This window comes from Triplophysa dalaica, chromosome 5, assembly GCF_015846415.1.
Source record: "Triplophysa dalaica isolate WHDGS20190420 chromosome 5, ASM1584641v1, whole genome shotgun sequence".
Lineage (NCBI taxonomy): Eukaryota > Metazoa > Chordata > Actinopteri > Cypriniformes > Nemacheilidae > Triplophysa > Triplophysa dalaica.
In genome coordinates, this window is record NC_079546.1 from 10,502,025 (window position 1) to 11,536,039 (window position 1,034,015).

The 1,034,015-nt window shown below is 37.7% G+C and overlaps 18 protein-coding genes, 4 long non-coding RNA genes and 1 pseudogene across 58 annotated transcripts; 15 read left to right on the plus strand and 8 right to left on the minus strand.

Moving 5' to 3' along the window:
* The first annotated feature begins 599 nt into the window (after positions 1-599).
* guca1a (guanylate cyclase activator 1A) lies at positions 600-4,489 on the plus strand. The gene is made up of 4 exons (XM_056749405.1): positions 600-823; positions 3,183-3,332; positions 3,433-3,526; positions 3,641-4,489. The coding sequence occupies exons 1-4, from the start codon at positions 626-628 to the stop codon at positions 3,766-3,768; spliced, it is 570 nt and encodes a 189-aa protein (XP_056605383.1). The 5' UTR covers positions 600-625; the 3' UTR covers positions 3,769-4,489.
* Positions 4,356-39,890, minus strand: orc5 (origin recognition complex, subunit 5). 4 transcript variants are annotated; one of them, XM_056749399.1, is made up of 15 exons: positions 13,557-13,583; positions 13,124-13,228; positions 11,274-11,366; positions 10,736-10,921; positions 10,331-10,405; positions 9,951-10,062; positions 7,746-7,876; positions 7,583-7,631; positions 7,372-7,462; positions 7,207-7,259; positions 6,402-6,514; positions 6,246-6,293; positions 6,034-6,144; positions 5,498-5,610; positions 4,356-5,403 (listed from the first exon to the last, which is right to left on the minus strand). In XM_056749399.1, the coding sequence occupies exons 1-15, from the start codon at positions 13,566-13,568 to the stop codon at positions 5,358-5,360; spliced, it is 1,338 nt and encodes a 445-aa protein (XP_056605377.1). In that variant the 5' UTR covers positions 13,569-13,583; the 3' UTR covers positions 4,356-5,357. The 4 variants fall into 4 exon arrangements, with proteins under 4 accessions (XP_056605377.1, XP_056605381.1, XP_056605379.1 ...); XM_056749403.1 differs by lacking the exon at positions 13,557-13,583 and adding an exon at positions 39,264-39,890 and having other exon boundaries at positions 4,358-5,403; XM_056749401.1 differs by lacking the exon at positions 13,557-13,583 and adding an exon at positions 13,344-13,532 and having other exon boundaries at positions 4,358-5,403.
* lhfpl3 (LHFPL tetraspan subfamily member 3) lies at positions 13,838-41,210 on the plus strand. The gene is made up of 4 exons (XM_056749404.1): positions 13,838-15,392; positions 37,536-37,766; positions 39,303-39,340; positions 39,929-41,210. Exons 1-3 carry the CDS (start codon positions 14,966-14,968, stop codon positions 39,317-39,319), a joined length of 675 nt encoding a protein of 224 aa, XP_056605382.1. The 5' UTR covers positions 13,838-14,965; the 3' UTR covers positions 39,320-39,340; positions 39,929-41,210.
* A 1,284-nt stretch (positions 41,211-42,494) lies between these two features.
* kmt2e (lysine (K)-specific methyltransferase 2E) lies at positions 42,495-75,101 on the minus strand. 5 transcript variants are annotated; one of them, XM_056749408.1, is made up of 24 exons: positions 72,196-75,101; positions 62,607-62,791; positions 57,423-57,534; positions 56,994-57,253; positions 55,724-55,863; positions 55,111-55,289; positions 54,876-54,914; positions 54,576-54,776; positions 54,350-54,480; positions 54,016-54,243; positions 53,567-53,819; positions 52,211-52,309; positions 49,118-49,195; positions 48,549-48,728; positions 47,848-48,174; positions 47,436-47,759; positions 47,188-47,341; positions 46,878-47,104; positions 46,706-46,762; positions 46,164-46,631; positions 45,425-45,651; positions 45,014-45,096; positions 44,775-44,854; positions 42,495-44,691 (listed from the first exon to the last, which is right to left on the minus strand). In XM_056749408.1, exons 2-24 carry the CDS (start codon positions 62,675-62,677, stop codon positions 43,666-43,668), a joined length of 4,944 nt encoding a protein of 1,647 aa, XP_056605386.1. In that variant the 5' UTR covers positions 62,678-62,791; positions 72,196-75,101; the 3' UTR covers positions 42,495-43,665. The 5 variants fall into 5 exon arrangements, with proteins under 5 accessions (XP_056605386.1, XP_056605385.1, XP_056605388.1 ...); XM_056749407.1 differs by lacking the exon at positions 72,196-75,101 and adding an exon at positions 71,851-72,174; XM_056749410.1 differs by lacking the exons at positions 52,211-52,309; positions 72,196-75,101 and adding an exon at positions 71,851-72,174.
* Positions 75,102-75,537: 436 nt separating this feature from the next.
* Positions 75,538-77,125, plus strand: ndufb2 (NADH:ubiquinone oxidoreductase subunit B2). Its single transcript, XM_056749378.1, has 4 exons — positions 75,538-75,740; positions 76,253-76,397; positions 76,765-76,856; positions 76,995-77,125. The coding sequence occupies exons 1-3, from the start codon at positions 75,655-75,657 to the stop codon at positions 76,834-76,836; spliced, it is 303 nt and encodes a 100-aa protein (XP_056605356.1). The 5' UTR covers positions 75,538-75,654; the 3' UTR covers positions 76,837-76,856; positions 76,995-77,125.
* Positions 77,126-77,165: 40 nt separating this feature from the next.
* kdm7aa (lysine (K)-specific demethylase 7Aa) lies at positions 77,166-102,937 on the minus strand. 2 transcript variants are annotated; one of them, XM_056749377.1, is made up of 18 exons: positions 102,619-102,937; positions 89,538-89,623; positions 89,331-89,448; positions 88,419-88,579; positions 86,769-86,910; positions 86,120-86,306; positions 85,246-85,408; positions 84,321-84,408; positions 83,004-83,110; positions 82,812-82,903; positions 82,502-82,588; positions 82,138-82,365; positions 81,776-81,900; positions 80,819-80,997; positions 80,544-80,638; positions 80,323-80,444; positions 79,811-80,136; positions 77,166-79,493 (listed from the first exon to the last, which is right to left on the minus strand). In XM_056749377.1, coding segments are annotated over exons 2-18 (2,310 nt in total). In that variant the 5' UTR covers positions 89,539-89,623; positions 102,619-102,937; the 3' UTR covers positions 77,166-79,404. The 2 variants fall into 2 exon arrangements, with proteins under 2 accessions (XP_056605355.1, XP_056605354.1); XM_056749376.1 differs by lacking the exon at positions 102,619-102,937 and adding an exon at positions 96,890-97,001.
* A 13,530-nt stretch (positions 102,938-116,467) lies between these two features.
* On the plus strand, positions 116,468-176,670 carry sema3c (sema domain, immunoglobulin domain (Ig), short basic domain, secreted, (semaphorin) 3C). Of its 2 annotated transcripts, none has more exons than XM_056749380.1 (18): positions 116,468-116,509; positions 132,431-132,594; positions 149,176-149,336; positions 150,133-150,195; positions 153,005-153,124; positions 162,387-162,477; positions 164,433-164,552; positions 165,437-165,579; positions 165,660-165,774; positions 166,773-166,842; positions 167,589-167,733; positions 168,460-168,682; positions 170,418-170,506; positions 171,812-171,853; positions 172,037-172,194; positions 172,696-172,763; positions 173,453-173,583; positions 173,707-176,670. In XM_056749380.1, exons 2-18 carry the CDS (start codon positions 132,462-132,464, stop codon positions 174,106-174,108), a joined length of 2,274 nt encoding a protein of 757 aa, XP_056605358.1. In that variant the 5' UTR covers positions 116,468-116,509; positions 132,431-132,461; the 3' UTR covers positions 174,109-176,670. The 2 variants fall into 2 exon arrangements, with proteins under 2 accessions (XP_056605358.1, XP_056605357.1); XM_056749379.1 differs by lacking the exon at positions 116,468-116,509 and adding an exon at positions 125,037-125,174.
* A 1,717-nt stretch (positions 176,671-178,387) lies between these two features.
* cd36 (CD36 molecule (thrombospondin receptor)) lies at positions 178,388-193,796 on the minus strand. The gene is made up of 12 exons (XM_056748481.1): positions 193,494-193,796; positions 192,263-192,423; positions 191,305-191,449; positions 190,720-190,866; positions 190,517-190,608; positions 189,940-189,989; positions 188,226-188,295; positions 187,313-187,497; positions 185,702-185,820; positions 179,150-179,223; positions 179,016-179,070; positions 178,388-178,693 (listed from the first exon to the last, which is right to left on the minus strand). Exons 1-12 carry the CDS (start codon positions 193,614-193,616, stop codon positions 178,511-178,513), a joined length of 1,404 nt encoding a protein of 467 aa, XP_056604459.1. The 5' UTR covers positions 193,617-193,796; the 3' UTR covers positions 178,388-178,510.
* LOC130420931 (uncharacterized) lies at positions 181,628-183,618 on the plus strand. Its single transcript, XR_008906737.1, has 3 exons — positions 181,628-181,927; positions 182,502-182,595; positions 182,930-183,618. It is a non-coding gene; the product is annotated as an uncharacterized LOC130420931 (long non-coding RNA).
* A 2,222-nt stretch (positions 193,797-196,018) lies between the features above and the next one.
* On the plus strand, positions 196,019-217,201 carry gnai1 (guanine nucleotide binding protein (G protein), alpha inhibiting activity polypeptide 1). Its single transcript, XM_056747608.1, has 9 exons — positions 196,019-196,437; positions 208,274-208,316; positions 208,422-208,563; positions 209,466-209,623; positions 212,131-212,259; positions 214,321-214,450; positions 215,076-215,229; positions 215,737-215,944; positions 216,209-217,201. Exons 1-8 carry the CDS (start codon positions 196,320-196,322, stop codon positions 215,925-215,927), a joined length of 1,065 nt encoding a protein of 354 aa, XP_056603586.1. The 5' UTR covers positions 196,019-196,319; the 3' UTR covers positions 215,928-215,944; positions 216,209-217,201.
* A 21,160-nt stretch (positions 217,202-238,361) lies between these two features.
* Positions 238,362-240,838, plus strand: LOC130420372 (uncharacterized). Of its 2 annotated transcripts, XR_008906646.1 has the most exons (4): positions 238,362-238,803; positions 239,857-239,926; positions 240,102-240,197; positions 240,402-240,838. It is a non-coding gene; the product is annotated as an uncharacterized LOC130420372 (long non-coding RNA). The 2 variants fall into 2 exon arrangements; XR_008906645.1 differs by having other exon boundaries at positions 238,376-239,926.
* Positions 240,839-245,461: 4,623 nt separating this feature from the next.
* Positions 245,462-419,225, plus strand: magi2a (membrane associated guanylate kinase, WW and PDZ domain containing 2a). 9 transcript variants are annotated; one of them, XM_056747613.1, is made up of 24 exons: positions 245,462-245,945; positions 289,615-289,731; positions 343,049-343,168; positions 345,799-346,014; positions 349,434-349,638; positions 352,128-352,207; positions 358,547-358,604; positions 360,686-360,807; positions 362,871-363,005; positions 364,905-365,087; positions 369,232-369,849; positions 394,354-394,385; positions 397,562-397,730; positions 400,249-400,290; positions 400,630-400,721; positions 401,296-401,488; positions 402,790-403,053; positions 403,723-403,908; positions 405,308-405,602; positions 407,096-407,312; positions 407,579-407,722; positions 410,870-411,008; positions 411,770-411,858; positions 414,362-414,564. In XM_056747613.1, exons 1-24 carry the CDS (start codon positions 245,663-245,665, stop codon positions 414,419-414,421), a joined length of 4,059 nt encoding a protein of 1,352 aa, XP_056603591.1. In that variant the 5' UTR covers positions 245,462-245,662; the 3' UTR covers positions 414,422-414,564. The 9 variants fall into 9 exon arrangements, with proteins under 9 accessions (XP_056603591.1, XP_056603592.1, XP_056603594.1 ...); XM_056747614.1 differs by having other exon boundaries at positions 414,365-414,564; XM_056747616.1 differs by having other exon boundaries at positions 411,748-411,858; positions 414,365-414,492.
* A 1,751-nt stretch (positions 419,226-420,976) lies between these two features.
* LOC130421008 (uncharacterized) lies at positions 420,977-423,864 on the minus strand. The gene is made up of 3 exons (XM_056748636.1): positions 423,573-423,864; positions 423,210-423,388; positions 420,977-422,224 (listed from the first exon to the last, which is right to left on the minus strand). The coding sequence occupies exons 1-3, from the start codon at positions 423,721-423,723 to the stop codon at positions 421,715-421,717; spliced, it is 840 nt and encodes a 279-aa protein (XP_056604614.1). The 5' UTR covers positions 423,724-423,864; the 3' UTR covers positions 420,977-421,714.
* A 1,250-nt stretch (positions 423,865-425,114) lies between these two features.
* On the plus strand, positions 425,115-432,290 carry nup107 (nucleoporin 107). Its single transcript, XM_056748601.1, has 26 exons — positions 425,115-425,218; positions 426,104-426,189; positions 426,553-426,645; positions 426,726-426,835; positions 426,936-427,062; positions 427,147-427,250; positions 427,393-427,520; positions 427,625-427,673; positions 427,790-427,861; positions 427,937-428,025; positions 428,115-428,307; positions 428,548-428,638; positions 428,744-428,823; positions 428,918-428,977; positions 429,060-429,205; positions 429,300-429,348; positions 429,436-429,505; positions 429,583-429,698; positions 429,839-430,028; positions 430,243-430,355; positions 430,456-430,558; positions 431,105-431,265; positions 431,371-431,496; positions 431,588-431,701; positions 431,806-431,973; positions 432,128-432,290. The coding sequence occupies exons 1-26, from the start codon at positions 425,211-425,213 to the stop codon at positions 432,233-432,235; spliced, it is 2,754 nt and encodes a 917-aa protein (XP_056604579.1). The 5' UTR covers positions 425,115-425,210; the 3' UTR covers positions 432,236-432,290.
* Positions 432,291-432,791: 501 nt separating this feature from the next.
* LOC130420990 (uncharacterized) lies at positions 432,792-434,798 on the minus strand. Of its 2 annotated transcripts, XR_008906742.1 has the most exons (4): positions 434,696-434,798; positions 433,711-434,168; positions 433,498-433,627; positions 432,792-433,414 (listed from the first exon to the last, which is right to left on the minus strand). It is a non-coding gene; the product is annotated as an uncharacterized LOC130420990 (long non-coding RNA). The 2 variants fall into 2 exon arrangements; XR_008906741.1 differs by lacking the exon at positions 434,696-434,798 and having other exon boundaries at positions 433,711-434,689.
* A 14-nt stretch (positions 434,799-434,812) lies between these two features.
* On the plus strand, positions 434,813-439,955 carry slc35e3 (solute carrier family 35 member E3). Its single transcript, XM_056748602.1, is given in 7 exon segments — positions 434,813-434,897; positions 436,056-436,752; positions 437,121-437,172; positions 437,175-437,230; positions 437,546-437,704; positions 438,269-438,351; positions 439,128-439,955. Coding segments are annotated over 6 exon segments (939 nt in total). The 5' UTR covers positions 434,813-434,897; positions 436,056-436,350; the 3' UTR covers positions 439,315-439,955.
* A 1,362-nt stretch (positions 439,956-441,317) lies between these two features.
* Positions 441,318-446,962, plus strand: mdm2 (MDM2 proto-oncogene). Of its 3 annotated transcripts, none has more exons than XM_056748776.1 (11): positions 441,318-441,384; positions 442,766-442,841; positions 442,931-443,005; positions 443,620-443,753; positions 444,294-444,343; positions 444,449-444,540; positions 444,660-444,729; positions 445,631-445,788; positions 445,904-446,053; positions 446,138-446,206; positions 446,350-446,962. In XM_056748776.1, exons 1-11 carry the CDS (start codon positions 441,353-441,355, stop codon positions 446,845-446,847), a joined length of 1,404 nt encoding a protein of 467 aa, XP_056604754.1. In that variant the 5' UTR covers positions 441,318-441,352; the 3' UTR covers positions 446,848-446,962. The 3 variants fall into 3 exon arrangements, with proteins under 3 accessions (XP_056604754.1, XP_056604755.1, XP_056604756.1); XM_056748777.1 differs by having other exon boundaries at positions 441,319-441,384; positions 444,449-444,507; XM_056748778.1 differs by lacking the exon at positions 441,318-441,384 and adding an exon at positions 441,391-442,674.
* Positions 446,963-452,420: 5,458 nt separating this feature from the next.
* LOC130421265 (thyrotropin-releasing hormone-degrading ectoenzyme-like) lies at positions 452,421-549,716 on the plus strand. The gene is given in 25 exon segments (XM_056749062.1): positions 452,421-452,554; positions 465,670-465,808; positions 479,830-480,081; positions 480,905-480,988; positions 481,332-481,381; positions 482,813-483,516; positions 485,511-485,784; positions 490,478-490,604; positions 514,886-515,040; positions 517,508-517,621; positions 521,277-521,414; positions 522,209-522,274; positions 531,382-531,447; positions 533,476-533,663; positions 536,720-536,730; positions 536,733-536,807; positions 540,153-540,286; positions 540,407-540,462; positions 542,058-542,205; positions 542,332-542,429; positions 542,590-542,697; positions 544,664-544,831; positions 547,022-547,162; positions 547,347-547,428; positions 548,077-549,716. Coding segments are annotated over 20 exon segments (2,979 nt in total). The 5' UTR covers positions 452,421-452,554; positions 465,670-465,808; positions 479,830-480,081; positions 480,905-480,988; positions 481,332-481,381; positions 482,813-482,830; the 3' UTR covers positions 548,221-549,716.
* Positions 549,717-550,412: 696 nt separating this feature from the next.
* Positions 550,413-683,841, plus strand: LOC130421035 (uncharacterized). 5 transcript variants are annotated; one of them, XR_008906750.1, is made up of 14 exons: positions 550,413-550,550; positions 551,634-551,688; positions 552,081-552,141; positions 552,379-552,403; positions 552,496-552,669; positions 552,805-552,874; positions 556,144-556,311; positions 588,173-588,277; positions 610,613-610,811; positions 611,108-611,171; positions 612,464-612,631; positions 677,120-677,213; positions 681,687-681,878; positions 682,240-683,841. It is a non-coding gene; the product is annotated as an uncharacterized LOC130421035 (long non-coding RNA). The 5 variants fall into 5 exon arrangements; XR_008906747.1 differs by lacking the exon at positions 550,413-550,550 and having other exon boundaries at positions 550,987-551,688; XR_008906749.1 differs by lacking the exons at positions 550,413-550,550; positions 610,613-610,811 and having other exon boundaries at positions 550,987-551,688.
* LOC130421034 (uncharacterized) lies at positions 645,236-653,195 on the plus strand. 4 transcript variants are annotated; one of them, XM_056748685.1, is made up of 6 exons: positions 645,236-645,687; positions 645,762-645,832; positions 645,930-645,989; positions 646,089-646,136; positions 646,275-646,424; positions 646,521-653,195. In XM_056748685.1, exon 6 carries the CDS (start codon positions 647,633-647,635, stop codon positions 651,635-651,637), a length of 4,005 nt encoding a protein of 1,334 aa, XP_056604663.1. In that variant the 5' UTR covers positions 645,236-645,687; positions 645,762-645,832; positions 645,930-645,989; positions 646,089-646,136; positions 646,275-646,424; positions 646,521-647,632; the 3' UTR covers positions 651,638-653,195. The 4 variants fall into 4 exon arrangements, with proteins under 4 accessions (XP_056604663.1, XP_056604665.1, XP_056604662.1 ...); XM_056748687.1 differs by having other exon boundaries at positions 645,791-645,832; XM_056748684.1 differs by having other exon boundaries at positions 645,236-645,832.
* Positions 683,842-685,195: 1,354 nt separating the features above from the next.
* LOC130421250 (thyrotropin-releasing hormone-degrading ectoenzyme-like) lies at positions 685,196-766,154 on the plus strand (annotated as a pseudogene).
* A 24,236-nt stretch (positions 766,155-790,390) lies between these two features.
* Positions 790,391-1,032,015, minus strand: LOC130420645 (thyrotropin-releasing hormone-degrading ectoenzyme-like). Of its 3 annotated transcripts, XM_056748095.1 has the most exons (22): positions 888,029-888,145; positions 869,404-869,501; positions 861,897-863,203; positions 860,908-861,608; positions 854,950-855,223; positions 847,832-847,958; positions 830,523-830,677; positions 825,839-825,952; positions 821,512-821,649; positions 820,338-820,403; positions 816,799-816,864; positions 813,522-813,709; positions 808,702-808,790; positions 808,298-808,431; positions 807,694-807,749; positions 800,625-800,772; positions 799,948-800,045; positions 799,613-799,720; positions 796,625-796,792; positions 793,304-793,444; positions 792,960-793,041; positions 790,391-792,406 (listed from the first exon to the last, which is right to left on the minus strand). In XM_056748095.1, the coding sequence occupies exons 4-22, from the start codon at positions 861,591-861,593 to the stop codon at positions 792,263-792,265; spliced, it is 2,982 nt and encodes a 993-aa protein (XP_056604073.1). In that variant the 5' UTR covers positions 861,594-861,608; positions 861,897-863,203; positions 869,404-869,501; positions 888,029-888,145; the 3' UTR covers positions 790,391-792,262. The 3 variants fall into 3 exon arrangements, with proteins under 3 accessions (XP_056604073.1, XP_056604074.1, XP_056604075.1); XM_056748096.1 differs by lacking the exons at positions 869,404-869,501; positions 888,029-888,145 and having other exon boundaries at positions 861,897-869,356; XM_056748097.1 differs by lacking the exons at positions 860,908-861,608; positions 861,897-863,203; positions 869,404-869,501; positions 888,029-888,145 and adding an exon at positions 1,031,950-1,032,015.
* Positions 920,742-967,468, minus strand: LOC130420646 (uncharacterized). Of its 7 annotated transcripts, none has more exons than XM_056748103.1 (24): positions 967,056-967,468; positions 966,493-966,553; positions 966,369-966,393; positions 966,105-966,286; positions 965,900-965,969; positions 965,607-965,820; positions 965,461-965,528; positions 965,307-965,368; positions 965,109-965,187; positions 964,942-965,029; positions 964,560-964,788; positions 964,357-964,426; positions 964,183-964,273; positions 963,804-963,978; positions 963,188-963,254; positions 963,009-963,109; positions 961,045-961,216; positions 960,841-960,910; positions 960,685-960,761; positions 960,442-960,573; positions 960,243-960,314; positions 955,254-955,437; positions 948,729-948,976; positions 920,742-920,844 (listed from the first exon to the last, which is right to left on the minus strand). In XM_056748103.1, exons 1-16 carry the CDS (start codon positions 967,189-967,191, stop codon positions 963,014-963,016), a joined length of 1,713 nt encoding a protein of 570 aa, XP_056604081.1. In that variant the 5' UTR covers positions 967,192-967,468; the 3' UTR covers positions 920,742-920,844; positions 948,729-948,976; positions 955,254-955,437; positions 960,243-960,314; positions 960,442-960,573; positions 960,685-960,761; positions 960,841-960,910; positions 961,045-961,216; positions 963,009-963,013. The 7 variants fall into 7 exon arrangements, with proteins under 7 accessions (XP_056604081.1, XP_056604083.1, XP_056604080.1 ...); XM_056748105.1 differs by having other exon boundaries at positions 964,560-964,710; positions 966,369-966,423; XM_056748102.1 differs by having other exon boundaries at positions 963,804-963,975; positions 966,369-966,423.
* Positions 1,032,016-1,034,015: the final 2,000 nt, after the last annotated feature.

A 1,034,015-nucleotide genomic window follows, 5' to 3' on the forward strand; every position in this document is an offset into this window, starting at 1 on the left:
TATTGTATTGTATCAGTTGAAACTATTGGCACCATAGCACCATATTACAATAGCTGATACACTTTCTAATAAACATTTGCAAAACACAAAATGTGCATGTCTTCACTATGCAACACATTACCTAGTTGAAAACACACACTTATAAATGTATAGCTTATATAAACTAGGTTGCTTTGGATGGAAACATCTCCCAAATTCATAAAAGTATGTGAATACGGGACTAAATTAAGAAATGTCAATATCAAGAATAAATTTAGAAACATGTCATTCTTGTCTTTTTTAAGAGAGTTTGCAAGTCATCACAGGAGGGTTTGTCAGCATGTCCCCAATCTCACGTGCAACTATGGACATCCCAGCCACTTTAAGCTGAGCTTTCAGCTGGATTAGTCTCAGTTAATATCAATAAGGTGGAGTTTATGGGCCGTGTCTGATCCTGGACCGGTACAAAAGCCTCCGAGGGGTGCTCACCTCTTCCCGAGGTCTAAGTGTTGTGTGCCTGTGAGAAGCTAAACGTTTGCTTGCACAGCACACCAGTCGGGCTTCTAGATCCAGAGCACCAGATCTCTTGATTTAGACTAAATATCCAGCTCTCCAAAACAATCAGTCCAGATTCTTGAGTTTAGCGATGGGGAATTCTAACGGCAGCACCGTGGACGACCTGCAGGCCGTTGAAATGCATCTTTGGTATAAGAAGTTCATGACTGAGTGTCCGTCTGGTCAGCTCACGCTGCATGAGTTTAAGCAGTTCTTTGGAATCAGAGGTCTGGATCCGGAGGCTAATGCGTATATTGAGCAGATGTTTCGCACCTTTGACATGAACAAGGTGAGTGATGAATGTCTAAAAATAAGCTTGGATGTACTACAGAGTCCTCGAACCAACTTTCAACAGTCTGTTTAGGTGCATTTTTGATGTAAAACATTGATTTTTACTGCATTTGATTGCATTCTGTTGCATCATATCAGACTGATAAAGCTGATACCCATCATTGAGACTTAAAAGACTAAGAACTTTCAGTTTGAGAGAGAAAAAAGTTTGGTTTGGTCCAAATTTATACCGTATACTTCCAGCATTTAGCAGTTTATTTGGTGCATTATTGGCTTCTCGATTGATAACGCATTTGTAATTTCACTTTTTCAATATTATTAGTGAAACAAAGTGTTTATTTAGGGTTTTAGTGCACAGTTTTGCATATCTGTTTACTGTCAGATCAGGTGGATGCACGCTCTCATGTTGTGCCGTCTGGATCTATATTTATAGTGCTATTTATGTCACATCCTGTCAGCTTTGATTTACAATGACTCATATTAATACAACAATAAGGAGCTTATTAATGACACTAATATGTAAAGACTGTTTATGTGAGATCATCTTGTGGAAATAGATCTGATATTTTGTACGTGCCGCAACTTTTTCGCATGAAAAAGCAGTTTGATTTCATACATGTGAGCCTGCTAGTGAAAATCCAGTCATTTGTTTATTTTTACTGTTTTCTACATAAAACATTCTACATAATGTAAAAAAAAATCTGCTAAAATCTATTCTTGATGTCTGTAATATTGACTGAGAAGGCCATGTCAAAAACTGAAAACAAACTTCAATGCTGGTTGTCTACATTTTGAATCATTAGCCTGGTTTCGCAGATTGGGGCATATATACTTGTAACAAAGAAAGACATCCATAGACTCCCAAATCAACAATAGTCCTTGACCTTGTCTCTGAGCCTGATCGGACAGGTGGGTCGAGTGACACAGGTGACATTTTCAGGAGGTGTATTGACCTGAGGATTATATCTGTGACTAGCAGCTGTGTGTGTGTCTCTCTTTTGGATGTAATCCTCCAGAGGGCACCCTCATCATCCTAATCTTGATCCCCCATAAATCAACTAAACATGTGCAGAGGATCATAGGATAGTCTTCCTATGGTGGAACTGACAACATGAACAACAAATAGATAATTTAGGATATATATTATGAAAGGGATTTAATTCAGATTAGTTCTGGAATGCGGATTGTTTAATACAGTTTTAATGGTCATTATTTAAATGACAATTAAAACACCCTATTTTTAAGATTTGTTACAAAATATTCACATTTTTGAGGACAGGTTTATTTCTAACCGTATGAAATATAAGGATGACTTGAGACATTTCATCAAGGCATATTTCCCCCAAAAAACAAAGACTTTTACAAAATATCTACTTTTGTGTTCCATCGAAGAAAGTCTTTTAACAGATTTTAATAAATGATGACAGAATAATTTTTTTTGGGTGAACTACGCCTTAAATCTCAGTCTGTAGATTATATTATTTAACCTGTCTAGACCTCTAAAGAATATCGAGAACTGTACATCAACTATTTTGGATGTTTCCAATTAAAAAATGTTACCGAGGTCATTTTATGGGATTCCTAGTTTCCATGGTAACTGAGTTTTCTGGTGGATCCTTTTTGGAATTATGGTTAGTGTAGTTTTCCACAGCAAATTAGGCCATTGGTATAATCGTTTACCACTTTTGGCTCTGCAGGAGGTTTGTCTTATTCGTTAACATCAAATGAATTTCTCTATGGACCAAAGAATTTCATTTTAACCTCTAAAACAGTGGTTCTCAATCAGGGGGGCGCAGAGGTACCGCAGATGGGGCGCGACCATTCTCGAAACCCCCACCTTTGTAACTTGATCGCGAATGCATGGAGGAACGCGATTTCAAATTTTCATATATTTCTGAACTTGGACGGCTGTCTAATGCCGTTATTAAACAGTCATACAGATTTATCATTTTCTGTATAATAAACTGCTAACAAACTCACGCTCGAGTCAAAACCAATGAAACACTCACCGTTCTCATGATCTGGCAGATTAATACTTTTGGTATAATGCCCTACACACTACAGTTTTGTAAATGGTTTTAGTGTAAAAAGCTAATGGTTAAGAATGGTATCTGGTGTGGTGCCAGTTCTTTAAATCGGTTTACAGAAAAGGTTGAGAACCACTACTCTAGAATATTAAGATATGGCCCTAAATACCATGAGAACCACACAGCTATGGAATAACCACATTTACATATATCTACTGCGTATGACCATAGTCAGTGACATCTCACAGTAGAAAGATGGCAATTTAAACACCTTTTAAAGGGAAGCTTATGTCCATATTTCTTTGTAATTGAATGTTTGCTTGTTTGCAGGACGGTTATATTGACTTCATAGAGTATGTAGCGGCTCTCAGTCTAGTAATGAGAGGCAAAATGGAGCACAAACTAAGGTGGTATTTCAGACTTTATGATGTGGATGGCAACGGCTGCATTGATAGACATGAGCTGCTAAATATCATAAAGGTAAGAAAGAAACAATTTTCAAAACTGAATGACAATGGCAGGGAACACAGATGATATTATAACCACCACAAACATCTCATTCCTTTTTTTTGTGCTAAAGGCCATCCGTGCCATCAATGGAAATGAGGCTCAAGAATTGAGCGCTGAGGAGTTTACAAATCGAGTGTTCGATAGAATTGACGTCAATGGAGACGGTGAGTTAAATCTTGTTTTTTACTGACAATTAAGCCAATAAGAACATAAACAAGCTAAAGCCAGACCTTCTCTTCAATAATGACTAATTGTTGAACATTATCTCATGTCAACAGGGGAGCTGTCACTGGAGGAGTTTGTAGCAGGTGCTCGCAGTGATGAAGACTTTATGGAAGTGATGATGAAGAGTTTAGACCTTTCACACATAGTGGCTATGATCCATAACAGGAGACACAGCGTTTAAGACGTCGTCTTTATTTGCATGTCACTTCGTGTTCTCTTTTAGGCCCTTTTAGGCTTTTGAGTCTCTTGACCTGATAAAAAAAGTCAAGCGCTTGGTTGTCATGCTATACCATCTCACTTGTGGGTTATCTGAAGACATATTCTAAAAAAATCTTAAATACAAAGGTTTTTCAATACAAGGACAGAGCTACTGCAGTGAAGAGATTAAAATTGTGTGGGACATTCCACATCTAAACGTACTGTTTCCCAAAAGCTCTCCTAACAGAGAGGCATCGTGGAAGAAGAGTCCGTATGATGTGGACAAGTCCACTGAGTGTTTTTATTACTATTCCTTGTACGAATTGTAAAATATTTTGACCATTTTAAAGGACATTTGATTTGAATATTTTACACAGACAGTAAAATGTTTGGAAACCCTTTACAAAGAAACAAAACATTTTTTACATTATTTAGTTTGTTTATTGGATATGCACATCTGTTAGTGTTAAAGTTTTCTCATGATTAACCTAATCATACATACAAACCAAACAAATAGATACAAAAATATTGTGAAAAGTTATTTATTTCAGTGATGACAATTAGTCTAAATTGTTAACAATAGTTTTAAATAAAATGTCAAACTTCAGGATAAAAAAATATTGTCGACCACCCTAATACAAAGTGAGTAATGTTAACTTCAACGACTTTAATATTAACATACACTGTATATTCAACATTTCCACCTTGAATTCTCTTTCTTGTATGAGTGCAAAAGTGGTTTGTTGTGCTATTGCAAAGCTTTAAACAGTCTCTTTGATGACATAGACACATTATAAAGGTGCCTTCTGATGTACTGCAAAACTGCTTGTTAATAAACTGGTGTAGTATTTGTGCAATAAAAATGTCACCAAAATCACTGTCCTCCAAGACGCTATCTTTTTTTTCCAGTGACATCATTCTATGTGAATTCCTGAGTCACAATATGGAGTCTTTTAACTTTGGTCTGCTAGTTTCCCTGACAACAGCAATCTATTATCATTGAGACCTTGTGAGTCAGACGCTTCTCTAACCAGCTGGCTCTCAAAAGCTGAATTAACCGACTGTAACACCAAATAATTATAGATTTATAAAAAAACTACATATCAATCACTTACATTCCAGCGAACAAACAATTAATTTTTCTTAATGTGTTTAATTTCTGTTTAGGCATTGTTTCTCTGCCACTGCGAGGGTAATTGTTATTCAACGTAGCTTTGCTAAGAATAACAAGGTCATTTTACAAAGCCCCTTGTTGTTTAACAAAAGATCCAAAGAAGACACAACATATTTTCAATGTAGATTGAACACTGATCATAACATCTGCATTTGCATTGAAGCATTTGAAGAAGCATGTGATGCAGCCGTGGCATTATGGTTCGAAAGTGATGTCATGCCTTTCATAAAGCCATCATCTTTAAAACTGACACAATCAACACACCAGAAGCAGTAAACACAGTTTCAGTCATTTGCTACAATCGTATTCTCCTTATAAAAGGTTAGAAAGTGTAGAGCTCATTTCTTCTGCTGTCATTCGAATAATCCTAAATGCTTTGTCCAATCAGATAAGCAGCCTCATAGGAAGTCATAAAGATATTTCACCACATCAAAGTTAACAGTTCTAGAATGAAGAAATCACAAATCATCATCCAATTTTGCCATGATCAAGTTGTTAAACGAATCAAACAGTCGGAAAATCACACACTCGCACATACCTGGAAATGGCGAGAATGAAGTCCATCGAAACTGCACATTTGAATTTGGGTGCGTCCAGCTGGTCATCATGTCCAATCTGTGTGAGAAGCTGAAGAGACACTAAAGACATGATCTGTAACACAGCAAACAAACATATAATCATTTAAAATAAAACCAAGTAAAAAAAAAATGATTTGTTGTACTGCATACAAACACTCACTTCATTTATCACAGCAGAATAACATTTCCATAATTTCCATAATTTCTAATTGATTTTCTGCGTTTCTATTACTGTCAAAAATAAAAGCATTTGTCATTCTAATTAATGTAGGAAAATAGTTCCAAAGCTTTAACCTAATAAATCATTTATGAAGCAAATAAAAAAGATGAAACACTGCCACCCACTGTCCAAAATGATCACAAGCCTTGTTTAGCCTCCCATGATGCATATAGATCACATAGTACACTACCTAGGCTTATTAACATTAATGGCACAGCTTGATTTTAAACTAAGCCTAATTATTCGCCAAACTTCATTATTGATCAAATAAATGACCTGCGAGAAGATACTGGCAGTAGGTGCAACTCTGCTATCAACAACGCTGTAGAATATGGCCAACAGTCTGTCAAGTGGAAAAGGCTTCGGTCCCAACAGATGGTTACTAGTCTGCAGGAAAGAGACAATAACGGTGAATTCAGAAGAGACTGAATTAATAAACCAGCAGGAGGACAAACCATAAACAGTGAAGGACAGAAGCAACCACAAACCTTCTCGTGTTTCTTCAAGAAGTTTGTCTTCTTTATTTTCCCATGACTCTGTGAGAAAAAGAAATAAACATTCTTCATATTTATGATTCATCATCCATTTTTAATAAACTGAAAAGTCCTGTATGGATCAGAAAGAGAGATCAGGACGCTACAAACCTTAAGAAAGAAACGTCGGTCTGTGCGTGCGGGGTTAAAAGACGCCAGGTATGCAGCGATTAGCAGAAACTTGGAATAATATGGCAGCTCAATGTGAGCATGGGCTGATAAACCTACAAAAGGAGGAAGACATCTCATTGGCTGATACAAACGAAACAAATTGCCATTGTCAAAAAGAAGAACATAAAAATAAAACAAACCTATTCGCAACAGAAGAAAAAAACTTTAGCTTCTGTAGCTTCGTGGGAATTCCACTGTGGTTTCTGAAGTGTTAAAGATGTTTAGTGCCCCGAGTCTACTTGTCTAGAAATCTTTTTATATAGCTTCCTTGTCTACAAGCCTCAATGTCCGTAAGTGTGTCTCCTAATGCTTGGATATAGATTTGGCCCTACCCTAAACGCAAGTGTGTGTGGATTTGCTTTTACCTGCTTTACCAACCAGAAAAGTAAAAGCAAACATCTTTTCAGCAAGAGTAATGCAACAATAGAGTTTAATACTCAGGATTAGAGGTTTGTTTAAATCCCTAACTCCAAATATAACCAATAATAACAGTGATGATACCCTTTGCACAACCCACAAACTAATAATGGATGAAAACAGAGGCATGACTCAGGAGGGCAACCCATTAGCTAATGTGCGGTGAGACTGCAGATATAAGTCTTGGCACTCTGTCCTTGAAAAGATTTGGAACCGGTTTATTCATCGTATCCTGGCAATGCTACTTAACTCCAGCAGATGGCCTGTGAGTGTGTGACCATCCCGTCTGAGCAGACCAATTTTTGTGTGTGTGTGTGTGTGTGTGTACCTCTAGGTGTTGTGGTCTCCTTCTCATCCATCTGCTGTTCCTTCCATTGCATGCTGATTACAGTAAACACACACAAAATGATTGAGATGACATTCTGCCCAGGAGACAGCGCATGCACAGGTGCAGCTGTGAACACTTTATAAGAATCACACATCACAAACAGACCTGGACACCTCTCTGAGGTAAACTGTCTGCATGGCTCTTTGCAGATGGGGCTCGATATTTCTCCATAGCTTGTGAACATCGCTCTCTTTTGCTGAAAGAAAGAAAGAACAATGTAATATAGGAAATTCATATTTAAAGTTTTACATAATTTATTTGCAAATTGTAAATATAATTTGTAAATCGAGCACTGTTGCGAGTAGAAATATTTTACCTTCTCCTTTCTCCAGCGGCTCACAGAACTTGGGAAAATTCAAGGCAGCCTGTTTCAAACAATTGCAAACAAGCATTTAGCACAACTACAAGCCTTTCCATGGTTCATGAGTGATACAAGACAATAACGGACTTAGACACTTTTGGGGCATGCATGATCTCACCAGGTGTCCGAGTTCCCTTAGATCCCTGCACACTGAGAAAAAGACCCCTAATAAGATGTTGATGTAGGAGGCGTAGAGCTCAGGTGTGTAAGAGGGGTGATGATCACGAGACAGAATCTGCACAAGATCCGCTGAGGAACCAAATAAGTGAGTTTTACACATTGAGGGCAAACGGTACTCATATTTTTCATAACTAAATAGATTCATAGTAAGTATATAATAGGGATGTATCAATATTATCAATTTCATGGTATCGCAATAACAAAATTGTCTCAATATTATCGTGGTCACATGACTGTATGAAATGATAGGTCTTCCAGGCCTTTACCATACGAATATAATAGATATTATGTCAAGGTCCAGCCAGTGCAGTTTTTTTTATTTTATAAGAGATTTAAATAATTTGACCTATTTTATACTACACCTCATACCTCAAAGCAACAGTTATGATTAGAGGATGAAGAAAAGAGGACAGGATCTGAAATGGTAAAAATTTTACATGTCTTCAATTGTCTTTTTAAATACCACAATAAACTTTGTATCGCAAGAATAACACGGAGGTATTATTGTACCATGAGTTTGATATCATTACATCCCTAGTATAAAATAATAATTTAATGGCCAATATAGAGATGAATAAAAAACATTAAATAGGTTATGATCAGAAAAAACATGGTCATTTGGCAAAATGTGAACAACACCAGTCCAGAAACACTTCCTGTTACAGTTTTTTAACACAACACAAATGTTCAAATCAAAATCAACCAACAGATGATTTTCAACTGAACTGACATTCCCTAACATCCAAAATTAAAATCTTTAAACTTAATTATATATTGTCGCTGTCCTTCCAAAATCTGGGATGTCCAAATTCACAATTTTTCAAGAATAAAAAAACCCTGTCATTTTTAATTTATAATTACTGTGTTGTCAAAGTTGACAAGCACTTTTTGGTTAGACATTTGCAAAACCCAGTGTTTAAAATTGAAATATGGATGTATGAGGTCTCAGAAGACAGCTATGTGAAATACAAAAAAAGACACTGAAAATGCCTATGGACCAGTGTTGTTTTCATTATCAAAATGGCCTATACATCCCTTATTGTGACATTTATATATATATATATATATATATATATATATATTAGTGGTGGGCATAGATTATTTATTTTTTATCTACATTAATCTAGATTAATATTGAAATGAATCTAGATTAATCTAGATTAAAATGGCTTATTTGAATTCTGCAGAAGGCATTCAGAATATGTGTGCTACCCAAATAATGACTAAAAGTAAGTCTTTGAGAACGGGTGTCTCAAGCCAGGTGGCACATTAGACCAGGGGCTCATCTCCCGTTTCCAAAATGCATCACAAACTGCTTGAGAAAGCTGTTCTACTATGATAATTGGTGATGAAAATAAATTCTGTTCAATAAGATGTACTTGTGTTTACTTCCGCATTAGCTAAGGGATGATTTGCGTTTAGGTGGTACTTGAGACTGGAAGAGCTCCTACAGTACATTTACATTTAGTCATTTAGCAGACGCTTTTATCCAAAGCGACTTACAAAGAGTGAGGGAGCAACAAGCGATATGTCATACAGGAGCCATAATACATTAGGTGCCAATACAAATTTACTGGTTTCAACTTAAACTAGACCACTACCTGTTGAGAGAAAGTTTTTTCTTAAACCGATTCCGGATTGCGCAAGGTGCAAACAACCGCAGTCTTGTCGATGTTTCCATTGGGAAGCTTCTTAAAAATACACAGTAACGTTATGTTGTGTTCATACCAAACGCGAATGGCACCTCAAGCGCGAGTGATTTACACGTTAAGTCAATGCAAAGACGCGATAGACCTACTTGCGGCGCGAATGAAGCCCTGGTCATGGGATGATGAGGCGGCGCGAATGACGCGAATTGCGCGAATCACGCGAGTTGAAAAATCTCGTTCTCGCCCGGTACAGTGCAATTCAGCTAGAGATACATCCGCGCTAAAATAACAAGGTGAAAGTCATCATAGCTTGCGTAGTATAGACCCAGCTCCCAACCCAACTTTGAGAATAGATTAACGGCGACATTTTTTTTATCTCGCGATAAGAGTCTCACGTTAACGCAGCACGTTAACGCCGTTAACGGCCCACCACTAATATATATATATATATATATATATATATATATATATATATATTGTTTACCCTTGGGTACCTTTATTGTAGTCTGGAAAATGAAAAAGCAGAGGTTCAAAGCAGCCAGTGGTTGGGCGAAACTTCTCCCAGACGACTTGGCTGAGCAGGATAACAGTCACATTATCACTGACCTGTCACACAAAGAAAAAATGAGTAATGAAGTCTAAGAAATCAAGGAAGTTATATATATATAAACCGTACTGCCAGACAACTGTTTAAAGGTGAAATCTCCATATAAAAGAGGATAAAGAGAGCCCTAATACATAAAAGGACAATCAAAAAACAGAACTCATACCTTCTGTCAGATATGGGCCTATTTAAAGGGCAGAGCTTTTATGCAAAATGATGTAACCCTATTCTTAGTGATGCCATAAAACATTAGTAAAATTGAGTTTGTACCAGTTCCTGTAAGCGCAGGAGAGCAGGAAGCAGGCTGAAATCCATATCTCTTGTGCGTTCAGCTCTATCCAGAATCTATAAAACAGTACCAAACTTGATGTTACATACACAAATGCTACATATTAAAACACATTGTAGTGGAGTAGGTGGGGCGAGACGGTGGTTCGAGACCGGTGAGTTATTGTTAATGTGCGCCAGTTTTATCTTCGGACAAGTCATTTTTGTACTCGGACAATTGAATGCAAAATTTACTTTTCTAAAGAACAACCAAATGACAATGCTTAATGTCGAGCCCCGCAATAAGGTAATATTTAGTAATATCAAGTAAATCCCAAACACGCTGAAAAAAAATTAAACATGTTTACATATGATAGAGCAACAACAGTGCACAATAATGAAACTTACTATATAGCGTGTCTGGGTAGCAGGTGTCTTTGAGCTCATTTGTTTGTAAAGCCTGACAAAGTCTGACAAAGACGGACAGCGGGGCAGTGTCGCTGCAGCATCTGGACTGAAAAAGGCCAAGAGCACCCGGTGAAACAGGAGCGCAGGAGACACACACTCCACACAGTCCACGAAAGTGTGAGGAAGCTGCACGAAAACAAAAACACCACAACACTAGTGTCAGACATGTTTGTCTAAATCAGGTTTTTATTTATAAAGCACGGGTTCATGCCTACAACCTTGAGATTATAAACCCAGATGTCTGATTTATGGGCAGCAATACAAACATAAACTGCCATAGGCTAATTTTGACGAATCTGAGGGTTTTGAGAGTATATGCAAGAATGCTAGAGATGTGAGATTGTGATATATTATGAAGTGATATATTATGAGGTGATATATTACGAGGTTTCAAATCATTAACACTAACCCCCACCACTTTTAATGTTCTTCTACTATACACTAATAATACAAAAATGATTTATTCTCGCAATCTAACCTCCAGGTCCTTCATGATAGAGAGCACCACATGACTCTTCCCTGTTGCTCTATGGCCATAAATGAAGATTGATGGATAGCTGTACTGATCTGGCTGTTGGCAGACAAAAAAAAAGATATTGATTAGATACAAACACGATATTATAAAAAAAGACACAAATTGGATATAAATACAGTGGGACCAAATGAAAAATTAATACTTAATAAGTAAATAAGGAATGTACGATGGCGTTTTAGTGGCACGTTAAAAAAAAAAAAAGTTACGAGAATAAAGTTGAAATGTTACGAGAATAAAGACGAAATGTTACGAGATTAAAGTTGAAATGCTACGAGAATAAAGTCGAAATGTTACGAGAATAAAGTTGAAATGTTACGAGAATAAGGTTGAAATGTTACGAGAATAAAGTCGAAATGTTACGAGAATAAACTCATAATATTTTGAGAAAAATAACAGAATTGCTAGAAACAATGGATGTGGAGGATTTGGTTAAATCCTACTTTAGATTATGATTTAGCAATAAGGAAATTCTTTGTCTTTTGGCGCATCATGACAGAGTTATAATTAGTAAAAGGACACTGCAGCGATCATGTAGGAAACTGAAACTATTCAGAAGAAAAAATCTGACATGAACTAAGAACTAACTCACTGGTTCAGATGACGTACTTAAACATAACTTAAACTCTTAAACTACAACTTTCACGTAAACAAAATACGTATTACGGCGAGTTTATTCTCATAACGTTTCGACTTTATTCTCGTAACGTTTCGACTTTATTCTCGTAACGTTTCGACTTTATTCTCGTAACGTTTCGACTTTATTCTCGTAACGTTTCGACTTTATTCTCGTAACGTTTCGACTTTATTCTCGTAACGTTTCGACTTTATTCTCGTAACGTTTCGACTTTATTCTCGTAACGTTTCGACTTTATTCTCGTAACGTTTCGACTTTATTCTCGTAACGTTTCGACTTTATTCTCGTAACGTTTCGACTTTATTCTCGTAACGTTTCGACTTTATTCTCGTAACGTTTCGACTTTATTCTCGTAACGTTTCGACTTTATTCTCGTAACGTTTCGACTTCATTCTCGTAACGTTTCGACTTTATTCTCGTAACGTTTCGACTTTATTCTCGTAACGTTTCGACTTTATTCTCGTAACGTTTCGACTTTATTCTCGTAACGTTTCGACTTTATTCTCGTAACGTTTCGACTTTATTCTCGTAACGTTTCGACTTTATTCTCGTAACGTTACGACTTTATTCTCGTAACGTTTCGACTTTATTCTCGTAACGTTTCGACTTTATTCTCGAAATCTTGGATTTTTTTTTATTTTTAACGTGGCACTAAAACGCCGTCGTAGGAATGTAACACTATAGGGTGGTTTCCAGACAGGGGTTAGTTCAAACCACGAAACAGCCAATTTGGATATTCAAGCCGTTTTGAAAAAGATACTTCACCCAAAAAAATACTGTGTGCATATTGATACAAAACAATCTCATTGGTGTATTTCAAGATATGTTAGTAAAAGTTGTTTTCCATCAAGACACCTCTAACATTTAAATTAGCCTGGGACTAGGTTTAAACCCTGTCTGGGAAACCGCCCCTTTATCATAATGCATGAATGTCATTGCAGTATATTAAACCAAATTGCCACCTGCAAACAAAATTTTCTGGATCATCATTTCTGTCGTATTTCTCATTTAGCAACTGATGCTAGTTGCTTTTAATGGATGTATAAAGTCAACTAACAACTAGTCAATGTTCTGTTCTACATTATTAACCCTTCCTATCAAACTTCTTTTCTACAAAGTTGCCTTTATTAAAAGCACAAATATCGGTTTTAGAGCTCACCTCTCCCATGAGTGACAGTAGCGTGGTCACCTGTGTCTCTCTGCATGGCAGTCTATCAGCCAGAGAGCGCAGTTTCTCTTCAGGATAACCAGCACACTGCATTTTCTAAACATATAAGCCGTGTTAGCATAGCATGAATAAAACAGTTAAATGTGTTAAGAGAGGCAGTTCGTAATCCCCTCGAATAGATGAACTGTCATGGTCTCTGTGGTCAACATACTGTTATGTCAATGCGTGGTGATGGAATTCACTTTGACTGGCAAACCAATGTCTAAACATTACATCTAGCGTGTGGAAACCAATAAAACGAGAATTAAAATGTGTTTCTTGTTGTTTTTTTTGCAGGGTAAAGACGCTAAAAACACAGTTAACGTTGTCGCTGTGAAACCCATCTTTCCACAGGAGTACTAACTACGTTTGCCAGCTAACGTACTTCGCAAAACATTGTGTTTTCCAATAAAACCCGCTTTAATCTGCTACATAGCCGTACGGTTAACGACAAACTTCACACGGTTTATTTTTAACCGTCGACGTAGATAATATTAAACTGCTTTACTCACATCTGACTGTGCTTTCCCGCGCCGCGCAGAAACGCAAGAACGTCACGCGTTACGTCACTTCCCGGCAGGGTTCTGTGATTTGTAGTTTTTTATTTCCTAAAGGCGAATGCGCTTTGAATTAAGCCTAGACCAACTGTAATCTTTATCAATTCCAACGTGAATGTTTACATGCACGATAATAAATCCTTGTACATTTTTGAAATACGAATATATTGTGTAATCGGGCCACCGTATGTATTTACCGCTATGCGGACAGCAGTGACAGACGCATACAGAATATACGGGTGTGGCAGAATTCTGCGCTGTGTGCTTTAGCGCTCTCCATCCCCGCGATCTACACGCAAGGCATGAATCTCATCTCAGCATTTATTCATCCACACGACAGATGTAACGCGTCTTATTGCTTTGAGATGCGCGTGCGGGATTAAATCGGATGGAGTACCGGTGCGCATTTCAGACAGTAAACGAGAGGAGAGAGATTTTTGCGTTTTGCATCTGTCGGTGGATGTGAATCCGGGAGGAATGGACACGCAAAACACGATTCAGTCCAAGTGTCGTCATCTCAATGTCAGGGATTTCTTTTGATCGCAGATCTATCGCCTAAAATCGGTTATATCTCATGATAACCTCGAGGAAACAGCCATCCTGACTGTACAAGGTAGATTTGTGTGTATTTATTTCTAATATAATATAATTGTATTTCATCTCATAAGGTTTGGTTAATCACAAACCTTCTTGATACTAACCCGCTAACCCTTCGATTATTTCTATAATCGGGTGATCATTCAGTATTCATACTGACAATTCCTTTGGGAAAAGCATTTCTGATGCATTGGAGTGGGTCTTGGACATATGAGCTGTGTCTTCGTAGTTGAGTAAATTATTTTGCTGTCACCAAGTGTGATTATTCACCTTAATAAGATTGGTGGGCTGAATGATGCGAATGCATAGTGACTGAATCAGAGGAGAGCTGGAAGAGAGCATCATTGAAGTCACGGACATATTCCCTCATCAACGCTGAACGAATCACTGTGACATCTGGCACTAAAATTGCTTAGTCTGTCGAGACATCTGTGAGCTGTTCGTCTGTGGTTACGTTTACGTGCCACCCCAGGCAACATCTACACAGGACTCGAGTCCCAACTGAAACCAAATTGTCCAGACGGAATCCATACGGGACCTGAATTCAGAATCCAATCCAGATAGGATCTGGATCCAGACAGGAGAGAGTCCAGGTTGAATAAGGGACCTGAGTCCAATCCATAAAGTTCAGAATCCATCTATGATTCCTGGGGCACCCGCAACAATGCTCCCAGCCACGGAGGCAGCCAAGATCTACCAGACCAACTACGTGAGGAATTCTCGCGCTATCGGGGTCTTGTGGGCTATCTTCACCATCCTCTTCGCCATCGTCAATGTGGTATGTTTCGTTCAGCCCTACTGGATCGGGGACGGCGTGGACACGCCGCAGGCCGGTTATTTCGGCCTGTTTCACAGATGCACAGGGAACGAAATTAAACGCGACCTGGATTGCCGGGGGAGCTTAACCGAGTTCGCCGGCATCCCGTCAGGAGCCTTCAAAGCGGCACTGTTTTTCATCGGGATGTCCATGGTGCTGGTGCTGTCCTGCATTGTCTGCTTCGCCCTCTTCTTCTTCTGCAGCACAGCCACTGTGTATAAGATCTGTGGGTGGATGCAGCTGGCAGCAGGTGAGTGAGTGACTTCGCATCCGTTGGAAGTTTTTCCAATGATTTTACCAGGGCTGGAAATGAGAAATGATTGCTATGGTGGCATGGTACTTTGTTACACCATGGTGGTCAATGGTGCCTTGAGATTTACATGGTAGTGCAGGGTACTTTTTACCATTTACATGGTGCGTTTTGTATTTTATTTCTGAAAACAACTAATTGAAATACTAACCTAAAAATATATGATTGGGTCATATATTATTATAATGCCAGAGAAATTAGATTGTTTAAAGAGATAGTTTGCCCCAAAATGAGAATTCTGTCATTATTTACTCACCCTCTTGTCATATCAAACCTGTACGACCATCCTTCCTTCGAAAAACCAAAAAGAAGATCATTTTTATAAAATTGGCAACCGAACAGCACCGGCACCCATTCACTTCTATGGTACGGACACAAATGCAAGTAAATGAGTGCCAGTTACCAACATTATTCAAAATATCTTCATTTGTGTTCTGCGGAAGATACAGGTCATACAGGTTTAAAAAGACAAAAGGGTGAATAAATGATGACAAAATTTTCTCACTTTTTAGTGAATGATCACTTTAACAGATTCATCAATTCTATGGTCATTTTATGGTCATTTACGGGCACAGATCTGAAATGCACTTGGATTTATTTTGTGATGTGACAATGTCACAAATTAGTAATAGTTTTTTTACCAATGTTATCAAAGGTACAAATGAACTCAATAAGCTAGGAACATGGTGCGGGGTCCCCTGAGGCCTTTAATTGTATCATATCTTCTCATTTGGAAACAATGCTTAAGCGTCTTATGAGTATGCATCTATAATTGGAAAACAAACGCAGATAGTCAGTATATTATTTACCCAGGTCACCAATACTGAGCATGTTACTATATAATCAAGAAATAGTAAAAAAGTAATTTTCTAGACTAGAGCAATGTTGTGTAAAGGTACAAAATGAACACAAAATGTGCGATCTGCCCAAATCACGTCAAGGACATCTGAAGCATCGAATTTAAAGGTTAGCATTGGTAGAGTCAGCAGTTAGATGATATATTGCTCTGCCGGTTAATTTTTCCTGCACTCTACATAATTTTCTCCATTTTCCTCGCGTTTCTGTTCAGTCATATTCCTGACAGCCTTTTATTGTATTTCAAAGTTAAAAAGCTGCAGGGTTCCATTTAGTCTGATGTATTTTCAGAAGTGACTGACCAACCTCTCTGAATATGTGTGCGTGTGCCTCCCAGGCTGCGCTCTGTCGAACAATTTTCGGTGTTGGATGGTAGTGAACCACCGGAGGAAATATTCTAAACATATCCAGCAAAATCTCTTCAAATGTCAGGTGCCCTGTAAATATTGAGAGTTTTTCCACTGAAAGGAGTAAGACAGGGCTTGTCTTTTTTTGTGCCTGCTCATGAGGGAGGTAAGATGACATGTGAAACAAACTCACAATTGTGGACAAATTACTGTCGCTGGTGGCCTGCAGCTGTCAGAGCGAAGTGTCCTGTAGATGATCTGTATGCTAAATTATCTGTCACGGGCTTGGATGGTTTATCTATTTCTCTCCATATTTTGGATGAGATGCTGTATAACTGATCGTTTATGGTCTTTGGATCTGCGTTAATAGTAGCTTATTTAAAATCAGTACTCGTTTTCTATTTTAAAGGAGGGAAATGTAGAGTCGATACAGATGTGACAAAAGAGGCACGTTTTTATGAGTAGACAAGCATTGTAGGATTTCAGTGAATTACAATGCGCAAACCAGAAGCTATCATTCCCAACAAATGGAGAAGGGATGTCTCTTCTTCATAGACTATAAAATAGTTATTTTATAATAAAAAAATCATGTGTCCATTTATGAGGAATATGCACCGTTATGGATGTGGGTATTTCAACCACCAAATATTAACATCTGACCTATCATACAGTAACAACCTTTGGAAAAACTAGATTTTTTCTATAAAAATACTATATAATTGATTTTATTGGTGAATGAATAGTTTATTTAATATAATATTATAGATTATAATTATAAAATGAATGACCATTATGTTTATTTTATTTAATGGTATTATTGAGAACGAATTCAATACATTTATTAAGTATTAAAGTGTGAATTAGTTTTAATAATAAACCATGTTGTGGCTGTGCCTTCTCTTGCTCTTTTTCCCGGTAAGAAGAAAGATGCTGTTTTGTTCCTTAATGGTTGACATGGAATCATACATGTTTTTAGAAAATTTTGCATATAAGTGTATATAGTTTTATTATATTTAATATGGTAGAGCAGGTAGAGCCTTACATGCAGGTAGAGCCTTAAATCATATTTTTCCCAGGACTGTCTAAAAAAACACTATAATATGGAAGCTAGAATTAGTGGTTAGCAATAAAAAGCCCATTTGGTTTGCTAGTGGCTCATCGATCCAGCTAAAGTCTCCACAGAACAGCATGCAGTGTGGGTAATGAGAAACTAATGCCTTCACTGTTTGCTTCTCACCGCCCTGGAGGAACACAGTCAGTGCTGGTGTGGGTTACGTCAGACTGTAATTTGTCCAATTCAGACGGCGCTGTATTGATAATTACAAACAATAAAGTCACTGTAAATGCCTGAAATTTACTAAACGTTCGAGGGAAAGTTAATTTAATAGACCAGAAGGTAATGTAAAAATGATTGCTCTGTGAAAAAATGTGCATGGAAAACAAATGTTACAAACATTAAATGAAGAACACTAAAAAATATAAGTTTATTATGGTTAGGGATTTAAACAATTTGGTTCGAAACTTGCACACCGTTTATGCTACAGAGGTGTGATGTAGATTTGTATACACAATTTTAATAAATTGTGTTATGTCATTTTTACACGTTATGTGTCATTTTGTGTACAATATGAGTTCATGAATGTGAACATTGGCCTCAATGTGAACATCTTGGTCTGGTTTCTAGGACTGTTTAAATTGAATGGCTTGTTGGAGGTAATGTATTAAAGGTAGTGAAGATGGATACGTCAATCCTAAGAGATTTAGATGTTATGTAACATATCAAGACATACAGTACATTTAGTGCAACTGTAAGGGTTATGACATTTACAGGAGTACTGATAGAATTCAGAGTTTTACTGGAGCTTGTGAATGAAGAACAGATAATGGCTTTACTTCATGCTCAATGACTGACTCATTCAATTCATACACTGCCTCCAATACTCCCACTCCTCTATTTGCTTATACATCCAGTTATCTGCTGGATTCTAATATAACAGATACTTTGCATTTCCTCTGCATTCACTTGCAGAAAAATACTATGAAATATTGGGATCGGTGTTCTTAAAGTACCCTTTTAGATGCCATGCTATACACTCACCTAAAGGATTATTAGGAACACCATACTAATACTGTGTTTGACCCCCTTTCGCCTTCAGAACTGCCTTAATTCTACGTGTCATTGATATAACAAGGTGCTGAAAGCATTCTTTAGAAATGTTGGCCCATATTGATAGGATAGCATCTTGCAGTTGATGGAGATTTGTGGGATGCACGAAGGTCCCGTTCCACCACATCCCAAAAATGCTCTATTGGGTTGAGATCTGGTGACTGTGGGGGCCATTTTAGTACAATGAACTCATTGTCATGTTGAAGAAACCAATTTGAAATGATTCGAGCTTTGTGACATGGTGCATTATCCTGCTGGAAGTAGCCATCAGAGGATGGGTACATGGTGGTCATAAAGGGATGGACATGGTCAGAAACAATGCTCAGGTAGGCCGTGGCATTTAAACGATGCCCAATTGGCACTAAGGGGCCTAAAGTGTGCCAAGAAAACTTTTGTATGCAAATTTTTTGTATGCATTTGGCAGACGTTTTTATCCAAAGCGACTTACATTGCATTATCCTATACATTTATACATAGGTATGTGAAAAACCCTGGGATCGAACCCATAACCTTGCATTGTTAACGCAATGCTCTTAAGCTACAGGAAAGCTACATTCAGTATCAAGCCATATTACAATTTACATATGACGATTTTTTACCATCAATATACCATGGTTTCGCATTTTTGAGAATTATTCCAGTGAACAGGTGTGCAACAAGCACAAGTACTAGATGAAACAAATATTACATTTTATTTTCTAGCATTGTGTCAACATACAAGCCACAAAACAAACAGCGAGTGTTTATTTCACAGTTTCATGAAAAATATTTCCCTTTTTTAGATTATCTGTGAATCATACTGTATCATTTTTAGAGCTGACACATCTCACACTTATACAGTAGTGGGAGTGAGAAAGTGGAAGGAATTTTACTTCATGATATCAGATGACATTAAGACACTGGAATTAAACAAACTGTCAAGTATTTCAAGCTTTGTGTCACACCCACTCACTGAAAATCACATTAAACAAGTTTAAGAAACATTAGGGGCAATGCACAAAATATACAATGTTTTCCAATGCTCACTGTATGTTTCAGGTGAGTCATTTTCCACCGACAGGAAGCCATAAATATATTTCAATATTATAGTCGAGAGGCAGCTTATTGCACCAGTTTTTTTTCAGTGTATTATTACGCAATCATTTGTAAAGTAATACACATGGCTGACATGCAGCTGACAGATATAGTTGGGGAACTGCTGGAATTCAAAATGTCTCTAGAGTTTAGTGTGAGCAGATGATTTAATAACTGGGAACAGATAACATCTGTTTGATCTAAAATCAGAAAGTGATCAAGAGATCCTGTACAACCAAATGGTGTTCTGTTACTTTTATTTCATGACTTCGCTATGATGTCATCTAGATTCTATGTTTCGCCTATGTTAACTCCATAACTTAACGTCTCACTGCATTTCATAATTTTATCACTTAAAGAGCCACGAAACACTAAACAATATTTACTTAGATGTAAACAAAGATGGTTGTGTTGCTCATCATAGAAAACAACATTAGCAACTGTAAGTTAATACAGTAGAGAAAACTAGTTAAAGGCTCAGTGAAATAAAACATTTAAATGGCAATTTTTTCATGAAAATATTGCAGCGTTTATTGTAAATAGTTTATCAATGTGGGTCATTCTCTGTTTAAAATTTGTGTGCCCTCATAATCTTCAGTTGAAATCTGAAAATGCACTTCCTTCCTACCATGACTATCCTTCTCTTAAATGACATATGTTAGACGGCTTGGGCGGAGTATCCGATAACTCCTCCCAGTTCCATGTCAAAATGCAACAGCTGTTTTAATACATCAAATCACAGGAGTTACATGATTGCATTCATCAAACCAGTGTAAAAGTCAAATGTATTTTATAGCAATTTGCATTGCATCAAAGCAGCTGTACAAAAGAAAAGCCAACAAAAGGTAAAATAAGGTGTAAATGGTCTTTCAAATATTAATAGATTGACACTTGGTTCCAGGTGAACAATTTTCAACATATAAATTTGCTTCTATGTGCTCGATTCGTCGTCTTTCACATAAAATCTTGTAGTGTTTTAATATGTGCAATCTTGTAATGCCATTTAATCAACAACAAAACTGCAGAGATTAGTGCATGAATGGCATCGTCTTTATCCAACCAGCCAATCACGGATAAGACTGGAAGTAATCACAGTCATTTGATGTTTGTTTCAGAATTTCATCTCAAAGACCCATATCTCTGAAACTGTCCCCTAAGGTTCAGTATGAATGTTTGATGTCATCAGACACTCTCCATGGTTCCTGTAGGCTCTAAAGGGAGCAGATGTTTTTGCGATTTAGACGGTGGGGTGCTCACCTGGAAATCTGATTAGAAGATACAGAGAAATCAACGATAGTGATGAGACCTTATGGGGTCCAGATACAAGCCGGATCGTGCAGGATCGCTTCGGCCCTGACAATGTTTAACCACTGCATGCTTGCATGGGAACAATATTGATAAATAAAGAAAAGCGTTGCTGGTTTATTCAGTACAGACAGCAAACTGTGAAAGTTAAACGAGCTCCAGGAACAGTGTGTTGCCTTTGTTCGCTGTGTGTGTGTGTGAACGAGTACCTGTGAAGGGACTATGACGCACGATCAGAATCAGATTATTTGCAATTGCCTAAGAAAGAACATAGTGGAATTGGATTTAGGGGAACAGGAACCACACCATTGACGCTTGCTGGAGAAATCTTACCATCTTAAGTGTAGACCTAATACTTAGGACTAATAGCTTGTTTAAATCCTTTACCCCATTTACCTTAGCAAACACACCCAACCTAGGTAAAATAAAGTGCACTAAAATACACTTTATTCAATTGCACTTACTACAATCCATAAGTGTACTTAAAGAGTACATAACTAGGGATTTTCAAGGTCCTACTTTGGTTTATGGAGTGTCCAACAACAATTTTATGTACATAGAAAGTGTAAAAACACTATTATTTCGTAATAATAGGCAGTTTTTCTTACCTTACCACTTGGCTGACTCACAAATGATTCATTGCGTGATTCATTTGTCTAATCACCTCCTTTCCGCTAGCATAGTCTGATGTGATTGGTCAGTTGGTCTAGTCTGCTGTGATCGGTCTACCGCAAATGAGGCTCACGAGCTACAGTGTTTGGGGAGAAGAGGGAAGTTTCAGCGGGCAGTCCTAGCAAAACGTAGGCGGGGTCTATATGTAGTGACATAATTCAGCGGTGGTTCGCGAATCCGACTAGGGACGACTCATTTGCGTGATTCAGAGTCGATTCCCTTTCCATGCCCATAACTTTGTTATTCATTCACCTTCGGATTTACAACTTGGCAGACTGCTTACTTACAAACACGGCAACATTACACACAGCATGAAATGTAATTTTCACGATCTCATGTTATGTACTCTTTAAAGTGCACACATTAAGTTTGTGCTTAGTATACTAAAAATATATAGTACTTATTATCATGGGATCTTAAGTTTATCTTAAGGAGTACTCAAGTCTCTTTTTGTATATTAAGTAAGTACAACATTAGTGCCTAAAAATAGATCATTTTAAATATGCTTAAGTCACCTGGGGAATACACAGTATATATACTAGGGCTGCACAAGACATCGCAGTTTTTGAAGTATTGCAAATGTGCATATTGTAATGAATTGCAATAACCAAATGTTTTAATAATGCAAAAAGTATATATTTTCAAAGAGGCTGACTCGTGAATGTTATTGTCCTTGTGTGCATAAGTGCATGCATGGGCTCCAATGTGTTGAAGATGATCAACCTATATATTCCTATAGCTAAAACTGATTTTAAAAATCTAAGTGTTAATACATTGCATATCATATATTGCATAATTTTATGCAATTTCATCTTTTCATCAGCATAGTGTGCTGCACATGGACTATAGTCCAGACTCACGCAAAGGACAGTATGGTTAAACAAAAGCATTATCTTTCTATGTTAGCCGTGATGGTTTGAAATTCTAAACTGCAGCATGAATCAGTTCTTGGTGAGTCACGAATCAGAAATCCTGCGTTGGAGATTAGCACTTGGTTAAAAATACCATGCTCCATTAACACACAAGCTTTAATCTTCTCTGAGCTGATCTCCACAGCTTGCTGATGAGCACATCAGGCCTGCTAATATAAAGCCAAAGTCACTTTCAAAACGTACGGGCGAACGTAATTATGATGTTTGGAGAATGTAGCGGGCACGCTGGTTAGAGTTTGTCTTCTCTAAATTGTGGTTGATGGCTCGGCCGTAGTCTTTAGGAGCTCTTTACGGATTGATTAGCTGGTGGAGTTAATGTCATTAGCACGACGGCGGGAAAACTGGTCGCTTTGCTTTCCCTGTTTGTGATTAGTGATTGATCTCGGCTACGATCGTGTCATGCCCGTGAAGACCACTTTCCTTAATTTAAATGGATGCAAACAACCCAGAAGTTTATGAAGAATCCATAAACAATGTCTAAACTGCTTCTAGGAAAAGTTGGCTTTGTATTCTTGATGATTATTGTGTATTGTGATCACAGATGAACAGTTTTTAGTATTAATGTTAATAAATAGATAATAGAAATTTTACTTAAGTGTCCTACAGCATTTATAAGACAGATTCTATGTGATCTTATAGGACATTCACACACTACAGGATATTAACTTCTTGCCTATTTATATTTCTGAGATTTTCCACTTTTCTGGAATGAAAAGCCCTTGAATGTAGCCAGCTGGCAGCTCGTGGCTTTTACTGATGCTCTGGTGTGCACACTGTGTCAAGAGACAAGCAAGTAGGGCAGAGATGAGCAACAGCCAATGAAATTGCAAGATACCTCATAATTCATTTAAAATGCGTTTTTTATAGCAATGTGTGTATTTGAAATAAATCCGGGATCGTATTCTTTTGAACATTTTATTGTCTAGATGTTGTTCTTTATATCTCAGTAGGTTTGTAAGTCTCGGATGTTTGCCCTGAAAATCTTTAAAATGGACAACGAAAATAAAACCATTGTTAAGTTCTGTTGAGAAGTTTTATTGTATATTTTCTCTTTTTTTAATGGACTTTTCCTAATGAAAAAACAATCATACATCAAGCCTTAACAAGCAGTAGCCAAAGTTTAATTGCTGGCACAAGATTACAAATATTTGCTTATTTATATAATATTATTTGCTTACGGTTATCTTTACTTGCTTATATACCTTTCTGTGGTTTTGTCTTCAGATATGAGGTTTGATGGAGTTTGTTTAATTACGTGTGAAGTGTGTTTAATTAGGACTGGGAAAGAGGGCGACTTTATTGTCTCTGAAGAATAAAGGTTATAGAAGTTTGACAGCAAGAGATTGCCTGTTCTTATGTGCGCTTATCAACACGCATGCACACACACACACACTTCAAAACTGCAGCAGAGCTTATATCTGAGACAGACATTTCTGACTGCAGGTGTTTTTCTTGAAGAGTTTGTTTTCTTGTATATTCCCACCAGGACTACAAAAAGCGCATAGCAAAATCTAAAGAAGCCAGTATATGTCTTGGTGCTTTAAAGAAGCCAAAATACTAATTTACCATTGTATGTCTCTATAATGCAAAACTATATCATTTTGAAGAAAGGTGAACATTCATGTACTTATGTAGTTTACTTAAGAGTACTTAAGAGTACTGTCACACTCCTACTGAAGTGATATTGCATTTATATATATATTAAATAAATGAAGAGATATTTTTATTTTTTCAAAAATCATTATGTAATCATGTTTTTATTGTGTTTTACTGTGTTAGTCAGCTGTATTTTTGAGTTCTTGTTGCTTAAATCAAAACAAACCAACTGCAGTTTGATTGATATTGATTGGAATGCACAATAAAAAACATGATTTTCAGAGTTATTCCTCAGACCATTAAAGGTGAGTGTGTAATTTTGCTCCTCTTCGATCTAAACGGGGCTAGCCATTCGCTGATGATTTCCCCAAAGAGTATAAATACTGTGACTCTGGGTGCTATCAAAATATTGCTCTGTTTGTTTGAGCAGTCAAATATATTAAGGTCTGGCTCAACCTATTGTGCTGTGCAACGTGTTTAGTCGCAGCTCTCGCATTGAACCAAACAAATTTAAGTATTCAAATGCTGGTGCCCTGTAAAGTACATACTTAACGTGCAGTCTGTTTTTATTATGGTGGTAATAAATCTCACTACTCAAGGGGAGTTACTGTCAAACATTTGTGCCATTATATCTTATAGTGTTTCCACCATCGAAGCAAACCGTCTGGAATGGTTACAGTTAAGTTTCCATGTGAGCCTAGTTCGACACGGGACATTTTTTTGGGGGCACTTTTGGCTGGTCAGTGTTGGATGTAACTACTTACTAAGTAAATTAGTTACTGTAATTTAATTACTTTTCCCTTGTAAAAGGAAAGTTATTAAATTACAGATAAAATAAGAGTAATCCCTTACAGTAACTTATGATATTATTAAACTAAATACTTTCTGTGTAATATATGTGTGTGTGTGCAGTAGTCGAATTGACATCGAACTTTAAAATCCCTGCTTTAATGTATAATTCTCTTATACATTTGCCAGTTATTTATACCGCTTTATGTAGTTTTATATTATTTATTTGAATTAATTAAATAAGCTGTTTCATGTCTGACCTTGAAACACTTAACTAATCCAGCTTAATGTAGGATATAGAAAGTAATTAGTAATGAGTAACTAAATACTTTTTGGAGAGAGTAACCTGTACAGTAATCTAATTACACTATTGAATATGTAATTAGTAACTTGTTATTAATTACATACTCAGAGTAACTTGCCCAACACTGGTAAGTGTGCGCAGGCACGTCCTGTTCCTTTACAACGCAACACACCGCCAATCATTTTTTCAATTCTCAATGTAGTGCAAAATTTGGGTTATTTTAAAATCACATGGAAAAGATCGTCATTGTATGTCTGTGGCAAAAGTGTAAATGTTCCTCATTTTTGGTTTACAAACCCATACGTTTTTCCTTTCTTTACTTGCGACACACATCCTCACCTAAATCAATGATTTGGCAGCGTTCTTTTGTGCTGCGCATACTCTAGTGTGTAGACGCCCCGAGCGGTTCAGGAGCAGCTTCTAACAGAACAATTTTCTTCTTCTTAAACGTGTTTCTCTTCAAACTCGCACAATGCCCTTCAATTCAATGTCCCTGTCAGTCAATAGGTAATAACGGATTGCTTGTGTGAGCCAGAGCAGAGGCCATTAGTATCGGTGCTCTGTCAGAATAACTTACGAGGTTGATGATCTGCACGGCTCCGAAAGCTTTCAGCTCCTGGAGGCCGGAGAGCCTCTGCGGATCAGATGAGAAGGATAAGCTGACCTCTACGGTTAGCGCATCGAATCAAGGAGGCGGGGCTAGAAGATACACAGGATTTAAAAATGACCTCCATGGTTGTTTTAAAGAGCAAAGGTGATCTCTACAAACCAAATAAATGGGGTATTGAAAATAGAGCTTATATATTTAGTAGAGTAGATGCCGTTGCAAATCTTGTATAAAGCAGGCTGTCAGGGACTAAAGTATGATGCATTTTTAGATTTTCTGTCCAATAGAGAATTTGGGAAAGGCCATTAATTTAAGTTTTTGTTAAATATTCAAATATACAATTTAGTTGATAGCATTGAAAAACTGTTTTAGAAGACTCTATTACATCATTCACATTGTTATAAGGGAGGGGCCAGTCATTGCTCAGCTCATTGCCCTTATTTCTATTTCCATGGTAACAATAACTAGTCTGATTAGTTGAGCTTGTATAAGAGTTGTAGGTAGTATAACGCTTAACACTGTGTCTACATCCGACGATACATGTGACATTTAAAAAATAACCATTTCTAGTATAGAATCTATTGTAGCTATTTGTTTATCGCTGTTGCCCAGAGGAAAAAATGTTTGCTCATTGGTTGTTTTTTCTTAGCTCAATTAAGAGTAGACATTCTTATTTATTTCTCATTGAGCACAATTGTTGACTTTTTTATAATGATGATGTTGATGATATTGTTTTTACATTCATTGGACATGACCGTAGGATAATAGAAAGGAAGGAAAGAGGAAAAAGCTGGGATTCGAACTCATGCTGCCTGAGGTGCTGCTGTTCATCAATGTTGATGTGCTATATTTCTGACAGGGATTTATCTTAGTTCAGGATACTAATGGTGATTATTCTCTTACATGTCTCATTTATGTATCAGTTTTGTCTTCTGGTGCCAGCTGCATATAATTAATTGAATAGTAACTTAAGAACAAGTAGTAGTTTCCCTAGTCATATAAGTATAGTTTAAATGTTTTAACATATTTACTGACATGTCTTCCTGCAAAATTATAATTAAACTTTATTTGGAGTAATATTTATACACAATGCACAATTATTCATATTTAGCCTGTGTTTAAATAAAAATCTGTTCTAATGTCAACTTCAAATAAGGATTCTATAATTTTTTTATTTATAAAATCTATTTTACAATTCAAGATATTTAAAGTGTACCTGAAGCAAAACAGTTTTTAACTAATACTGTCAAAATAGAAACTGTCATTTAAATAGCATTATACATCAAGGCTGACTCATTAAAATGAATCTTCAAAGCCCAGCATTGGATATGCATATTCAAAACGAGGAATTCAATCTGATTGAGTCAAACTGAATAATAACTGTCAAAGCTGCAAGAATGAACAAATACAGAAGCTGCAAATTGATTTGGAGTTGTTCCCTGTGTCCCCTAGTTGGCTGATGCTCTTTTTGAGAAGCAGATACTAAAGCTTGAAATTCCCAAATAACTCAACAAACATTAATGAAAAGTAATGTAAAAAATATAATGATATAATATAGTACTAACAAACTAAATATATGAAAATAGTAAAGAATAATATAAAGAAGATTAATAAGGCTAATGATAAGAAATTAAATACAAAACAATTGTACTCGCAGTGCGAGATGTTAATGAGATCTCTTATGATACTTTGAGGAGATAATTGTGAGAATGTTAGTCTCTAGCTAAGGAGAAAAGTCTGAGCACATTGTGAGATGTTACGGAGATCTCTTATGAAACTTTGAGGAGATAAATGTGAGAATGTTAAGAGTCTCCAGATAAGGGGAATAATCCGAGCACAGTGGTAGATGTTACGGAGATCTCTTATGAAACTTAAGAGGAGATAAATGTGAGAATTTTAGAGTCTCTAGTTAATAACAAAATTTGAGCACAGTGTGAGGTGTTACGGAGATCTCTTATGAAACTTTAAAGGAGATAAATGTGAGAATGTTAAGAGTCTCTAGATAAGGAGAACAATCTGAGCACAGTGTGAGGTGTTATTGAGATCTCTTATGATACTTTAGATGAGATAAATCTGAGAATGTAAGAGGGTTTATTGAAGGTGAATAATCTGAATAAGGGTGGTATGTTATTGAGATCTCTTATGAAACTTTAGAGGAGAAAAAATCTGAGAATGTTAAACGTCTTTATTGAAGGAGAATATTCTGAGCACACTGTGAGATGTAATGAAGCATGTTGTCTGAGAATAAAAAATGTCAATAAGACAGGGAACAGAATATTTATATAAGGTGAATTGAATGGGCATCACCAGTCAGAATAAAGCTAATTCTATGTGTGCGTTTGGATTATAAATTCCCTCTGTGTACAGGAGCCTGAGGAAATAAGTGTTTCATTGGAGAAATAAACAGCACATTGTGTTCTGAGCCTCCTGATATCAGTTCATTCTTGACTCATTCGTCAAAGACATTCACATTTGCATCTGCTGTATTTAGCTTAACTTAGTGCTTTTAAATTAAAAAAAATGAATTCTTGACAAAATATTAATACCTGTGTCGCCTACGGGCTAAACCTTATCTTAACTGAAGCTTGGAATGTATAATTTAAAGCTTTGTGGATTGTTGAAGATAATATGCATAAATAGGCATGCGGAACTCTTTAACCACGTTCTACATTTCCATGATTTACTTTTAGAAAGTTTAGAAAATGTCAATAATTTTGATAATAATGTCATTTACATATAACAAAGAAATGTTTTATGTATCATGTAACTGGTATCAAATGTAACATTTATTTAAATAAAGTACAGATTTTGCAGTTTCACCAAAATCTACAATGCTAGGAGATTTCAGACTGCACCGGAATATTGAAAACAATTACAACCGACCACAACCATAATTATAAATTGTTGCTAATGAATTATAATAATGCAAAATGGGATTTAGATTATATTTTCGTGGCTTGAAAAAAGCCCATAACAAACATTAGATAGCTTGTGTTAATAGTAATAACAATTTACAATACTATGCATCTCATTCATTTAGAGGCTTTTTTATTTATTTGTTTATTACGTCTACCAAGTTTTGCTGCAACATTAAGTCTGTGACAGTAATAAACCTCACAGAGGATCATCTAAAAACCGAAGAGGAGACTCCAGGTTTGAAATGATGTTAAAAAGACTTGGACTTTAGATTCAGCTGCAGCTGACTGTTATAAAGAAGAATATTGCAAAACAGCTTGCATAACAAATCAACATGATATCTGATGCACAGATGTAGTCCTTCACGCTAGATGAAAGAGCTATTGTTGAAAGAGTGTGAAAGAACTGAACAGAATACATTTATTAGAAGCCATTAACTACCATACACCAACCTACTGTGAACTTCCAAAACCCTTATCTATATGTAAAAATGATTATATTAATTGATTGAAGATTTCTGTTTGACCCAAAGGAAGCACTTGACACAAAGCAAGGACGACTCAGGCTATACCCTGCAAGTGTAGTAATGCATGATGTATTTCCGTCATTTTGCCAATTCCCGTCAAGCTGCTGTTTATTTTATTTAACAAAATAAGCGTCGGGTCTCATAAACATGCACAATAGCTTATAAGAGAGTACCCTTTGGGTGTGGGGCCTTGGGAATATGCTCAACAGACTGGTGATAATACATCTATATCGAATAAAACTGAGCCAGCAAATTGTGACACCAGATGGCGAGGCAGAACTCCATAAGGTCACTGGAGGTAGAACAAAGTTGCAAAAGTAGACCGTGTTTCTCAGCCTAGCAAGGCAGCACGCCAGAGAGAAGAATTTAAGGATTAAGACAGCTTCAGGGAGTTGTCATTTTAGGAACAGACATTAACATCTGAAGCAAAAACAAAAAGACAGAAGGAAATGGAAAGACAGCAGAAAAGATAAGCCAAGATAAAGATTTACATTTGTGCATTTGGCAGACGCTTTCATCTAAAGCCACTTACATTGCATTATACTGTACATTTGTATCGAGTATGTGCAATCGTTCGGATCGAACCCATGACCTTTGTGTTGCTAGCGCCATCCTCTAAACACTGAGCCACAGGAAAGCTTAGAGATAATTGTATATAATAGTATTAAAATGTATGTTATTTGACAATTACCGTGATTAATAACCATAATTATTTATATTGTGTTTTACTTTGACTGACCCTCAAACACAGTAGATGATGGTCTTGCAACTGTTCAGCATTTTGCCTTATAAGTCACAATGATTGCAAAGTTTAATGTGCTGCTCTACACATAAATTTGATAAATGAAAAAAATATTGTTGTAAAAAATATGATTAGATAATGCTATAACTCAAAACTATCTTTAATGTGTGTGAGAATAGCATAAGATATCACAATTATATTGTTAACAATGAATGCTTTAAGTAGAATATAATATAATACTAAACAATACACCTTTATTGTCACTGCGTAGCTGTTGAGCAAAACATCTGGTCTTTTTTAATATAAATATACACATACACTGTTTTTAGCAGTTTAAGACATACTTGTATCCAAAGTAACATCAATTTATTATAAAAGAGCAAGTGATACTCCTTGATATCATTTTTTTATGTTGTTTACCAAATCTGATAATTGTGCAGTTCTATGTATGACAGAAGTTGTGCATTTGTAGTCCTTGGCAAAATTCTATCCGACAAGCTGTCTCTGAGACATAGCCACAGTCTGACAGCTGACCCGCATGAACACACAAGGCTCGGTTCGCACGCAGCCTGTGATATATCTGAAAAACCGCTCACTGGCAGTCGTCATGGTAACCGCACATTTTCAGCCCTCCCCTTCGCTACGAAGCGTCCACAAGTATATACCGTTGTGATTAGAAATTAGTGTCTGCCTGATACATACAGTACACGTGCCAAGGGTTGGGGGCATGTGCACGTGAATGTTTACGCTCGGCGAGGTCTTCCCTTTGAACTGACTGCAACGGTCCACCCAGCAGGTGGTCTTTAATGCCAGTAAGACTTTATGAAGCTGTAACACAAATCACAGCCATCACAAAGTGTTCTTATAAAAGGAAGTTGCACTATGGTTTGTATTTTCGATGTGTTTCTGTTCCTGTGATTAAAGAAACACAGATATTAAATACACTATAATACATAACACCCACACATAATGTGGGGGTAGTTTATTATAGTAGTTAAAGGAATACTTTACCCAGAAACGAAAATTCTCCCATAATTGATTTACCCTCAATCCTTCACAGACAAACATGACTTCTTTCCTTCAGATGAGTACAAATGAACACACAGTAGATTAAAGGGACAGTTCGCTCAAAAATAAAAATTCTGTCATCATTTATTCACCCTCATGTCATTCAAAACCTGTATATGTTCCACAAAAGAAGATATTTTGAGAAATGTCTCTGTGGTTTTGTGTCCATACAATGGAAGTCAATGAGTGACCGGTCCAAACTAGCAATTTCTACCTGAGAATACCACAGAAGCTGCATAGCAACGCATTGAAATCCATTCAGAACACCCTAGCAACGGGAAAGGATGCTTTGGCAACCAGCCACATCTCCATAGCATCGTGATGCCGACTTTTGCACTCTTACTCTTAAACACATCTGCTTGTACAGATGAATAGAGCGCATCCTGCACGCACACCGACTGCAGCACGGCACACGGAGGATAAAATGTTCCTAGGCTTTGCGCCACATCTGAGGAATATTAAAACAATCCCATCAGCCAACTTCAAACGCTCGACACACACCGAAAAAAGAAAAGAGCACATCTGTAGAATATTCAAAGATGTTCTCTCCCCTCGACTACCATCACACAGTCAGAGAAACCAGAGAGAAGAGAACCTCTCTGAATTTAGATGAGCTCTGCTAATACAACAGAATGGAGACGGGGGAGCTCTCTGAATTTGGCAGGACATGCTTAACATCGCATGAACACTTCAATGGATGCTTGGCAGGACTAAATAAACTCCGGTCCAGAGGGGGCCAATTCAAAACTCAAGGAGGAAATAGCTCACAGTGTGCACATCCAAACAGGCTGGTCGCTATCCAAAAGCATCTACAATGGCATTTCGGATGGCAAAATAAATACATCAGATCGATAAAATGAGTAGTTTGTTTATCTTTTGGTGTATTATAGGCTTGACGCGTATCATTCTGAGCTCATATTTTCGCTCACTCTTTCATCTTGTTAAATATGTATTTTGGCACGCTCATTTAGTTTCCCTCCATGCTTGGCAGGTGTGCTTGCTCCCGCCAGTAATTAATTGGAACACCTGTTCTCAATCACCTTTTCTGTTCCGCCACCCCCAAAGAATTATGGGATATACACTTGGGCAATGAGGGTATATGTGAACATGTTAAAAAAAGACAATTATAAATCATTTCAAGATGTTGAATACATGACGCCATATTTTTGGATTTTGCTTATTATACACAAAACCTTAAGGGATAGGTCCAACAAAGAAATGAATCTGCTCACTTTCATCCCAAAGGTAGTTACTCGAGTGCTATGTGATCCCCAGAACGGGACCTGCTTTCTACAATCCGTGGTATACACTATAGACGGCAATCTGCAGTAAGCAAAACGGCAGTATTCCTTAAAGAACAGGGCCAAAGAAACACCGAGTTTTTCGTATCAATGCTGCTATGTTGACAGGTCCAAGTTTTTCCGGGTGGGAGGGGTTAAAGGATGCTGCAGTTAAATAACATGCCCATCATTTATCAAACACCTCACAAGACTAACAATCCAGAGAGCGTCCCCATGACAACGCATCTCAGTCCACAGAACTGGCACACATTCAATTCACAGCTGGTGAGTGCATGACAACTTCCTTAAACCAAATATCTATAGATTTTCTTTTTTAATGGACTCTTAATAGAAAGGCTGTAGTGTTTCTCGATTATTTTAAATAGTTTATCAAAACATGTTTTGCTGTACTGTATGAATCTTCAGTCGTGTTATGTGAATAATAGTTAATAATGTATCCCTTAATGCAATGCGTTTGAATGTTGCATTTTGAAACAAATGACGCAAACATGCATCATACATTACTGTCAAATACCACTTTAAACATTATGCATGTATGTCATTCCATCTTGCTACAGTATTTTGTCTCATTTTACAGGCCAAAAGCTTTCTCACTTTAGGATTTATGCTATTAGCTAACAAGCAATTATCTAAAGTCATACAAGTATGTTTGTTATATTTAACATACGGCTCTGTCACAGAAGACACAGCATGTTAAGTCCAGGCTTTAATTCACACAGTCACAGACAGATGTTTGTCTTAGGCCAACCAAAATTTATCCTGCGTCAGTCATGCATGAAAGCACAGCGTGCATTTACACACAAGGTCACGTTGTGGTGAACAAATATGCTAATAGACGGCGGTTGCAGAGTTATTTTTATATTATGGGAGGGACATACAGTGAAGTTGAGGCACGTGTTAAGGCTTACAATAATGACGTTTTTATATATTTCTAAATTTAAGCGTCATTCACACCACAACTATAAAAAATCAAAACAATGTTATTCGTGTGGTTGGTAATTTAATTATCATCTTTTTTTATAGAAACTAATTGCAACCTTTGATTAAAAAAGATATGCAGTCCAAACATATGCAGTGGATGTTGAATCTACATTTCATAAAGTGATCTTTTCATGTAGTATGCAGTGGAAACAATGTCTTTGATGTTCATTCATTTAGACACCTTTCCTCTCTCCATTATGGCCTCCAGAGAGTCTAGGTCAGACCCAATGACTGCAGAATGGGACTGCATGTTGCTGAAGTACACAAGAGATAATGCCTGTAATAGTCCATGGTGTTTATGTGTGGGATGCAGAACTAAGGTGATCGCTGTGTATTTAGACTGTGTTGATTATACATTTTCAGGATGCCTATTTGAGCTTTCATAAAGCCCCCTGCTGCTCAAACCAGCCATCCCACAAAGACACGGGCCTGTAAATTCAATCTTCAATCATTTTTATGACTTACCCCGTCGCCCGAGGGAGCGTCTACAAATCTCTCAATGTTGGTAAAAGAGAGCGAATTGATCTTGCTGCACTTTCGCTGATGCGTTTTCATTCAGTTACTGGATGTAAAAATAAATTGCAATTAATTAATGAATTCATAGTTCTTGGGTGTGTAAGTAACTGTGAAATGTGTTCATGTATAGTGTGCAGACATTTTGCCACCCAGCATTGTTTCTGAGCTAGTTTCAGTGTATGTGCTTAGATGTTACAAACAGTGATTTCCCCTCTAATTCTTATCTTTCAAGGGAGCATCCTTACTGAAATGGAACATTTGTAATTTGTTTTGAAATAATATTTAATTAAATTAAAGTTAAAATTCCTCTAAACCTTTCCAACACCGTAAACAGATTATTTAACTTGAATTGGTATATCATTGTGATTTTAAAAGGTAGCGTTTAAAGTCCCTGTGAACCTGAAGATGCTATCGTGTTTTACATCCGTGTTTTGGTGCAAGAAATGTTATATGTCCCTATGATGCTTTAAAATTCAGTCTACATAGGAAGCACAAATAGTTTCTGAACATAGCCTACGACAGACGTTCTGCATCACCATGTTCACAATAAAGCAGTGCTGCCTCTCTCTCTATATATATATCTTCTGTTCCTTCCATTTCATTCTTTTCTACCGTTCATCTCCCTTTTTACTTTGGGAAAAACAACAAGCCATCCTTCTCAGGACGAAACACAAACCCAGAGGCGCTGCTCTATTCCTGCTCCAACAATACATTATGCAACAAACAACAGCAGCTTAGCAAAAGACAGACAGGAGGTCTTTCAACCTTGCATTATCTTCCCCTCTGTCCATCCATCTTGTCTCCTTTCCTTATCGTCCTAGTGCTTTTTCTTCTCCAATTGGCTGGCATGTAAAGACATTATCAGGCAAATGCCAAGTCAAGCGATGTTAAGGGAAGACGAGCGTGAGAATGCACTTTTATTCCATCATTCTTGCATACAAATGAAAGGATGGGTCCTTAAAGGGACAGTTCACTCAAAAATGTACATTCTCAATCAACATTTATCATTAAAAACCATTTCCTTAACCTTATTTCATTCCAGACCTATATAACTTTTTTCTTCTGCAAAACAGAAACGATATTTTGAAGAATGTTGGTAACCAAACAACATTGACATAATCCATCCATAAAAGGGACCATTTCTCAAAATATCTTTGTCATAAAGGCATGAGATGACACATGAGGAAAATAAACATTTTTGGGTGAACTATCCCTATAAAGGAATAATGCAATTCCTTCTATTGTGTACTCCTTTAAAATGACTTCAGGAGGAGTAAATGATGACAGAATCTTCACCTATCCCTTCACACCCAAGAGCAACCTGAATATTTCAGCACCCGCGTGTTACTGACAGCTCCTAATCCGTGATGCAAAGCTTCATCAATAAGTCGTTGCCTGAGATAATAGGATAGCATGAAAAATAGATTTACAAAAGGAACAGGGAAGACGAACGGGGTATCACAAAGCGTATCCTTCCATATCTACCGCATGGAAACATACTTTCTCACACAGATTTCTTCGGTAAGGGGTTTATTTATAGCGTCTATCTACAAACACATCTCAGATGTGACAGCATTAGCATTCCGAGCACTTTCACTGACCCAGATGCAGCACACGAATGTGCGCTGCCAGCAAAATCAAAGCCTCCGCGATGCAACCGCAGTGTTATCTATTAGGGAAGAAGCGGCAGAGCTGTGAACAGTACAGAAGTATAAGCCCTACACAATCTGTTCTGGCACATCTGTTACTTAAAAATGTGAGAGGAAGTGTTAAAATGAGCGAAATTGTTTCATAAGTTGGTTGAGGTGAGGACAGCTCATTATCAGAGCTTAACTTTGTGTGTGTGTGTGTGTGTGTGTGTGTGTAGTACTGCAGGTCCTGAGAGTGTATGTGAAATGAGGGAAAATGCTGATAGTTTTCTATAGTTGATAAGCATTTCCCACAGTGTGTGTGTGTGTGTTTGCGTCTATGATTAATACGGTCAGTTTTATTGTAGGGTAGCACGCTCAGCATCTTCCCTACAGTAATGTCCCATAGTGACGTTTCTTCTGCACCAAACAGAATTGCAAAAGTAACTCGATTTTTAGATTTGCTGAAATGTGACCGAGGTTGGCAAAACGTGCTGACGTTTGCCTCTGTACACTTCCCCAATATTCCATTCCTAGATCTCTTTGCTGTAGTCCCTTGAAATGGCTGGGAAACCCCCCCCCACATCAAAAGATTTATGAAACATTAGTAGACCCACTTTCTGTCACGCCCTTCTGTCTTCTTTGGTTAACAGTGAATTGTAATACAGTAAAAACTGTCAAATAAAACATAATTTGAATAAAATGTGATTAAACAAAAATCACAAAAGACCCGTCACATGTATAGCATACACACACTTTCTTTTGTTTAAAAATGCTGGAAAATGAACAATTTTGTTTTTAAAAGTTTAGTTTAAAATTTAGAGTTTAGTGCTTTTTCATATAATTTATTATTCTCATGCGATCACAAAGAATGTTGGCAAATAGTAGTTTGGTCTCGCAAGCCTGTCATCAATAAATGGGCTACGATAGCATTAACTGTCAGATTTTGCAGACACTGTTCATAAAATGATTATTATAGAAACCAAAACAACAAATAATCAGATAGTCGACATTAACACTTATGTATAAATATTTATTTTTTCCATCATTATTTTTTTATTGACATGTGCCCAACACAGAAACATTGCATCAATGACAAATTCCACCAAGCTTATGTTGTTCATGGGTACTTGCACTCTTAAAATATGAACAAATTGTTTGTGTTATGCTATTTACCACACTATGTGTTACTGCATCAAATTTTACGCTGATTTTGCGTTGAAATAAAGGAAAGGGAATACATCAAGTTGTGTTAAAAAGAAACGCAAAATGCTTAGTCCCACAAATAACACAGACATGTGTCCAGTCGAGAAAAACGCATTTTGTGTGTTTTCTTTAACATAACCCAAAATGTGATTTAACACAACCATTTATAATGTAGAAAGTCTTTCCAACATCATTCCATGATGTGAAGGAGGCAGCATAGTCTTTTGTCTTGTAAAGGATGTGAACCCCTAGTGACATCATTAACGACTGCTCTTAATTGATTGCGTATTCTGAACACTATCAACGCATCAACACTGGCATGTCCAATATATTTGAATATAAAGTTAATTTTAATATTAAGTGTGGGATCGTCCAGAATTACTTCTTATTCACAGCATGAAGTGCCATGACTGCACTTTTGCACATGCTATTCCAAAGTCTTCCCTCGGTTACTGCAGTTTATCTTACAGAATGACGATGTGCTGTTAATTAAACTTCTATATTGCTTTTTGCTGAGATCTCACTTGGTCTGCACTCTCTGTCTTTCACAGGAACATGTCTGGTGCTAGGCTGTATGATATATCCTGACGGCTGGGATGCTGATGAGGTAAAGAGCCTGTGCGGAGAGGATACAGATAAATACACCATTGGAGCTTGCTCAGTGCGCTGGGCGTACATCCTAGCCATTATGGGAATCTTGGACGCGTTCATTCTGTCCTTCCTGGCCTTCGTGTTGGGAAACAGGCAGGATGGATTTATGTCCGAGGAGCTGCTCGGAGACAGTAAGATTAAAATCATTTTGTTGGTGGTTGTTCCATGTCTTTTTTACCTTGGAAGGATTGTGTTTGGACTTGTTGTTATTGAATATAAATATTACCAATATAATAATAATAATCAATATAAATAATTGAATGTAAAGTGGTTAAAATAACAATTTAATACTGCTGGGAAGCTTACAGATCCAATGAAATGGTTTGATGAACAGATTTTATTTTTATTTAGGCATATTTCTCATTGAAACATAGTTGGAAATATATCAAATAGAATGACTATATTAGCAGAGCATTAATTAGCAAGCATAATTATTATATTTTGTTTTCATTAATATTTAAAATGAGCTCTAATTTTTATATTTTTCAGTCATTAATTTTTTTTCTGATTTTGTTATTTGTCATTAAATCTTTTTTATTTGTGTATTGTAAATGTTGCTTACTTGTTATATTGGTTTATTTTAAAAATAATCTTATTTCAGTGTCTACTTTTTATTTAGTTTGAGATTTTTAAATAATAATTAGGCCAACATGTTATTTGATTTCAACTAACCAAAATGTTTTAATAGTTTTAGTAAAATATAATAACATTTGAATTCCAAATATGGCATCTCTAGATAGTTTGGCAGCATTTCACATCCACACAAATTATTTGATTTATAACTCGCAAAATGCTCATTTACATAAATGAAAATGAACAATTACAAACTGCATTCTCCATTTCTCCCCAAAAACGTTCTTATTCATCGGTTGTCAGCGTGCAGCTGTTGTGCCATTCGGTTCAATTCATTTATTACGGAATGGACCCAGCCAGCCAGAGATGGCCAGATGAAGTGAGGACAGATCAGCTGGGAAAAAAAACTAAAACAGACCAATGGTCATTAACGACAAAATGAGATGACAGGCCAGAGAAAATGAATTGGAGCAAAAGGGAGAGAGAGAATATTCTGGGGTTAATTGAATCTTGGGGCTGGAGGCCCAGCCATGAATTACTAATGATGTTTACACAGCTTGCTGTCAGCCCGTCCATATTCATCACATGCACAACATTGTACTGTGCTTTTCTGAACAGCACACCTAGAACTAACGACTAGTCACATTCATGGACTATTCTTAAAGAAGGGCTTTGCTTAACTAAGTGTAACGAAGGAGAATTTCCTCTTCTTACCCCTTTTTTGTTATATAACGACTATGCAGGGTCAATTATATACGTTTTGTGTAGAACAGATGAGTAGCACATTGCAGATGGTGATTAAGGATGTTTCCATGATGATGAATGAGCAATTCTCCTTAACCATTCTGCAGAAACAGAATTTGAAATGGAGTATTTTGTAACACCATATGATGGTGTTAGTGCCATCTAGCGGCCGGCTATAGTTATGCCCAACAGAATCGCAAACAAAATGACTATTTAATACGCTTTTGCTAACTGTGACAGCTGTCAGGGGTGGATGATGTAATTTCTAGAAATTACTGAACGGGTTTAAGCAGAGAATTTGCAATTCCTACCGTACGTTTAACGGACTCCTCTGCTTTTTCCCCTCACAGAAACCGGAAATGCATAGATGGCAAATGCACACAGATGAGTGAGTATGCAGCAATATCCTTGATTTTCAAAAGAAGCGTGGATTGGAATTGACTCTAAAAATAACTCAATTTCACCACTTAGGCCAAAAAATAAGACATATTTTAAGTTGATTGTTATCATAAATATGCGCGTCCGCATTCATGCGTGGCTGCGCAGTCCGATTAGTAAATACCGCGAGAGTACATCGAGAGCATCGCTCGTTCTCGGGGAATTTTGATGTCATATGCTGATCGTTCTGCGCAGCGCCGCGTACATTTAAGCACATCTAATTTTCTTTTGTCAATAAAGGTTAAATGTGATGTATGAGTCAGTTTTGCAACAAGTTAACGGCAGATTTAACTGGAGAAAATGTAAAAGTATAATATAAAATGTTTAAAGCAGTAAAGCAGACCATTACAAAGGATGGAGCTCAAGTTTAATTGACTCTTATTAATGATAATCAGTTACGTAAGTGCTAATATTGTTTGCCTCTTTATAAATTGCAATTTTCCACATTTGTCACAATTATATATCAAATAAATAAAAAAATGTCATTAAATCCATACTGTGAATTCACAGTAAAAATCTTTCTATTGTTCGTTTTCAGGTGTTTTTGCCTCGTTGAAGGAATATCATTAAGTGAAGTCACAATCCAGCTTTACCCATCATCCCGAGGGCAAGAAGCCTGACTGCTACAGTTTGGAAAAGTTTGAGCAAATGATGGAGCGATTGGAGTCCGGAACACTCACTGCTTTTCTGTACATATACCTACTTTTCACTTTACTCCTTGGAAATGCTTTTCAACAAATCCCTAGTTTGGTTTACCGTGTTCTGTGCCACTTATACAGTATGATAGGGCAGCTAATGCACCACTTAGAAACACAATTTTGACTAGGAAAAAATGCACCTGTCTTTATTTTACCTTTTGTCACCATCTTTTGGCTTAACTTACAATAATATAAATATTTTGGGATTCATGACTTACTGTAAACAATTTCATTTGACTGGGTTTTCCAATTAAAGCCAAGTATACTTATGTAGAGGACAACGTTAACAGGTTTGATTTGGGGGATGTAGATTTGGGCACATATCAGCCATGCAGAGACATTACCGGCCTGTTAGTATTTCTCTATTGGCTACCCTTGACAAGTCAAATCCAGAACATATCTGCCACAAGAAAAGACATTATAACGCAGAGAGCCCATTTAAATGCAAGCGATCGGTCTATTGAGTTAACATGGTCATCCATTCTACCCCGACACTCTCCGATATTCTTTTAACAGGGTTATGTAAAAAGGTGAGACCACTGTTAATATATAAAAAAAATATATGTCAAAATTAGGGGCGGACCTCTCTGCCGTTAGTAATCGTGCACAAGCCAAGTATTTACAAAAAATAGGGGAGCGTTTTAAGTATTATGTATCGAGTGTACACGTTGAATTTCTGTATGTCTCTACTTCGATATTTCCTCCGTTGCAGTGTTGGTGCTGTATAGTTATGTGTGCCATATTTATGATGTTCTCAGCTGGTACCGTTTTGTACTCTTGGTATAGTCGTTCTGTCCCACTAGGATAATGAACAGCATAGATTCGCCAATCTAAAAGAAAACATCTCCATCTTTGGGGTCAAGTGGAAACAGTAAAAAAAATACCCAAAGGAAATGACCTCACTGTGTACCTGGTGCTGCCACTCCCACAATTCAGGGCCACTGAAGAGTTTGGACGATGCTGAAAGTTCTGAAGGGGAAGAAAGGTTTTGCTTTATTTATTGGGTATGTCTTGTCAGCTGATGTTGTATAGGAAATGATGTAAATACACCATTATTATGTATTCGTTAAAAAGGCAATTCTCAAATTCATGAATAAAGATTTGACCTTGACCAACAGAAATCAAAAACATTTCTAACAGTTTATTTTTGAGCATTATTGTAAACAAGGATTACCTGTTTTTTTCAACCTCTGCTGTTTTTTACTGTCAATCTTCAACATGACCAGACCACAAACAAAAGTATGAACAAAATGTTACTGACAGACAGTAATGGCCATATGTTTTATGTGGCATAACACATTTTCAACGATCTCTTCATTGTGATTGGTTAGGTCTACATTTCAATGATTCAGTTTATCTGTTTTCAATTTTGATTGTTTGAAGATCCTTCTAGAGTCATTCTGATTGGTCATACAATCTCTTATTTATTCAAACGGATCATTAGCAGGATCAGGTATAATCTGCTTTCATTTTTGCAGCACTGAAATGTTTAGGAAGAAATTCGCAGAACAGGTTTGAAAATTCCTTCATAATTTACTCGCCCAGATGTATGATTTTCTTCAAACACAAACATTTATTTTATACGTTCGTCACTTTATGTCCATGTATACGTCCCACCTTAAAGGACTAGTTTACCCCCCAAAATATTTCTGTCATTATTTTCTCACCCTCACGTTGTTCCAATCCTTTGCAAATTTCTCTATGTGTAACAGCAAAGACATTTTAAAGAATGTGTGAATCTGAACAGTTCTGGGGCACCATTGACTAACAGTTTTTTTCCAACTACATTAGTCAATAGTGCCCCAGAAAATGTATGCAGGCTTGGAACTATGAAAAGGGTGAAAAAGACACATTTTTTAGGTGATCCATCTCTTTAAAACACCCGACAATGCAACCGACAATACTGAGGCACCATTGACTACCATAGTTGTTATTCTAGCACTTTTGTCTACCATTTGAATTTTTCCAAGTGGTAGTCTTCCAAGTTTCTTTCTTTGTCTTCAATCAAACAAAGAAATGTACACAGGTTTGGACTGACTAGAGGGTGAGTAATTCATGAAAGAATTTTCATTTTTGGGTGGACTATCCCTACCATATGAAAGCCACAAAATTCTACAAGTCCTATTCATACAAAAGCATCAATTATGTAACAATGACATCATATAATAACACCAAAAATGTTTAATCAATGACTTTGGATACTGACTGGAGTTATAGGATTAATTTCATGGTACTTGAACAGAAGCCTTAAGATGGTCTTGGTAACAGCAGGCTGGTCCTCAAGGCTTCAATGCAGCATCTCTTCACCTTCACAGTTAATGAAAACTCCATCAACAACAAATAAACATCAAACGCATTCACGTCAACACCTACTTCCCTCCCCAGTAAACACACAAGACGCTTCGGTTGGTATAAAACTGTCATTACAGTGATTTATTATAATGAACCATGAAAATAGCCAACCAGTGCTGTGTCTGTGAACCTCTGTCCTTCACACACACATACACTCACACACAAACAGTAAAAAAAAAATAAACAAACCAGAGAGGAAGAAATAAAAATAGTGCTACGGTCACAGAAACATTCAGCTTTTTTGCCAATAGCGCTTGTATTTACAACCATATTCCAAAATGGGGATGGGAGCGATTATACAAGCATAGAAAAGAAAAGAAGCCAATATGTACAACTGTTTCTGGAGAAAGCTGGAGTAACCACCTATACATTAAATTACACTTTCTACAAATAACCATTGATATTCAAAAATAAACCGCTTACCCCCTACAGGAAGGACCTTTCTCTCTTTCTTTAAAGCTGCCTCAGAGAACAGCACACATCTGTCTGCGTCGTATTTACCTTCCGCCTCTGGCGTGGTTGGACTACACGTGCGCAGACGCAGACTGCACAAGCACACACTCTCCCCTCTGCTCAAAGACAGACATTCATGCACACAGACTTGCTCACTTGGCAAGTGCAGTCTCCTGGGGCAGTGAAGCGGCCTATAAGAAAGGTCTTCTCTGAATTTCTGCAGCGGTGCACAGGTATTTTCGTTACATGGAGGAATAAAAAAAATAATAATTCTGTATTTTTTCTCTATACAAAACCTTTTTGCTATATAATGAGCCACTAGATAAAACAAATAACTGATGAGTGAATAAACAGTGACAGAAAAAGAAGGGAAACGTGAGGATAAGATTGGAATGTCCCATTGCACTGCACTGCACTGGGAGGATAGACGGGGAACCGACAAGAAGAGATAGGAAAGCAGATTAAAATGAATAAAACATTAAAAATAAATCGAGACATCTGGAAAAGACAGGAAGGCAGTACAAAGATATCGAAAGGAGGGCATTGTGGGTAAGTGATGAGCACCAGGGTTCATTAACCATCATCTTTTACACAGTCTAGTTGAACAGTTTCTTATTTATTTCTTTTTAAAATGTCCCCCTTTCCCCACCGTTTTCCGTTAGCCTTTGTGAAAAGGTACATAGAAAATATTTACAGTGGCTATGTTACACAGTGTGGCTCCGCCCCCATCTCTGGAAGAGTTCATTTGGAGGCAGTGTCTAAGAAGGTGTGGTCAGTGCCATCCTGTGCCCAAGTAGCCAGTACTGTGAAATGGGGCGGATGAAGGGGCAGGTCCTCGATTGCCGCCGGCGATCTGCGAGACATTCGGATTGGCTGCAGTCTGTGTGGGTGGGGTTTGTGGCGGAGGAGGGGGAGGGGGCAATACAGTTTGCTGATAAGTCGAAGGGGTTAACGAGGGGTTGGTTGGTGCTGATTGGTGAAGCAGAGTGGTTTGATAGCCACCGATGTTCTGGAACGGGTGCGGCGCATTGCTGGAGGGCGCCGGAGGAGGAGGAGGGAGGGTCGCTGGGTGTGGTCCTTGGTTGATAGTCAGCAGTGTGCCGCTAGTAGGCTGGGGTTGCTGAGAACTCTGTGCCTGAGGCAGCGGAGGAGGTGGTGGTGGTGGCGCAGAGCTTAGCAGCAGTTGATGCTGCTGCATTGGTGGAGGTTGCAGGTTGACATGCAGCAAGGTGGGGCCGGGCTGCGGGTGGGGAGGGAGAGGAGGTGGTGGCGGGGGAGGCGCGGCATTGCTCTGGTAATGCAACGCATGATGGGTCTGCAGTAGAGACTGAGAGCCGGGAGGAAATGGCGAGGCCACGGTGGGCTTGAACGCAGGGAAAGGCGTTGCGGCTGCGGTCACCTGACTAGGGAAGTAGGGCGCAGAGGTAGGAGGTGCCGGGGGAGGAGGGGGCGGTGGAGGTGGGGCATTTTGAGGGTTATACTGAGGGAAAGGGGCCGGCCCAGACGTGGCCATGGGCAGAGGCTGGTTCTGGAAGGCTCGCTGGCCGCGGTAAGGTGAACCTTGGGGTTGAGCTTTGGGAGAGTGCAGGAGCGAAGGTCCAGCGTAGTGACTCTGGGAGGCACCGGAGGGTCCGCAGTGAAGCTTGTTGGGCGTCAGAGTGGCCGGTTTGGAGCTCGAAGTCTTGGTGCTGGACTGCTGGACGGACAGCGCTTGGGGTTGGGAAGGACCGCGAGGTTGGGTTTCACTGTCCTCATCCTTAGATGGGCGAGACACAGTCTGGGGTGCTGGAGAACAGGGCTGTAAATGACAAATTAAAGATGTTATGAACTCACTAGTGCTGATATTGAATGATACTAGGCCTGAATACTTTAAATACATACTGCATGTGTTGAAGGGCTTTTGCAACTCTTGGGTGAAAGAGATTCCTTCATCTGAGCATCCCCTTCTGCCTCGCCACAGTCTAAAAAAACAAGTAAAACAGGCAACACCATTTCAAAAAGCTTGCTAGGACAGATTTCTGTCAGTTAGTTTTATATCAATTCTCCACTTTTATGATTTTATAAATCACTCAGTGATTCAAAGTCACAATATCAAACATGCACAACCATTTCAGGTGTACCTGATTCCTTGCGGTGGTCGCTCATCAGCAGTGCCCTATGGTAGCCTCGCTCCCTCGCCTGCTCTACGGATGTGGATGATGTCCTGATAATAAAAGTTGCCATTATTCTATATTCTTATAAGACTTTATATTGTGACACCCCTATTCAGTATAGTGAAGACATAGTTTATAAAACTCTCAATTCATCACGCTTAACAGGACTTGATCGTTCATGCTAACGACTAAACTGTCTTCGTAGCCCAATATGTCTCCACAAAAATGTATAATAGCCCCCTGCATAAGTGACTTGAGTCATAAGATGGTCTGTTTTTTCCTTCAATCCTAGGATTTCAAAGAGAATGTCCAGAACAAATCTTTTTTGCATCAATGACAATGCATCCTATTTTAACTGAATACGCTTAAGAGACATACCACTGGCCCTCTCCATCTCTCTCCTGAGTTGCGGCGTCGGGCTCTTCACACGGCTGAGGGGTCTTCGGGGTCGGAGTTGCTGCAAAAGCAGGTGGCTCGGGGGCCATTTCCACGGCAACAGGAAATATGTCCACTGGAGGCGCTGTGGAAACAGGGGAGCTGCACTCTCCCTTTGAGCCGCTTCGCCGTGCATCACGCTGACGCTTCCTGTACTCCAGGAGAGAGACCTAAGTGGATAAACAAAAGAGATTGGTTTATAAACAAACTCAAATAATTGGCAGGAATGTTATCATTAATAACCCTAAAATAACTAACATTTAAGCATCTGTTAACTGAAATAACATAAAACATAGGCCTAATTTTTTTTTAACAAATTAAACTAAATGAAATTCAGAAATGTTGCCATGGTAATAGACTGAAATAATAAGAACTGAAATTATTACCTGGAAATAAATAAAAAAACAAAGAATTTGCGAGTCATAATCTTTTCTCAGATCAACTAGATTTTCAGTTATTTAAAGTAACCACCCACTATTTCTATTCAGCTAGTTTGACACAGCAGTATTTATCAAATCATGACTGTAGTGTGAAACGTCAGTTTATGAATACCTAGGGTAATCTTCTAACCCCTGGTAAATTATAAACCCATGATTCTGTTCTGAACCATTTCAAGTGTGAGAAGCCCTTAAGAGTCATTTAGGACACGTGTTCATTTGTAACATTGCAAAATAAATCAGACCTTTTTCTTCTGTGACGGGTTTTTTGCTGCTCCTCCATCCGCACCGCTATCTCCGCTCAACGAGCGGGCGAAGGGAACGCCGCTCCCCTCCTCGCTGCAGGAGAAGAAAGGCGCCGTCTCGCTGAAGGGGCTGGCGGAGGTAGAATCTGGCCTGTACGCCCCCAACTCCAAAGTGTGAGAGGGTGTGAGGTCTCTCAAGTTAGAGTTCATTGAGGAAAAAGACAGACCTCCTCGGTCAGGACTCTTCATCCAGGGGGGTAAAGAAGACACAGGTGTCTCAGATGTCGAAGCAGCTTCTGAGACTCCCCCCTCTACCTCCATACTGTCATCCACGGTAGCATCCTGGGGCTCAAGGAGCGAGGGCGGAGGACTCTGGGATCCGGCGGGTTTTACAGGCTCCTGCGGTGCTGTATCAGGGACCGACGTCCTCACGCTGGGAGATGCCAACAGCGACGGTGGCCGCTCCATCTGAACAAAAGAGAAACGTTAGATGTAGCAGTGATGCAAGAAGTAGAATCATAGATGCAGAGAAAGGAACTCACATCTTGTGTGCTGGGCCTCCTGCTACCATCTGGAGAACTGTCCATAGATGACTCGCTCTGTGGATTGACAATTCAATTAGGATCAACACAACAAAATAGCATTTTTCATTATTATGTCATTTAAAAGTTTAGAAGCGACTGATTCTTTGTAGTCCAGAATGAGTCATCTTACCTCCTGTTGTGGAGGGTGGCTAGGAATCTGCAAGGGTGTCAATGGTTCAGAACTTGGTTCCTCGGGACGTGGCCGAGGAGGCGTGGCTAGCAGCAGGGGGGTGCCCGGTGCATCTGTCGACTCTGTTCGCGTCGGGGTGGCGCATGGAGATCCGTATGGAGTGGAGGTCTCCGACATAGACGGATCAAGCGAACATAAGCGCCGTTTCTTCAACGGGGTAGGCAACTCTACAAGCACAAAATGAGAAATATTTGTAAAAAATTGGAAGCTTTGGGGAATCTTAAATCATTCGAATGTGTTGCATACACACCTGGTAGTGAGCAACTTCCGTTGAGGGGTAGAGGGCTGTAGGACTCTCCATTGATAGAAGGACTGAGAGGGCTCTCAGTGGGCATCAGTAGAGACAGGCATCCTCCTCCTGGGCTGGTAGAGCCCTCCTCTTCTAAAGCTTGCTTCAGCCAGCGCTTCACAAAACACAAAGGAGCATGTTAGCCTTATTGCCCTAACTGTATTTCCTCAAAAGTACCTCTCCAACGAATATATTTCCAAGAGTATTACCTTCTTGCAGGAGCCGGTGGTGGTCGGCGTTTCGGGCATTTCTCGCGAACGCCTCCTGCTGGTGGGCACGCCGGGATTGCTAGTGCTACGGCTGGCCAAAAACGGAGACGAGAAGCGGACGTAGTGTTTGGGTGTGCTGTAGACGTGCGAGCTGCAGGCCATGCCTGGTAGAGAGTTCAATTGCGTAGCCAAGACCTCTGGGTCACTGCTGATCCTCAGAGGCCTCTCAGGCGGCAGTTCCGGTGTCCGTGAAGGTCCTCGCTCCGGTGTCCTCGAAGCTCCCCGCTCCGGTTTGTCGACACCCATCCACTCGCTCACTAAGTGCTGTGTGGAAAAAACACAATTTGCAATTGTAAATCTGTGTCTATAAAGAACAGTAATGTTCATTGAAAATGCTGGTGAAGAATTGAACCTTTTTAGTTTTGGGGTACTTCTGTCCACCACGGCATGCTGGGGCGGGCGAGCTGCTCTGGGGCGGGCTGGTGTCAGGAGCATGCGTCTGTGGCACATCAGACTCGGGCGCCGAGGGGATCTCTCCGTCATGAGTCTCTGCCAATAACGGCTCCAATCCGTCGCCGGGTGGACTAGGCGGTAAGTCGGAGCAGGTGCTGACGGTGCGCGCACGCCGTCTCTGTTGTCCGATGTGAGTGCGATTCCGTGTGAAGCTTTTCCTCTGCTTGTTACGATTCACTTTTGCCGGTTTGTGACAGGGCTCCTCCTTCACATCCTCGAGCATGGGCTGAAGGTTAGAGGAATACATAAGGATTGATTTTAACAAGAGAAGCATACAAACTTTTTGTATAGTACATTAAAAGAGTTTCACAACTGTTCAATTCTGTTTCGTTTGTTAATAATTATGCTAATGACCAAATAATTTATTTCTAAAAAATCTCTTTTATTCTCAAAATTAGGGGTATAACAATATATTTTGGCATTTCATATCACGATATAAAAAAAGAATGTGTAGTATAGACCTATAATGATTTTTACTATATCTGTTGGTTTGTTCCTTTTGGTTGGGGTGCCAAAACCTAAGTCAACATATGTAATAATTCTATTTATTTTTATTTTGTGGTTTTAATAAAGTCTTTCTTAGGGTTTAAGCACACGTACATGTATTAAAACAGGAGTCTCGGCCTCTGGTGTGGGGGGCGGCTCTTCTTTTATATCGCTGCGTCCGCAGATCTCTCCCTTAGTGCCGATTCTCTCCAATGCCTGCTCTCTCCGCTTCTCTCTCTTCTCCATCCGAGCAAAGGCTTGAAGAATCGCCTCCATTTTCCTCTCTTCACGTGTCTACATGAATGATAGAAAGATAAAGATACGCTGAGTCTATTTTTCAGCTGACAGTTAGGAACCCAGCTAGCCATTTAGCGCATCAGCAGGCCATAGCCGGCAGCAAAAGGGAAATGAGAAATGGGACACTTTTATTTTAGTCAAGGGGAAAAATAAGACACCCCCTAGGTGTGAGAGATGACATGTACATTGTGCAAGTCTCTCTCATGACCTACCAAAGTAAATATTTAAGGTCTACAGAGGTAGGCCATGTTTAGGGGCTGGGCCGGCATGCATGGATGTCAGCCTCAGCATAAGGTTGATAAATACATGACAGTGGTTAGTCTGGGGGTCTCCTATACATTTACAGGCAGGTTGAGTCATTTAAGGAAATAAAAGGGCAGGTTTACCTCCTTGTGTTTGTTTCTCAGAGCTCTGCAGCAGGATGCCCCTGCAACGAGACACTGAGACTCCTCTGCCGGGCTGCCCTGAATGGTGCCGAAAAAGACAGCCATCAGGGTTTAGATATGCAAAGGACTTCAGCTTGCTCACATCGCCATACACACACTCCTACGTGTCAGTCTAATTCATGTATAGGGCTGTATGGCTAGGGTTTAGAGCTTTAGTGTAATGATACGGTGAGATTGACTTCCCCGATAGGATGCCCGTTCACAGTAAGGTTCCATTTTACGGGGTTTTCACACACAAACACAATAAAAATAGAACCTAAAGTGGTTCCTTACATGTGCAAGCCTCAAACCAGGAACCATTAATATTAGCCGAAGCCAGTAGAAAAGAACATCTTAGTCTGGCTAGACCAGAGCTGTTGAGAGAGTTGCGACAACGGAAGTTCAACATTTACATGCGTCACGTGATTCATGGAGCCTTCAGATAGTTCCAGGAAGATATTTTTCCTCTTTAAATGCTTTATTTCTTTCATTTTTTTATTCATTAATGACTTATGTCTTTAAATGGGTTAAAAGTTCTGTTTTGCTGCAGCTCCATGCGTTACTAGCAATTTTCGGGAACTATTGAGAGCCTCCATGAACCGCCATTGCTGTGAAAAAAGTGTTCCATTGGAGTCAACGGAGTTGACGCAACTCCCTTTCTCAATCGCTCTGGACTAGAATAATAAAAAAGATTTTTGTTAGTAAAGTAGGGAACATTGGAAGTGCATTTTTGTTGTCACATGCATAGAACCACACCATTTCGTTTTCTATGTCTGTCCAAAAATATTACTTCAGGAACATATAGGAAATCAGAATGGCCAAGCTGGCCCAAAATGAGAGGAAAGATTGGGACTTTTCGCAAATTCTGCACCAGTTTGATCCCTCGCCACAATCTTTATACAACTAACATGACATTGTTTATAGCTGTTAGCTTTTGCTCTGCATATTTGTGTAATGGTGAGGTACGTCAGGATTGGTTGCAAGTTTAATTTTCCTTAACATTTCAGACGCTGCTGCCAACTGTAAAGTTCTGGGAGTGCAATGGGGTTTGGGCAGTATTGCTGTTAAAGACATGCCTGATCTTTACAAAATTGTTTCCCTCCCCTTATAAGCAGTTATGGAAACCACACAACAGCATCTCCCACAGGATTGGCCGTACCATTGGTTGTACATAAAAAATCTAGGCCAGTTTTGTGCTGGGTCTCATGTACATTACTAAAACGTGTACTTTAATGGATGCCATATCTATAGGGGAATGCTAAAAAGGCTGAATTAAGATCAGTTCAGACGGACCTGATTTATATGGGACAGCAAGTCTGTGTTGATATACGTTGAAACTCAAACGGGATATTTTTCTCCTTATTTGGAACAAAGAGCCACCAACTGTTTCAAAACCTAGTAGTATTATAAGGGATCTTATATGATGACTGTTCAAGAAGTAGGCAGCACAAATATGTTGTCTTCCGAGTAACTGTAGATTCAAGAAAGTTTTAAGACGGCATCTCACGTATACATGAGGAACAAAATATCACAGATCAGCGCAGTAAAAAAAACCTAGACAAGCAAGTTTAACGACAAAGTGAGAGAAATGGCGAAGCAGTAACCTTCCTATATGCCGGACGACCTACATATAGGGGTCCATAGAAACAGATGCTAATCCGCTGCTAAGAATTATTTATATCTATGGGTACCTATGTTTACATGGGTTGAAACCAAATGATGCCAAACTGACATTTCCTGGGAAATTGTATCTATCGATTTAACTAATAAATCTTTAAGTAAATCATAAGCTTGCCCATTGGAAATCAGGTAAGGAGGTTTGGATTTTATTGTTTTTTTTATATATTTTTTTAAATAATCTATAAATGATTATTTAAATATTACTAATAAGTTAACAATATATAAAAACTATAGATATGAATAAATATGAATATAAATTCAATTTAAAATAAAATAAATGTTATATTATATATAAAATAATAAATACAACTGAAAATCGTCTAACTTTTACAAACTCTAAGGTAACACACTTTCAGTCGTTCACTTCATTTTTCTTTAAAACACATGAACGCAATGGTCTCAAGGCTAATTCACACTGCCCGGAAAATCACTAACATTCTCAAGTTTGCAGGATTCAGAATACTGGGAAAAATTACAGTTAAATTAACATTGCACGAAAAAAGATGGCAACAGAAAAGAAGGAGAATGAAAAGCAACATTTTTTGTTAAACACTGTTAAAATATACAGTGTATGTAACTAATCTGCCAAAAACATTTCTTTACAACATTTACTGCAAAATAAATCCTGACAGCTCTACCAACACATTTGGGCCTTTGTTTCTATGGAGCAAGGTTGCTTCAATGTCATTGCAACAATTTATGATGAAATGATATTATTAGAGGTTGTTCGAGTTCGAAATATCACAGAATGCTCAAACATTTTGCAACCAGATTGAACATGTAATTTTAAACAAACGGCTTCGGTTGCAACACTTATTTGACCAAACACAACAAACGTGTATTCTAGTTTTTTTTTAGGGCAGTGTGAACTAACTTATAAGAACCTCCACATCTTACATGGACAGGAAGACAGCTCATTAGGTTTAAAAAAGCTACAGTGTACAACTGATATCTTTAGCTTTTTGCTACCTGGTTTGAGCAACTTTGTAACAACAACAAAAAGAAAGGCAAGTTGCAGATTAAACACAAAGTCCCATTTTAAGGCCCACCGGGAGGACCAAAGAAGCTTTATAAGTATGAAACAAAAAGAACAAAGCCACAGGGACGAGCGCCCTCGCGCTATCCTTCAGGAGGTTAAACTAGAGAGCGACAGGAGAAGAGAAGCAGTGGCGGCAGCAGCGATATTAGCAGGAGGTTGAGAAGGGGGTGGAGGGGGGACAAAGGAACGGTGGAGCATTCTGGGAACTGCCCAAATCACCACACACACCGGGAGGCAGAACGAGGAGGGGAAAAAGACAGGAAGGGTGGGGGCAGTAGCGCTTCCATGGCGACCGTGATTGCCATAGCGGTCGTTTTTACCCTGGACGCACTTACCATCTTCCTCCTCCTCTCTGCAATCTGCTCCTCTGACTCCATCTCTACTTCATTGCTAACGGAGGTTTTCTCTTCTAGATCCTCTATTAACTCAGGATCCTGCAAGAGGGGGAAAGTGGGCTTTATCATCGCCTGGCTACAGAGCAGGAGTGAGGAGCGTTAGAGAGAAAGTGTGGGAAGGCTCGGATTGGGCATTAAATGGGAGAGACCAGATCATACTTAATCTGAGCATAACGCCACAAATAAATTCACAGAGCAGGAATTCTCTGTTGTGTTCTGAATGATGTCACCCACTTTTCTTGGGATGTCCTGATATGCATCTTATAAGGAGCAGGACGGCAAGGCCCATCAGTACTACAGTACACACGGAGCACTGCGTTTCCCCACGGACCATTATAACTAACGCACAGCCCGCTAAACTCTGGCCATGTTATGTAAACACAAAAGATGCTGCAGAATAAAATAAATAAAATATACCGAGGGCAGAGGTTTTAATTTCTGCTCTGACAACCGCGAGACTGCGACAAACACCGTGTCACTCACGTCTGTTAGAATGGCGAGAGAACATTGTGCTTGGTACGTTCCTTATCTTTGAAGAGAACTTTTAAGACTTCAGCCGGCAAAGTTTGTCATGTCTGACTGGCGCGTGTCCCATAATGTTTACAGTATGTATTATGTCCTAAGGCTGAAAGCGGTCTTTGTATCAAGTAGATTATATATTTGTATTATATTGGATTTTGAAAGTAATAAAGCACTGGAATGCACTAAACGGGTTTAGTTATCACAGATATGACTGTAGGCAATTTCTGCAATAAATTGTTTATTTTTCTAAAATGTAAACAAAGGAGCTGTTCATTTTAAGAGACCGGTCTTATTTTCTCTTGGATATTTATTTAGTATTGCTATTTAGTAAAGAAAAAGTACTTTTTATTCGAAACACTCGATTACTAAAATAATCAATAGCTACATCCCTAGTTGTTATCAGGACAGGGCAGAAGATGTGGATGATACGCAGATGAGTAAATAGATTATTAGAATGACTGAAAATATCTAATAAAGAATCATGCACAGATTAATATGACACAGATACAGTTCGGAGGAGATTCTTGCTCATGCAGGGTTCCCACACCTTTGAATTTGTATTACTTTGTGCAGTTTCTACAAACTGGATTGTGATTAAAAAAACATTTTACGGAGACTGCAATAACAAAGGACCATTTTAGTAAACTAAATCATAGGAAAGCATGTTCTTCATTGACTCACAACTATTATGTATTACATGTATTATTACATTTCGACCATGGGAACACCATAGAGGTATTTAAGCAGAAGTGATTTCTTTCTAGTGTACCGTACCTGATTGTTGGAGATGGAGAGGCGCAGAGGAGAGAGTTTTCTCTGTGTGCCGTCATTTAGCATTTTTCCTTTGGAGTCGTCGCAGTCCATCGTGAGGTTCTGGTTCTGCCCGCTCTCGTCCCGAACCGGTTCTTTGTCCTTGCGACCGCGGCGTCGCATGCTAGAGCCCAGGTTTTCCGTAGGCTCAAGGTTTTGCTTGAGTACGGGACATTCCAGATTGCCTTTCACACAAGCACAGTCCACCTTGTATTTACTGCCCAGCGACACATGGAGAGAAGAAAATAGAAGGCATTAATTCTGAAGTCGTTGGGAAGTTTTCACACTGATTTTTATTAATAAAAGCATTATCATATTAGTCTAAATAACAGAGATATTAAAAGAGCAGGAGCTGCACTGCTAGATTTACACATGAATGGGAGTGACAAGTGACTTCCTGTGAATACACTCACCAGCTGCCATAGTCATAGTCAAAGCCGATTGTGATCTCGCTGCCCTTGCTGATGGACCTCAGAGAATAAATGTATAAATGCAGCATGCCGTCCTCGATCACGTGTCGCACCTCAGCATTAGGGGTACAAGAACGTCGGATGAATCGGGCCTCGTTGCCAAAGCTCCGAGCATCCACGCACATTTCCAAACCGTCAAACTTTGAGTAGAACAATACGAACGGGTACGGCCTTTGTGAAAAAGAATACACATCTCTTACAAACAAGAAACATTTGAGAACGCGAGAGATCAACATTCTACACTGGCATCAGAGACACAAATCGGCCTTCAAAGTACCTTTTAAAGAAGTAACCATTGGCCTCAAACTGCTGTCGCAGCATGACCTTCCCTCTGTACTCGATTATGAGCGAGTCAGCAGCCAAGTCCCTCACGGCCTTCAGAATGCATTTGTTTTTCTGTATGTGACTCTATGAGGGAAGGAGACAGTAAGCGCATCATACAAAACAGCAGAAAACACACCGAAACCAGGAAAGTGGGATTCAAACAGAAAACGGTCTGATACCTCTACAGGTGGTTTGAAGGCTGCGGTGTGTGTGTTATAGGCCAGCGTCTTGCCGTCTCGAGCCTCTTTGACTCTAAGCAGTATCCGCACTTCTTCACTGTACTGATTACTGCTGGCCTCCTCATAGCGCTCCATCCATGACTTCATCTTATTCTCCCAAAGAGAGGGAGGATCTGACGGGTCGCACTCGGGAGCTGAGCCCTGGGGACGCACATGCATGAGACGGTCAGTTTAGACATGCGTGACAGACGAGTTCGGATAGTCTAATGGCATTTAGAGAGTCTAGAGAATTGTACTCACCTTCACTCTAGACGATTTTCTAGAGCCTTCTCGGAATGACTGAAAAGCAAAGATCAGACAGAATAATGTTACAGAGCCCATTTCTCTTTTCACATAAGTTTCCTAATTCAATAGCAACTATTAAGCTAACATGAAATTTATCACAATAAAACTAGAAACATGTAAATGTAAAGTAGAAAACGTCGAATAGGATTTCATGTATATTTGTAACAAAATAAAGTGGTCATTTCAAAACCTTCTTTGCTCTGGTTGGAGCCGGCGACTCCTTTTCTCCGCTCTTCTTTCGTTTTTTCTCGGCCTGTTTGTGGCCGAGACGCGCTGTGGTGAGCGTGATGCTGGTCGGGGTGTGCTGAAAAGCCGTGTACAGCTCTAGTGGAACCTCATCGCCACTTTCTGTAGCACTTGTGTCCCCATCTGCAACATAAACACAGTGGATGAGCGTATACTCCTCATCTGCCTCCTGAACCATCGGACATTCAACCTTAAACCATAAAGATAGGAATCTAACATCCCCTGAGATCCGTTTGACTCTTAAATATACCTGCAGTTGTAATGTCAAATCATCTCCAGCAGATGGCAGAATAGCTAGAGAGCTCAGATATTTTTGCTTCAGAAATAATTCACAGCTCTACATGAGAACATCTTACAAAACTCCCCTAAATTGATCAGGACAGGTATACTTTCATTCAACACCTTGTGCGAGCATTAAACGCAACCGTTTAACCAGATTCTTAACATGTTTCTCTAGTGTTGTATTGTGGGAATCTGCAGAAGTAGCATTGCTTCAGCTGTGGGATGGGTTGAACTTGTCTATAGGCGTGTTTGTGTGTGTACATACAAAAACTCACCAGACATGTTTTCTCGCTTCCTGGTTTGCAGAAGGATGGCGTGCTCTCTATTCAGCGCGCGGGGCTGACAGCGTTCACACAGGTACGTCTCGGGAATGTGTTGCCGGTCGATCCCCATGCAGTCAATATGCTGCCAAACACTTCCACAAAAAAGCCAAAGAATTTAACGTAAGGAGAAACTACTGAAAGAAATCAAATTTACATCTGGTGTAACACAACCATAAACAAAAGAACTGACAGGTTGTAACTATTCAAACATTTCATGAGCCGTCTAAAAGTGTATCAACATTAGGTTCTCTTCAAGATTGCACATCTTACAATGCTCTTAAAGCTTGACAGCACAAATCTTTAAAAAACAAATCCAATCTTATTCAGATTTAAAGAGTAGAAAACAGGTAATGTCAAAATGTTACAGATCTCGACCTTTTCACAAAAAGCTAGAAACATAACAATATAAAGTTAATTTTGTATTGATGTCAATCTTAAAGGGATAGTTCACCCAAAAATGAAAATTCTTTCATCATTTATTCACTCTCATGTCTTTCAAACCGGTATGACATTTTTCGCCAAAAAAAGAGGATTTTCTAAAGAATGTTTGTGACCAAACAACATTGGAGCCCACTGACCTCCACTGTATGGACACAAAACCACTGAGACATTTCCACAATGGAGTCATACAGGTTTTGAACGACATCAGAGTGAATAAATGATGACAGAATTTGTATTTTTAGGTCCACTATTCCTCTAACCTGAACATTTACGACCGTAACCTACAAAAATAATTAACAACATTAAATACAAATGAGCTTTAAATAACCATAATATATTAATTTGTTAAAAGTATGTCAAGCCCTGTGTCTGGTCTGTCCAGTATTGTTACAAATTTTCAAGTGCGTTTATGACATTCAAGGTTTGAGTTTAGCTTTTTCTTTTCGAAATGATTCAAAAATGACCTCACAAGACATAAAACCCATACTAAAGCCTTAACTACATGAGGCCTTAAATAAAATGAAGAAATATATCTAATAAATACAATTATTAAATATGTTTATAGGTTTTACTAGACATCACCCACACTTTTTTTTAATGGATTATTAAAAAAATAACAGTATGTGCTAACAAACCTAATGAGCTATCCACCTAGGCGCCTGTTTTTCCTACGTACCCTCACAAAACTTTAAATCCCGTCTATAAATCTAGTTTTTTGACTAGGCTTGAACCTTTTGGCTAGTTTAAAATCACTGCCAAGTGACATCATCACATTTGGTACCTGCACTTATCGCAGCAGATCATGTAGCCATCGTCGTGAGTGAAGCCGCAGATGCAGCGTGTGATGTCAGCACCGTAGCTGCTGTCTTCCGAGGTGCTGAGCGTTGTGCCACGCGACGCCTCGTCCTGTCCGCCCGGCACAAACAGGCCCTCGCTCGCCCGGCCCCCGGACACGAACAAACCTTCTCCCGGCCGTATCAGAACCGAGGGAGTTGGGGAAGCTGGCGGGGTGGGTGGGGGTCGCGCCCCATAGTTATGGTCCTTTGGAGAACATCGAAGGAAGAGTAACCATTAGAAAGCGAGTTGATCAGATTACACAAAAAGTGAATGTGCAGGTCAACACTGAAAGGGTGTGTGAGTAGGAAGGTGTGTTTGCGGCAATTATCGTGACGAAATTACGACATGCGTGTTTGCTGGGGGCGATACTCACGGCGTAAGGCAGACCGATGTAGCCGTGGGAGTGGTGGGACCCACTGCTGTAAATCTGGTGAGGGTAGCTGGACTTCTCCACTACCACGGAGCTTGCCTCCACAGATTCTGGTCTACTCCACGCACATACAAACACACACACAAAAAAGAGATGCAAGAATAAGGAACAAGTCTGACAAGCGATGTTTTTCTTTTAGACCAAAAACTGGTTTGGCAGCAGTGAAACAAAAGAGAAAGGAAGAGCGGGGATTAATGAAACCTGCTGGAGAGAATTTCAGCCACCAACATGAATTATAACTTATTAACGCTTTGTTTGTTTGTGGACACATTTATGACACAGTGCAGGACAGACATTTACATAATCTCTGTAGTGACCTGATATCTGTTGAAGAGTTTGTGCGAGTGTCATGCCCTCATCTGACTGGCTGAAAGTGAATTAGCATGATCACACCTCTGTAAACTCAGATTCAGATCTGTTACAAACCTTAAGCTTATCTCCATCACACTAATATCTACCTACACTTCACTTGACAATATAAACTATAGATCAATAGTTTAACCAGAGACAAGAGTATTTGTGTGTGGGGGACGCCAGGATAGGCCTTCAAACGCACAGATTTTTAAACATAATTTATATAAAACCAAATTTCCTCTCTTAATAAAATCTCTATAACTGCTTCAAGGTCATGTAGCCACTTTTATGCCGGTATACAAACACCAACACAACCAAACACCAACACCTTTAAACAAACAACAGTTTCGAAGCCACATTTTCTAACTGCATAAGCACGTGGCGTTTCCTAAAGACTTCAACTGTGGGTGTGTAAAAACACAAACATTTCAAAGCTTCTGTAGTTCTTAAAAAAACAGAAAGAACTCTCAAAACTCACCACGAATCAAGATATCTGCAGTGTAAACGGCACAAGAAAAGCACCACAAGCACCAAACAGACCAGCGCGCACAACACGCCTGCAGATATCGGTCCTTCTTCCTGTTTTTCTCTCACTTCTTCGTCTTGTTTATGCCTCATGCCACAGGGAGAGTAACTACCTGCTTGCTCGATCCTGACGATCACCTCGTGCTGTCTATCCATACCTCACATTCATACTTCCTGATTCAGTTGGCGCTTTGCAGTCCAACTGTCAAAGTGAAAATGTGCTGAGGGGCGGACCCTTGACAGGGAAAGAAAGAGCCAGTGTGTGTGTGTGTGTGTGTGTGTGTGTGTGTGTGTGTGTGTGTTTGTGCACAGACAAGTCAAACAAGAACAAGAGCTCTAGCTCAGAAAATGGCCCTCCCAGGCAGGCGATAAATGATTAGCAGGTTTTATTGATGCCTTTATGTTACGGTGTGGTTTTCGCCGATAAGATTATCAAACAGGGACAGGTGACAGGCCGGGGGATTTCCTGCGCTTCGGTGAAAAACTCTCTAGTCTCCTTTACTAAAGAACCGCTGGCCGCCTCGGCGGAGAGGCAGAGGTGGGGGCAAAGGAAAGTAGGTGCAATCACAGAAATAAAGAATAACACCGCAAAAGCATGCAAATCAGCTTGAAATAAACGCTCAACCAAAATCTAATCAAATAAAAGATGATGAAGAGCATGTGTGCTTTAAACGTCACATGATTTGTGAAAGTTGATTAAAACTTTCGAGATTTTTGGAGCTTTGGTGTGCCAGCCTTGTGCATATATATATATACATAAAAGAAAAGAACAATAAACACAGCTATGCTAAATAATCACCGTGTCTACACCGGACACGCAGCATTCAGTGTGGTCAAAATGTTCAATTATAATGGGTTCTAATCAGGGCTAGATATTGATTCTGATGTTCCGATTCGATTCCGATCCACAAGCTCTCGATTCCATTTGAGTCAATAATTATAGATTTAATACAAATCCTATAGATGTTTCTAAAAAAACATCAGCAACTATCACATTACAATGGTGCACTAAAAAAGGAAATGAAGCCACAAACCTGTATATTCTACTTTAAACACACTTGGGTATATTGAAACAGAACAGGTTATTTTACATTTAAGATACAGTATAACACCAAAATTAGATGTAAAGAGGGGCCGCAATCATATGAACGGCTGCTTTTTATGTGAAGGTTATGTTTAATTCGACGACACACCTTCATCCACCATGATAATTAAAAGTAGAGTAGACCATTTGGAAAATGCTATCGTTTGCCTGCTAGCAGTGCAATCATACGGTCCCTCCCTCTTGCGAATCACCATCCAAAGCCACACCTCTTCCAAAACACAAGCTGTTGGATCGGTCCAGTTAAGTCATGTCACGTTCAGTGAGAAAACATTACAGTACAAAGTGAATTACATTACTACAATACCGAACATCTCCAGGTACCTGCTCTCTGTCCGCCATTGTCCCGCTGCCTGAACATGGCACATGAGCGCGCTGATGACATATGATGTCTGCGTGAACAGGGTGCGCAGTTGAATGCAAAATACGCTGACTAAAATGTACACATGACGTATTATTGCTCTGCCCTCGGACCGAGGGCAGTAATTGGTCCAACGTTTTTGACCCTACGCCTTTCACAGAAGATATACAATTATAATAATATCAATGTTTCGCTTTACTTATTGATTGCTATCAGGATGTTAAGAGACTTCATACCAGCATGACAAAAACGTTTCTGGACACGATTGCCTACTCAACCTTTAAGCAACTAATGAACGATATGATCCCTGATGTAACATCCACCCGTTGTAAAAAGAAAAGTGACATCTAGTGGATAGTAGTAGCAATAACATCCACGTTAATAAAATGTTCAGTGCTTGCGGAAATATGAAGGAAAAAAAAGAGACCGCATTTTAAAAACTATGAATTGATTTTTCAATATTTTTCTTTTTGCCACAGCCCAAGTTCTTATGTGTTCTGTTGTCTCTTGTCCGGTAGAGCTGCTCGATTATGACAAAAAAAATCATAATCACAATTATTTTTATTTCAATTTAACATGATTACTTGCTTATGAAATAATATATAATAATAATATATATATTATTATAATAAATACTAATATAAACCTGTCTTTTATTTTGAATTAAAATAATAAGAAATAAAATAAATGGAATAATGGAATGCCGGACAATAGTCGGTTTAGGTAATCGATTAAAGCCTAAATTGATGATTACAATTTATTAGGATTAATAGCACAGTCCTAATGTAAAGTAACAGCTAGCAGCATTGCAGTTACACATTTTAAACTGTAATGGATTGTGATTGACTACCAATGTTTCAACAACGAAAAAACATGTGGTGCCTCTATCTCTTCGTAGTAATAGTTTTGGTGAGTAATCTATAATTGTCTTAAATTTGACACAAAATTTTTAAACTATAGTTATTGTCCGAGTATAAACTGCCTTTTAGAATACTCAAATTCTCCAAGACGCTTTTAGATTAGTACATTGTATGATGCAAAGTACAACAATTTAAACGGCCTGGCTGATATTTGTGCCCACATGTGTCAGAAATTTGTCTAAAAGCTGATGTTAGAATCAATAGAACAAACAAAAGAGACAAAGAAACATTGCTACGGGGTGCCAAACATCATAAAACAGAAAGCAAAGAATAAAAAGAGTGAACCTAGAGTGGCGTTGTAATTTAAGCTTTAATTAGATGAAATGGGTATGCAAGTAACAATCATAGCCCACAGCTCCAGAGACGGCGTAATATGGAATAGACACAATTCACGCACCTGTTGAAAGAGAGCGAAACGACAGCTCGGGCACAGCGACAGAGACAGCTAACTTTTGAGGGCTCACATTTCCCTTTCATTACGTAACCAAGCGAACGCACGTGTCATGTGCGTCTCATGGTAACGTAAAAAGCCCTTCCCCAAGCACGTCAGACCTTGTCTATCAAAGGCTAGACGCGGTTTAGAGGGATTATAGCAGGCATTTCGGGTCCAATGGCATTTAAACTGACTGTGTGTTGACAACAGTGATGCACAATGCCTGGTAACCATGGCAACCTCTGCAGCAGACCCAGGGTGGGCTGACCCTGACTGAGAAGTAATGTCAAGAACAAGCGAAAAGGCACGCAGACGTGCGACACTCAGACCAGATAAGGCGTTCGGTAAGGCATCGTGCAGAGACGGACCAAATAAAACATTTTGGCATTTATTTTTGATGTTTCGAGTATCGGGTTGAAATCTTAAATGTGGAATAAAATCTGCTCGTGGCGACAGGCCTTTTATATTCCTAAAACACTAAAACCCCAGACGGACGTGAAGCTACACAGCAACACAGCCTCTTAAGCAGGTTAAAGCTCCAGGGCCCAGCTGTCACTCAGCCGGTCGCCATGACGACAGGCGCAGCGCAGTGCAGTGGAGAGCGCCATGGCAACACAAACTGACGAGGCAATGGAGCCGAGGGCAACGGGACGAGGCGCCGCGTTTAAAGAGGAAGGCGCTGTTTTCTTTCAAGCGCATGCTGCAGAGGGGAGGGGTCTGCTGTATGGATCAACTTTGATCATGTGATGTAAAATCTTTTGGGGTATTTGTCTTTGCACACTAAAACTAACAGGATGAAGGAAATATTTGAAGACATTAAATACAAAACGAGTGCAAGACTTTTTAACAGCTAAACAACAGATTAAGGGACCAAAATAAAGAATGATGTCATCATTTATTCACCCTCAATCTGTATATGACTCTTTCATCTGTGGAACACCAAAAATATATTTTGATTTCGTGTCAGTATAACATTAGTCAATGAGGCCAAACAAATCTCTTTAATATATATTTTGTTTTGCAGATGTAAATTATACATGTTTGGAATGACATAAGTTCGAGTAAAGTTGTGGGCGAACTGCACCACTGTAAGTAAAAGAGCAGTGTAAACCTTCTTCAACGTATCTCCTTTTGTGTTTCAATAAATGAAGTGTTACACTTTGCAAATATATAAGGGTGAGACGACAGATCTTTCATTTTAGTAAAACTGTTTTTCTACATGGATGCAACAACAGCTGAACACATCTTCTCTAATGAGAAAAATGGTGATAAACGTCTAAGAAGACGGAAGCGGTTGAGATGACAGGTGGTGGAAAATATGACTAGGAAATTGTTTCTCTCTGCTGATGCAACAATAAAAGTGCCAAAATGAAACGAAAAGGTAGTGATGATGAATCAATGTGAAAGGACAAACAGGAAGCGATCGACTCACTCTGAGCCTGCAGCCATGTCCAGGTACGAGGTGTTGGCCGTGTCCACCCCTACTGGGATGACTATGCTCATGACGTTCTGTGCTGGGAGTCTCTTGTCCTACTGAGTCCAGAGCACAGCAATCCAAAACACTGAGGCATGTCAGCCACAGCACTCATTGCACACATCTAAGTGCATCCACGAGGCCTGTGAGGAGAGAAGAAAACACGGTTATTGTTTGATAATTTACTCTCACACCATCGAGATAAACAGTTGAATGAGTAGCAATATAACGTGAGCTAGGGCACTTTGGGCATATTGCGAAACTGGGGTCATTAAAGCCAGTATTGTAAACAGGAAATCACTCGTTTCAAAGACCGGCAATGATTCACATGAGAAATATGAAGCCATGTTAAGCCATGAGGAATAATATTATTCTTGCAAAAACCAAGGGCTCCGGTTAACAGGAATACCAAATGAAACTATTTGTTTCTTTTTAACAGATAAACAACTAGGCTTAAAGCTAAGGGTTTGTGTTGCAATCATGTTTTGGCCTGGTATTGTGTGTTCAAACATGCCCTTGATGATACAGGGAGGGGAAGTGAAGATTGTGTGGCATTGCACAGTGCAAACACAACTCGACCTTTCTAGAAGCATCTCACAAGCCACAGTAACTCTACATAGCCACAAGGGGTAGCAGTTGCATGCTCGGTCACGGCCACCATGAACGTGCAGCAGAGAGAAAATACAACATGGAGGCGGCCTTTCAACATTTTCCACTCTTATCCATAAGCGTCTATTTAAAGTGCACACCCCGAGCGGGCACAGGCACAGAGACGTGCTCACGCATAAAAGCGAGTACAGCTGGTGTGAAAAATGAATGTGTGTAAAGGAACGGGAAACAAAACGGATGAAAAGATTAATGATTAAGCGTTGGAAATGTCAGGCAGAGCGAGATGCAAAGAAGCTTGGTTGACGGAGGCGGGACTTGACATTGACAGACAGCAAACGACAGCCAACCAGGGGCTGGGTTTGGAAGTAATGTTTTAATCCTGGCCAGAGAGGCTAAATATGTCACACTGACACACTTCATCTGGAACAACAAACAGGTTGGCGACAAAAGGAATTAAAATGAGTGTGTATTTTGGTGATAAGTGGGATTAGAGGAGAGGCCAGATGCTGGGTCTAAAAAAGAGATTGGGATCTGGGGCTGAGATGGTTCGGCCTGGAAAGAATGATGAAAATGTTTTAAAGTGTTTTATTTATGGATTTAGCAGATATATTATTGAAATACATGTACTGTGCATCCAATATATACATTTTTAATCAGTGTAAGCACTAGGAAATAAACCAATGACCTTGACAGAAGCACCACTTTCTACCAGTTGATCTACAGCAAGTAGTATTTTTGTCACCACAAATTTCTGGAATGGCTAAATTTATACCAAAAACGTTTGTTTTTCTAACCTACCATTTTGCTAAAGAAAAGGTTGATCATTTGAATTTACATTTACATGGGATAGTAACAAAATCATGTCACCCTCTTAACATTTAAAATCTCCATTCGACTCTACAAAAGAAGTTATTTTGAGAAATGTATCAGTGGTTTTGTAGAATTCGAAGGGGTCCAATGGTGAACATTCGTCAAAAGAAAGTGTTCTGCAGAAGAAAGTCAAACAGGTTTGAAATGACATGTAGGTTGGAAAGATAAAAGATGCTTCATTTTTGGATGAACTATCCCTTAAAATCGCCTATTTTGTCAAAATCTAAATCAGTTTTTGTTCACTTTGGGACATGCTGAATGTTAATATTTCACTTTATCTACAACCTGGACTGTGATCCAGATCTCGGCAGATTAATGTAACATGAATTTACATGCCAGCGCACAACACACCCCTTGACCAGCTGTGACATGCCCCTTCAGTCACACACCTATTAAGGCTGGCACATCGTCTTAATGTTTTGAAATATACTTTAGAGACTGTCAACTGCACATGCGGCCTGTCTGTGTCCAGACTTTGTGTAAGACGTGTCCATATGCCCTACGTAGAGCATATGGGCAAGAGAGAGGCTAATAAATCAGGCCAGAAACTCGCCGACAGCTGTCAGTTTCAGAGCTAATAGGAATCTATTTGTTTTTATCATACTGTAGTAAACACTAGTCTCAAAATGCTGTCTAGGTAGGCAGCCTTATACATTTTGGAACAAAGCTAAAGTTATCATGCCCTCTTGATAATAAATGCAGGAAGAGGGCGAAAGAGAGACAGCATTGTTTTATGCAATAAACTAATTTCCCTCTGAAAGCATACTGTCGTCCCCTTCCAGCTTTCTCACACAAAGTCTGTTCTTCTTGGCCACAGTATGGCAATCCTGCCATCATTGTTTAGGAATGCACGCAAGCGCTCTCTCTCTCTTTCTCTTCATACGCACACGGATTACCACCCTTTCCCTTGCGTATGTCCTCTGAGCGAATGACCAGACGAACTCTTTTTTCCCTCCGAAAACGCACGGGCTCATGCATTCAGCAGACGCCCCCTCCCCTAGAAAAGTACAGAAGAGGTGTGGAAAAATCCAGTACAGTAGAGCATTCCTGCCTAAATCTGAGTGTTCAGACCGCCTCTGACACGCCCATTTCCTTTCAAAGAGCCGCCTGCCACTTAAAAGCAACACAGGCAGCGAGGAAAAAAAGAAAAGAAAACGCTTTCATGCCCTACCCGGATTTCTTTCCCTCCCCTCTGTACTTCCTAAATAAACCCTTGACACTCTGGGGCAAGAGGGAGGGGTGGAGGAGAGCCAAGGGGGAGTCGAGGGGGGAGACTGCGGAATACAGACCCAATTAAATGTCCGTGTGAAAAGAAGGACCATTTAAAGACCCTGAGCCGCTTTAGAACACAATGAATAACAAAAAACAGAAGATCTAATAAAAACATCGGAAAGCATCAAACATCCTCCTTTTTCTCCCTCTAACGTCCTGTCCTCACAAGTTTCCACCGGCTCCCAAATTATCCACCTATTTCTCTTGGGAATGGAGGTGAGGTACACACTTTGGCACAGAAACGGCCAACAGAATCCAACTAGCCCCCTCCACTCTCTGCTTCTTTCTGTATGGACACAATGTTGTAAGGGAAGCTCCGCCTTCTGGGTGCTCTACAGCAGGCAGGGAAACCCACAGACTCATGTAGGAGTGTCAGTGCGTGTTTTTATCCCCATCACTCGCTCTCTTTGCCTCATCCAATGTCTCGCAGAGTCATTTTCCTAGTCTGCGTTGCTTTTCTGCGGGGAGAGATTGAAATGCAGGACTGCTCGAGATCTGTGCTCCGAACCCCCAGGATATTACTTCACACCATTCGCGCAGGCTGAGTCATCGCAGCCTACGCTCCACTGAGGCTTTACGCGGCCACGTGCCTTCAAACGTACCAATGCACGCCGAGAGCATTTCCTGACCGTCATTGATAAAGATACATGAGGGACTAGATTGTATCCCCTTGTCCGTGTCTACCCTTTGTATGACTAACACGGCATCAGTGAACAATTATGGTCAACGGGCAGCGCTAGGTGTTTGAAGAGAGCAAGAAAATGACTTGTTTGAAACTGCTATTTTTATTGCTCGTATTGAGGATTTGAACAAACATGAACGATACTTAGAATTGTGCTGCCTGCAAGAGACTTTGGGGCCTTGTTGCTTGTTTTGATGCTTATTTATTTGCCTGTCATGAATGCCACATACCAAGACACTTAAAAAAAACACAGAACTACCAAGCATAAAAGCAACACCCTGGCAACCATTTACAACAGCCTATCACTGTTGCATCAAATTTTCCTGCAGTGACTCCTGACATCTTGCAATATAGTTTATATAATTATGGCAACCTATAACACAAGGAAAGGAAGCAGGGGTACGGGCTGAAGACATGACACATTATCGAAAGTTTTAACTTCTAATATCTCCAGCTTTTTTGTTAAAGAGGTTTTTCACAGCCTCTCAAACTAATGTTAAGAGTTTAATGGTTCCTGCAAGTCCTGCCAAGCGGTTGGCCACAGCACTCCTCAAGCAAAGTCAAACAGGGGGCACTTGACATTCTTAAATAAGATAAGAACGACTGACGACAAACAAAATGACTGATCATTGATGCCTTCATCTACGAACGTTTCAAGTTTAGTACTTCTTGGAGTATTACTGCCCATCAATATGTGAATCAAGATGTGTGTGCATGGCAGAGCAAGGCCAAATCAGTCAGTCACAATAGTGCCAAGAGGCCAATAAACACCCCCGACCACTCAGAGTCTCCGACTTTATCACATCACACCTTCGTGATCGATTTCACGCCTGGCTCGCTCCATTACGCCGCAAAAACACACATTCACAGATGAGTAGGATACAATGCTGCACCCTTGCCTGGCTGGTCTATGGGACACCTGTCGTGTAGGCAGGACCCGTTGAGAGAGAGAGCTCGGTTACAGCCAGACGCTCAAAAACAAGTTACCTGAGCTCGCCACTCCTCCCTGCACATCCTTCACGTGACCTTAAGGTATTAAAAGGCCTCCCGGTGGAACTACCTTGAAAACTGTCCCCCTTCCCACTTAAACACACCTCAGTCACAGCTCAAAAGTAGTAGTATAATGGGTCCTAAAAATAAAATGTGCCTTACAGTTAAGAGTTTATTAAAGGCACGTTCAGAAACATGGAGAAATGCAAATTATATATGATCATGATCTGGATGAGTACATTTGTGTTTATGGCATGCGTGCGCCCTGTGATCATAGATGCACCACCTGAGACTTATTCTTTGCCACCTGCTGCTTCCTCTTTCTATCCTGTATCTCTCCCGGGACTTGTGTGGGTGGGGGTACTTCACTTCTCCATCCCTATGTCAACACTGAGAGCAAACAGACACTGCCCAGGGCCACACACAGAACAACTAAGAGTCTCCCATGTGCAGTGAGGCACAAACAGCATTGCTCACGATACGAGTGTAACATGACAACCTGACATAGAATGACAAGCTGGTGAACGCAGCTGATGCGGTTTACGTACACACTCTGTGTCTGGGATACCTGAAATTGTATTTGTGCTGTCTTGGACCGAAATTTAAGTGCTGGTAACAGAAGTGTACAGTGTTATGCATAGCTGAATGAAGTCCTAGCTTACATTATTTGTCATATGCAAAAAGGAAAGACTATCCTTGTCTCCACAGGGAGAGATTAAAAAAAACTCTATAAGGAAAGATAGTGTTAAACCTATTCAAGTGTTCCATCAGCGTGTATCCATCCAATCAGACAGCAATTGGTTGTAACAACTTAAAACAAGCCAACTCTTTAAATCAGAATATCTAACCATGATATATTCTTTTAGCACATTAGTGCTCTTTCCAGATTACTGGTGTTTAGTGTTATGGTCTGAGGTGTGTGCTGCGTAGATGTGCGTAGGATGATCTATCCCTTTAATACAGCTGCACAGCCTCATTGTGATGTCAAACAACTATATGGCAGCGATTGGACCTCCAGCTACAGGAAACGCCTGTCAGTAAGCCACAGCCTGCTCTGTATATGGTCTGCTCCTCTCATTATCGGGATGCAAGCTGGGCCACAAACTGTTACAACGAGGAAGAGCTTTTTCTGCAGTTTCCATTCAAACCGAAATTACATTCGGTTAGCGAGCAGCACTGATCCAATGAATATTGACAAAAAAAACTGTTCAAGCCTTTGTTACCATCTAGCAGCTTAGCCAAACTGTCAGGTTTCACAGCAACATGGTTTCATAAGGGAAAAGGAGGCCGAAGCATGTGGTTGGCAAATGTCTCAGACCATTATTTCAGCCACTGCTGCCAAAGCACTACAAACAGCCTGTCTCATAATTCGAGGCACCCCGTCTCATAGCAAAGCTAAGGATGCAATTATATAATTTGCAACCAAATTAAATGCACAACTTTGAAATAAAAATAACCGCGCTGCCAAAAAAGTTATGAAAACAATTATTTGATTTACAAATAAAGTAAGATGGAATTTTCCATACGCAACATAAATGTAATATACTGCCTGAGTTGAGGCCTCACTTCGCCTCTGGAACTCGAAACTATTTATTTCCTAAGTAACATGGGTGGACCTCGGTGAACTTTCCACAATCATGCATCAATCACGCTGGCAAAGCTAATGGATGCAACGCGTGCTGGAAGGGGGGTCTTTGTCAATGTCAAAAGGGGGAAAAAATCGAGTCACAGCTGTTATCTCGCAGCTTGACCCTATAAACCTAACACACAACAATGTATGCACTACACAAAGAATAATGTCTGTGTATCTTCAAACCAGACACATTTAGCCAGATAAAATGTTTATGAATACTAGAACAAAAATAAGGCGTGATGGCTTGACCCTCAGATGATCCGTGCCGAATAACAGAAGCCCTCGATGATGTGCTATCAGTTCTTGCAAGAAAAGTCCCTCGCTCGCTTCCCGTCAACGGATCAAGATTACCTTTTTGCAGCATCATCGTCTATTCATTACGCACTAGACCCCATGTTTACCCCATCCAACCACCCTGATGAATAACCACATTCTTCTGGACCTGTACACTCCCCGCTGTCCAGAAGGGAGGGAGCTGTAATCATGAGAGAAATATGACACAACCGTGTGGGTTGTGCTCTTTTCCATGCTGCAGTAAACTCAACTGCATCCTCAAATAAAATCAGGAATCTTACTGTTAACCCCAACCGCTTGCTGTCGAGTAGTTTACAAATGCAGAGACTGTGTGTGACTTTGAGAAACACCTCATTTCCTCTTATTTATTTAGGAGAGGTAAACAAGACGACGGCTGTGCACTCATAGATTTCTCATACAGCACAAAGCCAGACTTCATAGTCATTCATTTTCCACTGAGGTAAACGGCTCACAAAAGAACGCAACTATCCAAAGGGATCAGGGAGAGGACGGCTTTGTTCAACTTGACACAAGATAAAGTTAAACTAGAGAGGAAGCAGATTAGTTGTTTCTATGAGTGAGTGTAACTATACCAACAGCAAAACAATTGGCGGGTAATCAATATTTCATTGTTCTTTATAGAATACCCTTCATGGTTTTTTTTATGACCTCTTATTTTTTTATATGACCTCTTACCAACAAGTCCCAGTTTTACCACTCTTGCAGCACTTTCATCTTGTTCCAGAGACTCAGGTTATATTTTAACCCATATAAATGTTAAATATAGCAACTGGGTAGGGGTGTGCTTTATGTAACAAATCACAGCGACAGAACAAATATCACAGTTATTTAATAAATCGCGTTTTATGAATGAGCAGAGACTTTTGTGAAGTGCATCAGATGGCGATTCACGTTCGTGCGTTCAATGTTTCGCAACACTGCTGCAAACGCAACACACGCACATAGTTCAGAGCGTTTGTTCTCTGAAAAGCAATGGACGCAGACTATAATCGTATTTGAGGCAACACGGCACTGTATTTTGTGGCGTGTTGTGCACTTGCCTGTGGGTGAGTGTGTTGGCGCTGCAGTGTGTGCGAGTCGATCTAGGGGTGTGGAGGCTTTCATGACCACAACATCAACTCATCCGCCATTTTCACAAAGCTTCAGAGAGGAAATGCAGCGCTCGGAGACACCCTGAAATTTGACGGAAAACGGCCAAGATAACAAGAAATCGACATGTTCGCACATACTTAAGTATTCACTAACGAAATGCGATTTCTATCCTGGGGGAAGCTGTTCTCGACGTTTCTGCGTAGACAATCTGATCGACGACAACTAGCCAGCCTCAAGCAACATGAAAATACAACAAGATTATCTGACAGTAAAGTGCGTTTTAACGGTTGTGTTTGGTATTTGAACCCCCAAATAATCCGCCAGCGAGCGTATCAAGTCGAACTAATCGCGTTACGTCGAGTTATCCCACGACATTCAGACGAAGCGCTACTCAGTGAAGCTAACTGCTTAACGTTAGCCTGCTATGCTAATGCGCATCGATGTGAAAGGCTCAAGCGTTTAATTTTCGCACTAACGCACCCCACCAAACGTATACGTCAACTTTCTAACTTCACTTGTCAATTCTGTATATTTATTGACGTCAAAACAATTCGAGTTAACTTGTTTTCTCTAAATGAGAGAACTGCGTAGCTCGCTGGTAAAGCAGTGAGGTTCTGGTCCAATTTGAAGAGCAGCTAAAGCAGCTCTATCTAACATGAACCGAACCCCTCCCCCACGCCTGCAGCATTCATTATCTACACACAACCACATAAAACACACGGTTTAGTGATCAGACAGCCACTAAATAAGCTCCACATTAATGCCCTCTGTTAAATTATCACTTTTAGTACCCGTCACAGTCATTATTAACCTAGTCCATAAACAGCAGATCAAAATAACATTTTAAAGGGTCCTAAATAATTATTAACACCAGTCAAGATTCTTTCCAGTCTAAATTTGCGTGCTGAATATTGGGAAAGAGTGGACATAGCGAATAGTTAGCTGGAGTTAGGATGTGTAAACAAAAGCCCTGTTGTTAGTGTTGGTCAGACGCTCTGTCAGAGAGCACAACGGGCGATTTTAAACATTTTACAGCTCTCGTTTCCCAAAATGCACATAAAAGCCACGTGTAAATAGTCGTTAACGTATAAATCGTAAAGAGTGTAGATGTGAGATAGTTGTAACATGTCGTGGGAAGTGACCACTACATCTCCTAAATTAAAATACAACAAGCTCAGTAGGTTTTGTTGCACATACAAGCAGCCACATCCCAGGCTCTAAAGAGATGGTTAAAGTCTTGATATGTTTCTTTCTTAGTTGGCTAACTTGCTAGCATTTCCTCAGCGACTGCTGCTAAAGCTAGCAGCTTTACAACGCAAGAGAAACGACAACGAGTTTCCGCTACGTCCACAACTGTAGTCTGCAGCCTTGTTAAGTGTTAAAACATTAAAACAGCGTTATAACTAAAGATCGCTGCTTTTGTTTAGCATTAAATGGTGGGTGTGAGCTAGCTAGCCACGTTAGCTGCTAAATTAAGTCATAACACACACGCACACCGCTGCAACAAACCAGATGGGATTCGTACCTCGAAAGGTCGGCTAACTAATACACAACAACCTCGTATGTACATCTAATTTTCAAATGAACTAATAAAGGCTAATTAAAGCCACAGTTTAAGCATCTATACAAGGATAGGACTCTCGTAATCGAGTCAGTTAGCCGAGCAGATGAACCGCTGGCATTAAACAAGCCTCTCTGATCAACAAACGAATAGCTTTAGGATTTCGACAGGTACTTACCGTTGATGTCCACTGTTATAACGGTGAATAAAAACCCGGGGGACTCGGGTGAGACCCCGCCGCCTGATCTACCACACAACCAAAACAATACTTCGCTCTCCACTGCGGATGTGTAACAAAGCTTTTCAAATCGCTACGAGCTGCACTACGGGGTGCTTTTATTTCGCCTCGCTCGCCCCGTTGTCTTTTAATCCAAACACATAGTTTTAATGTGTTTAAAGGCGATAAATTTGTTCCTATCTTTGCCGACAGTTGGTAACTAGATCCCTTCAATCCTGTCTCTTTTCCCTGTGCAAAAATGGCGGCCCTGGCAGAAGTGCCGTGACTCCGCCTCCCCCCACTCACCCCCGCCCGGGTCTCTGTCACTGCGCGCTCCGCCTCTACATTCCGCGGGGTTTCCCGGTGCAGAACCTCAGGGGCTCGGGCATGAGAGAGGGTTCATCCACGGCAAACGGGAGCGCGCATTCCTCTCATCATACAGTCCAAACATAGGAGTCCGCATCCCGCTTTGGAGAAGCCAGGCTTGGCCTAGTGAAATGAATACCAAAAGAGGGAGAAACAATGGACACAATAATGCTTTGGGAATTACTTGAGAAACCCAAGATTTGACGGGGATTTTAAAACGTGTTTACATTTTCCTAATAAAATGTGAGTGGTGCTTTGTAATGCGAAATTAACTGTTGTACAGTTGCTACAGTGTTTTGAGTTGATACTACCACGTGGAATCTCTGACATTTGAGACCCGAAATAAGTACTCATTTTAGGTGGTCTTGTCATTTGCCAAGCAGAAAAGTCCGAAAGACCACTCGCTTAAAATAATACATACTCCCTGCGTTCCATTCAGAAGTGATCGTCCCTATGCACTCCTCCTTTAGAAGAGTAGCTCTTAATGTGTAAACTCTAAAGGGAAAAACACAACTGTATCTCTCAATGTGTCCGTTTAAATCGGCCTCTGTAAAAACTACGTCATTTCTCTTTATTTGGAGCCATGTTTTGTGTGGTATCCCCTTCCCGAAGGGCCCTTCGGAGGGCGATATATCCCGTTGGTACGCACCGACAGTCAACGCTATATAGTAGCACTCTGGTCAAGTTCTATAGAAAAACGGATTCCTTTATCTTTAACGTAACCCAAAGCAACACTTTTACTTTTTAACCCACTTCCTATGAATTAAAACGAAATGTGATATACTTTAAAATAACTAATAAATTACTTTCTGCACGTCTTCTATTCATAGGCAGCTGGACTGGCATTATCAGCCTTAGGTGTTTCCTTTTAGGTAAACAAATAGTTTAAAATATGTTTTTTTAAGAGGGTTGCAAAAGGATGATACAGACTAACTTTACACGAGAGTTTGCCTACGACAGTTGAATATGAACACTTGTAAAGCCTAAAACACTGAATGGCTGCAAATCTGTTATGTAACCATAAATGTTAAGCAGTTTTTTTTCCTAAATTCCTTTCAAGGTGGGCGACATAACCAGAAGTATAAATATAAACTTCTGGATAGACTCATAAAAGTGTAATAATTCCATTTGATTGAAAACAGATTCACTTTGTATGCTTGGTTCTGCGCACAAGACGTCTATGTATTTTTGCCCCGCTGAACAATTTAGTCTTTCAAATATATAGTGATACATTTTAAAAAGGCAGTCGAAGTACATGTCATATGTTGTAATAAACAAATGTAACACTGTTGTTGCACGGGTTTCGTTGCTCTTCGATCAGACGCCTTCAACCAAACTCCTCAACCTAGATACAAACACGCACCCTCCCCCATACTGAATTGGATCCAAACTGCATCCTCCTGCGCACGCGCAGTCTGTAATATAAAACTAACGCCTAGCAGCCGAAGACCTATGCAACGCAGAGTGTGGAGAAACACAGCAAGACAAAGCAGAAAACTGCGACGTGATGCGTCTATGACAGAACCTATACAGTCATAAGGAAAACGAATCTCGAATTAACTAGTTCAGTCGAGCTGTTTTTCATACTGGATTGGTTACGCCATTCAAATCATCATCGAGTTTTAATTTTCGGGACGTTGGTGTTGTAAACGGATATTCAGACGAACTACATCTGAGCTATTTCGGAGCTAGGGTATTATTTTCATGTCGCTGTGTCTTGTCTTTCCGTAAAGCGACCAAAATGGCGATTTTTCACCGCTCTCTCCCCTCCCTGGCCTTCATGAATGAATGACATTGCCCTTGACCAATAATACTTTCATTGTCCAGTTTTCTCTGCTTTGATTGGCTGCCGATGACATCATTTGAATTCCACATGTGGGCGGGCCCTGAGCTGCGAGGGGAGAGCGGCGCACCCGGAGATCCGACAAATGAGGACGACAGTAGGGCGCAATTAACTTTAAATCTCCGTAACCGCTCGTCATACTTAAAATCGGTGGATCTTTAATAGACTTTTTTTTTAGAAGAAGAACTATGTGTTACGGAGACTGCTGTTCAAATCATACGTTTCGTTCGCATCGCGAAAAGCGCTAGAAGATGGCGTCGACGCACCTCGCTCGCAACACCGCACAAAGCGCACACTGGGCGGGGTCAGGTTCATGCCAGAAAAAAAATCATAGCCGAAAAATGGACTGAGCTCCTTAAAAGTACGTCATCATCCGTGGGTTTTAAAATACATGCTGACGAATGAAACTTTAAATAGGATTTTGTCGCTTAAGACATCGGAATACAGGAAACATCTAACGAATGCATGGCGTATTAAAAAACACCTTATCTTAACCTTTGGTAGTCTTTATCGGTTTAAAAGATCTAAATCAGGTTTTATTAACGCATCCGCTGGCATTATGATGATGTACATTTAATATAAAGGATGCATAAAGTGTATGACGTCACTAGCTGCACATTTGGACCGCAACAAACGCCGAGGGAGGGCATTTCCTGTTTTGGGGATGTGTGCTGGAAAACATGTCGTCTGAGGTTTCGCATCAACACTGTTCTAAATTAGTGTTTTTTTTTATTATTTTGTAAAACATATGCGACGTTGCGTTGTACTTCGATACTAAACTAATGCTTTGCAGGAAACGCAGCTTGCCTGCTTCATTGATTGGGTTGACAAAGCCGCCATGTTGTCGATCCTGCTCTGCTCTAGGGATGACGATTAGTAAATGGCGTAACGTTAGTGGAGCATATTCTAGTTTAGTGTGCAGTACGTGGATATAACAGATTGATCCCACGTTGTAGTTTAAACATGCATCAAATAAATGACTTGTTTTGTATCTTACATGAACTATTACCATGCAAGCGCAGGCTCAATGTGCCAAAACTCTGGACTTCCCTCAAATTTGTGACACAAATTCAATGGTGATATAATTGATGTTCTGTATATTGTTGTAACTATAAAACCTGTGTTTGTTTACACTGGTTTTACCAAATAAAGAACTATTACTTACTTTTTGTGTGATGTATTGAGTCGTCTGTAACATATGTTTCAACACAAATCAGTAACTTTTATTTCTTGTTCTGTACTTATATTTTTGTATTATTTATAAATGTGATACATACGTAGATATACTTTCTGTATCTTTTCCTAAATAAATGTTTTTAACGAATTCACTAGATTTGAGCTTTAGGTTTATAATTGAATGTCTCGACGGGTCTTTGGTACCCTCTAGCGAATAAACACTGTACAGCAGTGTAACGTCTTTGCTTATGTGGCCAATCACAGCGCTCGTTGTTGGCAGGTCTTAGAAACAGGCGATGTAAAGGTGACATTTGGCTTTCTGGTCACCACGATCCTTACAAAGTTATTAAAACCCAGAGAGTTTTGTCACACATACAAGCATGTCTTCTATTAGGAGGACGGCGGGTGTCCTCCGAGCCGGCCTGCAGCTTTTCAGACGTGGACCTCAGCAGATGACCGTCAGAAAGTGAGTGTTTATTATCGAGGGGCTAGCAAGCTAGGCTAGCTTTGACTTTTGTATTTTTAGTTTATACCCCAAAATACGATGGTTGTACAAACTCGACTTAATACGAGGTTGAGAGGGATAACTTTAGTTAACGAAATGGCATGCCCAAGTTCGCATTACAATGAAATAAAAAAGCAAGTGATGTGATTGTATTAGTTGTTTTTACAATGGTAAGGTTAAGTATTTATTAATATGGCTATACACACTATGCTAGCCTATTAACGTTACTTAAAATAAATAAATAAAATGGTATTGCAGCCGATTTAATAACGATCGTATCATGTTTACCAATGTAGGTAACTGTATTGTCTAATAATCAAGCAATTTTATAATTGCATAAATAGCATAATATATAACGTCTTAATGTAGTCTGTTGAACATTTGTATATAGGCTAATAAAGTACAGAAGATTTTACATTATAAAACATTAAAATTGTTATTGCCACTATTTGTAAATTGTCTTGTGTGTTCAGGGCAGGAGGAGGTCCTCATATTGAAGCTCAATACAGACAACCTCCTCAGATCACCAAGAACCAGAAGTTTCAGGCAGAGCTGCTCAGTGGTGCCATGTGGTTCTGGATCCTGTGGCACAGCTGGCATGACCCAGATGCCGTCCTGGTAAGTTCAAAATGTTTCTGGGAATAAAATGAGATCAAATGTGATCGTTATTAGAAAATCTTTTGAAAGAATAGAAATTTTAGTAGATTGTGGCAACCTAATTGACTAAATGTATTTGTGGTTCATTTCAACCTGTAAATGTAAGATTAAGTTATCACTTTGCATTCTGGGATACCTTATTCCAGACATTGTGTTCCAGACGTTGTGTTCTGTTTTACATTATGGTTAAAAGTTGGTCATCCAGGTGTTTAATGACATTTTGCATACTGTACACACCGTGAACACTGCAGAAGTAGTAGTATGTAAATATGCCATTTAGAACTTTTTTCTATTGGATATTTCTGTTAAATTGTCGTGTCTCTCATAGGGTCATTTCCCCTGGCCAGACACATCTGCATGGACAGATGAGGAGCTGGGAATCCCTCCTGATGACGAATAATAGACTTACTGCAGACCAATGTACATCTCAATTTAATAACAGTTCTTGATGTGATTTATAAACTGGCAGAATGACACGCTTCAGTGCATATTACTTACCAAAGGATGTATGCTCACTCTGAAACCAATGACCGATATCTCTCTTTCTTGCTTTTGCAGATGTGCACCAGATATGCGCTCGCGAACCTGCACACTTTCTGTAAAGGAAACTGATTGTTCCTGTTATGTGTACGGACTTATTGTCAAGTCTAATTGTAACAGTTGCATATAAAATAAAATTATTGAACTCATTTGCAATTGAATACGTAAACAGCCACACCAGTAAATGACTTGACTTTTATCAATAGAACAGTGTTTTTATTACCACCTAACATCTGGTAAAGGAAAATGGAAAACAGTGTGATCTACAAAACATTTCCCCCTCATCATATATTTACATTGCATTGAAAAAAATCAACATCCAAAACTTTCAAAGAGCACTCTGGGAAAATGTTAAAGAGGAACAGAACACAGAATTTGAAACACAGTGACATGAACTCACGAGTCTATACCACAGCGGAAAATGTAAATAAATGCAAGAAATTCATAAATACTGTACAATTAATGCATCAATGCAGGGGAACATCTTTGAAGAACCAAGACATGCTGTTTGCCTTTAGAAATACACCCTTCAGAAACCTTTTTAAAGGAGGTATTGGGAACAGTGAAATATTTTCTTAAAAAACACATGCACATGACCAAAACTCACAAAGCCTGAGTTTTATCGATTACACCCAATTCAAGTCCTGCAGATCCAAAATAGTGCATTTTCATGAACCAACACACCTCATCCAAAACAGTGGTGCTATTCTATTCAAACTCTCTTACAATGACATTTGATACTGTACAGCAGGACCAAATTCCCTCGGTCCTGGATTTACACCAACAAAAAAATACAAGAAATGGGAATATATATATACTTTGTTGGCAGATTTGTGGAAACAAGTACAAAACATCGCGCGATTGTATGACAGTGCTGGTGATGGATTCAAAGATGTCAGTTGTTCCCTGAGAAAACAATTCCTCTCCTCAAAATTCCCACATAAGCACCACAAGTTATTTTGATCCGTTTCGATAGGTTACAAAGAGAACATATTTCAAATCTACCTTTGCTAACATTTTTAAACTAAATCTGACAAAAAAAAACCTCATTCAAATTTGTATTAACTAGAAAATCTGGCGAACTTAAAACCTCATTCCTCTTGAATTAATCATTCTAAAGCATACTCATATTTACAGAAATGCAATGAAAAAACAAGAACCTCAGAAAGCAATATAAATCCTTATATCTTTGAAATTAATAAATAGTTATCCAGTAAAAAACAATTAAACAAAGAAGAGAACATAAATTATTCGGGACTAGCTATAGATCATTGTCAATCACATGGCAAACATCTTCAGCCCTTGCAAACTACGTCACACAGTATTTCAGAGGCTGCACTGTAAAGTGCAGTCACATGTGTGACATCAATTTGAGACACTATATAAATGGAACATTACCCCCTAAAAGAAATATTGCGGGTTCAATACAAGTTGAGATCGACGTGACATGGTCCTAAATCGTAAAAACAATAGCGAATAACATCAAAAGCTAATTATCATTTGCACATAGCATATATTTATATAATTATATATTTACAGTCAAACTTTTTTGGTTTGTTTTGACAAATTTAAGAAAAAGTTAAAATCATTTTTTGTAAAAGCATGCCACAAAAAAAGAGCGTTACTTGTATCCAACCAGCAATATCCCTTAACAAACACCAGAGTGTGACGGAAAATATGTTGAGTCAAAGAAAACAAGATTACATAAGAATTATATTTTTCTCCTAATGTTTCACTGTTGAAAAAACAGCAAATGCTGGTTAAGGTTTGAAGCATGGTAGCTTAGCTGGCTATCTTAAACCAGCAAATGACCAGCTTTAACCAGCTACCTTGCTTCAAAACCTTCCTAACCCTCATATGCAGTTTTTGTCAACACGTACACGAATGTTGCATCCTAAAAACACGTCCCATTATATCAACGCATCACTCACCGCCATACAATTATTGCTTAGTGGGGGGTATACAAATGTTCAGCACCATTTCAACTCCTCCACCTTTAAACCTAATACGTCAGCCTGAGACAATCAAAGTAGAAAGAAGAGAACAACAAGTCCCAGCATCAGACTGTAAAGGTCTAGGCAGACGTCCTTGTTCACTCGCGCTACAGATGCGATTGGAGGTAGGGTGGGGGGAAAAGAGGGGCTTTAGCCTGTGTCGCACAAACTAACTCCAACAAGCACATTTGACTTCAACTCTATGCTGCTTCCTCTTTTAACTTTTGGCTGTTAATGTTTTCGTTTCCTGATGAAATCTCAGTTTTCCCTGCGTTGATGAATAATGTGTGTTAAATGTGATTGATGAACAAAGGGAGTTTGAGCTAATAAACATACCCTGTGACCTAAACATGCACAGTGTGTGTAAATGTGTGATGAAAATCTCAGCGTATAATGAAAAGCAGCTATGTTGTTTTATTACATATGGCCTCGCGCTAGAGGAACAAGCCTTCATGGCAGCTCATCTTTAATAGCTTCCCCAGACGCTGTTTATCCGTCGCGTGTCCTTTCTTAGGACGTTTTCCTGTAAAACAGACACAAATAAAGTCATCAGAAAGTTTTGATAGAATAAATCCTTACAGCACATTATTCCATTTACAGTAAACGTAAATGTCATTATTTTACAATTTCGTGAAATTGTGAATGTGTTCATTTGAAAAACAGATTTTTCAAAAATCATGTTTTAATCAAATCTATCCAGTCAAACTGCAGATGGGTTGTTTTAATTATAATAACTTTTTTTTTACTATGTTTTAATTTAAAATCAGCTAAATAAACACACAAACAAGGAAAAATAAACTATACGCATTTCTCAACCCACTTTCAGTTCCACATACTCACCTTTAGTGGCCTGATTGCTGATGGGGTTGGGGTTAGGGGCGTGTCTCTTAGAGGGGTGAAGGGGAGGGGAAATCGAGCTCTCCCTGTACGAGTACACATTTCCCAGACTCCCGTCCTCCCCCTCTGGGCTCCTGGGTGCCGAACAGGGCTCGCTGCTGTCCCACGCATCGCTGCTACTGTTGCTGTTACTGCTACTGCTACCCTGACTGGACCACCACGGCTGCTGCAGGACGGCGCCCTCTTCTGACGCTTGTCGACACAGCATTCCTGCCATCGACAGCATGCCCTGAATGGCGTTATCTGTGTTTGGTGAGGTAGGACGTTCTCTGTGGACAAAAAAGATTTTCCGTTCTCAGAACACAAAACCAAGAAAAGCCCAGCAAAATGTTTACAAAGACATTGAATTTCCTTATAAAGAACCTTAAAGAACGTGGATTTGGTGGTGGGTTTTAGGTCAAGTTGACCTTTTAACTGGTTATAATTGAGGTGTGTAAAATGAAGGGTAGCCGTACCGTTTTAGAGACTGCTTATGGTGGCCGTGCTTCGGGGAGCTCAGATGGTCCGCAAAGCTCACTGGTTCTCTCTGGTGTCCTCCATCCTCATCCTCAGAACTCTCGGACTCTGATGAGTGTTTCTGTTTTTAGAAAGATATGACATGGTTAAAAACCTGAGAGGAAATACATTTCTAGACATTGACCTGAAGGTTTCATTTTGAACTTATTGGATCTTCTACCTCAGCAGAATGTTCTGCGTCTGACTCAGAGTCAGAGCCTGAAGATGCTATGTGTTGTGACGATTCTCTCCTGTGTTCCGTCTTCACCGTTCCACCTGACAATACAAAATGTCCGTCAAACACACATCGAGCCTCATTCTAAGGAACTCGACAACAAAATGTTACATTTACATTAGCCTTTACTATAAAAGCCATATGTTGTCATACACAGCTTTTTTTGTATAAGAGTCCTTGATAAGTTGGTTTGTGACTCCCAGAGGTCTTTGTTGACTTACCATGGCTGATTGATTCCTTGATATAGTAACATACTCTAAAATCCTCCTCCGTTTGTTCTTTTTTCACAATTTGTAGTGGCTTCAAAGACGTTCCTTCCAACTTCACCTCACGTTGATGGCATTGTGACATTTCCACACCATTGACCTTGGTTTCCCCATCACTGATAGAAAGCCTCTCTCTGTCAGAAGATCGGAAGAATATTTTCATATTTTAAGAATTCGCAGATTGACTCTCACGCATGCCTGAACGGTTTAAAACAATACCAGTAATCAGTGTTGGGTGTAACTAGTTAGTTACTGTATTTTAATTACTTTTCCCTTGAAAAAGTAAATTAAGGGATTACTCATATTTTTTCTGTAATTTAATTACAGTTACTTTAGATGTACTTACACTAAATACTTTGTGAAATAGATGCGTGTGCAATAGTGTAATTGACATCAAAATTCAAAGTCTTACTTTAAAATCTGTGCTCACATTTGCAATACTTTGGTCAATTAATAATATTATTTATTTGAATGAATTAAATAAGCCGTTTCACGTCTATCCTTGAATCACTTAACTAATCAAGGTTGGTGTAGGATATAGAAAGTAATTAGTAATGAGTAACTAAATACTTTTTGGAGAGAGTAATTTGGACAGTAATCTAATTACACTATTGAACATGTAATGAGTAACTAGTAATTAATTACTTTTTCAGAGTAACTTACCCAACACTGCCAGTAATATAAGCTAACAAATAAGTATACGTTTTAATTTGATGGAGACTTGAAATGTTACATTTAAAAGTTAATTTTTAATATGTCATAATAAAATAAAAATGTAAAATGTGTATTAAAAGAAAGAAATAACATTTAAAATCATAATCAAAACATAACCAAAATAATCAAAATGCTATGATTGGTTTAAAAAATGCATCTATATTTACAAAACCTGGCTTTTTGACCGAAAAGGCTTACCGCATAATTTTGCCATTACATAGCACCAGACGCAGGGCGTTATCATAACTACCCTCAACAGCCTCAGCGGACGCTGCGGAAACTTTCTTGAATTTGCCGTTCACTTTGGCAGTAAAAGCGGGATCCTGTTCCAAAACACAAAATGTTGTTTTACAGGAAGTGTATAATAATGCATGCTGCAAAATCAGGGAACATATCAAATGTCCGGGTCAGGTCAAAAATGGGAAAAACTCCCTGCAACCCTTCCTTTGGCGTTGTATAACACCGGTGTGACAATGAAATAATAAAAGCAAAGGTGGAGATGTAAAAGGACATTAGGACTTAGTGCTGCGGTGCATGATGGGATACAAAACGTCTCTGACCTCCTCCAGCTGTCCGACCTCCAGTCTCTTCAGCACCTCCATCGTGTGAAGCTCCAGGATGTCCAGATTAGAGGGAAGTTTGTGATGATGATGATGATGATGGTGTCGATGATGATGATCTCGTAGCCGACGTGCTGCCCGTCGTGCCTGACAGCCCCTCTCCAGCAACGAGCGTGTTAAAGGGCACTCGGCACTTCCCTGAGCCTTTCCAAATTTATTCGGATCATCCTGAATAGGAACAAAGTGGGTCAGTTTCATACCAGACTTTGTGATCAGTTAATAATTGTTTGGACTTGCACAGTGAACCAAGTGCCTCTCACTTTCCCACTTGGCACCTGTAAATCTTTCTAATAAAATGCCATACCTCCAGGTACCGGATCTCCTTGGTCAGAGTTTTAATAAGATGGGTTGGCCTGATATTGTCTGGAACCTCGCTGTTAGGTTGAGTCAACTGGCGAGAACAAAAACATAAATATGAGAAGACTAAACATGACGGTTAAAGTGGATCCAGACGTCCCATTGAGAGTTTTTTTTTACTAAACTGTTATTTACAAAACCACCAAACACTGTCCACACATTTTTGTAGTAGATTAACTGGTGCTGCCAAGGTTAGGGGTTTGAGATTCAGGAAACACATACTGATCTGCTAAATGCATCTGAGAAGCATCCCTCACCTCTCTTCTCAGCCACGTCCTCAGTGATGAGATTAAAGCTTTCACCCCGTCCACCAGAAAACCCTGAGGTTGACATTTATCCTCCCGCAACTCTGAAAACACAGACAGACATAAAAATGTTAAATCTACATCTTCTCAATATCACTAGGAACCAATAAAAAGTCAATTCACTCAATGCTGCGTTTGACTCACCTTTAAGGTTCTCCAGAAGGTTTTTGGCCACATACCAGCAGATGGCCTCAAAGTACGGGAACTTAAAGAGGTCTGGAGTCTTCAGTCTGCGTTCCATCTCGTAACACCTAAATGAGGATGAAGAGATAGTCAGTTCTTATAAGGATGGTCACAGCCTTTTAAGCAGTGAGGTACATAAAAAGGGGTTGAGGTATATAAGTATTTCTGTAATAAAATAAATTGTTTAAAAAAGGTTTTCAGTAAAATTACAAATAAACAAATGTATTAAAATTTAACAGATTTTTTACATTGTTTGTCAAGTTTAAATACATACATAAATCTATTTATTTACTTTATATACTTCCCCTCACTTTTAAACTAAATTAACCTGAATTACCTGAATAACCTGAATTTATATTGAATTAAATGAATAGTCAGCCTCTAGAATGATATTAACCATAGCCATAATATGCTGGTTTTATGTCGTAGCTGCTACTATATTGCATATTTTAACACAGCAAAATACTGTATTGGCCAATCAGCATCCAGGAATAGAAATGTTCATTTTTAAGTTATGTGTTTCAAATATTTACTATTATGGCTATTTTATAAATAATATATTATAAGAATGTAGTATGTTATATAACAAATAACTACTACATGATTTGAATACTTTTAAAAGTTAGGTTGATGGCGATATAAGAAAGAAAACATGTATATGAAACATATATCTTTTTTTTATAATTCTAGTAATATAATTAAAAACCATATATCATAATATAATACTAATATTATAATGAAAAAATTAATAAATATACTATAAATTATTAGTTGTGGATGGGTATATTATATATTTTAATATACCTAATATACATGCGTATCACATTTTATTCTATATCATGCAATAGCGCTGACACCAAAAAATTGAAAAGAGAGGTTTTACCCGAGCTGCATGCCTATGTTTAAGTTATGTGTGTCAAATATTTACTATTATGGCTATTTTATAAATACTATATTATAAGAATGTAGTATACTATATAACAAATAACTACTACATGATTTGAATACTTTTAAAAGTTAGGTTGATGGCGATATCAGAAAGAAAACATGTATATGAAACATATATCTTTTTTTTATAATTCTAGTAATATAATTAAAAACCATATATCATAATATAATACTAATATTATAATGAAAAAATTAATAAATATACTATAAATTATTAGTTGTGGATGGGTATATTTTATATATGAATATACCTAATATACACGCGTATCACATTTTATTCTATGACATGCAATAGCGCAGACACCAAAGAATTGAAAAGAGAGGTATTACCTGAGCTGCATGCCTATGTTTAAGTTATGCAAGAAGTTCCCCCCAAACGCCATAGAGTCCTGAGAGGTGAGCACTGCATGGATCCAACCTGTAGAGGGCATCAGAGAGCTATGTTAACAAACCAAAACAAAACCATCCAAATACAGATCAACAACTAAATATAAAGTATAACCTCAAACCCACAAACCCCCAAAAAGACTGCCATCGACAAAAATATCTGTTGTCTGGCTGTATGAGTATTGGCCGTTGCGTGCAGACAGAATGTTACACATGCGGGGGATTTTTGTGCTTCGTCAGATGTGACGTTTCCTTCGTGTGACAAGGGCCGTGCACGCTTTCTCACTTACTCACACCACAAAACACACGGCTGTGATAATAAGCCCCTAGAGTCACTATACGTCTACCACCTCCATGCTGCATCACCGCTATTTCAGTTGCTGAAACTACCGCAGATGGTTTTGAATGATGGCAATACTTGTAATTCCTGACTCTTTTCACTCAAACAGATACACGTGAGTTGCGTCTTAGCCCTCAGGAATGTTTTTGTTCTGTTTAGTACGTTGCTCGGCAAAGATTGTTGCCCAACACACCCAACTGTAACAAGGGTCACAGATGCAAAACACTGATCTAAAATTTTCCTGGCAGGAGCCAAGGAAAACAGCCTGATATTATTTTATAGTCGTGGCGTGCTGTACCACGCAAGTGTTTTTCTACCAAAGTTAACGTTGCATTTTGTGCCCGCTAGTCATTTATGGGTGCACAAAGCAAGCTTTTGTGTTACACTTAGACAATATTATTCATTGGAACTAGCTTATAATTACCTATAATAAACCTAAACGTTTATAATACTGTAAATATTTAGGCCATAATGTTGGGATGGGCAGTGAGATGAAAATGACAAGTTTGAGTGACACTGTGATCTCACCTGTGGGAAGGAAGATGGTAGATCCCTGCTTCACCACACATTTGTAACACTTGTCGACTTTATCCCCGAAGAATACTTCGCTCTGATTGGGTGATGAGCTCCATGACTCATATAGTGCAAGGTTAGCCTTTGTCGGCTTGATCAAGTAGAAAATCTTCTCTCCCTGCGAAACAACAATAATGTGTAAACCAGAGAAATAGGATTATTCATTAACATAATTTGAATTGTGCATCATTGCAAAGCACATTTAAATATACTGTACATTAATGAAACTTAATTTAAAGAGATTTGAAATCTTTCATCATTTACCCACCCTCTTGTCATTTTAACGCTGTATGACTTTCATTCTTCTGCAGAACACAAAAAAGATAATTTGAAGAATGTCGGTAACCAAAAATCTTTGGTCCCGATTGACTTCCATTGTTTGGACACAAAACCAGTGCAAGTCAATGGGGACCAATGGTTTATTTTACCAACATTTTTCAAACTATCTTCTTTTGTGTTCTGCAAAAGAAAGGTATGAAATAACAAGACGGTGAGTAAATGATGACAGAATTTGAATTTTGGGTAAACTATTGCTTTATATTGACTAAGATTATAATCATTTCTACATAGAAAGATGATTTAACTGAAGTCAATTCTATTAATAGAAAACAATACAAACTGTCCTTTAAAATCTTGCAATAGCTTTAGTTCATGAACCTCTTCAATTACTTTTTAACAAAATGTGTTAATGTATTACAAGATAACAGATGTCGCAGATGGTAGTCACATGACTAGACCTCCAATCACAGACTAAAACACTGAGGTGATATGGTACAACAGTACACATCACAGAGCAGATTTAAGTTATATCACCGGCCTCAGTTCTTACCCAGAGAACATGGTACCACACTGAGGTTCCTCCAAAATCAATGTGGAAGTCTGTGTAGCTATTCTTCACTCCCATGAGACAGTACTTCTGCACAAATGGTTTGGGGAAGAACGAGTCTTCGGGCCAGTAGTTCTCCACCCAGGACATCTTCTGCGCTATTTCCGGAACCTCCACCAAATCAGACATCCTGAAAGAAACCAGAATATAAAAATCAAACCAGAGCTTCTGCATGCAAATTATTGTTGGGTTCAGTTAAACATAGTGAAAGCTTTGCAAATAACATATTGTATTTCTATAAACGGCAGCAAAAAGTATTTGAAAAGGACTGAATTTTGTTTCATACAATTGAACAACCAAGTGCATTGGGGAATAAATGATGTTAACTTTTTCTCAGAATAAAGAATAAACATTTATTTTAGTTTTAAACAACTGATCCCTACATCATTTTGTTTCTATTGAAATTCATAAAGATGTCATAACAGGTTTACTTCATTAGATTTACACATTTATATTTTAAGAAGCCACTGAATATTATTAACTAACTAAAATAGTGCTAATTTACATAATGCTAGTATTTATTAGTTTGTGCATTGCTGATCTATACAGTTTGACAGTTAATGCAAAACTGGTGGTTTCCACACAAACGTACTTTGAATCGGAGAACTCCAAGCTGATCAGGTTCAACACTTTCGGCCGTTCGGGCATGTGGAAATATCTTATAAACTCTCCCAGCTTCATCTTGCTATCTGCTTGTTTCGCAACGTCGATCACATCGATAACTTTACTGGCACCTGGAAAACGGAAAGGCAGATTATTTATAAATAATAAGTGAAATATACATTGCATTAATATTCAGATCATCTCGAATGTTTTCTCTTGATCAGTTTATGAACATATATTTTGAAACTTTGAGAGATGCAGCTGCATAGTCGCAAATCACAAGTGACGGCTGAGGACCGGAAACAGGCCTGGCTGGACAACTGGCCTCTCACAAACACACACACACACAGCTGGCCAGCGTGTGGTGACAGGGAACAGCTGGCGGAAAACAATCCTACAACTCATAATTGTGAAAGGTTAAACTTTCTAAAGCTCAGAATACGCAGATTTGGGAACTTTGCATAAGGGCTGAAGTATGTACCACTTTTGATCCCATGCTGATGTCTTTCATCATTCAAGTCTTGTTTACTTTTTTAAGCTAAGAAAGTTTTTTTTAAAGATATTTAAAACAACATTTAAAGCAATAGTTTCCTCTTGATATAGTATTTTGTATGATTCTTTTCATATAATGAAAGTGAATGGGGACTAGGGCAAAAACGGCAATAAAAGCAGCATAACGGTGCCATAAAAAGCGTTTCATGCCATTCATTGCTTTTGAATATTTTGAATAACATGCATTAAAATTGTACGGCCTTGAATAGTACTTTTATAGTGTTTTTTGTCATTTCTAAAGGAAATCAGCTCCAGTCTCCATCCACTTTCTTTATATAAAAATGAAGCATTTTGGAAATTCCGCTTAAATCTCCACAGAAGACAGACACTGGGGTTTGAACAATGTCTACATTCCCTTCACCCAAACTATTAAAGTGTGTTTCTTTTAGGTGTGTGTAAGTTTTCTAGATACACGAGAGACAGAGGTTAGTGCCCTTTTGTCTGTGCCAGACTGGCTGAGCAACATGATCTGTAAAGTGGCCCGTTCCCCCTCTTTCTCTCCCTCACACACACACACAAGCACACACACTTCTCCCCCTTGACACCTGTTACTATTAAAATACATCCAGCTCAAAGATCAGCGGCGTGCAAAAGGGGGAACCCTGTAACATAAGCATTTAGATAAAACAAACCTATTGGGAACCTGAGCTCGGGCTGGCTGTGCTGTACAAAAGCTTTGTAATTGGAGATGAAATGTTCCGGGTCTAATGTAGAGGAGAGATAACCTCCACAGCTGTAAATGAATTTGGTCTAAACCCATTCAATACGGGCATGGATGGATAACCACGTCGCGTCGCCAAAGGCACAGGGTAACCTAAGGCTTTACAGTCCAACGAGAAAGTGTTTAAAATGCTATTGTGGCAAGGAAGTACATCCAGAATAAGGGATGAATCCTTATTTAAACATATTAAGAATAATATAAGAAGCATTGAATTAACTGTCCGTGTTTCATGTAGGTCTGCATATGAATGCAAATGTGTTATTGATCTAAAAGAGGCTGACTTGCTCCAGTGGCCCACTTGTCGAAGGGTCTCCCAGGACTGTTATGTGATAGACAGTAAATGCAGCGCACACACAGAGCTCTTACCCACGTAACGTTCCACATCTCTGACAGAGAAAGACGGAGGGGGCAGTTTAAGGCCCAGTCCATCCAGTTCAGGCACCACCATGGGGTAATGGAAGCCCTCTTTCTCCAGGTACAGTTGGGTTACCTGACTCCCTTGCATATACACCAGAATCTCACTGCCGCTGTTGAACAACAAACAAACACAAAAGAAACAAAAAAAATCAACTCCATAATTGGCCCATGCACATGAGAAATGCATTCTGTAATTAGTTTTGATGTGATATTGCCCACAAAACAAGTGACAGAAATGTTATTCAATACACTTAATATTTACAATGCGTTTGTGATAACTTTGTTGCCATTGTAGAATTAAAAAAATATATTTTTAAAATGCAACTTTTAGTCATTATATCAGATCAATTAAACATTTTATGGCTGTTAATAGTTTCATTGTGATTAATCGCATTCAGAATAAAAGTTTGCATTTACACAATATATTTTTGTTTACTGTACGTATTAATTTTGTATTTATAAACACATACACATTCATGTACGGATACATTTATGAGAAATATAAAAATCAATAGATGTTTATATATAATTTAAATTGTATATAAATAATACATGAAATCATTTCCTAAATATGTACATGTGCATGTGTTTATAAATACAAAATTATATTTACAGTACACACATATATTATGCAAACACAAACTTTTATTCTTGAGGCGATTAATCGTGATTAATTGCGATTAGTCATTTAACGGCCATAATATGGTTTTTTATGTTATATGTTATGTTTTATAATATGATTTATAAATCTACATTTTATACAGTAATTTGTCTTAAATGGTGGAGTAGTATTGAGACGCATCTAACTTATTTCCCAGTCTCTCAGTTTCATATGCGGTTAAATGAAGTAGGTGCTCATACCTGGCGAAGTTCCTCTCTTGGAGTTCCCGTACGAACACAGCCGTTCCCGCTTGCACGGGTCGTGTGCCGTCATTTGGCTCAGTGTAGTCATGTCTGTGCCAGTTAATACGCTTTTTCACTGAGAAAGACAAACAGAAACAGAAGTCAATACAGCAATACCAATGCACAGAACAAAAGCATTTGACAAGCACATGTGCCCATTCTTACTCAGAGACGGTCCGTGGATGGGCTCACAGTTGGGACAGTGGTAAACATCAATATCGGCAGCATAGTGCTCCACTATCTGAACACAACTGAAACGCAAAAACAAGAAAGATAATGTTAAAGGGACACGTCTCATGTCATTTCAACCATGTATGCCTTCCTGTCATCTGCAGAACACAAAAGATGCGAACGTTGTAACCAACATTGACCCCATGTATCGAAAACTACGAAGACATTCCTCAAAATTGTTAAGTACCGCACTTTATTACATAGCGTTAGGTGTCCTTAGTAAGTGTCCAATATGTCTAATGACATCAGCAAATGCAGTGGACGTAGATGACTTCTACATTACACAAAGCACACCAAAGGTATCATGGAATTTTCTAAAATACACCAAAAGATGACAGGACAAAACTTTGTGGGTCGCCCAAGTTTTACTTCGTACTCCACAGTCAACGGTTCAGTGGGTGTGTACTAGCGATCCACTCAACAGAGCGTTGCGTCACGGTTTTGATATTTCCTCAGTTGTCCACGTCACACAAACCACAAGTCAAGCCGCTTTGCCAAGCGGTAAAACCACAACCGTAACGCCCATCCACCCATGTGAACACATCCCTGAGGTTGATTTCCGATCAGATTGAGTTTTGACAGTCCAGCGTCAAGAGATTTACTGACCCATCAACTGCGCCCACACAAGAGAACACTGAAAATGTCTCTGCTGTCTGTTTATTGGCAAATGATGGAGATATTGTACCGTACAAGAGACACTTTATTGTGTATATGTCATCCCAAAATTCACAAAGGCGCCTTATTTAAAAGGATACTTCCCCCAAAAATGACAATTCTTTCATCATTTACTCACCTTCGAGTTGTTCCGAATCTTTATACATTTCTTCGTAACGATGAACAGAGAGAAAGATATTTGGAAGAATTTTCATTTTTGGCTGAAGTATCTCTTAAACCACTTTTTACTGATTCTGCCGTAAATGCTTTCACAGTCAGGATAAAAGGACCACATCTAGACTGGATACTGTGATTTGGGGTTGTTAAAATCAGCAGGGGACTCTTGGAGTAAGGTGATTCTCCTCAAAGACTAGACAGCCTTTGAACATAGACAGGATTCGGTGAGCTGCTATTTTAGCTTTGATCTCCTCATTATTGCAGGAAACGAAAGGGAAAGACAAAGCAGAAGCGGGAAGCAAGAAAGATGCTGTTGTTCCAGAAGTGGCCTAGCTGGGGGCAATTCTTGTAAAAATGCATGGCTAACCGAGCCTTGGATGAATTTCCTTGATTAACAAAATAGTCCCCATACGCTAATACAGCGCACTATTTGAGATGACATCCATTTTTATTGGTGTTTCTGAATCCATAGTGGACATTATTGAGTGCACTCATTCAATCATATGAAGCATTATAATAACGAGTGTACAACCGATGTACACTCACGGCTAACTTCCGTGATGTACCGAGTGTTCGAATTTACTCACTTGTTTTCACCCGCTCCTTAAAGCGGACTATATTAGTGAACTAATGTAGAAATAGTGAAAGAGGGTATAGTGTGCGATTTCGGACACAACCTCAATGTCAGTTCATGTATACACGCGTCTTAACCAGAAGAAAATCAGTGGAATCGGTGTCAGACCCAATTTTGGCTTCATTTATTTGGCTTTGGAGAACTGATATGTTTTCCATAGCACTTTGGAATAATATAATATAAAATGTGGAAGAATGAACAAACCCAACCATTGGGTTGCAAATGTCCTATGCTTGGTTGTTTTAACTCATTGTTGGGTCAAATATAATAATTTTCTGGGTAACTTTAACCCAATGGCTGCGTTTAGCACTTTTCGACCCAAGGCTGGGTGGAAAATAACCAAACTTTTTGGGGGGATTGTCGATGGACCACTGTGTAATACATCTCTTATGGAAAGAAATATCAGAATTTTCGATTCAACAAATTACACCATTTATTGAAAGACGGTCTTTTAACCCCGCAAAACAATTGGAACAAAATCCCCAGCTCCGAAGGGAAGACTTGTACCATTGCCATGACTCCGGCTCAGTCACCTGGGTATCACAGCAAGACATGTGATGACATATGAGCAGATGGGGGAGGAAGGGTTGAAGTATGAATGAATCTACACCCACGCTACTCCTCCGCTTCCCTCCTCCGAGAACAAAACAATAAAGGGAAGAAGAGATGGATCAGATCCCACTCCTCTGGAAGATGAACGAACTAAAGTTCTCAGCAGTTTGCAACAGAGGTACCTTCAAGCATCACAATAAGTCTTGCTTCCTGTAAAAAAGCATGGCTTACTCTATACTACTAACAGCAAAAATTACATGTGAAACAAAAAATTACATCTTATGTTCAAATTTATCTTATGTTTTGTTGAAATTTATGCTAGGGGCTCTATAGACTAGTTAGTATACTGATGATAATGATATCAGAGAAAAAAAACCTTATTTCTTATCAAAATCAATACACCATTTATTATTGAAGCTGTAAAACTTTTTGACACAAGCAAAAATGGACAAAATTAACTAGGGGAACACAATATAAAAGTAAATGGTGGTTTTAATTTAAACCAATCTCATATTAATCTTGCGTACCTAGAGTAGTATTGCATACTGTGTATCTTCGAAGAGTCTTTAGTTTGATCACATTTATAAAAGATAGCTACATCTGTACGATTATTTCCGAAAACAGGCGAGCCCTAAACGTGTGCAGGAGGGTGGCGAGACTTCCGCACAAGGACTCAATACATTATCACATTATCCATGCATAGCTGTTGGTTCACAATGAATGTGTCTTTTACATTATGCATGTACGCGGCAATTGCCAACAAAACACAGACATAGGCCTCAGTTTCAATTACCGCATGTGGTTCACGTCCGGCATCTCTTAGTACTGGTACCGCTCCATCTATCAGTTTCAAACTATCTCCAAATCCACCGTTTATATAACATTCATCACCAAAATGCAGTGAACAAACAGAATAGCCGAACTTCATGAACGCAGTGCACTCTCTCTCTCTCTCTCTCTCTCTCTCTCTCGCCCCAGGTGGTTGACGTGTGCACATACACCTTCTTCTCCCTGGTTGACGCGTGGGCGACCTCATTCTTCTCGCTCACGCAAGTTGACGAGTGCTTTTCCGGGAGACTTGTCCAATTAGGGAGTAAGAAATTTTGTTGCGTAGAGGAATTTCAGTTTTGAAATAAAAGTGTATCACTGTGGCACCTCCCCTTTAAGATTTGAAGGCTTGTTGTGAGGCCAATTTTCAATTTCATATAGCCTAATATACCAAACACGATTGTATTACTACAGACTGAATCAGACTGACAGATTGTAAAGGCTTTATCTATCCATAGGCGTTTCATAACACAATGTAAATCAGGTCAGTGTGCCACCCGCCTGCAGTTGAGTCAGCCATTCTGTCATGACTAGCAGATTAACTACCCACCATAGAATGACAAACAATGAGATTAAGAAAGAAAAAATTATGAAACAAACATTTCTGACACAATTCCAGCAGCCATCATATGCTCTTTCTGTAACCCTCTCTATTAGTTTACTTTAAGTGTTGTATGCTCTAATTTAAAGATGCGATCTGCAACTCTTGCCTCTATATCAAAGCTCCACCTGATCCTCAAAAACAATTTTTATAATGTCAAACTGTGTAAATTCAGCTCAACCAAATGGAATTGCAAAAACAACCACCGTTTTTATCAAACACTCACCGTATCAGCCATTGTCACCCAAACTGGAAGTCCCACCCCAAACTCACACCATTGGTCTAGCAGATGTCGACACGTTAGACAACTTGAACAAACAGAACCATGTTATGACAGCACCGATATGTTAAAACTAGCCTACGAATTCCTTACTTACATTGTCCCTGCACATTAAACCACCAGAGGTATGTTTAACCAATAAAATAAGAACACAATTCATGTCTGACATGTTCATAAACTCATGTTCATGTGTCTGTTGCAACTGCAGACAGTCAAGTTCAGCAAATCCATTGATGGGAATGATTTGTAAAGACATAGAACAAGGGAAAGATGATCTTGCTGAGCTGTTGGATAACCAAAGGATTCCCAATTATGAGTAATCCAGAATCAGATAGGTCTGAATTTGTGTTAGGGTCAGGGTATATGTGCACACACATCTGCTGAACCCATACGACCCTTGAGCTTTTGTTGTTGGGCTACCTCCCTGGTAGCTCAAAGACTTTACATACCAAACCTTTACCCCAGATCTTGCTAAAGTATGTAACTTCAATACTTGCTCCTATCCCAGTTTAATAAGGATTTAACTTCACCCAAAAATGAAAATTCTGTCATCATTTACTCACCATCGAGTTGTTCCAAATCCGTATAAATGTCTTGGTTTTGATGAACACAGAGAAAGATATTTGGAAGAATGCTTGTAACCAAACAAATCTTGCCCCCCATTGACTCCCATAGTAGGACAAAATAGAAAAATTACTATATTGTGTTCTGTTGAACACAAAAGAAGACATTTTGATGAATGTAGGACAGCAAACAGTTCTAGGGCACTTTTGATTACCGTTGTATTTTTTCCTACTGTGGGAGTCAACGGGGGGGAAATCTGTCTGGATATAAGCATCCTTTCAAATTTCTTTCTCTGTGTTCATCAGAACAAAATGAATTTATACAGATTTGGAACAACTTGAACTCTCAAAGGTGAGTAAATGGAGACATAATTTTCATTTCTGGGTTAAGTATCCCTTTAAAGGGATAGTTCAGCCCAAAACTCAAAATTGCTGTTTATTTACTCAACCTCAGGACATACAAGATATAGGTGACATTTTTTCTTGAGTAGAGCCATAAAGAAGACTGTTTGGTAAATCCGCAGCCCTCTCTGCTTCATATAATGGGAGTCTATGGGGTCCAGCGTTCTAAGAGTTCCTAAAGCACATAATTCCAAAATCGGCTGATGGCGACATGTTGACGTTTGGTGAATATTAGCCATACTGTACAGCCTCAACAATCCCTTTCTGCAGGTGGCGCTGATAGTACAAGACGCGCTTGTATACCATCCGCCACCAGATACTACAAGAAGAAGATTGCGATTGTGTGCAGAGGCTGCACATTATGGCTAATATTATAAAAAAATTACGTTCAGTTTTATGTAAATATTAAACGATTCGCTTCACGAAATGTCAACATTTCGCCAGGAGCCGCTTTTTGGAATCATGCGTTTAGGAACTCTTAGAACTTCAGACCCCATAGACTCCCATTATATGAAGCAGAGAGGGCTGAGGATTTACCAAACAATCTTCTTTATGGTTCTACTCAAGAAAAAATGTCACCTACAGCTCCGGTATATGATTTTCTTCTGTAGAACACTAAAGAAGATATTTTGAGAAATGTCTCGGTGATTATATAGTTTAGAATATCTTTTTTGGGGGTTCTTTGGAAGGAATAAAGTAATATTTACATTTACATTTGCGCATTTGGCAGATCCTTTTATCCAAGCAACTTACATTCTTTATCCTATACATTTATACATAGGTATATGCAATCCCCTAGGTTCGAACCCACAACCTTGTGTTGTTAACGCAGTGCTCTTACCACTGAGCTACAGGAAAGCTAATATAGGTTTGGAATGTGAACTTGGTGAACTTTTTGGTGAACTATCCTTTAACAGATCAAACTTGTTTAACGGACAATCGCAGACACGTGTTACCTCATTCAGGTTGGCACCTACATATTGCTAAAACTTCCGTCGTACCAAATGCTACAGGACAAGTTTTGCATCTCTCATACCAGATGAGGCTTAAAGAATATCACCAGGCTGATCTAGATGAAAAGTAAGACTAGAGTGAAGTGAGACTATAAACGTGTCGTAATGGTTTTGACTATCACTCTCAATGGATTTGGGGAATCTGGAAGTTATGTAAGACACAACCGTTTGACTGTAAACCATGGGTTACGTTGCAAGATGGGAAGGGAAGTTCACAACTTGTACATTCACAAAGAAGAATCTGTTCACAAATGTTGGTGTGCCAAGAAAGACAAGCTTATGCTTAGTAGTGTATCTAGTTATGACAAAATTGTTGTTTCTACGCACCATAAAATGCTTACACTACCTGACTCTGTACGATATGAAAAAATGCACACAAGAAAACAAGACAAACATGACATGAGCAGACATGATTATCATACTTTTCATTGTGGTAACTGGCAACAATTATGCAGTCTAAATGCATGCACTTACTAAGGCATTCCACCACTTAAATTATAGTGATTAAATATTAAATTGGCCACTGTATTAGCAAAGATAACTTCAGGTATTTGGCACAAATAGGTAAACAAGAACAAACATATTTGCTATAAGCCTACATATTTGGTATAAGATCCCACGCAAACTGTAAAATTAACTACAACCACAATTCATTTTTCAGTATGGAGCTGTTAACCAATTAATCGCGATTAAATCACAACCAGAATAAAAGTTTGGATTTACATAATATATGTCTGCATATCGTATATGCCGTCTTAATACTCCATATTCATTTCATATTTATAAACACATACGCATACATGTATATATTCAAGAAAAATTTAACAAATCAATAAAACTTAATATACAACTTAAACTATAGGCTATATAAACATATAAACATACAAATATTTCCTGCACATATAAATGCATCTGTATGTGTTTAAAAATACAAAATAAATATACACAGTACACAAAGACATATATTATGTAGACATAAACTTTTAATCGGGATGCGATTAATTGCAATTAATCGTTTAACAGTTCGAATACTATCGTTGCGCTATGACACAACAGTAAGAATAGCAGTCTTGGCACAGTTTTACCTCCTTTTCACAAGTTACTAGGGTGAATATTTATTAAATAAGTTTAGTTGTCTGACAGAAACAACGACCTTAAAACTTCCAGCAAAGATACATAAAAGACATAATATATCATTTTTCGCACAAGAAAATATTAAGATCTCAACAGTACGTAGAGTTCAGTTTCATAACACACTCAGATGAGCCATGTGTCTTTTGGCAGCTCACTTCAAAAAGAAAACAAGAATATCTGATCGTGATTGAGGATATCTGAGGGCAGACATTTCACAAAACTGCTCAGTTAAAGTTTATTCCGTATATTGTTTAAATACATCGATAAATATCGCTAACAACGCACACTAGGCGAACGTGATCGCGCATCGTCATATTTAAATACCCTGAACGCGCGTCACCCGGACTTTCACATGACACTCTAGATTTACACCCAAAATACCGGCATGGCAGGGCACCCCGTCCATACAGACCCTTCAGATTTGCTGATGAGTTTATAATTTCCTTACCTGCCGTGAAACCAGTCCTTACAAATGTCGCATTCGATCATAAACAAATTAAAATCATAGGGCTGCCGGCAGACACAGTAGAGCTGGGCAGCCGCCATCTTCCTAATGTCCCTAAACAACGCTGAGCACGGTATGGGCGGGGATAGCGGTGACGAAGTCTCCCGAATGACGAAATGAGGCGGGGTTACCACAACCGGAAACTTCCGAAGGAACATTCTTTTAATATCGAAATGGGTCTTCCACTACATACATGACCAAACACACGAACACTGTGTGGGGGCGTCTCAATAAATTCAATTCACACAATGTGGTGACTTCAAGTTTGTCATTTTAGGACCTTCCGACTTGATTTTAATAATGAAAAGTCAATGACTTACTATGGAAATGTAATTGATTTCATTGCTTGAGGGTAGACAGTAAAAGTAACCCAAGTGTGTAATGTACGTGTAAATCGGGTTTATCACCACTACACTAAAACCGCAATCACAACCTTTCATTTATAATATTTTTATATTTATTATTTTATAATAACAAATCATTATATTCATATTAAATTGTAAAACATTTTGTCAAACGCAAAACCAGACTAAGTAAATACGCAATTCAAAAACTGAACAAAAGGTATAAAGGGTGGCTTTTGTATTCATTCGGAATCAGCGTGATGCACGTGCTCTACGTGATCAGCTGCTAGCTTTATGACATGGTGGGGGTGGGCGAACCATCTGCGCACGTCATCATAGAGCTACGCCAGAAAAGTTGGCATGACTGATACATTTCAGTTATTTTTAGTTTAACATTCTTTATTCGCATTATACATCAATTTAATTGTTTTATTGTTAAATTCGTTTTTATTTATTTTAATTTCCCAACTGAGCAAATAATTTCATGTGGACTATGCGCATACATAACATTTTGTGGTTTTTTGCGCCATCTACCGTTGAATTAAGTTAATAGATATTACATTTACGTTACATTTATGCATTTGGCAGACGCTTTTATACAAAGCGACTTACATTGCATTATCCTATACATTTTTTCTATTATATATATATATATATATATATATATATATATATATATATATATTATGTATAATCTATAAATATTAATAGCAGCAGATCATTTTTGTTATTATTATGTATTAATATAGATTCTTATGGTTAGTGAGGGTTAGTCTCTAGTTTTACGCTATGGTATATTTGCAAAGTTTTATTTGCAGGATCTGATGTGTGTGGCAAATATTATTAATATTACTAATATTTATAATATTATTTATAATTAATATTTTAAATAAAGGTTAAATAAAAAAATGTCAGTTGTTTTTTATATGTCAGCTGTTGTTGATGTCAATATATCTGATGGTAAATATGAATCAAAATAGTCATAATAGTCACAAAAAAGTAATAAATAAGCATCCATAAAACAATTCAGGCCTCAATTTTGTACTGGTTACATGAGTGCAAATTATAACTTGTGGCAACAGACTGTTCCTTAAATTGACAAAACTTGAACTGAGCCAATTTAAAATATAGATTATAAGTCCTGAGTATTTTTTACAGTGATTAGGCAAGGTTAAGCATGTCCTTTATTGCCCATTGTTTATGTATTTTCATTTTGTTACAAATATTTCCAGAAGAAAGATACATACATCTGATACATCTCAGTCGACAATTTGTTTACATTATACTAAATAGAAACAGACATGGCAAGAAACAAATTCCATCATTTAACGTCAAAGTTTCTTCCATACCGACTTATTTCAAGATGGTGTTTTTTCCTACTTTCCATAATGGCAAATTTCTGTTGGCACATATAGAAAATAATTGCACGTGGTGTGAATAACAGAATACGATTGATGTACAATAGACATTTTACATGAACTTTTATTAAAAAAAATACAGATGTTAGCCTAACATCTCTTTCTTGTCTTATTATATCCAAAATTCTGGTCTATTCGGTTTTATTTTATGGTTAATCTCACATTTTGAAAAGTGTCTATACAGGCTTTTGTTGACCTTCTTGGCACAACAGTTTTCCTTAGCATGTTCCTTGCAAACAGATAGCACAGATCTTACCGAAAGATCCCAAATTCTATTGCATTAACTTTGTTGAACATAGTCGTTGATTCACAGCTGAAAGTACTGCACCTGTGAGAAGTCGATTACAATTAGTCCTCATTCATAATTATTTATTTATTTACTAGACATTATTTATTATAATGATCTTGCTTGGTTTATAAACACCATGCACTGTTCTGTGTTTTACCTTACTGTGTTTTTCTGTTTTTCTTATTTACTCCTGTAAAGCTGCTTTGGAACAATGCACATTGTGAAAAGCGCTATGTAAGTAAATTGAAGATATTACAGATGACACCTCTTTGTTGCTGTTTGCACACATGAATAAAGAGACCAAATGTATAGAAGAAGAGGGAGAGGAAGAGGAGTTTGCATGTATGGTGGTGGAACTAAAGCAGGGGACATAAGCTTGAGTTAAACATTAAATTTCGACATTATCATCAGGATTGAATCGAGTAAATGTTAAACTTTCTTTTTTTAGCAGTATTTATATAGATAAAACTGCCATGAGACTGGGTTTGAATGAGTAAAAGATGTATTAACATTCAACAGACAATACACAAAGATGCAGGGGTAGATGAGCTGAAAAGAGTCTAAACAATAGGCACAAGACACAATAAGCGGAGAGAGTGATCGCTCTGTCCAGGACAACATCTATACTGTAAAACCTTGCTGTAGTTTTGCAGCAGGTTTGCCAGTAATTTACTGTAGATTTCATTTACAATTTAGTATCTAAACATAAATTTACATTTATTCATTTGGCAGACGCTTTTATCCAAAGCGAATATACCTAGTTATTATATTTTCTTTCATTAATCACAACTTAATATCTTGGGTTACTTTTCTTGTTATGTAAATGTTTTGTAATTTATGAAGTTTTAAATGTTTTTACTAGAAAACAGTTTTTTTTTTGTAGTGTTATTCCAGTTATGAGACCAGTCTCTTTTGCTCATTTGGAAGCTCAAAAGCCAAAGTGTTTTAAATCTGATTAAAGTAAAGTTTATTCAAATTAAAGACAGTACTAATAGAAAAATATTAAGTAGTTATCAAATCTACAGTAAATTACTGTCAAATCTGCTGCAAAATTACAGCAAATTTTAACAGTGTAAGTCCTTAACTGTCGGTCCATATTTTGAGCAAAGACAAAAAAATGCACTATGCAAACTTAAACAGCTGTAACTATTGAATGCTTTGGAGTAGAGACATATTTGGTCTCTTTTAAAAAAGACACTTGGAGGATTATTGTTGAAGTTAAAAAATAAAACTATAATTATGTGTCTAAAAGGTATTGGATTTTAAATGTATTGTTATGAAAATGAGCTGTAATATTAATTTTATGAAATATTAATATATTAAAAAAAATTGGCCAAAAAAATATAAAAAGTAAAAGCCATAGGTCTAAACAAGTAGTCTTTAAATTTTCAGCTTGGTATCTGCTGTAATCTGGTTTCTGTAAGTATTTTAGGTGAAATATGACAAATGGCCACTAGGAGACACCCTATCTATAGGATGATTCCCAAAGGTCTATAGGTTGCTTGAAATGACACCTGACACCACAGATCAAACACAAACACATACACACACACATTTTTTTTACTTTTTCCAAACTTTATAGGATGTAAAAAATATATATAATATTTAAAAATATTTTCACTTTTTGATGCAAATTTTAATTGAAACGTGAATGAAAACAAAAATATAAAAATACAGTTTTTATGTGCCCTTTTTTCATAAACAAATAAATGACTTTAATTTGTCAAACACCGCTTATATCTGTAATCTAGACTCTTAGACCTTTCAGACGGTATATAGTTTGTCACGATTTGATTAGAATTAACATGGACAATATTGAAGTAAACACAGGCGTCCCGTACTCGGGACGGCGACAGAAAGAGGGTTAAAGATCTGCATTGGAATGACAGTCACACGAAAGATACCAAAGATACTCTGAAACTGAAGACTAAATAAACTAAAATTGTAAACATGGAACCACTTCTAACAAACATCTTCTGTAACTGCGACACATGGAGGTGTACAGACTGGGGAACAGAGAAGGACAGAGAGCAGCATATAAATGGAGCACATGACGAACAGGTAATATCACTCAGACAAATGTAGACACAACACAGACTAAACAAGTGGGCGTGTCATTGGAAATTAGGTGGTGGGGCCGGAGAGCACATGGCCAACACAAACAAACACATAAGCGCCACCTTCTGTGGAAAAAATGCAGATGCCATTGCTAGCTGCATCCAAATCATGCATGTTTGGTTTCTTTTGTCACATACAGATAGTACCCTTGTCACAGGCCTGCGCGAATGAGGATTCAAGCCCAGAATGACTTACAAGATTTATTCAAATTCAACAGCCAAGACAAGGAATGAAGTGCAAAGTCCAAGGCGAGAACAAAACACAAAGACAATCTGAGAGAGTGACCGCAGATGATGCCCAAGATGATGTACTGTAGATTAAAGAGCTGCAAAGGAACGGCAGTGTAAAGCTTAAGAAAAACTGCCAGGACCAGACAGGATCGCACAACACAAGAGGATAAACTCTCTAGACAGTCAGGCACTGCACCCAATTCTTGATGAAGCTGAGCAAACAAGACTAGGCAGAACAAAAAATAAAGCAATGCTGTAACAGAAGAGCTATTAAAAAGAAAACTAGCACTAGTAAGAGAAAGTGTTGAAGGCAAACTAACTATTGTATGGTAGAACAAAGAAAAAGCTAAATACTGAAGTAAACTTAATAACTCTAGAAAAGAACCAATAGAAAGAAAACTCTGAAATGGAAAACGTATGCAAAACTAGAATTGCAGAAAAGTACTAACTTCTATCAAACATCTAACGGCAACACAATGAGGCACGACGCACCGGCAAACAAAAAGAGAAAAACAGCAGCAAATAAATGGAGTTGAGAACATGAGGAACACGTTAGATCACTCAAACAAATGAAGACACAAGTATTGCACAAAGGGGCGTGGTCATTGGAAACATGGAGGCGGGACCAGAAGAGGCCAACACACAAACAAACACAGAGCCATGTGGTCAAACACAACACAAACAAAGACAGAGCCTGTAGTTCGTATTGATAGCTGCGTTTTGTATAATGATCCATTAAAATGTGTGTTTGATGGAAACATTTGCTTTTCTTGTATGATTTTACTCTTCTGTGAGTGTTACATCATTTTGCAAACAAAATTACCCTCATGAAAATCAACCATGGTTTTACCACAGCTAAAAACTAAAAAACATGATCACTGTAGAAAAACCATGGTTACCACAAAATAACCATGGTTACGAAAACCACGTTTTTTTAAGAACCATAGCAAAACGATGATTACTGTAGTAAAACCATGGTGTTGGCATAAATAATCAATGCACACAAAAAATATGCTTTCTACAATTGTACCACAAAAAAATATTTTAGCAGTTTTCTGTGTGTGGGGTTGAGTGGACAAATGTATTTAGGCGATCAAGGAAACGTCAATAAATATTTATACACACGTAAACATAGTTGTTATTGATGTTTTTACCTGTCAAGTTCAAGGTGAAGGCAAATGCTTAAAATTCCCTACGCTAATGTACAATGTGATATCAGTCTCTGTCTCCCTCTAGCGGCATCTGTAATAACATCACATCCCTCACAACTAACCTGTCGCAATGCTACCTTGAGTCGAGCTTCTGCGATGATTTGATGCCAGTTTCGGTTCCTTTTTCATAATTCTTGTCGGATGGACATTCCTGCCGTATCACAAGCAACGTCTGAGGTCTGTTAATGCCTTGCTAATATGCTAATTTCACCATGACTAAATTTGCCATTATCAAGAAGGTTCTGAACGTAATTGTGATTATAATAATAACAAAACTCACTATTATACATGTACTTCAAAAGCTGAGCAGACAAAACAGTCTAACTAATGTTACGTTCACACTTTGAAACTTGATAACTAGCAACCACTCCCATTAGCATTTTATTACAGGAACTATCTATAGATGTGCTGACAGGCCGTATCCCATGATTCCATCGTGAACTGCTCAGATAAGAGTCCTTTATGCTCAGTAATTTGCATGATTTATACCTTTAATAAATGTGTATATTAGAGTTTTCTTTCACTTTAAAAAGATTGAATTTAATAAATGTGTTTGACCAGATGGCAAACATAATGCTTCATAGCCCAGCAGACAGGTGTTGCATTTACAATGCTTATATCTAATCAGGGTACTTCCTGTGGGAGTTTGATCACCTGTCTTTACTCCTTAATTATAGATTTAGATTGATTATAGATAATGTTTATTTATTTTTGCCGTACTGTTTAAAGTCACATTGAAATAAAAATAACAATGCGTATTGTTCATGAAATATTGCAGCGTTTATTGTAAATAATTATCAAGGTGGGTCATTCTCTTCATGTGCTCAAAAACTTATTTAAAATCTGAAAATGCACTTCCGTCCTCTGACTATCCATCTTAAAGGGGTCATATGACATGGATAAATGAATATTATCGTATGTTTTAGATGTACCGCAATGTGTTTACACGATTTAAGGTTAAAAACTCTATATTTTCCACAAACCGTGCATGCTTGTATCTCATCTTTGCCCGCCTCTCTGAAACGCGCAGATTTTTTACAAAGCTCATCGCTCTGAAAAGCGAGTAGCGCTATGATTGGCTAGTTAACCAGTATTGATTCATAGAATACTGCAAGCGTGTGGCGGAAATATAACAGCTCTTACCATATTTGGAACATCAGGTTCCAAAGCAATTGTACTGACAGGTACGCCCACCTTACTTGCGTATACATTTGGGCGGTCTTAGTAAACTCATACCATGAACTGACGTAGATTTGTGGGGGTGTGGTTACACAAGGTGTTTCAGGCAGGTCTTGGTGATAGAATGCTTTAAGATAGAATGCATCTTTTTCCCCGACACTTTCATTTTTGCAATTTTTTGTGTCTTATACATGCATGGGTAACTTATAACACACCAAAGACACAGAAAAACACGTATTCGCGCCATAGGACCCCTTTGAATGAGTTAGGATGTTGGATGGGTTGGGCAGAGCATCCATTAACTCCTCCCCTTTAACTATCAGTCTGTTGCCAGTTCCATTTCAAAATACAACGGCTGTTATACATCCAATCAAATCGCAGAGAAATAAGAAAGCCACTCCCACTATTTTTCTCTTTCAAATTCCATTTCGCTTGGAAAATGTCAAAATGGGGAAGTAAAAACGATCGCAACAGGACATGATGTTTTGGTTGGTAAAAACAGGTCACGCCTGCCCTGGTTAGACAGCAGGCGACATTGTCGCTGTGTGTCCCTTGTTTCTTGCTATGAGATTGTTAACGCGTTCCTAGCTTTGGTTGTCCTAGTAACAGTTTGAACAAACCCTCCATTAAATGGGCGAGAGATGGATGACGTGAGCACGACAGTTGTACTGCTAGTAGTCGTTTGTGAAAGTCGATCATTATTTGCATAAGGTTGAACAATTCTCAACTTTGTCGCTTGACTCTGGTTGCTGGACACGCCCACTTCTTGTCGCCAACGATCATAGTTGCTCTCGTCGCCGGAAGTCGCACGCTCTCTATTGAAATGAATGTACGGTGGCCGCTAGGTGTCACTGCGCTGCAACAGAAGAAAACACATGCAAGCACAAAAAAACACAAGCAAATTCAGAAAGCTTCTTCATTAGCTTGGCGACACATGCCGTGCAAATACTCTCAACACAAACAAACACAGAAACGCGCTGCAAGTACTCGCAACACAAACAAACTCAGAAACGCACTGCAAGCTACACAGACGACAACGGAAGTGTTTCCGGGGGACCGCAAAAAACTGATGCACCTGATTGGGACGCGCTTCATTTTGACTGTTCAAATTCGTTAGTGGTGTTGTCAGCCACAATGAAGGTAATTGCTTTATAAATTTTTTTTAATTTTCTTAACGTAGGTCCGTAGGATATTATTAGCCTGTCGATTTGATCAGTTTAACACAAACTATGAGACATAGTAGCTGCTCGACTTACTTAAACAAGTATCACTATAAAAAAGTTTAGTCGACATAGTCAATGTGGCTGGCAACTCAACTAACTAAATTTGAACAGTCAAAATGAAGCATCAGTTTTTGGTGTCCCCCGGAAACACTTTCGTTGTCGTCCGTGCAGCTTGCAGCGCGTTTCAGTGTTTGTTTGTGTTGCAAGAATTTGCAGCGCGTTTCTGTGTTTGTTTGTGTTTCGAGTATTTGCAGGGCATGTGACGCCAAACTAATGAAGATGCTTTCTGAATTTGTTTGTGTTTTTTTGTGTTTGCATGTGTTTTCTTCTGTATCAGTGCAGTAACACCTAGCGGCCACCGTATGAATGAGATTGCATAAATCACATTTTTTTAAACTTTAACAATATTATAAGCTATTTTGTAAAATACAATTAAATTATGACTTGAAATCTCAAGGGGTACTTCAAGTAAATAAGGTCAAAGGGGGTCAGCTGAGAAAAAGTGTGAAAACTCCTTATCTACAGCATATCACAAGCAGAACTGTTTTTAAAGATTTTTTTGTACTGAAATTTACCATTTTGCGGGATTTCTCGCAATTTCAGGATTGTAAATTTGACTGTATCTGTGTTTTGAGATTTTTTCTGTGTTTTCTGGATAGCCAATCTTCTGTTATTCCGTTCATTTAGGATTGCGTAATCACGTTTTCAAGTTACCCACCCCTAAAAGTCGTGTGAACACCAAACTGCGTTTGGTCTCCTTGTAAGCCTGTCAGACAGTCGGTACCTTTTTCCTGTGAGATAGACTAGACATGCAGATAGTCAGAAGTCTGGCTCTTGAGGACTAAAGTTCATCTGGTTAATAGTCAGGCCGGAGCACAGACTCTTCTTACAGATAGGGGGAGATCTTGGCAAAGTACCAAACCTGCAGCTCTTCCTGTCATATTTTCAGTGCTGACACTGTTGTTATCACTGCTAATTTTGTGGTGTGATGATTGGCTTTTTCCATCCTGAGCTTCGTGTTTATGTATCACTTATACAATGACAACAGGATCATGAAGCCAGAGAGTGCAGAAAAATGTCAAGAATGAAGTAATTGTAATGCATTCCAGATGAAGCTAACTGCTAAGAGTCTGGTGTCTGTGTGTGTGTGTCCTGAGCCTGGGGACTGTAAAGTGAGGTCTTGGGTGAGTCTTGGTTGACTCAATGAAATGGTTGTTGTTGTAAACCCTTGGCCTGCGGATTAAATGAGTTAAGAAGAAGACAAAAAGGTCTTCAGACCTACAATTATAGGTTTGATGTATATGTTATTTTAGGGAGCTGAATGCATTTGAACATATTTCATTGGGTTAACCGGAATTTTAACTGCCATTGTTGGCTGCTTTTATATGATGTGACATTTCACCCCAAAAAATGTTACGTGCAAATCGTCTGCCAAATAGAGGCTGATGACAAGCCATCACTGGTCATTTTATTTCCAAACAAAATGTTTATCCAATACATTTCCATACATTCCAATAAATTGAAAAGTTAAAAATAAAGAACTGTTATAAATACAAGTTTAATTTAGTCTTTAACACTTATTTTCTAACACTAGACACTCAAGAATTATACATCATTGCTTCAAATTATGTTTTCTTCCAATGAAAAAGGAAACCATCACAGGATTTTCATTTTTCATCCATTTAAGGAACAGTTCAACCAAAAATGAAAATTCTGTCATTTACTCATCCTCTTGTAATTTCAAACCTGTATGACTTTCTTCTGCAGAGCACAAAAGAAGACTTTCTAAAGTATAAAGGTACCAAACAACGGCGGTACACATTGACTTCAATTGGTTTTGTGTTTCCAAACAAAAGTGAATGGGTACCGCTATTGTTTGGTTAAAAGAAATTTCATTTTCGGATGAACTATCCCTTTTATCTTTCAACATTTATGTTAAGAGAAGAAGCTCTACTTAGTGAATCTGCATCGACAGTGAGATTACAGTGCAAGCTTGGAAAAAAACGTAGTTCCATTAATAAGTAAGTAATGCTAAAGAGTCATAAGGGTTGAGGTATGTGCTGTGGGTCAGTCATCAATGATTCATGCACCACAGGTGGCACGTGGCCATTCGGTTGTGAATGAATGCCCTCTCTATTGAATTGTTGGCTGATGTCCATTACAGTCTGTGCTTTGTTTACATTAAAATTAATCATTAAATTATTCACTGGCCAGTGGTCAATAGGCCCTGTTTGCCTGGCCACCATGGTGCAGATTAATTGCACGTGTTGTACCCATATAAACACCCAGTGGAAAAAGATCATTATCTGAGAAATCTCAAGTGAAAAATGCAAGTTTAAGCTAAATTGTTGATGTTCCAGAGGGGAAGAGTGTCTAAAGAATCAGATATAAAATAAATAAGAAACAGGAAGTATATTTAGGAAAGGACATGGCTCCTAACATCAGTCCCTAGGGTGCTAAACATGCTCCCTCAACTTGTTGCAATGCATCTTAGGTTCTTGAAGGATTCTTTCAGTTCTATACATTTCACTGCATAAAGATAAAAGCAAGTTATTATTTGTGTTTTTACATATTTTAACACACATACCCAAAGTGGTAGGTCACCACAGTTGTTCGCCATTATATAGTTAGTGCTTAACATGCTGTGAAAGGTTGGATTGGACCCCAGGGATCCCACCAGCTCTATATACTGCAGCGCAAGGCCAGGCTTACCCAGCATCCCACTGAACGTGTCACAGACAGATTTACTGTTTGATCAATGAGTATGCATTAAGTGATCTAATCTCTAATTGGCAAGTTGACAGTTCCTCTCTTTTCCACTTCCTCTTTCTTTTCGTCTGTGATGCAGAAATCACAGCTAGCATTCAACAAAATGATTAATAACATGTTTAAATCTACCCAAATGCCGCCTTTTCAAAGGTTTCATGTTCCGAAAGAATGGTTAAACAATGTTTTCTCACAAGTGCAACATCATTTACCAATAAACATTTTACATGTGAGGTCATCAGGCACTGACAGTTTTATAAATCATCATAGTGCCTATACAGAGAGTCAATATTTAATAACGTAGATTTACACTAAGATCTAAAGCAGACTCGCTGACACAAAATGCTGAGACTAGACTAATAATGATCTACTGTGCATTTTGCCTTTATAATACAAGTACAGTTGCATGTTGTATGTTGCCAACAGTCTGTGTAGATCTTAGGATGGAGAGAGAGAACAGTTATTTACAATCAGCAACGTGTCTATAAACTTCATCTGTGTTGTAAATTGACATATGATGGTTTGGGTTGTTTCAACCCTTTGTTGGGTCAAATATAAACCCAACAATTTTACCCAATGGTTGGGTTGGGTCCTTTTGACACTAGACTTGGTAGAAAATGTCCAAGAATTTTTCAAGTGAATCAAGCCTTCATTGATGATGCAATTTCCCCTTTACTTGAGCAGCTCAATAGTGGGTGACACTGTAGTGACATTTATAGAGCTGAGAAGCTTTTAAGTAATTGAATCAGGTGAATGTGTATGAGATAACAGCCAATTTAGCATGCCTTTAGCAAATTAGCTTGAGATTATTTTTGTATACAGACCATATGTTCAAGAGTTCAGTATAAGGTGAAGTGTGTCATTTTGAGAATGTTAAAGTACTTCCTTTTCTCATAGTTTTAAGTACGGGACAACTATAAGTAACCAATGTGTAGATTGATTGATGTGAAGAATAAACACTGTGGCTCTGTGGGTCTTTTACAATTTACAAAACAACATTTGCAGCAGGACAATAATGAGATTTAGGAAAAATTATATTTATTATATACAGTATAGATATAAATAGACGTATTTTAGAAACACGCACACACACACATATGTACAGAATGTATGTATATATGTATGCATTTATGTATATACATACTAATACATAGTAAGTACAGTACTACAACACAGGGAACTTAAAGGGGGTCACCCGCAAACAAATTTCAGTTTATACAGAAAATTAATTTCGAAAAGTTACACAGACTTACAATAAATACAATTAAGCTCAGGAAATTGGAAATTGAATGCATGAAGTGAAACAGAGAGGTCAAACCCAGTGGTGTAGTCGGGGCCCTACGCACGCATACGCCGTATGCTTACTTTTTCCACAGCGCTGTTTGCATATTACGACTTCTAAAAATCTATATTAGCGTATACCCACTTGTTCTCCTGCTTAATGTCTCCAAGCTGCTTTTGTGGTTGCTATCACATTAACCGTAACGCGTTCACAATTCAGTCATACAATTGGTGCATTTCTTAAGAAAATAAAAAAAAATATTGCGGCCCCGCCTCTGACAGCCACGCCCAGGCGCATCATCTTCAGTGTTGGCAACTCGCCTGCGAGGAGCTCATCCCGTCAATGACTGAAAGAGTCCCGCTGATGCCGTCCGCTAATATTGATAAAACTGCTCACTTTTAGTCAAAGCTGGTTTAAAGGGCGCTCACCGGCAGTTGTTCCTCTCATCCTGCATTGACACTGAATTCACGGGTTCTCTTGCGCTGCTTTATCTCTTTACGATATTGCACTGTCCATCGCAATCGCATCTTTGGTATCTGTAGCTTTCTTTAAATGACACATGATGAAATGAAACAAAGCGCTTACATAGCCCTACTGTTTAAAGTCAGAATCTTTATATTTTCTATGTATCCACGTTCCCATTAAAGTCATTGTGAACCTACTTGTTACGTTTATTCTACATTTAAAATAATGTAGTCTGTTTTTACCACAACCTTAACTTCATACATTAATATCTTCCTCTTAAATTATCAACAAGTATTGACACAGAGATCGCAGTGATGACAGAGTCTATTCTGTAAAATCTTGCACGTTTTTACGTATTCTTGTATATGTGATGCGTTACAAAGATATGATGCTTTGTAAAAAATATTGTATTTAGGGTGACAGTACTGGCATAGACCTGTTTCTTCCAACCTTATTTTTTCCAATTCTATAACTTCATATTCAAAGCATAAGCGAAGAATAATGCATTAATATTTAACTTAAATAGTCATATATTACTAGACAAAACAAATCTAACAAACACACTGACTCCTGTCTTTTGGCCATTTGTGTGTTCTTGGTTATCGTTGTATTTTATAGTACACCACTTTTTTGTTGAGACTACACGACTGGTCAAACCTATATGTTCAACAGCATATCCTTCTATGTCTATACGTACAGCTTGTGATAGCGGTGCTGTTGTAGTTCAAGTTTGTAATGGTCACATATGTTTGTAATTGCATGTGGCTGATTGGCCTGCCTGTTTGCAGTAATGAACCCGTTTCCCAGGATTCTCAAAGTTGCTCTGAACAGTGTTTGAACCTTTCATCAGCAAATGTAGTAATGGCCAAATGAGGTTTTCCAGTAAAGCACCAAAGCCTGATGTAAAATGGTGAATGAATTCATGATCTAGTCCATCTGCTGGCCACAGCTTTATCTATGCCAGATCCATACCTGGAACTTAAAGAAGTTAGATACGAGAATGTCAGGAGTAGGACTTCAAACGTTTTCTAACTGAAGTTTAATTGAAATTCAATGAGTTTTTATATCACAGTGTGCTGTCTGGATGTATGTTATGTGTGAGGACAAGCATCAAAATCCAGGTTCTAGTTTGATTGCACTTAAACTGTATCCGCTTGTTAAGTCTGACATCATGCAGTCCAAACACCAAATGCCAAAAGGAAACGACAAACAATGCTAATTTATAATCATGGTGCGCTCTTAAGCTAAGGAAAAAAACACAATCCTAACCTATATTTCCATAACAAAATGGCTAGACAGTGTTTAATTTATAGGAATTATAACGCATCTAACAAATGCATATTCATCTTTTATTATTAGTAAGGTGTGTTGTATAGGTTGCCATACTTCTCAAATCAGAATAATCTGTTTTTTCAATGAAAAACAAACTTGTATTTGTGTTAGAATGTTATTGCACATTTAATTGAAATGCTCATTTTGCTGTATTGTTTTCTTAATCTCGAAAGAGCGTCCAAAACCTCGTCCATTAAAGATTCAATCCATCATTTGAAGTCTAAATGTATCCTTGTTCAACTGCTCATAGTAAATTAAACATAATTGAATTGCACTGCGAGGATGACAGGCCCCTCTCAGATCTAAATTTACATGAGGATTGGTCATGCCTGTCTGCAATGACCTCTGGCCCCAGGAAGCATATAAAACAGCAGGATGTTTGGACAGGGTAGATTCATAACACCCCCTCAGATGTTTCGCCGATACTTTTTATTCCACTCAAGCTACAATTCAAAGCAGTCAGAGAAATTTGACTTTGTCCCACTTTTATTTATCCAAGATGCCTTTAAAATATGAATGCTTCTTAGGGGAATGCAGAGTAATGCACGCTGCTGTATTCTTACTTGCGAAATGAAAATAAAGTATATAAATGAGTTATATAAATGGTCTTTTTAAAAGGAGGATATTTATAGACGCAATTCAATTCAATTTGTTCTCATGAGACCTACCAACCATTATATTATATTATTAGTTAAATGTTAGATTACTTTCTCTGAAACTCACTTCCTGTGAGGAGTCGGATTTGCTTGCAGACTGATTATTGATGGTATAAAAACTGCATTTATTGCATTTGGCAACATGTCTAGAAGCAAAATTGCTCATTGTTTAAATGGCACCATAGAGCCCTGATTGTCCGATATGCTGTAAATTAGAACATTTGGCCATAAACACTGTTCTTGTAATTTCAGAATTATAATTATTCACAAATTTATTATTATTATAAATTTGTTGTGATTTCTAAGAGATACATGTGTAGCACAAGACTTACAAAAAATGAAATGTGGTGGAAGAAGAACATTTAGAAATTAAACTTATAGGTACTGTTCGTTACATTATGATTAATGAAGTTCTTATACAAAGATCTAGGTACTTTGTTATAGATATATTTTTGGGGACTTTTTTGCCTTTATTTTGACAGGACAGTATAGAGATTTCGACTGAGAATGTTGAGGGGCGCAGGATCTGCACAGGACCTCGAGCCAGGATTTGAACTCGGGTCGCCGGAGGCACAGTAAGTGCCACGTGTCAGAGCGCTGCCCACAAGGGTATTGGCTCCGACTTTATAATGTATAAAATTATTTAAAAACTACATAACTTTAATAGTTGGTGTTCCCATCATGAAATGGGGCATAATAATAGGTCGAATTTCTTACTGCCGAATTAATTGCGCTGATGTTTTTGTTGGGTGTAGTATTGCATTGTTTTGCAACATCAGGGGATGCTTTTTCTACTCAACGTGAACCATTCAATTATACTCCAAAAATATCTACTGTGTTACAAATATTATTTTCTGTGTATATATAGTTTATATTTAAATCTGATAAAAATGACTATAAAAATAAATATCTATAACGTAAAAAATATGTGTGGAACCACATAGGAAAGAGTATTTAGTAGTAATTTTACATATAAAAATTTTACGAAAACATTTTAGTATGAAAATTTTCTAATTGAAGGTTCAGTGAAATTTTTAAGCAATGATTACTGAAATGGACAGTTTAATACAGATAAATCCTAAAAATGTGTCAAACAAGGTTTCTAAAGTGTTATTTGAGTAGTTGAGTTAAGCAAGTAGAGTAGTTGTAATGCAAGTTAATACAATTAATATAAAATAAAATGTGCATATAAATGAATTAGGAACTGAATTAGAATTTTAGGAACCTTTGGGTGAAAGCATCTTCAGGGAACCGAACCACTGTGACATTAACAAGACGACATTCTAGCTTCTTTATTTAAAGTGTATGTTATTATTAAAATGTCTGTCTACACAAGAGCCTATTGGCACCATCTTATAATTTTTATAGAAAAATCATTAAAACTGACCGATAATCAATCTTTACAATGTTAGTTCATATGGTTGGTATTCAATATGCTTCCCAGGCTAACTTTGCACATTGGGTAAATAAGAATATGTTTAATCTGCCTTTCCTCTGTGTGTTTCCCAGTGAAATGAATACACAGCTGGACCGGGTGAACCTCAGGCCACCGCACAATGCAAGTCTTGACCTGGCCATCCCTCAGGAGCACCAGAAGCAGCACATATCCTGCCTCAGGTTCTCAGCTACAGGTGAGTGAGCTTGGTAGGTGTCAAGGGGACAAAAAGACAGGTTTTAGTAGATATCCGGGGGATAGTTTTGCCATAGGAGGTTTCATTGAGGTCAAAGGGGTTGCTGTACGAATGCAAAAGTGGTTCTGAAGTATATCAGTTATTCCACAAGGGACTGTTCTCTCTTCCCGAGAGCCGCATAAGATCCCTCAGACTGAAAATCTCACATCGTGCATCTGCATTTGAAGGCTGCAGAGGTAACTGATACGCTTTGTCCTTTGACCTCGACAGAACGCCCAACATTCTTTATGTGGGACTTGACTTCTGCAACATCTGTCATTAGGCAGGTAGTCACCAGTGCAAGGCTGGGTTGCTGCTCACGTCGGTGATGAATGAATGCTAATGAAAACTGACTTTACAGCCACGAGAGGGCATGACTCCCATTCAGCCTGCATACCTGAATTTAGCATGATTTCTAAGGTGTCCTACACCTGTGCTGAATTTAGGGTGAATAGAAGCTTGTGAAAGTGTGTAAACGGACACAATGGGTCTCATTCACTAATAATTGCGTAGATTTTTCGTATTTATACGCAAATTTGAACTTCTCGCGAAAACTTTCCGCCTAATTCCCAACACATGCGTACGCACATGAATTTGTACTTAACCTCGTCCTAATGTTTGTGACCGCGTGCACGAGTTCAGTCATTTTGCATAAAACACATCCGGTCCATCCCCATATAAGGGCTTTCCGCCAAACTTTTCCTTTACGACCTGTCGTCACTTAAGACAAAAGGCTTGTTCGACTTGATGCGGCGCCGAAAGATCCGACAGATGACATCGCAGTACCGTGAGATCGATTCGAAAACAAACTTTTTATAGGTTGTCGAATAGCTCTCGCGGTACTTTGATGTCATCCGCCTGCGGATCTTGCGGCGCCGCATCAAGTCGAACAAGCCTAATGTTACTCCAGGCAACCCCATGTGATGCTGTCTACAGACGAGCTGTCATAAGTAATTTCAACTGCACAGTCCTCAAAGTTAGTTCATACTCAATAAAACACCTTTTATACAGACAGACAGTTTCCAGAGTTCTCCTTAGCCGGCTGTAGAAGAGCAGTTATTCCGAGAAGCATCGCAGTCTAACGCAGCTTTTCTTACTCTTTCACTGGACATGATTAAATAATTAAAAAATATATACATCTTACTGGAATTATATATATATATATAATATTTAAAGTTAGAGAAGGAAAGAGACTGGTGATTTTTGGGTACGTGTGCTTTCAACTGTTCCTATCTTTTCTCTTATATTTAGTATAAATTTTAGTACGAAAGTTTTAGTGAATCATGATTTGTTCGTAAAAACGTTCGTACGCAGGTTTCACACACAAATTTGTGCGTACGCATGCTTAGTGAATGAGACCCAACATTTTCAGTTTTACTTTGGTACGTATCTACACAAAGGAACCATCACAGTACGTTTTTGCATCAGAGCCGTAGTCGGACATGCAGTATATTTGATATGGTTCTTAATATTATCATAATAATAAATTATCATTCTACTGAAAAATGTTTTGGAAGTCTTGGAAGCCAATTGTAATCAGTTTGTTGCTCTAACAATAGTATTCAGTGCAGCAATATAAGTATCCTTAGATCGTAACCTTATTTCCCCTGAGGTCGAGAATGTCCCCCTTGAGACTGCCACACCCAATGTGACAGACAGCTGACCTATGATCTTTTCAAGGACTCAGTTGGAGAATCATGACCATTCATAGGGATTAACGCTAAAGGGAGTGACCACGGAACACAAAAGGTATATTGACACGAGCTGACATGATATTAAATATTGAGCTACTTTAAAAAGGAGGATTTAATTAAGGTCAGTAGTATTTAGTCTATTAGCACAATCATTAAAAAAAGATAAATTAATATAAGCTACACACTTAAGACTTAAACATATAGAATATACAATATTATGATTTCACAAGTAATATAAACATTTATAATTCTACATATATACATAATATGTGTAGGCCTATATATTTTGACTGGCCTTTCCTGTTTCAATTTTCTGTAAAGTAATATATATATATATATATATATATGTGTGTTAATATATATATATTAATATATATGTATATATATATATATATATATATATATATATATATATATATATATATATATAATATGTGTTAATATATATATAAATATAATATATATATATATAATATACATTTGAATTTCGGGAAAAATGTTGTCACTAGTTCACAAAAATTATAATTTTACTTAAACACGAACGGAGAGCCAAATTACTTAAATCAATAAATAAATACTAAATACATCATAAAATTTTAATGATTCAATTCAAATAAGTAAATTGACAAATGTATAATGTTATGATTTGAAAATAATTTAACTAATAAATAACTTGCATAAACAATATTATATTTAGTCCCCCTCATTATTTTTTTTATTACATTTTTCCTTTTATGATTTTGAATTTATTTTAAATAATATATAAAAATAATATTACAATTTTACTATTACTTTATTTTGTATTTTTCATTGTGAATTAAGTTATTTATGCACTTATTTTTGTAATTATTTTGCTCTGTGTGTGTTATTTATGTATTAACATGTTTTGTGTCTGTGTATATATAACATAACATGAAATAAGATCATAAAAGACATGCGGAATTGGCCAAAAATCTATCTATGATGATCAAATAGTGAAAATAGTGCACACCTCAAAAACTAGACCGGCCCATGACCAACTGTTGCTTGTTCTGTCCCGGCGTTTAGGACTCACACTGAAATTGGTTTGATTGACTGACTAACTGAACGAGTGACAGACAGACAGACAGACAGACAGACGGATTAGAATGTTGTTTCAGGATGAACAAAGACGTGTTGACAAGCATATTCTGTTTGAAGAAACCAAACCTTGTTCAACTTAATAGAACAAGAGGAGTAATTTTGATTGATGGGTCCTTGCATGGAATGTTGAACCGTTGTGCTGTGTTCTTCACAGATCCAATTTGGTACACTTGTTCCAGAGGACCACCTTAAGGGAGGTCTAAGACTGTCATCAGAGGCTATAGAAGCAAAGCCGTGACCCCTTGACTGAAGGTCAAACAGGTTGGTGGGTAGATCTCAACAGCTGTCGTTTTGTTGTCATTGTGTCAAAAAAAATAAACTTTCACCACAACAACGCTGCTTGTCCGCAAACACTAAGTAGCAAAAACATTCTTTCTAGGGAATTGGTTGTTTGCTTGGTATGTTCATCTGTTTTCACTTGCGGTAAAGATTGCACCTGTCTGCCAGTCAAACAATGGCGTGTCATATTGGTGGACTTTACTCTTATTTTCTCGTTCTGTCTGATTTCCTTTCAGGTGAGGTTCTGGTCCAGCAGAGACTGAGAGCAGACAGCCCATGAAGGAGGTGATTGTTTACAGGCGTGGGAGAGACCGGGGTTTAGAGCTTGTTTCTGTTTTATATCACACTGATTAGAACAAGGAGTTGTGCTGTGTAGAGTTAAAGGCATAGTTCACCCAAAAATGAAAGTGTTTTGGCACCCTGATGTTGTTTCAAACCTAAATGGCTTTCTTTCTTCGGATGAACACAAAAGAAATGATTGTGAAGAATAATTTTAACCAAACAACATTGAACCCCCAATGACTTCCATTCCATTGTACATTTCTCAAAATATCTTCCTTTTCTTTCCAAAGAAGAAAGAGTCATATACAGTTTATGAATGACATACGAGTGACTAAAGGATGACAGAATATCAATATCCTGACAATATTTTACTCTTTACATGAAATGCATTTTTGATATAAACTGCATAATGATGCATATCAGCAGGAACAACAGATTCCTTTCTCAATAATTTGTTGACAGGAAGAGAGAGACGGCCTATTTTGTCAGTCACTTACTCCAATGGCTCTCCGTGTTCCTAATCTACATAACTCTTTTAGCAGATAATTACATCTATCTGTTAATGTCCCACAGATGTTTGTGTCTGTTCTGAATGAAGCTCCTTTAGTGTCGACGAGTGAGAGAGGAAGAGGGAAATAGCTGAAGACCATTAAAAATGAAGGGAGATCATTGTCCTCTAAATGCCAACATGTTGTCAAGGATGTAATGTTGGTCTTCAGCATTTGTCTTAATCTGTCATTCTTTCTCATTGGCTTGTTTCACATCAGTTCTACTGAATGTTAAAGGAATATTGGACCATAAATAATGACAGTAATGTCCTTGTGATATTCCAAACCCATAGTGATATTTTATATGTAGAACACATTGTTACACTGTAGAATTGTTACACAGTTCTTGCTCCAAACAACACAAAAATATTCAAAAAGATTGCAGTGAAGCTCCATTAAAGTTTCATAAATATATTTAATATTTTAGGTGTTCTAATGTTATACAATATATTTGTATGAGAAAAGAGATCAAAATTGTAATGGCTATGGGTGGACCAATTAGTAAATAACTTTTTCTTGCTAAATTTAATGCATCTGTTGGTCACACAGATTTTGTACAGCTTCAGAAAACTTACACAACACATTTGTTGGGCTTTCTATACATTTATACAAATACATTCATTTCATACCTATGAAAGATAATCCTGCACTCAAGTTTCATATATATATATATATATATATATATATATATTACATTCTAAAATTATTTTACAAGATAATTATTCTACCGTCTCATCTCTTATAGTATTTCTGCCTAGAAGCCCAAATCAATTCATGAATCAAAACAGACTGTAAAGTACAGGAAATGTGATCTGACCGGGGGATGTTTCCATGAGCGTTTTCTTTATTGGAGGAAAGATCCCAAATGCATTAAAGGATATTATCTTCAATGCAACCCTGAATTTATCTCAAATCCAGCCATCATTTAATCATAAAACATGTCTTCAGATGTCGTCTTAATGAATTATGTCAGTATAAAAATAATCTTTGTAGGTTGAAATTGATTTATCCATATTTATACCAAAGTTGGGCCAAACATTTGTTCGTACCAAGCAGCATGAAATTCTAAAATCTTATGTAATTATTAGACATATTGCAGAAATAGTGGGATTTGCCTCAATTTATGAAGAGAAAGCATTTAAGGAGACTTCAAAGCAGAACAGTCATGCTAATAATTGTAATGGGTCAGATTGGATGCAGTCCAGACATGCATTTAATGGGATTAAATGGGTTGTTTACATGCGAGATGCAATAGATTAGCCATTATTTGATATTTTTTACATTTTAAGATGTTGGCTTGTCTGTCAATACATAGAAACATTGATCTTCATTCAAGCCAGATGCATGTTTTAGTTTAAAATCGTTAATGGAGAACATCTCTTTTTTGGATTCACAATGGTCATATTTGTATGAAGTTGTATTATTTTTGGGAACTGGTCAAGCAGCATCAAAACTTGCTGTTTGGAGATGTTAAACCAAAAATATTTGTTTTGTCATCATTTAAACACCCTCTTGTCATTTCAACAGCGAACAACAGTGTTACCCGCTGACTTGCATTGGTTTTGTGTCCAAACAATACAAGTCAATGAGTACTGCCATTGTTTGGCTACCAACATTCTTCAAAATATCTTCTTTTGTGTTCTGCAGAAGAAAAAAGTATTTGAAATAACAAGAGTGTGAGTAAGTGATGACAGAATTGTCATTTCTAGTTGAACTATGCGTGATTGTCAACGTCTCAATATCTTTAATATCTAGGTGATTGTTTTCTGTTTTGAGGCATGTACAAGAAACAGCAACTTTCATACAACGGCAGGAATACATGGTTACTTGGTGTGTCAGGTTGAGATTATGGCGTTGGACCAAGACCATGCAGCTGCTATAACGCTGACTTTGTCCATTACCTCCTCTCTCCAGATACAGTATACACGCCTTCTGCTTTCCTCACATAACCTCTGCCTAACCCGTAAAACCATGTGTTGTCAAAATTCTTTAGATATGAAAAATACTGTCTGAAAAATCTCTCGCTCTTGATCGCCCAGTCATTTTCCATGTCAACAGATGAACAGCACAAGCCTTTTTTATTATCGCAAATTGATAACAGAGTCCAACGTCTAGTCTTATTCATCTCCAGACGTGTCTCACTTGAGTTCTTTTAAGACCTGTAGACACCACGGAGAACATGCACAGGTTTGTGTTTTCCCTGTTCTACTGTAAGGAGGTACTTGATTTAGCGTGACTTTAAGAGAACAGGAGCTCTCAGTGTGCTGTTTCTCTAGAGCCCAGCTCTGAATACCTCACTTGTCTCGGTGGTCGACCAAAGCCCAGTTTTGTTATTTCTTCGACAGTGATGCTGATTATGTGATCCACATTATTCACCTTCATTGTTTATCAAGGCTTTTCTTCCCATATGCTAAAGCTGTGTCTCCCGCCCTTTCAGAGAACAATGTATTTCTATTCGGAGTCATTGGCTAGCACGTGAGACTATTAATCAGTGTATCAGGATGACTTGGTCATCAAAGGAACTCATTAGAATCAAGGATATTTTCCTCAGAATAGCAACAAAGGAGGGCGTGCTGGGTCCATGGAGGCAGAGCTTGTGAATTTTTTTCAGTATTTTAGGTACAAAGACAGAAATACTTAATGTTTTTAGACAAAGATTTAAAAATATGCTCATTCAGTGAGATATTAAAGCTGAAACTATACCTTTTAAAATTTGGTTGTATGGGAAATCCTATTTTGAATGGGATTAAAGGGAAAGTTTAATGTCTTGTGTATATATAACATGTCTATTTTTTCTATGTGTAAAACTAAATAAGATTTATTTCTGTAATGCTCAGTGGTTTTCTGTCCATACAATAGAAGTCAATGAGGGTTAAATGGATAGTTCACCCAAAATTCATTTATTTCTAATCTGTATTAATGTATTTGTTATTCTCAACACAATGGAAGATATTTGGAAGAATATCATTAACCGAACAGATCTCATCCCCCATTGATTCCCAAAGTATTTATTTTCCCTACTGATGCAGTAAATGGGGGAGGAGATCTGTTTGGTGACTCGCATTCTTCCAAATATCTTCCATTGTGTTTAGCAGAAAAAAGAAATTTATACAGGTTTGGAACAATCTGAGGTTGCCTAAATTATAAAATAAATTTTATTTTAGTTGAACTATCCCATTAATGCAGTTTGGTTAACAACATTCTTCAAAATATCTTCTTTTGTGTTCCGCAAAAGAAAGAAAGTCTTACAGTTCTAGAATGACATGAAGGTGAGTAAGTGATGAAAGAATTTTTGGGTAAACTATGGCTTTAGAAAAATAGTTTTGAAAACTTTATTTTCGGTAGGCTATTGTTTTTTCAAAATTGCCTATTCTCTTCTGGCATTTACTATACAGTCACTACATGTGGTTAGTGATGTATTTTACGTGTGAAATGGGATGGTAATGTAGGTTTGTGAGTCTGCGCATAGACATGCGTGTGTGTGTTTGTGATAACCATTACTAATGCAGAGTTTAAGCCACCCCTGACCCCAGATTATACATGAGCCACTTAACTGCACTGTGACAAATACTAAACATCTGTAAGGGAACCCACACATACACACCCACACGTACATTAGTAGTGGAATCATGCCGACATGGACATTTTGGCAAACGTAATGCTTTGGTGTTTAGAGCCGGATTTTAAGGACCATTTATGATATATTATATTTCTTTCATCAAAACAATTACTTTAATATGCCAGGAACATTTTAGGCATTTGGACTGTCAAACTAATTGGTGTTTTGGCGGACTATGCGAACTAATTTCAGGCTTTAATGGTAGTTTCCATCATCACAGATATCGATGAGTAATGCTTTAGCAGAGCGAGCCATCACACCAACCTGACACCATCACAAGTCTTTATTATCAAGCATTTGAGCAAGTCATATGTTTGTGGATTCACTAAAAATCACTAAAAAACATGTTTTTTTAAGTATTAGTGTAATTTACTGTGTGTGTGTGTGTGTGTGTGTGTGTGTGTGTGTGTGTGTGAAGGTGTGTGTTTGTAATTCTATAGCCCAATGAAAGACCCTCTACTACTCTGACCGTTTCACTGTAAACAGTAAATCACTTCAAGTGCCAGAGAGGAGCTAATTTTTCCCCGCTGTATCCACACACACACATGCAAAGGCACTCACACACGATTGGTTTTGGCTGTAGTCTGATTGTTGTAGCACTGCAAAGCATGCAGACTGCTTATTTAAGATGAAGCTTTGAAGTGCGAGCAACTTGAGACCTTTTTGGAGCTTATTTAAGACTGTAATTTAAACACTGAAATATAGTAACCACTAATCACAACTCAGAACTACAGGAAACCCCTTCACACACAGTGACCACACATTTTCGAATGAAGACAGCTTATAGAATGCAGGAGTTAAAGCAACTCTTTGTAGTTTTTCAACCTTAAAATGATGTCTAGGAAATTATTTCAGTGGTAGAAGAAATCTTAACTGGAAGAATTCTACCCCGCTGCTACCCGAGCAGCCTTGTAGAGGCTGCAACCATTATTGGTAACCAATAATGTATTTTCATGTAGAAAAAAGTGTTTCTGAATAGATATGTAATTAATTATATGTATTAATATGTAGGGTTGGGTATGAATTTAATCAATTCGGATTCCGATTCTTATCGATTCCTAGTTTCAAATCCTTTTAGAATTAGTATTACCATGGTTACACTACAAGTATCATGGTTAAACTGTTGTAACTAAAATGAAACTATGGTAAATTTGTGGTTGTTGTGCTTTATTACAAACACCCTAGTATACATGTGGTTACTTTAGTAAAAATATGGTTAAATTTCATATAAGCTTTTATTGAAATATCAGTAGATCCCATCACGTGCACTTTCTGAAAAATGTACACACAGGAATTGATGAGAGCAATCGAAATTAAATTTTATATCAAGTATCCGATTCGCAACCGTTCAATTTCAATTCCATTGTAATTGATTTTCGATTCCCAGCCCTGTTCATATGTTAATAATTATTTTCTGTAAATGCCTGATATTGTATATCTGTACTACTTTGTCTAAATTTTTAAATATTAAAACACAAAAAAGTCAACAAAATGATACAAGTAAATAAAGGCACCCAAGCATTGTAATGTTGAGAATAAAATATAAAAGCTGGAGCAGGTAAATGAATAAAAACCTGGAGAATTCAAAATGATTTCTACAGCACTTTTCTAAGTTTTGCAGCATTGCAGAGCACCTTTACAAAAATACAGAACAAATGAAAAAATTCAGACAGTAGCAATATATATATATATATATATATATATATATTATGACAATAAAGTAATAAGGGGAAAAGAAATAAAGCCTAACAAGCTGTGAATGGGATTTTAGAATATTGATGTTTGTTGCCATTTGTTTGATCAGTGTGAATTAGCCTTAAGATGTACATTAGCAATACAAACTGCAAAAATAATACAAGTCAGGCAAGCATTAAGTCATCTTAAGTAGCATTTAACCCATCTTACAAATAGGCAGACATGTGAATCTAAATATCCAGCGTCAGCCAATAAATATCCATTATTTGCAGATATCCGATAAGGTCACAATATCTGTGCGGATTTAATTCTACAACTACCACATGGGATTCAGCACTCAAGATGTGAGCTCTCAAGAAGTAAGAAAAAGGGGAGATGATTTCATTTTTTAATTGACTTCAAGATTCTCTTTATGGTTCCAATATGGGGGAATTCCGCATGCTTACGGTTGAAAGATTACAAGAAGTGACCCCATTCTGGGGGACTTTTATAGGCCTACCCACTTTCTCTGTGACCTTTAATGAAGGCTTGATGTCTTCATTGAAAGGTTCAGAATCAATTTACTGTAGAGCTGCAGGGTGTTGGCATTATCCTGTGTTAGTATATTCAGAGTTACAGTAATAAGACACCTGTCTGCTTTTTTATTCCTTACAGTACATGTATTATAACTTTGATGTTGTCTTGTCTTGATAGCTTAACACATAAATACATAAATATAGCTTATCTGAGACTCAAAACTGAATATTGGACTTGGTCTCAGCTTCTGGTCTTAGACAAGACTTTTGTCTGTTTTGAGAATGCTTATTACCTCAACCACAAATCTGATGTGTGAATTGGCCATTTGATAAGATAATAAATTAAAGCTTCGATAAAATTCAGCATTTTCTCTTTTCCATCGTGAATTTGTCGTACTAACTGAATCTTGGCCTTTAGTGTCCTAGACGTGTTTTCGGTCTCATTTTGAGGTCTGGCATTAGTCTGGGTCTTGGATTGTCTGGTCTCCAGCTTTGAATCTTTAGAAAAATACCTCTTGGTTCTTTTTAATTTCAGTTTCATGGCTTATTTGCTTGAGTATCAGTCGAATTTATGTATTTGGGACAAAGGTTAAGCCCTAGCCCCCCATCTAGCTGTATAAAGATGTGCTAGGTGGGCACACCTCATTACAGGACTCAAGTCAAGTCTACTCAACCCATGTAGTTGGTTATCCCACGCTGACTTTAGAGATGTCTGCACTGGTTTCTTTTCCTTTTCTGACATAGTTTCGAACATTTGGCTAGCGTTCACATGCCAAATGCAGATTCAGCTTTCATCGTGTGCAGTTCATATCTTGGCAGTAGTACTGCAGTGGTGAGGGCAGTTCTGACTTTCCTTGCTGAAGTCTGCACAATGTGGTCTGGAAATTGGCTCCAGAGATTCCAGCTCCCTGCACTCATTTGGAAACTGGAATCCTGGACAGAAATACAATTTAATCAAGTCTGTGGATGTGCATAAAGAGACATTTCTGTGGTAATTAACGGAAGCTTTTAGTAATGGCAGGATGATAGTTTAATCCAGCGGTTGGCGGCTGGTGCATCGCAAACCAAAAAATCGCATCCTATTTTCTGTCCTGATGCGGACGATCGGGAGGAAAATTAATTTTGCAGAGTCATGTATTTTTACTATCCTATATTTTTTAGGTCGACCTAACGTTCATGTTGTTGCCCCTACAACCGTCTATTGCAGTTAATGGAAAATGTTGGAGACTCTTCATTGTCTGTCTTCAAATGGAGGAGACTCTTCCAATTAGGCAGATGCCAATATGGACAAAACTATGTAAAGTTAAATGAATATACGATCAAAACTGTGGGTTCCATTGCAACCAGGATAAACATGATTTTGTGTTTTTTATCATTGGCAGCCTAAAGCATGAAACAATCAAAATTCAATGGACATGTAGAAACAAAAATCGTCCGTTTTGCTTTGCAATCTGTGTCATGTAAATAATGTTGCCTGTCTTTTATTCACAGTTAGCAATTCATGGTATTAAAAGTAAGGTCAATACAATATGCAGAGTCAACTAAAATGCATACTGGTTGATTTTTCTCCAAAGTAGTAATCCACTGTGGCTCAGTGATGCTGTGTATATGTTGTTTTGTTTGTTTTAGAATATTAATAAGCACGACACAGCATCGTTTGTATCATCTTTATGCTCTTGGAGCAGGATTGTTTGTATAACCAATGGAAGACGGGGAAACCTGTTTGAAGTACACACAGTTCTTTTTATTGACTATAGTGCCATACTTTGCCTTTAAATGTTTGATACAAAGATAATTTTAGCCATTTAAGGGACGGTGTTGGTTCTTGATGTCCTGTGTAAAGGATGAGTCTTGGTTTGATGATATGATGTTTTAAAACTTGGAATCTTAACACTAGAATCCGTCTGCTGCTGTGTCTGCAAGTGAAGAGACACATCAAGTACTAGAAAATCTGTTCAGCTATTTGTTAAAGAGGGAGAGAGAGAGCGAGAGAGAGAGAGAGAGAGAGAGAGAGAGAGAGAGGAGGGGTAAGAAAAGAGGAGGGGTGCTTAAGAGAAGAGTGTAATAGGAAACCAATCCACCCATCTCTCTCTCTCTCTCTCTCACTCTCTCTCGCTTTACCTCTCTCAACCTCTCACTTCCCTGTCCCGCTGTCAGCTGGATGGAATAACACCTCTCTCTACTCTCACTGTGGAAGTTAAAACTGTATTTGAACATCTCTGGCTACGGTATCGATCCGCTCTCTCAGGACTGATCCTGCTCTGTGAAGACAGCATAGGACGGCTCATAAGGTGAGTCCTGCATGGGGCAGATGGGCTCCTGTGTGAGTGGAGAGGGGAAGATTTTGATGAGGGGGTTCTCCAGGCGAACAGGTGCAGACTCCCACCGGAGACCCAAGGAAATAATAAGACCTCATACATGCGTCAGGCGCTGAAAGAAGCGTCTATTTTAAAAAAACTGTTTTTGAAATGGAAACTATCATAGTTGTTATTTGGGATCTGTGTTGACAGAGATGTTTTGCTTGAAGGAGTTTGAGTTTATTAATATATAGAATGATTATCGAATGATTTTCAAAAGTTAAACTTTTCATTTTGTTTAATTTTTTGTTTGACTTGAACAAGGTTTGAGAGTCTTGGCTGCTTTAACTGGTTTTGGGCACTTTTCTAGCTGGAGGACTTTCCACTTTAATCGGGTTAATCTTCAATTTCATTTGTTCGTTTTTTTAATCCATTTCAATATTTGTGGCTGCATATTTATGCTTATTTTTGTAATTCATACAAAGTCATATTTACTTACCCAAATTTCAGCCTATTGTTCCTTTTTTAGGTGTTTTTGTTGAAAACCGCATTCCACAGATAGCAGTAAAATATTTAAAAAGGTAAACAAGGTCTTAAATTTTTTTTTTTTTAAATGATCAATGTTATATCTTTGTATTTACATAAGCAATGTTCTAGATAGTGGACATAGGTCTGTAAACAATAATCATGTTTTAAACATTACTCTCAATCTGATCACTCATCCAGGGCAGGTGATATGAATTATGTTGTGCGGACAGAGCAATAGTTATTGGTAAAGGCTTTGGGGAATATTTGCCTTGTGTCTTGGGGAGCAGGAGAGCCGTGAGTGTGAATGAGTCATGGGAGTTTGAGACAGTGATGTTATTATTTTATAACTCTAAAGCTCTAAAGATAGCGTTTGGGATTTGGTTCAAGGTAAAATGTCATATTTAAATGGGTTTTGTATTGTCGCAAAATGAGTATGAGCCTGCCGGGGAATGTTAATGTGCGTATGAGAGTTTGTGAATGACAGGGTGTGGTGAGGGAACTAATGGGATGGGCATTCCTCAGTAACCAAAAAAATAACCACACAAGGAAAATGAAAGTAGGTTTATTTTCTATCAGTAATAAAATCGTTTTCTGTGTGTGATAATGTACGGAACACTTAAATCACGTAATAGATCTCTACTAACAAACATTCAAGATTTCATTCACTGTAAAAAAAATCCCATAAAAAATGAAATTTCCTGGCAGATGGGACACCACAAAATACTGTAAAATACTGTTTTTCTTGTAAATTTGCAGTCTTTGTATGTAATTTGATTGTATTTTTTTTACCGTATTTGAACATTATTTGAATAGTCTGTAAAACAAAGTAAAATTCTGTAAAATTACATTTATTATACATTATACGTGAAAATTGTAAATTGTGCGGGAGTTGTGAAATATGCAATGTAGGTGCTTTTTTTGAAAAGTCAAAACACAGAAACGGGCAATATCATAGAGTCAGGCAATCGGTCTGTGGATGCGTCAGGAACATAGACTTTATGAAAATTGGACATAGTGTCCATGACGTCAACAGCCGGTTTGTGAAGGACAACTTTGAAGCTTAAAGTGGGCGGACCCCGTTGTCGCCATCTTGGCAGGACGTCACTGCGCGACACTCCTGGATAATCGAAAATGGGCAAAAAGGCAGGACGTGGTTGGAGCCGAGGTGGCTGACTAGTGAAACCAACTGTCACACAACAGGCCACGCCCTTAATTAAAGAGAATTTTAAGGCTTAATATAATCTAAACGGATGCGTTATATAAAACATCCCCTCATAGTTGTCACGAAGGGTAAAATTAGCTATATAGCTATATAAATTTTAACAGGCTGCAAACAAGTTTTTTTTCTGCTGTGAAGTTCAATGAGATTCTGCTCTGTTTCAAAAGCAAGTCTCTAGTGGCCAGTAAATGGATTCCAGTTTAAGTCGCTTATGTGTTTGTTTCACGAAAGAGACCGGAAGGTTGAGTCGCGGTCCAAAAATCATGTTTGCACCCTTGAAAGGCACCGCTGAAGGGGATTGAACAAAAAGTGTTGTGTCCAATAAAGAGAAAATGGCGATGTTTTTATTAGTTTGCCAAGTGTGATCCAAAGGGCTATGTGATGAAATTACCAATTGCCAATCTCCCTTCAAAAATCCCACTTCAGGAGCTCTGCCCTGCTAAGTGAGTAGGGCACCTAATGAATGATTTAATGAATAATTGTGCTGATCATGGTAATGTGTTAACATAATTATGTTTCCTAGATATATAATAGTAGTAAAGCATTTTTTCTTAAGATTTAAAAGTCGCAAAATATCAATTGGGTGTTTAATATATGCATGAGCTTCACTTTGGTCATAAATCATGTGATTAGCTGCTGATACAGTATGTAATTGAAAAACTTGTGCAGGTCAACCAGCAAATTTTGGCTGGTGTGACAAAGTTAGTTGAAGAAAATATTGTCTTATTTTCTTGTCAGAGTGTGCCAGAATGCATACATTTATCAAAAATAACAAAAACTTGCCCCCACACCCCACTTGGATTTCAATTGAACTGTTTCACCTTTTTCACCTCTTCCTAGTTTGCAGGTCTAGGTTAAAAAATCAAATAAACCTTAGTTTAGCAGTCTAAGAATATGTACAATATCTAAATACCCTCTGTATTAAACAGTTGTCCAGCACCATTTGTGATATGGACATGATGCTTCACCTAATGTAATTGGCTAAAAAGAGCTGTGCTGTTCTTTTTCTAACTCACTAACATTATCAGAATTGCAATCTTCACCTGACGGACAACAGAATGGTCAAAACATATATGTAGGAAACATATAAGAAAATCTATACATTGGATGCACTTTGGATAAAAACATCTACCAAAATAAACCAGTTCTAATATCACACAAATCTGATTATTTGTTTGAAAACATCTCGAAAATACTTTTTACTTCCTTCCATCTGTTTAATCCATCTCAGGTGAGCCAGTTTTTAGTTGAGCAGCAATAATTGCTTCTGACTGAACGTTCCATAAATAGGAAGATGGAAAATGTATTAAGCAGATAGCCATGACAAACACAAGACGATAAGCTTGACGGTGAGATGTGTATGTATTGCGGTCCAATGGTAGCGTTTCAGTAGTTCCAATGTTAATGTAATCCTGAATGGAGATGAAGGTAAACATCTTTAGCTTGCTCAAAGTAACATGTCCCCAAGGGCTTACTCTTACTTCCAGATTAGTAATGACTTGATGTAATGTAGAGACGGGGTTGAGGAGGGATGCCAGGAGGAATGTCTAAAGAGTGAAGTAAGCAGCGGTTTATATTTCCTTACTCAGTCAGGTTGAAATGAACACCGTAAAATAATTCAGTCTCTTCAAACTCCAACAGTGGATTTACACCAAATGCGAATTAAGCGTTTAGCGCGAGCAAATTACATACAAAGTCAATGCAAAAACGCGAATAGACGTGAACCTGCGGCAGGCGGTGTGAATGATGCGAATTGGGCAGAGCGAATGCTTGTCAATCTCATCTTCCGCTAAAGTTGAAAATATTTGTCAGATTGCGTCTCTCACACGAAAATAACCAACTTTTCCCACAAGTAATAAAGAGCGTAACCCTAAATGGACAAACTGCTCAACAGAGCTTGTTTCGTAAATACATTGTCTCGTTCGGCATAGAAGCGAAAAAGTGACAGTATCTTAGTTCTGTGTCCGCCTCCGTAGTGCTTCGAAAGGGAGGGGTGGAGTGAGCCGTTGGTTGCAATTGGCAACTTCACCACTAGATGCAGCTAAACATCATACACTGGACCTTTAAGAGTTTAGGTGTATTGCTCAATTGGTAGAGCATTTTGTTAGCAATGGCTGTAAGGAGAATTTTGCTTGTGTCAGTATGAAACACGATTAATAGACTTGTATGAGACAGATGGTGGTTTACGTCTCATAGAAGAGGCCAATCATCAGAGGACACACCGTGTCGGTCCAGTGATGATTCTGTTTTGACCGGTGATGATTTTAGCAGCTGTAGGAGCGGCAGACAGCCGTTATTGTCCAGAGAACTAGTCTTCAGCCAGCTATGAGCTTCTCTATCTCCTGTATTCTCTGCCAAAGACATTTCAGCCTTCTGTAGTTTATCATATGCTCAAACACACACACACACATACTGTATATACACAAACGCGCATATAGTGACTCAAATACAAAACAATGTGGGCACTCTGAACAGTTTCTTTTCAATCCTATAACAAAAAACATATCAAAAACATTTTTACTTAATTCGCTATGTCCAGAAAAATGAGCATGTGTACAAAACCAGTTAGGAATGCTCTGCCAGGGCATTAGCCTGCGAAACGTTGTATGTATTTCATTACTTTACCGGAAACACACATTCAATACTCTAGGGGGTGGTAGAGTTATCTCCAAAATTATAGCTAGCTATAATGTTACAACTGGCACAAAATAAGTGGAGATGAGTAAATGGTTACAAATTATTCTATGTAGACCTGAGCGAAAGGTTAATGTGGGTAATTTTGCAGAAGGTAATCCTTGTAAGAGGGTGGGAGGTGTGCCGCACAAATCCTAAAAAGTGAAGCCGAAGCAATTTGATCGCGCCCTATTGGCTGGAGACAGTATAGGACATAAATCCCGCCCTCTCCATGTAAACTAACAAAATGGGGAACATGGGTGGGACCTTGATACACACAGCGTTACCTTGTGTCACTATTGTGCACACTCTGGATGAAAATAATGTAATCTGCGCAATATGCCAATGGCCATATATTGGACTTTTCGCCCTGTATTGAACTCTATTAATGCTATGGGACCACTAGACCCCCAAAGTGCGGCTGAGCAACACAAACATAGGCATCAAACAAGGTTTAATGACTTCGCTATTATATCACGTACTGATTTGATTTTCAGTTAGCATGCTTTTATTGTGGTTAGACCGAGGATAAGTTAGCAAAAGGTTTTGACCTGATGTTCTTGAGAACTTTATAGGTTGTGCTTTCAACTTTTGGCCATACCGAAGACAATAGATTTCTGGAGTCTACAGTGGTATTGAGTTGATTCTTCAGTGCCAGTTATTGATAATTATTGTTTTCGAACCACTAACAGTAATTTGGCTCTTCCCTCAAAATTATGTTTCCAGAACTAGCACTAGCACAGTCTGTTAAGCAAAGAAGAGCTTTCCTCAGCAATATTTTCTTCAAACTTCTTCGACATGGTGGTAGTTGACATGGAAAAGAAAACTGACCATGAAGGCCCAATATAGAACGTTTCAGTGGACGCGCGCGCGCGCCTGATCCTCAATTAACTTTTGGTTTGTGTTTGGCTAGTGTCTAATAATAGAACAATTGAATTTACATTTAATTTAGTTTAGTTTATGTTAATTTTAATTCATATTATTATTTTATTGTATAGTAATTGTATACAAACGATTTGTTGAATTTTGTTTTATGTTAATTTTATTAAATTAACAAATTTGTTGAATGGGTCCTGTAGTTTGGTCGCATTAAAAGAAACTGAACGGTACATTGACATCTAGCGGCTGAGATTGGTATCGCAGTCTAAATTCTAAATATTGGATCGACAAGTTAAGCCGAGCAACGGTTCTTCTCGGATTCTTTTGCTTTTTATCAGAAATAATCTACAAGCACTCTATTGTTTATGAATGTGTACCGGAAGTTCAGTTGGGGTCACAAAAGTGCGCATGCGCAGTAACGTTTGTTTTTGCCGTTTAGATAAAATCGTCTATGTTTACGGTTAACTTCTTCCTCATTCTGCTTTTTTTCTGTGGTTTTAAACTGGAACTCTCAAATAGTTTGAAATAGCGGAGCATCTTCATAATGTTTGCGAACATTTGGACACTATTTGAGGAAGTCTTAGGCCACCTGTTACAGTGCATCATCATTTGGACCAATTGTGTTAGAAGGTGCTTAACACCCATTTCAAAGTCAATGCTAGTAAGCAAAGCAAACTTAAACTTGCCATAGTTTTTGAAACATTTGGTTTGAAGTGACGAAATTAACTATTCAGTTGGTTTGCAATGACGACAGTCATTGGTTCACTATGTACTTACAGTACATCAGGGACTTTAAGGCCTGCTGTAGTGCCCCCTTAAGGCTTGAAATCATGTTTGTTCAACGTTTTCATACGCTTTCATATAGAGCCACTTAAAGTGCATTTGAGGTCTTCATATCAGCATGTGTGTTCCCATAATGCCTTGCTCTACCGTCTCAGCCTCAAGAAAAACTTGTCTATGTGTGAACTGTATGTATCAATAGAAGTGATCAAGTTCACATACTCGAGTACTTTTCAGGACTACTTTGAACTCACAACGCGAGTTGTGTTTTGTGGTATCCGTGCATGTCTGCTGAATGTGAACAAGCCCTTTGAAGTGAAACTCATAACTTATGGAGTCAGACATCCATTGTAGAGGTCTTCTACGACATTCACATCAATCTTTCACATGATTCATGTATAAGACATGAGCAGAGAGAACTCGCTATTCACCAGCACTCCTGTCCTGCTGCTCTCCCTCCTACAAGACAAGTATTATTAATATATAATTATGAACTGCATGTATTGTTGTTTTCCGAGAGAGTTGCGGTCGGAGAAGCCTCTCTGTTATCCCTGGAGCACACAGCAAAAGTTCCACCACAGGAAATCAAAGTTCTCGGCATGTATTATTGAACTTGTGTTCTCCCATAATAGACTAGAAAGGAGAGAAACAGAAGGGCGGACGTTCATTCTTTTGTTAGAGGAAAACAAGGGTGTTTCTTTGAATGTGTTAAGAGTTGTCTACACTCGGACATTCCTATTTGATTTGTACAAGGATTTACTTTGTTAAGGTAAATGGATGACTCAGGCTGGACATGGGCCATCATTTATAGAGCCATGCTGATATTGTGCGGTAGCTGTAGATCAGTTTCATGCCAGTTTCCTTGCACTTATTAACCAAAACGCATACAGAAAGAATTAATTTAAAAGGGATACATTTGTGTCCATACAATGGAAGTCAATGGAAGTCCATTACCAGCGTTCTTCTAAATATATTTTGTGTTCTGCAGAAGAAAGAAATTCATACAGGTTTCGAATGGCATGAGGATAAATATAAATAATTTTGAGATTAAATATCCATTTAACATTTAAAGTGCATAAAAAGTGCAAACTTCGCATTATACTTTTATATACTTGAGCTTATTTAAAATAAAGTTTTTGTCTTCAACAGTTTTCTCACCATCTCTTCGCAGGTGGGCTGCTCTGACTTGACCCTCAGCAGTCATGGGCAGGTCAAGAGTGATGTGCGTTCGGTCGCTGGGGAAGGCCGTGCAGTTGTTCTCCACCCTCCTCCTGTTTGTTACCTGCATCTATGGTCTTTCTCCACCACAGCCGCGAGTCTTCTTGACATTTCAAGGTAAGAATGGTTTACATCATACTCCAATCAAGGCACTTCCCTTTTAGATTGGTCTTTCTTTAATTATAAGACTACTTCCTGATGTTCCTGATGAAGAAATAGCAGGAGGGAAATTGTTCTGTTATGACATCATGTCCTATTTAATGAGATCACTTCCCTTGCTTAAGAAATGCTCTTCATCAGGTCTGATGCTGTCTGTCAGATTGAGTTTTTAATTTTTTTATTAGATGCAGGTTTTATTTATCTGCATTTAAATATGGGACCAGTTACATCAGAAAACACAACATCAATTCGTTTCATTGATTTGTGAAGGTCTATTGTGTTAGTGTGTAATGATACTTGCTTTCTCAGCTTACTGAAATGAATTGAGTTTGATCTGATTTTACTACAGTATATTAAATTGAGGATGTTTTCTCATCAATTCGCACATATTTTGTTCATTAATTGGCAAAAAGGTTATACTTTTAATACATACCTTAATAATATTTTTAAATTAGGTATGAAGTAGAACTGCATAATGTTTATAACCGGTGGTGGAAAAACCAAGAATCAAATATATTTTTAAGTAATAGACTCTGAAAAGCCCAACATACGTATGTTTATATAACATTTTGACAAAGTTTGGAGGCTATTACGTGGATAAAACACTTCAGCCAAAACCCTCGCATTTGTATACATGTAATTATGGTCTAAAGCGGAGATACAAACATCTGTCACCAAATCTCAATTGTACCCAAAATCTCAAATTTATGTTGTATTTTCCAGAAGTGATGTTTCACTTCGGTAAATGTTGCCAAGCTTTGAAGGCTTTCAAAGCCATGTGTTAGGTTTCAAGTGCTGTAAACAGCTGTGTCATGGTTGTTTTTTTCCCTAATAATAAAACTAAAACTCAGATGAAAACACTGAATGTTTAGGAGGAAAAATGCTCTAAATAGTTCTGGAACTTTCCTATCGAGTCCTCAACTTAACTTCAATTACTAACACTGAAAGTGCACTTTAACATGTCCTTAAAAAGAAAACTAAACGTAATGTAAAAGTCCATATCTTAAATTACAAACTAAAACTAGCCAAAATGTAACTAGAACTAAATAACTAGTAAAAATGTAATCAAATTTAAAAGTAAACAGGCCACGTACTTGGCTGATTCATTTTATGCATAATATTCCTTTTTTTCTGCGAATAAATTCATCATAAATTTCTTTAAAATTTATAAAAATAAGAAGTATTTAATGTTTCTTTATTTTATTGTCAGCTGTACAGAATCTGTGAGGGGGGAATTCCCCCTCCTTTTCCCCCCCATTTTCTTAATTTGTTTTTGGTAAATAAAGTCACAGTACTATCTTAGACTTATTATGTACCTGAAACATAATCTTAGCCAACATTATCTTTGAAGTCAAAGTGCTAACTCAAGCATAATGTTTCCATGACTTTGATCATCTAACAGAAATGGCTGAGCTGGTTTCAGATCAGATGTCAAGAGTGATCTGTCTTCTGATATGCTGTAGCAAACATTAAATACAGTCGAGTAAGGAGATTTGTGATGTATAAGCCCCCATTGCATCTAGTGGGTCTTGGTGTAAGATACCAGTGGCTCTGAACGTGTCCCGTTGAATATGAAGGCCTGGTTCTTGTTGTGTTCTTCAGTGTTAGTCATTCTTTGTTAATATAACCATTACTGTATTTGCTTTCCAGTTTTCCTTCCTTCCAATTCATGTTTTCCCCCTAATTTGTCATTCTGTATTTTCGTCTGGTCTGTCCAGCATTATCCTTTGTGTACTCATCCATTTACTGTGTGCTGGAAAGAAACAGTTGGATGCTTTGGTAGTTATGCCATAACTGGTGTCAGTGTGGATTTTGCCATGTCGGAAAAACTCCAGACTCAGACTCAAGTACATTCTCGTGTTGCTCTGAAGAAAGCCACGTGTTATGTTTGACATTAATATGAACCTAAGCAGACACTGTCTGTGTGGAAAAGACAAATTGACCCTTTGCTTAGCCTTGGCTTAATAGCGCTACTGTCCATTCCTAGTATAGCAAATGGAGTAAACAAAAAGCTGTTGTTTTTTACACTTGTACCATTAGTAAATTATTTTATATGTGGATAGATTTAAACATAATTTTACATAACTTTTACATAAAATATACTATACAGTTAAACTAATGCCAGGCATGTTTTTTATCGTAGTGACTCAAGGTGCCCCATGATAATGCTTTATAAGAAAGGCAACAGGCAAAGGAATAGTTGACCCAAAAATGAACATTCTTTCAATATGTTTTCATCCTCATGTCATTCCAAACCTGTAAGACTTGCTTTCTTCTGCAGATCGTAAAAGAAGATTTTTTGAAGAATGTTGGTAACCAACATTGGCCCCCCTTGATTTTTTTATGGTGGACATTTCTCAAAATATCTTCTTTTGTGTTACACAGAACACACATACTGTCACATAGAGGTTTAAACGACATGAGGGGAATAAATGTGTTAACTTTTCGTTTAAGATGGATCAATGAAGTCTATGTCACCTACTCACCTATTTAAACATTTATTTGAGATCATGCTTTCAATATTTCCCATTTTATTAGCACATTTTAGCACAAAGAATATTGATTAGCACATTTTAGTTAAAACTGCACTATTCCCCTCCAAAAAAACCCACTGATTCCAATAGGGCGTTTTGTAAAGGTCTCTTGAAAGTAAAGTACTTTAACTTGACCAAAGTACAAAACAGAACATTGTTTTTAAGCAGAATTGTGGTTTTGGCCTCATTGTTTTCAATAGGACATGAAAATTGGACCAAAGCCAGCCCTGATCCTAAACCAGACATCTTCACTCATGGCTTTATGAGTAGAATCCCAGGTGTAGATTTGAATAACGTCTCTGACAATATCACCTCTGGAGAACTCATTCAGTCCAAACGTCCACATGAATTGAAAAGAGATTGGGAACGCTAGATGCTAGGATACATATCAAAGATCTCCTAACTTAGAAAAAAATCTGGAAGCATGTTTCACAGTACATGAACATTGTAACATATGATCCATCAACAGTGGCATTTGATGGGAATCCATGTTTGTTCTCTGCAAGAATTGTTCTCTTGTGGGACATTTGTTCTCTTGTGGGACATTCCCTCAAAGTCCCACAAGGGTCTTTTGGATCAATTTCTTCTTTATGAGACATATTGATGTGTAGGCAAACAATTTGAGTTTATAGCTAGGCTGTTTACTGAATATCAACTTGGATCCGCGGAGGAACGCTCCAGATGTTTTGGGGTGCTCCTATAAAATCTTGTAAAGACCGATCTGCAATGATCTTTATGGAGAGAGCTTGGAGCTTTGGGTGTTTCTCAGCTTCCATGGTTTGGCCGTAAAAAATGAGTAAAAGAGAGAGATTCCTGCTGGATGTGGAAAATCTGAAGAAGATGGAATATGGGAAATTCCTCCTGAGTTACAAAACCAAGTCATGATATACATAAATTGGAAGTGCTGTCGGAAGCTTAGCATCTGTGGAAGAAGCTCTGGTGACCCAGTTACTGTACTGATTTCTTTATTATTGCAGTCCCGGTCTAACCAAACCAACACCTTGTGAGAAAATAAACCTGGAAGATGAAGCCAGGGTCAGAGTGTTTGACTGGTCGCCAGACGGTCGGGCGAGAGATCTTTTGAAACTTGATTCTGTGGGCATCTCAGGTTCTCTGCAGTGATGTTGAGCTCGTGTCGAGAGTAGAGTTTCTGAAATTCCTGCTATCACTCTACGTTTTCATCGGATCATTCAATACATCGGTTTAGCGAATCGAAGTCTGGTTTTGTTTCTTTTTTCCAGTTGTGCACTGTTATTTTGTGTAGAGACAAGCAGATGTTTTCATGTTTGTTAATTAAATAATTTTGGTTAATTGTATAAAGTTGATGTCACACTTTGCTTTAAACATGTGAAAATAACTGCTAATATGCAACGGGGTATGATGTTATGTTTTCCAGATTTTAGTAAATAATAAATAATGTAAACTTTGAAGTTTATATTCTTTATACTGCAAATACTTTACAGTCTTTTTGCCATACAAATTCACTGGTCAACAAAAGCCAGATACTCTTTCTCTCAATATCAATGACTAATAAGGACAAATTATCATGTGGTGTGACCAATAATATCAATAATTTTGTTTAATTTTTTTACAAATGTAAAAATAAATTGTGGCTGACATATGAACATCTGATACAGTATGATTTTTTTCGTCATCTACCCGTTTATGTGTACACCACATTCTTAATGTTTAAATAACTGCAATAGATATTATTATTTATTAGTGTTTTAAAATTGGCATGACGAAAATCCTTATTCGTCATTATCCTATTTGCTCTCCCAGCTTCATATTCACATAAACAAAGTGAATACAATAGAAAGTCTAGTATGACCGCCCATCTGTGCACTTCAATTAGGATTCAATCGCTGCCAGCTGTGTGTTAACTTGGCTCACTTTTGGAGCATCGTGTCATGTTTATCAATCCTCATCTAAATTCACGCTGTCCAAAATGGATCTGGTTTAGACCACATGTGTGAACTCGAGCCAGGTAACACAGGACAACACCCTTTACAAATAAAACAATGTTGTCTTTGACGCGGATCAGGCATGATACCCCTGTTGATCTGACCGTGGATGGTTTATTTAGTTTTTTGGTTAGCCAACAGAAATGTAAGGTATTTTATCCCTTTAGAAATTATTGAAACACAAGATTGTTTTTACTATCTACTGTATCATGTGCTTTCAGTGCGTCATGTGAGGCCGGCACGAGTAGTCACGACCCTTTAGATTTTTGCTATCTTTCTGTTCACATCATCTGGCAGCAGCGTTATAAACTATTTTGTTATTATTTTGAAGTTGATATTTAACAGTGTATGGACTGAGATGAGTTACAGGGTTTTTTTACAGACCTTATCTTTTTTAAGGGGATAGGTCATGCAAAAATGTAATGCATTTACTTTTATTATGTCACCTTTATGTTAGTATCAAAATACTAAAACTTTCTTTCTAATTTGGATCACAAAGTAGAATATTGAAGCTGCAACAGTGAAATTGGATTTGAACCAGAAAAAGCTGTAGTCACCTTTTACTTTCATGTATATAAAAGGGCAGCTTGACCATTTGCTATAATGGGTGCATTTTCTTATGACTCAACAATATATTGGAATATACATAAAAATGTAAGGTTATATACAGTATTAGGGGTGTAACGGTATGTGTATTCGTACCGAACCGTCACGGGTAACATTCTAAATATAGTCATCATTCATATGCACTACGCCCTTCGAAGGGCAGAGCCCTTGGAGTTTACACTTTGGAGTGAACAGGGCATTTGCGTGCCATTATGTAGACGTTTGCATTGCACTTGGCAAAGGGAGCGACATAATTACCTCATTATCTTCAGATGGCATGTTCCCATGACAACCAAGCAGTGTCCGTAAGCAGATGTCGCTGTTTTAATGGCATAAAACATAATTGCAAATAAAAAAACATTTTATATTTTAAAAACTTTTTAAAATGTACTATATAATATATAAACAGGAATACATAAAAAACGTTTTTAAATATGAGATGTAGTGCCCACGGACCGTTGGCTAAATGTCTAATGCATGAGGCACACGGTGTTCTGGAAACACTTCATCACGTTCGAAGTCACGGTGGTTGAATTTCACAGGATTTCTGATAGACGTCCTGGTCGCGTTCTTAAATGGTCCGCCAGGAAACAACACAAAGCCGTCTTACCTAAGAAGTAGGCTGTCGTTTTTACAACTGTTGCTATAAGAATTCATCACGATCGACTAAACGCTTAATGCTTTAAAGTATGCGAGGTTCACGGCATAAACTTAAGATCATTTTGTTGCTGTTAACTTTTGACACGTTCGTGAATGTACACCGGTCTGTACCTGTGGTGACATTTCCACGCCTCTAAACATGATACGACACAAAACGAAACATGATTGGTTGCTTTTCCTCTCATATGGCCCGTTGACGGGTTTTGTTCTGTTTTGGTTTTGTCTTCTCTGTTCCTTTATAAGTTTATTAGCTCCCCACCTGTTTCTATTTCCTTTGATTACGTTTCCCCATGTTTTTCAGTTCATTGTCTGGTATTAACTCATGTTTCGTGTGATTATTGTCCTGTGTGTACTCTCGTGTGCTTTGTGGATTCATTAAATACTTAGTTGTCGTGGGCTTCTATACACCATCACGTGACAGGATGCCAGGTTGCGTGCATTCACAAGTTTTTCTTTCAACGAAAACGCATACCAAACACATTTTTTGTCTTCAGATTGGTCTTGTCGTAGTGCAATTACGCTTTATTAAAACTCACATTCCTCTCTGGCAGGCCACAAAACAGTATTTAAATCTATGGATACATGTCGCATGCTTGCACTAATGCCATAATTTAGCACCATTAAGCCTTTAAACATTTTCACAAATACATGCTCAGAAACTTTAAAAAGGCCTCATCTATAGAGGTCTGATTTATATCATAATTACAACAGAAAATCGAGCCTAACGTTTGTTCAGACTCAGCCACCGACAGAGTACATTCTCTAAATTTTCAAACAATAAGTATCACGTTGAGCATTCGGCCATGTTGACCTCAGCCAACTTCACATTCATCTGCTATAAGGTAACGTCTTGGGTATAAATCACTTCTTAACTGTGGCTGTAGACCAGCTGTTTGATTTTAAAGACATTCAGAAGAGGGGAGAAAATACATTTTTTACTTCAGTTGACCTTAATGTGTTTTTGATGTCTTGCTTTCATATTCGGAATATCTTAACCTCAGACTTTAAACAACAATAAAAGTAATAACAGATTTTCATATGACTAGTTGAGAAAAGTAATGTAAGGGGTGGTAGCTAAGGTGGTTTCTAGGGTCTTGCTAGGTGGTGGATAGGGTGTTCTGTATGTTGGCAAGGCAAAAGAGCCTCGCTTCTATATGATATTTTGATCTTTAAGTATGTTTAAACTCTTGTTTTATTGTAAATCTTGGGATTTGTTGGCCTGTGAAATATGTATCATTTCTTTCAAATTGCATTAGTACAAATCTGACTTCTCTTTAACAAGCAAGGTATTGTTTATGTCTGTAGCACAAATGTTGCACGGCGCATTTGACCTCACAGTTTAATAGGTTTAGGGATTATTCAAAATTAGAGTATGTCTCTTCGTTTCTCTGCACAAGCAATATTTGTCTTATAAAACCGCTGAGGTGAAGAGAGAATACTGCCAGTACTTTCCAAATATCTTAGGTCTGATGTTTAGAGGTCATGTTTGGGTCAGGTTGGGGTCTTTTTAGCTATGGAGCGTCGGTCCGTCTGATGTTGAGATCAAAAGACTTGATTATCTGGCTATATCTGGATGATAGTAATGAACACATGTACAATATTAGGCAGTGAAGAAAACACACACAAACACCGTGTTAAACACTCAGGGGAATTCCTGCTCAATACAAAACATAGCTTGTTGAAGCTATCAGGAGTCACAGATTAAGCCCAACAAACGTTTTTATCTGAACACTATGTGTAGAGGCCAACCAGAAGGGATTGGGTTAGGACTCGGACATTCTCCACCAAGAAGACTGGATTTCAATGCTTGATGTGGACAACATCTGTGATTTTCTGCATGTCATTTATCTCTAAATTGGGGAATTTTCCAAATACTTTCCCATATTGTTCTTGTTCTTTTGACCTTGGTAGACATTGTTGGTTGACTTTGTTAGCTGATGCTGTGATCAATTTATGCCGTCAATACAGAGAACAAACCCTCTTAATGGAGGATTTAACATGATTTACATAAAAACACTTATTGATTTATTCTGATGTGTTTACGACTTTGTCTATTTTCATCCTTAAAGATTTTATATTAGTCTTAGTTTTTTTTTCTCAAACGGTGCAGGACTCAGGCTTTAAAAATGGCATTTATAGCTCCAAAATGTCTTTAGTGCTTTTCTAGATAAGTGGCTAGAATTCCCAAAAGTGTAAAGTGAGGAAGGTTTACTAGTTTTTTTTTCAAATTAAATATTTGTGAAATGGATTAATCAAAGGAAGATCCATGTGTAGCCTTCATCCGTTAATAGAAATTTTACCCAAAAATGAAAATGATTTCATCATTTACTCACTCTCAGATTGTTCCAAACCTGTATACATTTCTTTGTTTTGCTGAACACAATGGAAGATATTTTGGAGAATTTCACTAACAAAACAGATTGTATCCCCCCATACTGCCAGAGAAGGGAAAATAAATACTATTGGAGTCAATTGGAGATGAGATCTGACCCTTTATTAAAATTATGAAATAAATACGAAAACAATAATTAAACTGGAATAGGTATTTGTTGTAAAACTGTGGCAATACAAACCATAATAAAAAACGATGTGTCTGTGTTTGTCTGTAGACTTCCATATTGCACCATGTTTACATATGCGTGAGGAGACGCGTGTTAAGGTGAAAGGTCATGGGGGCCCGGGGGGTTGGTGACAGGTGAAGATCAGGCAGAACGCTAATTGGGGCAGGGCATACATTAGTGTGATGGGTATGTTAACGTGTACTGTTTCACCTCCTGCGGGAAATACTGCAATGTGCACTGTAACTGAGTCCAATCTGAGACTGCTAATAAACCTTATTGGTGCCAAGAGTTCTACCCCATCTGACCTCTGTGCTAATATTATGCTGTTATCTGTTGTGGGATCCAACAAAATTGTAAATGATGTGACCTAAAATCTGAATTAATCGTATTTTAAAAAGCACTTTTTTTACAGGAAATAACTTTCCGAAATGCATGCTTAAAAGGATAATTTGCCCTAAAATAAATATTAATACCCTGTATGAGAATATGTAAAAGAGGATATTTGAAGAGATATTTTCACAGTTTTGTATCCATACAATGGAAGTCAATGTTGTTTACTGTACTTATAAAAAATCTTTTGAGTTCTGCAAAAGAAAAGAAGACTTACAGGTTTGGGATGACATGAGGATGAATAAATGAATTTAGCATTGAATTATCTCTTAACCAAATATGGGATGTAATAATATATTCAATTAGGTCATAATATAATGTAATATCAATACAATGATACTTACGAATCATTTTTGTATGTATTTTATTATTGTTATATTTTAATTCATCTCAAAAAAACATGAAAATCCAACTTGATGATTTTTAAGATAATTAATTTGACTTGCTAACATGCAAGCACTGTGAAGACTAGCCAATTTATTTTAAACGAGCATGCTAATTTAAACAAAAGCGTAGAAATATAAGGATCACTGCAATATTTTGTTATACCGTGTACAAAACGGCCATTGTATGTAGAAACAGTATGCCATTAAAATGCTCTTCTCTGATTGGCTGTCCCAGAGGACATGATTTGGGGTCAAAATGTAATGGCTGCTAATGCTAATTGATGCAGTCAGTTGCTAACAGTTGCTGTCAGTGTGCAATGCAATGTATGCAGGTCTTCTTCTTCTCTGTTAGTATTTATAAATGCTTGCTGAAGGAGTGTGTGTGTCCATTCTAGAGACCAGAGGAATGTGGGTAATGTCAAGGGGATAGACTGCCTGACGGCTCTGTCGCATGTTAGCCTGCAGCTTGGGTGGTCTTGATGTGTAGACCACATCCTAACCCGCTCCCTTCGTTCACATGATCACCATAAATCGATCAATTTTCCTATTTTCAGAACATAATATGTGTAAGATGCGTGCCTGTGCAAAACCCCATAAGGTTTTGTGGGTAGCCAGGGTCTATTGAGTCTATTTAAGATATTTTGTCATGTGCTTTTGTCGTTTTATTATTTGGTTGTTGGTTGTTATTTGAATATATATATAATATTTGAATAATTTAGTACCTCATCTTAAACTTATTTCAGTTTATTCCTGAGGCAACATTTCTCATTTTCGTTTAGCTAAAATTGTTTATATAGACCAACATTTTATTTGACTAGACTTTTTTTAATAAATAGCATAACTTGAGTAAGTTAAATAAATATGAGATGGATATCCTTGTTTCTAGATATATTGATCATTTGACTTCAAAAAACAGAAATGTTTTCAAAGTTTACATTTATTAAACTAAAATAACCTCAGTATATAAATTTAATTATGAATATTCTAGTTTCTAGAATGTAAAAATACCTGCAGTATATTCTGGCAGACAAAGACCTCAAAAATACATTTTTGTGAAGTAAAATAAAATGTTTCTCCATGTTATTTTACGCCAAACTTGTAAACCCGCAGTTTGTTTTTGTAATTTTAAAAGCACTTCAAAAATATGTGAAAATCCTGTAAAATTACAGTTTTTTACAGTGTAGATATGTTGACCATCTGAAACGTTTTTGTAGTTTCAGTAAACTGTAATAACTTCAGGATATTCATATAAAGAGGGAAATCATCCACCAGGTTAAAAATAACATAATTTATAAAAGCAATGGCACATCTCTCCTTAGCAAGAACCATTATTTTGCGGTATACTTCATGTCTACAGAGCAAACCGTTTCTTTCAACCCTTAACCCTTAGTATAAGCTATAACAACAGTGCCTTAGCAAGTACTTATCACCGGTAGCCTTTTACAGCATGATAGATAGTCTCACTGAACCAGGGCCAATGATATTGTGAGTTTTAATGAGAATGACGCATTAGGTTGCCTGGACAGTTGCTTTGACTCTAACAGTATGTGTGAAATCACTTACATGTCGCACTGCCTGAGTGTAACCAGTCAGAACTAAACCAAAGAACTGTGTTATTGACAAAACAAAGGTGGCTCCTGAAAGGCATTTAAAGTCATGCACTTCATCTTAATGGAGAACATGAATTCTGATAGTTTAAAGCTGCTGGTTAACTATTTATTCGAACCGGTTACCCAACTCCGCCCATTCGTCTCCCAGAGCAACATTGGCGCAATAGCGTTGTGGATGAATGGGACATGCCGGTTATATTTGCATATTGTTAATTTATTCAAACAAGCTTTTGGTGTTCAAGCAATGAGGGGGAAATTGAGAAAAGATGGGGCTGTAATTGGAATTTAGGCTAGTAAGGTAAACGTAATGGAGCATAGAAAACTTTGGCTCGCATTTTGAACTGGAATTTGTAACTCAGCGGGTCCACGCATTCAGCTTGTGTTGGGTGTGTTTTGAACCTGATGATCCTTTGACATTCTTTGTAACGCTTTGAATATGTTTAGATGAGCAGATTTGTGTTAAATTCCAACTGATCAAATTAAAATGTGCTAAGCATGCAAAGTGTTTTCGAATCTAATTGAGAATAAGGTTGGATTTAGATGTCGATATGGAAGCTTTTCTTATATTTGAGGATGTAATTTTCTGGAGAGTGATGTGGTGTGTGTGAAGTAAAGGATTTATGAGCCTAATACATACAAATGTCACCACAAGGTTGTAATTTTGAGTATAAAACTCTTCTATAACTCCTGAGTATCCAAGTTGGGGTTGTGTCAGTGAGAAAATATGGTAAAAAGCAAACATTAATGTAGTTGATGGAAAATTTGCGGGAATTATAAATGTTTACTTGCCCTTGGAAGCTGATTTCTGTGATTTCTTGTTTCATATTTAAAGTAAGTTTGAAACCTTTTTATGTTCATAAAAATGTATGTTCATTTCATTAGGATGTGGCATCTTTCTTCAGCACAATTGACTTGTGAGCACCTGATGTCGTGCTTATACTTACTTTTTAAATGATGTGTTTTTGGCCTTTACAGCCTTATTTGAAATTACAGAGTACAGTGAAAGACAGAAAACATGATGGGATGAAAATCCCAAAAGAAGAATTTACCAATCGTCCCATCTCCTCAGTGCATCATTGGTTTAGCTAATGTCGCAATATTGATCTAAATAACTTATTGTTGTCTCTGGAATAGGAAAAAGGTATTTAAAATTTCATTCAAATAAAGGAAAAATGATTGATTTTCATGATTGTGGCATACTATGAGTATGACGGCGTGTAAACATCAATCAATATTATTAAAACTAGACTGAGGGCTGCATATGGGCTGATTAAACATAATAGGCTCGCCAGTTGACATAATCGCTTTCTTTTACTTTTAAATGACACTACAAAACTGAGTTCTGGAATCAGATGTAACGATTCTAATCTGAGTCTGATTAGGACTCTGTATGTGTGGCTCATTTCAGGCTCTGGTTAAAGCATTGGCAGCTGTAACAGAGGACGGACGGGCAACCTACACCAGACATTAAATTGCTCTTGTTGCTCTTGTAAAAGAGAGCAGCTGATTTTAATCTGTTTTAATTACCTCAAGCGGCACAAACACGTTCCTTGTTAGGAGATGAAATAATACAGAGGTCAAATTAAACCTGACGATGTGGAATTTTTTCTGAAATTAGGCTATACAATTGCTCATACTTTATTTCGGGTTAAGGCGGGTTTGTTCAAAAACACCACAACCATTTTCTTTGGTTTCGATTTGTTTCGATTTTTGTGTTGCTTTGCTTTTTGTTTTGCTTTGCCTCGCTTCCCTTTTTGGTATTGTTTTGTTTTGTTCATCAATTTGTGTCATTGTAAAACAGTAGCATGGCTTTATTAAGCGAACCAATACAGAGTAAAACTAGTATAACACTAAGCTAGTAACCTAGTGAAAAATATTGAATATTTTTAAAGCAGTGTCAAAGTAATTCTCATTAAACTACATAAACCCTAGCAGAATATAATCTATTGTCCAATAGCCATGTGCCACAGTATGGATTTATCCAGTAGCTTGTACAGCATGATGTGTTAAAGCACTCATAGGGTCTTGCTTTTTGATCTCCTTTGGGCAGGTTGAGACCCATAACGCTCGTGTGCTGTTTAAAAATGCATGTTTAAGAAGTTTCCTCTGCAAAAGTGCCTTGTACTAGATCCGCTTGACTGCGCTGTACAAATGACAAGTAAAAGAGTTTGAGTGGAATAAAAAAACATCTAACAGGGGAGAGAGAGAGAAACACTATAGTAAAGTAATCAGCAAGTATGATTTAAGAAGTATGTCTGCTCAGACCTTATATTAAACTCTTGAGATGAACTGTGAAGTGTGCTTGTGCACATTGATAATGAAATTGACTTACTTTCTGGCTCACTGTAATCTTTTGGTTTCAATAGAACATATGCGCCATGCTGTCGATTACAGGTATATTTTTATCGTAGTGGTTATATTAATTTATCTTTAATGTATCCAGGGATGTAACAAAATATTAAAGACTAAATGGGACCAAACAGAGCCTAAGGGGTCGATCAGACACAAAACGTTTTTTGCTGTTAGACGCGTCTCTTTTGAATTATTTTCAGGTGGCAGGGGCATTTTGCCGCCTGCTGCATCTCACGTTTTTGGTGGAGTGCTCTGAGTTCTTAAGTTGAAAAAAACCTCCAATCGAATGAAAGGAGAGGTGGGCCTTACAATGTGGTAACACATAGTTGCTTGAAGCGTCCAGAGCCTGTTATGATGAATTAGAAACTTGTGTTGGCTGACACGGGTTACCCGAGCAAAGTCAGATGTAGAAAACTTTTAACTTGGATTGAGCCTGAAACATTTCTTCATCAGCCATAAAGAATATTTTTGGTGTCTTATTGCTAACTGAATTTCAACGGCATCAAAGCTTTTTTGCTTTCCACGTCATTTTATATTGTTGGAAATTTCAATACGATGAGAATCAAAGTTCTTCAGTTCCGCCCATTCTCTGTTACTCTTTGATTTGCACTACACAATCAACACAACCCTGCGTCTCATATCATGGTCAACTCAAGGATCAATACAGAATTAGTGACAAAGATCTCCGGGTTGATCTTGATCTAACTCTGTAAGAATGTGGTCAAGCCCATGACTAATACAGCCTGTGTGTTGGGGAGTATCGCAAACAAAACGTGTTGATTGTCATAAGATCTCTCGATGTGGTTTGGTCATGGGTTTAGAGTTACGTATCTGTCTTTTTATCGTGGAATATGGTTTTGATTTACATGACGTTGATTCATATTCCATCACGTGTATGGCTCTTGACTCCTGACTGTGAGTTGGATTGCTGGAAGCAGAGGAGTCCAGACGTTCTCTCAGAAGTTGTTACTGCGTGGCTGTTGTAAAAAGGTTTGCCTTTACTGGGCTGATGTATGCCAATTTTCCACGGTGTTTCATAATGGTATACTCCATCTGTTATCCCAATGGACTCGTGCGTTTTAGATGCTTAAGATTCCACATCAGTTTTTTGACAAATGATTGGTTCAAATGATGTTTTGTGCAAACAAAGTGTTTTAATTGTGAGATTTAAGGTCTCTCCATTGGTGTTCAAATGAAAGATTTCAGATATAGATATAGATATGACTGTAAATTCCCAAAATTCGTATTCCCTTGTGAAACCTCAAATATGAAACCACTTTAGAGCTCATTTCATGTGTTTATCAATGGGCTGAGAAGGTCATGTGATCATTTCCCACTGTGCTGTCTCATTATAAATCTTTTAAGAAAGACAGGGAACATAAAAGTCGGACTCAACAATACCATGAAAAAACAATTCATTCATTCAACCCAGTTTTATACATTTTAGTTATCATTTTCTTAGTGTTAATAATTTTTTTAGTTGCATCTCAGTACTCCTGAATCAACTGATTAGTTCTGACAACCTGAAACAGGTTGGTCAGATCAGCAAGAACTTTTATATTATTCATAAATATACATTTTTTAATATGCCATTCTGCTGTTTATGAAGACATAAAGAGAAATAACATCACAAGACAACAGTACTTTATATCGACAAGCAGTGCGATACAATTATTCAAGAATACAATGGGTGACGAGGATTTTTTTGGTCTTTATAGCTTTGTTATATGGGGGAGTAATTTAGTATGTTAGTATGAGTATTATGTATGTATATGGATGGGAGTTTTTATGACTTCAGCCTGAGGTTACAGAAGCTGCATGTTTCTAATTTACTCCCGTAACTTTACCAGTAGCGGTAGCTCTCTTTTTCTTTAGGGTTCTTTGATAAATACTTCTCACATCTGCTTCTTTTATATTTTTTCTGCCTCAATGTCTTTATTTTCTTGATTTACCGCAGGAAAATGTATTGCTTACGGTTGGTGTTTTAAAGCTCTCTGCGGACTCACGGGAGATCTTCAGTCTCACAAAATGGAAATTGAGAAAAGATAGACTTACATTGTTTGATTTAGCAAGAATTTAACATTTGAGAAATATTTGAGTTCACATTGAAATCTTTAACGTTCTCTGCACGAGTTATTTTGGCAGATCAGAGCCCGGTATGAGGTTGTTGAGATGAAATCTGAAGCACGAAACAAGTGACCTAAGATCTCATTAAATATCATAGAAAAAAGTACTTGAGATATTAAAGAGATCTCTTTTTTTTATTGTGGTCTTATGGGCATCTCTGTAATCTCCTGAACTCAATACATTAAACTCATGAACTTTCTCCAATAAGAGCTTTGTTAAGCAGTAACAGTCCCTCTCATATCAGTTTAAGATGCTATCTAAAGCTACTTTGAAGCATGTCTGATATAATCTGGCTCGACTCTTTTTATTAAAACCACATTAGAATGATGGGTTTGACGAGGCTCTCTCCTCTAATATAATCCAATAGTAGTCAGGATAGACATGCCGTCTACCATCTGTGTTCTTCTTAAAGCCTATTGCTGTATTCACATCAGAGGTGAACAATCGAGTTCCTCTCTTATTATTTGCGGGAAAAGTTCGTTATTTTCGCGTGAGTTATGGCAGCTGACAAATATTTTCAATGCACATCTATCGCGCTGTCCGATTCCCATCATTCGAGTCCTAAGTGTCTTTGCATTGACTTTGTACAGTATGTAATTTACTTGCGCAAATCGCTTAGTTTGCATTTGGTGTGAACCCCCCCCCATAACGTGCTTTTCCTCATTATTTGAATTTGTAGGAAACTTATAATACTTTTGAGGTAGCACCGTTTGTCTTATATGTAGATAATGTTTAAATATGCAATTAATGTAAAGTAAATAAAATGACTTGTGACTCCAATTTCCGAATGGATATGTATTGGATTCAGACTTTTGCACAGTCCTGCTTTGGGAATGGAGTTGTTATCATTCACTGGAGAAGGTGGGAATTGATTTGTGTTGATGGGAATCATTGTGAATGCAGGTGCTTCATCGAAGCTTCTCTTTATATGTTGCTGAAAGCAGAAAAGTGAGAGGAATGTGGTTGTGAATAAAATATCTGGAAATTGAAAAGTAAAACAAGAGGGGTTGGCTATAGAATGTGGCTCTGCTTGTCTATACATCCGTGAATGAGTAAGAAAACAATCAATATTCATGAGTCGGTTCTTTATTAGAAAGACTTTGATGCTTTTGACTTTCATCTCGTGGCGTCTATAAGTATGTGAAGAAAGGTCATGGTTCAACAGCTTCTTAGCAGTGAAGATAAACACCACAACCTCACAAACATGTTTGTTTGTGCGAAAGGCGGTGATCTGATAGCTCTACTGGATCAAAAGTGAATACATGAGTTGGTCAAATGCATAGGACCTTGAATAATTTAAAAGTCTGAAAGTGCATAAATATTAATACATTTGAAAATGTGTATTACAGAACTACAGAAAACCCAGTCCTCGGAGCACTACACTTTGTCCGAGAAGCCTATGGACTACAGGATTCTTTTCATGGATGAAGATCAAGACCGGATGTACGTGGGCTGTAAGGATCATCTACTCTCAATGGATATCAACAACATTACCCACGGCACGTTGAAGGTGAGAGAACGGTCACTACCTCTCGATATCAGTGTAATTCTCCATTGGTTTAATGGAAGCCAATGGTGACCAAAATCTGCTCCTGAGGAGAGATTTAAACACAACTGGAATGAATTATAGAAGTTTATCTGTTCAATTCCAACGAAGACTGGCAAAACATCAGAGATGAATGGTTGTCTGCTGGTCTTTGCGGCCTTTCTATTTCGCTCCACCTGAATTGACTAGAAAATTGACGAAAGCTTTAGAAGTAAATGGGATAAAATGTGATCTTTGTTTCCTTTGAGAGTAATTTCTGGATTGTACAGAATAATATTGTCTACAGAAAAATGCACATATTTTTGAAAGATGAAATATACAATTATTTTAAAATATTTATTTATTTATTTGACCTTTGTAAAATGTGACTTTTGTATACTTTTAGAGTAGTCTCTTCATTACAAAGCAGAATATTAAATGTGTAAAATGTATGTATTATAAGGAGGTGAAGTGTAGAATTCCTATTTAAAACATGTATTTATTTATTTATTTGTTGCTCGCTTTTCATCGCATTAAAGTGAATGGGGACTATCTTATTAGCTCCGAAATGTTTAAAAACCACTTTCGATTAAAATGGTAGTACAATTATAAAATAAGTATCTTTTAGTTGACTACGTTGAAATATAACACATTTTTATCATTACACATTAAAAGCATTATTTCTGTGTGTGGCTTTAATTTATTTTTATTAAATATCTAGACCCTTACATTTAATGCCTATAATTTTTTCTAATTTCCCATTCATTCTGTTTCCTCTCAGATCTTCTGGCCAGCGTCCACCAGTAAGGTTGAAGAATGTCAGATGGCTGGCAAAGACCCCACAGTAAGAACACTGACACTTCTAAACACCCGGAAATATATGTTTGGCCACCTCTATCATGTCTTTGATTCACAGTGAAGGCCGATGCATTCTCGAATAGACTCTTATTTGTTTGTTGCCTGGTGAAGTGATGCCATCTCATGCATTATTCTCCGCACAATCACAGCAATAAATTAAACCTGTCCCGAACCAATCGTAAGAGCCGACACATGAGCTGATTTTAAATCAGTGTTTATACTTTGGATTTTAACTTTGATCTGAAGCAGCTGCGCGTGTTGTTTCGAAAATTTTATTTTTTATTTTCACAATTTCGGATAGTCACGAGTGGATCAAAAACAGATGGTTGTGAACCCATCAGTCTTCAGTCATTGTCTGTAGCACAGCGGGAGGTCACACCTTGACTCTGTCTGTCATTAATTATGAGTGTTAGAACAGCGTGAAATGAAGGAATGGAGGACGTTCTCAGCTGGCCAAAGAAAAATAACTGCTAAGCTTTTCCTAACAACTACAACACAAGAGCCAGAGGCAAAGCTGTATTTGGTCAGACAAAATCTGGTGTGTTTAAAGGGAAAGTTCATCCAAAATGGAAAGTTCAGTGATTATTTTTTTTACCCTCACGTCATTCTTAAACTGAATTTTTTCTTGAAACACCAAATATGACTGAACTGCTCTTCACTAATCTATGAAAAGTGTAAAGTCTAACTCACTAAATTTGTCTTTTCTGGCTTTCATTTGTTTTTATTTCCATGTTATTAGAAATACATTGAAACTTTAACTATGACATAATTTTTTTTTGCATTGCATTATAAAAGTCAAGCTTATTTTGGACAGCATTTTTATTTTGTATTTTAAATTATTGTCATTACAGCATGATCAAACAAACGTTAACTTCCAAATTCCATTACTCTTGTTAGAGTTAAAGTACATTTAAAGTCATCGTTTTTTAATACAGAGTCACTATGTAAAAAATATGAATATTACAAAAATATTTTTTTTGTAGTGTTTTAAAGATTTCATCATTTGCTCACCCTCATGTAATTTCATATCTGTATAAATTACTTTGTTCTTACTAGATATTTGGAAGAATGTAAGCAATTATCAATTCTGTGACATCATTGACTGCCATAGTAGGAAAAAGGTACCCCAGAACTGTTTGTGTTCCTTAATTCTTCAAAATATCTCATTTTGTTTTCAACAGACCAAAAATATATATATTATAATATATATAATATTTTTTTTCTTACTATTGTTGTGAATGATGTCACAAAACTGAAAATTGTTAACATTCTTACAAATATCTTACTTTGTGTTTAACATTTTTGAATGAACTATCCCTTTAAATATAACCTATTTTAGGACATTTTTAAAAAAAGTAAGATGGATTAATACAACTAATATGAATAGTATTGAAGTAATTTTTTTCCATTCTTCTTTTTGTAATTTTGTTTTCTTGACAGGTTCCTTCAACATTTTATATGTTGATATAAACATATATAGGTTGATATACAGTGGTAAAATACTGTACAAGTATTTAACGCTTTTGTTATGTGCAAATTTTCACACCAATTTAATGTTTGGATTTGTATTGTTTTTCTAATACACAACAAATTATTCAAGTTGAAAGAGTCATTTGTTCATTTTACTCACACTTTACCTACCTAATATTTCAAATGAAATAGTAGAAAACATTTCACGTTTTGATTGGAATATGTTTTCTTTGTACATTTGATAACTGAGTTCTCTGAATTGAGAGTTTGACCCCAAACATAACAGGAGGGTTAACATTGGGTGAGATAGTGGTAACAAGTGCCACATGGTAGTGATGAATGCTGCTTTGAGTTTGCAGCTAGATTCTGACAAATTTGTGTTTAAACTCTTCCTGACTGTTTTCCTCATCCACTGTATGTGCCTGTGTTTAAATTACAGTTTGCACCACAGATTTCCCCAGACGTTTTATTTAGAGCTTTTGAATCATTGCCCTCTCTGTGTTAGGTTTCCCCTCCTCACTGGGGTATACCCCATCCCTCATTCCCAGTAGGATCAGCAGCGTTGCATGTGGACACGTGATCCAAACCACTCTGCATCATTTGGGAAAAACTAAGCTTTTCTTTACCAGAGCTATAAATATTATTAAGACATGTTAACAGTGCTCCCTCTTGTTAATTCTACATGATCTGTACCTGAACCACGAACTGAGAAGAACAAGGTGATGTACCATAAATCTAGCGGATACAAGCCAGAAAGGATTATGTTGATATTTGCCACAGGAAAATAAATATTAACGACAAAAATGTGAAAGAGAAAGCATGGAAGGGCGTGTGCTATTGGAAGTGTTATTATTTGTCTAAAGTTGCTCTTCAAGGACCCGTAGTTGAGCGTATGTGCATACTTGCTAACACAGAGCCCATGCAGCTGCTGTTTCGGGACAGTCCGCCAAATTTCGAACTGTTCCCCTGCCGTTTCATTTCTTTCTTTAATCGTCCATCTCTTCTCCTCTTTCGTGGAAGGATCATGTCTGGTTTGGCGTTACCTAATATGGGGATTCCTGGATTTCTATATAGGCCTTGAATTCCTTCTCTTATAAACTCTCACTTCTAATCAGTATCATCAGTTGAGTTTTCAAATTGAGATTTGAAATGTTGAACTATCCATCTATGAGTAAAATCTCCTTTTAACCAGACAAAATAATTACTGAATACAGTTTTGGATTGACATAATGGAAATAATACATTTCATTTTCAGGCGAGCTGTCCCTTTAAAAGATGTATTTTTCAGTAATCTATAAATAAATCTGCGATGTCTCTCTTTTCAGCACGGCTGTGGAAACTTCTTACGAGTAATCCAGCCCTATAACAGAACGCATCTGTTTATCTGCGGCAGTGGAGCCTTCAGTCCCGTGTGTGCATATGTGAACCGTGGCAGACGTCCTGAGGTCAGTTTACACTACCTAATTAAAAGCAGCAAGAGCGTTTAATTTAGTCCAGTTTCACTTTAATTTGTCTGTGTTTGCTTCAGACAACTAAAGTGGATTAAGCTGTATTCGGAAATCGGACTTTGTTTAAAAGTACAATGGTAAAAATGCTGCCCAATGTTCTGGTAAATATGTGCTTGTATAATTTGGATTTATTTAAAGATTATTTGAATCCTTCTAAAGTGATGTGTATTATTTTGGAGGATATTTTGAGGGAATTGCAATATGATATACATAACTATGTCTTCAGAGGTGTATAAAGACCTTACAAAATGAAACGTTATGTTTTTCTTACATTAGAATGAGCTATTTCTTTCTACTTACACCGCGGGTCCACTAAAATGTTGTTTCTACAGTAGCCCTAAATGGACAAACTGCTCTACAGAGCGCGTTTCGTAAAATATGTAATCTCCTTCGGCAAAGTAGCGAAAGCGCGACAACATCTTAGTTCTGTGCCATCCACCCGAGTGCTTTGAAAGGGGGGGTGGAGTAGGCCATTGATTGCAATTCCCAACCTCACCACTAGATGCCGCTTAAAATGACACAACAGTTCTTTTACAAGTCTATGAAAAATATACTAACAAGTGAATGAGTGTAAAAAAGAGAACAAAAGTGTAGATGGAGTGCGATCAGAAGATGCAACATGGCTGAAGAGAAGCAGAGAAGAGACATGAGGAAGGCAAGATTAGATGAAATGAGTAGAGACAAGAAAAGATATGAACAGGAGGTGAGAAGAGAAGAAAAAGAACAGAGACCAGAAGAAAAGAGTGGAGACTCTCTGCTCATTCTTGGAGTCTAGATTGTTCTTCATTTGTTTGAAAGCAGTTACTCTGTTCCAACTCTCCATCTCATTTCCTTGGCTGCAAACCAGCAGACATGTTATTAAAGAAAATTCTGGAATAGGAATGACCTCCAACCTTTAAAAGTGTCCAGTATCACTTTGTGAAACCCAATTAAATGTTTCAGGGCCATAAGACTAGTATTTAATATTTAAGGGACCCAAAAATGAAAATTCAGTCATTATTTACACACCCTTGAGTTGTTCAAAATCTGTATAAATGCCTTTGTTCTGATGAACACTGCCAAAATGCTCCAGACATAACCAGACAGATTTTGCCCCTATTTGCCCCGCCGGCGAACAAAACAAAAACATACATACAACCATAAAACATGTTTGGGCCCGGTCTTCTCTCTTCGACATTCCGGTCGCTCGTTCTCTTATATGCTCCCGATCTCCTACGTGATTCGAGACCGGTGCGCGCCCCGCCTACTCCACTACACTGTGGTTTCCCTTAATACTTGTCATGTAACGGGAGGAGACACTGACTGTTTGACCATTTGTGAGGGTGGGTAAATGTCTGTCAGGTGTGAACGTGTATCCGTGAGGCTGTTACAGGTGTGGCCAATGTTACTGATGAGTCAGTGGTGCAATGCGATTGGCAGACCTACGGAATATAAGGAGCAGCGTGAGGTCCTTACGAGGTGTTTTTTTTTGTTCTGGACCGTGAGAGACGCCGTTACGAGACGAGCGTGACTGCCTCTGTGCCGGTTTCTCAGGGTATTCAACTCAACTCAACGCACGCAGTGACGACGATATCCATTGACCCCTGGTGCCGAGAGGTCCACGAGAACAATCAACGCGCGCTATCCATTTCTATTGAGGGAAGTGGGAATTCTTAATGTTCATGAAAGGCTGACGCTGATGTGTGTTATTTGGGACTGATTGGCCTTCCTTTGCCTGACAGTTTGGTATTCCAGTTCCGGGTTGCCTCGCTGATCCTCGTGTCCTGGAGATCGCCGGAGCCGGGACTTGTGCAGTTGCTGCTGTCGTCACCTCGCCGTGGGCGCTTCCCCTTTGCGCTACGAGCGACAGTGGGCTGGGTCGTGAGTGACGAGACTTTTGGTTGTGTGTGACGAAACTCTGCTTTTGAACTTAATACAACTGTGACGTTTTGCTTACGTAACCTTCTCTCGGTCTAGCGAGGTATTGGCTGCTCGCCTAGGATATATTTTCCATTGTCTTTTTATTCGAGTCTTTTTAAGGCCAACAGACTAATCAAACTAATTTGTCCTATCATGATTTCTAATGTGTGAAATTGAGGTTGAAGTGGTTACACCAGTACATTCTTAAATTTGTGTTTGAAGTGTAGATCTCACGTGTGATGGGGTGCTGTTGTATATGACTATTGGTCTGATTGGTGTGTTGATCGTTTCTTGATCGCTGTTTAGCCGGGGGGCGCCATAGTATACCATTACTCCTAGTCCTTGAATTGAAGCATCTATATCTGGGTTACCTTCAAAATGTATACAATGATATTTAGTTTTTAAACTGTTGTATAAATAAAATTTGTATTTTTATAAGACGTTGGTGTAGCCTGTTACTTGTGTATTACAAGGGTGGAATTCCTGCGTGCGCCTGAGTTGGCACCTTACATTTTTGGCGTAGTCGACAGGGTCCTTGATATACACAAGTAATATGAGTCACGGCGAGCAGCCCCAAGTAAATGCATTAATGCCATGGTTTATGGGGGGGCCATGGGTCCCAAAATTTGGTGGAGGGGAGCCCTCGAAATTTCAAGAATGGAGAAACCAAATTGAGGCTTTTATTCGGGCTCAGGGGCTGAGTGAGGTACAGCGGGTTGATTTTGTGCTGAGTGCATTGGAGGGGAATGCTAGAAGAGAAGTCCTGCTGTTGGCTGAAAGAGAACGAAATACGGATGTAAAAATTCTAGATGCCCTAGCTTCATTGTACGGTGGTCAGCAGCCTGTTGCTCAACTACGTATTCAGTTCTTTAATTGTAAGCAACAACCAGGGGAAGGAGTAGGACCATTTACCCTTCGTCTGCGTGAACTGCATCACAGGTGGCGAGCCAGAGAACCCCTGACTGCTGGAACAGATGATGAATTGCTGCGAACTCAATGCGTTATGGGATTGAGACATGGACTGATAAAACAGGAATTGTCAAGACAGCTCCGCCGAACCCTAACATCTACTTTTGTTGATATCTGTAGAGAAGCGAAGGCGCTAGAACAAGAACTGGCCCCAGAGGAAGAAGTTCAGGTTTGTCCAACTCTTTTGACTCCTCCATTAAGGTCAGCAGCAACACCGACCGGAGTGAAGGACCAAGGGACAAATGCTTCTGACTGGCAACGAATGAAGGATTCATTACGAATGGAATTGCAACAGGAATTAAAAGAGCAGCTAACACTCTTGGGGAAATCCCTGGTAGAAGAACTGAAGGGGCATCTGGGCCAAGCTTCAGCAACGCGATCCCCAGCAACGGAGACACCATTCCAGCCACATTGGCGTCCCCACTCCGATCGTGACCCCCGTCGCCAACGTTTGGGGTCAGCTCCCCCCGATCCCCAGCGCTACCAGTGGGATGCTCAAGGCCGTGCCATCTGTCATGATTGTGGAGAAGGGGGACACATACAGCGATTTTGTCCAAGGAGACGTCCAGCTCAGCAGGGTTTTCAATATCCCCGGTCACAGCAGGGCCAGTGAACCGGGAGGGGCCCTCAATCGCGCCCCCACAAAGGCCCTCTATGGTGGGTAAGTGCCCAGAGGTTGAAGTGTTGGTCCAGGGGCGACGGATCCCATGTATAATAGATACTGGCTCTCAAGTTACACTTTTTAGCCAATCCTTGTTCCAGCGTCATTTTAGGGAAGAATGTATTCAAGATCCCAGTCAAATATCGTGGTTGGCCTTGAGAGCTGCGAATGGCCTTCAGATTCCTTACGTGGGTTATGCAGTACTGAATTTTGACATTGGGGGTGTGGAAGTGCGTGAGAAGGGGGTAGTTATCGTAAGAGACGATTGCATTAACACGGAATATGGACTTTTAGGTATGAATGTCGTAGCAGACTGTTGGGCGGGCATCTTACAGGGTAGACACCCTGGTATGGCAGCTTTTAAATCGGTATTCTCCCCTTCTGCAGAGAAAGCATGGGATGCAGCCTTCGCCGCCTGCCAAAGGGTAAACACCTCCATGCCTGAGGTAGAGCTCCAAGGTGTGGCTAAACTCCAGCGACAACCACCTGTAGTTTTACCCCCGGGAAGTGAGATGATCGTCTGGGCCCATGTCCCACAAGCTACTAACCAGTCTAATTGCGCTGTTTTAGTTGAAGATTTGGATCACCAAGGACAGGAGTGGTGTGTGGCCAGATCGTTGAGCTGGTTGCAAGGTGGGAAGGTCCCTCTCCGCGTCTGCAATCCTAATCCATTTTCCCTAGAGTTACCACAACGGCGCCCGCTGGCTTCAGTGACCCAGGTAGATCCAAAGGATGTAAAAGGACGTTCCAGACTAGTGTTACGAAACATCGAACCCCAGTTGGTGGAAATTGATGTTATGCAGGTGGAAGACACACAGACTGAGGATCACCCAGTCCTTGCCTTGTGTGGTGAGGGCCTGACCAAAAGCCAGCAAGCCCAATTGACAGCACTCTTGCGGAAGTGGTCTCACGTGTTTGCGTCCCATGACGACGACTTTGGGAAGACGGCAGTTGTTACACATCAAATCCCCACAGGCACAGCTCCACCGATTCGAGAAAGGTATCGACCGGTTCCTCCTAACCTTTACCCCGATTTGAGGACACTACTACAAGGCATGCTAGAGAGTGGCGTTGTAAAAGAGAGCTCAAGCCCATGGGCTGCCCCTGTTGTTCTAGCGAAGAAAAAGGATGGGTCGTGGAGATTCTGCGTTGATTATCGCAAGCTTAACGCAGTGACTCACAAAGACTCTTTCCCGTTGCCGCGGATAGAAGAATCCCTTACAAGCCTCACCAGGGCCCAGTGGTACTCGACTCTGGATCTGGCAAGTGGATACTGGCAGGTGGAAGTGTCACCTGCAGATCAAGAAAAGACTGCCTTTACCACCCCCTTTGGTCTATACCAGTTTGAATGCATGCCTTTTGGCCTCTGCAATGCTCCAGCCACGTTTCAGAGGTTAATGCAACGCTGTCTGGGTGCTCAGGTTTACGATTCTCTTCTCATTTACCTCGATGACGTTATTGTGTACTCTCCCAACTTCAACACCCACTTACATCATCTGGAGCAGGTTTTCGGTTGCCTCCAGGAGCATGGCCTAAAACTGCAACCTCGTAAATGCCATCTGTTCCAGAAAAAGGTGACCTACCTGGGACACGTGGTCAGTGGCCAGGGCGTAGCAACAGACCCAGAGAAAACTGCAGTCATTCGCAATTGGGCTATACCAGCAACAGTGAAACAGGTGCGTTCGTTCCTGGGGTTTGCAGGCTATTACCGGAGATTTATCCCTGCTTTCTCCAAGGTAGCTGCCCCCCTCAACCAGCTCCTGCAGGGAAATGCCCACCGCCCCTCCTCAGCCATCCAATGGACCCCTGAATGCCAGATCGCTTTTGAGTCACTTAAACAGGCTCTCCTAAGTGCTCCTATACTAGCCTATGCTGATTTTCAACTTCCATTTAAGCTATACACAGACGCAAGTTTGAATGGCCTTGGAGCTGTCCTTGCCCAAGTCCAGGAGGGCAGGGAGAGGGTTATAGCCTATGCCAGCCGTAGCCTTCATCCCTCAGAGCGCAATGACCAAAACTATAGCTCCTTTAAGTTAGAGCTGCTGGCTTTGAAATGGGCCATCACCGAGAAGTTTAAGGACTATTTGTGGGGGGCTCAGGTTACAGTGTTCACTGATAACAACCCTTTAGTCCATCTGGACACTGCAAAACTGGGGGCGACGGAACAGAGATGGGTAGCTCAGCTAGCCAATTATTCCTACGAAGTCCGTTACCGACCCGGAACCGCTAATAGGAATGCAGATGTGCTTTCTCGAATACCAGGGGAGACAGCTGAGATTGTAGTGCATGCAGCACGGAGCGCTACAACCCCACAGTCACCCGAGAGAGTGGGACGATGGGAGCGCCAGCAGAAGGATGACCCTGACCTGCAGCAGTTACACACATGGAAAACACAAGGTGAGCCCCCGCTAATAAATAATCCTTCTACTTTGTCTCTACAGCTCCGTTGCTTGCTGAGGGAGTGGGACCGGCTGGAATTTCACAATGGGGCCCTTGTCAGACTTGTCACTGAGCCGGACACTGGAGTCCCAGTGCGACAAATCATTGTGCCAGTGGTTCAAGCCCGACAAGTGTGGGAAGAATACCACAAAGCTGCAGGTCATGCAGGTGGCGACAAAATGATCTCGCTATTGCGGAGGAGATTCTTCTGGGTGGGGATGAGCACAAATGCCAGAACGTGGGCGGCCGAATGTCTTAATTGTGTAATAAGCAAACGAGGAGGAGCACCAAGTGCACCATTGTGCCCCATATCGCCCAGTTACCCCTTTGAAATCGTGGCAATAGATTATCTGTCCCTTGGAAGGCCTTTTGACACTTTCCCATATATCCTGGTGGTTACAGATTTGTTCTCCCGCTATGCGTTGGCCGTCCCCACTAGAGACCAGTCTGCTCCCACTACCGCAAAGGCTCTATGGACAGCACTTATTCTTCCATTTGGCTGCCCAGAGCGTATTCTTAGTGACCAAGGGGGAGCTTTTGAGTCAGATCTGACGAACCAGCTTTGCGCAGTGTATGGCTGCAAGAAAAGTCGCACTACGCCATACCATCCACAAGGAAATGGAGCATGTGAACGGTTTAACCGTACCCTCCTTTCCCTCCTGAGCACCATGGATGCGGACTTGCACGCTAAATGGCCTAGCCAGTTGCCAGCTCTGCTGCAAGCATATAATAACACTACTCACTCAAGCACCGGGATGACCCCTCATTATGTGCTTTTTGGCCGCCATGCCAGACTGCCAGTGGACGTACTCCATGAGGTCGCAACGCCACAATACCGGGATAATGTAGAAGGTTGGGTTGCGAATCACCATCGAACTCTCCTGCAAGCCTATGCCACCGTACGTAACAACGTTGAACGTCGTCAGCAGTGGAACCAAACTAGCTACAATAGGCGTGCTAGAACCTTGCCACTGTTACCGGGGGAAAGAGTACTCCTAAGGAACTTCCGCCGTAGAGCCAAAGGGAAACTAGCTCCTCAATGGCTCCCTACACCCTTTGTGGTGGTGGCCCAGCCACGCAAGGATCAACCCGTCTTTAGCATTCGGCCCGAGACAAAGGAGGGTCCCATCCGAACGATTCACCGCAATAACTTGCGGCCATGCCCTGGGGACCAACAAGCGACCTACCGCAAGGAAGAGGGTCGTTCTAGTGAGAATCGGTGCCCCAACCGAAGTAGCCTCGGACAACACTGGCCCTTTGTTTCTCTAGCTCGACTCCCTCTTGTCCCTCAACACCAGACTGACACTCCAAGTCCTCATTGTGAGCCAGTGGACTTAGCAACTAGTACTTCCCTTACTCGTGCACCAGCCACACAAGCCCATGAAGCCCCGGGGCCTGACCCAGAAATGTTGCCTCTGGCTGAGCCTGACCCAGTAATGTTACTCCCGGTAGTTATAGGCCACGACCCAGCCCTGGAGTGTGGTGCAGCTATTAACAACCAGGGTTCTCGTCGGTATCCCCTACGTGCTAATCGTGGCACAATACCTGCGCGCTACAAACCCTAAATGCCTGGCTACTCAATGGCATTGTCCGCTTGACTCTTAAGGACTATGTTCGGGACGACCATTATTAAAGGCGGGGGGAAATGTAACGGGAGGAGACACTGACTGTTTGACCATTTGTGAGGGTGGGTAAATGTCTGTCAGGTGTGAACGTGTATCCGTGAGGCTGTTACAGGTGTGGCCAATGTTACTGATGAGTCAGTGGTGCAATGCGATTGGCAGACCTACGGAATATAAGGAGCAGCGTGAGGTCCTTACAAGGTGTTTTTTTTTGTTCTGGACCGTGAGAGACGCCGTTACGAGACGAGCGTGACTGCCTCTGTGCCGGTTTCTCAGGGTATTCAACTCAACTCAACGCACGCAGTGACGACGATATCCATTGACCCCTGGTGCCGAGAGGTCCACGAGAACAATCAACGCGCGCTATCCATTTCTATTGAGGGAAGTGGGAATTCTTAATGTTCATGAAAGGCTGACGCTGATGTGTGTTATTTGGGACTGATTGGCCTTCCTTTGCCTGACAGTTTGGTATTCCAGTTCCGGGTTGCCTCGCTGATCCTCGTGTCCTGGAGATCGCCGGAGCCGGGACTTGTGCAGTTGCTGCTGTCGTCACCTCGCCGTGGGCGCTTCCCCTTTGCGCTACGAGCGACAGTGGGCTGGGTCGTGAGTGACGAGACTTTTGGTTGTGTGTGACGAAACTCTGCTTTTGAACTTAATACAACTGTGACGTTTTGCTTACGTAACCTTCTCTCGGTCTAGCGAGGTATTGGCTGCTCGCCTAGGATATATTTTCCATTGTCTTTTTATTCGAGTCTTTTTAAGGCCAACAGACTAATCAAACTAATTTGTCCTATCATGATTTCTAATGTGTGAAATTGAGGTTGAAGTGGTTACACCAGTACATTCTTAAATTTGTGTTTGAAGTGTAGATCTCACGTGTGATGGGGTGCTGTTGTATATGACTATTGGTCTGATTGGTGTGTTGATCGTTTCTTGATCGCTGTTTAGCCGGGGGGCGCCATAGTATACCATTACTCCTAGTCCTTGAATTGAAGCATCTATATCTGGGTTACCTTCAAAATGTATACAATGATATTTAGTTTTTAAACTGTTGTATAAATAAAATTTGTATTTTTATAAGACGTTGGTGTAGCCTGTTACTTGTGTATTACAAGGGTGGAATTCCTGCGTGCGCCTGAGTTGGCACCTTACAGTCACACCGAAGAGGAAGGACACACTAACATTGGCAGTAGCTACGGAAACCTGGAACCCTCAGGTCAAGTCTACTCAACCAATCAGAAGAAACGCTGCTCTCCAAAACCACTGCTAGGAAATTTCTTATACTCGGAAATCATGTAGACATCATTGGCTGAGACGTAGGCCAAGATAAAAAATGAGAATAGATTCTGAAGTAGGATAAAATGATATCAAGAAGAAATGTTGGGGTGGTTTATGTTTCGAAAAACATTATAAACACGTATAACCAGACTTGACAACCAGGATTTGGTGTGGTCAACATTTGTGTCCATAAACACTGATGTAATGATTCACTGTGAACTGGTTGAAAATCGATTAAATTAGTGACGGTTCATGCCGGTTGAGATGTTATTTGAATCGCAAAACATGTTGATAATACAATACTAGCCCATGTTTTCATCTTCATATGCAGGAGCAAGTATTTCACATCTCTTCACGAGCCGATTCAGGCAAAGGAAGGTGTTCATTCAACCCACAAGTCAACACTGTTTCAGTCATGCTCAGTAAGTGACATCTTTTACGTCTTTATCTCACATGCTTCCCTGTTCACACCACGGCACACATGCTTTCTTTGATCTCTTTATTAATGACCTCATAGTGTCACCAAACACCCACAAAGTGTTCATCTTCCTTTCAAATGTGACGGCGTTGGGTCATTCAGTATCACCCTCGTATTGCTTTGATCTGTAATTGGTTAGTAGGTATTGAGTTGCTGTTGACAGTGATTGCTTTATTACACACATCTACGCGCTCACACATCTATTAGCTATTAAAAAGCAGTAGAACATACTGTAAACACATTTGCACATATACACACAGGAATATTTATTCATGCCTCATTGACTTCCATTGTATGGATGCAAAACACATTTCTGAAAATATCTTCTTTGGTCTGCCACAGAAGAAAGAGTCACATACAGGTTTTAAATAATATAATTTTTTAGAGGGGGTGAACTATCCCTTTTAGCAGTTAGGGAAATTGTTCAGAACAGTCTAGACGACATCAAAGAAAGCCCTGGACGTGACAGACTACAGCCTTCGCTGTCGGCCGTCTGTCCACAAATTTCCATCACACTCATGGCCCCGAGCTGCACACGTCAGCCACGGGGCCCCTGCAACACAGAGTGATGAAGCGATGGAGCTGTGCAGTTATGAAAGGAAGAAGAGATTTGAGGAATGGAGACAGAGCGTTAGTAAAGAAAGAACACCGTGAGGATGTATGCAGCCGCTATACAGAGAAACAGTCGGGGCGCGGATATCCTGGAAAATCAAATTCATCTTCCCCTTAGAGAAACTATATTTGGAACTATAACTTTTAAACCTGTAAAGTCAGACCTATCGTATCTTTAGAAAAACAATTGGAAATACTTCTATTGAAGACAGTTGTAGGAGCCGTTAAGTAAGGGATAATCCACAGCTAGCCGTGCGTTATGTAACGGATAATGTACAGGCAGCCGGTTGTTATGGCAGAGCTGTTTACTTTCGGGTTTAAGGTAAGAAACGTCGTTCAGATGTCACGGATAGGCAATTTGGTTTAATCACTTATAAATAATGTCATATATGTTATTAAAAGACATATTTACATTTATTTATACATTCATTGTCAAAAAAACCTGTCAAAAATATTTGCTGCGTCCGGGTTACCGTGTGTTATTGGTTTTGAGAGGTTGTTATTTGAGAATAACGAACTTGCAAATGTCTGGCCAATGAATCAGAATCAAGCATTCCATCGAGTGTTGTAATAAAGAGTTTTAATGCACTACGTGGAGGCCAAGAACCACCCGACGCGAATCGGAGGGTAGTTGCCTCCACAAAGTGCATTAAAATTCTTTAACGCACACCTAGCTGTGGATTATCCAATTTATACCATGATGATAGGCCAAGTTAACAGCCATATTCTTACACCATGTCTACATCGGACGCGACCCGCAGCAAATTTCTTTTTATTATAATGGGTTATAATGCGTTTTATTGTCTTTTGTCGCGGTGCGTTGCATGGTTCCACGTCCGGTCTAGTCACAGTATCATGAACCTTTCATTAAATTTCAACATATCTACATACGTTTTTATGCCTATACATACAACATAATGTAGTTGATCAACTATATTACATGTCAATGAAAAAAAAATTTATATAAAAGATCACTGTATAACCTATTAAACTACTCTTAAAAAAAAGGTGCTTAAAATGGATCTTCCATGTCTTAAAATAACCTTTTGGTTCCATAAAGAACGTCTGAACAACCTTTCTGTTTCAATAAAGGTTCTTTGTGGTGAAAACAAGTTCTTCAGATTGTAAAAAAGTAAGAATGAGATGGTTCTTAAAAGAACCTTTGACTGAATTTTGTGGAACCAAAAATGGTTATTCTATGGAATTGCTGTGAAGAACATTTAAAGCATATATGCAAAGTGTATGCATATAAGGATGACAAAGTTTCTCTTTATGTCTGTGTCTCAGATCAGGAATTGTTCTCTGGAATGTACATTGACTTCATGGGGACTGATGCGGCCATCTTTAGAAGCCTGACCACCAGGAATGCAGTGAGGACGGACCAACATAACTCCAAGTGGCTGAGTGGTACAGATCATGTCTGCTATGTTTTACATCAAAATTATTATATCGTTTGATGTTTGACTACATCAAGTGTCACAAATGAGATCTCTTAAATGGCACGGTGTTCTTCCAGACAGCAGTGAGATTAAATAGAAATCACACTGAGACCTTTTTTCAACCTGTTACCTGTCAACTTTTCCCCACAAGAAAACGAAACCGTATTCTCAGTAAAAAGTGCCGCCTTCAAAGTGTCAGACGAGAACTCAACAACATTCTTTGCCAAGAATTCAACCTTTGCGTCAGACATTTTCTATATCCAGCACACTTGTGTATATTTATATAACTGAGCTGATGCTGTCACCATTCATTTTATAGCTTTATACACGTACACTCAACAATTGACTCATGTGTCTTTTTATTCTTTAGCAATCAGGAATTAGACAAAGACAAAATTGATACTTAAAAGAAGTCAAATTAAAACCTATGTTTTGGTGTTTGAGCTATAAAAGAGCAATCCTCAGGGAAAACTCTGCCAGGAAATTGTATGTAACATCAGTATACTTTAACCACCAATAACTTTTTATTTTAAGCATTAAAATAAATGTTCGCTTTCCATGTCATTTGAGTAAAATAATACACAAACCACAAGTGAAGGCTGTCTTTATCCACGTCAAACGAAATGGTTTGAGGTCAGATCTAGTTACAACGACAAACGAAAACATACTGTAAATGCATAATGTTTTAGGGGTCGTATTATCCTACCCTATCATACACAATGGGAAACCCATTTGCTCTAAATTTGTGAAATAAAATAGAAGCTATATCATATTTTACATAATCTGCAGTGAAACAAAACAAAGATGAGATCATGATTGTTTTAACATATATTTTTCTTCTGTTTTGACTAGAGCCGGTGTTTATTGATGCCCACTTGATTCCTGACGGCTTGGACCCGAACGACGCCAAGCTTTACTTCTTCCTGCGTGAGAGACTGACTGACAGTAGTGGAAACACTAAAAACATCCACACCATGGTGGCCCGGGTGTGTCCAGTAAGTGTCTGTGAATCCAAAACACCTCTATGGTTGTGATTTATATGAGAATACATTTAAAGTTACCATCATCTGTTTAGAATGATATGGGTGGACAACGCAGTCTGGTAAACAAGTGGACCACATTCTTGAAGGCTCGCATGGTGTGTTCAGTTCTGGAAGAGGATGGTACCGAGACCCATTTTGATGAGCTTGGTGAGACTAGGCACACACGTTAGTAGATAATGCAGTTAGTCTTAAAAGTCTTGGTTACAATCATCAATATTTGTACCTCTTTTAGCAATATATTGCATCTGAAAGCATGCAGTAAAAGAATAAGCATAAACATGAACTGAACCGACTTTTGACCAAGCGTTAATAGTTTGTCTGCAGGTAAACAGCGGGTCACATTAAAACAAATAATAAAATGATATTAACGTTTATTTAACCATTTTTTGCAAACTGCTAATTTGTGCATATTTAATTGGATGATGCCAAATAGTTTATGCACTAAACGTTTTTTATTATTACACTAAAAATTGAAAATGAAATATTTTATTAAATTTTTTGGCAATTGGTGAGTTGCATTTTAAACGTTCAATTAAAATTTCTCGCATTATTTTATTTTATAATTTTGACCATTGGTGAGTCGTATTTTAAACATTAATTAAAAATTTCTAACATTATTTTACTTTATCATTTTGGCCATTGGTGAGTTGCATTTTGAAAATTAAATAAAATGTTCGCACATTATGATAAAAAATTATTTTTTCATTTATTTTATAATTTTGGCCATTGATGAGTTGCATTTTAAACATCAAATTAAATTATTGCACATTGTTTTATTTTATTTTATTATTTCGTCCATTATTGAGATACATTATACACATTATCATTTTTTTTGCATGTTTTTATTTCATTTCATTTCACACAGTACTTACCTATAGTGCGACGTTCCATTATCAATGTTGGCCTTCGAAACTACTACAGTTCCACACATCCACAGCTCAAACATTACTTTTCTCACCTCATTAAAATCTTGTAACAATCATAAAACACTCAACACATGAGATCTTCACATGAGAGAAGATCTTCACATGAGAGGTCATGCCTGGGATAGATTTACACTCTTTCACCTGTTGTATTCTTGTTAGAACACATGTGTAATGACAAATGTTCCTTCACTGAGCGAGTGGGTGTTTCTTTCTTTCCAGAGAATGTGTTTCTTTTGGAGACGGACAACCCAAAAGGCCTGCTCGTCTTTGGAGTCTTCACCTCCACAAGGTAAAGCCAACAGCAATATTGGAACTAGCAGCAGGTTGGGGATGCCGGGATCTGAGAGAACATGTGACCACACCTGAGGGTGCTGGGTGATGAGAAAATTAGTTCAGGAGGTCATCCAGGAACATTCTGCTGTGATGATTTTCTTTTACCTAGAACAGTTTGAGACATGAGTGAGATCGCTGTATAAACTCAACAGGAGACACGTGATTACTTTTCAGAACATTAACGTTTTTATTTGCTCTCAGTTTAAACATTTGCTCTAAAAAAAATACAATTATGAGATATTACTTCAATGTATTGGTTGGGGTTTGGCTTCTTGTTGCAGCTTCTGATGGATGTTTGGTTGTTTTGGGGTGTGGCTAAATAAGGTTCGGCCAAGGTTTTCAGACTGTGGTTGAATTTGTCAAACACACTTCCTCTCAACCCCATGATCTTCCCCGAGCTGCTGAACCAAGTTGGACCTGTGTGGTTTTCTAATGGGTTTGGCCAAGCCAAACAGTGTTTGTTTCTTTGCCTGTGCTTCTCCTTTATTCCTCGCTATATTTTATCTAGTTTCCTTTTGTTTCTGTGTTTTTCCATTCAAGAAAGAAAGTCTTTGTCCAACTGTCTCCTCGAAATATGCACTTTACAGGCCAAACCATGCATGTAACCAAAATAAGAGAAACACCTTTTCCATGTGGCTTGAGTCTCATGGATAAGCCTTCCAAGAGAAATTAAGTTTGTGTTTTGTGTGTCATTCTATCCAGTTCTGTATTTCGAGGCTCGGCTGTTTGTGTGTACAACATGGCCGACATCCTGACAGTTTTCAATGGACCGTTTGCGCACAGAGAAGGGCCCAACTTCCAATGGGTGGCTTTCCAGGGCCGGATCCCTTACCCACGGCCGGGAACTGTGAGTCACACCTTAATGTCTTGCTTAAGGTTTGGTACAGTCACTCCGGCATTCTGTCTGGGGCACCATTATAAAACCTTAGACAGTATTAAAACAATATGTCATTGCAACTTTGCATTAGAGTTTCAACACTCCTTTACCTTTGTTCACTGTTCTCATATTGTAGTGTATTTATAATTAAAAAATATTAAAAAATATTTATAATTGACCAATTCGTCAGTTTTCTGAATTATTATTTATCTTAGCTTTATTGTAGGGGTGAAGGTCTCATGTGATGGTTGACATATTGAGGTCACATGACCAGCCACATAAAACTTATTTTATCTTAGTATCAGTCATGTTGAAAATAACTTTAATTTATTTGAATTTCATTGATTTGGATCATAATAAATTGCAGTGCTCCGCAAACTGTGGGGTGCTGCCCCCGGTGAGCCGTTGTGGTATTGCAGGGGAGTTGTAGTTTAAGATAAAAATGTTATAATTCTTAATACTAAAATATATTATAAGTTCTAAAAAAATCATTTTATTTTGCCTTAAAATTTAACCAAAATGCTCAACAACACTCACCAAATACTGTAACTGATGAATTTCATATGGTAGCCATAAACCAAGTGAATGCATAGCTGTGGTTTTGGTTTAGACTGATGTAAGATGAACAGGATTTATTGAATTAGGCCGTTTTTAACCTTTGACATCGTCTAATGTCTTCTATCCTCTTCCTCTCAGTGTCCCGGTGGCGCGTTCACGCCCCACGTTCAGAGTACTAAAGAGTTTCCAGATGATGTTGTGACATTCGTGAGGAATCATCCGGTCATGTTTAACCCCATTTACCCGGTCGGCAGGAAGCCCTTGGTGGTACGGACGCATGCCGATTACAAGTACACCTCCATAGCTGTGGACCAGGTCCCGGCTGCGGATGGACACTACCAGGTCCTCTTTCTGGGCACAGGTAAAGTCCCACACAACAACAAACTTAGTGGTTTATTTAAAGAGTCACTCATTCAAAGATGCAGACAGAGTTAAAATTATCCCACCATCCATTTCAAGAGCTACTTTAGGATATCTATGTTTAGTAAAGACTGGCACACTTAACTTTGACTGCTTGTTGTTGACCTTGTCTACAAATTAAAAAGCCTTTTCTATTTAAAACTGAGAGCAGCAGATGGAAAACACGGGCTTGTGGGATTAGCACAACATTCTGTTCTGTTGTTGAATTGTTGAACTAATCTGGTGAATGTCGTCATTTACTCATTCATTTCAAACCCATAACTTTTATAGATGTTTCCTAGGACTCGCACGCCTGGCCCGACCTGTGTTAGTTGCTAGTAAAATAACAATTGATATTATATTCAGTTTATATTCTTAAAAATGTATTTAAATGCTTTATTGTATATTAATTGTATTTAATTACATTAAAACTACCCAACAGTTTCTTTGCATATTTCGTGGGGAACAGACCAAATTGAAATCAATTGTAACTTTTATCTCTCAAATCTCATATCTGCTTCTCCTGATTGATAGATACATTTTACATTACAAAAAAATGATTTACAGTAAAATAATATAAGGATAATTACTAGTATTATATACCAGAAATATATACTGTATACTATAGTTTTTTATTGTAGTATTTAATACATATATTTAAAAAAAATGTATTATAGTTGTTCAGTTTTATTGTAGTATTGATAATATTATAAATTAGCTTTCAATATTTATAATGTTTTGTTTTCGTAAACTTTAGGTAAATCTTTAGATTTTTTAAAATATGTTCTGTATTCTTTTGTTTTTATTGGTGTACTTTGATATCACTATTTTAATTAAATGTATTATAATTGCAGTAATAGACTTAGTTTAGGTTTTATTTATTTTCAGGTAATATTTTTTGTGATTTTTGTTTTCGCTGTGTTTATTTATTTCGTTTTTCAAATAGTATTTTGTCGTACTTTTTTACTTCCAACTAACAGAAATGTTTAATAGTTTTAGTAAACAATAATAACTTTGCCATATACTGATTAAAATATAACTTTTTATGTAATAATGTAAAAAAAGACCAATCACACCAAGAGAGTGAATCCTTTCATCCTTTCTGTGGCTACATTAATTATTTCCCACTAGGGGGCAGTGTCTTTACCAAAATAGCTTTAGCAAATCAAACCCTTTCATCCAATCTAATTAACACCAAGCTATTTCACTATCTATTCAGCATGATTCAGCTAACCAGAGGATGTTAACAGACCGTCTGTGTCACTGAACTGAGATATAAGACGTTTGAATGAATAATGAGGGTGCGCAAGCTTGTTTATCCGAGATGATTCACGACAGCAGGCGGGATCTGCGGTTACTAGGGAACAAGAATATGGACATTTGGAGGTTTTTCTGGGGGAAATCAAAATCACAGCTGTTTGTATTTGCCTATCAAAATTCCTGATAACACGCCAAGAACACAGTGCGGAGCGCGCCTGGCTGCTCCTTGGCATCGTTCCTTTCAGCTATGTAGGGGATTTCAAATGGTATTCAAAACTAGAAAGTAGCCTTCACGTCGGTTTTAAAGGGATAGTTCACCCTAAAATGAAAATCGTGCTTTGTATTTTATAGATCTGTTTCATAGAATTGACACTCGTTTTGGTGTTCCAGTCTGTGTTCAGAGCCCTTCTCCTGATGTTCTGATATTCTTCTCACAGATAAAGGCACAGTGCAGAAGTTGGTGGTTCTGCCATCAAACGGGTCTCTGGATGAGGATCTGATCCTGGAGGAGCTGGAAGTGTTTAAGGTCGACCTTCTCGCCACACATCAAAGTCTCTAGAGTGCAGACAGTATGAGCAGAGCTGGCAGTGCCACAAAGAGTTTAGTAAATGTGGATGCTGTTTAAAAGAGGGTAGATTTTAATTGGAAACAGAGGCTGGGTGTGAGGTTTGGAAAAGGATGTAAGGTTTCTTATGGTATGCTTTAAATGTTGGCAATATTTGAAAAAGGTTTGGATTTCTTTGATAAATTTACGGGCCGTGAAAGGCCATGGGTCGCGCTGTGAGATGTTTCATTTGGCAGCTCGATACATGCTCGTGCAAAAGCTCACAAAAAAACAACAGTTCACGAATGCCCGAAAATGTGGTTTTGAGTGAAAATTAAGTGTTTATTATTGGGATGCCCATGATAATTAAAAGCATAATCTTTTAAAAACGTAATTTAAAACGCCCAAATCTTACGAATGTAGTATTCATATAAATGTTTTTTTTTTGCTTTTATTTGGTTAATTTAATTAATTTAAGGTCTGACAGAAAGTACAGTAGCAACAATATAAATACAGTACATATACTGTAAATAAATAACATTTTTACTGTACATATACATATACATTATTTCAGAGTAAGTAAAGAAAACACCAGGCAAGTGTAGTTAAACACAAAAAATAAACCAATAAAATAAAATAATTATTCACATGCATTTTTATACTATTTTGAGCTATATTGATGTAATTAAATAATATTTTTTACATTTATGGATTTATTTAAGAACACATTTGATAGCTCAAACTAACCTTGCCACGTCAAAATCTTGTTAGTACTTTTTTTATTAATAATAACATTTTGTCTGTATACTACATAACATCACAAGTCCTGTCAAATCGATCAAACGTGATTAGTCGATTCGTAAAATAAATGTTTGTGTTTATATAATATGTGCGTGTATTTATATGTATATACTGTATAAATGCATTCACAAATATTTACATAATGTATATTTAAATAAACGATTTGGATTAGGCATCAATATAAATATATATTTCTCATTTTTCTTAAATACACGCATCTATGTCGGTATATACATACACATATATTAAATAAGCACAAACATTTATTTTGGAATCGATTCATTGCGTTTTGAGACCAAAACTGTAAATCATAAAATGATTTTAATACAGAAATATAAATAAATGACAATAAAAGAGGTATTTTCCTGTCATTTTGTGAATGATATACACACACTTTGTTTTTCTCTTTTTTTAATAAATGAATTTAGTGTACCACATAAAACATGAGTTTCAAATGTTAACGTTACTCTTTTTTTTAATTGACAGAAGCAGTCTCCCATCACCAACCTAAGAATCTCTTCTAAAAAGGTAACTAAACTCAGCATCTTCTTTATACAGATGCGGTTTGTGACTATCCACATATAATAGCAAGCGAGGGCGGCAGCAGATTGTTGCGGTGGAAATGGTGTAGCTTTAATAATGTGTTATTATCATGTCACTAGTGCTCTGGGTTACTTAAACATCTTTTGTGATAACTTGTTTATGTTACAGCAACAGCTTTACGCTAGCTCTGAGCACGGGGTATCCCAGGTGTCTTTGCACCGCTGTAATGCGTACGGCTCTGCCTGTGCTGACTGCTGTTTAGCACGGGACCCATACTGCGCTTGGGACGGACTCAGCTGTTCCCGATTCTACCTCACTGGCAAAAGGTATACACACTACACACGTAGAGAAATGAACGTCAGCAACTATAATGTCCTTTTAATTCTTTATTTTTGTTTTGGGGTCGCAGACCACACATACAGTCTGTCGATCAAACAGATAAAGGACGCATAATGTATATTCATGGGTATTTATATTATACAGCCTTCAGTGAATTGTTTCAAAAGGAGACGTATTAAAAACTAATCCGATACCCTGGACAAACATTTTCTTTTGCTGTCGGACATGTGGAGTAAGGAAAATATTGTTTAAAGGCACTCCCTCTAAGAAGTCGAAATGACAGACATCTCCCTTCAATACTCTCGCGACAGGAACGACTGTTCTGTTAGTTTTAAGAAGTGAAGCTACAATTTGACAGGAACTATGTTTTCAAAATGTGCAAACATTCACACACGGATGTCGATTAAAAGTGAGAAATTGGGAAAGGAGGGAGAAAGAATGTATATATGAACATATGCCGGATTAATCCTGTGTAAATGTTATTTCAGGAGAAGCAGAAGGCAGGACATTATGCACGGAAATCCACTGACGCAGTGCAGAGGCTTTAATCTGAAAGGTAAAGCGCCACAACATGGCCGCATTAATAGTAACTCTAAAATTGGGTAAATATAGTATGTGCTGAAACAGAGGGAAAATTTGGTTTCTATTAAGCAGATTTGATACGGACACTTTGATTTAAAAGAAAAGAAACACATGGTGTTAGAGGTGCTTAAAGTCTGCATGAAATAGAAGTTGTGATTGTCTTTCACTATTGTGACGTGTGTCCGTGTAAAATGAACACACGCCCACCTTCTGCTCATTTGCGTCTAAACTTAAATGTAACATGCCACCCTGTATCTCAAAAGTGATTGGCTGGCTATCCTATGCAGTAAACCATTTTTCAAGTCCACCGCTGCCATGTTTTCTGCAGCTCAGATTGTCTTTTAAAGTAAAATGTCAGCTTTTCTTAAAAAAAACACCCTTCGTCCAGCACCTTTTTCACAGCCACCTAAAGACAAGCGAGTAGCGAGACCTGAGAGGAAGGTGATTGGTCGAGCAGGATCATGCTCGGAAAAAAACGAAACATCGGTCGAGATATTCAGTTGGAGCTTAGTTTTGTAAAAATTAAATTATATTTTGACCTCTGTTTTTCACTTTATGTGTCGACTGGTTAATTCCAAATTGGAGTTTGTGTGCTTTTCCTGTTATGGAGATGACAGTGTGTGAGATTGTGCCAGTTGGCCAACACCTGATGTTTTACTTCAGCCTACAGGAATGCAGCGGAGATGACCCAGTATGGAGTTAAAAACAACACCACGTTCCTGGAGTGTCAACCCAAATCTCCTCAGGCCTCAGTTAAATGGCTCATTCACAGAGATAATGATCGGAGGAAAGAGGTGGGTGGGGCTTACCCGTACAATACAGAGTTCAATGTTTCAGGGTTCGGATCCCACCCAAAACACAACACTAGGTACTATCCTTAAGTTCTGTTGTCATATTTTATGTTTCTGTGTGTGTAGGTGAGGCTGACCGATCGGGTGGTGTCCACCAACCACGGTCTGCTCATCCGCTCCGTACAGTCTTCAGATCGCGGTCTGTACTACTGTCTGGCCACTGAAAACGGTTTTAAACGCACGATGGTGAAGATCCGTCTGCAGGTGCTGAGCGAGGCTCTGGTCAGCGCTTTGAGCGACAAACGGCAGTCTCCCTGGGGCTGGGCGGCCGCATTGCATCCCAAAGCCCTGGTTAATGCCTTCAGCCCAGCTGAGACGTTAGCCATGCAACAGTACTGCAAAGAACGCAAACAGCTGCAGAGTATACAGAACCTACAGAGCCCCACGAGAGGTGATCTGGGAAAACTCAAACCGCTGCTGGATCATAGGAAGAGCAGGAACCGTCGAAACCATTTATTGGAGCAGTAGATAGGCGGAGGTTGGTAAAGACTCGGAGAAGAAGGGAAGTAAGCATCAAGGATAAAAAGGTACAAAGACATTTAAGAAAGAGGAGGATGGGAGGTAATCGATGGAGAAGATATGAACCTCAGTTTTTTTGGTTTACTCAAAGCACCTTGTCTTGTGCTTCCTGTACAAAGGTCTTACGTGCATGTGTCATTTTTCATGCTGCACTATACAAGAGCTCAAAATGTCATACAGTAGTGCTGTTATTTAGGTTGAACTTTTCCAGAGCGACCCAGAAAGTATTGCAAGTCCAAATTAAATTCAGGTGGAGATCCCATGAAAGGGCTTCATGAGCGTTTTTTTGTCCTGCGTTTACATTTTTTTTTGTAATAGGAAGTTAAAGTTTGTCACTGTGTAGTCAACGATCTTCCGGAAGAGCCATTGTTAAGACTCTTTATTGGATGAAACAAAAGTGTAAGCGTCGTCAGTAAATTTGCCAAGTTTTACAGAGAGAGAGAGTGTACATTTAAAGGAAAAGTTCACCTTTAAAATGACTTTTTCCTGCAAAACACAAAAGAAGATATTTAGAAAAATGTTGGAAACCAAAATATCTTCTTTTTTGTTCTGCAAAAGAAAAAAAACTCAAAAAGGTCTGAAATGCCAAGATGACGTGTCAATAATGACATGATTTCCATTTTGAAGGTAACACTCTTTTAAGTTTGTGTATCTGCTTAAAACCACAAACACTTTAAATGTGCATTACATATGTGCATCCACATTAAAAGATGAAAAGAACTCAATAGCATTGAACCTTTAATATCACAAAAGAAATTATAATGACTGAGAAACATTTTATATCAATCCACGCTTGAACTGATGTTTGCACACCACAGAATCTGTTACAGCACATTTACAGTAAACTTAATAAAAATCTCCCAACAAATTTTCAATAAGTTTAACTAAACTACAGGGCTACATGAAATATTATTTTCATTGCTCAAGCTTTTAATATTGATCATTGGGAATTCACCATTGAATAAAGGAAGAACTTTTTTGTTACAAATGGATTGTTATGGTCACTAACGGAACTATGAGAATATACTGTATCTTGGAAATGAAAACGACACACAGACCAAAGTACGTCAGCCCAGCTGGACCGCAGATGTTAATACAGGCCAGAATCTGAGGAGGTTGACAGGTGGCTCACTTAGCCCAGTCTACAGATCCTATTGTTGCTTTGGGAAACTTCATTCAACTACATAGGCTCTTTCTTAAAATGTGTATATTTAAAATGTGAATGTTTTATATTGCGAAGTTTGGGATGGTACACTGAACTAGAATGGATTGGATTGGTCTTGGCAACCTTCACTACAGAGCCACACACTATTAGAATAGTTCATCCTCCATTCAAATTCTCTCATCATTTCCTCGCCATGTTCCAACCCTACATGACATTTTCTTTTGTGGAAAACAGATGTTTGGAAGATATTTGGAAGAACGTCACCAAACACTGGTGTTGACTTCCATTGAATGGAAACAAAACCACGAAGACATTTTCTTTTGTGTTACACAGAAGAACGAGTCATTTACAGGTTTAAACAACACTAGGGTGAATAAATGATGACAAATTTTGTATTTTTGGGTGAACTGTCCCTTCGAGTTATATTAAACGTTACTGCTTTACATCTCCCCGAGACACTAAGGTTTCTAAAACTGCATAAATATGAATAAAGTAGGGCAGTTTTACACTTGGTGTTGGAGTTGCGAGGTTATTTAAATAAAATAGTGTAAAGCAGCGCTTACCCCATTTTAAGATTACGATTTTGAAACGTTTCCTTACCAAATGTTAAAAGCGGGATTTAAAATGAAATAATTCAGGTTAGTTTCAATGTGAGAAACCCTCATTGCTACATATCAGCCCAATGAAGCATGTGGTTATGCACATTGTTTTGTTGTTTTAAAGGCACGTGTTTTTGTGAATGTTGTGTTTATATGTTTTGGTTTGCTCAGTGTGACCGTCGCACATTTGCTGATGCTTTTGAGATTGTACATGTTTTGATGTTTGTGTAATTTATGTGTTTTTGTATTTCGAGCGCTTGTGTTTTTAAAACACGGGTCGGTTTGTAAATAGTTTCAAAGTTCTTTTTCAGCAAAAAAATCAGTTCACGCTTTTCTGTATGATTGTTATAATACATTTAATGCCTGAATTGAAATGTTATGCCAAAAAAACCTACAGATGGTTTTGACTGCTGCTGCAATTTGCAGAGATACAAGTTTGCATTTTTAGATTCCCTCTCTCCAAAATGCTGTAAAAGGTGGTTTTATTATTATACTATAACAAATATGAAGCTGTATTCCATGTGAATGTTAATGATACTTTGATCAAATGTCATTATTTGTGTATTCCTATTTATTAATGATATAAGCCTGAACAACTGCATTAAAACATTTTCAACCTGTGAGTCGGGACAACAATTCTTCACATCCAAATCATAGATTAATTAATCTTCAGTATTTTACTGATTTTATAAAAGATTATAGATTTACCACTAGATTTAATTTGTATTAAACAAATAAAAAAAGTGACAAAAATGAGAGAGACAAAGTTATTTGGACTATCAATATAGTACACAATTTTTTATTCATTCACCTTTTCTGAACCAATAGGTGATATAGTTATTCCAATAATACAACTTCTTGAATAAAATGAATTTGATTTATATAATGGAAACTATTTCTCCATTACATCAAAATTATTTCAAAGCAACTTTTGGGTTCGTTCATCATGGCCGACTAAACACCATTCACAATCCAAAACACTTTATATAATATCATTCTATGTAAGGCCTGTGTATACAAGTTTTGGATTATATATACAATATGTGAAGTGTTCTAAAAGTACCATTTGTGGTTTAACAATCCTAGATTATTGTATTTATTTATGATTTCTTCATATCAAATACATGTGTATTTTAATGTGTTACTGCGGTTACAATTTTCTCAACAGCATATGATTGTTAGGTTTATTATAATTTAAAAGGATAGTTCACCAAAAAAAGAAAAAATTGTCGTTATTTACTTACCCTTTTGTCTATCAAACCTGCATGAAGATATTTTGAAAAATGTATCTGTAACAAAGTTCAGGCTTGAGGAAGAAAGGAGGCGGAGTCGGCGTCGCTGGGAAAGCGTAAGAATCGTTTTTATTTACTACAATACTTCCGGGTTGTAGACCCGCTCACTCAATAACACAATCTCTTTGGTTGTGACGAATCTTTCCTTTGTCTCGGACACTTCTAGACACCTTGTCTCTCTCGGTCCGTCGATGTGCGCTTTCCCAGCCTGGTTTCTCTCTCTCCTCTCTTCTCCTTTGTCGTGCCTTAAATGCGTCTCCTCGCCAATTACTAGAATAAGAAGCAGGTGATTTCACTCTAGCGTTGATCTGCTTACTCACCGTCATACTCCCGACACGCCCCTCTGCCGCAGACCGCGCTAGACCACGCCCCCCTTTCCACAGTATCCAAAAACAGTTGGTTGCCATTTACTTCCATTGGGCAATGCAAAGTCAAAGGGGACCAACGGTTTTTGGTTACCAACATTTCTCAAAATATCTTTTTTGTGTTCTGCAGAAGAAAGAAATTCATACAGGTTTGAAATGACAAAAGGGTGAGTTTTCATTTCATTTTTGGCTGAACTATCAATTTAAAACACCTAATGCTACATTTTGTATATGGCTTTATAGAGAATTTGACAAACAAGGACTCTCAATTTCGCAGAATCCACTGCCAAGCTTTCAGTTCAAAGCTAAAACTTACAATGTTTCATTTGGTCTTAAGCAGAATAAACTGGTCAAACTAAAAGCGAAGAGTAGTAAAGAGAACTGACCTACAACACTTTGTTATTCATAAAGCAGGCGCGGACAGATCCCAGATCTGTTGAGATATTAAACAAACCCCTGCGCTCATATTTAAAAGGTTTTATAGAGAAATCTGGTCCTGTTTGTGTCTGTCTGTTCTTCAGCCTGCTGGTTGTTCAAACACGTTTTTGGAGATCTGTCATGTGTATAGCAACACCAGCTATGCAAAGATTGGGAAAATAATTCTCCAAAACATCCGTCAAATCAAAATATTAATAAGGCTTAATAATGTTTCACAGTTCTTTGTTTTACTGAAACCGTCCTGACATACATATTAATCCATATTTAAATGAACCACAGTAAGACCACAGAACCATTGTATTTTTGCCCTGATAATATCGAAAATTTAGACTAAATACAATATCAAGAAGAAACAGGAAATCATTTTGCTCCACAAAAGAGTATATAAATTACATAAATAAAAATGCTCAAATAATAGTTAACAATTTATTACCAAAAACGTGTGTAAGATTGTAATATAAAATCAAAGAAATGAAGCACCAAGCACTTCAGTTAACCCTGAATTGTATATTTCTTCCCCCTTTTCTTCATCACTACAATCGCTGCAATCGAACAGATTAAAAATACGGCCGTGCCTGCCGATATCAATCCGATCTGAATCCCTTCTAACAACTCGATCCGGGAGATCAGCTCTCGCTTAAACAGGTCTGCCGTTTCATCGTCCAGAGCCGCCGTCTAGAACACAAGAGAGCGAAACGTGGCTGACAGGAGACAGATGCCAAGTAATGTTGCACTGATGAAACTTTGTTCAGTGCTTTAATCTGTGAGATTAGCTGTTTATTGTCTATAGTGATTAATATGATGTGTGAACAGATGTAGAGATTTTCGATTGGTCCCACTAGGTCTAAAGTACCATTTGAAGATGACACACCTACAGTGGACTCACTAGAGTTATGGAGTGAATTCATAGTTTGACATCAGTTCTTTTTTTGATCCCATAGTTAAATGATTTCATTTATAGGCCTTTGCTTTCTTTTATTGTCCTAATATCACTAACCTCGTTCACCCACAAAATAGGGAAAATTGTGAAGTCCTTGATTTTGCTCAGAATCCTGAGATAAAAAAGGCTTTGTGTTAGGATGTTAAAGTTAAAGTTAAATGTTAAAGTTAAATCCGAATCTGTTTACGTACTCAATGCTGTTCGATGGGCCGTACATCATGTTGAGTTGAAGCCTTTTGGCAAATCTCAGAGTGAATCCTGTTATCTGAAAACGAAAAACAAATGCACATCTTATCTTTCATGCCAATAAATGTCCTTAAAAAAGAAGAAGTTGATAGTTCTACATAAAAAATTTGAAATCTCCGTCTTTAACAAAAAAACAGAATTATATAAAATCTAAACCAATATTTAAAAGAATTGTTCATGGGTAGTTGACAAATAAACCGCACATGTGTCCTATAGTGTGACATAGCAAAAATGTGTAAAAAAACTAACACTGAAGATACAGTAAATCTCCCTTATGCTATTTTATTTTATAAATATTAATAATATAAAATCATATATGATTAAAATATTAATTAAAAATGGCAGCACGTCTCATCTTTTGAATCTCATAGGTTCTAGTGATTACAAGCTAAGCATCAACCAATGAGATTCAAACATTTTGATTTGTAGCGCTGTGAAGTAGCGATCTTCTCACCGTTTGAATCTCGTTGGTTCTCGTGGACCACAATCATACGCGACAACCAATGAGATTCACAAGATGAGATTCGTTAATCCTGTGTGCGGCCATTTTGAATGAAAACAGTGATAGTCTTATTTACTATGGAAGTAAAAAATGCATTGAATTAACAGTTCTTGCATTTTAAGGTTCTGCAATTCAATATGGTTGTACATTTAAGCTGTGAATATTTCAAATAGAAAAATTTCACACTCGGTTTCACTGTCTAAAAATTAAAAAATCAAAATTCACAACCTTTAATATTCGACGGATAATTTTCAGTCCATATTATTTCGATTTAAAAATTCGCTTCCACAAATTCAGCGGTTCAAATTCGGCTTGAAATTCGAAGTTTCACATCCGGGAATCCCAGGAAAAGCAATAGAGCGCCGATTCTACAAATGCATGATCTCTTCCTGCTGCCTGACCGCTTCACCAGCAGGTGGTGTAAGTCGGTTCTGACGTAGATCAAAGCAAGAAAAACAGATACTCTTTAAATGTTTGCCACGGAGTCCTTTCATCTGCTCGATTAAGTGAATTTAGTTCTCATATATAGCTTCTTAAACATCATCAACATTTTCAGAAATTTAACTGACGCTTGCACTGCCAGTAGTTTGCACAGACACACTCAAGACCTATTATGCTCAGACTATGAATCTCCTCCTGTTCTGGCTAAAATTAATTAGGTTATGTTTTACTTCAACACACCATGTTCACATAAATATTGTGCATCATCAGCATTTACATGACATTTATTGTGTTTAATTGTCGGTCAAATACTGAGATCTCAACCAGCATCCCACTGATAACCGCTCCGATTTTAACAAGTCTGCAACTCTCTCAGTGCTTCTGTTTATATGACATAGAAGCAATCTCTACAGACGTTCTTTTAGTTTTCCTCACATGATCTTTTTTAATTTGCGATACTCAGAAAATGCTGGATGTTGTGGAATTGTGGAAACGTTCGTCGTTTTTATTTTGTTAATATAAAATAGAAAAACCGATCTTTTAGCCAAGCGAACTTCTTGAGCAGGCCAAATAAAATTGACCAGATACAAATAGACATCACGTTCTTTAGAGCCAGAATAGACCCGAAATGTATTGTCGAAGCCACCCAGCGGGCACCTCGATGTCAATTTGATGTCAAATTTCAGACAAGATTTGATCAAGATGGTGCACCACATCATTTCAAATTCAAATCATACATTAAATTCTTCAAGGTTTTTAATGAGGTGAAAATATGAGGTTTATCCCATACTGAAATTGGTTAATGTAAGTATAGCCCAATATGTTTGACATTGAAATGACGTCAAATCAACGTTGCATTATAGGCATTCATTTGATGTTGTATTGACATCATATTGACATCAATGTAAATCCAGTTGAAATAGCATTTTTCTTCTAACTGGCCCCTCAAAATGCATCTATTTGTCACATCTTTTGAAGCAGTTGTTGGATTTGTACATGAAAGTGGACTGCTGTAACTTCTGTGGTAAAAAACACTTTTTTTAAAAGTATGTAAATACTCATGCTGAAATAAAAGGAAACAGTGATTGTTAAATTTTACAAGAAAATATACTGATTTGCCAATAATACATTCAGATGTAATTACAATTTAAAATATCAAAAACAAAAGCAGCATTTTTGCTGTAACCCCACATAAAGTATTATGTATCCTTATTTTTGTTATTTATAGTGATATTATATTACTGTAAAATTAGAAAAACATTGCTGTAATTGAAAATACTCATAAAATTGTAATACCTTATAATGTATGTACCATTTTTACAGTATTACAACTTCATGTTCATTTTAGTCAAAAAACTCTTATAACTTTTTTATTATTTTTTATCAATTTTTATTTTTCCTTAATTTTTATTAATAATCATTAATTAATCATTAATTTTATTATGAAAAATGTTGGGCCTACAATGCCCATTTATTATCTGTCTTATGTATTTCTTAATACCACCTGTAGACGGCGCCATGGCCTATTTCACATTTCCGGGTTTCTCAGCAGCTGAAGTTAGTGAATGGACTACAACAATTAATTTATTTTTTGTGTGAAATTTGATGCAAATGTAGTATAACATATTATTTTATACATACACGTAAAAATATAAAATTTATAAAAATATTTGGAGGATTTACTACGTTGACCGTTGAAACGTACGTCATCACGTCTTGCGTAGAGGCCAGTGTTTGCTATGCGGTCGAAGCATTGGAGAAGGTTGTCGCTTTTTATCAGGTGAGTAATAAACATCTCATGGAATAAAAAATACGTTATATATTGGGTAACTTTGAAAACCTAGAAGATTGTGTTTTGATGAAATATATGACTTGGCGATATATTAGAATCTGGTGAATTGAAATATCCCGCCAGAAGTACCGTGAAGATTTCTGAGGTAATGTTAATGTGCGATCCATTAAGCGTGTAACGTTGAGTTAACGATTTAGAAATGTCAGTGAGTAATGTTAGTTTTGCAATTAATATTCGGATAAAATAAAAATGCCCTCATTTGAATCTCTTTACCGATGCTATGCGACAAAGCGAAACATACCCATAATTATAATTCATAATTTGATACACACTGATGAAGTGTTCTAAAATGTCCTGGTAGAAGGTCCACTGTGTCAAGCAGGACCGGTCCACTGTGTCAAGCAGGACCAGCCCACACTACTAAAGGTACCCAAAGCTGGTTCAATGACCATTTGTGTTACTGTGCTCAAAGGAAAACTTCTCAGCTGTTCTGGTCACTTAGTTGTATTGTTCAACAATCTTAACAATCATTGAATACTGATATGGTTGTCTTTTTTTTCAGAATTCTTACAAACAAATTGATGTCAACAATGAATATGGATGGCTCAGGGCTGAAGAAGGCCTTTGGAAAACACGGCTATGTCGTGTTATAATAGGTACTACATTACTTTTCTTGTATGATTAGAGGATGTAGTGTCTATCAACATATGCTACATTTTAAGTAAATTAAACATGTAATGCTTCAATTACAATCTTGTCTTAGTAAACTGACACATTTAAAACATTTAACAACTCTTAAATATTTGCAAGTAGTGCACATTTCTAAATTTAACAGATACTTATTTAAACCTGGGAACATCTTAGTGTTAATAAACATTTAAGAGCAGCAACTTGCATTAACTTCTATGTACAAGTGATGGTTGCTGAAAAATGTTAGGTATATTTTAATGTCTTAAAAGGTGTGCTAATTGTGGTTTCATCTTCATTTAGGTGCACTACAGCAGTCCAAACCTTCATTATCAGAGGCTGAAATAAAAAAATACAGCTAAAAAATCTCCGGTCTGCTCCCGATAGATGTGGGGGTATGGGACGACAAAAGGGGAAATCTGCGATTGATGTGTGTTCAGATTCTGAATAAGTAGGCCTTAAGCCAATTGTTTATCAAAATTATTTTTGTTCATTTGGGATATGATCTGGGAAAACCCATCACATGGTGAAATAAAAAATACTGGTTTTAGTATCATATGAAAGCTATTAAGCCCTTTCCAAAACTGTTTTTATTTAATTTACAAATTGTTTTTATGGAGTGGGTGGTCTAGTGGGTTAAACCACTGAACTGGTAAATCAAAAGGTTGCTGGTTCTATCCTAGTAGCCACCACCAGTGTGTTGCTCAAGGGGGATTGTCCCTGTAATAAGTGCACTGTAAATCGCTTTGGATAAAAGCATCTGCTAAATAACTACACGTAAATGTAAATGTTTTTAACAAATGGAAAGGGCTTGAGAGCTTTCATATGATATCAAAACCTGTAATATGTACAATTTTGTCATGTGATGGCTTTTTCCAGATCACTTAATATTTATATATTAATTTAAATGTTAATATTTAATTTAAATGTAATTCAAGGAGGATTTTATATTTATTAGTGGTTTAAGAACATTTTAAATTTCTGGAATTGTAGCTGATTGTATTTAATAAAACATGTCTTACATTAAGTACTGTTGTTTCATTATTTATTGGTCTAGAATAGGACATCAATTTGTTAAAAAATGTAAAAGAAATTGCTAATCAAATTAACGTCAAAATAACGTCAATTTGATGTCAAATTTTGACATCGATTTGATTTGCATTTTTGACCAATTCTTTGATGCCGATGTTTGACGTCAATTTGATGTCTATTTAACATCAAATGCCCACTGGGCAAGAAAGAGACCTCACGGCGTTATGGATCTAACAGCTGTAAGATGGTGTTTCCTAAAATGTGCGACAAACTGCTTGAGTTGCTGTCTGTTAATAAAATGCAAAAATGTCAATTACGGTATTAATCTAATTATGTATTGGAAATTTTGGTATATCAAATATTTGTTGTTTCCATAACAATTAAACTGATTCAATTTTTGTCTTTCAAGTCGATTCGGTAAAAGTAAATTCATTTTAAATTACTAGAGACGCAATGCCATATCGGACACGATCTTTGTCAACGTTTTAGACCCGAAGCCGCTGGGACCCATAAGGATCTAACAGACCTGTACACCTCATCGCAAAGTGTCTAAAATGTACGTGTACAGTTCAGATAAACGATCAAGTTTACCCTCTTTAAACTTATGATGACTGAATGAGATGCGTAGGTAGGTGTCTTTATTATTGCAGTATTTCAGTTTGTTTTTTATTCATTCGTTCATTTAGCCAATAGACTATACTTGGCTATATTTTTCGTTTTATATCAAAATAGAAAGTTTCATTTGAATCGTTAAGTTTATTGTGATCGTGTTATGAAACTAATGTAATGCTTTAAAATCTTATTGTATTGTTTTCTGGCACATTTAATCATATACCATCGCATGTGTCATTCAAATAGCTTCATGAAATTAACTTATTTTATTTTAAAAACTCAATCACAGTATGGTTTAGTAAAGCTCTGTTATATATCCATTTTTTCTGATCCCCGAAACTCAAACCATTATTTGATGACTTAAGATGGTGCTTATCAATAGCACGATTTTATGTTTGCATGTGGCAAGCTACAGAGATTTGCGTGCATTTGATACGCAGGTGTAATTTACCCATACCATCTTAACCAATATTGTTTTGCTTCTGTATGACATATCGCTTTATTGCTCCCTGACCTCTTTTTAAGTTAATTTGGATAAAAATGCTAAATGCTGCTAAATGACTTAATGTTAATATATCATATGCACGCAAAAAAGTAATGAATGGGTATAAATAGCAAGCCAAATACAAACGTAAACTCGTACTCTAGATAGACGATACAAGGAGATCGGGTAGAATATTAAATAATTAAATTAAAATGTATGACTAGTCCAATGATTCCAGGCCACCTAGACTTGTCCCCGTGCTCCATGTCCTTTCTAGGGCTAATAGTGGTGAGCTAAGCTGCCAGTACAAACGTCAATATTTTTTTTCTTGATGATGCATAAGAAGCTATCTATGAGAACAACTAAATTCACTTAATCGAGCAGATGAAAGGACTCCGTGGCAAACATTTAAAGAGTATCTGTTTTTCTTGCTTTGATCTACGTCAGAACCGACTTACACCACCTGCTGGTGAAGCGGTCAGGCAGAGATCATGCATTTGTATAATCGGCGCTCTATTGCTTTTCCTGGGATTCCCGGATGTGAAACTTCGAATTTCAAGCCGAATTTGAACCGCTGAATTTGTGGAAGCGAATTTTTAAATCGAAATAATATGGACTGAAAATTATCCGTCGAAAATTAAAGGTTGTATTTAATTGTAGTTGTATAAAACAAGTTAAATTTTTTAATTTTTAGACAGTGAAACCGAGTGTGAAATTTTTCAATTTGAAATATTCACAGCTTAAATGTACAACCATATTGAATTGCAGAACCTTAAAATGCAAGAACTGTTAATTCCATGCATTTTTTTTCAGTTAGTGCTATTCAGCACGTCTCTTTGCTTCAAACACATTAGTCACTATTTTACTTCCATAATTTACATCCAAACGTGACTAAATCAGCTCAAAATATAAATGTATCGTTTGCGATTCACAACTTGGTTCCTTACCGGTTCTACGTCCAGAAATATGGAGTGCTCATCAACGTTTGGGTTTAATCCTTCTATCCCCTGCAAGAGAACTTCACTTCCATACAAGAAGTGGGGTAGAGAAATGTATACAGGGATTCCTGTGGGATAGTTCATAACCGTTACTTTGATATATATCTAATCTAAACGTAAAAAACATTCATTTGAAAGACTAAATGCATATTGTATTGGATAAAAGAGCATCATTTCTGTTTACTTTTTAAAAATACTTTCTATTGTTCAGACAATTTCTTTTGCCCATGCTTACTGTATGTGGGTTTTGGAAAGGTATCCTACTGAACAAGTACCCACTGTTTGGCTGAGATTATGGATTACCGATAGGCTAATAATGTTGTAAATAACACTTGGTCTCTTGCTCAGGCCGATCGATTCTCTTCACAAGACTTTAATATATCGTCAGGAGCCGTGGGGATTCATTTTGTGTTGACTGTATCTGCTTCTGCGCCTTAGAGAACTGGTACCTGAGGACTTATTTTATGAACAACCAGGACCATGGCTGTAGTTAAATATCTGCTTTATTGTTATACTGAAGACACAATGCAATCTCTTGCTTGGGTGGTCTGAAGGTGAGTAAATACATTTTCAATATAAAGGTAAGTTTAAATATGGCGATGTTTTAAATCTCATTGCTTTTCGTGAGTCAACGCATATTACAGGTCACAGAACTCGTGAGAACCAGTGAGATTCAGCATGCCGCCATATTTAAATTTCCCTTCCCTGGATGTCTATTATTGCCTGGTCAGATTAATATATGGTGTAACAATTGCTGAATAACCTCAAAACACAATGGTTTACGCACACAAAAAGATATTTGTTTACTTTTAATGTGTATGGATGCACTTTTTGGAGCTTCAAAACCTTGGACTATTTTACTGCAAAATATTTACAAACTGCACCTTTAATTTTAAATTCTGATTTTTAAACTGACTGGAACTAATTGTGCATTAAACTGTTTTAAACAGGATGTGCAATGGTGTTTCGTTCATTCTGACTTCTTTACCATATTAAACTGTGCTGTCTCGTCATGCTTGACATGGTCAACTTTCAAAAAATTAGTTGGACGTATGTGTTTCTGTACTTGAGCCACTCTTCCAAGGGTCATATAGGTTTCGATAAAGCTTTTTTCGAACATGAAAAACATTACGTTACAACTTTTCTTAGTTCCTTATTGGGCAATTCTCCCAGAAAAGCAAGGTGAAAGCAATAGCCCGCCCACACGTCAACTGACGAGTGATAGGAAGACCCGCATACCATCAAGATTGGCTGCGCTGCGTCAAAATTGGCTGCGGTGTGGGCCTGCAGCTGCAGCTCATTACTCTTGCGATAGTGAGAGAAGTTGAGGCGAGTTTGTATGTTCACAGCATTTCAGTGATGGTTGTTACATAAACGGTGGATATAACGCTGGTTTTGGAGATTATTTGAAACTGATAGATGGAGCGGTCCCAGCGCTGAAAGATGCCGGATATGAACCGCACACGGTAAGTGATGGTGGCAATGGGAGCACATACGTAATATTAAAGTTGTTGAAAAGATAGAGTACATGAGGTAAAAGACGAATGATGGAATACAAACCTCGACAGGAAGTGAGGTCAAGCAGTCCCGCTAAAGTGCAGTCTTTGCTGACCACAGTCTCTGTGCAGAAGCAGTGGTTATCTGGGTTAACGGCTGGAGCTTCCAGAGCCTCAGAAGGCAGCATGAAGCGATACACATCAATTCCCTTTAGGTCCACAGTGCTGTCGTACACTGCAGATATCGACCTGGTGGACAATCACATCGTTTATTGCAAACAGTATTTTGTCCTCTAATTTTGAGCGTTTTAGAGTCCCGTGTTTTTAGGACCTAGGATTATTAATGCCTTGGGACTTTTACACTTATCACATGACTAACAGAAAAAAGAGGGAAAGCACAGATTCCCTTCGATCTACAGCGTTACAGCCAAAGTTGGTGTGCTATGATGAAAGAGAATCTAGAATGGTGTGAGTTTCTGACATATGACACTGAAGAAAAGTAGAAATATATAGCATCAGTGTTGGCTGACCTCTGCTGGACACATGAAACCACCTCTATAGCACCGTTACATGAATGTATGTGGAAAGAGCTGATAGCATCATATCTAATCGGAATATATTCTAAACAGATTTTTTCACTTCTTGTTTATGACTTGAGGTTGAGATGTGTTTAAAGACGTTATAAATTACAACAGTTTTACTGAGCCACTGCATATTTGTTGCTGCATCTCTTTTGCTTCACAGCCAGTTTGTTGATTTCAGAAACTTCATTGCTTGGTGGAAGAATTAGCTAATTCTATATTTCTCATACTGCATCAATGCGCAGGGATGTAATCACGACCTGGATGCAAAAACCTCCAGCAGCTTTTTTTGTAATACGAGAAAAGAAAAAATGCATGTATTATAGTTCGTCTTTTAAATTGCAGTTGTTCTTTTGTAACTTTGAAGCAGAACAGACAGGGAACAGACTGAAATACCTGCAGATGTCTGGGGAGAAGAAGTACAAAGGTTTTTTCTTGTCTATGGATGGAGCAAAGGAGGAACCATCTGTTGATATGAATACAAATGTGAATAATACAAATTCGAACCTGTTTGTAAAAGTAGAAAATCATTGGCTGTGCCCAAAGACCATATGTCTTGGGCCAACAAACTGAAGCACTTGCTTAGATTAGCTATACAAGATATGATCGAACATTGTGAACAGATTAAAATAACTCTTGTGTGGCGTTCAGGTCTGTGGGATCCGTATTAAAAAAACGTGATGCGAAAATAGTTGTTTTTTATCCATATCATAGATTTTCACAAAACAACCCTTTTTATAAATGTAATTTAAAGAGACAGTTCAACCAAAAATGAAAATTCTGTCATCATCATTTACACACCAACACATTTCAAACCTGCGTGACTTTCTTTCTTCTTTTTTAACATTTTCACCCAAATTTAATGGCTCACAGTACATTTTCTGTAAAGAATATATGGACAAACAATATGTCAATGAAAGAACAGAGTCTCAGCTTTTAAACAAAAGAAACCATATTCTTCTATCTTCATTTGTTCGTTTTTTTATCACTCCATAGATGTGGGTAGGTTTCTACAAAAATGCATCATTTTGTTTAAACAGCTGAGATATTTTACGTTATTTGTCAAAGATTCCCCCCAGATTAGACTCAGAACAATCATTAAAAACCGCTAAAACATATACACTCACCTAAAGGATTATTAGAAACACCTGTTCAATTTCTCATTAATGCAATTATGGTGGTGGTGTAATGGTGTGGGGGATGTTTTCTTTGCTCACTTTAGGTCCCTTAGTGCCAATTGGGCATCGTTTAAATGCCACGGCCTACCTGAGCATTGTTTCTGACCATGTCCATCCCTTTATGACCACCATGTACCCATCCTCTGATGGCTACTTCCAGCAGGATAATGCACCATGTCACAAAGCTCGAATCATTTCAAATTGGTTTCTTGAACATGACAATGAGTTCAGTGTACTAAAATGGCCCCCACAGTCACCAGATCTCAACCCAATAGATCATCTTTGGGATGTGGTGGAACGGGAGCTTCGTGCATCCCACAAATCTCCATTAACTGCAAGATGCTATCCTATCAATATGGTCCAACATTTCTAAAGAATGCTTTCAGCACCTTGTTGAATCAATGCCACGTAGAATTAAGGCAGTTCTGAAGGCGAAAGGGGGTCAAACACAGTATTAGTATGGTGTTCATAATAATCCTTTAGGTGAGTGTACGTTCTAGGTTCTGGGATTCTGTACTTTTTCCCAGTGGTGTGTAATAGCGCCACCTGCTGTACAACAGTACAAACACTTATTGCCGTAATAACTCGTCTTTGGCGGGAAGCGTTTTTTTTAAATGACGAGATAACTCGTCAATGGCGGTGAAAGAGTTAAGCAAAAAAACGTTTGAGAACCACTGCCCTATGATGACCAGCCAAGAACCACTTTTTGTGCTATAAAGCACCATTGTTTAGAGTGTATGCTGTCTATGTTCTTTGTAAATGGGATTCAGTAAACATCTGCAAAGTATCTTTATATCATTTTTTATGGCTTTAATGATTTGAAAACCGAATAACGCTATGGGTCCATTAGACCTGTGAACATTGTAACAAAAACATGAACCCCATACAAGTGTTAATTCAACAGCGATACGACAGATAAGAGATAAACTTGCCTGTTCCGTTGATCATGTTGCAATAAGTGTCGTTCCAGTAACTCACAGATCTGTTCAAAATAACACTGGTCAGTGATCTTTCGACATTTTTTTAATGACAACATTAAGGCTAATTCACATCTACGTGAATTGGCCCACTGTGAATTGGCTTATAGTTTGACTAATGTTGACTAAAACATAAGACAAATCCAATTGTTAATTGTTTGTTGAATTTCCAAATGATCAAATCTCGAGGTTTGAAATGTATTCACAGAACTAATATCCGGCAGAGCTATCCGGATAGCACCAAACATTTATTAACATATTGGTTTTAGCGTGGAAGACGGGACAGGAGCCCAGACATGTTTAAGTTTATGTTCTCATGGCCGGCAGTCGACCATGAGGTGGCCCGGTCCTCTCTCGACAGCAGTCCTGTCGATTCGTCCTTTTATGCTCCCGAACTCCTCCGTGGGAGATGCGGGACCGGTGCACGCAGAGCTGATATCCACTATCACTCACGCCCCCGGCCCTGCCCCACGGCGCCCGTCCCGCCTTCCTCGCTACGTTGGTATTCTTTATATTAATATGAAAAACTCACCGCTCATACTGCCATCGGTCAATCGTGGCTACCTTAGTAATATCATCTTTACCAGTGAAAACAGTGTAAGGTCCATCGATGGTGCCATTGTACTAGAAAAAACAACAATAATACGTGTTTCTAATACATATAACTTATTTAAAAGCAGCTGTCTTGTTTGTATATTTGTACACTTGACATTATAGATTTCCCTTCATGCTTACTGGATAAAAAACTCCCATAGTGGTTTTCAACATGGGGTCTCTGTAGCCCCATAGCAGTTCCTTAACGGTCCTTTTTTGGAAGAGTTTGGAATTGGAGCTGTTGATTAACCAATTTGCCCATTTATGATCGAGAAAACTGTAGACACCCTGTAAGACCAGAAAAACAAGCCAGTCAATCACATCACACTTGTTCAACCACAACCTGTCAGACGATTCAGCCAGCCGATGACTAATCTACACAAGCTTAGGATCACCAGCCATGCTGATTTGTATCCCATGTTACATTTACAACACTTGTACACGGCTGAACATTACCGCTTTTTATAAATACAAGTCATACCTGATGACCCAGATGTGTTGGTTAAGTATTAATATACAGATTTAATTGCTGTGCTGACCGTAACAGATAACAGCAGATTTCGACATTTTATCTTTTAATATGACAACAGAGTTGCTTCATAACCAATATAGCTTAGCAATAATATAATTACTTTGAAAGTTATTGGACTGGCATGACTCATCACAATAACAGCAGATTGAAAGCAGAGATGGATGCAAGGAGAGATGTATGTGTTGTATACATACTGCTACGGCTAGATTGAGCGACGTAATATTGTCATCCTCGGGCCCTGCAGACATGCTAGGCTCAAAAATGGCTCCTGCTGGTAGTATAAAGGACGCTGTGAAGTTATCGTAGAAGGTGATGTTTGCTTTGGGGATAAATCGGGACCTAGAAGAAAACAGAGAGAGAGTCTGTGTACCGAAACTGTATACCTTGTGCATTGAGAGTATTAAAGCGGTTTTAGATTTTATTATAAATTGATTTTGGATGTAGTTTAGTCTGGATACAAAGATGCACAGACAGAATTCTTACATTACACATCAGAGTTACAGTATCGTGAACAGGAAGTATTATTTAGTTTACACTGTGAAAGGAACCAATCGGAGAAGGTTACGTATTGGTATGGACATGGTTGATGTGATGTTGTTTGCGGCACCCTTAAGTGGTTCGGAGGCGGCAATAAATTTCTTTTAAAAGTGTTTACCACTTAATGTTCAAACACTTAAAAATTCTTTTTATGATATATCTGTAAACAACTGTTTGCTTTACAGTCCTTATGTGTAAGATTCACAACATAGATTCAGATTAGATAAACCTGGCTTGATCTATTCCTTATCAATTTACAGGGATGACAGGCATCTTTAGCAATAATGCCACGTGTTTTGTACTCTATAATAAAATGTACATATAATGTGTGTACATACAGTATGTATTCATAAGATACATATGTGTCTGTATATGTGTATGAATGTGATTTTCTTGACATTCTCTATTTCACAGTGCCTTTAACCTTTATTCTATAACAAGTGTTTCCATTGTTTCCTGTGCGGATGCTTTAAAACAATGCAAAAATTAAAAGCGCGATGAAAAATAAGAATTGGTCAAATGGAGAGATAAAGACAACAAGGTGTTGGGAGGTATAACTATAAAGGATTGATCTTTGTCTGTAAGGTCCTGCAATTTGTTCGAGGCAGATCTTACTTGTATGTATAAGGTCCTTTCTGCACCAGCACAGGTTTGGCCCCTTGATTCATGACATCATCAGGGTTTTGCACATCATATAGCCAGAACTGCCTGTATATTGCTGTGTCCACAGATGTCCAGGTGTCAAATGCTAAAGTCCCATTTTCCAACACTGCTTCCTTCAGAGACAAAAAACATATTAAACCATATACTTTAGTTTTTTTACGCTATTACATTTGATATCTGTTTACTCGTGTTGAACTCGCACATTTTGATATTCTTTCACAACGAAATAAGTGTGCAAGACTATCACGCTAATATGACTTTATTTAACATTTATACCAATAAATATTTATCAGAGTTGGTTGATCTGCAGTTTTGGCCAAAGTATTGAACCTTTTCACAATTATTATCCAGCGAAAAGATACAGCTCATTGAACACACATTGACATTGACCTTGACACCCTATGAGGTAGGAAACAACCAATACAGCAGATTACGGACACTTATTTAAAAAGTCACATAAAAACATGACAATATCTACAATGTATAAAAAAGAATAAATGTTCGATAACATAAATGAAGAAGTATATCATTTGATTTCATTACAATTTTATTTAAGGCTATTAAATGGATTTCAGCTGTTTTTCTGAACCATTTAAAAAATGTCCCTCCTTCAAACAACAAAAAGGGAAAAGATAAATCAGTTGACACTGTAGTGAACACATTTCATAAAACAACAGCAAATTAAACACGCATGACAACTTGCCCCAATGTCACTGACCATGCAAATGTGACAATCTCCACCACCCAGGATTTAAAAAAGCACCCACACCTTCATTATATATAGTTGCATGACTAAATATGCCTTACTGTACTGTTAGTTATTTATATGTAAGACAGAAATAATTTGAAATCACAAAGTGCACAAGCTATAACTTTATCAATTCAAAAGTGCAAGTGATGCTGGCCCAATACCACCGAACTGCTGCTTGCATGCGTTTAAAACCCAATGATGTCTGTCAATACCTAATGGGCAACGATGACCCACAAACCCTATTCTCCCATCTCACACATACATGATTAATAAAGTCTATAAGCACCCCACGTTGACAGTTCCTTAAACGATTCCGCCTGTTTTACAGCTAAACATTCAACTTCATCATACATCTGTCACCGCACCTGTCTGTCAACAGTCTGCAAACGCATGTGCTCTGAATATTGATTTGGGGGGGAAACAATGGCTTACCTTTTTCACGGTGTTGTCAATGATTAGGTTGCCCACAGGGATGAGAATGCCCCCCAGGACCGCGATCAGAGCGCCCACCACAGCTCCAGCGATGAGAGCGCATTTTTGGTCACAGCAGGTCATGATGGCGAGCAGCCGGGACCGACACTGACCGCACGCGCTTCAGGTACCAGCATTATAGGACTTACTTGAAATTATGTAAATGCCAGGGATCGAAGGTTGTAAAAGGAGTAGATAGAGAGCTGGATGCGTGTGAATCGCACACGGAGAACCTGGTTAAGACGGAGTTATCTCTGCGCGATAAAGCTGCGCTGGGCGGGGAGCGCGTGAGATACGGGCAGCGATAAGAAGCCAAGGCCAGTAATGTCACGAGCCATACGTGCTGGCAAATCGTTAAATGCATCTCTATTTCAATATCATTCAAATTTAAGAAATTTACTTGGTATCAAATGTAAGAAACTTGATGTTTGGAAAGTAATAGATCATCATACTAACCCTGTTTTTGGAGGATTGGTTAACATTTGTTAACTACAGTTTTACTACAAATAATAGTTCATGGTACAACCATTGTTCATGCTTGTGGTTTTAGGACAAATGCAACCAAAAAGCTATAGCTGCTAGCTTATACTTGCTTAAGTAATCTTTAACTTTTGATTGCACTTCATATCACAGACTTTTGTGTGTATTGTGTGCGTGCACAATCATTTTTAGTCACTTGAACAAGATTTTCTGTGTAAAGACAGATTTTAATGAATGTTGCATTCATAGAGTGGAATTTAATCTTACACTTAATCACTATAAAAAAATCATTAGCTTGTTCAAAATGAAACCCATAATTTATGGTTGGAGGTTTAATTTATTCACTTAAATCGCTTTGTTTGCGTCTTTACATTTAGTTATTTGTAACATTTTGTGCTTAATCTGACATTAGAAATGTCATGAAAAACAACGTTCTTGTTGTGATATCTGTTACAAAGATGCACACATATATCTAAACACTAACACATAAAAGAAAACGTATTAATTTACAACCCGACAACAACTTTTTAGAACAGTTCAACAAAAGTAACAACAATAAACGGGCAAATGGTCAATCAATGCAACTCGATGCATTATTCATGCTCCAGTGTATGCTGGGAAGTATTGGGTCTTACCAAAAAATAATTTTAGGCAAATTAAAACAGAAATTGATCTAATTCACCTGTTTGTTTGCAGAACAAAAAAACATCAAGCAAATTTATGACCATTCTGTTATTTTTTAACATTACGTGATCAAATGTTCATGCATACTGTCGACTATGAAAGCTTTTTCAGTTTACAACAACAGGACACTAGATGGCAGTGTTCAGTTAGTTACTGCGTGTATTTAGGTTAATACTGGAAAAAGCAATGGCTTGAATATTTTTATTGTGCCCATTTTGCCCAAAAGAATAATAAACTGATAATAAACTGATGTTTTAGATTCTCACTTATTTCTGTTGTACTTCTATGAAAATGCAAACAATCAGAGTCAGTTCCACTATAGCAAACAGTGTCACATGGTATGCATACAAGCTGCAGCCTAATGACCTCATGTTACATGAAAATGTGTTGTTAAAACGGTGCAACTATTCGAAATAGTTCTCAAATGTTCACTCAAAAACAAAGGTTATGTTTCCTGGTTTTCTGTTACACAAAAAAAGCATAACTCAAGCAAAAAAACTTATATTAAGATCTAAGGTCACTGCTTAATTGAATTGTTTATTTGTTATAACTCTTGCAGCATTGCTTGCATGTTTAAAAGCTGACCCTAGACCTTAAATTAAGTTCAATGATTTTAATAGCTCTCTGTCCAATCATATCCAGGATTTGCATCAGCAGTGAGAAGTGTTGACATGCTATTTGACCTTGCAACATATGGAAAGGTGAAGCATTGCCATCTGTTGTAGTCAAAAGTGTGAATAATTGCACGGTAAAAAGAGAAAACGTTCAAGTGTTACATTAACAAGCTGTTTTTACTTGATCAGACCGTTCAGACTGACTTCTAAATGTAACAAAAAGTCACGTTTATTTAGTCCCTTTAATTATATTTAATCTTAAGGTTGCTGACCAACGTTTTTACAGTGTAAGACACTGTAAGCTACCAATAATATCAGCTAAAAATGTGTAAAAATGAACGAATCATCCAGAATTACACCAACGAAAGATAAAAACTAATAGATCAATTAAGGTGGCCCAATATGCTTCAATATACACAAAAAAAATCGAAATAAAAAACAATCATAAGAAAAAGCAACATCAAAAACTCAATCAAGAATGAAAGTCAGTTTAAACCCATCACATGAACCTCATTTCCATATATTTTAATAGCCTGCTTGTTCGACAACGGGTTCAGACAGTTAGGAAGCAGCTCATTCAAATCACTACGTGTCGGAGATGAAAGATGACCATTATCGCCTCGCCCTGCATCATTCACGTCCCCTGCTTCTGCTGCTGAGGCAGAAAGCGCGTCCCCGCCTCCACCGAACGCGTGAACGCGCTCCCACGCATGCGAACAGGAAGCAGCGCGATCCCGCGAATACAGAGGCGCTGGGCGAGCGGATCATTACGCCGTTACGCTTCTTTTTAATCGTTCAAGTGTCCTCGTGCGAAATAACGAAAGCTAAAGGAATAATTCGATAAAGTAGGTCGAGAAGCGAACCACATCTTCTGCGTGTTCGTTTTTAAACACCCGTTTTTTGCGCTCGGCCGTTTTTTTAACAGAAGGGCGTGTGGTTTTCCGGAGAAGGAGCTGGTGCATGTTGAATATCGTTTTTTGTATTTGACTGATATCGGAACGTCGCAAGGATGGGCTGTACGTTAAGCACTGAGGATAAAGCGGCGGTGGAGAGGAGTAAAATGATCGACAGAAACCTGAGAGATGACGGAGAAAAAGCGGCAAGAGAGGTCAAACTACTGCTGCTCGGTAAGAAACAGTTAAACATGTATGGGAGGCCTGAAACGGTACTGGTTCATTGTTACAACATCACCGGGCAGTCACCGTTAAACACTGTTCGGCTGCCTTTAACAGTTACAGCGAAAACTTTAACAGAAAGTTTGACCGAACAGTTATATCGCGGTGTTTTAACGTCCACTTTTCAGTAATTATCATTGATAATTGATCAATATCGAGTTGACGGTATCTGTCGTGGTAGTAGCTATAATATTCATGCCGGGTGTTTTTGTGTCCATGTGTCGAGGTGGTCACGTTTCCCTCCGTCCAAACAGAGGGACATTTTGACTAACGTTACCCCATAAATCGCTACCCAGTAACAACAACGAAACTGTTTTACGGCGTCCTTGCGGTCTTAAACCGTTTCATTACGCACCATTGAACAAATCAACACAATATCTAACTGGCTGGAAATGCAAAAAAGTGCTTATAAAGAGAGAAATGGCTTTTTTTAAGGCCTGTTGTTGTAAATGAGCTGGTGTGGGGATGGTTTCAACAGTAGGAGGGGTTTGAGTACGGCGACCTGTTGCTTCATGCTGTTCTCGTTGTAAAATAACGCTGTGAAAACGAGAGTGCAATCCTCCTATTTCATTCAGTTGAGCAATTCTCTTTATACCTAATATATGAAGTTAGTTAAGTCAAGTTTCCTATTGTGAAAAAGCAGCTATGCACCGTGCATACGATAGAACTACTCAAGTGGCTTTCCAACAATATACTTCGATTTTTCTTTATAAAAATAATGTTCGTTTTTAAATAGTTATGTCTTTAATATAATAAGTCTTTATATAATCTGTACTATTCAAACCAAACACCGCATCCTAACCACTCGTGATGCGATTCATGCGATAAGCTATTTTTTTGTACATAGCGAACGAAAAAGGGGCGGGACGCGACGATCGATCACAAAACGCAGCCAATCAGAACAGTTTTTTTCTGTCCAAGCAACCGCTTGGAGCTGAGGTCGAGGAGAGATGCTGGAGGCGGCGGTTTTTGTACACTTGTGAGATGATTGACAGGACAAAATGAGGATCCTCTCAAACTTGCTGTAGAACCTCTTAAACATTTACTGTCATACTTATAATTCATGGTGTAAAACATCTATATAACAAAATAGCTACAGAAACCGGAAGTAGGGGAACACTCTGCTGCCGTAGCTATTCATTCATTCAGCTTGTTTTCTCACAGGCATTCATTGTATTTACCAAAAACAAAAGTAGCATATGTTGTCCTATTTATTCATGGTTTCCTGGGAGATGTATAAATAGGGAAAACAAACAATACAACATTTTTTTAGCGATTTATTTATTATCAAGGTCTGCTATATGTAAGACAAATCAGAATAAAGGGAACACTACATGTCTAACTTCTTCAGGTCTCCACAGCAGTTCTGTGTAGTGAACAAGCGTTTACCCTACACAGCGTGACGGTTTGAACACGTCACGCTGTGAAATAGGTCTATAGCTTTGTGATTTATATGGAGCTAGAATTATTATAAGATGGCATATAGTAGTATGATGTCAATAATACATTGCTTTCGTCAATATGTGAACACGCCCAATAGAATTTCTAAGTATGTGATTGGTGTGCTCATTTTGTGTGCAAGCCGTACAGTCTGCAGTCATGTTGACCTGAGTACCCACTGTTTCTGGGATGTTACCTAGATGGTATCGCTAATACTGCGACTCGTCTCCAGGCAACATGTAGACACACACGGTGTGTTCAAATTACCCATGACAGAGCCACCAATACTCTGCCTGGTCAAAGACATGCACAAACACACACACACACATTAAATATGAAGCAGTCCTCTGGTTTGCTAAAATAACCATCACATAGAGTGTTTGGTGACTGTGTTCGTGTGTGACTGAGAGCTCAGGCGTGAAACAGAACAGTATCAGGCTGCCCTTTGTTTCTCATGCTGGGCTGTGTTGACACTTGTAGTGGTTTTGCAACCCGAAAATTTGCATGCCGACACAACTCTTCAGTATTCTGGGTGTTTTACAGTAGGGATGCTCCAATCCACCTTTTTTGCCTCCGATACCGATTTCGATACCTGAGATTCAGTATTGGCCGATACTGAGTACCGATCCGATACTAAGGTTACATTTTTAAAGTGCACAATTACTTAATAAACTGTGTGCATTGCTGTCCAAGACATCAGGCGTGACTTAACATTCATTTCCTGACCCGTAAAACAAAATAACAAAAAAATGATTCACAAATTTAGTGAATTATTTATTAAACCAGCAAAATAAAACAAAATGTTCACTATCTTAAACTTGAAATTCAAAATTAAAGTGCAAATTAAGCAGCTGAATAAAACAACAGCTTCACTAGCTTGATAAACAGGTATAAATTAATGGAAACAAAATCTCTGAATAACTGTTATGTGCAAATATAATTTAAAAATCAATGCACAATAAACAATAAAGCAGCTGAAATTGAGGAAAAAAGCAATAGCTTCACTGCTTTAGATATTCAAACAGGAATCAGCTCTTTTTAATGCTTTAGTCATTAAAGCAAAGTCCACTAAACTAAGCTAAAGTTTAGTGGAAATCAAATTTAACATCCAACACCGAAAGATAAATAAAACACTAGCTTGCCTAGCTTGGTAAAACTGCACATGTAAAAATAAACGGAAAAAGATATAATAGTTTAGTCGGTGCAAATAGAAATTCAAAATCAAATTATCCCCAAAACTCAGCGCATTGACATCTTTATTTTTTTCCGTATACGTGTTTGCGGACTTTTTGGTACAGTTCAGGTCTTACCATGTCGTACCGCGGCTCCAGGTGGTTTATAAGGAGTCTGAAGCCATTGTTCGCAACGACGGACAGCGGTTGCAAATCCATAACAATGAAATTCAGTATGCTTTCAGTGATTTTAGCTGCTTTCACACTACTAGATGGAAATTTCTGAATTCTTTCCGCTGTCTCCTCCAAAGTTAGCTGCTTCGTACCGTCTCGTTTTAGTTTCTTCAGCTTATTGAACTCTGCGTGCTTAAATTAGTAGTATTATAATGAACAGCTTTATCACCACCCCTCCGAACATTTACTTCGCATGTATTGCAAACAGCGGTGTAACTTGTTGGCGTAGCTGTTCTAAAATAAATCTAAATGGCAGATATTTTTTGTCGCTCCATGCTGTTCGCTGCTCAATGTAAGCTATGTTCGCTTGTTCACGCGCACTACGTACAGAGCACGTTGCTAGCGTATGATGTCACACGCTTCGCAAAGCACAGCCACGAGAGTGTTTAAGCGCCGGTGTCTCCAGGAACTTTTACATCGCCTAGCAGAAATTTTATGTCAGCTAGATCGGGTATCAGTGCAATTTGTCACCGATACCCGATCTAGAATTTTATTCAGTATCGACGCCGATTTCCGATACAAATATCGGATCGGAGCATCCCTATTTTACAGTGAAAAAATCTCCTATGAAGGTACTCGGTTACAAAAATGGGCTAGATTGTTTTTGATGCTATGTATAAGAAAATACATACTAATATGATCGGATATGAGGTTTTCTTGGAAGTAATTGTGCTGATTTGCATGCTACTATTTAGGGCTGCACGATAGTTTATCGCGATACCACTAAATCCTATTGAAATCAAGCTGGCTGCGATATGCAAGGCATCGATTACTTTATTGATGCGTATTTATCGTGACAGCCCTACTATTAATACATCATATGTATACAATGTAAGAGTTATCAATAGGATTATTGAGAGATGAGAGTGCCCGATGGGTAATATTTTGCTTTAAATAAATGCATATTTGAAAATTCATTCTGAAATATTTCATTCTGAAATTTATGATATTTGGCCAATGTTATAATCTTAAAATAACCAAACATTGGAAAAATAACAGCCTGACCAATACATCACCTTATTATTTATTTAATAGAGATCAGGGATGTAAAAAAGATGTATACCTGGTGTTTCAGGGTTGATTTCCATTAGTTATTGTTATTCTAGCAGTATTTGGCAGGAAAATGTTAGTGACTGTGCACTATAGATGTCAGGGTGTGGTGTGTGGTTGGGAGATGTCTATCTAATTGGCATCGGATGATGTCTGCAGTGAAACATGGCAATAGAGGATGATATCGCCCTGCAGAGTTATAAAGTGTGACGCGTCTATATACAATGCGAGCATCTCAGACATGCTTGAGTCGTCTTTATTTACATTTATGCATTTGGTCCAAAGCGACTCGCATTGTATTGAACATTTGTTTCTGACTATGTGCAATCCCCTGGGATCGAACCCATGACCTTGGCTTTGCCAGCGCCATGCTCTAACCAAAGCTGGTCTTAACAGAGTACAGCGTCAGTGTTGTGTTTGGACCTACAGGGATGATGAAAACCGACTGAGTGAGCCCAATGGAGGAGCGCTAATGTGTGTAAACTTCTGACCATGTGTCTGTTGATCACTTACCAACACATAGAAGAGAAATATCACCCCTGACTTAAAGTGATAGTTTTCCTAAAAATGGAAAATTCTGTCATCATTTACTCACCCTTTTGCCATTTCAAACCTTTAAGACTTTCTTTCTTCTGAAAAACACAAAAGAAGATATTTTGAAGAAAGTTGGTAACCAAACACCACTGGACCTCTTTCACTTCTATTGTGTTGACAAATCCAATGCAAGTCAATGGTGTCCAGTTGACAAAATTTTTCAAAACATATATTTTTGTGTTCTGCAGAAGGAAGTCATGCATGTTTGAAATGACAAGAGGGTAACTACTGGCGGTTTCACATAAGCACGATTGGTGTGCACCCGGGTCCAGTTGGTTTGGCACCCACAAACTGTACAAGAGTCCGCTAAAAAAAAGAGCTCTGGGCTCATGTTAACCCAAGTATGCTTCGCTGCTGATGAAATCGTACCAAATAGCGGAAGTGAACCGCTATTTATGATGCATTATTTGGTAAAAATGTGTGCTTGTGTTTCACTCACTTTTCTGATCAGCATGACTGATGCGCTCCAAACAGAGAGTTGTGTATCTAATTTATTTTCACATTCAGCGTTCTTTAGAGCATTTTGCAGTACTTTCGTAAAACAGACGCGCTATTATGTACTGAAGCTTTGGAAACCAAACTAACGTTTGAAAAAAAGTGAAGCGAGCAATGTTATGCTGTTTTCCGCATTCATCTGTGTCGTCGTTACAAGTGACGGGGTAAACAGCTTCAGGCTAGATGACGCAAACGAACAGTGGTTCGGACACAAATCAAATATTATGAACGCAATCAAACTGGGGTTCAGACTAGGCAATCGAACTAAATGTGAAATCACCATAAATTATTACGGAATTTTAATTTTTGGGTGAACTATAATTTTAATGATATCTTGTTTTTTTTTAAACCTCTTACTGTGAAATATTTACATTCTGTTAAACTAATATGTAACGTTAGAATAAATTGGCTGGATGGTTATGAAATAGTCATGTGTGATGGATCTGTCTTTTGTTTCGATACGGTTTTAAGGGGTTTCCAGGACTACTCACATTCCATAAATGTCTTGAAAGTAAAAGGTCAAGGGGGCAATTAAAAAAAATTCACACCCAAAGCTTCACAAAACGGGGCAAGTGCACAGTTATAGAAGTTGTTTAACCAAATAAAATGTCTCGTTCTTTGCTCAACTAAGATCTAAAGATGTGATAAAAATCGTCCTTGTTGCATATTCAATATCAATAGTTAAATGCTACACTCATTCATATTTTAAGCATCATTAACTTCACTCTCTGCATCGCCATCTCTTTTTGTAACATAAAATTTCAGTTAACGTTACACACTTTTTAAGTCACATGACAACCCTTTTTTTTACTATGATTTTCAGGTTAAAATGCAGAAGAATTCCCTTAAACTGCTCCTTGTCATTGTGTCTTGTAAGACCGAGGTTCAATAGATGTTTTGGGAATACTAAACGAGGTTGTTAATCCTCATTAGACGGCTGTGTCCCTAAATTAGTGTGCATGTCATGATTTTATTGGGCTCTGAAGGAACAAACTGTTCATCTCGGGTCATCTAAGAGACTCTTTGTTTCTGAAATGCACTCGCGTGTGCGAGTGTGTGGCTCTGTCTTTCTCTCTTTCTCCTGGATGGATACGTTGATAAGTCCCTCTGGGCTCCAGGTCTCTGTGGTGAGACATAATTAAAATAATGTGTTCGCTCATCCTCTTCCCTTCTGGAGGAGTCGTGCCAATTACAGGTGTCTGCTCACCTCCGTTCCTGCCAGCTTAAATGTTTGCATGGAAGCGTTAATGAAAGCAATAGAGTGTACCTAGAGTATCAGTAGATTGATGCTTGGGGAATTCAAGGTGAAGTGTGTACATTTGTTCAAGTACTTTCCCTTACCCCAGTTTAATGTGCAGAGGCAACAAAGCTGTTTGTTGTAGGTTATTGAGGGGTGTAAACAGTCCTATGATTCTTTCGACTGCGTGTCTGCAACAGGTTGTTGTGTCAAATTCTGTCTCTGCGATGGTGTGAGTTTGGGGGCAGGGCTGACCAATTGTGTGTTTGTATGTGTGATCACTAATGCATCCCTCTGACTTTTGCTAATACTTTAAGTTAAAGGTCTGTAGTAGGCACTTCACTGTGAGTATATTAAAATTCCGTGCATAAATTGTTTTTGCACCATTTGTGCTACGATTTTAAATGATCAAATTGTGTGGGTTTAGGAGAGTTGGCTTGGTCTCCTTTAGACTTGCATTAAAAAAACGTTATGACCTGAGTCATAAAGGTACCTTAAAGTGATAGTTTGCCCAAAAATGAAAATTCATCATTTACTCACCCTCTTGTCATTTCTAATTTGTATGGCTTTCCTTCTTTTGCAGAATACAAAAAGATATTTTGAAGAATGTTGTTAACCGTCACCCATTCACTTGCATTGGTTTTGTGTCCATTCAATAGAAGTGAATAGGTGCCGGCACTGATCGGTTACCAACTTTCTTCAAAATATCTTCTTTTGTGTTTGCAGAAGAAATAAAATCATACAGGTTTGAAATGGGAAGAGGGTGAATAAATGATGACAGAATTTTCATTTTTGGTTAAACTATCACTTTAATAACTTTTTATCTGTTTTGACTTTGGTCTGTAAGTAACACTTAATAACCACATTTCAACCATTAAGAACATCCCAGCATGTTGGCAAGTTTCATAAGAAAAACTTAAAATCAATTTTATTGTGTGCAATATGATGCTTTTGGCCGGGATATTTCAGACTTCAAGAAGTTGTCCATGTAGAATCAAGATATTAATTTCTAGCTGATCTTGCCAACAAAAACACAACATGTAAATGAATCCCTTTGTGAGGTTTATTAGAAGGGCCTAAAAGTGTATTATGTAATGCCGAATGTGCGCGAGATGGCTGTGATCTAAAAAGACTGGGCAGCGTTGCATCAGAGTTGTCACATGATGTCAGTCTGTTGAGACACACTGAACTTGTGTTGCACGCTCAGGGATGTGATGTAACTGCATTATTGAATTTTCAATGTAAAAACTATTTCTTCGGTAATGTTAGCATTTATGCAGTTGGCAGACGCTTGTATTCAAAGCGAGATAGAGTACATTGTAGCTGTACGTTGTTATCAGTATGAGTGTTCTTTTGAAATTGTACCCGTATTTGCCGAAGCAAAGCTCTTCTAATTTAGCTGCATGAACACTACATTAACATTAAGTGGCTTATGCAATCACACAGAAGTTTTAAAGACTCCTGGAGTAATACTGAGTGTGAGCATTATGTAGACACTATTTCTCTTAATAATGAAACAAGGCAAACATAAACAGGTTCTGTTGGGCAGATAATAGATTTACGTAAGTGTAAGTGATTAAGGCATGCTAGCGAATTTTACGAGGAGCAAACATAAGTTAAAATTACCCAGGTAACACATGGCCAAATAATTGTATTAGCTAAAGATATTTGTTTAGGGATTCCAGGTGAGTCATTCCTACAAGTTCTGTTTTCATATTATGGGAAATTCTCACAAAAGTTGCTACATTTACTCACATTGTACATGTAGTTTATCAAATCAAACAAAAACGTTTTTCGTTTAGACTGTCATTACTTTACCAGAGGAAGTTGAGCTACGTGTGAAATGTTCTAGTGAGTTTCAGACTGTTGTCACATTATGAAGTGTTATTTTAATGCATAAATGACGTCACAACACGTATGCAACCAATGGGTACGTTTTTTTTCTGTGGCGCTCGCAAAAGACAACTTTGAGAAGCAGTAGTAAAAGGGCATGTCTATTGTTATAATATGATGATGGCACATTTTTTTCATTTCTGTGACTAAATGCCAAAGGCAGCATGTGGCTTAAAAGAAGAATCATAATGTATTTGTAAATAGGGTTGGGATCGAAAAATCGGAATCGTTTGGGAATCGGAATCGAAAGGAATAGGAATCGGATACTTGTTTTATTTTTTTATTCCTCTTATCAATTCCTCTGTGCCTATTTTCAGAAATGTACTCGTGTTAACTTCTGATAAAGCACAGGAACCACATTTGACCATAGATTCATTATAGTAACTACAGTTTAACCATAATGTAGTTAAGGAGCCATGAAACACTAAAAAACATTTATGTAAACAAAGTTGGTTGTGTTGCAGATCTTAGAAAATAATGTTAGCAACTGTAAGTTATTACAGTAGAGAAAACTAGTTAATTTCAAGCTTTTTTGCGCAATTTTTTCCTTCCGGGTTTACTTTAGTCACTGTTGCTATGGTCACAGGTGTTATGTTCAATGAGAAAAAACTGAACTGAATTGGGTATTTATTTATTCAACTTCTCTTATCAGTTTCACAAACACGACTTTCCAGAATCACATGTGTAAACACGGTTGTCAGCTCCAAACACTTTCTGTGTGACTGTCAATTGCTACATCCTTAACAAGGTTATATTTGCATCCAGATACCTTGAACAGCCTGATCGGAGTGGCGATTCAAGGGATGATTTTTGTCATACCAGTGTAAAGCAACACACACTTAGTCACTTAATGAGCCGGAAACTAAGAGCAGGTTACAAAGTTACAATAACAAAAAAAGGATTATCACGCGTAACTGGAAATGCATGCATATAAGTGATAAAATCAGTTTTCTTAAATCATCAGGTCTCCGAGGTCTTTCTGGCAGTGTATCGTCAGAAACCGAGCCGGTTGCTATGGCAATAGGAAGTACACATGCATGTGTCAAGCGGTAACAAAGCAATATGTGTGTAAATCTGCCGTCGATCAAACGTTCACAGCTTTTCCTTTCTTTATTATCTGGATTAGAAAGCTGGCTTGCACCTTGAACCTCTGGTGACCACATTCTGTGTTTATCCGTCACTTCGTTTCTCATCCAGGTTGCACATGACCCGCAGGGCTGTTAACTAGCGCTGGTCATATCTTTGTTTTTATAGAAAATAATCTCAACTCTTTCCAACTCAGTGGTTTGATTTGCTCGCACATCCTGGTTGGAATACGCCTGTAACAGGTGTAATGATGATTTAGCGCTTCGAAGCAGTTAGATGTGTGTTACATTTCTGTTTTGTTTTTCACGCTAGCTGCTGTTTTGATACTCCTCGCTGATAATAGGGAGTCAGACACACACAGCAGGGCTTTACCGGTTTCAGGGAAGGACAAAGGAAAACATACGTCAATTGTTCTAATGGACCTGTGTACTTTATTGTGGCAGGACAGTTGCTGACCTCAAAGTTCTGGAACACTGTTTCATTGAATAGTGTTAAAGGGTCATTTGACGTGGCTTAAACAAATATTATTGTTTGCTTTAGATGTAATACAATGTGTATACACGATTTATGGTTCAAAAACGCTGTATTTTCCACATACCGTGCATGTTTGTATGTCCTCTTTGCTCCGCCTCTCTGAAACGTGCTGATATTTTACTAAGCTCATCGCTCTGAAAAGCGAGGTGTGCTATGATTGGCCAGTTCACTAGTGCGTAGTGATTGGTCGAATACTGCATGGAAATGTAACGCCTCTTACCATATTCTGATCATTAGACTGTGTCGGTGACGTTACAATGCGATTTTACAACACCGCCCACCTTACTTCCGTTTAGATTTGGGCGGTCTTTGTCAAATCGTGTTATGAACTGTTACTGGAGTAGATTTGGGTCTGGGTGAGCATTCTCTTATAGATAAAATACATCTTTTGTTCCGACACTTACATTTTTGCATTTTTACGTGTCTAATACATGCATGCGCAACCTATAACACTCTAAAGACAAAGAAAAACGCGTATTTCCGGCAAATCACCCCTTTAAAATCCAAAGAACTAAATTGTTTAAGCTGTTGTTTTTGTGTCACTTGATTGGTCACCATCAACTTTTAACAACATCAAGCATTTGACCGACTTGTGAAGCATTTAGTAAAGCATTCTACTTGCATACCATATACATTAAGACATTATTGTTCTTTATAAGACTGTGTTTGTTAAAGAGAGAGTTTAAAACTCAAATATTTCATAATTGTTTCACTATTATGTCATTTGAAATGACATGATAGTGAAACAATTATGAAATATTTTAGTTCTCTATAAATAAAATACACCTTTTTGCAGAAGGCAGCACACAAAAGAAAATATTTTGAAGAACATAACCAAACCACATTGACCCCCATTCACTTCTATCGTATAGACACAAAACCACAGAGACATTCCTCAAAATATCTTACGTGTTTGTGTGAAACATTCATATACAGGTTTTAAAACAACATGAAAGCGAATAAACGATGTCAGAATTTTTTGTCCTTTGAGGGAACTATCCCTTTAAGGAGACATGAATTGTAATTGCAACAGTTTGTAGTCTCTTGCTATTTTATCGTAGTTATTTACAGCAGTATAGAACTGTTGTTCTGTTTATAGTAATATGACAAGCGCTTTGGTCTTTTCTGTCCATTGGGAGGCTCTAGACTGCGCACACACATGGACACGGCAGTGGATTTCTGAGTGCTAGGGAATGGTATCCCGGTAGATAAGCTTGGTGAATAGAATTCCATTAGTGAGAATGTTATTGACCCAATAAATGCAGCAGAGGCGGCCCAGAGGAAACATTTTCACAGCAGCGCCTTTCGTGATGCATGAAATTAGACTTTTAGTACATGCCTGAGCTGTATTATGCTACTTCTAATTTTCCTTTTAACGCTGCATTTCGTAAATATAAATGCGATTTATATAGGAGTTCATGCATAGGGGAAACCTTCATATTTTGAGTTATGTCTTGGCCATACGACGGAAGACAAAAGGGTCCAACATTATTAGGTTGCCAACGTTCTTCACAATATTTTCTACTGTATTCGAAGAAAAGAAAGTCATACAAGTTTGGAATGACACAAGGTTTTTTTTTTATTTCTGCATGTACTGTCCCTTTTACATTCCACTTTTTCTTTTTCTGTGAAGAAAGTCATACAGGTTAGAGACAAGTTAGCATGAATAAATGATGAATGATGAATTTTTATTGTTGTTGTGAACTATTTCCTTACGCACCGACTGGAAAGAGTGTACGGTTCACATGCATAATGAAATATTCATGTAACGAAAGTGTTCCTACGACTGTGTACTCCAGTATTTGGTATCTAACTTCTTGCTGTTACAAAACAAAAAGACTTCTGTTGTCTAAATCAGTCCACAGAGTATAAAAAATTGTCATATGCGCACATCCGCTTTGTAATTTCTCTTGTTTTATTTTTTGTCGCCTCTGCGGGTCTCATACATGTGAATATATTAAATCATTGATTTGTTGTTCTTGATTAAGTCTAGACACTTCAATTAATAGTGTTGTTGTTGTACAACTAATTCCTACATACCTTTTTTTGGCAGGTGCTGGGGAGTCTGGGAAAAGTACAATAGTCAAACAAATGAAGTGAGTTTATACCTTTATTGTTTTTGTTATAATTCCACTTCCACATCAGATATTATTTACCTGTCATTACTCTATCTCACTCTCTCTCTCTCTCTCTCTCTCTAGAATCATCCATGAGGCGGGGTACTCGGAGGAAGAGTGCAAACAGTACAAAGCTGTGGTCTACAGCAACACTATCCAGTCTATCATCGCCATCATAAGGGCCATGGGCCGACTTAAGATCGACTTTGGCGATGCGGCGCGAGCGGTGAGTCACGGGAACGGTGGCCTTGCGTACTTGATGCCACCCACAGTACACTTGAATGTAGCTTCAGAGTCGGTAACTGTCTCTGTTACAGACCACTTGTTGGAAATTGTAGTGCACAAAATAGAGTCTGTACGAATGGAAGTCAGTTGTAATGTGTGTTCGCACCGAACTAGTACTATTCATATTCATATTCATAATTACTATTTTAAATGCGCCGTTTTATTTCTTTCAACCTATGTTATTTGTTCATTATAACACGGCTTGTTGGAATGCTTGATTCTGATTGTCCAGTCGCGACATTTGCAGGTTCGTTATTCCCAGATAACAACCTCTCAAATCTATTAACACACCGTAAACCGGAAGCAGCAAATCATTTTGTCTTTTAATAACGTATATGACATTATTTACAAGTGATTAAACCAAATTGCCTGTTCGTGACATTTGAACGTAGTTTCTTACCTTAAAACCGAAAGTAAACGTCTTTTCCTCGCGGAGGTCCGCAGTCGGTAAAAGTGAGCTAGTGAAATATTTCAAATTCACATTTCATGTCCTGTTTTTTTCTCTTGTGCCAAGTAGCCGTGCAATAACCGGGATAATCTCCAAGCAGCCGGCTGTTATCGCGATACCTGATCACACTGTCGGGGCTTAGTTCTGCGATAACAACCGGCTCCCAGTACATTATCCCTTACAAAACAATCTTGAATCCAGATGATAGTGTGTATAAAGTACAAAAGGAGGTTAAAATAATGATCGTGCTAGTTGTGGTTTAACACTAATTACAGTAGTTACAAGCTGAAAGAGTGATTATGATGTCACCACGATCGAGATTTTTATTATAAATTAACGAAAGGGGTAATTGTTTATGTGATCGAATTTAAGAGTATTCTCTCTCTATCTGTCAGGATGATGCGAGACAGTTGTTTGTCTTGGCGGGCAGTGCCGAGGAGGGTTTTATGACGGCAGAGCTGGCTGGAGTGATAAAGCGTTTGTGGAAAGATGGAGGAGTACAAGCCTGCTTCAGCCGATCCAGAGAGTACCAGCTCAACGACTCAGCTGCATAGTCTGTATCTCTCTTTCTTACGCTCCCTGTTCGTCTCCTTAATGGTTGTTTTCTTTTCGTGGTTTCATTTGTCATCTGCTCCGCACAACGTATCATAACCAGAGATGATGCAAAAGAACGACGAGTAATCTTATAGGAAAAGGAAAGTCTGATCTTCGTAAGGTTTTAATGGCCTATTGTTGGTAGCAATGAGATCGAATAAAGAACAAATGGTGTTTTCCATTCAGTCTCTCAGACTACTCAAATAGCCAGATGAAGTTCTCTTTGTTCAGGAGCAAAAAGTATATATTTTTCTTTTAATCTTATTGCTGTCTAGAAAACGTAATTGGGATTAATATTAAGTTTATGAGGTACTGTTTGGCATCAACGGTCTCATTTCTGTCCGTCTATATTTCTTGTACAAAGTTGACACCTTAATGACACAAATTATTGAATTTACCGAGAAAGCAGAACCTCTGAGCAATAAAATCGTCTCTTATCCCTCCCCAAGTTAAATCCCATTGGTCTAAAATTCCTGTTCTACACAACCATATATCAAACATTAGATACGTTGGCGAAATGTGTATTTGTCACTCAGCATTTCGCTTTCAGCGAGAACAGAACAATCGAAGCTCGTAACTCGTAGCATAAAGCCTAGATAGGGCGAAGATAAATCACCTCATAACGTTTTGTCTTGGTTCTGTCTTTATTTATCTCATGTACCATCCTCCCCTCCTGTCTCTCTCAGACTGTTTGGTTATTCTTCACCATTCTGCTTCCCGATCCGTTCATTTCCCCTTTCTGTTTTCTCATCCTCCTTCATGTGTTTTTTTACCCACTGAACATATCAGCCAGTGCCAGCACAACAAGTTATCAAAACAGCTTTCCGGTACATGGAGATCTAATGTCTTAACATTTCCACACTTGGTTTGTTTGAACCTTGAGCAAGCTTGTCAATATTTGCCCCGCTGTAGCTGTCTGTTTACCGCGTTTCTGAAACATCGTCTTGCCCTTTGACTGTGAAAACATGCCCGTCGTAGACTGGCCACATGCATACAGTGTTTATTTAGGGCTAAGAAAAATACACGGATAAAACAAGAGCATGCTACTGTCAAAACATGTGAATATGTGCAGGCATGTGTTTGTGTAGCTCATTGTTCCACAAAACGGTTAAAGTTGTTTGTAATACATGGCAATTACACAGGGTACACAACAATTTGCATTTCCTCGAAGGAAACTGTAATTTATTGCTTCTCTGTGTTAACTGTGTGTGTTTGGGTGTCAGATGTTCTCCAGCTCTGAACCAGCTAACCTTGTTAGCTGTCTACGTAGGGAGCTGCCTTTAAGGAAGCATCATAACTGAGGCGTAATTTCATAAGAAACTTAATATAATCTCACTTCTTATACAACAAATCAAGCGCAGGAGAGATTTCATTCGCAGTCGATTTCAGTAGTTGGGCGTTAGCATGTTGCTAAGCTAATGATGTTTTAGTTGTGGTGTTTGGTGAATGTAATTTTTTTAAACATTTAGGTAATTGGTAAAAGAAACAATTAATTTTAGTTAAAATTTTATTATGAAAGTAATATGAAAACATTATTGTTAAATAAATATTTTTCTAATTTTATTAAAAGTAAACATCTCTTTCTCTTGTCAGCCTTTTTGGAAGCAGTTCTTTCACTTGGCTCAATAAAATTTTGGGGATAGATTGATTTACAAAGATGTGCGTGTATTTGATCATTTGTTGACCAAAACAAGGTCGTTTTAAAAACGCATAATGTTACCTTGTGCCTCTTAGGGCAGGTCTTGAGTAAGTTTTTTATGTCTTGGTAGGCAGGTCCGTAGGTTTTAAAGGAATAGTTCACAAAAATGTTTTATTCTGTTATCATTAACTCATCCTATGTAAAGATATTTTAAAGAATGGGGAACATTGAATACCATAGCAGATTTACATCCTACAATGGTAGGCAATAGTGCCCCAGAATTGTTTGGTTACTAACATTCTTCCAAATGTTTTTCTTTGTGTTTAGAGCAATAAGTATGGAACAACTTCTTGGTGGGTAAATGATGACAGAATTGTTATTTTTGGGTGAACTTTTTCTTTAAACCAGAGATTCTTTATAATTGTGTGTGTGGTATGTATTTTTATCTATGTGTATGCTATTTGGCCTTTGTTTAAACTGTTACTAGGCATCACCAAATGATAATCTGACATGTAGGCTGTGTCACAAGATGTCAGTCAGAGCCACGCACGTCATACAAGTAGGCAGATGACAGACGCTAACTCCGTATTCGTTTTTCAGGAAGTGGTGTTTCTGACTCTTGTGAACGTTGCAAAGGGGTTTTGGTATGTGTGCGTGTGTGTAAAACTATGGTAACTCTCCTGCATTCAGGGATTACTGAAGGTTTGAGGAATGAAACTTTTAATCCAATTCTCCACGCATTGTATACCCCCCACTCCCCTGTCTCATGAGAGCCAAATGAAACGGATTGAGCATATTCAAGTTTTTCTTTTCTTGTATTCCAACAGCTACCTGAATGATTTGGACCGAATATCGCAGGCCACCTATATACCCACTCAACAGGATGTGCTGCGAACCAGAGTCAAAACCACAGGCATCGTGGAGACGCATTTCACATTCAAAGACCTGCATTTCAAGTGAGCACTTTTATTTTGCCACATTAAAACTCATGAGTAGGGACTCACTGTCAAAAAACGTTAACAATAATATTTTGCATGAATTTCAAGATTTTTATAATTGTGAAGCACATTTTCACTTTCTATAATTCTTACTGCAATTATATACTTTTTATTATATACTTGCTGTATACTAAGTTTTTATATACTTATACTATATATGTATTAGTGGTGAGCATAGATTTTTTTTTTAATCTAGATTAAAATGGCTCATTTGAATTCTGCCGAAGGCATTCAGAATATTTGTGCTACCCAAATAATGACTAAAAGTAAGTCTTTGAGAACGGGCTTCTCAAGCCAGGTGGCGCATTAGACCAGGGGCTCATCTCCTGTTTCCAAAATGCATCACAAACTGCTTGAGAAAGCTGTTCTACTATGATAATTGGTGATGAAAATTAAATTATGTTCAATAAGATGAACTTGTGTTTACTTCCGCATTAGCTAAGGGATGATTTGCGTTTAGGTGGTACTTGAGACTGGAAGAGCTCCTACAGTACATTTACATTTAGTCATTTAGCAGACGCTTTTATCCAAAGCGACTTACAAAGAGTGAGGGAGCAACAAGCGATATGTCATACAGGAGCCATAATACATTAGATCTCAATACAAAGTTACTGGTTTCAACTAAAGCTAGACCACTACCTGTTGAGAGAAAGTGTTTTTTTTAAACCAATTCCACATTGCACAAGGTGCAAACAACCGCAGTCTTGTCGATGTTTCCATTGGGAAGCTTCTTAAAAATTAATATTCCCTGAAGCAAATCCGGCGGCTTCATAGCTGCATCCATGTTAGCACGTCACGTTTGATGCGGTAATTTCACAGTAACGTTATGTTGTGTTCAGACCAAACGCGAATGGCGTGTCAAGCGCGAGTGATTTGTATGTTAATGCAAAGAGCCAATAGACCTACTTGCTGCGCGAATGAAGCCCTGGTTATGAGATGATGAGGCGGCTTCTGCTCCGCGAATGACGCGAATCATGCGAGTTGAAAAATCTCGTTCTCGCCCCGTACAGTGCAGTTAAGCTGGTATACATCCGCGCTAAAATATCAAGGTGAAAGTCATCATAGCTTGCGTAGTATAGACCCAGCTCCCAACCCAACTTTGAGAATAGATTAACGGCGACATTTTTTTTATCGCGCGATAAGAGTCTCACTGCGTTAACGGCGTTAACGGCCCACCACTAATATGTATACTATATATACATATATTTGAAAAAAAAAAAGGTGTAATTATGTATAATGGTAGTACTTGTTTCATATGTCATAGTTCCTTTTAGACTATTACAATAATGAGTTTTTTTATTGTTTATGAGAATTTAGTTTTTTTCAGAAAATAATGTCGTTTTTGTAATTGTGAATAATAATTATAAAAAAAGGTTACCATGTGAAACATCTTATTGTTAAATATAATATTCAAAACAAATATTAATAAATTATTTTGGGTTCAAATATGACCTATACTAGTAGCTTTACTACTATTTAGTCTTTATTATGTCAAATCAATTTGCATTCTCACCATTAAAGCGTTATGACATGTTTTATATTAGCTGTATTGTGTGTGACATCTGAGATTTTGGGGAATAGCACATTGTGAGATTGTGTGACTAGTATCATGTGCAAGGGTGATCGAAAAGAGAAACAGATAGTAGCAAACAAAGAAGTCTGGGTCTTGAGCAGTCGGATTCAGACAGGAACAGGAAGTACATATCTACAGTTTCACTGCTCTGTAGGTCTTTCTTAATAGAACAATAGAAAACCGAGATATAAGCTCCGTTTTAGAATCTAGCAATCTGTCTACCGATACAGCATATTAGGGTGTCATAAGTAAACTCATGACGTTAGATGTTTTATATGATATTGTGCGTTAAACATGTTTATTACATTTATTTAAATCTTTTAACTGAAATGGTCTGTTTTATCCAGTAATTATGTGGGTTGTCTATTTCGATGCTTACTAGAGTATCACAGTGTTGGCTTGGAAACATCATACTCTGTTGTAAACCCTATCGTCCTTTCTTTCAGGATGTTTGATGTTGGGGGTCAAAGGTCAGAGCGAAAGAAATGGATCCACTGTTTCGAAGGCGTGACTGCCATTATCTTCTGCGTGGCACTGAGCGACTATGACCTGGTTCTGGCTGAAGATGAGGAGATGGTATTGGATCCTTTTTGTCGTTTAGACAGACGTATCATTACAGTGCTTGCAAGGCACCATTTAACATAAGGACTCCTTTGACTTAACACGCATGCTAGTGGCACAGAAATTACACACTTCACCTTTAATGTAGCTTTATTTATTGTAACCACAGATATTTCCATCTAGAGGTGCAAATACTGTTTTATATTTGACTATTTAATGGGGTCTTAAGAAAGTTCAGAGAACCCTTATTTGGTTCTTGTATATTAAACTATCTTTGAAAGGCTGTTGGATAACCGAAGCCTATAGAGAAACCCGATTCCAGCACTTATCATATAATCCATGTCAATGTGATATTGATCTCCTCTTAGTCCTACTTTATTAGGGTTTTGTAAACAGGTATTGATTGATTTAATGGTAAATGACGGGGCTGAAGCACATCTCCAGCCTTAGTCTGCATTTCATAAATGAAGCTTTTAAACTGAGATCGAAGGCAATTCACAAACCTCACTAAGGAGTTATTAAATAATTGCTGAGCAAATCTATATAAACATTGTAATTGGAAGGTGCAGTAGTTACGGTGTAGTGTAAAATATTATTTGAAGTCAAAGCCAAGTCTGAATCTCTTATTTCTTCTCCATAGAACCGTATGCATGAGAGCATGAAGCTGTTCGACAGCATCTGTAACAACAAATGGTTCACGGACACCTCTATCATCCTGTTCCTGAATAAGAAGGATCTGTTTGAGGAGAAGATCAAGAAGAGTCCGCTTACCATCTGCTACCCAGAATACGCAGGTCAGACCCCGTTACTGCTTCATGGTGTTGCATAAAATTGCAATACGTTTTGAAAATGAGCTTTGTAATGAAATGCATGGCATTTTTCTTGGGCAACAAACACATTTTGTACAGTGACCATTCAACCCTGTTACATTAAAAAATAGTCCTTATTTATAAAACTGCAACAAATTTGTAATCCAATACATCGCATGTGTCTTTTGCAACACATTTTGCACATTGACCATTCAACCCTGTTACATTCAAAAAGAGTCCTTATTTGCAAAACTGTGATATTTGTAATAAAATACATTTTTCTTATGAAACACATCTTGCATAATGACCATTCAACCTTGTTGTGTTAGAAAATAGTCTTAATTTGCACATTTTATTGCACCACACCACAATTCACACCTCTTTGAGCCTCTCACCGTTACATAGTTTCCTGTGCTTTCTTTCACACATATGATATCACTTCCTGTCTCTATATGGGTCCTTATATGGGAACTTTTTTTTGCCCCGTCACAGGGTCAAATACGTACGAGGAGGCAGCCGCCTACATTCAGTGTCAGTTCGAGGATCTGAACAAGCGGAAAGACACCAAGGAGATCTACACCCACTTCACCTGCGCCACTGACACCAAGAACGTTCAGTTCGTGTTCGACGCAGTAACTGACGTCATCATCAAAAACAATCTAAAGGACTGCGGACTGTTCTAGGAGCTGGCCTGTATCTGGTGAGACTCAGCTGTCTGTGTCATTTGTACCTTATTTGCAAGCAGGACATGCTGTGTGTATTTATTTGCAAGATAATCGATGTTCATATAGCGCATGAAGTCACCTTTTTGGCCGGGAGCTATAGTGGAATCAAGTATTATGGAATGAAAGCATGTTTAAAGGGGAAGTGCATGTTGTTTCTAGGATGTTTAAAGAAGGTGGTAACATTTTATGGCATTTATTGTTATAGTAAATCACAACAACTGTTTTGTTTTTCTTTCCAGGAATCGATGCCAGTTTTGATGTGCATTTTTTGGAGAAACAAGACTAAGTATGGAGAAAATTGGTCCTGGACCAGTGCTGTACATTACGCCACTTTTGTCAGCTTTATTTATGGTTTTTCGTCTTTGGAAATTTTAAAAAGTAGCATTCAAAAATGAATTGTGTCGAATATACGTACCGTCGTTGCTGTCACGGCCATGTTGTTTTATTTTCCCCCTGATGCAAGTTTGTTTGTTTTTAACGAGGGATTTCTTTTATTTTTTCGCATCGGAGACGTCTCCTCAACTTGTATTGTTACATAATTTTTGCGGTTGTTGCTACGGGAGAGAGGAAGATTGTGCTACTCAGTCCGGTTTGTTGATTCTCGTGCCTTCGCATGCGTTTCTGCAGTGTTTGTCCATTTGCTTGGGTTTGCCTGCTGAATATCTTTCCGACGTCAAAAAAATGTCAAGTTTCATGCTGGATGTTACTAATCTCCCAGAGAGCACAAATCCTCATAGGCATAGAACGTGAGCGTGTGTAAATGAGAGAATGCGTCTATCTGTCGTTTGCGTATGTGTTTATAGATAATAGGCCGGCGTAGAGAAAGCTAATGGTTAATACGGTGAGGGTTGGGCCAAACCACCAGGTCTCCATGGCAACTAGAGATGAAGACGAGTACTTTTCAGCTGTCAGACGCCGAGACATTCCGCATGCAGGACATGGAATCCGTCGCTAAAGCACCTGTCATCAAACGCTGGCCGCCATTTTAACGGCTTACCGCTCAGAAAATGACACGTTGTTGAGGAATGTCATTGACGAGATGTATGGACTGGGAAAGGTTTCGTAATTTTACAGAGAAACAATACGGAAATATCTGCAAACAGACGTTAAAGGCGATGCTGTTGATTGATTATAAGAAAAACTGCCACCTCTGTCTGTCTGTTCTCCATATTGGGGGAACATTTGTACACTCATTTCCCTTATTTTGCTAATAAAAAGCATTTACTTCCTGAGTTGTGTGTTTTGTGGCATTTCTCGCGTCATCCTATCAGTGGAATAGGAAAAGAACATTGTCTTCCAAAATGAAAACACCTTAAACAGCATAAAACACCTGATTTTATTCCCAAGATGTGACGCATTGCTGCTGAAAAGGGATAATAAATTATTATGTTTCCTTCTGGAATGAATTGGATGATAAAACATGGACATTCATATCAGAGTTTAAATAGCTGTTTAAGAAGCTGAAAAAGAGTTGAACACCATGGCACTTTTCCTTGGAAATGTTATGCACATATTAATGATGCATTATAAGACCAGTACCGTGTATTATGGAAGTCTATAGGGTTTGTTTTAATGCATGACATACTTCATTTTATTTAATATAACATCCGGTCTCATTCACTATTCATACCATATTCATATTTGTAAACCCATTTGAACGTCCCAGTTTTTTTTTTTGCCAAATTGATAACGCATACAAATCACTGCACATAAGTTTGTTCTTAACCTTGTTAAAAAAACACTTATGCATTCAATACAATTGGTAGCACTTTCCTCAAAGCATGTATGTATAATGCATTATAAAAGTACTTTTAGGGCATTATAAAGCATTGCAAAGCACCTTTTATTGCATTGTAATGGCTGTTACAGTTAATGCATTATAACACTTTGCAATTAATTATTACACTACACTTTTTAAATGAGTTATAATTCTTTACAACTACGTATAATGAATTACAACACGCATTATGAAGAATAATAATGGATTTTACCCTTTAATAACCCTTTATAATGCATTATACATACATGCTTCAAGGAAAGTATTACCAAATCATTTTTTTGTGCTCTTTTGAGTCAATGGGTAAATGATTTGTTACTAAAAGCCTTCAAAGATTTCACACACAAGGGAGTGAGACCCATTGTGAGTTCTTTACATTTATTTTATACATCACTTACTGTCTTATTAACTGACAGGAAACAAAAAAAAGAATAATATAAGCATCGGACATAGCCTGTTGTCATATTAGATAAGTGTATGCTATTAGTTAGAGTTGCTGGATCCATAACGGAACAATTGGAAACTTTTCAAATGACAAGCTTTGCTAGGAAATCATCAAGAAAACAGTTTATTTGTAATTTCCTGTACAGGGGGATTTGTTGTTATTCGGGTAGATATCCCTTAACATGATGAAATAAAAAACATGTGAATGGTATACTAAAAACTGCAACCCTATACTTGATATAATCAACTGCTAATTTAAATAAAATGCAGTGCATTGTGGGATATCCTACAATACATGGTTTGCTCTTTTGGCAAATATACAGTTGTAGGTCATTCATGTGTTCGCTTTCAGAAAATCCCCTTTTCCACATAGAGATAAACTGCAGTTGTTCTCTATTTTCATCATCCTAATCAGGAATAACATACAGAATGTTGAAAATCTGGTGCCTGTTGGAGAAGAAAAAGACTGGAGAAAGTTATGGAGTTAAGGAGATTATGTTGTATTTTTGGTTGAATGAAAAAAGATTAGCAAGCGGATGATGTAATAATGATGTAGCAGTTTCAGAGCGAAGCAGTCAAATGATCCAGCATGAGCCAGATGATCCAGCAGATGATTTGTGGTTTTGTAAGAGAATAATAAGCACATTATTGTTGTGCCTTTTTAGCCATTTTAACCCGTTCTTCCTCACGTACGTGTACGTGTGAGTGGGGACAGCAGTTGGCCTGCCACAGAGATAAGGTCGTCTTATCACTGTTGTTCCAGCACTGTACACAATGTCAGTCTCAGGCACCTAATTTAGCACAGACTGCATGCCACACTTGCTTTACCTTGTTTTACAAACACGATTTAATGACCCTGATGGGAAATATTGAAATATTGTTCTTTCCAGGAAACATTTCACCTGCTGCAGTATTGTAGTTGGAGACAGCCGTGTCACAGTATAAATGAAAATTGTCATTTACTTTCATTACATGCATGACAGGCAGGTGTGGACTTGTCATCTGACGTATAGGGACTTTTCATGGTAGGCCACGTCTAAAGGCAGCCCGGAATGTGAATGATTGGAATACAAAGCACAGAACGATCAGCAATCGTGGTCGGAGGAAACAGATGGAGGTCCACTCTTGTCCATGAAGTCCTGGACGTTTAACAAAATATGCATGTTTTTCATTTCGGTACTGTTAAAGTGGATGGTGGCCATGGAAGTGCAATTGTACCAAGTGAATATCTTTAACTTTTTCAGGTACAAACACTCCCCATTGCTAGGGGACACCAAAAACTTTAGGGGAAACACGTTTGCGAGAAATATTATTGAGGGCACATAGATGTTTGCAAGAGAGAACGCAAAATCTTAAAAATATATACTTTCTCCAGCATCTCATAAATTTCCCACCAGTATGTCCTTTCCGGTGCTCCGTATGTTTTGTTGTATGGCTTCAGAAAACTTCCCAGACTTCTCAACGCCCCCGTGCCTATCCGCTTTCATTCTATTAAGATAAAGCCAGAACACCTCATTTTTTTAAAGTATTAAATTGTATATCAATGAAAATACTAAATCATATTTTTTTTGTGGTTCACTGTTCATTTAAGGCCCACATGAACGCGACACAAGGAAAGCAGGTTTTCTCTCAAAGGCCTGAACGTGTAAACTGATTGATGGTAATTTCTTTAGCACATGACAATGTCTAATTGTTGGATCTACTGTGCACTCCGTGTTCTTTGTTGAGCCTGGGAGACGAGAAGCATTAGATTTTCCATTAGTGCCCTTCTCATGCAATTAGACATGATGTTAAAAGCTTTAATCTGATTAATAGATAGCACTTCCAACCAGCAAAGCAGTAACTCAATGCATTTGAGCACGTAAATTAAACATCTAGCAAGAAAGATTAGTGTTCCGGTTCATAAACCAAAAGCATTTGGTAATAAAAAAAAATCTAGTTTGATTCAATATCTTGGAAAAGCACATTTGTGTCAGCTGCGTTTGATGCACGTGTACCATATTTCTTCATTCATGGAACGTGCAGCCACTCTTTCATATTAACACATGTGTGATGTCATCAGCTGTGGACTCCATAGCAACAGAGATATTCCTTTGGTCTGGTGATGCCTTCAGCAAGCTGTTAATAATAGCTCCCGATGTTTTCACTGACATTGGACAACGCGTAAAGGCACAAACATATATGCCAAACAGCTGTTATATTCCTGATTTTTGATGCCATTGGGGCAGTATCAGGTAGACTATGAGTCACATTGAATAGACATGTTCAGAAAATGGCACCTAGAAATAGAACCCAGCAATGGGTTCCAACAATTAGCATTCATCTGCACCATGAAATGATGCTGTTATCCTTTTTCAAGAGCTGATACCAAACAAAGCATGAGTTAAAGTGGGTAACAAAATGATTTGGACGCCTACTCATTAATCTGTTTGCTTTTTTTCGCTCTTGAGTTACAATTTTTTTGCATTATGCATATGTTCATCCCACTTTTCCAGTTTTGCACTACAGTAGAAAAACATTACTCACATTGTTTTGTTTTAAACTCTGGGTACATGTTTTTTATATGTGATTAATGTAATCTTACGTCACACTCTTCTTAATTGACCTTGGCTTAATGTGTTAACATTTCTATATTACATTATAGATTCACATAAATTTGTTAAAATTTCTACATTATCAACAATATTATACAGATATGTAACAAAATTATATTCTATGATTTATATCTGCATTTAATTTTTTTAGCGTGAAGATAACAATGAGGTCAATGAGGAATGCAGCTGGCAAAAGGCACAATCAAACCAATGAGAATTGAGTTTGCGAATAAATTTTGAGTTTTAAATTGAGCCAAATAATCTAAAAAATATTTAATCGTTTCCTTACAGTCCTTACTTAACCTATTGTTCCGTTTTATTTATAAACTCAGTGGAGAGTAATTTAGATTACTTATTGATATAGGCCTACTGTATTTGGCTACTGTCAAAATAAAAAATATGATCACTTTTTAATACATTTTAATGCAAAGATATTTGTGTTATGCTATAGATTCGATGGCATAAGTGCGTTCATAACTTTTTTATTTGGGGTGTACTATCCCTTTAAATCGAGAACGTGCAAAACAAACGGCTATACTTAGCGAATTTACGATATATTTGGACATTTATTTGAGACATTTATGAAGGATGAAGCCTCTAAAACTGGTAAAAGTGCATCGATATTACACGAGGTAAGCACCAAAAGTATGACTTGTTGTCTTTTTGTGTTACATTTTACCACACTTTACTACGTTTAACGCCGCAAAACTGATATTCGGGGTAAGAACACAGTAAACGTAAAATTGTCTTTGTACAGGATGGAACCGGAGTTTAAACATAAAATTTGAGGTAAAACTATGATACGAATACGTTTAAAAGCCATACTTTACTTTTACTATAATAAAACATATTTTTTCTTCGAATTGTATGAAGCCTATAATGTTGTACGCGCTTTTTATTTACGTGTGTGCAGTGGAAATACTTCTTGCTTATAAAAAAATAGTTCAGTATAATGTAATAAAACACCATTAATGTACCATTATTATATATTAACATATATTATATGTTGTTGGGCTTTACAAATGAAAAGAAAGAAGGCCTTAAATAACATTGCACGTGACTACCCTCCTTTAGCATTGATAGACTTGTGTAGAACTGTTGCAGTGAACGAATTTCCTGTGAGTTTTAGACATCTAGCCTAGAGTCAAATGTGATGATGAACAATGCATATTTGTGTTTACATTTATTGTATCACATGCACTTATGGCTGTGTTTATTGAAGCAGATGTTTAAGTTGTTCTACGTTTGCTAACAGAGAGCAACTGTGTGTAGAATGCTGAATGTTCTTGCATGAATCATCTGAAACATGGCCTACTTGTCCCAGTCTGAGTTCACACTGTGACATGAATACACAATTTATATGCAGAGCAGACACCCACAAAACACTCCCAAGTCTTTAATAAAGAAACAGAAAAAAAAATGCTTTAGTACAAACAAAAAGGTTTCTTTTTGCAGTAATTATGGACAATATGATGGATCTTTAGCCATAGAAAAAACACAATGGTGCATTGATATATATACACAATACAATATACTATACTATACACAACACTTTACAGTAATCCAATTCACAGTTTTTTCTTATTTTGGAACACTGGAAGGCAAGTATCCCATGGTTTTGTTGTGTTGTGTTAAAAAATTGTAATTTAAAAATATCATGCAAAGTGGGTTTAAACTCATCGTATTGGTATTTTTGTCGGTCTCTATTCTGAGCTTTTGCGTTCCTCATCATACAGCCTGATATTATCTATTATATTCAACTTTTTGGAGTTAAATGAACAGTTCGCCCAAAACTGTGATTTTACTATTCAACTATGAATTTTAATCCATCCTTTTAGGTGTATAATCTGTTATTATAGACATTTTTAGGGGTGCAATCTATTAATTTTACGGCGGCACACTGGCTCCATGTTGAATCCCTTTAGTTCTTATCTGACTCAGTTTGGAAAACTTTGGAAGAGCCAGAATGTTTTTTATAAAATACTTGTGTCCTGCTTAAGAAAGTAATATACACCTTGGATGGTGAGTAAATTATTAATTAATAAATTAATAAATCAGAATTAATATTCAATTTAGGGTTCCTTGAAATGATACCTTGGATTTTTTTTTTAATTCTTTACTCACTTTAATTGCAACTTCCTCTTTTGAAAGCAGTCCTGTTACCGGATGATCTCCCCACATTACACAACCGGAACGTTCCATGAAATTGTGACACAGAGGAAGTCACATTATTCACGCACTAAGGCTTGGTGTGCAGAGACGTCGATAATCTCATTCTGTTTTCTCAATTTGCCACAAATTGTGGTAATAAACACTCTTTAACCATTCATGCAATATGCATTAGTACGAATACTATTTATGTACTTTTATGTTAGTGGTAAGTGGGGGTTGGTCTAATCTCATGGAAATGATGCGCAGAATAATAAAATTGACACTATTAACCCCGCGTGCATTGTTTTGACAATGCGATGGAGACTCTTCTCCCACAGTGATCGTCACATGCGCATGCTTGATGAATATTGAGCAGGTCAATGCTCAGTTAGCATAGTAACATCTGTCCTCTGGTCATTAAATGTGTTGTTTCCACCTCACCACATGGAGCAGGGCCATCGCTTGAGCGCTAATGGATGATGCTGCACTGCACTGTAGCCTCATCATATATATATTTAATCAGTTCATTGGTCATTTAGACATGTTGCTTTCAGAAAGTCCATATTTATATGGAAGAAAAGTGCTGAGGTCGAATTGATTCAACACGGAGAAACAGCTAATAGGGAGGACCTTTATATATAGCAATTCACCCTTTTTCCCGTTTTAATTTAATATTAAGAAAATTTAATTTAATAATTAAGAAATGTATAATATAATATAATAAAGGTAGCTGGTTTATTTTATTACAGTGTTTTAATATTATAATATAATTTATAACACTGTTAGGTGTTAGGTCTGTCATTGATCAATCAATCAACAAATTACGGTTAATTTTTACAAATAATAAATTTAGGCATAAAACATATTGCCCCTTGACATTGAGCTACTGTGTTTAAAGCATTGCGCAAAACACAGGTTTTACCACAGGTCAGGTCAATGCTATCAGCAATTTCACACCTCTCAATTTCGAAACAAAAGGACAAACTCTTTTCAGCCTCTCAGCCTGTTTTATAGAACAGAACATGTGTTCTGTATTACAGCCCCACCCGAAGGTCACAAGAAGTATTGTAGACAAAGCATGTTTAGGGTCCATGTGCACATTTTCTTGTATAGTGTTTCTGCATACCTAAAATATATTAGACATGTATTTTTGATATGTTAAATAGACATCTGTTTAGATACTCCTATTTAAATAAATACTAATAAATATTTTTTGTTGTTGCTTTAAACAGAACACAATAGAAGCTGATCACACAGTGTGATGTGTCGAATTTTGCTAGAACTGTTGGTGTAAGGGTACATTTTTTAAGAGAAGGTGCATGAAATCCTATTGCATGTGGGATCATAATTAACTCTAAATGGTTTCCTGCGTGGGAACATTAGGAAAGTCATTGATCCAGTGATGAAGTTAATATTTAAAGAGTACATAACTAGGGATTTTTCAGGTCCTACTTTGGTTGGATTGTCCAACAACAAGTTTATGTACATAGGTGTAAAAAATATTATTTCGGTAATAATTAGATAGTTATTCTTACCTTACTTCTTGACTGACTCTCAAATGAAATGTTCTACGATTCATCCGTCTAATCCCCTCCTTTACGCTAGCTTGTCTGATGTGATTGGTCAGTTGGTCTAGTCTGCTGTGATTGGTCTACCGCGAATGTGGCTCACGAGCTACAGTGTTTGGGGAGAAGAGTGAATTTTCAGCGGGCAGTCCAAGCAAAACATAGGTGGGGAGTATACCGAATCGGACTAGGGACGACTCGTTTGCGTGATTCAGAGTCGACTCCCTTTTTTCAAAGTCAATAACTTTGTTATTCATTGACCTTCGGATTTACAACTTGGCAAACTGCTTCCTTCAAACACGGCAACATTACACACAGCATCCACTTTTGTCATTGTGTTGAACATTTTCTTCAAATACAGCAAATGACAGACATCACAGCAAACATAATGGGGTGCTACATATTGAAATGCCCCCAGTTTGAGGGAAGAAGTGGGTTTCTTTTCAGTGTTCCTCTTTCAGTTGTTAGGTAGAGCCTGACCACTATTTCATGCACTTTCAATGTGCAGCAGACTACTTCAGGTTGACAGGAAGCTCTTTGACATTTCCTTTATTATGATCAAACATCTTTTCTATTCAGCTAGATACTGCACTACAGTGGTTATCAGACTTTTACGTTGTATGGCCCCCCCTGGTGTAGGGTGCATTGCTTTGCAGCCCCCCCCCCTTATAAAAACGTATAATCTTAAACTTTTGATTAACTTTTAATCAAACAAAAAAAATCATGTTATACAATATTGGAAGATCAATTCTCTTGGATGGGGATCTTATTTTTTTAATGTTTGATTACATAAAAATTATCGTAAATGTCAATATTTCATATAGTACCAGAAAATCTGTGCCCCCCCTGGATCCATTTTGGGGCCCCCAGTTTGAGAACCCCTCCTGTACTAGCATAAGACCTTTGTTAACTCAGAAGGAAGAGTGCTCAACAAATTCTTTGAAAAACGTCACATAGCATCAACACTGGCACATTTTTACGCTTATTTAAGCTTGTCAAATATCTGCTGATTTGGAAATCATGACCATCGGTTGCATTCATAATGGTGTGGATTAAGGATTTTTTGTGGGTTTTTTTTGTGGGGTTTTCACCAGACTGTGCTTTCTATCAGGCAGCTTGTCCTGTGTCACTGCCATTGATTCCAATTTATATCGGTTTTCTTGGCGTCTACAGACAACAGCCGGTAGGAGAACAGGTTGTGGATCACTTTCAGGAAGATGGTTTAATCTTGTGTGCAGCACATCTTTCACTAGCCAGTAGTTTTAATGAAGTGTTGCTCCAAGAACAGAGTTTTAATGATTGGTATCTGTCCAAGTGAGAAAAGTGACTTTCTGGTATGTACTTATCTGGATTGGACAAATATAAAGACATTGTTTAAGAACGTTAGCTTCGTGTGTTTTTTACTTTGTGAAAATCTGAGTTGAAAATAGAACTGTGGTACTGATATAGGGCTTGAAGATGCTTAGTTTATTTATTAGGATATCTTTTGCCTGTCTGATGTTATTGGCGTCTCTGTTAGCTTGATGTCCTTCCTCCTGCATTCTGATTGGTTTGACTTCTGACTTCTGACCACAAACAACTCCTATTTGCACTGCAGATCAATCATTCATGCATCCCATTACCACGCCTCCTGTAATATCTCTGTTTTGTAGCTGTTTATTGGAGGGAAAGTGATTGATTTGTTTTTTAGAGGTTCATGTTAGTTCTTCCTATAGGTCTATTCATTGTCTTTTCATACTCTGACCAAGAACAATTCTATAGTAAAAATGTTCAAATTTGAAATCATTTTTAACAGTGGTTACTTGACCTGAAATAACTGGTTATTATAGAGAAATATATAAATCATAAATAGCCAGGTACTCTTTGGTTTTCAGAAAATTGCTGGTTTCGTATATAATATTATTATTATTATTAGTTACTCTTTATGTTTGTCGCTGGGTTTGGCAAATATCTTATCCATAAAAAAGGATTAAAAAGTGCTTTTCTACTTTGAAAACACACAGTATTTAATCATTTAAAAAGTACAGTGTTTTATCCCTATTCTGAAAAACTGCTAATTTGGAAATCCAAGTTTTTGGAAGGACAGGGTCTTCTAGAATAAGCCACCAAAAGTAGAATTGGATGTCAAAATGTGAACAAGGTCAGAGGCAACACAACTGCTCCTTTCCGTTACCGGCATGAATGTATAGGCCAGTATTGACCGTATACGGGTCAACATTGTCACAGCCCTCGAATACATGCTGGGCACATAGTAAAATATGGTACAGTAAACTGATTAAAAAAACAGGATGAAGTTAAATGCATCTTATCATACGCACAGTGGGTTTACATGCACAACCCTGTAAATTATATCAAATTTAGCATTTTTTTTAAAACAAGAGATAGCATAAAAAGTGTGTGTTTAAAATGTGTAGAATATGTTTAACTATATTTTAAAGACAGAAAAGTTGTACAGATGATGTTGCTTGTGTGCGTAGTTTCTTACCTTTTTTTACTCCTTGAGCTCCTTACACAAGTTCACAACCAAGGCTAAGTACAGTAAACATTTGAAAATGACAATTTGTTTATATACGTATATGTTTTTTGGTGAGCTACTTCTTTTAATAATGGTTTTGAAAAGCCCTGGGCTGGTTCGTTTAGTTACATGTAATATAAAATGTACCAGATGAAAAATTGTAGGTCTAAGATTTGAGTGGATGAATATAAAAATCAATGGGCCCTTATGCTTCTGAGATGCACCAGATTAATTTGAAAAAAAAAACAGTAATACATTTATTTGAAATGTATATTTTCAATTAAATTAAATCAATATTGAATATAAATTAAAAATTTGAATAAAAAATGGAGTTAATTAGACTTACTAGCTTTGTGTCACCATGAGGTGGCAGTATAAACCTCCTAACCCACTTCTGAAGGTTATGCTACTGTGTGTAATTATTCCAATTCACATTGTCCTTTCAGTATTAAAATGCATTTTCTTTTTGCGACGAAAAATGGACCTATTACAAACATTCTGCTCTTTGTAACAACATTTAGAATTGATGTCTCTCTCCCTCCACTCCTCTTTCTCACTTGTCTGATGATTACAATAGTTTATGTGTAAAGATATATCAGTTACCTCTAGCTGCGCTGACTTGCATATGCCTGTAAAATACAGAACAAACATGCAAAAAATGTGCATGAAAAAGCAGACTCATATGTTGCCAGATCACCACACACACTGTGTACACACAGTGTGTGTGTGCGCAAGTGTGTGTGTGTGTGTTGAATAAGTCATTCACAATGAGCTATGGGTGCCTCAAGCAATCTTTCTCCAGCAGTCATCTCATCTGTATGAAATAGTTTCCCTCTTGAATCATCAAGATGGCTTAACTGACTTTTTAAATGAGGATGAGGTGCTTATGTTCGCTATATTGATTACAAATTCAGAGAAGTGCAGTTTGGAGCTCCCATGATAGCTTTCCATCTCTCTCTCACTCAGATATATGAACACTTCCTGCAGGCCTGAAAGTTGCCCTGCTCACCCCCTTACAGTCCACAGCAACATGCCTGAATAAGAACCTCATTTTGTTATTTTGTCTCTAACAAAACTGGTAGGGCATGGTGCTAGTAAGGTCATGGGTTCAAAGGGCATACCTTATGGTAAGGCACTACAAGAACACATTATTTACCCCACATACGCCAACAAAGTTTGATCATAAAGTGCTTTTGGGTAAAACCTGGGTATATCACTGAATAATCGCTTAGCATATATAATAAAAAAAATTGTTATGCTTGTGTATTGTATTGACAGTGTTAACGCAAATAAAAATGTATCAGTTTTGTATTATATCGTTGTCTTGTAAGCTTACCTTAAAAATGTTGACAGGGATGAATATCACTGAGAGTAACAATAATGTTTGTCGCAAATTTACAGCTAAAACAATGTAAATTAAAAATAGTAACCCAGAGAAAAGACAGAACAGTGTAAAACATGAAAAAAGATAACCAAGGATAATAGGATTTTAGCAATTAACAATTTCACGTATGTGAAACGTCTGCTTAAAGGCATAGTTCATCCAAAAATGAAAATTCTGTCATCATTTACTCACCGTCTTGTCATTTCAAACCTGCATGACTTTCTTTCTTCTGCAGAACACAAAAGAAGATATTTTGAAGTAAGCTAGTAACTGAATAGCGCCGGCACCCATTTACTTTTTATTGTAATTACAAAAAACAATGCAAGTCAATAGGTGCCAGTTAACAACATTCTTCCAGATATCTCCTTTTGTGGTCTGCAGAAGAAAGAAAGTCATACAGGTTTGAAATGACAGGGGGGTGAATAAATAATGACAGAATTTTTAATTTTGGGTGAACTATCATTTTAGGTGTTTGTTAAGGCACAGACATTAAAGGAGACATCATACGACCACTTTGACAAGTTGGTATGATTAGGGTCTTCATGAAATGTCGGGAACATATTTGCTTACAAACACTCAATGGCTGTGTAAACAGAACCCTTCTTGCCTCGTCAAAAACAGCTCTGCTCACAGCAACCTGCTTTAGTGCATGTCTCTTTAAATGATTATGAGTTAAAGCGCTCACCAACCCCCTTTCTGTATGGCTTGTCAACACAACACACGTGTACTGCCATGGAAATCGTTTAGCTAAATTATGTTTCCTGAATTCCTCTGCGGTTAGTTTCGTCTCAAATCATTAGTCCGGAGACAAACAAATCTGTCACAGCAAACAGCGCTCACGTTGTGCGTGTATGCTTGCCTAAAATCCACGGAATGCGCACCTGAGATCTCAACGGAATAACATGTATTTAAGCGATTGTCGTTGACAAGTTATAACGTTAACTGTTACACACACACCGTGAAAGCATAACTAGTAAACTGTGAATGAAACAAACAGCTTGCCCGCAGCTAAACATATTAACGCACATAATGTATTAACATTCATACAGTTAAACGCCAAGTGTCCATCTGCACAGTAAGTTTTACACTGGCTTTGAATGTTCTATTTAGCCCGTGACTGACGTAGCTCCTTCGCTATCATATGCTAACGTTATCCTCCTATATATACACGGTACTTTTACGTAAATTAGACTGTTGATAAATATTTATCACATCGGCAGTTTTGTCTCGTTCAGTCTGTCTCGATACCTCTTGAGGAACAACTTTGAAGCTAATCGTGCTTGTGCTGTCCCAGGTTGAAAAAGCACTCCGGTTTGAAGTGACTTGCGCAAACAAGCAGGTTTCTACTTATGGTTTCTGAGGGATTTCCACAAAAAATAAATCCACTGCTGTCTCTCCGAGGTTTGGACTCCACTACATTGCATGTTGTCCACGAACTTTAGCCATGGCGTCACGTACACCGCTGTCGCTTGTGAGAACAACAATGGCGGAGCGCGGTGGTTGGAACTGTGTAGTATAAGGTAACATTATAATAAAATTCGCTTTGGACATCCCAACCAGAGCGAAATCTGAATGGCTCGATTTCTCACATGCTTGCAGAGAAAGGCACACCAAAACAAACTTACTGGGTACCTATTTTCACGTTTTCTGGATTGCTAGATGCACTCGGGACCCGATTTTAACACTTTAACACAGAGAAAGTGGGGTTTTCATATGACGTCTCCTTTAAAAGTTCTTTCTCATAACTGCATCATAATGTAGGAAACAAGGCTGTATCCGGAAGGTCAGCAGTTTAACAGAGACATTATAACTTTATGATCCCACACGTCTGAAAGAAAACCGCTTGGCAGGGTGTTTAATTAAGAACAAACAACTTAATGAAGGTCAGAAACTCTCCCTAACTCCACCAAACACACATACCAACACACACATTCTCCTCCTGCTCTCAAGTCAATCTACACAAGGGATGTGACAAACGCTAGCTTCATTATTACTTTCCTGACATTTTATGAAAGACTATTAACCTCGTTCATGTCTGTTTCTCCTCCAACGCCCACGCCACAGACGACGCAACAATCATGTTGTTTTTTTAAAGGCTGAGACTTATACCTTTGTCTATGACGGAATAGTTGGATCAGTGACAAAGACAACATCCGTCGCAGATAATGCGAATTTTCGCATTAATTCAGTCGTCATTCACGTAGTGAGAAAGTGGGGAGAAGAATGATGACCGACCGAACAGTGGGCGGATGGATTCCAATCAAAGATCCCATCAGATGAGCTCTCTGTCGAAAGGACAGCCTTGGAGATGAATGCCTCCTTTGAAGCTATACATTACAACCCTCAAGAGACTTGAGGAATTGGCCTGTCCAACATTGAAAGACAGATTTTGAATTAAGCCACCTCTACCTGACAAATGGTTCCTTGACATGAAAAATGTCATTTGTTTTAGATTTAAGAGGATAATACGGAAAGGCAGGTTTGCGTGTGTTGTTCTTGAGTCAAATTACTATCAAACGTATGGCATTTCCTGAAGACCTTTGTCACTTCTCAGTGTCAACACCTCTACTACAAGATGGCCTTTCAATGAAACCATTATTTTATTAATAATACATCAGACATGAGAAAAAACCAACAAAGAATGCAAAACAAAAATGAAATGATCACATAAACCATTAGTTTTTCTTCCAATGCTTGCACACATTTGTGTACTCGGACACCACATTTTCAAAAAATAACACACATACTAAACCTGAAGCAAAATGCTTAAACACTAAACATGCAACATCGTTATTTATTAACTTGTTTGTGTTGTGTTTGAGCACATGGCTCTGTTTTTGTTTGTGTTGACCATGTGCTCCTCTGGTCCCGCCTCCTTGATTCTAGTGACCACGCCCCCATGTTTAGTACTTTAGTGATTTCACCTGTTCCTCGTGTTCTCACCTCCATTTGACTTCAGCGGTCACTCTCTCAGCTTGTCTTTGTGTCTTGTTTGCCTGTTACATTGTATGCACTGTATAGCATCGTAGGTACCCTTGTGATCGTATACATTGCGATTGATACAATAAACACTGAAAATCCTGATTGTATACAACACATGAAATACGGAAGCTTTCTTTTCTATGCTCCGAAAGAAAAGAGATCTTAACCAAAATCTTTAGGACGATAGGGTTACAGGAGCAGGGTTGAAGACACTTGCACTAGGCATTGTACAAACTTGCAGGCTGATATGTTGAGGCAGTTTCGAGTTGAATTCTGGAAGATAGATTTCCTGGACCGAGTTGCCATATAAGAACCATCTTTCTAATCTGGAGACCCTATTTCTCCATAAACAGAAAGGTACTTCTAATGTTCAAGGTTCTTTGTGGAACCATGTAGAGAGCATCTTGAAGCACATTGATTTTAAGAATGAACCATTGTTAATGCATGAAAGCGGTCTTGAAAGCTCCATTTAACTCATGAGATACCGTTGTGTTCCTTTTAGTTCCTGTTTTCTCAATTTAGTTATTTTCAAAATCATACAACAATTACATTTTTGCTTAGACACATTTGGCTATAGAGATATTTCCCATTGTTGACACAGGTTGCTGAGCGAAATGACAAAACTGGTTTGAAAAAAAAAGCATTATAAACATCCAAATATTCCCATCAAACATAATATATTTTAATCAATCTTTAAACAGTTCAGCATTTCTGGTTAACTGTATTTTGTATTTTGTATTTTTGTCTTTATTTTGTTGTCCGTGGTGTAAAGAAAGTGAAATCTGTCCAGTGATTTTGTCCACATCTCCTCCCATTACAGAGGTTAAAGCAGGCTTTGTGATGTGCTCCTTCAGATTCAAGCTCCATTATTCTCTGAGAAAAAACTAATTTAAAATCACAAGTTATTCCAGCTGTATGTAACTGTATTGTCTAAGGCATTCAAATAAATCCATACCTTAACTTGCCTCAATATGATACAGTTTCTCTTGGTATGGAACTCAGAGCAGACCTTATGTTCAGCCTCTCCAAAGGAAAAGCCAATTGTTGCGCAAATTTCTTGTGCCTGATTGTGTCCAGAGAGTTAATCCTGATGTGTGATCTTGTCTTGTCTTCAGTTTTCCAGCCTTGCATTGATGCTTTTTATCCTGGGCTGGATTTAACGGTCACTCTCAGCCTGTCATTGTTTCTTGTTTTTGCCTGTTGTTTGGACTTTGTTCACCTCATATCCGAGCTGCCTTTTTGTGTCTTGTCTGTTGAAAGTTAATAAAAAAAATGTTTGGCTGGTAGGTATGTTCAGCTGTTTTTTAGGGTGACGCAGGGGTTTTTATTATTGACACAATATTGAAAATTACTAGAGGTAATTTATGAGTCACGAAACTTTCCACTAAATCAGTTTTGGTTGGATTTAGTAAATGTAATGTATCACTCATACTAAAGGTGAATTACATTGCGTGCTTTTTCTCTTCTGAAATGGCAAATGATTATGTAATACAGATCCCTAATGTGATCCAATAAATAACCCAGTCACTTTGTTTCTTCAGTTTATATTCCGTCTTAAAGGACCGTTTTTGCTGTTTGATTATGTTTTTTGGTTGTTTAACAAGGGATGTTCATGTTTCTGATTTATACATCACATATTTCAAGTCTATCGTTCACACACATTAATAAGCCATTTGAAATGAACGCTGCAAATTTTAATTTCACTGGGACTTTAACAGGTAGGAAAACTGTAATTGTTCCATACATAACAATATCACGTCACATATAACATTTTTTTTACACTTTTGACCAGAATAACATTTACATTTATTCATTTGACAGACGCTTTTATCTTTTTGTTTAGAAAATAAATACTCCCTGCTTTTCTGTCAACCCTTAACTGCCACCAAAAATACTTAAAAGAAAGTAATAGTAGTAAACCCAAATAAATCTACTTTAATAAATGTATAAAACACTGTAGTATAAAAATAAAGAACCATCAAATAACCGAACAATGCTTAACACGTCTGCCCCAAATCATAATATAGCCTGTGATTCATTTTTAATTAAATATGGCAAAGAATACAAGTTTATATTCAAGTCATGGCAATAGATGAGACCTTCTAATATACAAATCCCCAATGTGGCCAAGTAAAGCCTAATACCAAGTCCAGTTACTTTGTATGATTCTCTCTATCTTCAGTTTTAAGAAAACTGATTGCAGCAAGGCTGCCTCTGATTTTCATGAATTTCGCATTTGTATTCTCACTCAGGGGATGATGTTTTCAAAAGAGAAAAGAGCAAAATTCTTGTTTGAAACAGCAGGGATGCCATGTCTCCTCTCACATTTCCTTCATCTAAAGCTTTTTACTGTCAAGCTGCATTACACAGCTTTGTTTGGCAAACAATCATGTCAACTGCAGGAACAATTGATTGGCTGTTTTAAAATGTACTCGATTGTCTAGTGAGACAGCATTTTATAGCATCATTATAGGCACACACACACCCTTCAGGGATGAACCAATCCCAGAATGCATTGCGAGTAGCTCAGTAAAACCTTTTTAAAGGGGTCAAATGACACCGGACCGATTGGCGTCAGAGCGATTATATTAATCAACAATAATAACAGAAGCGCTAGTTTTGCCTTTTTATATTGGACCCAAGTTGGATAATAAAACAAGCAGATTGACCAGGAGACATTTGCAAGCAGGACTTCAAAGGACGTTTCATAGAGTTTAAGAGGTAAGCGCTCATACGCACACTATCAGTCTATTAAACAGAACTGTAAACACAGCTGTAGGACTGTATTGAAAGTGAAGGTAGCTTGAGGCGTACCTCATTCAAATGTTTACGATCTCTGATAACCGAACACTACTCCAGCAGCTCCTCCTCTTCTCTAAGGAAGACCTCACCCCTTCTTTGGCGTATTCCTTTGGGGGGAGGTTATCAAAAGTATTTGGAATAGTCACACCAGGGAAGTAGATGGCTTTAGTCCGATTCCAGCTGTTCTCTGTAGTCCTTCAAAAGCTTTTAAAGACAATATCTTGTTTGGCATTGAACTTTGAGCTTTATCATTTTGCAGGTATTTATGCTCTAACACCAACATCACACACTAACGACAGGTTGAAAAATGCGATCGCAGGAAATGGGACCTTTAAACAGATTTGACATTCTGAGAAAACTATTCTGAATAAAGTAAAATTGTGTTAGCTCAGATTAGGCCATATGTGTTCTATAGGAAGGATGATAGGAGTGATTTATCACTGGGCCATACTTCTAATTATGGATATATTCTTAAATGAATGATTTCCATCCAGAAATAAATTAATCTTATTTTACTAGCAGCTCAAAGTAGGTTTTAAATATACTCACGTACATCTGTATTTTTTGCTAGGACTGATGTAATTATATTTCAGCAATGTCAGTCTATATGCAAGAATATGAAAACCCTCTCAGTCAAGTATGTACTGGAGTAATGAAATCTTTAGAGAGTTTCTATTCAACACTTTAAAAGTATATCTGTATAACACATACACTGATCTTTTTATTCAGCCCGACAAATTGGTACTAAGAAACAGGCGCTTGCAATAAATGAAAATGAAGTATAAGTAGTTCATTTTATATGCCCATTAATAAATCATGGAGAGAATAAGCTAATTCCTTGACATCTTATGTGGACAGCTCTTTACTAGCGTATCCCCATGATTACTTTTGAAGGGTCCTCCAAAAATACATAAATAGCCAATGGTCTGCAGATTGTATGACTGCAGATTGTAAAACAAAAATTTTAGTTATTAAACATGTTTTTGTAAAAGATGACTATGAATAAAACTAGAAAGCAGTTCATACCTCTTACCTTAAGAACCTTGAGACACTAAAATATTTCTGCCAAGTCTAGGGAAAGGCTCAAAATTGAAGATAGTAAAACATAAAAGCTTTTGTTTTATTTTAGGATTTTTTTAGTCACACCATAAATTCTAAAGTTGCCATTTTATTATTCCTTAGTTTAATTTTACAAATTTACAGTAATTCTAATATCTGGACAACAAAATATAAAATTAGTGAGTCTAAACAGCAGTGTAGAAGTAGTTTATAAAAACAATATTTTGCATAATGATTTATGTTTATATAAATATAAGACCTTGTATCTCCATATTTTGTGAGTTTTATTTTTATTTTTATTTTCATCATAAATCATTATTATCAGTCCCCCTTTATGTTTGTCAGAGGGTTTTCCAAAAATGTAAGAAAACGTAATAAAAAGTGCTTGTCAACTTTAAAAACACAGTATTAAATTATGAAGATTATGCAGTGTTTTTTACATTTCCTCAATAGTGAATTTTGACATCCAAGGTTTCTGGTTAATTACTATCCCAACCAACCAACTTTATCTTGTAACTTAAGTCATATTATGATTTATACTATTTTCATATAGTATTTTGGGCAGAAATAATGCTCTAAGCGAATATGTGTAAGATCGTTCCGCTTAACTTTCCTGATCGCAATTCCAGAGTTCATTTTGTCATAATGATCCTCTGACTGAATTATCCCTAATATAAGAACTCCTCATTCCCCTCATGTATCAGCAGGGGGCACCGTTGAGCTGATGCAGCTCCATCCTCTGTTCAGAACCCAGCAGAGCTCAAGTCAGGCCACAGAGACGAAAACTAAATTTAGTATCTGGGTCATGTGAAATAATTTCATTTCAGTGGCCAGAAAAAAATGTCAAATGTGTGGGCCTCACATGGTGAGCAAAGTAGTAGATTAAATCGGCCAAACTAAATGCTTTAACAAGTTATCAATAACCCTCTCAAACTGCTGAGAGGTTTTTAGAACACAGGATTGACTTGAAATGACAAAGAGGCTGGCTAATTCACATGTATTAGATGGTTAAATAGAGTTTCAGGTTGATAGGGGATGGCCAAACCATGCATTATAATTTTGGTGCAGTTATGCTGGGTATGCTTTTTACAATGTTGTTACTTTAAAAAAAACATTTGGACATTTAGAGGGACATGCATATTACGTCATTTTATTCTAAAAGTGATGGGTTATTTTCAACCCAGTGTTATATAGTGTATGATTGTAAACAGACAATACCATAAAGGTGAATTTAAACAGGTGACATGTTGATAATATTAACTCTCATTTGTTATCCTCAAAATAAGTTATAATAATATATATATATATATATATATATATATATATATATTAGTGGTGGGCATAGATTTTTTTTTTAAATCTAGATTAATCTAGATTTAAAACTAAAGCTAGACCACTACCTGTTGAGAGAAAGTGTTTTTTTTAAACCAATTCCGCATTGCACAAGGTGCAAACAACCTTAGTCTTGTCAATGTTTCCATTGGGAAGCATCTTAAAAATTAATATTCCCTGAAGCAAACCCGGCGGCTTCATAGTTGCATCCATGTTAGCACGTCACGTTTGATGCGGTAATTTCACAGTAACGTTATGTTGTGTTCAGACCAAACGCGAATGGCGTGTCAAGCGCGAGTGATTTATATGTTAATGCAAAGAGCCAATAGACCTACTTGCTGCGCGAATGAAGCCCTGGTTATGAGATGATGAGGCGGCTTCTGCTTCCGCGAATGACGCGAATGACGCGAATCACGCGAGTTGAAAAATCTCGTTCTCGCCCCGTACAGTGCAGTTAAGCTGGTATACATCCGCGCTAAAATATCAAGGTGAAAGTCATCATAGCTTGCGTAGTATAGACCCAGCTGCCAACCCAACTTTGAGAATAGATTAACGGCGACATTTTTTTTATCGCGCAATAAGAGTCTCACTAACGGCCCACCACTAATATATATATATATACATTTTAGTCCATACAACTGACTTTGATGGTGTTGCGTTCTTGAGCATCACTGAATGTATCTTTTGCAATGTTTGTGTAACTGCCATAAAGATTAATGGGAATACTAACAGTTACGATGTTAAGGTATTATAGACTTGCAGACAATGCTTTAAATCAACAAAGAAATTTTAAACTCATTTTTTCATTTGGTGATGAAAATAGTTTGCATTTGTTTACATCTGCAAACAAATGGCATAAACATATAAATTGCACATCTGCTATTACTTTATCATTTTAGACATGTTAGGATTATATGGATCTTTAAGACGAATTAGAGAAGTGCTGGTCTCGCCCAGAAACGGTTGCGTACCCCTCAAAGTCTTAGTAGTGGTCTTGACTACACCTCTTCCTCAAACACAGGGAGCACAGTTGTTTTTATATAATTCCCCCGATATGAGATAAACCCACTGATGCACAGTATGTGGAGAAGCCTCTTCAACAGCCTCTTCTGTAAATCCAGTTGCCTTTGAAAGAACTTACTCCTGAAAAAGGAGCATGTCAGCGCCTTAAACTGTACATCTGTACAGTATGTACGCTTTACAGCGCTTTAGTGCTGTGATGTTTGCAGGTTGCCTTACGTAAAGAATAGAGAGCAAGTCTGAAGTGGGAGGGTTACATAACCACTCGCTCGGTCCAGAGTGTGTGATATAAGAGCTTCATTTTGTGTAAAGGCGAAGAAGATTAAGAACTCAGACTGTTAAGTATCATGTTAACAACTATACAGAGCGATGGAGGACTATTGATGGGTACAGCAGTGTTTTATAAAAATGCTTCATGCTGTGCGACACCCATCTCCCATTATCCAGTCTTTCATACTGGAACTGACTTTTGCTTCCAAGAGTTGTTGCACTTGGAATTTCTTAAAAGAATATTCAAAAATGTTTTCATTATGTTGTTCACCATGAAATCCAAACTGACTATCCTTTTTATATTATGAATGATTTATGCATGTGGGTCGTTGTTGTTTTTTATTTACGTACACGGTGCACTCATAATCTTTAATCAAAATTTTAATCAAACTTTACCTGTTTTGTCTGTTCCTCAATAACCTTTCTTCACTGTAAAACCAAACAGTAAAACTTAGATAAATAAAATGGGTTGTAATTACTCAAAAAAATAAAAACGTTCATTCGCCTTTAATTTTCTGTGTAATTAAAACGAAAGTGAAGTTCTAAGTGTACAGCACTCAAATGCTTTAATTTGTTTTTGTCAGTGCACTCAAATAGTTTTACTATACTCCCGTCTGACGTCACCCACGTGCGTACGTGCTCCTCCCTCTAGTAGCAGTTGCAAGTTCGCGAAAACACGCCATGTTTTTGTTGCTTCCCTGACTCGCTTCTGATGACAATTTGATAAATCTAAGTTTGCAACACGTGAATAACTCGATCTTATTTTATAAAAATAGCATAGGAGGAGATCTTTTTCGATCGGGAATTTGCTGCGGTGTTGTCTGTGAGGACCTTTGATGAGAAAAGTGCCATGCAATTTTCTGAACCAGCTGGTGACAAGATTTTCTTCGTTGTGCTGCCATCCATTTTATTCCTCTTCTTTTTGGGCACGCTAATCTGGTAAGTTCCTGGTTTTATTTTCTGCAAAGTTTTAGTGTCTTAGCAGTTAATGTAATTTATGCATTTTCAAAGCGAGTAACAATGTCTCGAGACATTTTATCCTGCCTCACTAAAAGTAAAATGGATTGAATTGTATTTCGTGTTTAAAAATATATAAATCTATCAAAGTCTGTCTTTTTGCATCCGTTAATGCATCGGTTTTCACATTAAAACATTTTCGGGCAACACATTTTAATGACCTCAAAATGGCGGGCTGTGAATTGGCACGCATGAATAGACAACTAACGTTAGTGGTTTTCATAGAGGTTAGACAATAATTTGATGCACTGTGTTCCATGTGTTGGAAAAAAATTGTAAGGAAAGGTATTTATAAATTCTATTTAAATAGTTTGGCCAAGCCACACCAGTAGCTTGTGTTATTTAGCAGAGACATTTTTGTTCTTGCTTAAAATTTGACATTTCAAAAAGCAAATTTTAAGTTCCTGCTGCAAAGTTTTAGTGTCTTAGCAGTTAATGTATTTTATGCATTTGAGTAAGAATGTCTCGAGACATTTTATCCTGCCTCACTAAAGGTAAAATGGATTGAATTGTATTTCGTGTTTAAAAATATATCAAAGTCTGTCTTTTTGCATCAGCATCGGTTTTCACATTAAATCGTTTTCGGGCAACACATTTTAACGACCTCAAAATGGCGGGCTGTGAATTGGCACGCATGAATAGACAACTAGTGGTTTTCATAGAGGTTTGACAATAATTTGATGCACTTTGTTCCATGTGTTGTAAAAATTTTTTGTAAGGAAAGGTATTTATTGCCCAAGCCACACCAGTAGCTTGTGTTATTTAGCGGAGACATTTTTGTTCTTGCTTAAAATTTGACATTTCAAAAAGCAAATTGTGCAGTTTAAAAAAAATATTTAAAGGTTTGTTTGACTGAGCATAATGCCTAATAAGTTACATAACTGATTTAGCATTGTGTGTATTCACATATTTTTCCTAGTATTTTGGCAAATATTACAACCTAACTAAGTTCTCAATCTCTCTGAGCTTGTTCAGAAAGAAAGCTGCTCGCACAGGGAAAGTGTCTGAAGTACTGAGTCAGCTCTTCAGGATATATGACCTCCAGGTCAGTTGGTTACACTTCTTGATGCCTGATAAAGAAACTGCAGTGGGTTTTTAAATATTTTGGTTGTACTTACAGACATTTGAGAGGTAGATGCATAGTATTGTGTTGCTGTGCAGATTTTATTCCATGTTAAATCAAGATTCTCAAACTCCAGTCTCTAATTCTCTCTCTGAAGGAAAACGTGGACGTCCATGTACGACAAGCTGCCGTCCTCCGTGCTCTCCCCACCTATCTACAAGAGGACGACTCCAACTTTCTCAAGACGTGGGATGTAAGCGTTGCACTGTTTGATTACCAATAATCTCCCTTACCATTCAGATGTCATCCTGGTTCTAGTTCCATGTTTTTAATATATTAATTAGAATTGTAGTTACTGTATGGGATAGAATGGTTTGAAATAGATGTAAATATATGTCACTTATTAGCAATCATCCTTTGGAAGTTTAGAGTAACAGTTCTCTGTTCTTGTCTTCAGGTTGAGCAATCTGATGAACCAGACATTGATGCAGTACCACTTGGTCTCCTCTCCATTAGTGGCAATTCATCAGATGCCACGTTCTTCTGCCCAGAGAAGATTGCAGTTGTACTTGAGGGTACCATGGTTATTGATTTTTCCACATTGGCTGATGCATTTGCCATGCTTTTTGGGCTAACTTACGCCATGGACCTAAGTTACCCAAAAGAACTGGTGAACACATTTAACTTCACCCAGAAAGTCCTGATGGGTCTGGAGGATGGGAAGCTAAGGCCCAGAGCTGGGTGATATCCAGATATCCATATTGTCCACTTCTAAAAGTGATTGTTATCTCAGCCCATTTCTCAAGGGCCTTGCACTGTATAGAAGTATTTCCATTTGACAGACATGTTTTGATGTTGATGCTTTGTGATTACTTAATAAAAGAGTAACTCGCATTTAAATTGTCTGTTAACCGTTATTTTTCTTTCAGAATGTGTTATAGTTAGCAATTTAATTACTTGATAATGTAAATCTAAAAAGGTACAAAAATGAATAAAGTGAGTAATTTGTTACTGAGATATTAAAACTAAAATCATTTTATGAAGGTAAAATAAAAACTAAAATGTTTTTATGATGGTAAAATAAATTGTATTGTAACATAAACATTTAAGTTATCTTTAATAGGTAATGTGAACCCATAAACACCTTATAAAATTACTTAACTAATAGTGTTAAATTAACTTGTTTGACACACGCTGTTCCCTCACAGGTGATTAGATACTGTCGGCAACTTTGCCCACCATGTCACAGCCGTCATGTTTATGATGGTTGTGTATAAGTAACTTAGACTGTCTGATTCTCCATCGCAAGACTTCCAAAGTCCTTCAGATGATAGGAGAGGCTCTCTTTAGCTCAGATTTTGAAAGAAGTTAAAAGCTTATGCATTTCATATTTTGGTGGGAAAACTCCCACGAGTTTCTCAAAATATAGTCCCTTTAGGTCTGTCCTTTAAAGCACATTTTTCATTTTTATAAAAATTATTTTCCCCCTCATTTTGATTGGTTTGTATTTATGAACCGCAGAATTGCTACACCATTTATTTGGCAAACATTTAAATGCTCTTCCTGTCAATAAGCAACTGGATTAGACTAAAGCAAAGATTGTATGGTAAGGCAAGATAAACATTTTATTAAGACAGAAAAAAAATGACTGTGCTTATCTAGCAAACAATAATATGAAGAGTTTTCTTCCAAAACGAGATAACTCATGTTTTTATGATGTTATCATGTTTTTATTGTGTTAGTTAGCTGTATTTTTTAAGTTATTATGGCTTCATAAAAACAAACCATTTTAGTTGCAATTTGATTGATATTAATTGGAATGCACAATATAAAACATCATTTTGGACATTTTTCTATTTTTTTGGAACCAAACTCTTCAAATATAAATAAACACAATTCAACCTGTTTCTGAAGCTCTAAATAAATCCAAGTATAATTTTTTTAAATAAAAAGAGATCGGAATTTTAAATATTCAGAATTGAGTAGTAATCCATAATTTAATGTTCATAATTTGATGTGAATATGTGATGACAAAACGTTAAAGCACATAGACAGATGTACATCAAAATTAAATGTTGTTTGAAACAGGTGTCTTAAACAGTAAAGGCTTCTCTGTTGATAATCACATACCTGCAGAATAAATGCTAGAATTATAAAAGATGAACATTTATCATCTGCAATTTGGCTGCTTTGTTTGTTGACACTTGAATACCTGCGAACACAATAAATGAATGCCATTGACACTTTGTATCCTTGTCGAAAATAGAAGAAAGTTGGATGTTTGCAAGACCAATCAGAGATGTCTCTGGATGGAATCACAATCTGTACTTTGTCCTAAATACTTTAAAAGATTATAGGATTAATGCATCCCAGATCATAGTTTACTGAAGTAGGCAGGCCTTCTTTTTTGGGTGAACATGTTAATTTATAATGGTAATATCTCGCGTTTTTATGTTTGAGATTGCAAAGCTAGGAATAGTTTACCAATTAAACTCTGTCATCATTTAGTCACCCTGTATGACTGACTTTCTTTTGCAGAACACAATAGAAGATATTTTGAAGAATGTTGGTAACAGGAACCTGTTGGTCCCTATTGACTTGCATTGGTTTTGTGTCCATACAATAGAAGTGAATGGGGACCAACGGTTTGCCCTTACCAACATTCTTCAAAATATCTTAATTTGTGTTCTGCAGAGTAAAGTAAGTAATACAGGTTTGAAATTACAAGAGGGTAAGTAAAGGATGACATCTTTTTTTTTTTGGTGAACTGTCCCTTAAAGATACCTGAGCAGAACCTAATGTAATCAATTTTGTTATATTTTAATGCTTATATGCAAATTGAGACAATATGGAAAAACAAATATCATAAACACAAAACTGCATTTGAGAGTTTGGATTTATCCAAATGACTCGCTGCAACTATTAACAGCTTTTACCTGCGTTCTATATCTTCTGTTAAACCCATCCAACCCTGCCTCTTCATTTCTGAATTTGCTTAAAATTACGCCGTCATAATCATTAGATCATGTTGCCTAGCAATATGTAGCAGTCCCCACGGCGACATCACTGTCAGGACCAATGTGCTCCCATCTGGTGAAGTGTATTCTGGGGGGAATTGCTTCCTCTAGGTTTTGGAGCTCTGACTCGATTGTCCTGTTTAGAAAGGCCACCTGCTTCAGGATACATACAACCACAGGGTCTCATTTCTGTGAGAGCTACACTTCTCTGTTGGATGAAAGTATGCGAGTGTGGGTGTGAGAGTTAACCAGATTCGGAACCGGTTATCAACAGCCCTTTGCAGAGGATATGTAACAAAAAAAATTTGACCCGCAATGGAGAGAGTGGGATGAATATGCTCATATGAGGTAATTTCATGAGAAATCAAAAATATTGATCTTTTGAAGAGTTTGTTGTGTATATTTTGCACCTTTCAGAACTCACAGTTGTTTTTCTGGTAACAAAAGAGCATTAGTGTTAATAATAAATAACAACACATTAACATGTCAATAAATAGCATGAATAGTTTTTGTACTTTATCATAATTTATAAGGCACTGAGTCCCAAACACAAGCTCTGAGCATAATGTTCATTACGTTTTATGAGCACAGTGCTCCTCAATATCCCTTCTGTCATACTCAGGGAATTCCTAACTTGTTTAAAAACCTCCCGACAAACAAATCCTTTGCACATTCTCTGTCTTGTCAAAACATCATCCTCTTCTTTTCCCTCTCCCTCTTTTTGTTAGTTTCTCACCCACTCGCTCAGATACTCCCATCACTGGAATGCAGAAAGCAGTTGATCTGTCTCTGAGGGCAGAGGTCACAGCATTACCCCTTGTTATTAGAAAACCCTTCATTCACAGCAAATTGTGTTTTTAATAAAATAAAGGTATTAGACTGTATGTAGATATGAGTAAAAGAGACTTTGTGTTTTTGATGCAGGAGATTTTTTCTAGCATGAAGTTAAATGCTTTATTTCTAAAGCCACTCAAGGAAACTGTCTTTGAAGACAAAATGCAGATGTAAAAGCATGTGTTTTATTTGATGATGGATTATGCAGAAACAAACAATAACTTCAAAATCATGTGGGTTTGTTTTAAACTTGTTTGTTCATAAAATGATCCTGCGTTGTTCTGTAACTAATCTACTTGAAAAACCTGATCCTCTACACTCCACAGGATTAAAATAGCACCAGAACTGCACAATACAAGTTAAATTGCTTTTTAATTTTACAGGATGCGTGCATTTTTTTGTATTAAGTGGCATACCAAAATAATTGGAACATCATCCCGACAATATACCCCTTAAGAAAGAAAAAGCACAAGTTAACTCTCAGTTCGTTTTCCTAGGCAGCAATGAGGTCAAATATGAGGCATATATGGACTTTAAATGACGAATTGTCTTATGATGTATAAATAATTTATAATGTCACATTAGTTTCAGAGATCTTTTTAATCCTGGGATGACGAATGTAAAATAATAATTTTCATCAATGGCCTGTGAGAGCTCCAAGATTTCTCAACTATCCCACAATAGCACATGAGTACATTCAGTGTTCTTTAATCTCTTGAGAAATGTTATGGTTTCTGGATTATTTATGAAATAATTGTATTCTTTTATATTAGTTAAAAAGTTTTGTCAGTGTGGATTATTGTTGTATAGGGCCTATTTAGAGGGACAAATCTCAGATATTTGCAATGTTAACTTCTAATTGGTTGTCTTCTATTTAAATACTTTAATCTCTTCAAACATTGCTTTATATGCTGTCATATTCATATTTTAATAAACATTAAAACTTAGTGTTAGGCATTTGCATAGGCAATAAAATGCATGTTTTGGAGTTTCTTATGAAAGTTGCCCTGCTTTAACTGTTAAATGAGTTATAGTCATAAAGCATTACAGATGCAGGGGAAAACTGTTTGCCATACTCAAAGTAATTTTCATTTTGCATTTTCTCCAGAAGGAGGCACAGCAGTCGTTTAAAATGGTAAAAAAATGCTTGGGGCTGATGGCATGATGGAAGTTCCGTTACTTTCTCTCTTCTTTTCTCTTCTCCAGCGGGAAGCGACTCTTCTCTCCTCCTCTTCACATCACATCCGGCTCGGTTTACCACTACCAGTTTAGACTCTGTTACAGTGCAGCGTGAAGAAGTCCGGTTCATTTGAGAGTCGGTTCTTTCGAACAGCTCAATAATTTCCTTGACTCGTTAAAAGACGTGCTCTGGAATCCATGTTCGGTATTTTCCTTTCAGTGTTTAATGTTAAACGTTAAACTGTTAAAAAAAGGATTTTTCTGATTAGCTCATTTCCTATTTTTTCAGAAGTTCGCTGTAAGCAGTTTTAACCATATCGGTTAACGAAGGTTATTTAAATGACATATTTTTATGAAATATTTATTAGTTTTGTTTAAGTTACAAATATTTAAGTTGTATTTATACTTTAAAGATTTTTTAAACATAATAGTTTCTTATAAATTGAGTCCCAAAGATCTCCCTCATAGTCAAGTGAATCGCAAACGCTTCGCGAATCGGCTCGAACGAACCACTTGCGAGAAGAACCGGTTCAAAGGACATCACAGTGTGGCAGTTTTGAGAGGCTGCTGTGGATCTGCTGCTGATATGGAGACTCTTGCCAGGCACAGAAACTGATCGTACAACTACTTAATCGATATCGCGGATAGCTTTCATGCCTGCGCTCGTGTCACATTAACAACTCCAAACATGTCCAAAAGCGTTAAGAAGAAAAGTCACTGGACCAACCGAGTCCATGAAGTTGTGTTGTCCAGGGGTCCGAGCGGTAAACTCGGGTTCGAGCTGGAGGGGGGCGCAGAGAATGGACTGTTCCCCGTTATTGGGGAAGTGAAACTGGACAGGGTCAAACTCAACCAGGACGAGTTACTTCTGGAAGTAAATGATACGCCAGTAGCCGGACTGACCATCAGGGATGTGTGGGCTGTGATCAGACACTGCAAAGATCCCGTCCGCCTGAAGTGTGTCAAACAAGGTGAGTTTAAATCAGAGATGTTTTAAATAAGACAGTTTACAGTTTATTAATTTATTTACTGAGAGTTATTGGTGACATAAAGACCACCTCAGTGGAACAATTCAGGGCGCTTTCAGTGCCCTGCTGAAGCGTTTAATCGTTTGTTTATTTATATATGATAATAGTGTGGCTATATTACCAAGTTCTGATACTTTGTAAAATCAAACACTAATAGTCTATCACGTGTTACCCGCTTTTGGCGGAAAGTAGGGTATTTGTAAACGTTACACCTGTTTGTGGATGCGTTAATGAATGAGTATCGTTTGCGTAGGCTTTTATTATTATTGTGTATTATTTTGCTCCCCAGTATTGCATGAGATGTGAATAACAGTGTGTTTGTTAACATATCAGTACTGCTCGCGTACTGGTGGTGAAAGTTGGTAGTTTTTTGTTGCTACAGTAACAGAGTTGTTGTGTTTGTGGAAGGGGGCGTATCCACGCAGTAGCGCGAAGCTGCGTGACGTCACTGTTTGGACTTTTTACGTTGCTGTTGGGTTCACAACGTCATAATGCTATTCAGTTTTTCTGCTATAATACGGGTTTCTATTGTGTATAAATGAACTCAATGTATCTACTTGATCTTTTTTGTTGAGACTGAATGTTTATCTTTCCGTTATCCTTGAGTTTATGTTACCAGACTGTAATCTGGTCTTTGTGGGCGTGTGCCACTGTTAAATACATGATGACATCGCTGTTTTCCCAGTAGGATTGTATCTGGACGTCACAATCACACTGTCACGAATGATGCCAGTTGAGTGTTTTATAATATATTCCTTCTGTTTGGTGCATAATTGTAAGCATTTTAGCCCCTTTTCGATTACTGGGTAAGGATCTGTGCAAGACATTCTTTTTAGTCGACGCATAGACCAATTTACATGATAGGAGTACACTGCGAGCTTGACTAAAATCTGTGAAAAGACGCTTCGATGAAGACGCTTTCTTTACACAGAGCTTGAAGTTCAAAGAGAGGATATGCTTGACATTGTCATCTTATTTGGTTGCATATAACCTCTTTCCTTTTACTGTAGACGCAGCAAACAACTCAAATCAATAACCTATATGCAGCATTTTTTTATTACAGCAGTCAATTTCAAGTCACGCATTTTAATTCGCCAACCCTGCCCTGCTTTGACCTCAGCCGAGCGATGCTTGTTCAGCTTTACAGATGATCCACAATCATGTGTTGGCCTGTTATTATTTCGTTAGCAAAAACAAGCACATTTTTATATAAAACTATCAAGCATCTAAACGTTGTGTTCTCATATTTCCTACTAGTGCTCTTGTGATAGCGTTCTTTTATGGGTCGAAATTATGTATTTGTCCACAGTGCCCAACTTTGACATCAATACTTTATTTTACAGTATATGCATATGGGATTTTTATTGCCAGTGTACAGATAAGAATATATTTGTACCTATAATTTTACACAATAATACAGCTTATGTTACACAATATGTACTCAAAATACACAGACACACACACAATATCAAATAATGTCTCATTGCCAGTTGATAGGGTTACATTTTGAAGCATTTTGTGTACCAGTTTTCTTTCATAAGTGCTGTAACAGGGACCTACTTGATATTCATTGGACACACAGTTGTATGACAGACACCAAGCTGCGGTTGGTATGGTCAGATGCCTAGGTAACTACCCTAAGATGAGATGTCTGTAGCAATTGGTGTCTGTTCACAATCTGTGAAATATCAGGTTTCGAAACACACACATACACACACACACATTCACACACACATTCACACTAAGTCTCTTAGGATGACCTGGGGAAGTTTTCAGTTATCACAAACTTCCAAAACCGTTCAGTATCACTTTGAGTGTCCGACCTTTAAATGTAGTTTGGTTACAATGTAATAATATGGGTACATCACATTATTGTATTTAGGTTTCAAGCACGCCCTTGGGGGTAGGAATGATATGAGGTTGACATAAATTATCATCTCTCAGCCGGCAGTTATAATTGTACATTTTGATTTCAGATTAGAAGGTGTAATTACAATCATGCCACCGAATTGATTTGAAAAAAGAAAAAAACGCAATGGTCCGTCGTTTCCTTTTTTGCGCTGCTTGACCTTGTTCACTCTGTTTCATGTTCCACTCTCCACCCACTCGCTGACCTTCCACTTTCAATAGCTTTGGTTTACTAGAATGGGAGAATTTTGATAGGGAGTAACATAGGCCAGATGCTTGTGTAAAGCACACCGAAGGACCTGCATTACATGACACATGGGATGTGGCATATCATCACGACAAGTACACATTTGCTAGTACAGGGTGCCGTTTATTACAGTTTAACTCAGATTGCTCGGTTTGCAGCTTTAACCAGAAAGCTTTTTTTAATCTGGAAAAGTTTTGTGTTAGGGCCAGTATCAAAGCACCCGGAAAGCATGACATCATGTAGCAGTGGTTGTGGTGTCTATAAACCGGTGGATGAATTTAGCTCTGCTTTAGCCAACTAAATGAATGGACAGAAATAAATATATTAGGATCTTTAAGTGTAACGGTTATATACTGTATACATTTAGAACAACGCACATGCATTTTGAGCTTACACTACTGCTCAAATGTTTTAGATCACTTGACAAAAATGTCTCTCATGAATACTTTCATTTATAGGTGTATGTTCTAATGTTTGATATAATAATATAATTACCAACTTATTCATTTCTTTCATTAGATAACCAAATATTTTGGAATGGATTACTTGTCCAAATAATGAATAAAAAGCATCCGATAAGAGCCCAATAGATGTCTTCAATACTGTTTAAAAAGCTTCCCAGGGGAGACCTCAAGAAGGTGGATGATAGTCATTTATGTGGAATGCTTTTGGTCATAATTCCTATAGTTGCAGTTGTGTTATTCCATGGGTTTAATGGGTTAAATTTAGTACATTTAAACTGGTAGTGTATTTTAGACTGTACAAATATTAAAGTGTCAGTTCACCCAAAATGTATTGATCTCCACTGACTTCCATGTGGAGAAACACCCCAGCATCCGCAATGCTCTCCAAAATTTGTCTAAACACTTTAGCAACATTTTTACTCTTGAAAATAAAATTCTCTTAGAGATGAAGAACCACTTATTGATGTTTATTTGCTGCGGGTCCACTGCTGTGTTTGTTTATAAAGGAGCAGGACCTACTGCGGTGAATGATATATCTCTGGGAATTGAACATACTCTAGCCTCAGGAATGGAAGGAATGTTTTCCACCCCGTCTAGACGGCAGAAATGTATTGATGTATCTCATCTTTATTCTCAATTTCTTTATCTAGCTGTCACAATAATACTTGTCTTACCAAGACATAAACACACATTCATATACACATCCCTGCAGGTTCCAGTTGCATGTATGGCGTCCCGTCACTCATGTGTAGTAATGATGTTTACGCAGTCAGACAGAAATCCTGCAGAGGTCAGTACTGCTGGTCCTCTGGTGGTCTAGAACTGTCTTCCATCCTCAGCACTTTATGTATTGTCAGTCTGCATGCTGCGACACCCATGAGAAGGTTCGTAGTTTAGGATAATAGAGAGTCATTACTCAAACATCTGTTAAAGCTTGTCGGGTTAAACCAGGTGTTTCTGAAACTATTTCAGCAGTAAGGCCATGTGTTTCTTGTTTACACGTTTAATGACTTCTATTCCTTATTGAGGATCTTTGCAGATATAACAAATACATTTAGTGGTTGGGTTTGTTGAAAAACGTTAAATTTTAGTTACCTGAAAAACGCTTTTTGCGCTTGTGGAATTGAAGTGTAAATGTTATTTGTGTTTGTTATTTATGATTTCTCTTCATTCATTTTTTATTATGATTTTCATTAAAGTGTAAGTCTGTTAAGTTTGTAAATAAATCTAAAATAGTTGCATCTTGACCTTCACTTTAGGGCTCACGGTTAAAGGAATTATTCAGTTTTAAAGTAAAAGAATACTTGCGTCCCGACTATTGTTATTAGTATTGACAAACGTTATTGAAAGCAAGCAAGAGTTATTACATGATTTCATGTCATGTGACACAGTCATGATGTTATCCAGATAATTTATGATCCACTTTGATATACGTGAAATACAGTCTTACATAAATATTGCAGATCCATGCTTCTGTCTGTTTGGTTTGGTATTTCAGCATACTTAGTTTTATGTTTTATATGGTTGAATGTGAACGTAGCCTTACAGTTCAGTGAAGGAAACAATCAGCAATTTATTAATGCCAATTATTACTGTAATTTACCTTAAAGAACCCTTAAATCCATGCAGCTTAAAACGGCTCTTCTATAGAATTAAGTAGCAGATTTGTTTTTAAGGATGTTTGACACCTTAATGGGGTACTTCTCTTAAAACAACCTGATCAACCAGGATCAGCCCCAAACAATACATGGCTTAACTTAACACCCAGTACTGTAGGAGGGCATCATGTGGTTTCTTTGTGGCTTATTGGATTTGGCTTCAATCCGTTTGTGTGTTATCCTGGATTCTCTGGTTTATGTGTAATTGAATGGTAAGTGAATAAGGAGTAATGCAGTAAGAGTATGTTTGATAGGGTCAACAGATCCAAGTGATATTCAGCCAAAGGGTCAGTATTGACATATTTACCTCAATCATGTTCTGTTGTATCGTGCTGTGATCACATTTATTTTTGTCTGTTTTTAAGGTGGGATAGATAAATAAATGATATACATTTATTAAATGTAAAGGGATACTCCACTCAGAAATGACAATTCTGTCATCATTTACCTGTTGTTTCAAACCTGTATACTGTGCATTTCTTTATTCTTATGAACACAGAGAATGATATCTGGAAAATGTTAGCAACTGACATTTCATGGACATCCATAGTAGGATTTTTTTTTTTAACACAAAATAAGATATTTTGAAGAATATTAGGAAAGCAAACAGTTCTAGAGCACATTTGATTACATTTTTAAATTTTCCTTTTCCTTCTATGGTAGTCAATGAAGTGACTTTCATTCAAGTGATCCTGCCAGATTCATGATCATTCTTTTTTTGTTATTCCATATGAACCAGTATATACAATGCGCAGAGTTATTGTTTTTTTATTTATTTAAATATAATTACGGTATAGATTGTATTATTATGTATTTATTATATAAAATATTAACAAAAATAAAAATATATTTAAACTTACTAATTTTAAATATTAAACTGCAAAACAAAGGGAAAACTGGAGGTGGCAAATACAAACCAGCACAGATTCGGCTACATAAGGAGTTTAAAATATCATCTTTGTTTGGTGCCACAATCGACAGAATACAGTCTCCAATTTGATATTTTAACACATACCTGATGACAACAAAAACACTGACGACAGCTGTAGAACACAATAAAACGAGTGGACCTGTAGAAATGATGATCAAAACTTCTGCCGTTTTCACCGTACGATTAATATCACTTAAGTTAAATAAACTTCTGTCTTTTGTTGGTATGGATTATGGTTTTGGTATGTGTCTAAAAAAAGTATCATGTTTGCCCACCTAATCAGAACAACGGGGGAACGAGTTAAATTATTTTCCTGTATCAGCGCATGTATAAGCTAACTTTGTTAGCAATTACCCAATGACCGGTGACTAAACATAAAGGAAACTGTTTGCCGTTGCTGTTTCTACAGTTTCCATAAGTGCATTAGTAGAACTGCAGAGAGAAAACAATGATTAGGTTCATGTTATGTGTCAAGTGTGGTCAGTAGATGCATTTGGTACCGTTTGCCACTGTTAGTACAAATAAGCATATAAAGATATATACGCTCCCAGTTTCTCTTATACATGCTTGGTTTCTTTATCTGGTATGTGTGGATGTCAGACCTCGTAACTGGTATGAAAGGTATTCCTGACAGTTCATCCATCTATTGATCTATACTCTGCCTACAAAAATGTGTCACAATGTTTACTAACAAAAATGTGGGCCTATATAATTACTGTTTAATTTCAATACAACATTACAACTATCTCACTTCCGGCCTAGTGTGACATTTGAATGATTCAAATCTCAGAATTATTTTACTTTTACTCAATCTGGAACCTTTAATAGGTCCCTCGACAGGTTACAGATTATAAAAAATGTGTGAGGTCGAATCAATAAATTGCGATTAATCGGTTCGACAATAAATGTTTGTCTTTACTTCATGTGTCTGTGTGTGTATCTATATTTATATGTATATATAAATTAGGGGTGGGAATATTTTGGTTCCTCATAACCTACCTTTTGGGGTCACGATTCGATTAAACATCTTTTTTTATTTTTAATAATGATTCTTCCTCAAAATTTGATTCGATATACAGTATGTTTAGATTTTATTCCATTTTGCTGGAATGATGGCGTTCGATGTGAGTCTTTACGTTTAGTGTTCTCAAAATACTTCGCTTTCGAAAGCTTGAATATTTCATACGTCTTGTCAATCTCCTGCCATAGAGTTGATAAATCCGAAGTATTTCCAAAAACGTGCCCTCGCTAAAAATGGGACGGGGTGTATTTATTTTACCCCCGTCATCGCTGTTTCTGTGCTGAAGCTGTGCGGTCTCTCGACTGTCCGGGCGCCGCACCGCTCTCGCAATTTTCTTTTTCCGACTACATCAACAATTGTTTTAGAAAATGTATATTTTAATCTGTGAATCGCTTGGACTAAATCCTGATTCATATCTGAATCGATTTTTTTCACCCACCCCTAATATAAATACATAGACATAAAAGTATATATTTAAGAAAAATGAGTAATACACATTTATATTTATACATAATGTACATTATATGTATTTTATGTAAATATTTGTTATAGCTGATGTTACAGTATACATAAATACACGCCACACACATGTATTATATAAACAGAAACAATTATTTTGGAGTTAATTAATTGCGATTATTTGTTTGACGGCACTATTGAAAACACAATAAATTGCTCAGTTGCGTTTAACAGTTCTCATCACTCACAACACACTTCCATGAGAACAGCTTACTCTACAAGTCTGTCTACTCTACAGTTTCAGTTGTTAAGTAGTATTTTCTGCCTGTGTGTGTGTGTGTGTGTAAAGCTCCATTTCTTCCCCACAGCCGTGTCAATTTATCACTTCTCCATAGCTGTCTGCCTGTTCAGGTACCCTTGCTCTAGGACGTACGATTCATCAGTTTGAATTTATCAGATTAGCAAGTACAATTCGGTCCGTTTTATTGCACCTCAAATTCAGTCACTTGCTGACAAGACATTTCACAGTTTAGTTCAGGTACAGGTCAGCTAGATCTGTGGCAACTTTCAAGGTGTGTTACATCGTTTATCTTAAAGTAAGCAAGAGTAATCTGCTATTTAGTCTTGTCCACAAGAGTGCTTAGGGTCTCCATAACCACCGGGATACATCATTACAGTATCCTGGAGAAGTGTCTTGCTTGCACGTCTCTGTATGATGAATGTGAGGACTTCCCATCTCTTCAGATTTTAAAAATAGACGCAAAAACTAAAAAAAACCTACATGCTCCAATATGTTGAGAACTTGCTATCGTATATGACCCCTGCGTACCCATAGTGGAGAAAATTATGAAAGGAAATTTGACATCATATCCGTTGTCGCTGGATATCCGTCATAAGCAGCAACATAAAGAAGAAAGATGGATCATTTTGAGTGAGTCTTCTGAGGCTTGTTAGTTTGTTGTGGAAAGTGTGCGTTGTTTGTATTTGTGCTTGGTGATTCATATTTCCTCATGAGGCTGTCACTCAAGTATACTCGGTTCCCTGCCTTCATTTGTAATTCTGAGATTATGAGCTATCAAAACTAATTAGTTTCTAAAATGCTCAATGAAATGATGGCTCTTCTTCCCACAGGGTGTAGACACTTTAGTGTATGGACATGTTTTAATGAGGCAAATGCAAAGTTACCCAAAATGACCCCCCAAATAACACTTTTTACTTTGCCACTTTGAGACTCCAATTTAAAATCCGCCTAATCCATGAAATATTCTGGATATCATCATGATTGTGACATCACACGCATATTAGTATGCAGTATGACTGTCCATATTACATATCAATGACTTAAGATTCATTTATTTAGAATCCAGTGGTTCAAATTTTTACTTGCCCCTCAACTTTTCACTGGCTCTGAGGCACAGATTTAAGACAAACAAACATGGAAGGGGGTGATTTGACACAAACAATTATTTTTATTTAGTTAATTAATAATAAATAATAGTTTTAAATATACATTTAAATAAAGATGTAATTTGCATAAAAAGTCTAAAATATAGAAGCTTTTTGAATACTTGATTTTTTTCTTTGTTTATATTGTTTTAATAAAAAAGGCAGCTTTAAAGCAAAGGTTTCTAAGAACTGCGTTTAATACAGTATATTATGTTATGATGTTTGGCGGTTTATTTGAAAGTGACAACAAACATGTGAAAAAGAGTGAAAACCAAGTTGTGGAAAGTAAAAACGCTGCACAGTTGAATGTTCTCTGTATGTTCTTTCCTTACCAAAGAAAGAAGTTTGATGACTCACCACACAAAGAACGATAGCAGTCAATATCCATTTTTTTAGGGTGTGCGTGGTTAGGCTGAACTGTTTGTACCAACTTTATTTGGTTGAAACAATTACAGATGGCCATGGAAAGGGTAGAATGGCCTCCTTTCATGGGCTTGTGATCATGTCTCTCTCACACACAAACACACACACACACACACACACACACACGCACACACACACACACACACACACACAATGTCAAAATGTGACTACATGAAATAAGATTTGTCAGCCCCTCAAAGAGTGAGGACCACCCAAATTGTCCTCACAACTAAGAACATTTTCACAACATTTGTCCAAGTATAGTCAAACTTCAGCACACTTACAATTGAACGCTTTTCTGCAATGAACCAAACTAGTAATTTCTAAGTTTAATTACAATATTTACATAATCTGTAATGACTGTGTAATGGATTTTTCGTTATGGTGAATGAGGACAATAGGTACTGATTAATTTCTCCACTTGAAGTCTCCATGTTTGAGTGACAAAAACATTGTTACCCGTAGTTATGATTAATGTTATGATTAATAACCCCACAGATGTGACAAGCTTAATTGTTATTGTGATGGAATGAACATCATTTGGCCACTTGCTTTCTGATCAAGATTTGTAATTAAATCCTGCATAAAGGTGTATAAATAAAATATTTACTCATTATCATCCATTATTTCTTTCATAACCACATTCTGGTAAACTTTTGAATTTGACACATTGTGCCCGTAACTGGTAGAGGGTAGATTGCCATGGGTTTAATCCCAGAAAGCAAAAAACCTATAAAATGACATAGATGTTCATCCATGCCCATCATCCACTGTCATGTGAGATATTAGTGCTGAGCATCACAATTACTCTTTTGTTTTATTAAGGTTCAAAAAGATCCCAGATTCTGCTGCAGTCTCCCCCCGGTCATTTTTAAGTTTCTTATGTTCTTCCTGTAGTTTCACAGTGGAAATCAGTTTGCCATTTTGGCACCAATCAGTTTGTGATGGTCAGCAAGTCCTGCCAACGGGCAACATCTGAAACCATTAGTTCTGACATCACCAGGACAGTCATGTGAACCTGATTTTCATATGAGTTCTATGTTCTGCTCTGCTGTTTTGCCGATCTTAATGTGTCAGGATTCAACCTGCCTAGAAAAGCAAAAGACAATCATAAATTAATCTCCTTTATATCTCAAGTGTGTCTTCTAGGCAATTTAAAGAACAAATTGAGACTTTTAACTAAATCACCTGGTTCTCAATTGTTTCTTCTGAATTAAAGACCCCAGTAATTTCACACTTGTATCATGTAGAGATTTAAAAGACACAATTTGTCAAACTGTGCTTTGCAAAGGAAAGGCAATAATTCTGCAGCTCTGTAACTATGTGTTAACATTTGTCTCATGCGCTTTTCTCCAAAGTAACTTATCAAGAGTTACTTAAAGCTGCAATATATAACATTTTTGTGTGAAAAATAGGTATTGACCATATAGATAGAGTGTTGAAAACTGTCTCCTTGCCTTACCACGATTCACAATGCGAAGCTTATAATAATGATTTATAATTTGAGCTGTCTGGGTGAATTTTGCAGGAAATATCTGTTGTTTTTAACATACGAAAAGTACAAATAGTAAGCTAAACATTTATGTTTCAAATAGATGACGATAGAGAGGCAAAAGTTACAGATTGTAGCTTTAAATAAAACACAGCTGATGTCTATTAAACTAAGCATTTTTCTCTTAGTAAGTCTGTTGGTTTGTGTTGTTAAAAGATAGATTTTTTTGATGTTCGTGGTAGATGTGTATGTGTGTGTGAGTGAAGGGGTTGACTGAATGGTTTTCAGTAATTAGACATTAGAGAGTTATTAGAAAAAGGGAGTAAACTTTTGTTCTGCTGAGTCTTACAAAGTTTCTCTTTTAGAAACAGGACATCAAGTGCCGCATTGTGTCGACTCGCAAACAAAACGCCTACAGTATCTTCCCCTTGCCTTGCTAGCTTTCAAAACTCCTCTTTTCCACCTTAATCTCATTTTCTCACATTTTAGCCCTCCCTGCATGTGTATGTTTTTAATTAAGGGCTACTGTATTACCTGATATGAGTCCTGTTGTTGGCAGAGAACCGAGGAATCTTTGTTTATCATTGTTCACATGATTAACAAACTGTTGAAGCAAGCTCAAACGGAGGTCAGGGTTTGAATGGAGGACAGCGTCTGAACTTAAAACAAGTATCTTTTAATAAAGAAGCAATGATCTGAAATTAGACGCTATCCATAGCATATTGCGCATAAAAAAACTTATCAGTAAGTGCTTAAACATAATACTGTTTAAGATGTTTACATGACATGATAACATGTTTCGCTTACTAGTCATAACCACCTTATTGTTGTGTGCGCAAATAGACTCAGTGTGTCTTTGTGCATGCAAATGATGTACACAAAAAGTGTTCTCACCCTTTTGTCATTTCAAACCTGTACAACGTTTTTTTCTTCAGCAGTACAGAAAAGAAGATATTTTGAAGAATGTTGGTTTCACCCATCTATTGTACGGACACAAAACCGTTGGAAGCCAATGGGTACTATCGTAGTTTGGTTTCCAACATTCTTCAAAATATCTACTTTTGTGTTCAGCAGAAGAAAGAAAGTTGTACAGGTTGGAAATGACAAGCAGGTGAATAAATGATAAATAAATGATAAATGGACATGTTTTGAAATCTTTAAGGACTTTTTCTCCAAGGTTTCTGGTTTGGCTGTCCATGCTGTTTCCTTTCAGTAAGAGTTACTGGACCTCACATGTCTGTCCAATGTCACAGTTGCTGAGATTTCAGTGGAAATCATTTAACGTTGGGGACACACATTGTACGCGGCACCAACCTCTGAGGGTCACTATTGAACTTTAGTTCCTCTGTTATTCAAATAAAGTTGTTGCAGCTGCGGACAGAGGAGGCAGGTGACAGGCTTGCATCCGTTCCTGACCTTTCATACCAAGATAAATTTCTCTTTGTTGATTGGCTAACATACTCCACTGCCACTTTGTTCTTGTCAAATTAATTGGGACGCATGTGAGGAGGCGCCGGATGAATTGTGTATGAGCTACAGTGTTGGGTTAAAGATGAGTTACAATAGCTGGACTGGTACTTGCGCCCCGTAAAGAGCCCATATCTGCATATATTACCATGAGCAATGGTCCGCCATTGTTGGCACATGAAAGGAACGCACAGTTATTCTAATGTGGGGCTCAGTCCTCTTATTTTAGCTTGTCATTTCATTCCCGTGTTTACTGTCGGCATGCTGGTGTTTGTAAACCCAATCAGCCCAGTGTAAGGCAGCTCGAGTGTTATACTGTGTGTCTGTTTGCATGCATGAGTGGGGCCTGGTTAAGATGTGGATTTCTGACCATTATTGTAGAATTTAACCAATGTGTGCTCACAGGTGTGTACAGTACTGCTAAACAGGGTTAAATGTAACACAAACCTTTTACATGGTGACACATGGGGTCCTATTTTCACGATCTAAGTGCATGGTCTAAAGCGCAGGGCACAAGTGCACTCAGGGAGTGTCCGAATCCACTTTTACTAGGTCAGAGCGCCTGGGCGCATGGTCTAAACGGGTTGTCGCAATTCTCTTAATGAGTATTGGGTGTTTTTTGGGGCGTAACGTGCAGTAAACCAATCAGATTCTCATCTCACATTCCCTTTAAGAGGCAGTTGCGCTCACGCCACTGTGGTTTCGCTATTATCACGGCAGAATTTGCATGCGCAAAGAATAGACGCTTCTTCAGAGAGGAAACATTGCTCGTGGGTGAGGTTAAAGCGTGCAATCAGACCATCTACAGGACAAGCCGGGTTTATATCTTTATGTACACAATAATAACAATCTTTTTGTAATCCATTTATTTTTTATATTTGCCACGTTTGTGTGCTCCAGCCCTTCCCTCTGCCTAATAAGTCAATTTAAAGCGAATTGTCTACCTGCCCAAAGGCGCATTTTCTACTAACGCGCTCTTTAAATAACAAAAAATATTGCGGCGTTGACTTTAGACCAGGTTTGAGCCTATAGTCTAACGAAGTCAACAACACTTATCAGTTGACCACAGGATATTACAGTTAACACTAAATAATAAATACACAGCATGTACTCAAATTACAGAAGGAGCATTCACAAGCAGGACAAAGTAGGAAAGCCACAAGTAAGCAGGTTATTTTGGGACACACTACTGGGACTGTGTGCCATGTTAATATTCCAAACTTTCTTCTCAATATTGAGAGAATATTAATGCGGCCTTAAAAGGGTCTTGCTTGTTTTTTAATGTCTGAACTTTTTAATTTCGCTCCCTTTTCACTTTTTCGTTCTCTTTTAATCAGGTTTTGAAATTCATATTCGATGCTGTTGGAGAAGTTGAGCCATTGAATTATGTAGGTCAGAAGGTTTAATAGGATCTCAATTTATTGAGATGGAGCCCTTTGTTTAAATATGTGTGTGTGTGAATGCAGCTTTGTAGGCACACACACACACACGCACACACATACTTGCAAATTGGAGGCTTCTGTAATTTCCAGAAAAAGAAGAAGAAAAAAACAATATAATCTGTGCTGCGTTACTGGTCTTAACTGGTCTGTAAGCATCATATTGGAGATGAAGGAAAGGAAGTGGAAAACAAGTAGAGAGAGATAAAGGTTTGAAAATAAACAGAGAATATCTATAATGGTACACTATTGACTATAACATTCTGACATTTCTCTATTATATCAAAAGACTCCAAGAGTCCCATAAAACAGGAAAAGTTACAATGCAATAGAATGTTTCATATTGTATTATGATGTTCTGATATTAGTTTTTTGTTTTATGCTGCATTTCTGTTTTTATAATGAAGTGTTTTAATGCTCTTTAGGAGCCACGGGAGGTTCTGAATTAGATTCTGAATCATGGTGTAGTGCTGTCTAGTGTCTATGTTGGCACCTCTGTTCGTGGTAACTAATGTATGGCACAAAAGTATTGTTTCTCGTGTGACGGTTACAGAACTGAACATAGTATTGTAATATTAGGTTTATGCTAAAACATGCTAAAAGAGTTGTATTTTCTAGGCTAGTCCAGTTAATATGCATACCTATTCTAAAGTAAAACAAGCAATGGTTATATCAAAAGGTAATAGTGCCTTTTAATTTAAGTTTTGTATGGATTTTTTCCATTTTGTCTTTCTATTAGTGGACCATTTCCTTTTTATTACTGTGTTCTTGGTGGCAGATTATGGCAGACTATGTCATATTGCTGTGCTCTTACATGTATTATATTATCAACACGCCAAATTTGGTGTGAAGTGGTCTATTTTACTTATTATAACTAAAACTATAATATAGTGTCATTATCATTTTTATAAATAATCAATATTAATGAAAAAAAATTTTTTTGACTATTGCATAAGTTTTTCATTGAGGTTGTTGCAGTGCATTTCTGAAATGCACTTTCTGCATACTGTAGGATACTGTGTATGCAATGCTCCCTATGTAATACAAGGCAAAAATAATACACAAAGTTTATTCCTATCGTTTAAAGCAGTTTTCTACTCCATATTCTACCATATTCCATATTCTACCCTAACTGAATATGGTTTTCTTCTTGAAGAATAATGCAGTCGGAGTAATGAAACCGCGTATCATTTTACTTCCAAGCGGTAGAATGGGAGTGAATAGGTGACGACTTTTTGAAGCTCCAAAAAGTATATCCATCGATCAAAGAACTGCTTAACGCGGGTCCGTGTTTTTAACAAAGGTCTACTGAAGCAAATCGATGCATTGTTTTAGAGATATATCCATATTGACAGCGCTATTAATGTTGATGTCAAGGTTCCGTCATCTCTCGAATGCGCATGAACCAGAGGCTTGTTTTTCCGGCAAATGATGGTGACGAAAGCTCCTGCCAGAGTTCCCGCGATCCTATTTGAACAAAACTGAGGTGTTTGTCACCAGAACTTACAACACGTCTGTGTCATCTGCCAGAAAAACAAGCCTCTGGTTAACAGGCATTCGAGAATAATATGTGGTATTATAACTCCGACTGCCAATTTTAAATTAATGTTATTTTCAGTCCTTTTGCCTACACTGTAAAAAGCAACCCAGAATTTTTTACAGAATTTTACTGTTTTAGATTTCCGAATGTATTTTTGAAATACGGTCAAACAACATAAAATTAGAGAAAAAGAAAAACATGCAATTTTACCGCTTATTTCCGTTTTTAACAAGATTCTATCTTTTACAGCATTTTTAGACGAATTTTGCAAGAAAAACTGAGAAATAGATTTGTAATATATCTCTATATCCTGTGATTTTACAGGAATATTAGTATTATTTTGATGTAAATTTCATCAGACAGAAAATTTCCATTTATTTTACGCAATGTTTTTTACAGTGTCGTATTATATACAGTATTAGTGAAACCTCTCTAGTCAAGCTGTAAAGTGAAGATACATGCCCAGCCTGAACCAACACTGACTATATACCGGGTATCATTTATTCTCCAGTTGCTTTTCAGACCCCACGGCACCTGGCCTGCATGTGCAGTACTGTAATCTATATGACTGCTTCATGAAATGCTGTTCTTTTCAGCGTGCCGTAATGTGCTACCTGAGGAGTTCAACGTCAGCATCTTCAGACTCCAGACAGGCTATAATCATTGAGTCTTCAATGTGCGCCACTGTGAAGAGAGGTTCGGTGAGATTGGTTACTAATTTTAGCTCCACTATGGCACTGATGCTCTCGCTTTTAATGGTGTCAAATTGATTCCAGTATGTTTGCGGGTTATGAAAGCGTGCAGGTGTGGGATGTTTTGTATTGTTGAAGCCTCCACAAGGAAGCAAAGAGCATTGCAAAACATGGGCCACACAAAGAGGAAAGAAGGGAAAAGCAGATACAGAGAATAAAAGAGAGAGTGTTATTTAGAGGGATGTAGACACTCTTATTTGGTCTATTCATATTCTTGTACCTTGCATTTGTGGTCAGAAAGATGTCTAGCTCAAAGAAGTAAAGCCTTGCAACCCACAGATCTCCTGTTTCAAAGAGCTCCTTCCTTATCTCTTTTTCCACTAGACTAAATGAACCTCTCAGGTCTGCACCTGTGCTGAAAACTAGGGCAGGGTCTTTAAGAACAGCCTGCCGGACTGAAAGTGCGTGTATATGGGCATCCCTGCAGACCATCTCGGTTTCAAAGCCACCATGAGGTCAATTAAAGCTAGTTTTTTTTGTGTGTGTTTGGTTGTGTAGAGTCAGTTGTGCAAAAATGCAAGAGGTGCTCAGAATAGCACTCAGAAATGTAATTATGACATCATCATAGATGAAATTACTTTAAGCCTGCTGTGCTCTATGGGAATGATATTTCTGGCAGTTAATATAAAGAGAAAGATACTTAGAGGATATATTCAAATGATGTAAAATTCTATCATTATAAATAATATTGTTATTTTAAGTATAGTGCCTTAAGATTATAATTGTTAAATGTCACATGTGTTTATCGCTCTTAAAAGTTAATCTCAATATCCAATTTGTGTTATTTTTTACTCACCCACATGACGTTCAACATGTTTTAAGACATCCCGGCGTCTTCGGAACACAAATAAAGATATTTTAGGTGACATCCGAGGAATTTCCAGGCCTTCTCATAGACATCGTAGTGATAGTTGTTGTCAAGGTCCAGAACGAGTGATCAAGAGAGCACTTCGACACATGCGCATTTGTTTTTTGTGCTAAATGGCGTACGACACATGCAATGGGACAGGCAGGTTGTCAGTCAGGCTCACTAACCGAATGCGCATGCGTCGAAGTGCTCTCGTGAGCGCACCATAGACTGACAAGACTGATTAAAGTGTTATTTTGGTTTGTTTGTCGCTTCAAAAAAAATTCAATTGAGCCACTATGACCAATTTAAATATGTTTTAAGTACTTTTCTGTACCTTGACAACAACTATTGCCATGATGTTTATGAGGAGGCTTGGAAATCTCTCGGATGTCACCTAAAATATATTTATTAGTGTTTGAAGATGCCGGGAGGTCTTAAAACATGTTGAACATCATGTGGGTGAGTTAAAAATAGGACAGGAAAAGAAAGGAATCGTGTATATTTTAAATACTGTATTGATATATTTACTTACAAGTGGAATTATGAGATTCATTTTACATTATGCATTTGGCAGACGCTTTTATCCAAAGCGACTTAAATTGCATTATTTTATACATTTGTATCTGAGTATGCCATAAAGGCATTCAGTTGATAGACGCATGAAAAATGACATTAAAGAAACAAAATGTAAATGTTAGTATGATAAGTGGACAAATGACTCGTTTGAATTAATGAATGAATGAATGAATGAGAAACGATGTGCAGTGCTGTTAACTTATATCGTCTTAGGCTTATTTTAAGTGTAAGAGCGAATGCTTATACAAATAACCATGGACATCCCTCACATGCAGAAATCGGAGTTGTGGATTTTCTCACAAACTTGAATCATTCTGTAGTGTATCAGAAATTTCAGCTTAGAATAGCACCCAAGGATACACACACACGTTAATTGATATTCAAACTTTTAAGCAAGCAAACTGTAATAACAAAGAGCAGCTGTTTCTATTGTAAATATATCAAAACTGTTATAAACACTTTTAAAACTGACAGTTCCAAAATGACACACAAATACATCCACATTCTGAGATGTCAAAACCTCTCGCTAGTTTTTTATACTGGATTTATTAAAGAATACCGTTGAGACCCATGACCTTGTCTTTGTTCATTTTTATTAGATGACAACAATGATCTGCTAAAGTGAATGGCACCCCTCCGGTGCTAATGCTAATTCATGTCAATAGATTTCTGGATCAGCCGAGGCCAGCAGTGCCTTTATTTAAAGGACGTATCTTTCAGACTCGGTTCAGGGATTGAATATGTCCCTCATTGTGTGTCCCTCAACATAAAACTTCACAGCAGAATCAAAACAGTGAGGCAAATAAGAAAAGCTTTAGCATTTATTTAGCATTAAGTTTTTCTTCAAAATTTTGACATTTCTGAATATTTATTTTGTTTTGTATTTACTCATATTCTATATTCAAAATCATTCCTGTATTACAGATAATAATATTGAATATGGTATGCCTATACCAGGCCCTGCATTTTCTATAAGCAGACGACAACATGCTGTGTGTTAAACTGCATTCTCTGTCTCTTTACTGGGTTTAAACAATTAAACCCCCACACATAATAGATTTAATTTCTTGAGCTCATTTGGGGTTTGAAAACGAAGAAATGATTTTCTGCCTGCTGTTTTCTAAGGTAATGATATTTCTGCCAGTTAATACAATTTCAATTAATATATTATATTTTTTAAATAATAAAAAATATTAGTTTAAAGATACAAATGTTTGATATTATTCCATAATATTTTATAGTATTTTGTAAATATAATAAATATTTATAAATAAAATAATAAATATTACTGCATAATATAACTGTTAAATAATACATTACTGTATAATTATAACAATCCTATTATTGTTAATATAAAAGTTATATTTAATGTCAAATGTGTTTCTCAATCTAGGCTTTTCGATCGAAACACTGCATTAAAATAATTGTTAACTTTTAACTTAATTGCTATTAACAAACTAGGAATCACACAGATATTTCAAACCCAACAGTATGAAATTGTTGTATTAAGTCATTTATATCCTTAGCTGCTTTATTTATTGATTATTAAAGGTTTAAAATAGAGGTCAAATACATCCTTTTGCCAGAAATATTTAATTCCCATGTACGATTGATCTGTCATGGTATATACATGATACTTCAAAAGACAAAGTTTCTTAAAGAATGCCACGCTACACGTCCAAAGACACAGTATCATCATTTTTTTATGTCATCGCTGCCTTTTTGAAACCTAAGATATCCAAACTCACTCCATTTCAGTTAATAGAAAAAACGCACGCTTTATAAATAATAAAATACTATGTTTTCGAAGTTGACAAGCACTTTTTAAATACCTTTTCTTTGGTTAGATACTATATTTGCAAAACCCAGTGACAAACATCAAATATGGAAATATAAAGGTACAGAAGGACGGAAGCGATGTCCCAAAAACATGCCATATTGTTGCCATTATTAGTGTCTAAAGACTACGCTCATGTGTCTTTGGTTGCTATGGTAATGGTTGAGTTAAGCGGCATATTATCAGACACCTAATTGGACTCGGTCTAAAAGTCAATTTAAAGTTGAATGCAAGACCCAAGTAAATATGACCTAACACACACTTGCCAAGTCTGGTTGTCATGGTGCTGAGTAAAACTGGCATAAAGCTAAAGCCATAAATGATTCTGTGGATTTTGAAGCAGCACCAGGAGTCACACAACAATAATGTCAAACAGAGAGATTTATAATAGAGGCGCCCTGAAGAGATATGTAATGCTTAGACTGAAAATCTGTTTGATAATGTTTTCTTTTTCTGCATTTATATTTTTTTGTGTGCTGCATATTTTTTTGCTGACTCTGAAGTGATTTATCTTGTCTACATAGATTTTTGATGGAAGTTTTTGTTTCAAAAGTGACTTTATAGTCCACTTATAAGAGTTGAACCCCAAACTGATTCCATGTACAACGGTTGATTTTTTTTATTGAGAATCCTGTTTTGAATTGACTATATATATTTTTTCTCTTTGCATATAAAGGTAGTTCACAAAGCTCGCTACAGTGCATTCTGAGGTGGCATTATTTGTGAGACCTTTAAATACTTCTTAATTAGGTACTTAGTCTCCCTTTACTTAAGAAATTGTATAATTATTTTGATATTACCAAACACACCTCCACTCCTTAAACAATTATCTGTTCTCTCACACACATACACACACACACGTGCATGCACGCACACACACACACACACACACACACACACACACACACACATGTATGTTTTATTATCTCCGTGGGAACAGTCCATAGCCGTAATGAGTTGTATACTGTACAAACTGTACATTTTAACCACCAACCCAACCCCTGAACCTTAAGATCATAGAAAACGTTTTGCATTTTTAGATTAAAAAAAAATATTGTTCTGTACAATTAATACTTTTTTTGTGCCCGTTCGGACCTCAATTTTGGTCCCCACAGTGACTTGGGCCCCACAAGTCTACACACACACACACACAAGTGTGTCATATTTCTCCACGGGGACATTCCATAAGCATAACAAGTTGTATACTGTACAAACTGTATAATTTATCCCCTACCCCTAAACCTAAAGATCGTAGAAAACGTTTTGCATTTTAGATTTTCAAAAGTTATCGTTCGGTGCCATTTATAAGCTTTTGTGCCTATGAGGACCTCAATTTTGGTCCCCACAGTGACACTTGTCCCCATGAGTTGCTGTGCATTCATGTTTAGGTCCCCACTAACATATCAAAACTAAGTCCACACACACACTCACACACGCGCAATTTGATTCAGGGCCGTCTCAGCCATGCAGATAATTATTTTTCAGAAATATTAATAGCTTGTTCTTTTTACAAGCGTGGCAGGACTCATAAAATGGCAAGATTAGACAGAAAATCGCCAGACACTATGAAATATTGTCTGTTTTATAACAGAAATATTCATATCAACGTGCTTAAAACATCAAGATTATAATAATGTCTCGGCGTCTCTGAACAACATGTGTCATTTTGAAATAGTGCGTGTTTGGTTTGACTTTCTCAACTATGTGTGCTTATTTCTCAGATCTTATTGATTTCCCTAACATTTTTTTTCTTTACCTAAAATATATTCTCCAAATACAGTATACCTGTGAAGTTGCCATGATGCCTAAAAGAGTGTATATATATATATATATATATATATATATATATATATATTTATATAACTTGGTAAACTCCGCTAGCTCTGAATGTTATAATTTAGACCAGTCGCTTTATATGAGTCCTGTTATTTTCTGTGTGGGTGTGTTTCTGTGTATGAGGTTGTATTGTTTTCTCAGTGTGCCAACCTGTTCACCCTACATGGCACTAGAATCCACAAAAATAGTATCGTGCTAGTGGAACTACTGGGTTCGTTCAATAAAAGAACTCTCAAACCAGATCTCCTGCCAGATTCTGTATTTGCATATCCAGAAGTTCAACAATGGTCATGCTTTGATTAAAAGAAGCTGCAAGGCTAACAGAAGCTTAGATACATTTGCGTTTGAGAGTGTGTTAGGCTTTGTTCACACTTGACTTCTTTTCTTGAAGCTGCTAGCGTTCGTTTTACATTATAATCCTATAGAGTAAACCGTATTTTCAAAAAAGTCCTGAGCGCTTTTTTAAACGCCAGTGCTATTGAGCGTCTTTTCAAGTTGAAAAAGCTAAATGTTGTCCGAAAGTAGAAGTTGCGTATAAATTAAAGTTATATTCTTTCTTTCAATAACTTTTGATTGCATTTCTAGCGAGAAATTAGTATTGTAGTTATTAAAATTGTGATTGTTTATTGCAAAGACGCTCTCTGTTTATAATTGAATAGAATTCAGTAATTCTGCTTATGAAGCCTGTCCGGGTGTGTTTCTCTGGGCTGCCTTCGTGCAGAGACGCGCCCTTGCCAACTTTTTCTTTGTTCAAAAATATGTCAAATGTGAACATAGCCTTAGATGTTCTTTAGTTATCATAGATAGAATACAATGATCTGTTGATTTAGAGATTTATTCAAGATGTATATGTTTCATACACAGTTATATACATATACTGTACAACCTGTATAGAAAAGTTATTCTGGCAACCTCTGTAGACTATGCCAATGAAAGGCTTAAAAATCTTACAGTATATCCTTCTCAGTTTTCTGTTTATGCCTATATAGCTTTGATAAGCTCAATAGTTCATCTTCAATACTGGAAAAAAGTTAACTTAATACATTTCTTGACAACCTTCTTCTAAAAGCGACTGATTCTGGTATGTTTCAGCAGGGGGTTGTATGCTTATATGAGGTGCTGGAGATCATGATGACTAATGTAAAGAGGGATGAAAGTGAGTAAGGATGTGACAGTTTAAGTGAGTGGGAGATTTTGGCTGTCGAATGGCCAAATTCAGGAAGTTTTATTTTGGCCCAGACTGACATTTTTTCCCTCACTTGTTTGACAGCATAGCTCAGCCCATTTTACAGAATTGGGAGGTCTGTTGCCGAGAATTTATGTGAGACTTTGGGTTTCCAGTTGATCTTCATTTTTAAAGGGACAGTACACCTAAAAAGTACAATTACTCTATGCATCAGGTTTTCCTAAACATGTATTACATTCTTTTTTATAAAACAAAAGCATACCATAGAAACAGTCCATGATTAATGCATTATATTCCAAGTCCTGATCATGAGTTGCGAGTCAATATTTATTTATAGTGCACTTTATCTGAATAGTTCCGACCAGTGTGTCCAGTTTGGACAAATTTTTTAATTATTATGGGTTCTTATGTGTTCTTATGCGCCCAGTGTAGACACGGTGTCATAATAAACAACGTTGTGTTAATAATGACTCTTCTTTTTTGCATCTTTCTTTCTTCTACAATTAGCAAAAAAGCCCACGTAGAAGACATATGTCTCTAAATGTATTTTTTAATGCATTTAAATGTCTGTTCAGGTAAATGTTTATGCCAGGTATTCAAGCCCTTTCTGCCTGTTATTGTACTCATAATCCATCTGACAGGGCTTAGTGAGATATCTAACTTTACACTAGGGAATAAAATAACATTGTTTTCTTCAAACTCTAGGATATATAAATGATAATTAAAGATTATTGACGACTAAAAATGAGTCTGCAGGGTTTGCTTTTTATGATGTGTTGTTTTAATTTGAAAAGTATGTATGACTGTCAGATTGTATGCGAATAATTTCATTCCAATTATCTGTTTGTTTCAGTTAATTTAATAATGTCTAACGTTCAAGAAATCTTTTCTCACTTCATTTCGGAAGTATCAGGACCAGGATGATACTGTTACTCAGTTTTACTCTGCCTTTAATCACATTATTAATATTATTATTAACCCTTGACATTGTTCTTGTAAAACATGTTTTGTGATGACCCAGTTATGTTTTCAATGTTTTTGGGTAGACCATTACGGGTCAATCGGCAGAGAAAACACAGCTAATTATTGCCTTAGCCAGCAAATGTTATTTTATCACACCATTATTTTCCGTAATTAAACTGTAAGATTGACAAGGCTGATAAAGTTAAGCATGAATATGGAAAAACAGAGACAGTAAGAAACCTTACCTTTGAAAAATGTTACTTGAAAATAAAGAGCCTACGCCTCTGACTTGTTTTGTTCTAAAAGTTTATGGAAGACCTAAATTTGATACAAATGTTGACATACTGTCAGGGTCCTGTCCTCCCTGTCTTGAGTTTCGTGCCTTGGCGACAGGGCCGTGACAATACCATGTCTTATGTGTGTGTTTCGTCTTGTGTGGAGACACGTGGCGGTTTGTTTTGACATTTCACGCGAGTCCTCCTGTCTTTCATTTAACTCCGCCCCCTTGTTTCTACGCAAGCATCCCATTAGTGTTTCATCTCCCTCACCTGTCCATTCTTCTTCCCGCCAGTCTCCCTTAATGTTAATCCTTGTCACCTGTCCTTCACTGTCCCTGTATTATTATCCCTCATCAGTAATTCCCTTTATATAATCCGGTTCTTTCCCCAATCCTTGTTGGTTCATTTCACATGTTACATTCCAATGTGCTTCCCGATCGTGTAGTTGTGATTACGTGTTTCTATGGACTTACCTTTTCTCATATTGGATTTATTATTTTGGATTATTCGTCGAGTCTATTTTATCCTTCTTGTGAATAGTGTTTAGTTTGAAGTCTTGTATTATTTACTGTGCTTTTCTCCCATCAAGGGTGTTTGTTTTCTTATTTAATATTAAAGTCTCTTTTGTTTAACCCTTCACGTGTCTGCACTTGGGTTCCGTCCACCGTCCCTGACACATACAGTAAGACATAGCTACAAAATTAGCGTGGAAACCATTTCCCAGAAGAATTTGATTCGAGATATCAGTTCATATTGAATATTTAACATTTTGTAAAAGATTTTGTAAAATCAAGGGAATAATTGTTTTTTTAAGATTGACAAGCTCATTCAAATTAAACATGAATAAAATAATTGACTTTCAGAGTCCCTCTGTTTCAAAACATGACGTTAGGAAACAATATCTCTAATATTACTATCGCACCATTATTTTGAGGCAGGGAGATGGAGGCAAATGTCACAGCATAATAAGATTAAACAGAAAGTTGAGGGATATGGCAAAAATGGAAAATAAACAAAATAAACAATGAAAGCATGGGACATGTTGTGTCTAAATATTAGTTACTTACTGTCAACACCGCGTTAAAAATCAGTATTACACTTGCAGTTGAGCTGTTCTTCTGCATAGCCTTCATTTTTCCCGAATGACCCATGAAGTCTAATGGGAAACGTTTCATTCTAGCAGTTTAATCTTGGAGTCTGCTAGCTGAACATATTAAATTAGGCATGCAGAGACCTTCTACGTGCATATGAGTTTTTATGATGCCATTTGTATTAGTCAGAATCTAACCTTTATTTGAATAACTCAATGGATGATTTGCCTTTTTAAAGGAACTTCATAGGACAGCTGGTTTGTTCTGTGAAAGATGATTATGATACCTCATATTGAAATCATGAGCAGCACCTGGTTCTATTTAATCCATCACGACGTGCGGTTTATGAAAACTTTATACAGAATTTGTTGGGTGAAGGATGCCGTGTCGGTCTGCGTATGTGCGGTGTGGTCTAAACACTCCTGTCACGTCGCCGTGCTCCGAGTGGAATGACAAAAGGACAATTTGGAGATTTACATCTTTTTTCGGTGAAACTTTAAAATAAGGTTTTATTTGTTGACAGGAGTTAATGCATTAGCTAACATGAACTAACAATAAACATTTTTTAATAGCATTTATTCATCTTAGGTCATGTTAATTCAGCATTTATTTATGTAGTCTCAATGCTTTTCTGTCAGCTGTAACCATCTTACCTCTGCGCAGTGTGTGTGTTTTTCAAGTAGGAGGCAGTACTGAGTCACAATCGAGCAAAGAGTAGTGCAGCTTCATCTTCATAAAAAGACTCTGTTAGAGGAGAGGAAATGTAAAAAGGAGGGAAAGAGGCTGCGGGTAAGTGAACATGGGCAGAGTTTTAATTAGAGTGAGGGAAAGAGAGAGAACGATGAGAAGACGGTACAGAGATGGAGAGAGCGAGAGAGAGTGAAAGAGAGAGAGGGATATGGAAGTAGAGAGATGAAGAGCGTATGTGGTGATGCCAATAGATGCTGCTTCATGAATCTTTCATCTCAGTTATTGAACTATTCACAAAGAACTCATCTGTGCCTGTATCCAGATGGAATGGCTTTTATACTGAAGCTCTATTGCATACAAAAATAACTAGACATACAGCTTTTTGTGATGTAGAATAAAAATATTGTATAATATTTTACTTATAATGTATGTATCACTTACATTAAACTTTATTTTAAAGCAAGTTTAACAAATGCTCCCTGTGTGCCATTGGTTAGACAAATCTTTGTGTTTTACCAGAATTGACTTGTTGAATTTATACTTGGAGATAAAAAAGGAACATTGAAAAAAATAAATGCATCATTACTTAATATCACAACCATGTGTTATTTGCAATACGGCGCAAATCATATATAATCTGCATATTAAACAGAGATAACAGCAGAACTGTAACATCAAAAACTTTAAAGAACACAACAAATGGATGAAAAAATACTGACTTGTGTTGTTTAGAAAATAACAATAAGATCTGCAGTACGTCGGTTTAGGAAAGTAGCATGCGCTTCAAAATAGCCGGAACTATGCTATAAATATGCTAAAAAAACAAATATATTTTTTTTATATAAACAAACACCTGTACTCATATAATTCACATTCTTCTTTACAGTAAGAGATGTATTGATTTGATCACTTCATTCTTATGACAAAATAATTTTTCCTCCATATTCTAGTTTTTCCAGGCTTACTGAAGCTGTGCTTTCGAACTTGTCTTAAACAGCATTTATGATATAAATTAAATGTTCATTTATATTTAAAACATGTTAAAGCTGAAGTTTTTTTACACAACTAAATTAGTTGGAGTTTGTTGTTTCCCAGTTCAGTTAGCTCCATAGATCAATTAGAAGTGATCACTCTGGTTTAATGTCTTTCACCTCCACCATCTGCTCAGGTTCAAAGTTAATGAAAGTCTGGTCTCACCTAGCCAGACTTTTGACTATGGGAGACTTTTGACTATTGGAAGGCAAACGGGCCTAGTCTTGTGGCTACATGTTGTGATGGTGGCGGCACAAGTAAAGTTTTCGGGAAAGATTCACAAGAGATGAAGAGGATGAACTGTGATGATCTATGGGAATTCTTTTTTATGTGTTTGACATCTTTAGGTTTAGGTTTATTTCTTATATAGCACATTTCTACTGCCACAAGGAGAGACCAAAGTGTTGTACAATATATCTAATAACCATAAAACAAGAAATATAACAAAAAACAAGAACAAAATGAAAACACATAACACAGTTCCCCATACAACCTAAGACATAATAAAATGCAATATAAACATTAATAGTGTTAACATCCCTCTTAAACATACTCAATCTTTATCGAAGGTGGTCAGTGGCCGCATTACTAAAGATGTTGGAGGTCCGAATCTGTTAAACTATATTCTGTGATGCATCACACAACAATTTACAGCAATGTAAATTAAGTTAAATGAACATTTTTTTATTGTTAAAATGCTTAAGTTGGGTCATAATGTTTACAAAGGTAATTGGATGTTTAACATGCTCTTGCTCTGTCTAAGTGGATGCTTTTGGGTATATTATGTAAAAGCATCATACCAGGTATGTAAGAGTAGCTTGTGCTTCATCCACTTAGACAAAAGATTAAAAGATTAAAAGAATATAATCTCACGAGGAGAGGCAATCATTTTATTTTTATGCATGTAATAATATTTCCATGGCGTTTGTATCGTCAACCAGATATAGCTTTAAAGGTCCAGTGTATGAAATTTAGCGGCATCTAGTGGTGAGGTTTCAAACTGTAACCAACGGCTCACTCCACCCCTCTCTTTCGAAGGACAACGGCTGACATTAGATTAAGATGTTGTTACATTTTTTCTTCTTCGCTGAAGGAGATAACGTATTTACGAAACACGCTCTGTAGAGCAGTTTGTCCGTTTAGGGCAACAGTAGAAACAACATGGCGAATGCCATGCAAGGGGACCCGCGGTGTATGTAGATAGAAGTAGCTCATTCTAAGATAATAAAAACATAACGCTTCATTAAGTATGCTCTTTATACACCTCTGAAGACATAATTATGTTTATCATATTGCATTTCTGTCTATAGATTTTCCACTGATTCCAGTCTTGCCACAATTCCCTGGTTTTATTTTTGATTCATGTCTATTAATCAAACAAAGGCGTCATTTGAAGAGAGGCTAATGTGATGTGACTGATTCCTACTAATGAAGGGTAGATTTACTGCCCCTTTAATTCCACATGGGTCGTGACTCTATCAGCAGTGTGAGTGACAGAAACCTGTGCACATCTGATTCACACCAACCGAGCATTAGTTTGATGTTATTTTTTATGGTAAATCTGTTTGTCTTGAATGTGCATATGTGTTAAAACCTCTAACCTGAAGTTTTAAAGTATGTGTGTGCTATGAATGTGAATCATAAAATCATACTGAAATGTGACTCTAGGTAAAATTCACGCCTGTTGGGTAATCATGTAAGATAAGAAAATCTCATAGCCCATATCTAAAAATGTAAAATTATCTTTCAGTTCTGTGTCGAGCCACAAGTGGCACAAAAGATGACATGCTTTATTTATTTATACAACAATTTTTTTTGCATTATATGTTCATTTATGTGCATGGTCTGTGTTAGTGCGTTTCAGAAATATGGCAAAACGCCACAACTGTTTGTCAAGTAGCTTAACAATTTTATAACATTGCTTCTATCGTACCAAAACAAACATCATCGCGACATCTGTCATACAACGCACCTCTTATCCTATAATCTACCAGCATGTGTCTGTGTGTGAGTTTTGGAAAGTGTATGTCAGAAATAATCATGCTTTCTGAACGCTTTTAATAATTTCACTCAATCGAGTAACTTGCATTTGTCTGCGTTTGAGTGTGTTTACGTTGTTCAAATGTTCGCATTTGCATGAGCGCTCGTAAGGGCGCAAAGAGCGAATTGCGGTGTCATGCGGGTTTAACAGAGGTGTGAACATCAATAAGATGATGCTCAGCGGGCACAGGGTGCAGCATGTGAATTGATTTCATCTGCATATAGATGATAGGTGATTTGCACCCTCTTTCTGCTGGTGAGACCTCACCACACACACACTTTATTATGCCTTTCAGGTAGTGTGTATGTTTGTTCGATGAACTAGGGGAAACATGTCTAGATATCATCCAAATCAATCTGAAGCTCTTTGACTATATATTAATGTATGCGCTTGTGTGCCATAAATTTCATCTGTGGGTGGTACTTTTCATTTTATATCTATTGATTCCTCCATCTAGGATCCATAACGTATGATGTCTAAGCATCAGATTGGAACCAGCCATGATATGAGAGGCCGTTACACACTGTATGACACTTACATCAACTCTCAATGAAAGAAACAGCTGCTGTGTACATCAGTCCTCTTAATAGAAGTTTTCAATATTCCTTCTGCTTTCTTTTAAACTCTCACTGTACTTCTCCTGTTGATACATTGACAGGGTAACGGATTTAGTACCGTTTTTTTTTTTTTTAAGTTACAGTCACAAAAGAACGAAAAGCGGTTAAAGACTCGTGAAAAATTGCAGCGTTTATAGTAAATAGCTTATAGATTTGGGTCATTTTCTTTAAAAAATTCATGTGCCCTCATAATCTTCAGTTAAAATCTGAAAAGACCCTGAAATGACTTTCCAACTCAAATGACGTTAATGAGACGGTGTGGGTGGCGGTTCCGTTATATAAAAACGACGGCAACTTCCGGTTCACAGGGACTTTAAGAGTTCATAATTTTGCTACAACTACGGTTCAATTCCATTCCTATAGCCTTTTTTTCAGTTATGCTTAGTTATGCTAAGGTGAAAATGTGCAATTTTACAATATATATTAATACTAGTCTAGTAAAATAAGATAAGTGTCACTGTGCCACTGTGTTTTGCTTTGCCTGTGTAACTTGGAAACCACTTTTTTATTTCTGTTTGTGAGAAACTACATTTGCTGCATCCCAATTCGCCACTTATACTATGCCCTTAAAGTATGTACTGTTTTTGTTATTGAAATTTATATACATTTCAGTGTGTTGCAAAGCTGTATGCACGCTCTGGGACACACAAACAAGAAACTGAAGTGGGCATTGTTGCCTAGACGACACTGTGATGAACATGAAAATACAGCTCTTCCTTGCATTTATTGCAGTATTTATTAATTTATAATTTTGCATGTAATGTTAACTGTATACTTAAATGTATTAATTTAGAGAAACATCTTTTATTTAATTTTAATAATGTAGTGTAGCATCACTTAACTCCGCCCTCTCGCGGTGAATTGTGGGTAATATCAGCCGTTAAGTGTCCATGGATTCACACTTCGAACTTTCACTGGAAACAGTAGACCATCCGAGTACTTTGAGAGTACTCATTTCAGCATACTATGATTTTTTGCGACGTACTAATTCTATTTTCAAATATTATTTTTTTACCTTATAAATACTAGCAGATTGGGACACAGCAATTGTTTGGCAGAGCAATAATATATATTTTTTAATATCATTTCATTTATTTGCTGTGTTTAAATTTTTTGAAACCTTGCTATGGAATAACTAGCCATGTAAGCTTCGGTTTACAGGGAATTTAAAACAGCGTTGTACCTAACAACACTTTTTATTTATATTTATCTCGGGTGTTTCTCATACAGATCTGAGTTTAAATAGAGAGCAAATCAGTCTTCTGGATCTCCGATGTTTCCTCTGGGAAAAAGACTTCTCACATACTGTAGAGCCATGTAGATTAAACAAATCCCATATACGTAAATCTCTATAGACATATAGTATTTCAGATTTACCCTTCTACCTTTTGTGTTTCGAGACCTATTATTTAATAAATTAATAAGTTTATTGCCTCATAAAAAGGTTCCTCCCCTGATAATCCCGATGGCTGTGGTTTTAATATTCCGTCAGGGATACCTGCCTCAAACAGTCTCTGAATGTAGAAAGTTGGTTGGCATAATTACCTATAGACAAATGGATTCATGCTGACTCTGGCTGAATTTACAATTAGCCTTCTCTGACCCACCACCTCCAATCGATGCAAGTCACTTTATGTCTCAATTAATGAGATTTTTGCAACTGTGCAGCTTTAAAGAAAGCTAATGGCCATACAGTTCCTGTAGAGACGACACCTGTGCGTTTATCCCAAAAATGCAGAGTTCTAATGAGTACGAGGCTTCTGAAAACACAAAGCAGAATAGTTTGATTTCATTCCAAATGCAGCACATCGTTTAAAGTCTTGTAATGGAATTTTGAAAATTCAATACTGTGATTCACCTAAGAAGGTTTCCCATAGCCCTGGGATGAATTTCTTCATTCAGCAAGAAATCAGGCTATTCACATTCACATTTTTACGATGTGAGTGGAAAAAAACATGTGTTCATGATCTGTGTTAGGAACTGACCGCATTTTAAGCTCTGTAGACATGACAATCAGAAAAACATGTAAGATGGGATAAATTGTATTCATTGGGTATTGATTTAGAACAGTGGTTCTCAACCTTTTCATGGTCGCTCCCCCCTGTAAACCCATTTTAAGAACTGGCGCCCCCCCCATCCTGTACATTGAGGATAGATAAGATAATGTATAAAATATGTTAGATATATAAACTATATATAAAGAAGCAAATAATATATGACAGATTGATCACAAGAGATAAATGTACTCTTTGAATAAATCAAGCATGCCATACTACTCTATAGGTCCTCAAGAGTAATATATGATTGGCAGAAACTGCATGTGTTACCTCCGCTTTAAAATTAACCTTCAATAAATTATTGCATTAACAACAGCAGTAGCCTAGAAACATAAAACAATGCCTATGCAGCAGTTTGTGTACTGGTTAACATTACCTAACATTTACATTGTTGGGTAATGTTAACATTTCCCTTGTGGCCACGCTGTCGTCATCCTGAAAGGAACATATTTATTAGAGGTGAAGCAACTTATTACATTTTGATGAAAGACCATGAATACCCTTATTTGTCTTGGCAATAACATGCAATGATGCATCATGTGAAATAAGATCCGGAACTTGTATTTAGAAAGGAAATAGGGTCAATTATTTTTCCTTCTTGTGTGTGGCAGGGCAGAGATAATGTGGCTCATTTTACAGGCTATGTGGCACGTCCTGTGCTCGCTGTGTTTAATTTAAAGCACAAGACAAGACATGGGCCGTTTTGGCTTTGCTCTTATTGGGTCCATGCGCTTTACCCAAAATATACGCAAAGTAGGAAAGTATTGAGGTTTTTTTAGGGGGGGATAGGTTTAAAAATGTGGTACGCGCAGGCTACCTTAAAGATGTCTTGCATAGCCAGGATTGTTGATCTGGGGATAAATTCAGATCTACTTTGCAGCTTATTTTGATCAAGAACAGTTTACTTCCATGATGAATGTTCCATTAGCGTATAGTCTTAGCCTCAGACTTCTTTAACAAGTTACCTTACTTTGATATTTTCAGAAAGTGAAAAATCTAGGATCTCTTAGAACTCTTTCAATCAATGCATGGTTGTCAAACATTAGAGAATGCGTTTTACTTACTGCCTGTATAGATTTCTACCTAAATGGCTTTTAGTCGGGGTGCACAGTGACAGAACTCTTCTTTAAGTGAAAGACTAATTAAGAGACATTTTATTGATTCGCTCATCTGTTTTCCTTTCTTATACCATCTTTAGCTTTCCTCTCTCTCCACGAGTTACTCAGTTCAGTAGGTGCTCCTCATAAAAGAACATTTATGTGTACCAACAGATATACTTTTACTATGAATGGAGAACTAGAGTAAGAATTCTGTGCATTTGTCAGCAAAATCCTTGTTCTTGGGTGAATTATGCTTGTCTTTAAATATTTAAAATGACAATGCAAGTGTTTTGCTAAGGAATGTGTTTATTTAATGTAAAGGAGTAGTTCTTGCATTTGGCAGACACTTTTATCCATAGCGACTTACATTGCTTTATCCTATACGTTTTACATAGGTATTTGCAATCCCCTGGGATCGAACCCATAACCTTGCGTTTTGTAACCTTTCTTGTGTAATGGAGATGTCTCCTACTTAGCAAAGAGAACCTGTGCAGTTTTCATAGTAAAATATGTGGGATAGCATTGCTGAAATTTAACATCTTTGTAATGCAATAAGCAAAACTTGGATATGTACGCACCTATGGATATGTATTCTTAGGAAATTTGCATTCAGGAAACATGTTTTATAAGTTTGTGTGCTCCGTGAATATCAGACCATTGCTACAGTAGCATCATGCTGAACCAGTTGTTGAGCTATAAAAACCCTTTTTTGATAATTGTTTGAAACTAGTTTACACATTGCCTTCATACTACACACGGTTTAAAAGAGGATAACATTTAAAAAATAAAACAAATATGAAACTCAACATGTGCATTGCAATTAGAATAACAATTCTACAAAAGGTTCTTCACATAGAAGAACCATTGTTGGTTCCCCAAAGAACCATTCTCTCAAATGTTTTTATAACAGCAATTTCTTTCCCACCAATAACCATTTTTTTGTTCACATTTACAATTACGTTTTATCCAAAGCGCCTTACAAATGAGGCATAGCAATGGGAGCAATCCGTACAACAAAAGGGCAGCAGTGCATAAGCAGACCATAACTGGTCTCAGCTAGGATAACACAGTGCACGAAGCTATATGAACACACACATATAGATACAACACACGTATACACATTTCATTTTTTTTTAAGGAATAGAAAAGATAGAAGAGTAAAGAAAGGAAAAATAGTTGTGTCAGGTGTTGACGAAAGAGATGTGTCATTAGTAGGTTCTTATATACAGCCCAGTCTCTAGTACAAAGAACCTTTTGTCTGATGTCCATTGGATGTTAAAGGTTCATTATGTTACCATGAAGCCAAAAATGGTTGTTCTATGGCACCGTGAGGGACTTTTTTAAAGTGCATATCCCAGCCTTAAAGCTTTGCAACTTTGTAGGCTTAACAATGCAGACTTTTCTTTCTGGGAAGAAGATGTGGTTTAAACTCAGAAATAAGTTCCTGTTGATTATTTTCAGCACTGCATTATTGTAGCTTTATTAAAAAAAGTTTTTGATAAATTGTTAAACTTGCTGCTCAGTTTATCGAGTTTCGGTCTATCTGTTGCTGTATCCAAGCTGGGGAATCGAGCTAAAGGTGTATTTAATACCATGTTCTTTACTATGCAAATGACTGCATACCTTTATGAGTTAATTTTGACAGCAGCAAACTCTCTCTGTGTGAGTGTGGCCCTGAGTGAGATAGTTTTGTAATAAGTCTTTTATGGGATTCCTGCAACCTATTTTTTGCTGTAATATTTTTATGACGTATACTGTATACTTGTCATTGTAAGAGACTCATTGCAGCATTGCGGCAAGTTCATGTTGTTAAGTTGAATTTTTTAAATTGTTCTAAATGTTCAATTTTTTTATTTGATCGCAAAGTCATTTGATTTAAAAAAAACTATGAGTTTAAAATAAGCAAAACTCATTGGACAAGCCTTTGTTTATTAAAATCTTGTAGCTTTATGTATATGTACAATAAAGCTGCCATACAGTAACTTTTGACTCTCTATCGCCATCTCTGTTTGAAACATTAAATAGCAGGTTACTTTAAATTCCTCTCCTGTTGAAGTCAGAAGACATTAAATAAACATTTCCTGCAAATTTGTACCAGACAGGTCAACTCATGCATCATTATAAGCTTACCGTTGTGATTCTAAGAGCGGAAAGAAGACATCTTTTTGTTATGTGGATGCTCAAGAACTGATGTTGTTACAGATGTTGATATGCTTATGTAGACAGACTGGCTCGCTAGAATTTGAAACGGAGTTGTTCTGATTTTCAGTATGAAATTCAATGTACCCGTGTTTGTAAATAGATTTGTCTTCGTCTATGTATGTGTGTGGTGTCTGTGTTCCGCTGTTCTCCGTATGATTTAATAAGAGTCTGCTATTCGACACGTGTCATGTGGTGAGGCAGGTCTTTGATATCTATGTCTGCAGCTTCACCACCCTGTTCCACATACATAAACACCGTCTTTGATCCGCCAGCTCACAAACGCTCTTCAGAAACCTCTGTGTTTCCAAAACTCATGGGTTTCAGCATGGTGAAGGTGATGCGACTGAAAATGAAGCTCATACCTCTAAACTCATAAAGATGGAAGGAAGGCACGCTAGCCAGGTGTCGCATGCTTCAGGATGACTTTCATACAGTATAGATGGTCTGGCAGCTACAGATGGCGCACAGTAATGGACTCCACTCCACTACACTCTATTACAATCAAACATCTCGGAGAAAAGAGATGAGTCTCGTGAAAGCTGTTTTGGCAGGAATACAATAAAACATTGTGCTAATTTTGTGTAAATCATTTTGAAATGTATTGGATCGTATGCTAGGCTGAACTAAGCCTGGTGTGCTGAAGGGCAATTCCAGCGTTATGGATGTGACATTTCCAGTCAAAACTTGAAATATACTCTTAACTCTATTTATTTCTAATACATTGAACATTGAACATTATCTTCTTTATATCTTGCTAAACCCTGATGAGTCTAAACATCAGAAAATATGCATGTAGCAAAGTTCAATAAAAGGAAGGAAGGAGGCGGGAACCGGCAAACATTTTAACAAAGATTTAATATAAATTTTAACAGCCGGCGGCCCCTCATGGACGACTGCCGGCGAAATAACATAAACACAAATACAAATATAAATACAAACGTAAAACATGTTCGGGCCTGGTCCTCTCTCTTCGACGGTCGCTCGTTCCTTTAATATGCTTTTATATGGGGGGTATGCAGCGACGAGACGAGGCAACGGAGACGGGAGCCATCGGAGCGACCGGAAAGAGAGAGGGGAGAGAGAAAAAAAAAAATTATAGTCCGGTCCTCAACCAGCCGGAGAACTCTCCTTCGCCGTGCCTTGCGGTGGCCCTGGGGCTTCGGTGGACGGCTCGACCGTCCGCCCCCTGGAGGCCGGCGGTGGCTCCTCCTTTATCTGGGAGTCGGGGCAGGTTCCCCGTCCCCTGCTCCTCCCCCTTGGGCGGACGGACGCAGGCTCCGGCCGCTGGCAGGTGGTGGCCGCACCCGGCACTTTCGCCCCCTGCTCCTCCCCCACGGGGGACGGACGCAGGCTCCGGCCCCTGGCGGACGGCGGCAACTCCCCCGCTCCCGCTTGGACGAAAGCCACCCCACCTCGACCCAGGGGCGCGGCAGCAAAGGTCGCCGTTCCACCGAAGCTTTGACGGTGGCCGCACTGTGCACTTCCGTTTCCCCAGAGCCACCGCTTTGGGCAGCGAATGCCGGACGCCCTCCGTTCGCGCAGCCCGAACTCTCCGGCACCGCGAGCCCACTCGGCGGCAAGGACTCTCCGACAGCATGTTTCTCCTTCCTCCCCGGTTTTGGCACCAATGTAACAATTCTCCATAAAAGGGAAGGAAGGAGTCGGGAACCGGCAAACATTTAAACATTTAATAACAGAAATAAAAACACGGACGACCGCCGGCGAAACATAAATACAAACACAAGTTCGGGCCCGGTCCTCTCTCTTCGACGGTCCGGTCGCTCGTTCCCTTTATATGCTCCCTATCTCCTACGTGATTCGTGCCCGGTGTGCGCACAGCTGGCGCTCATTCACAATTACTCACCGGACTCGAACCACGGTCTCGCCCCACCTACTCTACTACAATGCACATGTTCCATTTAAGATTAGGGAAATATATGTATTATGCATGTGGGAAAAAAAGGACATCATTTTTGAGATAACATACTTTGTAGGATTTCTAAAAATGCGCAAACCAGAAGCAATTATACTCTAAGGGGTTTCTCTTTATAGAACATAAAATAGTTATTTTATTTAAATTTTCACGTGCCTATTTAAGAGGAATATGGAATATTCTGAAAGCAGCACTTACCGGACGATGGAAAACAGTGCTTTAAATATAAAAAAGGCTTTAATCTTTAAAGTGATAGTTCACCCAAAAATGAAAATTCGGTCATTATTTATTCTCCCTCTTGTTATTACAAACCTCTTTGACTTTCGTTCTTCTGCAGAACACAAAAGAAGATATTTTGAAGAAAGTTGGTAAGCGAACCGCACTGGACCACATTCACTTCTTTTCTATGGACACAAAACCAATGCAACTGAATGGGGGCCAGCAATTTATTTTTTAAATATCTTCTTTTGTGTTCTGCGGAGGAAAGTTTTACAGGTTTGAAATGACAAGAGGGAGAATAAATAATGACAGAATGTTCATTTTTGGGAGAACTATCACTCTAAGAGAGACTTCACATAGGTATTTAAACCACCAAATATTGACATTTGAGCTATCAGCACAGTATGGTGAAAACATAAAAAAAAATTCACAGCATGGCTGACCCTGAACTGAGCTGTTCTAAACTGAACTGAACTGTTTCAGACCTAGTTTTACTGAGCTGAATCAATAGAGGGAAGAGTTACAGTATATAGTATGCACAGTAAACGCCACATAAAATGCACAGTAATTCAAATCTGTGTGATAAAGAAGTAGCCTAAAGGGAAAGAATATAAAGAGTAAACGGAGAAAACTAAATGTCAGGCGGATTTTGAAGCTGGATTTATTTTTGAAAAGAAATACATTTTTCCAAATGTTTATGCAGAGTTTATGTATATGTCATATAAGCAGCTCTGAAGTAGTGAAGGGAATGTGTCCATAATAAGACCCAATTCAAACAACAAACGTGACTCATTTCTGCCCTGTAATCTTCAAACATATCGAGGGTTGTTACGCTGCACTGGAGATTTTTATTTCCCCACCATTTTTTTTTACTTTTCATTGTGTTATATCTGTAAAATGATCTGAGATACAGTGTATGTGTGTGCGATGGAGGTTGCAGCTCATTTTGCAATAGTGAAGATGATGGACATTTTCTATTAGTCGCTCTAACGCCACCCCTAGTCTGAGAGATGAGTGAGCGTGCTTTTGTGTTACACGCATGTAAGATAAACACTCCAGACTCTTGGAGATCACAGTATGTTAAGAACAGGATTGACACGTCTCGTATGAGTGTGGCGCTGTGCGTGTGAGTCGTCGGTGGGCTGTGCCACTTGCTAAATGAGTGTCTCGTATGGACATGGAGTTTAAGCTCAACCCCTCTCTGCTAATTAGAGGTTTATTATCCGAACAGCTGTCTTCTTGGTGCCCACTCCAAATATGGAAGCACATATACATGTACACACACTCACACGTGTACACGGTCATTACAGAGACATTAAACTGTAATAAAGTGCTTCATCTGCCTGCTGGGCTTAAAGGTGTATAGCACATAATGATTTTACGATTTAACGCAGCGTGAGCTGGAAACATGTTAACTCGCCAGATGTTGCTGACTTTTTTGTGAGGTTGCTTTGTAAGTGTGTGTGTTGACACAGATATACTATTTGCAGTGTACCTGTAGGTAATTCTTTCAGGGAGTTAAAGGGATTGTTTATTGCGAATACGGGTACAGCTGCACAGTTTTGACGAAGTTGCAGTTTTGTTGAGCGTTTGGAATTGTTTTTTTTATATGGTTTGGGTTTTTGAACTAGTTCACACACGCCTGTTAACTTCTGGTCTGTGTTTCGTTATAATATAACTATTTAATTGATATATATATGTTTTATTGTATATCAATTCTATTTTATTTACATTAAAACTACCAACCGCTGGGTTGTTAAAAAATTGTGTTGGGTTGTTATTACTTAACAATGGGTTGAAAATGAGGATGTATCAAAATGTTGGCCGCCGACAGAAAATGGCATTGGCTGAAAATATCTGCCGTTTACATTAACAGAATATACATAGTTTTCATTGCAATATTTGCGTAGCATATATAACTTTCTTTAGCAAGTGCTGCTGAATTTGTGTCTTGACTAGTTTTAGGCATATCATACGTTTTCTACAACTTGACTTTATTTGCTAATAGTTAAAAAAATACAAATTTGTTTCTGTAGCGTACAACTGAATAAATAATAATATATTTACTGTTTACAGATGTGTATATATATATATAGAAAAAATTGTTAAATAGTTTTCTCTATTTTTTTTTTTGCTTTTTGGGCATGTGCAACCTAAATTTTCAATATCAAATTTTGGAATTTTGATTTCAATGCATTACCAGTTAAACCAACCCAACATTTTTATTTGAAACAACCTTGCATGTGATAAATTTTAACCGCAGCGATTAGTCTCCGATGTCACACCCGCGGAAAATTAGCAATGTATGATGCTCTGGAAACACTTGTTTTGATGTTGTTGAACACAACGTCAACTAAACGCTTAGTTCTTAAAAGTATGCAAGGTTCACTGGACAAATTCCTAAACATTCTTTTAAACTTTTTGATATGTTCATGAATGCACACCTGTCTGTTACCTTTGGGAGATTTCCATGTCCCTAAATATGACGAGGCACAAAATGAAATGTGATTGGTCGATACTGTATGGCTTCTTGGGCGGTCCTTGGCCATTCAAAGTGGCAATAGTTTTTAGCCCTTCTGGCTACGTGGGACAACCCAACAATTGGTTTAGTCCATATTTTACCCAACCATGGGTTAAAAACAAGACAGTATTTTTTTAAGAGTGCTCATTTATCCGTTTTTTAAGAGTTTATTATCTATTTAAGACCAATTAAAATGACAAAAGTTAATGCTCATCTGTGGAATATCATTATTGGATTTAGATGATCATAACAGAAATCATTTACCTATAAAAGTCTTAAAGAAACAGTTGAACATTTAGTCTCTATGGTTATGTTTGAACCAAGCCTTTGCGATGGTGACATGCAACACATAGATAAATCATACATCAATGTAAATTGTTACTGTTAAGTCATATTTTGTTTTCTAAAGACGTACAGGTCTGAGACAGGGGGGAAAATAGTGGAGTGAAGCAAGGTTCTGGCTGTTTTGTATTTGAAATAAGGTTGGGTACACAGATGCCTGTAGTGTGTGGATGTGCACTTGCTCTTTTCTGATAAAAGAAAGTTAAAGATGTGCCTTCTAACATTGAAGACCTGGAGGTAGCAGCTGTGGGACTTTATAAGAACTTCTGTTCCTCCTCTCCGGGGGTTCTAATGGCACCTGTTCTTCATCATGTGCTTTGTACTCACTCAAGGACACATTGCCCTGTACACTTCACTTACTCATTTTGTGTGGGTTTGTTATAAAATGCATTTGTTATGAAACAACTTGGCAAGCTCAGTTGAGCTGCTGACTGTAAAATTCTTTCAAGTTTCTCCTTGACCTCTACACTAGTTTGCGTTCAGAATTCCGTCATTCTGCTGCCGTTTGAGCCATATTCTTTCAGTCATTCTAACAAGTTAGGGATTTGTCGAGGTCTTGTATTGGCTTCTTAAGGCGGCTGGATTTAAATTCAAGTGTCTAAAGATGCTTGTGCTGTCAATGGTCAACAACTGTGTTTAGCACTAGAGTAACTTTAATATTATTAGAGGGATAGTTCGCCCAAAAATGGAAATTCTTTCATCATTTACTCACCCTCATGTCATTTTAAACCTGTATTACTTTCTCTTGCAGAACACAAATAGAAGAATGTTTTGCATCTAAAGTTCCAGAAGTTTCGGTTATATTGGCTCAGGGCGCCCTAGAGATCAGCTTGTTAAAAGCAATAGGTGTCTGGGGTGTTGCCATGATGCCTGCCAAGTAACGGACTTTTGCGATTGTCTGGAACCTTTGGGCAACCTAAGTTTAAATCAAGGCTTGTGGTCCTTTGCCAACTTCTGTAAACCCCTTCAGTAGGATTTCCTGTCATAATCTCCACAACCTTGCCTAATAAAGCCATCTTGGCCAAAATAACTTGTAAGGGTCTACACGCGAATACGTGTTTTTCTGCCTTTGGTTTGTTATAAGTTGCCCATGCATGTATGAGACAAAATTGCAAGAAGTGTCGGAACAAAAGATGCATTCTATCTAAAAGCAAATGCTCAGCCGACCTGCCTGAAACGACTCGTGAAACCACACCCCTACAAATCTTCGTCAGTTCGTGGTATGACTTGACTAAGATCGCCCAAACGTATACGGAAGTAAGGTGGGCGTACCTGCGAGTACAGCTTTGGAATCTGATGTTCCAAATATGGTAAGAGGCGTTACATTTCCGTCACATGCTTAAAGTATATTACCAATCACTACGCACTCGTTAACTGGCAAATCATAACACACCTCGCTTTTCAGTATGAAAAGCTTATTCAGTATTCTATGCGTTTCAGAGAGGCAGGACAAAGAGGAGATACAAACATGCACAGTATGTGGAAAATACATCGTTTTTTAACCTTAAATCGTGTAAACACATTGCATTACATCTAAAACAAAAGATAATATTCGTTTTAGCAGTTTCATTTGACACCTTTAAAACTATCCTATTTTGTAAAAGAAAGTTTTTTTAATTATTACATTGCTGTAAGCAATTGTAAACTATTCAAAAATAGTGCAGAAGTTCCCATTTGTGGATTGATTGTAATATTTGTGTTATTACTTGAAGGAATAGTTTACCCCAAAATAAATCTTCATCATTTATTCACCCTCATATCATTCAAAACCTGGATTGTGGCTCTTTCATTTGTAGACACACAATGAAGATATTTGGAGAAATGTCTTTGTAGTTTTGAATTCACACAATTGAAGTCAATGGGGACTAATGATGTTAGGTGATGTTAAAATACTGCATAAGAAAGAACATTTAGAATGGCATGAAGGTGAATAAATTATGAAAGAATTTAACATTTTGTCTGAACTGTCCCTTTAATTGCTAAGGTGAGTATGTCACTATTCTATAGAAAATCTAAAACTGTCAGGGATTTTTAAGACGTTTGATTCCAGGAAAGTGTGTTTTAACACCTATCACAACTGACACAGCTCTAAACAAAATTTTTGGGCATATTTTTAAATAAATTCACTCTCTATAAAATTAATATAATATTCAAATAAATAATATTAAATAATTTTATCGTAATTAAAAATGGCCGAAAATTAATTGCTGATTGAACTGGAAGGCAACTTTGGCACATAACTCATCGTGAACTGTGTGTTTAAGCCACTTAAATACTGATGATACCTCAAATCAGTATTGAGTGTAGATTTCCATATATTTGCATCACCACAGTCATGCTGCACACAGGGGCATAGCAATCACTAGCCAACACAATAAATATACCCCAACAGAGCTTGTAGCAAAAGCATAGCAATGCCCTGGCAACCTCCCACATCAACCCATCATCATGACAGCGAGTTTTGCACAGGCAAGCACAACGCAGGAGTAGAAGGGCTCACATTTTTGAACAAAACTAGAAAGATCTAGTTCACCAATGCTGCGCGTCTCCGATCCACCCATAGGGGGCGACGAATCCCTTCCCCATCATTCTCCTCATACACAGGGGAGAGAGAGCTTTGTGATAGGTTCCCACTGTCGGAGCACGTTTCTTCTGCAGCGTCCCAGTATTCAAGCTCTCTTTCTGACTGTCTGTCTCTCTCTCTCCGGTCACTGCAGAGCGGCGGTCTCTGTTACGGCAGCGTGCAGAGAGACAGCCTGTAGCGCTAAACCCCATCTCACGCTGCTGGGAAACCTGCACACTGTGGCCGCAGACCTGTGAAGACACGGACTGCACACAAACACACACACACGCACGCATCACAAACACTTTCGTCTTCTGCAACATCTGGTTGAGGCGCGCAGGAGAGGTGCCACTGCGTTCTGTGAGTCAACTTACCAATCGTGTGTGTGCATGCGTACGTGTGTGTGCGTGTGAGATTTGTACGAGGCTGCAGTCGGGATTTATTCCTCTCCAAGGATGTGTGTGTGTGTGTGTGTGTATGAGGATATTCATTCATTTGTGTTTTCATTTTCTGTATTGTGTCAGTGATGTCTTTGATATATTTTAACATTGGTATAATGTTAACTAGAGCTTTGTTTAAATGTGTGTGTATGAATGAATAGCATGATTGTCATGTCGAGTTAAGCAGTTTCTCTGAAGCAGCTCATTCTGGGAGCATTTGGTTTGATCTGTGTAGAGGTCTTCGCCGGTTTGGATGCTTGACTTCTGATGCGTGCGTCCAAGTGTATATAAGAGAAGCGTGCATTAGATGTGTGTTGAAGCATGTTAAGGAGAGAGTTCACCCAGAAATTAAATTCTGTCATCATTTATTCGCTCTCATGTCGTTTAAAACATGTATGTGACTCTTTCTTCTGTAAAACACGAAAGAAGATATTTTGAGAAATGCCTCGGCGGTTTGTGTCCATACCATGGAAGTCAATAGGGGCCAATGTTGGTTAACAACACTCTTCAAAATATCTTCTTTATTGTTCTGCAGAAGAAAGTAATAAGGTTTGGAATGAAATGAGATTAAATGATTGACAATTTTCATTTTGTGGTGGAAACTATCACTTTAAGAAGAGGAAGTCTAAGAGTGTGTACACACAATGTTTTGAAACCTTTTAAAATATTTTTTCATCACCATCTTCACATTGATGACATGTGACTTCGCACATTATATCTTGCGTCTTATCTATAATAATGAAAGAAAAAAAACAAGTAGATATTTAAGAGAATATGTACGCTGCTCTTTTCCATACAATGAAAGTGAATGGGGACTGGGGTGTCAAACTCTAAAATGGACTCTAAAAGCATTAGTAGTATTAGTAGCATAAAGTAGTCTGTAAAACTTTGTTAGCTATATATGTCCACTCATGCCGTATGAGAACTTTGCATTCATCTTTATTAAAAAATGACACGGAATGCCGTTGGTTTTGCTTGTAATTTTAATATCGGACGAGCTGGCCCTTTAAAGGGACAATACGTCCCAAAATAAAAATTCTTTCATCACTTACTCAACCTTGAGTTGTTCCAAATCTGGATACATTTCTTTTTTCTGATGTCACCATTCACTACTATAGTAGGAAAAATAAAAAATGGTCGTCGAAAGTGCCCCAGCACTTTTTGCTTTCCTACATTTTTCAAAATATATAATTGAAGCAATTTTTACCTACTATGGTAGTAGTCAATGGTGGCCAAGAACTGTTTGGGTACAAGCATTCTTCCAAATATCTTTCTCTGTGTTCACCAGAACAGAATTTTCATTTTTGAGTGAAATGTCCCTCTAAGAGTCTGTTTTATGTGAACTTATCGAAACAGTTTGCTGAGGCATTCAGAGATATGTCTTCTTCCTCTCTCTTTTTCCCCCAACTACCTGCTTCTGAGACACATTTTCTGAGGAGAACTCCTTTGCCATTTCATCACAAGGTGTGATGATGATGATGTTGTCTGTGTGTCATTGGAAAGCCCCCCCGGGGATCCCTGCACAGTTCTGATTTCACGTTATTTCTGGTTGGTAGGAAACATATGTTGTGACCTTTTGTATTTCATGTGTGCGTATGAACCACCACTGTGCGGATCGATGCAAGTCAGACTTTAAAGCGAGAAAAAACCACACTTGGAAACCTGACAAAGCTATTTTACCTCCGAACAAAGTGAAAACTATCATGGAGACACATTTTTGCTGCTCTTCAGCTCAGCGCATTTCAGGTTTCGTGTCAAGTGACTGAATTGTGCTTTACTGCAGTGTTGTCAGGCCTTTCCTCAGAAAACAGAACGTCTACACGCACATTCACGTAATGGAGTCTATTATTCCCTCGAAAAAACTGCAAACAAAGGCGTTTCTCTGCCGCGTTTATAGCGGCTGTGCAGTTAACGCATGGAGTCTGTTATCGCTCGAGACTTTATCGCCGTGGAGGATCTTCTCAAGCTCTATGTGTGTGTTTGTGTTACAGGAGGTGTTGTGGATAAAGATCTCAGGCAGTATCTCAACCTCCGTTTCCAGAAAGGCTCTTTGGACCACGAGCTACAACAAATCATCCGGGACAACCTTTATCTTCGCACCATACCCTGTGAGTAATTCCCGACCCTCATTTCGTTAACCTTCAACACTGCCGCCCACTCAGGATTGACCCAGGAGTCCCGGACGATAGTTTTGGGTGATTTAGCTGTTTTGGTGAATAAGCCCTGGTTTATTTTGATTTACATTGGCAGATGCTGCTATGTTTTTAGTCGATTTTTTGGAATACCCTTTTGAACATGGGCAACAGGTTATGGTGTCTTGCTCCACGTTTGGTATTTGAATAAACAGTACATTTTAGTATTGATTTGTATGTTTTTAGGAAGAAAAATGTTAGTGGTGTTGAATATGCACTACCAGGATAGTTGTCTGGATGACTGCCAGGTCATTGATACCCTTTAGGCAAAATGAACCATGTAGTAAGTGTAGTAAGCACGGTTTTTGGTATATTGATACATTTGTGCTACCATATGGTAAAACGATGGTTACTGTACTGAGACATTGGTAAATAAGTGTTGACAACAGTCTTACTACGGTATATTGTAAATACCTTAGTTAATTAGAAGAATATAATAGACCCTGCCGAATAAAACCATAGAAACCAAATTAAAAATACCATTACAACTCAATAGCCTTTTCAATTAAAACCATTTAACCCATTTAATTTAATCCAAACTATTTTTTTGTGGTGTTTTGGGGATTATTTCAGAATCCATCACATACCAGTAGACATCATAACAGTTTCCATTAAAACCAATACAGACCCCTTTAAAGTGTTTACAACTTTAATGGTTTCTATTGTACTTTTTCAGCAGGTGAACAGTGAAACACAAATAGAAACTTTTATAGATTTAATAGTAATAATGGTAATTGTATTGGTTTTAAATGGAAATGATAATGGTGTCTACTGGTATGTGATGGATTCTATTGGTGGGATGTTGAATCCTACTGGTATAATGACCAAAACACACAACATTTTTTTTTTTTTTATGGTTTTAAGGGAATAGGCTATTGGTTTGCAATGGTATTACAATGAGAACCATTAGAATTTATGTGAGGGTTTATAAAGTTTTTTTTCAGCGGGGACTACAAAGTAATTTTTTAATGGTTTAAATAGAGCTAATGTGTTTTTTATGGAAACTATTAGAATATCTGTAATGGTTCCTATTGGGTTGTACAAATGCACATCTTCCATCTGTGTTAACTTCCATTTATTAAATTACAGTAAATTTTCATGTATATTTACATACATGTGTGAACACATTAATCAGAAATATATATTTATATATAAAACTACACAGTAATGGTTACTGTAGTGAAAGCATGGTTGTACGTTGTAAAGTCTTTGTAAGTTTTTATCTGTTCTTTGCATTTTTCTTCATCAAAAGAGTTTCTCAATATACTTTTTACTATATTTTGCTCTTAAATATGGTTTAAGCTGTCAAATGTGCCTTTAACTGAGATCAGTATCAAGTTTGGTACTAATGCAAAAGATATAAAGTCAAAGCATTATAGCCGTTCTCACACATTTCCATGCAAATCGATGGAACTAAATAGAACGGAAAGTCTGCTTTGACTTTCTTGTTGTGGTTCAGACACAGTGTCACACTTTGCCACTATTTGCAGTCATAATGAAGCTGAGTTCGTATGTGTAAATGTGTCCTTTGAGCCGGAGTCTAAAATGTCGGAGGATATTATATGCCGGCGTAAGCTCTGTCTTTGGTCTCTACAGTCGGCTGAAAGGATTTCAGTGAAGCTTTTACTCAAGCGAAGGCCTTGTGTTATGTGTGAGAGCGAGTGAGTGAGCAAGAGATTACTGTCCAGCTGAGAGACTGAGCTGTGATTCCATTAGACCGGAGAGCGACACGTGAGATCCGTACCCAAGAGAAAGTGAGTGAGACGGGGAATACAGATGAGACCGAGAGAGACTGACAGAGATTACGATGAAGAAACGAGAATGAGGTATGAGGACTCGAGATAAAACACCTCGGATGTCGGAACCGTTGAACGTTGGCAAGAGTAGGAAGAAACAAGGAAACTGATAGCTTTAAATAAAGAAGAGGCAGCAAGAGAGATTGAGGTAGAGAGAGGATGAGGGAGAGAGAGAGCTGGAGAGCAAGAGGAATTGGAAATTCAATGCATACAGATTTATTTTCGCAAGTTTATTTTGCAGAATGTTATTGCTTCAGAATTGAGAGGTAAAGGAGGGGTCCAAAATGTAGTGAGCTGCCTGTCTAGACAGCATTGTAGGTATAATTAATGCACTCCATATGCAAAATCTGTTGTAGCATCAACCATATGCCTTCAAACATCTTATTTTGGCCAACATTGCATCTATTCAAAATGCATTACGAATTTCAAGGATGTGCACGGCAGAGAGAGAAATGCGGTTTAAAGTGTTAGTTCCCCCAAAATGTTTTAGGACATATTGTGGAATATTAAACCAATATTAAAGTAATATTTCATACAAAAATAAACAGTCTGTCATCATTTACTCACCCTCTTGCAATTTCAAACCTTTCTTTCTTCTGCAGAACACAAAAGAAGATATTTTGAAGAAAGTTGGTAACCAAACAGAACTGGGGCCAGTTAACAACATTCAAATATCTCCTTTTGTGTTCTGCGGAAGAAATTAAGTCTTACGGGTTTCGTTTGAGGGTGAGCAAATGATGACAGAATTTTTAGTTTTGGGTGAAATATTACTTTAATTAATTAAAGGTGACATCATCTGAGTTTTTAAGTTCATGCCTACACTGTATATAGGATGCAGTGTGTCAGATGATTTAAAAAGAATAGATTGCATAACAAAATCAACATTTATGCACTATTTAGGAGGTTGACTGTACATGTTGGAATGCCACATAAAGTTCGGTTACATTTTTGGCTGGTTAATTGGGAGGAACTGTCTTATTTTTGTTGTCTTTAGCATCATAAGCATCAGTTAATTTTAAGGTTCAATTTCGGTGCCTGTATAGGAACAGCAAATATTTTACAGTGTTACTGCAAACTTTTAAGCTTTTGATTGTGAGAAACAAAAAGGAAAGCTGCAACTACAAGTAGTTCACAGTCTATAAAGTGGAAGTTGAGGATGTGTTCTCTTTCGTGTGATTGGATGCTTGCTGAGTAATGACAGTAATGCTTATAATCAAAGAGATGCCCTATGAATTATGCAGCCGATCTGTTACGGCTTTAGGGTGCCACGACAGGATACGCCTGCCACACACACACGCGGAAGACCAGGGTGACATTAGAAGTTGTTAGTGCTGACATTGAACCCCTCCAGAAAGTGGAGGGGAGACACTGTTTTATGGCATCATGAGCCTCTTCAGGAGTCATGTAAAACTACTTCATCTTTGTTGGTGCTTGCCAACATTATACCCCTTCACGTGGGTTGTACACGTTGAATGTCTCAGACATTCTGCAAAATGTAGTTTGTGTGCTATCAAAGAGACACATTAAAAGTCTAACAGGTTTGGAACGACACGAGGGTGAATAAGCAAGGGAGGATTTTTATTGTTGTGATCTACTGTATTATTGAACTCTTTTTATAGAGAGTGGTTTTGTCAGTATCTGTCCCCCCATGGTGCAGTCTGCAAATCCAAATAGTTTCTGTGAACATTTGAAGTCTTGTAACCAGACTGAAGCAGGTCTCATTTTCACTTTAGAACACATAGATGTGGATGAGGCTTTTTTCCAAACCACCTGCCATCCGTGAACAGCGTGACACATATTTGGAGCAAAAACTATACATGTGAAAAATTGAACAAGCTTGAATTGGCAGATAAAGGTACCCAGACTTCTCTAAAACTCCCTTGTTACCGAGCAAGACTAGAATGTGGAAAGTCTTGAAATAAAAGCAAGAAGACTTGATTTGAAGCACAAGAGCCTAGAATCTCATTTTGAGGACTCCTGAATTGAATCTTTGATGTCTAGAAGTGGTTTCATCATTGCAGTGATCAAAAATGGATATAAGATTCATCATCTACAGCCTAGTTTTCAACTCACATTTCTGGAGAAATTCAATATTACATTATGAAAGGAAAGATTAATAGTATTAAATAAATAATTGCTTATATGGTCTGGCAATATTTTGCATGAAAATAAAATACACCAATAAACCCTTTCGCATGTGGTCACTGATGTGATGAATGTAGGTTTTTAAAAGAGATATTTAATGGACATTTTCAACATATAATATTTTATAATAATGATTTGAAATGGCATTGATGCCAGAAAACTTGACCAACATCATAAGTGGAATAAGAGAGAAAAAATAACACTATGCAAAGATTTTCGTCTCTGTGTCTCTGTGTCTCTCCATCATTCATTCTGTCTGTTTTACTCTCTTTTCCAACGTCTCTCTCTCTTAGCTATGGTACTTAAGCACCCCGATGAAGGCTTTGACTAGGTTTCCATGGTAACTGTCGTCTCCCAATCCCCCCCCCGCAGTCTGCGTCAGACCAGTGACGCCTCAACAATCCCCCTACCCCCTCACACACCTCATTCCTTCATCCATCCCTCCATCCCTGAAATGAATGAATACACAGGAACTCAAGAAATGAGGGCTGCTGTTGTCGAGCACTATTATGAAACAGGCTTATAATTGGCCGGTTTACACGTGCATAGAGTGTTCTGATTGGACAAGGGGATGTGACTGGGTCAGATTCAGATGACGAAAGAGCTCCCAGCTTGAGATGAAGAAGTGTTTAACTGCAGAGGAGGTCAGGGAGGAAACAGGAAGTCTGCAATGGAATGAGACCAGAGACAAGTGGGGTGTGTGTGATTTGGTCTCCTGAGGGGGTCATTTTCTCATGTTTTACTGTTGTTCCTTTCATGCCACATGGCTTACACTCGAATAGAGATGCATTCGAGGAGAACATGCACACTCACACGCGCCAAAGAAATGCTTTATCATTGCTTTCTACAGATACATTTTTATATTTTTTATTTATTAATTTATTTTATATTACACAATATAAAAACTGTAAGTTCCTTTCAAGTCTAAAAAGAACATTGACCCAGTCTGTGAAAACCTTTCTGGTCTTTTTTTTGTGTTTTATTGTTTTCTGCATTTAATCATTCTACATAATGTAAAGAACATTTTGTGAAAATTCAACCTTGATATCTTGAATATCGACTGAGTAATGCCATGTGAAAGATTGAAATTATGGTGAATTTACTCAAATGAAACTTTGATTCTCATCTCAGCTTGGATTTCACAGACTGACCTCTTAAAAATAAAGGTGCTTGAAAGGTTGTTCAAAGCGATGCCATATAAGAATCATTCCTTTAAAGGTTCTTTAAAGAACCGTCTCTTTCTTACTTTTTTATCATCTGAAGAACCATTTTTCGCCACAAAGAACCATTTTTGAAAAGAAACGTACTTCAGATGTTAAAGGATGTCGTTCTTTATGCAACCAAAAGGTTCTTCTATGACATCAAAGAACATTTTGAAGCACCTTTTTTTTAAGAGTGTGGCTCACATTTAGTGAAAATACAAAATAGTTTATATAAATAATATAAGTTAGTGTGTCACACCATGAAAAAAAGTGTTAGTAACCAAATCAACCAAATTTGAATCATAAAAAACCTGCAAAGTAAATCAAATAAGTTATCAAAATCTTGAAAGAAATTGGTGAAAAACTGTTTAAAAACTGTTTTTTTAATGTGTTTCAGCAATACATTTCGAACATTTATAATGTGTTTAGAAGCAATTCTCAGAATTCTCTTTACACTGACTTTAGGAAATCCTTTACATAATAACTAATTTGAATACAATTTGAATAAAATTAAAATATTACACTCTAGCTAAAATATGATTGAGTATTGAACCCCTATTTCTACCATTGTAACTCAATGCTTAGTGTCTTGGAAGACGTCACACTCCATTAATGCTTCTTATGTACAGACTGACGCAGCCAGAGGAGAAAGAGTTATTTGTGGCTGGGGAAAAGAGTGCGAAAGATAGGGAATGGGAAGAGTGGCCACATATTATATAGCATTAAAAATAGATGATACATTTCAAAAGAACACCTGTATTTATATTCCTCTGTTGCAGCTATAGAGGTCAGAAATGCAATATAATAAACACAGTTATGTTTTCAGAGGTGATTAAAGACCTTACATAATGAAGCGTTATGTTTTTATTACCTTAGAATGAGCTATTTATATCTACATACACATCGGGTCCCCTTACATTTACCATGTTGTTTCTCTTTAGAGCATGTTGTGCACTACAGAGCGCGTTTCGTGAATACGTAATCTCCTTCGGCAAAGAAGCGAAAACGTGAGGACATCTTAGTGCTGTGTCGGCCACCGTAGTGTTTTGAAAGGGAGGGGTGGACTGAGCCATTGGTTGCAATTCGCAACCTCACCGCTAGATGCTGCTAGATTTCCTACACTGAACCTTAAAGTGTTACTTTGTAACAATACAAAGCAGCTTAAATTTGCCAATGTCGTTTTTATATGTATATGAACAACATGTTACCTGGACACAGAAATACAAGTTTATATTCGCAAATAAAAACGAAAAAACATAGCAGACGAGTATACTTGCATAACTCGTTCCGGGTTGAAAAAGATTTACACTTAAAATCCTAAATGCCATTGACAGCAAAGTCACTTAAAAGGTTATCAGTGTTATCCACTGTAGGCATTTTTTTTAAACCAACAGGTTTGCTTTAGATGCTTGATGGTGCAGCATCCACAGATCAATGAATGTCGTGGCAGGTGATGCTAGAAGGATGGCCATTCTCATTGTATAGAGCATTTTCTTGGACAAAAACTTGTACAGTACATTTCTCCAGAAAAGAAAGATTTGAAATGTGTCTACCTGCTGCTAGTCTTTTTGGCCTCAAAGCTAAAAGGAATATGTGTGCCTTTGCCATGATCATAGATCTTTTGAACTCTGTTTAATATGTTCATACAGGACTATATGTTGTGGATGAAGTTCAATCTGCTGAAAGTGACTGTGAGAGACTCGCTGGGTGTCTTAAGTCTGTGTGATACAGCTGCAGTCAGTTTCAAATGCAAACCACATTTGCTGAGCCAATTATAATCTCCTTATCTCTGGAGTGCAACACAGGCCATCCCAAAGTAAACACATACACGTTCAGCCTAACTTCACGACAGATCTCCCATGATCCTTTGGAACCTGAAATAGCCTTTTGGAAGGAAAAAGCCTGTTGCAGACTTTACAATTAGACTCTCATTCCACCTGATGCATTTGATTTGCTTGACATTTTATTGACCGGTTTAGTGCAGTCGAATGCTTGGATTTGGATTGCACAGAGCTGGATCGCTTTACTCCCATTGGTCGGTCCCGAAAGACTCTCATCATTTGCATAAAGTTGAACAGTTCTCTTTGTCATGTCACTAGACACGCCCACTGTCAGTTGTAACAAAGCTACTGCACAAATGAATGTGATCATGTCGCCCATCCACAAAAAGCAGCATACCTACTTTACGCAAAGTTCATATTTGCTTTCTATTGTGTTGGACAAACCTTTTATTTGTCATTTGTTCTTCTTATTTCCAATAAGTTATATTCCCCACACAAATATTAAGGCTGTCCGGTTGAGTGTTTTCATTGTGTGATAAGCATTTAATTCCCCCAAAGTGTAAACGTTAATTTGAGACAGATCTTTAGTGACACGAACATGTGGTATGTTTGACCCTCTGTAGCTCAGCATCGTATAAAACTCTGTGGATATTTGCGTTATCGGGTTATTACCGTATAATTATTGTTAAGCTCATGTTAAGAGGCTTAGAGTAAGGAAACAAATAAACACAACCTTTTCCTCCTGTGATGCGCTGGAGCCGGTGCCCTTTAAACCGGCTAGTCGTGAATCAACGATCGCTAACAAGATAATGTTCTCACCACGTTTTTCAAAACAAAGCTGGTTGGATACAGAACATGATGGAAACAGATGTATATTGTACACTGTTGATTATTCACTAAAGTAAATTAAAAGCACCAGATTTGGTACGATGTGACACATGGGATGGTTAAGGTCTTGTGATCTCGGACACCTGTCCCATTCTGCTGGAAAAGAGGATTCAGTGATGTATTCATTTTTGTTTTGTACTAGAATAACAACGTGAGAAATTCCATTGTTCTTTAAATCATTTTTCTGCTTTCAAAAGTCAACACAAATGGAGTCCAATGTGTCATAATTTGAAGTCAGTCCAATAGAATTTTGTGCCAAAATGCAGATGTAATGGGGTAGTTGCATACGGGGGGATGACGTACTTCCGCTAAAATCTCAGCCAGCTAAGCCACTTCCGCTCTCGCTGCGCTAAGGTCATTTTTCATCAAGTGATAACGATGTGTTAAGTAAGAATACGTGTATGTTTCAGCGAATCGACAACACTATGACTAAACATTGCTATACGCCTTTGTGATCATCCCTCGAGTAAGTCCAAAAGTTTACTTAGCTCTTTTATATATTTGTGAATGTATCTTGAAACGGATACCCTGAAGCGCTCTTCATTTTGGTGGTCGATGTAATGTTTGGATAATTAGACTCACATCACTGACCGTAATACCACGTGCGTTTCAAAGCGAGCCAGCCAAAAACGCCGTTGGCTGAGATTCTGGCGGTCAACGCTCTGTGTGCATATACCCCATTTAGCTTGCCGATACAAATGACACAGCTGACAGCATCTCGTCCCTCAATGTTTCCCATGCTTGAGTTTTAAAGATATATGTGGGTCCAGTTAAAAAACACATTTCTCAAACGAATTCACAGGTTTTAAAAATCGTCTTTGAGGAAGTGTATTGGGCAAGAATTGTTTTTCACCCTGTAATAAAACATCAAAACAACTCATGCAACATTGGCAGTCCGGTCATTATTTTCCGTGTAGGTTGTGGTTTTGGCCCTTGGGCAATTCCAGCGTTATGGATGTGACATTTTCAGTCAAAACTTGAAAAAGAAACTCTCAGACAGTGTATTTATAACAATATTCTGAACCATCTGTTCATATTTTCCTAAACCCCTGTTGATAGAGTCCAGACATCTAAAAAATATCAGTTTTCTGTTTAAGAAAAGGGAAATAAACATGCGTTAGGAACGTGACGAAAAAGGTTTTTAAGAGACAACATACTTTCTGTGAACTTAAATGCACAAGCCAGAAGCAATAATGGTGAAGAGATGGCTCTTTAAAGAACATAAAACAGAACATAAAATGCATAAAAAAAAGTAATAAATGCTTTAAAACCTTTAAGAGAGACCTTAAATGGGATTTAATTAACCAAATATCATCTGATCTATCAGTGTGGCGAAAAAACCTTTGCTACAAACTATTGTTTTATGGAAAGGTTCACATTTGCATGCAATTGCTTGATCGAGATATAATGTATGGGCCTTCTCTCTTTGAAATACTATTCTTTTCTCTTTACTTTAAAGTTGACACTGAAGAACAGTGTGTTTAAAAACATGTGCAAGTGATTTCCCTTTATAGTACATACTTTGTTAGCCAGTAAGGATGTAGAATAGGTCTTAGGTTAGCATTCAAAATGAAATTATTGTTTTTGAATTCTAAGATTGTGAAGAGGAATGCTTGAGTACCACAATAGTGTATTTATAGTCCAGTACAGTCAGGATGCATTTGTGATAAGGATCGTCTAGCGTGTAGCCCATGGTGGGTGGCACCTGGGTATTTTTGCAGTGGCTTTAATGCATCTAAGAGTGATCTCCAAAGCTGGCCTGAAGGGATTGTGGATGGTAGTGTGGAGATGGACAAGACACTCCACAGCATTAATATTCATGCGGCGAAGCGCCATGGCACACGGACGCATTTCAGCTAAGGAGAAATGGCGAGCTCTCAAACAAACACAAGCCCCATCCATTATTCAAACACATCGGACCTGTGCTTGTGCACTCACACAATCGGAGTATACACACACATACAGTGTGTTTGTCTCCCTGCAAATATTTGCGAAAATGTAGATAAAGCTTTATTTGGGATATAAAAGCGACATTGCACATCAGCAATAATGTATGACATGGATTTAACGGATTAAATGGGTCATTTGGTGCGAATAATTGTTTTTATTTGTCTTTGTTGTGTTATAAGTTGCCCATGAAAGTATTAGACACGTAAAATTGCAAAATTAAAGTGTCGGAACAAAAGATGCATTCTATCTAAAAGCGAATTCTCACCCAGACCTGCCTGAAACACCTCTTGTAACCACACCCCCACAAATATACGTCAGTTCGTGGTATGATTTGACTAAGACCTCCCAAATGTATACGCAAGTAGGGTGGGCGTACCTGTCCTGATGTTCCAAATATGGTAAGGGGGTAACATTTCCGTCACACGCTTGCAGTAATCGAACAATCCCTACACACTGGTTAACTGGCCAATCATAGCACACCTCGCTTTTCAGAGCGAAAAAAATCTGTAGGTTTCTGAGAGGCGGGGCAAAGGGGAGATACAAACAAGCACTCTATGTGGGAAACACAGTGTTTTTAACTTTAAATAGTGTATACACATTGCATTACATCTAAAACAAATGAAAATATTTGTTTTAGCAGTTTCATTTCACTACTTTAAAATGTCAGTAGTTGTTAATGATAAGACGTTTATTTGCTGGAGATTGTAGCTCATTTTACCCGAAGGATAAAAATATTGTTGTCTATTTAGATTTTTTTTTTTAAGTAATGTATATTAATACCATAGTTATGTCTAGTTCTCAAATCCGATTTGACAGGAGGCTGATACAGGACCAGAACAGTGTCAGGATGCGTTACTGTTTTTTATCGCTCCACCACAGCAACTGTTGAATCAATACCATGACAAAGTTATCGATTGCCTCAGTGGACCTCTTACGGTACACGCAGGTAATCGCACACCCTCAATCTTGCTCGCTCTCTTTGTCACTCTCTCACTCACATGTTGTGTCCTCTTGTTACTACAGTATCTTCTCAGAGCAGTCATTGTTAGTTCTGTTTTGATGTATTTGGAGATCCTGAAATATGTGATTTTTACCTAATTTTCGAATGACTTTTCTAAGTTAAGCTATGACTACATGTCCCAAAAGGTAATTTTCAGCCGAAGTAGATATGCAGGCGCAGCCTCCGAGCTGATGAGTCATTAGAGCAACAAACCTCAAATCAATGCATTACCCCACATTACTTTAACAAACCCATCGACATCACTGCCAGAACTTGAAACCAGAGGAACTCGAGAGAAATTAAAGAGGGGAGTCAGAACAATAAAAAGGAAACCTGAAACAGTCCTGGATTTGAAAACGCATCAGAAGGAATGATGGGTCGTGGACTCTTGAGTCTATCTTTAGTCTAATTAAAGCGTGAGTCAGAACTCAAGAGGCTGCCGGGGCTTTAGTGAGTGCGGCTACTATACAGCCTTAGCGGGTAATTACCACAACGCTGTGCCTACGAGAAAGAAATGGCAGGACGACAACGGAGGACGTCAGCAAGCCAGCTGAGCGGGTGAATTGTGGAAGGAAGGGCTTTGATTGCCTGTGAGAACCTCTGTTCCTCTGAGACAGGATGAGACAGACACTCATCGGATCTTTGGAAGTCTCTGAGGCCTTGATATGTACGTTTCTTTGATTAGAGAGGGGAAGAGAAGTATTAAGAATGATATCTGGGTTATGAGCAAAAGATTGAAATGATTCAGTTTATCATATCCTTGGATTTGTGGGGTGGTGTGAACTTTTTCAACACGTGGGTTCATAAACATCAAGTGTGGGTATGCGTATGACCACTGAACCTGGCTCTCCATTTAACCTCGGGAGCCAAGAAATATTACAGTACTGCTCATGAAGACCTCCTTTATCAATCTGATACTTTTTCATTTGTTTGCTTGTTGCTGTTGGGACAGTCCAAATAAAGTGAGGTTAAAATAAACAAATTTGAAATAGTCTTCACTATTGCTCATGCTTAGCGAAAGGTGCTTTTAACCTGCTTATAAGTATTAAAGGGGCTATATTGTCACTGTCATGATGGAATCATGAAGTCGGTAAATAATAGTTGGAATAGAGGGTATGCACTTTCCCACGTGAACACGCCAAAACACACCCCTTGAGTGGCAAAACACTCTGGAAAATGGCTGCTTACAATGTCAGGAAACGCAATTCCGCGCAGCATAGCAGTATCCAAGGACACCTGGTTCCTTTGTAAGTCGTAAGGATCACCATCCAGTCCAAATGCTTTAGACTTTTCAAATAATTGCGTGTTTTGGTTCCGGTTTCTTTGTTTCTCCTATTGAAAGCAGCCATTTTTCTGCGTGTTTTACCACTCAAGGGGGCGTGTTCCGGCGAGCCACGTGGTTTCCAAACAACGTTTTTGCATTCGCCCGTTCCATCAGCTTAGTAAACAAATTCATGCATATTGCGCTGCCCAAGGGGAAGCTTATACAGCGACATTATTTACAACACTGGTAACAGACAATTGCGCTTATCAACCAAATGGGGGAACCCGTAAGTAAAAGTTATAAAGTGTTGCTTTAAATTCATTTTTTTGGTACATACTATTTATATGGTATAATTAAGTAACCTCTGAAGACCTTTTCTCTATAATCTTTAGTATTGTTCCCCGTTCTTCCTAAACAGATCAATGTATCTTGAAGCCTTGGGTGAAGTCATAATTTACATAACTGATGATTTGAAAGTTGTAGTGAAGTGTTGCCTGACGCAGAATGGTGTCGCCAGTGTGTACAATGTGTTTGATTTGAAAAAAACGCTGTGTGTCTCAGCAACTTAGCAACAAGGTTTCTGAATTGTACAGATAGCTCCTTTAAACTCTGGCGTGTAACTTGTTCTCCAATGTTATTGCTTGAATAATATTGCAATTTGTGAGGCTTGTTGTGAAGAGGTGTGCTATTACTTTTCGCAATATAGTTTTCAGTAAAATATGATACAGAACTTGAATGTTGTATCTGATTGAATCTTGGTAAGAACCTTGTGCGAATGTTAATCTGATTCTCTAACCTGTTGCACCAGTAACGGTTGTCTTAGGAAAACCATCAGATATTCAGTGCCTGCATTCAAAGAAAAAAAGCACAATATAAACAATGTTTAAAGGGTTTTAGTTGGAAAGCCTGTCATCTTCTGAGAAAGAGTGACTCTGGGCCTATTACAAAATTGTATGTCACAATAATTGAATATCGCAGACAAACCATTATGGCTGAAGTCTTATAGCTACCCGAAGGGTGGGTTGATATTCATAAGCTCTGTGGAAACTCAGGATAAGAATGTGGCTAAGAGAAACCCGGTCTTTGAATGAATGATAGAGACACTTAAATGATAGCTCAGTGACTTTAAGACTTAGAGGACAGGCCTGTGATGAATATGAATGATGGTAAGGCACGAAAAAACCCTAAACAGCATAAGAACAGAATCTTTAATCCTCTTGCTCATGCCCACAGACTGTTCAAAGAACCTCTGATGCATATTGACCACAGAAATGGCAGGAGCTGTCTGCAATCGAAAGGTTGGCTTCTTCCAAGAGTCGAGTTTTAATTGGTCCTGCCGGGTAGAAAAATCATGTTTACAAGGTACCATGATGATACAATGAAGATTATGACTGAAGCAGGAGTTTGATATTGAACATCTGAACTGAGAAAGATATTTAGCTTCATGCCAGGCACTTTCCAAATACCTGGCTATAAGAAATCCTTCTTGGACAGGTTTATAATGACTGAATGTTTGCTTTCTTATAATGAGATCCATGTTAGGCTGTTATGGCATTCATACTGGTTGCTAAATCTTCAATTATGCATTTTTTACACAGGACTGCAGTCTCTCAAGTTCTCGCTCATACTTCTCTTTTTAGCATAAGATGGACGAGGCAGTCGTGTAACTCAAGCTGTGCTTATAGTTATAAATGTACTGTATGTAAGTAGAGCAGATAAGACATGTCTGATTTGGGTTTGTGGATCAATGGAAAGAATGAATAGGCTCGTGTTAAGTGCAAAGGGTTTGCTTGTGGGAGTAGTAGATGTGTCGGCGGATAGTGGCATAAGTAAATTAAAGTGTGTGATGGTTTGCTTAAGAGGCTTGTTGGCTGAGACTGGGCCACTTACAATGTTGAAAGAGTACCACTGAGGAACAACTGTGTGCGTGCGCGTGTTTTTCATGTTGTGGCCCATTAACGCCATTGAATGGGCATGAATGGGCAGCACAGTGTTGAATCAGTCAGAACACAGTGAGGAATGAACATTAATGCAGCCTAAATCTCACTATTCAAGCTCTCTTTGATGTTTTCGGTCTGTGACTAATCTGTAGACTAATTTCCCAACATACTGTTGTCTAGTATGTATACTTCTGATACATACTGTGGCTAGTTGCAGATTTCTGATTTCAGACCTACTGTGCGCTGACCAGTTGCAGGTGTTTAAACAGATTTTTCAATCGGGCTGTTTGAAATAGACCAGTGCCTTGCTCTATAACTATTCAATTGGATGGTTCTCTTTTTTTGGTCGACTCGTCCAGAGGGTTTGCACTCTTCTGACGACTGAGCAATGAAAATGATAATAAGGGTCTCTTAATGGATCCTGATCAGTCGGAATGTGTTTGTGTGTGAACGTTTCATTACACAATTCTGAAAATAGGATTTTTTCCCACACCTGTTTGGCTTGCTGCATTTTGGGTAATGATGAGTTACCCCATGATGCCATGAGTGAAATTGCTAAATGGTGCCTCATTTGGCACATTATTCTTAATTTTCAACAACATTTGAGTCTCATAGTATTCAGTTATTTTAATACTGGCCAGCACCAGTATTCCCTTGTTGCTTTATGTACCAAAGTGGCAGATATTTAGCGTTGCATTTCTTCCAATTTATTGTAATGGCAGGTGTCGCACCATGTTAATTTATATTATGTGTGGCCTTTCTCATTGAGAGCTAGTGTTTGCTGCGTAAATGCGCACCGCACGTTTGTCTGTTTACTTACATTACAGCAATTGCATGTTTGCATTACATTATTTGAAATACTCTGATGCTCAAAACTTCTTCAAGAAGCTTATTTTACTGGCACGATGAACAGTGAACCGAAAACTGCTTCGAGCTGACCAGTGATAAAATTTATTTGAACATATAGTACATAAATATATATAATGAACAACAACAAATGAATAATTTTAACAATATTTTCAAATTGAAATAATTAATTATTATTCATATTATGAATGACTTTACCTTCATAATGATCCTAATGCCAATGATAATTACTGTTTATGTTTCATTATTCTTCTGCTTTACAGTAGATGTTGCTCAGACAATAAGTCATTTACGATAGTCTCCCTCATGTCGGGTTTGGATTTTAAACAATCATAGTTCACCTTTAATGTGTCTTGAAGAACATTTACATGCCGTCTTTTAATGATCAGACAGCTACAGTGTGTGATCATTAAAAATGCATGGGACCGTGTGTAAGTATCCCCTGAGACAAGAGGAGCGAACATCACTTGATAAGGCGCTGCTAAATCAGAGTTTTGATGGACACAGGTCTCAAATGCTAATTGAAGACTTGTTATGATGATTTATGTAATTAGAGTCGGGTTGTTTCAAGACTAATACTTGAACATGATGTGTAAGTGTCTTCACTCAGTAGAAACATATGTTGTGGAGTGTGTAGATGGGTTTGAGCAATCATAGATAGCGATGTGCTAATTCGCTAATGTACATTTTAGAGTTCATTTAGATATAGTTTAATCGTGTTACTTGTAAAGATAATCATTTCCATCGGAGTTAAGTTTGTGTTTTTGAGTATGTTGGGGGGTCTTTAGATCAGTTTTAAACCGGCCGTTCAACGGTGTTTCATGCATTCTAACTTCTTAACAATGTTAAACGTGATGTCTTTTCATGCTTAACATGGTCAACTTGTCAAAAAACGAGTTGGGCGTATTACGTAGTATTTCTGTGCTCGATACACTCCCCCAGCTATCGTACAGGTTTCAAAAAGTTTTTTTCGAACATACAAAACTGTTTTGTAACAACTTTTCTTAGTCCCTTATTGGACAGTTCTCCAGGAAAAGCACGCGGCATGGCCACACAGCAGCAAGGAGAACCCCGCACAAGCGGTATGATTTCGGAAAGAATTGTAAAGCTGTATCTATCTTTTATAAATGTGATCAAACTAAATACTCTTCGAAGATACGAAGTATGCAATACTCCTCTATAGGTACTCAAGATAAATATGATATTGGCAGAAACCCTGTCTTTTATGCCCGCTTTAAGGATTACCCTTGGGATTAAGGCGGTAGTTTATGCTTAGATTATCGAAGGCAACATTACTTTCTTTAGACCCATACAACATTATAGGTTCTTTGTGTTCCTTTAAATACAACCCTTTCGCATTATTTTAACTTTCTCCTCATTGCAATATGAGTGTACACTTATGATAATCTGGAGTTCCTATATCTCAGCTGGCAGACCGTTGCATTAAAAGTGCAAATATCATGGGTTCAATCTCAGGGAACACACGTACTGATTAAAAATGCATCACTTAAATGCACTGTACGTCGCTTTGGATAAAATCATTTGCCAAATGAATTAAATTATGTTTTGCGGATTGGGATTTGGAAAAATTATGGGTTAGGGACCATGTAATCAAAACATTGCTGGTGAACGAACACAAATTATGAAAAGTAATGACATTCAAGCGTTATTTCATGACGAGACAAACAATATGACACTATTGTTATTTTTACCCCTGCTAGAGGACACTTAACTTTATACAGCTAAAGCTTTCCTGTAGCTCAGTGGTAAGATCATTGCGTTAACAAAGCAAGGTTGTGGGTTCGATCCCAGGGTTTGCACATACATATGTATAAATGTATAGGATAATGCAATGTAAGTCGCTTTGGATAAAAGCGTCAGCCAAATTTATAAAGGTAATCTAAATGTAAATATTACTAAAGGTTGTGAAGCTGCTTACACAGAATGACTTCTGCAGACGGTTTTTGGAAGAGAACAGCTTTGAGTAAAGTAACATATACTTCAATGTAATGATTAGTCTCTTCTATCTTTTATCTCTATTCAATATAAGCTTGTCCAACTGGAAATGTCACCAAATAAATCTGCCCCGGTTGTTTTACATAACCTACTGCAAAAATAATATTCTCTTTAGTGCTCCAGTTGACGCATTAGCTGTCACTTTTCGACCTCTTTAACTATTTTGACGTGGACTCTTGAACTAAACTCAGAAAGAACATTCATATTTAATGCGGTAAGCACTGTTTATGAGAGAAAATATAAAATGCTGAAGGATTATAGCAAACATGTTTACCAGAATCTAGAAGAAACCATATTGATAAGGGGGTTTAAAAGAACCACAGTGGACTTCACAGATGGACAAGTTCACCTAAAACTGGTGGTGTGCCCGTAGCAAGCTGTATTGTCCAATTAATGTTATTTACCTCCTAAATATGCAAATAAAATCATCAACCCAGGGCATTAAATGTACATTGTGAAATCGTGGAATATACAGAATTAATTATAAACAGTATGAAACAAGATAATCCAAGATTAATCCAGGTTTTAAAATGATCCTGGATTAATTTTCTAGTCGATTCTTAAGGGTATTTCCTCCTAAAAACGCTACAGGTGAGCAGCAAACATCTCTTTTTGATGACGCCACCATCACCATGTGAATTATTAACTTCCTATTTAACTTAATCGGTCTCATCCTTCCTCACTTTTCTCGGGTAACCCACTTTCTTTTTACTGCTGTAAGCATCTGACAAATGAGTTTATTCTGAGACAATAGCCTCAGCCTCCAATTAAAGCGTTAAAGCATGCTGAAGATTTACTGGGGCAAGAGAAGAGAGTAAGAAAAGAGAAGACGGATGGAGATCAATAACCGAACAACAAACAAGAGAGAATGATTGAGGTGATTCAGGCTTTGGCTTTGTACAGCGGTGTAGACTTTGTGCTTTGAGGAATATTTAAAGGCCTTTCTGAGCTCACTCAGAGATATTTCGCATTGTACTGTTGGGAACTCGAACAGGCCCCTAACACAATTTATTATTTAATGCTGTTTGTGTTGCAGACATAAATTATGTCTCAAATTTGAATATTGCAAAAATCTTACATATTGTGCCTTTAACTATACTGAATTGATCAACTTTAGTGAATACTGTGGGATACTTTAATGTTAACTACAGTAAGGATAAAAGTATGCTACACTATCACTGTGACTCATTTTGAAGGTTGCAAACTCCACACTTCATCAAGGTTTATTTTTATTTTTTTTTGCTTTTTTTTCAGGTAAGAATTTCAAGGTAAAGGCTGAAATGCACTACACGACTTTAAAATCTGAACAGATTTTTTAAAAACTAGACAGTGAAAAACTTGGAGTGAAAAACAGGGCATCACACACTACCCGATAAAATCTGCAGACGAGCGCAGATTTTCTGCATCGCGTCCAGACTGAAAATTTTTGCAAAATCTGAGCCAAAGTCTTATTAAAGGGCCTTAAAGGGATAGTTCACCCAAAAGTGAAAATTCTCTCAACATTTACTCACCATCATGTTGCTCCAAACCTGTATACTTTTCTTTGTTCTGCTAAACACAAATAAAGGTATTTTAAAAAAATGTCAGTAACCAAACCAATCTCATCCCTCATTGACTCCCATCCCTCATTGCTGGCATCTTCCAAATATCTTCCTTTGTGTTCCTCAGAACTAAGAAATGTAGAAAGGTTTGGAAAAACCTGAGGGTGAGTAGATGATGACAAGATTTAGATTTTTGGGTGAACTATCCCTTTAAGAATAAAACTAAAGTCTTACAAAGAATAAAAGTTAATTTTATAACACACACACACAAAAAAAGTTAATTTTTATATCTTGAAACAAGATAACTTTGATGATGTATGCGGCCAACAAATGCGACATCCGGATGACACACCCTTCATAATGAGACAACTTTGTTTTCAAATACCTTGGCAACCACTCCTTACTACACAGTGTCTACACCGGGCGCTACAAACCCATTAAGAACAAACCCTTGTAATGTTGCGTCGCATCCTGTGTGGACATAATATACAATTAAAATGGGCTCTAATGCATTCTATTGTATTTTATCGTGACACGCTGTGTCTGCTGTAGTTTAGGTGCTGAAGCTTTTTAAATGTATTCTTGCTAATTCGTAGACTGTTTGTGTTTGTGTGTGTGTGCACGTGTGTTTGTGGACTGTTAATTTGGTTTGCAGCAGTGCGCACCTCCCGTGAAAGTGGATTATATTGGAGGGAAATCAGAATTCACAGGAGTTCAAATCTCTTTGAGTGCGTAGCTATAAATAGCTGTTTGACTTCTTCACCAAAATTGGGTTAAAAGAAGTTAAAAATACAAGCATGCTTCAATAGTTCAAACGCGTTGGAACAGTGAAGCTGGACCCAATGGCAGTATATGTAAAGACAATCATGAAAAGATAAGACCAGTGTACTAGATCTAGACCAACAACAAGTCTAGACAAGTTTTTTTTACATTGCTACCTTTATAAATAATTCAAATCCCCACACTCACAGCTTTCACACGTCTTCATTGAAGGCGTATTTTAAAACCGTCTTGGGCTTCCTTGACATTTCTACATCTTTCGACAAAAGAAATGTGTGTGTACCTCCGTGTGTGGTTGCATTAGTGGCTATGTGCGATTGTGCACACATTAACCTCAACATGCTTAGTATTCCGTGCCGGTTGTTTCCTGACACTCACGGCTGCCGCAGTCTTTCTCCTAGCGGATTTCCGACCGGCAGAGGCATCACCATGGAGACGGACATGATGTCAGCCGGTGGCATTGCTGATTATTGGAGGATGAAGTTTCACACTCATGGTCTCTTTGGACTATGTGGTGATTTTGCAATAATCTATGTAGTACAGATATATTCTCAGTAAAGGACCCATGAGCAAACTTCAGACCAGCTGTTTGTTCATACTCGTGTTTAGAGAAATGAGCTGGGCAGGTTACCAGCTCTGATGGGGGACCAACCAAACACTCATCCCTCTTTATATATTTGGGTATGTGTTCATGCATAAAGTTTTTGCTATATTTGCGGAAAAGCTGACCCAAAAGTAAACATTCTGCCATTATTTGATCTTATGGTTACTTTGGTGCTCCACAGAAATGAAAAGGTTATTTAATTTACATGGTTGTTTAAAACCTGTATACATTTCTTTGTTCCTATGAACACAGGGTAAGATATTTGCAAGAATGTTAGCAATTTTCAGTTTTAAGACATTATCCACTTCCATAGTAAGAAAATAATATTTTATCATCTTTTTTTCTTCTGTTGAACACACTGCGATATTTTGAAGAGTTTAGGAAAACAAAGAGTTCTCTGACATCTCTGACTACCATTTAATTCTTCCTACTATTGTAGTGAATGACGTCCCGGAACTAAAAATTACTAACATTCTTTCAAACATCTTTCTTTGTGTTTGTCGGAAGAAAGTTTATACAGGTATGAAATTACATTGCCGTTAGTAAATGTTGACAAATTTCATTTTTGGATGAGCTATCCTTTTAAGAGAATTTTCCATTTACACCCTGAGCTCCTGTCATACCCCATATAAAGTCCAACCTCTAGTTCCACCTCTGTAAATCCGTCCCTCCTTTAGCTTTATCAAACCCATATTTGAGACATTTTTTGTGCTTCCTGGTGTAAAAATAGCCAGTAGGGCTCTGTGACATTTACGAACACAGACCATTTAAAACATGTCTCGGATCCCTGTTGCATAACCGCCTGGTGTTATTATTATATAACATACTGTAGATGAATTGCTTATGGAATTCATGACATTTGTTGCAATAGAAGATCAAGCAGAAATTGAATATGTGAAATCTGAGGAATCGAACGCGTTATTACATTGTTATCACCTTTAATTACAGCTTTACTACTGTGTAATAAAGGTGCATTTTGGTTGCTGTACCTCACTTTGATTTTCTGGAATGGTCTCTGGTTCTATGAATTGTAAAGGATCAGGTGAGTGATCCATGTCTGTGTTTTGTTTCTCAGCTCACGTAGCTGGGCACTTCTGAATGCAAGGACTGTTTACCCTGTCTGTCCTCTCTCGCCCTGTCTCTTAAGCTTTCTTTAGCAAATCGAGTGAGCTCTCGACTATACACTGCCCTCATCTCTGATTTTTGGTACTTGTCCTTATTTCCTTACACATTTTCTCTACTTTGTTAGCCTTCTAAACCTAACATATATGCATGTTTTTGATTATGCTTTCTTATATCTCATCTCTTTCTCTCTCTCTCTCTCTCTTTCTCTCTCACTCTCTCTCTCCCTCTCTCTCGCTCTCTCTTTCTCATATTGGATTCAGAGGATGGAAAGGTCAGTAGTTAGATTCAGCTTCCGACTTTGAACCACTTCTTCCGTTTCTGATTTGCACTGGATGATTTTAAGCAATTTATTTTGGTTTATGGAATCAGTATTCTCTGAGAGTTAAAAAAGATGATATTTTAAAGAGGTGATATCAGCAAACAGTATTTTTCCTAATAATTTGAAATAGAAATTCAGTGTACTGTGTTGATAAAAAGCACATCCACAACACAAAGTTCCCCGGCCAGTTTATGCAGCCCAATTATAAACTAAACTAACTTTGAGCTTGTTATGTGAGAAAGTTCTGCCTCAATGTGATTTGAATAATGTAAAATAAAATAAGGCAAACATAACAAATATACTAACATATAAAATCATTTATTACTGTCCAACATTGACATCACCAAATTTCAGAGGGAGGAACTGTCGCTGTTCTCTAACAATTTTAATGTGTGGTTTGAATGTGAGGGATTATGACATAATACAGGAAACACCTCCACTTTGCTTTGATTGGCTCCTTAGATTGTCCTTTTTTTAATGTGACATTCTCTTCTCCTGTTATGTGTTATGTGACCCAGCATTGGGTCAAAAAGAGACAAACTCGTCCATTAGGTTACATTTGACCCAACAATGGGTTAAAACAACCCAACATTTGAGGTTAAAACAACCCAGAAAAGGTTAATTTACAACCAGACGGATGGGTTTGTCCCTTTTTGACTTTTGAAAATAACACAGCATTTGTAGAGTGCAGTATTATCAGGCTGTTGTGAGCTTTTATGCTGTTTTTGTCGACTGATGTTTTAGAAAACAAGACCTAGAAAACAAATGGTAGCACATTACCCATTGAAATATATATTCACTAAATGAACATGTCTGTGCTGCACATTTATCTACATATCTTACTTTCAGAAAGGCTTAAAGGATTATTAAAGCATTACGTTGAATTGAGGCAGATTTCCATAGTGCTTGAAGGTATAGTTCACCCAAAAATAAAAGTTCTCTCCATTTATTGAACCTTATGTCATTTAAAAGAAGATATTTTGTGAAATGTCTTGGAGGTTTTGTGTTCATACAATGGTGGTCAATTGGGATCAATGTTGTTTGGTTATCTTCAAAATACTTTCTTTTGTGTTCTACCCAAGAAAGAAAGTCACACAGATTTGGAATGACACGAGGGTACGTAAATGATGCAAGAATTTCCCCTTTTTGGCGAATTATCTCTTTAAATAGTAGCACTGCCAAGTCCTTGGAGCAAAAATAAAAAGAACATTCTCTTTGTTTCTTGGCCCGAATCGTGATGCTTTTAAGAACATTCTGACCCTTATGACAGCTCATCAAAAAAACAAAACAATGCACTTACTTTCTCACTGTCGCTCTCTAGGTGTTATTTTTCCTTGTCTTCCACTATTTTCAGCTCTGCCATTTGGAATATAAAAACAGGAGGAAAGAGAAATAAAAGGTTTTTAGACATTGATTTGTTCTGCACATCTCTGGTTTGAAATTCTCCATCACTGTGCTGACAGAGTCGACCTGCATTTAAGAGGCTCTTTAGTAATAGATCAACTGAACCAGTAATGAGTTTTGATCATGTGTGATGTGTTTGGTCCATGTTAAGAGCTGTTTTCTTTGGATTTTCAGACAGTCAGGGGGTTGATTCGCAGAAAAATACACATCCCTGTTTGTTTTTCAAGGCCACTGCCTCTCAATTGGGATAGCATGGCACTAGCAACTCCCAGGTCATAAATTTGATTCCCATCACAGCACATAATCTAATAAAACATTTGTCTTGAATGCAAGTCTTCATCCATGAAGAAAATCCGTAGATGACAAAATATGAATTCTCTCAGGATTTACTTATTGTGGTGTTGTTTCAAACCCATATGCTGTAACTGTTTATGTGTAAAAATAAAGCTAGACATTGTATTGAATCACCAGAAATAAGATTCATAAAAATGTTAGTTTGTAGTGACCAAAATACAGTTTCATTAAAGCAATTTACACAATCCTTCTGAAGCATTATAAAAGTTTGTTTAAAAATAATAACATTTTTGTCATTATTTATGAAAAATATATATTTTTCATTGCAGGTGTCCTTTCTCTAACTATAGTGACAATGACATCACAGCTGGTGTGCAGTAGTGTCAATGCAATTTTTTTTACTGAACGTGACATAAAATGGGAGCCAGGGAAATATTGTCTTTCAATAAATATTAAAGGCTTATTCACAATAATCTAACAAACACAATCAAGCTTGTGTGTCGGATCAGTGTGAAACCCTTGTTTGAGTTGGTTTTTCACTGGCTCACATTATATAGTCTACATTTGTGGATTTGAGGATTGATGAATAAAGACATGAATGAAAATAATAGAGTGAACAAGAGCACTCAGTTACTTTTCTAGGAAATTAAACAAATGATAATATTTGTTAGTGTTCTGTTCAACCGTTCATGTGGAAGAAAGAGTGTAGGTATAGAAGCATGATATGAGGCTTTGCTTGTCTTATAATGTAAATATAAATCCTATCTCATCAATATCATCAGAAGGAATAAAATGCTTATTCTCAAATGTAAATGTAAATATACTTTGCTGCATACTTGTTAATGTCATGACTATTGAATAGGTTACTGTTTAAACCATTAATGGCGTACAACATGTTATATATTTATGCTTGTTTTTTATCACAGTGTATGTTTGTTGACATTTGTTGGTGCCAACTTAGAATGTCTGTGTCTGCTACACTGAAAAAATAACTTTTTGCACGAATATTTTTAAAGTAAAATGTGCTTCTGTAAATCGAGGACAACTTACTAACCAGAATAAAGTAAATTCTACTTATTAAATAGATTTATTTTTTGTTAAAAAATTAAGAAAATACTATTTAAAGAAAAACAAAATTACTCAATTTTACTCAAAAACTCAATCTTCACGGTTCACTTACTTTCATATTGAAATATACTATTTTTTAAAAACATAGATGGTCAAGTAAGAAGAAACTGGGGGTTTCTGTACTGGCTGAAAAACACTTAAAATGACAGTAAACCTGGGAAATTCTTCTCTTAATGCAGGCAGATGCAAAGCATGCTGGGAACTACAGAGTCTACTGCCAAGGTAGTTAAATAGTTAAAGTAGTAGTAAGTTTGTTAAAATAAATAAGTAAACTTAATTTTACCAATCTTATTGGGTTTAACATAATACAATTGAGTTGGATTCACTTAAGATTTTTATTGTTTTGATTAAGTAATTTTAATTGAATAAATGATTAAGAACTAAAATTAGAAGATTTAAAAAAATATGGAAACATAATTTTATTATGTATATTTTATAATTTATTTTCATAAAATCTACTAATGCACATAATATTTTTTTGTTGTATTTGTTGGCATAGGTAGAATGAGTGTCAATTAGCCTAAAAACTTTAGCCTTACAAAGAAACTACTTTTATTGTGCTTGTGGTCACTGAACTTTTGCTATTTCTAAAAGGCTGCACAATTTTCACCTTTGTTGTCAACTTCTGTGATGGTGTTTTTTTTTGAGGGTGGGCAATTTTTTAAAGGAACATGTGAATACCCCAACAAAGTAATAGTCCAAAATGCACAGATTGCATTAATGGAAAGGTAGACCATCTAAGAACAGTTGAAAGGTTTGTGTGGATGTGTGTGTGCAGGTGCAGCTCCAGTAGTATCTGGCTGTACGAGTGAGCGCAGCTCTCTGTAATGCTAATAAGAGCATCAGACAGGCTGATCAACCCCCTGTCTGCTCTCCACACAGGAGCTTCTCACACCACTGCACACACAGCTGAACGACCGAGACAGTGAAAAGGAACAAGAAACTTGAATTGTGGTGAGAAAGGCGAGATAAGAGCAGATGAGAGGAGAACTTTATGGTTGAGAGAGAGAGGGCACAAGGAACTAAATGAAATGTGAATCAGAAACATGTGCACTAAAGTGAGAGTACTTCTAGGAAAATTTGGAAAAAAAATGTAATGCCTTAGCACATCAACAGAATGATAATAGTCCATACAACTTGCACTATTTAAAAAACAGTGTAAAATTGTCTAAATTAAGAGTTTGTTTCCAAAATGAGATGAGACGTTTAAAAAAACAATTATTTTTATGTTATCATTTATTATTGAGCTTTATTGTGTTAGTAAGCTGTATTTTTTCAGTTATGATGGCTCAAAGCAAAACAAACTAGCTGGAGTTTGATTGATATTAATTGGAATGCACCATAAAAAACATGTTTTTTGTAAAAAAAAACAAAAAAAAAAAAAACGGAGGTATCTCATTTTGGAAATAAACTCTTCAAATTGTCTTTTCATTGTTCTTAATTTTTTCTACGCGGAAGATCTGCTGGTTATTCGGATAATTGCCTGTGGATGACATCCATGAAAATAGAACCTTAGTGATAGTTACACCACATATCTTTTATCCTTTTGTGTGTTATTGAAACTAACCGTCTGCCAGCTTTACATGGTCAGGAATTTAAATATTAAATACAACTTTGCACAGACAAGTTAAGTCAGCAACTTTATTTTGTTAACACTCATGCAATGTGTGCATTTTAACTGATGCAATGTCTGGTCCCACTTCTGGAAGACTTGCCTGTGTGATTTATTTCATCGTCTATGGTAAATGGCTAAATGCTTTTTATTGTCTGTGGCAATGGCAAAATGCCTGGAATACACTCCACTTTCAGACAATAAAGAAGCAAAGTAATAAGTCTGAAAGAGTGGCAAAGCCGAAGAAAAACCTGAGTAAATGATGACGTTGTTAGGTTGTGTTAAAAAGGCATGCTGATACTGACTGGACCCTGCAGGCTTCTGTAGTGCCCTTAGCCGATACTTGACTCTACACTCAAGATCTCTCTCAGTCAATGGCGCAAGCCACCCTGGAGTGCAACCACAGTCAGAGGGGCACTTATGTGCCGGCAAGTATTCTTCCCCATCAGAGGAAAGGAGATGTAAGGGGTAAAAATGGGCCAGAGGACGGAGCAAAAACAAGGAAAAGGGGGAGGAAACGTAAAAGAGTGAAGATTCTGCAGAGTTGAGGCAGTAGAGGAACTTTCTAGAAATAGGGTACAACTCTTGATTGAATATCTTTTTGAACATATCATATTTGAAAAGACATGGACAGGCTTCAGTTAATGTGAGTCATCCTCCAGATGTTGTTTTATTCTTTGTTTATTTAAAATGAAATTCACAGTTTTTGCAGCCCTGTTACCAAAATTTGCAACCAGCATTAATACAGTTGAAAACATCTGTTTGATTTTTATAATGTTTGAATAATGTTAGGTATTTTTTCCCTAATGTTGTTTTTTAATTTAACAAATATAATTGGACACCAATATGTACTCTATCTATAACAGTCCTTGCACCAGATTTCATGCCTAGTAATGTTTAACCAAGCATTTCAATGCCCGATTCCTGCCAGTGTTGAATGAATGTTATATAAAGGGAATGAAATTTAGAAAGAGGAAGAATTGATTTCCGGCAGTAAAGGAAATGCCGTGGTACAATAGAGCCCACCTTTCGGAGGCTCCATTTGGATTTCTGAATAGAGTCTCTTTCCATGAGGTGTGAAATGAGATGGAAAATTAGACGAACGGATGTGAGCGGAGTTTTTTTTTTCAAAAGCGTTCATGTGCTCACGGAGTCATATGTTCGTGTTTTCATGTGAGAGGGTTTAAGTGGAAGATGAATCAGCTCTTGCCCTCGTGTCAGGCGTGAAGATGATTAAGTGTGTGTGTGTCATTTGCACAGCCTTTACTGCATATTGTTTTCAGCACTGTTTGATTTCTAGGTTGTGATAACGTCGCTTAACACTGTGTTTCTCTTTGAAAGCTTCAGACAGAATTGGGAGGGATTCTCCATGATGGGAAATTGAAAAGAGGAACAATAATTTCTATGGAATTCCTGTTGGTTTCACTGGTCTTATAGGAACAGTTCATATAGTAAATAAGCAGCGATAGTAATTTTTGAGAATTGTGGTGGAATTTAAAATGATGTAGTGATGCCCTGAAATGCATCGAGGTTTGGATTCAACAGGGAAAAATGGTACGTGGCCAGATTTACAAAAAAATGTCTGGATCCTTGTGGAACCATAAGGAATAAAGGTCAGTGGTGATACTCTTCATCTCATGCTGCCAGTCTTTCATTTATGTGCCCTGTCAGTCAAGCGTACAAGCCAGCAGGACGAAGGCCATGAGCGATGGTGGTCTTAATATCTGCTGTAATTCTGAACCACACTGTCGTTTCAATCTGGCCAAAATTCACCCACTTAGACAGGTACTGGCTGCTTGAGTCACATATGAAGCGACCAACCACACTTTGCTCTTTGTGTGACCCTTATGCTAGTTGAAATCAATAAAACCACTATAATACCAAAGAAATGTGTGGACTTTGTTGTCACAAATAGCAATCGACAGATATATCGGCCAATAAACGGTATCAGGTGATAGTTTAAAAACACCTGATGAGCAGGCCTGATATATCCTGTCAATCAAAAGAGAACAGGGAAATCCAATGAATTTGTGCTCCGTATATTGAAAATGTTATGACACAGCACCAGTTTGATGTTCAATATAAATTATATGAATTAATAACATTCAGAAAGTTAAGAAATATTAATTAGACTTATATCGGCAGATATCACGCAGAATAATCGGCTATCATATCGGTGGAGAAATGTAGTATCGGTGCATATCTATTCACAAACTTCAATCCATCCAAAAGTAATGAATAATAATTATTTCATGGACATAACTCAAAATAAATTGCTAACAAAAACATCCTCAAATCACAAAGGTGTTTCTGTAATATTTTTTGCTTTGTAAAATGATATTTTCTAAACTAACTTTCTGAAGTGTCTAAAGAAAATTAGCGACCATTTAAGTTCTGTTTATAAGACTTTATGTCTTCTATAAACTTTACATATATAAAGTTTACTGTATGGTTTCATTTTTAAACTAAACGTAGTTTAGGCTAAAACGCAACATTTAGCATTTATTGATGTAATCCAGACAATGTACTAGCATTCTGCTAATTGATTTTAAAGGATCCAACTCAAACCTCAACTTAATGTCCTGTTGGATATTTTCTGTATTTGTAGTTACTGCTTACCTGATTCTTTCAGATTCAATTCATTACACAGACGGTAATCTTGTCAAAATGCAAATTCATGTGGCTACTCCTGAGGTAAATCATATTTCAGATCAATTTTAATCTAAAGTGAATTGGGTTTACATGCGAACGCATAAAGCACAACACTTTACTCATATGAAGAGATCACACTTGACTTGGTGCCTTGTCGAGATGTGTTTGACCGGGACGTGAGCCAGTTACTTAAATAATTTTGATGTAATATTCCTCCTGTTTTGTGTATGCATATAGACTTGTAACCTGACAGAACATGATAGGACTAAATTTGCCTTTTTCCCTCCAGCTGGCTATTCAAATGTAAACAACGTTATATTGGATTTTTAGGATTTAATCAAAAATGAAGACATCCTGTTTGAAAAAATACAACTGTGGAACTGTAACACTGATAAATTACAATAATTATAACTTTATTGAACTTTATAGCACTGTTCAACAACAACATATTCACTGAGTAATACCACGAAAAAAATCTCTAACACAGTAACTACTATTTTTGTTTTTCCCCTGGATTAATCATTTGTCCGTTCCTATTATTTTAATTTGTATATCGCTACGGATTAAAGCCTCTGCTAAATGAATACTGTAAATGTCAAAATTTTAAGTGTGCAAATCCAACATTTTGGCAAAAATACAAAGATGCTAAAATCCTTTCAAAGTGACTGATGACTTTGAATTGAGAGAATGCTGTAGCTTCAACATTTGCTTCGCTTCGCTAATCTCTTCATTCCTATAAAGAGTAGCTGTGTTTGCTGTGCCGTTTTGCTGTTTAATTCATGACCTGTCTGGTTCAAGTCATGTGAATCCGGAGGCAGCAGGGCAGCCGTGTAAACATAACAAATAACAATACACATAAAGCACATCATAAATGGATGAAGGGGCGCAATATATGCAGACAATAGGGAGAGAAATTTCAGATTGCTTTACTTGTCACATACACTACCGGTCAAAAGTTTAGGATCACTTACTCATTCTTTATTTACATTTTTATGCATTTTAGAATGTGATAAGAAATAAATGCAATAAAATAAAACCCCAGGCTTTTTAGATTGTATTGTTTGGAGTGCATTATGCAATGAGTATAGGCGGGTCAGTGTTTAGATGTATTGACGCTTGTCTTTATCTCTCGCAAAATAACCATAAGCGTCTTACTCATGTCTTTGACATATACTCTTCATTAAGATATTGGACTCTCCTTTGAAGGCTCCTGAAAATTGTGGATAAAAATATATAACTTGACTGCTTACATAGAGTTTCTAGATAAAAGCTTTGCGCTCTCTCTCTCTTTCTCTCATCTTCCTTTCTGGTTAACAGAAGCAAAGTTAAAGGTGGTTCACTCTCCAACATTTATTAGACGGCACTCTTTGATGTGTCTGTCTCTTTTTCTTCTCTTTTCAGTATATTTTCTTTCGTGATCTGGACAGGAGTAGTTAACCTTTACTTCTGCACAGTGGCTCCTGCTACATCTCATTAAATGAGCTTTGCTCCGTTAAATGCCGCAGTATTATACTGTCATTAGGGAGCGTGCTGGAAGCGGAATGTTTGTGTGCGTATGTGTGTGTTCATGGGCTGAATAGAGAGATCATGTGACTAGAAATTCGGCTGAATTTTGGTGTCCTACATCCTCAAGAGTACATATTTACAATGACCCAAACATGCAGAATCTATAACACGCTCTTATCTAAAATAAATAGATCTAGATCGTGACGTTTTATGAGAACAAGATAGTGCTTAGGGGTTGTGTGATTTTAGAACTCTGGTATGTTGCTAAGGTGTTTTGAGTCACTTTTAAAGCTTACTGCCATGCTTTTGCTAGGGTGTTCTAGGTGGTTTCTAGGGTGTTTCTACAGCAGATTGTTGTGAGCTTTCTGTGTGGTTGTTTCATGATTTATGGTAATTATGTGAGTGTCAAACTTATAACCTTGTCAGCAGTCGCATACTGTATAATCAGGCTTTAAAATTTTGGCCTAAGATCTACAATGTAGTTCTGCCTCATTCATCCATTCATAGTTCATTCTGGCCAAGAACTGTCCACTTTAAGGGAAAAGTGTCTGTTTGCCAGCAGAAAATTATACATCTTTCCCAAGAATCACTATAAGTAGTATAATAACCTTACAGAAACGTTATTGGTGTTATAATACTGTAGTTATTGGAGTTATTGGTTGTATAATATTGTATTAAATGTTACTCATGGTCATCTTGGAGAATACCGTGGTACTACCATGTAATGTCTAGTACCACTGGAACTGTAGTCCTTTGGTCCCTATTTTGAAAATAGAATACACGGTTTTTGTCATTTTCTTATGTACATAAAAATAAAAAAGCTTTTCTCTGTAGCTACTATACATATTCTCACAGAAGCTGTGCATTTGGATCTGTGAGTGAGTAAGCAGTGATTCTTTTGTGTTCCATATATCCTCACAAACTAAGCTCTGTGGGTATACTACTTGGCTTTTCTTTCCCAGAGGAAGATCGATTTCTCGCTGATAGGTAAAAGTAGACAAGAGAAGAGTTTAAATTGCTTTAAACTAAAGATCAAAATGGACAGAAATGCTTCATTGCAGCATTGACTCCTATTGCAGGAGGTAGAATTTGTATATAATAAACAGTTAATTGAATGTATTTCATTCAGGGTGGAAATGAAGTTTAAGGCTACGGTTGATCATTTATTTTGAAAATGCTTCATTGATTGATAAAATAACTCAGCTGGAACAAATGAGATGATTTCATCTCAGTTTTTCGTTCCCTGCTTTTAGTTCAGTTTTTAGTTTAGAACTGCTCCATTAAACTACAGAAACCCGGATAAACAGTTGTATTTAATTTTCATTCAGCAGCTCCGTATCCAGCTTCATACTCTCTAGAGATGTAGGTTAAAGCGAGCACATGTTCACGGTGACACTCAACACCATTAGTCCAGGCATTCTCACCTGCCATTTTTGCAGTTGTGCTGATGGGTGCGTGTCAGTGTGATTTGTCCCCAGAAAAAAGAGAGACGGAGCGATTCGAGTGGCAACGGGAAAAGTCTTTCAGTCACTGACACCCTCTGGGAAATGTGGAGTTGGTGTGTTGATGCATCTAAATGTGTCATCTGTCAAATTTTGCCCAATGCAACGTCTTCACTGAATCGGCTTGGGCTGTTTAGACTGGGGACGAGCACGCACTTGATTTGGTATGATCGCCTTTTTGAAGAGCCTTCAGTAGCATTTGGAGATCTTTCATTACCCAGTGTGATCATCTCTGTCACATCCATTTGGCAATGAAAAGCGGCTTTGGATTGAATTGGTTGCGAAGAAAATGAAGAATGTCATGTGAAGTTTCAAAACATGCTGGTATTTTAGGTGACAGTTTGTGCTGTCCAGGATATGATATTACCCAAGTCCCAGTGAAATAAAAAATGACAATCCCTTTTTTTCATGAAATATTGCGTTTATTGCTAAATGTTATTAATTATGTGAGTCATTTTCTTTTTAAAACTTCTGTTCCCCTTTAGTCTTTAGTTAAAATCTGAAAATGCACTTCCTTCCAATAATGACTTGAATGACGTATGTTAGATGGCTTGGGCGGAGTGTGCATTGATAGCTTTTCTAAAATGAATCAGGGAAATGTTCATGAAGTTATAGTGACTCTTAAAGAAGATAAAACCTATATGGAGTTTCTGAACACGTTCTGAAGTATGTGAAAAAATCATGCCACTAATACACTTAGAAACACTCAGAACAAATATAAATACTTATAAATATTTATACATGAATGTAAATCCTTTATGCAGTTGAATAATAACTAATATTTATTCATATCATAATTTGTATTAAATTAACAGTTTTAGCCCATTTAATTAATTCAGATGTTTAATAGTCCATTGTTTTTCACATCGCAGAAATCCACTGGATCACACCATTGATGGACTGCTATAATATACGTAAATATCGATACCAAGAAACGATAACAGCCCTAAAACAACAGAATTAGGGTAGATTCACATTTTGCGTCTCTTTTGCGTCCGCATGTTCGTTATTTTAAATGTAGACGCGCGGCAATCGATGTACATGTGGTGCGACGCTTCCGTTTTTCTGACGCTTTCACGTTTTCAGAATGTCGAACACAGGTCATGTGACAAGAACCAACCAGCCAATCTTGTTGTAGACGTATTGCAAGGTATTTGTAGCGCATATAATCCACATATCCTTTGTTTATACCTCTTCGTCATAACGGCTATTGTGGCCCATGTTTGTTTAGCAACGACAGACGCAAGGAGAGCGCAAACTCCAAGGCGCTTTGAAAAAACAAGAAAGTAGTGCGGCTCGCGTTTTCGCGCGGTTTAAGACGGGAAATGTGAATCGTCCCTTAGAATGTAAGACCCAATGCATTTTGACGTCCTCTGTGTTTCATGCTAATTGCCATTCTGCAAGCTTAATCTCTTCCTGTGGGAGAGTTTAATCAGGGCTGGGAGGGGGATGAGTCTGACAACTGTTGTGTTTGTAGTCGAAAGAGAGAGCTGTCAAAAAGCCCTTGACGTGTGATAGAATGACCCCTATGGAATTGTTATTATGTTATTTAGAAGACACTTTCTTATTCAGAAATGAAGTACATTTATTAACCGACAGTCCCTCTGGTACATCCTTGGATTAAACGCCCTGTTCAAGGGCATGATGGTGTTTGGAGATCCCACTAACCCTCATTATTAGTCAATTAGTGTTCATTTCTAACCATTAGACACTGTGTCTGTGTATCAAGCGTGTGTGTTACATACAGATGCCCAGTTCAACTTTTTCTACACATAGCTTCTACTGGCTTAGGCAATATCAACAAAATGACAAAGCAATTCCCCTAAATATGAAATATCAGAAATTGTTAACACTTAACAATGAGGTTGTGTTGTTAAACAAAATCAGCTGCTTTGTATATACTACAGCCTGCATATTATTTTAGTTTTGAATTAGTAAAAGTATGAATTCATACTGGTTGATTTGACTAGTTGATTATGTATATGGAAAATGTGATGTTGGTTGGCCACCATAAACAACCTACAGTTAAGCCAAGTCTATATCTGACACCAGCGGTAGTGCACATCAAAACTCAATTTCTCCAATTATCATCAACAAAACTGTTTACACTTAAAGAGACGATCATTGAAACAGCTGGATTACAGTTTTCTGCTTGCTTTTATAAAGCAATACATATACAGCAATTTGGTGCATTTTTTGTGTTTCAAATATCTTTTACTATACCTTAACATGCAGATAAATCTATAAGTAAGCAATTGATTCCTCTTCATGGTGTTTGAACAGCCTGACACAGCAACCTGAGACGTGAACTTGGGGGCGGGGCTTTTTATTGGCCCAACCAATTGCAAAGGAGGGGGTGTTTGGAAACAGTCACTGTTTATGCAGTAGTGCATAAATTGCACCTGCTATTCAATCTGTATAGAGTAACAGCTGCATGTTAAAAACGTCATACCACCCACAACACTCAGTACTCATCATTTCATCACTTCATTTTTCAGTTCTTCTTCTTCTCTGGTTTAAATCAAAACCATGAGACATCCAAAAATGCAGTCATTATAGTTCTCACCAATGTGGAAGCAAGCAAACCCAAACTTTACGCATCTCCCAAGCGCACACACACAAAAGCAAACGGCGTGCTATTTTTCACCCCTGTAAATCTGTTTTTCAGTGCAAGTGTATGGGTTGTGTGTGTGGATGCTGTTGTCATCAGGGAAACGGTAGCCCTTGTGGTTGGAGCTCTGTGTGTACACGATAAGGAGCCTCAATTACCCAGACAAAACAGCCATGCAGGCAAACACCCTCTATACCCTTCTCTACTTATCTCCAGTACACACACACACACAACTTTCCTTCACACACTCTGGAAGGCCAGCATGATTTGTTGTCATGTATATTGCATGACCTGGCCAGCAGACTGCCAAGCCTGCTTATGGTGTAATGGTTAACCCTTACGTGTATAAGATGACCTAACTATATAGCATAGGCACATTATATGATATCATTTAAATAATTAGGAAACGAAGAGTCTTGAAAAGATTTGGATTTGAGTTTGGATTGTGGAGGACAAGTCTGATCATGAAACATTAAATTCGCTTTTTATTCTTTTAGGACGTAAAAGCCGACCGTCATGTTTTCCCCTCAAGAGCATTTTGATGTATACCGATGAAAACAGTTATTTTGCTTGCTGTAATTTTCTATTGCATTAAAGGTCTGATGAACTGGACTTGGTTATTGTTTTATAGTGTTATGTCAGGTCTACTTATGACGTTGGCGTGGTTTTTACATCCAAAAACATAAAAATCAATAAGTAATAAAATAGCAATTTGGTGCAATTTTTGGTGCAAGCTATTTTCTACACTGGTTTTGAGGCTAGCTCTGCAAATGCACGGCTTAAATGGGCGTGCCACATTGAAGACATTTGGAAGTAAACGCCAACTGCTTTGATTGGATAGCAGTTAGCGTAGTTGGAGCCTTCAGTGAATTTGGTTTGAGACTAAATGTTCGGTTACACATTAGCACCATTAACAGTTTTCGCAACGGTATTATTATTATCTGGAGACCTTCTGTGATTTATAAATGACCTCCCCACTTCAGTATTTCTTTTGACGCATTCCTACATGATGAGTTTACTCAAATTTACTGACTTATTTCCCAGATGTGATGGCAAGCCTTTGTGTATAGGTTTATAGCCTATACTTGTATTGCGTTTAATGATATATGACCGTACCTATATATTCGCAAACAGTGCAATTAATACAAATGACTAGAGGTCCCCAGGTAACACTAATCTCGTACGAAAAGGGCTCAGGGCACATCAAGCGATCTCTAAAAAAGCAATAGTGACGCATAGTAAACCATTTTTTTACTCGCATAAGATTGATGCACCATTCCTATCACAGTTTTTTAATATTAAACTCTCCACAAATCCAGTGTAGATCTCTGCCTTGTTCACGAAGGAATCCTTGGAGAAATGAAACGAACAAACACTCCATGTTTTTCCCACATGAGCTGGAACGTCTTTAAAAATAAACTTAAATCCCGCATTCCTAATATCGGAATCCGAAGGAAGGTTATGCAGCGACTGTATTCTTACACAACCAGGGATGGCAGAATATTTAGGGGCATGTTTGTTTATTGCTTGCTCGCTCTATCTGGTTCCGCGCCACTTGTGGTACTTCAGTTCTGTCTTGCACGAACCAGTAATGGCGTTCGCTGGGCCTGGTGTCAATAACAGATGTAATCTCAGTAACAATAATAGACAAAACGTGTAAATATTGTGTAACTTTGTTGATCACAGAGCTTATTTTTGTTGCTCTTTTTCTAAGCAATGTGACGCTACACTCAAAAGAAAATGGTTGGGTCAAAAAGGATGAACCCAACAGTTGGGTTATCAATTACACTTTGTTGGGTTGTCTCAGCCCAAAATTCGTTGTCGTTTCAACGCATGGTTGAGTCAGATTTGTTCATTTCTGGGTTAATTTAAACCAACAGTTGTGTTTGTCCCTTTTTGACCCAATGCTGGGCATTGTGGCACTCTATCGTAGAATACAAAAGCACATTGATACATTAATACATTAATACTGAGCATACAGTACATAATGTATTAGTAAACATTATTACTAATAAGTTATGCAAGAAAATTAACTCAAGACTAATGTTAATCTAATACTTATAGTAAAAGCAGAGATTTTGCAAAAATACACCTTGATCCTGGGTAAAGCCACAATAGGAGTCCTGCACAGAAGCTACTTTGAGACAATATAGCGCGTGTGATATTTTATTGTAAAACTGCATTGCACTCAGGCACTGTCGGCTTACCACAAAAACTCAATATGAATGATGTACACAAGACGTCTCGAAAGGAGTTTTTTCATAAAAACTTATTTATGCCGGAGAGTCAAGGTCAGCCTCCATAGATCCATAAATACCAAGCGATGTATTCATTTCGTCTCAAAACCCCATGTGACGTGCATACAGGGGTGGCGGTTTTCAATGCGCAAAGATTCTTACAATAAATTTGAGATTTATGGCACATCTTTAATGAAAACATTAAACAGAGCACCTTCATATATTCTCTCACACCGGTTCCTGAAGCGTGAATATATCAATGAAGAATGAAGGAAAAGTTCCTGCTGCCTTTTGCTTCCTTCAGTACTCTTCTTTATTAGAGGCAGAATTGTGTATCCTCAGAGGTGATCATATTAGCGTAATTGAAGTGGACCTTAATGTCTGGCATGGGTTTAACTGTGCCGTGCTGGATAACCCAAAGCCATAAAAAGCATGATTAGGCACAGTAGATGCCAATGCAAGCAAGGGTTAGTGTGTGTGTGTGTGTGCGGTATATATATATATATATATATATATATATATATATATATATATAAAGAGGTAATAGATACATAAGCTGTGGTTGCCCAGTATCATTGTTTTATTTTCTCTTGAGATTCCAATGTTTTTGTTCTGTCCATCAGCGTGTGATATACAGTGGATGCTCATATATTATTTATGTGATTGACATTTTCCAATCCCCGGGAAAGAGTTAATAATTGCACAAATTCCCCTGAGTGTCTAGACAGCTTGTGTGTGCACCACACCATACAGGAGACATGCTATGGAAAGAATTTGTGTAGGCCTATAGATTTACAATGTTAATAGATTTTAATACAGGTCTACACATATTATAGTATGTACAGTATATAACTGCGATAAAAATGAAGACCACTCAACTTTTTTTCAGTTTCTCTGAATTGACTATTTAGGTATGTGTTTTAAGTATAAAGATTATTTTTGTTTCACTTTAAGAACTAGTGACAACATTTCTGCCATATTTCAAATGAAAATGTTGTTTGTTTATTTCCATCACTTTTGTTGAAAATGGACAAACTGGTCAAAATGACCTAAATGTTTGCAGTTCTAGAACATATCTATAGATATTTAAACGACACAATACCAATGTTTTGATCAAAGACAAAACCGGAGTGCTCAAATTTTTTGTGCTGATTTAGATGTTGAGGTACTTCTTTTTATAGATCATTTTGATAGGGAATTACTAAAGTGTCTTGCAAAGTATGCAGTCTTTATTTTAGTCTACACCATATATTTTTGAGATTAATCTGCTGTATGATTTTATAGGTCTACTGGGTTTAAAGAGTCAGCATTTTCAACAGAGAATTCGTTTGTGCGTATGCACAGAGCTCATCACAATACATTGTGAAAAAAGTTTTTCTATGGCAGCCTATTTTGTCTCGTAGTCTTCATACATGGTCTTCTCATGAAGCATTTAGATGGGTATGAGCCTTCTGATAAAATGACTGATATTTTTGATGCTCATCCAGATCATGAAATGGTTTCAGTTTGATGTATTTGTCATCAATTTAGAGATCTTTCTATTTAGAAGCCAATTACAATGTTAGTATTGCTAAAATACATCTAGAAAACACCATGTACAAACTAGCTTAAGAGCACTATGATACTATAATATACCGGTCTGATGTTAATTTTAAATTTATAAACACAAAAACATACACATACATATATTCATTTAGGAAATATTTATTTATATTTACCAACTATCGAAATTATATATAAATGTTTATTTGATATTTTTCTGAATGTATGTGTATGTATGTGTTTATAAATACAAAATAAACATGCACAGTACACAGACCTCTATTATGTAAACTCAAACTTTTATTCTGGATGCGACTAATCACGATTAATTGTGTGACAGCCCTAGTCCGATTACAAACCTACTGAAAATTATTATCAATTAGTTTTTTCAATCGAAAAACATATACAGTAATATGTATTCATACACAACGTATGTCCTGTTTTTACTTGTGTTTCTACTGTTCTGAAGCGCTCGAAAATATGAAAATAAATTTAAATTGAATTGTCTTATGTTTGGAACGGTCTGTTGGGAGATGAGATCAAATACGATGCCAAAAATTCTATATAAGTAGGGATCTCATTATGTTTTGATATAGAGCTTGTAATAATGGCTTTCCTTGCATTGCATGCTGGGATTGTCTGATTTCTGAAGGAGTCTTCTATGCTGCGTAACCAAAGTGAGGTGTACTAAAAAGCAGCATAGTTTTGCTGTCTTTTCTTTGGAATGGCCTTTGGGAGCTGGACCCTTATTGACCAAAATGCTGTTTAGCTAGGCAGCTTACTTGCTTTGGTAAAAGAGCTATTCTCTCCTGATGTGTCATATTGTTCCAGATAATTATATTAGGTTTTAATGCCTTTCTCCGCCGATATCATTCTCCATATGCTGGGCATCCAGGGTATAGCCAAGGGGTAGGTGACAGACTTTCATTCCCCACTGTGCAAAAATCATCGTAACTGGATATGCGGCACCAGCCAATGGCTTTTACGGTCCCCCCCTAAAAGATTTTGTTCTAAACCTGTAAATGGCCAGAGATGATTTGTCTGTGGGTGAAATTGGATTAGCTGAACTGTGAAGCTCCAGCCTCGTGCTTAAAACCGACTCGATCTCTTTGGCTCCCTGCCATTAAACAGAGTGTGAGAGAGAAAGAATGTGGAAAAATTGCATTGGTGGAAGTGGTCATGGTGGACACCTTTAGAAGTATCCAATTAATTTTTATGTGGAGTTTGCATTCTGCATTGAAGTGAGGTTGATACTATACTATAGAGTACTTTGTGTTTGTAAGTATAGCTGATATACTGTAGATAATACGAAATAGTATTTGGTAGTATTTTTGTGGTGTTTTCTAGTTTAAGGAAGTCATGACGCCATCTAGCTCATGCCTACGGATAAGCTACAGCCGACTTGTTGAACAGTTGATGCATTTCGATGCAGGTCATTTCATCATCTGACATGCTCTAATCTGATTGGCCGATTTGATGCCAGCTTCTAAGAGCAAATAAATGATGTTTAGATACTTGTTGCCCTGAAGCAAAGTTGTAAGGGTAGCAATTTATTACATTTACTTTTTTTGAGATTTGATAATAATACAATTATTACTGGTTTCAAATAAACCTGCTTCTTAATAGCGTTTAAAAAAAGAAAATAAAAATGGTTGTTTGAGTTAGGTATAGCTCTATGGATAACTCTAAGAGAGAATATGTATGTTGTGAACATTGTGTACCTTGTGTCCTACCTTGTAAGAAATACATATAAGACCATTAAAACAATTTTTTTAAGTAAAAATATATATTTTTTTATTGTTATTTTATCTTTTAAGTTAGCTGTTTTTACAGCATTTTTGCAGCTTATGTTTTTACCGTATTTCGAAAATTTGTGAAAGTCTGTAAAATCATACAATAAAATTATATACAATTTACGGTAAACTTTACGGTATAACCAGACACAATGAAATGCCACAACAGGCAATAAAAGATAACTTTCCATGTTATTGAGATTGTTTGTCCTAACCAGCCCCGACAATGATACACAACAAGTGACAGTGCATCTATTTTACACATTTCTGTCACATATTTGGCTGACCGCTCTGCCTTCACAATGGTCTCATTCAGTGGAAGTTCTGCACATCATGAATATTGCTCAATAAAAATGGGTAATGAGGTACTGATTTTAGAAGATTAAATTTAGAAGTGATACGAAAAGTTTCACAAAGAAAGCATAAGGTGCGGTGAGGCATTAAGTCATGATGAAACAAGAGACGCATCTCTTCTTGTTTAAGCTCTTGAGCTGCAGCACATGAGGGTGTGCGATTGGCTGTGTTTTGTTATTGATTGTTGCTTCACGCCCCATTTTCGCATATAGCGTGAATGGATACTTAGAAGACTTTGAGTGCCCCAGTATCACCTCACAAATATCCCCCAAAATAGCCCTTCTCTTGCTTTCAACTTATTTCTGTCTGCTACATGAAATGCCTGAACGTCGAAGACACGCTGCAGTAAAAGAGACGTAATCAACACGCTACACAAAAAAATCCAAACAAATATAAGCACGCGAAGGCAGACGCAAAGGAGCAGTGACTTGAATACAAAACTTGCTTTGAAGCTTTCAGAAGTCCCTGTGAACGAGTCTTCGGGAGCCCCTGAACATGTAGTTTACAGTTTCGACAGAATATGAAATACAATATTTGATCACGCTTTTGCATGCGGCAGTCGGGTAGCTCACGGCACAGTTTTCATGGCTTTTCACACAGGTTGACGCGTTTAACCTTACATTAGTATGTATATAAACACTGTCTCCATATCTTTTTCTGCCATTCCCAGTTAGCTGCCGTGTGGGTACGGTTTTCTGAGAGCACAATCTTCGCCCATAGCAAGATGCTGGGTGCCAGAAGGAGGCAAATACGTGAATTATTCATTTGGAAGTTTTTATTATTTATGTTTTTTTTATAAACTTGTATCACGCTGTGCATTTTTTGGTAGAATTTCAGGAATGCCACGGAGTTTGCGGTTTACTGTCTTTCGGGTTAGGCCAAAAGTTTCATATTTTGAGGCTAATACAGACTCAAGCAAGGAGATATCTGCAAAACAGTTAGATTTGTTTATTTATTGACCTACATACACGTAATTCAAGCCTGATCTGAGAACTGTAAAAGCTGCTCTCTGTGATGATTCTTGATATTAGTGAGATGAATTTCTGTCTTTATAGACAATATTTTTATCTTCATGGAGCCTCTGTGCTGCACACAAATAAAGCTCCTTTACGAGAAGCACGGCACACTCGACTCACAATTGATCCTGATTGAGGCGGCATGTTGGCATGTTGCTAGGGTAACAACACAATGCTCCAGTAAGCATAAAAGTACACTGGACAAAGACAAATAACGGGGAAAGTGTACTTAAAGTGAACAATTGTGACATGATTGTGATACGAGTGATGCTGCATTTAGCCAGAACAGAATTAGGATAATTTTGTTTTTTGTTTTATTCATATTTTGAATCATATGTTTATATTTTATATGGTAGGTGTAGTGTATGTTTTAGCAATTTAGCAATTTTTGTAATTGTATTATTATTATATTTTGTTATTTAAAACTTTTAAAAGTTGAATTTATTTTTATTTTAGTTTGAGTTTTTCTGTTTTGTGCCTTAACCTTTGTGCAAGTTTAAAAAAAATTGTATAGTTAAAGTTATTTTAAATTATATTTAGGCCAAGTGTTTCAATAGCTTTTATTTTGGTAAACTACAGTATATTTACCTTGAACCAAAACAAGCTATTATACATTACACGCTTAACTGCTTAAACATGCCTAAGGTGGTCAGATGATCTCCCATTTTGGTCAGGTTGGTCTGTTCTGATAGTTATAGAGGGGTTTTGGTCACTTGTTAACTGGTCAGACTGTAAAACATTAGGTTTTATTATATGAGGAGTGGAGTAACCATATTTTGGTAAGTTGATTACAATTTCTATTACCATAGTATTTACGAAAAAATTAAATAATCAATTATAACACAAAATCAACTATTTAAAAAACGTTTCCTTAATACAGCAGTTTAGTAGATGAGTGAATAGAAAGCGAAAAGGAAAAGAAAAGTGCGCAGGATAAGAAAAGCACCATGAGGAGGGACTTGAACTCGGGTCGCCTGAAGTGCAACCGTGGCACAGGTCAGAGCACTGTCCAAAAGGCCATCGGTTAATATAGTTTATATAGATTAATATAGTTTTAAGCATTAATTAATGTCTGTATATAAATGCCATTTCAGTTGTTTATGTTAGTTTACAGTGCATTTACTAATGTCAAAAGATACAACTATAGATTTTAAATATATAAGTAATGGTCACAATTAGCATTTAATCATACATAACCAATAGCGTAGCTAGAAAAGAGACTCTGGGTGTGCATCAGAAAAACTGTGTGCCTCATTTATTGTCAGATGAATGTGCTAAAAAACCCAGACTCTTGTTTATCACTAACGTTACAGAATAGACTGGGTGTAAAACTGATGTGTAAAACTAAACTCAGGCTCGCCGGAGATAAAAACGCATTTGCCGAATAAATTCTGACATGGCAAACATTAAACCCACGTATTTCACTGCGATCAAGCCAGCCATCGCTCGGAACACGACGGACAAACTAGCACTCATGCCATTTTGTTATGCGCTCATATAAAGACTTCAAGTGTAAAATCTTTTTTGCAAATTAAGTGTTTTTATTTCGCAAATCAGGCGAAATGATTATGATGGGAAACGACAAAATGCAACTCTGAAAACAAGCGCTTCAAAGAACAGCTTGTAATAGGCCATGTGATCAAAACATGCAGTACACTGTTCGTGTTCGGGGAAACTTCTTAATCATATGAGTCGAACATTTGAGCAGTTGCACAAATACTGTAAGATAAGGACCTCCCACTCCAAGTCTATAGCGCCTGCTCGGTACCTTTAATATTTCCATCATGCCAAACGCGTCTAATCCCAGCAGCAGGGGAACCAGCAACCTTCATTATTCCGTAGGAGTCACTATGAAAACGGTCTGCAGATATATTTTATCAAATATTATTTACAATTTCAATTACATTAAAAAAAAAAAAACTATACCCCAAGTGTAGAAAAACATTTATCAGGACTATAATTTTTTTTATTCTGCATCTGTTTCTAAGGTGTGCCAGCTCCCACTGTGGGTGGCACCAGGACACCCGTGGCTACGCCACTGTACGTAACTAAAATAAAAAAATGCTTAAGTGGCATTTTTCATTGTTTGTTTATGTGTCCTAATGCATTAACCAATGTTAATAAATACAACCTTAGCGTGAAGTGTAACCCTTATTTCGATAATAAATGTATTATATTAGACTCAAAAATGTATAAATAAATGAATGAATAATTAATCAAATATAAATTATAATCTATAATAATAAAAGGATTACTTAACGTCATCAGCTAAGAAAGCAGAATGTCTTTTAAATGCTGGCTAACTTAAAAAGCTTGTTTTGAAACAAATTGTCAGTGTTCATTTAACATTCTTGCTTACCTGCAGTGAACAAAATGAAAGGCTTTATTATAGCGTGTCTATAAATCTAATTGGCTCTCATTTGCATAACATCTCCCACCGTTTGTTGTCTCCATATGTTTAGGTATGTATAATTAAAGATGCGGAAGAGCTTTATCTCGGGTGGCTTTGATGTCTGGAGTCAGAGTGTGGCAGCGTTCAAGTAGCGGCCACTGTTATTAAGCAAAAGGAACCTCTTATTTTTTCTCTCACGCCGTTTCCCTTGTTAAACCCCCCGCTCAACTCTTCCTCTCATCTCTTCTCCACCCATCATCTCACAAGAGGATGCGAGTGTAGGGCTGGCGCCCTTTAGCTCTAATTGGAGTCTCTATTAACTGCAGGAGTGAAGAAACGACAGCGTATAAATTGAGAAGACAATGAAGTCTATGTTTATAATAACTAACAGACACTCGCTGCGCGCATGTTCCCTTAGATTTTAATCTGTTTCCTGCGCGCGTGGCTCCCACGTGTCGGAGAAAATACCCGAGCCTGTACATACTAATAATTCCCTCGGATGCACAGACATGCCTGTGCTCATAAAGCTCAGTGATGCAAATACAACAGAGAGTTCCATTATACCATCACCTATGAAGTGGAGGAAGTCAAGTGTTTGATCATTTAATCCTTTTGGGGAAGTTGATTCCTTAACACTTGACCCGTGGGGGTTTGGTTGTCTGATATGAAAGAAGAACACTTAAAGGAACCCAAAAATGAAAATTCTGTCTTGATTTATTCAACCTCAAGCTGTTCAGAACCAATTTCTTTGTTCTGATGAACACAGAGAAAGATATTTGGAAGAACCTAACAGTCCTTGGTCACCTTTAACTACCTTGGTAGGAGTTTTTCATTTCTTTGTTCAGATGAACACCAAGGAGAATATTTTGAAGAATGTAGGAAAGCAGTTCTACACTTTTGACTACCATTGTGATTTTTCCTACAATGATAGTCAATGGTGGCCAAAAATTGTTTCGGTTCAAAGTGTCTTTCCAAATATCTTCCTCTGTGTTCGTCGCAACAAAGAAATGTATACAGATTTTGAAAAGACCTTAAGGATGAGTAAATTATGACAGATTTTTTTATTTTTTGGTTGAACTATCCCTTTAAGGAGTGTTTCCCTTGAGACCTGTGCTTAAATAGACAGTTCATCCAAAAATGTAAATTCTGTGACCGTTTACTATCATGTCATTTTATACATGACTTGTAGGTTTGAATCTGTGTAAACATTGCACGTATATCATCTGTAGGAAGTCGCAGTGTCTTTCTTCTGATAAGTCTTTGCTGATTTTTAGCTTGATACTCAGACAGATTGAGTCACAAAGCTCTCGCGCTCAGCCATGCCACAGTAATATTTACATAGGATTAGGCTGACAGCAAAACATCTGATCTGGGATCAGGCCAGCAGACATTCAACACATTCTGATGCCCAAAGGCTGTGTGCACACACTGACATCATCCCTCCCTTTCTTGATTGCGTTTCAGTATTTCTTTTTCGCCTCTCTCTCTTTTCTGGCCCCCGTTCTGATCACCCAATTATCCATGTCAGCTGCTCATATGTGCGAACACTGCTTTTTTTCACAATTCCACAGATGAGCATGAAGGAACATCCAATGACACCCACTGCGCCTTCTCATCCACTCCTGGATGGCATGAGATTAAAGGAAGAGGGTCAGACAGATTTTGAGGTTACTTTGCTCTGCTGGCTGTCAACCTTCTCCAAATTGCATATTTTTCACAAGCTGTTCCCTCCTCTCTTTCGCTGAGCTGTGAGTGACTGCTCAGATGCTTGTATTCCTCTGAAGTCGACGGAAAGCAAAGCTTTTTTTGTCACCATCCAAAAAGATAAACAAGGAAGGGAGAAACATGAAGCGTGAGAGATCAAACATCCGATTGGAGAAAACACCCCACCCGTCACCAAATAGCTCTGAGAAAAACTTGTTGTGTGTGTCAGAAGAGCGAGAGGGTGTTTTAAAAGGACATAAAACATGATCAAGTGTCTGCTTTAGGGTATGTACAATATGTTTTAGTTGGTTTGAAATTCTTTGACTTGGGTATAAAGTTTTTGTGTCGTTTAATGTGTTTACTCCATGAAAATCATTTTAGGTTTGTTTGACAAAAACCTTTATGTTATTTAGTAAGTAATGTGGGTGCTTGCATTACAGTTTATAGATTCCCTCTAGGCTATCAGTCGTAGTTAAATGTGTTGGAAAAGCCACAAATCCATGTAAATTATAAATATCAATGCATCAGTGATGGCAGATTCTCAAATGTGGTTTTAAACGCAGCAAGTTGGCAAATAAAATCATATCGTATAATGGAGAGTATTTCCCCTCATCAATCACGTCTTACCTTTCTTCCAGGCATAATAAATACTACAGTGTCAATACACCTCTTGGAGGTATAGCTGATTATGGATTTCTAGAGAGGGTTGAGCTGTTGCAGATTCAACATGCTAGCAGGTCAATTTCCTGGTTTTGAAATCAATTCCACGTGTCTACTATCAATCACACTGGAACACAGTGCTCTCACGTCCTTCTGCCTTCTTACCTATTGAAAGAGCTCAAACACATTGGTCAATTTTTTTGAATTTTCAAGCTTTGCCAAAAACAAACCCCCCGGTGTGCCTCATGGCTCAATATTAGACCCTATCCAATTATTTTTGCTTTTCCTGAATGCTCTTCATGCCTATTTGTTTTTCATCTTCGTGAAGTTAAGTAAATATTTGATTTAGCCCAACAAGCACGTTGAAAGAAGATGAAAGAGGTGCATTGAAAGCAAGTTTTTCATTATGCATCTCAAAAGCCCCACATCCGGACACCCTGTTTCTGTTTCTAGTAATTCAGACCCATAATACCGAAGCATTAGGAGGCCTTGCTGTTTCCTAAATGACAAATGGTCAGATTAGAGAGGACACAATGGACCTCGCTGACATGGCCCCTTGCAATAATAACAGATGGATTAGGGACTGAACTGGGACAGGCGGAAATGCCAGTGGCTGCATTGTGAAAACATTGCCCAATACGAGCAGAATCTGATCTGTTTTACTATAGACTTTATGTCTCTCAAAGACCTACAGTTCTGCAATTCTGCGTTGTACTCTTACAATTTTGTTATCTGGTAATAAAACACTTGAATTCATTAAAACAGATCGCCGTAATTAAGGAGCATGTTTCTTGTTTAACGCATTTAAAATGTAATTTGGTTAATGCATAAAACAAGAAAAAAATGTCAAAGGGCAAAGAAAAACAAGCGTATATTGTCATAAATCCGAAAAGGATTTAAAAACATTGAGATATTTGATGTTAAAATACTGCTACGAACAATTCATATTTAAGCATTGTCTTTTGTATGGCCGAAACAAGATAATAGCGGTGGTTCTTAAACTGGAGGCCTCAAGATGGATCCATGGGGCCACAGTTTTTGTGGCATTATATGAAATTTTGTGCAATCAAACATCAGAAAAAAATAACAACCAGACAAATAATTAATGTTCCAGACTTGTATAATTGAATGTGGTTTCATTTAAGATTGTAACCCTACACAAAGGGGCCTTAAAATGAAAAACTACCGACTTAATATTGTTTTATTGTAAATATATTATTATGATGATAAGTACATTTATTATAAATGTAGCTTTTATTATTATATTAGTTTGCATGTTTGTTTTTTTGTAATTAAGTAATGTGCTTTTGTCTTTTTTTATGTTGCTAGATAAGTTTAATTTATTTGTATTTAGTTTAGTTTACTTGTTATTTACTTTTAGATAACAATTTAAATTCTTCAACTTTAGTTTATTGCTAAGGCAAAGTTTATAAAGAGCCACCCTATAACCATTCTTCTCTTTCTTCAGCGATCTTTGATATCCACAAACCCTGTGTTCTCCATAAACCTCAGGGTTTTCTCTCCTCCATGCATGCTATTCAATTTGCTGTTTCTCTTTCATTTCACCAGCCTTTTGCTCATCATGTCCATTTCAGCGGAGAACATACTCCCATCTGCTTTCCACTTCAGACCACCACAGTCCAATCAGCCAGCATTATTACAGCCCATATCTCATGATCTTGCCAGAATAATTCTTCTCATCTTGCAGTATACGGGTTGGCAGTTGCAGCTCGCAATTGCCAGTTCCTTTTGCAAGGCATTAATGATAGGCTGTAATTCCCCCCTGCTGAATCACAGTGCAATGTTGTCATATTGTCTCTTAAACAGTAGGCAGAAGAAGTAGGTCACCGTCTTTTCTCAGCTCACGCTGCATTCTCGACGGGGGAAATTCTTGTGGTGGTGCTTTCGTGCACGGGGAGGGCACAACTGGGACCCTTAGCAGCTGTGCGGGTGATCTTGCTTAATGCGTTTGGATGGCAAGCGTATGCGGCGTGACTGTTGGCTGGGATAGTCACATTGCAGTGGCTGGTCCTTAGATCTTGAGAGGGTATCTCCCAGCATGACCATTAAGAAATTCTTAGCAATCGAGCTCAAGAAAAACAGACAGGATCCATATTGCAGACATTAGGAAGTGTCCGGGAGCATTTTTTGGTTTTGTGATCCATCCTAACTTCTGTTTAGCTGGCAGCTAGAGCACCGAGATGATTCATAACACACAGCCACAGGACAGAAACCTTCAACACCAAGCTGCAGAATCCCCACGTTACATCAACTCAACCGCAAAACAAACACACTTGTGTGTAGAGGCTTCTCGCATGGCTCGGTGCCCACTAACATAGCAACAGTAATCCATATGGATCAGAAGAAAATAATCACATGTGGGAGACAAGAGAGGAAACTCCAGAATTGGTTCATCTCAAGCAAAGTGTTCCATCTTTTTTCTCAAATACAAAAGTGGTGCATGTTCTCATCTCGTGTGAATTTCCATACATTACTGTTCACTCACTTTTCAGTGTGGGGCCTCACACTGGTTTCAATTTAAATTCAAGATGTTATATTATGTTTTGACGCAATCTCCGGCTTTGGCACTGTACTGGTGAGTTTGAAGCTGGGTTGCTTTATTTGCCAAGGTCACCTACAGCCTTTTCTCCCTGACATTTCATTCCCTCTCTTTACCATTTCTATAAAATAATGTGGAAAAATGGAAAATAAAATGAAATTTATGGAAAAATCATGTTTATTCCATAATATGTTGCAGTATTCAAGATCTGCAAACATGACATCTTTTTTTGTTATTTTGATCAGTTTGTCCCGTTTACATTTTCTGCAAAGAAATGCAAATAAAAAACAGAGTTTTATTTGGAATTTTGTCACTAGTTGACAGAGTTAAACAAAAATAATTCTTATTTACCTAAACATGAAGGCTACCTAGAAATAGTTTTTAAAAAAATGCCACCGCTGGATATGGAAGAAATCGTGATTTTTTTTAATAATTATCTAAGCTCTAAAACAATGTAAGGTATCCTTAACCCAACAAAATTGCTAACAATTCAGTAAGTTATCGTCAAGTACCCCACTGTAAAAAAAATTGCAGCACCTTGGGCACCAAAAATAAATTCCTAATTTTTCACATAAAATGACAGTTTTCTTCTAAATTTGCAGTCTTTATCTGTAATTTGACAATTTTTGACTGTACTTCCTATTTGTAAAAAAAATGTCATTTTTTTAATACAAAAAATATCAGTAAAATTCTGTAAATAAGTATTTTTTCTTTATGAGGCATTTTATGAAACTCTTTGAGAATGTAATAACCACAGAGGATGTCCTGCCATGCCCATGTGTTGAAGATGCAAACCTTCTGCATGATGCACATACTGTTCTTGTTATGTGCCTTATGAGATTGGCTGGGAACCCAAGCCAGAATTTAGCCCACGTGCCAGGTTTTCAAAGAAACGGCAAGCCCAAATCCTTCACGCCTCTCTCTGTTTCTCTCCCTTGCTCAAACAATGTGCAAGGAAACAATATCCAGATAGTATTTGGTTTTTCTTTTTCTTCCACTCAGCAGGGAATACAGAGGTGCATTTTGTACACAGGAAGATTCTGCCACTTTCAAGTCATTGTGGATGATACCCAGGACAAATAACTTGTCCCCCGCCTCACTGAGAAGCAGTATTCCGTTCGCGTTACTGTAACAATTGTTTGTAGCTTGCTGCCACCAGGATTGCTCATGTGGAAACAATCACTTTTTCTTTTTCTCTAGAGGTTTGCAAACTTGGATGCACTTCCTGGAGACTAGAATTGAATGTAAATTGGTTCAAAGTTTGATTAAGTAAAATCCTCCTGAAACAAACTGTTTAAAAACCTTTCAATTGATGTATTATCCTATTATATATTATTAAGGTTGAGTATTACAACCATTCTAATGCAGTATTCCAAGTCAAAATCATTTCAATTTTGAGCTTGTTTACAATATTCCGATAATGTTTCCTGCACTATTTTTTATGATTTATTAACATATTTATGGACAGTAGCAGTGATCATGTGGAAAGAATAAAGAGAGAGATGCTGATGCTGGATAAAATATAGTTGCATCCAAACAAATTATGCCATGGAGAAAGATCTTAATTGATGTATTTTTAAACCTTTTTATTTGTTTCTCATAGACAGCAATGGTAGAGCGTAAATCAAGATTGTTGGAGAGTAATGTTTCAAACTGTAAATTTTTGCAATAAGAGCCAAAGTATTGTATAATCTCAGTACAATTTGTATTTAATCTTCTAAAATCAACTAAACTAAAGCACCCATTGCCAACAAAACACAAACATGGCTCAGTTTCATAGCACGTTTAACATTGTTAAGTAGTCAGAATGCATGAAACACTGTGGCATCTCACATTTAACGAAAAATCTGAGACAAAGTTGAATGAAATATTGAATGAAAACTCCATTAAGCTTTCCTTTGGTACGAAAGAGCAAACTTTAGCATAAAGTTTTCTTTCTTTCTGGGATGATAGAGATAAAACCCCCAAAAGGTTACACTATTGACAGTGGTCTTTCCGGCTGCCTGCTGCCTAGCAAGCTGTAAAATCACCATCCGTGATGCTATCGGCAATATTTTTCATTTAGAGGTACAAGTAGCATGTGGCATCCAACCCCGATGTGATGCATGTTGTTAGCAATTTGCGGCAATAATTATTCTCGACTTTGTGAAATGACCTAAAATTCAGTATTATGAGGTATCATCTCAGACTGCTGCTAAATGAATTACACACTAAATCGTAAGCAATTCAGCATCGACCCTGTGAGAAAGTAATGAAAAAAAACCCCAGTGGATAGCCCGGCTTGTTATAGCTGTCCAACATCAAAGGTCCGCTTTGAAGTCGATTGCGTGGAGTGTGAAAATGTCTTTGTGTGGGAATGGGAGTGTGTTAGCACAGTTGGTTATAATCTTTTACACTTGTATCAGATGATTTCTCCACAGGTGACAAAAGATAGGACTGTCCTCTATAAAAAATGACTCATTAATCTTGTTAAATTGTGAACTCTTACATATTTTTCTCTACGATGCATTACGAGCCCAATTCTTCCAGCGAGGGGGATTGTTATGTCTTCTGTTACCACACTTTGTTATCGTCTCGAAATGAATAAACTGATGTAGCATCTCATCAACAAAGCCATTCTGCCAAAGTCTTTCCTAAGGAGAAATCGTTGGCATGGAGATCGATCTATCTTCCAACAATTTGCTTTTCTCATTTAAAGTATGATTTATCAACAAATTGAGCTTTAAGACCATGTTGGCAAGCGATTTAATGGTCGTAGTGGATTCATTTCGCTTTCATTATGTTATTACACGCTTGGGTAGTCGGCGGTATTGTGAGATATTCAAGTTGTAGTGATGAGAAGGTCTTACGCAGTCCTCTGTCCGCCTCGCGTAGGTACGGGTCGCAGGAACGGAGACGTTTCATTAGCCTCTGTTTACTTTGGTCTGTCATTAACATGCCAGTCGTGAGGATGGATGGCCTATCACGGTGCAAACCCACCAGCTTCAGGGCTTGTTTTCGTTGTGTAGCTATTGATTGATAGATGATGAGGGATTATGCAGGTTTGCGACACTGGTGACAGCTTGATGGCGGTTCGTGTCTCTGTTTGGGATTTTCTGCATCGCTGCATGCCAACATCACGGTGGAGTTTGAATCTCTGCTCTCAGTTTAACTTGGATTGCTTCAAATTGGGAGTTGGTACAGTATTTAATTGATAACAATTTACTGGCAAAATCCAGAGCTTTTCAGAAGGGTTTGATAAGATGATTTTTTATGTTTTGTGTGCTATTTGTGCGTTTGGGTAGAGGTGGGCAAAGGTAGGCCTTTAAAAAGTCTTTAAAGGCGTTTATGTTATGTTTATGTCTCTCTCAGTCAGGCAGAGAGCTCTCTTAACTCATCGAGTTAAGAAACACCCCAGTGCTTTCTCAGCTAGAAGTCATTAGCACAAACTCTAGCGCTCCTCGCTGGCTAATTAATGTTCTGCTACATTCAGACACCGAAACACATTAACACCTCAGTTTGGCTTTTTAACCCCTTGCCACATAAGGTTTTTTATTATTATACATTTAAACAGTCAGCGGGGGCTGTTTTGAGGTAATCACTTGTCAAAGTGGGTCTGTTAAAGCATTCATCCTACTTAACAAAAACATCTGAAACACAAAGTTCTCATTAAAAGCTCTCATTCCAACAAAACAAAAGACTTGATAATATTTTCAGGACCAAGGACGACTTTTTGTGGTCTCCCTCTCTTCCTGCAGGGGCACAATGACTAATCATAGGACCCAAGAGAACATCTCTTTAATAGTCAAAACTTATTGATGATATTTTTTAAGCTGTCATTATATTTTCCTGCGTGAGGCAGTGTGACCTGAAAAACAAGTAATATTTTACCACCAATGATATATACCACAGTATAGTAATAGTATACTTGTATGGTTTTATATATGAAAACGTATTATTTATATGATATAATTATTATCAACACAGAAAAGAAATCCCATAAAAAACGGCGGCTGGCGCAATAAAATGAGAATTTTCCTGGTTTTATTGTACATTTGCAGTAATTTTCTGTAATTTGTCGGTTTTTGAGTGCACACTTGAAATGTTTCTTACTGTGTATTATCTAAAGGTGTATGCTTAAAAGTCTTAAATTAGATTTATATACAAATATAAACAAATGTGCAAATATAAACTTTTTTCAGTGTAAACTAATACAATTTTGTTTAATAGAAAATGACTTTGAAATGGATGATTTTGACTAAATAATGGAAAAAAAGCAGGCAGTAAGGGCTCAAAATAGATATTAACTCATTTAATATTGTTTAAACAGCATCTTGAGGAAATGGCAAGAGAACATGCTGGAACAATACCTGTTAAGAGAGAGTGTTTTTTACAAATAAATAGAAACGTGTTCCTAAAATTTTATGTACTTGCAGATCTTGAAAATTAGACAAAAAATCTGCTTTCTCAACACGTTTTTCAACGTTTTTACATAAACAGTATTTAATAACAGTTGAAAGAAATTCATACTTGATAGAATGATTAATAATAAGAGCCTCTACTTCTTCTCAGAAGTTATTGAGCTGTGTGTTCATCTTTCTCCATTTATCTTCGTCACGCCTGTAACATTGTGAGTCAGCCACAGCCACTTATTTACATACCACGGTATAGACATAATAGAGAAAAACTGTAACAAATTACCTTTTGTTCCGCCATAACCGTATAAACCATCATAACGCCCAACCTTTGTCCGGAGCTGTATGTTTCCTTTTCCATGTATGAGGTTGCGTCATTTTTTTTGTTTGTAACCTCAAACGACCCTTCAAATGAGCCCTATTCAGTCTCACCTTTTATTTGTTCTGTGTCTGACAGACTGTCAGACAGCATATGTGGCACTTTGTGTAAAAACGAAGTGGACCAGTTACTTGGGCACCTGTTCTGCTTGGCTCACGTAGAGCTTTGCTATAAAAAAACCTTTTGAGTTTTCTAGCTGCTGATTAAGCCCGTGGCTTAAACCCGTTGGGGGCTCGCTGACCTGAACTAACTTGTCGTCTCTTTCTCCTCTGCAGGTACGACAAGGCAGCCCAAAGAAGGAGAGGTTCCAGGAGTGGACTACAATTTTGTGACTGTGGAGCGGTTTGTAGAACTGGAGAAAAGTGGAGCTTTACTAGAAAGTGGAACTTATGAAGGTAAGACATAAAGAGATGAAAAGGTACAAGTCAAGTGTCTTAACCTGCACTTGATCTGATTGAGGTCTGTGAACTCTTTAGCAGAACAATTCATGGGAAAGTGTCTGCTTGGCGGTAAATCTAGTTAATTCACAATGTGGAATAAAAATACCCTTAAGGAGATGTGCGATAGGCCTTGTAAGCTTATCCTTACTTCTTTTTTAAGTTACAACAACTCCATCCATTGGAAAAATTTCCCCGGCTCGCTCGCTCTGTATCGCACTCCATTGACGTCTTTCACTCTTCTAGACATATACTTGATTACTTTGTTCTATCAGAGTCAGTAATGGAGGTTTTTGATTTTCCTTCAGTTTTTCAGTGTTTTTAAGTCTGTGACGGGCACATTAAAGAGCTCGGAGACCGTTTCACAACTCGGCTTTAATAATGTAACACCAGGTTTTTAAGTGGGATGTGCGGTGGATTTACAAAGGCCCTTGTCAAAAAATCCTAAAGGGTTCCTGCTGGAATTTCTATCATCATTTTGGAACCAATCCAGAAGAATCATAATGAGATTTTTCTGACACTTTTCCAACGAAACAAAACCTTTTGGAAAGCATTGCTTCCAACGGGACTTTTATGTTTACCAATATGATAACATTTCTCTGTAGGACATCAAAAAGAGTTGAAGAAGAAATTGTGGATTTTAAAAACTCCATTAGTTTCATGTCTAATACAAAGACATCATGTCAATACATCAAGTAGGGTTCTGGTACATAACACAATGCGCAAAGTGACAGTTTATCCACTAGAATTTTTTTTTATTCTTATCCCCAAGGAAAATATGGACTGATAAAAATGGATACATAATGACACTTACAATTAAAATCAATTTCATTTATATACTGAAGCACTTTTCACAATGTGCATTGTTCAGGAGAGAATCAGAAAACCTAGGTTTGTTAATACACGTGTCCTGTGGTGTCACATAGCAACATGTAGAAAAAAAACTGTTAATATTACGTTGTTGTGTATTATTTATATTTATAATATAAAATAGCATAAGAAAGATTTTTTTTATAGTTCGTGTTACCATAGTAAAAATTTGCATATTAGTCTGTCAACTACTGTTACTAATGTAAATAATAATGTTGGTCTGGATCTTGTACACATTCCTTTATTCTTTATTATACCATGGAAAAGTACTTGAAGTATTTAAAAGCAATGGATAAGAATAGGAATAGTGTAAAGTCTCTTGGTGTTATTCAATTATTTTTCACAGCTGTCTTTATTCCTTATAGACTCAATGTTTCACTGCACTCTATTTATGAGACTATTTTACAGTTTGTATTTAATTGAATGTTTTTTCAAGGGAAACTAACACACTTTATTCACCACATGCAATTATGCCCCCAGTGGACGCGATGCGATACGACAAACCAATTAAAGGGATAGTTCACCCAAAAATCAAAAATTCTGTCATCATTTACTCACCAAATCGAGTTAGTCCAAATCTGTATAAATATATCTGTTCTGATAAACACAGAAAACAGATATTTGGATGAATGCTCGTAACCAAGCAGTTTTTGGCCACCATTGACTACCATATTAGGAAAGATTACAATGGTTGTCAAAAGTGCCCCAAAACTGCTTCCCTACATTCTCCAAAATATCTTCTTTTGTGCTCATCAAAATACAGAAATGTACAGAGACTAGGCGTTTGTCGCATCCCATTGCTCCCCATCCAATGGGGATAGAATTTCTGTTTATAATGGGTTCTGTAGTCTTTTGTTGGGTTGCATCATGTCACTTGCCTGCGGTGTAAACAGGGTGTTAATATTTACCTCATAGTATACGTAGAATGTATATTATGTAAAGGACGTATGTAGTTTTGTTTTATTTTGTTCTAATGGTCGCAACCACAGCAATTGATTTTGTAGAGCAAACCAATCTGTAATAAATCAAATTCAACAAAGATTTTTTTCAATGTATCATTATATGAATTTATTAAGTTTTATTAATTGATACTTTTGGAAACATATAATATGACTTGTTTAGCCCAAACAGTGCCCAGCTTGGAGGTACTCTTTTGTAATTATTTTGAAGTCAATATTTATGAGTTACAGCGGTTGTGTGTTGCAACGTCATGTCAGCTAGTGACCCAAGAAGAATTGAGGCTGTTCTAAACCAGATGCCCTGCTCTCCTCCAGAGTCTGTTCATCCCGAGGGAGCCATGTCACTTTTACTGAATCTGTAAACAGGGAACAGCACTCACACAAACACGTATCATTTGAGCAAGTTATTGTGCAGGGTTGTACAGGTGATGGAGTGCAGGTGGAAAGAGAGCTAAAGTTAATCGTTTTGCAAGGACAAGGACTGTTGTGAAACAATGCGGAACATTGAATTCAATGAAGATGTTAAAAAAACACTACAAATAATATTATAGCTGATAATATTAGTGGAAATTGAGGATGTCACAAAACAAAAAATTTTGCTTTGATATCTCAGGTTGTCCTCACTTTGGGTACAAATTTGTCCCTGATTTATGGTGAAGTAGACCGATACACATTGTGACGTCCTGGTTGTGAAGCTTGCGTGAACTTTTAAGCACTAAATTCCGATCTGTCTGACTGATCAGGCTCATCTTTCTGCAGATAACTATTACGGCACACCCAAGCCCCCCGCAGAGCCCAGTCTGCATCTGTTGAATGTAGCTGAGCAGCTGTTGCCAGGCGCCACACCCAGAGCCGAGGGCAAACGCAGACGCAACAAGTCCGTCAGCAACATGGAAAAGGCTGGCATCGAGCCGCCCGAGGAGGAAGAGGAGGAGAGGCCCGTCGTCAATGGCAACGGTGTAGCCATCACCCCAGGTGAGGAGCTCTCTATCAATATAAGAGGAAGAAGAATCTTTGATGTCATTGTGTCATGTACGCGGCCTCAGGAGAAATAAATCGGGTTACTGCTGTGACCCCAGATCAGGGTTAGCAGCATAGAGATGAGTACCATCAGGCCGCTAGGTGCATCATGTATCATAGCAACTGTCTCCACTCCAAATTACCTTGTGTAACCAGTGTTGTCAGGGCAATAGCATAGCAACCACCGCAGCAACATGCTATCACACGTTTTTATTTTTCTCTCCATAAGAACAACTCCATCGGGTGGAAGTGTGTCGTATCTGAATGCCTTCTGTTGTTTTCTTTGTTCTTGAATACACCAATGCGATGTGATGATGTGGTGTGATAGAATGGGTATAAAAGCTTTCCATAGAAACATTTATTACTCTTTTTTATTTTCTTTCATAGTTAAAGCTGCAGTAATTTGTTTTCAGAAAAAATTCTGTATGTGTGATAAGTAAGGGATCATGTTCAGAGAGCCGGATGTTATTGCAAGAATAAACCGAGGCGGAGGATCTTGTATGACACTGAAGCGGTTTGCACATTATTCAGCTTACTACATGACTACTTACCTCATAAGCAAGTTATTGAACATTAAATAATGATTCTACATATTTTATAAGCTCTCTTTAAAACTAACTAAATCCTTTTACTTTCGGTTCTAAGGAACGAGGCGACATTCAGATGCCACCAACATTATATAAATGGTTTAATCAGTTGTGTGATATTAAGGCATTTATATTTAATTATTGTGTAATATAATATTGAACTGTGCCTGTCAAAATGATTTGTAGTATTCAAGTTACTATGTGATATTTTGAGTGGTTGTGAATATCAGAAGTTGGAATGTCACAATTGGCCAATTAGAATCAAGTAGTCCAGAGCACTGTGTGGTAAAAGTAGGAATAGGAAGAAACATCCAGAAACATTTTTTTGTTAAACAGTGAAGGGGTCTAAATATATGTTTTTTATTAATAATCACCTTCTATGGAGTGCGCAAAACCATAAAATGTTCGTCCAATCATTGCATTTGGTCCGAATGCCATTTAAACTTGTGTGCTTTGTGTGAAAATTCACAAAATAATCCACTCTGAAGCAGCTTTCATATTCAATTTATGTTTATGCGTATTCAAACACGGAGCATGAAGATGTCTAATCAAGTTTTATGTCAACGCTGACAACCAGAACTAAAGTTTGAATAAATATATTTGAGACCTACAGGAATTAATGACTTAAAAGCATCCGTCTGTATTGATCTCTGATTGAAATCTCTAAAAACTGACTCAATACGCTATATTTACTAACCCTTCATTTGCAGAATATTTTGGTAATTCTTAGCTTGATTTGAGAGTTCCTTCGGATCTATTCAGACGCTGAGGTTACTGGGATCTTTCTTTCTTTCATTTACATTTACATTTAGTCATTTGGCAGACGCTTTTATCCAAAGCGACTTAGAGTGCACTTATTACAGGACCAAACCCCCTGGAGCAACATGGAGTAAAGTGTCTTGCTCAAGGACACACTGGTGGTGGCTGCTGGGATCGAACCAGCAACCTTTTGATTTACCAGTTCAGTGGTTTAACCCACTAGACCACCATCTCCTAGAGCCACCATCTTCTTTCTGGAGCAAGTCTCCATTTGATAGCCAGCGGTCTCTTTAAACCTATCATTTGAATATCTTGCGTTGCTGATTTAGAGCGCTCTACAAAGGCAGAAAGTCCATGCGGGGCAGAAATAATGCTCAGCATCAGCAATGGATTCCAACAGAATTTGGCATTAGCATGTTGCTACGCTAACACACCAATGCTCTAAAATAAAACTAATGTTTTACATTCAAATATTTAGCAGACACGTTTATCTAAAATGGTGAATAATGCTTTCATTTATTCCGTTTTTATTTCATCTTTTTTAATCTCTTGCTCTCGCCCTTTGGATCTCAATCTTTCTCTCTGCTCTCCATCTTCCTTTGTGCCTCTCCTGCGGGACCTCCAACCTCCATAACTCAAACTAGGGCACGTTCATCTCTCTATTTTTCGACTTCTCTCTCTAGCTTTTTTCTTTTCTCACCGCAGACTCTGGTTTAATCATTCCACTTTTTCTCCCGCGTTCCGGCTAACTTCAGTTGTATTTGTTCTTCCATCACGTCTTCTGCATCTAACATCTCTGTTCTACAGTGACCCGCTTTTTAATTCTCTCAGAAACACCAAATCTCAGTTACATCTCCCTTTCTTATAAATATTTTCTCTCTTTCTGTCTCAGTCTATCTCACTCACTTCCAGCAGTTTTCTCTGTAGTTTGGGACTCGGGAGTTTAAGCTCCACCGCTATTAAAAGTTGGATGTGTCTAGTTGAATATTGTGTTGACAGGTTTCTTATTATTATTGGTCCCTAATGCAATTATGTTTTAATTATAATTGTAAATAATATTACATCATCAGTCTTCTTGTTTAGTTTTTGTTAATTATGTATCAAGTTCTACTGTTGTTGCTTTTTATTTATAAAGGTTTTGAAATCAGAACTAGATTAACAGTTCTGCTTATTTAAAGGTTATTATTTTAATTGAATAATTAATAGAGCTCCTTGCTGTTTAAAAAGTTTAATAATGTGAACCACTCCAAATAAAATACTTTCATTAAGGTTTTTAGACTTTCTGACTATGTTGGCTTATGACTTTTTTAGTCATTTAGTCATGTGTATCCAGACATTTGACATTAAATATTGACTGGGATAAATCCTGATCCCCGTTATAATTTATTCTGAAACAGAATCACCAATTTGGACATGAAGAGACCGGCCTGACTGAAACTTAAACTGACCGACCACAATATACCTTTTAACATGATGTTAAAACAGATAAATATCGAAATGTTTAAATCTGAGAAACTGAGTTTGTACGAGTTTCGTGTTTATTAACATTAATAGGGTTTTTATTACACTTTTACAAATCAAGTACTAAATGATATAAAAAAAGTCACGTTTGGTTGTGCACTATAAATCTCTCATATGCTGTTTTATATTATTATTATATATTTAAAAAATATTCATTGTTCGATTGTCTTTTGAACCACAGGACACATTTATGTGTGTATTTGTCAACTACCCAACTAATCGAAAATTTTCCAATTGGTACAGCTGCAAATTATCACTTATAATAACAATCTGTTTGTTAGATTATCAGAAATGAACTGAGGAAAACTGAAAATGTAACCAGTAAACATCACTAGAAACGTTTGAGTCGTGGCATAACATTTTTTGTACAGGTGTATAGTCCTATAAAGAACCTTAGACACCCATACAATCTTTTTCACCAAAAGCATTTTTCTTTATTTTTTTTAAGAACATTTGACTATATATTTGACCTGTGAGTTTATTCTGATTTTTTGTGCATTTTTGTAGAGTCAAGTGAACATGAAGACAAAAGTACAGAGGCGTCAGGAGAGATGCCCACCACATGCCCCTGCGAGACCCCCCCAGATGCTCCCAAAGAAGAGAGCGAACCCCCTAAATCACCCCCCAAACCGGATGAAAATGATGAGCTGGGTCCTTTGCCGGATAACTGGGAGATGGCTTACACTGAAAAGGGAGAGGTCTACTTCATTGAGTGAGTATATCTGTCAATAATCTACATCGTGTCAAGTGTCTTTGTGTTTGATAGTAAATGAGAGAGGAAGAAAATAATGACTTTGTCTGTCCTTAAAGTGTGTCCCACCACTCAATAGTTCCTTCCCAGTAGTTTCTTTCCTCTTTTCTTTATAATCTGTCAACAAGAAGTGGGAAAACTCTCAAATATAAAGTCTATGGCATATTCCCATTTTAGACAGATATCTAGATAAAAGTGTGTGCGTGTCAGTCAAACGTAACTGTACAGCGCTAATTTTTCCATTGGGACAAGCAGATATGTTGTATCGTTCATGACAGAAGCTGTATGTGAGTTATTCTCCAAGGACAGTTTTTAACTGCTTCATGTAACACCGCACATACACAGTATGCGCTGGCCCACACAGTGTGACTATTGAGTATTTAATGGAGTTGTCAAGCAGCCAATAGCGCCTTGTTTTTCTCAATCTCCCTCACAGACGGATCGCCTTCGATTCTCAAACTGCAGACACTTTTCCATATGTCTATCTCTTACCACACACACACTCATACAGTAACGGATTAATCACCAGAAAGCATTTCTATACATGCATTTAGTCACATTTAAACTCCCCGAGTGATTGAACATAAGCTACGGAAATGAACGATGCCAACAGCGCATCTCTTGATGTCCCATTTATTAAAATCACTTTCCTCTATGAGGAAAAACAGACACCTATAAAACACAAAGAGACACCAGTGAAGAACGGCCAAGGCACATGGGCAAGGGAAGTGTGGAGTGTCCAAGAGAACAAGAACATCAAAGGTGTACCATCTTTTTGCCCCTGGCTGCAATTTTTTCTGGGCAGTTGCTCGGCGGAGCGCCATCAGTCACAGAGACATCAAGTCTACCTTCCTCTCACTGATTTCAGAGCCATTTCTTCTGCTAGTCCTGTCAAAAATGTGGCTCGGAAGGGAATTCACTTCAAGTGAATATGTCAACTCTTCTAGCTTCTGTGCCCAAGCTTAATTATGTATGTCAATGTGTTTTGATTGGTTTCAGAACGAAATTCATAACACAATGCTTAAGAAATACAGTGGGTAAACATACTAAAAACATATTTTTTTGTCCCGGTAAAGGAAATTTATGACCTATTTTAATTAGAATGTCTCTGACAAAATAATCAACAATTATAAGTTTGTAGGCGTTTCGTGTTAATATTAGACATTTTTTAATTATCGGATCGATCCGATTTTTTCTGTTCTGCTGCCATATAACACTTTAGTATTATGTTCATAAAAGACCACTTGGATGTAAAGCCAGCATTTGACGTAAGGTGGATGATATAAAAATATTGTATGGTAATTATAAATAATACAATTACATTTTTTTATATTTTGTCATATCAAGCCACGTTATCTAGCCTCTTATTAGTTTTTCAATATTGGTATCAGGACCAGCCCTTAAAAAAAACAAATCATTTGACCAGTAGTATACATTTTTAACAAATATTTGATTTAGTGTCTAATAAAACCTAGTCAGCTCATTGGCTACATTTTACATTTACCCCCTTTCAGGCTTCAGTGGTATTGCAGGCAAAATGGGCTGCTGGCTGGTCTAGGCTAAATAAAAAACGTGAAAAGATTCAATTAAACTATAATTATTAGATTATAAAATTCAGTTTGGGAAGTGCTTGCATGGACATTTGAAAGTATCTCATTTACCCTCGAGGTCTGTGGTTTCTTTCGCCACAGTGACGCAAGAGTGCACGCTAAGTATGTTCACGGGGGCTTTGGGGCTTTAGCCAACTGTTTGCCTTCTGGCCAAAGAATAAATCGCACCTGCTTATACCAACATCTATTTGTGTGTGCTGTCTGTGTTTTTTCAGCACTTAGTTCACTTATTCAATTACGCAAGGTGATTCAACAAACGGAGTAAAAAGTTCTGGATGGGTGTGCTTTAATGGAGCTTAACTGGTCTTAACTGGTTAACAAGTAAAGTGATGGGTAGATTTAAATTGTTATTTCTGTTTGTCTAGAGAATAAAAAACAGAAAAAAGTGCTTAACTGCACCTTTCTGGATATGCAAACTGCTCAGAATGTGAAAAAAGGCTCAATTCTAGAGCATTCTATAAGCCTGGTTAAACTAGATTGTGTGTGTTTCACCAATAAGACGTCGGGTTCATGCTGAAACATCATATGCTAAAATGTTTCTCTTCTTTCATTCAGTTAGTCACCCATCTCCCTATCCTCTCCATCCTGCTCCTCTTCTCTTTTTTTGCTGTGCTAATGAGAAGCTTACAGCCAATTAAAAGTATCGATCTGCGTTTTGTTAAGCTAAACTTTTTTCTTATCCCCGTTTAGAGCTGAGATCTCTAGAGACCTCCCTTCTTTCTCGTTTGTCTCATCAGTGTCATGATGTACAGGAACAGTTTGCAACACACTCATCTTTTCTCTCTCTCCTTCTCTTCCTCTGTGTCTCTTTTCCTTTTCTACTCAATTCCTCTTCTCTAGCCACAATACAAAGACGACTTCGTGGTTGGACCCCCGGCTAGCCAAGAAAGCAAAGCTCCCTGAAGAATGCAAAGAGAACGGTAAATATTTTTGTCTCTTCTCTTTTTTGTTTGATTTTTCTCTCGCTGTAAGCTTATTTCATTTGTTCTGCTCATGACAGATGTTTGAGTCTACTGAAATAAAGTGGTTGTGCATGAACGGCTTTTGAGATTTTTCTTGAATAAGTTGTGTTAGTTACAAAGCAAAGCAAAAGTGCCGTGTTGCTTTTGTAAAGCAATGTGAGAAGGGACATTTCCAATGTGTATTTTTATATAATGTTTGGCTTCGTAAGTTTGTTTATAATGATCCAGCAGAGTGACGAATGAATTACATGTGCGGAAGAAGGGCATTTAGACAGCATGTCACTCCGCAAGACATTTAACTTCCTCATAGATTTGTATGTTAATGGCTGCAAAGCAACATAACATTAGGATTTGATTGTTGTGTTCTGAAGTCTTTTGTATTCGTTTCATTCATTTAACTCTGTTTGTCAATTATTAAGCTTTTCTTGGGGTATTTTTGGCAGAAATTCCAAAGGATCAAAGTATTTCATCCTCAGGGTTAAGGATTGTTTGAAATTTAGCAGTTCTGATTCCGATTCTAATGTAGTTTCGATTGAAAGGTTGTTAAATATGAAGGATAAACAATTAAATGTTAACTTGTATGGTCATTTAGCCTGCTTATTGACTGGTTTTCAATATATTGCAAATATATTGTTATTTATTTGCATAGATGGATAGAGAGAGAGAGAGAGAGAGAGAGAGATAGAAGTAGATAGAGAGGGATGGATGGAGGGAGGGAGGGTGAGAGAGAGAGAGAGAGAGATAGAGAGATAGAGAGATAGATAGAACGCTGATATATACATACACTGTCAAGATAAGTTGACCAATTTAAGCTTTCCTCAAAAATGAAATTTAAATTTTTAAAGTGAACTATTCCTTTAAATTAAAAAAACTGCTTTCAATTTTAAAGCTAAATCAAATTAGCTTTATGTAACAACAGAACTTAAATTATATTTAACTGACTTTAAAAAGCGAGTTGCAAAATTCAGTCAGTTTGATATAATCTAAGTTTAATTTACTCATAAGGCTGATTTGATTTAACTTGAAATTTAAGGCAGCTTCTGAATTTAAAGGAGCAGTTCACTTTAAGGTGTGTTTATTTCTTCTGTCGAAAACAAATTGAGGCTTTTGAGGAAAGCTTTCCGGGTTTCTTATCCATATTATGGACTTCAACGGGGAGCTGTTGGTTTAGGTCCACATTTCAGTTTCAATGAATAAGGGTGTACACTAGCAAACAATTAGTCATTTTCCACGAAATATAAAAAATGATATACTTTTAAACATACACGGCTTGCACTGCCTCAGTTATTGTTTGTCCTTCATAAATAAAGATGTGCGGTTGGTTGAATAGATCTGTGCTTTTACTTTTGTAAGCGTAAGGACGGGTGTACAGAAATGAGCCAACATATACCATGAACTTAGATTTAAGGAGGGGGCACTGGGATGATGAATCTTGGCTCTATAATATAAAAGAGATTGGATGTGGGCTCTTTTGACGTATGCCGCCAGCTTGTTTTGCGCAGACAAAACTCACATTTAGCTGAAAATATTTTTTTTATGTTTACTCTCAGCACCCTACCATTCGTTTATGAAAGTGTCTTGAGCTGAAAGATCCTCAAATGAATGTGTTGTTACATTAATCACGGCATCAAGGAAATATGCTGCTGTTATACCTGTTGTTTTTTTCACAGCATTAGAGTGAAATCTTAAATCCGACATCATGTTTGCGGTATAATCAACTCTGCCAGTCCACTGGGGTCTGCTTGTTAGCGCGCCTATGTTTGTATGTACGTGTGAGACGGCGAATTTCACATGTCAGCTGATTCCCGCAGTTCAAAGGCTTGTCAAGCAGCGTGGCGAAAACACTCATCATCACTTGGTATTAGTGAGTTTGTGTTTGTATGCGGGTGCGTTGCGTTGCGTAACTCGGCTGCCCTCTTTTGTTTCAGAAGTGAAGGAAAGCTCTGGACTGGAATCAAAGTAGGCTGCTGTTTTCTTTAATACCGTCACGCTTCTGTTCCTAGACAGTTTTTTTCCACACGTATATATTTACCGCGGCAGATAGTGAAGTTTCGATATTTCGAAGTCTCCTGTTAACCTGTCATCGTGCCGTCCCACTGCGTTTCTCTGATGGGGAGAATTCCCCGGGTTGGCAAGCGAACGAATAAACACAACTAACGTGTGTCTGGGTGTCTGTCACTTCTGTTTCAGTGCATTTCATCATTCCTAAAGCCGTCACTGTCAGCGAGCATTGAAAAAACAGGGAACAGGTGGAAATGTGATCACCAAAGCAGATGGATTGATGGATTGATGTTGCTTTATAGGTTGACGGGTGTGTCAATACAGGAATGCTTTTTTGTTTTTTCGGCGTTATTGTGCAAATGAGCTTAATTAATGAGCAAAATGTACATGCTCGGTGGTGCAAGTTGCATGACTCGTCACAGCAAATTTGCACTGTTGTGCACGTTTGGAAGCGCTGAAATTCTCATTCGCTGTGGCTGTAACAATCCATATTGGATTTGAAATGGAATATTCTAGTCCATTAATGTCCCCTGATAACAACGTTTCTTAGCAGATATTGCATTCAGTTTTGTGTTCTCATTTTCATATGAATAATTCTTTTAGTTGTTGTCAGAGGGGGTTTAGTTTGTATAAACGCTCATGCTTACGTGATTCCGTTCGTTTCAAGGAGCCAGTCTTTTGCTGTTTTTGAGGCTTTGGTTATATTTTGGGGGTGTTTAACAATGGATGTTCATGTTTCTAATTTCAAAAAACAAAACCCTTTATATTTCACATATTTTAGGTCTATTGTTCACCGCTGTCCCTCTTGTAACAAAACGACTGGTTTTCTTCTGGTATATATAAAGTCCCTCCTTCCGAAACTCTCAGATTGGTAAAGCTGACCAGGTCTGTCGTGATTGATGTGAAATACAACATAATATTATTGATGGGTGTTATTTTTGGAAACATACTCTGGCAGAAAAATGTTCTTGCGGTAAATCTTCCATCTGAGATTTTAGACATTGATAGACAGAGAAAACTGAATAAAAAAACCAAGAAAGTTCAGAAGATTTTCATCTTTATTTAACAAGAATTCGCCAGACATTAAACTTGGACTTTCATACAGAAGCAATGCCCACATTCTTTGTTCCCTTTGCATTGTTACTTCAGCAGCAGCTCGTGCAGAGAAGTGTGTCAGGTTTACATCGTCTGTAAACAGATTTCAAACTTTGCTACATCTGTCAGTGGTGGGTGAATTGGGAAGATTTGGCAGTCACAACAACGTCTTAGCCGGCATAAAAGATATATATTTCACATTATGTCTAAATTAGTTATTTAACTACCTGTACACGATGGAAAATTGAAAGGTGGCGTCATTTCAGGGTACCTAAATTAGCTTACCTAAACTATCCTTTTAATGTTTTAAAAGAACTAAAACATAAATGTTGAAAAGCTCAAGGCAAGGAAGGAAGGAGACGGGAACCGGAAGACATTTAAATAAAGTTTTAGTAAAAATAATAACAGCCGGCAGCCCCTCACGGCCGACCGCCAGCGAACAAAATAAACCATAACAAAAATACTAAAGTAAAATGTAAAAACAAATGTAAAAACAAAAGAACAACCCCTCACAGGCCAGGGGGTACCCCCGAGACTGTGCTTGCTCCACCCCTCCCACGGGGGGCTCCCAGTCTCGGAGTACCTTTCCCCTGGGGGCATGCAGCGACAAGACGAGACAACGGAGACAGGAGCCCTCGGAGCGACCAGAAAGAGAGAGGGGAGAGAGGAAGAAAAAAATTATAGTCCGGTTCCCCGACATGTTGCCGCTCGGTCCTCAACCAGCTGGGGTACTCTCCTTCGCGGTGCCTTGCGGTGGCCCTGGGCGCTCGGTGGACGGCTCGACCATCCTCCCCCTGGCGGCCGGCGGTGGCTCCTCCTTTAGTGGGAAGTCGGGGCGAGTTCCCCGTTCCCTGCTCCTCCCCCTTGGCCGGACGGACACAGGCTCCGGCCTCTGGCGGACTTCTGTGTGTGTTCATCAAAATGGTGCCTTAACAATCTCTGTACAGTATGTTGGACCCACAAAATGAAGATGAAATAGAGAAAAGCCGTTACAAAATTTGCTAATTTTAGAAAATTGGCTATTTTGGTTTTGAAGGCTGTGACCCTATTACCTAAGACCTGTGAACCAGTTTTTAAATGATTTCCCACCTGTAGAAGCACTATTTTAACCCTGCGGTTCCAAAAACAGTTCAAAGGCCAGCTGGTAAGCAACACTTGATTTATTTGACAGCTTTTTTTAATTCACAAGTAATAATTTTGGCCTTTGCCTGTAAGCATTGATTTACTAAACATATCAAGCTACGAATACGATTCTTTCTCTCCCTTCTTACCAGCGCCTCCCTTATTGTAGTAAAGGTCAACGCTTTTAACAAACAGAACTCGTCGCCTGTTTCTTACCACAAAGGACAGGCGGGTTTGAAATAGCAACATTATTTAAATACTGTGCAAACAGAATGTAAATATTGAAGAAAGTAATTAGCTTAAGCTCACAGTTGTCAAGGGAATTTGTGATGGGTTGTTCTATGTTTGGAGGCCTTGTGATTAGACTGAACTGTGTTAATGTTATTTACATTTTGCATTTCGGTCACATATCGTTTCACTCTGCGTTGTGTGTGCGCGGTTGTGTGTTTGTGTACTTTTAAGGAGTCCTCACATAAACCCAAACATCTCCACTATATGGCCATCTGGGTAATGGTGGTGGGGCATTGGGGGGTTTGTGTAATACCATGTTATGTCATTGCTCTCATTTGTAATTAATCTGTTTTTTTGTGGGTCGTAAGAGGTTGCTTGCGTAAAATGTAAAGTAATCAATCACAGTTTGTTTTGTGCAGTTCAGAGCTGGGACATTGTGAAAGTATAGACTCAACAATGACAGACCATTTGAAAAACTCAATTTAGTTGTTGTGTTTTGTATTCATTGTGACAACCCAGCAGTACCCCAACATTGTTTTTCACGCGGACTGGTCTGGGTGGCTTGTAAGAGACAAATGCACGTGTATGCAAAGCCAGAACAATATGTCCGCATGCTTTTAACTGGACTAAAGTACAAAGTCTTCAAAGACAGATGTTTATCGTCTTTTGATTTTCAGAATGCATTACTAAATGTTGATATTAGAATCATTTTTCTTTGTTTGTTCATGGTGATTAATGTAGTGAACTAATGTTAATATATGAAACCCAGTGTTACTGTTTTAATAGTGATGCTTTCCACATGTCAGCATAATGGTAATGCTTTTCCAGCCACAACGAAAGCGAACAATAACATTTGCAAGTTCATTCTAAAAATGTGGATCTAGTTGCTTGTCTCCACAAGATGTTTTAATAAGACAACTAACAGCTCATGGCACAGCAGTAGCGCTTTGATCTCTCCGTGTGTGCACCTGTGTGTGCTGGCTAGATTAGGTGTGAACATAACACAGTCTCTGTCATTTCTAATTTACAAAGTTGTGTGTGAATCACACAGAGTCAGTTTTTTCTCTTGCTTGATGCTGCTGAATATTAAGTTTTGCCTTCTTTAGCGAGAAGACTTAAAGACGGTACATATATGAAACATTTGTAACATGCACATACTTATATGTGCCATGTTCATTATCGATAGAACTTTTATTCAGTCGATTGATTCTCTATAATCTTGATTTGTAGTCTTTTTTTATGTTATTACAGTACATATGTTGGACAGCCGGCTAAATTATGCATCTTGGTTGCTCGACTACAGAGGCAAATATATACTTTGGTTGGGCAGATAAATATTTATAGTCCATTGCATTCATCATTTTTATCCGTCAAATTTTTCTATGATTAAATTGTCAGATCATTATTTAATAGATAATATAAATAAGAAGTGTTTACTTTAAGATTCTTTTAATTGTCTGGATATTATTACAGAGGCCCTAGAAAAATCCATAGGGGGGGCAATATCCCCTCTCTCCCTAGACCTTGACATGATCTTATCAACAGAATGTTTTGGGACAAAGTTTTATGTATTATATAATTATATTATGTAAATCTCATAAAAAAAACAGTTTCTTACTCTAAAATCCAAATAATTAACAAAAATGCCTTTTCTTTCTTAACTATTTGGATTTTGCATTGTGCCATCACAGTTTTTCCCCCTAATTCTCATTACTGTAATTCAAAGAAAGTTGCTTTCATTATCGTTAAATTAATAAACTAATCAAGTCAGAATAAATAAAGAACAAACTTTTATAAGAACATAGAGAACATGTTGTGATATGTTCTGTCACTTTGTTTGTTTTCCAGAGCTTCCGTATGGCTGGGAGAAAATCGATGACCCTATCTACGGAACCTACTACGTTGAGTAAGTTTGCTCTGCCAAGTTAAAAAACTTAATGTAATAGCATTTTGGATCCCTGTGTTTTCTCACAGCTCCGTATTAATTGGTTAGATTGCCGATGCGGCGTGCCCAGTCTGAAAAACAGCTGCTCTGTTGTTTCCTAATTCAGTTCACAGTGTGCGCGAGCGCGTGTGTGCCATCATTTTTCTTGCTTAATTCACAGTCTGGGGTGAGATTGGACTATTTATAGTAAGGCTTGCTTGGCTACTCTTCTTCCCAGGACACGAGAGAACAGTGAGCTCGGAGCCAATAATGCAGCTGTAGTAGCGTTTGGAGACACAAGTACACACTCTCTCCCAACTGCATCATAACTGCAGGACTTATTCAACCCATGCAATATTAAAACTGTATTAGGGAATGTTTTAAAGGAATAGTAGGCCTACTCATAAACATTCTGCCAAAATGTATTCCTCCTTATGTTGTTGTGCCTTCAAGTTTTTTCAATTTATAATTTCTTCTTACAGGGTTTAGATCTTTTGTGCAATATATTTTGATCTGATAACTAAGTCACAGGTTTCAGACATTAAAAGTAACATGAAACAAAATTGACCTTGCTTATAGTGTCAGCACAAAGCTGTAATCACACATCTGTACAGAATCCATTAAGCTTTTTTTCATAGGGATCCTAATAGGGCCTAATTGTCTTTGCACTTTCAAATGTGTTTGAGCGCCTCTGAAAACAGATTGAGGTAATCGTGACAGCAAGTGTTGTGCACGGTCCAAATCGCCATTTTCCTTCCGCATGAGAGAACGTTCTGACTGCTGCCTCGGATCGCTGTTTGATCACTCTTTGACCAAAGATAAGGTCTAAATGGACTGATGTCGGGCTTAATGACCAGAGTCTGTTCCATTATAAATGAGTCGTGAAATGGTGTAAAAACCAACACTGATGCTTTCATGTATTATGCATATCTTTATAGGCTCATATTAATTTTTCATTCGTTGGCCGATGAGAAACCATAACAAGTGATGCTGTGAATCGTGTGCATACAACAATGGCATATTGTCATACAATATACATGCAACAATGCGGAAAGATACAGTAGCTCTGTTCCAGCATTTAATGTATTACTCAACTAGAATGCATTTTATAACATGATGCAAAATGGTTTCAAATGAAGGCAGCAGCATTACACACTTGGTTATGATCAAATTCACAGACATTGATGAGGATAGGACAATCCCAGAATGCGCCGCAGTAAGCTCTTTGAGGTCATTCATATCTAATGGCGTCAAAAAAATGTAATAGATTCGAGAAAAAAGTTGATATTGATATGAAAGAATTTAGAGACTATTCCAAATTTTCATTCAATCAGCTTTTCTAGATGTATCGTGGCCAGCTCAGTGTCTGTTAAATTTCAACTAAATCAAACCAATAAGGAGCGACATAAAGTTTTCTGACAGCAATATGAAAGACTGACAGCATGACAAGACACATGAACACTATGAAATTTCCTAAACACATGCACAAATATTGTTGAATTGCTTAAAAGTGAATAAGAACTTGTTTTCTTTGCAGCGAGCTTTTTGAGGTTTGAAAAAACACAAAGCATCTTTTATTTTATTTTGACCTGTTTCTCCAGTTTTCATTATTTGCTAATAAATGCAAAGAGAAGCAATCTTTTTATTTGAAATTTGGGAGAGATATTGAACAAAATCGATAATTTACACATACCTGTAAATACAGAAAAACTGAAAATAATTTTGAAATGGTCTCTTCATTTTTCCACGGCTGTATTTTAATACCAAAATCTATTACTTTAAAATTGAACAAATTTACGTAATTGAAATCAATTATGAGTCACATCCCTCCATTACTTCGAGATCGCTATTTATGTTCAATAAGTAGCAACTGCCATGTAAACAATTTTACTTATAAAGCAACTTCAGTTATCTAACCGAAATTGCCGTGTTTTTACACTATTTGGTGTTCGGCTTTAGAACAAACTACAGTATATTTTCAAGGAACATGTGTCCGTTCTGGAGTTCAGACAATGTGCAATAATGGATGTATGAATCTCTTTTTTCTGGCATTCTGATTGCAGTCACATCAACCGAAGGACTCAGTTTGAGAATCCCGTTCTGGAGGCCAAGCGAAGATTGCAACAACAGCAGCAAATGCAGAGTCAAGGCTTGTCATCTCTACCCTTGCCCGCTGTCTACAGAGGTAAACTATTATTTATTCCCAAACAACCGATCGATTGAATTTGATGCCTGGTCCCATCAGCAATATTCACATTTTGATAAATCGTCACTACTTTTCCAACCCTGCTCATTGTTTCGATGACATCATCATAATTCCCATCCTTTTTTGCAATTGCTTAACCTTAAATCTGGTGGAATTACCGATTGAGGCTTGATGTGACTATTATATTTCTCCTGTGAGCTCAGTGTCTGTCTCCATAGTAACACATCTGAGTGCAGACGTCGGTAGCGCACCATCTGTGACTGAACTTATTGTTAAAAAAGCTACTTCCGTACAACCAGACATTCGGAAGTCTGGCTGTGTTTGAGCTTCATCTTGTTATCCAATGAGAATGTCTCATTGAAAGAACTTGTTGACATCCTGATTAAGGTTTTGCAGGATTTTTAACAATGGTTTCTGTTGAAGCAGATCCGTGTAGAAAAGTCCTGCTGTCAGACGCATGAAGGTAAGGGGGTCTAGATCATAGGCTGTTAACAAGAAGAACTTGGACTAATCTTGAGGAACACATGATTCTGATTGACTCACACGGTCATTACACGGAGCAGCCATGGCTTTAAAACTTGGTTGGCTTTGTGATGGGCTTCATTAAGATCATTTACAACAATGGCCTCAAGGAGATAAAGCTTTACCACACTGGAAATCTCGGGTAAAAATCTGTAAGATCTCGTGTCCACAAGAGTGAAGTGGCGGAGAAAAAATGAACGATAGTTCTGGTTGTTTACTGTCCAGACTGTCTTTTAAAGAAAAGTGCTGTGAACATTCCCTGACATGTTGTCAACCCTGTGAGGCTGCATATTGCATCGCAATTGTGTGTACCACCATGAAACTAGTAAAGGCCTGTAGCTATTTTTCTCTTGCATATATGCACTTAAGCCACATCATTTTTACTTCTAGTTTCTTTACAGGCAGTTTTGGAGTGATGCACAAACAGATGCTTAACAAAGAGTGTTTTTTTATCCGACGCCAGAAATAAACGCAACAAACTTTAATAAAATGAGAAGGCCTTTCCTTCTAGTTAATGTTTTCTACACCCAAGTCATCACACGGCCGTAGTCGACCATGTGTTCTGTAATGTGGTATTAGCCTGACAGGCAATATTCATCGCGTCATTGTTATATCTGCTCGAAGGCATGGTGTTAAAGGAGTAGTTCACTTTCAAAATACATTTTCGTGATCATTTACTCACCCCCATGTCATCCAAGATGTTTATGTATTTGTTTCTTTAGTCGAAAAGAAATGAAGGTTTTTGATGAAAACATTTTAGGATTTTCTCCATATAGTGGAATTCAATTGACTTTAAATGGTTGAAGGTCAAAATGACAGTTTCAGTGCAGCTTCAAAGGGCTTTAAACCATACCAGAAGATGAATAAGGGCTTAATTTCTTAAAAAAAAACACTGTATATGCTTTATAAATACAAGTGCTTGCCTTGCTCGGTTCTGCGATGCTCGTTCATGACTTGACGTAATACTTAATTACCTAAAGAAACAAATACATGCACATCTTGGATGACATGGGGGTGTGTAAATTATCATGAAAATGTATTTTGAAAGTGAACTACTCCTTTAAATGTGAAGGAACAAAGTAGCCCTTAATTCTATAAAATAAATGACATCACTACTAAATATTTATTTTAAAAAGTAAATAAGTTACAAAAAAGTTCATAGTAGGGTTTTTCATTGTTAAATAATTGATAGTTCAGCCAAAAATGACAATTCTTCAATTCTTTCATCATTTATTCATCCTCATGTCATTTCAAACCTGTATGACTTTCTCTGTTCTGCAGAACACAAAAGAAGATCTTTTGAAAAATGTTGATAACCAAACAACATTAGCCCCCGTTGACTTCCATTGAATGAACACAAATCCACAGGGACATTTCTCAAAATATCTTCTTTCAAATTCCACAGATGAAAGAGTCATATGCAGATTATAAAGCACATGAGGGTAAATAAATGAAGACCGATTTTTTTGTGACTTAACATGTTTTCAATCTGAGTTGAGGGTTTTTCTTCTTTATAACAGTGGAGGAGAGCCCCTCCTCTGCAACCTTACCCAGGGCCAGACTGGCATACGTGGGTCCCGCTCCCGAGCGCTCTCACAGTCTCACTGACCTGTCCGAGGCCCCCCTGTACCGGGCTGGTGTGTTTGGACTGCATGGTACGTCACCATACTAGAGCCCCCTCATGCAGGGGAGAAACAACAGCAATTCGCCGTCCTGTTTTGCCAGTTTTTCCTTTCAGGGACATTCTCTCTGAACTGGTTGAGTCATTTTTGTTGGCTTTTTTGTTGTTGTTTTTCATTTTTGCCTGCACTTTCAGGAAATACATTAGTACAACTACCCTGCTGAAAATACCGGCTGGTCACCAGCAGATGTTGCGTTATGGATGCAGGTTCCTAGCAAGAGATGCTGTTTATGCCTCAAGGTCACTTAAATAGTAGAGATAGGAAAGGATGGACTATTAGTCTTTTAACAACAAATATGTCTATTTCACTAGTTCAACTAGTTCATTTAATTTGTTGTTTTATATTTTGTTTTAATATACTGAACAAGGGATCTGTGGCTGACTTTTAAAAAACACAGGAGCTATATCCAATTTGCATAATGACAAATGCAATCTACCCAGAGCTGCACAAATGACCGTAGAGTTTAAGACATCATTTTTTTAAAAACCAAGAAAATCTATTAGCGCAAATGTTAATATATCGCGTTCATCAAATTCATTTTAATTCAGTTTAAAATCTAATAGGGAAACTCCTACAAATGCAATAAGGTAAGCCACAAAAACAAATGTGTTTATGCCTTTTGTTTTTAATAAATCCTGACCGTAGTTTTCAATGCCAAAAGATGCAAACGTATTTCCGCTAAAACCTCAGCCAGCTCTGTTACATCCGCCGCACGGAGCATCCCTAGGAAACAATGGCATTTTAAATCGGTCGCCTCAAGATGCATATAGGATTACAGTCAACGACGTGAGTAAAATTATCCAAACACTACATCAAACATCGACAACCAAAAAGGAGAAACGCTTCAGGTTATCCATTTCAAGCTACATTAGCAAATATGAAAAAGTTACTTTTTAAGTAAACTTTTGCACTTACTCGAGGCATGATCACAGAGGCACACAGCAATGCTCAGCTGCAGTGCGGTCGGTTCTCTGAACTTCGAAGGCTTTCTTACAAAACACATCTTATCGCTGACATATATATATGAAAATGTAAAATAATGTGGTATATGCTAACTGACTAGCCTTCTCTAAAGATGCCAAGACACGTGCTGGGTAAATTTCAATAAAGTTCATCCTCTTAGCTATCAAAACTATCTGCATTACCAGAAAGCCTATGCTAGTCGACCAGCATCCAAAACTACATTTCGCTGTTGAGCAGATGCAACCCGGCATAAAAAGTCATGTTCGTCTCATCATTTGGCCTGTACAGCAGGGTTTGGACCAGCTATTGTCCCTAACAAACGCATGGCAAAGAACTAGATTTGCTCCAGATGGTTTTAAACATCCCAATCTCTCTACAAACCAATGAGATCGGGTAACTGTGGCTGGCATCTTGTATGTCAATACTGGGTACTGAAGTTACTCTTTAGATTTGCAGAAGCATTTCTTCAGTACAGCAAGCCTTGTGAGATTACAGCAAAAAGGCTTTTCTGGATCGTTTTTCGAGGCTGCTTTTCTCCAGGCTGAGAGAATAGAAGAACCACTCTGCCTGTGCAGGTTCTTCTCCTGGCTTCTTTTTTTTGCTTGAGTCTTCTACAAATAAGGGTGTCCTGGGACAGTCCCCGCTAAAGCTAAACACGGTTGAGTATTTCATTTGAGCAAGTTTGACATGAGGTTTGAGCAAAAAAAAACAAGCCATCGTGTCCCGCTCTGCTGTTGTATGTTTGGCTGCAAGCAGAGCGCTTGGCCTCATACCCACAATTCCCCAGCGTGATGTGGTCTGCTGCTTTTTAATGGGTTCGGAGTGGCTTACCAAATACCCTTTTTTGGATTTCTTCCGTTGGCAATGCTCGATTGAGATTTTTTGAATTGTCGCTCTTCACCCCGGCAGAGAAGCCTCTGTTCACGCGGGACCCCACGCAGCTGAAGGGGAGCTTCCTGTCGACACCGCTGCAGAAAAGCAACATGGGATTCGGCTTCACTATCATTGGCGGTGACGAGCCGGACGAGTTCCTGCAGGTCAAAAGTGTCATTCCGGATGGACCCGCGGCACAGGATGGAAAAATGGCTACAGGTAAATACACACACACACACATGCGTGGAACTCTCAAGGGTGTTTATGTGCTCAAACAGACCTCACAGCTGGATAGTCTCTATTACTATGTGTTTGTTAAAATTAAGTTTAGTTCAAGTCAAGGCTTGGTTTGTATTTCTGTTCTTTGGTAAATAAACTACTCGCCCGCAATGGATCTGTATGTGACAGGCATTGAAATACACACACGGAATTGAAATATCTCACAAGCGTTCTGACAGAGGGAACAATAGTGCAGAGCTTTTTGTCCGTTCAGAGTGCCTATGTATCTCCCAAGATGGCACTTCATTTTATTAGCGTTGTTGGTAGTTTAGGAAATTATCTTCTCTGCTCCTGTCGTCTCCTCTCTGTTCCTCTTCTCCACCCCTCTGCTCCCACTGGACTTCTTGTCCTACTTGTGCAATTCCGCAGTCACAGACTCTCACACATGCAGTAAGGCAGCGCTGTAGTGGAGTTTCAGGTCTAAGTGAGTGTGAAAAACCCAATTCTACTAGATTAGAGACGCTGGGGCGAGGAAACCTTGCTCACATGGTCTGCAGAGCACAGCCGCACATATTGACTTACACATGGGGAATGTAGATCTTACTGGGTTTTTAGGTTTTATATTAGATTAAACCGTACACTTAACTGTACTATACTATGTTAAATGTTTCTTTGCTGTGCTACACAATCTATTTTATAACACATTTAAGCGAAGCTTTTATGAACAGTGTACACAATAAACTCTCTATTCAAAATATAGACACACAGTGGCGTACTATAGATCCTTGGAGAACCCACCCATGATCATGATCAGTGACATTATGTACAAATGTTAGTCCCAAAAGATGTTGTTTATTAATGTAGCAATTCTCTAAAATTGTTTAGCAATATAAAAATAAATACGAAGACCATTAGTAGCTGCACTAAGTAAGATTTATGACTGATTGATTATGAATCTTGAATCACCAATGACACGGCCAACAACCCATCAAATCAGAATGGAATTGGCTTGGAAGCCCATGAGACGTTCACATTGCAGATGCTGTCAACGTTTTCTATACACCGTTAATAGAACATTCATTTGACATAAGCGTAGCGTTTTCTTCTCTCTTCTTCCCTCCCAGCCAAGTGCTGCTTGTTAATTAAAGCTATCATGCAGGGTGCTTTCATCTGTGGCCTGACACGGTTCACTACCTGCTCCTTAGAAATCTTCTATCTGCCCCGTCCACCGCTATTATAGATGCATCTGCCGTGTGTATGTTTACTCTGCCCCTCACAGCTGCACCAGGGGCCTCTCATAAAGAACCTAACAAGCAGATAATGAGTTGAATCAGGTGCACCAGCGTGCCGCTCTGGGACAGGAAGCTCAACTCGTGTGCCTGCTGGAGGAGCTCTGCTTTTGAGGGTTAATGCTTTATTCGTATAGAATGTCTGTTGTTGTTGCTCTGCGGCAACATTTGTTGGATTGTGTATCGATCGTGTTTGTTTAGCATGCCAGGCACAGATCAGGTGCTCCTCTGGGTTTTCTTGTATGCACAGACATCAGACGTCTCAGACATTTGTTCCCAGACCACCTCTTAAATTGTCCTTTTCATTAGTTGCGCAAAGGTTGCAATGCAGTTGAAGTTGATAACCTTAAGTTGATAAAAACGGAAAGTCATTGCTGCTAGTTTTTTAAATGCAGTAAAATTAATAGTTTACATTGAAACAGGGCTGAATGATATTTAATCATAGTTATTCTGTTTTATTTTAATGCTTTTATTTATTTAGATGTTTGTTTACTGTTTGGCTTTATTTATTAACTTAAAGCATTCCTTCCTTTGAAACGTCTTTAAGTGATGATGCATTGCACATAAAATGTGAGATTCTTTATTCTTTCCAACATTGAACTTTATTTTATTCAGCGTACTATACATTCAATATTAATTCAGATCAGTATGTGTTCTTGAGAATCCGGCCTTTGATCTTTGTGCCGCGTACACAATGCTCTACCAATTGAGCTACAGGAACTAACAAACAATAATAAATTAAATGTACCGTACATTTAAATCCGGGGTGCTATGTTAACATCAAACATTTGAGGGAAAGAATCTTAAGAAAAGTTCATTCAATAATTGTAATAGTAACAATATACAGACACTCCATAAAGCAAATAAAGGTTTTGTCAGGCAAGTTTAAGTGGATTCTCCTGCAATGTTTTAAAAGGATGTAATGATCTGGTTTGCGCTGTGGTGCTTTGGTTCAGAATAATGCTGACATTCATTTTGGTGTGGTACAGCGAAATAACACAATATCATTTGCTGTCCAGAAGCAAAATTATTGATTGGTACACTGGAGGCTGTGGGCAAATGTCAAACGTATTTACGAGTTATAAATCAAAATTCCTGCTCTGCACACAACAGTCAGGAGAGAACAAGCCTGTCAATAATCATACGGTATTGCATGATATCTCTAGGAAATGGAATGCACTTGACCAGCATAAATACATTAGTGACAAAGACATAAGATTGTACTACATTGTTTACAGTAGTGGCCAAAAGTGATGTCCGGTGGGCATATCTGTACAATATTTGCTTTTAATAACCCATCATGTTCGATTAACCCATCAAAATATTGAGGTGTATGGTACAAAATGGACAAAACATGGTAATCGTTTTACATTTTTTTTTGCAAATGACACTGTATCAAGACATAGTTTTGTTCTAATATACAAAAGTAAATATTTAATAATATGTTTGAATAAAGGGAGATGTTGTTAATTGGCCACTAAATTATGCCAGACACCCATATCACATAAATTTTCTATAACATACACATATTATAATATAATTCATATAGTTATATTTGAGATATTCCATCATTGTGATGAGTTTTAATGTGTAATATCAGGGTTAAGTTGACCTTTGAGCCTATTCAACATTAAGGAATTTCAGGAGAAGTTAGTTTTAGGTGTTTCTATAAAGATTACATCTGATACAGAGAAATACATACATTTAAAACATGTTGTAAAAAATAATGATTTATTTTAAGGCTGCAATGTACCTTATATTTCATTCATGCAATGACAAGGAGAAAAGAACTACTCTCTACTAAAAGACATTAAATGTGTATTTTTTCTCATATTTCTATTTTTTAGAAAGGGTGGGTCTCTTGAGATTGTACCTGTCTAGGTGGGTCCTGTATTTAAAGTTTAGGAACCTCTGATTTAATTTGTATACTTTAAAATAACTGTTGTTTTAAATGAAAAGATCTGCCAAAATGTAAATGAACGGTAGTAGAGGCTGTGATTCAAGCTGTTAAATATAAAACATAAAAAGCTGTTAAACTATAACGTCTTATTCAAATACAGTGAGTGAATGATGTTTGGGAGAACCGATCTGGAAGTATAGATCACAATGAAAGCCTGGGGTTTTGTTGCCACATGGCGATACTTTAGTTGAATTGAGAAAAGAGTCTTTCAAATTGGAGCCCTGTTATTGTCACAGTCGCCGGAGAGACTGCATGAATAAAACATGGAATGATTAAAAAGGCAAAAAAAAATTCATCCTGATTGAAGAGAATGCTCTTACTGGGTAAAATAATATTTTATTTGATTAAATAGCTCTTTTTTAAAACCTAGCAAACTGCCTTGATGTCTATACTTTGTATAGTGTGCACTATACTGTAGGCAGGGCCCTTTCAAGCCAGAATTATGAATATCACAAACGATGATATAAAATTCAGTCTAGATAGGCAGCTTACTTAAAGTTCCAGTGTATGAAACTTAGCGACGTCTAGTGGTGAGGTTGCGAATTGCAGCCAACAGCTCACTCCGCCTCTCGCCCCTCCCTTTTGAAACTAGGTGTTGTTACGTTTAAGCATTTATGCGAAGGAGATATCGTATTTACGAAACGCGCTCTGTAGAGCAATTTGTCCGTTTAGAGCTACTGTAGAACCAAAATGATGAATTGACGGTGTATGTAGAAAGAAATAGCTCATTCTAAGGTACTAAAAACATAACGCTTCATTACGTAGGGTCTTTATACACCTCTGAAGACATACTTATTTAAATTATATTGCATTTTTGTCAAGAGACCCTCCAAAAAATGAAGCTTTTAAACAGCACTTATATATATATTCACTTGTGCTTATTACTTGTTTCTAGGTGATGTGATTGTCTACATCAATGACGTTTGTGTCCTGGGCACGACCCACGCTGATGTCGTAAAGCTTTTCCAGTCAGTCCCGATTGGTCAGAGCGTAACCCTCGTCCTGTGCAGGGGTTACCCTCTTCCTTACGACCCCGAGGACGCAACCAGCACCATGCTTCCCCCCATTGGTTTAATGGAGCGTCCTCTACTCGTCAATGGGGGGAATAGCTACGACAGCTACATGGAGTACATCTCCCGCACCGCACGCTTCATGGACCCCCTCCAAACCCCGTTAGGACCACCACATCCCGGAGACACCCACTTGGACGCCGGTCCACTAGAGGACAGCGTCTCTATGGCGTCGTCAGGAGCGGCCGGAGGAGAGCTGTTGACCGTTACCATGGTGAAGGGGGGAGAGGGTTTTGGTTTCACCATTGCAGATAGTAGCGGAGGACAGCGAGTGAAGCAGATTCTGGAGGCGCAGGGATGCCCGGGGCTGTTCGAGGGTGATCTGATTGTGGAGATTAACCAACAACCCGCGCTAATGCTTTCGCACACGCAGGTGGTGGAGCTGCTAAAGGAGTGTCCGGTCGGGGCAGAGGCCACGTTGGTCGTACAGAGGGGCAGCACAGGTAAGAGAGCTCATATTTGTGGTGGTGCGGGGGTTTATGGCTTGTTTCGAAGACAACAGAAACCCATGACAGTTGCTCTTGAAGCTCAGTGTTTCACATTTTTATTGGTATCAGTTATCATCCCTTTAGAATGACGATTTTGGAGCGTTTATCCACATGTCTAGAACTTCAATTCAAGAATTCAATTATCAATGGCATGGATATACACTTGGATCTTGCTTATAATCTTGGTGTCTGAAATGTGCTCGCACAATCTGCTTTTTTAAATGACCAGACATGAGAATAGAAGTCTCATATTTTTCATATTGTTTTGACAGCATTTGTTTAGTCTACAATGCACATTAGCCGGATCTGTTTTTTTAAGTGAACAAACAAGATACCGCGTTGACATTTCATTGCTGATGATGAATATTTCACGTGCAGCGTTTTCGAATTTCAAGCTCTCTCAGTCATGTATCTTCCCATCTTAGTTATTGACCATTTGTTGTGAAGCTCCGTCCATTTAAGATCGCGCACGTTATTAGAGAAGCCAGGCTTCCTGATAGGACACATAAATGTTAATTGAAAGCTCAATATGCAGCGAGCAATCAGATACTGTTTTCTAGCTTAAATGACGCTCACTTAGACTCCCAGTGATGGAAAGCTTCTGGACAGGACCCAAAAAGGATTTGTTTACTACTTTTGCAATGTACTTTGATCTTTTCTAGATTAAATAAATGGTAAGACTCCCAGTCAATCACGCTATCAAGTGACTGGCCACTGACCGGGTAGGCAAACTGATGCAGGGTTGCCACATTTGCGTAAGAAAACTAACTCAAAGGCTAATTTAAACTAGCCCGATCGTGACCCCCGCCCGAATACCTAAACTAAAATAAGCATCTCTTATACCTATAATACATATTTTACTGTCACTGTTAGGTGAAGATAGCTTTTAAGCAATCATTGTCCACATACAGTATATGAAGGTGTTTGATTGGCCGGTTGGTTCATTGTGTCCTATTAACTTTTATAATTAAATCTTTAAGATCTGTTGCTTGCTCAAACCGCTGAGTCACTCTGAGGAACAAGCTGTTTCTGCCATTTTGTTTTCTGCGACCTTCACTGTGCAGAAAAGCACTGTGGGTAAAAATAGACTCTGACACATAATTAGCAAATGCATCAACATGCATAAGCGCTACCTGTGTGCTTAATACATTTCAAAACAGGATTCAGTACAAGGACTCTTGCATAACATGACAACAGATGCACTCTAATAGTTAATTCTGAAACTTCAAGCCTTCATTTAAAATCATTTAATCGTTTTACTTTGCTAATATGTGCCCTTACTTTTATTGTACATGAGTCATCAGTGAACTTTATTCAAAGAATGAAAAATCTTTGTAACCTGTATTATAAAAGTAGCAACTAGCCTTTTATATTTTTCTTTCTCTACAGATGTCCCTTATGGAACAAAATATATGGGAATATACTGAAAAATATAATGTAATATGTTAAATAATGAATTGCTGCATATTGGAACCAAGTGCTTAAATTTTTCAATGTATGATAATTTCTTATTTATTTTTCAATATATTGTTATATTGTAATATTTTATTGTATCCTTCCATATGTTTTCAAATACATACACTACCGGTCAAAAGTTTAAGATCACATACTCATTCTTTATTGATAAATTTTTCCACATTTTTAAATAACAAAAAATATATACAATTCATGGAATAACACAATTGAAACAGTGGGAGTTATGTTGTGAATAAAAGCTGTTATATTTAAGCATCTTCAAAGTATTAACCCTTTGCCTAGAATTTGCAAAATCCTATACTTGCCATTTTATCATTCAGCTTCTTGAGGTCTCAACCTGTGAAGCTTTTGAAGAAATTTACATCTATGCTTATTGTATGCTTTTTATTCATTATTTGGTCCAGTATTTGTTAAGTCATTTATTTAAAAACACTATTTTGACATGAATATGTTGGCACAATTGTATTTTTGTCAACAAAAGTAATTTCAAAGACTAAACTTATTTTTAAGTCAATGAGAAAAAAATGTCAAGTGATCATTCACTTTTGACCAGTATTTTATGTAATTATTTTGACAGATAATATATAGGAAAAAATATTGGGTAAAATTAATATCTTGGAAAAGATTGCATAATGGTCGAATGTGTATTGTAACCAAACGTCATTGTAAACCTTGTTAAAAGTCTGTGTTTGTGCGAATGTGTGGTAGCATTTTAACACTCACAGTTTCTACCAATCTCATAATAATCTTGAGTACCTATGGAGTAGTATTGCGTACTTCGTATCTTCGAAGAGTATTAGGTTTAATCACATTTATAAAAAAATATTTTCCTTGCATAATGTTAGTTATCGGTTAAATGTACCTTAAAGCCGAATTGCCTTTAAGGTGTTGTTGTGGCTTTCTATGTTAATGTAATGCAGCTTTTGTCTGTTCTTGCCAATAGTACATTCGGGGATTTAATGCCGATAATACAGCTTTATGATTGGGATACATCAACATGCTCTCAAGGGTGAAGTTGACCTTCAGTTTTTACATCCTGGTTAAAACACAGCCTTGAAAAATAAGTGAGAGCTTTAAAACCAAAGTAAATATATTCACAATTCATTGCAAACTTGCATTCAGGTCCGGCTCTATTCTGATACGTAACACCAATTTTCATAACCCAATCAATACTTTATGGATAAAATTAAGTCTTGTCCTACATTGTTTTTTATCTTGTCGAATATTCAGAAATCCAAACATTACAATCAATCAAATGGCTTTCCAAAGCTGTTTCATGTTGAGTATGCATTACGAATGTTCTCCTGAAGCTCTATAAATAACGAATATGTTCCCACGTCACATTTTCCAGCGCACGCACTTCCCACACACACTAACACACTGGCCAGACGCTGTCTCACATACAAATTACGCTTTTCTGGTTCAGCGTCTAGCTTTCAAGGGGCAGGGAATCAATGCTGATTATTTTACAGTGCTGTTGCTTATCGCTGCTGATAACTTGCTTCTCACCTGAAACTGATTTTTAGATTTGCCTCCAATTAATCAAGCCATTGACTTTTCTAGCATTACCGCAGTTATTCAATAAAAAAGACGACGCTGCACATGTTTTCAGCACACGTACAGTCTATCCAAGGTGTGAGAGACTAGAAAGCACAGAACGGTCTGCGGTCATAGGCCAAGAATAATTATGAGTCATTCATCTCAGGAATTAAAAGGCGAGCCACACGCACCTGTCTGTACTGTAGAAAGGTCATTCATTTGGTGCGTTTTAGTATTCAATGCGAAAAGCTCTTCAATAGCTACAGTTGACTGACACCTGCTCGGACGACATTTGAAGCATTTTTTTTAAAGCGCTTCGAGCCAGTGTGATTAATGACCCGTTTTATTCAGAGTGTGTGATGTAACCCGCAGAGAAGCGAAGAAAGAAATGGGAGAGTATATAGAGTAAAAACTAGGACGTGAGGATGCAAATGATTTTGAAAGGTATTTAAAGTGCTTGTGATGTTCGTGTAGGTCGGAAGTTAATGAGAGAAAGATTTATTGCTTGTTAAGCCCGTGTGATCAGCAGGCATCATTAGAGCTTCTATATCATATATATATCGAGTGCAGATGCACTTAAATACAAACTCCTTACTGTCACGTACATACAGTACAAATATAGTTGGGTGACGCGTGTTAAAACACATTTTTTTGTACTGGAATAAAAAAGTTTGAAGAAAGAAATATGTACTTTGAATATATTCTTAAGTACAGGTTTAATTTCAGTAGTCTTTGTTAACTGTGTTTATTATGTATACTATAGGCAACTTCATTGGGAACAACAGAAACAAATGTTATGTGGCCCAAACTCGACTTCCTTCGCAAAGAATCAAAAACTGTTGTTGTTTTTATGTCATTTAATACAATTATTATACAAAAAGTATTTGTATAAATTAATAGTAATTAACTAAACACAGACTGGAAGTTACCTTCGGGTCACCGTCTATAGATGTGTCCTTAAAGATGTACTATCCAATATGTAGGCTACTATCTAGTTTATGAGCTTTAATAGGGTCATATCATCTCAAATGGAATTCTTAACGGCTTTATACTAACCATATATATATTTTATATCTTGTTTCCCAGACAAGGGCAAATGACGTCAAACGCATAATATATTTGTGATGGCAGTTTTTTCCTCCCTTAATTTTTATGAGTGAGAACTCTTTCTTGACAGGGATTACGAGTTTAGAGATTATGTTTGAATTTAAGTTAGTATGGTGGGGATCCAGAATTTAAAATATCCGTAGAGACGGATTTTTAGCATTATTGAATGAAACTTTCATGACTGACCTACCATGGGCTCAGAGTTACACTGAAATAGGGGTGGGCGATATGGACAAAAAATTATATCTCGATATTTTTGGTGATTTTAACGATAACGATAATTACACGATATCCATTAAAAATGTGATTTAAAAAGGCAATTTAAATAGATTTAAAAAAAGAGTTAATTCATCACTGATGATAATAATGGGCACAATGTAAAATGAAAACATTGCTTATTTATTTTCTTTAACATGTAAGTATTGAAGTAAAAACAATTCAAAGACATACAAAATACTAATTGAACTAGTGTAAGAACATCAAACTCTGAGTAAACATTCAGTTGTACACCTCTGCTGTAATGTAAATTGTGCAGCATACAAGCAAGATGAAATAATAATAATAATGAACAAATAGCATCTGTAAATAAAGTACTCTGATCTGTAACATATTGCACACAACCATGTGTCCTTAGGGCCTTATTGCCTTACCACCTATGGCCTTATTGAACAAATACCTAACTTCAAGTACTGCCCAGTACAAAGATTGCACAAAAATAAAAAGGAAAATCTGCCCAAAAGGTGCACTTCCAAATCAGATTATCTTAAATAATATAATATACATTTGTTAACCAATGACATCAAAGTAAACAAGGTCCACAATTTACAGACAAATAAAATATAGTCACTATTATTAAAGCACACACAGGCATGGACAGATTCTGAAACTTTATAGAACATTATAGGCAAACTGCTCACTGTTCACATGTAGATTTAGTTCAAATTATGAGCCAAGACAAATCCGTTATGATAATACAGAATGTACTCGGGTCTTGTCTTTTAAATGAAAGAGCTTGTTGTGCAGTATTCAGTCGCCGCTTCTGTTTCTACAGCAGTCGGCTTCGCGCATAAGCTACAAAACACAAGAGCGCGAGGCAACATGACGTCATCGTGGAGTGGGCGGTCCGGTAAACAGTTAAGAAACTCCCCTTCCGCGCTTGCGTTCACGTACGCCAGGCACGTTCTCGCGTGAATAATTACGATACAGCTCTCTAGTCACAGATTTCGATGGGTCACAGATTTCGGCACAGCGCCGGTGTTCAACTTGCGGGCGGCCATTCGCTTACCATGCCTGTGAGAGAGATGACGACGTGTATGCGCAGAACAGCAATCATGTGACGCCCTGCTGCAGCCTCTGAATGTGTGGCATTTTAATGCGTGTTTTTTCGGAGTAATTTAAATACTCGATAATGAGAATTTGCACATCGTTTACACAACAAACTCGATATTATCGCAGACGATATATATCGCCCACCTCTACACTGAAAAAACGAATGTTGATACTTTTACTTAATTTTAACAAGCTACGTCAACACAGTCATCTAACTTAATCCGTTCAAGTTGGACCTGTACATGAATGACTTATTTAAAAAGAATAAAATTGGACAGATCATTTCTAGGACCCAGCATGCTTTGTGCTAGCATTGTGTCTTAAGTGTTGGTTTAATGTGTTTTTCATGTTCATTAAGAGTTTGTTATATTTTTGGGGGGTTTGTTCAGAAGAGCGTTGCCTTTGCTTAGTTTGTTATTTGGTAATATTTTTAAACTTAAATTTCTGTTTAGCTCTGTTAAGTTAATATCTTGGAAAAGATTGCATAATGGTCGAATGTGTATTGTGACCAAACGTAATTGTAAACCTTGTTAAAAGTCTGTGTTTGTGCGAATGTGTGGTAGCATTTTAACACTCACAGTTTCTACCAATCTCATATTAATCTTGAGTACCTATGGAGTAGTATTGCATAATTCGTATCTTCGAAGAGTATTAGGTTTAATCACATTTATAAAAAAAATTGATGCAGCACACAATAGCCTTCCCTACATCATTGCATTATCCCTTCGTAAATATTGATTCACTTTAAGTTTGTGTTGTTTCTGCACAAACGCACCGATTGCCAACCAAAGATGACTTAGTTTGGCACACCGCATCATGCTGTTCATGACCAGCATCTTTAAGCGCTGGGACCTCTCCATCTATACGTTTCAAACGATCTGCAAATCCAGCCTTATATCTACCATTTATATAACATCCATCACTGAAATGCCGTAAACAAACAGACACACCTAAACTTCACTATCGCAAGAGTAACGAGCTGCACCTGCAAGCCCACAGCGCAGCCAATCTTGACGCAGCATAGCCAAACTTGATGGTAAGCAGGTCTCCCTCGTCGGTTGGCACGTGGGCGGGCTCTTTCTTTCGCTTTGCTGTGCTTTTCCAGGATAGGAATAGGATCCCTATAACAAAATTTACAAAAACTGTCTGAAATAAGTTGGAGCGCTAGGGAGTGTAACAAGCACGTAAATAATATGTCATACATCAAACTCGTTTTTTGACAAGTTGACGATGTTAAGCATGAGAAGCCTGAATGTTTAACATTGTAAACAAGTCAGAATGCATGACACATCGTTGCATGCATCTTTTAGGCTTTAGTAAGCATAGTTATGAAAAGATTTGCAGGCTAGCAAGTTAGCATCTTAGCAGTGCAGTTAGTAAACAGCCTTACCTCCTGACATTCCTATATATGACATTGTAGCATTAGAGTGTTCTCTGAGAGAAATAAAACTGCAGTGCATTTTGGGTGTAAATAAACCCAACTGTGAAATACTTTTTACTTAATCAAATGTAATGTTCATCGCAGAGTTAGTTTAATGAGTTGAAGGTTTCAAACAATTTTCTACACTGCCAAAGAGAAAAGAATTGGGTATGTTTTTGGAAGAAAAGTCACTTGCTAACAGATGCTAGTTTCACTCAGGTTGTTTGGATCTGTGAGGGGCTTGTGGGTCACCCTGATTAATTTCAAACCCTTTGAAGCAGAACGCAGGAAGGTTATCAGCATTTATTCTCTTAATGTTGATGCGGTGAGATTTATACCTCACCAAAGTGAGAGCGATGAAACTAGATTGTGTTAAATGGCCTTGTGTGTCTGCAAGGGTACTGACCCATAGCCGGGACGTATGTTTTGTGTAAGTGTGTGTGGGTAGATGCTTTTGTGCTAGGCTGCTTGAAAGTCATTACGGTCACTTGAATATGAATATGGCCTGCTGTCCCGTACATAAGCAATCTGTCCTGTTCTCAGCCTTGTTATATCCAAACTGGCTGCACCGTGAGCCTCGAGACGCTTGAAACTGCTCGTAGCGGGCTCACGCTATCGCGCTAGCACCCAACTTTAGCATCCGTCTGTTGAAAATTACCATGACTGACATATGGTGGTTGGAAAAGGATTTGCACAAACGAACAGTTTGTGTCACGCTAAGTCACAGGGTCAGTTTTATTCAGCGTCGCCGCCATCTGTATTTATCCACACCATTTACTTAAGCACAATCAATTGGAGAATTTCCATCACAGCTGTCTGTTTATAACCTTTAATGCGAGTTACCCAAACAGGATGCGCACCTATAGTGTCATCCTTGCAGGTCCTAAAACAACATTCCTTTAACAACCTGATGTTTAGGCTAGGTGTATAGCTGGGATTTAGGATTCGAGTAATATAGAATCATTTTGTTTAATTATAAATAGGTTTATATTAAGGGCTCGATTTATGGCTTTTGCTTAGGACTTGAAAAGCATTGTTGTCAACCAACCGAATTTTAGGCTAGGTTTAAGCTCTAAAAACAGCCAATCAGAGTTAAGGGTTAGAGCTAAAGAACCTAATTATAAAGTAGGCATGTCACACTATACGATATCGTCAATAACCGTGATATTAAAACCACGACAATCAATATTATGCCATTTCTGCCCATACAATAATATCTTTAATAAGTCAGCACCCGTTTTTAAGTTTTGCCTCGGGAGCCACAATACTTACAAACACTCTCCCTATTCCTTACACTCAAATTTCAAGTGTGATTTGTTGATTTGCCAAGAAAACATTTTTCATAATTCTACGATAACCGCGAGGTAAAAAAAATCTGATATCATCAAAGACCTATTATAAACACGACCTATCCTCAAAATCTTCTGACTGTATAGTTCCCAGTTCAATTCCCTAAGAACGACCCACAGGAGCTTTTACAAAATTAACACTTTTACCGACAACAGGTGATGCGTAATTTTGCATATTACAAAAAGGGGAAAATGTGGTTATGGGACCATATACATTTTTTGGTAGCGCCAGTGAAAAGTAATTTATTTTCATTGACTTTTTCTACGACAGCTAGAGGGCGCTTAACCTCAAAGCATTACTATGTCGTAATAAGCTGCTTACACAAACGACCTATGGGGCCGTATTTTAGAAGAGGACAGGCTCTATAAACATATAATGATGTTAATTATGCAATTTTTTCAATCCCAGATTTGTGTCCTACACTTGTTTTATCTAAACCTCGATGAGTAAATTACATCAGCGATGGTTCGCTCACACAGACAGATCTGTAATGCGTGGCGGGTTGGCCAGACATCCCATCGTAACTTTGGAGCAGTCCTCTGTACGAATCCAATCAGTGAAGCGTTCCAGGAGCGTTTAGACAGCCTATTATACGCCCTAATAAAAGTGTCAGTTCTCCAGTGCTGAAATGATGTGCCACTTCTTAATGTGCCGCAATTTGGCCTCACTGCCTCACCACTGGACACTGGCCATCTTTTCTAATTGCACAAGTGCAAATAAAAGTCTCCTTCCTGCACAGCTTGATGATCTTTTCTAATCTTTTCTTTGCGTCTTGCAGTGCAGATCACAGGTTGTTCAGACTTGGTGAAATTCTTGACATAGGAAAATTCAGCTAGTGGAAGAGGATTTGATGATTGGACAAAACTATTCATGGCTATGGCTTGTACAATCAGTTGTGTCATCTCAGAAGATAGTAACAAGCTAGATTTTTAGGCCAATCTCAACCAGGACACGTCCTGAAATGTGAAGCCAAAGAAATTCCGCAGCAGTATTGCTCATAAATCCCGCCCTCTCCATGTAAACGAATGGGAATCATGTCGAATTCAAAAATCCAATTGCACTTAAAATATATTTTTACTACTGATGGTTTCCGTCATGTTAGGTGGTTGGTGATGTTTTCACCTTTATGAAACGTTTGGTTTTAGTTAAAAGATGATGTAAAAAGGGGGAGTGGTTAGGCGAATTCTTCATTTACAATTGAGTCATCAAGGAATATAGGAGTTACCTTGATATCCTGGTTCCACCTGGTACTCCTGCACAGACTCTAGGTCTAAATGATGTCAGACATTTTGGCCGTCGTCCATCAACGGTTTATGATCTCAACTCAATATAAGCGTTAAGAAGACAATGAAGCCTTGAAAAATGTGCGGTTATAGATTTCTGAAATTCACATACTGTAGGGTGCTTTAGTTAAATTAATATAATATTTTTCTATTCTTCAGTTGTATCAGGCTATAGATTAGGCTTTAAACTTCGGAAACCTCAAAACTATTAAGCGTGACAGTAGACCGATTGTTTATGAATGTCCCATTCAATTTGTCCAGATGGTCAAATGCTTCTACTGCCAGATCTCTTTGTTTTTGCACCCCACACGTCTAGCACTTTTCACTTGTGAAAATACCCTTGGCTGCTGATTTAAGTGCAGTTTGGCATGTTCCCCTGGAATGGTTAATGTTTGGATTTGTCTTTGAAGAGCTCGTCCAGGATTTTATTCTCTGAGTCCATAGATTACCACACACAGTGCGCCATCTGCCGTTGGCCTGAGAGGCTTGCTAAGACAATATCTTACTGTTACCAAATAATTGTTGGCTGTCTCTCGAATTTTCACGATGAGATCCTTGGTAATATGGCAGACAGCTCTATAGTCAACATTGGTTATGATATCCGGATGTCGGGAATTACTTGGGAGCCACTGACCTCTAAAATTAAAGCAGCCAAATGAATTAAAGGCACTGAATGAAAGAGCCTCTCAATATCGATTGTTGTGCAGCCGACGTCCATCCTCATGGCAGATTTTGTGGATGAATTTTTCATTGCTGTCGTTTGAGACCCACTGGGAGAACCATTAAATTCCTGTCATTTTAGGCTTCATCATTGTTAGCAGATCGACTAGAATGTTGAATGTTAGTGAAAGGAATTATATTTACATCTATTGTTTTTGAAGGATATTTGTTTACCACTGACTGGCTTTTACTATTAAGTGTGGGTAAATGCATAAAAGTATAGGAGAAGTTTGTGGAGAGCCTATGTGGACAGGAAGGGGTCGAGTCTTACCTATAAAAGGCCAGACTTAAGTTTGTTGGGCACATACATCTGAAAGACGTCTATTTAATGTCTGCATTTACATGTGCAAGACGTATTTTTTTGTTTGTTTGCAATACGTTTCCAGAGAGATGTCATGTAGACATCGAGATGATGTCTGTAAGATAGTTTAAGAACTAGAATGTTTGGAAAACTGCCTTTTCTAAGATGTTTATCAGATGTTTTTACACAGCAGATGTTTTTCAGATCTTACAGACGTACCTGTGCTATCTGGACTATATCAGTACGCTGTGGATACTCACATGTAGATGTATACATTTGAATTTCCCCCACATTTTCCCCTTTTGTTTTTTCTTTGGGTTTTATTTGTTGTGCATCTATAAATACTTAAGTGTTGAACTGTCTTATTTGGCACTGTAAATATCTGCTTACAATGTGTATTTATGGTCAATGATATGATCTATCAGTTATCTTTTATTCTAGCAGCTCAATCCATCTTTTGTGTTTGTGTGTCTAGTAAGAGAAGCAGATGACTCTTAACTGCTTCAGGAAAACAAACGCCTCCCAGCATCTCACCAAAGAAGTAATTAGCTCCGGCTTTACTGATATTCTCATTAGCTGATGTATACCCATTAACTCATCAATGGGGGTGGGGGTGGGGCTGTTTGCTTACCAAAGCCATGCTTCACTATTTCAATATGAATTTATGGGAAACATCTATTGACATGGAATATGAATACGCACATGCTTTGTTTGACAGATTAGTTGTATATGATCCATGTATGAAGGTCATTTCAGTCAATTTAATGTTGGAACTTTACCCATGAGTCTGAGTGATTAAAGTCAATGCCTAAATACACACCAGTGCATCAAACAAGCTAGAAAATCTAAGCTTCTGTTCTGAATTATATGAGAAACCTTCCAAGTTGGGCGTTTGCCCAGGTGTCTTGTATTGTTGGCCCTTGTGTTTGTGAGAGAGAGAGAGAGAGAGTGTGTGTGTCTGTTTTGATTTAATTCAGCCATTCATTGAAATCACACACTTTTTCCTCTATTCATCTGAACTGGCTGAATGCAAGTCACCTACATATATAGGGCACACTAGGTTAAATAGAGGGACAGTTTTGTGAATTTGCTAAAGGTGAAGGCAGTTCCCTTGTCAAATGAATATGTATCTATGTCTAAGTATCATGAACTTTAAAGGGGGGTTTCCCGCACAGGGCTTAAACCTAGTCGCAGACTAACTTAAATGTTAAAGGTGCCTCGATCGAAAACAACTTGCACTGACATATCTTAAAATATATCTGTGTGGTATCCGTCTCAAGATGCAACCAGTAAATTTTTGTTAAATATCTAAAAATAACTTTATTATCCTAATTTAAGGCCTATTCCTGGCTTAAAGGGATACTTTACTATCAAATAAAAATGTCCCCATGTTTTACTCACCCTCAAGGCATCCTAACTGAATATGGTTCCCTTTCTGTCGGTCTCTCGACGTTGTGTCGAGAACGACAGATGGGGTTCGCCCTTGAGAACCAATCAACTCTGACTACTATAGAAAAGGCCAATGAAATTTGGCGAATGCAATTTGCATGCCGGGCTCCGCCCCCGGAAATCCGGTATAAAAGGAGGCCGGCGTGCAGCATTCACTTACCTTTTGTTCTTCAGAGCCATCGCTCATGAGTACAACTCAGGATTCAATCCTCTACAACTACACGCTGGTGCTACGACGTGTTACAGCGGATCGTCCCTTTCTGCAGCGACCTTCCCCTGGGCGTCTCGGCGGTTCCGGAGGTGTTAGAGATTTTTTCTAAAAGTCCTTTTCAGGACTGACTGAGCATTCTCCAGCGCGGCATGTCCCGCTGTTCTCTTGGGTGCGGCACCCTCATCGAGGAGGGGGATGAACACGATCGCTGCATTAGGTGTCTGGGCGTCCAGCACACTGAAGCAGCGTTCGTTGACACATCTGCCTGCACTGCGGGCAGATTGTCATTCAGAAGTTGCGGTCACGGGTGGCTGTCTTCCTACGGGAACCAGCCACCATTTCGTCTGCTACCCGGGCTGTGACATCTGTGGCTACGGCCCCGATGACCACCCACGTTAGCAGCGTTAGTGATACGGGGAACTCTGCGAACGTAAACCCGCCAGCCAAGTGCTCACGGGCCGATCGCACCCCGATTCGCTCTTCTGAACGTTCCCCAACCGGCGGTGGCATACCGTCCGGATCCTCACGCACACACTCGGAAACGATGTGTGACGTAGATGAGATGTCGCTCGCAGCATCGGAGGGAGACTGGCATCCGACTCTGCCGAATCCAAACTCCACCCCCAGCGGTCGAGTTCAGGAGGAAGCAGAAGTGATGTCATCCGTGCTAACCCGGGGATGCGTGGTTCCCGAGGTCGGTGCGCGGTGCAAACCGCGCCCACCCCGGGTGCCATGTTTTTCCCGGAGGTGCATGAGGAGCTGTGTAAAACTTGGAACGCTCCTCTCACGGACCGTTCCAGTGAAACCAGCTCCGGCTCCCTTACTTCCCTCGATGGTGAGGCAGCCAAGGACTGCGTCGAGATCCCCCGGGTGGAACGTCCGCCTGCGGTGCACCTGTGCCGCGGACGGCTACCACCTGGGGGGGGATCGACCACTCCTACCGTCCAAAGCACGTAAGACTTTGGCATCACTGGTGTCGAAGGCTTGCGATGTTGCGGGCCAGGCTGCCTCCTCTCTCTATGCCTTGGCCATCCTGCAGGTCCGCCAGGCCAGGGCGTTGAGAGGGCTCCACGAGGGTAAGGCCGACCCGGGTATAATGCAGGATCTCCGTGCCGCCGCTGACAGCGCTCTACGGGCGACTAAGGCGGCGGCACGGGCCCTGGGTCGGACGATGTCCACGGTAGTGGTCCAGGAGAGACACCCCCGGCTATACCTTGTGCAGAAGAGTGACAGCAAGGAAGTCCGCTTTCTTGATGCACTCATCTTGCAGGGTGGGTTGTTGGTAACACCGTCGAGGACTGCGCTCAGCAGTTTTTTGACGGCGAAGCAGACAGTGGCAATTAACCACATTTTTTTCACGCCGCGACTCGGCCGCCTACAGGCCTCCGAGATCTCACGTGACGTCTGCTTCCCTGCAACCCAGGACCCTTTCGACATCGGCTCCGGTTCCTGTGCCCCCACAGGCGGCACCCCGGAAGCAGAGGTCGAGGGGGAAACCTCCACCCCGTCAGCAACCTCCTCGCGAGAAGGGACACTGACGGGAAGACCCCAGGGAGAACAACATCGGGCCCGAACCTTCACAGCCACGGCTCTGATCGGTCGGTACGGGACGACTCCTGCCTCGTCACCAAAGCCGGGCCCTTGTTAGGGCTTGGCGCCCACTTACTCACTGAGTTTTCTGTTCTCCCCGGGTTTACTTGCAGCCGATCGCACACTCCACTGGACTGTGCTCGGCGAACCGACCTCACACCCTGGCGAGGCGTGAGGTCGTACACATATACGACAGCCGTCACCACTCTCAAACCGACAGTGCGTGCCGTTGTCCCGCCAGGCAGGTAAGCAGGCGGAGCAAAAACCTTCCCTCCGGGGACTCCCCGCGACATGGTTAGCTCCGCCAGCCGACGAACCACCCCCCGTGGGAATGATGAAGCAGACCGTCCCCTTGGTCACCCTGTCACAGTCCCTGGGAGCTCGAGAGCTGCCCACACTGTCTCGCTGGCTAATGAGGGCGGTCCGTCTTGGTTACTCGATCCAGTTCGCCAGAGACTCACCCAAGTTTCGGGGCATCATCTCTCCCTCTGTCAGAGGCAGGGACGCCTCCGTACTTCGGGTAGAGGTCACCACCCTTCTGGCAAAACAGGCATCGAGTTCGTCCCTCAAAACCAAGATGTTCAGTGGGTCACCACCCGCACTTCATCGTTCCCAAGAAAGACGGCGGGTTGCCCCCAAAGGCTGCGTACCCTGAACAGAGCACCTTTACAAGCTGCCATTCAGGGTGCTCACACAGAGGCGCGTCCTGACATCTATGAGGTGTCAGGATTGGTTCGTGGCAATCGACCTGAAGGACGCTTACTTTCATGTCTCGATCCTCCTCGACACCGGCCGTTCCCACGGTTCGCGTGCGAGAGGCGGGCATATCAGTACAGAGTCCTCCCTTTCGGTCTGTCCCTGACCGCCCTTTCTCCCTGAGAGGAGGAAGGCGAGCGGGTACTAAACTATCTCAGCGACTGGCCTATCTTGGCACACTCGCGAGATCTGTTATGTACACAAAGGGACCTGGTGCTCCGGCACCTAGGTCGATTGGGACTCCAGGTCAACCAAGAGAGGGGCAAGCTCTCCCCAGTGCAGAGCATCCTCTTTCTCGGTATGGAACTCAGCTCTGTCACCATGTCGGCACACCAGTCCGCAGTTGTGCCCAACCAGTGTTGAACTGTCTGAAATGAACATTTTAGGCAGACAGCGGTCCCCCTGAAACAATTCAGAGGCTCCTGGGACACATGGCGTCCTCGCGGGCTAATACCCCTCGAGTTGATGCACATGACACCGCTCCAACACTGGTTTCAGAGTCGAGTTCCGAGGAGAGCGTGGCACACCGGCAGCAGGCGCATGGTGATGCTGCCCTGCTGCCGACGCACCATAACCCCTAGTCTTTATGACTTTTTCGACGGACTCAGGTCCCTCTGAGCAGGTTATGAGGCAGGTCGTGGTGACGACTGAAGTCTCCCTGCAGGGGTGCGGTGTAGTGTGCAACGGGCACGCAGGTGGGGTGTTGGACGAACCCCCGCCTGCGCTGGCATATCAATTGCCAAGAGTTGTGGGCTATGCTACTTGCACTGAGCAGGCTACGGCCTCTCGTGCGAGACATGCACGTGCTGTTCCGAGGACAGCACTATAGCTGTAGCGAATACAGATCGTCAGGGTGGCGTTCGCACACAGCAGCTAAACACAACTTGCTCGACGCCTCCTCCGGTGGAGTCAACAGGTGACTCGTTCCCTGCAGGCCACACACCCCGGGCAAACTGAACTAGACAGCCGACGTGCTTTCTCGCCAGTTTATGCCTCGTGGAGAGTGGCGACTCCACCCCCGTGCAGTCCAGCTCATTTGGAGGCTGTTCGGGTAGGCCCAGGTAAAACCTGTTCACCTCCCGTAACACCACCATTTGCCCGCTTGATAGTCCCTGCCCTCGGCACGGATATCCTTGCGCACAGCTGGCCGCGGGATGGGCGGAAGCACACCTTCCCCCCCCCAGGAGCCTTCTTGTACAGACTCTGTGCAAGGTCAGGGAGCAGGAGCACCAAGTGTTATTGGTTACACCACACCGGTCTAACCGCACTTGGCCTCAGAGCCGATGCTCTGGACAGCGACTCCCCCTGAACCATTCCCCTGACAGAGGACCTGCTCTCTCAGGGGAAGGACACGTTCTGGCATCCCAGATCAGACCTCTGGAACACCCATGTCTGGTCTCTAGACGGGACGAGAAGATCCTAAGATGGCTACTCCCCCTATACGGCTGAGACCATCACCCAGGCTAGGGCCCCATCTACTAGGCGGTTACACGCCTCTAGACGGTGCCTCTTCTCGTCCTGGTGTCTTTCTCAACGAGAAAGACCCACTGAGGTGCTTGATCAGGATTGTGTTCCCCTCCTCACGAGACTGGAGACTAACATCTCCCTTCCACACTGAAAGTGTATGTAGTCGCTATTGCCACTCATCACGACTCAGTCGGTGGAAAGTTTCTAGGGCAACACGACCTGGTCACCAGGTTCCTAAGCAGCGAGAGGGCGGAATCCGCCTCATCTCCGCTCCATACCCTCTTGGGACCCTAAGTGGTCCTGGGGAGCCTCAGGGCCCCCCAAAGAGCCCCTCGGAGGTTCCGATCTTCCTCATAGAGTAAGACGGCCCTCCTGACGGCGCTCACTTCTTTCAAGAGGGTAGGGGACCACCGAGCATCCTCCGTGTCCCTGGATTGCCTTAAACTCGGCCCTGGAAACTCTCACGTTATCTTGAGACCCAGGCCCGGATGCGTGCCCAAGAAGTTCCCACTACTCCCTCCGGGGCCAAGTGGTGAACTTGCAGGCGCTCCCCATAGGGGAGGAAGACCCAACCCGATTAGTGTTGTGTCCAGTACGTACTGGACCGCACGCAGAGCTCTGAAGCTCTGACCAGCTCCGTGTCTGTTGGAGGACAGCAGAAGGGGAAGGCTGTCTCCAAACAGAGGCTGGCGCACTGGGTCGTGGACGCCGTTACGACGGCATTCCGATCTCAGAATCTCCCATGCCCATTGGCAGTGAGGGCTCACTCCACACGGAGTTTAGCCACCTCCTGGACACTGGCAGAAGCGCCTCTCTAGCAGACATCTGTAGAGCTGCGGGTTGGGCTATGCCCAAACACCTTCGCAAGGGTTAACAACCTTTGCGTAAACCCGGTGTCAGCCCACGTCCTGCGTGGCGACATGTAGGACTGGCATCCGGGGGGGCGTATGCCTGCGAAAGCACCTTTCCACCCTCTAACAGGTTGGGTCAGTGTGCTATTTACCTTTTCTTCTTACCCGAACACATCGCTAAGAAACTGGTACCTCACCAGCCTCCCTTCTTACCCAGACACTGGTTAAGAATAGGCATTCCATCCATCACCAAACAAGCACCCCCTGGGGGCTGGCTGGGCAGAGCAGCCTTCCCCCTTAGGCCGGGATACCATGTGAGCTATCACAGATAGCTCTAACCGGACCTAGTGCTACCGGACGTCTGTAACACCCCCTCCGTGGGCTGTTCCGTCTGATGTATCCTCATGAGAATGGTTCCCACTCCTGGTAACCCATGAGCTTCCCCAGGTGGGCCTCCACCTCGCGGTTAACTACTCAGTCCGCACGTTCCATGCGTTCTCCTCCAAGGACGAGACCATACCTATATCCACCATATTCCTCCCCACGGGTAGGAGGTGGCCTCTGTAGCGCTTCTCTGATTAAGAGTCGCGCTTACCCGGTGTAAACTGATCTGGATGGCCTCTCGCCTATAGAGAGCTAAGGCCCCGTCCGTGAAAGTTACCGGTCAGGGCTGTACCCATCTTTCTCCAAGAAAGCTCTGGAACCCCCCGACCACCACACTGGAAGGTTACAGTCTCACGAAAGCTTCGAGATGACACGCCCAGGCTTGTTACCGTCGCTTCGCTAGAGATTGTGACGCGATACAGCGTTGTGGCGTTTTCCATAGGCAACCCCATCTGTCGTTCTCGACACAACGTCGAGAGACCGACAGAAAGGGAACGTCTTGGTTACGTATGTAACCTCAGTTCCCTGATGGAGGGAACGAGACGTTGTGTCCCTTATGCCACGAACACGTATCGTATTCTGCTGCAGTTTGAGAGGTCTCAGGCTCTTCAGAACAAAGGTAAGTGAATGCTGCACGCCGGCCTCCTTTTATACCGGATTTCCGGGGGCGGAGCCCGGCATGCAAATTGCATTCGCCAAATTTCATTGGCCTTTTCTATAGTAGTCAGAGTTGATTGGTTCTCAAGGGCGAACCCCATCTGTCGTTCTCGACACAACGTCTCGTTCCCTCCATCAGGGAACTGAGGTTACATACGTAACCAAGACGTTTTCTTGTAGAATAATGCAGTCGGAGTTCTGATACCAAGTATCGTTTTACTTCCAATTGGTAGAATGGGAGTGAACGGTTTCGACTTTTTGAAGCTCCAAAAGGTCCATCCATTGATCAAAAAACTGCTCGACACGGCTCTGTTGTCTTAAAAAAGGTCTTCTGAAGCAAATCGATGCATTTGTGGGCCTGTCTAAGTTTTTTATTACCTTTGTTCTACTTAAAAAAATAGCCATATTGACAGTGCTATTACCGTTGATGTCCAGCTTCCGTCATCTCTTGAATGCACGTGAACCAGAGGCTTGTTTTTCCGGAAATGACAGTGACGAAAACTCCCACCAGAGTAGATGCGATCCTATTGGAACAAAACAAAACTTGTGTCTGCGCAGCCCAAAGTGTATAAAGAAGACATGTGTCTGCGCAGCTTGCGTTGTATAAAGAAGACGCGCCTTACTTGATAACTGTATAAAGAAGACACGCCTCACTCTTTTATAGAATGTAACATCAATATAAGAATACAATCTAGCCCCACATTATAACTGTCAAGCTCGCGCTTTTTAAAGAAGCTGTGTCTCTGCGCAGTGCCAGAAATGCCACACTATATAATGCAGCAGGGCCATAATCTGATGGTAGACATCGTCCGACCCTAATCAAAACCGTAATGTTTGATTGTTTGCAATGACTGTTCACATAAGTGACCAAGTATCCGAACCGGCCAGTAGTTTAAAATCAGTATTGTATCCACAACATATTCAAAAATGTATCCATAACATCTACATACAGTATACTGTATATTCAATATATGCAACATTTAGTATATTATTTACGCTATCAGCAGCAACTGCATTGGCGAGCCTGCTGGGTCTGTCTGTATATTATGAATAAATGAAGATTTATGCTCCCCATCTGATCTCTGATGTTTAATCTTGTTTAGATAATGAAATGTGCCTCGGTCATAAAGCGAGCACTAGACGGTTAGCAAATCGCTGATATGAGCTAAAGTGGACATCTGATGTCCCAAGTGCCCACAGCATATTTTAATCACCACGCATTATAGCCCACACAAAAGATGCTAGAAGGACGGAGAGATTTTTGCAAGGATTTAAAATGGCAACACAAAATCACTTTGCAGAAATGACGCAAAGACACCTGTTAAAAACATCACATTATCAGTGTTATTATAATAATTGTAATGAAGTGTAAATGAAGTGGCATGACTCACAGTAGTGGGCGGGGCACCGCATTAAGGCCAATGACAACCTGTCCGTCACACAGTGTATTTGAAAAGGCAAACCGCTGAAATGATTATAAGGTTGAAAATTGCAAAAATTCACTGTCAAGAGACTTTATAATGATACAATATTAACCATATGCACAGTGGCAATGTAAAAGGTACACAGCCATCGAAAGTTGAGGGTCTGAATACCTTACTTATTTTTTTAATACATTTAGATATTTTTCTACATGATTTTTTCTGACCTTGAGATGCTTTTTAAACCGCACTGAATGAGTCCTTTATTATTTTTTCTTCATTATTCAAAGTTATTTAAATAAAAAAATATTCAAAGGTGTAGTGTGTACATTTGAAAGAAACTAATATGTTTGTACAATTATATATTTGTCTTCATTACTTATTTCAGGCATTTAAAGAATGCACTTTCAGATTAAAAGGATTTCAATGTGAAGAGAAGTATTTCACTCAAGTGACTCAAAACTTTTATAAGTGATATATTGGTTAAACCTAAATGGTATTACAATTATTTAAATATAAAAATGTTAATAAGACAATTTAAGTCATACAGTATATTAAATACTGTGCATTTTACTACTATGCTGCAGATATTCTTAATAATCTTATTATCCAGTTTTTATACATTATACTGTATCTGTAAGACCTTTGCTTTATGGCTTCATCTATTTTCTGCATGAGAAAAACCGACAATAAAATTTTAACCAAGCATGACTGACAAAATATTCAATGTAATTGCATGAATTTATGACTTTATTCTTGACAATGTCAGGCCTGTATTTCCAGGATTTTCTATTGAAATGAGAAATGCTTCTATTATAAAATCTTTTTGTTCCAAATGTAAAAATGATACACCTGCTGCTTGGTTTTGCAATGCTTTGTCTATCTAAAACCTTCATCGCTGTAGAGACTCTTATCACTAAAACCTTGCTTCAGCTATGTGTAAACCTAATTTCAGAGGATTCCTTAAAGTCACGGTTATCTGCAGATGCTATCTCGTGTCTAATAACATTAAAATCTTTAGTTTGTCACCCCCTCCCAATTTAAAAGAGATTTGCAGCGGTTTCTCTCCCTGTCGTGTGAATTCCTACATTTAGGAAAAGCCAGCTGATCACCAGTTAGTGAAGAGTAGATTAACAGGAGAGATAGCTCTTACATCATTGCCAAAATTTATTATTTGTCTCACCTTGTGTTCCTATACAGATTTAAAGAACTTAAAACCTATATGGCTCTCTTATCTGTGGAACACAAAAGAAGATATTTTGAGAAATGCCTCTGTGGTTCCGTGTCCAAATAATGGAAACAATGGACCAATGTTGTTCGGTGACCAGCGTTCTTCAATACCTTCAAACATGATTCAATCCCATTGACTTCAATTACATGGACACAAAACCACTGCAACATATCTCAAAATATATTTTGTAGAAGAAAGAGTCACATGCAGGTTTTAAATAACATGAGGGTAAACAAATTTTCAGGTGAACTATCCCTTTAAATGTGTGCTAAATGACTATAACACACAGCCTGGAACAGCTCATTGCTTTAACAAACAAAAACTAAAGATTTGTTTTCCGGTGACCTTTTCTGTTTTCTTTTTGTTTATTTGTTGTGATTGATGGCACCATTGATCGCTGTGCTCCAATAGCTTATAGCTCCTGCATTTTGGCAAAGCACTACTTGAAGTAAATATTTTTTTTCTCAAGGATGTTTTGAGCGTCTTGCGATCATAAGATCATCTTCGCTCGTTGATGAGGCTCAATACGACCTGTGCCTCTCCATCCGAGCGCTCTCCAAATCTCTCCTCCAATTCAGCGCTTTCCTCATATTCAGATGAAGCACAATCAGGACACTTCCCTGCTAAAGCAGCTGTACTGCTTTAGCATTGCAGATTTCTTCCATTATAACCGTGGGCTTGCTCACTGGAGCAGCTCTGTTGGACTCTCCGCTTCTATTTGATGACTCATGCCCGACCGGCGTCAGCGCACTTCTTTTTTGCTTTTAATCCACACTGTTGCAATTTTGTGTTTGTGTTGTACGTGTGGCACAGAGGAAGCGTAGCAGTGTGTGTTTATGATGAAAATCATAATTGTAAATTGCTTTCCTTGATTTTTTTTAACACAAATATTCAGGTTGATTATTAGAATTTACATTTAAAACTATTTTCATGCAGGGCACCCATAATGCACATTCTTCACTAAAGTGATTCATTAATGTTTTATACAGAAGTTATTCAAGAACGTGAACTTATCTTTCACATTTTTTTAACAGGATGAAAATCAAAAACTCAGGTGAACTGCTATATATTCTTTGAATAAATGATACACTGAAGGCACTGGGATGTCTCCATCCCATCATAATCAAAAAGTAAATGCTGTATGTTTACATAGTTTCTTTATTTTAAAACTATTTGAACCTTGCAGTTCAGTGAAAGCGCATTATAAACTCCTATTTTAACCAATAAAGCAGTTAATACCGCAGAATATATCTCTTATTAATAAAATAATATTGTATAGACTGAATAAAAATACGCTGCTTGCATCAATGTTTGGGACTTCAAGTTCTAATAAAATTGAGTAGTACCAACAAACTATTCTGAGTTTAAGGTGTTTTTAAGTAACACTTAATTTCTGTTCATTATACAAATGATGAACAATCCTAAGTGTCGAAGGGTTAGAAGCAGGAACTGTTCTTGCCTCTAGTATTTTTAATTAAAACAGCATTCATGATAGTTAAGCCTGTTGTCAACCTAAACAAAAGTAGTACTCTTTTCACAATGGTAACCTCTTTAAACCACCAACCTAACGAGAACTCTATCAAATACTAAAATACCAAACATTCATCGGTCTCTTCCTACTCTCATTTCAATTCAATTTCATAAAATTCCATTTTTCTACATTGACTCTCAAAATGAAATTTCTGTTTATTTCTTCTCTAATCAACACAAGAAGATATTTTGAAGAACGTTGGTAACCGAACAACGGCGGTATCCATTGACTTGCATTGGTTTTGTGTCCATACAATAGAAGTAAATGGGAACCACCTTTGTTTGGATACCAACGTACTTCAAAATATCTTCTTTTGTGTTTGGAAGAAGTATGTCATAGCGGTTTGTAATGACAAGAGGGTGAGTGATTGATGACAAAATTTTCATTTTTGAGTCAACTGTCCCTTTAAGATTCTTGAGGGTCAGATCATCACAAACAGTTATTGTAATTGTAACGCATAAATACTCTTTTAAAGCTCCTCTCTTTTGGCGTTCCATTCACGGGTCAACATGATTGAAAATCGTGCCAGCCGTAATTATATTCTCCATTATTTATTTGACCGTTGTGAATTCCTGAAGGGTATCTGTGGCTAACAGATCTGTAGAAAGATCGACGGAGAAGTTGAATGAAAGACACCGAGCATCCCATGTGTGTGTGTTTCAAGGCCGATTTACAATGAGTTTAAAGAGAAAATAGTCATGAATGTACCATTTGATGTTGGCAAGCATTGTTTAGCTCTTAACGCCAGGAGAGGTGCTCTACACCGCCAGTACTCCCTGTTTGTTATGATTAGAGTTCAGAAGCCCTGTGAACTTGAGCCTCATCCCAGCCTACATTCCTCCTCCCCAGAGGAAAATACACATTTGATGTGATGCGGAGACATCGTTATTTGAATTTTAAGCATCTGTCTTGTCATTGGATTTCAACGTCCTTTTATGGATGGCCACCAAATCGAACATCCACGTCTTTAGGGTCAAACATTTCAGCTATTTTACACGTAAATTTTGTTCCTTTCTGAATATTTTGTTAAATAATTAAATAAGAACAACTCGTGTCATCATAGTGCAGCCGTTTAGAGAGGAAAATGTTAAATCGTAGAGAAAAAGTGTGATGCTAGACATTTGTAATACAATTAAGTAGCTGCCATTTGAATTGTGTTCTTAGTGGTAATTGCACATGATATTTTCTTGTCTTTAAGAACTATTCATATTGTTATTCCACGGTACTCGTGTACAAAGTGCTCTAAAAAATATTCACACAACAGAATGTTCTAAATCCTTAACATGCCACCCCAAAACAATTTCACCAAATGATGTAATTCGCCGGAAATATGTGCAATGGCTACTTCAATTCTTTACAATAAGGCCCCAAAAAACTGATTCGGTACGCCAGCTCAAGTGCCTTTTCGTTAAAGGGATAGTTCACCCTAAAATGTCCTCCAAAACATATTGAAGACTCTTTCTTCTATGGAACACAAAAGAAGCTATTTTGAGAAATATCTCAGTGGATTTGCGTCCATACAATGGAAGTCAATAGCGGTTTAATGTTCTTTGGTTACAAGCGTTCTAAAAAAAATTAGGGATGCACGATAAATTATCGGCCATATCGGTATCGGCCATTTTTAATGAATAAATAATACAATTTAGGCCGATATATTATAGCCGATAAATCATTTCCTCAGGTTAAACTTCTTCAGCTGCACGCTGCTCACAGTTAAAATACTGTGAGGTACTATCTTTCTGTTGTGATCATTTATTTATTGCTATTAGTTAAACATTTTTATATAGGTACAGTATTTAGATAAAGTATTTATAAATGTGTAAATTATAGGAACTAAAGTATATTGTTTGAATCAAACTGTTGTCTAAATGCTGTCGTTTTGAGACCTGTGAAAAATAAAGAAACATTTTCTGGGTTGATCTGGAAGATAACCTATAATTTGTTTATTAAATAAAAAATATACCAGAAAAGTTTGAAGGTTAAAGAACCGGTAGCTAGTGTAAAGTAGGCTTGTTACATGATTTTCAGGGGGAAAAAGAGAACTAATGGTTACCTTGTTTTCTGCAGTCAATGTTTTTGCCTTTTGGTTCAGTCTAGATACTATATATCGGCTATGTATCGGTTATCGGCTTCCAATGTTAAAGAATTATTGGTTATTGTTATCTGCCCACAATGTACATATCGGTGCATTCCTGAAGTCATACAGGTTTAGAATAACAGGAGGGTGAATAAATGATTGCAGAATTCTCATTTATAATAGAACAATGCTTTAAAGCAATCTGCCGAAGAGTAGGCTTTTAGAAAAGCCATAAAGGAACACACATTTTTATTTTTTTTCATACATAAGATCTAGTAGGCTAAATGCTTTGTTCTTTCATTATTCCAGGACACTTTTCACCTTGGAAGACCTCTAAACAGGTAAAACGTATCGTCGTTCGACTTTCTGATTAATAAACTAACGGCTAACTTATACTCACCTATTATAACATTAGTGATGGTTCCTACTATACACATTTTACAACATAGCTAGGTTAATATGTTTACATGTGTACGTCAACATCAATAACCATAAATGTAGATCTTTATTACAAAGTGTAATGCATACACTATTACATTGTTATAACATGTTAGCAGCTCCCACTAACTGAAGTGTGCTTTCTAATTGCTTTTCTTTCCTAATTTACAAATAAGAATGACTAATACTCTTAATAGATACACCAAGTATCTGCTTTTCCTAACCTTCTTGAGCAGCATACATGTTTAGAATTCTCATTCAGTTATATAAACCCTCACATCTTCTGTCAACCAGCTGAATTCACTTGACCGAGACCCCTCTGAATTGTTCCATAGCTCAGAACTCTTGTTTAAATATAGTCCGGGACCCAAAAAAACTGAAATACCTACTCATCCTCCTGTCCCATTTGTTTATTTTTGGTCTGAGAATAAGGCAGACAAGCTCTGTCCCGTCCCATTCCCCATATAATCCACGCCTGTTTGGACATAAATCCACAGAGTTTTCTAGGTAAAGCGCAGCACTGCCTCCAGCTGCCAGTTTCAGTACTGTCATTCCTCAACAGTTTTATTTCTCAGGGGATCAGAACTGGAACATAGTGAAAGTAGCCACACGGTGCAGTACAGTAGAGAGCTCCCGGCTCTTTCATAATGTGTGTCTCTCTCTTCTTCTTTGTTCCATATGAGGTTTAATTAGGAATCATTTGCTAGACGGATTTCTGAAATACTTTCATTAAAGGGATGCCTAGAAGATACTGTATGTAAGAGGACCATCATTTCCATAACCAAATAACGTATTAGATAAAATGACACGATGATATGGTCAGACCCTTGAATTGATATTTAAAATGTCAGTACATGATATAACTGCTCTACCCTGTGGTCACGACTGTGAAAATACCGAAATGCTTCTTAATTCTAAACATAATAATTAGTGGTGGGCCGTTAACGGCGTTAACGGCGTTAACGCAGTGAGACTATTATCGCGCGTTAAAAAAATTGTCGCCGTTAATCTATTCTCAAAGTTGGGTTGGGAGCTGGGTCTATACTACGCAAGCTATGATGACTTTCACCTTGATATTTTAGCGCGGATGTATACCAGCTTAACTGCATTGTACGGGGCGAGAACGAGATTTTTCAACTCGCGTGATTCGCGTCATTCGCGGAAGCGGAAGCAGAAGCCGCCTCATCATCTCATAACCAGGACTTCATTCGCGCGATTCGCGCAGCAAGTAGGTCTATTGGCTCTTTGCATTAACATATAAATCACTCGCGCTTGACACGCCATTCACGTTTGGTCTGAACACAACATAACGTTACTGTGAAATTACCGCATCAAACGTGACGTGCTAACATGGATGCACCTTTGAAGCCGCCGGGTTTGCTTCAGGGAATATTAATTTTTAAGAAGCTTCCCAATAGAAACATCGACAAGACTAAGGTTGTTTGCACCTTGTGCAATGCGGAATTGGTTTAAAAAAAACACTTTCTCTGAACAGGTAGTGGTCTAGCTTTAGTTGAAACCAGTAACTTTGTATTGAGATCTAATGTATTATGGCTCCTGTATGACATATCGCTTGTTGCTCCCTCACTCTTTGTAAGTCGCTTTGGATAAAAGCGTCTGCTAAATGACTAAATGTAAATGTACTGTAGGAGCTCTTCCAGTCTCAAGTACCACCTAAACGCAAAGAATCCCTTAGCTAATGCGGAAGTAAACACAAGTTCATTTTCCATCCATCCATTTTCTACCGCTTATCCGAACTACCTCGGGTCACGGGGAGCCTGCGCCTATCTCAGGAGTCACAAGTTCATCTTATTGAACATAATTTAATTTTCATCACCAATTATCATAGTAGAACAGCTTTCTCAAGCAGTTTGTGATGCATTTTGGAAACAGGAGATGAGCCCCTGGTCTAATGCGCCACCTGGCTTTAGACACCCGTTCTCAAAGACTTACTTTTAGTCATTATTTGGGTAGCACACATTCTGAATGCCTTCGGCAGAATTCAAATGAGCCATTTTAATCTAGATTAATCTAGATTAATCTTGGAATTAATCTAGATTAATCTAGATTAAAAAAATTAATCTATGCCCACCACTAATAATAATGTGGTAATGAGTGAATGCAAACACGCAGTAATACATCCTCTGGAATTATTACAAGTTTCGTTTAAATGATTGCAATGCAACATTGTTTGTCATGTTACTTTGTTTCTTAGCATTCCACCAAGGGATAGTTCAACCAAAAAAGAACATTCTTCAAAATATCTTCTTTTGTGTTCTGCAGAACAAAGAAAGTCATACAGGTTTATAATGACAAAAAGGTGAGTAAAGGATGACAGAATTTTCATTTTTGGGTGAACTATCCCTGTAAAGTCCAATAGCCTACCATAGCCCAAAACATACCAGCTCTTTGCTTAGGCAATAATATAATTCGTTTGTGTGTGCATGCATGTGTTTACTTGCTAATGACACATTTTCATCTGCCCAAAGATATTTGTCTTCATGCACTGACAGTCTTTGAGATTAACTTACACACTGACTGATTTTAATAAGATATGCTTCATCCTGGCACTTGTTCCTTGTCTTTTGTACTGTCCTTTAACTATGCCTTTATTGCTTATTTCGGTTTTAATGTTATAAGGCAAAGCGGACCCTCGTGAATCTATTATGCATGCTGGATGTTCTTTATGCATTCCGTACGTGTAACCTAATTTTTGGGTGAAGCGCAAAGGCTGGTTTTGTGAGGTGGTTTGGGAACGGTCTCGACCACAGCTGCATTCAAATGAGAAAACCAAAAGATTGCATTCAGCTGAAGAAATTCGCCGTCCTTGATGAGTTCAAGAATGCAGCCCTATTTCGCTGAGCTAGAAGTTACATGCTTTGTGTGCACACTTTATTTAAATCTCATTATTGCAGGGTTAATTTTTAAAAACTGAACTTCCTATCCCACAGCAAGCCAAATCCAGGCGGAAGTTGCCTAGAAGGACGTTGTTTGCTTATTCAGTTCAGCATATTAATAAGCCCAGCACTCGGAGACACACGTTGGTTGGGCTGTTTACTGAATGCTGGTGTATTTGCAGGTTTTGGAACATTGGGATACTCACAGCAGTCCTACGACCGGTCTATCTGTCCATGCTCTCCCCCACAGCCTTCCTTATCTCCACTGGCCCACAGGTCCAGAGTTTGACCTGGTCAGGCCGGATCCCTATGACCTGTATGAGAAGTCCAGGGCTATGTATGAGAATAGGCGTAAGTAACAGTGGCAACGCTTTTGCTGGCATCTACAGCTAGTGTGGATTTCCAGCTACGAAATGAGCTTTCTTGTGGTTTCAAAAATGTATATAGTGTACATATGCACCAGACACTGAAATCGTGTTGTTTTTTTGCTTTTCAATTCGTTTCTTAAAAGCTCATAAGATCTCGTTCATGTGATTTGTGTGACAAGTGACAGGCAACAAAACATCCATCTGTTGCTTGGTTTATTTCAGTTCCTCTTTATTAGTCTCCAATTGCACTCAATGTTGCTGTATGTTCAGATTGGCTGTGACTGTGCCGTCCTATCACATTCCGGCTGGTTGGGATGCCGACAGTGACTTATAAAACAACTATTTATATATTAACAGTGTGTTATCCTCTAGGTTCAGTTTTTTTGGTGGTCAAATGCTCTAATTGGATTTATATCACAATGAGATGCATAGAATGCTGCTTTACACCGTCTCAGAGAATTTCACAGGCCTAAAGTTGATTGACTTGGACGTCATATAACATTTCATTTTTAATCCAGGAACTTTGTTTACCAAATTTAGAGACGTTTACGCTGAACTTTTAAGGTCAAGTTAAAGTTTCTATGCAAGTACACTTTCAAGGAGAGGGATTTAAATTTGAAAGATTTTTTTCTTTAATTTTTACACATTTTCCACATAAAATGTAAAAAATACAGAATTTTCATGTATTTTTGATATACGGACAAAAAAAGTAAAATTACAGAAAAAGACCCAAATTTACAAGAAAACGGGGGGTGGACGGGTAATGTAATTTTACAGGGAAATAACGTGATTAACTGTTTATTTCTGGCGCTCCAGCTGCCAGAAATTTAAAAAAAACTTTTTCAAATACAGTCAAAAACTGTATGATTACAGAAATAGATAACAAATTTACAAGAAAAACATGAAACAGTTATATATATTCTTATATCCTGTAATATTACAAGTAAACTGAATATTTTACTGTATATCTCCGTTTTTTTTACATTGTGGTCATTAAATAAATAGTGGTACATTTGTTGCTAGTAGTGTGGTAAGCAACCGATCACATTATCTACACTTGGTGGTCACTGCATCGTGCCTTTTTGTGTGTGTGTATAAACCAACCTGCCTTGTCGCTGCAGATCCCTCTCAGTATGAAAGACCCTTAAGTGTATTATAAACTAAACCCCACTGGGCCCCAATTAAACACTTGTTTTTGTTTCACAAGCCAAACTATAATATCCAATGATACATCCATTTGTGCTCTTGTACATCAGCAGGGTGGTTGGCAAGCTCTCTTTCAGTATTGTTCCAACTTCTATAGCTTCTTTCTACCCCAAATTGTATATAGGATTCACAGCTGACAATGACAGGTTGGTACTAGTGTAGATAATAGTTGATATAGTGTGTCAGTGTCAGCTGGAGATGTCATAATCTTGATCCTGTATAGAATGAGTACAGCATTTTGGCATTATTCACTTTTAAGGGTTTTGATAAGGTCGAAGGTTTGAAGTATGGCTGCATGATATGTCAGCATTATCGAAAGCGTTTACTATAGCATTCAGATTTGTTTTTATTTGCAGCAACAGTAAAACATGGTTGTTCACTTTCAGAGGTTGTAGGGATGATTTATTTTCCGAGACAGAATGTGTAACGTGTAATTTTCAGTTTTGAAATATATATAATGTAATTTAAATTGAGTTGATAGACTTAAAGCATTACTGTATCACATAAAATTGATCACATTTCACATTTTTCTTTAATATCATGCAATATCATATCATGCGTTATCATGCTTACATATTGGAATCTATAGACACACACACCAGATTTGCCAGATATGGTGATAGATATATTAGGTTTGATGTGCAAACTACAGAATTATAGAGCCAAGACACTGTGATGGGATTCTCTGTTGTGTGTATTTTAATTTATCTCCGGTAAAAAATTAAAACTTCCACAAGAGCTCAGAACTTTGGAAGTAATCTTATTGCATGGGGAGAATGTTTTACATAGTCGTAACCAGCCTTGTTTTGTACAACTGCATTTTTTCAGTGTGTTCAAGCGTAACACTAAATGTTATAGCTGTTTGAAAATGAGGTTGATTTTGCAGTTTACGGAACAAAGATTGTACAGCCTGTTTAGTAGAAAAATAGATTTGGTATTCTTAACAATTCCTTTGGTTTTTGCAGAAGAAAGAAAAGGTAAAATTGGGGGAATTATTGGTATATTTATAACATGACAATAATATGACAATATTTGATATAAACAAACTAAATAACACTAAAGAAAGATTGCTCCCTAGAAAGCTTTTGTTTGTGTTTATTCAACATATTTTCAAATATTTCTTTAAAATATCTTTATTTTTACTGTCTGTTTTGTGGCCTTTTAGGACAAGGAGCTATGCTGTGTATGCCACTTAAATAAATTATGCATATTCTGTAGAAACCATTTTTCCAGGTGTGTGTATGTGTATAGAAGCTGTGATTTATTGGCTGTCCCCACATCTCTCTCTCTCTCAGAGCCAGGTCTTCCTCGACCGGTCCTCACAGCTGACCCCTCCGGTGAGTAAATATGCACCCAAAACAGATAGATTTCTGCATAAACAATGAGAAAAAGAATGTCTGAAATGCATTTTTTCTCCAGTTCTTGTGACTTCTATGAAAAGTGTTTGTGGAATATGTTCAGAATAGTTTCATAAGCAGTATCGGTAGTATTGCTAGTTTTTTTTATTTGTCATTTTAGCCATTTTGAGAAAATATCTAGATTTAAGAATGCAAAAAATGAAAAGGGTAAATTAATATTCATCAGTTTTACCTTAAGTAAGTAATAGAAAGGAAACAAGTAACAACGTTCTTGGTTGAATTATGAGATGCGTTAACATCAAAAATGTTTATTCACAGCAACTGAGTTCCATGAGGTGGAGGTGCACCTACGCAGACAGAAGTCCGGTTTCGGCTTCAGGATCCTGGGTGGAGAAGAACCAGGACAGCCTGTGAGTCCGGAGGCTCAGGAGAAGGCTTGTACTCTAGAACTAACGCACACTTTCATAAAGAGACCTCTCCACATGTAGCTAACATGGCACACAGTGGTGGTCCCTGAGAGATTTTTTTTTCATGAAAGCTGCCATGGAGAATTATTTTTGATTATTATTTTTAAATATTAATATTAAAATATCTTAATTAATGGCAAGTTATAGCTATTTCAAACATTAACCCAACAGTTAATATCGGACAACACGTTGGATCACACAGTGCCATCTACAGACTATGACCAATAATCATTTATAAATAGAGCCTTGATTTATTCAATATACTACGATTGTTGTTTTCATATTGAATTATTTCTTGAGTGCGCTCAGCCTCCCTCGTCTCCTTGACAGGCCGACGCTGTACATAAACTCACAATACATAACTAACATTATTAGTACCCTGATGGAAAAAGTTCACCATATCCGATCATAAGCATTTGCTGTGTTTGAGATTCTGGTGTTCTGGCTAGCCACAAAGAAATAAGTGGCCTTTTATAAAACGTTTATCAAGCTAGATGTTGCTGTCATACCTGTACAGATCCTCATTGGTGCAATCATAGAGAAAAGCCCGGCAGATAAAGATGGACGTCTTCGGCCTGGAGATGAACTCGTGTCTGTTGATGGAATCTATGTGGCGGGGAAACCTCACCGCTATGTCATCGACCTGATGCACGGGGCGGCCCGGAATGGCCAGGTCAAACTCACTGTGAGACGGAGACTTCAGCCCACAGGTGGGAAAGATCAGACACGAGGGTCAAATTTGTATGTTTGGGCCAAAAATTTAGCAAACTCACTATGAGCCTATATTCCAAGTGTCCTGCATAACATTCAAAAGCCTTTTCTGTGGAACTATGTTTGTTAAATCGTAAATTGGATTTTTATTTGGTTTAAACAAACCCTTTAATATCTAAAAGCAATAATAGAACAATCACAGTTCAGGTGTTGTTGTTTAAGGGTGTATGGTTTGTCCTGTGATGTGATGGAGAAAGTGTTTTTATTATGAGAGCTGTGTTCGGAGGTAATGAAGCAGATTCTATTGCTTATGATAGTGTCTCTCACTCGCTTTTACTTGTCCACACAATCTAATATTTCTTGGTGAGGGTTGGATCATGTGACCTCTCTTTGCCTTGCCTTTTAGCTTTGCCTCCCTCATCCTTCCTGCTGTCTGGTCATTCTTATCTTACTTGGGCAAGCATTTCTATCCTCAACATCTCAGTCGAGCTGAAGGGAAGATTTCTGGCTGCCGATTTTATTGGCAGAAGAGACTTTAATCAAAGAATGGCTTCATACCAACTTAAGCCAAACTTTTGATAGGATGCGTCTCTCTCTAGCTTTTATGAATTGCTCTTAAAGTAATAGTTCACCTTCAAAATTAGAATTCTTTCATCATTTACTCACCCTGTTGTCATTATAAACACCAAAGAAGATATTTAGAAAAATGTTGGTAACCAAAAGTCATGGTCCCCATTGACTTCTATCGTATGGACAAAAAACCAGTAGAAGTCAATGGGGACCAACGCTTTACTGTTATCAACATTTTTCTTAATATCTTGTTTTGTGTTCTGCAGAAGAAAGAAAGTCATACAGGTTTGAAATGACAATGGGGTGTTTAAATAATGACAGATTAAAAAAATTCTGTCCCTTTAAATCTGGAAATTGCAAATTATGTGCGTAATGTACTGTAACTGATGCAAAAAGTGAATAAAATAATTTTCAAATGGTAACCGCTCATTTAAATATTCATAGCTGCCATTGTCTTATAATGGAATCTGATGATGAAAGGAAAGGTTGATTTTGCTCTTTCCTGTCCAATAAAAGCAATTCGAGAGCTTTTAGCCTTAATGGAAGGCTGTGTGTTGAAACACATTTGCTAAATAAAACTTCTTTTATGCAGCCTCACTCATTTCTTTAATCTCACCACATCACAAGTGTTGCCGAATTTTGTCATAAATACTTGTGCTTTGGGAAGTTGCACCAGAACTACATATTGCATCTAATAAAAACGAATGAATTTTTGCTGTGTTGTATATAGGTGAACCCTTTCCAGAGAATGGCCGCAGTCCTGGTTCCACCCAACACAGTTCCCCCAGGAGTGACTTCAACTCCAGAATTATCTCGAACAACTCCACTCCCTGCCAGAACTCTGTCCATTCCACCACAGGCTCCTCCCCGCCAGACACAGTAGCCAATCAGAATTCGCAGCCCAGTGATGTCACCATCCATCGCAAGGAGACTGAAGGATTCGGATTCGTTATTATCAGTTCGCTAAACAGGCCTGATTCCACGCCTGCTTCTGGTAAATATACAACACCTTTAAAACAAACCATATTTAGTCTACAGGTTCATTTTACTTTTTATGGACAGAATCTTTTGCTTGCTATCGATTATATACAACAGACACAAATGTTATATATTTTTTTTAAATTTGATCAAAAACAACTTAAAAATATTTGATCATTTCATGTACTTCCAGGGTATTAAACCCATAGCATTGGTATTGCTACAATGGCAAAATACAAAAGAAATTGTGATAGACGTTTGAGGCAAGACATTGAACCAGAATTAACAAAAAAACGTACACCTGTTTACACAAATACAAACTTTACATTTCATGCTTTTAAACACCCTGTAAAATCCTATAGATTCCCATTTTAAATGCATCACCGTAGACTTGCTCATTTTCTCAACTTAGAGATGACTCAATAGACTAACCTTGTTTTGACCCCGCAATATTCCTTTAACATTTTGTCCCAAACAGAATAAATAGCTCACTCTGGCTGGTCTCTTCGGAGGGCCACAGCGTCATAAAAAATGCAGCATGTCTTTATAAACTTGTATTTTATTAATGGATAAGCCTCTATTTGAGGACTGAAGAGGCTGGTTACAGTGTTCTGTAGCACCCACGCTTGTACGTAAATGTGAGTCCAGTGTTCTACATAAAACTTGTACGCTTATGTGTCATCAGCTGTGCCTCATAAGATTGGACGGATCATTGAGGGAAGTCCGGCAGACCACAGTGGGAAGTTGAAGGTTGGAGACCGCATACTGGCCGTCAACAATCAGTCTATCGTCAACATGCCACACGCCGACATTGTCAAACTGATCAAGGATGCGGGTCTCAGCGTCACACTCAGGATCATTCCTCAGGAGGGTGAGTGTGTTCATCTGTTTGCGGTTAAACACAACTGCTGGCAGGTTGTTACTTGAAGCTCATCTTTGTTTATAATTAATAGTTATACCTACCTATGTTGTGTTCATGTCACCAAAGAGCAGGAAATCAACTTGCTAGCATCGGAATCTTTCTGTATTAACTTTCTCTGGGCTATGCCCCGTTTATCCATTTACCCTAGAATCGCACCCGGTCGCGTCACAGCATGTCGCTTGCTTAAAGGGTTAGTTCACCTAAAAATGGCTAGCCTAATTCTGGGGTTCAAGAACTGTTTGGTTATAAGCATTCTTCCAAACATATTTTTCTGTGTTTATCAGAACAAAGCTTGTTCTGGGGGGATTCTTATTTCTGGGGGGTTGAACCCCCAAAGCTTGAACCCATAACTTTTGCCTCTATAGTGCAACCTCTGTTTGAAACATAAAAGTGCAAGTTACATCTTTACGTAGGTTGAAGTTAAGCGACGTCAAATGGATATTTACTGCAAAATCTGCATTTTGTGACATCTAGTCCCCGATAACCCATGATTTATTCAATTGCTCTCTGGAATGACAGTAGGCTTGTTCAACTTCATGAGGTACTGTTCAGCTCTTACAAAAATAAAACGTTCTTTATCTGGCCAATTTTCGTAAGAGACCCATCGGCGTGTAATGAAATAGTACTACGAGAGAGAGCTGAGAACCAGCTGCTCCATATGCTTTTAAATGATTACTCTTGCCGAATGGTCTGAATGGCAACAAAGATATTAATATTAACAAGATGCGCCACTGCCGTAACGATGCATGGAAAGGAATGCAACGCTCAATATGGCCGCTCTAGCGAATGAAGTCCTGCCTTCCAGGAAAATAAGCCAAGGATCAATCAATAAAGACTGATGATTCTTTGGGGGGGCTCTAGTGAGGAGCTTGCCAGCCTGTGCACAGGCGCAGTAGATGAGGTGACCTTGAAGCTAAGCAAACCAAAGTTATGATACAATTCCTGTCATGTTTAATCATTAATTGGAAATATGCTGTTTAATTGTGATTTTTGCCAGCGATTTTAGAAATATCTGCCTTCCCCCATTCAAATAGATAAGACCTATGACGTAAATAGCTGGCCAGAGGCGTTTCAAACATAGCCGCCGAGTGGCACAACTTCCGTAAACGGACTTTGAAGGGAATGCATGATGTCGAACAAGCCTAATGTCCAACCACCAAATACCTGAAGCTGGCTTACAAGTTACAAGTAGCAAATCAGTGTGCTATTAAAAAACAAGTCGGGAGTTAAAACTGCATCTGTGGAACAAGGAATAGTTTTTAAAATAAATAAGCTTCTGCCTAGCATAAATAATATATGCCTTTTTGACCAAGTAGTCAAGGTTTTTCTCACCCTTTATTTGTTTCAGAGACGAACAGCACGCCCTCTGCAGGGAGTTCAGAGAAGCAGAGCCCCATGGCCCAGCCCAGTCCGGTGTGCCATCCCAGCACTGTGAACCAGACCAGTGCTGCTACTCAACCCAACTCCGCACCTCAAACCAACTCCGCACCTCATCCCAGCTCCACAACGCTGGCTAGCTCAGAAGCACAACCAAGCCCTGTCACTCAAACTAGCCCGGCCAATCAGCCCATCTCAGTGATCCAGCAGAACACGCCCACCCAGCCCTCAGCCGTGCCAGTACAGATCTACAGCCACGACAGTGGGTAAGACACCCAACTCACTCATTTGCTTTGTATTTGTTAAATGATGCTTAATTTATATTAGGCTTAGGGAACAAACAAACCTTGCATAAAGTGTTTATCTTTTAAGCATTTGGCAGCAGTCACACTTGACTTTTCTTTCGACTTCCATTCATCCGCATGCAAATGCGACAGACCGCAAATTTATGGGCCGAAGATATTTCGCATTTCGCTGCGTGGCAAAGTTCAAGTTTGGTGAACTCTGACCTGCGATTTTACTTCACGTGAGTGCGTGAGACCAATTGAAGATCAAAACGTTGCAGCGTGACTTCTCGGTATAGAAATGTAAAAGATGCAGGAATCGCTCCCGCCCATTTTTGCAGCACCGTCCGAACGAATTTGGCATTCTCGAAGTCTAGTCTGACCGCTGCAGAATTCTCCCCACACTTGTGTAACGGATTCAAATGATGCCTCAAATCACACGGCTTGTTGAGGAGAGGTGTGCTATTACTTTTCTAAGCAATTGGACATGCACTTGGCACATGGCGGGTAATAAAACAGGTAAAGAAATTCCCATAGACTTGCATTGATTTGGGACGAAAGCCATAGACCTTTCAAATGGGCCAGTTATCAAATCACATGGTCAGACAAATACTCCTAGATTTCTTTACAAAGTTGGGTAAGCCACAGTGTAAAAGAAACGTTGTTGCCTTGAATTTTTAGTTAATAAAATTGTCTAAAATATTTACGGTTTAAAACAACGTAATGCAATACAGTTAAAACCAAGATGAGCGACTCCAGCATGAACAAAATTACTGAGTGCCCCTTAAAAAAAACTTGTTAAAGTTACTAAACTTCACCGTTCTCCGAACCTCTCCGACTCACAGACGTGCTCCTTCGCTATTAAGTCGTTGCACAAAATCACTTATCTCTTACAGAACTGAATAATTTACCTGCCTGGCTCTTTAAAACAGTTTTTAATCTTTTATGTAGCCTGCGGGGGCCAATGATTTCACATCTTGCTTTCTCGTGCTCACTCAAGTTTCAATATACACCCTAGAGTTCCTCGGGCTTTGCCATTTTCAACAGAACATTATCCTGCATTAAAGTTTAAAATTCATTAGAGCATCGCTTCTGTCAGCGGCAGGATATTTTCGATAGGATCCGCCGGGAAACCGACATAAACAGGGTAAATATTTAGAGGGTTTACACATAAATGTATCTTTTTTTTCCAACATAGCAAAACGGATGTTTGGTTCAAAATGCTCGCCGTTTTAGTAGCTCCTGTTTTTTTGCAGGAGTTTGCAAAAGCTATGCTCGAAAATTATTGTGAAAAATGAATCTTTAAATTGTTTCTTCAGGTCTTTGTTCATAGTTAATAGACATTATTTGCCCACCCTCATGTTCACACTTCTCTAAATCATACACATAGGGGCTGTCAAGCTCCAATAAGGACTACTGATGCCATGCATTAGCTTTGTTTGAGGAAAAGTATGAAATGTATGCATGTTGTTCAGTTACAGGTCAGAGGTGAAAGCAAGACAGGACGTCAAACCCGACGTCCGGCAGCCGTATACAGATTACCGTCAACCCCCGGTGGACTACCGGCACCCTCCTGTAGCGGATTACAGACAGCCTCCTACACTTGATTACAGACACCCCCCATTACTGGACTACAGACAGCTGTCCACTGACCCACGCACCTTTCCTGTACCTGACTACAGGATACCACAGGTAATGCTTTTGATGATCTCAACTCTCAACATAATACTTAATTATATTTATATACGGGATAGCAATACAAACTGATGCAATACTTCTATACATTACCAGATAACAGTTTAATATATAGTATAATGCTGTCATAGTGAACTACAAAGGCCTTTTTTGTTGAAACAGTACATCCAGAAAGTACAGTTTATGCTATATATTTAACAGTATGTCTCCAAATAGTCTTTGAAGTATTTAAATCCTCTGTGTTTATGTATGCGTGTGTGTAGGATTTTGACTTCTTTACAGTAGAGTTGGAAAAAGGCTTGAAAGGTTTTGGTTTCAGTATCCGTGGAGGCCGTGAGTATAAGATGGATCTGTTCGTTCTGCGATTGGCCGAAGACGGGCCAGCCATACGCAATGGGAGGATGAGGGTGAGCTGATATCACTTCCTGTCCCGAAATGTATAGAAATTCAAATCACAAATATGTTGCTTTATTTATGAATTGATATACTGTACATTCTAGTAACAAATATTGGCCACGCTCCAATTGTAGTTTATAAACATCGTAAACTTTTCGTGAAAAAGTGCCAAGTGAAAATGTTGAACACCATGTCGCAGGAATTCGTAACTTTTTTTTGTGTGAATTTGTACAATCGTTTTTGCACGTTATGGTACAATTAGCTTTCGCACTAGTGACGTTAAGTTAAGGGATGGGGTAAGTGAAGGGTCTTCAGTGTTGTTTTTATCGAATAATCGTACGTTTTTGTACGATTCACACTCTACGAATTCATACGAATTAGACACCTCGTAAAATAGTAACGAATTTCTGTGACATCAGGTTGAAATGCACTTCAACAGCAAGCCGTTTCATTGCTCATCTATGAATTTACCCACTCACCTTCAAAATCTCAATTCCAAGAACCTTCTGACTACTTCTACATGTTTTACTACTTTTACATTTGCCCAGAAAATGCAGTATTCAACACTGCATGGAATACTGTATCCCACAATGCAATGCAATCCTTGAGCTTCCATTTCTTCTTTGTGATAACCTAGAGAAAAGCTAAATTAGTTTAGTCATGATTGTTAATATCTTTCTCATCTCATGATTTGATCTAACTGCTATAAGTTTTGGCGGAAAATTGATGAAAATGCATCTATGTCTCAAATCGTATCTATTATTCTGTCTATCATTCTATCTCATCGTTCTCATTTTTCTTCGCTATGCTATTGGGAAGCTGTCATAGCTAATATGAATAAAACAGCCCCTAGGCTAGGATAGTCTTTATTCCTCGAACCTTTCAACTTTTTTTGACAGTCCTGTGGCCACACGAACTCACACAACTTTACCTCTGACAGTAAAGTTTCAATGAAATCAAACTTTTCATGAAATCAAACTTTTGTATGAATACGATTGTGTCAAGGATATATATCTATAAATTTAGATTAAGATGATACAAGCATTCAAAACTGACAGTCTCTGACCTCCACCAATACGGATCAACAGTCTTTATGACATCATTCTGCACTTACGCTTTACTTCAAATTCCATTATTTTAAAAGGGGGGAGGAGCCACTCAGTATGTCCCGGTCTAACTTTCTATTTGAGTGAACATTACAGCAATGTCTTGAAGCTGTAGATTTCAAGGTACTTCAGTGTAGGTCTTCAAACATTTGCTTGTCTTCCTTAAAGATGGGAATGTACCTGTGACATGTTTACAGTAATGGAAAATGCCTTAAGATATAAACTTGGTTAACTTAGAACTGATGACACTGTTTTCTTAGGGAGTATTCTCCATCTTAGACGTCAGGGGAAGCATTCCCAGCTGACCACGAACAAACCAAATCAGAGACTCCTTGCCAAAATGAGGGAGAGATGATGGTCTCTCCGTACCGTACCCCGTACCGGGGGGCCTGTGTATCAAGAAGGGCAGTTAATGATGCCTTATTATCTAAATAGTCACATACCTTACACGGAGGGGCTTGCAGACATCAGTGTTGTGCTCCATTGAGGCCCATGAGTAATTCGTTCAGTTGCATTACTGCTAAAATGAATTGGTGCTAAAGCTCACTCATGACTGCTAATGCTGATTAATGCTCAGCTTAACAGCCAACAGCCCTTGACTTATGGACTTATATTGATCTTTCCAAAAAGTTATCCTTCAGAAATGAAATTCATACTCTTTTTATCCTTAAAGCGATAGATTGCTCCTAAATGAAAAAAAATTCATCATTTTTAAACCTTCTTGTCACTTCAAACCTGTATGATATTTTTTCTTCTGCTGAACGCAAAAGTAGATATTTTGAAGAATGTTGGGAACCAAACAACAGGGCTTGATATCGACTGGTTTTGTATCCGTACAATAGAAGTAAATGGGCACCACCGTTGTTCGGTTACCAACATTCTTTAAAATATCTTCTTTTGTATTCTGCAGAATAAAAATGTCATACAGGTTTGAAATGACAATAGGATGAGTAAATGATGACGGAATATTTTTTTGGGGGGGGAACTATCCCTTTAAAACGTTACTGGTTTTGATTTAAGAAATGTCTGACAGTAATTTTGATGTTTTCTTTTGAATTCGTGTGAGAAAAGTGTGAGTGAAATGGCTTATGAAATGACAAAAATGTAGGATGAGGCTTCAATTTGTTCAAAGGGGATTTATTAGATTGTTGGCCATTGGAGACTTGATAAGAAATGGTGTCATATGGAGAGGGAGGGAAGGTAATATTTCGTGTTAAAGATTTTGAGAGGACATAAAATGAAAATCGTCTTTACGGAGAAATACAGCCTTCCTGTAGCTCAGTGGTAAGAGCATTGCGGTAACAACGCAAGGTTGTTGGTTCGATCCCAGGGGATTTCAGATACCTATGTATAAATGTATAGGATAATGCAATGTAAGTCGCTTTGGATAAAAGCGTCTGCCAAATGCATAAATGTAAATGTTATGTAAATGTAAATGTAAATAATTTATAATAAACGCTATGAAATATGAAATGTCATTTAGATTTCATGGTGACTTTAATTAGGCAGAAACTAAAAGTGTTTCTTAACAAGGGGGGCCAAGGCCTGAACAATCTTCCAAGGGGGCATTAAGATAACTTAAATTGATTTACAATATGACAAAACAAGCTTCAAAAAGACGTAACTTGGTGTTTGGTTATTTTTCAAACCAATATACAAATTTTTAGTTACAATCCCTATCATAATTTCTTAGGAAGAAATTGAATGGGAATGGTTTGGGAAAAACGTATTCAACTTTCAACAGAATCTGTTGTTTTTGTTCTGTGTTTTATTTCACTGATATGTCACCATTATTTACACTGACAGTCATCTATAAAATATTATTGGTCCTTTTAAAACAAACATTCCATCATTGGATTTTCCGGTCCCTTAAATATTATTTGCTGCTTGGGTCCTGAAAAAACAAAAAACAGCCATTTACCCTAATTTATCTACACCACATAATACTTCACGTCAAGGTGACATAAAATGCGCACAATTTTCCATCAAAGGCCCTGATTGTTTCATCATTTTCTCAATACAGATATTAGCCTTGTTTTGTCTCTGTTGCAGGTCGGAGATCAGATCATTGAGATAAATGGTGAGAGCACGAGGGACATGACACATGCTCGGGCTATTGAGCTCATCAAATCGGGCGGCCGTAGAGTTCGCCTGCTACTCAAAAGAGGAACAGGGCAGATCCCTGAGTATGGTAGGTCAACACATGCTTGTATGATCATACTTTATAGATCAACAATGACAATCTGGAACAATGTCCGAAAATGTTTTTTCTTAAAAGCAAGGTAATATTTTGTTGATCTATAAAGTTTGAGATGAAGGTGAAAAAAACAATATCTTTACATATTCAGTGCAAAGAAATGTAAGACACACAATATGTGTACACACAATGCATACATTACAAAAGCAAACACACTATTCCTATCACACCAGTAATATTTGAAAGAGTGTAGATGAGTCGTTTTTATCAATAAAACAATAGAAATAGTAATTTGATCCTTTTGTTTTTCAAACGGCAGTGAGTCTCATCACCAGCATTTAGCCGTGACAAATAAAGCCTTTAAAAAACATTGTGTTATGATAAAATATCTGCTTTTGAAGGCTGAATTTTGCTGGTCATTTCAGAGCAAAATCACATTAAAACCTATATATCTATATACTAATCATTAATACCTAAAGAATACATAATAAATAACACTTCATAATACAATCAAATCCTTTCATTGTCTTGCTAACAAAGCACTCGTCTTTAACATGCCTATTGAAAAAATCTTGCTCTTGGTGTTAATATAACTAGTTTTCTTTCATCTTTGTTATGTCAGTTAATACTTCTCTCTCCTTTTCTCAATGTTCCTCAATGAACACTATCTAAACCCTGATCTTAATACTGTCTTAGCCTGTGGCTGCTGTTCTAACCCTAATGATTGGTCTAGGTTGTTACTTCGCCTCTTATAGGAATGGTACCTTCCAGCCTTTCCATGTGCATGAAAAGTGACAACCATGGCTCCCCCTATTTCTTCCTAATGGGCCATCCTAAAGACACGGTTTGTAATACCAGTGCATGCCTTCTAACACACCAATCGGCATTCTTCTGAGTGTTTCATAGTTCGGTTTTCATTTTGTGTGTTTTTCTGTGTTTCATTTGAATTAACTCTCTGACGTTGTTTTGATATTTTGGTTGGTAGATGGAAACACGTGTAACATGTCTTACTGCATAATAAGATTGAACAAGTTTGTATTTAGAAATATTGCATATTGCGATTATAATACAAACATAAAACAAACTTCATTATATACTTTGAGCACTATGGATTTTGTTATAGATTAGATACATACAATAGAAGAGATTAGCTTTACAGCAGTTCCTAAAGGGATAGTTCACCCCAAAATAAAAAACATTTATTCACCATTGTGTTATTCAAAACCTTTATTTGACTCTTTGTTTTGTGGAACACAAAAGCTTTTTTGAGAAATGTCTGGTTCTGTGCCCATATAATGGAAGTGAATGGGGGCCAATGTTGTTTGGCTACCAACATTCTTCAAAATATCTTCTTTTGTGTTCTGCAGAAGTAAGAAAGTCATATAGGTATGGAATGACTTGAGGGTGATTAAATGATTAAAGAATTGTCATTTTTCAGCGAACTTTCCCTTTAATATCATTTAATGTCTATGGTGGGCGGTTTAAATGTGTAATGACAACTAAACCATGTTAATGTTTCCATCACATGCAGCTTATAGACACACACTTCTAACATTCTTCTACACACTCTCCATTGTGATAAAAACTGAACATTTATGTGGTTTTCGCAGCTTTACGCACACATGCTTTTATATTCCGCTCACGCGCGGCCATGTCTTCTCACGCACGTTTGGTATCCCACCGAGATCTCCGTGGCGCCACTAAAGTCTAGCTGAAAAACAGTCATCATGAGACTGTTGTGACAGGCTGTACGTTTTTTAACCTGTCTTTAGTTTCCTAGTGAAAAATGCCTTATGAGTTCAAATTCATCTTTTCCCTCCATAGGCCGGTGATTTCTGCTACACCTGGGTCACATAAACAAGAGAAATCTACCCCTGTAGACTAATATAAAGCTAGCACGGAGAGACAAAGATGTATAATATGTTACTCTTGTTATTTTTCACTGTGCTTCAAGCCTAATAATAAGAGATGCTATTTTTGTGCTTCTTAATTATAACAATGAATTTATGGCGGATTTGGCGCATTAGCAAACGCTAAAACAGGGCATAAGTGTTGTGTAGGTGGAGCTGAGGACCCCTCAGTGTATCTCACTATATACGATGTGACAGGTGAGATTGGAAATGTGTAAAGAGAATATAAAGTTTGGTGACCTTCTTTTCGTTTGCATTCGGTGTGCGAAGCGAACATTCTAGTGTGTGTTAAGAGTCTGCAGTGTGGTAGTGTGGAGATGTCACTCGGATATAAAGATCACGTCGTGAAGTGATGCGTTTCTGTGTGTTTGTTTGGAACGAGTAGAAAGAGAAGCCAGTAAGAGCCTGTTTATTCCACATCTAACATGAAATATGTCTGTGAGCTGAACATCCTCCCCAGTTTCCTGTTGGTAGGTTGGCATGTAGTGGGTGTAATGTAGCTTTATACCCTTACTGAAAGAACAGGTACCATAATACAGTGGTGGTTACCATAGTATATTTTTTAACATACTAAACCGTAATGATAAAATATATTTACCATAGTTAGGCTTGAGGCTATACACATTTTTCACATTACGATCATTTCTAGGATTTGAGATATACTGTATTATCATTGTATCATGTTTTATTTAATGGTCAGATACACGGTACTGTTCAGAAGAAGGCACGTTTGTATTTTCATTTGACCAGCATTAAGGAAATGTAGTTTTTAGTATTTTGTTTTGTATAAGTGCACTGTAAGAACACTGAAAACAAAATGACTGTAGTCAATATACAGTCCAAATATATTTATGGTACTTTTTATTAGGGTGAGTTTGTTTTATTTTTGGCTAATGCTAACTTTGCTTATTACACAGCTCGTTGGAATGCTTGATTCTGATTAGAAAGTCGCGACATTTGCAGGTTCCTTATTACCAGATAACAACCTCTCAAAACTCATAGCACACTGTAACCTGGATGCAGAAAATAATTGTGACATTTTGTTTTGCAAATTAAAAATAAATATGTATTTTATGACATATGTGACATATGTGACAAGCGAGATAATGTACAAGCAGCGGGTTGTTATCGCAAAATAACATCCGGCTGGCTGTACATTATCCCTTACTTATTATTCTCTCCATTGTTTTTTTTTTATATGCAATAGTGTGTGCATTTGTGCCCTTGTTTTTGTTTTTATTTTGCTTTATTATGCTTTTGACCTATGAATATTTCCATATCTACTATGATCCTTTTGGTACTTTCATTTCAGCATGCTTCATTATATAATTAAGCGGGAGGGGGGGGGCTGCTTAGCCTTTGCTTCTTTCACATTTTTAACCGGTGTGTGTGCATTGTGCATCTGTTTTTCCAATGACTGTTACCATGTTTCCTCAGCAGATAATCCCACCGCCTGGGATGCTCGCACTACAACCTCCCCAAATCTGTCGGAAGTAGCACCACCCCTCGACAGCATATCCAATCCATCGGCTTCTTTTCATGTGATCCCACAAACTGACCCACCTCATACATCGTCTTTGGAAGCAGCAAGTCCTGACTGTTTCCAGGGTCCTAGAGGCCCAGAGAGTAGGGCTCTGGAACAGGTTAGGAAGGGGTCAGCTTTGGGAAGTGGAGTTGGGGGTGGAGATGGGACCAAGCAAAGGGAGGGTAGCAGGACCAACCGTCGCTCAAGTGGAGGGAAGGGTCAGCACCCCGATGAACTTGCGGGAGAGCCCTACGGACCCAAGCCCCACAAAAGCAGCCGGGCGAAATCCAAGGACCGCAGGAGGGAACGGAGCAATACGCCCTCTCGGAAACGAGACTCACCCAAAACGGACAATAACATAAATGGGGGAAATGGCTGCTTAGATGGTAATCAAAACCAGCAAGGGTCTCCGGTGCAACTCAAAGCCCTACCAAAGGAACCAGAGAAAAGTGGACAAGTGGAGAGTCGTCCCAACCATAACTCCAAGAACAGCAACAGCAGTGCATCCGTCAGGAAGGTCGCAGTATCCCCAGGGCTTTGGAAGATCCCGGGCTCAGACAAGCTACCCAGCACCCTGCGTTCGGCCACATCCACCATAAGCAGATAACATCCCACCCTGGTCTCAGGCCCAAGCTGGTTTAATCTTTTGGCCTTGACTTGATTTTGGCCTTCTTACGGACCAATTCACCTTGTTTTGGGCCTGGTTGGGCTTGTGCTCTGCTTGGTTGCTTTTCACATGCCTGCTGTACTCTCCAGAGCTATGTCTTAACCTTGTTCGACCAGGTCCCACCCTTTCTCACAACCCTCGCTAAAGACCTTTCCATGCATTTCTAGACAGAGCATTTTTTATTTATAAATTATTTTAAGCGATATGACACCCACCACCTTAAGAACTGGAAGCATTCACTCCACAAATGGAACCACGGAAGAATGAGTGATGCATGTAGCGTGCGGAAAAAAACCCAGACTGTTTTAAACTGTTGGGAAAAGCACTTAGACTCTGAGACTTACATGCATAAAGAACCACTTACCGACTCAAGGACACCACCGGTGGCCGTGGCGGTTTTTATACACTTTCAGTCAAAACGAGGAACATTGAAGGAGTCATGCAGTTTCGGAGTATTTGAAGAACGAAAATGATTGAAAAAGATTCTATATGAGCGGACACTCGACAGTCGAACTCTGCCTTAAATAAAGACTCTACTGACCTGCAGATCTCTGCAGCAAGTGAATATAGACATAGATATATTATATGACTACGTAAGTGTGAGACTTATTGTAAATACAGTCTTTATACGGCCATGTGAGCCCATCTTGGTGTTTTGACATCATCCACGCAGTGTAAAAATATAAACTAGAATTCATTCCCATTCCACTACTTAAGGCGTCTTCTCACTGAAAGCGAATTAAACGCAATACGTCAATTTTCTGTAATGGATGTTGCTGGTATCCAGGAGCTGAATCAAATGCGGGTCACTGCCGTTGTGCAACTCGACGCCAGTGGTCGCAGTTATTCTTGTCGCCTCAAATCGCCAATAGCTTTGTTGATGATATTCGCTGTCAGTGGGAATCTCTTATGATCAGTGATTGGATAGCTGCTCTGTCAGTCTCTGAAGGAGCCAATTGGCTTTCACCTTCTCGACTCAATTATCACTGACTCTATTCTCCCTTTACGCTAGTAAAGCAATCGGAAGGATGGGTGACGGTTTAGATGAATGGTTTCGATTGGGGCAGAGTGCCTTACACAGACAATGACGCTTTACACAAGCTCCAAGATTTAGGCAACAACGTGAAGACTTAAAGAGATAATAGGCTGCTGTAAGAAATGTGACAGTAAAGCCAGGCCTGTGAAAATATTTTCACGTCTTTGACTCTGAACAGCAGTTAAACTGAGAGGCTGGTATAGATGTATCAATAAAGGATTGAAATGCTATTTTCGTACATAGATAAAAGGTGCTTTTAGGAGACGTGCAGATATTTATTAATGATATCTTTTAGTGGAGGCAGGAGTTTAAGTGTCTGTTGAGCACTTTGTCTATAATAGGACAGACAGTAGCTGTGATATACATTCAAATGCAGATCCATGATATTCATTGGATAGTTTTGAAAGGGGACGAATTATAATATGAAGGTAAAGTATTGTATAAACCTAGTTTTCTGTTTTTGAATTCCATTTTACATGACTTGCATCAGGGCTTCAGTGCACATCAAGAGAAGCATTTTGCTTAATCTCCACGTTAAAAAAAAACAATGCAGATGTTTCCTTCACAGTAGGGCGATTTTGCATGAAAGGCAATATGTGGTTGCCAGGTTGCAAGAAAGTGGGTTATTTACTATAAAGAGGGAAAATGATTAATACGATCAAAAGAGGTAAGAAAACATCGGCAATGCATCATGTTTTTTTCTCTGAATGTTATGATATGCCTTTGACACTGTGTCGTACAACTGGGTGTATTTAGATACACATGGGTTCAGTCTTTCTTCCATTTTGTTTGAGTTTTCATCTCGGCATCATACTCAACGATATACCCTGGAACGATATTAAACGATACGCGGCTTAGAATTATTGGACTCAAGTGGACTCAACGTTGAAAAGTAAAGTTTAAACATCAGATTCTAGAGCCAAGGGGTGTTATAATAGTAACAATAGAGCTGGAGGTCTAGGTCAGGGCAGCAATGTTTGCAACACCTCGGAGCAGCTACTTTAGTCATAGCAAGACCACAGTCCTATCTACTTGAATGGGAAAGACACATATTTCTCAAATCGCTTGCACAAATCACAATTAAACAGCATGGTTTCAACAAACAAGTAAACCTGGCAAAAACTGTACCATAATTTTTGTTTCCTAAGTTTAAATCGTGCTAAAAAAACACTTGTTCGAGGTCGCTTAAGCCAATGTGCTTGCTTGCATACAGGTTGGCAAGCAACTCACCAAACTGTGTATAGCCAGAGAATCTTCAGTCTTTATCGATTGGCTCTTTTTACTGGTAGACGGGACTTCTTTTGCTAGAGTGGCTATATTGAGTGTTGCATTTCCACCACATTCACAGTAACGTCATTGCTGCATTTTGTTTACATATTTGTATACATCTTTGATGGTCTGAATGTAATGGAATTGTTATATAGACCTTAGTACACACAATATTATTTTTTGTTCTTTTTTCCCTCTGGTGATTAGAAAGCTTTTAACACGAATTTGCAAGCATTAGAACAAAACCTTCACAACAAAGGTGCTTCATTATGTATTCATACTTTGTAAAACCGTCTAAAGTTATATGTCACATTTTCACCTCTTTGATTATCTTGGTAACGTTTAATTGCTTTATTTTTATACATGTCAACTCCAACTAGTTTCTCATCATCTCAGGATTAGCGCGAGGAACCTTTAGACAAGACCTCCTTCCTTCTCCCCATTGTCATAAAATCACCTTCATTATATTCATTTCCTACAGAAATAAAGCGATGACTGGTTCCACTGATGCTCAACTATTGTAGATGACAAGGAGAGCCGACAATGATCTAGTCATTACAAGATAGCAAACATTTCCCAGATAAAGACACATTAATTGAAGCATTCCAAAAGTGATTGTGCCTTTGTGGCACATTGTAAGTGGTCTGTCCTTATAAATCACAGGCAGAGAATGGCATTGTCAAACCAAATGCAGTTACTTTCCACAGAGTCCCGCCTAAGATTGTCTGTGAATATGAATGAGATGAATAATGCTATACGCAGCTATGATGCCTTTCCATAGAGTAAGGAGCTGAATGATCTTGTTTGAAATATGACTTCTTAAAGCTGCAACGTGTTACTTTTTATTCTCTATCGCCATCTCTCATAAATTGGTATTTTATGTGCAGCATCAAAATGATATTTCCCGCACATGTTAATTGGTAAGGATTGTTCTACACTGATTGTATTTGCTCAACAACTGTTTTTGTAAATTTTTTGGGAAAAAAGTTACAGATTGTAGCTTTTAGAATAAGCAAGGAATTTTAAAGCCAGAAAAATACTCTACACAAATATTCTAACGTGAATGCTTGGACAATGAATTGCCAGCACACAGTCACATTATTATGTCATTAAATGAATTCCAGAATAATATTAAGTATATTTTAAGTATATGAGATCATGTGGCATTTCATTTGTCAGTTTTAATTTCAGAAAACCGCTATGCAGAAGTTTAGTAGACAGTCTAAATGGCATTATGTCACCAAAGTTTGGACTCGAAGGAAGACCATTAAGACTTTTTGGGACCAGTTTACACCCGTTTTGTTATAAATTAGCATTCTGATTTTTTTTGTTGCTGTTTTAGATATTTGCATTAACATTTTTTTTGCAGAGTATATTTCTGGCTTTTGTTGTCATGATGTGCGTCGATGAATTTGTTAAAGAGCGTGGTTGATGCTGTTTTTCTGTCTTTGGTCTAGTCTAAGTTTGCCAAATCCTGAAGAAACTTTAACGAATGATTTAACGTGATAAATAGTTTGATTTAAAATGAGACGTATGAGACTTATGGAGACGTGCCCAAGCAGGGCTCTGTATCACTGTGTAGAACTTAAAGAGAACAGTGCGGTTCACCCTGTACAGTTACAAATATAAATATGACACTATGTATTATGAACTAGTCACAAGAGAAAACAAAAAATCTGTGAGTGAGCTACTATTTTTATGAAATGCAACTCAATGAATATATACTTACTTTTGCAGAGCTCTTGTTTACTGTATGATATTTACTGAAATACTGTCAAATAAAACCTTGACATGGTGTAAAGTATTCAAGTTAAATGAAAGTGTTTTGTTTAATTGCAGGTCAACACTGATTTTCTTCTGCTTGACTTACTTTATGATAATGCAACCAGGGGCCCGATTCTCAAAACATTCTCAAGAAGAAAATTCTTCTTAACCACCATATTGTTTCCTAAATTTTGTATTCCCGAAAAAAAAACTTCTTAAGAAACTTATTTTTCTCAAGATTGATTTAAGGAAAAAATTAAGACGAATCCAAATTCTCAAAACAAAAGCTGTCGTAAGTAATTAAATGAATCATTTAAAATTAAGAAAGCCTCACGGTTGTATTAAATCTCAAAAGGTATGATTTTAATACGTGTAGCTGGTTGTTTCAAATTTGACGTGAATTGTGTTAAGCCACAATCATAATTTTGACGTTTACTTGCCAATAAATATACAGTATATATATATAAATATTTCAGAACTTTTTAAGAAATTTTTAAGAATTGCACTTACAAACATTCTTACGAACTTCTTACAATTTATCTTAAGAATTCAATCTTATATTTTGTCTCAAGAAAATGTTTGTGAATCCGGCCCTTTTTCCAGGATCTGTTATTGGAAAGGAAATGAAGAGTACGGTGGGTAGAGGTGATATGTTTATTAAGAAGAAATACCTGAAACAAACTCTGTGGAACTCCAGAAATCGATTTCTAAAAAGTGCTGGGTTATTTTTGACCCAGCATTGGGTCAAGAAGGGACGACGAACCCAACCTTGGGTTGTAAATTATTTTTTAACCCATGCAGGGTTGTTTCAACCCAAAATTCTGATTTGTTTCAACATTGTTGGGTCAAATATAAATCATTTGCTGGGTTAATTTAACCCAATGTAGATAGTTCACCCAAAAAATAACATTCTGTCATCATTTACTCACCCTCTTGACATTTCAAACCTGTGTGACTTTCTTCCGCAGAACACAAAATAAGATATCTTGAAGAAACCGAACTGAATGGACCCCATTACCTTCTATTGTATGGACACAAAACCAATGCAAGTAAATGGGGTGCAGTTAACAACACTCTTTCAAATATCTTCTGTTGTATTCTGCGGAAGAAAGAAAGTCATACAGGTTTGAAATGACAGGAAATAATTGGGCCAACTATCGCTTCAAGCTTGCAATGCAAATTACAGTAGTAGTGCTTAATTCAAGTTATTCATGCTAATTATGGTCTTATAATATACATTCTAGGCTCCTGGCCAAACTGGCAATAAATTGAACAAATCTGTTATTTTACAGGTATATATATTTTGTTTTGTAGAAAGTCGGTAACCAAACAATGGCCCATTAACTTCTATTGTATGGACACAAAACCAAGGCAAGTAAATTAGCGCCACCATTGTCCGGTTACCAACATTCTTCAAAATATCGTCTTTTGTGTTCTGCAGAAGAAAAACTTCATATGAAAAGAGGGGGAGTAAATGATGACATAATTGTATTTTGAGGTCAACTATGCCTTCTTCACCTAGTGGCTAGTTCAGCTTCTAATAATCAGTGGATCTTCATCCAAGTTCTACTGAACCTATTTCTCCATTGTTAGTATATCTCTGCCGTAAAAAGTTTTAGATCACACAGGGAAAAGCATATATTTTCAGTAGCTATGCATCTTATAACAATTAGAAAATGCTTAATGTAATGTTAAAAAGTATCCCTCTATAATCGATTACTTGCTTTTGTTACAATCATTTTCATTACATTCACATGACCCAGAAATTGTAAAACCCAGAAACGAAGAAGCTGTTTTTTATAAAAACTTTATTTAAAATCTTCCCTTAGCATGAAGACATTTCGTTTTTCCTATATCACTAGGGAGGAACTTATCAGACAAATCATCCATAGAAAAAAAAACACTTCCAGGATGTTATCTCCGTAGGGAGACCATGTGATCATTTCACTATCATCATTTCAAAGTGACAACATAAACGTTACTGCGCATGCGCGTGTTAGTGGACTGTCCATAACTACCGGTACACCTCCACAAACAAAAGAGTGCCTGTAGATTATTTCTGATAATAAGCAAGAAAACCGAGAAGAACATTTATGTGGCTAAACTAGTCTCTCCAATTTTGAATTTAGACTGCGATACCGAGCTCAACCGCAGTGTACCATACGGCTTCTTTAAATGCGACAAAACTAAAGGACCCATTTTACAAATTGTTTATTTAGATATACAACAAAATTCAACAATTTATTTATTATTACACAATAAAACAGTAATATAAATTTATGTCAGCATAAATAAAATTAAATAGATATATTTTTAGACACCAGTCACAGACCGGAAGTCAGCAGCAGTCGCAGTTGTGTAAAATGCTTAATACAAGTTATAAAGGGTCTGACAAGAAATTGAGTGCTTGGAAGTGTGGCAGCAAGTGGGCATTGGATTCCATGCATACTGGAACTTCCTGGATGAATGGGAAAGAATAGATAACCAGAAACTGGATCAATATTCTATAACCACAAGACTTTACAGTAGTTACAGATTTCCGTTAGTAGATGTTGGATGCAGTGGGTGAATTTCAGATGGCACAGTGTTTGTAAAATTCTCTCTGCAGGATGTCCTGGAAAACAGAACTTGATACTTAAAGATGCTGTTGTCCACGTCATGCATGAAATGTGGCAGTAAATGTGGGGGTAGCGTTCGCATTCTGTGCTCCATGCTTTTGCAGTAGGTCGAGATCTCGTCGTCGCGGTGTTCCTGAGAAGCGTAACTTTCCAGGGTTTTACCAATGGTGCGCAACAACTTTGTCGAGTTGACACTTACTGACTTATTCGCCACCTTCCTGCTGCGCTTCGCCCGGGGCCTCGTAGGGCTTGACTGGGTGAATGTGTATGTCGAAGGCTCCTCTTTAATCGCTGGGGATTCTTCTTCGCAGATGGTGTATTCTAATAGGGGAATGTTGGGCTTTGGCTCAGACTCAAAGAAGATGGGGTCCTCGTGGGTGCCAGTGGAGAGCGAAGAGGAATCATCAGCATCCAAAGGTTCCTGATAAGCAAAGACGCATTTAAAATGAAGAGGGAGTTCTAAGACTGATCAACAAGGAGATTTAAACAATCCTCTGATAACTGGGATACATTTTGGTTGGGGTGCGGGATATGCCTTATTAAAATATGGATCCATAGAGTAGACAAATTGTGATGATAATGACTTTCTTCAAATGTACGTTCTATGTATTCACCCCTGTTGTTCAAAACCTATTTGTGACCATGGATCACAAAACCAGTCTTAAGTGGCACGGGAACCTTTTTAGTTAAAGCCAAAAATACATTGTATGGGTGAAAATGATCATTTTTCTTTTATGCCAAAAATCAATAAGATATTAAGTAAAGATCATGTTCCATGAAGATAATTTGTAAATGTCCTACCTTAAATATATAAAAATGTTATTTTAGTGTTTGGATGGCCTGCTACAGTGCCTCTGATGTACAATTTTAAAGGCGATTTTCTCAATTTTTTGCCCCCTTAGATTCCAGAGTTATAAACATCTGTATCTCCGCCATATATTGTCCTATCCTTAACAACTCATCCATCAATAGAACGCTTAATTATTCAGCTAAAAACCTCAAAATTGACCCATAAGACTGCTTTTGTTGTCCAGGGTCACCTATGACTTCGGTCTTCAGTGGAACACAAAAGAAGATATTTTAAGAAATGTCTCTGTGGTTTTACGTCCATACAATGAAAGTCAAAGCGGGCCAGTGTTGTTTGGTTACCAAACATTTTTCGAAATATCTTCTTATCACGTCGTTTAAGTTTGAAACAACATTAGGGTGAGTAAATAAAATAAAAAAATAATGTCGTGTTTACCATCCCCTTACTGGCACATTAAAAAACAGAGTGAAACCAAGCAAATGCATGAAAAGCTCCATGTAAAAATGAGTCGATTGAATTTTTTATTAGTGAATAACATTAAGTTAAAAAAAGAAGAAACAATGTTTATTTTCACTCTACACGTTTCAAGGTTATATACCACGACATTTAGGATGGAGGTGGTGTCTTTTCTTTTTGTGTGGGGCTCCAGAAACTGAAGGCGGCTCAGGATCCATTGCTGTCTGCCAGTCTTCGGTGCTCCCACTCTTCCCAAGGGAAGTTTCTTGTATCGTGTGTACTGCGTTCGCAGAGATTCCCACCTCCTCCTGAGCTCTTTCTCTGCCAGACAAAGTCGCGTTTAGTAAGCATTGCGCATAGTAAGCTTATTAAATGTGTGTATTTGCGGCGCAGACTGCCCGGATAACAGCACAGCTACCTGAGCCACTGCCTGTCTCACGTTAGTAAACAGTGAATTTGACATTTATTGTGAACAAAGAAACTATTAAACAAACTCTTAACTTACCTGACACGACAAGCTTGTTCTCGATCTCGTGCCAGAGTTGTGCTCTTAGCGTTCGGTTGGCATACACGTTTTCTGTGATGTCGTACAGAGCTGGCCTCTCCTGTATCATGCTGATCATCTGCTCTTCTCTCGCTTCATTCCAGGTCACCATATCGGTATAAAACACTGGGATGTTCAAAGAAGAGCCTTATGTTTCTTTACTTCTTCTCTTGTTTATTCTAATCTAGTTGTATTGCGGTTGGAAAAGCAGCTTGGTTCGCTACCGAATGTCATCGTTTGTTTGTTATCGTCACATCCGCTTATTCCTCGAGATCTTGTTCGCTAAGCTAAACATCCAATCAGAATGCGCCGCAAACTATTTGTACTGTTGTCAGGTAAGTTAAAGGACTTGTAACTTTCTGTCAGGTTTGAGCTTTCTCTTCGGAAGAAGTTCAACCCGGGCAGATGCAATCGTCAATTTTACGAGATGCATGCAATTTAATTTTTTTAAATAAGGAAACCATCATATAGTTAATGTTATAATGAATTGATGATCTGCCGAATTAAAAAAAACAATATTGATCATGTTTTTTTATTATTGTGCATTCCAATTAATATCAATCAGAATCATATATATACATATGAAAAGCTCTTTTCCAAAACGCTATAAATCCATTTTAATAGTTTTCATGAAAATAACATTTTTACCTAGACACATACGTTTTGTTAATATTCAATTTATCCTGTTAAAATGGTCTATTGGCTCAGTCTGAACATGTTAAACAATGATTGTTAAATGAAACAACAATATTGTCGATCATAAATTGAAAGTTTCTTTTTTTCAAAACGCTACAAATCCATCTTTTTTTTAATGTTGGTTTATTTATTTTTAAGTACAAACAAACATATGACATCAGGGACTTATTCTATAAATGAATATAAATCAAATACATGCAAATGCATGAAATAAAAAACAGCCAAATAATAATAATAATAATAAATAGTAACAGACTAAATGGTAAAATAAAATAAACATTTTCAATTCATGTTTCGATATTTTCCAAATTTAAAAATAACACGCATACAAATACCACTAACGAGCGAATTCTGATTGGTCGAGAGGACATATCACAATTAGGCTAAAAACAGGTTCGACAATTATAGTGTTTTGGAAAGAAACGGCATCTTGCAGTACATTTTAAACAAGGAAATATAGCGATTTGGCATGAAATATTGATGGAGCAGTGAATAGGTTTAGTACACAGCATAATGGCACAACAAACTCATTTTATTTTTATTTGGCATTTAATGCGTTTTGGAAACGAGCTCTTCATATATATCGCACTAAATATTAGTGCGATATATATATTAAGATCAAAATAAAATACTTTCCAAATAACACAATCACCATATTGAATAAAAGATTGCATAAAACTACAAAGAAAGGAGTTTGAGGACACATTTCTATGTTTGTCGTTCGTCTTTTGGTCTGTAGGTGGCAGTAAATTGACTGTGATTGAGTATGTGTAATGTTTCTCCGAACCAGTGGGGGCAACCCTTTAATATACAATGATGCGCACCGCGCAGCCGAAGAACCAACAGAAGTGAAGGCGCAAAATCTCTCGTGCTAGCGTTGCTAGATTTAATTTAACATACATTATGGACTGGTAAATATCACATTTCTATTCAAATAAATTGTTTACGAATGTTATTGTAATACTTGTAGCTGTTGTGTTTTGTCCTGAATGTAAAATGAATTGTCGTTTTGGAGATCATCGTAAACATGCGGCTCCCTATTTCAGTTTGGCACACTTTAGGAATACAATAATAATGTGTGCAAAATCACGTTATATAGAAACCTAATTATTCTGTGGTCTTTATTGTAAGTACAATGTAACACATGACTATTGGTTTGTCGTCTGATTTGACGTTAACAGACTCGAATTGAGTTACCTCAAAATGATACTATACCCCAAAATTAAAAGTCTGTCATCATTTACTCGCCCTCAAATTGTTCCACACCTGTATATATTTCTTAGTTCCGCTTAACACAAAGGAAGATATTTGGAAGAATGTCAGTAACCAAACAGATCTCATCCCCCATTGACTTCCATTATAGTATTTATTTCCCCTACCGTGGCATGTAATTGGGGCTGAGATCTGTTTGGTTTCTGACATTCTTCCAAACATATTCCTTTGTGTTGTGCAGATCCAGGTAATGTATACTGGTCTAGACTTTGGAACAACCTGAGGGTGAGGAAATGTTGACAAAATTTTCATTTTTGGGTGAACTATCACTTTAAATTAACATCCAGTGATATGTTTTTAAAGAATACATTGTTTATTATGAGCATGTTATTACACATACTTAGTGGTTAGTAAGGTGTAATTTTCCAAGTCAGGATTAAGAATGCCCGATTTTTTTGTAAAATTGTAAGACTTGTTTGTGTGTTATCTGTTTTAGGTGCGACGTAGTTTCATTCAGTAAAGTATATGGGTTAATCTGTTACTTTTCATAACTGTATTTTATTATGTGCTTTTTGTCTGTGCAGGAATCAGACCTGGTGTAGTCCGGTGGTTCGGGACAGTGAAGTGACACGGGCAGCCCGAAGAAAAAGTTCACATAAAAAAGTAGCATGTATCCTTAGCAAGAACTTTATAATACAGAAAATACAAGAAATGGTAAAACTGTAGAATGCTACAGACATATGCCTAAAGCACAGAAACGGCAGAAGGGATGGAACCTACGAAAACTGGTCAACATTATTTACAGTTATTAAAATGTTGTAGAAGTCTTTGTTATTGTAATGAAAGTAATGTCACAGTGCTAAAGATGCTTCCTTTTTAAATATGTAAAATATACTTTCTTATTTATTAGTTTATGTTTAAGGTGTATAATGAGGTATTAAAGCAATAAATCCATACATTCATCCAATATTAATTTTATAATTGAATAATAAGAGAAGGGTCTTTTCGTGGTGTTTCTTAACTCCTTGCTCAGTCCCTCTGGCACAGGATGGCAGTCCTGGGACGAGCACAACCCCAGCCAGATCACTGCTCCGCCAGACACCTGGATCACTGCACAAACAAACATGTGAGTTCAGAGTATATGTTAAAATCTGCATTATAGAGTGTTGATATGCAGGTGTTTACTCTTGTCTTTGTGTTGCACAGTTACCCCCAGAAGTTCCCTGAGGAACCCAGATATGTCCACAATCCTTGGGACAGGAAGCAGAACACCTCGCTTTATGAACACACCCCGTACCAAAGGCAATCTGAGCATGGTGAGCGTTCAGGCTTCATAGAAAAAATAGAAGCCTTTAGCCATGTGATTTTTCATAAATTAAACCAATGCTATTACTGATGTCACTGTTCAAACATTAGAACTTGGATGACAGCGATTGGACAAACAGTCTTTTCCCTTCCCCTCTGTCTGGAATGGAAAACAGCTTCACTGATGATGTCTCCATGAGTGCTCTCATGCTGAAGGAAGATGATCCGGGAGAGGCTGGTGAATAAACATTTCATCACATCTCGCATGTTTTGATTTTCTTTACACGATTCTTCTAACATATATGTTTTTCTTTCCTGTCAGCCACTCTAAGTTTATTCCCAGATTTCCAGCAGTCGTATCTGCGTCATGCATCCACGGCTGTGTTTGATCTACTGGAGGAATACGAGGCTCTCTGTCAGGATAAGGTACACTCGGTCACGTCTTGCATATGCCTCATCTCTTCTTACCAGGCTACCTTCATTGAATATGAAACCACCCACTCGGAGAGAAATCATTTTTGTATCAGTTTGTCTCTAAGATCTTGCAAACTTTGACCCACTACTGTAGGTCGGTACGTTGCAGAAACTGGTTCTCCGGTCAGCATCCGGCCAGCAGAAATCCTCCAAGACGGTCAGTATCACCTGGTTACTGCAGCAAGAGATGGTGACATGGAGACTCATAACATCCCTTTACAGGTACAACACACACACATGCACATGCAAAAACAATAACCTGATTTATGGACTCTTCACAAAGAAGTTCAACTTCCTTCTTACAAGCTTTCGATATTTTTACACAGAGACAGAGTCCAAACGGTGCTAGAGGAAGATATCATGATGGACATAACTGTAAGAGCTTTCATCTGTGACAGAAGTATTATCTGTTGGTAGATGCCACTTGGTTTGATATTTGTTGATGTATGTCTTAAAGCACGACTTGTAAGAACCTTTTGTTTTCTGTGGAGGCCCCTAGTGAAAGTGAAAAGTCAGTAATGGAGCAGTTTTTCCAGAAGGACAGCATGGTGCGACAGAGCCAGGTACACCTTCATGCATTCACCTATATATATGTTTCTCTATAGAATGGCCACTTCACACCTGTTTTTGTCTTCTAGCTGGTGGTGGACTGGTTGGAGAGTATAGCTAAAGACGAGATGGGAGATTTCTCAGATAACATCGAGTACTACGCCAAATCGGTGTACTGGTAAGTGATGACGCAATGTCACTGGAGCTCTATCAAGTCTAATATAATGCAGGTGAGGCAGAGTTTTATGGAGGTGTGTTTGTGTGTAGGGAGAACACTCTCCACACGCTGAAGTTAAGGAGGAATCAGTCCAGCAGTGGCTTCAGCAGGCCTTTAGTCACAGAACTGGATCCTGACGCTCCCATCAGACAGAAGAGACCACTTGCAGACCTGGACAGAGAGGATGACATGCGCCTGCTGAAAAACCTCTTCAACCTCATACGAGCAGGCATGACCGATGAGGTGAGTGTGTGTGATGATGATGAGCTCAGAGCTCTATGTTTTGATAATCATTCTCAATCCAATCCGGATGAACTCTTTGACAAAGAAGCTTTTTTCTATTCTAGAATCAAATGTGCAGATGCTCTATTCTTTAGTGTGATATATTTTGTGTTTGTTTATTCATAGAAGAAAACATTTTGGGAGTCCTTAAAGTTTGAAAGATGTCACTGTATTTCTCTCTCATTGTGTGTGTGTTTGTAGGCTCAGAGGCTGTGTAAGCGTTGTGGTCAGGCCTGGCGTGCTGCAACTCTAGAAGGCTGGAAACTGTACCAAGACCCCAACATCAATCGAGGTCAACACATGCTCATCTGCCTACACCAGTTAGATTCATACTGTTATTCAAACAAAACTGGATTTATTGCTTTTAATATCACTTTACACATGTTTCTGTGTTCAGGAGGCGGAGAGTTGCAGCCGGTGGAGGGGAATCCTCATAGGAGTGTGTGGAAGGTGTGCTGTTGGAGATTGGCAGAAGAGGTGAGAACTTGAATTTGACTTATATATATATATATATATATATATATATATATATATAAAACAAAGGCATTCCCTAAATTCTGATTTGTTTTAGGAGCAGTTCAACAAATATGAACGAGCCATCTATGCAGCACTTAGTGGAAACCATAAACAGGTACAATCATCCAACCATTTTACATTTTTCTTTTTATTCATTTGCCATGTATATTGTTTGATATGTATGATGTGCCGTGCAGTTGTTACCTGTGTGTGAGACGTGGGAGGACACAGTGTGGGCGTATTTCCGGGTGATGGTGGACACTCTGGTGGAGCAGGAGATCTGTTCCTCTGGTTTGGGCAGTGAGGAACTAGAAGAGCTGCCCAGGGAATTCCTAGAGACCAAGTAAGACTCTTAATGTACATCATATGTTAGTTAATGATGTGTCTTTTTCCCACTAAATGATTGATTTGTTCTGCTATGTGACATTTTTGTTTAGTTGGACTATGGAGAAAGTCTTTGAAGAGCTTCAAGCAACAGAATCCAAAGTGAGGATGGGAAATTAATCTTGTATCTATAAGTATTATAGTATGTTGCATTTGTAATCTTTTTTTGCAAATGTTTTATTTTGACAGAGGGTTATAGAGGCAACCAAGGAGCACTACCATGTTATCCAAAAGTTTGTTATTCTTGGAGACCTTGATGGTGAGCTTCATTTTGATTGCACGCATTTTGATTTTTTATATAAAGAAGTTACATTTCTGATGAACTTGTGTTTAAAGGTCTTCTGTGTGAGTTCAGTGATTGGTTAGCAAGAACTCCAACTTTGCCAGCCCATCTTTTGCGCTTCATGTCACATTTGGTGTTGTTTTATCGCAGTTTGGGAATGCAACTCAAGGTAAATGTACAATGTTCGTTTTTTTGCTGTTAACAGATTGTTACACTAGTTTTGTCTTTGCCATTGCACGCACTTGAATGTTCGCTCAAGAAACGTTCAATGATAGTATTATTGATTGTTTTAAAATATTTTGTTCTTAGGAGGAGGTGTGTGTGGATGTTCTGAAGGCTTACATCTCACTGCTAGTGAAGGAGAAGCAGGTGGATCTCATTGCGTTTTACGTCAGTCAGCTGCCTGCTGACCTGGCAGTGTTACAATATGCTCAGTTCCTGGAGGAAGTCACTGAAACCGAGCAGCGCAAACACTGTCTAGACTTGGCAACACAAGCAGGTGTGACTGATATTTATTTGTGATAATGATACAACACATAAAACTAGCATGACAATGTGATGTCATTTATATAGTTTAGCGGTCCAGTCAGAATCAAGTTTTACAGAAATCTTTTTTTAGAAAGGATTGGTCATGTTTTTTTGATCAAACCCCAGTTTATGAAATAATCGTATATAGAGTGTATTTGATATATTTATGTTGTTTTGTTGTTCAGGTTTGGATGTGGCGTCAATCACTAAGACCGTGGTAGAGACCATCAGAGAGAGAGACACCGATGAGTTTGCCCATCATGACCTGACCCCTGCATTAGACACGGCTACTACAGCGGTATAAGACGCACACATACAGTCACGGCGCTGTTGAGCTTCATTTATATGAGCAAGTTAAAGTTTCATCAGTTTTATAACCTTTTCTTATATACACACAGGAGGATCAACAGAAGATTGATGTCATTGATTGGCTGGTGTTTGACCCCGCCCAGCGAGCTGAATGCCTGAAGCAGAGCAATGCCATCATGAGGAAGTTTTTAGGTGTGTGGGCTGTGTGTGTGCTTTGCAGCTAAATTGTGACCTGGACAACAAAACAAGTCTTATGGGTTAAATCTTTCAAAATTGAGATTTTCACATCATCTGGAATCTGAATAATTAAGCGTTCTATTGATGGATGAGTTGTTAAGGATAGGACAATATATGGCGGACATACAGACGTTTATAACTCTGGAATCTAAGGGTACAAAAAATCTAAACATTGAGAAAATCGCCTTTTAAAATTGTCCAGCAGAGGCGCTGTAGCAGACCATCCAGACACAAAAATAACATTTTTATATATTTAGAGCAGGAAATCTACAAAAAAATACAAATGACATAATATCTTCATGAAACATGATCTTTTCTTAATATCCTAATGATTTTTGGCATAAAAGAAAAATCTATAATTTTGACCCTTACAATGTATTTTTGACTTTTATTAAAAATGTTCCTGTGCTACTAAAGACTGGTTTTGTGATCCAGGGTCACAATGACTCAAAGCTAGTTTTGTAGCTTGTCTTGTTTATGTCTAATCCTCTTTTTTCATAGCATCTAAGAAGCATGAGGCTGCTAAGATGGTCTTCGCCAAAGTGCCGGAAGACTCCATGCGCGAGATCTACCACCAGTGGGAGGAGCAGGGCATGGACCCGGCCCATCTTGCCGAGGAAGAGAATGCTATTCGTGAACACCTTTGTATTCGTGCCTATCTGGTACGATGAGCAACATTTATTTGTCCCTCGCTGTAATATGAATCTAGTTCCTGTAACCATGATGGTTTTTCTGAACGTGGATCTGTGTTTTTTATTCGTTTGCAGGAAGCTCATGAAGCATTTAATGAATGGTTCAAGCATATGAATTGTCCTCCGGTGAAACCCACCGCACCAGCGCAGGCTAAGTTTACAGAGAAGGTGGCCCATGAGATGAAAGAGGCAGAGTACAATGTAAGACTCTCGTATCATGTCAGCTCATGTTTATCATGATTCAGTATCGTAAGTGGATTCATTGTATGGAACTATTTGTCACTTCCTCCAGATGGAATATGAGAACTGGCAGGGGCGTCTGGGAGCTCTGACAGAGGACGTGAAGGAAAGGATCTATAACGTGCTTCTGTTTGTAGATGGGGGCTGGATGGTAGACGTCAGAGAGGTGTGTTAATTCAGCATTCTCTTAAGAGTAAGGTTAAGGTTTGATAGGCGTCTCAGGACAGAGAGAGTTTTGGATTTATTGCATCTGTTTGTTTGTTATTGCAGGACGCAGACGAAGATTCTGAGCGCGGTCATCAGATGACTCTCCTGAGGCGTTTGTGTCTGCCTATGATGTCCTTCATTCTGTTAACCGTACTGCAGCGTACCGAACGCCACCAGGAGAGTCTCCGTCTCGCTGACATCATTGCGTCTGACCAACACAAACTATACGAGGTCTGACTTGAAAATTCTCTATTGGTTTAAAATTGTATCTCTTCACTAAGACAGGGAAAGCCTGTAAAAGTACCGTTTTTATATGAAAAAAGCTTTGTTGTGAAGGCTTATGGTCACTGATGTCCTGCATGCAAACTTACTTTTTGTCCTTCAGGTCTTCTCTAAAGAGGAGCTGCAGAAGTTTCTTCAGAAGATGAGGGAATCCTCACTGCTACTGCTGGATAAAGGGCTAGATCCACTTGGGTATGAGATACAGCCCTAGAGTAGTGTCTGTTTGTTTCTGTTAGTCTGTTGTCCACAATCCCATTTGGGGAAAACCTGTATTTTGTTATTGAATAAAGAATGTGTGTTCTTTAGAAACAATGTGTGGTTTGGTTAATGCTACCGGGCGGCTGTTTTAGATCTGTTTCTGTAAGTTAGTCTCTCATCCTCAACTATGGTGGGTTTTAAAGAGAACTTGTGTTTTTCAGAATATTCATATAAAAATGCTGGTAATATACTCTTTCATTTAAGAGACGGGTGGCCCTGCTTGTCACCTTGCAAGAGGGACATTCAAGGTACTCAAATCTGGGCCCGTATTTTAATTAAGATAATTTTATATAAAATACATAAACTTAAACTTGGATTTTATATAAAAGTTTCTGATATCTGTAGGATCAAGTAACTTGTATATAAATGTTATTAGCCCTATTAGTAATATGATTATTACAGTGATTTATTTTCTATCAGGCCTATAGTCTTGACAATATACAGTAACTGGTGTTTGTGCTTTCTGTCTTATGTTTCACATCTTGATAGGAAAGTTGTGAACACTGACATGTTTTATGCACTGTATAATATTTTTTAATTAATGGATGCACTTGGAGGGAGGTGGGTGGAAATTTGGTGAATCTTTTTAGGGAACTTTGCACATGCTGGTTCACAATATCCAGTGCAGAGGCGGAGGCTGTTTCCATAGGTCTGCAATCTTAAAATCCCTCCAGACGATGAAGCATTTGACCTGATCGTAGTGGACATCAAGGTGATGTGACACCGTCTCAAAAGCGCTCAGGACGATGAGGCATTTGACTAGATGTTGGTTGACATCCAGGCACTTGCATGTCTTCCTCCACTGCTGTTTTTTCAATCCATGGACTTGGTTCTCAGGCTCTTGCGAACTAAGGCACATCTTAAATTCGCCCAGGATGATGAACCATTTGACATGATCTTAGTGGACATCAAGGTGCTCCTGTAAATGATGTGACACCGTCTCAAAAGTGCTATGGACGATGAGGCATTTGACTAGATGTTGGTTGACATCTAGGCACTTGCATGTGTTCCTCCACTGCTGTTTTTTCAATCCATCGACTTGGTTCTCAGGCTCTTTCGAAGTAAGGCTCATCTTAAATTCGCCCAGGATGATGAACCATTTGACATGATCTTAGTGGACATCAAGGTGCTCCTGTAAATGATGTGACACAGTCTCTAAAGTGCTCTGGATGATGAGGCATTTGACTATATGTTGGTTGACATCAAGGTACTCACATGTGTTCCTCCACTGCTGTTTTTTCAATCCATGGACTAGGTTCTCAGGCTCTTGTGAACTAAGGCACATGTTATATTCGCCCAGGGTGATGAACTATTTGACATGATCTTAGTGGACATCAAGGTGCTCCTGTAAATGATGTGACACAGTCTCAAAAGTGCTCTGGACAATGAGGCATTTGACTAGATGTTGGTTGACATAAAGATACTCACATGTGTTCCTCTACTGCTGTTCTCAGGCTCTTTCGAAGTAAGGTACATCTTAAATTCGACCTAGACGATGAACCATTTGACCTGATCTTATTGGACATCAAGGTGCTCCTGTAAACGATGTTACGTGGTCTCAAAATCTCTCTGGACGAAGAAGCTTTTGAGTTGAGGGTGGACCTGAAGTTCCTCGGTCGTATTTGTCCACAGCTGTCTGTCCAAAGAATCAAAGCATTGGATTTGACGGTGGTGGACATCAAGGTTCTCATCGATGTTGCTCCACTGCTGTCCATCCAATCCATGGGCTCTTCAATATCACAGCCGAGGTTGGGCACAGGAGCTGGAAACGATGACTTTCTGCACGTTTGCTGCCGCTCGACCTTCTCCTCCAAGCTCGTCTTTTTGGTCTCAGGCTCATTATAAAGCTTTGAGCGCCGAACAGACACGCGTTGGGCTCTCTTCCTCTTCCATTTCAGATTGAGCAAGAGCAAGTAAAACAAAGCAACAAGAACCAGAGAAAAGCAAAACGCCAGCATCTCGAAGCTACTCTCACAACCGACTCTGACAACTTTCGCGCGTCTTTTCATTAAGTAATCCGGTACGATGTCATAATGGTGTTTAAAAAACAATCAGATCTGATCCTTGATTTTTATTGACTGAGCCGAGTTCTAAGCAGATATAAGATGTCACAGTGCATTTTACAACAGCCAATGGGGTTTGAGGCACTGCGCCAACGCCCTTAGCTGTTATAAAATGCACTGTAACCCACAGCTTATTGTGGCTTATTGCTTTATTTTGTGTTTTTAAATTCTTATCGATCACAATAGAGCGTGTCTTGGCATTTATTGTGTGAAGACAAATTTGAAGCTTTGCCTTTTTATTCTTCAGTTGTTCGGATGACAATAACGTTTATGTTGTTCGACAGAAACATGTTAAATGATCTTACTATTTAAAAAAAAAATGTATATTACCCTTAACAGTATTGTCTTACCTTGATTTTTAGTCAGTTGCATTAAGTCTTAGATCTCAAAAGTCTCTTTTCTCACAAAATACTCGAGACTCGAAACGCTGGCTAACTTTTCGTTATGATATTGGTTGTCATGGAAACCCGTCAACTGCTCTATGTTCAAAAGCGGCCTGACTTTATTTTTTGCTTTAGCTAATTATTTTTTATAAATGGACAATAAAAAGAGGTAATTTTTTTCACTTAAATGAAAAAGAACTGCTAGAGAGATTATGTCTGCTAAATGTGCTTAAATGTCGTTTAAGTGACCACTATCTATTTTAGGGTCAATACAGGTTCTTCTGATCAATAAATCTATACACATATAGTTAAAAAATATCTTTGAAGACGTGCAATATGCATTTATAAAATGGCACGAGATGACACTTTTTTTGTTGTACTACAAGGGACGTTTACATGATTTAATGCGCTCCGTGCTGGAGCAGCTGAAATATGTTATTTTGTGTTTCTTTTTCCTCGTAATTTGCACTTTATTTATTTATTATTTTATTTATGTTGTCAAATTGTTCCATTAATTAATACAAGACATGTTTGGCTTGTTACAGCATTTTCTCAGTACCTTATAGGTTAAAAATATTTATATCATGTGTTTACCTGTGATACACAAGTTATTACGTTTTTGAATGACGACGGCAGAATGTGAAATTATTGCTGTTTAGTTTCACTGGGAAATTGCATACAAAATTAATATGAGATGGGTTTTATTACTTATTAAAGTTTAATGCATGCTGTGTTCATCGACGTTTAAATAATTTGTTAAAATCCTTGTTGGTGCCATTCCCTGTTTTAGTCACTATTTTAAACTAACTTTAAATAAAGCAGCTGCCAAATACATTAAATTATGAATCTGATGGAAGTAGCCTACGTAAATTCGTTATTAATTAACATATATGTAACATACATAATGTTTTGCCAACACAAATTGGTCCTCAACTGAAATCACGCTCCTCTTCGTGGTTGGGAGCTAAACACAAACTCTCAGATTCTGTATTCATTTATTTATTTAGTCAATCTTGTATAAATACAAGCATTACCTATAATACCCTTTAATTTTTACAGAGAATTATAAGTTTTCGATAAAGCACAAAAAATCATGTAAATGTTTTTGTCAATACATCTAATTTATAGGCTATATAAACCTTCCTCCTGTTTTATTATTAAAAGTGTTGTCTTGTATTTGAAAAGTTAATAATTTACAACAGCAGATTACTCAGTTGTATTAAGTTGTTTTGCAAATAAACTCTTTATTCTGAACTTGCTCCCGGCATGAATAATAATCATCTCTGTCCTGTTGAATTCGGGCACCCTGCATGTATTTTTCTTCCAGCAGATGGCGAGCATGAGCAAATGACGTGGCGATGCGTGTCACCACTGCGGAGCGACTCCCAACGAGCGTCGCTTTTCATGACGTCACAGCCGTGCGGTCAGTTAGCGGCGGTAGAGTTTTGAGCGTTGAATGCAGCGATGAAAGCCCCTTCAAACCGCTTTCACACAGTTAACCCCAGAAAGCGGTCGAACATTCTATCGGTCTGTGTATGCTCTGTCAAATCAGACGCTTGAAACTCATTGACAACATTTACTTTTATTCACAACACGTACAGTGTTCCTGAATCGTGTCAGCTATGGCGAAGCGACTGTCTGATCTGTTTGGGAACACTCGGATCGTTGCAGGACTTCTGGTCAACCTACTGTCCTCAATATGTATAGTCTTCATCAACAAATGGATTTATGTGCACTATGGCTTTCCCAACATGACCCTGACTCTCATTCATTTCGTGGTGACATGGCTGGGGCTGTTCGTGTGTCAGAAGATGGATATGTTTTCTCCCAAGAGTCTCAGACCCTCCAAAATCATCCTGCTGGCTTTGAGTTTCTGTGGCTTTGTTGTATTTACGAATCTGTCTCTGCAGAACAACACTATAGGCACATATCAGCTGGCCAAAGTCATGACGACACCAGTGATTATAGTCATCCAGACGATGTACTACAAAAAGGAGTTCTCCACAAAGATAAAACTCACACTTGTAAGTGCAGATTTGTTTTATTTTGTATCAGGCCACAGTGCTTATTGAACAAAAGTTAATTGAAATGTACGAAATTAATGCATTTCTGTTTTGAATGTATGTTAACTAAAGATTATGTATGTGATATATGATGTGTTGATATATAATAATATTTGTTAATATTATTATTATTAATAAGTTTATTTTAAGTATCACGTCATTACTTGCTTTTTTAACATTCACGTGACATGTGCACATCATGAACTATGCTCACACTAAATTCATGTGCCGATAAAAGCAAGTCATGGTTAAATCAAGAATTGTATATGAGTCACTATGTCACAGTTGCTCTAGTTTTACACTTTTTCACGTGTGGTTGTTTTTCTAAGGTACCAATCACTCTAGGAGTGATACTGAACTCTTATTATGACGTGAAGTTTAATCTCTGGGGATGGTCTTTGCCACACTAGGGGTCTTTGTCACTTCACTGTATCAAGTGGTATGTAATCTGCTATTTACACAGTCAACACAGGGACCCTCAAACATAACCAAAAAAAACATTAAAATGCAACATTTTGCAGAACACTATAAAACACTTCAAGAATTAACAGTCAAAAATAACACAATTTAAATGTATATAGTTGTTATATATAAAGACATTTTCTAAATCAGTCCATTGACTCCCTGCAGTACATTTGAAAACTGGTCATAAATCGCATTATTATTAAATAAAATATTTCGGTTATTCTGCATTTGAGTGGATAATGTAGTTATTAAAAATATTTTTTATTCCCGTCGCTCTTGTTTTTTTTAGTGGGTTGGTACCAAACAGCACGAGCTGCAGGTGAACTCTATGCAGTTGCTTTATTATCAGGCACCCATGTCTTCTGCATTTCTTCTGGTTACTGTGCCATTCTTCGAACCACTGACTGGAGAGGGTGGTGTCTTCGGCCCCTGGTCATTCCAGGCCCTGGTAAGAGAGTCTCTCATTCTTTCAATGGCTTGAACTCTCCCTGAAACTCTTTCCTACTCTTACTCGAAAAACACACAAAGTCACAGTAAGGCACTTGTGTTTCAGCACAGCCTGTCTGGTAAAAAAGGTTTCCTTTTTGGTTAAATCTCAACAAGTACTAAAAAGCTTTATTGTAATGGAGTTTGCTAAGTGCCATTACCTGTACAATTCCCCATACTTGGGGTTAAAAATTGGAATAAACATCTAATTGTAAATATTTCAGTGAGATGGCTTGTTTAAGAGAGATGATTATCCCAAAAGATGGCTGGGGGAAATGTTCATAGGTTTTCATGTTTACTATAAATTAAATCTTATATATACACATTAAAGTGGGATCCAAAGCCATGTATTAGGAAGAGACTGTAAAAGTAACTTAGCCTAAATTTTTATCACAAAGTCTATGTTCTTTTTTGTTTTAATCTAGAAGATTATTATATATAAATATTTGTGTGTGTAAATATAACAATAATCAAATGATCATTTAAAGTTTATGTATATGATGATACATTTTTTCTCTGTGTTTAGGTAATGGTCTTTCTTTCTGGACTTATCGCCTTTCTGGTTAATTTGTCCATTTACTGGATCATCGGAAACACGTCACCGGTTACGTATCCTTTCTGCTGTTCCTTTAATACCTCAACTGTGGATATTTCCTTCTTTTCTATAATTGGCACACAACACACCCTTTAGACTAATATCTGTAATAACCTTAAGTCCAAAGTGACTTTGTTACAGCTATGTTTGTTAATACTTGTAAGGTTTAACATATTTATTTAAAGGACATTTTAAAACAGTTAACACATGTTTAGTTAATAATAAAAGAAGATGCTCATTTTAGTTTTAGGTCATAGTCATACTGGAAACATTCCAAGCCCTGAATAAACCCTTTGTGGTTTAGAAATAAGGATTTGTACCAATTTGACCAGCAGAGGGAGCACTTGCTTTACCTTGTGTGTAACTGGATCCAGCACATTTCTCAAGTCACGTTCACATGTTTACCAAAATATATTTGATCTAAAAGTATGTGTCAAATTTTATTACGTTTTATATAGATTTAGTTTTTAAGTATAAGAAAGAAATGGGGCCAATTATTTTTTACTATTATCATGAACATGTTAATATCAAAATATAATATTATCCTGAATATAGTTTATCCAATGAAGCCTACATTTTTAAAACTGACAGTTCGGTATTTGTAAATAAATATGAAATTAACTTTAATATTAGTTCAGAAAACTTTTGTAACCCCCAATGTCAAGAATGTCCTCATAAAGCATGTTAATGTTGTAAAACCCATACACTATATTGTTATATAACACATTTTGTAAGTGACTCATCTTTTTCAAAACAGCTTCTGATATTCCCTTAACCTTCATTTTTAAAGCTATAACATGTTTGGACACTTCAAGTTCTGCATCACGTTAGTGGGTGGGTATGTCCTCTTCCAGGACCCACTGTCTATAAACCAAGGTCTGGGCATCCTCTGCACCCTTACTGGCATCTTGGCATACACCCACTTCAAACTGGCAGAACAGGATGCTGGCAAAAGCAAGCTTATACAAAGGCCATAGGCCATCTGATGTGCCAGTCTGTGTTCAGTGCCTAATAGTGTATAGGAATATATAGTGACGGCTCCTAGGAAAGAAGGAGAAAGACTAATCAAACATGAAGTGAAAAGAGCCATAGAGGCTGAGAACCTTTAACAGCATTTCAATTAACCACAAAGGGTTTTCTGTATATTAAACAGTTTTAGTCTTTGTATTTCAAGTATTGCAACGTGCGATAAACCCCTTTGCAGGAAAAACGCTAAATGGGCAAGAACATTTCCTTTGTTATTTTATAAGCGTTATTCAATGATGTATTTTTTATATGCTGTGTACAACAATAAAAACATTTTGTAGCAAAGTGAGCTCTTCTGCCCAGATCACACAGAACCAAACACAGTGACATCAAATAGTTAAAATGTCATGCTGTTATAACTCAGTAGACACATGTGACTCTTATTTTGACCAGTTTAAACAAGAAAATATGTTATCTTACATTGTCTCTAGTCATACCATTTACAAAGGTCATTGCATCCTTGGCTGAAAAGCTCAAGGGTATTTACTATCTGAAAAAGTATTTCAGTCGTTTGTTACTCAAGACTGATCGTTTTTTTACATGTTTTTCTCATTCTCAATACGTAACTTAAACTCCAAAGTCCTCTTTTGTTTTGCTTTTCAAGTGAAAATTAAACGTAGCACACTGTGGCAAAATGTGCTTAATTTGAATGATCATGTGATAAACAAAATGCTTTTTGTTATTTCGCCAAGTAGTTCCAGTAAAGTAACAGTGTTTCATTAAATGAGGGAAGAAAATAATTAAATTCTTGAAAAGCTTTTCAGTGAAAAACTAACAAAAAATGAACTGTTAAGAGTACAAAAAAACGTTTGAAGCTCTCCATTAGTCCAGTGTTATTGTAACGGTTCAATGGTTTTATAATAAGTTAAGATGGCAAAGGAGAAAATTGAAACCAAAGACAAATGGAACAGACAGGAAGCCACAGACTATTATTTACAGATAAAGGCTTTTACGATAAGGTTGTACATTCTTTAAAGCTTAATCCTTAGGATTGATATATACCCAAAGATTCATTAATTAAATAACTGACTTTACTGTAATGACTTCAGTGGTCCGCGGAACGATTATGGACCTGCAAGCCCAAACATGTTGAGTTTAAAGGAACATGTTGTACCAAAATAAACTCTGTGAGTCATTGTCCCTGAGCGGATCATGCCACAGAGGCAAAAAGGGACATGTTTTGTAAAACAGTGAATAAGAAGGTGTGGGGTTTCACCCAGTAAACAAAATCTCCCTTAACTATAATTGTTGTGTAGATAGCTACAAATGAAAGAGTTGTGTACAAGGGCCGTGTCATAGTAACAGAATACTCATTTCACACATTATCTTATCTGTATTGATGTATTCACACACTATCATGTGTATCTTTGCACTGATCAACTCGCAGACAATCAGGTCATTGTCATGACTGAAATAATCTAATGAAACTTTCAGTTTCAACAAAATGAACGTTAATCAACACAAGATATATTGAGGTGTGCTCTTGATCAACAATGGCACTTAATATTAAAATTCGATTAGTTAACAACAATTGCTACATAAAATGTATTACAACTTCAGCAAGTTTGGATGTACACATTCTTTAGTGTTACTATTTTCAACAACCTATATTTACTATTTTAAAACAAAGTTTTAAGTCATTTTGAAGTAGCCTAGCCATCTTTTTTTCTAAATATTCTCTTAAACAACTTTATGAAGTCGTTGTTTTAGGCGGCACTTAAGAAATGTTCCTTGTACGTTAAACCGTATAAACATAATTCCAAATAAAGATAACACATATTATTTTGACCAAATTGACATAATACAATACTCAAAAAAATGTATTTCTTACTTTTATTGTCAAAATCAAGTAGCAGAAAATTGCGAAACGTATACGTAACCGCCACGCCACATCATTTCTCTATACATTGTATTGTTTACATTGCGCGCTCAAAGGCACGTGCAGGAACATTTCAAATAACACACTAGCGTAGCGCCAGTAGAGGGCGCATGCGATCCCGCCACCCAACGGTCACTACAAGGTAAGACGCTACTAACACTTTCAGTTTGAATATTTGCCACTTTTTAATATCTCAATCATATCTTTAAGCAGAATGCAATACAAAAACATCGACAATCTGTACAACACGACATTAAAACGTCGTTGGACGCATTAATTTAACGTTAAGTCGCCTGTAATTATCCCTATAATTTAGCTTTGCAGGCGGGCCTACTGAAGCCTCGGGTTTTCCTGAGCGGTCATAACCGGAGAAGTCACATGCGAGCGTGGCGTATGCAGGAAGAGGTTTACGTGTTATTGCCCACAATAGTCTTAGTTTACATCTATAAATAAACGTCTTAAAGCTGTGAATAAGCGATTGACTAAATGCATATTCGTATTAACGTCACGTTACCTGTTTTATTAATACAGTACGCATACAAAATACAATGTGCAGTTTAACTTACATTGTTTTGTTGACATGAGTCATCATACATTTTTGACGTTTTGAAACATTTATTACCCAATATTTTTACGTTTTCCGGGATCCAGACGATCAAGTTCAGGCAAACAATACCACCACACGCAACACAGTGATATTTAATGACACGTCGATCAACATTTGCATGTCGAGTTACCTCAGGGGGAAATGGCATTTGTTGATCCAGGCTTTACATCTAAGTTATATTGAATAAAAGTATTCCAATGGATAAGAGATGAGCTTTCAAGTACGTCCGTCTTGAGAAAAATACATTTTATTTGTGTGTGTACTGTTTGCCGAGCGGTTAAGCTTGTAAATGTCAAAATAAACATAGGTAAATAAACAATCGCAGTCCAGAGACTTTCACATGAAGGACATCCATCCGAAGTATTGTACTGATGACTTGAACTTTTGCTCTTTCATAGTTTTGATTTATGTGGTTTGGCCGATAATAATCCACGCGCGTCATCGCTTTGGTCCAAACACTCCGTTATTTCACCTGTTACTGGGCTGATAAGCCCCAAATCCATGTGCTTAGCTAGCAGCTGGGCGGGTGTAGTCAGACGGGGCAAGCCCGGGCATGCTTGCAAAAAGACGGAGAGCAGGAAACTCATCCACCACTAGGGCGTCCGAAGCCAGTCATGCTTTGACTTGTCATGCCCGTACCCGCCCAGGACAAGCCGATCGCGGCTGTGGATTCTAGCCCCGACATGTCTGACAGAGTCTATTTAAAACGTAGACCGGCGCTCAACCGTCTCCCACTCCTCACTCACCCCGAGCTCAAGCACGTTATGTACAGCTACAGAGTATTTATGAAAGACTAGAATAGCCAACCTACCTCTGTTTGCACAGGTAACGTTTATGTTGCTTTAAATGTTGCTCTCGTACTGAAATGCATAAAGTTTTATTGCTGTTTCTGAATTCTAACTGTTTGTTTTCACAGATATATTTTATGCAATATGGCAACAGAAAGTTGTTTAAGCAGTTCTCAGATCAACAAGGTTGACAATGATAAACTGGTAATTTAACTTTTCTTAGGTTTTTTATATATGTTCTCTCAAATGCAAACTGAACCGATATTGAGGTTTTGTCTTGTCAACTTCCTCAGGTGAGACCTAAAGTGCAATTGAAAAGCCTGTTAGAGGTCGCAGGTGCAGATAAGGACGTTTTCACCATGAAGGAGGTGAGGAGAAATCTACATTATCGATAGACATAACAAACTTGAAGTGTTTTGTGTGCCGGGATCTGCTTTTAGTTCACTTTGAAATGTATGGTAGCAGTGTCCTTCATTTCTCTTGAAATATTGTTAGATTTTTGTTTGTTTCGTGTAATTTCTTATGACAAATGACACGTCATAGGACAATGGCATTTGACTGGCTCTGGTTACATATTGTTTGTCTCCAGTTTCCTGTCTTGTTCTATGTTTGTGTCTTGTTACTTTTTTAAATGTACATTCGAGCAGCACTATTACACTACGACGTACTTTAGAGTTACCATTTGACCAAACCATAATTGCACCCTGGCAACCAACCACAGCATTGTCTTCATAGTTTGCGATAATGTGTTATTTTTTTCTTCATGATTAAAACATTACAAAATCTTTTTGGCGGAAGTGTGATTGAGTCACTTTGTCATTGTTGAATTTGTGGTTATGTCTGACTAACCGGAATGTATTACTCATCAATGTGCTATATTTGAATAGGACCCTGATGTTACACATCCTTGCAGCTGGAACTATTTTGTAGTTTAACCATTGGTTTCTCTAAACAGCTGTTTATTTCTTTTATGCATGTTTAGGTTATGTTTTATTTGGGAAAGTACATCATGAGCAAAGAGTTGTTTGACAAGCAGCAGCAGCACATAGTTCACTGTGGAGATGATGCTCTTGGTGCTGTCCTGGGAGTGAAAAGCTTCTCGGTCAAAGAGCCCCGGTGCGTATTCATGCAACGTCTAACATATTTTTTACATCATACAGCAGGAGCATAGGGGATTGTAGAAACAGCTGTACTACTAAAGCCCCCTGGGATTTCAGGGTGGGGTTGTAGAGCAACAGGTGGTTGCTTTTTCAGACTTTCAACAATCTTTCAGCTCTGAACAAATGTGCTGTCATCTGTTTTTATATGCATAGTCGCTTCAAAAGTGTTAGCATTCAGGTCAAGGTAAAAAATGTTTGTCATTGTGTAAACATCAAGTGTAAACAGAAAACAAAGGTGGTAGACCTTTTTCTCAGAAGCATGTTGTTTTATTGTTTACTGTTCTGGTTATTTTTGGAATTCCTTTTTTATGCTAATCCCAAAATATATATATTTTTTGTGAAACATTTTGCATTCAGTATGCTTGTGTGGCTTCATGTATACTTTTTGCTGTGTTTATTTATTATTTTATTTATTTTTCATTGGTTTTACTTGAAAAAAAATCTGGATGAAAATTAAACTTGCTTGGAATTAATTTGACCTTGCTTTACTTTTCAGTGCTCTCTTTGCAATGATCAGCAAAAACCTTGTGACGGTGAAGAACCCAGGTACTATAGTGCTTAAATCTCTATTGAACAATATTGAGTTAGACTTGTATGAATGTTCTTATATATGTCATTATTTAAACAGGGTTTTTCTCTGTTCTTTCACAGAGACTCAGTCTAGCTTCTCAGAACCAAGGAGTCAAAGTGAACCTGATCGAGGGCCTGGGGTAAATGCTCGTTTTCTCAAAACTCCCTTAAAGGTATAGAGTATTTACCCATTTCACAGAGTGACCAAGGTTGAATGGGTTTTAGCTAGCTCACTCTGTTTTTGACATTAAAGTGTGACTGAAACCTGACTATCTGTATCCTGATGTTCCAGGACACGGATCCAGAGTCTCGCTCATCTACCTCACAACAGCAGCGCAGGAGGAGGAGGAGCAGTGATCCAGGTGAGCACACATACACACGCACACCACCTGTGTCATCTTGAGTGTCTTTGAATGCTTACACTTGATCAACTGTGTTAGATGACCCTAGGGAATTGTGGTATTTTTCGTCTCCAAATAAAAGTTTTTGAAAAGAGTCTATTGTTCTGAAGTGTTTTTCTTGTATTGATCAATTTTTACTAGTCAGTTGTATTTAGTTTATTACCATGAACCATGATTTGCTACTTGCTGATAAGATAGCTGATTCAAGTTTATGTTGTCAACTAAATAATTTTCTCAATTTTATAAATTAGTGTTAAAGCTAACAGACAAACTAAAATCAACAAGTCTAATTAGATTTTCGTGTGTTGCATTAATATCCTTTTACATGCCAGTTAAAGTAATGAACTGCCCTACTTGTGTTCAGTGACGGTAACAAAACATGTGATCTCTATAACACCAGTGTGTATGTGTGGAAAGTTAATATACAGGCTTGAGTCAAACTGTATGTGGGTTAACATGTGGCACCATAATGACTGTCTGTCATTGTGCACTCAAACTCAAAAGAACGCTGAGATCTGGAGGCCGTGCAGAATGCGCTCAGATGACTGCAGCTTTTCAATGGCCCGTTTTAAAGCCTCAGAACACTTACAAAGGCAGTTTGTTGAGCAGCGCTAGGTGCCCCATTTAAATGGGGTTATTGCTCTGAGCATTACTCCTGCTTGGCCCATAAGTCTCCATAGTTGAGTGCACGTAATAAGGAAACATCAGAAAATGAACTCATTCACACTAATGTTTCATTTCTTACACAGTGAGAAGCAGATTGGAGAGCAGGGTGTTACTACGTTCTTTAATGTGTAATAGCGTTATCAGTAAAAACAACAAAGCATAGCGCTGAGCTCAATATGTTGTATGTTTTCAACAGAGGCTTCCTCCGTAGAAGATGAGCCCAGAGAACGCAGGAAGAGGCACAAGTCAGACAGCATCTCCCTGACGTTTGATGACAGCCTGTCATGGTGCGTGATCGGTGGTCTGCGCAGAGAGAGGGTAAACAGCGAGTCTTCAGATACACACAGCAACACTGTGAGTTACATCTGTAAACATGCAGTTCAAACTTCATTTGACAAGATTTCCTGTTTCTAGAGTTGTTAGTACTATCGACAGCAGTGTTTTGACTAATACTTTGTTTGTTCTACAGGATGTAGGTATCTCTCACAGTGATGACAGTGGTGGGAGCGAAGATTCTGACTCTGATTCTGATAACTTTAGCGTGGAGTTTGAAGTGGAGTCCATTGACTCTGATGACTATAGTGAGAAGGATGGGGATTCAGTACCAGGAGACGATGAGGTTTGAAATCAAACTCATCCTGCTTAATGGAAATCAAGCTTAATTCAAGACCACAAACTCACAAAAATCTCTTTTTATGTTTAGGTGTATGAAGTCACAATCTTCGCAGAGAATGAAGATTCATTTGATGAGGATACTGAGATAACTGCGGCAGTATGTAGCATAATACTTTTTTGTTACAGTGGTAGCTTATTTCATAACCCTCTCTGACCCATAGAATTTTATAGTCAGCTTTTGCAACTGTACCTTTAAGACCTATAAGAGGAATTATCTAATGTAATGATGTGTTTACACAGGACTACTGGAAGTGTGCTAAATGTGACAACCTCAACCCTCCTCTTCCTCGACACTGCAAAAGCTGCTGGAAGGTCCGACCTGGCTGGCTTCCCTCAAAACCCTCCAGCCCTCTCTCAGAAACAGACGAAGGAGTGGACATGCCCGATGGCAAGTTCTCGCATTCTTCAACCCCGGCCAAAGATGAAGCTCCTCCTGCCTGTGGCTCCATGACTGATCAACCCACTTCATCACAGCCATCTACCTCTTCAGGAGGCTGCAGTCAGGAAGAGACCCCTGAGCTGGAGCGTTTTAACAGCTTGGATGCATGCCTGCCCTCCACTTTCCTAGAACCCTGCGTCATCTGTCAGAGTCGCCCTAAGAATGGCTGCATAGTCCACGGAAGGACTGGACACCTCATGGCATGCTACACATGTGCCAAAAAACTAAAAAATCGCAACAAGCTGTGTCCGGTGTGCCGAGAGCCGATCCAGTCAGTTGTGTTGACGTTCGTGAGCTGAATCTCAGATATACCTCCCGCACATTAAAGTGTATTTTAAGTTCTATAAATATTCCTTGCGTCGTGAGGTAATTGTAATGTTTTTCTTATTAATTAAAGAGTTTAATTTATAATTATATGCAGTTTTTCCCATTCATTGATGAGACTATGTGCAGAGACGCGAACTGGCCTGGATTTGAGCAAGCCATACTAAATAAAACATCATTTGAGGGAAGTAAAATCGAACTGTTTCAGAATTCACTGCAGTTATCCACCAGTACAAACATGATTTTATCAGTGTATGAAAAAACAAACAGATAGAATTTCCTCATGGAGTTAGCACCATTATGTTCAGCTTACACATTATTTCCAACTTAAATAGCAGTCAGCATATAGGGAAATTTGACATAGCCTACACCATTTTTTTGTTGTTTGAAAATGAGCAGTGCTTCTACACAACGGAGCTGTCACGCGCACCCATGACATTTATAATGATGATCTTTCGGCGCTATAGAGGGTATGCATAGATGTCACTTTCCCACGTGAACGCGCTCCCTTGAGTGGCAAAACTAAGGCAAAATGGCTGTAAAACGGGACTTGAACACGCAATTATTTGCTGAAACTATATGCAGCCGGACTCAACGGTGATCCTTACGACTACCTTATGACTTACAAAGGAATCAGATGTTCTTAGACACTCAAATGTTGTGCGGAATTGCGTTCTATACCGGAAATATTTTTTTTATAAACTCTTTATAGAAAATTGCACTTAACATCAAAAGACGTTAAACAAATGACAATTTGTTATGGTTTGGAGAAATGTACTGAACGAGGGATAGGCTACACCACCCTTTTAAGAGCGGAAAATAGGATTTTTTAAATTAATTTTTATACTTTTTATTTAATTTTTTAATACCATTTGAAAATACATTATAAAAAATTGATGTCATGAGTGAGAAATATTTTTTATTTATAAAATATTTTACTATATATAGAAAAAAATAATATACAATAGTTATTATTAGTGATTCTCTTTTTTTGGCAAAACATGTCACGGTTAATATACATAGTTTGACACAACCGGAACCATAACAACCATACCGGAAATATTTTTTTAATGAACTCTTTATTGTCTATAAATTGCATTTAACATCAAAATACATTAAACAACTTTCAATAGTTTATTAAAAAAAATATTTCCGGTTAGAACGAGTTGTGTAAAACTGCTTTTTTTTTTAAAACTGCCGAAAATTGATTCGGCCGGAAGTAGACGCACTTTCGCGGATGCGCGGAAGAAATCGTGTTTCCGGGACGGATCGGGTAGCGACACGCTAGCTAACCACGTAGTTCTATGATATGCTAGTTGATACGTAAGCGAACTAAAACCGTAAGAACGAGTTTGTTTGATTTCACTAACTATAGCCTCATACACATACTAGCATAGCAAGCACTTAATGTAAAATACGTTAATGGTAATTTCTAGTGACAAGTATCGTAATGTAATTTTGTAAGAATTGCAATCAGGCGCTAAAAGAGTATCCAAATAGACGTTCTTTCAGCCAATAGAAAGTCTCGGGGTCCGGGGGAAAGTGACGACACGTGCATACCCGTCTATATGTGAGATCCTTCGTTATTTAGCGCCAAAACTAAAGTACTTCGTTTAACACCATCCACATCACCTAAACAGTTTAGTTTTTAAAAACAAAAGATTCAAATTTCGGTTCTTTATAAAGTTAATTTAGAAAATAGTTCTAAGCATTTTTTGTTTATGGTTTAGCCCGACGAGAACACATATTCTGATTGCTAGATGTGCTGGAGCACAAATTTGAATTAATATGAGAGCTTTGGAATGTTAAGATCCATCATTTTATTATGTGTCAGAAGCAGCTGTTGTCCAGGTGGAAGGGCAGGGTCACATGTGATTAGGCTTCTAAAAGATGATTATGATATTTGTTACGCATTATATAAAGGATGCACTGTTTAGTCTCAAAAAATTATGTGGGAAACACAGATATGACAAGCGAGGGCTTTCACCCTGGGTTAGGAATTTGATTAAAACAACTGCTTATAGATTTTGAGATATGGCGAATGCATAACAACTAATATGGTTGTTCGTATAAATATTTAAAGACATATAACTTTATACTGAATCTTAAAGCATTTTGAATGTATCATTGTAATTTATATTCATGCTGGTGTATAGGTTCCTGATTAATTAATTCCAGTAATTTTCTGCACTGAAATTCTCAGTAAGCTCCTGTGTTATATATCATGACACGTTGGTAAATTTGTTTTCCCTGTTGTATGAAATGCACCTTCTGCTGCAAAGATTCTCTCATTTTCTTTGAGGCCTAATAAATAATAATTTGGACACCGTTTCGTCATATAGGTAAGGCTCTACAGTGTGTGTGCTACTGACCAAATCTAAACTCAAATAACCTGTTGTATAGACTTTTCAGTGGCAACAACATAAACGTTATGTGGCTCAAACTTCCGGTGGACCACTGCAAAGAATCAATAACTGTTGGGTATATTTAATTTAATACAATTAATATACAATCAAATATTGAGATGTACATAAATCTAATTAGAAACTACAACTTCCACCTGCGCTTACACGTGCTAACTGTGACGTTTGCAAAACCTTTGGCTGATTTCTGTGCAAGTCAACAACTACGGAAAAAGTTTTGTGAAAGCATGGCGTCCTCAGTTACTCTTCTCCAGTACGAAAAATAACAAATACTACAACGATACGAGATAAAGCAGATATTTGACATCGCTCTAGACATCAGGCAGAAGTTCAAACCTGTTGTTGGGGACACAGTATTATTATTCACGCTTTTTAGAAAACAGGTGGTCTGGCAAAACAGTCATCAACCAGCTGATGCTTCAACATGCCCACGCAGAGGATGTAAAGAATGTGAAGATGCATCACCCTGTGTTGAATGTTGCACCATCTTGGGAGGATCGGTGCCAATGCGCTTAATGCAGTGTTTTGTTTTTCTGTTTGAGTAAAAAATAAAACCTAATGGTAGGGCGGTCTTGCTGTGTTTAAAACTGCAATAGCATTAAGCACATTCACTTTAGATTTCTTCATATATTAAACAAATCAAGTAACGGTACATATCAAAACAATAATAATAGTGGAGTATGAGCCTTCCAAGATGGCGTCCCCACTGCAACATGCAACAAAGGGCGTGACATCATTGTCAATGCACCATTTTTCACTGTAGTGGAAGCTGTATTTACTCTAAAAAGCAGGTTGCCTATACATGATAAATTAGTAGTATTTATTTAAAGCGGCATAAGAACCCCAAAGTAAAAGACAAATATCACACAGTTGACCGTAATAACAGGAAATCAAGTATTTGTAGAGAGTTTATCTGAGGTTTCAAATTTACACCTAAATTATGAACATCGCTGATATGATCGATGTTTCAGTTCAGTTTGCAGAGCATCGGATGGTAGCACAAGTTCGTGATCTCCACCTTGTTTAGAAAAAAAATATTTAAGGCAAATTGTGTATTTGTATTTTTTGTCTCATGTTTGTGACTGTCTGTGAATCTGTCAATTTTTACTAAATGTATTAATCAGAATGTAAACTCACACGATGTTCCTGAATTCTGTCATAATTGATAAAAACTCAGTTTATCATGCTGTCCCACATTTGTCCCTGTAACTGTATATTGTGGCACATTATTGTTGCTTAAGTTGTATGACAACAGTTTATAATATTCAGTAGTACACAGTGGTCACCTAGATAGAGGGCTTTGGTTACCAGGGACCAACTTTTCACTCGCTGTCAGGAAACATGTTCAGGCCTGTTGTTTCTCTAATAGCAACTTGGCACAAAGATAGTCTTTTCAGCACCCATAACACACAAAAGCTTTTTAGTATTTGATTTTGAAACAATTCACAGCTGTGAAATTGTACAACTCATACCAATAGCTAGTTTCATTTGAGCCTGGAACAGAGAATATTAAGTTTGAAAGCTTTTGAACAGACCCATCCAGTTCAGTTTATATTCAAGTAATAAAATTGTACAACAATGGTTTGTCAAATTATAATTGGCCTTATATTAAAATCCAAATTTGAACATTATCTGTGTATTGTTCAGAAGCCGTTTTGAACGAATTATTGTGTATTTCCTCTAATAATAGTTTACTTTTCTAGTAGCAGATGTTCATTCAGTCATCAGCATGTCTGACAGAAGTTTTACAGATGAAGCGCAATCAGTTCACAATAGCAGAAATTAAACTCTTTAAACACTAGAAATATGCAATTTCCTAGTGTTTAAGTAGACAAAACACTTTCAATATTGTTGATTAAAATGACTGAACAATTACATTCCAACCAATCCATAGAGTTAAACACCTGATGAAACCAATACTGTTATTTATACCGTCAACCTCTGTTGGTAAAGTGAATTACTCAAACTTTTCTTATAATAATAATAATAATAATGCTTACCAGAATTCATTGAAAATCACGCACGTTATGTTGACGGTTGGAGAACTATTAGCGCTGCCTTTTTACCCTCTATCAAATATCAAAGACTCTCAATCAGTGTTGGGTGTAATTAGTTACTAAGTAATTAGTTACTGTAATTTAATTACTTTTCCCTTGAAAAAGTAAAGTAAGGGATTACTCATATGTTTTCTGTAATTTATTTACAGTTACTTTTGATGTAATTAAACTAAATACTTTGTGAAATAGATGCGTGTGCAATAGTGTAATTGACATCAAAATTCAAAGTCTTACTTTAAAATCTGTGATTTAATGTATAATTATCACCTTTGTAAGACTTTGGTCAGTTAATAATATTATTTATTATTTAATTGTTATATTATTTCATGTCTATCCTTGAATCACTTAACTAATCAAGGTTGATGTAGGATATAGAAAGTAATTAGTAATGAGTAACTAAATACTTTTTGGACAGAGTCATTTGGACAGTAATCTAATTACACTATTGAATATGTAATGAGTAACTAGTAATTCATTACTTTTTCAGAGTAACTTACCCAACACTGCTCTCAATCAAACACATGTATTCAAACATTATTCCTCTCAAAAAAGGTTTAAATGGTGAAAATATAGGCTGCTACTAACAAATATGAATAAAAAACTTAAAATCAAACCTGAGAAGAGAGTCCACATGTTTTTTTTTTAAATAAACAGATAATACCATGCAGAAATAGATAAAAATTTAATAAAAAAAAAATTAGTGAAGAGCTGTGCATTATTTTATTCAATAAAATAGTATTTTAGATGTGTCATTAAATAGTCTTTGCAACCCTTATGGACCATTTCATGGGTTTCTGAGATTTCTGTGGGGACATAAACCTTCCTTTGCTAGAAACATTATCACATACCAGACTGGGTCGAGGGGGCAAAGATCCTAAAAATCTATTTTAAAAACTTAACTCAAATGAGGAAAAAGCATGTTTAAAACCATGTTTTGTTTACTAAAATGATAAGATGGATATCGACGTTATGAAGAAAAGTATCCAAATATGGCACACTTCCGCATGAACAATAACCAAGTTGAGGTGACCTTACAAGCCAATTAGCGTTAAGTATCACGTCAGCCTCTCATCCTCACGTTTAGTAGAGAAACTTTTCAACTAAACAAAAACTAGACGAATATCAAATATCAAAGTGAAAAGTCATTTAGGATTGAACGTCAGGACAAAACATCTAAAACGCTGAAGTTTCTCCACATGCAGGTGAGTCGATGTTTAATGAACGAAGCTCTCCAGCCAGTCATTTCCGAGTGTTTGTATTTCTCTGTATGCGTGATGTGGTCCGGTTCGTTTACAAACAGGTCGTTTGAAAAGTGGTGAAAACACATTAATCCGTGAAGTGTCTTTGTCTCTCTGAAATTCGGTTTAGTGTAGGAACCATTTAGTTTATTTACTAAAGCTGTGTGTTGTGCCTCGAGTTTCACCACAAGGTGGCAATGTGACACAGTATTAGGGTTGGACCCTATTGTCTTGTTATGGTGTTAACGTGAGTAGACTTTCTGTATGGAAGTATGTTGTATATTAGTAAAATAAACACGTAAGAAGCTTACCAAGTAATGCCGTTTGACCTTTTAACGTTAGATCACTTCGCAAGATGTAAACATTGGTCCAGAAACCTTTCCGGTTTCTGTTATTAATTAATTTATTGTCAGTGTAAGTCATACATATATACGATATTTGTTCAACATTTTAATGTATGTTAAGTATGTTAATTGTATTTTGTTTAAACGTTTGTGTAATGAAACGGGAAGTTCTTCTGGACCAGGGTCAAACCAGCATTGATTACGTCATCCAAATTGGTCTAATCCTTTTGCTTTTATTTGTGTAGACTTATTTGTGTGCACAGTTCAGCTGTGTCATGACAAATAATAAAAGGCGTATGCTTTTTGTTCGTAGATGTCTTCTGTCTCAGAGGCAAGTATGTAACTTATTAAAAACACAGAAACTCTTAGAGTTAAAGACCCAGTGAAAGCAATATTAAGGCTTTTTCCTTTTTTTAAAAATAGTGAGCCTTATGGACGTCAATAACATGATATGCTTTTTAAATCTGAAAAATTCACATTTTGTAGATATAATCGTTCAAAACTCAAAGTCTGGCCCGCGCTTAAACAAATCTAGAAATACCATGACATCACGCTACACTTGAGGCTTTCCTCAAAGTTCTTGTCCAATCAAATCCGCTTTAGATTTAGAGTCCCACCCCTGCACTAGCAGAGATTCAGAAGTGGCGTCTCAAATTAGCCACTAGTTTGCATGACTAGTGACTTTCCAACCAGTGTAAACATTAACATTAAAGTCTTCAATTTACTTTAGTGTCCTCTGGTTAGACACGATAGCACAGAACTGATTATATGCACAAATTTGCTGAGGAAACAAAACATATCTGACCCGTTTCAAGTCTATGCAGTATGTTGAATGTTAAGGCTCTATGAAAGAGATCGGACATTACAGCCTTAGTGAGTACAAGGAGGAGACAAAGTCAGTGTCACTCACCGACCTCAAAAACAAGCTTGAAATGACACATCATTGGGATTCCTGATCTGCCTATTCTTTTCAACAGACCTAAACCCCTGTCACTGTGGCTATCACGCTGTTAATGCAGCTTTGCCAGGCTGAGGCTGACTTTGCTGTAAACGAAACGCTATTGGTTATTTTGAGGTGAGGGGGCACTCGATATATCTCACGCTCGCTGCATTTTTCTGTTGATATTACGTCACACATCAAATAACTCGTCCCAGGGCGATTCAGTATGTCTTTAAGCTCTCTTTTCCTATTAACATATTGAGAGAAACTAAATCCATAATCCCTACAAATAAAAGTGTGCAACTGTGCAGGAAAATTCGCTCTTATGCTAAAGTTTCTGAAGTGTATGTATAACAGATAGCGATACAGATTACCTGTTTGAAGTTTGACATAAATCATTCATGAAACATAACCGTTGTTTTTGGAGTTTAGAAACAAAACGATAAACTGGTGTGCAACAGTAAGATAATGTAAATATTTAGTTTGAAATTAGATTCGATTGTTTAACAGTGTCTCTTGCATGCAGAACTGTATGAATTGTAAGTAGAGTTTAGGATATTAAACACTTAAAGCGTCATTTAAATTCACATTCATGTTTCCTGTGAAGCAGCAAAATGTCTGTTATAATAGTGCGCGTTGTCGTTTCATCCTGATTCTTTTCGCATGATCGACTCGCTGGTTTGCTTTTGTGTATTTTGACAGTTTTCATAATGACAAGAAAGTAGTCTTGACATTTTGGGATTATTTACGCATATCAGCAAACACGCTGACCGTTAATTTTCAAGAGCAAAGTTTTTCATAAACTTATTGATAATTTAAGGCAAGCAAATGGATTGTCCAAGCATCTGTGACTTCTGATAAGTGTCTAATGATTAAGAATTCAAATGGGCAAAGAAAATATGATAATTTGTCTATGCATGCTCAGGTTTAAAGACCAACCAGATGATCATGATGATTGTTACAGTTTTTCTCAATTGCTAACACACAATTCATGATACAAATCACAATTTTCTCACAACTATAAACACATTCTCAGAACTATACATCAACTTGTGCAAACCCCACACAAAAACGTCCTCATTTTGCAAAGATTTAACCATGTTCTCATTTGGGAAACACAAGCACATAATATAATGAACTGAACTTTCACGATGTTAACTCAAATAGCATATATTTATCCATCTGTAAACATTCAATACTGATGACACACCAATCAGAATCTCAATAGGAGCACAGGTGCATCCTTGAATCATCTCCTGGGCTTTATACTACTGTAAACATACAGTATAATTACAGTAAACACGTTATATGAGAGAAATGTCACTATTCTGTATCCAGTAAACTTTACCACGTATACACCCTAAATTTGGGATTGGATGACATGTTTATTTATATATTTATACAATTGTGTTCTGTATTTTGTTGCATACCCATTTTATAATGTTTTTTTTATCTTTTCTGTTAAATTATTCTACTGTTGAATTTTAATAAGAGGTTTCTTTAACAGTGTTTTGAATTGATTTCACCATTGTCTAAGACTTGTGTGTTTCTGAGGGCTTGTGAGTCATGTTTGGTGGAAAAGTTCCCTTTTTCTGCAAGTTTGAATGGTTTTGGGAAGATAGCTTCATTTTGACCTGAAAATAGGATGATGACAGAATTGGGTGAGAAGTTATGAATTTGTGAAAAAGAGGAGACGTTATTTCAAGAAACGTGTTTAAGCAATCGAGAACAACTGGATAACCGTAAACCATGTAGGCTTAGTAATATTAACGTGGCATAAAAGTTGCGGGAAAAAGAGCATTCAAATGTTTTATTTAATGAGCATTTCTTTATGTATTGTGGCCATTCCAGTCAAGTGTCTGTTGGATTTTGACAAAGTCTCGGGACTGAGTCATTCTACAGCAATGTGACAGACTTCCGGCATGACAAATGGAGCTTATATCACATAAAAAAAGACTTTTGAACTTTCAAAATACATCTAGCAATATTTTAATTGCTTAAAAGTGTATATGAACTTGTTTTCTTTGCAGTTTTTGAGGTCTTAAAAAATACAGAGCACATTTGCTGTTATTTTGACCTGTTTCTCCTTTTTTAATTTTCTGCAAATATATGTAAATACAAACAATATTTCTATTTGACATTTGAAAGAAATATTTTTAGAATGAAACAAAAATGATCATCCTCAATATTATCAGGTAAGTGCCGCAAACTACCAACTGAGAAGCACTGTTGTTATTCCGAATGTGATATATATTCAGAATTATCATGTACTGTTTTTAAATTCCCCCATGGCCATGACTTATTGAATAAGAGGGCAATAAATCATTTAACCAAGGCTGTGTTACGTACTTTATGCTTTGGTAAGTTTTCTCAAGTATAGCAATTGAATTATTGAAAGTGAATTATACAACTTTTAACAGCCTGTTAAATTAAATATAATATTGTTTAAGCATCCAGGTAAATCTCTTTGCTGTTGTTGCTTTCAGTCTGAAATGTCTCTTGTGAGGAAATGAAGGCCATTTATTTTTTAAGCAGCCATTACATTTCTTTGCTGTCCTTCTGAAATCTCAGATGTTTAAAATAGTTGTTTATTAGGAAAAGAAAAACCACTGTCATTTCTAAATGATTAAATACTGAGTTGTCATAGTTGACCAGCACTTTTTAATACTTTTTATTCGTTAAAAATTTGCAAAACACAGTGACAAATATTAAGGGTGTACATAATAATAATAATAATTTATTGCAACAACAAAAGATTTTGTGAGGATACGAGGTTTCAGAAGAACAGTAGCGATATTTGATATTAATGTATTTTTTTATGAACACTTATTAATGGTCACTAGTTAACTAGATGTTGTTTTATCCCAATTTTAAGTTAAAATTCTTTCTCTGCTTTAATAGTTCTCAATGCTCGGACATGTGCTTTTTAAATGTTTTTTTGGTTATCTGTTTTAGTTGTAGATTCTGTGCGTGTCTGGTTGGAGAGATAATGAAAGTTGACAGTAAAATGTGAATTTGCTGTGGTAGAACCAGAAAAAAATGCTCTCCGTAAGAACAAACAGAATTATTGTCGACTGGAATTCGTCTATTTGTTACTGGTTTTAAAATGTTTGGAGTTTTAAAGAATAGCCCGAGAGAAGAAGCAGTAAAACAGCCTTCAAACAGACGTTCTCTGTCTCTTATTTTCAGGGTTTTTTTCTGGCTTCAAGCCTTCTCATTAGATGAAGGGTTTGTCAAAGCAATATTGCCCTCGAGTGCAGGAGTGCAGGACACAGTAGAAACGCAGGCTGTCAAATCAAATTTGAGATATTGAACAGCCATTAAGATACCTCGGGCTGCTCTGTATGCTTCACTTTGAAGTGCACAAACAACACCCTGCAGTTACAATACTCAGAAATGTCCTGCCGTTCCCCGACACCGTGTCAACACCGGACGCAATGTGACGACAAAAGACAATAGAATGCATCAGAACCTATTATAAATTTAAATTCACATGGTGTTATAACACATCCTCAGAGGAGCAATGAAGTGAATAATAAAGCAGCTCTTAAAACTAAAGGATCTATGGCTATTTAAAAGCCATCAGAAAACCAATGCAAAAAGCAACGTTTTGTGCTGTTATCTGCTGCCCAAAACATTAAAGTTCTTAATCCCACTGGGATTCATCTCAATGTTCTGATAGCCTTCGCAGAACAGATATAAGGGCTGAACCTTCCCTGAAACTATTTTTTTTTTAAGAACAACTTTTAGCCAGAATATTGTTTGTTGTTTGCAGTTCCAACACTTCCGTTTAAATCTCCTGGGTCGGACAGCGTGTTTGTTTCTAGCCAATATGTCTCTGTGGAAGTTTTATAATGGTACTCAAACCCTTTTGTGGCTAGACCTTTGTTGGACACCTGGGAAATCCCGGACCACCTTGGTGATAGTGATACCTGTTGGTTAAATTGGATTGTCTGATTTCTCTCTGATGTCGGGATGCAGAAAGCACACCATAAGTGTAACAGAAGATACTGAATGTTCACGTCTGATAAATAGTATCCCTGAGACAGTTTAAGGACTGATGTCGGATTAGGAGAATGAGCAATTAAAAAAATATAATATCAGTGGTTTAAAAATGTTTAAGTACGAATCTGAAGTAACTTTTTTGTTAACGTAAACAAAATTCAGTTATTGAGCGAAGGACATAAAAACTCGCATCAGGTATTTTATAATAATAATCTAAATTTGAGTATAATGAATAAATATCTATAATTTATGTAGATTTTGTATATACACACAATATTTTGATTTTGTGGATGTCAATTGGCTTTACACGCATAAAGTACGAAAATCAAACTGCTATTTTATGGCCCAAACATGATTACAATATATAGAGATTGCATCAATTTTATTCCATTTTAAAGGTCCAGTCAGTAAAATCTAGCGGCAAGGTCCAACCACTCACTCCACCCCTCCCGTTCGAAAGACTACGACGGCTCCTCCTGTTCAAAACACTTTGACGGCTGACAGAACATTGCGAATATTATGCAAGGGGGCTCGCAGTGTTTGTAGATAGAAATAAGAAATAAGGGAAATAAAAACATAACGCTTCATTGTGTAAACTCTTTATACACCTCTGAAGACATAGTTATGTATGTTATATTGGATTTCATGTCAAAAGATCCTCCGAAAAAAATTACACGCTGGACCTTTAAGCTACTTTGTTATTATTATTACTCTACGTCAAATGTCTTTGGATTGCATTGTGTTTTTCAATGTAATATTATTGGCCATTTTTATTGTAGTCCCTGTTGCATATATTACAAAGATCCCAAATTATCAAAAATACATAAGATATTTAACTGGTAAATGATATGTTGTGTTTCTACATGTCTTTCTGGCTTTATTCTTTAGTCAGTGGAATATGCATACATACATTAGAAAATACATTAAAAGGGGGGTTGGAGTTCACTTTATGCAATATAACAAGTAAAGAGTCATTACATTACAATGAAAAGTCATTACTACAATACCATTTTCCCCTATTCTTATGCAATCTACTACATTATATATTATATGGGCCGCTTTTGTGCAAAGCACAGTTACTAGATGTTTTGGCTCTAAGGCGTCAATATAAGTGAATTTTGACTGTTATTCCACACCGAATCAATTTTCATATTTTATGTTTTTCTACAAATGATGGAACATTATCATCCCCACAAAACATAAGCACAATGATGCGAAGAGCGTTCATCTTCATAAATCTAAACAAAAAGTTAAAGGACATTAAACTCTCATTTGGCCGAAGGAATAAGATGGTTCGAGGCCGCGCAAATTCATCGTCCCTCTTTAAAGGTTACTCGGGGTCTATAATGTCACACATCTGTCACCATTAAACAGGCGTAAAGGTGTCACATTAGGCTTGTTTTCTGAAGTGGACACGGCAAATAAAAGAGCGTTTTTTTTTTTGTTTGTTCTTCAGGGAGAGAAGAGATTAAAAGCTACACAGAAGATAGTGTATCACTGAGACAGAATGCGGCCTGAAGTGATTATCATTCAACTGTATATCAAATGCATGAAACTTAAACATTACATTGAAAAATATTTGTTTTACACACCATAGATCTTTAAAGGGATAGTTCAGCCCCCCAAAAAAACTCTGTCAAACTTTACTCAACTTCAAGTCTCAATTTCTTTGTTCTGATGAAAACAGAGAAATATATTCGGAAGAATGCTTGTAACCAAACAGTTTTTGACCCAAATTGACTACCATATTATGAAAAATTACTTCATCATTTTGTACTGTTGATCACAAAATAAGAGATTTTGAAGATTGTAGTACAGTAAACCGTTCTAGGGCTCTTTGACTACCATTGTCATTTTTCCTACTATGTTAGTCAATGGGGTCCAAGAACTGTTGGGTTACAATCATTCGTCCAAATATCTTTCTCCGTGTTCAACCTAACAAAGAAATGTATACAGATTTGAAACAACTAGAGAGTGAACAATCCATGACAGAATTTTCATTTATGGGTGAACTATACCTTTAACTCATACAATGGGTTTATTTCAGAATCATAAGAGCTTGCACACACAAGGAATTTTCTTTTGTGTTGGAAGCTTCTAGTACAGACATTCAACACAATGACAATACAACATAATTAGATTTACTGTCTGAAAGATTCTAAAATTTGCATATATAAAATAAACGACTATTGTAAGGAAAATGGGGATAATAACATAAAAGAGACATTGTATAGGGTAGTATATAGTAGAATATACATATTGACAGATTGTATGTACACTTTTGCACATTTATGTGGAACACGCAGGCCTTAAAGTTGGTTTTTAAGATCCTCAAAAATCTTCAGCATGCAGAGGAAGGTACCTTAGTGAAGGTTGCTACCTTCCTATTGATACCTGTGTTGGTTTCTACATGACACTTAAAACTATGTGTCAGACAGTCTCTAAAGGGAGTTACAGAACTTGGTGTAACTGTTGTTGTCTCTCTCGACAGGAGATCCTGAAAATGTTGTGGCTGTTGAATGGCTATATTTTATCCATTTCAAATGAGAAGAGATTGCAATTGGTTGCTTTTGCGCTCCAGTGGTGTAATTTGGCCCAGAATGTTTCCCGTCCTTTTTTCTCATTTGCATAGTATAAAGTACAAAGTTAAGCATGTCTTTAGGGCTTTACCTATGCATTATTCACTCTACACACCACTTATCAGTGGTCTGACTGCTGTCCAAACACAACAGCGAGAGAATAATTTACACTGTTAGCTGTCATCAAATATTGGTATGTCTCTGCACGAAAATGGAGCAGACAGGTTGTAGTTTTGTGTACAAAAGAATGTCATTGGCACAGCCTTATCTGATGACATTGAGATTTGATTTGTAATTGCCCACAATAATAGGCGTAAATAGTAAATAGAAAGAACTGGGGTCATGCACTACTCTTTGTTATACATGAAGGTGAAAAGTGTCTCTCTATTGTTAAGTAGGGCGTCATGGGTTCGTTTCCCAAAGAAATACACATACTGATAAAATATAAATGTACACTTCATTAATGTAGTGGAGTAGAGACAGACTACAAGACGTGAATCAAAAATGACATTAATCACCATGAAGCTACGTGAAACTTGTGTTAACAGCTGTCTTTGTGTACCATGGAGAAGTGATGGTACCCGTAAATGATAATGATAGATTTTTAATTTCTTGCTAAAATATAATTTTTTTAGCACTCTATTTCACGAGTAAAGGCGTTTTAGTGGATTAATATGAAAGAGAAAGCAAACACATCTGATTAAATGAGATTTTGGTCCAATGAATCCATCTGGGTTTAATTGCTTTTCATACAGGTATATTTCAGTTGTTTTTCAAGTTTTTTTTCATTTCATTCAATTCCCTCCCATTAACGTCTGTGGAGCGCAGATTCATCCAATGATGCAACGAAATTATATTTGCATGTAGGGTGTGATCGTTAAATTAATCATAATCAGTTATATTTTGGGTACGTTTATGTAAATATGTAAAAGCATTTGAGCACGCAACCCTTAACCTAACAGTTTTTATATTATACATTAAAAACACACGCATAACAGGCAGGTACGGCTACAGTTTATGGAAAACCTCTTACATCGTGATCATTTCTAGTTTGATGGTGGGTGGCAAATTAGTTTATGGTGCGTTTACGCCATCCACTGGAATGGAGTGTGAAACACTGAAGTGTTTTTAAAGTGTTTTCTGTATTCCATTATACAGACATGTTAGTTTAGTTTAAAATAGCTTTATGTCTGTCATTCTAGCCATTTAACACAGTCTGTATTGTTAATGAATACATGCAAGCAGTTTTTAATTCCTCCACCAATAATACGTATTTATAAAATCGTTTCATTTGCATGCATTTGCTCTTCACTGACGTTAATGGGAGGACTGGTGTATTACAAGCACGCAACATTTAAATTTGCCGTATGTATAATTATACGCAGATCGATTAGAATGGGTTGACATATAAGATCAACAGCAACTTAACCATATAATTTTAATTGGAGGATTTGGCAAAAAATTTGATCCAAAGATTAATATTTTATTTGGATCTGTTGCATTGTGTTCATTGTGATCTTGCCGTAACAGGCACCATGATCTACCACTTCGGGTTACACTGTTTTGAATGTGACGTTTGACATGTCATTTATGTCTTGCTTCAATGGCTTTGATACTGAACTGAATAGGGAGCTGAAGAGATGGCGGGTTTTTGTAGTCCAACAAGGACGTTAGTGCTGGAGTGGTTCCCTTGACCGAACGCTTATGCATTTGTCCCATAGACTTTTGGAAGATTGCTAAAATAAGCTCTGTGATTAACATAGGTTTATGGTGTTTACACACGTTTTGTCTATCAAGATAATCTTTACAAATTAACACAACATTTGTTACTTTGGAAACCAAAATACAATCGGCGGAAGTAAAAAGCTAAAACAATGCTATAAACCGACTTCACTTAAGTTCGCTCAATATCAACATCACCACCAAGCCTCCGACAACTCTTTCAAACTTTATTAAGAGTGTGTTCCCTGATAAGTAATTACATTGTGAATGAATCCGCATTTACGTCTTAAGGGATCAGTGCCCATGTTGCATTATTTGTGAGCTTTATATGCTCGATGGTGCGAAAGGAAGTAGTCGCTTTAAGCAACTTGTTTACAACCACCGTTTTTAAGGCTTTAAAAAAATCACAAGCGGTTATAATTTGTTTGTTTTATGTCATGATACAAAAACCCGAAAATATTTAGAGGTTTTGTTTACCACAGACCCATTATAAAAAAAACAGACATTGGATCGATGGAACCGGAAGTCCTAAAATGCTAACTCGCGTCCGGGGTTTGCATACAAAAATATGTTATCTCTGAGCCCCCCTATAGCAGATGGCAGGTTCTTAAGCTCATATTTCATTCAGCACCAGCTAAACAGCCGCATATGATGATATATAATATATTGGAATGCTGGCTTTTTACAGATATTACAGACATTCTCAGTAGAGACAAAGACGTTTTGAATGAGAAAATGTATATTAGGAAAGGTAATATTGTGCATTTATATTTCATGCAGAATAAATGGTCTGCACAAATAAGCAAAAATCTTTCTCATAAGAATCTGAAAATGTATTTTTATTTCATATTTAAACAGGTTTTCACACCACTTTACGTATGCAGATGGCTGTCAGATGCAGGGAATATGTATTCTAATGAGAATGAAGAAGCGGCAGGCTCTAGTGTGAACTGAAGAATATTATTGCAGTGGAACAAACAAGCTTATAGCTTCATGCTGGCATAATAAAGATGCTCTGGAGGGGGATCAGCTATCCATGACATTTAACTCGGATGTTCTCAGCTGTGCATAGTTTTAAGTAAAGTGCAAAGTGCAAAATTTTAGGTAAATGCAAATGAACACCAAAATCTAATTTGATTCCAAAGAGACATTTGCTAATTGTGGCTACCTCAAACAAAGCGGTTCAAAAGGAGAAATGTGTCAATTTCCGTTTATTTTTATTGTTGTTTACATTTACATTTAGACATTTGGCAGATGCTTTTGTCCAAAGCGACTTACATTGCTTTATCCTATACGTTTTACATTGGTATTTGCAATCCCCTGGGATCGAACCTTAACGCAATGCTCTTACCACTGAGCTACAGGAAACCTCACTGTTGCACACTTTAAGAGAGTCGCTTCTCATTCCAGCAAACCATATTAGCCATAAGAATCAAAGTTAAACAAAATTTTTGTGTATTGCAACAACGATAAATCATGCCTAATTAGAGCTACTGTTAATCAAAATGCCCAGGTTATGAATATGAATATTCACCACAAAGCACATCATTTGAGTTATGCATAATCATTAAACATTTGTTACAAATCAAAACTGAACTAGTTGATTCGTTCCGCGATTCATCCGTCTAATACCCTCCTATCCGTTAGCCTAGTGTCATGTGATTGGTCAGAGGGTGTAGTCTGTTGTGATTGGTCAAACTTGTTCAGCATGTGCCGCAAATGGAACGCCTATCATCATTACGGGAGTCTGCTAAAAGAAGATGGACTTAGTTTCACAACGTAGAACACAGGTTCTAGACATGATGCACACACATCACAAACGAGCGACAGTGTTTGGGGGAGGAGAGTGAATTTTCGCGGCAGTCCCAGCAAAACGTGGGGAATATTTCTAGTGTCGAAGACACACGGCAAATAGAGACTAGGACTAGTTCACGTTCACGTGATTCAGAGTCTACTCCCTCTTTTTCAAGCCAATAACTTTATTTATTCACCTTCAGACTTACAACTTGGCAGACTGCTTACTTTCAAACACGGCAACAAAACAGACTTTAAAGTAGTGTCTCTAAAATGATTTCAATGGTAGAACAACTCTTAAACGGACTAATTCTAATGCCGCTGCTTCCTGAGCAGCCTTATAGTGGCTATAACCACATTCTGTGTTCGGGTTGCTACACACAGCCCTGCCCATCCCCTGGCTGCGGAAGAGTACCGCATGGTTTGCAAACAACGTTACTGCATTTCACCAGTTCCTTAGACAACAAATTCAAGCATGTTGCGCAATTACCTTATCAATTGCGCTTATCTACCAAATGGGGGAAGCTGTGAGCAAAAGTTCTAAAGTGTAGCTTTAAAGGTATAGTTCACCCTAAAATGAAAGTTCTGTCAAGTTGTTCCAAATCTGTATACATTTCTTTGTAGAATATATTTTGTAACTTTCCTACTGGTAGTCAATGGTGGCCAAGAACTGTTTGCTAGCAAGTATTCTTCCAAATATCTTTTTCTGTGTTCATCAGACATAGTCAATGGTGGCCAAGAACTGTTTGCTAGCAAGTATTCTTCCAAATATCTTTGTCTGTGTTCATCAGACTGAATGGGGATTAAGTAAACCATCAGAAACTACATTATGTTCCCAATATTTACTAAATACTCCACTGTATACTGTGTACTACCTACTATTTTTGTAGTGTGTAAGACAGGACATTATGAAGTGATAATTGTGTTGTCAACTACTTAATTTAGTTTTTTTTTCACATGTTTTTTTTTTTTAAATAAAATAAAATCATTTGAGCAGATTCGTTATGTGTTTTTTCATTATAGTATTTTTATTTATTTTTATAAATGTTCTAGTTGTTAGGAATTTTATTGTATCAACTTAAACAACAGTTGTAATTCGTTTATTTTCAGTTAAATAATATTAAGGCCTACATTTTATTTTATTTCAGTTAACAGAAATGTTAGTTTTAGTTTTATTGAAGTACAGTATAGTAACCTTGCACCCCACCAAACAAAGTTATCAAGAATGCATATCAAGTATGTTGCCAGAACAGAATATTAATTTCCCAACAATGGGATCTTGTAGCTGTTTTCTTCTTTAGTTAAGAGCAGTGCATTTCTTGTATATTGTTTTGTCTCTTGCTGTATTGTGTGTGTGAGATAAGCCAGTCTCCCCTTCTGGCACTGTACGCGCATCTGTCATGAAACATGAAAACCCTTCATGGTTGTTATTTTGTATTTCATGGCTTACTGTCATTTACGTGTTGCAACATTGAGCTTTGGAGGAGAAAAATCTTTGGGGAATAGTGAAATAAAACAACATTAATTTTCTGACTGTTCTTAAGATGGCCTTGCTTGAGGCATCAAAGCATAACACAGCGTGTTCAACATTTGGCAGATGGTTCCTACAGCACTGCAGGGCTATTGTGTCGTAGTTCTCAATTAACTGCTTGTTTATTTCATGTTTTATAATCCGGGTCTATTATACTTGAAAAGGAAACTGTGACGCTGAAGGGAAGAGAGGAAGACGAGGCGGATGCAGAGAGTTGAAGCCGAGAGTAACACATGCCCAGAAGCAGCATATGGAAATCAGAACAGCATACCTTAACATCAAGATGCCTAAAGTACTGTTGTGGTAAGTAACTTAATAATTATTAGTCATATTTCCAAGTAATTATATTATAGAAGTAATTAAGTAATGTGGGCCAATGAACGGATGCATTGTAATCACCTTAAAAACTGTAGAAATACTGTGTCAAATATAAAGCACCTACCTACCTTTCTTTTATGATTGTTTCTTCATGTTTATTTAATGGATTCAAGCTAAAATTACCAGCACATTATTACAAATTAATAATCATAAAATGTAAACATTTTCCTTTTATTTTTATTCATTATTTCTCTATTATTTAACAATTTCTCTATTGTCTTGATAACCTGCTGAATCTGCTTGTGTACATTGTGATTGTGTATTTTAATCAATCAAGAGGATTAGTACATTTGCTGAAAGTGTCCCACTTGGTGGCCATGTTTTTTTCAGTCATAGCAAGACCACATCTGCTTGATTGAGGGAAGATGGATATTTTTTTAATCGCTGACAAAAAGACCAATTAAATTGCATATTTCCAACCTTCAAGTAAACTTGACATAAGCTGTAGCATAACTTTCCATCTTTATTGATTGACAATTGGCTCTTTTTACTGGAAGGCAGTGCTTTCTTTGCTAGAGTGACCATATTGAGAGTTCAGAGTAATGTCAGTGGGACATAGTGTTTATAAATAATATCTTTGCTATGCTGGACACGAATCTTTGTTTATCTCTGTGTATTCAGGTGTTAAATGGCGAATTAGAGGCTGATGCTGCTGCCGGTCATTTTCCATCCCTGAATAATGGCCGAATTTTGCTTGACGTATGTGTGATATCCAGGGCCATATGATTTCCGCAATGTATTTGTAATCTGTTTGTTTTGCGTGTCTATGAGTGAAAGAGTGGCATGGTTGCGCTTGTGGAGCTTTCAGCCTCAGCCTTTCACAACGAGGAAGCTTCCGTCAAACACCTCTTTGCGGCAACCCCTCAACATAAAAAGTCCTTTATTTGAGAAACAAGTTATAACATTGTTTTTAATAATTTGGCAACAGAGTATATTTACTTACTTTAGTAAATTGAAGTAATGTTCTTGTAAAATAAAAAAACAGTACTTATAATTAAAAAAATATTACTTGCTTAGAAAATAGTACTTAAATTTATGTAGACCTAAAACCAGAAAGGAAAAAAGAAATACAGTCTACCAGCAGAATAACAATAGTGATGTAAAGTAAATATGTTGAATTACATCACGATGTGCTCCTATGCACATGTTAAGTGCCGTAAGTGGTATGCTAAGGAACACACACACGTTTTGTTATGTGGCATTTTCTGTTTGCTCAGAAGCACTTGTAAACTGCAGTTTTAAAGCTCAGCTGTAATAAAGAAATTTACAATGTTTAACATCTTTCCACATCATGCGTTTTTACATCAAATTATAGAGCTTAGTATCGATAACAGTATTGATAAGATATGGTATAGATAAGCGATATCGATAAAATCTTAATGATGCCCATCCCTAACTACCATAATAGGAACATTTTAAAATGGTAGGCAAAAAACGTCCAAAAAGCTTTGCTTAATTCCTAAAAATATATATTTTTCGTTCAACAGATCAAAATAAATACAACAATTTTCTGATTTGGTAGACAATAATCCCTTTTGATATTTTCACATATTTGACAAATCGCTGTATTTTGTTTACGGGGGTTTGGGTATGAAAAGATTTTTTTTGTTATTGACAAAGTTTGTCTAAATGATGTCTGTTAACATGGATAGGTACAGTATATGAATGACATCACTTTTTCCTCAAATTTTGTTTTGCCTATACGGAGATAAGATTGTTATCGATTTAAAGTTTCAAACTTCAAAACTTGTTTTCAAAATGTAGTGTTTTCAGGCCCCAATAGCCCTGTAATGTAAATGAATGGCCATTACACATACAACGTTTTTGGATGGTTTTTGGAAACTTGTTAACGCCCCCTTAGATCACCAAGGCATGAAGAAAGACTTTATTTGTATTTGCCTCATGTAACTTATATTCAATTTAGTGCTGTTGTCCATGAGGTCCTAAATAGACTTTCCAATTAGAAAACATTGAACGTTTCACTTCAAGGAATTCATGAATTATGGGCTCCATTAGTCATTGTGTTTTTTTAGAGAATGCTGATCACAATAGTCGAGAGGAATCAAGGACATGCTGATTTATTGTCCAGTTTCAAGGTTCTCTCCCCAAACCCTTCATCTCTGCCCACTTTCTTTATTTCCATCTCTCTGACCGTTGCTATTGGCAACAGTAACGTGGCATCATTAAAAGAGGGTTCATTATGGTCTTCCTGGTGAGTCAGCAATGAAACGTTTCATAGAACAGATATTACTGCTATTTTAAAGACATTTAGCAGAAATCGTCATTGATGTGCTCCTTATTTTGGTCAGATTTAGCAAAAAACACAAATCGAGACTTGTATAGGTTAGTCACTGGCCAGTTATTTCTCTTCAATTCAATAAATAGCTGAATGGCAATATACTGTAGTTTCATTTTATCTACATTAATGCAAACTCAGTAGATGTGAAAGATTTTTTACATCTAGGTATTTCAGTATTTTTATTTATGTGGTTTAGTCTTGGCCTGAACTGTTTCGCTGGGTCTTTGCCTCCTACGTCCTCTGCCTCCTCTTCATCACAGGATGTTTGATCTCATAAAAGCAATGCCTGTAGCAGAATTTATTTTTATGCCCTCATGCTTCTTCCCCAAAATAGTTATTTTTATTTTATTTCGCTGTTCTCAAAGCAGTCGTGCAAACAGTCTTAATGAACTGCAGAACATAAACCAGTGGAACCGTAAGCTCCTCTCAGCAGTTCTTAGCAGCTGTGGGTGTCAAATAAGATGCGGTTTGGACCACCTCCACACCCGAGCTCATTTAAATGTATTTATTATGTGCTGTTGATTTAAATTTACTCTCTGCTGGAGCTGAAGCTCAAGTTTATCTTGTTTTAACTCAAGCATCTGTTTTAAATCTGATTTCTCAGTTTCAAAACATTTGGAGCCTTTGGGTAAAATAAAGACGGTTATATGATTATAATTTAGTGCAAATAAGACTTCTATTTCTTACCAAGCTGTGAGGAATTACGACGTTCATAGACAATGGGTTTTGGACTTTTTTGGCTGGTGGATGCTAACTACACCATTCAGGTGGCAGAAAGTAGAAAGCATTTTGCTCCATGATGACTATTTTAAGGTAGAGAGCATGAGGAATGTACAGATGAACGTCCTTTAAAGGTTACGGTTCATTCATTTCTGCTTACAGTGCATTTATTACTGCACTGACCCAATTAGCGGAAACAAGAACAGCCTCACAATTCATTCAAAGAGTAATTAAACCCTACAGTGGCATCGCAGATACCGGTAACCATGATATTAATAGGATGGAGGGGATGTTGATACAAGTATCCATTTGTGGTCAGTGAATGTAGTGGCATATTAGTGCAGAGCGAATAAATATAGAGGAAATGTTGTGCGATTGTCATCGATTGCAGCATTTGTTCTGTGTGTGTAATTGAAGAAAAGATTGACTTACATTGATGATCCTAGCATGACTAACTTAACAGTCCCTGAAATTTTGCATGTGGAACAAATCGGGTTATCTGGTCGGCAAGGGGTGGAAAGTTAAGGACAAGGTGCTGTCAACTTTTTTTTTCAAATCTGATTAATCGCACATTTTTTCACGATTAATTGCACATAACATTATTGTTTAAATATACTTTTACATTCTAATAATTTCACAATTAATCTCAAAAGTAATGTTGAAACAACAGATTTCTTCAACAACATCATTTTTTGAATGAAAGCTAACATTCATATATCAGTACTGCAACTGTATTCTCCATAAACTTGATCATTTTTTATTTATTTTAACATTAATTATAGCCATTCAACATTGAAGTACAGTATAATTGAGAGCTGTCATGTCTAACAGTTTGGAAATATACAGAAATTGAATTTAGTTCTCAAACATTTTACGGTCTTTAATGCTTCATCAGAAAAACACATTGAATTCCTCTTTTTTAAGGTTTAAGAATGCGTCCCCTTTAAGAGCGGCCGCTCTACGCAGATCTGACGCCCTTTCCCATTTCACAACTTTTTCTAGGATTTCATTTTAATGTTAACGACACGACACATGGCTTGTTCTAATGAAAAACTGTGGCACCGTGTTGAATCCAGTGAAATTTTTTAAATGATAATGGATTCTAATGCGTTCTTTTGTGTCTGGTGTAGACACGTGTGTGCGTGATTATATAATGTAACGCTTGACAAAGGATGACAAAACAAACGGAGGCTGCGTTAATTGCCTTTGATATTTTAACGCGTTAATATGAAATAAATGTATCGCAGGAGTTAATGTCGACAGCCCTATTTTTTTCACATACACAAGAAGAGTTGTATGTGAACTTGAACTTGTTGAATGAACTTTCTGATGTGATAACAACACTTCTGATGTTAAATATGATAATACGTGGCTGTTGTTTCATAGTTCAACAAATAGGCAAAGCAACAGGTCTCATACCAGTTGCAAATTAAAATGAATTATTCAATAATTTTTATAGTTTTGCAGCTATATTGTATTGTATATTGTATACCAAATTGTGGCAAATCCTCCGGCCTCCTGCTGGAGGTCCTCATTATTTTGTTCCACCCACTCACTATTTGAATTATTTGCTCTGCTTAGTCTGGCAGCATCAAGCTGGCTCCATCATTTGCTACTGGGTGAAGGAACTTATACAGAGCTTAAAATAATGCTGACGTGCCGTCACAGAAGATTGAGCAGGAAACCTTGTTATAGCTAAAACATGTGATGCAAGTGCATTGAAAATTAGGGTTATCTGTTGATTTGTTCTTTACTATTTCCTATTTCCTATTTATTTTGATATAAAACATTTTAAAGTCGTCTGCCTCAATGTTTTAATTGAAATATATAAAACTATTATTTGGAAGTACACCGAATCATGCATTATTACAAATCAAGATTGTGAACACTGGTCCAGAAGCACTTCCATGAAAAAAAAAACTGTTTGACTAACTAACCTTTGAAACGGCTTTCACTGTCTGGATGTATATGTTCTGATTTCCATTATTTCAACAGAATCGTGAGACAATAATAGATTTTTAGCAGTACTAGCACAGAATGGTGCAATGTTAAGCAAGAAATGACATAGAAACAAGGATTTCCAAGTGTGTTCTATTTCAGATATTTTTATAAAACAAGCTGGTGTAACACAGGTGTGACAGTATCTCTGTATAGGAGACCAATCTTGTCAGAAATGGCGCCGGTGCGCAGACTTATTTCCGGTCGTGTAACATTATCGAGTTGTTTTGCTCAACAAATTAAAGAGGATCTGTCAAATCGTTGTATATTACTTTCTTTGTTATCAAAAAACTCACTCACATTTGCCGGCCAAAAACCCTCCTTTTGCCATTCAGTGTTATATGAGCCGAAATAACTCTGCCGACTTTAGCGTCCCAAAAGCTCACCAGCATCATCTTGTAGCTAATAATGTACCTAAAGTACGTATGTGTGAGTACAGTATGCATACAGACCAAACATACCACATACTCTGTTTGTATTGTCATGTTATTCTTGGTTCTTGTATCACTTATGATGTTTTTACACCAATCACAAACCATTGCATTCCACGCATTTTATTACTAGCGTGAAAAGTTTGTTATCTTAGCGTGAGTGGTGCAGGCAGGGTCTTCACCCGTCTGGCCCCGTCAAAGAGTAGGTGTCCGTGAGCTCTTGCTCAAGTTGGAATTTGTCATCTTTGATTTAACTTTGTATGTTATTTACTCACGCAAATCGCTTCATGTGCGTGTGGTGTGAACCCAGCATTACACACCAATGATGGCATATGTGTGCAGTGCATGATGGGTAATGTAGTCCTGGAGTTCAAGGTGGGGTTAATTATAGTCCATGGAGTGAAAACATGGGAAAGCTATTCAAGGCATACTAAACAGTTTTGAACATCTGACCATCCGTGTATTTATTTCCAACTATTTTTATATTTAAGTTTCGGACAAACTACTCATTTCCTAAACAGATTTTAACAATATTGACGTTTTTGGACTGCTTAGTTTTAGTAAATCACTAAAATTGCAACTTGGTGTTGTAAATATGGGCGAATACATTGACTTGGTGATTTTGCAGTCGCGTATTCATAACCATGTGTCTGTTTGGTTTAGTATTAATAGATATACAATAGATAGCTTCTCCTGACAGGCGAAATAAACCTAGTTTGCATATGTAAGGTATCATTTGTGAGATTGTAGACACATTTGAGCATCTGGTGGCGGATGTGTCAGACCTCAGTGGTGCATGTCAAGTGTGTCTGAGGGACATATGTACACTCATTACAGAACATCAGCAGTCCGGCAAACCTCTCGCAGTCTGTGTTTCCCGCTCTCATGTTTCTCTACAGGCCACGAGATTGAGTTTGTGTTAGTCACGGCTGGCCACAGTGATGCAGTAATGCTCACTTCAGACCTAAGACCGATATCCTCTTGTGTAGTTAAATTGGACACTTGATTGATTGAAGTACATTGAAAAATCTTTAACAAACAACATCTGCTGTCTTGCAGGATGTCTAATATTTGACATATTATGTGAAGATATATGCAGATGTGACTGTATGTTATAACTAGTGAGAGTCCCTGCTTATGTAAAAGCAGATGTCATTACTGTACTTTTAAGTCCATTTGAATTCCCTGTGTGCGTGTGCTATTTCCTATTTTACATCTTTGGAAAGGAAAGTGGCTCACGTATGATTTATGCATGCCTCAAATAGAAGGTAGAAACGGAACATTTAACATGTATCAAATCTTTTATCATTTATCTGCACTTGCTATTTTTTTATGATCATTTACAAACGTTTTTATATTTGTGCTGCAACTGTTGGTCTTGTGCGACAAAACTTTAAGTCTCTGTAGTACCAGTGCTATGTGCAAAAATGTTAACACAGCCCGGCACATATACTTTACAGATACATCTAAAAAAAGTAGAATATTGTGAAAAAGGTCAATATTTTTTGTTACTCATTTAAGAAAGTGAAACCCATATATTACATAGATTCATTACACATAGAGTGAAATATTTCAAGCCCTATTTCTTGAAATTTGAATGATTATGGCTCACAGATAATGAAACCCAACATTCAGTTTCTCAGAAAATTTAAATATTACATATGATCAATAAAAAAAGGACATTTTAAACAGAAATGTCATGCTTCTGAAAAGTATGTTCATTTCTATGCATTCAAAACTTGGTTGAGCCTGCTTTTGCATGAATTACTGCATCAATGTGCCGTGGCATGAAGGCAATCAGCCTGTGGGACTGCTCAGGTGTATTGGAAGCCCAGTTTACTTTGATAGCGGCCTTCAGGTCATCTGCATTGTTGTGTCTGGCATCTCTCATCTTCCTCTTGACAATAACCCATAGATTCTCTATGGGGATCACGTCAGGAGGGTCTGCTGGCCAACGAAGCACAGTACCACCATGGTCATTGAACCAGCTTATGGTACCTTTGGCAGTGTGGGTAGGTGCCAAGTCCTGCTGAAAAATGAAATCAGCATCTCCATAAAGCTTGTCCGCAGAAAGAAGCATGAAGTGCTCTAAAATTTCCTAGTAGATGGATGCTTTTACTGTGGACTTCAGAAAACATAGTGGACCAACACCAGCAGATGACATGGCAGCCCAAATCATCACTGACTGTGGAAACTTCATACTGGAGTTCAAGCAACGTGGATTCTGTGCCTCTCCACTCTTCCTCCAGATTCTGGCACCTTGATTTATATAATTTGTTAGAACAGAAAAGACCTGCAAATTCCCAGAATTGTACCTGAAATTGAAAGCTGTTGTTAAAATGACTCTGAAAGAAGCCATTAATCTTCTTTGTCGACCTTTTCTCTTATTAGACTTGCAGCATATAGACCGGTTCTTCTCGGTTTCTTTTGCTTGTTTAAAAAAAAATCTACAGGCACTCTATTATATGCGGATGTGTAGTGGAAGTTTAGGGAAGTCCATGAACGCACGCATGCGCAGTTACTTTTGTTTATGTTGTCATTTTGAAACCGTCTATGTAAGACTTTGTCACGTGTTGCAGATAAATGTTGTCAACATCCCTGTGATGTTCTTGTGCTTGAATGCTGTCCGTGGTGCTGAACAGCTTGTGTGAAATGTGATGCATCAATGTAATGTAGTTTCTTTATTTTTGTCTTTAATGCATTCATATATTAGACTTGTTTTTGCTCATGTCAACAGGCACAGATACATTTTCATGTATTGTATGGTTATTTTTGCATCCTAACATAGAATTGACTAGAGAAACATTGGAGAGGTGTGTCATCATCGTCTACAGTCAGTGGGAGAACTGAACCTCATGTGTTATTACAGTAAATTGTAATTACTGTAGGTGATGCAACCGTCTCATTACTCATAAGGTCACAAAAACAAAATGACTGTTTTGCTATTTTTCTCTGACTGTGATTTATTAACGTATGATTTATCAACTAAGCCGTTATTCAAAATAGAATTTTATTGTGATGTAATTATAATGGTCTTCTATTGTGAAATATTACTTCTTATTGTTGGATGAAAACACCGGCTCTTTACATATTAATAGAAAACATATTATGAAATAATGAAATTATGTTGCTTATTAGTGATTAAAATTTTTCTTTTAGTGCGTTTATTATTCTATCAATTCATGGTGGCAATGTCCCATTTATAAAAATAAACTATGTAGATATAGAAAGAACTTAACCTCTCATTATAGTCATGCAGTGACATTAACCACCATGGCGAAAAGGTTACTTCATGTCCCAATGGGATTTAGTGTTTTTAAACAGATGTGTATTTGTGACTTTCATTTCAGCTGCTTTCCAAATGCATAAAGTTGTAATTTGACATTGTGACTCAAGAATTTTTTAAGTTTTTAAAACTTTAAAAAGACAAATTAATTATATAAAATATTTATGCTCTCACATGTTCACAACATTGCACTTCCACCAAACACAGTGGAAACTGTTTTGGGGGTAGATGTCATGGCACTTTAACTTACAAACATGATCTCTGAAGGACAAATTAGAAAGGAAGTAGGGTTGCACCGATGTATCGGCCATCGATATTAATCAGCCGATATTATACCATCTGTATATCGGCAATAGCATGAAAAAGGCAGATTCTGCATGGAGCCAATGAGTTGCATGTCTGAATAATCCAACATTTTTCTCTGAGCAAAAGACTTTATTTAAATTTAGTAGCCTGTTAACTGTCTGTTAATTAGCTACTTTTCTGTTTTCTAACGAGACCAACCGTAAGTCTGTGTTACAAAGAATTCACGAGTTACCGCCATTTTAGTTCCAACATGCGTTTTCCTGTGTAGCCTCAAAAGGGCTCCGACAATTAACGGATATCAAAAATCACATTTGAAGAATGTCATTGTCTTTTTGTCTTTTTATTTTATTTTATTTTAACTTGAGCCTCTCTTAAAATGTTAAATGGATCCAGTTCATGTTCAGTAAAAATGCAGAAAAAAAATGCTAGTATTGTAAAGTACTATCCCATTGACCAATATCTGTATCCGAATCGTTGTTTGTTCAAACTAGGGCTGCACGATCATTAATCGCGATACCTCTTAATCCTATTGAAATCAATCTGGGTACGATACGCAATGTGTCTATGAAGCACAGCTCTGGGATCAGTAGGAAATGCTGCTTGATCTAAAAAAAGTGTGAGTTTGAGTCGCTTACAATATGCATTTGAAAAAGCAACACTCGTCATGATATACTTTATTATCATTAAAATATCTTATAAGGCTTGAGTAACAGTGATAAAAACATGTCCATTGTCGCTACCCAATCCGTCCCGGAAACACGATTTGTTCCGCGCATGCGGGAAAGTGCGTCTACTTCCGGCCGAAACAATTCACGGCAGTTTTTTAAAAAAATGTAGTTTGACACAACTCGTTCCATACCGGACTTTTTTAAAATAAACTCTTTATTGATAAATTGCACTCAACATCAAAAGACATTTAACAAATTACAATTTGTAATGGTTTGGAGAAATGTACTGAACGAAGGATAGGCTAGCCTACCCTTATAAGAGCGGAAAATATATATTTTTTTTAATTAATTTTGATACTTTTTCATTTTTTTAATACCAATGAAAATACAATATCAAAAAATTATATGCGTCAGGAGTGAGATATAATTTTATTTATAATCACATATATATATATATATATATATATATATATATATATATAGGAAAAATAATATACAATACGTTTTATTAGTTCTCTTTTTTGGGTTAAATATGTCACGGTTAATATGTGGCACAAATTGTTACCCCAATTGATTTTTTTTTTTTTTTAATCTAACATAATAGTTTTTACATTTGTTAAACACCTAGTTAGAATAGTGTGTTTTATTTTTAAAATATGTTGTACATATTTTAGCATACTTTTACAAATGTGTGTATTTTAAAACAAACAGAATTGACTGAATTCATTCAATTTATTTATTTTATACATTTGCTCCTTCTCTCCTTAAGTCAGTAATCCACTCACTACCTCCCTCCATCCCTTAGTCACACACTCACTCACTCATCTACTCATATACTTAAATTGCTGATTGATGAGAATTGACCTTTATGCCTTGTTTATCAATACAGTTTGCCAACAAAATGTTTCCTTGTTTTCTTGATACTGAAATACCAACAAAAAGTCATCCTTTGCCTTGGAGAATTGATCCCTCAGGACCTTTCTGAGGACATTTTGTTGATCGTTCCCGTGCATCCGCAAAAATACATGCTCTGTCACCTCTCCACGGAATAAGTCACTACAAATTGTAATGTCTTTTGATGTTAAGTGCAATTTTCAATAAAGAGTTTAAACTGCCGTAAATTGTTTCGGTCGGAAGTAGACACATTTTTGCACATGCGTGGAACAAATGTTTCCGGGACAGATCGGATAGCCACAGGCATTCCTAGATTCTAGAATTATGGTCTTCTTCTGTAGTACGTATTTGGAGATTCCGCAAGAAAGCGCCCTTTGGCTTTCAGATGCAGCAGCATTTTCCCGTACCTCACTCAAAAGCTGTGCCAAAAAGACGGTTTATCGCAACAGCCCTAGTTAAAACCGTTATCGGCCAAAAAAATCCTATCGGTGCTTCCCTAGAAGGAAGCCATTTGGCAGTGTCTAACTATACTTTCCATGACATTTGTAGAATAATGAGGCTCTGCAGACAGTGGAGCATTTGAAAGAATCACAATAGCGTAGGATCTGTGGCAGTGGCTTTGTGATGTGACTTAATGTGGCACATTAAGATGGCACTGTTTTTACTGTTTTCCATTAGTCGCCTATTGTGAGCCGTGAAGGCAGAATATGCTTGTGGAATTGTTGGTGAAATAAAGCATTACTTGTAGGCGTCTTACATATAAATTTAATGCAGGATTGACCTTGAACTAGCTATATTTCTTGGGTTGTTAAATCCAAGATATTAAGGTAGGCTATCTGACCATCGTTTGAGCAGGAACTGCCTGTTAAATTATATAACCTGTAATCAAAAAAGGAATAATAAATATTGTGTAAAAAAATGGAAATGTGAATCGCAAGGAATCTACCAATGCTGGATTTGTGTTGGTTTTAAATTTAGTGTGTGCTGACAGATTTTTCTGCTGTTGATTGTGACCTTTGATATGATTAATATTGACAATATTGAAAGAGGAAAGATTGGTTTCACTTCATTCATATGTAGCTCAATATCTCTATCTGTAATATCTGTATCTGTTTAATATTTAGTAAGCTTCCTGGTTTCTGCGATATAGATTTGAGCTCCTGACCTTCTGTATTAGATATCATTTTTTTAAAGAGTAAAGGAAATGATTTACAGATAGTAACTCCGAGAGAACATGAGGATATATTTACACATGAGGGTTATATTGCATTACTGTTGATGTTGTGTTTTTCTTTAGATTATAAAAATATGCATATATAAAACAAAGACTATTGTACGGAAAATGGATATCAAGTATAAGAGACAACGTACAGGGTAGTATACTGTTAAATTTACAGATGGTATGTACACTTGACAATGGATAATGTTGTCTGTGCACACCTATAAATAAATGACAGCTGCCTAACATTTTAACTTTTTGAATTTTTATGGCCATTTCTCAATTCTAAGAACGCCAAGAAATGACTTGACTTCTTGTGGAGACCGGTCTTGCGAGGCTCAACTTCAAGCAGGTTCGGTAGGCGTGCAAGGCTGCAATTGATGCATCCTTGATATCAAGAACACATTCAGGTACTTTCATGAGTTCTCTGTTCTTGAGTATTGGAACCGGACTTTGACGGTTATTGATGACGTAGAGCGAGAACACGTGGACACAAGACAACTGAAGAACGCATATTGAGAAAGGCCCTATCTTAATAAGTCCTGACCCCTGCCTCAGTGTTTGGTTAAGCCACACATCTGAGGTTACCTTCACTATACCAGTCTGAAAAATCACAGGGAACAAATAAAGGCTAATAATAGTAGTGTATCTCTCCATTACTAATAGCTTCTTATATAACTTCTTATATTTTAATGTACTGTCGGCAGCCCAAACAGCGGTTGAACACGTAAACCTGCTGTTACCTTGACAACCAGAGAAAAAAACCATGGTAATTAATTGGCGGAGAGAATGACAGGAAAATCCTCGGCTCATACAATTTACAGATGTACGGTTTGCAACATCTCTGTGAGTTTTGTCAACAAAAATTATTACATTTTGTGCAGAATTTTGCTCAGCAATTGATAGTGACTGGATTATCAAGCATGTCATATGACTTTGTTCAAATTGTTTTTTATTAGATATAAAGCGTCATTGTTTATTTAGAGAGCTTTCAACGCCTTTGTCAGTGGACCAAAGCATTTACAAACTTTAATAATTTGATATCATCTTTTCTAATGTATTATGCAAAGAAATGAAATTTTACAATCCAAGATATTATTGGAACTTTCAATGGGTGTAATTGTCTTTGCTCTTCTGTCAGATCTGTCTGTGTGAGTCTTCTGTGAGAGTTATTGAAGCAGTTGTTTTGTTTGTATTCTATAAAGCTGGTGAGTCACTGTTTGTTCCGTTTTAGTTGAGGAGTGTCATGTAAATGCCAAAGCTGTCTTGATCCTTCTGTCTGATGATGTGACATGTAAACGCTCGACACGTGTTATACTGTGTAAAAAAATATTGTACTTTCTTGATTTTACTTTGACTAAACTTTTATGTACAGTGAGGTCACAGTACAGTGACTCCGGTTTGTCAGCTTTACTCAAGTGTAAGAAGGTGTTTGTCAGTTCACTGCTTTTTTAGACCTTGTTTAAAGCTCTTCATTTTTTAAAAAGAGGCTGATCGACAAAAATATCCACTTAACCATTTGTTTTTCAGAGTTCCTTTGGTGATACTCGATTTTTTGGAGGCATATCCACTTAAGGGTTGGACTAAAGCATTATGGGTATCAGATAACTGTAGTTGGTGATTATACAAATTTTGATTCAGATGCAGTGTTTCTATCCTCGGGTTAATATCTCTTCGGTATTGCTTTCACAGTCAGTTCTTTTATTACTAAAAGCTTTTCATTTAATGCTGTTTAACCAAATTTATTCAAATTATGAGAGTAAGGGAGTTTTAAGGGGCTGTTATATAAGAACATTAGCATGTTTAGCTCTCTAGGAACACCCCTGAAGCATTTACTGATGAATTTGCGAAACAATGTCTAACTTATGAATGTATTTTTAATGCGTGATTCGAGTTAAAAACCGACACTAAGACACAGCAGAGACATTTCCAACTGTGTTTTTAAAACAAACATGGAGCCATAAATTCTCATTTTGTCTTGTATGAGATATATTGCTGTAGATTGATGTAGTATTCAGAGTATTAATACTCTAAGTACGTTACAGTATGGAAGATAATACTTATTATTATATATTATTAAATATACATATTTGAACCTAACGAAAGTTTAAAAATGTCGTTCCAGTCGGTCTGCAGTGAATCTTTGGATAGGGTACAGTCTGTGAAGGATCTTCATGTTTTGTTATTCACGGCCCGGGAAAAGAGGACACAATTTGAGATTTAAAGAAGTCTTCGACAGCCTCCATCTCATCACTCAGCTTGTGGGACACAGCACATGTTGTCTATGCGAGCCAAGCATGTGTGTGAGGTGGGATTTTCAGTGGCTCTGCACTGCAGGTGGGCATATTTACCTGAAACATAACAGCTGGATAAGCAGGTAGGTGTCCGTGTTTTAGAAGTCATTCAGAACAAAAACGTCTGCTTGCTTACTAAAATACCGTATGAATAACAGCAACACAGATTGCATGGATGGGGCAATGTTCTTCTACAGACCACTTCTGAAGGATCAGGATTTTTCAGACATTTCAGTTGAACTAAATTCGACACACTTATATTATCAAATGACAACAGTAAAGGATGTTTGATGTTTATTACAATATTTGATATTACTTAATCAGGTATTTGAAATCAGTCTATTAATGTTAAGCCAAGTGCTGCCCTTAAGCTCATGCCATTGGTTGATCAGGTAACCTGTCAGTTCCTACATCTGAACTGTAGGGGGAGATGTTTCTCTACTCTGCTTATATAATTACCCATAAACTCCTCTGTCAGTCTGCCTATCTTTTAGCTGTTGAAATTAGCCTTTGTGTGGTGGCAATCACAAATGCCCTCAAGGACTTTTTATTCTGTAAAACCTCTTTTAACTCCCTTAAGTCCAATTTTGTGTAATATATGTCATATTTGACAGTATTTTGTGTACAGTTGCTACTGGCCTATTTTTCTCTATAGTGGTCCAGAGATTAATGCCTCCATTTCTGTTTTATCCAAATATTTCGTAAGTATAGGACTTACCATTTCTGCCTCTATTTTATAAGAATATGTTTTAAATTTCAGGTGGTGTAACAGGAATAGGAAGGAATCTAAATGCATTTCTTGCCCGTTCTAGTTCAGAGAATTTCAAATGTGAATAAAATCGGTTCAGCTAGACGCACTTTCGCTTCATGTCAGATCTTCTTTACACATCACATTCTCTCTCACAGCTCCATCAAAGGTCTCCGCATACCCTCTCTGCTCTCCTCTCAACGTGCTGTTTAACCAGCCTTGCCATTGCCTGCAAATTAAAGGTATTATTTGGAGCCGTTGCATCGATCAAAGAGCCACTGCTGATCTTCCCTTATGAAGCGGACTCTGAGAAAATGTGTGTGTGTTAAAGAGATGTGAGATGTGCAAAGTTAAAGTGACAGGTGTTTGGCGCTGCAGTGATGTGTGTGTGGGTCACTGATTAAAGCTTTTATGGATGGAAGATGGATGAACAGTTGAAAGAAAATAATTAAATGAATACAAGCAAAACTTGGAACAGTCTGTCCGGTAAGTTTCAGGCTGTTTTTCAACCAATTAAAGGGACAGAAATAGTTTAGTGTTACAAAAATTGTACACCACTTGATTTAATGATCATGTTTGTTTCAGCACCATGGACAGCAGCCTTCAGTTTCGTGTTGGCGCACAAACGGAATTATGTAAGTAATGATTACACACAGAATACTGTAGGAGAGCAGTTGACAGACAGATTTGTCCTATGGTGTGATGGCAAGAAGAAACAAACAAAAACTATAACGAAAGATCTATGTTATGCTATTTTATATGATATACATAAATATTAACAATCTAAAACAATGTGATATTCACCGTTTGTTCTAAATTTGGCTGTCACACTATTAGATACATGTACGATTTATTCGGCAACTACTCATCAAGTACACAGATTAATTCTCTTAATTTTCTATTCCACTAATGGTATGGCTTTATGTAAACAATGTGTCTTGCGAAAAGATCCATCCAAATTACATTGACCTGCCTTTCTTTTTACCACAACAATAAAGGACCTTTAACAGATTATTGAATTAGATACCACCAATGTTTTGTTGTGTATTTGCATGATGCTTAAAAACAAATTTGACAGCTCTTAAATGCAGATCCAGTGACCATTGATACATTAATTTTCCCATTCACTGAGTTCAGCACTTAGATTCAGACACAGGACAAAGCATACAGATGGATTTATTTGGCTGAATTTCTGTCTGTCTGTCTGTCTGTCTGTCAGTGTGTGTGTGTTTGGGGGGGGGGGGGCTTGTTTAATATCCCAGTAGCGACCTTAACCTGAATGCACACCAACAAATGGGAACTCGTATCACCGTGGGGACCAAAATTGCTTATAAATCGTACAGAACCATATTTTTTACAAATCAAAAAATGCAAAACGTTTTATATTATCTTTAGGTTAAGGTGCAGGGTATAAAATAAACATTTTGTACAGTATAAAGAACTACGCATATGGACTGTATACCCACGGAGATAATAAACCAGATGTGTGTGTGTGTGTATGTGTGTGAGAGAGAGAGAGACGGAACGAGTGAGAGGGAAAGAGAGAGACGGAACGAGTAAGAGGGAGAGAGAGAGAGAGAGAGAGTGACAGAGCGAGTTTTAAGAGAGAGAGGGAACCCAGCACTGAGGAGAGGACGCATTAGAGAGTGAAGCGCCGATAAGGATGGAGGCAGATGAGGAAATAAAGAGAGAAAATGGAAATTCACAACAGTTATTTGAATGATTTTTCATGCAGCATTGCTTTTCCGAAACTTAATACACATCAGACTCGTGTCAGAAGAGAAATCGTGGATTTGAGGGGATGTGGAACTGTGTCTGTATGAGCTTCAGCATTGGACTCCACGCATGATTTCCGACTTCAGTTTTTTTTTCTGCATTTGCTGTTAATGCATTTTAACTGTCATTTATTGACATGTATTGGGCATTAATACGCATACTCACCCCCATCTCTCACCCTTATTGTTTTGTATTATTTTTGGATGTTTATCGCAATTTAAATACGCCGTGTATTCTCCAAACAAAATATTGTTACACGGCGCTTTTAACATTAATGTAAACCGTTTTAGCAGTGAACGTTCGTGCCGATGGGGTTTGAGGACATGAACATGAGGAACGGAAGGGCTTTGTCCGATCAGTGGGCTGACAGCGTGGTGGTCCGACCCCGGACTACCGAACAGCACATCACTTTGCACAAGAGACTTTTGCTGGGCTTCGCCATCTCCATCCTCACCCTCATCATCGTCACGGTCATCGCCATCACGCTCAGCGTCAGCTTCGAGAGATGCGCCACGGAGAGCAGCGGGACTCTGGCCGGTAACGGCTCCAGTAACAAGTCCAGGCAGTCCCGGGACAGAAGCATCAGTCAAAGAGAATCAGAGGATGGCCAACAGCCCTGGAGACACCTGCGCTTACCGGCCACCCTGCGCCCTCGCCACTACGACCTCAGACTGTCCGTGTACATGGATAATTTCACGTTCTCCGGTGAAGTGAACATTGAGTTTGAATGCGTGAACTCCACTAAGTTCATCGTGTTGCACACAGACAGACTGGAGGTGAATAAAGTGCAGGTGTATTCAGACAGTAAGAAAACAGGCGTCGTGAGGATCCACCGACGCTTTTACCACCAACCCAACCAGGTGTATGTGATCGCGCTCCACAGAGAGATGAAGCCCCTCAGAACATATAAGATCAACATCACGTTTGAAGCGCAGATTGAAAATGAACTCTTGGGATTTTTTCGCAGTTCATACATGCTGTATGGAGAAAGAAGGTAAAACAGTTCTGTGTAAACACTTCATAATGTATTGCTATATGGTTTTCCTTTTGGTTCTAGTGGCTATATATTTTTATATTGTTACCAAGATGGCTGTGGAAGGGCCAAACATATTAGAAAATTGTTTAATCTTATTGCCATTTGACGCTATGTATGTCAGGTGCCCGTATTACACCGTTAGTTCTCGTCCACGAATCTGATTGGAGGACAGGCGTTCATTGATATGCCACCGTTAAACTTTTTTAGTAACACCGTGTTTACATCGGTCACGACAGGCGCGACGCAACGTGACAACCTGGTTGTTCTTAATGTGTTTGTCGCAATACGCCGCATCCATTATGGACCAAATCTGAATAGGTATCTATTGCGTTTCTAATGCTGTGTTCACACCAAATGCGACTTAAGCGTTTGACGCGAGTAAATTACATACAAAGTCAATGCATTGACGCGAACTCGCGGCAGGCGCAAGTTGAACATTTTCAACTCCAGCTATGAATTCGTGCGAAGAGTTTTCGCGTCACTCACGCGAAAATAAAGAACATTTCCCGTGAGTAATAAACCGCGCGGAACGACATTGCTCGCGTTTGGTTTGACCATAATATAATTTATTTTGTCGTGTCGCGCCCAGTGTGGTTACAGTGTCACACTCCGCCACAATAACCATTTGAACGAATGTAACATCTTCCCTAGAAAGAAGTCACGGCAAGCGTATGTAATCATAGTCTGTCTTGTCTCTTTGTTATTTTAGTAACTTTTTTTAATACTATTTCCAATGCAATTACTAACGCATAAAAGTTCGCTCTCAAATCATGAAGTTGATGTGGGAACGCAACGGCAAAATGAAAAACCATTGTTGAATTTGCAGGTACTGCGGACAAGAGAAGAGATTAAATACACATTCTGACCAGCATTTTTAATTACTTGTCGGACCATCGATGGTAACGTTACAGCACTCTAGAAATAAATCTTCTGTTGTGCAAAGATCATGACCTCCACAGGTTATGAAGATGATCATGTTTAGTGGAGTCAGTGCAGCTTTAATAATATGAAGGGTTAATTTGCAAAAACATACATTTACATTTAGTCACTTAGCCGACGCTTTCATCCAAAGCAATTTACAAATGGGATAAAAACAGAGAACTCCGTTAAAATGTTTTTCAAGCATCATGTTTTTTTATTGAGCATTCCAATTAATATCAATCAAACTGTAGTTGGGTTGTTTTGATTAAGTAATAGTAATAAAAAAACATGATACAAACACAATAAAAGGCAACAAAAACATGATAAAATAGTAAAAACATGATTTTTGAACATTTTTTAAAAATTTGCTAATAGACGCTTTATATATTGTGACCATCCTTAACAGACCTGATGTGATTTGGAAAATATGTTTTAATTTTCTTTAGTTAAATGTGGACACCAGTGTTGTTTACAGTTCTTTTTAAACTAAGGTCAGATGAGAACAGAGAAAATTCAGACAAGGTCACCCCTTCTGCCCTTCCTAGTTGTCATGCTGTTGGAAAGGAGGACAACATCACTATTATTGATGCTGCATATAGTAATCCATACAGCATATAGCCAAACTCTCTCCTCCCCAAAACCTATTTTCCTGCTCTATAATTTTACCCAAATCATTCTGTTTTTTGTATTTACTTTAAACTCAATTATTCATAGTCTGTTGATGTACTTAAAATTCATTGTTTTCACGAGAGCAGCTACATGTAAGTTAGTATATACGTTTATGCTTGTTTATTGATGTTATGCTGCTGTGCTAAATGTTTACAGATGTGACAAAAACTAGAATCTCATTTCAGAGTTGACAAATTTTGCCCATATACAAATATAGTATTTATTTTATTTTTACATAATATATAAATATACAGTGATAAGTACAGAGATTCGAGTTTATCTTCATTCAGTTAACCATATAGAGATGACTTATTCATGGACAATTTAAATATTTTGTTTTATGTCTGATTTTCCTCTCGCAGGTATCTGGCTGTGACGCAGTTCTCTCCCACTCATGCCAGAAAGGCCTTCCCGTGTTTCGACGAGCCCATTTATAAAGCCACATTCAGAGTGAGTTTGAGACACGAGAGCTCGTATCAGTCGCTGTCCAACATGCCAGTGGAGGCGTCTACATCTGATGAGGACGGATGGGTGACCAACCATTTCTCCAGGACGCCCCGTATGTCCACATACTACCTGGCCTGGGCGGTGTGCAACTTCACCTACAGAGAAGCCGTGACAGATAATGGAGTTGTGGTGAGTTTCTTTAATTGCAGTTTGTTTAGATGATGGATGGATTGAAATCTTAGAAATGGTTTAAGTTTATATTCTTTGTATCACTTTCATCGAAAGTCCTGTCTGTCTTATTAGACGCTTTCAGATGGTTCCCTTAATGGGCTCCCACGCTGTGACCTTGACTGGCCTCCTTATATATTAGTGTAATGAATCTCTCTCCTTCAGCATGAGCTGCTCTCCTTTATGTTAGATAATCTCTGCCATGCTGACTGTAACGCCGCTTCTATCTGGAGCATTTATACCCACACCGCGGGTTGTAGCAGTTAGCCACGCTCTAGCTTCCCCCATCAATCTTCAAATCGGCAGTGTAGCCCTCTCACGGCATCTATTATAATGGGTTGGATGTGCGGAGCGAGAGGAAAGATTGCAGGAGGGGAATGTTGGAGAGGACAGTGAAATTATTACTCTGGGTTTATAGTGAAACACTCATCTATCGCATATAGATGCATACATATCACTTTAGCCCCTGCAGGCGATTGTTGGTTGAGAATTATTTAATCTATTCATGTAATAAAAACGAATATCCATGAAAGACGTATATGCAATAGGCAGCACCTATGTTTTCGGTAAGACAGAAGCGTCCAAAAACTGCTATAAACCAGATGAAATATATGACGTTGATATAGAACTATGGTGGTACTCATTCACTTACATTGGCTTTGTGTACATACACTATATGGTTACCAACATTCTTCAAATTATCTTCTTTTGTGTTCTTCGGAAAACCCTTTTAAAACTATGCTTTTAATGGAAAAGTTCATCTAAAATCAAAATTGTGTTATTTTTTTACCCACCCACTTGACGTTCAACATGTTTTAAGACCTTCCGGCATCTACAGAACACAAATAAAGATATTTTAGATGACATCTGAGAGATTTCCAGGCCTTCTCATAGACATCATAGTTATAGTTGTTGTCGAGGTCCAGAAAAGTACTAAAGACATCATTAAATTGGTCCATCCGCTCATAGTGGTTCAATAATTTTTTTGTAGCGAAGAGAATACTCTGTGCGAAAAACAAAACAATGACTTTTTTCAATATATTCTCCTCTTTCTTCTCAGTCTTGTCAACCCCGAAAGTGCAACTCTGTGTTCACAAGCAGTCGCACGCTGTGTATAAGCTGATCTTCGCAAAATGTCTGATGATTTCGATATTGAGTAAGACTTGCACTTTTTTTGCGCAACCGTACAAACCGAATGCGCATGCGTCGAAGTGGTCTCGCGAACACACACCATAGACTGACAAGGAGAATATATCAATTAAAGTCGTTATTTTTGTTTGTATTTTGCAAGTATTGTCATCACGTCAGAAAAAAATCTATTGAGCCACTATGAGCGGAAGGACCAATTTAATGATACCTTTAGTACTTTCTGGACCTTGACTATAACAACTATAATGATGATGTCTATCAGGAGGCCTGGAAATCTCTCGGGTGTCACTTAAAATGTCTTTATTTGTGTTCCGAAGACTCCGGGAGGTCTTAAAACATGTTAAACGTCATGTGGGTGAGTAAAAAATTACACAATTTTGATTTTGAGGTGAACTTTTCCTTTAAAGGAGCTATATGTAATAATTTTACTGTAGACATTTAGAAAATTTGCTAAGCTCATACAGTACATTGGTTTGTCCAAAAAACAATCCTATAGCCATTTATTCCACTCTGAAATGTGCTTTCTATGCCGGAATGTCTGTTTTGTTTTGGTCCGTGTGACCCCGCCCACTCATTGAAGCAAACAAACGATCTTGGTCAGAGCAGATTCCACCCTTTCCGGTACTATTGCATAGCGAACTTAGAAAGAATTACTATACTATTTTACAATTTACGAGGAGTAATATATAATTTGATTACAGTTATTTAAACGAGACGGCAATAACCTCTGAAACGAGCTGCCGTTTGAGTTATATTGGCAAACAACAAAACCACAGCAAACGTATAAATTATCGGCCAAATTTACAGTGTAAGAGTTTATGCTTTCCATTACACTCCTGTACGTGTCTGGCAACTCCTGTGAGCGTCGAGTCTGGGAAGGAGGAGTTATATATTTTGAAGATGGACTGCGATACGAAGCTCAACCGCCAGGTGTCAATGTTACATACAGCTCCTTTAACAAAACCATACAACAAACAAGCATAAACAAATGAAGCAGTCAGCACCAGTGTCAGATTATTACCTTATCTTATTAATAAAGCGCCTCGTGATTGTCAGTTTGAGCCGATTGAATAATCACAAGTTGTCTTATAGTATTGATTTAATCGAGGTTTGAATCATTTCCACAGCCCTCAGTGCAACGCATTCATCTATATTTCAGTCATGGATTCGATCGATACAGCGGCTTCATGTGAGGTAAACAACTCAAAGCGCATTTCTGCCAGGCCATGAAACAATGTCTTTCCTCGCTTGGTTTGCACTGTAACTCTGGCTGAGCGTACAGTACAAGGCTATTCATTCTTAGATTGATGCCCAGTCAGAAAACCCTGCCGTGCGGCAGCCTGAAGCTTAAAGAGCCATGCGGGAATAACCACATGTCACACTCCGGTTTAATTCTTTGTTCCTTGTATCCTTTATTCTTACTTTCAAGCCACTCATTTGTTTCCGTGTTGTTTTCCGAGTTTTCACTGTGGATTTATATTAAAGAACTCTCTCTTGGATTATTCAACTACTTCATCGTGCATCTCGTGTATACAGATCAGAACCGTGACACCACAAACAAAGCAACATGTTGAATATGAATGATCTTTCATTTTACTTGTATTATTTATTTGAAAACATTTTCAGCTGTTTTAGTTCAATAACATCGCTGAGTTGACTCTATTTGTAACGGGTTTGCAGGATTTTGTTATTGATGTGTCTTTTATTTTTAAAGTTGTGTATTTTGTAAAATCTCCTTTTTCTTGGTTGCCTGTTTCCACCTTGATTCTGTCATGATGTTTACGTCCCGTGTATTTATAACCTTCTTGTTTGAGTCCTTTTTTCGCGGTCCCGTGTGGTTTTGTCAGTTGTAAGTCAAGCTGTGTCTACATGCTGTTCTCGCTTGCTTTGCATTCTTTCGTGACAGATCGTGATAAAATGGTGCGTCTCGGCTCTCATCTAGATCACTTTGATGTAGGGTAGTGTACTGTGATCACGAATTTGAGCACGTGCATATGTCCTGATTCACTAACATTTGGGACAACTGGACTCAATCTTCTGCAGCATGATCATGATGTCATGCATTAAAATAATGCTGGTAGTAGTTATGAACAACACTGCTTTATCCGACTTTCCTGATGTTTATGGGATTTACTGTACAATTTGTTCAAATAATTTAAGTGACATCATTAAATCCGAGCTTTTATCTGTTTATAATGACTTAAACTCAGGCATCTGTGATGTCATAAGTGCACGTGAATCTAGCTCGCCACTTCTATCCCTCCTGTTTTATATTCCAATTGACCCCAAAATAGTATCCTGAAATGTATCTTGATTTTGAGTCTTGAAAATAATCAACGAGAAAATAGATTTATATTATATTAACATAAATGAAAATGTATGTTTATTCTAGGGCTGCACGATATTGAAAAAAACGTACATTGCGATATTTTTTTCTTCTGCGATATATATTGCGATGTGTAGAAATACAGAACTGCTTGGAACCCTTCGCATATGGTGTAACACTGGCAAACGCATCCGAAATAGTTTTTTGCTTTGGACGGCAATCACATCTGGCTTTGCACTCGTCATACAGAGCTCTGTGGTGCCGACTTAAATGATCAAACAAATTAGTTGTGTTTCCGCGTGTTGTGCACGGCACTCCCGACAAAGTACCTGTTTTTGGTCAACATCATCCTTTCTGTAGCCAAAATATTTCCAAATAATTGACGATGCGCTTCTTTTTGCGACCAAGTCGTCCATTTCGGTGCTTTTCTCCCGTTCCTCGCTCATTTCGTCATGCGCACGCATGCAAAGGCTAAGTGTCAAAAACGTGAAGCAACAACATGTGCTTTGTAAAAAAAAAAGCACCCATAAATCAGAATTCATTACTTTATATCAGGCAAATATAGAAAAAAAACTTTCCCTGCATCGCACCTCGTGCGATGTGACTATTGCGCATGCGTACATCGCGATATCGATGCTAAAACGATATATCGCGCAGCCTTAGTTTATTCTGTTATTTTCATACATTCTCTCTATGACGATAACAGGACACCCTTTAAAATAAACGGTGCTTAAAAGGTTTCTGATGTTAAAGGTTCTTTATGGAGCCATTTAGACAAAAACGCACCTTTATTTTTAAGAGTGCAACTTCTCTGATTGGTGAATCGCTGATTTAAGGAAGATTTAAAGTATTTTTTATGCAGGTTTTTACTGGTGGGGATTTGAGGATTTTTACCTCTGGAATCCTACCGTTATACTGTATAGGTGTCAGTTAAACTTTTAATCCCCTGTAACTGGATAAACTGTGGTGAAAAGTGTACTACAACGAAAATCAAAAGCCAGATAAGGTTTTTGGAAAAGAGATTCACCATAGATTACTCAAAGCACTTAATCTGACAAAAGTAAAATGGTTATCCTTGCGGGAATTCAGGTTAGGGACGAACCCAGAGAAAAACCACACAATAGTTCATGATCACCTAACAGCATTTCACTTCTCTCTCTCTTCCCCGTGTCGTCATAGATTCGACTGTACGCCAGACCCGACGCCATCCAGAGCGGATCGGGAGACTACGCTCTGCACATCACCAAGAGACTCCTGCAGTTCTACCAGGATTACTTCAAAGTCAAATATTCCCTCCCTAAACTAGGTAAGACAGGTGGTGAATTGTTCTTCAGGTCTGTGTGGCTTTAGTTTTGTTTTTGCAGTGGGAAAAAATGCTGTGCGGTTTTGTGCGACTATATGTGGTGTGCTTGTGTAAAGCAGTGTCAGTAGCAACTCAGTTCTTGTGTTTGTTGATCCTAAAAACATTTCAGGCCTGAGGTTGTGTTTTGTCTTGGGAGTAATGCATGGTGGGTGTAAGGTGGACAAGTTTACATCAAACTATGCTTGTGCGTCTCGCTCCATTGGTTTCCTGTCAGTTTGCTGTGTTCATTTGAATATGCCATCCATCTTTCCGGGCTGTCACTCTCCTCCCTGTCTGCTCGCTTTCCTTACAAGAAACAATCGCACTCAAATTCGGAAAGCAGCAAATATGCGCAATGTGAAAGCCACCTCAGATATTTGGGAATAAATATGGAAAAGGTACCAGTACTTTAACTTTACTTTACTGTAAGCAGCTGTGTGTTTTGCGGATCTCATCAGTAGACGTAATGACCGATGATGCTGTGAAGGTTACAGGATGATCAATAACTCTCTGACAGACTGCATTATATCATGTGATCAGTGCAGCATTGGCATGTTTTTAAATCCCTGAACAATCTCTTGTTCTTCAAATGAGTGTTTTTTTATCACGTATGTTGTATTGTTTGATGTCCTGAAGGATTTTTTCACTGTACAGGTCAAACTCTTTAATGAGGCCAGTGATTTTCACCAACTTCATTTCTCTTTGAGCGTGACTGTCAGCTGATAAACGTTGTTCGCTGCTGAACGTTGTAATCTTACATTGCGTTATAAAACAAAGGTTGTAGTTGTGTTTTTTTTAGTTTAACAGCAAACAATAATTGTGTATTAGCATTGTTTGTTGTTTGTCCGTGGCTTCTGATAGAGCACTTGGACCAGGAAGCGTTGGTGCGGGACGTCAGACTTAACTAGCTGATATTGCGTTTGCTTGATTTAGGGTAATATTGTTTTTGTGTGAAGTCCGACCTCATCTGAGAAACGATGTGGACGTAATGAACGTTGCTGTTATGTGAAGGCGTCATCTATGTGAGGAGTTTGGGAGCAGTTGCAGCCCCTCAGGTCTCTGAATAGGGACATTCTGTCATTCTGCTCATGCGAAAATGAACAAAAAGAGAAATTAAAAGTGTTCAGGTAACTACAGCATAGAAGGAACAGATCACATGTTGGCTCTAGTTCTTGAAACACTGCTTCCCAATTCGCCTACTTATACTATACACTAAAAGTATGTGCTGTTTTGGAAATGTATATACATTTTGGTGTGTAGCAAAACAATATGCACACACTGGGACATACTAACCGGAAGTGGCTGTTGTTGCCTAGACAACATTGTGGCCATTAACTGTCACTCACATAAAAAAGCTCCTCTTTCCATTTAAGTATTTATTCATTCATTGTTTCATATGTAATGTAAACACTATGCTTATATTTATTAATTTAGTGACTCATCAGTTATTTCATTTTATTAATGCAGTGGAACGTCACTTAACACCTGTATGACTTCCATTCTTTGTACACAAAACCACAAAGACATTCCTCAAAATATCAAAATAAGAGTCACATACAGGTTTTGGAACGCTAAATGTGTCTTAAATCATTGTGTATAGCTGTTGAATGCATTTCCTAACACTTGCAAACAGACAGATTTTAAAACATTTCTTCTTTAGCTTCTTTGACTCAAATTCAGTGTGCATGCCATCAGTCTTTAATGAAATAATGATTACTCTCAGTTTGAGAAACGATGGCACTTACCACAGCTCATTTATTAAAGTGACTCATTGCTCAAGATATGGAGGGTAAACAATCCAATTAGAGCAGACTTATTAAAACCTCATCTATTGGGACTGACCAATGACAGAGAAAGAGCCACAAGACATTCTCCTTTTTGTTTTCATCTCTCTCTCTTAAAGACACACAAAGACAGCAACTCAACAACAGAATACAAAATTCATGAAGTGATGTGAAACAGATTTAAACTCAATCAATACAATCCAGACAATGTTGTTGGATGTATTACATCAGTAAAGAACAGCTTTTGATGAAAAACTCTTGATCTCATTTAACATTTTAGAGAGAGCAAGAGTCTTTATTCTGTGATCTGATGCCTTAACATCAAATGGATTGTATATCAAATAAGATGCATCTTAGAATGAGACAATAAACTTGTTGCTTGAAGAAACAGTGATACATAAATACAAATATTCACATACTGAAAACATAATGGGACAACCAACATAACTTGGACAACCACTCTTAAGCAGCATTATTTCTGAAGAAAGCATTATTTCTTCAGCTTTCATATTATGTAGAAATCTCAATGTTACAATTTTTTTTTGATTGGTTTAATAACAGGTTGACTGGTTTAGTCGACCAGGGTCACATATGTCCAAATTTATTTAGGCTTGGTCAAAATGTTTTCTTTGTTAATAAACGTTTCACCAGACGCAAGTGCTCTGGCCCGAAGTTAACTTCTGGTCTGTGTTTTGTTATAATATTTATTTACATTTAATTAATTTTTCATATTTTGGTGTATAAGAGTTATATCAAATTAAATTAAACTACTCAACAGTTATCAGTTCTTTGTGGGGGTCTACCGGAATTTAAGTTAAGGCCACATAATGTTTATGTTGCTGCTGCAGAAACCGTCTATGGTCAATATCTAAAAGTGACTATAAAGAAGCGCAGCATGTGTTGAATAAGTGTGAAGCGTGAATGTTTGAAGTTTAGCACCTCCTTTGAGAGGACGGTGATGTATCTGAGCAGTATGGATTCACAGTAAGTGATCTACAATAAGTGCTTCTCAGAGGGAGATCAATGATAAATAAAAAAGGTTGAGCTGGTTCAGTTTCTTCATGCGGGGTAACAGTGATGGAAATCAAAACGATGGCAGATGTTAAAAGTTCTATCTTTATTTGTGCATAGCCAGAGTTTAAATATACAAGTGACCTTAATATTTATTTTATTATTATTTTATTTTATTATATTTAAAACTGTGCAATATGGGAATGATGGCATTTGTCAGCATTTATTTCGAAGGAGATCAAGTGAAATAGATGAGAATTAAGGGACATTATTGTTGGAGGTTCAGTTAAGCAGTCAAGAAGATCTGTGACATAGTGCCAATGCTGGAGAGATCGAACTGTATGTATGAATCTTGAGTGAATGAAGCAATATAGACTGAAACACAAACATCTGATGCTCAGGTTAAGCAGATACACTTTCCGGTTTTCGCCACATGTCATATACGTGAGGTGGATGTTACTATTTTTTAATGTCTCTATTTCTTTGATTATTTTTGCACAGTTGGCCTCAGCGCGGTCACCTTTCAATTTTCAATACAGTTTTCTGTTCATCCTTCATGCCATTATTTATTATACATACGCCTGTGGCAGTGTCATTTCAATATTACTTTTCCCATGTCTCGCTCTCTCTTTTTTCCCCCCTTATTTCCTCTCTCACTTTTTCTCTCTCTAAATATTTCACCTGCTTCTGTGACTTACTGCAATATCTGGATGCCTATCTCTGTCTGTGATAAGGGTTATAGAATTTATATAGCTAATCATGAAGGTCGGACGAGGGACGTTTTGAAAGCACATTCACCATCAGTGTGAGATTGACAATAATGAAGATGAAGGATGCTTTACTACAGATGAAAAATGAGGCACATTTTAAAAGAATCACTAATCCGCTGTCTGAGGAATGTTAACGGAGTGAATGCTCGAGTGTCTCAGGAGTGTTTTTGTTCAAACCTGAATTTGACCCTTGAGGTCTAGAAGGGTGTCTAAGGGTTAATGATGATATTGAATATTAGATTGCTTTCTACATAAGGGGCAGTTCTCCATATACAAATGTTTTTTAAAGAACATGTAATACCATATGCATTATGCAGCCTTTTTATTACTAACAGAAGTAACTAATGTAGTTATGATTACAATTTATGTAAAAAATATTCATTAAAAAGTATTATTAGTCAGTATTTCAGTTAAGGATTTTTCTGTTCAATTCTAGAAATCAAATTGAACTGTAAAGCGCTGTATTTATGCCAAACACTCTTGAATATATAGTATTTATAAATATTTATTTTTTACTTTATGAATATAGAAAAAACTGAAATAATAGGCTATGATGTAATTCTTACATTTTTACATAGTAAAAAACAATCTTATATTATTAATTAATATGAATTATTATTAATAGCATGTAAAACGTATGTGTAATGTGCATTAGCGAACATTCAACCATTAAAATTGCTGGTATGCCATGGTCCCCCCAAAAATAATTAGTGCCCTCCCAGTTTTCTTAAGACCAGGGGTCGACCGGTGCCTTGCACACCACCTTTTTTACTTATCACTGCTGAAAAATACTTAAAGTATTCCAGTAATTTTGCTCATACATATTTGTGTACTCTCTGCACTTTTATATAATAAAGAAAATAAACAGTGGGCGATTCAGCCATCAGTGTCTTTCTCCGCAAAAACAGTATCTCTCTGAAACGCGTGAACTGAAACTCAGCAAATACTTGACAGGAGAGATATTTGTTTAGAAATCCTGAGGTTTCTAATGATCCAATTTCATGATCAATTGATCAATTTCAATGATCAATTTACATTTACATTTACATTTTACGTTTAGTCATTTGGCAGAAGCTTTTATCCAAAGCGACTTACAGTGCACTTATTACAGGGACAATCCCCCTGGAGCAACGTGGAGTAAAGTGTCTTGCTCAAGGACACACTGGTGGGGGCTGCTGGGATCGAACCAGCAACCTTTTGATTTACCAGTTCAGTGGTTTAACCCACTAGACCACCATCACCAATTTCCCATTTGTGATAGTAACCGAGACATTAAAGATGGACGGTGGCCGCTAGGTGTCACTGCGCTGCAACAGAAGAAAACACAAAAAAACACAAGCAAATTCAGAAAGCATCTCCATTAGTTTGGCGACACATGCCCTGCAAATACTCGAAACATGAACAAACACAGAAACGCGCTGCAAATACTCGCAACACAAACAAACACAGAAACGCGCTGCAAGCTGCACGGACGACAACGGAAGTGTTTCCGGGGGACCCCAAAAACTGATGCACCTGATTGGGACGCGCTTCATTTTGACTGTTCAAATTCGTTAGTGGAGTTGTCAGCCACACTGACTATGTCGACTAGAATAAGTTTTTAATCATTTTTTTAAACCTTTAAACTTTTTTTTGTGACACTTGTTTAAGTTAGTCTGCTACTATGTCTCATCGTTTTTGTTAAACTGTTCAAATCGACTGGCTAATAATATCCTACAGACGTACGTTAAGAAAGTTAAAATAAAGTTATAAAGCAATTACCTTCAATGTGGCTGACAACTCCACTAACGAATTTGAACAGTCAAAGTGAAGCACGTCCCAATCAGGTGCATCAGTTTTTGCGGTCCCCCGGAAACACTTCCGTTGTCGTCTGTGCAGTTTGCAGCGCGTTTCTGTGTTTGTTTGTGTAGCAAGAATTTTCAGCGCGTTTCTGTGTTTGTTTGTGTTGCGAGTATATGCTGCGCGTTTCTGTGTTTGTTTGTGTTTCGAGTATTTGCAGGGTATGTGTCGTCAAACTAATGAAGATGCTTTCTGAATTTGCTTGTGTTTGCATGTGTTTGCATGTGTTTTCTTCTGTTGCAGCGCAGTGAGACCTAGCGGTCACCGTAAAGATGGGGTAACATGCTATTTTTGCATTCTGACTTCTTTTCACCGTTTACTGTGCTGGCTTCTCATGCGTAATATGGTCAACTCTTTAAAAAACAAGTTGGATGTATGACTTAGTATTTCTGTGCTTGATACACTCCCCCAGCATTCCAAACCTTGAAGGTTTTTTGTAAGTCTGGATTCCTGTTTCGTAACAGCAATCATATTCCTATTATTGGGCAAATTTCCCCGAAAAGCAATAGCCGAAAGAAATGGCTCGCCCACACGTCAACCGACGAGCGATAGAAAGACCCACTAATCAAGATTGTCTGCGCTGCGTCAGGATCGGTTGCGCTGTGTTCGGGTGGTCGGGACACAATCGACTTTGGCAAAAAGTGGTGAGTACATGTCCCTAGTTCCTGTACTACCCGTTTATTATGCCTATAATCATTAGGCTTTTTAACATTTTTGTCAATTTAATATTTCATAAATAGCCGAATGTGTTTCTGACAGGCAATTATATAGGTAGCTGTTAATATTAATTTGGAATAAATAAATTTAAATGAGCAGAAAATCGATCACAATAAGGTGTAGTGTAGCCCCCCAATGGGATTAAAATGCCCCCCAGTTATGCCATTCTGGCACCGAGCCTGGTTGTTCAGTAACAGGTGATGAAAATAACTAAATGTGTTAAAAGCTTTTAACACTCCACGTCAGTGATAAAAAACAGCCTCAAATATTTTTAGAAACCCATTTTCACTTTTTAATGCTTGCGATGAGTTATTCTGATCTGGCAGTGTGGCTGTGTTGAAGTAAAACACAGTGACCTTGAGGGGGTTTTAATCACAGTTGTGAGTTTGCATTTCTGCTTGGCCTGGTCACGGTGATGAAAGCTGGGGTGTTTCAGCCCATGGGTAGATGAAGATAAAAACAATTTTAACAATGTTTAGCAGATAAAAACTTTACTGAAAGTAAAATAAGATTATTAAAGAAATTTCACACATTTGGTGGGACTGAGTGAATCCATCCTTTTTTGAAAAGGTTGGTGTCTTAGGAGGAGTGGAAAGTTTCTTGGCTGCAGCCAAGATGCCGGTTTGTGGCGACTTGGATGTCAAAAGTCCTGATGATTGGAAAAATTATGAAACAAAATATGTAGTAATATAATTTTTTTTAATGCAATGTATTAATTTATACATTTTCACAAATATATGTAAAAGCGCAATTCATTATAATTCGTTTATTATTAGTATTATTCAATAAATGTTCTAATATATGTTGAATGATTTAATATATTCACAGTTAATATATAGGAATATATTATTTATTTGTTTTATATTCTGGTTATACCGGGAAGGTTACATTTACTTCATTTAGTGTGTAATCTCTCTATAGACTGAAATCAACAAAATAAACAAAGGTTACTGCGCATGCGTGCGTTCCTGGACTGCCCTTAACTTCTGGTACACATTCACAAACAATAGAGTTCCTGTATATTATTTCTGATAACAAGCAAAAGAAAGCGAACCTTTACTTGGCTAAACTTGCCTCTCCAATATTTTTAATTTAGACTGTGATACCAAACTCAACCGCTAGATGTCAGTGTACCACACGGTTCCTTTAAATGCGACAAAACTAAAGGAGCAATTCAACAAATTGTTTATTTAATAAAAATAACATATAACAAAATTCCTCAAATCTTTTATTTAACACAATTGTTACACAATAAAATAAATTAATATGAACATAAATTAAGTAAAATATAAATATTTCATTCATCAGTTTGATGAATGTAGTGAAAACTATTTGAGCAAATGAGTATTCAAAAAATGTATTTGTGGTAGTGTAATCTTTCACCACTATAGAAGTTTACCCATCTATGACGACTGCCGCTTCTGAAAAACCCGGAAATGTGAAAAAGATCCATTACAGCCTTTAACTGATTGTCAATGATATTGAGCATTATAAAAAAAATCTGTCATTGTAAGCAATTTTGGAAGCCAATTCTTGGAAGACTTTTTCTTTTAGATCAAACTGCATGTGTGGTGCTGTTAAATGTATAAGCAGTTTAATGGCTGTTTCAGTCACTTTAATATTTGATTTGTAGTATCACATCCGCCAATCACTTTTGTTATTAAATACATGAATTCAGTCTTATTCTTCGATTCATTTGTCTGTGAAAGTAACACTCTCACTGAGTTCAGTCAGAGCTCCACAGGAGCTCCATTCATCACCTGTAAGACACACAATGCCTCGTGCTGATTTAACTGTCAAGAGAAGATGTGTTCTTTAAAAATCATTAGTTTATTCATATTCAAACCATTCTCAAGCTCTATGTTACCTATTAAAAAAAGAGTGAAGTGTGAATTTTAATGCAGATTTATAAATGGTAAAATACAATTATATTTAGGTGTTTACGCACATTTTAAACGGTCTTAATTTAGGGATAAAATAAAACGTCTTGTTATTTTACGCTGAACTAGTTGTTAAGGGTCAAATGGAGGTTTGCACACAATGTGTGTATTTCCAGGTTGTTTTGATATTTTTTTGACATATTTGAACCTTTTTAATATTTTCGTACAGTGTAGTTATCCAAATGGGGGAAAAACATCCGGTTGGAATTTTATCCGTTTCTCCTTTGTGGGTTTGTTTGTGTGTGTTTGTAACTGTCAAACAGGCAAATGTTGTGTGCGTGTATTTTTGTGTAGCTATGAGCAGATTCAGTGATGTATTCCCACTTCAGTGTCAGTCAAAGTGTCATCTGATGCTCTGTTGATGTGTGCTAGCGTAACAGCATGCAAAATTCTGCAGATCCCCATCAGGAGAGAGGGCCAACCGTGCCAAACCCATAATGCATGATAGAGGGGAATGAGTGGGAATTTTGGCAGGACTAGGAAAGTGAAAGCTGGCAAGAGCTGGAATTTGGAATGGAGGGTTGGATTGGGCAAAAAATGTCTAAAAGGGATACCTCAAACTTTTTTGTTGTAAGGCCCACTTTGTGTAGAGTACTTCGTTTTGGGCCCCCCCCAATAATCGGAATAATTGCATAACCTTTATGATACATTTCTATATTTAAAAAAATGGCACAAAATCTGTGGAGACCCCCCTGGATCCATTTTGGCCCCCCCCACAGTTTGAGAACCACTGATCTAAAAGGCAAATGCAGGGCTGGAGGGTCCAATCACTGACAGCACTCTGTAAGCCTGTGACTGTGACCTGCAGCTACAGTGGCTGAATCTATAACACACTGCTATAAAAAGAACACTAGACACACTGAAGTCTGAGGAAAGTATAGCGATATTCCTTACTGCTAATCACACTCTCATCCTCATTTCATCATGAACATAAATTGAGTCAAGCTGATGTCATCGTGCCCTCATACCAACCAGTAATTTACATCTTATTTTGGAACATTGCCAAGCCCGGGTTTAATAAACTGGTACATTTCCAGGAAATGCTTGATGTGTGAAATAGGTCCAAGATTCAAGAAAATCTGTTTGTCACGAGAGCTCCTACGCAGCACATTAAACTCTTAAGGGTCTTTGAATAATTAGCTCTTTAGTGTGTATTTTATGATTGCCAAACAGCGTGTTGATTTCACACATGAATAAATGATCACTCGGAGCATAAGAATGAAAAATCTGTGGTTGGTAATGGATCAAAATACAGACAGAATCACCCTCAACATGAAGTCAATTATTATTTGAAATGAAGTCGATTATTACATCAATGACACTCCGAGAATGTGTAACCCTTTGAGATTGATTTATTCTTCTGAGAAATGGCATGCAAAATGAACGCAAAGATCTTGAGGGCCAAAGCGTCACCACAATTTTTCTATTCAGTGCATTGGATCATTATATTGCTCAGGAATAATGAGGCCGATTCTGGATTTATTACATGAATCATTTCATCTGTCATGAGTATTTAGAACAACAGTCCCTGTGGAAGTCAAAATTAACTCACTGTCTGATACACCGATATGATTTTATAAGGAGTTTGGGAGTCATTTTGCAACCACGTGCAAGAATCTTAGAAATCGTGGATGGATATATCAGCAATCAACACTTCTGCAGATCAAAGCAGAAACTGAAAAACAAATTCACCGTGCTGGTGTAACATTAGATTTTAATCTACAATACTGACGGCAAATGTTCTTACAAAATTATGACGGAATAATAAAGTCAAATTCATAAACGTGGTTGCTCAAGTGTGGCCTAATTACAATAATTTAGCTGGTCTCATTAATATTCATTAATTTCTGTCATTTCTGTCCCAAGTTTGGCTTCATTTTAGATCTAAAATTGGCCCCACTGTTATACATCCTCCTGCATCATTTCATATAAACATCATCATTAAAATATATAATGAGATTGTGTTGTCTCAGATTATCTTAAATATCACTTGACCTCTGAAGTTCTGTCTCGGCCAATGAGTTCACAGCTCTTGGTGTGGTGGTCAGTTCACCTTGAGGATCTTTTGTTTTAACTTCACTTAATTGTTTCATGTTTGGTTAGCTTGACTGTTGCCTTGGGCTTCATTTCTTTCTATTAGGAGGATTCTCTCTGAGATCTCTTAGAGAGTGTTTGTAGTACTTAATTCTAATTCTAATCTAACAAGGCTTGATATCTGTCTCACTCTCTTCTTCTCGGTCTGCTTATCTGTCCGTCTCTCTCATGCATTGACACTAGCTGATGTGAAAGTTGGAGTTTTGTTTTAATTTTGTTTGCACTTTTTGTGAACTTACTGTGACCTTATTAAAATCAAAATATCATCTGAAAACACCCACAAGCCTCTCATCTCAAGTGTCATCATCTGTGACACTTCCATATGTTTCTAGCTAATTTTTGCCTCTGTTCTTTCTCTGTCTGGTCCCTCTGTGGCTCAATCTCCACACTCTTGCAATCTTGTTCAGTGCTTTTTCTTTCTTTCTTTCTTTCTTTCTTTTTCCTTTTATGTCTTTATCTTCATCTTTCTTTTCAGAAAAGAAAAGACAAGTGCTCTTGTCTTTAAGAACGGTTTGACCAGGCCTTTGTAGACCATTTACGCTCTGTTGCTGAGCTTTAGGTCAAAGAAAACGTATTGTGTACTCCACTCCGGACTCCTCATACTGTCGTTTCTCCAGGTTCGGGGTCACTTGGGGTCACTGGGGTCACCTGACCTCAGCTCTTAACAGCGGAGATGTTCTTAGCAAGAAGAGATCTCGGTGTTTCTCACATGCTTGCAGACACAAACTCTCTAGTGTAACATGTTTAGACTATTGTTCTCTGAGACAAAGCTGTTGATAGCAAGAAACCCTTGTCCTGAGTGTGTGCGTGGGTTTGTGTACGGGTATGCGTGTTTGTGTGTGTGCGTCGTGTGTTTGTGTGCGCGATTGGGCTCTTTGAAGGGTTGTTTGTATTTCCCTGCTTCTCTTCAACACTAACAGAGCTCTCCAAATTTCTATTCAGTCCAGGGCGTTCTGGGATATGTGCACCGAAAACAAACTTCTGTCTCAACGACGGATCTCATCTTTCGCTGTCGTCACACCCTCCAGTATTTGTCTGGAAAGCTTCAGCAAATATTTGGGTCTTTCGAGATTTTCATGTCTATCATTAGGAGTTCTCACACCGAGTTGTCAGTATTAAACTGATAGGACACCACCATCTCACACTGCTTGTCAGATCAAACGGGGTCTTTACAAGGTGTTCTTTATTAGGCTTTCTTTATTAGCCGGTATGCCATTATACCTCACAATAAACACACATGGAGTGAGGAATCAGTCAATTCGTACAATCTTACCATATAGCAAGATCTCATGCCAACATCTCATGTTTTCATTTTCAAAGATCCAGATTTTAAACCAGCTTAAGATAGTTTATATTGTTTCCTCGCTATTTTGAGCTATTCATTAATGGTTATTTACAGCCCGTTTAGGATTGTTGATGAGATGGATGACTATAAGACAGAGAGACTGGTTTTAGCCTTGCAGAGCATATTGTGAAGCTGGTTAGACCAAGTTGCAGCAAAAATGTCGATCTCACAGGAATAAGTAACAGTTTTATAAGGTTGCTTATTTGTATTGACTCGTAAATTGTGAATCGTACAAAATCATATTAGAAAGAGCAAGCCTGAGCCCCTAAACTTAACCGTGACTGGCCATAAAGCAAATTGTACTAAAACGTGTACGAATTCATACAAATGACTTTCTTCTGCAGAACACCTAAGAAGATTTTTTGAAAAATGATGGTAATGGAACAGCACAGCCCGCCCATTCACTTTTATTGTAACCAATGCAAGTGAATTGAGGGCTGTTAACAACATTCTTCAAAATATCTTCTTTTGTGTTCTGCAGAAGAACTAATGTCATACACTCCTGAACTTCTTTAATGTTGACGATCTTTGAAATCCTTGTTGAATGTGAGCGCATTCTCCAATACTCTACCTCTGAAATATTTTGTATGAAAGGTACTTTATATTCAATTTCTTTCTTGATTTAGCTGGATTTTATTTTCTCGTTTTGCAGTATGTGTGTCAAGACATTCATTATATTAAAGTCAGTCCGATCAGATTTGGGAAATAACAGTAGCTCTCATAAGTCAGATAGCTAAAGTAGTTTCTTTACATATTTAATAATAAATAGTCCAGGTTTCGACCGGTGATGTTAATATTGCCATTTTTCTTTCACATTCAGTTGTTCTTACCGTTTTATCTCTTCTTTCAATTTCTTCTATAAATTTGTATTCCTCATGTACTATAGATCAAATTTTTATGTTTTTGCTAGGAATACGTGCCTTTGCGCAACACATTCTTGATGTGTTTTGAGCTCAAAGTTGAGTAATATTCCTCACAAAAACAGCTGAAATTTGAATAGTGATAGTGTGTCTTTGTCAAGGCATTGGTGTGTTTGCTGTAGAAAAGCTCTGTAGATTGATCCCCTGTCAATGTGATGTCAGCGTGGAGCTGTTTCAGTGTCAGTTACAAAAACAGATTTCTCTCAATGACAGAATGATACTTTACGAACAAGAAGATGAGTGAGACCAACAGTTTGAGAAGCACCAATAAGGTTGTTTTCTCACTTGATTTGAATTCATATGTTATTCCACAACAAAAGCTGTAGTGTGAAAATGGCGTTAGCACTCGTTTTGTTTTTGTTTAACCTTAAACTGTTTTAAAGCATAAAAAATTAGAATAATGTGTGTACTTAATAATGAGAAAACCAGGGTAAACTTCTCCTTTAAGTCAGCCTCATGCCAGCCTTGGTGTGGGTTTTTTGGTGTGACCTTCTTCTTGAAGAATAATGCAGTCTGAGTTAAAATACCACATATAATTTTTCTTCCAAGCGGTAGAATGGGAGTGAATGGGGCCAATTTTTTGAAGCTCCATAAACTGCTCGACGCGGCTAGGTGGTCTTAACAAATGTCTTCTAAAACGAATCGATGCGTTTGTTTAAGAGAAATATCCATGTTGACCAATCTATTAACGTTGATGTCTAGCTTCCGTTATCAATCGGAAGCCTCAAACCAGAGGCTTGTTTTCTGGCGAATGATGGTGACATAAACGCCTGCACAGAGGAGATGGCATCCTATTGGAACAACATGAAAAATGCCACTTTCATTACCGGAACTTACGACACGCCTGCGTCATTTGCCGGAAAAACAATCTTCAGGCAGCCAAGGGATAGCGAAAGTTAGACATTGCCGTTTATAGATTTATCAATACGGATATTTCTCTTCAACAAGCAAATAGTTTTGCTTCAGAAGACGATTGTTAAGACCACGAAGCTGTGTTGAGATCTTCTATGATCAATGGATGAACTTTTTGGAGCTTCAAAACATCTACGCCCATTCGCTCCCATTCTACCGCTACAATATAACTGGTAATATAACTCAGACTGCATTATTCTTCAAGAAGAAAGTCATATTAAGTTAGGATGCCTTGAGGGTGAGAAAGACATGGGGAAATTTAATTTCTCGCCTGAAATATCGCTTTAAATATGTCCTGGATCTTTTGTTTTTGTAATGCCATTGAGTGAGATTCGATATTTTGGAGTTCTTCCTGTTGCAGTACTTATTTTTGCAGTTCTCTTTGAAGTTTTGTCAAGTGCCTCCAGCTGGGCATTTTCAGAAATGCTTTGGTGGACAGCCTGGTGCAGAATTGCTGTGTGCACAGTGAGGAAACAGCAGGATCCCTTCAAATCCTACTGTATCCCAGTCAATTAGCTAAAATCCACCCAGATCAAAGATTCAACAGAACCTCCACTCGGAGAGAAACAACCAATGAGAGAAAAACAAGATTCAATTCAACCATCATCCCCTGCAAGCCAAATCTGAAATCTCTTCCACATACAGTATTCTGTGCAGATACATAATTCATGATGTTCCCAGCGAGAATCCATCAACAACAAACTCCAGTTTCCCGTTCTCACCTCCCATTTCTAGCTCCACCTGAGAGTCCTTTCAGACCAAAGCATCGTGAAATCTCCTCCAACTGATCTCAGAGCAGTGTGTGTGTGTGACTGTTGAAGATAAAAGCTGATCGATATGCATTTTATTGTTCTTCAATCCCTTCTTTGTACAAATGAGTCTGCTTGTGTTTCAGGCCACAGAGAATTAATCTCATTCAGATTCATGACAATCTGTACATTTATAATTAATGGTAGATTAGATTAAGGGTAAAATAACCAGTGAATAAACTCACATTAACATCCAGTGATGCATGAAGCAAGTCCACAAAGAGTGTTTAACTTTAATCTTTATCCTAATGACACTTGTACATGTCTGAGAAATCTCTGTCCTCCTTGATCATCAACAAATCAACCCACCTGGTATTGCCATCGATCATGTGAAGCATCAGCTATGTGAACGTTGTAAATAAAGCACAGACTGCCTTACCGAGCAAGAAGATACAAGAACCAGAAAAGAATTAGACATAAATGGAGGGTATTGATTGGTTGTTTTATCAAGAATTTGTGCTGTTGTTTCAAAGTCCAATATCAGCGGAGAGTGAAGATCAGATGTGTGTGTGGCTCAGAGCATCTATTTCTGAAGCCTTTGTGCTTGCTTTGTGTGTTTGAATGTGTGATGCAGTTTAAAGCAGTTTCAGACACGCTAAAACTTGTTTAAAGGAGAGAAAGGAGCACTAAAAGAAATATTCAAGTGTCTTTTGTTCACTGCCGCACGAATTCTTAATTGAAATGTTCTTGTCTACTTGCCTTCAAAGCTTAAACTCTCTGTTTGGCTGAACCGTTTATCTTCTAGACATCTGCTAGACTTTCTCTCACACAGACAAAATAGCAGAACAAAGATCTTTTGTTTAGGCTCTACAACCTTAAGCTCATTATTTGGAATTTGCCGAGTAACATTAATGAAAAGCTTAACAAACACAGCTTAACATTTGTTTATTTTGATATCATTTTAAATTAGCATGTGATGGTCATTTTGTGCTTGTGTCATTCTCAAGAAGCCACTGAAACGTCATGGCAGTAAAGATTTTGGTTATAAAACATAATTCAGTAACATGAAAAATATGATCATTATAAACATAATTGTGTTCTCTACCTTCAACAAAGCATAAATAGGAATGAACATGCACAATAGTTGTGTATTTTATTGCCTTTTCTGACTAAATTCTCATTCCCGTAATGCGTCCCGATTTATCGGAGTCAGTTATATGCTGTATTTAATCAGAGGGAAATTAAAATTAATTAAAAATATAATTGGATGTTCTAATAGATGATCTTAAATGAAAAAAAAATATTGACGGAATATTCATGTATTTTTAAAAATGAAGAAACAATGGAAAAAAAGAAGTTTCCATGACTAATAACCTCATTCTCTGAAACATTTTTAAAGGACTGTTTACACACCACACACACACACACACACACACACGCACACACACACACACACACAAAGATATTTACAATTAGTTTGATTTTATGTAAAGAAACACATCAACCAGTTGCTTTCAAATGGGTGTTTTTAAGAAAGCATGCTTGACATCTTGAAATTAAGATTTCGTGAGAATCGCACTATTGTTTCAGACACGCTAATAGTGACTCGCACAATAGTGCAAGTGCAGACTCGCACAATAGTGCGATTCTCACGAAATCTTAATTTCAAGATGTCAAGCATGCTTTCTTAAAAACACTCATATCCACAAATTTCCTTTTTATTCATTAACAATAAGGTATGAAATGTTTAGGAACATTAATTCCAAAAATGTTACTGACAGTTTAACAGATTTATTATTTTAAACAAGAAAAGAATTCAAATTACTGTACCCATTTAAAACCGTCAATCCCATAAATTGTAAAAAAAAACTGAAACCAAAGCCTAAACCTAAGCCTTTTATTGTGTATTGATGTGCTTTGGACACAAGATCATGTTCACTTACAGTTTGGGGCATTTTTCTAAAAATAACAATCTCCCCAAGAAGTGTCTTTGTGGGAAACTGAGTCTCATAATTCATAATTCATTTCATCTTCAAGTAAACTTCTCAAACCAGATTAAACTACTGAAATTTGTGTTCGGATTGAATCTGGATGCTTCGGAGTACACATTCAAAATATAGTTTTGCGAATCATGAATTTCCTCTGATTTCACCTTCTGCTCCTATTGCAATACTGCATGTTTCTCAGGAATGTCTCTTTGCATTATATAGTGTATTTTTATTGTGTATTGCTGACTGTATTGTGTAGCTTCTTAAAGATGAAACAAACAAACAAACAGAAACAAGAATCCGATTATTGACTCAACAGAAAACCACAGAAAAATGATAGATCACAGTAAGTGCAACTGGCGGAGGTCACGTTAAAACCTCCCAAGAGATTGTGGGGTTATAAAAGACAAACCGATCAGCACTAGCTGTTTTTTTGGAAGTCTGAATTTTATGTGGAACAATAAAATCCTTCAGCATTCATGGTCCTAACAGACTTCAAGTCCAAAGAAATAGAAAAACGTTTCTTGCTCTCTCATCCTCTTTGACATGGGAAAAAGTGACAGTTTAAGTTCAAGAAGAAAGAGTGGAAAAGCTTGAGAGGAGGATTTCTTTACACATGATGTCAATTCACACATGAATGATGAGAGAGAGAGAATGGGTAAGAGAGGAAAGTATTGAGCTGTCTGCTTCATCCTTGGAAGTGTTTCCCAGTGCCAAATGTATTGAGTTTGTTTCAATGTAAAAAAATAAGTGAAACCATGAGAAGTGAAAAGTGAAGATGTATCTATCTCAGAGACCCCGCAAATACAACAAGTGTGAAAATCTCCACAGTCAGATTTTTACTTTCTTGATAGGTTGATTAATAGGATATCTTTTTCGAAAAGAGAAAACCTCAGGGCGATAACATACTTCCTTTAAAATCTCAGTCAGCTAAGCCACATCCGCTGTGTTTTTTGCAAATGAAACCAAAAAAAATGTGCATTTATTATAAAACATTTCACATTAACATAACAATTTTTTGTTTGTCTGTGATGAACAGCAGTGTGTTTATTGTGGTGCATGTCGGGTTAGCCAATCATAACACTGCTTATTTAACACTGCTTATTTGTATATCAAAAAGCTAAAACAACAAAATCAACCTTCAATTCTCATTCTTCTCCCCTCTTATTTACAGACAAAGCACATTTGTGACAAACATCCCTGCAAATCACTTATATAGTAAATATAGTTTATTGTGTGATTATGCGTCCACACCAGTAGGCATCGGTATAAAAATCTCAAAGTATGTTGGCCAGCTTCAAGTACCCCAAATAGGGTATATGCACACGGGGGCGATGACGTACTTCCTTTACAATCTCAGTCAGCTAAGCCACGTCCGCTCTCATAGAGCTGAGATATGTTATGTCTTATTTGTGGATGTAACTTGAAACGGCCTGCCCGAAACGCTTCTCCATTTTTGTTGTCGATGACGCAGTGTTTGTATAATTTTATTCACGATGTTGACTGTAATCCTACAAACATCTTGGGACCAAGTAAATAATGCCATTGTTCCCTATGGACACCATTTGCGCTGGATGTAACAGAGCTGGCTGAGATTTTAGCACAAATGCGTCATCGTTCCGTATGCATATACCCCCGTCATTACTTGTGGCACCTTTTAAAATTTCAATTGTGAGGATTTGTTACAGATCTCCTCTCTTTTGTTCTCAAGTGTTTGTCAGTACTGAAGTATTGTGGGTTAGAGTCTCTATAGTGGTGGAACTGATCTGAGAACAGCACTTGAGTGAAGAAGCTCCAGCAGATATTAGATTTAATGGCTGTTGACATGCTCAAACTGTGTAGGTTACACGGCCAATAGCTCATTTGACATTCTGCAGGATATAAAAAAACGTTTCTGTAATTATTCTTGTATCTTGTTTCTTCTAATATTAACTGTGACATTTAGTCAAAGGTTCCACTGAGTGCTAATGATGTGTGTGTGTGTGTTGAAGTGTTTGACTGTGCACTTCAATAGTTTAAAGCAGAGGAAAACTTCCAAGGTGGCTTCACACTAGATCTTTATTTTGGAACGGGGCACGGTTTGCAAGGAAAATCGCTAATGTTAAAGCTGTCAAGCGAACCCGGGTGCGCATCTGGCTACCGAAGCCAAGACTACCTGAAAGAGGTGATCTCAGTTCAGTCGCTCTCGAAATATAGCCGGTTCGCATGAATATGAAAGCAACACGGGGTCCGGGTCACACCTGATGAGGAAGTAAAGTGACCTGCGTTACGCACTAGGATACGCATAAGTCGATAACAATGAATTTTCTTCAATAAAACATATGTAAGAGATCATGGAGAAAGCCGTCTGCATGCAATGCGCATACTGTAAACCCAAATGTAATTTACTCTGCTGCGCATAATAGCACCAAATTACACATTATGAAGAGTTTGTTTCCAAAAAAATTGGAGTAAAAATGTGACCATATGAAAACCACTATTTTCTGTTTCAAAGTTTCACATAGCATCTTTATGTTCTTGTAACATAACAAATTTGAATCCAGATTTTGATTTTAAAAGATTTATTATTAAAACCTGATCCATGACATTTAAAAAAAATGCTATAAATCCATTGAATCAATATAAAAGGTATTTTTTATATTGAACTTGTTGAAAATACACAACAAAGTGAGTTGATACACATATGAAAGCCTCTGAACTCAATACAATACTTATTTATACGGGCACTGGATTAAAAATACATTCAATCAGTCATCGCTCCTAAAAAGAATTCAATGGGTCATCTTTTTAATGCTGTGCCTCATCTTCTTTATCTCCTCACGTAGATGATTCGATTTCAATGGTTTACGTTTCTTCCCCACCGCAGAAACCAGCATAGGTTCATCAATGCCATCAAAATGATTCATTAATTTGTTTGTGTATTGAACACGAAGTACGAAGTAGATCATGGAAACTAGGATACAATACTTTTCTGTCATGCGCCGTGCACATTTTTGATGATGTAAGATGAGCACAAATGCAGCAGGGTTCGACCGAATCAAGTTGACTGTGAAACCAAACCAACGCTCGATCTGAAAACAGCCTTAGACATTTCTTTTTTCTGGACAATTATCCCTCAGCACTTTTGTAAATATCCCGTGCCTTCCTGGCACTTTCTTCTGGTAATTTCACAAACTTGAATAGTTCTCTTTTCTTTAACTTTAACTCGACTGTCACAGAAAAAAGTTAGAATAATAACCAGCCTTGACTTTCTTCCCTTCCAATTACTGATAAAGATGAATAGGAAATGAAGAGCGGAAAACTACTGGAGTGTTACTGGACAATGTCCTCAGCTCACTGATCTGTTTCATGATATTTTCACCCGGCCTGACGAGCTGATAAAACATGTTCGTGTCCCTCCGTTCTGCTGTGATTTGTAGTGAACACCTGAACTTGATCACTGTTATTGCCTTTCACCTCTAAAGACTTCTCTCCATTTCAGCAGCCTCCTGTAAGCTGTGATTTGTGGATGAACAGAATGGACAGTCAGAGCTCATAGAGCAGACATCATTAGAGAGCGGATACCAGCTGGAGATCTAATAGCAGTAATACTGCACTCACAATGACAGAAAATGTTATCAGGAATCAGAAAGGTTTGGATTGTCTGGGAATGATGCAGATGCTGTATTATAGATAATGAAATGGACTGGGTGTTACTATAGTAATTATACACAAAAGTCAAATCTATATCGTCGCTGTCGGGCTGAATCACTGCATCTCCAAAACCATATTTTTTTAGTTATTAAACATTTTATCGTTAAACTTGATATTGTACCTTATATTGCTATTATATACTGTTGTGTACCAGCATTAACAAAACATTTCCCCAAAACCATGTTAAATCTGAGATACAAGGTTTTTTGATTTGGGAGCAGGGAGATACGAGATTACGCTGTCATTGATAAGAATGGTACGGTCACAAACATCGCCGCTGCCAGCAGTGTTCATCAAAGTCTGCGGTCGCGTTGAGCCTTTTTACAAGTGACGACGAGACTTTAATAGCTAATGAAAGCTATGATCGTGGTCACATAAATCTTCCTAAACTCTATTTTAAATGCAATATCAAAATAAAACGATAAACTGGAAGCAAATAAATTTGGCGGTCGCGTTGAGACTCTTGACAAGAGAAAAGGGTTCAGTAGTTAAGCAAAGCTAACGACTGTCATAACATGCATCTGCCTAAACTCTATTTTAAAGGTTTAAGAACTATAAGTGATGCAATACAATAAACAATGTGCTGACTTGGAATACCTATCTAAAACTAAACACTTCAGAATGCCTAAAAATTTGTAAAAATAACACACCCACATGGGGACTGACCAATAGCATCGATTTGTGAAAAAATATGAAATTGACCAAACTTGGACATAGGAGGTTTCCGCCCGACTGCGACGATGTGTAACATTTTATACAAAAAAAGACATGTTTGAGCGGAGAGCATCTGTTCTAACCCTCTTGGAGGCTTTTCTTCTCAGGCATCACACAGTTCTGTGAGGGAAGTGTATTTCAGGTGTTAATGACGGTCATGATTTGAATCTTTATGTGGATTTTCACAGGATGACATGACAGGAGCAAGCTCAGAACTCAGTATGTCCTGCATCAGTTTGTCAGGTATGTTGCCCTCAGGGCTAGAGAACTAACCTTCTAAAATCAACCGTGTATAAACAGTCTGTGGGTGACGTGTGTTAAGGTTCAGCAACTCCGTGCCTTAGAAAACAACTGGAATGGTCATCATTGCTCGCCAGCTCTCCCAAAGTTGAGCGCGCTGACGTCGACCAGAGCGCTTGTTTCAATCTCCTGTCAACGTCTTCTCTGATCCACTCCTTCTCAGAGCCTGAGCGAGCTAGTCAGCCAAATACTCGATTCGTCTTCAGGGGTCAGTTCTGCTCTCTTCTGCCCCACAGCCTGTGTTAAGAGCTCACATGTGGGAGCAGACCGCAGGGCGTCTGGAGGTGCTATCGACCGAGAACGAGTCTGTGTGTGTGTGTGTGTTAGATGATGCAACATGAGTTTGTTCTGACTCAACATAAGTTTCTGAAGAACAGAAGGCTCTAAATCGGGGCTGTGACCCCATCTAGACTCGTCTGTGTTGCATGTGGGAGATAAAATTCAGTGTTTGACAGGAGTGCGAATGTGATGCCAAAACCTGTTTTAATTAGGGCAGAGACTCTGCATGCAGTGCACTGCTGAAACGCCAAAGAAAAATTATATTCATGCAAACTGGGCACGTAACAACCTTGTATCTCTTGTCTTTTTGTGTCTGGCTTAGTTAGAACACAAAATAAACCATTTTTCAACAAGCAGCTAAGATTCATTAAAAGCAGGAAGTTAATAATAGGTCTTTAACACGATATGAAAGATGTTAAATGCTGACAGAACCTCTAGGCAAGAACCCAGTTGAAATGTTGCTGTTGAGAGTCCAAGCACATTAGTAACACAAAGACAAATGCAGTATTTGCTTAGTAAGAACACGATGTAATGGCTTTAATCCATTCATGAATGTTTACTCAGTACTGTAATACAGTAGAGCCGTGTTGACTCTGAATATGAGCAGGTGAAACTAGAAGTGAAAGTTAATGTGTTGGAGTTATCAGCTTCGCTGTCAGTCGTCTCTAGAGACCATCATCAACACTGCTGGAGTCATATAACATCAGATTAACAAGATTAACACATTCACACTATTACAACACTGTATAATAAAACGCTAACACCTAATTAACTGTAAACAAAAACCAACATGTGTCTGTAGATTGAACAGCAGAAGGTTTAGGTTAAAGTCGGTGAACACCATTAGTGTTGCTCCTGCTAATGTGTTGGAAGTATGTTGTTGGCTGTTTTTTTTATTAAAGGGATACTTCACCCAAAAATGAAAACTCTTTCAACATTTAATCACACTTGGGTTGTTCCAAACCTTTATAAATGTATTTGTTTTGCTCAACACACAGGAGGATATCTGGAAGATTGTCAAATCGAACCCCCTTTGAATCCCATGGTATTTATATCCCCTACTATGGGAGTAAATGGAGGCTTAGATCTGACATTCTTTCAAATGTATTCCTGTGTGTTTAGCAAAACAAAGAAATATATTCAGGTTTGAAACAATCTAAGGGTGAGTAAATGATGACAGAATTTTTCATTTTCAGATGAATTATCCCTTTAATATCCACTCTATTTGTTTTAATTATGTCTGGCACATTAAAAGCATTTTAATGTTGAAGTCTTATTTGAAAGGATACACAGTTTGAAAATGTAAACAATTAGTTCCTCTCCAAGTTAGCTTACTAAATCAGAGCCAATCATTCCTATACACAGACTACGCAGGTTGGGTAGGGCCCCTGCACCACCAGGGGGCCCCCTTGAGAACCGAATCAAAAAAGGATTGTTACAAAGACACTATTTTTATAATTTGCGAATTCAACTTTAGAAGAATCATTTCGACATGTCCTTTTCAAAACTTTACTTACTGTTACATACATGGATATCATGCAGTGGGCAGCATGTAATGACATAAAGATTATGTGCTGATACGTCTTTACATGTGACCATCTGGAGCGAATAAAGAAGAAAATGGCAACAACATGAAGCAAAAGAACAAGAAGGAATGTGTTTTTGTACTATTTTGTCCTTTATAGTTTGCCAAATTATGCAATGAATCACCCTACTTACAAAACACTTCTCCAGAACAGATTTACAAATTCAGCATTTGTACACGGTATTACGTTTGCCCATAAAGCAATATGTAATTTTCAGTTTGTGCCATCACACTTAGAGAATTATTGATGTGCTTTTGTATGCTTAGCTTTCTTGAGTAAACTTTATTTCTCATGCTTATATTATTTAAGTAAATCATTAGTAAGGACACACATTTGCGTGTAATAGCTTTTGACAGCTAGATGGTTCCAGAGCCATTAAATGAAAGTTAAATTAAATTTTATAATTAATTGTTTAATGTTTTTTTGTCTTTTTTAGCGTTAATTGTTTTTTTTTTCGTTTTTTTCTTATAGTTTACAGTTATGTTTAGGCTATATCTACTTTTAATTATTTGTACAAGGGCCCCTCACAAGTTTGCTAAGGACCCCCAGACGTCTAGAATCGGAACTGAATTAAATTGATACGGAAATATAAATTTTTCCACATATTGAAGGTGGTATTTACCTTAAACACGGGGATTTACACCATTACAGATAATTCCTACGGTATGAACCGCATAACTATACAGTAGTACAAACTTAACAGCTGTTTATCCACTGTATCTCAGTGTTTGAACTCAAAGCATTGGTTGTGTTATTGCAGCATAAGCTTGTATAAAAGTCTTTACTTTAATTGACATTACCAATGGTCAATTAAACCTGCAATGTTTGGTTCGGATTTACATCTCTCAAGTTGTTTAATAGAGCATCTCTTTCATCTTTCATTTTACATTACTGTTTATTTTTGTAACTCAAAAAACAACCTCAAACGTTAATTGTGTGTGTTTTTGTACAATCTTAACGGAGACTCATTTACAATGGAAGTGATTGATGTCTGTTCAGTCTCAAAGGTGTTTGATACCAACAAGCCGTATCAGTTGCCATGGTAATTGCATCTTCCCTTCACAAACTGCAGCTGCATTCAGTTGATCTGAGAAAAACGTGTCAATAAGACACACACATCTTGTCTGTGATAATCATGTTACAGTTTTAAACAGTTCCTCTTGATTATGAGATCTTGGTTCAGATCAGCGCCAGAGGTTTACCTACTTCTGTATTCATTGCCAAATGAATCCTACCTGACACGGAGCTGATGGAGAGGAAGGCATTAAACATTTGCAGATTTGCTGATTCCTAAGGCTTTAAGCTATTGAAAATATGTTTATGGGTCATACAATGACTGGGTTGAGTGTTTATCACTTTGCTTTGGTTTATTTTCTCAGTGCTTAAAAAAAAGAGTAGAAGTGGGAAAGATTTTGGTGTATGAATTAAATGATAAAAACATTTTAATATGGCTTTACTTTAAAAATCCTTCGGCAGTTGGATTTTGTAGAATAAACCATCTGATACTTTGCGGTGTCAATGATAAACAATTTTTGGTGTGAATTTCTATCATTTTACTTGTTACTTGCTCATCATTGACCTCCGACCTTCTTCCCTCTGCACAGATCTGCTTGCAGTTCCCAAGCATCCGTATGCAGCCATGGAGAACTGGGGTCTGAGTGTGTTTGTGGAGCAGAAGATCTTGTTGGATCCTGACGTCTCTTCCTACTCCTATCAGATGGAGCTCACCATGGTGGTGGTGCACGAGATCTGCCATCAGGTAAAACACACACATTTACCTTTCTGTCTTGATGGTAACATTTGATATGTAACTCCACATTTTTTAAGGCCTTTTGCAAAACATCTTGCTGTTTTTAAATCAAGACCACCACGATAATATTCAGTTGTGTTAAGATGAAATCATATTTGGCTAATTTTAGCCAAACTAATGGTCAGTAGATATTGATCGTGGTTTTGACATTTGTTTATGTCTAGCATTAAATTCCTCATGTTCCAAATGAAACATCCCTTAAGTATAACTATAACTGTAGTTTGTTTTTAGCAAACTGTGGTGCTTGAATTTATTCTATATGATGTCAATTTCATGTCTCTTATTCTGTGTGCTCTCCTAACACGCAAGAGCATTGCGTTAACAACACAAGGTTGTGGGTTCGATCCTATGTAAAATGTATAGGATAAAGCAATGTAAGTCGCTTTGGATAAAAGCGTCTGCCAAATGCATAAATGTAAATGTAACACGTGACCATACTGGAATACTGTACATCTACAGTGCACATCTCTTTTCTCCATAGACACAAACTCAATGCAGCTAACAGACCTCAGACATTTCAACTCAATTATTTAGCCATTTTAGTACAAGACCTTCCAGTTTGGTTGTTTTTCGGTCTTGAGACATGTCAGCTCTCATCAGAGCAAATCTTATCTGATTTTAGGAGTTTAATGTCTTAAATGAGTAGTTCACTTTCGATATGAAAATTCTGTCATCATTTACTCGCCCTCTTGTCATTTCAAACCTGTATAACTTTCTTTCTTCCGCAGAACACAAAATAATATATTTTGAAGAATGTTGTTAACAGCCCCCCATTCACGTGCATTGGTTACAATATGGGGGCTGTGCTGTTCTGTTAACATCTTTCAAAATGCCTTCTTTTGTGTTCTGCAGAAGAAAGAAAGTCAGACAGGTTTGAAATGACTAGGAGGCATGTTATTGATGGCAGGATTTTCATTTTAAAGGTGAACTACTCCTTTTAAGGATGTTGTTTTTTGATTTGGATGCTTTTTTCAATGGAAATGTCCTGTATAGAAGTACATAGTGATCTCTTTCTCTAGGTTACTTTTTAATGAAGCAGGTGGGCTACCGCATCCTCCTGTTTTATGGCTATTCTTTCTGACGTTGTTCAAGATCAGAACTTTTGACATATTGGAAGAAAGCGCCAGTCATTCAACCAATGAGAAAGCACTTGATGTGTCATTATTAGATGTTTCCTCTGTGATAGTAACCGGTCGTCTTTGTCTGTGGCTTCTCTATCCTTCTATTCATCTGAATCACAGATTAATATTCCATTAGACTGTTGGAGAGCCTTTGAACTTCTCTAAAGATGTCATGTCCTTTCAGATGAAAGAACATTGTCTCATACAGAGCCTTGTGTGCTGGGGTAAAAAGATCCAGGGATACGGCTCTCAGTGGCACATATGCCTGCCTTATAGCCTGTCCTAAAATATAAAATTCTTATGAAATACTATTCGGAATTAAAAACATATTGGGCTCTATCATACACATGGCGCAATGCGGAGCCAGGCGCAACGCAAGTTTTTTTTGCTAGTTTCAGCCCAACGCAGTTTTCATTTTCGTGTCTAAATAGCAAATGCATCTGCGCCCATTTGTGTGCCCATGGCTGTGCTGGTCTGAAAACGAGGTGTGTTTTGGCGCATTGCTTTTTTGAGGCAACTGAAATAGACACTGAAAATTGGTCTAAAGTCAACGGCGCAATATTTTTTTGTTATTTAAAGAGGACGGTAGTAATTTGGCTCTATAGATAGGTGATTAGCATGTGTACATTCTGCTTATAACAGAGGGACGTGCAGCAGCACATAATATTACCAAATATTACAAATAAATGGATTATAATGTAAATCATTATTCCATTCCATTCCATTTTCTACCGCTTTATCCGAACTACCTCGGGTCACGGGGAGCCTGCGCCTATCTCAGGAGTCATCGGGCATCAAGGCAGGATACACCCTGGATGGAGTGCCAACCCATCGCAGGGCATGTAAATCATTATGTACATAAAAATTAAAATCTGGCTTGTCCTGTAGATAGTCAGCTTGAGCGCTTTAACATCGTGCACGAGCAGATGAGTCTCCTCTTTGCGAAGTGCCTAGTCTTTGCTCTTACGGATTCTGCCGTGTAAATAGCGAATCCAACTGGAATAGCGAGTGCAACTGGTTTTTATAGGGAATAAGAAATGAAACTCTGATTGGTTTACTGCATGGTTTGCAGCCCAAAACACACCCATGACTCATTAAGAGAATAGGGATAACCCTTTAGACCATGTGCTTGGCGCAGACCATTTTTCTCATCCTTATAGTAGCATAAGCGGATTCGGACACGCCTTAAGTAGACCATGCGCTTAGATAGTTAAAATAGGGCCCATTATGCTCAGAAAATCAGGTTTTGCCGCTAATCATAACTTCATTATTGTTTGATTTGTTCTCTTGTCTAGTGGTTTGGAGATCTGGTCACACCTGTTTGGTGGGAGGACGTTTGGCTTAAGGAGGGATTTGCTCATTTCTTTGAGTACATCGGGACAGATTTCCTTTTTCCCAAGTGGAACATGGTAAGATTTCTTATAACGTTGACATCGTGCAGTCCTCTCATACAGTTTCAGCTGTTAAATGCTGGTGTTACTGTGAAAAGACGGTTGTGTTTTTAAAACAAGAGATCTGGATGTGATGCTAGACGTCAAGTCTCGCTTTCTCTCCTTTCACCTGGTTCATTGAGCTCTTAATAATTTCTAACTGTCAGTTTCTAACTGTTTGAATGGGTTTAATGGAAGCAGGTGTATTTTCAACAAATTTCACTTAAAACCAACACAATATATCCTCTGATTACTGTGTTGATACCATTTATAATAACATTTTCTTTGATAATTGTTAGAGAGACAGTATTAATCAGTGTTATGTGTTTAATTTGACTAGGAAGAATGCATAATGTGCAATACACATTTCACATGTTTCTTATGCTTCAGTACATACCAATGTTAAATTATGTTAAGAGGTTGATGAACAAATGCACAAATCATTTATCAATAAATAATCAACGATTGCAAGTAAATTCACCATAAAGAAGTATTTTGTTTTAAAGAAACATTATAATAAAACACCAGTTTTGCAGACATGTATTTTATCAATATACCTGCAAATATGTTTGAACTTTAAAGTTCACCCTAAAATGAAAATTTTGTCATCATTTACAATCCTGTATACATTTCTTTGCTTTGCTGAACACAAGTACTATGGGAGTCAATGGGGGTTGAGATCTGTTTGGTGTCTGACATTCTTCCAAATCCATTGCTCTGTGTTCGGCAGAATTGCCTTTTTTGTGTGAACTTTCCCTTTAATGTCATCAGTCACCATATCTGAACATTTTCGTAATGGCGCTAGCAATTAGCACTATACTGTTCTGCTTAAATGGCCCGAAGTGAAGCGGTTTTGTAATAGGGAATGAAATATTAGGGTATATGGATTATCTGCGTAACAAAACGTAACGCAGTTCTCTGATGTTTGTTATGACTAATGGTGTTATTCATTGGGAATCGTGCTGATTTGAACTTGTTGAAACTTCTGCTCACATGAGTCACATGAGTAACTCTGTGAGTTGATGTGTGCAGATTATTTTCGCTTTTGGTCCTGACTCAGTCAGAACTGATGTATGCTAGACAGGAGTGTACACTATGGGTGTTGTGCCCTAGGATAATGATAAAAGGAGTTTGAATACTAAATCAAGTCATTTAGTGTTTAGTCTGTCATTAGCATTATATTACATTTTCTTACTTACCGTTATACTTCACTGATAAACATAATGCAAATTTTAATGGTTTCCATTACAATCACCATTAGGAACCAGAAGCTGTTTACTATTAAAAGCATTACAAAATTAATTTTTGTACTGTATTTTTGTGTATTTTGTGTTTCCATCAGGCAGATATCACTCCACCAATAGTCATTAAACCAATAGCACATTACCAATAAAGATGAGCCATTAAATCAATTAGAATTTAAGGTTTTTACTACCATCTTTACAGAGAAATTACAGTTTTCTATTTTTTGTCATGCTGTACCTTTACCATCTTATAATAGCTTGTTTGTTGCTGGTTCTACTGAGTCATTAGTCTATTTTTGTCCATTTTGGCCAACAAAACGATACTATAGTTATACACATTACAGAAAACTTAAGTATAGAAGTCGGCAATACAATTAGGATGCAGACAAGAACTGTGAATAAACTAAATAAAAAACAATTATTAACTGTTATTAAGATAATAGCTTACAACAATTAACATTCAATAAAAGTTAAATTAACGTTCAATAAAATTATCCAATGAAAATAACAATGCATACTTTTACTCTACACAATGAATATAGATGAATAAATGAAGAAATGTTTTTGTAATGATAAAATAACAATAACTAGGATGCTTTCGAAAACTTGTTTATTTTAAGTTTGTTAAAGGCAGAATAGGTGGTCCTGTCCAGAATTGTATTATTTGTCATGCTGGTTGGAAATATCTTTACATCCCGATTGCAATCAAGAAGTATAACTGTCAAATAATATTTTTACAATCACAAAAAAAAAACTGTTACATGATGGAGACAGCTCCAGGAGGCAAAGGGTCTGAGAGACGATACCATGGTTGCTTTCCTCCTTTTGGACAGATATGTACATGCTTCGAGAAGAATTTAATGAATTTAGTTTGTACTTCACTACTTGGATTTACGAAATACATTCATGTGTTTGGAGGAGGCGTGGCTTTGGACGGCAAATCGCATAGAAGGTGGGATTATAATTTTAGTGCTAGCACCTTTCCAAATCAACCACCCCACCTTGAATTAATGGAATCTAATTGTATACTGTTACCCCTTACCACAAAAGTGAAATAATTGTAGGCTTCAAAAGCAAGGATTTGGCAGACGTCTTTCAAAGATCATTCAAATGGGTATCTGCTCATATTGTAACTTCTGGAGCAGAGATTTCATCCTCCTTCTCACGTGCATGATGTAATACTTACATCTGGTTACCATGGAAATAATCAGAGGACCTGGTTACCCAATTGCTCCAAGGCTAGTTACTAGAGCGGGGCAATACTGCAGTCTCTTGAGTTTATGGTGATTGATCTGTGTAGTATTCTGGATCTTCAGGCTTTCGGTTGCATTTACAGGGATCTAAGAGGTTATGATGGTGGTAAGTAGGTCTTAATGAAATTACATTTGATGTAAACACCTTGTTGTGTGCACCAGACGGAGACTAGTTTACCTTACCAGCTGTTGTGTATCTACCTCTTTCTTATTGAAAATGTCTACCATCACCAAGACTGTCTCGTATTTTGTCCACACTGTCAATCTGTTTAAGGGCTTTGGTTTTTTCAATAACTGATCTGTACGCTTAGAAATTAGCTTTGAGAGATTTATATTTATATTATTTAAATTGACAACATTTTACAAATGCATCGATTATGATTTTTTTAATGACTCATTTCATTGTTTTTATTCATTTCATTATGTTGTTTGCTTGGGCCAAATTCCCTGGATTAAAATATGCTCTATTGAATTCATGTGTTAAATAGGATGTGAATCAAGCTCCCAAAGCTTAAATAAATGTGACTGATTCATAACGGCTTGTAGAATATAGGTGTGGTAAATAATTTTAAGAATCAACTTTTTATAGCATATGATTGTTTGCTTGCATTATCTTATATACTGTTTAAGCATATCAGCAAGTAATGAAAGAATAAAATCTTAATGTAGTTTATATTTAAACTGCCACTGCCACTTGTTCAGTCACAGAGATTTCTAAGACCATTATGAAGATGTTTTGAATATGAACCCGGAGTGTAATGCTTTCATTTATAATTCATACGTTTAATATTTCATTCTCATTTACAGTAACTGACAGACTGACACTTTTAAAAGAGTAACAGGAAAACCATATGACGGACGAAGCACATTTTGCAGTATTGTATGAGAGTTTGTGAAAGTTTGAAAGGTGTTATGACTTTCATAAATACTCTTATCTGGTACCATGGTATTCAGATTCTGTACTACTTTTCTTTCTAATTGCCTCATTCCGCTTAGTTTTGTTGCTGTAATGATATTTTCAAAACATTTTATTTAAGGTCCTAATCTGTAATGAAAAGGCCTTGTAAAAGAGACCAGTTTGCATTTGTTCTGTACAAAAAATCCAAATAAAACTTATTTTTTTTCTCTCATCCACAGGAGAAACAGAGATTTCTGACTGATGTTCTACATGAGGTGATGTTATTGGACGGATTGGCTCATTCTCATCCAATCTCTCAACAAGTGTTTAAAGCCACAGACATCGACAGAGTATTTGACTGGATTGCATATAAGAAGGTAAGAGCATTTTTCATAGATCTGAAGCGTATATAGTTTCCCATTTCAGATACACTGAAGGATTGTAAGATTTTATATCCTCAAGAGACGAGTGGCACTGTAAATATTTCATCTCAAACTACACATACGCTTTTTTAATAACCTTCTTCAGTAGAATGCACTATAAATAACTAAAGGACACAAATAAACCACCTCATCATTAATATCACAGAAAAACATTAGAACATTAGAACAAGAAGGACATGTTTTTGTACTCCATCAAGATCTAGACACAAATAAAATAGGTTTTTCATCTCCATCAGTCCTTCCTCAACCAATGGCCTTGTTAGCTGTCAATCAACCCATAGATTATTTGTAATTGATGTTTCCAGAGGGCCATCAACCCTCCTTTTTTTCCACACGTTATGTGGTGTTATGAACTTTCCGTCACACTGTTCTGATCCCGACACCCAACACTTCCCCTTTTCACATTACAAACTGTAATATCACACAAGTGTCTGAGACCTAACAGGAAAAGACGGATCACACAGATTGGGATGAATGGGGTGTGGAGTAAAGAGGAATTTATGGGAATTGGATGCTGTGAGACTTGTTAATATCATATAAAGAGACCGATCACAGATACAACATCTCAGAATATTTTATGGAGCTCTTTTTTATAGAAACTTCTGCAGGCAGGTCTACTGTTAATAAATAACTTCATTTATTGTCAGTTGAACTATATTTTCCTAAATGCAAATTGTGGATATAAATGATCATCTTTTATTGAATGTGTGTCTATTGCATGTGTGCAGGGCGCCGCTTTGATCCGTATGCTGGCTAATGTCATGGGACAGCAGGCGTTTCAGAGAGGACTCAATGTAAGCCAATAGTTGCTCTCTCGCTTTGGTATTTTTTATTTTTTATATAGAACTCAGCGGCCATGTTTGCAAATCCTCTGAGCAGTTTTTACATCATAGCAAATCCACAGTCCTATCTACTTGAATTGGGTAAGCCAGATATCTCACAATTAAACGGCATGTTTTCGATCAATGATTAAAGATGACATGAACTGGGTCATAACTTTGGTTTGCCCCTCGAGAGCCCCGCCCCAGACGATCGTCAGTCTTTACTGATTGACCATTGGCTCGTTCTACTGGAAGGCAAGCATTCCTTCGCTAGAGCGGCCATATTGAGCGTTGCATTCCTCACCATTCGTGGAGCATCTTGTTTAATTTATATCTTTGTTTATGGTCACATAAACATGTTTTCAATGCAAAAGTTTATTCATGTGTTTTTGCATGAATATGCATAGAACCTTATTCGAAGTTCATCACTGTAGACCCCTTATAATAATAAACCTTAACCTAAACAGTGGTTCCATATTGTATGTGAATGTTCTGTTTGATGTTTTTCTACTGATGTCATGTGGTGTCATGGCTCATTTTACTATGAAACTGAAATCACTCCGTCCTTAGAGGGTACTCTAAAGCCTTTGAAAGTCCATATGTTTTTAGAATTTTCCATATGTGCCATATATACTTCTGCCAGAGGTACACCGATCCTCTTTCATCTACCGTTGGTCTTTCTCTCTTCAGGTTCGCTTCACTCTTTCTGTCTCTCTCTCTTGTTCTCTGTGTAGCTTCTTTCCTCATCCGTGTCTCTGCATAATTAAAGCTAAAAGAGAGACAGCTCTGTGTTCAGAATGCTTAACCTGCAGTCACGCTGTAGTCGACACCCAGACTACCATTAACCATCTCTCTCTCTCTCTCTCTCTCTCTCTCTCTCTCTCTCTCTGTCTGTCTCTGTGTGTGAGTTTTGAGGGCATCAGTGAGGGCATTAATTGAAAAAATGCCGGCTGGGCTGGTGATGACAGACATATGGAGGCTTTTTATTACAAAATAGTGGGAGTCATATTTGAGGTCTGAATGCGTTTAGAAGCTCATATAGCTTGCCCAAGAGAACCTGCACTGATAGAACAGTTCTCTGATCTCGGTCCATTTCTTCTACACCCATTTTCAGATCTATCATGAAATGAGAGCAAAGGAAGTACTCATTTTGGCTGCATACACTGACATTTCTGACTTATGAATTGCTCTGTGGGTACCTGACAGCCGTGAGATCCAAGAGGTGTGGACCTATAATTTCTTATGAACACATCATCTTATACCCCTTCATTCAATTTCCTTACACAATGAAAGACGGGAAGAGTGTGTGCGAGATATATTTCTTCCGTATTCTTTTTCTTATCTGGCTTCTTCTGTATTTCTTCTTTTTTTATGGAAAGTCTGTCCCTTATAGATGGGGAGAATAGATCAACACTTCACCAAACAATCAACTTGAATGGAAATTATTGAATGGAAATGACTTTCATGTGCAGGAAAATTGTCCACATATTTCTCTTTGGATTGCTTTTGAGGGAACTCATTTAAGAAGACAAATAAAGAATTATTTATGAACTGCTGTGGCTGATGTGATGAAGATTTGTCCAGAAAAGTCGTTTTAGCTCCATGGCACTTGCATATTGAAATGATCAATCTTTTGGAGTACTTTTGTAAATACAATTTGGATGTCTTGCATTAGCTCAGCAACACATGCTAATGCTGACCTCTGTAAAAACAGCCGTGACTGTCAGAAAATGCAAGTAAAAATGCATTATTAACAGATATTAGTTTTTATGTGATTTAAATAAATACTACGTTTAGTAAAACACAAGTTGAAACAATAGAAACAACAGAAATTCTTATGGTCTCCATTGAATAGCATATTGGACCATTAGCTTTTTACCATTACAAAATGTGTTTTTATAGTATGTTTTGGACATCATTCCAATAGATTAAATTGTGTCTTTTGGTTACCATCTGCCATAGAACACATACCAGTGGACACCGTTATAGTTTTACATTAAATCCAAATACAAATCCCATTATAACCATTAAATACATTATATCTTCTATTGTGTTTTTTGGGCAGGGTTCAACTCTTTTTAGGACCATCCATGTGTACGTGTCAACCGTGCACACAGCCATTATGCACAGAACATGTCCTGTTTTTCCAATTTATGATGATAAAAGTAAAATATGGAAAGTTGCAATCCATGTCTGCTTTTTTAGTTTGATCTAAATAGTGCCACATTTCCGCACAGCACGCCCAGTCTTAAGAAGCACAGGAACATTTTTAGTAATAGCCAAAATTGTTTGGGTCAAAAAATTCCTCAATATTTAGGGGTTTTTTTCACCCTTAGGGGCCTTTTCCACGAGACCGTTTTCAAGTGAAAGCGTAAACAATTAATGCGATTTGGCTATCCATTCATATGGAAACGGCGTTTTAGGGGACTGATAACTTGTTTCAAAGTGCAAGTTTTTGAAAACCACGGCGTTCTCATTTCCGTTTAAACCACGAAGTACGCAAGAATGAGAAAACAACGTTGTGCGCATGCTTATTTGATGTGGGGGTGTGGTATGCGCGTGTACACCCAAACACCACGAAGAAGAAAAAAAAACAACAATGGCGGATTACATGGGTTTTTTATTGCTGCTCAATAGTTTACTACACATTAATTTTTTATCTACAGCAAAATCTTAACACTCATTCACGGCGATGAAGGGTTTTTAAACGGCACTTTTGGATCAGACCCAGTAGGGCGAGTAGATAGTGGGAAGTCCGCCTTCCAATAAAGCATCAATCAATCGTCAGGAACTCTGGTATTTTTTCTTTATAAATGATGTCGCCAACTACTGGCGTGGCATGTGTAATACAGCGTTTTAGTCATTTTTGCGGATCTGTGTAAACGCGGTGTGACGGGCAGAAAGCACAACAGACACAGTACTGTAATTTTACACGTCCCGGAGGGAGATTTATTGAAAGTGACAAACGTGAATTTGGTGAAGCTGGTGAACAAAAGGGAATTAGCTCCTATCTCCGTCCGTGGTGTGGTCCGTGGAAGTCCCGTGCGTGCAGAGTGATCCGTGAGTGGGCAATCGTGCAAGAGAGTCTGCTCGTCTTCAGCCGCTGGATTCTGTAGCAAAGAAACATGCACACGGTTAGTCATCAAGAGGTTCTCAGGATAACAAGTTCCCCTTTCTTCCTGTTCCTCTGCTGCTTATAAAGCGTGCCCTTGATGCACCTCAGCTGCTGACGACGTGCAACAGGTATGGCGTAATTGCTTGGTTTCCATGACGACGCTGATTGGCCCTTAGCCTGCTCGTCACACTCCCCCCCCCTAAGCGTCGACCTGGTACCCCTTCTCCTCCTATGAGGGTCCCAAGGGTTTTGGGGGGAGAATGTCCCTGACCTTACCACCAAACCTGACCACATCCTAGACAATCCATCTGCATTTCCGTGTGAGGCCCCCGCCCGGTGTTGGATTTCAAAATGGAAGTCCTGGAGCGCAAGGAACCATCTGGTCACTCGAGCATTCGTATCCTTGGCCTTGGACATCCACACCAACGGTGCATGATCAGTGACAAGCGTAAACTTTCGGCCTAGCAGGTGGTACCTCAGCTCCAGGACTGCCCACTTAATAGCGAGGGCCTCCTTTTCAACGGTAGCATACCGAGTCTCTGCGGGAGTAAGCTTCCTGCTTATATACACTACTGGATGCTCCTCACCATCCTTGGTCTGTGAGAGGACGGCTCCTATTCCAGTATCAGAGGCATCCGTCTGCAAGGTGAAGGGGGAGCCGAAGTCCGGTGCATGCAGAACTGGTGAGGACGATAGCGCTTGCTTCAGAGTCTGGAATGAACTTTCCGCCTCTTTGGTCCATTGTACTTTCTCCGGCTGCCCCTTTTTGGTAAGGTCGGTCAGGGAACTGGCTATAGTAGAGAAAGCAGGGATGAAGCATCGATAGTAGCCCGCCAACCCAAGGAAGGCACGTACCTGGGTCTTCGTCGTGGGCCTGGGTGCCTTCTGGACGGCCTCTACTTTCTTGGGTTGAGGTTGGATCATTCCGCGTCCAACTCGAAATCCAAGATACTGTGCCTCGGCTAGACCCAGGTGACACTTCCTTGGGTTTGCGGTCAGCCCCGCTCGTCTAAGCTCCAGCAAGACCTTCCGGAGCCTCAATAAGTGTTCCTCCCAACACCCCGAATGGATGACCAGGTCATCAATGTACGCAGCAGCGTATTCTTGATGGGGCCGCAGCAAAATATCCATCATTCTTTGGAACGTGGCAGGTGCCCCGTGTAGCCCAAACGGCAGCACTGTGTACTGCCAGTGACCTGACGGAGTGCTAAAGGCCGTCTTTTCCCTTGACTCTGGTGACAAGGGCACCTGCCAATAGCCCTTGGTAAGATCTAATGTGGATATAAAGCGCGCTTTACCCAAACGGTCCAGCAGTTCATCCACCCGGGGCATAGGATAGCTATCAAAACTGGAAACCTCATTGAGGCGCCGGAAGTCATTGCAGAACCGGAGTGACCCGTCGGGCTTTGGGACCATGACAATGGGGCTAGACCACGGGCTACACGACGGTTCAATCACCTTCAGTTCTTTCATCCTGGTCACTTCCTCCTCAATAGCCAGCCGACGAGCTTCCGGGATTCGATAGGGCCGCTGCCGGACGAGTACTCCTGGAGGTGTTCGTACCTCGTGTTGAATGACATGGGTCTGCCCGGGCCGTTCCTGAAACACATCTGAGAACTGACGGACCAGGGTATTCAGCTCGGTCTTTTGTGTGGGAGACAGCTGTTCTCCCATGTGTACCACCGGGGCCTCTGTCGCTGCGAAGGCGGCCATCTGGGGGGGCGGAGCAATCCATCTTTTAAGGAGGTTTATGTGGTACAGCTGTTCTTCTTTTCTTCGTCCCGGCTGACGGACCCGGTATGTGACCGGCCCCACCTTCTCCAGGATGGTGCATGGTCCTCTCCAGGATGCTAGGAACTTGGAAGTTGATGTAGGGGTCAGAATAAGCACTCGATCTCCGGGTTGGAATTCTCTGGGTTGGGCGGGCCGGTCATATAACCTTTTCTGGGCGCGCTGGGCCTCTACGAGGTGCTCCCTTACGAGGGGCATCACCCGGTCGATTCGATCCCTCATGTGTTGGACGTGCTCGATCACGCTTCTGTGTGGGGCTGGCTGTTGTTCCCAAGCATCTCTAGCTACGTCTAACAACCCTCGTGGCTGCCGACCGAACAACAGTTCAAACGGGGTGAAACCTGTTGATGCCTGGGGTACCTCTCTGACCCCAAACAGGACATACGGGAGCATTAGGTCCCAGTCGCGCCCATCCTCTGCCACCACTCGCCGCAGCATCCTCTTCAATGTTTGGTTAAACCTTTCCACCAGGCCATCCGTCTGGGGGTGGTACACTGACGTGCGGAGATGTTTTACCTTCAAGAGGTGACAGAGGTCAGCCATCAGCCGAGACATGAACGGTGTCCCCTGGTCCGTCAAAATTTCAGACGGGATTCCCACTCGGCTAAACAGCATGAACATTTCCTTCGCGATGGCCTTAGTTGTAGCTTTCCGGAGGGGTACAGCTTCTGGATACCGGGTGGCATAATCTACTATCACCAGGATATGTTCATGGCCACGGGCAGACCTCGGCAGTGGCCCCACCAAATCCAGACCAATCCGTGAGAAGGGTACCTCTATGATGGGTAATGGGATGAGAGGGCTGGGGGGGGGTCGGTGTGGGGACGTCTTTTGGCATGTCGGACAACTTTGGCAAAACCTCTTCACTTCTGTTTCCAGTCCAGGCCAATGGAAACGGTCGCGTATGCGCTGGGCAGTGTTGGTGGCGCCTAAGTGTCCTGCCATCGGATGCACATGTGCTAACTCCATGATGATGCCAGCCTTGCTCTTTGGTACCACCAGTAAGGTTTTCTCCTCCCCCCGTCTCTGGGCGACACAGTACAACAGACCCTTGTCAATTCTGAAATATGGGGTCGGATGAGGAGCCGGGATCCGTATTTCCTCATCTACCACTCGTACCTGGTTCCAGCAGTGTCGGAGTCGGTCATCTTCTCTTTGTTCTTTCCCAAATGATCCTCCTTCCGTTATACCTTTAAACAGATCAACAAATGGGTTAGAGGGCGGAGGTCCCGACTCACCTCCTGGGTTACTTCCGGATGCCAACAGTGCGGGTTTCGGTCTCGGTCTCGGTGCACGTCGACGTTGGGGATAACTAGGTTTCCTGGGGCCGGGTTGCACCGCCATAGCGAGGAGCTGGTCGAATCCTGGCCAATCTCTGCCTAGCAACACCTGGACCGGTAAGTCCTTGATGACTCCCACCTCTATCGGCCATGATCCAGGTTTGGCGGCGATCTCGACTAGGCAACTCCAGACGTCTCGGGTCTCCCCGTGGACACAGGTTATGGGTAGCCAAGAGGTCTTCTCTTTCTCTGGGGGTAGGACGTCGGCGCGGAGTAGAGTCACCGAGCTGCCAGAATCGAGGACGGCTTTCATCGATTTCCCATCGACCCGCACCATCCGTTCCGGAGCCCCGGAAGGAAACTTTTGGTGTGCACTACACCCTGCTAACCAGGCCCTTGGTGCTGGAAACGGCGCCTCTGTGGGCATGGGCTCATCCTGTGGAGTAGGGGCTGGGGGTCTGTTGCCGGGCTGTGAGGTACCCTCCTGCAGTCGCCATTCCTGAACCCCCCTCCGGGGTGTGCCTACCGCTCTCTCTCCTCCATCCCGGGCAAGCGTTGCATCCGCCAATTCCACGGCCTCGACCAGGTCTCTGAGGGAACTGGGATTCCGCATGCCTACGGATCGCCTGAAACGGCGTGGCAGGGCTCGCAGCAGCCGGTCTATGATGATTTTTTCAGCCACCTGTGCTGCCGTAGGTTCCTCCGCCATCAGCCAGAGGTTCGCCAATCGTGCTAACTGCGCTGCTTGGATCCGGACTGGACGGCGCTCATCATACGCCCATTGATGAAATTGTTGAGCGGCTGCTATTGGTGATAAACCCACCCGGGCAAGGATTTCAGCCTTCAGACTTTCGTAGTCGTCATTCTGTGGCGGCTGGAGAGCATAGTAGGCCTGCTGGGCTTCTCCCGTCAGGAAGGGCGCCAGGATCCGTGACCACTCACGCTTATCCCAGGCTTCCCGCGTTGCTATCACTTCAAAGGTATGTAGGAAAGCGTCCACGCTGTCCAGCTCCGTCAGCTTGGTCAAATGGCGGTGGGCGGTACCTCTGGCTTCCGGGAGCGGAATTTGGGACGAGGCGCTAGTCATGGCTTCGAGAATTTGTTCCACTCTCTCCTGTCGGTGACTCATCTGCTCGGATACCTGCATCTGTCGGGCAGATATTTCCGTGAGGCGCCGGATAAGCTCTTCCATCTCACTGGTTGCTGTCTCCCGTAGACAAAATGGAGAGAGAGAGAGAGATTTTCCTGAGGACAAATATCAGATGAAATTAACAGCTGTGCTGTGCTATGCCTGCATTCTCCACCAACTGTGACGGGCAGAAAGCACAACAGACACAGTACTGTAATTTTACACGTCCCGGAGGGAGATTTATTGAAAGTGACAAACGTGAATTTGGTGAAGCTGGTGAACAAAAGGGAATTAGCTCCTATCTCCGTCCGTGGTGTGGTCCGTGGAAGTCCCGTGCGTGCAGAGTGATCCGTGAGTGGGCAATCGTGCAAGAGAGTCTGCTCGTCTTCAGCCGTTGGATTCTGTAGCAAAGAAACATGCACACGGTTAGTCATCAAGAGGTTCTCAGGATAACAAGTTCCCCTTTCTTCCTGTTCCTCTGCTGCTTATAAAGCGTGCCCTTGATGCACCTCAGCTGCTGACGACGTGCAACAGGTATGGCGTAATTGCTTGGTTTCCATGACGACGCTGATTGGCCCTTAGCCTGCTCGTCACAGCGGATTGTTTTGATAACGTTGTCGTGTGTACGTCTAACTTTTCAATAATGCAAAAGAAAACCTTTTATTTCAAATAGTTGTATCTCAGCCAAATATCATCATTAACAAACCATACATCAACAGAAAAAGGATATTTTCTCAGTTTTCAGATTATGCATACATCTCAAATCTTTTTTTTACTTATATTTTATAAATCTCACTTTTTGCAAGTATATTGTTTATTCAAGTCTGTGGAAGAGTGTTTATTAAATATGTATGACATTGTGGTGATTTGTCAGGTTATAGACTCTAGTGACATCCCCTTCCCCTCCGCATGACCCTTGTAATTAATGTCTATTATTACTTCCGCTCCGGCGCCCCTGACACTATGTTCATATTACCATGCTGTCTTTAGTAAAGGATTGATTTGTTTTCACATTGGCAGTGAGCAGAACACATCAGTGTCAAAATAATGACAACAAACTTTGACAGCCGAATCACAGACTTGATTGAACCGCATGTTCACTTGGCATTCAGACTATAGCTGCACTGATGATCTTAATGTGCTTCTGTTCCAAACTTAGTCCTAAGACTCTCTGAATGCTCAGTAGGGTGTGTAGTGAATTTAAGCCTCATGCTTTCAGACCATAAATGGTGTAGTTTTGAGAATCAGTAGCTGTGCAGGATCACTGTGGTCTGTGTTATATTTGTTCAACAGGGTCTCTTGACACCAGCAACAGAGAGCGGATTACAGTGGAGGGGTTTATCTCTCACGGTCACTCGAGAGTTATCGAGGAATCTCATACTGCAGACGTTTCCTCCAGATATTGATCAGATGAATGATAAATGTGCACTCAAGGATCAGACTCTTTCTTCATGTCGGTCATCACCTGTATCACTGATACTGTAGGGCAGAATGGAGTCAGTGATAATGTAGAGTTTGTTTGAGAGGTGAAGTGTTTTATCAGTGAACTGAAGCCCATGGGTGATGTTACGTATGCTGCATATTTCACTGATTTCTCTTGTATTTCCATTTAGTTTAAACGCATGAAATACGAGGCAACATATCTTCATTACCCCCTGCTTTTGCTGAAATGTTAGCAATTCCAGAGTCAATTATATATTCCCATTTTTAATTGAATTCAAAACCTGATTTAAATAGGTAAACATGTGTCTGTGTCTGTTTGCAGGATTACTTGGTGACGTACATGTACAGAAATGCAGCGAGAGATGACTTGTGGAACAAATTCTCAGCGGTAAGATTTTACACATTTCAGATTGTGTTGATGTTAAATTATTCTCGTTAATTTCAGCCAGAATATCTCCTGCAGGCAGATTCCTCCACCGCATACAGAATAAATCAGAGGTCATTATATAACAGCTCTTATACACCATGAACTTATGCTGATCGACAACACCTACTCAAATCATCATGGAAAGTGTTTTTCTTTTTCTTAGAAAGCCAAGTGGAAATAGTTTAATTTATAAGATGGGTTATTTACTTTAGCTCTTAACGTGTAGCACTTGATACTGGTGAAGTTCAAATATCGATTCAGAAATTTGATCACCTTTAACATGGAAAGTCTGCTGAATCTAGATGTGTATACGTACATACTTCAAATATAAACTGGCTGCTGTCTGATTCTGGCAATTTTATTTACAACTATTATCCGTATTCTGTTAATAATAAATTTGGCATGACCATCTCAGAGCAGTGGTTCTCAACTGGTCTTGTCACGAGACCAACATTTTGTCATGGTCGTCACGTCGCGACCCACTATAGGAAATATCATGTCTTATGTAGTTTGTTTAAAAAATTGACTAATACTAAAATACTATCCACCAGTGGCGTAACTCTGTTTTGAAAATTGTTGGGGACAGAGATGACAAAACATTACTTTAATAATTTTTTTCTGTACTTACTCGTTGTCCATTGGCTACTCCACTTTTCGACTTGGCTGTTTGCGGTTTATTCCTATAACTAAAAATGACACGTGTTCATTGGTTTACACGTTTTTGTGCTTGTACACTGGAAGCACAAGCAAGTGCCATGAGCGCAGATGATGCACCCATTTCATACTGGAAAACAGAGTCGTGGCACTCTGTCTTCCGCAACTTACAAATGTGTTCCAAAAGCGACGCATCCTGCGTTTTCCAAGAATTTTAGATGTTAATGGCCCCTAACCAAACAAATCACTCCTTTATTTCTCCCCAAAAAGTGGTGGGGACATGTCCCACCTCTCCCACACGCAAATTACATGTATAGCCGCTACATTTGCTTGAGTAAAGCACTGAATAACGTCTGACAGGTTTGTTTTTTCTGAGGTGAAAGACTTTTTATTTCGTAACAAGTTAAGAAAAAAACGTTAGAATAATGACACTTTCAACATCTAACCTAAACACAGATATTGAATTGGGACAGCCAGCCCTCACTCGCTCAGGCATCTCCCAACACTTTCATGCACGTCTTTCAAAATAAAAGTCTTGGATTAGAAAAACACTTAGAATTACGTTTTTTGTTGTTGATGTTAGTGTGTCCACTCCACGACCCACTTAGAACTGTCTTGCGACACACCAGTTGAAAAACATACACTTGTGAATATTTCCTTTGATGCACTGCCTCACCCTTCAATCACATTCTCTCTATTACTCAGCTCACAAAGTGTCAGCGATCATAAGCATGGATGTCCGAGATATAGTCGAGAACATGCTTCACTGATCTGATCAGGTTGGTGACAGAGCACTTCGTTTCTGTCTCACACCAGCTGGAACTATGTTGACAATATATCCTTGATACATTAAAATGCTCTTTAATAAGGCGACTCCGAAAGCCTTTGAAAACAATTTACACACAAAAGTGCAAGTGGTCGACCGTGCTGAATGCATTTATAGTAGCATTTGAAAGAATAAAGAGGAACGGTGTGTAGAAAACTGTATATTTCCCTCAGGGACGAAACATTACGAGCAGTTCACATTAATGAACCGTGAGATTCAGTTTTATGCTTTAGCTTGCAGTGAAGAAATCAGACTTATAAATCTAATTCTGCTCCTTTACAAGCCTCATTCCCACACAGAGATATTAGATAAACTAGAAATTGCTGCTCGTGATGATGCTTCCACACGGCGGTTTAAGAGATCAGTAGTTTAATTACTTACTGTGAGTTTTTAATTAAACGTCCTGACTGAGTTTTTATTTACTTTGCTTTTATTGCTTGAAGACAAGGAGGACCCAGTTTAAATTTGTGTGTTATTAATTTGCCGGCGTCTGATGTTTTGCGTCACAGGCCATGCAGAGGGAGGGGAAGGACATCAACATCACAGAGGTCATGCACCGTTGGACCCTGCAGATGGGTTACCCTGTCGTCACCATCAGCAAGAACGACAGTCTTGACAACACTGTCACCATCTCCCAGGAGCACTTTGTGTATGACACAGATGCAAAGATCCAGAATCCCGAGCTGTTCAATAAAAGGTGTGAGCCTGACTTCTTGTTTCTAAGCATCTTCACATTGACCCACCTTGTGTTCAATATGAAACATAACAGTTGACTACTGTCTTAACGCCTCTTCTCTGAGGTGCAATTGTTTCGGAAAGATCTTCATCTTAAACCTTTCCTCCTACTCGAGCGTGTTTTCTGAGATCTGTGGTCTTCTGCAGAGGTGTTTAATGCAAAGCTGTGCGAAGGAACAATTGCAAAGCTATGATTCAAGTAGGGGTCGTTTCTTTCTTGTTTCATCCCACAGCGGGATATTTAGCTTAGAACCAGACGATATGGTAGAACGCAGGAGGATTTGGCACAATTGGAAATGTTAATGTAAAGGTGTGACACCTCCAGGCTTTGAGACAGCATTGCAAAAATGTGCAGAAAACCAAAAAAACTGCAGCAGCAACAAAAGGTAAAAGTGAAGGTCAGTTTGAATATATATCACACCGTCTGTTTCACGCACAATGCCATGTGATAGAAGGATATGCAAATTCTTCACAAACTCTTTCGTTACGCAGATGTTGAGCTAGTTTTTCTCTGCAGGGGTGATGGATCCATTAAAGCGACAGTTCACCCAAAAATGGAAATTCTGTCATCGCTTTCTCACCCTCTAGTCATTTCAAACCCTTTATGACTTTCTTTCTTCCACAGAACACTAAAGAAGATATTTTGAAGAATGTTGGTAACTGGCACCCTTTCACTTGCATTGGTTTTGTGTCCGTACAATAGAAGTGAATGGGTGCCAACGCTGTTCAGTTACCAACTTTCTTCAAAACATCTTCTTTTGTGTTCTGCAGAAGAAAGAAAGTCATGCAGGTTTGAAATGACAAGAAGGCAATTTTCATTTTTGGGTGAACTGTCCCTTTAATGCCTTCACTGTGTGACATCCTGCCCATCCTGCAGAGTATACACATCTTCTGTCGATTTGTTCATGGTCTCAGTGGCTTAAAAGAATCTCCTCATGATTGAGATAAACTCTTATGCAAGCCTACAGAGCACAAATGTTAAAGTGGTAGTGCCTTTAAGAGCGAAATTCTTCAAGCCCGTCACACAAGATGAGCCACACAGTCCCAAGTGGCCCATTATATGCAACTAAAACCAACAGTCCCGAAAGAGATTCAAAGATGTCATCACACCAGTACAGAGGAACAGACTGTGATCTCACAACCAGTGACTTCTAAAAGAAAGAGGAGACATCCGAGTGCACAATGAAGTGCTGTAGATAATAAAAGCTTCATACTTGTTTTCGCTGAGGCAAAAGTTCCTGAGGGATGTAAATAACAATGATGATAACAGACGCCATAAACGAACACAAACATTAGCCACCAAATTACCAAGCTGTGGAGGACTTTCATTTTTTTTAGATTCTTCTCTTGTTCATTCCCACTGATAAACACAGATTTATGTATTGTATCAGTGTGTGATTTTATCTCAACACATACACGCTTCTGTTATTATTAACATCCTCATTTACTACAGTATCGCTCCATCAATCATATGTTAATATGGTGTTTTCAGCAGGCTTCATAATGCTTAATATTTTCCCAAAAGTGTTCTTGGTTTTGTTAAACTTCCTCAAATTGCATTCCTGAACACCATGCTGTATGTTTTTAGCATATCTCTGAGCCTCTATGGCAGGGTTCCTCAACATTTTTGACTCCAAGGCCCCCTATTGTATTCAACAATATTCAAAGGCCCCCCTCCAACTCACAAAACCACAAATATTCTACCCAATATAATATTTTAGAGCTTAAAGGGATAGTCTATCCAAAAACGAATCTGTCATCATTTATGGGTTGTTTCAAACCTTTATACAATTCTTTGTTTCAATGAACACAGAGAAAGATATTTGGAAGAATGTTGCCAAGTTTCAGTTCTGTGACACTGTCCACTACCATAGTTGGAAAAAATATTGTACGTTTTATTTCTGTTGAACACATAATGAGATATTTTGAAGAATTTAGGAAAACAAAGTGTTCTTTGGCATCTTTGACTACCATTTAATTCTTCCTACTATGGTAGTCAACGATGTCTCGGAACTGAAAATTACTGATATTCTTCCAAATATCTTTTAGTAGATGTTGACATTAAATTTTTGGGTGAACTATCCCTTTAACATTAACTTAAAACACTTCATGACAATAATAATATGAATTTTGTTTCTTTTTAGTATTTTAATGCTCATTTTAAAATATTGGTCATCTCCCGGCCTCTTGGAAATCAGCTGGGACCCCCTGTTGAGAACCACTGCTCTAGGATGTTTCAGTAGTTGCTAGGCTTTTCTGGGCAGTTGCTTAATTATTATTTACTTGTCGGTTTCCAAAGAATCCATCCCTTAAGATTTTCACATTTCTCCCCAACGATCTGCATGAATAAAAAATGTCGTTCAAATGTGTTGGCAGAATAACATGTCGCATTTGAATACATAGGTAAGGGTTTCGGTCAAAGTCATGACACTGTGTTATAGTAAAAGTGATGCTTGTGTTAGCAGTTGGTTTGCTCAATTCATGCTTGCTGACAGCTGGCCACACCCTCCTGAGTGTCAATCATTTTAACAGGCTAAGAGGTTGACATCCAGTGTGACAGCTCTCAGAAACGGTCTTGCTAGATGTGTATTCATTCCTAGGGATGGTCTTACAAGCACACACACATAGACAAAATGAGAGCACAGACATGCGAATCAACATGAAGTGTCTGCACAAAACGTGACAGCTTGTGAGAACCAGGAAATGAAAGTGTGTACGTGTATGAGTGAGACAGAGTGTGATAGAGAAATGAATTCTGGGAAGGATGAATGTGTCTTACTTGAGTGTTGAGGTTCACAGTCATCAGATATTTCTGATGTATTCACGGTATCTGCTGGAGCTAAGCTAGAGATTATATTGTTTGTTATATCCTATTAAGTTGTCGGAGTTTTACATTTCATACGGTTTATTTCACAACAACTGCTACACACATGTATCTGTACTGTATAGGTGACTTTTAAACCTCTGAGAGCAAGCATGAGCATTTAATCTCTTATTTTTGTGATTGTGTCATTTCAGCTTTCAGTGGCAAATCCCCTGACGCTCACATCGGGAAACTCCAGTCACATATCAACAGAAAACACTATTTGGGTCTCTAATCGAACAGGTATGATACACAATGTGTTATGTTAGGGACAATGTACAGGCAGCCGGTTGTTATTGCAGAAATAAGCCCTGACAGGTGATCGGACACTGTATCACACTGAAGGGGCTTATTTCGCGTTAACAGCCCGCTGCCTGTACATCATCCCGGTAATTACACGCCTACTTTCCACATGAGGAAAAAACTGGACATGAAATGTGAATTTGAAATATTTGAGTAGCTCATTTTTACCGAATGCCGACCTTTCGCCAGGAAAAGCAGTTTCCTTTCGAGTTTTAAGGTAAGAAACGGCGTTCAAATGTAACGAACAGGCGATTTGGTTTAATCATTTGTAAATATAATGTCATATGTGTTATTGAAAGACATATTTATATTTCATTTGTCAAAAAAAACTGTCAAAATGATTTGCTGCATCCGTGTTACCGTGTGTAATTAGTGTTGAGAGGTTGTTATCTGGAAATAACGAACCTGGAAATGTCGCGACTGGCCAATCAGAATCAAGCATTCCAACGAGCCGTGTAAAAATAGCCCTTTTCACACATACACACATCTTTAATTGGACATTTTCCAGTATGAGAAATAGTAACATATGACAGCAGTTCATGACAGTCACAAATTTTGAATCTATTAATTCATGTTTCTCCCTTTTGTTGTGTCACTCAGGACGACTTTCAGTATACACACAGCGAGGTACATACAAGGTGACTCAGCCACCGCTAACCCACACCCTAATATCAGAGACGCAGAGGCAAATTTTGCTAAAACACACGTTTTTATATATTTATAAATACAGTATGAAAAGTGCTTTGTATTAAAATAAATTAGATTACAGTCGTGCTGTGTGACATGAAAAAAGATGTGCTGACCGACACAAAAAAGGGGAAATTTGTGTCTATGAATATAAAATCAATAGATTAAATCACGAGTTGATGGGTTGTTTGAACATTTTTATGCATCTTCTACGCCCTGTCAGTAGTGTAGTTTAAAGTTGTTTCGTATGATGTCACTCGTTGAAAAGCATCTGCTTGGATGTAAATGGTTGCCACAACCATAAAAAAAAACATCAACAAAAATAAGCGTACATTCAGATACAAGGTCATGACCGCTATGTGTTTATGCACAACGCTGAAGTGGGCGCAGCTGTTTAAGGAAACTTCAAAAAGACATGACAGAGTTTATCTGTATTTTGGTGCTGGCTTGAGAATGTGAAATTCGTTCGGACGGTGCTGCGAAAATGGGCTTAAGCGATACCTCCATCTTTTCCATTTCTGTACCGTGAGCAGTGGCGAAACTTTGTTTAATAATGTGGTGGGGACAAAGACGACACAAAGAATGCTTTAATAAATTGTTTCTGTAATAACTCGTTGGGAATATTCATGGGCGTCACAAGCGCAAAAAATGTAGGTGACCTCCTCTAGAAAATGACGGCTTATGCATTCGCATACGTATGAATTGAAGTCAATGGAACGAAAATTCAAGTCAAGTCTTGCCAGTAAAAAGATGAAACATGAAGCATATTCGCATTATAACCGGAAGGGTCATTCTGGGAAGGACTTCTGTATGAAAGCTGGTAGAGATATACTGTATGTACAGTGTTTTCAATTTCTTAAATTTGGAATGTACTCCCACCAGTACATTTATGTATTTTGTTTCTGGGTGGGTTAGAGCTAAAGAGAAGCAAGGACTCCCAATATGCACTTGCATTAAGAACAAAAACAAAGTAAACAGGAACCATCCGTAGGGGAATTAACACTCCGCTTGCTAGGATAAGGGATTCAGGAAGTCAGACCATTTGAGCGGAGTCGAGAGAGCCACGGGACTAACCAACCGACATGAACAAAATACTGTTCTGAGCTGGCACTATAGAGAAAGCATGGAGGTTAAATAGAGAAGAAAGTAAGGAAGGCAAGCGGGGCTTGAACTAATGGTCAGGTGACTGGAAAGGTGAAGTTAAGATACACAAAAGGGAGAAAAGGACAGCAAAAAAGGCTTGTGCTCAAACCAACACCAAAAAAACATGTAAACAGATTACAAATAATAAAACAGAAAACAACACGCACACATTGTACTTTTTGGTACGATTCCAATTTGTGTGAATTAGCCCCAAACAATACGAATTCCCATGAGTTCCCGCTGGGAACACAAAACAACACAACAAGGTTGACAGAAAAGAGCGCAGCAGGAAAACAGAACCATGCTTTCTCAGACACGCATAACACATGCACGAGTGTCAGAATCCCAACACCAGAAAGCAAACAACAACAGAAGTGTCACAATCCAAACACCATCCTCTGAAACAAATCACCAGATGCCACAGAAGTGTCACGATCCTTTCACTAAAAACTAAAAACAACCTCGACAACGTGACTAAATCACGACAGCTTCTCTATGAAACTTTCAATGCTTTTTTCTTTAATCCACACATTTTTCTAATAGTTTTAAAATCATATTTAAAATGCTGAAAAATAACCCTGATCAGGAAAAAGCGTTCTTTGGTGAATTGGAGTCAATAAGCGGGTTTCCATCAATGTGGTTTTATTCTCATTTTGAAGTCCCGCATTAGAAACGAGCGGCGGAAGTGCTAAATTTCGAATTTGCATTCTTAATTCACTAAAACGTTTTCACGCTCGCTTGAGGTGGTTTTTAATTCATGCAAATAATGGGAGATGCAAACGCATTTTGACGAATAATTCCTCCAAAGAGTCACGTAACTGCATTATGAGACGGCCTAACCTGACTAACCAGATTCCTGATCTTCTTACACAGCATCAGAAATGTTGTTATGGTCACTCTTAAACGCCTGAGCAAAGTCGTCAAGTATTTCTATAATTGCCTCTTGGAACGGTAACGACTGTGTTTACCAAACGGCCGGCATCCACAAAAGCAACGCTTTTATTGTGTTTCATAATCGTTTGCTTGCGCAAGTATTATTATTATGTATGAAAATTATTATCTTCAGTGGCTTCTCTTACTTTTTTACTGATATTTAATTGCAGTTTATGAGGTCGTGACGGTTGAATAGTTGGATGGAAACAGTGCTTATTCCCAAATGTTTAATGCGATATTCCAATTTCCAATTCGCAACTTTGGATGGAAACCCTGCTAGTGAGCAAACAGAGAATGTAGTGTAGAAGGTCCATTTATATAGTATGCATTATATCACAGATCTGACACATCTGGTCGCAGATGTTTGGATAAAGCATGGATCACGTTACACTTTATAGTCCTTGTGTCAGCTGAGAGCTCACAAGGTCGCACTGTTATATTACAGCATATGAACGTAGAGAAAACTAAAATATGCCATGCATCACAGAAATTTAAAATGCATCATTTATTTTTCATTTATAGAGATGCACAGAGTTGGGCACATGGATGGAGAGACGTGGTTACTGGGTAACATCAATCAAACAGGATACTTCAGAGTGAATTATGACCTGCACAACTGGAGACTTCTCATACAACAACTCATGACCAACCCAACGGTACATCACCCACAATTCCCCCTTTCCTCTTTTTCTCATCTGATTCATCTTTCTTATCATGTGTTTTTTCCTCCTTCTATTTATCCTAATCAGTCTTTTTATAAACGTGTTTTTCTGCAGATCATCTCCGTGGGCAACAGAGCAGGTCTGATAGATGATGTCTTTAACCTGGCAAGGTGGGTTCTGTCTGTCACATGGCTCCTCTGAACACAAACAAAGTATTAGAAATCTTATCACTGGACTGTCATGAGGGGATTACTGTATGAAAGATACAATAATAAGGAATTGTGACACAGATGAGTCGAGAACAGTCGTTCAGAGTTCGTCAGAGGCTTTAAAGACCCACAGGCTGCCAAGCTGCCATTAGGCCCTTTGAGAACAACGGCTCTCCCTATGGTCCTGTTTAATACCCAGATAATCTTAATGAAGTCATAATTGGCTTAATGAAACCAAGCATGCAGAAATATTCAATAACCGGAGGCTAAATGTGACGAAGACTGACTGATTTATCGTGTTTTTTAACTATTTAAATTTTAAATACTTCATTATTACTGATGAATGTTTGGAATAATTTAGTTTCCAAGAATAGGACGAACAACTGCTCGTCTGCGCCTCGGCTTTGCGTAGATTTTAAATTCGAAGCAAATGAGAAAACTGCAAGATTATACAAGTTATCCTGCTCTGCTAAGCGTTATTGACCACTCCTGTTCATCATAATGCTCATGTTGACTTGAGCAGAACAAAGTAATGTATATTGGTTTGGAACAATCTGTGGGTTAGTAAATTATGACATTTTTTTCATTTTGGGATAAACTATTCCTTTAAAAGTATATTCAAATACAGTCTTTATCTTGTACTACATATCAACCATGTCAGTAATGCTTAAACAATTTAAGTTAAAAAGTTACACAATTTTCTTTGTCACGCCTGTTATGGCTTTGGGTTTGTATACTGTAAATTGTCTAAAAATCATTGGTGTTTCAATCTGTGACTGACACAAATGACCTGGATATGTGACCCATGAAGCTGTTGTAATACTGTGCTACACAATCATTATCACACAATTATGTTTGATGGATTTTCTTATCTGTTACATAACAAGGTCATTCTACACTGTACCTCCCCCAGCATTTAGAAATGTCAAAAAGCTTTTCATAATTTGGTTGTTTTATGCGGGACAAGTTATGTGGTGAAGTTGAATCAGGGATTTGATCAAACTCTGATTAAATATGAACAATAGTAAGCACCACCAATAAAAAAACCTTTGATTTCATGACTCTAGGAAGGTCTCTCCGCTCATGTTTTCCTCCAGGTATAAAGGCCACCTGTCTTTTTCATCACTCATGGGAAGGTTAAAGATGTTTCTAAAATAGCTGATGGAAAAAAGCAAAGGTGGGAGAAGTGGAACCATAAAAAAATGATGTGTATTTCAAAGGCTGCTGTGCTTAATTGTGTTCACAGTCTTATTTAACCAGAGGACAAGATCATCCAAAAAATACTGCATCGAAGATTTCATGTCCTGCTGTTAACGGCATTCGAAAGGGTTTGATCTGTGCTGTTAGTGCTCATTGTGTCTGTGTTTTCAGAGGTTTTATGGATTTATACAAAGTGAGACAAGACTGCAGCTGTACAGGAGAAGCTGTTTTTGTTTCTTTCAGCATATTACGATTCCCCACGCAGTCATAATGTGGCAGTTATTCCATTCTAAAAGAATAACGACAAACAAAAAAGGTCTTTCCACTCAGTCTTTTTTCATCTCTTTTGTCTCTAGGGCGGGCTATCTGCCTCAAAACATCCCTCTTCAGATCATCTCATATTTGTCTCAGGAGAGCGAGTTTCTGCCCTGGCACGCTGCAAGTCGAGCTCTTTACCAGCTGGACAAACTACTGGACCGAACCGAAGATTACAGCCTCTTTAGTGTGAGTGTGATTTCTCCTCATCCAACTCGTACAGACACATTTTTTGGCTTGTTGGTACAATGACAGCATTACTAATCACCAAATTTGAGGGTCGAATATGAATATCTCGTTCTCTTCTCTCATCAGGATTATGTGCTGAAACAGGTGTCACCAAAGTACCACAAGATGGGCTGGCCGACCACTTTCTCCGACGGCTCCTTCACGCAGGCTGCTTATCAGAACCAGTGAGTTCAGCTTAACTTTCATCTTGAATTATTTATCATGGGTATTTACTTTTTATCAAGAACTTTAAGCCTGGCGTATTTCATCCTAAAGATGAGATGTTGTAAAAAATTCTTCAACCTTAATTTTTTCTAATTGCTGGAATCTTTCTTTTGTCCTCAGAGAGTTACAGAGAGAGGTGATCATGCTGGCGTGTAGCTTTGGAAACAAACACTGTCACCGTCAAGCCGTGTCTCTCATTTCAGACTGGATTTCCAGCAACAAGAACAGGTGAGGACATTTTAAGTGACACATACAGGTTGTCACAATAGCATCATCCCGTGCCATAACTTTTTCTTGTACCCACTTGTTTGAATGACATCATGGAGTTGCAGATGCATTTGTCATTTTGAAAAAACATGATAAAGCAGTGACACAAATTACTTTTCTGTTGAGAGATGTGTAAATATTGCTGATGTGGGGGTAGCTGTATTACACGTATTCATGCCAACGAAATTTGTTCATCTGTTTAGTTTTTCCACAATCATTTTCACGTCACTGTCAAACGCATCATATTACCGACAGAAAATGAAGACCGTAACCCTCAAAGTGACAACAGCCAATCACATTGTTCTCCGGTCTTGCATGAACGCAAGTGGACAGCGCTACACTAGGCTATTTAAGTAAGCCGATCTGATTGGGTGACAGCTGCGTTTGTGCTTGGAAAATTTTGAAATGTTCAACTCCTTCCGCGAGCAACAACAGTGACGCGACACTGACGGACCCACAATTCAGTTCGGCAATGCCTGAAGTCAACCATTTAAAATGAATGAGAATCGTTAACGCCTGTGTGAATGCACCGTAACAGAGAAAACATGATTGTTTTTATATTTTGCTACAACCGTACCCTAGGAGTTATTTCAATGTCACTATGCCAAACCTTTTCCATATTCCTCTGTTTACATATATACACACACAGACACACAATTTTGCGAAACACGTTTGCTTGCTTAAAATGATGCTCTATTTTCTTGCCAAAACATTTCTGTCTGGATTATCTTTTGAATTGTAGTGTGTTTTCATCTGACCTGGAAGCATAAGCTTTGATGTGTCAAATGTATTCTTCACTGTCATTTCTTCATAGGTGACCTATGGACCTGCTGGGATATTAAAAATGTCTATTCAATTTAATATTCAAGGATGATCGCGTCATAAAAGAGGGATATGTTTGACATTTATGTCTGTAATGTCACAGGAGTGACCTACATCATTTATAAGAAGCTCCAGATACCAAATTTTAAATGGACTGAGACAAAGACTAAACCAATATATTTATGCCAAGTTTATGCCAAGTGTGCTCATGTAATAACACCCTTTTATTTTAAATGTGTCACTTCAATCTTTATTATAAAAACGCCTAAACTTCTAAAGTAAGTTATCCGACTTCCATTGTGCCTTAGGTTATGTCACAAGCATTTGACAAATAAAGTTTGATTTTTAAATGTACTTGTTCATCCTGTCAGGTAACCAAGCAAGACATCAGTTTTATTGTTTGTGGCACAATCTACTATCTTTCACAATCGGTTATTCTATGTTTCAATTGGTGTGATGGAATATTATGTCTTTGTGGAAGATCAGCTCTATATCCAAACTCCCAGAGGTTTAAATGGATCATTCAGAATCAGCAGGTCTTTATTGCTTTGTTTGAGCAAATCATAAGTTCAGTCACTGCAACGCCACAGCTCCTCCAGGGGTTTAATGTTATATCTTCTTATTCTTGTATGAATATTACATGAATTGACTGTCTTCATATGGCTGAGAGCTTTTCTCTCTGTTTAAGGTCTGCTGTTGACTGTTATTGTTTTTTGTGATGTGTCACCAGATGATGTTATAGGTCCACAGAGAGTTCTCACTCATAATCCCTTAACTGTATATTGAACTGTGTTCAGCGGTGTGATGATCTGGGTCATATTTTCACCACTTAAATTCTGACCTCAAGGAAAGATGCTGTTTAAAAGCATGCGATCTCAGTGGTATAACAAATGTTTTATGCTGTAACAAAATGTACTTTATTTGGTTGATGCGCACGTCTAAACCCAAAGGGAAAACATATTTCTGACCGCAGAAGTCCATTTGAGCCGTGGCTTAAAAATCCTGTGTTTTGAATCGTACAGGACACGCAAGCTTGTATTTTCAGTGTTAAAATACATACATGTTGTGTTCATATTAATGTTACAGTTGTTGTTTTGTCCTGCAGGATTCCACCTAACGTGCGGGACATCGTGTACTGCACAGGCGTGTCTCTGATGGACGAAGACGTGTGGGAGTTCATCTGGATGAAGTTTCACTCCACCACCGCCGTCTCTGAGAAGAAGATTCTTCTGGAGGCCTTGACCTGCAGCGACAACATCTACCTGCTCAACAGGTGTGTTAACTGGTGTTCATCTCCTTGAAACGGATTAACCTCGTGAATCCATTCATCCAAGCAATTCCCTTTTTCCCCACATAAATCACTCCAAATAGTAGAGCTGCACTGATTCACACATTGATGGTACAGGAAAAACAATAACCAAAGTAGGAGATTTTCTGGCAGACCTCTATGGCGCTCTTAATCCTTTCCATGTTAAAAAGTAGAATGTGGGATTATGATGGATTGTATTTTATCCTGTACATAGCAAACAAGGAGATCCAAGAGCCCATACATATTCTGAGTCAATTTGTACGGTACGTTTCCAATTCATTAAAGGGATAGTTCACACAAAAAGAAAATTCTGTCATGAATTGCACACTGTCTAGTTGTTTTAAATCTGTATACATTTCTCTGTTTGGTTGAACACAGAGAAAGATATTTGGAGGAATGCTTTTAACCAAACTGTTCATGGAACCCATCAACTACCATAGCAGGAAAAATGACAATGGTAGTCAAAAGTGCCCCAGAACAGTTCGCCGCCCTAGATTCTTCAAAAAACTTCTTTGTGTTGAACAGAACAAAAAATTATAACATATTTTTTCCTACCATGGTAGTCAATGGGGTCCAGAACTGTTAGTGTACAAGCATTTTCCCAATTATTGTTCTCTGTGTTCATCAGAACAAATTTATACAGATTTGAAACAACTTAAAGGTGTGCAAGCACTTCCAGTTGTGATGTGTAGAATCTCTGGTGCAAGGAGATATGAACAATGAACTAAATAGAATAAAAGGGGTAATTGTTGGCCAACATATTAAAAATATACACACTGAGAGTGCAAATTTAAAATACACATTCAGACATTTCTCACCACTTAAGTTGTCTTACTTTACAACATCACCTGAAGTATATCAACAGTGTGCAATGTTGCGATGTGGTAATTCATAATTCAATTAAAAAAAATGAACGTAAATGTCCAAATGAAAATTCCATGAAGCTGGATGAAAACAGTCCAAACTTTGTAGGGCTTCCTAATGATAAGTCGCAACTAATCATAAAAAAATTCTACTTTACTAACAAGAATTAATAACTCGCTAAGTGAAAATCTGCAAACTATATAAATATATTGCAGTATGACTTATTTAACTTATTTAATGTAAAATACGGTATTTTGTCGTATTAGCCGTAGTATTTTGATAAACTGTAGTATGTACCTTAGTATTTTTATATTACCGTAGTACTTTAATATTTACTATGGAAAGACTGAGAAACATAAGAATTTTACAGTAGTAGCATATATACTGCAGTATACTTTTAAATGTGAAACCTTTTTTACTGAGTCACTGAATCGTTCTACTGATTCGTTCAAAATGGCTGATTCCTTTTACAACGAAGTGCATGAAACATTGATTCATCCGAATCATTCAAGACACAGATTCATTTCGAAATTATTTTTTGCATGACCTAATTGTTTAACAGAACGTTAATAACTTGGGGTACTGCAATACTTTATACGTTTAAAAAAAAATAGAGTGGCATCGGCAGTATTCTGATGCCTTAGATGTAGCACTGGTACACCGCTCAACAACACCAACCTTTGTCACAATGACTATAATCTCCATGATGTTTAAAACGAGGCGAAAAAAATAAATCAACCCAGAAAAGTTGGACAAAAGGAGAGACTCAGCGTGGCAATTACTCCACATGTTATTGGAAATTGAAAATCTTGCACACTGCGGCTTTATGTGAAATATGTCGCTTTTTTATCTGCTTGACATTTCGCACCAATTTGAAGTAAATGAATCTGTCTGCATTCGAATTGCTCTTCTTGGGTTAGTTACGTAATGAAAAATCCAACGCGGGGTATTAAAAACACATTTTGAACAACTGTTTTGCAGTGACTCATATACCGAGGGAACAGAAAAGAAAGATATGCTTTTATTTCTTTCTTTTTAGATTTCAGACCAGTTCTGAGCAGATTCTATTTAATTAAAGGTATAAAATATAAAAGTCAATGATAAAATGTCAGACAGCCATAGATGTGTTCCGACCCTTAGTCCTTAAAAAGAGCACTGAAAAGGAACTGGCCGTTTATTTAAGTTTTATTTTTGCATTAAAATGAAATTAAAATAGATTACAGACTTACGTAATACGTAATTTAGAGTGTATTTAGCATCTATACCTTCTATTTGTTTTGTTCTCTACAGGCTTCTGAATCTGTCTCTGTCCTCTGACATGGTGCCGGATCAGGACGTGATCGATGTCATCATACACGTGGCTCGCAATCCACTCGGAAGACATTTAGCATGGAGATATTTCAGAGAGAAGTGGGACATATTGAATTCCAGGTGAATATATCAGATAGAACAGCTTTGTCCATTCATCCCCTTAAGTTTTGATGTTAACATTGTAATAAGATTTTCATCAGATTTTTGTCTGTGGCTTGGTGAGGCAGGTGGCATATATATATATATATATATTTGCCCAACAGTGCAGTGCGATAACAGTGAACATGATCTTTCTGGTTTGCAGGTACGGGGAAGCTTTATTTATGAACTCAAAATTAATAAGCGGTGTGACAGAGTTTCTCAACACAGAGACCGAGTTGAATGAGGTGAGTCTGAGCTTATACACCCCGAGGCAACTTCAACCCGAAACATACCTGTCAATCAAATCAAACAACCAATAAACAATTGAAAACTCTTTATGGATAATTCATGTTTTTAAAAACGTTAAAAAAAGGAAAACCTTGGTTTGAGGACCATTTCTTTGGGTTATTTTCTCATTGTAAGCTCTATACTTCATCATAGGAAATGATAGGTATATTCACTTATTCAAATTAATTCAGCTTCAGTCCCAAAGGGCCTCACTTCAGCATAGCAGTTCAATCATCTCACTTCAGCATAGCAGTTTCTCCTACAGCTGACGTCAGCTTCTACAATTGATCATTCTTACAGAGATACAGTAGTACAAAACCCCTTAGTGTTTCCTTGAACACATCATTATCATACTGTCATTGACAATGAACTGCTGCCAGAACACTTCATCCACTTTATGTGAAACACAACTAAAAGATTTAGACAAAAATACATTTAAGCTGGTTTGTAGAGCAAAATAAAAAATAGATGCTTTAAACTCATGGTATTGTTAGTACAGGTTATTTACTTTAAGGCGCATGGCTTACTTCATTATCATGAAGCCTGTTGTTATCTACTAAATTACATGTCAATCATTCCCGTGTTGTTGTTTCTCTTTTTTTTAGCTGAAAGAGTTTATACTGACCTGTGGGGGAGCGGCGGCACCTGCGTTCGCTCGCGCCTTGGAGATCATTCAAGCTAACATTAAATGGCTCACGCTCTTCGAGCATCAGTTCTACCAATGGCTGCGCAAAGCTCCCGATGGATAACATAGCGTTAAGCATCGAACACTTCAGTAATGTGGAAGCTCTATCAGACATTTTCAGGCCAGTGACTTTGGAAGACTTGAACGTTATTAAGAATAAAACTTACATTTTGGGACCATCTGTGGAAGTGAGCTTTTATTTCAATGCTGTTTTTAAAGCAGACAGGCCCTGGCCGAGACCAAGATGAAAGGATTAAAATGCAAAAGGTCATCTGTCCAAAAGAGGATATGCGCTTGAAACGGGTGTGTTGATAAAAAAATCTTATTTTCACATTTGAGTTCTTTATGCTTTGCCATGTATATTAACAATTAGGTTGAATCACATTGCATTGTTGTCTTAAAGGGACATTGCCAGAACAAAAATTGTCGACCCCAAGTCAGTGTTTTCCTTTTCTTTTTTTAATTTTTTTAGTGTTAACTATGACACAACGCCCTGCTGCAAGAATGACCCTGGCAACTTTCTGACAAGATCTGCTCACAACAGGTCATGGTCACACTGAAGAAATCTGATTGTCCTGCTATCTGGTCCAAATGTTTTCCTCAGCAAAAGCAAAATCACAAATCAACTGCCAATTGGTATCCATGATAATATATAGATGTTTTTCTTATTAAATCAGACCATGCACATATTCATAAGTAATAGCACGTATACTTTTTCCAGGAAGTTACACATATTCATATTTATAAATTGCATACTAATTCAGCCCGTTACAAATATTTATGTTTGCATGGGACTGCCGTTATAGCTTCATGCTGATTTGATGACTAAATGGGACCTTTATATATAGTATACGTGTCATTTATCATCATAAATTCACATAAAATGAAGAGAGGAGTTGTGACAAAACATTCAGTAGGAGTGAGATCCATGAATTTTATCAAGTTGTTTTGGGTCGGCTAGTGTGACCTCGACCTATGTACAGTAACACAACCACCTCAATTGGCACCATCTCAAAGCCCTGCTGACCATAACACTCCTGTCGCTGTTTTGAGAAGAAAGAAAACTTTATTTTCCTGATAAGTGCTTTGCTTTGCTTGCACAGTTACACAGTTATTTTTCTTGATGCTTATATTTTGTACAATAAAAAAGAAGGGCTTACCTACCAAGATCAGACAGTTAAATAAAGATGACTGGAGGTAAAGTGTGAATCCAGAACAGGTACTTGTCATTTCTGCTGAACAGGCATTAGAGAAGCAAAAATAGTTGTCATTTCTACACCAATTTGTCTGATTAATGTTCAAAGCCAATTGAAGAATTCTTAAACGTGCCTATATATCTGTTTTCTATTGTCAATAGTAGATTGAGTGAAAGGCAGTCTGTAAGAAAATAACTCTTTAAGCCATACTTCAAAGCAGTAATTTTTATCGGTTTGCTTTGCACATTTCTTCTTGTAGATTTATGATTTCAGGTTACAAAAATGTGCGTGAAAAAAACAAATGAGCCAAAAATAACTGTGCAACCAGTGCCTTTTCTACCTTAATCAATCTCATACTAGAACGACTGGCAGTGCCTTAAATAAACTTGTAACGAGAATTCACAAGATTTGTTGTCTGATTTTTTAATTCTTATCAGAAAAAGACTTCACGTATAGTCCTGATGCATCTGAAAAAGATAAAACATGAAGAGTTGAACAACATAAAGCAAGAAAATAAGGAAAATGACCAGAAAAAATTATACAGTTAACCAAATAAAGTTGCCGCCCGTAGTCCACGCTCAGTCCAAAAATCATGCAAATCATATCTGCCAATATCGATATTATTAAATAAATCATTGTATCTTGTAGTTTAAAGTCAATGGCGTCATAACCGCGTTCCCCTTTGTTAACGCCTTTACTGACGTAGAAACCGTATGACAATGGTGGACAAATGCGGAAGTAGTGTCTTGTTTCGAGCAGTCACCTATTCATGGACCACAATTATTCGCAACAATTATAAAACCTAAAATGATTTCTTGTTCCCGTCTGATTGATGGCAATCAGCGGTGGAGTGAACGACAAAGGATCCCACCACTCCACGCTCCTTCATAGCGTCATCACGCAACGGCATTGTTGTTTTGATGGTGCGCCCTCTCGCGGCGGTTTTTACAAACTGCACCTTTAAGGTTCACAATAGCCTTAGTTTCAATTAACATTGCACTACTTCTATTTTGTGTGTACACAAACAAAGGGCAAATTTAAATTGCTTTATTGGACATGGATATATTTTTATTAATTCGCTTATTCACATGTTCATTTTCTAATTGTTTTAAATTTGTTTTAATGTTTAGATGGTTTATTGGACGCACACGCCTTCAATTAACTTCCGGTCTGTGTTTGGTTAACCATCTGGATTGTGGTTAGTAATATAACAATTGATTGTATTATTGATTTCTATGAATATTACTTTCTATTAATAATTTGTAGAATATTATTAAATTGTATTGTATTAAAACTACTCGACAGTCAATTAATTCCTCGCGGCGGTCTACCGGAAGCTAAGTTTGGGCAACATAACGATTGTTCATGTTGTTAAGCAGTGAATATAATTAACTTTAGTACATATAACTATAATATAATATATTTTATGGTTAGGTTTATTTCTGCAGTCGTATGATTTTAAATGATTACAAAGGAATAACTTTTTTCTTTTCACCATTTTTTACGGTCAATTTTTCACAAATGACCAATCATCATATTAATTGAAGGTAAATCTGTAGCAGGGACTGTTGCTCTTTTGTCGACTTTCAGCTTCTTTGATACTTGTAGTTGACTCTGGTTGTGAGCTGTTTGTGTAGTTATTTCGTAAAAAGAGGACTAAATCATATTCACCGATAATAGCAGCACCTTGTTTAATACAGGAGGGAGGCAGACGGCGCCATTTTGCGTCTGCAGTCATCTGACACTCATCCGGCTTTAGTTATTGCACGCATACGAACATAAATAACAACAAAAGAAAAATAACCTTGTACATAAATGCCATAATTAGCCCTAAGTACACACGGTCTTGAAATACATTAAACAAACTGATAACACAAAGAAAGCTTAATATCTCCGTGCATAATGCAACATCAATGTGTTAGCAACTTTATAATAATGTGAATAAATGTTTATGTTTATAAGCTTTACGATCATTTGTGAATTTTTTTAAGAGGTTTTATCTCCTTGGCCTTGTTTTTTTGTTATTTTTAATGCAACGCTGAAGAGTTGGATGATCGCGTCTGCAATAATTTGTGACGTAAACATCGACGACAGCGATGCAGTAGGAACACAAACGTTCAGTTGTCGTTGGGGCTCGTGAAAGTTTAAAGTGATTTGCCGAGTTTTGTGTAGTTTCGCTGTTTCCAAGTGTTCAGATATGAACTTCTTCGTAGCAAAGTCTTCATTGTTTGCCCAGCCAAACTCTGGTCGGCTAACACCAAAGTCTTCCTCCGTTTTAAAGAGAGGATTCGACTGTCTCCATCGACAACCCGAGCACGAGACAGCGATGAAAACCTGTAAGTTATTAACAGCTCAAAACATGAAGTAAGGCTCACATCCTTCACATTTCAGCTTTGTTTAAGTAAAGCATTGCTAATTTATTTTAAATGCACTGAATAAATGATCATTTAATGGTTTAATGGCTTAATGACATGAATACTTAATAAGTCATGCACACTAACGTCAGTGTTTCAACTAACGTCATGCATTCAAATAGACCACATTTTATGACACATATTATTATTATTGTTGTTATTTGTTGCTGTTGTTTTGGCTTTTGGATGATTTGAAAGTTGATTTAATGTTGACATTCCTTGGCTTTCTCACAACTGACACTTCTTGACAATATGCTGCTGTGCTCTTTTAATCATGTTGTACTGTTACTGTATGTTTATGATGTGTTTTTCAGTTAAAGGTCCAGATGGGATGCCCCGAAGAGCTGACAGCGAGTCTTCTGTGGCGATTTCTGGGTAAGTACAAACCAAGCTTCTTTACAGGGTAACAAAATGTATGTACAATCAACATAAAGAATCTGTTTAAAGTCTAATGAACTGTAACTGGATTTAGAGACAGATTATTTAGGTTTGGCCATGTTAATTCAAATAAAATAGAAATGGTGCCTTGTCCTTAAATGTTTGTAGAAATAGTTTTTAACAATATTGTCTATGTGTTTATAAACCTTCATCTCTTCCTGACACTCATCACAGGCGTCACACTTGTGATATCTCTAAGGTAAGATTTATAACAAATCCCTCAACATAGTTACTACATAAAAGTACATTTATCCTGCGCATGCATTATTTCACTGTTTGATGTATTTACAGAAAAGTCGTAGATGCTGATAAAGAGGAGGATATTACGTGTCCAGACAGCACGTTCTTTGAGGCGGGCTGCCAACAAACCTTAAGCCACTCGAATATCCCAGACCTGCTCTAAAATAGACGTGCCCAAGTTATTTCAGTACGGATTCATCCTGCGATGTGTCTGCTCTACCCTCTGTGAGTCCCTTAAATTTATGTTTTTTAGCTTAAACATTTCTAATGTTTGGTTAAACCATGTTAATGAAAAAAATGATGCCAACAGCAATTGTTTTGTGCTTGAATGATTTTACAAGATTTTAAATGTATTTATAGACTTTCAACTGCTCCTGGGCATGACCTCGATGATCCAATCCCCAAGCGTCGCTGTTTAGATACCTCACAGGTATTTTAAAACATAAGGAATGTACAGTAACTATAGCCTGTTGCTAGTAGTGTGGTAAATTAGCATTATACTGTAAGTCTGCTGTTGCGTATCAGTTGAAAACAAGTATTTCAAGATGTAGGTTTGTAAATGAATGGTAACCGTACATATTTAATTATATTCAGGGGTGTATTTAAACTTTTCATGCACATAGCACTGGTGCTACAGAGGTTTAAAGTTTTGTAGCACATGCCAAACAGTTGCAGCACAAGTATAAAACGTCTGTTGTCATCATTAAACATACGCAGTTCATCAAATTAATAGGCAGATAACTGAAAAATGACATGTATGTTGCATTCAGATGGATTAATTAGGTACATATAATTTTTATTTTATCAAAAAAAAAAATCTTTTCTTTTAGACAATATAATATTTGTCTACATAAATTACTGTAGTATATTATAGTATTTAGTACTAAAGTAAACTGTAGTCAAATCCTAGATACTATAGTGTTTTTGTAACTTACTATTCTATACTACAGTGTTTACTACAGTTTATCAATTTACTACAAGGGTACTTCACTTTTCTATAGCAAATATTCATTATACTACAGTATTTTTTCAGGTTACGAGGACTACTATTTTTTATTTTGAGTTTTGACGTGTGTTTGACGATAGCTTTACTCAAACAGTCGAATGCTCATAAAAAAAACTCTCAGAGCAACTCTGTAGATTAATTTCATGTGTTAATATCCTCATACAGTGCAGATGCAGACAAATAAACGAGTGTCACGCACGTGTAGATCATTCACTCCGAACAGCCAGATGATTTATTTAAATAACAGTATTTCACGTACGCTAGTTATATGAACTCAATGCAACCGAAAACTTGCCAAATCGACTAAAACTAAGTGAAATAGCAGTACACACACAAACACGCAGCTCTGTTTAATGCAGTATACATTCTTACAGTCAGGTCCATAAATATTGGGACATCCACACAATTCTAACATTTTTGGCTGTAACACCACCACAATGGATTTCAAATGAAACGAACAAGATGTGCTTTAACTTCAGACTGTCAGCTTTAATTTGAGGGTATTTACATCCAAATCAGGTGAATAGTGTAGGAATTACAACAGTTTGTATATGTGCCTCCCACTTGTCCATGCACCAAGTTATGGGACAGAATAATAATCATAAATCAAACTTTCACTTTTTAATACTTGGTTGCAAATCGTTTGCAGTCAATTACAGTCTGAAGTCTGGAATGCATAGACATAACCAGACGCTGGGTTTCATCAGTGGTGATGCTCTGCCAGGCCTCTACTGCAACCGTCTTCAGTTCCTTCTTGTTCTGTGGGCATTTTCCCTTCAGATTTGTCTTCAGCAAGTCAAATGGATGCTCAATCGGATTCAGGTCAGGTAATTGACTTGGCCATTGCATAACAGTCCACTTCTTTCCCTTCAAAAACTCTTTGGTTCCATCTGCACTGTGAAGCGCCGTCCAATGAGTTCTGAAGCATTTGGCTGAATATGAGCAGATAATATTGCCCGAAACACTTCAGAATTCATCCTGCTGCTTTTATCAGCAGTCACATCATCAATAAATACAGTAGAACTAGTTCCACTGGCAGCCATACATGCCCACGCCGTGACACTACCACCACCATTCTTAACTGATGAGGTGGTATGCTTATGATCATGAGCAGTTCCTTTCCTTCTCCACACTCTTCTCTTCCCATCACTCTGGTACAAGTTGATCTTGGTCTCATCTGTCCATAGGATGTTGTTCCAGAACTGTGAAGGCTTTTTTAGATATCGTTTGGCAAACTCTTATCTGGCCTTCCTGTTTTTGAGGCTCACCAATGGTTTACATCTTGTGGTGAACCCTCTGTATTCACTCTGGTAAAGTCTTCTCTTTATTGTTGACTTTGACCACATATACCTACCTCCTGGAGAGTGTTCTTGATCTGGCCCACTGTTGTGATGGGTGTTTTCTTCACCAGGGAAAGAATTCTTCGGTCATCCACCACAGTTGTTTTCCGTGGTCTTCCGGGTTTTTTGGTGTTGCTATGCTCACCGGTGCGTTCCTTCTTTTTAAGAATGTTCCAAACAGTTGTTTTGGCCACGCCCAATGTTTTTGCTATCTTTCTGATGGGTTTGTTTTTTCAGCCTAATGATGGCTTGATTCACTGATAGTGACAGCTCTTTGGATCTCATCTTGACAGTTAACAGCAACAGATTCCAAATGCAAATAGCACACTTGAAATGAACTCTGGACCTTTTAGCTGCTCATTGTAATTGGGATAGTGAGGGAATAACACACACCTGGCCATGTAACAGCTGAGTAGCCAAATGTCCCATTACTTTTGGTCCCTTAACAAGTGGGAGGCACATATGCAAACTGTTGTAATTCCTACACCGTTCACCTGATTTGGATGTAAATACCCTCACATTAAAGCTGACAGTCTGCAGTTAAAGCACATCTTGTTCGTTTCATTTGAAATCTATTGTGGTGGTGTATAGAGCCAAAAATGTTAGAATTGTGTCGATGTCAATATTTATGGACCTGACTGTATATATCTGGGATTACAGTATTTAGGATATTAGTTTCTTTGTTCTGTTAAACACAAAAGATAATATTTTGAAGAATTTAGGAAAGCAAACTGTTCCTACTATGGTAGTCAATTACGGCCAAAACTGTTTGGTAACAAGCACTCTTACAAATATCTTTCTCTAAGTTCATTACAACAAAGAAATGAATCCATATTTGGAACAATTTGAAGGTTTCCAGAGTAAATGATGACAGAATTTTATTTTTGAGTGATTCTTCTCTCTGATGTTTGAGAACTTGATTATCATTTTCTTGTACTGAACATTTAAAGATGGATAGATAAATCAACAGATAATGTTTACATCACGAGTTCCCATGAAGCATTTGTGCCTACATACCAGTATTGCTTTTGAGGATGCTGCTGTTGTTGGGGAGAAGATGGAAGTGTGTGTGAATTTAAGCGAGAAACAGCTAATCTCTCTTTTCCCTATTAACAAATTGAGAGAAACTAAATCCATAATCCCAAAAAACAAATTTCTCTCATTCAGAAGTTACATCTAGAGAAATAGGCTACATCACATGTCTAAAATGTAACATTAATACTTGACATCAGTGCTGCATTGAGCCCTTGAGCATCTAAATGTGCAAATGTTCTCAAATTTCTACAGAAGATTCAGAAGAATTTACACAGACAGATTTTTGACACTCATTTTGGGTTATTTGTCTGTTGACAGACTTTCTGCAGTCGGGACACAGTGAAGCTTTTTGAATCCTGTCTGAAAATGCTGTCACGTGATATTCCAGCCTGCAGAATGCCAGTAGCCTCCGTCTTTGCTTCTACTCATTGTCAAGGCTTTATGGAACACACTGATAAAGCACAGCTGTATCTCGTATAAACTAAGGTAAGAGGCGAACGTCATAATCACAAATGTCCAGTTTTTTTATTAATTAAACTGTGTCCTTCAAGGTAGTTGAAGAAAACCTGACCACCCGAAGGCCCAGAGAGGTATTGCAAAACGTCGTAACGTGCAAGCTTCAATACTTGTGTGTACGCGTACAAGTCGAAAGCAGTATTCTTTGCAAGGCTGTGCGTTCCGCTGTGCGCGGAAAAATAAGAATGCCACAGGCTTAAGTAGTTCTCAGGATGTTGCACTTAAGAGGTGTCATTCATACTGACATTCGGCATGTTTCCACTTTCATGCATCAAATTGTCTATTATAATATTTTTGTGTCCTTGTTTCGTCCCGATTCATCTCTCATGTGTTTTGACAGTTCTACCATAACTGCATAACAAATTGTCCCCATCTCTTTTGTGTCTAATTTACGCACATCAGCAAACAGACTGAAAGTTAATTTTCCAGAGCAGAAGTTTTCATAAATATATTGATGTTTTGAGGCAATTAAAGGCCTTGTCTAAACGTCATAGCGATCGCTTCGCTTTTCAAGCCAGGTGACTATGTCACTAGTTTATGAAAGCCGTTGTTTTCAGAATTGTGCTCATGTTCTGTAACCTAATATGTTTTGTACTAATTTAGCATTACAGATTTTACAAGTGGCAGCTCAACTTTAATGGTTGTTTTATCTTCTTTTTTATGACACAGTTAAAGGCACATTTCATTCTCTGCTTTGATTGTCTTTCATGTTCGAACTGTATTTTTATGTGTGTGCTAACCATCTGCTTTACGTGCGGTGACTAGTTAGAGAGATGATAATTGAGAGATGGTGAGAGTAATTGACAATAACTGTCATTTATATTTAAATCCTTACGTGGGCTATGGAAGAACTGGGAAACAATCTGTTCTCAGTGGGGACAGAATTACAGTAGTAATCATGACGTTAAAATGTTTGCAGTTGTACAGAATAGCCCGAGAGGGGAAGCAGACAGACGTTGTCTGTCTCTTATTTCCTGTGTTTTTTCGTGGTCTCTCATTAGATGAAGGGTTTGTCAAAGCAATATTGCCCTGGAGTGCAGGAGTGCAGGGCGCAGTAGAAATGCAGGCTGTCAAATGAAAGTTGAGATATTGGAAAGCCATTAATTTACCTCGGGCTGCTCTGTATGCTTTACTTTGAAGTGCACAAACAACACACTACAGTTACACTACTGAGAAATGTCCTGCCGATTCTCGATTCACAGCGCACCTTATACAGTAACACGTCCTCAGAGGAACAAAGAAGTGATGAAGCAGCCCCTTTCAGGGCTCTAGAGTGCGACTAATTTGGTCGCACATGCGACCTTATTTTTCAATGGTGCGACTTAAAATTATCAGAGGTCGCACCGGTGCGACCAGCCATTCGAGGGGAAAAAAGTATCCGCAACTCTGAAAGTCTTCCTGTGATTCAATAACAGACACACATTAGACCCATATCGTGGTCTAAACCAATCAATGATAGTGAGGGGCGGAACCCCCTCTGATTGGCTGTGGTCCAGATATTCCAGCACGTGAGTGTACCAGAGGTCTCGTTAACTGAAAATTCTCTGTCATTGACGGATTTTTCACCCGTGACGGAAAAATCTGATGGCCGTCCGTTCTTTTTGTCGGATTACAATGAGGGCAATTTGTAAATCCCCATTTCCCTTCAGCGTGATATACTCGAAACGCAACCTGCGTGTTTTCACCTGTTATTGTTACTGACTTGACATACGCGTCGGATGTCGCGCTGGGACGCGGGAAAGACAGTTCACCTATCCAAGTAAACCACATAACATGAAGAATGAAGGAGTATTAATGCACATTTCGCGCCAGTCCTGTGTAAACTATGTCACGAAAAGTTTTTTATACAATGTTTTCGTGAGTTGACAGAGCTCCCAGTCTGCAGCACCAGGAGTTATCACCGCTCCGCTCCTCACGCGAGCCGGACCGCGATCGCAAAACATACAAGAGATGATCAAAAGTCTAGATAAACACACGATAAACAACGTAAAACTTGCTTCACTGCTTATTATTTGTTGTCCGTAATGTTTGCTAATTTCTTGTGTAGTGATAATCTCAGAGCTCTCGTTCTTTAAATGTGCGCTGCACCATTTTCATCACTTTCGTTTTATTCAAACGGTTTTGTACAGTATTTTTATAGACTTCAACACTAGGATTTTTTTAAATAAATTGTTAACAGAGTAAGTCTCTCACCACTGGAAAGTGACTTTTTCTTGTGATACGGGACTGTTGTGCCTTTAATTTCATCATTGACCTTTAAACACGATTTACTCCAAATTCCGTTCCTAAAAATCACAGCGCTTCAGTCGACATCAGCCGTAACTTTTGTTAAATACACAAGATATGAGCAAAATAAAAAGTGATTTGGGAAGGGCTTGAATATGGTATCAAAAACTGTAACGGCTTTATTGGGCATTCGGTTGTATCACAATACAACAAGTTCCGGGACGCCAGTACAGCGTGATGACGTCACAAACATACAAATTAGCACCTAACACCACCTTGAACCATAGTGATGGGTAATGACAGATTATGACGGAGTTTTTACGAGCATGTCAGTCAAAATTACGGACAAAAAAAACACTAGCGCAACCTCTGGTGTGTACGTTTGAAAATGCGTGTGCTGCAGTGAGACAGAGAGGTGAGGAGACTAATGCTGTTAGTTAAACAGAGTGAATGTAGAAGGGGATGATGAGAGAAGATGAAAAGAACAATTCACAACTTTTTCGTAAATAATGTTAATTTAAGGCCTGATCCGTCCAAAAATCATAAGCAATGCTCCGACACAGAGCCTTCAAGCATTGGTCCATTTATCTTTAGATCTTTTAAGTTTAAATTTCACTTCACTGAAGCACTTTAAGCACCAACACTTTTTCAGTAAATTACCTTTCTTGTAAATTTGTGCTTCAAATAAAGAACTTAATGTTGAACATTTGGACCCATATGGACATTAAACAAAAGTGAACTGGTCAAAGCAGGTAAATGTTAAATGCGATGCGGTCTAAAATTTGGGTGCACCTAACTTTTGTGCTGGTGCACCCAAGAAAAAAAGTAAGGCGCACCAGTGCAACCAGTGCAAAAAGTTAGTCTAGAGCCCTGGCCCCTTTGATTACCAAAAGTGCTTTTCACTCGCATTCTTTTTAATAAGTGATTTCGCAATGCAGCTCAACACTTATAGTTCTCAAGTGCCTTATCTTAATATAGGTTTCCTTATTTAATAGGTTATACTGTATGTTCCTGTATCGGTCGTCATCTTCAATATGAGCAGATGTGTGTAATGTGAATCCATTTGTCTCGGTTTTGTCTCAGTATTTTTACTGATAGATTTGGAAGTACATGGTAGTCCAGCTGGGATGTCAGCTGGGACAAGTTTGACAACAGTGCACCCCCTGTTTGTACTCGAAAATATCTGCTTACATTAATACATGGTACTTTACAGTGTTCTCGTGAATGATCTTCACTTTTATACCAATCTGAATCTCACTGTGAAGTTAAAGAGAGCTGATCTGGGAACAGAGGCACAGGATCAAAAGCATGTTTGTGAACCATTTAGTCACAGCAGGAGTCCATAGTCATTAGCCATGGTGATCTCAAAGAGACGACTGTTTACAGAGCAAAGGATGAATTACACAAAATTATGATTTATTTCACAGCTCTTGACACAAGTTCTTAACAAGAAGACCAAGAACTGGGCGGGTTTCAGTTGTCGGCCCTGTGACATCATCAAACCCAATTCATTTCATTACATTAAGCAACTGGTGGCGCACTGCAGTCTGCAATAAGATATTTACCTTCCTGAGTTTAGACATCGTTCTCAAAAAACACACTTCTATGTAATAAGATTAGTCTTGGAACAAGGAGCTATGAATAAAAAAATCAAAATAAGCTGGAAGGACTAATGATGCAAGTGCATTTTATGCAAAATAACAGAAGGGAGAGAGGAAAACAGGAAACCAAGCAAAGATTCACCAGTAAAGCAGTAAAAAAGTCTGGATAAAAAAGTGGACCAGGAAACAGGAACCAAGCAGAACTATAGGGTTAACATAGCAAATATAACAGAATGTTTGTCTTTACCTCATTCTTGTTTGTTCTGGCAGTTTTGACAGATCAAATTAATGTGCAGATCTAGACTTGAACAAAGTCTAAAACGGTTTCTGTTGCTGGTGGAATTTCTATTTTGTTTGTTTTTTGCAATTCCAACCTCTGTTCGAATCCCTCTGGTTCCACCTCAAGTATTCTCCTCACGTCTTGACTGACAGCGTGTTCGCTGCAAGCCAATTTGGGTTAGATGTTGAGGGTTGGAAAGTTACCGATGCAGCCCTTTGTGGTTTCTTTGCTAGACCCACCTTAGACCCGCGGATCACTCAAATGAGCTCCTGTGGCACCCTGTGAGAAATCCCAGATGACTTGACTGATACCTGATGGTTAAATTGGGTTGTCTGTTTGACTCATTTGAACAATTTCTCTCCGACGTTGGGATAGCGAGGTGTGCTATGATTGGCCAGATATCCAGTGTGTAGTGATTGGTCGAAAACTGCAAGCGTGTGACATCTTACCATATTTGGAACATCAGGTTTCAAAGCAATTATACAGGTACCCCCACCTTACTTGCATATACATTTGGGCGGTCTTAGTCAAATCATCGCACAAACTGACACAGATTTGATGGGGTGTGGTTACACGAGGTGTTTCAGGCAGGTCTGGGTGAGGATTCACTTTAAGATAGAATGCATCTTTTGTTCCTCCACTTTAATTTTTGCAATTTTTCGTGTCTAATACATACATGGGCAATTTATGACACACCAAAGACACAGAAAAACAAATATTCGCCCCATATGACCCCCTTAAATTGTACCATTAGAGTTGTTCCTAAAGTGGACATGACAAGAAGAAGAACATTTCTTGTCTTCCTCAGGCAGAGAAGAGAAACTAAACAGGATGAAAGATGTGCAGGTGCTCATGTGTAACAGAGAACAGCCTGCTTTGATTACAATTCAGTTTACACTTTCTGTAAGATTGTTCTTTTAATATAAAGTGGGATTGTTTATGGCTCTGAGCTATTCCTACACTTACACACCATAGATGATCAGAATAGTCTTGATATTAATTCCCAGCTACATATAACTGAAATATCAGTATCGATCTGAATATTTTCATTCCTATTCATGACTTCAGTTGGATTTTTTTTTTTTCCCCTAATATACGAACTGAAAGGACATCTACTGTATGATAAGGCATTAGAAACTGAATATGTCCTGTACATACACTTATTAGGATGTACATGAAAACTAGTGTTATAAGCTTGTTTTGTTTTAAAGTAACCCCTGTGGATTTATTGTAAAGCATGAATTTAAAGGATCACAATTACATCATTTTGAAGGAAAATATTATAGCCAATAGAGCAGATGATTTCCATTATTTTCCATTATTAAGTGCATCATTCATGATTTAACAGCTAATAGAGGACCTGTAGAGGCAAAACATTATAGTGTATTTATACATAAGGAATTGTCATCATTTACTCACCTTCATTTCACTCACTTAAAAATGTTTAACTTTTATTATAAGAAATACAAAACAGGATGTTTAGACTAGTATTTTCATGCATTGAGAATTAATGAGGAAGGACTCCCTAAAGCTACACTAAAATGCTGGGTTGTTTTTTCAACACATAGTTGGGTAGAATATGTATAGAACCAACCATTGGGTGATAATTAACCTATGCTGGGTTGTCCTTTCTCAACCATGAAGTGAAACGACCCATTATAATGGGTTTAAACAACCTGGATGAGTTAATTCAAAGAATAAACCAATGGCTGGTTTGGACAATCTCATTTTTATTGTGTATGTGAACATTTAGCAGCAGAAAGTGAACATTGTCTATTCATTAGGAGAGTCGTTTGGTTTGTTTGTTTCTTTGATTGTGTATGTGCTTGTCAGTAGGGACGACTTGGATTTTTGGCTTTTGTAAACAACAGATGTTGGTTATAAATTATGTTGAGGTAAATGACCCACGAGGAGAAAAATTCTAGCTCTGTTTGATGTGGAGTGAGACTGGACCACTAGAATGATTTGTTTTGTTGGCAGTAAATCAGGGATGCTAAGTTGCAGCTTCTAGTGTACAAATGCAGAAACATACATAACCCTACCAACAGATTTTGTATTGTTTCCGTGGAATAACCCTTCTGTTTTTCCCCTTGTACTCACTTGATGATCAGTGCTGGGTGTTTTGTTACCTTAAGGATCAAATGTGAGATGAACCAGTTCCTATTTTTGTGAAATCTGCCGAAAACAAACCTGTTGTGATTATGTTCCATATAATAAAGTTGTTCTAGATGAACATCTGAAGGTATTTGTTTCACTGAACAGAAGTTGTTAAAGATATGCAAATTAGGGGTGGGCGATATAGCTTCAAAATTTCAAGAATATTTGCGGTAATGATATTTATGGCGTTATAGAAAACAATGTTGTATTCGTGATTGCAGCTGCCAGGCATCATTAGTTATTAGTGCAAACAAAAGCTTTTTCAAAAGGTGGCAGGAGCAGCATTATAGTGCAATGGCAGTGACTAGTGATGTCCCGATCACAGTTTTGGTGCCACGATCAAAGTCATTTTATTTTGAGTATCTGCCGATCCGAGTATCAATCCGATACTTGTACTTTTCTAGCGCTCCAGGTATATTAAGGTTATTAAAATATTAACTGTTCAGCATTCTATAAATGATAGCCTAATTTATTGTGGCAAACGTAATGACAGAATTCGTCTTTTCAACTAATTCAAGAATAACAGAATAACAGAGTTTAATTTGAAACTGCCTCAGAACTAAAACACTCAACACAATACTGCAAGTTGAAATAAAGTGAAAACAACATCTCTATCGTGTTAATGCTTCTCATCTGTGTCATTAAGTTTGATTTCAAGCTCGTAGGGAATGTAAATGCGTCTTACATCATCACATCGCATCGCTATATCGCAAGATTTACGATATGACACTTTTTTTAACATATAACATTTTGTACAGGTGCTATCATGGATGGAATGATCAATGGCATATTTCACGCAAAAATTACAAAATACTCACTTTTGAGTTCTAAATCTGAATACATGTATTTGTTTGGTTAAACACAGAGAAAGATATTTGAAGGAATGCTTGTAACCAAATAATTATTGGAGCTCATTGACTACTACTACTATACCCACAGTCAAAAACATAATACATAAATACATAAAATACAGTTTACACACCCTGTTATACATTACACAAACTTTCTTCTTTAAAATCACTTCATAAACCAAAGTTTTCATAGTCTTTCCTCTTTTAACCCACAGAATAAAAACAACCTGCATAGCTAAGTTTTGCAAGCCACAGACTTGGCAACACTGCTTGTATTAAAAGCTCAACCCAAAACTAAGCTTCAATCATAATTAATTCACCCTCATGTCATGTCAAACCTGTACGCCTTTCTGTAACTGAACACAAATTAGATTAGAACATTCCTCAAAATATAATCGTTTGTGTTTCACTGAAGAAATAGTCATACACAGGTTTACAACCACATTGTGGGAATAAATTATGGCACAATTTAGGTTTTCAGGTGAACTGTTCCTTTAACAACCGTGAGACTAATATTCTGACAATACAGACATATAACCAACTGGCTCTTCTGACAGTTTTTTTTTGCATTTGGAGCATGCCCAGGACAGATTATGCAATACTGTCTCTGAAATTTTCTTGTATCATGGACAAGACACTATTTCATACTTTACCTTAGCAACCTGTGTATGGAAGAGCTTCTGTGCCCCTGTTGGTTAACATCACAGATGTGACAAAAGCTGTTGTGGATGAAAGAAAAAATGAAAAAAAGTTAAAAAGGCTAGTCTCTCTGTCAAGATGAAAGCCTTGGTTGTTGTATTTTGTGATGAACTATACAGGATAAAATGTCCCTCTGACATTTCCGAATCGCCATGACACCCTACGGCAAATGTATTGTGCATAAAGTAAATTCTTATAGTCTTATCTGGCAATAGTTATGACCCTGTTTGCAGTTCTTCTATATGTACAGTCAATGAAAACCAGACAGAATCACAAGAAAGATATTTAAAGGCATTAGATGTCTAACCTTAAAAGCATAGAAAAGGCAATTTCCATAGAGTATTTTTCATCCTGCATTTTCACACATTCCTAAGCACACACAGCAATAGAAAGATCTTGGAGGGGATAATCAAATAAATTGCATCACATTGACCTTCTGACTGGTAGTTGATCTAAAGACGGCCCAGTTGAGAGAGACGGCTCGAACTACAAGGTGTTGAACATTGGGCAGATGGTCCCTACAGCACTGCAGGGCTATTCAACAATAGATCTCAATTACCTGCATGGCTGCTTCTTTCATGCTTTATTATCAGGGTCTGTTATACTTGAAAATGAAACGATGGGGTCGAAGGAAAGAGTGGAAGATGAGACAAATTTAGAGGGGTTAAAACATGCCCAAAGGATATCAGCACATTATAACTGAACAATGTAAAATAATTTTACCCAATTTACGTTATGGTATGGACATGATTGGTAATGTCAAATCCAAAAGACATTTACGGCCATATAAGATCAAAACCGACAGCTTAGTCTGGAAACATCTACAGTACGTGTCATTTTAGAACTGTTTTCTAAGGCTGCAGTCATTTCTTTTACTGTAGTATTTTATTATATTTTGTTTTGCCTTTAGACAAAGAGCCCCTGCATCCCAAACCAGTAATCACTTTTTTTAGTAAAATCATTCAAACTTTTTTCTGTTGTAACTTCTCATATTTGTGAAACATCATAACAAGATATTCAAAATCTCTATTGATTCTTTTTGACAGCAATGATATTAACGTCCACATGAAATCCTAATGGACCCTGTTTACTTTTTTAGTGCACATTACCAGTTTTGCAATAAAAAAAATACATCCCAAAACACAAATATATATATGGAACGCCTACTTTTATACATCAAATCAATTTGCAGTGGAAGAACACTAGACATCCTCATTTAATATTTTACTCAGAAATATGTCACAATATTGATGGAAAGTTGTTCGCAACTTCTGGTTCACGCAGACATAAATAAATAACTTTGCCTATGTTTCTTCTTTTTTTTGCATTGTACATGTCAGTTACTGCAAGATTTTGTGATCTCAGACTTTAAGCATAATCAAACAAACTCTGCAAAATCTATGGCAATTTGCAAAATTAAGAGATCATTCAGTTTGAATCTGCTGCATGGCTTCTAATCATAGAAAATTAATAAATAAGGGTTTCACAGGTGGTAGTTTTAAAGAAGAACCCTGCTTGCCATTTCAAGTAGTTTTTTTAACTTTTTCCAAAAACTTTTAATACATTTTAATAAAGCCGACCAAAAACATGCATTTTTGGCCGCAGAAATCCCCCAAAACTCTGCAATATCCCAGTTGGGACTGACATGTCAGAAAAACAGGTTTTGCATTTTAGTCTAGGAAGATCTCAAAAGATCAGTCAAAGAGTTCATCCTCTATGCTCAGATTTGCAGAAAAATTTAAGAAAGCAAACAAAAGAGATTTAAAAAAAATGTAACATTTCTTTTCAGATTGCACAAAACTCTGGTTTTTGCACAAGGTCTCCATTAGTCTTTCTCATTTTTCTCTGAGAGTGTTCAGCTAGAGTGTGAAGATCAAGATAGTAAGAGGTTTTCAAGGACATCATTTACTGTCCTGTTTTAAGACTTAGCCCCCTCCAAACCCTTAAGCGCTATCTGCTTCTGTCTCTATTGCCATCTTTCTAACCGTTACTATTGGCAACAGTAACATGGAATCATTAAAAGAGGGTTCATTATGGCTTTTATGGACAGTCAGCAAAGACATTTTTTTGTCGTCTGTACAGTTGCTGGTTCAATGGCTTCTGCGAGATTACTTCACCTGAAGAAGATTTTCTTTTCATGGCTCTCTGCATCTTCCCAAAGTTATTGTATTTTATTGCGCTGTTCTCAAAGCAGTTTTGCAAACAGTCTTAATGTACTTGGGAACATAAATCCAGCGGAACCGTAAGCTCCTCTCAGCAGTTCTGAGCAGATGTGGGTGTCAAACAAGATGCGGTTTGGACCACCTCCACAACTGGAGCTCAAGCTCAAGTTTATCTTGCTTTAACTCAAGCATCTGTTTGGAGTTTGCTTTAAAGCAATTTCTCGTTTACAGAAGGAGTGTTCTATGAAAATATGACAGTCGGTATGTACTATGAAAAATATATACAGAAGGCCATATACTGTGAACAATAATGTACAGTTGGTTATGAACAGATATCAATTTAGACTATACAATAGTGCAAGTCACTTAAGTGTGCATTAATTATAGACATTAGCTTTTAAAGTGGATTTAAAACATGCTGGCACCACTGCTTGGGCGAGGGACAGAATGAAGATATCCGTGAAGACCCCAGCGAGCTGCTCCGCACATGCCCTGAGTACGCGACCAGGGATGCCATCTGGGCCAGCAGCCTTGCGCACGTTTATCCGGCTTAGTGCAGTGAAAACATCTGTGGAATTTAGTGTGATGATTGGGTGGTCAGTACAGGGTGTGAGCTTGGTGGCGGGTTCCTTATTGTCTCTCTCAAAGCGTGCATAAAAGTCATTAAGCTCGCTCAGGAAGGCGGCATCTGTGGCTATGGGGGTGGAGTGGTTGGGTTTGTAGTCACTAATGGCCTGGATGCCCTGCCACATCTGTCGAGGGTCAGAATTGGAAAAATGCTCCTCTAGCTTCAACTTGTAGCAGTGCTTGGCCTTTTTGATGCCCCTCTTCAGATTTGTCCTGGAAGTACTATAGGCCTGTGCATCACCTGATTTGAAGGCAGTGTTTCGTGCTTTCAACAGGAGGCGCACTTCCTTGTTCATCCATGGCTTCTGATTGGGGTATATGGTGATCTGCTTCTGAATTGTGACACTATCAATGGTGGTATTGATGTAGTCCAATACAGAGGAGGTGTAGCTGTCTATGTCCGTGTGAGAGCCACTGGTGGCCTGAGAAGCAAACATACTCCAGTCTGTGTGTAGAAACCTTTCCTGGAGTGTAGAGTCAGCCCCCGCAGGCCACACCTTGATGGTCTTCCCTGATGGCTTCACACGATTAATGAGAGGTGAATACTTGGGGGTGAGGAACCAAGAAAGGTGATCAGATTGACCCAGGTGGGGGAGGGGGGTCGCGGCGTAAGCTTCAGCCATGTTTGTATAGACATGATCCAAAGTTTTGTTTCCTCTTGTGTGGCAGGAAACATGCTGATGAAATTTAGGGAGCACTGTTTTTAAGTTGGAGTGATTAAAATCTCCCGCAACAATAAATGCAGCCTCCGGGTGAGCAGTCTGTTGTTTACTGATGGCTGCATGAAGTTCTTTCATAGCAAGCTTGGCATCAGCATAAGGTGGAATATAAGCACCCGTTATAATGGTGGAAGTGAATTCCCGTGGCAGATAAAATGGTCTACATTTAACCATGAGAAACTCAAGGTATTTCTATTCTCTCAAGGTATTTCTATTCTCAAGGTATTTTCTAATGAAGTCATTCAGGCTTGGAATTACATTAGGGTGAGTAAATGATGAGAGAATTTTCATTTTTTTGGTGGACTGTCTTCTTAACCTCAGAATGCATAACTGCAAGCAAACAAAACTCTGTCTATCAAAAAAAGAAGAGTGTGAGGTGATATCTTAACATTGTATTAATTGATTTTTGCCATTTTATAGAGCTGCTTTCAACTTTATTTATTTCTATATTACATGTGTAGGACTAACTTAGTGTGCTCAACCTGGGCTAAACCTGACTTGCTACACAAATGAATACAGTAGATCAGATATGACCCACAAACATGTAAGCCGATTCTCGGAACAGTTTCAGCCTTCATTCATATGTGGAAATAAATCTGATATGTAGTGTTGCATTTGCTATGTTAGCGGGCAGATCGGATATTCCTGTCAATGCGAGTCGTATGTCATTAAAAACAGCAATGGGGATGAACTACATCAACTCAAGTTACTCTTGCCAATGGCCACGGAGGTCAAGGGCTCCTTGGATTGTTCTGCCAAGTGTATAGTGCACATGCAGAAAGTTGATTCAACTTATACATTTTTAGATTTGCGATAGTAAATAAATGCTTTTATTTTTCACACACACTTACAAACACAAGTTATTCCCTGAATTCATAATCAACATTCAAACTTGAAATATGGAGAGGTTGTATATGTTGTATATACATCCAGCACATTGGTTTTTATAAATAGTTACATTCATAAGTCCTATTCATAATGTACTCTAATTACAATTACAACTTGAATAGAAATACCGCTTTATCTTTAAACTACAATGTCACGTGGTTTGTGAGTTCACCAAATTCTTCTCTCAAATGCTCCCAGGGATCACATTCGAATAAAATTTATAGCTTACACTGTAAGTTGCTTTGGATAAAAGTGTCTGACAAAAGCATACGTGTTAATTTAAAAGAATAAGTTACAAATGAGCAAATTTCAGTCATTTGAAAACACCTTGTAACTGGTCACTGCCCCCGGAGTAAAAATCAGATATCAGTCTGTGCTTTCTCATGGTATTGAATTCCCTGTGTGAGTGTGCTATTTCATATTTCACATCTTTGAAAAGAAATGTGGCCCACTTATGTTTTATGCATGCCAGAAATAGAAGATGGAAGTGGAAATGGAAAACGTGTCAAAGCTGAGCATTTGCAGCTTGATTTAGTGAAGAGAGAAGTCCTGCATCAGTGACTGATCTGTGATTGAGAACAAAAGACCTTTGTGTCCCCTGTCCTGCCTACAGTATATATACATATGATTCTTATTGTATATTTAAATCATCACAACCTTCTTAATGAAGCAATTCTAAGCACACATTCACTATATTCTTGACAACAGCTCATTGCTACACGAACTTTGATGAAACGTTTTAAACAAGCAATTAATTTCAGATATCTCATGTTGGAAGTGTTTACACCAGGTTATCGCTGACTTGCTTTATAGTAGACGTGTTTGGCGCAGATTAAGTAGAGGTGAAATGATTTATAACTTTCGTTTGACTGAATATGAAAACAAATTATTCATGATTTTAAAATGTAGATGTTAGAGAGTCCTTGATGGTTAAACCGTACAATAAACACAACAACAGGACCAATTCAGCAAACCTGTGTTTAACTTCAACTTAATTTTTCTAGCACATTAATCATATCCTAGTTATGTTATAAGAATGTAATTTTACATAAGTAAAATTAATCAAGACTAATTTGCAGTATACTGTTATAAATACAAAGTACAAATCAATTTAAAATAGAAAGCTAAAAACGTATTTGTACATTTTGTCTGCTGTCCGTGGTGCTGAACTGCTCTACAATTTAGATTTATTAGTATTGTCACGTTGTCCACATAGTACAATTTATTTGTATTAGTTTTTGCTTTTGTGATTGTCTTATGCCTTTTTGCATTCTAAGACTACACTGGAGAAACATTGCAGAGGTGTTTCATCTTTAGTCGAATAAATAGTTGAAAAATGTGCACCTTGTTTGTTGTTATAGTGAATGGAAATTATTTCCGATATTGCTGATGTCTATAATGTGGTCTTTATGCTAACTGCATATGACCAATGTCTCGGATTAATTTGTGCTTTGTGTTTACATCATTGCTCATAAACCAGCCTACACAGAAAGCTCTGCAGTTTTTTGAAGAATTGCCCATCAGTCATGACCGTTTGCACATGCTCAACTCTTGTGTGTTTATTAGATAGTTTGTACACAGTTTATACATTACAGTTACAAATGTATAACGTATTATGCTCTATGCAACGTAAAAGAGTGTAGTACTATGCATACAGTATTTAACGAGGAATAAGCATTTTACTTCATGAAGTTAGCAAATTACACCTGGCCCTACTCATAATGTCACACACACATCTGACTGTGTTAAAAGAAATGTGTTTTTCTATTTTCACTCACTTATTTTTGCTGTATTATTAACTAGTCTATGAAGTTAATCAATTGTAAAATAGTTCCTACGGTATCTATTAAATTTGGTTTAATTTAATAACATGTTGAAACACTGAATTTATCAGTGATATATAATTGTATATCACTACAGTAGTTATTATTTTAAGAATTATGTGCCTAAAATATATCCCCATATATCAAAATAATATACTCACTTCACAACCAATATAAAGCAAACCAGCTATAAGTGTTTGGAGTGTCCTGTAATGTTTGCTTATGCACATCAGATTAAACACGTGGACGCCTACAGGACAATGTTTCTAGATAATAACTGAATGTTTATTGCTATCACTATATATTTACAATGAGGGGTTATAATAAACATCTCTGCATACGCTACTCACAAAAAAGGTTGAGTTTTGAGTGACACAGCAGCAGCGGTTGCAACACTGGATGGATCTAAAATCTAATTTCCCCAACAATCTATGACTAAATTACGTTTCAGGACAAAGAAAAACAAAGCGCGTGGTGTCTAAACCAATTATTTTTATGTGTGATATAGGTTGGTAAGAAAACAAGTGTTGGCGTCGACGGTAATGCATAATATACAAACATTGCATACACAGATTCTGTACATATACACCCACATTTATAGTACAAATTATTAATATTAACTTAACTCTCATCTCTCAGTAGTGGCACTGGTTGACCGTTGAAATTTTAAATAACCCTTCATGCAGATTAAATTACAGAAATAACCCAATAAACGTCAGGAATAACCTGAAAGAACGCCCCAATATATTTGACCCGACTATTGGGTAGCGAAGTAACCCAACATTTTTTAAAGTGTACAGTACACCTACAGCTCAAAGACTAATGATTCAGTTTGCAATTTACTTAAACAGCACTCATTGTTAGTAAGTGATATCATGTAAATCAGGACAATATTTGGCTTGGTATATTGAACATTTCAGCTGTTTTAGATTAGAGATATCAATAACACAAAGATGCATGTAGTCAGCAATAGAAGAAACTTTACAGGTTTATAAATATCAAAAAGCTTATAAAAATTTAGAGAGGTTTCAGTGCACAGCTGAGATCAAGGATACCAATACAAGATTCTGTCCTACATGAAGACTCCGACATTGAATCTATTGCCTGTAGAGGAGAGGAGAAATTGTGTGAGTTTCATCAAAGTCTGTCAACACTAAAGAGGAGGCTGAGAGACAAAGCACTACCTCAGTTTTTAAACTTACTGTGCTTAATAATAAAACCTGAAGCATTGATCAATGATGACTCAATCGAAAGTACTGAAGAGACAGGTATGGTTATGACTATATCAGCAAAAAAGCTTGCTTTATGTTTTTGTCAGCTGGTTGTTGATCTGTGGGCGTGTCAATGTGGCTGAGGCTTGCAAACAATTCGCTGAGCAGAGCTCTTTCTGTAAATTACTATTGTGAAGTACTCCTGCATCGCAAATTAAATGTTGAGAACTATCATTTGCCATGACATCAAGAGTGTCATGGTGTCTATCAGACATATTATAAGTGAAAGGTAAATGTTTCCAAAACGATTGGTGTTCAAGAGTTCAAAAGTTTTCTTTGGTGGTACCTGACACATAAGATTTGTTCTTGTAGATAAATTATATGCATTTTGTACTGCATGTAACACTTAAATGAAAATTCTGTCATCATCTACTCGAGCTGTTTCAAACCAGTAAATGACTTTGTTCTGCTGAACACAAAGGAAGGTACTGTATTTGGAAGGATGTTAGAAATTTTTAGGTCTATTACATCATTGACTACCATAGTAGGAAAAATTGAAATGGTAGTAAAAGGCGCCCCTGAAAGGTTTGCTATCCTAAATTCGTCAAAATATCTCATTTTGTGTTCAACAGAACAAAAATATACATTTTTCTACTATGGTAGTGAAGGATGTTCAATAACTGAAAATTGCTAACATTCTTCAAAACATCTTTCTTTGTGTTCATCAGAACAAAGAAATGTGTGATGGTTTGGAACAACTTCAAGGTATATTAATGGTGACGGAATTTTTATTTTTGGGTGAACTGTACCTATAACTCTTGTAAAGGGTGAGACACCCAGGGATGCTCCAGATCTACATCTTTAGATGAACTGTAGGTTAGCAGCTGTCTTCACTGAGAGCTTTGGGTTGATCTATTATCTGTCTTCCCTCGGACATCTGAGCTTTAGTGCTCTTAAAGCAAATCCAAACTGAGTGAAGTGCACATAGATAAAACCTCATGGTCCTTATGTGTTAATGAACAGCTGAAGTGTTTTTTCTTTCATGGTCCAATAGGTTTGTGTGGAGGGTCTCTGAGTCAGGCTGTGACCCATCTGACTGAAAAACTGTATTTCGTTGTATGTCCTTGAACATATGAACAACTGTGTTACAATTCAAAAGCCTGTTTGGTAAGTGTTTGTGATACATGATGCATTTTGAGATTTGTTAGGTATGATGTGATTTAGACACACTGTATTCATTTAATTTGTTCAGGTTTAAAAAAACCTTCAGTGATTGTGATGTGGTGTTGTTCTGTGTATGCAAATAGACCGTTTACCGAACGTTACATAAGCAGGGCCAAATTTCAGATCTCATGATGTATCCTAATCGCATATAGTTGAGTATTTTGGAATCACTTGCAGATTCTGATTCTGTCAGTCTGTCCAAGCCTATCTCAGCAAAAACTGTTCTTACAAATCACCTTCCATAACTCAATAACTCATCACAATCCGAAAACTTATGGAAGCCTCAGGCGCTCCGGTTTCATCATTCAAATGCTCGGGAAGAAACTGTCAGAATTTAACATTCTTTGCACTTTTGTCTCTATGTCCATCTGGGAATACAATAACAACTCCTTTTACTGCGATGAACATCTTTATTTTGTTGGTTCATGCCACAGCAAAAAAGAAAATAGCAGATTCTTTATTTTCATGCATTATTCATCATGATGTGACCTCATAATGTAACCTTGCTTGAAGAGAACACTTTGATGTTACTTGACAACTTTTCCGAGGTTGGTTTTAAATTCCCCCAGTGTGTTAATGTGTGTGATGGAATAGGGAATGCAAAGAATGCAGAATTGCATTATGGGATGAAGCAAAATTACAGGTGCTCGGCCACCTTATAAAAACAGACGGCATTATATAACCCTGTTTACTTTGTCTGTGACATAAAATAAACACATTGTGTGCCTGAAAGCAATATTTGGGTGAAGGTAATGACGGCCCCGGTAGGGGAAACTTTTAGTGTGGTAATTCTCTGGCCTTTTCGGCATATGTGATAAACATGTGCCTGAAAGCATAGTTCGGAAAAATTTAAAGATATTTGGAAGAATGTTTGTAGCCTGACAGTTCAGGGGCACCATTGGCTACCATACCAGAAAAAAACGACCGTATTCAATGGTTCCCAAGAACTGTTTGTTTTCACACATTGTTGGAAAACATCTTCTTCATTGTTCAGCAGAACAAAGACATTTATACAGGTTTGGAATGACTTGAGGGTGAGTAAATGATCATTTTGGGTGAACTGTCCCTTAAAGTAGTTATTTGTGTTAATATCCATCTTATTTCTGGCATGTAACGTCACAAAATTCCAAACAGAAAAAGAAGCATAGAAATGTCAATTGAAATTACGTGTGATAAAAAGTTCTGGTCAAACTTCATGTCAGAATTAATATATCAGAATTTAAAGTTTTTAAAAATCACATTACATAGTGCGCAATGGTGCCCTGGTTGACCCGGGTTTGAGTCCCAGTTTTTCATCCATTCCTGTCTCCTGTTCCCTTTTTTCCACTCTCACTCCTCTTTATTTCCTGTTTTCGATATAAAGCTGCAGAAGCCAAAACAACAACATTAAAATAAGAATCCATATCAGTCAACTTTTGTATAAGAACATAGAAACTGCCCTTCTTTTACTGATTTCTCGCATACAGTATGAGGGAGTATGTTCAGTGAACTGAATCAAACAATGCTTTCGACTTGAACTAAAAAGATTTTTATATAATTGTGTTGTTTTTTTTAAATATCAAACCGCTTTATAACTGTCTTTCACCCAACACCATGGAAACAGACTGTGTGGGTGTCTTGGAAACTGAACCGGTGTTTGTATGTCAATCTTTGAAAGAAAAATGTAATGGAGGTTTTATGTAGACATGCAGTGGTGGGTGGGAAGGCATTTAAATCTGTTGACCGTGTCTTATTGTACTTTTCATGACATTTGTAGAATTTTGAAGAGAGTGGAGGATTTGAAAGAAACATTTGTGTAGGATATGTGGCGCCTTTGTGCTCCAAGTTGATGTGGCACATTAAGATGGCACACAGGGCATGTGTGTTCCATTGAGATCTTATTGTGAGCTGTGAAGGCAGAATCTTCTTTTCATGTTGCAATAGTAAAATATAATGAAATGTAAAAAAAAACAATCCATGAGATGTCTGTTCGGGTTGTTTATCTTATTTTGTGCGTGTTACTCTTGTTTAAATCACTGGTTGTGTAGTATGTATATACAGTATATGACAAACTTCTGTGCTGTAACTGGTTAAATATGATTTAATCTGTAATTGAAGGAAAGTTGTTGAAGTAATTAGACCTGAGGCGATTCTATGTTTTGTATGAGGAAAGATGAACAACGTTTCTGTAGAAGTTCTTCTGTTTTCACTATGTTATTATTATTATGTATTCCATACAGCATCTTAACATTTTCAACAATTGAATGTGTTGATATTGATGTTTCGTGTGGGGTTGGTGGTTGTGGTTTGAGTTAGATTTAACATCAATAAAAAGAATCAGCTTTTTACATGAAGACTACGTATATTAATAATGATTGAAAAAAAATCTTTAAAGACTTAAAACACTTAATTCCCTCTTTATGTTAAATAGACTTTTGTGAAATCCTCCAAACAATACATTGAAAGAGGTAAGCCTTTCCATATGTGACCCTGGAAAACTAAACCAGTCTTAACTAGAACGAGAACATTTGTAGTAATAGCCAAAAGTACATTCGATGAGTCAGATGATCGATCCAAAATCATTAGGATATCAAAGCGGAAGTAAAGATTATGTTCCATAAAGATATTTTGTAAATTTCCTACTGTAAATACCTCAAAGCTTTATTTTTGTGGGTAGATGCAGCAAAATCGCTAACAAAAATGGCCAGAAACACGCCTACAAACTTGGCTCGCTGTGGGAAGTACGCACTCAAGTTTAGTATCAATGTAATGCTTAGAATATCAGCTTTCGGGCTCATATTGTAAAGTGTACTTTAAACGTCATTGCAGCGGTAAGGCAATAGAGAGCTTTAAAACAAACCTGATTCTTCCTAGCATCCGTCTGCTAAAGCGCCTCTGATTAACATCTTTTTTTGCTCCCTCAGATTCCAAAGTTTTAAATAGTTGTGTCTCTGCCAAATATTTTCCTACTCTAACAAACCATATATAAATCGAAAGCTTATTGATTCAGCTTTCAGATGATGTAAAAATCTAAATTTGGAAAAAATGGGTTTGTTGTCCAGGGTGACATATGCAATGACGACAGAATGACAATCTTAGCTTTTTAGCTTTTTGAGAGAGGATGAAAAGCATAGAACAAAAGAACAAAATGTCCAAAAAGGCTTGAAGAATTCATCTTTTCTGGATTTAACTAGATGAACATTATGTTGACAGCTTGCTATCATCTGATCTGTAATAAACTCCATTAACATTTTTACCTCATGGCCTTAAATCCTTCCCTGTGGCATCTGAGGGTCAGTTCTCCCGATAATCCACAGTGAACAAATAAAGGCTTATAATTACAGTGTATCCCTCCATTACTAATAGCGACTGCTTTTATTTAATGACACACTGTCAGCAGCACAAACAGCATTGAAGCCTTAAACCTGCTGTTGCCTTGACAACCAGAGGAGAAAATCATGGTAATTAATTGGTGCAGAGCATTTCCTCGGCCCAAACAATTTTAGGATCATCCTTGTTTGCAGTGTCTCTCTAAAAGTTGGGTAAGACTTAACTTCTGTTTTGTACAAAATATTGCTATTAAATGGAAGGTGGTCTGATGAAGTCCTTCATGTTAATGCTAGTAAAGCTAGCATTTCAAAGCCTGTTCGGATTTCAGCTGAATGTCTGTGTAAATATGACTGAAGTACATATAAGATCTCAAAGCCACTAGAGACCCAGGGAATGTTCATTTTTAACCTGTCTGGCTGTTTTATTTCTAAGAGTAGTTTCATCCAGGGAAATCATGAGTGTTTGTGGAAATGATGAGATAAAAGCTGGTGAACTGAAGATCAATCATCAGACTGTCATGAGGAAACGTGTTTGAGTTACTGTGAAAGAAGAGGAGAGTGTCTGTGGAGCATCTCTGAGATGAGTTCAGTGTCCCGTTCACAAAGCACTTATCACCTCTGATATCACATTCATCTATCATCTTCTCTCATTTAAAGCTGATCCAGTTTTTTAGTATTTAAAGCAGTGAGGTCAGCAGTTTCACAATGAACTATTAGTCACAACTTTAAAACGTTGTATTATGATATTATGTTTCTGTATCAGTTTGTTCATCTTGTATATTCACTGGTGTTTTGTGAGGTCACAGTACAGTGACTCCTGCCTGTCAACTATTCTCATCTATAAGAAGGCGTTTGTCAGTTCACTGGTTTCTCAGCCCTCATTTAAGCAGTTCACTTGATAAGAGGTTGTGGATCGATGCATCTGATTCAACCGACAAAAATATTGACCTGGGCAGAGACTCGGTCAATGGATTTGTTTGTTAAGGGTTCTGTAGTGTTGCTTTATGTCTCTGTAGTGAGGGAAGCCTGAGGGATTCTGGGTAACAGGTAACGGTATCTGTGACCATTTATTTTCTGATTCAGGAACAGTTTTACTATTCCCAGGCCTATTTGACACCACTGTTGCTCTCGCAGCCAGTTCTATTGCTACTATTAGGCCAAGTTTTATCATGTTGAGTATAAAGTGAGTTTTTTGGGTGCTGCTGTTGTGAAAGAACACACATGTTAATCTGTTTTACTGGTGATGAATGAAAGCATTTGATACAGATGTAGAGTCAGGTGGTTTCATAGTGTCTTGCTGAAAAAATCTCTTCCTTGCCTTCGTGATGTGTCGTATATTCTGCTTACACTGTATTATGTCCAACTGATGAATAACGAATGAGTGTCAAGTGTCCGTGTGTGATCCTGCTGACCGATGAATTCCAGGCTCAAGTGAAACAAACACAATGGCTCTGAAAACAATCGTCTTTCCTCCTGTAAAACATTCACTATCGACCTTCTTCCGACGTCTCATGACGCTTTACGCAAAAGATGGGAAAAACTTCCTGTTCAATGTTAACAAACGCATTTCTGCCGTATTTCAAGTCATTCGTTTATAGCAGAATGTGAACTTGCACACTGACAGCACTTATTAACTACAGTTGTGTTAAAAATTATTCAACCCCCACTGAAATTGATTGTTTTGGTCGGTTTGACATTGATTATGATCATTCAGTCATCCTGCTTACAATTAAATCAAAGAGGCACGTGTAGGTCAGAGAAATATAACATAACATTTATAATGAAATAACCACAAATGTCTTTTCTGAGCTCACATCATTATCAGTTTTATTCAACCCCCAAGTGACATTCAATCTTAGTACTTAGTACAACATCCTTTTACTGTTATAACAGCTTTTAAACGTGAACCATAGCTTGACACAAGTGTCTTGCAGCGATCAACGGGTATCTTCGCCCATTCATCATGGGCAAAAGCCTCCAGTTCAGTCACATTCTTAGGCTTGCGCACTGCAACTGCTTTCTTTAAGTCCCACCAGAGGTTCTCAATCGGATTTAAGTCTGGTGACTGCGATGGCCACTTCAAAATGTTCCAGCCTTTAATCTGCAACCATGCTCTAGTGGACTTGGAGGTATGCTTGGGCTCATTGTCCTGTTGAAAGGTCCAACGTCTTCCAAGCCTCAGGTTTGTGATGGACTGCATCACATTGTCATCCAATATCTCCTGGTACTGAAGAGAATTCATGGTACCTTGCACACGCTGAAGCTTCCCAGTACCTGCAGAAGCAAAACAGCCCCAAAGCATGATTGACCCCCCGCCATGCTTCACAGTAGGCAAGGTGTTCTTTTCTTCATAGGCCTTGTTCAAACATAGCATTGATCCATGGGCCCAAACAGTTCTAATTTTGTTTCATCAGTCCACAGAACACTATCCCAAAACTTCTGTGGTTTGTCCACATGACCTTTGGCATACTGCAGTCGACTCTTCTTATTCTTTGGGGACAGCAAGGGGGTGCGGTGCGCCTGGGAGTTCTGGCATGGAGGCCTTCATTACGCAGGGTGCGCCGTATTGTCTGAGCAGAAACTTCAGTACCCACATCTGACAAATCGTTTCTTAGTTCCTCAGCAGTCACACGGGGACTTTTCTCCACTCTACGCTTCAGGTAGCGCACAGCAGTCGAAGTCAGCATCTTCTTTCTGCCACGACCAGGTAGCGTTTCAACAGTGCCCTTTGCCTTGAATTTGCGAATGATGCTTCCTATGGTGTCTCTTGGTATGTTTAACATCTTTGCAATCTTCTTATAGCCATTGCCCTTCCTGTGAAGAGTAATCACCTGTTCTCTTGTCTTCCTGGACCATTCTCTTGACCTCACCATGTTTATAACCACACCAGTAAATGTCTAGAAGGAGCTGAGTATCACAGTCATTTTAAAGCTGCCTAATTGGTGCTTATTAGGCTTTATTGCTGCTCCCTGATATCCACAGGTGTTTTCAATACCTGATTGAAAACACTTCATTGAACCTCTGTTCTTCAGAGTGGTAGTCTTTAAGGGGTTGAATAATTATGTCAATGAAGAATTCACAAAAGAAACGTTTACTACTGTTTTACAAAACTAATTGATGTCATTTTAGTTGCATATGGTTCTTTAAGAAGTCCTTGTAGGATTTCATTCTGAATACAATTACAAATGTACACTAAATTCCCTAAAACCATTTACAGCATTGGGGGTTGAATAATTTTGAACACAACTGTACATCAGTATTCTGTCCACTACTCTATAGAGGAATAGATGATGATTTTAATACTTGACGACGGATATTTAGCAACTGTATTGATTAAGTTGTTGTGACCGTAAACCAATGAGCTATTTGAATATCATGGATGTTTTCAATGTCTTTACATAATGTCGATTGTGTGCTATTTAAAGATGCAGTAAATCATATTTTTTTGTATTTAAAAGCGAACTGCAAAGGGTTGCACGGGCCGCATGCACATATCATAAAACTGCTCTATCATCAACTGGCGATTAATCTGATAAGCGTTATCCTGAAGATCATTCGGTTTGGAAAAGATGTATTTAGAGTGCCGCAGGGATGGCCAACCCGGCGTCCACCCGAGCTCCAGCATCCTTCACAACTTAAAAAAACAGCTCAAAACATACCTGTTCCGGATTTATTTGACTAACCAATTACTCTGTCTTGTGTCTAAAAAAAATCTTGTTCCTTCTCTCCCTTGCTTTCTCCAGCTTTAATCCTCCTAGTAGCATGGCCTTGTAAACTAACGGTACTGTTGAGCATGTTGACAAAATGTTTATATGCTCTCCTTCTTTTAAGTCGCTTTGGATAAAAGCCAAATGAATAAATGCAAATGTAAGTTAATGGCGCACTGGTTCCCTCGACCAGAAGCCTATGGATTTTTCTCATAGGCTTTAGGCAGGTCGCCGCAAATAAGCTCTGTGAATAACAAAGGTCTACTTACACGTTTTGTCTGTCAAGATAATCTTTACAAATGAACTCAATAATTCTTAGTTTTGAAATCTTAATGCAAGAGGTAAAAAGCTAACATTCGTGCCATTGTTTGATCCTGAAGTTTAAAGCAAGTTGTAAGTGATCAGGTTAACCTGGGCTTTGTGAGACTCTCTGTTCATTGTTCTCTTGAATACCAATGTAACTTCCGGACTGTAGGGGGAGATGTGTCTCTGCTCTGCATGTATAGTTACTCGTATGATAAACTGCTCTCTCTGTGTCTTTGCCTTCAGCAGAAATGAGCCTCAATGTGGCAGGAGTCACAGCTGCCCTCAAGGACATTTCATTGATGTTTTTTATTCAGTTAAATAAATCCCACAACTCCCTCAAGACTGAACATGTGTTAAACATGTCATATTTATGGATTTTAGTGTTCTGATGTCTCATGGAAATAGCTAATTTTTCTTTTTAATGGCAAACAGGTTTATGCCTCCCTTCTGGGAGATTCCATCTCTGCCTCATTATTTCATCAGAATAGGTTTTAAATTTCACATGGGGTAAGAGGGTGTGAAGATATTGATGGAATGGGAATCTAAATGCATTCCCTGCCTGTTCTTGTTCAGTTTCATATGCGTGAATAAAATAAGCACCTTTATCCTTTTCACTTCATTTCACATCATCTTTACACCTCACATTCTCTCTCACATCTACTTCAAGGGTCTCAGTGCTCTTGTCTCACTGTGCTGATTAACCAGCCATGTCAACGGTTGAGAATCGAGAGTGTTATTTAGATCTGCAATGTCTGAAAACAGTGTGTTGAGGAGATGAGTGCGTTAGGGAAATGATAGGAAAGAGTTAAATGGGTTGTAACATTTATTTTGAAATCTAAGTAATGCGTTTCTAGAAGTTTAGTTAAAGTTTAGTCAACAAATTTAGTCAATGTTTATTGAACCTTAATTTTCAAACCTTGTTTTTTTACCGTCTGCCTTATCCCTACCCGAAACGCATACAAACGCTCACTGCTGTGATTTGTGAACTTAAAGGGACAGTTCACCCAAAAACAAAAATTATATCTTGAGTACTTTACCCTATATTTAAAACTTGCAAATGACTTTATCCTCCGTAGAACAGAAAGATATTTTGAGAAAAGTTGTTTTGTGAATATACAATGGAAGTCAGTGGGGGCCAAAGTTGTTTTGTTGAAAATTTAAATATCTTCTTTTGTGTTCTGTAGAAAGTCATGCTGGATTGGAATGACATGAAGATAAATTGATGATGAAAAAAAATTGGGCGATGAATTGTCCCTTTAACAACAAGCATAAACCATAACGACATTGTAAAATCTTTGTTATAGTTATCTTCAAATAAACATTTATGATGCCGTTTCCAAGGGTATTCCCAATTTTTGGAGTTGCAGTTTGTTTACATACAAGTTAAGGGATGTGTGGAGGAAAATTGATGATTGACATTTTAGAAGGGCATGTTTTATGTTTAGGGTGTTAGCTTTTGCAGTATGTGGTGGAACTATTTACACGTGTAAATACTCATCTGTGACATTTTCGTTTTCTGTCCCATCACCACTTTAAGATGACGTGTTTGGTCAGAGAATAGAGTTCCATAAATGGAAAAAAAAATTTGAGAAGAAGTAAAAACATTTATGTTAATTTCTAGAGTTGAGCCGGATACTCGGCTGTACGGATAAAGCACTTTTGCCGAGTACGAGTATTATATGAGTAATACGAGTCAATATCTGTGCTCGGATTGAATAAAAATCCTCATTGGGTAGCTGACTGTGTCTGCGTTCTGTGATAGGCTAGTCACAGCGCCCCTCCCCTACACACATACAGATGTATTGTGTTGCTGACTGTGTCCGCAGCTCTCTCTCTCTGTCTCTCCCTCAGACACTCAGGTTCGCGCGTCTTTTCAGTTAACGTTTAGCTCTCTTCAGCTTCAGGTTTGTTTTTTACTTCGGTTTGTAGTACTTACTTATTAACCAGTAGAGTTTTGATAAACGTGGGGTTTGTTCAGATGTGGTGCTTGGTAGAATGCGTCTCTGCCTGTCAGAGTTTTTTTTTCTTTTTTAAACCGTCAGCTGGCTCTTGTTCATTACATTTTACTTCATAATTGCAACCGCATGTGTTGTATTCATTGTTGCAAAACTTCTTCTGTATATAGTTTGTTTGTTATCGTGATCAAAACCATTGATCTGAAGCTCAATGCTGATGCTGTCATGTAAATATTTTTCTAATCAGCAATAAATATAACAATTTCTGATCAACCCATATCAATTGCATGCCGGTTAAAGCCCCGCCCATCTCAAGACAACCCGACCCAATTTCCGGCTTAAATCCCGCCCACTTCCGGGTTAGGCCCCGCCCAGTCTGAGTACAGATACAGATACAGATAATTCATATGGTTAACAGATACAGATATAGATACAGATAATGCTGTACTCGCTCATCCCTATTAATTTCTTTAAAAGGCAGTTTTGAGACACAGTTAAAACGTTTTTTTTCCCTGGGCAGTTTTTCCACCAACTTCAGTGTAATGACAGTGTAATGGGGGTTGTTGTTTGTTCCAGCACCATGGACAGCAGCACTCATTTTTGGTTGCAGCACTTAATGAATATGCTTTTAGTAAGGGATAATCGATGGCTAGCGGTGAATTAGAGGATTTTAATGCACGACCTGGAGGCCAATAGCCACCCAAAGTCGATCAAACTTACTGGAACTACCTTTGCATAAAACAGTTTTAATGCACACCTACCAGACAATCAGAATCGAGTGTTCAAACAGACCATGATAAAAAAATATATATAACTCTGACAGTGACACAGATCACACTGCACGCTAAATTGCTTTAGTTGAATAATTTGTTGCCTTTGTGTAATAGGGATTGTGTTGAAAATTCTGTCACAACTCATCTAAAAGATTTGACAGATACATTACTCCAGTTCATGTCCCATTTTTCATTCCATCTAATCTGTTTTAGTAGCGTAGTTTTGTTGAATAGATTCATGGTTTATCTTTAATGCATTTCATTGCTTTTAATTGTAAAGAAGGATATAAGCCTCATGTTTTTTTTCACTGTTTTTAATGTTATTAGTTTTAATTTAACTTAATTCAATTGATAGAAGCAAATATTAACTTTTGTGTAGTGCAATGTACAATTAAACATTTAACTAAAGCGATACGTTTCCTCCCGCATCACATTTTTTGTGATAGTTTTATCTACTAATATAAGCTTGAGAATAAAAAGGATAGATTTCTTAGATCCTCTTAGTACCAGCTGCTTGATATTGCTGTGTACATACTTTTACCAACTATTTTAAATTATTTAACTAACAAAACTATGTTAGTACTAATTTAGCTGAAGCTAAACATTTCCTATATTCAAGACATGTTTAAGCGTTTAATTTATTCCAAAGAAATCCTTTTCATGTCAACACTTGAAACATCTTTTTTAATCAAACTGTTCCTGTGGAATGGATTCGGCTACAAAATGGGAACAAGTGAAGTGTATCCTTCATCTTACACTCATTTTCACGCCCCCCTCTGGTGATCCTGCTGTGGGTAGTGGAGACAAAATCCCCCCCTCTGAGATATAAGTGGGGCTTTAATATTCATAAATGCAGCTTCCTGAAAATGAACTTGTAGCATTGATGTTGAACAGCAGAGCTGTTACGGATACTGCTATCTCAGCAATACAATTACCTCACGCCTAAAACTTTAGTAACTGTTGCACTGAAATCATACATTTTTGCTCATCTTTATGGGAGAAGCTAATGTGCTGGTTTCTAGTTTAATAAATCCACAGGGATAAGTACAGAGATAATGAAGTTTATCTGTATTTAGTCAAGTGGTAACTAATTTAAAGAATTTAGATAAGAATGCTTATTTCCTTAAACACTTTGATGTCGCGTGATGAATGTTATATAAACGGTGGATATAACGCTGGATTTGGAGATCGTTTTAAACTGATACTGTATATGGAGCCGTCCCAGCGCTAAAAGATGCCGGACATGAACCTCATGTGGTGAGTGAAACTGATGTATGTGTTTTGTTGACAATGGGTGCGCACATGCTTTGGTTCAGCCTACCCCACCCCTCAGAAACAATCGTAAAGCTGTTTCTATCTTTTATAAATGTGATCAAACTAAAACCTCTTTGAAGATACGAATGATGCAATACTACTCTATAGGTACTCAAGATTAATATGAGATTTGCAGAAAACCTGTGTGTTACACCCTTGTCTCTCTTGCTCTGTATTGTCACCCACACAGGGCAGTAAGGTCTAAGTTTCGATACACAAGTCTATAAAGTCATATTTAGAAACACGAGAGCTTGTGTCAGTCACTATTCAACATGCCAGTGGAGGCCTCTAAGGGATAGTTATTTATTTATTTTCAAGTTTTACTAAATTAATATTACATACTGAATTTATAGTCTGTTTAATATTTAAATGTTTCACTCTCCCTTATCTTAAATGTGTGATTTAAATGTTTTCCTTATAGTCAATATGTTTTATGTACAGCTGCTTTGTAACTATGAAAATTGTGTCACTGGTAGTCAATTGTGCCCCAGAAGTGTTGCGTTTTGTTTTGAGTTATACATAAAAGAATGTATACAGGTTTGAAACAACTTGAGGTTGATTAGATGATGACAGAATTTTCATTTGTGAACTGTTCCTTTAACAAGATTTATGATGAGGATGAAGCCAATTTTGTTTATTTTTTTAATTAAAATTTTTCTTTGTTTTGGGGTTATTATTGTGCTGAAAAGATAACATTTCCTTTCATCTTGAGCTTTAATTGAGGCCTGTCTGATTTGTGCCCAAAGGGGCTGGTATTTGGCACTAAACGTTATTCCTTTTAACTTGACTAGTGCCCCAGATTTAGCTGATGAAAAGTAGGTCCATAGCATAATGCTTTTACCACTATGCTTCTCTTCCTAAATGATTTATGTAGAGTTATGTACGGTTATGTTTATAAAAGTTTCATATAAAGTTAAACATGTTTTACTTGCATTACAGGCCTTTGTAGTAGTGGAATATTCTGTGTCCTACAGTTTTGTGCTTTGCTTTATTTCATCGCATGATTTGCTGTAATGTTTTGTTCTGTCTGTCAAATTAGACACATCCTGATGCATCCTCATTGGCTTCAACTGTGCGACCTTGACCGGCCTCCTCCTCATATTAGTGTAATGAATCTCTCTCCTTTGCATCTAATCCCCTCTGCCATGCTGACTGTAACGTTTCTTCAATCTAAAACATTTATACCCACACTGTGGGTTGTAGCGGTTAGCCCTCACTACCCCCATAAGTCACATTATAGAGTCGTCTATCAAAAAGGTTTGGCTGTGTGGAGGGAGAAGATAGATTGTGTGAGAGAGTGAATTTATTACTCTGAGTTTATGGCGGTACACACATTTACCTCATATACATGCATCAATATCACTTCATGCCCTGCTGGTAGAGAATTATTCAAGTTCATTTAAAGTCACCATGAAATCAAAGAGAAACATTCTAAGTGTTTTACACAGTCTTGCAATGATTATTATAGGACAATAACTTGTTTAAATTAGGATATTTAAGTCGCTTTCAATAAAATGTCTTTGATAAAAAATCAACATTACTGGTGTGCATCTTGAGACAATAAAATAGCACTGACAAATTTTAAGATATGACATGGCAATTTATTTTCTGTTAGGACAGCTCAAACTTTCATTTTAGTCTGGGACTAACCTTGAGCCTTGTCTGTGGAAACCCGGTAGTAATCTTTAATAAAAAACATTAAGCTCTTCCTTTCTCAACAACAAAGCTTCACCACATGACGTAAACAACAAAAAAGGGGTAGGACTATACTGACTGTCCAATAACTACGGCGTTTTTAGCACTCCAGGCCCTGTGTCAGTCACTGAACACACAAACCAATCAAAAAGGAAGGGAAAAAATAAGCCCCGCCCTAAACTTATTAATAATTTCAAGTGCTGTTTCACTCGGATATACATCACGAACCGGAAGAGAAGTAAATCGCAACATCCGTTTCATGGTCATCTTGGTTTTGTCCCCTGGCAACCCTTTTTGTCTTTATATTTTTGTCCTTTAGTTCAAAATTATGCTGTTCAGGAATACACATGTGCAACCAAGAATAAGATGAAGAATAACCTTGGCAAATTTGAATTTGTTTAATTTAACACTTTAAAGTAAAAATCAAGAGAAAAATGTGGACTTTGTTATGCCTGTATTTATATGCAAAATATGCATTTTGGCTTTCAGGCCTTTTAGCAACTTTCGTTCAGAAGAAGACAAACTTAGCGTCTTTTTGCATAAACTGTTGCTTTTATTCAGTGAGAAAAGGTCGTCAGTACTGCCCCGCTAGCGGATGTCTCACTTTCCCAGTGCAGGAAATGAATGGATCTCAATAAATCCTATTTTAAGAAGTATAGGTAGTTTAGATGGTCAGAGTCAGGTTAGGGTGTGGCTTCCATACTTCGGATGAAGCGTTAAACCAAGGTCCTGACTACCTGTGGTCATTAAAAATCCCATGGCGCTTCTCTTAAAAGAGTAAGGGTGTTAACCCCGGTGTCCTGGCCAGATTCCATCCAATGGCACTTGTCAATCATGGCCTTCTAATGTTTCCCACTCTCTGAACTGGCTCTATCTTTCCCTCCTCTCCGCCTAAAGCAAAACACAATAGGGCTTTTTTAGATGCCTCATTCATGGGTTAGGGTAAGGGTTAAGGAAGATTTGAAACAGCAAGTATTTAGGCAAAACCAACAAGCCCCCAGATCTGACTCGAAACACCAAGATTATAATGAGAGCCGGAAACGCCTATTTGTTTGGCATCTGTAAGTGAACGGCAGGAAGAATCAACACATTCAGTTTACCATACAGTTGCCGGCTTGTGGATGAAAGAGTACAAACAAGCGTTTGCAAAACCTGCTACAAAGACAGAGACAGAGGTTGTGCATGCGCTGTGTTTGTGGTGGGAAAATCTGTTTAAAATCATAGAATATCAAATGGTAGTGTAATATCCCCAAATTCTACTGCACTAATGTGCTCATTATATATTCATAGAACTACTTGACCCGGCTGAAGAGGATGTTCAGCGCGTTTAATGAACAAAATGATGATTCTAGGAGTAGAATACAAATGCTTTTAACATGTGTCTTAACCAGACGTGATGCGACACTGCAACATAGCAACCGTTATTAACATAGAAGCCACTTGTCGTATCATGGCTTGTGGCTTATCACATCCTATTAGAACATGGGGGTCATTTTAGATTTTAGCTAAAGTTAACATTATAAACAAAACAGTCGGCATCAGCGTCCGATTAAACTCTCTGCACTGTAGAATAATAAAGCACATCACGATTTTCAGTTTGAGCCGTTTGCCAAATTTGATTGGAGTTTGAATCATTTCCACAGCCCTCAGTGCCTTTTATTTTTATGTTAGAGTCGATCGATACAGCAGCATCATGTGAGGTCAACAACACATCATTTACTCTGTATTGTTGCTAGGCTTTAACACAACATCTGACAGTACCTCCTCCTTGTTTTGCACTGTAGCTCTCTTGTATTGAGCGTCCAAAGCCACTTATTCCTACTAGATTTACATTTATTCATTCGGCAGACGCTTTTATCCAAAGCGACTTACAAGTATGAGAGCATATAAACATTTTACCAGATGGATGGCAGCTGAGAAACCCCTGCTGTGCATCTGCCCAGAGATCATTTTTATTGTGGGAATACATTTCCGACAAAGCAACACCTCACACTATCTCTGTTTCTCTTTGGTTTCTTTCTCTCATCTTGTAGTTCAGAGTGAAGGATTGTGTACTTATACCAATGTTTTGTTCTTTAGGTGCCAGTTATCCCTATAATGCCTTGCAGTAATAGTATAAAAACAATCACAACATTTACGAGCCAGAGGATGTTTGGAAAAGATATTCACTATGATTTATTCTCACACCTTAATCTTTCTACTTCATAACTGTTATCCTCACAGGAACTCAGGTTAAACAATGGTTTCCATACAAGAAGTCATTTCAGCTTACCTGACAGCTTCTTACTTTTTTCACATAATATAGAATAGGAATAGAGTGGATTGGGGGACTACGCTCTGCACATCACCAAGAGACTCCTGCAGCTCTACAAGGATTACTTCAAAGTCAGATATTCCCTTCTTAAACAAAGTAAGATTGTTAGGAATTGTTTTTTATGTTTTGTATGGTTGTTTGCTTAAAGTTTGTGAAATGAGCGTCATGTGATCGTGAAATTTGAAAACCAGGTGGATTTTTCATTGGGTGTATTAATGTGTTTAGTAACTGGATGCATAGTGGTAGACAACAGATTCAGTGAGTCCAAAATCGCCTACGTCCATACTTTATAGTAGATGAAAATGAGTCATTAGTATGTCTGAAAAACTCAGTGTGCACAAAACAGTAGCCGGGAAATACCCAGATGGTCTACTGCTTCTGCAGAGTGTGCATCGCATTGACACTTCTCTAAACCATGATTTGGGCGATCTGAGCTGTGGTCCAAATTGAATAAAATAAAAATAGCGGAAAAAGCGGGTGTCTGTTTTTTAAATGTAAGTACAGATTAATGAATTTCTCGTGAATAAATGATGTTTGTACCTCGGAACAGGTTGATGTTAAAGGGATACTTCACTCAAAAATTCTGTCATCGTATTCTCAGCTAAGAGTATACATCTGATGAACACAGAGACAGATATCTGGAAGAATGCTTATAACCAAACAGATCTTGCCCCCCTTTGACTTCCATAATAGGAAAAATTAATAATTGTTTTTGTTCTGTTGAACACAAAATAAGATATTTTGAAGAATGTAGGACATCAAACAGTTCTGGGGCACTTTTGACTACCACTGTATTTTTTCCTATTATTGTAGTCAATGGGGGGCAAAATCTGTTTGGTTATAAGCATACTTCCAGATATCTTTATCTGTGTTCATCAGAACAAAAGTGAAGGATGAAGTGTCCCCTTAAAACGTCATAAAGCATGGCGGATGCAGTACGTCCAAAATATATTCATACTACCCCGACATATTTTATATATAGCGTATTTAATTCATTTACATCAGTACGTACTGTCATAGAAAGCGATTTCGGACGCATGGACTGCACTGATCAGGCCATTGTTAGAAATCCATCCAGTGCACTGATAGATTAGCTTCCTAAATGTCCCACAAAGCACCATAGAAACCAGTAAACATTCAAATCGGGTTTCCTTACCAAAAACCACATCACATTTCACATCCGAGCCAACTCAATAAACATCATGCTATGTGTGATGCTAGATTTTGAAAAGACACACTATGTGTCTCACCCCATTGGGTTCCTGTCAGTTTGCTGTGTTCATTTAAATATAGCCATCAATCTCTCTTGGCTTCTGTCTGTATGTGAATTTTCTCCTCTCTTGCTCACTTTCCTTTACTAAAGTGTGTGTGTGTCTTTCGCATCGTGCATGTAAAATGAATCATGTGCATACTCTCTTAAAAGCTCTTTTGAAAGCATTGCTCTTTTTGCTAATGAGGTTAAGACCCTCTGTATACTCACAGACAAACAAAATTACACCTGTTTTATTTATGTCTGATAATTTATGGTTTACACTGTTGGTTACCCTGCTTCAGAATGCAGCTTCTACAAAACATGACTACCAGAAGCTTGTTAAAACAGCTTGTTCCAGATGCACGGCTAGCTTGGCCCGGCTAATGATCAGCTTCAGAGCAGAATTTTCCAGCAGTCATGACATCTACAACTCAGATATTGAGTTGTAAATAAGGAAACTGTTAAAGTTCTGCTCTTATTAGATCGTATCTCTATGGTGTGCTTGTTCTCAGTAGACTCGTGTGTAATGACCGGTGATGCTGTGAAGGTTACAGGATGATCAATAACTCTCTGACAGACTGCATTATATCATGTGATCAGACCAGCATTGGCATGTTTTTAACCCCCTGAACAATCTCTTGTTCTTCTCATGAGTGTCTTTCATTACGGATGTTGTATTGATTGATGTCCTGAAGGATTGTTTCACTGAATCATTACTAACAGGTCAAACTCTTTAATGAGGCCAGTGATTTTCACCACCTTCATTTCTCTTTGAGCGCGACTGCCACCTGATAAACGTTGTCCGCTGCTGACTGTTGTAATCTCTCACATCAAGGACACAGCTTGTTCGGAGAACCTCATTTGCAAAGAATGAGCTGAAGATGCTTTTCATGTGGGTTACACTTTTGCATGAGGCCGCCAGAATAAAGGCAACCATTTGGAGGTTTCAGTGGGAAGTTTGGCCTCATCTGAGAAACGATGTGGACGTAATGAACGTCGCTGTTATGTAAAGGCACCATCTGTGTGTGGAGTGTGGGAGCAGTTGCAGCCCCTCAGGTCTCTGAACAGGGACATTTTGTCATTCTCTATGCAGGGTATAACAGCCATGCAAGATCACATGTTGCCTCGAACCCTTAAAAACACAATGCTGCACATTTTCACAAAGCCCCTGTTATTGAAATAATGTGTATTTGTAAAAATATATTTGTTCCATGTTTAAGTCTTGCCCTAAAGAAATTCTTCACCTAAAAAACAAAATGTCTTTTACGTTTACATTTTCATTTAGTCATTTGGCAGACGCTTTTATCCAAAGCGACTTACAGTGCACTTATTACAGGGACAATCCCCCTGGAGCACATGGTGTAAAGTGTCTTGCTCAAGGACACACTTGTGGTGGCTGCTGGGATCGAACCAGCAACCTTTTGATTTACCAGTTCAGTGGTTTAACCCACTAGACCACCATCTCCGGTCTCTTTTATCTCCCTGTTGAATAAAAACTGCATGTTCGGGTTATGTAGGTTTTGAAGCATGGTTGCTGGTTTGTGGTGGTTCAAACTGGTCCTAAACCAGTTTAGCACCATCTTAAACCAGCACATGACCAGCTTAAACCAACTACCATGCTTCAAAACCTACCTAACCAGCATATGCTGTTTTTTCAACAGGGTTATTCATCCTCATGTCATTTAAAACCTGTGAATTTCTGTGCAAGATAAAAATAGATATTTTGAGAAATTTGTCGGGCGTTTTGTGTCTCTACAACGGAAGTTAATATAGCCAGTGATGTTTGGTTACCAAAGATTTTCAAAATATCTTCTTTTGTGTTCTACAGAAGAAAGTAAGTCATGAAGTTTGTAATGACATGAGGATGAGTAAATTGTGACATAATTTTCGGATGATTTTTGGGTGAAGTATTGCTTTAATTTGCAATCTTTCTTTGTTCAAGTTTTTCTTTTTTATTGAAATGTTTCATTCTTTTTCATGTTTGGATAGAGATGGCTGCCTCATACTCTATGTAGTGTTAATGCAGTGTTACACACAGTACAATCAAGATAGAAGTCTATAATCTGTAAGTCTATTAGAAACCTATTTAAATGTGTTTGTATCAATGATAGCCTACATCCAATTTTTACAGCAGATTTGAGCAAATTATCACGTCAACAAATGCCCTCCATAGCAATAATCAGTCTGTTGGATGCTTTGGGAGTTGTTGTGAGGATTCAAACAGTGAATGTTCCTGGAGCCTTTTATTTACTGTAGACGTTTCAACCCATAAATCTGTGTGTCTCAACCCACCAGACATTGCAGAAACGTTTTTATTGTCTGGTGCTAAAGCATCGAGTCGATTTGTGTAACAAATAAGATGTCTCTTAGAGTGAGATAATAAAACAGATTCTTGAAACTGAAGTTGAGAATAAAGCACTCTGAGTGAGCGATCAGTGATACCATTTCAGAAACTTTGCCCAACTCAAATAGCCTGTTCAACACAAAGACATTTCACTTTCGCTGTATATTTTGTCTAGTTTTTAGTCCTGGATATGTTTTGTCATGTTTATATTTGTGTTTATCAAGTGCTTATGAGGATTCTAATCGAGCACATCATAGGTTGGTCAAGGGAATAGATGGTGTGAATGTTTAAAGTAGCATTTAGCACATCCTCAGAGAGGGAGGCGATCTATTTGAGATATTGATCTACAGTAAGCGCTTCTTATAAAAAGATCAATAATAAATCAAAACAGAGCTGTTAAACATGCAGAAAAGAGCTGCTTAATGTGTCTTTGACTGGAAGAATTCCAATCGAAAAAGTCCTTGTCACTATCAAAACCAACTATAAAATCAGTGACGCTGTCATATTTGCTTTTTCAGGTATTAATTTTTGACCTTTTTCTGTCTGTCTCCTTCCTCCCCAAACCAAATGCATACTCACAGTCGCCATACATCATACCTCACTACACTACTTCTCAAAAACACTATGCAGTTTGTGCCATACAAAAATCATTATTCCTATAAAAAAAGTCCCCACAATGTACAAATCTGTGTGTGTTGTTTAAAAACAAATCTGTGTGTGTGTTTGTTCGGTTCTTTATGTTGCTGTTTATTAGCCCTTCCTTCATAAAAAGGTCAGCTACGGTATATTATCAAACAAAAACAAAACACAAACTGCCCCCTCAAGTGGACCTCATAATAATTTTTTTAAACAAAATGTTAAAAAAGTTCAAATCTTGTTTATATTCTCTAAACACAATCCTGTCAAACAGACATGCATGCAAAAATCCTGACTGAAACAGACAGATAAACTTGTTAGATGAGATCGCACATATCACATGATCAAAGTGAAAGTGATTTACATTGCAGATCCTCAGGTGTCATAAAACATACTGGCTTTCACATTTATTTTTGGAAGGTGCAAATAAACAGGTTCCTGCATCACCTGTGTTAATATTACGAGATGTTTTTTTTAGGTAATTTAGAGTTTGTTGCTCCCAAATTTGACAATGATATTGACCACGTATATTTGCACTCCATTCAATACTAAAAAGTAAAGGGAGGGTGGGAGAAGACGTGTTGTTGTATGCAAAACCCGGAAGCGATTTATCATTTTAGGACTTCCGGTTCCATCGCTCCAAAGCCTATGAGTTTTTTAATGGGTTTTTGGTAAATCGCCTGAAATATGGCCTGTGGTAAACAAAACCTCTAAATATTTTCAAAACTTTTTACTCTATGACATAGAACACACCAATTATAACTGGCTTGGGATTTTTTAAAGCCTAATTGTGTCCTAAAAACGGCGGTTGCTATCTAGTTGTTAAAATTGACTACTTCCTTTGGCGGGACGTTAGATGTCATTGCGTATATAAAGCTCACAAATAATCCAACATGGACACAATCCCCTCAAAAAGTAGATCCGGTTTTTAGTATGTTTTTAGTATCGTTTTAGCTTTTTACTTCTGCCGATTGTATTTCGGCTTCAAAAGTAACAAATGTTGTGTTCATTTGTAAAGATTATCTTAACGTGTAAACATCATAAACCTTATTTTTATGGGATCTTAAAAAAATGATAAGCTTAAAATAAAGCATATTTTTTGCGATCTTCAAAAAGTCTATGGGAAAAATGCATAGGCTTTTGGTCAAGGGAACCAACGAGGCACTTATTTCCGGTTAGCCAACAAAAATAGGTCATCTGTGAACCATACAATTGTGCGGAACAATTGTAATTTAATTAGATCACACTATTACTACCAATATTTTGCTGCTTAAAACACCAATAGAAACCAAATAGAAACCATTAGAAAATTGTAATGATTTCTAGTAAAATACCATTATAAACCACTATCCATTAAAACCAAAATTTATTTCTTTATTATGTTTTGGGCATCCATTAAGAGACCTGCACGGGACGGATTTTTCATTTCCGCTCCCGCAAGATTCTTTCCCGCTCCCGCCCGTGCCCGTCAAAAATAGATATGATATTGTCCCGCTCCCGTCCGCAACGTTTTCCATTAATCCTGCTCCCGCCTGCAAAATCCCGCTGGTAAACTTTACGCAGGATTTTGTCGCAACTCACAAAAGGGAGGTGCTTTCTTTCGCTGTTACGTTGGGTCCCGCGGGAGTGCAGGTCACTACATCAAATAGGACTATTCTGCCAGATAACACCCCGCCATTAAACACATCACATATCAGTAGCAAGCGTCATAGTTTCAATTTAAACCACTACGATTCCCATTATAACCACATATGATGTAATAATTAAATGTTTTACATTACAGTATCTATCGTGTTATGTGTTTTTGTCCTTACTAGAGTATCCCATTGTAAGCCATAGTGTTGTTTGAGAGAGCGAAAAACACGACATTAAATGTATGTTGTCGTTTTCCTCATTTGTTACTGCTTGCGGTGAGATATTCTACTGTGTTCAATGTCGCTTTCAAAGCTTTAGCACCAGCAGTGTGGCTGTATTGAAGTAAAACACAGTGACCTTTAGTGTGTTTAATCACAGCTGTGCCCGTCTGGTTTGGTCTGGTTGAGGTATGATGAAAGCCGGGTGTGTTTACCTCTATTGGGTCGATGGGTGTGCAGCTGAAAACTAGTTTTTTTTTTTTTTCGATGTCATAAACCTCACGTCTCTTCATCTTTCAGTCTCCCTCGCTGAAATGTACCATGCCCTGCCCTTATTGATTCAGCCCACCATCTCTGTTTCCTCCTGCTGACACTGAGACCAGCACTGAGCCAAAGATAGAGGTTCAGACCAGCAAGAAGGAACTTTCATGTTTCCTTTTAAAAGATGAAAAGTAAGAATCAGTGATGGTTGAGGGAATCCAGATCATACTGAAAGAGGTACCGCAGAGAAACATGGCTGTGATATCTAGCATCTTGTGATATTAGATAGGTTTGGACTATTGTATAATATTTTCCTAGTGTGAGCGTCGTTCCCATGATCCCCAGCTATGACTGGCTGATTGATACTGAGCGTGCAGCATGTCTGCTGTAGTTCAGAATTCTTGACAGAAACCTGGGAAAAATGTAATCATTTAGTGTCAACATTGGTGTATTCCATTACTGTTTTGTAGTACCACCACAGTTACTCACTAGACTTTTGCAGTTGTAAACCCAAAAAGTATTTTAGTCATTAATTGATCTTTTTTTCAAGTCTGTCTAGTGTTCTTTTTCAAACTCATATGTAATAGAATCCAAAATGTTTTCACATTTTTTATGAGGATACATGCATACATTTGAGCTGGTTTGGAGTGTGTCATTGGGTCTCCGGTGCTCTTAATAAATTCAATAACGTCTTATTGAGATTTACTATGAAAATGGCATGAAATTGCAATTTGAAAAATACCAGTCAGTTTTATATCTTGTTTGTGCTTTTTTTTATTAGTCCACTTTTTAAAGCTTAATGAAAGCTCATTTTATTTAAACATTGCAGTTGATAATTGCTATTTAAAGAGCATTTAGCAAGAGGTTTTTCTGCAGTTAAGACTTATTCGTTTAAAGAACATTCTTCTTCTTCTAAAGAAGAGTCTTCCTTGTGCTTTAGGGTGTGTTTAGGGATTGCTATTCTTTCTACTTTCTTTAAAAAATAGGCATACTTTTATATAATGAATACAGTCACAGCTTTATGGTGTCCACTATTTTTAGAGGAAGGTTTTGAGTTTACATTGTTGGACATTGAATCTGATTCAGAGTGTAAATAATGGCTTGGCTTAAAACTTTCAGTTATTTGTGTTGAACATATGGTTTTATATTTAGGCTGCAAAGGCTGTTATGAGTGATGCTATTGTGATGGATGCACAAGGCCTGAATAGAGACCGATAGAGAAGAAACAGATGAAATAGGTTGTGGGATCTGTTGATAAATAGTGATATTTGAAAGGTTTTTAAATGTTACATTTTAAAATGTTCGTTTTCTTAATGTTCACAAAAAAACACATCTGTATTGTACAAAGCATTCTGTTCTCTATTTTTTGCTTACTTGTTTTACTTACAGTAGGCCTATAACAGATGAGCACAAACAATTTAACACTGTATACAACACTAACAACAGTGTAAGACAGTCTTTGCTCCTGAGAGTATTTTTATTCATTGAATCAATATTGAAATAATCCCCAGAGAGACATGTGGCATGCTAAAAGAACTTTGTTGCTTTACAGTGTTTACATGCCAATTGTTGCTGTAGTTTGAATAAAACTAATGCTTTTATAATGCTTCTATTACCAGTTGAAACGATATGACATGACTGTACAGTCTGTTTTATTTTACTGATCTATAAGAGGTTGCTATGAAAGCACAATAATCATAATTGCTGTCTGATGAAAGAAAAAGAGAACACGGATACCTCATTTCCCCTCTTGGTATCAACATGGATAACATTTAATGGGCCGCATTATGTTTGTCTTAACAAATTCCCAAATGACTTCTAATGTAGATGACACAATTCAGTGGGCTTATGTGAAAACATATCATGTCATAAAGTACCCTGTGTTTTGAATGCTGTTGAGGGTTTAGTAGGTAGTATTACATTCTGAACAGTGTGCACTGTTACTTGACAGTCCAGGCATGAGATTATCCTCAGTAGATGCACATCAGAGCTGATAACATTAAAGACCACTTAAAACCAGTTCACTGCAGTACATTATCTATGAATTATAAAAATCTGTTTGCCAGGACAGCTCCTGCACTGCGCACTAATCTCTTGCCGATGAATAATTAGGTCATGTGCTTTGTTTACCAAACCACTGATTTCACATATCAAGAATTGATCACAATGATGCTGATCATAAGAATAAAATATACAAAAATGTGTTGTTTTACTCTAGACAAAACTGCCTCAACATGAGATTAATTATTATATTAAATTAAATCAGTTATCAGTGACACTAGGAGCAGAAGCACATGGCATGTAGAAGAGATTGAGAATCACAGGGGCGTTTTAGACTTTCGATTTTCTTGCGCCCATTTTGAGCTAACCGCATTGATCTCTCTCAGCAATGAGCTTCATAGTGGTCCAAGCACTGGTCCTTGAGGAACCCCAGTGATTATGTGATGTGATTTGGACAGCTTTCCCCTTCCTAACATCCTAAAAGTATTATCTTGGGAGTTTTGGATTCAAACAACTAAAACTGAGTTCTTGTGTTCAGTGATGAGAGGCTTGCTAAGGATCTGATGAGTTTGTTGAAAACAGAAGAGAGAGAGATCCAGCAGATCGTGGACAGAGGATTTTACCTACTTCAATAATAGATTTATCTGTATTTCCCAACTAATTTTATAGTGCCTTTGTCACTCATTCAAGTTATAACTAAAACATTTTTCTGTGTGTCTCGCTTTTATCTTTCTTCTTTCTCAGTCTGGTTTCTTTGTGTCTCTTCCACGTCTGCATGTTTCTGTCCAGTGCTCTTGATGTTTTCTCTCACTTGAGTGCTGTTTTCGGCTCTCCACTTCAATTTCCTTTTTCTTTCTCACAAATTTTTTTGTATCTCAATCCTCTTTTTCAAGTGCTCTTGTCTTTGAGAATTGCGTGACCTGCTGTCTGTTCTCTGTGAAGAGCAACTATTGAGTTACTTAGCTTTTAGTCAGGTCAGTCTTTCTCACAAGCACACAAAGACTCTTGTTCAACATGCTAGTGTTGTCTCTGTCTCACATTTTAAACTAAGACAAAGCCACTGAAGAAACCAAACCCTTGTCCTCTGATTGTGTGTGTGTGTCTAGTTTGTTTGTGATTGAAGTGCTGTTGTATTTTTCCTCTTCTCCTCAACTATAATAGAGATCTCCAGATCGCTCTTCAGTGAGGGGATTCTGGGATACATTTGTTAAACACTGACTTTATCTATACACTCTGAAAACGGTTGTGTTAAAAACAACACAATCTGTTCTTATGTGAACTCATCTCTGTGTCTAGTTAAAGGGATATTTCATTAAAAAAGCAAAATCTCCCCATGTTTTTCTTTCCCTCAAGGCATCCTGACTGAATGTGACTTTCTTATTGAAGAATAATGCATTCTGAGTTATAAAACTAGGTATCATTTTACTTCCAAGCCGTAGAATGGGATTGAATGGGGGGCAATTTTTTGAAGCTCCAAAAAGTGCATCCATCAACCAAAGAGCTGCTGGACACGGCTCAGTGGTCTTAACAAAGTTCTTCTGAAGGGAATCTATGTGTTTGTTTAAGAGAAATATTCATATTGACAACAATATTAACGATAATATCTAACATCCGTTATTCCTCAGATCCAAGCGAATGAGAGGCTTGTTTTCAGGCACAGCCAATCGGAGAATCAGGGGAAAAAAACATTTAATTCTACCATTATCCCCCTTAAGCCAAACCAGAAATCTTTTCCACACATCCACATTCTCTTTGGATACATAATAATTAATTTTGTTCACACAATGAGGATATGTGAAACAAACTACATTTTCCAAACCTTTCAAGCTCCACCATTTCACTGTCCAGAGAGACCTTACAGACCAAAGCATCGTGAAATCTCCTCCAGCTGATCTCAGAGCAGTGTGTGTGTGTGACTGTTGAAGATGAAAGCTGATCAGTATTCTGGGAGTCGCTTCAGTCCCATTGTGCTGCAAATCCACTGCTGACTGTGCTGCCTCTGTCCAAATGAGTCTGCTTGTGTTTCAGGCCACAGAGATCATCTCATTCAGCACTGAGCCATAACAGCACGATGCAGGTCACACACATTCATCTGGACATTTATATTTAATGGTAGATTAGATTAATTGTAGGGGTAAAGTAATCGGTACTCACACATTACACAAATACATTAGAGACCAGCATCTGTGCAATGAGCCAGAAGATGTGTAATTTACACAAAAATGAAGTCATTGTTTAATCACTTGTCACTCTTTTCCGTATACATGACATCCCTAGGTTCTGTTATTCGGAAACATGTCTTTTCCTATCACTGCTATATGGATGATACACAACTCCACCTGTCATTTCAGCCTGACGATCTTTTCAGCGTGCCTGAGTGATATTTTGCTCTTGATGAAGGACCATCACCTGCAGCTGAACCCTGCAAAAACATAACTGCTTGTAATCCCGGCCGACCTGAAGATTCATCACAACCTCTCCATTCAACTAGGCTCATCAACCATCAAAAACCTTTGAGTGGTTATCAATGATCAGCTAAACTTCACCGATCATGTTGCCAGCACCACCCGGTCCTGTAGATACATCCTTTACAACATTAGGAAAATTAGACCTTTCCTCTCAGAGCATGCTACTCAAGTCCTAGTCTCGGCTCTTGTTCTGTCTAGACTGGACTATTGCAATGCACTACTTGCTGGACTTCCAGCTTGCACAACCAAACCTCTACTGATGATCTAGAATGCAGCGCCAAGAGTTGTCTTCAATGAACTGAAGAGAGCACACGTTACTCCTCTCTTCATTAAGTTACATTGGCTCCCTATAGTCGCCTGCATCAAATTCAAAGCTCTGCTCTTGGCCTACAAGGCCACAAATTATTCGGCACCCCATTATCTAGACTTGCTAATGCAGACTTGTATACCCGCCAGATCCCTACGCTCTGAAAAGGAAGGACGCCAGTAGTGCCATTCCAAAAAGGGAAAAATCACCTTCACAGTAGAGCTGCACGATTCTGGATGAATTGAGGATCCCGATTCTTTTGTTTCAAATAGAGATTGCGATTCTTTTACGATTCTGAATGATGACTAAAGGTAATACATAATTTACTAGAGGTTCTGACAAAAGAAATGTTTATTTAGTCGCGTCAAAATTTAAGTAAGCAAACTCTAGTGTTTTTTCATTTTTTTTTTTACTTTATTTGCAAAAGTTGAACTTTCTAAAAAGTATAAATGCATTGAAGTAACTTGTATCTACTGATACACATAACAACCCAGTATTCTAACCTGTAAACAGTTTAAAATAACCTGAAAACATGAAATGATAGGTGTGGAGAGGTGGGCGTGGTTCAGCACGGTCTGCGGGGAGAGAGAGTGTTGGGAGAAAGACGGTGAGTAGGCAGATCAACGGTTTAGTGAAATCACCTGCTTCTTGTTCTAGTAATTGGCGAGGAGACGCTAGAAAAGGGATCGACGGATCCAGAGGAGGAGAGAGAGAGCGGCTGAGAAGACGTACATGTGTGGAACGGCCGAGAGACGTTGCGTCCAAGGCAGTCATCAAAGCAAACCTTCGATCAAGGAATCGTGAAGGAACTCTTATTTTGAACCGGAAGTCTGATACCAGGAAGTATTGAATGAATAAAAGAATCTTACTCTTCTCAGCCACGCCGACCCCGACTCCTTTCTTCCTATACATAGCGAACTTGTTACAGTGGTGCCGAAACCCGGGAGGAAGGAGAGACATGCTGTCGGAGAGTTCTCGCCGCCGAGTGGCCTCGCGGTGCCGGAGAGTTCGGGCAGCGCGGACGAAGGGCGTCCGCCAGTGGCTGCCCGAAGCGGTGGCTCTGGGGAAACGGAAGTGCACAGTGCGGCCACCGTCAAAACTTTGGTGGAACGGCGACCTTTGCTGCCGCGCCCCTGGGTCGAGGTGGGGTGGCTTTCGTCCAAGTGGGAGCGGGGGGGTTGCCGCCGTCCGCCAGAGGCCGGAGCCTGTGTCCGTCCCCCGAGGGGGAGGAGCAGGGGGCGGAAGTGCCGGGTGAGCCACCGCCTGCCAAAGGCCGGAGCCTGCGTCCGTCCGCCCAAGGGGGAGGAACAGGGGACGGGGAACCCGCCCCGACTCCCGGATAAAGGAGGAGCCACCGCCGGCCGCCAGGGGGCGGACGGTCGAGCCGTCCACCGAAGCCCCAGGGCCACCGCAAGGCACCGCGAAGGAGAGTACTCCGGCTGGTTGAGGAACGAGCGGCAGCATGTCGGGGAACCGGATTTTTTTTTTTTTCTCTCTCCCCTCTCTCTTTCCGGTCGCTCCGAGGGCTCCCGTCTCCCTTGTCTCGTCTCGTCGCTGCATACCCCCCACCCCACCCCCCCCCGGAGGGGGAGGGAGCTTGCACAGTCGCGGGGGTACCCCCCGGCCTGTGAGGGGTGATGGGGGTATGTAGTAGAGTAGGCGGGGCGAGACCGTGGTTCGAGTCCGGTGAGTAATTGTGAATGAGCGCCAGCTGTGCGCACTGCGGCCTCGAATCACGTAGGAGATGGGAGCATATAAAAGGAACGAGCGACCGGACCGTCGAAGAGAGAGGACCGGGCCCGAACTTGTGTTTGTATTTATGTTTATGTTATTTCGCCGCCGGTCGTCCGTGAGGGGCCGTCGGCTGTTTTTATTTCTGTTAATAAATGTTTAATGTCTGCCGGTTCCCGCCTCCTTCCTTCCCTTTTATTGAGATTTGTTACAATAGGCAACTTGACGAAAGCTCTAATAGCGCATCTTCTCTATTAATGGAAATACAGTGATAAGCGGCACACTCTCTGATGACGTGTTTTACCATAATGACGGATATAAGCGCGCACTCAGATTTGTCTGTGCTACAAACTACAATCGTTAGTTTCGTTTCAAACATGTCCAGTTAAGATGTGAAGCATAATCAGAACAATGTAATACAATCCTGAAAGACACTCATAAGAACAGTTTTGTTGTCAGGCTGTATTTACTTTATATGTTGGTCTGTTATTTGGTGTGAGATTAATTTTGAGAGATTAGGACCTTGTAAACGCGTTTTATGCGTGTGAGTTGGCAACTCTCTGCTTTAATCCCAGTAACGTCACTAGTGTGATCATTTGACACAGAAATAATGATAGTGTGTGTTTCAAAAAGACTGTTTGTGACGTCGTTACATACCTTATAATAATAATTTTAACTTCTGCGGCAGCAACAGCAAAGATTGAAGCGTTAGGATTTTAGTCCGAGGTTTGAGTTAATAGACACACGAGAATCGTTGATTTTCATTAATGAGATCGTCTGGTGTTCGAATCGAGATCGAGATCTTTTAACGATTAATCGTGCAGCTCTATTTCACAGACCTTCTCTGGATCTGTTCCACATTTGTGGAATGATCTTCCCACTGCTACAAGATCAGCAGAGTCTCTAGCCACCTTTAAGAATCTGCTGAAAACACATCTCTTCTGTCATCACCTGACCAATTAGTTCTGACTTCTATCTCTTTTCTACTCTTTCTATCACTTTCCTTAAAAAAACACCTTAGCTTTGTAAACTGTGGTAGGCTATATTAGACCAGTTTTACTGCAATTAGGCTTTTTATTGTCCTTATGTTGTTCCAATTCCTTCCATTGTTTAACTCATTTGTAAGTCACTTTGGATAAAAGCGTGTACAAAATGACTAAATGTAAATATGTATTTGTGTGTATATACATTATTGATGCTCAAAAATAAATGAACATTCCCAACGACGTTATCGATTCTATGAAGCATCTAACATATGAACACTTCGTTGTGTTTTGTTCACATTTACTAACCAACTAACAGAAAAATTACTTGGTGTCCATTACAAAATTACATGCCAGGATGTGTTGCAGGTCTCCTCTTCTCTCTTTAGTTCTCATCCCTTATGGATAAGTGTCTGTCAGTACTGAAGTACTGTAGGTTTGAGAGTCTCTATAGTGGTGGAACTGATCTGAGAACATCACTTGAGTGAAGAAGCTCCAGCAGATATTAGATTTAATGGCTGTTGACACGCACACGCTGTGTAGGTTACATGACCAGTAGCTCATTTGACATCCCGCAGGATTCAATGTGAACTGGGATCAGAAATAATTACCGGAATCGATATGATAGAGTTTGCCTTGAATAAAGAAAGCATATTTTATCCTGCTGCTGCAGCTGTTATTGTTGTTGTTTCGTCCTGTTATCTCTGATATTCAACCTGACATTCAGTCAAAGGTCGACAATGAGGTTACAGTAAAAACGGATTGTGTGACTTTTCCCACTGAGTGCTAATGATGTGAGTGTGTGTGTGTGTGTAGCGTGATGCCAAGATTCAGTGTAAAGGCTTTGGATTCATTCTCTTGACTTCATATGAGAGTTTACTATTGGCTTTTTATAAAGCAAACATCACTGTTACCCGTTTTTCAGTCATGATTCATCATATTTGATTGGCTTGTTGAGAATAGTTATAATTTTCCTCTTTACCAAAAGATAAGAATATTCTATCACAAGCTGATAAAACATGTTTGTGTCCCTCCGTTCTGCTGTGATTTGTAGTGAACACCTGAACTTGATCACTGTTATTGCCTTTCACCTCTAAAGACTTCTCTCCATTTCAGCAGCCTCCTGTAAGCTGTGATTTGTGGATGAACAGAATGTACAGTCAGAGCAATAGAGCAGACATCATTAGAGAGCGGATACCCGCTGGATGTTACCATTAGCTGATAGTACATTCCAGTAAGATTTTTAAATGCTCAATCCTGACCTCTGTTCAGTCATTTAAAGCAGTGCTAAGCGCTTCTACACTGTGCATGTGGAGTTATAATTCAGTGTTTGACAGGAGTGTGAATGTGATGCCAATTAACCAACAAACCTGCTTTAATTAGGGCAGAGACTCTTTATGCAGTGACATCCTATACATGATATTCAGTGCAAATTGGGCAGTGAACATTCTCGTATCGCTTGTCGCATTATTGTGTCACACTTTATATAAGACATGTTAAAGGAGTAGTTCACCTTCAATTAAAAAAATTCTGTCATCATTTACTCACCCTCTTGTCATTTCAAACCTGTATGACCTTCTTTCCTTTGCAGAACGCAAAAGAAGATATTTTGACAAATGTTGGTAACAGAAGACCACTCTTCTGTTGTGACCAATGGAAGTGAATGAGTGGCTGTTAACAACATTCTTCAAAATATCTTCTTCTGGGTTCTGAGAAAGAAAGAAAGTCATGCAGGTTTGTAATGACAAGAGGGTGAGTAAATGATGACAGAATTCTTATTTTGAAAGTAAAGGATAATAAAAGGCACTAAGATTCATTGAGAAACATAAAGCAAATCATTATGATTTAAATGTCTCATCGAGAACATTTCACTGTTGTCAGAAACACTTTTGGATGCCACAGACCTTGCAACCGCAGTTTTAACCACAAATATGGTGTTGAATGTCAAACACAAACGCTAGAAAGTCAAAGGAGGGGTCTGTGGGAAATGTATAACAAAACAGATACAAATCTATTTAATTCGTTCATGAATGTTTACTCAGTACTGTAATCCAGTAGAGCCGTGTTGACTTTGAATATGAGGTGAAACTGGATGAAAGTAAATCTGTTATAGAAGATTGTGTGTTGGAGTTATCAGTTTCTCTGTCAGTCATCCCTACAGACCGTCATCAACACTGCTGGTGTTAAATCACCATCAGGTTAGGTTGCATAAACTGCTTGGACTAGCCTTAGTAGTTAGTCATCTAATTTTTTCCTCAAGACTGGTGATAACATCGTTAAATCGGTTACATAAAAAGGTATGTTGTGCTAATTGAAATATGAAAAGTAAAACTGATGAGTCCTAACTAGTTGCTAGTCTGTGAGATAGTTGTTAAGACGCAGTCTTAAGTTTATGCAACTGGGCCCAGATCTGTCCTTTCCAACTCAGTCTATTAGATCTGTTTTTAATAGAATAAGGTGTTTTTTTAGGTTTTCTTTGCCATATATTTAGATCATCTGAGGTACTATTTTATGAACCAAAAATTAAGTATTTAGTGGTTAGAATTTCAGTGAGTCACACTTAGTCAGCACCTTAACCCTTGTTGTAGTACCACAGTATTTATTTTTTCAATCCTGTGCCTCGAACACATTCGCTGCTACGTAGGCACGTCTCAAAAACCTAATTTTGTTGTTTGCTAGCAACTGTTACACAAACTAAAAGGTCAATTTTGTTGAGCAAGTGTGTGTTGTGTACTGAGCCATTTTTCACATTTAGAAGTTCTTTGTAGTACCACTGGCCGGCTATATTCGGCCTTCACAGAGATTAATACTGTTATTGTTTCAGTAAAATAAAACAGCTGGCTGGCTAGAAATGTAAACACTGCAGTTAATAATGATTTTAATGTCAGGCCAGTTAATAGATTCTGAAGGTGTTGGGCTATTTACTTTTTTGGATGGAACACCAAACCAGCCTAGAGAGAGAGAGAGAGAGAAACAAGAAAAATTGAGTCGCCACAGGACCGCACACCTTAAAACAGCCTTGAGGAGCAGAAGAGGATAAATGACAGACCTCCAACTGTAGACATGAGTGTTCAACAGTGCACCTCAGAACAGTCTCAATATGGCTTGATTGTATACAGCTGTTATGAAAGGAAAATTACTTTTTTTAAGCAGTAATTTTACTATCAGATGAGTTCATAATAAATCATTATAGGCTAATTGAGGATAAATCTTGTCAGTAGATCAGTCAGGGTCTGATATCTTGTGGTGTTCGTTTCAACATTCTTCAAATTAAATTATGCTTCACTTGAAGCTTCAATCAGAAGTAGGGAAATGAGTCATTCTGTTTAAGGCGTCTCATACTTGCCTGTTCCAATATTGGTTTAAATCTTAATTCAGAAGATCTCTCTTCTAAAATACGTTGCCGTTTAACCATGACACACATAACATGCTCTCCTTTTGTCACAAATAGCATGCAGTACAGTATACAGTATATTTTGACAATATTTTAGCCAGAACAGAATGCAGTGGTTTCTGAGTTTTTACAATAAATGCACTTGAATTATAAATATTGCATGTGTGAGTGTCAACACATGGATGCAAATCAAACACAGTACTGGGTCATTGAAACCAAACTTTTTTGAAAACAGCTAGTGTGAAGATTTTTAGAAACACCGGTTTCGTGTAGACGGTGAAACCAGAGATTTGGCGTATGACGTTGGAATGCGTGCCGCTATCTCCTTTGTTTGGCCAGCATGGCTTCATGGTTAGGGTTATATCACCACCTGTTGGTTTTGCGTGCAGTTGGTATAGCTTGGTGGCGTGTTTTTGTGTTTCGTCTGAATTGGAGGTTTATTAAACGAGGAAAAACTCAGTTTAAAAAAATACTTGTGTATGTGTGGACTAGGCCACAGAGTGATTAGCCATCGCATTTTCTTAATTCCACCGCAGATAAACTAATGTTGTGTCTGTCTAACATGTTTATGTTTTCTGTTTCAATTATTAATGTTCTTCTATCAAAACTGTTTTAACATTTTTTGTAGTTCACTTGAATTTTGTTCAGATTTAGTTATATCAAAAGTACAAAATATCAAGTAGTGTGATAAGCTATTTAAAAACATATAGGGATATCTTGATTTCTGCATTCTTATTAGGCACCTAAGTTGCCATTTACATAAAACACGTTTTTGCATTTTAAAAAAGCGCATTGCAGAATTATGGGGATTGTTGGATGAGGTCCAACAATGGTAAAACAGGAAAGACTGGCCTATATAGTGTTAATAACCTCTAATTATGGTTTCTTTTTGGGTATCTTGTCAAAATCACATTTCTCATACAGTGTCTAACACGTGAGCGTGCATCTGCAGAGATACTTTCATATTCTGATGTTTTCCAGCTGAGGAGAAGGTCTTTAGCCCACAGACACAAACTCATCTGAACTTCCTGCCTAAATGTCAGAAAAAGACATTTAAACATATTTTTACAGGCATTTGTGCAGAAAGTCTTTGACATGTCAGTTTCCATATTATTCATCAAAGCAATTCCTGACTGAATATCTAATCTCACAGTGCTAAAAATGGATCTAATCATGATGATAATAAGGCATTCTGAACAGGTTGGCGTTGAATTTTTTAATTTATACATCTGTTTCACAATAAAAACTGTAGATAAATAACAATTCTATTAAAAACTGTTAAATAACAAGATATTATGCCTTCAAAGACATCCATATAGCCATCATCATCATCAGCTTTATAGTCACCAGGTTGAAGTTCAACACCTTCCATGGCCCCATCAGTCACATCATCTAAACATTATTAATGTTTCCTGAGGAGAAGCTCTGACTTCACTTATATGTTTTCTGTATAAACAATGATGCAAATATCCCACTACACAGAGTGTCTATCTATACATCTCTTCACTAGTTGTTGATATGTGGTTACTACATTTCTAAATTTTTAGCGTACCATATGGTAATATTGTTTCTGTTTTAACTGCTCCGTATACTCATACATTTAAACTAACATCCATTTAACTGGTCTGATTTCAGAACAAACAGTTATCCGTCTACAGAAGCTTCTTTTTAAACGTAAGGGTGCTAGCAGTTAGCATTATGCTAATCTGATTTGTGTGACAGTGCATCTGTCTTGATGGGTGACATAAAGCTCTCCTGCCCTGTTGAAAAAAACAGTATATCCTGGTTTGGTATGTTTTGATGCTGGTTTGTGCTCCGCTAAACTGGTCATGTGCTGGTTTAAGATGGTCATGTGCTGGTTTAAGATGGTCATATGCAGGTCCTCGGCTGGTTTAAGATGGTCAAACCAGCATCAAAACATACCTACCCCAGCATATGCTGTTTTTGTGCAACAGGGTTATAAAGCTGAAAAAAGCACCAAGAGTATCATGTAAACAAACAATGCAGTTTTGAGAGGTTTGCTGTCTATAGTGGTCATATTTATGAACTAGAAGTCATGCTTGAGTTGTTGTTTGTAATTTACTGTGAGCTGGTTCACAGTTTATTTTGGACTGGTGGTCGTGACTGAAGTGTCCTTGTTAAAAGAGGGCAGTGTACCCTTGAGGCTGTGTGCGCTAAGGACAGAATTAATGTTAAATGACAGTCAATGTACTCTTTTAGCCATTTCTTTCATTTCTACCATTTTACAGAGAATTACACTTAGATTTTTCTGCACCATAACATAGTGGGAAGACTCTCTTAGGTGGTCAGGCTAGTTTGTAGCTATTCTGACTGCCTGCTGGTGGCACCAGTAATCCACAGGCGGGATCTGAAATTAAAACTGCCAAGCAACAAAAATGCCAAATGGGTACATTTTCGGTCTTCCACTCCGATAGGTGTATGTTCATAGAGCTCTTCCAGTTATGTCCTTTCAAAGTATTTCATACTTTCTGCTCCAAGAAGACATCAGCCAAGCAGAAAATATCATTTAGAAACGTCATTTCACAGAGTGATTGGATCTTTAGATTGGTTCAGAGCTGTGGTGGATATCAGCTGATCATGTCTTTAACCAATTCACTGGCATATGATTTGCCAAAACTCTTTAAGCTGCCTTTAAAACGGCTATTCACCTGGCTGTATCAGTACATCTGGGCTGTTGGTTTTCTCACCATCATGTCATCCTCACATCTGGTAACCATAGAAACACTCAAAGAAGCTGGGTACCCATCAGGCCTGGCTTTAAGGCTACGGTCCAGAACACTGACCTTACAGTGATTGGTCAATGTTGAACTCAGCAGCCTGATTATTGGAGGTACTGTTGTAGAGTGCACAAGGTGTCTTTGCAATGGCGTGCACATTTGGAGTTCTACAGTCATATTGTCTTATTATATTGACATTAAACTGTGTCTGGATTATATTCAGTATGTTGTTTGTTTGAGCCCAAATCCCCCGGATTAAAATATGCTGCTCTGTTGGATTAATGTCTTAAATAGGATTTTTAATCAAGCTGACAAAGCTTATGAACAATCTTTCATAATGGCTGTGAGAATATAGGTGTACAAAGAATTCTAAGAATCAACTTGTTTAAAAAACCTGAAAGATGGCATTCTTTAATTTATCCACGGTTTATAAATGAACAAGATGGAGCCCCTCCATTTTATTGTTATGTTATGTTTTTGTTTTGTTATTTCTTTGTGTTATGAAGTCACAGTCTTGCACAGTTTTTTTGTTGAATGTGCTGTATGTTTACTGTGTGTCTGTAGAGAGCTGCTCTGATCCTTATGCTGGTTAACATTATGGGACGGCCTCAACGCAAGTCAGAAATTGCCGTCTTTCTCTCTTTATTTAGTATTCATTCACTTATTTCTTTATGGTAACACGATGCTTTTAACCTGCAGAACATATGAATATGCATATGAGGCTCTATATATTGATGATAAATTCTGCTTTATAATGACCTTAAAAGGATTTTGGCTTAAAATATACAATGGTTTAATTTGGTTTCTTGGTGAAAGGTAAATGTTTTGTAGATGCTGCTTAAAGGCCAATAACTTTAGTTTGATGCGTTTGTAAGATCTAAAACAAGCTGCATTAAAGATGTGATGACCTGGGCTTGTTTATTGTTTTATGTATGATTTCTATTTATGACGTTTGCATGGTTTTACATTCAAAAACATAAAAATCAATGAGAAATAGGTTTTTTGACCCTGACTCGACAAACGATCGGTTTGAATGGGCGTTCCGCCATAATGAATTGGAAGTAAACGCCTACTGCTATGATTAGATAGCAGTTCAGGTAGTAAACTTAGTTGGAGCCTTTTGTGAATTTGGTTAGAGACGTAATGTTAGGTTAAACATTCGTACAATCATGTGGCGAATTCCTAAGCACGGGTTAAAATTGATGTCTTAATTCATCGCTCCTTTAAAACACTGACTGCAGGGCTCCAGACTCCACCTAAAAATTTTGCATTTCCAACCAAAAATATTAGTTTGTGTGTTATAATTACAAAACAAGTGTCATTACACCTTACGTAATATAACACTGGAACGTCAGTATGAAGCTCTGCTGTATATTGTATACTGTGAATGTTTTTATTAGTTGAATGATTTAAGCAGTCATGGTCAAACACACTAGAGAAATAAATGTAAACTAAAAATGCTATTTACCGTTAAAAAATCATCATCAATATATATTGAGAAGTATTTTTTTTTTTGCATTTCCAAACCATGTAATGCAAATTTATCTTCAGTGTGTCTACCCTTTTGTGGTTCATTCTGTCATCTATTCTTTTATCCTGCCATTGTTTAGTGATGAGGCAATTTGTGGGTTTGCCTTCAACTTTTATTAGTAAATGTTTAATCGTAGGTTATATTAACAATAGTTTCCCAATAGTTATCATTCACTTGGTGGCACATTTACTCTCAATTCTAAGTCTATATATTTGGAAGGAGAAAACGGTTCTTTGACAAAAAACGTTTATTATCTCAGCTGTTTAATCAAAATGATGCATTTTTGGAGAAACCTACCCTCATATACGGAGTGATAAAAAACGAACAAATGAAGATAGAAGAATATGGTTTCTTTTGTTTAAAAGCTGTGACTCCGTTCTTTCATTTGACATATTGTTTGTCCATATATTATTTACAGATAATTTACTGTGAGCCATTAAATTTGGGTGAAAATGTTAAGAAATGCTGGCGTAGGCAGGCAACTTTTATTTTAAAAGGCTGGCGGCGAATGAGTTAAGGAATCTTAAAAAATAATTCAAAACAAATGTAGTTTAAATTCAATTATATTCAGTTTCTGGTTTTTGTTACTCAATGTTGTATACAATGTATACCTTGAATGCACTACAAGACTTTTCATATTTTGGGGTGAACTATGCCTTTAACAGTTCTATCACTTTTCATCACAAATTGGTGTATGAATGTGTCACAATACATTCATGCTTTACCAAGAGTTACAACTCTTCAACACTGTGACTTGACTGATGGTGATGTTTACGTGGTTCAGACTCGGTTCTTAGTCTCTCTGTGTGTTCAGCTGAATGTAGTAAGCTTGGCAGCTGGAGTCACTCATGCTTTCAGACCATAAATGGTGTAGTTTTGAGAATCAGTAGCTGTGCAGGATCACTGTGGTCTGTGTTATATTTGTTCAACAGGGTCTCTTGACTCCAGCAACAGAGAGCGGATTACAGTGGAGGGGTTTATCTCTCACGGTCACTCGAGAGTTATCGAGGAATCTCATACTGCAGACGTTTCCTCCAGATATTGATCAGATGAATGATAAATGTGCACTCAAGGATCAGACTCTTTCTTCATGTCGGTCACCACCTGTATCACTGATATTGTAGGGTGATTGTGAGTGATAATGTAGAGTTTGTTTGAGAGGTGAAGTGTTTTATCAGTGAACTGAAGCCCACGGGTGATGGTTATGTCATAGAACACCTAATTTCTGTGCACAATTGCCTGCTGATTATATGAAATATAATGCAACATTACATTATTATTCACTATGACGTGAAATGTTTGCCATGGTGGTTATGCTTAAATTGTTCATGGCATGTAGCATAAAAACATAATGATGTAATTATAGAATTCATACGTGAAATGGAAGGAAACCTGGTTTCAATGTGTAAATTTGTGTCTTTTTACAGGATTACTTGATGACGCACATGTACAGGAACGCAGAGAGAGATGACTAGTGGAACAAATTCTGAGGTAAGATCTTACACATTCATAGTAAAATCTTATGCTCTTATGTTTTTGGATGTGAGAATGGATCATGACTGGGGTCAGTAAGCACTGATCAGAAAGTGAATGCATACAACCTACTTAAACATATCCAATACATCTCCTGCAGTTCCACCGCATACAGAATAAATCAGAGGTCATTATATACCAGCTCAATGACACCGTGATCTTATGCTGATTGACAACACCTACTCACAGCAATGTGGAAATCTACCAAATGTCTGTCATAGGTAGTACCAGAAATGATAACTGACTGCTGTCTGATTCCGACAGATGTAGTTCCACCTTATAAGGTAATATGATTTCGGTGTATGAAAGTTTCTGATGACTTTCAGTCAACTAGCATCCTTATAACATTTTCCAATATTAATAAATCATTTCAAGCCAAAAACTGGATGACATTCCATAAACCAACAAATCCAATAAAATGATTTCATACCTACAGAGAGCCTTTGAAAACAATTTACACATAAAAGTGCAAGTGGTCGACCGTGCTGAATGCATTTATAGTAGCATTTGAAAGAATAAAGAGGAACGGTGTGTAGAAAACTGTATATTTCCCTCAGGGACGAAACATTACGAGCAGTTCACATTAATGAACCGTGAGATTCAGTTTTATGCTTTAGCTTGCAGTGAAGAAATCAGACTTATAAATCTAATTCTGCTCCTTTACAAGCCTCATTCCCACACAGAGATATTAGATAAACTAGAAATAGCTGCTCGTGATGATGCTTCCACATGGCGGTTTAAGAGATCAGTAGTTTAATTGCTTTTATGTTTACTGTGAGTTTTTAATTAAACTTCCTGACTAAGTTTTTATTTAGTCTTTTTTTATCCTTCGGACTTTTTGACTCTGTGTGGACGATAAAGAAAACTCAGATCAGGTTAAATATGTGAATAATAATCTGATATAGGTATGAAGTGTAAATTAATTTGTAAGGATGACCACACAGCCTCTCTAGATGAAAGCTGAAAGATTTGACTGAGAGGTTTCGGCACAAGATGGTGTAAATGTCAGAGTTTGAATTGTGGTTTTCTGTGTTAAGCCTTGTTTAATCTGAAAGAACACAACAGTTCTGATGAGGAGAGCGTTTACTGGTCTCTAAACACCAGACTAACAACACAACTCACTTTCAGTCAACTGACACTATTCCAATACAATCCCTGTACTCTCAGCTGTGTAGATGCATTACACTGTGAAGTAAAGTAAGTGATACGTGTGTGTGATGTGTTCCGGCGTCTGATATTTTGTGTCACAGGCCATGCAGAGGGATGGGAAGGACATCAAAATCACAGAGGTCATGGATCGTTGGACCCTGCAGATGGGTTACCCTGTCGTCACCATCAGCAAGAATGACAGTATCGTCTCCCATGAGCACTTTGTGTATATGACACAGATGCCAAGATCCCGAGTTGTTCAACAAAAGGTAGTCCACCAACATAATGAGTTATGATATGAGAGGGACACTATCAGTGACGTGCATTCTTCATTCCTGTCAGTTCGTGCAACTGAAACATCTTGAAGAATATTCACATTTTAATACCTTAAAAGCATCTTAGTTTTTGAGGGTGCGATGCTGAATCCAGCAAAAAACCCACACAGTCAGCGATTCTCTGTTTTCTTGAATCAGGTCAAACTCAGACAGAAAAACCAGCGCAGTAGTAGTTCAGATGAAAATAAAAGTTTCCCAATACTACACTTGCCCAACAGTTTATAAACTGGTCTGCCTGGGTCATGGGCACTTGTTATGCTGCAATAAGACCAGCTACAACCACCAAACCACCTTTTACTGTTAAACAAAGATGACTAATATAAGCCTGCGTGTACAGATAACACGGACTTGTAAATAAAAGGAAGATCTAACATCGCACACACGCATACACACACACACACACACACACACACACACACACACACACACAAGCCATCAACTAAATATTAAACTGAATATGAAATTAAATTAACGATTAAAATGACTGCACGATCCACTTTTTCGGGAAAATCGTTAAATCGTCCTATATAGTGTTGTTCTATAGAATTCGTCAACATACTTGCGATAGATTACGCCATGTAAACAAGCTCGTATACGTTGCTTGTGAATTCAGTAAGATTAAGTGACGCGGTCAGTGAAGATGGAGGGAAAAATGGAGGACTTGGTCCCTAAAAAAAGTCCTCCATCAGTAATAATGAAATGGTTTGGGTTTTCCCCAATTGACACGGCCCAAACAATGTTTGGCAATGATAAGATTCGAGCGTCGTAAGGCAACACAACGAACCTTTTTAACCACCTCAAAATAAAGGGACTGAAAGAGTATGCCGACAGTCAAATTATAAAGGGATCCCACGCGAGTAAATCAGGTACAACCAAGTATACAGAAACTACAAGGCTTAAACAACGACTTTAGCGAAAGAACCATTTGAGAAAAAAAAACACATATCCGTATGACAGAATGAACAAGCGCTGGAAAGATGTCACTGACGCGGTCGCATTTTACCTGGCCAAAGACATGATTCCCATAAAGACTGTGGTAAATGAGGGCTTTAAAAAACTGCTCAAAGTCGTAGATCCACGTAAAGAAATACCCAGCCAAAAATATTTATCCTCCACGCCCATTCCACAGCTTTACTCCGAGTGCCGCAACAAGATGAAAAACAAAATTCAAAATGTAAAGTTTTTTGTTAACAGCTGATTTATGGTCTTGCACTTGCATTAAATATTAACTTGATTAAAATATTCTTCATAATATAAATGGTAAAGAGTATATTTTTATATGGGGACTTAGTTTGGCTGTATTGAAGCCCCTTTAATTTGCAAAATAGTCTTAAAACCAACTTGAAGAAGAACCGCGATAAAATCGTGAATCGTGATCTATCTGGAAAAAATCGTGATTTGAATTTTTTTTCTAGATCGCCCACCCCTAATAGATATGTTTAATTTTTTTCATGAATGAATCTGAAACTCTTCTGATCCCTGTTAAAATTCCTCCTCCACGTGGATTAGACACTGTTAGCTTCAAACAAATAACCTCAAGAAGTAAATTGTCGTGCTGCTGTTTTTATTTGAGTGTTAGTGAGTGTTTAAAGTGTGTTGCTCTTTTTAGACCGTGACACATAGTTTTATCAACTTCTGAAGCGTGAAGTTCGTAAAAAAGTGTGGGATGTAATCTAGTATTTAGTTTATCTGAACTCTTTGATTTAAGGTGGTCCAAAGTACATTTTTGAAAAAGAAATTGAATGATTGAGTGAGTGAGATTAAAGCAATCATTCCTGTTCTTCAGAACGGCATAATATGCTGTCTGCCGATGTAGGTTGTCATAATAATTTTTCTTCTGGGCGTTTACATTGACTGTATGATGCTTAATATGAAACACCCAGGCGGACATCTGTTAGTGAACCTTTTCTAGAGTTTCATTTGTTCAGGGCAGACAAAGCCACCTTCATCTTGAACCTTTCATCCCACTCAAGTTGCAGAGACGTTAGAAGCAAAGTCACAATAAGAAACAATAGGAAAGCTACTGCACAGTATGTATGAGTAGGTGCCATATCTTTCCTCTTTCGACCCTCAGATTGGATGTAGAGCTGAGAATCAGACAACCTGCCAGAATGCAGAGGGATTTGGCACATGTGGAAATGTTAATGTAAAGGTGTAACAGCTTGGTTGAGGTTTTGAGACAGTATGCACTTTATTAAATTCAGTGGAAAATTAACCGTTCGACTCTATGTGCATTAGATGGATTGCTCTTTAGTGATTTTAAGGAGCCTGTGGATTGTTAAGTTAAAGTCTAATGTAAGCCTACAGAGATCAAATAAACAGTGCTTTTGGTTGAAAGTGTTGTGAAATTTTCATCACGTATCAGGCAACAGGGTCCCTCGTGGCTTATTATAATCAGCTAAAGCCAGTCCCTATTTTTCTTGAGGTATTATAACACCCGCAGAGAGAAACAGTCAGACCAAGACCTTACAACCAATTCAGTGAGAGAGCGAGCGAGAGAAAGTCTGAGAGAGAGAGTAAGGGTGGATGGGGGTTAATTACAGTGAATTTTAAATGTAGATACAGACCGCAGCTGTAAGACTTCTATAACACTGAGATCATTTTAATAGCTTAGACGTTTTTAAGCTTCATTGCAGTTTATAAATTGTAGAGTTTTAGTCTGTGAAAATACCAATTATTTTTGACCAAATGAATAGTTTCAGCTCTAAAATCTGATTTGGTTGATCACTAATCTGCCTCCAATTTTTCACTCGTTTCAAGTGAGGATACCATTTAAACTATACTATTTTTATTTATGAGCGCTGCTTATTCAGATCACATATTTAAGCAAAACTTTTCAAAACATATTGCCACAGTCTCCAGGCACACAAAATCTCTGACATCAATATTTCAATAATTTATAAGAAATAAATCGCATCTATGATTTCTTTGTGAAGATAAAGGTTAGGATTGTGCTTTTCTGTAGTTTTACAGCACGATATTAGTATATATTAGCATTTTTTGTGGTTTCATTTGTCATCTTGTCATTTCTGTTTTTATATAATGTGTGACACCACGTGCACTATTAAAGCCTTATATCTGTGATAAAATCTGTCTTTTGGTTTATTGCTGTAATTTTTCAAACTAGTCTATTAAGAACCCATAAACTTTATATGACACCCACATATTAGTGAGCCCTTCGCACTTCGCTAAAACTCTTAGCTATAAGGCAGAATTCCCGAGGGATGTACAGTAAATAACAATGATGACAACAGACGCTTCCATAAATGAACATGAGCCACCAAATTACCAGCCTGTTAAGGACTTTTATTTTATTTTGTGTTCTTCTCTTATTCATTCCCACTGATAAACACAGATTTATGTAAATGTATCCGTGTGTGATTTTATCTCAACACAGATGTTTCTGTTATTACAGGAATTCATAAGCATTGTTAGCATGCTCATGTACCGCAGTATCTCCCTTTATGTGTAGGCATATGGTTTCTCAATAGCAGGCTTCATAAATCTTAATTTTATGTTCCTAAATGTGCAACTATGTACTTTTTTATCACGCTTCCCACAATTATGTTTTCTTTCAACATTTTCTTGAATAGTTTGGGTGTTGTTTGGAATATGACAAACAGTGTTGTCTGTTTTAATGCAGCTTCTGAAAGTACATTTGTGTAATGGTCCTCATTATGAAACTTTTTATGTAATCCACACATTTTTACAATGGCTCTATTTCCAGATACCCACCATCTCCGTAATCATATCATTTTGCGTGAACAAGCACCCTATCTTATATTGATGGAGTCAAAAGATGGAGCTAAATTCCAAGAGCCTGAATTCAATTTGTGGCTGAATGTTCTGTGATACTAAGTGCTGTGAGCTCCCATCATTTTGTGGCCATTTACTGCTTCAATTTTTGCTCACCTTTCCTGAAAAAGGCCCTCATCAGGGCTACATGCATATGGTACAAAAGACCAGTCAAGAGTGAATCGAGTCAATGACTCGGAGAATGTAGCATAGAGTCTCCATTTATGTACATTATCTCACAGGTCTGACACTTCCAATCTGATCATTGATGTTTGGATGCAGCCTGGTTCACTATGCACTTTATATCCATTTTGAAATAGCACTTATTGTTGAATTTGTTCTCTATGATAAACCACAAGGTCTGACCGTAAACTCATATAATTCAGTATTGTGTAATATAATGTGTTTTCGTAACAGAGAAAATGTTTTCTAAATGACAAGGAATGTACAATTCTACCAATTTGAAGGATTAGATGACCCGGAAATCTATATTTTGTCATCATGTACCCATCATTATTTCATTCAAAACCCATATGACTTTTTTAATGTTTATGGAGCTGAAAAGAAAAGGTAGTATCATTATGTTGAATTCACCCAGCCAAGTATTAATGTATTTATCTTGTCTTGACTGGTGGTTATCACCATCTAGATAGTCTGTGTTAATCTTTCTTTTTCTGCTCTTCCTGCAAATCTTTTCTGTATGGAGTATACAGTAGGGCCAGTCTGATAGATTATGTCTTTAACCTGGCGAATTGGGTCTATTTGTTACATGGCTTCTCTGATAATAAGTAGTGCTGTCAAAAATAATGTGTCAAAGGGATACTCCACTTAAAAATGAAACACATCTTGAAATACTCCCCCCAAGCTGTTCCAAATGGAGGAAAAGATATTTGGAAAAATGTCAGCAACTGACATTTCTGGGATATCTTTGACTGCAATAGTAGGAAAAATTAAAGTGGTATTAAAATGGACACCAGAACTGTTTGATTTCCTAAATTCCTAAATTTTGTGTTCAACAGAACAAAGAAAAATAGATGCAATAGCAAACTCCCAGCGAACTGTACGGTCAATTTATAAATGATTATTATCAGCTTACCATTAGGAATCATGGTAAATTAAGGAGATTTTTCAACACAGATTGTTTATGTACTTGCTCAATAAAAGATTTGTTAGGGATGCACCGAATGTTCGACAAACATAATTATTCGATCTGACAATAGCCTTGCTCCTGACATCACTCGACTACTTTTTAGTATTCTGGGTTTCAATAAATTCAGTTTCCACTTCGGCCAAGAATATTTATTCGAGTGCATTCCTACAATTTTAATTTATGATCAGAAATGGATTTCTAACCAGAAGTTTGCAGTTTTAAACTTTCTATGAACATGCCATACTGAAGAAAAAGACCTTAGTAGGATTTAATTCTTAAAAGGGACGCCCATTTTAATGCATTATGCCCCAAAAAATCTTGAAAAAGCAGTCCATTACACTAGTTCAGAAAGTCAGATCTGCAAAACCTCAGTTCAGCAATTATTGGCAACTGTCGTCAGTTTCTTTTCAGCATTTCAAAAACACCTACGCTTTCCTTCATCAAGGTGAGACCTTGCTACCAAAACCCTCTCTGTTCCTCCAATGTGTTCTGCAGAGCTTCATTTGCCGGAGGGTCATACAGGTCCACTGCCTAATGTGAGAGGAAGGTGAATAGTGACACTGATGGGATTGAGAGAACAGAGTGGTTCCTAAAGAAATCCTCTCTGACAGAGTTACTCTGAGGTTGCCACGATGCCATTAGTTCTTTTAGTAACAACTGCTCTCATTTGTCCTTCTTGTTTACCAAAACTATAAAGAATTTAAAAAAAGATTTGCTTTTTTAAATATCACTAATGAACTTTTCTAAGAATTTAATTTCCTGGTATGTAATGACCTATATTCAGAAACTGCCGGCCTGTGCCACTGCTTTCTACAGATTACGAAATTAATTCACTGTGGAGATATGCTCTCAGCCCCTAACCAACTAAATGAGGAAGCTGCCAGATGTTCTCAGTCTTTCTGTTCTACTAACATTGCCACTGTTCATTATACTGAAACAACAGGCTTATCTGCCAGCACTGTGCTGCTCCATGCTGAGCTGAACCAGGGGTTTAAGAGCTATATAATTGTTTTTATGGACATGGGTGCCACATGGCCAAAATTGTTTTCTTAGCAGACAATTTGCATGTTTATTTAAGTAGGCCTTATTTGTTAAGAACTAAAATCCTTTTGTCTTTAGTTTTATTTTAGTCTGCTTAATACTGCTTCCTCTGTGGTTTACAAATAAGCTTAATGAAAGAGAGCGGATGTTAGCAGGCTGTCTTATTAAACCTCAGGGCTCAAAAGTGTGGAGGTGGTTATTGGCTCCTAATTTACTTGAGAAGCGAAAATGCCATCCTGCCTATTAAATATGGCATCCACATTAATCACACTGTGGAAAAGGCTTGTTTTGCTGTACGTTACTGGGATGAGAATGCTTGTTTAAATGACTGTGGAGACAAAATGGCCATTGCTGTATTTGGACAGTGATTTTACCTCATTAAATGTCCATGGTGTTCACGGGAATTAGTCACACAGTTTAATAGCACTGCCTCATATTGTTCAGTCAGCCTTAATTGGATCAACAACAAAAAATAAATAGGGTGTTAATGCAATTAGATTTTTCATAGAGATTCTATGTTGTATTCTTTGGAGCACCAAATCCAAACCTTGGGTTAGGGTTATGCTACTTTTGCCATCAAATAAAAGAGATCAAAAAAAGTTTGTTCTCACACAAGGAATTAAGACTTCATGGCCTTTTTCTGTGTTAGGACATTATATTGTGTATTTCATGTCATGAGGTGTGGATAAGTAACTTAAAAAAAAAAAAATTCTTACAAACTCCTATATACAATAGTCACTCAAAAGCAGAAGAAAATTTAGAGCACTTTAGTAGCATAGGATTAGGGGGATAGGATGGTGGAGCAAGGCTCAGTTATCCAGGGAGGCAAGCAGAATGAGAGGGAAATGTGCAGCTGGGTCCGACAGGAACTAGCTGCGAGAAGATGTGTCTTGTGAAACACTGGCTGTGCCACGTAGGAAAATGAGACACAACAAAAAGAAAAGAAAATCCTGACACCACCCCCAGCTAACTATTCAATATTATTAAAAATAATTATATGACACAACAACAACGATAATAATAATATGACAACAACCATAATAAAGATAATAATAATTTAGAAAACAGAAGCACAACAAGACCAGCAGAAAAGCTGAGAGGACCAAACAAGATGAACACACATCTAGCTGTGATTTTCCCCAAAATGAAATGTGTGTTAGGTGATTCTGTCGTCTAGATTTTAATGAGTCCATTTTTTAAGTCACATCACCTCCCTTCCTGTCTGACCTATGATACTGAGGGCTTTTGTACCCTGCATGAAATAATGAGAAACGACAAATTCTTTCTCTCCATTTTAATCTGACGGAACAACTGCACAGGTGCACATTATAATGCTACATAAATATAATATCCTTTATATTTAAATATCATGCACTAATTTGAAAGAGCATAAAAGTATGTTGCATGAAGTTTACTTAAACATAATTAAGTTGGTTACAGTAAGGGATGATAAAAATCTTAAAGCCTAAGTATGCGTTATCAATAGAGGTAGTGACTTCTGCTTTAGCGAACACCATTGTGGTCTCAAGACTCTTGGGAAGTCTCATCTTTTATGTGCTTTTACTGAAAGGCCTCTTGTCTGTTTCTCTCTAACGATAGGGCTTGTCCGAAAAAACTGCAGAGGAAAAAAGTAGTAGGTGTAGAATGAAAATGAATGGAGGTTCAGACAAAGCCTTTGAAAGGATTCTGGGATTAATTGTATCCGTCTCATTTGGCCTGAGCTCGGGGTCCCGCTGAAATATTTCATTCATGGTTTAATGTGCTGCTCTCAATGATAGTCTGATGGCTTTGATCTGTGCTGTTAGTGCTCATCGTGTCTGTATTTTCAGAGATTTTATGGATTTATGCAAAGTGAAACACGACTGCAGCTGTACATTGAAAGTTGTTTTTGTTTTTACAGCACATTATGACTCCCCACGCAAAGCAGAATGCCTGGCAGTTATTCTAAACGTACCGTAATGAACGAAATGAATCAAAGGCTAATGATTTGTCTACATTTGTGTACCAGAGAGGAAATATGCATAAAACCAGCCTCCAAAACTGTTGTTTGGTGTAATGTTTTTTACACTCGCTTTACTCTGCTGATCGCCTCACACTTGTCTCAGGAGAGTTTTTGTCCTGGCATGTCACACTTTAGCTGGACAAAGTCCTGGACCCGACAGAAGAACACAACCTCTTTAATGTAACTTCATTCCTGATCTCAGATCGGTTCAGTGTTCTAGTGTCTTGACAAGTGCGATAACAAAAACACATTTCTGGCATCACAGATTCGCTCGTCTTCTCATACATCCGTCCACAACATGTTCAGACTCTAAACTGTACAGCCATGTATTAGGATTTCAAACACTTTTATGTTTCAAGAAACCAAAAAATCATGTTTACAATACATATTACTTTTTTTGTGTCTGTATTCTCATCGGATTCTGCTCTATTTTTCTTTTTCAATGTTTCAATTTCCCATTGTTCTTTTCTTTTCTCAAGATTATGTTCTTAAACAGGTGTCACCAAAGTATCACAAGATGGACTCCTCATGAAGCCCTCAATAGTTCCAAACAAATAAGTGCTGTCAACCTTTTTAAATGCAGTTTAGTGGGACAGATAACTACAGAGCCCTTTTAGGGACATGGTGGTGGAAAAAATATGAGAAGGAAGAGAAAAATATTTTTTAAAGCTTTTGCGTTATCTCGCAACTTCCCTAGCAAAGATATTTGCTTTATCTCGCAAAACATTCAAAAGTGTCCTGTTGTCCTGCTCTGTACATAAATAATGGAGAGGCTCATAGTAGATTCCCGGATCAATAACTCGTGAGCTAAACGTTGTTATAACACAAATAACACATAATTCCTTAGACAATGATCCACAACCTAGTCTTCCTAAAAACGAGAATGTAATTTGATATCTATATGAATAGGCAACATGGACAAGTCCGAAGGGACCGTCTGCAAAATGACTATAATACCCCGAAAAGCAGTACTTCAAATATGTTACACACTGTAGTGTCACCAAATTAAGTTTACACATTAATGCTCTCCAGCTGAATTTAAAGTAGCTGGTTTTAGTAAAACTACGTACAAAATGTAGCATTGAAGTAAATTACTATTTTTAGTAGCCTAATAATCTAAGGGTTTTGCACTTTACAGACGATCCCATTGGTCTTGTCTCAGCCGGCTCCCGCCTGAGATCAATACAAGGATTTGTGGAAAATTAGGTTAAAGTACATAGTTTAAGTTACATAAAATGAGGTGTCATTTGTGTTATAAGAACGTTTAGCTCATCAGTTATTGGTCCGGGAATCTGCGACTATAGAACAATGTTTATTTACAGAGCTAGTCTCAAACTCTGCCAATGGGACATTAAACATGAAGGAGTTGTCCGAACTCGCATTATGTTTCGAGAGAACGCAAAAGGTTTGTGAGATATCACGAATATCTTTGCGAGGGAACGCAATGTTTCTTTGGGGATTTTTTCCACCGCCTTGTCCCTAGAAGGGGTCCGACGATAACAGAAACAGTATTTGCATAAATTTAGCTAAAATGTAGAACATTGTGTACACTGATTACTACGTTGACAACATGTAAAGCAGATTTATCTTGGGAGTATTATGAATAAAGATCATTCTTTGTGTTTAATTGTAAACATTTAATTTTAACTGCCAACTCGTTTAAATGTAAAAACATGCACTTATTTGACCAACTGTACAGCAAATGCAATTTCTGAGACCCCATTCTATCTATATATTTGCCCTGACTAAGATCTACAATGGTGTCACTTCTGCTTGACCCAGAGGTCTATGTGAGTTTCGTAACTCTCATGTTTACTTCCTCTGACGGCTCCTTCATGCAGGCTGCTTATCAGACCCAGTGAGTTTCTCTCATTATAGAACGTTTTTTGTTTCCTAACTGAAAGAACAGAATAGCGAATGTAAGCCAGACATTTGGATTGACATCATTAGATCTACATTACCGAAATTTCCCCTTCTGTCTTGTTTCTGAATTTTCTGAAATTCTTCCTTCCTGGTGTCTTTCAGGTATTCTCTTCAAAGAGTTGCAGAGAGGTCATGCATGCTCAAACTTTTCCTCTGCAAATAACAGCCAAAACTTTTAGATTTCATACAAGCACTAATATTTACTATTTTTATCAGTTTCCTTTCATACCTTTCTTGTGTTTTATATCTCTAACATAACTGGATCTCTTTTTTATTCAGGGGTTTTTGCCTGTATTCTTGCTTTAAACACACATGATTCACACATTTGGTTGGATTCAGATAATTAAACTGTCCTGCAGGTGTGAAGTGAGTCCGGTATGAAGTTTCTTATCATATCAGAATAGATAACTGTGTATCAAGCTCAGAAATATTACGTCATACCTCCAACACTTTTTTTTTTACAAGTTGACCATGTTATCCATGAGAAGCCAGCACGCTTAACATTGCATGGATGCAGGAAATAGTGTTAAATCACCTCTTTAATGTTACTGTTGTCTGTAATTGTGATACTGGGTTGCCTAGTGGTCCATATTTTGTGGCGCTGCGAAAAGTGTACAGTTTCGCCCTGACTTAAGTTCTTGAATTGGGTTTTGTCTTTGGTGTCGGGATCTAGGCACATGCTCAGGCTCTAATCAGTTGTTCTTGTGTGGGAGCAGAGCTTTTGAGTATCCTTGAGACCATGTGCTCTTTTTGTGTGCATAGAATCTGGATTCTTCTATGTTTGGCTTGCTGTTGTCACGGTCTCTGCGGTTGGTTTCTGCCTGCAGAACACCCGACAGTCAGATGAGTCCTTTATTGTAATTTCGTCGACGGTAAAGTTTGAATTCACTCGTTTTTTCTTTTAGCTGCTCTGTTAAACAAGACATTAGCTTTACATGTGTGGCAATTTTTTATCTGTACGCACCACTTGGATTTGACCATTTTATTTCTTACTCGTCTGGTTTTCTTTTTTTTTAAATCCCAAACTCCCAGAGGCTTGTGTGGATCATTCAGAATCAGCAGGTCTTTATTGCTCTTTGTTTGAGCAAATCATAAGTTCAGCCACTGCAACACCGCAGCTCCTCCAGGGGTTTAATGTTATTTCTTCTTCTTGTAGGAATATTACATGCATGGACTCTCTTAATATGGCTTAGAGCTTTTTTCTCTATTGAAGGTCTACTTCTATAGTTTTTTGTGCTTGCAGATTATAATATAGATTCATAAATTGTGTGATTCTATAGATTATATTGCACCATTTGAATTCTACCCTCAAGCAAAGATGATGTTTTAACACCTGTAATTGTTTGTAACTATGTTCTTCATGACGAAAAAAAACCTGGTTTGTGATTTCTTACCGCAGAAGACAACTTCATATAACATCCCAATTGTAACTGAGAATCAGTTTCAGGGCGATTCTACAAAAGTGTGTGAACACTGTTGTGCTCCCTCAAAAAGACCTCAGTTTATTTAACTTTTGGTCCAGTCCGACATAGTAAATGCTTTACCAAAGGCATGTGCTTGTGCAGGAACTGTTTATTGAATGGTAATCTATAAAGTTGTGTTTGGTGATGCTAGAAATACACATCTGACATTATGCATGTTTTTATTCTTTTATGGCTGTTACAGCAGTAGCGATGCGAATACATAAAAAATATGCAATAGCAATACTCACGTGTTAATTAAAACATAGCATATGGTGCTACACTGTCTTTCGTGATAGCAACACTTTGTGATATAAAAAATCTGATGGAGATGTGTCGAAACGCATGACAGCTGTTGACTCCCTTTAGGAGTTATTAAAAAGTGTTGATATACAGTATAAAGCTCTGCTTTGATTCCATTTTGTCATCATGATCATTATTTTTAAAAAGCTGTTTCCCTTCTCTGTTCAATGCGAGTCTTTGCTAGAGATACATCATTAGTTACTCCAAAATGATTCATAAATCTTTTACAGAGCAAAGTTTGGTTGCTTTTAATGTATGTGTATATGTTATGTATATGACCTGGCTGTGTACAAGAAACGAGTTTGAAATAGAATATTTTACTTTTGTGTCACTTCTGGTAGAAATTCTGTTTTGTGTTAAATTAATGTATTTCTATTTTCTTAAATGGTTATTTCCAGTCCTTGATATTGATTGGTCAATAGCTATGTTTTATTCACAAGCACAGCCTCATCTATTCGTTATTGCTTACAGATCAGTTGGTTTTGTGGCATTTTATTCTTCAGTTTTTTTTCCCATCAGTATGATTGCATGTGCAATGTGACCCTGTCTGTGAAGACCCAGTTAGAGTCGTGATTTTTGTGATTTACTGTTTGTAACATAAAAGCATCCTACACCATTTAAAGAATTTATGGAGAGTTTGGTTCCAAAATTAAATAACTGAAATTTGTCATGTTTTTATCATGTTGTCATGTTTTTATCATGTTGTCATGTCTTACGGCATATTTTTTTAAGTTCAAAAGAAAATCAAAGCAAACCAAATGCAGTTTGATTGATTTTAATTGGAATACACAATAAAAAAACATGATTTTTTATCTCATTTTGGAACCAAACTCTTCATATATGACTCGGATATCTTTAATACTGCCCGAGTAATGCAATGCCAAAAATTAAAATCATATTGAAATCAAGGTCACAAATTAGGTTTAAAAGAGTGATTTCTTAAACCCAGATTAAATCTTTTCTGTTTCTATTTAATAGACAATCAATTTCAGGCATCCCTGTCTGTATTTGAAGTAAAGCAGGTGTCAGTTAAAACAGAGCGCCTTAGAACTCCAAAGGTGAGAGATGTTTGAGATATTTAATCATAACATGTCAATCTTTCTTAGAAATTCATTGATTTTAGCCGCATTTATATTTCTCACAGTATGAACAAGCGAGACCTCAATCTCACGGTGAAAACTGACTTGAGTTGTTGACCTAGAATCGCCAGAAATGACATCAATGGTCTTTCACACAGATCCATCTGAGGCAATAAAATCGTCAAGAAAAAATGTTCACACAATCTTAAAGCACTGAATTCATGAACTTGTATCCAGACTAAAGGACGTTGCACATACAATCTGAAATCGTATTTAGCGCTCGTTCGTACGGTGTCTCGATTTGTCAAAATGTCTCTCAAAATGCTTACTACGGATGGGAAAACGCAGAAAATCTTTTTTTATGACGACGAAAACATCAGGAGAAGTGTGTAAATGTGATTGATACAACTTGAGGTCGTTGTAGTGGAGTAGGCGGGGCGAGACCGTGGTTCGAGTCTGGTGAGTAATTGTGAATTAGCGCCAGCTGTGCGCACACCGGCCTCGAATCACGTAGGAGATGGGAGCATATAAAAGGAACGAGCGACCGGACCGTCGAAGAGAGAGGACCGAGCCCGAACTTGTGTTATGTTGGTATTTGTATTTGTATTTATATTTATGTTTTGTTCGCCGGCGGTCGTCCGTGAGGGGCCGCCGGCTGTTATATTACTTTATAAAATGTTTTGAATGTCTTCCGGTTCCCGACACCTTCCTTCCATGTCTGAATTGTATTACAGCAATGTTGTTGCCTAAAGTGCTTTGCAAATTGAAAATACACATATAACCAACATACACGTTGAACTATAGAAATTCAACAATGCTGTCCAAACTGAACACAGCCTACATTTACCCTTTGAGTTACTCATTTGTTTTAAAGATCTAAACGTTTTCTAAAGGTTTCAGATTGTCTTATTATAACTGGTAACACTGGTAAAACGGTTGCTTAATATGTTTTATCAATATAGTGAATCAGCATTTTCAGAAAGTAATTAACCTGCAAAGAGCAATTCAAATGCAGACAAAGCCATTCACTCTTCATTGGTGCGAAATATCAAGTAGATCAAAAATGTCAGATATTTGAAATTTTTCACAGTGTCACAGACAGCTGCAGTTTTTCTTTTACCATAGGACTGATATCTCTATTGGAAAATACATTGTAAAGAAAGCAAGGAAATGAGGGAATGACGCCGGTGACGCGAGTGATAATGAGTGTCAGCTGCGCATTAAACCGGTCTCATATTTTTCACAGAGGTGATCGGAAGCATAAAAGGACCAGTGACAGGAGTGTACGACAAGAAGGACCAGACCTGGATTTTATTTTGTTTGTGTGGCCGGCAATCGACGTGAGGGAGCTGTCGGCCCTTTACTTTCGTTTGGTTGTTTGTTTATTTGATTAAAGTTGGAGCTTCCTTCCTTCATCCTTCTATTATTCTTGGAATTGTGTTACATTGGTGCCGAAACCCAGGAGGAAAGAGGGACATGCTGTCGAAGAGCCCTCGCTTCTGAGGGAGATCAAGGTGCTGAGGAGTTCGGGCAGGTTGGACGAGTGAAGTCCGCGAGTGGCTGCACGAGGCAGTGGTGCTGAAACGAGGATTAGAATGGGACTGAGACCTCGCTGCCATGCTCCTGGGCCGAGGTGAGGTGCCTGCCATTCAAGAGGGAGCAGAGGAGTCGCCGCCAGAATAATTCTTTCTCTCTCCCCACTCTCGTCTGTCGCTCCTGGTGCTTCCGTCTCCTTTTCTCTCATCTGTCCATACACCCAGGTGCTGCGGCCGCTGAGACTGGCCCGCTGGGAGTAGAGTACAGTCTCGTGGGTATCCCCCGGCCTGTGAGGGGCGTTGGGGGTATGTAACGAGCAAGGCAGGACAAGAGCCGTGAGGGAATGATAACGCGAGTTGCACCGGTCTCAAATCTCTCACAGTGGAGATCAGAAGCATAAAAGGACGAGCGACAGGAGTGTACGACAAGAGAGGACCAGGCCTGGATTTTATGTTATGTTTTATCATGTTTGTGTGGCCGGCAGTCAACCGTGAGGGAGTTTTCCGGACTTTTCCTTTGTTTTTTTTGTGTAAGTGCATTACATCTAAAACAAATGATAATACTCGTTTTAGCCTTTTCATATCACAACACTCCTTTAAGTAAGGGACAATGTACAGGCTGCCGGTTGTTATCGCAGTATTAAGCCGTGATGCGAAGCAGAGGGTGTTGTATCACATTGAAGGGGCTTATTCCGCAATAACAGCCGACTGCTTGTACATTATGCCGCTAATTATACAGCTACTTGTGACATGAGACCTTTTTTTTGAAGACCTTCCTCAAGGAAAAGCCGTTTACTTTCGGTTTTGATGTAAGAAACGACGTTCAGATGTCACGAACAGGCAATTTGATTTAATAATTTGATAATATAACGTCATATATGTTTTTAAAAAATATATTTAAATTTAATTTGTCAAAAAAAACTTGTAAAAGATTTTTAGAGGTTGTTATCTGGGAAAAACAAACTTGAAAATGTTGCGACTGGCCAATCAGAATCAAGCATTCCAACGAGCCGTGTAATAATGCAAATTGAAAACTTGCGCACCGTGGCTTTATGTAAACCTTTTCATTTTCCATTTCTGCCTTTTTTATCTACTTGACATTTCGCACCAATTTAAAGTGAATGGCTTTGTCTGCATTTGAATTGCTCTTCGCAGGTTAATTACTTTCTGAAAATGCAGATTCCCTATATTGATAAAACAGTGAACAACCGTTTTACCAGTGTCACCAGTAAATGGCTTGGATTCTCTCCGTGACCGTAGTTGGGCACATGTTTAATTTTTTTTATGATATAGAAAAGCTTGTTCAACTTGTCAAGAATAATTTAATATTTAGATTTTTTACAAGAAATGAAAAACAATTATAAAAAAAAACCTTAAGAATTTTTTTGAATCTTTAAAGCAAATAAGTAACATAAAAGGTAAATGTAGGTTGTGTTCAGTTTGGACAGCATTGTTGATTTCTTATAGGCAGGCAATTGTAGAAAACTGATCAGGACAAAATTATTAGTAAAATAAGTAAAATGCTAAATTAGGCATGTAGGTGAAGTACTGATAAGAACTGATAAGTGTAAAGATAGAATATACAAAGAACTTAATAGTTTTTCGACTTTACTCATTCTTAGGCCTTCTCAACTGTATATGTTTTCCTTCAGCTGTATCCAAACAAAGATTAAAATAAGCTGCCCTCTTCATGCCCTTGAATTGGAAGTAAATAGGAGCCAAAATGTTGAAGCTCCAAAAAGCACCTAAATCTAGCGGCTTTATTCATCTCTCTGTTTATTTGTGACCTTCACGCTGGCTTAAGATATTTGTTGTAGCTGGAGAGGCAGAGAGGATGAAAAAATATTCCTGGTTGTTTTTTTCTGAGCTTCTTATCAAGCTGCAGCATCGCATGTAAACATCAAGTGTTTTTAATAACAGTGCAGTATAACAAGTGTGAACAAAATCTCTCTGGTTCGCAGGTATGAAGAAGACTGATTTATGAACTCAATCAAAAAGTTTCTCAACACTGAGGTAAATTCAGGATTATATACCTAGAGGCAACATCAGCCCAAAACACATCAGTCAGTCAAATAAAACGACCAATAAACAATTGACGACTCTCCAAGGAATATTAATGTTGTGAAAACTTTGGTCAGACTAAGTGTTATAGAATAAAACTTTGCTTTGAGGGAGAAAAGTAATTTCAGATTACAAAATGATGTTCTAGAGCATTTCTTTGGGTCATTTTCTCATTGTAAGTTCATTACTGGAAATGAAACGTATATTCACTTATTCAAATTCATTCTTCTTCAGTCCCAGAGGGCAAAGACTGCTGATGCTCATCTCACATCAGCACAGCAGTTCCTTGTACAGCACTGCTGATGTCACATTCTACAATTTATCATTCTTACAGAGATAATACAGTAAAAGCTTAGAGTTTTTTCAAACGCATTATTACCACTCTGTCATTGACAATGAACTGCTGCCTGAACATCCAGTTAATATTAAAGTGAAAGATTTTGACAAAAACGCAATTGTTGTACAGTGAGGTACATTAAGGTTCGTTTTTATTTGATCTCTTGCAACGTGCTATCAGAGAAGAGAAACTATGAGGGATCCGCAACCAAATAGATGCATTTTATGAATACAATCATGACGCTTTATCGTGTTCATTCACGTAGTCCTCGTGACCCGAGGCATCATTTTATTCAGTCAATCAAAACTTGTGATCAGATTTTTCACACCCCTTAAATTGAAGGTAATGGCCTGAAAAGAAACATCTGTGGTAGGCCTACTGTAATAATATAGTTTACTTTAAATGCAGGTCTGAACTTCATTATCACAAAGATTATATGCATAATTTCATGTCAGACTTCTGCAGCTGTTTAACTGTCTGTCTCTTTAAGTGTCAATTCAAGGACAATTAAAACATCCACGACAAATACTAACTGATGTCTATGCTGACTGTGCCGAAAGTAACTTTTTGTTTGTCTGAAGTTCTGAACAGTTTTTAATGTTAACCTTTTGCTCGTTGCAAAACCCTATCCCATGAACAGACTTTGTCAATAAATGCACATATTCGCAGAGTAAATTCACTTTATAAATTCCTGAATTAGTCTTGTTCATATTGCAACAAGCTTCTCATTGTTATCTGTCTGTCCCTATACAGCCACGGAAAAAAATAAGAGACCATTACAAAATTATTTTCCGTTATTTTTTCAATTGACTTTTTATAGGACTATGTTTAGGGGAAATGATCTTTATCATTCGGTGAAATGCTAACGATATCTCTCCAAAATTATAAAATATATTTTTCCTGTTTGCATTTATTTGCAGAAAATGAAACAGTAAAGATGCTCTTTATTTTTCAGACCTCAAATACTGCGAAAACAAGTTTATATTTACTTTTAGGCAATTCAACAGTAATATTTGTACATTTATTTAGTAAAATTTTCTTTTTTTTATGTGATAACCTCGTGCTTTTTATTGCAGTGTTCACGTGTCTTGCTGTCAGTCTTTCATATAGCTGTTGGATGACTTAATGTCAATCCTAAAGTTTGATTTCGTTCAAATCCAATAGACACTGGACTGGTATGGTCACAATACAGATAGAAATGCTGATTAAATGAAAATGTCTCTTAATTTTTTATGTGTGTCTTATGTTTTTTAATGTAATGAAAACGTCTTGGTTACGTATGTAACCTCAGTTCCCTGATGGAGGGAACGAGACGTTGTGTCGAGAACGACAGATGGGGTTCGCCCTTGAGAACCAATCAACTCTGACTACTATAGAAAAGGCCAATGAAATTTGGCGAATGCAATTTGCATGCCGGGCTCCGCCCCCGGAAATCCGGTATAAAAGGAGGCCGGCGTGCAGCATTCACTTACCTTTGTTCTGAAGAGCCTGAGACCTCTCAAACTGCAGCAGAATACGATACGTGTTCGTGGCATAAGGGACACAACGTCTCGTTCCCTCCATCAGGGAACTGAGGTTACATACGTAACCAAGACGTTCCCTTTCTGTCGGTCTCTCGACGTTGTGTCGAGAACGACAGATGGGGTTGCCTATGGAAAACGCCACAACGCTGTATCGCGTCACAATCTCTAGCGAAGCGACGGTAACAAGCCTGGGCGTGTCATCTCGAAGCTTTCGTGAGACTGTAACCTTCCAGTGTGGTGGTCGGGGGGTTCCAGAGCTTTCTTGGAGAAAGATGGGTACAGCCCTGACCGGTAACTTTCACGGACGGGGCCTTAGCTCTCTATAGGCGAGAGGCCGTCCAGATCAGTTTACACCGGGTAAGCGCGACTCTTAATCAGAGAAGCGCTACAGAGGCCACCTCCTACCCGTGGGGAGGAATATGGTGGATATAGGTATGGTCTCGTCCTTGGAGGAGAACGCATGGAACGTGCGGACTGAGTAGTTAACCGCGAGGTGGAGGCCCACCTGGGGAAGCTCATGGGTTACCAGGAGTGGGAACCATTCTCATGAGGATACATCAGACGGAACAGCCCACGGAGGGGGTGTTACAGACGTCCGGTAGCACTAGGTCCGGTTAGAGCTATCTGTGATAGCTCACATGGTATCCCGGCCTAAGGGGGAAGGCTGCTCTGCCCAGCCAGCCCCCAGGGGGTGCTTGTTTGGTGATGGATGGAATGCCTATTCTTAACCAGTGTCTGGGTAAGAAGGGAGGCTGGTGAGGTACCAGTTTCTTAGCGATGTGTTCGGGTAAGAAGAAAAGGTAAATAGCACACTGACCCAACCTGTTAGAGGGTGGAAAGGTGCTTTCGCAGGCATACGCCCCCCCGGATGCCAGTCCTACATGTCGCCACGCAGGACGTGGGCTGACACCGGGTTTACGCGAAGGTTGTTAACCCTTGCGAAGGTGTTTGGGCATAGCCCAACCCGCAGCTCTACAGATGTCTGCTAGAGAGGCGCTTCTGCCAGTGTCCAGGAGGTGGCTAAACTCCGTGTGGAGTGAGCCCTCACTGCCAATGGGCATGGGAGATTCTGAGATCGGAATGTCGTCGTAACGGCGTCCACGACCCAGTGCGCCAGCCTCTGTTTGGAGACAGCCTTCCCCTTCTGCTGTCCTCCAACAGACACGGAGCTGGTCAGAGCTTCAGAGCTCTGCGTGCGGTCCAGTACGTACTGGACACAACACTAATCGGGTTGGGTCTTCCTCCCCTATGGGGAGCGCCTGCAAGTTCACCACTTGGCCCCGGAGGGAGTAGTGGGAACTTCTTGGGCACGCATCCGGGCCTGGGTCTCAAGATAACGTGAGAGTTTCCAGGGCCGAGTTTAAGGCAATCCAGGGACACGGAGGATGCTCGGTGGTCCCCTACCCTCTTGAAGGAAGTGAGCGCCGTCAGGAGGGCCGTCTTACTCTATGAGGAAGATCGGAACCTCCGAGGGGCTCTTTGGGGGGCCCTGAGGCTCCCCAGGACCACTTAGGGTCCCAAGAGGGTATGGAGCGGAGATGAGGCGGATTCCGCCCTCTCGCTGCTTAGGAACCTGGTGACCAGGTCGTGTTGCCCTAGAAACTTTCCACCGACTGAGTCGTGATGAGTGGCAATAGCGACTACATACACTTTCAGTGTGGAAGGGAGATGTTAGTCTCCAGTCTCGTGAGGAGGGGAACACAATCCTGATCAAGCACCTCAGTGGGTCTTTCTCGTTGAGAAAGACACCAGGACGAGAAGAGGCACCGTCTAGAGGCGTGTAACCGCCTAGTAGATGGGGCCCTAGCCTGGGTGATGGTCTCAGCCGTATAGGGGGAGTAGCCATCTTAGGATCTTCTCGTCCCGTCTAGAGACCAGACATGGGTGTTCCAGAGGTCTGATCTGGGATGCCAGAACGTGTCCTTCCCCTGAGAGAGCAGGTCCTCTGTCAGGGGAATGGTTCAGGGGGAGTCGCTATCCAGAGCATCGGCTCTGAGGCCAAGTGCGGTTAGACCGGTGTGGTGTAACCAATAACACTTGGTGCTCCTGCTCCCTGACCTTGCACAGAGTCTGTACAAGAAGGCTCCTGGGGGGGGAAGGTGTGCTTCCGCCCATCCCGCGGCCAGCTGTGCGCAAGGATATCCGTGCCGAGGGCAGGGACTATCAAGCGGGCAAATGGTGGTGTTACGGGAGGTGAACAGGTTTTACCTGGGCCTACCCGAACAGCCTCCAAATGAGCTGGACTGCACGGGGGTGGAGTCGCCACTCTCCACGAGGCATAAACTGGCGAGAAAGCACGTCGGCTGTCTAGTTCAGTTTGCCCGGGGTGTGTGGCCTGCAGGGAACGAGTCACCTGTTGACTCCACCGGAGGAGGCGTCGAGCAAGTTGTGTTTAGCTGCTGTGTGCGAACGCCACCCTGACGATCTGTATTCGCTACAGCTATAGTGCTGTCCTCGGAACAGCACGTGTATGTCTCGCACGAGAGGCCGTAGCCTGCTCAGTGCAAGTAGCATAGCCCACAACTCTTGGCAATTGATATGCCAGCGCAGGCGGGGGTTCGTCCAACACCCCACCTGCGTGCCCGTTGCACACTACACCGCACCCCTGCAGGGAGACTTCAGTCGTCACCACGACCTGCCTCATAACCTGCTCAGAGGGACCTGAGTCCGTCGAAAAAGTCATAAAGACTAGGGGTTATGGTGCGTCGGCAGCAGGGCGGCATCACCATGCGCCTGCTGCCGGTGTGCCACGCTCTCCTCGGAACTCGACTCTGAAACCAGTGTTGGAGCGGTGTCATGTGCATCAACTCGAGGGGTATTAGCCCGCGAGGACGCCATGTGTCCCAGGAGCCTCTGAATTGTTTCAGGGGGACCGCTGTCTGCCTAAAATGTTCATTTCAGACAGTTCAACACTGGTTGGGCACAACTGCGGACAGGTGTGCCGACATGGTGACAGAGTTGAGTTCCATACCGAGAAAGAGGACGCTCTGCACTGGGGAGAGCTTGCCCCTCTCTTGGTTGACCTGGAGTCCCAATCGACCTAGGTGCCGGAGCACCAGGTCCCTTTGTGTACATAACAGATCTCGCGAGTGTGCCAAGATAGGCCAGTCGCTGAGATAGTTTAGTACCCGCTCGCCTTCCTCCTCTCAGGGAGAAAGGGCGGTCAGGGACAGACCGAAAGGGAGGACTCTGTACTGATATGCCCGCCTCTCGCACGCGAACCGTGGGAACGGCCGGTGTCGAGGAGGATCGAGACATGAAAGTAAGCGTCCTTCAGGTCGATTGCCACGAACCAATCCTGACACCTCATAGATGTCAGGACGCGCCTCTGTGTGAGCACCCTGAATGGCAGCTTGTGAAGGTGCTCTGTTCAGGGTACGCAGCCTTTGGGGGCAACCCGCCGTCTTTCTTGGGAACGATGAAGTGCGGGTGGTGACCCACTGAACATCTTGGTTTTGAGGGACGAACTCGATGCCTGTTTTGCCAGAAGGGTGGTGACCTCTACCCGAAGTACGGAGGCGTCCCTGCCTCTGACAGAGGGAGAGATGATGCCCCGAAACTTGGGTGAGTCTCTGGCGAACTGGATCGAGTAACCAAGACGGACCGCCCTCATTAGCCAGCGAGACAGTGTGGGCAGCTCTCGAGCTCCCAGGGACTGTGACAGGGTGACCAAGGGGACGGTCTGCTTCATCATTCCCACGGGGGGTGGTTCGTCGGCTGGCGGAGCTAACCATGTCGCGGGGAGTCCCCGGAGGGAAGGTTTTTGCTCCGCCTGCTTACCTGCCTGGCGGGACAACGGCACGCACTGTCGGTTTGAGAGTGGTGACGGCTGTCGTATGTGTACGACCTCACGCCTCGCCAGGGTGTGAGGTCGGTTCGCCGAGCACAGTCCAGTGGAGTGTGCGATCGGCTGCAAGTAAACCCGGGGAGAACAGAAAACTCAGTGAGTAAGTGGGCGCCAAGCCCTAACAAGGGCCCGGCTTTGGTGACGAGGCAGGAGTCGTCCCGTACCGACCGATCAGAGCCGTGGCTGTGAAGGTTCGGGCCCGATGTTGTTCTCCCTGGGGTCTTCCCGTCAGTGTCCCTTCTCGCGAGGAGGTTGCTGACGGGGTGTAGGTTTCCCCCTCGACCTCTGCTTCCGGGGTGCCGCCTGTGGGGGCACAGGAACCGGAGCCGATGCCGAAAGGGTCCTGGGTTGCAGGGAAGCAGACGTCACGTGAGATCTCGGAGGCCTGTAGGCGGCCGAGTCGCGGCGTGAAAAAAATGTGGTTAATTGCCACTGTCTGCTTCGCCGTCAAAAAACTGCTGAGCGCAGTCCTCGACGGTGTTACCAACAACCCACCCTGCGAGATGAGTGCATCAAGAAAGCGGACTTCCTTGCTGTCACTCTTCTGCACAAGGTATAGCCGGGGGTGTCTCTCCTGGACCACTACCGTGGACATCGTCCGACCCAGGGCCCGTGCCGCCGCCTTAGTCGCCCGTAGAGCGCTGTCAGCGGTGGCACGGAGATCCTGCATTATACCCGGGTCGGCCTTACCCTCGTGGAGCCCTCTCAACGCCCTGGCCTGGCGGACCTGCAGGATGGCCAAGGCATAGAGAGAGGAGGCAGCCTGGCCCGCAACATCGCAAGCTTTCGACACCAGTGATGCCGAAGTCTTACGTGCTTTGGACGGTAGGAGTGGTCGATCCCCCCCCAGGTGGTAGCCGTCCGCGGCACAGGTGCACCGCAGGCGGACGTTCCACCCGGGGGATCTCGACGCAGTCCTTGGCTGCCTCACCATCGAGGGAAGTAAGGGAGCCGGAGCTGGTTTCACTGGAACGGTCCGTGAGTGGAGCGTTCCAAGTTTTACACAGCTCCTCATGCACCTCCGGGAAAAACATGGCACCCGGGGTGGGCGCGGTTTGCACCGCGCACCGACCTCGGGAACCACGCATCCCCGGGTTAGCACGGATGACATCACTTCTGCTTCCTCCTGAACTCGACCGCTGGGGGTGGAGTTTGGATTCGGCAGAGTCGGATGCCAGTCTCCCTCCGATGCTGCGAGCGACATCTCATCTACGTCACACATCGTTTCCGAGTGTGTGCGTGAGGATCCGGACGGTATGCCACCGCCGGTTGGGGAACGTTCAGAAGAGCGAATCGGGGTGCGATCGGCCCGTGAGCACTTGGCTGGCGGGTTTACGTTCGCAGAGTTCCCCGTATCACTAACGCTGCTAACGTGGGTGGTCATCGGGGCCGTAGCCACAGATGTCACAGCCCGGGTAGCAGACGAAATGGTGGCTGGTTCCCGTAGGAAGACAGCCACCCGTGACCGCAACTTCTGAATGACAATCTGCCCGCAGTGCAGGCAGATGTGTCAACGAACGCTGCTTCAGTGTGCTGGACGCCCAGACACCTAATGCAGCGATCGTGTCCATCCCCCTCCTCGATGAGGGTGCCGCACCCAAGAGAACAGCGGGACATGCCGCGCTGGAGAATGCTCAGTCAGTCCTGAAAAGGACTTTTAGAAAAAAATCTCTAACACCTCCGGAACCGCCGAGACGCCCAGGGGAAGGTCGCTGCAGGAAGGGACGATCCGCTGTAACACGTCGTAGCACCAGCGTGTAGTTGTAGAGGATTGAATCCTGAGTTGTACTCATGAGCGATGGCTCTGAAGAACAAAAGGTAAGTGAATGCTGCACGCCGGCCTCCTTTTATACCGGATTTCCGGGGGCGGAGCCCGGCATGCAAATTGCATTCGCCAAATTTCATTGGCCTTTTCTATAGTAGTCAGAGTTGATTGGTTCTCAAGGGCGAACCCCATCTGTCGTTCTCGACACAACGTCGAGAGACCGACAGAAAGGGAACTACTTTAAACGGTGCAGTTTGTTTGTTAAATATTAGCTTGTTTTGCATACAAACAGTGTTCTTTAACAATGTGATTTCAGTTGAAATGCAATAAAAGTCCAAATAAAAATAACTTCAAGCACTGTCTCTTCCACCTTAATCTCAGACTGAAGACTAAAATAAACCTGCCATGAGAATTCACGTGATTTGATGTTGATCTGGTTTTTCAAACATGCCAGGTACTGTGTGTCGTATCATCTGGAAGATATGACAAGTAGAACAAATAGTAGCTGAAATAATGATGGATTTTATAATAGACCCTGATAATGGCTTTTTATGTCTGTTTGTAATTTGTTACTAAGTTTAGCTATTTTCTATATTGTTATATTGTAAAAAAAAATGATAACGTTGAAACGTTGTAGGATGAACAATAATTAGATACAAGTTTTGATATAATGTTGAAAATTGTCATCGGATTGAAATAAAAATGACATAAAACAAAAGAAGGACAGAAACACGGATGCATTATTGATCCTTGGACAAAAATTCAGTGCATTCATCATAAAAAAGTTTAAATAACATAAAATAGCAAAAAAAGTAACGTATCAACACAAAATAGGAACAACTGTGAATGGTAAACAATCATCCTTCAGTGTCTTGTGTGAGAGTTTCACTACTTGAAATCTGTTCTGCATAAAGCCATTGAGCATCTAAATGTGCAGATATTCTCACATTACTAGTTTCAGGTCTCTGGATCTGCTAGTCTTTGCTTACCATGTTGCTAATACTCATATTTTTCTATTGGCAGATACTTATATCTGACTTATTTATACTTGTATTGTCTATATGCCCAAACCTCTTTGATTGTTTGGAAGCACGCAAGCTTTTAGATAACTGGAAGGCTAACATACACATATTAAACACCACTACAGTTCAATTTTCATTTTAATGAAGACTTTACCACTAGTTATGATACTAGAAATGTTTAATTCTTCATTATTCATATCTGCCGTTTTGCATTTATGTTCTCTTTTTTGTTCCTGGGCAAAAAAAGAGTTGTTTACTGTATATTTTCTAATTTGGAGATATTTTATCTCATGCACAACAAAATAGCATGCTGCCCTTTCTTTGTCACGTTGCCGAAATTTAAGAATGTGATTTTTTACATTGATGTGTATACTGTAGATGGCATATTTCAGAGTAAAATGAACTTGTATGGCAAATCTCTTAATGCGAACAAACTGTATCACTGTCCTCTGATCCCAGGAAAACTAAAATCATTTTCATCTTTTAAAAAATTTCATTTGGTCTGGATCGATCACAGTTCCCTTTGTATTTCAGGCATGTACATGGGGATGGATCTGGCAGTCAAAAAATGTGATTGTTTATGTTTATCTGTATGTATTGTTTTCTAATCAGACTTTGCTGATGTAGGAGGCAAGTTAACCAAAATGCGGTGAAGCATTACGGAAAACACAAAACCCGCCTCAATTTCACGGCTGGATTGTTTAAGTGTTTTTCGCAGGCAGAACTGCAAGAAAGAAGTTCAATGTTTCATTTTCAAAACCAAACAGCAAAATACCCAAGATCTTGTTGTCCTTGTTTCGTCCCGATTCGTCTCATTACAAACATACTTTCTTGTTTCTGTTTTTCCCGTAATAGCTTAAATAGAGTGAAAGCATTTGTTTTGTTATTATTGACTAACATCAGTAAACATGCTGACAGTTAATTATTCACAGCAGAAGTTTCATAAATCTATTGAAATGGCTTCATACATCATTCCATTCTGACTGGTGCTTAATAGCAAAAGTAAATTAATTTTCAACAAAAATAAGTACTCAGTCGTTGCACTCATTTTGCACACTTTTTTTTTTTTAAGACCACACAGAGTCTTGGGGTACTAGTTTTGCTTCCCATATTAATAACTCAATACAGTACCATAAATGTTAGCATAAAAATACAATTCAACATCAAAAAACGACAAACATTTTCATTTTATAACCAGTCTGTACCTATGACAAATAAACTTGAAATAAATTGGGCTTAATATTAATATTATATTACAGGGAAAGCATTTATATAAAAATGCATATATATAAAAATCTATACCAGGGATGATTGTATGGTTAGTTGCATGTTATTTGCATTTTCATGTAGTTATTCCCTACAACAGACTCATGACAAACAGCTTCTGTAACTCCATATGATTCAGAATAATCATGTGCCGTCTTTAAACTCCCCATGGCTGTACGCTTACTGGTCATGACTTATTGATTTGGAAGGAAGGAAATCATTTAACCCAGACTTATTTGCTTGTTAAGTGTTCTCAAGAACTGCAGATGTGTGGATTAATCTGAACAACCCCTTCCAGTCTGTTCAATAAAACATTAAAATAGTTAAAGCTCCCAGGAAAATCTGCTCTCTTCAATGGTGCTGCTTTCTATCTGAAATATCTCACTGAGTTAGTCAAGGCATTTAGTTTATCTAAAGAGAAAATCAATTTCCTACAGTACATGCGGCGTGTTGTCTTATCTGCTTTCATTTTACAAAAGCACAACAGGTGTGACTGCAGTCTGCTGACATATGAGAGGATTAAAGAGACTTTCATAGATAGTTCACTCAAAAATGAAAATTCGGTCATTGTTCACTCAGCATCATGTCATTCAATGGTCATGTGACATGTCATCATGTATGGTCCATACGAAAGTCTCAAAATACACAGTCAAAACAGACTGTAAAATTTGCTCACTACTATTTCAAGATGTCCCTGTCCTATTCGTGTTATCACTCTTAACCTTCTCATATTTCTTGTGGTTAACATTACGACTTTGTCTGTGATCCTTTGAAAATATATAGAACTTAAGGTTTATTAAGTTACATAACTAATTAAAAATCTTTTCAGTATTTAATCAATATTTATATCTTTTAAAGCCGAGTTATGTCTTTTTCTTTACAGTAAACCTGCATATCAGAGCCATATAAACAAACGTTTCTTTAAATTGTTTAAGTGCTGAAAATCGTTAATAAAATTTGTGTGAAGATGATGTCATTCAGTGTTATCCAGCCTTATTTGCTAGATTTCCTAATAGAAAACTGCATCCAAGCTGTCCCTTTATTTTAAACGTGTAGTTTAAAGTGCTTCTCCATTTTACATTAAAGAGGGCTAGCTGACAGTCTCACATGCCAACTAATAATCCGGCGAACTTTTATGTAAGCAGCGACTACAAATATTCATCTTCTCCTCATTTCACAGCTCTGGGTAGAGATGAATGGCTTCCGTTGGGGCAGTGGATGTGTTTTAGCCACCTGAGCGTAAATGCGGAAGTGATCGTGCAGTCTATTTCCTCTTCATTAAGTCTTCAGGTTTCATCTTGGGATAAAAACCACAGCCGATATTAGAAAGATGATGAAACACCTGTAGAAAAGCGAATGAGAAATTGCAGTCCTTGTAGAAATAAAATGTACAGTATATAGACAGCAAGACAAATCACTAGGTTTTGAAACAGAGCTTTTATTTCTCATATTAATCACAGCACATTTTTGCATGCGAAAATGGTCCCAGGGATCCCAAAAAGTATGTCCGCATATTTCTGACACAGTGAAATTGGAATTCTTTCTCTGCTTTGATGCTGCTTCATGTAATAGGGTCAGAAATGTGCACCACATTTTTATTTAAATGAGAGTGTGACATAGTTACTGCCCGTCGCCATTATCTCTCCAACCAGACTCACATTGAGTACACAACTACGACAGATGATAAGAAATCTGTTTTAGTTATAGACTCCGTGTTGGAAAAAGTGGGCAGATAATGGTAATGGACAGTAACTGAAGCTCTTTGTCACTTGGATGTGCATTCCCAAATTGGACACACATAAACTGAAATTCTCTTTTCTTCTTAGTATAGACGGAATTACTAAAAACGTGGAGTTTTACAGAATATCTTAAAAGTAAAGCAGTTCAAGATTCATCAAACGGACAGACGTTCTCTGTCTCTTATTTCCTGTGTTTTTTCGTGGACTCTAATTAGATGAAGGGTTTGTCAAAGCAATATTGCCCTGGAGTGCAGGAGTGCAGGTCGAAGTAGAAACGCAGGCTGTCAAATGAAAGTTGAGATATTGGACAGCCATTAATTTACCTCGGGCTGCTCTGTATGCTTCAATGTGAAGTGCACAAACATCACCATCCAGTTACACTACTGAGAAATGTCCTGCTGTTCCTCGATTCACAGTGCACCTTATAATGTAACACATCCTCAGAGGAACAATGAAGTGATGGAGCAGCTCCTTCAATTCCCAAAACTGCTTTTCTCTCGTACAGAGAGAAGCATCAAACACAATGCACTCAATTCACATCAGCTGAGGTGTTTCTTTTGTCTCCTGTCTGAAAATAAGCAGGCGTTTCCTAATAAAAGATATTGTTTCTTGTATCTGATGGCTGTGTATTTTGCAATTTGAACTAATGGCACGTGAATCCATTTTGTGTGGTTTAATCTACAGTATTTACTGTAAAGATGATTCTGCCATAGACTCTTAAAAATGAGAGTGCTTCAAAAGGTTATTTAGAAGAACCTTTTGGTTTGATAAAGAAGCTTTAACATCTTTCTGTTGTAAAAAAGGTTCTTTGTGGGGGAAAAAAGAGAAAGAAAGATATGGTTCTTTTAAGAACATTTGACTAAATGGTTCTTTGTGGAACCAAAAATGGTTCTTATGTGGCGTCACTGTAAAAACCCTTGAAGCACCTTTATTTTTAAAAGTGAAAAATAACCTCTTTTGTCTAAATGGTTCCATAAGGGGCTATTCACATATCACGTCGTTTGGGCACGCAAGTTCGTCATTTCAAATGTAGATGCACGGCAGGCACGCACAAATAAGGAGCTTCATGCACAATTTACTATGCGCATCAACTCCGCATCCAGATCGAAATAAGTCAACTTTTCAGAGTCATTTGACTAGAGACAGCGGCGCCGCTCGCGTCTTCCACACGGTTTTAGATGCCCCTAAAGAACCTTTAACATCCGTTTCAAAAAAGGTTCTTTGTGGCGAAAAACGGTTCAGATTATAAAAAGGTAAGAACGAGATGGTTCTTTAAAGAACGTTTGACTGAATGGTTTTTCATGCAACCAAAAATGTTTTTTCTATTGCATCCTTGTGAAGAACCTTTTTTTTTGTAATGTAGAGGAAATCATGCTCCTGTGCTATTTTTCCCTGTTTAGTAAATCTGGCCCTTAGTGAATTATCTGTAAACATTCACTGTTTTGCTTTACAGTGCTCTTGAGAAAGCTGTTCACCTTTTGTTAGCGATCTAAATCTCACCATGACGTCTGAGACTGATCTAGGAACAGAGTCAAAACCATCCTTGTGTGCCACTTAGTCACGGCAGGAGTCCATTATCATTTACCATGATGGTTTTAAAGAGACTGTTTACAGAGCAACAGAAGAAGGAAACAAATAATGATTTTCAGGCTCCAGCTAGTTTACTGCTAGAAAAGCTCTTGACACAAACTCTGTACAAGAGTTTCAAATGAACTGGGTGGTTGTCGGCCTTGTAAGAGCTACAAAATCTAGACAACCATTAACTAACTTGACACGAGCAGAGAGCCAGTGCATTTAATTGCAGGAATCAGCGGGCAACACGTCACAGTCCGAGACAAGATATACACTTAACGGAAGTCATTGTTCTCAATAAGGGCCTTTAGGGTAAATGACACTGAATCTTTGTCAATAGCTTGTTCTAGTTCTGACAGTCTTGACAAGTCAAATAGAAGGGCAGAGCTACAACGTTAGCATATACCACGCTTTCCAAGAGCAATGTTGTTTGTTTGCAAATCCAATCCAAATCCAAGTTCAATTCATCCTCCCTGTGGGAAAGCCTGGATGTCGGGGTACTGAAATCACACAGTATGTGTAACAGATGTTATTGAATGTTTGAATGTTATGTTTGTATCAGATCAGCAGTTTAGAGACATTCTCTAAAAGTTTGAGAAGGCCTTTTTTTGGGTCAGGAAATTCACCTTTCTAAGTGCAGAAAATTGCGGAAATGCTTCAATAGTCCGGATGCTGTGTCGTACTTTAAATGCTACGAAAAGTATATGTAGTTGAAGTGTGTTTTTCAGTGGTACCTGCTTAAGCAAGTATCAAGATTAACACAATATGTCGTTTGATGGCTGTTGCATCTAGATGGATGTGTTTTTTTGTAGCGTCGTATTTATTTTTGTTGTGAGCACTGATAAATTACCTAAAAAAAAAAAAAAAAGGGTTCACCCTTGTGTTTTACTGTTGAAGGGACAGGCCTACTGTAAAATTACAAAATTGCATTTGACATTAAATGACTGTTGAATCGTAACAGGTAAAAATGTGAAGATTTATATCAGTTATTATATTCCATTCCATTCCATTTTCTACCGCTTATCCGAACTACCTCGGGTCACGGGGAGCCTGTGCCTATCTCAGGAGTCATCGGGCATCAAGGCAGGATACACTCTGGATGGAGTGCCAACCCATCACAGGGCACACACACTTCAGTTATTATATATATGATGAGTAGTAAATATGATACACCGTGTGTCAAAAATTGTGATTTATTACCCAAATTTATGGCCCCCTGCTGTGTTTTTATGATTATGACCTCGTTTGACCCCCTAATTTATGGCCCCCTGCTGTGTTTTATGATTATGACCCCCTTTGATCGTGCAACGTGTGTACATTTATGACCTTTGTTGATGATCATAAAAGATGTTTGTAATGTCCAGACCTCGCTGTCACACACCCCCCCTTCACAGGATGTCATTGACCAAACATTGAACTCCTGTGAATGAGGGCAATAAAGAGTTAAAGAATACAAGAAGCATGTTTAATAAAATAGATATATAGTGAACAAATAAATAAGACAAAATAGTAAGGTTGAGATTTTTAAGCTTAAAAATAACTTTTTTAAAACATTATGAACTTTTTTCAGAATGAATGGTCTTTGACCATAATCTCTATGGATGAAATGACATAAAAGGAGTTAAAAAATTAATAAGAACTGATGCTAGCTAAATAGTGTTTAACTGAAATAAGATTAAATATTTTGAAGTAAGGTTTTAAGTTTTTAAAAGAACATACCCTGTGTTTTGTGGGGGTGAGTCGTTTGCAGTCAGATGTTCAAATGGAGATGAACTACGGGTTAATGTTGTGAGTTTCTTTGTCCCCCCTCGTTACCTGAGTACCCCTCCCTCCCATCCGCACTAGATCTTTTAACATGCAAAAAAACATGGTGTGAAATCAGTGTGATGTGGATGCATTGTATATTAGAGAGGGAGAGAGAGTAAATTAAATTGTGTTATGCGGAGTGATGGTTCTTCTAAGAGTAGTTTAAAAGTTTTTGTTCTGCATGTCTCATGTACTTTCTATATGAACCCCACACCATATGACAAATGTTGGCTTCTTATGGCTAGACTCACAGCGGGTGTGTGTCTCAGAACAGCATGAAGTCTAGGGGTCTGTCTTTCTTATCAACATGTACCATACAAACTTTATACTTGGGTGTTTTTATGACTTTGTAATCAGATGATGGGGTTTTTCGGTTTTTTTTTTCTTTTTTTTTTCGGGGTTATCTGCTAGTTTAAAATAGTCAGCTTTTTAAGTTTTTAAAAAGAAAATACCCGTGTTTTGTTGGGGTGGGTCGTTTGCAGTCAGATGCTCAAATGGAGATGAACTACGGGTTAATGTTGTGAGTTTTTTTTGTCCCCCATCATTACCTGAGTACCCCTCCCTCCCATTCACACTAGATCTTTTAACAAGCAAAAAACATGGTGTGAAATCAGTCTGATGTGGATGCATTGTATATTAGAGAGGGAGAGAGAGTAAATTAAATTGTGTTATGCGGAGTGATGGTTCTTCTAAGAGTAGTTTAAAAGTTTTTGTTCTGATGCCTGGTTCATGTCCTGTCTACATGACCCCCACACCCTCTGACAAATGTTGGTTTCTTATGGCTAGACTAACAGCGGGTGTGTGTCTCAAAACAGCATGAAACTAGCGGTCTGTCTTTCTTATCAACATGTACCAAACAAACTTTATAATTGGGTGTTTTTATGACTTTGTAATCAAAGGCCGGGTTTTTTCTGGTTCCTGGCTCTATCTTCAATATCTCTAACCCTCACAGTATGGCAAACTTATATGTCTCTAAAACACTGCATGAAGCTAGGGGTCTGTCTTTCTTATCAAGATGACACGAACAGAGTTTATAATTGTGTGTTTTTATGACTTGGTGATCAAAGGCTGAGGTTTTCTGTTATTCTTAGGGTTGTATTCTGTATTTATAACACTGGAGTTTGGCAATGAGTCCTGATGCGTAACATAACATAAAGTCTGTAAGTTGTGATTACGTTTTATAATATAGAGAGTTTTCAATTAAATATCTGTGTGTGATGTTATCTCTTAAGAAATGAGAGGGTTCCAAGTTTAAGTCTTTTATCTCTAAAATGGTGAAAGCGTTTGAGACTTTGATAAGAAGGATGATCTCCCCCCCCAATCAATGTACAATGATATACCTTTTAATTAAAGGATATGTCCCGACATGTTTTATTCCCGTTCATTTAAGAATGGTTCACAATGTAATATGTATGTTAAGCGATAAATATGCGATGGTACAGGTTTAGCGTCCATGGGTTAAGTCAAAGATTAATTAAACCAATTTTTTTTTCTATTCATCATGCATGATATTCTACTGCCCCCTTGTGGCTCCCGTGCATATGGAGCAACGGTCGTCATTTTGTTTTTACTATTAAAAGTCATAAAGTAAATTAGGGAGGTTCTTGGTATTCATGCAAATATACAAATCACATCAGGGGGAGTTACTGCCCTCCTCCTTCATTCATTAGGCCTTCGCGCGCTTTTAGAATACATTGCAACATCGGCCCCCGACGAAGACTCTACTCTACACATATTTTAAAACAATGACTTCGAATCTAGTTGGTAAGTAAAGTTACATTTATTAAGGTAGCTTCCTTGTTAAATATACTTATTTGTTTAACTTTAACGTTTAACAGGATTTAAATAATCTCTGTGTACGATGCAGGATCTGCGGAAGCAGTAGCATTTGACCAAATTGATCTGCTTTGTGAGTATTATTTCATCTCGATATACTATTATTTTCGAAAAATGGTAGATTTATAAATGTTTTATTTATATTTGGTTTTATTTTTAATTCTATATAGTAAATGCTGAATTGATTACTGCCGCAGTTCAAAGCGATAATGCTAATAGCAATTTGCAAGGTAGGCTATGTTTTATCTTCAAAATAAAAAGTCGTATTCTTTTACGTTTTGTATCTTTGTGTGATGTTTAAAATTTGAAATATTTTTATTTCAATATAGTAAATACTGATGCCCCTCAAACAAGTGCTGCACACAGCGATTTGCAAGGTATACTTTATGTAACATCTCTTTTCTGAAAAAAAATAAATAAAATATATATTGTCTAAAATCAGTTTGAAAATGAAAAAAAAAAAAAAAAAAACTATCTTGTTGTTTATTTTTCTTTCCCCGGGGTTGATAATGTAGCATTTGTTACACAACCAGGGTTTGCGAATACAACAACGTCTTCAATTTCTCCGAGTCCGGTTAACAGGCTCAGTCGAAAACGCAGACGTGTCGCTATAAATTCGATACCAGCGGATCAAAACGTTCCCCAGCAAGCTATTCAAGCAGTTGGTAAGTGTGACTATTTAGCTATTATTTATTTAGGATTTGTAAATATGTTTTATGGAGTGCTAATATGGTTCTATATTTTGTACTACGTCTAAACAGATTTCTACACGGAAGATGTACTGAGGGGTGATGGTACGGAAACTTGGAGCAGTGTTTTGGAAGAGATCTCGGAGGCCATCAAAAATATACCTGAGGTCATTTTAACAGACAACAGCGAAGTCGTAACTTCATCCGGGGTTCAAGGGTCATCTACTACGGAGGATTTAATTGTTCCGGTGAAATCATCTGTGGATCTACCATCCAACCAGTATCACTTTAACCATGAGTTGATGCTGGAGATAAGTGAAAAATGTCGCCAGATGCAAGAAAGCCTGAACATCCACAGTGAACTAACGAGACGGATGTATGGATGTATTGACACTTTATTATCCAATTCAGCGGAGCAAGGTTCGTTAAACAGGGTACTGTTGGAACGTACAGACAATCTTGAAGGGACATTACAAAGGAGTGTACAGAGCCATGAAAATGAACGCCACAATAGACAACTAATGGTAAGATTATTGGCTAATCTTAATAGCGCTATTTTACACAATGGTAGACTTTAATTAAGGTTAAAAAACTGTTCTTGAGTCGTTGTTGTCCGGAATTAACGACTATTTAGTATTCTTAAAAACAAAATGATTTCTTGATATACTTTTTGTTTGAATTAAGGTTTATTTTAACATTGCTTCTAGAGCTGCTATTGGTGTAGGGGTTTAATGTGTATTTTGTGCATTCTAGCTACTGTGTTTATTTTGCAGGAATTAAGGGTAATTTGAAATGCTTTTCTTCAGCTACTGTGTTTATTTTGCAGGAAATAAGGGGTGTTCTTATTTGTATGTTTGATTATTTTAGTGTGTATTTTGTGCATACTAGCTACTGTGTTTATTTTGCAGGAATTAAGGGTAATTTGAAATGCTTTTCTTCAGCTACTGTGTTTATTTTGCAGGAGATAAGGGGTGTTCTTATTTGTATGTTTGATTATTTTAGTGTGTATTTTGTGCATTCTAGCTACTGTGTTTATTTTGCAGGAATTAAGGGGTTTTTAATTGCTTTTCTTCAGATACTGTTTTTATTTTGCAGGAAATAAGGGGTGTTCTTATTTGTATGTTTGATTATTTTAGTGTGTAATCAGAGGAGAATCTGTCTAACGGGTAATACTATTTTTAAAAATGGCGGGTAAAAGAGTAAGGTCAGATGATGATTTAAATGGCTGTCAACAGATACGTTCTGTAAGAGGTAGAAATGAGCATTTGTCTTTAACTGAACAGCTACAAGAAGATATCGATCAGCAAATCGAAGTTCTTGGGGGGGATTATCGAAATTTTGATATGGTTTTACAAAGTCTGGATCTCCCAGAGGAAATAGATGAGCCTTCATCCCCTAACATATGTGAAAGGCTTGAGGAAATTATTCAGATGCAAAATCTGGATTTTGAAAGACGATCTAACATATTACAAACCGGTGATGGTGAGATTAATAATTCCGCAGAGCAGGTACCAGATAACCCTCTGGATTTAAGTCAGAATGATTTAGACACACTTAGATGTACTGGTGGTAATGTAGCTGATTATACAATTGTCCCAAGACCATTTTTTAATGGGTTAGAGATTCACAGAAATATGAATTTAAGAGAAATAGCGTCCACAGATTTGGCCGCATACACTATTTTTGTGCAAGACGCTTTGTCTGAAATTGTGTCCTTTTCCAGACAGTTGGGAGGTGAGGGATCTTTTATCAATATCAGCCTCAGAGGTCCCAGTCTAAAATCGGATGTGAACGCTTTATTGCGCCCTGGTAATGACGATGACGAGAGGCATTTTGTAGATCAGTTTGAATCTGTTGTACAAAGTAATGCTCAGGTGATGGTTGATGATAGTCTGCAATTACATGTATCCATAGCTAGAAGTCGGCAGGGGGGTGGTACCCGTAGGAAGATAACTGATATAGCCCATGATGAAGTGCTGAAGAGAAAAAGAATGAACTTATTCTCACCCTGTAACATGACTAACAACTTGTGTTTTGCTATATGTTTAGCACATTTTCTCGACCCCCTGGCAGAACATGCTGTTTTAGAAAGCAGGGCCTGTGATATACAGACTGCTGCAGGTCTCACATCTCAAGAATGTGTGGGGTACAATCATGTTGCATGTTTTGAGCAACCGTTAGGTCTGAAGATAGTGGTATTTACCAGGGCTAGTGGCGGAAAGTTAGAGATGTACAAAACCCATGACGAGCCACATGATAAGACAGTGTTTCTATACCTGCATGATGGCCATTATCATATGATAGAATATGTGGAGGCGTTTCTTGGCTATCCTTATGTGTGCAGTTACTGTTACAAAGGTTTTACAAACCGACTGAATCATGATTGTGCATATAATTGTTCTGTATGCAATGACATTCAGTGTTACAAACAGATTAAACGGTCAATACACTGTCCAGACTGTTTGCGATTCTGTAAATCAGAGTATTGTTTTAATGCACATAAAAGGGTTTCTGGTGATGGATCTGGTAGATCAGCTTGTGACACAACCAAATACTGTAGCAAATGCGGTAGGCGTTATCATGTAGCCACAATCCAAAACAAGCCTCATAAATGCCCTGCACTCTGTTGTTTCTATTGTAGTGTGGATATAAGCCATGAGGGTTCGCATGAATGTTTCATACAACCTGTTCCATTCAAAGTGATTAAAGACAAATACATATTTTATGACTTTGAAACAAGCTGCGATGCTGGTAAACACATTGCAAATTATGTTTGTGCCATGACATTTAGGGGCAAGGCATTTGAGTGGGGTGGTGAGAATTGTATCAAGCAGTTCGTCCAGCAGTTTAGACGGCCAAAATATAAAAACTACACATTTGTGGCACACAACGGTGCGGGTTTTGATAACTTCTTAATCCTAGAATATTTCTGCAAGGAGGGGCTCTTGCTTAATATAGTCATGCAGGGTTGTAGATTAACCTTCATGTATGACGAGAGTTTCAAACAACGTTACATTGACAGTTTCTCATTTATGCCAATGGCCCTAGCAAAGACACCTGCCGCATTTAATTTGCTAAACACAGAGAAGGGTTACTTTCCGCACTTCTTTAACCGGACAGAGAATCAATGTTATCAGGGCCCCTATCCAGCCAAACATTACTATGGTTACACGACAATGTCAGACAGTGCCAGGGTTAAGTTTGACCAGTGGTATGACACACGCAAAGGAAAGATCTTTGACTTCAAGAAGGAGATTGGTTTGTACTGCATGAATGATGTTGTTTTACTTCGTGAGGCTTGCATCACGTACAGGAAGGAGTTCATTGAATGTACACAGGTAGATCCATTCAGCTTTACAACTTTAGCATCCTGCTGTATGGGTGTGTTCAAATCACACTTTCTCACCCCTAACACAATAGCTCTGACACATAATAATGCATACATACACCAGCACAAGACATTCTCGAATGTTTCGATTGAGTGGCTTGAATATGTGAAAAAGACCCGTGATGTGGACATACACCACGCATTGACACATGGTGAGATGCAGTTTGGAAGTTTCTATGTTGACGGTTATTACGAACAATCTGGTGTAAGGAAAGCACTTGATTTCGCAGGGTGCTACTTCCATGGCCACGGGGAATGTTACAGATCAGATGATATCAATCCACAGTCCAAACTGCCATATGGAATACATTTGAAAATGTTTAATGATAGGCTTGAGGTTTTGAGGAAATCATACAATCTTGTTGTTGAGGTCATGTGGGAGTGTCGTTGGAGGGAGCTTAAGAGAACTGATGCTGATGTAATTCACTTTATGTCCACTTACTCTGCACCTGAAAGATTGAAACCACGTGATTCGTTGTTTGGCGGCCGCACAAATTCTTACAAGCTGTTCCACAAAGCAGGGGAGGGAGAGAAGATTAGGTATGTTGATTTTACCAGTCTGTATCCATTTGTTCAGTCTCGAAGGCCCTACCCCCTTGGTCACCCTGAAATTATCTTCAAGGATTTTCAAAAAATTGAAAATTATTTTGGGTTAGTCAAAGCTAAGGTCCTTCCACCCCGGGGTTTACTCCATCCCGTGCTACCTTACCGATGTCAAGGAAAACTCATGTTTCCCCTTTGTCGCACCTGTGCAGAAGAGCTAAGCAAAGTTATGCCTTGCACACACACTGATGAGGAAAGATCAATTTCCGGGACATGGGTTAGTCTTGAATTGTTGAAAGCTATTGAGAAAAACTATGTAGTTTTGAAAATTTTCGAGGTATGGCATTTTCCACAAAAATCTGACAGTCTGTTTGGTGGGTATGTGAAAACATTTTTGCGTTTTAAACAGCAGGCCTCAGGCTACCCCTCACACGTAACCACTGAGGAGGACAAACAGGCATACATCGACGACTATCATCAGAAAGAGGGGATTCAACTGGATCGTCAAAAAATCTGTCACAATCCCGCCCAACGTTCAATTAACAAATTGTTGCTTAATTCGTTGTGGGGTAGGTTCTCCCTCAGAGAGAATATGCCTAATTGCAAGCTTTTGCAAAGTGCTTCGGATTTTTCTCAGTTTATCTTTGGATGTAAGTATGAGGTGAAATATTTCATGTTTGTGTCTGATGAAGTAGCCTTGGTACAGTACCGACATGTAGAAGGGTCCGTTTACGAGACGCGCGATGTTAATGTATTCATCGGGGCGTTTACTACAGCGCATGCACGGTTGGAGCTGTACAACCTCATGGACAGGTTGGGTGATAGGCTACTGTATAGTGATACGGATAGTGTCATCTACGTGTCTAGAGATGGAGATTGGGAACCTCCTCTGGGGCCTTACTTAGGGGACCTTACAAATGAACTTGATTCAGATGATTTTATTATAGAAGTAGCTTCTGGAGGTCCGAAAACATATGGCTATAGGACTTATAAGGGAAAGGTCACAATGAAAGCAAAAGGTATAACCCTTAATTCAGAGAACTCCAAAGTCATTACACTCGACTCATTAATTGGTCTTGTTGACAGCTATGTGACATCATCTGACAGCAATCAACACCTCCTTGCTCACACAGACAGTATTGTTAGGAATAAAAAGAACTTTACACTGAGAAACAAATCAGTTGTTAAAAGGTTCAAGGTGGTTTATAACAAACGACAGCTTCTCCCTGATTACACAACTCTTCCTTATGGGTACTAATAATGTTTTTGGGTATAGGGGTGTACAAGAGACAGAGGGGTTTGATTTCAGATTTCAACACCCGTTCTCCTGTGTAATAAGTGGGCCTTCCAACTCTGGGAAGACGTATTTTGTCAAAATGATGTTACAAAATGCCCAGAGTCTGATTTCAGAAAAAATTGAAAATATTGTGTATATATATGATTGCTGGCAACCTATGTACGATGATTTGTTGAAAATGTATGACATTAAATTTATTGAAGGTATTCCACAGAGTCTTAATGACGATCGTTTGTTTCCACCCTACAAAACTAATTTTTTAATTTTAGATGATGTTATGAAAGATGCTAGTGGTAATTCTGAAGTTGAAAGAGTCTTCACAAATTATGTTCACCACAAAAATCTGAGTGCATTGTACATTGTTCAAAACTTATTCTGTCAGGGCAAGGCTAGTAGGACAATCAGCTTGAACACAAATTATCTGGTATTGTTCAAGAACCCCCGAGACAATACCCAAATTAATGTGCTGGCCAGACAGATGTATCCTCGAAACACAAAGTTTTTTATGGAGTGTTATCAAGATGCTACCCGCATTCCTTTTGGTTACCTGATGATCGACTTTAAAGCGAAAACACCAGAGCAATATCGTCTCAGAACAGATCTGCTCTCACAAAATCCTGTTGTCTACATTCAGAAAAGAACACACTGACGTAATTAGAGATGTCTGCAAGACTTGTAAGAAACCTGGCTCTTTTAAAGTTGTTATTAAAAGCTACACCTAAACAAAGACGCGTTATTTTAGCGGATGCCACAGACGAGTTCATTTTAACATTGTGTGAAGTGGCTCTAAACGTACTTCATGGTAATGTACCACTTACATCGCAGCAATATCAGAAGCTGAAGAGAAGAAAAAGTGAAATCAAAATTGTCGCGGACAAACAGGTTGGATTTAGAAGGAAAAGAAAGTTAATCAATCAGAACGGGGGATTTTTCATACCTCTTCTTCTAAGCGCTGCAGTGCCTTTCATTACCAGTTTAATTACTTCTAAATAAGTAAAGATGGAGTATGCTGAAAAGATGTTTCTAGTACCACAAAGTCAGTTGGATAAGATCAAGACTGGTACCCCACGTGAGACTATTCAGCAGGTTGTGGAGAATGACTTGGACATGACTATAAGAAATATTTTGAACCGCCCTGATCTGGGGTCATATGAAAAGGCTAAGATGTACACTGCTGTTTTACAGAGATTTTTAACACTGTCTAAACAAAGTGACAGGGAATCCAACACATTAACATTAACCATACCACAGGCTGACCTCGTTGAAAAAGATAAAGAAAAACCTACTGTGACAGATAGTGTGAGTGGTGATGATGCTCTGGACAATGTTGTTGAGGACATTTTAAAGCATGTTCCAAAGAGGAGTGTGAAAAATGTTCGATACATTTTAGATAAAATGTCCAAAACTAAAGAAATCACGTCCTGGGGGGAATCAGGAGAGTTTGTTTTTAAAGGTAGAACGATCCCTGGTTCACACATGTACGATTTACTTAAAGGTGTGACGGCACCACAAAAGATTGCTGATGAACGGAGACCACATGGTTGGAACGAGTTTCTGGAGGCCATTGCTGTTTTAAATATACCATACTCTATGGTTCCAAACCACTATGTCAGACATGCGGTAAACTCATTTAAACACAGAACGTTACAGCCTGTGAACGGAGCACCTGAGGGGAGTAGACAAAGAATACGTGTGAACACCCCTTCAACACAAGAAAATTATCCGGAAGGCAATGCATTTCAATCACCCACTCTTAACCCATCTCGTTGGATACATTTTTAAACTCATGAGATTTGCATGATTATTGTTATTGTCGTTTACTTGTTATTATATGTATTGTTCAATGTTTTACATATGAATAAAGGCTTGGAGACACCCCATTTCTGTTTTTAGAATTTATTGAAAACATAAGACATAAACATTTCACCTGTTTGTACACACTGAATACAATTTAAAACACTTTCATTACATTGAGCATGTTTTAGTTTTTTAACAAAAGCTGACACAATTTTATCATTTTTAACCAAATCATCACTATACAGTCTCATAACGTAATCATAATCAAACCCTTTAGCCATGTGGTAGAGGAAAAACACACAGTGCTGTCCGCATGTGTCTGATGAATAATCTTGGACTTGTAAGTTCGAATGCTGTATCTCCTTAGAATTGCGTTTTAAAAAGTTTTTAATATTTTGTGGAAATCCTTGGTAATCGGGGTTATTACCAAAACTGTCAAAAAAACATCCTACACCATCCTCATTTACGTAAATGGCTAACCAGTGTTGTCCCGGCATTCCAGAAGGATGTGTGTTCAATATAACCATCAAGGGTAGTTTTTTTATTTGATTTTTGGGTAGATAGTCGTACGGTAGCACACCGAGAAAATTGATATTGCAGGAGACCTTATCCATCACGGCCGTAAGCTGTATAGTATTCATTTTGGTCTATTAATAGTAATCAACCAGTATCTGACGACGATTTGAAACCTCAAGAACACTGTCAAATGTAGCATAAAGTAGCAGATTTATTGTGCGGGGTAGAGGTTGTCTAAAACGTGCTTCCAGTCTAATATTACCGCTCTTGATTAGTGATACGTGCTGAGAGCATTCAGAATCAGGTGTTAGGTTGAACATATAAATTGTGTATCCAAATAAGAATTCTTCTCGGTCAATAGATAGGGACTGATTTTTAAGATGCCTTCCAGAAGCCAATGCTAACTGGTAAAATTCCCTCACTGCTGACCCATTTTCATATTCAGGCTGTAGCGGCTTCGCAGGGTGTTGTTGCCCATCAACATAGATGGCTAAGAATTCTAAATCATAATTTTTAAACGCGAAGGGGTTTTTATCATATGAACCTACAAATGCATCATTATCAACCATGGCTAGTACAATAGATTTTGGTAGAGTTCCTAAGAATAGGTTTTCTTGAGTGCTCACCCTGGAACCTACTGGTATGGAGAAATTTTTCAGACATACTCGGTCCATTGGGTATTTAGCGGTGGTTGAGAGCAGGACCTGCGCGTGGCCCAACCTTACAGCTGGTGATACTGACACTTTTTTCACAAATAACGATGCTGAGAGGATGTTTAGTTTATAGGCTATATTGTCACTCCTCATCAAGCAAAATTCGTCTTTACCTCTGGTCATCCTTATTTTAATGTCCACTCCATTAAGCATCAGTTTTTCTTGAAAGAATATATCGCTATGTATGGGTGTAAGAAGCTGGACCACATTGCTGGCGTTGGTAAAGGCAGCTCTTTTTGTCAGACCATGATTACCCCCTGCGGGGTCGGTAGTATCCATATGTCCAGCCGTATCTTTGTAAAAGAGCCCCGCAGAGAACAGTGTTTCCAGGGCACCCTTGCCATAATTTGTGAGCAGTTCTATTATACAACGATAAGGATGTGTACTTGAACTCTGTGATATGAGACGATCCCCTAGCGACACATCAACTTGTGAAAATATTGTTGCTCCTGGATAGTTAATAAGCCCCACGGGAGCTCCGTCTGCAATATCTGTGCCATCAGGATTTGTGATTTTGAGGCGTAAAAACAACATTGTGTTGTTCAGATCCACGTAGTCCTCACCAGTTCCCGCAATAAAAAATTCCAAAGGTGTTGAGTCCGATATAGCAGATAAAGGGGGAACTTCAATATATGTATTTTTCTCAATAGCGGTTTGAGTCAGCGGTACTGTAAACAGGTCCAGTTCGGTTTTTAAACACTCTTCTGACATGCTGTGTAGTAATGCCATGATCTAAAATATTGTTTTAACAGATTTCTTTGCTCTTTTTGCAGCAGCACCCCTTGTTGTAGCCTTGCGCTTACGTTTGACAACTGATGTTTTCTTAGGCTGTCGTTTTCTTTTCTTCTGCGTATGACCACTCCTCCGGGTCCCTGGAGGTCTAGTCATTCTTTTGCGAGTCATTACCATCAACCCCGAACCATCTTGACTGTTGTTGTTGTTATTAAAAGAGTGCGATAACGTATTGCTAACAACATCGCTTAGTATGTTTTTTGCTGCTGATTTGAGATGCGGCTTTGCTATGTTAAATCCACGTCTTAGCAGGGGTACCGCCATACGTAACAGACCACGAAAAAGTCCACCCAGACCGGCTCCATACATGACCCCTCCCCCGGCATAGCCAGGGATGCCATTGCCTGCCTGATTCTGGTAATATGCCACGTAACGCATGGGGTCTACATTGTGATTGTTGTAGTACACCATTCTCCAAGTTTATTTTCCTAAAAAACGTAGTGTTTTACGGGTCTAAAGTGTAATTTAGCGCAGACCTTTCCGTAACTGAAACGTACGTCTTGATTTTGATCGTCTTTTACTTGTATGCTTATCTCGGTGATGGTAGATTTATTAATCGACACGTAATGAGGTCGGTCGTATCTAACACAGCAAGCCTTGTTACTCTCACCTTCAATATGTACACACCTTAATAGGGGGACATGATAATCGCCAACTGATTGATATTCTATTATATCGGTGTATATATACATTGTATAGAAACCACCATTTATGTCTGCTTGATGTGGTGCATACGTAACAGTCTGGTCTCCGGTTTCTATAGCAACCCCATGGTTTAATCCTAAAATAATAGACAGCTTTCCGTAAAATGTCAATGAAGTATTCGGAGGCCCCTTCAGAAACACTTTATTTTTAACATGGTCGAATCCAATACTCACACCCGCTGGCAGGTGTGTATTGATCTCCCTGATCAAGAAAACAACGTCGTCATAATATCCATACTTTATTCTGCAAAGTTTGTTTGATATCTTTGGATCTCTGTTGATGAAAATCTCAATTTCTTTGTCTTTAGAGGGGTTGTCACTATACAATGTCCTGGTCCCCCTATGGTCCAGAATGAAAGCAGCGTCGTCCTCATTAAAGGTGTACCACGACGTAGGATATTCAAATTCTATCAATCCTACTTCCCATTCTCCTTTTAGGTTTATAGCTCTCGCTAAGAGGGTTGTAAAATTAGATATTTTATTCTCCGGATAAACAGATGAAGATGCATTGCAGGGGAGTGTAACATAAAAGCCAGCCTCAGCCATGGCAGGTTTTACACAAATGTATACATTCTAGACAGGTGACTCTGTCTTATGGTGTCTGTACATCCCCCAATTCTTTTTGATCAATCCATGAGGCAAATTTTGCAGGCCACCCGAGCCATTGTACCAGCAATAATGTCTTTTTACCTCTCTTCTTCTTGTCTAAAATTTTTTCCACTTTAAATTTCCTGTTTTTACCTACAAGAATTTTTTGTATTTCTTTTTCATAAAAAGCACCCTCAATAACATCTCCATCGTAATCACTCAATCTGTAGACAGGCGGCTCTCTTGGTATACATGTGGTTATGGTGAAAAACTCTTGCGTGTAGTTTTCCTCATAGCCTTTGGTAAATGGACCTCTTACTTTAGAAATTCTCACAATATCGCCGACTTTATACTTAAATGAGGGTTTGACACGGGTAGATCCACTATCGCCATATAGATTTTGTAGCACCACAGATTCATTTTCTTTGTTTACATCAATCGGCCTCATCTTGATACTCCTATGATAGGAGGCGTTGTACCCCTGCGTTATGTCTTGAAGTATGTCAATATAGCGTTTTGAATTTGTCGCTGTTAAATACCTCCACATCCTACCTTTTAAGGTTCTGTTAAACCGCTCAATAACACATGACTTTAATTCAGAGGCTGTTGCGAAATGTGTAATGTTATACTTTTTTGTGAGTTTTTGAAAGTGTTTGTTAAAGAACTCCTTCCCCCTATCGGTCTGTAACCTAACTGGAATTCGTTCTTGCAGTATGGATTCAAAGGCTCTAGCAACTTCTACACCAGTTTTGTTTTTTAACACACGAGTCCAAGCATATTTACTAAAAAGATCTATGCATGTCAACAGAAAGTGGTTGTTGTCATTTTCTTTTGCATATGCCGCCATGTCCACTAGATCAGCCTGGAACTGCATGTCGATACCGTAGACAAAAACCCTATTCCTTTTGTATTTTAGAGGAGCAGTTTTGTGCAGTGTGTAAGTGTCCTGCTCGGAAAGCCATTCTGATACCTCTTTATCAGTTAAACGAACACCCGTTTCTTTAAAAACAGCATCTTTTAAACGTTTTTTACCACCTAAAGAACCGGGGTTTGAAGGCGTGTAATAAATGTTTTTCATTTGTTCTTCAGACATATTGCCACACCAGTATCAGCAAAAGAATAACAGAGATAGTTTTAGTGTTGATGGTTTTTATTTGAAAACAGTAAAAGAAGATACATCATACGTCATCCAGACTGTGTAGGAAATTTATACACACCACAATGTTTTTCTCAAGAATGTAATCAACAAGTGATTCAATAATCTCACACACATCAGTCTGATCATTTCTTGATTTTGTAATTACACATAAATCAGTTACATACGTACACATACATAATACGTCTATAATTCTAATAGAATTTCCAAATTCAGTCATCAAATCAAAGATTTTTCTGATAGTTACAGCAATTGTTTCACCCGCATTAATGCATATATGCATCAATTCAGTCCACTCATTTGACACACTTCGTACAACAGACATTAGATTCTTAAGTTTTGTAAATCGTTTAACATCAACACCACATCTGTTTACAACAATAACAGATGAACCAGCACCGTCATCAACAATCTTACACAATAAGTTGGTCATTTCACATCTTAAACGGCGTTTAAGTAGACATTTAGCCATCCCCGTTGCATAGCATGAATTCCCCATAACGATGTTAGTCTCTGTCAATTTGGACAAAACCTTTCCAACTGTCCACAGCGTCATAGACAATCTTTTCACTGTTGGTATCCACAAGTTTTTCTCTGACTTGGTGAAGCTTTTCCAAAATGTAGGCCTCGTCACGCAGTTCGTGCAAAATTGTGTCAACTGACCCCTGAATCCTCAGGGGATGGATCCTTAAACCACAATGAGCAAGCGCTTGAGCTATGATATGTTTAAGCTCTGGTTTAATCATACCACGTGACAGCTCCTCAAAGTTAGTGTCAAAAAAATAGGCATCAGGTTCAAACAGACAGCTGTGTCTAATTTGGCTAGGATGGTCGACTTCGCAACCGATGCAAAGTTCTTTCATCTTTTTGTTGATAAGATGTTCCAGAAGTACCACGACAGTTGCCTTTATAATCTTGAATCCATCAGCTCGAATACATCCATCTGTGTCGTCGATACCCGCAAAAGCTGCCGCTCCTGCTAATGCACCAGCGTTGCCGTACGGTGTCGTGATGAAAGTCAGGTTGTGATACCCCAGATCCGTACAAAATTTATCCAACCAACTGTTGTCAGCTGGCAAATCGTTGTCCATTGGTGTTGCATTGTCGTCAGGCAATGGGAGAGCAGCAGTCCAGGGGTTGACGGCATGAATGGTGGTTGACAGAGTTTCTTGAGACATGTTAGCCGTTTGTAGCGAGTGAACCAAACTGGAACCCTATTAATGGCTGTAGTAAGTGGGTGGGGTTAAGAGGCGGTCCTTAGAGTTAGCGACACACCTCTCTGGTTGGAACAATTTAACTTTAACGGAAGTGTATAGTTCATAGTGATCACACCATTTAAACATTTTATCAATGCATGAGAAAATGTTGTCAAGCATACGGAGATCTTTCCACTGAAACAAAAATATCAAGTCATAATGCATGTGATGCTCAGACTGTGTAATCGGATAGACATATTCACGTAGTTTTGTCTTGTTGTTGCATCGAAAAATATAGACACTGTCATCCGGTAGCTTTTTACTATGATCGCCGACCACTCGATACCTTGTTTCAGGAATAACACCATCCCACTCAGCGGTGTACAAAGGTTCGTCGCCGCAGTCGTTCAAATCTCTCCAAACAAAATTAAAAAATATAGACCAGTCTTTGGCAGGAAAAATCAGACAGGGGTCCTGTGATGTGAAATCATCTCCAATATCACCTGTATAGAGCTCAACGCAGCGCGATTTCTTGTCAAATAGATACCGACCCACGCGATTGCCTGACATAGAAAAATCACGCTTTACAAAATCATAGTCTTCATGGAGAAAGTTTGTCAGACTAACTCTCTGTCTTTTCTTAGGTGCATAAGTAAGCTTTTCATCCATTTCCACAGATCCTCTTGTCGGCGAAATATACATAACCCTTCGGACTGTCTTAGGAGCCTTTGGAACAGCCATTGTACCAGTAGAGTGGGGACTTTAAAAAATACAACTTTTCTCAACATTGTTTAAATACCCTAGTATGATCAGGGGGTGGTAGGTGAAACAACTAGATCTGGAAAATATCAACATCAGTGCTTGTTATCCTTAACTCTTTATTGCCCTCATTCACAGGAGTTCAATGTTTGGTCAATGACATCCTGTGAAGGGGGGGTGTGTGACAGCGAGGTCTGGACATTACAAACATCTTTTATGATCATCAACAAAGGTCATAAATGTACACACGTTGCACGATCAAAGGGGGTCATAATCATAAAACACAGCAGGGGGCCATAAATTAGGGGGTCAAACGAGGTCATAATCATAAAAACACAGCAGGGGGCCATAAATTTGGGTAATAAATCACAATTTTTGACACACGGTGTATCATATTTACTACTATGATGTAAAAGCGTTGTTAAAGTTTTGTTTTTAGTTTTTATTGTAGTTTCTTATTTGGAATTGGGCTGTTTTATTTTTATTGTTTGTTAATTTTATTATTTGTTATTTGTTGATTTTTTTATGCTGCTATATAAGATAAATATATTTAAATTTTACTTTTAGTTCACCTTTTATTTTCGGTTCATGATTTTAAAGCCTCAACTTATTATCAGTTTATCCCTGAGGCAACAGTTCTAATTTTAGTCTATTTCATTTTTTAATAGTATTTAGGCCAATACTTTATTTACCTTCAATAAACAGAAATGTTTCAGTAGTTGTAGTTTAAGTAAACTATAAAAACCTTAATAAATATGTAATTAAATATAAAAATGTATTGCTTAGAATGTACATCAGAATACAGTAGAACTTTTATGCTGTATTTTAAATCATTACTACTATCATAACATTTCCCCTCTTATTCATGCAAACTTTTAGTTAATGATATAATACATTACATGAGCTTCTTGTATTTGGATCCAGCACAGTTACAAGATGTTTTTGCTCTAAGGCTGCAAAATCAAATGAATTGTGAATTTGATTATTATTCCACACTGAATCAATCTTCATATTTCATATCTTCCTACAAATGATGTGATATTATTACTCCCACAAAACATCTGCACAATGATGCAAAGAGATTTAATCTTCATAAATCTGAAAACAAAAGTTATTGGACATTAAACTCTCATTTGGCCAAAGGAATAAGATGGTTCAAGACTGTACAAATTCATTGTTCCTCTTTAAAGGTTACCCGGGGTCTATAATGTCACACATCTGTCACCATTAAACAGGCGTAAAGGCGTCACATTAGGATTGTTGTCTGAAGTGGACATGGCGAATAAAATTGTTTTTTTGTTCCTCAGGCAGAGAAGAGATTAAAAACTAAACAGAAGATTGTATATCACTGAGACAGAATGCATCCTGAAGTGATTATGGTTTAGTGTACACATGCGTTAAGTTTCCCAAGTTGCATGCTTGTTTATTCCTTCCCAGACTCATCTGAACAAAATATGATTATTAATATGAGATCATTAATAATATTATACTCCTAGGTTGGAGAGCACAGAATGATCATGTTTTGAGATTCTGACTATGGTGTTGGTGTTAAGTCTCTTGCAACCCTTCATTTGCATTTCATTGTAATGCATGCAAATTACAGTTTCATAAAATCCCTATTGGTGTGAAATCTCACTCAATGACATCTGTGACTCAATGTGACTTCAAAAGTACAGTACAGTTTATTGTGCATATATGTATGGCATGTGGCTACAGAAATGTGTTTGACTTGGGCTGGTGCTCATCTTATACGTTTGCAAGGTTCTGTGACCTACATTATATCCTCTCTTGTGTCACAGATTCTCTATGTTAAGCTTTTGTCACAGATCACCTTAGGCTATGTTCACATTTTCCTTCTTATTTGATGCTGCTCTCATCTGTTTTGGATTATAATCCTATGGAGTAAACAGTGTATTAAAAAAAGTCCTGTGCGCTTTATAAACGCCAGCGCTGGGTCTTTTTCCGATGCTCAGAGCGTCATTTGAAGTTGAAAAAAGTTTAATTTTTCGGGGGAAAAAAGGCCTACGTCAAGCACCGTTTTCACAGCTAACCAATGAGAAGCGAGTAGCGAGACCTGTTATTTCCATAACAACATGCAAGGAAGGTGATTGGTCGAGCAGGATCAAGTGCAAAAAAATGCCAGCCAAAACGCCGTTTGGAACATAGTTTTATATAAATAGAAGTTCGATTTTCACTTTCAATAACTTTTGATTGCATTTCAAGGAAGAAATAAGTATTGTAGTTTTTAAATATGTGATTGGTTATTGCAAAAACGCTCTCTTTATTCAGAATTCAAGTTGAAATCCGTAACACTGCCCATGAAGCCTGTCTGAATGTCTTTCTCTGAGCTGCCTTCATGCATAAATGCTGCCTCTCAACAATGCCTGCTGCTATTATTATTATTTTTTTTTTCAAAAAAATTGCCATTGTCAACTTTTTCTTGTCAAAAAAGAAGTAAAATGTGAACATAGCCTTAGGCTTTTTGTGTTTCCAACCCTAGTTTTGAAGTTTTATGATTTCTCAGCTCTAGAAACACCAAGTTAAGAAAGTTCAAAGTTATGACACTTTTTATTGACACACCCAGTAATGTTGCATTCTCTTAAACACCTGTTTATCTTTTCAGTTTTAACACTTTATTTACAATGGTTGTCTACCAAACCACAAAAATCTGGGTTATCTTCAGCCGAGCATTGGGTCAAAAGGGACAAACCCAACCGTTGGGTTATAAATTGTACCTTCCCCAGTTAAGGAGCAGTGTACTCTGGGTTCGGGCTAAATTTCGAGCTTAGAGCCCTCCCCTCAAAAAATTTGCATTTATTTGAATTTCTGATTACATGTTAATGTAATATAATGTTGTCTTTAAAATGACAAGGTGGCAAGTGTTGATGACAAAATCCTTATTTTGGTATGAACTATTGCTTCAAACTTCACTGCTTTTATAAATGAAGCTGTAATGGCTTATCATGACAAAACACATCTGATTAAACAAGATTTTGATTTTGGTCCAATGAATCCATCTGGGTTTAATTACTTGTCGTACAGGGATATTTTTCAACTGTTCCTTGGTGTTTCAAAAGATTAATTGAATTTCATTCAACTGAAAGGCCTTTCAGTTATAAATCAGGTAATAATTACCTTTGAGGTTACAGAAAATCTGTTCGAGAGAGAAATGTAGGAAGCAGAGACAAACAAAAGTAGAAAACAAGAAACTGTCAGGCCGACCTGTTCTGCATCTGTTTCCAGAATTAAGACAATACAGAACATCAAATATTAATGACCAGCGATGAGGCTTCTGTTCGCTGAAAACAGGTCATGGATTCCCAAATGCAATTTGGCCAAATCCAAAAAAATTATTCATTTCCTTGTAACTACGGTGACTCACTTTTACTATATGCTTTGTGCACATTGCAGACAGCATATTTAATGTAAGGTTTAACAAATTTAAGAGAACAAATGTTGGAATGGAACAAATGGAAATGCACAATGAACGATGCGTTATTATTTCTCTGTATGTGCATTGTTGTATTACACACCTCCAGTTTTTCACATTGCTGTCAGATACATATAATAAGATTCACTGCATCTTGTGTTCTAACAAGAATCAGAAAGCCACAAGGGAGACTTTAATGTCATCTGGTAGAAAGAGAGAAACTGAAACAAACAAGCGTATAGCTTCACACTGGCATAATGAAGATGCTCTAGAATCTCTGAAAGATTCAAGGTCAAATTTGAATGATAACACATCCTCAAGTGCTGAGACCAAATAAACTGAAGGAGTACTTAGAATTCCAACATAGTAAATCATTTAAAGACCCCTTGTGGTGAAAATCATGTTTTTAATGTTCATATGTTTATGTAGTGTTTCTAATATGCTTTAGAACAAACCATGTGCAAATTTATTGTATTAAACCATTGCGAGTGTTTTCTCCATAAAACAGCAGTTTACCAAAGACAGTATAAAATATGTGGTTTGAAACTGCCTCTGTATACGACATCATAACCCTGTAACCAATCACCTCAATTCATTTGACCCCTGTGGATCAGCAGTTTGAGGCATATTTGCAAAGATGGCACGTAGATTCGGGCTAAAATGATCGCTGAACTACTGTGTCAGCTTTTAGATTCACTTTTAGTTATAGCAGCATCTGACCTGCCGAGTGCGATGGACTGGAGGCGGGGCTAATTTTCAAATTCGTGCATCTGCGTATGCTTAATGAAGCTGAGATGCAGAGTTACAATAAAACTATTTTTCAAAGAAAAAAAAAGCTTAAACATGTTATTCTAAGGATCAAACATTAGTTTTAATGGATAAAATTATCGACCACAGGGGGACTTTAAACATTTTTAAATGTTGCAGCATTACAATATGAGTGATATGTGTTCTGGATGCTCCTGTGACCAAAACAAATTCCTTGTATGTGCAAACAAACTTGGCAATAAAGGTCTTTATGATTCTGATTAATGAAGCTGCAGGATGAGATTAATAAATTTTGCCTGTAACCTGACGAATGTCCCATGTACAATACTCAGCCACATCAGGATAGAAAGCTAGACTTGGCTGTATTCTTCTGCAAAGTGCATTATATACCATATTTTTGTTTAATATCATGTTTGTATTGTATTGTTTGTTTGTATTAGGTCAGAGGTAAATGTTAAAGTCTCAGTGAGATTAAAAATGACAATGCCTATTTTTCATTAAATATTGCAGTTTATTGTAAATAGTTTATCAGTGTCCGTCATTCTCTTTTTAAAAACCGTGTGCATTCATAATCTTTAGTTAAAATCTGAAAATGCACTTCCGTCCTGTAATGATTATGCATCTTAGATGACGTGTGTTAGATGACTTGGGCCGAGCATCCCTTAACTCCTCCCCTTTAACTCAGTCTGTTTTTATACATCCAATACATCCTAATTGCAGAGAAAGACAAAAGCCACGCCCACATTTTTTCTCATTAATAATTCCATTTCACTCGGAAATGTGTCAAAATATGGAAATAAAACCGATCGCAACTCCCGTTTCATGGGGACTTTAAAATGCATTAAAATGCTTATTGCATAGTTTTTGTCTTAGTTACATGTTGCCCCTACATCTTCTGAGGTAAGATTAATTTTTAAGAAATCAAATCGCTAAGAAAGACGAAAGAAATGAGCATGAATTCAAAGAGCAGTTTGCAAAGTGTGGCAAGCTATAGCAGCTCAAAAATAGAGAACATGTCAACTTAAATTCAACTGATTTTGATCGATGTCATGTTCTCAAACATCAGCATTAATATCAATGAACCATATTAATCATGAACAAGTGCAGTCTGCTGAGCTACAATGTATGAGGATGGTGGAAGTCAGGAGCTATGGTATATTCCCTATATGTTTAATCCTTTAGAGCATTCTGCATACTACCTACTTTAAACATTTACATTAGAAAAACAGCTTGTTTGTTGCATTGTGGGAGCAACGTCCTGTTTTTATTTCCGTTTCTGTCAACTTCTTCGTTGATTGAACAATGCAGACTTCATATCACATATTCTCATTCAGAAACAGATTTCATACAATGTCCATTCAGCAGGAGACTCGTTTGGTTTGTTTGTTTCTATAATTGTGTATGTGTCTGTCAGCAGGGCAGCTGAGATGTTTTGGCTTTTGTAAACAGCAGATGTTGGTAAAGATTTATGTTGTGGTAAATGACCATCGAGAAGAACATTTCCCGGTCTGTTTGATGTTGACTGAGACTGGACCATTAGACAGAGTGATTTGATTCAAAAGGATGAGATCCAGAATCACAGCCTCATGAGTTTATGGTTAATAATGGTTTCCAAGTTACTACGTTTAAATGCAGAAATGCAGATTAAACAACTATAACAATATGTGTTGTTTCAATGTTTTTCCTTCTTTTCTTGAATAGCTATGACGAATAGCCACGTCATATACCAGATTAGCCGGTTTCCAACACAAAAACATGAAACCCCGTCACGATTCTTCCTCATAATTCCTGGCTTACTGTAATTAAATATGTCACATATGTGTTGCCACATCGAGCTCCTAAGAAAAACGAAGCATTTGGTACTTAGCATGTGTTTGGCTAAACATTTGATGTCTAGCAAGTGTTAGTTTTGATCCTGTGTGCACTTCTTCTTATATGCACAGTGGTGGTGCTCATGTTATGCAGCGAATAAACGCACTCAAGCATATGCCTGGAATGCATTGAAACTGTAATATTTACAACTTTTAAATATTTACAACTGCCAAATATTGGACCTGTGTTGTAAACACGAGCCCACAAGCAAAACATAATGTTCTTGAAAAGTCAAGTAATTCATTTTCTGACTAGTAGTTAAGGCACCACTGCTCGAGTTATCAAAGCACAATAAGGTTCAACATGTTGAACATTTGGCAGATGGTCCCTTCAGCACTGCAGGGTAATTCTGCTATAAACATTTTCATTTGTCATTATCAGGGTCTACTATAATAAAATTGAAATGGTGAGGCTGAAGGGGAGAGAGGAAAAGGAAAGAAATGTAGAAAGGTGAAGAGAATAACACATCCCCAAAAGCTGCATGTGAAATGAGCACTTTAAACATCAAGGAATGTTGGTCTTTCTTCACCTATCTACTTTAGACATTTGCTGTGTTACAGCTCACGCGATATTTAGAGTGTTTCTTCAGTACTATACTTGTGTATTACAATGATTTATGTTGATTTAACTGTCATCCTGCCTAAAACCTCAACAACTACCAGACAACGGCCGGGTCTGGGGGGGCCTAGGGGGACTTACTTGGGCCTTCCAAAAATATTTGAGCTGTCCATTAAAAGGAACAATTAATAAATAACTAATAGATACTTATTTTTATTTTCTATTAAACAGTGATCTGTCAGCTTAATCACAAAAAAGTACAAGACTTTTGCATACGATTAACTTTGATTATTTTATATCTTCCCACGCAGAATAAGGAATTGCCCCCCAGACTCTGCAATTTTATTTTTTAGTTTGTTGCTTTCATATTTGTGTATCAAAGAATAATCTCACACATTTTATGCCCAGAAAAACAGTAACGTCACAAAGTCCTTTGAGAAAAATGTTTTAACACATTTTTTAATTTCATATATTATTTGTCTGAGGGCTGGATGTGCTGTAAGAAGACTTCATGTGCTTAGTCTTTCATTCAGTCCAGAAGATTAATAATAAAATGTGAAGACAATGCAGAGCAGGTGAGAGAAAGAGAACGTTTTATCTATGCAGACAGCTCCTCAGCTCTGCCTTGTCACACTTTTGATAAGCAAGGCTCAAACTTTAGGAAGCTCAAGCAATTACCCTTCACCAATTCTTTTTCCACAAATCACCTCATCTCCTCCCAAGGCCTCTGTACCAGGAATCTTTATTATTCAACATGCGGCTATTCCGAAAAATAACCTTTTCTCATAAAGTCCCACAGATTGAACAGTTTTTTTTTTTACACTTTAAAGTATAAATCCACCCATTTTCTCTAAATAAAGCATGGAGTTGATTGATGGATGCATTTTTAAAAGGTTATCAACAGGTACTTTCAATTAACATGTATGTACATATTAATATCAAAGGCTTTAATTAATTTTCCTAAGTTATAAAAATATATATTTCAGTCATGGTCCTAACATTTCAACAGCTCAATTTAAAATAAATAATAATGAAAACGAATGCCTGAACAGTATATTTTTTTGTAAGGACCATGACACACTGAGTTTTTTTTTATTGAAATGGTCAAATACTTTTTTAGTAATAATTTCATATGTACAGCTATCTTTTCAGAGAATGTTCATTCTGAGTGTATGACTCAAGATTGTTGAGAGGAATCAAGGACATGCTCATTTAGTGACCAGTTTAAAGACCACTCCAAACCCTGTGCTTTTTATCTTTCTCTCTCAAACTGTTGCTATTGGCAACCGTAACACAGCATCATTAAAAGAGGGTTCATTATGGTCTTCATGGTGAGTCAGCTATAAAACACTTTATAGAACATAGAACGCTATATTCAACGCTTCTGCAGTTTTTATCCAAAGTGACTTATAGTTCATTAAGGCTATGCATTGTATCAGTATGTGTGTTCCCTGGGAATCAATCCCACAAACTTTCACCACACAAACGCAATTCTCGAACTACTGAACCACAGGAACACATTTAAAGCCACAGGAACCCATTTTTGTCTTATTTAAAATAGAAAGTCATTGGCTGGTTGAAGTCTGTATGTGGGTGGATTGCTCGGTAATATTCAGAAACCCCAGAGAGCAGTTCATGCGTGTGGAATGATTTGTTCAGAGGACAAGTATCAGCTTAGCCTGAAAAGCTTCAAATGATTTAACTGTCTGTTGGAGGTCGCTTTATAAATAAATAAAAATTGTAGAATGTTAAGCAAATTACTTTCCATTTGTCCTGCTGACAAAATGTATTTGTTCTAAGTTTACATTTAGGTCTGTGGCTTTCTTTCCAGCACAAAGCACATTACGGGCAGCTATCAGAACGTAATTTATCATTACATCGCTTTAGCCAACCAAAACAGACATGAAACGTTACAGTTAATCTACATTTATGTATTTCAATTAGCTGTTTCGTGTAACCATTTAAAATGATTAAAATGATGTACCAGACAGCCAGACTGAAAACAAGCTTGGTGTTTGCTTCCACAAAAGCTGAGTGCTAGTGTAAAATTGTACATCAATGCAGTCTTGAGTGCAGAACTGAATGCAGCTGAAGTTACATTTTGTTTAAATGCGTGTTAAGTGTTTTGAGTTTATTAATCTTAAATAAAAGTATATCGTCATGTGGGTTCACAAGTGCCAGTGTCCGAGGTCATTTTTATTTTATTTGTTTAGATGTCAACAAAAACTATGTAAGGTAGTGGAAATGATCCCCCGCAGGTGTGTTCCTCTCAGTGGAAATATTTTGTTATGTTCAATAAAATATCTCAAAACAATTGATCACTGATCCCACTCCAGGTTATTCAAAATCTTTTAAAGAGTACATAACATAAGATCATGATCATGCGTGTCTTTAAAGTAAGCAGTTGTAAGAAGTTGTAAATTCGAATGTGAATGAGTTACAAAGTTATTGGTTTGGAAAATAGGGATTCGACTCTGAATCATGCAAACGAGTCGTACTTAGTCCGATTCAGGAACCATCGTGGATTTACATCACTATATATAAGACACCGCTTACATTGCTAGGACTGCCCATGAAAATCTCACTCTTCTCCCCCAAAGACTGTAGCTTGTGAGCCTCATTCCCGGTAGACCAATCATAGCATACTTGACCATCTGACCAATCATATCAAACAAGGCTAGCAGAAAGGTGAGATTCAGTCAAGAAGTAATGTAAGAATAACTGCCTATTATTACTTGTTGTTGGACACACCATAAACCAAAGTAGGGCCTTAAAAATCCCTATGTGCTCATAGCATTTCTGAAAGCAAATACTGTATGATATGGGGCTAAAAAGCTTAAAATTGTCACTGTTACTGTAAACTCTGTCACAAGTGTAGACATTATATAACAGGATTGACATTGATATATAACAGAGAGTGAGAGTCTGGTTTTGTGTCCATGTATGTGTGTGTGCGAGAAAAATGGTAGTGTATGACAGTATTGAATTTGGTTGAACCTCCAATTATAAAATCACACTTATGTTGTTTTAGAGAGCGATGGTGTGGACAATTATTCACAGTTGTATTACTTTTAAAATGATCAAGATTTGGATGATTAGCATGGGCAGATAGCAACCTGCACCGTTGGCGGTGATTTAAAAGTAGCTGTTTTTTCAAGCAACATACAGTATATTCTTTTCACCAGTCACTAGTTTAAAGTTTGTCTTTTCTATCATGCCATCAGCTATTCAGCATTTTTAGTGTGTGTTATAAAGTCTTCACATGTGTAAATTGAAGGGAGTTTATCATCTGATTTACATTTCGGTAACCATGGTCCATTTACACTGTCTTGAACATATACATAAAGTGCTGTGAGATGCTGATCTACTAGAGCATCAACAAATTCCCAGCAATCTGGAACACACAGATAAAGGTTTGATCTCCTGAGCTTATTATTGTTGTAGTTGTGTCGGTTATTGCCTCTTTGAACAGGAGACTGAGAATATGGTATCATCTGTTACAGTCTCTAATGGGACACCCAGAACTGGTCCATCTGTTACTATTTCTTGCTGCACAGGCTGAAGAATCAAAACTTGGTGTGCTGATGTTACTCACTCCCTGGATAGGAGACTCAGCAAATGTTTTGCCTTGCAGCACACAAGCTGGATACTCACAACTTGCTGCATTTGGTTTTCTTTCCTACCTTGTAGGAAGGCAATTCGGAACAGTGAGTATATTTCTTTTATCCCTTTCAAATGAGGGGTCCCATTCCTGGACTTTGTTGCTTCATGACACTTGACATTTGTTTGTTAACCCACCCAAGGTCTTTTATGACAATGAGTTTGTGTTGGAGATGAATGGGAATTTGAATTAATTTCTATCTTCATTATGTACTTCATCCAACTTAAGTCAACTGTCATTATGACCAGTTAAATGGAGAATATTCCTAATACTCATCCTTTAAAGATGGCAAATCAAAAACAATCTTAATAGGATCGGGGGAGATGTTGATACGTGCATTCGTTTATGGTCAGTGGGCATAATGACGTATTAATGATGACTGAACATATATGGAGGAGATGAGATTCTTATTGATCGTGGCTTTGGTTTTGTGCTGGACACATTATGGGTGTAATTGGTGAGATGGATTTACATTGATAACCCTCGCATGATTTACAGAGCCTGAAATCTCATCACGTCTGGTACAAATCAGACATCTGGCGGTAAAATGAAAGGTGGAGAGGCAAACAAATTCGTTTTATAATGAGAAAATGATGATGAACAAAAGCATTTATTACTCACACAGTATGTTTTGTTAACTTTGTTTTTACTCTATTTACTTTTTTAACATGCATTTAAGAATTTCACACAATTAACATAATCCTACACTGTGCACAAATCAAAGTTTGATTTTTTTATAATGATACAATGACAGGTTACTAGTAATTCATTATTCACCAAATAGGCAAAGCAACAGATCGTTTCAATTTGAGATCAAAATCATCATAATAATAAAAAAAAATAGCTTCCTCTGTTTTTATCCCAGCAAATCCTCCATCCTCCTGCTGGAGGTCTTCATTATCATGTACCACCCACTCACAACTCTGTTTCTGCTCTTTAAGCACACCGTCTCCTTCATCTACCACTGGGTTCAGAGGCACACTTACAGGGGCGTAGAAGCTGAGGGGGACATGGGGGACACTTCCACCCGTGGATATTTCCATCCGTGTTCTCTGGTTTGGTACTTACATTTGAGTGAAAATGAAGCCAATCACAAGCCGATTCATCTCTTGGGCGCGTCTGCCAAGAGCTTCAAATCTACTGTTGCTCTTGTGGTTTCTTTCATTCATTTCACGTTTAATTCATTACCGTTATCTTCTTAACTTGAACTGGTCTGTAGGAAAGGCAGGCAGTCACGTCACTGACAGAGATAGGGAAGGACAGTAACTCGACCTCTCCAGAATATATATAGGTGAGATTTGTCTGGGAAAAAAAAGACTGTTTGTGACTTCTTGCCAATATTTTAAGAAATTCAACATTAAGACATATATTTAATTTTATGTTCAACTTGCTTAAAATAGGTTAAATGGCTAAGGCAGTGTGTTCCAATAGTGTTTACTATGGTAGGCTATTTGCTATCATGGCATGTTCTAAAATTGCCTCTAGGGTGCTCTAAAATGCCAACTGTATTCTATACAGAATTTATTATATGAGCGTGTAATTACTTTTTTTTTACATTATGTTCATAATTACTTTCGCCTTTGAGGGTCACGTCACCTGACAGCTGTCCCCCCCACTTTTAAAATGGCTGCTACGTCCCTGCACACAGAGGTCAGAATAATGTTGACGTGCTGTCACAGATGATTGAGCAGGAAACCTTGTTAAAGTTCCAACATATGATGCAGTTTTTTTAATACTTGTAACTTAATTTACTTAATTTGTATTGTTTACTTTTTGAACACCTTTTATTTGCTTGCTTTCCATGTGAATCCACATCACTCTACTCAAAACTGAATTCATCGTCACATCCTCTGTATAAATTCAGACTCTGTCATTTAACCACCTACACGGCAGTCTGGTCTATAACAAATTATCCAAATTATAAACACTGCGTTGAGATTTCTGTACTGATAAAGGCAGAAGGATGTAAAACAAAATAATGATGTTTAAACAACCAGACTGAACCCAAAAATAAATAAAAGGCTATTTATTTAGCCTTTTGTCATTCTAAAGCTGTGATTTTTTAAATGAAGACTTTTACTTTCCGGCTGCACTGTTCTATTAAGTGTTCTTTTTATAATGTTTAATAAAATATGATACTATGTTATAGGATCCTTTACAAAATCTTCTAGTTCAAATTTTATGGTAAAAGTTTCAGATATGAGCTTAATTTCAAGCATTCATGAGCAGCTAAATCTTGTAATTGGTCACTGCCGCTGGTGTTGTGTAAAAGCAGATACCATTACTGTACATTTAAGGGCTTTTGAATTCCCTGTGTGAGTGTGCTATTTCATATTTGACATCTTTGGAAAATTAAATCGGATCACTTTTGATTTATTCATGCTTGTAAATAGAAGAAAGGAAGTGGAAAATTGAAATCGTTTTTGTAGCTTGACTTAGCAAGGAAAGAAGCCTCGCATCAGTGACTGATCTGTGATTGAGAACAAAGACCTTTGTGTCCAGAACAGCATGTAGTGTCTCTAGGTGAAAGATTGAAATGTGCACATTGTCCTGCTTTGCCTTCTCCGGATTACTTTTGAATCCTTAGAGGATCAATCACAGTGCACTTGTGTGTGATGTTTACAGATGTTGTAGAAATCATGCCTGTGGGAATTTCAGATAAATGTGAAAAACATTCTCTCTGACTTGCTGCATATATGAGACTTTATCAGATTAATTGTCAGATTAATGTGATGTTCTTGTGTTTGGCTGCTGTCCGTGGTGCTGAACGAAATGTGCATTAATGCAGAAGAGAGCACATGCAGATATTTACTGCTTTCACTCCTTGTTTGTCATACAGATTTGTGTATAAAATGTGTATGCAGAATTTTTGTTCATCCAAAGACAAGTTCTTGGTGTTTTACAGAGAAAAAGTAATCTAAACTGTATGTGGATCTAAATTGTAGTCTAGGTGCTAAGATTTGATGGCACTAACTTGACAAGCTTTGGCAAAACCAGTAATCAGTTTTTCTTCAAAAGTTCACTTTGTGGAAAGCTAATACCCTGTTAACATGACTTTGATTCCATGATAAACACGCTACCAGAAATTGCATTAAGAAAGCCAAGCAAATTAGAGCTTTCCAGATTAGACATGTGTTTATCAAATTTGTATTAAGTATGCTTGACATAGTTTTTGACCTGTGGGTGGCTTAGATTAGGTAACAGTAAATGAGTAAAGTTTAAAGAAGTCCTCAGTTAACCAATACCACTATTGTTCATTAGTTTGAATATGATCTTAACCTAAACTTGTAGATTTTTTTCATATCGCATCCGTAGTAAATATTTATATATTGTAGTACTTGAGACCGATCAGACACGCATAACTAATTCAATTTCTTAAATATTACAACAACACCCCTCACCCCACCAGCAAGCTGGTCGCATGGGGGTCAACCCCCAATCCGCAACTTACACCAAGAGCAGGACAAGATCTCTGGTGACCATCGCAACTCACACCAATCCATAAAGATAGAGTATTTTATGACCGAATGGAATGTAGGGAGCTGAACTCTCTTTACTCACTTTGGGGACAGACATACAATCCTAAATGCATTTATATGGAAATGTACATATATTAATTTATAACATTTCGATGTATTAATGTTCATGTCTGTTTTAAACATTAATACAAAGTATCCATAAATGTGTGTTTAACTACTGGAATTATTAGATTTGTAGTAACTCATTTAACCAAGATGATATTTAGATCATGTTTGGTGTCTTTGAGCTACATTTGTTAAGTCCTTTATGTTGATGTTTGTTGTGTTTTGGTAACTCTTTTCATATTAGTTTTATCAAACTCTTAGAAGTCTTCTTAGTGAACATCCAATCAGCTCTAGCATGCAAAACACCATCTGAGAGACAAAGACAATTAACTTTCCCTCCAAAGTTGCCATCTCCTGATTGGACCAGTCACGTCTGTAGGATGTGACATCCTTACAGTTTAAAAGACACCACGAGAAGAGTCTTTGGTTCTCTTGTGTCTGGGTTTTAGGAGTTCTTCTTCAGGTTTGCAGGTTGGGAGGGTTCGTTCTTTCTCTCCTTGCGTTCTGCATCTCCAAGGATGGACTAGAAGAAGATTGGTTCACCTTTAACCAATAAGTTTGTGCCAGGCTGCGGCCTCGTCTTTCCAGATACAGATCCTCTGCATAAAACTGGTTCTCTCTGATCACTTACAGCCAAGATCACCTGGAGCCTTAAGACACTGCATCAGGACACTTTCTTTCTTTTGATGGGCAAGACGTGCAAGTATCAAACTTAGTCTCATTAATGGATGCATAGGGCATTATTAATCCTTTTAACAAAGGTGCCTTAAAAAAACATACTGATGTTTAAATCAGGCTAATGATCTTCTGAATATCATATACTGGCATAAATCCATACTCTGTTCTTCTCTCTGCTTCAACTTCAACCTTCTTCCAATGTTTAACTGTATGTGTGTGTATGTTAGATTAGTATGTGTCTAGTCTAGGAAATAAAGTCCTCGTGATGTTGTTTGTAGTTCATGCTCATAATCCGGAGTCCCTAAACATGCCGATTCTTGCTACCTGCTCGTAATGCTAAGTGATTTCCCCAAATCATGATTTTTTTTCCATTCCATTTTCTACCGCTTATCTGAACTACCTCGGGTCACGGGGAGCCTGTGCCTATATCAGGAGTCATCGGGCATCAAGGCAGGATACACCCTGGATGGAGTGCCAACCCATCGCAGGGCACACACACGCACTCACGCACTCACACCCTAAGGACAATTTTTCCAGGGATGCCAATCAACCTACCATGCCTGTCTTTGGACCAGGGGAGGAAATCAATCATGAATTTGATCCAGATAATTATAATTGATCATTATTAATTAAATTCATCCCAATTTGGGTTGATATTTGTTTCCCTTACTAAGGGTGTTGGAGAATATATTACTTATAATTGTGATCAAAGCTCATGATAATTCTTACATATTCGATGAAGAATAGTGTTTAAATAATACTGTTCCTCATTGAATTCACTACAATATTTATAAATTGAATTTTCCTTGGGGAGGCATGGTTGGGTTGAAAAAATGCTGAGAAATTATGTTCCTGTATTCTTTGCCTATGAAAACATGTCATACTAGATTTGCTTTTGTAGATGTGAAAGATTCGATTTGGGGTAAATTCGTTTCAAACACCTTGTAGGAACGTGAAATGAATTTCCAGTACTACAATATGAATCATACTGTCAAGAGATTAATGAGAATGAAAAACTGGGTGTATAAATGGGAATGAACATGAGATTCGATTTTTACAACAAAAAAGGTATTATTTTTTCTTACCTTTTCCCTCACAATGTTTTTAGATACCCAGCAATAACGTTTTTTATGTTTAATATTTTTTCAAGACCATACGTTCAAGACTCCAACTCTAGATCAACAATTAGCAAGAGCCTTTTTGGTCCATGCAAAACACAAGAAAATAAAGATAATGGCTTGACTCACATAATATAGTTTGTAACAGCTGTCTTTACTGAGAGCTTTGGGTTTATCTATTATCTCTGTTCTCGGGAACCTTTGAGCTTTAGTGCTCTTAAAGCAAATCCAAAATGAATGAAGTGCACAAAGATAAAAGCTTCTGGTTCTTATGTGTTAAAGAACAGCTGAAGTGTTTTCTCACTATAAGGTGCAACAGGTTTGTGTGGTGGGTCTCTGAATCAGACTGTTACGTAGTTAATGTGGAGTTGCTAAACTTAGATGTATCAGAAATGTACAGCATGTAATGGTGTGACTTCAACTCAATGGTTTGACTGTAAAAATGAATATCTGCATGTGAAAGGGAAGCTGGGGAGGATACAGTCTCTAAAGGGAAATTAAAGAGGTTTATTTGAGCTCAACACACCGCCTGAAGACATGACGAATGAAGAAAAATTTAAATAACATGAGATTTCTTAAAAACAGCTCCATATAAAACAAACATGGAAGCAGGAGAAAATATCAAAGTGAACAGAGGCCAAATGCAACGAAAAATAAAACAGAAAATCTTTGAGAGGTTAAGAAGCTTTTGTCCAAGGTTAAACGTGACGAGGGTGCAAGCAACCTATTTTCACTCTGATGAACTGTATTGGATTCTTTGGTGCCCGAGTTCAATCCGGACAAATATCAGAAAGGGTTTTGTTAGTAACACAGCTGATAACAGGTTTGCCTCAGGCATTGCCAAGCACATTGTTTTGCTTTCTTCAGTTTGATATCTGCCCTTGAGTTTCATGCATCGACCCCAGAGGGAGATGCACAGTTCTCATGAATCCTCATTGAAGGCTTAGTGCTTCTCAGAAAGAAAATTGATGGTTGGGTTATCGAGCATTTAATTTTGCTACTGTTGATTTTGTTTGTAACAGTCTGTCTAAGCTTACCTCAGCACAATCTCAAATCTCCTTCCGAAACTCATTAATTCATCACATTACTGCTCACAGATGGAAGCCCTAGGTGCTTTAGTATCCCATGATTCAACTGCTCTCAATGCTTGTGGTCTCATCTCTTCCTGACCAGATTCAGAATTTAAACTACTCAGCACATTTTTTCATATAATGCACCTTTCTGGGAATCTCATTTCTGGATGTTGGAGAAAAACAATATGTTTTTTTCTGTGGATATGCTACAGTGAAGATGTATTTTAAGTGCATCATTGATTATATTAACGTAGAATATCCTTTATCACTTCACGAAGCATTGGTTCACCTAGCTTTAAGAAAAATCCAAATGTGGAAAAAACACTAAAAGCAATCTAATAGACACACTAATGGACAGAGGGTGAACTCAACACTGGGGGTTTATTGCACAGATGGTGAGAGAACACACAGATGGACCGGTAAATATCAAATGAAGCTCATGGCAGATGCAGTAAGTTATTAACATTCTTATCATTGCAGATGATGATGTGAATGACAATGGAAACCAGAGCACAGTACAAGGAGAGACAGGGGACCACCAAGGAACGCAAGGAGACTAGATGGAAACATAAATGTAAGTAATCCAGCCAGGATTAATAATACATGGTTTAACCGTAAAATTAAATGACTCAACAACAGCAGATTTTTGGGTTTGTAATCAAATGGATTTCTATCTTCTTGAATATCTGAAGGCCAATGTAATAGACTTAAATTACATAGTGATAGTTCACCCGAAAATAAAAAAGATCTGATCATTTACTCACCCTCTTGTTCAAACCTGTATGCCTTTCTTTTTTCTGCAGAAGACATTTTGAAGCAAATTGGTAACCGAACAGCACTGGACCCCATACACTTCTATTGTATGGACATTAAACCAATGCAAGAGAATGGGGGCCAGTTAAAAACATTCTTCAAAATGTCTTCTTTTGAGTTCTTACAAGGAAGTCTTACAGAGTAAATGATGACAGAATTTTTATTCAGAGTGTCTATTTACACTGAGTACAATTAGGACATCATATTGGCAGAGACTTTTTACTCTAGCTCCGCCCACCAATATGTGATTGGAATAGAGAAAGTGTAAGAGCGATGCTATATCAAACAGCGACACCAGTGCCGAAAGGTATCTGCATAGCTTGTCAAGGGGACCGGGGTTCTAATCCACCTTTTGCTGAAAGTGCTCTTTAACCTTTTGATCAAGGCATTTGTTTTCAATTTAACTATTTCTACTTAATCCAAAGAAAATACATCTATTTTGGTTAGTGTAAATAGTAATCTCTAAGAAATGCTGCTATTTTCACTTAGTGTATACAGAATCTACTGCTATTTAAACTTGGTGTAAATAGCATCTGTCGCTATTACTTTAATTTTTAAATCCACTAAAAGACCACTGGCCTTCATCTACTCGACAAGATTGAAATCCATTCAATTACAAAATACAAAAATCTGCAGTTTTTTCCGGTTATCCACCTTTTGTGGTTATCCACCACCAGTTTTTAAGTACAATCAAATTGGTTTTACAAGACTTTTGACTTTTGCAACTTTGAAGTCTAAATTTTATTTACCAATATTTAAATTATTACGTTAAACATTTAAAGCCAATTTGATTTTAAAATCTAAAGGCAGCAAAAAAGTTTTAGAGTACATTGTATTAGAAGTTATTTTTAGTTTTCAGTGGAAGCATAGCCTACACAAACAAAAACAGTTTTTCTATGTGTTGATACACACAAAGCTTTCTATCTGGACTAACAAGTTTCTAGTTTTTCATTATCCATGTGCATGTTGTTCACAATAGCAAACCACATTATAAATCTATTCCACCAAACGTTATGGAAACAAGCTTGTGGGTGTCTTGGATACTGTACTGGTGTTTGTAAGCCAATCTTTAAAGGACAAAATGGTGGGAAGCCGTTTGAATCTGCTCAGCAGAGAGTGGAGGATTTAAAATAAACACGTTTGCGTAGGATCTGTGGCGATGTCTTTGTGCTGTGACTTGATGTGGCACATTAAGATGGCACATAGTGTACAGTGTTCTATTAGCCACTTATTGTGAGCAGTGAAGGCATACTATGCCTGTCATGTGGCACTGTTGGTGAAATTCATGTAAAAATGGCATGCATAATGCATCGGTTCTCATTTTCAAATACTGTATACACATGCCATTTTTGTCTGGTTTTGAACCAGCAGTTTTGCGTTTAAGTCAAAGGTTGTGTTGCGTGAATATGTCGAGCAGTCTTCTTTGCTGGAGTTGGTTGTTAAAAGATGTAATCTGTAATTAAAGAAGAGGTGTTGAAGGAATTGGGCCTGAGGCTAAAACAATGCTTGTATATTAGAACAGATGGAGAGCGTCTCTGCAGAAATACTTTAGATATTAGATATGCTGAATAAATAAAATTAAATATTGCATACTGCTGTTATTGCAGATTTGTTTTTTAATTTTAACATATTTATTGTTGTGACAAGGTGCCCAGTGATATATGTTAATTTTAAGTATACAGAATGTCTTACGGTGTCTTACAAGTGTTTGTCTTTGTGGGAAGCCTTAAACTGAGCCACAAAACACTTTGGCTCTGCATGTCCACCAGACTGTGGTGCATTTCTAAATAATCCAGAAAAGGAACCATAAATAAATTCAGATAAATTCAGCTCTTTATCTTAAAGGGATAGTTCACCCAAAATATAAAATTCACTCATAATTTACTTCCAAATCTGTAAACATTTCATTGTTCTGTTGAACACAAAGAAATATATTTGGAAAAAATTCTACATTTTTAGTGTCGGGAAATCATCCACTACCATTGTATAAATAAAACAAAGTATATTTCTCCCAAATATCGTTCAATGTGTTCATCAGAACAAAGACATTTATAGGGGTATGAAATTACATGAGGGTGAGGAAATGATGACAGGAACATTTCACATTTACTGTTGTCCTTCTGATAAAATTTCACTGACAACAGGAGGAAAGAGAGACCTTGAAGATAAACTAGTGGAAGAAAGACAGAAACTATTCCTTTTGACACAGACATCAAAGAAATGTTTGTGTTGATTGTAAACGTGAATCATAGAAAAATGAAAAAAGTTGCTTTATAGTTCAAAAGGGGAACATTAAATGTGTGCTCATGGATAGTTCAGTCAAAATTTGAGTAAAATACAGATAAAACAAATTGCCCTCATATAGTTTAATATTGCATTAATGTTTTATTTAAATGTAGCTACATAAACTGTAGTTTTTTCACTCGGCCTTATTTCACATTCTTTCATTTTCTTTTTCTGTCTGGGAGGCTTTGACTTACTTTTGACTTTACTTTGACAGCTTGCAACTGCATATGCTTTTACTTTGATAAACTCTAATGATTGTTTCTGTTAAAAACTGTTTAACTTCATGACTTCAAAAAACCCTTTTGATCTCCAAGAAGTCTGTATCAGGTTTACAGAACCCTCTCTAGCAGTCTGGTAAACCACAGGGAACAAATAACAGCTATATAGCAATGTATTACTAATAGCAACTGCTTAGATTTAATTACACACTGTCAGCAGCACAAACACTGTTGACTGCGTAAACCTGCTGTCGCCTTGACAACCAGTGGAGAAAATCATGGTAATTAATTCGCGAAGAGCGTGACAGGAAAATCCTCTGCCCAAACAATTTATGGGATCATCCCTGTTTGCAGTGTCTCTAAGTTTAGTAAAACTAAACTTCTTTAATGTTGTGGCAAATCTTTCCAGAAATTGCTTTTGGTTATTTAGCATTTGATGTAATCTCATATCTGTTTATGGTTCAGTTTGTTTATTAATTTTAAATCACCTTTACTTTAATATACAACTTTAATGCTTATTTAATAAGAGTAGGCTGAAATGACTTTGCAAGGGAGTGAACAAGAACATTATACAAGCAAAACCTTCAGAGAGCAGATCATAGTCATAATACACCAGGGACAGTTTGATCTTTCCAAAGTTTCTTTTCTATGACGTTGGTAACAGCATACAGTAAATGGTCAATTTACATAGACAGTTTCATCCAATCAAATCGCATCAGCTTCACTGATGAATTCCCACATATGAAACTATATAATATATATATAAATTACTAAATATATTATATATATTACTATATACAGTATTGTTCAAAATAATAGCAGTACAATGTGACTAACCAGAATAATCAATAAAAAATGTTTGTACAAAATAGTTTTGAGTTTGTACAGTCAAAGGTAGACACTGCTATTTTTTTGAACACACCCCTTTCAACTAATTGCCCAATTGCACAGCCTTAAGAGCGTGCATATCATGAATGCTGGGTCTCATTTGTTTTCTGAGAATCTACTGAACCTACTGGTAACTTGTTTGCCACGTAGCAATAAAAAATATACTAAAAACCTTTATTATTCTGGTTAGTCACATTGTACTGCTATTATTTTTAACAATACTGTATATAAGAAACTAAATATATAAATTACCATCCCATCAAAGCATGTGCTTTGAAATTGAATATCGGTGCGAATATGGCCGAAATACACAGAAAAAACTTGAAGCCACTGGAGGCTGAAACTTGAAAGATAATAATTCATCCAGTCTGGCTGCTAACTGTTGTGTGATTCCGGAAAATCAAGACTGTTTGTCACGATGGTGAGATGAAAGCTACTGAACAGAAGCTCAATCATCAGACTGTCATGAGGAAACGTGTTTGAGTTACTGTAAAAGAAGAACAGAGTGTCTGTGGAGCATCTCTGTCGTGAATTTAGTCTCCCAGTCATAAAGCACTTTTCACCTCTTATGTTGCATTTTGCTTGAAATATCAAAAATCTTGTATTATGTAACTGTGTATAACTGTATGTAATTTTTTGGGGGAATTATGTAAATGTGAATAGGTAACAGAATCAGAAATGGGAATGGTTCATAAGATCCCACTCATGATATGCAAGCTTCAGCGCAAGTTCTGCCGGGGAGACTCAATCTCGACCATCCACTACCAATTTTCATCAAACCAATCACCATCTAACATGGAATGCATAAAAGATTAACACTTACCCTCATTCTGCGTCCGCAGTCGAAGCAGCAGAGATTCATCCCCATCTTCCCCACCACCACCAGGAGGTCCCTGTCCATTTAACTCCAGGGGGTTGGCTACGCCCCCGCCCTAATCTCCAGGCAGGAAGTGGAGGAATTCTTGGCCCTCTGGATGTGAGCCACGGGCAGGGCCTACGCCAAAGAACTGTACACTCACAATACTAATATACTGGTACCTATCAGTTATTTAATAAATGTTCATTGCCAAACATTTTGCCCCCCGAGTCTTTCTGGTAGAACTGTGATCATAGATAAGGTGTGGAGTGCCTGTAGAAAGTGTTTATTGGAACTTTCAAGGAGTTTCAATTGTCATTGGGGTTCAGATCTGTGTCTGTCTCCTGAGAGAGTTACAGAAACAGTTACTGAAAACAGTCTGTCTTCTGTAAAGCTGATGAGTCATTGTTGTTTTAGTTGAGGAGTGTCAAATAAATGCTAAAATTACATTTAATTATGCAGTTCTGATTATGTTTGCGTGAGTCATTTATTATATAAATACATGTACTTCTAGTAAATTACAATATTTTTTATTATAGCTCACTGAAGTAATCCTGTTACTCTTCCATCTACCACTGGACTTCTTGACTGGACAAACGTTCAACGTTCGTATGTACGTTCAACAGTGGAGCTCCCCAGGGCAGTGTATTAGGCCCCCTGCTTTTCTCCTACTACACCCATGACTCTGTGGTTGAGTGATCTCCAACAAGTTGGTGAGGTTTTCCAATGACTCGATTCTGGTATGCCTTATCACTAACAATATTAACTCACAGGAAGTGGATGTCTTCTTCTCATTGAACGTTAGCAAGGTAATGTTAATTCAGACTGTGGAGCAAAGCAGGTGTGAACTGCAGTTGCAAAAATGACCACAATCAAGTTATGATTGAGCAACTTCAAATACTTGGTGGATTACCCTACAAGAGACCTCTATGCTCAATCACACAAACAGCTTGGTGGCTGTTTCAGCATCCCTCCAACCATATGTTTTGCCTGACCAGGTTCAAGATCTCTCACAGGATGCTAAGGACTCTCTATCCTGAGGCTGTGGATACACATTAAGCATCACTGTCTGGTTTAGAAGTACCCACCGCCCAGGACGCAAGGCACTGAGCAGTGAGGACACCGCAGAAAGCTATCAGAACTTCTCAATGAGACATGAGAGATTCGAGAGGAAATTCTACCCCTAAGCAATACGGCTACTGAATAAGGACACTTGGGAAAATCGACATGTATCTATATATAGATTCATTTTTACGCTGAACTACTCATAAACTTAACTAAGGAACCCAGCTTTTGTATTAAAGCAATAACACACGAGAAGGTGTGTCATTATATATCAATCCTGGCTGTGATTCAGTCATAGGATCTCCAGAAATGTCCCTGAATACGATTATTATTTTACTGCTGAGTTAAAAGTTTGATTGGCAGAGGCTTTGGTTGACTTTTAGCCTAAATGGTTATATTTTGTAGTCTCCTTTTTCTAAAGAGATCCCTTAAGGTGAAATGTGTCATTTCTGTGCCACTCACAAAAAATATCCTACTGCACTTCACTCATCTTCTATTATTCAGCCCAACAGTCAATGCTGCCCCAAAGTCATGCCATTGGGTGATACTTTCTAAATTTCATAAATAGGTCTTGCAATACTCTTTTTGGGCTGTGGGGGGAGATGTTTTTCTGCTCTGCTTAAAGAACCCTATTGAAAACGACAATTTTTCTCCCACCCTCCTTTAGCTCTCGGCAGAAACAAGCCTCTTATGTGGTGGCAGTCACAGCTGCCCTCAAGGACGTTTTACCAATTTTTTATTCAATTAAACTTTTTGAACTCCCTCAAAAGCCGATCTTGTGTTCTATGTTTACTTTATTACTCTCCGTCAACAGGAGTCACATGGCAATAGTTTATTTTTAAATGACTCAATTTCTACTTGATTCGAAGATTTCACAACGACTCCAGGGCATTCCCGTTTTGCCCCATTATTTCATAAGAATAGCTTTAAATTCCACAGGGGTTAAAGGGTGTTGTGGGTATTAATAGGACGGAAAACCAAATGCTTTTCCTGCCTACTCGAGTTCAGAGTTTCATATTTGTTATAAAAACAGTTCAACTAGAAGCACCTTGATCCTTTTCACTTCATCCCACATTATTTTTACACTCCACCTTCTCTCTCACATTTCTATCAATGGTCAGTGTACATGTTTACTGCTGTTTCATTGTTCGTTGTCTTTAAAAAAAAAAGATAGACAGAATACAAGGTTTGTTTTGAAGTGATGTGAAATGTCCAAGGTTAAGGTGACTGGAGCCATTTGAATGGTGTAAGAAAAACTAATCTGAATAGTAAAAACTTGAACAAAATAAGGAAGTTGTTTATTGGAGCACTACAATTTTGCTATTGAAATGATATTAATGATGAAATTTTATTCTTTGTTTCAGCACCATGGACAGCAATCTTCAATTTATTCAATTCATAATGAATTATGTTATTTCACAGCACTAAATACCATAATATTACTGATGACTCATTTAGGACTCAGGACTGCACATATAAGGAGGTGGGCTCTTTGACTTCCAACAACAAAGCATCTCAGTACAGATTATTGGATTATAAATAACATATCCTCTGAAATGCTTTGGTGTCATGTTCCTGTAATAATAATCACTTTGTTGAAAATTGTGGCACAGCTCATCTTTTACACTTGACAGGTACATGTCTACAATTCATGTCCCATTTTCTATTGAATGTAATTTGTCTTAGTTTCATTGTTTGGTAGATTTCACTTTCATGCAATTCAGCAATTTGATTTGTGAAAGAGGACATTAGCTCCTATGTTTATTTCACTATTTAATTAAAATTGAACAAGCGGGGTGGCAAATTGATGGAATTAGTTTACTTAATATCTGTCTGTGCACGAAAGAGAGAGAGAGAGAGAGAGAGAGAGAGAGTAAGCACGCGCACAACTGGGCGAGTGAGAGGACGCATTAAACAGAGAAACAGCGATGAGAATGGCGACAGGGAAACACAAGAACAGAAATCCACAGCACTTCTGATTTATCATGAAGCAGTTGTGCCGGAACGTAATACACATCAGACTCAAGTCGGAGAAGTCGTGGATTTCCGGGCATGTGCGGTAGGAATTCCGTCTGAATGTTACTGTATGAGCTCCTGCATCTGACTCCACACACGATTTCTGACTGCGAATCAAGTTCTGATTTGCATAAATGTACATTATACATACAGTATCCTAACGACAGTTTGTTGATCTGTATTGTCCATTGCGCACACATTCAGATTTTAAAAACTTGGTGTCTTATAAACAATTATACACGTAAATTGTAAAACTTGGATGATGTTTATCGGCATGAAATATGTCCGCGTTTATCCTCTGGAGTTTCAACCTGGTGTGAGAAAATAGAAATCCTGTTCAAATAAAAGGATAATACGTTTAAATGTTATGTTTTAAATATCAATCTCGTTTTAATGCAGTGAACGCTCGTGCCTATGGGGTTTGAGGACATGAACATAATGAACGGACGGGCTTTGTCCGATCAGTGGGCCGACAGCGTGGTGGTCCGACCCCGGACCACCGAACAGCACATCACGGTGCACAAGAGACTGGTGCTGGGCTTCGACATCTCCATCCTCACCCTCATCATCGTCACGGTCATCGCCATCACGCTCAGCGTCAGCTTCGAGAGATGCGCTGCGGAGAGCAGCGGGACTCTGGCCGGTAACGGCTCCAGTAACAAGTCCAGTCAGTCCCGGGACAGAAGCATCAGTCAAAGAGAATCAGAGGATGGCCAACAGCCCTGGAGACACCTGCGCTTACCGGCCACCCTGCGCCCTCGTCACTACGACCTCAGACTGTCCGTGTACATGGATAATTTCACGTTCTCCGGTGAAGTGAACATTGAGTTTGAATGCGTGAACTCCACTAAGTTCATCGTGTTGCACACAGACAGACTGGAGGTGAATAAAGTGCAGGTGTATTCAGACAGTAAGAAAACAGCCGTCATGAGGATCCACCGACGCTTTTACCACCAACCCAACCAGGTGTATGTGATCGCGCTCCACAGAGAGATGAAGCCCCTCAGAACATATAAGATCAATGGGGGTTTGGGAAGTGAAGTGTAGTGAAGTGTACATTTTATGATCCGTTTACTATCTAGAATGTCAGAGTAAGCTTATCTTCAGCCTGTTAAGCAGATGTCACTGTGCAGTAGTAGCTTTCTGAGCTCCACAGGTTATGAAGATGATTGTGTTTAATGTTATGAGTTCCTGCTGGCAGCTCTTATATTTATGATCAATACTTAACATTAGAGATCTCCATGTTTTTCTGCTGTATTCAGTTCTCTTTAAGCCAAACTTAGTTATAATGGTCTTCTAAAGCATGTACAGCACTACAACAGCATCATTAACAAACTGAAACACCTCCCTGTGTATCACCGCAGGGATTTTCGCTCTGATATCCTCCCACACCTTATTGATCTGTTTTCAACACATAGAGTTCATTTCTGATAAGTCACCAACCTTGTCTGCTTGCAGCTTAACGGATACCTTTAAATAGTGTAACAATGTTTAAGACGATATTTCAGTGGTAAACTGGTTTTCAAAGATAATCTTGAAGAGAGTAGACGTCCGCCTGGTTTTAATGCTGTGAGTGAAAACTCCCCTCTGCTCTAAGATTAAAGTTGAGGTTTGATTTGCATTAATGCAGCTTCCTGGAAATGAACTTGAGATGTTGAACAGCATTGCTATTCCTGATTCTGCATACAGTAATCTCTTCAAAGCCAACGGCTCACTCTCTTCCCTCCCTAGACTTATTTTCGTGGTCTCTGACTTTATATCTAACACAACATTTCCACAGGTCTTTGCAGTTAAACTCAAAGAGTCAAAAAGTCTAAAAGTGTATTCACAGGCAGCCCTATAATGACATGTTATGCCTAGTGCACAGAGCACTAGGCACATTCATGTATTCAGTGTGGAATTAGTAGTCGTCAGGAAGACAGAAATCGTGTCACCTTTAGTCGTATGCTGTGACTACATGTTAACAACACTACACAATACACAACTTGTTGATGATGTAACAGCAGTTTTAATATTTAGTTGTTGGATATCAACTTGTCTATTTGTCTAGAAGTATTTTGCTGTTGCGGAGCAATGCTTGCATTTGCACAGGTACATATAATGTATTTTCTTTAGAAAATCAATTATAAGTATATAAACGTGACAATATTTACATTTAACATCTAGTTTGGTTAACGTTTGCGTTTAAAAGACCTAGATCACTTTAATGTCATATCACTGTCTTTATTAATATTTCTTTCTTTCGTTCTTCCTCTTTTTTTCCTGTCATGATTCTGCAGGTATCTGGCTGTGACGCAGTTCTCTCCCACTCATGCCAGAAAGGCCTTCCCGTGTTTCGACGAGCCCATTTATAAAGCCACATTCAGAGTGAGTTTGAGACACGAGAGCTCGTATCAGTCGCTGTCCAACATGCCAGTGGAGGCGTCTACATCTGATGAGGACGGATGGGTGACCAACCATTTCTCCAGGACGCCCCGTATGTCCACATACTACCTGGCCTGGGCGGTGTGCAACTTCACCTACAGAGAAGCCGTGACAGATAATGGATTTGTGGTGAGTCACTGTAAACTGGTCAAAAGTATAGAATCAATTTTAAATGGATATGCCCCATTCAAAAGTGCACATGGAATACTGTAATATCCAGTATGCTTGGAAACATTGACAAACTCATCCTTTTGCCATATTAGACACTTTGTGATGCTTCCTCATTGGCCCCCTACTGTGTGACCTTGACCGGCCTCCTCCTCATATTAGTGTAATTAATCTCTCTCCTTTATATCTAATCACCTCCTCCACGCTGACTGGAATGTTTCTTCTATCTTGAGCGTTTACCCACACCGTGGGTTGTAGAGGTTAGCCGCTCGCTAGCTTCCTCCATCAATCACATTAAAGCGGCAGGGTAGCCCCCTCACGCCATCTATCATAAAGATGATTGGGTGTGATTGGCTGTGTGGAGCGAGAGATTGTGGCAGAGGAACAGTGGAGAGAAGAGTTACTGAAGTTATTACTCTGGTTTTATAGTGAAACACCCTTCTACCACACACATGCATAAAACATCTCTTCAGTCCCTGCAGGTAGCCTGTTCACTGTCACCCGTTCCGTACACGGACACCTAAGTTTGCATCAATATTGTGCATGTAATTGTGCATAAAACTATACATCATTTGAAAGGTCTAAGACTCTAGAACAAAGATTTCTTCGGCGTTTTTTATGATTTATGTTGGGAAATAAAAAGTGTGCTTAGATTTTTTGTTATCCTTTTGCGACCCGCATTTTTTTATTGTATTTTTTAATCAAAGAAAAACATAAACATACCTTTAATATTTTTTTGTATGTGTCTGATTTTTTAGCAATAATCAGCTCCTTTTTTCAAACGAGACCAACCGTAAGTCTGTATTCAAAAGAATTCGTGAGTTACCGCCATTTTAGTTACAACATGCGCTTTCATGTGTAGGCTCAAAAAGGGCTCTGACAGTAGCTGGTTGAGAATGATCATCTTTCGAAAGATGTTTGTCAGTATTTTGCGTCAGTTTCATGTGATCTCAGCAACAAATTCTGTCAGACATCAGTAGTTTCGTAACAATTTGTTTCTCTTTTCATGTTTGTACTGTTTCTGGCATTATAAATTCAGATTTTTTCGAAGGCTCGTCTAGTAATGCCAACATGAAATCCAAATTGATCATAATAATAAATAATGTCCCTGGACATATTGTGCGCTATTCATGAGTGCACACTAGGAGTCTGTCGTTACAATCTTTCATCAGAAATGGGAGTTTTCAGTAATGACTTTCACCGCCTTTGATGTTACTTTTCTTTTTTGCTACAAGGCCACCCGGCAGGGAAAATTAATATGAACAAAAGAGTTTTCTGCCCTCTTGCAGATTTTCAATGTGACATTGTGTAATTCACACAGTTTTAGTGAGCAGCTAAAATTTGGAGACACCTGTACGGCCTAATTCTCCACATGTTGTTGTTTCTTTATTTGTCCATAATTTGCATTCGGTTTATTCATTGAGAACTCAAATGGCCTAGATACAGTTTATTTTTTGTTACTAATCCCTCACAAAATCTAGTCAATGTATTGGTCTCTAAGCTTGTGTATTCACTTCAATGTTTGCATTTTTAAATTCCCATTGAAATTAAAAATGACAATGCCTATTTTTATGAAATATTGCAGCGTTTATTGGAAATAGTTTATCAATGTGGGTCATTCTCTTTATTAAAATCATGTGCCCTCATAATCTTTAGTTCAAATCTGTAAATGCACTCCGGTCCTGTAATGTCTATCCATTTTAAGTCCGATTTTTACTCCTGCTTCCGACCTAAGTGTCGGTTTTCATTTTCGTGTTGGCCGCATCGACAGTCAATGACCACTAGGCATCAGTGTCCACGCGTGTGTTGCACTTGTAACCAAGCTGAAGAAGCAGCAGCTGGTTTGAGAAGCATTAGCAGTGATAGTGGCAAGTTAAATACAGAAGCACAAATCATTTACTAAGATAATTCATTCGGACATGTGTTTGAGTAAACATGACTCTATCACAGAGTTTTTTTACCTGATTAGTTCAAACAGACTAATCACAACGCTTGTGGTCCGCATAGGGTCCGTATTGAGTTGACGTAGGGTACGCACCTCTGCTTAAGCTATGCGTAGGTCCCACGCAGAACTATAAATTGGGCTTTAGATGACATATGTTAGACATATGTCTTGGGCAGAGCATCCATTATCTCCTCCCCTTAAACTGTCAGCCTGTTCCATTTCAGAATGCAACGGCTGTTTTTATACATCCAATCAAATCGCAGAGAAATACAAAAGCCACGCCCACTATTATTCTCATTCAAAATTTCATTACACTCGGAAATGGATCAAAATACGGCAGTAAAAACGATCGCAACTTCCGGTTTACGGGGACTTTGTTCTTACATTACTTTCTGTTCAAGCAATTATAGTTCAAATATAACTATGTATTCTACAAACTCTGGAACATTTAACATTTCAAAAGACTGTTGTCGGAAGTCCACACTGCTAAAATATCATTAAAGTTTGGATCATTTGTTTCAGTTGTCTTCGGCAGTCTACAGGGTTTAGTCAGACTGCTGTTGCGTGTGACTCATGCTGAATCTTTATCATCACACAGCTCTGTTTTGGTGAATGTGTACTTTGTCATGCCTGTATTGATCAATGACCCTTCTCTAGTGCATCATATAATACCTTCTACCAATTTGGCCCCTTAAGCGCCAACATACTCATGTTTCTTCACATAAACAAATACTAGCTTATCGCCAATTCCCTGTGGTCATTTTTACAGGTTGTCTTGCATTAGATTGGTATTAAGGTGCAGATTCCAATCTGAATTTAGCACACGCTCAAGTTCTAGTCGCTTATCGTTTATATCATTAAAAATGCCAAATGGTCTTGTAATATCCTAATCAAAATTCTACACCACTATACTTTATATGCTCATTATATATTCAGTAGAATTACTAGCCTGATCAGAAAGATGTTTATTGTTTTTAATGAACAAAACTGTGACAAGCAGTAGAATACAAATACGTCTAAAACGTCATAGTTGGGATATAAATCTAAAATTAGCCATGCTGAAAAGCACATCTTAGAATATACATTTCTATGCTGATCATAGCTGTTTTATGGTAGTTTTTAATGCTTTTAACTTTCCGACTGGAAACGCTAGCATTTTATATTAAGATGAGAAAAAAATCACAGTTTTATTTATAGTGAATGGACTTGTATATACAATTTACAAGTTCTCCTCTTCTTCAGAGTGGCTTTAATAAAGATTCAGAGCACTTCGCCTGTGCAAACGTTTGCTTCAAGAGTCTTGTTAGTGTGATCAATTCTGAGCAGATTCACAGAGAGTTTTAAAATACAATTAACCCCGTTTAAGTCCTCTGTCAAGCTGCCTCCAAACAAACCCAAGCAAACAAGCAAAAACAAACAAATGAAGCAGACAGCACTGGCATCAGATTGAATCGCCTGCAGAATGACTCATTAATGAAGCTTGAGCGCTTTGTCTAATTACAGGTTGTTTTAAAGTTGTATCGATTTGTTTTAAGCATTTCCACAGCCCTCAGTGTCCTCCATTTATTTTTATATTGGGCGTCGATACATCAGCATCACGTGAGGTAAACAACACATCATTTGATGTGCATTGCTGGCACCATCTGAAAAAATTCTGTCCTCCTGTTTGTTTTGCACTGTAACTCTGTTTGGCTGAATGAACATGGCCATTCATTCGTACTAGATGGATGCTCACTGTGCCGTGCATCAGCTATGGGATCATTGTAAGTGTAGGAATACGTTGCACACAAAGCAAACCTTCACACTGTATGTCATTTAATTCAGTAATGCAGTTTTTTGTGAGGAAATTTGATTGGACTAGAAAGAATTTGTTTTCTAAGACAAAGGTCCAATAAATATTTAACTACAGGTTTGCAGAAGTAGATTTTTAACTGTCACAGTCGAATAACACTTCAGCTGAATGTTAACATGAAGTGTAAAAAGACTTTTATTTTGAAATGTCTACATTTTCGGTGGTTTCCTTCGATTCAGTGTAGCCAACTCCACTGTTTTCATGTATAATTTAGCTAGTTTTATGCTTTTTTTCTGCAAGTTAATGTTGAAAGGATTAAAAGGGTGAATGTAAAATATGTTTGCATGCACATCACAACCAACTCTGGTATGTTTGGTTCATTGAGAGAGTTTTTGAGTGGCTAATTGGCTGTTTTGTGAAGCAGGATCTGGCAACCCCACATTGATTGTTCTCAGGCTTTTCTTGTTGGCCTCATTGCCACAGTGAGTTTTGCGTTTGTCTAGTCCTCTTGATTTTTTGTTTGTCATTTCTTGAGTCTTAGTTTCTGGAAAGTCTTCATGTAAGTAGTTTGGGATTATGACTTTTAAAAATAAAGTTTTGATTAGTTACAGTTGTTATGCTCTCTGAGACTTGGTGATAAATGCTTATCCCTAAATTGCCTCATGCTAATCTGTAGTTTTCTACATGGTGAATCACTTCCTTGGGTATATTCTTAGTACAGGCACTAGAAAAGACTTTGGTGTACACAAATACTTACACTATACTTGATTTGCAGGTAGATGATTTTTCAGGAGGTTTATTCAAATTACATGGTTAAATTTACCTCGTCAAACAATAAAAAATGCATTCCTTACATTTTTAAGTCTTGATGAACAGATTCCACCAAACCAATTGAGCTCAATTTTCCCCGCTCCTTCTCAGTTACTAGGAAAATAAAGCAACAGATAGCACCTACTGTATAGGATTTCCTCTGACTGTTTCGGGAATATATTCAAGAAAATCTGTTGGTCAATAAAACACAGTAGGTCTCTTGGGGAAAAATCTCCATTGAACGTAGCTATCACTAGATAAAACTTGGATTATTTTAATGTTATGTGCACAAATATAGTTCCAAGTGTGTGTGAATCAATATAATACATGAATATATACCCATGTCAATAAATTCCAGAATGGTTAATATGAGTCAATACTAGTGTACAGAATAATGTTCGCACACACACACATTTATATGTACACACAATACATCTTTGTAGTATTATGTGGGACTAAAATGTGATTAAGGCAAAGAACCCATAAAAAAAATCTGGGGTTCAAACAGACACGCAAAGCAAACGCACACGTGAAGTGAAAAGTGAAGCTTAGATTGTGAAGAGGTCACATGATTTCAACTTTAACAACACAAACTTCGAATTGAGGCTTTATCTGGCAGGCCCATTTATTCTCAACTCAAGCTCCTACGCTTCGGTTCATGTGTCACAAGTATTTTTTATAACACTGCATGTTCTGTAGGGATTTAAAACAATTCTTAAGAGTGAAATAAAGAAAAATCAAATTTAAATAAGTATTTGAAAACATGTAAAAGTTTACACCATATTTGCTATTCAGGAGTTGATTTTTTAAGTTGAGTTTTATTATTTGATATATATTTTTGTTTTTAACTAACCATACTAGGCTAAACAAAAACTGGTCGCTTTTGGAGAAGCAACCAAACTGCACAGAATCTCATTGGTTAACAGTCAGAACGTATGGTAGCTCTTCCTACAAAGACTTGCATGTTATCAGTGAAAAATATGTTTCTCTAAGGAGCTTTTTACTTACAGGGATTTGTACCTTCAGGCCATAATGTTGTGCTTTGTAGGTGACAGTAATATGTTTACTACCTTGCACTCTGGATGAGAGGTGAAGAACTAGGACAGTGTTGAAATTTGTTGGAAATACTTAATTTTTTCAAATAAAAAAAAAGTTATTAATGGAAAGATTTAAGTTACTGAACCGTTGCCCTCATTTTACAACACTTTTGTCTCTTTATTTCCATGTTGTAGATTCGACTGTACGCCAGACCCGATGCCATCCAGAGCGGATCTGGAGACTACGCACTGCACATCACCAAGAGACTCCTGCAGTTCTACGAGGATTACTTCCAAGTCAAATACTCCCTCCCTAAACTAGGTAAAACGGTATCAAAATATCACACAATCGTCTTGTGTGCTTGTGTGAGGAACTCAAGAAGCGTTGTTAGCAACTCGGTTCTCGTCTTTATTGATACTAAAGTCATTTAAGGTCTGACTGAGTTATTGTTTGGTCTTGGTGTCACACATCATACGTGCAAAGTTAAAGTGCTGCACGTGTTATTGACGTGTGTGGGTACTGTATGTAGTTTTTTTTTTGCTAAGTGCGTGTGTGTGGTCGTGCCGAACTGGCTTACATCAGACTGTCTATGTGTCTCGCTCCATTGGTTTTCTGTCAGTTTGCTGTGTTCATTTGAATATGCCATCAATCTCTCTGGGATTCTGTCTGTCACTCTCCTCCCTGCCCGTCTTTCACTATGTGCACGTGTAATCCAAGTGTTCTTTAAAAACTGTTTAAAAAGTATTGTTTTGTTTGCTAAAGAGGTTGAGAGCTTCTGACACGCAAATTAAATTTCACACATTCTGATTTCTGTATTGTAATTTTAAATAGGGATGCATGATAAATTATCGCCCATATCGGTATCGGCCGATAAATGGTGAATTTTAATGTTAACGGTATCGGCCTACCATAAAATTGATGACGATATATTAAAGCCGATAAATCTTAAATAATTTCCTCTGGATAAACTGCTTTAACGGCAGGCTGCTCGCAGTTAAAATTAGGGATGCAGTATAAATTATCGGCCATATCGGTATCGACAGATAAATGGTCAATTCTAATGTTATCTGTATTGGCTGACAATAAATTTAATGACGATATATTAAAGCCGATAAATCTTAAATAATTTCCTCTGGTTAAACTGCTTTAACGGCAGGCTGCTCGCAGTTAAAATTAGGGATGCGGTATAAATTATCGGCCATATCGGTATCGACAGATAAATGGTCAATTCTAATGTTATCGGTATTGGCCGACAATAAATTTAATGACGATATATTAAAGCCGATAAATCTTAAATAATTTCCTCTGGTTAAACTACTTCACCTGCAGGCTGCTCGCAGTTAAAATACTGTACAGTACTGTCGTGATCATTCACTTACTGCTATTATCAAAATATTCCAGATGTAGGTTCAGTATGTAGATACAGTATTTATGAATGTGTAAATTATGGGAGCACAAGCATATGGTTTGAATCAGACTGCTGTATGAATGTTTTCTGTCTTGAGACCTGAAAGACATGTGGCTATTGAAAACAAAAGTTTCAAGGTCAAAGAATCGGTAACTAGTGTATAGAGGACTTTGTACAGGATTTTCAGGGGATTACTAATCCTGAACTAATGGTCACTGAATGTTTTCAGTTGTGCACTTTTTGCCTTTTGTTTTTTAGTCTTAGGGAATTTTATATTAATATTTAGATATTGTATATCAGCCAATATATCGGTTATCGGCTCCCAATGTTAAAGAATTAGCGGTAATTGTTATCGGCCAAAAATTACATATCGGCGCATCCTTAATTTGAATATTTAATTAAATAATTCAAGGTAAATGAAAACAGTGCTCCAGTAATGTTGTAAACATTTGTGTTTTGCTCAATAGACTCGTGTGTAATGACCGGTCATGCTGTGCAGGTTAAAGGATGATCAATAACTCTCTGACAGACTGCATTATATCATGTGATCAGAGCAGCATTGGCATGTTTTTAAATCCCTGAACAATCTCTTGTTCTTCTACTGAGTGTTTTTCATTACGGATGTTGTATTGATTGATGTCCTGAAGGATTGTTTCACTGAATCATTACTAACAGGTCAAACTCTTTAATGAGCCAGTGATTTTCACCACCTTCATTTCTCTTTGAGCGTGACTGTCAGCTGATAAAATGCGTTAACTGCTGACTGCTGTAATCTCACATCAAGGACACATCTTGTGCGGAGAACCTCATTTGCAAAGAATGAGCTGAAGATGCTTTTCATGTGGGTTCGTGTGAGAATAAAGGCAACCGTTTGGAGGTTTCAGTGGGAAGTTTGGCCTCATCTGAGAAACGATGTGGACGTAATGAACGTCGCTGTTATGTAAAGGCGCCATCTGTGTGAGGAGTGTGGGAGCAGTTGCAGCCCCTCAGGTCTCTGAACAGGGACATTCTGTCATGCGAAAAAGAAAAAAGAGAAATTAGAACAGAGGAATTAAAGCAAAGCGTGCAAGCAAGGATCCGATCATGTTGGGGTCTGGTCCAATGCTGCATATTTTTACAAAGCTAAATTTTGATGGAAGATATTTCTTAACCAATTAGCCAGTGTGTTATATTGTTTCTTGTATGTATCTTGTATAATATTACTTGTTCATTGCTGCTATCAAAATCTGTTCCATTTTATTGATATTTATTGATTTATCATTTAAAAATGTGTTTTTGTGCTTAGGAAACATCAAGACAACAAAAGCATCAGCACCGCATTTGTCATCAATATAACATTTGTGCTGTTCATATAGTCGAATGAATTACATTTTTTAAGAACCTCCTACTTTGCATTTTATAGATACACTGACATATTTTTCTCAAATTCATCTATGTTAAATTGTTACCAATTTTTGCTTAGTTCTTCCAATTTAAGACAAGGATATTGCTTTTAAGACTTAGAGCTGTAATGAAACTCAACTGATTTCTTGAATCCATCTAAAAACTACAACTTAAAAGCATTTTATACCACTGTTGCACTTAAAGTTCTTCAGTCTGACAGGTTTTAAGCCATTTGCTTTATAATTTCTTTCAGCCAGACACTGCTCTTGGCATGTAATCAGTCTATAATGGCATAATGATTTTTCTCATTTAGAGAAAAGACGACACAAACTGCAACACGCCTCATTCATCAAAGTGGCTCGTTGTTACCCACTGAATCTTAAGCAGAGTCCAATTAGAGCAGCTTAATCTAAGCCGTATCTACTGTGACTAATGAGAGAGAAAGAGCCACAACACATTCTCACAGATAGGACTCAACAATCCTGAAATTAAAGAAATAATTCACCCTAAAATTAAAAATTCTGCATCATTTGCTTACCCTCATGTAATTTCATAACTGTATAAATTACTTTGTTCTGCTGAACACAAAGAAAGATATTTTGAAGAATGTTAGTCATTTTCAGTTCCGGGACATCATTGACGACAATAGTAGGAAATTTTAAATTATAGTCAAACATGCCCCAGATCTGGTTGTTTTCCTAAATTCTTCGACATATCTTATTTTGTGTTCAACAAAACAAAAAAAAATACAACACTACTATGGTAGTGGATGGTGTCCCACAACTGAAAATTGGAGTCTTCCAAATATCGTTCTTGGTGTTCATCGGAGCAAAGAAATGTATATAGGTTTGAAACAACCTGAGGGTGACTAAACGATGACAGATTTTTCATGTTTGAGTGAACCTTTCCCATTAAATCAGCTGTTTTTAGTTTAAAAACAGTTCAAATGCACCCTGCATGCATTTGTGCTTTTGATTCATTTTGAACTGACTGCATGATTAAACTAATGGTGCTTATCATGGTCACTTTTGGGACAACTGTATTATATGAGGAGGTTATGTCAGTCTTGTTGAAACTTCAAAATGTTCTCTTTAAAAAGTCAAAAGGTTCCTTAAAAGGAGCAACTGTTTAAAAAGAAGGAACTGCTTCAGTAGGAATGAATGTAGACTGAATAAGTTTTTGTCTTCTGTTAGTGCTTGGCCAAAACATGTCCAAGTTTTCCCAATTTGTAAAAAACTGTTGGGTTTGAAAGTTCCCAGCTTTGCGGTTTATGATTAATATAAAAAAATATTATTCTTTGAGGAACTGTTTGTTACTTGACCGATTTGTTCCATAATAAAAATGATTATATGACATAAAAACAATGTAAAATATGAAATTTGAAAACATAATATTTTAAATTGTGTGGACTTACACTAAGGGTCTAGTCTTTTTCACAGTGCAGTCTTGGGAGATCATTGACATAGTTATAGTGCATCAAACTGTATTAGTGGATATGAGAGAGTATGATACATTACATACTAAAAGACATATCTCAGAGCATCTGATGCTCAGGGACAGCAGATACACATTCAGGACTCTACAATGTCACCCATCTGGCTCCATCCTGCATGTCATTATTTATTATAAATATATTTCTCCTTCCTCTCCTTCCCAAACATAGTCCTTATCCTTTTTACAGTAAAAAAAATTGCGGGTTATTTTCATCCCAAGATTGTGTTAAAAAGGTCAACCTAACCAATGGGTTATAAGTTGGTTGTTTTAACCCAATAAGTTAATTTAAGAGTAATTTAACTCAAAGGCTGTGACTTTTTGAAAAGAACCCAGCATTTTTTGGACACAAGTTCTGTGTCTGTGACTTAACATCTGAATGAATACCACTGTCTACCACTCTGTCTGATAGGTCGGGACTTTAAAGTATTTGTAAGTCCACTATGATCAAGCATCTGCTGCATTAGGCTAAAAAAAAATTATGTTTTTCTAAAGTCTAACAAACTCAACACGTTTCTTTTGTTTCATCTTTTAGTTAATCTATTATCTGTTTCATTTATTAGTGCACATGACACTTTCAGTTGACTTGTTGTAAATGCATGGGAAGATTGGTCCATACACACGCTTCAGATCTGAAGGAACATTATGCTGCTGTACATATCCATCTGCTGCTCTTTTACTGCATAGCCCCGCTACCACGACCACGCACTTTAAAATAGTTTTATTTCAAGTTAAGTTGTTGTTGCTCTTGTGTAATAGATGAACAACAGTTTATTTGTATTTGGATACTATATTTAGAGGCAATTTTGCTGGAGTTCCGCCATTCTCCAGCAGCCCACACACACGAGTATCTTACTGCCCACAGCCATCAAATCTTGTTGCAAAACATTCCCTAGCTCTTATTTTATTTATTAATAATGTCATCAACTAGTCGGCGGGACTTTTCTCACATAATAGTCAACTTCAAAAAATCTGAGGTCGGTCAACCCCTATCTTGTCATCGGGGTTAAAGCGTTAAATGAGGGACTTTTTGAAAGCAAATTTACCCTGGATGTCTAGATGCGACAACAGACAATCCACATGACATTAGCGTTATAATTAAGTAGAAAAATTTATCCAAAAAGAATCTGACACTTGTTTAAAATACAATTTCAGAAATGTTTTTCGTACTGATAATGAGTTCATTTTCCGCTTTCAAAGCTTTAGCACCAGCAGTGTGGCTGTATTGAAGTAAAACACAGTGACCTTTAGTGTGTTTAATCACAGCTGTGCCCGTCTGGTTTGGTCTGGTTGAGGTTTGATGAAAGCCGAGGTGTGTGTGGGCAGAGGGGAGGTTAAGGTCTGGCCTGAATTCTGAAGATGATGTCGCAAACCTCATATCTCTTCATCTATCCGGCTTTCCTTATGAAATCCACAGAGAGCTGTCCTTATCAACCCAACCATCTTTGTTAACCCCCGTTTACACTAAAAGTATAATTATGATTATACGTCAGAAGGAAAACCACAGAGGAACATGTCTGTGAAATATCCAGCCACTTGTGATGTGATTAGATGTGTTTGGTTTCCTCAATTTTTTTTTCAGCTAGAAATCAGTATTTCGAACATGTTTTCTGAACATGCAACACGTCTGTTGATAATAATCTTAACAGCTGAAAGATCAAGGTGTGATAAAATGATCAGCCAAACCAACATGAATTTCTGTTGAGGAAAGGTTTATTCTGATCTGTGTGTTGTATCTGAATAAACTTGCTAGATATTGCACTGTGCCATGAAACCACCAGTACATTAGGGATTAAATGAGTAAATATTGTTTAGTTTAGCACTATTACCTGCACACTAAATGGTAAACATCCTACTGAGTGTGTTAACTCTTTCACCGCCATTGACGAGTTATCTCGTCATTTAAAAAAAAACGCTTCCCCAAGTTTTTAAGGCAAGCAGTGTTTGTACTGTTTTACAGCAGGTGGCGCTATTACACACCACTGGGAAAAAGTACAGAATCCAAGAAAGTATATGTTTTAGCGGTTTTTAATGGTTGTTTTGAGTGTAATCTGGGCGGAATCTTTGACAAGAAACGTTTATTATCCGTTTAATCAAAACGATGCATTTTTGAAGAAACCTACCCTCATATTCAGAGTGATATAAAACGAACAAATGAAGATAGAAGAATACGGTTTCTTTTGTTTGAAAGCTGAGACTCTGTTCTTTCATTTGACATATTGTGTTGAATATATTGTTGTGTATATTCTTTACGAAAAATTTACTGGGAGCCATTCAGTGTTGGGTAAGTTACTCTGAAAAAGTAATTAATTACTAGTTACTCATTACATATTCATAGTGTAATTAGATTACTGTCCAAATTACTCTGTCCAAAAAGTATTTAGTTACTCATTACTTATTACTTTCTATATCCTACATCAACCTTGATTAGTTAAGTGATTCAAGAATATACATGAAACTGCTTATTTAATTCATTCAAATAAATAATATTATTAACCAAAGTATTACAAATGTGAGAATTATACATTAAAGCACAGATTTTAAAATAAGACTTTGAATTTTGATGTCAATTACACTATTGCACACGCATATATTTCACAAAGTATTTAGTTTAATTACATCAAAAGTAACTGTAATTAAATTACAGAAAACATATGAGTAATCCCTTACTTTACTTTTTCAAGGGAAAAGTAATTAAAATACAGTAACTAATTACTTAGTAACTACTTACACCCAACACTGGAGCCATTAAAGTTGGGTGAATATGTTAAAAAACGCTGGCTTAGGATAGCAACTTTTTTTTAAAGAGGCTGGCGGCGAATGAGTTAATGTTGAACATAATGGTACTAGCATTACTTTAGATATACTGTAGTGCTACTAGTCTGTGGTAAGTGTCTGTGTGGTGCTGTTTAAAGATGTAGTTTACTATAAAACTAAAATTTCATGGTAATTCACTCTATTTCTTCCGTCGAAAACAAATTGAGGCTTTAAAAGGGGTCATACAGTATGGCGCGAACAGGTGTTTTTCTGTGTCTTTGGTGTGTTATAAGTTGCCCAAATGTATACGAAAGTAATGTACATGTCAGTAGAATTGCTTTGGAACCTGATGTTCCAAATATGGTAAGATGCGTTACATTTCCTTCACACGCTTGCAGTATTCGACCAATAACTACGCACTGTTTTCCAAATTTCAGTTTCATCGCAGCAACAAATAAGAGCGTTGTTAAGCGAAACGATTAGTTATTTTCTGAGAAAACGAAATAGTTATATACATTTTTAAACATTGAAACATGCCTTGCTACTCCTTTAACGGCTGTTGAAGTTTCTGTCACTTTGGTGTCTAATTTACAGTATCACATCCACCGATCGCTGCTGTTATTAAATACATTAATTCAGTCTCAGTTTGTGCCGTGGATCAGAGTCGTTTGTCTGCAAAAGTAACACTGTCAGTGAGTTCAGTCAGAGCTTCATTCATCACTGTGAGACGCCTGATGCCTCGTGCTGATTAAACATTAGGAATCCACTATAAAGAGTCCAAAGCTATTGAAATAGTGTGATCTGATCCGTTTAAAATCCATCATTTTCTCATATTTATACCAAACAACCTTTATTGTTTTCTTATCGCAGGAGAACGTGGAAAAACTCAAGAATGTTCTTTATCCACTCTCAAATAGCAGAAAGGGACTGATATCATACAAAATCGTAAAGGTAAAATTGTAAATGTACAAAATGGCTTCCAGAGGGCTGTTCAATAACGTATGATGTAATCCAGTAACTCAATTGATTATGAGAGAGGAAAAATCACGCAGAAACGCAGCCGCTCTCAATGCGTTATACTGTATGTATTTTCAAGATGGAGACATATGCTAAGAGTTTAAGACATGATGATGGTTCTTGATGCTGAAGTTGATTCGAATGTGTTAATGTGTCTCCAGTGTGCTTAGTAAATTAAGTATTATTGAGGTTTAACCAAAATACACTTTGAGAAGAACATAATCTGCGTCTCTGTCTTGTCTGGGCTTGTTTTGTTAGGTCACTAATTAAAACCTTATTAAAGCTAATGTTCTACAAACAGTACTTTAGTGGAAAAGTGCTACTTAAAAAGCATTTAGCGAGAGGCATGTCTGTACACTGGACTTTTTATGTTTAAATGATTTTGTTGCAGAAAATTGTTCCTTGGGCTTTTCCTTAGGGTGTTGGATCGATTCCTTTCAGTGTTGATATTCTCTCTCTTTCATATGAAATTGTGCTATTATATGCATGCATCACCAACACTAGTTTTATTGGTCTGGCACTTTCTGCACTTGTGGGGATTGTGAGTGTTTTTATGTGCCTTAGTCGAATGTCAAACATGTTTAAGACTAAAGTCTTCCCTAAACTTTGAATTTGGTTTTGTGTGATCGATGGCTTGATGATAACCTCATATTGGTTTATGCTGAACATATGCTTTTATATTTAGGCTGTGAAGGGCATTATGAGTGATGCTGTTGTGCTGGATCAGAACTGGGATGCGCAACGTCTTATGAGGTCACACACAACACAAACATGGGCTCATGTAGAATAAGAGTGCCTTTGCACTGTATAATACTTATTTAGCATTCAGTACCCTTGGTAGGGGGCAACAGAGGTCAAATTAACTAAATACAAAGTATGTAGTTGTAAAACAAATAGTTTACAAAGAATATCTGATTAGATATTGTAATCTTTCTGTTGCCCCTTGGTATGTTTCCTTTTTTTGCAGAAAATATGCCACAACATTTTTATTAAAGTCCCAGTGAAATAAAAAATAACCACACCTATATTTTCATGAAATATGCAGCGTTTATTGTAAATAGCTTGTCAATGTGGGTCATTATCTGTTTAAAATGCTTGTGCCCTCATAATCTTTAGCTAAAATCTGAAAGCACTTCTGTCCTGTTATGACTATCCATCTTAAAAAACGTATGTTAGACGGATTGGGCGGAGCATCCGTTAACTCCACCCCTTCAACCGTCAGTCTGGTGCCAGTTCCATTTCAATATGCAACAGCTGATTTTATACATCCAATCAAATTGCAGAGAAAGACTAAAGCCACGCCCATTTTTCTCATTAGAAATTTCACTTGGAAATGCGTCAAAAAACGTGAGTAAAAACAATTGCAACTTCCGGTTCACGGGAACCAAGAATCAGTTAGTCGGGTCTTATATGTGGCTCTGTGCTTGGTGCTGATGTAAGAGTATCCTGGGAGAGAAATTATAGTGCCAGACTTGTAGCGTTTGATAAAGGGTAATGATCAGGAATGCTGGAGGGACTAAGAAAGAGACAGAGAGCTGGAAAAGGAGAGTCCGGTCCAGTGAGAGTCTCGGGTAGACTGGCTTTGTTTTAATTGTCTAGACAGGCGGACTGGAGGGTCCAATCACTGACAGCACTCTGTCAGCCAGTGGCTGTGACCTGCAGCTACAGCGGCTGAATCTATAACACACTGCTATAAAAAGCACACGACTACACTGAAGTCTGAGGAAAGAATAGGAGAGTATGGGGATATTCTTTCCTTTTGGCTTTGAGGCTTATTTGTAAGTTGCTTTGGATAAAAAAGCGTCTGCTAAAAACTGTAAATAAATGTAAATGTCCTCCCTGTTGTTCACACCTCTCATCTGCTTATCTTTTCATTAACGCGGATCGATGACCATTTATTTACAGGGTGATACGTGAAGCACATACTACATCAGCTATAGTTTAAAATCTTGCCGCATTATTATATCAGACTGGTAAAGACATGTTTGCACAAAATTGGATGCCGAATAATTATATTTATGGTTTCCATTTCAAGTCACACATTTAGCAGATGCTCTTATTCAAAGCAATACATTCAGGCAATATGCCGTATGCATTTGTTTATCCGTGTGCTGTAAATTGCAATGCTCTACCAGCTGAGCAACAGTAACATCAAGAAATGCTGAAATATATTATTATAAAGGTAAAAGTTCTTACATTTTTTTATTTAAAATTAGGGCTGTCAAACGATTAATCGCAATTAATCGCATCAAGAATAAAAGTTTGTATTAACATAATATAGGTCTCTGTACTTTGCACATTAATTTTGTATTCATGAACAAAAAACCTACACATACATGTATATATTTAGGAAGTATTTACATGTATTTACTAATATTTACCAATATTTTAATTTAAATTAAATATAAATGTTTATTTACTCTTATATTTTATATTTTTCTTAAATATATGATTGTATATGTGTTTTAATAAAAATAAAATTAATATGACCAGTACACAGACAATTATAATGTAAACACAAACTTTTATTCTGGATGGGGTCAATCAAGATTTAAAGTTTGACAGGCCTAACTTAAATATTGAAAAAAATACTACCACAGTGAAAACAAAACATTATCTTTCCCTTACAAACTGTATCATTTCATGTATAAATCATAATTAAGATTCAAATTTGACCTCTGGACTACTTGTCCCAGCCAATGAGTTCACAGCTCTTGGTGTGCTGGTCAGTTCACATTGAGGATTTTTTGTTCTCGTTTTACAAATTATTTCATGTTTGCTTAGCTTATTAGGATTCTCTGTGAGATCAGAATAAGTGTCAAGCACTTTATAATTCTAATCTAACAAAGCTTGATATCTGTCTCACTCTCCTTTTCTCGGTCTGTCTGTGTGTCTCATACATTGACACTATATGATGTGAGACTCAGAGTTAATTGCTGGTTTTGTTTTGTCAGTTTTAGTGAGCGCTGTGAACTTTCTGAGTCCTTACTGACCTTTATCATTAAAATCAAATCATGACGGATCAATTAGCAGATGTCACATGTGTGTATGCTGTCTGCCAATCAGAATGGCAGGAATAAGACAGCTGGATTCAATCTGAAGATTTTATTGTGCAAAAAAATAACAATCAAGTTAAGCTATTAGTGGGGTTTACCAAGGTATGGCTCACTATTTATAAAACGTGCAATATTTAAACAAACCCTTTACCTTAACTATTAAACTTGAATTATATGATTTGTATCTCTTGTATTTCTGAGGTGTCTACCCTACAGATTCCAACCGTAACTGTTTCTGTGCTTCAGTGGTACCACAGTGGTATTATTTTTCCTTCACTGTCTGATTCCTTCCTCTTTTCTTCATGAGTTTGTTATTTTTTCTTCATCCTCCTTTCCAGGTCCTCTTGTCTTTTCTCTGAAGAGTGACTGTTGAGATACTAAGTTATCTAAATGTTTTTTAAGTCAGTCTCTTGGCAACTGGGGTCGACAAGGTCATTTAAACTCTTACCTGCTCTTGTGGCTTTGGACGGCTCTGCGTTTAGTGCAGATGTGAAAAGAGATCTCGAGTGCTGTCTCTTGAAACTAAGACAAAGCCACTGATAAAACGTCCTTCATGTGTCTGTGCTGTCTGGCTCTTTCCATGGTGAAGTGTTGTTGTTTGTTCAACTCTCCTCAACAATAAGAGAGCTCTCCAGATCGCTCTTCACCGGGGGATTCTGGTATACGTGCTTCTGTCTGTTTCCGTCCTCCCTTCCCCTCCTTTTCTGTGTTTGTCTCAGGAGCTTTAACAATAGTCATCATTTGCTTTGGAGATGTTTAATTTCTCTCGTTAATTCTTGCACTGAGTCATCTGAGAGTTCTTGTCAACACTAAACTAACAAGACGCAATCTTACACAGTCTGCCAGATCAAACTGGGTCTTTATCTGGGTCATATTATGCATGTACTTCATTATTGTGTATGATGTTTGAAAACAGACACTGGTTTGCCTTGTTTGATTTGATTTTCTTTCAATACGTAGACCTCATACCACCTTCTCTTGTTTGCATTTTTTTATCCAAATGATCCAGATAATATGAGGTTTAGGTAGTTTATATGGTCTCCAAGTTGGTCATTGAATGTTAATGAGCTTTAAAGTGTCTAGTTTGACAGCTTTTTGACTGGATGTTGACCTGAGAGAGCAATTCTTCCAAATTAATAGACAAATATTAACATTATCATGTAGATTTATAAAGCTGTCAACTTCATTACGAATTTTATTCAATGAGATTATATAAATCTAGCTTAATTATTATATACACTCAAAAAAAGGATTTGTTCAATTTACATTAAAAAGTTGTGTTAAGTGATTTCATGCAAATATTTTGAGTCATTTCTATAATTAACAATTTAGTTGTATGACCAAAATTCATTTAAGTAAAGTTGAATTTATTTTTCTGTAAATCCAAACCATCAGGATTGTACCAGTAGTTTTAAGTTAATTAAACTCAATAATTATCATTCACAATGTTTTTTGTTGTTGTTGTCATACATAAGTTGTATTCAGGCTTGCTGCATGTAAGTCAAAACACAATAAGCCAAAACACAATAAGCCAAAACACAATAAGCAAATAAGATGAGAGTCATCTCAGTACTGCTATTAGCACAGTTAATGCTCATTGAATGACGCAATACACACCATGGGCTTTAACCTCTCACAGCCTAATCACATGCACCACTCTTCTAAACAATGGTAATCCTAAAACTCAAAAATACAACAGACTCTTTTAAACCTTTAAATGAACATTAGGCACAAAAAGTCTTTATCTTTACTTAAAAACACTTAAAATAAAACTACATTTAGAAATGTACTGTCTAAATGCAGTCTTACGCAAAGCACGCTATGAACCCCAAACCCCCCTCACCCAGTCGTGTTGAATTAACCTGTTTATATTAAGTAAACTCAACAATAGTAATTTCCGTTTTAATCAACAATGTTAAGTTGACCAGTCAAACTATTGTTACGTAAAGCCGACAGTACTACTTTTTTGTATAAATAACATAGTTAACTTGCGTTATTGTAGATACTTGCATTCTTTATGTACTTCAAACAAGGATTTGTGTGTTTAGTAAAACCAACAAAAGCGACATTTCATTTTCTTGACTGTATACAGAATTAATATTAAAATAAGAATTAATATATAATATTTACATAAAATAAGATAAGTAGAGTACTAAGATTTTGCATCAAACATCGAAAATTTACAGTTGTGGTCCAAAATTTACAGACACCTTGCTGAATCTGGAAAATGTTGAATATTTAGGGGAAAATTTGTGGGGGAGTCCTGTTTAGGGGAGTTTTTTATATTATTTAGTATTGTCCTGACAAAGTTATTTTGCATATGTTTACATATTTCAACACGCGTACAAAGCTCTTGACGCAGAATAATAAAATTTATTTAAAAAATAAGGCAGTTTACATACAATAGTTTCATAGTGTATGTTACCTGGACAATTAGTGAAAGTTTTTGTTTTTAATAGTTTTTGAAGTTTTTGTTTAATCGGAGCTATTAGACTGTCCGCTGGACTTCCAAAAAAATCTTTGGCTCCTCCACAATCTTTGTTTTTTTAGCATTTGCATTTTCGACCCAGTGACTGTATGATGTTGAGATGCTTCTTGTTTACACTGAGGACGATCAAGAAACTCATAGACAACTATTACAAAAGATGCAAACATTCCCTGATGCTCACAAAGGTATCATCCAGGTGTATGTCAAATTTTGGACTGGCTTAAATTGATATTATTTTGTTAAAATTGTCTTACTTGGTAACACTCCCCAAAAGCTACAAAATATTTACATGTTTCCCAGAAGACAACACAATACATATTGTGTCATTTTCAAAGGTTTACACCTACCAGCTGTTTGACTTCGAGTCTCCCTTAAAACACTCATACATATTTAACAAATAGCCCGAAAGGTCGAAACATCTCGACTTATACTAAAGTGGCAGTTTTTCCTTTTTTCTTCCCCCCTACTATCTTCTCTTCTGAAGTGTTTAGTTTTGCTTCTTCCACACTCTTGTTCCATTTCACATCCACGTTCACTCTGTCAGCAGTCTTCTGACCCAACAATCTCTCACGGCCTGAAGACTTCAGTGCTCAATCACATGAAAAGTGCACCGGTGCTCTGTGATGAATCCATCCATCCAATTATTTCATCATTCTTTCCATCTTGTTTACCCTTGTATGATTTATTTTATAACTTTCTCCTTCCCTCTACTGTTTTTTTTTTAGCGAGACAGTATCTGAAGTATTTCAAATATGCTTTATTTATAAATCAGCACATTCTCTTTATAAATATGAATCCTCACTTTACTCGGCTAGAAACATATCCTCAATGTTTTGGGCCCTTCCGGCGATAATTGCAAATTTTCTAGATTCTTCACAAACATAGCTGAAGTTGTGAATGGTGATAGTGTGTCTTTGTCAAAGCATTGGTGGGTTTGCTGCAGCATAGCTCAGTAGATTGATCCCCTCCAGTCAGTGTGATGTCAGCGTTGAGCCGTTTCAATGTGTCAGTAAAAACAAACAGATTTCTATCAATGACAGACTGACACATCCAAACCGAGTTTCAGTCTCGCAGCTTGAGAATGAACAAACTCTGCTGTTTCTCAGTCTGTCACAGCATCGCTTGGATAACAGTGTATAATCAAAGCGGTTTTCACTTTTCTGTTTGGCTGAAAGTGTTTTCACGATTGGTCCGAGGTCAGATTTGATTTCACATAAACCTTGTAGTGTAAAAAACATCCTAAACACTGTGCACTTCTAATGCAGAAATTGAGGGAGCAGCAGGTAAACATCAAATCCTGATTACACCCCTTTCAATGTAAAATATGTAAAATTGTAGTAGTTTTTACTCTTTCTTTATGATGTTTAACATGCTGAATACGAAAATCAAATGATTATGTTTACCATCGATGTTACTTCCACACAAATTATACTTTTCGGTATTATCACTCGTATGCAGAAATGACAAGATACTGGCATAACAGTGAATTCAAACACCAGTTTAACGTTACAGTCTAAAACGTAAGAAGTGTGCCTACATTTAATCGTTTTTGTCTTTTATGACTAATATTGTCCTCGAGAAACAAGTGTCAGATGTAGTCACCCATCAACGCTTCATCCCACCTGTCTCGAATTTTCTAGCAGTGACATTGGAAAATATATATATTTTTTCATCACAGTTTTTGTTTACTTGCAATATACCGATATATCACAAATTAACGACATAAGCTCAAAATTTACTAGAGCTAAATATACACTGAAACATTGATGCTACATGATGATAAATATTACCTCAATAATAAGCACCACAGAATTATACGAGAACAACAATTTGTACACTGTTTTATCTGACATCCACCCGGACCGAAAACTAAACAGTCAGAGAGAAACAGCCAATGTGAAAATCAAGTGGAAAGAAAACAACACATATACTGTATAGTAAACTATATGATTGTAAAATATATGACAAACCACCATATATAGGAATCTATCAACTTCCACATATAGAATTCTCTTCAGATGCATAATTCATGCACTTCACACTGTCAAAATCCAGCTGTGCTATAAAACCAATTCTCATCTCCCTGTCCAGCTCCACCTTGAGAGTCCTTTCAGACCAAAGCATCGTGAAATCTCCTCCAGCTGATCTCAGAGCAGTGTGTGTGTGTGACTGTTGAAGATGAAAGCTGATCAGTATTCTGGGAGTCGCTTCAGTCTCATTGTGCTGCAAATCCTCTGCTGACTGTGCTGCCTCTGTCCAAATGAGTCTGCTTGTGTTTCAGGCCACAGAGATCATCTCATTCAGCACTGAGCCATAACAGCACGATGCGGGTCACACACATTCATCTGGACATTTTTATTTAATGGTAGATTAGATTAAGGGTCAAAAATCAGTAGATAAACTAACATTAGCATCCACTGTGACATAAAGCACGTCTTAAAAGGAACCCCACACATTTACATAAGTGAAAAAAATATATAATATACATTAAGGTTTTTTTGCATGCTTGTGCTATTTTTATTTCTAGTGCCATTACACATGTTAGATACCTTGCACCTTGCTGTGGTCAGTGTACTAGAATAGTGTAGAAATGTGTAATGCGTCGCTGTTGGACTAAAAGCTTGTGTTTCCGAAAGTGCCCCTTTACAAGGCGACAGTATTTTCAATAATTAAACACTGTGTCGCTTAAATAGTGGCAAAATCCACAGGCAAACATGAAGGGTGACCGATGGTAATGATTTATGGAAAAAAATTAAATCGTTTAAAATGGAGATGAGAGGTTACATCCAATAGCGACTTGAAAGGTAGAGTGCAAGGAAATAGAAAAAGTGCTTCTTACTCTTTTTTTCTTATTTGACATGTGAAAAGTGACAGTTTAAGTTCAAGATGAAAGAGTCTGAGAAAAGAGAGGAAAAGCTTTTTGAGAGGAATGGAGGGTCTTTGTACTCATGTCAGCTCGAGACACACACATGAACATGACACTGTGTATGTGTTTGTGCTTAAAAGTTATACTCGGTGCAAATTACCTCAGTGAAGACGCGTCAAAGGTCTCGTCGCCTCTCAAGTGTTTGTCAGTACTGAAGTATTGTGGGTTTGAGAGTCTCTATAGTGGTGGAACTGATCTGAGAACAGCACTTGAGTGGAACACTACTCCAGCTGACATTAGATTTAATGGCTGTTGACACGATCACTCTGTGTAAATTACATTACCAATAGCTCATCTGTAGGATTAAATGTGAACTGGGATCAGAAATAATCCCCACAAATAGCATAGAACCGTTTTCCCTGAGTAAATAAACCATATTTTATCCTGATGCCACTGTTATTGTTGTTGTATCTTGTTTCCTCTAATATCCAACCTGACATTTAGCCAAAGGTCAACAATGAGGTTAGGATGGTGCCGCTTGTTACCCACTGGATGTTAAGGATGTGTCTGATGTTGTGGCCAAGTGCCACTATTTAGGGTGTTAAAATCTTTATAAACACATGAGCGAGATGACACAAGATCACAGGCAAGCAATACAGAGATTTTGTTAAAGTGACAGTTCACCCAAAAATGAAAATTCTGTTTACTTTTTGTACCTTTATGCATGTATTTCTTCCAAAGAATCCAGAATAGATATTTTTAAGAAAGTTGGCAACAGAACAGCACTGGACCCCATTCCCTTCTATTGTATGGACACAAAACCAATGCAAGTGAATGGGGTCTAGCTGACAACACTTCTTTTCTTTCAAAATCTTCTTTTGTGTTCTGCGGAAGGAAGGAAGTCATACAGGTTTGAAATGACAAGAAGGTGAGTAAACGATGAATGATGATTTCTGGTCGAACTGTCCCTTTAGAAAAATGATAAAGTGTATAGTTTGGTTATGGTCAATTTGTAGTCAGTACTTACATGAGATGTATGTTCGGAGTGAAATCTTTTTTGTATTCCACCGAGTCTTCTTATCTAAAGGTGTGACATTTGTTTAGCGTAATATAGTTTTTGATTAGGAGAAAATAACACACTGTACTTGGAAGAAAAAAATGAACAATAACTCTCTATTTTAAATTTAGCCTACGGTATGCTATTACACCGTGTCTACACCGCGACACACGGCTTGTTCTAATGGGGTTGTTGCACCGCATCACACCAAGTCACGTAATGGGTTTCTAATACGTTCTCTTGTCGCTTTGTGCCGCATCCAGTGTATACACGTTGTTATACTTACATGGTTTTTAAGAAGTGTGTCATTCTTCTTTTATCTGATTTTTAAGAAATGCCCAGATTAAAGAAACTGTTAATTCTCCCAACAACACCTTTCCTGTATCAAACACATTGTAAAGTGCCTGACAGTGCAGTTTAATAGTTTACCAGTCACAAAAAATGTCACGACCATCCTTCTGTGCTTCAGTGCTTATTTCAGTGCCACTTTCTGCTGATAATTTCACAGTCACACCAAGTGCAACTTCACAAAATCTTTCGGTTTTTCTTTTTCTAGCCCTTGTTCACATTCAAAGCCGACAATTAGCAGAGAGACAAAATGACAAAATAATAATCAGCCACCAACGTTCTTCAAATTACTGATAAAGATGAATAGGAAATGAAGAGCGGAAAACTACTGGAGTGTTACTGGACAATGTCCTCAGCTCACTGATCTGTTTCATGATATTTTCACCCGGCCTGACGAGCTGATAAAACATGTCCGTGTCCCTCCGTTCTGCTGTGATTTGTAGTGAACACCTGAACTTGATCACTGTTATTGCCTCACACCTCTAAAGACTTCTCTCCATTTCAGCAGCCTCCTGTAAGCTGTGATTTGTGGATGAACAGAATGGACAGTCAGAGCTCATAGAGCAGACATCATTAGAGAGCGGATACCAGCTGGAGATCTAATAGCAGTAATACTGCATTCACACTCACTGAAACTGAGATTGAGTGTGTTAACAGTTGCGGATTGCTCGGAGAGAGGCTTGGAATGTGTCACTGACCGTCCAACTACCAGCAAAAAACACTAAAACAATGTTAAGATCTTGTAACAGCTGTTTCCTCAGCATTTTCTTTTCAAGATGCGGATGGTATCACCAAGTGTAAACGTTGCCGATATAAGATTGTGTGATGCCCTTAAAATAATTCACAAGTAAATTGGCCCATCCAGCCTTAACAGACTTTATGGTACACAAGTTCATCTGCTCAGACTCCAAGCTCGCTTTCACTTCCCCGGACCACAGAATTGGACACAATATGGTAAAATAAATTGACAGAGCTTTCTGTACAAGTGAAGTGAACCGTGGGAGCTGTGAGAGCATCTGTTTGACCCTCTTTGGAGGCTATTCTCCTCAGGCATCACTACAGCTCTCTGCCCCACTGCCTGTGTTAAGAGCTCACATGTGGGAGCAGACCGCAGGGTGTCTGGGGGTGCTGTCGACCGAGAACGAGTCTGTGTGTGTGTGTGTAGGCATGAGATGTCATGGCATGTTGGGGTACATTTTCATTTGTTTCACTTGCTTCACTCTTATAAACACACGCACAGACACAAACATTTCCTCATCTCAAATTGATGTTGTTATGAGGCAGAAAAAGGTTGGCAATGACCCCTTTTGAGCTTCATTATGGTATCATTTTTTCTGACTAAATATGACGTGGAGTTAGGGGGAGGGGCAATGCAGTTATATGCTAATGTTGTGAAAGTGGTCCTCAAAAATGACATTTTTATTTAAGTAAGGTTTGCAGATTTTTGTGAAGAGCAGCATGCCACCCTGACTTGTGCTGCAGTGAGAGTTAAAATTGGGTTTGACAGGAGTGTGAATGTGATGCCAATTAGCCAACAAAACTGCACCACTTAGGAGAGAGACTCTGTATGCAGTGTCGTTCTGCTGAAACATCTTAGAGAAATGAAATTCAATGCAAATTGAGCAGTAGAAATCTTCGCTTGAGTGTGTCACACTTTCTTCGGGACAAGCTTGAAACAAAACCATTATTTACCAAATAAAACCTTAAGCTCTGAGGTTCATTAAAAAATGAAGTGGATCAATATTCTTTGAGGTCTTAGACAGAGAATTATACTCTTTTTACTATATTGAAACTAATTGTGATCAACCACACATTTGGCAAACAAATGGCCTAGATAGTAAGAATAAGGGATCAGTGAGAATTACTGAATGAAGTACAAAATGCAGTAGCAACATGCTCTATATAGTATACTAAGTGTACTTGATTTTTTATAGTCATGAAAGTTTAGTCAGTACTGTAATAGAGAATGTGAAGATGACGTCATGCCCTATGTTGCATGTTGCTGTGGTGCCGCCGTCTTGGGAGGCAAATACTCCACTGCTATTATTGTTTATTATTGTTACTTATTTTCTTTAATATATGGAGAAATCCAAAGTGGAGAAATCCAAAGTGAAAGAACCATGGGCTTTTCCTGAACAACACAGCGAGACCGACCTACCATAGTTATATTCAATAATATTAATAAACTAGAAAAACAAAACACTGCATTGATCGCACTAGCAGCTATCCTACCAAGATGGTGCAACATTCAATGCGGCGTATCGTCGATTAACAACCTCTATAGAGTAGATCTGTGTTTACTCTGAATATGAGAAGGTGAAACTAGATGTGAAAGTAAATGTGTAAGTGACAGATTGTGTGTTGAAGTCTTTATAGACCATCTTCAACACTGCTGGAGTTCAATCATGATGAACACAGTCACACTATAACAACACTGCAGTCTGCTTAATGGAACACTTACTATTTCAAGATATTTATTTGTATTCTCAACACTTTTAGTTGAATGTGAAATAAAAAGCTTAAGGTAACACGTTAAGACCAAGACGTTATTTGCCTGATTGAATTTCAACATGTTACAGTAATTTCCATATGTTTTCTGCAATGTGAAACAAAACCATGATCTAAAATCTTGGACTACTGATGTGATCGTTTCAGAAAATGTTATTTAAATGTTATCAGATCGATAGAAATTCAAAGGTTTTCATGCAGTTTTCAGGCAAAATATATGCTTAGTTCAACTGATTTTAAAGTAAAGAAAATTAAGAAACACTGAAAAACAAGTAAAAAAAGTGAAATTTACTTGAAAAAAGCTAGAAAATGTCAGTAAGTGTATCAGAACTGGTCAAGTAAAGGCTAAACACAAGTATAAGTACTTTTAACCTAGTAGTTTCAAGTTAATTTGACTCATCTTTTGTTTGTTAATCTTATTTAAGTAATGCATATAAAGTTACTTAATATTTCTTTACAAGAGTTCTAGTTATCTTATTCACAGTTATCTTTCCTCAAAGTTACACTTAGTCTTTTCAATTGCTACATAGCGACCCATCAACGCATTTTTAATCATTTTTCAGGTTTAATTGACGAAAAAAATTAGGTGACTAACTTGTAAAACTAGTCTAAGCAGTTTATGCAACCGGCACAAGTGACCATTGAGCAGTCCATATAACCCTTCACACAAACAGATCTGCATCAAAAGAATCTGCTGTAGTCCTGCGTATGTTAACAGAAGGTTCACTTCAAACACAGAAGTCTCAGCAGTCATTAAGAGTTGTAATTTAATGAAGAAAGTTAATTAAATCTTTTCAGTCATTTGGGGTGATCTTATTCCTCTCCGAGCTCTGTTTCCTATGAGACAAATACATTGAAATAACAGAGTTATAATAACATTAGAGTCTGTGGTGCCCGGTAACAGTATTATAAATGAATGTGTGTTTGACCTGCGGGGAGATTGACTCTTGATTTAATTTGATAAAGAGCACAGTGTGTTCACTTCTACCTGTCAGTAATGTGTTTTTTTAGTTAATAGTTAATTTAAATTAATTCTGTATCACTTGCTCAGTCTATCTTGTATCTCAGACTTGCACTGTCTCACCGTGTCGCAACCAACCATTTCTAAACGGTTTCTAACGTGTCATTCAGACAAAACGCTTTTCTGCATCTAAAAATGCGATGCTCAGATATGTTTTTTGCTAACACTTCAGTATAGGGGGCAAATCAATTAACTAGTTGTTATAAGAATGCCTATTATTGGCATATTGGCTGTTTATCCCTAATCCTACCCAAGTCCTAAACCTACTTAAACTACCTAACTAAATATTATTTTAAGGGTTTATTGGGGAAAAAGTTGTAGTTAATGGCGAAAACTGCCCCCTATACTGAAGTGTGACTGTTTTTTTTTTAGCGCAGCCTAGAACGCCATGTTGCCGTCAAATTAAACAGTTGTCATGCCAACTTGAAACTGTTAACAGAAATTTGCAACGCTTGCCCCGCCTCCAAATTCATCTGATTGTTTCACTGCTTTTGGAACTGACATTGGTGAGCATTATTATAATCAAATATAAGTATGTAGTCATAAAGCTATGACACGTTGTTTTGATTTTTCCCAGCATTTTAAAGTGCACGAGCTGTTCTGATCATATGCATCTAATCTACCTTAAATTATTTCACTTCAGCGATGTGTACACAATTTTTAAGCCTAAATGATTGCTTGACAAGCCTGAGTTTTAACAGTTCCGAATGACAATAAATACATTTTCAAGTCTATATCCATCTTTAACTGGAGCCAAAACGTTACTGCGTTCTGCACAAAAATAGAAAAGTGTTGAAATTAGTTGAGAAATGAAAACGATGTTGTGTTATTATCCAGAAAACGGCAGCTCCACCATTCACTCGTATGTCTTTATAGTCGGCTTTTGCCCTCACCAATATGGCAGCGGGGTTGGCGTACGATCCAGCGGACAATGAGGCGTCTAGTTAATATATATATATATATATATATGTCTATGCGAGACGCGAGCATAGAGGTCATGCACGTCCATCAAACGCGAGTTTACATAGAAAAAAACAATGGGAAAGTAGTGCATTGGAAAGGAAAATGCGTTCTGTCTGGATGGCCCCTAAATGATGTTGCGTCACATTTGGTTATAACACAGTATTAGGCTTGCCTCCAAAGCTGCTTCTTATTTGCTAGACACATTACACAAACAACTGTTTAACAAGCCGATTGCTGGCTCATTTTTCATCTTTATAAATGTATTGCGGTCTCACTATTCTCTGCAATGCTCTATATTGGACTTTCACAGGGATGAATGCTGTTATTGTTTAAGTAAAATGAAAGCGTGTGTTTGCATCCGATGCCTGCGAGGCTCAGGGCTCAACCCTTACAGATTGAATTCAGCCACCGTGGAGCCAGCTGGCCAGTAATGTGAACACTGCAATTAATATTGATTTTAACGGCGGGCCGGTTAATAGATTCTGCTGAACTCACCTCTCCGCATGAAACCAGCTCGGAAAAAGAAAGAAAGAAACAGAATTTGGAATCCTTTTACACAAACATACATTCTGTTTTCTGGACGTTAAGTGAATACTGTGCCTGAAGAAAAAACTTTTTGCCTCGCATTTTAATACTGTATCGAACCACACGAATCTAGAGATGCGTTTATTGTGGCACTGCAGCATATATTGACACACATACTAGGCTATATGTGTGTGAGTGTTGTTAAGTGAACATACTCTGTGTCTCCGCTGAATGGGAGCAGGTGTGAACTAACAGACTGAACCCTGCTGTGAGCAAAGCTTTAGATTCACATCCTCGTATTTCCTTCTGCTTCCCTACCTGAAGTCGCCCCAGGACCGCTCGCCCTAAAACAACCTCAAAGAGCAGCTGAGGACTGAATACAGACTTCCAGATATACCTGATTGTTCAACACTACACCTCAGGGTCTTGTGTATTTGTTTGTGAAACACAGAAATGGGAAAAACAAATGAATAATAGTTGAGTTATGGAGGTTCTGCTCGGCAAGGAAAAGCTGTTTGCGGTAATCGTGTTGTTCCACCAGCTCTCATGGCTCTCTCTCTTTCTCTCTCTCTCGCTCTCTCTCTTTCTTTAACAGAATTTTTTACATTAATAACACAAATTTCTTCAAGGTTACACCACAGTGGTGAATAGAGAGATCAGTTCAGTATAAAAGCAAAAATCCCTTTGGGACATTATTGTATTGTAACAAAACTGGATCAAGAGCAGAATTCATTAATGTGTGTAACATGCCATTTGGTTGATTCTTTTTTTTGGAATTTGGGCTACACTGCAGTTCTAACAGGACTTTGGGGTTTATTGGTGCTCAATTTAGGGCAATAAGTGCTATCATTCATCCACATGCATCTAGTTTATATTTACACACATTTGGCAGACGCTTTTATCCAAAGCAACTTACAGTGCACTTATTACAGGTACAATCCCCCTGGAGCAACAAGTGTCTTGCTCAAGGACACACTGGTGGTGGCTGCTGGGATCGAACCAGCAACCTTTTGATTTACCAGTTCAGTGGTTTAACCCACTAGACCACCATCTAGTTACCTCAAACACAGGTATCGCACGAATTGCATGACACTGAGAAGCTAACATACACTAAACGACAAAAAGGGTAAATTCCGTATTTTCTCTATTCAAGTTAATTCAAATGGATTGCCTGAATCCAGAAAACCTGTTTCTTCATTAACCAGCCTGGGTTTTGGCCTTAAAGGAAACTAATAAATACAATTAGCATGTTTTTTACTCAACCTCAAACCATCCCAAGTCTATATGTTTTCTTTTAAAGGGATGGTGGAGTTATGTGTCATGCATTCTGACTTCTTTACAATGTTAAACATGCTGTCTTCTCATTAACATTGTCAACTTGTCAAAAAACGAGTTGGGCATATTAAGTATTATTTCTCTGCTCAATATAATCCCCCAGTGATCATACTGGTTTCGTAAAGTTTTTTTCGATCATATAAAACTGTCAATTTTTCTTAGTCCCTTATTGGACAATTCTCCCGGCAGGAAGGAGAGCAGGAGAAGGAGCATGCGCAGACTTTACTTTCACTTGTGTGCAGGAGAGAGAGAGAGCGTAAGTTCAGGTGTTTGTTTGTTCAATGCATTTGGGTGATGAATGTTATATAAACTGTGGATATAACGTTGGATTTCAAGATTGTTTGAAACTGATATATGGAGTGGTCCCAGCGCTAAAAGATGCCAAACATGAACCGCATGTGATGAGTGAAACTGATGTCTGTGTTTTTTTTGCAATGTGCTTTAGTTCAGCCTATCCCTCCCCCCCCGCACGTGCCATATGGTTTCAGAAATAAAAAGTTATTTGCTTGTAAAAATGGGAGTCGACTCTGAATCACACAAACGAGACGTGGAGTAGTTCACCCGCATATCTACGTCAATAGACATAGTCCCCGCCTAGGTTTTGCTGAGACTGCCGGGAAAACTTATTTATTCTCCCCAAAAAACTGTCGCTCGTTCGTGATGGGTGTGTATCATGTCTAGAACCTGTGTTCTACGGTGTGACACAAAGTCGGTCTTATTTCAACTACCAAAGGAAGAACTTCTGAGGGAAAAATGGTTACAATTCATTTTTCAAACGATACCAAAGAAGTATAACCCCAGGGTTGTATGGTGCGAGCGTCAAATCACTGAAGATTGGTTTAATAATCTTTGCGCGTTCACTGCAGGGTATGTGAAACGACTATCCTTGAAAGAGGGGGAATACCAACTCTATTTGGACCTGTTAGCTCCACCGAATCCCAACCTATACGTGTGAATTTTGTCTTAACTTCAAGAAATATTTTCGTACCTTATGTCTGTGTTTAGCTAATGCATATAACGCTAACATTAGCATGTACCGTTATTTCTGGGGTGTTACAGTTTGTTTATCATGCTATTAACTTTGCATTTTGACACATTTGCCGCACGTGCACCTATATAGATATATTTGGGTGAAACTTCAATCATTTTTCATAACGTCGACTTTCTGAAATGCTCTATGTACCATGACAACGCACAGTTAAGACGAAATAATAGTCAGACTCGGGCTCAAATTGGTACGGTAAAATAGACGCCATCTCTAGCTGCACATATAATATAAATGACATCAAACCACATGTAAACCGTAATCCTGCAATGATGGTAGGCGCTCCATTTGCGACAAAGGATGAACGCGTTTGACCAATAACAACAGACTACACCATCTGACCAATCACATGACACAAGGTTAGCGGGTAGGAGGAGCCTAGACGGAGCCGGGATTTGAACTCGGGTTGCCCGGGGGCCATATGTCGGAGCACAAACCAATTGACCATCGGCTCCACCAGCAAATTAATTTTTAAAAAATAATGATGTGCACGGATAAACAATTTATAATTCAGTGTTTGAGTTAAAGGTCAACTCTCATGATGCAATTATGGGGTTGTTTGGCAAGTCTCTCTATCTGGCTCTCTCTCTATCTGTCTCTATCTGTCTCTCTCTCTCTCTCTCTCTCTCTCTCTCTCAATCTCTCTCTCTTACTCAACATTATGGTTGTGTTATTGCCGTATGAGGCTTTACAAAAAGTCAATTAAAAGAACATCAGGTCCCTCAGCCATAAAGCACATTACCAATGGGTAATTAAACCTGCACTGTTTGATTCGGATTTACTTTCTCAAGTTGTTAAATACAGCATCTCTTTCATCTTTATTCTACATTACTGTTTATTTATCTAATTAATAAACCACCTCCCCTTAAAGGTGACATCATATGAAAACCCCACTTTTCTGGGTTTAAGTGGTATAATCTGTCCCCGGTCCATCTAGCAACCCAGAAAAGGTGAAAAATAAGAACCCAGTAGGTTCGTTTCGGTGTGCCTTTCCCTGCAAACATGTGAGAAATTGAGCCGTTCAGATTTCGCTCCGGTTGTGATGTTCAAAGCGGATTTTATAATAATATTACCGCCGCTTAATCTACACAGTTCCACCTGCTGCGCTCCGCCATTGTTGTTTTTACAAGCGGCAGCGGTGTACATGACGCCATGGCTAAAGTTCATGGACAACATGCAATGTAGTCGCTGTACAGAGTCCAATCCTAGGAAGAGACGGGTGGATTTATTTTATTTTTAGTGGAAATCCCTCAGATACCAGAATAAAAAACCTGCTTGTTTGCGCGAGTCACTTCAAGCCGGAGTGCTTTTTCAACCTGGGACAGCACAAGCAGGATTAGCTTCAAAGTTGTTTTTCAAAAGTGATCGAGACTAAACGAGACAGAACTGACGATGTAAGTAATATTCATCAACACTCTGAATTGACATAAATGTACCATATATATAACATTAGGAGGATAACACATATAATAACGAAGGGAGCTAAGTCAGTCACAGGCTAAATAGAACATTGAGCCAGTGTAAAACTTACTGTATTTAAGTGCAGATGGACACTTGGAGTTTAACTGTATGAATATTAATACATTATGTGCGTTAATATGTTTAGCTGTGGCAAGCTGTTTGATTTGCTAATGTACAGGGCGAACACTGCAGGTTAGTTTCGTTTTGAACTTCTCAAATCATCAGTTCTTAGGTTGAAAAATCATTCCCAGCTTTACTTAATATCATGCTTTCACGTTATGTGTGTAACATTATAACTTCACAATGCCAAGCGCTTAAATCCACGTTATTCCGCTGAGATCTACAGATGTGCAATCCGTGGATTTTAGGCAAACATAAACTCACAACGTGAGCGCTGTTTGCTGGGATGGATTTTTTTGTCGAAACTAACCGCAGAGGAATTCAGGAAATATAATTTAGCCAAATCATTGCCATGGCAGTACTACGAGTTTGTTGACAAGCCAGACGGAAGGGGGCGGGGTTCGTTGTAACTCATTATCATTTAAAGAGACATGCACTAAAACGGGTAGCTGTGAGCAGAGCTGATTTTGACGAGGCAAGACTTTTTTTTTTTCAAACAGCCATTGAGTGTTTTTAAAGAGTAGGTAGCATGAGATCATGAAAATTACATTTCATCCAGTCTGTTCTGTTGCCGTGTTTGAAATTAAGCTGTCTGCCAAGTTGTAAGTCCGAATGTGAATGAATAACAAAGTTATTTGCTTGTTAAAATGGGAGTCGATTCTGAATCACACAAACGAGACGTGGAATAGTTCACCTGCATATCTACGTCACTATACATAGTTCCACTATACCTGTTAGCTCCACCAAATGACAACCTGTAAGTGTGACTATTCATTTTTGTCTTAACTTCAAGAAATATTTTCGTACCTTATGTCTATGTTTGAGTTTGCATGTTCTCCCCGTGCCTCGGGGGTTTCCTACAGGTACTCTGGTTTCCTCCCCTGGTCCAAAGACATGCATGGTAGGTTGATTGGCATCTCTGGAAAAATTGTCCGTAGGGTGTGAGTGCGTGAGTGAATGAGTGAGTGCGTGTGCCCTGCGATGGGTTGGCACTCCATCCAGGGTGTCTCCTGCCTTGATGCCCGATGACTCCTGAGATAGGCACAGGCTCCCCGTGACCCGAGGTAGTTCGGATAAGCAGTAGAAAATGGATGGATGGATGTCTATGTTTTGCTAATTTATATAATGCTACATTAGCATGTACCGTTATTTCTGGGGTGTTTTAGTTTGTTTATCTGGCTATTACCTTCGCATTTTGACACATTTGCCACACGTGCACCTATATAGATATGTTTGGGTGATACTACAATAATTTTTCATAACGTCGACTTTCTGAAATGCTCTATGTACCATGACAACGCACAGTTAAGACAAAATAGTAGTATTACTAACGTATTAACAGTATTTTAAGAAAAATATATATTTAATTTCATTGATGAGCAAAAGCACAACATGCATGTTGTCACACTGGGAGTTTTTATGACAAGAGTTGTCACTTGCCACTGACAAACATCTTGCTCCAGTCGTAGTGGAGTTTGTTGTGGATTAGCGTCTTCTTCCCCGTCAGACTCGGGCTCAAATTGGTTTGGTAAAATCGACGCCATCTCTAGCTACACATATAATATCAATGACATCCAACCACATGTAAACCGCAATACTGTAATGATGGTAGGCGTTCCATTTGCGACAAATGATGAACGCGTTTGCCCAATAACAACAGACTACACCATCTGACCAATCACATGACACAATGTTAGCTAATAGGCGGAGCCTAGACGGATGAATCGCGGAACGAATCATTTGAGAGTCAGTCAAGAAGTAAGGTACGAATAACTACCTATTATTACGACATTATAGTGTTTAAAGACATTGTATGTACAAAAACTTGTTGTTGGACACTCCGATAACCAAAGTAGGGCCTAAAAAAACATATGCTAGGTACTCTTTAAGCACAATATGTTTTAGACATTTCATGAAGACCCTAATAAATCATAGCAACTTGTTGAAAGTGCTCATCTGAGGAAACCTTTAAAGGTGGCACATTAACCATTTGTAAGTTTGTGCCCTACTGGGGGCTCATTATCAGTGTAGGTGTCTAACGTCTGTTCACTTTTTACTCCAAACCATATCAAACGTCATTATAATTGCATCTTTCCTCCACAAACTCCACAGGTGCTTTCAGCCGATCTGAGAGAAACGCGTAAATAAGACAGACACACACAACATGTTACAGCTTTAAACAGTTCCTCTTCCTCTTTGGATGATAATGAGATCTGGATTTAACAGCACCAGAGGTTTACCTACTTCTGTTCTCATTGACGTATGAATCCTTCCTGACACAGTGCTTATGGAGACGTTCAGACAACTGATTTACTGATGCATTGACTTTTGTATAGGAGCCATTTTAAATATGTTCGTAGGGATATATGATTGTTTTATCACTTTGTTTTGATTTATTTTCTCACTGCTTAAAATTAGAAACGGTTCGATTTGAATACACTTCAACGTTGTATATAGTTTCTGTCACAGGATTGTGTCACCCCGGTGTTTTGTGTCAGAACATAGTGTTTGGATCTTGACACCTCTGTTTGCTTTTCATTCCCGCTGTTGGGATCTGAACACCTATGCTTGTGTCTGTGTGAGCGCATCCGTCAGCCTTTCATCATGTGGTGTCTTTGGAGAATGATGTCTGGATTTCTCCACTTGTTGTTTTGCCCTGTGGTTTAAGTTCTGACACCTATGTTCCAAGCCAAATTGCTTCTTTGAGCACACAGACTTTTTTAGAATCTCTGTGCAATGCACTTCTGTGTTAGTGCCTCTGCCCCATTAACTAACTATTAGTAGTTAATCAGCCCCATTTGTCCTCTTCATTCATGTTAATACATTTTTGTAGTATTACTCGACTGATAAAGTTTAGCATGTGCACTATGTACTGCAGATTTATATTTTTTCTTATCAATCCTGGTTCCTCATCATTGACCTCTGACCTTCCTCTCTGTGTACAGATCTGCTGGCAGTTCCCAAGCATCCGTATGCAGCCATGGAGAACTGGGGTCTGAGTGTGTTTGTGGAGCAGAAGATCTTGTTGGATCCTGACGTCTCTTCCTTCTCCTATCAGATGGAGCTCACCATGGTGGTGGTGCACGAGATCTGCCATCAGGTAAAAATACACACATAATAACCATACACGCAACAATAAATTCTGCTGTGTAGTTACACATTATTTTAAAGTCATGATTAGATTGGATGGGTTCACTTTTCTCATCTCATGTTACAGCATTCTTGAATAAAGAGATAGTTCACACAACAATGAAAATTCTGACATGAACAACTCGCCCTCAAGTTGTTCCGAACCTGAATTAATTTATTAGTTTGGTTAAACGCAAAGAAAGATATTTGGATGAATGTTTGTATTGTTCTGTTGAACACAAAAAATATTTTGGAAAATGTACAACAAGACCGGTTGAAAACAAACAACCATTTTAATGGTAGACAATGTTGACCCAGAAATCTCATTTGCCAACATTATTCCAAATATATTTCTCACTGTAAAACCTAATATTGAAATTCACTAAATGTAAATAAGGTCATTTTATTTCATGTAAAAAAAACGTTTAGTTCACTTTTGTTAATCTAATATCTGAATATTAAGCAGAAATCTATTTGAATACGTTTTTATAATTGATCTCCATTGATTAGATAAAGCAATTTGATTAAGAACAGTAGCTTACACTCAGAAATTAATTGTTCAGTTTACTTAATTTAAACAAGTTAATTCAACAAGACTGGTTGAGGGCGATTTCCAATTCCCAACCTGCTTTACGTAAAACTTCATTATGCTAAATGCAATTTAGTGTAATTTGATGTGTTTTTTAGTAAAGATAAAGACTTGTTTATTAATATATCTTTGAGATTTACATTTAGACCTGCTTAGGCTGTGAGAGTTTAAACTACGCCCATGATGTGTAAAAGGCCTCTCAGTCTGATTTGTTTGAAATCATTGGATTTTTCCAGATTATTAGAAACAGATCAAACAAGTAGTCAGGATTCCATGTGTTTTTACTCTAAAAGGATGTTCAACAAATGGAGTTCAACCCCACACATTCATCATCTGCATAAGTTGTAAAGGAACCATTGGATAACTGTCCATGCATGCGGTTTAGTCATTTTTCACCAGCTTTTGTATGCAACCCCTATTTTGCTGAAAACCTTGAATTTTAGTGTCTTTTGTTATGGTGGATTATGTATGAGCTTGTTGGAGATGTAGCTGTGCATTGTTGTTGTTGCTTTGATACGGGGTCAATGAGTGAAAGAGATAAGCAACCCACCAACACAGCTTTTCTCCCTCTTTCTATTTCTATTGTTTTCTCTTTTGTATGGAAGAAAAATCACCAGCTCTCCCATTCCTACGTCTGCAACAGATAATACAGCTCTGTGTGAGCTACCATCAGCATTATGCAGTAAAACGCTTTCACAGGGAGCCATAAAATCATCATATTGTTTGAGACAGTAATAAGGAGTATCTTTTATGCTGCAATTTCTGAGGACAATTCAGATCATGCTGTTCGCATTATACAAAACCTCTGTTTTATGATCAAAAAATAATTGAAAGGAGGGAACGATGGAAAATAATATTGACCACTGACACCGTTTACAGAAAAATGAAATTGTGCAGAGCTGTATTTACTCTAGTGTTTACACATCAAACATGCACAGCTGTGATAATTATAAGCACTTTGTTTGTAGTTATTATTTGACTTTGACTTTTTTGATCAGTGAATCTTTGTGCTGTACACTGTTGAGCGGAGCATCAGAGTGGGTGGGGCTTAAACTCGTCTGACATATTGATTGGCTCCTTCGTTGAGAATGCATTAGATCAGCACTCATCCAGGTCTTATTATAGTGTATATTAAAAGGCCTGCCTTTAAACCAATGATCATGTTTGTTCTGTTACTATGTAGTGTTATTTTATAGGTTTATTCATCATTTCCTAAGGCCATTAGTCCACCTCTCTCTCCATAGGCACTACCTCCCATTCTCTCCATTCTACATAATTCTAATATCAAAAAGTTATTGGAGAAACTTAACTCAAGGAAAAATTTAAATATAGCCAAATAAACTGAAGTCGGTTTAAAGCAGTTAAATTATAAAAATAAACAAGAACTAAATTAAATTAATTTTATATAGCAGCATTAAAAATAAACCAATAAATTATAAAAGGACAAAAGCATACCAGAATGGCTAAAACTTTAAATAAAAAATACAAAATCACAAAATCTAATTATAAAGGCTTATTTCAAATATTAATGAAACTCAAATCAAAACTATAATAACTCTGCTGTAGGCTGTTATTAAATTTGCCCCCAGTCAGTGATGTAGTTAAAATGTCACACTCGCTCAATAACAATTATTTTCTCATTTCAGATTCTCAGAATAAAATTATCGGCCATCTGAAAAGTCCTTCATATGCAGTTTTCAGCCGGTAACGTGAGGCTAATGTTGAGTTTATGTTCTCACAGATTGTCTTGCGAGACATCCGAGCTCTTTCTGTGTGAGGTTTTCTCAAATATGTGGCGGAAAAAAATGCAGTTGCATGTTTAATATGATTTAAACAGTGAATATGAGGATTAATAAAGAGTGTGTCAGTGGAGAGGAGAAGAGTCTAGTGTTAATCACTCGTGTCTGGCTCATTTATAAAGATAGAAATGAGTCAATGATTGAATCGATGCTTTTCATTTATAACAAAGTGGTTTTAAATTCTCTTTTTGGAGGTTCAGGGCAATGTCCAATTCTAGTTCAGTGGAGTTTGTTGCGGTTTGCAAATCTGTAGCAGTACTCAAAATTATTGATTTATCTGTACATTCATCTTTATCAATGCACTTTTGGTGCAATGTGGGATTTGTCTTAACTTCGAATAATACTTGGAAAAACGTAAGTGTTTTTGTAGCTCCAATTCTAAGATGTGTGCATGAACAGGGCTACTTTTAGATCCGAGGCTTTCAGACTGTGGCAAACCCCTTTATACCCCAGTCACATACTTCATGCTTTTAAGTTCAAGCATTTAATTTCAAGACTTTTTGGTAGAGGCATTCATGTTGTTGTTATTCTACAGTTGTGAGTCATGTCAATTTCCATCTTCTTAAAGGAACACTTCACCTAAAAATGTAAATTCTGACATAATTTACGTTGTTCAAAATTTGTATAAATGACTTTGTTCTGATGAACAAAGAGAAAGATATTTGGAAGAATGCATGTGTAACAGTGTTCAAAGTGAGGAAGCAAGGAAGCAAGAAGGATGCGGGAACCGGCGAACGTTAAACCAACTTTTTAATAAAATAAACAAACAACAAAACGAAAGTTAAGTGCCTTCAGCTCCCTCACGGTCGACTGCCGGCCACACAAACATAATAAAAAATAACATAAAATTCAGGCCTGGTTCTCTCTCGTCCTTCACTGCTGTAGGAAATGTAGGAAAGCAAACTATTCTTGGGTACTTTTGACTATCATTGGAATTTTTTCTACTATGGTGGCCAAGAACTGTTTGGCTACAAGCATTGTAGTGTTCATCAGAACAAAGAAATGTATACACATTTGAAACAACTCAAGGGTGAGTAAATGATGACAGAGCTTTTATTTTGGGTTGAGCTGTCCCTTTAAAGCAATTCTCAACCGCTTTGAAAAGTTGTATACCTTGTGATAGTTCACCTTAAAGAACTTAAACATTGTTGACTAATTCTTAGTTGAGCTTTGCAAGATGCATATGACTTAATTGAACACTAAGATTTGTATGGCTTTAGCTGAACAACAAGATTTGTCCCAAGTTATCCTTCTGTCACGTATGCATTTTGGTACTAACATGCTTTCGAAGACATTTACTATGCCACTGGAGTCATCTCGTTTACTTTTTTGGTCTGATTAAAAGCGAACTGAAGTGAATGTAAATTGCCTTAATGTGTCTGAATAACGTATGAATATTCCATTAGACTGTTTAAGAGCCTCATGTTGCTGTCAGATACTGCTGATAGTGCTGACTGCTACAGAGCTCCAGCTCCCACTGGAACTGAATTTGCTTTGAAATACCCATAACCCTGCTTAACCCACTGTCATCTGCGCACAATGGCAGGAGTCCAAGAGTTTGGACACTTTCTAAATTCCAGATGGGGCGTTCCATAATCGAAAACCTTTTTCTCCGGTTTTGACTGTTCATTTTACAGTGTCCTTGGCCGAATGCCGGGGTATGAACACTGTGTGAAATACGATTTTTTTAATCTAATTTCACAGTTGAAGGTAATTGATTGTTTGGGCTTCTATTAATCAAAGTTTAGAAGCTCGGCCTGCTTCTCAATGTTCCGTGAAGCCTTTTGTGAGCAATTTTTCTTATTTGGAGCAAAGTACAGTTTTTGTAAGATGTCTTTGCTTCTGCTTTACAGGGTGCCATCAATTTTTCATATCCCAAATATGTTTTATTTTGGAACAGATTTAGTCCATCTTGTCATACCTGACACAGTGCAATATTTATATGGTTTATAGCTCTACATTATTGTCATTGTCAAACAGGCAAATATTGTAAAATTGTTCAGTTAGTCGGCTTTTAATTTACAATACAGACACATGTCTTTAGCTTTCTCTCTTCTATTTTGCGAGTCCATATACCTTTATATCTCTATAATGGTCAATCTTGTTCTCTGTTGGTGATTGTTTGTTCATTTTTCTCTTGTCTAGTGGTTTGGAGATCTAGTAACACCAGTTTGGTGTGAGGACGTTTGGCTAAAGGAGGGATTTGCTCACTACTTTGAGTACATTGGGACTGACTTCCTCTTTCCAAAATGGAACATGGTAAGATGTTTTGCAATTTCTAGTCATTTAAATTGCCACTGTGATTCATTAATAATGTTTCATGAATTATCCACTGAGTGTAAAATGTAAAAAAATGGTAAAGTAGAGTTTTACTTTGTCTGAAAAAAATCTCACTGGCGTTTTGTAGATGCACAAAAGTTGAAGTAAAGTAAAAGCGCAAAAAAGACAACATTAATACAACAAGTTAAACAAGAAATTGCTTCTGTAATGTTTAACCATTCAGTCAAAAGAACATTAGCAAAATAAACATAAATGTTTTCCCTGTTGATGAGAAACAGCATTTGATAGGTTAGGTATGTTTTGATGCTGGTTAGTGCTGGTTCAGCTGGTCTATTGCTGGTTTAAACTGGTCATGTGCTGGTCCTTAAACCACCAGCTTAAACCAGCTAAGGACCAGCACGTGACCAGCTTAAACCAGCAAATATCCATCTTAAACCAGCACAAACCAGCATCAAAACATACCTAACCCAGCATATTGTGTTTTTTCATATTGTGCATCAAAACCAAATCTTAAATCTAATTTTCTTTTAATCGAAAATCATTTGGATATTTAGTAAAGATCATGTTCCATGAAGATTTTTTAAATGTTCTACCGTAAATACATTAAAGCTTTATTTTTATGAGTAATATGCGATGCTTGGGACTTAATTTGGTCCACTTTAAAGGCAATTTTCTCAATATTTTTATATTTTTTGCACCCTCAGATTGCAGGTTTTCTGATAGTTGAATCTCGGCCGTATTGTTCTATCCTAACTAACCACACATCAATGGAAAGCTTATATATCAGCTTTCATATGATGTGAAAAATTTGACCCCTAAGATTTCTGGATAAGATACGGTTTTAAAGAACAAATTGGTTGTTGTCAGTTGACTTCATGTAACTAAATAAATCTATAATGGTGATCTCTGTTGGAGTATATAGCTTCATTACAATAGCAGACTGCACACTGTAACAGCATATGTTATGATAAATGATTGTATCTTTATTTCTAACTGCGCATTGTCTACTTATCGCTTATATTCGCAGTAAAATCCACCTTTGAGTATGTTATGAAATGATTCAATGACAAACAGTTCTCGGTCTACAACCGCTTTTGTTTAAGCGTAATGGTGCTAGCTATTAGCATAATGCTATTCTGCTTGAGTGGCCTGTAATGCAGCCGGGTTGAAGAGTGATACACTCAACGCTCGCCCGATAAAATTGAATAAGTATGTAAATTATCCGCAGCAAATCACGACACCGTTCTCTGATGCTTTTTACTGTTGGAGTCATGCTCATTGAATTATGTTTGTGTCTTCTGCTTGTGAACATGAGTCAATAACTAAGTGAGCTAATGTGAGCTTCAATAGCATGTAAATTACGTTGGACGAGTGGTCGTGACTTGAATAAGTCATATAGAAGACAGCAGTGTACACTAAGGACCATGTGCTTTGACAATGGCAGTCGTTCAATGACGTTAAAGGGTTAGTTCACCTTAAAATTAAAATTCCGTTATTTACCCAATTTGAGTTGTTCCAAAATCTGTATAAATGTATTTGTTCTGATGAACACAGAGAAAGAAATATAGAACGCTTATAATTAATTAATTCTGGACTCCATTGACTAACATAGTAGAGAATATTTTGAAGAATGTAGGCCACCAAAACAGTTATGGGGCACTTTTGACTACCATTGTAATTTCTGCTATGGTAGTCAATGGGGTCCAAGAACTGTTTGGTTACAAGAATTCGTCCAAATATCTTTCTCTGTGTTTAACCAAACAAAGAAATGTATACAGATTTGGAACAACTAGAGATTGAGCAATTCAGGACAGAATTTTCATTTTTGGGTGACCGATCCCTTTAACCTCTTGCACTATTTGGGGGATTTTCTGCCTGGATTTGGCCAACCCAAATTGAAAAGCTTCACATTCCTAGATTGCTAGGTTCGTACCATCATAGCTTAGCGGTGGAATCCAATTTACTAAAGAATTTTTGCCAGTTATACAAGTAAACTAATATCTTTAATTAGATAAACATTAATAAAGTTCTTCAAAATTCATTGCTCATATACTGTATGCTTCAACCCACCTCACTGGAGTTCAGAGCTATTTTACAAGGTGGCTAATTCGTATAAATTCATACTAGGTTATTCATTCACGTTTTAGTACGATTTGCTTTTGTGCCTGTGATCTTAGGTTAAGTGGTGGTGTTAGGGGAAGTGCTCCCGTGTTGCTTTTTGTCTAACAATCTTACATTTTTAACATTTACTTAGTACAAATTCATGCGAATTTTACACACGTCTTAAAATATGTACAAATGCACATGCAATCAGGTTGACACGTCGACCGTCCCGTTCCATCCATCTCAGTATTTTTATATCACCAAGCCACCTTGGTCATGGGGCATCAGCCAAGCAGAGAACATCATTTAGAAACGTCATTTCAGAGAGCAATTGGATCTTTCACATCTAATGACCTCTGTTAGAAACACTTCAGCAGCTGCTGATGGGACTATAATCATTTTCCTACCACAATATGGATATTTCACACTTGAGCAAGTAGTCTAAACTGGGACTGGGATATGATATGGAAAGCTGTTTAAGAGGTCATTAAAATGGGTTACAGGTCCTTCAGCCGCTCTTAACATCTGAACTGTTTACTCTTTGTCATGTTCATCATGTTATCCTCACATCTGGTTACCATGGAGACTCTAAAAGAGGCTGGATACCCATCAGGCATTGCTCCAAGGTTACTGATCAGTTTAGTACTGTGGCGTTTTTAGGGAACGTTGACAGGAAGTGATGATATTATGATGATGATAAGCAGGTCTAAGTGTCATTGGATGTAAGCTTCTTGTTGAGTGTACATATAGAGCAGATGGAGACTCTTCTCATGCACTGATTTGAGAGTCCACTTTATGTGACTCGCATAAAATAAACTCTACCTCACCAGCTGTTGAATAGCTCTCTCTCACTTTCTGTCTGTTTCACGTTCTCTGTCGCACTGTATTCACATACAGCCCATTTTTGGTTCATTTAATAAAAGCTTTGTGTGTATGTGTTGAATTGTAATCTAATTCAATCTAGCAAAACAAAAATAAATGTGACATCATGGGCAATTCCATGCAAATTCCATGAAAAGTTTTCCCAATGGTTTGCACAATTCTGATAGCACACATCTGAATATTTTGCGAGGTCCCTTTTAAAGTTATATTTTTATTGCACGATTTTTCACAGTCAAGCTATTGCCGCTTCCAGAATTATCACATCCATAACAGTACATGTTCCTCATAAATAGGTAAATCGGAATTGAAATATAAAAACTGTTACTTGTTCTATGAAGAGTCATCGCTTTTCTATTCGTTGGGTATTATTCTTTCTGGTTTGTGCATTTTAATTCACAGTTATCCTAGAAAGTACGTTGTTGTCTCGAAAAAATAATTGTCTCCTTTCTTGTCACATCCGCAACGCTTGTTTATTTACCTTTTTAAATGAGAAAACTGATATTTGATTAAACTGATATTTTTCTGATGTTTAGAGTCTAAAAAACAATTATAAAAAATAAAACAATATAAACAGATGTTTCAATATTTTGGTAACATACTTTCTCTAAACGTTCATACTGTACTGTATGTCACAACCATAACGCAAAATGTCACATCCATAACACACATTTATTTCCCATTTTAAAATCAAAAACTTTCTGCATAGACTAATATTCTTTATGTTTAGACTATTAAAAAGGGTTCAGTACAATATAACGCATACATTCTCTGAGCGTTTATCACATCCATAACGCAAAATGTCACATCCATAACACACGTTTATTTGCCTTTTTAAAATAAAAAAATTGTGCATAGACAGATTTATTATGTTTAGACTCTATTAACAAGGGTTGAGTACAATATAGTTTATCACATCCATAACGCAAAATGTCACATCCATAATGCTGGATTGGCCACATGTTAACCTGTGAGTAAAATTTAGTCTGGTTTATAAAGTAACCGTACGACAGAAAATGGAATAAGATGCGTCACAAAGTGTTCTCTTTTACAAGACCTGATCAGCATTAGATATCTCAAACTTAAATGATCATTAAAGCTTACCAAATGAGGTCATTGATTTTAAAAAGTCGTTACATCCTCCAAAATGCTTTTTCTGATATTAAATATGAATGAAGAATTATTTTAACAGTCCATTAAGCAATGCAAGTTTCATGTTTATGTGATGTATCTACAAGTTATTGTACCTTAGATGTGATAGCATAGTAAGAAAAGTCACCCTTCATTAGCTGCTGCCATTAGTAACAGAAAGTGGAAGGATGTCAAGGAATAGCTCATTTATTTCAGTGCCATCCAAGAGAAACTTTCATCTAGAAGTAAAACAAAAAGCCACCCAACAACCACAGATCAATTTTAGTATGTTTACTCTCAGATCTCTGTTATTGATTTGTAAGCACTTCTCTCTTTTATCATCATTTTAATGGTCTAGTGTATGTCTCGTGTAATTTCATTTACCTGCTTTTATCAGAACTTCAGAATGTGAGATGGAAAATGATGACGGTAAAAATGAGTAATCAGGTTTCACTTTCTATTGATGTTCAAACAGTAAAATATAAAAATAGGATGTTAAAACGGGTAAATACTAATGCTGCTACTGAGTAAAATCAAGTTTAAAGGTGTACTGTAAATTATGCTTTTACTTTGTTTACTATAGTTTTAGTAACATAAAATTTACATATACAGTTGAAAGAAAAAGTATGTGAACCCTTTGGGCTTACTTGGATTTCTTCATAAATTGGTCATAAAATGTGTTCTGATCTTCATCTAAGTCACAACAATAGAGAAACACAGTCTGCTTAAACTAATACCGCACAAACATTATACGTTTTCATGTTTTTATTGAACACAACATGTAAACATTCATAGTGCAGGGTGGAAAAAGTATGTGAAACCCTAGGCTAATGACTTCTCCAAGAGCTAATTGGAGCCAGGAGTCAGCCAACCTGGGGTCCAATCAATGTGATGATATTGGATATGTTGATTAAAGCTGGCCTGTCCAATAAAAAACACACACCAGTTTTGAGTTTGCTGTTCTGAAGAAGCGTTGTCTGATGTGAACCATGCCTCGCACAAAAGAGCTCTCAGAAGACCTACGATCAAGAATTGTTGACTTACATAAAGCTGTAAAGGGCTACAAAAGTATATCTAAAAGCCTTGATGTCCATGTGTCCACGGTAAGACAGATTGTTTACAAATGGAGAAAGTTCAGCACTGTTGCTACACTCCCTAGGCGTGGTCGTCCTGTAAAGATGACTGCAAGAGCACAGCGCAGAATTCTCAATGAGGTGAAGAAGAATCCTAGAGTGTCAGCTAAACACTTACAGAAATCTCTGGCACATGCTAACATTTTTGTTGACAAATCTACAATAAGGAAAACATTAAACAAGAATGGACTTCATGGGAGGACACCACGGAGGAAGCCACTGCTGTCCAAAAAAAAACATTGCAGCACGTTTAAAGTTTGCAAAAGAGCACCTGGATGTTCCACAGCACTACTGGGCAAACATTCTGTGGACAGATGAAACCAAAATTGAGTTGTTTGGAAAGAACACACAACGCTATGTGTGGAGAACAAAAGGCACAGCACATCAACATCAAAACCTCATCCCAACTGTGAAATATGGTGGAGGGGGCATCATGGTTTGGGGCTGCTTTGCTGCCTCAGGCCCTGGACGGATTACTGTCATAGATGGAAAAATGAATTCCAATGTTTATCAAGACATTTTGCAGGAAAACTTAAGACCATCTGTCCGCCAACTGAAGCTTAACAGAGGATGGACGATGCAACAAGACAACGACCCAAAGCATAGAAGTAAATTAGCAACAGAATGGCTTCAACAGAAGAAAATACGCCTTCTGGAGTGGCCCAGTCAGAGTCCTGACCTCAACCCGATTGAGATGCTGTGACATGACCTCAAGAGAAAGATTCACACCAGACATCCCAAGAATATTGCTGAACTGAAACACTTTTGTAAAGAGGAAGGGTCCAAAATTTCTCCTGACCGTTGTCCAGGTCTGATCTGCAACTATAGGAAACGTTTGGTTGAGGTTATTGCTGCCAAAGGAGGGTCAACCAGTTATTAAACCCAAAGGTTCACATACTTTTTCCACCCTGCACTATGAATGTTTACATGTTGTGTTCAATAAAAGCATGAAAACGTATAATGTTTGTGCGGTATTAGTTTAAGCAGACTGTGTTTCTCTATTGTTGTGACTTAGATGAAGATCAGAACACATTTTATGACCAATTTATGAAGAATTCCAAGTAAGCCCAAAGGGTTCACATACTTTTTCTTTCAACTGTATTTTTGGATTCGTTTTTTGCTTAAGACGAAGTGCCTGGATTATAATATGCTGCTCTGTTGGATAAATGTCTTCTGTAGGATTTTTAATCAAGCTGCCAAAGCTTTAATGAGCGTGAATTATTCATAATAACTCTGAGTATATAGGTGCAATAAAGAATTTTAAGAATCGAATCCAAACTTTTAACGCTTGATTGTTTTCCTGCTGTCTCACGTCTGTACATAACACCATATCAAGTAATAAAATAATACAATCTTAATGTCGTTTTTATTTAAACTCTCATTGTGAATGTGATCAGTCAACACAGAGATTTTGCTGGTGGGCCCATTATAAAGATGTTCTGAATATGAACCTGCAGTGTAATGCTTTCATTTATAATTCATATGATTCACATTCAATCCATTCTCATTTACAGTAACTGACAGACACAATTTTCAAAATGATATGCTTTTGTTGTATTAACGTTATGCTAATTTTAGTTTTGCTAACCTGATATCTTTAGTTATTCTACATTGTAGTTGGATTTATGCCACAATCATGTAACATGGGCTTACATGACCTCTGGTTATGTATATTATATTGCATTTCTGTCAATAGATCCTTCACAAATTTCACACCGGACCTTATTTGTTGTTACTTATATACAAGCCTTCGTCAAATTTCTCCACATGGGTAATACTTGTATTGGGGTAAATATTTACATGCACGTCTCTGTTCGCTCATTTCTCTCACGAGGCTGCATTGAACGTTCATAATATAACTTTGGGTATCATTGTGGGTACAATAACTGCTGCAAATATACTGTATAAACCCTTTAGTGTTCGTCAGCAGGTGTGGGAATTTTACGTTTTTTTAAACATTTAATAATTTTATTTCAAGGAAATATCTCAGTTGTTTTACTTTTACTAAATATAGGCAATGAACGGTTTGAAATCCAACTGAAACTCTTCTCTCATCACCAGGAGAAACAGAGATTTCTGACTGATGTTCTACATGAGGTGATGTTATTGGACGGTTTGGCTAATTCTCATCCAATCTCTCAAGAAGTGTATGAAGCAACAGACATCGACAGGGTGTTTGACTGGATCGCATATAAAAAGGTATAAGCACCTTTTTAATCTGATTTACCATCTTGCAAGTTTAGTCAAACTTTGTTCTACTTTCCTTATGCTTGCTAGGACAATCTGGGGTTTTTCTACATTGTTGTTTACTAATCTAAGTCAAAACATCCCATTTCTGGAGTCTACGGTGTTCTGTAGACACAGCTCACTTCCTTCATTCTGTCTAGAGTTTTTTGCCCATGTCATCAGTCCGGCACAGGTTTGCTTACGAAGTGTTATGAACTCTGTCAGTGTTGTCATCCTGACATTCAGCAGTCTTGCATCATCTCCTCCCACTGTAAACACACTGAAATATCATAACTCTTCACAAGCTACTGTAACAGGGAAGGACTTCACACATATTTTAAGGGGTGGAATGTTAAGAGATGGGGATATTGAATCGGAAGCTGTCTTTCTTTCTTTCTTTCTTTCTTCTTCTATTCCTTTCTTAAATATTCAACATTTTATATAAATATATAGGTCATATATAAGTGACTTGTTAAGGCTTCAGAAGGCACACAAATTGATATGGCAGTATTAAAGTAAATCAAAGTTAAAAGTAAAACAAGCCCATTCGAGCGCTAAATGCAACTTTCCAGATGGAGTACAATTTAAGCTGTTAATTTTTACTGTAGAAAGGTTTTTAGTAGTGGTGGGCATAGATTAATTTTTTTAATCTAGATTAATCTAGATTAATTCCAAGATTAATCTAGATTAATCTAGATTAAAATGGCTCATTTGAATTCTGCCGAAGGCATTCAGAATATGTGTGCTACCCAAATAATGACTAAAAGTAAGTCTTTGAGAACGGGTTTCTCAAGCCAGGTGGCGCATTAGACCAGGGGCTCATCTCCTGTTTCCAAAATGCATCACAAACTGCTTGAGAAAGCTGTTCTACTATGATAATTGGTGATGAAAATTAAATTATGTTCAATAAAATGAACTTGTGTTTACTTCCGCATTAGCTAAGGGATGATTTGCGTTTAGGTGGTACTTGTGACTGGAAGAGCTCCTACAGTACATTTACATTTAGTCATTTAGCAGACGCTTTTATCCAAAGCAATTTACAAAGAGTTAGGGAGCAACAAGCGATATGTCATACAGGAGCCATAATACATTAGATCTCAATAAAAAGTTACTGGTTTCAACTAAAGCTAGACCACTACCTGTTGAGAAAAAGTGTTTTTTTTAAACCAATTCCGCATTGCACAATGTGCAAACAACCTTAGTCTTGTCGATGTTTCTATTGGGAAGCTTCTTAAAAATGAATATTCCCTGAAGCAAACCCGGCGGCTTCATAGCTGCATCCATGTTAGCACGTCACGTTTGATGCGGTAATTTCACAGTAACGTTATGTTGTGTTCAGACCAAACGCGAATGGCGCGTCAAGCGCGAGCGATTTATGTGTTAATGAAAAGAGCCAATAGACCCTGCGCGAATCGCGCGAATGAAGCCCTGGTTATGAGATGATAAGGCTGCTTCTGCTTCCGCGAATGACGCGAATCACGCGAGTTGAAAAATCTCGTTCTCGCCCCGTACAGTGCAGTTAAGGTGGTATACATCCGCGCTAAAATATCAAGGTGAAAGTCATCATAGCTTGCGTAGTATAGACCCAGCTCCCAACCCAATTTTGAGAATAGATTAACGGCGACATTTTTTTTAACGCGCGATAATAGTCTCACTGCGTTAACGGCGTTAACGCCGTTAACGGCCCACCACTAGTTTTTAGACATTTGTTTCAAAATTTGCATTGTACATTACATGCAATACTGTAAACAAAAAAAAAAAATTATAAAAAAAAGATGAATTCATATGAAAAAATTTCAAACCAAAAAAAATCGGTAACACATTACAATAAGGTGCTATTAGTTAACATTAGGGAATGCATTAGCTAACATGAGATAAGGATGAACAATTTAGTTTCCGGCATATATTTATCCTTGTTAATGTAATAACAATTATTGATGTTAGTTCATGGTGTGTGACGTTTGATTTTATAAATGTATTAGTTAATGTTGAAATTAACATGAAGTAACATTAATGAAAGCTGTATTAGTTCGATTAACAATTTCATTGTTAGTTCATTTTTGATAATGCTGTAACTAACTGTCAATATATAGCAAAGTGTTATTAAAATAGTAGAGTGTTACCGTGGTTCTTGGGTTAAAAAGTATGTCATTGATTTTCTTTAAAGAGCTTCATTTACTAATTTACTCTTAAGATAATTTTATGCATTTATTGTCTTCGCAAACTGTTGAAATGAAAGAAGTGGTGGTCTGTAAGTGAACGGAAACCGTTCAGAGTAGACCACTAGGAGAAACAGTCCAGCAGGTATGAGAATCTTTTATTGAATGTGTGTTTATTGTGTGTCTGCAGGGAGCCGCTCTGATCCGTATGCTGGCTAATGTCATGGGACAGCCGCTATTCCAGAGAGGACTCAATGTAAGTCAGTTGCTCTCTTCTCGCTCTGCTTTTTTTCCTTTCTCTTCATGGTCACACAGATGCTTTCACACTGCAGAAATATTTCGCTCACCTAAGGAAGGATTGTTACCTTATGAATATGCTTATAAGGCTCTGTGTAAGAATTATACTTTATAAAAATTGGACCTTTTAAAAGGATAGTGGTGTTATATGTACAGAACTTTTGAATATAGTTTGTTTTTAAAGCTCTGTCCTCATTTAATCCTGAAATGAACATTTTCAGGGATGGAGAATGTCGAGTTTACTTTTTATGATTTTGTCAAAATGGTCAATATTCGATTGCACAGTGTATAGAAGATACTGGATTCACATTTATGATTGCGTCAATGTAAATGAATAAAGAACGAATAGATGTGTCACTGATATTTTTGTTTTAAATGAAACGTATTAATGAAGCTGAAATCCTGAGAAAAAATGAAAGAAGTAGTTCAGACAATATAGTTCCGACCGTGTCGCCCCCTATTTGCGCAAGCCAGCTCGTCTACATTTAAAATGTGAATCGGGCTTTACAACCTTAACGCTTAAAACAAGTTTATCTCAACAAGCGTTAAATTCACACTTATTCTCAGATTCTCAGACCACACATGAGGTTTTGCCACGAGCGTTTGGATAATTATACTCGCTTCTCAGTTTACGTGCATTTCTTATCCTTAGAGCTGTAACAGCTTGTTACCGTGTTAAGTGCCGCCATCACGTTTGGGTTGGAAGCAAACAGTCATACAATTAGTTAAATTTTCATTTTGGAGATACATTTCATATCTGTAATGATCACAATCACAACCATTTCTCTAGTAACCTGCTGCTTATGCTGATGGTTTTGTCAGGCTGTTATAAAAGCAGCTTTGGGTGTGAAGTTCCTCTCATCTGTTGAGACTGTCATCGTTCGGCACAAACAGACTCCCCGCATAGTCGTGAGTCATCATCATTGTGCTCTGGTGAATTGATTCAGGATGATTTGGTAGTGACGTTGCATGAACGTTGCAACAACTAATTCTATTAACCTAGCTGAGGTGGTGATGAGTATTCTTTTTATTTCAGTTTGTTGAAGTTACACATCATTCTTTTGGCATTTAAGTTCACACAACCTTGTAGTTGTTAGAGGATTAAGATGCCTTCTGTGAATACAACACCTTCAACAGACAGACAAATCTTTTCAAGTGACTGCTTTTTAGGGTTGAGATGCTGTTGGTTTTCTGGGTTATTTTTTGAGGGGAAAGGGTTGATGTTGCTATCAGTGGCTGATGATGCCACAATCAGGTCATGTTGTCTGTAAGATAACATTGTTTTAAGCTTCGTGCAGTATCTTCTATACTAAACTGATACTAGTGACAGTATAACAAACACAAAAGTTATGATTGAAGTATGTAGACCACCATTAGGGCGATTCACATTTCGCGTCTTAAAACGCGAACCACCTTTCTCCTTTTTTTCAAGCCACCTAGAAGTTTGCGCTTTCCTGGCATCTGTCGTTGCTAAGAGACCATGGGCAACACTAGCCGTTGAAACGAGGAGGTATTAACTAAAGATATATGCATTATAGCCCGTTTCATCGGACGCGTGCAGGTTATGAATTGCGTTGCTCCATATTTGAGCGTGGTTGTAGCTCGTCTACACTTAAAAAAACGAATTGCATCGCTTCTTATTTGTGCTTGCAAACAAACACAGGCATTTGTATAACAGTGAGGTTTAGAAGCTGTTCTCAGTCCATATTATTTCTATACACAGTGCTTTGCTTTAAACCCCATTTTTAGATATTTCATGTAATAAGAATGTAGGAAATATGAAATGGCTGACATATAATAAGGGTACAGGACAAGTATGCTTTTAAACCGTGGCATTTGATTCGAAACTGCAGGATGCTTCTTTCATTGATTCAATGGTCCAAAGTCCTGTTTGTCAGTGCTCTGGGGGTTCCTGACAGCCCACGAGATCCCAGCAGGTATTGTGAGCCCATAATTTCTTCTAAACATGAAATGGCCACATTGCCCTCCATTCAATTTCCGACTGAAAGACAGGAAGAGTTTGTGCAAGATCCAATTTTTCCATCTTCCTCTCCATCTTCTGATCTCCCAGCAGGCTCCTCCGGCAGCTCTCTTTCTCCTCTCATCCACACTGTGTTGAGCTGCTTCTGTCTCGCTTCTTCTGTCTTTCTTACGGAATGTCTTGCTGTCTCTCTGATTGATGGGGAAAAAACAGCAACACCTCACCAAACAATCCAGCTCCATTGCCTCAAAATTGCTCTCATATGCAGGAAAATTGTCCATATATTTCCCCATCGCTTCTGAGGGAACTCATTTAGGATGATGAATAATGAATTATTTATGATCTGCTTTGGTTGCTGTGATGAAGATGTTTGCCGAAAACTCTCGTTTTAGCTCTGAGGGACTTGCGTAGCGAAAGCGATCAATCTTTTTCGTTCCATTCGTAAGCCGTTTAGATGTGCAGCATCAAGAACTGAATACAAATGGAGTTGTTATATCTGTTGTTTTATACTCTGCGTCTGGTTCCGTCCTTCTTCAAAATGAACTGATTAAAGCAAAACTATACTTACACTTTTAATAAAGGTATCAATATCAGAAAAAGTTAATGGTCATAGAATTGGATATTTTCGACCGATACTGCTGTTTGATATATGTTATAATACCATGTTTGCTTAGCACCTTAGATTAGCGCTAAAGTCAAACACTTTTGGGATCTGAAACTGTTGGCAGCGACGTTTTTGCCAATTTATATCATTTATAATTAAGTATTTTGTAGAAGCTTCATGAAACTTGAGTTATTAAAGCCCTATTACTTTTTTCTGTTAAAATGGCCAGTTTCAAATTGGCTAACTATAAAGTGTTTTAAAATAATTGTGTATTGAACGACAATGATGATTTGAGTGTAGCTTAAGGGGTTCTGTAATATAATTTTCCCCATTCTTTTACTTGAAAAACTTGGTTCTTATAGTAGATTCTCAGAGTTTTTTAATTTTCCTGTCGTTTATTAAGTTTTTGTACGTCAGTATATTTAATGTGTTTTAAGAGAAGTGCAAATTATCTTCATAACTTTGACACCTGTCTTTCTATTCGTTCCCTCTTGCTGCGGCAGTGAGCAGAACACATCAGTGTCAAAATGACGGCCCAATCAGAGATTAGATTGGAACACATGGTCACTGAGCTATAGAGCTATGGCTCATTTCAATGGTTTGACAGATCCAGCAACAATGTAAATGTGGTTCTGCTTCGGTCCCAAATCTTAGATTCTCTGGAAGCTCAGCAGTGCAGATAGTGAGCTTGAAACTGAGACTGGATCATGCTTTCATTCTCCTCATTCAGTTAGCTCAGAATGACGCCTGTCTTTTCTGAAACTCGCGTCCCCATTTTGTCCAAACGCTGGGTTGAAAATAATCCTCAATTTATACCAATTTGGTAGGTTATATTATATCACATATAAAACCAGTCCTTGCAGTGGTAAGGTAAGCATAATGCAAAGCTTGACAAAACATCATGTGTGTGGCGCGTCACGTCCAAATATGTTTTTGGCACGTCACGTGAACCTATGTGCATCGGGCATCATGTCAAAAATCATGCCTACTACAGACATATCGAAAGGGCTTGTGATAAAAGAGACGCTAGTGTTCACAAGATACTCTCAAGACACTTGCTTGACACTTAACTCTAATTACACATTTAGCGAGTACCTAGCAAACGCGAGACTCTTTTATTCCAACATGAATGGTTGAATGGTTCATGTGACGCGCCGAACACATATTTTGAATTCCCGCTCCCCCTGAAGTGGAGGCACGGATCACCACTGAGTCCTTGTAACAAAACCAGCAGTCCGTTTTTAAAGCATGTAATAACCAACCTCCAAATAACATGTATAAAACTTGAGCTGATAATGTGAATTTGTTATAAGAAGTGCTGGAAATAGCACGGATTCACTGGAAGGAAATTCGTTTTCATGAATGCAAATTTTCTATGCAGAAAAGATGCAGAAAGTGGCACTCTATGTTGGTTTGCAACGTACGTAGCGTTTAGAGGCCTCTATACCCCCCCTTGAAATTCACACTGTTGTACATCCTGTATAAACAGCATAAGGTTATGAAACGTTCCTACTTTGTTGCATTAGATTGCTCACATCCAGTGACAACACAGTCGCACAAGACACACAAAATGTACAGTGCACACACACTCACATGAGGCAGAAGAAAACGCACACACGCTTTCACACCGAACACCACACACAGGCACTGACACACACACTAACGGACACCATAACTCACATACTACATACATACTCAAGGACACACATACAGGCTTCTGCCGCGTTCCCCCACTTACATCACTTCTAGAGACAGTAAAACTCATCCTTGATCACTTGACTGCTTTTTTAAATGTTCCAAATGATACAAATTTAGCTGTGGCTTTCAAAAAGAAAAAGAATGTAAAACCTAAACACTGTTTTTGTAGTCTCAGCAGGATCACTGCGGTTTGCGTTGGATTTATTCAGCAGGGGCTCATAACTCCAGCAACAGAGAGAGCATTACAGTTCATGGGTTTATCGCTTGCAGTCACTCGACTTATCAAGGAATCTTATACTGGGGGGAAAATACATTTCCTCCAGATATTTTTATCAGTTGAAAGATAAATCCGCACTCTTCCGTAATGTCTGGCACCACCTGTATCGCTGAGACTAAAGGGCACAACAGAGTCACTGATAAAGTAGAGTTTGTTTGAGAGTTGACGTCTTTTATCTGTGAACTTGGGTGATGGAGTTCAATAGCGCACACTATTACAGAACACCCACAATTCTTTTTGTGGTGGGGGCTGTTTACGTTTAAAGTATGGAAAAATATACTTTTGCAAAAGTGAGGTTTTGTTTCACGTTGTTAGTTTAACCGAACGTCTTTAATTCTGACAGAAAGTCTAGGAAAGTCCTTTAGATGTGTTTTGTACAGTCTTTCTCAAGCTGTGACTCGCTGATGCAGCATCGAGTCGAACCACACAATTAGACTCTAAATGGCCTCCTTATGGTCGTCCTTGAACTGACAGCCAATCACACCCAAACAGCTGGTCCTAATTTGCATATATTAGACTTTGAGTTGTGAGGATTAGAAGTGTTATTGTCGGAATGTATTTGGCCACCTGCGTTCGCTGTTTGATGAAATGTTTTTTTTTTGCTGCTTTTGTTGATCTGCGTCTCTGGCTGTTCACAGGATTACTTGATGACGTACATGTACGGGAACGCGGCGAGAGATGACTTGTGGAACAAATTCTCTGATGTAAGATACACATTCAGGTCTTGTTGTGGACTCTAGCTTCTGCACGTAAGACCTCTCTCCATGGACTCTTTTTATGGTTTCATAACTGGGGTCAGTGAGCTAACATACTTTATACATTCATTTCAGATTCATACACTGCATACACCGTGCGTAATCACTTATTGACATCAATTTATGCTGAGTGAAACCACCTACTCACGTCAACACAAGCCTTTAAAGAAAGAGCCGGAAGGAGTTTAAGTGTCTGGGATGTTTAAGATTTACTGTATAATTTGCTCTTGAAAGATGTTTTTTTACTGTACTCGTGAAGTTAAGATACTGGTTTAGAAGTTTGATCACATTTAATCTATAATTCTGGTGAACATGCCGATCCTGGCATATCGATGCACTTTAAATATCACACGAGGTTTCCTTGTAAGCGGTTAGTGACGTATAACGTAATTGATGAAAAATTGATGAGTGTCTGTGGTAAACCTGCAGTGTTTGTCTGTCACATCTGGTGTAACTAAGAATAACTCTAGAACAATTCTAAGAGTGATTGCGCTTTTGTGCAGCTGGCTGAAACCTCCTCAATTTCGACAGCATACTGCCGTCACCAGGAAACCCTGTGGAGTTTGAAATAATGTTATTTGTTAAATGAGATTGTATGGGCGCTTCCCACAAAACCCTGATTTGAAGTTGTCACACATGATTTCATAAAAAACACTCGCATCACATTCCTTTTTATTAATTAAAATGAAGGTATGACATGTTTAAAATAATTCATTTAATATTTTTATTTTCAAACAATGTTACGAAAAGGGCCTTGAAAATCCTCATTACCGTAACCAGGTAAAACTGTCAATCTCATAGGATTTTTTGCAAAAAAATCAAAGCCATGATGCCTATAATAAGACATATAATAGAAAATTATACATGTAACAATTTTAATGCGCAAAACTACCTGTATGTTGAATAAGAATGAAGAGAGTAATGAACACAGCATGACAGGAGAATATTAAGCTTTTAACTAAAAACTATACAGTACATGTAACTGTTAACCTAGTAGCCATTTGAAACTGGCAGATGTGTTTATTCACATAATATCAAACCTCATGTCAATATATTTGTGCGTGCTTATAAATTTTACTATCATGGACGCTTTTTTATCATACTTAAATATTCTGTCAGTGCAGAGAACATCCAATTGTTTTTTTTCTGAATATTTCAATTTTACACTAAAATCTTATACAACATTATGCAAATCGGGATGCGTTACGGTAATGAGAATTTCAGCAGAAAAATAATAAAAGACCTAAATAATTCATGTTTTGAGACAGAGAACACAATTTCTTTTATTATGATATTTTTTGTAGGGCTGAACTATGTGTTTTATAATTAAAATTCTTACTGCGGTGCTGTTTCAATGGTTTCGTGAAAATGACCCCCATTGACCAATTTAGTTTTCAACTTATCTACTGCTACTATACAAATCACAGTTTGTGAGGTTTCTATTGTTTTGGCTGTGTCTGTTTCTTTGTCTCAGACATAAAAACGTGTAAAGCATAAGCTCGCAGCACAAAGTTGCTCTTTAGAAAGTCTGAATCTTAGAGTTCTCTCAGTGCTCATCTCACAAAGTGTCATGTCCCTAATGAGACTGCTTTCAAACACCATCTCGAATTTATTATACTTAGTAATTGAACAGTAGGGCATTTAGAAGGTATCAGCATTTTGTCATTCAGAAAGCTCTAAATGTATTCAGTACACTGCAGTGTACACCGTAATAGCGGCCGATGTGCTTGTTTCTTCATTTCCTGTTTTAGACGCCAAAAGAAGGGGCCTGAACGTGCAAGACACTAACAAATTTAGGCACGTTAACAGTATGTGACAGGCCATCCTATAATGAATACTGATATATGCGGTGTTCATTAGCTATTCATGAAATCCAATTTGCTACAATAATCTGGCAGCGCATAGCGCCCACAAAGTCCTTTGTCAAGCTCACGACCCATCGCCGAAGTGGCGTTTACCTTAATTATTTTTTTAGGCCAGGGCCAGGGTAAAGAAAAACCCTGAAAACCCGATGTGTATGTCAGTGAAACGCTCAACTCGCATTACTCACAGTTTGCCAAAATGTCCCAATACTCTGCAGCCCCTGGCATTAAAAAACAAGAATATAATTACCCGAATATAATGGAATTGAAGTTTTTTCTTGGTGTATTAAATTGTGTTAGTTTAGAAAATATAACGTTTGGGTTTACACAACAGCAAATAACACTTGCACAATATACCAGTATTGACAATATCAGTATTGACCAATATTGACAATAACCGTGATTATTGACATTGTGTTAATTCTGAACCCAGTCTCAAGCCAATTTGTGAAAAGCATGAAATTGGAATCTATCGATTCATGTTCATCGACACGAATTTCCCCTTTTTTGTGACAGTTGGCACCACCTTTTTTCACGTCACTAACTCAGCGTGACTTTCAATTCACAGACTGCATGTGTATGTACATTTAAAACCTGATATTAAAAGAAGCCGTATATATTTTAGGAGGCGGCTAACCAACATCTTACCTCAAAGCAACGATAAATGGCTACCCTATCCCTGCCCCTAAACTTACGTCACAGGGGAAGAGTCAAATCATAACAAAACATATGAACGAGATCGTATGAAATAGGAATTCAAACGAATGAGCCACCTTGTAAAATAGGTATGAATTCCTCATCAGATCGTGTTGATCTGTATTAAAAGGTTGTGCTGACTGACAGGAAAAAAGGGGGAAATTTGTGTCCATGAACATGAATTAGTAGATCACAGTTTGTGACAATGTATCAAATTCCTGTGAGACTGTGTCGTAATTCTACACATATTGTTATATCGTAAACAATTCAGGACCGATGGTTACAAACTGTCTCTCTGTCTACACTTGTATTCTTTTTTGTGATTCATTGACCGAACAACAATAGACAAACCCAAAATATTTGTATTTTTATTTAATCGATGACATCATTTATTTGGTTTAAAAAAGTTTTTGTAAATATTGCAGTAATAATTGTGTGATTTGCTCATCAATCATCTCATACTGTACGCTAGTGGTCAAATTTACTGTAAATATTTACGAGGCCCGTGCAGACTTAGAGTGAGCTTCCCAGTCACAGTGGAGACGAGACGTTTCACATGCTCGATTGGTCTGGGCAAGCTGATGTTTGCAGAATGTAAGAGAGCCTGACAGAGCACTTTGCACTGCCCCACACCGACCGTCCAATCCCACGGGTCTCCACACTCACTGATTCCAGTACTGAGGCAGAAATACTGTAGAGCTCCAGCAGTCTATAACATTTTTATGCCGTAACTAACCATCAGTGTGTCCCTGAACCGTCTCACTATCCACTGCCTGCATGGGCTGTTAAAGTGACAGTTCACCAAAAAGTACAAATTGTATTATTATTATTGATTTATTCGCCCTCGGGTAATTTCATACCTGTACAAACACAAAGAACTCAAAGAAAGATATTTGGAAGAATGTAAGTAATTTTCAGTTCCGGATCATCATTGACTACCATAGAAAAAACAAACGGTAGTCAAAGGTGACTTTTTTAGCACCACTATAGCAGAGGACGATGTCCCAAAACATTCTTCCAAATATCTTTCTCGGTACAAAGAAATGTATACAGGTTTGAAACAACCCGAGGGCAAGTAAACTATGACAGAATTTCAATTTTGGATGGTCTGTCTCTTTAAATAGAGCTGGATAAAAAAAGTCAATTTTATAGATCCATATTTTTTCCGTATTTATTTCTGCATACGGTACCACAGTGGGCCTGGTTAACACGAATCCCCATATCCTAATACAGGGGGTGCCTGACATGTCCTATAAATATAATATACTGTATAAGCCTAGAGCAATGACCATGAAACAAGTGTCAAATTAAACTCATAACAGAGAAATAAAGAACCAGAGCTGTGTACAAAGCACAAAAATGAGGTGGAGGGGGTGTGATCACGACAATAACGTGAACCTTCAGTACAGAGCGCACTACCGAGTCAGGGGTGCTATCATGTGAATAATGCCACTCCATCTACAAAGGTAGATGGAAGAAGCGGAACAGTTAAACTCCACATACTGGTCCCAGACGCACACATGCATCTTTCACGACAGAGGCTGCGACCCATTAACGTCATATGCCAAATTTATTGCTTCAACCAATCAATGAGAGGTATCGTTTAGAAATAGGGAGGCCGAGAAATGTTACGTATTTGAAACACGGAGGACATCGAGGGGTCTTTTGGGGCCCTGGAGAAATTCCTCCAAGGAGGAACAATGCAGTCAAAAGTGGCTAGGTTCAACACCACCCAAATGAAAGTTGAGAAGCGTTTAGGCAGAAAACTTGGATTTGGACTGTGAAAAACCCTATCCGAGGGAAGAATACAGGGCACGGGGAGTAAACAGACAGAGCATGTAAATCCCCGACACGTTTGGCTGATGCCAGTGCCAAGATAATTGCTTTCTTGAGAGACAAAAGATTTCAAAAGGCGCTCTCCGAAGGCTCAGAAGGCTGCTTAGACGTGACTTCCAGCATCACGGAGAGCTCACAATAAGCTTTCTAGAGACTGGCTTTATTTACAACAGCACTTTTAAAAGAATAAGCAACAGTGTTTGAAATAATATGGGTATTTTTCGTGACAAGGGTGAGTCACAAAATGAGCCGTGAGATCCAATTCTGTTTTAATTCTTTAAAATAACAGGAACATTTTTAATCAGAATCCAATTCTACTCCTATACAAGTCCCATATAGAGATTTTAGAAAACTAAAAATTGACGTTCTGTGTCGTTCCCAGATGTGAGATCATTGAAGTTTATTCGCTTTTCTATTCGGTGTAATTTTTTTTACTATTTGGTGTTTTTACAGCTTATTGACTCGTGACTTGTAAGGCAGCGAGAATCCAAATGTGTTCAAGCGTGTATTACCACCAGATTAGATTTCGTTTAAGCATTGGTGAGACAAATATTTAATTCAAATATATCAAGTTCAAAATTATAATGAGTTCGATGTCTGATGTTTTGCGTCACAGACAATACAGAGGGAGGGGAAGTACATCAACATCACAGAGGTCATGGACCATTGGACCCTGCAGATGGGTTACCCTGTCGTCACCATCAGGAAGAACGACAGTCTTGACAACACTGTCACCATCTCCCAGGAGCACTTTGTGTATGACACAGATGCCAAAATCCGGAATCCCGAGCTGTTCAATAAAAGGTAGTTTACCGCGAATTTACCGCCTCGAAAGACAAAGACAGTACAGGTGCAGTACAGATTGAGGAAGAAATAGGATAAGCCATTAAAAGTGAGATTAGATTGTATATTTGTAGCAATAATACAAATTTAGATGACGACCAAAACTACCCTAGACTAGTCAACCACCACCATCGTAATATATAGGATCTTTTGGTTCATCGAAGGGATGTGAACAGATCTTTCATTTTTTTTGTCTTTCCTAATCTTGCTGAAGAAAAAAGTTTTAACATGCCAAATAAATGTTCAGGCATGAAAGTTGAGTATTTCAACTGTGAAACATGTAGGACAATTTGAGACATTTCTCAGTGGTTTTGTGTCCATTTCATGGAAGTCAATGGGGTCAATGTTGTTTGGATACAAACGTTCTTCAGAATATCTCCTTTTGTGTTCTGCTTAAGAAAAAAAAGTCATTAAGGTTTAGAAAGACTTGAAGGTGAGTAAATGATGGCCAAATTTACATTCGTTTCTGGAGAAACCGTCAATTAAAACAGTCAAGACCACCAAACCATCTCGGGTTGTTTTATCAGCAGGGGCAGCAGCTCAAAACAAACCTGTACTAGAAATAAGATCTCTCATCACACAAAATGAAGCTGCTGTTAACTGAACATTTTATTTGTTTTAATTACCATGCTATCCCTTCACTTCCACACCCTTGCCAATTTAAAATGGTATCTGTCTCTGGCAAATAGATTAGTTTAATTATCTTGGAGTGAAATCAATTATTTAAAATCTCGTTTGAGTAAAACAAAAACTGTTGGTCCTAACCCTTAAAATTGCGTGTAGAAGAACAAAATTAGTAAGCTCCTCTTTCTCTTTTGAGTGTTGCTAATGTTTTGTTAAGCAGTGTTTTCATTTCTAGACATTGGGACAGCATTTCTTGGGTGGTGCACAGTGTGGAATATCTGCATTTTGAGAGTAAAAACCACAATGTTTGTAGGATGTAATGCAATTTGGTTTTTTTTGTCCATAGGGACAATCTCACGTGTCATCTACAGAAACGGTCATGAATCCTTCATTTAAAGTGGCAGTTTGCTGAATAATACAAATTTTGTCATCGTGTACTCGCCCTCTTGTCATTTCAAACCTGTATGACTTTCTTTCTTCCCCAGAAAACAAAAGAAGATATTTTGAAGAATGTTGTTAACTGGCCCTATTCACCTGCATTGGTTTTTTGTTCATACAATAGACGTCAATTGTAGCCAGTGAGGTTCGTTTACCAACTTTCAACAAAATATCGTCTTTCGTGTTCCGCGGAAGAAAGAAAGTCATGAAGGTTTGAAATGACAAGAGGGCGAGTCTTTTTTGGGTGAACTATCACTTTTTATATGCGACAGGAAAAACCTCCCGATCAGCCCATTTGATATAAATAAAATGTAACATGCAGGAAGAAATCTGTTGAAACGCCTGTTTCCATTGTTTATTTGTTCCTGGTAGACAATGTCACCTTCATCTTGAACCTGTCCTCCTACTCGTCTGCGCGTCTGAGAGCTGTGGTGTTTTGCAGAGGCATTTTAAGCATTGACGCTACAAGAAATAATAGCAAAGCTATGTAACCATTCGGGGATGTCTCCCGTTTCAGCCTGGAACCAGGCAAACAGCAAGAATGCAGAGAGATTTGGCTCCACTGCAAAAAACGTTGTGTTATACCTCGCACATGGCTTTGAGACAGCCTAGAAGAAATGTGCTGACAGAAACATTGCCGTGAAATGGATATGGCAACTTTCAATCTACTTTTGGATGTTTCATGCACATTGCAATCTGATTGAAGGTCTGGTCCGTAGAGTACTTGCGGTCTGACCGAAGAGGTCCAAAAGCATCCAGACAATAGGAAGACATCGGAGATACCACAGAAAACCTCATTTATTCCATGACGCTGCGTATCATTGCAAAGCGCACAATTTTAATTGTTTTGAATTAGCATGTTAAACTTTAATTTGCTTGGGGCAGCGTGTTCCTTGAAGGCGTAGGCGAGCGACCAAGATGATGTGAAGTGATGTTTATACTGAAGAGATGGAGACGCTCAACAACTTCATTGCACTTCATTTGAAATCATCAAAGTTTAACACAAGTCAGTTTGCTGATCCAGCGTTTATCTTCACAAGCATAATTCGTGTACAGTTCATTTCAACTGTCAACATTCACTTCATTAACAACTTAACACTCGCGGCAGGCTTCCGTTTTGATTTTCACAGCACAGATTGGATTTTATGGTGCATATATATATAAAAAAGATTGTATCACAAATTGATTTTCTTATTGCTGGTTGTAATTTGAACATGCGGTTACTGCTGAAAAAGGGATACTTCACCAAAAAATTCTGTCTTCATTTACTCACCTTCGAGCTGTTCAAATTTGTATATATTTCTTTGTTCTGATGAACACAGTGAGGGATATTTGGAAGAATGCTTATAACCAGACAGATGTTGCCCCCCATTGACATAGTGGGGGAAAACATTCAATGGTAGTCAAAAGTGCCCCGGAACTTTTTCCAGTCCTACATTGTTCAAAGTGTCTTCTTTTACGTTCAACGAAAAAACAATAAAGTAGTTTTTCATACTATGGGAGGACGGGATAAAAATGTGTAAAACTAAAAATATATATCTTTCCAATCTCGCATATCACACCCAGTTTACATTTTAGTGGACAATCAACTGCTGTTTTTTTTTTTTAAATCACTGAGCCACGAGGCAAAGTACCCTAGGGATGTTAATAACAGTGATAAGCTGTTGCCTTTATAAATGGACATAAACATAAGCCACCAAACTTTTTCTCATTTTCTTTTGTGTTCTTCTGATAAAAACAGATTAATCTATCCGTTGGTGTGATTTTATCTCAACACACGCAGATGTTTCTGTTATTACAAGAATTCATAATCATTGTTAACATGCACATTTACCGCAGTATCTCTCTTTATAGGCTTCTTTAAAACACATGGTTTTATTTTCCATTTCCATCAGTGATGTCTTTCACAACATGTTTTGGGAGACTTTCAAAAGAAAGCAAAAAAACTTGCATCCAATCCGTAGAAACACACATATATCAATAATCTCAATTATTCCCTTTATTATACTTTCCGTTATATATTAACTCACCTTCATTGAGTTTTATGCATTTATTACATTTCATTTCTCATATATTAATAATAATACGTTTTGTTTATAAATCGCCTTTCCCAAGCTCAAGGATGCTGTACAAAGGTAATGGATCAGACACGTGTCAAGTCAGACACAGATACAAGTATCATACAGACAATCAGATAAGACATAGGCAAGAGTATAACAAAAAGTGAACAGTTGACACGTGATACAGGAAATTCAACATAAACTTTTAGAATGAGGCGGAGTGGAAACGCTCGCCGAAAAGTATTTTATTACACACTTTTATTCATATTATTTGTTACATTTGTCTTTATTTTTAATTTAATTTAATCTTCGGTTGGGTGCTGTCTTGTATTTTATGCCGATACAAATCTCCAATGGTCTCCATCTCAAGGTTCATAATAACGTCACAAGACAAAGTTTTGATACCGTAATCTCGCGTGGTTAATATTACCTATCGAATCTGTTTCAAGTCAGATGAATTTGGACAGAGTTAGACAGAGCATTGAAGCACAACCAAGCACAATCAATAAACCATCTTTCATTTTATTCGACATCACGTCTCCTGCCTACTTCCCTTCATCTCTGCATCTACCTGGTGGTTAATTTAAAGTATTAACTCACAACGAAGTTGATATTTACAGATTTAACAAGCTCCTGACGGGGAGAGATCTTGTAAAACTGGACTCTAATTTTGATCCATATGATCTGCAAGCCATATCCATATAGTTGGATCTATCAAATGATAGGTTCATGTCGGCAGGCCGAATTAGCTCAAGATATAAATTTTTGATATCAACAATTACATTTTTACTAGTAAAAAATATAATTCTTGATATCAAGAATATAATTCTACTAGTAACAATTATATTTTTGATGTCAGTAATCACATTTTAGTAAAAAAATTATTCTCGATACAATGACATCATCACTTGCAGAAACCCTAACCCTAGTTAAATATTGCAATAGACTTCAATTTCAGATATCAATAATACATTACTTACATGTTAAAAATCTTATTTCAGATATTAGAAATGCAAGTCTTACTATTAAAAGACAAAAATCTTTTACTAGTCGATATCAAAAATTAATATCCCGAGAACGATTAAAAGCTAATTCGGTTTGCCATATATGTCACACGTACTGCTGCACATGCTTATCTGCGTTAGTGACATTTAAACCCCTGAGAGAAAATATGAGCGTTTAATCTTTTTTTGTGTTTGTTTCGATTCAGCTTCCAGTGGAAATCCCCCTGACGTTCACAGTGGGGAACACCAGTCACATATCAAGAGAAACAACTATTTGGGTCTCTAATCGAACGGGTAAGATTTGTGCATTTTTTAAATGAAAAAGTAGAATCTCTAAAGAAATCAACAGCAATTTTGGCCATCGTGTGATCACACGGCGAGCTGATTACTCTCTTTATCATTGTAACTTCTATCTTTAATAGGCCTACTTTTGGTTGTCCCGTTCACGTTCTTTTGGGAGAACGTGTGGGAGAATGTTCAAATTCCGGTTTGCTTTGTGTTACTCCGAACTGTGGGCTCTCATCATCGTTAAACCATTTATCGGCCTCAATTTGCGGCTCACCTTCCCCGAAAACAGCTCTCATCAGGGCTACAATGCAGAGCGTGTTCAAGAGTGAACAGGGATCAATGACTCTTGCAGCAAACAGAGAACGTTGTGCTCCATTTATACGCATTATCTCACAGGTCAGACTCTTGCAATCCAGCCAAAGATGTTCGGAGAAAGCATGGATCACCATACAATTTATATCCATTGTGTCCGCCGAGGGCTCTGAGGCACTTACTGTAGCATTTGTTCGCCATGAAAAACCATAAGGTCTGCCTGTAATATTCCAACAGGAACATGAAAATACATTAGCATAAAGAAACAACATTACTGTATAAATTCTTCATGTACATTTTCACGAGTAGGATTGCTTTTGTGAAGAATCATAAATATGAACGATGGTATAAATGTACGATTTTCTTTTATATGTCAGAACTTTTAACAAAATGTTCAACATTTTTAATTTTTTTTTACCATTTATTTACAGAGATGCACAGAGTCGGTCATATGGATGGAGAGACGTGGTTATTGGGTAACATCACTCAAACAGGATACTTCAGAGTGAATTATGACCTGCACAACTGAAGACTTCTCATTCAACAACTCATGACCAGCCCAACGGTACATTTTATGTTTATTATTTTAAACCTTTATTGCATCGTTTAAACTTTTTTGTTCTCCCGATCATACGTTTTTGTTAATTTCCTGTATATATCGATTTATAAATATCCCCTCTGCAGATCATCTCCGTGGGCAACAGAGCGGGTCTGATAGTGTCATGATTCCGCTATCATGTCATGTTTATTCTTATTCTTGCAGCGGAGTCATGACTAAGTCTAGGGTTTTGTGTGAGAAGGACATGGCATGGCTTAGATTTTGGCTGTCATGCGCCTTCTCGTGTCTCGTCTATGGCCCCGCCCCTCTCGTCTCCTCGTTAGCTTCCCTTGAGTGTTTTATTACCCACACCTGCCTATTGTAATTATCCTTTATTCGTCTCCCTATTTAATGCCCTTGTATTCTCTGTCCTGTGCTCGTTTGTTCTTGTACATAGTTGTAACTTTGCTCGTCTGAACTGCTGTACCCAGGATTTATTCCATACGCTGTGTCCCAGCGTTTCTGCTCCAGCACTCTGTTCCTGAGAGTTTTTGTTACAGTTTGTTACCCTACGTGAGTTTTTCGTTCCTGTTTTGGCTGTCTTTGTTAATCCCCTGTATTTTACCCCATTGTGGGTTTTTGTTTTGTGTTTTTAAAGATATTTTGTTACCCCGTTCCGCTGCCTGCATTTGGGTTCTCCTCTATCTCATTACGTTCCGTGACAGATAGACGATGTCTTTAACCTGGCAAGGTGGGTTCTGTTCGTTATGTCCCTCTGTAAATAAGTACAGCCATTCAGAGCCCCAAAACTATTGCCAGACTTTTTGGAGATGACTTCTGATGCATTAAGTGACGCCCCCGGGTTCGTTTTCAGCTTTTCAGACGCGCGTGCCAGGCCCGAAGTTACCTTCCGGTCTGTGTATATCGATTGTATAATAATACGATCAAGTGTACAATGACATACCTTTATTTAATTTATATTAACATGAATTTATATTAATATTTTACTTAAATAATAATTGTATTTAATAAATAATTTGTTGAATAGGTCGTCTAACCTTGTTGCATTTAAGTTTAGCCAAGTAACGGTTCTTCTGGTAACCCAAGATAATACTGGCTAGACATACTTTTACTTTTTATTTATTTTCCTCGTTTTCAGAAATAACCTGCAGGATCAACTCAACTCAACTCAACTTTATTTATATAGCGCTTTTTACAATTTTCATTGTTACAAAGCAGCTGTACATGAGACACATTGAATGCAAGTATGAATTCGAAAGCAGCCCCCCCGGCCAGGCAGATAGTGCAAAACAATATGCAAACGGTGGTGAGGAACCCAAAACTCCCATCGAGAAAAAAAACCTCAGGGGAACCCAGGCCCAACCAGGGGATTCCAGTTCCCCTCTGGCAAAAGCTGCTGCATCTGCACAAGCTCAACAGTGCTTGCACAACAAGGCTTAATAAAATATAAAAATTAAGGATTTAAGATTATCATTAACAATCTAATAGCATTTTAAATCTTGTAGGAAAAACAAAGTTGTCGCGTCCTTTATCCAGCTCTATCCTCTTAGCTCTTTTCAGGTCACCGCTTCCCATTCTCAGCTCTGCCATCAGGTCTGGACATGAACTGCATCCTGCGGTAACCTTGGAACAAAGAGACAAGACTGGCTGAGAGTAGAGTACTGTTCTGCACTCTTTGATGCAACAAGTACATCATTTGTTGTTGGATGTGTTCCTGGTTCCGGTTGATCTAAATAATGCAGCCTAAATCCTCTTGAGGATTAATATTATGGAGGTATAGTGTATGCAAGATTAAAAAGATGAGTATTTAGTCTAGATTTAAACTGACAGAGTGTGTCTGCCTCCCGGACCGTGCAGGGAAGAATATTCCAAAGTTTAGGCGCTAGATAAGAAAAGGATCTACCAACTGCACTCGATTTTGAAATTCTAGGTATTACCAACTGACAGGACGCCTGAGAGCGTAATGTACGTGGAGGTCTGTAATACAATAGAAGTTCATTCAAATATTGCGGCGCTAGACCATGTAGGGCTTTATAGGTAATAAGCATGATCTTAAAGTTAATGCGATGCTTTATAGGTAACCAGTGCAAGGTTGACAGAACAGGGGTTATATGCTCATACTTTTTTGTACGTGTAAGAACTCGAGCTGCCGCGTTTTGAACCAGTTGCAGTTTTTGTAATAGGCCCGCAGGCCAACCACCTAGAAGTGCATTACAGTAATCTAGTCTTGATGTCATGAATATATGAATTAATTTCTCTGCATCTGACAGTGACAGCATATGACGTAATATGACGTAAAGGATCATGGCGAACGTGTACCGGAAGATATGTTCGGGCCACAAAAGCATGGATGCGCAGTAACGTTTTTTTACATCGTTGCTTTGAAACTGTCTATTTATTATCGATTTATTGTTTACATTTACATGTATTAATTTTGCAGAAGCTTATATATATAAAGCGACCCACAAGTAGGAGAGCATGTAAACATTTTGTCGACACAACATGCTAAACAGTACCGTTCGGGGGTGTAGTGTACGTCAGCGGTTCCCAATCCTGGTCCTCGCGACCCCCTGCTCTGCATATTTTGTATGCTTCTCCTACCGCTTCGGAGGTTTGTTTAATACGCCCATAAGAGCCCTGCGAAGTAAACATCACTAGATATTCTGCCATAAATCCCGTTCGAAATGTGGATAATGTTGCGCAAATCTCAAAATTACGGTTAAATTACCCTTCAATCTTCCGTAGTAAGTTTTGTTCTTCGTGTTCTTAAGTTAACGTCAGCCGATTTCATGTGTGCAGGGAGTAGAGAGCAATGAACACAGTTCAGGGAACACGTCAATCGGAACGCGGTTCATTCATTAAGCTCTCTTCTAATGAGCTAGAGATTTAAATCAGGTGTGTTAAACAAGAGAGATACACAAAATATGCAGAGCGGTGGGTCGCGAGGACCAGGATTGGGAACCGCTGGTCTACGTGATATGCAGGTATATGCCATCTAAAGATACTAAAGATACTTTCACAGGATATTCTTTACATTATGTGGGTTGCCCTGCTGATAATAATAGAACCTCACCCAAAACACAAGAGATGCAGACGGGAATCAATAGAACACCCAAAGAAGTTTTTTTTTTGTAATCGAAAAAGTGGTTAAAATAAGTGTATTTTAAATGAAACCACCAGAATTGATGTAATACCATTTTTTAGCAGGGTTTAAATAGTACATCACAAATAAATAAGATGTGATTTCACATGGGTCACAATTGCAGCCAATCAAACCTGCGCTTTAGGGATTGTACACATATACCATCCAAGGCTAAATGTAACTCTTAACTGATTTAGACAGCGATTAACAAAACCAGCAAGTCCCCCCAGCTGTCATGGCTATTGAAATCTTGCTTGCGATAAATCTTTCAGAATGCTCTTGATTACATACTCTGTGCATTCGTGAGTGCGGTGGTGCTCGTGGGTTGTCGATCTGGGACGGATGAATAGGCTGGGGCGGGAATCGGAGTGCACTCGCTACAAAAAACTAGACCACACCACTGGTACCGTTAGTTTACAAGCAAGTTTATTTCCCAAAGCAAAATATTTAGGGTGTTAAGGCTTACCCTACGTCAGAAAGAAAAAAATGACAGACACTTGTAGGGTGAAGGCCTGTGAACAGTAATTTGGAAACAAAAAAAGCATTACCAATTTTTTTAAATGAGATAAACTCACGCGCAGGATAGTACTCATGCGAAGTTACAACTCTCTTTGTCTGTAGGATTCTGTAAGACATTACTAGTCTGTCAAATAGGGAAAAAAACTAAGCCTAAAAGTAGTCCTGACTCTTGACCTTGTTCAAAATATTATTTAAAATATTTTAGTCATGTTTAAAAAGTCTTCAGTATGAGACTTCTGGCAGCATGTTTTTTATTAATCTGAGTCTATGAAAAAAAATATGTTTGAACTAGTGGTGGGCCGTTAAAAAATGTCGCCGTTAATCTATTCTCAAAGTTGGGTTGGGAGCTGGGTCTATACTACGCAAGCTATGATGACTTTCACCTTGATATTTTAGCGCGGATGTATACCAGCTTAACTGCACTGTACGGGGCGAGAACGAGATTTTTCAACTCGCGTCATTCGCGGAAGCAGAAGCCGCCTCATCATCTCATAACCAGGGCTTCATTCGCGCGATTCGCGCAGCAAGTAGGTCTATTGGCTCTTTGCATTAACATGTAAATCACTCGCGCTTGACACGCCATTTGCGTTTGGTCTGAACACAACATAACGTTACTGTGAAATTACCGCATCAAACGTGACGTGCTTACATGGATGCAGCTATGAAGCCGCCGGGTTTGATTCAGGGAAAATTTATTTTTAAGAAGCTTCCTAATAGAAACATCGACAAGACTAAGGTTGTTTGCACCTTGTGCAATGCGGAATTGGTTTAAAAAAAACACTTTCTCTCAACAGGTAGTGGTCTAGCTTTAGTTGAAACCAGTAACTTTGTATTGAGATCTAATGTATTATGGCTCCTGTATGACATATCGCTTGTTGCTCCCTCACTCTTTGTAAGTCGCTTTGGATAAAAGCGTCTGCTAAATGACTAAATGTAAATGTACTGTAGGAGCTCTTCCAGTCTCAAGTACCACCTAAACGCAAATCATCCCTTAGCTAATGCGGAAGTAAACACAAGTTCATCTTATTGAACATAATTTAATTTTCATCACCAATTATCATAGTAGAACAGCTTTCTCAAGCAGTTTGTGATGCATTTTGGAAACAGGAGACGAGCCCCTGGTCTAATGCGCCACCTGGCCTGAGAAAACCGTTCTCAAAGACTTACTTTTAGTCATTATTTGGGTAGCACACATATTCTGAATGCCTTCGGCAGAATTCAAATGAGCCATTTTAATCTAGATTAATCTAGATTAATTTTGGAATTAATCTAGATAAAAAAAAATTAATCTATGCCCACCACTAGTTTGAACACATTATTTTCACTTTGATTGGATCTGAGGTGTAAGATGTTATTATACCAGTGTTCACTGTACCGGATTGTGCATAACTACGCCATAGAAATCCACGGATAACGCAGTCTCCACTGTAGTGAACTCTACGCATCGTCAAGGGTTAAGATTGTTATAATGAGAAAATTTGGGCATTGTACGGCGTTTTATAATGCAATGAATACTTGTAAAAGGTTTGACTCTTTCAAATATAGTACAATTCCGGTGTATAAACCTTAGAGATTCACAATTAATTGGATTGAGGGTAAAAATCCGCCGAGAAGACCCTTGTATAACATTTAGATGAATGAAACTTATTTTGAATATAAAAGGAAGACATTGCATCTTAACACAAACCTTAAGAGTCTCCCATTTCAGCCCAGGTCTAATGAACGATTCATCACAATAGACGACGGAACCATAGAACAGTCAGATGTACTTAACTTTGGACCTTGTCATCATTGACACACTGTCATTAAACCGTGGAATAAATCATTTGTCGTGGCGAGACCCGTGGCAAGACTATCCTGCCTTTACTCTGCCGGCGGATATTAAGAAAGCCGATCGTTTACTTCCAAACCTCTTTCTGGTCCTTCATCGAACGTGTCCCACAGAGCTTAATCATTAGCTGAAATGTCACACAGGTCTTCTGCTTAATGTGAGAGGAGGGACGGAGTGGAAGATAGAGAAGGGAGAGGGAGGATAGTGAAAAGTGACAATGATGAGATTGAGAGAACATTCTAAACGGATGGAGAGAGAGAGTCATTTCTAAAGCAGTACCTTGGGAGTTCAGGGTTAGATAGAGATGGGAAGTACTTGAGTAATTTTACTCTACTCTATTTTTCAAATATCCGTATATAGTTTGAAAAAAATATGTCACTCAATTATAAAGCATATTCTGTTCAGTTTTCTACAATATATTTCAAAATATTTTTAAGTGCCTTTTTACCTTCAACATTTAAGTACATAACAAATTTTTTTTACTCATGCAAAAATTGTACATACTTAAGTTCGGTATAAAATAGAAAAAAACATATATTAAAACCATCTGTTTAATGTAAAATCAACAAATGTCAATCAAATTTAGTGGAACAGACAGCATGATATATGCTTTATTGTAGCAAAGAAAAAAATCCAAAGAAAAAAAACAGATACCATACAGATTTCGAAAAGATTACTAGCAAAGAAAAAAATCCTAAATAAAAACTCTGATAAAATACAGATTTTGATCAATGTCAAACGTTGTATGAACATTGATTTTCTTTTTAGTTATTTCTTTTTTCGTTCATTTAATATAATTTATGTTGGTTAGTCCTTGAGGGCTCTTATGACGAAGGCCAACCAACAGGAAGCGGTGGTCAGCCATTTTGTTTTGAGGTGTTTGGCACGTTTGCAAAGCAAGGATAACGATAGCTCGCTGGAAAAGATCGATGCATAAATTATCTTTGGACAGAGACTTCGCGTAACGTTTGAATGGAATAAAGTTTAGACGCTCTTTGTGAAATGTGCTGCCAAGGCTTTGAGGATCATCACCCTTGGAAAAACTCGTTGGATAGAAGACTTCTTTTGGTGGCCTAGAGACAATTCGAAACAGTTGATTCCGGTAAAGTTGATTCATACACTTTCATTCACGTGTGGCTTCAAACTTTTGTTTGGCTCGACGGACTTTCTTTGATATGTAGCATTCAATTCGATTTAATTTATTAGGTTTCTAGCTGTTGCGTTTAAAACGTTATTGGTTGTGTAAATGTTTTGTGTTTGTGAATCGAAGTTACGTTGCTTTTGACATCCGAGTATCGAATCTTTATTTAGGATGTCGGTTAAAGCAGATGGACAACGTGACAAAAACGGACTTTGTTAACGTAAGAGAATTTGTAACGTAAGAGAACTAGTCTCTCTAGTCCTGGTCTTGTTTGTTTAACACCTGTTACCTGGCGCGCGGCCGTATACGGAGCATCTGAGTTTACGGTTTGTTTTGCCTATGAATTGTAATATAATTATGTCAAACTCTATTAGGTCTAAGTCTCTAGAATATGTATTTTATCACCGTTTTATAAAATATGTATAAGGAGTAATGTATTTATTAACGGCAAGAGCGCGGTTTAAAAAACGAATGTAGGTTACTGCTAAATGACTTAAGTTTGTTCCGCGAGCGGAACGATTACATTTACTTCAATATTTGGCATACGAATTCTTATTTTAAAAGGTCAATGTTTTAATAAAATAAAATCTGTAGAATGAATTATCTATTTATAAATGGCAAGTGTGCGATTAAAAAAATCCTGCTAAATGGCGGAACGCTTACATTTACTTGGTTAATTGTTCATCGTCTCTTAAGGCGAACAATAAAAAAATAGAAAACGAAGAATCTGAATGACCTCGTCCCAATTCGGGTGCGTCTGAGGCGCCCGTCTCAACCCCTCCCCTGGCAGGCATCCATTCTAGATCCCCGCTAAAAGACGACGGTTAACAGGTATCGTAAGAAAAAACGAACGGTTTGGATAGCGAACATATCGATATAGTCGTATTTCACGTTCAACTTTTTTGATATTATTAGCTGTAAAGCGCCTTTACATATCACTGTCTATGCCGCGTTTTACACCAGTTTTCATTCGGTGGTCTAAACGGACGTGGGAATTACTCGCAAATCATGTTTTTCTGGTACTGGCGAGACAAAATTTGTTTTTGGTCTAGGGTCTTTGGGTTAGTATTGATTGACTTTCGGACCGGCAACCCTGCTGCTATAATGTATTATTTAAATAATTTTGGGAGAAATCAGACTTTAGAGGATATTATTTAATCTTTTACATTACAAAAAGCCTAACATTTGTTATTCGTAGTAACCAAATAACTATCTTTAAGATCCCGATTAGTCAGTCCGATTAAGAAAACAACGCACTTGCTTCAATTGCTTAATGTAAATGTAAAATTGGCCTTTTTGCACAAAAAGTCTGTAAAGATACAAGATGCTTATCTAAAGTTATTTCTAAATGTATATTATTATTAAAAGGTACGACGGTGTCCTGAAACTGCGAGACAGTGGACGTCCTGTAACTCCAAAACCTCCTACTTCGCAGAACGGCAATGCCAAAACACACGTCACTTTAACAACTCTGATAAAAAGGCCACAGTTCCACGATGCAGCTTTAACTAAAAAGTAAACACGATCCGTTCATCTCGACCTTAAAATCAAACATGTTACTTTCGCTTAAACAAGACACTCATCTTAAATAGGCAGTTCGGTGTTTGTACGAACGATCTTCACATGTAAACGTAATTCTCTGAGCATGTGCGTGCGTACATTCCCGTGAGAGTAATAGTCTCATTCATTTCTTTACGTGCCAACAGCTATAAAAACCGCAATGCCTTTAATGGTAAAGGGTTCTTTTTATTAAAGAATATAGGGAAGCAGAAAAATGTTTTAAAAGCAGCGGCCCCCGGTCAGTTCTGTGGAAATGGGGTAATACTTGTCCATTATAGTGTCGCTAAATAAATTGACGTCTATCGCAGAGTATTAATACATAGTAAATAAATAGAGAATAAAAAACTATAGAATAAAATAAAAATATATTTGCGGTCGCTTTGACTAAGACCCAAAAAGTCAAAAATGCCCATCGTCTGATTTCTGTACATTTTGCGGCTTTATTGCCAGATGAACAACTTGGATAGGATCGCTTAGAAGGGTTGTAGCATAACTCTTATTATTGATGAAAAACAATAACATAGGCAGATGCATTTGATTTAAAGACGATCTCCTGCTTTTGCGTTAAGCCTCCTGGCGGTTTTTTAATCGAGATTCAAAGAAGCTTTATCGACACGATAAAAGATTTTTTACATTGCCAAAGCGTAGAAAAATCAAATATAAACATTTAGAAATATAGATTAAGATAAAAATAAAGTACCGTTTATAACTATCTATATGAACATGTAAATGTAAACCGAAAAAGAGCTCAATTGTCAGGGATGCGCACACCAAAATAAAAAATGCGCTCTGTAAATAAGTTTAGACCGCTCATTTGCGTGCTGACATGGTTGAAAGCTTTTAATGCGCAAGTAGAATCACTATCACTGTTTTAGATGGCCTTAATGTATTGCCGGATAACATTTACCCTAGAACTGAATGCTGTTAAAATGTATGTGGTTTATTCCCGGTCCCTGGGTGTAAACTATGAGGAACGGGAGTATTTTTTAACTCCGCCTTTATCGGTTCTGCCCTCGTACCTAGAGAAACACGCGGCACGCGCAGACTGCGAATGTCTAGATTTGCATCGCTCTGCGCTCCACGTCCAAATAAACGTCGCTTCTCTTAAACTTTCTAAAAGGACTTCTAAACTTGACACTTGCACATTACGACTCCCCACGCAGCAGAGAACGGAACGTCCGGCAGTTATTCTACAAGAATAACGACGAACTATTTGTCACAAAATGTAACGATATTTCTACCAAAGAGAAACGTGCATGAAGCGGCCTCCTTAAGAAGAACGGCAAAACTTTTTACATTTGAAGCTGTGAAACTATTATTTTAAAATACCACTTCAATCCGTAGCGTGCCCCAGAGGTAAATGTGAAATATAGTCACTTTTTGGAGGCCGTTGTACAAAACCTGAATAAATCCAACGAACAACAATGGTTTTTAATAATTAAATATAACATTTTGGCCCAGCAAAAAATAAATCAGCGTAGTTTCGTAAGAAAAAAGTGGGTAAATAAGTAAACGACGTTATCGGTGAGGTCAAGATAATGTTTTTATACGCTTACATTTGTTCCAAAAATAATATTCCGTGCCAAAATCCTGCACTTTAATTCTGGATGGGATTAATCTCAACAGCCCTAGTTTATATCTGGCTGTGGTTGTTATTTGTGCGTTTAATAAGCTGTGTGTTTATTGAATCGATTTTGCTTTAAAGTAAAAGTTTCTTTAGTTGCTTTAGAGTTTCTGCCCTGGCACGCTGCTAGTCGAGCTCTTTACCAGCTGGACAAACTACTGGACTGTACCGAAGACCACAGCCTCTTTAGCGTGAGTGTTTAATCCTCATCTGAAATCAGTTCAGTCGTTCATACTTTAAGCACTGCGTAAAACTGCTGAAGAATCGTTTATTTTGACCATAGGGTAGATGCAGTAAAGAGCCAAACAGGTATTGCAGGCCTATGTATTTCATTGAGCACGGTCATATAATTCAGGGGATCAAGCGCGCGCGCACACACACATAGTCGGAGTCCCTCTCGGTGCCGATGAGTCCTTTGTTTCCTCTTTGTAATAGACGGCCCGATGATGTAAAAAAAAAACTGTCTTGCCGTGACAGACGTTTAGCGATGTAATGAAGACAAGAAACGGCAGGAGCAGATTAGTCGAATGTCCTCAAATTGCAAGACCAGGTGTCTCACCGGTCGTGGAGTGCGTGCGGCGACCGGTGTAATAGAAACGAGACCTTTTGGCACACGAGACGTTGTAAATCGCTAAGGTTTATCTTGTTGCAAAATCCTTTTCCCCTCTTTCTCCGTGTTTGAGTCTGTGGTCTCGGTGCGGTGGCGATACATCATCTGCTTATTTCTTTGTTTGAACTTTTAGATTTATTTTCTCTTGTCAGGATTACGTGCTGAAACAGGTGGCACCAAAGTATCACAAGATGGGCTGGCCGACCACTTTCTCCGACGTCTCCTTCACGCAGGCAGCTTATCAGAGCCAGTGAGTTAAGCTTGTAGCAAATTCCATACCGGTCCACAACTATAATGTGTAGCCCGAGCACGCAGCATTAACAAATTGCAACGGCGACATTTTTGACCACCTCTTAATTATTTTATCCTCTGTCTTCAGAGAGTTACAGAGAGAAGCGATCATGCTGGCCTGTAGCTTTGGAAACAAACACTGCCACGGCCAAGCCGTGTCTTTCATTTCGGACTGGATTTCCAGCAACAAGAACAGGTGAGCCCAATGTTTCCTTTATCACACGAGATAAAGCTTAGCTTTATCTGCGACCTCTCGCAGCAGGTGTGGACTTGAACGCCATGAAATAATAATTCCACGCCACGCCCAAGGTGCATTTGAGATGATTCTGTTTGAAATGTGGATTTTCAAATCGATGTTTGTCCTCTCACAAAGCACCGCGGTGTAATATACACCGTTCTATCGAACGATACGGCACAGTGAAAATTTATGGCAATACAATGGGATACATCTCATCCTTCAAACTTTAATAAAGCAAACAAACACTTTCTTTTTCACTCTCATTCAAATTAACGTGTTGCGAGGTGGCGATTAGAGAGTCTCCTCTTCACCTTGACACTTTTAGTGTCGAGTACCTTTTGGGTGTGTTAAACAGGACGTGAACTTGTCAGCAGAGGTTTTTGGCTACCCGACGCACAGTAGTTTCAGTGAAACATTCGAGGACGATCGCAGCGTTTATGACTTTAGTTTTACTCCATTTAAAATAAAAGCCTCACACGATGTTAGAATTTGTACCGTTTTAAAAGCAAATACCGTACATAATTAAAAAAATGTAATTTTACAATATCTTAAATCTATCGGTGTCACACAATAAGAAGTCCGAAGGATCAGATTTGTTTGGTCTGTCTTTATTTTCGTCTTAGTTTTCATTCTCTGCGCATTAACCAACGAGGCATTTAAGGTGAAAATTGCCTGATAAAATTGAGTTGTCCAAACATCGTCGTGGAATATCGAATAGTACGTTCCCAAAGCGTTTTTGATCTCACTTATCTTTTATTTCAGTGAAAGTCATTTTAATCACCCATTCACGATTCTCTGAATTTTTCATGTAAAACTTCCAGAATGTACGTGTCCCCCGGGGGTGTAATGTTATTTCTTGTAGGAATATTACACGCTTCAATTGTGTTCGTACGGCTGAGAGCTTTGCTGTAGTAGATGGACTGTTAATGTTTGTTTGATCAATCTAAACCCAAAACACCAGATCGCATAAAGGTTGAGAAACCTCTGCTTGTACGACGTAAACATTCTACGTTTTTGGTTCCAACTATGAGTATTGGATTGGTTGTTCTGTCCTGCAGGATTCCACCCAACGTGTACTGCACAGGCGTGTCTCACTCCTCCGCCGTCGTCTCGGAGATTCTTCTGGAGGCTTTGACCTGCAGATTTGCATTTCCGTATTATTTTTTCAAATTAACTATTAAATGCTTTTAGTTCCGGCTGTAAAAATTCAACGTTCAATTCGTGACTTGATAATTTAGAAACAGAAGGTGAGGTGGAAAAGTGGTTAGAACTAAGGTTGTTTGTTACGCTAGGACACAAAACCCCATTTGTTGGTAGATCCTGAGGAATGATATCCTGTTATCTTAAAATGTTTAGTTCCTTCAAACATTACCTTCACTTCTCTAAGAGGATTGGCTTCCAATTTGATGATCTCATGATTCTTTGTTACATTTGGGTATATAAGGTGCATTGACAAAAGACTCAGGGAAGCTTTTGTAACCAGAACTTCCAACATTGCATCTGCTTTGCATAATAAATTGATGTCTAAAATCTTCAGTGTCTGTTATTACCAGTAGATTGAAAGGAGCCTGTTTTGTTAGTGCAAAATCAATATGTCAGGATAGGATGGAGGTCAGTACTTAATGATATTAGTTTATTTGCCAATCTTAACAATAACATGTTATTTTTTATTATATGAAAATTGGATTGAAACCATTCTTGAAGATATCGCTGAGGAGAAGGCAGTGTTCAATTATCTCAAGATTTAGAGGATCAAGAAAAGTCAGAATTAAATAGTGGCAATGTATCTTACACATTTTTTTGTCCACAGGCTCTTGAAGTCATCATAGATGTGGGATGTATTGAACTCCAGGTGAATATATTTGATATAACATCTTGATTAGTATGTGTTTGTTAATAATGGCATCTGTGATTTGCAGGTATGGAGAAGGTTTGTTCATGAATACAAAATTAATCAGTGGAGTGACAGAGTTTGTAAACACACAGGATGGGGGGGGGGGGGGAGAGAGAGAGAGAGAGGGGGGGGAGAGAGAGAGAGAGAGAGAGAGAGAGAGAGAGAGAGAGAGAGAGAGAGAGAGAGAGAGAGAGAGAGAGAGAGAGAGAGAGAGAGAGCGAGCGAGCGAGCGAGCGAGCGAGCGAGCGAGCGAGCGAGCGAGCGAGCGAGCGAGCTAGTCCTCTAGTCCTCTAGTCCTCTAGTCCTCTAGTGAAAACTTATTAATTGACCCGGTTGTCATTTCAACCCTAAATTTCCTTCTCCCCAACACAAGATGTTAACAACCGCCAGCAACATAGGACAGTTATTGTAACCATATGATAAAAACGAAAGGTTACAATAACTGTCCAGTGTTGCTGGTGGTCGGTAACATCTCGTGTTTGGCAGAAGAAACAAGAGTTGAAATGACATTCTGGTCAATTAATAACAGGTTCTTCCAGAGACAACGTAAAAGATTCAAGTGTCTACAACGAGCCTTTTATGATCATGCATGGTTGTTTCAAGTTAACAACAACTCATAAACGTTCATAAAAGGCATTAGTTAAACTCTTGAATCTCTTCTGCATACACGTCACTTACCTTCAGTGTATTAAACAAGACATTTAAGGGAGTACTTACAACACTTCGTAAATGTCTGTCCTGCCAGACAGAGGAAGATATTTGGAACAATGTCAGTAACTCAATACATCTCATACAGTAAATATTATGGGATTCCAAATATCCTCCTTCATGTCCAGCAGAACAAACACATTGTTTGTACAGGCTTGGAACGGTCAGAAGGCGAATAAATGATAACGGAATGTCTGGCTCAACTATCCCTTTACGTTTTACCGTAAACGACAACACCACTTACCTCTGACCAGAGCACAAACACAATTTCAGCATAGACGACCATTTAAAAAAAACACACTGCCGACATTTCTTTATTTATTACAGCACTGACAAACACATGACAAAAACACTTCTGAAACCTTCTTTTTCAGTGTTGAATATTTGTGAAAACAGGATGCAAATAAATAGATAATCACAAATGACTTTTGCGTTGCAGTGTAACATTTTCGTTTGGTGATTATTGACCGATCTTGATGTCTGTGTGTGTCGCGGTTATGCTGTAGATTAACTTTTTATTTGCATCCCGTTTCACAAATGTTCCCAGATATCAATTTGTATTGATACTCACTGATGTGTTCTCGCATGAAATCAGTGAATCAAACCACAACGTGATGGGGATTTTAACCTTGCCATAACAAATACACAGTGAGGGAAATAATTATATGATAGCCTGCTTACGAAAAAATGAAGGGTGTATCGTGTTTACGATGGGTTTATTTCAAGTGATAGACACAATTTTTTTTGTGAAAATATGTTATATAAAGGTTATAGATTGATTTGCATTTCGGTCTGAGGGAACAATATATATTATTGTCAAACTTGGATTCGATACATTCTTATTCTCAAAACACGCGTCCCTCCGAAAAAATTAAGTTACAGCCTGTGTGCCCTTTGGCAATGCGCTACGCTTTAGTGATCTTGATCTAACGTCAATACATTGCACAAACGTAAACGCATTTTGACCCTTAGATGCATGCCAAAAATTTGTAATATTTCGGAAGGATTTGGCAAGTGAAGCAGAGTTAGACTGAATACGTGATTGCGAGCGCTCTGAGGTTCCCCGAAACTCACATTTCTGAAAACATCAGAGCAATTTTTTAAACGGACGCAATCTTTATTACCCGACCGCAGATTTCTACTTTAAACGCATACGTTCTCGCCCAGATAACTTATTTAATCCCTACGTGTATTTTACAACGAAATAATACGCAGCTTTTCTGCCAGTCGAGCTGCGAGTCGATGGGACCCGATGAGCTGCGTGCGTTACATTCAACTATCGGTGAAAATGACCCAAATGGCACGACCCGGCGTTTGGGTGGAAAAAAAAAACCCTGAATTTTTTTACCGAGGTAGCAGTTTCAGACTAAACGACACGGCCCTAGATTAACGCTGGAAACTTAAACACGGCTCTCGGAACCAACCCTACCACCCATAACGTGCCCGAGCCAACACCGGCCAGACTAAACCGAATGATAAAAACAAAAAGAGAAGCATCTCAAACACTGGACGGAAGCGACGGCTCGACAAGGTAAATTGGAATGCTATCTGTCGTTGTTACGCGGTGCCCTGTAATAACCGATACTTGAATACGACGTTTCAAGAGTTGCTATTCTCGGAAAACGACATCTCAAAACAAATAAAACCCGGCAACACGGATGCTGCAAATCGTTTTGACAGGTGCACGGAAAATAAAACGTGAATGACTCTCAATCGCATATGTGACCATGTATTTACAAATAATTAAAACAATTTGAATGTTCGTGACATTCGCACGTCGTTCTTACCTTAAAACCAAAAGTAATCGGATTTTTCACTCGGAAGGTCTGCATTCGGTAAAAATGATCCAATAAAATATTTCATATTCACATTTCGTGTCCTGATTATTAACCGGATTATCCCTTACTTACACGGAGAATACCTCACAACCGTATCGGACCCTACATTTAAAAAAGGGTTGAATTTGATCGCAAGCTCACGGTGGAAACGGCCAGACACGGACACCAAGAGAAGAGAGGCTGTGTCTACACTGCACACGGAATCAACTGGAAACAGAGCTGCGCTTTTTAATCTAGTGTCCAAACTAGACCCTGATAGCACACATACAACTGGCTTACGTCTATTTGACGTCTGCATTTACATCTGCAAGACATCTACAATACAAAGTTTGCTCATCTGCATTACGTCTCGGAGATGTCTGCTGTCAGATGTCACATAGACATCTAGAAGATGTCTGTAAGATGTTTATGATTTAGAATTGATGTAAAGCTTCTCTTTCTAAGATGTTTAGCAGATGTTTTTACACAGCAGATCTCCAGATCATTAGCAGACTTATTACAGAGGTTCAGACCTCTCCGAGACGTATTACAGATGAGCAAACTATGTATTGCATATGTCTTGCAGATGTAAATGCAGACGTCAAATAGACGTAAGCCAGATGGATTGTGCTATCTGGGGATAAGCGTCAGAGAAACATCCTTCTCCTGGTTTGCAAACTTCCGCAAAGACTTCAACCGGTTTCCACCAAATTACCAGATGTCCTACATGCTGGAAGAAAACTCAGTAAGCTCAAACCTGGCTTCAAGTTGTATCAAGTCATGCAACGACCAAAGAACAACAGGAACGACAACAATACAGTACAATACCTGAACTGACACTATATGACAGGATCCTGTCACAGAAAAAGAGCAAAGTATCAGTGAAAGTTCTCAGTGACTGTTTATATTTAGGCATATGCACGTGCATATGCACATACATACATACATTTGCATTTATCTTAATCTGTAAATGTTTGTCTTTGTACAGTTCCTGAGCTTTGGCAATGTAAAAAATGTTATGCCAATAAAACTTTGACTGATTGAGCTATCTTATTCTTGTACGAGTTGTTCACAACAGATCAATGGGAAAAAGTAGTATACAATTATTTAGCTTGTTAAAGATGTCCTTTAAAAATGGAACTATTAAAACTGCAGCACTTTGTTATAACTGAAGGTATGTTTTTTTTACAAGAGAGTGTAATAATTATTTTGTTTTAAAAAGCAATGCAGACACTTATTTTGCACGCAGCTCGTCGAAAGGGAGAGTAAGGACTCGCAAGCGTCTGTCAGCGCTCGCTCTGTGTTTGAGCGGCCAGTCACGCGCTCTAGTAAAATCGAACGATGGTAAATAAATGACAACGATTCGAACGACCGTTTTAAAACTTTGTAAAAAAACTGCACGTTTTAAAGACGGTGGAGATACAAGGAGGAGATACAAACATGTGCGTGAGGTATGTGGAAAATACAGCGTTTTCCAACCTTAAATCGTGTATACGGTCGTGGCTAACTTTTGAGGATGACGCAAATGTCAAAATCACAGAAGCGGCACACATGGTGAAAATCTATGTTACTATGGTATGCTCCGGTATAATTACAAGCGTTTCTTAAGTGTCTAAGCCTTGGATTGACAATTAAATTACAATCCTCGACGATGGCAGCCCGTTCTTGCATAAGACGCTTGGAGTTTGTAGGTTTTTGTTCGTCCGCCCACCTCTTGAGGATCGCCAGGAAGTTCTCAGTCGGAATTGTGAGTCTGCCCTCGGCGGAGAAGCGACCCCACACGTGGCTTGACCGTTGGTGTGACACGGGACTGGTTGTAGTGCCCACCTTTTCTTCTCCGGATGCCCCAAACAATCCGAAACGGGATTCGTCACGGAAAATGTGGCTTCTTTGCTGCCATTCTCGACAGCAGACCGTCCTCGACGAGTCTTCGACTCGCCGTGCGGGCAGATGTGCTCGCGCCTGCCCGTCCTATTCCCCAGCGAGCTCTGCGCTGCTGGTGCCCCAAACTCGAAACCGAATCGACTGTAGAAGACGATCCTGGTGCTCGCTGCGCAGTCTTCCAAAGATTGCAGTTTCTGACGATGAAACCGGTTGATGTAGGTGCGATCTTACTAGCAGCGATAGCCTTGCCTGTGAATACCTTTTAGTACAAAGCGATGATGACCGCACGAGTTTCCTTGCAGGTGTGACCGGGCCAGAGGGGAGGTTATCAATTCAAGCACTTGTAGAACCTCGCTCATCGAGGCGCTACCACAAACGTTCCTCCACTGCAGGCTCTCTAAATAAATGGAGGACAATAAACAGAGGTGTGCACTTAAAGTGCATTACACTTTATTTCTAGAAATGTACTTTACCCACTAGCTGTTCACTTTAAGGGGTCAACAATAGTTCTCGCAATAATATATAACATACAGTTAATTATTTCAACAATCAACAATCAAATTAATTAATTATTAATAACAACACTCTATAACAGATATTATCTACGAAGACCAAAAAAGATGAGCAAATTTAATCTGTGGGAGGCATGTGCGGTATAATAACCGTTGTAGCCGCCCCACTGAATTCATGGTAAATACTCGCAAACTGATGTTTCCAAAAAGCTTAATACGTTGACATTCTTTAAAAACACCGTATGAGCTAAAGAAACAAAGCAAACAAAAAAAATATCCATAGACACATTATCGACAGCCAGACAATATTGTGACCAACTTAACCTCCTTTGCATTTGAGATAATATAAAACACACGATTTACCTTATAACCTTTTCAGTGAGAAACACAACAAAGAGGGAAGAAAAGCCACACTGCTGTCTACATACCATGCACAAACATTTCTAGTGACAACGGAAGTGTCAAGAGTCTTATACAGGCTATTGTTTAGTGTAGCTAACAAAATAAAAGTCCCTAAACTTAAACAAAAGATAAAAGGAATCAACAAGTAAAAAACAGAGTCATTTACAACCGTGAATACAAATATTCACAAAAAAAAAAACATTTTAAGACGACAACCCACATTCACTCAAAAAACAAAAGAATACACGTAACGACACAAACACCCGTCCACACTCACAAAGAAAGGAACTCGTTTCTCCACACACACTTACTCGCGAGAACACCGAATGCTCATCCAAAGCGCCGCGCAGCGACAAAACAGCAGCGGGCGGACTCCTGTGAAACAATTACCATCATTACTCGCAGATATCCCAAAACTAAAATGGCAGGTCACAATTATAAAATTTGCAGCATAAACGACCTACCTGCAGCGCCCTTTAACTGGCCACCGGGAATGATAACGCACGATGCCACCAAACTTTTGCGTCACACTATGTAACGAGTTCTTGCAAGTCCCTACCAATAACAGGGCGACACGTTATTATAATACGTACCGCAGAAGGATGTGCTACTCCGACTGAGCACCCTCGGGCCCGCGCAGAGAGATTTCGCCTTGTCCGGATTTCCGCAGATTATTTTGCGTACCCGATTTACGCGAGATCACGCCGGACTACGATGTGAGATGCCCCAAACAATCGGAAAAGGGGGTTATCGATCACTGCAGCTATGAGCTCAATGCGCAATACGGGTAAGAAGATTGCTCGCGACGATCGCAACACACCAGCCACCGCAACGGAAAGAAGTACGGAAGTAAGAGATGTTGCGCCCTTTTTAAAGTGGCCGTCAGCTTCTCGTTCGCCCGGCTCCGTTCCGCCCACACGAGATAATTAGCCTCAAACACAGGTAACCGTGGTTAACGGAGGAAGAACAATGATTTCCAGCACCGCCTTTTAAAAAGCTTCCGGTCTCTTATTCGAATACAATCGGCGTTGCAGACTGATCTCCAGACTTGATGTCCTCATGTCAGCTGGTCTTTTTGTAGCAGGGTCGTAATGGAATGTGCATGATTTTATCTGGACGGAATTCGTTATTTATGGCAAAAGGGTACTTCGCAATAAAATTCAATTCGTCTGATCGCTCTTCTTAACGTTCTGGAGTGTATGAAATTTGCCATCGTAAAAACTGAGGCGGCAGACTTCGTGAAAATTTATATTTGTGTCATTCTCAAAACTTTTGGCCACGACCGATCGCATGTAAAACAAACGATATTATTCGTTTTAGCCGTTGTCTTACGACCCTCTAAACAATTTTGAGTGCAACTGCCCTTTGCGGCATGCGTGCTTCTCGCTCTATTCAGTATTAGGAGTTAGAGTGAATTCAAAGTACCTTATAAATCAACAAAATGCTTAATAGACGTGATACCGGTATACGTGATGCATGCAATTATGGAGGCAAATCTTTTTTGCGTTTTAACACTGGTAGGTCCACCGGAAAACCGTTTAGGAAAAGGCCTTTCAAAACGAAACGCAAATCGTCTAAACACTGGGAAGTTACATGCGGCCTGGAGTCTGTACGCTTTATCGACTTTACAGTTGCCCGTGAGGGACGATCATTTATCGTGAGTCCCTAAATAAAAAAATTTGCTAACATAATGTCTATTAACTTTGCGTTTATAAAAACGTACACACAAATGCGTACATTTAAGAAAATTACTATAATATAACATTTATTTATTTATTTATATTTAAGGAAATATTAATATAATTCATCAATGAAACGCTATGAAACGTTTATTAATTGGAGCGTGTAACTGACGTTTAGCTTTGGAAAAATTAAGCACGCTTACTGAATCAAGGTCCGGGACTCCGGGAGAACGTTTTATTTAAAACTTATCTTAACCTGTTGTCATCGATGTAGCCTTTGCTTAATTCCGAGTGAGCTTTGCGTTTTATTTTACGCTCTTTTCTGTATATTTCAATAAAACGCTGTACGCGTGGAAATAATTTGGCCAAAAAGCAAAATCGTTTTGTTCAATAAATAATAAAAATGCAATATATCATTTTCTACAGTTTCTACCATACACCTGAGATCGACGGATCGTTTAACTCTTCGTCTATTATGACCGCTACTGTACATACGGGGTCTGGGAAATAATCAAAGAAAACTTCCCGTAAATGAAAACTGTGGCGGTAGTTGACATAAAAACCGTACCGTGTGTCCCATGGTGTGAAGGTAGACATCTTGAAAACAAACTTGGCATATTAACAAGATTAATATTTATATAAACGCAATATAAAATAGCTTAAGAGAGATTTATCTCGTCGGTAGTTTTTTTATCTCCCCGTGTAGTTTATTTGTCAACTAGGTGCATACGTACATTTTTGTGTTCTGCTGTAGTAAGCGCAGCCTAGTAACAACGTTAACTGTATCAAACCGTAGTACAATTAGTATTTTCAAAAACATTGGAATCTAGTAAACTATACTACAGTATTTACTACACTCGAATAATTGATTTTACTTAAAAAGCTCCGTCAAGTGTTTCCAAGCAGCAATATTAAGTAATTTCAACAAATAAAACTTTCATTGAACGAACATTGATCATTTTAAGCAATGTGGACACATTTTTTTTTTTACTCAATTCAAACCATTCCAATTGTACCAGTAATTTTATGTTAATTAAACTCGATATTTATCCTTCTCGGTACTTTTTGTTGTCACAAATTATATACAGACTTGAACATGAACTACAAAACACAATGAGCACAACTGATTAGAGGCATCTCGGTACTGGCATTAGCACAGTTAATGCTCATTGGGCTCGCGTAAAGCTCTCACGGCCTAAGCATATATGTGCGCTCTTCAAAACAATGGCCCTAAAACCCCTAAAACTAAAAAATTAAACCGACTCTTCTAAACCTCAAAGATTAATGAACATTAAGCGAAGACGAGTCTGTTTTCTCTTTACCGAAAAACACACAAGATAACACCAAGTTAAAAATGTACTGCCTAAATGCAGTCTTAAGCAAAGCACGCTGTGAACTGAAAATCGTGTCGTTTATTTCAACTAGAAACAACAGGTACGATATTATATCGTTTTGCTATCTACTCAACAATGTTAAGTTGACCAGTCAAACAATTGTTAAGTAAAACTGACAAAATTTACGTCAATTCAGTTACTTGCATTCTGTGAAACAAGGATGGGTTAAATAAAACTAACAGCACACACAGTTCATTTTTTGAGTGGCTCGCTTTACGTAACGCTGCAAAAAAACTATATAGTTCGTAATAGGGATGAGTCGCGAATTTCGAATATTCGATTCGTTTATTTAAATATAGCCTATAATATCGAATAGCGTGTGCGATCTTTAAAAAAAAATCTCCGTGTTTTCACGTGTAACGCGTTCATGTAACCAAAGGGTGGCGCTGAGAATAACAAAGCACCTTAAACTTAAAGGATGTCAGTCAAGAGACGCTATGGAAAACATTTTCTCGCAAGAACTGGTAACGAAGTAACGCACATTGTAGACCCGCGGGGCATAACGGAAACTGTAAATTGAGACGGTGTCAAAAATTTGTTCTGTGTGGGGGCCCTTTAATAAAATGAAAGAGAATAAAGTGCAGCGCAAACTCTGCAATGCAAAGCTGGCTTATCGTGGATCAACAATTACGATGCACAGTCATTTGAGGTCGAAGCACCCAGCAGGACCATCCACGGGTCAGCTATCGGTTTCTAGTTTATGGTCAGACCAACCAATTTCGATGCCGGACGGGCGGAGCAAATAACGGCTTAAATTACCAATTTGATCGCGAATGATGCTTCCGATCGGCTTTTTCGAATGAGAGGGTTTTAAAAATCTTACGGAGTTTGTACAGCCCGAGTTCACTGTTCGTCTAGAAAAACGATTACTGCCAGACTGGACAAACTTTTTCATGACAATAGAAACTGAAGCCTTTTGAGCTGTTTATTCATGCAATCGCTCCGAACTGTTAATAAATGCCGTCATTCGGTTAATATGTTTTAACGCGTGTTAAGGCTGGTCTAAAATCTGTATGGCTTTAATATATTTTCTTTGACCAATCACACTGTTTTTCAGTTGGTATAAATGTGCACGCTCATATGTTACAAAGAAATATCCTAGCATTATGAGCGGTTGATGCCGATCGACGTACTGTTAAATAAGTGCAGTCATTCGGTTGTAAATATATTAATGTTTCAGCACGTTATTTTAATGTATGGCTTGATGTAAGATTGCCTATTCCATAATAAATAGAGCAGTGTGCCGTCATACGGATTTAAAGCGTAAATGTTCTCTCGCTCTCTCCGTTTGCATGCGTGTGATAGAGGTAAATGCGTCCATTTGGGGAGGGGTGCGAATTTCGAATAAATTTCGAATAGTTCTCATCGATCTTCGAATATTATTTTTGCTTTAAATGCCCATCCCTAGTTCATAACCAAACAAGAGAAAAACCTACTTTCTGCGAATAAAAATGCACAAACCTCAAGCACTTATTCCTAGGGCTGGGTAGGCTACATGTCGTTTTAATCAGAGGTGGGGGACTCGAGTAACATCAAGAATATCGGACACGACAACCACAACGTCAATTTCATCCGACATTTCAAGAACAGCAAGGAAAGTTAAGCAAGTCATTTATTTATAGTCAATGTCGTGAAACGATTACGAATTTAATGAATTAATTGTTTCTGTTGGTCATACTTGACAACATATGGTTGTTTTTATTAGTCTTAGAAATGTGATCGTCGATCAACAATGATCGGCATACGCCTCATCTGATATAGATAGATGTATTGGGGAATTTGGTTATAACGGTGGCGTTGCCCGAATTTTAACGTTGGGGGCATTTTAAAACGAAAGGACTTTTCTATATTACATGTAGGATAAAGTTTGTATTAAATGTGCGCATTTTCAAGTGTTTGTGTGGACTGCTTGTGGAAGCTGCGGCTCGCTTATACTGCATGACAGGCTGATGGACGCGCCGGTGCGATCCCTTGTACTTAAAGAGTAGGTAACATATGTTTTTTTAGGGCCTACTTTGGTTTATGGAGTGTCCAACAACAAGTTTATGTACATACAATGTGTAAAAGCACTATAATCTCGTAATAATAGGCAGTTATTCGTACCTTACTTCTTGACTGACTCTCAAAGGATTCGTTCCGCGATTCATCCGTCTAGGCACGCCTACCCGCTAACCTTGTGTCACGTGATTGTCAAATGGTGTAGTCTGTTGTTATTGGTCAAACGCGTTCATCATTTGTCGCAAATGGAACCCCCCTACCGTCACTACAGGATTACGGTTTACATGTGGTTGGATGTCATCTATATTATACGTGTAGCTAGAGATGGCGGCGATTTTACCGAACCAATTTGAGCCCGAGTCTGACGAGAAAGAAGACGCTAATTCACAACAAACTCAACCACGACTGGGGCAGGATGTTTGTCAGTGGCAAGTGACAACTCTCGTCATAAAAACTCCAAGTGTGACAACATGCATGTTGTGCTTTTGCTCATCGATGAAATAAAATATTTTTTTTTCTTAAAATTCTGTTAATACGTTAATAATACTATTATTTCGTCTTAACTGTGGGTCGTCATGGTACATAGAGCATTTCAGAAAGTCGACGTTATCACAAAATTATATATATGAAACCCAAATATATCCATATAGGTGCACGTGCAGCAAATGTGACTAAATGCAAAGTTAATAGCAAGATAAACAAACTGAATAACCCAAAAATAACGGCACATGTTAATGTTAGCGTTATATGCATTAGCTAAACACAGATATAAGGTACGAAAATATTCCTTGAAGTTAAGACAAAAATCAATAGTCAGATTTACAGGTTGGGATTCGGTGGAGCTAACGGGTCCAAATAGAGTTTGTATTCCCCCTCTTTCAAGGAATGCGTGCGTCATTTCACCGAAGATTGGTTTAATAATCTTGGCGCGTTCACTGCAGGGTATGTGAAACGACTATCCTTGAAAGAGGGAGGATACAAACTCTACTTGGAGCTGTTAGCTCCACCGAATCACAATCTGCAAGTGTGACTATTCATTTTTGTCTGAACTTCAAGAAATATTTTTGTACCTTATGTATCTCGCTGTGAACTTTGCATTTTTGACACATTTGCCGCACGTGCACCTATATAAGATATATTTGGGTGATACTACGATACTTTTTCATAACGTCGACTTTCTGAAATGCTCCATGTACCATGACGACGCACCGTTAAGACAAAATAATAGCATTACTAACGTATTAACAGTATTTTAAGAAAATAATAATATTTTATTTCATCGATGAGCAAAAGCACAACATGCATGTTGTCACACTGGGAGTTTTTATGACAAGAGTTGTCACTTGCCACTGACAAACATCCTGCTCCAGTCGTGGTGGAGTTTGTTGTGGAGTAGCGACTTATGACGCTTCCTTGTCAGACTCGGGCTCAAATTGGTTCTGTAAAATTGCCGCCATCTCTAGCTACACGTATAATATAAAGGACATCCGACCACATGTAAACCGTAATCCTGTAATGACGGTAGGGGGGTTCCATTTGCGAAAAATGATGAACGGGTTTGACCAATAACAACAGACTACTCCATTTGACCAATCACGTGACACAAGGTTAATGGCTAGGCGGAGCTTAGACGGACGAATCGCCTAACGAATCCGGCTCTTTTCCGCGAACCGGTTCTTTTGGACAGTTCGTTTCAATGAACCGGTTCAAAAAAACGTTTCATCGGTTCATTTACGCCAGAACGTAATGACGCACTGTTATGACGCAACGACGTTCGGTCGGGATGAAAATACTCTTGGCTGAACATTTATGAAGACACTTCATTAATTATCATCACTTAGAACATCATCATGATCTGATAAGTTTATCACATTTAAGTTTGGCAAATAATGCACACAGATACAGGTAAAGGCAGTAATATGCAAGCGAACGTTATAAAGTGAATAATCTGTTATTTATTTGTTATTAAATAAATTTACGTTTTGTCAGATTGCCCCGCTCGTCGTCACCCGTGTTTATTGTGTTCATATATTGAAGTTAAAAAAATTCTTGGAATTTAGAAAAAAAAGAGTGAGCATGCGCAGCCGCAGTTTATCAACTCACTAGCGCTGATCAACCGGTTCACATTTATGTTATTCACATATCGGACGTGTCCGAAAGACACGGCTCTTGGTTGATGACCGGAAAGCCAATGCAATGCAACCGATTCGATTTTGTGACTCAAAATTCTCTGCGAGAACGATTCAATCCGCTTGTTTCGTTCCCGTGCATGATAACGTTTAGATTTCTATCATATTTTTAAAAATGAAGTAAGATATGTTCATGAAAATACCACGGATTCGACATGAAACAAATGAATATGTAGTTTAGTTTTACAAACTGATAGCCTAGGAATTGTTTTCAATCTTTAAAATAATTATCAAGCAAAAATGCACAACATCAATGCATTCATAAAAACAAACACGCACGTGCATCAGCTGAGCTCTTAAGTTGAACCGGCCTGGTTCACATCTCGAACGTGTCCGAAAGACAGTGAAGCAGCTCTTGGTGATCCAAAAACTGTTGCAACCGATTCTTGAATCATTAACGAGAACCGCTCTAGGGGGTGCATGCGTGGGTAACTGAGGAAATATGGGGATAAGTGCTTTCTGAAGGCGCGAACCGCTTTGAACGATTCAGTTCGATTTGGTGAACCGGTTCAAAAGGACGATTCGTTCGACAACCGGCCATCACTAGAACGAATCATTTGAGAGTCAATTAAGATTAAGGTACGAATAACTGCCTATTATTACTACATTATAGTGTTTAAACGCATTGTATGTACATAAACTTGTTGTTTGACACTCCATACACCAAAGTAGGGCCTTAAAAAAACATATGCTAGGTACTCTTTAAACAAAAGTGATTTTCTTCCTCCCTTTCACGAAAGTTTTTTTTAACTTTTTTCCACAAAGTTTAACCAAATGAACCGCGAATGTGCGTTACGAGATAAAGCCCTTGTCGCAGTTCCTGGCACACAGATACAACGAACAAATGCTCACTGCCCAACAAATGGACAGGGCATCGCTCTTCGTAGAACATCGTTAAAATCATTCCGAAAGCGACCCTGACTATAGAAACCGACATTTAAAGCGGAAAACTTCCCCGTGTAAATTATTTAAACCAGCAAATATTGACTTCCGAGCTACACGTGTGGTTAAAACAACATGGGGAAAACTACTAATGCGTTACCTTTTAGATATGTACCTCGCTGTCAAACTACAATGTTTCCGCTTGCCGATCACGATGACGGCTACACGGTGAAAACGTGAAGTACTTGTTACTGGTTCAACTATAAACACGTATGTGCAACTTACGTTCGCTGTGACTGTCTGCTGGAGTTCGTCGATTGAAATCCACCCTCAAAAGGTAATGATGTACTTGTTTAGCCCGACGGTTTACGCGTAAAACAAACAGAGTAATCCAACGTCGCGCCACAACGCTGTCGACACGCTTGAAATGTCACGAATGACTTCCGGCGTCCGACTATGGAAAGCCAAGAAGCTCAACGCGCGAATTTTAACACGTTAAGTCCAGTCTAACGGGTCAATATGATTGGGTGCCTAAGAATTGGGTCAAACCATTTCTGCAAACCTGGGGGGTTACCTGCCGTTCAAAGGCTAAATGCTTCCACCATTAAAGATCCTCCTGCTTATTTGTCCTTTTCTCGTGTAGTTATTTATTAGTGAAAGTTATATTTATTAAGATAAAAAGCCCATTTTGCACATTAGTAAAATTCTGACCGTAACGCCATTTACCACGCCATTTACCACAGGTTTCTTACATTAAAAACACTGACATTTGTTTAATTAAAAAGTTAACAGATGCTGGTTCTTTCAATTTACGATACTGACCGTTGAATTCATTTTCGTTTTTGATGAACAATGTTAACTTTTAAAGGTGTTAACATTTTATCGTTCAAACTTAGTGTTCATTATGGGTTCCAAAATCACCTCATTTCAGGTCATCATTCAACTCCGACCTTAAAGTCAGATGTTCTGAACCATGTGCAAGTTCCTGTCAGTACTCAAGTCATAATTTAATTATTTCTAAGAAAATATACACACCAATGGCTTTTTAGAAATTCAGAATCTACGATCCATCAGTGGTTGAAGTATGGTTGTTATTATAATAGTTACTGTGATTACTACACGCAAGATATGGCCACTTGGCTGTGTCCAAGGTTTTAATACTCAAAACGTATTACTAAAAAGAACAAAGATAACGTGTGTGCAAGTACTTGGTACGGTCTTGCACACTGCCATATATCAAGGTGTCTTGTGAGGCTACGTTCAGTTTCATTGTGTCGCCTGGACATGTTCTATTTAAAACAAAAAAACATTAGAAACACATTGACAGGTGACAATAAATTGACTCCCTTTTAACGTTGCTATTATAACCCTTTCTATTCATTTTGTTCGAAAAAGAAGGTTTCAGTTAGAGAAAAGCAGGTTTCGCTAAGAGAAAAGCAGGTTTCACTAAATGATGTATCACACAATAAAGTACACATTGAAAAGATCAATAATATTTTTTCCTGCTGTCATCCTTTGGAACCGTTACCTAGAGTCATAAGAGCAATATTCTGCGTATACGCTGCAATCGGCTCTGGTTTTGTGAAAAGAAAGTCTCTTATTGTCACAGAAGCTGTATAGTCCAAGTGGATGACGAAGTAGAATTCCAAAGATACTTTAAAAATAATTGAACAAGGATAAACCAGGCGCAGACGCATACAAACATCCATAAACGTGTAAGAACAATACTGGACTATGAACTAAACGAACAGACAGGCTTAAATACATAGGGAAACAGAATCAGTTTAAACAGAATCAGGTAAGATACTAATTAACTGATAAGAAAATCAGGCACACAAGACAAAACAATTGAAACTAAGGAAAGACTTGACACTTTTAGGTCTATTGTGCGTGTGAGCTGTCTTCCCAGTGACATCAGTTTTGATTTAAAAATTGTAAAGAATAGTTATATTGATGACCGACTTATGCGTGGATGTCAACTGGCCTGGCTCAGTGGGTGCATCTGTGTTCTGTCAGTGCTTGAGAGGTAAAGTATGGGAACAAAACGGCAAAAATTGGATTGTGGAAAAGAAACCCTATGTACAATTTTCCCTTTTCTGTACAAAGACGGGGCGATTATTAGCCTGTTGGGGGGCGGATTGCCATATGCAGATGTTTTTGCACTTTAGTGTGGCCTCACTCAAACCAGTGTCAGGATGGTTGTGACCGAAATAATGAAAAGTGTATGCTTCAGCTGACCATTCAGCTGGGACCAGCCATCAATGACATCACACGATGTCACTTTCAATGCATACTGACTCTCCATTTTTTTTATTGTTTGTTAAACGACTAAATAGAGGAACTAAAGTCTATATTAATAAATATGAATAGTGTTCATACTGCTGCTTATTTATATGAGATTACATACTGACATCTGTTTTACACCTGTTTTATGTTAAATTTGTTTCATTGATTAACAATCCAGCAGCTTAAGAGTGCACTGAGAGGGTTGCAGGGTTCTTAAAAGGCCCTAAAAATGTCTTACAAACAAATATGATCTGTTAGGTTAGATTAGGTGCGTAATTTAAATCTGAGAAAGTGGCATTCATTTGTAGTAGGACTGCATTTAATTTATATACAGCAATTAAAGATTTTTGTTTATATGTCTCTTGTACCAACTGAATGTAGAGGCTTTGGTTTCCTCAATAAGGGGACAGTAATTTATGTTCACATTCAAATATTTGCAATAAAGAATAGCTCCGTGCATTTTCCTCCGTGCTAAGTTTCTAAATTTCTATCAATGCACACAGAAAGTGTCTTTTCGTTCTTTATTTGTTTCGCCCTAATAAAGGTTAAAAAAAACTTGTAATTATATTTTGGCTTGATCTGCTGCCAGTATTACTATATGATTTGGTTGTTAGGCGCGGATGTCACTCTTTTACGTTAGTGTTCAGTCATTTCACAAATAAGTGTTTGATAAAGTTAGCTACAAGCACTCATCCTAATCCTGAAAGTCTTTTAATTCATATCGCATGTGTTTAAGTGCAAAATCTATGAACAAAAATGTTTTAACAAGCATCACCTGCTGGTTATAATTGTTACCAGAAAAAGCTTACATTGTTTTACAAAGACCTATATGTACTGCAATGCTCTTTATTCTATACCTGTCTTAATTATGTACCTCTGCTGTAACTGTTTTACCACACAAATGCATTATGTTTGATGCTAACCGAAATTTGATAAATGGTAACGCTAGTATGTCTACTATTGTGTTCGTTTTAGATAATTCATGAGTGGAGTAAAAGCAGGTAATTTTTTTTTTTAAGTTTTTCATTAAACGGCAATCATATTAGTTTATCTACATAACAATAATACATAAAAGACGAGAAAAGACAAATAAATAGAAGTATCCTTAAACTGGAAACTGGCGTCTGAATCGCGCGTTGTTTACGTGTATTCTTCGTGTACTTGACGTGTATTTACCACGTTCAGTACGTGTTAAATACACTTAAAGTACACGTTCAATTTTCACGCGTAAAGTACAGGTAAAGTGCCCGTAGAATACACGTACTTAACGTGTTAAAATTTGTGCGTTTTTTACCCTCTCGGCTTTCCATATCCGAAAAGTAACTTCCTTCGAATATACACGTTAAACCCGCGTGACTTCCCCAAACCGGTTAAGCCTTAACCGCGCCCCTTCCTTAAAACTTCACCCGCAGCCGTTGAATTGTGTGTACACCTCGATTTCATTGGTCAACTCAAAATGGGAAAATTGAAAAGCTTTCAAGATTTTCCTCTGTCATTAGTTACAAATTTGAAATCGACTATATCAACTATTTTTTATTTGTGTTTTTGTTGCGTTTGCTTCAAGACACGATTTCAATTTAAAAAAGATAACTTGGCAGCGGCCTTGATGCCCGATGACTCCTGAGATAGGCGCAGGCTCCCCGTGACCCGAGGTAGTTCGGATAAGCGGTAGAAAATGGATGGAACTTGGCAGCGCAGATATCCCTTTCGGTTTCCATTAGAAGATGCTATATGAAGCATGTGATTAAAAAAACATTGTCAGTCATAACAACAGTTTAAGCAACGTATGCGTTATAGAAAGGACCGTTTAAAACGACAAACTCGTCATATCAAAAGGCTAGGGGCAAATACTTATATTGAATTAGTTACATTTATGAATTTCGGTATTGAGTAAAAGCGTATTAAAATCGTATGGTATATGCTACCCCCCAAAAAACAGTTTTGTGTGTTGCAGCCGAAATACAGAAATATCCAAAATAGCAAAACGTGCTCCGTGTAGGCCAGTACGACCAGTCTGAATTGGATATTGCGATTTATCTAAACGGCAACAATTAGAAAATCTTTGCCTGCTGTTTGGCAAAACAGATTTTGCACAGTCAAAGAGGAAATTCCAGAGAAACCTATTTTGGTTTCTCCCTGGAACGACGTACTCAAGCGGGATGGATGGCCGTCAGCGGCACGGCCCGCGCTAGGCGTTCTCGGATGGCATGAGATACGTTGTCTGAAAGTCCTCGGGCAGACCTTCGATCGCTCTCGTACATGTAAAGGGTGATGATGAGACTCTAGAGCCGAGCGAGTATCGATCAGAGGTCAGAAAGGCACGGGATTGTGATATGCGCGATCTAACCCTCGTCGATAGCTCGATGTAATCCGTATGCGACTGACAGTAATCTTCTTTGCTGACGGCAAGAGAGAAAATAGGAGATCTATTGGAACGAAGCCCGATTTAAAGAGGAAAAGAAGGATTGAAGTATGGTGCGCGCAGCCTGAGACGGATAGGCCGTATGTGCCAGAGAACGAGCGGGACACAAAAATTGTCACCGGAATGGAATTAATTGCGAGAAAGCAGACAGCAGGGAAGAAAGAAGAATGCCCTCAACCAGAACGAGAAGTGAGCTCGACTCTATTTCCCCGCTGTCTTTCTCTCTGTCATCTCAGGTCTCCGAGCGCTTCTCGAAGTGTTTGCGAGGACTTAGCGCTGACAGAGCTGCGAGATAACTCGGGGCCCGATTCCACAACCTAGCGTGCGGCTTTTGTAGTAGGCATTTAAATATGATAAAGTCTCTTCTGACTTAAAAGATGACTTTTCCAAAAGGTGGGCGGCATAATTTCGCTGGCTAACCAAGCAAATATACATACAGAGGGCGGTCCTACGTACAATGAATTCGCCGCCGTGTTTTGTACAGCAGCCCTAAAAGACTAACGACTCTACAACGCCCGTTTTCCATTATCCTGCGGTATAGTGGTGAAGCGGATCGCGGATGATCCGTACGCATCGTACTCTACGGTTCGAAACGCAAATGTGACCAGCGGATTAAATGTAAATTTTTTCATTGTCGTGGAAGAGTAAAATACGCTGGCCCCGTTAGTTATCCATCCCCGGGGATAGTGAGAGGTGTGTTTGTTCGTTCACGGCATTTCAGTGATGGACGTTATATAAACGAAGGATACGATGCTGGATTGGGACATTGTTTTAAACTGATAGGTGTCACGGTAAAAATAGCGCTAAAATATGCAGGACACGGTTCGCGGTAAGTGAAACTGAGTCGTACGTCTGTGTTTTGTTGGCAATGGGTGCGCACGTGCTTTAGTTCCGCAGCAATGTGTGTACGTGCGTTCAACACTTGCTGTGCGTGTGTACACTACTCACTGGATGGGTTAAAAGCAGAGGTCACATTTCGGGTATGGGTCACCATACCTGACAAATAGGTCCAAATCGACCATTGACTAAATTAAACCAAAAGGAACACTCTGATAATATAAAGAATATCTTATAAAAGTAAAATGTATTTATTTTAGGCAGTTCTCCACGTTTTGGAACGTATCCGGATCTATTAAGGAAGCAGAACCATCATGCCAGGTTTCGACTGTTAAATGTTAATGAGCGTCTCTCACCCTAATGAATCTACTATTAAACCCCAGGCCTGAGCCTTGTGATAAGGGTAATTAGATATTGATCACGTTGCTAATTCCATATCCGCTCGCATCTTCAAAAGGAAGGCTGCCCGCACGGGCGATTTACAAAGGAAATCTATTAACCGTTTCTAGGCTAAACCAGCACACCCACGGGCCACCGCTTACTGTACTCGTAGGCTCTACATAATTGCAGCTATCGTATCGTGTGCTTACTACAATCTTTCACAGAGAGTGCCGTGCAAGTAATTTCATTTTTCATGTTGGTTTCTTATTGTGTCATTTTGTACATAATGTTAAAATATTTTTTATCTCTCCTTCATGTCATTCAAAACCTCAATCTTTCTTCTGTGGAACACAAAATAAGATATTTTGAAAAATGTCTCGGTGCTTTCAATAGGGTCCGGTATTGTTTGGTTACAAACATACTTCAAAATATCTTTTGTGTTCTGTAGGAGAATGAAAGTCGTTCGGGTTTGGAATGATGTGAGGGTGAGTAAATGATGAAAGATTTTTCATTTACTCCGTTTAAGCTGTGAAGCACCACACTTTTCGCCACAGTCAAAGGCTGAGGCTAAACCCTGAGCCAATACTTATTTTATTTTCAGAATGTGTAAGTTTGTGCACTGCCGATCCCTCTCAGCAAACATCTTTTTTTAAATCACAATATAGAGAAATTACAGAACGGGAGGAGTACGGGAGGAGGAAAACGTTTCCGTTTATAAAACATTAAAATTAAACAATTCTTCCCGCACCTTTTCAATATGCAGTTTTTCACTGCTTGAGGAAGAGTCTAAAATATAACAAGATACTTCATGTCTTTAATTTAGTTGTAATGAATGTCCTTCGTGCAGCAGCTTACCCAAAAAGAAATGTCGGTCATCTATTTTGGGATGTTGACACAGGACGCGTTCTTGCATTAAATAAAGGTAGACAGAGTACCACAGTGGACTCTGCATGCGAGAGGGAATTCTTGCCTCACGCGTGAGAAATATGAAAGAGAAAGTGAATCGAACGTCATACGATTATTAGAATAAGCAATAGTGAAGGCCATCCCCCAACCCCGCCAAAGCAAATCGTACTGAAATGAATGTACGATTAAAAGGTAAGAATTACGAATTCCCATGAGATGTTGAATTTACTTTCGTAATGAATTTTCTGGCATTATTTGAAAGAATTCAATAACCAAACCGATGTTGACGTGGGTGAGGCCGTGCAGCGTTAAAGTAATAAAATATGCCTATGATTTGCTGTTTCCGATCCCCAGAAATAACACAAGACTGTCAATTAGATTTATTCCGTAAAAAATAAATAAACAGCAAACTTCTGACCTCTAGATGCGATCTGCTCTGATAAACTGAGTGCTGTGAGATTTATAGCACACGATGACGGATTCGACGCCGTTTTCATTTCCCCCCTGATGCAAAACGCAACCCTGTTCTTTTTTGTTTTCTCTTTTGATTCATTCAACTGAAACATCAAAGTCATTTTCTCATTGGAACTTTCCGACTGCTTCGAATTCATTACGATTTGGTATAAAATCCTATTTTGCCCCGTTTCAATTAACAATGCGGTGAGGCGACGCGCTTTGATTGATCATAAGGGAAACTATCGTTTGATATCTTGAAAACTCCAGACAAAGGAATGCAGAATGCATGGCTGTGCATCACACGAGAGAAAAGCATTTCTGCTAAATTTCGCCGCCCTGGAATTTATGCAACGCTTTGAAAAGGTTATTGTAAAGATAAAATTGTAATCTCGCTTTTTCCGTTTCTACAAATGTCACTTTGTGCAACACTAACCAATGCTGAAAATTATTTGTGGTCTAATTTTATTTCTCATATTTTTTGGATACGAGCAGGGATTCGGACCTGTGCGTGAATAATGATGCCGGTCGATCTATAACCAAAACACTGAGTCTCAATAATTCACGTTAAGATGACAAAAATGTTTTCTTCTGTTTCCCTCTGCCTTTTCCTATAAGCCTGCATATCTGTCTCGTACTGTTGTTTTGGTCTGCTAGGGTCTCGCAGCACTTTTCAAAAGGGAAGAGAAGAGAGGACATACCCCTGTGAACTTGTCCACGATGCCATATTAGGGCCCCTAGAGCAAAACAAATTCTCAGTGAACATTATGGAAACATTCCTGCGCTGCTGATAAAAAAAGACTAATGTGTTTCCATTTTGTGTGGGGGCTAGTCCTAGTCACATGTGAACAAAACCAATTTAAAACTTCATCCAATAAAATACAGAAAAAAAAGTGTATATTAAACACAAGAAACTGTTGTATCTTAGTTATGGGACAACTGGGCGTTTTCATTTGTAAGAGCACTTAACAAAGTCATTATCTGTTTGACATTCTTAGAGAAGTTTAAATCATTTTTTCAAATTGTATCACTCAGGTTCTAGGTATGGTATGCTCTCAGGTGTTGGTAAGACATCGCAAGACATTTTCGTGAGTCACTGAGCGCTGCGGCTTATAAAGCAAGAGCCATCTTTGCTTCTATTCATCTCTTCAGCAAAGGAAGTCGTTCAGCACCGTGGACAGCGGCCACGCGATCAACACATGAACATAAAACCTAAGTACAAGAAATGGATCACGGCACAGCTGGCGGCGAGTGAAAGAGGACGACCGCGTCTTATCAGGACTCGAGCAGCTGAGTGATGAAATGTAGAAAGTGACTAAAGTCTTATGCGATTCGTTTCATGGTGCTTGGGACTGTCCCGACTCTATACATGCTGTGTAGGGCTCAATTTTATAAACTCAGTTTAACCAAATAACACCCAGTGTAATCTCATTTATTCCAAAACTTACTCTTCCTTTCTACCTGTCACATGCATCTTTATGATTCACTGCCATAAATCGCAAAAAGGAGTCCCATTACACTATTACAACTTAAAATTTCATGGCAACTTGTTGCACAGTTTTTTTGAGTTTGCTGAACCATTGGCCATGTATTAACTGAGTAATGTCACTTTACTCTCAACTGAAAAAAGGGGAACCAACTTTTAATGAATGGGCAACACTCAAATTATTTGTACACTCAAGCATGGAATTGGTCTACTCAACTAAAAAGATTAGGATTTTATATAATTTAAATATATAATTGTTTGTTTATTATATACACGCTATACTTAAGAGATTTATTATATACACACTCTCCTTTAGAGAGACCAAAACTTGGCCAAATAACTGCCCGGTTTGTGTGTGTCGATTTTTTGAAGTTTAGAATTTCCAGTGACAACAACAAAAATACAGCCAGCAGACACTAAAACAGCAATCGTTTTAATCATATTAAAAACAAAAAAAACCCTAGAATTGAGATTACACAGATTGGTCAATTGTCTTGGCACACTTTAGACATTCACTTCCAAATCTAAGTACAGTCAACACGAGAATCTTTGTTAGGACCACATTTAGGCTAATTTTGTTAAAACAAATAAAAAGTTATTCTACTTTTACTAAAATACTTTTACTTCAAGTTACTTTATTAACTTTGTTGGGAGAACAATGCAAAGTTGTATTTTTCATAGAGTCCCAAATTCTTCAATGTAAGTCATGGCAGATGCCTTTAACAATAATTCTTCGCTTAATAGGACTAGTTGTTCTAATCCCACTATTTCAGCACAGATGATTTGCCCAATAGGACATTTCCCACGCCTCGTGCAGGGAGAAGCGGTCAAGAATATGAATAGAGGAAAGGAGATAAGAGGCCTCATCGGTTCGCAGGGTAGGGTTACCACGCCGGCGGTCCGTCTGAGGCTGAGACTACATACACCTTACTTGTGTAAGCAAAACATGACAATGAATATCTATGTCCGTGTTTAAACTTAACATTACCCCAGGAGCCATTAGAACGTTTATGTATTGTACACTTTTAAAATCACGGTGGCCTGTAATGGTACAAGGAAACACCTTGTTTGGTGCTTTGGATTTGATTCGGTTGAAGGATACTACAAATGTTCATGTTCAACCAAATTCTTCTGATTTGTCAGACTGCACCTTTACAACTTTACTGTATTTAGCTAACATAAATAACATTAAGCTATAAATACCGTATTATTGGTTTATTTTTATTCCCGCTATTTATACCTTGTAAAATAAGATTTAAAGCATGCACTCGATTTTGTTTGGGGAAAGAACTGTGGCATGCTAAATTCTTCTGCCACCTCCGGTGCACACTACGTGAATTTTTATTTGGTTTCCTTTTTATTGCTTTACAGTACTTCCATTTTTCATGTATAGCGGTGGATTTGGAGTAACAGTCAGTTCAGCGCTTGAATGATGACGAATACTTTTCAACTTTGTGGTTATTGAGGACAATTATGCACGCACAGCCGTGTCTTGTTCCGGGGCAGGGGTGTCAAACTTTAATCCTGGGGGGCCATCGAGTTTAGGTCTAACCGTGTTTCAACATAGCAAAGATCTGCTTTAGGTGTGTTCGAATAGAACTGGAGGTAAACTGCAGGACAGTTGCGCCCAGAACTGCAGTTTGACTTTGGGGAAATATGACATGCATGAAAAATCTGACATCCAATCAATGTGATTTCTCGTGACAGATTTATTTACGGCACTGTCAGTCTTTTTTTATAAAAAATTTATAGATCCAGGAAGAAAATGCCCTGATATAGTGTTCGAACAGAATTGGAGGTAAACCGCAGGACAGTTGCCCCCAGAACTGCAGTTTGACTTTGGGGAAATATAACATGCTTGACAAATCAGACATCGAATCAATGTGATTTCTCATGACAGATTTATTTAAGGCACTGTCAGTCTTTTTTTTATAAAAGATGTGTAGATCGAGGTAGAAAAGGCCCTGATTGCCCAGTTATTTTTACTACTTTACACGTTTGCAAAGATACATTAAAATGCAGAATAATTAAACAGATACAAATAATCCTCAGGACATAATCCTCATTTGCTTGACGAGCACACATTTCTTCGAAATGAACTGAAAACAGCTACGTCAAGAAAAAGCGCTGTAAGTGTCCGCACACCAGTGAAAACAAATGTGTATACCGGTCGAAGACAAAGACATGTTTAAGATGACCGGAGATAAAATAATATTTTGGAGTTAATACTGATCATTTTGCATCAATATCATTTAAACGAAAAAGAATTACACCAAAAATGAATTTGCCACAGTGACATATTTGATTTGGCAGATTTAATTTTGAAATATTGATATTTAACAACAAACGTCATTACTATAAAAATAAATGATGCAACGTAACAAAACAGTAGTCGTTAGTTTCAGAATTTTAAAGAAAAAATAATAACTTAAAATTCAGAGCAGAAAATGGATTTAACGTACATAACTGTATTTGTATGAATTGAAAATAAGAAAAATCTGAATCTGTAATGTAAGTGACCCATACACAGTATTTGACATCTGTGGCATAAATTCAACATTGCTGGAAAAATTCCTCCGAGACCTTTATGGCGTTGGCGTGATAGCGTCACACGGTTGCCGCAGATGTGTTGCTGATTCATGACAGCGAATCCCCTGTTTTTGAGATCTGGCGACTGTGGAGGCCATCCGCGTACAATTTAAAATCCAGTCTGATATAAACTGAGCTTCACGTGTGGAAATACCAATTAACTGGCAGTTTTAGAACAACTCCAACAACTACGCTGCATTGAAAATCACGAAATGGGAAATCGATTTTCCTCCCTTTCCCCATTTTGAAGATCCTCTTGACCATCTGTCTTTCTTCCCCATGATCGGCTGATTCGATATTTAAAAATAGCAATTGACAAGATGAACCTAATAAAGTGGCCGGTGTGTATGCACATGTATATGCATTATACATTACTACGTATCTTTAGGTCTGAGTTCTTTTATAATTTCTTTATATTATCCAAACCCTATCTATGAAAGATAAATGTGCAGTCAGGCATAATTCTCCATCACTTCTACTGTAAAACATACTCATACATAGAGCCCACAATGCATTTTTATTATGCAACCAATCTGCATAAAATGACCATACTTATAATGTCATTCACACACGATACCACTGAGTTTTACGGTACAAGAACGGAAAACGCACGCCTCTGGCAAAAAATGTACTCTGCGCATAAATTGACCCTGTATAAAACAGCTCCAGGTATAAATGTCATCGAAATAACATTTTCAAAGCCTATTTTATGCGCTATCCAACTGCGCTCATCTTTATTCAACTATTTGATGATGGTAGATATGGTCTCAAGTCATTAAATATTGTGCTAAACATAACGATTGTGCAAGAAAGCAAAGAGGACCTTATACTTCGGTACAGCAGCAGCTTTTTTGTTTGCTGCGAGCATGCTGGGCAGCAGGGCGACGCTGTTGTGCTCGCTGATGTTATCATTTGAGGCGGTGCGGCTGTGTCAGACCCCAAAGTACATAGACATGGTCAAAAGAAAGGAGCTTGTTCTAAAATTACGATTTTTTAAGATTTCCTCCTTTTTATCCGGCAGGGCATTTTCATGCATACTTCCGCTTTGGCAGACAGATGACAAATTTTAAGCAGTTGAATATCTTCGTCTTGATTTCAGATGCTCATGATCCAGAAATGTGTTTTTAAACATTGTTTAAGTCTTCGCGAGTTACTGGCCTTGAAATGTCTGATAGAGCTTCCACGCTCATAGAAGGTTCCGTGCTTGATGTCGCGTTAACCTTCCGGAGCTTTTCGCAGCCATTGGTAGAACTGTTGCTCGAACAACGTGCGCCACTTTACGTTAGCTTGAACGATCTCGACGGCCCGAGCGAACGCAGGTGCCGCCGCTCCCCCGCAGGTCAGGATGAAATATTTTAACTGAGGAAATAAAGCAACAAGGATCGATTAACAACCTATGATGCACGGCACATATCACCCAAAACGTCGTCCAACAGTATACAGCGCTTTTTTGTCTAAATCTTTTACTTCACGTCAAGTGGATGAAGTGTTCTGGCAGCAGTTCATTGTCAATGACAGTATGGTAATGATGCGTTTAAGGAAACACTAAGGGGGTTTGTATTATCTTTGTAAGAATGATACATTGTAAAAGATGAAGTCAGCTGGACAAGAATCTGCCGTGCTGAAGTGAAATGAGCATCAGCAGTCTTTGCCCTCTGGGACTGAAGCTGAATGAATTTAAATAAGTGAATTTACAGTACCTTCCATTTCCTATAATGAAGTACAGAGCTTACGGTAAAAAAAATGTTCTAGGACAAAATTTTGCAACCTGCAAAAATGTACTTTCTCCACACAAAGTTTTTCACGAACATTAATGCTTCGTGAAGAGTCGTCATTTGTTTATTGGTTGGATTTGATTGACGGTTGTGTTTTGGGGTTGAAGTTACCTCTGGGTGTATAAGCGCAGACTCACCTCATTCAACTCGTTCTCTGTGTTGAGAAACTCTGTCACGCCGCTTATTAATTTTGAGTTCATAAATAAAGCTTCCCCGTACCTGCAAACCGGAGAGAAGCTGTTATTAAAAACGCTTGATGTTTACATGTGATGCTGCACCTTTCTAAAAAGGTTGGAGGAAAACAAACAACAATATATTTCTCATAATCTTCTCAGCCCCTCTAGTCACAAAGTAATGCTCAGAGATGAACATCTTATGAGAGAGTAAAACTAAACGTGAATTTCATGTCAGGTATTGAGAGGAAGGTTAAAATCACAGATAAACAGAGATCGAATGAAGCCGTTCTATCAGATATATTCACCTGGAATTCAATATGTCCCACTTCTCTCTGAAATATCTCCATGCTAAATGTCTTCCGAGTGGATTGCGAGCCACGTGTATGATGACATCGATCACGTCCTGATCCGGCACCATGTCAGAGGACAGAGACAGATTCAGAAGCCTGTAGAGAGCAAAATATTCATTTATTTTTCATCATCGCATACATTTTTAATTCTCCTCCGTGGTAAAGCTTAACTGACCGAATAACAAATAAATACAAATGCGGAGATAAACTTATAGAGAATGTGGCATCAAACTATACTTTATTTTGAATGGTAGTTCAAAATGTGTTTTCAATACTGCGATTTCAGAAATCTAATTAACCTGAGAAGAGCAAATCAAAAGCGGACAGAGCCGTTCACTTCAAATTGGTGAGAAATGTCAGGCAGATAAAGACCGAAATAGGAAATGAGATATTTCCCATAAAGCCACGGTGCGCAAGTTTTCAATTTGCAAGAACACGTGGAGTAATTGCTTCGCTGTGGTTTGAGTCTCTCAGTTTTGTTCAACTGCTGTTCTGGGTTAAAATCTGAGGTCGTGGCACCCTGGAGATTATTGTCACGGTGACAAAGCTCTGTGATTTCACAGCGTACCGATATCACATCCGGGACAAGTGGGAACATGTTTTTCAGAAAAGTTTTCTTTTGCTGCACTAATTCTCAATTCTTTTTTATTTCTAACATGAATTTCACAGTTTGAAATATATTTTGTAATTCTGGTCAGACTTTCAAAACGGAATATCTTGCAGGCATTACGGCGACTGTCATAAGTGTCTGATTTAAAAACCTTAAAGAACAATGATAAACGGACCAATATGATGAGTTATAGTATAATAAATGCTAAAACTACACCAATGTCTAGAAATCCACGCAATATATTTTTTTCAGTGTGTATTGTGTACTTTGTACACAGAATGTATCATCTGGTATCGTGACTTACTTTTTGCTCAGTATACAGTATACAATTGAGCGCAGTGTGACATATTGTTTCCCTCAATGCAACAAGCTTGATCTTTCAATTTATTGTAAAAAGTTACATTTTATTTTCACAACCAAAAAGCAGCTGTTACAGTTACATTCTGTTAAATTATTTCTTAGGACCATTAAACTGAAAACCTTTTTAAACTAAAACCTGCTGAAGCCCCTGCTACATGTTGGACAAAGAATAACAGTCAGAAAATATTTCAGTTATCTTCCATCAATGAATTCCTATAGTGCTTTTTGCATTAGATTTAACATGTGTTTAAGATGCTAGTAAATTTCATGCAAATACTGGGACTTTTTTGATCACTGAGCAGTTTGTGCTTTTCTTAAGTCATACTGTTCAGATAAAAGAGAATAAAGTCATGAAGTTGTGAGAAATGTCCATTCAATAAAACCGGCATTAACGCAGTGGTCAGATTTAACTTTTAATGGCTCATCAACATCGTCCGATACAATTATTGTACTACTAATGGAAGTTCTATTTTATACGCTTTGGTCCTTGTTCTTGCCATTTAGTGCTCGCGATATTTTGTCCTCAAATAGACGATTAAGACAATAGCTTACGATATTTATATTATTTTTAACTACGGACTTTTGCTGGAAGGTATAAAATGTTATACATGTATATAATGTTGCGACTGAATGAAACGTCAACTTCACCTTCAGATTTTTTACTTCAGTGTACACAGTGGTATGATATGAGGGCAGTGCTCCTGCATTGTTAAACCAAATAATTAAATGTGACATAATTAGGTATGTATTGTTATTCTGTAATACAATTATTGTTCATACGATCCAACGTTTGGTCATACCGAATATTACAAACATGTTTCTGGTTTTAAATTTTATCTCCATTTAGAGGTTAGCTCACAGTACATCACACAGTATCACCACCTCAGCATGTTAACGGAATCCGTCGCAGCACCAGATGCTAGTTTCTAATTAACACATGAGTGATGCTAATGCTAGTGTTTTTCTGACAATGAAGTCTGGCACGTTTTTATAACACTACATCGCTACTGCTATTTCACCCTTTACATTGGCTAACTGTTGTCTTTGAGATAAGTAAAGCATCTGTGAACTGTATTTTGATCTCTCTGCTCCAGTGTGTAGACATGTTTGTGTCCCATATGAGAGGGGCCTCTGTTAACCAGTTGGAGATGGTGATTGGTCCTATAGTAGCCCCTAACCTGGATTTTGCAAAAGTTTGTTTTGTTTATTGTCTTGCCCCTGAAAAAATTCCAGTTGAAAGAAATAAACTCCTATATTTGGCAATTATCTGGTGTGTACGAATGAGTATCTTTTTCTGTTCTTGCTAACCCCTAGAGGTCGTAACATAACATTCAGACTTAATAGCACAGTCTTAACTCGTTTGCTGGGATTTCAAAGGTCAGAGATGGTCAACCTGGTCAACAGATTCAAGCCATCTTAAAACATTGTTTAGGTTCAAAATACAATACCAAAGATGGTCTAATAGCCTTAAACGGTCAACCCGCGACAGATGGTTTAAACACCTAAACCAGCCAAGGACCACAAAGACCTGCTTTAGCGAAGTAAAAACCGCATTAACCTGGATAATAACAGAAGCAGGTTGGCTATGAGAATGCAAAAGGTTTCTGCAGACGCTCTTTCGTGGTCTCGTTTTAAGACATTGTATCTAGGTGTATCGTATATGGCAGCCGAGTCATGGATCGCTGAGTGTAAGACACATTGATTTTACCTTCAAGGCAATTACCAAGACAAAAATGAAAAGGTTCCTTGTCGACGACTATAATATGATGAATAGCATCTTAACATAAAAGTGAAGATGCACTGCACGGAAATGTGTAAGTTTGTTGATCTTCTGTCTCAAGAAAGGCAAACCTCATCTGTCTCAACGGACCTACGCTTAAACCCCACAGGGGTTCTGAACAGCCGCTGCATGCTGACTCATGGTGGGTCTCCGTATATGGCCAAGTTTCTCTCTCTCAGCTCATCCATAAAACAGGCAAGCACATAAAACAGAATAAATGGAGATGTCAAACCCCCAGTGTGCCCTGAGAGAACCGGTACGGAATAGGTGTGGGCTCTGGGATCTCCTCGTCTGGTCTGGAGAGACCTCATCTACATCTTGAGGATTTACAGCCCCATATAAGTTGGCAGAAAAGGCTCCAAAGGTAGCCATTGATTTTCAGCGCCACAATAGTGAAGTTCGTCGACAGAGCGAGAGGAGCCGAACAGGTGTGAGTGTCACGATGTGGAGGAATGGATTAGGGATGATATTATTTGCTTCGTGGGTCAGACCGCAAACAAAAAAGGTACAAAATTGTGAGAGGCACCTGTTGAGCAGGTAGATGTTGTCGCTGCAGGTCAAGGCCTCCAGAAGAATCTTCTTCTCAGAGACGGCGGTGGTGGAGTGAAACTTCATCCAGATGAACTCCCACACGTCTTCGTCCATCAGAGACACGGCTGTGCAGTACACGATGTCCCGCACATTGGGTGGAATCCTGCAGCACAGAACAACAACTGTAACATTAATATGAAGTCATCATGCATGATCGAATATTAACAAATACATCGATCAATGCTAAGGTCAGCACTGCAACCGAGGAGTTCAGGAAAATGTTTTGGAGGATTTGGAGGAATGTTTACATTTTTTCGCTCAAATTGTATTTAATCATATTATAACTTTACTATTATATATAATTTAAAGTTGTATAGGTGTTGTAAAATTGTGCAGAAGAAGAAGAAGATATAACATTAAACCCCTGGAGGAGCAGTGTTGCAGTGACTGCACTTATGATTTCCTCAAACAAAGAGCAATAAAGACCTGCTGATTCTGAATGATCCATTCAAGCCTCTGGGCGTTTGGGATTTAAAAATGTAGAGTGTAGAGTTTGAAATTACTGCACATGTAAAAGTGGATGTCTAGTTTATGAGTGGAGTTAAAATTAATTAAAGAACACAAAATTAAGGAAAAATTGGATGCTAAATCCTGATAAAAAAATTTGCACAGTCAGTAGAAAACTGTAGTTTTGTCGCATACATTAACATGTTTTTCTCATAAGTATGCAGTTTTTTCCCACAAAATTGTAATTTTCTAACAGAATTTCAAAAGTTAAAAAAATCTATAAAACAATGTAATTTTCCTGCTGCTGGGGCACCAGTAGAATTCCATAAAATAATAGTTTTGTCATGTAAAATTATGTGTTTAAGTTTTTCTTGTAAATTTGCAGTATTGATTCAAAGACATAAAAAACTTTAAATTTCCAGAAAACAACAGTTTTGAATACAGTATTTAAACATTTTTATTACAGTGTAAGATGCTTTGAAATTGGATGCACTGAAATTGTTATATGGCATTTTCAGAATACAGATAAGAGACGAAACGAACTTTTCTATGACGATTGATACAATACCCTGAAGAAAAGTTTTAAACTTTAGTTCTTACTCTACTTATAATGAAAATTAAGAGGCTTTTGTTAGTGCTCATTCACCGGTCTCTCTTTCTATGCAGAACGTTCAGTCTTTGCACTTTCTGCCTCATAAATTTTGTACTGTAGGTCAATCCCTGTGACATCACAGACATAAAGGTCAATCACGTTCCTCTTTTTTGATATGATCACACATACACTTTAAATTGAACAGACCTTTTAAATATCCCAGCAGGACCAGAGCTCACCTCTATAGAAATGGCAATGAAGGACACTTTCGAAAGATCGACTTCACAAAGCTACTTCAAAAAGAACTGTTTGGTAAAATGCAGAAATGGGTTTTGCAATATGATGACGTACTGTACACCCCCACCCTCACTATGAGATTAATTGTGTGTCTTTATGTGTGTTAGTGTGTGTACAAGAATTGGATCTGGGACCAAGAAACTTCGTATGAACAGATTATAGTTTTAAAGTTCCCCCTGTGGTTAAAATAAAGTTTTTAATATTGTAAGTCTATGTGGTAGAGATGCGCGGATAAGCTAAAATGTAACCCGAATCCGCTGCTTCAAATAAATTATCCACCCGCCCGCACGTATAATTTTCTCTATAGATATCCGCACCAGACCCGGACCCGATCGTCATTTAAATTACTCAGTAAATTTTCTAGCACTTTCTTTGTCTGTAAATACTTAAATCTAATATTTCGATTTAGCACACACATGATGTACCATTTTAGAGGTACCAGTCATATGGCTTTCATATACATACAATGCCTCACAGTCGTCGCATTACATACCCAGTACTTCGCTAAAACGCTCCCACACGGTACTTTTCTTTCCTACCTTTTGTTTTGTTTTTAATTCTGCCTTTTTAAATTTCTCTGGGATATGTTTTCCCTCCATTTCTGCTTTAAGAAATAGACCGTCCTCTACCGCCGCCACGCGTGCATTTCTTTTAAATTACTGCGAATTAGAGCCTGATGAAAAATGCATTTAAAACACATTCGTAGTTTTAGAGAAATGTTGATAATATTGTATATGATATCGATATCATCCACCCGCGACCCACCCGCAATTAATCTGAACGTATTTGCCTATACTAAATAAAGAGAGGGTGTAGAGTTACATTCAAGGCAAAAAAATATGTTATCATGAATTTTAATGCTTAAAGATGAGTTTAAGGTTATGAAATTATTGAATGCAGTCAGACTTTAAATACGCAAATACATTTATTTTCCATTAAGGTTATAACTCTCGGCTCGTGATGTGTTTCACAGTAAATACATTTGACTGCCACAAGTGAGAACATCACTGCGGGAAAGCAAAGCAGATGAACAAACGTGTTGGTATAGACACGTGGAATAGAGCTGCTAAGGTATGTTGAGAAAAAACATATTGATCAGAGCTCAGTGTCCAAGCACACCAACCCTACATTACTACTACTACATTTACTCATCTCTCCGTAGAAATGAAATGCGTGTTATAGAAATATTACTGGCCATCAGTGCTGTGGTAGTTTCAGAATGCTAGCTGCATCTTTAACTTTATATTATTACATAAACTGAAGAGATATAACTGATTCAATATGCGAGTGTTAACTTCACAATCTAACTGACGAAGAGTGAGCTGAAGCGAATTGATCTGCGAATCGCTTTGACGGATAGGCTTAACAGAACAAGCATGGAAGTGATTTATGGACATTACTAGATAGTTGCAGCGCAGAAATTGTGTCGTTTATTTATTATTTCACAGCATGTAATAAAAGATAAAATAAATATTTTTAGGCTTCGGGGCAGCAAATTCAGAAGCAGTAGATGAAACGTTTGGTTTTTAACAGGAAGCTCATGCACAGATCATCTTTGTGTGTGTGTCACTCTGTTAAAGTCCTCACCTGTTCTTGTTGCTGGAAATCCAGTCTGAAATGAGAGACACGGCTTGATGGTGACAGTGTTTGTTTCCAAAGCTACACGCCAGCATGATCACCTCTCTCTGCAACTCTCTGAGGACAAAAGACAGAAAGATTCCAGGAAGTATGTGAAGCGGGAGAAAGTTCACTAATGAATAAAAAATGAATGATTAAAAAAAGATAAACTGGGCTCATTCGGTCTCTGAGGTAGAAAATGCATGGATTTCACTTTGCAATTCTGTGTTCTCAGTAAGGCCACATAAAACTTTATAACCACAATATATAATTCAAGATGGACACGGAAGTTAAGCTGAACTCACTGGCTCTGATAAGCAGCCTGCGTGAAGGAGCCGTCGGAGAAAGTGGTCGGCCAGCCCATCTTGTGGTACTTTGGTGAAACCTGTTTCAGCACATAATCCTGATGAGAGAAGATAGGAAACTTTAAAAGAAAATCAAGACAGAACTCATATAAAATCACACAGCTCCCATGAGCAAATTCACACAGGGCTGTCAAAATATATAATTTTCCATTAGTATTCAGCACCATAACCACTGTGATAAACAATTTTTACACCATGTGCAAAGAGCCTGCCCAAGGAGGTCTTAAAGGCACGGTTGCAAAAACTTTTATTAATAAACATAGCTACATACATAACCAACGGATGAACTCCCTGTTTTAGTTTTTTAACACTACACACAAAGGTCTCAACCAACAGAACATTTGTAACAAAATGTTAAAAGAATATCTTTATGATTTAATTATATATGTAATATTAAAAAGAATTATAAAATAAGAATGAACCCCCAAAAGTGCTTCTGGACCAATGTTTACATCCTGTGAAGTGGTCTATATTGTTTTATCTAAATGATTTTGTATAGACTGTAAAAAGTCAGGTGTATGGTTTGTTAAGCTGTTAAGTGTTACTGTTTGCCAATAGTCAAGTTAAGAACACAAGTAAACAACTGAACTGATTTGAGATGAGGATTAAAGACTCACGCTGAAGAGGCTGTGGTCTTTGGTGCTGTCCAGGAGTTTGTCCAGCTGGTAAAGAGCTCGACTTGCAGCATGCCAGGGCAGAAACTCGCTCTCCTGAGACAAATATGAGATGATCTGAAGAGGGATGTTTTGAGGCAGATAGCCCGCCCTAGAGACACAGAAAGGTGGAAAACTCACTGTCAGAGACAAAGACAGAGATAAGCTCTACAGCAAAAGCACGAGAGCGACTATATTTAATGGAATAGTTTAAAGCCTTAAAAATTTAAATGCTCTATGATCACCCTCAGGACCGTGTCTCGTGACTTGTCTTCATACGAAATTTCATCACAAGATATTGAAAAACCGAAAAGAATTGATTGATGTGAGGCTTGAATGAACAATATTGTGTACGTATGTTTTGGTTTTCATATTTCAAATAAACACAAAATATTATTTTTCCCACACACGTAGTTTATTAACCTAACTGAGTTGTCTGGATACCTCAAATTATCTTTTAAAAACACATAAATCTAGTTGAAATTACATGTTTGTAGTATTAAAAGGTGTTCTTTTAAGAAAGGCCCGTGTTTGGCTCATCGTGCAGGAAATGTATTTCTTATCATTACACGCAAGCACTCAGTATCAGAGGTCAGACAGGAAGGGAAGTGATCTGACTTAGAAACGGACAAAATTCTAGAGGAAAGATCCACCAAACCCACATTTAATTGGGACATTAATCACAGTTACTCATGGACACCCACTATTACTCAAGGAGGTTTGCAACATGTCCAGAGGTGAGAGATGTCTGATTTGCAGGGATTAAATAGCTGAGTGACAACTGAGTTACTGAAAGATTAAAAAAGTGAAACATGTCAAAACAATGTTTAGTGCTGTGTTACTTCAAACTGCAAAAGAGGATTAAGATTAGCAACCAAGTTCTTCTTCCTGTTGAAATGTTAGAGGATAAATGCAATTTTTATAACTGTTTAATATCTCAAGCATGCGAATTAACAGAGACCTAATGTTAAATGCTGTCTAAAATCTCCACAAGGATGGAAATCTAAAGCAATTATTCTATTCTATAAAAATGCGACTGCATGTAAAAACCAGTTGAAGTCTTTTTTTTTATTTGCCGTTTTGTACACCAATTTATCCCACATAATCTATAGAAGATCTATATTTACTGAGTAAGAAGACCATGTTGAAAATTTCAAATCACAGTAAAAATAATAATTCAAATCAAGCCTTGATGCTCCTTATATCATGATTATATTATGAGACTTAAGTCTGAGTTTCACAGGCCGTGACACAAATTGAAGAGTTAACATCTCGATTAAAGCATTTTTGTTGAAGGGTGGTTAATTTACTGATAATGAATGCATCTTTTTGTATAATGCACCCTCAATGAGATGTGTTCAAAAATGTTCCTTTTTTTATCTGATGGAACATTTCTGTTAACACAACGTCTCAACAGGTGACATCTCGTAATTTTCAACCAGACTCTGTTATTCTACCAGTTCAATTTTAGAATCTGCTGAAGTGGACACCAATCCCAACAGAAATGACATCTTATGTCATGATTATGAATTATATTTTGTGATTTTGCTTTATCCTTAAAAATAAACGTAATGAGTGCCCATGAGTGAAAAGATTCAAAAGCTGTCGAGGGGGTGGAACTCTTTCAAAACGTGTACATTTGCACCTATAGAGAGCATATTATAGTGCCTCAAAGGTACATATTGGTAGAAAATGTATACATATGTATACCCAAATTGTACATGTTTGGGTCCTTTAAGAGGGTACTGTACCAGTGACAGCTTTAGTTTCTTTATTCTGAGAGTGTGCTACTGTAAGCCTTATCGCCTACAGTATTCTTCCCCATGGTGGTGGAAAGGTAAATACACACCTTTTTTGTTGGCAGATATGCTTTGAATCTATTAAGGTATGATGTTTTGCGTTGTTTGTTCTATGCATGAGTTAAAGTGTCAGGACGTGGGCTGGATGTTAGCGTAAAATATGCGTGAGTAAATTGAAAGAGGTAATTTACGGCTTTGGGGTTAGAAGTCTGGGCGGCTGCTGTTGATGTGCTCTCAGAATGCTGCGTCCCACATTCGGTAGCGGGTGGGAGACATAAATCAATGTTTCAGAGGTAATTGTTTGACATGATTGCAGGTTTACCTTCGCCCGGAAAGCCTCATTGAATGTCATGTGAAATTATTGCGTGACCACCGCATTTGTTTTGGGAGTCTAAGGAAATTTGCTGCTTCTTCTGTACAGTATGTCATCTGTATTGTAATTGTCGATGTCATGTTTTAAGGATGCGTGACAACAAAGGTATGTTCTCACTTATTATTGATCATTTCTATTTACAGACACGTAAAACATGTCATACACATACATTTTCTTAACTCCAAAGTGGATTTTCGAATTTCTGGACCCTAAATCTGGATCCAATAATGTAACCTTAGGCTTGCTTTAGGCTATTGAAGCTTGCTGTCCAGCACCCTTCTTTGCCTTTTAACTCCGCCTGTCTACATCTGTTTACAGGGAAATTATAAACTGCTGTTTGTGCAACGCCGTGTCGTACACGCTCGCTGCAGCTGCATGTCTGTGTTTATTTTAGGAGCAGCAAGACTTCGTGCTTGCTCTGCCGTGTAGTCAGGAAACAGATCATCATTTCTGTGAAACTCAAAACACTGTCAAGACAAGCAGCTGATGATTACAGTAATGACCACAAGCTGTTACTAACCAACCAACTGTTGACTGATAAGTTTGGAAGCTTCAATTCTACTTGAATAAAGGACATACTCAAAATAAGCTGTTTTAAATCGTATTCAATGTGTTGCAAGCAGAAAAAACAAATGTGGTGCAATATTTATGTGTTTGAATAGTAAAAAGTGACATCATATTTCAACCCAAGACCAAAAGAGAAATAAAGAACTATATTTACAAATAAACTACGTAAGAAAATCATTCGTATACTGTATGAGGACCATGTGACTTTCTTTCCTCTGCATAACACAAAAGATGATATTTTGCCGGTACACATTTACTTGTTATGTTTGCACACAAAACCAATACAAGTCAATGTAAACCGCCGTTGTTTGGTTACCAACATTCTTCAAAATATCGTCTTTCGTGTTTTGCGGAGGAAAGAAACTCATACAGGTTTGAAATGACAAGACTGTACATGATGTGTACATGATGACAGAATATTTTTGAACTATCCTTCAGAGCTAATAAACAGTATTAGGAATGCCCATATTGACCGTTTAACCGTTAATTGATAGTAGAAAAAAAATGACCGGTTAATACGATCAGTTATATGATTTTAAAGGTATGTTTATTTTAAATTAAATAATATTGATTTCAAGGGAATAAGAATAAGGTCTAAGAGGGTGTGCGGCTTTCCTGTTTCCCTTTTTATTTGATCCTCAGTAATTATGGGAAATGTAGGCTTGGTTCATTTATAAGGTTTGCAGGGGGGGTTTGTGTTATGTGTTGTGTAAATGGTTTATTCTTGTTGTTGTTTGGGTATTATTTTTACTTATTGTAAGGTAAAATAATTTACTTTCATGTAAAATCATTTATTTAACTTGTTTGTTAATTATGGTTTAGTTTTACTGTTTATGTATATGAATTTCAATTGTCACCCATTTAGTTAAATTGGTTTGATCCTCTGGGTAGAAAAGGCTGCCTCTCTGTGTTTTTGAGAGAGCTGGCTGGGCCTCTCCGTGAGGAGGGTCAGCTATGGTGTATGGCAATTCAAAATAAAGAAGTTTTTGTAGAAATGGAAGCATTGTCTCCTGCTTTTCTGGTCACGTCCCCACACTAGCATATGTTTTTTTAGGCCCTACTTTGGTTTATGGAGTGTCCAACAACAAGTTAATGTACATACAATGTTTAAAAACACTTTAATGTCATAATAAAAGGCAGTTATTCGTACCTTACTTCTTGACTGACTCTCAAATGATTCGTTCCGCGATTCATCAGTCTAGGCTCCGCCTACCCGCTAACTTGTGTCATGTGATTATTCAGATGGTGTAGTCTGTTATTATTGGTCAAACGAGTTCATCATTTATCGCAAAAGGAACCCCACTACCATCATTACAGTATTACGGTTTACATGTGGTTGGATGTCATGTATATCACTTGTGTAGCTGGAGATGGCGGCGATTTTACATAACCAATTTGAGCCCGAGTCTGGAGAGGAAGAAGACGCTAATCCACAACAAACTCCACCACGACTGGAGCAAGATGTTTGCCAGTGGCCAGTGACAACTCTTGTCATAAAAACTCCCAGTGTGACAACATACATGTTGTGCTTTTGCTCATCGATGAAATAAAATATAATTTTTTTCTTAAAATACTGTTAATTCTTTAGTAATACTATTATTTTGTCTTAACTGTGCGTTGTCATGGTACATAGAGCATTTCAGAAAGTCGACGTTATGAAAAATGATTGCGGCAAATGTGTCAAAATGCAAAGGTAATAGCCAGATAAACAAACTATAATACCCCAGAAATAACGGTACATGCTAATGTTAGCGTTATATAAACTAGCTAAACACAGACATAAGGTACAAAAATATTTCTTGAAGTTAAGACAAAAATGAATAGTCACACTTACAGGTAGTGATTCGGTAGAGCTAACAGGTCCAAATAGAGTTGGTATTTCTCCCTCTTTCAAGGATAGTCGTTTCACATACCCTGCAGTGAACGCGCAAAGATTATTAAACCAATCTTCGGTGAAATAACGCACGCACAGTTAAACCCTGGGGTTATACTCCTCTGGTATCGCTTGAAAAATGATTGTAACCATTTTTCCCCTCAGACGTTCTTCCTTTGGTAGTTGAAATAACGGACTTAGTTTCACACCACAGAACACAGGCTCTAGACATGATACACACGCATCACGAATGAGCGACAGTGTTTGTGGTAGGAGAAATACGTTTTCGCGTCAGTCTCAGCAAAATGTAGTATGTGTTTTTTTTTGGTATTTTTAATGTGTCACAGACCCTCGTTAATGTTCGGATAACGAGTGTCGGTTCTCTGTAAGTGAAACTAACCGAAACGAGCATCCCTAAACAGTACACAAACCTACAAGTTGGAGTAGGTATTGAAGCTATGGGAAAGAAATTATGTTCTCATTATGGTAATATAATAATCAGAATCATCCTTTAAGACAATTAAAAATACGTATTATGATCATAATCTAATTATTATTTACATTAATATATGCATTAAAAATGATATTCTGTATCAAAATATGTTGCCCTTACACTAACTGTGTTCTTCTTTATTGATCCAATAATTAAAATAAACAAGTAAGGCTGACTGAGCTTTTTGCTTTTCAGCTGTGTGAGTAATTCCCACGAGCAACAGGGGCATTTAATTAGGTAGCATCAATGAGTCACCGTCCAAATGAAACAATGCCCATCTATAAACACTCTTTATCATCGCTGTTAAATGCAGAAAAACAAGTCTTTTTTCTAACTTGTGATTAATGAGAACTCCACTTTTAATATGCGGGATGGCATTTTTGCTTCTTAAGTAAATAAAAGCCAATAACCACCACCGCAGACTTAAGCCCTGAGGTTGAATAAGACAGCCTGTTAACATCCGCTCTCTTTCATTAAGCTTATCTGTAAACAACACCAGAGGCAAGCAATATGTACAAAGCAGACTACAATAAAAACTAGCCACAAAAGAATTTGGCTTCGGTACTGTTTCAATTATTCTCTCTTTGACAAATAAGGCCTGACATACTAAATGAACAACGCTGAGAATAACAGGTTCCCTTTTTTAGCTCGACGAGACTACAAGTGCAAATTCTGAATTTAATACCATTTCCAGTCATCACACTTCAGACACAGGTGTGGCATTGTTAAAGCCCTACTCAAAATGGAGGAAACTTTAATAAAAACAGAAGAAACACAGAGAGCACGTAGCAGCTCCCTCGTGTAGTTTTTCAAGCGTTGTGAACATAAAGTGAATTAATTTCACAATCTGTACAAAGTAGCGGCACTGGCTGGTACTTTTTGAGTACTGGCTGTTGCATACAGGGCAGTCGAATTGTTAAAATCAAATTATTGAATTATGAAATCGAATTATTAGTCCATCGATGATACTTGACAACGATTAAGACGTGATAAATGGATCAGTCGATCTATATGGCCAATAGCTTTCAGGTTTTCTGAATATTCCTGCAGACTTGGAATCATTCAGCAGAGGGAGTAAGATTATCTGGAAATTTAACAAATAGGACCATAGAGAGACCAGTTGTTCCTGAAGCATCTAATGGCAGCCTGTTGCTCTATAAAACCTCAGAGGGAATCTATCAGAAAGTATTGCTTTAGGAACCACTCTGTTCTCTCAATCCCATCTGTCGCTATTCACTACCCTTTTTTTCATTTTGATCTATTTCTCTCTTCCTTCTCTCACACTATGTATTGGACACTCCAACTAATGATGAAACTCTGCGGAATAAGAGAAGCTTTTAGAGGCAAGTGATCAGCTTTCTTATTATCCACATGCCCAGTAAAGGCCGGATAGTCTCGGCACAGGTCTCATGCTGATGGGAACATACAAAGAGAATCCCTTTAACAATGCTAGAAAAGAAACTGACCAGAGCCGCAGCTGTCAATGACAATTAGGACAGAAGTTTACAAGATCTGACTGGTCTGTAATGTGGTTATACGCTTCAGACCGCAGGAAGATGAGTGTCCTTATTAAGCTTTTTGTCGGCTTTGTCCTCTTTTTCTTTTGGTCTGTTCACACCGAATTTGATGCGATCAACTGACCGAAATATAAAACTGAATCCCTTTAATCTTAATCTTAACACAATAATTCAATTCAAATTTGACATTGTGGGAATAATGTGGTATGTAGAAGTTTACTTCATTTTGAAATGTAGTCATACTTGTTCTGAAGGGGTTGAAATAAATACCAATACAGTTGAATAGGGCTGAATGTTCCTTGGGGTCAATAAATGCAACTGCAAGAAGGTTAAATATATAACTCACGTCTAACAGAAGTTTTAGAGTTCTAAGTTTTTTTTTAGAGGGACCATGTGACAAACCGAACCCACCTCGCCAAGTTAAAGACATCATCTATCAGACCGGCCCTGTTTCCCACAGAGATGATCTGCAGAAAAAGACAAGCAGAGAAGAAATTTATAAATCACAGAGTCTAGTGACAGACTTGTGATAATGAAAAGGAGAAAATAAACCAATTGCCTAAAAATGGGGGAAAAATTAGGGCTGTCAAACGATTAATGACGATTAATCTCATACAGAATAAAGGTTTTTGTTTACATAAAATATATCTGTGTACCGTGCATATTAATTTTATAAACACAAAACAAACACATGCTTGTCATGCTTTATCAATTTATATTTACTAATAATTGAAATACTTAATAAATGTTTACTAATTGTTATATATTTTTTAATATATGCGTACATGAATGTGTATGTCTTCATAAATACAAAATTAATATGCACAGTACATGTATATATTATACGTTTATATTCCGTAAACACAAACTTTTATTCACGATGAATCGTTTGAGAGCCCTAAAAAATTATAGAAAGACTGGTTAAGACAGAAAGTACTCTATATGGAATTGTGGAAGAAGACAGAGGGAGTGACAGAGGTGTAGAGTGGTTGACAGGGAATTGTGGGTGATGTACCGTTGGGTTGGTCATGAGTTGTTGAATGAGAAGTCTCCAGTTGTGCAGGTCATAATTCACTCTAAAGTATCCCGTTTGATTGATGTTACCCAGTAACCACGTCTCACCATCCATGTGACCGACTCTGTGCATCTCTGTAAATGAACGGTTAATAAAATGGATCAAATGTTTAATGACACTTCAGATTGCTCATCTATAACTTTTTGTTACCACGGCTTCTCTGATTGGTTGATCTATCTGCAGTATAATGTACAGTGTGTTTTGTTTATTGCAAATTCGACTGCATTATATGCATCTACACGTTAACCTAAAATCTCATATGTTTGAAAATTGTATAAGACAATTCACGTAAATGTAATCTTTTTGCTTTAATGAAATCATTCTACCACTTTTTGAATTCTCACCTGTTTGATTACAGATCCAAATAATGTTTTCTTTTGATATGTGACTAGAGTTTCCCACTGTGAGCGTCAGGGGGATTTGCCACTGGAAGCTGAAATGACACAAAGTGCTGAATAAGAAAATGAATGCTCATACTTTCTCTCGGGGTTTAAATGTCACTAACATAGATACACATGAGCAGCGGCAGGTGTGATTAAAACTGAATGATTGATATGAAACACAAAACTCTGTCAAGTTAAATATCTTCTGTGTGTGTGTGTAGGTAAAATGACTGGATTAAAAATATGATTCTTTTCTTTAGCTTTCTCTTTCTTTTGCTCTCACTCACTTTATGTCAACTTCTGAGCAGTCACCTCATGTTCATTCATTTGTGTGCAAGTACACATCTAGTAAAACCCTGTATGGCAGCTTTCACACTGGGCGTCAAAAGGGTGAGCACAGGTGGATGTGGTCTGCCACCAGTCTGAATACATTAACCCACAAAAAACAGTGCATAAGAGTCGACCAACAGCAATAAACTACGACAAAGCTAAGACAAACGTGACTAAAGTGTTGTGTATACAATAGACACCACTTGTTTCATAGGCATGACTGATACATGAAATGTGTGATGTGTGATTTTAAATGTTCTATTATTTTCTCATCTATTTGTCTTATGTGTGAAGAGCAACATTCTATGACTTGGCTTTGTCTTAGATCCTAACAGGAATGGACAAGGCCAGAAAATCCTTTTCAGACGGTGACTCACACCTGAAATAATTTGGGGAGATGACTCTTCTTTTTGGGGACCTCTTAATTATTTCTGACTGCGTGTCAATGAGGGATGTGTGCAATGAAAATGAATATTTTCAAAGGCAAATATTTATGAAACAAGAGATACTCTGAAGAGCAGAGACTGAGAACTCTTGATGCAAGTTTGAAGAAGGTCATAAGACACTAGTAAAGATTTGGGAACACAATATGCATAAAATAAAACATTACAAAGCCTGTTGGAAAACACTATTTAAACCATATGTTTGTAAGTGTCCTATAGAGAGATAGTGCGGTATAGACGGTTTCATCTTGACAACATAAGAAAACATTACTGCACATGCACACTTTGTGACCCAAACTTATAGAGTGCCTGTAGATTATTTCTGATAACAATCAAAAGAAACCGTGTAGAACCGTAAAATGGCTTAACCTGAATCTCCAATATTATGAATTGAGAGCTCCACTGATACATGTCAATGTACCATACAGTTTTTTTAGAGCGGCCCTGCAATGATGTGTCATGCATTCTGACTTCTTTACAATGTTAAACGTGCTGTCTTCTCATGCTTAACATGGTGAACTTGTCAAAAAACTAGGTAAGTTTTTACGTAGATTTCTGTGCTAGATACACTCGCCCAGCAATCGTACAGGTTTCGGAAAGTTTTTTCCGAACATATAAAACTTGTTTGTGACAACTTTTCTTAGTCTCTTATTGGACAATTATCCCGGAAAAGCACGCGGCACGGCAGCAAGGAGAGCAGGAGAAGGAGCATGCGCCACTTTCACTTGTGAGCAGGAGAGAGAGAGCATACGTTAGCGACGTTCAGGTGTTTGTTTGTTCACTGCATTTGGGTGATGAATGTTATATAAACTGTGGATATAACGCTGGGCTTGGAGATCGTTTGAAACTGATTTATGGAGGCGTCCCAGCACTAAAAGATGCCGGACATGAACAGCATGCGGTGAGTGAAACTGATGTCTGTTTTTTGTTGACAATGGGTGCACACATGCTTTGGTTCAGCCTACCCCTCCCCCCCGCACGCGCCGCTTTATTTTCGGAAACAATCGTACAGCTGTATCTATCTTTTACAAATGAAATCAAACTAAATACTCTTCGAAGATAAAAAGTATGCAATACTACTCTATAGGTACTCAAGATTAATATGAGATTTGCAGAAACCGTATGTGTTACGTCCACTTTAAATGCGCATTCAATGCACACATTCAACAAATTGTTTATTTGATACAATTATTATACAGTAGAGACTATACAAATGAATATGAACTCGAATTATATAAAATATAAATAGTTATATTGTGTTAGACAAGCCAAACACAAACCGAAAGTTAACTGGGTGTCAGGCGAGCGCCCGTCAGGCGAAACGGTCTATATAAGCATGTTAACAATGCTTCTGAAATAACAGAAGCGTTTGTGTGTGTTGAAATAAAATCACACACTCATACATTTACTGTACATAGTAAATCTGTTTATATCAGTGGATGAGAAGAAAAGAAAGTGAAAGTCTTCAACAGGCTGGTAATTTGGAGGCTCATGTTCATTTATTTTGGTGGCTAGGATGTTCTGGGAGGTTGCAAAGGCATTTGAGTCATTTGAGTGGTTGCCCACTGGCCCACAGTCATTTTATAATAAAACAATAATTTCCTCAACTTCAACTTTAAGCAATTCATAAATTGCAATGAATTCTTGAGCATGAGCATGTGTTAGACTTACAGTAGTGTGTCTGAAATGTGTTCATTTGAAATTCACTCTAAATAACCCCTTTCTCTCTATTTCTCTCTAGGCACTGGCTGTGAGGTCTCTCTGTGCGGCAGTAATAATATCCCAGGATCTCTTTGGGCACGGGTGGTTCCAGCAGCCAGTAATGAGTCACTAGGGGCCGTGGAGCTCAACTTGTGCTATGCCATTTGATGATTTTAACAACACTTTTACCCAACACCGCTTTCAAAAAAATTCTCTCAAGGCTTGCATTAGACTTTAACTTAATCATCCAGAGACTCTTTAAAATTGCAGACACCATTTAAAACTGGATAGAACAGTGGGTGTTCTGAAGTATAAGTGTAAAACGTTCCTCGATCACCCCTGCAGAGTAAACAAAAGTTTTGGGTATATTTTCAGCTCACCGAGAACCCAGTGAAGCTAGTGTTCATTAAGTAGTTGTAAAGTCCTATACATTCATGTGTGTACCAACACATTTTTAGTTTAAAGGTAAAGTCACAAGCTATTTCATGCATTCGGAGACCTTTACAATGTTAAACATGCTGGCTTCTCATGCTTAACATGGTCAAAAAAGGAGTTGGACGTATGATGTAGTATTTCTGTCCTCGATACACTCCGCCATACACTGTCTGTGTTTTGTTGGCAATCGACGTGTAAGTGCATAATGTAAACGACACAAACTTATGCAGGGATGATGCGATGATGTATTGTGTGCTCTTGCTTTAGTTCCGCCCACTGCACAACTTCACGAGGTTGACTGTTCTCGGAAATAATCGTTCTGCTGCATTTGTTTTTTTTTAAATGTGATCAAACTAAATACTCTTCAACAATATAAAGTATGCCATACTACTCTATAGATACTCAATATTAATATTAGATTGGCAGAAACTGAGTGTGTTACCTCCAGTTAAAGCAGCATGTCTAGATATATTGTGTTTACAGTTTTCAAATTAATTCAAAAAGAAACAATATTTTTTTTGTAATATTTTTTTAAATAATCTTAAAACACAATACAATATTTTTTAAAATCATACTTTTTCTTATTTGCTTTGAAATGGCCTCAAATAAGCTCAAATCAAAAGAAATCATATATGTCTACATTTAACGACAAACAATTTATACTCTCTATGACATCTATTCCACAAAAAACTGCTGTCAAAAGCATAGCTTAAGTCACATTTCTGTAAAAGTGTTAATGAAGATAATGTTTAAGATTGAAATGAGCTGAAATTAATTACGTTGGTGAAAATGAGCACACAAGTTGTAAAAAGGATGTGTAGCCCTTAAAAAAATATGTTGTGTTTCACAATTGTGGTAACTGATGAGTTTGGAAAGGGAAATATATAAATAGATCAAAAGTGTGAAGAGCGCCTTCAACCGAGCATCACATTGGAGAAAAATAAAGGCAAGTTTCACATTTGAAGGCATCAAATGTGAAAGTGAAAGTGACCGATTTGTCAGGTATGTCGACCCGAAATGTGACCTCTGCATTTAACCCATCCCGTAATAAGTGAACACACAGACAGCAAGTGGTGAACAAACATACACCCGGAGCAGTGGGCAGCTATCACTGCAGCGCCCGGGGAGCATGTAGGGGTTAGGTGACTTGCTCAAGGGCACCGCAATCGTTACCCGCCGGCCCTGAGGATCGAACCGGCAACCTTCTGGTCACGAGTCCGATTCTCTAACCATTAGGCCACGATTGAGTTTGGATCCCTCAAGATAGACTGCACAAATTCAATCGCACGGCAGAGCGCATAAAACAAGACACAATGTGAAATACATTCAATCTGACCTTCTCTTTTACCTTTTTCGTTATTGCCAATGTTTTTATGTCAGCTAGGCTGTGGCGTTTTATACTTTTACATTCACATTTCCCCTGCATTCTGACAGGTTGTCTGGATCTCGGCTGAAAACCTTCCTGAAGGGTGAAACTAGAAAGAGACGCCTCCTACTTCACAGTATCACAGCTTTGCTATTGCTTATTAGAGCATCTTTACTTCAAACGCCTCTGCAGAGGACCGCAGCTCTCAGAAAACATGTCAGAGTAGAAGTTCAAGGTGAAGCCGTAAAAGCAGATTTCTGCCAGCAAGTCAAGGACTGCATCAGACTAGTCTTTAATCTGACTAGTATTATGGTTCGATTTTATTTCTCCCAAATAGGATCAACTTTCGACAACCCTGAGAGAAAAACAGTAGGAGTATAACAAATGAATAACAAGCTTTTCTGCTTGATGTTTCAATTGCATATAGTGACAGGAATGAAGAATAAGTGTCAATGAGTGCAATGACTGATATTGTGATCCTTTCTCATGTCATGTCGGTGGACTACCTTTTATTGAACAGCTCGGGATCCCGGATCTTGGCATCTATGTCATACACAAAGTGCTCCTGGGAGATGGTGACAGTGTTGTCAAGACTGTCATTCTTGCTGATGGTGACGACAGGGTAACCCATCTGCAGGGTCCAACGGTCCATGAACTCTGTGATGTTGATGTCCTTCCCCTCCCTCCGCATGGCCTGAGACACAAAACATCACACACATGTATCACGTTCTTCATTTCATAATGTATCAGCTCAGAGAAAAGGTTTCAAAAGAACTGAATTGCATTGGAATAGTGTCAGTCGACTTGAAGTGAGTTGTACTGTTGGTCTGAGGTTTAGAGGCCAGCAAACGCTCTGAGAGAATAAAACCATTCAGATTAAACCATTCTGAACATGGTGCAAAAAAACTGACACTTATGACAGCTTGAGTCAAACCCACTCAATCAAAATTTGAGCTTCAATGCAGAGCGTCTGTAAAGTCATAATTATATAAAAATTCTGGTTTCATACCTTCAATTGATTATTGCAACCATATTTAAACTAACTTCTTGCTGTTACAACAATGAACTACTATTTTTGCCTCAATAAACTCCTAATCTCGTGCTTATTAATAGTTAGTAAGGTAGTTGTTTGGTTTCGCTATTGGGTAGAATTAGGGATGTAGAATATGGTTATGTCGAATATGTGCTTTATAAGCACTAATAAACACCCAATATGCTAATAATATGCACGCTAATAAGCAAAGAGATTTAGTGAGAATTGGTCCCTATACTAAAGCATTACCAAAAAAATAGTAATAAACAAATAAATAAATCTAGTCTTAATCTTTACTTAAAAGAAGAGCATGTATGTACAGCAAATTATCGGCATTAGCATGAATTAACATTACTTTTTTGAAAACAAAGAGTATTTTGCATTTAAAATACATTTACAACAGATCCAAAAGTGGTAAAAACATACCAAGTATACCAAAATAAAATGGTGCAAAATTCAGAGCAGCCTTATGTGAGAAATGGCACTGTCTGTTCTCAATCAGCTGCCTAAACCGTGGCACAAAAGGTGTGGTTGTTAGTGCATAGTGCCGTATTTAATTCGCTCCGGATCACGAGTCCGGACTTTGAGAAGCCCTGGTTTAGGCCAATAATAATAGACGATAAATGACGAATCATTTTATCTGGTTAAACCACTTCATCTGGAAGCTACTCACAGTTAAAATCTAATACAGTACTGTCGTCATGATCGTACACGAGTTTCAGGGAATAAGAGAACTAATGGCAACCTTGTTTTCTGCAGGGAATGCTTTAAAAAAAAAAAAGCAGTTGTCCACTTTTTGTCTTTGTTTCAGTCTCAGAAAATGTTATATTAATATTAAGATACTGTATATCGGCCAATATATCGATTATCAGCTTCCAGTATTAAGTAATTATCCGTTATCGGCCAAAATTTACATATAGGTTTATCCCTAAAAAAGAGTAATTAGACTTTGCACATAAATATATTCAAACTATAATCAATACTCTTTGACTAAACTAGAGAATTTAACTGAATATTATCTTTATCCTGATCACACACTCGCTTTTTCTGTAGCTCAGTGGTAAGAGCATTGTGTTAACAACGCAAGGTTGTGGTTTCGATCCCAGGGGATTCCAAATACCTATGTAAAATGTATAGGATAAAGCAATGTAAGTCGCTTTCGATAAAAGCGTCTGCCAAATGCCTAAATGTAAATGTATGTTCTGACTGTCTGAGATATAGATTCCCGCTTGTTGTAGTCAGACATGTATTGGTTCAGGTAAATATACCATAACTACAACTTCTAAAATACAAGTTGAAATACGTTATCTGTGCGAATATAAGAATGACATTTTCTATGTTATTAAAAATGTAATACTTATATTTAACTAATGTATAGTTCATCAAAATTGATTTGTGAGTCACCTCTAGTCAAAAAATAGTAGTTGGCTGAACAAACAGGAGATAAAAAAAGACGATAATTGACTGCACTATGATAATGTTTTGAGTAAAAATATCAAAAATTATAAAAAAAATCCAATTATTTTACTAGAACTACAGTATCTTTGTCCTGGTGGAAATAATTAAAGGAGGTAAAGGCCACTTCAGCGATGGGTCGTGAGCATGACAAAGGACTTTTTGGGTGCTAAGCGCTGCCAGATTATTGTAGCAAATTGGATTTCATGAATAGCTAATGAACACCGCACATATCAGTATTCATTAGATGATGGCCTGTCACAGACTGTTAATGTGCCTTAATGTCTTGCAAGCACAGTCATTCAGAGGGTACAGAGGTCCTGCTCAGTCCCCTAAACACTAAAGTGAAGGCTAGCACTCCTTGAATGATGCTAAAGCAGCTAAATGCCCTACAGTTCCCTTACAAAATATAATATATTTGGTTTAAAAGCAATCTCATTGATGAGCACTGAGTGAACTCGCTGAGAGTCATTGAACTTCGAATTAAGAAGAACAAGTCAATGAAATTCCAAGATTAAGATAGCAGTCAATGTTCATTCGCAGTATCCACAAAAAATTTGATTCAGCAGATTTTAACATTCAAGTTTGATCAGATGTGTTGAGCCATCTCTGAACTCTACTAGTAGGGAACATCAACGTCTTAACCTTAACAGCAAAACGCATGGGTACGTATATTTGTAGCAATAGGCAACAATACATTGTTTGGGGTCAAAATGGTACATTTCTCTTCTACTTCAAAAATCATTAGGTTCCATGAAGATATTTTGTAAATTTCCTACCGTAAATATATCAAAACTTTATTTTTGTGAGTGGATGCAGCAAAATCACAAACAGAAATGGCAGAGAACAAGCCTACACACTACACTTCCTGCTGTCCGCTCATGGGAATCTTTTCTATGTAAAGCTTAGAATTTCAGCTTTCTGTTAATCTACTCTCCCCAACGGTACAAATGGTACAGCGGTAAGCCAATAAATAGCATTAAAACAAACCAATTTCTTCTTAGCCTGCTGCAGCGCCTCTGATAGACAACTTTAAAGGCGATTTTCTCAATAGTTTTATTTTGGCAACTTCTGATTCTAGATGTTTGAATAGTTGCATCACTGCCAAATATTGTCCTATCCTAACAAACCATACATCAATGGGAAGCTTATTTATGCTGCTTTCATATGATGTATACATCTCAATTTTGAAAAATGTACCTTTATGACTGGTTTTGTGGTCCAGGGTGACATTTAATATTTCTATTGTGTAGATGTTAATACGTGACACAACAAAATCTGAATGTGTATCTTACCTCAGAGAATGTGTTCCACAAGTCATCTCTCGCTGCGTTCCCGTACATGTACGTCATCAAGTAATCCTGCCAACAAACGAGTCAACAAAAGACTAAATTGAATTCAGTTTGCGCCGTTTTCCTTTTAACCACCCGGAAAAAACAGAGTGGATTTACAAACTGCTCAGGAATTGTGGATGGTGTCAAAAACATTCAAACAATAACACTGCTAATCCTCCAGACTCAAAATCTAATATATGCAAATGAGTAGCAGCCGTTTGGGTGCGATTGGCTGTCAGTTCAAGACATGATTATAAGGAGGCCAGTTTGAGGCTAATTATGTTGTTGAATCAGCATGCTACAGGATTGGTAAGATATTGTACAATAAAACATCTACAGGATTTTACTATGCTACGTTTGTATGTACCATGGTATTTATATACTGTTCCTAGGTACTTGCTAGTCCCACATACCAATTATTACCATGATACATGTCAAAAACTATTGTACATGCACAGAAACCTGTGGTACTTATTTAAAACAACCATGGCATTAACATGGCATCACGTCCAAAAAGCACAATTTGGTTAATAACGAGAAATGTGTGTCATTTGTAATATCGGGTGCTACTGAAGCTACATCCCCCACAGGGGTTTAATTCATTTATTAAAGACTTACTCAAAAATCACTTTGTTTACAAACTGTTTATTTTTGGCTCTTAGAACAACAATGTTTCTTCATCACTTTGAGTCACTTTCGATCAAATAAACTGCAGAACTGCTACTAAACACTCTATACAATAGTCTTTAGTGTCTCTATTTTGAGGGCCAACATGAAGAAAGAGACTGATCTTTGAGTGCACATTTTATCATTCATCTGATAAGAACACCGGAAGGCAACATCTTTTTCTGCAATATGAGATTCCTCGATTGCTCTCGAGTGACCGTGATAGATAAACCCCTCCTCTGTAATCGGAAGCAGTAGACCATCCAGGTATTTCTTGCCTACTGTTTTTTACATACTGAGGTTTCGGACATACTATTTATAACTTGAGTATGGATTTTAAGCGATTTTGGACGCAGGGAAACTACAGAGCGACTGCAAAATTATACATTGATTTTTGTATGTTTTCGCTTATTTATGTAAAAAGAAAGAAATGGGATAACAGAAAATTGCGGGGAAAAGTGTGATAGTAAAAATATGATAACCCTCAAGTTACCATAAAACATTTGCCATTGAAAATAAAGTATTTTACAAATTTGAGCTTTAAAAAATCTTTGATTGACTATTTGAGATCTTCTGGACAGTAGAGAAACACAACTTACTACAATAAAAAAGTAAAAAAGACAAAAAGATTAAGATGTTAAGTAGTGTCTTTGCATAACTTAAAGAAACATTCTAGCATTATGAATGAGTTAATGAGTTAATATCAAACTGAAATGTTGATCAAAAACAAATCCAAAAGTTTGCAAGTTTTTAATAAAACACTAAAAAACAAATACATTTAATAGCTCAATACTGAGTAAGGACTATAAAATCAGATGTATCTGAAACTGAATGTATTGTAGCTCTTCAATTGTTTGCGATGGCTGCTCAACACACTGTGACAAAACCAAACTTTGTACATCAACTCTTCTAAACATGAAGGTTAAATTCATATTCTCATCGTGAAGCAATTCCCTAGAGCCACAAGATGCCAATGGATCTAGAATGCTTGGGTACGACATTTAATTAGATAGAGATACGAACAAAAATGAATCATATATAACAACCACATTTGTAATCAGCCCATGAATGCTGGTTATCCAATTTGCTTACAAAAGAGAACCAAAAGATTGATCCCCTTTGATATGCGAGTCCCCTGGAGCTAAAACACGAGTTCTCCACAAACATCTTTATCACAGAAGCCAAAGCAGATCATAAATAATTCATTATTCATTATCCCAAATGGGGTTCCTTCAAAAGCGACATAAGGAGAAATATGTGGACAATTTCCCTGCATATAAAATCTAATTTTCAGCAATAGAGGTGGATTATTCGGCGAAGCGTTGATCTATTCCTCCCATCAATCAGAAAGAGACAGACAGGCTTTCCGTAAAAATGAGCGAAGTAGGTAGAAGTGAGAGAGAAGCAGTTAAACACAGTAAAGTTGAGAACGAAAAAGCAAGTGAGGCCACTGAAAGACAAACAAATTGATCACATACACCCTTGCGAAATTGAATGTAGGTGTATTTAATAATTTCATCGGTGTTCAGAATAAGTTCCTGACCATTTACACTGCTGCGATCTCACATGGTGTCAGGAACATGTTAAGCACTGCCGCACAGGACTATGGACCATTGAATCCATGGAAGAAGCATCCCACAGCTCACATACAGACGATGAAATAAAGTCTGATGCGCTGATGTTTATTACTCCAGGGAAATAACACACTTGGGCTCTTCCCAGAGGGCTATTTACAGGTCATAATAAATATTTTCCACATTTTGAGATGATGAAAGTGGGGTCTATAAGCAGACAATGGCTGCAATGAGACGCCAACAGTTTTACCGAACAACTGCAGGTTCACAGCTGTGTGATCTTTTCAACTCATTCTGACTTCATTTATGACTCCCACTATTTTGTAATAAAAACTGTCCATCTGCCTGTCTTCACCAGCCCATCCGGTATGTGCCAATAAAAGCCCTTGCTGATGCCCTCAAACACACACACACAGAGAGAGAGAGAGAGAGAGAGAGAGACAGAAAGGGATAGAGAGAGAGATGGTTAATGGTAGTCTGGGTGTCGACTACAGCGTGACTGCAGGTTAAGCATTCTGAACACAGAGCTGTCTGTCTTTTAGCTTTAATTATGCAGAGACGAAGTGAACCTGAACAAAGAAGAACGAAGTGAACCTGAACAGAGAAAGACCAACAGAAAATGAGAGAGGACAACTGGACCTCTGGCTGAAGTATAGTGTTTTTCTCCTTTTCTGAAAGTTCTGATCAGCTATTCCGAGTAAATAATGGCAAATGTTTTTGTTTATATAACATAACAAAGATTTGAGAGTCAAATTTTCTTTCGGACTTATTTGTATATTGCAGCAGATTCTGATATGACGAATATCTCTGAAATATTGACTGTGCCGCTTTCAACTCAAATGTGATGGCACATCATACAGTTAAAAGCTGTTACGGCTCTGAAGTTGAGCATCTCATGCATATCATTTAAACACTCAAAACCAGAACAATGTGAAAGTGCTTGTGAGATAATCATGATTTAAGTGGTGGGATTTAATTGTAACACATTTATCTGTCCTGACAACTTCAATTACAGGATTAAACCGAAACACAGCTCTTGAAAAAACCTTCAAGCAAGAATCCAAATTAAAAAGCATTGAACGTATTAAAGGTGTAATTACGAAGCAAAATGTATAATTCATACACAGAGCTCTATAAGCATATTTATAAGATAGGAAATTAAAATGTCTATATTGTAAAATAATCTGCGAGACCATGAATAGAAATGATGGAAGAATGAAAACTGAAAGGCCAAGAGAAAGAGAACAACTACTGACTTACATTGAGTCCTCTCTGGAATGCCGGCTGTCCCATGACATGAGCCAGCATGCGGATCAGAGCGGCTCCCTGAAAACACACAATAAACACACATTGAAAAAAAGATTAAAAAAGACAAATAAACTGTTTAAAAGTAATTTTCAGTAATTATTCATATTTAGTCAGATACAAAAATAAGTTTAACATGTTCAAAAAATGTTATACTCCTTTAAGTTGACATGACTACTGACAGAGAAAATGAACATATCTGTAAGGTAAAAAAAAACATGTATATCTAAACTAGGATTCTATAATATATTCAGTGCTTTTTGTGTGTAATGTTTTATTTAAATTAAACAGATCGTATAAATGTATAAACAACTTAAATAGAGAATCAGGATTTTTCTTTACTGCTATAAATGGCTATCGGATATTTGAGATACATTTAGGTAATTAAATAATAAGTCTAAGATGAAATGCTTACTGAGCCACTAGAGTCCCCTGAGCACAAAAACACACAATCTCTCAGTGGAACATTTTCTTTCTGTACTAAAAAAAACAAGCTTTTAATTAAACTATATTTCTTGTGTATCAGAAGAGGACGATACCAGTGTAACACTACTTCATTCAGAATTCGCAGAGATAAACTGAAAACAACTTAAGACCTGAAAGAAGAACGCTTAACAAATCCAAGCCTTTAATAAAGATAAAGCTTATCCAGTAAAACACACACAAACACTGATTTCTACAGAGGACAGTGGAAAGTAATTGTTTTCTGTTTTACTAGCTGGCCACGATAACCACCAAATCAAGAAGTGAGATACAGAACAACCTTTGATAGCGTAGTTTCCTTAAGACGATGTTTGAAACAAACCCTAAACCTGAGCATTAAACTTTAAACACGTTGTTAGTGTTACAGACATTAATGATACCTTAAATCCTGAAGCTTGTTAAAGAGAGACGTGTTACTACTGTTCCACGTGATATGACTTTTCCTTTAACCATGGATGATGAAACTGAGGTAAATTTAAGATTTACACAGAATGAGGGAGACCAGATAGATCAAAAGTGGTGTCAGAAATTCAAATTTTCTTCTGAAACACAGTTTATTTTAATTTTTGATTATTTATTTGAAACCAAAAGCTTCACCACAAAAGCTTTGCTTTTAAACATAATAAAACAGACAACTAAAACTTGCCTTCTTATACGCAATCCAGTCAAACACCCTGTCAATGTCTGTTGCTTCATACACTTCTTGAGAGATTGGATGAGAATTAGCCAAACCGTCCAATAACATCACCTCATGTAGAACATCAGTCAGAAATCTCTGTTTCTCCTGTAAATAAGAGTGAGAAATGGAGTTACATTTGGTCCAATTTATTATTTTTTCCACATTATTAAAACATGAACCACAACAGCTTTGTATCATAAATCAATCTATAAAATACCACAAACTCTCATATAATCCAGAAAACGTGCTTCGTCAGTCATATTGTTTTCATACGACTAATCTAAAAGTGTCAGTCTGCCAGTTACTGTAAATGAGAATGAATTAAATATGAATTATAAATGAAAGCATTAAACTGCAGGTTCATATTCAGAACATCTTCATAATGGGCCCACCACCAAAATCTGTGTTGATTTATCACATTCGCAATAAGAGTTTAAATAAAAACTACATTAATATTTTATTATTCTACTCATTGTTCAAATATTATTTATAAACTGTGGTTCAGTAAGAGAAAGCTAGCAAACTTTGAGGTATAGCTTTGATTCTTGAAATTCTTTATTACACCTTTAAACGCAGAGCCATTATGAATAATTCACACTCATTAAAGCTTTGGCAGCTAGATTAAAAATCCTACTTAAAACATTAATCCAAGAGAGCATGACAGCATAGTGAAAATAATCCAGAAACAAATGTTAATCAGTTACTAGTCACTATAAGAAATCCTCTACACCCATAGTGAGCAAATCTTAACATGCAGACTAACCAAAATGAAAACCTTTAAGCACAGTTCAAATTAGTACATTTTACTGAGAGCATATGCATGAACCAGATTTATCACCTCATAAGGGGCGATTCACATTTCGCTCCTAAAACTGCTTTCTCTAATCTATTGACCCGTGGTGCGCGCGCGGCAAATCTCCCTATTTGCTGCAGCGGTCTACATTTAAAATAAGGAACTTGCACCCCCAAAAAACGTGAAATGTCGGTACAATTGACCCTTTTGAAAGCAGTTCGATTGACAGTCGATCTGACCAATCTTAACGCCGATATTATGAGCCCCGTGAGAGACCGCCATTTTGTCCCACAAACAGACCGGTTTGGTGATTAATATGAAAATAAATCTTTTAATTTTTGTAATAGTACACAGAGAGACATACACTTAGCTTTAATGGACGTTCACACTTTAACTAAATAATTGATAACCAAGTTATAACTTTAAAAAATCATTCTAAATGAAAGAAAATAGCGGAGTTCACATCACAACTATACCAATAACGTTACATATACGAAACAATATAGTTGGAATCATTAACGAATTACAGACGGAAGCGTTCGGGAAATTGTGTTTTAAGGCTGATATAATACTTATTGACATATTAGTTACATATTACATAAGAGCAAACTGGCAAGATATGCTTTGCGTCCCTGTGATTTAATGTGCGCACCTTCAGCTTTCACAGAGCAGGATTTGCAGCGACAATTTAAAGGAGAAGATTTCAGCAATTAAGTCGCAAAGCAATACCAGTACTGTGTTTGTTGTATTTACCAAATAAAGATTAAGAAACTGATGTACTTTTCTGAACTAATATTTGAAGCTTACTTTCGTTTTCACAAAGAAGCATCACGTCCGACCAAAACCCTGCCCTAAGTTACTCTCTCTCTAAAAATATGATTACAACAAATTTCAGGGTAAATATAAACACTTTAATAGCCACATTTAGGTTAGCAATGCATCCCTCTATATGACAGTTATAATTAACGTGACGTTATCGTCTGCTGGTGTGGACGCAAATATAGGTATAATTACTGTTACAGTTATCTCAAATCCTTAATGTATTTCTCGAATGCATATTGCTGACCATTTTGTCTGAAATACAATGCATGTCATCAGACATAGGAACAGGAACGGAGGGGGGCTGGGTTTTGCGAAGGGTCAGTTGTACTTTAAAAGTAAATCTTGTCCCCTTGTATTGTAATCAAACCAACATCATTTTGCCAAGCCTCTCCATCTTATTCTGATGTTCTGCTGAGGCAGGTTAATGAAATTACATGAGGCAGAAAATAGACTCGCATAAAAGTTGAGCAGACAAATACAAATCGATTCAGGGATTGTAACTCTTAGTTCCATATTCAATTTGATCTGTGGTTGTTGGGTGACTTTTTGCCTTATTCGTAAAAAAAATCGTAAAAAAAATCTTGGATGCCTTCGAAACAAATGAGCTCTTTCTCGACTTCCATCCACTTTCATATCACCAAAGGCAGCTGCTAATGAAGGGTGAAATTCCTTACAATGGTATTACGTCTATGGTCAATAACTTCAAGATACATTACATAAAAATGAACGTGCGTTGGTTAATGGCCTGTTGCAATAATTTCTCCTTCATATTTATCTTCAGACTGAAGACAGCAACATTTTTAAAATCATTAAATCAGTGGGAGTGAGAGAGAGAGAGAACTACAATACAGCTGGCCTGATTTTACAACTGTCTAGTTCCGTTCAGGCGTCTTGGAGCTCATGTGTAACCAATTTGCCTGTCAGTCTCCATAGTAACCAGGTTTGAGGTTGACAGGAGGAATTTGAGAAAGAGGAAAAAAAACATAAGTTCAGATGTAATGAGCAGCTCAAGGACCTGTAACCCATTTCAATGACCTCTTAGACAGCTTTCCAAATCATATCCCAGTCCAAGTTTAGACTCTTGAAGTGTGAAATATTCATACTGTGGTGATAAAACGGTTATAGATGCTCTATCTGAAGTGTTTCTTCTAAGGCCATGTGATGACAGATCCAATCCCTCTTTGATTTGACCTCTCATAAGTAGACGTGGTTCTCTGCTTTACTGCTGCCCGTGACCAAGATGGCTTGCAGAGGGAGGTATGATTAGCCTGAACCAGCTAATACGAAATATCACATCATGTGGACTACATTTCTCATCTGATATGCTTGATGTAAAGTAGGGATTTCTACCACTTATCGTCTTATAAACAAAACATAGAAAGAATGTTTAAAAATTTAAAAAGGCAGCTTCCACAAAATATCTTCTCATGTGTTCACTGTCGGTTGCTCACATCTTTCTTTGTATTCAACTGAACAAAGTAATGTGTGCAGGTTTGGAACTTGAGGGTTATTCATAACAAAAATAAATATCCTTTCCATTTAAAACAGCTTAGATAAGTCAAGCTGACTAAGCAAGGCTGGTTTGTGTTTAGGTGGAAAGCTAAATGTCAAACGTGACTAGCTAAAACCAGCTCTAAACCTCTCTAAACCCTATTATAATGCATATTGGCATTCAAAAAGCTCTCCTGGATTTGTTTTTCAGTATATTTGGGTGTATTATGATCTTATAATACAGGAAAATCACAAAATGATTGTGTTGGCAGCTTAGGGAGCACCTGGACCAGTTAATGACCTCATAATTCTTTCTACTATAAAACTATGCAGAGCAATCATTGAACTTATTGACTCCTGCAATATGGCGGGTCACCGTGATGGAGGGCATGCATGCAAAAATAACCGAAATGAGGTAATAAATGAAATGAAGTGAATACTTACTCCTTAAAATGTATGACTTTATTTAACAAATGTATACAACGCAAACATTCATGTATGTAGTTTTTATATTGTGTGCTTTAGGTTATGTGTCTCTTTGTCGGCCCTAAGTGGTTTTAAACGGCAACAATGCAAAGTTCAAAATCAGTCATTTATATTTAGACTGTGTCACACAGGTGCTAATACGCTGTCAGTATTTATTATGTGGTTCATTAAATCATTTCTGCATTTAATTTTCAGACCATAATTTTGTGCTTCACACGGGTGAGATCAAATTTACCGAATCAAATTTTGTCACTCATGCAAGGCAGAATCAAATTTAGTCAATCAAATTATGTGACTCACACAGGTAAGAATCAAATTTCGTGAATCAAATTTGTTATTGCCACCAGTACAGAAAGCTTTGCTCTATCTGCAACACTGCAATATTACGTAGCCCTCCCCTAATCTGACAACTGAGGACAATAAACAGAAACATACCTTTAAAAAAAAAATACAATAAACTATGATGGCATAAATATGAAGCGGAAAGTATCCGTCAAACATCATCTCAACCTGCAACTATGGCAATACTATCAATGAGGACAGTCAGAATAATTTGAGCTCACACAACTGAGGTCTTGTTCTTGAAAACATTAAAATCACATTTATAGAAGTCTGACATTTACAGGTTGTGTGTGTGCGTAGTATGCATATCGTACAGATAAGCAGTTAAAAAAAGAAGTAGAAAAAAGAAAGAAATCTTACCATGTTCCACTTTGGAAAGAGGAAGTCAGTCCCAATGTACTCAAAGAAATGAGCAAATCCCTCCTTTAGCCAAACGTCCTCCCACCAAACTGGTGTGACCAGATCTCCAAACCACTAGACAAGAGAGAAAATGAACAAACAATCTCCAAGAGTGACCTTTATAGAGATCTAATGATACAATATAAATGACTGTGTGTGAAACAGGACTTCAGGTTGGAAATGATGCAACATTGAACAGCATCTTACATCTCTGAGAGACTCAACACTACAGTCTTTAGAGATGTTTGAAGGCTCTCAAACAGTGTAAAGGAATATTAATCTGTGATTCAGACACACAACAGTTCACAGAGAAAACCTAGACTAGTGACACATAAAGGCTTTGGGGTGGCCAAATGACTATTCGATGAGTATGACGATGACCCAGTACAACACCGAGCTACTGAGGACATAAAACCAATTGTTGTTCTTGTATGATGCAGTTTAACAAAAATAATGAAGAGCAGGGACAGCAAGATCCTGAACAGTGTAACAGTGAAACAGAGGGATTGTTAAACCCAACTGCTTCAGTGTTTCCGATAGGATTATGTCAAACTGTGGCGCCGGATGACGTCACGCGCTAATTAACAAATTTGTGACGTCATGACGTAGTTTCAATACTGCGTTCAAGACACATCGGATTTTCCCACCTCAAACACGGATGTAATGTCTGAATTTACAAACATTAAAAGTATGTAGTAACATTAATGTTACTAATGATTTAGTATCTTATGACTATTTCCTTTTTATACCCCATTTTAACTTTGATTAGTTAAGTGATTCAAGGATAGACATGAAACAGCTCATTAAATTCATTCAAACACAATATAGAACTACAAAAAGTATTCTTATTAAATGATTAACGTGTTACAAATGTGAGAAGGATACATTAAAAGGAACCTTGGGTATAGAGAGATATGTATGGCCTAATATACTAACAATGGCATTGACGTTATAAATGTGAAATAAAAAAACAGTGCGTCACACTATTCATGAACTTTGAAAATATATTTTAGTTTAAGGCCGCTATTTTTTCTGCGTCAAAATCCGTGACGTCAAATAGTTGCAACTTAACCTATTCTCTTAACGCACACATGTTTTCCATACATAAGTAAAACATGAGACGTCAAACATAAGAAAAGATATAGAAATACACAGGGACAGTAGGTGGTGGCGGTATGTCCTCTTGACACAAGCCAGCCAGCATGCCTGCCATAAAAGAAGAATGCCTTCAGTAAGCATCTGTTCAAGGTAAACATGGATTAAATCATAGCTTTAAACTACAGTCTTTAAAACAATTAAGACTATTTAAGACATCATCGTATACCATTATAGTTTACTCATTATGAGAAAATACTGATGAACACAATAATAAAATGCTTGTAGTTTGATTTTTCTTTCTGTATTAGAGTACACGTGAATAAATAATAAATCAACATAAAAATGTCAAAATCTGGATAAAACACATTTTATAATGGCTAAAATAATTGTATGTATACAATTTGCAGTGATTTCGGTTATTAATATGTATGTTTGTATTGTTTCTGACCAACAATATAAAAATGTATGAATATAGCACCTAACAAAACACCAAATAGCTTCTTTCTTTCTTTCTTTCTTTCTTTCTTTATTATTATATATATATATATATATATATATATATATATATATATATATATATATATTATCCTACACCACCTTATATTCACTGAAGAACTGATTAGTCTGTCTGTGTGCAGTTTGGACCTCCTTAGTTCCAAACTGAGTATTGTATTACGTTTTTTCTTAAAGAAATGAAAATATTTAGTTGTGTAAAGCTATTACAACGTATTAAGCCATACATCTCTCTATACCCTGAGTTCCCTTTAAAGCATGCATGTAAAAGTAAGACTTTAATGTCAATTCCGCTATTGTACATACTTTTTTAAAGAGAAAAGTAATTAAGTTACATAAAAAAATTACTTCGTAAATAGTTACACCCAACACTATTCCTGAGTCACCAGAGCCTCGCTTTCGAGATGAAAGCGGCATGAAATCAGTCTACTGAAAGATGAATAAATCTATAAACGTAAACAATGCCACAACACCCCTCTTCCAACATCTATCGAGTCTTCATCCTTGACAATATTTAGTCGTCTTGAGCATACTACTTTAAAACCCCTGTCTTCTGAATGACACAACATTAATTTATGTGTCAGAACACCGAGCGAGTGTGAAATCCCTAATGTCATATGTTTACAGAAGACGTCATTTATAAATGAGCAGGGAACACGAGAGCAGCCGTAACAGGCATGAATCATTTAGACTCGACTCCTCACAGGAGCTCCACAGACTTTACACAGCCATACTTAATGTGTATGTTTTTAATGCGACGGCTTTGAGATATGTGTGATAGATCAGAAGTGACGCTTCATTCCCTAAGGTCTAAGAAAGTCTCTCAAAACAATTTGTGAGAGAATAACACCCAACATCAGCTCTATTAGTCTATAATAGGCTGACGTTATTGACTGAGTAAATGCATATGGAGGGTTGGGCAAGTCTCTGCAGCTGCCGCCTGATCATTTAATTCAGAAATGAGAAGAGAAAATAATGATTGAGTGAGTGTGACATTAACCGCATTACTTACTGGGAGGAAATTTAGCTACTATCTACAGTAATATGATATCAACATTTACAGTCATTGATGTCGGTAATGCATGGAACAGCTTTACACATTTTCAGTTTTCAGACTGAGAGTCAATGCTTAATATTATTCCAACCTCCACCATTATTCTTGGTCATAACACAGCGGTTTCATGAAAACATTGATATGCAGCTATAAACTGCCCTCATTAATATAAACTCCAAAAATATGAAATGCACCCTGCATTGCGGTTTCTCAACAGCCTGTCTGGGTGTTTTATTGTATAATGCTGATGGTAGCTCATACAGCGCTTTATCATCTGCTGAAATCATAAGAATAAGAGAGATGGTCAATTAATTCCTTTCTTTCCTTTTGTCAAAGCAGATACAACATACAAAAAACAAACGAATAGAAGAGCAAAAGAACCATGGCAGCAGGCTGCTTATCTGTTTCACTCACTGAGCTCTGTATCGAAGCTACAATAGCACCTAATAACACAATGCAAAGGTGCAATTCAGCAACACAAGAGGAGATGAATCCGGAACAATACTGCTGAATGCACAGCATCTCCAACACAAGCATACATAATCAACCATAACAATGGCCACAAAAATCCAAGCTTCTCAGCCAAATAAGGGTTGCAGACAAAAGCTAAAAATAAAAATGGAATAATGTATTCATTGTTTTCTTAACAACCCATGCTGATGATGCATGTGTGGGCTTAAAGCTTGTTCTTGAGTATTTGCTGACCACCATTCATAGCTAAAAAAAACCAACAAGATTGGTTGATCTGTATCTAACAGTGCTGCTAAAAGGCCTGGTACCTAATAAATAAAGCACTAAAGTTATCCGATTTTTTTAAGTACCAGTTCCACCGAGCAGCAAATCAGCCAGGAGCAGATGTGCTTGCTGACAGTAAGTCCATCAGGAACGTTTTATACACGTACACATGACAATGTTGTCGAAATGATCGGCGTTCACAAGGATCCGCAAAAACAAGTTAATACTGTATTACGCATGCCAGGCCAGTAGTTGCCTGTGATCTTTTAACCCTTAGATAAAAATTATAACGTTTAAAACAAAAACATGGTTTAAATACAGTCAAAACACAACAAAAACATGGTTACTGAGGTAAAATCATGGTTACCACAAAATAACCATTGTTTTCCAAACCATAAACCATAGTTAATTTAGTAAAACCATGGTTTTGCCAATATTAATCAATCCACCAAAATGAGTGAATCACATTTCGCCTACACGCATATGCACACCCCGGTTTAACTCTTTGTTGCCGTATGCGTGTTCAAAATTTGGTTTACCTAAAAAATGGTCGTAGTGAATCTACTTTTGCTGGATAAAACTGAATTAGTTTTTTTGTTTAATTTGTTGCGATGCACAAACACAGTCCTGTAGAGCGCAAATATTGTTTTGGCAAAACTCACGCTTGCCTATGGATGGAACCCATAGTATGCATGCACATGACATCAATGTTCTCAAAGATTTCTGAGTTTACACAAAAAATGAAAGCTGTGTTCTATTTTTAAAAAAGGCCACTTTTAGAGCCCATTATCAAAAGTTCGCTTAGTTTCACTCCCCCAATGTCATGTTAACAGCTTCTAACAATTCATCAATTTAACTTATCTTTACATTCATTATCATTATCTGAGTCCTTTTGTTTTGTTCTCTGGAATCACATGATAAAAAAGCAAACTAACAGTTTTAGATTGATAAATATCCCTGGATTATGAATCTACTGCTAGAGCTCAACCTACATATAAAGTGAAAAAAATGTTAAGAAAGGCTGAACCGATATATACAGTACATTTTGTAGTTCATCTTGTAGTATATAAAAGAGAATTTGCGAGTTTCATATAAAAAGACTTCAAAATAATAGCAAAAGATGTCAGACAGCGATTGATCTAATGACATGACCGACTAAATCAGCTTTTTACATCACAGATAATGTTATTGAGACCTTCCACAGCAGATTTGATTATACTGAGTATCATTAAGTGTGTGTTTTACCTGATGGCAGATCTCGTGCACCACCACCATGGTGAGCTCCATCTGATAGGAGAAGGAAGAGACGTCAGGATCCAACAAGATCTTCTGCTCCACAAACACACTCAGACCCCAGTTCTCCATGGCTGCATACGGATGCTTGGGAACTGCCAGCAGATCTGTACACAGAGAGGAAGGTCAGAGGTCAATGATTAGGAACCAGGATCGTACAAATTCCAAACTGGTTTATTTGGTTCATTCTACAAATTTCAGAAGTGAGAAAATAAACCACACCTATAAAAAACTCAACTCAAGTGATCACATTTCAAGCCGAAGATAGCTGAATGCTATAAAAGGAAATGCATTACGAAGGTGTAGAAGCAAATCAACAGCTCTTAACGCCCCCATCTTCACCAGGCCAGGAAGGATTCATATGGCAATGAGAACCAAAAAGCAAAAGAGGAACTGTTTAAAGCTGTAACATGCTTATCAGAGACAAGATGTGTAACAAATTCACAAGTTTTTCTCAGATAAACTGAAATCAGCTGTGGAGTTTTTGAAGGAAAGATAACCCTGGCAATTGATAGGGCTTGTTAGTATAAGTCAGCTTTGAAAGTGAAAAGACATCAAGTACTTCAATTGATTATGAGTCCCCGATAGGGTTGTTTGTTGACACACACATACAAAAGAAGGTTTGCTTGCTTTTTCCCAAAGAGACTTGCAACATGAGGAAAACAACAAAGTGATTCCTCTTAGGAGGCACTACGGATGAAACAGAATAAGAAAGATTAATGCAGGATGAAAGAACAGCTAATATGAATAGATATCTTAATGTCTTCGATTGGCTAATACCACTTGCACAGGAAAACAGTACCAATGTTGGGTCCTTAAATCTCTTTCTTATTTCGTTCTATCAAGAAATATCTGACTTGATGACGTCAGAATAAAATGTAGACATACACCACTTTTCAAAGTTTAGGGTGATGTCTTTATTTATTAATATATATACTTGTTCTTATTTGAGAAAAACACAATGCCAAACACTGTCTGCTTGAGCAACAGAAACATACCATAAAATCATAGTTTTATCATGCAAAATTACAAGATTTAATGATATATAATATTTGTTACCCTGTTTTCCTTTAAATTTGCTGTCTTTTTGTGTAAATTTAAAGTTTTTGACCGTATTTCAAAAATAAACTTAATTCAAATCTTATTTAAAAAACAGAAACTCCATGGCAGCCGGGGTGCCATAAATAAAGTGTAAAATAACGTTTTTTCTTTGTAAAATTTCAAATTTTCTTTTAAATTTGGAGTCTTTCCAGTAATTGTACTTCTTTGACTGTATTACAAATAAAATACAATTCTGTAAAATTACGTGTTTTTTTTTTTACAGTAAAGGCTATGTAGAGAAACCACAGTACAACATGACATATAAAGAAAACATTTTTTTATCGGTTTTGAAGAAAATCACGAGGATGATGTAGAAGTTGCTGAAAGTTGTAGAAATTCCCTAATTTTTCCATCTCTGTCGGGCATTAACTGTCTCATATTTAGTATACAAAGAGGCGCGAGGCATCAGAGAGACAGAAAGCGAGAGAGGATGCATACCGGTTATGTTGAACAGAGAGAGGCTACGTTTACACGATGAAAAAAGGAACAGTTATTCTTTTGCTTTTTGGAAACGTTTCACGTACACACGACAGCGTTATCAAAACGATCCGTGTTTACAGAGAACTGTGAAAACGACAAAAAAGCTGTATTACACATGCCACGCCAGTAGTTGGTGACATTCCTTGGTAAAGAATCAATACCAGATTTCCCTAAGAAAGGGACGATTGGGGCGCAAGTTATAAGAGGGCGCAAGTTGCAATTTTATATATATGTTTAAATATTTTAGTGTATTTAAGTAAATATTCCAGTATTTAAAATTGATTAGTAATCTGTGTACACTCATGACATTTTAAGAAAGCAAGAGAGAATGAGAGTAAATAAATAAAATAAATAGTGTGTATGCTGTAAAATCAAATGTGTGTATGGTTAGCAGTTCTTACGATCTCTTAAAGTAATATGTTGCCAGATCTTCATAGGTAAAAACAAACAACAAAGACTAATTGAAAATAACCCAAAGAAACCCAAATAGGCTATGTTTTATAAGACCACAAAAACTCAAATTTCCGTAACTGAGCATTTTTTTTTACAAAAAAAGTGCAGAGCTTTATGAGCTAAAGACCAAATATCTAGCATAAAAAGCGCTTAAAAATAAATGAACATGGTAACACTTCAAAGGAGCGCTCCGTGATACAGCCATTCGAGCATAAACAAAACAAAGCTCGCCTGTCAACAGTAGTTTACTTTAAATTAAAGTAAAGTCTTTTGCCGAAAAAAAGCAGGCTTATATTCTTATTTACAGCTGCAAAAAGCTAGAACAGCTATACCAGTGTGACAATCATCACTTAATGTAGGAGTGACTATACCTGTTCCATACACACATGGAATGATAATTTAGTGAATTCTCTCCCGTATTTAAATGCGATTGTGTGCATGGCGTAACACGATGAAAGACAGCAGGCTTACTGGACTTGCACTACTGAACATTTAACTTTAGATTAAAATGAACTGTGAGGAGTTGCTTAAACGGAGGAGGAGAGTAATCTTCAAACAGCCATAAGCAAGGTTTATCATATATATATTCATTATTTTTGTGGCATTTCTTGAGTAGCCTATTTGGAATTTGCGTGTGTGAGAGCTTTATTTGGGTGGGGGATTCTGTGCGTACCCTTAGAAAAAATCTTTTTAGACCAGTATCCGACAAGTGGGCAGACGGAAGGGAAGGATTAGCAAACATGCTATTAACAAAACACAGCTGTCTTCAAAACTAAAATCAATCCAGGGTAAATACAGACATGGGGTGGACTCTGGACGGCAGAGAGATCACAGACGAGTAGTTTTATGTTTTATGAGTTGTGCGACCAAATATGGGGTGGATCGCCTGCAACACGAGTGATGCAAACTGGCATAAACCGGCTGATATAAGCGCCGAAGATTCCCTGACCTGACCCCAGAAGGGTTGCTAGAAAAACAGCGAGATCAAAATAAACAAACAGTTTGAGTTTTCAGAGAGCAAAGCTCCATCATATTCACACACACTAGAACCTGATGTGTAGTATTGAACATTAAGGTATATCTGGAGGTCTGCATTAATTCCTCTGCTGCTCTGGAGTCACCACAAGGCCACTCAACCGAATACAGGCCAGGAATGAAAGCAGAAGGAAATAGGAGGATGTGAATTTAAACCTTTGCCCACAGCAGGGTTCAGTCTGTCAGATCACACCTGCTACCGTTCAGCAAAGAGACGGCATATGATTTCCTTTATAACTCACATCTGCAGTTACATTAGAAAACATTACAGATGTGAAGAAACGCCTATTTTCCTCAATTAGTTTGAAAGAGTCAATTAGTCATAAATATGTATTATACATTTACTCTATATCATACGTACTGTAGCCTAGAGAGTGTTAAAAATCCTATGTAATTAGCTGTTGGAGTTAAATTAAGCTGACTGCAGCGCTGTTACAGTGTGAATCGTGTCTGAATGGTTGTGATTTGACTCCAGCAGTGTTGATGATGGTCTGTAGAGACGACTGACAGAGAAGTGAACCTTAACACACAATCTGTCATTCATACATTTACCTTCACCTTCTCCAACTCAACACAGCTCTACTGGATTACGGTTTTGACAAAACATTCATGAAATATGATTAAATAGGTTGTGAAGTAGATGATAGTCAAGTGCAAGTACACTAAACATCCTGCAGTAAGTAGAGTGCACTACACTTTAGTTCATGTCATATGACATTGTAACAATGTCCTTAACTGTTCGTTGTACAATTCCCACATATCCCTCCTTAGATTTTCTAAAATATCCTCATCCTTCAACAGCTACATTAGAAGCTAAGTCGGTGCTTGATCAGAGCTTATTTCTGACTTCATATTTTCCTTTAAAAACCATAAAACGTTGATTTGCTTTACGTTTCTTAGTCATTCTTAGAGTTGCTGATGTTTTCTAGGCTAATTGGCATCACATTCACACTCCTGTCAAACACTGAATTTTAACTCCACATGCAGCATAAAGGACTCCAGATGAGGCTACGGTCCCTGATTTAAAGCAATCTGCTGTTCACACACACGTTGGGTTATCACGTTTTACAAAGACTTTCCATAGACTTTTCCTGCACCCCCTCACTTATCCCCTTTTGTGCATTTAACATTTTCAAATGAACAACATTTAGTTTGATTTATAAGCTGTTTACTCATTAGGACCCTAAACTACTGGTATTACTATCTTTGTGGGGACATTTGGTCCTCAGACTGTAGGATTTACAGGACCACACACACATTCTCGGTCCACATCACCTCCAGACGCCCTGCAGTCTGCTCCCGCATGTGAGCTCTTAACACAGGCAGTGGGGCAGAAGAGAGCAGCCCTTCACAGAACTGTAGTGATGCCTGAGGAGAAAAGCCTCTAGAGAGGGTCAAACAGATGCTCTCATAGCGCACACAGTTCACTTCAGTTGAAGTTTTTATCCGTGTGCCATCAAAGAACCATTTTTATATATATTTCAATTGCCCTTCTATTATGTTTTGTGCTCCATAATTTTAATTTGCTCAGAATTTATGAAAGTTAACATTTTTTGCAGGTAGTCTGACATGGTTTTGTCTTCATCACTTTCCTATATTAAAATGCCCCACTGCAAAGCCTTGGATTGGAAGCATTATTTGATATGTTGGCGTAATTTAAACTGAAAAATGCAGATAGCGCGAAACAAATAGAGTGACCCCCGCCCCCTTTTAAAATAACCAATAGAGTTTCCTTTATGACATACTGTCAGCCTGGCAGAGCTGCATTAAACAGCGTAATAGCCACAGTAGTGTAAGGATTTACATAGTCGAATCAGAATTGTCACGTCTTGCCTATAGGTGACTGGTAGTCGAATCGCACGTGTGGGGACAAAACCCAAAAACAATCAAACATTGCTTTACACATTGTGTTTAGAACAGAATGTACTTGAATAAAAAAATTAGCCAGATTCATGGCACAGTGTGCCATATAAATGTGTTAGACAAAATGTCTGAAATGCAAATATTCAAAACAAAAGTCATTAATAGTAAAATTAATGGACATTTTCCTTAAACATCACATTACAATGCTGTGCCATACAATAGACCAGATCTCGCCTCAAAACTATTTTTAAAACTCAATAATAATTCATTATTTCTTACAATCGGGACTCTTCAGATTCTAAATCGGATTTGATTGGACGAAAACTTTGACAAGACGCAGAAGTGTAAAGCGTGATGTCATGGAAATTCTAGATTTTTTTAGCGCACATGCCAGACTGTCAGTTATGAACACTTAGATCTTCTAATTGGGATTTTTGTCAGCGTGTGGGAGCATATGGGTTTATTGATGTCCTAAGTGCTGAATTACTTTTAATAAAAGGAAAGAACTTTAATATTGACTTCAATGGGTCTTTAAATATTACTATAATGTAAGATCACTTACTTGCAGTGATGGGGTGTTTGTTACAGATTTAAGTTGAATCCTGCCTATTTATAATCATGATACAGTGCCTACATCATTCTCAGAAACAACGCCTTTGACTGTTGCACATAGACTGATTGATTCTATCAAACACAGAGTGTTCCCTCATCCTAACCTGTTAACACACTCAGTTTCAGTGACTGTGAATGCAGTATTACTGCTATTAGATCTCCAGCTGGTATCCGCTCTCTAATGATGTCTGCTCTATGAGCTCTGACTGTCCATTCTGTTCATCCACAAATCACAGCTTACAGGAGGCTGCTGAAATGGAGAGAAGTCTTTAGAGGTGAAAGGCAATAACAGTGATCAAGTTCAGGTGTTCACTACAAATCACAGCAGAACGGAGGGACACAAACATGTTTTATCAGCTCGTCAGGCCGGGTGAAAATATCATGAAACAGATCAGTGAGCTGAGGACATTGTCCAGTAACACTCCAGTAGTTTTCCGCTCTTCATTTCCTATTCATCTTTATCAGTAATTGGAAGAGAAAGAGAGCCGAGGTTGGTTATTATTTGAACTTTTTTCCTTTCTGCCTACAGCCCAGTTGGAAAGCGAACAAGAGCCAGAAACAGAAAAACAGACGAAATTCAAAGCTGTGAATTTCCACTTAAATGTGTGACAGTAAAATGATAAGTACATAGCGGCAGTAAGACAAAGGAATGTTGATAGTGAAAATGTGTTGTTGGAATACTTAAAACATTAAATATGTTGTATGTTGAAAACATAATTGATTTCCTCTTTTTTTCTCCTCAACACACTGTAGAGTATGTTCTTTTCTTTAGTTCCAAGAATGGGCTTTACAAAAACTAGAGACAAAGCCTTACCAGACACCAGTAGCAAACTAAGAATTAAAATCTTGTAGCGTTTGCTCATTTTGAAGGCCAAGAAACAAGGTTAACCACCTGGCACCCGGGTACAACACACATCATTAGCACTCAGTGGGACAAGTCAGTGAGACAGTTTATACTGTAACCTCATTTTTGACCTTTGACTAAATGTCAGTGTTAATACTAAAGTAAACAAAGAAACAACAACAATAACAACAAAAGCAGATTATAACACATGTTTTTAGTTCAGGAGAAACTCAATCATATTGTTTCACATTTAATCCTGCAGAATGTCAAATGAACTATTGGCCGTGTAACCTACACAGTGTGAGCGTGTCAACAGCCATTAAATCTAATGTCTGTTGGAGTGCTGTTCCATTTAAGTGCTGTACCTAGATCAGTTCCACCACTATAGAGACTCTCAACACTTCAGTACTGACAAACACTTGACTTTAAGAGATGAGAACTAAAGAGAGGAGACATGTGTACTTACGTATGGATATATGTATTCAGCCATGCATTTAAGGCTAAAATGGCTTTTATGATATAAACTCTTCTTATGTGAATTCGAGTTCTTTTTTAAAATATATTCATCAAATCAAACCTGTCAAATTGAACCTGCTCATGGATTGAGAATATTTTATCAATAACTTCAAACAATCGTTTAATATAATATTTCTATTGCACTCAATATAGGCACAAAATCTTTGGGGAAATTTTAAAGCGACCTCTGCCAGTTCGGTTGAACTAGTAGAACCTTGTGATGAGGCAATAGCTGGAGGCATGCTAGAATTCATAAGCCAGAGGTGTTTTATGCTCAGAGGCAAACCATCCAAAGCTGCATGCAGGCAGAGACATGATCAATGTCCAGGAAAAGTTCAATATTCAAAAAAGCGGTCAATCAGCAAGCAAATCCACATCAGTAGACAACAGGGGAGTAATTCAATAAACAGGCAAAATGATCGATTCGCAATATAACAAACAATGACAAAGGAAAACCGCTTGGCAAGTAACGCATAAAACTGACACATATAGCATTTTGAATATAAACTCAGCAGCAACCAAATGTTATCAGAACTTTCATTTTAATATTTAATCTGGTGTGAGAAACTGGTTTAAACCTGTTAACTGTCGGAGCCCTTTTTGAGCCTACACATGTTGGAATTAAAATGGCGGTAACTCATGAATTCTTTGGAATACAGACTTACGGTAGGTCTCGTTTGAAAAAAAAGTAGCTGATTATTGCTAAAAAAAAGTTGTTTGGTTAATTGTAAAAAATAAATAAAAAAAGTTTATGTTTTTCTTTGATTAAAAATTACATAAAAAATACGGGTCGCAAAAGAATAACAAAAAATCTAAGCACACTCTCTATAAAAAAATAATCAATTACTCTCCCTACATAAACAATTTAAAAAAACACCAAAGAAATATGTATTCTAGACCTTTCCAATGATATATAGTTGTCATGATTCGATTAGAAATTACATGCACAATATTGACGCAAACTTAGGTGTCCCGCATACGGAACGGGTGACCGTTAGCAGGCAACGTTATAAAATTTACTTACTATAACGGTTGGGTAGTTTAAAAGGGATCGTTTACATTTGTTTCTTTAAACGTCACCAGTATAAACTTCCAAATCTACTGAGGGGTAATTAAACGTAGAGCAAATCGTGTCAAAATAGGTCATATTTTATGTTTTAAAAAATGTGTTTTAAGTTAAGAACATTTAATCAAGTTGATATTTGACAGACGTTGATGTTTTAATATTTAAATGATTTATTATATATTCTGTCAAGTCATGATGCCCATGAGTGTGTCGTGCTGCTGTTTTTGGTTCTAATATTCCAACCGTCAACCAACAAAGTTTTTGACGGACGTAATAACATACAAAAAGAGTTAACTTTAATTATAAAACATTGTAAATCAGGGAGTTATTAATTTGATGGCAAGTAAACCAAAAACGTAGGGAAAGTATTGAAACACACAAGCTTCACACACAAAATCCTTTATCATAGTAAACTGTGACACGCACCTGATCTTCAATCTCTGGTGCCATGTACTCAGAAGCAACAGAACAAATCCTTGATAATCAAACCAACCAACCAATCAATATTCCCCATTTATGACATACTATTTTCTATTTCTTGTATCCTCTCGCTCAATAAGGCAATCTGTGCTTTATTTACAACATACACATGGCAGATGCTTCACACACAGGATCGATTCCATTCAAAGACATGCTCATTTGTACATGAGGGTCGGGAGGGTGAGAGGCGTTATAGACACAATCTTATTGCTGAAAAACTGAACCTGATCACTGGTGCCTTTAGTATAAAGATGCAGTTAAACACACTACGAGAGTTTTTTTATATAAAGACTACTGTATGTGAATGTGTGGGGTTTCTTTGAGGATGTGCTTTATGGTTCGCTGGGTACCAATGTGAGTTAATTTACTGATTATTTTATCCTTAATCCACCATTAAATATAAATGTCCAGATGAATGTGTGTGACCTGCATCGTGCTGTTATGGCTCAGTGCTGAATGAGATGATCTCTGTGGCCTGAAACACAAGCAGACTCATTTGGACAGAGGCAGCACAGTCAGCAGAGGATTTGCAGCACAATGAGTCTGAAGCGACTCCCAGAATACTGATCAGCTTTCATCTTCAACAGTCACACACACATACTGCTCTGAGATCAGCTGGAGGAGATTTCACGATGCTTTGGTCTGAAAGGACTCTCAGGTGGAGCTAGAAATGGGAGGTGAGAACGGGAAACTGGAGTTTGTTGTTGATGGATTCTCGCTGGGAACATCATGAATTATGTATCTGCACAGAATACTGTATGTGGAAGAGATTTCAGATTTGCAGGAGATGATGGTTGAATTGAATCTTATATTGCACTCACATTGGCTGTTTCTGGAGTGGAGGTTCTTGTGGGTGAATCTTGACTAACTGACTTAGATGTGATCAGGATTTGATGGTAACCTGGTGTTTTCACAATGTGCACACAGCATTTCTGCGGGTTCTTTTAGAATTAGTTTTCACTGTAAAAAACAATTTCTGAGGTCAAATCTTAGGCAAATGAATAGGTTTCACGCTATAGATTTTAATGTAAAACAGCCTTGCAGATGCTATGCTTTTTCAAATCCAAGTTAGGCACACTGAGTTCCAACCAAGTTCATTCTGTTTCAAGCTTTGAGTCTGAAACTCTGGATGTGACATTCTGTCAATGACAAAAATCTGTTTGTTTTCACTGACACACTGAAACATCTCAACAATGACATCACATTGACGGTAGGGGATCAATCTACAGCGCTTTGCTATAGCAAACAAACCAATGCTTTGACAAAGACACACTATCCCCACCCAAACTTCCTCCATGTCGAAAGACACATATTTCAAGCAAAAATATTGAGAGACTTTCACATTGTGAACATACAAAACAGTTCGAACACCTCTTACGGGCGATTTATGGTAATTGGATGGATGGATTCATCACAGAGCACCGGTGCACGCTTCGTGTGTTTGAGCACTGAAGTCTTTAGGCCGTGAGGGATTGTTGGGTCAGAAGGCTGCTGACAGAGTGAACATGAAAAATAGCATGAAATGGAGCAAGAGTGCAGAAGAAGTAAATAAAGAAGAAGGGAGGAAAGTTGGGAAGAAGGGAGATGAAACAGCCACTTCAGTGTAAGTCAAGCTGCTGAGACCTCAGCTGAAAGTCAGACTCTTTGTTAAATATGTATGAGATTTTTGAGGGGAAAGAAGCTATTTTAGGTTGTCTAAACTCTGATCTGACTGACTTTGACATGACCTTCTGTTACTCTTACACAAAGGACACACTGAATCTAGCCCATAAAATCTCAATGACATAAGAATTCTACTTTTGATTAAACAAATTATTTGTTTCATGGAGTGAATTAAACTGATCCTGGAGAAGAAAAAATAAAGCACTTATCCTGCTAAAGTGATGGTAATGATGACGAGGGCTGTCAGAGTCCTAAAAACAAAAATGAAAGCATCTCGGAGTCAGAGGACAAATATTTGCAGAAGCTTTTGAGATAAATGTAGAGTAAAGAGAGAAAGTGAGGACAACGAGAAATGAGGGCCATTGTTTGGTTGAGACTGAAGTCTGTTTTCAGTGCACGTATCCCAGAATCCCCTAACGTGAAGAGCGATCTGGAGAGCTCAATCATTGTTGAAGAGAAACAAGAAAATACAACACTTCACTCACAGAAGAGGACAGACCAGACGAGTGTTTTCTTAAGATTTTCTTAGTTCAAAGTGTGAAGCAAAGATCATATTAAAGAATACATAACTAGGGATGTCTAAGGTCCTACTTTGGTTTACAGAGTGTCCAACAACAAGTTCATGTACAGAGAAGGTGTAACAACACTATTATTTCGTAATAATAGGTAATTATTCTTACCTTACTTCTTGGCTGACTCTAAAATGGTTCATTCCGCGATTCATCAATCTAATCCCATCATTTCTGCTAGTTTGTCTGTGATTGGTCAGATGTTCTATGAGGCTCACGAGCTACAGTGTTTGGGGGAGAAGAGTGAAGTTTTTGTGGGCAGTCCTAGCAAAACGTAGGCGGGGACCATATGTAGTGACGTAAATCCGTGGCGGTTCACGAATCGGACTAGAGACTCAGAGTCCACTCCATTTTTTCCAAGCCAATAACTCTGTTATTCATTCACCTGCGAATTAAAAACTTGACAGACTGCTAACTTTCAAACACAGCAACATGACACACCGCATGAAATGCGGATGAAATTTCATGATCTCATGTTATGTACTCTTTAAACATGTTGACATTGTTGTGTGTGTGTGTGTGTGTGTGTGTGTGCATCGTCTCTTGTTACTGCAGTACTGCTGACAAAAAGCCACAGGGAGGAGATGGAGTTCAGGCAACCCCATCGACTCCAGGTGACCCTCTATGACCCTGATCCCGGGAAACTGACAGGCAAAGATATCTAAAGTCAACCCCACAAAATCTTCTTCTGACCTCAAACTCACCAATTCAACAGCTGGTCACTAAGGAAATGCCATGTCATGCCACTCAAAGACAAGAGCACTTGAAAGAGAGTACAAAGATAAAAACTACAAAAAGTGGGTAAGAAATAAAGAACAGGGATATTGCGGTTACTCTTAAAAATCCAAGTCCGATTCAGAATCAGTACATCAGGTTAATTTTGACTTCCCCTGGGGTGTTGTTCTAATATGATGTAATGATGGATGTAATGATGAATGTAATTACTCTGCCCAGACTCATTTCTGCATCGGTTCTCGAGGAACTGAAGATGCAGTGAATTGAATAGATGTCATGACGCTTTGGACTTTGCACTCCATTGTAAGCCAGATCGTAGATCTCTGCATGCAGTGTCATTGATGTAATAATCGACTTCATTTCAAATAATAATTGACTTCATTTGAGGGTGTTTACGTCTGTGTTTTGATCCATTACCAACCACACATTTACATTCTTATGCTCCGAGTGCTCCGAGTGATCATTTATTCATGTGTGAAATCAACACGCTGTTTGGCAATCATAAAATACACACCAAAGAGCTAATTATTCAAAGACCCTTAAGAGTTTAATGTGCTGCGTAGGGGATTTCATGAGACACGGATCTAAAAAATGAATCAAAAATAGCACACATTGAGCTGTGATAAAAGTGCACTGATGTACATCTACATACTATAAACTTGTGCTTAAAGGACTAAGTGGGTGTGAACAATATTAAATACAAGCATACTGCTTACTTTTTATTGGAGTGTGTTATGAATTCGCCGCTGTAGGCTGCAGTTCACAGTCACAATGATTGGACCTTCCATCTCTGCATTTACCCTCTCATAATCTAGACGGTTAATAAGGGACCTCTCTTCCTCTATTTGTATCTTTTTTGACCCATTAAACCCCATCCAACTGTCTGTTCTAGTTCACAGCAGTCCATTTCTCCCTGTCTCTCCTGCTTATTCCTTCTAACATACATCACAGGCTTGTTAATGTTGTCTTTCTCACCTGGATGTGTTACATCAGATGAGTCCTGTCTCACACTTTTGTGGGAATACCTCATTTATTTTGCTCACGTGCACACAAATGCGCTCATACACACACACCTCAATGTTCACCAGATAAGACTCCTGAAGAGGCAAAAAAATAGAGGCAAATAAATAAATTTACAGTATAAAGCCTATAAAACCATTAAATAGGAAATAACAATAGTGCTGTTAAATTAATTAAGATAAAGTTGCCTAAAAGAGCAAATAGTCAAGCTTTTTAATCACCAATTTTACCAACCTAATCAGCCAGAAGGAAAATGCCAAAGGTACAAATGCTATGCAAATTAGAGTTGTTTAAAAAACTCACTGTGAACAGAATTAATAACACTCACTAAAGACTCTCTAAACAGCACTGTTTGAATACCCTTCGTTTTCATAAAGTTTCAAAAACAAGCCTTGACAATACAGAGGAGCTGCTCATGTTATTTCCCAAAATGTTATTTCATGACATCTTTGGTGAAAACCTCAATTCGATGTTACTGGATTTCTTAAGCCCACTAAGTTAGGGATAATGTTCAGGAAGCCGGTTGTTATCGCAGAAATAAGCCTGGACAGTGTGATCAGGACCTGACGCGAAGTGGAGGGTCTTGTATCACTCTAAAGGGGCTTATTTCGCGATAACATCCGGCTGCTTGTACATTATCCTGCTTATTACACGGCTACTTGGCACATGAGAAAAAACTGGACATGAAATGTGAATTAGAAATATTTGTTAAGATCATTTCGAATGCAGACCTTCTGCGAGGAAAAGCCATTTAGTTTCGGTTTTAAGGTAGAAACGACATTCAAATGTCATGAACAGGCAATTTAGTTTAATCATTTGTAAATATAATGTCATATATGTTATTAAAAGACATATTTATATTTAATTTGTAAAAAACCTGTCAAAATGATTTGGTGCATCCGGGTTAACCAGTGTTATTAGTTTTTAGAGGCTGTTATCTGGGAAAAACGAACCTGCAAATGTCGCGACTGGCCAATCAGAATCAAGCATTCCAATGAGCCATGTAATAATAGCCCCCAAACACACTCCAAACCAACAGTTTAGACAACAAGAGAACAAGAAGAGCTTCACTATACTTTGCAGATACTGTATACACACAAATAAAACCAGTGGCTTATTAAAAATTTCATGAAAGCCTAATATGTGAATTTTAGAACATTATTCATTCATTTGGCTTTTTCCTTACATAACCAGTCAAAAGAATGTTGTCCAGATTTTATGAACATGTAGTGAACTAAAATATGTATAATGATACAGATAAACAGGGTTTAAAGGGACAGTTCTGCTGAACACAAAGAAAGATATTTAGAAGAATGTTTATAACCATACATTTCTGGGGCACTATTGACTTCCATACCAGGAAACTACTATGGTAGTCGATGGTGCCCCGGAACAGTCTTTCGTATTCAATGAAACAAAGAAATTAATAAAGGTTTGGAACCATTTGAGAGTAAATAATGACAGAATTTAGATTTTTGGCTTAACCGTCCCTTTAAAAGTTGACTTACTTGTGTGTTACTGCAGTCTGATGCCCATCATGTCATTTCTCCTCTCTGTCATAATAAATCCAGTTACAGGATTACATCACACTTTATTGAACAGTCATATGAAAACCAGTTTGTCCAAATATTATCCGTGTTACAAAATGAGCCGCCTTTTGCTATTTGAGAGCGGATGAATTCATAAGATTTTCACTTTACTCACTGAGCTCCTCAAATCCCTTTTCACCAGCACATCACTGTCAGTCTGAGGGATTTTATCCTTAAGACCATTCGAAATGTCCATAAACACCTAAATATCATCTGCCGTTATTTAAAACTGCAATCTGGGGATAAGGAATTTGCGATTTTTTGTAGATATACAGTGTGTCCAATCATCATGGGGCCGATCAGCTACTGTAGACATTTCGGAACGTATCATTCCCGCTCATAGCTAAGGATTATGGGAACGATTCTCGCAATGGACAAAATATTTTACACAAGACACCAACACATTCAACATCACATGCTGCTGGAAATATCACAGCCATGTTCCTCTGTGGCATTTCCTCTAATCTGATTCCTGGGTTTTCACGACCTGGAGAGTTTCTCCTCGCTGTACTGAATCGATAAGAACAGAGCGCTGCAGATTTTAGAATGAGACGCTGAGGATACATGAGATTTATGATATCCTAACAGATCAAGACCTGAATTTATTGCACCCGTCTACCCAACAAAGAAAGTGAAAACATCCCAGCTTTCATCATACCTCAAGATCAAACACACAAAATTTGGATTAAGCACAATAGGGTCAGAGAGGCTTGGTCAATGCATCAACTAGATATATGGCATGGTTACTGATCGCCCAATACTGAACCAACAAGAAAGCAGAAGCGTCCACTAATTCTCATTTTCTTCACATCAACTCAAAACGTGACCACGATAAGTGTCATCATTCCCATCATGCACAGGGTAGGAAAAATATCTGAAGGTCACATGCATTATGGTTATGTCAACCTTAGGTATGCACAGATAAAGGGATTTAACCGGGTAGGTCGTGTTTGTGAATCAAGATACATGTGCGTGAAGGAATAACATCAGAGAACCGACAAAGTATGTTAATCCAGAAAACTGTCCTACAGCCTCGGGATTTAACACGGAGCTCACGGTGTCTCACCCAGAAAGCTCTGGATGAGAATCTAAACTCAACATCCAGCTCATCAAACACACATGCTTCTCTGCACTTTGTGGAAGTGATTAAACTGTTGACATTTGTCATGACATCAATACCCCTTTGCATCTGTTCAATTTGTCAATCATATGAAGCTGTCAAGATTGAGAAGAAACTGTACCCGCTCTGCCCATATTTGATTTGCTATTGATCTCTCTCTAAGACGCACTTACAGTAGATCAATGCAGGTCAGATAGATCGTCTTATGCTAAACGTCTTATACATTCCCTTGACCAACAAATGATGCGGTCCATAAAAATCTGCTTTGATATTGACAAAATAAACACACGTAGGAAAACATTCTTGACCAAGACTAAACAAAAATGGGAATATTGGTCTCCCAGTTTTTCGACTTCTAAACAAAGTTTCTGAAATTCTTCAATTTGGTATCAATGATCGCTCGCTCAGAGTGTTTCATTCACAACTTCAGTTTCAAGAATCCATTTTATTCTCTCACTCTGAGCAGCATCCTTTTTGATATACAAATTCACTCAATGTTTGAGCACCAGATGTTGAAAAAGGTTTCAGCAGTTTCCAGAATTCAAAGTAGGTCGAGACGGCTTGCGATACACAGATTTGTGGGTTAAAACGTTTAAATGAAAGGTTCTCCAAACACTGACTCTAGACGGTTTTATTTATTTATATTACTCTTTGCATTCTCACAACAGCTCCTGAAGTATCAAACAGACTGATTCTAGCAGTTGAGGGCATTTGTTGACGTTATATTTTGCTCAACCTGCTGCAAACAAAATGGATGAAGGGTATCATCGATACAAACACACTCAGCTCTGACTCTCCATGGACTCGGTGTATGACCTTCAATTTATTATGCGGTTTATTTTTTATTCCAATACAAAAGAAGGCGATTTTGGATGCATATGTGCATAGATGTCTCTTTGCAAAGTGACACTGCACTATACTTTTCCTAAAGTTATATATGAAGTACATAAAAAACCCTCATGAACCACAAGTTTGCATTTATGTTACCAACCCAATAAGGCTACAACTCTAACAGACACATCTTATAGCTAGAGCATTGTTGTAGATTTGTAATTTGACTTAATTTAAAAACTGTATTTTTGTTCTTTTTTTTGCATGAGCAGAATGACAGAATGTCCCTGTTTGGAGACCTGAGGGTCTGCAACTGCTTCAACACTCCACACACAGATGGTGCCTTTACATAACAGCGACGTTCATTACGTCCACATCGTTTCACAAATGAGGCCGAAATTCACTCTAAACCCATTTTAACCTTAAATCTCACACAATATTATGACCAAAAACAAATTGCGCCTAAAGAGAAAAGAAGGTGGTGAAAATCACTGGCCTCATTCAAGCGGTTGACCTGTTAGCAAAACACTCATGAGAAGAACAAGAGATTGTTCAGACGTTTGAAAAGATGCCAATGCTGCTCTGATCACATGAGATAATGCAGTCTGTCAGAGAGTTATTGATCATCCTGTAACCTTCACAGCATCACCGGTCATTACACATGAGTCTACTGAGCAGGTTTGCAACAGTAAAGCAGTTGCAGAACTCTTTATTTACAACTAAATCTCTGAGTTCCCGATCTCAGGTCCTATAAAACCCTACAAGAAAATTCAGCCTTGAAGCTGTTCGTTAGCCAGGCCGAGCTGGCAGTCCATCCTGGTCAAGCAACAGGTAAGCACAAACAAACAGCTGTTCTAACCAGCTTCAGGTGGCCAGGCTGTTTTGGAGGCTGGTTGACAAGCTTTAGAGGTTCGCAGACGGTGACAGATAGAAGAGATTGATGCTTTTATTCAGGTGAACACAGCAAACTGACGGGAACCCAATGGAGTGCAGAAAATCTGATGTGAGCTCACCACAACACACCCACAACCACATATCATACTTCACATGTACGGTGTGAGCTCTAACTGCAAAAACCAAAACACGATCTCAGATTCTCCCGAAAGGTTTTATTACCAATAAACACAAGAACTGAGTCGCCACCGACACCCCTAGTCTCCTTCACACAAACGCAGGAACAGAAAGCTGCACAGAGCCGACTGTCTGTACAAAAGAAATCCAGTATCCCATGAGAGGAACATATACTGGCCATTTAAAACGGATTGCTGAAGCACAGTTCACTTACCTAGTTTAGGGAGGGAATATTTGACTTTGAAGTAATCCTCGTAGAACTGCAGGAGTCTCTTGGTGATGTGCAGTGCGTAGTCTCCAGATCCGCTATGGATGGCGTCGGGTCTGGCGTACAGCCGAATCTACAACATGGGAATAAAAAGAACAAAACTGTAAGGTAAAGAAACTGTTGCACAAGAATAATCGTTTTGAATTCAAGAATAGGCTTCCCATGGTGAAAACACCTTTATATGGATTGTGAATGTTGCAATTGTTTTGGGATTTCACATTTCTCTTCTCCTCATTCAACGTGCAAAACATTAAATATATTTTGTATGTCATCAGTACGGTAGGACGTATAATGTTCTGCAGTATTGTAACGGGCTTATCGGTTGTGATACACAAGTTAAAACAGGGGTCAGATCTTACTGTGTGAGATTAAATCAGTTAAAAAGGATGAGACAACCAAGTGAAATATTTTACATTTTTGTGTATACAATAGGGGTGTGATTAGACACTTATCCCACGAGACGAGACACGACACATAAGACTGGGTTCACGAGAACAAGATTTTTAGACTATTTTAAAGAAATCCTTAATGATGAAATAGATAGGGAAAATGTGTAAATAATACAGAGTGTTTTGTCACAAACATGCTTTGTTTTCTTAACAGGCGCAGCTTTTAGTAAAGAGCTGTGGCTGTTTTCTCTATATGCTTTTTCATAGTGCTCAACTATGGAGGTGGAGGTCATACCACACCTCCAATCCTCCTTCCTCCACTGTCTGAACCCTCATAGCCTTTAGAGAAACAGTCAAAACTACATAAACACATCATCTTTTAAGCTAACATTGCACATACTGTAAGTAAGATACAGATTATCTGTTTTTGTAGAGGTTTGCCTGTGAATGTATTTAAAACAACGTAATGTGAACTTGCATTTGCTATACTTCTTGTGGTACAGTCAGCTCAGCTGCCTGCTCCCAAAGCGCTCCTGGCAGCGCGAACCGGCATAAACACACATGCTTTATAAGCACGAATCACTAGCGCGTGTATACATTAAAAAACGCTGGGAAAGTTGCGCTGCTTCATGAATCTTTTGTTTCGAATCAGTACTTGACTTCATTACTGAAACTCACATGTTTCACCACTAGGGGGTGTTGATTTGAAATTGAACTCATAAACCAGTGTCTACTATGGTTTTGGTGGTCAGCTATTACAATGTATATTTAAAAAACAGAAATGAATCAATTATGTTTGCATAAATCTATAGTCAGCTATCAGAAGATGGCCAAATACTACCTGACATAAAATCTAGAGAAATTTCACTGTTAACACAAAAGTAGGCAAAAATGATCATTTGGCTTTTAAATACAGAATATCCAAGATAAGTAGTTTTCAGTTATCTTCACACCATTTCATCAATGTTAGAACAAATGCACTCCTGATTTATTGGAATGGCAATAATTTGATGGAGATGATGTTCATAGACAAAGCATGTATAAAGTGCTTCACACTTACTTTTCTGTGTGATTTATTAGCGATTAAAGAACAAATTTTGATGTGATTATAGAAATACTAACTCAAATCCTAAAAACTGCACAATATATTTCCAAAATACACACAGTATACATTAATCATTCCTATTTTACTTTTAGCAAGAACAAAGGGAATTTTTGAGGATTTAGTGGACATGATCAAAGAGATAAAGCCATTTTCAGTGGCGGAGGATGAGGCTTCAGGGTGGACGATTTTGTTTTTCAAAAAGAGGTTGTGTTGCAGAAAGTGAATCATTAACTGTAATAGCTTAAACATTACAAAACCATAATTTCTGAAATAAAAATGTTTAATGATGCTTTTGACTCGTTTTACTCTTATCATTGTTTAATTTTGGTCAAACATAATTTCCCTTTCACATATAAGGCTGTGTGGTTTAAAACAAAACTAAAACATCTTGTTGAGTTCTTGCAATTTATATCGAATCATTTAACAGCTTTAACAACTTTCGAACCACATGTTCAGAATACAGTTAAAAACTCAATTTCCATCTCAGAAACTGATGGCAAAAGGATGGAAGAAAACGGAGTGGATTGTTCCATCAACGTTGCCGTTTGGAAGAGATTTAAAACTTGTGCAAAACGCTTAATTCGCATTTGGTATGAACCCGGTGTTAGGACAACCCCAAATGCTCTCATTGGTCGAGACGTGTGATGACGCCAGTAGCAATCATCATCCCACCCCTTCTGTGACCAATGGTTTGTCTGTATGTTTCAGAGCCAGTGAGCAACTTTCGAGATAAAATAATACTTTAACTGCGTTAATGCACAATTAAATAATTGTTGTCGTTAATTAATTAATGCATTAATGTGGTGTTGACTTTCCCAGCCCTACAATATATGTGACCCTGGATAACAAAACCAGGGTCTTAACTAGCACGGAAACATTTTAAGTAAAAGCCAAAAATATGTTGTATTTAACAGTTATATTTTAAAGTGATGGATATTTATTTTTTTATCTAAAATCATGTTTCATGAAGATATTTTGTAAATGTATTACCCGAAAAATAGAGTGGCTGGCTTGCTACAATGCCTCTGATTAACAACTTCAAATGCAATTTTCTCAATATTTAGATTATTTGAACCGTCATATTCCAGAGTTTTAGGCGGTTAAATCTCCGGCAGATATTGTCCTATCCGAACAACCCATACATCAATGTAAAACTCCATAATTACAGCTTGCAGATGACGTAAAATTTAAAAACTTTACCCATAAGACTGGTTTTGTTGTCCAGGGTCACATATATAAACCATGTTTTATATAGAGTGTGAAAACCTGTTATTTTTTAAAGTACAACCTCATTATTATCTTATTAGATTTTATTTAGTAGATCAAGGCCGATGCAGGAGCCTGATTTCACATCAGAACTAGAACTAGAGAACTCCTAAAGAACTAGGAAGCACCATAAGACACAGCCTTCTTAGATCTGTCACGAAGACGGCCTCAGACAGCAAGAATAGCATTTAAACACAGAATTCTTAACAACGGGCAGAAATACAAAACCCCAAACTGACTTTGTTCAGATAAGTTTAACTTAAACTTAAAATTAAAAAAAGTTTAACTTTTTTCAACTTGAAACGATGCTCGGAGCAGCAGAAAACTATGCAGGCATAGCATTTTTTAAATCGATACATGAACACCTAGTGTGCAGCACATCATACAGTAAACATAACTTTTAAGACTTTTAAAAAATAGGCAAAATAGGACCACTTTTACAAATACAACCTTATTGTAAACCTAGTATTTAATTAAACTGTTAAGGAAGTTAATCTTGGAAACAAATCACATTTGCTTTATTCAATATTTTGAATTATCAAATGAGACTGAAAGTAAGAAAGAGGGAGAGAGAATGGAAAAGATTGTGAGGTGTTGCTAAGGTGGGAAATGTTTTCCCACAGCTAAACAGATCCTTTGGCTCATAGAGCTTCAGGCTGATGCACGGCACGGCTTTTTGAGTGGGCATCCATCTAGTAAGAATGAATGGCCTTGAACGCTCAGCCAAACAGAGTTACAGTGCAAAACAAGCAGAAGGAAAGACATTGTTTCAAAGCCTGCCAGCAATGCACATTGAATGATGTGTTGTTTACCTCACACAATGCTGCTGTATCGATCGACTAATATAAAAATAAATGAAGGGCACTGAGGGCTGTGGAAATTATTCAAACTCCAATCAAATTAGGCAAACGGCTCAAACTGAAAATCATGAGTTTTATTAATCAGCTATAGGGCAGAGAGTTCAATCTGACGCTGGTGCTCACTGCTTCATTTGTTTATGCTTGTTTGTTGTTTGGATTTCTTGAAAATAGCTTGATGAACAATTTAAACAGGGTTAATTGAATTTAAATAGATGAGCGGCTGTTCGGCATTAATCACACTCTCTGCCAGTGTGTGGACCGATGACATGCTTTAAAGCTTCAGTCAAACCACTCAGAAGAAGGGGCCAACACTTGACCTGATACCAACATGCTCGTACTAAACGATATCTGTGTATGTAAATGAAAGAGACCTGAACCACTTCACCATAAATTCACTGCTCTGATAATCCAAATTCATTTTTGTCCTGACCTTCAATTATACAAATTTATGCATAAATGCTATGGTTTCTGATTGAAAGATGTGTCGGAGACTTTCCTATATCAATCAAGACCACATGGCATTTTGGCATGAGATAAATAATGTGACTAGGTTGTGGACCAGACACATGTTGCACCTGTTACAGTCTTACACTCATCTCATGACACATTTTATTTTGGTTCTAATATAAGACAAACAGTACAAATTATAGAACTAATGAAGGCAAACATGTTAGAGAGCTAGTGTTTGTTAGTGTAAGAAATCAAGAGTATGAAGGCGCTATTGGGCCAGATTGTTTAGTTAATATACGGTACGATGCACTAGAGAAGGGTCCACATTCAACAAAACAGAATCGTGTGATGATGAAGATTCAGCATCAGTCACAAGCAACATCAGTCTGACTAAACCCTACAGACTGCTAAAAACAACTAAAAAAAATTAAACAAACTCAGATTAATAAAAATATTGCAGTGTTGATCTTTTGCTGTATGGCATATGAAACTGACATTTAGACGTCTTGTCTGTAAATGAATATAAATGGTACATGTTTACATTAAATTCAATTCATGCAATATCTCTAATACTACTCGTAGGGAAACAAACTTAGAGCTAGCATTTACATTCGAATTACATTGGGATGTTAAGGCAAAACATTCAGTAAAAAACAGCATCAACAATTACCAGTTGCTCATGTTAATGGAGTAGATTTCGTAAACACCAAGTGGAGCAGTTATGTGCATTTGAGGCACTTTATGTTGAACAAAATTGAATGTGCTGCCCCAAAACAACCAAAAGTTACAAAACAACAGACATATAGAAATATTTGTGTATGTTTTCAAAGGGATAGTTCACCCAAAAAATAAACACTTGTACACATGAATTACTTGTATATTCAAGTATTATACATGAATAAACCTGTGTTCGTTCCTTTGTTTGATTGAACCCAGAGAAAGAAATTTGGACGAATGCTTTTAACCAAACAGTTCTCGGACCCCTTTGAGTACTATAGTAGGAAAAATAAATTACAATGGTAGTCCCAGAACTGTTTGCTCTTCTACATTCGTCAAAATATCTTCTTTTTTGTTCAACACATAAAAAAACATATATATATATATATATATATATATATATATTATATGTATACTGTATAAGGCTGTGAACATTATTTTTTTCTAATTAACAAGTGAAAAATATTTAAAGCAATTAACGCAGCATCCGTTTTGTTTTGACATCCTTCGTCTCACATTACATCATGTTATCACGCTCTTATACGTGTTTAAACCACTTAAGCGCGATTTGAAACAGTTGCTTTGACATGTTCAATGAAGATAGATAGCTTCTTAACTGTGAGACGCGGCGCAACGTGAGGTCCAGTCTGGTGCGAATAGTAACTGGCAAAAGGCTGGGTCAGCGAATCTCTGTCAGACAGTGAATCCGTGTTAAGTTCTCTTTCGTGCTTGAATGAATAAAACCAGATTATGTCAGAAAACCCGTTTTGTCTAGAATTTTCTTAAGCACAGACTTCAAAGTGTAAAATAAAATCTTAAATGAATGAATAGAGTTTTGAAAATGGGAGTGCGGTAACTGTCAGATCTGCTTCCCAGCTCTTAAAGGGGCCACGTTCTTAAACGTGCTGCTGTGATTCCTGTCACTAATGTTAATCAAAGAACAAATAAAAAAATTTAATCATGATGATTTTGTAGCTTTAACGAGAATTCTTCTGCATTTAATTTATAATTTAGCATTAAAGACTGTAAAGTGTTTGAGAACTTCCTTAAATGTCTGTGTATTTCCTACATGATAGCTCTAAATTATACTGTTGAATGGCTATAATTAATGTTAAACTAATCAATTTAATAGACACATCAGTTACAGTACTATCAGAATGTTTTCTTTCATTCATAAAATTATGCTGTTAAAGAAATATGTTGTTTCTACATCAATTTGGAGATAATATGTGAAATTAATAAAACGTAAAAGTATATTTTAAAATATAATTGTTATGTGCGATTAATCGTGATTATTCACAGACAAAATGTGTGATTAATCAGATATTTTTTTTTAATCGATTGACAGCACTAATATATAAATATATATAGTTTATCGAACTAGCGGTTCTTCTCGGTTTCTTTTGCTTGTTATCAGAAAAAATATACAGGCAGTGTGTTGTTTGTAAATGTTTACCGGAAGTTAGGTTGGTGTCACAAAGTGTGCATGCGCAGCAATGTTTGTTTATGTTGTCACTTTGAAACTGTCTATAAGCATTCTTCCAAATATCATATCTGTTCTCATAAGAAACAAATAAATGTATAAAAGTTTGGAACAACTAGAAGGTGAGTAAATGATGACAGAATAAAAATTTTGGGGTAAACTGGCCCTTTTGCATTAATTGCATTAAAAAACCTGATTGTCATCACAAAACGTGCCACATTGGCTGCCCCAATGTTACTGTTTTGAAAATGTAACTGAACCAAATATTACTGCAGGGTCTAAAGTGAAATCTGTGCATATATATTTGAGTGCTCCACCATAAACTAAGAGTAATAACTTCCCTCACCAACATTCATTTCCCACAATCTTTCCTACGGCTCTGCACAGTCAAACCTTTATGATAGATGACGTGAGGGGGATACACTGACATATTAATATGATTGATCGGGAAGCTAGGAGGCGGCTTACAGCTACAACCTGATATGTAGGTATAAATGCTCTAGATAGAAGAAACATAATAATCAGAATGCCAGAGATGGTATGAAATAAAGTGGAGTAGCTCATGCTGAAGGAGAGAGATTGCTTACGGTAATATGAGGGGAGACCAGTCAAGGTTATAGTAAGAGCCAAAGAAAAATAACATGAACCAACGTCATATCCATCGCAAATATGCAAATATGTTACAGCAAATTCATTACTTCACAAAGAAAGCAGACTGAACCATGTACATCACATTTGTATTTTTTCAAAAACCCAAAGCATGTGCTCATGTGAAGTGAAAGCACAAAACTCACCACAACTCCATTATCTGTTACTGCTTCTCTGTAGGTGAAGTTGCACACCGCCCAGGCCAGGTAGTATGTGGACATACGGGGCGTCCTGGAGAAATGGTTGGTCACCCATCCGTCCTCATCAAATGTAGACGCCTCCACTGGCATGTTGGACAGCGACTGATACGAGCTCTCGTGTCTCAAACTCACTCTGAATGTGGCTTTATAAATGGGCTCGTCGAAACACGGGAAGGCCTTTCTGGCATGAGTGGGAGAGAACTGCGTCACAGCCAGATACCTGCAGAAAGGACAAATTTTAAATGTCATAATCAGGTTGCCTATGAATAAATAAGTTTGGAGTTTCCGCTGCAAAGAACTGTGGATATGTTCTGTTAGATCAGGAGTCAGCAACCTTTGCGACCAAAAGAGCCATTTTGGCCCTCTCCGACCAAATTAAAGCATTGCATCTGCATCTGTCAAAGCAGAAATAAAATCGCTTCTCTCTGTATGTCTTTCTCCGGTCAGGCTCATGTGTACAATGTATGCACTTATTTCATCTGAAAAATATCTGAAAAAGCAAATACATCTACTCAGCCAGTGTGCATCGCTGGGTAACTGTGTATGCTGTTTCAGATATTTCTTGAAGAAATCAGGACAGAAGGGGTCAAAAGTAGAGAAAATAGACGGATAAGAGCAGCAGGTGTAAACGGGTGTGTGCCTCTTTCGTCTAATTGTGATCCAATTGAAATAAAACGCATCTTAATACCAGGCATAAAGACGGCCTTTTAAAGACTGCTAGGAACCGCAGCGGGGGTCAGAAGAGCCACAGGTTGCAGACCCACGTGTTAGATGAACACTTAGGGGCAGTTTCCTTGAAAGGGATAAGATTGAACCATGCTAAATTGGGACATGAATTTTTTTTTACAAACATGCCTTACAAAAACATTGCTGATGTGCATTTTGAGACAAAACAATGGCATTGATGTGTTTTATGATGTCAATGCAACCTGTTTTAAGTTTAGAGAGCTATACAATTTATTTAGGAATAGGCTTAAACTCTGTACGGGAAACCACGTCTTAAAGAGTAAGAAAAGATGTTTGAGGAAGAGAAAAAGAGCAAAGAAATTTTGAAGAAACTATTGCATGCAGAACATGCATCTGTAATCTGTAATAGCACTGGTGTCCAACATCCCAACTACATGTTCATTTCCAGGAAGCTGCATTAATGAATATTTCAACCAGACTCAAATCTCAGAGTTGGGTACAACCACTGATGGATGCTGCATTACGCACATCTTCATTCTACACAAAGGTTAGATCAAGCTTCAAACATAAGAGGTTAATGGCTAGTCCGAAAACCTTTGTACATTTAGAGTTTTATCCCTACAAGACACGCATAGATGATCTACACAGCAATGATGATGCTGTATGCTGCTGTGCTAGGGTAGTATTTGCTTTTGTAGATTAATATAATATACTAGCCATTTTTTTTTCACTGTTGGCCAAAGTGCAAACAAGAGCTTTCAACAGGTCAGGCAGCACAAATAGCCTTTAACCACAAGGCCAAAATCAAGATGCCCTTCTATTATCAGACAAGTAGCCCGGCAGCACCCTTAAAACCATTGCCTTAATATTCCTCTCTTAAGAAAAGGTCACAAAACCTGGACATATCAACGAGGAGGAGGAAATTTAATCAGGCAGGAGACTAGATAGATCACAAGATGGAGAGAACCTACAGAGGAGGACGTTTGCTTGCTCAATTTGGAGTATTCTCGGTGAAAGATGAAATGATGGAATTAAAGGTCAAGAAAAATGAATGAAGGATAAATAAATAAAGCTTGAAAAGACCGGATGATCTGGACTTGATATGAAGAAAGCAGAATACAAAACATTGCTTTTCCAAACATAATAGGATATTGACATAATATTAAGTATTGTTGATAAATATAAGCGCTGCCATCGAGGACTCATTACACTACAGTCATCTTTGTAACCTGTGGATTGTAAAGCTATTGCATCATGATATCTGCTTTATTAAATAAAGATTTTGCAAATAATTTTTTTCCAATGTGCTGCTCAACATTACTTCGGTATGCCAAAAATGGGTTAGTCATATTACAATTTATGAAAAAAATTGTATACTCGGTCTGTAGGATTCACTGCTAAATTTAGCCTTTTCAAAACAAATATGTTTGACGCTGTGAAGGAGCGTGGCATGTTGAGAGTTGTTGTTTTTATCTTCACTAGAGATGGAGATCAATCTGATGGGACTCATGGATGACAAAGTTGTATAACCATTGTTTAATAACGTAAGCCAATTGAGTAGCGCGCAAGATGCTACCACTGCTGTGCGACGAGAAGGGGCCGTAACCTTGGTTTAAACTGCAAACTTCTCTGGATTCAAACTCTGTTGGAATGTAGGATAAATTAAGTACATAAGTAAACATAATATTTAACCATGGCCTAGTGGTTTCTTGATATTTGAATGGAAAAATGTCACATTCTTTAAATGCTGCTTATCATTAGAATGAAATATTACGTTCTTCAAAATAAAAGTTTTGTTTGCTGAATATTATGTTTAAATGTTTATGAAGTGTGACCAAGAAATAGATAAGGCATTAATATGTTTCAGACACAGTACAACTTGGGGAAAAGAGTAAACACCAAAACCCAGGACCAAAAAGTGAATATACTGTGCATTTTACCTGAAAACAATAAGCAATATAGGGGTGTAAATATACAGAATCAATATAGGGGTGTAAATATACAGAATATGTGACAACGGACCACAAAACCAGTCATTAGTAGCACGGGAATATTTGTGGCAAAAGCCAACAAAAAATTGTGCAGATCACAATGATTGCTTTTTCTTAAATGCCAAACATCATTAGGATATAAAGAGAAGATTATATTCCATGAAGATTTTTTGTAAATTTCCTACCGTAAATATCTATATAGACTATAGTTTAGAATTTCAGCTTTCGGGTTTATCTACTCAACACAACGTCATTACAGCGGTAAGCCAATAGAAAGTGTTAAAACTAACATATTTCTTCTTAGCAACAGCCTGCTACAGCTCCTCTGATTAACAACTTTAAAGGCGATTTTATAAATATGTTGAACCCTCATATTCTAGATGTTTTAGAAGCTTATTTATTCAGCTTTCAAAAGATGTATAAATCTCAATATCAAAAATTGGTACCTCACGATTCAGAATAAATTATTGATGTACTAATTAGCATATTTAATTTAAAATGTCATCCCGTCACGTTTGCGCTCAAGAGTCAGACAGTACATTTGATAACTAGTCATAGAACGGTCACATATTACATTTTAATTATATTATATTATATTTTAATACAACTGTGACCAGTAAAGCCATTCTCGTCGACGAATTCTGCTGTCAGACATTTAAACAAGTCATAAAAGTAATTTAACGCGGCTTTATGTTACAAAAGTATGTTTATGCACTTAAGTCTTACTGACAGGTTTTGGGAAATGCTATTTTGCACTTACTGGCAAGTCAGCTGCGGTAACTTATAACATTAGTCAATTGAATGCGCTGTTTCTCCCTGCCACTCACTCACTGCACAGAGAAAATGCAAAGAACGACCTTCCTAAATAAAGATTTTGTTGCCCTTGCAGTTTAGTCCTACAGGGCTGAATTAATTTGGTTTTATCTCTCTACTATTGCTCACATATGCTCCGCTGTGTATCCGCGTAAAAGGTCCGGGTGCTGCACCGCTCTTGCAGTTGACTTCCGCCATATTTGTTGCAAAGATGTCACGTTATTATATTAAGTAACGTTTTAAAAAAATCTTTTGTGTGTGTGAATCCTTTCGAATTGACACATGGTAGCAGATTAAATCAATATCAATCGAAAAAGGATTTTCTTTCTCCAATTCCTACTGGTTTTGTTGTCCATTGTCACATATTTGTTTATGCTAAATACCTGTTAATCTCGAATAGTTTCATGGGTTTATATTGGGTTATCTGAAGATTTTAAACATTAGAACCGAGGGCCATACAAAGGCATGACACTTTACCAGTCTCACTGTTTATTTCATACTCAATAGTTTTGCCAGAACTACATAAATGGTGTCAGTATGGAAACTTTCTCTGACATAAAGCTGACTCCATGGATTTACAGAAGTTTAGCACCGTGTTGGCAAACTGTGTTGTGCGAGTTTCAATATTTCATAGTAAATGAGTCACTGACTGCAGTGCTCAATCACAGCTGTCACCCAGAGGCTTCACTGATGTTCATTCAGATCAGTGTGGCAACCTCACTGACCTCAATCTCTAAACACTTACAATGCAGGTGCCCTGCTCTCTCAAATGCTAAACAGCAGATATAAATCACAACACAGCAACAGAAAATAAAGATAAACAGAAATCATGCACCTCTTTGAAGATGTATGCAATCCTGTACACTTTAGCTTCTCTCTGGTGATGTCATAAAAAGTTCAATTGTTGCAATTGTTTCTCTTTTCAAAATAAAGATGGGGAAATGCAAATAAAATATCCAATACAAACAGACACCACATAAACACTAAAGGCTGAAGAAAACGGTCTTGGGTTTGAATGAAACTTCATACTACGTTATGACAACACTTATGGACTACAAATTAAGATTAGACTTCAAAACTCAGCACTAACCTATGTTTTAAAGATTGTGTTAGATAAACCAGTTTTGTCCCTTTACTATATAATTCCATATGCAACTCATTGTCAGTCTGCATCTTCAGTGTTTGTAAAATGTAATAAGCCATATTAGGCAAATTAAGCAGCATCAACATAAACAAACCCGAATTTAACTTCCTAAAGACCACCAAGAATCCATAAATATTGAGTAGATTAAATTTAATTCAATACGATTTAGAAACAGTTCAATATGAATTAATATTCATCTAAATCATATCTAAAATTGTAAATAAATTGTTATTGTAAAGAATAACCTATAAACCTCTTCGGATGTCTTAAACAATGCTGGTTCAATGCAATAGACCAAAATAACTTGTTTCAGTTATTCACCACTAAAAAAACAACAGAATATTTTTTACCGATTTTAAAATGTTAAATGTCTTTAAGATTTTATTATGAATGCAAGATTTTAAATAATTGTAATAAATTAATCAATTAAAACGGAAACCGAAACTATTACGATATATTCGAAAACCTTACATTGCTTAATAAAGACCCCTTGTTAATGTATTATTTTACAGTAACGTTACTTCAGTAAACACGGCCCTGGCTGAAAGCACCTATAGGCCTATAGGCTACCGATATCAGATAACAAGTTTTATTCCCTAACAAGAATTGGTAGCACAGACTCTAACACAACATGAAATTAGCCTACCCCGCTAACCACCGTAAACACATTTTCCCGCAAAAGTTTATGTTGATTATCCGCCATGTCAATCAAAAATGCGTTAAATTCTATCGCAGCATATTAGCACTGCTGCTAGTTTGTATCACTCCGCCACAATAACAGTTGAAATATATGAAACTGACAAAACTAATTTTTGTTTCAAGTGTGCTGTTACTTTATAAACCAATGAAATGACATGTAAAGAAAGATAAATAAAACCACCATTAGGCTGCGTAGACGTTCATACGCTATGGATTCACAATCTCCGTTCCTAGAGATGCGTACAATCCTCTGTTAACAAAGTTTGGTTGCATTTGACACTGAAAAGACGACTGTTGCTTTTCTTAAACGCTAACTATGGTAGTACTGGGTCATAACGTATGTGAGAGATAAAATGGCAGAGACATTGCTGTGACATGTCCGCTGATGAATTCGTTAAATTTCGTTAAGCGTTTCAAGAGTTGGCGAAGCGATAGGCCTACAAAAGAGTCCTTTAAAAGTCTGTCGTTCATTCAACGATATATTAAAAGACAAAACATGTTTGTTATACAAAAATTGGGACCGTATATTATACAGAAGTATTCTTTCAGACGTGCATTTAATGGCATTACCTTCTTTCACCGTGCAGCATGTATGAACTGCGAAAAAATCCCAAGAGTTCATTTTCAATCTGCGCTTCAAACGTGATGTTGATCTTATATGTTCTGAGGGGCTTCATCTCTCTGTTGAGCGCGATCACATACACCTGGTTGGGTTGGTGGTAAAAGCGTCGGTGGATCCTCATGACGCCTGTTTTCTTACTGTCTGAATACACCTGCACTTTATTCACCTCCAGTCTGTCTGTGTGCAACACGATGAACTTAGTGGAGTTCACGCATTCAAACTCAATGTTCACTTCACCGGAGAACGTGAAATTATCCATGTACACGGACAGTCTGAGGTCGTAGTGGCGAGGGCGCAGGGTGGCCGGTAAGCGCAGGTGTCTCCAGGGCTGTTGGCCATCCTCTGATTCTCTTTGACTGATGCTTCTGTCCCGGGACTGACTGGACTTGTTACTGGAGCCGTTACCGGCCAGAGTCCCGCTGCTCTCCGTGGCGCATCTCTCGAAGCTGACGCTGAGCGTGATGGCGATGACCGTGACGATGATGAGGGTGATGATGGAGATGGCGAAGCCCAGCACCAGTCTCTTGTGCACCGTGATGTGCTGTTCGGTGGTCCGTGGTCGGACCACCACGCTGTCGGCCCACTGATCGGACAAAGCCCGTCCGTTCATCATGTTCATGTCCTCAAACCCCATAAGCACGAGCGTTCACTGCATTAAAACGAGATTAATATTAAAAACAGAACCTTCATACTCTATCAATAAGTTTGTTTTCATGCCACGCTAAAACGCCATAGGATGAATGAACTTATTTATTATCGATATCATGTTATTATATTAACCCATGCAACTTTTACAATCTTAACGTGCAATGCACAATATTGATCAATTTACGTAAACAAGACATCAGACACTTTCAGATCTTTGTACTAAAATTATGTAATACAGAATTTGTGCGTGTCTGAAATCGTGCGTGCATGCAGATGCAGAAGCTCATACCTTCAAATGCAGACGGATTCATACCGCAAATCCGCGACTTCTCCTCTGACATGAGCCTGATGTGTATTAAGTTCCACAACTGCTTCATGACTATTCAAAAGTGTTGTGAATTTCGGTTCTCTCCTTTCTTTTGCCATGCCTCCATCCTTATCGCATTCTCCCTCTGTGTCCTCCCTCTATACCAATGGGTCTCTCTCTCTCTCTCTCTCTCTCTCTCTCTCTCTCTCTCTCTCTCTCCCTCTGTGCGCAGCCGCGCACAATCTATCAGATTTTTTGCGTATTCAGCTTCATTGTCACTAATTGAACAGTGAAATACAGACATACAAGATATTTTCTCCTTCGTAAACAAAATAGCTGAATTGCATGAATGTGGAATCGGTAATCTGTCCAACAATAAAAATACAAACAATTAAACGCAAAAGAAAATGGAATTGAGACATGTACCTGACAAATCTTAAAGATGAGCTGTGACAATACTTTCAACACAGTGGTTATTACACGGCACACAACAAAATCATTTCAATTGAAGAATAAATGTTATAATCTATACGGAGTTGTCAGTGTTTCATTATGTGTGGTGGGCATCATTGTTATAAACCCTGACACAATGAAACATTAATAATGTGCAGTTAGTAATTGAAGGCTGCTGTCCATGGTGCTGATATAAACACGAACCAAATTATGAAGGGTGTCATTTATGTACCGCTACATTTTCTGAAGAAAAATAGTACTGCCTGAAACATCTCTGGTTGGTCCCTTTTGATACTTTCTATCTTTCATCAATAAATGCTTTAATCAATGATCAACACACAGACATCTAAAGACCAACTCTCACTTTAAATTTACATTTACAATTTACGCTTTTATCCTTACATTGCATTTTTCCTTTACATTTTGATATAGGAACTTTGCCAACACACATTTGTTTTCAAAGTCTGTTTGATAAAGAATACTGTTTATTTTCATCCATTGCCATGTCTGGTTAAACTGCATAATAAGAGAGTGGTAAGCATGTGTTGAGACAATAGATTAAACAGCGAAGGGGAAGCTGTGTTTATTAGTTTACGCATTGATACTCTCTAATAAACAAATGTTAATGGTAAATATCTTGTAATGATGGTCTACAGTAGGAACACAACATTTAAATGTAAGTAAATTTTTGTCCTGTACACTCTCTAAACCATCTAAAATGTCAGAAATGAAATGCCCTAGAATGGTTGTAACATCATTGGGACAAACGAAAAGAAGAAACATATGTCTGTTTGCCAGAAGGTCCTGGAGGGCATCTTTGAACCACCACAGAGACTCTGAGAGTGAAACAGAAAAAGTAGTAATTTTATAATGTAGGTAACTGTACAGTACAAGCAGAGCAGAGACATACCTCCCCCTACAGACTAGAAGTAACATAATTATTTAGGCACAACAATAAAACAAATATTACAACATTTAATAAGTAGTAAACGAAGTGAAGAATCAAAGAGGTGAAAATAAAAGTAAAACAATATAGGTGAACCCCTCCCTAAACTTTTGGTAACCAAAGAAAATAATTTTAAACCAAGGATAATTCAACCAAAAATAAAAATCCTGTCATCTTTAACTCACCCATTTGTCATTTCAAACCTGTATGACTTGCTGTCTCGCAGAACACAAAATATATTTTGAGGAATGTTATTAACTCATTCACTTGCATTGGTTTTGTGTCCAGTGCTGTTGTCACCCCCGTTGCTGGCGCTTGGTTCGCCACCTGTGGGCGCCATGCTATTCTGTGTTCTGTCTGTGTTTTGTAAGGACTTCAGTTCCCATTATGCTTTGTCTCGTTATCAAGGTTTCACCTGTGCCTCATTACCTGTTTGTCCCTTCATCTGTGTATATATAGCCCTTGTGTTCAGTTGTCTGGTGTGTATCGTTCTTGTATGTTGTCCCTCATGTGTCGCTTTACCTGGATTTAACTTAATGTGTTCTGTTTGGACTTTTCGCTCCTTGTTTTCTCTCTGCTATCCGTGACAGCTGTTGAGTTACCAACTTTCTTCAGAATATCTTCTTTTGTGTTCTGCAACACAACTTTACCCCCAACGTTTTCTTCTCTGGACATTTCACATTCACAAAGGGCAAACCTATTTTTGTAGTGCTTGAAAAAGAGATTCAAATGTAGATGTAATGGCAGGTTTAAGATTTTACATAAGAGAATCTGATAAGATTCTCCTTATGTGTGAGCTGCAACCAGAATTTCAAATCTGTCAGGATTTTAAAACTCCTGTAGTCTGAGCCAGGTTTAGGATTGTACATAAGAGAATCTGGCAAGATTCTCCTCATGTGTGAGCTGCAACCAGATTTAAAATCTGTCAGGATTTTAAAACTCCTGTAGTCTGAGCCAGGCTTAATCTAAATGCTTTTATTCCCGAGTAGATTGATGTCCATGAGCATTTAATTTATTGCGATTTTCAGAGACCTGAATGTAATAAAACGCTCATTCATACCAGCAGCGCTTAACAATTTTTTAGCTCATAATGCGAATGAATTTGGTAAAGCAGCATTAAATGAAAAGCTTTCATCAAAACAGAACAGGCTGTGAGAGCAACGGTGAAGTGAAACACGCCTGAGGAGAAAGCACTGTTACTGGATCAGAAAGTTGATGTCAACAGCTACCTGTTACCCAGAATCCCGTAGGCTTCCTTGCACTACAGAGACATGAGGCAGCATCACAGAACCCTTCACAAATGCACTGGTCGGGTCTGAGTCCGGGTCAATAACTTTGTCGGTCGGATCAGATGCATCGATCCACAGCCTCTTATAAAGTGAACTGCTTAAATGAGGGCTGAAAAACAAGTGAACTGACAAACGCCGCCTTATACATGAGAACAGCTGACAGGCAGGAGTCACTGTACTGTGACCTCACAAAACCCCATACGAGATGAACAGACACACATTTAAAACAGTAAGGGCCATTACATGCAAGTAGATTAAAAGCTGAAATGCAAAAATTATAAATTTGTAAACTTTAAACAACATCTATTAGCTATAAAATATTTTATTTATTTATTTTCAACAGTTATAAGGTGATATATTCTATAGTCTGCCAACATTTATCAGAATGACAAACACAGTTTTTTTACATAATGTTAGTTTAAAGTTATCAAAAAGATCTATACTAATACAATGTTATTTGCGTGCTACTCCAAGTCATCTAAAGAAATATTGTTGAAATATTGTTGCTAAAAAAAACACATAATAAACATTTACTTTATTAAAAAAAGCATGTTAGTACCATATACAAAAAATATTGCCTCATTATCATGCATTGCATTTTGTTAGTTATAATAATCTGAATATAGAACACAGAAATTCTTTGTGTGTAGCATCATGAGGACTGAAATCTCATTTTGGCAATTATTTGACACTCCTCAACTTGAAAAGAGCAAGCGCTGATTCATAAGACAGACAGAACAATTGCTTCCGTAACTCACACAGGAGTCTCAATCACGCTGTCAGTCAGTCTTCAGCGGCTCTGAGTTCTTGTGATTTTGACATAATGGCGATTCACATAGTCCCGCTGAGCATCATATTAGGGAATTCATCAGTGGAGCGAATGAGATTTCATTAGAGGAAAATGTCTATCACCATTCATTCTGTTATTGGAAGAACTTTGCATTCTGGTGAGCTGTGGTTCTGACTGATCCGTTTCTAGCCAAGATTCGTTTACCAAACTCCTAGCGACACTGCAAACCTGTTCAATCTGTAAATTGTTTGTGCTGCGGATTTCCCTGTCATTCTCCACCAATTATTTAGCATAATTCCCTCCTCTGGTTGTCTAGGCAACAGCAGATTTAAGCATCCAACACTGTTTGTGCTGCTGACAGTGTGTAATGAAATCTAAGCAGTTGCTATTAGTAGACATTCTTAAAAATAAAGGTGCTTCACAATGTCATAGAAGAAACTTTCCTTTAACACTCGAGTCCTTTTAAAAACAGTGTTTTTTTATTTTTCTCTATTAGACTAAATTAGGATCTCTTTAAAGGCATAGATTACACCAAAATGGATTTTAATATATCATTTATTCACTACACGGTGAAATAAAGGGAGTCAGCGTGACACCATTAAGCATGCAGTTGTTTCACCTATACAGTACATTTTCAAAGTCTAGCCGGCCTATCTTAGATAAATACGGCTAAAGTATGGTATTAATCTTTTTACAAGCAAATGTACTGGTTTGCTCCTCATAAACCCTGGAGTCACCTTAATTCATGATAGATATATGCACCTTTTATTTTCTTTTTCTTCAATGCCATTACAACACCGTGAAGAGCCATTTTCAAAATGACTCAAATTGTGTACAGCTGCAGACAGAGTGTAATATACACTAGGATGGGATGAGTAAATAATGGATAAAAATTAATATATTGTATGGGAAACTTTTCGATTAAAGGTGTGGATTTGCTTAAAAAAATGAACTATAAAACAAAACATAAATTGGAAACTGCTCAATTTACATTTGGTCATTTCGCGGATGCTTTCATACAAAGCAACTTAAAAACCAGTTTACAGCAACGAATTTAACAAATAGTCAAAATCATTGAAGTCATTTGGCGTAAAGATTTGTTAGATGAGAAAAACAACAGTGCAGTATAATCTTGATGTATTGTCACATCTTCACGTTATCTTTAAGTTACAATCTGTATATTATTTCTGATAACATGAAATCAAAAGATTATTGAACACTTACATGGAACTAAGAGTACGACATAAGAGCTAAATGAGTATATTTTCTTTTCTCTCTCTCTCTCATTCTCTCTCATTCTCTCTCTCTCCCTGCACTATTATCATAAGGACTACATGAAACGTGTTGGACTGAAGCTGAAGAGTTGAGCAGATCTTTCTACTAGCACATGGAAATAGTTTTTCTCTGGTTGTATTGTAGTTTTTTTCTGGTTGTAAACACTTGACAGTAATTTTAGTCTCGTCTCTTCTATTAATTATAAAATAGATAACTGACTGAGTTTCCTTGTCCCAAATAGATTGAAAAAAGCAAATGTTTTGCATGTGAACAACACAATCTGCTTTGACAACAATAAGCCCTTTAATAAGTATTTCTGCAAAGACTATGTCCATCTGTTCTTGAATAAAGCTAACGTTTGATCTCTGCTCCAAATCTATTTTTTCAAAATCTCTGATTAAATAATTTAAGGCACTTTCAGCAGAAGAACATTTTCAAGTAACACAACCAATCATTAAAATGACAAACACCAATACAAGTAATTAGTAATTTTATTTTATTTTATGAAGCAACACAAGTGGAAGATGTTGGAAATATACCGAGTAGTTTCTGACCATCTGTCTGAAAGAGACTGTGAGAATTTAGGTTTGACTGTGTCCAACACCTACTGTCCCACACTGTTTAATGCATTAAATCTTGCTGATTATGTTTCTCACTTATAAGTGTCACTTAGAGTAACGACTTGAAGTGTTTGTACCAGATATCAGTATGTTCCAGATGTTAAGAACAAGGTACTAACCTAGTGCTAACCTTAGCAGAAAATAATATCATTTAGGTCTGGATATTTCCGACGTGTCTGGATCAGAACATTACCTTACTTCTTCATTTATTCTCATCTATTGGACTTTGAGTGACCTGCATTTCTGTGTCATTCTTGGTCCCCAGGCCTGAAACTTTGTGTGTTCCATCGACTAGACTCTTAAACCTTCTACCTAGACAAAAAGTTATAATCTAACCGAGATCAGAAACAATCTGGGCAGCTAAATCTGCTAGTAAATGTACCCGGGGCTTCTATCAGTGGCCAGGATTGTGATGAGCTATTGAGTTTGAGGAGAGGGTTTGAGTTTGTGCTGAGGTATGCTCAGCTACAATCAATAGAAGCAAAAAGTAATATACAATAACATGAGCCCTATCTAACACAGTTCAATTGGCATTCTTTGTTTGACAAAGTGCCGAGGTCTTTCAACACAATAGGTCATCAATAAACCCAGTTCAATGAACAAACGATAAAGCTCAACATCTGAGGGCAGAATGCTAGTTTGTGATTGACAGGTCCGACCTCTATTGACTGAGAAAACCATCAGATTTTATCGAGTGATGCCTCTTACTGCAAAAAGAAACTCTTGCTTATGTGGTAAAATAAACAGCTAAAAAATGTAATTTCAAGGATCTGTTACATAATGAAGAAGCATATCAATTTCTGTCTCTGTTTGGCTTCAGTCAACAGCAGCTGTCAATTTAAAGAGCAACAGAGCTTAGCGGTTAAACGAAAAACAGATTCATTGATAAAACCTACCGATTTAAGTAGAGATAACAAGTAACCTCACATTTCTATCTATGTGGCCTTCTCTATTGCTGCAGATCTGGAGCATCTCAAGGATCTCAGATCTAGACATGCAAGTGACACACTATTTAACCATATCTTGATAATGAAGATTAATCTGTTATGTGTCAAACGTTTGAAATTGAAAACCAAAAGTATTGCCTGTGAAAACCATAACCGAGCACACCTGAAGACGAAGCCATTAACTTTACGCCCTTCTGAGCATGAATCTAACTCTGCTCAGATGAGTTTAAAGGGGAGTGAAACTAATGCTCTGTCCTTCTTTTTTTCAAGACACAAACTAGATGCTGCCCGGGAAGCTTATAGTGATGATGAGATGCTTTGCTTGGTCAGGATTTAGGGATGATCAGTGGCTCATCCATGCAGTGACCTGCCAAGCATCTATAAATCCCAAGAGCGAGACAAACCTCTCCCTTCCGCTCAATTCATCACAAAAATTGACTTCTGTGCTCCCACACCCTCCTACAAGATGGCCTCTACCGCACCTAGTGGGCTTCGCTGTATTGAGTTCTCCACTACGTGGGTCTCTCTTATTGTCAAACGCACATTATCACTTGTTGTTTTGTCTTCCTAATTTAATAGGTGGTTGCAATAATTGTATCATTCAGTGTTCTGTGATCTCTAATTCTTAGGTTTCATAAACAATCACAGTAAGTTTCAGACCCGAGGTTGTACTTTGTCCTTCAGCCTGGTGTTGAAATACTTTGATTAAATTCGCTCAATCTCTTCTCTACCTCCGCAGGAAATGGATTAAATGTCACTAGGCTTCTTGGAGAACAAAATCATTTTGTTATGAGCTTATTAGGTATATCAGAACCTCTTCACCTTTTCATGAACCTGATGTGTTTCTAATTCAGCCACAAGTGATAGAATAACAGTGACGTTTGCTGAAATATTCACTTGTTATTAACTCATAGTTCTGCTTGTAGAGACAAAACTTTTTTGTGAATATACACAAAAGTCTATATACACAGTATCCTTTTCTCCATCATGAGCACATGTGCCCCTATCAATGAGGGGCTATGAGTGTTATGTGTGTTGTGTGGGCTGGTCTGATCAACTATTTTTGTATCTACACAACCAGGACTATGTAAAAACACACTTTTTTCAACACAAACGCACACACATGCACTCAATAACCATTTAAAACGTACCTATTCGAGAGTACTAACCTGTAATCCAGGACCTCTATGTTACCCATTGTTCTTCTGTGGTTGTTTGTCTTCAATCTCCAGTGCTATTCATATCCAAGCAAACACATGGAATCCTCCTGCCGTTGAGAAACAGAACAATACAGTCAGTAGTACCATCATTGCATCTTCTCATGGACTCATATAAGTTATCAATTAGTCACCATTGCTGACAACCTGTTTAATAAATACACCTGTTGGGTTCCAACCTGCCTGTGTCTAGAGTCTACCTTCCGTTACAGTTTGGCTTTGCATTGTTGAGACTGAGGTTCATTTGCAACATCAGAATTATTGTGATAAATGCAGAATTTCAGTCATGCTTAAAATAATACAAGCATTACTAAAATAATCAATCAAAATGCGCAACAAAACATGTGAGGTTCAGATGATGACATACCTTCCCAATGTTTCTCCAGTCTAGACTTAGTTATGATGAAAAATTAATCATGAAATAAAAATAATAAAAAATCTGTCTCTGGACTACCACATATACAGGCAAAGAAATGGTCATAAATTTAAATAAAAAGATCATTAAAACATTAAAAGGAACCATTGAAAGAAATATTTAGTGAGGGGGATGCAAATCTGCAATTCTTTTCGGCATTGAGGCGTTAGGAAGATCATTAAGACATAAAGAGGAACAATTGGAAGCAGTATTTAGTGAGGGGGATGCAAATCTGCACTTCTTTTCGGCATTGAGGCGTTAGGTTTTACACAGTTCAGTACCATGGACAGCAGCCAAACACAAGCTCAACACAAGGATATGGACCAAAACCAACAACATGACAATATAAAGAGAAATGCATGCATTTAATAACCTTAAGGAAAACCAATACAGATGTTTAATTCAAAGTAAAATTTATGTAACCCATCTATTTCACATAACTTGCAATTCTAAAAGTTTTGTTTAGCAGTTTTGGGCAGTTCTCTATAGATAAGTCATGTTCCAGAATAAGAAGAAACACATCATGAACACAACAGGCTTTTGCTCTGGCACACTGAGACCCGTTGATGTTCATCACATTTAGAATCACATTCTAGAATCAACACACTGATGCACTAAAGTTCTTTGACTAAAGGATCTGTACTGCTTGACATTTATAGACTTTTTCATCTGGATTTTAAAGGAAATTGTGCACTAAAGATCTGACTCTCCCTACCCTGTTAAAATAAACCTCCTGCCTCTCATTAGGTGGGTTTGTCAGCTGTGGGATGTGGAGGTGGAAAAATCATAGTAGCGGATCCCCAACAGTTTTAGCACAGTTGGTCATGTTCAATTATAAACTTGGAGGTTAGAACAAATACCAGGGCATATGACCTATCTGACAGTCTTAAAAATATAAGGGTAAAATCTACATTCTCTGCTAACGAAAACAGAAGTTTTGGTCAGATTTGAAAAAGTATAATTAAGTGCCCAAAATGTAGGCATTCTATCTCATAGCCAGTTGCTGTAAAACTCAAAAAATGAAGAAGACATTTAAAAAGCTTTTGCAAAATACAGCACTTTTCACAATTTTGAATGGTTGTTAAGCATTGTTACACATATTTAGGATGTAGCTTATGTAGTAAGTAGATAAAATTATGAAACACAAAGACACAGCATACATAGCATTATAATACAAGGTATCATTTGATTTTTTCTGAATATGTTTTACGTTTATATGAATAATACTGACGGTATTGATTGTCTGGAAATTGTAATCAGTTGCTTTGTAGCAAGATAAATCATTATGAAAAAAAAATCTAATTTAACTCTGGAAATAAGTGGACAAACATCAGAAATGTTAATTCACTCAAAGGCTTGTACTAACATTGGTACTTTAAAGTAGAAAATGTATTAAATAGTATATAGAGGCTGTTAGCAGGGTTATTAGTCTAATTATGTTAAATAAATATGATCCAATAATCCAACCATGAAGCTGTGTTTATTTGCACTAATATAATATGTTTAGTAATAACACTCTCGCACATAACATTAATGATTTTAAATTGATTTAATTTAGACTTATTTAACATGTTGAAGTCTGTGCGTACAAACATGCTAGACAAAACGGGCTTTCTGGCATAATCTCGTGCATTTGTTCTTTCAAGCATGTAAGAGAACTTAGTACTGGTCTGACAGAGATTCACGGACGCAGCCCTTAGCCCGTCACTGTATACACCAGATGGGACTGATTTCGCGTTGTGGGGCATCCTACAGCTAGAAGCTGTTTATCTATACTGAACGCGTCAAAGCAATGGTATCAAACTACACTTAAATGGTTAAAAAGCCTTTACACGAACAAGAGCATGATAATACAATGTAACGCTCGACAAAGAATGGCAAAATAAACAGATGCTGCGTTAATTGCGTTAAATATTTTAACGCATTTATCTGAAAAAAAATGTTTGCATGCGTTAATGCGTGAACGTTGACAACCCTGTTTTAAATACATTTGCTGGTTTATTTTCAATAATATAAATAAATAATAATAAATCATTAAAAATCAGCATAATATTGGTCATCATGACTAATACTATCGCTGACGCACCAATCAATTCCACCATAAGATTTAAAATGGAAAAGATAAGCAACCAACAAACAGGTGTGATACCTTAGTTGAGTTAGCACCAACTACAAAATGACATTCAAACAGTGACAACAAGCTATAACACACACAAACTGCCTAGTAACCAAACACATCTAAAATATTGAACTATATAAGATATAAATTATTATTATGATTATGGGATAAAGAACATCTACTCTCTAGTCACTATGTAATAAAATCTTGATTTATTTTCATGTCCAATCAGATGAAAGTATAGTGACAGACTCATCGCACTATTATCTATGACAAACACATCTGAATGAACTCAAGTGTGTTGAATAAACAAAGTTCCGGTGTGAACACTTCTGACATGAGAGCTCAACTTAATTGCTTGTCAGAATGTTTGTTCAATGTTTGTGTAGCTATCACCTGATGTAAGGTATAAAGCAAATGTGACCGCGTGTAAAGAACTTTAAACAAGTTAAACTTACACAATAAGGCAAAAAACTATTTTACTGTTTCAGGAATCCGGTCTGAGACAGAACGTCCGTAAAGGTCTTTGTTCTCAATCACAGATCAGTCAGTGATACAGAACTTCCTCCTTGCTAAGTCAGAAAATGTTCAGCTTTGATACAATTTCAGTTTTCCACTTCCTATCTTCTATTTATAGCATGCATAAATCATAAGTGAGACTCTTTTCTTTCCAAAGATGTCAAATATGAAATAGCACACTCACACAGGGAATTCAAATGCACTTAAATGTACAGTAATGACATCTGCTTTTACACAACACCAGCGGCGGTGACCAATTACCAGAATAGGCAGCTCGTGAATGGCTGAAATTAAGCTTCACATATCAAACTTTTCCAACAGAGATTAGATGTAAATGATATACCATGGAACCCTTCAGTCTCGTCTGTATTGAGAATTACTGCATCACTGTGGGCAGCACTGACTAACACAAACTCAATCTCATGGCCTGTAGAGGAACATGAGAGCGGGAAACATAGACTGCGAGAGGTTTGCCGGACTGCTGATGTTCTGTTATGAGTGTACATATGTCCCTCAGACACACTTGACATGCACCACTGAGGTCTGACACATCTGCCACCAGATGCTCAAATGTGTCTCCAATCTCACAAATGATGCCTTACATACTCATCCTGCGCTTATTTATTTGCCTGTTAAGAATTTGATCCTAGACTATTATTTAGTTCTATTCAGGGTTTTGAAAAGACAGACCGGAATCTAAAGAATTATCATTGTCAAAGGTCCTCAGTGTTTTTGAGACCAGAAACTCTAGGAAAAGCAGAATTGACTTAAAAATAGATCCTCGTCTGTGTTTTAGGTTTTGCAGGAACTTGTGATTTTCTTGAAAGTGGAGCTCTCTTCGTGAAATATCGAGCACCGAAATAGGTAAGTAAGTATAGCGACTTCTCAAAGCGATCTGATCACAAAAGGTCATTGATAACTATACTTTGATCCAAAATACAACTTCAAAGTAAGAATTTAGAGTCAACATTAAAGTAATCATATCCGCCAAGAAGAACAAACTACTGACATTCAACCTCAGGTCCACAGGGTTCAAAAATCACATTAAAGGGACAAATCACCCAAAAATGATAATTATGTAATCATTACTCACCCTTATGTGGTTCCAAACTTGTATAAATGTCGTTGTTCTGCTAAACCCATGTGAAGATTTTTGGAAGAATGTCAGTCACTAAACAGATCTCATCCCTCATTTACTGCCATAGTAGGGAAAATAAATACAATAAGATCTGTGATGAGAGACATTCTTCCAAATATCTTTCTTTGTGTTTGATGGAACAAATACATTTATACGTGTCTGGAACAATCTGAGGATGAGCAAATGATGAAAGAATTTGAATTTTTTGGGTGAACTGTCCCTTTATTATGTAATATACATTATGTTTATTGTAATGGTGTGGCGCATTGCAGTCTTTGATTGGCCACTGTGATTGCCAAAAAACACAAAAAAATCTTTATCAATAAAAATGCTGTCACATCTCTGACCTTTGAGTAAAAAAGATTCCATAAAATATTCTTGTTCCTTATGACATATCTTGCCTTACATTGCACCATTCTGTGTAAGCACTGCTGTAAGTCTGTAATGTTGCTATGATTCTATTTTTTTGAAATAATAGAAAGAGATACACAAATAGTCATAGGTGTTCAGCTGTGCAATCACAAGATGAATAAAGGAATCCTAATTATTGGTTTTATAACTCTGATTTAATGTAGCCAACAGGTGGTATCTAAAAAGTGTTGTAATGACATAAATTAACAAGATTACATCATGTTTAGAAGTTTCTATCAAAGAAAAAGTTTTATATTGAAAAAAAAACTGAGGAAATAGACAAGAAAAAATAGTATCCCCTTTGGTCCTTACATCATATGTTTGGGTTTTAACAAGGTTACCTGTCAGTCAACTGTTATTTTGAGGTCTGTGTGTTTAGCTGCATCAAATAATGGAAGTGAATTCACTGTAGCTTTGAAACTGCCATAAAATCTGTTCCTGAACAATGAATTTCATATTATCATTATTTGTTATGGTTAATATGACCATAAGTGTTATTATCATACAAGCTTTGTGATGACACTTTTGACCAGTTCACAGCTATATGAAAGCAACATTCTGTACACAACTAGTCTTCTGACTCTATGCTAAATGCTTTTGTTCATCATCTTTTATTCATTATAAAGCTAATTTGTTTGCCTTTCCACCTCTCACTTTGCCGGCCAGATGTCTGATTTGTACCACACGTGATGAGATTTCAGGGTCTGTTAGTCATGCCAGGATTATCTTGTCTTCAATTATTAATATATTTCCAGCACAAAACAAAAGCCACAAACAATAAGGATCTCATCTCCTCCATGTTTGTTCAGTCATCATTAATACGTGTATTCATATGTCCACTGACCACAAATGAAGGCACGTATAATCATCTGCCTTCATCCTATTAGCATTGTTTTTGGTACGCAGTCTATAGAGATGCTTCAGAAATCGTTCATTTCCATCCGAATGAATTCTGAAGCTTTTCTTGCTTTAGCTGATTGGGTCGGATTATAAAATATGTGCGATAATGAGGAACCCGTAACCTTTAAAGGCTGTTTATCAAGAATGCTTTCCATAATCTGTCACACTCTTAACAAGTGATAATGATAGTACAGATGGTTTCTACTGTTTTACGTTTATAAAACCTGCAGAGACCAAAGCTTTCAACTCCTATTAATCTCAGTCGCAACCCTTTACACTTTAAAAACTGCAATTTTACAGAATATTACTGTTTTATTTGACATCAATTTCAGATATTTTTGAAATGCGATAAAAATGTCAAATGATAAAAAAACAGAAATATACATTTATAAGTCATAACATAAAAGCGTTATTTTACTATACCCAAAAAAAACATTTTACGCTTTTGTTCTCTGGTGCCCTAGCTGCGAAATATTATTATTTAAAGGTAATTTTACAGTGTACATTTTATTTTTATTTTGGGAGTTTATTGATTTCCCTATAGTGTTAATAACCCCTCATTCCAAATGAAATACTTGGTCACACTTTATTGTCAGGTCCAATTCTCGCTATTAACAAACCCTTATGACGTTTTCCTTAATGAACTTATTTGTTTTATTAATAGTTAGTAAGGCAATTGTAAGGTTTATGTATTGGATAGGTTCATGCAAAATATGTGTTTTTGTACAAAGACTGAATTGAAGAGCTTTGGCAGAAGTACATGACAAGCTTGCTTTCAGTGGCTGGTACAAAACAGACATCATTGCACAACTGTCACACAACACAGCTAATTAAAATACAAATTAGCTCAATTAAGTTGAAGGTTTCTGTCATATCGGCAATGGCAAAGAATTGAGAAATGGAGGCCTGTTTGGTGAGCATTGCATATATTCAGTTGTATGAGTTTTTGATTATTAAAACAGCTGCAAGCACAGTTAGCAGTGCCTGAAGCAGTAAGTCATTCAAAGCTTCTCAGAACAGAAGCCTTCTCGCTTTGAACAAATCATCCCACACACATGAACAGCACTATGGGGTTTCTGAATATTATAGGTGTCTGTACAAATGTCCAGCCATTTTTCCTGATTGCTGCACAATCAACCCACCGCTAGAAATCACCAGCCCATGACTTTCTCTGAAACAAAGTCCCTATCCTGCCATTTATACCCATAATGCACTGTTCTAGATAGTAATGGAATCTGACTGCTATTCACAGTCAATGCTTTGCATTTGGAATAATAATGTTGATTTAATAGATAATCTGCTTTAATTCAAAGTCTACCCACAAAATCTGCACAATATTTAAGTCTACAATTTCATCCATTAAAACAGAATGGCCATCTGTTTGGCTTTGGGTCATTCTGGTTGGTTAACAGCAAAAATCCTATTAAACTATAAGGTTTATTCTGCATTACTCAAAAAAGACCCACCACGCCACTTGTTGAGCAAATGTTGCTTTGTGATGCTGACAAGAATGCATCTTTGGATCTTTGAGGTTGTTTAAAATCTATTAGACCTCTGATTGTTAATGGCTATTGAATAAGTAAATTGTGTTTTAAATACACACATAACAGATCTTCATAATGGTTAAATTGCTATTGATTTTCATTTATGGCTATTTAAAGACTCATTTGTAGCTTGAGGAGAGCACAATGAGGTACAGATTAGTCCAGTGAGACATCATAGAGCTTAATATCAAAAACACAAAAGTGAACCCAATAAATTGGTTTTAAACATTAAAAACACATTTCGGACATGATGACACAATTATTTCCTACAATTATCGTTTTGTGTGTTTGTAACATTTTCTTGAATAATTTTAGATTTTGATATGACAAAGGAAAACTTGATATAAATTAGGTTTAGAAGGAAGTAGGAAGTGCTTGTAAACACATTATTTAGTAACATCAGGTGCCAAATTAAATTTGGACTCAAAATCCTTTTCTGACTGATGTATTGGTACAGATGTAGCTGTATCGTGGTTTACAGACTTGATAATTGAGTGCAGCTCAGTGTGAAATATCCATCTAAGTTCCACCTAAGTTCCAATTTATAGTCATATTAATCAGAAACTTCATATGTCGTAAAACCTGAAAAAGGGGGATTTCAAACAGATGCTTCACTTAAAACAAGATTAACTTTAGCTCTGGCCGTAGCAAAGAGGAAGTTTAAATCAACATCACATAATATAAATAAGTGAAGTTGGTCCAAACTGCAGCTTCTTTGACGCCCACAGTTGCAGAGAGAAACATTCCTCTGGTTTTATGTTCTGAAGTACATTTGTAGATGTGGAACAAACAGGATATGATGTCACACTCTACGACTTTAAAAAGATAAATATAATTATATTGAAAGATCACTTACCACGACTTTGTATGTTGTGGCACACAGTTGCACTAAGTATGGATGCCAATGGAGTGATACACATCTATTCTGATCACAATTCTATACTAATGTGCCATATTTCTACGTGACTTGACAAGAGTAAACAAATGCATTAATGCGATAATGAACTTTAGGACTAGCCAATAAACCATTCAGCTTTGGCATTGAAAATTCTACTGCCACCTCAAATAAAGAGCAATCACTTGCCGATAAACTGTCAAGACTCTGATAGAAATAGTAAAAAGAAACAAATAAGCGTCAAATTTTACAAAGCAGCGCAGTGTTTTGATTAAATGTTATTTAAGAAATGTTTTATAAAATGATTCATTGCTGGCATACATGCAAGCCACAACGAACACTATTTTATAATGCCATGTTACTGTTGCCAGTAGCAACAGTAAGAGAGAGGAAGACAAAAAAAGGTAAATGAAGGGTTTGGAGAGGTTCGAGTCTAACTAATTCTGGACTGCATGCCCATTATCTCTATATTTCAAAAGCCATTTTGATAAGCACTCCAGTAGACTGAACAAAGCTTGACATTCATGAATGCAAGGTCTATTCAGGATGTGCTCGATACACTCCACCAGGGTTCATACATGTTTTACTTTTTTTCTAACAGGAATGCCTGTTTAGTAACAAGGGTTCTTAGTTCCTTATTGGACAATTCCCCCGAAAAAGCATGCCCATACGTCAAGAACAAGAGAAAGAGCATGCCCACAGGTCAACCAGTGAGAACAAGAGAAAGAGCGTGCCCACAGGTCAACCAGTGAGAACAAGAGAAAGAGCGTGCCCACAGGTCAACCAGTGAGAACAAGAGAAAGAGCATGCCCACAGGTCAACCAGTGAGACCGAGAGAAAGAGCATGCCCACAGGTCAACCAGTGAGACCGAGAGAAAGAGCATGCCCACAGGTCAACCAGTGAGACCGAGAGAAAGAGCATGCCCACAGGTCAACCAGTGAGACCGAGAGAAAGAGCACGCCCATCAATGTGCTGCATTCGTTACGGAAGTTTAGTGTCGTTAGTTTGTTCACAGTATTTCCGTGACAAATGTTATATAAACTGTGAATATAACGCTGGATTTAGAGATTGTTTGAAAGTGAGATGGAGCGGTCCCAGTGCTAAAAGATGCCAGACATGAACAGCACGCTGTAATTTAAGTAATGACGGTAATGACATGAGTCATATTGTCTGTGTTTTGTGCTTACGTGCACAATGTAAACAACACTAACTTATAGAGAATCAATACTTGCAGGGATAATATGACTGTTTTCAGAAATAATCGTACTGTTGTATCTGTCTTTTATAAATGTGAACAAACTCAATCGTCTATAAAGATATGAAGCATACAAAAGTACTCTATGGGTACTCAAGGTTAATATGAGATTGCCAGAAGCTGCGTGTGAGTTCAAGCCCGAATATGATCCAGAAATTGCATTTGACCGAGCGGATTAATCAACTTTGCCAGCAGAGCGTAACAGATCGGTTAGGTTTTATTTAAAAAAAACGTTTAGGTTTAATAATAAGCTAACTATAGCCAACTTAAGCTGCCTTTGATGGTGTGTCTCGACGCAACACGAGAAATTCAATAACACATAATATTATAACAAGGCATTTGTTGCATCCAGCGGGCACATAGTTACTGAATATAATCACTTATATTAAAAAAATTAGTGTAGCATCACGCTGCAGGGGAGAACAGCCAGAGGATACGAGGCTGAATCCAGTTCCCAATGGATTCAGCCTCTTAAATATAAAACAATATCATTTATGATCGTACAGAATGTGTTAATGTGCTGCACACACTTAGATTTGGGAATTGTGTTGTTTTGAAACAGTGTTGCAAATAAAACTTAACCACCGATTTGTAATTATGTCCTAAATTCGGAAGACCAAACTAAGTCGTATTTCATTTGTAATGAAACACAAAGCGTCTCCACGACATGGAGGCAGAAACGACAACACTACAGCGGGAATAGACACGCCTTCTTTCTTTGCATATAGATTTTGGGAAGTGTTCCTCAATGCTTTTCACGGACTGACGTAGAAATGTGGGAGTGTGTTTAAACAAGGCATTTTAGGCAGGTTTGCATGAGCCTTTAAATAAAACATCCCTTTAGGTTTGAGACTTTAATTTTTGTAATTTTACGTGTCTAATTTGTACGTGTCTAATATATGCATGAACAACTTGTAACACAGTTGCTCCTACCGTAAATATATCAAAACTTATATCAAATCTAAATGTCGCGTCATATGACTAAATTAAAGGCTATTTTCTCAATATTTTTTTTTTGCAACCAGATCCCAAATTTGTATGTAGTTGTATCTCGATCATGCATTATCCTATCCTAACAAACCATACGTCATTGGAAAGCTTTTATATTCATCTTACTGATGATAGATTTGAGAATTTGACATTAGATATTATAAATCTTAAAAACAATTGACCCCTATGACTGGTTTTGTGGTCCAGGGTCATACTGTAGTGTACTGGCAAACAATTGACAGTAACGATTCGAAATATTTTAGGCATCAATTGTTAAAAATTTAACAGTGGAGTTAAAATTTGATAGAAGCGTGATAAGCTATAGTATACAACAATCTGTGTGAATTTAAAGTTAAGATTTACAAGATGACATACCCATAGATAATTTAATTTTTTTCTGAAGTTAATGGAAAAATAATGTCTTTTCGAACCACATTCAATCACTGTCATGATTAAATGAGATAAAACTGTATGATATTCTTAAATAAGAAAACATTATTTTTAAAAAAGTGCCACAAATTAAATTAAGAATCCTGACACTGAGGCTTTGAGGAAAATTAAATGTTTTAAATTATTCGCTTGTTTTTCCTAAGGTTTGGGACGTGGTTTTCAAAAATGTGACAAGAGCTGGTGCAATTATTGTAGCTGTCTGCATAGATGGATGAGCAGACGCTGTATCTCTCTCTCTCATCACGCGCCTGCTCTCAATTGCCGTCGCATTTTATTATTAATCCTCTGGATTGACTGAAATACTAAGAACACGCAAGTGGATTCCACAAAACCCTCTTCCGCCAAGACCCTCTGACAAATAATTAATCAAAAGTTCTTAATAGAGTTTGCGACACTGTGTTCGAAGTTTTTGTCCATAAAATACTGTATGTGCTCTTAATATTCATTGTGTTAAATACACATATAGAAGAAACTCAAAGACAGAATAAAATAAATGATTTGGTTGTTTAATTCAGGAATTCTTGGCCTGTTTTCAGTGAACAGAAGCCTAATCACTGGTCATTAATATTTGATGTTCTGTATTGTATTAATTCTGGAAACAGATGCACAGAGGTCGGCCTGACAGTTTCTTGTTTTCCTCTTTAAAGTGTTTCTGCTTCCTACATTTCTCTCTCAAACTGATTTTCTGTAACCTCAAAGGTAATTATAACCTGATTTATAACTGAAAGGCCTTTTGGTTTAATAAAATTCAATGAATCTTTTGAAACGCAATGAAGAATATACCTGTATGACAAGTAATTAAACCCAGATGGATTCAATGGACCAGAACCAAAATCTCATTTGTGACCCTGGACAACAAAACTTATGGGTCAATTCTTTGAAATTGAGATGTATACATAAACATAACGCTTATTCAGCTTTCAGATTATGTATGAGTTGATAGAGAAGGACACTATCTGGCTGAGATACAGCTGTTTAAAACTCCTGAATCTGAGAATGCAAAAAAATCTAAATATTATGAAAATGGCCTTTGAAGTTGTTAATCAGGGGCGCTGCAGTAGGTCATCCATTCACAAAAATTCAGTTTTTATATATTTAAGTTAGGAAATGTACAAATATCTTCATGGAACATGATATTTATTTAATATCCCAATGATTTTTTTGGCATAAAAGAAAAATTGATAATTTCAACCCATACAATGTATTTTTGTCTTTTACTAAAAATGTTCCCGTGCTACTTAAGACTGGATTTGTGATCTGGGGTCACATTTATTCAGATGTGCTTGCTTTCTCTGTCATGTTTATTCACTACAGTTCACTATACACTTTGATTTATTTCAACCCAATGTTGAGTCGAACCCAACAATGGATTAACCAACCCAGCATATTGCGTAAAAACAACCTAGCAGAGTAACATCCCTTTTTGCCCAATGATCGGTTCAAAATAAAGTTTTTTAATATAAGGGTTTAAAACAAGATCAATGTAATAAAGCAATGACATAAAAATGAGTTTTGATTTGGGGTGACCTATTTCTTTAAAACTTTATTATAATATGGGAGGATCTGTTGACGGTGGGTTTATACATATCTAACTGAACAGATTTTAATTCGTGTTCTGCAATAAATCCACATGGGTTCCAATTACATTGGCAAGGTTAGTTTAATAACACACAGCAGCTGTACAGGACATATTTAATTTCATATTCGATTTGCTTGTAGAAAATACACTGAACCAATTGGGTTTCCCATGAGGCTGTGGGCCTTGACATTAAACATCCTGTCAGTGTCTACAGTATATTACTGAATAATCAATATACCAGCAATGGAACCATGAAGAGGGCTTGAAGATATCAGACGAGTTCTTGACATGAACCTTTAGATGAGGCATTAATACACAAGCCTGTTACAAGCATTAATTATCTGCAGCCCATTGTGTATGAATGTGTCAAAGATGACTCACGATGACAAACAATATTAAAGCATGTGTACAATGAACCATTATCACTTTGGGCCGCATTCTGTCTATGTGATACATGATCTTCTGTAGATCTTTCACCCTGTTTCGTTTTTTATCTTTTCTCTGCCGGAGGAACAAAAAAACACTCTTTTATTAATCATGTCCACTTCCGACAACAATTCTAATGTGATGCCTTTTACGCCTGTTTAATGCTGACAGATTGGTAACATTATAGACCCCGAGTAACCTTTTAAGAGGGACGATGAATTTGTCAAAAGGGTGAACCTTTCATTTCTTCCATACAATAAAGGTTCAATGTTTCATTACTTATGTGTTTGAAACTGAAGATTTAGGGCCAGATTTACTAACATCTTGCGGTAGCGCAAACACCTTTTTTGGCAAATGAAACATTTAACTTAAGAGACATTGCTATTTTTGTGACTGACTTTATTGCATATGCAACCATATGGGAGGAGAGTATTAAAATGAATCACACAAGGCGATTTACTTAGGTTTGCGCTTGTCATTGTTTTTAATGTGTATTTAATTATACTTCTTTAATGTACTCTCTAAAGCATTTTCACTCCAAATATAAAACCGGATCACTTTAAACCTGATTTTTTAATCTAAGAATGTTTTAATTTCGCAGGAAGCCTTGTACTTTCAGCAGCTGCAGTAATTTAACCGTTTGGTTTTAAGAAAATCTTTTGCTTATGTTTTGTAGAATGTCAAAGATGATACGCAAAACATGAAGAAATTAAGAAGGTGCTTGCAGAAGGTGTGTATTGTTTAGGGGCCATTAACATCTAAAACTTGTGGAAAACACAAGACACGCCGCTTTCTCACCATCTCCCCGCACTCATAAGTAATATTTGAGAGCTGAGACAGAAAGCTGTGACTCTAGAAACGCGGCCAAATGCGTGCATCATCCCCACTCGTGACGCTTGCTTGTGCATCCAGTGTCCATGCACATAAACACGTGAACCGCAACAGCCAAGTGACCTTCCCCAAATGACAGCTTGGGAACCACGTACCGTGAGAGCTGGAGTCAAAAAGCAGAGTAGCCAATGTACGGACTGCCCACTATAAATATGATACATTTTCCAAACGAGTTATTACAGAAACAAAATATTAAAGTATCGTTTTTGTCATCTTTGTATCCACCTCTTTTCAAAACAAATTTACGCAACTGGGTTTAATTATTTCTCATGACCTGTGAAATTGAAATTTTCATAATTTCTTGGCAGTTGTATATTGCGTGTATTTTTTATTTATTATTTAACTCTAAGCTCCACAAGTGGAAAACAAGTAAATAAAATCGATAAAACACGAGTTCACCTAAAGTGTTAAACAGTTTATAAAAGCAACATAATATTATAAGAAAAAAGTACATACAACTTATGTGTAACAGTGACAAAACTGAATGGTTTGGATTTACTCAAAACGTTTTGTTAACTTAATCTGAATTTCTTTTGTTCATACAACTAAATTGCTGTAGAAACTACTCAACAGTATTTGCGTGGAAACACCTGAAACTACGATTGTTATGTAGGGTTCCATGGTTTTAGAAATAACACCTTTGGTAAGAAAATGTATGATTATTGTGCTTAAATTATCCTACAATATTTTAACCAAGCATAAGGTGTGGGTAACTTTTACAACTAAGTAACTAAGTAACTAACCAACTAACTGCATTGTGCTAATTAATGCACTGAGCCTCTGGTCATGTCATCCTAGTTTATAGTTGTTTAGACGGTCTTACAGAACTGACAACCAAAACCCAGCTCTTGTTCAGAATTAGCTTCAAGAGCTGTTCTAGTTGTTAAGTAATTGAAGTCGTTCTTGTTATTCAACATGTTTATTATGGAGTCCTGCTGTGACTAAGAGGCCCAAAGATGCTTTTGATTCTGTGCTTCTGTTCCCAGAATTCATGGTGAGATTATAGTATATTGTTGAAATTTAGGATAAGGAGCTACTTCTAATCCCTAACTCTAAGAAATACACAATTCTGTGAACATGAATGATACCACTGATCATGTCTTTAGAAGAAACCCTATGAATAATAAGAAATAAGCAATGTAGATTTGATTTCTTAAAAAAATCCAAAGCTGTGAATGAGATGCAATACAGACAGGAGTCCGACCTTACATCTAAACTAGCAAACATAAACCTACACAACAACAGACACAAGTCTGATTTCCATAAAACCACAAACAGACAAAACTGAAACAAATGGTTTAAAATTTAATTTGTGTACATTGCAGGAATGAATATGACAACAAGGATACTCTTGCTCATATCTGGAAAAACCAGGAGAAACATCACAGCAGAAGTAAACTGAGACGATGCATTGTGTTGCACTATGAAAAGCACTTTTGGGAATCAAAGGGGCTGCTTCATCACTTCTTTGTTCCTCTGAGGATGTGTTACAGTATAAGGTGCGCTGTGAATCGAGAATCGGCAGGACATTTCTCAGTATTGTAACTACAGGGTGTTGTTTGTGCACTTCAAAGTGAAGCATACAGAGCAGCCCGAGGTAAATTAATGGCTGTCCAATATCTCAACTTTCATTTGACAGCCTGCGTTTCTACTTCGCCCTGCACTCCTGCACTCCAGGGCAATATTGCTTTGACAAACCCTTCATCTAATGAGAGTCCACGAAAAAACACAGGAAATAAGAGACAGACAACGTCTGTCAGTCTTTATCCTGTAAATCCCCACACATTTTAAATTTCAGTTACAAATTAATCCTCTCCATACTGAGAAGAATATTTCCAAGTTTTCCACGGCCTATATGAGGATTTACATACAAATGACAAAGCATTTCAGTTCCTAGAAGATACATTTATCCAAAGTTATACATTTTCGTTGGTATCTGTTCTCTTTGCATTGGTAGGGATTAATAATACAATGATAATACAATGATTGATCAGTCATATAATGATTTGGGTCAGTGTGTTCAGTAATCGGATGCTTTATGTGCATTTACAAAATTGCCTTAGAAGTAGTGACATTTGTTGGCTTAGTTTATGGTGATATAAATATACGGTATGTGAGCCTGGACTACAAAACCAGTCTTATGGGTCAATTGTATTCTGGAAGCTGAATCAATAAGCTTTCCATTGATTTATGGTTTGTAAAGATAGTACTTATTTTGCCTATATAACTATTTAAAACTCGGAAATCTGAGGTTGCAAGAAAGTAGAGCCTGTAGAGCACCATTGCATGTAGCATATCTTGCAGTTTACTTAAGTAATTGAGTCATTTAAACTACATGCAACAAGAACAATGACGTTTCTGAATACTGAGGCTTTCATCAGGATTGATTCAAAATATCCCATGTAAATTGACCCGATCTATCGGAAGAACTGTGATTTTGACTCATAAATGCTTGTCTTTGGTCATTGCAGTGGTATTAGGACAGAATTTAAGTAAAAGAAATGAAAGAGAAGAGCTACTGGCACGTTTGTAGCATTTCCAGACTGGGATTCAAACAGCTTCAATGTGTCCAAACTACAGAAATACTGACATTAGACAAACGGTACAAATGAGTGTCAAAGATCTGGCTGTATACTCGAATGAAACGATCTAGAGATGTGATCCTTGTATAGTGGCCGGTACGTCTATCTGAGTTGTCTGTAGTAATGAGAGAACAACTGAACATTTAGATGCTCAATGGCTTTTTGGAGAATAGACATCCAAGTAGTGAAACTGTCACACAAGAAACTGAAGGATGAATGTTCTCCATTCACAGTTGTTTATTTTTGTCTGTTGTTTTGCATTTTAACCATGATGAATAGTCATGTAAGTGCCAATTATTTATCTTATTTTTCCTCCAGAATATACTGTACATAATGAATGTAAATCTGTTGCAAACGAACGTAAACTTTCTTCTTCCCCTTAACCCTGAACATCTGGTATGTTACTTTACACATTAATCTAAGTATTTAAATCTTCCTCTCTTAAGAAGTCATCCTTCTCTTTCTGTTATACAGAAATAAACTTGAGAGAATTTTCCTGCACGGTGGGTTTAAAAGGATTGTAGATTTAGTTTCTTTCAATATGTTAATAAGGAAGCAAAAAGATGTGCAGTTTCTTACTTCACACAAACACGTCTCCGGAAGCAAATGTCTTTTACATGAAATTAATTTACATTAAATGTTCACATGCACTCAAACATACAGTTTAAACATACATTAAACCTATATAATGTATGATAAAAAAGTAATTGGTTCTTTATTCCTTGTTTATTATGTTTTATTTTAATTGGCCGAATAAGTCGTTTGTGCCACTTTTTATGTTTATATGTAATCTAAGAGCAATATTTTGGTCTAAACGTCTATGCTGGACATCAGCAGTTCGGTGGTACAAACATATCTTTGTTTTTCAAATTGTGACGATCCTGTCCTTTCTGTTCTTGGATTTTGTGCCTTGGGGACAGGGTTGTTTCAGTACCATGTCTTGTGTGTATGTTTTGTTTTATGTGGAGACAAGTGGCGGTATGTTTTGATAATTCGCCGCGTGTCCTCCGGTGTTCCGTGTAGCCCCGCCCCCTTGTTTCTACGCTAGTCTTACATTAGTGTTTTATCACCTGTCTCCCTTTAATGTTTAGTCCTGTCACCTGCCCGTTGCTCTCCCTGTGTCATTATCCCTCGTCATTGTTTCCCTTCCTAAACACTGTGTTTTCCTAGTCCTGTGTCGGTTCATTATGTGTATTTTTATGGCCTCTGTACGTGCGCTTTACTCGCATTGCCATTTTCGTGTGGATTACCTTTTTTCCTGTGGAGTACCATTTCGTGTTTGGATTTATTATTTACTAGCTGTTTTGTTCCCCACGCGGAAAGTTTTCTGTTTTGTTGTACGTGTCTCTGTTTTGCCCCATCGTGGGTTTTGTTTTGTTTATTTAATAAAAGTCTCTGTTACCTTAATCTGCCTGCATCTGGGTTCTGCTCACACACAACCTTGACACAAATCCTGGATGCGGATTTGAGTTTGCTGATAGATTTCATATCTCCCAATTCTGAGAGCTAACGGATTAGCAGGCAAATGGCACAAAAAAAACAAAATGAATGGCGTGAATGGTATTGCTAGTTGCACTTAAAACATGAGAAAAGCTGCAGTAACTCCGAAGTACAACAAAGTACGATCTAGTAGAGAGATGCACTATATGAAAGCCACTGGGAGAAAACAGACAGAGGCAATAATTGAGATAAATAAGCACAGTTTTACCAGCTGTAAGTCCACTGAGGTACACTAAATGTGACGGTTCAGGAAAGTGAATGTGTGCTGTTGTGTTTGGTACCATTAGCTGCTCACTAACCACAGACCTTTGATCAGCCAATCAACACTCGGTTTCACTAAAACACCATCCAGTGTACATTCATCATGTTTACTTTCTGTATTGTCCACATAAATCTTTATGAGAAACATCTTCCAACAGTTCCCATGTGGTACACACTTGTAGTATAGTTTAGTTTCTTTATTTATAAAGCACAATACAACAACGATTGTTGAACGATTTTGCTTTACAAACGTTTTTTTAAATATAAATAGTAAAACCAAAACAGAAAGACATGCAACAAGAAATGAAACATATACAGAACACTCCACACTCACACGCTACAGGCTTTTTCTAAAAGGTGAGTGTAGAGTTTCATTTTAAACAGAGATTCTGTAGTGACCAACCTAATGGATAAAAGGAGGCCATTACAGAGTTTCGGGATGACCATAGCAAAAGTCCGGTCACCCTTCCTTCTTAGCCTTGATCTGTGGACCTTTAAGAGTCTCTGATTTGATGACGTTAAACTTTAAGCCGCCACGTTAACAGTCACAAGTTCAGATAGGTAGAAACGAGCCAGACCATTTAAGGCCTTAAAAAATACAAATTCAATCTAAAACTCTATTCGAAGAAGAACTGGGAACCAATTCAGAGAGAGTAGGATGGGTGTAATGTGCTCAAATTGTTTGATAAAATATACTGTACCTCTCATACTAATGTGAGGAGAAACTCCTGGTTCAGGACTTTTGGAAGTGCGATGGCGATAAAAGAGGAAGAAGTGCAAAGGAAGCAGGCTGGGCATCTACTGTTTGTGAAGTTCACCCTGGTAAGGTTCGTGTAGGGAGAATAACAGTGGCTTAGGTATACATTATATTACTATTATATCATGATAAAGCAAATATAGTGGAGTGAACACCAAATCTTCTTTGGGAAAATAGCAAATGTGCATTAGAGCTTGGGGGCAAGACTGTGTCCGGATCATATGGCACAGACACGGTGAGCGTGAGGATGTTGTGATCTGCATATAAAGAATCATACCAGTGCTCTTATTTATGTATGTTAACATTTTGGGTCTGGTTGCTTCTTTAAAACAAAAGGAAACAATCTCACTGTAATTCGTAACTATTTTACGCCGGCTAATTTGTGTGAATTCATACAATCTCATTCATACGTTTTAGTATAATTTGTTCCTGTGCACCTGACGCTAGATTTGTGGGTGGGGTTTGTGCAGGGGCTTCAGTATTGCTTTTTTCGAATAATTATATGTTTTTGCACATGATTCCATATGAATTAGCCACCTCGTACGTTAGTTAGATCAGGCTGGTATATGCAGTGGTCATACATCGATTATCTAAGAATGTGCACAGAATGAAGCAAAGTGATATTTATCATATAGAAAAAATAAATCTTGAAAATATCACTGGTTAATTTTTTAAGGCCCACATGCTATTAAGAACGTGGCCTTTAGGCATAAATCAATACACACCATGGTAACAGAGATGGAGTTCACAACACTCACTGGATCACATCATCCACACGGCAAAAACATAGAGAAGGGTACATAATTCACTTCAGGTGTGCCAACAAGAAAGAAATCAATACTAACACACAGACCCATCTACCTCACCGGTCAAACTGAGTGAATGCAGCATGCTTCAAAACTCAAGGCAGTTTTCTCTGTAATAGATTAAATATCACAAACACACTCTCTTGTACACGGTTCATGTGGTATAGTGGGCCATGGTTGTGCATGCTGTGTGAAATTTAAGTAAGGCAAAAATCAATGAACTCCTGCTAGAGGCCTTATGATCTCTTTCAACTTCTACACTACAACAAAGATCAAAAAAGATTTAAAATATCTCCATCTCTAGACTTCTGAATGACTATTATTGAGTGTGAAGGGTTGGCTTGTAACACCGAACAAATTTAGCCTGTTCATGTGTATAGTCATTCAATAATTTTTTTCATTACATTTTCATTTACATTTAGGCATTTTGCAGACGCTTTTATCCAAAGCGACTTACATTGCTTTATCCTATACATTTTACATAGGTGTTTGCAATCCCCTGGGATCAAACCCACAACCTCTTACCACTGAGCCACAGGAAAGCTTTTCATTTATAAGACTAAAGAGTGATTGGCAACATATGCAATGATTTCCATTTTCAGTGTATGTTTTTAGGGGCTTTTTTGCCGTTTTAATGCTATAGGACAGTGGAGAGCAGACTCGGAAGTGTGTATAAAGAGAAAGGAGAGAGGAACCGGCAAATGACGCCGGGACTGGAATCGAACTCGCAAATGCTCTGGCAATATATGTCGGCACACTACTCAACTCAACTCAACTCAACTTTATTTATATAGCGCTTTTTACAATTTTCATTGTTACAAAGCAGCTGTACATGAGACACATTGAATACAAGTATGACACTAACCACAGGGCTATAGACAATATTTTCCACGTATTTACAAAAAATTATTCGAAATTCGCACCCCTCCCTACATGGACGCATTTAAAGTATTATACACACACAAACGGAGAGAGAGAGAGAGAGAGAGAGAGAGAACATTTACGCTTCAAATCCGTATGACCTGCACACTGCTTTATGTATTATGAAATAGGCAATCTTACATCAAGCAATACATTAAAATGACGTGATGAAACATTAATATATTAACAACCGAATGACGGCACTTATTAACAGTACGTCGATCAGCATCAACCGCTCATAATGCTATGCATGCACATTTATACCAACTAAAAAACAGTCTGATTAATCAGGAAAATATATTAAAGCCATAAAGATTTTAGACCAGACTTAACACGCGTAAAACATATTAACCGAATGACGGCATTAATTAACAGTTCGGAGCGATTTCATGCATTAATAGTTCATAAGCAGTGTTGGGTAAGTTACTCTGAAAAAGTAATTAATTACTAGTTACTCATTACATATTCAATAGTGTAATTAGATTACTGTCCAAATTACTCTGTCCAAAAAGTATTTACTCATTACTAATTACTTTCTATATCCTACATCAACCTTGATTAGTTAAGTGATTCAAGAATATACATGAAACGGCTTTTTGAATTCATTCAATAATAATACTATTAAATAATATTATTAACTGACCAAAGTATTACAAATGTGAGAATTATACATTAAATCACAGATTTTAAAGTAAGACTTTGAATTTTGAAGTCAATTACGCTATTGCACACATTGCATATATTTAACAAAGTATTTAGTTTAATTACATCAAAAGTAACTGTATTTAAATTACAGAAAACATACGAGTAATCCCTTACTTTACTTTTCAAGGGAAAAGTAATTAAATTACAGTAACTAATTACTTAGTAACTAGTTACACCCAACACTGTTCATAAGGCTTCAGTTTCTATTGTCATGAAAAAGTGTCTTCAGTCTGGCAGTGATCGTTTTTCTAGACGAACAGTAAACTTAGGCTGCACAAACTCCATAAGATTTTTAAAGCCCTCTCCTCCGACAAAGCCGATCGGAAGCATATCATTAGCGATCATCTTGCTAGTTAGAGCCGTTATTTGCTCCGCCCGTCTGGCATCCAAATTGGTTGTTCTGACCATAAACTAGCAACTGATTCCTGACCTGTGGATGGACCTGCTCGGTGCTTCGCCCTCAAATGATTGTGCATCGTAGTTGTTGATCCATGATAAGCCAGTTTGCATTGCAGAGTTTGCACTGCACTTTATTATCATTCATTTTATTAAAGGACCCCCACACACAGAAAACAATTTTGACATCGTCTCAATTTACCGTTTCCGTGATGCCAAGCGGGTCTACAGTGTGCGTAACTTCGTTAACAATTCTTGTGGGAAAATGTTTTCCTCTACTGTCTCTTGATTGACAGCCTTTAGGATTTAGGTGCGTCGTTATTGGCAGCGCCACCCTTTGGTTACATGAACGCGTTACACGTGAAAACACGGCGAGTTTTTTAAGATTGCACACACTATTCGAAATTCAATAATTAAATAAACTATTAGAATATTCGAAATTCGTGACACATCCCTAGTATTTACTTGCTAGCATATACCCATATGGCATAGACAGCAGGTTGAGAAAACCAGAAACGTTAAAGAAGAACATTAAATCTTGGTTGTGCTTGACACTAAAAAACACATCTCATTAATGCGAGATATTTAAGGCTTAAAGCAACCTTAAACAAACTCTGAGCAAAATGTATGAATCACTATGGATTAACTAGAGAAGAACTCAGAGAAGCCCCTTTTTTTAAGATATACCTGTCACACGAGTAACCAGGCAGAGAAGCGGATCCACATGCAGTGAAGATTTTAATGGACATAAACAAAGTAAAAAATAACAAAAGAGCCAAAACACACACAAAAAACCTGAAAGCAAGAAACACAAGACCAAACCTTTTTAGACCAAGATGGCGGCGCGTGAACATCGCGAGGCTCAGCGTCTCTCCAGTTCTAGCAATTATATAGTGTTTTTCTTGCTCATCTCGGGCCTGTTCGTTAAGAACAGTTGTGCATTTACAACGTACACCCGGCATGAGCTTTTGGATATCGGTTTGCGCATTCCCGGAAGTTATATCAACAACATTCAACTCGTCCCTGAGATCGCCAAAACACCCGATGCTACGCACCCCACACGGCCGGGCGGAAGTGCTCGCCGGCGGCGTCGAGATCGTAAACAGAGGCGGGGAAAACGCGGAGGGCTAAGAGCTAAGCTACAGCTAACACCACACCGGCTCTCTTTACCCAGCATTTTCCTTGCTAATGTACGATCAATAGTGAACAAAATGGATGAGGTTCGACTCCGCATCATCAACAACAAAAAACTTTTGAACTGCAATGTCATAATCTTCACGGAAACATGGCTACACAGCGGCATACCGGACAACGCTATTGAGTTAGCGGGCTACAACACACACCGGGCGGATAGAACGGCAGAGGAAACCGGTAAGACAAGAGGAGGTGGATTGTGCATTTATGTCAATAAAGCTTGGTGCACGAACTCTGTTACTGTCGGGAGACACTGCTCGGCTAACCTTGAGTTTCTCATGGTTAAATGTAGACCGTTTTATCTGCCACCGGAATTCACTTCAACCATTATAATGGCAGCTTATATTCCACCGGATGCTGATGCCAAGCTTGCTATGAAAGAACTTCATGCAGCCATCAGTAAACAACAGACTGCTCACCCGGAGGCTGCATTTATTGTTGCGGGAGATTTTAATCACTCTAACTTAAAAACAGTGCTCCCTAAATTTCATCAGCATGTTTCCTGCCACACAAGAGGAAACAAAACTTTAGACCATGTCTATACAAACATGGCTGAAGCTTACGCCGCGACACCCCTCCCCCACATGGGTCAATCTGATCACCTTTCTTTGTTCCTCACCCCCAAGTATTCACCTCTCATTAATCGTGTGAAGCCATCAGTGAAGACCATCAAGGTGTGGCCTGCGGGGGCAGATTTCACACTCCAGGAAAGGTTTCTACACACAGACTGGAGTATGTTTGCTTCTCAGGCCACCAGTGGCTCTCACACGGATATAGACAGCTACACCTCCTCTGTATTGGACTACATCAATACCACCATTGATAGTGTCACAACTCAAAAGCAGATCACCATATACCCTAATCAGAAGCCATGGATGAACAAGGAAGTGCGCCTCCTGTTGAAAGCACGCAACACCGCCTTCAGATCAGGTGATGCACAGGCCTATAGTACTTCCAGGGCGAATCTCAAGAGGGGCATCAAAAAGGCCAAGCACTGCTACAAGTTGAAGCTAGAGGAGCATTTTACCAATTCTGACCCTCGACGCATGTGGCAGGGCATCCAGGCCATAAGTGACTACAAACCCAACCACTCCATCCCCATAACCACAGATGCTGCCTTTCTGAACGAGCTAAATGACTTTTATGCACGCTTTGAGAGAGACAATAAGGAACCCGCCACCAGGCTCACACCTTCCACCGACCACCCAATCATCACACTAAACTCCACAGATGTTTACACTGCACTAAGCCGGATAAACGCACGCAAGGCTGCTGGCCCTGATGGCATCCCTGGTCGCGTACTCAGGGCATGTGCGGAGCAGCTCGCTGGGGTCTTCACGGACATCTTCAACCTGTCCCTCGCCCAAGCAGTGGTTCCAGCATGTTTCAAATCCACCTCCATTGTGCCCATTCCAAAACATTCCAGCCCGACATGCCTGAACGACTACCGCCCTGTAGCACTCACACCCATTGTTATGAAGTGCTTTGAGCGGCTGGTCCTGTCACACCTAAAAGACTCTTTACCATCCACACTGGATCCATACCAATTTGCCTACCGTAGCAATAGGAGCACAGATGATGCAGTGTCCATGGCGCTGCACTCCGTGCTCACACATCTGGACAATAAGGACACTTATGCACGCATGCTGTTTGTAGACTTCAGCTCTGCATTCAATACCGTAATCCCTTCCAAGCTAATCATCAAACTTGGAAACCTAGGCATTAACAATTCAACCTGCAACTGGATTATGGATTTCCTGACGAACAGGCCTCAGCTTGTTAGGTTAGGCAACATCTGCACCACCACAACCACCCTCAACACTGGTGTACCACAGGGCTGCGTACTGAGCCCCTTTCTCTACTCCCTTTTCACACTCGACTGCAGGCCTGTGAATGGATCTAACTCCCTCATCAAGTTTGCAGACGACACAACAGTGATTGGTCTCATCAGCAACAACGATGAGACTGCTTACAGGGAGGAGATACGGCACCTGGCCACATGGTGCTCAAACAACAACCTGCTCCTTAACACCTCAAAGACAAAGGAGATCATCGTGGACTTCAGGAAGGCGAAAGGAGGCACACACGACCCCATCCACATTAACGGGACGGCTGTTGAACGTGTTGAACGATAGAGAGCATCCTGACCAACTGTGTCACAGTCTGGTACGGGAACTGTTCTGTTGCTGAGCGCAAGGCACTGCAGCGGGTGGTGAAAACAGCCCAGCGCATCACAGGAACTACACTCCCTTCCATTGAGGATATCCAGAAGAAACGCTGTCTGCGTCGAGCTCGCAGCATTCTCAAGGACTCCTCTCACCCCGCTCATAGACTGTTTACTCTCCTGCCTTCCGGTAGGCGCTTCAGGTGCCTCCGGACAAGAACCAGCAGACTAGGAAACAGCTTTTTTCCCAGAGCTGTTTCATTATTGAACTCTGCCCCCCCACTGATTTCACTACCTCTCATAACTTTAACTTAATGCTGCTATTACAATGTTTACATTGCACTACAGGGCTGCCATGCATGACTGAACTGTACCCACCAGTACTTCATGTATCTGCTCTACCGGACTGTTTACACACACACAGCATCATTTGTACTCTATACTGCTCACTTGCACACCAGAATATTACACTGAATGCTCATTTGCACTAATGGACTACTAACTGCATTAACTCATCTACTGCACTGTAACCTTAATAACTGCATTAACTCATCTACTGCACTGTAACTTCAATAACTGCACTAACTCACCTCCTGCACTGTAACTCATCTATTACATTATTGCATCTATCGCATAACTAACTGCATCTACTCATCTATTGCACTATAGCTTCAATAACTGCACTAACTTATCTACTGCACTGTAACTGTATATCTGCATCTACTCATGTATTGCACCGTACCTTTAAAAACCACATTAACTCATCTACTGCACTGTAACTTTAATAGCTAATGTCTGTAACTAATGCACACTCAAGTCACTTGCACTATTGTATAGTCTATATTGTTATCTGTTCATAACCTCCTGTACATTAATGTTCACAATATATAGCCTTCTGTCTATATTGTTCATGGTACATACCGATTGTCATATTTTCATAGTACATGCCCATCGTAAATTATTTTCCTAATATTGTATTCTGTATTTATTCACACTGTATATCTGCACTTGCTAATTGCACTTCTGGTTAGACCTAAACTACATTTCGTTACACTGTACTTGTATATGTGTAATGACAATAAAGTTGAATCTAATCTAATCTAATCTAATCTAATGACAGACACCAGACAAAGGAAACACAAGGTCTTAAAAACACAGGGTAATGAGAGGGCTAACAAGAGACACCTGAAACAGGTCATGACACAAAACCAATGAACAAAAGAACGACAAATAAAACACTAGACAGGAAATAGGAACTAAGGCATACAAATTTAAAAGTCCAAAGAAATCGGGGAAACACAGACAGGGATCATGACAATCCTTTTGGCCTCAGGTCGCCCAATGTCCAATCACAGGCTATCCACTCCGACAGAGAAAGCCTTGAGAAGGAATCTATAAAATGGAATTATTGTAATCCAAATATTAATACTTAATATTCCCTTTTAAAAAAAGCCAAGTCACAAAGGTCTGAGGTGGTCAACCAAAGCAATACAGTCAAGCATTGCCCAAAAAATGCCATACCCATGATGGTCCACCAAGACAATTGATAAATATGGAGGGGCTTAAGACCCTTGTTCTCTACTGTGTGAATTTTACATTCTCTAGATTGAAGATGTTGTATAGGTGCATTGTATTTGGAAGACAAGTAATGGATCACTGAGTGTAAGACACATTGGTTCTACCTTCAACCCAATTACCAACACACAAAATGAAAAGGTCCCTTGCAGACTACTCTAATATGATGAATAGCATCTTAACATAAATAGAAGTAAACGTTCTTAATCTCACGTTTCAAGCAAGGCAAGCTTCCCCAGACCTCCACTAAACCTGTTGAGAAGGCTGAATACTGTATGGTCATGGTGGGTCTTTTGTATATGGCAAAGTTTCTCTCTCAGCTCATCCCTAAAACAACCAAACAAATATAACTGAATAAATTGAGATGTTAAACCTCCTTGTGTGCCCAAAGAGAACTGGATGCAAAACATGAGTAGGTTCATCTGGTTTGAGCAGCATAAAATCCCTGCCTACCTCATTCAGCTATTGAGCATGGAGAGGATTTAGTGCACCACGAGGCTTGTCGAAAAAACTCCCATTGTCTTTACTGGCCAGAGAAGTGAGTGGAGCTCTACTTGTGTAAGTGACTTTATGTGGAAGATAAAGGATTATAGATGTAATGATTTACTTTACAAATTACACAATAAATAGAGTTTAACACCGAGCTGTGCGTATGGCGAATAGTACCTAGTTATATGGATTTGTTCACCAAAGTAATACCTTACAAAACAACAGTAAGTTATGTCTGTGGTAAACATAACGATGCGGTGTTTCAAACTTCATCTTTTCTTCAGGTGAGAGTTTAAGATCATCACTGCTCACAAAAGTGAATCTAAGAACTACAATACAATGTCTCAGATACACAGATTATGAAATAAAAGCCCTCTATGGACACATAATACGTCTGGAAAAAGAAAAACAATAACACCCTACAGTAGACATTCAACAGATAGAAAACCTCCTATCCATATAAAGAGAGTTGATGCATGTAATATTCATACAAGAGTAAGAAGAAATAACAATAAACCCCTGGAGGAGACGCAGTGTTGCATTGACTGAACTTATGATTTGCTCAAACAAAGAGCAATAAAGACCTGCTGATTCTGAATGATCCATTCAAGCCTCTGGGAGTTTTAAAACACGGGAAACTTAATCTCCAGTAAGAAATGAAAGTGTCAAATCCAATCGAAGCGTGCAAATTTGAATTGAGGCACATGTAAAGTTGATGTGTTGTTCATGACTGTAGCTGAAAAAAGAACAAGTGAATTAAAACTGAGCCTATGCCATGAATTGAAAATTGAAGGAGACAAAACATGAATTTGATTTTTCAATGACTTGATATTGTAACCTGACAGTAAAGATTCAATTTGTTCTAATAACTGACTTTGTGGACCCGAATCATTTATAAGACTGTTTAAAACTTTCTGTAGGCAACTCCTATGAAACATTAAACATAAAAAATATATTAAATCTAACATGTATAAGCTTTTATTGTTATACAAAAAGAGATTCTCTGAAATATCTGTCTCTGCAGCTCCTGTGCACTTCAGGTCACTGCTGTGACATTACAGATATTAAGGTCAAACACTTTACTTTTTTATGATGTGATCATCCTGGAATATTAAATTGAACAGATTTTAATTTTCCCAGCAGGACTAGAGGTCTCCTCTCATAAAATGACAAGGATGGACCTGACAGAGTCACTTTCTTCAAAATGTCATCTCATAAGACACTCATATCTTCGTTCTTAACAAGTACTATAGATATGAGCTTAGTTTTTGTTTTTGTTCAACATAACCTGGATTTCCATGTAAATACTACAGTTTATGAATATGGTATTTATTCATAATATAAAACTGAATATGCAAAGACAGACTTTGACTTTGTTGATCTGCTTGTATGTCTTGAGGAGCACATTTTCCAGTATTTTACACAATCATCAGACTATTCTGCCTGAATAGAAACACATTTTTTGTAAAGTTCATGTACTATCAACAGGTCTTTTCTTGCTTCTTGAAATAGAAGCTGAGACTTTCCACATTTGTATACAATAAACGGCAGTCTAAAACAGAATTCAAAAAGTCTTAAAGGTACAGTCAGTGTCACAAATATCCAAGATTTTCTAAATGTGATGATGAGAACTCAACTGGACAGGCTGTTCAAAGTACAGATATTGAGTATAAACAGCTGAGGGCGTGTGTATAGTGTATTTTGTATTGCCATATGCTCTAGGGAAATTGAACAGCAGGTGATGTCATAGCTAATTTAGCATGACCGCTCTTCATGATCTCTAACTGAGATTAGACGATTATGACAGTAACAGCCCGAAACGCCTCCTAAATTGAATTCTTAATATGCATATACATGTACCCAACACAGTGAGAAGTATCACTGGTCAGGTGTATTTGCTGAACTACCTTTTTGGCAATAGATTTGACTAGTGATGTTGCCTGTGGGTCACCTACAAACCATTTTAATTCCATTCCAGTGATTGCTGAATTTCAACAAAATTAAACCTCAGGAGTAACAGTACGCATTTTACTTTTAGTTTTGAATAAGCGGCACTTTGGGAACAGCAAATAGTTGAATTAATGGTGGGTTCAATAGCTTTCCTAAAAAAAAACACTACAAAAAAATACAATGCCTTACATAATCACACCTCACACCAGGCAAACATAAATAAGAAAATATAAAGGAAAATATAAAAGCCATTTTCTGCTAAAAAATATATTTTGGTGCATAGGGTTAGTTGCCTATGTTAACAAACAAGTATTCACAGCCCACATTGTGCAACAAACAAATAAAGGAATAAGAAACGACTAAGTGGGGAATATAAAACTATAAGAAAACATGTATCTATTTATGTTAATGAAAATAAATAAGAAAGGTATAAGAAAGGAATACGAAATGAAAAACTTCTATGTTAAATAAATGGCAAAAATTACAAAATTAAATGAACTTAACCAGGTCTTGATGACAGTGCTAACTGCTAACATATTCTACTGCATGTTCTTTGACAGAAAGCCTCCGCCATCATCTTGTCTGTCAGCACTTCACTCTCCTCACATGACGAAAATGCTGATCTTTGTTGCGACACTTGTTCCGCTCACTCTGAATGCAGCAGCCGTTTCATCTTTAACTAAACAAAGTGATTTATTACAAAAAAAAATCAAAATGGCGGTGATGGTCTCTGCTGCGGTGGACAAGCGGTGTAGTCGATAGATGGGTGCACACTGTGTATCACCGGTGACACAGACTATCACAACAAGCCTAAACTATACTTTGCACATTTCTCAAGTTAAACGTCACATCTCAAATCATTAGTCACAAACAAGGCCATTTATTAATAAGTTTCACTTTCTATACCTCTCCCTATTCCCTTTGGAGTTATTATAAACTAATACAAACCTCACATGAGAAATGAGTAGGAGAGGTGGCCTATATTCTTGTAGCAAAAGCACAAGAGAAGCTGCATGCTTTCAAGAGTCATGAAACCAAATACTTGACTAAGGAAGGTGTTACTATTAGTATTCCTCCTGCATACTTGTTTGAACAAATCCCATGTATTAAACTTTGGCACAAAACTTGTTTTGCATGGGCAAGCACCACTCATAATCTAGTTAAGATTATAGTCATGCAGAATTATCCTCAACTGCGCTGTGGTATCTTTGGTAAGGCCTATGTTTGGCTCATCCTGCAGGAAATTCATCTTCATTTCTCATCATTTCATGCAGGGTACACAAGCACTCAGTATCAGAGGTCAGACAGGAAGGGAAGTGATCTGACTTAGAAAGTGACTCATTAAATTCTAGAGGACAGATTCACCAAACACACATTTAATTGGGACATTAATCACAGTTACTCATGGACACCCACTATTACCCAAGGATGTTTGCAACATTTCCATAGAGACTGACTTGCAATACAGTAAATCAGCACAAGCGACAACTAAGGTCCTAAAAGATTTAAAATAACATTTTCAATATATCAACAAAAAGTAAAAATAGAGTGCTTTAATTAAACTATTAACTCTTAAGGGACATTCACATTATAACGATAACTATAATGTTAATTGTAACTATACAGGACGATAACAATAACGTTATGTCTATTATATATTCCCAATCACTAAAATAAATGTTCTGTATATGACCTACTGCATGCTTTCGCTTTCATTCCTGAACGTCTTTTCTCCAACATATGAGAGCAAAGCACCACAAAGGCTGAATGTTCTCTCTGAAGGCTGAAGGTGCGCTCGTGTCCGGCATGTAAAGCATATATTTTGCCAGCTCACATAGATTTATAAGCATTACATCGGTATATTCTGCTGTAAATACACCAATCTTCGACCGCTACAATCTTTAATTCAGATATAAATCCCGCTCCGCAATCATCAATAGTCAAACATTAGATCCGCCAGAGACTGTTTGACAGTATTTTTTATTGTTCATTAGCTAAAGAAATATCTGAAATGTATACCACAATCTCGTTCTCTGTATCGTTATCATTATAGTTGTGAACCCCGCTATTGTCCCAACATAAGAACGACTTTTTAAATTATTGTAATAGTAATAGTTGTGGTTTTATTTTGACTGCACCTGATAGCAACACTTTGTAGTGTTTCGCCCATAATAAAATGTCTCTAAAATGATTTCAGTGGTAGAACAACTCTCAACCAGACAAAATCTTCTACCTGAGCAGCCTCATAGTGGCTAACACCAGACTCTATAAATTCTGTTTTCGGGTCGGTACACACTGCCCCACCCATCCCCTGCCTGCGAAAGAGTGTCACATGGTTTCCAAAAGATGTTTCTGCATTTGCTTAAAAACAAACTAAGTAAACAAAGATTATACAGCGACATTATTTACAACACTGGTAACAGGCAAGTAAGGGATAATCCACAGCTAGCCGTGCATTAAAGGAATTTGAAAAAAACTGTACACTAATTATCGAACAGTCTGCTATTGTTTTATATATAAATATAGTATTTAATTATTTAATGTAAGTTAACAATAACCAACTTAACAATAATCACAGTTACTACAGTATAGTATATACAGTAAAAGACAGTTTTGTTTTTATAAATTAATGCATATAACCTTTTGAGGAGGCCATGCAACCACTACAGGAAGCATGTACGACTTGTTTTATCTTGAACTTTTACTTGGTTCTGTTTTCATCCCTAATTATATTCAAACAAATTTAACTTCCAATAAACAGCCTTTTGAATAAACTGCCAATTTATAATGGATTGTAATTGTTTGCTCATTCAGACGGAAATTTTCTAGAAGCATTTCTAAAAGTCATATTATGGAGGTCAATGAGAGAGCTCACTCGGTTTAAGAAATCATTGTAATCACTTGCCGTATTCCTTTTGTATATGACAGATTTGTTGACGGGTGATGTTCCACAGACACATTTTTTTACTGTTTCTAAGGCAAGAAATCTTCTGCTACGACGCTGATAATCTGTTAGATTAGTATTTCTATGAAACTTTAGAACACTGTCAAGACAAGCTGCTGATGATTACAGTAATGACCACAAGCTGTTAACACCAACTGTTAATTGCTAATTTTGTAAGACAATATTACACTAGTTAAACTAAAACAAAATCTCAACAGAAGCAGCTATTTAAATACTATTATGTGCTGTAAACATATCTGTTAAACTCGTAGCTGATGTCTTTGAGTATTATGGGGTTATTCTTATGGGGAAATGCATGAAGAATAAATGCATCAAGATCAGACTTCAACAGTTTCTGCGTTGTGTGTGTGTGTGTTTTATTATACAGTATGAGTACAAGGTACAGGGTCTTATAATAAACTAATGGCATTATCTTCCTAAATTATGTTATTAATGTTAATAAAACTGTGGACATGATTTATTTTTATTAAAATGCAATTATAAGAACCCCCCACAAAAATGTATCATGACAAAATATTATATTGTACACATTATATAAACTTCAGATTTTCAATAAAAAATAATTATTCTAATATAATTACTATAAGTACTCTACTGAAATTTGAGCCTGAAATGAAAAATACAATGTTCTTATTTCTTGTTTGCAAAGTATTTGTGGGTAGTTAACAGACTAATATGAAAATTTGTCATATGGTGTGACAGCAAACTTGAAAAAAACTAACAATGAAGATAAGAGAGATTATGCAATTTTATATGATCTTTAAAATATAAAACAATGTTACATTAACCGTTGGTTTTCTTGCTATGTCACACCATAGGCCAAATGTACAATCTATTCGTCAACTACCCAACGTTTGACATAAAGCTTGTGCTTTAGACAACCATCTATTATGATTCTACTCCAAACAATTTTTTTGCTGTAAGGAATTTTTTTTAATTGGCTTGTTTATTATTAATAATGTGGACTAATAATAATAACGCGTTACAATAAGATTGTATGTTAACATTGGAAAAACGTACATCTTTTGTTTCTTAAATGCTCCCAATACTTCCACAGATTTGAGCCCAAAGCTGATGAAGACTTGAGCTTAAACTTGTTAACCTCAGTTGATTTTATTAAGCTTATCTGTAAACAACACTAGAGGGAAGCAATGTGTATAAATCACTAACATAAGAACATTGAATTCAGTCCTGTTTCAGCTCTCTGTTGGTCATGCTTAGAACAATATCTATGGCCATGTGTCACTCTTGTCCACAAAAACACAAATCCAACCTTTAAACTCTTTTTGCTGGTGGATAAGTCTATCGTTCAGATGAAATGAAAAGGAGTGCTATTGCTAGCATAGCAGAAAGGCTGAAAGCATCTGACAGCTTCCTCATTTAGTTCGCAACATGCTGCGAGTATTAAATTCACTGTCCACGCTGAACGAATTTCACAATCTGTATAAAGCAGTGCCATAGGTAAACAATTCTTCAAGTTGTTGTGAGCTAGGAAATCAAATTCTTAGAAAAGACAATCAATAATACTTGTAATTATACCACTGATTTGCACTTGACAAATATATCAGTCAGATTTTAGCACCTATAGCCTCCAGTCATCAAATAGTTCAACACGTTTTGCCTCATTAAGCTGGATGAGTGAATATTCCTGGGTATTAAACAGAAAGGACTGGGAAAATAAGTTGTTATTGAAAGGACTAATGACAGCTGGAAACCTGTGGATCTATAAAGCCTCAGAGAAACTCCATAAGAGGGGATTGCTTTAGGAACCACTCTGTTCACTCAGTTCCATCAGTATCAATGTTCACTATCCTCTCACATCAAGCAATCCAGTGTGAGAGATTTATTATTATCCAACAGTGCAATAAGGTCTCAACACAAGTCTGTAATATAATATATAAAAATGAATAAACCTTTATATATAATTTCAATTGTTGATAAATATAAATAAATACATCTAAATGTTATAAATACCACAAAAATATAAAAATATGCACAGTATACAGACATATATTATGTAATCACAAACTTTTATACTGGATGGATTAATATTGATTAATCGTTTGACAGCCATAATGAAAAACATGCTACAAAACAAGCTTATAAGCATTTATAAATCATTTTTGTGCTTTGATAAAGCGCACAGTGATGCTTTTAGGGACAAAAAGGTTATTAAGCGGTTCTATATAGCACCTCAGTCATCCTAAAGAACCTCTGAAGAACTACTGAAGCACCAAACCATGGTTCTATATAGCACTAAAAGTGGTTCCCTTATGATTACGAGGCAATAACCATTTTTAGTGCTATACAGCACAATTTTTTTAGATTGTTGGTATCAATTTTTTTTTATTATGATTTGTATGTTTTTAAGACTTCAAGACTATTGTAATATTCCCAAGCAGATGCAAAACGACTGGATTCTGTTCTCATGTGCTGTTTGAGATACGCAGCCGCATCAGACAATGCACAAATTACTGAATTGAGTTCTACTTTATGTCTTCTTACTCTTAATCTCTTATCAGCACAAAATGATGCCAAAATGCCAATATAACCAAGTATACTTGTAAAAAGTAATCACTTATGTCTAACAGGAACAAAACGCATGTGGAAACAAAACGCGCGTGTTACTTTATATTAGATCCGTGCTTCTCTTTAAGGGGAAGCAGCATAATAAACGCCCAATGCTGGGCAAGTTACTCTGGAAATGTAATTAAATAACTGATTACTCCATGTAAAAGTAATCAAATCACTGGTCTGATTACTTTGTTTCAAAATATTTTTTTTACATTTCTAGTTACATTACTAGCGTTACCCCCATCCCTCAAAACACTAAATAACCTCTTTATCCTTCTCATGACTACACTTAATTGGGTAGTGCACTATCTATCTCATAACATACTAAATTAAGCCTGTCTATAAATATTTTAATAAATTATTTCAGCTTATTTCATAATAAAGCCTGTCATAAATAATAATAATAATAATGAAACTCCATGGAGCTCATGTTTGCTTTTGTGAGGTGTATAGATTAACCTTTAGATTGTTTACAAACCATTACTATATAACTAATAGCAAACATGTATTACTGAAAACAGCATCATCTCAAAACAGATTCAAGTCACCAGTTCCTTTAAAGCAGCTCTGTCTGTTTATGGTAAACAAAACAAACCAAAAAATAATTAAAACTAACCTTCTCTCATTCTCTCAACAGGTAGTGGTCTAGCTTTTGTGGAAACTAGTTACTTTGTATCAGCACATCTTGTATTATTGCTCCTGTATGACATATCACTTATTGCTCCCTGAACTCATTGTAACTCGTTTTGAATAAAAGCGTCTGCTAAATGACTAAATGTAAATGTAAATTTCATGACATACAGCCTCACTGCCTTGGCCATTTTTACAGCTTTTCTTTGTCAATTTACAAGAAGCAGTGGTTTAAATTTCATGGAAAAACCAGAGTGCTTTGAAGGGCAAGGTCACCCAGAAATGAAAATTCTCTCATAATTTACTCACCCTCAAACACAAAGGAAGATATTTGGAAGAATGTCAGTAACCAAATAGATAATGTAGGCAGTATTGGGGGATAAGATCTGTTTGGTTCATGACATTCTTTCAAATATCTTCCTTTGTGTTTGACAGAATAAAGACATTTATACAGGTTTAATACCTGAGTGTGATAAAACAGATTTTTTTTGGGGGGTTGACTATTCCTTAAATCCTCTAGGTTTGGGAAAGAGTTGAACGCAAAGGTTTTAAAAGTTTTTAAAGCTGAGTTAGTATAAACTCACATTGAGGCACAACACTGTATACTGGAGGATTTTTCGAACTCCTCCTACAAAATTTGATAGACTTGCATAAAATTTGGTATGTAGCATCTGTATACAGTACTGACAAAAGTTATTAAAAGCTTGTTAAAAGTTAAGAAATTGGTCCTTGTATACAGCGTCCACATATTCTTTGGCATCATGTGACTGTATCTTCATATAAGCCATTATTGACAAACGTATTAAAAGATGTTTGATTGATCAAATGGTTTTCATAAACAACAATAACAAATTTGAAGGAAAGTTTGAAGTCGAAGGTCAAGTTAAAGGTCAAGATCTAATTCACTCCGCTGGAAACTGAAAAGATAAGCCTCTGCATATATATGACAATATATGAGATGTGATTGAAGTTCCCCACTGCAAGCATTCCAATGGAAGCTCAAATGACACAACGTGACAAAAATACAGAGAACCATTATGTATTGGGTACAACCGGGCTAAAGGCACACCTTAAGGAATATTTCCTTTATACTATTCCAATACTGTATATTAGCAAAAAATATACAGTATGTATATATAGAATTTTGAAAAAGCAACACATTTGGTCGCAAATTAAATCTTCAAATTATTTTGTTCTGATAAAAAAGAAAGTAACTTAATGCACTGAGTGGAGCTGTGAGTCCCTCTGGTGATCTTTTTACCCCAATGGTGAGATAAATATATTATTGAGTAAATTATAATAAAAACGTGTTCAAAATAACCACTTCTTCGATGGATATTCCATTTTTTGTTGTTATACTTTAAAGTAAAATAAAATTATTAAACTAAACAAAATATATATTAGATTCATTTTGAGTCTATAATAGTTAGTTTAGGCATATTTCACAAGTAAACAATTCCAGCTCAAATAATAGGTGCCCAATTACTATCCTATTACTTATTTCACTTTTAAGGAACAAACGAGTATGAAAAACTCTAAAGAAATAAAAGAAGACATGTTACTCTAAAAATATACAGTACTTTGTGAATTCAACAATGCTAATTTGTTTTAACATTTAAGATCAACTTGCCTCAGATTCGTCTTTCTGTCCTTTGTCTCAAATGTGTAACAAATTGATAAAATCTTCAAATGCATATTTTCACATAATATTTGAAAAGTGGCAAAATAAGACAAATTACGGAACCAGACTGCAATTTTACAAGTTAGGTGTAAAAATTACATTAAAAACATGTAATAATTCAACATATTTTAGTCATTTAATTCTGAAATCTATGTTTGTCTCTGGTACCCCAGTTCTAAATATTACCTTTTTGTAGTTTTTGACAGATAGTACAGTGTAGAGAGACTGGAAATGATGGATTGAGAGAGAGGGTACAGGGATAGAGACGGGAAAGGACCACGAGACTGGGATTTAAGCTTTATGTCATTTAGACCACCGACACCGACAATATTACCATTTTTATGGGTGTTTTTACACTGATTTGGAATAATATGACACACAAAATCCCCACAACTTCACAGAATCAGTTGTCAAATGTCAGTTCGTCTCTGGGTCCATTGAGTGAGCACATACAGGCTGGCCAGATTCCTTGCTTTAAAGTCAACTTTAAAAAAAAAAAATGCGATGAACGATGAAGTATGTTCCTTGAGTCACACAGAGGGGAAATGAGAAGAATCCATCCTCCCTACAGAGAAAGAGCAGCTGTGTGATTTGATGGATGGATTACCAGCGCAGCAAGGATCCACTGTTACATTGTCATTCAAGGAGAAAATATGGAATTGGGAGTCTTATACAGATCTGGACAGTACACTGAACAGACGCAGACGCAATGTCACAGAACAACAACTGCAAGTCCTCCATGAACTCTAGTCACATGCCAGTGTGTTTAAACCAGACAGAGTGTGATGTGCATTTAAATTGACCTTCTCTTTTACCATTCGTTGGTGCCAATGTTTCTGTCAGCAGCACATTTTTGCTAAGCCTGTAATACCTTAACATTTACATTTCCAGTGATGCCCGATCTCCCTGCATTCTGACAGGTTGTCTGGTTGTCAGCTGAAAACTCGTCTGATGGAAGAAACACGAAACGGATGTCTCCTACTCATAACAGTTTTGATATTGTGTCTTCAAGCAACTTAAGAGCCAAATGTCAACCAAATGTTTCAAATATAACATCAGATTGTTTTATACGAATTAGTGTTCAAGGACGTGTACTTTGATATTCCAGTAAAGTTAAGCTACTCTATAAGCACCCAGATGAATTTATTGTCTGCAGATTAGCTAATATTCTGTATTTTTTTCAGTTTGACCTGATCAAAGGAAACGAGGAAACAAAGGAAATTTCTAGGAGAACTGCTGACCCAGTTTTTTTTCCCAACTGCTAACACACAAAGAGCTGCTATCATTTAATAATTGAATTACTTATTTATTTGATTTGTATGTTATCATTATTATTGTATCATTATGATATTTTTGTCTGATATGCAAGGGATAATGTACAGGCAACAACCCAACAGTGTGGTCAAGACCCGATGCAAAGTGGAGGGTTTTGTATCACATTGAAAAGGGTTATTTTTACGATAACAACCAGCTGCTTGTACATTACCCTGCTTATAACACGGCTACTTGCCACATGAGAAAAAACTGTGTATAAAAAATGAATATATGAATAGTGTTGTCATTCTTGCTGATGGTGACCACAGGGTAACCCATCTGAAGCGTCCAACGGTCAATGACCTCTGTGATGTTGATGTCCTTCCCCTCCCTTTGCATTGCCTGGGACACCAAACACCAGAACACATTACACACGTATGACTTTCTTCATTTGAACATGTAATGCATCTTCACACCTGAGAGTACAGGGATTGTATTGGAATAGTGTCAGTTGACTGAAAGAAAGTTGTGATGTTGGTCTGGTGTTTAGAGACCAGCAAACACTCTTCAAATATATATATATATATATATATAGGTATAGATATATAGGGATATACTTTTTTACATAACCATTGATTTGATTTGGGTTTAATCTGTCTTCCACACAAGGTCTGTAAGCCCTAAAGAACATTTAATTAAAAAATCAGAGTGAATAGAAAAGTAATTAAACTTTATTTTTTTCTAAACTACACATGTGGGAACATCACAAGCTGGCAATATCCAATTATCTAACTTTGCTTTGTGGAAATGAGGCTTTTTATCGAGGCAGAATTAGATTTATATGTCTGATTTCTTAGCATGAAGCTGTTAATCCTACTTTCAAGACCTAAAACATAACACTGGATCTCAAGTCCCATTATTGAGAACTGGTCGTAATGTAACTGTGTTTTTATCTCTAAGGGGAAATATGCATACTGTTGAACTTTATTTCTCTGAAAAAGCTACTATGAATGAATAAGCAGAGGACGACACACAGGTAAAGTATTTCTTTTTTGAATACTATCTGTATGCATGAAAAATATTTTGTGTAATGGTTTATAGATTTTTCTCACATTTTGAAAATGTTTATAAAATTGATAAACTGCCTCAAACCTTAGGAAAGATTACTTTTAATTCAAAAAATGCTGAACAGTTTATCTAGAAAGGAGTTTATGACTCAACAGCTCAAATAAATAAAAACTGATGTTGTGTTCAGACCAAACGCATATGGCACGTTAAGCGCGAGTGATTTACATGTTAAGTCAATACAAAGACGCGATAGACCTACTTGCGGCGCGAATCGCGCGAATTAGGCGGCGCAAATGGCGAAAAATCCGGATTTTGGTGAAAATTTGCGCCGCATTAACCAATCAGGAGTTTGCTCTAGCAGTCAGTTGATTATGATGTTGCGAGCGGAGGCAGAAATCCCAAACAACAATGGAGGACAAAATAATCGTTGCTGCATGTGGATACACGGAGCTGTACGATACATCTTACTTGTATCGAAACAGAAATAAAAAGGATCTTGCTTAGAAGAAAGTGAGCGAGGAGGTCGGACAATCTGGCATGTTGTCGAAAACGATCTTTACACAATTTGAGCAATATATTAGTTCGCGCCATTCGCGTTTGGTCTGAACATAACATAATACAGTACAGATACAGTATCTTCATAGTTTAGTGATGTTCCTTATTGAATTTGTTATTTTTGTAGGATTGTTTTCAGTAAACTACATTGCTTTGGCTTGGTTGAAATAAGTTCTGAGGCCACTTCAGTAACAGGTTGTGAGTTTGAAAAAATATTTTTTGGGCCAGATTATTGTAGGAAATTGGATTTCATGAATAGCTAATGAACACAGCACATATCAATATTCACTAGATGATGGCATGTCACAGACTGTGGGTTAATCTGTCAGTATTTTACACACACACATTAAGTATGGGATAATGTACAGTAGGGGTGGGCGGAATGACCAAATTTTATTTCACGGTAACAATATATTTCACGATAAAAATTTCCTATAATAATTCCATATCTAATACCTAATTTTTCTTAGATTGATTTCATTCATTTAATTATTACAGTTATTTTACTGCAAATGCTACCCTTAGTAAAAATTATAGGAAAGTGATGAAAATGTACTAAAGATATCAAATTAAGTTCTAATATTCAGATTTATTATGATAGGCTAAAGCCAGAAGATAAATATAAACAAATATGTATACAGTAGGAAGATAGATGACATGTATGAAAATGAAGTCTGAATATATGCACAATGAGAATACATGTTGGCCTATATTATAAACTGGTGTTCATGGTGCCTGTATTTACTCTGTATTAAATGCTCACTGTCACTGTTTTGCAAATTTGTTTTTAGGTTTGTTTATTCTCGTGCTTGTCTTTGCATACCAGTCTCTGGTGACTCCACACGCATCTACCAAAACGAGAGGTAGCAGCGCATCACGTTAAAAGCGCTCACGCGACAAGCATCATAGCGCAAGTTTCACCTCTGCTCGCCTAAAGTTATACTTTATTAATACTATTAACAGCTTTACAAAGCAGCCTGATTTCAATAATACGGATGCGGATCACGAAACTACAGACTGAAAGAACGTCAAAAGATCTTTTATTTGTTCATTTGTTATGGGTAGATTAATTCACTATTTTTATTTCTCATCATAACGGCAAATTTGCAGACACAGAGTTAACCACGCCTACTTATTTACATTCCGCGGAATATACAGAATATAAAAAATCTCTAACAGTTGACATTTTATTCCACGGTAACCGAATAAAAACCCTAATGTACAGTATAGGCAGCCAGTTGTTATTTCAGAAATAAGCCTCTTGTATCACACTGAAGGGGTTTATTTTGCGATAAAAGCTGGCTGCTTGTACATTATCCCGGTAATTACACGGCTACTTGAAAACTGGACAGGAAATGTGGATGTGAAATATTTTATTAGCTCATTTTTACTGAATGTTGAACTTCCATGAAGAAAAGCAATTAACTTTCGGATAACTTTAAAGTAAGGAACGATGTCCCAAACAGGCAATTGGGTTTAATCATCAGTACATATAATGTCATATATGTTATTCAAATATATTGATATTTAATTTCTCAAAAAAAATTGTCAAAATGATTTGCTAAATCTGGGTTACTGTGGGTTTTCAGTTTTAAGAGTTTGTAATCTGTGAATAACAAACCTGCGAATGTCGCGGGCTGGCCAATCAGAATCAAGCATTCTATATATTATATGTATAAAGGTCCTGCTCGGACCCAAGAAATCAACTTATGACACAAAGAAAGCCAAGCAAATAACACACAACACACTTTATATGATGCCGAAATCTGCTTAATGTCCCAATCCATTACAAAGTGCTTTGAGAAAGTCTTTGAAAGTAGTCTTATACAAAACAATTACTCTGTAAAGTGTGAGCTGAGAAAACTTCGACAGAGTCATGTGACTATGAGAAGAGCATTGGCTCTGTTGTGATCTGAAGGTTTGAGTCTGCTGGCTATGACTACTTACTTTTCATTTGACTTTACTGAAAATTCATTTAATTGGTCAACCTTATATTATAGTATCAGGATGATATGATTAGTGAAACAAACAGAACAATGATATTAATGTTAATATTAGTGGTGGGCAGTGAGACTCTTATCGGGCGATAAAAAAAATGTCGCCGTTAATCTATTCTCAAAGTTGGGTTGGGAGCTGGGTCTATACTACGCAAGCTATGATGACTTTCACCTTGATATTTTAGCGCGGATGTATACCAGCTTAACTGCACTGTACGGGGCGAGAACGAGATTTTTCAACTCGCGTGATTCGCGTCATTCGCGGAAGCAGAAGCCGCCTCATCATCTCATAACCAGGGCTTCATTCGCGCGATTCGCGCAGCAAGTAGGTCTATTGGCTCTTTGCAATAACATATAAATCACTCGCGCTTGACACGCCATTCGCGTTTGGTCTGAACACAACATAACGTTACTGTGAAATTACCGCATAAAACGTGAAGTGCTAACATGAATGCAGCTATGAAGCCGCCGGGTTTGCTTCAGGGAATATTAATTTTTAAGAAGCTTCCCAATGGAAACATTGACAAGACTAAGGTTGTTTGCACCTTGTGCAATGCGGAATTGGTTTAAAAAAAAAAACTCTCTCAACAGGTAGTGGTCTAGCTTTAGTTGAAACCAGTAACTTTGTATTGAGATCTAATGTATTATGGCTCCTGTATGACATATCGCTTGTTGCTCACTCACTCTTTGTAAGTCGCTTTGGATAAAAGCGTCTGCTAAATGACTAAATGTAAATGTACTGTAGGAGCTCTTCCAGTCTCAAGTACCACCTAAACGCAAATCATCCCTTAGCTAAAGCGGAAGTAAACACAAGTTCATCTTATTGAATATTATTTAATCACATATTCTGAATGCCTTCGGCAGAATTCAAATGAGCCATTTTAATCTAGATTAATCTAGATTAATTCCAAGATTAATGTAGATTAATCTAGATTTAAAAAAATAATCTATGCCCACCACTAGTTAATATTAATAATGATATTTTGAAAGGTCTCAATAATGTTTCTGCATATTAAAGTGGATCATCGAAGATATTTTAACATATAAATTTCACACACTTTGGCTTGAGAGTTGAAACATGTACTGCACATGTAAATATAAACTACTACTAGTTTAAATAGTGTTCATTGGACTTCTGTTGTTATTGGGAATTTTATTTGAATGTGGTCAGACTATTTTGATTGCAGAATGCATTTGTTGCTCTTTAAAAATAGCCTACTTTACGCAGAAACAGAACAGAATTAAGCACTTCAAGTTAAATTGAAATCAAATGTTGCATTAATGTTTATGTGTCTTGACTTCTGGCGAATTCCGTTAAAACGTCAACCATACCCTGAAAACAAAAGTTTTTAGCAGAGGATTTTACAATACTAACAGCACAGATATCAACATTTGATGTTTCAAATACCCATGTGAGGTCCCTCTTCAAGTGTTCAAAGCATTTGTTTTATTGTTAGTGCATGATTTTCCATAGTCAGGTTCGTAACATTTTCAGCATTGTCACATCCATAACGGTACATATTCCTCATAAGTGGGCACATGAAAATTGAAATAACAATTTGATGTTCTACGAAGAGCCATCCTTTTTTCTATTTGTTGGTTGTTATTGCTTCAGGTTTGTGCATTTTAATTCACAGAAATCCTACAAAGTTTGTCGCCCCCGAAAACCGTTTTCTTTTTAGTCACATCCATAACGCGTGTTTTTTCCCCTTTTTTAAAAGACAATATTTTGTTCATACACTGACATTTTTCTGATGTTTAGACTCTATCAACAAGGGTTTAGTAAAATATAAACAGTTGGTTCAGTATATTGGTAACAAATACATTCCTAGGGTGTTTTTATGTCACATCCATAACGCTGGAATTGGCCCCCTCATGAAATGAGCCTAGCAAACAAACTTTTACCATCAAACTGGTTCAAATATTTGATGTACAGTATTACAGATAAAGTTTCAGATTTTTTTTACATAAATGAGTAAATGAGGTTCTTTGAAAGTCTTAATTTTAGTGTTGCATTATGAATAGCCATTTTTATATCAGCGAGGGACACCAAAGACAATTCATGTTTGTATTGACGTTTTCCAGTCCGTCTGGTCTAAAAAAGAAGAAATCTGATATCTATTACAATTAAGTTATCAAAGGTTCTGTGTAAATATAAAGAAAAGAGAAAGCAAAATGGAAAGCCACAATGAAAACAAGAACCATTAAAATTTTACACTACTGAAATTGACATTTGGACTCTATGGAGCTCTGAATGAACTGTTTTGGCTCACGTTATGATTAAACACGATTCACTGTAATGGTTGTGTATGTAATTCATTTATACTGTATTTATCAGTGACTATTTATTGTCCTCAAAATCGAACCAGAAGCTAAACATAAATGTGTTGTTTCAACCACATTTGTATTCAGTTCATGATGCCTGATATCCAAATTGCTAACAAAAAGAACCCAAAAGATTGATCGCCTTCAATATGCAAGTCCCTTGAAGCTAAAACATAAGTTTAATGTGAATGTCATAAATAATTCATTGTTCATCTATTTAAATGAGTTCCCCACAAGCGATACAAGGAGAAATATGCAGACAGTGTTCCTTGCACATCAAAGTAATTTGGATTCGATGGAGGTGAATTGTATGGTGAGGTGTTGATCTATCCTTCCAGAGAGATCTATCAATCAGAGAGAGACTGACAGACTTTGCATGGAGGAAAGACAGAGGAAGTGAGAAAGAGGTGGCCAAACAAAGTGATAAACACAGCCAAGCCAGATGAGCATCCTGGGAGATGAAGAAGATGAAGAAACGGATATCTTGAAACTCTTCATGTGGTGCAGTACATTGAGAAATTGATTTAAGGTGTATCTGCTATTTCATCTCTGCTCAGAACAAATTTCTAACCATTTACACTGCTCAGATCTCACAGACAACCAAAACAACGGACTATTAAATCCAAATCCCATCCAGAGGATGAAGATAAGGCCAGATGTGCTGAAATGCATTTCTGCGGGGCAATAGCACACTTGTCCTTTGCCCTCAGAGTTATTTACGGGTCAGTCATTTCGTATTTCCTACGATTTCATTACCTTATAGATCTGAAAGTGGGTTTAAATGCAGTCCACAGAGTCTGGGACAGACTGTTTTATCACTGCAGGTTCACCTCCACGCAGCTGTGTGATCTTTTCAACCTATTGCAACCTCATTTATGACTCCCACTATTCTGTTAAAAAAGTCCTCCATCCTTCTGGCTCACCAGGCATTTTTCAATAAATGCCCTCACAGATGCCTTCATAGTCACACACACACATTAAAAGAGAGAGAAATTGCAGCCTGGGTGACTTCTGGTTAAGAATTCTGAACAGAGAGCTGTCTGTCTGTCTACTTCAGTTATACAGATACATGGAGCAACAATTCTAGTAAGTTCAATGTGGAGAAAAAAGGATCCATATAATGTCCACGGAAAAATGATGAGCAGAACTACATAAACACCACGAATAAAAGCTTGGACTGACACTCCAGGCCTGACCTCACATCTACAAAATGAAAGACATCTGGGCTTTAATGCATCCTGTTTGAGCAGAATGATGAGAATCTGAACACATGAGACAAAGCTCCTTTACAGTGCCTGGCACTAGTTTTTTTGTTTCGATGTGCATTTGTTGATTTTTTTTTGTTAACACCAGGGATTGTGCCACTAATGGGACACTGAGGGAAAACCAACAGGCAAGCACAAGCAGATTAATGCTATATTCAGTACTAAAAAACATTATTTGTTTAGGTTTAAAAATTGTTCAAGTCCAGTTCGAATTTGCATGACAAATTAATATTAATCCTCAATGCTGTTGACATCAGGTGTCCGTACAATAGAAGTGAATATGTACCGCTGTTGTTTGGTTACCAGCATTCTTCAAAATATCTTTATTTGTGTTAAAAATAGATAGCGTTTTTTTTTTTTGCTTTTGCCTTTGAAAAAGTGGTGTGCATCTTGAGAAAAAAACAATGGCACTGATGCACAGAGGTGGTTGTTTTCAGTTAAACATCAATTTTAGTTCGGGACTATAGCCTTATGCTTTGTTTGTGAAACTGGGCCATGATGTTTTAAGTAACAATATTTGTTTGTAACATATTCAAAATATCCCGTTCAAAATGGTGTTGTAATAACATTCACAGAAAACTAAAAAAAAATGTATATGTAGTATATCCTTTTAATCCTTTTAACAAGCAACCGCTTGTTCCTCGGCCAATTGATTCTCTTTTTGGGATTTCGTTTTTTTGTACATAGCAGGAATTACATTGTTGCTGAAATGGCCATGTGACAGAAGAGTGTAGCGTGGCTCATTTACATGAAGCATGTTTCTAAAACCTGCGTTTTTCTACTACATAGAAGGGTCTCATATCCGCAGCTATAAATGTACCAATTGGCGCAGTGATTTGTTTTGATTTGCTTTAATCAGTTGGAAATGCCTGCTTAAATGCTTTTTTATATTCTGTCTCTATCAGTTAACATAAACCTACCATAAAAATGAAAGACCCTTCATTTCTGTGTTAGCAGGCCAACTTACAAAATTAGCAAGGGATCAAATAATTATTTCCCTCACTGTATATTAATTATACATGAAAACATGTACACAGCAGGTACATTTTGCAAAAATCTTTATAACGGTCCGGTTCAGAAAAGTATTTTTGCTCAATTTCAGGTCAAATTAAAATATCTTAAAACATTTATGCTTCTGTCACTTGCTCATATATTAATTTATAAAATATATTAACAAGGTGGTATTAACAAGTTTGGCTTTGTTTCTTAAAAGTCTTAACTACACCTTTATTCTCACAACCATTATGAATAATTCATGCTCATTAAAGCTTTAGCAGCTTGATTATGAATCCCATTTAACACATTAATCCAACAGAGCAACATATTTTTAATGAAATATTTTTTACAATTATATGTAACTACAGCTCTTTGAGGAAGTAGTGTCTTACACAATATCGGTGAGTGTGTTTAGTGTGCATTAGTTTGTGTGTCAGTGCATGTATGATATTAAATGTATTGCTTGTAGTCAAGTTATCATGTACAGCTGCTTTGTAACAAAGAAAATTGTAAAACAAGCTATACAAATATAAATTGAGTTTAGTGGAGGATACTATTTAAAGGGGTTGGGGTAATTTTGGGGTTTGATCTGTTTTACCAAAATGTCACGTTTAATGCATGGACACAAGCAACACTGTATGTCTCATGATGCATTCATTTATAATTACACAGACATGCTCAAATTTCAAGGCCACACACACTACATTTAACACATGACATGATAATATTTAAAGGGGATTGGGAGTAATTTTGGGGCAGGATCTGTTTTACCTAATTGTCACGTTTCTACCCCTTTAAACTTATGCATGGATGCATACAGTATATAGCCAGAAACAATTAGTTTGATGCATGGACACAAGCAACACTGTATGTCCTATGAAACATTTATTCATTATTACAAAGACGTGTTCACATTTCAAGGCCACACACACACTACATGTTACACATGACATGATAGCTGCAAATCAGCCTAATAAACAATGAGGTGTCACGCAAATAACTAGTCCAGTACGGCGTGTCACGCAAATCACTAGTCCATTACGGCATGCCACAGGGCTCAGTCTTAGGGCCTCTGCTCTTTGCACTGTACATGCTACCTCTAGGAGATATAATTAAGAGACACAGAGTAAGTTTTCACTGCCATGCTGATGATACTCAGCTCTACATTTCCTCAAGGCCTCACGAAACACAGCAGTTCACTAGCAAGCAACTTTTTATTGTTGGACCAAAACCACTAGAAGTTACCACCAAGAATACTGCTAAACTATTTAAGGATGCTCAATAAAACCCACATCCTCAGATAGGAATCTGTGGATTTTATTCTATAGTAATCTGTCATTTGAAAACCATGTTGCCAACACCTACAAAACTGCATTTTTTTTAAGAATGTAGATAAATTACGTAAATGCAGAAAAGTTCATTCTTGCATGCATGACATCAAGACTATGTTACTGTAACGCAATATTAGCTAGTTGCCCTGTAGGTTTATTACAAAAACTCCAACTAGTTCAAAACATAGGGCCTAGAGTTCTTACAAAAACAAAAAAGTAACCCGGTCCTGTCAACATTGCACTGGTTACCTATTAAGCAACGTATTAACTTTAAAATCTTACCGACTACCTATAAGGCCCTACACAAGGGTTCTGCAACTACTTTTCTTTGACGGCAAGATCCCAGAAGTATAAATAGGATGCGGCCAGTTTTTTTGTATTTCTGTTAATTATTATTGCATTTTGTTACTTTTATACAGTTTTTTTTGTTACATTTAGATCATATATTAAATCATGCACACAGATTTGCATCCGGTATTTGTACATTTTTATAATATTTAATTAAAATGTATTTGTCTTTTTAATTCAATTTTATATTCCTTGATGCATTAGTTTACCCAAAAAGTAATTGCTGTTAATTTACTAACCCCCAGTCCGTCAAAGATCTGGGTGGCATTGTTTTTTCAGGAAGATACTTATGATTAAATTTGGTTGAAGTAATAAAACTCAAATCAACGAAAGTCAAAAACGCTAATACATTCAGGGCAAAAGTAAACAAATCAGTTGATCTGTGCAAAAAAATCGTATTGTCGCATCTTCGGGTGATTTTCAATCGCATTCTTGTGCCCGACGCACTTAGAAGGGCAGATCCAGTTCTGGAGGCAGAACAGATGTTTTTCGTAAATTTAGCCGTTTAAATCATACATAGATAATGAATGTTCTAACAAAACAAAACGTTTTTTCCTTTGTGAGACAACCGTTCACGTGGTTTACCCTTCCTGCAGTTACTTTCAAGGGCACGAGTCGAATTTTGGAATGCGACCTATCGCGTGTGCAAACTGACTGCCTGTGGTTGTGGATTGCCGATTATAACGTTGCAAATAACCTTACGTTTTCTGGACACACCGATCAAATCACTTTATAAGACATCAGTATCGTTATGAGTTGCAGGAATTACTTTTGTATTGGATGTAGCAGCGTTTGAAAGTAGGAGTTCAAAGATGTGGCATCTCAGGATGTACATTTCTTAAAGCACAACACTCTTAAATTCTATCCACATATTTGAAATGTAAAGGCGGTCCAGTTAAAGATGATAGGCGGGCCGAATTTGGCCCGCGGGCAGCCAGTTGACTAGGCCTGCCCTACACGGTTTAGCACCACAGTATCTGAGTGAGCTTCTATTACTATACAGTCCCCCACGTTTACTAAGTTCTTTGGGCTCTGGACAGTTTGTAATACATAGAGTTTCAAAATCGAGTGCATGTGGTAGATTCTTTTTTTCTACATAGAGCCCAAACTCTGGAACATTCTTCTGAATAGTGTACGGGAGGTAGACACACTCAGTTAGAAACTAGATTAAAGACGCATCTCTTCAACCTTGTATACACAACACTTTTATAATACAAATCCTGTAAAGGATTATTAGACTGCATTATTTACATCAACCAACATCAACAATGAACACTTCCTATAACAACTGATGTACTTGTAGAATTGTATTCTGCTCTATTAAGATCAACCAGTACAAGGAACATTTCCTATAACAACTGATGCACTTGTAGAACGGTATTCTGCTCTCAGTTGACTTTTCTCATTGTTCCAAAGTCTGTAACCATTTTAAATGGTGGATCTGAAAGAGGGAGGCGACGACCTGACCTCACAACACAACCAAATTACAACTGCAACTAGCTGTTAGAATAAATATTAACATAATATTAATTCTATCATCCACTTCTTTTATTTATTTTTTTGTTTGTTTATTCATCCTAGTTTTGCAAGCACCGTCGAGCATTTACAGATGCAGCATTAGTGCCATTTGAGAACTGATTCCCTGGCTGGGCCTTGGTACTAATAAGCTTTTTTATCTAAACTGGAGTGCTGCCACGTTTTGTTCGCCGGGGGGCTGCGGACATCAGCTTTAGAATTTTGTACTTGTTAATATTGTTCTTAAATGTAACATTTTGTGTGAATTAGTATTACCCCATATAGGAATTGAAAGGCTGCATATAAAATATTACCTGAGTTTCTCTTTTATCTTTTGTCTCTAAGTGTGTGTGTGTGTAAGAGAGAGAGAGAGAGAGAGAGAGAGAGAGCACTTCACAACAGATGGTAATGTAGAGGTGATTTTATGATTTAAATATTGCCTTCTGTATTACAAAATGAGGGCAGGTAAAGACCTCCCATCTGGTCCATATGTCCGATCAGCAAGGTGTTTACATCCAATGATAATTTATTTAGACCTACTTATTACCACCATCATCACAACATCTGAACTTCCTAGCAGCCTGTGAAGGGACCATTTTTCACACGGTTCAATCACTGTAAATTCAAAGAACTCAGAACTGCCCATGGTCAGTAGCCTTGCAGCAATTCCTGATGAGTAACCAGCTTCTCTGAGAGTCTACATGGTCACCAGATACGAGAACGGCATGTTGAACATGACAAAGAAGCTTATAACTTCTCCTCTAGTCTGGTGTAGACACGGTGCAAGACTTAAAAACTTAATAAGTAAGTAACATTAGATCATGAAATTACTTTTTATGCAGTCTGTTACGTTTCTACGTCTGTTAAGCAGTCTTCCAAGTTGTAAGTCCGAAGTTGAATGAAAAACTAAGTAATTGGCTTGTAAAAATGGGAGTCGACTCTGAATTACACAAACGAGACGTGAACTAGTCCGAGTCTCTAACCGCCGTGTATCTACGTCACTAGAAATAGTCTCACCTACTTTTTGGTGGGACTGACACTCGTTTTAGAAAACACCTGTTTTCTAAGTTGTGAAACTAAGTCTGTCTTATTTAAACTACTAAAGAAAAAACTTCTGAGAAAACAATGGTTACGATTCATTTTTTAAGCGATACCAAAGGAGTATAACCCCAGGGTTGTACTGTTCACGCGTTATTTCAAAGAAGCCTGCGTCAATAATCTTGGCACGTTCACTGCATGATATTATAAACAGATATTCTTGAAAGAGGGGGGATACCAACTTTATTAGGACCTGTTAGCTCGACCGAATCACAATCTGTAAGTGTGACTATTCATTTTTGTCTTAACTTCAATAAATATATGTGTACCTTATGTCTGTGTTGAGCTGATCCATATAACGCTAACGTTAAAATGTACCGTTATTTCTGGGGTATTACAGTTTGTTTATCTAGCTATGAACTTGTCTTATTTAAGTGTGTAACAACTTCAAGGAATGAATACGTAAAGTCCAGGTCTGGTCCTCTCTCGTAGTACACTCCTGCTGCTCGTTCTTTTATGCTGGTATCTGTGCTCCAAGGAAATCTCTACTAGTGACACACGGATCAAACTTTGGCACATTAACTGTTTACATTGCTATTGTACACTGTCAGCCCATGAGCCATGATGATGGCATGAAATTGATCTGCCTGTAATTCTGACATCTTGTGTTCTGTATTTTTTGCCGGATTAAGCATGTTTACAAGATTGGAATGAAGGGTTGGGCCAATAGACGATTCAATCATCCATTGCCGATGGCTGACAGACATCACGATGTTGAGCCGGCATCATGATTTCTTTTTCTCAGAAAACAAATTTAAACAAAGCCTTAAATAAATGTAAACAAATTTAAACAAGGCTAAGGGGAATTTAAACTCACACGTACTGAACAGATCTGACTAGCATGACTTGTGCCAGACGCGCCTCACTTCATAACGCCGCAGTGCAATGTAATCGTCCATTGCAATGTTTTACTGTAGCCATCCCCCGATGCCAATTTGGTAGACATCACTCAACCCTACTGGAAGGTCAATGGAAAGAAGAAACAGTGAGATCTTGACCAATGACATTGAGACTAACAATAAAACTTGGGAAAATAGGGCACTGACTCAAATTGTCAATCACTCTCCTCTCTTATGAAAGACAATATGATTCGTAACTATTCCATCTGAAAATTTGAATCTCCAATTTATCAGTGTTTACTGAAGCTGTCCTTGATAAATTAGGTGTGGATTTAAATTCACTGTATAAATGGGAACAATATACAAGACCAGCCAAAAGACAGGAGGCCTTTAGATGCGACTCAATTCCTTTCAGAAGCTCAACTGACATGGACTACATTATTTCTGTATGTTTAATGTCTAACTTTGTGTAACCATTTATTTTTAAAGGGGCAACATTTGTGAGAAATATTAGACTTGTATGTGACATTAGAACTGAGGCCTTTTAGAGCTCAGAATGTCTCGCTTCTGATAATCTGTGAGTGAATAAAACTCAACATCAGCTTTATCAGCCTCTAATAGGCTCATGTTATTGACCGAGTTAATGCATATGAAGGGCTTAGCAAGTCTCAGAAGCTGCCGCCTGATCATTTTATTCAGAAATGAGATGAGAAAATAATAGTGATTCACCATTAACTAGCGGGGAAAATGTAGCAAATAACCACAGTAATATGATTTAACTTTAAAATGAACTCGTGTTGAGAAAAGAGGGGATCATTTTCCCCAGAGAGAATGATATATTATTGAAAAAACATATACAATAACACTATACAGAGTCACAATGCCGTCCACTTAGCAATTCTCAGCAGGTATAAACAGGATTACTCAGAAAGCAGCACTTTGCCATCAGCCTGAGCTATTAGTTCACTGGTTGGTGAAATTGGTGGATGTGTAATTTTATATTTGAACACATCAAAATCTTATAAATACACTGTGCAAGTTAATTTGACCATTTTTAACACTGGCGATATTGCTGTGAACGAATGTGTTGTTGATGTTTGGGTCACACACTTGCTCTTAAGATAGCAGACTGCGCCGTGCTGCTCGCGTGCGGGGGAGACAGTGTACGGTCACTTTATGATCTGCGCATGCGAGACGACATGTCAAGACAAAGGGGGCAAACTAATGTGAGATGAAAGAACTGCTGCACCGGCTTCTTTTTCTGTGACCGAAGTTCGATACCTTTTATGTTTTGTCTCTTGAATCAGCATGAATGCTGATGACTGTGACAATGCACAAGCCTTATTAAACTCGAAGGAACTATTACAGCTTTTGCTTCGTGTCAGTCCTTTTCTCTGGTAATCTTTCTCTACCCATCCCAACTTTGCTGTACAACAGGGAACTTTAAAACTGACCTGAACTATATGAGGATAAATGCAGATATGCAAGAAAAAGAAGAAACAGTAATGTTCATACATACAGAAAAACAGAGAGTGCACGAGTGACGTGGGCAGTTTAGCAAATACATGAGAAAGCAATTGGCACTGTTTTTAACAACCTCATTGCAGAAATGTTAGAGTGTTACGATTGGGCCAAAGCAGTCTGAGCGTTATGCGTTGTACGTGCTCTTAACGGTAATCTTCATTCTTCGTTCACACATGGCCACTTATTGGAATTTGCCGGTAATGTTACTCCTCCTATTACTGGAAAATTGGAAGTACCGATTTACCATAAAGGTCCTGTTCACACAGGATCTGTTAACTGCCATTTTCTTGCAATTTACCAGTAAAGACTGTATGTGTGAAAGGACTAATGAGAGGTGGATGATGTTTGATCTAATACATTCTGAATGAACGAGACAATCAGTATTTCAGCCTAAACTCCACCAACACTTTCATGAGAAAACTAATAAAGAAAAATAATGTGAGATTAAAATAACATCATAAAGTGATGACCTGGATGTGATTTAAAACTGTTTGAATAGAAAAATTGTGAATAAAAACATGAACATCAACAGGATCACATGAGAGCTGTGATAAAAGTGTGAAAAGTGTGTCAGCAATTTATTCCCAAATAAAAAATTACATTTATAGTACGTATTTGGCAGACGCTTTAATCCAAAGCGAATTACAAGACATTGTACTACACATTCGTGTATAAACATAAACATTTGTGTTCACTACTATAATTCGGGCCAATTGGATAGTTTTATTGTGCAAACTGACATTAGGTTAAATTTAAGTCTGTAATTCGTAGTCTTTGTAGACGTAAATTTGCAATGTGAAGGAATTATTAAATGAAGCTACATTAGAACATAATGGATTCCATATTACTTTAAAAAATCAGGCCTCGACTTTAGGCCTCATGCCTTTTGCATTAAACCGGTTATATATTTTTATTTTTTATTTTGCACGCACATTTGTAAATTATCACTTGTGGCAAAAGGCTATTCCGTAAATTTATAAACTTTTAACTAAGCCAACTGGAAATCATAAATGTAACCAGTCACTAAGAAATGTCCTGATTTTCTACAATGTCTGTGACAAGATTGCATTGTGGGAAACAGAACACAAGCTTGAGGATGGATTTAGATTTTTCACTGCAGAAAATGCACACCGGCCCATCCTATGTATAAGATGTACTTTGGCAACATAATACACGTTGGCTAAACAGTATAATGTACAATATAACAGTTCACTATTTAAAAAAATAACTGTTAAGTAAATGCAGTTTAGAAGAATCATCAGTATAAACACAAAGCTTTACTGATCAAGCTTTAACATATTTATTATAGTCAAATAATAATTACAAACCAACTGCTTATAATTACCAGAGCTATGCATATTTGAAGTGTAAACACTAGACTGGTAATTGTGTTGGTTGTGCAGACAGTGTGTTGTACATATTTCAAGTCAGAAATGTCAACATAGTACATGACAGCCTTGCCCATTTTCAGTTTTCTGACTGCAAACACTACATAAAAAAAGTGAAAAGACAAAAAAGTTTCAAAGCAACAATAGCACCTAAGACGAATGCAGAGCAGCAAAATCTCCAACAAATTCAAACACAATTCACACAAAGACACTAAGATCCAAGTTAATTACAAAATAGGGGTTAATTTACTAACAAAAGATTGTGAAAACAAGCATATGTATTGACAGATTATTACAGTTTTCTTTGCGATTTATGCTGATGTTGTATTTGTGTGGGTAGAGTCAATTTGCTAAACACAATTGTGTAGCTGCAACAATATTAACATAGTTAACGCTCAAATACTGGTTTGATTTGTCTCATAATGTTACAATCCAAAACCTCCAAAGACAGACATAGGGGAATGCCTCTACAACAATAAAAAAAAGGACAAGTAAAGAAGAAAAACATGTCACAGCATTGGGTCGCATCAGATGTCGCAAGAGATGTCGCATTAGATGTGATAAAGATCACATTATTATGAATCTATTAATACATCTTTCACATGAACAGAAATATTAATGTGTGTGATGGCTGAGTAGATAAACACACCTGGTTTGAAAGTAGAGATCTATATAGACCCTTTTTGCGCCAACGTCATGGTATTAGCTGGAGGCTTAACAAAGGTAAAACTGGAGGCGGCCAAAACCAGCACAGATTCGGCTACACAAGGAGTTTAAAATATCAACTTGTTGTGTTGTTTACTGCCACAATCGACAGTATACAGTCTCCAAATCAGAAACTTGAGAACAAGTTTGTTTTCCATGTAGCGTTAACTTTTGAACGCGTAGGGTATGATGCAAGCTAACTTTGTCAGTTATACAACTAGCAGTTAACTATCATCCAAAAACTAAAGGTAAAGGAAACTGTTTGTGTCCTAGACAGTGAGTGACCTTACATGTTACCATTTTTTCTAGTCATTGTCAAAAAGCAAGCAAACAAAACGTGCTACCTAGCATTAATAATGCGGTTACAGGGATCGACCTATGCTCCACCCTCAAAAACGTGTCACATTTACTAACAGTCAAGGTGTCTATAGAGATGTGAATTAGTGCTGGAACAAGCACCCATGACACGCTTAAACACAATAGCTCATTTCTAGGGCTGACTGAAGTAGTGCATCTTAGAAAGGAAGTGCTGCACTTGTGAGTTTTATAAGAAAAATCTTGAAACTCACTACACAAGATATCAGAAAGTGACTTTGACTTAACAACTATAGTCACAATATTGGACTAAACTGGCCCATTTTGAGTTATTTATAACACTACTAATAATGTTATCGATGCTCATGAAAAAATCTGAAGTTACCTTAAAGAGCACATTCCCCGGCGATCCCCACCGCATTAGTGTGTAATGTTGCTGTTAGAGCATAAACAATACCTCCAAAATGATAAAGCTCAAAGTTCAGTGCCAAGAGAGATATTGTCTTCAACAGAATTCAAACTACAGAGAACAGCCACAGGAATACAACAAACAAGAGAAGTGGAAGAGCCGCTGGAGTAGTGTTTGGTTATCAGAGATCGTAAACAATTGAGTGAGCTACGCGCTAAACTACTTTCACTTTCATCAGTCTTGCAAATTGTAATAAGAATTCAGCTACACACATTCTAAGATAACCAACAGTCAAATAACAGCTTCCATGACTTTAACATCGGCTGTGAAAGCTGTTCTGTTTAATACACTGATATTGTGTGTGTGTGTGTGTGTGCATACCTCTTAAACACTTCTAAGAAACGTCCATTGAAGTCCTGCTTGCAAATGTCTCCTGGTCAATGTGCTTGTTTTATTATCCAACTCGGGTCTAATTTAAAAAAGCAAAGCTAATGCTTCTGTTATTAGTGTGAATTAATATAACCAGTCTGACGGCATTCGGTCTGTTGTCATTCGCCTCACCATAGTAGGAAAATAATTTGCGATCTCTATCAAAGTGTGACGTTTGCTCATGCACTAATAGACCTCTGTTACACTTCAAACGATCCGCATGTTCTTAACTGATAAAGTTAAGTTGACGCCATTGTTACTGTTTATTGGTAAAAGCCAAAGTTTATGAATACATGTAAAAAGGGGCACCGACCAATCACAACAGCCTGAAGAGCGGAATCCAATTACAGCAGACCTGGTCAGCTTTACCAATCAGAGCGTTTCAGAAGGAGGGATTTTATATAGACCGGAAGAAGTCAAGTAGTTTCATTAGAAGTGGGACAGCAGTGAACAATAGACTTGAAATATGTGAAATATGAAGCGTTTTTGAAATAAGAAACATGAACATCCATTGTTAAACACACGAAAAACATAATCAAAGCCTATAAAACAGCCAAAGACTTGCTCCCTTAAAACTATTTTATTGTCATGTAATAGAATTGGTATAAGGTTGTGTACACTTCTGAATAGTTTGGTGAATACCACTTCCAAATCAACATGTACCGTGAAAGTGGAAATCTGTGTTTAACAGCAATGCCGTTCAGGGATGTATTCTACACAGGGGTGTAGATCCCTATTCTTCTTGGCAACAGAGGGGAACTGGAAATGGCAGGGGAAGTAGAAAGTCAGATGTAGCTTTGCCTAAGGCTCTCCTTCACAAAATTGGTCTTCTGCTTTGGCAGTGACAGGCGGTTGATCCAGCCCTAGGTGAGAGAGGCTACGGGCACCAGGCTGATGGCAGACTTTCAATACTGGTAAAGAGGAAGTTGAGTGGCTCTTGAAGAGCTTAACACATTTCAGAATTGCGCATTAATTTTGCCCGCCGGAGATACTACAATTTATGCTATCCACAACAGCAAATTCTGATATTGAACCCCACAACAACTTTTCTGGTTTGGTTAGAAAACATTGATTAAATATAGCTTCTAACCACAAGTTTCCTGCGCCCTATGACGCCTTGTGTGAAAGATGGGAGGAATGCATTTCTGCTGTATTTCAAATCATTCACTTATAGCAGAATATGAACTTACACACTGAGAGCACTTATAAACTACGATTTAAATACTTGACGACGGATATTAAGCAACTTTATTAATTTAGTTGTTGCGACAGTAAACAAATGAGCAATATGAATGGCATGGATATCTGTACATGATGTCGATTGTGTGCTCTTTAAAGATGTGGTAAATCTTTTTTTGTATTTTAAGGCGAACTGCAAAGTGTTACTCGGACCGCCTGCACATATCATAAAGCTGCTGTATCGTCAGCTTGCCATTAATCTGATAAACATTATACTAAAGATCATGTGCAAAAGCTGCCTTTTGAAATGTTAAAATATTCTCTCTCAGTTTTGTTTATAAGACGATAAGTGATAGAAATCCTTACTTTACATCAAACATATTATGAATGAAATGTAGTCCAAATGATGTGAACAGATTTTTGAAAACACGTCAGTTAAATACAGTAAAGAATCCTTGCAAATCCAGTTTACTGCCATGCATTTTTATTGAAGACCATACAGTGTGTTTATGACTACGTGAATCTGTTTGAACTCCTTTTTAAAACTGAGAACTCTTTTTAAACTATGAGCATATTGTAATGTTTAATGTTACTGCTTTATTTTCTTGCAATAAGTGGTCCACATTTAGAGGTTCGTCTTTTAAAAACTGTACTGTCCCTCACAGGAGCAGTCCGTCTTAACTTTAGATATGTGTGTGGAGCGCTGTTTTATCACGACGTGAAATAAGCTTCCCCTGGTTGCAAGTGCAGCCATGAACAGCAGGTGTTGGTCATCGGTTTCGAAATAATTTTCTCCCACATGACACCAACAGTAGGGATGTAGCAATATGAAAATCTCACTGTACAATAATACCTTGGTGTTATATCAACGGCACAGTATTATTTGCAATATTTAAAATAACAACGATGACTTGGAAACGAGCCATAAGCATCCTCCTTTCTTTATCCTCTAATCATCACTGTTGCTTACAGGTATGAGTTATAGTATGAGATGGGTCAAATGAAGAAAAAATCCCTTTCATAAAATAAAATTTCAAACATTCTCTATGTTAGGCCCGGAACACCTATCGTCTCATACAGTCATGTGACAATGAGAAAATTGAGAAAAATTTTCGTTAACACGATATTGATAATATTGTTGCATCCCTGACCAATAGTATAACAATTCAAAATATGAATCAGTCTCATTTTCTGTCATTAGAATAGGTAAATCAAAGTGCAATACACATTCTTCCACCGTTTCACCGGCAGTTAAACCCAAGTTAATTTTTTACAGTAGGGCCCTCTGGAAAGTAAAGGTGCTTTGAAACGATATGCATTGTGCATTGTGAAAACCACCAAACACACAAAAAAATTGGGAATTAAATTAGGAATTAATAATGTCGGGCTCTGTATTTGACAATTGTAAGACCTGACCAACCTACTTCTGCTTGTAAATTAACTGTTCACAGTCAAAGATGGAGGAAGTATAAGACAGATTTGTAATGCACAGCAGAGGCCTACTGTCTGTTTTGATTGTTTTGTTATTCAGAAAATACTGCAACAATTCTTGGAATCACTAAAACATTTATTTTTCTTTCAATGTTTCTTCTCACTGAGGTGGTGTAACCGTGAAGAAATCATAATGATGTAAAGTGGTAGAAATTCCTGAATCTTTCCTTCTCTGCCCGTCATTCAATGTCTCTGCTGTTCAAAAAGCCTGGAGGTATCAGTGAGCGAAGGATGCAAACTGAGGCATCGTGAACAGAGAAAGGCACGGCCATGAGAGATTCGGGAAAAACAGTAAAATCAAAATAATCAAACAGTTTGTGTTTTCAGAGAGCAGAACCTCCATAATAATTCACAAACACTAGAGCCTGAGGTGTAGTATTGAACATTCATGTATATCTGGAGGTCTGCATTAATTCCACAGCTGCTCTTTGAGGTTGTTTTATGGCGAGCGGACCTGGGATGACTCCAGGTAGCAGAAGAAAATAGGAGGAAGTGAATCTAAAGCTTTTCTCACAGCAGGGTTCAGTCTGTCAGATCACACCTGCTCCCATTCAGCTGGGAGACAGCGTGCTACTCCACAATATGCGTGTTATATGTACCTTTACAATAGAAAATTATACAGGCATCTGTAAGCCCGGTTTCTTTGGGGCGTTACATCATTAACGCATTTTAATGATCTGCACATTTTACTTGAGTCGGAAAATATAGCAGATAACAGAATACATTTCAAAGCTAGAGAACAATGATTTGTTTTTTGGGTCTTTCTCTGAGCTTGTTTGCATCCACAGAAGCGAGTTCAGCCTAACAATCTATTCACAATCTATTAACTGGCCTGCCAATAAAGTCCATATATATCACAATAATGGCCAACTGAATCCCCAGTGGCTGAATTCAATCCGTCCATAAGACATTGGACGCAAACAAGCTTTATTTTTACTTAAACAATAACACCATTCATCTCTGTGAAGGCTGAATATAGTATAGATGGATGCATGCAGCTACAGTGGGACAACAATACATTTCTAAACATGACAAATAAGATAAAAATGAGCCAGAAACAAAGCTGATTTCCACTGTAGTTCATAATATGTAAAAGTGGCCAGCAAGAAGAACCGAGCACATCGAGCAGGTGCTTATACATTTTTTGCAGTTTTAGGGATTAACTATTTGTCTTTTTCGTGTATTGTGATGTATATCCAAGTGAAACAACTTCTAAAATTCGTAAAAATTTAAGGGCGGGACTTGATTTGGATGAAAACTGATGGTTAGTTTTCAGTTGCTAACTGATAATCGCTGCAATCTTTATCCAGGCAGAAATAAGTCTCTAGTCGTGTCCAAAATTACATACTATACACTGTGCACTTAAAATATGCACTATGCCATCTAGCGTATGGATTTAAGAAGGGTAGTATCGTCCCAAATGAAATACTTAATGGTTTTATACTAACCGGAAAGGGTAAATGATGTCAATCGCACACCACAATGTGTGCCAATAAAATCAATCAAGTAATTTCCATCTGTTTTGCCCAGCATGACTAATCCCAACTCAGGGGACTTTGCTCGAGCAGCATGTGATAGCCCCGCCTCCCTTAAGCCAATCTCCGACCGTTAAGTGTGTGAAGTGTCCAGAGTTCCACACTTCATATTTTCGGTTTAAAGGGTTCATCATTCGGGTGCTTAAAGTGCACCTTTATTACATTTTCAATGTGAACGCACTACTCACACTATTTATACTTCAAAATGGCATAGAACCGTGTATAAAGTTGCTCGATTTGGGACGTACCTGATGTATTCAATCATTACAGGAAGTGAAGGAGGTTGTTTTGGGAGGGTTGAGGTTTACATTTAAAGAGTAAAGATTATGACGGCACATGATTTAAAAAACAATGAAGTGCACAGGTAAGTCATTCATACAAAAACACTACAATATTCTATAAAACGTTTAGAGTCGTCCGTTTCAAATTCATGGTGTTAAAGTGGTTCAGGTGTTTACAAAATAGGGAATATTTTCCAGCAATTAGCTGCTTTCCACAATGTGCAGCAATATTGTGTAACACTTTTCTTAATTGTTGTTTTCTATTTCAGATTGTACTGAACATACAATAACCAGCTCAATAATAATAACCCACTACACTTTTCTGAAACGAATAAATTATCCAAAAGCCTATTATTTAGCCATCTACTTGTCCCTAGTAACTTATAGTGTACCTACCTAGTACCTACATTTTATAATGTATGTTTTGCTGTCATTTCTCCTCTCATACATAGAAGTCACTGTATGCATCAGCACATTTTGATGGCACGGTTGCACATTAACCACAACACGGGAAACTGGTGCATCATTTCTTTTCCCTGTCACCTCCTCAGCTGACCAGTCAAGTGGAAAATTAAAAGTGAAAAATGGGTTTAAAAATGTGTTTCAAGTTCCGGTTCCACTTTTGTTGTTATAATTACTACATTACAGGGTTACCTATATGAGCAGCTTTTCAGCTTTATTATTTAAATGAACATTTCTTATTTACACCTCAGTTGCAGATAATATCATTAAATTGGGTGTGATATGTGTTAACACAACACTACAGGAGTTCTGACAGGCTGTGCAGTGAACACACCGTGCAGTGCAACACTTATCAGCATCTCTTCATCACCTTAAATCAAGACCACAGATCTCCCCACAAGTCAAACACACATTCATTTATAATACTGTTACTGGACACCACAGATTCTAATGTTATTATAACTGCATTATTAGCATTAATAACTTTTCATTGTATTTGTCTCATAGGAAACAGAGCTCGGAGAGGAATAAGCTCACCCCAAATGACTGAAAAGATTTAATTAACTTTCTTCATTAAATTAATACACTTAATGACAGCTGAGACTTCTGTGTTTGAAGTGAAGCTTTCTATTAACATACGCAGGACTACAGCAGTTTCTTTTGATGCAGATCTGGGTGTGGACGGCTGTACAGTATGAGCTGCTCATGAGCATTACATCCATGTTGTTTACTCCCAAAAAGACAGAAATACACTCATGTGCTGCTTGAATATGTTTCTATTGGAAAGACGACATTGTTGGAAATACAGCTTGTTGGATTACAGAGACATGCAGTCTGCAGTGACACCCTGCGGTCTGCTCCCACATGTGAGCTCTTAACACAGGCAGTGGGGCAGAAGAGAGCCGCCCTTCACAGAGCTGTAGTGATGCCTGAGGAGAAAAGCCTCTAGAGAGGGTCAAACAGATGCTCTCACGGTTCATTTCACCTCTCTATAAAGGTCTGCACTCCAGCACATTCACTCAAGATGTGAGGAGTTCACAGAATTCCCTTAATTAATGGAAATGAAGTGACTTTCAGAACTGCGTTTTCAAATTTAACTCGAGCACATGTTGAGTTAATGTCAAGGTAAAATGTTGAGATGTTAATGAGCTCTAACCAATACGGATTCAACTTCTCACAGTGGCAGTGATGCGGTGTGTATTACTCATGTACTCTCCTGCTCATTTCACATGCATAACATAGCACCTAGACTCAATACATGTGAATGTTCTGCAAACTAACAAGTATCAAACCATCAACGCTGTTTACTGTTTTTAAACTGTTAACTGGAGATGTCCTTCTGGGCAATTGTGCTGAAATAGCGGGATTAGAACACCTAGTCTTATTAAGCGAATCTGAATCAGTCCCAGTCTCGGTCAGTGTAGTATTACTGCTTTTAGATCTTCAGATGTCCATTCTGTTCATCCACAAATCACAACTTACAGGAGGCTGCTGAAATGGAGAGAAGTCTTTAGAGGTGAAAGGCAATAACAGTGATCAAGTTCAGGTGTTCACTACAAATGAGCAGAACGGAGGGACACGAACATGTTTAATCAGCTCGTCGGGCTGGGTGAAATTTTAATAAAAAAAAAAAAGTAAAAGCTGAGGCCTCCTGAAACACTCCAGCAGTTTTCTGCTCTTCATTTCCTATTCATCTTTATCAGTAATTGGAAGAAGAAGAAAGTTGGAGGTTATTGTGTGACTTGTAGTCTGTCTCGAGAACGGGAAAGCAAAAAAGTGCTTTAATACGTGGAAAATTATAGTAGGAAAGACCAGTAAGACACAGCATATTTACTGAGGTGTAAAGGGATGATTGTGCAGAAATAGGAAGTTCAGTGTTTGTGAGTAAACTATTAAACTGCATTGTCATGCACTTCCACAGAAACACGTTGAGTAAAGACACTCAATGTCCTGACACAGGATGAGTATAACACGGATAACTAACAGTTTCTTTTATTAACACTTCCTGAGACCTACGATTTCTAAGCGAGTTGTGCAAGCCTGAGAAAAATCACAGATGCAGTGGGTGTGTGGATGCCAATGTCATTATTTTTGAGCATTTATTGCTCATCCTGCATGACCTATTGGCCGTGTAACCTACACAGTGTGAGCTAGTCAACAGCCATTAAATCTAATGTCTGCTGGAGCTTCTCCACTCAAGTGCTGTTCTCAGATCAGTTCCACCATTACAAAGCCTCTCGAATCATGATACTTTAGTAATGACAAGCACTCGACTATAAGAGGATAGAACTTAAGAGGGGAGACCTGTGATGCATCTGTGCAGAGGCAATAAAATTCAACTGGTCGATGTGGTTGAACGCAAATCCAAACTCTTCCAATAAACATCAGACTTCACCTATATTGTTCATAGCGTCTAGTCATGTATTATATATAAAATGCATGATTATAAACCTTCAGACATGCAACAAAAAGGCATCCTAAACCATGTGAAAAACCTAATAGCTACTTGAAGAATTACCAATACAGATAAACCTTATGGAAAATGCAGAGTAAAGAGAGGAAGCGAGGACAGAAGCCTGTTTTCAGCGAACGTATCCCAGAATCCCCCAGAGTGAAGAGCGATCTAAGGAGCACCATTATTGTTAAGGAGAGGCTTGAAAACACAAACAAGACTTCAATCACAAAAGAACCCAAACAGAACCCAGTCAAATGAAGGACGTTGTCGGTGTGCCTTTATCTCAATTCAAAGTGTAAAGTCTGGGACACACCAAGCCGACGGTTGGCTTTCGGGCAATGTCAGGTGGTTTTTGAACATCGGTCGGCTTTAGATTTAAACTGACAAACATAGCATATACAATAGATAGCTATCGACTGTAGTCTGTCCGCGGTGTACAAGTTAAACTTTTTTTACCGATGCAGGGGCTGTGAGGCAGAGTGACGCAACGCCACAGTCGGAATGAGGCCTTGTATACCTGTCCGCTAACTGAGTACAGCTGTCAAAAGCAACATGAAAAGCGAGAATGAGTTTAGTTGAACCTGGCAAATAGGAAAACTGACATGCAGAAATATTTTAAGTAAAATCCGACAAACTTTTACCTTTGACCTGAAGCTCAATAACTCAACCCGCCACTCACAACAAAACAGACTCCAAGTCACGCCACTTTAAAACAGCACTTGGAAAGGAGGAAAACAATAAAACCATAAAGGTGAGTGAGAAAATAAAGTGAAGGAGAAGAGCAGCACTCAAAAGAGTGCTTGAGAGAAAAATGCAGATGTGGAGATAAAGACAAAGGAAACAGATTGAGAAAGAAGAGAGGCAAAAGTGTGACAGAGAAACATATGGAAGTGTCACAGATGACGGAGGCTTGTGGGCGTATTCAGAGTAGGGATGCTCCAGTATACTTTTTTCGTTCCCGAATCCGATACCTTAATTCTGAGTATCGCCCAATACTGATCCCGATCCGATAGTAGCATTGTTTTTTCCTGATCAATGAAGAATGACATATCTTTTATTTCAAGGGGTGAATATTACCTTCATGTTAGTTTTTCTACTTTCAAGTACATATTCAAATATCTGCACTTTTTGGTGTTTTTACTCTAGAAAATGTTTACTTCACTACATTATAAAGCATACATCACTCATTTTAATCAACAACATTTCATAAATGAATGTTGTTTACATTAAAATCTACCACTTTCTTTTAATTAAGTATTTTTACTTTTAAAAGAAGGAAGGTACTGGATTTTTTATGTACTTAAGTGCTGTGTTAAAGGTAAATAACATGTTAGGATGTATTTCTGAAATGGTAAATGGTAGTCCTTTATGTGCTTTATAATGTAGTGAGGTATTTCCTTCCAAAGGGATCCCGAAAAAACAAAAACCAGCATCGCAGACACAGAGTGATGAACTTAAAGTGTACTATAGGTGACATGTTATTTCATGCATTCTGACTTCTTAACAATGTTAAACGTGCTGTCTTCTCATGCTTAACATGGTCAACTTGTCAAAAAACAAGTTCGACGTATGACGTAGTATTTCTGTGATTGGTTCAGGGTTTGTATACGTTTCGTAAAGTTTTTTTTCGTACATGGATTTCCGTTTCTTAACAAGGGTTCTCAGTCCCTTAGTGGACAATTCTCCCGGAAAAGCATGCCCACGTATCATCCAGTAAGCAAAATAGCATGGCCATGTGCGAGCGTGAGCGAAAGAGCAAGCCCACGCGTCAACCAGCCAGCGTGATAAAAAGCACGGCCATGTATGCCGCTTCACTCGGCTGACGGAATTTGAGGTGTATTTGTTTGCTTTAAGTATTTCGTGGATATAACGCTGGATTTGGAGATTGTTTGAAAGCAAGTGATAGAGCGATACCAGTGCTAAAAGTTTCTGGATATGTACCGCACGCGGTGTGTGGCATGTACGTGGAAAATGTAAACAACACCAACTTAAAGTGAACCAACAGTTATGCAGGGAAAATGCGATGATGTATTGTGTGCTCATGCTTTAGTTCTTCCCCCCGCACGCCTCCAGGCGCTCAACTTCATCTGGAAATAATCATCCAGCTGTATCTATCTTTTATAAATTTGATCCAACTAAATACTCTTCGAAGATACGAAGTATGCAATACTACTGTATAGGAATTCATGATTATTTTGAGATTGGCTGAAACTGCATGTGTTACCTCATCTTTAATTCATTCGTTTTATATAGGAGCATCCCGGACGCAGAATGATGCGCTTAAAGCACCATCTCTTCCTGAAGTTATGGGGATCCCATGTTCATAACATTTAGAGCACAAAGAGAAGAGATATGTTACATTGCCATTGAGAGTTTTTTGCTTGAATGATGTACAATGTTTCGACCGCTTCCAGTGATGTGCAATAATGACACTCATCAGCGAAATTTCACCTTTCCATGACTATTATAATATATTGGTTTGTTCCTCACATTAAACTATCGAATGAAAATAGATGTGGTTTCATAATAGTTAGCCCCTTTTGAAGCTTCATGAGTAACATCTGCAGCAAACGCACATGATCGATCTGTCAGTTCGATACCCGAATGCAAAATATTGGATCGGCACATCCCTAATTCAAAGAGACAGTGATAAAGAATGTAGCTTCTTTGTCTTTTAGTAGTGGAAGCAACCCGTAAGATGAGTAAAGAAATGTGTTCATTTTAAAGGGATAGTTCTCCTAAAAATGAAAATCCTGTTATCATTTAGTCAAAATAAATAATATTGGAGTCTATGTTTCCTCCGGGTACTCCGGTTTCCTCCCCTGGTCAAAAGACATGCATGGTAGGTTGATTGGCATCTCTGGAAAAAATTGTCCGTAGGGTGTGAGTGCGTGAGTGAATGAGTGAGTGTGTGTGCCCTGCGATGGGTTGGCACTCCATCCAGGGTGTATCCTGCCTTGATGCCCGATGACTCCTGAGATAGGCGCAGGCTCCCCGTGACCCGAGGTAGTTCGGATAAGCGGTAGAAAATGGATGGATGGATGGAGTCTATGTTGGATGAGATCTGTTTGGGAATTGACATTCTTCCAAATATCTTCCTTTGTGTTTTGCAGATCAAAGATATTTATACAGGTTTGAAACGACATGTTGTGAGTTTATGACGAGAGAATTTATTTTAGGGTGAACTATCCCTATAATTACGCTTAAATTACTGTGTACTTAATTTAATATTCCATTTCATCTTTGAAGTGTTAAATCACAACTATGTATCATCAGTTTATAAAGTGCTTTCAGTGGATACAAAACACTGCTCCTTATCTACGGTAGCTAAATAATTACATAAGTACAGCAAAAAAGCAGATTCTAATAATTTATGACAAGACAGACGGAATATTTAATGTAACTACTTCAGAACCTGTCTCAATCTTTGATTCAGTTTCTAGGCAATTTAAAAAAAATGTTTTTAACAATAATCATTGTTTGATACAGTGATGTCTTGAGAATGTAAATTGTACATGTAAGTGAACAATGTTTCGTTTTCTCCATGTCACCTACACCGAGAAATCTATGTGTCAGCAAAAGTCCGCTGGATGATGCAAAACATCTCATCCGATGGACAGCGCCAGTCGGCTGGATGATGCACTCGGTGTACTTTTTGTCAGAAGAATAAATCAAGCAAAAAAAGATGCTCACAAAGTTCTATAGCAATGACATGATAACAGATTTTATTTCAGATAAAAATTGTCTTCATATTGAGGGAGTTTTGGTCTATTTTTGCCCCATTATTACACACAGATTCTTCATTCTTGCCAATCAGTTTAACAATCATAAAACACGTGCTAAAGACCCCGTTATTCACATCCTTGACTGTTTAATGTGCTGTATAGGAGATTTGTATTCATCATACTGCATAAAGCATGAAGCGGTGAGCTGGTTCTTAAAGTCCCTGTGAACAGTAAGTTTTGATCGTGTTTACTTTCGTATTCCGTAATATAGTTAAGTAGACGATGTTGAACATTGTGCCTGATGTTACCTGTGTCCGTTTTGCAGGATCATTTGCCTGAACTCTGTTTGCTGGCTAATTTAGAGCGATTATCCTCACCTGTTATCCTTATTTTGTAAACTGAAGCTCATCAATCTATGGTGATAAAGAAATGAGAATATACTCCTCAGACATCAGTGTGGGTCGTGTGCTTTTTTTAGCAATGCTGTCAGTGATTGGACCCTCCAGCCCCGCATTTGCTCTCTCCCAGTCCAGATGATTAAAATCAGAGCTCTACCTCACTATCTTTTTCTAATAGTTTTGCCCCATACAATCATCCGATTTTAGTTCCAGCTTTTGCTAGCTTGCCTCCCTCTCTAGTTCCTCCAAGATTTCAGCTCTATCATGCATTACAAGTTTGGTGCTGTTGTCTATCTCTCTACTGATGGGGGTTTGCAGTTCCCCTTTTACATCAGCACAAAGCAAGAGATGACCCATGCATGACTGAAATTGCTGTAGAAATCCCTCATTGATTCCGCTCATTGGCATGCACACACACTCATGCGCACACACATTCATTTCACAAAATTAGTCATGCACACAGTGTCCAGGCAAATGTTTTGGCAAAACACACACACAGAAATGGGCAATGGGATGTTTACATATTCAAATCAGATCTTTTTGTCAACCATTTGTTTTCATGTAAATACACTTTGGATGTCATAATTAAGGTCATATTCTACACTTTTGCAGCATGACCTCTGTTACCCCAGCTGCAAGGTGTTAAATTCTGAACAGATATGAATATCACATTTAAAAAAAAGATGGGCTTTTAATTGTTCCTCTTCTGAATGAAAATCAGTTGTTGAAGCTTATTCAATACATGCATTCAATAAAAGATTTGGATGGGATGGGGATGAGTGTCTACTAAAGCAATAATAGCACACTTTGCGTCGTGCCACAACTCCCTAAGCTGTTATAAAATGCACTGTAATCCACTGCTTCGCTAGGCTTATTGCTTTTATAAAACGGTTTTTCCATATGCGTCGCAAGGTTGCATAAAACAAAGTAAAAAAAGTTATATTTAGGTATGTGATGCAGTCAACGGTTTTAAATTTTAGACTCGGCTCAACCAATCAGAATCAAGGAGCAGAACTGACCGTTTTATAAATAATGTAATCTTCCTTTTAAGTGACATTGTGCACATAGTTTCAAATGATCATTAAATATGACACCGGTTTCTTCTCTACCAAGGTTTCATCTCAGTTCTGATCCAGCACAAAAGCATCACTCACAATGCACTTCAAAATCTAAATATAAAAAGCTTACAGTGAACTGCTGTAAGATTATTATCAAGCTATATATCACAAAAACAAATTTAAAGACTTTAGTTTTACAGGAACAATAACGCGATTTTAGGAGGCTCTATTGACAGAAATGCAATATAATATACAAAACTATTTCTTCAGAGGTGATAAAGAGCATAAAGACCTTACACAATGAACCGTTATGTTTCTAATACCTTAGAATAAGTTGTTTATATCTACATACAGAGCGGGCCTTCATACATTGAATTCGCTGCCATGTTTTGTGTAGCAGCCCTAAATGGACTAACAACTCTACAACGCACTTTTCCTTTCTCTCTCCCCTGCGGTATAGTTGTGAAATGGATCGCGGATGATCCGTGATCCGTACAAATCGTTCTCTATGGTCCGAAATCCATGCTACATGAAGTATGGAAGGTGCGTGTTGTCATGTGAAAAGGGCCTATTCTCTGATATAAAATTATTTAAACATAAAAAGGCCGGTGTACAGACAAACCTCTTGCTAAATGCTCTTTAAGCAGTTATCAACCTAAAAAAACACACACAGTGAGTCCATCATAAATATAATCAGTATAAACATACTTTAAAAAAAGATATGCCACCCTCAAGAAAAAAATGCTTTGTCGGACACAGCCTAAATGTTTAATCAGCACGAGGCGTCAGGCGTCTCACAGGTGATGAATGGAGCTCCAGTGGAGCTCTGACTTACCTCTCTTTTTTAGACAAATGACTCTGATCCACAGCACAAACTGAGACAGAATTAATGTATTTAATAACAGCCATGATTTGTGGATGTGATACTACAAATCAAACACCAAAGTGACTTAAACTTCTACAGCTCTTAAACTTCTAATACCTTTAACAGCACCACACACATGCAAATTTAAAAGAAAAAAGTTTCTGCTTGGCTTTCAAGATACTGACAAAAGCAAAAGTCTATAGTTGCGCTATTATCACTATCCTCAAGACTAACAGTAACTCGGTAATCTAAAATTGTCCTTGACACCAATTTTTGTTGGTAAAAGTGTTGTATAAAAGCAATTTCACATAATATCACAATATTCTGAATCACAGACTCCCTATGAATAGCTTTACTAATAAGAGAAGCTCAGAAACGTACTCGGTTCCCTGAAATACGGGAACGAGTACAGCGAAGCAGGACACTATGTGGAAAACTAGCTTTTCTCCATTGACTGAAGTTTTTCAAATAACGCAGTGAATAGCCATTTGTTTGTGAAAAGTCACATTTTAAACCAATGGCAGCGAAGCTGCACAGACCTATGGTGATGGAGCTTGACTTCACGATCTGGGGCAGTGCTTATGGCTATAAAAACAGACACATTGCAAATGTGTCCTCAGGTTACTTAAACTGAGGCAACGACCATGCAGTTTGTAAGCATGGTCTGGAACGCAGTACTCGTTCCCATATCTCAGGAAACCGAGGTAACGAAAGTAACCAATTATGTTCCCTATTGATACTTCATTCGTCCTGTGTAGCAGGATGCTATAGGGAACCAATACTATCCCGCCATGCTAGGAGAGGAACGATAATGATAGACTACCCCGGAGCTAGGTGTGACTAGTGCAGGCGTGATTTTGAGCAACCGTAGTCGGGCGACTTTGTGTCCTTAGCAGAGAGGACCAGAGTCTGTAAGGTCGGGACATCCAGACTATAGAATCTGGTGGACGGCGAAGCCCAGGAGGCCGTCGCACAAATCTCCGCTATAGACGCACTGCTAGACCAAGCCCAAGAAGAGGCCATGAAGCCCAACATTCACTGAAACGCCTTGAGGGGACGTGAAGTCCCAAGCTCGTAATAGGTTGCGTGCCGCTCGGATAGCCAGTTAATGTTGTGGTGAAGGCCTGGCTGTCATTCGGATAGAGTCGAAGACCGCTCCCAGAAACGAAATTCGTTGGCTGGGAGACAGAGCGCTCTTGGCGAAGTTGATCCTGAGCTCCAGCCGGTCTAAGTGAGTGAGGATAAGGGACCTGTGAGACCGTAGCTCGTCCTCTGACTGTGCTAGAATGAGACAATCATCGAGGTAATTTAGAATGTGGGTTCCCTTCTGTCTGAGAGGGGATAGAGCCGCGTCCATGCACTTTGTGAAAGTGCAAAGAGCTAGAGACAGCCCAAATGGAAGGACCATGTATTGATAAGCAGCCCCCTTGTAGGCTAATCTCAGGAATTGTCTGTGATGGGGGGCTATCTGGATGTGTAAGTACACATCTTTCAAAGATTATCGATTCTCTGGGGCGGAGCTTATGTGAGGCGCTTGCCAGCCCTTTGTGCATGAGCAGTAGATGAAGCAACCTTGAAAAAGTTTTTTTTTAGCGCAATTTAAGTTTAGCAAACCAAAGTTATTGTACAGTCCGTATCAGATTTAATCATTGATCAGAAATATGCTATTTATTGTAGGTATTTGCTAGCAATTTTAAAAATATCTGCCATTCAAAGAAATAGGACTGTTGACTTTTGACTAAATTTAAAATTAACATTTTGAAAGCATTTCTGTTTATGGAAATTAAGTGAAATATTGACCTAAACATTATTGGAAAAACATAAATGGACGAAAAAAATTAATATTGCTTCAAAAATCAACTGAAATAAATATAGGCACTAGATTATAATAATAATCAAAAACTTAAATAAAAATAAGATAATCTCATATAGCAACACAAATAAGTAAGCAAATAAATAATTAAATGACAAAAGCATTTAACACCATTTTAAAAAAAAACTTTACTAAAAGTAACAAAACAAAAAATATATATTTCATAATAGTAATAAAATTAAATTAAAGCTGCAAGCAGCATTTAGCGGGTTCGAGCAGTCTAAGGCCTCTATTGGCCTTGCCATTGTCAACTAGGCTCAGGAATGGCACCGTAACAAATCCACAATGAATGACACTCTTCCACACCAAGAAATATGACAGAAATGGTTGGTAACTTTTAATACAGACCATGCATGCGTACACTCGTATGCAAAAACGGGCGTAAACCGATAATACCTAAGGGACGAGTGCAATAAACCAATTCTCATGTCTCTATGATGATTTGTTGCAGAGATAGAGATCTTGCTAAACGGTTGCTAAGCTAACCTGTTCGGTTGCCATGGGTGTCAATTAATACCTGTCAATTAATAACACATCAAACCACAAGTCAAACGAACCAAGCCCCGTGTCTTTATAATATTCTACTGCAGAGATGTAGGTCTGGCTAGACGATTGCAAAAAATAATCTGTTTGGTTGCTAAGGGCGTGGCTTGGCAGCTGTCAATTGATAAAGAATGAAGCCATTAGCAAAACAAAGCAACTCCTGTGTCTCTAAAACATTCTATTGCACATATATAGGTCTTTTTTTTAATACAATGCACATTCTTCAAAATAGCTTATTTTGTGTTCTGAAGAATTGATAAAAAAAATACGACCAATTTAAATAGATAATTGATTCACATTCATGGTCTGCAACAATATTCCAGAAGACCTTGCCATTTAAGTGATGCTTATTTGGTTGAGTCTGGTGACTCTGAAGGCCATTGGAGTACAGTGAGCTCATTGTCATGTTCAAGAAACCAGTTTGAGATCATTTGAGCTTTCTGACATGGTCGATTTTTTTTACTGCTGGAAGTAGCCATCAAAACATGGACATGGTTGGCAACAATCCTCAGGTGGTATGTGTTATCTAATATATCCCATACCATATATCCAATTGTTTCTCCATTTTGATGCTCGGTTTGAACTTCAGCAAGTGTGTTTACCACGTCTAGAAGCCAAAATGGATTGAGTTTATGCTATGTGACTGGCTGATTAGCAATTTGACTAGCAAATGATGTATTTATTAAAGACAAGTTTAAAATAGTAATTTTAAATGTATGATATTTCACCTTTTTGACTGTTGTGAAGGCATGCCTCTTCCGATAAGAATCACATGTTGCATGCTTGTTTTGTGTCATAATATGTATAATAGTACTTAATGGCAAGTCAGTTGGATTAATTATTAAGGAGTGGTGACCTTCACCACACTCGTTTCACGCTAATATAATAAAGGACCCTGTTATGGTCACAAAAAAACTCAACATGTTTTTGATGATTATTGACCTAGAGAGTCCAGAGAAATGTACTGTGGTGGAAATTTTGTAATTGCTTGAAAATCCTTGAACAAGTTTGCAAAAGTAGGTTTTATACATCATCACCAATAACTCACAAACCATTTGATAGACATCAATGGTTCAAGAGGCAAAGTTGTTATGAATGAGGAGATCTATCGTTTGATATCAATAGTTTGTGTATTAGTCAAATGTCACATGACACAAAGTTGTCCAGGCCACCAAAATACATGTACATTTAGCCATTTTTACTGTTATAGCGCCACCTAGTGTCTAAATTCCACGTTCTTTTGCATGTGACCTCGGAGTGATGGTCTTCACATATTTCCCGAGCCCCATGATGATTTGTTCAGCCGTTCTGGATTTATGGCCATTTAAATGTGATAGGCTCCGCCCATTTTTTTATTTTGGCGCCCCTAAGCGACCGTGAAAGGAAATTTCAAAAAATTTTCAATAATTATTTACAATCACTTTCCACAGAAGTCATCTGCATTGTTTTGGTTCCGATCGGTCGAAAAACCAACGACTAGTTCGCAAAAGTAGGTTTTTGACATCATCAGCGATAACTCACGAACCATTCGATCGACAGAAGTGGTTTAAGAGGCAAAGTTGCTCAGAATGAAGTGAGCTATTGTATGATATAAACAGTTTGGGTATATGTCAAATGTCACGTGATACACAGTTGTTTATGCACTCCAAAAGCGTTATTTCTTCCCCTGGTGGCCGAATAAGTTCATGTTTCTTACAGACCTTCAGGACCATGAGCCGAATAAGCCCAGTGAGTGTCGTTTCGATCAGCCTTTGTTAACCTGGTCTAATGAGGGCTCAAACTTCATCGGCCAATGGCGGCCATGTTTTTTGAGATACGTCAATGTCCTTCATGATTGTCATGGGACATGACACAAAGACACACCATACCAAATAATAAGTCAATCGAGCAAACTGTTGCCTAATTATAGCCATTTTTGAGTTATTTGCAATTATAGCGCCACCTAGTGGCCAAACACCGATTTTTTTTTATTGTGACCCCGGACCGAGGGTCCGGGGTTAGACCACATATGGTCTAAGCCCTGTGAAGATAGCTCAAATGGTTCACGAGTTATGGCCATTTTAGTTAAATTTGCTACTTCCGGTACGGACGTTTTAGAGCCCCCTAGCGACCCTGAATCGAAATTTCAAATTTTTTTAAATAATTATTCATATTCACACTCCACAGAACACATCAGCGTTGGTTTGGTTCCAATAGGGCAAAAATCCAGGGACTAGTTCATTTTTTTTTTTTCATAAAATGCTAATTAGCGAAAAAATTTGCATACCGGAAATGAAATCTGAGTCATACGTTTTTTAAGTTTTGACCCAATGATTACACTGATATAAGACACTTGGGTGTGCGACAAACGGTTTAGGGGCTACGAACAAAAAGGCTGTTTTCATCGCTGTAGCGCCCCCTATAGGCCGATATGGCTGGGTCCGTGTATCTGAGTAGCGACAAGGACTACTACCATCTGACTGAGTCTCAGCTCTGTCGGCCTTACGGTTTGGGCTGCAGTATCAGTTTTACCGGAGAAAAATAATAATAAAACCAACAAATACAATAGGTTTCTAGCCCTACGGGCTCGAACCCTAATAAAGCCAAAAAAACTAGAGTATAATAACTCTGACTTGCTATGACGTAAGTAACCCTCCAGGGTCGTTGCACATCTAGTAAAACCTTTATGTTAATGACTGTCAATTTCATACTTTCACAATGTCCATGATCTGACCATGATAATCCAATAATACATTTTAAAAAAGATTTTCTTTATCCTTGGGATTTTTTATGAAGGACTTGACCCAGCACATTATGACAGAGATGCAGTAAATCACAGTCACAGAGCGGGTAGATGACGATGCGATGTTAAAAAAAAAATGATTTTTGTGTAGTAAACTATGATGGATGGTGTCTGTGTGACAGTGTTCACATGATGGGTTTGAGAAGGAAGGGGAGAGATAGACAATAAAATTGAGACAAGGGGAAGTAACATGGTGATGTGTTTGTCACGGGCTGTTTTGATATAAATAAGAATAATGTGGAGGATAGACATACAGTTGAAAGAAAAAGTATGTGAACCCTTTGGGCTTACTTGGATTTCTTCATAAATTGGTCATAAAATGTGTTCTGATCTTCATCTAAGTCACAACAATAGAGAAACACAGTCTGCTTAAACTAATACCGCACAAACATTATACGTTTTCATGTTTTAATTGAACACAACATGTAAACATTCATAGTGCCAACTTTTTCTTTAACTTTCGATTACTCCTTATATCCTACAAAACAAGTTACGGTACATATCAAAACAATAAAAGCAGCGGAGTAGGTGCCTCTCCCAACATGCTACATAGGGCTTGACGCTAGCTTCACATACACTATAAGTTGACTTATTCTTTCTCAATCATGTGATCTAAAGTCGTTTGCAAAATGTGGATCGCAAACAAAGTGTAAATTTAATTTGACATCCAGTAGCCTGGAGTAGTTGGTGATAATGCTCCCGAGAAGGTGTTCGTCATTAAACAGAAAGAAGAAGAAAGGTGGACTGACAGCTACTGCTGTTGATGCCGGGTACATGTCGGGTTGTCACTTTGCTGAGTAGGCGCAGCTATTGTTAGCTAATTGTGCATAACAATAACTTTACCAGAACCAGCAAACTTTTGAGATAGTAACCCTAGTCACTATTGGATTATCTGCCTGAAAGATGTCTGAATCGACAAACATCAACGCAAATATAAATCTGATTATCATTACGAGTGTCAGAGTGGATAATGCCTTCAATGGAGAAGGTAGGCTATTGTCTGTTCCACAGGATTGTTCCATTGAGCTGGTTGGCTTAATGGTTCTGTGTGAGTGTTACAGCTACAAAACCAGAACACAGTAACTTCACTTACTGTCGTTTGCCTTGGTATTAGCTTGGATTTTGTAGTTACTGCAATTTAACTCTCTTGTCTTTTAAATACAGGATAAGATTTAACCAGGAGACATTGTCACAAGACAGAGCAGGTGTCACAAAGCCAGTTATATACCTTAACTCAATTTTGAGTCCTTCCTCATATGATTGTAAAGCGCTTTGGGTGTAAAGCTTTACACAATAAAGCGTTATATAAATGTCTCATTGTTATTATTATTATGTGCAGAGTGTAGTACCATAATAAACTTTAGGTGTTATTTGACAATAGCTGTTAAAATCTATTGACATATTTTGCAAGTATAATACATTTAGGACATTTGTGTCGAATCCTGTGCTTGTCCTCACCCAAATTGGACCTACAGCTTTCATAGTTTTGTTATGCAAATTAACGTTATTCAGAAACAAAAACTCAATAAATAGCAAGTTTACATAGTTATAATTTGTATCAATTGATTAAAAACATTTATTTATACATAAGTTCTACAAATAAATACTATTTTATACCTGTACCCATGTTTTTGGTCAGTCCTGTCATGTTTACACGAAACTCAACATAAAATGTGTGCAATACGCCTTTGGTTTGACTCAGAGGAAAATACATCATTTGACTGAGATGAAGCTGACACTGATCAATGGTGAGTTCTGTCATTAAATTGTATGATTTTAAGCTTGTTTTTGTATGTTTTTTTTATGAGGATGAGCTAAAGTGTCAGGCCCTGTCACGCTAAATATACGTTTCTGCTAGAATGTCCCAAAAATTATCTCTAGGTATTCTTAGCTGATGACTGATGCTCAACAGGGCCACACATTTAGTGGGATTAAATGGTCATGTTCATTCAGCCAAACAGAGTTACAGTGCAAAACAAGCAGGAGGAAAAACATCGTTTCAAAGCCTGCCAGCAATTCATATAAAATGATGTGTTGTTTGCCTCACGCTATGCTGCTGTATCGATTAACTCTATGCCTAATATAAAAATAAATGGAGGACACTAAGGGGTGTGGAAATGCTTAAATCAAATCAATACGACTTTAAAACAACCTGTAATTAGACAAAGCTCTCAAGCATCATTATTGAGTCATTATGCACACGGTTCAATATGAAGTTGGTGCCGACTGCTTCATTTGTTTGATTGGTTTTATTGAAGGCAGCTGGACTGAGGACTTAAACGGGTTTAATTGTATTTTAAAACTCTCTGTGAGCGTCAGCTCAGAATTGGTCACACTAACAAGACTCCTGTTGCAAACGTGTTAGGTTCTCTGAATCTTTATTAAAGCCGCTCAATAGAAGAGGAGAACCTGACCTGATACCAACAACCTGTTGAGTTACAGTATTATAATGCAGTATATATGCAACTTTTAAAAAAATGGTTGCGTGAGGGAATGTTGTATCTTTTGTCAAGCGTGCCAATAATTTTTTTAAACCCGTCATTGCTCACGGTGGTTAATAGACACATATCCTTGGCTAAATGATACGTGATTGCCTCTGTTATTTTCTTGTGTCTTTGCGAATATGGTATTGCGTTGAACAATGTATCCACTATTGGTGTCTTTGTCGTGGATGGCTGGGTGTACAGTGTGCTTGCAGGTTGTGTCTTCAGCCTATTAAATTCTTGATGTTGTACTCTGTGGTGGCTTTTAAGGTGTTTAATGATGTTTTTCAGTGTTACCTTGGGACGTTTTGATGGCACAGGAGCAAAGTTTGCATAAGACTCACAAGTAGAATCTTGTAGTCTGCTATATATTTAACAGAAATACAGTGAAGATGGTGAAGAACAGGAGTGATATGATCGATAGAGGAAGTTCTAGTGATTATCCAAGCAGTTTTGGACCAGTTGAAGTTTGTGAAGAAGTTTATGAGGTAACCCAAAAAGAAGGGAATTACAGTAGTCAATACATGAAGTAACTAAAGCATGTACAAGAATAGCTGTAGAATTTGGTGTGAGAAATGGACGGAGATGGCTGATGTTCTGCAAGTGAAAATATGCAGACCGAGTTATTTTATTCACATGCTTTTCCAAGGATAAGGTACTATCGACGACAGCACCCAGACTTTTGACCTGGATAGATGGGCAAATTATAGAATTAGTAACTGAACGTGAAAAACTATTGGATTTTGACAAATTAGATTTGGTAAACTATAGCCGTATTTCCTAAAAATGTGGCCAAGGGGTAATGAGTAAATAATAAATAAAACAGGGCCCAAAACAGAGCTTTGAGGGACACCAGCTGTAACAGATGAAATGTATGATTTGAAATTTTTAAATTGTACAAATTGAGAACGGCCAGAGAGGTATCTGAACCAACTAAGAGGGAAAGCAGTAATACCTATAGAAATTTGCAAAATTATTAGGATTACTTGAAGGATGCACACCAGTAGTAAGAGACGATTGTATAACATCGGTTATTATATCAGATAAAGAAGAGAAACAAACTTTTACCAAATGGGTAGCTAGTGGATCTAACTGACAGGTAGAAGACTTTGAGTGTTTGATAAGACCTTAAATTGCATCGACAGTTCAAAATTGGAAATTCAAAATTACAAAATATAGATAAAAGAGAGTTATGGGAAGGTAAACACAGCAGATCAGATGCAACATTCTTTTGATTAATTAAATGTTGTTGAATATTTTAAATCTTAGTATTAAAAAAGGGAATTAAAATTATCACATAAATTACGCTGTCACGTCAGTTGTGATGCACTCTATATCATCCGTATACTCCGCAAATGAAAATAATAAACAGTTTGCTTGATTTTAGACTGTTTGATCTGTGCTTGGTCCTTACACATTAATATATCGATGATTTCCATTAATTAGTCATGGGGCACACCAATCGTTCACCCCTAGACGTAATAATACCACTTCACCAGAAATTCACTGCTCTGATAGTGCAGGCTAAACTGGGTCTTAATCGTCAATCATAAAAAAAATTCTTATGTCATTTACATCAGCAGAGAGAAAAAAATTCAAAAACAATAAAAGTCAGGCCAATCCTTATGAAAAATATTAGCGCAGACTACTGATGAATACTGCACATTATAACCAGACACATTCATTAGGGCATTCATAATATACTGTATCTGACATCATATTTCACAGCCATCTATTAACTAAAGGGTCAAAAGCGATATTTAATGCATGTCTCTGGGTTTATTGTGAAACACTTATCTACCACAGAGTAATAACTTTATTCTCTTCTTAAACGTTCCCCCCTACAATACTTAATTTTACTCCACACCAAATCTTTATGATAGATGGCATGAGGGGATACCCTGCAACTTTAATGTGATTCATGGGGAAGTTAGTGTGGAGCTAACTGTTACATATGTATTTGGGTGTAAAGAATTACAATCCAAATGGCATAGATCATTTATATATGTGATTATCAACTTAAAAGGGTTTTAAATGTGGCAAATCATAACAGAATAGTAGCTTTTATCAGATCATGCGAATTAAGTCCATGTAGTGACTCACCTTAACACCATTATCAGTTTTGGCTTCTCTGTATGTGCACACCGCCCAGGCCAGGTAGTATGTGGACATACGGGGCGTCCTGGAGAAATGGTTGGTCACCCATCCATCCTCATCAGATGTAGACGCCTCCGCTGGCATGTTGGACAGCAACTGATACAAGCTCTCGTGTCTCAAACTCTGAATGTGCCTTTATAAATGGGCTCCTCGAAACACGGGAAGTGGGAGAGAACTGCGTCACAGCCACATACCTGCAGAATCATGACAGGAAAAAGAAAAGAGAGAATTTGAGTTTAAAATGAACATCATAATTAATTCACAAGTCACCAGAAACCATTTACAGTGCATTTGGCTATTTTTCTCCTCAGTCATCGATCCACTAGTGTTAGGCTAGGTTTTCATTATATGGTCTGAGAATCAAATTCTTTTTGTGCAGTGCTTGCGTTTGGGTAAATCAGAAGAGTGTTTTAAAGTTTCTATTCTGTCTTCTCAATTTCCTTACTTCTTTGCTGCAACTCCTCACTCTAATGGGTTTCGCAACAAATAGGGTGTGATTTATTTAAAACTGTGATTCTAACACAGGGTCATTGCACCTTCCAAAAAATATTTTAAAGAAGGTGTAATCGTGGCTTCTGTATTCTAGCTCATACAGGTGCTGGTCATATAATTAGAATATCATCAAAAAGTTGATTGATTTCACTAATTCCATTCAAAAAGTGAAAATTGTATAATGTATACATTCATTCCACACAGACTGATGTATTTGAAGTGTTTATTTCTTTTAATTTTGATGATTATAACTGACAACTAATGAAAACCCTAAATTCAGTATCTCAGAAAATTTGAATATTACTTAAGACTTAAGTGTGGGAAAGCACTGTTTGTATAAATGCACTGAACAACAATGAACTTCTTGTTTGTGTAGGCGACAGACATTCATTGCAAAATAAGAATAACATATAACCTGAGAACTACTAAACAACTGCATATATTTACGTTTTAAATGATGGCCATTTACTATTCCTTTTTCTGTCTCTGGTCATGATCGATTCCGTTTTTTGTTTTAATTTCACTGGGGGGTAGCTCACATTATTGCTTTTTCCCCAAACACACACACACACACACACACAGCCTGTTGCACGGTGAAGGCAAAAGCACCTCAGCTGTTCTTTAACACATAAGAACGAGGAGCTTTTATCTATGTGCACTTCAATCATTTTGGATTTGCTTTAAGAGAACAAAAGCTCAAAGGTTCAAGAGAACACAGATAATAGATAAACCCAAAGCTCTCAGTGAAGACGCTGCTAATCTGGACATTTGAATCTTCACTTACTGCAGTTCCTTTGAGGACTGAGATCTAGAGCATATCAGAGTATATCACCCATGAGACAAGAGGGTAAGTGAAACATATGATAGCATGATAGCTATCTAGATTAGTCTATCATCACATGTGAACACCACTTAGGTTTGCAAACCAAATAGGAAAGACTCCTATCCTAAAGAAACTATTCAATGCAGTGTCAAGTCATGCATGTCATTTCCCTATGGTTTGTTCTACAGTAGTTTATGCAGAATATATCAAGCAGTAACAGTTACCAATAGTTATGGGTATTACTGTATACTTAACCAGTGTTGGAGCTTTGATTATTGGTCTTGGTCTCCTGACATATGAAAATAAAACTCAGTAATTGATTTTGTATTTTCTCTTAGATCAACAATTTTTTGGATCTGGATCTCACAGGTCTGAATCTTGAGTGGTTCTTGGGTCTTAAATAGATTCTTTCCAGCAAAAGATTTTGAGTGAGGAAAAACTGCTTAAACAAAACATGGATCATTGTATTTTCATGCGTTTGTATTTATTTAAGCTCAACATGTCTTATTGTTGGCTAATCTTTACACCCCCAACCACAGAGTCACTTAAATAGAAATGGCATAAAAAGAGAAATGTTTGTACATTGGTGGAGTTTTGAAGGATCCCTTTCTTTTACTCACTCATACAAATTTAAACACTTTAAACTTCATATTATTGTATTTATTGTATTGTAATGTATTGCATTTTTGTATTATAAATGAATTCCTACAAAGTGTTTGAAAGAAAGTAAAACATTTTATTTAAGCTTGTGTCAAACTGAATTCACTATTCAAATATGTAATCTGCTTGTTCTGCGTGTGCACGAGTAAATTAGTTGCATACTTTAACATGTAACAAGCGTGACACTCGTGGATTTTTCTGTATCTTACTATCAAGGACATGAACACATGAACTTCAGCCACAGAGTTGTTTTAAGTTTATTTTAAAAACATTTCATTGTTTGAGTTTTTTCCATTAAATACATATACAAACAGCCACCATCTACCTCACAAGGAACAGCTCGGCATGCAATGAGGAACTTAAATATTTACTCATATAGAATAAGTCCTATTTATGTAGACTTTCCTTTTTCAGTTATAATGATACATTTATCATGCAGTTGTACATTTTACCAATTTGTTTTTACTAAAATGAGGCGACTTTGCTTACTGTTTGCTAATATCGCCCCCAACCAGACTCATATTACACACAATTTCGGCAAGCATGTGTTGGGCAAGTTCAACATACAATTTTTCATTAATATGTAAACAGCTGGTGTTTGGATCCAACAGTGAGAAATAATATTTCACAATAGCTAATCTTCTGCATTAGCTCTCTTCTACTGAGCCCTGCACATTCATCCAGCATAAACATTTCCATATGTTTTTAAACTTTAGCACGATTTTCTAATTCCTTCACGTGATTAATTTGTGATTAATTTGTTTCCTCGTATTAGGTAAACTGTGCCCACATTGTATTACTTTGCTCCTGTGTTTTAGGTCAATCTTGCTTACATTTGATCAATCAAGAGCAACAAGCATTGTTTAAGATAAATCAGTTTGTTCATTGATTTTAGGAATCTTGCTTTCTTTTTGAAAACAGGTTGACTATCACTGTCCACCTTAACTGTTTTCTGCTCATTCAATAAACATTATCAAAGTCTCTCCATCCATAAAAGCAGCTATGTTTTTTGTTATAAAGCAGCAATTGTTTTATTAAATAAGGGACAGGAATTCATAAAAAATAAACATGGTTTACTTAAAACGAAGAAGAGATGCTCACATATTTCACCCAGATAGTTCAGCACCACAGACAGCAGTTAAACACAAGAACATCACATAAATGTTGACATTATTCTAGCAAATCCATCCATCCATTTTCTACCGCTTATCCGAATTACCTCGGGTCACGGGGAGCCTGGGCCTATCTCAGGAGTCATCGGGCATCAAGGCAGGATACACCCTGGATGGAGTGCCAACCCATCGCAGGGCACACACACCCACTCACTCACGCACTCACGCACTCACACACTACGGACAATTTTTCCAGAGATGCCAATCAACCTACCATGCATGTCTTTGGACCAGGGGAGGAAACCGGAGTACCCGGAGGAAACCCCCGAGGCACGGGGAGAACATGCAAACTCCACACACACAAGTCGGAAGCGGGAATCGAACCCCCAACCCTGGAGGTGTGAGGCGAACGTGCTAACCACTAAGCCACCGTGCCCCCTATTCTAGCAAATCATGTTCATAAATAAAAATGCTAAAATGTATTTAATAGTGATGCCATAGAAGAACCATTATTTTTTCCCCATAGAACCTTTTCTTCTATGAATCATATTCTAATAGACGATAAGATCATTTTCCACAAAAAAGAATCAGGTTTGCAGCATAAGGGTTCTGTACATGTTAAAGGTTTTTTTTATGGAACCATAAAGCCCAGTTTATACATTTATGTATACAGCAAGTTAAAAATCAATGTTTAACTTTTTTAGACTTGAAACAGTCAAACAATAAACTATCTGCATCAAATTCATATAAATATTTTCATGTTCAGCAAAACGAACAATACAAGCGACAGAGTCAGTGCACATGGACATAATCCGTGACAAACATGACAGAAATAACTGTAGTGTGTTTGAATAACAAAGTGCATGTGTAAACACGTCTGACAACCGATCTGGAGTTAATTGTTTGTGAAAAATGTTTCATCAAAGCTCATGTAAAAAGCCAAGTTTTGTTAATGTGACAGTGTATATACGCTTCAGATTTAAGGAAGTTTAATGTACCGTACCCAAAAATACGATAAGTAATATTGATAAGTAATGTCGATTCATGCATGTAAAGGCCTATCACACAATGGTCTTTTTTTCTCAATCACAGATCAGTCACTGATGCAGGACTTTTCTCTTTGCTAAAGTCAGTCAGGGAGCAACTGTTCAGCTTTGATACGTTTTCAATTTTCCAATTCCTATCTTCTATTTATAGCACGCATAAATCATAAGTGAGCCGCTTACCTTTCCAAAGATGTCAAATAAGAAATAGCAGTACCAAACACACAGAGGGAATTCAAATGCATTTAAAAGTACAGTTATGATATCAATACCAGAAGCAGTGTCTAACAGCAATAGATTTAGCTTTTGGCAGATGCCTTAAATGTTTATTGTTTAGAAAAATATTTGTAAGCATGTGATTTTATAAAGACTATCATACCACAGGTATGAGTGTTATATCTATACACACAATTGAGTCAACTTTTTATTTTAAAGTACAGTAAAGGTCACTTACTCATTCATATTTTTCCAAAACTAAAATCCACTTAACATAAGTCTTAGATCTGAATTGAAAATTACTGTAGGCAGTGACTAACACAAACTCAATCTCATGGCCTGTAGAGAAACATGAGAGAAGGAAACACAGTCAGGTTTGCTGGACTGCTGATGTTCTGTAATGAGTGTACATATGTCCCTCAGACACACTTGACATGCACCACTGAGGTCTGACACATCTGTCACCAGATGCTCAAATGATAACTTACATATTCATGCTGTGTTTATTTATACCCCTGTCAGGAGAGTTCAATGAGATCCTAGACTGTCATTTAATGCTATTCTGGGGTGGGTGGGTGAAGAAGACGCTCTACCCTTTAAATATGGAGGCAACGAAAACAGCAACACAACAGATTAAAACAAAAGCGGCATATGGAGCTCGAGAGAGGTCTTACAGACAGTTAAAAATATTAAAGTATTTATAAAATAACAAGAATATTGACTATCGCAATTATTTCTGATGCAATTAACCACCCAAAAAAAGTTGCTATCGCGACAGGCCTAGTGAAACTCAAGCGTCTTTGTGACGACCTGGCAAAATAAAAGTCAGCCTTTGCTGTCAGTGTCTGCATTTGGGAAACTGTGTCCAGAAGCCTCATCGCTGGTCATTTATATTTTATGTCCTGTATCATCTTAATTCGTCGAAACAGATGCACAACATATCCACCTGACACTTTTCTATCTTTTGTGTGATTCTGCCAACTCACATTTCTCTTTTTAACAGATTTGAATTTTTCAAACAGATAACTGAAGGGCTGATTAAACCAAGACGGGATCATAGGAACCAATATCAGTTATGTTTTCCTTCTCTGTCATGTTACTTGACAGCAGCTCTTTTTATTAAAGCACTATACGTAGATTTAAAGGAATGAAATGAAAAATACGGCATCATTCACTCATCATTAGGTCAATGAAAACACACATAACTGACATTATTTCATTCCTATAACATCTTGATTCCCTTAACATACTTTCAGAATAAAACACATTCACCTCCTTCCCTCTGCTCTCCTCCACACAGCTAATGACACCAATTACAACTTTTCAGCACGGATATCAACCATACGCAGCCAATTATTTGTGTAAAGGAAAAAGTAACATGATCAGAGAAAAACAGCATAACATTTTCATATCCATTAAATTAAAGCATTAGCGGCATCAACTGCAATCAAACTTTTGCGAAAGTCTTTCACATCGCTGTGGAGGAATTTTGGCAAATTCCTCTTTGCATATTTGATTTAATTCAGCCACATTGGAGGGTCTTTGAGCATGAACAGCCTTTTTAAGGTCATGCCACAGCATTTCAATAGGATTGTAAAAACTTTAAATTGTAGAGTCCGGACTTTGACTAGGCCACTCCAAAACCTTATTTTTTATTATTTAGCCATTCAGTGGTGGAAATACTGGTGTGTTTTGGATCATTGTCCTGTTGCATAACACAAGTGCATTTAAGCTTGAGGTCACAAACCGATGGCCGGACATACTCTTTTAGGATTTTCTGGTACAGCGCAGAATTCATGGTTCCATCAATTATGGCCAGTCGTCCAGTTCCTGAAGCTGCAAAGCAGCCCCAGACCATCATACTACCTCCACCATGTTTGTTCTTTTTATGAATACTGTGTTAGTTTTACGCCAGATGTAACATGACGCACACCTTCCAAAAAGTTTAACCTTTGTCTCATCAGTCCACAGAATATTTGCTCAAAAGTTTTGGGGATCTACAAGATGTTTTTGTGAGACGAGCCTTTGTGTTCGTTTTGGTCAGCAGTGGTTTTCGCCTTGGAACTATCCCATGGATGCCATTTTTGCACAGTCTCTTTCTTATTGTAGAATCATGAACACTAACCTTATCTGAAGCAAGAGAGGCCTGCAGATCTTTAGATTTTGTTCTGGGATCTTAGATGACCTCCTGGACGAGTCGTCGTTGTGATCTTGGAGTAATTTTGGTAGGCCTGCCACTCCTGGGATGGATTACCACTGCTCCATGCTTTCTCCTTTTGTGGAAATTGGATTGCGCCATACACGCTGTCCTTAAAAACACGAGGAGAATATGTTAAGGCCAACCCGGGGGATTTGAGGTTGGAATTGCAAACAAACAACAACATTGATATTCCATCTGTTTAGCCATTTAGATGCTATCTTTTTAAGACTAAAAGCTCTTCTATTTGATTTGTCAAAGAATGTTTGACCAAGAATGAGCTATTGACAAAGATTTCCCCAGAGGGGTATTTCTACTTCCTGTGTTGCCCATTGATTATAACAATTTAGTATTTAGCTTCCAGTGTTTGCATGCCAGCTAATGATTGTCTAGTAGACGCTCTAACAATACAAAAGCTGAAACTTGCACCGTTCAGAGTTTGTGTAAGGAGTTCGTGTGAAGAGCTGTTGAAGTAGATGTGAAGTAATTGGAAACAGGAGAGAATCATTTTGTGTCATTCTTCTTTTGTCTCTTTGAATTCAACGTGTCTAATGATTATGGAGTCCTGCTGTGACTAAGCGGCTTGCAAGGATACTTTTGATTCTGTGCTTCTGTTCCCAAATCTGCACTCTTTAATGAGGTTTAGAACGCTAACATAAGGTGAATAACATTTTCAAGAGCATGCCAAAATTAAAGTGGAAATGTTGACAAAAATTCACAAAATAGCCAGTGAGTGCATTTTGAAAATACTGTTCCTTTAATCTGTCATTGTAAAGCGACCTTGGGTTTTGGAAATGCGGTATACAAACAAGATGCCTCAAGATGAAAAGTATTTTGAAGTAGAAATAACGAAAATTGAGATACATTCAAAAAAAAAAAAATTGTATTGTTTTGCCATTTTAATGAATAAACATTTTCTTTCAGTTTATGTCAAACTCTAAATTATTTTATGGGGTAGACATAAAAAAAGGTTTTTGTAAATGGGGCACTTTTGAATATTGTTGAATAAATTGATTGAGGGACTGGAAGGAACTCCTAAGTATTAAATAAATGCATGACCCATTTCGCACCATTTGTTTTACAAACACCAATAATACCAAATGAAACAAAAGATGATAAGACAAGTTGAACTCACAACACTATAAGCAATCTCCTGCTTATTACCAGAAAGAGCATAGAAAAACATTACAGCTCATGTAAACTAAGACATCAGTTTGATGAGTTGACCCCCATACTTTTAAAAACATTAATGAACAATAATGTGTGTCAGCCAAGTCGCGGGAACGTATTTTGAGCAGAGGGTGCTGTGTTTTTTTTGCCAGGGTAGAAGTTATGACTGTCCCATGGGTGACCCGCTCAATTTTATTGTTAACAAATAACGGAGGCAAAAATGTTTTGCTGTCGAGAATAAAGAAGGATGCCAGTGTGGTATAAACAAACACATAAACGGATGTTATATGTATGCCTATGGTCAAAGCACAGTCTATTGTATGAAACTAGCTGCGCGGCGGCAGCTTAACCACCCAAACATCAACCTAGAATAAAAAAATCGGCAAACCATTCACACAATTAAACACAACTGCATGCTGCACAGCGACAGCTCATAGGAATCTACCTGTTACGTTACAAATTCTACCTATAGACCTAGCCACAATCTAAAATAAAGAAATAACTTCTTAAATCACTGCTGGCCTGCATGCAAAACTCAGAAAGTGGCCTTTCTTTCTGGATTGACGCTATTGAAGCCTACATGAAGATATTAATGTTCAGTAAAAACAGTCTGAAATTCATTTTTGTGCCATTTCGACAAGACCACTCATGACACTTGGCCTTCACTAACACCATGGTATCATGAGACACTTGTCATTGTGTCATCATCGAAACAGTAATGTTACAAACATTTTCCTTTATGAGTGTCTATTTACGCTAAGCATAAATAGCTGCCAAAAGAAGCAATCCTTATACTAAACGAAGAAAGATGTATTAAGATGTAGTAAGATGCTACTGATACTTGGCAGATAACGTTCCTATTTGGACCTTAGTATTGTTGTGGAATAAAGCGGCTGAGCAACGGTGTTTCATGCATTCTGACTTATTTACGATGTTTAACGTGCTTTCTTCTCACGCTTAACATGATCAACTTGTCAAAAAACTAGTTTGGCGCATCATACAGGGTTCAGATTTTATTTTCCGAACATATAAAAATGCTTCGTAACAAAAAATTGTAGTCCCTTATTCGACAATTGTCCCGGAAATGCATGCGACAGCAAGGAGAGCAGGAGAAGGAGAATGCGCAGAACAGTCGTTCGCAAATTTCAGGTGTTTTTTTTTTCACTGCATTTGGATGATGAATGTTATATAAACTGTGGATATAACGCTGGTTTTGGAGATCATTTAAAACTGGTATATGAAGCCGTCCCAGCGCTAAAAGATGCTGGATATGAACCGCATGTGGTGAGTGAAACTGATGTCTGTGTTTTGTTGGCAATGTTTGGGCACGTGCTTTAGTTCAGCCTACCTCTCCCCCCCAGACGCGGCATATGCTTTCGGAAATAATCATAGAGCTGTATCTATCTTTTATAAATGTGATCAAACTAAATAATCTTCGAATATACAAAGTATGCAATACTACTCTATAGGTACTCAAGATTAATATGAGATTGGCAGAAACCGCGTGTGTTACAGCCTCTTTAAACATAATGCATGATAACAGAGCGTAAATCATTATATTCATTAAAATTATTAAAATGATTGCAGCTTATTGAGATATTAAAGCCCTACACCCCTAACCTAAACTTGATGAATAAAAGTCAATTTTAAGTCTTAAATGAAGTTTATTGATAACAAATGCCTTTACGTTCTGAAAGTGAAAGAAAAAGGTAAAATAGCGTTTTCAGAGAGAGTTGGATAGGAACCCAGATCTTCTGCACCACGCTATACAGACTTTACACCTTACGCCACTGGAATCGCTGTTTGAAATGGTGTCGTTCCTACACTTTTCTATTCCAAACACATATTGGTGGGCGGACCAAGTGCAAAAGTCTCTGCCTTTTATTTTTTAAACTGTTTCAGCACCCCCACTTCCTGCGCTATGTGTGACTGTGAAAAGGAGTTTGAGGAATCAAAGGAGCCATCCATTTATTCTTCCCCAGAGGACATGGTGCAGCTTTGATTTGACATGCGTTTCTACTGTGTCCTGCTCTCCTGCACTCAGGGCAAAATTGCTTTGACAAACCCTTCATCTAATGAGAAGCCACAGAAAATAGAAAATGAGACGCAGGAAGCGATTGCGTGTTTGAAGGCTGTTTTTCAACTTCATGGCTTTTCTGTAAAACTCTTTTTGAAGTCACAATCACAAATTGATGCTTTCCAATGTTAATAATTCTGTTCTGACAAAAAAGTATTTTGAAAGAAACACAACAACTGAGAAAAAAAATCTCCCATTTAGTAAAAACATCATCTGAATCCCAATTATGTGTGCGTCAAATAAGACAGGATCATATAAATCAATAAATCTACAAATGTGAGTAGAAATGTTAGATGGAATATGGCCTCCGTCCATTCATTTATAAATGATTGTTTTGTATCGATCAGTCTTTAGATGACACTGTGTTGTTTGTTCTAATAATTAACCACTATGACAAGAATTTGTGTCAGAAAAAATCTCTATTAAAATGTCTTTCTCTAGTGTTTTTAACACGACTCGACACAACGTCAACAACGTCAGTCTAGAATTATGCCATTTACATAAATTAATTCAACTTAAAGATATTACGAGTATAATAATAAAAGGAGTTTCCATGAAATTCATAAGTTTACTAATATTTTAAATTATAAATTGAATTAACTAAAGGCAGACAGTTTTTATTCTTTTAAGTTAACCCCCAATTTTTTTTTTTTACAGCAAATTGGAGGTGACAACACAACCCGCACTAGCTGCTGAGAACCATCACAGTATTTTATACAATGGGATATCTATCAAATTCTCATAGCAACACCCTATCAGTCAGCAGAAACCCCCAATAAACCTCCTATCAAAACCTCACAAACACTCAAAACAGTTAAGCAATCAACTATGCGAAGTCTAGAATGAGTGTGTATAGTTTATGATTTATCTAAAAGGCACAGTTCAGCCAAAAATCAAAAAAAAATTATTCACGACACAAAAGAAGATATTTTGAAGAATGCTGGCAACCAAAGACCACTGGATCCCAATGACTTCCACATCCAGTTCTTCAAAACATTATTTGTGTTCCATCAGAGAATGAGTCTTATACAGGTTTTGAACGACATAAAACAAATCCGCACATGAACGCAGCTCTAGATCTTTGGAATCTGTTAAGTGCGTCCCTAGCCCTTCTATCATCTTAGTATATACACACTGCATGTATTTAATTGTATAACTATGAACACCTGACAGGTCATGGGAGCAAGCAGACAATTCATCTCTCTTCTCTTCGCCAATGTATGGTCTGCAAGAGCGTTTTGTCCTTGAGCGCAACCAAGTCGTGTTTTACTGTAACTTCAGCAGCTCCAGGCACATGGATCTCATTTGTCGGCCAGTTTTTAACACGGCACGGTTTTATGACTGCCGTTTTGAGCGACGCCTGTGAACTCTCACATTGGCGCCCTTTGTTAAGTCCCAAGGCGTTATTTTTTTTATCTGAATAATTATGCTTTCTATTGATGTATGGGTTGTTAGGATGGGACAGTATCTGTCGGAGATGCGTCCATTTAAAACTCTGGAATCTGAGGGTGCAAAAAAATGAAATATTGAGAAAATTTTCTTTAAAGTTGTTAATTTAGAGGCACTGAAACAGGCCATCTACTCACAAAAATAAAGTTTTTATATATTTAGGGTAGACTGTTTTTTTTTGAGGGAGGAGGATCAGGAGCAGGAGTGAAGTGCCCGTTTACCTTATGAACACGCGCCCGTTTACCTTATGAACACACTCCTGTGCAAGTACCGGCGATTTTTGAGATAAAGTTCTGTAAAAACATAAAATATTGTTAAGATGTGTGTCTGCAAACATTCAAACACTAAACAACTGATGTCTGATCACAGGTTAACATTACAAATATTTAAGCTAATAAAGAGAAGATTTGCTAAACTTACTGAGCCATAGATCTGTCTGAGGAGGTCATGTGCGGACCATGAATGGGGGAGGTTTGGATTTTAGGGGTGTGATTTGAAATAGTAACTGCTCCTGAGGCTGAGGGTTTTTTGGCCTGTCTTAGCCACATGACTCTGTGGAGAAGTGATGACTTGAATTAAAATGTGCTGATTTTTCAGGCTTGACTAAAAGCATCACAGAAAAGCCTTGCACTGAATGTGAAATGCACAAAAATATTAACTTACAGATTTTCTTTTCATCTGAAGGTGATCGGGCGGACAAGACGCCATTTCTTCTTCGGGATATTCTATGTAATATTTTCCTGTGAATACAACAAACATATATTAAAAGCATGTAAATTAAGAGATTAGTTAAAATCAGAGCTCTGGAATAAATCTGACCTTTGTGGCATCTAAACGGCGACACTTGGCACTTGGATCCTCCAGGTCACGTACAGGATCAGAGGAAGTTCTATAAAAACATAACATATTGTTAAGAAGTGTGTCCGTAAATATTCAATCACTAAACAACTGATGTCTGATATATGATAACAGGTTGACATTATAGATATTGAAGCTAATACAGAGAAGATTTATTAAACTTACTGAGCCAGAGTTCTGTCTGAGGACGTCACATTCAGAGCATGGACGGGGGATGTCTTGATTCGAGGGCCATTACTTGAAATAGTAACTGGGCCTGATGCTGGTTTTGGGTCCAGTGGAAGAACAGGTTGAGTGTTTGTTGGCCTGGTTTTAGCGTCTAGACTCTGTGGAAAAGCTGCTGAAAACAAACCACAGACAATAATTGAAGCACCTGTTCTTCAATTGATTGATATGTTGCTACAACCTTAAATACTAGTAAAGCTTGTCCAGATATTCCTGTACATGTGTGTACCAAAGGTCGCGTTAACCGAAAATTCTCTGTCATTGACAGATTTTTTTACCAAAGACAGAAAAATCTGAAGGCCGTCCGGCATTTTGCCGGATTACAATGAGGGCGATCTTGGAAAACCCGTCGGATGTCACGCAGGGACGCGGGAAAGACAGTTCACCTTTCAAAGTAAACCACATAACATGAGGTATGAAGGAGTATCAATGCACATTTCCCGCCAGTCCTGTGAAAACTATGGCATGCAAAGATTTTTTATACCATGTTTTCGTGAGTTGACAGAGCTCCCAGTCTACAGCACCAGGAGTTATCACCGCTCCGCTGCTCATGCGAGCCAGAACGCGATAGCAATACATACAAGAGATGATCAAAAGTCCAGACACTATGCACATGATAAACAACCTAAAACTTGCTTCACTGCTTAGTTGTTGTCCGTAATGTTTTTTAGTGTCCTTGTGTAGTGATAATGGCAGAGCTCTTATTCTTTAAGTGTGCCCTGCTCCATTTTCCTTACTTTAGTTTTGTTCAGTATTTTATAGACTTCAACACCAGGAAATGCTTTTTAATTAAATTGTTATTAGAGTAAGTCTCTTACCACTCTAAAGTCAATTTTACTCGTGATACTGGACTGTTGTGCTTTTATTTTCATCACTGAACTTTAAACACGCTTTTCTCCAAACTCCATTCCTGAAAATCTTAGTGCTTCAGCCGACCTCAGTCATAACTTTTGTTACATACACAAGGTATGAGCAAAATAAAAACTGATTTGGAAATGGCTTGAATATGGTATCAAAAACGGTAATAGCCTATACAAATTTGCACCATGTGTTGGGTTTTCCCAGATCTGATCACATATGAACATAAACATTAAAAGATTAAATATATAAATGAATATAAATAACAACGGCTTTATTTGGCATTCGGTTGTATTAAAATACAACAAGTTCCGAGACACAAGTACATCGTGATGACGTCATGAACATACTAATTACCACCTAATGCCACCTTGCACCATAGTGACAGGTAATAATAGATTATGACGGATTTTTTACGAGCCTGTCAGTCAAAATGACGGACAATAAAAAAGTCTAGCGCAACCTCTGAAAATGCGTGTGCTGCAGTCAGACAGAGAGGTGAGCAGCCTAATGCCGTCAGTTAAACAGAGTGGATGTAGTAGCGGATGATGAGAGAAGATGAGAAGGACAATTGACAACTTTTTTGTGAATAATGTTAAGTTAAGGCCTGAGCCGTCTGAAAATCATAAGCAATGCTCTGAAACTGAGCAATCAACCTCTCAGGTTATGTCAAGCCCTGATCCATTTTTTTTTCGATCTTTTAATCATAAATTTCAGTTCAGTGAAAGACTTTAACACCAACACTTTTTCAGCAAGTTACCTTTCTTGTAGATTTGTGCTTCAAATAAAGAACTTTGTGTTGACCAGATTGTTAGTTAATCGTTTACAAGTAAATTTTGGACATAAAAAAGTGAACTGGTAAAACCAGTTAAATGTTAAATGCGATGCGGTCGAAAATTTGGGTGCACCTAACATTTGTGCTGGTGCACCTAAGAAAAAAAGTTAGGCGCACCAGTGCAAAAAGTTAGTCTAGAGCCCTGTCAGGCCTGACTAAAATCATTACAGAAAAGCATTGCACTGAATATAAAAAGCACAAAGATATTAACTTTTATTAACAGATTTTCTTCTTATCTGAAGGTGAAGTAGATGTAGGCCATGCAAGACGGTGTATCAGTATCTTCTTTGTGGTTTTCTCTATATAATCTTCCTGTAAATACAAAAACAGATTTTTAATGCATGTACAATAAGATAATAGTTCAGATCAGAGCACTGGAATAAATCTGACCTTTTTGGCATCTAAACGGCGACACATGGCACTTGGATCCTCCAGGTCACGTACAGGATCAGAGGTTCTAAAAAACATAAAATATTGTTAACTCTTTCACCGCCATTGACAAGAAGACGAGTTTTTATGGAAATCAGTGTTAGTACTGTTGTACAGCAGGTGGCGCTATTACACACCACTGGGATAAAGTAAAGAATCCCAGAAACTAGAACTATATGTTTTAGCGATTTTAATTATGGAATCTGGGCAGAATCTTTGACAAAAAACATTAATTATCTCAGCTGTTTAATCAAAGTGATGCATTTTTGAAGAAACCTGCCCACATCTACTGAGTGATAAAAAAATGAACAAATGAAGATAGAAGAATACGGTTTCTTTTGTTTGAAAGCTGAGACTCTGTTCTTTCATTAGACATATTGTTTGTCCATATATTCTTTACAGATACAGAAAACTTACTGTGAGCCGTTAAATTTGGGGGAAATTGTTAAAAAACGGCCAATGAGTTAAGAAGTGTGTTAGTACATATTCAACCACTAAACAACTGTTTTCTGACAAATAATCACAGGTTAACATTACAAATATTGAAGCTAATACAGATAAGATTTATTAAACTTACTGAGCCAGAGTTCTGTCTGAGGACGTCACATTCTGAGCATGAACGAGGGATGTCTTGATTCGAGGGCCATTACTTGAAATAGTAACTGGTCCTGATGCTGGTTTTGGGGCCAGTGGAAGAACAGGTTGAGTGTTTGTTGGCCTATCTTTAACATCTAGACTCTGTGGAGAAGCTGCTGAGAACAAACCACAGACAATAATTGAAACACCTGTTCTTCCATTTATTGATGTTGCTTCAACCTTAAATACTAGTAAAGCTCATACAAGATAATGCTTCTGTAACTTACGTAAATAAAGGGTTATGTTAATTTCAGGCCTGAATAAAAACATCACAGCAAAGCATTGCACTGAATATAAAAAGCACACATATATTAACTTACAGATTTTCTTCTTATTTGAAGGTGAAGTAGGTGTAGGCCGGGCAAGACACCGTGTCAGTATCTTCTTTGTGGTTTTCTCTATATAATCTTCCTGTAAATACAAATAAAAAACAGATTTTTAATGCATGTACAATAAGATAATAGTTAAGTTCAGAGAGCTGGAATAAATCTGACCTTTGTGGCATCTAAACGACGACACTTGGCACTTGGATCCTCCAGGTCACGTACAGGATCGAAGGAAGTTCTACAAAAACATAAAATATTGATAAGAAGTGTGTCCGCAAATATTCAATCACTAAACAACTGATGTCTGATATATGATCACAGGTTAACATTACAAATATTGAAGCTAATACAGAAAGATTTGCTGAACTTACTGAGCCAGAGATCTGTCTGAGGACGTCACATTCGGAGCATAGACCGAGGAGGTATTAATTTGAGGGGTGTGGCTTGAAAAAGAAACTGGTCCTGGGCCCAGTGGTTTCTCATTTTTTGGCCAGTCTTTAGCGTTTTGACTCTGTGGAGAAGCTGATGAGAAAAGACCACAGACGGTAATTGAAGCAAATGTTCTTCCATTGATTGATACGTTGTTCCAACTTTTAAGTCCTAGTAAAACACAAATAAAAGCAAGCTGATATAAACTGATACTTTCAAGTAACTAAAGCGTTGCATTAAAAGGTGGTGGTTTTACAGACCTGACTAAAATTATCACAGTAGAGCATTGCATTGAATGTCAAATGCACAAATTTATTAACTGACTTTTCATCTCATCAGATAGTGAAGGAGGTGTAGGCCGGGCAAGACGCCCTAACGGTATCTTCTTCTGGATTTTCTCTGTAGCATTTTCCTGTAAAGACAACAAACAGAGATATAACGCATGTGCAATAATATAATAAATAAGATCATAGCTCTAGAATAAATCTAACCTTTGAGGCATCTACACGGCAACGCTTGGCACTTGGATCCTCCAGGTCAGACACAGGATCAACACACACTGATAAAGGCCTATAAATACATTTAGAAGAATATTATTAAAAACATTCACGCACAAATCATTCGTTGTTTGCATTTTTAATTACCATGGCTACACCACATATTAGAAATCTTTGAAATGATGGATTTACAGAGGTGTAGATCGGTTTGTTGACACTGGCTCCATCCTTTCACTTCTTTCTTCATCACTTTGCTGTTAATAAAAAAAATTGAGATATAAACCATTCAACTATTTTGACTTGAAATTGGCAGTAATTGTGATACAAGTTTTGGTATAAATCTAACCCGTGATGTATCAGAAGAATGACTCCTGTCAGGTGTCTGAACCTGATGAAGCTCAGACTGGATTGAACCTGACAAGCAAAACTAAAACTCATAAACAAAACAATTGTGAACAAAACATTGTGAAATGGACAAATGTATTAACTTACAGATCTTCTCCTCAGGCAGAGGCCATGTCCCGAACACCTCACAGGGTGAACCCACGAAATAATCACTCCACTCAGGCACGATTATATGAAAGTAGGCTTGGGATGCTGAAGCGGTAACATCTTTGTCAGCAGCCCGCCTGGAACAACGTATAGCCTCGACACGTAACGCCCTCTTCTGTATCAGCATCTCAAATCTGTCTCTGCGACTTCTCTTCTGTAAATACAACAAACAGAGACTAAATGCATGTACATTAAGCTATTAGTTAAGAATATAGCCATTGAATAAATCTAACCTCTGAGGTATCTACGCAGCGACGCTTGGGTCTTGGATGATCCAGGTCAGGCACAGGATCAGATGAATGTCTGCACATCCATTTTGAATATTGTTAAAACATTCAAGCACAAAGCATTTGCTATTTCCATCTTTTTTGTAATTTATCTGTCTAAACGAAATATTAGAAATGTTTAAGATAAAAAACAGGTACTTAAGGGACTCACATAGGTGGAGCGGGCACATCCATACTGAAATAATCACTCCACTTAGGCACATCTATTTTAAAGTAGGCCTGGGATGTTGGAGCGGCTTTAGGTTTGTTGGCAGCCCGCCTCAAAGAACGTGCAGTTTGGACACGTAATATCCTCGTCTTTATCAGCATCTCAAATCGGCATCTACGACTTTTCTGTAAATACGACAGTGAATTGCACAAGGTAAAAAGTACGTTCATGTACTATTTATTACATATAATTTGTTATAAATCTTACCTGTGAGATATCACAAATGCGACGCCTGCAAGGAGTGTCAGGAAGAGATGACGGTCTATAAATACATATAAAATATTGTTTAAAACTTTCTCGGCAAACATTCAAGCATAAGGTTTGCACTTACCCAGAAATCGCCACAGAAGACTCGCTGTCAGCTCTTCGGGGAATCCCATCTGGACCTTTAACTGAAAAACACATCATAAACATACAGTCACAGTACAACATGAGTAAAAGAGCACAGCAGCATATCATCCAGAAGTGTCAGGTGTGAGAAAGCCAAGCAATGTCAACATTAAATCAACTTTAAAATGGCTGACAGACAGATGACAATGAAAATGATGATGATACATTAAATGTATTCACATCATATTTACACTATACATGTGTGCAGATATACTTTAACGTACATGAGCTTCTCAAGATATGTTATAGGCTGTAGCCAAACATTACAACAACAAAGTTAATAATCATTTATCACTTAAAATGTGGTCTATTTGAATGGATTATACTTGTTTAATGTATATGTATTTAATGTATTGTATCATACTGCCATTAAACCATTAAATAAGCATAACTTCATTGCATTAATACAATAAATACGCAATGCTTCACTAAACAAAGTTGAAATGTTTAGGATATGTGCCTTTTGATATATTTACCACTTGTTTTGTACAATTAAAAACTTACAGATTTTCATCGCTGTCTCGAGCTCGGGAAGTCGATCGTCGCTGTTGAATTTTCTCTTCAAAACGGAGGAAGACTTAAAACGGCTAGCCAAACTCTTGTCGGCTAACAGCGAACAATTTGCATCGAAGAAACCCATAACTGAACGCGTGGAAACAACAAAACTACACACAACTCGATTAAGCACTTCGGACTTTCACGAGCACCGACGCCAAACGAGTGTTTGTGTTCTTACTGTAGGCTAGCGCGGCTCTCGACGTTAACGTCACAATCGCGAAGACGTAAACGCGTCATAGCTTTGCATTCATATCAAATCACCAGTAATAAAAAAATAATTACAAATGATCGTAGCTAAAGCTTTCAAATAAACATTTATGATAAAAGGATAAAGTTATATCACTATATCTCTGGCAGTTGTTTCAGAGTAGCGTAAAAAAAACTTAAGGAGACAGAACGTTACCCACACAAAATTCTGCCAAAATGGCCATATTGGCAAGTTTCCTTGTTAAAGTAAGCCATTAAGTCTTCCGTAAAAGTAAACAGTTTGGATACAAAACGTTTGTGTAAGATTAGTGACACAAACTAAAAAAAGTGTCCCAATAAACCCAAATTTACCATAGCCTATATTAAATCCATGAATCTCTTATGAGGACAATAGCAGTAAATAAACTTCTCTATTTTAAGATCACTAAACAACCGAGACAAAAAACACTGACTGCTCCTGACTGACTAACTTCTACCTTAAGTAAGGTTTGATAAATATTTCATTTTTATTTATCATATTTTATTTAAATAGCAAATACTACAAAATACTTTTTTATTTTAAATTTTATTTCTGTAACTTAGACCAACCTGAAACCCCTTAAAGGCACTGATTATTTTAAATTTTGCTTTATTATTTGTGCTCTTTCCCATTCTTTAATCAATTACTTGTGCTATTGCCCAGTGACGCCTGCAGTCGTGCGGCTGTACGGACTCTGCGTACCATAAGAGGGCGCTAGTTATACAATTTTATGTTTAAATATTTAAATTGCATTTATATAGTATTAATCTGTGTACACTCATGATATATTGAGAAAGCAAGAGAGATTGAGAGCAAATTAATTTAATTAATTTTGGGCATGTCTTGAGTATTTGGTAATTGCGTGTGTGAGAGTTTATATTGGTTGGGGTATTCTGAGCGTACCCTGAGATAAAACCCTGCAGGCTCCCCTGCTATTACCCATGGTTTAATGAATTGATCTTATTTTATTACTAGTTTTTCTTATTTTATCTAGTTGTCTTCATCAATATATGAAATGTCTGAATTAGGCTCATAGTTTGTATAGTTTCCTAACCTTATTTATTAAGATTACATAGGTAAAAACAAACAAATAGACAGCATCAGTAGTAGGCCTACTCTTTTTTTTTGGTGGGGCCAGTAGAGAAAAAATCCTGGATGTCGTTTTTAGAATTAAAGGTGCAAGACACTATCAATATCAAATGTAAAGCCCATTAAAACATAGAATATGAATAATAATCACAAGCAGAGCAACATTTCAAAACCTAGTAATTTGTCTCGCTGTTTACAGACATTTCATTCCTGCATCACCCTATTGAAAATTCTAATTACTCAAGTTGATTTCTATACAATTTGTTTGTCTCATGTTTCTATGAGTGCTTTATATTCCAATACGTATATTTCGACAGTTGGTGCCCATCAATCCAATTGATTTCTTTGCTTCTATAATTACCTTTGATCATCAGAGTCCTTATAAATCTTTTATCCTCTTCTATGTCAGCAGACGGCACACATCTGTTGTGCTTTATATTCTAAGGCAAATTAAATTAGGTGATTCAAACAGGCTGCATATAGGAAATTGATTTTCTTTTGAGATCCCTCCACTAACCCCGGTAAGATATTTCATACAGAAAGCAAAACCCTGTGGACAAAACAGATTTTTCTGGTTGAGTAAACGTTATCTCTATAAACTCATATTGAACAGGCTGTAAAGGTTGCATAATCCACACATCTGCTATTCTGAAATCAAAAATAGCGGCTAAATTGGTGCTATTTTTCATTTAATTGGTATTTTTCAATCTCATCCTATTGTTCTACTGATCATGGATATTGGAACAACTGGTGTTAATATCTACCATCACAAGACACTGCTATGATAAAGAATGAACAAAATAGCAAACCTGCTTGGCCATCTGCTAGAGAACCTGTGTGAACTTGGCTGCGCAAACCAAATCTCAAACCTGCACCGGTAACTGGGGAAGAGGACAATGTTGCAAGTGGAAAAAAACATGGTTTATGTGAGAAACGCTTTATGCAGACCAAACCCCAATACACTGTCAGGACAAATGGGCAGATGTTCTTGCTGACATCTTCAATGTCTCAAGATGCTGTCGGTCTAATATGCTTCAAAGCCACTATATGATCGCCTCATGTCGAATACACCCTCAGTGTACAGCCTCAATGAATACCATCAAATACAAATGCTTTATTGAGGAAATCAGTACACCACGTGTTTGGAAATCCGAGCCATCTGGGCCTAAACACATTCTGCTACAAGTGGAACCTGAACATGAAACCAAGAAAGACCTCGGTCAGCCAGATAACAAACTACAAATGAAACACCACCAAGTAAAATACGGAGGACCCATAAGGCTGAATGCTGAGTCCACTGTTGTTTATGCTCTTGACAACAACATGTTTTATATGATAAAAGGGAACAGAGATTGCATTTTCTCACATTTAACACACACAAAATTTCAAGACAGAATACTCGAAAGCAAACACCCACAAAAATAGAAAATTAGTTGCAGACCACAGATCTTTCCAAAAATTCATTGTTTAAAAAATGTCCTTATAAATCTACTTGGTTGTGTACACGCATGCAATCAATACACGGGAAATTGTGAGTGAGTGACTGGTTAGTTATTCCATTTCAACTGTTCACACCTTTAAAGAAAAACCTGCAAACAAAAGGTCAGCATTGATTTTATGTGCTACAAGTGTCAAATCACTCTATTGTGTAAAGCAGGGGTGTCAATCTCAGTTCCTGAAGGGCTGCAGCTCTGCACAGTTTACCTCCAACCCTAATGTAACACACCTGGGGTCTGTTTCAATAAGGAGGTTCAACCAACTCTAGGTTAAACCTTAAACTCATAGTTGGATAACTTAGAAACTTGGTGTTTTTGGAATCAGAACAGCTGATTTGAGTTCATTCAATTTACTCTGGGTAGGCTTACCTTGGGTTAAGCGCTTGCACCATGAATATAAAAAGCCATCATTAATGGAGCTCCGATATTATGATTCACCATGGCAATGGCTCCAAAAATAGCAACTTGGCGGCAGAAAGCACTTGAGAGTGAGACACAATTTCCGCTCTGCATTCAGTAGATTTACTGATGTGCTGAAAACAAATGGACAAATGTACCAATAAACAAATAAATTTATCATTTATTGAATGAAACAACAGAAATAAGACAGAAATAATAATAAAACATTTTGTTGACTCACCCTGAGTGCTCTAGTTATGCGAAACCGACGTCATGGTGTATAGGACACCTGTAGAGCATCAGACTCTCGTGCAAAGGTAGACTGATCGCCGAACCCTGCTCTGAGCAGTTTTCAGTTGGAATGGCTGTACGTCAAATTGTACGTTTATTGTTTGATACCTTATCACTTAATTTCTGCATGTATGCATATCTGTATTTATGCATTTCTTTATTCATGCACATAATTTATACACTTTATTAAGTAATTTCTCATCATCCATAGAAAATTATGCTCTGATGTAATACACGTACAGTGGCTGATCTCATTGATGTAAGGATGGATGAGATATATTTTGATATATCTAAATCACTGTAAAGAAAAACTAAAGATATTTTTTTTTTATAAAAAAATCCTCTCAGGTCCTAAATTGCTCTCCTGAAATCTAAGTACATCCCAATGAATTAATGCAGACTCTTCTGAATCCTCTATAAAAGGACAAATGACATATAAGTCACTGAGATGTTATCAAAATATGTCTGCGGTAATGAATGAGTTACACCACTTGCTCTTCAAAAGGCGGAGGAGATCGAAAGAAACTCTGAGTTAACCAAAGAAACCCTGCTCCCGACCAGGTTAGGTTCACAGAGTAAGTTACTATGGTTACTGACTCGGAGTATAAATTTCCTCTTTATTAGAAATGGGCTTGAGTTAACCCGCTTTCTCAGGTTTGACATACCTCACATTCTGAAACGGAAAACCCAGAGTTTCCCTCATTTCAGGGTTAACATACTGAGAGTTTTCACTAAACCTCCCTTCTGAAACGGGTCCCTGATTCAACCAATTCAACAATTTTTTCTTATATGGCATCGCTGTGAAGAACCCTTGAAGCACCTTTTATTTTAAAAGTGTATATCACAGAAAAAATGAACCGTTATAAAACAACTTTTAATAATAAATGGATCGCAGATGCCACAAGAAATACATTTTTGTCTAAATCTTTCAGTGTTCTTGCAGCAGTTGGTTGTCAATGACAGTATTACAATGATGTGTTTAAGGAAACACTAAGGGGGTTTTGTATTTTCTCTAATAATAAATTGTAGAAGGTGAACTGAGCTGTACAAGAAACTGCTGTGCTGAAGTGAAATAAGCATCAGTAGTCGGTATCCCTCTGGGACTGAAGCTAAATGAATTTGAATAAGTGAATTTGTGTTTAATCTCCTGTAATGAACATACAATGAGAAAATATACCAAATAAATAGTCTAGATTAAAGACTTTTCCTCAACCAAAGTTTTCCCCTATATTAAGTTTTTCAGAAGCATTAATGCTCCATGAAGAGTCGTCAAGTGTTTATTGGTTGTTTGATTTAATTTGCCAGATGTGTTTTTGGGCTGAAGCTGTCTCAGACTCACCTCATTCAACTCATGTGTTGAGAAACTCTGTCACGAGTTCATAAATAAAGTTTCTTCATACCTGCAAACCAATGGGAAGCTGTTATTAAAAACACTTCAGTAAAATATTCAGTAAATATTTTTCATAATGCTCTCAGCCCCTCTAGTCACAAACAAACCAAACCATATCTATCAATATATTTCTTATGAGATAGTAAAAGTGAATTTCATATTAGGTATTGATAGAAAAGATATATTCACAAATCAACATAGAATTGAGGAAATTTATTTGATATATACACCTGGATTTCAATATATCCCACTTCTCTGTGAAATATCTTAGAGTGGGCAAATTGGCAACTGTGAAGAACAAAACGTTTTAATAGCTGCAGAACATTTGCAACATTTCAGAACATTTTAACAAGTTTTGAGCCAAAATCTTTGATAAAATCCTGTTCTTTACATCTTTCACGGTCACAGCAAAATTATTCAACATACGTTGATAACACTGTGTCAGCGTTTTAAGGAAGTAATTAACCTGATAAGAGAATTCAAATACAGACACGCGTTGGCCTACCTATTCACTTTAAACTTTTCTGAAATGTCAAGTAGATTAAGACAGAAATGGGAAATTAAATGTTTCCCATAAGGCCACAGTGCACAGGTTTTCAATTTGCAATAACGTGGAGTCATTGCTTCACTGATTTGAGTCTGTCAGTTTTGTTTAACTGCTGTTCTGAGTTTGTCTCATCATTCCATGAACATTATGGAGATTATTGCTACTGTATGTTTACAAAACTTGCTTGCGCATGGAGACTACCCAAAATTATGAAGTGGGAACTTCCAAACATCTAAATTTGTTTGTCTTTTCCATCCCAAAATCTTGTTTGCATCAGGTATTATCGTGATGGTGTTAACATCTCTCTGACATTGTTAAAATTGTTAAATGGCAGAAGAAAACTGGCATTCATGACAGACTTATAAAGCAGTAAGAAACACATCTACAAGGATTCTAGAATAATGTAATGAACAGCAAGCAAATGTTATGTAGTGAGGTTGTAGTTATGTTGAAACGTTTATAACAGGTGGGGACAATGGTATTTGCCACCTTTTTAAAACAATACAAAACTACTGCTTCTCCAAAGTACTCAGTTGATCAACCATCTAAAGCCGATGACTGTAATAAAGGACCAATTTTGGCCAAGAAGCCGTATAGAATAAGATAAGCTCACAGGCAGACATTGTATACAGTAAACAGTAGGTGTATTGTATATTGTAGACAAGTCATGGATGACTGAGTGTAAGAAACACAGATTTAACCTTCAACGCAATTACCAACACAAAATGAACTAGTCCTCACGGACTACTATAATATAATTGGTGGTGGGTGAGGAGAGCCCCCTCTCATATGATTGTAAAGCGCTTTGGGTGTACAGCTATACACAATAAAGTGCTATACAAATGCCTCATTCATTTATTTATAATAAATAGCATCATAACAGAGATGCCTAGATACAGAAGATAAGTTGATATTCCGTCTCTGGCAAGGCATATGTCATCAGTCCTAGCACAGACTAACACTGAAAATGTCCACACGGTAATCCACCTGTTGAGAATGTTGAACAGTCGCATAGTTGCCAATCTTACTGTGCTGGAGAATTCGTCACCAAGTTTATTTATTGTTTTGGATCTCTAATAAACTTATGTCTCAGTCTCGCCAACCTCGTCCTCTTCCTTTAACCTCAAACTGAACACTGCTACACTGGTGCCGTAAACCCAGGAAGGTACGCCGTTTGTGGACATCATTGCATCCCTCGCGGTCCTCCACTGGGAACTTCATCAGGCTTTGCTGCACCTTTGGACCAACAACGAGCGCTGCTTCCACGTGTCCTTTCAAGCCCAGCAAGAGGACCGCCCATGTCCAGGTTGGGACCACAAGATGATCCGGAGGCTTCCCTCGACCTGTTCGAGAGATCTGCGGAGACCTCCGCAAGGCCAGGGGAGGACTGGGCAATGCGTCTACTGCCATTACTCACGGGGAGGCAAAGCTGGCTGCTCGAGCACTGCAGGTGCAGAATCTCCTGTTCTTCGGCCATCCTTCAGCGGGTCAGCCTCAGCCCAGAGGAACATCGCCAGCAGTTTCGATCGCTGGGGCTCGGCGAAATGCACGTGCGGACACACACACACCCACACACCAATACCACCATTCCTGTGCTCTGTCCTCACATTACTAATACATTTACTCATCTCTCTCGTTATATGTCGACATACAGCGAAATTATGCTCCGGGTAGGTTTGAGCCCTGACTTCTGTTCCCCTCTCTCACCTTATATGATTTCCTGTCTGCTCTTCAGTATCCTATCCAATAAAGGAGCCATCAGAGAAAGTGGTTGGCCAGCCCGCCCTAATATGAAAGAAACAACAGCTTCTCTTTCACAGCTGCGGTTGGGTCTCACTTTGCATAAATCCATAAACTCTCTGAAAATAGTGACATAATGAGCACAGATCAAACAAATTCGACTGTCACCGGGCAGCAGATTAAACCTTAGATGAAGTATTTAAACAGGACCTTGAGCTTTGGTCAGTCTGGCCAAAATCCAAATATTTCAAAAATGGCTCATCCTCACTGCAACTTCGTCTCGCCCCTACATTTTCCCTTCTCTGTCTTTTGAAATGCCCACAACTCTCCCATGAGTGAGAAAAGTGAGCAGGCATTTATGCTCTGAGCAAAACATGAGCAAGTTGAGACCTTCCAAGAGTCATAAAATAATATGCACTTCCATGGGCTAGCACCACTCATCTACTTAACACTATTCATGCAGCATCCTTTGGTACAGGCCTATTTCTCATTTCATGCAGCGTACATAAACTCTCAGTACCAGAGGTCAGACAGGAAGGGAGGTGATCTGACTGAGAAACGGACTCATTATATTCTAGAGGACAGATTTGCCAAACACACATTTAATTGGGACATTAATCACAGTTACTCATGGATACCCATTACTACCCAAGGAGCTTTTCGACATTTCCAGAGGAACTGATTCACAATAAATTAACAGCTGAGGTTTTTTAGTTTACAAAACTGTTACAAGATTATTTCTCCAAAAAAATAGAAAAAATATATGAAAAATGTCAATCAAAGGGAAATACTAACTAACCTACATAAACACAACTGATGCTACTTTTCAATAACAAACTCATAATTATGTCAAGAATATTTTCGTATTCTTGTCTTTAGTAAACAGACTAAGTGAAATGATCTAGGTATGAAAAAAGAACCGTAGAGAAATCAGCATGTGGCTCTATAAAGCCTCAAAGGAACTCTGTCAGATAGGATTGCCTTAGGAACCACTCCGTACTCTCAATCTCATCAGTGTCACTATTCACTATCCTCCCTCTCCTCCTCTATCTTCCTCTCTGTCCCTCCTCTCACATTAAGCAGTGGACCTGTGTGACACTTCAGCTAATGATAAAGCTCTGCAGGACACATCCAATGAAGGAACGGAGAGGGCTGTGGAGGCAAGAGAGCTTCCTTATTATCCAAGATCTTGACACAGGGCTCACATTGATCGGTGGAACCAAATGATATTTAACAATGTAGAAAAAATGGTCAATAATAAAATTATCTTATTGGAGTTTAGTACGTATGGTTGCTCAGGATTGTTGTGATGGGTTGCTTCTCGAGGATTCTTTCAGAACAGGGGACAATCAATGTCCCCTACGAGATTATTGTCTTTCCAAAGATAAATCCTTTTGACATGTCTTCTTTGATGTTAAATGAAAATAAAGTAAATACCTGCAATTATTTTTAGGCTTACCCACAGAACAAGAGTCATGTTGTATAATAGGCTTACACTTACAGAGAAATATACTTTGGTTTTGGCACATTATGTTTGTTTATGTTAAAGATAGCCAAATTAGCCCTTCTCATCATATGACAGCACATTGTTCCTGTTCTTACTGTATTGGACTTCAAAAGTGTTCTTACTGCCACCTTCTGTTAGCAAAGATTATTAACACTATTTCTCCCCAAAATGAAATTTCGTTGTCTAGTTGTTCCAAATCTGTATTCAATTCTTTGTTTGGTTGAACACATAGAAAGATATTTGGACGAATGCTTGTAACAAAACAGTTCTTAGACCCCATTGACTATCACAGTAGGAAAAATGTGCCCCAGAACTGTTTGCTGTCCCACATTCTTCAAAATATCTTTTTTTGTGTTCAACATTACATTTTTCTTACTAAAGTAGTCAATAGGGTCCAAAACTGTTTGTTTATAAGCATTCGTTCAAATATATTTTTCTGTGTTTGTCAGAACAAAGAAATTTGTGCAGATTTGGAACAACTCGAAGGCGAGTAAATTATGACTGAACCCCATAATGCCTAATGCCTAATATGCTATATAGATTGATTTGAATTGCCCAAACACCAAATATACTTCTAAACAATTTAAAAACATGTATAACCATCATTGCTATTCATAGTTTAAGAAAATCAAAATAAGTCATAAAACCAGTCCAAAGCATGAACATTTTCATTTTAATAGAAAGGATGCATTCGTCATTTAATAATGTATGAGTCTGTAATCTCATGCATGGTTAATTGCTAATAATATTACAACCAAACTTTGTGGTTTCGATAAGAAATATATAATGGTTGACTGTATCTGCACATTATTATCATATTAAGTCAGTGTTTTAGGCAGCAACGCTGCTCAAAAAATCTGAACTCTGGAATTCAAGTTTAAAGAAGCTCATAGGAAACTATTGCACATTTGGGAACAAATTATGCATAAAATTAGGAGCCTGCTGGAAAACACTATTTAAAAACCATATGTTTGTACGAGCCCTATAGAGAGAGATACTTTGTTATATGAGCTATAAATTAACAATGCTTATGAATTAAGTAATAACAGAAACATCTGTGTCTTAAAATAAAATCACATACTGATACATTAACATAATCTAAATTTATCAGTGGGAAACAAGGTAAGAAAATACGGAAATGAAAGGCCTCCACATGCTACAAACTTGGTAGTTTATTTTATAAATTAATTAATGGAAGCATCTGTATTGAAATAGACATTTTGATACAGTGCTTCTATAAAGAGACCGTTAACCCCCCAAAAAAATTCTGTCATAATTTTTTTTTATCCTCATGTCATTCAAACCTATATATGTGGAACACAACAGAAGGAATTTTGAGAAATGTCTCTGTGGTTTTGTGTGCAAGCAAAGGAAGTCAAAGGGGGTCACAATGTTGTTTGTTTACTAACGTTCTTCAAAATATCTTCTTTAGTGTTTGGCAGAAGAAAGAAAGTCATATACAGGTATATGAATTTGTATTCTTCAGATGACGTTATGAAACATTAGAAGCCAACAATGCTACTAAATTACATGTTAAAACATGTTATAATACGTACAAGAAATCTAAAGAGAGTGATGATGTTTTAAGATCTGTAACCGTTCCAATATGTTTAGATGTGGACATTAGTTTGGGTTTGTTTTGTATTTCTGGAATAACCATTGCACAGTTGCACCTGTTGTGGGAAATAACCAATTTAAATGAGAAAATTAAGAAAAAGATTGAAATGTCAGCAAGACTTACACCTGTTACTATCCGTTTCATAAAAAGTAGCAATTTTTCGAACCTAAGGTAATTTAGAAATTGCAATGAATCCTTGCGAAATGTCTGAAATCTTGACACTAATTCAATGCTGTCAAGGAGTAAACACTATGGTTTGCATCTACATTTAAAATTCTATGTAATTAACCCCCATCCACACTTATTCACTATCTCACTTGTAAGATCTTAGTATAATTGTTTTTGTGTGCGTATGTGATAATTCCTCAGACTTTGTCCAGGGACTGTTGGCTTCACCAGTCTATAATGAGTCACCAGAGGCTTAATGTGTAATGAACTAAACACTTCAGCCATACATTTGTTCTCTGTAGGCTTACTTTCCTTTTAAAACAAACACCCAGAGACCATTAAAAACCAGACATACCATTACGAACTGGATGAAAATAATGATGTTCTGCAAGATAGGTCGTGCTAAAATAAACCAAAAAAATGTTGCTTTAGTCAGACAGCTAGAATATAAAAATACCCAACATTGGGCAGAGCTTGCCTACTGTGACATCAATGTAGGTTAAATCCTGAAATTCAGAAACTGCTTCTGATTTAGTGTAGTAGAAAAACAACAATTCTTGTAATATGTAGTTAACATCACAGAAAATAGTGGCAGCAGAGAGGAACATGGCAAAACTGAAATCCATCTATATTATGTATTGTGTCTAGCAACATTCCATTGATGTTTGTGTGTAAAAGTCTGTGAAGATCATAACCTAAGTCAGATAAGATACTGGTGTAAAGGTGTTAATGAAGAGAATACTGACATTTGAAATGAGCCGTAGATGAACACAGAATTTTAAATTACCAATTTTTGCAAATGCCTGTTTAAAGGGAAAGTTCACCAAAAAAATTAATACTGTGATAATTTACTCACCTTCCTGTCATTTCAAATCTTTAAGTGTGATGAATACAAAAGAAGATATTTTGAAGAATGTTGTTAACAGACCCCCATTCACATGCATTGGTTCTATAGAAGTGAATGGGGACCAGTGACATTCAATTACCAACTTTCTTCTAAATAACTTATTTTGTGTTCTGCGGAAGATAGAAAGTCCTAAAGGTTGAAAATGACTAGACTGTGAGTAAATGATGACAGAAGTTTCATTTTTTGGGTGAACTATCACTTTAATCCAAAAAAAAAACATTCTGGAAAGCTTAAATCTTAGTAAAGCTTAGTAAATTGGCTCAGAATAAATGTCTTTCTATTGACCAGGTGGGTTTGGACCCAAGTCCTCTCTTAACTTCAATTACATGGAAGTGTGTATGAAATAAGATAGGGTGTGAAATAAATTCAAACTGACCTTCTCTTTTACCTTTTGTTGCTGTTGATGTTTCTGTCAGCACATTTTTGCTATGCTGTCTCATAGCCTGTAATACCTTCACATTTACATTTCAAGTGATGCCAAATCCTCTTGCACTCTGGCAGGTTGTCAGTTGAAAACTCGCCCGAGGGAAGCTATGTGATTGTTTTACAGAGCCTCTTTGCTCTTCTGCAGAAGATGCAGCTCTTAGAAAACATGCTTGAGTAGGAGGAGAGGTTCAAGGTGTCTTTCCAGAACAAATGAACGTCTAAAAAGAGGCATATGGGTTCCTGTATGCATCATATTAAACATTAAATTGATTAATGCAAAGAACTATAAAACATGTCTTATGAAACATATCATCAATTATTATACTCAGTGGCCATACTTGAGATGCCTCTGGCAGGCATTTCAGTCATACCAGATTCAACCTGCTTGAATGGGAGATGATCAATATCTCTAAAATCATTTTTCCCATCAACAATTAAACCTGACATCAACTGTACCAATTTTACACTCAGATCCAGTTAAAAGGATGGAAAGAATCTCACAACAGTCTGTAGTCTGTATACAGAGCCCCTGGCTAAGACAATCCCCAATGGATCAACCATTGGCTCTTTTTACTGGAAGGCGGAGCTCTCTTTGCTTAGAAAAGTCGTATTGGGCATTGCACTTTTCAACATTCATTGTAATAACACGGCAGCATCTTGTTTATATCAATAGTCTTTATTTCTTATTAACTAAATATTAATTAACCAGAAGCTCTATAACTGTACTTCTGTAGCAGTACAGAAGTGAGTGTGGAGACCTGTGGGGTTGGAGAGCTCTGTCAGGCTTTCTTACATTTTGGAGCCACAATGTGTCCCAGCTTAGCATGTCCTCTTTCCAGTGTATCTGGGTCAATCCTGCTTACGATAGCCGGCAAAAAACCCTGAAGAACATGACCTGTTCTTCAGATCTAACCATTGTAAATCTAGTGCACAAAAACACACAAATACGACAATAGATGCCTGTCAATGACACATGGTTTCTTTAATGTGTGATAGAAGATTCTCTGCAGAGGCTTATGATGAGGTGAAGCTATTATCAGTAAACTACAGTACCTTTGTCCTGGTGGAAATAATTAAAGGAGGTTAACGTCACTTTCAGCGATGGGTCGTGAGCTTGACAAAGGACTTGCGGGCGTTAAGTACTGCCAGATTATTGTAGCGAATTGGATTTCATGAATAGCTAATGAACACAGCACATATCAGTATTCATTAGATGATGGCCTGTTGCAGACTGTTAATGTGTTTAAATGAAGAGTGTAGGTCCTGGTCAGAACCCTTTTGATAAATTTTGTCTTCTGAATAATAAACAGTGTTGACTAATGTGAATGCTGCATGTAATGCTACTGATACCATCTAAATGTCCTGAATGTTCCATCACAAAATGACAAAAACTGCTGTTTATAATGATTATCAGATAAAAATGTACTCAGTGAATTTATGAATCACATCTGATAAGGAAATGTATGTGATTTCAAAGTTAGATACAATATAGATGTCTAAAACGGATAGATCTAATGTTTGTAGTTTCCCTTTTTTAAGATCTATGTGTGACGAGGCGCTGTTCTGGGATCAGCATCACAGCATCACTATATGCTGTGTCTCACATACCCCCGAGTGAGAGCGAGGATGTCCCCAGCGAGGGGGACACGGAGGACCCGAATGCCGGGCATGCGGAGCGGCGGAGAGCACCCTGGATTACACCCTTTTGTTTATGTTTATTTATGAGTTGTGCATTAGAATCCCCGTTTGGGTTGCTTACACCACCGCCATGTCTGTGTCTTGTCTCTTTCCCCTGTCACACTATGATACACAGGGGCGGTGCCAGGATGTTTTTCTTGGTATAAATGGTTTTATGATCTGACATGTGATGGGAAAAATAAGTCAGGAGGCGGATTCAAACCTGCGATGATCAGAAGTAATCACCATTAGCTTTACACTCTACACAGCGGAAGACATCAGCCGACAAGCGTCCTTTTTATATCCTAATCCAACTAGCAACTTGTGAATAGCCTCTTCTCACAAGACGGGCAATTTGTGATCAGTGTAAATAGACACTCCGTAAAAGATATTAGGAAATCCTTGATGGTGCTTTGCCGGGGCTAAGCACCGCCACTAGTACATTTAGCAGATTCTTGTGTCAAAGGTCATCAGACTTCTGATTTCATAAGTGGGAAACATCTTTGTCTCCATGTTGTTATATAATGACCTCTGATCTATTATGTATGGAGTGTATGAATCTGCCAGCAGAGATGTACTGGGTAAGTCTAAGTAGGTTGTATGCACACAATATCACTGGTCGTGTAGAGCTCACTGACCCCAGTAATAGAGAGAAGCGTCGATAGAAAATTGTCTAACATCCAGAAGCTACAGAGCAATACAAGATCTGAATGTGTAAAATCTTACCTGAGAGAATTTGTTCCACGAGTCATCTCTCGCTACATTCCAGTACATGTGCGTCATCAAGTAATCCTGCAAACAAAAAACAACAAAAGTCACATATTTCGTCTTCGATTATTTTGTTTTCAAACTTGGATTTAAATATTGCTCATGACTTTTAAAAGACTACATGAGTTCACACAATCTATCCTCTGATTGAGCCGTCACAGAAAAATGTGATTGAGAAAATGATATTATGCTTGGAAGTTACAATAACATGATTGTTACTGTCCTTCATAAGAAATAAAATTATATTAGGCATACTGGTGTTTTGAGACTTTCAGAAAGTGCAAAAAAAAATATATATTATACAGATTTTATTGAATTGAAGTATTTAGCTTTGCTGTTTAAACCAATATAGTGCTGCCTCATTCTTCAATAACAGTCTCTTTGAAAAGCCTGAAAATATTGTGACAGATCCATAAAACAATCAGTGCTGAAATTGGATGTTTAAACCATTAAGATTGAACTGAAATGATCATGGCCGTTATTAACATTGCTGGTTATCAACATTTCTGACACAAATGATGGGATCCTTCGAAACATCAACACGTTTCATACATCCAAACTTTTTTATAGCTAGCTCTTTTTGTGCTTACATCTTTTACATCACAGTGCTGAAATGTTTACCCAACAACCATGGATTAGTTTCTACTGAAGAAAAAAAGACATGGACGTCTTGGATGACATGAGGGTAAGAGAATAATCAATTTTAATTATTAAAAGTGAACTTCTCCTTTAACTAATCTTTTTTTGCTTAACGTAAAATCACAACTTTTTGTTGTGTGATAATGCAAACTATTATATAGTGAACCTCTTGGAATGTATTAATAGGACTAGTTGTTATAATCCCACTATTTCGGCAAGGTTAAATGTTTTATTTTATTTTTATTGTATTAAATTAAAAGCACTCAAAAGTTAGATTCTTTGCGGAGGTCCACTAGAAGTTAAGTTTGGGCCAAATAGCATTTGTTTATGTTGTTGCCGCCGCTGAAATAACCTATAGCAGGTGGTGACGGTTTTGGATCCCATTGAGATAAATGTGTATGCAATTCATTTACAATGTAATTTGCATTGGCTAGTTACTCTGCTCAAAAACAGATAGCAGAACTGAACATCAATTAATCAGGAATGACCACAGCACATTTGTATTCTGTTCACGATGCCTGGTATCAAAATTGCTTACAAAAGGGAACCAGAAGATTGATCGCTTTCATTGTCTAAATTCCTCAGAGCTAAAACGTGAGTTTTCAACAAACATCTTTATCACAAGCAAAGCAGGTCATAAATAATTCACTCATCATCCTCCTAAATGAGTTCCCTCAAAAGCGTTACAAGGAGAAAAATGTGAACAATTTTTCTGCATATCAAAGTAATTTTGAGGCAATTTTGGTGGATTGTTTTGGTGGGGTGCTGATCTGTTCTTCCCATTTATTAGAGACAGACAGACTTTTCATTAGACCAAAAATACAGACGAAGTGAGACAGAAGCATCTAAATGCAATGAAAGTGAAATATAGCAACCAATCCAGCCACTACTTTCGCGCCTACATAGATATTTATAGTTCAGAGTCTATTTTTATTTCCAGTAGGAATTAATATGTCCTCACCAGCCCATGCCCTCAAAATAATACACTGAGAGAGAAAGATGGTTAACGGTGGTCAGAATGCCGACAACAGCATGACTTCGGTCAAGCATTCTGAACACAGAGCGGTCTGTCTGTCTGTCTGTCTGTCTTTAATTATGCAGATAAAAAGAGAAATAGGGCAACTATTAACTTACACTAAGTCCTCTCTGGAATACCGGCTGTCCCATGACATTATTTAACATATGGATCAGAGCGGCTCCTGGTTTCCGTTCACATATAGACGTCCCAGAATCATCTCAGTCACTTCAACAGCTAACAAAGATGATCTAGTAGATTTTTATAATACAATTTTTATTTATTTTCTATTTAAAGCTGATATTTGGATGTTGTCTTAAAGTGACAGTTCACCAAAAAATAAAATAATTTACGTCATCATTTACTTACCCCTTTGTCATTTCAAACCTGTATGACTTTCTTTCTTACGCAGAAGACAAAAGAAGGTATTTAGAAAAATGTTGTTAACTGAACCACATTCACTTGTATTGGTTTTGTGTCCATTCAAAAGAAGTAAATGGGGACCAGATCTGTTTGGTTACTGACCTTCTTTAAAATATCATCTTTTGTGGTCTGCAGTCATAAAGCTTTGAAATGACAAGAGAGTGATTTTCATCTCTTCAAGTCTCCACATCTCATACCCCATAAATTGTGTGATGTGACACTTCCTCTTAGTGCTGCAAGACATGTGATGTGTTGTGTGATATTAAAGTCCACGGAGTGAAAGATGTAGGTGATGCATCGCTGCTGGGTGTCAAGAACACAACGCTGTGACTGACAGAGTTCATAACATCACAGAACCATGAGTGAAAAAATGATGGCGAGGAGGCCCTCTGCGAGCACCAATCACATCCCAGATCAGGAATGACTGACAGATGACATTGCTACAGGTGAAGGAATCATTTAAGCATGAAAGAAACCAAAGTCAAAATATGTGGCTTCAATCACTTCTTGAGAAATTGGATGAGAACTAGCCAAACCGTCCAATAATATCACCTAATGTATAACATTGGTCAGAAATCTCTGTTTCTGCTGTGGATGAGAAACATCTGGACTGCTTAGTTAGTCTTTTTACACTCTTACAAATCTGTTTTTTTTTAAACCTGGCAATCCGCATATCAGAATAGATTAATAATTATACAAATTAAATGAAAGCATTACACTGAGGACCATACATCGCCGGGTGTTTTAAAAGTTGGCTTTGATTCTAAAAATTCTTTATTACACCTACATTCTCAGAGCTATAATGAATAATTCACGCTCATGAAAGCTTTGGCAGCATGATTAAAAATCCTATTTAAGACATTAATCCAACAGAGCAGCACATAACAATGGGATTCAGGCTCAATCAAATAACATAAGTAACATACTGAAAATCATTTCAGTAACAAATTTAAATTAAAACTGTATGGTCTGTATTATGTCAACACTATAGGACAAAATGATCTCTTTGACTCTATTGAGCAAACCTTTAAACATGTAAACCAAACAAACCTGACCTCAGCATGCACAGGTAAAACTAAATCCGTAAAGTAGCCAAGTGTATGCGTGAACCAGTTTCAACATCCAGTCTGTTTGTACAATGACACGTCAAAATTAAACCCAAGTTTGTGTGCAAATATTTGACCAGACAATTCCTTCCCACATTACAGGGTTCAGATAAAAGCATGCAGGTAAAGAAACATTTTGATTATTTTTTGATGAATCTTTTCTTGATATTAATCCACATTCTATTAACTAACTATAGCGGGTAATGGGTGAAATTTACTAAAATGGAACCTATAATCAGTGGCCAGTTTCTAGATGACATCACATAAATAAAGGAAACACACTGCAACTGCTCTACAGAGTGTGTTTCGGAAATATCTAATCTCCTCCGGCAAATAAGTGAAAATGTGACGACATCGTAGTGCTGTGTCAGCCTCGTAGTGAGTCGTTGGATGCAATTCATAACATCACCGCTAGATGTCACATTATTTCATACACTGGACCTTTAATGGACTGTAGCAATAATATATCCTTCATACTTAACTGAAGAAAATTGTGGAGGAAGAAGCGATTTTTTTAAGAGCTGATTTTATGAAAGTTATGAAAATTAGGGCAGAGGAAGAGCTTCCATCTGGTCCAAATTTGCCATTATCAAGGCATCCCATGATTCATTTAGACATACTTATCATTATCATCATAACATCTTTACTTCCTGCAAGGCACCTGATAGCCTATTTGTCTTTAAACAAAACAGGCTATATTACTAAAATGTATTCCATGTAAATTTATTTTACCACAAATATTGTGAGAGTTTATATCTGACCATAAATAGCCTAACAACTGAAATCACACCCTTTCACTTATTTAAAATGCTTCTGATTATATTAACACATTTCACGTTTACATTTTCACAATCAACAGGTAAAGTGACTTACAGTGTATAATTTCAAAGATCTACATAGTATCAGACTCTTAGACACATTGGGGGTACAGGAAAGCTACAAAAAACATACAAGTATGATTTTGTGTATGCACGCCATGCATTGAAAGGAGAGTTCACCCAAGAATGAAATCATTGCTTATCATTGTTTATTCACCCTCATGCTGTTCATAACCTGGTTGAAGATTAGTCTGTCTTTCTGTGTTTTTAAAAGTCTCAATAAACCGTAAAAAAATCTTTGTTGCCTTAAAAATGTAAGTACAATCAACTTGGCTTTTTGTTCAACATACTTTTTGGCAAGCAGTGAGTTGATATAACTCAAAATAAGTTGAAATTGCATGACTTACTTTGTTTATGACGTAATGTAAAGCCAAGTTAATTGTACTTTTAAGTGTAGTTTTGACAAAGAACGGTTGTTGGGGCCAATGTTTTTTGGGTAACTACATTCTTCAAATTATCTTCTTTTGTAATCTGCAGAAGAAAGTCATACAGGTTTGAAATGAGATGAGGGTGAGTAAATGATTGAAGAATTTTATTTTGAGTTGATCTGTTTTAAGCTTCATTATAACACACCTTCCTACAAATACTTTACCTGCGAGTCTGTCTGCTTTGTTCAGTGCATAAAATGTTTTAAACGATTTATTTTGTATGTTATCACTGATAACGTGATGAAATCAACTACTGTTCACTAGAAAAGTGTAAGAAATCTTACCATGTTTCACTTTGGGGGACATCAGCCTTAATTTACTCCAGGAAATGAGCAAAACTCTCCTGGTGGAGGTTTCCTGTGTGAACACACAGCGTGTTTGTGTAAACCCCACACCTCTAGAATACATTTTGAGAACGTATAAAGAAAAACTGCACTACAGCAGGCAGATGTTAAAAGATGGTCAAGCTTTGGCACATTTCTTGCTCACATTTCTGTAAACATTCAGCCAATGAGCCAAGCTGACGACAAATAAGAGCCTTGTAAGAGATCTGCCTGTAATTCTAACAGCTTGTGTTTGTTCAACAACACAAGAATTTCAATAGAGAGCAGAACAGTGAGATCCTGAACATCAGTGAGAGTGATAGCGAAACAGGGATTGTACAGCCTACGCTTGGTGAACGGGTGAACTAAACATTTTGAAGGATGAGCTTATTGTATACTGCAGAATATAATGGACATTTCCTCAGTAAAAACCTTAAACAGCATTATAAAAACCTTTGAAATGATGAGTCATAATGCACACAGACATTTCAAAACTGCAAAACAACCTGAAGTCTTCAACCAAACTCAAACACTTGTATTAAAATGCAGAATAACTGAATGTGAATGTTCTTTTCTGACATTTAGGGAAGAGGGTCGGACAAGGTCTTTGCTGCAAGTTTGTCTTTTGGGTAAAAGGCTTTGAACCTCGGAATATAAATGTAGCCCTATACATGCATTCTTGGAGATGCTCATGTGTTAAATAGCTTATGTAATCAATTATATGTTAATGTGACAAATTAAATATTGATTAACTTTATAGTGTAGAGCAATCTGTGGTGAACTCTTTAAAAACAAAAAATGGTTCAAATGGTTAACATTTTTTTTAAATGTTTGACAACAGACATAACGTTTTAAGAACTAGCAAAATGAGCGGCAACTTTTACAATGGTGACTGGAGAGACTTGTTGATAATTTTGCCACAATCCACAGTTATATGATATTAAAATTATGCAGAATGGAGAGAAAGAGTGTAGTGCCTCTGGAAAAAAGGTGCTCTGCTGCCCCATAGAGAATGATGTATACACCTATACAATAGAACTACACTGTAACAAACAGCCCGTCGTCCAGTTATCAATTCTCAGCAGGTACAAACGTGATTAATTAGACTCCTGCATTTGTCTGCGGTCTGAATTATTAGTGCACGGACAGATCTTTTAATATATGGGAGAATAAGACCTGGATTAGGGTTGAATTGATGCATTTTAATGAATATACTAATCAATATGTCCGATTAGTTTAAGCCCCACCCACTCTGATTTGGCAGCTGCACCAATTAATGCTGGAAAACTATTAGCGGTTTTCCAATAAACTCTATAGAAGTGTGAAGGGTGTGAGATTGAAATCTGAAGTGGTGATGTGTATATGATTTAAAAATAATCTGGATAGAAAAAAACATTCATAAGCAGAAGTCTCAAGAGAGCTGTGAAAACAGCATGATGTGGAATTCTTATTTCATTAGCAAGCAAGCACTATAAATACTATACAGTATTATATACGTTGGTTTATGATGTGTGGTATGAACTCATTAATTTTAGCTCTAAACATATTAAATGTTTCTTATTGCTGCTTCTCAAACAATATGAAGAGTTTTACAAACAATATGATGAGTTTTACAGTACATTGATGATGCAGTATTACTCATTACAGAATAAGAATAAAAGCGCTAATTATTTGGCTTCCTTTCTTGCAATCTGAGAACACAAGCAACCTTAAACACAATGCAGAGCTGTAAATCAGCAACACATGAGGATATGAATCCAGAACAATCCTGCTGATTGTACAGCATATCAAACAAGCGCAGACATAATCCACCATAACAAAAGCCATTAAAATCCAAGCTTCTCAGCCAATGAAGAGATGCGAACAAAATCTGGTGAAAAAAATGCATGGAGTTTCAATAATGTTAATATAGATGTAAGCATAAACATAAAATAAGCATAATATAGGTGTAACACACACTCTTTATGATCTATTTACTGGCCCTGCATTAAAACAGACATAAATCGCAGTGTTCACATTCCTAGAATCATCTTCAGTTTAGCTGATTTCAAGTAAGTACATGTGTTGAGGCCATGAGGAACACTTAAAAGGATACTTCGACCCAAAAGCGTATAGAAAATTCTGATGAACACAGAGAAAGATGTTTGGAAAAATGTTTATAACCAGACAGATTTTGCCCCCCATTGACCATAGTAGGTAAAAATTCAATGGTAGTCAAAAGTGCAACAGAACTGTTTGCTGTCCAACAATCTTTAAAATGTCTCCTTCAACAGAACAAAAAATATGATAAAGTAATATTTAATGGGGTTAATGGGGGGGCAAGATATGTTTGGTTATAAGCATTCTTCCACATATCTTTCTATGCGTTCATCCGAAACGAATACATTTATCCAGATTTGGAAAAACACAAAGGTGGGTAAATGTTGACAGAATTTTCATTTTTGGGTTATGTATCCCTCTAAAAAACTATGTTTCAGTGAGTGTGTATGCAATATTACTGCTATTAGATCTCTAGCTCGTATCCGCTCTCTAATGATGTCTGCTCTATGAGCTCTGACTGTCCATTCTGTTCATCCACAAATCACAGCTTACAGAAGGCTGCTGAAATGGAGAGAAGTCTTTAGAGGTGAAAGGCAATAACAGTGATCAAGTTCAGGTGTTCACTACAAATCACAGCAGAACAGGAGCAGAACGGACGGACACAAACATGTTTTATCAGCTCATCTCCTGTGAGAGAGAAATTTAGAGCAGCAGGCCGGGTGAAAATATCATGAAACAGATCAGTGAGCTGAGGACATTGTCCTGAAAACTCTAGCAGTTTTCTGGAGGAAGAAAGTTGAGGCTGGTTATTATCTGACTTTTTGCCTTTCTGCTGACAGTCAAGTTGGAAAGTAAACGAGACCCAGAAATAGACAAACTGAAAAAAACCTTAAACATGTGTTACTGTTAAAGTTGCAGTAAGACAGAATATTTACTTAAGCACAGGGGGAAGATTTAAAAATGAAAAGCTTAGAAAATTCCCTTTCCATTATCAGGCACACATAACGTGATTGATACAGTATATGCATTGCAGGGGCAAAAATCAACTAATTGAACACTTCTTGAAAATGACCATAAAAATAATAATAATTTCAAAAGCTTGATCAAATGAGAAAACACATTAGTAAAAAAACAATAGTTTAAACTGAAAAAAACTGTTTATGTCATGCTTTATTTTTGTCTTCCACATATCTCTAATTATTCTTGTCTTTAGTCGTAGTAGTCCGATCACATAAAGGTGTATGAGCAACACAACAAGCCACACAAACTAATGTATTATTAATGTCAAATTTAGGCAGTACAAGTTACAAACACGTTTTGAAAGGCAAAAGAACGAAAGAAACCCTAACTGTGTGAACTACAGTAACAGTGATGATCACCTTATCAAACGAAGAACTGTGACATCCTCACAGGAGCACCGATAAAGTTGCACTACGTGATAGTTTTACATACTTTTTGCCGGTCGATGTGATTTTGGACCTATTGTGGATGCATAATCACACAAAAGTTACTAGTTCATGGTGGAAATATACCATTTGCAGGCATATTTGCCACAAACCTTTTTTAGGTTTTAATTTAATTTAATCTAACCCTTTTAATTTAAACTGAGAGATAGTGTGTAGCAATAAAATTAAAGACTGTTTATTGTACTATTGACAAATCTAGATCCAAATTATCTCTTACTTCATAGGCACGCTGCTGGTCATTAATGTGTCAAAAATCACAAAATACTCAAAATTGTGTTTAGATGTGGAATGTGTAATAAGCGCTTGGTTTTGATGTTAGAATATTATGGTTTCTGAACAAACGGGTGATAGAGTTTTTCTGTACTAATCTACCCATTACGACATGCTATACTCTATCAAAATATATATCATATTCTTGCTGCTTTTAAAGTGTTTTAAATTTTTTACCTTTATAGATGTTTAAACAAATGTAATAAATTTGGAACAGAAAAAGACTCTCTCTCTCTCTTCTATATATGCAGGCACACACGTATGCATACACAGATAGAGAAAGAACAAAAAAGAAGAGAAACACAGGTAATATTTTATGCAGATTTTCAATTCCTTTATGTGGGGTCATAATAATTCACGCAAAATGTTACATTTAAGAACAATATTAACAAGTAAAAAATTCTAAAGCTGTTGTTAGCGGCCCCACGCCGAGCAAAACGGGTGCAGCAAGCGCGCAAAAAGAAGCAAGGTACAATTCTCATATGGCACAACTACTGCATCTCTAAATGCTCGACAGTGCTTGTGCAACTAGGCTGCATTAAAAAAGAAATATAAGAGGTAGATGATAGATTTAATATTCTTATAGCGAATTGAAGTTGCAATTTTGCTGTGTGGTGAGGAGATGCAGGCCACCGCCTCTCTCTTTTCTCTCAGTTTCCATGTTATCTGAACACCAGTACATAACCACTATGGAATTCCAAACCTGGCTTAATTAAAAATCCAGGTTTATTTATTTTGTTCATTTTCTTATTTATACATTTATTTATTTCCTGCGTTATAACTAGTGGATAATTTCACCCGCTTCCATGTCCAAGTGTCTTCTTCAAAGTGTCTGCTAGCAGGGCTGTTGTTTTATTGTTTCTGTTCATGTGTGCCAAGACAGTTTAGAAAAAATCTCGACGAATAATGTTTTACGGCCATCTCCCTAATAAAGAATATGTAGGTTAGGTGTGGTGATATTCAATGACTAGACTGCCTTCTCTCGTTTGGTCATGACGCAAGGTGTCCCTGTGGCCACAAAGTTTCTGCCCCCTGAGATCGATTGGTAATGTCTGAGGTGAAACACGCCCCACTCATTAGCATACAGACAAAGAAATACATAAATAAATAAATGTGAAAATAAATAAATGTAGGAATAAATAAACGTGGAAAAATAAATAATTATACATAAATAACGAAATAAAAGTATAAATACTCATTTATTCTTGCTTTTTTACATTTCTTCATGGATTTATTTTTGCATTTATTTATTTTTAATTAAGGCAGGTTTGGAATTTCATACAATACAGCGTTCTCCATGGGATTCATTTGCGACGTTAATTGAGGACATATTTAGAACGTTTCGGGAGCATAAGCAAAAATTCTAAGAAATGGAACGTTGCCAAGACGTGTTTGGTACATATTTTGAATGGAGGTGATTTCCTTCAGCTTTAACATGATCCTTGGAGTTTAAGAGGGTGTATTTTGGTCTCTTTTATCTGTCGTGCTCGACCTGGCACCCTTTTAACAGGTCAGTGTCTCCTTTCTTTTCCAGTCGTTGAATATTGCCATGTCATTGCTGTAATCTTGCAATTAAATTGGAGCATTTCCGACACTCTCGGACTCAACGAAGATCTGTGTTTAACATAACTAATCTTAACCTTGACAATTGGCTACAAATATTTTCTTGTATGTTTCTACTGACAAATATTAGTTTAGATGCAGAATTGTATCGTGGATGCGTAGATTTGCGTCACATAATCTGCAAAAGTCGTTCACAGCCATCTTCACTCTGGTATTTCGCTCGATTGTTTTGTATAGAGCGGGACTTCGAGGTGGCTGAGCTGCCGCATAACAGGCCTCATAACCAAACGTTATGTGATTGACTTACGGATACACCAATGATTTTAAACTTCAGACAAGAGCTCCCCCCACGAGAAAGTAAACTTTCAATTATGCCCTTCCAGACTCCGTCTACGAAGCATAGTGAAGTAGCTGAGTTTGGTATTACCAGGCTACTCCTAATTTACTTTACATATTCAATTATTTCAATATAAAATTTTACATTTTAAAACAATGACTTCTCATTTGAATGACAAACAATTAATTGTTTTCTCATCTTCTTTACCTATACAGCACTATATAAAGTAATTGAAGCAGACATTTATTCTGCATATTTAATTTTAATCTTGAGTAATTACAGAATAGTAAAGCACCCTTCAAATATCCATAGTCTTTAGTTTCATCACATTTATAAAGGACAGATACAGCTGAACGATTATTTTTCGAAAACATTATATGCGTGTGGGGGGAGAGGCGGAATTTAAGCACACGCACCTATTGCCAGCAAAACACAGACATCAGTTTCACTTATCGCGTGCGGTTCATGTCCGGCATCTTTTCTGTGGCCGCCGCAGCATCTCCGGCGTCGTATAGGTTTTGGAAAGTTTTTTCAAACATGAAAATCTGTTTCGTAACAATTTGTCTTAGTCCATTATTGGACAATTCTCCAGGAAAAGCACACGGCACGCCCATGCGTCAACCAAGGAGAGCGGGAGAAGGAGCATGCGCACAAGTAACTTTCAATGTAGCCTACTAATATGTATACGTGAATGGGTTAACATCAGAGAAACGCAGCTGTGTTTGCAGTCGTTTTTATTATAAATGGGGGATATATGCTGATAATCCAACAATAATATAGACCACATTCGGTTTTAAGGAAAAATAGCTTCATCAATGTTTAGGAATGATGCCCATGGCAATACACACGAGCAAACACACGCAGAGTTGTCCACAGGCACTCTGATCTCAATCGCTGTATTTCTCCATTTGCAAAAAACGTAGCGAACACAAACATTAAAGCTCTGTATGCAACCCAGCAATAAACGAAAAAAATTTTTTTTTTAGTGCCTGTAGATTTAGGTTCTTGTGACTTTGATATTGTAGACAGCGTTTCCGTATAAGGCCTAAACCACTAAACTCTTGCCTATTCAAGATCTGTGAATAGACTGCCACTCAACAGTAAAAAGGAGTCAACACGCATTAAGTACCACCGCAGAGACGGCAATGGCGGAAGGAAAATTCTGCATATATATGTATATGTATCATACCGACTGTATGTGTGTGTGCATATGAGAAACGCTGTCTCTTCTCACTTCTGCATCAAAAGCCACAGGAGCGAGACAAATTTCACACAACCCCAGTGATCCTCTGTGACCCTCAGCCTGGGTAACTGACAGACTGAGCGATACAGAGGGAAGCCCACCAAACGTTTTTCTCTCAGTGACTTAACAGCTGGCCTGCACAGAGAACAGACGGAAGGTCACGCCACTCGCAAAGACAAGAGCACCTGAAAAGGACGAAGGAGAGAAAAAATGAGTAAGAAAGAGTGGAGAGTGAACCTGTAGAAGCATGAGTATAATAGCACTCAAAAGTGAACAAGAAAATTGAGACACAGAGGAACCAGGTGAGTGTGCAAATGCTGGAGACATGTGGGTGATAAAGAAACTCGGTCCGATAAAGTTTGATTTGCGCGGCATATCTCTCCACAACAAGCCACACAATTTGTGGTCCCATTTACACATAAAAGTTGTGACGAGGTGAGAGACACGACACCGACAACATGGCAGTACCATCAACCCAAACGGGGCATTTATTGCACAATTTATAACAAAAAGTAGAAAAGGTGCCACCCGGGGTGCTCGTGGTGTGAGATCCGCCAGTCCGTGCTCGTGCAGGTAGGTCGTAGACTTCGTGTCTCCCTCGCTGCCCTCTCACTCTCTCGCGCTGGGGATCAAACGAGGACAGCGGTGGGTGCGAATAACCAGGACCCAAGTGGTAGAACTGGGGCAATTTTTGGAAGCCCCAAAAAGTGCATCCATCAATGAAAGAACTGCTTGTTCCGACTCTTTGGTCTGAACACAGGTCTTCTGAAGCTAATTGATGCGTTTGTTTAAGAGAAATATCCATATTGACAGTGCTATTCATTTTATTGTACAACTTCCGTGATCCCTCGGCTGCGTGTCAACCTGAGATTCCGTGACTATCGTAGAATTTTGAAAATAAAAGAAATTTGTTTCGTTCCAATACGATTCCGTCTCCTCTGTGCGGGAGCTTTTGTAACTATCATTCGCTGGAAAACAAGCCTCTGGTTCATGCGCAGCCGTTTATCGTTAATAGCGTGGTCAATATGGATATTTTCTTAACAATCACATCGATTCACTTCAGAAGACCTTTGTTAAGACCACAGAGATGTGTTGAGCAGTTATTTGATTGATGGATGCAATTTTGGAGTAAAATGATACGTGGTATTATAACTCAAACTGCATTATTCTTCAAGAAGAAAGTCATATTCAGTTAGGATGCCTTGAGGCATGAGTAAAACTTGGGGACATTTTGTATCTTGGCTGAAGTATTCCTTTAAGGCAAAGCTTCAAAGTCTTTTATCATGGACTGTAGTAGGTGAGACATTCAGATTCTAAACAGCATTTGATTGGACAGGAAACTTGTTTGAGCTGAAGTGCTGAAGTCATTATGACATTACATCGGCATATAATATCATTCCAAATTTGCTATTCAGTGTCTGTCTTTGATCTGCAATAATGTTACTGCTATATTATCCACAGTTTCTCAGATTTTTTTGTGATTCAATGCTCTTCAAATTGTCATAAGTACAAAATCAGTTGAAATTGACTTACACTCGAGTTGTTAATATAACTCAAAACAGATGAATTGATTGAATCTGACTAGCCGCACTATTTGTTTCAGATTTTGGAGGAACTTATTTATTTGATGCTGTGAACTTGACAAAGATATTCACTTTAACATGCCATGCACAGATCGGTTTGATACAAAAAAAGACTATTTCATACAATACTTGACTTCATGGCCTGAGTATGAATCTAGAACCAACTATAGATGCTTCATCCTTACGCTTCAAATTGGTTATGATCATTTCTTGATGTGTGGAATCAATAAGCTGTTTTTGTTAGATATACACTGAAGAGGTAAATATTCATAGACCCTTAAGAGTTTGATGTGCTGTGTAGGAGCTGTCGTGGTAAACAAATTTTCATGAATCATAAATAACCCACTTAAGGGGTCTTTAAAGACATCAGCTCTGATGTGCAGCTAGAGTAAACTGATTTGCTGGCACAGAATGTGATACTAGCCTACTGCCTACTGAAGATTGAAACGTATGCGACATACTAGTGTTGGGCGATATTTTCTAGTCAGATCCAGTCTGTGGATCGCCAATACACAAAAGAACCGAGGGGCGGGGCAATTCATCGATGTATCTATGACTACCATATTGTGGACAAAAAAACGTATGTGGCTAGAAACTGCCCATGATGTTTTGAAAGGAATTTCTGTCCCTTTAACCCCAAAACAGAATTTGTTTCTAGACGTGGACTGTTTGGCACCCATGGCTCGGCACTGGGATCACAAATGAAAACTTGTCTGCTGAATTACACCAATTACACCTTCTTCTGGACAGAAAGAATGAACTAACTGCAAGCACCACACTATAATTTTGTTTGATGTAAAGGCCATACAAGTATGCCTTTATGGATTTACTGTATACTTCTTCTTGCATTGCTGTTACGCTTCCAGTTACCTCATCATCCTGTAAGTGCAGCTTTGCTAGTTTAAGACGCAAGAAAAACTACCCAAAAAGTACCAGTGGAGACAATCGAAACAGAAACCTGGCAACCTTGGCAATCAACTCCTCAAGAACAAAGGCTCTTCCTGTGCAAGATATCATTGACTCGTGTGCCGTGAATCATACGTATTGTTCTATTAAAAGCTGATGTTGGTGAGTAGCTATATCAAATAGCTTTTGGCTATTAAAAACAGACACTTAAATACCACAAATTGTGTTGTAATTGATTTTGTAGTGAGTGTCCTTTCCAAGCAGCAGTTTTCTCAAACATGTTTCCGGTGTTTTCCTGCCTGTTACTGTTTTTGATATCAAATAGGGCCTATAGGTTTATTGAAAAACAGAAGTAACTTTTACACATTTGTAAAAATGATTTTCCTGCCCGTTACTTCCTTTGATGTTCAAACTAATGAGGGTAAATTGACTTAAATAACAACTTGTTCTCTCTCATTTATATATATCTTTACAAATGTCCATAAACAATCACTCATTCAGATAAGCTGTGTGCCGTGAGACAAGTGAAAAAAAATAATATCATGTATATTGTGCAGACACCTGCAATTTATTACTGTATACATATTGTAATTTTTGACTCCACCGCTTAACTGTTAAGCCCCCTGGATCTGCATCTTCCTGGATGCTGTTACATCAGCAGTCAGAAACAGAGGAGTTCTGACTGACTGGCACTGCTGTGTCCATTGTTTTCTGCTCAGAGGGACATAAACACAACCTTAAATGACATGCATCTTTGCCAGTTTCACACACAATATAATCTCTCAAAATCAGCAATGCAAATGTTCCTTCAAAACAGACATGTACATGTTGTTTACTTGTAGAATTTTATTGTAAAGGCCATATTTTGCACGTTTTGAGTATGACCTCTTAACCCAGGCAATGTGTTGAGTGCTGAATAGGCGATATACTGTATAAACATTTCATCACTATTCATCCTAAACCTTGAATGTCCAAATTCGCTCTCTTTCAAGAAACTGAAAAATAATTGAACATTTTTTATTGGTACGATATTTGCAAAACCCATTGACGAACAGAAATGACGACTAATAATAATAATTTATGCCAAAAAAATATAAAAATACAGAGATTTCAGAGGTTTCCGAAGGACAGCAACGACGCTAAATAGGCTTTTAACCCTTTAAAAGCGGGTTGCACATCCCAGTTTTGATCCAGCACAAAAATACAACATAAATAAAAAAGTATATGACCATCATAAACCCCTGTTGCCTGATACAATCATCATCGATCACACCAAAGAAGATTAAACTTTCAGCTAAGACTTAAATCTTAAAATAATGTACATTTGGGCCACATAAACACCACCAAACCCTACAAGAGCACACGTGTCAGATCAACACAACTGGTGGTGATTTATGTACTGAATGAGAAAACTCCATTTAAAACAGAGAACATCAACCCCGAAAAAAAACAAGCCAACACAACCGAAAGAAAAGCACAAGGAACAAATTTTCTGTTTTTTGTTATGACATCCTATAGGAAACACTGTCAATAAACTCTCTTTAAATGGCAACTGTCCAACAGTCAAAGAACTGCGGTTGAAAGAACATTTCGTTTTCAACTGTAGACTTAGAAAACAAAACTATCTTTATTGCCCATCCAATACCACTTAACATTCCATCTCGAAACACATAAGACAGTAAAGCGTGATCGAGAAGAGTTTGCCAATTTCTCTAAAATCCAGACAAATTAAAATCAGTCGCTTTCTTGAAACTATAGTTCATCTTCATACCCGCTGCACATTACAGTCATAATCGACATAACATGTCAGAAAATTTGAATTTATCTTGAATATATGTAATCTGTCAACCTGACTATCAATTCAGCTGATATCAAACGATTTGACACATCTTAAGGTATATCATTGCCAATTAGTAAAAGTATAGTGAAAACCTTCATGAAGACACCTGTTTTATAGGCGCTGACATCAAAATCCAAAAACTTAATAAATCAACATTGATGGACAGAACTTCAACTTCTGCCATGATGGATGAAAGAGACTATGGCTTGTGTATGGCATGAATATGAACAAATTAAAACCTTTTCAAGAGCACAGCTGTTTTCTTCATTCCTTCTTTCAACTCTTTACAGTATAATCTGCACGAGGCGTCAGGCGTCTCATAGGTGATCAATGGAGCTCCAGTGGAGCTCAGACTAAACTCAGTGACAGTGTTAGTTTCACAGACAAATTACTCTGATGCACAGCACAAAGCTGTCCAGCCACTGAACTGCAAACGGATTAAAAAGCACCACACGGCAGTCCTTATTCTTATAAAATTTTGAGTTAGAGTATACCTCTAGCCCTCACACGGTGTGAAGCTTGCTTGCATTAAGCAGTGAGGTCAATATCATTAGCAAACATTCAATAGGGTCTTTGCAATCCAATGTGCAGCCAACTCTCTTCCATTCCATTTCTTCATAAAGGAACAACAGCAGACATGCAGCATGCACTGAATATCAGTCCCAGTTATACCCGAGGATCATTGAAAAGACACACAAGGGAAGAGATTAAACATGAGAAGAAAGACCTGTTACATAACAAGCTGCTGGAAACATCACAGCTACGTTCCTCCTCTATGGTATTCTTGTATAATCTAAGGTCTGTTTCCTCTCATCACTGATACTTCCTTTTCAATGTTCTGTTCTGAATCACAGCCTCTGTTGCTTCCTCTGCAGATACTAAAATCATAGACGGTGGACTGAATCAATAAGCACCGAAAGCATCCAAAAGATGACTACACATGCAGTTTATCATCTTAAGCATCAAAACCTGGACTTCCATCCACCCACAGAAAGCGACATTTGACTTGGTTGTAAAAGTGTACCTGGTTGAAGGCATTTTATTGATATTTGAGAGAAACCTATAAACCAATTCACTCAAGCATAAAGTTAGGGATGATGCAATAATTGTTATTGCTTTTCACTTAAAAATAAAAGGCTTGTGTTTGCAATAGTGCCACCCTGACATTTAAGAACATACAAATTGATTTTCAATTATCTCAGCAGTTTTAAAACTACTGTTATTTGTTAAACCTGTATATAGAAAAGGTAACTATGAAAATGCCATGGCATTTTATTTTCGATTTGTTATCATAAATCAGACGCTTGCGCCACCTGACATTTCAAGGGTGTGATAGACCAAAATATAGATAAATATTAACGATAAGAAATATTAATATTTAAGTGTTTTAAATATGTATTATTTCAATGTACTAAAAATGTATTCATATCATAGATTTGTGGATTTATTTGTAGCTTTAAAAAAATATTCTCAGATACACTCATCAGACATGCAGCTTTGTCTTTCTTCTATAATGTGCCTCATTTTTTACCTCTACTAAATTATTCTGGATTTTATTTACTGCCACTTTCACAATGATGGTAAATTTGTTTTTAAAGGAGCAGTTCTCCTTCAAAATGAAAACTGTGTCATCATTTACACGCCTTCTTGTCATTTCAAAACTGTACAACCTTCTTCTGCAGAACACAAAGGAAGATATTTTGAAAAATGTTAGTAACAGAACAGCACAATTGTAACCAATGCAAGTGAATGGGGGGCTGTTAACAACTTTCTTCAAAATATCTTCTTGTGTGTTCTGCGGAAGAAAGTCATGCAAGCTTGAAATGACAAGGCGGCGTGTAAATTATGATACAATTTTCATTTTGAAGGTGAACTACTGCTTTAAAATTTCTCTCATCTGACCTTGATGATTAGTTTATATATAATAAAAAATATAGGAGTACCATTAGCCTTGGGTATTTTTTATCAAGGACCAGACCCCGCAAATCTTGACCGAGAGGTTCAGAGATAATCATCTCAGCAGAGGGTAAAGAATTATTAAAAAAAGTGTTTTTGAGAAGAACTGATGTATGACGGGTGATGTCTCTGTGACAGAGAAGCTAGAAATGCACATTGTGACACTGCCCAGTTTTCACTAACTTTTGCAAAAAATGGGCAAATAAATCAACTTGTTTAAAGCATGAACAGTACAAACAAGTCACCTTACACACTAATGTCCATCTATTTTGTTTGTACTGTACATCTGTATGTAATCTATAATGTCTCCCATATTCATTCATGCAGTTTGAAATCTTAAAATAAATCAAAGTCAAATGCTTGTAACTCTTCATAACTCATTATAAATATTGTGAATTAGCCATCAGGATGTTTGTTGCATTAGGATCTATGTTGGTGGTGGTAAAACCAGATGGGACAATGATGAATCGGCATCTTATTAGATATACAGACTGAGCGGCAGACACAAATAAGGGAACCAACTGTTTCCAGAATTGAAAGCAGACCGTTAGCATCTGACATGTGGCAGCTCACAGATCTGTGCGATGAAAGGTGCTTGCAAACATAACCTGTCGAATGTTTTATTAATTTCGTTCTCCGTTCAAAATCATCTTTATAAGAGCTAACGAAAAAGCGTGACAAGTATCTTCAGCTATCTGTTCTAAAATGAACCATTTCACTGCACAGACCGTATCCTTCATGCAAGATTTTAGCAGCCAACCATGGCCTTCTCTTTAGAAAGTGACAGCTCAGCTGAAATAAAAATGAAGGCTGTAAAAAGTTATGAAAGATTCAGCGAGACAATCCTTCAGGACATCAATCACTATATTGTTCCAATGACAAGTCTCATTAGGACAGAATGTTGAGAGGTTTAGACGGATATCAATCTTGTTGTGCCTGCATTCAGTCACACAGTTATTGATCATCCCATAACCTGCACAGAATGACCAGTTATTAGGTCATATTGAGTAGGTATGCCATAGTCAAAGAGCTGCTTACAGTAATCGTATTTGAATAGGCCTATTTTTCAAGCGCTTGAGAAAGTGAGCATAATCGATTTCTCATGTACGCAGCAGCATGTGTACACACTCATTTGTATGCAAAGTAAGCATAAAAATGATTTCCCGGGATGGGGGGCAGACAAAAAATTTGAAAAGAAAAAGGTTGCTTAATGTAGGGTTCCTAAACATTTCAGACCCCCAAAATAACAGTACCAGGGACTTAAGACCCCACTATCCTCGGAGGTTGGTAAAGTATACAAACATTGTGCGCAACTGTGCACCCTGCGTTGTCTTTGGTGGATATCAAACAACGTTTCATTTCGACAAATTAAAACATCCTAAACTTAAAGCCTGAAAAATAAAGTGGTGCTGTATGACCCTCAGGGGTCACGATCGAGGGGGGGAATTCCAAAGGTTGATGGCTTTTTATTTGGATGGTATTATTTTTAACTTAACTAATAGTTTTATAGTGGAGGGCCATTAACGGCGTTAACGAGCTGCGTTAACGTGAGACTCTTATCGCGCGATAAAAAAATGTCGCCGTTAATCTATTCTCAAAGTTGGGTTGGGAGCTGGGTCTATACTACGCAAGCTATGATGACTTTCATCTTGATATTTTAGCGCGGATGTATACCTAGCTTAACTGCACTGTACCGGGCGAGAACGAGATTTTTAAACTCGCGTGATTCACACAATTCGCGTCATTTGCGCCGCCTCATCATCTCATGACCAGGGCTTCATTCGCGCGATTCGCGCCGCAAGTAGGTCTATCGCATCTTTGCATTGACTTAACATGTAAATAACTCGCGCTTGACGCGCCATTCGCGTTTGGTCTGAACACAACATAACGTTACTGTGAAATTACCGCATCAAACGTGACGTGCTAACATGGATGCAGCTTTGAAGCCGCCGGGTTGCTTCAGGGAAAATTTATTTTTAAGAAGCTTCCCAATAGAAACATCGACAAGACTGCGGTTGTTTGCACCTTGTGCAATGCGGAATTGGTTTAAAAAAAACACTTTCTCTCAACAGGTAGTGGTCTAGCTTTAGTTGAAACCAGTAACTTTGTATTGAGATCTAATGTATTATGGCTCCTGTATGACATATCGCTTGTTGCTCCCTAACTCTTTGTAAGTTGCTTTGGATAAAAGCGTCTGCTAAATGACTAAATGTAAATGTACCGTAGGAGCTCTTCCACTCTCAAGTACCACCTAAACGCAAATCATCCCTTAGCTAATGCGGAAGTAAACACAAGTACATCTTATTGAACATAATTTATTTTCATCACCAATTATCATAGTAGAACAGCTTTCTCAAGCAGTTTGTGATGCATTTTGGAAACAGGAGATGAGCCCCTGGTCTAATGCGCCACCTGGCTTGAGACACCCGTTCTCAAAGATTTACTTTTAGTCATTATTTGGGTAGCACACATATTCTGAATGCCTTCGCAGAATTCAGATGAGCCATTTTAATCTATATTAATTCCAAGATTAATCTAGATTAATCTAGATTAAAAAAAAAAATCTATGCCCACCACTAATTTTTATATTATATTTGTATTTACTTTTTGATTAAATTGGCTATTCCTAATAATAAAAAAAAGATTACTGGAAATCATCTTGCGGCGCCCCTTGGCCTTGCGGCACCCCAGGGGCCCCGACCCCTACTTTGGGAACCCCATCTTAATGGAAAACGTGTTCTCACTGTTAAAACGATCTTTGGGCTCTTTTACTTTCGGCCTGATACACAGCACACCTTTTTGAGTGGGCATCCATCTAGTAAGAATAAATGATCATGTTCACCCAACCAAATAGAGTAACAGTGCAGAACAAGCAGGAGGAAAGACATGGTTTCAGCAATACATATTGAATGATGTGTTGTTTGCCTCACATGAAGCTGCTGTATCGATCGACTCTATGACTAATATAAAAATAAATGGAGGGCAACCAGTATTTAGGCAAACCACTCAAAAGACATTTCATTATTCACCCATTGTGTAGCAAATTGCATTTGATACCAAAGCTGACTGCTTCATTAGTTTCCTTCAATCCACACACAAATATAACTCGGATCACTTGACCTGACAACAACCATTTGATTATACTTGATCTGTATGAAAGTTGAATCACTTCACCAGAAATTCATTCCTTTAATACAAGAGCCAATATATAAAGCTACTTTTACAAGTAAATACTAGCCAAAGGAGAGATACCATCTAGAAAGAAGTTTTATGATGTGTGTGTGTGTAGGTCCTTTAGAGTCAAACTGATGGTAAAATAGGACATCCTTGGGTACATTGGTCAATACAGGCATGACAAAGGCCATGTTCACTAAAACAGAGCTGTGTGATGATAAAAAGACTCAACATTAGTCACAGACGACAGCACTAAACCCTGTAGACTGCTGACGACAACGGAAACAAATGATCCAAACGAACAATATTTTCTGCAGTGGACTGCAGATAGTACAATCCTTTGTCATCCGTGAAACAACATTTTTCTCCAGATTTTATGGGATAGAAAAACAGCCCCAGAGTTTGTAGAATTTAGATGGCTTGGCTATAACTGAATGTAATGTCATGACATTAAACGGAATTAATTTAACACTAAAACCATGCTTGTCTTGAGGGAACAAGTTAAAAGCTAACTCTCAAACCCATGAATCTCTACCAGTTCTGTTTATGATAATAGAGAAGTATGAAGTCAGGCTTAGTCTATCACTATATAGCATTTCTCTCATTTAAAACATTAGAAAATATACAGAATAACACATTTTTAACATATTCTAATATTTTAAATAATACATAAGGAATAGCCCTTTTTCGTATATTAAAAAAATATAAACACATGGTTCAAATATAACATTACAAAATATATGAACTTTATTTCCAGTATATTACTGTAAGGGTTGATTCTTGTTGGTTATTGTTCATGTGCTGTTTTGCTTCATTGTTCACTTTCATGTTTGGATTTATCAAATATCTTTTATCTGCATAGATCCTGAAGTGCAGTATGTGACACTTTTTATGAGTCGCTTATTAATTTTAACACTCAGTCACATTCAAATTGCAAGACCGCGTCGCAGAATTTGTTTTTTGTTGGGTGTGCTGCTACCAAAAACATTTTAAAGTAGCATGACGTCTTCACTTCACTTTAAAAATCATGAATCATAAAATAACTTAAAAAATTATAAATCTGAGGCTTAGCTCAAAGCAGGCATTCTTATCGATAAGAAACTGGGGTCACTCTTTATTTCATTTAATTTCAAGGTCCAATTCTCGGTATTAATAAACCATTAACTATGACTTTTTCCTCAGTAAACTACTAATTTGTTGCTTAATAATAGCTAGTAAGGTAGTTATTAGGTTTAGGTATTGGGTAGGATTAGGGAAGTAGAATATGGCCATGTTGAATATGTGCTTTATAATACTAATAAACAGCCAATATGCTAAAAATAGACATCTAATAAGCAACTAGTTAATAGTGAGAATTGGTCCCTTTACTAAAGTGTTACCGAAATTGTAATTATACTGTTTATTATATTACAACAACAAACTGATATGACACATTAACTAGGAAAAGCTTGCTCAGTTTTTGGAAAATTCTGTTATTTTTGTTATACATATTCTAGATAGTTGCAACACTACAGTCAGAATGGCAGAGATTATCTAAAATAAAGGAGAGCAGCTCATGCTGTTGGAGAGTGATTTATGATACTAATACAAGGAGAAGGCTGTTCAAGGTCACACACTGGGAGCCAATAAGTGACAATGAGTTAGTGTCTTATATGACAGAAAAGATCTGTGAATGAATGTGATATCAGTATTCCTTCACTGAAGACTGTTTACATGCCATTTCAACTTGGCACATTAACATCAAATTCAACTGTGTTGTCAGAGTTGTGCTTGTCATCTTTAAAAATCGTTGAACATGAGCTACTAATCAGAATTGAAACTATAACACTTATTTAAATAATGTGAGTTACAATTAAGTGCATACAAAGTGACTCACCAACTCCATTATCTGTTACTGCTTCTCTGTATGTGAAGTTGCACACCGCCCAGGCCAGGTAGTATGTGGACATACGGGGCGTCCTGGAGAAATGGTTGGTCACCCATCAGTCCTCATCAGATGTAGACGCCTCCACTGGCATGTTGGACAGCGACTGATACGAGCTCTCGTGTCTCAAACTCTGAATGTGGCTTTATAAATGGGCTCGTAGAAACACGGAAGGCCTTTCTGCTTGAGTGGGAGAGAACTGCGTCACAGCCAGATACCTGCAGAATCATGACAGGAAAAAGAGGAAAAGAAATTCAATAAATGAACAAACATTAAAAAAAATGTTAAAACGAAAAAATATAGTAATCTCACTTTTATGGTTGTCAGTTGACTAAGTAGCAGTTGTGGATGGGCATAACTGCAGCAAATATTTTTTGAGCTACAGTTTTAAGACATGAGATCTGTGATAGCACAACGCCAAGAAAACAAAAGGGCTGCTTGAACCAAATCAGATACTACAAGACCTGTGAAAATGTTGTGTTAGACAAAGTCAGAGACCAGGAAAATGAGTCTAGGGCGGAAAGAGAGTGAGCCGTTGGCTTTGAAGAGATTACTGTATGCAGAATCAGGAATAGCAATGCTGTTCAACATCACAAGTTCATTTCCAGCAAGCTTCATTAATGCAAATCAAAGCTCAACTTTAATCCCAGAGGGGATTTTGACTTCACTACCCACAGCATGAAAACCAGGCAGAATGGGCTCTACTTTCTCTTCATAATTATCTTTGAAAACCAGTTTACCACTGAAAGATCGTCTTAAACATTGTTACACTATTTAAAGGTATCCGTTAAGCTGCAAGCAGACAAGGTTGGTGGCTCATCAGAATTTAACTCTATGCATTGAAAACCGATCAATAAGGAGTGGGAGGATATCAGAGCGAAAATCCCTGCGGTGAAACACAGGGAGGTGTTTCAGTTTGTCGCTGATGCTGTATGCTGCTGATGTAGGGCTGTGCATGCTTTAGAAGAGATGTGATGAGAGTTAAATTAGTAAAGGATGAAGAAAATGTACATGAGGGGCCGTTTAGGCCGTAATTATTGAAATGGTACAATATTTCAGTAATACATATGAATGACTTTCAGTAAGGTCAACCGATGGTGTTATTTCACAAGTGTTTGTAAGATGTATTTCAATAGTAACGGCTTAATAGCCCCTCATAAACGTTTGTTAAACCCACAAAAGACAAGATGATCCGATGTCGTAAAGAGAACCCAACATTCTTGTGCAGACAGACATTCTCCAAATCACATCAGATCTCTACTGTTAAGTACTGATCACAAATATAAGAGCTGCCAGCAGGAAGACATTACACAAACACAATCATCTTCATAACCTGTGGAGCTCCGAGAGCTACTGCACGATGATACAGTGTTTGTTCAGCAAGATTAACACTATGGGCCCTATTTTAATGATGGTCTAAAGCCCATAGTGCAGGTGGGCATTTCTGAATCCCCTTTTGCTAATTTAACGCTGCAAAAATAGTCCAAACGGGTTGTACCTGTTCTCGTAATGAGTCATGGGTGTGCTTTGGGCATAACGTGAGATAAATCAAGAGTCATCTCCCGTTCCTTTTAAAAGCCGAATGCGCTTGGCATTCGCTCATTTCATGGAGGAGTTTGCAGGAGCTAAGACTGAACGCTTCACCAGAGGGAAACAGATCTCGCGCACGAGCAGACCATCTACGGGACAAGCGCAATATTTATATTTATGCACACAATAATTATCATTTTAAAATGTTTGTGTGCTGCTGCACATCCTGTGTGTATAATAAGCAGAATGTGCGCGTGTTGTGACTTGCCTATAGGTACATATTTAAAGGTCTTAAATAACCAAAAAATATTGTGGCATTGACTGTAGACCAGGTTTAGTCGGTCACTAGCGCAGTCTATTTCTGTTGCCTCAAAATAGCAAAAGACCAGCAGTGCGCCTGAACACACCTCGTTTTCAGACCAGCACGCTCATTGACGCACAAATGAGCACAAGCGCATTTACTATTTAAACAACGCTGACTAGCAAACTAGCAAAATACACTTGCCACGTGCCTAGACCAGGTGTACGATAGGGCCCTTTGTTGCTTCATTTACTTCAAATGTGATCCTCAATCAGACCCACAGGAATCTGGGAGTCCTTAGCCTGACCTCCATTTATTATTGGCAAAGACAGTGAAGCTGGAAAAAGAAATGAAGGAAGCCATGAAAGTGACTCCTCTGTGGTAAATCAAATACTTAAATATACCTCAAATGCCATAAAACCAGGGTCAAATACTGCTCCATTGTTCCTGTCAGATGACAAAAAGGCAGGAAGCATAAAGCTAATACCACAGAGATATCTAGGGCATTAAGCAACTGTAAAAGCAAGACTCTATAATCCTGTAAAAATAAACAAGAGCTGGTGCTATTCTTTTTAATTTAAGTTGTATTGGAATATCGAAAAATGAACTTAAACAGAAGCACATATGGGCATAAATATAAAAAAATCGGATAGTTCATTTCAATCTCACTTTTATAGGAACTGCATATTGCATAAACAGCCCTGGGAGTATAAAGAAGGCTTTTCAAAGTTAACTCTGCATGGATTCAAAGAAGTGGAAAACTTGAGAGCTTTAGTCTCCCAGTAAATGAGTCGTTGACTGCAGTGTTCAGTCACAGCTGTCACTTTAAAACCCAAAGGTTTTACCAATGTTTATCCAGATCTTTGTGCCACACTCTCTCCTATAGGACAGGAAAATCTCATTTGTTTTTTGATAGTTTCTTCTAGACATCAATAAGGTCTCAGTCTCTGTCTGAAACTCAGGTATAACTTGCTTCAGGTACACAACGCTGTAGGATTAGAGGTCAAAACTGGACATACACAAACTCTAACCTGGAAGTAAAGAAGAAACATGGTTAAAGAAGAGCCAGAGATTAGAGGGATAGTTCAAGCAAAAATGAAAATTCGGTCATAATTTACTTATTCTCAGTCAATGGGGGATGAGATATGTTTGGTAACTGACATTCTTCCAAATATTTTTCTCTGTGTTCATCAGAACAAAGAAATGTATATAGATTTGGAACAACCTGAGGGTGATAAAATGACAGAATTTTCATTTTTGGGTGAACTGCCCCTTTAAGCTGGACTAACTGACTTTGCCATTCTTTTGGTACACAGTGTTAAAAAAAAAAAAGTGTCTTACATCTTTACAGTGTTTAAAAAATCTTTACTAATGTATATCGATGATCAAATGTCAACGCCTACAGATATAGTTAGTTACTATATTGTCACTGTAGTAACACATTGATAAATGGTGTTTATTTAATAAGGTCTCACTAACATTACCAATTTTCACCATGGTAACACCAACTCCTGTAAATCTACTAGCCTACTTATTTTAAAATTATATCGAAACATAATGCCGTTTAGGCCAATATTGCTGGACCGCATTTAATTATTTTCTGTTTAATGATTTCTTTGTTAATGCCCTTAAAACTCCAGAGAACAGACTTAACTGAATTTTGATAAATCCTTCAAAGATTATACTTATACCAAGATTATACTTATTTTGATATGACATTTCAAAACATACAGCAATCGACCTCAAATAGCAAAACCGCAAATCCACGGTTTCTCGTCTGACATGAGTCTGAAGTGTATTAAGTCCCAGCACAGCTGCTTCATGATAAGTCAATTGAAGCAAATTTCTGTTCCCTATTTCAATCCCACTTCAAATTTAATTGCGTTTACATTTGCTCTCTAATTGCTGTTTCTTACCCAGTGGGGTGCTCTTCCGCTCTCTACCTCTCTCAATTTCCCAGTACTTTATTAACACGATTCTTTTACATAAAAATTGACAAATTACTGAAAAGAATAAGAACCAATTAAAGTAAAGAAAAAGCATCAAAGCTAATATATGTCATGCCGAACATAAAACCCTAAATCCATCCCACAAGGGCAGTGCAAATTTGTATTTACCTCTCAAATGTTGTAGATAATCTGAGATGGCTTCAAAATTTATATATCAAACAGTTTAAAAAAGACCATTACACAAATACACTGGAAAATGTTTGAATTCTGATCCAATGATTAAATCTGTGTTAAGGTAGTTATTGAGGCCGTTAAACAGAGCGCATGTTTGTTTACATATACTTTGTGTAAAAAAATGAAATGCTCTAATACAGAGTGAGAGTGTGTTTCATGATGTGTGTTTAGTGTGTCATCCAGCATGTCACAATTTGTGCAGCAACCAACTGCTGTCCATGGTGCTGAAACAAACAAGACGACCAAATGACACCACTTTTGGTTGGTCTCAGGCTGTATGCTCAAACAGAGCAATATTTTGATAGTCACAGAGCCACTTTGTAGCGACTATTAGCCACCCTACAAATGACTTGCAAGAGACCAATGGCACCCTGAACGATGTGACAGCTCCATTTTCCAAATAACACTCTCAATTTGCAGCTGTTGCATGGCTGGTTAAACAGAACAGTGAGAGAAAAGCACCGAGCGTGTGCTGAGACCACTGAAGGAGATGTGAGGTGTAAAGATGATGTGAGATGAAGTGAAAAGGATAAAGGTGCTTCTCAATGAACTGATTTTACTGCCATATTAAATTCTCTGAACTAGAACGGGCAGAAATCAATTTAGATTCCTATTCTAAGATCTAAAAGCTGTGAATCCTATGAAATTATTGGGGGGGGGAATGTCATGGGAGATCAATGGATAAATTCAAATGAAAGCATAAAAATATTTGGCATTCTAGAGAAAAATAAGCAATTTCCATGTGGTGTCGGTGTACGAATGTACAAAATGTGGGTTAACCGCGTGCCTCCTGTTGCAAAAGGAAATGTAAACATATTACACAAGATCAGTCTTGAGGAAGTTTGAGAGTTTTATTGAATTAAAAATATATGAAGTATCCTTGAGGGCAGAGACATAGAGAGAGAGAGAGAGAGAGAATTTTATAACATGGGCAACGACTGTATATACTCAGAGCAGAGAAACATCTCCCCCTACAGTTCAAAGGTGACATTACATTTACATTTAAGCATTTGGCAGACGCTTTTATCCAGAGCAACTTACATACATACTATCCTATACATTTATACATAGGTATATGTAAAATCCCCTGGGATCGAACCCATGACCTTGCGTTGTTAACGCAATGCTCTTACCACTGAGCTACAGGAGAGAACATAACCACTCAGAAGTCAAAATGGAGAGTCTGTTTGATTGAAAAACGGAAAATATTGGCAATCAAAGCCACTCAACATTATTAAAGCTTCAAGTACCAGAAATTGTGAAATATTGTTCCGTGTTGTGAAATGTCCTTAATTGTTCTTCTGATTTGATACTATTGGACTGTCAAATTTGGTTTAGTTGAGACCTCTTAAAATAAAGTTCCTCCAGAACTGTTCTGCCAAAGTATATTTTCTTTAATCCAGTCTTCATGATACCAGGGAAGCTTTGCAGTTATTTATATCTCAGAACACAGGACAAGGACATATGTCTGCTTACTAACACGCAGATGTCTACAAGCGTAAACAGCTGTTGTGTTTCGGGTAATGAATGTGCCCACCTGCAGAGTCATTGAAAACTCACCTCACACCTTCCAACATTACAGAACTATTTTTAACGTGTCAGAGAAAAATATTTATTTTGCTATCATCTTAAAGGAACAGTTCACCCAAAACTGAAAAATCTGTCACCATTTACTCGCCCTTTCAAATTCTTCCATATATCTTTCTTTGTTTCCAAGTAAATTGTGACCGACTTTTTATTTTTGGGTGAACTATCCCTATAATGTTTAAAGTTGTAATTTTAACTTTAATATAAATGTGAAATAAAACTTTACTGTTGCTGTGAATGCCTCACTAGAGGATCATTTACTGTATACGAACCAAAATCTCCCTATCATTCTCAAAACAAAATGATTATTTAAAATAACGTGAAAAGATTTGGTTAAGCAGCATTAAAGTCCCTGTGAACCGGATTGCATTTCAAGTGAAATGGAGAGGGACAGAGATGACGTTTTTTTTAAGGCTGTTACGGAAATGCTGCGCTGGTTCCCTTGACTGAAAGCCTATGCATTTTTCCATAGACTTTTAGAAAAGCTCTGTGATTAACAAAGGTTTATAATGTTTACATGTTTTATCTATCAAGATAATCTTTACAAATGAACACAACATTTGTTACTTTTAAAGGAGAAATACAATCGGCAGAAGTAAAAAGCTAACATGATGGTATAAACAGACTACATTATGGTTGCTCAATATCAACGTCACCACCACCAAGCCTCCGACAACCATTTCGAACTTTATAGAAAATGTATTCCCATGTAAGTACAGTAATAACTCCGTGAATGAATCCATATTAGTTTTAAGAGATTTGTGCCTATATTTCAATATGTAAGCGTTGTGCACGATGACATCTAAAGTCCCTGCCAAATAAATGGTTGCTTTAAGCAACTTGTTAGCAACAGTCGTTTTTAAGACACTATAAGATTTTAAAAAAATCACAAGCGGGTTATAATTGGTGTGTTTTATGTCATAGAATAAAACGTGAAAATATTTAGAGGTTTTATTTACAACAACCCAAACTACCAAAAACCAATTCAGGAAACCCATAGACATAAGAGCGATGGGACTGGAAGTCCTAAAATATTAGCTCGCTTCAGGGTTTTGCACACAAAAACACGTCATTTCTGAGGTACTTCATTCTATTTTTTATTAGAAAAATAGTGGGCGTGGCTTTCGTCTTTCTCTGCGATTTGATTGGATGTATTAAAACAGCCTTTGCATTTTAAAATAGAAGTGGAAGGGGGAGGAGTTAACGGATGCTTCGCCCAAACATCTAATAGTCATTACAGGACAGAAGTACATTTTCAGATTTTAACTAAAGATTATGTGAGCACACGATTTTTAAATAGAGAATGACCCACATTGATAAACAGTTTACAATAAACACTGCAATATTTTGTGAATAAATTAAGCATTGTAATTTTTTATTTCAGTGGGACTTTAAAAAGAAAAGCTTACAGCAATGATAGAACAGGCTGTGAGTGTAAAAGTGGAGTGAAATATGCATGACGATAAAACTTAACTGGATCAAAAAATAAATGGTTACAGCTACTGTCACATGTTACCCAGAATCCCTCAGGCTTTCTCTAACTACAGAGACATGAAGCAGCACAACAGAACCATTAACAATGAAATTGCATTCACCGAGTCTGAGTCCGGGTCAATAACTTTGTCGGATGGATCAGAATCATCGATCAAAAGCCTCTTATCAAGTGAACTGCTTAAATGAGGGCTAAGAAAGCACTGAACTGACAAACACCTTCTCATACATGAGAACAGCTGACAAACAGGAGTCCCTGTACTGTGACCTTACAACACTAGTGACCAAAAGACTTCAGCACGCTCTCCAGATATTTTCAAGCCATGTTATAGCCAAGCAAACAACAAAGCGAGTATGCACTACTTTATAAAAAGAAAATACACAAAGGCCCAAGCTAAGTTTACCCTGAACAGTTTTGACAACGTAAATTAAAAAAGTGTGTTTTAGAAATGACACAATCATCTAGTCTGTATAAAACAGACACTTCGAGTTAAAAGTAAAATTGAAACTGTTTGCAGTACAACAAGGTATTTCCCTCCTCACTCATAACATTGAGCTTTTTGCATTTTGGTGAACGAAGGTGAAAACGTTTGGTGAAAATCAAATTTTACTTCAGGATTACAAAGTGCAGTTAAAACTCCATACTAAGAACAAGTGCTTATCAAAACAAGCAGATGAGAGCGATTGTTCTTTCTGACCAAATGCACATGATTGATTCACACTTGTTAAGATTTATACAATAAAAATAAATCAATTATAAATAAATCAATTACTATTAAAAGTACCAATAGCTATAATTCACTTTCAACAGCCACATAACATCTTGTCCATGACCGAGTTCATAATGAGGGAAGTCATTGTACATTTTCCCAGCACTGACGGTTTCTATCCTGCTCTCCTGTTGATTCATTATAACTATAGATTCTACTATTTAAAATTTTAAATAGGGTTTAAGTCTACTGTGTGTTATAGCATATGTGATAAATGTGACAGAGGTGATAAGTGCTTTGTGAACGGGACACTGAAATCATTTCAGAGATGCTCCGCAAACACTCTCCTCTTCTTCACAGTAACTCAAACACGTTTCCTCATGACAGTCTGATGATTGATCTCCTGTTCAGCAGCTTTTATCTCATCATCTCCACAAACACTCAGGATTTCCCTGGATGAAACTACACATAAAAACAAAGTAGCCAGACAGGTTGAAAACACAAAATTTCTTTCCTTGCAGCGACTGAGTGTGTGTGTTTCCATTGACTTATTAACACTGACATCCAGATGAAATTTGCTCAGGATTTGATGGGATGATGATTTTAGTCCTGCAGAATGTCAGATGAGGGAATTCATGGAGCTGATGAGATTTCATTAAAGGAACGTTTCCATCAACACACACAGGCAACACTGTTAGTAAAGGAACTTTGCAGTAAACTTTGGAAAGATCACATTGTCCCTGGTTTATTATGGCTCTGTCTGGTCCCTCAGGCTCTCTGAAAGTTACGTTTGTGTAATCTTCAGGTCCTCGAAAAGTCATGCCACCTTACTCTCCTTAAATGATCCTAATAAAGCTTTGTCGAAGTTCTTATTAGAGCCGTTGAAATACAGCGCTATAACACTCGCAGCAGTGTGGTCACATGGCTCATGGAGCACTCAATAGTTCCAAACAAATCTGTGCTGTCAATTTATTTTAATAGATTTTAGCAGGTCAGACGACAACAACTATTTGCACAAATTTTTCTAGACACATGTATATAAGCAAATTGTGTACAATGATAACTACATTTACTAAATGTATAAAAGCATGTGGTCTGGGTAAGAATATGAGATATGTCCTCCAACTTGTTCAAATGTATAAGCCTATTTCACCAACTGTAACTCCAACATCTCTGGTTCTAATTCTTATATATATCATATACAGCAAATCAAACTATGAACCTTAAAAAGAGCATAACACGCTTAATAATCAAAAACACCGCTGTTTCCATCCATTTACGAGCAACACTTAGTTTAGTTTCATAAAACTCCCAGAGAGACATTTCAAACCTGGTTGAGTCATAAATTGTTTTGCCTGAGTATTTTTTTCCCATTCCCTTTACAGATTAATTATGATTTTCTCCTCTAGTTGTCAAGGGCGCAGCAGGTTTATGCTTTTAACGCTGTTTGCACTGTTGACAGTGCGTTATTAAATCGAAGCACTTGCTATAAATACTATTGCACTGTAATTATACATCGTTGCTTGTTCCATGTGCTTTACCAGACTGCAGGGTCAATGTATCATAGTAGTACGATTTTTTTTAGGGATTGTGAGCATTAAGTAAATTCATGTTTTCAACCGCACACATTTTAATCAGGTCAAACGTATATGGCTAAAGAATCTGGCAGCAGAGAGATAATATTACCATAGGTAAAACTAACACAAAAAATGCTTTAACTTCTAAACGGACAAACTCCAGCAACGAAGAGAATATGTAACATCAGGCTAGTTGTCAATGGCACATTTTTTGTAAAAAAAAAGCTTGCAGCGTTGTGGTTACAAATAGCAGCTGGCAATGTTCAGAGGCATCATTTGGGCATGAAGGCAGCTCAGAGAAACAGATTCAGACAGGCTTCATACTGTAGGCAGCGTAGCAGAATTCTATTTGAATAATAAACAGAGCATCTTTGAAACAACCAATCACATTAAAACCTAAAATACAAATTTTTCGCTAGAAATGCAGTAATTAGTAAGTAATTGAAAGTGAAAATTTTACGAATTTATTAAAAACTGATCCTGTTCGACCAATCTCCTTCCTCGCATATTGTTGTGGAAACGACATGTTACTCGCTTGCTAAGTTGCTTGTATGAGGGCAAAGGTGTAACTTTCTTCACCTCAAAAACGTTCTGACCTGCAGAAAAAGAACCCGGCGCTGGCGTTTTAAAAAGTGCTCAGGACTTTTTTGAAAACACTGGATGCCCTGTGTCATCTGTAGTGCTTTGAAAAGGAGGAGGGGGTGAGCCAATAGATGCTGCCAAATTTCAGTCACTGGACCTTTAAGAATCTGTTGCACAACTATTCTCTGAGAAATAAGAACTATACAATTTCTTGCATAAATTTCACAAGTGCAACATGGCAAGCACATTTTGCATCCACAGACAAAAACACAACAACATAATATGTGCCAACTTAATGTGCCGCATCAAGTCAGAGCACAAAGGTCCTATTTAAATGTGTTTCTATCAAGTCCCCTACTCTCTGCTGAGCTTCATTATTCTTCAAATGCCACAGAAAATCAAGTAAGACACAGTCAACAAAATCAAATGGCTTCCCACCCACCAGAGCATGTCTACAATAAAACCCTGATATTTCTTCCGTCAAAAATGGCTTACAAACACCAGTAGAGTGGCCAAGACACCCACTAGCCTGTCACCATGGTGTTCAGTGAATTAGGTTTATAACATGGTTTACTCCTGCGAACAATGATTATATAATGAAAAGCAAAAAACCTTTCAGTCCAAATGGAAAGCTTTGTTTATATCTGTGAGCAACAATGAACCTCTGGTTTTTGTAGGCTAAATACATTCACTTCCTGTAAATCTGAGGATATATTCTTATGTTATAATCATATTCACACAGCAGAGATTAAAATGTTATGGTCAATCAATATGGATACTTCCTTCTGGGGTTGATGCATGAATCTCAAGAGCAGATTTCTAATAAAGCATAAAATGCTTTTTCATATTTTTCAAATCGGGCACCAGAGAATTAAGTGAGATAAACTAAGAGGATAAAAGGGTTACTTGCACATTTGCACTTCAGACAGTGTGTGGGACTTTTTCACACAAAGATCTGCATTTAGACACTTTATATCCACCTCAAACTCCCACTGGATTTCTCACACGTTTTAACAATCAAATAAATACATTTATAGTACTTTCAACTAAATGCAGCTTTTCTGTGTCAAATAGATCACGGCCTGATTCAGAATCCCCCGCACAAACCTGTTACAAGTGGATGGCAAAGTCATTTCAGCTGTTCTTTAATATATAAGGACCGCAAATATTAATCCATATGCAGTGCGATTTAATTCAATAAAAGATGTACAGACAGCTGCTAATCTCCACTTCTGTGTCTTTAGTAAATGGCAGTCATTTTATTTACGCCATAAGAGGGGTTTGCGCTGCCACAAGGTGTTAGTAAATCTGTCCCTTAATGTTTGTGGCCACAGCCAAGTAGATCAAAATATCTACATTTCTAATAATGCAACCATTGATCTGTAATAATCAACTGGATTGCTTATGATATCAAAACAAAGAAGCCTCTAGAACACCATGTTGGTATGCAAAAGAAGGATCGCTTTGGGGTGGGCTTATGCCAATGCAACAAATTAACCCAAAACTTGCCAAACCAAATAGCAGATGTGAACTTCTCTAACTTCTAATCCAACCAAAACAAGGAGAAATGGAGGCTGGGCAGAAAGTGAGCGGCACTCGCCCCTTAACTTCCATTTTGAAGTATGACAAACAGTATAGAGTATTAATATAATATTTAATTTCTCAAACAGTTTAAGGGAGGAAATTTCAGAGTTTAGGTGGCATACGAGATACGCATTTAGCGTACTTAGTTTTTCTAGAAACAACGGAATGACTAAAGTTTTGTGAATTTAAAGAGCAGGATGGACTGGACTGTTGCATTTTAGAAGTTATACAGTCGTACCTCTCGCCTAGTAACAGAAATGCTGATATAGAGCCCTATGACATGACTACGAGAGTGTTATTTCAAAAGGCTTGGCAAAATGTGTGTGATTAATTTCAGTTTCATAAGTCTTAGTGGCAGTGATACAAACAGTGGTGATACTGGTGGAATATGAGATCGAGAACCAGAAAGAACTGTTGTATAGTACAATTAAAAATACATGTATTATATAAACATTAAAACTTCTAATAATTGCAGATTGCAGACTTTGTAAGCCTGAGCACCTTCTGAAACTCCAGTCAAGATTTCTAGGTCCTTTGCGACAGGAGAAACATCTTAGAGGCACGAGTAAACCTTTCCTTTTTATTGGGACTCACAGAGACTTGAGATCCATTAATGATATCACATTTATCTGAAATCCCCAGAAGCCTGATATATACAAGCCTATAAACACGAATAACACAGGTTGTAAAAAAGCCTGTAGTTTAGTGCACCTTAGACTCATGAATTAAGGAAAGTGTGCTCTAAAGATCCGACCTACTTTATTAGCGGACCTACTTGAGGATATTCCTGTGAAAATGTACATATCTTGCCTCCCTTTAAGTGGATATGCCTGCTGTGGAGAGGTGTTCAATTGCTTTTTCCAAGCGGACACGACTGACAATAAAACACGTGAAAGATCTAATACGCTTTACTTTGAAGCCGAGACTCGTATCATGTTGTAAAGGGACCAGAATACAAGACTTTTTTCAGTCACTGATGCCATGCATAAATAAGAAATTAATTATATTCCTTCCCAAAGATGTCGAAGACACAGTGTATTCAGATTTTGTAATTCAGTTTTAGCTCTGTCTTGAGCATTCCTGCATCACTGTGGGCAGCCCTGACTAACACAAACTCAATCTCATGGCCTGTAGAGAAACATTCACCACTTAGGTCTGCCACATCTGCCACCAGAAGCTCAAATGTGTCTCCAATCTTACAAATGATACCTTACATATTCATACTGTGTTTATTTATTTGCCTGTCAAGAGAAATGAATGAGATTCTAGACTGTTATTCGTTGCAATTCAGGCATAGATGAAATAGCCAGAAAGCATAAGACTGGCACACTCTATTTTAGAGAAGACAGAATTTCCCAAAATAGAAGAAATAGATTCCCAACTGTAAATTTGGTATAACGGAAATTTAATATTTGGTTATTATTAATATACTGTATATTCTACTTAAAATAAGTTGAATATGTTCAACCTTACCCTGTGAATAGGTCAATAAGTCATCTAAATCACAGAAGGCCATTGGTAATGGTTGTCCTATATACTTGTATTAATATCTTTTGTAACATGTTACTGGCCAAAATCAATAGCAAGTTGTATGTTTGTATTGATCCATGTTCCTCTTGGGCAGATTTTCAACTGTTAAAACAAAATCTAATAGTGATTGTGTTATTTGGAGCAATCGTTGATACATTTTGCACTACACTGTTACACTTTTTTGTGTATATTAGATTAGATTAGATTCAACTTTATTGTCATTACACATATGTCAAGTACAGTGTGACGAAATGTAGTTTAGGTCTAACCAGAAGTGCAATTAGCAAGTGCAGGATATACACTGTGAATAAATACAGAATACAATATTAGGAAAATACTAATATCTGGAACAATATCAAATGTTATTTGGTTGACCTTATCCATTTTTTTTTGTTTCAATTTATCAACATATTTATTTATATTTATCAACATGCGTTTTAGCTCACTGTGTTATTTTCAACAGTTTAGAACCTTACAATCGAGGGTAAACTATACAATATTGTATTTTATAAGTTTTATATTGCACTTCGTCCACTGATGGTTGTATTAAAAAACGCACAATCTGTGTCATTTTTGGGACAACAGACAAATTTGTATTTCTGGGACAACAAATTTGATGTTACTTTTAATTCAACTTGTCCCTTTTATTATTTGTACACATAATCAACCTTTTTTCAAATAGTGTAAAATACCACAACACAAACAAAGTGTTAATAATTAATAAACCCCTTTTGAGAATGACTCTACATGCACATATATAAGATAATAGAACAGAAGTTCTGATTATGTATAGCAAACCACTAAAATGTAAAATGTGTTGAAGTCAACAAGTTATGCAAGTAGGATTTTAATGTTTTTTGATGCCATTTTGCCATTGAAATAGAAATTAAATTTCTAGTTTGGATCTAATCCCAATACAATCAAATAAGTGACAATTCTAAATAAAACAAGATATTCAAAGAATCTGATAGGGTTTTGAATTGATTTGGTTGTGAAAGTCAGCAATAATGAAGCCAGAAGTTGAAGTGCTTAAAAATAAGGGTGGATTTGTAAGTCATTTCAGATGCAGAGTATTTTTGTTGAGAATTTATGATAATTTTGTAATGATTATGAAAGATTACACAAACAATATTTTGTGAAGTGCAAAGTGTAGTAACGAATCAAACACAACCCTACCAGGAATTTGTATTTTGTGTAAATACTGTCAATGTTGACCTTCTGTTGAATTCAAGCTCACACACTAAAGCACAGATGTTTCAGACACTTTACGCTAAAGTGACAATGATGTCAGTGTGATGTGGATTACATGATGACACACAGAACAGAGGCAATAAAAGCGTGTCTGTGCAGTCAACCAGTTCTCTCAGTCCAAGCAGAAAACATTCAAAGTCATTCAGATATTAAAGTCAACCTGTTGGATGGTTGCTGCATGCCAGACACCACTCAAGTTTCAACTTTTTTATTGATAAAAAGGTCTCATGAATGTTTTGGCCGTGCAGAAGGCATCATAGGTGGCAACTTTGTGCAATTCCTGGGATGACCTTGGCGTTGTTAACACGATGCTCTAACCACTGAGCTACATGAAAGCTATAGTTTTGAACTTTGCAACATGCTTTACAGCTGTAGTTCACAAAAATCTGTCATTTATGTTATCTCAGAAAATCTTGAAAAATTAAGATGAAATCTTGAGAAATGGGGGTCTACCTTGTTTACCAACATCCTTAATGTCTACTTTAATGTTCTATATAAAAAGAAATGCATGCATTTTGAGGTGAACTATACCTTTAACAAAGTTTCCTTCTCAATCAACTGTGACAGCATGTCAGCATTATTTTGAGCTCTATGACTGTTGCATTACCCAGTTGCAAATGATGGAGTCTGTCTGATGCCACCAAACTGAGCAGAACAAATCATTCAAAAGGCGAGTGGGTGGAACAAGATAATAAGGACCTTCAGCGGGAGGACGGATGATTTGCTGCATTTTGAGAGGAAAAAACTGTGAGGAAACCAATATAGAAACACTATAATGATGATTTTCATCTCAAATTGACAGCAGATATGTTGTTTTGGTGAACAATAAATCAATAGCCGCAATCTATAATACTATGTCTGAAATGGTAGGCTATTGTCAAACAAGAAATATCTACTTTTGAGAGTGCATTTAAAAACTAAATCAGAAAACTTTAGCCAAGGGTCCTCACGTCTCCATTTATCTTTATAATTTTTTTCATTAATCGTGATTATTGATCATTAATTGTGTTTTGAAATTATTTCCCCAATTAAAGTTTGGTAACACTTTCCTTGAAGCGTGTATGTAAAATGCATTATACAAGTAGTTTCAAAGCGTTGTAATGCACCTTTAATGCATTGTAATATCTTAATAATAATAATTTTTATTACAGATGCATTATAACACTACACATTTTAAATTGGTTATAATTCTTTACAACTACATAAGATGCATTACAACACACATTATGAAGAATTATAATGCATTTTACACTTTTATATCTCTTTATAATGCATTATACATACATACTTCAAGGAAAGTGTTACCGTAAATAATGGTTACACACGACATTATAATAAACAACAGCATTTGTTTACCCATCATAACTTAGTTTTGTTTGTCATTTTCTCACCCATTTGTCTGATTTCTGCTATGTAATAGCGATTCATTCCGGTATGAACAATGCAGGACCAGCTCACAAGCAATTAGAATAATAATGTTTCCACCACAAAACAAAAATCACACCTCATCTCCTCCTATATTTGTTCACTCATTGCTAATATGTCATTATGTTCACTGACCACGAATCAGCTTTTAAAGAAGCACTGGTGATGTTTCATTACCTTTCATATAAATTGTAAAGCCGTTCTTGTTCTTGTATCAGCTCAATGGGTCGGTAAAGCAATTATGTTGCACATGTGGTGATGAGAGTCACTCTCTGTCACCTTCGAACGATCCTCGAGAATCTTGTCAATAACAATGACAGTATAGCAGAAAAATTGCTGTTGTGACTATTTTTTCATGATGTGTTTCAGGAAAAAAAGTCTAGACTATTACTTGTCAGTAACACACCCGAAACAATATGTGGCGCCAAATACGTGTAAAACGACACGCGTCTTCAGGACTTCAGTACACTAAAGGCTTAAATAGTCATTGAAAAGCTATATTTCTTCCTCGCTCAGACAGATATTATGACTTCAACAAGTTCTCATTTCTACTGTCAATGATAATTGAGGTTTATATGGTTTTCACTACTATGACATGAATAATATGTAATAATACCCCCTTAGCTGTTATAAAATGCACTTGAAAAACCCACTGCTTCGCAGGGCTTATTGTTTCTATAAAACTGTTATTCCATATGCGTAGCAAGGTTTCATAAAATTAAGTAAATAAAGTGATATTTAGGCCTTGGCTATGTAATGGGGTTAGCAGTCATGATCAGAGCCATTGAGAGAGAGAGAGTTCTGCCAACGGAAGTCCAAAACGCTGGAGCGTCACGTGATTCATGGAGCCTTCAGATATTTCCAGGAAGTTATGTTTTCTCTTTAAATGCTTTATTTCTTTCATTATCTTAATCATTAAATAACCTTCGTCTTTAAATGGGTGAGAAGTTTACTGCAGTTGGTCCGTTTAGTCGCAGCTCCAGTAACTTCCGGAAACTATTGAAACTGTGAAAAACTGTTCCATTGGAGAAGCCAACGGAGAAGACGTGACTCTCTCTCAACGGCTCTGGAAATAAGTTTTTTTTATAACGGCTTAGAACTCGGCTCAAAAAATCAGAATCAAGGACCGGAACTGGCCGTTTTATAATGTGTTTGTTAGTACCATACTTAAAAAAAAGAAAAATTATATAGACCACTTACAATGCTAGCTGTAAATAAAGCTGGTTTAACGCTGGTAAAGAAGAACTTCCCGTTTCAGTTCTTTTAAACCACACAAACGTTCAAACAATATACAATTAGCCTAACAGAACATTTATAACCAAATTAAAATGTTTAACCATCCCTTAAAGATTGAATTATCTATGTAAGATTTTTTTTAATCAACCGGAAGTGCTTCTGGACCAGTGTTAAAATCTCGCAAAGTGGTCTATATAAGAATTGTATTAGATTAATGCATTTTATTTATTCAAGACTTAAAACTATTTTTTTCCCATTACATACATCATGAAAAGGATTGTCTTATGTTCAGAACAATACAGTATTTACTCTTCACATTACAGCAGAGTTAACCATGCAGACCTGAATAACTTTCACATGGGAATAGGGCTGCAACTAACGATTATTTTAATAATCGATTAATCTATTTATTATTTTATTGATTCAGTGATGAATCGGATAAAAACCCCAAAACAAGAAAAGCTTTCATTTCCAACCCTTTATTCAAAAACAGAACTAAAATCTTTAGAAAGTGCACAAACATGTTGCTCCTTGAACATCCCTGAGCTGTTATAATAATAATAAAATAAAATAATAGTGTTGACTAACACAAAAAACAAACACATGTATGCTTTACATCTGCCAAATATTTTTTTTTAAATAAACTGCCATCTGAGCAGCCAGAACAATTTATGATTTATAAAAAATAAAGAACAATACAAATCAGAAAATTTAGCAGGATTTGTTTGAATGTCAGAAATGGTTCTCTAAACTACACTGAAGTGACACACACACACACACACACACACTCACACACACTTTCTCTCTCTCTCTCTCTCTCTCTCTCTCTCACTCTCTCTCAAGTTCACTTGAAGCTTATTCATTAAATTATTACCATCATTGTAGTAAGTGTAAGGTTAATTTATACACCACATTTAAACACAGCTTAAGATGACCAAGTGCTATAAAAGAACTTTAAAATTAAATTAAAAAGTACAACACACACAAATATATTTGTTAATAATAACCTATATGGGACAAAGCACAGAATATACACTGCATAAATTGCTTTTCTAATTTAGTAGTTTTGTCCTGTTGTCAGTCCAAATATAAAAAAATCTTAAATCAAGATACATTTACTAAACACATGAAATAGCATAAGAAATGATGTCTTGTTTTCTGAAAAAACACCTCAAAATTAAGTGATTGTTTGCTTAAAACAAGCACAATTCTCTGCCAATGGGGTAAGAAAAAAAATCTTAATGAGATATAATCTCAAACAGAAGTTCAAGCATCACCTAATTTTCTCATGCCATTATTCTTGTCAAGTAATCTTGATTTAAGATTTTTTAGATATTTGGACTGGAGACGAGACAAAATTACTAAGTAAGAAAAGCTTTTTTTGAAAAAACGTGTCTTCAGTCTTGCAATGCAAAGTGCAAAGTAACTATACCACCCCTGCTTTACTAATGTTATTAACCAGCTGTGCTTGTCATGTTGGATAACGAGTACACACCCGCACTAGGGACACTACGTTCCTCACTTCAAAACGGAACAAAAGTAGGATTCTGTAGTGACTTAACCTGATGTTGAACTCCCTTCCTCCTCATTAAAGAGTCCACAATGTTTGCGTTTCAGGTGCTGGATCATTGCCGTGGTGCTCCCGTGCCATGTCGCTTTTGCATATTTTGTAGTTAACACAGTTTTTCTGTTTATTTAGTGTGAAATGCTCCCGCACCTTGGATGACTTTAAATTTGCTCCGCCCTGTCTATGAGGCGCCGAACTCTGCTAGCATCAGTGCGCCAGAGAGACCGAGTGTGTTCACTCCGCTACACACTCAAATAAAGTTTTTTTTAATAATCAAACGTCTCCGTGTCGTGCGACACAACGAATAGATTATGAAATTCGTTGCCAACTTGTTAAGTAATCGATTTTAATCGATTTAATCGATTTTGCAGCCCTACATGGGAATAAAAATCTTGTCTTTATCTTTTACACAATAACACATGCGACATGCCATTCACAACCCAAATGCATTGACAGCCACAATCATTCTTGCTTTTTAAAACTGGGCATAGTGAGCAATTTCATCTCTCAGCTTTGCCAAAATCCAAATGCTAATACAACTGCCAGTATGTTTTCAGTTGATGGTACATTATTCACCCATTTTCTAATTGTAACACAGAACAGTAATTATAATGAAGGTAGATTATGTGCAATGTTTCATATGTTTAGTTGACTATGTGAGTATAATGAGAAATTAAGGTCTGTTTAGTGAGCATTGCTTATTTTCATCTGTCTGTTCTAATACTGTACCTCTCTGCAATGTGATTTGTGCTGGTGAAAAGCTGCTACTAACATTACAATAAAATGTAAACAACCAGCCATAATGAAAGACATTTTGTTACCTTGGGAAGGACAAGTTGAAAGTTATAATCAAAACGAACACATTTTGGCAAAAGCTTACTGTAAAAGATTAAGCATTTTGCAGGTAGAGAGCTTGGAATGCTTGTAGATGTTAAATCATTTGAAGCTTTCCAGTCTGAAGTGAAAGCTTTTTCAGTTTAAACCAATCGTCCCACACACATACAGAGCTCTCTGTAATTTTAAAATATTACAGGTGACCAGTCATTCTTTTTGATAATGTTTCTACACAAAAAAACCTGAATGAATATTATTATAATAATAGAATAACTATGCACTGATCTCTCCTGGACTCTCTCCAATAGGATGTATCTGCAATTTACCATCAATGCTTTTCATTTTGGAGAAAAAACATTTAAAAATATCTTATTAAAATGATAAAAAGTCTGCAATTTTTTTTTTTAATAAACTCAAATTCCACAGCCTCATAAACTTATTTCACTTAAAACAGTTGTACGTAAACATGGAACATTTATACAATTTAAAGGAATTTTAATAGTTAAAAACACTTTTGTATGTAATCTTGTATGTAATCTTTATACAATTATTTTAAAGTACGATTTCAGTAATCACTCAAAACTTCAAAAGTAATTAGAATTAAATGGCTTGTAAGCAGCTTTGCATCACAAACACAAAGTTGTGAAAAATATCTTATTTGACTTAAAACAACTAAAGAATTAATGCCATGAGAATGTAGTCGTATCCAGTGGAGCTCCAGTTAAAAATCGCTTTGCCGCCCTCTGCGAGACGAAATCCAACGCTGTGGTCATCGGAGACTCAATCGTCCGGAACGTACGCGCCTCCTTCAATGAAGGTAAGGTGCGCACTCACTGTTTTCCTGGCGCCCGTGTTCTCGATGTGTCTGCGCAGGTAACTGCGATTCTGAAGGAGGATGCAAGAGTAGGAGCCGTAGTTCTGCACGCGGGGGTGAATGATGTGAGAATGCGGCAGTCGGAGATCCTGAAGAGGGACTTCAGGAGTCTGGTCGATACTGTTCGCAACGCATCGCCCACGGCGAGGATCATCGTATCAGGGCCGCTTCCAACTTACCGACGAGGGAACGAAAAGTTCAGTAGACTATTTATGCTTAATAATTGGTTAATGTCATGGTGTATTGAACAGAAGCTGCTCTTTGTAAATAATTTTGATCTGTTCTGGGAGCGACCTAGGCTTTTCCGCCCCGACGGGCTGCACCCCAGCAGCATTGGAGCGGAAATTCTGTCTGACAACATCTCAAAGACGCTACGCACCATTTGACTAGTAAGTACAAATTTTAACTACAGTCTGTGTTCTTCTCACCCAACTGTTAAGAATGTTACTGCTTTCAAATGCATAGAGACTGTGTCTGTCCCCCGAATAATACAACCAAATAATAATTTATTTAAAAGTCAGAGAAAAAATCTTATCATGATTAAACCAAAAGACAATATATTTAATGAGCAAAACCAACGCCTAAAGTTTGGGCTACTTAATATTAGATCACTAAATCCAAAAGCAGTTATTGTAAATGAAATGATCACAGACAACAGTTTTGATATACTTTGCCTCACTGAAACCTGGCTTAAGCCAAATGATTATTTTGGTCTAAATGAGTCTACTCCTCCAAGCTACGGTTATATTCATGAGCCACGTCCGGTTGGTCGAGGTGGTGGTGTCGCAACAATCTTTAGAGACTTTCTTACCGTTACGCGGAGAACAATGCATACATTTAAATCATTTGAAATGCTTGCGTTGAACATAACAGTTCCAAACAAAAGTAAAAAATCATTGGTCTCTCTTACATTGGTTACTGTGTATAGACCCCCTGGGCCTTACACTAATTTTCTGATAGAGTTCGCAGACTTCTTATCGGATCTATTGGTTAACGTCGATAAAGTACTGATTGTTGGAGATTTTAATATCCACGTAGACAGTGCTAACGATCCATTAGCTGTGGCGTTTAAAGAACTACTAGACTCTTGTGGTGTAACACAATACATCAATAGACCTACTCATCGCCTTAATCATACCCTAGACTTGATTATATCTCACGGAGCCGATCTAACCAATATCGATATTATACCTCAAAGCGACGATGTTTCCGATCACCATCTTATAATATGTACACTGCGCACTGCAGAAATCAGTTGTATATCTCGTTATCGACAAGGTAGAACAATCACCTCAACTACTAAAGATAGTTTCGTAAAGAACTTGCCAGATCTGACTTCTCTAATAACCTTTCCAACGAATATAAAATTGCTCGATGACATGACCAGCAACATGGGCACTATTTTCTCTAATACATTAGAAGCGGTCGCACCTATGAAGTCAAAAAGGATAAATGAAAAGAACATAGCACCATGGTATGATAACACCACTCGCGCCCTAAAAAGAGAAACGCGTAAACTGGAGCGAAAATGGAAACAAACCCAATTAGAGGTCTTTAAAATTGCATGGAAAGAGAGTGCAAGCTGTTACAAAAAGGCACTAAAAGCAGCAAAAGCCGAGCACTTCCGTAACCTCATAGAAAATAACAAAAACAATCCAAGGTTTTTATTTAGTACAATTGCTAAATTAACAAACAAACAGACTCCACCTGACCTGGGTATTCCGCCGCACCTTGGTAGCAATGAATTCATGAAATTTTTTACAGAGAAAATCGAAATAATACGAGACAACATAGCTAAAACCAAACCTCCAAGTTTGTCGGAAGAATTAGTTTCAACCGTCACCCAAAAAGAAAAGCTAGAGTGTTTTTCTCCTATAAATCAGGAAGATTTAATTAAAATTATTGCAACATCCAAACCGACGACATGCTTATTAGACCCCATTCCGACTACTTTATTAAAAGAGTTACTACCTGCTGTAATTGAGCCCATTTGTAACATAATCAACTCGTCTATTAATCTAGGACATGTCCCAGGACCCTTTAAACTGGCTGTAATTAAGCCTCTTATCAAAAAACCAAATTTAGACCCAAATGAACTTGGAAGCTATAGACCGATTTCAAATCTCCCGTACTTGTCTAAAATACTAGAAAAAGTAGTGTCAACTCAACTGTGTACCTTCCTACAAAATAATGACATGCACGAAAAGTTTCAGTCTGGCTTTAGACCGCATCACAGCACTGAAACTGCGCTCGTTAGAATTACAAATGACCTTCTTATTGCTTCAGATAAAGGAAACATCTCACTCTTAGTCCTGCTTGACCTTAGTGCTGCTTTCGATACTGTAGACCATAAAATACTACTAGATCGTTTACACCATTATATCGGTATTCAGGGACAGGCACTGCAATGGTTCAGATCTTACTTAACAGACCGATATCAATACGTCCATTTAAATGGGAAATCGTCAAATCTTACGCAAGTCAATTATGGATTACCACAGGGATCGGTTTTAGGACCCTTGCTTTTCTCCATATACATGCTGCCCCTCGGCAACATTATTAGAAAACATGGAATTAGCTTCCACTGTTATGCAGATGATACTCAGCTATATATCTCATCAAGACCAGATGATTCCTTTAAGCTATCCAAACTGGCAGAGTGCATCGAGGACATAAAACATTGGATGACTAGTAATTTCCTCCTTTTAAACTCTAGCAAAACAGAAATATTACTTATAGCACCAAAATTAAGTAAACCGAATATCTCCGATTACAGCCTGCAAATTGAAAGCTGCACTGTTACTCCAACAAATACAGTTAAAGACCTAGGCGTTATATTAGACGGCAACCTGTCATTTAAAAATCACATCTCAAATATCACAAAAACAGCCTTCTTCCACCTTAGAAATGTTGCCAAATTACGAAATAGTTTATGTGTTGCAGACGCAGAAAAGCTTATTCATGCATTTGTGACCTCACGGCTTGACTATTGTAATGCTCTACTTAGTGGTTGTCCTGTATCATCGATAAACAAACTACAGTTAGTTCAGAATGCAGCTGCCAGAGTTCTTACTAGGTCAAGAAAATACGATCACATAACCCCAGTTTTATCATCGCTTCACTGGCTACCCATTAAGTATCGCATTGATTTTAAAATTATTTTAATTACTTACAAAGCCCTGAACGGTTTAGCACCTACTTACTTAACCGAGCTTTTATCACGTTACAACCCATCACGCTCGCTGAGATCTCAAAACTTAGGACTTTTGACAATACCTAGAATAACAAAATCCACCAAAGGTGGACGAGCTTTCTCATACGTAGCACCTAAACTCTGGAATAGCCTTCCTGATACTATTCGAGGGTCAGACACACTCTCCCAATTTAAATCTAGATTAAAGACACATCTTTTCAGCCAAGCTTTCACTTAATGCATAGTTAATGAACAGCAGCTACGCTAATTATTCTCTTTATTCTCTTTCCGCCTCTGCCTCGGGATGCCCATCCCGAGGTAGGAAGAAGTTCCACCATGTCCAGACGACCGACAGATGCCCATCCCGAGGTAGGAAGAAGTTCCACCATGTCCAGACGACCGACAGATGCCCATCCCCAATTGAGATTACACCAGATACAGCTGCAGACTGACTGACCATCCCAGCTCCATCTAAGGCAATTCCACCATCTGCCAAGAGAAATATGACCATCGGACCATCCCAGCTCAGACCACTACATCCCCAACCAAGAGCAAAGACGGACTATTTGTCTTATTAATGCTGAAGTTACAATATTTGGTATTAAATGCTAAACTAAAATCACATGTCACCAGTCTGAGTGCAGCTATGACACGTCAGAGGGGATCTGGCCCTCCCGGTTGAGCCTGGTTTCTCCCGAGGTTTTTTTCTCCATTAATCAATCATTGGAGTTTGGGTTCCTCGCCACAGCAGGGCAGTGTTGGCCTGCTCACCGGGAGACTGCATTCATTCATTTATTTATTTAGAAATTAGATGTTATTTATTAGAATGAACTTACTCGTTGTATAAATACCATGCACTGTGCTGTGTTTTAACTTTTCTGTTTTTCCTGTTTGCCCCTGTAAAGCTGCTTTGAAACAATACACATTGTGAAAAGCGCTATATAAATAAACTTGAATTGAATTGAATTGAAAACTCTCGCCCTAGCATAATTCCAAACCCACATGAATTTCCTCAAAGAAGACAAAAGATTGTTTGCTGAATATTAATGTCCATACTACAATACTATATCTACCAAACAGGACCAATGGCTGAGGTTTTCCAAGGTACTGCTCCAAAGTGTAGTATTTTAGTATTAACTCTGTCCAAAAACACTTCTGCAGTGATGTTTTGGATCTAACTACAATATATGCAACTAGGTATGGAAGAACAGTAGTCATTTGTTCAAAAGTAATTTAAGTATAACATATACATATACATTTTTAATAACAATGATCCTATGTGGAAAATGTCTTTCTGCCCCAAAAGTTTTCAATCTGCTTGTCAGTGATATTGACTTTGGGATTAAGCAGTAAGCAGTTTGATAGAAGCAATGCCATTAAAACATTCAGCTGCTTACTAAAATACACAGAAATAACCAAATCAATTAAATACCAGCCAACCATTAAACGCTTTAGTCCCTGGCAAGTAAACAGTCATGTTGCCACGCAACAAAATAACCAGCTATGGGTGCTGTATGGTGATATAAATTGACGCTTAGGAAGAAGGCTGTAGCTAATAACTATATGTTATTTCAATTCATATGAATAAACCACAACTATTGATCATTCCAAAAATAAAATAATCTTGAAAAGCTTTGCTTACAATAATTTGTACTTGAGATCAAAACAACAAGAGACATTTTAAACCATGTTCAAATGGCATTACACTACAGTACAGATATCAGATATTCATGCATATAACACAAATTTGTTGTACAGTGCAAAGGCATTTATACATTTTAAAGTGGCGTTTAAGTATCCTGATACGTTTTAGGGTCATTGTGTAAAGCATTAGTTATTTCAAAACCACATAGGGGTAGTGGATTAACACATACAGGAATGTTGTAGGATTTGGTTGCTGAATAGAAAAGCTAAGGAAAGCTTTCTTTTACAATGATTAAACGGTCAAGGGTTGCAAGAAAGAGCGACACTGACACCTGCTGTTATATTCTGATAATTGCAGGGAAGTTGACAGCCATCCTTCTCCTTTTTTACAGCCAAGACAGAAAACAAAGAGTATGTCACAGCTCCTTGAACAGTGAATTTGATCAGAAGAAAGGATCTAAATTCAGTAACAGTTGTGCTGCTGTTTGTCTGATTTTATGATTTATGAAGTCACAAACATTCGATAGACAAGTTAAAGGACAGTCCTGAGCCAAATCCATACAAATTCTACATATTTAGAGCACATCCTCTCATTGCTTTTTTCAGCAAATGAGGTCATTCAGAGACAAGGAGCGCAGCTATCTTGCATACTTACTTATCTATTTTACTAAATGTGACCCTGGATCACAAAACCAGTCTTCAGTAGCACAGAAACATTTTTAGTAAAAGACAGAAAAACATTGTATGGGTCAAAATTATAGATTTTTCTTTTATGCCAAAAATCATTAGGATATTAAGTAAATATCATGTTCCAAGATGTTTGTAAATTTCCTACCTATAATATAAAAAAACTTTATTTTTGGCCTGCCACAGTGCCCCAGATTAACAACTTCAAATGCATTTTATTCAATATTTAGATTTGTTTTGCACTCTCAGATTCCTGAGTTTTAAAAGGTTGTATCTCAACCAGATATTTTCCTACTCAAACAACTCATATGTCAATAGAAATCTTATTTATTCGACTTTTATATTATGTCAAAATCTCAATTTCGAAAAATTTACCCACCAGACTGGTATTGTCCATGGTCTCAAATAGCTAATTTCTAAGAATTTCTGTGTTGTGAATTGTACAAAAACTTATGATTACTAGAATAAAGCACTGACCAAAAGGCTCGTGGTCCAGTGGTTAGTGCATTGGTTTTGTGGGTTGCAATTTGTTGAATTGAGGCCAGGCTTTCTTTTTTTTCTTATTCCATACAACGGTGTTTTGTCTTATAATAACATTCTAAGTTGTCAGGATACTTTCTCCTGCTTTGATGGAAAATGTTGTGAATAGAAGCTGTAACTCTGAGAACACTGAGCCTTTTGTAAGGTGCAAACACACTATATGTTATACAAGACGAGATAATGTTTCGGGGGGGGGGTGTAATATTAAGGGCATGATCTAGTTTGTCCACCTGCCTGAATTCTCCCCCTCAAAAGTATGCACTAAAGTCGTGGTCATCAACCTTTTTGAGCCCATTATCCCCAACCTCAGAATTGTTTTAAGGTAAGATCTACCACTTAAAAAAGTTGAATATAAAAACAGCCCAGAATGAACCTCCAGCTTGATGCCTTTTATTTAGCCCATAATCTTGGGTCTATTTGAATTACCTGAAGTTCTTTGTTCCACTTTTCAGATGCAACCAAGCAAACTCTGTAACATGTAGAGTTGCCACTTTCAGTGTGCCAAAATGAGGTGAAAAACCAATGCAAACACCAGTTCCACTTTAATTCACACATGACAGCTTGACATTAAAACGAGGTTAAGAATTAGTTTAACCAGACCCTCATTATTTAGGTATTCACTTTATAAAGATTTGTTATTTATGATGCATTTATTTGGTTTACTTTTATTAAGGAAATAAAGTATATAGATGGAAATGTTATAATTAGGCACTAATAATAACAACAACGTCGTCAATCATTTTAAAATCATTTATCTATTTACCTTTAGCTGTCTAATAGATAAAATAGTTTAAGGTCTGACAATGGAGTATGGAATGGTCTATCATATTAGGCTAATTGAAAACATAAATAGGAACGTCATCTTGAGATAGTACTGAAAACACTCCAGTTTACAATCACTGACTGACCCACGGATCATTCTCAATTGCTACTTTGTGAAGAGACTGATGTTGACTTTGAGAAGATCAACATTAAAATACATGCATGCACAGGAGTAATGGCCGTGTGGGACATGTCCCCACCACTTTTCAATCGCTGAATGAAGAGAAAGAGAGATCGGCTTGCAATACGGAACATTAATCAGGCACATTACTCTCTATGTATTTTTGTATCTGGGAAGCACTGGCTTAAAGTGTTTATAGTCCACTAACCTTGGGGTCAGGAAATGACAACTTTCCATGTTTTCATCAGATCCTCCTGCTAGACGATGGAAAGGCACCCTGCAGAAAAGCATAGACAAGTCTAAAATGTGTGTATTTCCCAACTTTTTTTTACAAAGAAACACATTAATCGCAAGTAGCTATAATAGTTTTTTTTACAATCACACACAAAACGACACATTTCTCAGTACTAAGCTCATTTGTTTTCCAAACTCTTCAGTTCTCCTAACCCACTTCAACTTGCCACAGCTGTGCATTTTACATTCAAAACTACCAAAACACAACAAATCGAGCCATTCTTCCAGAGCACTAGCAAAGGTTTTCACCACTATTACACAAATAAATTATTATAAATCACCGACATTAAAACCAACAACAGGTAACATTATGCATCGTTTTATTTTGCAAGATGTCCTTACAAAACACAACAGGAATCACACTCTCTACTCTTTTTATATTTCAGTACAAAATCATTCCAACACATTTACCTTTTGTACAGCAATATTGTAAGAAATTATAATCAGAATATATCTCAATATTGTATTACTGTAGAAATGTTGCAAATGTATTTCTTATTGATTTCTGTATTGTGGTAGATTTTGAGATGTAGTTTAAGTAAGGAATATTTGACGACGGGCCGTTCTATTATACGAAAGGGAATTCACCTCGGGTGTGCATTAACTTTCGAATAATCAAACGGACCGGAGTTAATTATTCCACTTATACCACGGTTACCACAGCACCGGACATTAAAGAGACCTCACAAACCTGCTTGTTTTCAATAATGTCATTAATGTGACAGAAAAGCCAGTGATAATAAATGATTTATTCCCCGTTTTGTTTCTATCTTCATGAGTAAAAAACATTACGCAAACTTTTGAAAGAGTGGGTCTATCAAATTATATTTGTTATCAGTAAGGAGCATAAAGAGGAAAACGAACCATGCCATCAGTGTTTATTAATGCACTAAGTTATTATATTTATTCGATTCCAGTATATGCATTTCTATATGGTTTTTGAAATACCATAGTTTATTGAAACGATACTGCACACGTTTCCAGTATATTTGACATTATTAACGGCAGATCAAGAGCAGGGTGCTGTGTGCGCACTGCAGTGGTGGCCTGTAGTCCACACTATAACCTTTCAGTTGTTTAAACTTGGCGAAGTGATCTGGAAACTGTAACTATAGTGTTTGTATCTAAATGAGAAAATTAAATTAAATTAAATTTTGCGCCATAAAATATTGAAATCGTTTCCAAGTGATTGTAAAAAAAATCCTTGAAATTCCATTAGCTAATAGATTCCACGTGATCATAAAAGTCAAATAAAACACAACACAATCTGTGAACATCATCTAATAGATGGAAAATAAATCTACAATCAAGTACTTTTAGAAAGGTCTTGTAGTTAAATGAATTTAAGTGATAATTGCAGGTAGACTATAATCTCAAGGTGTAAATGATGATATCTGCTGCTCTTTACCTCATTAGCCTTCCGGGAAAGAGTAATGAGTTGCAAATGTATTATGCACGATGTGAATTGGTGGACAATTGTTCTGTAATTGTAGAGATATTTCACCATTAACATAAAGTGCATAATTAGATGCACTTTAGACCAAGCCTGTTTGCCTCTGTAGCTAAGCAGGGAGGATCCTGGTTAGTACCTGGATGGGAGACCTCCTGAGGAAACTGTATTGTGATGACAGACCGTATAGATAGTGTACTATAGACAGATAGTATGCACATAGGGAAGGTGTTGGTTTTTAGGAGCATTCAGTGCTTTTTGTCAATGCTATCGTTTATAGCCCTTTTGTTGTGGGTCAAGTCATAATCGGTTGTGAGCAAAACTATATTTTTCAAATGCATCAGTCACTCCCTCACCCCTTCGTATCTCTCTTGCTCCCTTTCAGTTTCTCGCTATTTACATGCAAAACAGAGCTCTATAGTTTTCAGCATTATTGTGAGTAGTTAGTGATAATTGTTTATTTTAACTCACTTACTAATGGTAGACTTTTGATGGGTAACTTCAGTGTTATGGATGTGACATTTTCAGTC

What these genes read in the sequence shown, in the direction of transcription:
- guca1a (XM_056749405.1), top strand. Translation starts at nt 626, where the DNA reads ATGGGGAATTCTAACGGCAGCACCGTGGACGACCTGCAGGCCGTTGAA. An exon ending in AGCTGCTAAATATCATAAAG is followed by an intron (nt 3,333 to 3,432) that starts GTAAGAAAGAAA and finishes TTTGTGCTAAAG; the next exon opens with GCCATCCGTGCCATCAATGG. An exon ending in AATTGACGTCAATGGAGACG is followed by an intron (nt 3,527 to 3,640) that starts GTGAGTTAAATC and finishes TCATGTCAACAG; the next exon opens with GGGAGCTGTCACTGGAGGAG.
- orc5 (XM_056749399.1), bottom strand. An exon ending in ACCGACGTTTCTTTCTTAAG is followed by an intron (nt 6,294 to 6,401) that starts GTTTGTAGCGTC and finishes TTTTTCTCACAG; the next exon opens with AGTCATGGGAAAATAAAGAA. An exon ending in TTCATTCTCGCCATTTCCAG is followed by an intron (nt 5,404 to 5,497) that starts GTATGTGCGAGT and finishes TCTTCATTCTAG; the next exon opens with AACTGTTAACTTTGATGTGG.
- lhfpl3 (XM_056749404.1), top strand. Translation starts at nt 14,966, where the DNA reads ATGATTCCTGGGGCACCCGCAACAATGCTCCCAGCCACGGAGGCAGCC. An exon ending in GTGGATGCAGCTGGCAGCAG is followed by an intron (nt 15,393 to 37,535) that starts GTGAGTGAGTGA and finishes TGTCTTTCACAG; the next exon opens with GAACATGTCTGGTGCTAGGC.
- kmt2e (XM_056749408.1), bottom strand. Translation starts at nt 62,677, where the DNA reads ATGAGCATAGTCATCCCAGTAGGGGTGGACACGGCCAACACCTCGTAC. An exon ending in GAAGCGAGAAAACATGTCTG is followed by an intron (nt 55,290 to 55,723) that starts GTGAGTTTTTGT and finishes TTTATGTTGCAG; the next exon opens with ATGGGGACACAAGTGCTACA. An exon ending in GAAAATCGTCTAGAGTGAAG is followed by an intron (nt 54,777 to 54,875) that starts GTGAGTACAATT and finishes GTGCGTCCCCAG; the next exon opens with GGCTCAGCTCCCGAGTGCGA.
- ndufb2 (XM_056749378.1), top strand. Translation starts at nt 75,655, where the DNA reads ATGTCTTCTATTAGGAGGACGGCGGGTGTCCTCCGAGCCGGCCTGCAG. An exon ending in CAGCAGATGACCGTCAGAAA is followed by an intron (nt 75,741 to 76,252) that starts GTGAGTGTTTAT and finishes TTGTGTGTTCAG; the next exon opens with GGCAGGAGGAGGTCCTCATA. An exon ending in ATGACCCAGATGCCGTCCTG is followed by an intron (nt 76,398 to 76,764) that starts GTAAGTTCAAAA and finishes TGTCTCTCATAG; the next exon opens with GGTCATTTCCCCTGGCCAGA.
- kdm7aa (XM_056749376.1), bottom strand. Translation starts at nt 96,987, where the DNA reads ATGGCGGCTGCCCAGCTCTACTGTGTCTGCCGGCAGCCCTATGATTTT. An exon ending in CAAGGAATCAATCAGCCATG is followed by an intron (nt 80,639 to 80,818) that starts GTAAGTCAACAA and finishes TTGTATTGTCAG; the next exon opens with GTGGAACGGTGAAGACGGAA. An exon ending in CAGCAATCAGGCCACTAAAG is followed by an intron (nt 79,494 to 79,810) that starts GTGAGTATGTGG and finishes TCTGTTTTACAG; the next exon opens with GAAAACGTCCTAAGAAAGGA.
- sema3c (XM_056749380.1), top strand. Translation starts at nt 132,462, where the DNA reads ATGGGCAGGTCAAGAGTGATGTGCGTTCGGTCGCTGGGGAAGGCCGTG. An exon ending in TGGTGGCCCGGGTGTGTCCA is followed by an intron (nt 165,580 to 165,659) that starts GTAAGTGTCTGT and finishes TCATCTGTTTAG; the next exon opens with AATGATATGGGTGGACAACG. An exon ending in GGAGTCTTCACCTCCACAAG is followed by an intron (nt 166,843 to 167,588) that starts GTAAAGCCAACA and finishes CATTCTATCCAG; the next exon opens with TTCTGTATTTCGAGGCTCGG.
- cd36 (XM_056748481.1), bottom strand. Translation starts at nt 193,616, where the DNA reads ATGACCTGCTGTGACCAAAAATGCGCTCTCATCGCTGGAGCTGTGGTG. An exon ending in TTGACAACACCGTGAAAAAG is followed by an intron (nt 192,424 to 193,493) that starts GTAAGCCATTGT and finishes TTGTCTCTGAAG; the next exon opens with GAAGCAGTGTTGGAAAATGG. An exon ending in CTATGGGAGTTTTTTATCCA is followed by an intron (nt 190,609 to 190,719) that starts GTAAGCATGAAG and finishes TGTTTTTTCTAG; the next exon opens with TACAATGGCACCATCGATGG.
- gnai1 (XM_056747608.1), top strand. Translation starts at nt 196,320, where the DNA reads ATGGGCTGTACGTTAAGCACTGAGGATAAAGCGGCGGTGGAGAGGAGT. An exon ending in GGTCAAACTACTGCTGCTCG is followed by an intron (nt 196,438 to 208,273) that starts GTAAGAAACAGT and finishes TTTTTTTGGCAG; the next exon opens with GTGCTGGGGAGTCTGGGAAA. An exon ending in CTCAACGACTCAGCTGCATA is followed by an intron (nt 209,624 to 212,130) that starts GTCTGTATCTCT and finishes GTATTCCAACAG; the next exon opens with CTACCTGAATGATTTGGACC.
- magi2a (XM_056747609.1), top strand. Translation starts at nt 245,663, where the DNA reads ATGTCCAAAAGCGTTAAGAAGAAAAGTCACTGGACCAACCGAGTCCAT. An exon ending in CCTGAAGTGTGTCAAACAAG is followed by an intron (nt 245,946 to 289,614) that starts GTGAGTTTAAAT and finishes TTTGTGTTACAG; the next exon opens with GAGGTGTTGTGGATAAAGAT. An exon ending in CAGGATCATTCCTCAGGAGG is followed by an intron (nt 403,909 to 405,307) that starts GTGAGTGTGTTC and finishes TATTTGTTTCAG; the next exon opens with AGACGAACAGCACGCCCTCT.
- LOC130421008 (XM_056748636.1), bottom strand. Translation starts at nt 423,723, where the DNA reads ATGGTGACCTGGAATGAAGCGAGAGAAGAGCAGATGATCAGCATGATA. An exon ending in GAACAAGCTTGTCGTGTCAG is followed by an intron (nt 423,389 to 423,572) that starts GTAAGTTAAGAG and finishes TTTGTCTGGCAG; the next exon opens with AGAAAGAGCTCAGGAGGAGG. An exon ending in CCTCCATCCTAAATGTCGTG is followed by an intron (nt 422,225 to 423,209) that starts GTATATAACCTT and finishes TTTGCTTATCAG; the next exon opens with GAACCTTTGGATGCTGATGA.
- nup107 (XM_056748601.1), top strand. An exon ending in ATCACTGCACAAACAAACAT is followed by an intron (nt 426,646 to 426,725) that starts GTGAGTTCAGAG and finishes TGTGTTGCACAG; the next exon opens with TTACCCCCAGAAGTTCCCTG. An exon ending in GCATGGTGCGACAGAGCCAG is followed by an intron (nt 427,862 to 427,936) that starts GTACACCTTCAT and finishes TTTGTCTTCTAG; the next exon opens with CTGGTGGTGGACTGGTTGGA.
- mdm2 (XM_056748776.1), top strand. Translation starts at nt 441,353, where the DNA reads ATGCGATCCCGCCACCCAACGGTCACTACAAG. An exon ending in TGTGACGGTGAAGAACCCAG is followed by an intron (nt 444,344 to 444,448) that starts GTACTATAGTGC and finishes GTTCTTTCACAG; the next exon opens with AGACTCAGTCTAGCTTCTCA. An exon ending in CAGTACCAGGAGACGATGAG is followed by an intron (nt 446,054 to 446,137) that starts GTTTGAAATCAA and finishes TTTTATGTTTAG; the next exon opens with GTGTATGAAGTCACAATCTT.
- LOC130421034 (XM_056748684.1), top strand. Translation starts at nt 647,633, where the DNA reads ATGGCGGGTAAAAGAGTAAGGTCAGATGATGATTTAAATGGCTGTCAA.
- LOC130420645 (XM_056748095.1), bottom strand. Translation starts at nt 861,593, where the DNA reads ATGGGGTTTGAGGACATGAACATGATGAACGGACGGGCTTTGTCCGAT. An exon ending in CCCGAGCTGTTCAATAAAAG is followed by an intron (nt 808,791 to 813,521) that starts GTAGTCCACCGA and finishes GTGTCATTTCAG; the next exon opens with CTTCCAGTGGCAAATCCCCC. An exon ending in TGGGACATATTGAATTCCAG is followed by an intron (nt 793,042 to 793,303) that starts GTGAATATATCT and finishes TCCGGTTTGCAG; the next exon opens with GTACGGGGAAGCTTTATTTA.
- LOC130420646 (XM_056748098.1), bottom strand. Translation starts at nt 967,191, where the DNA reads ATGGGTTTCTTCGATGCAAATTGTTCGCTGTTAGCCGACAAGAGTTTG. An exon ending in ATTCTTCTGATACATCACGG is followed by an intron (nt 965,369 to 965,460) that starts GTTAGATTTATA and finishes TTTTATTAACAG; the next exon opens with CAAAGTGATGAAGAAAGAAG. An exon ending in TTCAAATAAGAAGAAAATCT is followed by an intron (nt 963,979 to 964,182) that starts GTAAGTTAATAT and finishes GTTTGTTCTCAG; the next exon opens with CAGCTTCTCCACAGAGTCTA.